Source organism: Bombyx mori, chromosome 24, assembly GCF_030269925.1.
Source record: "Bombyx mori chromosome 24, ASM3026992v2".
Lineage (NCBI taxonomy): Eukaryota > Metazoa > Arthropoda > Insecta > Lepidoptera > Bombycidae > Bombyx > Bombyx mori.
In genome coordinates, this window is record NC_085130.1 from 1214294 (window position 1) to 2045445 (window position 831152).

General features: G+C 39.3%; 25 protein-coding genes and 1 non-coding gene across 53 annotated transcripts in view; 14 read left to right on the forward strand and 12 right to left on the reverse strand.

The window, feature by feature from the left end:
- The window catches only part of IBP2 (insulin-related peptide binding protein), a gene marked incomplete in the record, with an annotated part of 6799 nt that extends 1370 nt beyond the window's left edge, over window positions 1-5429 (reverse strand). The window contains 5 exon segments of the mRNA NM_001252420.1: window positions 633-835; window positions 1705-1867; window positions 2839-3008; window positions 5189-5332; window positions 5402-5429. Of these exon segments, the coding sequence (NP_001239349.1) occupies window positions 633-835; window positions 1705-1867; window positions 2839-3008; window positions 5189-5300 (648 nt within the window).
- Window positions 5430-46127: 40698 nt separating this feature from the next.
- LOC733013 (insulin-related peptide binding protein) lies at window positions 46128-123268 on the forward strand. Of its 7 annotated transcripts, none has more exons than XM_038019655.2 (7): window positions 46128-46711; window positions 118950-119111; window positions 119512-119675; window positions 119759-119921; window positions 120028-120221; window positions 120732-120854; window positions 122071-123268. In XM_038019655.2, the coding sequence occupies exons 2-7, from the start codon at window positions 118997-118999 to the stop codon at window positions 122077-122079; spliced, it is 768 nt and encodes a 255-aa protein (XP_037875583.1). In that variant the 5' UTR covers window positions 46128-46711; window positions 118950-118996; the 3' UTR covers window positions 122080-123268.
- LOC119630399 (uncharacterized) lies at window positions 62816-68321 on the forward strand. The gene has a single exon (XM_038019693.2). It carries the CDS (start codon window positions 62816-62818, stop codon window positions 66398-66400), a length of 3585 nt encoding a protein of 1194 aa, XP_037875621.1. The 3' UTR covers window positions 66401-68321.
- Window positions 67132-68321, forward strand: LOC119630400 (uncharacterized). The gene has a single exon (XM_062675620.1). The coding sequence runs from the start codon at window positions 67132-67134 to the stop codon at window positions 68119-68121; it is 990 nt and encodes a 329-aa protein (XP_062531604.1). The 3' UTR covers window positions 68122-68321.
- Window positions 123269-144753: 21485 nt separating the features above from the next.
- On the forward strand, window positions 144754-152900 carry LOC101737336 (pro-resilin). 3 transcript variants are annotated; one of them, XM_021346329.3, is made up of 8 exons: window positions 144754-144846; window positions 146331-146365; window positions 147489-147550; window positions 148751-148825; window positions 149728-149954; window positions 151187-151254; window positions 151531-151665; window positions 152192-152900. In XM_021346329.3, the coding sequence occupies exons 2-8, from the start codon at window positions 146360-146362 to the stop codon at window positions 152318-152320; spliced, it is 702 nt and encodes a 233-aa protein (XP_021202004.1). In that variant the 5' UTR covers window positions 144754-144846; window positions 146331-146359; the 3' UTR covers window positions 152321-152900. The 3 variants fall into 3 exon arrangements, with proteins under 3 accessions (XP_021202004.1, XP_004923727.1, XP_012543764.1); XM_004923670.5 differs by lacking the exon at window positions 144754-144846 and adding an exon at window positions 145161-145640; XM_012688310.4 differs by lacking the exon at window positions 144754-144846 and adding an exon at window positions 145597-145722.
- Window positions 152901-155035: 2135 nt separating this feature from the next.
- LOC101744639 (uncharacterized) lies at window positions 155036-182818 on the reverse strand. The gene is made up of 15 exons (XM_062675610.1): window positions 182799-182818; window positions 179875-180014; window positions 177623-177685; window positions 174624-174638; window positions 173707-173860; window positions 168121-168314; window positions 166992-167186; window positions 165669-165821; window positions 164464-164674; window positions 163223-163398; window positions 162411-162663; window positions 161112-161263; window positions 160136-160295; window positions 159092-159195; window positions 155036-158849 (listed from the first exon to the last, which is right to left on the reverse strand). The coding sequence occupies exons 2-15, from the start codon at window positions 180012-180014 to the stop codon at window positions 158777-158779; spliced, it is 2043 nt and encodes a 680-aa protein (XP_062531594.1). The 5' UTR covers window positions 182799-182818; the 3' UTR covers window positions 155036-158776.
- A 3620-nt stretch (window positions 182819-186438) lies between these two features.
- On the forward strand, window positions 186439-188667 carry LOC101737569 (ommochrome-binding protein). The gene is made up of 2 exons (XM_004923671.5): window positions 186439-186794; window positions 187767-188667. The coding sequence occupies exon 2, from the start codon at window positions 187782-187784 to the stop codon at window positions 188595-188597; it is 816 nt and encodes a 271-aa protein (XP_004923728.1). The 5' UTR covers window positions 186439-186794; window positions 187767-187781; the 3' UTR covers window positions 188598-188667.
- Window positions 188668-189140: 473 nt separating this feature from the next.
- On the forward strand, window positions 189141-422085 carry LOC101737713 (uncharacterized). 5 transcript variants are annotated; one of them, XM_062675607.1, is made up of 14 exons: window positions 189165-189218; window positions 189308-189489; window positions 190751-190893; window positions 192363-192516; window positions 193496-193689; window positions 194569-194775; window positions 197498-197638; window positions 198268-198478; window positions 199340-199515; window positions 200316-200568; window positions 201076-201227; window positions 205467-205608; window positions 206791-206894; window positions 207988-208160. In XM_062675607.1, the coding sequence occupies exons 2-14, from the start codon at window positions 189439-189441 to the stop codon at window positions 208106-208108; spliced, it is 2049 nt and encodes a 682-aa protein (XP_062531591.1). In that variant the 5' UTR covers window positions 189165-189218; window positions 189308-189438; the 3' UTR covers window positions 208109-208160. The 5 variants fall into 5 exon arrangements, with proteins under 5 accessions (XP_062531590.1, XP_062531591.1, XP_062531592.1 ...); XM_062675608.1 differs by adding an exon at window positions 421998-422085 and having other exon boundaries at window positions 189180-189489; window positions 207988-208155; XM_062675606.1 differs by lacking the exons at window positions 206791-206894; window positions 207988-208160 and adding an exon at window positions 217649-218500 and having other exon boundaries at window positions 189141-189220.
- LOC101744783 (pro-resilin) lies at window positions 208876-233590 on the reverse strand. 2 transcript variants are annotated; one of them, XM_021346337.3, is made up of 7 exons: window positions 233456-233590; window positions 230100-230148; window positions 226862-226976; window positions 225643-225731; window positions 212676-212811; window positions 211274-211381; window positions 208876-209979 (listed from the first exon to the last, which is right to left on the reverse strand). In XM_021346337.3, exons 2-7 carry the CDS (start codon window positions 230112-230114, stop codon window positions 209885-209887), a joined length of 558 nt encoding a protein of 185 aa, XP_021202012.1. In that variant the 5' UTR covers window positions 230115-230148; window positions 233456-233590; the 3' UTR covers window positions 208876-209884. The 2 variants fall into 2 exon arrangements, with proteins under 2 accessions (XP_021202012.1, XP_062531611.1); XM_062675627.1 differs by lacking the exon at window positions 208876-209979 and having other exon boundaries at window positions 211173-211381; window positions 233456-233581.
- On the forward strand, window positions 245086-251854 carry LOC101738116 (zinc finger protein NANOS-P). 2 transcript variants are annotated; one of them, NM_001099843.2, is made up of 4 exons: window positions 245086-245150; window positions 246355-246452; window positions 247434-248187; window positions 249016-250796. In NM_001099843.2, the coding sequence occupies exons 2-4, from the start codon at window positions 246371-246373 to the stop codon at window positions 249122-249124; spliced, it is 945 nt and encodes a 314-aa protein (NP_001093313.2). In that variant the 5' UTR covers window positions 245086-245150; window positions 246355-246370; the 3' UTR covers window positions 249125-250796. The 2 variants fall into 2 exon arrangements, with proteins under 2 accessions (NP_001093313.2, XP_021201990.1); XM_021346315.3 differs by lacking the exon at window positions 245086-245150 and adding an exon at window positions 245903-246094 and having other exon boundaries at window positions 249016-251854.
- Window positions 254818-280998, forward strand: LOC101744926 (damage-control phosphatase ARMT1). Of its 2 annotated transcripts, XM_038019893.2 has the most exons (15): window positions 254818-255112; window positions 262623-262728; window positions 264122-264339; window positions 268353-268509; window positions 269891-270031; window positions 271053-271130; window positions 272095-272169; window positions 272977-273088; window positions 273900-273985; window positions 274830-274891; window positions 275920-275981; window positions 277266-277387; window positions 278475-278652; window positions 279204-279330; window positions 280368-280998. In XM_038019893.2, exons 1-15 carry the CDS (start codon window positions 254928-254930, stop codon window positions 280477-280479), a joined length of 1821 nt encoding a protein of 606 aa, XP_037875821.1. In that variant the 5' UTR covers window positions 254818-254927; the 3' UTR covers window positions 280480-280998. The 2 variants fall into 2 exon arrangements, with proteins under 2 accessions (XP_037875821.1, XP_037875822.1); XM_038019894.2 differs by lacking the exon at window positions 272095-272169.
- TRNAK-UUU (transfer RNA lysine (anticodon UUU)) lies at window positions 255965-256037 on the forward strand. Its single transcript has one exon. It is a non-coding gene; the product is annotated as a tRNA-Lys (tRNA).
- ae49 (alpha-esterase 49) lies at window positions 256387-260233 on the reverse strand. Its single transcript, NM_001128313.2, is given in 3 exon segments — window positions 256387-256645; window positions 258273-259528; window positions 259867-260233. Coding segments are annotated over 3 exon segments (1653 nt in total). The 5' UTR covers window positions 260065-260233; the 3' UTR covers window positions 256387-256446.
- Window positions 288203-310245, reverse strand: LOC101738245 (zinc finger protein 35). 3 transcript variants are annotated; one of them, XM_004923676.5, is made up of 22 exons: window positions 310093-310245; window positions 308269-308347; window positions 306901-307043; window positions 305940-306168; window positions 304990-305263; window positions 304514-304578; window positions 303788-303935; window positions 302408-302539; window positions 301736-301822; window positions 300570-300710; window positions 299881-300018; window positions 299350-299465; window positions 298656-298773; window positions 297262-297399; window positions 296575-296713; window positions 295831-295972; window positions 295582-295722; window positions 294886-294945; window positions 292757-292813; window positions 292134-292182; window positions 291585-291637; window positions 288203-288906 (listed from the first exon to the last, which is right to left on the reverse strand). In XM_004923676.5, exons 2-22 carry the CDS (start codon window positions 308344-308346, stop codon window positions 288814-288816), a joined length of 2541 nt encoding a protein of 846 aa, XP_004923733.3. In that variant the 5' UTR covers window position 308347; window positions 310093-310245; the 3' UTR covers window positions 288203-288813. The 3 variants fall into 3 exon arrangements, with proteins under 3 accessions (XP_004923733.3, XP_012543793.2, XP_012543792.2); XM_012688339.4 differs by having other exon boundaries at window positions 309779-310209; XM_012688338.4 differs by lacking the exon at window positions 310093-310245 and adding an exon at window positions 309879-309997.
- Window positions 313216-726906, reverse strand: LOC101738381 (heterogeneous nuclear ribonucleoprotein L). 2 transcript variants are annotated; one of them, XM_012688329.4, is made up of 16 exons: window positions 726734-726906; window positions 595023-595136; window positions 400679-400764; window positions 389610-389706; window positions 374427-374478; window positions 340065-340148; window positions 327809-327904; window positions 325696-325775; window positions 324664-324759; window positions 323449-323559; window positions 323018-323139; window positions 322142-322292; window positions 321928-322046; window positions 321477-321565; window positions 320167-320308; window positions 313216-316557 (listed from the first exon to the last, which is right to left on the reverse strand). In XM_012688329.4, exons 1-16 carry the CDS (start codon window positions 726797-726799, stop codon window positions 316554-316556), a joined length of 1509 nt encoding a protein of 502 aa, XP_012543783.1. In that variant the 5' UTR covers window positions 726800-726906; the 3' UTR covers window positions 313216-316553. The 2 variants fall into 2 exon arrangements, with proteins under 2 accessions (XP_012543783.1, XP_004923734.2); XM_004923677.5 differs by lacking the exon at window positions 327809-327904 and having other exon boundaries at window positions 726734-726904.
- On the forward strand, window positions 477357-485694 carry LOC119630826 (uncharacterized oxidoreductase SSP0419). The gene is made up of 2 exons (XM_062675626.1): window positions 477357-481343; window positions 484883-485694. Exons 1-2 carry the CDS (start codon window positions 481189-481191, stop codon window positions 485562-485564), a joined length of 837 nt encoding a protein of 278 aa, XP_062531610.1. The 5' UTR covers window positions 477357-481188; the 3' UTR covers window positions 485565-485694.
- LOC119630825 (3-oxoacyl-[acyl-carrier-protein] reductase FabG) lies at window positions 506277-507444 on the reverse strand. The gene has a single exon (XM_038021352.2). The coding sequence runs from the start codon at window positions 507388-507390 to the stop codon at window positions 506638-506640; it is 753 nt and encodes a 250-aa protein (XP_037877280.2). The 5' UTR covers window positions 507391-507444; the 3' UTR covers window positions 506277-506637.
- A 2967-nt stretch (window positions 726907-729873) lies between the features above and the next one.
- LOC101738520 (adrenodoxin-like protein 1, mitochondrial) lies at window positions 729874-737133 on the reverse strand. The gene is made up of 5 exons (XM_004923678.5): window positions 736833-737133; window positions 736711-736762; window positions 735427-735533; window positions 734714-734854; window positions 729874-733976 (listed from the first exon to the last, which is right to left on the reverse strand). Exons 1-5 carry the CDS (start codon window positions 736930-736932, stop codon window positions 733873-733875), a joined length of 504 nt encoding a protein of 167 aa, XP_004923735.1. The 5' UTR covers window positions 736933-737133; the 3' UTR covers window positions 729874-733872.
- A 679-nt stretch (window positions 737134-737812) lies between these two features.
- LOC101745367 (zinc finger protein 62 homolog) lies at window positions 737813-742870 on the forward strand. Of its 2 annotated transcripts, none has more exons than XM_021346341.3 (3): window positions 737813-738333; window positions 739620-739866; window positions 740787-742870. In XM_021346341.3, exons 2-3 carry the CDS (start codon window positions 739624-739626, stop codon window positions 742815-742817), a joined length of 2274 nt encoding a protein of 757 aa, XP_021202016.2. In that variant the 5' UTR covers window positions 737813-738333; window positions 739620-739623; the 3' UTR covers window positions 742818-742870. The 2 variants fall into 2 exon arrangements, with proteins under 2 accessions (XP_021202016.2, XP_062531593.1); XM_062675609.1 differs by lacking the exon at window positions 737813-738333 and adding an exon at window positions 738366-738450.
- A 2548-nt stretch (window positions 742871-745418) lies between these two features.
- LOC101738788 (F-box only protein 28) lies at window positions 745419-758159 on the forward strand. 3 transcript variants are annotated; one of them, XM_038019816.2, is made up of 11 exons: window positions 745419-745791; window positions 746796-746923; window positions 747616-747736; window positions 748432-748624; window positions 749946-750052; window positions 750667-750763; window positions 751727-751813; window positions 752330-752449; window positions 753242-753454; window positions 754361-754573; window positions 755400-758159. In XM_038019816.2, exons 1-10 carry the CDS (start codon window positions 745708-745710, stop codon window positions 754567-754569), a joined length of 1359 nt encoding a protein of 452 aa, XP_037875744.1. In that variant the 5' UTR covers window positions 745419-745707; the 3' UTR covers window positions 754570-754573; window positions 755400-758159. The 3 variants fall into 3 exon arrangements, with proteins under 3 accessions (XP_037875744.1, XP_037875743.1, XP_021202017.2); XM_038019815.2 differs by having other exon boundaries at window positions 745434-745791; window positions 749943-750052; window positions 754790-755467; XM_021346342.3 differs by having other exon boundaries at window positions 745435-745791; window positions 749943-750052.
- An 883-nt stretch (window positions 758160-759042) lies between these two features.
- Window positions 759043-780440, reverse strand: CPR143 (cuticular protein RR-2 motif 143). Of its 5 annotated transcripts, none has more exons than XM_062675506.1 (4): window positions 780177-780440; window positions 765692-766876; window positions 761424-762905; window positions 759043-759438 (listed from the first exon to the last, which is right to left on the reverse strand). In XM_062675506.1, the coding sequence occupies exons 2-3, from the start codon at window positions 766868-766870 to the stop codon at window positions 762693-762695; spliced, it is 1392 nt and encodes a 463-aa protein (XP_062531490.1). In that variant the 5' UTR covers window positions 766871-766876; window positions 780177-780440; the 3' UTR covers window positions 759043-759438; window positions 761424-762692.
- Window positions 780441-790739: 10299 nt separating this feature from the next.
- On the reverse strand, window positions 790740-793251 carry LOC101739013 (uncharacterized). The gene is made up of 2 exons (XM_004923681.4): window positions 792811-793251; window positions 790740-792183 (listed from the first exon to the last, which is right to left on the reverse strand). The coding sequence occupies exon 2, from the start codon at window positions 792140-792142 to the stop codon at window positions 791258-791260; it is 885 nt and encodes a 294-aa protein (XP_004923738.1). The 5' UTR covers window positions 792143-792183; window positions 792811-793251; the 3' UTR covers window positions 790740-791257.
- Window positions 791181-803152, forward strand: LOC110384791 (uncharacterized). Its single transcript, XM_062675621.1, has 2 exons — window positions 791181-791313; window positions 801992-803152. Exon 2 carries the CDS (start codon window positions 801997-801999, stop codon window positions 802933-802935), a length of 939 nt encoding a protein of 312 aa, XP_062531605.1. The 5' UTR covers window positions 791181-791313; window positions 801992-801996; the 3' UTR covers window positions 802936-803152.
- LOC101739160 (uncharacterized) lies at window positions 794972-797832 on the reverse strand. Its single transcript, XM_004923682.3, has 3 exons — window positions 797748-797832; window positions 797142-797433; window positions 794972-796099 (listed from the first exon to the last, which is right to left on the reverse strand). Exon 3 carries the CDS (start codon window positions 796089-796091, stop codon window positions 795252-795254), a length of 840 nt encoding a protein of 279 aa, XP_004923739.1. The 5' UTR covers window positions 796092-796099; window positions 797142-797433; window positions 797748-797832; the 3' UTR covers window positions 794972-795251.
- Window positions 803153-815106: 11954 nt separating the features above from the next.
- LOC101742472 (probable RNA-directed DNA polymerase from transposon BS) lies at window positions 815107-820357 on the forward strand. The gene is made up of 2 exons (XM_004933773.5): window positions 815107-818580; window positions 819423-820357. Exon 1 carries the CDS (start codon window positions 815125-815127, stop codon window positions 818005-818007), a length of 2883 nt encoding a protein of 960 aa, XP_004933830.2. The 5' UTR covers window positions 815107-815124; the 3' UTR covers window positions 818008-818580; window positions 819423-820357.
- A 1750-nt stretch (window positions 820358-822107) lies between these two features.
- LOC101742613 (uncharacterized) lies at window positions 822108-828770 on the reverse strand. Of its 3 annotated transcripts, none has more exons than XM_062675619.1 (3): window positions 828674-828753; window positions 826249-826291; window positions 822108-823196 (listed from the first exon to the last, which is right to left on the reverse strand). In XM_062675619.1, the coding sequence occupies exon 3, from the start codon at window positions 823186-823188 to the stop codon at window positions 822196-822198; it is 993 nt and encodes a 330-aa protein (XP_062531603.1). In that variant the 5' UTR covers window positions 823189-823196; window positions 826249-826291; window positions 828674-828753; the 3' UTR covers window positions 822108-822195. The 3 variants fall into 3 exon arrangements, with proteins under 3 accessions (XP_062531603.1, XP_062531602.1, XP_004933832.1); XM_062675618.1 differs by lacking the exon at window positions 826249-826291 and adding an exon at window positions 826654-826760 and having other exon boundaries at window positions 828674-828734; XM_004933775.4 differs by lacking the exon at window positions 826249-826291 and having other exon boundaries at window positions 828674-828770.
- Between the last annotated feature and the right edge of the window lie 2382 nt (window positions 828771-831152).

The window sequence follows — 831152 nt, forward strand, 5'->3', positions numbered from 1 at the left end:
ACAATACAATTACACCGATAATTCACTCCAGGTAATTAATCAACAAGAAATTTTCACGGAAGCGTTAATAAGCTTTTTTTTTTCTACGTAAGTTGATAGCCCTGAGAGGCTATTTCAGCGTAACCTTAACTAGTAGGTGAGCTCACGGGGCTCAAACCTCACGACGTTGCTAACACGAACCCGAGCAAGAGCCGTGCTTCACAAAATCTACCACCGGATCGGGAACGCGAACCACTGAGAAGATACGGCGAGAAACTCAGTGGGTTGTGTTTGTGGGTTAATTTACTCGTCGAGCCCTTCGTCGTAAGCGACGGGTTCGGCGAGAACGATGACCGGTACCTAAAAGCACATTCTGTCCGCAGGATCGGGAATGTAGTTACCGGCGAAGTGGCGGCACGTTAATAAGCAATTAATACAAGCTGCATCTAGAACAATTTACTCATTCGCGAAGCAGCTACTCTTGAGCTGTTAGGTCTCCTTCGGAGGCGCTCGGGTAGCTGTTAGCAAATCCTACCCCTCCTGGCTGAGCCCTTGCTCGCCCACCTGTCCTTGTGAAACTGGAAAGGCCTCAGGGCCACCAGTACACTCAATCATAAAAAAAAGTACAATTTATATCGTCATTCAACGCTTACTCTTATCCTGCCAAAGGTCTCGTAGACCAGGTTGTTGTCGCCATATTGCCAGTACACCTGGGTCTTGGCGTAGCTGAACACCCTGCAGGGAAGCAGCAGGTCGGTCCCGATGTTCTGGAAGACCGCGCTGTAGTGCAGAGTGATTGTGGGCTTGATGGGCTTGAAGAGAAGCTTCTCCAAGCTTAATAAGTCCTCCTCGTCACCTGAAGAGGCCGAGACTGGTTAGGCAAGTAACGTCGAAGGATCTAGAAACTTAACCGCATAATATTACGATACATTATACGATATACGATACATTATAATGTATTAACTTTAGTTTTGATTTTAAATTGAATAAGATATTTTAATACAACGATTCATTTTGTTATGTTTTATTGCAAACCTACGTACCAAAAAAATGCTATATGTTGTCTTATCGTCAAGGCTAATACATATATACTAATATATAAATCTACAGTGGTTTTTACGGATGTTCCGTTATAACTACTGAACCGTGCATCCGATTGACTTGAAACTTGGTATCCATGTAGAAAATACATGTACATAATGGATTGGCTAATATTTATATGAGTGTTGGACTCCCTACACCAGTTGCGGGGGCGTTAATTATGAGAATCTTTGTCGGGGTGAGAAATAATAATGTTAATTTTAAATGCCCAGCGAAGCGGACGGGTACAGCTAATTATACAATAATAATGTAAGGAAATACATTGAATTGCGTTCTAGTAAAATCTACCGGCAAATCAAAAAATTTGCAAAAAAACCTCGTATTTATATTATAACATATATAGTGCTAAGACGTCTTGTGAGTACTCACGGGTAGGTACCACCACTCTGCCTATTTCTGCCGTGAAGCAGTAATGCGTTTCGGCTTGAAAGGCGGAACAGCCATAGTTAAAAGTGAGACCTTAGCACTCATGCCTCAAGGTGGGTGATGGATTTACGTAGTAGATGTCTATGGGCTCCGTTAACCACGATGACATCAGGTGGGCTGTGAGCTCGTCCATCCATCTCAGCAATAAACAAAAAAAAAACCAAAATTCCCTCGTGTGCTTCCGTGAGCTCTACTCACCGTCAGTGTACACAGTGGTGGTGGCGCTGTCTCGCTTGAGCCCCGCGCTGGCCGCGCAGGTATACCGGTCGCCATCAGTGGGAGCGACCACGACCAGCTTGCTGACGATCTTGGCGAAGCTCTCCGGGTCGGTCAGGATGACTTCGTTAGTTGCCTCTTCGTACTAAACAAAAAATAAATCGATCAGTACCTTCACGCTGTATTTTTTTGTCCATTCCCGATCCTGCGGACAGAATGGAAAGCAGTCGACGTCGCCCAAAACACGTCATCTCGGATCCTCCCGATCCACTAACGGTGCTTCTAGGTACTTCAAGCACCGGTCACCGTTCTCGTCGAACCCGTCGCTTGCGACGAAGGGCTCGACGAGTAAATTAACTCTCAGACACAGCCCACTGAGTTTCTCGCCGGATCTTCTCAGTGGGTCGCGTTTCTGATCCGGTGGTAGATTCTGCGAAGCACGACTCTTGCTAGGGTTCGTGTTAGCATCGTCGTCAGGTTTGAGCCCCGTGAGCTCACCTACAAACGTTAGGGCGAAGCTGAAATAGCCTCTCAAGGCTATCAGCATAGGTAGGAAAAAGAAAAGTCGTTTTTCCTGAACGCCACGATGCAATCCTGGAGAAGGATCTAGAAAATTATTTTCCAAATATCAAGCGGGAATGTTCTTTTTTAATACCTACGCTTTTATTAGCTTCAGACGTATGTATGGAAATTTGTTGTAATGGAATCTTTGAACATGATTTTGACCCCCTTCAAAACGTTGGATTAACTCGAAATTTGGCATTCTTATTAAGGACCGATGCCAATTCAATAGCATTGAATTCAAAGCACCCCCACGCTTTTTTTACCATTATATTATTATTATTATTATATACCTTGAGATGCCACCACCAGCCAAATTTTTTTTTTATTGCTTGGGTGGATAGACGAGCTCACAGCCCACCTGGTGTTAAGTGGTTACTGGAGCCCATAGACATCTACAACGTAAATGCGTCACCTACCTTGAGATATAAGTTCTAGGGTCTCAAGTTTGGTTACAACGGCCAAATGGTGCCACACTGCTCTATAGTGACTAGGATCACATAAGTTTACAGAGTTCCAAATCTTATGAAAATATGGGCTTAGCCAATAACTTACTTCCTCTATCGGTTCCCCGTTCTTCAGCCATTCGACGATCGGCGCTGGTTTCCCTATGATCAGACATTCCAGCTCTAATTGCGAGCCAGTGGTATGATGCACGGTGTCGGGAGGCGCCTGCGATATATGCGCGAAGTTCTTCAGAACCCTACGCTTGGGAACGGAAGGCGCTGTGGAAAACATTATTATTACTGGTCACATTATTACTGGTGGTAGGACCTCTTGTGAGTCCGCGCGGGTGGGTACCACCACCCTGCCTATTTCTGCCGTGAAACAGTAATGCGTTTTGGTTTGAAGGGTGGGGCAGCCGTTGTAACTATACTTGAGACCTTAGAACTTATATCTCAAGGTGGGTGGCGCATTTACGTTGTAAATGTCTATGGGCTCCAGTAATCACTTAACACCAGGTGGGCTGTGAGCTCGTTCACACATCTAAGCAATAAAAAATATAAATAAAATATGGTGAAACAGCAAACTTCGCCTAATATTATAGCTGCTTGCTTATATACAACTTGCTGATGGCTCCACTTTCAATTAGTCATGTAACAACGGCACTAAAATAACTTTGACAAATACTTTTGCAGTAATCTTTAAACATACTAAAACAGTTTCCTCATTTATATCAGATACTAGCTGACCCGGCAGACTTCGTAGTGCCTCAAACGATAAATAAAAGACCTAAACTTTTGTATTAAATAAACTTAAAACAAACAAAAGGAATCCCTCCGACGGGGGATACATCAAAGGAAAAACAAAATTGTTATTTCTATTTAATTCCCAGCATTTTCATATTTATCTACCTTTTAAGCCCTCTGTGGACTTCCACAAATAATTCAAGACCAAAATTAGCCAAATCGGTGCAGCCGTTCTCGAGTTTTAGCGAGACTAACGAACAGCAATTCATTTTTATATTTATAGATAGATTAATTAATGGACGATTAATATCTAATTACTGAAGGCGAAATAACAAGGTTTCGTGTTCCTAACTGATGCTAACCGTTGATAATGGGGTCAATCAGGGGTAAGCCGAGAAGAATGTTGTCATTTTTACTACACTACAACTAAAGAGGTATTATTAATTAGATGAGGGGCTACGATCAAAGCTTGCGCGTGCTTATCACTATCTTTAAAGAAAGACTCTGTGGGCTGTGACCGCTCGGGTAGGTACCACCGCCCTGCCTATTTCTGCCGTGAAGCAGTAATGCGCTTCGGTTTGAAGGGTGGAGCAGCTGTTGTAACTATACTGAGACCTTAGAACTTATATCTCAAGGTGGGTGGCGCATTTACGTTGAAGATGTCTATGGGTTCCAGTAAACATTTAACACCAGGTGGGCTGTGAGCTCGTCCACCCATCTAATAATAAATTTACGTAGAAAGTGAAGATATTTTTGAATTATAGAATGTTAAGGAGCTATTTAAAACCCTATTTTGAAACATTCTTTATTGTTGCTCCACTTGCATTGGTCTTACCGAGATGTTATATAGTCTATAGCCTTCCTCAATAAATGGGCTATCTAATACTGAAAGAATTTTTCAAATCGGACCAGTAGTTCCTGAGATTAACGCGTTCAAAGAAACAAACTGTTCAGCTTTATAATATTAGTACAGATTGAATATTTGGGGCATGAAAAAAATGCTCTTCTGTTACTTAAATACACACAATATATAATATTACCTATAGCTGAAATGTATTTCCGTCTATGGTTAAGAATTTAGTAGAACAATATTAACAAAAAAAAACACTTTTGAAAGTCAAAGCAGAAAAAAGTTAATTTTAAAGTATGATAACACTGAATATTGGTGACAAGATCAAATGGAACACAGTTTTTTTTTTATTGTTAAATCTAAATCCGTTTTAAATTTATAATGTAATGTGACCGGCCGGGCTATTTGCAAGTCGATTCGGAGAAATTATCAGCTTCATACATAAAATATAGACATATTAAATTGTATGGAATAAAATTTTATAGAAATTCACCGATACCTACTTTTAGATTGAGTTATCTTTTTGAAAACAGAACATTTTCAACATTTTGACGCTTGGATATGAAGGCATTTATTTATAAAATGTAATGAAAAAACAATATGTTTCATTCAAGTGATATTTTGATCTACTTAAGTGATGATATCATTGTTTCATTATTTTAAATAGAATTTTTATACTTTAAAGTAAATAAATTGTGCCATTTCAATAATTGCATTTAAATAGGATATTTTGTATTTCCATTAACAGATGGCGCTAAAATAATGTTTTTACAAAAACATTTTGTTCTAACTTTTTACAAACACTAATAAACAGTACTGAATTATTTTCGTACTGTACGCATACGTTATACAAAAAAACACTTACCACTGGATAGGCTGTTGTCCAATTTCGTGCTATCAATAGCGCTCGCATTGAGGCCGCATTGCAGCGAAACTAGCGCCACCAACACCAATTGGGCCGACATTATGCTGATCATTTTTCTGCTCGACGCTAGATGACACTAGTAACCTGGAACAAATTGCTTGATAAGGTTTTTGTTGTAAAAAGGACATTGAAATTCATAGCTAAATAGACAACCTTGCCGGTCTGAAGCCGTTGCTGTTGTAATACTATGTTTGATATCAAACCGCTTTATATAGGATAGATTGTGTGAGTGATGTTAAACACGTAATGTTAGATTATTTTTTCATCAGACTATTTCCATGAGTCGAACGTATAAATAAAGCAGAAAATAATTCTGTTAAGGACAAGAAATAAAATATCGCTTTTACCTACCTGATCACGATTGAAAAAAAATGCTTATTTATAGTAGAGTTTTACAATTACAAAGTAACGAAATAACAATCACACGCACTAGGGCATCAGGTTATGCAAGATGTCGTCTGAGTCATAGCACTGAGATTGTGCACTTGTGCAGTATTGAGTGCGCTTCCGCGACCTTGTGGGTGCATTTCGTCCCCACTCATGGGCCCTTAAGCCCCAACAAGTGACATTTCTGACCCCGCCCATTGCCACAAGTTTATTAACGGATTTCCTCATTTCTAAATTACAAATGTATATAACTCAAATCGCTTTGTACTTATTATAACAGCAGCGTATATTAATACGCTTTTATTAGCTTCAGACGTAGGTTGTATGTATGTTAGTATGTAACGGAATCTTTGAATATGCTTTTGACCCCCTTCAAAATGTCGGATTAACTCGAAATTTGGTATACTTAATAAGGACCGAAAAACATTGAAAAAAAATATATATGTATTGAAAAAATTGAAATAAAACTAAAAAATAGAAAATAAATTTTAATAAATTTGAAAAAAAAATAGTGTAAGAAAAAATGATTTTATTGTAAAAAAACCGTGGTGTAATACTGGCGTATATTATAACATATTATACTATGATAAGATCGTGGAGTACTTGAAAGTAACATTTGGCGAATTCAAGTGCTTATTTTTATTCAGTAGTATTGGATTTTTTCAATCTTTGATATTTTAAGTTAAATCTCATTTTATAAATGCGTCTTGGATTGTGTGATTCGCTGTGCCCATTTATTATAGTAACTGAGCAAGGTTCGTACGAAATTTTCTAGAACGAATGTGATATTATGTTTTATATCGAATTACATTTCATTGTTGGGTTGTGTTCGGAAAAAAAAATCAGTAAAATTAAATAGTGATTTTAGCATGTTCCAACCAATTCTTGTGACGGACACAAGATGTATGCGAATTATGAAATACTTGGTATAGGATGACGTCATCAACGCCTCACGTCACATTAGATCCTGGCATTAAACACGATTAGATAAGAAAAAAATATCGAATGCAATAATTTGAAGATGAATCACGATTTGTAAGTTTTACTGGGATTTTTTTTATAGCATACACTTTTATTTGAAATTCACGGGAATGAAGTACAAGAAGGATTTGTTCCACGCAGCGAACTATTTAGACAATAAAAATAATTCCGGCACATCTACCCTAGAAGCCACTTCGATCTAGACGAAATATTTTACCATAATTAATTTAGTGACATAGGAAACAAATATTAATGTATTCAAAATGGCCACCGCGAAAAAAAAAGGCGGGACGTTAAATAAATGACAGCCAATGAAGGCTCCTTAAAAAACAAACATGTTGCCTAAATTCTGTCGTCGCCATTTTGGCGTAAATTCCAGTGGTTTTTTGTCATGATTGTTTAGATTTTTTTGTGACGATAGGACGTATTGTGAGTCCGCATGGGAACAGCACGAGAAGCTGATATTTGTCAATTTTATATTATCGTAAGCGGTTACCGCTGTCCACGGGCATTAGCAGAGCCGCAGGGACAAACGCAAGCTATGCACACGAAGACAAATGAAAAAAAAAAACTTATTATCGCACCTTTAGAATTAAAGTGGCCTAATCCAAAATTGTTATTTTTTTGGTAAACTCCAAATAATCTAATTGAAGAATTGTTTTTTTTTTAGTTTTTCGATTTTACTATTTTAAGTTAAGCGCTTTATTTGAAAGAGACGGAAAGGGTACTTTGTCCTTTTCTAGTATAAAAGAGACTTTAATTTTATAAGCTGATAGAATACAATATACAAGACGTTTGAAGTATAAAACTAATTTTCTTAAAAAATTTTTAGTTAACCCACTTCAATTCTCGAGATGCGTTAACTTTAATAGTGAACATTAAAATATGAAAACTATTTTTAGGTTACATTTATATTAAGAAAACACAAAAAGAAAGAAACAATCTTACGGAATTTATAGATGATAAAACAATTATATTGAACAAATCACTTACGTTAACAGATGATGTTGTATTGTCTATCTGCTGTGATGTTTCCTTGATGCTGTCCCGATACGGAATGAGTTTGCTTAGATCAGGCTACTCTTATATAGTTAACAAGGAGCGGGAGGGTCCACGGGTGGCGGACGAACCCACCCCATTCTATTAACACCACAGGAATAGAATCAACAATTAATTTATGATCATTCTGTTTTTATTCTAAATTAAGCTTTAAGTATACCAACCTAAGGTTTTAGGAGCAATTTTTTTTTTTTATTGCTTAGATGAGTGGACGAGCTCACAGCCCATCTGGTGTTAAGTGGTTACTGGAGCCCATAGACATCTACGACGTAAATGCGCCACCCACCTTGAGATATAAGTTCTAAGATCTCAGTATAGTCACAACGGCTGCCCCACCCTTCAAACCGAAAAGGCATTACTGCTTCACGGCAGAAATAGGCGGGGTGCAAACTTCAATTCATAAAACCGTCACGTGAAATGTGATCAATTAAAAACTTCGCTGTGTTCATAAGTGCATTTGTATTTTAAAAAAAAAACAAATGTTTGAAAATGTTTCTAAACAAAGTAGTTTGTCGCCATATTGTTCACGAGTCACAAACATAATTAGAAATATTTTTACGATTTAATATCGTGTTTGTTAATTTCATTATAATATTATTTCGCGCGACTCAGTCCGTCTACCGTGAAGCTGTAAATTATTCTAAAACTCCAAAAACAATACAAAGTAAATAAAAAAAAAAACCGTAATTTTAAACTGTAAAAATTACTTTAATTATATTACCTTTACTGTATTTTAATTGTTCGGTGTGTTCTAAGGCCATTTCCCTCGTTGTACTTATAGAAATAAAGACTTCAATAAAAAGTATAGATGGGTCAATTGTTTTTTTTTTGTTGTTTGCATTTGCGATATAAATTATAATGTCTACTGGAAAGAGCCTTAAACGCATTTACTTTTTATTGTTCCTACCTATGCTGGTAGCCTTGAGATATCAGCGTTGCCCTACCGTGTGGTGGGCTCTCGAGGCTCAAACCGGGAGTGTTGCTAACATTGGCCTTAGCAAGAGCAGTGCTTCACAGAATCTACCACCAGATCGGAAACGCGACCCACTGAGAAGATCCGGCGACAAACTCAGTGGACTGTGTCTGTGGGTTAAATCGTAGTATCATCATTCGACATTGTAGTATCAATTCTAGTAGTAGTCTGATGTGGAACTTAGTTTTTTTCTTCTTGCCCTAATCCCAGTATCTTGGGTCGACGCGGACTTGGGTCGACTAGGAGTGCATTAAACGGTAGGCGGCGGCTTGGCTCTGCCCCTGGCATTGCTAAAGTCCATGGGCGACGGTAACCACTCACCATCAGGTGGGCCGTATGCTCGTCTGCCTACAAGGGCAATAAAAATAAATAAATAAAACGCAACATTTCCAGTAACTCCATTCAGATTTATTATACGCCATAATAATATCTCACACCCTTCTTTTGCATATCCTCTTTCACGCAGTCCAACCAAGTCTATTACGACACCTCCTCATAACATTAACAATGTCGAATCTACCAGATAAGGGAATCTTTATTAGTCATTTTGTTAACGAACTTTGAAAAGATAGTTTTTTTTATTGCTTAGATAGGTGGACGAGCTCACAGCCCACCTGATTTTAAATGGTCACTGAAGCCCATACCACGTAAATGCGCCGTCCACCTTGAGATATAAGTGCTAAGGTCTCAAGTACAGTTACAACGGCTGCCCTACCCTTCAAATCGAAACGCATTACTGCTTCACCGCTGAAATAGGCAGGGCGGTGGTACCTACCCGTGCTACTCACAAGACGTCCTACCACCAGTAAAAAACGGTTCGTCTTGCTAGGGTTCATGTTAGCAACGTCGTCAGGTTTGAGCCCCGTGAGCTCACCTATTAGTTAAAGGTACGCTGTAATGGTCTCTCAAGACCATCAGCTTTGGTATTAAATTTTTTTTACTACGATTACGAGCTTTCATTGATTTCAAATGAAATAAATAAATGTAATTAAAAAAGCTGGCTTAAATAACAAGTCGGATCAAATATTGAAGTAATGGTATTTTTTTATTTTATTTCCCGTGTAGAAGAGCATACGGCCCAACCGATGGTGAGTGGATACCGTCGCCCATGGACCTCAGCAATGTCAGAGGCAGAGCCAAGCAGCTGCCTACCGGGCCAAACCGCTACCTACCTGATATAGGACCATATAATAAAAACTCATTAAAACCCCCTTTTTTGTTTTGAAGCGTGATTTTTTGGTAACTCGTTTATTTTTTATTTATTTTTATGACGCAACGAATGCACTTTAGACGTCAGGTGAAGCAAGCGGTGAGCGACCTCCATGTTTTGTACGCGTCCATTGCGGGTTCGTAAAAAAATCAAATTATTTTTGCGACTAACAGATTAGATTGCTCTGCATTTATTTATCTAGGCGTATTTAAGCATGTGTGTATGTGCATGGAATCCTAGCATTTTTCATTTATTTAATATATGTTGATATTGAGATATAAGTTCTAGGGTCTCACGTATAGTTACAACGGCTGCCCCACCCTTCAAAGCGAAACGCATTCACGGCAGAAATAGGCGGGGTGGTGGTATCTACCCGTGCGGACTCACAAGAGGTCCTACCACCAGTAATTACGCAAATTATAATTTTGCGGGTTTGATTTTTATTACACCGTGTTATTCTTTCACTATGGAAGTCAATCGTGAACATTTGTTAAGTATGTATTTCATTAGTAAAATTGGTACCCGCCGGCGGGATTCTAACACTGTTGCATTGCTACATACGAATGCACCGGACGTCTTATCCTTTAGGCCACGACGACTTCGAAAGCTTAGAGTCAGGTGACCGCTTGTAACTTATTCTAGATTTTTTATACAGTCAGTTACTATTTAATTAATAGCAGAAATGCGTTTCGCTTTGAAGGGTGGAGCAGCCGTTGTAACTATACGTGAGACCCTAGAACTTATATCTCAAGGTGGGTGGCGCATTTACGTTGTAAATGTCTATGGGCTCCGGTAACCACTTAACACCAGGTGGGCTGTGAGATCGTCCACCCATCTAAGCAATAAAAATAAATAAATTATCTATGTTCTTTTTGACATTGACATTCGACATCTCAAGATGGCGGACGCTTGGAAATTATCAGCGTAGGTATAGGAAGTGATTTATTTTCGTAGACAGGACATCGTTAACGATGGGTTTTCACTAAAAATACTATATCCATTGTCTATCCCACGTAAATGAGGAAGGAAGTCGGGTGAGCTCACAATCGTAACTATTACGTCATATGCGTGTGATCGAACGCACGTGTGCTTATGTGCTTTCGACTTTTTCCTTATTGCTCAACTGCGACAGAAACACGATGCTTAAGCCCGCGTGGCCTCAGCAACTACACACATTGAAGAAGAGATGACGTCGTTAAAAAAAAAGACACCTGGCTGTATAGCCTACGTTTCTTTTAACTAATATTAACGTCCAAAAAAAAGCGTATTCAGTGCGTCATTTTTTTTTTATTAATGGGCATTCATTAAAATTTTTTTTTTAAGATGATACAATATCTATAGGTACATTTAAATAAAATTGGAGTGTCTGTTTGTAATATTGAAATAACCGCTTTTTACTAAATGCATAATATGAATTTAAATACGGTACGTAGGTACACCAAAATATCATTTCTTACAATTTTTGTCTGTCTGTCTGGCTGTTTATTCCGGCTGAGATCTGGAACGGCTGAACCGATTTTGACGAGACTTTCACTAATAGGTAGCTGATGATATAAGAAGTAACTTAGGCTACTTTTTTAGACTAGCTTCGTACCGCGGGTGACGCTGCTTCGCCCCGCAGCGTCACCCGCGGTACGACAATAAACGCGGGTAACATCGCGGGACTCGGTTATCAACAAGAAAATTGATAACAAAAAAAGCGTAGCGAGGGCGGGTCGCTAGTATATTAATAATTTAAGAAACTAATTTTAAATATTTCTTAAAGGAGGTGTTGATGTCATCAGTAGTATGAGGATAGCGGAGTGGTAGCCTCAAAAAAATTAACACTTGACACGTCTTTAATCAATTTCGCCTTAACAAAATCATTAGTAACATTAATTATGGGTAGTTTATTATGTAATTATAATTAATTAAAACGTAATTTTCAACCGACTTCAAAGATCATTCGACTATGTATTGAATGTGTGCTACTTTAGAAATTTTTTGTGGGTACCGAGATTTTAAATGATTTTTTTTTTATTTGATAGCCGTTGCTTTTAATGCGGACCCATAAAAGCTTTATCGCGATCCGACCCGTAGAGCTTCGGAGTTAACTTTAATAATGCACAGCTAATTGACTTCGCTGCATTAATGCTATTCTTGTTTTATTTTTTTCAAGTCGGCTTATTTATATTTTTTTGTTAATTTTTGTACAATATTTTTGTTTAACTCACTAAGTTTCTCGTCGGATCTTCTCGGTGGATCGGGTTTCCGATCCGGTGGTAGATTCTGCGAAGCACTGCTCTTGCAGTATCTACAGTCGGCATCGCTGCGCCACTTTGAGAAGGCGGCACGACATGAGAACCCTCTTGTCGTGGCCGCCGGAAACTACATACCCGATCCTGTAGACCGTTTGGTAAACCGTCGACGTCGCCCAAAGCACGTCATCACGGATCCTCCTGATCCATTAACGGTGCTTTTAGGCAATACAAGCACCGGTCACCGTCCTCGCCGAACCCGTCGCTTGCGACGAAGGGCTCGACGAGCGAATTAACCCACAGACACAGCCCACTGAGTTTCTCGCCGGATCTTCTCAGTGGGTCGCGCTTCCGATCCGGTGGTAGATTCTGCGAAGCACTGCTCTTGCTAGGGCGGTGTTAGCAATTCTCCGGTTTGAGCCCCGCGAGCTCACCTACACAAGCTAGGGTACGCTGAAGTAGCCTCTCAAGGCTATCAGCATAGGTAGGCAAAAAAAAAAAACTGCTCTTGCTGGGGCCAGTGTTAGTAATTCTTTCAGGTTAAGCCCCGTGAGCTTAGAATTTTGAAGTTGACCGGTTGATGTGTGTGACGAGATAGGTAACCATTAAGAAAGCCATGCCGCGACCCAACAAGGTCAAATATTTCCCGACGAAGCCGTAATGCAACCAGGATTCGAAACATTGCGAGTGAAAGGACTAAAGAAGAACACTCACTGGTGGTAGGACCTCTTGTGAGTCCGCACAGGTAGGTACCACCGCCCCGCCTATTTCTGTTGTGAAGCAGTAATGCGTTTCGGTTCGAAGGGTGGGGCAGCCGTTGTAACTATACTTGAGACCTTAGAGCTTATATCTCAAGGTGGGTGATGCATTTACGTTGTAGATGTCTATGGGCTCCGGTAACAACTTAACACCAGGTGCAGCAGGCAAGCAATAAAAAAAAAGAGCTCACCTACCAAAAAGCACAGTTGGAATAGTCCCCTAAGCTACCCACGGATTGGAACGGAAAAAAAGTCCTACTGTATATTGCAAGAACGACCGGTAAGTATATCTTTTTCTCACGCAATCTGCAGCGCAAGCAAAGCCGTCGAATTCCATTTAAACAAAGTTACAAGGAAATTGCGTCATCATTAGTTCTAAGGGACTGTGATGGCGCTTGAATTATTAACGATGGCAGTTAATGGCGCCAAAATAGCCTTTGTAGCTCATCCAATTCAATGTATTCTTAAAACATCTTCGTGTTCATTCGTCATTTCGGAAGTGAAGCAAAAAGGCGTCGCATTTTTTGAAACAAAAAAAAAAGGCCATAAACCACTGCCACAAATCACACCATCGGCTTAAGCGTTTGAATATGTTCCTTAAATTGAACAATATTAAGTTTATTTTAGCTTAAAATAATATTTCGAAACTATCTCGAGTTTACAACAAATATTTTAATTTTACCACTCATTTTAAATCTGTAGCTCGTATTGGCATATTTTAAGATTCAAATTTGGTTGATTTAAAGGTATGGTATATGAAACGATGTTGGTTTTGTTGCCACGTGTATTTTATCACGTATCGATTTGAGTGAATGAATTGTGAATTACCTACTACAAAAAAAAAACGCAGGCAAACGTAATAGTGCGTGTTTTGTAGTTATTCTAGAAAATATACTTCTAGATCGTAATTTTACGATCACGGAATACATATGAGATCTTTTTACAAAACTTTTTTACGTTGTATATGCAAATAAAAACACGCCGCCTTTAACATAGGGATGTCGGACGTGCCGAATAATATCGATATTTTTGGCAAATATCGATAACGATATCTGTATTAAGCATTGCGAAATAATGGCGCGTTTTCTAAAATGCTTTTGGCGTACTCTAGAACATTTAGCCTAATTAGGCGCATTCACATTAATCAACCAATAGCCTATTTCTAATTTAATTATTCATTCATTATATTTCAAATTCTAATTTATCTAAAAATATCCAATTAAAATCAAGAAACAATAAATTAATATTCGTAGGGATGTGAAGACTTCCACTGATAGAGCACCTACAAGAAAATCTGCCCAATATTTTGTCCAAATTACTTAAAATAGTAATATAGAAATACAATGTCGTTTATTGAAATTTTTTTTTAATGCTTAGATGGGTGGACGAGCTCACAGCCCATCTGGTGTTAAGTGGTTACTGGCTGCAACGTAAATTCGCCACCCACCTTGAGATATAAGTTCTAAGGTCTCAGTATAGTTACAACGGCTGCCCCACCCTTCAAACCGAGATGCATTACTGCTTCACGGCAGAAATAGACAGGGTGGTGGTGGCTAAAATTATTTAAAATTATAAATTAACTGATGAATTAGGTATTTGAACTTGACCTGAGAGACGTGCTGAGTTGAAATTTTAGAAGGTTCTAGAACTTTGACACTCGCCCTTAGACCGTGTGCCACTGGAAAGATCGAGGGCAAGCGACCAAGAGGCAGAAACCCGACCCGTTGGACGGACCAGATTCGTGCAGCCCTTGATACCACAGTGCACGATACTCTGCACTCAGCTGCAAATAGGAACAGATGGCGGTGCATTTAAAAAAAAACAAACTGTTTCAAGACCATGACCACGACCCTTAGTAATGAGGAAACCGACGCAAGGAGGAGCAGGGCGGTCGTAACAAAGACTCCAGTGAGCGCAGTTACCTGATCTGACCAACGGCTTGGCGGCCGGCCGGCGGGAATAAGCAAGAATCAGAACCTACCCGCACGGGTAATTACTGGACTCATGACCCAGTAATGCAGTTTCATATTTAAACGCGAACCAGTTGGAACTGCGCTCAATTCCCAATACGAGATACATAGAGCCGTGAAAATCAATTACCACAACACTGGGATCTATATCTTTTTTAATATCCTTCCACAATCGATTTTATATCGAATCATTCGACGTTTTCGAAAAAAGGTCAGACAGACATTAAAAAAAATCGCTTCATATTTATTCGAATACATTAATTCTGATGGAACATCTGCCTTATATGATAGTGGGCCGATGATTTTATTATTAATAACGGGCGTGGGTTCTGTACGTTGAGCTTTTTTTGTGGCTCGCCCGAGGTGTAGCAGACGCGTGTGCATCACAGTGCATCTTACATTCAGGAACTAACGCATCGTTCTTAAGCCTTGTTCGGACTAGGCGAGTATTTTAGTCGAGTACCGAGTAATTTAGTAGCTAAATGTGTCTGAACACCAAAAATTTAGTCGAGTAGGTTAGTAAATAATTTAGTCAAGTCAATCCATTTTGTTCTATTTTTTCCGGCTCACTGACTAAGCAAGTCCGAACCTGTTGATTAGTCGAGTTCATTAATGGCAATTCTCAAAGATACCCATCTTTGCGCTGAATTTGAGAGTGTATTTTCGTTAACATAAAATTCACACAACTTTCGGACATTCTCAAACTATCGAAGTATTCTTTGGGATCTCTTCCAATGCTAATTCCTTCAGAAGACATTTAGTAGCTCCTAGCTTATCTCTTCTATCGATCCATTCTCGTACCCATTACTTATTTTTCTTAAACACAGAAATTTCCTCATCCACCTCTTCTAAAATAGCCATTACGATTAGCTTAATCAGTTTATTTACTCTATTGCGTTGCAGCCTGTTATCTTGAAAAACGCCACTTACTTGTGTACTCTACTGGACCGTAATGCGAACGATTTCTTCGATTAAAATACTCGTCTAGTCTGAACTAGGCTTAAAGCCTTGTTCAGTATTTTAGTCAAGTACCTAATGGAATAAAGACCAAGGGGGCATAATCTCATGCGCTGGTCCGGTCTAATTAAGATTACATTGGACTCCAACATCAGTATCGCTAACCACTGCGTAGAGGACAGAAAATAATGGAGGGACATAGTCTGAACAAAAATGACCCGTAGAAGTCACGACCTTCAGCACTGAGCAACACGATGCTCGGAACAAGAATAACCCTTAAAGCTGCTGTATCTGTTTACGGATATCCGGTCGAGGGGGGTAACAGACAGGATTATGTCAGACGCCGACGCTTCCAGAGAAGAAGAGGGAGAATAATAGCCCTGATACGATACAGCTAAAATCAGAAGAGCTCGTATACTTATGTAGAACAAAAAAAAAACCGCAGCATCACACCTGGTCCTAAAACCGGGCCTCTGAACACATCTCTAAGACCATTAACATATATTCAAAAAAAATATATTATGTTAAATTATTCTTCGAGTTGCGACGAATAAAATGTTCAAGATTTGTAATTCAACCACCGAGTGTTTCCTCTCAGGCCGCTCTGAAATATTATCTGACCTTTATTCGTTTAGAATCCATGGGTGATAGTCTTTCTGGGGATTTATAGTAAAGCTACGTCATCATCAAGCTACTCTGGTCGTCTGGACATAGGCGGCTCCTATTTGGCACTGATAGATAAAGCCTTTTGATCAGTTAAAGACTCCTGGCTGATGGTACATGGGAGAATTAGAATCCATACATTAAAATGGATGCGACGGCCCATTACGAGCCAGCGTGGACATCTCGGGAGGCTCTCAGCCGGACTAGAGACTCTACAGGACCTTATCCAAAAATGCTACAGCAAATTGCATGCGAGTGTTGTTTGGGGTAGTGGAATAAAGATGTCCCTTGCTTAGCACAGAAGAGTGCTAAGGATGGAAGTGTAAGGTGGTTCGTTTGCTCAGTTACATATTCGCAAAGGACTCGTCCAGACTCGTCTCTCTTTTATATTCTCAACCCTTTTTTTTTTCTTTTTTTTTATTTCTTAGGTAGGTGGATGATCTCACAGCCCACCCGGTGTTCAGTGGTGACTGGAGCCCATAGACATCTACGACGTAAATGCACCACCCACATTGAGATATAAGTTCTAAGGTCTCAGTATAGTTACGACGGCTGCCCCACCTTTCAAACCGAAACGCATTACTGCTCACAATACGGTCTGTTTTAATTAAATACCAATGATAAATTTCGTATTAAATGTAGGTATTATTGTGTTAGAGGATAGGTCTACAAATGAGCTAGTGATGTCTATGGACTCTTATCAACGCTTAACGCCAGGTAACTGGTTACAGGTAGGATGTCTTGTGAGTCCGCACGGGTAGGTACCGCTGCCCTGCCTATTTCTGCCGTGAAGCAGTAATGCGTTTCGGTTCGAAGGGCGGGGCAGCCGTTGTAACTATACTTGAGACCTTAGAGCTTATATCTCAAGGTGGGTGCCGCACTTACGTTGTAGATGTCTATGGGCTCCAGTAACCACTTAACACTAGGTGTGCTGTGAGCTCGTCCACCCATCTAAGCAATAAAAAAAATCAATAGTAACATCCAAACCAGTTCCATTCAGTTGCGCTGCCGTGTTGTTTCCACATGATCTCGTCAATTTCCAATAATTCCTCCCCATGTGATCGATTGAGACAATGAACATTTAATTAAATTGCCTAATAGCTTGTCGAGTGTTGATGGAACCATGTCGCGCTGTTTATTATTGTTAATATCACAAATGAGAATTAAGGTTCATAGACCGCCTGGTGTCAAGCGGCTACCAGAAGTGATGGACTTAGCTGAGAGCAACGGTAACTGTGGCAGAAGATGCTCCATGATGACCTGGAGCTTGACTCAGTCAGTAAGTATCTACAGTCGGCATCATTGCGCCACTTTGAGCAGGCGGCACAACATGAGAACCCTCTTGTCGTGGCCGCTGGAAATTACATACCCGATCCTGTAGACCGAATGGTAAATAAATAGTCGAAGTCACCCAAAACACGTCATTAAGGATCCTCCCGATCCATTAACGGTGCTTTTAGGTACCACAAGCACCGGTCACCGTCCTCGTCGAACCCGTCGCTTGCGACGAATGGCTCGTTGAGGACGGTGACCGGTTTGATCCCCGTGAGCTCCCTACACGTTAGGGCGAAACTGAAATAGCCTCTCAAGGCCACCAGCATAGGTAAGAAAACCACCACAAGATGATTGAAACATGAATCGCACTTTTCGTGTGTGTCAACGATATTAGGAGAAACCGGTAAGACCTGTAGGTAATTCATCGCAAAAAGACTTTTTAGAGTTCACGGCCCACCTGGTGTTTAGTAGTTACCGGAGCCCATAGACATGTACAACGCAAATGCCGCCGCCCACCTTGGGACACGAGTCCCATTGAAATATCTGCCCTACCTGCCCTAAGTTGATGGTACTATTTCAAACGTCCCCAAGTTGCCAACAACAAAATATACGAGCTTTTGTTATTGTTTATACGGATGAACGAGTCACGACACATTCGGTGCTAGATGGTAGCCGGAGTCTATGGACAGCAAGGTAAATGCCGCCTTGAGACACGAGCTCGAAGCTCTCAGTTTTACAGCACAAGGCTCCCCACCCTTCAAGCCGAAACGCAATACTGCTTCACAACATTAATAGGCAGGGTGGTGGTACCTACCCGTGCGGACTCACAAGACATCCTCCAGTCTATACTGTCGGTCTACCGAGCAATATGGTTATATGATCTTACACGAAAGCGTTTTATACGACTCAGTGGAGCGCTCCTTGTAGTAAAAAGCATGATTGAGGGTACACGTCGACGCGGTAGATCACCGTTACGACGGACCGACCAGATAAAGGCAGTTCTAAGCAGTCCCGTCAACAAGAGCTCAAGAAGGGCCACGGTACGCAAGGAATGGCGACGTCTTGCAAAGCGCACCACCACCCGAACTAATGACCACTCCGCCAAGAGTGATACTGGTGATAGGACTTCTTTTGAGTCCGCACGGCTAGGTACCACTAACCCGTCTATTTCTGCCGTGAAGCAGTAATGCGTTTCGGTTTGAAGGGTGGGGCAACCGTTGTAACTATACTGAGACCTTAGAACTCATATTTCAAGGTGGGTGGCGCATTTACGTCGTATATGTCTATGGGCTCCAGTGACCACTAAACATCAGGTGGGCTTTGAGCTCGTCCACCCATGTAAGCAATTAAAAAAAACAAGAGTGCAAAAGACTAAGAAGAAGAAATTTCTTCTTTTTTTTTTTATTGCCTTTGTAGGCAAACGAGCATACGGCCCACCTGATGGTGAGTGGTTACCGTCGCCCATGGACTTCAGCAATGCCAATGGCAGAGCCAAGCCGCCGCCTACCGCATTCCTACCGGATTTTCCGCATTAAAAGGTAGTATAGCTGTTATACCATTGAGGTCTCACGGTCGAAGCCAGGTTTTATGTTATCATGACTACGTCTTCTGCTAATTACGAACAGTTCGTTTAATATATTGCCGACAATTACATGGAATACGTTGGAATCGTGTATATTCGATCTCTCATCTCCGGTATCAAGTATTATACCGATTAAAATACAATAAAGCCGATTTTCCTTAGTTTCAAAACTGTAATGTTAATAAGAAGCGTGCGTCATTAGAAACCTTGGTTTGCTTTCTACAAATTCATTTTACATAAATCATAATTTTAAAACGGTAGGTAATTGTTCCTTACATGTTTTATTCAGGAATATCTAAAGCGGACCGTTACATATGTAGGTACATTACGTTTTACATTACTTTAAAATATGACCTACTTACGTCGTCGTAGCGCATAGCTATTTTCTATGAACCAAAGGGAAGTTTTAGATAAAATAAAACAAAACATCTCGGAAATTAAAAAGAGCGTTTCACTAGGAAACGGAACTAAAAAAAATCCTCCAAATAATACAATTATTTTATCGTCAATGATGTTTGATTTGAGAGAACATTTCCGTAAACTTGTACGGTCACCGTCCTCGTCGAACCCGTCGCTTGTAACGAAGGGCTCGACGAGTGAATTAACCCACAGACACAGGCCACTCGCCCAGAGTTTCTCGCCGGATCTTCTCAGATCTTCTCAGTCGCGTTTCCGACTCGGTTTTAGATTCTGCGAAGCATTGCTCTTGCTAAGGCCAGTATTAGCAACACTCCGTGAGCCCCGTGAGCTCACCTCAGTTTGGGTGTCTCGAAGTTGTTCAAAGTTGCGATTAAAGATTCCGTATACAAAAAGACATGGGTCATGTTAACGGAAGCGCATTGGCTACCCACCTTTTGTTATCTGGAACCGCTGCCTTCATTGACAGTGCATTTCCAAAGATCTTTTCTGCCACGTACCATCCGGCTTTGGAATGAGCTCCCATCCACGGTGTTTCCCGAGCGCTATGACATGTTCTTCTTCAAACAAGGCTTGCGGAGAGTATCCAATGGTAGGCAGCGACTTGGCTCTACCCCTGTTGTTGCTACGTCCATGAGCGACGGTAACTACTTACCATCAGGTGGGCCGTATGCTCGTCTGCCTACAAAAGCAATTAAAAAAACCTGATGAGGCGTGAACCCCGTTTTTATTTGTTTTAGAGGTCAATTAAAGAGGTAGCCGCGTAGCCAATGCCGATGGGTGAGCTCAAAGACCCAATCGAGGAAGAAGCTTTATTATTTTTATTATATTGCTTAGATGGGTGGACGAGCTCACAGCCCACCTGTTGTTAAGTGGTTACTGGAGCCCATAGACATATACGACGTAAATGCGCCACCCACCTTGAGATATAATTTCTAAGGTCTCAAGTATATTTACAACGGCTGCCCCACCCTTCAAACCGAAACGCATTACTGCTTCACGACAAAAATAGGCAGGGCGGTGGTACATACCCGCGCGGACTCACAAAAGGTCCTACCACCGGTTTTGCTAAAAACTGCCCTTGTGTTCACAGAGGAAGTCTAGTTACACCCCAGATTGATATTATGGATTAAAGTCCACTTGGTACTCTTTGGCGAAAACGGCAACATGTACTTTGGTTGCTGCTACTAGTACCATTGGGAGTGGATCAGAACAATCACACCGGGCCCTTACCTATTAAGCTTTAATTACGTTGTATATTTATAGAATAATCGCTAAATTCGGTATACTCAATTAGACTTGGATTACTCAGTGTTAACGTGTAATGCTAGTATTCAATTAAACGGACAGAAATAACGAGAATATCTTCTTCGATGTAGATTAGTTGAATACAATGATGTACGTGAACTAGATGTGACATTAAAGATGTGACCTGGAGCTTGACTCTGTCAGTAAGTATCTACAGTCGGCTTCATTGCGCCACTTCGAGTAGGCGGCACGACATGAAGCTGCCGGTAATTACATACCCGATCCTGTATACCGAATGGTAAACAGTCGATCCATTAACGATGCTTTTAGGCACCACAAGCACCGGTCACCGTCTTCGTCGAACCCGTCGCTTGCGACGAATGGCTCTACGAGTGAATTAACCCATAGCCACTGTCCAGTGAGTTTCTCGCCGTATCTTCTCAGTGGGTCGCGTTTCCGATCCGGTGGTAGATCCTGCGAAGCACGGCTCTTGCTAGGGTTCATGTTAGCAACATCGTCAGGTTTGAGCCCCGTGAGCTCACCTACTAGTTAAGATTACGCTGATATGATCTCTCTATACCATCAGCATAGGTAGGGAAAAAAAAACGGACTATCAATGGAGTCGTGGATAATATAAACGCGACATTAGATAATAAAAATGGTTCTAATTATGTTTACGGCTTGTGAAAACCGAAGGGGATTCTGCGTAAAACTAGTCCAGCTTTCAAGTAGAGAAGCGTAGGTATTATATTTATGTATTAAACTAACACACTGTAAAAGTAATAAATGTTATTTGCAACAGAATTTTGTTTATTTTTAATTGTAACAGTATTTATGGCCAGACTAAGTATACATATAAGAACGGTCAATTCGTTCCTTGTCGTCTGGTTCCATTCTCGCTCACGACTCGGTCGTGCGCGGACGTGCTTTCCGATCCGTGGCCCGCTTGCGAGCCGCGTCTCTGAACTCACAGTTGTGCTCGACAGTGTAGTGACCGTGAATACATCGTGCGTACAATTCGGTAGTGCGGACGTGCCGATCCGTTGGTCGCTTGCGATCTGCGTATCGAGGTCCATTTTTGTGCGCTAAAGTTTTGTAACCGCGAACCCACCCTTACCAACTGCCTTTTTCAAGGCAACCAATCGCTACGTTCAGCTTCCTGTGGCACTCACAGGCTAGCGATTTCCTAACCCTTCCCAAAAACAACAGTCTTTTTCAAGACTAGACCCCCGCTCGCGATTCTGCCTGCTGTAGCACTATACAGCCCGAGCGGGTTCCTTTCCTTTTCCCCGCCGATTGCCGTTTTCACGGCATAGGCATTCCCCCCCCCTGCTCCTTGCTGTCCTGCAGCACAGGGGGGTTACAAATCCTATCCGGGGCCTCGCCTTTCGGCGAGTTCAACAAAAGTCCCGGGGCCGCCCCCCCCGGGCAAGAAGACAGCAAGATGAGTGAAGATTGTATCAGTGAAAGTGCTAGTGACATTGTCGGGTTCCTCCGGGATAGGTACCCGTCAATTAGGGCCGAGTACTTAGCGTATAGGGCCTCCCGTGGCAATCCCTCCCCCCCCGCGTCCGTCGCCGCGTATTTCAACCGTGCCTCGGAGGCACGCCGCGCGCCCCCCGCCGCCGCGTTAAGTTCGAGCGCACGTTCCAACGATGCGACTCACGAAGCGCCTAGCGCTACCCCCACCCCCGCGCCCGCGTCGGTTACGTCATCACGCGCTACGTCCGCCGCGACCTCGATCATTTCAAGTTCAGGCTCCGATACCGAATCGGAGATGGATTTCGAATCCGCGTCAAGCCCTCAGCCTGGAACTTCGGATGGGTTCCAAACCGTAACGCGCGGTAAAAAGCGTACTCGCGCCGTGGAGTCCCGGAGCTCCACGACGAAGCAGACAAAATCCGCGACCGCCTCCCGCCCGCAGGTAGTCGTGACACCGGAGTCGGACTCCGCTCGCCGCGTAACCCCGCCGCCGCGTCCCAAGCCCGCGCCCGCTCCTAAAGCAGCTGCCCCGCCCCCGCTGATTCTCCAGGAAAAAACTGCGTGGAACCGCGTTTCCCAGGCCCTTCAGGCAAATAAAATTAATTATACCCATGCGCGTAACGTCGCGCATGGGATTCAGATAAAGGTCGCAACGCCGGGCGACCATAGGGCCCTCTCAGCATACCTCCGAAAGGAGAACATAGGTTTCCACACCTATGCTCTTCAGGAGGACCGCGAGCTCCGCGTAGTGATACGCGGAGTCCCTAAAGAACTCGACATCGACTACATAAAGGAGGATCTGACCGCTCAGGCCCTCCCGATAGTTAGTGTGCACCGGATGCACAGCGGGCGGGGCAAACAGCCCTATAATATGATACTCGTGGCGTTAGAACCCACCCCGGAGGCCAAAAAGAAGATCGCATGTCTCACGACAATTTGCGGCCTATCCGGGATCTCAATCGAAGCCCCCCACAAGCGTGGCACTCCCGGGCAGTGCTACAGATGTCAGCTTTACGGCCACTCGGCTCGTAATTGCCACGCGCGCCCCCGCTGCGTAAAGTGCCTCGGCGACCACGCCACACTAGATTGCTCGCGTGTTAGGGAAACCGCGACCGAACCCCCAAGCTGTGTCCTATGCCTTAAGCAAGGGCACCCCGCGAACTACCGTGGATGTCCTAGGGCTCCGCGCAAGCGTTCAACCCTCCCAGCTCCGCGAACCGTCGGCCCAAAGACTTCGGCACCCTCAGTGCCGAAACCTGCCTTCGTGCCGGCTGCAGTTCCCACGGTTTCAGCGTGGAAAAAGCCGCTGCCGTATACGAAGGCGGGAACACAAACCGCACCCCCGCCCCCGCTCGCGACACGCCCCGCGCCTCAGCCCCTGCTCGCACCTCGCCCCGCGCCCGCGTTCCGTCCCCCGCAACCCTCTGCCGCCAACGACTTCGCGCTCGTGCGCGACTTCGTCACCGCGGTGAACTTCGACCGTCTGCGATCGTTCGCTGACGCTATCCGTAGGTCGACAACCCCCGAACAGCGGCTCGCGGCCGCGTTCGATCACATGGACGTTTATGAGTCCGTGTCGCGTACGTTATAAAATCTTTACCGGTAATCAATGGCGCAAAAAGGTAGAGAAAAACCGTATTCCCTTACGTTAGCATTCTACAATGCTAACGGACTCGCGCGGCAACGCGATCAAATTTTCGAATTCCTCCGCGATAATCTTGTAGATATTCTATTAGTGCAGGAAACCTGTCTGAAGCCCTCGCGTCGCGACCCGAAAGTCGCGAATTACGTCATGGTTAGGAATGACAGACTCACCGCCTCCAAAGGCGGGACTGCCATTTACTATAGGCGGGCCCTGCACGTTGTCCCTCTCGATACTCCCTCGCTCTCACATATCGAGGCGTCAGTGTGCCGTATCTCGCTGACGGGACACCAGCCGATCGTCATCGCATCCGTTTATCTCCCCCCGGACAAGCCCCTTCTGAGCAGTGACATCGAGTCACTGTTCGGCATGGGAGACTCCGTCATCCTGGCAGGCGATTTAAATTGCCACCACACTAGGTGGAACTGCCATCGTACTAACGTTAACGGTAGGCGTCTCGACGCGTTTATAGACGACCTCACCTTTGAAATAGTCGGTCCCCCAACTCCAACATGTTATCCGTATAACATCGCGCTCCGTCCGAGCACTATAGACCTGGCATTGCTTAGGAACGTAACTCTGCGCTTGCGTTCCATCGAAGCAATGTCAGAGCTCGACTCAGACCACCGACCTGTCGTTATGCAGCTCGGTCGCCCCCACAACCCAGTCACTGTTACGAGGACCATGGTGGATTGGAATAAGCTGGGCACGTGCCTAGCCGACACCGCTCCGCCAATCCTCCCTTACGGCCCGGATTCGAATCTATCCCCCGAGGACACCGTCGAATCCATAAACATCATTACCGATCACATATCTTCCGCGATCATTAGATCTTCTAAAGAAGTCGATGTGGAGGACAGCTTCCACCGCATCAGACTGTCCCCCGATCTTAGGAATCTCTTAAGAGTTAGGAACGCGGCAATCCGGGCCTACGATCGTCTTCCCACGCATTCAAACCGGATTCGGATGCGTCGTCTACAACGCGAAGTCCACTCCCGCTTAAGCGACGCGCGTAACGATAATTGGCATAGTTATTTAGAACAACTCGCGCCCTCCCACCAAGCATACTGGCGACTAGCTAGGACTCTCAAATCCGAAACTACCGCTACTATGCCTCCCCTCGTACGCCCTTCAGGCCAACCACCGGCATTCGATGACGATGACAAGGCTGAGCTGCTGGCCGATGCACTGCAAGAGCAGTGCACCACCAGCACTCAACACGCGGACCCCGAACACACCGAGTTAGTCGACAGGGAGGTCGAGCGCAGAGCTTCCCTGCCGCCCTCGGACGCGTTACCCCCCATTACCACGGACGAAGTTAGAGACGCGATCCACAACCTACAACCTAGGAAGGCACCCGGCTCCGACGGCATCCACAACCGCGCGCTTAAACTCTTGCCAGTCCAACTGATAGCAATGTTGGCTACAATTTTAAATGCCGCTATGACGCACTGCATCTTTCCCGCGGTGTGGAAAGAAGCGGACGTTATCGGTATACATAAGCCGGGCAAACCGACAAACGAAACTTCTAGTTACCGTCCGATTAGTCTCCTCTCGACGATAGGAAAAATTTACGAACGGCTCCTTAGGAAACGCCTCTGGGATTTTGTTACCGCGAACAAAATTCTCATAGACGAACAGTTCGGATTCCGCTCAAAACACTCGTGCGTACAACAAGTGCACCGCCTCACGGAGCACATTCTGATAGGACTAAATAGGCGTAAACAAATCCCGACCGGCGCCCTCTTCTTCGACATCGCGAAGGCGTTCGACAAAGTCTGGCACAACGGTTTAATTTATAAACTATACAACATGGGGGTGCCAGACAGACTCGTGCTCATCATACGAGACTTCTTGTCGAACCGTTCGTTTCGATATCGAGTAGAGGGAACTCGTTCTCGTCCCCGTCAACTGACCGCCGGAGTCCCGCAAGGCTCCGCGCTCTCCCCGTTATTATTTAGTTTGTATATCAATGATATACCCCGGTCTCCGGAGACCCATCTAGCGCTCTTCGCCGATGACACGGCTATCTACTACTCGTGTAGGAAGATGTCGCTGCTTCATCGGCGACTCCAGATCGCAGTAGCCACCCTGGGACAGTGGTTCCGGAAGTGGCGAATAGACATCAACCCCACGAAAAGCGCAGCGGTGCTCTTCAAAAGGGGTCGCCCTCCGAACATCACTTCGAGCATCCCACTCCGTAGTAGGCGCGCAAACACCTCCGCCGTTAGTCCCATCACTCTCTTTGGCCAGCCCATTCCGTGGGTCTCGAAGGTCAAATATCTAGGCGTCACCCTCGACAGAGGGATGACATTCCGTCCCCATATAAAAACGGTACGCGACCGCGCCGCGTTTATTCTAGGACGACTCTATCCAATGCTTTGTAGTCGAAGCAAACTGTCCCTCCGTAATAAGGTAACTCTCTACAAAACTTGTATACGCCCCGTCATGACGTATGCAAGCGTAGTGTTCGCTCACGCAGCCCGCACCCACTTGAAATCCCTTCAGGTTATTCAATCACGTTTCTGCAGGATAGCCGTCGGAGCGCCTTGGTTCCTTAGGAATGTGGATCTCCACGACGACCTGGAGCTCGACTCTTTTAGTAAGTATCTACAGTCGGCATCGCTGCGCCATTTTGAGAAGGCGGCACGACATGAGAACCCTCTCATCGTAGCCGCTGGAAATTACATACCCGACCCAGTAGACCGAATGGTAAACCGTCGACGTCGCCCAAAGCACGTCATTACGGATCCTCCTGATCCATTAACGGTGCTTTTAGGCACCACAAGCACCGGTCACCGTCCTCGTCGAACCCGTCGCTTGCGACGAAGGGCTCGACGAGCGAACTAACCCATAGACACAGCCCACTGAGTTTCTCGCCGGATCTTCTCAGTGGGTCGCGTTTCCGATCCGGTGGTAGATTCTGCGAAGCACTGCTCTTGCTAGGGTCAGTGTTAGCAACTCTCCGGTTGAGCCCCGCGAGCTCACCTACTAACGTTAGGGTGAAGCTGAAGTAGCCTCTCAAGGCTATCAGCATAGGTAGGGAAAAAAAAAAGTCTGGTTCGTGTCCGTCTTTTAGGAAGTCAAAAAATGTACTGCCTGCCGCTAGTCACGTACGCCCTCGTTCCATTTCTCTCTTTATTTTTGAATTCTTGTCATGCGTCTGTCTTAGTCTGTGTCTAGTCGTTTTCAGATCCAATAACCCTTGCATTAGACGCATTCAGCTCTAACGCTAGGAGCTGGTTTACGGACCCCGGTAATCGTACTTGTCGAACTCGGCAAAGAGTTCGACGTGCAACCTAACCCATGTATAAGCCCGCTGAGTTTTTCGCCGGATCTTCTCAGCGGGTCGCCATTCCGATCCGGTAGTAGATTCATTCGCGGAGCAGTTGCTATCAAGTTGTTAGGTCTCTTTTGGAGGCGCTCGGGCAGCTGTTAGCAAATCCCACCCCTCCTGGTGAGCCTTTGCTCGCTCACCTGTCCTGTTGAAACTAGAAAGGCCTCTGGGCTACCAGTAATCCCTCACTCATAAAAAAAATATTTAGCATGGTCTGTTCTAGAAAAAATAGATCAGTGTAGCGTGATTATTTTGTAGCACGAAACAGTGTCTCAATTATTGTGATCTATTTCGGTTAATACTTGATCTGTGCTAGTTCAATTAACTTGCAGTCTCTTCACACCGAATAATTTTGATAGTTTTAATCTGCGATTTAATTTTTTTTTCCCCCTACATAACCTGGTAGCCTTGAGAGGCTATTCCAGCGTAACCTTAACTAGTAGGTGAGCTCACGGGGCTCAAACCTGACGACGTTGCTAACACGAACCCTAGCAAGAGTCGTGCTTCGCAGAATCTACCGGCGGATCGGAAACGCGACCCACTGAGAAGATCCGGCGAGAAACTCAGTGGGCTGTGTTTGAGAGTTAATTTACTCGTCGAAAACGGTGACCGGCGATTTAATTAGGAGTGTGATTTTGCATAACACACACAGTGCAATACGTTGGCAGATCAGCTGAAATTAACGGATTGTCACTTGTCAACTGTCATTTAGCTGAAGACTTAAAAAATTTAGGAGTAAAACGACGCAGTAGTTAGTTTTCCAAAATAACACCAGGTGGCGTTACGGTACCATTTGATTGACGTTTTGATACCACGATCACTATCTTTTTAAAGTGAAAACTTCTTTAGCATCGTTGTGATTTCAAAGTTGATGAAACAAGAAAGCGTCAGTAAAAAGAGACAGAGATATAAATTCACAAGATTTAACGTGGGAGAAAATGAGATAGGAAGCATTATACAGTGTTTCTCAAAGTCGTGGTTCTCTTTGTGCTTTGCTTCGTACTTAATAAATTCTGAATAAATCTATGTACTTACCTAATCTATACGAATAAAATGTAAAATAATTTTGTAAGCTTTGTATCACTATGATCATTAGTAAAACCTACAGTTATCCTCTTCCCGAAATTGTACATTCGTCTCATTTTCTTGAAGCCAAACATTTTTTAAGGTTTCACTTCCACCACGTGTAAATTGCACACATGTTTTTTTTATCCTACCTATTTGCTGATTCACACAGCCGAGGGTAGGCAGGAATGGCGAAAGATAATGCAGGAGAAAGTTATTAGAGGAGGCCACGACCCTCAACATTGAGGATTATCGACGCAAGGAGGAGGATTTGCTGATAATCTAAAGGGCTATTCCACCTACTCGCGGACGGGTAGGTGAGCTCACGGGCTCAACCTGAGGAAATTTGCTAACACTAGCCTAGGGCTTTGGAGAATCTACCACCGGATCGGAATCGCGACCTACTGTGAAGATCCGGCGAGAAACTGGTCAGAAACTCATTGGGCATTATCGGTTTCGCTTCGTAACTACTGGTCTCCATTTCAACTGTGGCTACGTCGATGAGTTAGTTACAGGGCAAATCATTTTCCTTTATACATAACGAGATTAATAAACAGGCTCCTATCAATCCCTTTGATTATTTGAGATAAGACGCGGCTTCCAATAGTTTAGCGTGTTCATATTTCCACTATCTCCTCCTGCATGTGATAATAAGTCGTTACCGCACGCTTTTGTAGTATTTACGGGCGGCATCAGTGCGCCATTTTGAAAAAGCGGCACGACACGAAAACCTGCTCATCGTGGTCGCCGGTAACTACATACCCGATCCTGTGGACCGATTGGTAAACAGTCGACATCGCCCCAAACACGTCATTTCGGATCCTCCCGATCCACTAACGGTACTTTTAGGTACCTCAAGCACCGGTCATCGTTCTCATCGAACCCGTCGCTTGCGACGAAGGGCTCGGCGAGCATATTAACCCTCAGATACAGCCCACTGAGTTTCTCGCCGGATCTTCTCAGTGGGTCGCCTTTCCGATCCGGTGGTAGATTCTGCGAAGCACTGCTCTTGCTAGGGTTCGTGTTAGCAACGTCGTCAGGTTTGAGCCCCGCGAGCTCACCTACTAGTTAAGGTTACGCTGATATAGCTTAGGTAGAAAAAAAATAATCTTAAAAATCTATGTAAGGTTTTTCAATTTCACGATTTGAAAAAGTGTTTGTTATCGTAGATGTTATCTAATTGTCATGATTTATTTTAAGCTATTGCGTCTAATTACGCGCAAACACAATTATTTAACGCGTTCTTAACATTTCTTGGACACATTTCATGGGTTCAGTCAATCAGTCGCGTTTCTGATTTGGCAATAGCTTCTGCGACGCACTGCTCTTGCTAGGATTAGTGTTAACATCAGGTTAGAGCCCCGTGAGCTCACCTACTCACTCGAAGAATCTAGTTTAACCCCTCAAGGCTACAAGAATAGGTAGGAAAAAACAACTACCGATCAGAATACTTGACCGTTACGCTGTGGTTAAGTTGATTTGTAATTTTTGCAGATTTGTGTTTTATTATCACGATGTGTGTTCTCATCGTAGTCATTGGTCAACAGGTCAAGTACGTATTTACTGACAAACATTCGTAAGCGAACGCGGGATTTGGTCACCGGTACAGTCCTATCGCTTGAGACGAGTAGGTACACCGGGCGTATTACTCCACGACCCGGATAATATTCTTTAGGCTATTTCTACGATTGTTATAAGGGCCGTCTTTATATACTATATATACTTTTGGAAGATAGAGACAGCCGCCTAGCTGTGTTGATCTGTAAGGGCGTTATCGTCACTATTGTGTTAACAGAATAATAAAAACTGAAAGCTTTAGTGTTTAAATTGCGAATTAAACATTCCCGATCCTGCGGAAAGAATGGAAAGCAGTCGACGTCGCCCCAAACACGTCATCTCGGATCCTCCCGATCCACTAACTGTGCTTTTAGATACTTCAAGCACCGGTCACCGCTCTCGTCGAACCCGTCGCTTGCGACGAAGGGCTCGACGAGTGGATTAACCCACAGACACAGCCCACTGAGTTTCTCGCCGGATTTTTTCAGAGGGTCGTGTTTTCGATCCGGTAGTAAACTCTGCGAAGCACGGCTTTTGCTAGGGTTCGTGTTAGATTTGAGCCCTGTGAGCTCACCTACTAGTTAAGGTTACGCTGATATGGTCTCTCTAGACCATAAGCTTAGGTAGGAAAAACGAAACCTGTCTATCAACCGAGTCGTGGATAATATAAACGCGACATTAGATAATAAAAATGTTCTAATTATGTCTACGGCTTGTGAAAACCGAAGGGGATTCTGCGTAAAACTTGTCCAGCTTTCAAGCAGAGAAGCGTAGGTATTATATTTATGTATTAAACTAACACACTGTAAAAGTAATAAATGTTATTTGCAACAGATTTTTATTTTTATTTTTAATTGTAACAGTATTTATGGCCAGACTGAGTATACATAATATGAGAACGGTCAATTCGTTCCTTGTCGTCTGGTTCGTGTCCGTCTTTTAGGAAGTCAAACAATGTACTGCATGCCACTAGTCACGTACGCCCTCGTTCCATTTCTCTCTTTATTTTTGAATTCTTGTCATGCGTCTGTCTTAGTCTGTGTCTAGTCGTTTTCAGATCCAATAACCCTTGCATTAGACGCATTCAGCTCTAACGCTAGGAACTGGTTTACGGACCCCGGTAATCGTACTTGTCGAACTCGGCAAAGAGTTCGACGTGCAACCTAACCCATGCATAAGCCCGCTAAGTTTCTCGCCGGATCTTCTCAGCGGGACGCCATTCCGATCCGGTAGTAGATTCATTCGCGGAGCAGCTGCTATCAAGTTGTTAGGTCTCTTTTGGAGGCGCTCGGGCAGCTGTTAGCAAATCCCACCCCTCCTGGTGAGCCTTTGCTCGCTCACCTATCCTGGTGAAACTAGAAAGGTCCCTGGGCTAACACTAATCCCTCATTCATAAAAAATAATAATTAGGATGGTCTGTTCTAGAAAAAATAGATCAGTGTAGCGTGATTATTTTGTAGCACGAAACAGTGTCTCAATTATTGTGATCTATTTCGGTTAATATTTGATCTGTGCTAGTTCAATTAACTTGCAGTCTCTTCACACCGAATAATTTTGATAGTTTTAATCTGCGATTTAATTTTTTTTCCCCCTACATAACCTGGTAGCCTTGAGAGGCTATTCCAGCGTAACCTTAACTAGTAGGTGAGCTCACGGGGCTCAAACCTGACGACGTTGCTAACACGAACCCTAGCAAGAGTCGTGCTTCGCAGAATCTACCACCGGATCGGAAACGCGACCCACTGAGAAGATCCGGCGAGAAACTCAGTGGGCTGTCTGAGGGTTAATTTACTCGTCGAGCCCTTTGTCGCAAGCGACGGGTTCGACGAGAAGGGTGACCGGCAATTTACTGGTGGTAGGACCTCTTGTGAGTCCGCACGGGTAGGTACCTATTTGTGCCGTGAAGCAGTAATGCGTTTCGGTTTGAAGGGTGGGGCAGCCGTTGTGACTATACTGAGACTTTAGAACTATACCTCGAGGTGTGTGGCGCATTTAGTTTGTAGATGTCTATGGGCTCCAGTAACCACTTAAACCAGGTGGGCTGTGAGCTCGTCCACACATATAAGCAATAAAAAAAAAAATTTGGAGTGTGATTTTGCATAACACACACAGTGCAATACGTTGGAAGATCAGCTGAAATTAACGGATTGTCACTTGTCAACTGTCATTTAGCTGAAGACTTAAAACATTTAGGAGTAAAACAAAGCAGTAGTTAGTTTTCCAAAATAACACCAGGTGGCGTTACGGTACCATTTGATTGACGTTTTGATACCACGATCACTATCTTTTTAAAGTGAAAACTTCTTTAGCATCGTTGTGATTTCAAAGTTAATGAAACAAGAAAGCGTCAGTAAAAAGAGACAGAGACATAAATTCACAAGATTTAACGTGGGAGAAAATGAGATAGGAAGCATTATACAGTGTTTCTCAAAGTCGTGGTTCTCTATGTGCTTTGCTTAGTACCTAATATTCGTACTTAATACATTCTGAATAAATCTATGTAATATTAAAAGTCGTCGTGGCCTAAACGATAAGACGTCCGGTGCATTCGTATATAGCGATGCACCGGTGTTCAAATCCCGCAGGCGAGTACCAATTTTTCTAATGAAATACGTACTTAACAAATGTTCACGATTGACTTCCACGGTGAAGGAATAACATCGTGTAATAAAAATCAGACCCACATAAATTATAATTTGCGTAATCACTGGTGGTAAGACCTCTTGTGAGTCCGCACGGGCAGGTACCACCGCCCCGCCTATTTCAGCCGTGAAGCAGTGATGCGTTTCGGTTTGAAGGGTGGGGCAGCCGTTGCAACTATACTGAGACCTTAGAACTTATATCTCAAGGTGGGTGGCGCATTTACGTTGTGGATGTCTATGGGCTCCAGTAACCACTTAACACCAGGTGGGCCGTGAGCTCGTTCACCCATATAAGCAATAAAAAAAAATTCGAATAAAATGTAAAATAATTTTTATAAACTTTGTATCACTATGATCATTAGTAAAACCTACAATTATCCTCTTCCCGAAATTTTACATTCATCTCATTATCTTGAAGCCAAATTTTTTGATGGTTTCACTTCTACCACGTGTAAATTGCACACATGTTTTTTTATCCTACCTATTCGCTGATGCACACAGCCGAGGGTAGGCAGGAATGGAGCAGGATAATGCAGGAGAAAGTTATTAGAGGAGGCCACGACCCTCAACATTGAGGATTATCGACGCAAGGAGGAGGATTTGCTGATAATCTAAAGGGCTATTCCACCTACTCGCGGACGGGTAGGTGAGCTCACGGGCTCAACCTGAGGAAATTTGTTAACACTAGCCTAGGGCTTTGGAGAATCTACCACCGGATCGGAATCGCGACCTACGGTGAAGAACCGGCGAGAAACTGGTCAGAAACTCATTGGGCAACTCATCGGTTTCGCTTTATAACTACTGGTCTCCATTTCAACTGTGGCTACATCGATGAGTTAGTTACATGGCAAATCCTTTATACATAACGAGATTAATAAACAGGCTCCTATCAATCCCTTTGATTATTTGAGATAAGACGCGGCTTCCAATAGTTTAGCGTGTTTATATTTCCACGATCTCCTCCTGCTTGTGATAATAAGTCGTTACCGCACGCTTCTGTAGTATTTACAGGCGGCATCAGTGCGCCATTTTGAAAAAGCGGCACGACACGAAAACCTGCTCGTCGTGGTCGCCGGTAACTACATACCCGATTCTGTGGACCGATTGGTAAACAGTCGACGTCACCTTAAGCACGTAATTTCGAATCCTCCAGATCCACTAACGGTACTTCTAGGTACCTCAAGCAGCGGTCATCGTTCTCATCGAGCCCATCGTTTGCGACGAAGGGCTCGGCGAGCATATCAACCCTCAAATATAGCCCACTGAGTTTCTCGCCGGATCTTCTCAGTGGGTCGCGTTTACGATCCGGTGGTAGATTCTGCGAAGCACTGCTCCTGATAAGATTAGTGTTAGCATTGTCGTCAGGTTTGAGCCCCGCGAGCTCACCTACTAGTTAAGGTTACGCTGTTATAGCTTAGGTAGAAAAAAAATAATCTTAAAAATCTATGTAAGGTTTTTCAATTTCACGATTTGAAAATGTATGTTATCGTAGATGTTATCTAATTGTCATGATTTGTTTTAAGCTATTGCGTCTAATTACGCACAAACACAATTATTTAACTTGTTCTTAACATTGCTTGGACACATTTCATGGGTTCAGTCAATCAGTCGCGTTTCTGATTTGCCAATAGCTTCTGCGAAGCACTGCTCTTGCTAGGATTAGTGTTAACATCAGGTTAGAGCCCCGTGAGCTCACCTACTCACTCGAAGAATCTAGTTTAACCTCTCAAGGCTACAAAAATAGGTAAGAAAAAACAACTACCGATCAGAATACTTGACCGTTACGCAGTGGTTAAGTTGATTTGTAATTTTTGCAGATTTGTGTTTTATTATCACGATGTGTGTTCTCATCGTAGTCATTGGTCAACAGGTCAAGTACGTATTTACTGACAAACATTCGTAAGCGAACGCGGGATTTGGTCACCGGTACAGTCCTATCGCTTGAGACGAGTAGGTACACCGGGCGTATTACTCCACGACCCGGATAATATTCTTTAGGCTATTTCTACGATTGTTATAAGGGCCGTCTTTATATACTATATATACTTTTGGAAGATAGAGACAGCCGCCTAGCTGTGTTGATCTGTAAGGGCGTTATCGTCACTATTGTGTTAACAGAATAATAAAAACTGAAAGCTTTAGTGTTTAAATTGCGAATTAAACATTCCCGATCCTGCGGAAAGAATGGAAAGCAGTCGACGTCGCCCCAAACACGTCATCTCGGATCCTCCTGATCCACTAACGGTGCTTTTATCTAAAATAGTATCTACTAAGTATCTAGTAAGTATCTACTTCAAGCACCGGTCACCGCTCTCGTCGAACCCGTCGCTTGCGACGAAGGGCTCGACGAGTAAATTAACCCTCAGACACAGCCCACTGAGTTTCTCGCCGGATCTTCTCAGTAGGTCGCGTTTCCGATCCGGTGGTAGATTTTGCGAAGCACGGCTCTTGCTAGGGTTCGTGTTAGCAATGTCGTCAGGTTTGAGCCCCGTGAGCTCACCTACTAGTTAAGGTTCCGCTGATATAGGCTCTCAAGGCTATCAACTTGCGTAGGAAAAAAAAAGCTTATTAACGCTTCCGTGAAAATTTCTTGTTGATTAATTACCTGGAGTGAATTATCGGTGTAATTGTATTGTGGTGTGGTAAGGTAGAAAAAAAAAAAAAAAAACAATTATATTTTCCACTTCAATCCCGGCGAAGAAATGGTTCATTCTTGTTTCGATTTGTCGAAACTAAACCCTGCGTTTCATGTATTGCTGGTTTTAAATTAACAAAAAAAAATGTTAATAAATTTAATGAAACTCTAAAAAAAATTCAACGTAATTTAACAACGCAATTGTATTATTATTGTTACGTGATCAAAAATTCTCGGAAACCCACTTATTACGATCGACTCATCAAAAGCATTCGTTATGTATGTATACATATATACACATACAAACGACGTCAGATTCCTCATTATCTAAGCGAAATTATTGCAGTTGATCGACGCAATTTATTGAGCAATCCGATATCGCATTAGTGACGTTAAAAGCTTTGTTATCGATAGCGCTTTGTTGTTACTAGGAGCTTTACGTGAATTTGATATGATACAAAAATAATTGTGAATGCTTTAACAAAAACCGACTTCAAATAGAAAAAAAAAAGATATTACAAAACAAATTAATGTATACTAAAAACAATAATCATCGAAATCGGTTGGCGTGATATTGAGTTATAGAGTTATTTATCTATTTGTCGCGCCTACGTACTTAAGGCAAATGCGTTGCCGTTGTAAGTATACTAAGACCTTAGAACTCATATCTCAAGGTGTTTTTATTTTATTTTTTTATTGCTTAGATGTGAGGACGAGCTCACAGCCCACCTGGTGTTAAGTGGTACAACGTAAATGCGCCACCCACCTTGAGATATGAGTTCTAAGATCTCAGTATAGTTACAACGGCGGCCCCGCCCTTCAAACCGAAACGCATTACTGCTTCACGGCAGAAATAGGCGGGGTGGTGGTACCCACGCGAACTCACAAGAGGTCTTACCACCAGTAATTACGCAAATTATAATTTTGCGGGTTTGATTTTTATTACACGATGTTATTCCTTCACCGTGGAAGTCAATCGTGAACATTTGTTAAGTACGTATTTCATTGGAAATTTCATTGGAAATACGTACTTAAAATATATATAACTCTAGTCAGGTCATAAGTATTGTCACACAGTAAAAACTTTTCTTTTAGAATGCTGGCCACAAAAAAGTTTATTGAATTCGAATTTCGAATTGTTCATGAAAATAAAAATGTATACTTTTAGAATTTTACTCATTTTTAAATATGGAGTGGACTCTTAAAGAAGACCGTGTTGCAGTTATTGCGTTGCATCGTTGCGGTTACGCGCCAATTCAAATTTTAAAACATACTGAAAAATTTGAATATAACCAAAAGATTCGTTTATCGTACCATCAAACGATACAATGAAGACTCTAGTGTAGATGACAGGTCAAGAAGTGGTCGCCCTCGGTCTGTTAGGACTCCAGCAGTGATAAAAGCTGTGAAGGCGCGAATTCAAAGAAATCCCAAACGTAAGCAGAAACTGTTGGCCCTTCAGATGGGGTTAAGCAGAACCACGGTGAAAAGGGTGTTAAATAAAGACTTAGGGCTTCGGGCATATCGAAGAAAAACAGGACATCGTTTGAATGCTCGTCTAATGGACCTGAGACTGAAGAGATGCCGCGCTTTGTTGAAGCGGTACGCGGGAAAAAAATATCGGGAAATTCTTTTTTCGGATGAAAAAAATTTACCGTAGAAGAGAGCTACAACAAACAAAATGATAAGGTGTACGCACACAGTAGTGAAGAAGCGAGCAACCGTATTCCGCGTGTCCAACGAGGTCATTTTCCATCCTCGCTCATGGTATGTATGGTTGGGAGTTTCTTATTGGGGCTTAACAGAGGTACATTTTTGTGAGAAAGGTGTAAAAACGAATGCAGTTGTGTATCAAAATACAGTCCTGACGAACCTTGTGGAACCTGTTTCTCATACCATGTTCAATAACAGGCACTGGGTATTCCAACAAGATTCGGCGCTAGCTCATAGAGTGAAGAGCACACAAGACTGGCTGGCGGCGCGTGAAATCGACTTCATCCGGCACGAAGACTGGCCCTCCCCCAGTCCAGATTTGAATCCGTTAGATTACAAGATATGGCAACACTTGGAGGAAAAGGCGTGCTCAAAGCCTCACCCCAATTTGGAGTCACTCAAGACATCCTTGATTAAGGCAGCCGCTGATATTGACATGGACCTCGTTCGTGCTGCGATAGACGACTGGCCGCGCAGATTGAAGGCCTGTATTCAAAATCACGGAGGTCATTTTGAATAAACTTTAGTGTCATAAGAATCTATGTTTTGTTAAGTTCATTTTGGTATATGAATGGTTACATAATGAATAAACTTGTTTCAATTATTTTACATTAAACATGTGACAGAATTTATGACCTGACTAGGTATATATATACGTACTTCAAAATTGGTATCCGCCTGCGGGATTTGAACACCGATGCATGGCTACATACGAATGCACCGAGCCTCTTATCCTTTAGGCCACGACGACTTTAGATCTTCTTCAGTCTTCAGATCAGACTTGTTTAGGTACTCCTCGAAGGGGTAGGACATCCTTAAAATCTTTTTTGTTTTCTGCGTGATTGGATGTTCCGTTCTTGAAACCGGCACGCGTCATTGCTTGGTACATACCCGATCCTGTAGACCGAATGGTAAACAGTCGACGTCGCCCAAAACACGTCATTACGGATCCTCCCGATCCATTAACGATGCTTTTAAGTACCACAAACACCGGTCACCATCCTCGTCGAGCCCGTCGCTTGCGACGAAGAGCTCGACGAGCGTACTAACCCACAGACACAGACCACTGAGTTTCTCGCCGGATCTCCTCAGTGAGTCGCGTTTCCGATCCGGTGGTAGATTCTGCGAAGCTCTTGCTAGGGTCAGTGTTAATATCACTCCGGTTTGAGCCCCGCGAGCTCACCTACTAGTTAAGGTTACGCTGAAATAGCCTATCAAGGCTATCAGCTTAGGTAGAAAAAAAAATAGGCCACTTTTGCGCTGACGGCCTCAAATATTTGCAGCGGCTTAAAACCCGCACGGGTAGGTGCTACCGTCTCGCCTATTACAGTCGCGAAGCTATCTTGAATTTCGCTCCGAAGACGGAGCAGTCGTTGTGGAATTTAAGCTTCGTTTGTCTCAAGGTCAGTCGACGCATTACCTTATTGCACTATGGTCTTAAATAACCATGTCATGTCCGCAGTAAGATTACCTACCCAACTGAGGTGATAAAAACCTAACAAATAAACAACAAAAAATGTTTCCAACTTAATTATAATACAAATCAAATGCGATGCTGTATGTAGTAAAATCCAATACTATCTGAATATTTGCGACACACCCGCGCAGTCGTAGAGATGGGAGCTTATTTCGATGTCGATATCGAGCTAAATTTCGATTATTTCAGTTGGTGATCGATGTTTTCGTAATATCGCATTCGGTTCGAGGTATTTGTGGCAATAATTAAAACTATTTTGTAGGGTATATCTTGCGTGTAATCTGATCGTTATTTCCGATGCTCCTAATACAAGGGCAATAAAAAAAAATGTCGTACAGTTTTTTTTCTTCTTTTTCTTTTGTTGCATACATGGATGGACGAGCTCACAAACCACCTGGTTACCGGAGCCCATAGACATCTACAACGTAAATGCCGCCACCCACCTTGAGATATGACTTCTAAGGTCTCAGTATTGTTACAACGGCTGCGCCACCCTTCAAACCGAAACGCATTACTGCGTCATGGCAGAAAGAGGCAGGGTGGTGGTACCTACCCGTGCGGACTCACAAGAGGTCCTACCACCAGTTAATCCGTGTAAGAGTAAGTTTCCGTGATCACGGCCGATTAAGATGTCATTCGTCATTAGAATATTGTGCTAACTATGACAAAATATTTAATGTTTTTCTAATATATTCAAAAAGTTAGAACTAACAAAAGGATTAAGCCTTAAAAGTTATTGTAATTCGAACTGGTTAGCTTCTAAGCCGTATTATTAATGAACTAGACATAACACACGGTTTCTTTCATTCATAATACGTTGCATTTTTTAATGTAATATTTGCTTGTCATCTCTCTGCATCACTCTCTGATTCATAGCATACTAGCCAATTTGCGTACCAGGGAACAATTGGTCGTATTTATTATACTACGATAGATGTACCTGGTTTTGACCGGGTCACGTTGTTTACCATGTCATTTCTGGACAAAATTTCACCCAAATACGTACAGCCATTTTTCCATAAATAAGCAACAAACATACAACCTATCACATTCTGTATATAACATTAAATGTGGATTTAGCGAATCTTCGCAATATTATTATACGTTAAAGTCAGGTTTACGTTGAAAAGAGTCGAGAGCCGTGAATGAGATGTGGATAAGAGCGATAAAGAAGTGAACTTTAAGATTACTCAAAATCGATTTTTATCAATAAAAAATATTGCTTAGATGGTTGGACGAGCTCCCGACCCATCTGGTGTTAAGTGGTCACTGAAGCTCATAGACATCTACAACGTAAATGCCGCCACCCACCTCGAGACATGATTTCTAAGGTCTCAGTTTTTACTGTACAACGGTTGCCCCACCCTTAAAACTGAAACGCATTACTGCTTCACGGCAGAAATATGGAGGGCGGTGGTACCTACCGTGTGGACCACCAGTTAATTAGATTCGTTCTATTAGGGATTGCGTTTCACGATAACTCCTAATTTAGCTTTGAACCACTCTATTAAATGTTTGCAGTGCGCAATAATACTTAATTTCAGAGTAATCTTAACGACTAACGCCACTTGTTCGATTCTTGATAAGCGGCTTAATACTGTCACGCGTCAAACTTATCTGTTATCAAAATGCCGAATGTCCGGTCACATCGTCAGAGCTAAGCGCGTGTGAGCAGATGACTCAATACGACACTCGATTGACCTAGCGACCGTTAGCGCGATCCACAGGAATGCAAACGACCGGATCGGAGAACGCAGGAACTGGTAAGGAGCGGATCACACGCCGTCTGTAACCGGCAACTATTTAAATCAATCGTCCATAGTCACGGGAACTCACGGCCGTAATGACGGCGAAGGCGAAGTAGTTTTGATTAAATAATCATCGCTTCAGGTCTTATGTGTGTGTTGATTTAATCACCAGATCAAAACCGGCGGTTTCGCGTGATTCTCGGTGCGCAGATTTGAGACCTGGCGGCAGCTATTACTGATGGTAGGACCTCTTGTGAGTCCGCGCGGGTAGGTACCACCATCCTGCCTATTTCTGCCGTGAAGCAGTAATGCGTTTCGGTTTGAAGGGTGGGGCAGCCGTTGTAACTATACTTGAGACCTTAGAACTTATATCTCAAGTTGGGTGGCACATTTACGTCGTAGATGTCTATGGGCTCCAGTAACCACTTAACCAGGTGGACTGTGAGCTCGTCCACCCACCAAAGCAATAAAAAAAAAGCTAAGCTCAAGGTCTTTCAAAGTTTTTTTTGTCGTACCTAATTACCAATTGCCAGTCCTTACCAGCTATTTTGACCAGATCGTCCTTCCCCTTATTGGTTGTCTGCCCATCTTATAACATCCAGTACAGGGTTTCCGCTTCAGGTAGTTTTGTGTCCCACCGATTCTCAGTGCGACGGTTGCGAAAGGCAAGAGGATGAAGTAATGGAGTGCATGTGAAGAGACCTGCAGTCAGTATTGGGTAGGCACGGTTTAAAGAAGAGAGAGTACTAGTTACCTTGAGGGGCTTTTAACCCCGAGGGGTTCTTAGGGAGCTCAGTTTGAGCGACTTTTCTGACATCTGCCCTGCTAAAACCATCGGATCGAAATTGCGACCCAATGCGAAGATCCACCCAGATCGATGTTTTTATTCCAAGCACCGGTCAACGTCTTCTTCGAACTCGTCAAATGCGACGAAGGATCCTAAGTGCAACCTTAACCCATAGACTCAACCGGCTGAGTTTCTCGACGGGTCATCTGGATCAACGAGAAGGCAAAAGGATGTACGAACGTTGAGCTCACAACTAGGTGTCTATGGATTCCGGTGGTTGACGAATTAGGTTACTTCGTCTACCCGCCTCAAAGAAATCAAAACTACCCACGCAATCCGAAGCATACGGAGGGACTTTTAACTTTATAAATACACATAATGATTTATATTTTTGGTCTAAAACGGGTAGAAACCTTAATGCCTTAATACAATTATAATGAAACTAGCGACCCGCCCTCGCTTCGCTTCGGAAACATCAAAACACAAATGAAACCAAAAAAAGGGACAATGTCGGCTTCTAATGGAAAAAGAATTTTTCAAATCGGTCCAGTAGTTTCGGAGCCTATTCGAAACAAACAAACAAACAAATCTTTCCTCTTTATAATATTAAGTATAGATTTTAATGGGACGTTCGAATTTCGTATGCAACTTCATTGTAATTAAGTTTATTTTCGTAAGCTCATTAAATTGAAACTGAAGTTCAACAACCTTTATATGAAGTCACATTGAAGTTACGATTTTTGCGTTGGCTGCATTTAAGCTGTAATTGAGGCGATCTTTATCCGAAATAAATAATTTTAAATGTGGCTTAGTGTTTTATTCTGGGGCTATTTTTTTCTTTTCTTGCAACAATTAAGCCTTTATTTATATCTGTAATAAAGGTTCGTCTTGTTTGGATGATGTCAAATTCATTGCGCTACTACTAACCGAGTTATTAATTACGTATTTGTTGATGGGCCCCGTTTCGGGTATAATACAGGATAGCAAGATTCAAAAAAAGGATTTTAAAATGTATCTCTTTTTTGTATTGACTAATTGACTCGGAATAATACGGAATAGGTTTTCAATCTATAAACTATCTGAAGATAGATTAAGCCTGTAATTCCTTGGTGGATTTAAACAAAAAAAAAACATTTTTTAAGATAACCTAAAAAAGCTCAGAATAACGCTGCTCTATCTTCACATTGAGTGGAGCACAGGTTTTTTTTTTTTTTGCTTATAAGGGTGGACGAGCTCACAGCCCACCTGGTGTTAAAAGTGGTTACTAGAGCCCATAGACATCTACAACGTTAATGCGCCACCCACCTTGAGATATAAGTTCTAAGGTCTCAGTATAGTTACAATGGCTGCCCCACCCTTCGAACCGAAACGCATTACTGCTTCACGGCAGAAATAAGCAGGGTGGTAGGGCCTCACAAGAGGCCCTACCACCAGTAACACCTGGTGTAACACCAGTGAATTGCGGTCACCCGCATGTCTTGATGGGGTATCTTTAACCCCAAGTCGCGAGGCTTAAGAGCAAAACAGTCATGTTTTAATACAGTAAAGATTACGACCGCAGGTCCGGTAGACGCTCAGAGCCAAGGTTGTGACTGGTTCACTCATTTTACCAATGAATTTTTTTCGATACATTTATCTCGATCATACGATTAATTCATACCCGATCCTGTAGACCGAATGGTAAACATTCGACGTCGCCCAAAACACGTCATTACGGATCCTCCCGATCCATTAACGGTGCTTTTAGGTACCTCAAGCACCGATCATCGTTCTCATCGAACCCGTCGCTTGCGACGAAGGGCTCGACGAGCGAATTAACCCATAGACACAGCCGCCTGAGTTTCTCGCCGAATCTTCTCAGTGGGTCGCGTTTCCGATCCGGTGGTAGATTCTTTGAAGCACTGCTCTTGCTAGGGTCAGTGTTAGTATCACTCCGGCTTGAGCCCCGTGAGCTCACCTACTAGCTAAGCTTACGCTGAAATAGCCTCTCAAGGCTCTCAGTTTAGGTAGGGAACAAAAAAACGATTAATTCTGGCACCAACCGAATCACAGTTAATTTCAAACAGATAGATAGTCAAATAGATAGTTTAAACGATAGCGGATATCCGTAATTAAAAAAAGACTAAATTAACGTTATAAATAAACAGTTTGATTAGCATCAAAAAGCTTTTTCCGTTGCTCTCTTTTAATTATGGGAGCGATTCGAGAAATTTGTGACGGTTTTATTTATTTATTATTGATTAAATTAGCGTATTAATTTGTCGATGGGAAAACTGTACGAGACGTGAGCGGAAGCGTTGAAGGTTCGGTACTGGACCTATGCTGTCAAATAGTTGTCGGTTTGTTCTAATCTCACTGCTTCGTAACAAAGATTTAGTCCATATGTGGTCACACGTTGTGAAATACGTATGCTATTTATTTTCCTACCGATTCACTAGTAGCCTAAGAGGCTATTACAGCTACGTCCGGACGGGTAGGTGAGCTCACGGGCTCAACCTGAGAGAATTTGCTAACACTAATTAAGCATATCAAAGGGTAACTGTACACCTTATTTCCTAAAGTATTTAATATTATTACTAGTGTATCAATAATCCAGGCCTAATCCAGAATATTTTTTATTGTCCTAACTAAGCTGGTAGGCTTGAGAGGCTATGCCAGCGTAACCAAGCGAGTAGGTTAGCTTACAGGACTCAAACCTGACGACGTTCCTAACACTGGCCCCTAGCAAGAGCAGTGCTTCGCTGAATCTACCACCGGATCGAAAACGCGACCCACTGAGAAGATCCAGTGGGAAGCTCAGTGGGCTGTGTCTGTGGGGAGGTACTTATATTTTACTTATTTGGGAAACCGACAATTAGAAAACGAGCATATAATATAAAGATGTTAAACAAAAACCCAAACATGTTTGCGACATCAACATCACATATGAGTAAAAATCGAACAAAGAAATTAATAAATTTAATCTTACAAAACAAAGCAACACAATACGCGCATATCATATACATCATCAACCTTTATTTTATGTGTCTACATGTGTATATTTTAAAACTTAACAATACACATCAGAGCTAGCTATTAAAAATCTATGTAAGGTTTTTGCAATTTCACGATTTGAAAATGTTTTTTTTTTTATTGCCCTTGTAGGCAGACGAGCGTACGGCCCACCTGATGGTGAGTGGTTACCGTCGCCCATGGACTTTAGCAATGCCAGGGGCAGAGCCAAGCCGCTGCCTACCGCTTAATACTCTCCACAAGCCTCGTTTGAAGAAGGACATGTCATAGCGCTCGGGAAACGCCGTGGAGGGGAGCTCATTCCATAGCCGAATGGTACGTGGAAACCATAGCCGGATGGTACGTGGTATCTTTTTTTTTTTTTTTTTTTTATTGCTTAGATGGATGGACGAGCTCACAGCCCACCTGATGTTAAGTGGTTACTGGAGCCCATAGACATCTACAACGTAAATGCGCCACCCACCTCGAGATATAAGTTCCAAGGTCTCAGCATAGTTACGACGGCTACCCCACCCTTCGAACTGAAACGCATTACTGCTTCACGGTGGAAATAGGCGGGGTGGTGGTACCTACCCGTGCGGACTCCCAAGAGGTCCTACCACCAGTGATTACGCAAATTATAATTTTGCGGGTTTAAGTAATCTTACCTAATTGTCATAATTTGTTTTAAGCTCAATAGCTTACGCAAGAACAATTTATTTAACGCGTTCATAACATTGTTTGGACACATTTCATGGGTTCTCTATTACTTTTTATTCGTCTAAGATATCTTTAGTGTATATTATCTGATGAGACATCCAGGTCCGACGTTAACGCCAATAACGAACCACAGTACTTAGTGCGAGCTTTTTAAGGTTCTTGATAGCGTAAAAGTTAACTTAAATTTGTATGCAACAGCGCCCCTAGCGGCAAACGTAGGCAAACGTTCGAACTGCATACAAATCTGAGTTAACTTTTACGCTATCGAGAACGTTAAAAAACTCGCACTAAGCAAACTGATAGACAGATTGTCTGCTCCTAACTCCTCCTCCCACCCACAGGCTTCAGTCCCCCGGTGACCGCGGCGCTTGCGACGGCGAAGTAGCATTCTAAAAATCGTGTTAAATAATAATAGACCAAATCCGTACCACTCTGGATACCTACAGTCTACGATGCCATACACACTGCCGAGAACAGAGGAAGATGGCGAAACATCATCCAGAGAAGGATAATGGGAGGCAGACATGAGGAATGCGACTCAGGGAGAAGGAATGATAGACTGCTCGCGAATTATATGAAGATGCCTAATCACTCACGGTAAGGCGTCTTAGGTAGCCCCCTACCCACACGGGTACCACGGCCGATCTGACCTTTACTGCCGCGATGCAGTAATGTTACCTAAAACCAGAAGGTCAGTGAGCTCATTCTTTTTTTATTTTTTATTGCTTAGATGGATTGTTAAGTGGTTACCGAAGCCCATAGACATCTACAACGTAAATTCCGTCACCCACCTTGAGATATGGGTTCTAAGGTCTCAGTATAGTTACAACGGCTGCCTCACCCTTCAGACCGAAACGCATTACTGCTTCACGGCAGAAATAGGCGGAGCGGTGGTACCTACCCGTGCGGACATACAAGACGTCCTACCACCAGTATATAATTCGTCCATGTATGCAAGAAACAGTCATATGTGTATACCAATTACGTAAGAAATAATTTTGTTCTACCAAAATTGTCTTCATGCATGCCTTCGCGGCTTGATATAGACACAGGCTAAACTTCGTATGTACTACTTTTTATTATTATTATAAATATGTCGGCTTCCACATATTGTGTATTTAAAGAAATGTTTTAATTTTCATGAATCTTCAACAAAATACGGCTTCAATCTAGATTTCTCGCGGCGTCCGGTGTGCGCCCAGTATCCTTATCAATTCGCCTGTACCTATTACTTTGGCGTAAGTCCACAATTTTCAATCACTAAGATGACTAAAGACCTAACTGTCGAAAGCGAATTGTATAGATCTAACAAAATTACTTAAAAAAAACTCATTACTAAAGCTAATTGTATAAACTATAACGCAATCCGATCACGCGTTTTTCTTACGAAATCACTAACGGGTCAACGACCTCGGAATTCATAAAATACAATTACAAATAAATAAATTATTAAATCAATTTCTTTAGAGTCAGCGTCCTAATTCGAATAATGCTAAATCAATGAAAAATTTTTCAATCGATAAATACGCAATTACTTTAATATTTAGTATCGTCAATATTTTAAAATATAAGTGTTCGCTACCAGTATTCTTACTGATAAAGTACGTGACAGTCCGAGTTCTTCGCATTCGTGAGTAAGCAGGCGCGAATATTACACGTCTTTTTTAAACTATTCCTTACATCGATAACTTTCGGTCGTGGTGACGCGCAACCCTATCGAACGATCCGGATCGCACACGTGCATTCGAATTTCAAATTTGTGTTCTAATTTTTTGAAAGCGTGTAGCTGTCCGCCATTTAAATTTGTAACAAAAAGAATAATATGAACAGTATTTCATTAATGATAAATTCGTCTCGTTGTTCGGTAAAGTAATTTTTTTACATACCTACGTAAAATCTTTACGGTAAATATCGTAGCCGGCGAGATTTCGTCACCGGAAGGCGCTTTAGGTGAGTTGTATTTTGTTTTATTTTAAATGTGTACTTTATGTTTTAAATTTTGAATTACTATGTAAATTTTATAGGGAAGGCTATCTCGGCTTTTGGCCACTAAAATCTTTTGCAGGTTAACCTCTTGATTTTAATCTTTTAGAACCATGGTTGAGAATTTTTTGGCGTTGCAAGACAACAATACGTGAAGTTTTGAACGTGCTCATTCTGCTCCAAATTATAAATCTCATACGTCCAACAATAAATCAGCGCGACAATTGAATGTTCCGTCCGTTCGTATTGCGAATAGTAAAATACTTTAGAACACGCTTTGCTGTTCAATGATGATTGTTTAACGAAATCGGGCTAACGTTTTCATCTTTAAACGCAATGTACTTTAAAATAGCTTTAGGTGGCGCGGGAGTTTTAGCCAGAAACATTCGCTTTTCATTATAAGAAATAAAACAATTTTCTTTTACGATAAATAGTGCTGGAAATTCGATCATAATCATTGACACTTCAAGGCAAGGCAAGGCGTTTTGGGCATTTTCTCTTTTAACTTAGTTCCCTGACATGACAGCTTACTAGGGTTGACAAAATTTTTGGCTTCGATAATTAATTATATATTTTTTACGGGGTAGGTATTTTGTAACACGTTGTATGTAGGTATTAGGATAACCTAATCGATATATGTATTTAAAAAAAATAATGAATTGCTGTTCGTTAGTCTCGCTAAAACTCGAGAACGGCTGGACCGATTTGACTAATTTTGGTCTTGAATTATTTGTGGAAGTCGAGGGTAGGTTTAAATGGTAGATAAATATGAGAATTCTCGGAATTAAATAAAGTTTAGGTCTTTTATTTATCGATTGAGGCACTACGGAGTTTGACAGGTCAGCTAGTAATGCCCAATAAATAACTAAAATAATAATAAAATACCTAAACCTTCATAAGAATATTGTTTCTCGTTTACGGTAGGGTAGTTTGTTCATTTCGTGTGTTTAATGACTGGCCCCCACAATACCATCGTAGTTAAAAAGCGGTTAAGCATTTAAAATAACCGCGGCAGTTTGCGGCAGTTCGTCGACAGGTCATAGGTGATATCGGCCGTGGGTTTTAAGGCCCGACTCAATGACGTCACTCGATACACAGTCTCGTCCAATATAATTAAGGATATGAAAGGGCCACTGTACAAGACACCTTCACTGCGATTCGCGCGGGTCTATTAGAATTATCCCAAAGTATTGAATGTTATTACTAGTATATCTATAATCCAGGCCTAATCCAGAAGGTTTTTTATGGTCCTACCTAAGCTGGTAGCCTTGAAAGGCTAGGCCAGCGTAACCAAGCGAGTAGGTGAGCTCACGGGGCTCAAACCTGACGACGCTGCTAACGCGAACCCTAGCAAGAGCCGTGCTTCGCAGAATCTACCACCGGATCGGAAACGCGACCCACTGAGAAGATCCGGCGAGAAGCTCAGTGGGCTGTGTCCGTGTGACTTCCATTTCCTGATTTCTTCCACAATCCACTACCCACGCCATCTATTGATGATCCATATAAAACTACATGTGCGTCAATAATAAAAAAAAAAAAGATAATTAAAACTAAAAATGGTGATAAAAAACCCCCGATTCCGCTGTTAAAACAACAATTTTGTGTATAATATTTAGCAAGCCATGTAGAAAAATCTCGAGAGTGTAAACATTCAATAATGTTATCCTTTTCTATGTCCCAATAGCTTTTTTTTCCTACCTACGCTGATAGCCTTGAGAGGCTATTTCAGCTTCACCCTAACGTGTGTAGATGAGCTCACGGGGCTAAGGGATTTTATGACCTGGTAACTGAGACCTTTAAGTCATGTCTTATTTTTATTTATATTCATATTTTTATAAAAAATGATATTATGGAGTGAAATGAAATGAAGATGATTAATTTGAGACATTAATCAATTGGGATGAAATTAAATAAAATGAAATGGGATGAAATATAATCTCAGTAAAATGGTGGTCATTGAGCCAAACCCGAGTGTTGCTACCACTAGCCCTAGCAAGAGCCGTGCTTCGCAGAATCTACCACCGGATCGGAAACGCGACCCACTGAGAAGATCCGGCAAGAAACTCAGTGGCTGTCCCAATAGCATTAAAACAACTGTCCTTCCTTCAACTGTCGGAGTAGACATCACATCTACGGACCTTCAAATCAGTCGCAACTACATTTTATTAGATTAAGCGCCGCGTCTATTGAATTAGTCGCCCACTAAGCGCCATTTCGGAGCGCACTGGCCGCAGTCCGCTTCGGACCGGTCGCTTTGGTCATGACTATTGCAATCCAATTAACACCAACATTTTTACTGGTGGTAGGACCTCTTGTGAGTCCGCGCGGGTAGATACCACCCTGCCTATTTCTGCCGTGAAGCAGTAATGCGTTTCGGTTTGAAGGGTGGGACAGCCGTTGTAACTATACTAGAGACCTTAGAAGTAATTAATATCTCAAGGTGGGTGGCGCATTTACGTTGTAGATATCTATGGGCTCCATGGTAACCATTTAACACCAGGTGGGCTGTGAGCTCGTCCAACCATCTAAGCAATAAAAAAAAAAGTGTGCTTAGTGCGAGTTATTTAACGTTCTCGATAGCGTAAAAGTTAACTGATAATTGTTAGGTCTTCTTCGGAGGGGTTTCGGCAGCTTTTACCAAATCCCAACCCTCCTGGCTGAGCTTTTGCTCGCCGACCTGTCCTGATGAAACTGGAAAGGCCTCCGGGCCACCAGTAATCATTCCTTCATAAAAAAAACCCTACGGACTCACAGCAAAGCACTTCTTAGTAACGCGGCTTACATAGAAAGCCTCCTTGATAATTGCGTTAAGGTTTTCAAAATAAATCGACATTGCTCTTCATATTCGTAGAACCGGGTGGGGTTCGCGAAGGTCCCGAGTCCTTCTTAATAACAGGCCGAAGTAATAACACGTTATTGTTTCAAGAATTTCAAGAACGAGAGAGCGCAACTAATGCTAAAGGTAGTTTACGGATGACCCGCATTAGAGGAGCTTTAATTGTGCGTTCATTGCGTGCCGAGTAAAAGCATTTTTTTTAAGGGGAGCTTAGTAATCTTTTATTATTATCGCTTCTAAATGCATCTTCGTGCTCGAAAAGGTTCTAATGCGTGTACTAAATGTATTTATTAACCACTAGCTGTACCCGTCCGCTTCGCTGGGCATTTTTATTTTTTATTTTTTATTGCTTAGATGGGTGGACGAGCTCACAGCCCACCTGGTGTTAAGTGGAGCCCATAGACATCTACAACATAAGCACCACCCACCTTGAGATATAAGTTGTAAGGTCTCAGTATAGTTACAACGGCTGCCCCACCCTTCAAACCGAAACGCATTACTGCTTCACGGCAGAAATAGGCAGGGCGGTGGTACCTACCCGCGCGGACTCACAACAGGTCCTACCACCAGTAATTATGCAAATTATAATTTTGCGGGTTTCACTTTTATTACACGATGTTATTCCTTCACCGTGAAAGTCAATCGTAAACATTTGTTGAGTACGTATTTCATTAGAAAAATTGGTACCCGCCTGCGAGATTCGAAAACCGGTGCATCGCTTCAACACGAATGCACCGGACGTCGTATCTTTTAGGCCACGACGACTTCAAAATTAACATTATTATTTCTCACCCCCACAAAGATTCTCATCACTAACACCCCCGCAACTGGTGTAGGAACTCTAACATTCATATAAATATTAGCCTATCCATTAAGTACATGTATTTTCTACATCGATACCAAGTTTCAAGTCAATTGGATGCATGGTTCTGTAGTTATAACGGAACATCCGTAAAAACCACTGTTGATTTATATATTAGTATAGATTAAAAACTAATTCCACCGGTTCGGCACAAAATGGAAACTCTAGTAACGACTTCCTGTGTAGATTAAAAAAAATATATTATGCAATTTTTAATTCAATTATCTTATCTGTATTAATCGATGAGCTGATAACTCAGTGTAATCTATATATGTATAAAAGTCGATGTGCGCATGTACACATAATCCCTATATACGCCGGAAAGGTCGGACCGATTTCTATGAAATTTTTAGAATACCTTCAAAGCGGCGTAGCAAGTGAAATCGATGTCGTTAAAGTCAAATGGAAGATCGGCAGCAAAGCTGACTGCGTCTGCTATTTAATTTAAATAATAAAAGTAAGCTTTAAACACGCTTTTATTGGATTGATATGTATGTGTGTTTGTTTGTAGGCAACGAAATCTTTCAATATACTTAATCTTCAGCAAACTCACGACGATAATTAAAAAAGAATTGAATAAATAATTACAGAAACAATGGATTACTACGGAAAAAAAAACATTTTTTCTTATCTATACTGTTAGCTTTGAGAGGCTATATCAGCGCTATCCTAGCGTGTAGGTGAGGTCCCGGGGCTCAAACCTGACGACGTTGCTCACACTAACCCTAGCAAGAGCAGTGCTTCACAGAATCTATCACCGGATAGGAAATGTGACCCACTAAGAAGATCCGACGAGAAACAAAAAAGATAAAAAACACACCCTATATTTATACAATTTCCGAATAATAAATAACATTAGGAGCTTCGATGAGTTTCTCGCCTCTGATCTTCTCAGCGGGTCGCGATTCCGATCAAGTAGCAGATGCATTCACTAAGCAGCTACTCTTGAGCTAATAGGTCTCTTTCGGAGGCTCTCGGGCGGTTATCAGCATATCCCACCCCTCGTAGCTGATCTCGTAGCTGCTTACTTGCAAACTCCAAAGACTTCCGAGCCACCAGTATCCTTCCTTGCTTAAAAAAAACACATTAGGACCGTCGGTCTACCGAGAAATTCCACCCGCTCTCTGAGAAACTCAGCGGACTGATGCATGGGTTAGGATGAAATGATCTCTGGAAACGATAGTTAACCGCAGAGACTAGTAGGAAGCTAGAAGCTAGCAGAGGCTAGCAGGAATGTCTCAAACGATTCCCTTGAAACGTACCTTACTCTTGAGAGTGCGGACGAGCAAAATGAATACAGATTTGTTTCTACTACACACTCGATTTACCCTATACCTACCAAAGAAAAAATATTTATTGCAAAATAATTTTAAAAATAAATTTCGATACTGCTTTCTGAAGGTAGATGGGATAAAAATTAGCTTTCACATTCAACGCTCCAAGCTAAGACGTCCTAAGTAAAAAGTACATTGACGCTTCGAATGATTTTTTTTTATTGCCTAAACGGGTGGACGAACTCACAGCCCACCTGGTGTTAAGTGGTTACTGGAGCCCATAGACATCTACAACGTAAATGCGCCACCCACCTTGAGATATAAGTTCTAAGGTCTCAGTATAGATAGAACGGCTGCCCCGCCCTTCAAACCGAAACGCAATACTGCTTAACGGCAGAAATAGACGGAGTGGTGGTACCTGTACCCGTGCGGACTCACAAGACGTCCTACCACCAGTCAACGCAATGACAGCATTTTTAGCTAGATAATGTTATCAGCCCAGCGATCTGGTCAATCTCCGTTGTCGTATCACTCTTGTCGGAGCGGTCGTGGTCGTCATTCTGTAGCGTTGCTGTGGGCAGACGTTATACGCCACGAGCAATCGCCACTTCTCCCGGTTTTTGGTGAGTCTGGTACACTCATGCAAACAACCGCTAACTGCCGACTTGACCTGGTCGATCCATCGCATGGGTAACCTTCCACGCGGTCTGGCGCCTTCTACTTTGCTCTGAACGACAAGGCGCTCTATGGAGTCATTTTTGGTCTGGTCAATAGCCACTCTAAAATTGGGCTTAGGACTACTTTAGAATTGTGAACATTTGGCATCTCCATGCATGTAGAATTATAAACATATTTCGACGATAACAAACTAGGACCCGTCGTATCCAATTCAGAATCACTATACAATCAATCGGCGACACGATTCATTGTTTTCAGTAGATACTAGCTGTACCCGTCCGCTTCGCTGGGCATTTAAAATTCACATTATTATTTCTCACCCCCACAAAGATTCTCATCATTAACGCCCCCGCAACTGGTGTAGGGAGTCCAAGACTCATATAAATATTAGCCTATCAAATAAGTACATGTATTTTCTACATGGATACCAAGTTTCAAATCAATCGGATGCATTATTAATTTTTTTTTTATCCCTTTAATATGGTCATGATATTAGATCTATAAAACAAAAAAATCATTGCAGCCCACTGAGCTTCTGGCCGGATCGTCTCAGTGGGTCGCGTTTCCGATCCGGTGGTAGATTCTGCGAAGCACGGCTCTTGCTAGGGTTCGTGTTAGCAACGTCGTCAGGTTTGAGCCCCGTAAGCTCACCTACTAATTCGGCGAATCTAGAATAACCCCTCGAAGTTACTAGAATAGGTAAGAAAAAAATAATGCGTGTACAAATTTTCAAGTTAATCAGAGTCTTCGAAGTCGGTGACATATATGCTGAAAGATTCCGTCACTCAAAGATACAGGTCAAGATATTCGATGCGTATTAAAAAAAAGTTTTAACGAATTACAAGGCATCGTGTGTCGTATTAATGTGGTTTGATTAAACATTTTGATGTCACCCTATCTAATCGGGGGCCTACGGATTTTTCATTCTGCCTTGCCTTTATTTTAATTGGGCTTCTTATCGGAAGGTCAGAGTTCAAATATTTTATCACACACACACACACGCATACACACAGGCCATCGCTAATCCTGTATTGTGTGATTAATGATTAAATTATGATCGCGCGTGACCTCTTTTTTTTTTAATTGTACCCTGTGACGTCACGGATTTCGATAAAGTTTTTATGTACGAAATTCAAATTATTTTCGATCGAAATATTATTTCAGTAATTTTCTTTCTGCATATAGTCTGTGGTCAAATTGAGAGTAGATTAAATATTGTTTGTCTTTATTCATATTTGTCTATAGTGTAGTCTTGGCGAAATCTGTGTTTATAGAAGTATAATAGTCTTTAACAATAGAACCATAATAGTGTACAAACTTATAATTTCAATTAATCGAATTTCGACTACCTGAGGACTTTCGGAGTAGATACGGCAACACACTACTAAAAGCATACATATTTTTCAAAATTCTCTTTACTCGCGTCTGCTCTTAAGCCCGTAGTCTCCTGACACTTTTCTAGTATTAGGACCTCTTGTGAGTCCGCACGGGTAGGTACCACCACCCAGTCTATTTCTGCCGTGAAGCAGTAATGCGTTTCGGTTCGAAGGGTGGGGCAGCCGCTGTAACTATACTTGAGACCTTAGAACTTATATCTTAAGGTGGGTGGCGCATTTACGTCGCAAATGTCTATGGACTCCAGTAACCACTTATCTATGCAATAAAATAAAAAAATCCGACTTTTCATGAACATTAATGTGACGCAGCTCAAAATTGTCGCAACTTCGTCATTGAATGGTAAGTAGCCGGTAACCCCGCCAGTACAATTACGCGCTGCGTCTCAAATGTTTTTTGTGCTTTTATTGATGTGAGAAAAATACGTTCTTCACAATTCGATATGCGCAGTTGGACGCGTGTAGTAAGTGGATTGCGACGTTGGGCCACGAAATCTATACTAATATATAAATCTACAGTGGTTTTTACGGATGTTCCGTTATAACTACTGAACCGTGCATCCGATTGACTTGAAACTTGGTATCCATTTAGAAAATACATGTACTTAATGGATAGGCCAGTGATTCTGAACCTTTTTTTTGTTGCGGCACATATTTAACGATTTCAAAATTTGGCGGTACACAAAGAAAAAGATAAAAAATATTTACTTACTACCGAATCACATACATTTGCCAATTTTAACGAAAGAAAATGTGCAGTAACTACTATGCAACACCTTGTGAATCCCAACTATCACTAAAACAACTCGTTTTGTACGCAGAAGTAGCAAGTGTGCGCCGACTTGAGACATATTCCTATTGCTATGCACGCCGCTTCATCATAATTTGGCACTAAGAAAAACCGAGTTGCAAAGCAAATAATAAACTAATTTATTTTTTTGTGGTTTTAAATATATATTCATGTTAAAAATATTTTTCTTTTTAAATGATATAATTTAATAATATTAACATTATTATATATTTGCAAAATTTGGCGGCACACAAAAGTGCCGCGGCACAGTGGTTGAGAATCACTGGGATAGGGTAATATTTATATGAGTGTTGGACTCCCTAATAATAATGACAATAAATAATAATGTTAATTTTAAATGCGCAGCGAAGCGGGCGAATACAGCTAGTTTTTTTATAATTAAAGTTTTTTGTAAGTAATTTGAAGAAAACACGGAGATCGGACGATAATGCGCAGCTTAGTGTAGTCAAACGTTTCACGGCCTGTCTATATCTGGATCCGTATCTATTTATGTACAGAGACTGTTGACTGGTTGTAGGACATTTTGTGAGTCCGCGCGGGTAGGTACCACCACCCAGTCTATTTCTGCCGTGAAGCAGTAATGCGTTTCGGTTCGAAGGGTGGGGCAGCCGCTGTAACTATACTTGAGACCTTAGAACTTATATCTTAAGGTGGGTGGCGCATTTACGTCGCAAATGTCTATGGACTCCAGTAACCACTTATCTATGCAATAAAATAAAAAAATCCGACTTTTCATGAACATTAATGTGACGCAGCTCAAAATTGTCGCAACTTCGTCATTGAATGGTAAGTAGCCGGTAACCCCGCCAGTACAATTACGCGCTGCGTCTCAAATGTTTTTTGTGCTTTTATTGATGTGAGAAAAATACGTTCTTCACAATTCGATATGCGCAGTTGGACGCGTGTAGTAAGTGGATTGCGACGTTGGGCCACGAAATCTATACTAATATATAAATCTACAGTGGTTTTTACGGATGTTCCGTTATAACTACTGAACCGTGCATCCGATTGACTTGAAACTTGGTATCCATTTAGAAAATACATGTACTTAATGGATAGGCCAGTGATTCTGAACCTTTTTTTTGTTGCGGCACATATTTAACGATTTCAAAATTTGGCGGTACACAAAGAAAAAGATAAAAAATATTTACTTACTACCGAATCACATACATTTGCCAATTTTAACGAAAGAAAATGTGCAGTAACTACTATGCAACACCTTGTGAATCCCAACTATCACTAAAACAACTCGTTTTGTACGCAGAAGTAGCAAGTGTGCGCCGACTTGAGACATATTCCTATTGCTATGCACGCCGCTTCATCATAATTTGGCACTAAGAAAAACCGAGTTGCAAAGCAAATAATAAACTAATTTATTTTTTTGTGGTTTTAAATATATATTCATGTTAAAAATATTTTTCTTTTTAAATGATATAATTTAATAATATTAACATTATTATATATTTGCAAAATTTGGCGGCACACAAAAGTGCCGCGGCACAGTGGTTGAGAATCACTGGGATAGGGTAATATTTATATGAGTGTTGGACTCCCTAATAATAATGACAATAAATAATAATGTTAATTTTAAATGCGCAGCGAAGCGGGCGAATACAGCTAGTTTTTTTATAATTAAAGTTTTTTGTAAGTAATTTGAAGAAAACACGGAGAACGGACGATAATGCGCAGCTTAGTGTAGTCAAACGTTTCACGGCCTGTCTATATCTGGATCCGTATCTATTTATGTACAGAGACTGTTGACTGGTTGTAGGACATTTTGTGAGTCCGCGCGGGTAGGTACCACCGCCCTGCGTATTTCTGCCGTAAAGCAATAATGCGTTTCGGTTTGAATGATGGGGCAGCCGTTGTAACTATACTTGAGAACTTTGAACTTATATCTCAAGGTGGGTGGCGCATTTACGTTAAAGATGTATATGGGCTCCAGTAACCACTTAACACCAGGTGGTTTGTGAGCTCGTCGCTTGAAGATAGTAAGAAGCTATATAAATCACGCAAGAAAAATACTATGCTTTGATTTATCAGATCGCGTTCGAAGACGCACTGTTTGAGTGTCCGCTCGTTTTCCGCCCGCTCGGTTAGTGGCCACACCAGCCAACCGCGTACGCCATACGCGGTCAGTACCGGAAGGTTTTATGTCACGCATTATGGGACGTGAGAAGCGACTGTTGATAAGATTTGATTAATCAATGTATTCGTTGGCTAGCAGGTGAGACGCCCGGCGTAATCGTATCGAGTGATAAGCCAATGTCGGTTTGTATCTATCTACCACAATTATATATTTGTCGTGGATAACGACTTAAGTAATATTAATACATTGTTTTGATTATTACTCTTATTTTAAATGATAAAATGTTTTTTTTTGATAAATATCTCAAAAATGTAGGGTAGACGCCGTAACGCCAGTGTATAAAATGGCGGTATGTCAACAGTCAGTCAGTCAGTCCGTCCGTCAGTCCGTAAGTCTCAGTCAGTCAGTCAGTCTCAGATAGCCAGTCAGTCAGTCAATATCAGTCAGACAGTCAGTCAGAACGAAACTGTCGGTTTTCAATAATTATTGTTCAAAAGGCTTTATTGGCTTTTATTGTAATAAACCACCGATTGCGAATGATGACGGAACTGCCGCTTAGCCATCCCTGGCGCCGCCATATTTATTATAAACTAGCTGACCCGGCAGACTTCGTAGTGCCGCGATCAATAAATTAAAGACGTAAATTAACAAAAGGAATCCGTCCGACAGGGGACACATCAAAGGAAAAACAAAATTGTTATTTTCATTTAATTCCAAGCATTTTCATATTTATCTACCTTTTAAACCTTCTCTGGACTAACACAAATAATTCAAGGCCAAAATTAGCCAAATCGATCCAACCGTTCTCGAGTTTTAGCGAGACTGACGAACAGCAATTCATTTTTATATATATAGATTGATAGATTATGTTTTGCGTGTGAAATAGGCAGGGTGGTGGTATTTACCCTTGCGGACTCACAAGACGTCCTACCATCAGGAAAAATAAGCTCGCGGAAATAAAAAACCTAATTTAAATAATAAAATTGACCGTAATACCTCATGTGCCTTCGCGTGATTGGCTAAATACTCGCATTTCATTGATTTTGTACACGTCCTAACAAACTAAATGCGGTCGCAACGTCCGTCTGGTGTAGTGGTAAGTGACATGGTCACTACACTAGGGGGTCGCGGGTTCGAATCCCGCCAAGGGAAGATATTTCTATGATAAATATAAATGTCTTTTCCGGGGTTATGGATGTATATTAAATATATGTATGTGTATAATAAAAATCTTACATTTATTTCCGTTATCTGGTACCTGTAACACAAGTTCTTTACGAACTTAGCACGGGACCAGTTAACGTGGCGTGATTGTTAGTAAAATATTTATATTTATATTTATTTATTTATAAAAAAAAAAAACATCCATAGCTATCTACCAAACTCTAGAAAGATTTTTAGAAAGACAGAAGCCCGGTAAGCCGAATATTTTGAAGAAAAATCGTCATGTTCTCATCAAATTGCCAAACGTTCAAAACTCAAAATACGTCATTCTGATTGTATAATATGAAGCCTGAGCTGACTTAGCGAGACGATTCCGGAAAACAGTGGCGCGACACCGATTTCTGTATAATTGTAATTGAATATTCATTACAGCTAACTTCAATTGCGAAATGTTAATGTTAGCGAAATATATAAATCGGCGTAAGTACTCATGGTACAGGTCGCGTTTCCGATCCGGTGGTAGATTTTGCGAAGCACTCCTCTTGCTAGGGTTAGCAACGTCACCATGTTAAAGCCCCGTGAGCTCACCTCCTCGGCATAGCTCTCTGGGTTACCATTTTAAGCAGGAAAGAAAACTGGATGCGCCTTGTATTGTTAGCCACTAAAATAACCACCGACCTGATCAATTCTGCCGGTTTTTTTAGATTTTGGCATAAATGTTCACGATTGACTTCCACGGTGAAGGAATAACATCGTGTAATAAAAATGAAACCCGCAAAATTATAATTTGCCTAATTACTGGTGGTAGGACCTCTTGTGAGTCTGCGCGGGTGGGTACCACCACCCTGCCTATTTCTGCCGTGAAGCAGTAATGCGTTTCGGTTTGAAGGGTGGGGCAGCCGTTGTAACTATACTTGAGACCTTAGAACTTATATCTCAAGATGAGTGGGTGGCGCATTTACGTTGTAGATGTCTATGGGCTCCAGTAACCACTTAACACCAGGTGGGCTGTGAACTCGGCCACCCATCTGAGCAATACAAAAAAAAAAGGCAGGGTGGTGGTACCTACCCGTACGGACTCACAAGAGGTCCTACCACCAGTAATTACGCAAATTATAATTTACGTTTATTTAGTGTTATCATCAGAAGTTCGATGTTTTTAATTGAACTTCAATTAAGTTTAACGCATTCAAATGGCTGAAGTTTTTATTTATTTATTACCATACTTTTTTCCAAATTTTAAGCTTTCAATGGCTCACCTGTAAATTTGCAAAAGTGTCACTTGAACCAAATAGTCTTTCACCCCTCAATATGCATACTTTAGAATCATTATTGGTATATTAACAACTGACATTGACATGCCTGTTGTTTACAACCTTCGAATTCTGATTTCGTGATGTTTACTGTTCGATATTATGTTTTCAAAATAATATCTACGTATATAAATACAATTAAACAATGTTGCGTACTCACGTCATGATGACGTACATAATGACCTTAGAATATAATTTAACAATAGGGATGCATCCATATTTGTAGAAGCAATTGTTTAGTATTATATTAAATTTTAGTTATAAAATCATAGCACAGCTAAAAACATATGTCCGTTCAGTGTCTTACACTCACTGATGCTCACACTCATTATACACAGAGGGTTTTTATTTATTTATTGCTTAGATGTTTGGACGAGCCCACAGCTCACCTGGTGTTAAGTGGCTACTGGAGCCCATAGATATCTATGACGTAAATGCGGTCTCAGTATAGTTACAACGGCTGCCCCACTCTTCAAACCGAAACGCATTACTGCTTCACGGCAGAAATAGGCAGGACGATGGTACGTACCCATGCGGACTCACAAGAGGTCCTACCACCAGTAATTACGCAAATTATAGTTTTGCGGGTTTCATTTTTATTACACGATGCTATTCCTTCACCGTGGAAGTCAATCGTGAACATTTGTTGAGTACGTATTTGTTTAGAAAAATTGGTACCCGCCTGGGATTCGAACACCGGTGCATCGCTCAACACGAATGCACCGGACGTCTTATCCATTAGGCCACGACGACTTCAAACTGGCTGGCCCTTGCTCGCCCATCTGTCCTGGTGAAACTGGAAAGGGCTCCGGGCCACCAGTAACCTTTCAATCATACAAAAAACAATACTAAAAACATGAAAACACAGAGAACTTGAACAATGAAGCAATACTATCAAACATAGTTACGGTTTGGGAATGCTAATGAATTGGTTTTATGTAGTGCTTCGCTGGTGACGTCACGGACTCGTGCTAAGAATCACGTTCGCCAGCTAACCTATGAGTCAGTAACTCTCGAAAATAATCTAAGTTATGTCAAAAATAATTGTTGCCTTCTCTTTTATTGCTTAGATAGGTGGAGGAGCTCACAGCCCACCTGGTGTTAATTGGTTACTTGAGATGATACACCTTGAGATATGAGTTCTAAGGTCTCAGTATAGTTACTACCCCACCCTTCAAGCCGAAACGCGTTACTGCTTCACGGCAGAAATAGGCGGTGTGGTGGTACCTACCCGTGCGGACTCACAAGAGGTCCTACCACCAGTAAAAGAGCCTAGATGGAGGGTATGATGAAATCAAATGCAAAACCTTAAATGCAATAGTACAATGCCATACATATATCGATAATAGGATAATTAACCAAAAAAATAAAACCGATTTGAACAAAATAAAACAAGATATAAATGCAGTCAACCTCAATAAAATATGTATTATTAGAATTAACCCGAAATCTAAAAAGTCAGGTCTCGATATAAATTAAATGGGAATCATCAAAATTGCTTTATCTAAAAAAAAAACATCCACAATAAATTCGAATTGAGAACTTCCTCCTTTTTTTATTTTCAAGTCTGTTAAAATACTTTAAATGGTAGGTAGTGAATATAATTCTCGTTCTCTTTAAGCCGTGTCATTGAAATAAGTCACTGTATTAATAAGGTCTTTAGTTTTCCCTTAGTCATAAGACTACATATATATTAATTACTAGCGACCCGCCCTCGCTTCGCTTCGGAAACATTAAAACAAAAATGACACTAAAAAAAAAAAAAAAATACAAAAAGTAGCCTATGTTCATCAGGGACAATGTCGGCTTCTAATGGAAAAAGACTTTTTCAAATCGGTCCAGTAGTTTCGGAGCCTATTCGAAACAAACAAACAAACAAATCTTTCCTCTTTATAATATTAGTATAGAAATAATTTGCATTTTTAACAAGTACATATTGTCTGGACGTTTTTGCGGGCACAGTTGACAGTTTTAGACGATAAGTCCACAATCTTGCTCAATGAGCTTTTTCAATTAAGTAATAGCGTATTTGGTAGTAAATGTGTAATAGTGTAAGGTCTTCATCTAATGTTATATATTATAGTTTTTTTTGTTTTTTTTTTATATAACGAACCGCTTTTTTTTCAATGCATGCAGTCGGTACCTGTAATTGTGTCAGCTTTTACTGTGAAATCAATGTATATGATACCTGTAATGTCCTGTGCTGATGTATAACATGTTGGTACCCAATAAATAAATAAATAAAAATGACATAATATAAGGACATACAAATGTCCTTAAGCGAATGCAGCTCAGTTGATCTTAACTTGACATTCACAATAATAAAAACATTTGTCAGCCGTTGTCAATTTAAAAGCGTAAGCGTAATGTTGTTGCGTCTGCCCTAAATAAGGTCCTCTGTAGACGTGAGTCCGACTGGTTTGTCATTTTTTTCACTTACCAATCGCTAGTCTATACTCTATACTTATACTAAACTTATAATATTATAAAGAGGAAAGATTTGTTTGTATTGAATAGGCTCCGAAACTACTGAACCGATTTAAGTGTGTGTGTGCAAGTCACGCACGGTAGAAGTGAAACTTATAAATAAGATATAGATATACTGACTATCCCACTACACAGGAGCATACATATGGACAATGTTCAGTAGACGATAGTGGGGATGCTATGAAGAGTCGCACTGTTAAGGATTCAAATCTTCGCGCCACCGCTCCATATCGTTATGGCGTCTCATCGGCGTCTACTCTCTGCAATCTATGCCACTATTGCGCACACGCCATTATTGCAATTTTTGTGAAAGTATCTTTGAATGCATTTTTTACTATTTAAAATAAAGTACACGTTATAAGTCGAATTATCGTCATTTAATTTAAAATCCATACCTGGCCCCTACATGGTCCTGGATCGAGCCGGATGGATAGACTTACCAGCTCATACTTTGTTGAAAAAGAAGATTACATACAATACTGAAGCTGTGGAGTGCAAATTTAATGGAACGGGATTGCACGCCATCGAAGAGTGGTCGAGAGTTCAAAGTTCAAGTGTGGAAATCCTTTGTTAAATGATTATTTTGTATAATTTGAACCCAACACTCAATTAATCAGGTATTTTAGGCTTATTTCGACGTAATTGTAAGGTTAGTAAACCAATTCTTTGTTCAGTGAAACAGATAAGTACCAATGTCATCGATTGCTTTAATGTTAGATAAACCCAGGTTAGTTAGTTAAATATTTTATGCGTATTTGTTTGTTCTATTATCTAAATAAGAAACGAACTTGTTTAACTAACATCAATTTTGACCGATTTATCATTAGTTTTGTAACATTTTGCATCGACTTAAATTTATTGATAAAATCTTATGTACCCACATTGTTCTGTCTCAAAATGGTAATTTAATCCTTCATTGTTAATAACGTGTACAATTTATAATTTAATCACAAAATTCATTATTATTTACATGTTAATTTGTAATGATTTACTGAGCTTCTCGTTTAACAACTGTTTAACATTGTGTGATTATTATCAGGTATTTGATGTTAAGTAATTTCATCATTAGTTGTTTCTATGTATTTTATGTAATTGATAAAAGTACATAAGTAAACATATACTACCTGTATTGATTCTAGACCGATCATACCTGTCTCCCAAAAATGACTGAGCAAAAGGAACTAATAAAGAAACGTAGCAGCATCAAAGGTCGATTAACAGTGTTCGCGAGTCATCTAAAAACAATAGATGAATCAACGATCACTGCCACAGAGGTCAGGGAGTTACAATTGCGCATTGGTAAGATCGAAGCTTTATATCACTTATACGATGAGGTACAGTTGAAAATAGAGTGCAGCTCTGATAACATGGATATACAAATGGCTGAAAGAACAGAGTTTGAAACTCAGTATTATAAAACATGCGCTCATGCACATGAAATTCTAAATACATACCAAAGGCTACATGAGAAGATTGAAAACGCATCGAATGCTTCACATTCACGCGCTAATCATAGACTTGTTAAGTTACCTACCATCCAGCTGCCCAAATTTGGAGGTTCATATGATCGATGGTTGGAGTTTCACGACACATTCTCAAGTTTAATTCACAACAATGATGATATCGATGAAGTAAATAAATTTCATTACTTGAGGGCGTCGTTAGAGGGTTCGGCTGCTGTAGTAATTCAATCTGTTGATTTTTCCGCAACCAATTATTTAGTGGCATGGAAGCTCTTATGTGAACGGTTTGACAACAAACGTTTATTAATACAAAATCATGTCGCTGCTCTATTTAACATCGACCCGATCACAAAGGAGTCATCTGTCAATTTGAAACGTTTGATAGATCAAATCAATAAGAACTTGCGCGCACTTGAGTCGTTAGGAGAACCAGTAACGCATTGGGACACACTTTTAATTCACATCGTCACACAAAAATTAGATGCAAAAACTTACCGTGAGTGGGAAGAGTACAAGGGTAATTTAGGAAAAGGTAAAGATAAAACTATTAAATTTGATTCCTTTTTAGAATTTTTGCATAATCGAGCTGATTTAATTGAGACCATTGAAATGTCACAAAATGCTCAAAAAACTGGTAGTAGTAAATGTGCAACAAAAATTAAGACTATGGTTTCTGTTCAAGGTGGTTCTTATAATATCAATAATCCTTCGACCACTACTAACAACTATAAAAATCATTCGTCAATGAAACCATGCCCTAACTGTAATGGTGAACATTATTTAAATAATTGTCCGAACTTTCTCGCATTGAGTAGTGAAGCACGGTACAAGTTGTTATCTAATTATAAGATATGTTTTAATTGTTTTCGTAGTGGACACTATGCGAACTCGTGTAAGAAGTCAGGGTGTAAGGTTTGCAAACGTAAATACCACACACTCATACACGTAAACGAGTTTAGCGTGAGACAGTCGACAGCATCGGTGTCAGCTAATTGTGATAACGGCAACAATGCTAGTGAGTCGAGTCAATCGATCAAGTCTCAGCCTTCTGTGGTTCCGAGCAGTTCTCACAATCCGAGCGTCGTACTTTCGGGAACCGTGATGACCACTAATGAGAATTCAGGTCAAGGTCAGTGTGATGTTCTATTATCAACTGCGTTAGTGAAATTATATGACAGCAATAACCGTGAGGTCATCGCCCGTGCGATACTCGACAGCGGTAGCACTTCGTGTCTCATGACTGAGGATTTGTATAAACAATTGAATTTACCAGTTAATTGCATAAATAAGTCTGTCATAGGCATAAATAATATAACATCACATATTAGTCAGATGTGTCGCGTACAAGTCAAATCTTTAAATGAGAACTTTTCAACTTATCTAAGTTGTTTCATCCTGCCGTCCATCACTGATAACGTTCCTGGATGTCGGATAGATGTTAGAAGTTTAAAGGTTCCTTCAGATATTTGTTTAGCGGATCCCAAGTACTACTTACCTTCTGCCATCAATCTTATTATTGGTGCTGATGTTTTCTGGGACATTTTGGGTTCTCAAAGAATTAAATTAGGGAATGGCAAGCCGATTCTTTATGAGACTAGACTTGGTTGGATAGTCTCTGGTCCAGTAACCAGTGGCCACACATCGACTTGGCCATGTAAAATTAAATGTAATGTCACTCAAGTTGATTCTATGACTTCTTATAATTTTAATGATGACATCCAAAACCAACTCATGCGTTTTTGGCAGCTTGAAGAAGTCTGTCCTCAGTCAAATCATTATTTCCCTGAAGAGAAGTTATGTGAAGAACATTTTGTTAAAAATACAACTCGCCTCGCAGACGGACGGTTTTGCGTAAGAATCCCATTGAAACAAGCGCCTGACGTTTTGGGAAGTTCTTATCAGCGAGCTAAACATTGCTTATTATCTTTGGAGCGTCGACTCAAAGGTGATGATTCATTTAGTAAAATGTACAAGGAATTTATGCGCGAGTATAAAAATCTTGGTCACATGTCAGAGTGCAAACCGAATATTGAGTTGCCTCATTACTTCATTCCACATCATGGTGTCCTTCGTGAATGTAGTACGACCACTAAGTTGCGCGTCGTATTTAATGCGAGCAGCCCTACTTCCTCAAGGGTTTCATTTAATGACATTCAAATGATAGGACCCACGGTGCAAGACGATCTTCTGTCAATTCTTTTACGTTTTCGGCAGCACAAGTATGTTCTTGTAGCTGACGTTGAGAAAATGTATAGGCAGATCGTCGTGCATGAAGCGGACAGACCGTTACAACAGATTATTTGGCGCGAAAACGAGTCAGATTCACTCAAATCATATGCTTTAAACAGAGTCAGTTATGGAACTGCTAGCGCACCCTATCTCGCTAGTAGATGTTTGAAACAAATAGGTATAGAATGTAAGGACCCCACGATAGCGGACATCATTATCCATGATTTTTATGTCGACGATTTGTTGACTGGAAGTGACTTCATCAGCGAAGCATTGCGCATCCGTGAGCAAGTTTCTGCTGAATTAGCATCAGCTTGCATGCCTTTGAGAAAATGGAAGTCCAATGAACCTCAACTGTTATCACAAGCCAGTCATCAACCATCCCTTGAATTAAAACTCGGAGATGCTGAACCTAATAAGACTCTTGGCCTCGGATGGGATTCAGAGTCAGACCAATTTCATTTTCCTGTCAATCCTGTCATTGTTAAGGGAAAAACAAAGCGTGACATCCTCTCTGTCATAGCTCAAATATTTGACCCACTTGGGATCTTATCACCTTTCATCATTTCGATGAAATTAATTTTACAAAGGTTGTGGCTTCAACGCTTATCTTGGGATGAGGAGTTGCCTTCAGAGATATACCAGGCGTGGATCGAAACTGTCCACAGCCTGCCTCATTTGAGCAGCTTGCGCATACCGCGACATGTCATTTGTGATTCTCACTCCCAGTTGGAGTTACACATTTTTACTGACGCGTCTGAGCGTGCATATGGTGCTTGTGTTTATGTGCGTAGTATTGACTACGACGATGCAGTCTCAGTCCAGCTACTTACCGCTAAGAGCCGGGTTGCTCCCATAAAGCCAACGACTATACCCCGACTAGAACTCTGCGGCGCGTTGATTGGTGCTCGAATTTCTGAGAAATGTGTAACTGCATTGCGTGCTAAATTCAACCGCGTTATATTTTGGTCAGATTCTACCATTGTTTTAGGCTGGCTAAAAATGTTGCCATCTAAATTACAGCCATTTGTGCGTAATCGTATTGCAGAGATTTAGATAAAACTGGAAGCTGCACTTGGAGACATGTCCCGACTGATGAGAATCCCGCTGATTTGACATCGCGTGGTGTCAGTATTAATTCTCTTCAGTTTCACAAGTTATGGTGGCATGGTCCAGATTATTTAAAACGTAGTGACTCGCATTGGCCCTCTAACCCATGTGCCACTGACAAGTTACCTGAGATTAGAAACGAAGTTTCATTACTAACATTATCCAACGCCCCTCGCGAACTCATAGATTTTAGTCGCTTTTCAAGGTTTTCAAGGCTTTTGCGCACCGTTGCGTACGTGTTGCGATTTATAAACAATTTAAAAAAAGGGTCAAAACGTAATGATAAATATTTAAGTGCTGACGAATTGCAGAATGCTAAGGTTTTGATTATGAGACATTCGCAAATGAAATCGTTCCCTGAGTATGATTTATTGATAAGATAACAGAAAATCCCTAATAAAAGCCCGCTGATTAAATTTAACGTTTATTTAGATAAAGATAACTTAATTCGCGTCGGAGGTCGATTAGATAATTCAAATTTTCCATTTGAGAAAAAACACCCTATCGTATTACAGTCCACACATCATGTCACTAAGTTATTGTTTGAGTTTGAACACAGAAGATTACTGCATGCAGGCCCTCAACTCCTGTTAGCCACAATTAGAGAAAACTACTGGCCTATAGGCGGTCGTAATTTAGCGAAAAAATGTTACCGTCAGTGTGTGCGTTGCAATCGTATGAAAGGAAAGTCATTCGCTCCGTTAATGGGCAACTTACCGCAGCAGAGACTAGAACCTGGAGGTTACGCATTTGAAAGTGCAGCAGGCGTGGACTATGCCGGTCCCGTTTCCTGCGCTAGTCGTACTGGTCGCGGTTGTAGACTCATCAAGTCGTACATTGCTATTTTTGTGTGCTTCACTACTAAGGCAGTTCATTTAGAGTTGGTGGGTAACTTAACGAGCAATAACTATTTATTAGCGTTACGGAGATTTATATCGCGTAGAGGAAAGCCTAGAGACATATTTTCAGACAACGGTACCTCATTCGTTGGCGCATATAATGACCTATCGAAATTTCTCAAAGCCAATTGTGATTCCTTGGCCGCTGATTCGGCACACGATAACATCAATTTTCATTTTATTCCCGCGTACAGCCCTAATTTCGGAGGTCTTTGGGAGGCAGGTGTTAAGTCAACTAAGCATCATTTAAATAGAGTGCTGGGAAATTGTAACCTAACCTTTGAGGAGCTCACCACAGCATTGGTTCAGATTGAGGCGATCCTTAACTCTCGACCACTAACTCCTTTGTCATCAGACCCAGAAGACTTAACGCCGCTCACGCCAGGTCATTTCCTTATCGGCCGGCCTCTCACTTCCCTGCCCGAAAGGAACTTTCAAGAACACCCTATTACCAGGCTCACACGTTATCAGAGGATTGAACAGATACGCCAGCATTTTTGGACTCGATGGTGTAAGGAATACGTGGCCCAACTCCAGCAGCGTATAAAATGGCGATCATGTCAGTATTCCCTGAAAATTGGCACCCTAGTCCTTTTGAAGGAAGAAAACCTTCCACCCATGAAGTGGAAATTGGGACGCATTGTCGAGGTATATCCTGGTACTGACCAGATAACCAGAGTGGCTGATATTAAAACCAGAAATGGCGTTGTTCGAAGATCCTTTAGCAACATTGTTCCATTGCTGCCTGAAGATGACGTCTCCAGTTGAAAGTCGAGCTTTCAACGCGTGGGGGCATGTTAAGGATTCAAATCTTCGCGCCACCGCTCCATATCGTTATGGCGTCTCATCGGCGTCTACTCTCTGCAATCTATGCCACTATTGCGCACACGCCATTATTGCAATTTTTGTGAAAGTATCTTTGAATGCATTTTTTACTATTTAAAATAAAGTACACGTTATAAGTCGAATTATCGTCATTTAATTTAAAATCCATACCTGGCCCCTACACGCACAAAGAGGAGACCGAGAGCGTCTAATGTGTTCTATCTCATTCTCTCGCCGGCTGAATCCTATATATTTATATGTTTGTGTCTCTATGGACTTATTTTTTCGTTTCATCGAGTTTGAAATCACAAAGATTCTAAAGAAGTTTCACTTCAAAAACTTGACATCGTACCGTAAAAGTCATTTTCATTGTGTCTGTAATTCACGAGAATCGAAAGAAAGAAAAAAACTAAATTAAGTAACACTTTTGGCCGTTCGGAGGCATATAGTTAAGGGCAAAACACGAAACCTAAATGAAGCCCTTAAAATGTAATTAGAAACGAGCGTGTGACAGAGGTAAAGACCGACTTGGTAGTGTAACTGGATGCTGGTCGAATCTGGGAGAAGATACCGATTATTCTAGACCTTTATGAATGAGTTCTTCGCGTTCTATTGTCAATATAAAATTAATAGTTTAGAAATCTGTGATTATAGAAGTATTTGACAATAGAACCATAATGCTGCTCAAACTTATAGTCTCAATTAATTATAGTCTGATGGTAGGACCTCTTGTGAGTCCGCGCGGATAGGTACCACCACCTTGCCTCTTTCTGCCGTGAAGCAGTAATGCGTTTCGGTTTGAAGGGTGGGAACAGCCGTTGTAACTATACTGAGACCCTTAGAACTTATATCTCAAGGTGGGTGGCGCATTTACGTTGTAGATGTCTATGGGCTCCAGTAACCACTTAACTCCAGGTGGGGTGTGAGCTCGTCCAACCATCTAAGAAATAAAAAAAAATAAAAATTGTCGAATTTCGACCACCGGGGGACCGCTAGTAATAATTAGTTGAATTACATACCCGATCCTGTAGACAGAGTGGTAAATAAATAGTCGACGTCGCCCAAAAAACGCAATTGCGGATCCTCCCGATCCATTAACGGTGCTTTTAGGTATCACACGCACCGGTCACCGTCCTCGTCGAACCCGTCCCTTGCGACGAAGGGCTCGACGAGCGAATTAACTTATAGACACAGCCCACTGAGTTCCTTGCCGGATCTTCTCAGTGGGTCGCGTTTCGGATCCGGTGGTAGATTCTACGAAGCACGGCTCTTGCTTGGGCCAGTGTTAGCAATATTCCGGTTTGAGCCCCGTGAGCTCACCTACATGTTAGGGTGAAGCTGAAATAGCCTCTCAAGGCTATCAGCAAAGGTAGGAAAAAAATTAAAATTAAATCGTTGCCGTCGCAAGCGTGAAGCAAGCTTAAAGCGTTCAAAGTCCGTGCATGATTGCATCGGCCGCTGTCGCCACGCAGTCTCAACTGACAATTGACTTCTGACCTTCATGATTGGTAGCAACTGCAATATATGCACGTGGGCATTTTTATTGCTCAGATGAGCGAACGTACTCACGTGATGATTTTTTACTGGTGGTAGGACCTCTTGTGAGTTCGCACGGGTAGGCACCACCACCCTTCCCATTTCTGTCGTGAAGCAGTAATGCGTTTCGGTTTGAAGGGTGGGGCAGCCGTTGTAACTATACTGAGACCTTACAACTTATATCTCAAAGTGGGTTGCGGAATTTACGTCGTAGGTGTCTATGGGCTCCGATAACCACTTAACACCAGGCGGGCCGTGAGCTCGTTCTTTAAACTAAGCAATAAAAACAATTAACATTCTTTTCGGAATTAAAATCATAAGTAACGCAGATAATAAATCGTTCGTGGCAACCCTGTGTGACATGAGTCGGCTAAGAACTTAGTCCTTTAGTACATTCTCGAAAATTCTAGCAAATAATTCTTAGAAAAGACCAGTTGGAATCGGAATGTAAATAATAATATAATATCTTTCTAACAAACTTATTGGGTTCGCTCGTGTGCAAAATATCTTTTGTGCGAGAAACATCTATACTTATCTATACTAATAATATAAAGCTGAAGAATTTGTTTGTTTGAACGCGCTAATCTCAGGAACTACGGGTCCGACTTGAAAAATTCTTTCAGTATCAGATAGCCCATTTATTGAGGAAGGCTATAGGTTATATATAACATCACGCTAAGACCAATAGGACCAAGCGGAGCACCATAAAGTATGTTTCAAAATCGGGGTATTTTTCCCTTTTGAGAGCTTACGTTTTAGGTAGATATACGCCAAAGTAACTATTCCGCCCCCGAATCTTGATCACACAGGAGCAAGTCACCGTCGTCGCCCTAGACACGTCCTTACGGATCCATCAGATCCAATAACTCTTGCATTAGATACCTTCAGCTCTAACACTAGGAGCAGGCTGAGGAGCCCCGGTAACCGTACTCGTCGAACTCGACAAAGAGGTCGACGTGCAACCTAACCCATACATCAGCCCGCTGAGTTTCTCGCCGGATCTTCTCAGTGGGTCGCGATTCCGAACCGGTGGTAAATTCATTCGCGAAGCAATTACTCTTGAGTTTTTAGGTCTCCTTCGGAGGCGCTCGGGTAGCTGTTAGCAAATCCCAGCCCTCCTGGCTGAGCCTTTGCTCGCCCACCTGTCCTGGTGAAGCTGGAAAGGCCTCCGGGCCACCAGTAATCTTTCAATCATAAAAATAAAAAAATATATATTCCGCGCCTACGAAGTCGCGGGCAAAAACTAGTATCTTAATATTTTTTCTGTCCGTGTGTATTTTAGTGAGCTCTTCGTGAGTGCTATCTAAAAAAGACGTTTGGTAATATTAGACACTTGATTGAAGAACCTTCTTGGAGCGTACCAAGATATTTCTATTGACATTTCTTCATTCAATGATGTACTGTAACGTATTGAGTATGAGAATATTATGTGTAAAGTTTGTTACTATGTAATAATGTTGGACTAATATGTTCTATCTTTACTGGTTGTAGGACGTCTTGTGAGTCCGCACGGATAGGTACCACCGCCATGCCTATTTCTGCAGTGAAGCAGTAATGCGTTTCGGTTTGAAGGGTGGGGCAGCCGTTGTAACTATACTGAGACCTTAGAACTCATATCTCAAGGTGGGTGGCGGCATTTACGTCGTAGATATCTATGGGCTCCAGTAACCGCTTAACAGTAGTCGGGCTGTGAGCTCGTCGACCCATCTAAGCAATTTAAATTTAATTTGATTTATATACATATAAATAAAATTGGAGTGTCTGTTTGTAATATTAAAATAACCGCTTTTTACTACAAGCATATGAATATTTATACGGTACATACACCAAACAAACATTATTTACAATTTTTGTCTGTCTGTCTGTTTGTTCCAGCTAATCTCGGGAACGGCTGGACCGATTTTGACGGGACTTTCACTGATAGGTAGCTGATGATATAAGGAGTAACTTAGGCTACTTTTTTTAGACTAGCTTCGCCCCGCGGCGTCACCCGCGGTACCAAAATGAACGCGCGTAGCATCGCGGGTCTCAGTTAGTTATTTATAAAAAAAAACACATATATACTTAAGCACTTCCTATTAGCTCCTTTAGTATCGGCTAATATTAAAATTCATAAGTTTACCCTAACGATTACCCTAACTGAATCGTAAATTTTGATACTTGAATCACAAATGTACACGACGTACCATTGAGGCAAATAGGAACGCGTGGAAATGTTTAGTAATGAATAATGTGTTGTTTAATATTAATTTGTAGGGCATCAATGATTGTGCTACCACCAAACCGTGAACTTAAGCACTTTTAAAGAGAACATTTATTTCTTTACTAGCTGATCCAGCAAAATTCGTAGTGCCTCAATCGATAAACTTAAAACAAACAAAAGGAATCCGTCCGACGGGGGACACACCAATTGAAAAACAAAATTGTTATTTTTATTTAATTCCGAGCATTTTCATATTTATCTACCTTTTAAACCTCTTTGGACTTGCATAAATAATTCAAGACCAAAATTAGCCAAATCAGTTCAGCCGTTCTCGAGTTCTAGCGAGACTAACAAACAGCAATTCATTTTTATATATATATATAGATAGATTAAATTAAATTTTAATTAAATGCACTGATAAGAAGTACTTTTTAATTGCTTAGATGGGTGGGTGGACGAGCTCATAGCTCACTTGGTGTTAAGTGGGTAACGGAGCTCATAGACATCTACAACGTAAATGCGTCACCCACCTTGAGATACAAGTTCTAAGGTCTCGGTATAGTTACAACGGCTGCCCAATCCTTCAAGCCGAAACGCATTACTGCTTCACGGCAGAAATAGACAGGGTGGTGGTACCTACCCGTGTGGACTCACAAGAGGTCCTACCACCATGGTCTATGAGGCTTCCTCTCATATATATCGAATTATGGGCAAAATTTAAAATTATTCACTTCATCAGAAATCAACGTATCATCTCTGATCTCATGACGTAAACGTTCAACAAACCCTTTGATGCATTCGACCTAGATACGCTATTGACGTCACCGCATTTATAATAAAATTGAAACCTTATAAATAATTCACATTCGTAATATACATACACTAGTCGTACTCGTCCGTTTCGCTGCGCATTTAAAATTAACATTGTTATTTATTATCATTATTATTAGGGAGACCAACGCTCATATAAATAACAGCCTATCCATTAAGTACATGTATTTTCTACATGGATACCAAGTTTCAAGTCAATCGGATGCACGGTTCAGTAGTTATAACGGAACATCCGTAAAAACCACTGTAGATTTATATATTAGTATAGATTACGTCAAAAGGTCTCTACATTTGGATATCATTCGGACATGTAATAACAAAAAACTTTACAGCATATAATATGGATTACATATATAAACATTATTTCATTATACCTCTGCATGTAACGGTATATTAAAACTTAATCTTTTTGTCTTCACCTGTTTATAAATAGATAAATAAAATCGTTTGGAGCCCGTGGGTCTGCGAAGGGACTTCGGTTCCCTCTGGATTTTGTACCGTATGTTCCATGGGGAGTGCTCTGAGGAATTGTTCGAGATGATACCAGCATCTCGTTTTTACCATCGCACCGCCCACCACCGGAGTAGAGTTCATCCATACTACCTGGAGCCACTGCGGTCATCCACAGTGCGTTTCCAGAGGTATTTTTTGCCACATACCATCCGGCTATGGAATGAGCTCCCCTCCACGGTGTTTCCCGAGCGCTATGACATGTCCTTCTTCAAACGAGGCTTATGGAGAGTATTAAGCGGTAGGCAGCGGCTTGGGTCTGCCCCTGGCATTGCTGAAGTCCATGAGCGACGGTAACCACTCACCATCAGGTGGGCCGTATGCTACCTACAAGGGCAATAAAAAAAATGTATATAAATCTATATATTAATAAGTGAAGCAAAAACTTTGTACCCATTTTTATGAAACTTGCGCGGACGGAGGAGAATGAAATTTCCCACACTTATAGGGAATATAGAGAAGGAGTGCAGGATACTAATATTTTTTTTAAATTATGCATAAAAATATATGAAAAAAAAATTACACGCACTACCATGTACTTAGCACACACACGCATATGTACTTTTTTGTTTATTGTTAGTCTGTGGTCAAATTGAGAATAGATTAATATTATATGTCTATAGTGTAAGCCTTGACGAAATCTGTGATTATAGATAATAGTCTTTGACAATAGAATCGTAATATTGCTCAAACTTATAATTCAAATTAATAATTATGATTGAATTTCGACTACTGGGCGACTACTAGTTAATATAAATACTCTGCGATCAATCTATATATTAATACGTGAAGCAAAAACTTTGTATCCCTTTTTACGAAAATTGCGCGGACGGAGGAGTATGAAATTTTCCACACTTATAGAGAATATAGAGAAGAAGTGCACAAAGCTAATATTTTTTTAAAATAATGCATAAAAGATACATTCAATCAATAAAGAAAACATTACACACACTACATACCATGTATTTGACGCACACACGCATGCATACTGTTCATAGTCAAACTTTTGTTCTTGACGTCTGTGGTCAAATTGAGAATAGATTAAATATTGTTTGTCTTTATTAATATTTTTTTATAGTGTAGCCTTGGCGAAATTTGTGATTATAGAAGTATAAAATACAATCATAATAGTGTACAAACTTACAATTCCAATTAATTATAGTCGAATTTCGACTACTGCGGGACCTCTAGTATTTTAAAAAGGCGACAAATATTTCGAAATCACAATGCTCTAATAATAAACAATTTATGTATCATAAACGTCTCTGACATGAACAAGTGCAAATTCCGATGACATAATCATTTGCGAAACTTAATAAAAGCACGTAACACTTGCCTGACCGCACAGCTTTTTGTGTGAGCTCCCGAGCAAAAGCTCTTTCTTTAGCTTTGTTTTTTGTTAGCGAGCGTTAAATTACCGACAAAAAGCGAAACGGGTCAAAACCAAGGTAATGCCACTAAGTTTTGCTTTCATGATACGCCTGCAATTTTAAAATTTTATAATTTATATAGACTTTCCTTTTTTTTCCTACCTCTGCTGATAGCCTTGAGAGGCTATTTCAGCTTCACCCTAGCGTGTAGGTGAGCTCACGGTGGTCAAGTCGTGTTGCTAACACTGACCCTAGCAAGAGCAATGCTTCGCAGAATCTACCACCGGATATTACTGAGGCTTTGTTTGCATGAGAAGGCTGCTATTTTTGAAGTGGTCATTATGTCCATAACAGCTCAAGCCAACTGCCGGCATAGTAAACAAGCAACACCTGAATTGCGCATACGTCGAAGCGTTAATTTTATTCTAATAATTAACTAGCTATCATGAATGAGTGCTAGAAATAGGCAGGCTAGCGAAGCCTCATGCGAACTCCTAATACTAGATTACAATGAACATTGTTAAGTAAGAGTGAAATTATTAGCTAGTCTGTCTATGATTTTAAGCCTAAGCCTGGCAAGAGCAGTGCTTCGCAGAATATACCACCGGATAGGAAACGCGACCCACTGAGAAGATCCGGCAAGAAACTCAGTGGGCAGTGGTCTGAGAGTTAATTTATTCGCCGAGCTCTTCGTCGCAAGTGTCGTCGCAGCGTCGATTAAAATGAAAAAAATATATACTAACAACTCCTCTAAAGTCTTGCCATGGAATATACAGGAGAGAATCGAAGTAACTAGGGTTACTATGCGATAGGTTCTTTTGACTGTTCATAATATGACGGCTTTGTATAATCGGCCAGAAAAGTGAAATAAGGATCCAAATTAAAATTAGGTATCATCGCGATTAAAAAACAAACAGTTTTATCATTTTAGAATATCCGTAGTCTCGGTGATTTTGAAAACGGCACGTTATCGACAAACAGATGAACGATACATAATTATGTTTTTTCGTTATAATAACCAAACCGGTCCTCGGTGAGCTTACGTCATATCTCTCTAAAACTTTTCCTTTACTTTTTTATTTATTTCGCATATAGTGTTTCCATGTCACAGTGAAAATGTAACAGTGGGTTTGGTCATTTTCGATATTCTATTCTATTTCTTTTTTTTTGGATGAAACGAAATATAGATAAGGATTACATTAGGAAATACGTACTTAACAAATGTTCACGATTGACTTCCACGGTGAAGGAATAACATCGTGTAATAAAAATGAAACCCGCAAAATTATAATTTGCGTAATTACTGGTGGTAGGACCTCTTGTGAGTCTCCGTGGGTAGGTACCACCACCCTGCCTATTTTTGCCGTGAAGCAGAAATGCGTTTCGGTTTGAAGGATGGGGAAGCCGTTGTAACTATACTGAGATCTTAGAACTTATATCTCAAGGTGGGTGGCGCGTTTACGTTTTAGATGTCTTTGGGCTCTAGTAACCACTTAACACCAAGTGGGCTGTGAGTTCGTCCATTCATCTAAGCAATAAAAAAAAAACAAAATTGTAAGTCAACACAACACGTACTGCAAGTTTTTTTGTTTGTTTAATTAGACGAACTGAGCTAGTACCTGGTGTAAAGTTACGAAATAATTTTTGTTTGGTATACGTTCTAGATAAGAAATGATTATATCAGAGGAAGTGTGAAGGTAACCCCGGTAAATAACAAATTAAAGAGCGGACGGTTGGCGTGGTATGGACATGTGATGCGTAGAGAGAAGATGCATGTGACTAGGAGATGTATGGAAATGGTAGTGCAAGGTAGAGGGGGAAGAGGTCGACCGAAGAAGACATGGATGAAGTGTGTGAATGACGATATGAGAGAGAGAGGGAGAGGAGTTAGTGTTGAGATGACGGCTGATAGAAGAGAATGGAATAGAAAAATTCGCTGCGCCGACCCTTTCCTAGTGGGATAAGGTGGAGAAAAAGAAGATTGGTATGCGTTCTTAGCCTCAACGCAGAAGACAATCTGAATGTTTGATATAGACGTTTATTTTTCATTGGTACCTCATTGTAGCTATAGACTCAATGGTCACGTAAGATGTGGTGTGAGCCCCGATGATCATGTACACTCGGCCTTCCAATCATAGCGTTTCATACACAGATGCTGACGACCCCATTGATGTTGAGTGAATCGTGGAATTTGGACTATATTATTATGTTCGAATTGATAATTTCACTCTTAGACCTTACAATCCAAATCTTATTCTTCAACCCGTGTCCACCCAATGCTGACGACGACACATGTTTTTTATTTATTGCTTAGATGTGTGCACGAGCTCAGAGCCCACCTGGTGTTAAGTGGTTACTGGAGCCCATAGACATCTACAACGTAAATGCGCCACACACCCTATCCCGTAGAGAAATGCCTAACATAGGTCGTTTCATGGCTCTTTGCGTGACTTGCATTTTGATCATAGTTTGCTGTGTGAGCATCCATGTCTCGGTCCCATTCCTCATCAAAGGGTTTGCTCATTGCAAATGGCAGGGGGCATTTTGCGTCCGCAGGGCCATGAGACACAAGCCTGCACATTTCGGCTGCAAGGAAGGCGTGCGTGTCAGTCTGATCGGTCAGAAGTTCAGACTTATAGTCTCAAGGTGAGCTCCTGATGGTGAGTGGTTACCGTCGCCCATGGACTTCAGCAATGCCAGGGGCAGAGTCGAGCCGCTGCCTACCGCTTAATACTCTCCACAAGCCTCGTTTGAATAAGGACATGTCATAGCGCTCGGGAAACACCGTGGAGGGGAGCTCATTCCAAAGCCGGATGGTACGTAGCAAAAAAGACCTCTGAAAACGTAATGTGGATGACCGCAGTGGCTCCAGGTAGTATGGATGAACTCTACTCCGGTGGCGGGCGGTGCGATGGTAAAAACGAGATGACGGCATTCTTGTGACATCTAAAGGACATAATATAACATTAACGTGGCCTTGAGATCGTTGAATAAAAACAAAATTGATTTACTCCATGTATTTTGTACTAGGCGATAAAAATATACCTAATTTTAATAAGAAGCACTTTCGTTTGAGCGTCCTTCAACGGGCCCACCTGCTCAGGTGCGATTCCACTCGCCTTTTTTTTGTCTCGCTGCAATTTTTTTCGCCAAGTTTTTTACCAGATCGACTTATGAATCATTTTAAGTTGGCTTTTTTTTTTAAGTTATCTACTACGTTACTTATCTATCAGCCTGCCGCTTCCGAGACGCGTGACCCTAAGGACAGGACCTAGGACCTGGTTGCTCGCATTGAACGAAGGACTAAATAAGGAACAGATTTTTTTAATGAGTGCGATATTCTTCATGCGATATGCTCCACCTTTCCACCACCAAAAAAGCGACTCAACAATAAATCCGATAAAACTAGGTGGTAGGTAGGTGAGCTCTCGGAGTCAATCTGAGGGAATTACTAATTGCGACCCACTGAAAAGATCCGCCAGATCTTCTCAGTGGGTCGCGTTTCTGATCCGGTAGTAGATTCTGCGAAGCACGGCTCTTGCTAGGGGCTAGTGTTATTTTCTCAGGTTGAGCCCGTGAGCTCACCTACCCAATCGGGCATAGTTGAAATAGGCTCTTACCAGCAATAGGTAGGAAAAAAACGCTCAAAGTATTATTTTTTAAACTAATTGACTTAACTATCTCCTAAGCCTATAAAAATTCAATTTTGTATACAGAATGAGGTTCACTTAATAACATAGTAAGCATTATTAAGATATAAATCATTGTTCGGAACACGCTAAAATGATGTTTAATGGAATAATGATAAAGACGAATTTCCCAATTCAATGAAAAGCCCATAAATTTATAACAAATTGTAAAAATGAGTTTTATATTTCGTAGACGGGTCGAGTACCAATTTAGAGACGATTTAATCATTGAAAAAAAAAAGAAAAGGTTTAGCTGTAGTTACGTCAATTAAGTACACCTGGGCTTTGTACAAGCAATACGGCGCTTCTCAAAGTTTTTTTTCCATGATTATTTAAATTTTTTTTTTTTTTTTATTGCTTAGTTTTTTTTTATTTTTTTTTTATTGCTTAGATGGGTGGACGAGCTCGCAGCCCACCTGGTGTTAAGTGGTTACTGTAGCCCATAGACATCCACAACGTAAATGTGCCACCCACCTTGAGATACAAGTTCTAAGGTCTCAAGTATAGTTACAACGGCTGCCCCACCCTTCAAACAGAAACGCATTACTGCTTCACGGCAGAAATAGGCAGGGTGGTGGTACCCACCCGCGCGGACTCACAAGAGGTCCTACCACCAGTAATTACGCAAATTATAATTTTGCAGGTTTCCTTTTTATTACACGATGTTATTCCTTCACCGTGGAAGTCAATCGTGAACATTTGTTGAGTACGTATTTCATTAGAAAAATTGGTACCCGCCTGCGGGATTCGAACACCGGTGCATCGCTCAACACGAATGCACCGGACGTCTTATCCGTTAGGCCACGACGACTTCAATAAATCAAATCATAAAATAAAAAATTCAACTATATAATTATGGTATTATCATTAACACACGTCAGGGTTTTGGATAAACAAAGACTTGCGGGTCATCACACCGCCTAGGGGTCATCACAAGATCGTAAAATTGGACAGGACATTCCCGATCCAGCGGACAGAATGGAAAGCAGTCGACGTCGCACCAAACACGTCATTTCGGATCCTCCCGATCCACTAACGGTGCTTTTAGGTACCTCAAGCACCGGTCATCGTTCTCGTCGAACCCGTCGCTTGCGACGAAGGGCTCGACGAGTAAATTAAAACTCAGGCAGAGCCCACTGAGTTCCTCGCCGGATCTTCTCAGTGGGTCGCGTTTCCGATCCAGTGGTAGATTCTGCTAGCACGGCTCTTTCTAGGATTCGTGTTAGCAGCTTCGTCAGGTTTGAGCCCCGTGAGCTCACCTACTAGTTAAGGTTACGCTGATATAGCCTCTCAAGGCTCTCAGCTTAGGTAGGAAAAACTCAAAAGGGACATGAAAACTTTACAAAACACAAGCATTACGGATCATCATCAGCCCAAGATGTTCACTGGTGGACCTAAACTGTCCTCTAGGCTCGCCACAATTTTTATTAATTCGATATTTGCATTGTCAATGAGATTCTTACCACACCTAAATCTGGAATCTCTTGATTGGGTTACGTAAGCGCCCGTGTACGCTGATTGGCGATTTCCTGCCAGTCACGGCATGACATAAAGGGAAGAATCGGTCGCAATGACGCTGTTATGCTCATATACAGGGCGTTTCATTCGCTTAAAACAAAGACACTGTCAGTTCCGATATCAAAACCCAATCAGTGATTCGAATACATATTTGTGTTGGACGAACGCGATCTACGGAAATACAAACGAAAAATTAACTTCCTTTTTTTCAGTTTTTCTTTCAAGCTATTGCATAACTTTTATCGCGGGCGTTGAGCATGGTGACCGAATCAAGAAATTCCGTAACGAAAATAAAACCTAACACCCCCATTCCGCCTGCCATGTAGCTCGCGTTCAACACATTCACACATTGCACTTATGTAGTGTTTGTAAATAAGCGCGCGCCGTGACGTCGCACTGCATGCGCATCATGAAGAGTCTGCCCATCTCTCTCTCGCGCGGTCTAGCTTATGAGTGTGAAGGGGACAGTTAATGTTAGAAATTGTTAAAATTAACAAGGTTACTTTCCAGTATTCTTAGTATTTACGATTTCGGAAACGACCTTAATCTCTGCATTTCTAAGATTTATTTTCGCCTTTGACGATAGATTTTGTATTTTGCACCTTCATGAATGGAAGATAATCATTTTCTAATAAACTCCGGTCACTAATACATAGGTACACCTATATTATAATTATAACATAATAAAAATAATATTATAAAGAGGAAAGATTTGTTTGTTTGTTTGTATTGAATAGGCTCCAAAACTACTGAACCGATTTGAAAAATTCTTTCACTGTTTCTAAACTACACTATCCCCGAGTGACATAGGCTATATTTTTTTATAAAAATAATAAAAAAATAGATTAAAACAAATATTATTTAAATGAAATTAAAGTTCATTAAAATAATAATATTCAAACTATCTTTATAATTTTCTATTTTTAGTAACCTGACGCCAATGTAAGGGTTAATGTGTGTATATTATAACTTTTTATTTTGAAATTTTTATGACGCGAGCGAAGCCGGAGCGGGCTGCTAGTGATAAATAAATTAATATTTTGTTAAATTACTATCATTTTGTGGATTCAATTATAGGTCCCACCCTATTTCTTGCCCCTTTATAGTACTTGACCATGAACTTGAAAGGTTCAACCTTAACTGGCCAAATTGGTAATAGCTCATCGGCATGCTTTGTGTACTTAGCTCATTAAGGGACATTAAACCACTACAGTTTTATTCTTCGTTCAACAAACGTCTAAAAGTGTTATGTAAGCTGGTGGTAGGACGTCTTGTGAGTCCACACGGGTAGGTACCGCCGCACCGCCTATTTCTGCCGTGAAGCAGTAATGCGTTTCGGTTTGAAGGGTGGGGCAGCTGCTGCACTGTAAAAACTGAGACCTTAGAACTCATATCTCAAGGTGGGTGGCGGCATTTACGTTGTAGATGTCTATCGGCTCCAGTCACCACTTAACACCAGGTGGGCCGTGAGCTCATCCACCAACCTAAGCAATAAAAAAAAAGATGCTCATCTACCTATCTACAGTACCAACTTGCTGCAGAGTAACGCCTTGACGACTTTATCGCCCCACGCCCACTGAGTTTCTTGCCAGATCTTCTTAGTGGGTCGCGTTTCCGATCCGGCGGTAGATTCTGCGAAGCACTCTACCTATGCTGGTAGCCTCCAGGGTCTATGCTAGCTTCGCTGGACGAGAAAGTTAGCTCACGAGGCCCTAACCTGGAGACGTTGCTAACACTTCAGGAGTGCTTCGCTGAATCTACCACCGGATCGGAAACGCGGCCCGCTGAGAAGATCTGGTGAGAAACTTGGGTTGTGTCTGAGGGTGTAATTTACCGCCGACTAATTGTGGCCTTAAATAGCAACATAGCATCTCTTCTTTCCAACTATGATACTTACTTAAAACAATTGCTTCGTGGCCGAAATAATCAGGATAGTCGTACCTGGTCGAGCCGGCTCACAACACGCCCTAACCGCCAGCAATTACGCAATTATTCCCGCATTTCACTTTTCGAACACAAACCTATTTTATTTGTTTAAAATTTTAATCTAAAGTTTGAGAATCGCTGTTCTTCTTAGTGACTCACAATTCATCTCGTATAAAAGTAATGTTAATCCCTGAGCAGTACAGTCCCATCATAAAACTCTTTACTGTGACTTTGGAAGTAAGCGGGTAAGCAAATTTCACTAGTATCTTCTAATATTTTTCTTCAGTCAAATACAAAAAAAAAATATTTGTCAATGATAAAAACATCATATTTACAGTGAGCATTCTGCTATTTTAACGATAATTGTGTTTTGTTAAAGCAATTAGTACTTTATGCGTTTTCTTTTTAAATTTCAATTCCAATTGTTACCTGTTTTACTACGGAAAGGCGGATGAGTTTTCAGCCTTTTTGTTGTTAAGCGGTTCTCTCACTTGGAATAATCTACACACAGCCTTTACGTATTGAACAGACCGAACGCGGTAGAATCAGACAGCAAAACAAACAATATTTTTATACATATCAAATAAACTAAATGAAAATTAAATTAACATTGTTAAAGTTATCTATCCGATAAACGAATTGTTCATATTAATTAAATTATTCGATTAAATCTAACTAACGATTTTTTTAAAAACTATCAAGTAATACTGTACCATCCGGCTATGAAATGAGCTCCCCTCCATGGTGTTTCCCGAGCGTTATGACATGTCCTTCTTCAAACGAGGCTTGTGGAGAGTATTAAGCGGTAGGCAGCGGCTTGGCTCTGCCCCTGGCATTGCTGAAGTCTATGGGCGACGGTAACCACTCACCATCAGATGGGCCGTATGCTCGTCTGCCTACAAGGGCAATAAAAAAATAATGATTTCATTTTACGTTTTAATGTGTCGGGTTTTATAATTCACATAATTAACAGAGTTAATCAACAGAGGCAGTTAGCGTTGCCGAAATTGGCATAAAGCGCTAAGTTGCTATGCTTTTAGGTACCTCAAGCACCGATCATCGTCCTCGTCGAACCCGTTGCTTGCGACGAAGGGCTCGACGAGCGAATTAACCCATAGACACAGCCCACTGAGTTTCTCGTCAGATCTTCTCAATGGGTTGCGTTTCCGAGCCGGTGGTAGATTCTGCGAAGTACCACTTTTTCCAGGGCTAGTGTTAGCAAATTCACTCAGGTTGAGCCCGTGAGCTCACCTACCATACGACAACCAAACACAGCGACGTGTGTAAAGCTACATTTTTTCAACTTTACAGGAGAGACATGTGAAGCTTAAAATTTTGAAAAAATGTCATAACAAAAAAAAAAAACTTCTTCAATAATTCGAATGTGGTAAACATAAATAATGAAGTTCAATTAAAAACAGCGAATTGCTGGTATCAGTATTGATACCAAACAAAACGGGCCTTTCATTACAAAGATAAATGACGCTTATTAACCCAAATGTCGCTTGCACTAAATAACCTTTGACCGATCGATAGGTTTGAACTGGTCCAACTTTTTTCTTCCTACCTATTCTGGTAACCTCGAGGGGTTATTCTAGATTCACTGAGCTAGTAGGTGAGCTCACGGGGTTCACACCTGACGACCTTACTAACACGAACCCTAGCAAGAGCTCCCTCCGTGCGTCGTTTTCCTCAGTGCTGAGGATCGAGACCTTTACGGAATACACACGCAAAGATTTTCTTGGGAAAATTGCTAGTGGTGGGTTCCCGCGTTCTTCCACAAAGCAAGAGCAGCGCTTCGTAGAATCTACCACCGGATCGGAAACGCGACCCACTGAGAAGATCCGGCGAGAAACTGAGTGGGCTGTATCTGTGGGTTAGCTTACTCTCCGAGCCCTTCGTCGCAAGCGACGGGTCCGACGAGAACGAGGACCGGTCTAGTCCAACAGTATGACTCGCTCACCGCTCACATGTTGTATCCCTAATATATACTTTTCTATGTTTATTAAATAAGATTAGTTTAGAATTAGAACCGCCATGACGCTACTTTTATTTTTATGAATAAACAAGCCAACGGCACCTCTAAGATTAAACGTAATTAACATTTAGAAATGATTCAAACGAAACAACCTCGCTCTAGAAAGCCCGCCGAAACCTCATGACTGCATCCCAATAAAAATTACATCAGATTTTTACTCTATGTCAAAGAGTAGCTATATTGTAGACAGGCAGTGCTTAGATCAACACGTGGAGCGGAACTCGCTCTGTGACGAACCGGTTTGCACTGGAATTCTCAATCTGTCAGAAAAGAGTCCTCAACGTTGTACCCCTGGCATTGTTCATGACCTTAGGCGACGGTGAGGACTCGCCATTAGGTGGCTGATTTGGAAATTTTATCAATTTAAAACACGAATAGAGAGAGACAGTGAGAGAGAGAGAGAGAGAGAGAGGAGAGAGGGAGAGAGTTAGAGAGAAAGAGAGCATGCTCTATTGTAATACATAATTGTAATATAATACATTACATTATTAATAAAAAATATAAAATTAATAATATAATTTAAAATTGCAACATAAAATGAACACAAATACAATTAGCGATCTTATCGGTAACAGCGATCTCTTCCAAACAACCACACAACCATCAAACGACGACACATTACGTTTTTTTCGTTTTTTATAATCATAAAATTCGTTTGCTGTCTTAACTGATGAAATTCTACTCTAAAAAAGTTTTAATGGTTCAAAGTCCTTGTTACTAATTAATTAATTTAAGATTTTACAATTAGTAAAATCGTGTTTCCTATTCGTTGACTTCATGCCCTCACCGGTTGTATACGCACTTTATTTTTTAAATCAACATTATTTTAATAATTTTCATTAATTATACAATCAATTTCGGTGATTGACATCTTTACATTGATCCATTGAGCGCACTAAGAACGAACCTTAAAGAAATTGTATTTTCCTACTGAATTTGAAGGAAATTCTGTAGCAACATTCTGACATTGCCTTCATCATGTCTACAAGCACTATTTTTACTGGTGGTAGGACCTCATGTGAGTCCGCACGGGTAGGTACCACCACCCCGCCTATTTCTACCGTGAAGCAGTAATGCGTTTCGGCTTGAAGGCTGGGGCAGCCGTTGTAACTATACTGAGACCTTAGAACTTATATCTCAAGGTGGGTGGCGCATTTACGTTGTAAATATCTACGGGCTCCAGTAACCACTTAACACCAGGTGGGCTGTGAGCTCTTCCACCCAACTACGCAATAAAAAAACAATAAAAAAAAACAGTACCTATTTTTTCTTCTATAATACACAACCTAAAAGAAATCTCTTCTATACGAAATACTCTATGCGACCTAAAGTGCAGTAAAACGAGACAGATACATTTATTACCGTGCAACAGAGCAGGACAGACTCTAAGCTAGCATATTCCTTCTATTGGTCGAAAATGTGGTGTGGTCTCACATTACCCTCAATCAGCATTTTATAACTTTGACACACTATGCTCTCACGCTTGTAAAGCAATTATATGGTAAACAGACATTTTCTTTTGTGTCAGTAAGTATAAGCAATAAACTGTCAAAACGCTAATTGTTTTTATAATGCACATTAAGTACTTCTTTTAGATAGGCAAGTCCATCGGATATAAAGTGGTTATCAAAATCTATAGATATGAATGCAAATTTAGCTATGTTGTGGAATCTCGATTCCGTCATATAAAAGCTGCATTATCTTTCATATATGGATTAAAACACTTAATGAATTAATAAGTATTATTTAATATACTTAACTGAACACTTAAGAAAAAGACAAGACGGAAGTTGAATAAAGAGCGAGATAGCTACATTTTAGAATTACAGGTATCGAATGCGTTTAGGACTTGGTTTGATATCTCACATTATCCTTCAGACTAAAACGCAGGATATCTTCGCGCAGTACAATATGCCTCAACCCTTAGTAGCGTGCCAATAGTTTGAGAAACATTGTAGTTTTTTGTTTATCTATTCACTGATAGCCTAATTGCCACTGAGAAGATCCGGCGAGAAACTCAGTAGGCAACCTTGTAGCCAAACATTATTCTGCCACTAAAACAATTCAAGCGTTTAATCATTCAATAAAACCCGACACGTAAACAAATAAACGCCAAACGTGAGCGTCAGTACGTGACGCGACGCGCGCGAGCGTGTTCCGTGACGTCATCCGTAACTCGGCCCGCGATTGGCCAATAAAGGTGGTGTGGTCGCCATTTAAGTGCACGTGTCACACGGATAGAGGTCAATTCGATTGACCTTTAACAGCGTGGTGTAGGTCAAAAGTTTCAATTCTAACCCACGTTCTTTATAGTAGATACGTATTTTAAACTAAAAAATTCGTAAATAAAAAAAATGCATTTGCTGAATAATCGAAATTCGATAATAAATACTAAAAATTTAAAATCTCACTTTTGGTTTATTGATGAAATAAAAATAAAAACGAAGTTCCTTATTATAAAAATATTAATTTTAAGTTCTATTCGAGGTATAAAGAAAATAAAACTGGAGGTTTCGCAACAACCCACGGTCATTCGGTAACGTGCGAACTTATTGTGGTACACTTCATTCACGGTTCTTTGCATAAGAGTTGGTGTATTGCGCAAACGAACGCTCTGAGATCGTGCTCAATGAATGATAAAAAAATATGTTATTTTTTGTACGTTATTACAAACTTAAGTCGTACACTGTGTGCATTACTAATAAAAATCTTACGCTACGGACGTTTTTTCCCGGTTAGTGTACCCCTCTGCATCGTCCCATAAGGAACTTCGCTCTAAAAAGAATTTCTAAATAAGTAATAATAACACTTAAACTCGTCGATAGATACATGCAGACGAGAAAACTGCACTTAGCTGTTTCATATTTACCATAAATCAGGGGTCGCCAAATGGCGGACCCTGTGCCATTTTGTGTGGACCGCGAGAACACAGCAACTTGCACTATAGATTACGGAAATTTCCAGTGAAGAGTTCTGGATAAAATTTGTCTGCGCCAGTCTGTGGTAATAAATATCAAGAACTACAGAAATTAGCTTTGAAACTATATTATTTTGTTCCGGTCAATGTGTGTATTTATAAAGCAAGATTTTCGAAGATGAACTTTATCTATAGGTACACATATAAATAAAATTGGAGTGTCTGTTTGTAATACTGAAATAACCGCTTTTTATTACGTGCATGTGAATACGGCACATACTATTAGATACAACAAAATAGCTCGCATACACCAGTTTCTCGCCGGATCTTCTCAGTGGGTCGCGTTTCCAATCCGATGGTAGATTCTTTTTTTTTTTATTACTTAGATGAGTGGACGAGCTCACAGCCCACTTGGTGTTAAGTGGTTACTGGAGCACATAGACATCTACAATATGCGTGGGGTGCATGGTATCAGTAGTTATAAATATTTTATGAACAGATGTGAGTAGAAGGGTTATTTTGATAATATCCTGAAAAGCATCCCACGCTTTTTTTACAATAAAATAATTTTTTCTTACACTATTTTTAATTCAAATTTATTAAAATTTATTTTCTATTTTTTAGTTCGATTTTCTGAAAGCGTATTTCGTTAGTTTTTTTAAAACTAATATTTATTTGTTTCTTTCTCGAAAGTTCCACAGAATGTTACGGCTTAGAAAAAATTAACTGAATTCTTATTAATTTCGGAGCAGGAAGAGTGACCTAATATGTACAATGTTATCGTTACATTGCGATTCTCTGTTCCGGGAAGGTCGCCACGGCTAGAACTTGGAATGCGATGAGGGGTCTTAATTCTTATACATTTTAATGCTACGTAAAATCAAAATTAACGAACACGCTGATTTGTTATTTATACTCATAATAAACACGCTATTTCCAAAAACAGCGATTAGTTAAACAGTTGGTTAACTCGTCGAACTCGGCAAAGAGTCCGACGTGCAACCGCATCAGCCCGCTGAGTTTCTCGCCGGATCTTCGGTAGTAGATTCATTCGCGAAGCAGCTACTCTTGAGTTGTTAGGTATCTTAAGCACTCGGGTAGCTGTTAGCAAATCCCATCCCTAAATTATTAATACGTGAAGCAAAAACTTTGTACCCCTTTTTACGAAAATTGCGCGGACAGAGGAGTATGAAATTTTCCACACTTATAGAGAATATAGAGAAGAAGTGCACAATGCTAATATTTTTTCAATTTTGCATAACAAAATAAATTAAATCAATAAAAAATACATCAGTGCGGTGGTACTTACCCGTGCGGACTCACAAGAAGCTCTACCAGCAGTAAACTTATAATTTTAATTAACTACAGTCGAATTTCGACTACTGGGGGAACACTAGTATAGTATAAATGTACTCCTTATCCTTTTTTTCCTACCCATGCTGATAGCCTTGAGAGACTATTTCAGCTTCTCCTTGACGTGTAGGTGAGCTCGCGGGGCTCTAAGTGGAGTGTTGCTAACACTGGCCATAGCAAGAGCAGTGCTTCGCAAAATCTTTTTCCCGATCCTGCGGACAGAATGGAAAGCAGTCGACGTCACCCAAAGCACGTCATTTCGGATCCTCCTGATCCACTAAAGGTGCTTTTAGGTACCTCAAGCACCGGTCACCGGCAAGGGCTCGACGAGTAAATTAACCCACAGACACAGCCCACTGAGTTTCTCGCCGGATCTTCTCAGTGGGTCGCGTTTCCGTTCCGGTGGTATATTCTGCGAGGCACTGCTCTTGCTAGGGTTCGTATTAGCAACGTCGTCAGGTTTGAGCCCCGTGAGCTCACCTACTAGTTAAGGTTACGCTGAAATAGCCTCTCAAGGCTATCAGCATAGGTAGGAAACAAAAGCAGAATCTACCACCGGATTGGAAACACGACCCACTGAGAAGATCCGGCGAGAAACTCTAATATACTAATTTATGGGCAGTACTTTCAGCTTTATCTAGCATACATACTATCGTACTAACACCAGACGATTCAGTACAAGGAAAAATAAGTGTCTAGCCGTAATTTAAATTTTTCTTATCGTTCGATTTTATTGTAAATGTCCATAAAATATTCCTTGACTTTTATCGTATGTGCTATGGTTATCTATCACGCGTGATACGTGGATACGTGATAATCATCAGGAAATTTCACGTGACCAACCGAGATTCGATCCCTGAATTATGTTCTTTATAACCGCTAAGTAATTTGGCGAACTGTTAAAATTGTTTGCATTGCTATTGGGTTTACAGCGATTTTTTTCAATGCGACTGGTTTAAATCTGATATAGTGTATTTAGTTTAAAAAAAAATAAAAAAAAAAAAAAGTGTGTGTGTCCGCTCCGACGCACGACTGGAGTTTACTGGATATAAAAAATTAAACGAAACAATACGAGAAATAGTTCTATATTACGACAACACGATACACTACAGATTATTAACAAATTAACGAGACACAAAACAAACGACTAACAAATATATGAAAATACAATAATGAGAGAAACGCGCGATCAGTACGAGGCTTTGTGGCGGACTGCCGGCGCAGCAGCCCGGCGTCACCTGCGATAACGCGGCCGCGCGTTGGCTCCTGATTGGCGCGCGCACGCATCACGCAATCAGGAGCCAATCAGGCGCATAACGCATTTCGTGTGACATGCTAGTACGATTTTGGTCCCCATAATTTTCATACCCCGGGCCTATATATGTAAATCGATTCTTAAGGAGTAAACTCCAATAAACTCCAAAAACAAAGCTTCAATAGTAAACCGAACTAACTAAATCATTTCATTTTTTTTTGTCCTGTCACTGGTCACGATATTAACACTAATCATGCCAACAACACTTACGTACGTATTTCTACCATAGCGGGTAGATAACGGTATACGAAAAGTACATATTACTCAAAATAAACAAAACAAAAAAGTATAATAGCTGTAGATTAATTGGTAAGAAAAATTCGTGAAGTCAAATGTGCAAAAGCAATAAGACGATACGTGCATTTTCAATGCTACTACACCAGCCCTAGCAACAGCAGTGCTTCGCTGAATCAATACTGGATCGGAATCGCGACCCACTGAGTAAATCCGGCGAGAAACTCAATGGGTTACTGCTTTTTTATTTTTATTGCTTAGATGTGTGGACGAGCTCACAGCCCACCTGCTGTTAAGTGGTTACTGGAGCCCATAGAAATCTACAACGTAAATGCGCCACACACCTTGAGATATAGTTCTAAGGTCTCAGTATAGTCACAGTGTAGTGCCTTCCTCAAATCGGTACAAACCAAAAGATTAAATGTATTTCTCAATGTGCAACACGGACTTTGCACCTCGCACGTTTTTGTTTGGTTTAAGATAAGATCCACGCGCCGGGGTGTGCCTTCGTATCAGCCGTCACGCCCACGATGTTTGCACGGGGCCTTATCACAGCTAAGGTTGTACGTATATTGAAATAGGACTTATGTATTTAAATAAGGCCAGATGTGAGACCAGTCCTTCGCTTAATCTGTTTATTTGCATAGATACGAAATTTCGTGTTAGGTAAATGCGTTACGGCCGATGCTATGTGTATCGCGGTTTGCTATTTAGAAATGATGCGTGTGTGAAATTTTTGTCTGGATAAAATAATAAATATAATAATGACTATATTGATTGAACAACAAAACAACTCATGCTAGGGTTAGTTGTAGCCATTGATTTAAATATTCAACTCCCTGGTTGTAGCGATTTCTCTCAGGTCCCTCTCAAGAGCCGTGAGGTCGCCTACCAAACCGTGCATAGCTTTGACGCTACCAGCATAGGGTAAAAAAACAACGGGTACCAGCGAAGGCGGATTTTCGGCGCACTCTATGCATACCGTAGGTATCGTCTAGCCGGTGTGGTTGGAGCTCAATGGGATTTAGTCAGTAGTCAATTCTGTGGGGTTGGTGCCTCACGCGTTTTTTCCAAGGCGTAGTCTCCTGGGAGGAATTAGAGGAAGAGGACCGCGGTTTTAATCTTTCCCCTCTTCTTCTCTAGAGGCGCCAGGGTCCGACATAACCCGTTTAGTTACCCCCCTAAACCGGGTATCCGTAAAGAAATTCCCTCAAAAAACTTGATCAAATAGGGTTTTATTGGCATGGTGGGTTAGACTTTGAACCGACTCCACGGTAATGTTTAAATTATGTGTGACCATGACAACATATACATAAGTCAGTTTAGGGCGCGTATTAAAATTGTTGTATTTGAAAAAGATATCGAATTACAATTAGGTATTGGATTTTTTTGAGAATTGTTTTAAGCCGTATTCACTTGCACTGTAAACGCTTATTTACGGGATTAAATTTATCCTATATTTTGGCGGTGTTGTGAGCAGTATGGTAGTGGTAGAGTTAAGACTGCGCATGGTTATTCCCGATCTTGCGGACAGAATGGAAAGCAGTTGACGTCGCCCAAAGCGGCCCAAAACACGTCATTTCGGATCCTCCCGATCCACTAACGGTGCTTTTAGGTACCTCAAGCACCAGTCATCGTTCTCTTCGCACCCATCGCTTGCGACGAAGGGCTCGACGAGTAAATTAACCCACAGACGCAGCCCACTGAGTTTCTCGCCGGATCTTCTCAGTGGGTCGCGTTTCCGATCCGGTAGTAGATTCAACGAAGCACTGCTCTTGCCAGGGCTAATGTTAGCAAACTCTCAGGTTGAGCCCGTGAGCTCACCTATCCGTCCGAACGTAGCTGAAATAACCTCTCAGGCTCCCAGCGATTAAGTAGGAAAAAATAAAACGTCGAAAACTAAATCGAAAACACATGGTAACCGCTGTAAGTTTTATCTATTAGTGATAATTAATATTTTCGGATTAATCCGTTTTAAAATGAAAATGATATTCACTGGACTTACACGTGCTTGATTTAACGAACACGATGACGCAACAAGAAGCAATACCGAGGAATGCGTGCTCCGAGAAATTCACAATCTAATTTATGTTTTAAGAATAAAAAGATATGACTCAAATTAATTAATACTAATTACAAGCATCTCGAATATGATTCATCGATTTCGTGCTTTATTCAAATTAACTTTATCAACTGGGCGATATAATTTATTTGGGATTTTAGTCCACTGTAATATAAATTAAATATCTTTTGACTATATGAAACATATATGAAATGGTAATAAATATGGTTACGCCTAAACTGAAGTTTGGTTAGTTTAAATTGACAACAAACTTGACATGATCTGGTGAAAACATGGACTGTAAAAATGCTGACTGTTTTCATGCCAATATACCTATCTTAAAATAAAAAATGAATTTTAATGCGAATGAATCTACTACCTACCCGATCGGAATCGCAACCCACTGAAAAGATCTGGAGAGAAACTACGTACGGTTACTGGAGTCCCTAACTCTAGTGTCTAATGTCTAGTGTCTAGAGTCAAGGTGTCTAATGCAAGGGTTATTAGATCTGATGGATCCGTAAGGACGTGTCCAATAACATTCGGGTTGAACGATCGCTACTGACTGATAATCAGCCTATAAACACCAAACCGTCTTATTTCGTGAGCATCGTTATAGGCGATTAAGGGATTCCATGGAAAATAGGCAGCAGAGAAATAGGAATTTGGCATTTAGTGAAGGTAAGGCATGTTGCAAGCCCACAGTTCGGTACTACCATCCTGCCTATTTCCAATTACTTATTTCCAGCCAGTTTGAAAGATGGAAGAGCTTTTATCCAATTTAATTGAGACATTCGTCTCATGTCTCCAATTGGGTGGCGGCATACGTGGTTGTGATACTGTGATACTAGTTAGGCTATGAGCCAATGAAACTAATAATAATGATACGGCATTTTTTTTCTGTCTGCTCCAGAATTGTTTATCTGACATATTTTACTGATTAAAAAAATATTATGTCACAAAATGGGCCGATATCTCCATCATTTCTTGAGACTGAGCGTATGGTGGGTAGTCGTGCAAAGAGATTGCGCATCACGAAACGGGTGACAGTTCCGAGATGTCTTCACTCTTCTTAAGTCAGGCAACGAATGTGTACAATTCCACTCGAGCGATGACCCTTGGACCCTGCCGAAGCACGCCACCCGCAGGGAGCCGATGTTTGACGAGTAGTTGCCGCTCACATCCACTAGGTGGCGCGCTTTCGCTTCGTTTCTCGTATCCCAATGTGACATATTATTATATAAAAAATTTGCCGTGAGCGCAAAATTGGCCTAAGCTTACCGTAGCTAGCATGGAGATAATGAGGTTTGAAAAGGCAAAAAAACACTAAAAAATGTTTACAATGCTATCTGTTTTCTATATATGAAACTAGGGATAGCCCGGTTTTGCATAAAAAAATATTATGTTATGTATGTTAAATACGTTGCAATATATGTACGCACGAATATGAAACATTGTGGGTTATGCCACTTTTGCGCTGACAGCCTCATATGATATACATAGTATGATCCAAAAAAGGAAGCACACAGTACATTCGGTTTCCGGAGTCCACAGAAACTGCAAAGTAAATATCATCGACCATTTTTTTACCGTTTCATTACGGGAATCCCCTTACCCTGTTTTTTTAATGACAATAAATTGCGAGTAATGTTTTGTGAGTGCGCATTGTTGGCTGCTCCTAACAAAGACACCTGTTTCTTTGAGAATAATCAGCGTATGCCAACACGAGATAATAATATGTTGCTCCACCCAACTCTTCACATTTTTGCTTTACAGTTGAAGACATAATTAATTCTTCTGGTGGTAGGGCGTCTTTTGAATCCGCACCGCCCTGCCTATTTCTGCCGTGAAGCAGCAATTGGTTCGGGCTGAAGGGTGGGGCAGCCGTTGTACTGTAAAAAACTGAGTCCTTAAGCTCATGTGTCAAAGTGGCGGCATTTACGTTTGTGGTTAATTAAGGACTCCTGTAGACACCTAACCAAAAAAGGCTGGTCCATACCATAAGCTGGAACATATCATACCTAAAAATATTTCGCGTTTGTTATTGTCAATATATTTTTTTTCTTTCTATTTCTTAGGTGGGTGGACGAGCTCATGGCCCACCTGGTGTTAAGCGGTTATCGGAGCCCATAGACATATATAACGTAAATGCCGCCACCTATCTTGAAATAAAAGTTCTAAGGTCTCAGTATAGTTACAACGGCTGCCCCAAGCGAAAGGCATTACTGCTTTACGGCAGAAATAGGCAGGGTCGCGGTACCTACCCGTACGGACTCACAAGAGGTCCTAAAACTAGTGTTTCCAACGATTCAAATACTGTACAGTTTTAGTGGTCACGGACGACCAAAGTGCTAAAAGAAAAACAATTTTATCTAAGGCCCTCTTTGTGTACGGCAGTTGAAAAATTTAACATTAGACAGACAGACATATTCAACAGTATAAAAACTTCAAACGCCAGAAATCCTCGGCGTTCTCATGGTTTATATTTAAAGTGGTCTCCATGCCCGAATCTTCTTCAAGAACAGGCGTAGCAACGACTTTCGCTTATGACGGGTCCGGTTTCTAAGCTAATTCTGCTCGGGACGTTGATATTACGACCTGGTTTATTTTTCAATGTTCTCACATTCGCGTAGTTTAGGGGATTGATGTTATTTATATAGGAATATAATGTCAAAAACTTCAAACTGTAATGTCCAAAACCGCGTCTCCCTCAGTTTTTTTTTTTTTTTTTTTATTGCTTGGATGGGTGGACGAGCTCACAGCCCACCTGATGTTAAGTGGTTACTGGAGCCCATAGACATCCAACGTAAATGCGCCACCCACCTTGAGATACAAGTTCTAAGGTCTCAAGTATAGTTACAACGGCTGCCCCACCCTTCAAACCGAAACGCATTACTGCTTCACGGCAGAAATAGGCAGGGTGGTGGTACCCACCCGCGCGGACTCACAAGAGGTCCTACCACCAGTAACTTACTGCCCGTATACTTTCACGGGCACTTGGTGTCCGGTATCTTTTTTTTTCCTACCTATGCTGATAGCCTTTAGTGGCTATTTCAGCTTCACCCTAACGTGTGTAGGTGAGCTCACGTGGCTCAAACCGGAATGTTGCTAACACTGACCCTAGCAAGAGCAGTGCTTCGCAATTCTGCGGTGGTAGGAATCTACCACCGGATCGGAGATGCGATCCACACCGGCATTAAAATCACTTGTTTTTCTGACATCGCATCTCTAGCCAACACGCTTCGACACGGAACGGTCTCCAAATACCTTGAGATCATTAGATTGAGATATTCATAAAATATTCATGGGAAGTTCATAAATCTTAATGCTGTCACGTTTGCGGGAAAATACTTTATATGGAAATCAAACAAAGATTACATATTTTGTGAGGGTGTATCGCTTTTTTTTTTTTGGACTGAGATTTTTTGTGGTAGTGAGCACGAGCGTGACGAAGACAGATATTTCCAAGAAACCGCTTTTTTTATGTTATAAATACGATCTTATGTAACGTGAAAGGAATTCCTCAATACGTGGAATTGAAGGCTTGTTGCTCGAAATTGTAACACACACCGTGATTTGTCCCATGTTTATACGGTACCTAATATACGACTAGTACCTAATATAATATTCAACTACTATCTATTATTTATTCTAATATTCGGATAGTGCTTATTATAATGGATATTAGACCGGGGATTCCCAAAGTGGTCGAAATCATTTTTCCAGGGTTTGACATAGACAAATACGGATGATTTAGGGGATTGACAAAGTCTAAAAAATACCCCTATTAATAATAATTATCACATGTTCTTATTTGAAACTTTTAAGATAGTGTAAGCTGTGTTACGTGTATTTACCTATTACTATACCTATTATAAGAATGACTATTAAAATAGGAAGTATCATTGTTGTAATAAATTCTAATAACTAACTTTACTTAGTTAAATTACGATTAGAAAATGTTGCCATGCTTACTCACTTAGCTTGCGGCAAAGTTATTAAATTGCTAAGTATTTTGTATCATTAGGGAAAAAGAAGAGATAAGCAATATACTTAGAATAGGAGATATATATAGGAGAGGGGGGATTTTTAGAGTAGTATTGGCTATAAAGATCTGAGGTTACAGTTCATTCTATCCCATAAAGGGGTCCTTGGCCTAAAATAGTTTGGGAATCCCCGATTTAGACGGATTGCGTTCATCAAGTTAATAAAACGTAAAAAGCAAAACAGACCAAAGCTTTAATGCAATTTATATCCCAAATATTTACGGAGCTAGCGGGAAAATTTGCACGTGGCGATGATAGGTTCAGAGCGCTCGTTAATACGATGCTTCAACTAAAATAAGATGAAATTTACGTTCTGAATTGCGAAAAGTATTCCAGAGAGGAAACGAGCTGTGTTTTATTTGTATTTGCAAAGTGCATTCGCTGTTGAGAGATTTAGCTTAGCACAGATATTAATAACGCTTTGAATAGTGAGCATTCGTGAATTAATTTAATATGACGGGTGTCTTTTGAGCCCGTGCGTGTGAATACTAACACATGTCACCGTCCTCGTTGACGATTTCGAACATTTGGACGAGAAAACTAGCCCATAGACACAGCCCACTGAGTTTCTCGCCGGATCTTCTCAGTGGGTCGCGATTCCGATCCGGTGGTAGATTCTGCGAAGCACTGCTCTCGCTAGGGTTCGTGTTAGCAACGTCGTCAGGTTTGAGCCCCGTGAGCTCACCTACTAGTTAAGGTTACGCTGACATGGTCTCTCTAGACCACCAGCTCTGGTTGGAAAAACAAAATTTGAGTTTCCGACCTGACTATCTGACTGACCACGTTCCACATCAGCAGCTTTTGCTGATATAACTGATTGACTCGGTGGTGCGTTAATTAGCGGACCTGACTGTTGAGCCGAGGGTCGTGGGTTCACATCGAGCAAACATTAGTGTGATGAACAGTTTCGTTTGCTTTATGTCTGGGATTTTATTATCTATGTATATATTACATAATATATAAGTATGTTTGTCAGTCTCTGGTACCCTTAATGCGGCTGGATGTCCATGCGTGATTTGTTCCCAATTTTTAATATTAATATTTCAGCCCGCTGAGTTTCTCGCCGGATCTTCTCAGCTGCTCTTGAGTTGTTAGGTCTCCTTCGGAGGCACTCGGGCAGTTGTTAGCCAATCTCACCTCTCCTGGCTGAGCCTTTGCTCGCCCACCTGTCCTGGCGAAACTGGAAAGGCCTCCGGGGCAACACAATAAACCTTCTATCATATTTTTTTTTTTTTATTAAAACTTTTAAATCTATTACACGAATTATTAAGAAGTGTCCCTTCTCAAATAATACGAGCGGACCTTAATACCAACAGAGCGCCCTTAGCAACAAGTCCTTTGACAAAAACCCGGCGGGAAGGCCCGTTAGCAGTAAATATTAAATACGGTTTACGAAAGAGAGAAAAAAAAAGGCGACTAGATACGAGAAATGAGCGTTTCCATTGCACTCTAGTTATTATTATTTTATCGTACGATTTTTTTTTAAAGTTTCTCATCGGGTAAAATATCCTGGTCATTTACAAGTTCAGTTATTATTTTATTCACCTTAGACAATGCTGACAGAGCACCGTCGGTAAGGTATGTGCTTCTTCTGTCTGTACTCAAACGAGGATTGCGGCTAAAGGCGGCAGTTTGCCCCTGGCTGCTGACGTCCATGGGCGACGATGACTACTTACCATCGGTTGGGACTTATGCTCATCCATCTAAAAGGATAATAAAAAACCCATTAATTATATATGTATACTGAATGAATATTACCATCTTAACACCAAAAGGTTGTAAATTGCATTAAATACTGCATTGTGAATATTATCACCTATACCAGCTATAGCAGCCAAGATGTAATTTTAATAGATACTGCGCTGTGAATTTTTATACTTATTATTGCATAAATAAGGTTGTAATTGCAACAAATCACAGCCAACTTGACTTAACCCTTCAGAAACAATCGGAACAGGAATCAACCCTAGTGGCTTCACAATACGGTCCACAATATACTCAAATTAGTTTATGTTTATGTATTCTTTCTAGCAGAGGCAAATCGACGGCCAAAATGCTCATTAAAAACGTATTTTTGATTGTATACCCCGTTCTATTGAGTTCACAGTGGACCTTTCACTAAGTGCCTACCGCCATGAGGTGACGGGGATCAAACTTGATAAATATATACTCCCTACAAACCTTTTTGCGGTAAAAACATGCAGACAGCACTGTTTTTAAATCGTTTTTATTATCTAGTAAATAGAGTATATAGTTCCTAAACAAAGTAAATTACTCAATAGGAAACCGAAGAACAAAATTGCAGATATTTTCGTTGTTTCTTGTTCTTTACTAGCAAATATATTTTGGTTTGTGATAGATTAGGTTATCGGAACTTAGTTGAGTTTGAGTGAATAACAATTGCTTCGCTACCCCCTCGTTACTTAGGGGTGGAAATTTTCCCCACCCGCCACAAAAACTAGCGACTAAAACTTTTTTTGTATATGATTGAGTTGCAAAATTTGCGTATAATAAATAATAGTTTAAAAAAAACTAACAAAATACGCTTTTATAGAAATTCCAACTAAAAAATAGAAAATAAATTTTAATAAATTTGATTTAAAAATGATTTTATTGTAAAAAAAACCTATTTTTTCACTATCGAACGATTAATTTCAACTGTTTATATCACGAATATTATAAACTACGCTTTCTCTGTACAATAAAATCGATTAGAAAAACAAATTTCAAAGTAATATTATCTTCTTTTGTTCGCACCGGGCTATGTGTCGTAAATGGTGAGCCTTTATTCAAATCAAATCAAACCAATTCAAAAAATTTTTATTCAACATAAATGAAAGTACATACTTGTTGAACGTCAAAAGAACTACCGCCAATTCACAAGAACTAGCCTCCGTCCTGCGAAGAATTGACAAGAAACTCAGCGGGCATGTCTTATTTTTTTAAATATGAAATTATTATTTATTTATTTTTTAATATTAGTTTTTTTTTTTTAATATGTATTTTTTACAATGAGTATTATAACGTAACAATTACTACAATATTGAAATGCCCGGAGCGAGCAACTCATTCCCACTTTGTGCAATCTTCAATTAATATCCTTTACTGGCGTGGTTTCTATTGCCGTCTTTCCGTGAAAACCGATTGACTTATAAACCACAATGAACCCAATTTAGCATTTAAAAACCCACCCTAAATACATTACTCGTGGTAGGACCTTTTAATGGTGTTAGGACCTCTTGCGAGTCCGCAATGGTAGGTACCACCACCCTGCCTGTTTCTGCCGTGAAGCAGTAATGCGTTTCGGTGTCAAGGGTGGGGCAGCCGTTGTAACTATACTTGAGACCCTAGAACTTATACCTCAAGGTGGGTGGCGCATTTATGTTGTGGATATCTATGGGCTCCAGTAACCACTTAACACCAGGTGGGCTGTGAGCTGGTCCACCCATCAAAGCAATAAATAAAAATTACCAATTCTAACGTGCACTATCAATAAAATAAATAAAAATAGACTACGTCATTAAAATCGTGTCGTCCCTGATAAGGGAACCGCCCCTCCTCTCAGGATACGTGACAAAGCTCACGAATCTCTTAGAAACGTCATATAGGGAAGATTGCAGTAATTTTTACTCGACTTTGAAATAAAAGAGTACCTACATCATCACGTTGTATCATCATGTGCGATACTAATAGGATATGACCCTCTTATTTATTTCGAACACGATTTTATTCGTTAGATATGTTTGGACTGAATGAATGAATGAATGAATGAATGATTTATTTTATTTCAGACAACAACAACAAGTCCACATGTTTTTTTATTGCTTAGATGGGTGGACGAGCTCACAGCTCACCTGGTGTTAAGGGTTACTGGAGCCCATGGACATCTACAACGTAAATGCGCCACCCACCTTGAGATGTAATTTCTTAGATCTCAGTATAGTTATATGTACCTACATAGTATCGTTGAAACATACTTAAATTACCAAAACCAATCAAATAAAAAAGATACATTTATTATAAATAATTATCAGTTGAATACATTTAAAATATTCCATACAACTGATACTTACTTCGAGCTGAACATTATTTATAATTTTTTTATTTAATCCGCAAGTAAACCAGGGTACATGGGGTATCTACATGGTACATTTAAGGGAAGCTTTGTACGTCTTTGGAAAAAACTTCCCTCCACGGTGTTTCCCGAGCGGTATGACATGTCCTTCCTCAAACATGGCTTGCGGAGACTACTTAACGGTAGGCAGCGGCTTGGCTCTGCCCCTGGCATTGCTGACGTCCATGGGCGACGGTAACCACTCACTATCAGGTGGGCCGTATGCTCGTCTGCCTACGAGGACAATAAAAAAAATGACATTTTTCACTGACTTCAAGAGACTTGATTAACTTGACAATTTGCGGTGGCATCAAGGTCAATGACGATGCAATAATCTCATAACTGCGTACTGATATCCTGACAAGGATTATCAGAAAATAAAGAGAAATTAAACATTTCTATGATTTTCTAAAAAAAAATAACTGCATACCTACATAAATTTTTAATTCAATTAATTATTTTTACAATACAATCTAGATCGTGAGCATTTAACTTCTGTCTATGAGCTTAGGTGACCACTCAACAACAGATCTAGCTCGTCGATCGAAAAGTTTCTTGACCGACAACGGACTATGTCAATCTCATGTTAATATTTACATTCCCAACATTGAATTCCGGTCGCCTTTTATTGTTACTATGGTTCAAGGCATTTATTGAATCATCTGCGCCACCTGCCGTAAATTGATGGTACTATTTCAAACATCCGCGGACTGCCAACAACAAAATATAATTCCCTTTTACTTGAGTTTCTCGCTGGATCTTCTCAGTGGGTCGCGATTCCGATCCGGTGGTAGATTCAGCGAAGCACTGCTCTTGCCAGGGCTAGTGTTAGCAAATTGTCTCAGGTTGAGCCCGTGAGCTCACATACCCGTCCGGGCGTAGCTGTAATAGCCTCTTAGGCTACCGGAGAATAGGTAGGGAAAAAAACCTTTTTTAATTGCTTATGCGGGGGAACGAATTCCCATTCGACGCTAGACGGTTGCCGGAGTCCATGGACATCAACAACGTAAATGACGCCTTGAAACATGTGTTCTAAGTTTTTTATTTTTATTTATTTATTTATAGCTATATGGGTGGACGAGCTCACAGCCCACCTGGTGTTAAGTGGTTACTGGAGCCCATAGACATCCACAACGTAAATGCGCCACCCACCTTGAGATATAAGTTCTAAGGTCTCAGTATAGTTACAACGGCTGCCCCACCCTTCAAACCGAAACGCATTACTGCTTCACGGCAGAAATAGGCAGGGCGGTGGTACCTACCCGTGCGGACTTACAAGACGTCCATAACGCAAATTATAAATTGTGAAACAAAAAATATAACTACTCTTGCGTGTACGGAATTTTTTATTTAAGATCGAGGACTGGATTTGCTAGAAAACAGTCGTTGCTACGCATGGACATCAGCAATTTAGACTTCAGCGCTCGTCTTAAGCATCTTAAATTTTTTTCGTAACGAATTATTTGATTAAAACTAATAGAACTTATAAGACAATTTACAGTCAATATAAGGATGTCACTCAATTTTAAACTTAAAAGTTTTAATTAAAAGTTTCTTAACAAAACTTCGAATAAATTGAACTTGAAGAGTCACTCAGAACTGAATTAGAAACCTTTCCAAGTGATTAGTCCAATCTGGGGAGTGTCAACTGATAGAATATGATAAGTAGTGACGCCATATTCTTTTTAATGGCGTCACCTGTCACCTCCATTAAATGCAGCCGTGCGACAGAGATAGCGACATGTTCCTACTGTCCTAAGGTTGCCAGCCGTTCGTCCGATTTCCCCAAAATGTGGTGTCCATAATATTTTGTACCTTGCCCTTTTCAAAGTGTATTTTTATGAAAATGGTTAAGCTCACCAATTTTAAAGAACGGTGGCGTAATTGAAAAATGTAATAGAAATAGAACAAACTAATATGTTAGATAGGTCTAACTTTTCGAGCTCACAACCCACCTGGTATTAAGTGATTACTGGAGCCCATAGACATCTACAACGTAAATGCGCCACCCACCTTGAGATATCAGTTCTAAGTCTCAAGTATAGTTACAACGGCTGCCCCACCCTTCAAACCGAAACGCATTACTGCTTCACGGCAGATATAGGCGGGGTGGTGGTACCTACCCGCGCAGATTCACAAGAGGTCCTACTTTAATGATAATTTCATCTAATTATGAAATATGTAATGAATTATTTAATTAAATTTAATTTAATTAAATTGTTATTGTTGTTAGTTGAGCTTCAATGACCCAGATTACGGTGTGTATCACAAACAACCACAGCTCTTTATAGCTATTGCGCTAACAGGGTTCCGTCTTCATGGAAGACTGCCCACGTCCACCCTATCCCCAAGAAGGGTGACCGGTCGGACCCATCGAGCTACAGGCCTATCGCGATAACTTCCTTGCTTTCCAAGGTGATGGAGCGAATAATTAATATACAACTCCTGAAGTATCTGGAGGATCGCCAGCTGATCAGTGACCGACAGTACGGTTTCCGTCACGGTCGCTCAGCTGGCGATCTTCTTGTATACCTTACTCACAGGTGGGCTGAAGCCTTGGAGAGCAAGGGCGAGGCTCTTGCTGTGAGCCTTGATATTGCGAAGGCCTTCGACAGGGTCTGGCATAGGGCACTTCTGTCGAAGCTACCATCTTACGGAATCCCCGAGGGTCTCTGCAAGTGGATCGCTAGCTTTTTGGATGGGCGGAGCATCACGGTCGTTGTAGACGGTGACTGTTCTGATACCATGACCATTAACGCTGGCGTTCCACAAGGTTCGGTGCTCTCCCCCACGCTTTTCATCCTGTATATCAATGACATGCTGTCTATTGATGGCATGCATTGCTATGCGGATGACAGCACGGGGGATGCGCGATATATCGGCCATCAGAGTCTCTCTCGGAGCGTGGTGCAAGAGAGACGATCAAAACTTGTGTCTGAAGTGGAGAACTCTCTGGGGCGAGTCTCCAAATGGGGTGAATTGAACTTGGTTCAATTCAACCCGTTAAAGACACAAGTTTGCGCGTTCACTGCGAAGAAGGACCCCTTTGTCATGGCGCCGCAATTCCAAGGAGTATCCCTGCAACCTTCCGAGAGTATTGGGATACTTGGGGTCGACATTTCGAGCGATGTCCAGTTTCGGAGTCATTTGGAAGGCAAAGCCAAGTTGGCGTCCAAAATGCTGGGAGTCCTCAACAGAGCGAAGCGGTACTTCACGCCTGGACAAAGGCTTTTGCTTTATAAAGCACAAGTCCGGCCTCGCGTGGAGTACTGCTCCCATCTCTGGGCCGGGGCTCCCAAATACCAGCTTCTTCCATTTGACTCCATACAGAGGAGGGCCGTTCGGATTGTCGATAATCCCGGTCTCACGGATCGTTTGGAACCTCTGGGTCTGCGGAGGGACTTCGGTTCCCTCTGTATTTTGTACCGTATGTTCCATGGGGAGTGCTCTGAGGAATTGTTCGAGATGATACCGGCATCTCGTTTTTACCATCGCACCGCCCGCCACCGGAGTAGAGTTCATCCATACTACCTGGAGCCACTGCGGTCATCCACAGTGCGTTTCCAGAGGTCTTTTTTGCCACGTACCATCCGGCTATGGAATGAGCTCCCCTCCACGGTGTTTCCCGAGCGCTATGACATGTCCTTCTTCAAACGAGGCTTGTGGAGAGTATTAAGCGGTAGGCAGCGGCTTGGCTCTGCCCCTGGCATTGCTGAAGTCCATGGGCGACGGTAACCACTCACCATCAGGTGGGCCGTATGCTCGTCTGTCTACAAGGGCAATAAAAAAAAAAAAAAAAAAAAAAAAAAAAAAGTCTTGGTTTTAAGCCTAAACGTCTTGATATTTTTACTCTTTTTTTTTTTGCCACACTTTTTACTCGGTCCCCGTGCCTAGGGGACGTGCAATATATATGGGGCCGTCAGCGCAAAAGTGGCCTAATCTTACCATAATTAGTATGGAGGTAATTAGGTTTGAATTTTCGTGAATTTGAATTTGAGTAAGCAATAAAACGAAACCCGCAAAAATAATCTTTACAAAGCTTTTTTTTATTGCTTAGATGGATGGACGAGCTCACAGCCCACCTGGTGTTAAGTGGTTACTGGAGCCCATAGACATCTACAACATAAATGCGCCACCCACCTTGAGATATAACTTCTAAGATCTCGGTATAGTTACAGTCTATAGTGTGTATATAGGGTATAGTTACTCTTTGTTATCTATGGGTGAAACTATGGATATGGCCGGTTTTGCATCAAAATTTATTATATTTTAAATAAATACCAATATACATCATTTAAGCTTGAATATAAATAAAATGTGGATTAGGCCACTTTTGCGCTGATGGCCTCATATGAGAATTGACGGTCTGTAGATGTCATAACGTTTTTACCTTCATCTGAGTTTCAAAATTTTAACACGGCCACCCTAATCTATCCACTCTTCCTTTATCTATAAAATGGTTTTTTTTTTTCAGAGGAACATTCGTTACAAAAAAAAATTGGTTACTTAAAAAAAAAGATATCTATCTTTTTGTTAATAATTAAGATTACTTTTACGATTTAAGCTTGTCTTTTTTATTGTCATCACATTATTTCGCCCGCTTCTTCGAATACATTACCTTTTCCGAGGTCATTCACGGACGACAAAGGTGTTGTATTATAACATCGACATTTGAAACTAATGTCTATAAAAAATATATTTTTTTTTATGATTGAAAGATTACTGTTGGCCCGGAGGCCTTTCCAGTTTCACCAGGACGTGTGAAAAAAATATTTCTAGACTAATAAGTTTCATTACACACAAAACCTACGTTTTTTATGCTAAGATGGGCGGACGAGCTCACAGCCAACCTGGTGTTAAGTGGTTACTGGAGCCCATAGACATTTACAACGTAAATGCCGCCACCCACCTTGAGATATGAGTTCTAAGGTCTCAATAAAGTTACAACAGCTGCCCTGCCCTTCAAACCGAAACGCACTACTGCTTCACGGCAGAAAAGGCGGGGTGGTGGTACCTACCCGTGCGGACTCACAAGACCTACCAACCAGTGCTGGATTAAGCAAGCGCGGGGCCCGTAGCAAATTATTTCAAAGAGCCCTTGATTCTACTATAGGTTCTTAAGTATAAAGTGGTAAAAAAACACTGTGTCGGGTAAGAGTGCTTGCATACGTCAGACTTTTTGTAGAGCTGATTATCAGGCTGATTGAAATTCTACACGTTTATACAAACAACTTTTTCTTAATAAGTCACTCAAAAGATTAAGCTTGGGCAGAGGTGAGTGGGTTTAAATATACGGGCCCCCCTTTCGCGCGGGGCCCGTAGCAATTGCTACTCTTGCTATATCCGGCACTGCTACCAACAGTAAAAAGTAGTAAAATTTGGCAGTTTATGTACCAAGCACGTTGCTGCCGTAAATATTCTGCAAACTTCAGAAATAATTTGTATAATCACAATAATAAAAGGAAAGATTAAAACGTAAAAATAGTTTTGTGTCTACGACTCGCGAAGACTTTGTTATTAAAGACTATCATTATCTTTATCTTGCATAATTCGAAAACGCAGAAAGCAAACTGCATCCACATAGTTGTCGTTAATGACGCCATTGAAATATTAATTGTCACTACGAGTACAATTGATTTCGAAGCTCCCAAATAATACATAGGTAACAAATAAAAAACATACTGCAACAAAACAATATGAGAATATCATTAATGTAGTAGAAATCTTTAGTATTCATTAAATATATTATACATCCATTAGGACAAATCTAAAGCTACCGGTCAGTTTTTGAGAAAATTTAATTGGGACCACATGAGAAGCCCGAGCTTTGAAATGATAATTAAAAAAAATCTGTATATCGTCTTCTCGCATTAAAACTGTATAATCTCAAAACTTACTAATTTTACAGGAGAGTGTTTTAAAGGTTTAACATGTGATATTTTTAATACCTATTAATCATCTTTGCAATATTTATTTTTTATTTTTTACCAGTTATATTATCTTTCTTTTAAAGTAAGATAAAATTATGTATTAATTTTGTTAGTAGTAGTAAAAATATAGGTAAACTAAAAAAAAAACTTAAATCTAAACTACGCTCTTTTGACGACAATATTTATGAGAAAAATACTGATTATATACCAAATGATTCCGCATATTAACTCAATTTCGAATATTTTTGGAAATTGTACACTTTTAATGCGAAAAAACGATACAAGAGTGAGAAAACGCACACAAAAAAAAAACAATCGAATAAAAAACCTACCTTCTTTTTTATAAGTCGGTTAAATAGCGGATATCAACGCGTAACAAAGTATCAAGCACAAACATCCCTGTTATTATTATTCGTCTAAATATAAAGCTCTGAGCCAAACATTACTAATTGCTCAAACACTTATATTATTGCTGTTACACTGTAATGAAACTCATATTTAGGAATGTTATTTTGAAAACATAATTCTAACGGAGCTTTTCAATTGAATTATTGTTGCCCTTACTCTATTCCTGAACTGGAAATATCATTGTTACAAATCTATATTAGTTGATTACTAAGAGCTTTAATATTCAGACGTAATTAGTGATTGCGTGCGATGAAGTTTTTATTTTTATTTATTTTTTACTGCTTAGGTTCGTGGACGAACCACCTGGCCTTAAGTGGTTACCTATCAGACATCTACAACGTAAATGACGCCACATACCTTGAGATATGAGTTCTAACGACTCAGTTGTTACAGTACAACAGCTACCCTGCTTTTCAAACCGAAACGCATTACTGCTTCACGGCAGAAACAGGCAGGGTGGTACCTATCCGTGCGGACTTACAAGACGTCCTACCACCAGTAAAAAGTAGTACAGTGAGCTCGCGCTATCCAGCCATCTCATGCCTTAGTTTACTTCCAACATAGAGAGACACAGAACAAAGACTAGCTTGAAGCTACTGGCTTCCTCTGAGGACTCTCAACCTCTCGAAGAAGAACCTGTCACATTCAAGAAAGGCTCAACCTGAGAGAATTGCTATTACTAGCCCTGGCAAGAGCAGTGCTTCGCTGAATCTACTACCGCATCGGAATCGCGACCCACTGACAATATCCGGAGAGAAACTCAGTGGATACTCTAATACAGTGATTTTCAACTTTCACTGTTCCGCGGCACTTTTGTGTGCCGCCAAATTTCAAAAGTGTGCCGCCAAATTTTGCGAATATATAATAATGTTAATATTATTAAATTATATCATTTTAAAAGAAAAATATTTTAAACATGAATATATATTTAAATCCACAAAAAAAATATTATAGTATATTTTAGTTTATTTCGTATATTAAAATTTTTTGATAAACTATTTATGCATTGTGTTGTAGTAAGTAAATAATTTTTATCTTTTTTTTGTGTGCCGCCAAATTTTGAAATCGTTAAATATGTGCCGCAAAAAAAAGGTTGAGAATCACTGCTCTAATATAAGTATACTAAATTACAGGATGTAAATTACCCATAGACACAGCCCACTGAGTGTGTCGCCGAATCTTCTCAGTGGGTCGCGTTTCCGATCCGGTGATAGATTCTGCGAAGCACTGCTCTTGCTAGGGCCAGTGTTAGCAACACTCCCGGTTAGAGCCCCGTGAGTTCACCTACACGTCAAGGAGAAGCTGAAAAAATAGCCTCTCAAGGCTATCAGCATAGTAGGGAAAAAAATGTAAATTGTCTTTTTACGGAATCCAAATACATACAATTTTTTACGTGTTTTTTTCTTAGTATTCATGGAATATATCAATTTGCTTTATCTAGTTTTGATACCTCGTTTCAGTCTCATGCCTCAAGTGACATCGCCGTTGTGCTCTCCGATGACCACTTTACACCAGGTGGGCGGTAAGTTCGACCACCGATCTAAGAAAAGAAAAAAATAGATTACTAGCTGACCCGGCAGACTTCGTAGTGCCTCAATCGATAAATAAAAGACCTAAACTGTTGTATAAAATAAACTTAATACAAACAAAAGGAATCCGTCCGACAGGAGACACATCAAAGGGAAAACAAAATTGTTTATTTTATTTTATTCCGAGCATTTTCATATTTATGTACCTTTTAAACCTTCTCTGGACTTCCACAAATAATTCAAGACTATATAAAATTTACCAAATCGGTCCAGCCCTTCTCGAGTTTTAGCGAGACTAACGAACAGCAATTCATTTTTATATATATAGATTGTATGAGTCTAAGTTTTAGATCACTTTTTCACAGTTTAATTCAGAGTGTAGCAAGTATGACAAAAAATTATAGTCTGCATTTTTATTTGTTTTCGAATTCTAAATGTCTGTGGCTTTAATCCCGAATACCGAATAATATAGATATTTTATTAAAAAACCGTTTTATTCATATTCAACTTATTCGTCGTCGAAAAAACTAGGCCTCAAAAATATTAAAAATAGTTACATTATTAATAATGTATGAAGCCTCGGATTTTGGCGCAGACGAGAATACATTTACAGAGACCGCGTTTCTATTATGATCCATTATTGCGTATCCTCCTTCGTTTTGAATTCGAATATTGAACAGATTACCGTTCAGGCTATCCTCCATGCCATCGAGGAGTGAAGTTCTGTGATTTGTTTATTTGGTCTATTTAGAGTTTCTTCACGTTTAAATGTGTAATAACGGCGGTTTATTAACTGTTTAATATCTGTGAAAGTGCACAAATGTGGGAAAACAAATCAAAGCCACTGGACGTAGCTTCTCGGGATCCTCCAAAAAGTCCACTGAAAAAATCTCAGTAAAGGACCACTATTTTACTGAGATTATATTTCATCCCATATCATCTTATTTTATTTCATCCCAGTTGATTAATGTCTCAAATTAATAATCTTCATTTCATTTCACTCCATATTATCATTTTTCATCAAAATAAGAATATAAATTAAAATAAGGCATGACTTAAAGGTCTTAGTTACCAGGTCATAAAATCCCTTTAAAAAAAAGCTCATGTCAAGTTAAGAGCGGTATTTAGATTCAGCTAACAACGAACTCTCTTAAGGAAGGTGAGGTTGCACGTCCAACTAAAGCAATAAAAAATAATAGTTTAAAAAAACTAATAAAATACGCTTTTATAGAAAATCCAACTAAAAAATAGAAAATAAATTTTAATAAATTTGAATTAAAAATAGTGTTTAGATTTTATTCGTATTTTGTTAGTTTTTTTAAACTATTATTTATTTTAAATTTTTTAGTTGAATTTCAATTTTTTCATTTTTTTTAAATATTGAATTGTCATCGGTCTTTAATAAGCATACCAAATTTCGAGTCAATCCGACGTTTTGAAGGGGGTCAAAATCATGTCCAAAGATTCCGTTACATACATACGTCTGAAGCTAATAAAAGCGTAATAAAAACGTATATTTTAATGTTAGTACGTACATATGTATAAGCTTCCACGAATTTCTATCACAATGTCGTCTGTTAATGCCACAAAGTACTGAATGACGCAATGCATGAAGTTCAGTGTTAGCCACGGGTGGATCGTGAGCTCGACGACACAGCGTCTTCTCGCATTAAAACTGTATAATCTCAAAACTTACTAATTTTACAGGAGAGTGTTTTAAAGGTTTAACATGTGATGTTTTCAATATTAATCATCTTTGCAACATTTATTTTTTATTTTTTACCAGTTACATTATCTTTCTTTTAAAGCAAGATAAAATTATGTATTAATTTTGTTAATAGTAGTCAAAACATAGGTTAACTAAAAAAAAAAACTAAAACTAAACTACGCTCTTTTGACGGTATTCATGAGAAAAATACTGGTGATAGCAAATAATTCCGCATATTAACTCAATTTCGAATATTTTTGGAAATTGTACACTTTTAATGCGATAATACGATATGACTACAAAAATGTTGTTGCTCTGTTAAGATAATCGTTCACTGTTACGACGAATACATTGTGAAACTTCTGTCGTTTTCCAGAAATAAACATAATAATAAGTTGTGAGAAATCCGGTTGAGGAAAATCTAAGTTTCAATATTATGTGCCGTTGAGTTTCTCATCTGAGTTTCTCATCATGTCGGGACTCCAGTTAAGTGGTAGATACATTCGTAACAGGCAAGGAATATTTTTTTCGTACCTAAGCTGATAGCCTTGAGAGGCTATTTCAGTGTAACCTTAACTAGTAGGTGAGCTCACGGGACTCAAACCGGAGTGATGCTAACACTGACCCTAGCAAGAGCAGTGCTTCGCAGAATCTACCACCGGATCGGAAACGCGACCCACTCAGAAGATACGGCGAGAAACTCAGTGGGCTGTGTCTGTGGATTAATTCGCTCGTCGAGCCCTTGTAGGCAGATGAGCATACGGCCCACCTGATGGTGAGTGTTTACCGTCGCCCATGGACTTCAGCAATGCCAGGGGCAGAGCCAATCCGCCACCTACCGCTTAATACTCTCCACAAGCCTCGTTTGAAGAAGGACATGTCATAGCGCTCGGGAAACAGCGTGGAGGGGAGCTCATTCCATAGCCGGATGGTACGTGGCAAAAAAGATCTCTGGAAACGCACTGTGGATGACCGCAGTGGCTCCAGGTAGTATGGATGAACTCTACTCCGGCGGCATTTACGTTGTAGATGTCTATGGGCTCCGATAACCACTTAACACCAGGTGGGCTGTGAGGTCGTCCACCCGTCTGAGCAATAAAAAATAAATCGCGACTGGAGCACATGCGGGCCCATTTTAAAGTTGAACGAACCGTGCTGGCGTCGTTTTCCTCTCGCCAAACGCTATTCGCGGTACCGTAGTCTTATTCCGTACGATGCGATTAATGAAACTAAAGTGACGCTCAATCAGAGCTGTCACGTCAGATACAATGTTGCAGATCGCGTAATACGGCTCTTTCGCGCAATTGGTTAATGGAAACAATTTGTGTCATTGTTTCCCGAAGAGAACTTTGACCTGACGTAACTATACGAGAGGGTTTCGTTCGTATCTCAGTGACTGTGTTGTCTAGAAAATTCTATATTTTAACTAGCTGACCCGACCGACTTCGTATTGCCTCAGTCGATAAATAAAAGACCTAAACTTTTGTATAAAATAAACTTAAAACAAACAAAAGGAATACGTCCGACGGGGGGCACATCAATGGAAAAACAAAATTGTTATTTTTATTTAACTCCGAGCATTTTTACCTTTATCTACCTTTTAAACCTTCTCTGGACTTCCGCAAATAATTCAATACCAAAATTAGCCAAATCGGTCCAGCCGTTCTCGAGTTTTAGCGAGACTAACGAACAGCAATTCATTTTTATATACAGTCAAACCTGGGTAAGTGAGAACTGGATAAGTAAGAAAACTCTATAAGTGAGAGTAATAGCAAGGACCCGTCATTTTAAGCTCCCAAAACCTCTATTAGCGAGAAACAGAAACCTCTGTAAGAGAGAGTCGTTTTTTCCTCATGGACCTCCGTAAGTGAGACTGCTACCTATATATACCTCTATAAGCGACAGCCGAGCTTTATTTATTTATTTATATTATTTAGGAGGAACAAATGACAAAACAAATTACAAATTTTACATCTGCTTTTTTATGACTCATTTTTAACTTTCGTGGAACTTCCTATCATTGTTTTTGAATTGTTTTCTCGTCAATATTGAACCTATTCTATTTCGTGGAACTAAATAACGTTGTTATTTTATCGTATTCTTTTCGAATGGACACGTGTGCCTGTGTACCGTCCTGTTTGTCGGCCTTACTCAGTTTATCGTTAATCAATTGCGAAGGAAAGTTCTGTTCTGCATCATGTAAAAACGGAAAATTAAAGTACTGTCATTAAAGTCATAAACTTAAAATAGTGAATGCATCTGAATGCGGAAAATCGCGAATCGAAATTTAGAGGGAGCATTAGCGAGAAACTCGGGTTAATGAGAAACCTCTATAAGCGAGAATGAGATTGTGCTCCCTTGAACTCTCGCTTATCCAGGTTTGACTCTATATAGATTGAAAGGCTAGTAACCGTCATTAATCCTAGCCCAGTCTGCTCAAGGGTATTCCGTATGATAATCCATTGTAACCGGCATCATCTAGGCGGGCTCCGGATAGCCTGCCGACCGAGAGGGCTGGTGGTCGTGCCGCCGACGGCCACCAGTCCGGCGTCCCGAGGGGGAGGGTGATGGGAGAGATGTGCTCCGCACTAAACGCTTCAATCTCCCCCCTTTGCCTTTTCATGAGTTCTGTCTCATGAGAGGCTCGGACGTTGGTCGTTGAGCGACAGGAGGTTTTAGTCGGTTCAACTCCGACATCTTCCGCCCACCAACTTCAGAGGAGGGTGGAAGTCCGGCGATTTCCTCCGACCAAAAAAAAAAAAGAAGCCCAGTCTGCTGAGTCCATTTACATGTACAAAGAAATTCTAGGTACCTCAAAAGTGACTAATCGCGGCCTGTCTTTCGTTTTTAACGTTATTTTACAAATTTTATCGCAAGTTAAACTTCACAATGAGATTAGTTTTAAGCATGCATAACACTCGCGAGAGATGTTAATGTCAGATCCAATAACTCTGGCATTAGACCCTTCGACACTAGGAGCAAGCGTAGAGACCTCGGTAACCGTACTCGTCGACGTGCAACCTAACCCATGCATAAGCCCGCTGAGTTTCTCGCCGGATCTTCTCAGCGGGTTGCGATTCCGATCCGATAGTTTATTCATCCACGAAGCAGCTGCTCTTGAGTTGTTAGGTCTCCTTCGGAGGCGCTCGGGCAGCTGTTAGCAAATCCTATCCCTCCTGGCTGACCCTTTCCTCGCCTACATGTCCTGGTGTAAATGGAAAGGCCTCTGGGCCACCAGTAATCTTTCAATAAGAAATAAAAAACACGACGCCTATATCCATATCTATATATATACCCATTCTATATTGGTATAGTATAGGATATAGGTATGGACCTATATCCTAAGTACACATTGTAATAAGAATATATTTAACGAACGCGCCACCGAGTGAAAATGCAATGCATACAATAAGAGACTAAAATAACCCTGCAAGGGCGTATCGGCGTGCACACAACGGGTTCCGTCGAAATTAATATTCACGTTTGAATTATAAAGAAATAATTACGCTAAAACCTCTAACCTAAAAGATGCCTTATGCCAAGAACTAACAATAACTGATGTGTGTGTCATTATCAAAATATCAAAATTTCTTTCCATCGCCGTCCTGTTGTTCCTTTAGTCCCACATCTCAGTCGGTTGCGGCGTTGTCCGTGGACCTACAAACAGTGAGTTTAGTGCGAGATTTTTTAACGTTCTCGATAGCGTAAAAGTTAACTCAAATTTTGTATGCAGTTGGAACAGCGCCCCTAGCGGCAAACGTACGCAAACTTGTAACTCCATACAAATCTGAGTTAACTTTTACGCTATCGAGAACGTTAAAAAACTCGCACTAAAAGCACACTGCTCTCAATACCGGCTATCCGACATTTAGTAATAAAATTTTGAAAAGACACTCAGGCGGGTACTAAAATTAATTATATTAAATCAATTATTTAAATATCGATAACATATTTATTATTCGCTTATCGACTTCCAGACTATTGCATATCTAACGTCCTGTATATTAAAATTAAGTTCAACAATTAGTGATGTTCCATGTTAACAAAAGTTTTTTATCGATAACAAAAATAATCCTTTTATTTTTTTTATTACAGTAAATGGTTATACGAAGTTGCAGTCACGAATTTATTGGAATGAAAGCTATCCAGTAATGTTGTATTAGTACTTACTAACCCGTACGTACTTACTAGCAGTAGGTGCGCTTCAGAAGCCGCCCTGACAAAACTATTAGAGAAATACCTATAGCTCTGTAGACTGATGTTAATAACCAAAGCTCATATAAGTCACAACATCTTCAAATTTGAGATTGAAGTAACTCCCAATCAAATCGAAGTTTTGCTTTACCGTAAGAATATAAAGGATTGTGCATACTTCACAATACTATTTACCACCAGTTAGGTATTACGAAAACTAATTTAATTAGAAACAATATTACTATACCTAATGAATTTTTCATATACATATTAAATAGATTATAAATTTTAATTTCATATTGTTTCTAACATCATGGTAATGCAAGGTAAAGAAGGAAGTGGTCGACCGAAGAAGACATGGATGGAGTGTGTGAATGACGATATGAGAGAGAGAAAGAGAGGAGTGAGTGTTAAAATTTGAAATGACGGCTGATAGAAGAGAATGGAAGAGAAAAATTAGCTGTGCCGACCCCGCCTAGTGGGATAAGGTGGAGAAAAAGAAGGAGATTGTTTCTAACATCGGAATTCAGCTCACGACCGAATCGAATCATCGAATCTTTAATAGCAATTATTAGCAGGAGAGTGTAATGTGTGCCCGTCCGTGTCGGGACCACTGACCAGTCGGTATTGGCCGCGAAGCTTTCACGGCTCGAAAGCTCTATAACTTAAAACCACGGAGTCGTGAGACCCCTTATGAATCCGCACGGGTAGGTACCACCACCCCGCCTATTTCTGCCGTGAAGCAGTAATGCGTTTCGGTTTGAAGGGTGGGGCAGCCGTTGTAACTGTACTGAGACCTTAGAATTAATATCTCAAGGTGGGTGGCGCATTTACGTTGTAAATGTCTATGGGCTCCGGTAATCATTTAACACGTGGTGGGTTGTGAGCTGGTCCACCCATCTAAACAATAAAAAAAAAAACTTTTATAGTGACACTCTCTCCTCTTTCTTACTAGTACTACTAGATTTAGTTATAAATGACTGAAAAACAGATACGACCTTTCATCGTATTTCTACATGAGGGCAATTATGAGTTCCAATTTTCAGCGTAGGTCAGTCGTTGTACAATCCGGGTAATCAATTAACACGAGGTGAGCTGTGAGCTCGTCCACCCATATATGCAATCAATAAATAAAAACTTGGGAAATATTACCGGTAATATTACTACTATGTTCGATACACAACTGTAACAAGCTTAGTGTTCGATAATCTATTTCATACATGAAGGAAAAACTTTGTATCCCTTTTTACGAAAATTGTGCGGACGGAGGAATATGAAATTTTCTACACTTATAGAGAATATAGAGATGAAGTGCACAACGCTAATATTTTTTTTAAATAATACATCAAAGATACATTAAATCAATAAAAAAAACATTACACACACTACCATGTAAGACGCACACACGCTTGCATACTATTTATTTATTGTCAAACTTTTGTTCTTGACGTCTGTGGTCAAATTGAGAATAGATTAAATATTGTTTGTCTTTATTAATATTTTTCTATAGTGTAGTCTTGGCGAAATTTGTGATTAGTATAAAAATACTAATAATGGTCTTTGAAAATAGAATCATAATAGTGTAAAAAACTTACAATTTCAATTAATTATAGTCGTATTTCGACTACTGCGCGACCACTAGTATAAAATAATATCGAGCGCGGCTGAACCCTAGCTCCAATTCGCGGCGTCCCGGCACACGGAGTTGCGTGCGTTTTTCAATTTTAAATTTCATGAAATCGCTAATCTACCGCGGTCCCCTTATATAAAGGCGATACAGAACGCACCCGGTCATTGCGTTCCCGCCACCGTTCCGGGCAACATCCGGCTAACTGATACACGTAATTGAAGATTTAATTCTGTTCTCCGAGAACCGTAGCGAGTTGCGAATCGATTTTGCGAAAAAAGGTATTTATTATTTTCTTTTAATTCTTCCATTTCGCTTTCTATGTCCAGCCAAGAGATTTCTACTCAATACTGAATTAGAAAATATTTTGTGAATTCCCAATAGTTGTCCAGTGCTATACAAGAATAAACTTAAACGCTTCTCAAACCTTATTATTTAATTTAAAATCTATTTTTTACTAACAATTTATCTCATTTTCTATATCCAGCCATAAGATTTCTAGTCAATACCGAATTAGGAAATATTGTGTGAATTCTCAGGTTGTCCAGTTCAATACGAGAATTAATTTAGCGCTTATCAAACATTATTATTTAATTTAAAATCTATTTTTTACTAACAATTTATCTCATTTTCTATATCCAGCCATAAGATTTCTAGTCAATACCGAATTAGGAAATATTGTGTGAATTCTCAGGTTGTCCAGTTCAATACGAGAATTAATTTAGCGCTTATCAAACATTATTATTTAATTTAAAATCTTTTTATTATTGACCGTACTCCGTGTATATTATTTTTTGTAATTCAAATATCTTAGTAATTTGGAGATACTTTTTTTTTTTTTTAAATAATAAAACTTTTAATAGAAATCAAATGCGGAATTAAGACGAAAGCTCGCAAGTATCGCGCGCGCATAATCTTCATAAATAAATAAAAAGAGAAAAATAAACCTACATAATTATCTTTGAGTAATACTGGTATTTGATTGACATATCAAATTTCAGGTTCATTATCCATATATTGAATTTTCTCTATTATTGTCATGTTAGTGAGATTACGTAAAAGAAGCTAGGTCCGTTTATTATTTTTTAGAATTGCATTTGTCAGTAAACGAATAAATAATATGTAGTTTAAAAAAACTAACAAAATACGCTTTTATAGAAAATACAACTAAAAAATAGAAAATAAATTCTAATAAATTTGAATTAAAAGTAGTGTAAGAAAAAAAAATTTTATTGTAAAAGAAGCATATTTTTTTTTTGTTTTTTAAACTATTACTTATTTTTCATTTTTTAGTTGAATTTCAACTTTTTCAATTTTTATTTTTTTTTCAATATTGAATTGTCATCGGTCCTTAATAAGTATGCCAAATTTCGAGTTAATGAAGCGACGTTTTGAAGGGGGTCAAAATCATGTTCAAAGATTCCGTTACATACATAGGTTTTTTTTTATTATTTTATTGCTTAGATGGATGGACGAGCTCACAGCCCACCTGGTGTTAAGCGGTTACTGGAGCTCATAGACATCCACAACGCAAATGCGCCACCCACCTTGAGATATAAGTTCTAAGGTCTCAAGCATAGTTAAAACGGCTACCCCACTCTTCAAACCGAAACCCATTACTGCTTCACGGCAGAAATAGGCAGGGCGGTGGTACCCACCCGCGCGGACTCACAAGAGGTCCTACCACCAGCAAACTGTATTGAATATTTTAGAACAATTGAACCCGTTTTGAGCTGGTGATGTCTTTAGTTCCTTACCAGACGTCCGGTCCGGTACGGAATCAGGATGTCCTGCTTAAAATACACTAGTTAAATAGCAATTAGTTAATTTCTTTCCTTCAAAAATTTTGATATAACTGTCAACCCTAATTCACTTAAAAGGGTGTTTCTCTTTGAAAAAAAAACTCGAATACACGTTTGCATTACTAATCGGAAGCATACATATGTGGTATTGGGCTTCATTTTTTAGAAATACCCTTCATCGCTCACTTTTATACTTTTGGGGGCGAAATTACCAACAATCTTTTCTCATGACGTAAAAGACAGCGAATGCCAATATCTCAGGGTTGTTTCATTCGGGGCGAGTAATAATTATATAGATTAAAATTCCGTATACCCAAAACTCGCGTATTTTTCAAATAGGGTCGAAGCTTTGTAAAGTTGCGTGTGCTTTAAAAATTTCCGAGACGGTCTTCTCTTTCGTCTGCTCTGGTAGTAATTAATAACCAAGTTCTTGATCTCTTCTATCTTCTTTTTCCCCACCTTATCCCCCACTCTAGTAGGGCCGGTACATCTAATTTTTCTCTTCCATTCTCTTCTATCAGCCGTCATCTCAACACTCACTCCTCTCTCTCTCATATCGTCCATTCACACACTCCATCCATATCTTCTTCGGTCGACCTCTTCCCCCTCTACGAACAATAACCAAGTTCTTAGTGTGAGATTATTTATTTGAACAGACTCCAGAAGGAGGTTTTCTCTCAAAGCTTCAAGTGATCTAATCTTCAAGAACTTCCCATTGCTGCTATTAGGAATTATGTTTTTATAAGAACTACTTGAGTTTGTTGTTAGCGCTTAGTTGTTAGTCGATTTAGCGACGATGCGTATAGACTTTTCAAAAATAAAAAATCTAAGATTTCAAATTCAAATACGGATATTGTAAATTCAATTTCCGAACTATTAACTCAGCCGATGGGATACTAGATTATTTAGAATAAACAAATCGGAACATGATAAATTGACGTTTGCAATAACCGAAGTCAGTCATAATCAAACGTTCTTAGGTAGGACCTCATGTGCGTCCGCACGGGTAGGTGCCACCAACCCGCTTATTTCTGCCGTGAAGCAGTAATGCGTTTCGGTTTGAAAGGTGCGGCAGTCGTTGTAACTATACTGAGACCTTAGAACTTATACCTCAAGGTGGGTGGCGCATTTACGTCGTAAATGTCTATGGGTTCCAGTGACCACTTAACAACACCAGGTGGGCTGTGAGCTCGTCCACCCATCTAAGCAATAAACAAAAAAAAACAAAAAAAAATGTTCTCGACAAGAAACAAACAAACATACTCCCGTCGTAGCTTTGAAACGACCCACGTGCTTAGTAACAGCGCCGTGAATCATTACGGAAAAATGCGATGGATGACACAAACAAAAAAAAATAACAAAAGGTTTCTCGATAGTTTTTTTTTAAATCAACATCACAGTGCACTCCTGCTAGTCATTCGTAAGAGATACCGATGTAGTACCGCCCTAAACACGACTAAGGAACTAAAGTATATCAAAATGTTTTCAATTTCTGCACCACTCGCGAAACTAATTAACCCTTTTACTGCCATGTACTGGTGGTAGGACGTCTTGTGAGTCCGCAAGGGTAGGTACCGCCTATTTCATGCGTTTCGGTTTGAAGGGTGGGGCAGCCGTTGTAACTATACTTAAGACCTTAGAACTTATATCTCAAGGTGGGTGGCGCATTTACGTTGTAGATATCTATGGGCTCCGGTAACCACTTAACACCAGGTGGGTTGTGAGCTCGTCCACACATCTAAGCAATAAAAAAATACCCTATATCTGATCTTTTTTTCTATAGATACTTCATTAATATCCTTGAGAGCACGAGTAGTTGGGCCGAAAATGGCCCATGTCCTTTGTAATTACACTCACGTTCCGACCAGATGTGAAAAAATTATAATTTTCTCTCTCTCTCGATTGTTCCAGAATTCTTTCTTCGAGAATCTCATCAGTATTATAGAGCAGTAGTCAGAATGCATTTAGTTCTGCTATTCACCGTCGCGGCGCTGCTGGGCTCGTGCCAGTCCGCCCATTTGAATAAACACATTAAGCTGCTTTCGGACATCGATAACAGTATTGAGAATGGTGGTGAGTTTCATTGGAAGGTTTTTTTAAAATATTTGAACTAATTTTAAGTAACTGTAAACTTTGAAAAACCTTTGCAGTTTCCTTTATTTGCTCACTGTGATATTGACATTATTGATTTGCTTAATACAATTCAAGTTTTAAGGTTTAGTCAAAATAAATATAAGATTCTTCAGCTAAATCTGTGCATGTTTGCATCTTTACTTTAGGATTTTAGTATATTTTTTAGTATTTTTATTTTTAAAACAAAAACTAACTATAGATTTTAATTTTTCACAATAAACATAGTCTGTGTCAAGATATTATATCGTTAATTTTTTTTTGTGGCATCTAAAAATTATCAATATTATAAATTTGCCGTTTGTCTGCAAATTGTATTAATTGGATTTTCGTTATTTTTCAGTGCAAGCAAAATCTGATGGATCTCATAAATATTTATCGATCACGCAAGGCCCCCTACCGTCGTACGCACATACTCCCGGAACCACTATTGAGTTGACCTGCGAAGCTGCCGGATCTCCAGCACCATCAGTACACTGGTTCAAGAACGACTCTCCAGTCTACGAGGTGACCAATCAAATTGAAATATTTAATACAGCGCCACCTGTCGCTGCAAAGCGGAACTAAAACGAATTTTTTTTCTTTCACAGTACGACGTCGAGTCCAACGAATTAATCGACTCAAGCCCGACATCTATTGCGAGAATTTCCTCAACTCTCATAGTGACGCGTACGACCTCTCAGGATGTGTACACCTGCCTCGCCACCACGAGCTCCAAGACTGCGCGAGCCAGCACTGTGGTCTACAATACAGGTGATACATCGTCATTCTCAAAAAGAAATTATCTTATAAACATACCTAATTACGTGCAAATATTTTAATCAAATGTCATTATCAGTTACATTCTACTCGCCGACAGATAGCGCTACTGAGCTCTCGGAACGCGCTAAGCTGTTCCCGCTGAAGCCTCGCATCGTGGTCTCCTATAGCACCTACGTGGACAACATCGGCAACAGGGTGGTGCTCCCGTGCCGCGTCAAGGGACACCCCAAGCCCAAGATCACCTGGTTCAACGGACAGAATGTGCCCATTGAAAAGAACCCGCGCATGAAGGTAAAATTGCTTCTATTCTAATTACGAAGTCCCATTTAACAGATGTTATTACTATGTTATTTTGTGTGTGAATTAATTGTATACTGATTTAGATTGATTGTGTATTTTTTAAATGATGCTTACGACCGTGAACAAAAAATGATTATTATTTCGAATTATGCGATACGTTAAGAGTTACATTCTAAGAAGTGTCATATTAAGAGACTTCGTAATTGGAATAGAGTATAAATAATCCTAAATTAATTGACGAAAATGCACTTTTACAAATGTCGATAAACGTTCTAAATTGAATTAAACTACACATATTTAGTTACGAAGGCAAAACGTAGGATATTTTAAAAATATTTTATTGCCTCTATCTGGGTCTGTTGATACAGCGCGAGCTGACGGCCGAGAATTACACTATTTCGATTTCAAAACTGTGTCTTCCGAAACACAGATGGCGCTGTTTTCAAAATTTACGTTCTAAGTAGTTTTTTTTTTGTCTCTAACATCAGATTCTGTTGGCAGGTGCTTCGCTCGGGCGAGCTGGTCATATCCTCCCTCCTCTGGAGCGACATGGACGAGTACACTTGCCAAGCCGAAAACGCTTTCGGCTCGGAGAAGGCTAAAACATTCGTCTACCCCGCTAAAGTAAGTTTCTCAACACTATTCTTTCTATTGAATTAAGATTACTGCCACAGTGTGCTTAGTGCGAGTATATTAACGTTCTCGATAGAATAAAAGCTTTTTGTGTATGTATTTGTAACTTAATATGAATTTCATTGCACCTACCACTATTTACTCTGCACTACCTTTGGTTGACTAGTAGAAAATGCTTTAGGCATCAAGTTCGCTAAAGTAAATTTTGCATGAAGTAATAATAAGTAAAATAAATAAAATAAAATAAATAAAATAAAATAAATAAAATAAATAAAATAAATAAAATAAATAAAATAAATAAAATAAATAAAATAAATAAAATAAATAAAATAAATAAAATAAAATAAAAACTAACTCATATTTGCCTACGTTTGCCGCTAGGGGCGCTGTTTTAACTCCATAAAAATTTAAAATAACTTTTACGCGATCAAGAACTTTAAAATACTTGCACTAAGCACACAGCCTTCAAATTTTAAATAACCCTTCGACTGCCCTGTAGGTCACCGTTGCCCTACGGCCGCGTAGGGCACCGGTGTAATTGTGTCGATTTTTCTTCGATCTTCTTACTAGGGCGCCGGAATATCTAGTAGACTCTGGGAAAGACGAATCCGATAATACTGAGAATGAATCATATCTCTAAGAGAACTAAAACATACATTAACAAACCAAAGAAGGCGAAGTAAGGCAATCCAGGCGCCTTAGTAACAGAAATAAATTCTTCAGTACTAAAATGGGAATTATATTAGATGCAATTATTTTAGTTTTCATTATGTCTTCTAACTATCGGAGAAGTAGCCCTGACTAATGTTAGTCAATAGAAGCGATAGCTCTACCGCCATTTCTACGTAGAAGAATTGCTTACAATCTATCTAGTGGCATAAACTCGCACGTGGAAATACCACAATTTTACTTCTTTCAGCTTCGAAACTACCATTTTTAATCTTTGAAGTGCCAGCTAGTGCTGAATTCTGGTGTGGTCCATGGGCATCATCAATAAAAAAGTTAATTCAGTCGCCCGTCTTGACACTTGAGGTCGAAAACTCTGCATTACATCATCGGCCTTCAAACTAGAACTGAACTGGACCAAAGTCTGATATTGAAGCCACACTTAATATCGGCCGTAGTGTAAGCTCAGCGCGACACTTCCGCGTGATGACCTTGTCAGTAACATTGCCATTGAATCTAAACATGAACTCCTTGTCCACAGCCCGAGTAGAAGAAAGAAAAAAAGAAGAAGAACCAAACGCGTCATGTATACTTAATATGGATGTTCCTGTTAGATAAGTTCGTATTCGATAAGGCCCAGTGCACACGGCGTATGAGAAACGCTGCGTTCTCTTAAAAAAAAAAACGCTTCTATAAACAGTATTATTTGTTTAACACGTTTTGAGTTTAAAATTATTTGATTGGTAGCCGACGCTCCGAGCGTTGAGTTTTTTTTTTTGAAGGATATAAACACGCTGATTACTTGTTGATAGCATCTTGTTGCAATGAAGCAGTAGGTCCGAGAGAAAGAGATAGATAAATGCATTACTTTTTATCATTTTCTGTCATTATAATGCTTTAGTAATTCAGCAGCCAAGCAATGCGTTTTTCTCCTACCAAACTATTACGTAGAAGTACTGGAGGAGGCGGCGTGATGATGACGCGTTACTATATTAAAAAAAAAATCCCAATAATAAGAGTTATTATTATAATTAATACTTTATTTCAGTTTCAAAAAAAAGCCATAACGTCTTGTTAGTAATTATCACTTATAATCGATGTTAGTGACTTAACTATCAGACTATCCATTACAATTTTTTTATCAAGTTCCTGCTGCAAAGGCTATTAATTAGCAGACCTTCGATCTTGCTCGGATGTTCAGAAGACTATTGCCATATCACGCACTCGACGCAATAATTATTTACTATAAGCACAATAAGTCGTTATTCCAGTGAACTATTAGATAATGATATCGTCTTATAATTATTTTAGTTGTTTTTTTTCAATTGTCTGATCATTTACGATTGAATTAGGAACCTCTTTATATTTCGGAGTAGATCAAAAATGTTTAAAATATTTTTTGTTTTTGTTTAATTTTTTTTTGTTTCTTATAAAATGGAAGCGTTATTTGTCAGCTGGCCGCGGCGGCTGGCCCGCGCGTCCGTAGACGCAGCGTCTTCGCGCGCCAGTGTGCACACAGCTTAACGATACGGAGCCTGCCTATTTTTATATTATATTATTATAAAAAGTATAACTATTTTTATATCGTTATCTTAATTTCATAATGATTTTATGTTTTCCTTCGAATAATAAACAATTAAATAAATAAAAAACAATATTTCTTGTTATAATCAACGAAACATGTTTATGACTGTTATTATATTGCATTAAATACAAGAAATATTACAAAAAAAAGAAAATGTTTGTTTTATTTGAGTTAATTGAGTCGACTATTATCAAAGGCGGCAATCTGACTTTTGGACAATGATTGGTAAATCAGAAAAACGAATTATTGACTTTGTATTCCATTGGCAGTCACAAAACTCTTCGGAACGACATCTTAGATAAATAACAGGTTAACTATTAACCTTTATTTAATGCAGGTTTTGAACCGTATTCTTTGAAGGAGACGATTATATTCAAATAAATCTGTATTGACATATCAATAAAAATTTTTTGTCCAAATGTACAGATTGCCACCTTTGATAATAGACGACTCAATTAAGTTAACTTTTACGCTATCGAGAACGTTAAAAAATTCGTCTTAAGCATACAGATTGATAGCGGTCAAATCAGTGTTCAATCAAAGATTGACCAGCAAGGAGGGGCTTAATTAGTATTTCATTCAATTTTACAAAGCATACTTACTAATAACCACTACACAATAATAAATAACACATAAACATATAATCATTTTGAAACTGTATCCAATTCGTGAAAGAGATCATACATGATACATTTTTCATGTTACAAGTTACGAGAGTTTAGCGATTTTCTTTTTTTAGTGCCTCTGAATAATAATTGTATCCGTAGTTCGAAGGACTAATATCAAACGAATCTAATATTCCAGTGGTCAATACCGAAGTATACTATACAACTTGAAACATAGACATCATTGCTTAATACTGAGACCTTAGAACTCATATCTCATGGTGGGTGGCGGCATTTACGTTGTAGATGCCTATTGGCTCCAGTAACCACTTAACACCAGGTGGGCTGTGAGCGCGTCCACCCATCTAAGCAATAAATAAAAAGTTAGGAGACGAAATTTAAGTCGTACCGTTAATAGACCACTTAACAACATATAAGTTGCGGGCTAGTTGACAAAGAAATAACATCATGTAACATAACCCGTAGTGTTGTCATAAATGACTTACCACCTATTCGCTGGTAGGTAGCCTAAGAGGCTATTACAGCTACGCGCGGACGGGTAGATGAGTTCACGGACTCAACCTGAGAGAATTTGCTAGAGCAGTGCTTCGCTGAACCTACCACCAGATCGGAAACGCGACCCACTGAGAAGATCCGGCGAGAAACTCAGTGGGCTGTGTCTGTGGGTTAATTCGCTCGTCGAGCCCTTCGTCGCAAGCGACGGGTTCGACGAGGACAGTGACCGGTGCTTGAGGTACCTAAAAGCACCGTTAATGGATCGGGGTAACCGGTCGACGATCGCGGTATCATTTGAAGGCGGCGCGCTGATTGGATCCAACCCTACTCTCACCCACCGGGCGCCCGGGCGTCGCTTCAGTATTGCGGTGTCCACAAAGGAGAAACCCCATTTTGGGCCTAAGCGTTACACGAATGGGATATGTACCAAAAAATTCGTCTATTTTGCTTGATTAACCTATTGAAATCTTAGCTTCATTGACAATGGCCAAGTGTAGAAAATAAGTTGAATTAAATTTTTTGTTTTAAACAATCTTTGTAAACATCTGCAACACTTATTTCAATATACGTAACTAGCTCCACAAACGCGCGGATTAGAATTAGAGCATCCATAAAATAGGATCGAGTTAGTGGAAATCGAGTGTAAAAAATAATTAATACTCTTTTGCTTTAGGATAAATGACTGTTTTTATAGGTATTTTAATCAATGTAAATAGAGTATGGCCATCGAATCGTGACACAACTACTTACAATGGCGGCAATTCAAAATATCTACAACTGACAACATCAAATATAGCATGAAAGGGTAGTTTTGCATTTTTATATTAATGTGACTATGCCATAGAAAAACACAAATGTATCAAATCGTGTTATGTTATCTTTAATGTTGCCAACTGAAGATATTTTGGATTGCCGCTATTTAGTTGTGCCATGATTCGCTGGCCAGACTATAAACTTAATCTCATTGAATAACGTAACGTAAAGCACCAAAATCTACTAACAAAAATCATTAAAAGAAATAATTAACTGTGCCATTTAGTTATGACACGAAATCATGTCGGCAACTGCGGCAATTCAAAATATTTTCAACTGGCAATCTTAAATATAACATGAAAAAGTCGATTTGGTACTTTGAGTTTTTCTATGGTGTAGTTATATTAATAATTTTACTGGTGGTAGGATCTCTTGTGAGTCCGCGCCTCCCGCCCGCCTTTTTTTGCCGTAAAGCAGTAATGCGTTTCGGTTTGAAGGGCGGGGCAGCCGTTGTAACTATACTGAGACCTTAGAACTTATATCTCAAGGTGGGTGACGCATTTACGTCGTAGATGTCTAAGAGCTCCAGTAACCACTTAACATCAGGTGAGCTGTGAGCTCGTCGATGGGTATCTAACCCATAAAAAATAAAAATAAAAAAGGCATGAAATAAAATGAAATGAAATGTGATGAGATAATATGGGAGCACGTAATGATTTATATTTTATATAAAAAAGTTATCATATAAATATAGTTTTTCATATAAAAAAGTTTTCATAAAAATTAAAATAAGACTGACCTAAAGGTCTTAGTTACCAGGTCATAAAATCCCTTAAAAAAATCATTTCGTGCGCAGCGCGTTTCGCATTACGTTGTTTTTAATGTGGCTTTCGTTCGTTTTCGTAAACAACCTAACGCGCGATTTCTCGTAACAGGTTCCATTTTTATTTTAAAGCAACCTGTTGCTGCAACAGGTTTCATAAAAAATTACTCATCTTTAGTAGGAAACAGCCTCAAAAATATCGTTTTTATTAAAATATCTCGAACAATAAACATAACCTAAAATGTAAACATTGTCTGATTTTACCAATTTGGCCATTGCTGGGAGACCTGAAAATTGGGCTCATGAAACCTTCTTAGGTATTGTAACTTATGCCCAAATTCTAGCACTGTAACGCCAGGCCCAAGTTTGTATGGATTTCGGGTTTGTCCTTTCGAGTTTGAGCATACTAATTTAACGAAGGTTTTGTTTGCTGCTAATTTGAATCGTTAAGTAGGTAAGAGTAACGCCATCTATCGTCGAATAGTCAAACGAATATCGAAGGATCTAGAACGCTCGAGAAGTACAGCGCCATCTATTGACAGATAGCGGAAACTACTACTAGAGATATGTAGAATATTCTCGATAATTCTAGAGATGGGGTATCGGCTATAAAAGCGTTGTAGGGATGGCACGCAGTCAGTCAGTAATCGGAACTACTCGAAGCGAAACAGCGAACGGATCACCTGAAGCGAAGCGGAACAAGCAAATCGAGAGTTTTAAAGCGTTTGTTGAGTGTTTTAAGTGTTCTAAGTGTTGAATACAGTTTTAACTTGTGATTCAGTAGAATTTTATTTATCCCGAACACCAGCGCGTATTTTTAAAATTTTTCGTTTTAAATGTTTCATGTGACCATGAATTGGGGCCGTCAGCGCAAAAATAGGCTTAAGCTTACTATAGTTAGCTTGAGATAACGAGTTTACAATACTTCGTAGGCAAAAAAATACGCGCTAAAATGATGTTTACAAAGGCATCTGTTTGTTATCTATGGATTGAAATTAGGGATAGGCCAATTTTGCATAAAAAATTATTAAGTTTTAAATACATATATATATATATAGTCAAACCTGGATAAGCGAGAACTGGATAAGTGAGAAAACTCTATAAGTGAGAGTAATAGTCAGGACCCGTCATTTTAAGCTCCCAAAACCTCTATTAGCGAGAAACAGAAACCTCTGTAAGAGAAAGTCGTTTCTCCCTCATGGACCTCCGTAAGTGAGACTGCTACTTATCTATACCTCTATAAGCGACAGTCGAGCTTTATTTATTTATATTATTTAGGAGGAACAAATGACAAAACAAACTACAAATTTAACATCTGCTATTTTATGACTCATTCTTAACTTTCGGGGAACTTCCTACCATTGTTTTTGTATTGTTTTCTCGTCAACATTGAACCTATTCTATTTCGTGGAACTAAATAACGTTGTTATTTTATCGCATCTTTTCGAATGGACACGTGTGCCTGTGTACCGTCCTGTTTGTCGGCCTTACTCAGTTTATCGTTAATCAATTGCGAAAGAAAGTTCTGTTCTGCATCATGTCAAAACGGAAAATTAAAGTACTGTCATTAAGTGATAAACTTAAAATAGTGAATGCGTTTGAATCCGGAAAATCGCGAAATGAAATTCAGAGGGAGCATTAGCGAGAAACTCGGGTTAGTGAGAAACCTCTATAAGCGAGAATGAGATTGTGCTCCCTTGAACTCTCGCTTATCCAGGTTTGACTGTATATATATAAGCACGAATATGAATTGTGGGTTAGCCTACTTTTGCTCTGCCGGCCTCATTATGTCCATACTCAATATAAAGTGTTCAACAAATCAGCCTGTAACTCTTTGATGGATGGCAATTTAGTATTCGGCCTCATTTGTTGTAATTAGCTTAAAACCATTGGTCCTTTATGTTACTTAGGAAATCAGTTTATATAATGTAATCGAAACAAAAACGCTCCCTCTTTATACTTACGCCACAGCGCGTGTAATTGATCGCCGCCGCCCGTGCAGTTGTATCACGATCTGGTTGAGTAACTACAGCACTTGTCATCTGCATAATGCATGCGTTACTCAACATTTAATTAGTATGTACGTAATATAAGGGTAGGACCAGTGGTCCTCAAACTTTAGGGTGTACCGCCTGTCGCCGGTTTGAAGCGTGGCGCAGCCGTTGTCTATACTAATAAATAAATCTACAGTTGTTTTTACGGATTTTCCGTTATAACTACTGAACCATGCATCCGATTGACTTGAAACTTGGTATCCATGTAGAAAATACATGTACTTAATGGATAGGCTAATATTTATATGAGTGTTGGACTCCCTACACCAGTTGCGGGGGCGTTAATGATGAGAATCTTTGTGGGGGTGAGAAATAACTATGTTAATTTTAAATGTCCAGCGAAGCGGACGGGTACAGCTAGTACTGTATAAATTGAGACCTAACAACTTATATCTCAAGGTCGGTGGCGGCATTTACGTCGTAGATATCTACGGGGTCCGTCATCCGGTAACCACTTAACACCAGGTGGGCCGTCAGCCCATCCACCGATCTAAGCAACAAAAAAATATTACAACAATATAGTTTCATTGAAATTTTTCTCTTACCATCGAAAACTAAAAGTATGTTGCAATAACATTCAAGGTTATATTAATGTGGAGTTAATAGGGAGATAGTTAAGAAGCTACTTATTAAATAATAGTTCATTAATCATTAATTATAACTACACAGAATGCACAGCAATACGTTATAGAGCTATACTTGAAGAGGCTTCATCTTGATTCTGTATAGGGAAAATCACTATCGATATAAGTTTAATGTGATTTTTTATATTCTTATGATTTTTTTTATTTTTTTGTTGGACGAGCTTACAGCCCACCTGGTGTTAAGTGGTTACTGGAGCCTATAGACATCTACAACGTAAATGCCGCCACCCACCTTGAGATATGAGTTCTAAAGTCCCAGTATAGTTACAACGGCTGCCCCACCCTTCAAACCGAAACGCATTACTGCTTCACGGCAGAAATAGGCGGGGTGGTGGTACCTACCCGTGCGGAATCACAAGAGGTCCTACCACCAGTAATTACGCAAATTACGCATTTCATATGTCATCAGTCCTTAATAAAGGTAAGATAAATACTTGGATATGAAGATACCATAGACGTATGGTGATGAAACCACATCCTAATCTGATCTGTAAATCTGACGAAAACAACGTATGGATGTATGTTACTCATTCACGCAAAAACTATTGGATGTATTTCGATGAAACTTTATAATAATATAGCTTACACATCAATATAACACATAGGCTATAATTTATAAGGATATCGTGAGAATTAGCCAAAATATAACGATAAGTGTTTTGTATAAGATTGTACGAAGCATTTTAGAATATTGTTGTACAGTCTGGAGCCCTGGCTATCAAGTACATGCAAACAGGATAGAAAGAATCCAAAAACGGTTCCTTTATCATCTCGCTTTTAATGATAATAAGTGTCACCAACTGAAATCATATAAGGAACGCCTTTCGTTCTATCGGATCCAGTCATTAAGCACCCGACGTAAAGCAGCTGATTTTGTGTTCCTTTACAAGCTTATACACAGCATAATAGACTCACCAGAAATACTTGAACGTATTCACTTAAGCGTACCGCGCTTGGGCAGCCGCTTATGTAATCGGAAAACTTTCCACCTACCAAAAATCAAAAGTAATCTTGGCCAGCACTCTCCTGTCTATCGTATGACTTCCCTGGCAAATAGTATACGTGATGAAATTGACATATTTGTTGGCCATGCTTCTCTAGCCTCACTTAAAATAAATTTAAGTTCCGTGATCCACACCGAGCTGTAGACCAATCACATTTATTTTTATTTCTATAGAACATTAATTTCCCTCTTTTAATTTTTTATTTTCATTGTTTTTTATTTTTTGTAAGTTTGTATATGCAGTTTTTTGTTTTCTTTGTCTTGATTTAATATTAGTTAACGATATTTTTATCTTAAGCACAAACGCTCTTAAGCAAGATGTGTTCACATCCAAAAGGGTGAATTCGATAATGTATTATTTTATGTAAATAAGTTCAATGTTTATGTGTGCAGTTTTCATCCAGTTGTGTGTGTTAAATACGTAAGAAAAAATCTCCCATTTACAAGTTATTTTCATTATTTGGACAAATATTTGAATACTTACGACTAAATAGCTGAATGCGCGATACTATTAAAGATGTAGATAGAAAATTCAGTAAAATCAATAATAAATTACAGTTCCCGCAGCCAAGCGAGGGCGGGTCGCTAGTACTTTTGTAAGTCTTTACACATCTTCAGGCTCAGAACTCATGTTTAAAGGTGAGTGGCTTGAGTGGTTTCAAGGTGAGTGGTTTACGTTGTTGATGTCCACTGGCCCTGGTAACCATTGGACCCCAGGTGGGCCATAAGCTCCTCAATCAATTGAAGCAAAAGTACACCCTCAATGTTGCACGAATATACCTACATAGTTGGCGCTGTTTCAAAGCGATATTCTATGCGTCAATGAATTTTTAGTTAAATAAATAATAATAAAAACTTATCGACAACACAATGTTTTTTTAATTGACAGCATCCTAACACTAACAAAGCATTCGTTTTACGCAACGGACGCACATCACGATGCGCCATTACGTTAAATCGAGAGCATTCACTGAGTTTAATTGATATATCTCGAATCACATCACTAAATATGGAGCAAGGTCGACCGGTGACTGTACCTCACATACATTTTAGTGCAGCGGTAGGAAACTTAAGGAGGGGGCGTCGGAAAAAGACTTGGATGGATTGTGTGAAAGAGAGGAAGGTATTTGTAAAGAGAGAAAGGTATAGTGCATAGCTGACGTATGATAGGTTTGAGGGTAAAAAGTAGAGATGTAACGCCGGCCATAGGTGAGGAAAAGAAGAAGATAAGAGTAGAAAGCTTAGAAATTCCTTGTTTGTGACCATCGCCAGAGCAGAGTTTATGCATGCAATGTCCGTTTTCAGAGGGACTTCGTTTAGAGGCATTAGCGTTTTCTACCATATCTTCCGTGGAGAAAGCTCTGAATAGTTCGCGATGACACCTTTTTTTTATTGCTTAGATGGGTGGACAAGCTCACAGCCCACTTGGTGTTAAATGGCTACTGGAGCCCATAGACATCTACAACGTCAATGCGCCACCCACCTTGAGATATAAGTTCTAAGGTCTCAAGTTTAGTTACAACGGCTGGCCCACCCTTCAAACCGAAACGCATTACTGCTTCACGGCAGAAGTAGGCAGAGTGGCGGTACCTATCCGTGCGGACTCACAAGACGTCCTACCACCAGTAGAATCCATGCTCTGAGCAATAGTTTGCTCTTTCATCTTCAGTATACTATCGCCCCGCTTGCCAAGCGCCGGCCATGCATGGCGAGGAAAAGGGTAAAAAGCTTATAAATTCCTTGTTTGTGACTTTGCATCTTCGCATCTTCTATCGCCAGAGTAGAGTTTATGCATCTAATGTCCTTTTTCAGAGGGACTTCGTTTAGAGGTATTAGGGTTTTCTACCGTATCTTCCGTGGAGAATGCTCTGAATAGTTCGCGATGACACCTTCATCTTTAGTTTACTACCCGCCCGCTATTAGAGTATAATCCATGCTATCTGAAGCCGTTGCGTTCATCCACAGTGCGTTTCCAGGGACCTTTTCCGCTACGTACCACCCACCACAATTAACCGTAAGATCAATTTTACTGGTGGTAAGACCTCTTGTGAGTACGCACGGGTACCACCACTCAAGATGGGTGGCGCATTTACGCTAACCACTTACACCAGGTTGGCTGTGAGTTCGTCCACACATTTAAGCAATAAAAAATATATTGGCCTGTATTCGCTGCAAAACAATCTTACTTTAACGGTATTATGTCGCGTTTTTTGCTGTCATTACATTATTTCATCGCAAGTCCTTCTTTAAGGCTCGCGAAGAGTATTCAGCGACTGGAAATCGTCGTGCCCTGCGGGATAAGACGGCCGGTGCGTTCGTATTGCACGATGCTACTAAGCCTGAGTTCGAATCCCGCGGGCGGGTAACAATTTTTCTAATAAAACACATACTCAACACACGTTCACGAGTGACTTCCATTATGAAGGAATAGCATTGTATATATGTTCGTAGAACTTGGTGAAGTGCATAGAGTTCATAGAGCGCGAAGGGCTGGGCTCTGAGGGACTCTACCGCGTGCCGGGGAACAGGGCTCACGTCGATATGCTCTTCACCAAGTTCTACGAAGATCCGAATATAGATTTAGATTCGCTAGACATACCCGTGAATGCTGTCGCCACTGCGCTCAAGGATTTCTTCTCGAAGAAATTACCGCCATTACTCGATGAGGCGAGCATGGCGCAGTTGGAAGATATCGCGAAAGTGCACGTTGTGGGTACAGCGATGCGCGGCTGCATGGCGGGCGGCGTGGAACTCAAGGACCGCAGCTGGCGGCTGCTGGCCCTGCGCGCGCTGCTGCACTCCGCGCTCACGCCGCTCGCGCGCGCCACGCTCGACTACCTGCTGCACCACTTCGCCAGAGTCGCCGACAACTCATACCTGAACCCGATGTTGCGGTAGTTCCACCACCTGACAGAACTGCACCTATAACTACACGTTCCGGCCGACATGTCAGATTCCCGGATTTTTATCGCCCCTAACCAGGTCTCTGGGGGGGAGTGATGTGGGCTTATCCCACATTTCATGCACACACTTTTACTCTTCACAATATAATACTTATATAATATATTTATTTAATATAATTATTAATACACACAGAGTATACATTCACACATATAACATATATATTAATATATTATTACTACATTACATATAAAACAGCATACACACACGACAATTTATCGTACCGCGTTAATCAGCTGGTCGCCCCTTCGTTTGCGCTGTGGATACGCGCGCTTGAACGAAATGTCGCGGGTAGCTGGAAAATATACTCTTGCGCAGCTGATCGCGGCTAGCCACGCCCCCAGTCGAAACTTACCTCGTACTGAACGCACGTCGCTTTCGCTAAATATATACTGTTTTATTGTTTTCGAAGCTTTTGCATCTCTTGTGATAACGCGCTTTCCTTGTGTCTATCGTTACTGTACTGTCGTGTAAAGTGTCTTCTGTGTACTGTTTATAAACTGAATCTCTTCAGTGCTCATAACCTTCCATTCTTCATAATTTTAATAATATAGACCGTGTTGTATTTTCGTGTGGACTAAGTGTAAATTTTAATAAACATTTAATTAGTGTGCAAGGTGTCGTATTTCATTTATTATCCGAACACCGACGGCGCCTACTCAGGTACTTACTTACCTTTACCACATTACGCTACGCGTCCGGACGACGACGCATACATACTCCAACCACACCTATACAGGAGACAACAATTCTCGTCTATAATAAAAACCAAATCGGCAAATTCAGACGTAAACCTGAAGTTTCAAGTTGGGTGGAGGAATCCACGTTGTGATATCTATGGACTCCAGCTATGACTGGATTATCAAGTGGGCCGTGCGCCCAAACAACCGTCTCAGCAATAAAATAAATGTATACCATAACTTAGGCCATTACGTCATTTCGGATCCTCCCGATCCACTAACGGTGCTTTTAGGTACTTCAAGCACCGGTCATCGTTCTCGCCGAACCCGTCGCTTGCGACGAAGGGCTCGAGTAAATTAACCCATAGATACAGCCCACTGAGATTTCTCGACGGATCTTCTCAGTGGGTCGCGTTTCCGATCCTGTAATAGATTCTACGAACCACTGCTCTTGCCAGGGCTATTGTTAGCTACGTCGTCAGGTTAGAGCCCCGTAAGGCGTGAGCTCTCGAGATACTCGTTCTGTGAATCTAGGATAACCCCTCGAAGTTACTAAAATAGGTAGGAAAAAAAGGCCATTGTAAATGTAATTTTAAAAGGGGTTTTTCGACCAGTTTTCCCATCCCACATCCCGCATCTCATTAGAGCACTAATCAAACTAATTGCGATATATATACATTTTAAATTTCATTTATCGTGACTCGACGTCGTGACGCTACGTGAATTTTATTATCTCGTTTAAATTTTCAATTATATTGAGCTACTTAAATTATTGATCCGTTTTGATCTGAACGATTTGCAAATCGCGAAACCGCTTTATACCGCCGAGTTGTTGATAGCTCGCTGCCTATTGCATGCCTGGATCAAAAACGTGAAAGCACTTTGACGTAACAGAAGTCCCCTGCTTTTTTATGATTGAGAGTTTACTGGTGGCCCTGAGGCCTTTCCAGTTTCACAAGGACAGGTGGGTGAGCTAGGGCTCAGCCAGAAGGGGCGGGATTTGCTAACACCTACCCGAGCGCCACGTCTCTAACGTCACGAAAATGAGACTCGTCCGAACATTAGTTCCGAACATTAGTTTTCTCAATCTTTCTCTACGGGGCAGAGTCCTGGACAATTAAGGCATCCGAGCGCAAGAAAATAAACGCATTTGAAATGTGGTGCTGGAGACGAATGCTCCGAATTCCGTGGACGGCCAGGAGGACAAATAAATCTATCCTGGATCAGCTTCGCATCCGAGTCAGGCTCTCAACAATCTGTTACCAGAGGATCCTCAGCTACTTCTGTCATATTGCCCGCCGACAGTCAGATAACTTGGACAAAGTGATTGTGACGGGCAAAGTAGAAGGAAAGAGACCCCGTGGCCGATTACCTAACCGTTGGTGTGATCAAGTAACCGCTCTAACTGGGTTGCCGGTCGCAACCGCCATTCGAGCAGCTGAGGACCGGACGAGATGGAACAAACTCACGAGACAGGCAACGGTCAAGTTTCAGGGACACGACCTTCAGCAATGAAGAGAGCGACGAAGAGGACCCGAGCGCCTCCAAGGGAGACCTAACAACTCAAGAGTAGCTGCTTCGCGAATGAATCTACTACCGGATCGGAATCGCGACCCGCTGAGAAGATCCGACGAGAAACTCAACGGGCTGATGCTTAGGTTAGGTTGCACGTCGAACACTTTGCCGAGTTCGACGAGTACGGTTACCGGGGTCTCTACTCCTAGTGTTAGAGCGGAAGGCGTCTAATGCAAGGGTTATTAGATCTGATGGATCCGTAAGGACGTGTCTAGGGCGACGACGGTGACTGGCTCCTGCGTGATCAGGATTCGGGGAGTAGTCAGCGGCGGCAACGATAAGGCGATTACCATGACGAAGTCCCCTATTATATCGCACTGTTGTTGTTCAGGGTAGGGTCAATACGAAACCCCATGCGTGGGACTGATCAAATGAAAAACCTTACCAATACCCCACTTAACGAGTGCGTCCGCCAAGCCTCAATTCGCGAACTATGGAGATCAGCTGTCAAGGCTTTAATAAACAAGGATTCTACATGATCAAGACTGCTCTGCCAGGACTAACTGACTATGATGATTATATCGCACTAGTGGTTCACTCCTAGCTCTGTCTCTCGCGAATTGGATAAAAATATGGATTTATTTCGCATGGATTTTCATTTGCACCAACCTTATCCGGACAATTGCAAACACGAACTATTGCGTAATTGCTACCAAAATCTCAGTATGATGTTCTCGCGAGGACATCCTTCATGTCGGAAATCATAATTGATTCGTGGTAGAAATAAGCAGACATTAATCACGGCCTAGAACCAATAAAAGCCGGTAGTTGATCGCAAATAAACATGGCTTACATTCACATAATGCAAAAACAAAACCATTATCACTATAAATAAAAATTAATTGCTGTTCGTTAGTCTCGCTAAAACTCGAGAACGGCTGAACCGATTTGGCTAGTTTTGGTCTTGAATTATTCGTGGAAGTCCAGAGAAGGCTTAAAAGGTAGATAAATATGAAAATGCTCGGAATTAAATAAAAATAACAATTTTGTTTTCCCTTTGATGTCCCCCCCGTCGGACAGATTCCTTTTGTTTGTTTTAAGTTTATTTTATACAAAAGTTTAGGTATTTTATCTATCGATTGAGGCACTACGAAGTCTGCCGGGTCAGCTAGTGATATATAAAAAAGATATCGAGTAACCACTGGTCGTCTTGAGAGCCCGCACGAGTAGGTAGCATCACCCTGCGTATTTCTGCCGTGAAGCAGTAATGCGTTTCGGTTTGAAGGGTGGAGAAGCTGTTGTACTATATCACTGAGACTTAGGCCTCGTCTCTCAAGGTGAATGGCGGCGTTTAAGTCATAGACGTCTATGGGCACTTAAAAATTAGATCGACCGTGATCTGGTTCACCCATCTAAGCAATTAAAAATAGGTTCACTTTACGTTTTATGAACTTGAGCTTTCAGATTAACTACAAGCTAACAAATGGAATACTAACACAACAGTTACAGAAAACTGGATAGTAGCTATTTTGGATTTTACAAGACGTTATTCGTTCATCGTGGATGCTGTCCGTGGACATGTGCCGGCTGCTGGAATGTCACGAATGATGACCGAAAGCACCAGTAAATCGTTTTTATTTATTTATTGTTTAAATGGTTGAACGAGCTCACAGACCAACTGGTGTTAAGTGGTTACTGGAGCTCATAGACATCTACAACGTAAATGCGCCACCCACCTTGAGATATAAGTTCTAAGGTCTCAAGCATAGTTACAACGGCTTACCGATTTTTCAAACCGAAACGCATTACTGCTTCACGGCAGAAATATCGTGGTTCTGTGAGCCTACAATTCGTGTTTGTAATTTCGCTGCCTTGTTATCACTCCAAATTATTTACTCTGTTTATTCTATGGAGTCGTATTAACGAAAACCTTAACGTTCATTTTAATTCCATCATCGAAATAGGATCGAGCTTAAAATTCATAGCCGTAGCTTTAATTGGTTTTAGCTTTGCTTAATTGCGTAAGCGCAGCTTTGGGCGTCCCCCTGCCCGTTGGACCGATGACTCGCGGCGATATGCTGGGAGAGATTGGCTGCGGAAGGCGGAGGATCGTTCATTGTGGCGGACTCTGGGAGAGGCCTACACCCAGCAGTGGAGAGATACAGGCTGATGATGATAATTATACCGATCCTGTCAAAATATGGCTCTAAGCGGCATTAAGACTTTATATAAATGTGGGATCCTCTATTCGATTTGGGTTGCTTCACTAGAACTTGAACTTTTTTAATTTTTTTTATTGCTTAGATTGGTGGACGAGCTCACAGCCCACCTGGTGTTAAGTGGTTACTGAAACTCATAGACATCTACAACTTAAATGCGCCACCTACCTTGAGATATGAGTTCTAAGGTCTCTGTATAGTTACAACGACTGCCCCACCCTACAAACCGAAATGCATTACTGCTTCACGGCAGAAATAGGCAGGGTGGTGGTACCTACCCGCGCGGACTCACAAAACGTCCTACCACCAGTAAAAAATATGCCTGAACAGTTTGCATTTCATGTGTCTCTGATCACACAGTGACCGCGTCGTGCGTTAGTCGCGATGAAAGGTCTTCATCAGAGGGTCGCGGAAACAAGATCAAAGCATTCAACTATACAGATCCTCCGTGATCGTATATTATAATGCAACGGTTAGGTTGTATGCTCTACTTTAACCGACACTTTTTATGGTAAAGCTGGATTGACGAACTCACAGCAGACCTGGTCATAAGCACAGAAGACCAAAGATGTCAACAGCGTAAATGCCATCTAACTTCTTGAGGTATTTTCTGGTGGTAGGACCTCTTGTGAGTCCGCACGGGTAGGTACCACCACCCTGCTTATTTCTGCCGTGAAGCAGTAATGCGTTTCGGTTGGAAGGGTGGGGCAGCCGTTGTAACTATACTGAGACCTTAGAATTGATATGTCGAGGTGGGTGGCGCATTTACGTCGTAGATGCGTAGTAAGCAATAAAAAATAAATAAATAAAATGAGTTCGAAGTCTCAGTTTTCACATTACAACGGCTACCGCACCCTCCTAATCGAAACGCATTAGTGTTTCAAGGTAGAAGTAGATCTGGTGGTGGTACCAACCCTTGCAGGCCGTTTTATGTACATACACACCTAATAGAGACCTTAGAACTCATATTTCAAGGTAGGCTTACTTTGTAGATATCTATAGGCTCCGGTAACCACTTAACACCAGGTTAGCCGTGAGCTCGTCAACCCAATCCAAGCAATAAACAAAAATATATTCTCTTTTAACTATATATTAATACGTGAAGGAAAAACTTTGTATCCCTTTTTACGAAAATTGCGTGGACGGAGGAGTATGAAAGGAGACGGAAAATCGTGGGCCAAAAATGTAATAACTTGGAATGTAGTCTAAAAAAGGAGACGGAAAATCGTGGGCCAAAAATGTAATAACTTGGAATGTAGTCTAAAAAATTTGTCATATTTTTTTATATAAGAATATAAAAAATCACCTCAATCCTCTTTCTGGGACCGGAGAAAAATGAGAAAGTTAGTTTTTGTCGGTATAACGGTGTGATCGATTTAATTAATCGATTACAGGATTATAAAAAGAAAAACATTGCACTAGGTAATTAATGCAAAGTAATTAAATGAGCGATTTATACTTGTTGTATACAAGTACGGTATACGCCGGTTTTAATTGCGATTATATACATAAATGAAGAAAAAGTATATTATTACTTAACAAAGTAATATGATTATCAAATCGATTAAAATCGATTGTATTTTTGATGACAGCTTTGACAGTAAGCTGACATGACATTTGTTCATAGATTATACAATTATTTTTGGCGCTTGTTGGTTTTTTCTGCTCTACTCTTCGGATTCTTCTATTACGGATTCCAACTCTGCCAGCCTTGTACGACAATTGCTTCTACACTGGACACCGAAGATCGCTACACGTTTGACTTGAAATTGTTGCATTGGATACTGTTGAAATTATGGATCGTTGTGTGAATTGTGGGATAGCAATTCCATATTCCATATATCATTGATATTCATTCATAATATGACATTTAAAAGATTATCCAATGGATATAATAAACATTTACTTATGCTTAAATAAGTTATTATTCAGCTCTTTTAAAGAGATTGTAACATAACCTAACTTTTACTAAATCTTTATTAACTCGGCTCTCAGATTGAGAAAACTTTTATAATTTTCAGCAAGGTACTAATAAATCTGAATCTATTAATTCATATTAGTTTCATCACGTTACATTCGGGCCCAAAAATGTATGTAATCGTTTCAGTCTCCTTTGTCATATTTTTTTATATAAGAATATAAAAAATCACCTCAATCCTCTTTCTGGGACCGGAGAAAAATGAGAAAGTTAGTTTTTGTCGGTATAACGGTGTGATCGATTTAATTAATCGATTACAGGATTATAAAAAGAAAAACATTGCACTAGGTAATTAATGCAAAGTAATTAAATGAGCGATTTATACTTGTTGTATACAAGTACGGTATACGCCGGTTTTAATTGCGATTATATACATAAATGAAGAAAAAGTATATTATTACTTAACAAAGTAATATGATTATCAAATCGATTAAAATCGATTGTATTTTTGATGACAGCTTTGACAGTAAGCTGACATGACATTTGTTCATAGATTATACAATTATTTTTGGCGCTTGTTGGTTTTTTCTGCTCTACTCTTCGGATTCTTCTATTACGGATTCCAACTCTGCCAGCCTTGTACGACAATTGCTTCTACACTGGACACCGAAGATCGCTACACGTTTGACTTGAAATTGTTGCATTGGATACTGTTGAAATTATGGATCGTTGTGTGAATTGTGGGATAGCAATTCCATATTCCATATTCCATATATCATTGATATTCATTCATAATATGACATTTAAAAGATTATCCAATGAATTCAAATTCAAATTCAAATTCAAAATCATTTATTTCAACTTGGATGTCATCAAAAACACACTTGTTGAATGTCAAAATGTAAAAGAAAATGTTAACTCTACCACCGGTTCCAAAAAAGCCACAGTCCTGAGAAGAACCGGCGAAACAAACTCAGCGGGCTTTTTTATGTATTTTCTCAACTATTTTCTTCTTTTTTTTTTTTTTAAACATGATAACATATTTACAGTATACAAAAAGACAAGTCAAAAAAATACAATTCAAATAAATAATAATAATAATGAAAAATGAAAAGGCCAGGAGCGAACGCCTCATTCCCACGTAGTGCCATCTAGTAAAAAATCCTTAACTTTATAATAGGCCTTGTTGCACAAACGTTCCTTGACAGTTTTCTTAAATCTATGAACAGGTAGTAGTTGAACGTTTTGTGGGATCTTGTTGAAAAGTTGTACACCCAGCCCCCTGAAAGAGTTGCTTATTTTCTTAATTCGAGCCGCCGGTAACGCAAGCCTATGTTTGTTCCTAGTGTTCACATTATGCAAATCGCAGACTCTGGGGAATTCTACAATGTTTTTACGCACGTACAATAAATTTTCAAAAATGTATTGGGACGCTAAAGTTAGAATTTTGATTTCCTTAAACTTGTCCCTCAAGGATTCCCTCGGGTGCATATTATAAATAGCACGAATAGCCCTCTTCTGCAGGATGAAAATCGTTTCGACATCGGCAGCATTGCCCCACAGCAAAATGCCATAGGACATAACACTATGAAAATAACTGAAATAAACTAGACGTGCCGTATCTTCATCAGTATACGTTCGTATTTTTTTTACCGCAAACGCTGCAGAACTAAGTCTATTCGCTAACTTGCATATGTGAGGACCCCACTGCAGCCTGGAATCAACTGTTATACCAAGAAAAACTGTCGAATCAACAAGCTCCAGTGTCTCTCCACTTACAATGATATTAGTGTCTACTTGTCTAACATTGGGTGTGGTAAATTTTATACATTTTGTTTTTTTGTTATTTAATAACAGATTATTAACACTAAACCAATGTACCACGCGCGAGATAGCATCATTCACATCGTCATAATCTTCCAATTGTCGTTTAATTTTAAACAATAAGGATGTATCATCAGCGAATAATACGACCTCGTGACGGGTTTCAATAAACTTTGGTAAATCATTGATATACACAAGAAATAAGAAGGGACCCAATATGGAACCCTGAGGAACACCCATATTAAGTAAGACACCGGAAGATCTCTTTCCTTTAACGTCTACCTTTTGGATTCTTCCGGATAAATAAGATTTAATAAGTTCTAATGAAACGCCCCTAATACCATAATGGTGTAATTTCCTCAACAATGTATTATGCTCAACACAATCAAAAGCTTTAGATAAGTCGCAGAATACCCCAAGGGCATTATGCGATTCCTCCCAAGCCTGAAAAATATTTTTAATAAGATCTACACCTGCATCAATAGTCGAACGACCTCTAGTGAATCCATATTGTTTGTTATGAAGCAGGTTATTGGAATAGAAATGGTTCAAAAGCTGTTCCAAAATAATTTTTTCAAAAATTTTACTCAATGTAGGTAGTACTGAAATGGGTCTAAAGTTAGTGGGGTCAAAAGTACTACCAGATTTAAACAGAGGTATTATTTTACTATATTTCATTAGATCAGGAAACACACCATTATAAATACAGTCATTAAATATTGTAGCAAGGTAAGGTGCGATTATATCAATAATGGATTTTATAACCTTAATTGATATTCCCCATAAATCACCAGTTTTTTTAATATTAATGGTCTTGAAATTATCAATTATGTCCTTTATAGCAATATTTGTGAACTTAAAGTTAACACTGCATTCATCAACATGATCTTGCAGTAATGATTCGGCGACGGTAGGAGATGAAATTAAAGATTTTGTAGTAGAAGCTGGGATATCAGCAAAGTAGCGCTCAAAAGCACTGGCCACTTCTTGATGAGAAGTTATTATTTTATCATTGATTTTCAAAATTGATTCAGCATTGCTGTTTCTGACATTCCCAGTCTCCCTATTAATGATATTCCAAGTCATTTTAATTTTGTCAGGTGCATTTTTTATAAGTTTGCCTAAGTGCAATGACTTGGCCAATGTACAGACTTTTTTAAAAAGCTTGGAATATTTACAGACATACTCATGAAATGACTTATTATGATTATAGGATTTTTCATGATAAAGGTCATATAATCTCTGCCTACTTTTGTGAATTCCAACAGTCGCCCATTCATTGAATGATCTTTTATTATGTAAGATCAGAGTTTTAGAAGTAAAGATGGCACTAAATTCATCATTAATGCAATTAAATAAATCCATGTAGTGAACATTAGGATCTTCACTATAACAAACATTCGCAATTCTTGCCAAAACTTTACCTCTAAACTTCTCCATACGTCTAATATTAATAGGAACAAACTGTAGGTTTCTTGAACTATTAACATCTGTAACAGATTTAATTTTAAAAGATATGAATTGTCCACTGTGGTCTGAACTTAAATGATTAATAATATATTTATGCAAAGGTTTTACGTTTGTGAAAATATTATCTATACAGGTTGCCGATGTGCTAGTTTTTCTTGTGGGCTCTGAAAATAAATTGCTAAGGTTATATGATTTTAACAATGTTCTGAATCTAATAGTGGCATTTGTATTTTCTAATAAATTTATATTAAAATCACCACAGATAAAAATATGTTTATTAGAAACAGAGAGCTTTAATAAAACATGTTCCAATATATTTTCAAAAGAATCATATAACGAATTCGGGGGCCTGTACACACTTACAACAATGAATCGCTCAAGCTCTACACATGCCATTTCAATAATCCGTTCCACAGAGAGGCTCACAATGTCTCTACGTTCCTTACATTTATAATCTTTATTAACAATGATAAGAGAGCCTCCTCGTATAGCATTCTCTCTGCAGAAGGAACTCATAACCTGGTGATTTTTAAAATTACAATTTAATTCATATTTTTTAAGCCAATGTTCAGTTACACATAGAAAGTTGACTTTGTTGTAATCTAGAAACAAATCAATTTCAAGTTCTTTACCCATCAAACCTTGTAAGTTCTGATGCACCAGGTTGATCACAGTTGTTTTCAAAGAAACAGTATTTGTTGATGGGCTGTGTCCAAATAAATCATATTTACTGCAAGAGGTAAACTCTGTTGTCTTAGTATTTAATTTAAATTACTTGGAACGGATTCCAAATTAATAGATGTCATATTTTTTTCCTGCTCAAAAGAAGCAGTAGGTTGATTAGCCAAATTCATGGCTAGATAAATGTGTAAAAAATAATGTAGCGAGTTTGCTACTTGTCTAAAATTGTAGCTACCTAAATAGTATTTGTTAGGTTTTGTCATACTAATACATTTATCTTTTATCATGCAATTAATGTCAATAGTGTAAAATATATTTTGTGACTTGCATGGTGTCGTGACATAATAATTATTTACATTTGAAATTGTTTGCATAAAATCATTAATACTATGTCTCATTTTGTTTTCCGCTGGCATACTCTGAATAAATGGAAATGCAAACATAATGATCTTTTTCACCTGTAGTGTTAATAATTGATTTATTTGATATTTTATATCTCTTATATCTGCATTTCCCCTTCTCCCAATCATTATAATTATTGTTGTGTTTGGGCAATGAGTCACTTTTAAAATTTTATTAAGGATGTGGGTACATGAAGCCCCTGGCATACAATAATTTATCACAGATTGTCCCGAACACAGATCATTCAGCGCTACACCCATATTTTTCCCTAGTTCATCACTGAATATTTTAATAATGTTTGTTGTAAGCAAAGGTTTAATTATATTGTTTACAACGGGCTTACAGGTAGAAATAGAATATTGATTTTGACTATTGGAATGGTCTGGTAGTGGAGAACCTGATATAGAGCAGTGGCACTTGCAATTAGCATATTGTAATGTCAAAGATTCAAATCGCTCTTTATTATTATTACATAAATCAAGCAGATTATCCATCACCGATATATGTTCACATATGTCCTTTTGGGCATATTCATAATTTTTAGTAACACTGTCCAAATCTGTTTTCAATGAATTTATTTGTGAGGTTAACTTTTCTATTTCTAACTCATGATTGTGATGAACATATTGTAATTTTTCAAGTGAAGTATTTAGTTTTGTACGCAGTGCATTTCGTTCTTTGCATATAGTTTTCATATAATTAATAGATTTTCTAGATTTCAATAGTTGCTGCGTTTTATTTATAAACTTATTTAATTTAGTGAATCTCTTATAATTTTTCTTACTAAGAATTAATCGAGAGGAATGTGTACTATCGGAGTCACCACCAGTCAAATCTATTGTAGGTATGTCACACTCAGAGGTGGTGATCACTGTTCCCGAAGCTGGTTCACTCTCGATCAGTTCCGAGTACAGGCTCTGTGTTTTTTGGGCTTTTAGATTTGTTATCTCTAACTGTAAATTAGAGATACAATCATGTGCCTGAGAAAGTTTGACTTTCAGTTCAGCTGAGAGTTGGAGCGACTCAACATACTCACCGCTGCACTGATCGAAGCCGTCTACAACATTTTGTAATTTCTTGTTAGTCTCAAGAACTTCATTGTATTCAATGGAGAGCTGAGACAACTGTCCTTTCAACATAGTATTTTTCTTAATTACCTGGAGTGTTTCGACTTCGTTGTCTTCTCTCTCTTTTAACAGTTGTTGACACTGTTCCCGTGATGTTTTCAGTTGTTGAAGAGCCATTTGAAGTTGGTCATCAACTTGACGAGCTTTGGTACCTCTGGTCATCATTTTGGAATTGCAGAAATTGATAGTACCCACGTAAAAATAAAAAATTTTACAATTATGCAGTAAAATGCACTAATTAAATATTTTACGTAACAATAAACTTATATTATCACTTAGGTATATGTTTTATACAATTATAAGTACAATAAAGAACTTATAACTATTTAATTTAAATAATAATTGGGAGAGCACAATAATATTGACAAGTAGCGGTCAGTGTTGCCAGCCGAAAAAAAAGGATATAATAAACATTTACTTATGCTTAAATAAGTTATTATTCAGCTCTTTTAAAGAGATTGTAACATAACCTAACTTTTACTAAATCTTTATTAACTCGGCTCTCAGATTGAGAAAACTTTTATAATTTTCAGCAAGGTACTAATAAATCTGAATCTATTAATTCATATTAGTTTCATCACGTTACATTCGGGCCCAAAAATGTATGTAATCGTTTCAGTCTCCTTTTCTACACTTATAGAGAATATAGAGAAGAAGTGCACAATGCTAATATTTTTTTAAAATAATGCATAAAAGATACAGTAAATCAATAAAGAAAACATTAAACACACAACATACCATATATTTGACGCACACACGCATGCATACTATTTATTGTCAAACTTTTCTTCTTGACGTCTGTTGTCAAATTGAGAATAGATTAAATATTGTTTGACTTTGTTAATATTTTCTATAGTGTAATCTTAGCGAAATTTGTGATTATAGAAGTATAAAATACAATCATAATAGTGTACAAACTTACAATTCCAATTGATTATAGTCGAATTTCGACTACTGCGGGACCTCTAGTATTTATAAATTTACTTACTTTAATTTCAAACAAAAACGTAACTGTAATTAAATATATTTACAAATAAAAAAATCCGAATACATTTTTCCGCTAGTGACGACGATACGGGCGCACGCTTGTATATTATAAATAAAAAAAAGTAGAGTTACATTCATTCCGTTTCATAGAAGCAAATGCGAAAATTATTCTCACACAAATCCAAACGTTTATACACATGCAAACACACAATTATTTGCACACACACACACACACACAAACACATACAGTATATGTTTCGGTTTTGGCGTATAAAAGAGATGAGTTTTAGATACATGATCACTCAGCATCCGTACATCAACGAGTGATAAAACTTACATTGTTGGTTAGTTATTTTTGTTAATTAACGTAATATAAGATCTATGTTCATTAGTAATTAGGTTTGATTTCGTGCGCTACCCCTCAAGGTGATCTCAAAATTTTTATTAATTGAATTTTGTTTAAGTTGCAAACGATCGCTGAATTAAATAGTCAAAAGGCTTGGGATTAGGAAGGGTTCGAGTTAGGCAGAGGCTTTAATTATTACGGTTTTAAGTAGTTGTCTGGAAAATATCGCTTTTAGCGATAAGACGGCCTATTGTACAAATTAGTGACTGTTTTTAATGTTAATTGTGTTTTCGTGTGCAATATTCTGTCTCTCTTTCTCTGTCTATTATAGACTTAGAAACTATTACTATCGATCATGGTCGGAGAAGAGATAGATTGTTGATAAATAACCAAAAAATTCAAACGAATATAATATCATCTAAATTTCGATTGAACTTTAAAGAATAGAATTTTGTTTGAGGTTATCCTTAGTAAAATACACATATTATTACGGACTGTGGTCAGTTGCTAATGCACCTCAAAGATAGTGTCCAAGGACTCCAAGGCAAGTCTGCGTAATTTTACGATCCACCACCTCAATCCACCGTAATAAACAACTTGTCATCATAACATCTCTTTGAAACAAAAAGTTCTAACCGTTTTAACAGAGGAAGCCATTTAAACTAAAAATATTTTGTTTCCTTTTCAGAATATTCCGAATTCAAATACTGAATTAAAATGAAGGTGAGTTGTTTTTTAAAATACTTAATAAGCAATTAAATATCGATTTTATCTTCTTTTTTTTTTGCTTACATGGGTGAACGAGCTCACAGCCCACCTGGTGTTAAGTGGTTACTGGAGCCAATAGAAATCTACAACGTAAATGCCGCCACCCACCTTGAGATATGAGTTCTAAGATCTCAGTATAGTTACAACGGCTGCCCCGCCCTTCAAACTGAAATGCAGTACTGCTTTAGGGCAGAAAAAGGTTGGGTACCTACCCGTGCGGACTCACAAGAGGTCCTACCACCAGTATTTTTTTTAGTGTGAGTTTAAGAAGTGAAATTGTAAATCAAGATTATTGATAAACAAAAGTCCCATTTAGAAATGGTTGACTTAAATATTAGATGTAATTTTGCGTAAAAATTTCAATAAGCGCACTATTTATTTGGAATTTACTATTTTCTATTAATAACACTTCCTAAGTACATCTCATGAACAATATGGCCGTCCAAACACTAAAAATCTCTTTATTGCCTTAAGTAATGATTATATTCCTTGACACGTTAATTATCGAAGCAAAATTAAAGTGTAAGATGGTTATTTAATGAAAAAAACGACCTACTTCGCCAATCGCGTTACTCTGCTCTCAAACATTAGAAACATTAATTGATATACATACTATAATTTCCTAATTTTTTATATTAATTCGTATTAGGTTTAAGAAAACTTAATTCTATTAACATTTTTATACTGTACTTATTGATTTATGAATAAATATAATCACATAAAATATTCTTAACGGTTCGTTTTTCCCAGATTTAGTGACACGCATAAATATCTCCCGAATAAATTTCTGGTGGTAGAATCTCTTGTGAGTCCGCACGGGTAGATACCACCGGCCCGCCTATTTCTGTCGTGAAGCAGTAATGCGTTTCAGCTTGAAGGGTGGGGCAGCCGTTGTGACTATACTGAGACCTTAGAACTTATATCTCAAGGTGGGTGGCGCATTTACGTTGTAGATGTCTATGGGCTCCAATAACCACTTAACAACCAGGTGGGCTGTGAGCTCGTTCACCCATCTAAGTTTTAAAAAAAAACATAGACAAGAAATACAATATGTTAAGGTTTTTGTATGTCCTTCCAGTTGGTGACGGCTTGCGCACTCCTCATAGCTTCAGTATTGGCGGAGCCTCCTGTAGACAACAGGTAAGTACTTGATTGGATTGCGACAATGTTTTTTTTTCTCCTACTTACGCCGAAAGTTCAGATTTCGTCCCGCTGTATAGAGAAGAAAGTCTAATTTTGCATCTCTGGGTACTGACAAGTGCGCATGCGCGTTAGTGTCTACGTCTGCTCTCACGCACCTAGAATTCTCCGCCATTGTTGTGCTCGGGTAATTTGCAATATTGTGTTTAGTGTAAAAGTGAAATAAACAAAAGGCAATAAAATATAATAGTGAAGTATTAAACAAAGATGAGTTCCATCAGACAATTCTTATTCAATTAGTAGTAGTTTATTTAAAAATAAAAAAAAACAGTTAAATTGTTTTTTTTTTTATTAGAGAGAACCCCCTGCCAGGGCTTCGCCCCTGGACCCCGGCTCGGTACTCCACGGGTGCTAAATTTTTTAGAATGTCGAACTTTCGGCCCGGTAGGAGAAAAAATAGTATGTGCACCGCGGGAAAAAAGTAGGACATCTCATCCCTCCTCTTTGCAATTTTACACGCGGCAATTTTCTCCCTTTCTCAAATTCTCGATACAAGGAACAGGTTGGATTGGATTCCAACTCTTCAAATTGTACTTCTGATTACACGTTGTGGTTGATAGGTGAGGCTTAGATTCGGACCTAAGTGGCGATAAAGGAAATCCTTTCATTGCATTAGATGAAACTCAACCTAAGGGGCAAGGCAAAATGAAGCATTTTGTCCGAAACATAATTCTCCCAACCCGGTCAGGGAATTCGCTCATGCCTCATCGGTCTCTAAATAAATTAGCTTTATGATAAATCTGATGCATTTTAAGGGTGAGGCAGCCGTTGTATTGTAAATACTCTAGACCTTCGAACTCGTCGTGGCCTAAAGGATAAGACGTCCGGTGCATTCGTGTTGAGCGATGTACCGGTGTTCGAATCCCGCAGGCGGGTACCAATTTTTGTAATGAAATACGTACTCAACAAATGTTCACGATTGACTTCCACCATGAAGGAATAAAATCGTGTAATAAAAATCAAACCCGCAAAATCATAATTTGCGTAATTACTGGTGGTAAGCAGTCGAGCATACGGCCCAGCTGATGGTGAGTGGTTACCTTCGCCCATGGACATCAGCAATGCTAGGGACAGAACCAAGCCGCTGCTTACCGTACCAAAAAGCAATTAATGTACTAATTCGCCTCTATTAAATCACAGGTACCTCCCTCCCTCGCAAAACTATGGACCTCCAGATTCGGGTGTGTTCGGTGCTCGAGGACCTAATGGATTCCGGTTAGTCAAGACTTAATAAAAAGAATTTTTATTGATTCACAAAACAAATTACAACCATAGAAATTATAGGTTTAAATATTTAACATAACAATCTGGATTGCAATCCGAAACAGGTGCATACAGAAAAATCTGAACATTGTTTTTTTCCCTACCTATGCTGATAGCCTTGAGAGGCTATTTCAGCTTCGCCCTAACGTATGTAGGTGAGCTCACGGGGCTCAAACCGGAGTGTTGCTAACACGAACCCTAGCAAGAGCCGTGCTTCGCAGAATCTACCACCGGATCGAAAACGCGATCCACTGAGAAGATCCGGCGAGAAACTCAGTGGGCTGAGCCCGTGCGAGTAGGTACTACCGCAATGCTTATTTCAGCCGCGAACTAGTTATGATTTGGTTTGAATGGTAGGTAGCGGTTGAAAGCTGAGATTTGGACGTCATTTTTCACGGTAGGTGACGATGTGAGCGTTACTGGAGCCCATAGACATCTACAACGTAAATGCGCCACCAACTTTGAGATATAAGTTCTAAGGTCTCAGTATAGTTACAACGGCTGCCCCGCCCTTCGAACCGAAACGCATTACTGCTTCACGGTAGAAATAGGCAGGGTGGTGGTACCTAGCCGCATGGACTCACAAGAGGTACGAGCAGTAATTACGCAGATTATAATTTTGTGGGTTTCATTTTTATGACACGATGTTATTCCTTCACCGTGGAAGTCACCCGTGAACATTTGTTAAGTACGTATTTCATATAGAAAAATTGGTACTCGCCTGTGGGATTCGAACACCGATACATCGCAAGATATAAATGTACCGGACGTCTTATCCTTTAGGCCACGACGACTTCTAAAGTAAAGTATCTAATCTAAGTAAAAATAATAACCTCTACCCGCTTTGGGTCAAGCTTCGGAGCTCCCCACGGTGCCCTCTCTGCTCAGTATGGGGCACCCCAAGTGACGTTGAACAGTCAATTTGGCAATGCCCCATCTACCCAATACGGCGCACCCGAAGCCCCAACAGCAAAGTACGGGCCGCCTCAGAGTAGCCCAGCGATTTTGTACGGCGCTCCTCGCGATGGCTTCGGACCTCAACTGAGTGGTCAACGTGTGAACGGGGCCGACTTTAGCGATTGTGAGTTTTGGAACTACTAATTTGATGCGAGGCATTTTTGAAGTGCGAATCTTCTTTAGCCGCTTTGAGCGCTTTTTGCTAGGAGGAAATCTTATGGGTTCGCTTCACCGACATGCTTATAGAATCAAGGGCGGATCCAGCTTTGGCGCCAGAAGGGGGTCACATAGTCGTGGGCAAGTTAAGAACTTATAATTTAATTTTGATAACAATAGATAATAAATAAGTCATGATGTTTTTCAATTAGTCATGACCCCCATGACCCCCCCCTGGATCCGCCGTTGTTATAGATATATACTACGGTATATATTACGTTAACACATAGTATATATATGTATACTATGTGTTACAGTAAATGTGCACATTTGCCAAAAAGTTAGGTATATGCGAACTGAATATAATGTATAGTCCGACGCTTGAAAGGCAAACGTGACTAAGCGACAATGCGTGAACTTTACAGTAGACTAATTTAAAGTTGAAATATCTGAATTTTTTTTTTATAAAAAAGAAACTAGCTGTAGGAGAATCTAGCTAGTAGCTGTAGGATTGAAATTATTTTAATAGACCTAGAAATATATATTTTTTGCGCATCGAATATGGTTATTGCCTATCATTTATGTACAAAGCAGTTATTGTCGCTTAGTTATGTTTGCCTTTCAAATGTACATATTATGTACATTTCCCGGCAAATGTGTATGTACTCTCGCCTTCACGTTTTGGTAAATGTACACTCATGTAATCTTCATGTTTTAAGAAAAGTACAAATAAATTAAAAATGTTGCAGTAAAAAAAAAATATTTTTAAATAAACATAATACAAAAGGATTTAATTACGAAAATGATTTTAATTATAAAATGTAAATGACTAACAAAACGTAGCTTTTCTTTGCATATTAGTTAGGTTAGGTTAGGTTCTACTGGTACTAGCTAAGTATTACTATCACTTGCGATTCCGTATTTCGTATGCTCACATTTACCAAAACGACATGGTCATTGTGAATTCAATGAACCTATATTTCCCTTCTTAGAAATTGTAAATGTTAGTTGAATGCACATTATCCAAACGAGGAGGCAAATGTGCACATTTATCGGGAAATGTGTACATTTGCCGCAATATCTACTTTTACCGTAACATATATATGTCTCCGACATATATACTCCTGCATGTACTATAAATACGATAGACTCCCGTGGGTCCGTGTGTTTAAAACTGTCAAATATGGCTCTAAATTTCAGTACAAAGCAGACATTACCTGCCCCCCGGAACTGGTAGAGATGGGTACGGCGCTGAGGAAGCTAACGGCGTAAGTTCATTTGCTTTACTCTTGAAATTGAAAGTTTGTAATTGCTGATGTATGCTGTTTGGCATTAATGAGGGCCCGTCTCTATGTCTAGTGCTAAGATATCATGTGTTTCGGTTTTAGAGATAAACTCGACATGTGTCAAAGTGGATTTAATTTCCCTGGAATTCGTGTCCACTCAACACTGAAAGAGATTACTATGAGCTAATTATCGTCTACTAAAAATACGATTTGTTAAATAACCAACAGATGGCGCTATTATACGAAAATTTGTTTCAGGAACCTGCGAAGTATAGCTTCGAATATATGGTGAAGGACGAGTATTCTGGAAATGATTTCGGTCACCATGAAACCCGGCTCGGTGATAGAGCAGAAGGAGTTTATTACGTAGTTCTACCAGACGGCAGGAAACAGGTAACTCTTTGAAAAAAAAAATTATTTGAGTAGACACTAGCGACCCGCCCTCGCTTCGCTTTGGAAACTGTAATTTATTATTGATTTCTCCACTATTTAATGGAAGTTATTATACATATAAACCTTCCTCTTCAATCACTCTATCTATTAAAAAAAACCGCATCAAAATCCGTTGCGTAGTTTTAAAGATTAAAGCATACATAGGGATATAGGGACAGAGAAAGCGACTTTGTTTTATACTATGTAGTGATGCCCAGTAGATTTTGAAAATTTATAGTCTACATATAAAACTCGTAATTTTTAACAGTAACTAACGACTCAAAGCATAAGTAGAGGATCACGGGCGTTTATTGAATGATATCTGGGAATTGAACTTGTAGTCCAGCCATCTAGTGTAGTACTTTAGTACTTTTAGGTAAAAAATTTGACGTTTTAATTTATTGCTCAATAGATGCCGTTACTAAATTGTTTCTGTGTAATTTTACTATTCAACCATAGATGTCGCTATTAACAATTAATATTTTAGACTGTTGAATATGAAGCCGATCAAGACGGATACAAACCAAGAATATCCTACGAAGACACCGGTCTTGGAGCCTTCAGATCTGGCCAGGGATATGTCAATGGAGGCTACAGCCAGGACGGGCCCTACTAGTCGATAACAAAGGCTACCAACCCATCATTTGTATATAAACATTTTGATGAACCATTAAATATCAAAAATTTTCAGATTTTTTTATTTTATCGATTCACTTAAAACTCAAAATTTTTGGTAATTTAATGACAGAAAAAACTTCTAAAAGTACATTAATGTACGCTAACTTTCCTTTATTACACTTCAAAACATTTTTATTTATATTTTTTTCAATGTAGGTACCTTTTGTTAATTTTAGAACCACCGGTATTAGTTATAACTAACATTCGCTTTTTGTAAAACATAAAATCACTGAGATTTACTTCCTAATCGTTTTCCAAATACCTAAACGCTGTATTTTCTTGTTATTTGGTAATTTATAACGAATTCATGTAAAAACTTGCGCTTTTAATACTGATTAACGTGAAATATTGTAAATAAACAACGTAACGCTTATTTAGTCTTTAAGCTTTTCATAAAAATATAAATTGACCAAGATGTATTGTATTTTTTATTCAATATTCTATAAACAATTTTTAGTTTTGGTAATTTGGCCAGTATAAAAAAATACGATTTCAAATAAATATAATTAAAAAATTGAGCTCGTTTTTAATGTTTTTGTAGTGAAACTTCTTTAGAAACGTTGTGATTTCAAACTCGATGAAACGAAAAAATAAGTCCATAGAGACACAAACACATAAATGTACAGAATTCAACCGGCGAGAGAATCAGATAGAAGACATTAGATGTTCTGAGTGTAGTGTTTTTTAATACAGCGCCATCTATACGATTTTTTAATACTAACGTGTGTATGAAACCTCTTGTAGTGAATTTTAAATTAGGATTATATGTGAAGTTAAAATATCAATTCACAGAGGGCGCTACCTCATACTATAAAAGATGATTTACAATTATTTACTCATGACTAATGACAAAATTTTACATATACTTAGACATTTAGGATAATTGTATTTTAATTTTTGAAGGTTTCACTTCTACCACGTGTAAATTGCACACATGTATTATTATTATTTTCATAACAAGTCATTTCGGATCCTGCCGATCCACTTTCACTGCTTTAGGTTCTTCGAGCACCTGTCACCGTCATCGTCAAACTCGTCGAAAACGATAGAGTTTGACGTGCAACCTAGTCTATAGATCTCGCCGGATCTTCTCAGTGGGTCGCGCTTCCGATCCGGTGGTAGATTCTGCGAAGCACTGCTGTTGCTAGGGTCAGTGTTAGCATCACTCCGGTTTAAGCTCCATGAGCTCACCTACTAGTTAAGGTTACGCTGAAATAGCCTCTCAAGGCTATCAGCTTAGGTAGGAAAAAAAAGTCCATAGACACAGCCCACTGGGTCGCGATTCCGATCCGGTGGTAGATTCAGCGAAGCACTGCTCTTGCTAGGGCTAGTGTTAGCAAATTCTCTCAGATTGAGCCCGTGAGCTCACCTACACATTGGTGAAGCTAGCGTAACCTATCGAGGTTACTAGCAGTAAATAAACAAAACAAAATGTATTTCATACTAGCGACCCGCCCTCACTTCGCTTCGGAAACATTAAATATTATTATTGATAGCTGAGTCCCGCGATGTCACCCGCGGTTATTGTCGTACCGCGGGTGACGCCGCGGGGCGAAGCTAGTCTAAAAAAAGTAGCCTAAGTTACTCAATAAATCATCAGCTACCTATCAGTGAAAGTCCCGTCAAAATCGGTGGAGATTAGCGGAACAAACAGACAGACAGACAGACAAAAATTGTAAAAAATGTTAGTTTGGTGTATGTATGTATGATTGAATATATTATATTCATATAATGTATTTATTTATTTAAATCAAAATACAGTTTAGCTTTGTAAAACTATAGCAATGGAGTTGCTCTTATAAAGAGAAACAACATTTAAAGCTATTGCTTCACCATTATTTTTATATCTTTTTATATTTTAATATTGCAAAAATGCTCTTTTTATGTCTAATGTTCTAATGTTTTTTAATAATCGAAATTCTATTTGTGTCATCTAAAGAAGAATATTATAAATAACATATTAACCTCTTTTAGGATTAATCGTATAGAGGTTACATTCATATGCATGTAGTAAAAAGTGGTCATTTTAATATTACAAACAGACACTCCAATTTTATTTATTTATTTAGATTATAGAATCTCTAATCTTTCTAAATACCAAATTTGAAACAAACGTTCGTAAGTAAATAAATTTTGAGCGAGATAATTTATTAGAATTTAGCAAAAAAATTACTTAAATCCGCATCATTTAAGATAATATTCAAACTAAAAAAAAATTGTAATTTATTTATATGTTGGCACACGTCAGGGATGGCTGAGCGGTAGGTTCCGTCATCACTCGTATTCGATTGAACTCAGCTTAGTCAATAAAATTTTTCAATAATAATTATTGAAACTCAACATATAACATACAACTTTCACAATGACAGGGTAAACCGACAGTTTCGTTCGTTCCACATACCGACCGACCGACTGACTGACTGACTGACTGACTGTCAGAGACTCATTGACTGAGACGGACGGAACGACTGTCTGACACGGAATGCCACGACTCTGTCCACGTACCGCCATTTTATACTGTGGCGCTACCGAGTCTACCCTACATTTTGTGATATTTATCAAAACAACATTTCATCATTTAAAATAATAGTCAAAACAACGTCTTAATATTACTAAAAGTCGTTAACCACGACATATAAATAAAAACACAAAATAATTCACTGACAAATTTATTTATGTATAGGCAAGTCTACCGATTAATGTTACTAAAAATACAATGTTTGTTAATAAAACTATGTCTTACCTAATATTTTGTGGTCAAGAATGAAAAGTATCACAAGAATATAATAACTAAATGAAGAGTGAATTAAATTAATGTGAGAATCAGAATATCTGTATATATCTATCTATATAATCTATATATGTATCTATATAAGCTAGCGGTAGGCAGCGGCTTGGCTCTGCCCCTGGCATTACTGATGTCCATGGGCGACGGTAACCACTCGCCATCAGGTGGGCCGTGCGCTCGTCTGCCTACAATGGCACTAAAAAAAAAAAAATATAGTTTACATTAGTTGTTAATTAAGTCACTAAATGTGTTGTTATTACAAATTAAAGTTTTCAGAAAGTCCTGCACAAAATCATGCATACTGCATCTCAAATGATGTACATAAAAATAAAACATAATATAAGTCGCTTAACAACAACAAAAAATAGGAAATCAGATTGTAACCTGAAATTGTTTATTTTTAATTAATATAATATTAATGTAGTTATAACTAATATAAAACACGATTTAGCTCAGGACTAAAACATCAACTCGAGATCTTGAAAGTCGTTATGGTAATAAGAAGCCGAAACGCATTACTGCTCACGGCTGAAATAGGTAGGGTGGTAGTACCTACCCGTGCGTACTCACAAGAGGTCCTACCACCAGTCAACCTGTTGCTCAAGGGCGGATCCAGCTTTGGCGCCAGGAGGGGGTCACATAGTCAAATTTAGATGCGTTCGTTCCCAAGCGTTTGCCATTATACAAAGTTATTATATTATTATATTAAATTAATTAAATATTGAAGGTATGTAGTTAAATAAAATCTGTATGGTGACAAAATATATAAATAAAATCATTATATTCAATTAGTGGTCCACCTAAGTCCTGGAACCAGCTCAGGGGGTGGTCATGACCCCCATGACCCCCCCCCTGGATCCGCCATTGCTGTTGCTTGACGTTAGATATTAATAAGAGTCCATAGACATCACTAGCTCATTCAGTAGACCTTGCCCTCTAACAAAATAATACCTACATTTAATGCTATATATTAATCATTGGTATTTAATTAAAACAGACCGTATTGTGAGAGTTCTTAAGACTAAATTGACTCGAATAAGTAATACAGACAATGAAATCGCGGTTCTGTGGGAGCACGCGGACGCGCCCAGCGACGCACCTCGAGACAAACACCATAGATCAGTGGTCGGGGAACTTTTTTAATTATTACCCCAAAATATTTCTCATGTTGAATTTGTTCTACACACACTCATCTTTTATTATTATTCTCATTAATTCTCTCGCAGGTCTGCTGGAAGAGATTTCTTAAAGAAATAAGCAGTGCCTTTGTACATAATATTCCTATTACTCTGTACTATGTCTTCTTTTCTGTGTGTACATAAAAAAAAAAAAAAACTTTTTATGTGCAAGTTGATCTTACCCCATGGCGAAGAACAAAAAAAAACGAAATCGCTTCCTTTTAGCATCTTTCATATTATAGGCCCCATGATAATTTGAAATCACAACGATTCTAAAGAAGTTTCACTTCAATATATACTTTTTACTGACAAAAGTTTCATTTTTACCCCCCACAAAATTTCATCTTACCCCATTTGGGATAATTTACCCCCCGGTTCCCTGACCGCTGCCATAGATAATACACATAAATTAATTATAGATAAGCAACTCGAGCACTCAACAAAAAATGTTTAGCGGCGTCGGCCACTAGATGGCTTCGCTTCGATTAGTTTCTTATTGCTCCTGTAGATGGCAGCAACATATTACCTAACCTATATTTTATTTGTGATAAAGGATTTTGTAAATTTTTAATAACCACAACTTGATAAAATTTAATCAATTTATCTATAACAAATAAAGACTTGTATGGTTTTTTATTTATTTTCTGTGTTTAGTAAGTTAAACAGTTATTAAATGCCTTAACTTTAACAACATATAAGTTTAGGGGCATCCGCCACAAGATGTCGCTAGTTTCCATGCAAACACAATATTTGTCTTAAAGAGCCTTAAAAAATACAGCGCCACTGCGCCATGTGCGCAAAGTTATAACAAGATAAACTATAGACAAACATTACTATACAAAAATTTAGAATATGTATAATATATACATGTCGAGGGGTGAAATGATAATCGGTTTGAGCGACATTTTACTTTTGTAATTAAGGGTGCATTTTATTTGGTATCAGCATCAAAAATTCGATATTTTTAATTGAACCTCAATTAAGTTTACTCTATTCAAATGGCTGAAGATATTTTTTTATTGTGACATTTTTTTCCAAATTAAAATTGCAAAAATTGCAAAACCAAATAACCGTTCCACCCTCAATATATATTAATTATAAATGTTTTTTTTTCTCTCTTAAAAATTTAAATAAATTAATTAACTTCATAAATGTTTTTTAATATAGGAGTATTTCGTAATGAGAATGTTACAGAAATTTAAAATTATTGAGAAGTTCCGCCCAAAATCGTTAATGATTTTAAGATTTCTAAATAATTATAATATTATATATATTAATTGGCATTATGTTAGCCTATATACACATGTATAACCAACGTGCGCGAGAAAGTTGTTTAATGCATAAAAAACATTATTATAGTTGATATAAGGCAGCGTTTTCCAAAGTGGGCGATAACGCCCCCTTGTGGGCGCAAGGTCTTGGGGGCAGTAAGAGACCCAGAAAATAAATGGGGGCTTGGGAGGCGATTTGCGGTCGTCAGCGCAAAAATGACCTAACCCAAAAAAAAATATATATTCGTGCTTGCAATATATATTGCAATTTATTGAAAACCTAATAAATTTTGATGCACCATCAGCCAATCCCTAGTTTCACCCACGTAGATAACAGATGACTTTGTAGGCATACGAGCTTACGGCCCACCTGATGGTAAGTGGTTACCGTCGCTCATAGACATCAGCAATGCCAGGGGTAGAGCCAAGCCGCTGCCTACCATTAACTCATGTCCGTGAGGCCGCATGAGATCAAGACCAATGAATACCAAGTCCCAATGTTGTCCCTAAGCATGGACATGCTGACGGTGCGGATGAGGTATTTTCGAGAGGCAAGATTCGACTTCTTTAAAGTGCGCATGAGCACTGATGAGCCTCACAAAGGGCCAACCCTAAGCCCCCAGAGGACAGTCGCGCAGGGAGCTTTTTAAAGCTCACGACGCAATCAACGACATAACAAATTTTGAACTTTGGTAACATTATTTCTAATTCTAATTTAAGTACAGTCGTTATATAACAAATAAATAAAAAAATTGCGACAAAAAGAGATTCCACCACGAGATTATAACACGTTTTTAACATAAACAATATGACCAGAATATTTGCTTTTAGTTGATGGATCTCTATTTAGTTTATCGAATATCCACATCCCTATGGTGCTCTGTGTTCCTTGACCACATCACTAGTATAGTGGAATACTGTGTGCACGTCATTGAGGCGTGAGACGCGACCGGGTCAAGCGATTTCTTATATATACATGTAGATTTAACTGCGAGCACAATCTTGTAAGTCTAGTGAGTAATATTTGCGTATGTACTGGCGACACCCCGCGCGGTCCCGCTGAGCCGTGCCAGCACTGTTACTGTTGATTAGTATTATGATGAATAGAAAATCTCATCTTTCAAATTTATATTCGAGATTAGTTACTAGTGAGTGTACTATATTTTGCAGTAACAGTACTTGTTGAGGTGGGGGTGCGTGGCGCTGATGCAGCTGGGCTCGTCGTTGTACCTGAAATCACCAATAATAAATCTTGGTAATCACCAATAATATATCTCGGAAATCATCAATAATATATCTAGGAAATCACCAATAATATATCTAGGAAATCACCAATAATATATCTAGGAAATCACCAATATTATTGAGGATCGTACAGTCCCCGACAAAAAGCAGTGCCCATCGACTGTACGGAGACGACTTCGGCGGGGACTGTACCGACCAGTTCAATAAAATCAATGTAGTGTACGTACGCGTTCGTCCTGGATATGTCTCTGGACTCGATGAGGAACTTGTCCTCCTTTCTCAGGTACGCGAGCGAGGCCTCGTATATCCCCTCGCCGGGACCGACGGAGATCTGAAAGGTGAGGAACTTCAGCAATGGTGCGGTCGGGAGCCCAGGAGCTCAGCTCAACAGAATTTGCTACCACCAGCCCTAGCAAGAGCAGTGCTTCGGTGAATCTACTATCGGATCGGTATCGCGAAATATTTTGATAATATCCTGCAAAGCACCCCACGCTTTTTTTTTTACAATAAAATCATTTTTTCTTAGACTATTTTTAATTCAAATTTATTAAAATTTATTTTCTATTTTTACACGCTTCAATTGTATGTATGTTTGTATGTTAGTAACTGACTCCTTTAGACGCGATTTAAACCCACTTTAAACGGCCAGATTTCATTCTAACTTTGTAGATTTATCGAGGACCGATGACAATACACTAATTAAATAAGATTATTCCATTTTTCAATTTGCAAAATAAGATTTTTGCCAATTTATATAATTTTTATCTATAGTCGATAAAGCAGGAATTGATGTTAAAGTACTTAATAGTTTTAAAAATACGTTTATATAGAAAATTTAACTAAAAAATGAAAAATAAATAATAGTTAAAAAAAATAAAAACACGATTTATATAAAATTCAACTCAAAAATAGAAAATAAATTTTAATAAATTTAAATTGAAAATGGTGTAAAAAAAATATATATTTTATTTTAAAAAAAGTGTGGTGTGCTTTTTAAGATATTATTGAAATAATAATTCTTCAACAATTCAATAATTCTATAACCTGTCAGAAATTCTATAATCTGTCAGAAAAATATTTATAACTATGTACTAATAACACCATGCAGTTTAGTTTTTTTAAACTATTATTTATTTGTTTTAGTTGAATTTTCTATAAAAGCGTTTTTTTTAAAGTTCTTTTAAACTATTATTTATTTATTTTCAATAAAGTCAAATCAAACAGTAATGTCAATTCGAAATAGTAATGTCACAGTCGCAGCTAGTACATACCTTGACCTGCAAGTTCTCCCTGTTGACCTTGAGCTTGGCCCCGAACTTCCCCACGTAGCCGTCCGCGTCCTTGGCCTCGATGAAGGAGAGCACCCTACTGTTGGCGTGGGCCCTCAGCACCCAGTGCACCGCGGACAGCGTGCGGGGGACGCACGACGCTCTGGAGGGACAAAGGGGGGCCTTATTGGGGGACCACACTGGCATGGGGTGGATGGGTGCCACCTGGCGTTGTGGTTAGTGAAGCCCATAGACATCTACAACGTAAATGCGCCACTCACCTTGAGATATAAGTTCTAAGGTCTCAGTATAGTTACAACGGCTGCCCCACCCTTCATATATTTTAAAAGCAGTAATGCGTTTCGGTTTGAAGGGTGAGGCAGCCGTTGTATCTATACTGAGACCTTAGAACTCACATCTCAAGGTGGGTGACGCATTTACGTTGTAGATGTCTATGGGCTCCGGTAACCGTTTAACACCAGGTGGGCTGTGGGCTCGTCCACCTAAGCAATAAAAAAAAAATGTGTGGCACTCGGGAACTGCCGCGGTAAAGCTATTTCATAGTATTTTTTATCAACTTATGCAATTATAATTAGACAATGATAGTTTAATATTAAAACATTAATAAAACAAGACCACGCTATATTAAACATTAATAAAAGCAAAAGCTTAACTGTCCCCTTCACACTCATAAGCTAGACCGCACGAGAAAGAGATGGGCAGACTTTTCATGATGCGCATACAGTGTGACGTCACTCCACGCGCTTATTCACAAACACTACACAAGCGCAACGTGTGAATGTGTTGAACGCGAGCTACATGGTAGGCGGAGTGAGGGGTGTATGGTTTTTTTCGTTACGGAATTTCATGATTCGGTCGCCGCGCTCAAGGCTCGCGATAAAATCTATGCAATAGCTTAAAAGTTTGATATATCGAAAAATATCGATGTATATTTGAAAGGAACATCCGTAGTCCTGACCTTTTGGGCTCGGTGAGCGTGTTGATGTATTGCAGTAGCGCGCGGGGGGCGGCGGCGTGCAGCGGGTCGGCGGGGGGCACGGGGCTCCAGCGCATGCACGCGCACCAGTGCGGCTCAATGCCCGCCTCGCTGCACGACCGGTTCCGCGGGATCTGGACACAACACTACATCTGACGCCGCCACGTATCTACTCAAGCTTGTGCTGTACTGGAGCGTCTCATATCTCAAGCTGGCCCGTGCAAGAGGTCCATTTTTTTTTTAAATCTTAGATGGTTGGACGAGCTCACAGCCCACCTGGTGTTAAGTGGTTACTGGAGCCCATAGACATCTACAACGTAAATACGCCACCCACCTTGAGATATAAGTACTAAGGTCTCAAGTATAGTTACAACGGCTGCCCCACCCTTCAAACCGAAATGCATTACTGCTTCACGGCAGAAATAAGCAGGGTGGTCGTACCTACCCGTGCGGACTCACAAGAGGTCCTACCACCAGTAAAAATATGGACCGTGGACTTCATGTTGTATTTATTGGTCCCGGTAAGCATTTACCGCAGGTGACCTGCAACTCTGCCCCCCGTACAGTGCCAACTGAAGATAAAAATCTCAATCCCGCTCCAATTGTAAATTTATATTAAAATATTTAGTTTTGTAACAATTGATAGTTCTGAGTATGAGACCGAGTTCAAAGAGAGCTCCTTACATTTATGTCAACCTGGTACTTTCGAGAGGTGTTTAGACGCGTAACTTCACTCTGCTTAGACGAGCAGACAGCTCACTTGAGCATAAGCACGCGAACTTAGGGTCAGATACGTGTGCGCATGTAATGGTAAGTGGTACTCGGACCTCAAACCAATGCCACCTTGAGACATGAGGTCGAAGTTTCTAAGACGACTTGCGAGAGAATCAGAATCACAATATTTTTAGTTTCGTCATTGTTTGAGTATTGACACTATCAGTGTGTTGTCGATACGCGAATTCTCACAAACGTATCGATGTTTTACTGAAGATTTTTCAAGATGTGCATCGTTATCATCACGTTGTTCCACTTTCACGACGTTGGAAGCTGTAATCCCTCTCTCTCTCTCACTCTCCCCCTCTCTCTCTATATTTTTCTCTCCCCCTCTCTCTCACTCTCCCTCCCCTCTTTATCTCCCTCTCTCTCCCTCTGTATCTTTCTCTCCCCCTCTCTCACTTTCTCTCTCAGTCACTCTCATTCTCTCTCCCTCTCTCTTTCCTCTCGTCCCTTAATCAAATTGAATTTCCCCTGGTAAAGCGTGGGCTGACGGATGCAACTGACCGGCTGCAGCAGGGAGAGCGCGCGCGGCAGGTCGGCGCCGGGCACGGTGTAGGCGGGGGGCGGGGCGGGGCGGCGCAGCGCGTCGAGCAGCGTGGCGTGCACGTCGTGCGGCGTGGTGAGCGCGGCGCGGTTGTGTCGCAGCGCTTCGAGCACGGCGGGCCGCGCGCGCACCAGCCGCGCCGCCGGGACCACCACCATCAGCGGTAGACGCTCCTCCAGCTTGCCTTGCAGCGTGTTGCGGACCTTCGAGTACCTGGAAATGTAGTCTTTATTAATACGTGAAGCAAAAACTTTGTACCCCTATACTGGTGGTAGGACCTCTTGTGAGTCCGCGCGGGTAGATACCACCACTCCGCCTATTTCTGCTGTGACGCAGTAATGCGTTTCAGTTAGAATGATGGGGCAGCCGTTGTAACTATACTTAAGACCTTAGAACTCATATCTCAAGGTGGGTGGCGCATTTACGTTGTGGATGTCTATGGGCTCCAGTAACCACTTAACATCAGGTGGGTCGTGAGCTTGTACAATACAAAGTTTTTGCTTCACGTGTTAATATATAGATAACAAAAAAAAAGTCATAGAATAATAATAAATCTTGGTGACAAGCTAACTTCTGCACTAACGCTACGTTGTCCATAAATTTGGGTGGGATTTCTTATTATTTACTTTTTTATCTTTTAATAAATTTGTGACTGTGAAATAATATTCAATTCGGATTACACCTTTCCCATCCGCTGCACATCCTATGTCATGAATCAAATTTTTACCTGTAATTAAAAAATAATCTAGGTCGGGTATAGTTGTAATAATACCTGGGTCCGTGGTCGCCCATCACGAATAGCATGGTGTTCTCAAGCCTTCCTTGTTCCTTGAACAGCTTCAAGAAGTCGACAGTGTCATCGTCAGCTGTCGATATCATGTTGATGTCATCATGAGTTATGTCGGCTATGAAGGTGAAGCAAAACTTCTTGCCGTCCAAACGAAAGAACTGGAAACATTCGTGTGAGGAGGTTAGGGAACATCAGTCCGGCTTATAGGACTTTTTGGCGGGAACGCGAGGAGTGAAGTTTTATTTTTTTCGAGATCGTAAATATTTTACTGGTGGTAGGGACCTCTTGTGAGTACACACGGGTAGGTACCACCACCCCGCCTATTTCTGCTGTGAAGCAGTAATGCGTTTCGGGTTGAAGGGTGGGGCAGCTGTTCTAACTATACTGAGACCTTAGAACTTATATCTCAAGGTGTGTGGCGCATTTACGTTGTAGATGTCTACGGGCTCCAGTAACCACTTAACACCAGGTTGGCTGTGAGCTCGTCCGCACATCTAAGTGTTAAAAAAAATATCCAAAGGACTTGTTATATTTAGTCACGTGTCCTTGCACAATATAGAAGAAAGAGATAGAGATAGAGAGAGAGAGAGAGAGAGAGAGAGAGAGAGAGAGAGAGAGAGATATATAGCTTCCAACGTCGTAATTTTTTTTTTACTTAGATTGGTGCACAAGCTCACAGCCCACACGATGTTAAGTGGAACAAAGTGCTTATAATTATGCAATATACTTGAAAAATCTTTAGTAAAACATCGATACGTTTGTGAGAATTCACGTATCGACAACACACTGATAGTGTCAATACTCGAACAATGACGAAACTAAGAATATTATGGTTCTGATTATCTCGCAAGTCGTTCTAGAAACTTTGACTCAAGGTGGCATTTGTTTGAGGTCCTAGTACCACTTATCCAACTTACCACTACATGCGCACACGTCTCTGACCCTAAGTTCGCGTGTTTATGCTCAAGTGAGCTGTCTGCTCGTCTAAGCAGAGTGAAGTTACACGTCTAAATATTCCTCGAAAGTACCAGGTTGACATAAATGTAAGGAGCTCTCTTTGAATTCGTGCTCATGCTCAGAACTACCAACTGTTACAAAACTAAATATTCCAACATAAATTCAAAATCGGAACAGAGGGACGAGCACGAATGACTATCGAAAGTACCAGGTTGACATAATTCTAAGGAGCTAAGTAATAAAAAAAAATGTCCTCGTCTCCTTACCTGATCGGTAATGTTCATCATTAGCTTGTACTGAGGAGTGTCTCCTATGCAGTACTTGCTGTTGCTGCCCCTCCACCACTTCTTGCCTCTGTTCGACTCCTCGAGGTAGAATGCCCTCAAGTAATGATCGGCCGGCTGATGGAGGAAACCATTAAACCGGTACTGAAACGTTCCTATCCAGGGCATGTCCTCGAAATATGCCGTGCGGTAACTAGAATACACGGAGAGGTTAGTACAGGGGGTTGCTCAACAACAGAACGACGAATATACCACTTCATTGAGACTCCGACCTCAAGCCCCGAGGTGGGGAACCATCTTCACGTAAATGCGCCACCCACCTTGAGATATAAGGTCTAAGATCTCAGTATAGTTACAACCGCTGCCCTACTCTTCAGACCGAAACGCATTAGTGCTTCACGGCAGAAATAGGCAGGGCGGTCGTTCCTACCCGTGCGGACTCTCAACACGTCCTACCACCAGTAAAAGTTCACATTGCCACGTCTATGTCCTCTCGATCACCACTCACCGTCTACTACCATAGACAGAAGACTGTGTTTGCCACGATAATGCCTTGATATTATTACAAATATCCAAACAAATAAGCGATTTTTTACTTAATGGTAGGCATCGGCTTGGCTCTGCCCCTGGCATTGCTGATGTCCATAAACGATGGTAACCACTTTACATCAGGTGGGCCGTATGCTCGTCTGCCTACAAGGGCAATTAAATCTATACTAATATTATAAAGCTGAAGATTTTGTTTGTTTGAACGCGCTAATCTCAGGAACTACTGGTCCGATTTGAGGAATTCTTTCAGTGTTAGATAGCCCATTTATTGAGGAAGGCTATAGACTATGTAACATCACGCTAAGACTAATACAAACGGAGCACCAATAAAGAATGTTTAAAAATCGGGGTTATTTTTCTTTCTACGTAAATGAAGTCACAGGTAAAAATTTAGCGTTATGCCAAAGTAACTATTCCACGCGGACGAAGTCGCGGGCAAAAGCTAGTAAAAAATAAAAAAAATCAATATCTAAATTTTTTTGTAAATATGTTTAAGCAATGCAAAAGCAGGAACATAAAAATCTTTCCGTGTGGCACGACGCGATCGATACAGCACAGGGGGGCCGCCCCCCCTCGTGGGGGACGCGGGGAGGGGAGTGCCGCGTGAGGACGCTCGTACAGTAAGCAGCATGTATTACCCGTCCCCCTTTAGTTGGTTGAATATGAACGGCATACAGTCTAAGGTGTTGCCGTTCTTCGTCTTCTTCCTGACGTCTGGTAGCTCCAACTCGTTCTTGCCCGTGAGTATGGGGAATAAGGCGGCAGGCGTGCCGTCACCGAGTATGCCGTACCTGCCAACAGTTACCATTGGGTGGTCAATAGAGGTGCCAACCCACCACGCATTACTGCCGGCTGGAGCCTTCGAGTTCGTCACTTGACCCCCCCCGTTCGACTCTGGGCCCCCCAATCCACAGTGTCTATTGGGCGCTATAACATAATATCCTTGATTTTAGTATTCCCTGCAAACAGCGACTTGGTCTTGAAGGTGTCTATCTCAAGTTAACTCAAATTTGTATGGGATTAGAACAGCGCCCCTAGCGGCCACTAAGGACACTGAGGGTTTCACTTGTACCGCGTGGAATTTTATGGTTTAAATTGTTTGACATTGCAATTAAAAATTCAACCTCATATCGCAATGTATATGATGTCTATGTACTCACGAACTGAGTATCTGGTTAGCGTAATAAATCTGATTTATTCATTCGAAGGCACATAACAGACAACGATTTCTCACCACCCTGTGTATCAATTTAAAGTTCGTCATTTAAACAAAATATTTACATACTAACTTATACGATTTTCAACTTTAACACTAATCATGCCAACACTTACTGGTACCTATTTCTACCATAGCTGGTAGATAACAGTATAAGACAAGTATTACTCAAAATAAATAAAACAAAACAAAAACAAAAAAGTATAATTACTGTAGATTAATTGGTAAGAAACTGACATGAAGTCAAAATTTTTTTTTTTTTTTTTATTGCCCTTGTAGGCAGACGAGCATACGGCCCACCTGATGGTGAGTGGTTACCGTCGCCCATGGACTTCAGAAATGCCAGGGGCAGAGCCAAGCCGCTGCCTATCGCTTAATACTCTCCACAAGCCTCTTTTAAAGAAGGACATGTCATAGCGCTCGGGAAACACCGTGGAGGGGAGCTCATTCCATAGCCGGATGGTACGTGGCAGAAAAGACCTCTGAAAACGCACTGTGGATGACCGCAGTGGCTCCAGGTAGTATGGATGAACTCTACTTCGGTGGCGGGCGGTGCGATGGTAAAAACGAGATGCCGGTATCATCTCGAACAATTCCAAATTCAAATGTGCAAAAGCAATAAGATGATACGTGCATTTTCAATGCAAAAGGTCAAAATGGGTCATTTGACCAGTTATGGTACGCTTAGTGTTAAGTTATTGGCGATTGGTTGCAAAACTGTTTGAAAACGGGAGAGCGTTCTTACCCGTCTAGAACGTAGCCATTCAGCTCCTCGGTCAGGTATTTGTAGCTCTTCGGCATACTCCTTATGAAGCCGTTCTTCGACGTGGAATCGAACCCGAATATGAGCACGTCGAGAGCGTCATCGCGGTCGGGGGGCGGCGCCGCCACCGTCGACCGGAATCCCAGCGAATGACCTGACCATCTCGACGGAAGGATGCTGTCCACGAGATAGTAACGGTATCTTTATTGTGGGCTGCACCGCTTATTGCTCCCTTAATCAGTCATACCGGCTATTCCACCCTTAGATGGGTGGACGAGCTCGCAGCCCACCTGGTGTTAAGTGGTCACTGGAGCCCGTAGACATCTACAACGTAAATGCGCCACCCACCTTGAGATATGAGTTCTAAGGTCTCAGTATAGTTACAACGGCTGCCCCACCCTTCGAACCGAAACGGATTACTGCTTCACGGCAGAAATAGGCGGGGTGGTGGTACCTACCCATGCGGACTCACAAGAGGTCTTACCACCAGTAGACCGACGGTCCAGCAGCACCGCTTATTTCTCTCTTAATCAGTCATGTCGCTTACCCCACCCTCTAAACTAGGAGTTAAAGGGTGGAATAACCGTAATGCAATTACAACAAAGATATACCATTTTCACCATACTTATTCGCTGGCAGCAGGGGCTATTTCAACTACGACCGGACGGGTAGGTGAGTTCACGGGCTCAACCTGAGAGAATTTGCTAACACTAACCCTAGCAAGTCATGCTTCGCAGAATCTACCACCGGATCAGAAACAGGACCCACTGAGAAGATCCGGCGAGAAACTCAGTGGGCTGTGTCTGTGGGTTAATTTACTCGACGAGCCCTTCGTCGCAAGCGACGGGTTCGACGAGAACGATGACCGGTGCTTGAGGTACCTAAAAGCACCGTTAGTGGATCAGGAGGATCCGAGATGACGTGTTTGGGGCGACGTCGATTGCTTTCCATTTGGTCCGCAGGATCGGCTAGGTAGTTACCGGCGTCCACGATGAGAGGGTTCTCGTATCGTGCCGCTATATTGAAAAGGTTCACTGAATGTGCTGGCAACAAAATTATAGCCGCTTAACACCAAGTGGGCAGCTAGTAGCAGCACACAACACTAACGCACCTATGCAGATGCGTGCCTACGCATTTGATCTTGACGTGGTCGCTTCTCGTCAGGTGGTACACGCCGCCATCCCGGACGTCAGTCGGCGGTCCCAATACGTACTCGTTGTCACTGTGGTATATGATGTCTCTGTACGTACAGGTTATGTCCTTGGTAGTCGACAATATGTCCGGAACCACTTTGCACTCTGAAAGCTGAATGTAATCTGTGTAAACGTCTCCTTGACCGAACCTTTTGAAAGTCGTCGTGGCCTAAAGGATAAGACGTCCGGTGCATTCGTGTTGGATTAATGCACCGGTGTTCGAATCTCAGGCGGGTACCAATTTTTCTAATGCAATAAATACTCGACAAATGTTCACGATTGACTTCCACGGTGAAGGAATAACATCGTGTAATAAAAATCAAACCCGCAAAATTATAATTTAAGTAATTACTGGTGGTAGGACCTCTTGTGAGTCCGCACGGGTAGGTACCACCGCCCTGCTTATTTCTGCCGTGAAGCAGTAATGCGTTTCGGTTTGAAGGGCGGGGCAGCCGTTGTAACTATACTTGAGACCTTAGAACTTATATCTCAAGGTGGGTGGCGCATTTACGTCGCAAATGTCTATGGGCTCCGGTAACCACTTAACACGAGGTGGGCTGTGAGCTCGTCCAACCATCTAAGCCAGTCTTTCTCAAAGTGGGCGATAACGCCCCCTGGGGGGCGTTTGAAACCTAGAGGGGGGCGTTAAGGGGCCCAGGAAAAAATGGGGGGCGTTGATGTGGGGGTTAGGGGGGCGCTGTAAAATTTGTAATTTCATTTATTTTATAGTATTTTCAATTTTACTAAAATTAAAACTCACCTACTACACAATAACGAATAATTAGTTTATATTCCTACCCTGTATGATGTTATAAAAACTTAAAATAATTAACAGATTTCGTAGGATAGCCCCACACACCGTACGCAATCAAGTTGTAACAAGTTTCTGCGGAACATGATCAATGATAGTTAAAAAATTAGAGCAATTTTACCTTAATTACATTGCACCAGAAATTATTTTAAACATTAGGAAAAAAAAACTACCATGCAGAGTTTCAAAATATTACACATACGTAAACTAACACAAATTGAGGTTTTCTTTACTTTCTTTCTTGTTTTTAACATAAGGGCATTTTAAAGCATTTTCCTAGCATTTTATAAGAAATTACTGATGTAAGAATCATAATTTTTATATAAAATGGAAATGCGTATATAATTATTGTTCAAAAACTTGTCTTAGATTATTATTTTTTACAATTTACCTATTACCGTCCAATGTCAAATAGTATAGTTATAGTAAGCCTAAACAGCTCACTTATTGTAAACATTGTTTACTATTTTATTTCTATATAATAATAGGTTGGGGAAAAAGTTTCTTCGCATTTTTTAAGAAAATTCACAACATTTTTTAATATAGCTTATTCACATTTAACTAAAGTATGTCGGTACCATTTTGTTCGATAACTTTTTGCCATTTTGTAGGTAGGGACATGATCCCATTGCTATAGAAATTTTGGGGCTTCTGATCAAAATACCGCGACAATTGGTTTCGGCAGTCCTCTCGTGATGTTAACCTGACACTGCCTAAATAATTCTGAAGAGACCGAAACAGGTAGAAATCTGAAGGTGCAAGGTCAGAACTATATGGCGGATGCATTAACACCTCCCAGCCAAGCTCTCTTAATTTTTGCTGAGTGGCTAAAGATGTGTGAGGTCTAGCGTTATCGTGATGAAAAACCACACCCCTTCTGTTGATTAATTCCGGCCGCTTTCTCTCAACTTCTTGCTTGAATCTCATCAGTTGTTCGCAGTAGAGTTCAGAATTGATCGTCCTGCCTGGTGGTAACAGCTCATAATGTATAATGCCCTTCCAATCCCACCACACACACACAGCATCACCTTGCTGCGAGTTAACCCGGGTTTCGCCAGAGTCTGTGAAGCCTGACCGGCCTTTGACCACAACCTTTCTCGTACGTTCTTGTCGTACGTGATCCACTTTTCATCACCAGTTATTAGCTTCTTCAAAAATGGTTCGGTTTCATTACGTCGTAATAAAGAATCACAAATGAGTACACGGTTCATTAGGTTTCTTTCAGTGAGCTTTTTTATGGAACCCAGTTTTTTTCAAATGTGCCATAACTATTTTGTGGCCAATTCCCAGTTCTTCAGTTACGTTGTAACTACTGATATGCCGATCTTGCCCCACTTTTTCAAAAATGGCATCGATTTTATCCGTAATAAGGCGACCAGAGCGACGTGCATTTTTGACATCAAAATTTCCGGATTGAAAACGTTTAAACCAAATTTGTGCTACTCTCACAGACACAGCACTAGGTCCATAAACATCGCAATTTTTTTCACGGCTTGCGTTGCTTTTTTACCTTTTTTGTAGTAAAATTTTAAAATGTATCGAATATTTTCATTAGATTCACTCATCTTGACAGTACGAAAAATAAATAAAAATCACACATCTTCCTAATTTTAATTTAGAATTGTCTTCTTTCGAATTTAAACTTTTAATGATACCAAAACCAGCCAGATACAAACAGTATAGCCAAAGAGATTTTATTACAAGTTCATACATTTTTAAGCTATTGCATAGCTTTTATCGCGGGCCTTGAGCGCGGCGACCGAATCATGAAATTCCGTAACGAAAAAAACCTAACACACCTCACTCCGCCTACCATGTAGGGGGACAGTTAAGGTTTTGCCTTTATTAAGGTTTAATATAGCGTGGTCTTATTTTATTATTGTTTTAATTTTAAATTATGATTGTCAGAGCTCATGAAAAGGCAAAGGGGGGAAAGTGAAGCGTTTAGTGTGGAGCACATCTCTCCCATCACTCTCCCCCTCGGGATGCCGGACTGGCGGTCGTCGGCGCCACGACCACCAGCCCTCTCGGTCGGCAGGCTGTCCGAAGCCCGCCTAGATGGCGCCGGTTAGAATGGTCTATCCTACGGAATACCCCGCTGGGTCAGAACCAGGGTGGGTTGGGGATAGCCGGCCTTCCATCACCCGGATACTCATACGTAAAACGTATGCAGAGCAGCTTGCACGTCGTCTTCTTAGGCCCCCTTCGCCGGTCCCCAGGCCGACATGTGAGGGAGACCCGAAACACTTAGAGGGCCAGGGCTTATGCGAGATCCGCCTCCCTGGACTCCGCTCGACGGGGGCGGGCCTGTGCATCTACCACGCGCCCCGCCGCTTCCTTTTACGAGATGGTGCACTCGCAGAAGTCGAGCATCGCCTTCCACGACTCGTCGTCACCGAGCATCGATGCCAGAACACTCGGCAACGACAAGTCGTTTCCTATTTTTGCGACCAGGACACGCCGCCACCCCTTCCATGCGGGGCAGGCGACGAGCGTATGCTTTGCCGTGTCCAAGTCGCAACCACAATGGTGGCACTCTGCCGTCGGCTCGGCTCCGAACCGGTGTAGGAACTCACCGAAGCAACCATGCCCAGTGAGTACCTGGGTGAGCCGGAAAGTGAGGCGTCCTCTGTCACGATTCACCCAATTCACAAGAACCGGGCGAATCGCCTCGACGGTCCTACGACCAGCCGAAGGATCGGCCAGCCACCTGGACCATGACTCCAGCACGGACCGCCGAGATTGGGCCCTCCGTGCTCTGACCACACTGGGGCTGGGACGCGCCACGCCCCGGGCACGAAGGTTAGCCCACCACTGATAGTCAGCGGCGAGCGCCTCCGCCTCCAGGACCCAAGGCGTCGTCCCAGCCAGTACACACGCTGCCTCGAAAGAGATGGTGCGATAAACACGGATGATCCTTACCGCGATGGTGAGTTGCGGCCTTTGCAGTAACTTCGCTACCCCCATGGCCAGTGACTGGGCCCACGCGGGCGCCTCGTATAAGGCCATTGGCCGCACCACCTCCGTACAGAGACGGCGCGTCACCTGGTCAGGCCCCCCGATGTTGGGAAGAAGCCGGCTTAACGCGCCGGCCACGCCCAACAAACGAGGGACCAGGTTCTGAAAGTGAACACGGAAGGTCCAACGACTGTCCAGAATGAGGCTGAGGTACTTCAACTGCACCCCGACCCGATACGGACGCCTCCAACGGCGATATGGGCATCGACAGGTGGCACTCTCCGGGGTCTGTGGAACCACATGGCCTCGGATTTACTGAGTGTCACGTCGAGGCCCAATCTCCTCATTTTACCGACTCAGCAAGGTGAGTCGAGACTGAGCTTGAATGTTGCGTGCGTGTCGTGCGTAGTCCATGTGATGCAGACCTGCCACGCCGGAGATGTGTGACCCCAAGCGTTGATGATCCGGTCGTGGGTTGCGATGAACTGTAGCGGCGTGATGAGGCAGTGAAGTTGCGTGCCGTAGGACCAGGAAGCGCGGTGAGTCGGCTGCGATGGTCCTGTTAAGGCTGCGATGCTGGTTTGCTGTGGGACGACTGTCGATGACGTGCTTTTATCTGCGAGAATGCGGGGATTGTGGTAGCCGAAATTCTTGATGCGCTGATGATGAATCAGAAGGTTGCATATCACGTCGGGGTCACCAGTTTGTAGGAATATACGACAAAAGGAAGATCTTCCACCGAGCGGGTGATATTTGCTCGGTAGACCGACGGTCCGAATGTTGTTGTTCGGAACTTGTATATATGCGCTTTATCTTGAAAATGTCGTAAGCGAGATTCAGGCATCTGTCAATTATCTTGCGTTGTGTGATGGCTACCGCTACAAGTTATTATTGTTAGTAGTATTATTTACTAGTCGAAATATAAATTTTTAATTATCTTATGATGAGAATCTTATATTAATGAGAAAGATATTCAACAAAAATAGTTTCGTTCTAATAAATTAGCATAGTAATAGTACAGTGAACTAGCAATTTATTTTGGTGATTCTGAATTTAAACAAACATATTGATGAGAAAAATTCATTTTTACTTTGCAAATTTGTAAATACACGCTCTATAGCAATGTATGGACATATAATGATATGAAGAAACTATAACAGCATCTACAAATACATAATTATGTACTACGTGGTACTACATTTACTAAAATTAATACAACATTTATTAATTAAATTAATGAAATTGTGGTTTTAAAGTGTTAGGGGTGTATAAAAAATGGGGGGCGCTGAAAAATAATTGATTTTCAAAGGGGGCGGTAAAAGAAATAAGTTTGATAATCACTGATCTAAGCAATAAAAAAAAAACCTTTGGCGAGACGTGAGAAATGACACCATACCCACATTTTTTTCCTACCTTCTTGCTGGACCTGAGGAAAACCTGAAGGATTTTGGTAGTACTAGCCCTAGCAAGAGCCGTGCTTCGCTGAATCTACCACCGGATCGGATTCGCGAGCCACTGAGAAGATCCGGCGAGAAACTCAATGGGCTGTGTCTATGGGTTAGTTCGCTCGTTAATCTCTTGTCGAACCTCGACAAACATTTGCGGGTTCGATTTTTTTTAGTACACGATGTTATTTTCCTTCACCGTGTAAGTCATTCGTGAGCATTCGTTAAGTACGTATTTCATTAGAAAAATTATACGAAAATTAGACTATTAGTAAAAAAAAAAAACTTACAAAACATTTGACCCAATCTCTGCCCTTGCATACGACCTTGGGCAGGTCCTTGTCGAATTGGGTCACCTCCGCCGCGAATGGATCCAGTTTGGGTATTTCGCATCCAGTACCTTTGTCCTCTTTGAGTGCTTCTTGCAACTTATTTTCTATATATCTGTGGATATTTTACGACTATCGCAAAAACAATGTCCATATATATCTAGATTTTTAACTTGAAATTCAATATTGTCAATAAATCCATATTAAATATCCAATTGAATTTCTATTGCAAAGGTTAAAAACAATTTTTATTATTCTTTTAAAATGAAAAAGAAGAAAACTCAAAAAAGTATATAATTATCAATTTAATGTCTTAAGTCATGTATTTTTTGCAATTACATATTTCTTTTTTTGGTTTTTAATTTTGTTAATTTTAAAAGGATAATAATAAAAATTCTAAATTTGAAATAAAAAAAAAATTGAATTTAATATTATTTACAAGAAAAAATTTTGATTAAAATTTAATTTGATGCTTATATAATTGAATTTAATATTCATAAAATGTTATGTCATGTTTTTATCATTCAATTTAATATTTATAAAATTGAATTTCAAGTTAAAAACCTATAACTAGGTCACGGAACAAGGACCAGTCGGTAAAAAGTAATGCGAACTGTGTCTCAAAGTTCAAGCACAGTATTGCCATTGTCAATCGTTGCACTATAAGGCTGAGACCTAGAACTCAGGTTTCGAGGTGGGCACCGACATTTACGTTGCTGATGTCTATGGGCTACAGTGAAAATGCACCACCTAATCAAATAGACATATCAACAGCGACGCATAAAATTCGATATCATCGGTCATCTGTTCTAATTACTAGTATTTTTTTGTTTATAAAAAAAAAAATGCAAAATAAATAAATAAATAAAGCCACTTACTGTCTCACAGAGTCTCTGAAAGTATTGAAAGAAAAGAAAATATATAAAAACAGCTACATACAATCGGTACGTGCTCTATTCGATCCAAGCATGCATAAGCTATTATTAAACTATTTATAATATGTGACTACAATTGACATGACTTTTTTAAAGTAATATTAACGATATCAATCCATAGTCTATATACTAATATATAAATCTACAGTGGTTTTACGGATGTTCCCTTATAACTACTGAAGCATGCATCCGATTGACTTGAAACTTGGTATCCATGTAGAAAATACATGTACTTAACGGATAGGCTAATATTTATATGAGTGTTGGACTCCCCACACCAGTTGCGGGGGCGTTAATGATGAGAATCTTTGTTGGGGTGAGAAATAATAATGTTAATTTTAAATGCCCAGCGAAGCGGACGGGTACAGCTAGTACCGTATAAGTTTGAATCGTATAGGACTCGTAAGAACTGAAGTTAATACCTTCGCCGTAGGCATTTCGGTTTAATATTTTCATACAAAATTTTACACTCCCATATAGATTCCATGGAACTTCTGTCAAATATTTCTATCAACACCCACTTCAGAGCGCGAAATTCGCATTTGGTAAACCTCTTTACGTTACGGACATATAAAAATAATATATCATACTAAAACCCTATGGTCAGAATGGTCAGGCAGTATCTTATACCTTTAAACGAGCAATTCTTGTGTATATATATACATATAATCTAAACCTCGGAAACGGCTCCAAGGATTTTTATAAAATTTAGTATATAGGGGATTTCGGGGGCGATAAATGTTGTTTTATTCGTGTTTTCAATAATCAACTTTATCGATAATCAACTTTATGACTCTTCCCGACATCTATTGGCGAATAATAATTACTATTTTTCATAATTGAGAGCAACTAACCGCCTTAAAGACACAATAACACTAAAGCTATTTCAGCAGATGGCGTTGTTAAGCCACCCGAAGCCAATGAATGTTTGGTTTAAGGTTATACCAAGAAAATGAATTGTTTATTTATATTATTTGAGTCTTTTTAACTCACGTGTTCACTTAAAATGCCTAAACGATCTTGGAATATTTTATCATTTTATCAATATGTAATTCGAATTTAAATTCAAAAAAACACAATTTTCAAAAAAAAAAAAAACATCGGTCATCGTCTAGTGATTTGGTTAAATGTCACGGTGACCTTGATATCTTTGAAGTGGTAGGGCCTCTTAAGAGTCCACACGAGTAGGTACCACCACCCTGCCTATTTCTGCCGTGAAGCAGTAATGCGTTTCGGTTTGAAGGGCGGGGCAGCCGTTGTAACTATACTGAGAACTTAGAACTTACATCTCAAGGTGGGTGACGCATGTATGTTGTAGGTGTCTATGGGCTCCAGTAACCACTTAACATCAGGTGGGCTGTAAGCTCGTTCACCTAAGATACAGCTAAGGATACAGGTAAGCACTTTACAATAGTCTCACACAAAATACCATTAGTAATTACATACTTTTTTATGTTATACCTTGTTAATTTTTTAAATTTCGATTTATAAACTTATATCTACATTCGCAGCTTTAGAACTATAGACCCATTTCGAAATATTTGGATTTGAACTTTAATTCAAAAACTGACCTAAAACAACCCTTTTCAGTGACCGTTAATAATTAAATGACCAAAAGTTGCTTATAAAGAGACAAAATTATCTATCGATCTCTTTCACTCCGTCCCTTTCCTCTACGTATTTTCAGTTTGAAAACTGTATTCGATGTTTTTAAAAAAAAAACACATTTTTTGGGTTGGGTCTCTATATTTCTAAAGGTGCGAATTATATCGATGCTTGAAAGGCAAACGTGACTAAGCGACAATGCGTGAGTTTTACAATAGACTAATTTAAAATTGAAATACCTGAAAACGAAATTTATTTTAACGAATCTAGCTGTAGTAGAATCTAACTAGTGGTTATAGGATTGAAATGATTTTAATAGACCTAGAAATATATTTTTTTTACGCATCGAATATGGTTATTGCCTATCATTGATGTACAAAGCAGTTATTGTCGCTTAGTCACGTTTGCCTTTCAAGCGTCGATATGGTATATCGAGGGATGAAAGACTATTTCGTTAAAGCTATTTTCCTATTAATACGCGACATTTATTTTTGTAATTAAATGTGCTTTTTATTTGATATTAGCATCAACAGTTCAATGTTTTTAATTGAACTTCAACTAAGTTTACTTCGATTCAAATAGCTAAAGAAGCTTTTCTGCTATGATCATTTTTCCAATTATTAAGCTTTAAATAGCTCTTCTGTAAAAAAAAAATGGTGCGCGTGCAACTTCATGCAAGTGTAAGAAGTGAAACTTCTTTTGGGGTGTGTGTAGTATTGTGGTTATCTTCATTTGTCATTCTTAAATCACATTTATCTTGTAATAAGGAATGCTGTGTATAACAGAAACGACCTAGCTCGCTTTATCCTCTCCTCCTCTCCCCCTCTCCGCGGTCGAGGGGTTCGCGAGACGCCCAGTCTATTTTCTCACTCTGGCTCTTCTTAAATTTAAGATACATTTTGTTGTAATTGATACGGATATAATTTTTTAAAGTTAATAAGATCTGGGAGATTGATTGTTATAATTACTTCAAAGGATTCCGTGTTACTAAATAAAGTGGAGAGAATAATAATAACTAGGAAGAAATCACACACGATCATCCGGTCCTAATTTAAGATTCCATGTGTTAATGGGGTATGGGGTTATGGGGTACCAGCGGCTAACAAAAAAAATCTTATCTTCTTAATCTTCTTAAAATCTTCTCAAATTGTATCGAATCTGTTGCGAGTTAAAATTTACTCTCAACGGGCCTAAAGAAGTTTCACTTCAAAAACTTCGCTTGAACCAAATAGCCTTGCACCGCTCCATATATGATATTGGTGTGTTAGTTTAGTGATGGGAAAAATATCGTCCGTTAAAAACAATGTTATTTAAGCATTATAAAAAGCGCCACCAACCTTTTGTCAGGGTTATCAGGCCCCACAACCGAATTACAGACAGCACTACGATCTGGCATAGGTCTACGCAGAGAAAAAGCGGTAAGCGTTAAATTACTAAGAAAAAAGCGGATACGTGTGTAACGTGATTAGGAACAGCTTTAAAGTTTAATCTCGACTTAACGTGACGTGGTAAATACTGATGTATTTATGATGTACTAGCGACCCGTCTTCGCTTCGCTTCGGAAACATTAATTAAATTTCACTATTGATAGGCGAAGCCCGCCATGTTGCGCGCGGTCCGACAATAACTGCGGGGGACGCCGCGGGGCGAAGCTAGTCTAAAAAAAGTAGCCTAAGTTACTCCTTATATCATCAGCTACCTATTAGTGAAAGTCTTGTCAAAATCAGTCCAGCCGTTCCAGAGATTAGCCGGAACAAACAGACAGAGAAACAGACCGACAAACAAACAGACAGAGAAAAAAATTAAAAAAATATCTTTTGGTATATATACTTACGCATTTATTAAAAACTGGTTATTTTATTATTTACAAACAGACTCTCCAATTTCATTTATTTATATAAACGTAACGAGATTAAACCTTAAAACTATTAGTCGAAAGGACAAAGTTGCGAAAACAACAGAAACTAAGCAAAACTAAGGCAACTGAAATTAAGCAATTGGTTCATTCAAACGTCTATTACGCGCGAACAATACCAACAAACATGCGCTTTGGTTATGCACGAGCCATGTCTGTCCTGTAACTAAAGGCTTCGTCAAACAGAACGCGTACTTAGCGCGCGTCAGAAAGCTAAACCGACGGCGCGCTATGACGAATTCAAATTCAAATTCAAAATCATTTATTTCAACTTAGCTGTCAGTATAACACACTTGTTGAATGTCAAAATATAAAAAACAACGTTAACTCTACTACCGGTTCCAAAAAAAAAGCCACAGTCCTGAGAAGAACCGGCGAAACAAACTCAGCGGTCTTTTTTTTGTTTTTTCTCAAATATTTACTTTTTTTTTAAATAAGTAAAAATATTTACAATAAACGAAAAAACAAGTCAAAACATACAATTTAAAAAAAAATTAAAAATGAAAAGGCCAGGAGCGAACGGCTCATTTTTGACGCCGAGATGTGTTGTACTACTATGGTAACATACCGTGAAACAGAGCCCCAGCGCTATATGTACGCAACGCTCTGTCGCGGCGTTAGGACGCTTTGACGTCAGGCGTTGTAATTTTTTACAAATTTCATTTTAGCGTCCGAGTGAATGTGTATTAAAATACTGAATAATGCCCGAAAAATTTATAGAATTAGTTAGAAAATACTCATGCTTATACAATGCCACATCTGAATCACTCGACATCTTAATACTTTTAAATTATCACACTGCTATCGGCACTATGATTTGGCGAATTCGTTGCGTCAAGTAGCGTTGGACTCATCTAGTCAATTCGTGTGACATGAAAAGAGCGCGACGTTAAAACGCAGCGTTAAGAACGCGTTCTGTTTGTCGAAGCCTTTATACATTCGTTGCAAGCTGTCAGAATTCATAATTATTTTAGTCTTTCTTAGTCCAAGGCTAGTGTGATCTTTAGAAGTCGATTGTCGCGTCTCATAAAAGCTCTCAGACAACCACGTCGTATATTTTCGCACGGTTAAACAGTTTGCTTAGTGCGAGTTTTTTTAATCGCGTAAAAGTTAACTCAAATTCGTATGGAGTTTGAACAGCGCCCCTAGCGGCAAAAGAAGGGTAGCTAAAAACGAAAGTAAAAAAAAAATGTTTAAAAAAACTATAGAAAATCCAACTAAAATATAGAAAATAAATAGTGTAAGGAAAAATGATTTTATTGTAAAAAAAGGCATGAGTTGCATGGTATAAGTAGTTATAAATATTTTATGAACAGATATGAGTAAAAAGTTTATTTTGATAATATCCTGAAAGCATCCCACGCTTTTTTACAATAAAATCATTTTTTCTTGCACTATTTTTAATTCAACTATTATTTCTTTTCCATTTTTTAGTTGAATTTCAATTCTTTTTTTTTTTAATATTGAATTACATCGGTCCTTAATAAGTATATCAAATTTCGAGTTAATCCGAAGTTTTGAAGGGGGTCAAAATCATGTTCAAAGATTCCGTTACAAACATACATACGTCTGAAGCTAATAAAAGCGTATTAAAAACTCGCATTAAGCACACTGTAACCAAACCAACCCCAAAAAACAAGATTTATCTTGTCTCAAACCAATAACGGAACTTACTGCCTTGTAATATCCAAGTCTGGCTCGCGGGGTATATTCTCGCCCAAGCTTGTGTAATAAAGAAGGCAAAAAACTATTACAATTATCATGATAACTATGTATTTCTTTGAACGATACCATTTCTTCAACATTACGGTCATCTGAAAAAAAAAAACATACGGTTCTGGAGTGGTGATATTTTTTTCTATCACGATGCATCTGTTTAGTTATTCAGTGAGCCCATGGACTACATACACAACGCGAACATTCCACACGACGTCACCATGTGTCATCACGATATGAAATATGAAAGCGGCTAGTGAACACGTATTCCCCACACGTTTACTCAGAATAGTAAACTAAATACTCTTTCATACATATGAGGCTGTCAGCGCAAAGGTGACCTAACCCACAATTTTTCATATTCATGCTTATATATATTGCAATTTATTTAAAACAACAAATTTTGATGGAAAACCGCCCTATCCATAGTTTCACCCATACATAGCAGATGGCTTTGTAAAATTATTTTTGCGCGTATTATTATTACTTACTTACTTATTATTACTTATCTCCATACTAACTATGATAAGCTTAGGCCACTTTTGCGCGGACGGCTTTTGAATACACGATACATTTGAATACACGATATTTTCATTCCATGAGCGACGGTAACCACTCACCATCATGTGGGTCGTATGCTCGTCTGCCTACATGGGCAATAAAAATACACGCAAACCACATCTTTGTTTTTTAGTCCCATTCATTTTTCTTTTTCTTTTTTTCTTCTTTTTTCTCCTACCTATATCCTTGAGAGGCTATTTCAGCTTCTCCTTGACGTGTAGGTGAGCTCACGGGGCTCACCAGGAGCATTGCTAATACTGTCCCTAGCAAGAGCCGTGCTTCGTAGAATCTACCACCGGATAGGAAACGCGACCCACTGAGAAGATCCGGCGAGAAACTCAGTGGGCTGTGTCTGTGGGTTAATTTACTCGTCGAGCCCTTCGTCGCAAGCGACGGGTTCGGCGAGAACGGTGACCGGGTCTCATTCATACTGGTCGGAAGTTAAAACGAAGCTAAACACATTGTATTGTTATACTCCTAATATTAATGTATTGTAAATCTTGAAGAAGAACACCCCCTAGACTCAAACAACAGAATTTCTTACTGGACTCTCTCGGGGCAGGTGTTAGCACGCTCTCTCAGGTTAAACCCTGTGAGCTCAACCACCAGACATAGACTATATCCTGACATAGCTGGAGTAGACCCTTAGGCCACCATCAAAACGGCAGGAAAAAAATATACAAACAAAGCATACCAAGCTAAATAAAGTGTGTTAATTATTAGTACTCGCCATAGGGTATGAGTCCTAGCACAGTTGTGTCACTGGTATGAGTATACAGAACGCCTAACCATTTCATGACCAAATTGTAATAATCAATCCACTGAGTAAAGCAATCATAACCTCATATTATGGTCCTAAATCTTAATATGTTCAAAGTATACAGTGGTTTTCACACTGGAAAGTCTATGAGCTGAAGTCACCCCTTAAGAACAAGTCGACAATAGGCCCATTTATCTGAGTGGTAAAGTAAAGAAAAAACAAAAAAAAAATAATTGAAAAAAAACAAAAATTACCTTTTTTAAACTACAATTTCAATTTAACTGCTGGCATCAAATCGAAAATAAGTTATGCAGCCATTTACATGAAGCATCAATTATTGGGAAAGAGACCCTTCACAGTATCCTACAACCAAAAGAATTCAATAAACCGACTGCTATTATAAAAGTTGTGTAAAATAACAAAACAGACAATAAAAAAACAAAAAAAAAAATAAGAAACATTAGATACAAATTTAACTACTTTGATGGGTATTTATAAGTGGTGGGGACAACTTGTAAGCCCGCACTGTTAGATATACCTATTACTGTCACGAAGCAGTAATACCTTCAAGTTTGGCAGGGTGGGATGTCACTGTACTGTAAAACTAAGACTTAGAACCTCAAGATGGGTTGCAACATCTACGTTCTTAGTGTCTAGGGGTCAGGTAACCATGACCACCCCAAAAACGGCATCCATGGTAAAAAAGTTATAAAACTAGTGAATAAGGCATGGGTCATCTCAAAGTATTTAAGCTCTTGATGTCAATTAGCTCCAGTAAACTTTAATACCAGGTGGGTGGTGAGGTTATTAATTTATCTGAGTCAGGTTCGACAACCGCAATAACAATAAAAATTGTGTTTGTTTAAAAGATTTATTACACCATTCATTTAATTTTTTTTAATACCAAAACTGAAGTGTTGTGTAATGTTTTAAGTTGGCCCAATTATATTATACATCTATGACACGATTTTATCAAGACTACATGGAGATAACCAAATATAATTGTCATTTAATTTACTATATAATGATACAAAGTCTGGTTTCCTGGAAGTAAATATGATGATAATAAGAATGATGATGATAAGATAATATGATGTCATCCCAGGCCCAGTGCACAAAACATTTGAGACACGAAGATATTTGAAACATTCATGCCGTTGTGCAAGCATTGCTGAGAATACCCTATTAAGTCCTTATTAAATTCAGAACAACACTAGAAGTCACCTGATCAGTTGATCGGAAAACATAGACTCGTTTGAGCAAAAAAGGGATTTTTCTTGCAGGACTTTAAAATGCTTTGAAGATCAACCAGCTCACAATTTCAATATTCTCCTGTTTTATAAGTGTCAGAAAGATGCATGAAGAGAGATTTTTAAATTTTCATCTGACATTATTAAACACCAGTACTTACTCTTAACAATTTTATTGAATAGATCAAAGCGAATGATGATTTTTTATAGGAATCAACTCAAACTTACTTATCTCATATAGTTTATTAATAAATATGGAAAAAAATACCTAGACAACTACTACAGAACAACTTTTATTTTTAAAAACTTACTATTTTAAACTGACAGCCAAATCAACAGGGAACACAACACTACACGAAAAAGAATGCCACAGCCAAAATGCTAAAAATTAGATCGAAGTCTTTATTATATTTTAATACAGATTGACACTAGCATCGGCAGGTGGCAATTTTAGTATATTTATTTTACGTAATAGCTGTTTTCCTATTCTTTTTGGTAGCTTTGTGTTAAGAAAAAGTGAATAAATGCAACTTAAGCCGTGAAGGTGCTCTTAATTAGATCCGCCAATGTATTTAACGTTTTATCTTTTAATGTTATGATGCTAATTTTCAATATGTTTGTTGTTTCGCATGTTTAAGCCGAACTGGGTCAAGATCAGCCTTGGATTTGAATGTCAACATCTAAATTGTTTTTTTTTTATCACTTAAACCAGGTAAATTACGGGTAAATACAATATAAGTTTAATATTATAATGTAACAGTGTTCCTATCTGATTGTTATTAGGACTTTGAAATAGTTATGCGCACTCACCAATTCTTTCCTGTAATTCTGATTGCTATTTATTTATTTTGTGTACCTTTATCTTAATGTGTGTATATTTATTTGTTGTCGTATTTATTAATTTTCCGCTTGTCGTCTACGACGTCTACCCACTTTTACTTTTTGTTTTTTAGGGCTTTTATGACCTGGTAACTAAGACCTTTAGGTCAAGTTTTATTTTAATTTTAATGTAAACTTTTTTTTAAGAAAAATGATATTAAGAAATGAAATGAAGTTGATTAATATTAAACATGGCCTGAAATGAAATGAAATGAAGTGAAATAAAATCAGATGATATATGATGAAATATAATCTCAGTAAAACGGTGGTCATTTACTGAGAGTTTTTGGAGGATCCCGAGAAGTTACGTCCAGCGGCTTTGTTTCATCTTCCCACATTTGTGCACTTTCAAAGATATTAAATAGTTAATAAACCACTGTTATTACACATTAAAACCTGAAAAAACACTATAAAGACAAAATAAAACAAATCACACAACTTCACTTCTCGCGTTCCCGCTAAAAAGTCCACTTTTTGTCTCTGTAGGCACCACAGATTAGTATAATAGTTACTACTCTGTACCATAGACTAATAAATGAACCATCCTCTGAATAATCAAAGAAAATGTGGCGCATACGGTCGAATATTTTGTAACAAAAGACAAATGAAAAATGTAATGGAACGGAACGAAATAACATTTCATTTTGCTTAGCTTATAATTAAATTAAAAATAAGACAAAACCGTAGGTATATTCGATGAGATGATGATTGATACGGTCAGCCGACTTTTTTTTCTTTCAAAATACTAGGTTAATTTTATTATAATTTGACAAATTTTCAAGTGGAAGGAAATGGCTGAAAAAACTTTTTTTTCTCCATGCGTGGGAGGCTGCCACTGCCCGCCCCACTCACGGAGTCGCAACTGACTGTATAGGTCCCTAATGCTAATGCATTTTACGAAGTTTCTCCAGAGAAGAAATAATTGACCGAAATTGTACCTGGCTCCTGGACCACTTGAACTTATGCACTTTCACGGATATTTAACGGTTAATGAGCTATTATTAATGACACATTTAAAAATAGCAATCATTAAATTCACATAGATAAACATTTAACTAAAAATCACTTTATAACTGTTAGCGCCAAAAAGCTAAATACAAATCAAATTGCATTGGAATTATAATTACAGATAAATATAACAGTATATGATTTCTTTATTTATTTTTAACCTTGTACAGCTTGAAATTCTCTTCTTACACAAATAAAACCTTTACCACCCAGTAAACAAAGTATAAATAGGATACATTTGAAAAAAGTAAAATTAGGAAAAAAGAAATTAAGTCTGTTTTTCTAATAAAATACGTAAGTACATAACAAAGGTTCAGGTTGACTTCCACAGTGAAAGAATAAGATCGTGTCATAAAAAATTAAACCCGCAAAATTATAATTTGCGTGATTATTGGTGGTAGGACGTCTTGTGAGTCCGCACGGTTAGATACCACCACCCTGCCTTTTTCTGCCGTGAAGCAGTAATGTATTTCGGTTTGAAGGGTGAGGCAGTCGTTGTACTGTTAAAACAGAGAAACTTTAGTACACAAATCTCAAGGTAGGTGGCGACATTTACGTTGTTTACATCAGGTAGGCCATAAGATCGTCCAGCCACCTAAACAATAAAAGATTTAAAAATTCATAGTGAGCCCACAGCCTACCTTTTTTGTTGCTTTGATGGGAGGAAGAGTTCACGGCATACTTGGTGTCACGTGGCTACTGGAGCCCATAGACGTGAACAATGTAAATGACGCCACCCAAATTGAGATTTGAGGCTCTAAGCCTCCATTTTCTTTTTTTTTCCTACCTAAGCTGATAGCCTTGAGAGGCGATTTCAGCGTAACCTAACAAGTAGGTGAGCTCTCGTATAAGCTGCTCTGATATGGTCTCTCTAGACCATCAGCTTAGGTAGGAATAAAAAAGGTGCAACTGTGACCCCCTAACCATTAACCATTTTTGCCTATTTACTTGTAGCCTCAAGCAGCTGTTCTAGCTTAACCTTGAATGGTTGGCTAGCTCAAACGGCTCAGCTTGAAACAATTTATCGTCATCTGCCCTAGCAAGGACAGTGCTTCGCTAAATCTACCACCAAATCGAAATCGCGACGCACTGAGAAAATACGGCGAAAAACTCAGTGGTCAAATCAACTAAATATTTTATAAATATTTATTTCTGCTTTACATCTTAATGTGGTGCTTCGTAACTGTAATCTTACGTAAGCAAAATTTTCATATATATAAATAGAGCCAAAAAAAATCTATGGGTCTAACCGTATTCTTCCTGACATAACAGGAATATCAATTTAATTATTGCCATAAATTTAGCTTAATTTTGCAAATCGTCCCAACTAGCTAAAACTATTCCACTCATAAAGTTTAAACTAAAACTTGATAAAAATTCACCTATGATATTAAAATTGTAAATACAAGTACATCTTTGATCGTACTATAAAAATATAGCCCCACTGCCCTACAAGATCTGTTATAGGGTGAGTTCACATTGAAACATATTTATGTTTATTGATAAACTTATTTTGTGGGACATTCATATATGTATATACATATGTAAGTATATAAATTTCTTGATTACTTAGGTGGGTGGACGATGAGCTCACGTCCCACCTGGTTTTAAATGGTTACCGGAGCCCGTAGACATTAACAACGTAAGTCCCGGCACCCACCTTGAGACATGAGTTCCAAGGTCTCAGTTTTTACAGTACAATGGCTGTAGCAGCCTTCAACTCGAAACGCATTACTGCTTCACGGCAGATATAGGCAGGCTGGTGGTACCTACCTGTGCGGACTCAAGACTTCCTACTACCAGTTAGATGTGGGACGCTTCATTCAATAATTGTTTGAAGTATCCCCATACATCCTTTTAATCACAACAAAACAATCAAGCTTTATTTGTCAATGTTTCGGCATACGCTTACTTGGAGAATCTCTTTAAGGATTTCGGTTTTGACTCTGAAAGATCTGCTCGGTAAGAGAGGAATACTCGTGAATGATGACTGTATGTCATCGTTCTCATCGAAACCCATAGACACAGCCCGCTGATTTTCTCGCCGGATCTTCTTAGTGGTTCGCGTTTCCGACCCGGTGGTAGATTGCGCGAAGCACTGCTCTTGCTGGAACCAGTGTTAGCAACACTCGGCTTTAAGCCCCGTGAGCTCACCTACACGTCACGGAGAAGCTAAAATAACCTCTCAAGCCTATCAGCATAGGTAGGAAGAAAAAACATTAGACGGAACATTAGTATCTGTTTATAAAATTATACGTGTTAGTTTTCGTGTATTTAAATTTTGTACGGCAAGTCAGTCAGTGGGAACCGGCCTTATATTTGATTTTACTATTGACGAACTAGTCATCGGCCAGTGCGATACAAACTTTCATTGTAGTCGCTTGTGTTGCGTAATCGAGAACAAATCGATTTCTATTCTGGTAAGTAAGGTTTGTTTTGTATTAAGCAATCGATATTTTAAAAGAGGACATCGCTATAGCCATATTTATGTCTATAGGAAACGTGCGTGATGGAATACTATCGAGAAAGTTCTTCGTAGAGACATTTTTTTTGTTTTTATTTTTTTGAGAACGACTTTTTCTATGTTTTCTTGAACAAAGAATGTCTTGATAATTAATATTAGCGCACGATAATACAAAAATGTATTTAATGTTGATAATGTTAAATATATATTGTGTTTTTTTTTTCTTTTCTTCTGACGCGTTGTGAACGCGCGTAATTACGATCCCATATTTGCGCGTATTTTTCATCGGTACCACCCTCTTTTATTGTGCCTACTATGGAACAACTAAGCATTTCGTTCTATACAATCGGGTAACGATTCACGGGAGTAAATGTCAACGAGCTACGCCGGCTCTACACGTTGGCCCTAACATAGGCCCCAACGCCACTCGCCCAACGTGTGGATCTAGAAAATGCATTGGTCCCAACGTTGGAGCGATCGTTAGTAGTTGGCCGTCGAGTATCGGTTTTATTATAGGAATATGTGCCACCGTTCGCGATCCGTGCACATGTGAGCGCTTTGCTCAGTCCTTTTCAATAACAATTATAAATTATACGCACTAGGTATTAAAAAAACGCTTAGAGCAATTTCAATTTCGGTATCGTACATCTTCACGTTGGCTCTGACGGAAAAGAACTAGCTTATCAGTCAACGTGTGGACACTTCACCAATTTAACCGCGCAACGTTGGGGCCAACGTGTGGAGCCGATGCTAAAGTATAGAGTTGAACGTAAGCTCTATAGCTACAAAGTTATTATAATCTAATTAAGGATATATGTTTTAATTTATTTCTTTAAGCTATGATTCCCAGTTAGACCATTTATTTTTTATGCTTCCACTAACAGACATCATTACAATTTTCAAAACACAACTTTTTTACAAATTGCAGGTACCCAATGCAAAAATGAAGTTATTCATATTATTATTGATTGCAACATTGACGACAGCTGACGAGTACTGCAAAGGGATATACATCGATCAAAATTATTACAACGTCGAAATAATCAAAGAAGGACTTACCAGAATATATCAGATAGTATTTAACGATAACGAAAACACGTTATACTTCACATTCGATCAATTAGCATATGTCCCGACGAGGCAGTTAGGTTATATTAACATAGCAACAAAAAAAACTGGCATTATCGATAGTATCCGAAACGCTACGGGTTTGGCATATGACAGATCGAAAAATCGCATTTACGTCGGCGGCTCTGACGGTTTGTTTTTCATTAGTGACGCGAACAAAGTACCAGAAAGATTACCTGTTGTTGAAAATATTAGGTATCTGTTCTTTAAAGATGTTTTGTATATGATTAACAATAACAGGAAGGCGCTTAAGTTTGATAATGGCGTGACTGTTCCGGTTATGGAGTTACAAAATGTACAAGTAGACGCTCTGATGCTCGACGATGGTAATAATATACTGTTTTTGGATAATGAAACGCTATTTCGCGTTCAATTGGGCACTACAGTTATTAATATACACGAAGGTTATTCCGTTACTAGCATAGCCACAGATATACATTATAAACCTTACGTTTGCACGAAAAATGGTCTGTACGCCTATAACAAATACAAGTTTGCTTTGGATAAAAAATCTGATAAACTAGCCAATTTAAGAGCTTTGACTTTTAATAATAGAAATGAACCTATTTATATCGCTGTTGGTCATATTGTGAAGTTGATTTACAATCCAGTACCCTGTTTTGGTGACTAAGGTTTAGTTTTTGTAGATTTGTTTTTGTTAAAAACAGAAAACTGTTTTTTAAATAAATAACTCAAAATGACGTCGTTTTTAGTATTGTTTTATTCTTTCCATCCATTCATTTCGTCTATGGTTTTTAAATGAAAGCATAACCATTATTTACCTATTATTGTTATTGCATTACATTCTGTCTATCTTACCTTAACATAGTTTATAAATGATGGTCTTATTAACTTTACGTTCAATTCTTGAGCAGAGTAGTTTCCTACATTTTTAAATTGTGTATTATTAGTTTGAGAACAGCATTGGCCTCCGGAAAAATAAATTAGGTCTCTCATAATCCACGTCTATCGACAATGACATTAAAACTGTTACTTATAGGTGCATAGCTAAAACGATGGAGGGTAGAGGTAAGGAGAAGCGTTTCTGTGTGTGAAAAAGTGTCCATTAAAATCTGCTAAATAAGGGTGGCGCTACAGTAGCAAAGGGGTAAATTTTAAAAAAATTAAGAAATAAAAAAGGATGAAAGAACTTCCGTTTGGCGAGCCATAAAAAAAAAGAAAAAAACTTCCGTCTCGTTATGGCGCCCTTTTCAAAATAAGAATAAAATGAAAACCGAAGTTTTATAATTAAGTGTGTGCTTATCATTTCGATTGATCAATATAACGTTTAGGAAGTAATACATAAAAAAATATAGAATTTTCTCGTTTTTTTCCTCGTAGGTCTGTAGTAAGTGTATAAACAAAGAAAAAATAAAAAAATCTCTGTTTTGTCAAATGAAATATCGCCGCCATTAAATTAAATGTCATTTTAATTTCATTTGGTTCAAACCAAATGTCCGAAGTTCATAAATATGGTTACTAAAATGTTTGCAAAATGGAGTGCAGCTTCATTGGGGCGGAAAGTAAGTACTTATTACAATAAAAAATATTATCTTAACTCATCGACGATGTTATGATATTAAAAGTTATAATTAAAACAATTGTATAAAAACGAAATAAAACATGTAAGTTCGTCAAAAAATTTTCAACTTGCTTTGTTCAAAATTATGAAATTTTTAACGCATCGGAATTCATTAAAATTAATTAAAAAATTACTGTTAATTAATTTATGTACAATGTTGACTATTAGTCTCAGAACACTATTACTTCTGCTATTAGTGGATAAAGGTTGCCATTTTGAATTTTGTGTTAGCGTTAAACAGTGGCTTGGCTTATGGGCTTGGCGGTCCATTTTGTATTGTTGATGCCCATGAGTGACTACACTACGATCACAGAACAAAGGCTCGTTCGTCTGCAAATGCAACAAAAAACGGACAAATTCTATTTAATAATACCTAATAAATTTGAAAATTTTTGGCGATGTTCTGACCAACGAAACGCGATATCTTGTTGAAATCGATTTTCTAGTTTAAAGTTACTATGATATCCAAAACATTTTCAAGGTGATCATTAAATAATAATTAAAAAAAGCTACATATAATTTCAAAGATCAATCTAGAACACGTAATCTACATACAACAGAAATCGTAATCCATGTAGCGTCATAAATTCTTGTGCCTCTATTTTTTCTAATGTTTTTATTTAAACGCTTCATCGTGTAAGTACCTATGTACTACGTATAAACTTTGTGCTGAGTGATTCATCAAAACACGCCTAGGTACCTTAAATATTTACAATTTTACAAGGAAATATCTTTGCAATACGATATAATTACTACATTATTACGTAACAGGCAACCGAAACGCCATGAAAGGTGTCTAAAGCTGTTGTACTAAAGAACTCAGATCTCAAGGTGGGTGGCGCTGTTTACATAGCCGATTTCTATGGGCACTTTCAACAAAGTAAGCACTAAAAGATAAAACATTTGAAGTCTTTATTTATTTATTGCTTAGATGGGTGGACGAGCTCACAGCCCACCTGGTGTTAAGTGGTTACTGGAGCCCATAGACATCTATAACGTAAATGTGCCACCCACCTTGAGATAAAATCTCTAAGGTTTCAGTGTATTTACAACGGCTACCGCCCCACCATTCAGACCGAAACGCATTACTGCTTCACGGCAAAAATAGACGGGATGTTGGTGCATACCCGTGAGGACTCAAAAGACGTCCTACCAGAATCCGCATCGACGGGACTCTTCATTAATCAAATTCATTATTTCAGACTTCAGTGTTCTGGAAACGTTTATTAAGGAGCCAAAAGCATTGTTTTTTTGCACTCCTGGCCATGTTTACGGTCACCAGCGTCGTTTATTTGTTCACCGGTTACAGGGAGCCTCTGAAACCATTTCCTTACAACGATAAAACGTAAGTTGTGTCAGTAGAGACTATTAGCTCGATGGAATTGTCGCGGCCTAAAGGGTAAGACGTCCGGTGTTTGTTGAGTGACCAGCGTTGAAATCCTGCGAGAGCACGTTTTTTTTTTGAAGATTTTTTTTAACGCGCGTTTTTATTTGTCTTCTTTAATTTAATGTATCTAATTCCATACCTGACCCAGACGACCAGGCAACACGCCGTCGCCCGTCACCCTAAACATGTCATTTCGGACCCTCCCGTTATACTTTCTTGCCACCATCCGGCTCGGATTGAGCACCCATTGCACGGTGTTTCCCGAGCGCTATCACATGTCCTTCTTCAAACGAGGCTTGTGGAAAGTATTAAACGTTTCTGCCCCTGTCATTGCTGAAGTCCATAGGCGACGGTAACCACCATCATCTCGTTTTTACTATCGCATCGCCCGCCACCGGAGTAGAGTTCATCCATACTACCTAGAGCCACTGCGGTCATCCACAGTGCGTTTCCAGAGATATTTTTTGCCACGTACCATCCGGCTTTGGAATGAACTCCCCTCCACGGTGTTTCCCGAGCGCTATGACATGTACTTCTTCAAACGAGGCTTGTGGAGAATATTAAGCAGTAGGCAGCGGTTTGGCTCTGTCCCTGGTATTGCTGAAGTCTATGGGCGATGGTAACCACTCACCACCAGGTGGGCCGTATGCTCGTCTTTATTTATGGTCGTCTTTATTCGTCGACATTTAAATGTTGTCCTAACTACAGTCTATTTTTTCTATAAAAAAAAATATGTATATATCTAGTCTTTTAATTTTTATCTCACACAGAACGAACTAACAATATTTTATTTTTTATTTTTTATTGCCCTAGTAGGCAGACGAGCGTACGGCCCACCTGATTGTGAGTGGTTACCGTCGCCCATGGACTTCAGCAATGCCAGAGGTGGAGCCAAGCCGCTGCCTTCATAATCTTGATGTTCTTGTAATAAATTATACTGGTGGTCCCGCAGTAGTCGAAATTCGACTATAATTAATTAAAAATATTAGATGGTTCATTATTATGGTTATGTTGTCAAAGATATACTTCTATAATCACAGATTTCGCCAAGACTACATATAGACAAATAATATTAAAGATAAACAATATTAACCTAATTTCAATTTGACCACAGTTTTTGACAAACTAAGGTCTAACAATAAACAAAGAGTATATATACATAATAATATGTGTGTGTGTCCAATACATGGTAGTGTGTGTAATGTTTTCTTTATTGATTTAATGTATCTTTTATGCATTATTTAAAAAAAATATTAGCATTGTGCACTTCTCTATATTCTCTATAAGTGTGGAAAATTTCATACTCCTCCGCCCGCGCAATTTTCGTAAAAAGGGATACAACGTTTTTCCTTCACGTATTAATAAATTATACATCGAATCGAACACGATGCTTCTAAGGACTTGTTAAATTACTTGAAAATCTATAGGAATCAAATACGTATGAATGAAGAGTTTTTGCAACGGGATAAAGGCACGGGTTGCGATATGCCTCAATTGGATCCCTTCTCCGATGTAGCCATGAGATACGTTAAGGAGACACCGAAGATTGTCTGCGATGGATTAGACTGGGTCGATTGTTATGTTAGTAAAATAAATATGTGTACACTTTTACGGGATTACGGACGCCTTCGCCTTACGGGAGTCTATAGATGTCACTGAGTGAGTGTCCCCTCCAATCTTGAGGCTTGAGGTCTGAGGCCTAATTATATAAAGGCTATGCCATCCTTCAGAAGGGATCGCAGTGTAGTATACATGGAGGCCAACCGATACCATCATTAAATGTGAATTATAAGTGTATTATTATGTTGTATACCTAACAGAAATTATTTGGGACACAAAAAGTCCAAATGTTGCGACTAGAAATTATTTAGGACACAAAAAGTCCAAATGTTACGGCTTGTTATAAGTCTTGCGTGTTTTAATTTACTCGTAAGCTAGGTACTTTAAGAAAATGTAATACTCTAAGGTTTTTTTTTTCAAGCCAACTAAAGCACCGACGACACGTGATGTCCATATATGAGTAATCTATTTTTAATAAATTAACTCTACGTTGGACTTGACGGCTTTGCGTTTATTACATTTCCCTTGACTAATATTCACAAAGCATGCGTCTTTTCATCAGCTCACAGAGAAATTACCGTATTTTTATTTAATGGGAATTCAAGTGGACGTCGAGCTTATAGTCTAAGCGGCTACCAGACCTTATAGACATGGCGTAAGTGCCGCCACAGACTTTAAGACCTGAATAGGTACGTGAGTCCGCGCGGGTAGGTACTACCACCCTGCCTATTTCTGCCGTGAAGCAGTAATGCGTTTCGGTTTGAAGGCAGCCGTTGTAACTATACTTGAGACCTTAGAACTTATATCTCAAGGTGGGTGGTGCATTTACGTTGTAGATGCCTATGGGCTCCAGTGACCACTTAAGATCAGGTAGGCTGTGAGCTCGTCCACCCATCGTAAGTTCTATAACCGCCCCACCCTTCAAAGTTGCAACGCGTGACAGTCTCGCGACAAACAATGACAAGAACATGAGTCGCAAAAACCCAATATCGTTTTTCAGCATTCAAAATGCTACGTTATCAAGGAGATTTTGAGCAAAATGAAAGATGTGGTGTGTAATTACAAGGACATCGTCCATGTGAACGATCAGCATTATTATATCGGCGATCCGGTTAAGGTTTACGGCAATGCATCGTATCGTTTGAACAGTAGCGACCATGTGAAGGTTTCGTGTAAGGGCGTCGATAAGAATGGGTAATCAAGTTTGTCTCGGCTTTAAATGTCAACAACGTTCAGGTCAAGTGGTGGCTTTGAAACGATAAGAGTGCTCATCTCAAGGTTTGGTGTGAGGACGATTGATAATTGTGAGAAAACTCGTTTCATTTCTGTCTCGGCTTACTCAAACAGTTTCTGGTAAGAGCAAGTTGAAGACATACATCTGCAGCAGGGTTTTGATTTGTAGCTATTTTTGTTTTGATTTATGTTTGGCAAATTGTTCATTGAACACAGTGGTTTGTTTCTTATTGCACTGTTGTTGGAGCTGGAGCTATGGTTTTTTTTATTGCCCCTTTAGGCAGAAGTGGATACGGCCGACCTGATGGTGAGTGGTTACTGTCGCCCATGGATGTCACCAATAACAGAGGTAGAGCTGAATCGCTGCCTACCGTATAATGGCCGTACTGATATCGCGAATGTCATTTTATTGCGTAACAATTGTCAATTCAAACCGGCTACTTCCGGCAGAAATGGATATGATGAAGGTACCACAGCCATGCGATCTTACAATGCCACCAGTGATTACATAATCCTTCATTGTGGATCGCAAAGGGCCTTTGGATGGATTTAACTGATGGTAGGAGATCTTGTGAGTCCGCACGGGTAGGTACCACCGCCCTGCCTATTTCTGCCGTGAAACAGTAATGCGTTTCGGTTTAAAGGGTGGGGCAGCCGTTGTAATATACTGAGAACTTATATCTCAAGGTGGGTGGCGCATTTACGTTGTAAATGACTACGGGCTTTAGTAACCACTTAACACTAGGTGGACTGTGAGTTCGTCCACCCATATAAGCAATGAGAAAAAAAATTAATCGTTCAATCCTTGCTCTCAAAAATATTTTATGTATGTCGTACCAGATTAGGTATAATATCGCAAAGATGGTTCGGCTATAAGTCCGGTCTGCGTCCAGTACCTAAGCCCCTCGTGAGTCGAACTGGTCGCGAAAACACCTCTGATATACTAATACTGGGCTTCGATTCGACATCTCGCAACGGTTTCATCAGAAAGATGCCCAAATCATACAAATTCCTTAAGGACGTACTTAATGCTACTATTATGAAAAGGTGAGCTTTTGTTTTACACGATTTTACTAGCTTCGCCTATAGAACGTAATATTTGATACGTGATATTCACCTACTACAAAATTGGTATATGGCACATATTTTAACACAGGGCAATAATTTAATAAGTCTGTCGCATTATGTTGTTGGGTATCTTGAATATAGGGATTTTTGTAACCAGTTGTTAGACAAATCAGAACAATGGGAATGTTGCTTGTGTTTATGATAATTATTATGCGAAATAGAATAAAATAATTTCAAGGTATGAGGAAGAGTGCAAATATTATAAATCTCTTTTTTTCTAATTTGGCACTTACCAGGTTTGGCCGCAGCTTTTGACGGTTCTAGCTTTAGGTTTTGATTAGCAGTGAAGTTTGCCGTAGCGAATCTGCTTCTGAGGGAACAAGAAATATTGATTACATTCAAATTATTATTATTTTGTCCCTGCTTTTCTTAGATTTAATGTTATAGACAATAAACACCATAGCCGCACCGGTGTTAAGCGCTTACCTGAGCCCATGGATATCACACGACGCACCACCTGCCTTGTGCAAAAACAGTCTTATCCTTCAAAAGCAGCGTGGATGCCACCTTCGCGGCGTAATAGTGAATGTTGTGGGTAAATTGTATCCAATAGTTACGTATTCATTATCAGAGATTGCCAAAAAGCTTAAATAATGAACTTGTTCTTGGGATATCAAGTAATTTGAGAGGTAATCTTCTTTTTCTACGCTCTACTTAGTGTTTTCTTCAGTATTCGCGAGTCCTAGACTATTAATCTGGCTTTTTTAAAATTATCATTACATTATTTCCGACGACTTCAATACTGCACAGTTTTCGCGGTCATGGACGACTAAGGCCTTATTCGTCGATACTAAGCACACTGATAACTACTGTCTTATATGTACTAATATATAAATCTATAATCTATACTAATATATAAATCTACAGTAGTTTTTACCGATCTTCCGTTATAACTACTGAACCATGCATCCGATTGACTTGAAACTTGGTATTCATCTTCGATCATCAATAGAAGCCGACATTGTCCCTGATGAACATAAGCTACTTTTTTTATTTTTTTTTTATTTTTTATTTTTTGGTTTCATGTGTGTTTTAATGTTTCCGAAGCGAAGCGAGGGCGGGTCACTAGTAACTAGATAAAGGGACACGTACAAAATTAAAGCAAAAGCTGTCCGCGTGAATATACACCTATAGCTACATTCGTTTACTAACAAACGGAGAAAAAAGTCTTGAAACAGTTTTAAGTTCAAACTAATTACAACTATGGTACTTTGTAATAAAGTCACAAATCTCCAAAACATTATCTAATACTTACGATCATTCGTCACATAAAATGAGCAAAGTAATAAATTAATCCTGTCACTTACAAATAAAAAAACATATGTTAAACAACTTTTAATGTTAAATCAACCTTAAGAGGCAACAAATAAAGTACTTTTTCTCTTTATTGCTCTGAGAACTAACATTGTTTTGTTTTATTTATTTTTGCTTTTTGAAATTTCGATTTCTGTTTACTACAGGAGGTAAGGGAGTCGCGTTGAACACTAAAATAATTTATTAATGAATAAAAGCAAAAGTTTAGTTGTTTACTTTTTATGTTTTGGAAATTTATATTTGTTAGTATCTATACATTATTTATTATTTTATTAGCGTTGCGTTTTTGTGTAATATATATTTTTATAGTATATTTTTAAGTTTTCGCGACCAGTGCACATAATAAAACAACGTTAAACGGTTTCAAGCGCGGTATTTTTATTACAATGTTTCGGCCACGTTTCAGTAGCCGTGAGCACGGAAGACAAAGATGTCCAGTGTCAATGAGCGGAGATCTTAGCTGGCTTATAAAAGTCATCTCTTGTTTCTCTGGCGACAATCGAGATCCATTCTGCACACGTGATTGCTAGGAAAGCTAAAATAAAAAATGAAAGCTAAGTACCTAATGAGAGTCCAAAAAACAGTCACAAAAGCAGCATTAACCAATTTTAACCAACTAATTTTGAAGTACATCTAACAAATTTAAAAAAATTATTAAAACACAAATCTACTCCGTGCGTTCACTGTTCTGTTAAACAAACGTTTGTCCATGTGTTGGCCGAGCCTTGGCCAACATTTGTAGCGGTGGCTAAAAATCGGTAATTTTGTTCAAAATTTAATATTATTTATTAGTTTAAAGCCTAAAATATAGTTTATACTTTATGTACTTACCGAAAGTAAGATATTTCAGCCGTTAAATTGCTTTTTCGGGCATTAGTTTTGCAACTTTTGAATACACACTGCGGCATCGTGAGACGGGTTGACATTGGCTGTGTTTGAAGTGAACTAAACAAAATAACAGCTCACATTTCAAGTGAGCTGTTATTTGACGAGACGGATTTTCTGCACCGACCGTGTATGTAGTTACTATTGTTGATCGAAGGTATTCATGTAGAAAATACATGATAGGCTAATATTTATATGAGTGTTGGACTCCTTAATAATAATGACCACAAATAATATTGTTAATTTTAAATGCCCAGCGAATGGGGCGATTACGGCTAGTTTTCTATAATATTGACTGCTTAGTTGCTTTTCGAAAAGAAACCTTTTAAGTACTGGAATCGGCGGAAATATTGGAATAACAGAGGCGAAATTAAACTTTTTAAAAAATTAGCTTTAATTATAGTTGCGTTTGTACTTAGCGCTTCGGTCATTGGCATTTCAGTTATAACATAGTGGGCGAAGGAACTTCGAATGCTCTGTATCCGATACTGACCGGCCTAGAGCTACCTGACTGGGAGAGTTTTCCCAAAGACAAAACCATGGACCATAAGACGTTCTTGTTCCACCACTTGAAGAACGACGGGTGAGGATAAAGTGATGATGATTTGGCATTATTTAGCTAGTTCTGGGTAGCGGGGTGTGGTCTTCAAGTTGTTGGCTTTTTTGGTAAATTCAATAAGGGCCCATATTCGACATTGCTCTCTTCATTAAGGCTCTGTTAAGGAACGCTTGTAGTGTAGCGGGTAGGCATCATAGAACACAAGATCTGAATCTCGTTAATGACCGTTTTAAGATAAGCTTACCTGAATCTCGTTAATGACCGTTTTAAGATAAGCTTACATACGGGTCAGCAATATCGCCCGTACAGTGGAAGATCTTTCCTTTGTCGTTCGCACCTCTCAAAGTATGGTATAAATAATTATAAAAAAGACGGCGTTACGTTAGAATATCAAAACCAAGAATCACAAAAATATTCTGAAAGATTGAAGGGTATCTTGTAATCACTTGAGATTTCGCACAGCATCGTTCAACGTTAGGTACGCCTTAGGCGGGGGCTTGGCTGTACACACCCGATACTGTTGATGTCCATAAGCGACAATAACCACTATCCGTCAGGAAAAACGTATGCTCGTCAACCTTCAACCTTAGTTCAATAGTAAAACACGTCTTGCGGCGCCAGATATATTGATGACGTCATTGTATCGCCCGCAGCTATAGAACAGCATACTTCGAAGACATGCCCTGGATAGGTACCTTCCAGAGGTTTTACCACGGTTTCGACAGCTGCCCCGCGGATCACTACCTCAGGTCGTTCCTGATGGAAGAGAGCTCTAAGGGCAGGAAGTGGTGGCGCGGCGTCAAGGGCCGATATTGCATAGGCAACGTGCCCCAATACGGACTCTTGATGAACTTGACCAAACAGGTCTTTTGGTTAAATTTTTCACTTGTATCACCGATAATGGTTACTGACGTCTTTTGACTGGAACATTGCAACAATCAAATTTTGTTTTTGGAAGACATTTTCTCTCTCTCTCTCTCTCTCTCTCTGATTTACTTTTCTATGTTCTATCAAGTTCTAAGCTTACATTAAACTTATTAGTACCGGTTAGATTGAGCATTTTCAAACTTTTGCTCGTAATTGAGAGGTTTAATCGTTGTAACATTACCTTATCAAACTCTTTAATTTGGTGGCTTTGCTTTTTTCATTAAAAAGCCAATATCTGCATTGAATAATGGATAAAGTTTATCACCGGCCGATTTGTTGAAGTGTGATAGGAATAGCTAATGTACACCTATCGGTCGTTAGCTATAATTTTAATGTACTTACGTTATATATATCGAGGGGTGGAAGGCTTATTTGGTTTTAGCGGCATTAAAGGTGCATTTTAATTGGTATAAGGATCAACAGTTCAATATTTTTAATTGAACTTCAATTAAGTTTACTCCATTCATATAGCTGAAGAAGTTATTTTGTTATGATATTTTTTTCCAAATTTTGAATTTCAAAAGCTCTCTTGTAAAGTTGCAAAACTATCGCTTAAACCAAATAGACTTTCACGTTTGGATATGTTACTGAACGATTTGTGAATCCTCCCATAAAGAATAGACACTTAATAATTTTGCAACTTTTTAAAAATTCAATTAGATAAATTGCGTGAACTGAGTCAAGTTACATTTGTTTTATTGATCAGCATTTGAAAAATAAAGGCTTAGGGTTTAATTGGAATTATTTCGGTAAATTGGACTAGAATTAATTGAAATTGATATAATTATTGTATTCCAGTTTCTAGATTTAGACGGAAAACATTTCTGCCTTACCTTCATAGCTGATATAAGCCATGATGATTTCAATGTAATATCGACGTCCGATGATGATATGGTGGCATTCCTCCAAGACTTTTTGGATAAGGGGAGACAGAAGAATACCCTTTTGATAGTCATGGGGGACCACGGTGCCAAGTTTGTAGCATTTACATAAATAGTTTTGTCTTATTCAGACGAAGGTTGATAGGCTCCATTTTGAAGTCTAAAAGTCATATTTTCTGTGTCATCTAAGAGTTAAAGTTACGACCCAGTAGTCTGTAGATTGGTTGAGTCTCCGTTTGGCCATGGTCTGTCTTTAATGTTTTCGATGAGATAACATTTTTTTTACGTATCTATCATCGGATGCAATAAAGCGAATTGTAGTAGGTAATAGTCTGTATTATTGCTTGTTAAGTCTTGGGGTGGGTGTTTTTAAATCTCCCGCGAGCTTGCTCGGTATAAAAGAAAAGACGTAAAATCATCAGGTTGGTATCAATTGTGGTAAATCTGTAAAAGACCCAAAAGTCCTGCCCAATTGCTTTCAAGCCTCATTAGAAGCACGTGGCATCGCTAAAGTAAAGCAATTAGGGCATGACCGAAATCGCGGACTATACGTTTTTGAATACCCACAACACGTCATTTCGGATCCTCCCGATTCACTAGCTCAAGCACCGATCATCGTTCTCGTCGAACCCGTCGCTTGCGACGAAGGGCTCGGCGAGTAAATTAACCCTCAGACACAGCTCACTGAGTTTCTCGCCGGATCGTCTCAGTGGGTCGCGTTTTCGATCCGGTGATAGATTCTGCGAAGAGCGGCTCTTGCTAGGGTTCGTGTTAGCAACGTCGTCAGGTTTGAGCCCCGCGAGCTCACCTACTAGTTAAAGTTACGCTGAAATAACCTCTCAGCTTAGGTAGGAAAAAAAAGGAAGAGCCAAATCCTTGAACCACCCTTTCAGATACGAATCGATACGTAGGACCTATCAAGGCAGACTAGAAGAACGCCTGCCCTTGATGACAATAAAACTGCCCGAGACCTTATTAAAATCCAGGCCAAATGTACAGCGTGTTTTGGAAGCTAACGCGGAAGTGCTCACAACGCCCTACGACTTGCACACGACACTGCTAGATGTGGTCGGTCTGAGGGAACTGGCCAACTCCTATAAAGTTGAAGGATCGAAATTGGAGAGAGGACTCAGCATGCTGGAGCCTGTAAGTGCTTCTGAATCGACCTCAAAGGACGATCAAGTGTCTATGTAAAGATAATGTTGCGAATGAACCGATATCCCAATGTCAAGTTTTAAATACTTTGCAGCACCTCAAATGTATTTTATGTGATTAACCTTAAACTTACTTTTTTTTTTATTGTTTAGATGGGTGGACGAGCTCACAGCCTACCTGGTGTTAAGTGGTTACTAGATCCTATAGACATCTACAACCTTGAGATATAAGTTCTAAGATTCCAGTATAGTTACAACGGCTGCCCCTCAAACCGAAACGCATTACTGCTTCACGGCAGAAATAGGCAGGGCGGTGGTACCTACCCGTGCGGACTCACAGTAGGTCCTACCACCGGTTACTTTCTGCCGTTGTAATGTTAAGAGATCTGAGAACTTTGGTCTCAAGGCAGATGGCGTAATTTACGCTGTAAGTGTATGGACCAAGGTCATAACCTAACACCAGTTAGGTCCGGCCATAAAGAGTCCTTCCGCAACGCAGATACCAAAGTCTCGTTCTTGCGGAGACGCCGGCATCTTGCCGCACTGGTGCGCGTGTACCAAGTGGAGGAACGTGTCCCGAAGCGACCCGGTCCATCAGCAAGCAGCCACAGTACTGGCCGAGTATATAGATAACATCACCAACGGACGAAGGTAACGAAGGTTCTAGTTTAGATTCGACTACTATGTCTTATCCTATCGGCATTCTTAACCCTCAGACACAGCCCACTGAGTTTCTCGCCGGATCTCCTCAGTGGGTCGCGTTTCCGATCCGGTGGTAGGTTCTGCGAAGCACTGCTCTTGCTAGGGTCAGTGTTAGCATCACTCCGGTTTGAGCCCCGAAACTTCATGAGTGGTTAAACGTCAAAACGGCTATCGTAGCATGCCGGTTTTGTAGTTAATGAAGCCTTATTTTAATAAGGACGTAAGGTTGAAATTCCTTTGTTTTTGTTGTAATTATATGTATTACTACCGAAATATTTGTAGGAGTAGTAGGTATAGTAACCGGCAAACATCGTGAGCAAATGACCTTGACTGCGCAGAACCGAATTTTAGATCACTTTGGTGGTGAGGGTGAGGCGCGACGGCAGGGGAAATCGTATCGAGCGCGTTATTGGTAGATCAGTCGAACCTTGCGTCCCGCACCGCGCCTTCGTTCCGCTTGCTCCCAATAGTACGCTTGCGTACAGTGAAAAGTCTATCGTTATTAATCGTTAAGTTATATTTTGTTATAATTGCTTGTTGACTTTGTTGCCATTGCTATTTGTTGAGTGTTTGTTGATTTTTTATAAAAAATACACTATGCCGCGACAAACTGGTGTAGTATTCAAAAGAAAGGGTAGAAAAATTGTGTACGACGTATATTGCTTCATTATAAAACAGGGGAAGAATGATATTATGGAAAAAGTAAAACAGACTTCGGAAGCAACAAAAACATCAGTGAGTACTGTTAGGTGCATTATTAACGAAGCTAAAGGCTCTGGCTTGCTCATCGTGCTTGGGACTCCGGGTAAGAAAAGATCAGGGAAGAAGAAAGTTACCGGAATGGATAGTTTCGTTCAATCTGTAATAAAAAGATGTAATCATAATAACTACATAACAAGCAGCGAAACTCCGTACCGTAGAAAGGCTTCGAAAATTTTAAAGAAGATATACATTTTAATGGCTCGGAATGAAGTTTACGACGAATTATGAAAGAGCTAGGCTTCAGATGGAAAAAAAAAACAGAAAATAATCGGAAGCTGGTAATTGAAAAAAGTAACATTCGATTACTACGAATCGAATATCTTAAAAAAATAATTAATAATAGACAAAAAAGAAGATCGAACCGACCGAGTCGTAAACTACACCGATGAGCCCTATGTCGACTTATCACGATGATGGCGACTCGGGTGATGAAAACAGTGATGATGATAATGGTCAAGATTATGATAACGAAAAAAAAATTACAAATACCAGCTTCGCTTCAACTGAACGAAGACCTGGCAACAGCTCTAGTTTTGACTTAATAGAAGGAATATCTATTTTACCCCAAGATTAAATTATTACAATTATTAACCTATATTTTTTGTTGATGTTCTAATAAATATATAAATAAATACATATGTTGATTTTAATAATTTAATTGCATTATGACGCAGAGTAAATAATGTTTTTGCACGTGAGTGTACCATGCGCAAACTTACCCCCACTACGTCAACAAATGCTCAAGAAGTTTGCCGGCTATTATATAATAGAAGAGTTGGTTATGTGGTAGTTTAGAATAGCAGCACTTTTCGTAAGGGTTGTCATAAGACGAGTGAGGGATTCACCGGAGAATGGACAGCAGTGTTCTCTGAGTATTAAGCTATTGCATAGCTTTTATCGCGGGCTTTGAGCGTGGCGACCGAATCAAGAAATTCCGTAACGAAAATAAAACCTAACACCCCCACTCCGCCTACCATGTAGCTCGCGTTCGACACATTCACACATTGCGCTTGTGTAGTGTTTGTGAATAAGCGCGGGTGACGTCGCACTGCATGAAATCACAGAAATAAATCAATTGATATTATTTCTGTGATGCACATCATGAAAAGTCTACCCATCTCTCTCGCGCGGTCTAGCTTATGACTGTGAAGGGGACAGTTAATGTTTTGCTTTTGTTAATGTTTATAAATATAGCGTGGTCTTATTTTATTATTGTTTTAATATTAAATTATTATTGTCTAATTATAATTGCATAAGTTGATAAAAAATGCTATGCAATAGCTTTACCGCGGCAGTCCCGGAGTGGCACACGTGTTTTTTTTATCTGTGTACTGCGATCGCCGACTAGCATTAGTAAAATTTACTGGAGCTTTTTTATGTTATGATATTTTTTCTAAATTTTAAACTTTACATGACTCTTCTGTAAAATTCAGAAATGTCGCTTAAACAAATAGCCTTTTTACATATGCATTTTAATTTGTAACTTGTAATAACGAATAAGTTATTTAGACAATAAACTTGAAGAGCGTTATAATAATATAGATGATGTTAACATTATTTTTTGCGTCTAAAATGCCATCAATGTTATGTGTTTGGTTTTTATAACTTTATTTTTCTGCTAGAGGCTGTCTCTTTTTTTTGACATTACATAATTGGACTCAGTGGGGAATTCGTTGGGAAAAAACGATTATAAAAAGCAGGCGAACTTTAAGCTTTTATGACGTAATCTTGAATTGTAGTTAAATGTATATAAGCGAGCATGTTGTAGTTTTTATTACCGCGCCGCTAATACGCTGCTTTTTTTTTCTACCTTAGCTGGTGGCCTTGAGAGGCTATGCCAGCGTAACCGAGTGAGTAGGTGAGCTCACGGGGCTCTAACCTATGTGCTTAGTGCGCTAAGCTAACGTTGCTATTTAAAGCCCACCACTATTCGAATGCAAAAAGGTTTGAAGAAACATCAGATAAAGAGCGGCGACCCGCTGCTACCAAATACCAGTGTGCTTGTGCGAGTTTTTTAACGTTCTCGATAGCGTAAAAGTTAGCTCATATTTGTATGGAATGGAATCGTTTGCCTACGTTTGCCGCTACGGGCGCTATTACAACTGAATACAAAATTGGGTTAACTTTTACGTTATCGAGAACGTTAAAAAACTCGCACTAAGCACACTGTTGACGTTCCTAACACTAAACCCTGTCCCGCCGTCTCAATAATTCCAACTGGGCTCCGGCCCGATCCGGGGTAGGGCGCCGGCTGTGAGCGGCAGGAGTTTTTAGTGAGATTCAACTCCCACATACCCCAACTGCCGCGCGGGTGGGGATCCGGCGATTTACTCCTATGGAATAAAAAGCCCTAGCATAACGGCATACCGGCACACTGAGATTATACGGCGAGTACCCGGTCATCGTTCTCGCCGAACCCGTCGCTTGCTACGAAGGGTTTGGCGAGAACGATCATCCGTATCTGAGCCATTGTGAGCTATGTCGAAATTTTTAGTCATGAGGAATTTCAATTTAAAACGATTACAAGATTACAGTAGTACAGCAGATAAAACAGCGTATACCAGCCCACTGAGTTTCTCGGCAATTTTTTTTCTCTCCTGCCTATCCTGATAGCCTTGAGAGGCTATATCAGCTTCTCCTTGAAGTGTAGGTGAGCTCACGGGGCTCAAACCGGGAGTGTTGCTAACACTGGCCCTAGCAAGAGCAGTGCTTCGCAAAATCTACCACTGGATCGGAAACGCGACCCACTCAGAAAACCTGGCTAGAAACTCCGTGGGCTGTGTCTGTGGGTTAATTCGCTCTTCGAGCCCTTCGTCGCAAGTGACGGGTTCGACGAGGACAGTGACCGGAGGGGCAAAAGCGCAGCGTTGGAACGTTTTTATAGTTTAGCGCTGACTCTTGGTCGGGGGTTGCCTGGATTCGGTAATAATAGAATATAAAAAGGTTCAATAAATATTTCACCAAAAAAATGCAATGCATATACATATAATTAATAAGTTATCACCTAGAAGAAGCACGAGGTGGTTCAATTGTCTTTGACGACCGTCGTTGTACTTTTTCAGTTCGATTCCTTTATAACCACAGCTAAAACTGAAATTCTTCACTAATTCTTTAAGCGCGAATGGTCGATAGATCGATTCACCATTATATTGCGGAGCGTCGGAATATCGACTATTTGCGCAATTTAATTATCGGTATTAGGTATCGGACCTGTACGGATGTGTCCTAGCGCGCACACATATAACGTTTAAGTTAACACTTATATATAAAACCGTTTAAAATTAGTTTTGCTGTGAATTTGGCATTTATTTTTGAATATTTTTCAAAGTTATATTTTTATAAGGTCCTTTTTTTTCAAAAATGAATGGCCGTTTACGAAAATTATGTGAAAATAAGACAAGTAAAAGCCTTAAAAATCATCCATAGATCGTTGTGTGCAAAGCGAAAGTTGACTTCTATCGATTGGGTAATGAAGCTCATCCCGAGCAGTGAGATGAGTTTGAGAGACGGAAACAATCGTAAGAGAGATAACGTATTAAGAGGAGATCAAGAAGAGTATCAAGTTAAGGTGGGTCTCTATTGATTATTTACACTAGATTTATTGCCTAGTGATTTTCAATGATCACCGTTAAAGCTAGTTGTAAAATAAGCGCTGTTAAATAGCGCGCTATTTATTCAAAACAACGCGCTACGCTTATTATTGTATTCTATCATAAAACACAATGGTGATTCGTGTAAATAATAATTATGTAGATTGCTTGATTCTTTTCAACAGTAACTTACATTGAGTGATAGGAGATTGAGTTTAGACGTAAGCATTTGTCCATGTTATTATCAATATCAAAACAGAGGATTTTCTTAAAAAAAAATTGCATTTTTAACGTTGTTCTTTTAAAATCGTGTTATATTTATTTGATTCTATTATGACTTATTTTGTATTAGTTACGGTTTTCGCGAATCGTAATCATTATTTCTTAATTTCCGTTGTTTACGACAATTGTACACATATTTAAAAACGTCTGAAATAACAAAATGAAAACAATTAGGGTGAGATGAAGCCGTAAAGTCATGATCAAGCGAAAACCGATGGAAATAACTAAGACATCGTGTATTGAAGTGGACTGATGACCTGCTAAGACATGGGGACCCATATGTAAGATGCGCAAGGCTATTGTGGCGAACCTCAGGAGAGACCTATCTCCAACAGTGGAAGTATTTTGTGGTCGGATCTTTTCAGTGGGTCGCGTTTCCGATCCGGTGGTAGATTCTGCGAAGCACTACTCTTGCTAGCGCCAGTGGTAGCAACACTCGGTTTGAGCCCCAAAAGCTCACTTACACGCTAGGGTAAAGCAGAAACAGCCTCTCAAGGCTATCAGCATAGGTAGGAGAAAAAAAGTGGAGGTTCTTAGGCTGATAAAGAAAATTGATAACATGTCATTTTTGTATTAAAAAGAAATAAAATCTGGTTTACTGGTGGTAGGACCTCTTGTGAGTCCGCACGGGTAGGTACCACCACCACACAGTCTATTTCTGTCGTGAAGCAGTAATGCGTTTCGGTTTGAAGGGTGGGGCAGCCGTTGTAACTATACTGAGACCTTAGAACTCATCATCATCTCAAGATGGGTGGCGCATTTACGTTGTAAATGTCTATGGGCTCAGGTAAGACTTTACACCAGGTGGGCTGTGAGCTCGTCTCGTCGATTACATAACTATTAATCACGTTTGATGGCAAATAAAAATGTTGTTGTAGCTGACTATGAACCCGGGTGCCGCTGTTTTCGAAGCGACATTGACTTATTACGTAAAAGAGGATTACTTTTTGATCAACGAACGCGATATATCGAGAATAAGCTCGTAAGTTCAACTTTATCGCCGTTTTAACGGAGTTTTAAGAATATTTTTTTGTTAATAAATTTTATAAGTATATTCTTATATTTTTGTTATTTAATTAGCGACCTGCCCCCTCTTAGCTTCGTAAACTGTAATTTATTATTGATTATGAAAATGAGATGTACATTTTTGTCCTTCTCACTTGACACATATCGTTATATTTTGAGTAATTCACACTATATCTTTGAAAATATGTTATTCTGATTTGTATGCTATATTATTGTAGATTTTCATCAAAATCCATTGAGTAGCTTTTCCGTTATGGAATATCATGCTATAGCTATGTAGTAGTCGTGGAGGATAGAACTAAGGAGTGTCTCAGTGTATTAAGAGTCCGCTGAAAAGGAGCCAATTAAGGAGGCGCCACAGTAGCAAATGGAAAGATTAAAAAAATAGCACCATAAACTAGCACACTTGACTCAGCTTAAAACAGCTATGCTCATATCATTTTCACTACCTACACTAGCGCTATTTCGGTGAGTTCCAACAATGGACTTTTTGGCGGGAACGCGAGGAGTGAAGTTGTGTGATTTGTTTTATTTTGTCGTATTCAGTGTTTCAGGTTTAAATGTGTAATAACGGTGTTTTATTAACTGTTTAATATCAGTGAAAGTGCACAAATCTGGGAAAATGATACGAAGCCACGTCCATTGAAAAAATCTCAGTGAATGACCACCATTTTACTGAGATTATATTTCAGCCCATATCAACTCATCTCATTTCATTTCATTTCATCCCAGTTGATTAATGTCCCAAATTAATCATCTTCATTGCATTTCACTCCATATTATCATTTTTCATAAAAATAAAAATATAAATTAAAATAAGACATGACTTAAAGGTCTTAGTTACCAGGTCATAAAATCCCTTAAAACAAAAATCTTCCAACAATAACTTGCTGTTTACAGATGGATAGTTTTTCAATTTGTCCCTACTACAAGATGCTCCTTACTTCTACTCTCCATCGTAGTAGTATAGATTACTCATTGCGACATATTTAAAGTAGTTGAATTCTACGTCCCCATAAAAAATCATTACGTGTTTTGGTAACTTTCAGATACGGCGATGAATCTATATGTATAAGAGATTCGCATCCACAACTAAACAAATACTGCTACTGTAAGGATAAAATGAATGCGGCTAACTATGCCTTTGGATACAGTTTTAGTCTCATCTAGTTATGTTAATTAAAAAAAAAATGCAAGCAAATAAAGAATTGTTGTTTGTAAAGTGTTTTTTTCTCTCCTACCTATGCCGATAGCCTTGAGAGGCTATTTCAGCTTCGCCCAAACGTGTAGGTGAGCTCACGGGGCTCAAACCGGGGTGTTGCTATCACTGGCCTAGCAAGAGCAGTGCTTTACAAAATCTACCACCAGATCGGAAACGGGATCCACTGAGAAGAGCCGGCCAGAAACTCGGTGTGCTGTGTCTATGGGTTGGCGCAATGATGCAACGGAGTCAAGCTCCAGGTCATCATGGAGATCCACATTCCTTAGGAACCATAAAAGGTTTGTCTATAATGTATTGAGTTAACATGAGAGGTTTGTCTAGGACGGGCCTAAGCTTCGATTGATTTTTGATTGCTTGGGCGGTCGACCTATTTAATGGTTTTTTTTCCTACCTAAGCTAAGCCTTAAGAGGCTATTTCAGCGTAACCTTAACTAGTAGGTGAGCTCACCGGGCTCAAACCGGAGTGTTGCTAACACTGGCCCTAGCAAGAGCAGTGCTTCGCAGAATCTACCACCGGATCGGAAGCGCAACCCACTGAGAAGATCCGGCGAGAAACTCAGTGGGCTGTGTCTAGGGGTTAATTGGTTACTGGAGCCAAACAGTATATTAAGTTGGAATGTCAATTTTGTACATGCCCAGCTGACAAGCAGAATCGGGTCTCGATCGGGTCGGGCGAAGACTTCAAAAGAAACTGTTATAAGAAACGAAAACAACATTTTAGTATAAAAACATTTATTTCTAATAAAAACAATTTGTGATGAAATAATACTTATCGATATCAGGTACCTAAACGAAAAAAATTCAATTCGTACTACGAACAATAATGTTAAAAGTAAACTTAGATAAATTATTACATTGAAACCCTCGAGTCCCTGGTGCCCGTGTTGGAGGCATGGTCGGATCGGCGTCACGGCGTACTCTCGGCGTACTCCTTTCACCTTGCGCAGGTCCTCCCGGGACATGGCTGTTTCGGGAGGTACCTGTGGAAGGTCTGCAGGAGAGAGCCACATCCGGGATGCCACCAGTGCGGGCACCCGGACGATGACGCTCAGCACGCACTCGAAGCGTGCCCGCGTTGGGAGCACTCGCGGCGAGATCTCATCGCCCGCATGTTAGAGCATCAGAGTTTGTGGGAGGCCATGGCCAGGTTTTGTGACCTGGTAAGGGTGTCCCGTGAGGCTGAGGAGCGCGAAAGGGAATGGGATCCCTCTTCAGCACCTCAGCGCAGAAGGCGGGGTGGGCGGCGCGGGCGTGAATCACCCGCTCAGCCCCCGTAGGGACTGTCAGGTGGCGGGTGCGGGGGCGCCCGGTACTCGACTGTCGGTCCGGTGGTGGGGCGGTGCATGGTGGCTGTTGTGCGCCGCCCACGGTGTAACTCTCGATGAAATCCCATCTTATAATCAGGACGGTTACCGGCGAAGGCGGACTTTCGGCGCGCACTGCCTTGACCTTAGGTCTGGTGTAGCCGGTGTGGCGAGCGCGCTTTTTTCAACGCGTAGTCTCCTGCGAGGAATTTTGTAGAACCTTGGCCCTCCTCGTCTCCCTCTTCCTCTCGGGAGGCGCCGGAGTCCGACATAACCCGGTTCGTTACCCCCCCACACCGGGTATCCGTAAATGGATTTCCCAACGTTAAAAAAAAAGGCCGTCCTTAGTGTGTCGTGGGCGCAATTCAATCGTTTCATTGTTCATAGTACGCTATTGAAAATTGTGCTTTCTATTTGGTTTCAATGGTAACCGTAGACTGGGGAGGGAGCTCGACCAGTTCCGTGGAAGCCGGTCAAAGACCCGGTGAAGTCTGTGGGGGCTTCGTAATTGTAACCTGTCGGAGATGAAAGGATTTATTTTATTTATTGTGTACCAATAAGTTATAAATCAGCACAGAACATTACAGCTAACATATATACGATGATCTCACACTTCCGAACAACAACATTCGGACCGTCGGTCTACCGAGCAATATCACTAGATCGGTGGAAGATCTTCCTTTTGTCATATACCTAGTCACTATGGTATCGTTAGGTCACTCATTACATTTGCTACGTATTAAAAACAGTAGGTAGCATATCGCACATACAAAGCTATAATGTGACTTATGCGATTCTTGTTAAAAGTGAACTGAGTTTGAGAAAATCCATTTTTCTTACAGTTGCTATTAGTGATATGTTTGCTTTTAATAATAACGTTTAAGGTTGCAGTTTAAATTTAATCATTTTATTTCTTTAGTCGACTAGAACTATATAACTGTATTTAGATGTTGAATTTTCTGGTGGTAGGACCTCATGTGAGTCCGCATGGGTAGGTACCACAACCCCGCCTATTTCTGCCGTGAAGCAGTAATGTGTTTCGGCTTGAAGAGTGGGGCAGCCGTTGTAGCTATATTGAGACCTTAGAACTTATATCTCAAGGTGGGTGGCGCATTTGCGTTGTAAATGTCTATGGGCTCCAGTAACCACTTAACACTAGGTGGGCTGTGAGCTCGTTCACGCATTTAAGCAATAAAAAAAAATCAACGCTTCTCCTGAAAAAGTAGGTACCTATATAATTTGCATATGTGATGTTATAACACCGTATATGTGCGATATTTCGTGTGGTACTTACTATACTGATGTCGGGTCGTTCGTACTTCGTACAAAACCTACGTCACACACTTAGCGACGTTAGATGCATTTTTTAGGATTGAAATCAAATACAACTAGAGGTAAACTTTAATTAAATTATCCCTAGAATCTGACGGAAAATTGTTGATTTTGCAATAGAATTTAATGTAAATTTCAATGCGAGTAACGGAGTGAATTCGCGGGTAACGTTTCGGTATTCGGTACTGTGCACTTAATGCGAGTTTTTTAACGTTTTCGATAGCGTAAAAGTTAACTCAAATTAGTATGGAATTGGATACGTTTGCCTACGTTTACCGCTAGGGGCGCTGTACACACTGCATACAAATTTGAGTTAACTTTTACGCTATCGAGAACGTTAAAAAACTTGCACTAAGTATACTGGACGACGGACCCATCACTCTACTGCTACAGCTCTAGTAGCTATTAATATACCCATAAAAATAATAGCACGAAGGTCGGTAAATTCACGCAGTAACTGCTCGACGTAATCTTTACCTGTATTCCCTCCTCGGTTGTAATTCGGGAGGGTCTCCGGATACCTCGCTTCTCCTACATACCGAACGTCAGCGTGGAAGCCGGTCTGCCAATCGGCATGGTATGTTACTGACAAACAAACAAAATAAGGCATCTTATAAATATTATTCAAACATCTAGGACCGGTGAAATAGTATAGTACATTGTGCACCAAGGAAGAAAAGTAGGACATTTCCTCCCGCGTGTAAAATGTCCTACTACTAAATGAGATGTCCTACTTTTTTCCCTCGGTGCACATACTATTTTTTCTCCTACCAGGCTGTAAGTTCGTGGAGTACCGAGCCGGGCTCTAGGGGCGAAGCCCTGGCAGGGGGAAGGGGGGCAGAGCCCCCCATACTCATAAAAAAACAATATAACTTTTTTTAATTTTTAAATAAACGACTACCTACTGTCCGACCGCGGGGGCAGTGAGGGAGAGATAAGGAGAAGGACGCAGATAACTAAAACAGCGATGACCAAGCTCAACCGAATATGGCAAAATCGCAAAGTCTCTAACGTCACGAAAATGAGACTCGTCCGAACCTTAGTTTTCCAGAGTCCTGGACAATTAGGGCATCCGAGCGCAAGAAAATTAACGCATTTGAAATGTGGTGCTGGAGACGAGTGCTCCGAATTCCGTGGACGGCCAAGAGGACAAATAAATCTATCCTGGATCAGCTTCGCATCCGAGTCAGGCTCTCAACAATCTGTTACCAGAGGATCCTCAGCTACTTCGGTCATATTGCCCGCCTACAGTCAGATAACTTGGACAAAGTGATTGTGACGGGCAAAGTAGAAGGAAGGAGACCCCGCGGCCGATTACCTAGCCGTTGGTGTGATCAAGTAACCGCTCTAACTGGGTTGCCAGTCGCAACCGCCATTCGAGCAGCTGAGGACCGGACGAGATGGAAACAGCTCACGAGACAGGCAACGGTTAAGTTTCAAGGACATGACCTTCAGCAATGAAGAAAGCGACGAAGAAAAAGAACTACCTACTAATTGAATAAGAACTGTCTGATGAACTTATCTTTGTTAATACTTCATAAATTTTATTGCCTTTGTTTATTTCACTTTTACACTAAACACAATATTGCAAATTACCCGAGCACAACAATGGCGGAGAATTTTAGGTGCGTGAGAGCAGACGTATACACGAACGCGCATGCGCACTTGTCAGTACCTAGGGAGGCAAAGTTAGACTTTCTTCCCTGTACAGCGGGAGGAAAATCGAACTTTCGGCGTAGGTAGGAGAAAAAGTTTATTTCCCTGCATTAGAGGTCTAAGTCGAGTTCTTTAACACAAGTTCTTTACAAACTTAGCACGGGACCAGTTAACGTGGCTTGATTGTTAGTAAATATTTATTATTATTATTATTATTACTTACCGATCTGCGTTCTTCCATCAGGCAGCTGGACTCTGTACTCCCCTCTGACCACGTTTCCGTCCGAACTTTCTCGTCTGCCGTAATCGTTTCCACTCAGAGCGTCTTTCACTGAATAACCGAACTCATAGGACTTGGGCTGAAAAGAAAAACTCAATATACCATAGATTGGGGGGAATCGGGACCCTTACCAAATCCAACACAAATTATCTATGGTTTTTTTAAAGAAATACCAATAAAATTGAGATTTAAAATGGTTCCATAGGCTTAAATTTTTCTATACGATGCGTTACTATACATAGTTCATTACGAAATTTACACAAAAACTGAAAAAAAATCGCTTGACGCGATTCATCTTGCCTTTGGGGTGAATCAGGTTACATATGGGGACAATAGAGTTTTTCGATATGGCTGGCACTATTTAGTTGTTAGGCAGGTTTTAGGTAATTAACTTTATAATATCTTTAATGAGTTACCAAACTTTGATGACTAAGTTAAACTATTTAAAATTCTTTAAAAGTCATTATCAGTTCAACAAAGTTAAATCTAACAACTCAACAAAAGTATTGTGACATCCCAGGTTTGTCCATAATCTAACTCTAGTCTCTATTGCCCCCAATATACTATACCTATTGCATCAGATATATCCACAGTACGTTCCTTGATTTTAGTTTAGGGAGGAGGAGAAGGAACAGCCGTACTGTAAAACTGAGATTTGGAACTCACGTCTTCAAGTTAGTGGCGGCATTTAGTTTGTTTGTCTCTATGGGTATCTAATATCCACTCATAACAGGCGGATCGGGAGCTCGTCTAAGCATCTAAGAATTAAAATAATTTATAACGGGAAAATACATAAAGATAGCGATTATTCGTATTTTATTTGAATTTGATTACATGTAGTTTACATTAAACAATCATGCAAGACAATCAGTCATATAATACAAGGAATTAACGCTATAATGTTACTTATTACGGAGCGCGCGATCAAGGGCGGATCCAGGGGGGGGGTCATGGGGATCATGACCCCCCCCCCCCCCCCCGAGCTGGTTCCAGGACCTAGGTGGACCACATATTGAACATAATGATTTTAGGACCACGGTTATGGAATATAAATAAGCTGCCTCATTCCGGGCGTGATAGTGCTTCTCTGGATTTCTTCAAGAGAAGATGACAATATGTACGTGTATATGTACAAGTTATTATGTGTTAAGTTTTTCAAGTGTACAATAAAGAATAAATCCTTTAAGTACAGTACTTACGTACATTAATAAAATACCTACTATTTACTTGTATCTATTGTTATCAAAATTAAATTATAAGTTCTTGACTTGACCATGACTATGTGACCCCCTCCTGGCACCAAAGCTGGATCCGCCCTTGCGCGCGATGAGCTCATCTGCCCATATAAATCGATAAAAATAATTCTATCATGACTACGCATATGATACAAAAACATTTTGACACAATATTTAGTTAGCAACGAAAATTAACCAACTATTCTGAGCATCGGAAATATTGAAATGAAGATAAAAGTGGTAGAAGTAGTTATGTACATATTCAGGCTTCGTATTTTATATTATTCTCTATCTAATCGCTAGCAGTCTTGAGGGGCAATCTCAGCTAAGCACGGCCTGATAGGTGAACTCACGGGCACAACCTGAGAAAATTTGCTAATACCAACCCCAGCAAGAGCAGTGCTTCGCATAATCTACCACCGGATCGGTTCCGCGACCCACTGGCGGAAATCCGGCGAGAAACTCAGTAGGCTGTGTCTATGGGCTGGTTTGCACTTCGAACACTTCGGTGGCGGTACTTGGAGTGCCTAAAGGCACTGAGATTGGAGGAGGGAGGACGAGAAAGGATCCGATAGGTCGTATTTAGGCTTCGATTCGCGAAAATCGGAGTAAAAACAAAACAATTTGGTTCCTAAAACTTCGTCACATGACACGGTCGTGTGTTTTTTGTGATTAAGAACAAAATATAGTTTGTTAATAAATAGTATAGATCGGTACTTATAATGAATTTTAATACATAATTCGTTGATAACCTTTTCAACTTTTAGCGTCGAGAATTACAAAACAGGGGACTGAGTAGAGATGATTTATACATTGACAAATATTATGACGATAATTATTCTTAACTAGCTGACCCGGCAGACTTCGTAGTGCCTAAATCAATAAATATAAGACCTAAACGTTTGTATAAAATAAACTTAAAACAAACAAAAGGAATCACATCAAAGGAACACAAGGACACATCAAAGAAAAAACAAAATTGCTATTGTTATTTATTTCCGAGCATTTTCATATTTGTCTACCTTTTAAACCTTCTCTGGACTTACACAAATAATTCAAGACCAAAATTAGCCAAATCGGTCCAGCCGTTCTCGAGTTTTAGCGAGACTAACGAACAGCAATTCATTTATATATATATATATATATATATATATATAGATATCGAAAGTTTAGTAAGGTTGTCTTGACTGAGTTTGAAATTCATTCTAATTATTATTATCTATATATTAATACGTGAAGCAAAAACTTTGTACCCCTGTTTACGAAAATTGCGCGGACGGAGGAGTGTGAAATTTCTCACACTTATAGAAAATATAGAGGAGTGCACAATGCTAATATTTTTTTAAATAATGCTTAAAAGATACTTTAAATCAATAAAGAAAACATTACACACACTACCATGTATTTCACATAACACATACATAAAAATATACTCTTTGTTTACTGTCAATTGGGAAACTTTTGTTATTGTTTAAAGTCTGTGGTCGAATTGAAAATAGATTAATATTGTTTGTCTATAATATTATTGATCTATAGTGCAGTTTTGGCGAATACTGTGATTATATTATCGAATTATAATATTGTTTGACAATAGAACCATAATAATGTTTAAACTTATAATTTCAATTAATTATAGTCGAATCTCGACTACTGCGGGGCCACTAGTTTTTAGAAAAAGATAGTTTTGATTGTTTTACTGATGTCAATTCTTTTATTTCGTAAACGAGCCACGTTCCACATCAAAACGTGCCCCACGTGAGACATTAAAATCCATTAAAAATGAAATCCAAAAAAAATACAAAAAATTAAATCCTAAAAAGGCTCCACAGCTTTCTTTGTCCTTCCATCCACAAACACCATTTAACGTGACCAAGCTAACAGTTACTGTTATCAGGAGAACGCAGAAACACATGGTAAGCGAAACTGTTAATTTGTTATATTAATATCTTTATATTAATACGTGAAGCAAAAACTTTGTACCCCTTTTTAAGAAAATTGCGCCGACGGAGGAGTATGAAATTTCCCACACTTATAGAGAATACAGAGAAGGAGTGCACAATGCTAATATTTTTATTTAAATTATGCATAAAACATACACTAAATAAAAAAAGAAAACATTACACACAGCACCATGTATTTGACGCAAACACGCATGTGTTGTCAAACTTTTGTTCTTGACGTCTGTGGTCAAATTGAGAATAGATTAAATATGTATTGTTTGTCTTTATTAATATTTTTCTATAGTTTAGTGTAGTCTTGGCGGAATTTGTGATTATAGAAGTATAAAAGTCTTTAACAATAGAATCATAATAGTGTAAAAACTTACAATTCCAATTAATTATAGTCGAATTTCGACTACTGCGGGACCTCTAGTATTAATAAATATTCACATCATTTCATTAAGCCGGAAGCAACTTCCCATCAGGCGATACAAGTCGCACTTTCCTTGAAGGCTTAGAACGAGCTGTTTATCATAATCATATCTTAACTTCAATTTGGTCACGAATGGCGTCACGTCAAAGTTCAGTCGTATTTGGCAAGGTTGGGCGGCAATCTCTAAGTATATATAAAAATGAATTACTGTTCGTTAGTTCGTTAGTATCGCTAAAACTCGAGAACGGCTGGACCGTTTTGGCTAATTTTGGTCTTGAATTATTTGTGGAAGTCCAGAGAAGGTTTAAAAGGTAGATAAATATGAAAATGCTCGGAATTATAATAAATAAAAATAACAATTTTGTTTTTCCTTTGATGTGACCCCCGTTGGACGGATTCCTTTTGTTTGTTTTAAGTTTATTTTATACAAAAGTTTAGGTCTTTTATTTATCGATTGAGGCACTACGAAGTCTGCCGGGTCAGCTAGTTTTGAATAAATATGAACTTTCTGATTCTCTATTAATGTCTTTGTACTCTAAGCATCTTGTGGTTCTAGTCCAAAACAAACAAAGTGGTCGTTACCGTATTTAAAATTCGAAACAGAATTTTGATTGTTCCACATTTAAATTTAAACACGAAACAGATTAACGGTTGCGCTTGGAGGCTTTCTGTTTGCTGTATTTAGATCCTCATGTATCCTTCACCGAATCTCAACTAAAACGGTTTTAACTCAAGGCCAGATACGACAGCTTTTCTTTTATTGCTTAGATGGGTGAACGAGCTCACAGTCTACCTGGGGTTAAGTGGTTACTGGATCCCATAGACATCTATAACGTAAAAGCGCCACCCACCTTGAGATATAAGTTCTAAGGTCTCAAATATAGTTACAACGGCTGCCCCACCCTTCAAACCGAAACGCATTACCTCTTCGCTGCAGAAATAGACAGGGTGTTGGTACCTACCCATGCGGACTCACAAGAGGTCCTACCACCAGTAAAAAACAGGTACGAGAAAAATACGGCGCCCTAATTAAAAATAAAGCTATACAAGCCGCAACAAAACAGAATGGTTCACGAGTATTCAAGGATTGCCAATTGACAATAATTTTAATTGTTAGTCACACGGATAAGGATTGATTTAATGTGCCTTAAGCCTAATCGTCCATAAGCGCCCTAGAAAGAACAGCCTGAAAAACAATCACAAAGATTCCTAGTGATTGCAAGAAGACTCCTAGATTTTCAGTACCTTAAATCACAAGATTCAGGATTGTTTGGTATAATTTAATTATTAATTCGAAAAATCTTTCAGATCGAAATGAAGTTGTTCTTGTTAATGACAAGCGTAATCGTGACTCAAGCGGGAACCCTCAGAGGGGAGTGCAAAGGCGTCGAAATCAACGGGGCGACGTACGAAGAGGAGATGCTCTACGAAAATCTGGACCGCCCTTACCTTCTGACCGTGGACTACAGCACCAACGACCTGTACTTCAGCTATAGCATAGACAACGACGAGGACAGCTCCGCAACGGCAAGATATAATTTGGACACGAAGAAGTTTACCACCATCGAGGGCGTGAATAATGGCTTCGCGCAGACTGTGGACCAAACCACGCAGACCGTGTACATAGGCGGAAGCGACGGTCTATATCGATACGACAAGGATACCAAAAGAGCGGTATTAATAGGAGCACCTAGTATTAACATATGGACCATATTCTACAAAGACGTGTTGTATTTCTCAACGTACCCCTCACACATTCTCTACACGTTTTCAAACGGTCAGATCACCAGGTTCCCAGATCTAGAAGACACTAGAGTAGACAACTTTATTATAGACAATGATGATTACATTTTCTTCACGAATACCTCTGGTCTTTACAGACAGAAAAAGGGTACTAAAGACGCGGTTTTGTACGAGGTGTTTGAAGATTTCGGTGTGAGAGGATTTGCCTTAGATGCACAGGGCGTGGTGCACGCTTGCTTCCAAAACGGCGTATACTCTCTGAATAACACCGAGGTCGGCCTAAAGAAGATTGTAAGCGTGGATGATGCGTTCGGCGTCGCTTTTGATAAAGACAATAATCTTATTTATTCTGATGCTAGAAGAGTCATTCGACTGAAACCTACAAAGGATTGTTAATTAAAACTCGTCATTTACTAATTATTTTGTTTCCTTTTAAGTTTAAGTCAACAATTAAAGTATTACGTTAGCGCACAACATCGACGGGTGCTTACCGCGAAATTCACATAATTATCATGAGTTCCCGATATTTAAGTTTAAATCAATTCGTAAGTAAGATTATGCAGCCATCAGCAACAGGGACGTCTTAAATTGGGCTGGGGCCCTTGGGCACACAAGAATTTGAGGCCCTTTTGGAAAGTAAAAAAAAGCGAATTACCTATAATAATATTTTTTTACTAAGTATGACCATTTATTATAGGTAATCAAATACAGTATGATATAATATTATGTCATTAATGATATTAGAATGATGTGATGAGAAGATCCAGCGAGAAACTTAGTGGGTTGTGTGTATAGGTTAAGTTTTCCATTTTTTTATTGCCCTTGTAGGCAGACGAGCTACGGCCCTACCTGATGGTGAGTGATTACCGTCGCCCAAGGACTTCAGCAATGCCAGGGGCAGAGCCAAGCCGCTGCCTACCGCAACATCCCATTTATTCCATTTATTGATGAAGTTCAGAATTATTATTTTTTTAAAGTAATATTCCAACGGGAGACATTACCAAAATAAAAAGTATCGCACGTGTTCATTCAGGAAGTGATCTATCTAAATATGCAAATTTTCATCCAAACCTGTTCTAGCGCTTAAGCGTCAATCAAGAAAAAAGCATGCAAACAGCTTCACAAACTTTCACGCTTCTTACACTAAGTAGGTAGCTTTTTATTGCCTTTATAGACAGACGTGCATACGGCCCACCAGATGGTGAGTGGTTACCGTCGCTCATGGATCATAGTAATTCCAGAGTCAAGTCACTGTCTTCCATTGAATATATTATAAATGAGTTAATAACAAACACAGCTGGACCCCTAAAACGGAATGTCCATCCCAAAGTTAGAGAGAGATAGAGAAAAGATAAAGCTCCCCCATTCGTATATGCAATAAATAAAATAAATCAAAGAATACAACCGCCCCTTTTGAGACAATATATTTTTCTTAAACATGGATTTATCACGAATTCCTCCTTAGCGGGTTGATCGATTTTAATGAAACTTTGTGTGTGTTTGGACGGGTCCCTGGGCAATTCGGATTTATATTCGGAATCGATATGATCGGAAGGTAACACCATAATGAGGGTAGGACAGCGTTTCATGTCATCATGATTAAAATATGGACTTTTTGGCAGGAACGCGAGGAGCGAAGTTGTGCGATTTGTTTAAATTTTGTCTATTTAGTGTTTCTTCAGGTTTAAATGTGTAATAACAGTGGCTTATTAACTGTTTAGTATCGGTGAAAGTGTACAAATGTGGGAAAATGAAACAAATCCGCTGGACGTAACTTCTCGGGATCCTCCAAAAATTCCACTGAAAAAATCTCAGTGAATGACCACCATTTTACTGAGATTATATTTCATCCCATATCATTTCATTTAATTTGATCCCAGTCGATTAATGTCTCAAATTAATCATCTTCATTTCATTTCACTCCATATTATCATAAAAATAAGAATAGGTATAAATTAAAATAAGATATGACCTAAAGGTCTTAATTACCAGGTCATGAAATCCCTTAAAAAATTCATGATTAAATTTATAAGGAAAATGCCAAAGAAACTTCGCTCACACATTTCACAGTACTTAGGAATTACGATGATGAATCGTTCAGGATATTCTTATTAACACCTATTAAGGATATTAAAGGACATTAGCTACACACCGGTAAATTTAATGAAGCAAGACGACAAATAAAAAAATTAAAAAATGAATGAATCAATTTTCTAGAATTAAAACCGGAAACCTTAATTGTCTTATTGTGACTTTAACTCACATTTCGAATAATTATGCTTCTGTTTAAATGTGATATTGCGCGAATCTTCGATATATCGACTATCTATTAATTCGTATAAAGTACGGAGCGTCCGAATATCGCCTATTTACGCTGTTTGACTCTCTTTTTTATTCCATAGATTGGTGGATAAGCTCACAGCCAACCTGTTGTTAAGTGGTTACCGGAGCCCATAGACATCTACAACGTATATACTGCCACCCACCTTGAGATATGAGTTCTAAGGTCTCAGCAACGGCCTTCAAACCGAAACGCATTACTGCTTCACGGCAGAAATAGACAGGATGGTGGTGTCTACCCGTGCGGACTCACCACCAGTTACTGGTGGTAGAACGATTTGAGGGGTAGGGCTGCCGTAGTAATGCTAAAAGATCTGAGAACACTTGCGGATTAACAAGACGTCCTACCACCAGTACTCGCCTGCCTGTCCTGGTGAAATTGGAAAGGCTTTCGATCCAACCAGTATCTAAATCCTTCAATCATAAAAAACAGAACAAAACGGACAAATCTTAGCGCGCACATAGCCAATTTTTTTTCCTACCTAAGCTGAGAGCCTTGAGAGGCTATCTCAGCGTTGCCTTAACTAGTAGGTGAGCTCACGGGGCTCAAACCTGATGACGTTGCTAACACGAACCCTAGCAAGAGCCGTGCTTCGCAGAATCTACCACCGGATCGGAAACGCGACCCACTGATAAGATCCGGCGAGGAACTCAGTGGGCTGTGTCTGAGGGTTAATTTACTCGTTGAGAAATTAATTCGTCTTCAACCTTTGCCTTGAATTCCCAGACGCTCCATTTACGTAATTGGTAGTAGGATAGGTCAAATTATAAATACTAGATGTCCCGCAGTAGTCGAAATTCGACTATAATTAATTGGAATTGTAAGTTTGTACACTATTATGATTGTATTTTATACTTCTATAATCACAAATTTACCAAAGGCTACACTATAAAAAAATATTAATAAAGACAAACAATATTTAATCTATTCTCAATTTGACAACAGACGTCAAGAACAAAAGTTTGACAAGAAATAGTATGCATGCGTGTGTGCGTCAAATACATGGTATGTAGTGTGTGTAATGTTTTCTTTACTGATTTAATGTATCTTTTATGCATTATTTAAAAAAAATATTAGCATTGTGCACTTCTTCTCTATATTCTCTATAAGTGTGGAAAATTTCATACTCCTCCGTCCGCGCAATTTTCGTAAAAAGGGATACAAAGTTTTTGCTTCACGTATTAATATATAGATATGTAGTTAGAATGCTTTACGATTATAATTTTTAGTAAAAACGAAAAGAGTATACTTACGTAATCGGGACCGGGTCACTATGAAATTTACGCTGTCTCCGTACTCCAACGACGAAATAGCCAATTATTCTTTAATTTATTGCTTTAGGCACACAAGAAAGTGATGTGCTTTTGCAATACAAATACATATAAATTTTTTTTAAAGCACCACAGCTCTAAGTTTAATACAAAAGCTTAAAATTATAATTTTATGAAACGGGCGGTAATGGGTGCCAAATTTCAGGGGTCATTATTAGGTGCGTTTGCGTTATTTTAGTGCAGATCTATCAAAAATCTTCGGTTGGATCACAGGATATTTCTTCAATATTCTCATTCTGTTTTGCTTTTTAGTTTATAGGAATTCCGACGGTTGATCTCAAGGTAAATTGGCAAATATATGTGTCTATGTGCCTGCTATCCGTTTATAAACGCCAATAAAATTTATGCTTAGGCTTGTAACCCTGAAATCTAATTCAAATCTCAGACCAAACTCCAGCAATGACCTGTTCAGTTGTTTGTACCAATTTGCTTATTTACCCCGGCTGACCATTTTATATGACGCGACCATTCTCATATCGTCAACTGGAATCAACAACGACCTTATTCCAAGTGATTAAGACGCCGAATCGTTTATAAAAAGCGTGAAATGACAGCAAAACGCAATTTGTAATACGGCATAAGTAGATAACGGATCAAAACATAACAATGATGTGGCAGTATTAAACACGAAACGTAGTACGGCAAACGTACAAAATGCTCATGAAATATTTAGTAATGTTAATTGTCGCGAGTGCAGAAGCGAAAATACGAATCTATCTGACTGATACACCGCTACAGATAATAGGGACGAGATTGTACAAGAAAGAACTACTAACAGACCTATACCAGGCGCCAAAAGAATTGACATATGATTCGTCGAGTAGAAACCTTTATTTCATGTACATGGATGACTCTCTACAGAATTCGGGCAGGGCCTACATCAATATCATAACGAAACGAGCAATGAAGATCGATGGCATTGAAAAGAACAAAGCCATAGCTGTTGATTCTGAAACCGGCGAGGTGTATTTCGGTACAACCGACGGACTATACAAATACGATCCAATAAATAACGAAGCTACAAATATCGGACTGTACAATGTGAATATAATGAAACTAGTCGTGAGGAACAACCAAATGTATTTGCTCGATGCCAACAATCATATGATTTACAAAGTCTACGACCACGGAAAGGCTACGATCAGAATGAGAAACGGGAAAACTGTGGTTGAATTCGACGTGGACGAGCGAGGCAATGTCCATTATGTCACGTTGTGCGGCTTATACTGCGCCATTGAGAACGGCGAAGTTATCAAGAACAAAGATTTGGATATCGTTAACAATTTTATTGTACACGAGGAGAAGACGTTTGCCGTCACCGAAGAAGGCTTGTATGATATCGATTGCGAGAATGGAACAGCAACGAGAGTTGCCCGTCTCGATTTCGCCCCTAGAAGCATGACTTTTGGTGATTATGGCGATATCTTTTATTCGCTCGACGACGCTATATACAGGTTAAGGCCAATAGTGTCTTATCAAGTTTACAATTTGTACGGGAGAAGTTGATCGGACGTTATCGGTTTTTGTTTTAATCAGAGTTTGTTATATGAACTATAAAATATTCGTGTACACAGGGATGTTTTTATGTGATGATAAATTGTCTGTTTTATTGGATATTGATGGCACTTTAATTGGTGATAGTATTGTTGTGAGTAACTGACCTGAACTTAAGCCGTAAGGTGGGTAACACCATTGAAGTTGTGGTCTATGGACCATTTTTATATGATATTGGTTAATATCAGAAGAAACATGAACTTGTCAAGTAGATTATACAGTAATCTGAGGAACAAACCTTAGAGAATTTCCCGTGGGATGTACAGTTTAGTACAAAAGTATTTCCGAAGATACCTATAAATATGTTTAGTACTTTTTTCCTACTATTCTCTAGTAGCATACGGGGATATCCTAGCTACGTCCTAACAGGTAACTTGAGAGAGTTCGATAGCCTTAGCAAAAGCAGTGCTTCACAGAATCTAACACCGGATCGGAAACGCGACCCACTGAAAAGATCCGGCGAAATGTTTAGTACGCATTTCAATATTCGCAATACGTAAACACAATTAATACTACATTTATTTTATTTATGACTAGCTGACCCGGCAGACTTCGTAGTGCCTCAATCGATAAATAAAAGACTTAAATCAAACAAAAGGAATCCGTCCGAAGGGGGACACATCAAAGGAAAAACAAAATTGTTATTTTTATTTAATTCCAAGCATTTTCATATTTATCTACCTTTTAAACCTTCTCTGGCCTTCCACAAATAATTCAAGACCAAAATTAGCCAAATCGGTCCAGCCGTTCTCGAGTTTTAGCGAGACTAACGAACAGCAATTCATTTTTATATTTATAGATAGAAGATAGATTTCCGATGGTTTCCGTTGATCAATAGTTTTATGTCGTCACACCAGAGTTAAATTAGTTTCAACTATCGATATAACATCGAGGTTGAAAGGCTATTTGGCCTAAGCGACATTTTTGCAACATTACAAGAGAGCCATTTAAAGATTATAGTTGAAAATATCATAACAAAAATAAATCTCGGCTATTAGAATAGGGTAAACTTAATTGTAGTTCAATTAAAAACATCGAACTGTTGATGCTAATACCAAATATAATACACCTTTAATTACAAAGATAAATGTCGCTAAAACCAAATAGCTTTTCTTCCCCTTGATATGGTCTTAAAGCCGCCCTGTTAGAATTCGAATTGCAATCATATGTATACACCTTAATAGGCGATATTTATCTTTAAGTACCTACTTAGGTACTTTGTGAAACCCTAGTACTAATCTCATGTTGAAAAAAAGAACGATATAAATAAAAAATTGTTTAAAAAAAACTAAAAAAATATGTACGCTTTTATAGAAAATTCAACTAAAAAATAGAAAATAAATTTTAATACATTTCAATTAAAAATAGTGTTAGAAAAATCACTTTATAGTAAAAAAAAAGCGTTGGGGGTGCTTTTCAGGATATTATCAAAATATTTATAACTATTGATACCATGCTGGATTTTCTATAAAAGCGTATTTTTTTAATTATTATTTATTTTTCGTTGAATTTCGATTTTTTTAATTAGTATTTTTCAATTTTTCAAAAATTCATCTGAATCAATCGATATCTTATCCGAGAAATAAGATCGGCGCGCCCGGTAGTTTCCCTTCTTGGTTTTGACGCAGACACTTCGGGTCTCAGGAAACAAAAAATCCTGCCTGAATATTCTAGTAATGATAACGTATCAAACTGTTTAAAATACTGAATTGTCATCGTAAGGATCGATAATCGATAAGTATGCCAAATTTTTAGTTACTACGAAGTTTTGAAGGGGCTCAAAATCATGTTCAAAGATTCCGTTACATACTAACATACATACGTCTGAAGCTAATAAAGGCGTATTAAAATCGTAAATTGTTTTTCAAATCTATTTATTAATACGTGAAGGAAAAACTTTGTATCGCTTTTTTCGAAAAATACGTGGACGGAGGAATATGAAATTTCCCACACTTATAGAGAATATAGAGGAGTGCACGATGCTATTTTTTTTTAATTATGCATAAAACATACGTTAAATCAATAAAAAAAACATAACTCACACTACATACCATATATGACGCACACACGCATGCACACTATTTATTTATTGTCAAACTTTAGTTCTTGACGTCTGTGGTCAAATTGAGAATAGATTAAATATTGTTTGTCTTTATTAATATTTACCTAAAGTGTAGTCTTAGCGAAATCTGTGATTATAGAAGTATAATAATTCTTTGACAATAGACTCATAATAGTGTATAATCTATGATAATAGTGTACAAACTTATAATTTTAATTAATTACAGTCGAATTTCGACTACCGTGGGACCACTAGTATCTATAAAACTTACCACTTGATTCTCATCGTGTCCGTGGCTGTGATGATGTCCAGGTCCCGAAGAGAAAGAGGGAGGATTATAATCAGTTGGGGTGCCGTAACCTAAAACAAAGGGTGTGTTTCTTAAATCGCTCCAATACGTTCTCAAACGAAACGCCATTGGCAATACATGACTGAGAATTAGAACACATTTTTTTTTTATTGCTCTTGTAGGCAGACGAACATACGTCCCACCTGATGGTGAGTGGTTACCGTCGCCAATAGACTTCAGCAATGCCAGGGGCAGAGCCAAGCCGCTGCCTACCGCTTAATACTCTCCACAAGCCTCTTTTAAAGAAGGACATGTCATAGCGCTCGGGAAACACCGTGGAGGGGAGCTCATTCCATAGCCGGATGGTACGTGGCAAAAAAGACCTCTGGAAACGCACTGTCGATGAACGCAGAGGCTCCAGATAATATGGATGAACTCTGCTCCGATGGCGGGAGGTGCGATTGGCCCGAGATTGGCGGTGACATTAAACCTGGCGGTACATACGCTCCGGCGACTTATAACTAGGTGAGCTGTGGGCTGAAAAAATACATTTATGGACTCTATGGTACAGTCGAGTCTGTGATATCACAAGCGAAAACGAAATGCCAGGTGGTGAGATCTATGCTTTTTTTTTATTGCTTAGTTGGTTGGACGAGCTCACAGCCCACCTGGTGTTAAGTGGTTACTGGAGCCCATAGACATCTACAACTTAAATGCGACACCCACCTTGAGATATAAGTTCTAAGATCTCAGTATAGTAACAACGGCTGCCCTACCCTTTAGACCGAAACGCATTACTGCTTCACGGCAGAAATAGGCAGGGCGGTGGTACCTACCCGCGCGGACTCACAAGAGGTCCTACCACCGCTTGCGAAAGTTGTGATTTGTTATTTACACTAATACTAGTTGGCCCGGCAAACGCTGTTTTGCCATATAAATTATTTCTATATAATTGACGTGACATTTATCATGCACCTTCTTGCCACTTCATCGACATTCTGAATTAGTAATCACTTTGTATGGCACAACTAAATTATTAGTCAAAATTTGAGGCTTCTTTCAATAGAGGTCTGAGGGGTCTGAAGCTGTTCCAACTCCATACAAATTTGAGTTAACTTTTACGCGAACGAGAAGTTAAAAAAAAATGCACTAAGGACACTGCACGCTTTAAGCTTAATACGAACTTAAGCCTTTAACTCACCAGTATTAGGGGGTAGGTAATCATTGTTGAGAGCGTTGGTGTTCCCAGACGGTTGGTAATTATAGGACGCCGGCGGTTCGCATGATACAACCGTTAGGATTGCTGCAATGATTATCTGAAACAAAAAGTGTTTCACGGGTATAGTGACTAAACGGTGCGCATATTTATGGACTATGCCAGCATCGAACCCTACAGGCAGACGCCAAATAAACCTATCAGCACTTATCCCTACCGCGTAGTACTAAAAAGTTCCTATTCTGAAACTGTAATGGCATTGAGACAAGAATAATTAAGGTATTACTATCTTACTGGTGGTAGTACCTCTTGTGAGTCCGCGCGGTTAGGTACCACCATCCTGCCTATTTCCGCCGTGAAGCAATAATTCGTTTCGGTTTGAAGGGTGGGGTAGCCGTTGTAACTATAGTGAGACCTTAGAACTGATATCACTAGGTGGGCTCTGAGCTCGTCTACCTATCTGATCTAAGCAATAAATAAATAAAAGGTGAGTTACGGCGGTCCCAAGGGTCAGCTAATTTTGTTTTGACAAAGTAATAGTATCCACCCACAGGGACCGCTCCGGTCCTTAATCTATTAAGTTATTTTGAAGCAAAATAACACGGTTTACCAACAGTTATCGTTTATTCTCAGTTCCCTTATTGATAAACTCTTAAAAGACTAGATTATGATAGATTCCACTCTAAAATTATAGTCTTGGTCAACGGTATGGGAGCGAACTGTGAGAAATAAGACGTGATTACATATTGCGATGCGGAACCCAAGTGAAAGGGTATACATATACAAAGGGTACCCAAGTACTTTGGGTGTACAGTTTAATATATAACATAACATAAAGAATTGTAAATAGACATAAATGCTTTAACAAAAACCGACTTCAAATAGAAAAAAAAACATATTCCAAAACAAATTAATATACACTAAAAACATCGAAATCGGTTGGCGTGATATTGAGTTATTGAGTTATTCATCTATTTGTCGCGCGTACGTACTTTATGCAAATTTAAGACTTATATTGTTTTCTCATGTATACCATTATCAGATCTGGACTGAATTGAAATGGGACTACACGGGAAGCCTCAGCTGTCTAATAAAAAAAGAATCATAAAAACCGATTCACGCAGTCAAAAGTTATGAGGTAACAAACGTAAAAAAATAAAAATTAAACATAGAGTCGAATTGAGAACCTCGTCCTTCTTTTTTGAAGTCGGTTAAAAAGAATACCAATAACAAAATAGTATATATAAATAATAAAACGCGTTCAATGTAGCACAAATCAGCTAAACTGAAACACTCTCGCTGACGATTCGTGACACACGGAAAGGCGGGGCAGCCGTTGTAACTATATACTAGAGACCTTAGAACTATATCTCAAGGTGGGTGGCGCATTTACGTCGTAGATATCTATGGGCTCCAGTAACCACTTAACACCAGGTGGGCTGTGAGCTCGTCCACCAACCTAAGCAATAAAAAAAAACTCAAATTTTTTAGTAGGTAACCGATAAAACACGAAAACACTCACTGCCTCATTTTTTTAATTATAAATCGCTTCATTGTTGAACCAGGCTCGATTTAATTCGTAATGCAACAAAGAGATGTTAACGAATCATTGTTTGTGAATGAGCATCGGAACGGAAATGGGGTAACCTTTACTAAAGTTTATGGATAATATATTTTTTTCCTTCCTATGCTGATAGCCTTAAGAGGCTATTTCGGCTTCACCCTAACGTGTGTAGGTGAGCTCACGGGGCTCAATCCGGAGTGTTGCTAACACTGGCCCTAGCGAGGGCTGTGTTTCGCAGAATCTACCACCGGATCGGAAACGCGACCCAATGAGAAAATCCGGCGAGAAACTCAGTGGGCTGAGTCTACGGGTTAATTCGCTCGTCGAGCCCTTCGTCGCAAGCGACGGGTTCAACGAGGACGGTGACCGGTACTTGTGGTGCCTAAAAGGACCGTTACTGGGTCGGGCAACGCCTGCATAGTCTCATCAGGTTTATATAGTAAACCACGACGAACAAATCTTGAGATATAACGAATGATGAGAATAACAGAGTTATTGCTACCGTACAAACGTGACGTCACAGGCCATAGATTACCCACATTAGTTCCATCACAGATTAATGACCGTCGTGAAAATGTAATTTACTTTGCGAATCGTCTTTGTATTTGGACCGTGACTTCTAGTTCAATCGTATCTGAGTAATAAGGCTGTTTTTAGGTAAGCGAAGCAATATTTAAGAATGGCAGCTTTCGTTTTGTCCATTGAAACGTATTTATCTATTTTCCATTCACTTTATTGCATAGATCTCACGACGATCTCAGAACCCACCTTTGTCTAAGTAGTTACCGGAGCCCATAGACATCTACAACGTAAATTACGCCTCCCACGTTGAAATATAAGTTCTAAGGTCCCAATACCGTTACAACAACTGCCCCATCCTTCAAACCGAAACGCCATACTGCTTCACGGCAAAAATAGGCAGGGTGATGGTACCTACCCGTGTGGACTCAAAAGAGGTCCTATCACCAGCAAAACTTAGGGCACTTTCTTTATGACGCCGGTCGCAATATTTCGGTTTGGATTTCGGAATATTTTGTGTATTGTGCTATGATTCTAAAATTAATGATCCGCAAACAAATAAGATGGCGTTACTTTTGGCTGCGTTCCCCATTTTGTATATTTCACTATGAGTTTGTATTTGTACTGTGTGTTAATCAGTGAATCGTTTTGTCTGTCAATCATTGGGAGCTTTTTAGCTAATTTATTGTTCTTAATGTTAATTATTGTAAATGAAATTTTTTAACTACATGACCTATTTGTCCTTTTTCAAACGAAGCTTGTGGACAATACTTAACAGTAGGCAGAAGCTTGTCTCTGCTTCCTTTAAATATACCAATAGAAATTATTGGAGATATCTTAGACCGAGACAAAACTACGCAGACACGCCATATATAAATGACATGATTTGTCCGGGAAAAAATTGGAGACAGAAACAAAAGTGACAAAATAAATTTTGACAATGAATTTTGGCGGCCGCCATTTGTCTTTAGAGATTCGTCTGAAATTACACATACCTAGCTAAAGATCTGTTTTATAGTTTTGTTTGTGAAATTGAGATCAAGAGTAACAAAATTAAGTTTTCAAAATCGACTACGGAGGATGTGACGCTAAAATCTTAGAAATCTTACAGTTAAATTGTGTTTTAATAAAAAAACTTACCTTCACAGCGGCCATTTTGTTTTTGTGGCTTTCCCGTAATTTTCAAATCCTGTAATAAAATAATTAATTATCAAAATCCATGTTAAAATATACAAGATATACTACAATTTATTTATTGTCATTTATTTTTTTCGAGATCGGATATATGACCTACTCTGTAATACAAATGTTCTAAGTATGTGTATGTATCCTTGTGTGTACTGATTTCAGTATAGGCCATTGTATCAGTACAAAATTTGATCCTATCGTGACATTATCCCGACGTGACATCATATTATTACATTATATTAATACGATAATCTGTGCATATCTTATAATAGTCGAGCAAACTTTATTTATTGCCATTGTAGGCAGTAGGTACAGCTGCCCTGATGGTCAGTGGTTACCATCGCTCGTGGACAACAGCAATTCCAGGGGCACAGCTTAAATCTCGTTCGAATTTATAACGAATTGAGCTAATGAATTGATTCATTGATGAATTGAATTCATATGTCAAAGCAGCCAGGAAACAACATGGAGGGAAGTTCATTCCAGAGTCGGACGGTATGAGGCAGAGTGGCAGACGGTGACGAAGAGATGACGGTGCGACTCCTCTTCTAATATTCTCTTTAGAAAGAGATAGAGATATCCGGTTTATTTCGACACGGTCTTACATTTTTTTTATTGCTTAGATGGATGGACGAGCTCACAGCCCACCTGGTATTAAGCGGTTACTGGAGCCCATAGACATCCACAACGTAAATGCGCCACACACCTTGAGATATAAGTTCTAAGGTCTCAGTATAGTTACAACGGCTGCCCCACCCTTCAAACCGAAAAGCTTTACTGCTTCACGGCAGAAATAGGCGGAGTGGTGGTACCTACCCGCGCGGAGTCACAAGAGTTCCTACCACCAGTAATTACGCAAATTATAGCTTTGCGGGTTTGATTTTTATTACACGATGTTATTCCTTCACCGTGGCAGTCAATCGTGAACATTTGTTGAGTACGTATTTCATTAGAAAAATTGGTACCCGCCTGCAGGATTCGAACACCGGTGCATCGCTCAACACGAATTTACCGGACATCTTATCCACCACGACGACAAATTACATTAATGCAACGGGGCTTAAGCTACGAATATTTTTACGAGATATTTCTTCTAAAAAATTATGGTAGATTAGCTCCCACTTAATGAAGACTCGGTTGTATATCAGATATTATATAGTGTCAGTAAGCTGGTATATGCACGTTTTTTTTATTACCCTTGTATGCAGACGAGTATACAACCCACCTGATAGTGAGTGGTTACCGTCGCCCATGGACGTCAGCAGTTATAGGGGCAGGATCAAGCCACTGTCTACCGTTAATAAATCTCCACAGGAATTCATGTACCCTTATTCGCCTACGTGGAGTCTGGGCAGAATGTCCTTTTCCCATTCAAATCTATCATGCGTCAACTGTACAATCACACTCTTCTCACGCATATCCTCCTTCACACAATCCATCCAAGTCTTTTTAGGATGTGCCGCTAAAATCTAATGGCAAACATTGTCTCGTGTGAACATTGATTTTAATCTAAATGGCTCTTAAGCTCGAGATGAATACGAGATAAAACTTCAGATAATTACGTAAATAAACGTTTGGATAGGACTGTTAGTTCCTGTACATCAAAATTGTTACTGTGGTCCATGGGCATTACTAGATGAGACATAATGCCAGTTTCGATCGTATAAAGATTGTGGTATGTTTCGGCACTGTAACCACGGTGAGGTATCACGAATGATTTACAGTCTTTACAAAAGTTTTTTTTTTATTGCTTAGATTGGTGGACGAGCTCACAGCCCACCTGATGTTAAGTGGTTACTGGAGCCCATAGACATCTACAACGTAATTGCGCCGCCCACCTTGAGATATAAGTTCTAAGGTCTCAGTATAGTTACAACGGCTGCCCCACCCTTCAAAGCGAAACGCATTACTGCTTCACTTCAGAAATAGGCGGTATATTGTTAACTTTTAATTAACAATTTAACGCGAATAGTTTAGTCTTTTCATTGCCGTGTACGTAGGTCACCGGTGCTCTACGCGGCGTACTAAAGTAAATTATCGATTTCTGTTACAAAGGTGGATTGCCTAACTTTGCTTGATTTTGTTTGTTAATGTATTTTTTTAGTCTTTTAAGTCTCTGAACGGCCGTTTAGTTCTTTTGTCGTCTATTTTATGCACATACTAGCCGTACTCGCCCGCTGCGCTGAGCATTATTATTTATTGTCATTATTATTAGGGAGTCCAACACTCATATAAATATTAGCCTATCCACTAAGTACATGTATTTTCTACATGGATACCAAGTTTCAAGTCAATCGAATGCATGGTTCAGTAGTTATAACGGAACATCCGTAAAAACCACTGTAGATTTATAATATATTAGTATAGATGAGAATGGTCAATTCGTTCCTTGTCGTCTGGTTCGTGTCCGTCAAAAAAAGTACTGCCTGGCGCTAGTCACGTCTCCACACCATTTCTCTCTTTGTTTCTTTTCAAATTCTTGTCAATTCTCTGTCTTAATCTATGTCTAGTCGTTGTGGTTACTGGAGCCTATAGACATCCACAACGTAAATGCGCCACCCACCTTGAGATATATGTTCTAAGGTCTCAGTATAGTTACAACGGCTGCCCCACCCTTCAAACCGAAACGCATTACTGCTTCACGGCAGAAATAGGCGGGGCGGTGGTACCTCCTCGTGCGGACTCACAAGAGGTCCTACCACCAGTAAATATGTATGTCTTATGTCCTGTCAAAGAGGTTGCACGCCCGCACAATCTCTTACAAATCTTCTCAGTATCTTCTTCTGATTCGTCTTTTCCAGAGTCTACTGGATATTCCGGCGCCTTAGTAATAGAAATCGACATTATTACCTCAAAACGCCGCGTAGGACATCGGTGACCTACATGGGAGTGAAAGGGTTAACTAGATGTAGCCAAAAGCTTTTATTTATTTATTGCCCTTGTAGGCAGACGAGCATACCACCTGATGGTGAGTGGTTACCGTCGCCCATGGACTTCAGCAATGCCAGGGACAGAGCCAAGCCGCTGCCTACCGACGCTTTAATCAGATTTACGACTCGCGACGAACAACGACTATAATGCTTCATTTAAGAAATTCGATATGTGTGATAAAGCTTGCTCCTTGTAATACCAGATTTCATTGAAATTTTCAGGAAATCTTCAAAGTGGCCTAGCGTTTTCTCCGATTCTGTAACGATTGGATCGAAATCAAATCAAAGATCCGCCAGCAAAGCGAGCCGGCTTTGACCAAGACAAAGCCAAAACGATATTAAGTTACAATAATGCTAAAAGTGCTCTTAATTCCTTACCACATGTATCAAAAACGCACCACTTTAAAATAAAAAATTGCACTGATTTAGTTTAACTAATTCTTTCGCAAACAATTCGCGTACTGGCCAATCTTTACGTGCACGTTGTGTTTAGTTCGATATCGCATTCTAACTGTAACAAATAGTTCAAGTTTTATTTATATATACAACGCTGCCCGTATGAGCTGGTAGGGCTGTCGCTTACGAATAACGAAAATAAAAATTAGCCTTTTAAAGTATCTGCTTAAACGTAATCGGTAAGAGAAATCTCCTCCCTCTCCTCCTTGAGTCGCATTCCTCGTGTTTTTTTTTATTGCTTAGATGGGTGGACGAGCTCACAGCCCACCTGGTGTTAAGTGGTTACTGGAGCCCATAGACATCCACAACGTAAATGCGCCACCCATCTTGAGATATAAGTTCTAAGATCTCAGTATAGTATCTGAGAATCGTGACCATCTCCTCCCATTATCCTTCCTGGATGATGTTTCGCTATCTTCCTCTGTTCTCGGCGGCGTGTATGGCATCGTAAACTGTGGTATCCAGAGTGGTGCGAATTTGGTGCCTACTAAAATTCATTGTCGCTAATTGTGGCATCATTCTTTGGATGATAACGCTACGCCAAGTATAATAATTTATTGCTTCATGCAGAGTGTTGTTAAAAAAAGCGATGGTCCGTCCAATCTGAAGGGATTTATAGTCGTTACACTTACCAGTAATGTATTGGTGAGCTTCGCGATAAGTTCACGGTATAAACACTTTAGTACGGAAAGCAGTTAAAGCTCTCGGAATACCTTTTAAAAAAGAAACACTTTTTTTATTGCTTAGATTCGTGGACTAGCTCACAGCCCATCTGGTGTTAAGTGGTTACTGGAGCCCATAGACATCTACAACGTAAATACGCCACCCACCTTAAGATATAAGTTCTAAGGTCTCAGTATAGTTACAACGGCTGCCCCGCCCTTCAAACCGAAAAGCATTACCGCTTCACGGCAGAAATAGGCGGAGTGGTGGTACCTACCGGATCAGACTCACAAGAGGTCCTACCACCAGTAATTACGCAAATTATAATTTAGCGGGTTTGATTTTTAATGCACGATGTTATTCCTTCATCGTGGAAGTCAATCGTGAATATTATTTGTTAAGTACGTAATATTTCATTAGAAAAATTAATACCCGCCTGCGAGATTCGAGCACCGTTGCATCGCTCGATACGAATGCACCGGACGTCTTATCCTTTAGGCCACGACGACTTCTAACCAATATGGACTTGTAAAGACCATTAAAGACTTGTTTGTCAACCCTAGGGCGTGCATTGTGATGTCCGCAACGGTGTTGCAATCGATTCGGATCTCATAGTACGCTGATAGCAGATAGCGGCAGGTTGCGCAGTTCCCTCACCTTACCGGCACATGTCGAGACAGTTTCTCTTGGATTTCCTAGAGCCTCTCCCGTGAACCTAATTTAAGAAGCGTCCATATATTTGAAGGGACCACAAAGTCCCCATAGCAACTAATAATTATATGTATGTGTTAGCGGTAATTATATTGCAATGATGCTACGTCAGTTTCGGGATTGTCGAGCTCACAGCCCACCTGGTGTTAAGTGGTTATTGGAGCCCATAGACATCTACAATGTAAATGCGCCATCCACCTTGAAATATAAGTTCTAAGGTCTCAGGTATAGTTACAACGGCTACCCCACCGCGGACTCACAAGAGGTCCTGCCACCAGTAAAATTTATTTTTATTTCCTATTGATATTCCTTTGTTACGTTATGATAATTGCGTATTTAAAAAAAAAATAGTGCTGCTCGCGGGATTTGAACGTAGGCACTGTCGCTTCGTTCGGTAAGAGTGCATCGGACGTCTTATGTTTTAGGGTAGTACTTACAACTTCAAATTCGCACCGACAAAGTCCCATCGCTCGACATAAGTGCATCGGACTTCTTATGTTTTAGGGCAGTTTTTTTTTCCTACCTAAGCTGATAGCCTTGAGAGGCTATATCAGCGTAACCTTAGCTAGTAGGTGAGCTCACGGGGCTCAAACCTGACGACGTTGCTAACACGAACCCTAGCAAGAGCCGTGCTTCGCAGAATCTACCACCGGATCCGAAACGCGCCCCACTGAGAAGATCCGGCGAGAAACTCAGTGGGTTGTGTTTATAGGTTAATTTACTCGTCGAGCCCTTCGTCGCAAGCGACGGGTTCGACGAGAACGATGACCGGTAGGGCAGTGCTACTTCAAATTCGCATCGACTGTTGTAACTACGACGCGGTTGGAAGCTATATACCGATCCCAGTAATTATGCACAAAAGCGTAATAGACAATCAGGAAAGATGAAAAAATAATTCATTGGAAAGCAAACGAAAACTGGACAGATTCCGAAACTTGAGCAATTGTCGTCATCATGTGGGGCGTTAGAGCAGTGGGTGAACCTTAGTTTGGTCCAGTAACTGTATCCAGGTTGTTTCATTCGTCACCTTCCTCCTATTAAACAATTTAACAACAATAACAAACGTGACACTAAATCGTAAAAAAGTAATGTTGATTAAAAAACTTTGTGTACACGTATCAACATTAAACTAGCAAATCTTGATTTAATTTCGGCAAAAAAACCCGTCGCCTTCTCGGCCCGTCTGAAACATTACTAGTTTATTATGGGTAGGACGTCTTGTGGGTCCGCGCGGGTAGGTACCACCACCCTGCCTATTTCTGCCGTAAAGCAGTTATGCGTTTCGGATGTCGTTGTACTGTAAAACTGAGATTTAGAACTCATTCCCTAATGTTGGTCGTGACGCATTAGGGTATCGGAATCAAGCAATTCGCGGAACCAAGTACTAATTTAATGTTACCCGACCACAAAAACATAAAGTTCCTTAATTTAAAGAATCTGTTCATTTAGATTTTACCGAAGTATATAAAATAAGAAATTGGTACAAATTTTTTTGTGAATTAGTATTTCGTCAAACTGCTTTCACAAGAACATTTCGTACGTTACAAAAGCTCTAATAAGCTCGGTTATAATTAGGGAGCTTCGAGTAATGCTCGATTGTGAAATTGAGTGGCCGACCGCTATAAAAGTTTGATTTATTGTGGGAACCTATCAGGAGCTGGCAACATTTTATATATTGTACCAGTATACTTGAGACTTTAGAACTCATATCTCAAGGCAGGTGGCGCATTTACGTTGTAGATGTGTATGGGCTCCAGTAACCACTTAACACCAGGTGGGCTGTGAGCTCGTCCACCCATCTAAGCAATAAAAAAAAGAGTAATTTAATTGTTCGAAGCAGAGTCTATCCGCAATACCTGGTACTGCTGCATTGACCCGCAATTAGTTTCCGGATATCACTTTTACTACCTACCATTTAGATTCGGAGTCTTTATGAAACAAATAGTGGAGGGGTCATTCTCGATAGATATCAGTTTCTATGCCAAATGAGTTCAGATCAGACAATCATTCTTAATGATCCCCAAAATCGTTATCTATATATTAATACGTGAAGCAAAAACTTTGTATCCCTTTTTACGAAAATTGCGCGGACGGAGGAGTATGAAATTTTCCACACTTATAGAGAATACAGAGAAGAAGTGCACAATGCTAAATTTTTTTTTTAATTATGCATAAAACATACATTAAATCAATAAAGAAAACATTACACACACTACATACCATGTATTTGATGCACACACGCATGCATACTATTTATTGTCAAACTTTTGTTCTTGACGTCTGTGGTAAAATTGAGAATAGATTAAATAGTGTTTGTCTTTGTTAATATTTTTTTCGCCTTGGCGAAATTTATGATATAAAATACAAAAAGCATAAAATACAATTATAATAGTGTACAAACTTACAATTCCAATTAATTATAGTCGAATTTCGACTAGTGCGGGATCTCTAGTTAAATTTAATCAGCATTAAATTAAAATGCAAATTACTCTCTAAAAATAAAATAAAAAATGCTTTTACATAAAAGTTGAGCACCACTGGAATCGTGACCTCCCATCTCATCGTCCCAAGGCTACCGATACATAATTACACCGTTAATGTACAATACTTTCTGCTAGAATTAGTGCGATAAAAACACTGTTATTATTACTGACAAAAGATTTATTTAATTGCATTCATCTAATGAACAGCGTCGGTCGTAAATAAATATTGGCAGCGATGCCTAATTTGCCGACGGTGGGACTTTTTTTTTATGAGGGAAGGATTACTGATGGTTTGGGAGCCTTTCCAGTTTCACCAGAACAGGTGAGCGAGCAAATGCTCAGCCAGGAGGTGTGGGATTCGCTAACAGCTGCCCGAGGGCCTCCGAAAGAGACCTAACAGCTCAAGAGCAGTTGCTTCGCGAATCTACTACCGGATCGGAATTGCGACCCGTTGAGAAAGAAGATCCGGCGCGAAACTCAGTGATCAAGTTGCACGTTGAACTCTTTGCCGAGTTCGAGGAGTACATTACCGGGGTAGTTACTACTGATTTCTCGCTGGATCTTCTTAGTGGGTCGCGATTCCGATCCGGCGGTAGATTCCGCGAAGCACTGCTCTTGCTAGGGCTAGTGTTAACAATTCTCTCAAGCTGGGCCCGTGAGTTCACCTATCGGTCCGAACGAACTTAGAATAGCCCCTTAGCCTACCAATGATTAGGTAAGGTACAACAATACCGTGAATTATAATGCCGCCCTATTATATTGCACACAAATAAAAAGCAAGTAAGAATACGTACAGTAATTTCATAAAGGTTTATTCCCCTTAATAGCATAAACTAAAATGTAAGTAATATTTCCAAATGATTGCATTTCTCAAAACTTCTTCGAGAATGATGAAAAACAATTATTTTTTTCAACACAACCCAAACATTGGCGCCAATCGTAATTCCGCCGCCCTGGCATTTGCCTTTTATGCCCCTTGTGTAAATCCAACACGGCACCATTAAAGATCAATTAATATAATGATAAAAATATAAATATCAGAAATTGAAAATTATTTACCCAAAAAAAAATATAATATTCATTGTTTCTGTTTGGTAAGTAAGCTTTAGTTTTTACTAAAAACTTTTTTTTTACTTTTTTTTATGTTTATTGCTTACACTGGTCATAGTGCTCACGACAGATATAGGCGGGATCTTCAACCGTTACGCTCTGTTTAGAGAGGTCGTTATTTCTTCTATTTTGTACACCGTCTTCCTCATCGCAACTCACCGTATAATTCTATTTTCCTACCATACACTCATGAATTGGGCCTTCAAAAGTAGTAGAAGACTTGAACTAGTTTACAAATTTACCTGATACAATTCTAATTCTTATGAACTCTATGTCTGCGATCTAACCTCTCAAAAGACATGTACTTGTGCATGTTCTTTGCCTAGGTTGGTCGACAAACTCACCCACATCTATAAAGTATTTTTTTAGTGGTCCACCTGATATTAAGTGGAATACCCGAGCCCATAGACATCTACAACTTAAATTCCGCCACCTACCTTGATATATGAGTTCTAAGGTCTCAAGTATAGTTACAACGGCCGCCCCGTTCTTCAAACTGAAACGCATTACTGCTTCACGGCAGAAATAGGCAGGGTGGTGATACCTAACCGCGCGGACTCACAAGACGTCCAGTGTTAAGTGGTTACCGAAAACCATAGACATTGACAACGTAAATAACGTTTTTTGCCTTCATCAATTCTAAGTCTTAATTGTATAGTACTTTTCCTTATAAGTATGTTCACATTATGTATAGGCGTTTTCTTTATGTGCGAACAGCCTTCGTGAACTTTCAATTACAAAAACACAAAAAACAATAAGAATTTGCATAAACTCCATTTTGTTTCGTAATTCGTGTGGGAGTAGAAAATGACCTTAGTTGCTTGTTGAAGGGATGTTACGTCACCCATGACGTCGAATAAATACGGAAATCCAATATGGCAGCTAATGATCATTGATTTTTAAATGGCGAAAAATTATAAAGGCATTTACAAATGAAATTTCGTAGAGTAATGTCTGTATGTCACAGCCGTTTTGCTGTAGGATTATCGGCAATATGCTGTAGAATATAGAATAAATTTATAAGTTACATGTACAGAATTCAAATCTCATTCGACTGTTTTATCAAAATTACGAGAACATTCAGGGTTGAAGCTTAGTTCGGATACTTTTAACTAAAGGAAATAAAATTCTATAGAGTTGGTCGATTTATCTACATTGCATTTCATTCTACGATTTAGCTTTCTAGTTTTAGCTTCTTTTTTCCTACCTTTGTTTATAGCCTCGAGAGGCTATATCAGCTTCACCCTAACATGTAAGTGAGCTCACGGGGCTCAAACCGGAAGTGTTGCTAACACTGGCCCTAGCAAGAGCAGTGCTTCGCAGAATCTAGTGGATTGGAAACACGACCTACTCCTCTCGACCGCGATTCACTCAGAAGATCCGGCGAGAAACTCAGTGGGCGCTTTAGCTAAAGTTTCTCGGCGTCTATAAAAACTCCTTGTTCAAAAGAGATTTGAAAAGAGACCTAAGGCTTCGGCGTGGCCGGATCCTTTTGCCATTTAATCTTTAGTGACAATAACTAAATGCTCAAATAACGTCACCGTTAAAAGCCACCTACGTGCCTGATGTAAAATACTGTTAAACCTTTTTAGTGATTTTATGAGCGTCTTCCAAATTCAAATATGGTGTTTGGGAGCAGCCTCGTATATGTCGGCTGTCAGTTACCATCTCGAAGGCATAGATAATATACTCTATATTGAAGACTCGAAGGGAAGGACGAATAAGCCACGACCGTACAAATTTCGAACAATGAAATGTAAGTGAAATTACGAAATTCGAATAATGTTCGAATGTCTAATGATTTAGAATGATCTATGGTTTTGACAGATGCGTGTTCCGTTATAATGGTTTTTTATTGTAACATTTTTTTTGTTTCGCATTATCGAAACTATTTAGCATCATCTAAAAATCGCCGTTTGACTTTTCATTTTAATTTTGTTATTCAAATCGAGAACAACACCACATGAGGGTGAATTGTTAGTTGTTATTGTTCAAAAGGCAAAGAAATTCTCTTTAAGCCTCGTTTTGAAGGACACTAAAAAAACGGAGAAATGGAGTCGATTCCAGAGCCGGGCGGTGCGTGACAAACGATCTCCGTATTACTCCGTTAGATATGCCTGATCACCTGATCACCTGATGTTTTTTTGGTCTGAGAGTTCTAGTGACCGCTCACGTTATGTCGGTGAAACCCAAAAAAAAGCAACGAGGTACTGATTATTCTTACATTAAGTAACACAGAGCGTGCCTTGCTAAATTGATGGACTTCATAACAATAATGCATTTTTTTTTTTATTACAAATTTGTTAATACATCTTACGTCTCATTAACTCTATTAATATATACTAATTTTTGTTTTATTACACGATTTTCGCAAGCTATGTTTAATTCTGATTACGTAGTATCTCGTACATTGTGTAAAATGCAATGAAAATGAAATAACACACTGATATTTATCTCCCGGTCATCGCTGTAGCAAATTCGCGACGAGAATAAATTACGGGAGTGTCATTTGAGTTTCTTAATTATTTATGGCGCCAATTTCTCCGTGCTAACCTAAATAAAAAAAAAGAAATTATGTGGTGTCGTGGGACACCAGGCAGGAATGAAGTTCCTTCGGCTAATGTAGAAACGACACACATTGCAAAAAAAATCGTGCTCAATTTTATGTAGGTTTTCTTGATTTTTCTCTTAAATTTTGCTGATTAGTTTTTATTTAAGTACAAGAAAGTATTTAGGAAATTCAGTATTTTAGGAAATAATAAATTACTTAAAATAAAAAAACATCGTAATTCAACAAAATATGTCTCTTTATTTTTGTTTGACAACATAAAATTACATAGAAATAGAAAAATAGAAATAATAATAGAAAGAGAATGGATGAGAGAACGAAAAGAAAGAGGTAGAAAGAGAAAGGTATTATACACTACTCGCTTGTGTATGCGACTGTCGCGCCTGCGCACGTCTCATTTAACGGTTTTATTCCAAGAACTTTTTTCCACGGATTTTTTCTTACGGTTTTACGATCACATTTTTTTCAGTTCGGTCGCGCAGCAAAATCCCTATCCCCTCCAAGCCTGCCGTAAGGAACTTCGTTCCAATAAAAAAGTAAAAAAAACCACTAATCGCAAATCGAATTTTAAATTTAAATAACCATTATTCAGTAATGTAACTGTTGTGCCGTCATCGATTCTCGATGCGCGTACTAATTTTCAAGTACAATCTGACACCATGAAGTCGGCGAATATTACCTTGAAACGTTCCGGAACATACACAAGCACGCGTGAAGCTAACAAAAGCGTTTGTATTTAACAGAGCTTATTACGGGTCCTGGTGCTTCTTGATGGAACAGAAGATAATACTATTGAGACTTCTAAATTACCTACGTCGTGCTATGGACGATACGATTTTTCTATTCACTTCGAGATAAACAGACGAGCTGCTAACAACCTCGGGAATGGAGTAATCTTTTAATTAATGTCCAGAGTGTTTTTTTTATTTTTCATCACCGGTTATCAGCTTCTTTAAAAATGGTTCGGTTTCATTACATCGTAATAAAGAATCACAAATGAGTACACGGTTCATTAGGTTTCTTTCAATAAGCTCGTGAGGTACCCAAATATCGAGCTTTTTTGTGTACCCAGTTCTTTCAAATGCGCCAAAACTGTTTTGTGGTCAATTCCCAGTTCTTCAGCTACGTCGTAACTATCGATATGCCGATCTTGCTCCACTTTTTCTAAAGGGTACTTTTTCAAAAGGGCCAGAAGGGTAAGACGACTGAGGAGGTCTTAACGTATTGCAAGTGAACAATGATAAAAAATCTGTCCAACTGATGAAATAATAAAAACGAATTGCATTAAATTACCGCTATCAGATACGTCTGTCATATTAGAAAGAAAATAAAACAATAGACGAAACGCATTATTGTCTCGGCTGTGTGGTGCAAGTGAGAATGAAATTCGCATCGCCACGGACCCGTTTTGATCAGTACTGACAATATTTTCTTCGGTTTTAGTTAGGTAGCACCACCCTGCCTATTTCTCCCGTGAACCAGTAATGCGTTTCGGTTCGAAGGATGGGGCAGCCGTTGTAATTATACTGAGACCTTAGAACTCATATCTCAAGGTGGGTGGCGCATTTACGTTGTAGATGTCTATGGGCTCCAGTAACCACTTAACAACCATGTGGGCTGTGGGATCGTCCACCCATCTAAGCAATAAATAAATAAAAGATTTCAAGGGGTCATACTAGATTCGGCGAACGAGTAGGTGAGCTGATGGGGCTCTAAACAAACGAATTGCTAACACTAGCCCTAGCAAAAGCAGACGATAGAATTTATGATTAATGAAAACTATTAACACTGTAAAACAATTTAAAATACAAAATAACGAGCAAAAAATTCGAAAAACTTATTTTACCAAACGAAACACAAACTCACAGAGAAGTAACAGTGGCGTAAAGTAACAAAGCGTTCCCGATCCTGCGGACAGAATGGAAAGCAGTCGACGTCGCCCAAAACACGTCATTTCGGATCCTCCTGATCCACTAACGGTGCTTTTGGTGCTTTTAGGTACCTCAAGCACCGGTCATCGTTCTCGTCGAAGGGCTCGACGAGTAAATTAACCCACAAACACAGCCCACTGAGTTTCTCGCCGGATCTTCTCAGTGGGTCGCGATTCAGGTGGGCTATGAGCTCGTCCACCCAATTAAGCAATAAAAAAAAGTGTTCCCAATCAAAAAACCGCGAAATAGTCAAAGGCTAACCGCTTATTTCTTGTAACTCGCACCAAGCGTTACCTTGGTCTACATTCTGCTAATCATGTACGTCATTGTGCCTATTATACAATCAAACAATAACAAACAGATGCAAATTTGTATTATGATTGCTGTCAGGGAGATTGAAATAAGTTTCGCACCTATTTTTTTTCTTCAATGGATGGACGAGCTCACAGCCCGTTTGATATTAAGTGGTCACTGGAGCCCATAGACATCTACAACGTAAACGCCGCCACCCACCTTGAGATATGAGTTCTAAGGTCACAGTATAGTTACAACGGCTGCGCCACCCTTCAAACCGAAACGCATCACTGCTTCACGGCAGAAATAGGCGGAGTGGTGGTACCTACTCGCGCGGACTCACAAGACGTCCTACCACCAGTAAAAGGTGGGCGAGTTGATAAACTATAAATATAGACGATGCGCAATTAGTTTTAATAAATTGACTTTTTATGTGTATAAATTTACATGTGCGTACCTACATGTGGCGTGGATTGGGAGAGGGCTATGTCCAGCAGTGGATGAATGTGGACTGATAATGATGATGTACGTACATAGTACATACGATTGTTGTTACGTAATATTTAGATCTCGATTTAGCGACAGAAACAGCGGAACGTGATGTCTAGTAAGTTTGTAAATTGCAACAGCGCGTTTGTAATTAAGAACCATTTATTATAAAACTAGCAACCCGCCCTCGCTTCGCTTCGAAAACTGTAATTTATTATTGATTTCTCCACTATTTAATGGATGTTATTATACATATAAACCTTCCTCTTCAATCACTCTATCTATTAAAAAAAACCGCATCAAAATCCGTTGCGTAGTTTTAAAGATTTAAGCATACATAGGGACAGACAGATATAGGGACAGAGAAAGCGACTTTGTTTTATATGTACTATGTAGTGATTACGAAAACTATCTTCAAACAGTAATCAATCCTCCTTAAAATACGGTACTCTAATAACGCATTCTCACATTACGCGATTTCATTCGCTCGTTTAAAAATTAAAAACACGGGTATTCCCCCATATAACGCAGGGATTTCACACGTTTTAAATTTCTGTACTGTGAAAATAATACAATTTTTTTTCATAATTATTTAAAAATTTGTAAAATTCAATTAAATTAATTTATTAAACTTGTGTTCGTAGTTTTTGAATTGTAAAAACATTGGTTGTAATGTAGGTATTGGTACAAATATTATATTTGTACTTAACGCGTTATACCTATTGATTGGGTCAAGCGCGATATGCGAGACTTCTTTTTTATTTTATTTAGATGGGTGGACGAGCTCACAGCCCACCTGGTGTTAAGCAGCTATCGGAGCCCATAGACACCTACAACGTAAATGAGCCACCAACCTTGACATATAAGTTCTAAAGTCTCAACAAGGTCTCAAGTATAGTTACAACGGCTGCCCCACCCTTCAAACCGAAACCCATTACTGCTTCACGGCAGAAATAGGCAGGGTGGTGGTAGGTACCTACCCGTGCAGACTCACAAGAGGTGAACAAAATAAAAGACAAATATATAGCAAATACATAAATAGTTTTTTTCGATATTTTAGGGTTATAATATTAATTTCTGGCGTTTCAAATACTTTCGTTTTCGTGGTCTATTGTTTACTAAAGCACGTGTGGCGTCATCTAGCGTTGAGTAGTACAAACAGGATTACACGTGCCAAAATTGTCGGTAGGTACCTTTGAAGCTGAAGCCGAAAAGTCGGCGCCTTTTTAAGTTAAAGACAAAAAGGAACCGCCCTTTGAATGCGTTTGCCGAAAGTTTGTATATTTTTAATGAACTCAAAACACAAGCATTCGATCCATCGTGGTGTGCTGACGTGCAACCCAAATCGTGATTACATTTAATAAAAGGTAAGAAACAAATTAAATAAGCACACCTACTTAATGAGAAATTTCGCTAATTTTATAATTATGAATTAAATTAATAGTTTTTATAATAATTAGCTTCAAATTTAAAAGTAAATAACAACACGTTGATTTTTTCTTAATGTGACTGCACAGTGGGAAGGCGTTCCAAGGCGAAGCTAACTATATTATGTATTATAGCTGCTATTATGTGTTAAGTGCTATATATTGATAGATAATGTTCGCGGGATGCCTACAATCACTACCAAGTTAATGCCAGTGATTTCTATTTATCAAATCGTATAGAACATATTTCCAGTTTCCTATACTATGGCTTAATGAAGCTTATACAATCATAGTCTTATTTCAACCTTTTTAAATTACGCCTTACCATCCAGTAGTCTAGTGCCGGACTTAGCTCATTCCCATAAATCCTATCTAAATCTATATTTAGTTGTTATTAAATTAGCATAGATTAATACACTATTTAGTAAAATCGTTTTCATGTGAGATTAGTCCCTCATTGCTAATTGCGTTTCAGGATTTTTTAACAATCATAAGTTAAACTGCTAGCCACCGCGTATTTATTAACCATATAAATAATGCAAAAAAGTAGCACTGGCTAGTCAGATAATAGCATGAATATGTTAGGTATTTTCTAAATATACTACAGTAGGTACTAGATTTTTGTTAAATTCCACTGAATAAAATTGTTTCAATTATTGTGTTAATAAAAAAGTCTGTTCAACCACTAGTTTTAACACTACTCCTTAATTTTGATTAAATTTTGTCATGAACGCGTAAATGTTCAAGACATAATATTTATTTATGGTATTAGATACCTATCGTTAATGGCGTCCATAAAATTAATATTGAGCTGTATTTTAATGATGGTATCAGTATAATGATTATTTAAATCGGCACTGAATTTTTTTAGTATTTTTTTGGTAGTAAGTACTTTTCTTACACATAAATTGTTGATTTTTTTGAGTCTATCGTCTCATATGTATAAAAAGTTGATTCAAAATAAGAATGCTTCCGGGTGCTATCGGATGTTCGGTCATTAGAATATAATTCCTAATAATATTCTACTTCATTAAAGTCATTAAAATTTAAAGTGCCTAAATTTTTGTTTAAAGTACATACGTAGTAAAAACGTAAATGAATGTGTAAGTCATGTTTTTATTATGTACATTACTTATCTTTTCAGATAAAATAATAAAACAATGTATCCGCGAAAAAGCTTATTGGATCTAAATAATAATATGTTGGACGTGAATAATTTGTTTCCAACGCCCATGGAAAGTGGTAAGTCAAAGATTGAATATAGTAAATTATATATAAAAGTTTTACAATTTAACATTGTGGTTACACAATTTAAAATTATAAAGGAAATACATAACATTTCAAAAACAGCCTGATTAAAAAATGTTCTCATAAAATTATGTTAAGTGAATAATGTCGTATCTCTTGATAGCTCCTTTAAAAAAATTATACACTATGTATTTCTTTTTCATATTTTCTTCTACAATTTTCAAATAAAACTTTAATATATTTTTATTGATCTGGTTTAGTAATTGAACTTGGTCATTGATCACCTAATGCTAAGCAATTACTAGAGCTTGTAGGTATCACAACATGATGCTAGGTATCTATCATGTGATATTAGCTTGAAATAAATTTTAATAAAGTTAGTTGTTTCATCACCTCTGAATGAGACAAGAGTATGGTCATTCTGGTCTGAAGAGTGAGCTACGACAATGAAACTATATCCTCAAGCTTTTTCTGTATTTGATCTTCTTACTAATACAATGGAATATCTAGTTTTCTATCTATTCTATCGATCATCTATCTAATCTATTTTTAAGAGATCTAAAAGTCTTAAAAATACATTAAAAACAAAAGAAATCAAAGTTAGGCAATCCAGGTGCTCAGTAACAGAAATCGACATAATTACTTCAGTGAGCCATGTAGGTCACCGATGACCTACACATGGCAAGTACTAACTCTTCCTGACATTTTCCAACAATTTTGCCTGAAATATTAAATGTCATGTAGCGGGTTTAGCTTAGACAGTTTGTGTCGAGTCTTCACACAATAAACAGGTTGCAAACTGTCTTGTCTTATTAATAATTATCACCCTACGTAATATACACACACTCTCTAGAGGCAGACTCAACAGTTGTAATTCATATTTATCATGATATAGTATTAAACATGTCAAATTTCTACATTGCCAGACCGAGAAATTCCCGTGATTAATTCATAATCTGATTTTCCTGATTTCAGATTTATTGCAGACATTATTAAATCCAGGCCGATCACCATATAACCAATCAACGCCAATAAATTCAAGCTCAAATGATTCAACAACCCCCGAGTCCCTCATAGATGTATCTATGAAATCTTTTATGAAAACTGATAATGAAACTCCTAGTGCAGTACGACGCCATCGTCCAATATTTGGTCGAAGAATTATGATTGGGGATGCACAGCCAACATTTGAACCAACTCACACACCAAGCTTTGAAACGACATTGGATAAAAGTCTTTCAAATATTTGGAAAGAGGACAATGACTCTGTATTCTCACAAACACCCCCAAAGTATTATAATAATGAATACAATTACAATAATAGTGAATTCTATGAACTATTCCCGAAAGAGAGCAGATCAGCAATTGGAAACAATTTGATGAACAATAGAAACTTTTCTATGACATCTTCTGATTTGTCATTGAATATGAACACATATCAATCACAGTTCACATCAGCAAACTCTTCAAATATGAGAGCTTCAAAACCTTTTGGGCCGACACAATTCGGACCATTGACCACACCACAAGTAACATTTGAGAGTAGCTCAAAATTTCCATTCAATACGAAGATATGTTCATTTTGCCGGAAGAATGGCGAAGCTCCAAACGTGTACGGGACACATACTGTGAGGCAGAAAATAGGAAACAGAAGCGTAGTCATGTGCCCCATCTTGAGACGTCACGTGTGTAACACATGCGGAGAGACCGGAGACAACGCACATACCATGTTAGTTTTTATTTTATTTCTCATATCTGTGATCAAACTCACAACCAGGTCTTAAATGGTTTATTGGAGCCCATAGACATCAAAATTTGTATGCCACCATAAGACATGAGACTCGATTCTCAATTTTATTTTAAAAGGCTAACCCTGAAACTGAAGTGCATCAATGCACCCATTTCGATAAAGCGTCACGACACGAGAACCCTCTCATCGTGGCCGCCGGAAACTGCATAGCCGATCCTGGGGACCGAATGGTAAACAGTTGACATCACCCAAAACATTGATGCTTTTTTTTCTGCCTAAGCTGATGCTCTAGAGTCTAGATAGACCATGTCAGTGTCACCGGGCTAGTACGTGGGCTCACGGGGCTCAAACTTGACGACGTTGCTAACACGAACACTAGCAAGAGCCGTGCTTCGCAGAATCTACCACCGGATCGGAAAGGCGACCTACTGAGAAGATCCGGCGAGAAACTCAGTGGGTTGTGTCGGTGGGTTAATTAACTCGCCGAGCCCTTCGTTGCAAACGACGGGTTCGACGATAAGGATGACCAATGCTTGCGGTACCTAAAAGCACCGTTAGTGGATCGGGAGGATCCGAGATGACGTGTTTGGGGCGACGTCGCCTGTTTACCATTCTGTCCGCAGGATCGGGAATGCATCCACCATTATTGTTCACATCACGTCACATATTGTTAAATGTGTATAATTAGGGAATGACAAATAACCACAAAATAGATCTATGAAACCTCATTTTACTGAAAAATTAAGTTACAATGGACATACTAAGATAATTAAAGCAGGTATTAAAATGTAGCGTTCTTAATTGCAGAACATACTGCCCCATTTTGAGAAGAACAAACAATGGTGCACCGCTTCAGTCTACCACAATTACTCTGAAGAATACTCGTGTTAAGAGCAATGGTAGGAGACGATTTTGAATTTTATCGGTTTATGTAAAAAGTAATTTATTTCCCGCAAAGAAAGCCAACGAAATTAATTAGCTATTTTAGATTAACGCAGCCAATTCTGAATGTATTTCAAATGATTTGCTTGTTCTAAAGTCTGAACATGATTTTGCAGTTTTCTGGTGGTCTTATATATTTGTGTTCACAAGTGCTCAAAGCTACTAGCATAATGTGTATTATTAGGAAAAAAATTAAGGTTTTTAATATTAGGTCTAATAATTTGCCTATTGAGATTTGACAAACTATTTTATATTAAAAAAAATCTTTATCTTTAAACATTGCCAATATAAGTTGTCACCATGAACATTTTCATGATAATAACTCTTGTTTTATGAATGTTCATGTTTTATTAAAGAGTAAAATAGCACAAAATTCTATTCTAATAAATGCTATGACAGCAACTTAAATGAGTTCATCAGTTTTAATATCAAGTCCGCGATTACAATTTATAGTACAGAACTGGACATTACTTTTTTTTAATTGCGCTCACTAGAATATTTTCCAATGGACTATTTTTGCCGCACGTCATTCCAGTGCTGAATAAGCTAGCTAAATGTGTTAATTGGCAGAATTATCATTATATAAAATTAAAGTATAACTCATTATCATTTCACAAAAAATAGTCATTATAATCATCTAATTATCATGTCTCATATTAAATACTTCAAATCATTTTATTTGTCCCGTAGCATATTATTACCTCTTTATCATATGATTATGTTATAAGAAAAAATATACGGAAATCTTATTATAAATTATGGATACCCGAGTGCACGTAAGTCAAAGCTCTCTGGTAAAATATTGCCACAGTGTTCCAATACAAGAGTGACCAGGCTTTTGTCATGAAAAAAGAAAATGTTAATTTTTTGCTAATTAAAAGATAGTTTAAGTGCTGGTAACATTAAACACTATTTTTAAGCATGCAACATTTATATGTACAAATTCACTACAATATGAGCATTTTCGAAGCATTCATGACAATGCGATAAAAAAAAAATTAAAATACAAAGATACATTATTCGTATTTAGACATAGGACCTTGACAATCTTACATATTTTCCAATAATTGTGCTTTTAGTATTTTTAAACTTTTACTGCTTTTTTTATATTAATTATTTTTGACATTTGTCGTTCTTTGACAAGGTTTTACCTTATACAATCTTAATTTTGACGAAAAAAGATTTTTTATAATAAAAAAAAAACATTGACAAATTTTATGAATAATCATAAATAATCATGAGCATTATAACATATTTTATAATTTGACTAATACATTCGAATATAAGACAACCTTTTTCAAATATTGCAACTATAATAAACCAATAAAGATCTCTTGATTGGTCACACTTCTAACATTTTTTCAATGTTGGTAATAAATAATCGTTTTTCAAATAATGGCACAGAAAGCCATTGTTCTTTTTTTTTAAATATGGTATATAAGTTGACAATATATATAATTATGTTATAGTATCTTGAAAGATGTATAGTTTTAAAGTTAATATGGGATTTGACTAATAAAAAGAACACTTAATTAACATTGCCATGTCACATCACAATAATTGTTCTAAAGTTTTGCAATTACATATCTACATTATAATCACTTTACTTCAATGGGTTTTTACCACAATTTCTACTTCTATTTTGCTCTTGATATGCCTAGCCCTATAAATAACCTTTAAATACATAAGTAATTATAATCAGAATTTGTTTTCCCATTTTTAACAATTAATTCATTTGTGTCAAACACACAACTTAATATTATTAATTATTAATATGACTTGTTTTTGGATCTCAATTTTATTATGTTGATTATAAGACTTGAATTTAAGATTTTTTTTTGTTTAAACTTTTGATATGTAGTTTTTGTGTAGGCATAAGGCATAGGCATAAGCGCCATTTTCTGTTGTATGCTTAGTTCGGTATTTTTATTGTAAGTACAGTTATGTGATATTATTGATATTGATGCGATAATATTGCAGGGGGCGATGTTGAGTATGATATTGTTTAAATATTTCTTTTTGATGCTTTCAGCAGTTTTAAAGTAGTTTTTAAGAAAAAATGATAAAGTGCCCAAATGATATTGGATTTCTCTTTCTCACTCTCTTGGCGTTCATTTCAAACATTGAGTTTGAATATATATTATCAGCTATTTTAACCAACTATTAAATATTCATAATGATATTGTCACAAAAATGAAATTATTACTAAAATGTCTTAAAACTAATTATGGACATTGTCGACCTCACCGTGAGTACGGTGAGCAAAAAAAAAATTTTTTTATTGGGGAGAAAACGTCGACTTATGAACAGAAAGGATGGAATTAGATCTGATTCCAAAATGTGATTAATTACGACAATTATAAAAACATTGCATTCAAACACATATATATCTGTCACACCCATAAAATAGTTTTTAATGAATATGAACTAATATATTTTTGTATCGTACTTTGATAGTGTACAAATTCCATTTTATGAATAATAAGTAAAGAACATTTTCCGACGGTGTGTGCAAAAAAAAACTACAATTTTCTACTTTTATAGTATAGGTGATTGGTAATTTTCTTGTTTCCTCGATTATAACTCAATTTTAAATTTTATTTCAAACACTTAAAATCGATAATAGTCTGAAGCATGATACAAACGCAAATGATAATTTTGCTGACCTATACTAGACTCTGACAAAATAAATTTAAAAGTAAAATTAGTAATAAAAACACTAATGAGTCAACAAAGTGCATTTGTGTTATAATTTTTTGAATACATAATTTCAACTCTATTTATACATATGCAGTTAATTTTAATAAATAATTGTAAACATTGTGCGTGCCTTACATAACTAAATAGTTATCAATGATACTGAAGATTATTAAAATTAAAAGAGAAACTTGAAAACACTTTATTGTTGAATTTTATGTCAAAATGAACAAACTCCTTAGTATATCTTAACACGTTCGCGTGAGCAACATCGTACAAAGTCGTGTTTTTTAAATTATGAAATGGCGCAACGTCATATGCCGGCCTCTAGATTATCATATTTATTTTGTCGGAACTTCTTTGGTCTATTTTATGGACAAATTCCTATGGCACATCTACTTAGCGCCGCAACTCATTCGTTTTTCATAGCCAACACCGCCGCGTTTCCTAGAAAAAAGATCATCAAAAGATTATTGGTATTACGGCGGGACGTTTTTAGACGTTGCTAAACTTTGTATGGGAAAAAGGTGCGCCACAGTAGCAATATTCAGAAATGATGTTGCTCACGCGAACGTGCTAAATGTCAATAAGGAAAAAATATAGGCATTTTTTTGTATTAATCACTGAACTATGTCGTCGGTGATCGGATTAAAACACGTGTTTATTTCACAAAAAAAAAGTTCATAAGACTTGATTTAATTTTTATTGCACAAAAAAAAAAAAGTTCATAAGACTTGATTTAATTTTTATAGCTATTCTCAAGACGACTTCGAAAATGACATGTAAAACATATCTAACTATTGTTTTCAATTTGTGTAAAATGTACATTGAGTACTGATTATTCTTAAGATATTTTTTTGTAATTTTATTAAATATATTTAAAAAAAAGTGTTTTTTTTTTGTTGCCACTACTATTTACTGCCTCTAGTCCCTGTAACCCACACAGTCGTCATCGCTTATCGAGTGATGTGATTGTGCCGTGTTCAAATCTCGCGAAAATTTTGACTTCCACGATAAATTTTCTGTATTATATTACTAAGCAATCGAGACGTAAAACTCAGGTGAGTGACGTGATGCCGATCCGCGGTGGTAGATTCTCCGAAGCACTGCTTTTACTAAGCCTAAAGGTTAGCTTTTATTGCTTAGATGGGTGGACGAGCTCACGGCCCACCTGTTGTTAAGTGGTTACCGAAGGCTACATCTACAACGTAAATGCCGCCACTCACCTTGAGATATAAGTTCTAAGGTCTCAGTATAGTTACAACGGCTGCCCCACCCTTCATACCGAAACGCATTACTGCTTCACGGCAGAAACAGGCAGGGCGGTGGTACCTACAAGTGCGGACTCGCAAGAGGTCCTACCACCAGTAAAGTAAAGTAGGTACAAAATTTCAAGTGAACCCTTTTTCTATCTAATTGCTGGTAGCCTAGGGGGCTATAAGACCTACATTAGGACGGGTAGGTGAGCCCTTCGGGCCGGTCACCGTCCACGCCGAACCCGTCGCTTGCGACGAAGGGCACGACGAGTAAATTAACCCATAGACACAACCCACTGAGTTTCTCGCCGGATCTTCTTAGTGGGCCGGGTTTCCGATCCGGTGGCTCTGCGAAGCACTGCTCTTGCTAGGGCCAGTGTGCAACACTCCCGGTTTGAGCTCCGAGAGCTCACCTATACGTCAAGGAGAAGCTGAAATAGCATCTCAAGAGTCTCAAAGCTATCATAATAGGTAGGAAAAAAAGAATGACCGGTGCTTGGAGAATCTAAAAGCACCGAAATTGGATCAGGAGGATCTGAAAAGACATATCGGATGATGGCGGCATTTCGCTGCCCCGTCGCGGCGTCGCTTAGAAATAAGCCTCAAGATTCCATGTGAGACTTCTGTGACACTAACGCCTAATAATTCAAAATAAATATTGAAATCTAAGTTGTCAGTCTGTGCCACTAAGCGTCTGCTGAATATTTAACGTCTTGTTTGCAATAGGTTAGTTAGCCCAATAGTGTGATTAGTCTTAATTTTCCAAATTAACATTCTACAGTACCGCCATCTCTTGACAGGACTGGTTACAGCTGCTACGTTATTCCCAAATCTAAAGTTTTATGAATGAAATATTTTATATTTGAACAATAAATGAACTATTGCATTGCCAGAGCAATTTGAGACAGAACGATTCTTGCCATAGGAGTCATATTTAAACAAATCGATCTTTAAATTGAGCATTCCCTGTGTAACATGCCAGAAATTTTATTTTTAGTTTCTAATTCACGGTCACTCAGTTAATACATGAGTACTGCGTTTGCGAACACAATCTCAATTCAAAGTACCTTTTTATAAAAAAATAAACACAAAAAGCCAACCATGGCACCTTACGATTGGCCCATAGATACAGTGAATTTGCCGGTGATGCGCATCGTGACACCCAAAAATGAATTTATGTGTGGAATCTACGGAATGTGAGTACATAATTATCAAATTGGCTGTACATGTGCTACAGTTTACACATACGTTTACATTATTGTTCAATTTCAATTGGTGATGAACGATTATTATTAACGTATTTGTTAAAATATTATTCAAATCTAAATATATATTATATTGAATTCAAATATTTCAAAATAAATCCTTTTGTTTTAAAAAAATACTTGTGTCTTAATTTTATTACAATGTTTCTAAGGACTATTGCTGCCAGACAACTATGCTGGTACTAAATCAATCAAGGCAAGAGTATGAGAAACACCTAATCTAAGAAAATTATCTAAAACACTCTTTAAGAACATTAAATGCAGAAATTAGAAACTATATATTCATGATTACTCAATCTTTGCTAATCTTAATCTGTATTCAGAACATTTTGGTTGATGAAAAAAATAAGTTTCAAATTCTCCCTATAAGTCCCTACCTCCCAACTCAGAATCCAGCCATTACGCATTCAAATATCCAAAACGTCAATGTTAACTCAATGTCACTACTGACTACTGTCAAAAAAATTGTGAAGGAAAACAGTCGGTGCTGTGTCAAACATCTATTAGCTTAAATCAAAAAACCAAAAAAAACAGTAAAATTATTAGTAATCTAAACAAAATGAGTGCTTCAAAAACCGTGTCTAAAGGGTCTGTGAACAGTACAACGATCGTGACGGACGACGTAGACGAAAGCTCAAAGCCGGAATTTATTTATGGTGGTCCCTTCATTAAAGTAGAAAAACCATCGCCGATAATAGACACAGCCACTCCGTTCAATTTGGAACTACAGGGAACATTTAAAAAGTACGTTTAAAATTATCAATAAACCATTATTAGTATGTTATTAAAATAAATACATGTCTGTTATCAGATAGAACAGAAAAAAATTCTACACAGGTACACCGCTCATCTAGTGTTAAGTGGGTACTGGAAGACATAAAAACCGCAACGTGAATGTCGCCATTCATCCTGAGATATGAGATTTTCATCTCAATTGTCTCAATATAGTCAGTCTGACTATCTTTATAATCATAAAAATAATGATCAGATAAATTTAAGCTTACCGATTGCTCATACAATCTATTTATTACTGCCATGCTGTTCATTTCTGCATCAGAGCAATTAGACAATTGGCTATTCTAATAAAATTGAGACATGGATCTAAAATGAACATTCACATTATTTCTGTCACTATCACTCAACACCAATTGAGCTGTTAGCTCATATACTCAACGGCTTAAAAAACCTGAAAAGTTTACCAACCAAAAAAGTGTGAATAAAAGAGGTGCCCAAGAAAGTTAGACCACGGTGAATAACACAACTGTATCTTTAAAAAATATGTTTTGAAATCATAAATTAATACGTTGTAGCATGCTCATATTAACTGAGAGATAAAACTGTAGTTAAGTCCACCTTTATACTATCTACTATATAAAGTTATAAATAAATAAATAAATAAATAATATGAATGATGTAATAATGAAAAAAAAAAAGCTGCTTTATGGTTGATCAATATATTGTTTTTGGCTATGGTCTTGGTCTTGTTAGGGCCTTGTCTTCTATTTGTAAAATATAATTAACTTCTAAAAATAGTTAAGATTTGTAAAAGCTACGCGCTTGTTGAATATCCTATTTAATTTCATACAAGCTTGCAGAGCCCGGATAGCTCAGTCGGTAGAGCATTGGACTTTTAATCCAAGGGTCCAGGGTTCAAGTCCCTGTTCGGGCGGCATTTTTTTGCTTTTTTCTTTTAATAATCATTGTACCACTCGACCATTTTTTTTATTATTACATTAGAAATGGAATACTAAATTATTATAATATGTATTGGATAATTTTGTGTACTTATTAGTAAACTCCGCCTAGTTCATTACTAAAGGTATTTAAGAAACTATGAGTCATAATAGTTACTAAACAAACCGCAAGATGGCACTTTTATCAACAAACAAATGCTAAGATTTTATTTTGATGAACTTATTAGCAAATAACCTGGTACAGTTACATGAACGAATACTAACATTAAATAAAAGTTTTCATGGACATCATCTACAATTTTGTATGAAAATAAAAACAATATAAAATGTTATTCTGTCATTTATTTCAATGCATAAATCGTATTTCGTATTCTGTCTCGATCCTCAGATGTTTTCCCCGGGATACGCCCTTTGCAGCTCCTTGTTGGCCTTGTAGAATAAATCCCAGAAGGCCATTCTCTCACTAAAAGGTCTGGAGCCCACAGTGAGCTCCTTGCCCAAGTTTAGGAAAGGTTTCGTTTTAGTATCAACAATCGGAGTCCATTTTACCGGTATTAGTTCTGTAACTTCCGGCGTAGGGTTTCTGAAAAGAGAAAAGATCTGTTTTAGAAGGAATGTTCGGATAAGGCAGTAAGGCACGTCCTACGTGATGCGAAGCAGTAATGCGTTTCTGTTTGAAGGGCAGAGCAACCGTTGTACTGTAAAAACTGAGGCCTTAGAACTCATGTCTAAAGGTGGGTGACGGCATTTACGTTATAGATGTCTATGGGCTCCGGTAACCACTTAACACAAGCAATTAAAAAAAAAACTTCTACGGTTTTTTTTTTTTTTTTTTTTTTTTATTGCTTAGATGGATGGACGAGCTCACAGCCCACCTGATGTTAAGTGGTTACTGGAGCCCATAGACACCTACAACGTAAATGCGCCACCCACCTCGAGATATAAGTTCTAAGGTCTCAGTATAGTTACGACGGCTACCCCAGCCTTCGAACCGAAACGCATTACTGCTTCACGGCGGAAATAGGCGGGGTGGTGGTACCTACCCGTGCGGACTCCCAAGAGGTCCTACCACCAGTGATTACGCAAATTATAATTTTGCGGGTTTGATTTTTATTACACGATGTTATTCCTTCACCGTGGAAGTCAATCGTGAACATTTGTTGAGTACGTATTTCATTAGAAAAATTGGTACCCGCCTGCGGGATTCGAACACCGGTGCATCGCTTCATACGAATGCACCGGACGTATTATCCTTTAGGCCACGACGACTTCGTTAGTTTAGAGTAATCAAGAAAAATCCCGTAATAACGCGTTGTAATGTATATGCTACTGAAGATATAATCTAAGGAAGATTGAGACTGGCGACCGTCGATACGACGTCGATGCAGTATCCTAAGAGATATTTAGCCGACCTCACATAATACGCGATGAAGGCTCTCTCTCTCTCTCTCTGTCTCTTTTCCTAGCTATTTATCCCACATGGTGGTGGAGTCAGATTTCCCTATTCTACTCCTTCACTTCGCTTTGTCTTGGATATCTTCCTCAGCAACATTGCCTTCCCTTTTGTCCCTCAGCACTACATCTTTCCATCTTGTCTTAGGTCTACCTTTAGGTCTCCGACGGGGGAGGTCGCGCAGTAGTGCCAAATTTCCGACGTAATCTATACTAATATTATAAAGCTGAAGAGTTTGTTTGTTTGAACGCGCTAATCTCAGGAACTACTGGTCCGATTTGAAAAATTCTTTCGGTGTCAGATAGCCCATTTATCGAGGAAGGCTGTATAACATAACGCTAAGACCAATAAAAGCGGAGCACCAATAAAAATATTGTCACTTTCTAAGTAAATGAAGAGGCGGATAAAATTTAGCGTTATGCCAAAGTAGCTATTCCACGCGGGCAAAAGCTAGTATAATATATAATATACTAGCGACCCGCCCTCGCTTCGCTTCGGAAACTGTAATTTATTATTGATTTCTCCACTGTTTAGTGGATGTTATTATACATATTATAAACCTTCCTCTTCAATCACTCTATCTATTAAAAAACGCATCAAAATCCGTTGCGTAGTTTTAAAGATTTAAGCATACATAGGGATATAGGGACAGAGAAAGCGACTTTGTTTTATAGTATGTAGTGATGCGCGATAATGGCAAGGAGAAGAATAGTTTTGTATGCGTTCACAACTCGCGGAAACTGATAAAAACACTCACCCGTATTTAACGAAATTAGTCCACAAGGTCGTCATCACATCGACCATTCTGACGTCAGCATCATCAGTTTCGATGTTCAGATACGATATATCGAACAGGTAACCCAACTCGTCAGCGTGCACGGCCCCTCCCACGGTAATGTTATCTCTGACCCTGACATAATTCCTCCCTCCGACATAAGAAAACAGGTAAAGGAAGATATCGCCCGAATTGTTTTCAATGAATCTGTCGATGCTTCTGTACGAAGGATGGTTGTACATAATGTCGGAATCGAAATTGACCACGTCCAGTTTTGATTCGATGGTCACCTCGTCGTCTCCGAAGTAAAAGTGCTGTACAATGTCTTTCATTCCGTTGAACTTGTCATTGTCAACGTCGAACGCGTCGAATAGCTTGGTCTCGACAACGTTGAGATTTTTGAAGTAATCGTTATCGCCGCTCGCGTGTATAATGAGTCTTTCGTGCTCATTGAAACCTATCAATACTTGCACATCCCTAGCGTTACGTACGTCCGCGGTGATCCAGTTCTGGTCAATAAATCTTTCGACGCCTTCGAAGCTTTTTTCGACGCATGGCCTTACGTTCAATTCGATGCCCAAATCGAAAACGGCAGCTATGACCAAACTGGGGTCTACTTGGGCTAAGAAAGCAATGGCAGCGTTTAAATCGTCGGTGATGTACCCCAGTTTTTCGGCTATCAAAATTGGTGCGTTTCTCGAAGGCTCGTAAAAGACTGGCGACAGTGTTGTCCCGCTCTGTATGATGGCCTTATGGAAAAGCTTCTCTTTATTATACATTAGGTGGAAGTCCACAGCGATAGCACCAGCGCTTTCGCCAGAAACCGTGATCTTGTTGCTGTCGCCCCCGAAATTATGGATGTGCTCCTTGACCCATTTCAAAGCTAGGAGCTGATCTTTGAAGCCCTGATTGCCCGGCACCTCAGGGATGTCCAGACACATGAAACCGTACGGCCCAAGCCTGTAATTCAACGTGACCAAAATAACGTCGTGCTTTACCAAGAATTTGGGACCATAGACGTGTCTTCCGAAATCGCCATGTCTGAAACTGCCCCCGTAGATGTAAACCATGACCGGGACAGGGTTCTTTGATGTCGCTGAAGGGGGAACGTATACGTTGAGATGTAGACAATCTATGGTGCCAATGTAGACGCCAGTGGCTTCGTCAATTTGAGGGCATATCGCCGAATCATCGTAAGCTTCTAATACCCCATCAAATTTACCATATGCCGTTGCGTCCTAAAACAAAAAACATCTTGGTTTGAATTGAGTATAATATGATAGAGGATCTTGCATTATAATGGTACAACGTTGGCCATATCAGGTTATATTTACTAGAAACTTTATGGCCTACCTCATGGAATGTACTAGTATTATTCAAATTATTGTCCTGTCCAATTTTTTCAATATTAATTTTTTAATTTTTTTTTAAATATTGAATTGTCATCGGTCCTTTATAAGTATACTAAATTTCGAGTTAATCCAACGTTTTGAAGGGGGTCAAAATCATGTTCAAAGATTCCGTTACATACTAACATACGTCTGAAACTAATAAAAGCGTATTAAAAACCACTTACCCCAAAAGGATTGCTAGCGTTGACTTTTCCAAAGGGTATACCCAAGAACATGGCGTAGTCCCCATCGTTCGCCCTCAGACCCTTGATCAGGCCCAGCTCGGTCTCAACCAGAGGGTCAATTCTGGCCAAACCTTGGCTTTCGTTGACCAAATATAAAAGAATTTGGACAGCAACAAGAACACGTCTCCGAGCCGACATGTTGAAGTGTATCTGATAAATGTCTGAGAACCGCTAGTGATGCGATATTTTTTATTATCATGTGATGATAAATCTTATGACGGTTTTTCTGTCGGCAAACCTTTACTGATAACGGATTGTAAGTCTTTCCCAATCACCGGACCCTCGATGTAGTAGATGAGAAATAAAATTTACGTTTCGCAATACTACTTTATATATCTTCGTCGCGCCGATGACTCCGTAAAATAATACACAATCTAATAGATGTGATCGAAATCTTGATAAAAACGATTAATTAAAAAAGATGATTCGCCTGTTTATTTAATTGGTTACTGTTAGACAACGAAATCTTTTCAATTGCAATCATGACAATAATAATGCGAGTAATATACACAGATAATAGATAAATTTGATAAAATTTCAACGACGATTGTTACATTCAAGAAGGCCTTTTAATTCCCCCGATTTTAGCATGATTTCGCAATCTTTATTCTGAAATAATCTTCTTCTTCACAATTAAAACTAACTTTAAATCATTAATAATCGTGTAATAAAAATCAATCAATTTGCTCAATTACTGGTGGTAGGACCTCTTGTGAGTCCACGCCGGTAGGTAGGTACCATCACCCCGCCTATTTCTGCCGTGAAGTAGTAATGCGTTTCGGTTTAAAGGGTGGGGCAGCCGTTGTAACTATACTTGAGACCTTAGAACTTATATCTCAAGGTGGGATCTCAAGGACTTATAGAAATATGTTACCCCAATAGCCAGACAGTTTTAATGGTTCTTACATCTTGCCAGACAGACACATTGAGAACCCGCTGTAGGTGCGAGCGCGAGGTAGGAACTGTTCAAGCGAGTGTGAGTGAGACAGAGTGTTAGTCTATTGTGATCTTTTAAGATACCCAATAAAAGAATAATTTTATTACGTTCATAGCAATGTTAAAGAAAGTAAAAAAATGTTATTTTAATATTATAAAGTACAAACAAAATATTATTACATGTCAAAGAAAAATATTTAATCGTTCTTATAATTATCCTCATTGTCGTCGATATTTTCATTATCTTCATCGTCGCTACTACACCAGACAATGACTTGATTGTCATTATCAATATCGCCTTATCCATCAGTTTCTGAAAAAAGTTAAGAAAAATTATACAATTTGAATAATTAAAATTTTATGTACCTACATTAATTTTGTCTAAATAATTACATACCTGATTGAGTTTTGAGCGAATCTCTAACATAACTTGGTAGTCGATGAGCATCATTCCAAATGGTATATACATGATTTGATCGCAAAAAATTGCTGCAATAGCTCGCTTTTACAAGGTGGTAGATTGCTAACGTAAAAAATTCGCAATCACTTTCGGTCAAAAGCTTCGTTTACATCAGAGACTGTATAGGAGTAGATGAATATTTGAAGTCGAGCAGCATCAACATTGTAAGCATTGCATATAAATCTCTGAATGATATTATAGATGTTGTTGTTGATCTAAATTATCAATGGATTCGCTGTTACGGAAATTCTTGCTGGTACTCTGGATATATTTTTTAACGTTTTGTATTCCTGATAATTTAATTTTCTTTTCCTGAAGAACGCAGGATAAATCCCATAAATTATAACGTGCCTGTGTCTAAGGGTGCCCCTGGTATGCTGATGTTACATGAGTCGCGTCACTCCCCAAAAGGTGGTCTATGGGTCGAGAGAAAGGTCCGAGTCGCACCACTTCTAGACACGTCACCACCGGTAGACAACCGGTGAACAGGAGACTCTGTGAGGAGGATCTCTGATGTGCAGTAAAAGATCGCAATAGATAGATCTCTGTGAGGACAACTGATGTGCAGTAAAAGATCGCAATAGACTAAGCACTCTATCTCACTCACACCCGTTTGAACAGTCGCTACCTCGCGCTCGCACCTACAGCGGGTTCTCATTGTGTCTGGCAAGATGCAAGAACCATTAAAACTGTCTGGCTATTGGGGTAACATATTTTTATAAGTCCCTGAGTAACATAATATATAAAATTCAGGTTTTATAATATAACGAAAGTATAATTAAAATTTATTAAAGTTTAGGGGTGTCTGGCAGGAGGTAGCAACTGTAAAAAGTGTTCGGCAATGGAAATCGTGATTTCTAAAGATATTCTGGAATAAATAATAATAAAAAATAACTTTATACTTTAACGAATTTAAGGTACTATTTTATATACCTTTACTGCTTGTTACCTGCCCAAGTAACCACAATCGAACTTGAACATATATACTCAAGATGTTTAGTTATATTTATATTTATTAGAGGAATAAATGTGCTTTAATATAACTTACATCGCTCGAGTTCGGCGGAAAACGGGACAATTTTGCGTTCCAGGGTTCATTTCGGGGACACCGGGACTCGTAATTATAAAAAGGGACAGTCCCGATCAAAACGGGTCGTCTGGACACCATGACCTCATTATGAGCTCACTAGAATAGGTAGGAAGAAAAAAAAGGATTTTCTAGTCATCATTCTAAGACCCTAAGGTCATAAGAGACCTATATACCCTGCCTCGATAACCAATTTGAAACATATTTTTCCAGGAGCTTCGCATATTATTCACTGAAAGAGAGACTGCCAGTGATCCTAACGAAAATCATAGATTATTTATCCAGAGAGGGATCTAAAATTAAATCCACGCACGGCGCGGTGAGTGTAAGCTTTGTTAACTTCTGGGATTAAAGTCATTAAATTTTTTACTGGTGGTAGGACCTCTTGTGACTCCGCACGGGTAGGTACCACCGCCCTGCCTATTTCTGCCCTGAAGCAGTAATGCGTTTCGGTTTGAAGGGTGGAGCAGCCGTTTTAACTATACTGAGACCCTAGAACTTATATCTCAAGGTGGGTGGCGCATTTACGTTGTAGATGTCTATGGGCTCCAGTAACCACTTAACACCAGGTGGTATGTGAGCTCGTCATGCATGGAGGTAATATCTACCCTCCATATGTAAATAAATGGGTCTGCGGAGGGACTTCGGGTCCCTCTGTATTTTGTACCGCATGTTCCATGGGGAGTGCTCTGAGGAATTGTTCGAGATGATACCAACATCTCGTTTTTACCATCGCACCGCCCGCCACCGGAGTAGAGTTCATCCATACTACCTGGAGCCACTGCGGTCATCCACAGTGCGTTTCCAGAGGTCTTTTTTGCCACGTACCATCCGGCTATGGAATGAGCTCCCCTCCACGGTGTTTCCCGAACGCTATGACATGTCCTTCTTCAAACGAGGCTTGTGGAGAGTATTAAGCAGTAGGCATCGGCTTGGCTCGGTTCCTGGCATTGCTGAAGTCCATGGGCGACGGTAACCACTTACCATCAAGTGGGCGGTACGCTCGTCTGCCTACAAAAAAAAAAAAAAAACGTACCATCCGGCTATGGAATGAGCTCCCTCCCCTCCACGGTCTTTCCCGAGCGCTATGACATGTCCTTCTTCAAACGAGGCTTGTGGAGAGTATTAAGCGGTAGGCAGCGGCTTGGCTCTGCCCTTGGCATTGCTGAAGTCCATGGGCGACGGTAACCACTCACCATCAGGTGGGCCGTATGCTCGTCTGCCTAGAAAGGCAATAAAAAAAAATACAAAATAGTGTAGTGTAGTACATATCAACTCGGACATTTACAGGTTATTATTCAAAATGCCTATTTCTTTTTGGCTTAGTACTTGGGACTTTGGCTTATTAAGTGTTTACAGGGGCCTATAGACATCTGCAACGTGAAAGCTTACCTACACCCACATCGATATAAGGTCGAACTATCAATTGTAAATCTATCCCATCCTGCTTAGGGTCACAAATAGGCAGGGGTATCTACTCTTGCGAGTTCCCCATGCGTCTAACGGTAGTAAATGTTGCTTCACCATCGTAATACGCTGGTATGGTTCATTCTCCGGCGACTTCCTTAATCACTTTTCAAAAGAAAACAGCCAAAAGAAGAGATGGATTGGTGGCATTCTAGGCCTACACCAAACAGCTAAATCTCCATCAACCTTCAAAGAAGATGAACAGCAATATAAGGATTCGCTGAAGTTTTTCGTTTGGCCCACAGAGCGACGAAGACATACTTTCGTATATACAATACGTGACCAAGTTAAAAAACGATTTGGTCACCAACAAGCAGTACGATCTGCTGACGGTCGACACGCCCGAGGCGAGGAGATGGAACCAGTGGATCGAGGCATTGGACATCAAACACTACTTCACCAATGTGTGGGTGTTCACGGAGTGCTACGTTTACCGGAGGCTCAGGGAGGGCTGTGAGCTAAGGTGAGTGTCTTCAAGATATGTTGGTAGGATCTCTTGTGAGTCCGGGCGGGTAGGTACCACCGCCCTGCCTATTTCTGCTGTGAAGCAGTAATGCATTTCGGTTTGAAGGGCAGCCGTTGTAACTATACTGGGATCTTAGAACTTATATCTCAAGGTGGGTGGCGGCATTTACGTTGTTGATATCTATGGGCCCCGGTAAGCACTTAACACCATATGGGCCGCGAGCTCGTCCACCCATCTAAGCAATAAAAAAAAGACAATTTAAAAACCGACAGAGAAACCAACAAGAGATTCATTTTTCTTGACTTACGAAGGTAATTTGAACTAAACAGAATGCACATTGTCCAAATGTGGATAACCGTTTTTTATAATTATGGTTAGCCCGGCGTTGGGTTTAGTCCCAAATGAAGTCGCTCGGAGTGAAATTTTGTTTGGGTTATCTAAAGTGTGCCATGTTACTAAGGGTGAAGGAGTGGTATGCTGCTACGGCGTATTGTGAGTCTAAAGGCTTCGTCAAACAGAACGAATAATTAGCGCCGCGTACTCAACGTCGCGCTCTTCTAATTGACTAGATGAGTCTAACGCTCCTTGACGCAACGCATTCGCCAAATCATAGTGTCTTTCGATAGCAGTGTGAAAATTTAAAAGTATTAAGAAATCGAGTGATTCAGAAGTGGCATTGTATAAGCATGGGTATTTTCTAACTATTTATATCATTTTTTCGGGCATTATCTAGTATTTTAATACACATTCACTCGGACGCTAAAATAAAATTTGTAAGAAATTACAACGCCTGACGTCGAAGCGTCCTAACGCCGCGACAGAGCGCTGCGTACTTACAGCGCTGGGGCTCTGTTTGACGATATGTTACCATAGTAATACAACACATCTCGGCGTCATAGCGCGGCGTTAGTTTAGCGCTCTGACGCGCGCTAATTACGCGTTCTGTTTGACGAAGCCTTAAAGGCATAGAGAGCGCCGGCTTGCGCGTAAGCTTAACAGCTGTTTGGAGATGTCAAATATTGTGACCCCGTAATGTATTACGAACGTAGCTGGCGGGCGACTAAGCTTTTTTTCAAGATGGTCCAACCCTTTGTATTACATTGCGTGCTATCCAACATCATAGACGGTCTCCAAATTTTATTGCTACCAAACAGTTGGACTAACTCTTTTCTTATTATGATTTTTTCCTACCTATAGGGTAAAGCCGAGATAGATGCCCCACTTTTTGAAATAGTCATGTAATTTTGAGAATATTAATTTTATACGAATAATTTCCATTAATGTAGTTAGCTCAATCCTTAATGTTTAATTAGTGTTAATTTTTTTAAACCTATCAAATACATATTTTGCAGAAACTCGTTTTTCGTAGAACCTTTTTTTGGAGGATAGATGCCTACCTGTATGGATAGTTGCCCCACCAAGAAAATACTGAGTAGGATAGATGCCTGCAGTGCAGGATAGATGCCCTTTATACCGTGTAAACGAAAAAACTAATCCAAATATTAAGAAGTTCTATTCCTAACAGAGCAATTGTCTCCAAGAAACATGGGTCATAATATTATTAATAAAAAAATTGGATTTTTTAAGTTTTTTTTTTTTTATTGCTTAGATGGGTGGACAAGCTCACAGCCCACCTGGTGTTAAGTGGTTACTGGAGCCCATAGACATCCACAACGTAAATGCGCCACCCACCTTGAGATATAAGTTCTAAGGTCTCAAGTATACCTATAGTTACAACGGCTGCCCCACCCTTCAAACCGAAACGCATTACTGCTTCACGGCAGAAATAGGCAGGGCGGTCGTACCCACCCGCGCGGACTCACAAGAGGTCCTACCACCAGTAAGTCTTTGAATGTTTATAATTAAAAGATAATTCTCATATCACACAAATGATCATAATTAAATTTTTAAAGCGTTAAGTAAGCGTAAGCTAAACTACATTTTTTTTAGTTTCAACATGCATTATCCTATTTTTTTATTAAATTAAATTTTACAAATATTTATTCAACAAAAATATAAATTCTTAATTGTTTATAAAATATTCAGATTAAGTGTCAATGTGTACATTGCAAAATCATATTTTTTATATTAAATTAACACAATAAAGATATCTTTATTATTTTGTCAAATTAAAGTTTAACTGGATAGTGCTTTCCATTTTCCACATCTTCTACATCATTTCTGAAAAACACGTTACATGTAGCTAGTTCTGAAACATTAAACATTGAATCCAGTCGGATTGCGACTTCGTATTTTTATAGTTTTCAAAACATTCAATGCAGATATATTTACATGCGTTTTAGGTTTATCCCTTAGATTTCTTTAGGGGCAAATCTATTGTTTTATTTCCTTTCATTTTATAGTTAAGTGGATTGTCTTCATATTCGCTGCTTGAACTGTAAATCATTTATTTGTGTTTTATGTTTTCGTGCCATATTTCAGCTATATTCTGAAATGGCAGAGTATAGAGGGATAGATGCCCCTAAAGGCACCTATACCCCAAAAAATCAGGGCAACTATCCTTTGTGATAAGGATAGATACCCAAATTTTTTGTAAATAAATTATAAACATAATAGCATTTATTTACACCTAGATGCAGACTCAATGAACCAATATATTCACGTAGTAAAAAATATAATGGAATTTTACACTAATTATAAAGTTATACCACGCTAAATATTAACCTTTAAATCTTTGACGTGTTCGTGAAATTCCGCGCGGAGAAAATTACATGCACGAGGAAAACACTTCGTCACCACGCGATTCTCAAATGGTACATAAGGTATAGGGTGACTGTGGTTCCTACTTATTCAATCAATTTTTTTTTATGAGTGCGGGAAGTTAGGTTTTTAGAACATGAGGCATCTATCCCGCTGCGGCATCTATCCAGGTTTTACCCTACTGATAGCCTTGAGAGGCTATTTCAGCTTCACCCTAACGTCGCTCACGGGATTCAAACCGGAAGTATTGCTAACACTGGTCCCAGCAAGAGCAGTGCTTCGCAAAATCTACCACCGGATCGGAAACGCGACCCACTGGAAAGATCCGGCAAGGAACTCAGTGGGTTGTGTCTATAAGTTAATTTACTTAACGGGAACGATGATCGGTGCTTGTGGTACCTAATAACACCGTTAATGGATCGGGAGGATCCGTAATGACGTGTTTAAGGTTAATATGATATAGTTTAATTCACGACTTCTGACTTTCGCAACAGATACGACTTAACACGTTGAGCGCCACATGAAAAATGGAGTATTTTCATTCAGGCCACGGTGCTCACCGGTGACTCTTATCTTACTGAACCGTTCGGGTCATGAGGGCCACCCGTGAGCCACGTGAGGGTTCCAACGTAAACGCTTCCTACAAGCCAAATACTATAGCTATCAAACAAAACGCGTATGGAAATGAGCCGCGTGGCCCGTTAGCCGAACCAAATGCTTTGGTTTTCGAATCCAATAGAAAATTGTAGTTTTTATCAAGCCTTTTAAAATATTTAAAAAACTAGACGGTAAAAGTCGTTAATTTTTATCTTTTTTTTTTATTGCTTAGACTGGAACCCATAGACATCTACAACGTAAACGCGCCACCCACCTTGAGATATAAGTTCTAAGGTCTCAGTATAGTTACAACGGCTGCCCCGCCCTTCAAACCTAAATGCATTACTGCTTCACGGCAGAAATAGGCGGGCTGGTGGTACCTACCCGTGCGGACTCACAAGAGGTCCTACGAGCAGTAAGTATCTTCCGTGCAAATTATCGCATTTTATAAATTTTGGAATGTAAATCTCAAGTTGATAAAAATTACTGATTCCCTGATTTTGGCTTGGCCCGAATGGTAGGTATAATAAGCTAGCTAAATAATATTTTTCATATCAAGCTTGGATTGACTAATGAGGGAAACGCTTGACATGAAAAAATTGAGAATAACTCAAGCAGCATCGTATTCCTAGCAATAAACAAGAAAATAACAGACGCAGAATTTTCTAGAAGGCTCCCATGTTAATTTTCAGCAAAACTCTCAAGAATTTCGATCCGTTCGCTGACCAAAAGCAGAAATCGTTCGAAGGAAGCTTGGAGCTGATGTGTATTGTGGCCGATAAGCTAGTTAATATGTTATCTAAGAGCGATAAAGATAAATGTAAAAGTGATTTTGTTACTTTGCTGAAGGTGAGAAAAAAATTACAGCCCCGTCATAATTTGATGTTGGATCTGATCGCTTAATAATTTCAGGCACAACTTTAAGGCAATGGATTCGCTCGATCGAAAAGCCTAATGGAATCCATAAACACTATAAAGATGCCACCAGTGACTTAAGTTTCTAAAGCACTGGTGCAATGGTGGTATACGTTGTGGTGGTCACTTGTGGTAAGACGACTTGTGATGTGATAATGGTGGTATACGCTGTGGTGGTACGTCACTGGTAGGTGCTAAGATTTCTTGTGAGCTCACACGGTAGGCTGTGGTGGTCACTGGTGGTAAGACGACTTGTGATGTGATAATGGTGGTATACGCTGTGGTGGTACGTCACTGGTAGGTGCTAAGATTTCTTGTGAGCTCACACGGTAGGCTGTGGTGGTCACTGGTGGTAAGACGACTTGTGATGTGATAATGGTGGTATACGCTGTGGTGGTACGTCACTGGTAGGTGGTAAGATTTCTTGTGAGCTCACACGGTAGGCTGTGGTGGTCACTGGTGGTAAGACGACTTGTGATGTGATAATGGTGGTATACGCTGTGGTGGTACGTCACTGGTAGGTGGTAAGATTTCTTGTGAGCTCACACGGTAGGCTGTGGTGGTCACTGGTGGTAAGACGACTTGTGATGTGATAATGGTGGTATACGCTGTGGTGGTACGTCACTGGTAGGTGGTAAGATTTCTTGTGAGCTCACACGGTAGGCTGTGGTGGTCACTGGTGGTAAGACGACTTGTGATGTGATAATGGTGGTATACGCTGTGGTGGTACGTCACTACGGTAGGTGATAAGATTTCTTGTGAGCTCACACCGATAAGTTCTAGCAACTTGCCTATTTCGGCCATTTTGAACGATGCAACCTTACAGATGTTCAAATATCACTGCTAGTACCGGATTTTCTATCTTATCACATCTTTTTTATTTATTGCACAGATAGTTGGACGAGCTCACAGCCCACCTTTTGTTGAGTAGTTACCGGAGCCCATTTCCTCCATATTCCGCAAAATAATTATTGGAGATCATTGTTTTAGTAACTATACTGAGACTTTAGAACTCATATCTCAAGGTGGGTGGCGGCATTTATGCTGTAGATGTCTTTGGGCTCCAGTAACCACTTAACACCAGGTGGACTGTGAGCTCGTCCACCCATCTATCCCATAAAAAAATTTTAAAGTGGGTCGCGTTTCCGATCCGGTGGTAGATTCTGCGAAGCACTGCTCTTGCTGGAGCCAGTGTTCGCAACACTCCCGGTTTGAGCCCCGTGAGCTCACCTACTACCCCGGTGAACCTAGAAGAACCCCTCAAGGTTACTAGAAGAGGTAGGAAAAAAAGTGATTGACTCGAAACATATTCCAGCTCTGTCTGTGGGCCAACAAATGCGATTTGTCGTTGTCCAGTGGCGAGCAAGTGTTTTTGAACGGGAACAATGCTGACGGAAAAGCTACGACATCAAACATCATAGATCCATTCCAAATGATTCTCGATTTTAAGGATAAGGTTCGTGAGCTTTGTTTTGTAGCTTTTAAATGTATACGTCGGCTGTAAGCGAACTTTTTTCCATAGACAAGAACTTGTGACATCTTACGCCAGAAAGAACCCAGAGGTTAATAATGCCAAATTTTTGCCAAACTTTTATCGTTTAATTCTTTGCATATAACTAATATGTTTTTTAACCGACTTCAAAAAAGGAGGAGTTTCTCAATTTGACTGTATATTTTAATATTTTCTATGTTTGTTACCTCATAACTTTTGACTGGGTGAATCGATTTTGATGTTTCTTTTTTTATTAAAAAGCTGACGCGTCCCGTGCGGTCCCATTTCAATTTAGTTTAGTTTTGATAATGGTATACACGAGAAAACCATATAAGTCTTAAATTTGGCTTAAGTACGTGCGCGATAAATATATGAATAACTCAATAACTCAATATCACGCCAACCGATTTCGATGTCTTTAGTGTATATTAATTTGTTTAGGAATATCTTTTTTTTTTAGTCTATTTGAAGTCGGTTTTTGTTAAAGCATGTCTCATCATCATCATCATCATCATTCTCCTGCCCTTCTCTCAGTCACCTGGGGTCTGCGCAACATGTCTTCTCCTTCCACACTCTTCTATCATATACCGTTTCTTCGCTCACTCCCCTCTTACCCATATCGTCTTTCACGCAATCTATCCATTTTTCCTTAGGTCTACCTCTTCCTCTATATCCTTCCACATTCATAGTTAACATTTTCTTATCGACCTCATTGTGATTTCGTCTCATCACATGTCCATACCATCCCAAACGCGCACTTCTCAGCTTCTCTGTCACAGGTGCCACTTTCAGACTTCCTCGAACATATTCGTTCCGTATTCTATCCATTCTCCATCGTAACATTCGCATCTCTGCCGCATGCAATCGTCTTTCATTGTTAAAGCATGTCTATTTACAGTTATTCTTAATTATGTTCGAAATACACATTTACTCTGGAATAGCTTGGTTGAGAGACGGCCTGTAGAATTTCTCCATTTTCTTTCAGTTATTAGTTGATGATACGTCAAAAATAGTCGATCAGGTGACGAATAAAGCTGAAGCCATGATGAAGAACTTAGAGGCGGTAAGTTTGTTAAGCTTTACACGGGGTATACCTTATCGAAGGGCGAATGGGAATTTGGTATAGGCCGCGCCAATAAAGAAACGAATCGAAAATGGCCTCTATGTACCTGCACTGACAGATGGTAGGGTCAGCAAATAAAAAGAAAAAACGCAAGTTGTTTATTGTAAAAAAAAAATAAAAAATAAAAAGAGAATGTACTTTATTTTACTTTAGTGCCCTAATAACAATAATAACAAATAATAATAACTGTTTACGCTATCTGCAATGGATACATCGCATTAATATTTATGAACGTAATTGTGAGCGCATGGGGGGGGCGGTTGGGGGGATGCTATCTTCACTAGGGCTCTGAAATTGCGATACTTTAAGACAAATAATTTTTCTGTATGGAAACTAACGACATCTTGTAGTGGATGTCCCTAAACTTATATGTTGTTAAAGTTATGGCATTTGATTATTGTATAACAAAACAAAGAAAAAAAAATCATACAAGTCTTAATTTGTTATAGACAAATCGATTAAATTTTATCAATTTGTGGTTTCTGAAAATTTACAAAATCCTTCATAACAAATAAAATATAGGATGATACGTAATATGTTACTGCCATCTACAGGAGCAATGAGAAACTAATCGAAGCGAAGCCATCTAGTGGCCGACGCCCGTAAACATTTTTGTTGAGTGCCCTTTTTTTTCCTACCTAAGCTGATAGCCTTGAGAGGCTATTTCAGCGTAACCGTAACTAGTAGGTGAGCTCACGGGGCTCAAACCTGACGACGATGCTAACACGAACCCTAGTAAGAGCCGCGTTTCGCAGACCCACTGAGAAGATCTGGCGAGAAACTCAGTGGACTGTGTCTATGGGTTAAAGAGTGCTCGAGTTGCTTATTTATAATTAATTATAAGTGAACCTAGGATTTTCACGTTTTCATCTACAAGTTAACACAGAGAGGTGTCCACTTTCAGAACGCAACCGTAAAATATCAGTGCAGTTGTAACAGGCTGGCGACACTCGCCGGGATGACAGTCTGTAAAGACGAGGTTATTATATGAAATATAATATGTATATAATTTTTTTAGTGGTGAGATGTGTGGACGAGCTCACAGCCCACCTGGTGTTAAGTGGTTACTGGAGCCCATAGACATCTACAAAATTCACGAAGTTAAATGTGCAAAAGCAGATGATGATATGTGCATTTTCAATGGAAACGTTCAAAATGGGTCATTTGACCCGTTAAGGTATGTTTAGTGTTGAGCGATTTTCTTTTAGTTTTTGGAAAAAAAAAATTTTTTTCTCTCTTTTGTAAAAGCTTTTGGTTTTAGTTAATTTTATTTATAGTATGTAGTTTTTGTTAGAGTTTTTCGCGTCTAGACGCGACCCGCTTCGACTACCCTCATCAGTTTTGTATTGTCTTCTCATTTCATTTGTGGTCTAAGCCAATAACCTATTTATTGTCGATCGAGCACAATAATAGTAATAATAATAATAGTAGATTAATTAGGGTAATTGTTTAATGTCAGTCAAATTACTTACTTACATTATAAATTAGATTAGTTATCGTTATCGTGTTGTTTTGTCGTATAGTTAAAGAACATTGTGTACAAACTCAGCACATTTGTCTTGTTTAGTCGTGGGCACATGACTTATGTTGTAAGCCAGTTTTTTGTGTATCTTTTTAGCTTCTAATGAGTATTGTGTGCCTAATAAATAAATAAGTAAAGAAAGAAAGAAAGAAAGACAGAAAGAAAGAAATGAATGAATAAATAAATGAAATGATGGATGAATGAATGAATGAGTAAATAAATAAATAAATAAATAAATAGATGATACCTGGTAAATGTTCCCAGCCGGCTTCGGCTGCGGACGGCGCCAAAGGCTCTCCGCCCGAGACGCCCGCTGCTGAAGCCGCTGATGTCCCTTGTCCGACAAAGATGACATCACCTCAGCACGTCATGTTCGGTGAGTACGTGGCTTAAATCACGAAATGACTCGAAAGGTTTCTCTTTCACGTGTCCCTCTCTTATTAAGTTTAGGGTCGCCTTCTCAATTGTTCTTCGGACTTGTTTCCGCCGCCGGCGTGTTGAAGCCGCTTGCCCAAAACACCTCATTTCGGATCCTCCCGATCCACTAACGGTGCTTTTAGGTACCACAAGCACCGATCATCGTTCTCGTCGAACCCGAACGAAGGGCTCGACGAGTAAATTAACCCACAGACACAGCCCACTGAGTTTCTCGCCGGATCTTCTCAGTGGCTTGCGTTTTCGATCCGGTGGTAGATTCAACGAAGCACGGCTCTTGCTAGGGCCAGTGCTAGCAACACTCCCGGTTTGAGCCCCATAAGCTCACCTACACGTCAAAGAGAAGCTGAAAAAGCCTCTCAAGGCTATCAGCTTAGGTAGGGAAAACAAAAAGGAGCCGCTTGTGGTGCAAGACATGATTGAGGGTACAGGTTGTTAGCAAATCCCACCCTTCCTGGTTCAGCCTTTGCTCGCCCACCTGTCCTGGTGAAACTGGAAAGGCCTTTGGACCACCAGTAATCTTGCGAGGAATGGCGACGTCTGGTGACCACCAACAGAGCTGATGACCACGACCACTCAGCCAAGAGTGCAAACGACTAAAAATAACTCGTATTATGAAGTGGTTTATAGGAGCCAGTTTGTACCAACAAAGTAATCATCAGTACAAAACATTGACAAAGTTTTTGCTTCACGTATTGATATTATATAAATGTATCTATATATCTAATAATATATGTACTATAATGTTACAGATATAGTATGCGATAATGCTGGGTACGAGTTATTCGCCGATTTGTGTTTAGCACATTTTCTGATATCACAGGGGATCGTGCAAAAGGTAAAGCAGTATATCGAGGGGTGAAAGGCGATTTGGTTTAGGGTCCGTTCACACAGACCGGCTCAGAGAGCATCGGTCCGCTTTTTTCTTTTCACATAGACCGGGTCGTATACGTTTGGAGCCGGAGCGAAGTTGCCAACTATTTCACATAGACCTGCTGAATGAGATTTGAAAGGGGATGCGCACGCAATCAGAGCCGATCGGCTACGCAAGCGAGAAAGAACGCGTAATCGGAGCCGATCGGCTACGCGAGCGAGAAAGAACGCGTAATCGGAGCCGATCGGCTACGCGAGCGAGAAAGAACGCGTAATCGGAGCCGATCGGCTACGCGAGCGAGAAAGAACGCGTAATCGGAGCCGATCGGCTACGCGAGTGAGAAAGAACGCGTAACTACGCGAGCCGATCCGTTCCTCTTATTATTTCACACGCATCGGGTTCAAGAATTCTTAATGACAAAAAAGTGCACATGCAAAAATAAACTTTACTAGAATTACTCAAAACTCTGTTTCGAACGTGATAAAAGTCTGCTCTCCTCTCCGAGCCGGTCTGTGTGAACGGACCCTAATACGCGACATTTATCGACATCAACAGTTCGATGTTTCTAATTGAACTACAATTAAGTTTACTCCATTCAAATATCTGAAGAAGTTTTTTTTTGTGATGATCATTTTTCTAAATTTTAAACTTTAAATGGCTCTGATGTAAAGTTGCAATAATGTCGCTTAAACCAAATACACTTTCACCTCTCGATATGTATTAATTAATTTAATTAATTTTGTAGTCAAAAATTCAATTCAATTATTCAAACATTCAATTATTTATAAAAAAAAATATTCGTTTTTAGATTCGGTTCCACGTGAAGAACATACCTTGGTTTGTGTCTGACGTCACGCCCGTAGATTTTAAGTGAGTACATATTTTATTTTACTAGTACATTAAGAGGCACAATATGAATTTTTTTTGAGGTAAGTGCAAATGTTGTCTCTTAAAATTTGATTTAAAAATTCATATACAATAATACCACGGTAGATCGGTTCCGCGTTATAGGAAACGCGTTGTAGAGGTATTCTCGCATAACGCGCTCGTATGACCCCATATAACGCGTTATGTTCAAATATAACCAATGTTTTTATAACTCAAAAACTAGGAACATAATTGTAATAGATTAATTTTATTTCATTGTATAACAACACAATTGACACAATGTGCAAAGGTACACGAATATTAATTGTGAACTGAACAAATAATTATAAATTTCACAGTACAGAAATATAACGTGTGAATTCCCCGCGTTATAACAGGGGAATACCCGTGCTATATATAATACGAGGGACTGAAAATCGCGTTATATGAACATGCGTTATAAGAGTACCGTGTTATAGGCGGATTACTAGTGGCCTTGTGTTAACTGGTTACCGGAGCCCATAGACATCTACAACGTAAATGCCGACACTCATCTTGAGATTAATTGAGTTCTAAGGTCTCAGAATAGTTACAACGGCTGCCCTTCAAACCGAAACGCATTACTGCTTCACGGCAGAAATAGGCAGGACGGTGGTACCTACCCGCGCGGACTCACAAGACGTCCTACCACCAGTAAGAACCTTCTTTTGGTGTTTCTTTTACTTCATTCGTATTTTGATTAACATTATAAATTTAATTTTTTTTTATTGCTTATATGGGTGGACGAGCTCACAGCCCACTTGGTCTTAAGTGGTTACTGGAGCCCATAGACATCTACAACGGAAACGCGCCACCCACCTTGAGATATAAGTTCTAAGGTCTCAGTATAGTTACGAAAATACCTAAATAAAAAAATACTTATAAGACATTATTTGATGATACCAAAGAAAGTTTATAGTCGTGTCCCCACCCTGATCCCCCTACCAGCGGCTTCTCCCCTGCTAAAGTCACCCCGGATATAACGTTCCCAGGTGGGTGATCGACTCATGCCTCAAAGCCAGCTACAGGAGAGAAGTCCCCCAGCAGCCGACAGGTTTGAGACACATTCGTTTATTTCCTAAATGCTTAATGTGTGATTTCCTAACCGGATAAACTTTGTTGATACGCTTTTATTAGTTTCAAACGTATGTATGTTAGTATGTAACGGAATCTTTGAACATGATTTTGATCTCCTTCAAAACGTCGGATTAACTCTAAATTTGATATTACTTATTAAGAACCGATGACAATACAATATAAAAAAAAAAAATTAAAGAAAAAAATTTAAATTCAACTAAAAAATGAAATATAAATAATAATTTGAAATAAAACTAACAAAATACGCCTTTATAGAAAATCCAACTAAAAAAATAGAAAATAAATTCGATTTAAAATAGTGAAAGAAAAAGTTATTTTATTGTAAAAAAGCGTGGGGTAAAAAACACGACATTTTGGATCCTCCCGATCCATTAACGGTACTTTTAGGTACCTCAAGCACCGTTAACCTTCCTTGCGACGAAGGGCTCGACGAGTAAATTAACCCACAGACACAACCCGTGAGCTCACCTACTCGCCCGGAGAATCAAGCATAACCCCTCGCGGTTACCAGAACAGGAAGGAAAAAAACCACTTAGATGGTGCTCCTTACTTCTACCATTTATGAATGGAAGAATAAGAAATGCTGCGCTGGTGGGATTAGGACAATAAGATTATTATAATTATAATTACATATTATAAATAAATAAATAATAAACATTTATTAACAGTCACGCCACGTTAACTGGTCCCGTGATAAGTTCCTAAAGAGCTTGTGTTACAGGTACCAGATAACGGATATAAATGTAAGATTTATAATATACACATACATATTATATTTAATATACATCCATAAGCCTGGAAAATACATTTTATATCTTATATATAAAAATGAATTGCTGTTCGTTAGTCTCGCTAAAACTCGAGAACGGCTGGAGCGATTTAGCTAATCTTGGTCTTGAATTATTTGTGGAAGTCTAGAGAAGGTTTAAAAGGTACATAGATATGAAAATGCTCGGAATTAAATAAAAATAACAATTTTGTTTTTCCTTTGATGTCCCCTCCCGTCGGACGGATTCCTTTTGTTTGTTTTAAGTCTATTTTATACAAAAGCTTAGGTTTTTATTTATCGATTGAGGCACTACGAAGTCTGCCGGGTCAGCTAGTTTATCACTGCTAGTTTATCATACAAATATCTTCTTCGGCGGGATTCGAACTCGCGACCCTCTTGTGTAGTGACCATGTCACTTACCACGACACCAGACGGCCCTTAAGATCGATGATTCGTGTATGTTGTCGACAGAAGCGGCCGAGGGCGAGGTCCCCCCCGAGCCGGAGCCCCCCCGGGTGATAGGCGCGGACAATCTGCGCGCCCTGGCGGAGCAGTGGACCAAATACGTAGACGAAGGCACATTTGTAGTATTGGTAATAGTATTTTATATTTTTTGCCATTAATACTGTTACGCGCTGAGGTTCGGGATAAATAAAAACCGTATTCAACACTTAAAACACTTCACTAACACTTTAAAATTCTCAATTCGCTTCTTCCGCTTCGCTTCAGGTGATCCGTTCGCTGTTTCGCTTCGAGTAGTTCCGATTACTGACTGACTGCGTGCCATCTCTACAACGCTTTTATAACCGATACCTCATCCCTAGAATTATCGATCATATTCCACACATTTCGAGTATTGTGTTTCCGCTATCTGACAATATATGGCGTTGTACTTCTCGAGCGTTCTAGGTGCTTCGATATTCGTTCGACTATCCGAACGATAGATGGCGTTATTCTTACCGGCGTAACAATACTTTAATGATATACCTACACAGGGTATGTTGTTTTAATATTACAATTGGATGTGGCGGGTAGCCATCATACAACGCAAGATAATTGACAGATGCCTGAATCTCGCTTACGACATTTTCAAGATAAGCCTGCATATATACAAGTTCCGGACAACAACATTCGGACCGTCGGTCTACCGAGCAAATATCACTCGCTACTCGAGAGCAATAAAATGAAAAAAAGACATGATATAGATAGACATACAACGAATTGACGGTCATCTTTTTTTAAAGTCAGTTAATTTTGTGAGACCTTAGAACTCATATCTCAAGGTGGGTGGCGGTATTTACGTTGTAGACGTCTGTGGGCTCCACCCATCTAAGAAAAGATTTTTTGAAGTGAAACTTCTTTAGAATCGTTGTGATTTTAAACTCGATGAAACGAAAAAATAAGTCCATAGAGACAAAACACATAAATGTATAGGATTCAGCCGGCGAGAGAATGAGATAGAACACATTAGACGTTCTCGTTCTCCTCTTATTGCGACTCTTCGTAGCATCCCTACTATCGTCTACTGAACATTGTCCATATGTATGCTGCTGTGTAGTGGGATAGTCAGTATATCTATATCTTATTTATAAGTTTCACTTCTACCGTGTGTGACTTGCACACAGCCACACTTTTTTTTTTGGATCCTTATTGTATTACATTCGTATATTTTGGTTACAGCACGACGACTTCTGGACCTCCCCCCACGTGTACAGGGACATGAAAAGGCACGCGCCCTCTCTGTACCGCCAGCTGCAGTACGCGGTCGCGCTGCTGTTTAAGGGCGACCTCAACTACAGGAAGCTGCTCTGTGAGAAGAACGTGCCACCCACCAGTGGGCTGGAGGCCGCCTTGCAGGGTGGGACACCGCTGCTCTCTTCTTCTTACTTTCCGAAGTGAAACTTCTTTTGGCGCGTCGAGAGTAAAATTTAATTCGCGACAGATTTGATACAATTTAGGAAGAGCCAGAGTGAGAAAATAACCGTGAATGAAGTGTACCACAATAAGTTTGCACGTTACCGAATGACCGTGGGTTGTTGCGAAACCTCCAGTTTTATTTTCATTTATACCTCGAATAGAACTTAAAATTAATATTTTTATAATAGGTAAGAAACTTCGTTCCTATCCGATTTCCCACGACATCACACATATTTTTTTAGTGTTTTAGTTCTTGTAGGAATAGATTCTAAATATCTTCGGATTCGTCTTTTCCAAAGTGTACTAGTTATTCCGGCGTCATAGTAACAGAAATCGACATAATAACTTCAGAGCGCCGCGTAGGGTATCATTGACCCATATGGCAGTCAAAGGGTTAACCCTAAACTCGAGTAAACAATCGACCCAAGTCCATTCCTGAGTCGGCCGGTGTGGTCCCGGGGCGACCGTGTGAATCCCTCGCGTGTCCTGCAGGCTTCCTCCCGGCTCCCGTGATCGCGGTGCGCACGGTGAAGGCCGACCTGATATGCGGGCTGCCGAAGGGTAAGTGGGACCAGCTGAACGCGCTCGACGACAAGTGGATGCAGAAGGGCGACTTCGGGTGAGTTTTACATCAACTCTAACTGTCGTGTTAACCTTAATTGACCTTAATTATCATCACTTGATTTCATCACCTAAATTATCATCACCTAATATTATCATCTAAATGATCATCACTTGATATCATCACGTAAATTATCATCATCTGATACCATCACCTAAATTATCATCACCTAAATCATCATCATCTGATTTCATCACCTAAAATCATCACCTAAATTATCTTCACCTGATGTCATTACCTAAATTAATTATCATCACCTAAATTAACCCAAGTTCAAATGTAATTACCATTAATACGAAACTTCATGAGTGGACAAATGTCAAAACGGCCGTCATAGCGCGCCGGTTGTATAGTATTTTTGAAGTGAAAACTTCTTTAGAATCGTTGTGATTTCAAACCGGATGCAACGGAAAAAACGACAGGTAAGAGACACAAATACAAAGAATGAGACAGAAATATACATACTATTTAATACAGCGCCATCTGTGAGATTTTTTAATACTAACGTGTGTATGAAAGCTCTTGTAGTGAATTTTAATTTAGGATTATACGTGAAATTAAAATATCAATTCACAGAGGGCGCTACCTTACAATTATTTACTAATGACAAAATTTTACATATACTTAAGACGTTTAGGATAATTGTATTTTAATTTTGGAAGGTTTCACTTCTACCACGTGTGAATTGCACATATGTTGTTTTTTTTGTTTTTTTATTGGATGGGTGGACAAGCTCACAGCCCGCCTGGTGTTAAGTGGTTACTGGAGACCATAGACATCAACGACGTACCCACCTCGAGATATAAGTTCTAAGGTTACAACGGCTGCCCCACCCTTCAAACCGAAATGCATTACTGCTTCACTGATGCAGAAATACGCAGGGTGATGGTACCTGCCCGCGCGGACTCACAAGAGGTCCTACCACCAGTAACAGACAAGGGTCGGAGGGTTAATTAATGCGGCTGAATTTATAATACCACGGCTTGTAACGTCTCAATGATCGAGCCACGAATCTATATTGTAATATTTTCCAGCGTGATTCAGTATTGCGGTAAAGTGGAACCACTAAAGGTAGCTGACCGGCCATGCGATCAGTACGGAGACGTCTGCAGGGGAGCCGGCTGTGGTCCACGGACCGATATGTGATCCTAAATAATCACAAAACATACATCAGACACGAAGACAAAGAATACAGACTTAAATAACACAGAAAGGTTCAGTATTGAGAACAGCGCGCATTGTAACACGCGAGGTCAACGACCGCGTGGTGTTATTTGTTGGCAACCGCGCAATGTATGAAGTTATTTATAACTACCTTACTATTTATAACTTCATTAACGTTTTAGATTTCGTCAACAAACTACTGTCTGTATAAACTTTAAATTTGTTGTAGATAGAAATAAATTTGAGTAGTTTTTTTTTTAAATAAATTAAATTTTATTGTAAAGGATTTGTGATACAAAGTTTATGAAACTTTGTCTGTATTAAATTTTATTTTAAGACGTTTTGGACTTGCGACGAACCTCGTCCAAGCTCTAAGATTTATATGCTTTTCCTAATTCTTCCCAATTTGATATTATTTCTTTACAACTGAGTTAGATTGACATTAATTGCATGATAAAAAATAAATGTATTATTATGACAAAACCTAACAAATACTATTTAGGTAGCTACAATTTTAGACAAGTAGCAAACTCGCTACATTATTTTTTACATATTTATCTAGCCATGAATTTGGCTAATCAACCTACTGCTTCTTTTGAGCAGGAAAAAAATATGACATTTATTAATTTGGAATCCGTTCCAAGTAATTTAAATTAAATCCTAAGACAACAGAGTTTACCTCTTGCAGTAAACGTGATTTATTTGGACACAACCCATCAACAAATAATGTTTCTTTGAAAACAACTGTGATCAACCTGGTGCATCAGAACTTACAAGGTTTGATGGGTAAAGAACTTGAAATTGATTTGTTCCTAGATTTTAATAAAGTCAATGTTCTATGTGTAACTGAACATTGGCTTAAAAAATATGAATTAAATTGTAATTTTAAAAATCACCAGGTTGTGAGTTCCTTCTGCAGAGAGAATGCTATACGAGGTGGCTCACTGATCATTGTTAATAAAGATTATAAATGTAAGGAACGTAGAGACATTGTGAGCCTCTCTGTGGAACGGATTATTGAAATGGCCTGTGTAGAGCTTGAGCGATTCATTGTTGTAAGTGTGTACAGACCTCCTGATGCGTTATATGATTCTTTTGAAAATATTTTGGAAAATGTATTGCTAAAGCTTTCTGTCTCTAATAAACAAATTTTTGTATGTGGTGATTATAATATCAATCTTTTAGAAAACACAAATACCACTATTAGATTCAGAACATTGTTAAAGTCATATAACCTCCCAAACTTATTTCTAGAGCCTACTAGGACAACGACCACATCGGCAACATGTTTAGATAACATATTTACAAATGTAACACCGATTAACAAAAAAATTATTAATCAATTAACATCAGACCATAGTGGACAATTTGTGTCTTTTGAATCTATTATGAATTCTAAAGATAAAAATACTCTTGTGATTGTTCCTATTAATAAAAAACGAATTGAGAAGTTTAGAAATAATATTAAGCAAGAACATTCAGAAATTATTTATAACAAAAACCCAAATTTATCATACCAAAATATGTTTGAGAGAATTAATATGGTCTTTACTGATGTATTTATTCCTAAAACTGTAACATTAAAAAACAAAACGGTGTTCAGCGAGTGGGCCACCACCGGAGTGTACAAAAGTAGAAAAAAATTGTATGATCTGTATTCTGAAAAAGCTTATAATAATGATGAAACATTTCATCAATATGTCAGGAACTATTCCAAACTATTTAGAAAAGTTTGTTTAGCGGCAAAATCTTTACATTTAAGTGATTTAATCAAAAATGCCCCTGACAAGATAAAGATGACTTGGAACATCATTGGTAGAGAAAGTGGAAAAGTCAGAAATAGCCATCAAGAATTCTCGTTAAAAATAGACGATAAATTGGTAACTAGTCATGAAGATGTGGCTAATGCTTTTGAAAAGTTTTTCTCTGACATTCCAGTTTCAACTACCACATCTCTAAATTCATCCCCCACAGCAGCTGAAATATTATTGCATAACCATGTCAAGAAATGCAATGAAATTTTTAAATTTAAGAAAATTAATTCAAACAATATAATAAAAAGCTTTAATAGCCTTAATGTAAAAAATACAGCTGACTTGTGGGGAATATCAGTAAAGGTTTTGAAGTCTGTAATAGACATTATTGCTTCTCATCTTGTTAGTATTTTTAATGATTGTATTAAGTGTGGTGTATTTCCTGACTTAATGAAACATAGTAAAGTGATTCCTCTTTTTAAATCTGGTAGTACTGATGACCCCTCTAACTATAGACCTATTTCAGTACTTCCTACGTTGAGTAAAATCTTTGAAAAAATTATTTTGACACAACTTTTAGAACATTTTAAATCAAATAACCTGCTTCATAATAAACAATTCGGGTTTACAAGGGGTCGCTCTACAACTGATGCAGGTGCTTATCTAATCAAAAATATATTTCAATCTTGGGAGGAATCGCATGATTGTCTTGGAATTTTCTGTGACTTATCCAAAGCATTTGACTGTGTTGAACATGAAACATTGGTGAGGAAACTACATCACTATGGTATTAGGGATGGTGCATTGGAACTTATTACTTCCTATTTATCAGGAAGGATACAAACAGTAGATGTGAAAGGAAATAGATCTTCAGGCACCACGTTGAAAATGGGTGTACCTCAGGGTTCCATTTTGGGTCCTTTTTTATTTCTAATATATATAAACGATTTGCCTAGTTTTATTGAGTCCCGACACGAGGTCGTATTATTCGCAGATGATACATCTTTATTATTTAAAATTAAACGACAATTACAAGTCTATGACGAAGTGAATGATGCGATTTCGTGTGTGGTTCATTGGTTCCGTATCAATAACCTATTATTGAATAGTAAGAAAACGAAATGTATTAAATTTACTTTAAAATGTATTAAATCATCTTTAAATGTGAGACAAGTAGATAGTAATGTAATTGTTTCTGAGGAATCATTGGAGCTTGTTGAGTCAACCGTATTTCTTGGTATAACAGTGGACTCCAAACTGCAGTGGGGACCTCATATTCATAAATTGGCGAGTAAGCTTAGCTCTGCAGCATACGCAGTAAAAAAAATTAGAATGTTAACAAATGCGGACACGGCCCGTTTAGTTTACTTTAGTTACTTCCACAGTGTCATGTCCTATGGCATTTTGCTATGGGGCAATGCGGCCGATGTAGAAATGATATTTATTCTGCAGAAAAGAGCTATACGTGCTATTTATAACATGCACTCAAGGGAATCCCTGAGGGAAAAATTTAAAGAAATTAAAGTTCTCACTATGCCATCCCAGTACATCTTTGAAAATTTGATGTATGTTCGTAAACATATTGAGGAGTTTCCTAAGATGTCGGACATACATAATAGAAATACTAGGAACAAACACAAGCTTGTTGTGCCGATGAGTAGGTTACATAAGATACGAAATTCATTCGGGTGTTTGTCTGTGCGCCTGTACAACAAAATCCCACAAGATGTTCAGAACCTACATATACATAGGTTTAAGAAAACTATTAAAGAACATCTGTGCAATAAAGCTTACTATAAAGTCAATGATTATCTAGAAGATTGCACAAAGTGGGAATGAGTTGCTCGCTCCGGGAATTTCAATATTGTAAAATTGTTATGTTATAATTACTTATTGTAATATGAATATTTAAAAAAAAAAAAAATATTTAAAATAAAAATAAAAATCTAATATTAAAAAAAAAAAAAACATGCCCGCTGAGTTTCTTGCCAATTCTTCTCAGGACGGAGGCTAATTCTTGTGAATTGGCGGTAATTCTTTTGACGTTCAACAAGTATGTACTTTCATTTATGTTGAATAAAACTTTTTTGATTTGATTTGATTTGATTTGAGAAAATTCTTAACCAATCACGTAAATACACTTGTATCAATGTGTAAAGTGAATATAATAAAAAACTCTAAAAAAAAGGAATAAACTTCAACTTCAAAGAAATAAAACTAGTAAATCATTAATGTAGTCGAAAACCATCGGAATTATCAATTTAGATTCACATAGAAAAACGTTCTGAAATAACACATAAAGATGCGGCCGAATCGAGAAGCTGCCTTTTTTTTGAAGTTGGTTAACAAGTTAGTTTTTATGATTCTGACGTTAATGTTCCAAAGCATATTTTATTAATAAATACACGAATACATAAAGCTTTAGGTTTATTGTGTGTATATAAAAATGAATTTGAATCATAACATATCATTACTTTTGTGGAAAAAAAAAATTCGACGTTGATTTTATGAAACATTTTTTTTATTTTGATGATCGACTTTGAATCAATAGATTGGCTGTTTTAAAAGAAAAAAAAACTTTGGTTTTTCGACATTTGTTGTTTTCGCATTTGTGGAAATTGGGTGTATTTAAGTATATTAAATAAATTACCTAAATAAGAAATTTATATCCTTCAAATATATTAATAATTCCTTCAATAAATACATTTGATAGTAATTAAAACTAATTAAATACTGGACGCGGGTTTTTTTTTATTACTTTTGTTAATAAACTGTTTTTGTTACGCATTATTGGTTTTTGTTTTCTCTATCACTACCCTTGAATAAGTTTTTTTTTTTTATTGCTTAGTTGGGTGGACGAGCTCACAGCCCACCTGTTCTTAAGTGGTTACTGGAGCCCATAGACATCCACAACGTAAAAGCGCCACCCACCTTGAGATACAAGTTCTAAGGTCTCAGTATAGTTACAACGGCTATCCGACCCTCCAAACCGAAACGCATTACGGCCTGGCCACGGGGATCGGCGGTGCGAACAGCGAAGCGGTGGGCGAGGCGACCATTCGCGCAGCACCGTTTGCAGGCCACGGGTACTCACGTTCGCCGCCGCGACTAGTAAGGAAGTCCGACAGCGAAATGTCTATATCGAAATTATCTCGATATTGCTTACAAATTAATAGTTTTTTGGTTCCAAATAATAGGTATTTGGAAAAGATTGTGAAGTACATGATTTGAATAAGAATCGGAGTATACCTATAGATGGAGAATTCCACAAGAAGTACGAGAAATACTTTGGGTGGCTAGACTTCCAAATAGCTGGTCTAGCTAGTATTTCAGCTATTTTATTTTTTTATTGCTTAGATGGGTGGACGAGCTCACAGCCCACCTTGTGTTAAGTGGTTACTGGAGCCCATAGACATCCACAACGTAAATGCGCCACCCACCTTGAGATATAAGTTCTAAGGTCTCAAGTATAGTTATAATGGCTGCCTCACCCTTCAAACCGAAACGCATTACTACTTCACGGCAGAAATAGGCAGGGTGGTAGTACCCACCCGTGTAGACTCACAAGAGGTCCTACCACCAGTAATTACGCAATTTATTATTTTGAAGATTTCATTTTTATCCTTCACCGTGGAAATCAATCGTGAACATTTGTTGAGTACGTATTTCATTACAAAAATTGGTACCCGCCTGATATTCGAACACCGGTGCATCGCTCAACACGATTGCACCGGACGTCCGTTAGGCCACGACGACTTTAAAAATATAAAATAAAAAATAAATAAAAAATATAAAAATTTCGGCGTTAATTTTTCGCGGCGAAAACAACTAAACTCATTTAATCACTGTAACTATTCGCCGCGACTACCGCTCGACTCCGTGGCTCGCGCCGTCCGTATTCATGCATTTGTTTTGCTCGCCCGCCGCATCGCGCGATTCGCTCGGTACATTTCGCCGGTCGCTTCGCCGGTCGCCGGTGCGCGTGGCTTGTTAGGTACATTTCTATGCGCTTGTTTTAGTCGCTAGACGCTTCGCCGTTCGCACCGCGCGAATATTCGCATCGGCGAATGTCCCGTGGCCAGGCTGTTACTGCTTCACGGTAGAAATAGGCAGGGCGGTGGTACCTACCCGCGCGGACTCACAAGAGGTCCTACCACCAGTAATTACGCAAATTATAATTTTGCGGGTTTCATTTTTATTACACGATGTTATTCCTTCACCGTGGAAGTCAATCGTGAACATTTGTTGAGTACGTATTTCATTAGAAAAATTGGTACCCGCCTGAGATTCGAACACCGGCGCATCGCTCAACACGAATGCATCGGACGTCTTATCCGTTAGGCCACGACGACTTCAGGTCGTGACGATCTGAAAGTTCTAGTGAAATCTTTTTGAAAGTGATTTACTTATTTTATTTTTAATTATTCTACTGGAGACTCGTGTCGTTAAGTGTTCGCTGTTACATTTTAAACATTGTTTTTTTTTTGTTTTTCGTACCTATCCTAGTAACCTCGATGGGTTATTCTAGATTCGCCGAGCTTGTAGGTGAGCTCACGGGGCTCAAGCCTGACGACGTCGCTAACACGAACCCTAGCAAGAGCCGTGCTTTGCAGAATCTACCACTGGATCGGAAACGCGACCCACTGAGAAGATCCGGCGAGAAACTCAGTGGGCTGTGTCTGTGGGTTAATTTACTCGTCGAGCCCTTCGTCGCAAGTCGACAGGTTCGACGAGAACGATGACCGGTGTTTGAGGTACCTAAAAGCACCGTTAGTGGATCGGGAGGATCCGTAATGACGTGTTTTGGGCGACATCGACTGTTTACCTTTCGGTCCGTAGGATCGGGAATGTTTTTAATATTGGTACTTAAGTCATGCTTATATACCTTGTGCCGGACAAGCGTGCAACGTCCATTGTGAAATGTCACGACTAAAGTCGTGGTCTAAAGGAAGGTCGGGTCCATTCGTATCTAGCGATGCAACGGTGTTCGAATTCCGCAGGCGGGTACCGATTTTTCCAATTGTTCACGATTTACTTCCACGGTGAAGGAATAACATCGTGTAATAAAAATCGAAACAAATCATACTTTGCGTAATTACTGGTGGTAGGACCTCTTGTGAGTCCGCACGGGTAGGTACCACCGCTCCGTCTATTTCTGCCCTGAAGTAGTAATGCGTTTCGGTTTGAAGGGTGGGGCAGCCATTGTAGCTATACTGAGGCCTTAGAGCTCATCTCAGTGAGTGGCGCATTTACGTTGTAGATATCTATGGGCTCCAGTAACACCAGTTGCGGGAACCATCGATGTTCATTTTGTCCGTCACCCCGGCCTCCAAAGATCTCCGGGGTATCGTCGCCCTGATGAGGTGCGACTCCCGACCTTTGATTGTCCGTCTCTCCAAGGACCCCAACGGCACAACACTCATTGCGTTGGCTCTAAGTCAGGACTATTGGGATTTATGTCTTCAAATTCCTTTTCAAGCACGTTTTTTTTGAACGATATTCACATCCTTACTATTGGTAACACTTGCGATAGCATGGAGCAGAGATGCAAATGCTGCGATGGATGGTTGGAGTAAAGAGAATGGATAGAATACGGAATGAATATGTTAGAGGAAGTCTGAAAGTGGCACCTGTGACAGAGAAGCTGGGAAGTGCGCGTTTGGGATGGTATGGACTTGTGATGAGACGAAATGACAATGAGGTTGGTAAGAGAGTGTTAACTGTGAATGTGGAAGGATATAGAGGAAGAGGTAGACCTAAGAAAATTTGATGGATTGCTGAAAGACGATATGTGTAAGAGGGGAGTGAGCGTAGAAATGGTATATGATAGAGGAGTATGGAAGGAGAAAACATGTTGCGCCGACCCCAGATGACTGGGAGAAGGGCAGGAGAATGATGATGATGATGACTATTGATAACATTTAAGGGTTTGTAGGACCGAATAAAATTCATTACATTTCAAATTTGATTTATTTACAGTTACAATTACTCAATATCACTAATATCTCTGACGATTGACTCGCGGCTTACCCGACCTATAGTGACTTCTACATTTGTATTAATTACACAGCAGTTGGTATTTTAAGTAAAAACTCAAAGTTTTAAAAGGTAAAATTATTACAGTTCAATACGGGGTTCCTTATTTCCAGTGTTCTACTGTAGTTACACAGGTTTGCAAAGCAAACAGGGACGCATTTGTATATGCATTAAGGTTCAATCTCAGCTGTCCTTAATCAACAACAAAAAGCTTATACTTGCCCGGACACAGACATTAAAATGATCTAAGCTGCTAATTAAAACGTCCGTTCGCGACGTATATTTTACGACGAGTAAATAAAGTAAGTTCAGTTTTTTTTATTTAAATATTTAATCGATTCGCGTTTTAGCTGGTTTTTGGCCACAAATGACGTCACACGTAGTTTAAGTTTAGTGGTCGACAAATGCAGGTTTAAGCCAATCTATCTTTAATCACAATAGAATTGTTCATGATTCAATTTGACAAATTTTAATATTCCCCTCCCTACTGCCCCTGTGAGCTCCCGTGAGCCCCTGTGAGCCCCCGCTAGTCATTGACGGCCACCCAGCCGCCGGCGCCCCCGGGCAGTTGCACTTGGATGAGCCGCACCACGTCACCGTTCTCATCGTTGGCCACGATCTGTGAGCACTCGGACTTTTTAATACGCTTTTATTAGCTTCAGACGTATGTTTGTATGCAACGGAATCTTTGAACATGATTTTGATCTCCTTCAAAACGTCGGATTAACTCGAAATTTGGTATACATATTAGGGACCGATGACAAAGCAATATTTAAAAAAATTATAAAAAATTGAAATTCAACTAAAAATATGAAAAGTAAATAATAGTTTAAAGAAACGAACAAAATAAGCTTTTATAGAAAATCCAACTATAAAATAGTAAATAAATTTTAATAAATTAATGAAACTGTTAGAGAATGCCTATGGCATTAAGTTCGCCTTTATACTGTCTGGTCTTCGATCAACAATAGTAACTAGATTTCGGGTCGGTGCATAAAATCCGTCTCGTCAAATAACAGCGCACTTGAAATATGAGCTCTTATTTTGTTTAGTTCACTTCAAACACAGCCAATGTCAACCCGTCTCACAATACCGCAGTATGTATTCAAAAGTTGCAAAAATAAGGCCCGAAAAAGCAATTTAACGGCCGGAGTATCTTACTTTCGGTAAGTACATGAAGTATAAACTATATTGTAAGCTTTAAACTTATAAATAATATTAAATTTTGAACAAAATTACCGATTTTTAACCACCGCTACAAATGCTGGCCAAGGCTCGGCCAACACATGGAATAACTTTTGCTTAACAGAACAGTAAATGCATGGAGTAGATTTGTGCTGTAATAATTTTTTAAAATTTGTTAGCAGCACTTCAAAATTAGTTGGTTAAAATTGGTTAATGCTGCTTTTGTGTCTGTTTGTTGGACTCTCATTAGATACTTAGCTTTCCATTTTTATTTTAGCTTTCCTAGCAATCACGTGTGCAGAATGGATCTCGATTGTCGCCAGAGAAACAAGAGATGACTTTTATAAGCCAGCTAAGGACTCCGCTTATTGACACTGGACATCTTTGCCTTCCGTGCTCACGGCTACTGAAATGTGGCCGAAATATTGTAATAGAAATACCACGCTTGAAACCGTTTAAACGTTGTTTTATTATGTGCACTGGTCGCGAAAACTTAAAAATATATATTACACAAAAACGTAACGCTAATAAAATAATAAGTAATGTATAGATACTAACAAACATACATTTCCAAAACATAAAAAGTAAACAACTAAACTTTTACTTTAATTCATTAATAAATTATTTTAGTGTTAAGCGCGACTCCCTTACCTCCTGTAGTAAATAGAAATCGGCATTTCAAGAAGCAAAAATAAATAAAGCAAAACGATGTTAGTTCTCAGAGCAATTAAGGGAAAAGTTACTTTATTTGTTGCACCTTAAGATTGATTTAACATTAAAAGTTGTTTAAAATATGTCTTTTTATTGGTAAGTGACAGGAGTAATTTATTGCTTTGCTCGTTTTATGTGACGAATGATCGTAAGTATTAGATAATGTTTTGGAGATTTGTGACTTTATTACTAGGTGCCATAGTTGTTATTAGTTTGAAAGTAAAAGTGTTTCAAAACTTTATTCTCCGTTTGTTAGTAAACGAATGTAGCTATATAAGTATATATTCACGCGGACAGTTTTTGCTTTAATTTTGTACGTATCCCTTTATCTAGTTACTATTGTTGATCGAAGTGTCTGGTATATAAAGTTACAAATAAATATATAAATTTGAATTAAAAATAGTGTAAGAAAAAATTATGTTATTGTAAAATAAGGGTAGAGTGCACGGTATCAGTTGTTATAAATATTTTATGAACAGATGAGAAGAAGGGTTATTTTGATAATATCCTGAAAAGCCCAACCCCACTATTTTTAATTCAAATTTAACAAAATTTATTTTCTATTTTTGGAGTTTACTCCTTAAGAATCGATTTACATATATAGGCCCGGGGTATGAAAATTATGGGGACCAAAATCGTACTAGCATGTCACACGAAATGCGTTATGCGCCTGATTGGCTCCTGATTGCGTGATGCGTGCGCGCGCCAATCAGGAGCCAACGCGCGGCCGCGTTATCGCAGGTGACGCCGGGCTGCTGCGCCGGCAGTCCGCCACAAAGCCTCGTACTGATCGCGCGTTTCTCTCATTATTGTATTTTCATATATTTGTTAGTCGTTTGTTTTGTGTCTCGTTAATTTGTTAATAATCTGTAGTGTATCGTGTTGTCGTAATATAGAACTATTTCTCGTATTGTTTCGTTTAATTTTTTATATCCAGTAAACTCCAGTCGTGCGTCGGAGCGGACACACACACTTTTTTTTAGTTGGATTTTTTATAAAAGCGTATTTTATTAGTTTTTTAAACTATTTTTTTTCATTGCCCTTGTAGGCAGACGAGCCTACGGCCCATCTGAAGGTTAGTGGTTACCGTCGCCCATGGACTTCAGCAATGCCAGGGGCAGAGCCAAGCCGCTGCCCAGGGCTATTCCGACCACCAACCACTGCACCACTGAGTGTTGTTTGTAAAACGCAACTTTCGTTATGAGCTTAACAGGAGTCTATGGATATCAGAGAACTAGTACCACCAGTCACTTTGAGACAAGAGACCGAAGCTCTGATGTACACAGCCCATCATGAACCCGGGCGTTGCACAGTTTCCTGAACAGCCTGCTTGAGACTGCGACCTCATGTCTCAAGGCGACCTCATTCGTGAGTCCTTAATAAACAAACTCCGGCGGTTACCTGCGTCTGCTGCATATCCTGCGCGTCTAGCAGCTCGGCGGCTGGCGCCGTCTCTGCGGACGGACAGTTCTTACAATGTGCGTCCGAGCCGGACAAGATCAAATTTAAATCGAAGCAAGCGTAATGATTCTATGGAATTATATCGAGAGGTTGAAAAGGGTATTTGGTTAAAGCAAAATTTATCTTTGTAATTAACAGTTCGATGTTTTTAATTGAACTTCAATTAAGTTTAATCCATTTAAAAAAGCTACAATTTTTTTTTTTATTGCTTAGATGAGTTTACGAGCTCACAGCCCACCTGGTGTTAAGTGGTTACTGGAGCCCATAGATATTTACATAGTAAATGCGTCACCCACCTTGAGATATAATTTCTAAGGTCTCAATATAGTTATAACGGCTGCCCCACCCTTCAAGCCGAAACGCATTACTGCTTCGTGGCAGAAATAGGCAGGGTGGTGGTACCTACCCGTGCGGACTCACAAGAGGTCCTACAACCAGTAAAAAGTGATCTGTTCTCGTTTTAATAATGTGCACAGTGAGTGACCCTACCTGGCTGCTTCCCGCTCGCGTCCAGACTTAACTCCTCGTTTTCGAAAAGCTGAAAAGAAATTGAAACAGAAAGTAAATTTCGCGCCGGATGCACGCACACATGTTTATATATTACTGTATGTACAACAACGTGTTGCATAGATTTACATTTGCAACACGTTGCGCAGGTTGGCAACACGTGGCGTAAGTCTGCAACACGCGGAGTAGATTTGCAACAAGTGGCGTGGCTTTTCTACATGTTGCGTAGGTTTCCAATGCGTTGCTTTTCTACACGTGGCATTGCTTTTCAATATGTTGCGTAGGTTTGCAACACGTGGCATTGCATTTCTACATGTGGCGTACATATCAGTTCCGGCGATGCGGATGTCGAAGCCACAGTCCTGTGAGCTGACTACTGCGCCACAAGCTTTTTAAGCTGTTTCCTTTTACACGGGTGCAAGCGACTGCCGGCGCCAAAACGTGAGGTCGACGACTCAATGCTACCAATCAACAATGCGTAATCCTATATACTCTATATTACAATATTCAATCTCATTCCAATTAAATTCATTTCATTATTTTTTCCATTCATTCCAAATCCATTCATTCGGAGCGACGCATTAACGAAACATGTATTTACTTACAGTTTCATACTTTTTGGTTTCGAATGTCTGTACGTCCAGTATCTGCGTCGCCACGTTCTGTAAGCAAACAACACAGTGATGACCGCGGGCTCGGCGGGCCCGGGACACTCTCTGAGTTAAGAGTATTGCTAGATGCACGTTGCCATTTATGACGTCACTCCTATTTTGTTACATCTTTAAAACATTACTAAGATAACTATTTAATAAGTCCTAGTTTGTAAAGACAAAACTATTTAAAGGTACCAATAAGCCCTGGTTAGTAAAGACAACATTATTTAAATGTACTAACTAGGGGCCATCCATAAAGTACGTCACACGTTAATGGGGAGGGGGGGTATCACCGAAGTGTGACATCGTGTGACAAGGGGCATGGGGGGTCAATACTTTTGTGACGTCACATGTTAAAATTTAAAATACTAAAACGCAAAGTTTGTATGTGAATTAAAATTTTTAAAAATTTACAAACTTGATCTATATTTATTAATAATTTAGCATTCTCGCTATGCGATAATCTCTCATGCAACGTCATGTCAAACACAAACAATCGCATAAAAAACAAGAAATGTTACCTATAGCGAAAATTCGTCCTCAAAGAATTGCGGCTAGACGTGCCCGAGAAATTCTCTGTTTAATGAATGATGACGATGCTTTATGGATGGAAGAGAATGATGTCGACACTAAGGATGTTCCTGACGTTCAAATTCAGAACGAAAATGAAGTGCCTGATTTACCCGTAATAGCTGATATAAAAGAGTGGATCCAAAGTCCATGGACACTCGATAATTAAGTTTTTTATCTTTAATTAATATAATTAATCGTTTATTATTTTCTAACTAGTCGTTTGTTTTTTCGGTTTTATGAAATGTTGGACTTTATGTTGATTTTATTAGATTATTATTTAATAAAAATAAGTAAAAAATTAAAATAGCTGTTTTATCTCGATTATTTTTAAATACATACATAAATTTAAAAAATGTGTGACGTCACATCAGGAGGGGGGGGTTATAAAAATGTGACAACCTGTGACAAGGAGGGGGGGAGGGGTTCAAAAGTCCTAAAATTCGTGTGACGTACTTTATGGATGGCCCCCTAGTCCTAGTTTGTAAAGACAAAACTATTTAAATGTACCAACTAGTCCTAGTTTGTAAAGACAAAACTATTTAGAGGTACCAATAAGTCCTAGTTTGTAAAGACCAATCTATTTAATGGTACCAACAAGTCTTAGTTTATAAAGACAACACTATATTTAATGGTATCAACAAGTCCTAGTTTGTAAAGACAAAACTAGTTAATGGTACCAACAAGTCCTAGTTTGTAAAGACAACACTATTTCAAGGTACCAATAAGTCCTAGTCTGTAAACAGAAAAAAGTTCTAAGTTTGTTACTTGTTTGTCAAACGATTTTCTATTTGTTTTCTTTAGTAATATTTGGGCTTAGGGTTGAATTTCAATCTCTAGTACCATCTTTACAATAATGACGTCATATATGGCTAACGGCTACATTGTCTACAGATTAACTCCAAATGACGTCACACACTCTGAAATTTCACGTGCAAATAAGAAAAATTAAAAACTACCCGCTTTATTAATGACTCAATTATAATAAATTCCAATGGTGTTTTTAGCAACATTACATATAAAAACATATATAAATGTTTGTACGTTTTCTATTTGTTTCTATGCCATATATTCGGTTGTCAGGAACCTTGGTGCACATATCGACTTGTGACTTACCATTACCAGTGTCAATGTAGGATATTTATAGTTTAATCTTCTATAATACAAGGGGTCTGACAACCAGTAATTATAATTAGCGGGTTTGATTTTTATTACACGACTAGCTGTACCCGTCCGCTTCGTTGGGCATTTAAAATTAACATTATTATTATATTTCACACCCCCAGAAAGATTCTCATCATTAGCGCCCCCGCAACTGGAGTAGGGAGTCCGACACTCATATAAATATTAGCCTATCCATTAAGTACATGTATTATCTACATGGATACCAAGTTTCAAGTCAATCGGATGCATGGTTCAGTAGTTGCAACGGAACATCCGTAAAAACCACTGTAGATTTATATATTAGTATAGATATAATGTAATGTTCTATAATGCGCACGTTTACTCACGCTAGTGTGCACCTTCGTGACCCTCGGCTGGTTCACGACTATGGACTCGGCCAGGTGACCCTAGAACAAATGTTTGGGTGCTCTTAGATTGAGGTCTCGAGCCGATATTAGGAACAAAATTCGTATTTATAATTGGTGGGCACCACCACCCTGCTTATATCTGCCGTGAAGCAGTAATGAGTATCGGTTTGAAGGGTGGGGCAGTCGTTGTAACTATACTGAGACCTTAGAACTTATATCTCAAGGTAGGTGACGGCATTTACTTTGTAGATGTCTATGGGCTCCGGTAACCACTTCTTCTTCTTCGTCGCTTCCTTATTACTGAGGGTCGTGACCACCTTGGTCCAGTTTTTGCACCAACTTCCTCCAATGTTGCCTGCATTCGGCCTGCTTAATGGCGCCCGGGACGCTGATGTTTGTGGTCTCCTTGACAATGTCCGTCCACCTGGTTGACAATCTTCCTCGACTTCTCTTTCCTTCCACGTGACCTACAACTATTAATTTTTCCAAGTTGTCAGGATTTTGTCGGGCCACGTGTCCGAAGTAACATGTACACTTAACATGAGTAAATATTTGAGACTTAGAATTCGTATTTTATAATTATTGGCAATAACACGGTTGATGTCTATGGGCTCCACGTCGGTTGGTACTGATCTCCGGTGGGACATAAGCGTGAGGAGGTATCTGTTGGCTCACACTGGCGCTCATGTGCGCGTAGAGCAGCTGCTTCCTCATGAAGCCGGCGCCGCAGGACAGGCACTCGTAGGGCTTCTTGTCGCTGTGCGTGAAGCGGTGCGTGTTGCGGTTGTCGCGCGTCGTGAACGTCTTGCCGCAGATCTGCAAGCGGACGCGGCCGTTAGCGGGGCGGGGCGTGGCGTGACGGGGCGGGGCGGGGCGTGACGGGACGGGGCGGGGCGGGGCGGGGCGTGACGTGGCGTGGCGTACCTCACATACGTAGGGCCGTTCGCCGGTGTGGATGCGCACGTGCTTTTTATAATGCTCGGGGTACACGAAGGAAGCGCCGCACGTGTCGCACTTCAGCGGGCGCTCGCCGGTGTGCGAAGCCTTGATGTGGTACTCCAGCAACCTGGCGCAATCGAGCAACGGAGTGATATTTTTTTTATTGCCCTTGTAGACAAACGAGCATACGGCCCACCAGATGGTGAGTGGTTACCGTCGCCCGTGGACTTCAGTAATACCAGGGGCAGAGCCAAGCCGCTGCCTACCGCTTAATAGTCTCCGGACGTTACAACGAGTGAGCCCGTCTCGCTGTTTGTCCGCGATGAACTACACGACTAATGTAGCGATTGCAGTAAAACTTCGCGCATTGTGTGCACGTATGTTCAATTTGAGACATAGGATTTAAAATCAATGATTGAAAATTATTTGTATATATTGTAATGGTTTTAATTGATTAAAATTCACGGGTATACTAGCATACCTGTAGGCGTGATCCTCAATAATGAGGGAACAACAATGAAAGAAATAATATCTACTGGTGGTAGGACATCAGGTGAGTCCACATGGGTAGATACCACCACCCTGCCTATTTCTGCCGTGAAGCCGTTGTAACTACACTGAGACTTTAGAACTCATATCTCAAGGTAAGTGGCGGTATTTACGATGTCTATGGGCTCCAGTAAACTGTGGGCTGTGAGCTTTAAGCTTGCATTACTGAAGTAGTAGTACCTCCTCCGCTTGAACCGCTTGGGGCAGTGCGCGCAGTGGTGGCGGCGCTCGTTGAGGTGCGTGGCGCGGCGGTGCGAGTCCAGGTTGGAGCGCTGCGAGAACGCCGCGCCGCACGTGTCGCACGAGAACGGACGCTCGCCTGCAGCGGTCCACGGGCACTCCGTCAGCGAGCGCAACTCAATACACACACTCGTTTAACGACAAAGTTTGTCAAACAATGTGACCTGCGACGAGCCGTCCTGAGCCCACAGTGAGGATGGTTTGTGGACAACTCTCACAGCAGCAAAAAATTAATAACAGGTATCGTTTCGTATTCGTCAGTATCTAGTACGCACTAGTATGCGTACTCGACAGTACCTAGTACGTACTAGTATAAGTCAGTACCTAGTATACATACCCGTCGGTACCTAGTCCTCACTAGCACACGTACTCCTCAATACCTACTACGCGTACTCGCCAGTGCCTAGTCCGCACTAGTACGCGTACTCTTCAATACCTAGTATATGTACTCGTTAGTACCTAGTTCACACTAGTACGCGTACTTGTCAGTACCTAGTCCGCACTAGTACGCGTACCCGTCAGTACCTAGTACACGTACTCATTAGTACCTAGTATGCGTACTGGTCAGTACCTAGCCCGCACTAGTACGCGTTCGTGCTACAGTAACAGTATCACCCGATAGCGGACCTGTGTGCGTCCTCATGTGGTCCCTCACTTCGGCCCTCCTCGCGAACGCCTTCTCGCACACGCCGCACACGTACGGCTTCTCGCGGGAGTGGACGATGCCGTGTACCTCCAGGTTGTGCTGCGTGCCGAACGACTTGTCTGGAACACGTATCGGGTGATGTCATTTGAGGTCAACTACCACTGATTACTATGACGTCATATGACGTCACGTTAAACATGACGTTGATGAATTTTAAAGTTATCACGTTTTATTTAATAATTTATATATATCGTCTTTTTGCATTAAAAGTGTACAATTTCCTAAAATATTCAAAATTGAGTAAATATGCGGAATCATTATACTGCCCTTCTCCCAGTCACGTGTGCAACATGTTTTCTCCTTCCATACTCTATCATATAGTATTTCTTCGCTCACTCCCCTCTTACTCATATCGTCTTTCACGCAATCCATCCATTTTTTCTTAGGTCTACCTCTTCCTCTATACCCTTCCACATTCATAGTTAACACTCTCTTACCGACCTCATTATCATTTCGTCTCATCACATGTCCATACCATCCCATCCCAAACGCGGACTCCTCAGCTTCTCTGTCGCACATGTGCCCCTTTCAGACTTCCTCTAACGCAGCGGTCGGGGAACCGGGGTAAATTACCTCGAATGGGGTAAAATGAAATTTGTGGGGGGAGAGGGGAGGGGAGGTAAAAATGAAACTTTAGTGAGTAAAAAGTATATATTGAAGTGAAACTTCTTTAGAATCGTTGTGATTTCAAACTCGATGAAACGAAATGAAACGAAACGAAAAAATAAGTCCGTAGAGACACAAACACATAAATGTATAGGATTCAGCCGGCGAGAGAATGAGATAGAACACATTATTTGGAAACACAAGGTTCACGTAATTGACCCAGGTATTTTATTGTAGGACATCGTGTGTATTACATTGATAAATTGAATAAATGTTTAAATAAAATTTTTAGTTATTGTTTTCTTTTCAAAATAATCATATGGGCTATAATATTAAAGATGCTAAAAAGAAGCGATTTCATTTTTTTTCTTTTGTTCCTCGCCATGGGGTAAAATCAACTTACACAAAAATATTTTGGGGTAATAATTAAAAAAAAGTTCCCCGACCGCTGCTCTAACAATATTCATTCCGTATTCTATCCACTGTCGTCACTCCACACATCCATCGCAACATTCGCATCTCTGCTGCATGCAATCGCCTTTCATCCGCAATTGTCGTCTTAAAAAAGGGCCTTTTTAGCCCATCCTTGAAATCAAAAGGCACTATAGTTTCGTGGCAACAACGAGCAGTCCCTCGTTACAGACCGGGTCGACCATTAAGCAGACGACATTATCCCACACTACAACCCTCGACCCTGGAGTGCACTCACTACAGACTCCGCACACGAAGTCCTTGACACTGGAGTGGGTCTTCTCGTGTTGGTTGAGGTTCTGCTGCGTGAAGAAGGACTTCTCGCACTGGCTGCAGCTGAAGGGGCGGGGGCGGTCCTGTGGGGGAGGGGGGGGCTTGTAGGGACCAGTATGACATCACTTGGGATAACGTTACACTGACGCACGATTTTTTTTGTTATTGCTTAGATGAGTCGACGAACTCACAGCCCACGCATCTCACAGCCCAGCTGGTGTGAAGTGGTTACTGGAGTAGTTTAATCAATCAAAAGTGAACACGGCTATTAATGTATATATAATTAGATTAGGTTATATGTAATCTAACATTCTTCACCTGAAGCCAAGTGTCGATCGCAATGCATGACGTCATTTGTGCCAAATATTTACTGGTGGTAGGACTTCTTGTGAGCCCGCACGGGTAGGTACCATCACGCTGCCTATTTCTGCCGTGAAGCAGTAATGCGTTTCGGTTTGAAGGGCGGGGCAGCCGTTGTAACTATACTTGAGACCCTAGAACTTATATCTCAAGGTGGGTGGCGCATTAACGTTGTAAATGTCTATGGGCTCCAGTAACCACTTACCACCAGGTGGGCTGTGAGCTCGTCCACCCATCTAAGCAATAAAAAAAAAGTAGCTGTACAGTGATCTGGCGCCGCTGTCCAGGGACACACTCACGGAGTGGATCTTGAGGTGCGCCTGCAGCGTGTACTTGGAGGCGAAGGTCTTCCCGCAGCGCGCGCAGCGGTGCGACCCGCCCGCCGCACGCGCCCGCGGCTTCAGGGAGTGCTCGGCTGGAAGGACACGCGGACTTACTTAATCAACGGGGGGGCCTTAGTGAGGGGGGTTGGGGGGTCAACTTTCGACCTCGAATCCAGTGGCTCGTGCGTTCATTCTTTTTGAGATTTATAGAGCAATTTGACGTCCAGTACCGACAGTATCCAATTATTTTCAATTTTAAATAATAAATAATAGACACAATAGTGTGAGGGTGTCATATAAGTCCCCACGGGTAGGTACCGCCACCATTTTTATATCTCCCGCGCAGCAACGTCTTTCGGTTTGAAGGGTGCAACTAGTTACTCGTGGAGTAAGTCTCAGAGGGGGGCGGCCCCCACCCGCATGTTTCGGAGGGGGCGACCTCCACCCGCCTATCTTGGAGAGGGGCGGTCCCCACCCGCCTGTCTCGGAGGGGGCGTGGACAGTCACCGAAGTGCGTGGTGTAGTCGGTCCTCCTGCGGAACATGGCGGCGCAGAGGCTGCAGATGTAGACGCGGGCGTCGTGCGCGCGCCGCATGTGGCTCATGGCCGCGTTGGGGTCGCTCGTGCTCTCCATTTTTTCATTTTCTGAAAAAAAAACCGTGGTTAATTCGAAAAAAATATACACGCAACTGCATTGGACTTTTTGGCGGGAACGCGAGGAGTGGAGTTGTGTGATTTGTTTTATTTTGTCTATTTAGTGTTTAAATGTGTAATAACGGTGGTTTATTAAATGTTTAGTATCTGTGAAAGTGCATAAATGTGGGAAAATAAAACAAAGCCGCTGGACGTAACTCCATCCATCCACTCCTCCATAAAATCCACTGAAAAAGTCTCAGTAAATGACTACTATTTTACTGAGATTATATTTCATCCCATATCATCTCATCTCATTTCATTTAATTTCATCTCACTCCATATTATCATTTTTCATAAAAATAAGATTATAAATTAAAATAAGACTTCACCTAAAGGTCTTAGTTACCAGGTCATATAATCCCTAAAAAAAAAAGGAACTGCAAACAGCTCTATAAGACATAAATGTAACGCATATATTTGATAAACAAAAAAACTTGTTTAGTTGAAAACGTTTGTAGGGGTCATCGGTCCGGGGTCGTGTCCGGTGAGGAGTGCGGTACCTGGCTTGTCGCTGTTCCGGCACAGCAGACAGACGAAGAGTCCGTCCCGGTGCGCGATGGTGTCGGCGAGCCCGTCCGCGGCGCCGCGCACCGACTGCACGCGGTACATCTCCCCGCTCTCCACCTTGATGAACGCGCCGCCTGCATCCCAACGACAATCCATACATACCGTTGCATTACCTACGAGTCCATAGACATCAGCGCGTGAATGCCACCAGCCGTCTTGGAAACGTAATAAGGTGAAAGTAATAATTATGTTATATAGGAGAAGATCACTTAGCAGCTCACTTATAAACTAAATCTTTCACTCATTCGGTAACTCACTCTAAAACTATACCGTTCACTCATTCATTCGCTTACATACCAACTCATTCATTCTTTTACTCAATAACTAAGGGTACCATTCAGTCATTCACTCACTCACGGAACCACTCAGACATTCATTCGCTCACTCACACTGAACCTTTTCGGTAGGCAGCGGCTTGGCTCTGCCCCTGGCATTGCTGAAGTCCATGGGCGACGGTAACCACTCATCATCAGTTGGGCCGTATGCTCGTCGCCTACAAGGGCAACAAAAAAAATTAGTTAAAAAAAACTAACAAAATACGATTTCATAGAAAATCCAACTAAAAAACAGAAAATAAATTTTAATAAATTTGAATTAAAAGTAGTGTAAAAAAAATGATTTTATTGTAAAAAAGCGTGGGGTGCTTTTCAGAATATTATCAAAATAACCCTTCTACTCACATCTGTTCATAAAATGTTTATAACTATATACCATGCACACCACGCTTTTTTTACAACAAAATCATTTTTTCTTGCACTATTTTAAATTCAAATTTATTAAAATTTATTTTCAATTTTTTAGTTGAATTTCAATTATTTTTTTATGTTGAATTGTCATTGTTCTTTCTACAGTATACCAAGGTGTTTTGAAGGGGGTCAAAATCATGTTCAAAGATTCCGTTACATACATACGTCTGAAGCTAATAAAAGCTTATTAATAAAAACCTTTCACTCATTCATTCACACACACACACACACACACACACACTGAACCATTCACTCATCCCACACACAAAACCATTCACTCAGTCATTCACTCACTCACCGAACCACTCAGTCATTCGCTCAGTTACTGGCTTGCCCGGAGGCGGAGGGCTTACCTTGCTCCCTCGCGGCCGCTATGATGGCGTTGGCGGTCTCCTCGTCTCCGGAGACCTGTAGCTCTATCTGCGACTCCTCGTTGGAATCTGTCGACGGGACAACTGGACACTACACAACCAGGTCACACATGCCACGTATCCAGGTGGAGGCAGGCATACAATGCATGATGTCCACGGGCCCTGACAACCACTTAACAATAAAAAGCCACGGAATCGTCCACCTATATACACCACGTACACTGGTGGTAGGACCTCTTGTGAGTCTGCACGGGTAAGTACAACCGCCCCGTCTATTTCTGCCGTGAAGCAGCAATGCGTTTCGGTTCGAAGGGTGGGGCAGCCGTTGTAACTATACTGAGACCTTAAAACTCATATCTCAAGATGGGTGGCGGCATTTACATTGTATATGTCTGTGGGCTCCAGTAAAACCACTTAACACCAGGTGGGCTGTGAGCTCGTCCACCCATCTATGCAATAAAAAAAAAACCTATCAGATATCATTATGTTTGTGTGGAAAGGTCAAACGAAGAGTCCTCAGCGGTAGACGTCTCTGTCATTGCTGATGTCCATGGGCGACGCTGTTCAATCGTCTTCGGGTGGACTACACACTAAGCTCTACAAAGGCAACAAGCCAGGGATGCATATATATAGTTGTCAGTGACGTCACGGCACCTTGCCCGTCGCGTTCGTCGCGGGCGTCGCCCTCGGGCAGCATCAGGGATATCTCGTTGCCATCGTACATGAACTTCTGGCCGCTCATCATCCTCAGTATGGACGAGTTGTCTCCGTTCAATACGATTGTTTCTGGGGGGACAAATTTTTGTTTTATCAATATATCTATTAAGCCAATTTAACCTAATAGGTCTATGGCTCTAATAAAGAAAAAAAAATGTCTGTTACATTATATTGAAGGGAATAGACACTAAAGTTAGAATAGGGACAAATCTGGGATGTCACAATACTTTTGTTGAGTTGTTAGAGATTTAACTTTGTTGGACTGAAAATTACTTTCATTTAGTGTTTAAGAATATTAAATAGTTTAATTAATCAACAAAGTAGTTAATAGTCAACAAAGTTTTGTAACTCGTTAAATATATTAAAAAGTTAATTACCTAAAGTTAGGTACTTCTCTACCTAACAACTAAATAGTGCCAGCCCTATCGAAAAACTCATTTTTTCCCCATACGTAACCTGATTCACTCCATAGCCAAGATGAATAGGGTCGAGCCGGTATTTTTCAGTTTTTGTGTATGCATGCATTTGTAAATACGATGCATTTGTAATGAGCACTGCATCGTATTTAAAAATTTAAGCCTCTGGGACCATTTTAATTTCAATTTTATTATTACCCTAATAAAAATCATTGAAGATTTGTGTTGGATTTGGAAAGGGTCCCGATTCCCCTCTATCTACGGTATCATAATATCATAAATATATCATATCATAAATATATTTTAATAATCATTTTGATTTCAATGTTACTTCTATTCATTGCACGTAAAAGAAAATAAGGCTTATAATTTTTTTACGGTAACATTGTCCATTGTTCAAATAAATATATCTGTTGCTTCATCATTATTATTATTATTGTAGTCATAATTAACACTTGACAAATACCATCATGCCGGGTTCAGTGGGAAATGTGAACAGCCTAGTTAACTTAACATCCGGTGTACTTCTATTCTGTGTACTATTTCTGTTTTCCTAGATGCTCTCAGAAGATCCAATCTACTAGTATTGTGAGGGGAAGGATTCCCTCTTCACAGACCCTATAGTTCCTTAGGCAGAAAAATATACTTATTGCTCGGTGAACACATTTTCTGCTCTGACAGTCCAAAAGATAGGGAAAGTAGTCAAACTCATACTAACATTGTGTGGACAAATACATTCAAAAGTATCGGACAAGTACAGCAGATGTGAATCGCAGTGACGGGTAGGTTCAATATCCCACCACCTTATGGTATTAAAATAATAACATATTTTAACACATTCAACTGCATCAAGAGACAAGCAAGACGAAGACACTTGGGCCCCGGGACAGCAACAACTCACGAGCTTCCTCCTCTTCGTTCCCACTGTCCAGTATCTCGACCTTGCCTACGATGATGTTGTTCCTGTCGCACTCCTCATTGCTGGGGTCCAGAGATTGCAGTATGTCCACGTTCAAGTATTCCTGCTCCGCTGGCTGGCTCGGTATGTTCTGTAAACAAAGCTCTCCTTTCAGTTTCTACACGATAATTGTTTGACAATGTTAATATCGACAACACATTATTGGCTAGAATTGTTTTTGTATGTGTACCGGGAAATACAGATAGAAAAATGCAATGAGTTTTTGGAACGAAGTTCCTTATGGGACGATGCGGAGGGGTAAAAAACGTCCGTAACGTAAGATTTTTATTAGCAATGCACACAGTGTACGACTTAACTTTGTAATAACGTACAAAAAAGAACATATTTTTATTATATTTTTTTTTATCAATGTGAATAAAATAAAATTGATAATTTTGTAAAGTACTTTTTATTTTTTTTATCAAAAAAAAAAAACATAATAAAAAAAGTATACCCGAATAATTATTTATAACTCGAATAGAACTTAAAATTAATATTTTTATAATAGGGAACTTCGTTACTATCCGGTGTCCCACGACACCACACATTTTTTTGTGATGATTACATGGCACATCGGGTAATCAAACAAAAATGTTTACACTGACCAGGAATGCAACCCAGACACTGTGAGTTCAGTGCTCACAAGTCACTAGAATTCTATTACAATACCTTGAAACCTTGCACTTCAAACACTAGTTTTCCATTAGACGATGGTACCACGGACACAGCAAAATCTGTGGAAACAATTTACATTCATGTATTAACATACCGTCTTCTCGCATTAAAACTGTATAATCTCAAAACTTACTAATTTTACAAGAGAATGTTTTAAAGGTTTAACATATTGTGATATTTTTAATATTAATCATCTTTGCAACATTTTATATTTTTTATTTTTTACCAGTTACATTAAGATAAAATTATGTATTAATTTTGTTAATAGTAGTCAAAATATAGGTAAACTAAAAAAAAACTAAAACTAAACTACGCTCTTTTGACAGTATTCATGAGTAAAATACTGGTGATACCAAATGATTCCGCATATTAACTCAATTTCGAATATTTTTAGAAATTGTACACTTTTAATGCAATAAGACAAATTATAAGTTTCTTCGGTGAACAGTGGTTATTGACTGTGACATTACCCTCGTCGATCTCCATGGCGTCCTCGTCAGCGTCATTGGTCTCATCGACATGGGCATCAGCAAGTTCAGCGCTGGTCTCACTCTTGCTGAATATCTCTTTGGTGCCGTCTTTAGTGATCAAATATTTTTTTAGATCGTCCTCGTCCGTCGTTTCCGGTTTCTGCAGAAACTTCGTGAGTGTTGCCAGCACGTCGGGCTTTTCGGGAGCTTCCGGCTGCCTGACTGCCGGTGATGGTAGTGAATTGATCGTTACTTTTGGTAAGCCTGCTTTAAACTGCAACATAAGAACATAAAATACATTAGGACGTCGGATATGATCAAAGTTATTACAGGGTGCATAGATGATTTAAAGTAAAAAAAATATATTATACGAATTGAATAATACTGGAACGTGATATTTTTAATACGCTTTTATTAGCTTCAGACGTATGTTACTATGTAACGGAATCCTTGAACATGATTTTGACCCCCTTCAAAACGTCGGATTAACTCGAAATTTGGTATACTTATTAGGGACCGATGACAATTCAATACTAAAAAAAATATTGAAAAAATTTAAATTCAACTAAAAAGTTGAAAAAAATTTTTAATTAATTTGAATTAAAAATAGTGTAAGGAAAAACACTCCACGCTTTTTTTTCAATAAAATAATTTTTTCTTACACTATTTTTAATTCAAATTTTTAAAATTAATTTTTTATTTTCTAGTTGGATTTTCTATAAAAGCGTATTTTGTTAGTTTTTTAAATCTATTATTTAATTAAGTTCTTAAGATAAGTACGCAAGCTCACAGCTCACCCGGTGCTTAATGGAGCTTGCTAGTATGAAGGCTAAAATAGGTATAATGTGAGTGTACCACCAATGATGACGTTATTACCAAATTTGTTAAGAATAAATCCGGGTCGCTTAGCGTTAAATGGGTTGTAAGTTGATCTCTCTCATAAAACTCACCTTATCAGTCAATAAATGTGATCTATTCCCAACTTTTAAAAGCTCAACCGATGTTAACGGCCTTAATTTTGATGCTGGCAACACTATCCTTCCGATCTTCGGTGTTGCCGCAACTGGCGTATTACTTTTAGTTTTACTGACATCTGTTTCGTACGTAGCATAGTTAATGTTGTGACTTTGAATCGAGGTTTTGAATTGATTTATTAAATCTGCTTTCATTGACTGTAAGCTGTAATAAAAACACATGTTTAGAAATAAGAAAGTTCCTCTGAAGTCTGTTAAAAAGATAACTATTATCTTATTTAAAGATGTTTGTCGTTTGAGAAGAGACAACGAAAGAGGAGAGGTTTAAGTTAGGGGTTATTATAATTTTTAGAAATCATTCATAATTCTAGTTTTTTTATTTCTGCTGTTTTTAAAATTGTTTACCTGACAAATTCAGTTATTGGTTATTGTTATATAAGACCGAATATATGTAATCTTATTCTTTTAAATAAACATGCAGTTTACTATCAATGCAAAAATCTCATAATCCCAAGCCGGCAACTGGGTGAAATAGCTTTCCTTCTATTTGCATTAGATGTGCGAATAAAGTGATGGCAAGTTAAGACAAGTGTAAGCCCATTTTATATTCAAACAATGTTAATCCTGTATTTATTTGTGTTCACAAAATTAAGGAGTTTAGAGAGCTCATAGAGATTTTTTTATTCATCATCATCATCATCAATGTTAATCCTGTATTTATTTGTGTTCACAAAATTAAGGAGTTTAGAGAGCTCATAGAGATTTTTTTATTACTACAACTATTTTAAAATAGACTATATTTGAACATGGTCATGCTAATTCAGCAGTCTATTTAGTGAATATGTCATTAATGAATCCATCTTACTTAAGAAAGCATAACCAACAAGCAAGAATTATGTGTAAGAAATAATAAATAAAGAAATTTTCAATATTTTACCTGACTTGAGTGAAATCATACTCCGAGCAACTTTTGTAGCACTTCTTGCAAACGATTTGTGAATGCACAGCATTTTCTTTTAGATCTTTCTCTAAGATTTCACTGACTACTTCGTGTAATTTCTTTCCTGATTTCAATGTGTTCTGTAATTAATTAATTGATTCACTTCTATATTTCCATGATGGTTATTTGAAGTATTTCTAATTGGATACCGGTCAATACCAGGTATCCTATGCTTTAAGTCTACAGTACTAATATCAATGACTATGAAACTGACATGAGCTTATTGATAATGTACTCTGGAATATATTGGAACAAAGGCAATTTTTTAATAGAATTGAAAAAGTTTTCAATAAACATGCAGGCTGAAATTTAAATGTTTCAATTTTCACACCAACAAAATTGATAATGATACTGAAATATAATACACTTTAGTAACATGTTGAATGCGGCTTCAATTATACATATATCGTATACTACATATATAAAATGTATTGCTGTTCGTTAGTCTCGCTAAAATTCGAAAACGGCTGGACCGATTTGGCTAATTTTGGTCTTGAATTATTTGTGTGGAAGTCCAGAGAACGTTTAAAAGGTAGATAAATATGTAAATGCTCGAAATTAAATAAAAATAATAGTTTTGTTTTTCCTTTGATGTGTGTGTACCCCGTCGGGACTCCTTTTGGGTGTGTTAAGTTTATTTTGTTTATTAAGTTTATATATTTATATTAAGTTTATTTTATACAAAAATTTAGGTCTTTTATTTATCAATTGAGGCATTACGAAGTCTGCCAGGTCAGCTAGTATTTGCTAAAAAAGAAAAGCTAGAAAACTATTAAATTAGGTACGAACTGGTAAATTGTAATGGATACATTGATAGTATGAAATGAAATGTTACATTGATTTAATGTTTGGTGCAGTCATATAATCACTTCTAATCGTATTTAGTGAGATACTAGTCAATTAAAAAAATACTATGTTGCAATCGTGCAATGGTATAGTCCTAGTATTATAATATAATAAATAAATGTAAAAGATGATGTTTGTATTGATGTTCCCTCTGAAAAGGCTGGACTGATTTTGATGAAATTTTCAGGATAATGGTAGATTAGCCTAGCAGGTGTTTCTGTAAAGTTTTTTTTTTTATTGCTTAGATGGGTGGACGAGCTCACAGCCCACCTGGTGTTAAGTGGTTACTGGAGCCCATAGACATCCACAACCGTAAATGCGCCACCCACCTTGAGATATAAGTTCTAAGGTCTCAATATAGTTACATACAAAGTTTGCCAGCACTAAGACCAAGTTCAAGCAAAGATCGGCCAGCAAAGCACGACAGGTTTAACTAGTTATAAATATATATTTACTTACATGTTCCCCAAACAGATTGGTAGCATTCCGTAAAGATATACTGCTTTGACTGTTGCATAAAAAACAACAGCTGCTCATTCTGAAATACAATATGTATGATTGTTCTTTTTTTTTTATTGCTTTGAAGGGTGGACGAGCTCACAGCCCACCTGGTGTTAAGTGGTTACTGGAGCCCATAGACATCTACAACGTAAATGCGTCACCCACCTTGAGACATAAGTTTTAAGATCTCAGTATAGTTACAACGGCTGCCCTACCCTTCAAACCGAAACGCATTACTGCTTCACGGCAAAAATAGGCAGGGCGGTGGTACCTACCCGCGTGGACTCACAAAAGGTTCTACCACCAGTAATTGAGCAAATTGATTGATTTTTATTACACAATTATTAATGATTTAAAGTTAGTTTTAATTGTGAAGAAGAAGATTATTTCGGAATATTGTGAAACCATGCTAAAATCGGGGTAATTAAAAGGCCTTCTTGAATGTAACAATTGTTGTTGAAATTTTATCAAATTTATCTATTATCTGTATATTGTATGTTACTCGCATTATTATTGTCATGATTGTAATTGAAAAGATTTCGTTGTCTAACCGTAACCGATTAAGTAAACAGGCAAATCATCTTTTTTAATTAATCGTTTTTATCAAGATTTCGATCACATATAGATTGTGTACTATTTTACGGAGTCATCGGCGCGACGAAGATATATAAGTAGTAGTGCAAAACGTAAATTTTATTTCTCCAGTAAAAATACAGATTGTGAAAGCACTTTGTAACACAGAAAGTATTTGGTAACACTGGCTGGTAACTGGTAACAATAGCTAACAGTTTAAATGCAACCATTGCCGATGACAATCACAAAGTTAGTACATTAATTTTGTTGATGAATCAATTATTTTGTTTGATAATGTTTATTTCAGTTATTTATTACTTAAATGTTGCAAGCTAGATGATGTTAATTTGCAGTAACCCGTGTACCAAAATACTAAATAGGGATTTATTTTAAAATGACTTTGTTTTTTTAAGATACTGTATATAGAATACATACTTTCTAGTTTACATGTATTTTACGAATTGAAAGAAAAATCGTACGTAAGGTAAATATCGGACGCCTGTAGATTAGAATTAGTTTGACGGCGTTTTATAGTTTAAACATTGATAAATTTTATAAACAAATTATGAACAAATAGGTTTGTGTTCCTAATTCTTCTTTCCTTTTCCGGGCCTACTGGAAGAGATTTCAACATGAAATAAGTAGTGCCCTTTTACTCTGTATCCTTATTGTCGTGTTTTTTCTAACAGCTGTGTGTACAAAATATATTAAATAAATAAATAAATATGCGATTTTATAACGTGAAGTTTGTTTGTGTTTTGATTACTTCCAGAAATAGCCTAGTTTTTTAAGTAGCATTTATCTAGTGAAAGGGTTCGAGTTATATTATGTTATTAATATTAATGTGAGTATTAAGTCGCGTTAGTTAGATGAATGTTGCTGAAGAACAACTTACACAATCATAACATAGGAAAGGTATTAATTCATCCATTTTTGGATATGTTTTAAATTATATAATGGCTTTAATTATTACAATAGTTCATAATAATTCAGACCTTTTAACACTTTTGTTTACAATGTTATCAATTTGACACTTTTCGAAACTGTGTACCACCATACGCAAAATAAAAATCACTTTTCAACAACGAATTGTTTATCAGTTTTATCAATGAAAAATATAATTATGGCGGTGAATATTCACATATACACAGTAATAAATAAGCATTATTTTATAATATTAATGTATTGAAGAACTGAGATCAGGTTTACCTTAATTATTTTTTATGCTTCATAAATTTAGATAAGTTTTTTAACAAATTTTGAAGGTTTTCGGCTGATTTTCACAAAATATGTTGTCAGCAATGGGTACGACAAGCAGCCACCATTACGTGTTTGATGATTACAAATCTTCCCGTATGTGGCGCTAGGTGCACGACGATTTTCCGTCTTTTACTTTTCTTTTATTAAAGATGTAAGACTGTAACATGTAGAAATTTTGAACGAACTATGAACTAAAATTAATGTTAAAAGATGGGTTGTTAGTTTAATACACCGAAAGTAGTACAAATTTGGTTTCATGCGTACTAAAGTGCATCTGTAATGGCTGTACAATTTCATTACCTTTTGCCTAACATGATCAAATTCGATTTGATAGAAATGGCGGGAATTACGATTTAAAGTTTAGTAAAGAGGCAGTTTTTAAAATATTTTAGTGTACAGAAAGCGCATTTCAAACCTTAAATACTGAATAAATTGAATAGGTATGTATATTTTTTTAAATTTAGGTTTTCGTTGAGGTGCTTATTTTTTTTGTGCGAGTTTATGTAGGATTTTACAGATTTATTAATTTATCGTTGGTTGGCAATAGCCGTGTACGGTGCTGCACTTTGTAGCGCGTAAATAATGCAATACACCGGCGCAGTATCAGAACGATTTAGATTATTTATAGTATTCTTTTAATTTACTTACATATTTCATTACGGAAGTTATACAACGTTGAAAGATTTGGCAGGCTTCGGATCATTTGCGTTGTATAGTACAAAACGTCTATGGGTAGATCCTTCTGGAGCATGTCAGTTAATTAAGGAGTGGGTACGGATGTCTAACTAATAAGCGCCCGAGATTAAATCTTACGGGACGTTTGCTAACGTTTGCCGCTAGGGGCGCTGTTTCAACTGTATATTTTGAGTTAAGTGGGTGGACGAGCTCCCGGTCATCGTTCTCGTTGAACCCGTCGCTTGCGATGAAAGTCTCTACGAGTAAATTAACCCACAGACACAGCCCACTGAGTTTCTCACCGGATCTTCGCAGTGGGTCGCGTTTCCGAACCAGTGGTAGATTCTGCGAAGCACGACTCTTGCTAGGGTTCGTGTTAGCAACGTCGTCAGGTTTGAGCCCCGTGAGCTCACCTACTAGTTAAGGTTACGCTGAAATAACCTCTCAAGGTTAGGTAGGATAAAAAAGGTAGGACGATCTCACGGCCCACCGAATGTAAATGCCGCCACTTACGAACTTACGTTGAGATATGAGTTCTAAGGTATCAGTTTTTACAGTACAACGGCTACCCCCACCCTTCAAACCGAAACGCAATACTGCTTCACGGCAAAAATAAGTAGGGCGGTAGTACCTACCCGTGCGGGCTCACAAGACGTCCTACCACCAGTAATTACGCAAATGAAAAAATGTCGCGTTTGATTTTTATTACACCATGTAATTCCTTAACCGTATAAGCCACTTGTGAATATTTATTAAGTAAGTATTTCATTAGAATATTAAAGTCGTGCGTTCAGCTGGCGAGTATTAACTATCCAAAAAAGTTTGTATTATTAACCCTTTGACAGCCGACTTAACCTAATAGGTGTATGGCTCTAATAAAGAATAAAAATAAAAAAAAAACCCTTTGACTTTTTTTTTTTTTTCTTACATGGATGGACGAGCTCACAGCCCATCTGGTGTTAACTGGTTACTGGAGCCCATAGACATCTACAACGTAAATGCGACACCCACCTCGAGATATAAGTTCTAAGATCTCAGTATAGTTACAACGGCTACCCCACCCTTTGAACCGAAACGCATTACTGCTTTACGGCGGAAATAGGCGGGGTGGTGGTACCTACCCGTGCGGACTGTCGTGTAGGTTACTGGTGCTCAACGCGGCGCACTGAAGTAATTATGTCGATATCGGTTACTAAGCGTCTGGATTGCTCAGCTTTGCCTTCTTTTGTTAACCGACTTCAAAAAAGGAGGACGTTCTCAACTCGACTCTTTTTTTTTATGTTTGTTACTTCATAGCTTTTGACTGGGTGTATCAATTTTGATGATTCTTTTTTATTAGAAAGCTGATCCGAAAGCTACCCGTGTGGTCCCATTTCAATTTAGTCCAGTTCTGATAAAGGTATCCATGACAAAACTATATAATTCTTAAATTTGCATTAAGTACGTGCGCAACAAATAGATGAATATCTCAATAACTCAATATCACGCTAACCGATTTCTATGATTATTGTTTTTAGTGTATTTATTGTATTTGTTTTTAGATAATTTTTTTTCTATTGGACTCGTTTTTTGTTAAAGCATATCTATTTACAATTATTTGTAATGTATCTTTTAGTCTTTTAGGCCTCTTGGAAATAAATCCATACTCGGTATCTTTTGATTCGTCTTTCCCAGAGTCTACTAGATATTCCAGCGCCTTAGAAGATCGTTGAGAGAAATCGACATAATTACTTCAGTGCGCCGCGTAGGTCACTGGTGACCTACAGTAGGCGCGCGAGTTCACGTCCATCCTGAGGAATGCGGTAGTGCTGTGACCTAGTTAATTATGGCACTTTTTTTTTTTATTGCCCTTGTAGGCAGACGAGCATACGGCCCACCTGATGGTGAGTGGTTACCGTCGCCCATGGACTTCAGCAATACCAGGGGCAGAGCCAAGCCGCTGCCTACCGCTTAATACTCTCCACAAGCCTCGTTTGAAGAAGGACATGTCATAGCGCTCGGGAAACACCGTGGAGGGGAGCTCATTCCATAGCCGGATGGTACGTGGCAAAAAAGATCTCTGGAAACGCACTGTGGATGACCGCAGTGGCTCCAGGTAGTATGGATGAACTCTACTCCGGTGGCGGGCGGTGCGATGGTAAAAACGAGATGCCGGTATCATCTCGAACAATTCCTCAGAACACTCCCCAAGGAACATACGGTACAAAATACAGAGGGAACCGAAGTCCCTCCGCAGACCCAGAGGTTCCAAACGATCGATGTGTCGATCTTAATGTCGATAATAAGTTAATTACTACCGATTTAGTCAACAGCTTTCAATTTGCAAATTCGCCCATACAGTACACGGCAGTTAACGTGTTTAATAAACCCAAGGGACGAAATAAAACCATACAAACCGACAGTCGAAAACATTGTTTATTTCTATACAATTTACATTCTTTTTGCGTTTCAAGTGCAGCTTCCTAGTACATAATTTACAATTAAAATTAATAAAAACATAATGGAGATTAAACTATTTACAACCTCCCTTAATCTTTACAATTATATTAATAATTAATTTGTGTTTTTTTTTTTTTAATAATTCGTGCATAATATCTGTGCCTTAGTCGTGAAAAAAAGTATTGAGCAAGTTTCTTTAATGGCACTTAGTAATTACTTTGCTTGCGTTTAATTAAAATGTTTACTTTCATTAATTTTGTATTCTGAAGCCTTTTAATTGCAGTTATTGTGAACATGAGTAGATCTGTTTCTTTTAAACAAACCAAAAATGTCTATAGTGCGAAAGAGACAACAAATCGGTTAGCTTTTTTTAATGCATGATAAATGCTCCATTCATTGTAAATGTCGATTGTGATATTAAAAAAAAAAGTAGAAATGCTCCTTTCACGTGTAAAGTATAATCGTGAACGTTTGCTATAAAAAAGGTCGTGTGTGGGATAGTTGTGTACAGTCGACGACAAAAGTGTTACAAATTTTAATATAAATCTCTTTAGTTTTTAATATTCTCTTTACATTAAGTAACACGTTTACCGTCATGTGTTTTGAAATGAAAGAATATTTGTTGTGTTGACACGTATTTAATGTTTACAATGTAACTACAACTAGTTACTCGTGTCTAATTAAGAGAAAAAAAAAATTACATTATCTTATTATGAAATACGCGAGAGTGCCATTTCTTGTGTTATTCTTGTGAAGCGTCGTCATTTTTGTTTGATGTATGTGACGACACATCGAATAAAAAAAGTGACCTCAAATTAATTCGAAACTTTCTCATTCATTCCAAAACGGCAATTGTTTTGAAATGTTGCCAGTTCTTGGAAATTTTCTTTACTTGTCACTTTCCTTCTCGATGTGCGATACATTTAAAAAAAAAACAATACAATCGACAGGTTCTGTGTCAAATTGTCACGTCATCACAACTGGATACTAGATTCTCCTTTAAAATCATTTTAATACTTTCTCATATACATTCGACCCGCCATTTTCACTTTTAACAAGAAAAACAATAACGCTAACACGACATCAAATCCTAACGCCTAAAAAGTTTATGATACATTAAAGTGTTTTTTTTTTCTCAATCCAAAATATCTCTAGACAAAAAGATATGCATCTAGTTTTTTTTTTTAAAGATTTACTTTAATGACAACACCAATTTAATTCAGCTATTTAGAGATCTATGTTTGTTTGTTTATTTATTTTTTAGTCTGTAATACTGTTTATATAGATTTGACACGCGATTTGTCGTCAGGGCCACGATGAGAACATCAGGATTTCTCTATTCTGAATGTATTTGAAATCTTTTTATTTGTATTTAGATCCGATTTCCCAACCATATATTATAATAGGATTATCAAACATTTACTGATATCATTAGTCATATTGTAACTGAATGAGAAATGGTGTGTGCTGGTCGAGTGAAACATCGGGCAATGCCAAAATTTGCGATCTGGAATTCTTTACGTAAAATTGATAATTTATCAAATGAACTAAGTCAAAAGTTATTTACGATTGATGTAATCACATAAACAGCACCACAGACGAGAACACGACACACAGCACAAAAGTCTAATCTAAAAATAGAACGAAAAAAAAAAAATTTCAAGATAGCACATCCCTGGTGTTTCGTTACTCAGCCGGGAATCCTTAGTCTAATCTTTTAAGAAGATAAAAACAGAAGACAAAAGAAAAAACATTTACGAGGCTACCAGTTTTTTTCTTTTTTTTTTTAGAAAATCCGTTTTACCGCGCTCCTCTCAATACTAATCAAATATAATTGACATTCCAACGACACTTACTATTTATACTAATACAGTGCTAAACTATTCGCTTACAGATAGTTCTCGTATGGTACGGCGGGGCGATACGAAACTAAGAGACAATCGACGATTGGTTTAACAAAAAAATAAAAAACAAAAAAACACGAGACTTGTGCAAAAATAAATAAAGAAACGTGCAAAAACCGAAACCCATTCCGCATTAAAAATAAAAAAGGGTGCGTGTACTTATGTACGCGCGTAAGTTATACTTTGTTTTTACTAAAAAAAAAATTTTTTTTTTTAAATGTTAAATAATTAATAATAAATATTTAACGTTTAAAAAATTAATGCTAATAACACTTTTTTTACTAGTGTACATGCGCGAAAGTTCACCTGCGGCTATATTCAGACTCGCCAAGTTACGTCGGTCGTATTGTACTGAGCGATTTAGTGGGCAACTTCATTCTCTTAATTTTGTGTACCGGTGCGCGCGCATCGTAAAATTTCACTCTCATCAATTTTTCATAACGCGCCTAAAGAAGTATAACTTCAAAATTCATAAATAGAGATACAACATTTTTTTTAATTTATTTTTCTGTAAATTTTATACTCTGTATGTATCGCCGAATAGAGCAAAATCACCCTCTTGTATAGTCTTATAAGTTTAAAGCGACAGGCAAACGATTTGAAAGCAATCGTTCTGCAACAACGCGAGGGTTGCCAGCCGCGAGAAAGCGTCAACACGCGACATTTTTTTCTCCGTATGTCGTGTCCGATTGCGAAGTGTTACCAGAAACTGAATCACCAAGGCAATGCTCAAAGAAACTATCGTGTGCTCGACAGGCCGATTACCGATAAATCAATAAAAAATAAAAAAAAACATTTGTATTTTGCTCCCGCCCTCCTACGAATACAAAAACAACTGAACTTTGAAAATGGTTTTCGTACTAATTATTTTAAAAAGAAAAGCTTTAAACTAAATCTAATAAATTACACAAATTAAATTGGGAATAACTTCTTATCCAATAAAGCTAAGTCATAAAACAAAATGCTCAATGCACTCAACGGAGCGAAGCTCCAAAAAAAAGTTTATAGATACATAAATGAAAAAAAACACAAAAGAAAAAAAAATGAAAATAAAATAAATGGAAATGTAATATGTGTAATTAAGAAATATAATATGATAACATGTTATTTTGTGTCTAAATAATTACAACATAGACAAAAGAAACTAACTGTTAATGTCTTTATAAGAGTGATCTAGATCACAAAATTCTAAAAATAAGGAATTATTATAGATTTTGCCTTTGCGGTTTTTTTTTTTAAAACACTTTTTTCTGCTGGAAAGTTTTGAATCTGTAATTCTATGCACAGGCAAATCTCCCCTCCCCCCTCCCCCTGAAACTCGTAGTGGTCAGTGTGTGTGTGTTGCCTTCCGTCTTGATATGTGTGAGTTTGTGTTCTGCGCCGCTTCTCCGTTTAACTAAAAGCAAATAGTACTATGTGAGTTCTCATGTATATCAAAATGTTCAATTTTGACTTTAATGTTCGTAAATTACGTGAACCTAAATTGGTTGTTACGTCGTTTTGAAATTTTTTACGATAAATTAGTACCGGCATGAAGTCGACAATTAGTTGGTGGAATGAAACGATTATTTATAAAGTTACGAATGAATCGATGATCGACTTAAAAGACCAATGTTGCCATAGTTGAATTCTTATTACAAACAAAGGCTACTCAATTAGTGAAAACATTCACATGAACTTTAAAATAATTCTTTAGATTTATTTTAGAGTCAAAATTGAACGATTTTAGTTAAGTAACGGGTGTTTTGGGCGAATGAAAAATTAAAATGAAACAAAAACTAAAAGAAAATAGTATTAAATACAAGAACGCTACGTAAAACTGTGTCTCAGGCGAATTTTATAAATTTGTATAATATTTATTTTATGTCGGTCACATATAATATAATTTTTAAAACATTACATTATTAACAAACATATCTTTAGCCTAAAATTAATTATTTGTCATTCTGATATGTAAATTACAAGCATTTATAATTGATTTTATATTACAATAATTCTTGGGTTCATGAATCTTCTCCATGAAGGATAAAAAAAAGGCTTTGGATAAAACCCCACTGAACACTATTTCTACCAAAGGCGTCAAAGGACATCTTTAAAAAATTTCTCGATTCAAGTTCTGACTCCTCATCTATTAATGAATTGTTAAATTGATTTAGTTACACTCCTTTTCCAGTTCTTCCTAGATCTAAAATTAAAGTACTTAATCTGCAGTCAACTGTAGATGTATTAAACAAAGTCCTTTGGTCGAAATGGTAGCCACGAAATTATGGTAGAAATAGTGTTGATCTAACATATTTCAAAGAAGTTTGTTTATATTTAAAAAAAAACCTTTAATTTGACATTTTATGGAAAACACAACATTCACACTTTGTCTAACATTATTGACATATTACCCCAAATATTTTTAACTGACAACACCAAAAGACAATAACTCCAAGTACAACAACCCCTAAACGATGATCAGACACAACTCCTTCGACTATATTACAATTAATCCTAAGCCTATTTAAAGTACAAATCTATTATTCTTTATAAATATAAAGCTTAAAAAGCATATTTCGATTACTGTACAACACACACCACAAATATATTGGGGAGTTGTATCTGAATTTCATACATAGAGGGATTGTGAGATAAATAAGTTTGTAGATGCAACCAGAGAAAACATAAATAATTTATGACCTCAAAACAGGTTGAATTTCTCAAAGCAAAATGCTAGTCGTTTTTTTATAGATTGTATTTGATATAATTGGACATGGTAAGGTTAATTTGTTAGAAAGGAAAGCGTTTAAGGTATAAACAAGTATGAGATTTAAAGGATGAGACATTAGTTGTTACAATATCTGTGATTGGAATATTGTAAGGACTCTATTTCATCTCCATAAAAATAAAAAAGTTATAAAAAATTAACTGAAGGTAGATTTTAAAACTAAATTTTTATAAAGTTAGACGCCTCTCAGTCTGTTGAATTATCTGATAACTGTTTTGCAACGTTGCATCTACAAAAACTGCTTGTTTGGTAAACTGTAGCTTTTTGTAGCATTTTTATGTAAATTTTTTAATTGTCTCCCCCATCATAAAGATATGTCAATTCTCATCTATAATTCACAACATCACACAACTGTTTTGGGCGATTTAAAATAAAAATGTATTTCACATTTTATTTACAATACATATTATATACTTCTTATTACATTCATAAATATTTATAAAAATTTAAACTTTGGCTAGTGTTCTTGGCGAAAATTTTGAATTGGTGAAGGAACGAAATAATCTTCTTTAAAATCTAAGAGTTTTCGACATTAAAACTTTCCTAAATATATTAGTAAAAATAAAATAATACAATGTATGAATAATTTTTAACAATTTTCTAAAATCTTTAATTTAAAATGCTTTTTTATATGTATAAAAAAAAATCTTTCCTCTCTATTAAATATTTTTCTCTTAAAAAGCGCTTTACTCAAAGACTAGAAAACTTTATTACTTCAAAATATCGTATCTAAAATCTACCATAATGCAACATCCTATTTTTCTTTTTCTATAAACATAGAGCTTTCCGTTGCTGTAGATTTAAATGTAAAGATTGTCTATGGTCCCGGAAAATAATGATTCTCTAAACGTCAAACTAATGAAGGGGTGGTCAACGGAAAAAAACAATTAGAAATTTAAAATTAGAACGATTCAAATGATGAATTTTAAAACTTGTGCTCCTTCTAAAAGCACGATATTCAAATTTTAGGCCGTTACTAATTACGGATCAGAACAGATAACAAGGCTATTTTTGTGTATTCCAAACTATTTAAATGTATTTACAAAATCTTTCACAACAGTTTAGTGCAATTACGATTTAACTAGGACATACATAATAATAATATTAATTCATTTATCGATCGATACAAGAAAAACAAACCTACTTAGCAAAATTTACAATACCTAATTACAATGTGTAAATAAAATAAACAAATGTATCAACGGACAACTATATTCATATCTACAAATATATATTATTATGTATATATATTTTATTCCATATAATGATAACATTAATTAAGCAGGTAACATTACATCTTTGGCTTAACTATATAAAATAAACAGCACTGCGTTTTTTACTAGCAACACTGCCAATATGTCGACCGTGGACGTTATTCTCCTAACAGACTGCGCGTTTGGTGTGACCAATAAACCATTTACAATAATATGTCGTGTCATTACAATATTATAGAACACGTCATGAAACAAATCCCTTGAACAATATTAAAAAAAAAAAATTACACACTGTTTTATGTTCAAGCGAAATTGTACTTTTGACCTTTGAGATTAAGACGCTTTTTGGGATACGCGCAGTTCTGTTCCGAAAAACACACTCCGTCGACTCGATATAAAACTTGTCAATACCGACATTGGTCCGACATCCCATACGAGTTTAATATACATGTCTTTTATTTATAAACCACATCGAGATCAGACAGAACGGTGCAGAAGGAATTTGCAAACGGAATGGATACTTCATCAATCACAGAGACTAACGGTGAAGCAATGTGATGCGTTAATTCTCACAGCTGCAGAATTATTCCTTACACAAATCTCTCTGGTAGCGGAAAATTTAGACTACCCTACTACAAGCAACAGCAGTCGTTATAGAGTTGATCATTTTGTAAGTGCACCTGACAAATTTCATAAATCTTTCGTGATTCACCCTATGTAGAGCGTGTTGGTCGTATTATTAACTTATATAAATTCAAACGCAAGCTACTTGTGAGTATTTAAGGAATACCACTTTTTCTAACCGCCACACGCTACATTTCACTTTGTTACGTATCTCTCTCTCTCTCTCTTTCTTTCTCTCTTTGACCTCTTATTTTACTATCAACGAGTCATTATCTTTTGCATTCAACCAAACATTAATCTCCTTCTCTACCGTTCTGTCATTTTACTTCATTACATTTTACTTTACAGAAGAAAACAACAAAAAAAACATTTAAAAATAAAACGAACGTTCTCTTACTAGTATTCGTGCTCGACCATGCCGTTGTTCTGGGCTTGCCGCTGGTTCTGGTTCTGATTCTGATCAGACTTCAAACCCTTGCCCTGTCCGATTTGTCGGGACGAGGAGAAACACAGTTTCATGACGAACGGGAATTTTGCACCTGAAATTTCGTTCGTAAGATTATTATTCAATTATAGCAGCGGTCGGGGTACCGAGGTAAATTACCCCAAATGGGGTAAAAATGAAACTTCAGCGGTCGGGGAACCGAGGTAAAATACCCCAAATAGGGTAAAATGAAATTTTAGGGGGTAAAAATGAATTTTTTTGTGAGTAAGTATATATTGAAGTGAAACTTCTTTAGAATAGTAAAATTTTTACTTATTGTTTTCTTTTCAAAATTATCATGGGGCTATAATAATATGAAAGATGCTAAAAAGAAGCGATTGCGTTTTTTTTTTTGTTTTTCGCTATGGGGTAATATCAACTTGCACAAAACTATTTTGGGGTAATAATTAAAAAAGTTCCCCGACCGCTGAATTATAGCATAAGTCACGACCGCCACTACACACAGGTCACACCTGCCAGTCGCGACCGCTCTACGAGAAGCTGAGGACCGAACCAGGAGGAAACAGCTCACGAGACAGGCCACGGACAAGTTTCAAGGATACGACCTTCAGTAATGAAGAAAGCGACGAAGAAGAAGATGGGGATTTTCATATTGCAAATTCACATCTAAATCATGTATCCATTCACAGAACATCAGGACACGGTTAGTAAAGCATCTTCCCGCACGGGTACGCACTACTATTCCGCATCTTTCTGCGTAATGTAATTGAAAATGGAAAAATAGCAATGCGTTCCGATTTATTTGTATTGCCCTTGTAGGCAGACGATAATACGGCCCACCTAATGATGAGTGGTTACCGTCACCCATGGACTTCAGCAATGCCGCAAGCAGAGCCAAGCTGCTGCCTGTTGTTAAGTACTCTCTCCACAAGCCCAGTTTGAAGAAGGACATGTCATAGTGCTCGGAAAACAACGTGGAGGGCAGCTTATTCCAAAGCCGGATAGTACGTGAGGCCTATGCTTAGAATCCAGTCTTAGACACCATATCTTAAGCGATCATGGATTATTGGATCGTAATTTTAATATTAATTTAATTCACATTGATTTCACATCAAATTTCTCGTACACATAAAAATATTAGCCATTAATACTAGTGGCAGCCAACCGGAAGCACTGTCCTCGAATAGGAAGTATGTTGTGTACATTTTATTACCGGATCCTGAGAATGAAATAAAGAGTTAAATAATAAGAAGCAATCGTACCAGGATGCTGTATGGTCGCATGATTACATGCCATGATCGCCATGACAGACTGCGAAATGTTCTGAAACTCCATCAGTCCTGATGATGATCTGTAAATAAATTTAATATAATATTATTAATGTCATCAATGTAAAATATAAATCACTTAACACGATTATGGAAGATTTTATAAATGTTTATTTTTTTCTTCACATTTTTTATATTTTTCAAAGTCAACAACGGTAGCAATGAAATCGAGTAAACAATCTGACCATTATTTATCCTTAAGCATGAATAATAGGAAAGAAAGCCGGTTCCATTAGGATTTGATAAAATGCATACGCCACATCTTTTAAGACCAAGTCCTACCAAAACCACCAATCAGTAGATATTTGAAAGTATTTATTCATAAGTAATTAATTATGTTATTAGATAGATAGCTTTGATATAGACGAGTTAGCATTACACCCACCTCTCACTTTTGAGCGGAAATTTGGAGATAGTATGGGGCGGCGTCACTCCGTAGTCCTTGAACACTTGCAGCAGCTGTTCGTCAGACACGTCTGGGGGCGTGTTGAAGAAATGCAACACCTGGAAAACAAACACACACACAATTATTAAAGATTCTAAACAAATTTCGGCTTTCCTAAATACACTTTTCTTACTTTTAATAACGTGCTTCTTACCTTAGAGGGTGGTTGTATTCTGTTCTTGTGTATAGAGGCCGGCGTTAAGAAGCGATTGTTCTTGTTACCCACGTAATCTTTGAACGAAGGACTCTTGTCGGGGAGCGGATACGGGTTCATCACTTCTGACAGGTACGCTTGTTTTGAAAAACTGAAAATTGTAACAGTTAGTTAAGTTAGATTAGTGCATTATCATTTTACAGATTTTATTACTATGGTATGGTATTATTAACCTGGCGTGTTATTACTATGGTATTATTATCTCGACTGAAATATCATATGAGAAATTAAGTTTAATATTAGAATTGAAGAGTCCTAGATCATTTAATTTATTCTGACGGCTCCATTCTGAATGTTGAATAATTTAAGATCTTCTTTGTTGACTTAAAAACCCATTTAACAACAAGTGAAAAAATACACCACAAAGTGAAAGTCACCCCTTGAGACAAGAGATTCAAGTATCACTTGCATTATACAAAAACTGTTTCACCTTCCAAATGGGTTAGCAAGGTTGGTTTGCAGGACTAATAGGCAGGTTCATCATTTTCGCAAATGTAAACTATGATTCGTTATGAACTCTATTTCTATCTTCTCATGAAATATATTTTTCATGTTTCATGATTTTGCTTGAAAACCAAAGCATGAGAGGCAATCAAATAAAAATATCCACCCTAGGTTTGATTTTAATGTTTCATTAAATAATAATTTAACCCAATTTATACTTTTAAAATTTTAATTACCGATATGTTTCTAAAGGTCATAACAATGCGTTTTATTTTGAATCGTAGTGGATTTCATAAATCAAGACATACAAAAATCTACTAATCTAAAATATATTTTAACCTAGTACATGAGTAGTAAATATTCGATACTCACGCCAAAGTCAAAGTGTAATCTCCGACGGTGACATTGTTCAGGTTCTGGACACAACGTTCCACCGAGACACCATCACCCATTTGAACCATGGCTGTACCTTCCTTTGTTTTCAAGAATTTTATCTGAAAACAAATTTTTATTGGACTTTATCAGCAACCCTCACTTAGAGCAGTTTGCACACAAAGCCATAGAGTTAAAATCACATTAACCATTGTCATATTCTTCAAGACGCAAAGCCATTATGGCTTCGTGGCAAACGCAACACGACTGTAACAACCCATGCGTGCTTAAAAATCATCATTTTAGTGAGAATCGTAGTTAATGAAACATTATTTTTAAATGATGATGATAAAATAATATTTCTGAAAAATCCGTCAAATTTCAAATTCACTCTAAATCAAGATGATTTCTTAAGGCTTTCGTAAACTTACCCGCACAACATTACCATACAGGCAGCACAGATTGAAAAGTCTATCCGAGTTCGCAGTCTGAGGATCAAGTCCGTACACCATCATGACCGCTCCCTGCTGTGGTGGTCCGCCCTGTGGACAATAAATTACATTTGTAAACATTTACCAGCCGAATCTAGGAATGGCATATGTATTCGGGGAGCAAAAGTGAAGGAAACATCCAGGTTTGAATACCAAACGTCTTGAACAAAGATATGGAAACGTTAAGAAAACTTCCTATCTTCAGAAGATTAGTGCAGTAAAACATATTATAAAGCTAATGAAGACACAGCAGGATATGGGAATGAGGTGCTCACTCCAAATCGTTTTATTCCATTTTTAATTCGTATTTTTTAATTTAAAATTGTTAAATAGTTTTGAAAGGAAAAGAAAACGAAATGAGTAATAGTCATAATTAAAAAAGTTAAGTTGGATCAGTTTGTTTCGACAGTTCTCAGGACTAGCTTTTTTAGAACACGTTGATGAGTTAAGTTGAAAAAAAAAAGACATTTGAATTTGAATTAGAAGTCGGTTCCGAATCCCGTAAACCAAAAAAAAACGAGGGAGAAATCCCAGTCAATAACCACAATACCAAGAAGACAAAATTAGTCGTCCTCAATTGCTTGAACAATTTTAGTTGTAATCCTTATATCGCAGTATATTTACAAACCCGATCCTGTAGACTGAATGGTAAACAGTCGACGTCGCCCTAAACACGTCATTACGGATCCTCCTGATCCATTAACGGTGCTTTTAGGATCCACAAGCACCGGTCACCGTCCTCGTCGAACCCGTCGCTTGCGATGAAGAGCTCGACGAGTGAACTAACCCATAGACACAGCCCACTGAGTTCCTCGCTGGATCTTCTCAGTGGGTCGCGTTTCCGATCCAGTGGTAGATTTTGCGAAGCACTGCTCTTGCTAGAGCCAGTGTTAGCAACACTTCCGGTTTGAGCCCCGCGAGCTCACCTACACGTTAAGGTGAAGCTGAAATAGCCTCTGAAGGCTATCAGCATAGGTTATAGTATAAGTATATAGTATAAAGTATATTTAAGATATAATGTACCAATTTCTAATTCTAATTTTAAAACAGTCGAACGTCTTTGTGGGAAGCTCGAATGGACGAAGAAATAAAGAGAACGTCAGAAAATTCCGCCAGGTCGGGTAGTTTGAATTAAATTTATTGTAATATCTTTACCTGGTTTTGTGGTGCCATCGACGGGTGATGCATCGGGGGTGGCGGAACGAAACCCTCGCCACCGTAACCTTCAGGCCCGTAACCGCGACCGTCACGCTGGAAATTCGTAATTAATTTTACTTAAAATAAATCGGGATAAAGACCTACTGCACATAAGAAACCGCAAAACCATTAAAATCGAAAAGATTAGTGCATCTTTTTTAAATTATTATTATTTATTTGTTGGGTTCACACAACTGGATAAAATCTAGATTTTAAAATTTAACTTAACTAGAAAAAAAAAAGTATACTTTTGAATTCACCCTTTCGGGGTTGTTGTCATTTAGCGTTATTTTCTAGAAAATTTTCAAACAGGATGAATTAATCTGTACAAATATTCACACGTAAAGGTTAATAGGTACGCCATGGGAAGTCCCGCGGCATTACCAGCACCCACCCGCTCGATGGGACGATATTCCCTTATATGAAATTAACAGGCCACTTTTTAACGCTTATCGCCTCGTAATGTATGATGAAAAAAAAAGTATATTAAATATAATTTAGTAAATGATTTAATAACGTTAATGACGTTGATGACATTAGCTAAAGTATGCCGCTAGCTCAAATCAACAACAACAATTGTGCCTTTGACGGGTAGTGTAATCATAAAGAGACAAGATAATCATCATCATTCCCTACCCTTCTCCCAGTCACCTGGGGTCGGCGCAACATGTTTTCTCCTTCCATACTCCTCTATCATATACAATTTCTTCGCTCACTCCCCTCTTACACATATCGGCTTTCAAGCATCCATCCATTTTTTCTTAGGTCTACCTCTTCGCCTAAAGCCTTCCCCACGTTCATAGTTAAAACTATCTTACCAACCTCATTATCATTTCGTCTCATCACATGTCCATACCATCCCAGAAGGAGACAAGATCATCTAAAAAAAATCCTTAGATTCCTGCAGTAACAGCTCAACATGCAGTATTGCAGATTATGGATGAGCTTGTATCGCTGCCATTTACGTTAACAACGATAATTATTACTCACAGGATGATGTGGCGGTGGCGGCCCATGTCGTTCCTTCATCATCCCCGGAGGTGGAGGCCCACCGCTTCCATAGTCCATATCTATAATAAAAGTAAAACACTTTGACAACTAAGTGCCTTAACTAGCGTTATAAACGAATTAATGAATGGTACATATAAAATTAACTGGCAAATTAAACTATGGAACCTATAGGTACCCTGGGTATAAGAGATACAAATTGTGTTCCTTAATGAGATTAATCTAAAGATAGTAACGTGACATTAGCAATATTTTATAACTTGACAAAAGCTTCGGTGATCTTTCCTGAAGTCTTGTGTTATGCCAGGGAACTGTTTTAGCTTTAAATTAAGGTTTAGTGCTTCAATATTGTGTTTGGTTTTCATTTAAGTACAGTGCTGTATTTATTGTTGTTTATAATTAGGTTCCTAATTATAGTCCTTATAAAAAGTAAACATTATGTATCAGAAAAATGAAACGAAAAGGAGTCACAAATAAAACGCGTCAAAAAACTTTATCAAACTGTCTTGATGTTATTTTTTGTTTTTTGAGAGACTGACTCTTGGTGTAGCTGAAATATAACATTTCTGTATCAACAATGTATTCAAATTGAAGAGTAACTGCACAGGAAAAAGGCTTCAGTATTCAGAAAAAAATGGTAATTACCAAATAATGTTTATAATTTATAATAATTTGCTATAATTAAGGAAAAAATTTTCGACGATTAAAATCATCCAATAAATTAATTTTAGATTATTTCTTATATTTTACATCAAACTACACCGCTGGTTTCTGTAAAAAAATCTGCATTCTGATTTTGGGTTAGCCAACGTCCTATAGCACGTGTCTTAGCTGGTAGATTACTTCAACGCAATAGTGTTTATAAACTTCGATTACTAATTAACATAAAAATGGCAGTACTAGACAAATTATTGGTGATTAAATAACTTCACGTTGTTTTGAACATTCGAAAGAAAAAAACCGTGTTATGATTTTTTTTTAATTATAAACAGGTCTGCGATAAATGTGTCGGTGTTACAAATTACACAGGAAAAATCTTCCCTCGTGCAAGTTTTATTCCCAGAGTCATAATCTGCAACTTTTCGTGTTTACAAACTTGTACGTAGCCTACTACTACTGTATTCAAAGATTCATTTTATGGCGTTGAAATGTCACTACAAATCATAATGTATACTATATCTATATGAGAACTAAACTTACATTAATAAATAATATTCATTCAATATTCAAGATCTAAACACAGAAAGTTCTGCATGCATACACAGAGGAAGTTACGAATAGGTCACACTCAAATGAAAGGCCCGGGTTCGTGTCAATTGATTTTATTGTGTCAATGACTTAACATACTAATGTGAAAGCTAACATACAAATATATTATACTTAAATAAGAGAGTGTAAATAAAAATAATTCATGAAATATGGAGTGTCGTGATGCTTAAGATATTTAGGGGAAAAATTAAGTGTAGTGAATAAATGTATTCTATTTGTCATTAATATCTAATATTAAGGTAAACAATTTTAAATGTATTAGATTAGAGACGGTGATTGTATTTACATATGAATCAACGAATTTATATTCTTTGAACGCACTTAATAAATTATTATTTAATGATGTAATAAAAGTGGCACTAAAAATAAGGAAACATTGATTGGGGTATTTTTTAATAGATTCCTTTGCATTTGAACACACTATATTTAAAATGAATTGTAGTAACTGGAAGAAAAATTAAAGAACATCTAAACAAATTTATAGAATTATCGTATGAAATAATTAGATGAAAATAAATATCATTGGTTCGCGATCCCTAAACTTTTTAACTTAAACTAAATTTGAAACATAACAAATAGGTATCGTGTTATAACTATTGTGGATAAATATTGTTCTAATATTTCTTCATTCTGCTGTTGTTCTTTATCTCTGTTCTATGTTAACAATGATCGTGTGTGAAAGTATTATGGGGTTAAGTCATCTGCTAATATCATGCTGTCGTCTATGTAAGCAAAACACACAAATTATCGATCTCACCATGGGCATTCTCAAGGGTCAAAGGATATTAAAACACACGTTCCAATATTCATCGAATACAATACACACCATTGTGGGTTTGTTCGCACGAGTGCTGGCTGTGTTGACTGCACGAATCTTCACTGCAGCATCTGGTGGTAGCCTGGGATGGTGTCGAGTTTGGATCTGTCGATTTTGCAACATTCCTTTCAATTATTCTCGTGTTCTTTGTTTTTTCCTTGTGTTTTGTTTGTAGTCAAATAAGTATGTGATTTGTATTATGTTCATAGTTATGTATCATGTTTCGATAAAAAACTGACATTTGTTTTCCTTAATATTCAAATCCGAATACTATGGAATTTGCATCACTGTTGATATTTCCTTGTGTGTGATTTTTCTTCTACTACAAATGGTTTTATTCAATATTTTTCAACATCTGTCCAAATTTCCTAAATCTCAATCAGGTCCTCACAAGCCCATTCAAAAGTTTTCTAAAACCACTCCCAAAAATATCTTTAATATTCAATTTTCCATGCTCCAATTTAATACATTCATATTTACATCATCGATATGCACTTTAGTCGAAAACACATAGCAGAAATCCATTATAGCAATCTATAAAGATTACACAGACGGGGATACACGGTTAATTGTTTAAAAGCATACCTTCCGGTGCGTAATGAACGTTAAAAATAAACAGACGCGCCCGTGTATTGATGACCTAGATGATCAAATGAAATATGGCTGATTGGTTTCGTAAATGACATAAGTCAAAGTAGCTTTTTGCCTATCTATTTACCAGTAGCAACGGAGGGACTGTCCTGGCTTAGCTTAGTATGGCGGGAGGGATTAAGTGAGTGAATTTTGCTAATATCTGCCCTAGCAAATACAGTGTTTCACTAAATCTACCACCGGTTCGATCCACTGAGAAGATCCTGCGAGAAACTCAGTGGTTTGCGGCCGTGGATTAGTTAAGTTGCTTGTCGAATTTATGCATGAAAACGATGTCCGGTGCTTGGAATACTTTAATACACCGAGAGTGGATCGTGAAGATTCGAAATGACATGTCTAGTGAAATGACGTCTGTTTGTTGTCTTCCTGTCTCGTTCGAGTGTGTAGCTTGAAAAATGAACACTTCATTTCATTTGGCTATCAAATTATACCAATGGAAAGTGCACGTAAAACATATTCAAATTTCCGTACTTTATTTTTATAACCTTGATTAAAGCATTTTGAAAAATTTACTTATGTATTTCAGGCATTCCTCACTTCCCTCCCTTCCCTTTTTCCTCGTCATAAATACCGAACACATATGCGATTCGAGTTTCAGATCACTACTGCTCGCACCTCTCAAATGGCACTCCAATTTGATGGACGTTAAAAAAAAATGAAAACTCAAAGCTCAGTTTTTATCCCGCACCTGCTTGTGTAACAATTTAAAATGCATGAAGCGCTTCCGCGTTGGCCTTTTTTCAAAAGCTCCCCCAGCAAACACTCTACTGTTATGGGAGTAGCGATGCGAGCGAAAAATATTCACGTTTATTATCATTTTTGATTCACTGGTTACGCTGCTTTTAAATACTACTAGATGATGACCGAGCTTGGCTCGGCTTTTTTTTTATAACGCCATCTTTTTGTGTCTTTAAAGCAGTAAAAATAGTATTATTATTCGCCAATAGATGTCGGGAAGAGTCATAAAGTTGATTATCGATAAAGTTGATTATTGAAAACACGAATAAAACAACATTTTCTTAAAATAAATCGTAGCTAGATCGATTTATCGCCCCCGTAATCCCCTGTATACTAAATATTATGAAAATCGTTAGAGCCGTTTCCGAGATTCAGATTATATATATATACAAGAATTGCTCGTTTAAAGGTATATATAAGATACGTATTCGTAGCTACTAGTCATTTTAAAGTGGAATTAAATATTTTATTTATCATAGTATGTATATTATTGTATTTAAAATTTATGATAGCGCGTGGCTAGTATGAATAGTTTTTGAATACGACAGCGTACAGTATAATATGTGACATCTCTTCTACATTACATAAAGCCTTAACCAGAGTACCTAAGGTCGCCAATTTTTGGGGAAATCTTTCTAGAGTATCCCAGAAGTGGGTTTAGAGGGGCGGATCATGTGCGATTCATTACATAATTTATTTATTTTATTCGACTTCTGGATTAAAGGTTTGTTTGTATATTAGATTAGTTCCAAAGGAGTTAACAGCAAGATCTTAGTTAATAAAATAGAGGTGGAAATTGTATTTAATTTTTTTAGTTCCGTAAGTAACTTACATAATAACATTAAAAACAGATTAATTATATATAAATGCAATTAAATCGATGATATAATAAATCCAACGTACAATTCTCTGTTCTTTTTTTTCTTTCAAAATAGCCACAATCAAAATGGCGGAAGCACCTGAATATTTCATTGTCCGATAGTGATTGTCGACGGACAACTTAATTTACACCGGCCGGTACAACCCAAGGACGTCGATAAAAAGACAAGAAACCTACCCTGAAAATTTTATTAATACCTAATGCTCTGTCTCTTTTCTTCGGAAGGCGAAAAATATAGTTCCGTCTCATCATTACACGTGCCACATTCGTTCTAGTCAACGAACTTATGAATTATTTAAAATGCCAACTTGATACTCCTAGTAGTTACAGTGTACTGTAGTTTTATACAGGGCTGCCAATCCTTACATGTAATTACTTTTAAATGGTTTTTTATAAAAACTTATTTTAACAAATAATTATTAGTTTATATGCACGTTTATAAGTAGTACTCGCCAGATGTCGTTATTAGTGTTCAGAATCGCGCTATGCCTAATTTCTAGCGTTTAATCCCTATTAATATATAAATGTGAATGTAAGTTTGTTTGTTACGCCACTTCGATAAAGCGGCACGACACGAGAACCCTCTCATCGTGGCCGCCGGTAACTACATTCCCGATCCTGCGGACAGAATGGAAAGCAGTCGACGTCGCCCAAAACACGTCATCTCGGATCCTCCCGATCCACTAACGGTGCTTTTAGGTACTTTTTTTAATTTTATTTTTATTGCTTAGATGGATGGACGAGCTCACAGCCCACCTGATGTTAAGTGGTTACTGGAGCCCATAGACATCTACAACGTAAATGTGCCACCCACCTTGAGATATAAGTTGTAAGGTCTCAGTATAGTTACAACGCGACCCACTGAGAAGATCCGGCGAGAAACTCAGTGGGCTGTGTCTGAGAGTTAATTTACTCGTCGAGCCCTTCGTCGCAAGCGACGGGTTCGACGAGAACGGTGACCGGTGCTTGAAGTCATCGTGGCCTAAAAGATAAGACGTTCGGTGCATTCGTGTTAAAGCGATGCACCGGTGTTCGAATCCCGCAGGCGGGTACCAATTTTTTTAATGAAATACGTACTCAACAAATGTTCACGATTGACTTCCACGGTGAAGGAATAACATCGTGTAATAAAAGTGAAACCCGCAAAATTATAATTTGCGTAATTACTGGTGGTAGGATATCTTGTGAGTCCGCGCGGGTAGGTACCACCGCCCTGCCTATTTCTACCGTGAAGCAGTAATGCGTTTCGGTTCGAAAGCTTGGGCAGCCGATGTAACTATACTCGAGACCTTAGAACTTATATCTCAAGGTGGGTGGCGCATTTGCGTCGTAGATGTCTATGGGCTCCAGTAACCAGTTAACACCAGGTGGGCTGTGAGCTCGTCCGCCCATCTAAGCAATAAAAAAAAAAGTATACAACAAAAAAAATACTACTGTGAATGAGCAGCCCTAAATAAAAGCAACTATGTATTAAAATGATTTACATATTATTATACTGTACTGTAGCAACCCTAGGTGCCTTGTCATTCAGACTTGAGTTACAATATACTCGGTTCATTCCGCGATGGGATTTCATCGCGTGCACACATATTCAACGCGACCCACTTTCTTATTCAACGCTCTTCGCATTCAACGCAGCCCTTTTTAAACGCCCGTTTATTATTTTCGAATGACATTTCTTAAAAGGATTTTTTTCTTGTAACGCATTAACTATCGTCCGAAGTTCATGAAACTATTTCAATGAAAATTGCTTAGTAACATTCTTATTAAGCAAATCAACCTTTTGAAATTTATGAACTCCATGTATGTATTATCAATTAACATAAGTTTTTTTTTTCATTGCTCTGCATTGTTTCTTGTAATGATACAAAAATAATTGTAAAGTAAAAATAAAATACGTATAATGAAAATATGGACATGTTTAATACATTTTTCGGTTTTTGGATAGACCTAATTATGACTATATAGTTTTATTGCCAGATCTCAAGATTCAATGAATTCCTGCTGATTGAAATGAAATATACCAATCGAAAGAAATAAAAACGGTAGGTAGTTACAACATAATTGAAATGGCAACGAATAATAATAGCCACTAATCGTTCGATTACATAAACTGTCAATTCTTCAAAACGTCTGAAATAATGTAATGACAATAAAAAAATGCGAGATTGAACTATAAAATTAGTTTTAATTAGCCATCTTCATCATCAGCCTGCGGCAGTCCACTGCTGGACATAGGCCTCCCCCAAAGCTCGCTACTGAACCCGATCTTCGGTTCTACGCATTCAGTTACTGCCAGCTGCCTTGCGCAGGTCGTCGCTCCATCTAGCAGGAGGGCTTCCTACACTACGTTTGCCGGTTCGCGGTCTCCACTCCAGAATACGTCTACCCCAACGGTTATCGGTTCTGCGACATATGTGACCAGCCCACTGCCACTTCAGCTTACTAACTCTGCCATACTCGCCCGCTTCGCTGGGCATTTAAAATTACCATTATTATTTATTGTCATTATTATTAGGGAGTCCAACACTCATATAAATATTAACCTGTCCATTAAGTACATATATTTTCTACATCAGCGGTCGGGGAACCGGGGTAAATTACCCCAAATGTAAAATGATGATGGTAAAATGAAATTTTAGGGGGGTAAAAATGAAACTTTTGTGATTAAAAAGTATATATTGAAGTGAAACTTCTTTAGAATCGTTAAATTTTTAGTTATTGTTTTCTTTTCAAAATTATCATGGGGCTATAATAATATGAAAGATACTAAAAAGAAGCGATTTCGTTTTTTTGTTCTTCGCGATGGGGTAATATCAACTTACACAAAAATATTTTGGGGTAATAATTCAAAATGTTCTCCGACCGCTGTTCTACATGGATACCAAGTTTCAAGTCAATCGGATGCATGGTTCAGTAGTTATAACGGAGCGCTCGTAAAGACCATTGTAGATTTATATATTAGTATAGATTATAAAGAAACTTAAGCAATTTAAAACGTAATAAAAATACACACACGTCATTTTATGGTACGTACAGTAAAACTAATTCACGTATCCATCCATCCTACACTAACCGAAGCCACTGAATATAATAAGATTTTATGCATTAAATTTCACACGCTCGAACTGAGTTTTTACGCGTTTCTCGTGTTTGCAATTTTACAGTCGCCGTAAAATAAAAATTGCTTTGAACAAAACGAAATGAATATTTTTCGTCTTTGTTGCGATCGAAGAATGGAGCTTTTAAAACCTCAAGCACCGGTCACTGTCCTCGTCGAAACTCGTCAATTACGACGAAGAGTTCGACGAACTAACCCATAGATAGACTCACAGCCCACTGAGTTTCTCGCCGTGAGTTTCTGATCTACTCAGTAGGTCGCGATTCCGATCCGGTGGTAGATTCTGCTCTTGCTAGGGCTAGTGTTAGTAAATTCACTCGGGTTGAGCTTGTGAGCTCACCTACCCATTCAGGCGTATCTGGAACAGCCTCTTAGGCTACCAGTGAATAGATAAGGGAAAAAAGCGACAACACCTGGTGTTAAGTGGTTACGGGAGCCCATAGAAATCTACAACGTAAATGCGCCACCCACTTTGAGATATGAGTTCTAAGGTATCAATACAATGAGCTGCTCCACCCTTCAAACCGAAACGCATTACTGCTTCATCACGGCAGAAATAGTCAGGGTGGTGTTAACTACCCGTACGGACTCATAATTACCATACCACTATTAATTACGCAAATTATAATTTTGCGGGTTTGATTTTTATTACACGATGTTATTCCTTCACCGTGGAAGTCAATTGTGAACATTTGTTAAGTACGTATTTCATTACAAAAGTTGGTACCCGCCTGTGGGATTCGAATACCGCTGCGTCGCTAGATACGAATGCACCGGACGTCTTATCCTTTAGGCCACGACGACTTCACTACATGTCAAATTTACATTGGCGGAATTAATACCTAAGTCATTATCTACCCGTCAACCAATGGCAGTGCAGGTTAAATAATGGTAGGTGTATAGAAAAAACTTAAACTTCACTTAGTTAAAACGTGTTCGTTAAACAGCCAAAAAATAATAAAGCCCTCTATCTCAATGATGTAACTTTAAAAGCTTTCAACAGTATCTGCTCTAGAATATAAGAACGATTCTGCAGGAAACTTTCGAACGATCAGTCCCGTTCAGAGAAACGATCTATTAGGAGCTTCCAAAGTTCGGTTTTAAACGATAATGCGCTGTCATACATCTGGCGAAGTGCGAGAAATATGTCTTGGTCAAAAAAATTCTTGCCTTTAGTCATGTTTATGATTTGAACAGTAATAGGCAAGGCATTCGGAAGAAAGCCCAGAGGCACAAGTCCAATGTGCTGGTCGGACCAGATACGCTCTACTCTCAACACTTCAGTCCACATTGCTATCCACATTTTTTTTTTTTTTTTTTTTTTTTTTTATTGCCTTTGTAGGCAGACGGGCATACGGCCCACCTGATGGTGAGTGGTTACCGTCGCCCATGGACTTCAGCAATGCCAGGGGCAGAGCCAAGCCGCTGCCTACCGCTTAATACTCTCCACAAGCCTCGTTTGAAGAAGGACATGTTATAGCGCTCGGGAAACACCGTGGAGGGGAGCTCATTCCATAGCCGGATGGTACGTGGCAAAAAGGATCTCTGGAAACGCACTGTGGATGACCGCAGTGGCTCCAGGTAGTATGGATGAACTCTATTCCGGTGGCGGGCGGTGCGATGGTAAAAACGAGATGTTGGTATCATCTCGAACAATTCCTCAGAGCACTCCCCATGGAACATACGGTACAAAATACAGAGGGAACCGAAGTCCCTCCGCAGACCCAGAGGTTCCAAACGAAACGAGTATTTGTATCTATAAATATTATATATGTCTTATATACACATATGTTTAAATAATATCACTATCACACTACAGCTACCAAGGTTCCTCTCTGCACCTCCCTAAGGTAGACTGTCAGAGAATGCCTATGGCATTAAAAACCGAACGATCCGAGAGAATGGGATTATCGACAATCCGAACGGCCCTCCTCTGTATGGAGTCAAATGGAAGAAGCTGGTATTTGGGAGCCCCGGCCCAGAGATGGGAGCAGTACTCCACGCGAGGCCGGACTTGTGCTTTATAAAGCAAAAGTCTTTGTCCAGGCGTGAAGTACCGCTTCGCTCTGTTGAGGACTCCCAGCATTTTGGACGCCAACTTGGCTTTGCCTTCCAAATGACTCCGAAACTGGACATCACTCGAAATGTCGACCCCAAGTATCCCGATACTCTCGGAAGGTTGCAGGGATACTCCTTGGAATTGCGGCGCCATGACAAAGGGGTCCTTCTTCGCAGTGAACGCGCAAACTTGTGTCTTTATCGGGTTGAATTGAACCAAGTTCAATTCACCCCATTCGGAGACTCGCCCCAGAGAGTTCTCCACTTCAGACACAAGTTTTGATCGTCTCTCTTGCACCACGCTCCGAGAGAGACTCTGATGGCCCCGACGTCTCCTGGCATTATCCCATGCCACGTATGCGGACCGCTTGAGGTGTGCAGCATCCCTGCTGGCATTGTTATACCAGGGTCTGCTGCGACCCCCAACGGGCACTTCAGAGGAGGGAATAAACAATTCCATCCCCTGGAGCACCATGTCTTTAAGACGGTCCGCACAGACGTCAGGATCAGCAGAGGAAAAGCAGAACCGCCCCCATGGGTAGGATGCGTAAAATTCACGCAATCCATCCCAATCTGCTGACATATACCGCCAAACTCTTCGATACCTGGTCGTCGTTCGACGATCAGGACGAGAGAGTGGTACGGCAGCACGAATAAGGCAGTGATCAGACGATCCAAGCGGAGCGTCGACCACCACACTGTATCCGGCCGGATCTGTGGTCAGCAGAAGGTCCAACAACGAAGGCTCGTGCCCCTCGATATCTGGGACACGGGTGGGCTGTGTCACCAGCTGGGAGAAGCCGTAGGCCAAGGCGAAATCGTAGGCAGTCCGACCCGGGAGGTCAGTGGTTCTGGATCCCAACCACTCTTGGTGGTGAGCGTTAAAGTCTCCAAGAACCACCACCTCCGCAGATGGGTACTGCTCAAGCACGCGGTTAGTCCCCTCTTGCACATGCTCAAACAGAGCTGAACCTGCATCACTGCTGTGGGACCTGTACAGGCACGCGTAGATTCGGCTACGGCCCCCGTGATCTACGCGCAGCCACAAGAGGGACAGGTCCCGTTGTTCGAGGCCCCGAAGACGGCGACAACAGACATCAGCCCGGACGAATACGCACACCCCGGCTTTACGTAGGAAGTTGTGCTCCAATACGTAGCCGGGGTATTCAAGGTATGAGGTATCATCCGGAGCAGATATCTGCGTCTCCGTTAAAAAAAGCAGGGCAGGCTGCGCCGTCTCTGGCGGCCTCCCCCCGGTGAAGGTCAAGGGGCGACCTGAGGGGGTGAGGCCGCGCGGCGCGCTACCAGCACTCTAGCGCGCTGCCGTGGAGTGAATAGAGCGACCGGTCGACGGTGTATCGCGTCCCGACCCGGCAGGCTGGTTCTGGTCCAGCGGGGTATTCCGGGACACCAGCGGCACCGTCTGGGCGGCCCGACGGGCTGCCGTACCGAGACGGCCGACGTTTCAGAGCCTTCGATTCGCCTCGAAGGCTCCGTCGGCCGGGCGTCCTTGGGGTGAGCCGCGCCGTCTGGTTGTAGTGTTGACCGCGGTAGCCCCCCTACCTCATCCGGGTTCTGACCTCGGAGGGGATCGGACGTCGGGTGTAAGAGTGCAGAGGAGTCGTTTAGTGGGTGGGCTCTAAAATCCTTGGGCCCGCGGTCTGCTCACAACACCATGCAGATCGTTGAGTCTCACATACCCCGCGCGCCCCTTTTGCGCGGGGACCTCGTAGGAGGTTCGGCCCTCTACCCGAAAAAAAAAAAAAAAAAAAAAAAGGCTGCGCCGTCTCAAGGTGGTGGTGTACGGCGTCAAGGTTGCTATGTAGGCCCCTGACATTGCTGAAATCCACATTAAATGTGGAATGGGGGACCGCCTGTGAAACCCTTTTCTTTTTTTTTGTCGTCTTCATGATGTTTAAGTTTTCGGAGAGTAGGATTAGGAGAGGTAGGATGTTGGAGGTGAGATCGAGGCAACACCTGAATGAAGCGCGGAACATAGTACGTGCTCGACTACGGGTTGCGTGAGAGACTGACGCAGGGCATGGAAGGGCCCCCAGTCCACTCTGCGTGCGATCGCCGGGATCCACTCCGGTCTCCGACTCCGGCACGACGACCGCACGGCAGGATTTTACACCGGTTGGCGGGACAGCTTCCCGGGGCGGAGTTTAGTAGAGACACCCGGGTTCAGGTCCCCTACTGACCGGCGGGCGGCAGCGGGTACCGTTTCACTGGGTCTCCCTATACCCCCGTCAAACAATCACGCCCCGTGAGTTCGCACGCACGTCTGCTCCGCAAGTTCCAGGCGTCACCAAGACTCAACCCCAACAAGGAAGGGGAAAGGGAAGGGATAGAACTGGCTCTCCAACCCACACGCCGGAACACAGCTAGGCTATTTGGCGGCGGACTCTAGTTGGAGGGTGGTCGCCAGCCAGTCGGACTAGGTCCTACCACCGGTTATGTTTTCGGCTCCCGTTTAGCACCACCCAGGGGTCACTTGTAGGGAATCGCGGGTTAAACCTACGGAAGCGGGAAGCACCAACCCCCATAGCCCAGGATAGGCTCCTGACGCAGGATAATCCAGGAGAAAGTTATTAGAGTAGGCAAGTCCCTCAGAACTGAGGATTATCGGACGCAAGGAGGATGATTTGAACATGTGTCCTTAATTTTAATGCTAAACTATCGTTGTGTCAATATTTATAAATTTCGGTAATTACTGGTGGTAGGCATGGCCGTATTTGCCCTGGAACCAATAGGGATGTGGACCGGGGCAGCTCATTGCGAATGGCGGCGCAAATTACGCCACTCCCCACTCAGGCTTGTTTAGAATTTATCAAATAATTAACAGAACCCGATTGGTTGTTAGATTGATAGAACTTCGTATTTTAATTCATTAAAATAAAGGGCCGTTGTAACTATACTGGGTTTGAAGGGTGGGGCAGCCGTTGTACTGTAAAACTGAGACCTTAGAACTCATATCTTAAGGTAGTAGTAGGCATATACGTTGTATGTCTATGGGCTTCGGTAACACCAGATGGGCCGTAAGCTCATCTACCCACCTAAGCAATAAAAAGATAAAAAAATAAAGCAATAGTTTCTCAAGTAAAACGTAATACCATTATTGTACACACCTACACAAAAATATCATCGCTTTGTTAGCGTTAGCTAGCCGTTTTTAGAACATCAGTGCCCTGTCAAACTTCAACATAATGTCGACAGTTTAGAAACACAGGGGATTTGATTGTTCCCGATTCAACATTCGAAAGTTTTCCACACACGACAGCCGAACTTTGATTTTCGTAAGTTTATTATGATGACATCAATAAAATTCGAACCAACCTTTTTTTTTTTTTTTAATACATCACGCCCTGTATAAAAGGTATAGGGTACCTACTAATTAATCGTTATAATTAAAAGTAATTTTACGATTTAATCTCGCTTTTATTAATGTCACTACATTAATTGAGACTTTTCAAATACTTAACAGTTTACGTGGTCGAAGATAACCGTTATTATTATTTTATTTATATTTTTTTTATGGCCCTTGTAGACAGACGAGCATACGACCCACCTGATGGTGAGTGGTTACCGTCGCCCATGGACTTCAGCAATGCCAGGGGCAGAGCCAAGCCGCTGCCTACCCAAAATTATTCTGTATTTAATTATTGTGTCGAACAAAGGCGGTATCAATAATTATGCTGACGATTAAGGCGAAAACCGAAATACTATACTTCATTAATATTATTTACAACGTTCACAAATCTTTATGTTAGGTGGTAGCAATTGTACCGAATTTCTCAATGAGAAACCAAAAACGTTATTACGTATAAATTACCTGTGTGCTTAGTGCGAGTTTTTTAAAGCTATCGATAGCGTAAAAGTTAAGTAAAAAAAATTTTTTTTTATTTCTTAGGTTGCTGGATTAGCTCACAGCCCACCCGGTGTTAAGTGGTTACTGGAGCCCATATACATTCACAACGTAAATGCACCACACACCTTGAGATAAGTTCTAAGGTCTCAAATAGGCAGGATACCTATGGATAGGATGGTGGTACCTACCCGCGCGGACTCACCTCCTACCTAGAGGTCCTACCACCAGTAAAAATAAATAAATTAAATAAATAAATATATATATGAAGTTGGAACGTTTGTCTATGTTTGCCGCTACGGGCACTGTTGCAGCTGCATACAAATTTAAGTTAACTTTTACGCTATCGATAACGTTAAAAAGCTCGCACTAAGTACACTGATCACTAAACGCCGTCACCTTCGCTCTAGTTTCGTACATTAAACGTAAAAGTTCCAAAACACGATCGAAAGTTACGAGAAAACGATGTAAGCTCGCGGAGGCACTTTTGACATTCGTAACAAGCAGATTCTTACTAACTTAGTCGCCATCAAATATTAATGACTTAAATAATGGGATCGAAGGCGTTATAACATTACTAGCGCGGGCTGTTATCTTCACTCATTAACTTTGATACGTTTCGAAACACTCAGTGCGCTTAGTGCGAGCTTTTATCGTTCTCGATAGCGTAAAAGTTAACTCATATTTGTATGGAGTTGGAACAGTTTCCCTTCGTTTGCCGCTAGGGTCGCTGTTCCAACTCCATACAAATTTGAGATTTTTTTTTTTCAAACTTTTACCGTACGCGGTAACGGTTGTTACTCTTGAAATCGACATGGACATCAATGCCACTTGTCCTTAACTGATGAGGAATTTCATAAATAACTCGCCGCTCGAAGCGTATTCAAAATGACATATAGAAATTTTGAGTTAGCGAAGTAGTAGTTGCGATTTTCAATTTCCCCCCACTTACTGTAAGGCTGGGGTCGTCCACCTGTGTACTGCGGTGACTGCAGAAGCGGGGCGCTCCTCTGTACCGGCTGCAAGTCCTCGGATACTGTTGACAATTAAAAAAAAAACATTATTTCCTCTCAATGACATTGCTGCACTTCCTAAATGCCTTATTATCTTTCTTTTTTTCTACCTAAGCCTTGAGAGGCTATTTCAGCGTAACATTAACTAGTAGGTGAGCTCACGGGGCTCAAGCCGGAGTGATGCTAACACTGACCCTAGCAAGAGCAGTGCTTCGCAGAATCTACCACCGGATCGGAAACGCGACCCACTGAGAAGATCCGGCTAGAAACTCAGTGGGCGCCTTATCATCGTACTTTTGTTATCGACACAATAATCTGCCAACATTTCACTTATTAAGTAACGCAAAACGAATGTGCATCGCAATTATGATAATTATCGAAATCTCATGGTTGATACAAATCACCCAAATTTAATACCGTAAAATTATTTGTCTCTCTACTGATACGCAGTTTAACGACACGGATGCGTCTTATTTTAAAAGGATTTATTTCATTCAATAGTAAATAATTGATGATATTTATTTATATATATTTTATATGTATAATATATTTGTGTATATCGACACTTGAAAGGCAAACGTGACTAAGCGACAACAACTGCTTTGTACATAAATGATAGGCAATAACCATATTCGATGCGCAAAAAAATGTATTTCTAGGTCTATTAAAATCATTTCAATCCTACAGCTAGATTCGTTAAAATATTTTTGTTTTCAGGTATTTCAACTTTAAATTAGTCTACTGTAAAGTTCACGCATTGTCGCTTAGTCACGTTTGCCTTTCAAGCGTCGATATGTATTTATTTAAGGACGAGTATGTGTATCTATAAATATTATTTATGTTATATATACATATGTTTAAGTACGTAATATCACTATAACACTACAGCTACCAAGGTTCATCTCTGCACTCCCCTAAGGTAGACTGTCAGAGAATGCCTATAGCATTAAGCCCGTCTTTATACTGTCAAGTATATAAAGCTATAAATAAATAGCAGGGAGTGATCCCACTGTGTCGTGATTTGAATTTCATAATGGGATCAAAATACAAATAGCAAAAACCGCTCGTCCGCGTATGACTTAAACAATGAAAGAACAACATTATTTTATGAACATAAATATAAGAGAGGAGTTCTAATAATTCAAGCAATTCCCGGAACCCATTATAATATTGGACCGTGGGTGTTGTCACCTTTTGAATATATGTATGTATATATATTAAACGTGTTTTAGTATGTAATGTAATTAATATGTACTAGCTATACCCGTCCGCTACGCTGGGCATTTAAATTATCATTATTATTTCTCACCCCCACAAAGATTCTCATCATCAACGCCCCCGCAACTGGTGTATGGAATCCAACACTCATATAAATATTAGCCTATCCATTAAGTACATGTATTTTCTATATGGATACCAAGTTTCAAGTCAATCGGATGCATGGTTCAGTAGTTATAAAGGAACATCCGTAAAAACCACTGTAGATTTATATATTAGATTATTTTCTTTTTAACTTTAACTTATTTTCAAGAAGTTTAGCTTATTTTCAATGTTAAATGTTTGTGATGTGGCAGTGCTTTTTTAAATAAATAAATAAATATTAGTATAGATATATCTCTGGTTCCCATGTGACAAAGAATAAGAATTTAGCGCCAAATGACCGTGTGTGATACATACCGAAATTTTAATTTATTTTAATTACAAATCATTATTTATGATTAATTACTGCCTTAATTTGGATGTTTTTTTTTTCATCTGAATTTGAGACTAAAATTATTCACGTCCCGACATAGCGTAAGGATATTTATTACTTTACACCCTGTAACGGACATAATTATTATATGCGCAATTAATTAATTTTATTTTTATTTTTTATTTGTTGCTTTGATGGGTGGACGAGCTCACAGCCCACTTGGTTTTAAGTGGTTACTGGAGCCCATAGACATCGATAACGTAAGTGCGCCACCCACCTTGAGATATAAGTTCTAAGGTCTCAAGTATAATTACAACTGCTTCCCCACCCTTCAAACCGAAACGCATTACTGCTTCACGGCAGAAATAGGCAGGGTGGTGGTACCTACCCGTGTGGACTCAAAAATAGTCAAATTTAATCATAATCGACTTACAGATGAGATATATTAGTTGCGTTCAGACCAATTTAAGAACATCAGGCGCTGTCCTATTTCTTCTTCATAAATTAATAATGGTGACTTAATAATTTAAATATTCCTTTTCCATTTTTCCATCCTTTCTCAACTACCGCCATATATCTATTGAATCAAACTATTATCGAAACGTATGAGCGCGGTCAGTGTTTCTCAAACTTTTTTTAATTCGTTAATTTGTCGAAGCAAATATAGGGAATAAATAATATGGACATTAATTTTAACTATTCACTTACGAACAGCGGCGTACTTTATTAATACGCTTTTATTAGCTTCAGACGTAAGTATGTTAGTATGTAACGGAATCTATGAACATGATTTTGACCCCCTTTAAAACGTCGGATTAATTCAAAATTTGGTATACTTATTAAGGACCGATGACAATTCAATATTAAAAAAAATCTTAAAAAAATAAATAATTGAAAAAATTGAAATTCAATTTTCAAAAAAAAGCGTGGGGTGCTTTTCGGGTTATCATCAAAATAACCCTTCTATACTCATATCGCTTTTTTTTACAATAAAATATTTTTTTCTTGCACTATTTTTAATTCAAATTTATTAAAACTTGTTTTCGATTTTTTTAGTTGGATTTTCTATAAAAGCGTATTTTGTAATTTTTTTAAAAAATATCATTTATTTTTCAAGTCGAGCTGTATTTGTCCGAATCTTGGTTTATTCGGTACATTTTATAGGTGGCAACATCAGTATCGAAATAATCTCGTAATTCTTAACATCGCGTTGCCACTTTAGGCGAAGTCATTACGAGACAATAATATTCGCTTACCCACGAATTTTGAAGTTATACTTCTTTAGGCGCGTTATGAAAAATTGATAAGAGTGAAATTTTACGATGCGCGCGCACCATGACACAAAATTAACAGAAATGAAGTTGACCACTAAATCGCTCATTACAATACGACCGACGTAACTTGGCGAGTCTGAATATAGCCGCAGGTGAACTTTCCGAACCGTACCGAGAATTACCGAATTTATACGATGTCAAGAAAAGGGATGTCCAATATGCGTGTTTGAGGATGTTGTTTAATCGATTTTTTTTCAAATTGATAAAAATATAAATTAATAAAAATAAAGTATAACTTCTTACGGGCGTACATAAGTACTCGCACCCTTTTTTTTAAATTCAAAACCTTCCCATCTATATTTCATATTCACCAATAAATCTACTTCGACAATATTTCGTGTACTTAATTGGTACATCGATACGAATCGTGTAAGTCCTGAATTAATTACGAGCCAATTAGTATGACACGGGCAATCTGATCGATCCATCATGTAACATAAAGGGTTTTTTTTTTTTTTTTGTTTAAAACAAATATTTATCGAAACAATATTGCGATTCGATTTTGGTTCTATTAATTCTCCACAAAGAAATGCTCTACCGGTCTTAATTGCTTTTTATTTTTCTTTTTTTAAGGTTCACAGAACTACGTTTAACTATAAATGATTCAGTGGTCACGTAATGGATAATTTCCATTATGTCAGATTCGAACACGACTGAATATAAATGTATTTACCACAATTTCAATACTTATATATATTGTATTAGCAACATTCCTCATTGAATTAAATAATATAAATAAACAAATGTTGGCAGATTTCATATTCACAGCGTAAGACTGATTAATTCACAGTAAGTAATCGTCTTAAATCGTTCTAGTACTCTACTGTTTCCATGTTCTGATTTGAAGGTAAGGCTAATCCAGTACAACGGCGATCCCCAAGGCATTTCCATGTCCATGGGTATATCTAGAAATATACCGATCTCTGATTCCCAGCATATATCTTTACGTTTTTTTTGCTTACATTTTTTGATAAACTTGAGAAGCTATTTCAGCTTCGCCTTGATATGTAGGTGAGCTCACGGGGCTCAAACCGAGAGTGTTGCTAACACTGGCCCTAGCAAAAGCAGTGCTTCGCAGATTCTACTACCGGATCGGAAACGCGACCCGCTGAGAAGATCCGGCAAGAAACTCAGTGGGCTGTGTCTGTGGGTTAATTCGCTCGTCGAGACCTTCGTCGCAAGCGACGGGTTCGACGAGGACGGTGACCGGTGCTTGTGGTACCTAAAAGCACCGTTAATGGATCGGGAGGATTCGTAATGACGTATTCAGGGCTCTTTACATTTCGGTTGGGAACTTCGCAGGATGACCTTCATGAATAATCACGATTCTATTTATCTGGAACGCGAAGTAATCGTGATAAATTAATTTCACAAAACATTTTGCGCGAACTTACACTTTTAATCAAAACAATACAGCTCACTTCTTAGGTACTTACCCGCGTAAAACTCGCCTTATCCACATCTTCCATCTCGCTCTCCCCAATTCCCTGCACATATAAAGACGAACACACTCTTTATCACCATCCCTTTCCAGCTCGTTATTTATAATTCTCAATAACTCTATCTATCTCTGTCACCACGCATAGCGTTAATGGTGCATGCCAATTTCGTAAGCTACAAAACAAAATAAAAAATTATAAACAAAAAATTAAATAAAAGTACAAATCTTCGTACACAAATTGTAAGATGTTGTTAATTAAATACTTTTTTTTAATTAATATTATTATTATTATTTCTGTGTTTTGTGTCGCTGTTTCTCATAATCATTTTTATGTCTTCGAATACCATTATAAAGAGTGTGTCAAGTTTTATATGTGCATGGAAAGGTAAGAATAACATCATTAATAACATAATATGAATAATGTACAGTCAATTGAAACATTGGTTAACCACTAAATATTACTGAAGTATATAGTTCAAACAGAATAATTAGAGCTATTATTATTATTACAGTACATCAAGCTAGGGATGAGCTCTTCGTTAGTGTGCGTGAATGATTTTCATATATATCATTGCCGGATTCGGATCTCAAATGCAATTACAAGAAATAATTTTCCGAGATATTTTCAATAAACGATTTTATCTTTAAATAAAAATGATTATCGTTTTCTGGTCTGAAGAGTAATGGGAAATATTGAACATTTTTTTTCTTTTTCAAATGTACATATTATACTTAAAAAAAATGTATTATTCTATTATACAACTCGATTGAGTTGCACAAAGCATATACCCACAAAGACCACGTTAACACCGCGAATAATCAAGTTTGCTAATCCAGTGGCTATATGGCTACACAGATGCTAGAATTAATATTACTAGAAAGCATCCTCGCCACGTACCTACACCAAACGTGTCGTATAAAATAGCACACATTCTAATATTCGGAAATAGGGACATCCCTTGTTTTAATTTTTTTTTAATCCTTTTCAAAAGTAAAGTCCGATGTTCACAGCACACAATCCTGGCCCGTCTCTGTTACGAAGCCACATGTTTTTTTTATTATTATTTTATTGCCCTTGTAGGCAGACGAGCATACGGCCCACCTGATGGTGAGTGGTTACCGTCGCCCATGTACTTCAGCAATGCCAGGGGCAGAGCCAAGCCGCTGCCTACCGAGCCAAGCCGCTGCGTACATGTCCTGGCCAACAATCATTGTGAACATAGCCTTACGCGCTCATCCCTCGCTTTGATTACGTAATCGACCGGCGTCCTCTCCAGTTGCCTGTCAAACAAAGAATATACACAAAAAGAAAAAAAAAACTCGTATTTCTGTTCGTAAATTTGCAACACTAGTGGCCAACCGCTGATTCGGTACGGTGTAAATCTGAAGTGTTTATTTGTAATATAAAATAATAAATCTGTTGTTAGTTGAATGCTACGATGGTTAATAATATAGCCAATAATATATATTATTAAATCTAAGCAATAGATAGCTACTCGTACAGTGCGTTAAATATTCAAGCGCAATCCATGACTAAGTGGTTAAAAAGTCGATTAGTTAAAAAACGGACGAAGGTTAAATTTCGGACTGTTTCTAAAATTGAAAAGCCATTTCGTCGCCATCTTTATCTATTTTTATCATATTTATATATTAAAATTGTTTTACCAAACGACTGGGTCACAAATATTTCTTATAATTGTTTTAACCTTGCGTTTAGATCCGATCGACTCGAAAAACGTTAATCTGTGGTTAACTTAATCGTTCCTAAATTTCAAACGAAACTGACATTTAGCTCTGACAACCGTTTTGACAGATAGCGCGGCCCTGGCTTCGGTCTGACTGTTCAATTTTACGAAAAAAAAAAAAACCTTTAATGTCAATACAAAAGCGCAAATTACCGTTTGAAAAATTACTTCGGCACCTTACCCAAGTCAAACGCAAACAAATACTTATCAGGTACTACTTACTCATGGATTTGCATTTACTATTTACTACTTAAAAACATAGCATCTAAAATATGTGGATATTTAAAATAAAAACAAAAATTACATTTGAAAACTTATTATACCTAAAGATACATAACACATATCAATATTTTCTCTACAGCTATAAGGAATAGTTTAGAAGAAATGATGGTTTTTATCACAACAAATTCTAAATCAGAATTTACATTGTGGAAACAACTCCTTAAAACAATGAAACCCCTTAATAATATAATGTACATAATCATGTGAAATCTTTCCATTGAACATTTTATTGTTTTGTATTATAACAACAAAGGAATAACATTAACATGTTTTTTCGTGTTACATGTAATTTTTGAGCGGAGTCTGTCTTATTAATTAGGGTCATAGGGACAAAGGTCAGAAGCCCGCCTATAAACTAGGCGTCACTCAGAAAGCAGCTAGACGTGAAATGTCTATTGTATTAAAATTGGAACGTTTGACAGCTTCGCGGCAGAATTAGGCGGGTTGGTGATGGTTTTTTTTATGGATGAAGGATTGGTGGCCCGGAAACCTCTCCAGTTTCACCAGGACAGGTGGGCGAGCAAAGGCTTAGCCAGGAGGGGCGAGATTTGCTAACAGCTGCCCGAGCGCCTAGGAGACCTAGCAGCTCAAGAGCAATTGCTTCGCCAATGAATTTACTGCCGGATCGGAATCGCGACCCGCTGAGAAGATCCGGCGAGAAACTCAATGGGCTGATGTTTAGGTTAGATTGCACGACGAACTATTTGCCGAGTTCGATGAGTACGGTTACAGGGGTCCCTAAGCCTGCTCCTAGTATTAGAGCTGAAGGCGTCTAATGCAAGGGTCAGCTTTTTTTTATTGACCTTGTAGGCAGACGAGCATACGGCCCACCTGATGGTGAGTGGTTACCGTCGCCCATGGACTTCAGCAATACCAGGGGCAGAGTCAAGCCGCTGCCTACCGCTTAATACTCTCCACAAGCCTCTTTTAAAGAAGGACATGTCATAGCGCTCGGGAAGCACCGTGGAGGGGAACTCATTCCATAGCCGGATGGTACGTGGCAAAAAAGACCTCTGGAAACGCACTGTCGATGAACGCAGCGGTTCCAGATGATATGGATGAACTCTGCTCCGATGGCGGGAAATGCGATGATAAAAAACGAGATGAGGGGATCATCTCAAGCAATTCCTCAGAGCACTCAAGCACTAGCTTAAAAACTCTGCAGGGCACTTAATCACCACTAACCAGAATTACTAATAACCATTGGCCTCATGGCACACTAACCTGCAGCTAGGCCGTATGCTCGTATAAATCGCCCTATAAGGGCCATGTTTATTTTACCGAAACTACAAAAGAATGTTCGTAGTCGTCGTGACCTAACGGATAAGACGTCCGGTGGATTCGTGTTGAAGCGATGCACCGGTGTTCGAATCCCGCAGGCGGGTACCAATTTTTCTAATGAAATACGTACTCAACAAATGTTCACGATTAACTTCCACGGTGAAGGAATAACATCGTGTAATAAAAATGAAAAACCCGCAAAATTATAATTTGCGTAATTACTGGTGGTAGGACCTCTTGTGAGTCCACGCGGATAGGTACCACCACCCTGCCTATTTCTGCCGTGAAGCAGTAATGCGTTTCGGTTTGAAGGGTCGGGCAGCCGTTGTAACTATAACTTGAGACTTTAGAACTTGTATCTCAAGGTGGGTGGCGCATTTACGTTGTGGATGTCTATGGGCTCCAGTAACCGCTTAACACCAGGTGGGCTGTGAGCTCGTCCACCCATCTAAGCAATAAAAAAAAATAAAAAATGTTCCTTTTTTTTTCCAACAACACACCCCATCCCTACACTAAAGCAAACGGTTCGCAAACAAAGCAAAATAAAATCTCACGATTACTGTATTAGCCCGTCCACAGTTGTAAATTGTATACAATATTGGTAGTAACTCACATATGTTATGTATGCGAAAGACTAAAAAAAATATGTATCACTCGTCAGAATTTTTGGTTATTTTTGTTTATTAAGTCTTAGAATAATACAAACTTTTTCGGTTATATCTTTTTTTTTTGGTCGTCTGTAGCGTTGCAAATTCATGTGATGTTCTTTATAACGTCAATTAGAATACGAATGAACCGGTAGCAAGCCAAATTGTCTTGGCTTCGTCTTAAATGCATGTTGTTTTTTTTTTCCCTCTGGTAGTATTATTTAATAATTTCCAAATTAAATTGAATCTATACTAATATATAAATCTACACTGGTTTTTACGGATGTTCCGTTATAACTACTGAACCGTGCATCCGATTGACTTGAAACTTGGTATCCATTTAGAAAATACATGTACTTAATGGATAGGCTAATATTTATATGAGCGTTGGACTCCCTACACCAGTTGCGGGGGCGTTAATGATGAGAATCTTTGTTGGGGTGAGAAATAATAATGTTAATTTTTAATGCCCAGCGAAGCGGACGGGTACAGCTAGTATTCAATAAGATTATCAAAAAAAAATGTAAATTATAATAACAAGTCTATACATCTATCTGGTCCTGCTTTAATTTTACTTAATATTCAAATTACAATATTACTAAAAATATTTGAAATACAATTTTAATATAACCTCGTTATTTGTGAACTGACTAGCTATCAAGCCTGCAGATTTGCTCGCTTAGACTACACTTTTATTTATTTATTTTTTATTGCTTAGATGGGTGGACGAGCTCACAGCCCACCTGGTGTTAAGTGGTTACTGGAGCCCATAGACATCTACAACGTAAATGCGCCACTCACCATGAGATATAAGTTCTAAGGTCTCAGTATAGTTACAACGGCTACCCCACCCTTCGAACCGAAACGCATTACTGCTTCACGGTGGAAATAGGCGGGGTGGTGGTACCTACCCGTGCGGACTCCCAAGAGGTCCTACCACCAGTGATTACGCAAATTATAATTTTGTATTTAATAGTTTCCAAATTACATTGAATATAGATTAGATAAGATTATAAAAAAAATATGTAAATTATAATACTTTTTTACTGGTGGTAGGACCTCTTGTGAGTCCGCGCGGGTGGGTGCCACCACCCTGCCTATTTCTGCCGTGAAGCAGTAATGCGTTTCGGTTTGAAGGGTGGGGCAGCCGTTGTAACTTTACTTGAGACCTTAGAACTTATATCTCAAGGTGGGTGGTGGCGCATTTACGTCGTAGATGTCTATGGGCTCCAGTAACCGCTTAACACCAGGTGGGCTGTGAGCTCGTCCTCACATATAAGCAAAAAAAAAAATTAAAATTACAATATTATTAAAAATATTTGAAATACAATTTTAACATAACCTCGTTGTTTGTGAACTGACTAGCTGGACTGATAGGCGCAGACCCATGCTGAGTAGAGTAAGATCTCTTTTTTTATTGCTTAGATGTGTGGACGAGAACACAGCCCACCTGGTGTTGTTAAGTGGTTACTGGAGCCCATAGGCATCTACAAAGTAAATGCGCCACCCACCTCGAGATATAAGTTCTAAGGTCTCAGTATAGTTACAACGGCTACCCCACCCTTCAAACCGAAACGCATTACTGTTTCATGGCAGAAAATAGGTAGGGTGGTTACCTACCCGTGCGGACTCACAAGAGATCCTACCACCAGAAATTACGCAAATTATAATTTTGCGGGTTTGATTTTTATTACACGATGTTATTCCTTCACCGTGGAAGTCAATCGTGAACATTTGTTAAGTACGTATTTCATTGGAAAAATTGGTACCCGCCTGCGGGATTCGAACCGTTGCATCGCTAGATACGAATGCACCGGACGTCTTATCCTTTAGGCCACGACGACACAAAGAGTCTATATTCTTTTCCAGAGCTAAAACTATTTCCATAATCCGAATTTTCTCGAAATACGTCAAAATATTTGTTTGGACGTGGTGAGTACGTAACAGACAGAGTTGCTTTCGTATTTTTTTTACAACGAATATTAGTGTGGATTTTGAATTTGTTATTAACGGTTTTATTAAGCTTACAAATTAACAGAACTGGCGAGGTTGATCGCGTCGCCAGCCCTGGGTTGAAGTGCGCAATATAACACAATTGAGTTTTATCTGTATCCCGCAACTGTCGGCGTGAATAAATTCATCCACATCATTACGCTGTTACACACATGTTACATATCTTTACATTGGCTTTTTATTTATTTATTTTTTATTACCTAGATGGGTGGATGGGCTCACAGCCCACCTGGTGTTAAGTGGCTACTGGAACCCATAGACATCTACAACGTAAATGCGCCACCCACCTTGAGATATAAGTTCTAAGGTCTCAAGTATAGTTACAACGGCTGCCCCACCCTTTACTCGGACCACAGTTATCGCAGTCAACTAGCCTTACTGGTTGTAGAACGTCTTGTGAGTCCGCACGGGTAGGTACCAACACCCTGCCTCTTTCTACCGTGAAGCAATAATGCGTTTCGGTTTGAAGGGTGGGGCAGCGCTTGTTACTATACTGAGACCTTAGCACTCATATCTCAAGTTGGGTGACGGCATTTACGTTGTAGATGTCTATGGGCTCCAATTAACACTTGACACCAGGTGGGCTGTGAGCCCATCCACCCAGTCTAAGCAATAAAAAAAAAGAACGAAGGACTGAAAATCGCGTAATATGAAAATGCGTTATAAGAGTACCGTGTTATAAGCGGGATTCCCATCCCTACTAGATGAAACCCGAGATCCTCGTTACAACAGATTACAGATATACGCGATATCTCGGATATATTCGACTTTTTATCCGTATGATGTAACTTGACATACGAAGATGAGATCGAGCCGATTTTGGGTACGCGCCGTGAGGGTCTTTCTATTTCAGTCGAGTGATAAGACATTTACTATCTCGAATCTGTCGGCTGCGATCTATTTTCACTACTTGGGATTATGGTTTATGGCGGGACTTTTTTTCGTTTCAAAAAATTGTGTACTTCGAAGGAAAAACATTTTCAAATAGTTACTAGTATACTTCTAGAGAAGAGTTTATCGAAATTGAAGTCGTCGTGGCCTAACGGATATGACGTCCGGCGCATTCGTGTTGAGCGATGCACCGGTGTTTAAATCTCAGGCGGGTATCAATTTTTCTAATGAAATACGTACTCGACAAATGTTCACGATTGACTTCCACGGTGAAGGAATAACATCGTGTAATAAAAGTGAAACCCGCAAAATTATACTTTGCGTAATTACTGGTGGTAGGACCTCTTGGGAATCCGCACGGGTAGGTACCACCACCCCGCACATTTTCTGCCATGAAACAGTAATGCGTTTCAGTTTGAAGGGTGGGGCAGCCGTTGTAACTATACTAAGACCTTAGAACTTATATCTCAAGGTGGGTGGCGCATTTACGTTGTAGATGTCTATGGGCTCCAGTAACCACTTAGCACCAGGTGGGCCTGATATACAATTTATCCATATTTCAAAATTCGAATCTACGAAATTAAATAGAATTTTTGTTGGTAGCCGCGCGGAGGAAAAACTAAAAGATTTAATACCTTTTTTTTTTCTTTTCTAAATACGAAAATTCTTTGAGCTTAGACACAGACATTGAAACCACTTACGTACGCACGCAAAGAAATTCTCGTTTAACTGTTAACATCTCGGGGAGGTTTCCGCGTGCCTCTTTTACTGTGACATACGTATTGGAGGAAAGAAAAAAACGAAAAAAAAAAAAAATTCATACACGCCACGCTTGTAATTGTTACACGGTTATGCGCTCAGCCGAATCCTTCTTTCCTTTGGCAGTTTAGTATTTTTTACTTGTGCCCTAAATTTATTTATTTATTTATAACTTTATATACTTGACAGTATAAAGGCGGACTTAATGCCATAGGCATTCTCTGACAGTCTACCTTAGGGAGGTGCAGAGAGGAACCTTGGTAGCTGTAGTGTGATAGTGATATTATTTAAACATATGTGTATATAAGACATATATAATATTTATAGATACAAATACTCGTTTCGTTTGGAACCTCTGGGTCTGCGGAGGGACTTCGGTTCCCTCTGTATTTTGTACCGTATGTTCCATGGGGAGTGCTCTGAGGAATTGTTCGAGATGATACCGGCATCTCGTTTTTACCATCGCACCGCCCGCCACCGGAGTAGAGTTCATCCATACTACCTGGAGCCACTGCGGTCATCCACAGTGCGTTTCCAGAGATCTTTTTTGCCACGTACCATCCGGCTATGGAATGAGCTCCCCTCCACGGTGTTTCCCGAGCGCTATGACATGTCCTTCTTCAAACGAGGCTTGTGGAGAGTATTAGGCGGTAGGCAGCGGCTTGGCTCTGCCCTTGGCATTGCTGAGGTCCATGGGCGACGGTAACCACTCACCATCAGGTGGGCCGTATGCTCGTCTGCCTACATGTGCAATAAAAAATAATAATACTCGTACTTAAATAAATACATATCGACGCTTGAAAAGCAAACGTGACTAAGCGACAATAACTACTTTGTACATAAATGATAGACAATAACCATATTCGATGCGCAAAAAATATATATTTCTAGGTCTATTAAAATCATTTCAATCCTACAGCTAGATTCGTTAAAATAGATTTTGTTTTCAGGTATTTCAACTTTAAATTAGTCTACTGTAAAGTTCACGCATTGTCGCTTAGTCACGTTTGCCTTTCAAGCGTCGATATACATAAATATATACATATAAAAATATATATAAATATTATATTATCAATTAGATGACTATGCTAACTCTCTGAGAAACAGTTCTCGAACCCTCATCTAAATCTGACAATGAAAAAATATACATTTTTGTAACTTATTCGAATCTAAATTGATAATTTCCCTCATCAAGTCACGACGGACTCGCACAATGCGCTGATTGAATTCATAAAGCAAGTCAGAGCCTTCCTTCATAGGCGGCTCATTTATAAAAATCAAAAAGCTTTTATTTAAGTAGCAGGCCTACACAGGCGCGCTTTCAATGATGGCTCCCCGTTGTTTCGGAATTCGGGTATTACTCTTTTCAATATAACTATACTACACTGTAACATCCACGAGAAGTCGTCGCGGCCTAAAGGTTAAGACGTCCGGTGCATTCGTGTTGAGCGATGGACCCGTGTTCGAATCCCAGGCGGGTACCAATTTTTTTAATGAAATACGTACTCAGCAAATGTTCACGATTGACTTCCACGGCGAAGGAATAACATCGTGTAATAAAAATCAAACCCGCAAAATTATAATTTGAAGGGTGGGGCAGCCCGTTGTAACTATACTTGAGACCTTAGAACTTATATCTCAAGGTGGGTGGCGCCTTTACGTCATAGGTGTCTATGGGCTCCAGTAACCACTTAACACTAGGTGGGCCGTGATCCATCTATGCAATAAAAAATAAATTGAGCGTTAGAACGAAATTCACTTCGATTTCATAAATTTCGACTGACCAACGTACAAACATAAGAATGCATGCGGTTCGTAACGAAACATTCCCCTCGTGTTTTTTTTATCCTACCTTGTCTGATAGACTTGAGAGTCTATTTCAGCTTCGCCCTAACATAAACGTGAGTTCACGGGGCTCAAACCGGAGTGATGCTAACACTGACCCTAGCAAGAGCAGTGCTTCGCAGAATCTACCACCGGATTGGAAACGCGACCCACTGAGAAGATCCGCGGAGAAACGCAGTGGGCTGTGTCTGTGAGTTAATTCGCTCGTCGAGCCCTTCGTCGCAAGCGACGGGTTCGACGAGGACGAGGACGGTGACCGGTGCTTGTGGTACCTATAAAGCACCGTCAATGCATCGGGAGGATCCGTAATGACGTGTTTTGGGCGACGTCCAGTATTTACCATTCGGTAGTTATAAATATTAACTATGTATATAAGTGACTCTTTCATCGTAGTCTTCTACACTTCAAAACTGAAAAACTCGATTATCTCGATAATTTGCATACGGATCATAGACCGATCAACACAATTATTTTAATGATTAAACTGATTTTGGGGATTTAAAACGGAGGGAAGATCTTCTACCGAGCGGGTGTAATTGCTCGGTAGACCGACTGTCCGAATGTTGTTTTTCGGAACTTGTATATATGCAAACTCATCATGAAAATGTCGTAAGCGAGATTCAGGCGTCTGTCAAATATCTTGTGTTGTATGATAGAGATATCTACAGCCACAAATTAATAAAATGATTTGTTTTTCTGTTTGCATTTAAACCGTAGCTTCTTCGAGTTTTTAAGCTAAACGAACATCTGTTTTAATCTTATTTACAACAACAATAAACGAGATAACTAAAATCGGATGTTCCTTGAAGTGGCACAGACAAAACAGAGTAACATTAAATAACCCTTTACAAATATATCTTGATCAAAGTCAGACGTTTGGGGGTCACCGCGTCCCCGAGGGGGAGTTACACGACCCCCGCAGGGCTTATTTAACCCCTAAATAAACAGTGGCTCCACAGAATTGATAAAAAAAGACAGTACACATCTTTCAAGTAATGTTTCTGTCTAGAAAGATAGATTTACTAAATACTTTTTGAAGTTATACTTCTTTAGGCGCGTTATGAATAATTGATGAGAGTGAAATTTTACGATGCGCGCGCACCGTGACACAAAATTAACAGAAATGAAGTTGCCCACTAAATCGCTCATTACAATACGACCGACGTAGCTTGGCGAGTCTGAATATAGCCGCATGTGAACTTTCCGAACCGTACCGAGAATTACCGAATTTATACGATGTCAAGAAAAGGGATGTCCAATACGTGTGTTTGAGGATGTTGTTTAATCGTTTTTTTTTCAAATTGATTAAAATTTAAATTTAAAAAAAAGAAATAAATTTAATAAAAATAAGGTATAACTTCTTACGCGCGTACATAAGTACACGCACCCTTTTTTTAAATTTGCGACGGTAATCCTCTATGTCAGAGCCATTTAAGGTTTTTTTTTTATTGCTTAGATGAGTGGACGAGCTCACAGCCCACCTGGTGTTAAGTGGTTACTGGAGCCCATAGACATCTACAACGTAAATGCGCCACCCACCTTGAGATATAAGTTCTAAGGCTGCCCCACCCTTCAAGCCGAAACGCTTACTGCTTCACGGCAGAAATAGGCAGGGCGGTGGTACCTACCCGTGCGGACTCACAAGAGGTCCTACCACCAGTAATTACGCAAATTATAATTTTGCGGGTTTCATTTTTATTACACGAGAGGTCTACAGAGCGGGACGATAAGAAGCATAATTCTAAGATATATTTTGAAGCGAAAATCATTTTGAAACAAATTCGTATGCAGTTTTGTTTTTCTTGATCTGGATTATATGTAATAATCACTATTGAATTGCGACCTATACCAAAACCGTACTAAATATCAAATCAGTCCAACACCACACGCGAACGCGTCATAAACAAACAAAGAAACGCTACATTCATCTAGATAAAACCACTAACAATACGAAATATTCTATATGAAAATGTTGAAGCCCATATGAATAAACTGTGCTCTGCTAATTATTTTCCACACAAACTGTTCTATATCTTCTTTCTATCTTTGATGACCCAGAAACAAAAAGGAAAAAAGAAATGGTCCAATAATGAATACAAATCGAGATAAACATGGAATCGGATTGATATATATCTTCATGGGCATATTAGAACGTATGCACAGATTTTTTTCACTGAAGCAAACATTTACCTCACGTTTAAAGCATTTGCCACTCGATACTGGATAAAGTTGAATTAACAGAAATTATTTGTATTATAATTCTTTTATTTATTGTCTTTGTAGGTAACGAGCCCATCTGATGGTTAGTGGTTACCGTCGCCCATGGACATCAGCAACGCCAGGAGCAGAACTAAATCGCTTCCTACCGACAAGAACTCTGTACATGCCTCGTTTGAAGAAGGACATCGCATGGAACTCGGGAAACACCGTAGAGGTAAGTTCATTTTAGAGCCGGATTGTAATTGTGTGTTATTATTTGATTTCTAATATTGAAATACATATTTTACACAAAGAAAAGTATTTATGAAGGCGAACTTAATTCAAACCAGAGCTTTCTTTTATATAATCAAAGCGAAATATGATATACGGAGATATGTATGAATGAAGTGTACAAATTCAAAAGCATTGTATTCTAAATCTTGCAAAATAATTTATTTTTTATCGCTGAGATGGGTGGTGGACGAGCTTACGGGACACGTAATGTTAAGCGGTTACCGGAGTCCATAGATATCTATAACATAAATGCCGCCACCCACAGATATGAGTCCTAAGGTCTCAGTTGTTACAATACAACGGCTGCCCCACCCTTCAAACCGAAATTTACATTACTGCTTCAGGGCAGAAATAGACAGTAGACTGGACTATTCTAGTTAATAAAACATCCTCCTATAACACGGTAGATATGTTCCTACAAAGACCCGTGTTGTGCAAAATCGCGTTATATGAGACTAGAAGCCAGTACAAAAGCGACAGTAAATTTTCTGAATTACGCTTCTCAACTATATGCCTGTATATATATTTTTTTACCTATTATACATAAAAAATAAGCAATAAAATGTCAGTTATTCCCGTATATTGTGTGTTCATAGTGCATAATGTAATTTTCCAAAATATCCTTTTAAACAAAAATCTAGGTCTCGTGTTGTAAAAGTACCGTGTTATAAAGAGGGTTTTGGGGAATTTTGGAACGAAGTTCCTTACGGGACGATGCGGAGGGGTACCCTAGCCGGGAAAAAACGTCCGTAACGTAAGATTTTTATTAGTAATATGCACACAGTGTACGACTTAACTTTGTAATAACGTACAAATTAGTAATGCACTGAGTGTACGACTTAACTTTGTAATAACGTACAAAAACTAACATATTTTTTTATTATTCATTGACCACGATCATTACATAAGATAAACATAAGATAAACAACCGTGAATGAAGTGTACCACAATAAGTTCGCACGTTACCGAATGACCGTGGGTTGTTGCGAAACCTCCAGATTTATTTTCTTTATACCTCGAATAGAACTTAAAATTAATATTTTTATAATAAGGAACTTTGTTCCTGTCCGGTGTCCCACGACACCACACATCTTATTTATTTTCGCGTTAGAGCGGAACCGCGTTATAAAATACCGTGTTATAGGAGGGTTACCTGCACATCAAATACTAGAGACACTAGTTGGGATGAAATTAGGAGATGCGGGGTTAAAAAGGTAGTAACTGAGTCGTTTTTTCTTCCCACAGTTTGAAGTACACCTACGTTCAATACGGATTTCTTTATTTATTCAACTTCATCAGGTATTCAGGTACAATGGCGGACTTAATGTCTGAGGCAATCTCTACCAACTAAAGGGTACAATGGCGGACTTTATGTCTGACGTATTCTCTACCAGTCAACCAAAGGTGGTGTAGAGAGTCCTGTAGTAGGTGTATTACTTTTTGCGAAAATTAAAAAATTCATAATAATATTATATATACATATCGGCGCAGGCGCCAGGGATGGCTAAGCGGTAGTTTCGTCATCACTCGTATTTGTTTGATCTCGGTTTATAAAAAGTCAATAAAACCTTTTGAATAATAATTATTGAAACGGAACTTTCACAATTACAGGGTAAAACGACAGTTTCACCGACTGACTGACTGCCAGAGACTCACCGACTGAGTAGGACGGACCGTCTGATACGGACTGAATGACTGTCTGACACGGAATGCCACGACTCTGTCCACGTACCGCCATTTTATACTGTGGCGTTACGGAGTCTACCCTACATTTTGTGATATTTATCAAAACAACATTTCATCATTTAAAATAATAGTCAAAACAACGTCTTAATGTTACTAAAAGTCGTTAACCACGACATACATAATATAATATACAATTTTTGTTGTTTATATTGTTGTTTTCTACCTATTTCATAATTATCTAGCGGCATAGCTATTTATGTCATAAATTTACTAAACTCAGTGGCATCCCTTAACCAATTTTGCCGAGTAATAGTAAAAAAAAAATTACGATGGTTTCTTCCGTTTATCAATGGAACCCCGAAAACCGTCTCGTTCATTACTTCATTAACCTTTCACCCAATTCTCTTGTTTCTTTTTCACCTGATGACGGAATTATCTAAGCAAAATCACGAATCTTTTAACCTCACAAACAAGTTAAAACTTCTTTGAGGGATTCAACTTTTTTTTGTACTAAATCTCATCTCGCAGGATTTTCTTCTTTGAAAGTTTTAATGAGGACAACCCTGTTCATAAAACGACGAAGGTATTTATTATCAACTTTCGAATTAGAGAGCTATTTTTGTACACCTACTCGACATTATTTCAGTTTCTAAACTTTTTTTTATTCCTTAGATGGGTGGACGAGCTCATAGTCCACCTGGTGTTAAGTGGTTACTGGAGCTCATAGACATCTACAACGTAAATACGCCACCCACGTTGAGATATAAGTTCTAAAGTCTCAGTATAGTTACAACGGCTGCCCCACCCTTCAAACCGAAACGCATTACTGCTTCACGGCAGAAAATAGGTAGGGTGGTGGTACCTACCCGCGCGGACTCACAAGAGGTCCTATCACCAGTATAGTGGTGGAAAAATAGAAGTGGAAAGAAAGAGGCCAAGAGGGCATAGCCACATGGTCTCTCTTTTTTATCGTTCCCTCGTAGCTAAGGATCGCGATCACATGTTACTTTCCTCCATAGTTTTCGGTCAAGAATGGCATGGAACGCATGGCATAGAATACCATCAATCGCTTTCTTTAGATCTAGATCTGACCTGGCTGGTGTTTTGCCCACGGCGTGCTTGCCTTCTACGCGACCCAAAATTATATATAAGCTTCTCTAATTCACGTCTGGTCCAATCCAATTACGATGACATTGGACTCGAGCATCCAATGTCGCTATCCACTGCGCAGAGGTCAGGAAAGAATGGTGTAACATAGTCTCAACAAAAATGCTCCATTAACGTCACGACCTCCGGTAGTGCGGAACACAATCCAAGGAGGATGAGGATCTTGAGGAGATGACGTCATACATTCATTCTTGTAATAGTGACTAGTGTAATAAAACAAGCAATATACATCAAAAAGGCAATTTGAGGGCTAATAAAAGATTCCCGCAGTCACGATCATCAGTTCAGGATTCCTCTATTAAAAATAAATTTTAATAAATTTGAATTAATAATAGTATAAGAAAAAATTATTTTATTGTAAAAAAAAGCATGAGGTGCTTTTCAGGATATTATCAAAATAACCCTTCTACTCATATCTACTGATACCATGTACCCCAGACTTTTTTTACAACAAAATCATTTATTCTTACACCATTTTTAAATCAAATTTATTAAAATTTATTTTCTATTTTTTAGTTGGATTTTCTATAAAAGCGTATTTTTTTAGTTTTTTTAAACTATTATGTATTTTTTATTTGATTTCCAAAAGTTGAATTTTTTTTAAATATTGTATTGTCATCGGTCTTTAATAACTATACCAAATTTTGAATCAATTCGACATTTTGAAGGGGGTCAAAATCATGTTCAAAGATTCCGTTGCATACTAACATCGTAAGCTAATAAGAGCGTATTAAAAATGTCAAGTATTCTTATTCCGAAACAAATGAGAGCGCAAACAAAATATATTATATCCGCTTTTTGCATATACATATCCGACGGCCTGGGATAATTATTATGCGGATATTCAGCGCGATACGTGAACGTGTCTGTGACGTGTTTTTAATGAGATCATGTAGTCGTTTCAAGGGTCTTATTTTTTTTTTGAAAACGAAAATGAAAGAACTTTTTTAAACAGGTATTCATATTTAAAAAAGGAAAAAATATTACAGTTAAGTTCCGTTTCGTCGTCTGTCTGTTTACCGATTTTTATTATCCTTTTGACTTATTTGACGAGACAAGTTTGTCTTTTTTTTTTCATACGTCACTAACAATAATGACCAGTTAGCAAACCTCAGACACAGCCTGATTTTTTGATCGCGTATCGACTCTAAGCTTTTAAGACAATTTTTATGAACAATGTTCGGTTTAGAAAGTCGAAATCGTGGACATGGGACTTATACTTCCGTATTGCGTATAGTTTTATTGCTATTGTTTCGTGCTCTGAGAGGACCTCTTCAAAACTCTCCTCGTGCATACAGCATTCTCAAATAGTTTTTTTTATGCTTAGATGGGTGGACGAGCTCACGGCCTAACTGATGTTAAGTGGTTACGGGAGCCCATAGACATCTACAACGTGAATGCTCACTCACCTTGAGACATGAATAAGTCTTAGTTTAACAGTACAACGGCTGCCTAACCCTTCAAACCGAAACGCATTACTGCTTCACGGCAGAAATAGGCAGGGTGGTGGTACCTACCCGTGCGGTTTTCCTACCTAAGCTGATAGCCTTGAGAGGCTATATCAGCATCGCCCTAACTAGTAGGTGAGCTTACGGGGCTCTAACCTGATGACGTTGCTAACACGAACCCTAGCAAGGGCCGTGCTTCGCAGAATCTACCACCGGATCGGAAACGCGACCCACTGAGAAGATCCGGCGAGAAACTCAGTGGGCTGTGTCCGTGGGTTAATTTACTCGTCGAGCCGTTCGTCGCAAGCGACGGGTTCGACGAGAACGATGACAGGTGCTTGAGGTACCTAGAAGCACCGTTAGTGGATCGGGAGGATTCGAAATGACGTTTTTGGGCGACGTCGACTGCTTTCCATTCTGTCCGCAGGATCGGGAATGCGTGTTGACTAACAATACGTCCTACAACCAGTAATTACGCAAATTATATTTAGTACGCAAGTTATATAACTGCAAACGATAACTTTTTTTTATTTTTTTATTGCCTAGGTGTGTGGACGAGCTCACAGCCCACCTGGTGTTAAGTGGTTACTGGAACCCATAGACATATACAACGTAAATGCGCCACACACCTTGAGATATAAGTTCTAAGGTCTCAGTATAGTTACAACGGCTGCCCCACCCATCAATCCGAAACGCATTACTGCTTCACGGCAGAAATAGGCGGGGCGGTGGTACCTACCCGTGCGGACTCACAAGAGGTCCTACCACCAGTAATTACGCAAATTATAATTTTGCGGGTTTGATTTTTTATTACACGATGTTATTCCTTCACCGTGGAAGTCAATCGTGAACAATTGTTAAGTACGTATTTCATTAGAAAAATTGGTACCCGCTTGCTACTAGCATCATACGAAAAACTCTTCTCGAGTAACAAGCCTCAAGGAAACACATGGAAGGCGAATCATTTGCATTCGACGTGTTGCCCCCCGGACAAAATATTCGCAATAAGCCCGGGAGAAACTGACAGCCCGGAGCCAATACCGAAACGGAGAGCATTCCTAGTGACTGTCGCAATTGAAACACGGAGGGAGGGAGGGAGAGAAACGTCACACTCAACTGAAAATATTTTAAATAGGTCCGTATTGTGAAGAAATTCAATTGTGTCTTGGTGTTTCAAAGGAATACTGGAAAACTTTAAGTTTTACGGTGAGCGGCTAATGGAATACCGTCCTTAAGCTTGATACGCGAGAGCCTAAATTGTGTTATCATAACAATTACCTACCCATCTAATTAGAAGGTATGGCAGCTTCGCAGCAGGAACGAGCATGACAGTGGTGTCGAACTGTGGGTGCTAACAAAACACTCTACCTACTATTTTTTTATTTTTTTATCTTTTTATTGCTTAGATGGGTGGACGAGCTCACAGCCCACGTGGCGTTAAGTGGTTACTGGAGCCCATAAACATCTACAACGTAAAGGCCGCCACCCACTTTGAGATATGAGTTCTAAGGTCTCAGTATAGTTAAACGGATGCCCCGTCATCCGCGTCCTGTCCACGCTTTTTTTTTTACAATAAAATCATTTTTTTCTTACACTATTTATAATTCAAATTTATTGAAATTTACTTTTTGTTAATCATAAAATAAAATAAAAAAGTCGGACAATATCATACAAAATGCCAACATCGCTCGCTACAAGACGAGATCATGTTGTTAACATTTAAGGCGAAACTACCCGCATATTCTGTTCTTTGATATGTTAATTTTAAGACACTTTCAAGACAATTCCGTATCGCTTGCACGCGGCTCAAGACACCGGCATCAATTTGCGGCTTCAGTCTAACACAAAAGACGCGTCTCGAGGTGTCATTATTGTATTCCGAAAATGTAAACGAAAATAGAACTTAACTAATAAATAATAACAAGCATATTAACACGTTGGTATACTGGCAGTAGGGCGTCTTGTGAGTCAGTACGGGTAGGTACAACCGCCCCGCCTATTTCTGCCGTGAAGCAGTAATGCGTTTCGGTTCGAAGGGTGGGGCAGCCGTTGTAACTGTACTGAGACCTTAGAACTTATATCTCTAGGTGGTTGGCGCATTTACGTTACAGATGTCTATGTGCTCCAGTAACCACTTAACACCAGGTGGGCTGTGAGCTCGTCCACCTGTTTAGATAGCTGAACGAGCTCACAGCTTCACAGCGCATCAACCTTGTTGGAAGTCGCATTAGAAGTTTCACTTCAAAAAAAAACCTCAGTTAATGCCATAAAAAATACGTTTAAGAGAGAGAGAGAGAGAGAGAGAGAGAGAATACACTTTATTGCATACCAACACAATTTACATTAAAAAAAAAAACAGTCAAAAAGCACGTATGTACAATAGGCGGTCTTATCGCTAAAAGCGATCTCTTCCAGACAACCGTTGAATTTACAGAAGATCTGTAAAATATAAAAATATAGCAGGTATGTTGCGGTGTACTATAGACAATACATTATTATAGAATATATATACATATAATAAACAGATATATACCGTTTACATATAATATATACCAATATACATACTTACATATTACAATATATACTAATATACTTACACACAAATAATAAATCAACAGTATGGAAATGATAAATGATAATGAAGCAACAAACAGCACTAAACAGATAAGTAGTGTTTTAAATTAATAAAAATAAACCGTTTCATTCGTAGCTACATTGAAAAACAAAGAGAAGGCGACCGACAAAGTTGCTATCGAGTGTAAAGCAAATATTATGACTGAGCTGGTCGCATACAGAGAAGCACCGGCCTGACTTGTGGGCGATCGATTCGAACACAGAGAGCTTCAAGAATAACAAAACTATAACTACTAGTGGTCCCGCAGTAGCCGATATTCGACTATAATTAATTGAAATTTTAAGTTTGAACATTATTATGCTTCTATTGCCAAAGAGTATTATTATACTTCTATAATCACAGATTTCGCCAAGACTACACTATAGACAAATAATAGTAAAGAAAAAAACAATTAACCTATTCTCAATTTGACCACAGACTTTAAGCAATAATAAAAGTTAAACAATAAACAAAGAGTATATATGGTGTGTGTGTCAAATACATGGTAGTGTGGGTAATATTTTTTTTATAGATTTAATGTGTTATTAATGCATAATTTAAAAAAGGTATTAGCATCTTGCACTCCTGCACTATATTCTCTATATGTGTGGAAAATTTCATACTCCTCCGTCCGCGCAATTTTCATAAACAAAAGGGATAAAAAGTTTTTGGTTCACGTATTAATTTAAATTTATTGAAGGGTTTAAAGACTATTTGATTGAAGCAATATTTTTGCAACCACCCACCCAGTAGGAAATTACCAAACCCTTTTTTATCTGTATACTAAAACCGTGTCACCACGCAGATTCCAATTCGTTATGACCAAGCGATTCCTTGAATACTTCGGACTTAAAATGAGAATTTTTGAGAGGATTTTACTTTTACTGCGAAACGGGCTGACCCATTTCAAAAACCAACCATTTAAACACTACGTGGCGAAAGCAAATGCAGCAGTGGCGATCATAGAAAAGAATAAGCTCGGCGTAACCCACTGGGTTTCTCGCCGGATCTCCTCAGTTGTTCGCGATTCCGATCCGGTGGTAGATTTTGCGAAACACGGCTCTTGCTAGGTTTCATGTTAGCTACATCGTCAGGTTTGAGCCCCGTGAGCTCACCTACTAGCCCGGTCACGCTGACATGGTCTCTCTACACTAGGAAAAAAAAAAGTGGTGTTCCATAACCACTTCACAGCAGATGGGCCGTGATTTGTTAATCTAGGTCTAAGGCACATATAATCATAGGCCATAGCAAAACGCTGCTCTCGCTAGAGCCAAGGTTAGCACATTCTCTCAATCTAAGCCTCGTGTGCTCAACCTACCAGTCACCGCGTATCTGGAATATCCCCGTACACTACCAACGTTTAAAAAAGAAGAAGAAATTGCCAAAAACCTGAATCACGCTAACGACATTTACAACTTAAGTTTAAATAACAAGTTCCCAGCTCTTTTATGTCAGTCGACTCCAATAGTTCGAGTCTCGACAACGTATCTCTATAGGAACACATTTCCGAAACATGAGGCGGTAATTCCCTCTTTTGATGAAAATTCATCTCGAATCTCGCTTGCAATGCAAATGCTTGAAATGCACCTTCCATGTACAGAGTCCATTTGTGTTTTGGTGACGCGAAATCCTTCGCTACTTCTCCAATACTAAGTGCGTCGGATGCAATGAATGTTTATAAATGTTTTCCATTCCGAACTGCTATTTATATGGATGTTTTTTTTTAACGACAGACGAACAGTGATTATTGTGAAATTGAAATTATAATTTGCGTAATTACTGGTGGTAGGACCTCTTCTTGTGAGTCCGCACGGGTAGGTACCACCGCCCTGCCTATTTCTGCCGTGAAGCAGTAATGGGTTTCGGTTTGAAGGGTGGGGCAGCCGTTGTAACTAATACTGAGACCTTAGAACTTATAGCTCAAGGTGGGTGGCGCATTTACGTTGTAGATGTCTATGGGCTCCAGTAACCACTTAACACCAGGTGGACTGTGAGCTCCACTGTGAGTGATGAAATCATCATCAAGTATTTTACCGATCCAACCGATTCGTGCCCAACACTTCGCAGCATCACAACGATTCATTTCGTTCCGCGTAATAAATCAAATTTAAAATAAAAAAATATACAGAAACGGGTCAAACCTTCGAAAAAAAAAAAAAAGAACCATAAATTAAAAACCGTGTAGGCATTTCAATCATAACCCTTTTGCGGATGACAACGTGAAGTTGACGTACCGTGAAAATAAAAGGGCTGTAAATAAACCGGCGGTCACCTGAAAGGGGTTCATTTCGGATATTTAAAAAAAAACAAACAAACTTTTTTTGTAACGTAAATAAAGTCACGTTGAAATGAGAGAAACGGAAACAAAAAATATACAGGTAATTATAAAGTAGATGCATGATTAAACACTTAAAGTGAGTGTGTTATTAAACATCTCTCTACGACTAGGGATGAGCCTAGAAGATTGAAAACCTGGAATATTAAATCGATCAAAATCTTTACGATAGTACTTTTGTAAATTATATCGAGGGGAGAAAGGTTATTTGGTTGAAGCGATATTTTTGCAACCTTTAAAATTTTTAATAAGTGCTTTAATAAATTTGCAATTAATTTTTATTAAATTAATTTTTAAAAAATCAAAAACCTTCTACTATTTGATTGAGATAAACTTAATTGAGGTTCAATTAAAAAAACATCGAATTGTTGATACTGATACAAAAAAAGTACCTTTAATTACAAAGATGAACGTAGCGTATTAAGCGAAGTGTCTCTTAAAGCAAATGACCTTTCACTCCTCGATATTTATAATACATATATTGGAACTTGGCCGCGGTTGCGTCAATAAACACCAGCGGCTTAAACGATTGGCCACATAAGTTTACTACTATCTATCTATATATATAAAAATGAATAGCTGTTCGTTAGTCTCGCTAAAACTCGAGAACGGCTGGACCGATTTGGCTAATTTTGGTCTTGAATTATTGGTAAAAGTCCAGAGAAGGTTTAAAAGGTAGATAAATATGAAAATGCTCGGATTTAAATAAAAATAACAATTTTGTTTTTCATTTGATGCGTCCCCCGTCGGACGGATTCCTTTTGTTTGTTTTAAGTTTATTTTATCCAAAAGTTTAGGTCTTTTATTTATCGATTGAGGCACTACGAAGTCTGCCGGGTCAGCTAGTCTATATTTCATCTGTGCGTGTGTTTGTCACTGAACGCCTCCTAAACGGCTGGACCGGTTTTAATCAAATTTTCTGTGTTGTTGTTCAGGTGGATTCGAGAATGGTTTAGATTTACAAATCAGCCCGACATCTAGGTTTTTTATCTTTCCTAGAAATAATCTATATGGCAAAACAACGTTTGCTAGGCCAGCTAGTCTATACATATAAATAAAATTAGAGTGTCTGTTTGTAGTATTAAAATAACCGCTTTTTACTACATGTATATGAATATATATACGGTATATACACCAAAATAACATTTTTTACAATTTTTGTCTGTCTGTCTGTTTGTTCCGGCTAATCTTTGGAACGGCTGGACCGATTTTGGTGAGACTTTCACTAATAGGTAGCTGATGATATAAGAAGAGTAACTTAGGCTACTTTTTTTAGACTAGCTTCGCCCCGCGGCCTCACCCGCGGTTATTGTCGTACCGCGCGCAACATGGCGGGCTTCGCCTATCAATAACAAAATTTAATTTTTCCGAAGCGAAGCGAGAGCGGGTCGCTAGTATTAAATAAAAAAGCAATCAACAAAATCAAATTAGTCCATCACGTAAAATACCTCAAAGCGTTTCGCAATAAGCGAACATTTGGCACGGGCACCAAACGTAACGTAATCTACGGTTATACCGACGTAACGATAAACAACATATATAATATAACTAGCGGCCCGCCCCGGCTTCGCTTGGGAAGTAGCGTACGCGATGTAAAGAATTTTAGGTAATTTTTTTACACATTGAATTACATTATTGGAGTTTCAGTAGGGATCCCTAATTTTTTGAAAATATAAATATAGCCTATGTCACCCGGGGATAGCGTAGTTTTCCAACAGTGAAGGAATTTTTTAAATCGGTTCAGTAGTTTCGGAGCCTATTCAATACAAAAAAAAACAAAATGTGTGCAATTCACACGTGGTAGAAGTGAAACCTTCCAAAATTAAAATACAATTATCCTAAACGTCTTAAGTATATGTAAAATTTTGTCATTAGTAAATAATTGTAAGGTAGCGCCCTCTGTGAATTGATATTTGAATTTCACGTATAATCCTAAATTAAAATTCACTACAAGAGCTTTCATACACACGTTAGTATTAAAAAATCTCACAGATGGCGCTGTATTAAATAGTATGTATATTTCTGTCTCATTCTTTGTATTTGTGTCTCTTACCTGTAGTTTTTTCCGTTGCATCCGGTTTGAAATCACAACGATTCTAAAGAAGTTTTCACTTCAACAAACAAACAAATCTTTCCTCTTTATAATATTAGTATAGATAATAACTATCTGTACAGTGCGCGTAAAGCGTTACCGCACGCAAACATTAACCTAATACCGTCCAAATATTGAATTCAATCCGATCCATTTGATTTATAAACAATCTGTAATGCCGTATAATGCTCTATCTCACTCCCTCCTGAGATGCATATATGTATGTACCTATTTTATTTAGGCCATGACGTATTGTGACGATGTGTACAATTCGGTCCATGATTTCGGCACACGTCGTTTGAAGAACGGTGCGCTTAGTGCGAGTTTTTTAACGTTCTCGATAGCGTAAAAGTTAACTCAAATTTATTCGTCCTCTTGTGAGTCCGCACGGGTAGGTACCAGCACCCTGCCTATTTCTGCCATGAAGCAGTAATGCGTTTCGGTTTGAAGGGTGGGGCAGCCGTTGTAACTATACTTGAGACCTTAGAACTGATATCTCAAGGTGGGTGGCGCATTTACGTTGTAGATGTCTATGGGCTCCAGTAACCACTTAACATCAGGTGGGCTGTGAGCTCGTCCACTCATCAAAGCAATAAAAAAAAATGGAACGTTTGCCGCTAGGGGCGCTGTTCCGACTGATACAAACTTGAGTTAACTTTTACGCTATGGAGAACGTAAAAAAAAACTCGCACTAAGCACACTGGACGCTCGTCAAGTTCATTTCAACTTTAATATCAACACATATTATTTCTAAGAACGAATATATAAAAAAAGCACCAGTTTTCGTAACCAATGTAACAATAAAGCGACCATATCTGCTTATTATCCGAATTTAAACATTCCTAACCCAGAACCGGTATGGAGATTGATTGATAAACAATTTAAAAATATCCAACATAAAGTCAATTTTTGGTCACACTTTATTATTGATTTGAAATGACAACAGGATTACGTCGACTCACAAGTATACAATCGTCGCTTCATTCATAAATCGTACGATAAACTCGGGTGTGCATCATTTTACATCCGCCTTTTTAGGTGACCGTAAAATTTCCTTTTGAGAACTATTTAAAAATTTAACTGTTGTAAACTTTTTTTTTATTGCTTAGATAGGTGGACGAACTCACAGCCCACCTGGTGTTAAGTGGTTACTGGAGCCCATAGACATCTACAACGTAAATGCGTCACCCACCTTGAGATAATATAAGTGCCAAGGTTTCAGCATAGTTACATGGGCTGCCCCGTGCGGACTCACAACAATAATGTTAATCTATATCTAAATCAATTTCGACAAACCAATAAAAACATACTACAGTTGTACTAAAAATGTGTGATAATAGTCAAAAATATTATCGGATCATCCGGCACTCCGCTCTCAAAGGCAAGACCGATAACCGATTTATATTCGACTCCGCTGAAAAATTGCAAATTCATGCAAAGTGCATCAATATCGCGATTTATCGCATTTCATTTTCGCTTGGTATGTTCAATTGCTTCACAAAAATTCCTATTTCTAGTAGACTACGCATTTTTCAAGCGACAAATATTAGTTTTTCGAAGACCGAAATGATACATTGGGTAAGGTATTTGGCTTGTGCGAGCCCTTATGTTGATTGCAGTATGCTAGAAACCGTCTCTTATCCCATTTGAATTCTACCAAATGAGAAGCTAACTGATAAACGATCTCATGGAAGAAATAAGCAATAGTTTTAAAAAAACTAACATAATACGCTTTTATAGAAAATCCAACTAAAAAATGGAAAATAAATTTGAATTAAAAATAGTGTAAGTAACAATGATTTTATTGTAGAAGCACTCCTCGTTCCTTAAGAACTTGACATAGCTTAACTTACAGTTTCCTTAGCCTCTTGAAGATCATTGAGATCCTCAAACTTACGATCTAAGGGAACCGCAAAAGTAAATAACTACTGATAAGCTTACTTCGGTAATCTCTTCAAAGCCTTGTAAAGCGAGTTTCCATCGCGACCATAAACATTTTAAGTAGATATTAACCTTTTTCAAAATCCTAAAGAGTCTTTCACACAAAAATTATGTCTCAAACGAGGCCGTCAGAGTAAAAGTGGCCTAATCCACAATTTTTCATATTTGTGCTTATATATTGCAATTTATTTAAATTTTAAAACATAATAAATTTTGATGCAAAAACGGATTATCCCAAGTATCACACATAGATAACAGGCTTTGTAAACATTATTTTTGCGCGAATACATTGCCTGCGGGATTCGAACACCAATGCATCGCTAGATACCTACAAATGCACCGGACGTCTTATCCTGTAGGCCACGACGACTTCGAATATATTTTATATTCTTCTGTTATATATTTTTAATGTCCCTAAAAATCCAACGTAAGGTGCATAACGTTAAGGTGCATAAGGAGGCGGCAGGGCGAGTGAGGCAAAGCTCTCCTCGCTACGCAGTAATCCGCCGCCGCCGAGCAGGGGGTCCGGACCGGGGTCCCGTCCGTAACCCGGCCCCCTAAGAGCTTCGGGCTCCACCCGCTTTGTGCGGGGAGGAACCTAGGCGTGGGGCGGCGTGGTAGGCCGCGTTCCCCCGACCGCTCTATGGGATGGTGTAGCACGGCGCCATCAATGCGGGCTCTTGGCTTTGTCCACTGAGGGAACCAGCGGTCGTGCCGATGGGGGCCGCCGGTCCGGCGTCCGGGGGACGGCGGGATGGATGTAACATGCTCTGCGTAAACCCTGTCCCGCCGTCTCAATAGCTCCGACTCGATTCCCCCGCCGGGTCCGGGGTAGGACGCCGGCTGTGAGCAGCAGGAGTTTTTAGTGAGGTTCAACTACCACATACCACATACCTACATAATTTATATTAATTTACGATTTATTTTCAGAAAATGTTGTTTTGTTCGTGTTTTCAATAATCAACTTTATCGATAATCAACTTTATGACTCTTCCCGACATCTATTGGTGAATAATAATAATACTGTTTTTCTTAATTGAGGGCAACTAACCGCTTTAAAGACACAACAAGATGGCGTTATCAAAAAAAAAAACCGGTCATCATCTAGTTTTACTTACACTGGGCCAATAATACTTCGTCTGCTATCCAAGAAGCTGTCTTTGGACAAATCATTATCGTTCCCTTATTATTATTCATTTACCCATTTTATAAACCTCCATTAAGTTCGGACAGCGCTTCCAGCTGCGACTACAATGAGTGTTTAACGACAGAAACATTTCACCTCGCCGAGCGGAAATTGCAAATCTCTCTGGCGCTTTGTTGGAAGTAAAACCTTCTCAGGACTCTAAGTCGTCGTTTGGCGTTTTCTCTCATTTTAAATATTAAAGTTTAATTTGTTAGGTTATTTTGTTTCAGGTCAAACCTTTATTAAATGTTAATTTTCTATTTTCGGTCGTAGGAGAATTGTGATTATAGGACGAACGATGTTACAAGTTCAAATTCGTAATTATTTATTTCAAAATTGAATGTATTGAAATAAATTAATAGGCAAATTAATTAATAGAGTAGGTACCACCACCCCGTCTATTTCTGCCGCGAAGCAGTAATACGCTTCGGTTTGAAAGGTGTAGTAGCCGTTGTGATTATACTGACACCTTAGAACTTATATCTCAAGGTGGGTGGCGCATTTACGTTGTAGCTGTCTATGTGCTCCAGCAATCACTTAACGCCAGGTGGGCTGTGAGCTCGTCCACCCATCTATGTTCATTGCTGAGCATCGTGATGAGCCCACCTGTGACTTGTAGCCACTCATGTCGATCACAGGCACAGTGAAGTCCCTAGCTCAGTTTCGTGTCCAGATACCCGGACAGCCAGATGGTAGACCAGATGGTAGGCAGCGGCTTGGCTCTGTTCCTGGCATTGCTGAAGTCCATGGGCGACGGTAACCACTCATCATCAGGTGGGCCGTGTGCTCGTCTGTCTGCAAGGGCAATAAAAAAAATAGCAACACTGTTGGTCGGAGTAATGGCAGTAGTGGGGACCTAACATAATAAAAAAGGCGGTAGTCTGAAAAAACGGCAGAAAAAGCTCGCTAAACTAGCACATATCTAAAGATTGTACAATTGTTACAAATAAAGCAATACAGAATTAAGTGAACTATTGCAATCTGTGTATCTATTTCCTGGCTTTGGAAGCTAAGTCAACACTAGCTAAAGAAAACAAACTTAATAAACGCACGAAAATATATAATATAATATATAATATATCAAATTTTAATAGAGTGGGTAGTTGATATTTATCTAACACCTGGGATCCTCTTGTCGTGAAGATGAGAACCGAAGTCAGACATAGTGCCAGACCTCAAGATACTATTAGTTGATAGATGATTGATTGAAATGAAATGTGAAAGACTAGAAATTTGTTTTTTTTTATTTTCAGTAAAACAGACGGTTATTATGCACAATATTCAAATGTTGACTAATAAATGAACGAGGATAGGTAATAGAATTAGTATATATATATATAAATAATATATATATTTACTGGAGGTACGACCTCTTTTGAGTCCGCACGGGTGGGTACCACCACCCTGCCTATTTCTGCCGTGAAGCAGAAATGCGCTTCGGTTTGAAGGGTGGGGCAGCCGTTGTAACTATACTGAGACCTTAGAACTTATATCTCAAGGTGGGTGGCGCATTTACGTTGTACATGTCTATGGGCTCCAGTAACCACTTAACACCAGGTGAGCTGTGAGCTCGTCCACCCATGTAAGAAAGGAAAAAAATGAATATATATACGGGACATACAAGAAAATATATTTTATTTTTATTTTTGTCCGTCTGTTTGTTTCGGCTAATGATCTCTGGAACGGCTGGACCGATTTTGACGAAATTTCGCTGATAGGTAGCTAATGATATAAGGAATAACTTGGACTGATATTTTTAGACTAGCTTCGCTCCGCGGCGTCACCCGCGGTACGAAAATAATCACGAGTAACATCACGTGACTCAGCTATTAATAATAAAATTTAATGTTTCCGAGGAGAAGCGAGGGCGGGTCGCTAGTTTATAAATATACATATTTTATATAACAAAGCGAATTCTTCTGTCAACTTTTAAAAGACTTTCTGTATTGCCGTCCTAGGGTTGTCAACATTGAATACTTAATATGAATATATCTGATATTAAAATAGTATTTGTTAATGTTATTTGATTGACTCTGTTAGCACAGCAGTTAGCGCCCCTGACTGCTGCGGGTCGTGGGTTCGATTACCACATCGGGCTATTGTTTGTACGAACAACGAAGTTTATTTATTCTGTGTCTGGTATTAAATATCTATACATATATATTTATAAAATATTTAAGTCCATAGAATACATAGGACCCTAGTTTGTGGCGAAGTTGAAAGAGACATCATTTTGAAAATAAGTAGAAGCTCACAGCTTACATATTTTTGAAACAAAAAAAAATTTCTACTTTATTTCCGCAAAACTTTTTTCTCTATAATAGGGGCTCATTATAAAATAGCGTCAATTAAAGTCCTTATTAAAAAAACAGAGCAACGTCGACTTTACGTAAAACATATAAAGGATTTCTAATTCGGTCATATGAAAGTGATAGATTAGTAAAATCAAAAGTTAGTTCGCAGGTTAAAACCAAACTTAGTTTATAAATTTACCGAAAATCGCCAACCATACGAATGTCTTTCGAGGCGGCCGCGTCGTGACCGGCGGTAACCGGTTTAATCCGGTTTTGAATGTGAAAAGAGACTCTCGGAAAAGCCGTCTTTTGTTGTACAAAAACTTGAAACTTTCACAAAAACTAGATATTTCGTCATCTTTGATCAATTTAATTCGTTTTAACTCGCGTCAAATGATTCATAGGTGTGATTATTTGACATCTAACAGCAACCAGGATAAACAATTATGTTACATCAAGAAAGATTTCACAACGAATATGTATTGATTTGGCAATATGTTTAAATTTCGAAAAATGTAAGCTTGAGTCGCAAAAAAAATGTTCAGAGTAAAATTTTATTTCTTCTATTAGCAACAGACGGAAAGAAAAAAATCTAGAATATAAAATGGTTAGTTATAATATTTTCCTATTAAAGAAAACTATAATTGAAACACCTTATTAAAATTGAGGAAGCCGAGAGCTCAATGTATGTTCAGAAATATTATCATCGATCATGACCAATTTGTTACTGACGGTACGTAAATTCATAGAATTTACAGATCTATAAAAAAACTAGACAAGACTTTTTTATTAAATCATTTTATTAAACCAACTTACATAATTGTAAATGGAGGTGTTATATTAGCAGTTCATATGGTCTATATATTGTTTACCCGGTATACCCTTCTATCGATTTCGAAACATGGGTAAATAATACCCAATTATTTTGGCGTGACAACTGTAATAAATATCCTTCAAACGGGAGCACATGATTGCTTCGCGGCATCAATGAGCAGGCTGGGCATTATTGAGTCGATGATGATTATTTTTGACACTATACATAGAGCTCTCGCATTAAACATTGTAAGCAAACAACAAAAAATATTTCTGATGCATTCATTATATAAAAACTTACATGTGTAGTCCCAGCTCTCCTGGTCGTTTTTGAACACGTTCAATTTTTCGGGCTGTAACAAGTAAATATACAATCGTTAATTCGCATTATATTTTCAGTCACACGACAAAAATAAGGCTTTAGATTTTAAAAAAATAGTCTATTTTTTGGTCTATAATAAATTTATAATTCGTTAAACTTGAGTCAGACAGGGGAACGAATGCGGAGAGGGGGGTGAACGTATAGTGCGCACTGATATGGGTCCCTTAAGCCTAGGGTAGGGCGCTTCTATTGGCTCTGCTCTTCGCATTGCTGACGTCCTTGTGCGACGGTAACCACTCACCATGAAATGGGCCGTATGCTCATCTGCCAACAAAACCTACAACCAAGGGTCGCAAGTCCACTGGCAATCTTGCGAACCCGATACCCGTACGATGAATCCAAGGATTGCTTGGTGGGACACAGCGAGCCACCACAAATAGGATTGCTTCAACCTTAAACGAATAATATTTTCGCGGCAGAAATTTTCGTATAGTACAGATCGTGGTACGTGCCCACAGAAGTTTGCCTTTCAAAAGCGCCAAATTTACATAAACTGAGAATTTGATTTAAAGACCGAATCTTAGTTCCAAAAGTTTTAGTTTAGTACTTATAGGGCAGGGGTTCTCAAACTTATTTTGTCTACTGCCAAGTTTGAGAATAATTTTTTTTAGCGCCCCCATTTTTTCACCTACTTAAAAATCACTAGAACGAGAGCTTAGTCGGTTTCTAAGAGTCATCCTAGATGAAATTACAAATCGCCTCCCAAGTCTCTACACAACGCCCCCATTTTTTTCTGGGTCTCTTAACGCCCCCCTTTAAGCCTGCAGTGCCCACCAGGGGGGCGTTATCGCCCACTTTGGGAAATTAGGGCATCACGCGGGTGGGTACCAACTAAAACACCCTAAGCTCGTCCACCCATCAAAGCATTAAAAAAAGAAAGATTTTACTTAAAAAAAAAGGAACAATCTAGAACAAAAGTTTCAGTATGCGCTCGTTCTAATATATCGCTTACGGTTGTCTGAGCGCTGGCCGTTACAGCGGCCACAGTCTCCGGTACACCGGTAGCTCAATTTTACATTACTTTTTTTTGAAAATAAATTTAGTGGAAAATTTAAATCACTTTTAGCTTTCTCTGTTACATTACTGTACTGTATAATATTATTATTGACTATGTTACCGCAGCTTCGTGGTTGGTTGAAGTGAACGTGAAACCAAAATACATATTATCAGGTATCCATGTTTTGGAGCATGGAAGATCATCAATCATAGTGCATAGTGCACTACAGAGTCGACACCAGAGTCCTTTCCAATAAAAGATGTATTTTGTATATATTCTAAACTTTTTACACGTTGCAAAATAAACGAATAAAAAAAAAAAAACATTTTCAATATGGCTTCCTACGAATGAAACAACTGAATTGGCTCAACTGTGTAGACAGTTGGCAGGGGAACACGCGCGTATGCCCATATACTTACTTACGCATGCGAAATATTTTTATGGTCTTATCTAGTTTATTTAACGTTACGATTTACGAGCACTGAGCGCAGTGGCAGTCTAGAGAATTGAATGGAGATTGAGAATGAAGATTCGTTCCGGTTCGCTGAAGAACATTGAATGCAATACAGAGTATTTGAATTATAAAATCTGTACATATGGAAGTTATTCATATATTTATGTATTATGTAACGGCAATGAGTGAACGAGATGACGGCTTATTTAGATACAGGAAACCAAAAACTTCAAAGCGTGGATGTTGCCACTGATCTTGCATCGTGAAATCCAAGTAAAATTACGAACATAAGTTAAGTCTTCATAAACGAATGAAAGTATATAGAGAGAGTGAAGTGAGACTTCACGCGAGGTCATTGACCGCACACGACACGTGATTATGCATTGTAACCTTATAGGTTGGTTTTGCCAGGGCTGACGCGGCCTCGAAACCGAAACGAATGACTCTGCTTTGCGACAAAAATATGCAAGACGGTCGTAACTACCCGCACGGACCTATAATAATCAGCTGATGGGATGTAAACGAGTATCGCGTGATATTTCATTAAAATTACACTTCCTAGTCTTCCTAATCGAATGCTCTTGGCAGAGAAGCAGTAGTGGCTATCCATAGACAGAGTCACGTCTCGTCGCTTACAAGGCAATCGCATGTCGGGCGACACGGTGTTTTTCAATCAACATTTAATTAACACCACAATCGAAGCAATAGGAGCTTCATTGAAGTGAAACTTCTAATGCGACTTTCAACAAGGTTGCGTTAAACGTTTAGCGCTCTTAGGGAGGGGGAATAGAAAGAGACAGAGCGAGAGTGAATGCGCGGCACTCGAACGCACTCACGTAGTATACCTGTTACAGGCCAGCGAGCATTAGCAACGAATAGCGTCCAATATTTTAATGAAATATATAAAATAGAAATGTTGAAGCTGTCGCATCTCGTATACACAGCATTCCCTATTACCAGAGCAATCTGATTTAAGGATTAAAAATGAAGAAAACCACAATACTACACATCGAAAAAGAAGTTTCACTTCATTCACGTGCACCAAGTTATACACGCACCGTTTTTTTTTTTGCACGGTTATGACTGTTTTTATTTCTTCGCCTTTTTTGGAGGTAACATTAATTATAACGTCACAGACTATCTCCCTCTCAACATGTCCTGCGTTCCGGATCACGCATCATAAAAAGCTGCGTTATTTATACGCCACAATGACTCTTACGTATAATCATTTAAGGTGCATATTCCCTTTCCGAGTATTTCGGTAACAGTTACCTTACTTACACCCGTTGTATGTATATACATCTTTCTATATCGCCACCCTTAATGTATTATGAACACGAAAACCGCTTACCCAATTTCAATCACAGCATCATCTTCCATGATCCCCCGATCGACGTTTCATCTCGAAGCGTTTACAAACATTTACATTTGATCCACGTACATATCTCTCTGAATGTAAGCAAATCGATTATGTATCTCATTACAAATTATTGTTTACGTAAGCAATGCATATATTTTTTTTTATATTTATTGGACCGATATTACTTTAGACGTGAATTTGTTTGGTTTTTTAAACGTTCGATTTTTTTAATATTTCCGAGTTCATTGCGGGTTTAATTTACATTACTAATTGACTTTTTGGCGGAACGCGAGGAGTGAAGTTGTGTGATTTGTTTTATTTTGTCTATTTAGTGTTTCTTCAGGTTTAAATGTGTAATAATAACGGTGGTTTATTAACTGTTTAATATCTGCGAAAGTGCACAAATGTGGGAAAATGAAACAAAGCCGCTGGACGTAACTTCTCGAGATCCTCCAAAAAGTCCGCCATAAAAATCTCAGTAAATGACCACCATTTTACTGAGATTATATTTCATCTCATATCATTTCATTTAATTTCACCCCAGTTGATTAATGTCTCATTTAATCATCTTCACTTCATTTCATTTCACTTCATATTATCATTTTTCATATCTAAAAATAAGAATATAAATGAAAATAAGATATGACTTAAAGGTCTTAGTTACCAGGTCATAAAATCCCATAGAACATTACTAATTCTGTGGATATATATATAGGTATAAGTGACGTGTCAAATACATGGTAGTGTGTGTAATGTTTTTTTTTTTGATTGAATGTACTTTTAAGCATAATTTAAAAAAATATTAACATAAAACTGCACTCCTGTATATTCTTTATAAGTGTGAGAAATTTCATACTCCTCCGTCCGCGCAATTTTCGTAAAAAGGGGTACAATGTTTTTGCTTCACATATTAATATTAAATAGTATACATAAAACTACATACTTATTTGCAGCCTATTTGTGTGTGCCTGGCATTTATGCTTCCCAACAAAGCTTATAGGTACATTACGCTCTTCTGTCGACAATTTGGATTTACCATTTACTTGATTATTTCCCAAATACCTATTTAGATTAACAACACAAGTACTCACTTGTCCGTTTTGGCATCATAAATTTAAGCTACGATGCATACATCGTAGAGGACCCGCTACGCTACGTAGACATTACTACGAGGGCTACGCAGATTTATCGTAGCCTAGGTACGCCGTAGACAAATGCTACGGAGTTTGTAAAGGTAAGACTGAGGGGTCTTCGAATAAGTCTTTGATATAACATTTTACAGTTTTAATATAATTACAGCTTTATCGTTTTTAAATGAATGACCATTGGGAGCATGTAAACAGCAGAGGCAGAACGCATTGAGTGACAACTTTTTAAATTAATAGAAAATCAAAACGTGACGATCAAAGAACAATAAAAATCAAAATCAAAAATAAAATAAAAATCGAACCTGCTATTGCGTTCTAACTTGTGGTGGGGCTTATTGTGAGCACATGTACTGTAAGGTTTGTTGTAAAATAATAAAATTTGTTAACGTTAAGGCAATTTTCGGATTGCCAAATAGCAACACTGTTGGTGGGAGCAATTACAGTAGTGGGGACGTGACATAATAAAAAAGGCGGTAGTCTGAAAAAACGAGACAGAAACCAGTGTATTCGGTAGTGAACAGATGTCTAAAGATTGTAAAAGTGGAGTTACAAATTAAGCAATACAGAATTGAGTAGTCTACTGCAATCTGTGTATTATTTCCTGACTGTTTGGAGTGGTGTTCTACAGTACTTTCATCCTCTTATGCTTGAAATACTGGCTCAATCACTATTGCGATAGCGATAAGACTCATTTCTGGCTGTATATATATGCAACCACTTAGCCTAGGACGGGCAGTTCGTCTTATGAAAGCACGAAAAATAAATTAACTACATTAATCAATCCCGTGGCAGGCGTCAAACGTAAATCAATATAATAATTTTGTGTGGGTATTTTCTTGTGTAAATGTATTTTCTTCGATTTTCAAGAGTCGTACTTGTCTTAGATTTTCTCATCGTTAAGATGAAAACCGTTCAAGCAAACTGCTAGTCCTCGAGATACTATTATTAGTTTGCTCAGTTCGAGATGAAACGTAAAAGGTCTTAAAACAATATTTTTTTTACAGAAAAATAGACGGTAGTTAGCAGAATATTCAAGTGTCGACATAACAACGCCTTGAGCCATCCGTGATCACGAAAATTGTATGGTATTCGAAGCATTGGAAATATTATAGAATAACAGTGAAAAGTGGAAGATTCAAAACCTTACAAATAGTTTGAATATTTTTTTTTTATTGCTTATATGGGTGGTCGAGCTCACAGCCCACCTGGTGTTAAGTGGTTACCGGAGCCGATAGACATCCACAACGTAAATGCGCCACCCACCTTGAGAATAAGTTCTAAGGTTTCAAGTATAATTACAACGGCTGCCCCACCCTTCAAACCGAAACGCATTACTGCTTCAGGGCAGGAATAGGCAGAGTGGTGGTACCCACCCGCTCCACCAGCAATTACGCAAATTATAATTTTGCGGGTTTCGTTTTTATTACACGATGTTATTCCTTCACCGTGGAAGTCAATCGTGAACATTTGTTGAGTACGTATTTTATTAGAAAAATTGGTACCCGCCTGAGATTCGAACACCGGTGCATCGCTCAACACAAATGCATCGGACGTCTTATCCGTTAGGCCACGACGACTTCAAAATAATTAATTCAATAGAGTAAGTTAATAGAGCAGGTAGATTATATAAAAGAAGTCCACTGGTTTCGTAATATTTATTTAAAGTTCGTACACATACGGGAACTTTTTACATTTAGTAGATATCAACAGTTCGAGAAAGATCGATTTAATTCTTTAACGGGTAATGTACTACACAAAATTCCCGAGCAATGTAATGCGAACTCCATGTTAAACAGGTTGTGTTTACTTGACGGACTTTTTGGCGGGAACGCGAGGAGTGAAGTTGTGTGATTTGTTTTATTTTGTCTATTTACTGTTTCTTTAGATTTAAATGTGTAATAACGGTGGTTTATTAACTGTTTAGTATCTGAAAGTGCACAAATGTGGGAACTTATCGGCATCCTCCAAAACGTCCATTGAAAAAGTCTCAGTAAATGACCACCATTTTACTGAGATTATACTTCATCCCACATCATATCATCTCATCTCATTTAATTTCATTTTCATTTCGATTTCATTTCATGCCGTGTTTCATATTCATCAATATCATTTCATTACATAATATCATTTTTTATACAAAAAAGTTTCATTAAAATTAAAATAAGACTTGACCTAAAAGGTCTTAGTTACCAGGTCATAAAATCCCTTAAAAAAAAGTTTACTTGACGGTTTGGCATGCTTTGACGTATGTCGAAAACCACCACAGTATTTCCGATTACCATTCCCTATATCAAGTTATTAATATACGTGTCGTGAGTAGGTATTTTATGAAAAAGCGACTTGAAGTACCTAGTGCGATTCCCCTTAAATTCACGATCATAGATAAATGCGCTCAACTAATAATCTATTTATTAATACGTGAAGGAAAAACTTTGTATCCCTTTTTACGAAAATTGCGCGGACGGAGGAGTATGAAATTTCCCACGCTTATAGAGAATATAGAGAAGGAGTGCAGAATGTTAATATTTTTTTAAATTATGCCTAAAAAATACATTAAATCAATAAAAAAAAACATTACAAACAATGTATTTGACACACACACATATTATTTATACTCTATGTTTATTGTCAAACTTTTGTTATTGCTTAAAGTCTGTGGTCAAATTGAAAATAGATTAGTATTGTTTATCTTTAATATTATTTGTCTACAGTGTAGTCTTGGCGAGATCTGTGATTATAGAAGTATAATAGTTTTTGACAATTGAACCATAATAATGTTCAACCTTAGAATTTCTGTTAATTATAGTTGAATTTCGACTACTGCGGGATCACTAGTTAATATAAATAAACGTATTGTATGATGAGCGGGGCTGAGCACAATCCAGTGTACGAGGCTCACGGTTCACAGCGATTCGTTTAGCGATCGAATGATTTTGCATCACTGCAAAACAGAATTCATTCTTCAGTACCTTTGTCTGGTTCATTACGGAACGTCGCGCGTTCGTTTCTCTCACGTGAGCTTTTTAAGCGGACAATTACAAAAGCTCTCACAATGGAATCGTTAGCAGACCATTGTGCTGATTGAATACTTGTTTTAAACGCGTTCAATCATCGCTTGGACATTATTAAGTACAATTAAAAATATATAGGGTGGTCTATTATCTATTTTTACTTTTCTTTACATTGCTCGCTTGAACATTACTAATGTACAGGGGGATGATTACTTTTTTTTCCTACTTAAGCTGATAGCCTTGAGAGGCTATTTCAGCGTAACGTTAACTAGGAGGTGAGCTCACGGGGCTCAAACCGAAGTGATGCTAACACTGACCCTAGCTAGAGCAGTGCTTCGCAGAATCTACCACCGGATCGGAAACGCGACCCACTGAGAAGATCCGGCGAGAAACTCAGTGGGCTGTGTCTATGGGTTACTTCGCTCGTCGAGCCCTTCGTTGCAAGCGACGGGTTCGACGAGGACGATGACCGGTGCTTGAGGTACCTAAAAGCAAAGTTAGTGGATCGGGAGGATCCGAAATGACGTGTTTTGGACGACGTCGACTGCTTTCCATTCTGTTCGCAGGATCGGGAATGTTCAATCATCGCTTGGACATTACTAGTACAATTAAAAATATATAGGGTGGTCTATTATCTATTTTTACTTTTCTTTACATTGCTCGCTTGAACATTACAAATGTACAGGGTGATGATCTACTATTTAAACTTTAATATTGCTTAGACGTGTGAACGAGCACACGGTCCGCCTGCTGTCAAGTGGTTACTGGAGCCCAAAGACATCTACAACGTAAATGCGCCACCCACCTTGAGATATAAGTTCCAAGGTCTCAGTATAGTTACAACGGCTACCTCACCCTTCAAACCGAAACGCATTACTGCTTCACGGCAGAAATGGGCAGGGTGGTGGTACCTACCCGTGCGTTCCGGTGGCGTCTTGGTGTCTTTAAAGATAATTGCATTATCGGTATAAAATATAATCTGCCCATCTGGTGCAATAATAGAACTTGAATCCGACTGTTTCAACTTATCTTCGTTATTGAAAACTGTCCCCTCTTGTTCAGACAATAAGAGCGTAATACAATAACCATTTTTATTTATTTAAAAGACCAGCTAGCCTATTCGCAATTATACTAAAAACGCTTTTGTCGCGAATACAAAGAGATTTGTTTCATGAACCCGTCGGATGTATTTTCGTAACATTAATCATAACGGTTTTAAATTGTTCCACGTTCGCTCGCGCTGACACGACACTCCGAGTTACATTGGTCTTGACGAGATAACAGAGAAACGTTTTCAGCTTTTTTGCAAATTAGATTATATTTACAGTATGTGTAAATTATAGTAAACTATCGACCCGCTCTCGATTCGCTTCGGGAATCGTTATTATTGATCTTACTGAAGTGAAGCTTCTTTAGAATCGTTGTGATTTCAAACTCGATGAAACGAAATGAAACGAAACGAAAAAATAAGTGTGCCGCGATTGGCTTGCCGAAGCGGCTCCGAGCGGCGCCGACAAATCACGAAGCGCTCCACACGGTCTCGCGTCCCCGACTAGTTCAGTGTGTTTACGACGTCCGTGCACGCTGTCGTGGCTCTCGGAGCGCCCTGAGATACTTTTATTTCTATTTAGTTTGTTATCAACAGATGTCGCTGCACGTAAATTCAACAATTCCTGAATCGCGGTGACGAGACGTTACACAGTTGATAGACGTTCTCGTATTTCTCTTGCTAAATCATACCTATCTGCCGTAGGGATACCGTGATCATGCAGGCGGTTCCCCCATTACACTGCGGAGTGGTTGACCCTTGCGATTATTTTTATTTTTTATAAGTTTCACTTTTACCGTGTGTGACTTGACTTGCACACACAAACATTTTTGAATTTTCTTTTATACAAAACTGATCATGACAGCAAAAAGAACGTAATAATACAAAAAAATCAATCTTTCCTCTTCTCGTATTCATTGTTCACTATTTTGGCGATAATAGCTTAGAAATACTGGTGGTAGGACCTCTTGTGAGTATGCACGGGTGTGTACCACCATCCTACCTATTTCTGCCGTGAAGCAGTAATCCGTTACGGTTTGAAGGGTGGGGCAGCCGTTGTAACTATACTAGAGACGAGAGACCTTAGAACTTATATCTCAACGTGGGTGGCGGATTTACGTTGTAGGTGTCTATGGACTCCAGTAACCACTTAACAGCAACAGTATAAGCAATAAAAAAAACACGTACTACTACTAAAAAGGACCTAAAAACCATTAAATGCACTTGAATAGCGAAACTCCGTTAGATATTGTATTATAAAAACGATCCGTCTTTCTGTAACACGATACCGTTGCCAACGGACGTTAAGTGCCATTCTTGGTATGATTTGTTTGTTCGCGCGTCGAGTTACTTACTAAAACCATAAGATTATCTGTAAATTAACTCTGCGCGATCGATCTTTTCATGTTCAAAATTCGATAAGATGACAATGATATCCGAGCAAGATTTTTACGCTGCGAATTTTAAGCCATATCTTTCATTATAAGTTATTTGTGAAAATGCTTCGAGCGCTATCTTATGTAACATGATAGTAGGTATTGTATTGTTACGCCGGTAAGAGTAACGCCATCTATCGCCGAATAGTCGAACGAATATCGAAGGACCTAGTAACGCTTAGAACGCTCGAGAAGTACAACGCCATCTATTGTCAGATAGCGGAAACACAATACTAGAAATGTGTGGAATATTCTCGATAATTCTAGGGATGAGGTATGAACTATAAAAGCGTTTTAGAGATGGCACGCAATCAGTCAGTAATCGGAACTACACGAAGCGAAACAGCAAACGGGTCACCCGAAGCGAAGCGGAAGAAGCGAATTGAGAATTTTAAAGTGTTTATGATAAATAGAGTTTTAAGTTGTACTTTGATGGAACATTTATTTATTCCGAACCCTAGCGCGTAACACTAACAATACTTTCGAATAACCAGTTTAACCAGTTAGATAATTTGTTATCAAATATTATTAATGCTAATAACTTTGCACGGTAATCGGTTATCTTCAGCACTATCGTTATTTATTTAACGTATCGAGATTAGTTAACTTGGAAGTTAACTTCGTGGAACTCGCGAATTGAGTTTTTTAAAGTGTTTGTTGAGTGTTTTAAGTGTTCTAAGTGTTGAATACAGTTTTTAAGTTGTACTTTAGTAAAATTTTTATTTATCCCGAACCCCAGCGCGTAACAGTATCATTAAAATTTACTCATCTATAATGACAGCTACCCCCCACATTAAATTTTTAGGCTCGATCGGATAAAGGCCATGCAAACGAACCCACGCTCTGGTATAAGTCGGCACAATTCGCTCGGTATAATTCGTCATAAAGTTATTATTATTTACGAATCAAACAGAGGGTCTTGCTTGTCTTCCATTATCATCGCTGGAAGACTGGTGGTAGGACCTCTTGTGAGTCCGCGCGGGTAGGTACTGTTACATATGCCCCTCAACAATAACGTAATATAAATAATAATGCAGACTAAAGCATTCTTGAATGCATTGTCTCTATATAAAGACGATATATTGCAAAAGCGCGGCAGAACAGATTTGGCTTGAGTAGCGGAAACACACATCATTTGTACTACTTCTTTAATAAAATAAACTCCGTGCCAGTCACCGTGTCCTTTTTTAAAAAGAGCTCCTGGACCCACCCCGTAACAGTACCACCACGCTGCCTATTTCTGGCGTGAAGCAGTAATGCGTTTCGGTTTGAAGGGCGGGGCAGCCGTTGTAACTATACTTGAGACCTTAGAACTTATATCTCAAGGTGGGTGGCGCATTTACGTTGTGGATGTCTATGGGCTCCAGTAACCACTTAACCGCAGGTGAGCTGTGAGCTCGTCCACCCATCTGAGCAATAAAGAAAAAGACTAGCTTGCATCTGATCAGAAATACCTAAAGTCGATACATCCGCGTCGCAATTACGTAAAATGTTGAAGATACCAAAACGAATCTACTGATTTCGCGAACAGAACATTCCCGTAGGATTGCAAATTAATAGTTTCTGCTACTAGTATGATACTAATCATAGTTTGAAGAAAGTTTTCGCCCATCCACTGGGTGTCATCGCTCATAGATAAACCATTTACTGGTGGTAGGACGTCTTGTGCGTCCACACTGGTAGGTACCACCACCCTGCCTTTTTATGCCGTGAAGCAGTATTGCATTTCGATTTGGGGGAAGGGGGGATGTGGCATTGACGTGATTGACATCTATTGTCTCGGGTGACCACTTAACACCAAGCGGGCCGTGAACTCGTTCACCCGTCTTTACAATAAATAAATAAAAAATGTTTTCCGACATTTCCGACCGATTCAATAATAGCTAATCTTACAGAACGGCATTCAATAAAACATGGCGCTATCTTCAAAGCACAGAATAGGACATGAGTTACTACTTCTCACTCCGAGCGAATACCGCGGGGAGCACGCCGCACAGTGGGTCGATACTATGATTTTAGTGACTTAGGGACCAATTTTGTTTTTTAAGATTTTTCTTTACGTAGATAGATAGAGCTCGTTAATCTCAATAATAATTGTTTTGGGCAAAAATTACAAAAACTTTATAGTTTGGTCAGAAAAATGTGTTTTGTGATTTTTTTGTATGGAGCGGGTCACATTAAATTAAATTCCTGCTAAGTACCGTGAGGTCCCGCTTTGAAACTTTATTTTTCTTACACCTTGTCTAGTCTACTATCATTTGATGCTTTGAACATGTGCATAAAGTTGCAACTCTGCCAAATAAATGGATCGAAAAAAATGAATAAATACATAGAATAAAAACCTTTATTTTTATTTTCGTAAGTGCTTTTAAGTTAAATTTGATATGGATTAGTAAGTACAAGCACGCAACAATACCCATAATTACATAATACCTAACAAAAATACATTTAGTAGGTCTCTAATTAATCAATCTCTGTAATTATTAGGATAGTTAACATTAGTTACTGAGGATAATTAGTTAAGCAGCCATTACTGGGTAGTAGAAAATATAGTAAACATTTGTGTCTCTCTGGAAGTATAAAGTGACCATATTTATTATATACTAACTAGTGTTCGTTTATTCGTACTACTACTAACATCTTGTGATTGTCGTCGTGATCTTCCTTTTTCCGTCATAATTGATAATTTTATTAACAATTTAGGATTATTTATGATTTTAAGAGAGCAACTACAGTCACTGTCTGATAATAAAAAACTTTCAATTCCTACAAAATCAAATGAACGTGACCGAAGAGAAAAGTGTTGAGCCCAAAAATTCTGTACGCACTTTTGTTCAAATATAAGTGCAATATGGAAACGAAGTAGTAGCATGTTAGCACAGTTTATAAGAAAAAAATGTGATTAGTTCGAATGTGCAATAAACTGGCCCGAAGGCATGATACCTGAAGATATCAACACTGTACAGGAAAAGCTCGAGATTTCTAATACTGAAGATGTTGAAAATGTACCACGCTCTAATGTACTACAGAAGCCTCGACATCTACTTTTACACCTCGAAAACCTTTTGAAGAATTGGGATCCAGGCACATTGAACAAATTTACCAATCGCTTTCGTTATCTCCGGATTAAATGAAAGCTACTACAGTTGCTAGTTTGAGAAACACTGGAAATGAAGATGTAGGAGAAATAATGAACCATTTGTCAAATCACCCCGAAGATCTAGAAAAAGATAAGGAGTGTTTAAGTACAAGTAAAGTGAAAAGTAGTACATATTCTCCCGATAAGGCACTATTAGTTTCACTTAAATTAAGTAAGGGGCAGTATATAAATCTAAGAGAAGCAGCAAGTGAAAATGGGTCCGATTTATGCCCTTCTTAACATAAAATTAAGCAAGAAAAAACCAAATGTTATACAGGGAAAGACGAGGTAATTATTAATGAAGAACGAGCTGCTATTAAAATGCAAGCATTACTAAGCTTGGCGGTATATAGGCTTTTAAATGTGATTACTTCGGATTTGGACTCGGCAAGAGAGCTACTGCTTATAAGCAAATAGGCTTTGATAGAGCCCCAGGTCAAAGTAATTATAAACAAAAGACTGAAACAGAGTTTGGTGATTCATCTATTTTCTTGACCAGTCTAGTTCCTATAAGGCTTCAGAAATTTGATGGAACAATTGTTTGGGAAAACGACCTACCCTCATCAACTTTTTGTTGCCGTCCAATAATGTTTAAATTTATAAAAGAAACGCAGTCAACAGTGGCAATTATAAAAGCTAGCATAACAGAAGAAATAGAAAGACTTCAGCCATCAAAAATCAAACAAGTTGAAGTTAAGCATCAATTGCACATGACGATGATAGACAGCAAAATAACCTCATATTTTTCAGAAACATTTTCTGCTGTCTGTGATATTTGCAAAGCAAAACCGTCAGACTTTTTTGAAGTCACTTGCTTATCAAAGAGAAAATAATGAAGAATTATTCCAGTATGGAATGCCATCTTTACATGCCTGGATAAGACGCATGGAGTGCTTACTTCATATCGGTAAATATAATTTTATTACTTCACTTTTTTTTCATCCTATGTAGTTTCCTGTGAGATTATTTTTTAAAAGACATTTTTTTGTTTGCGTCTAATCGTTTGGACTTCAAGAAATGGAGTTGCAAGGGGCGATGACTAAGAAAAAATATCAATCAGAAAGAAATACCTTAAGCGTTTAAAAAGGAATACGGTTTACTTATAGATGTTGTCAAGCAAGAAGTAGGAACAACCAATGATGGCAATACTGCCAGAAGATTTTTCAGGAATGCAGAAGGAACAGCCCGCATAACAGGAATACGTAAAGATTTAATAGAGAGGTTTCACGTGATTCTTCAGACTGTTGCATCTGGAGAGCGCGTGGATCTTTCCAATTTTTCCGAGTTTTGTAGATATACTGCAGAATTGTATATTAATTCATATCCCTAGTATTATATGCCTTCCAGTATCCATAAATTGTTGGCACATGGCAGTGATATACAATAATAAAAAGCTTTGCCTTTCGTGCCATTCCTATAGGTAAACTGTCGGAAGAGGCAGCGGAAGCTCGCAATAAAGATTTTCGGAAATATACAGAGAGTTGTTATTTTAGAAAGATAAGTAGACTGCCGACTAATGAGGATATTTTACACAATCTTCTTTTGGCTTCTTATCTAAAGATCGAATGGTGAAGCAAAATATATAATACTTAGAGAGATTGATTAATTAAGACCTACTAAATGAATTTTTGTTAGGTATTATGTAATTATAGGTATTGTTGCGTGCTTGTACTTACTAATCCATATCAAATTTAAATTAAAAGCACTTACGAAAATAAAAATAAAGATTTTTATTCTATGTATTTATTCATTTTTTTCGATCCATTTATTTGGCAGAGTTGCAACTTTATGCACATGTTCAAAGCATCAAATGATAGTAGACTAGACAAGGTGTAAGAAAAATAAAGTTTCAAAGCGGGACCTCACGGTACTTAGCAGGAATTTAATTCAATGTGACCCGCGCCATACAAAAAAATCACAAAACACATTTTTCTGACCAAACTATAAAGTTTTTGTAATTTTTGCCCAAAACAATTATTATTGAGATTAACGAGCTCTATCTATCTACGTAAAAAAAATTGTTAAAAAATTAAGTTGGTCCCTAAGTCACTCAAATCATAGTATCGACCCACTGTGCGCCGGCGCCGCGGGAAATATCTGTTATTTATATTCATACTGTATTTGTAAGTTACATGTTGCTTGTTCCATATTCACGTATGTGAAACTGGTGAGCCTAATTTAAACCTAATTTTACTGGTGGTAGAACGTCTTGTGAGTCCGCACGGGTAGGTACCACCACCCCGCCTATTTCGGCCGTGAAGCAGTAATGCGTTTCGATTTGTAGGGTGGGGTAGCCGTTGCAATTATACTGAGACCTTAGACCTTAAATCTCAAGGTGGGTGGCGGCATTTACGTTGTAAATGTCTATGGGCTCCGGTAACCACTTAACACCAGGTGGGCTGTGAGCTCGTCCACCCATCTAAGCAATAAAAAAACACATAAAATGCAATCGCGGGCAAAAGCTATAGTAGTTCAATATAATATAATATAAATATTTTTTGGTACTCACCTTAGCGAATTCAATTTTGAGTGTGCAGCATCCCGAGTATATGTCGCAGCCGTGTAGTGCTTCTTTTGCTCTCGTCGCTGATTCCACGCTTTCAAACTTGTGACCACGAGTTAAGGAATTCATTTCATCGTCAACGTACACACACACATACACACAGACATTCTTTCTTTTATTTCCCAACCTATTCGCTGACAGTCTAAGGGGCTATTCCAGATACCTGCTCTGAGGAATTGTTCGAGATGACACCGTCATCTCGTTTATACCATCGCACCGCCCGCCACCGGAGTAGAGTTCATCCATACTACCTGGAGCCACTGCGATCATCCACGGTGCGTTTCCAGAGGTCTTTTTTGCCACGTACCATCCGGCTATGGAATGAGCTCCCCTCCACGGTGTTTCCCGAGCGCTATGACATGTCCTTCTTCAAATGAGGCTTGTGGAGAGTACTTAACGGTAGGCAGCGGCTTGACTCTGCCTCCGGCATTGCAGAAGTCCATGGGCGATGGTAACCACTCACCATTAGTTGGGCCCTATGCTCATCTGCCTACAAAGGCAATAAAAAAAAAAGATGCGCTGTGACTAGTAGGTGAGCTCACGGACTCAACTTGAAAAAGTGTGCTAACACTGGCCCTACCAAGAGCAGTGCTTCGCAGAATCTACCACCGGATTGCAATCGCGAACCATTAAAAAGATCCGACGAGAAACTCGGTGGATTTACAGATGTTTCCTGTGTCTTATGTTAACGGATTAAAGTATCTTATTTCTCAGTTTTACATCGGTACACTAATAATGATGTACATTGAGATGTACCTTGAGACATCAAGTCAAAATAAAAAGATTAATCTATCATCTAATCATAATATCAATAACAATTAGAGTATATTACACAATGTGTATGGTATAAATAAATAGGGAGATGGGTAAATTTACGATTTTTAATGGTTTTTGATTTTCATTACGCGGTGTGTTATTCCCTCATGAAATCAGTTGATATCGGACGTTTAACCCTTTAGAGCACAACTTATATGATATATAAATCTATATACCACAAGTACACAAGAGGTACACAAAAAGCTCGTCCATCCATCCGCATCAACAGGTGAAAGCTTCGCATAACATACTTCCACTCTCCCTAAAGATAAGCTTCATGATTTAAAAAAAAACACACATAATTAATTGAAATTAATCCTAACACTTTTTCAATTTTACCAAAACAAAAAACAATTCTATATTTAAATCATTGAAAATCAAGTTAAAAATGATTGAATCTATCTCAAAAGATACACAGAGAAGGAAGAGTAAAGTTTATAATACCCTAATTAAATATCGCCTATACGTTTTCTTTTGCAAAAAGGGATTTTTATTCAAATTAGTTCCGAGTTTTTCGGATGGAGATATCCAGTGGCGTTTGCGTTTTAAGGTAGTTGCGCGTCATGTACGGAGCGGGTAGCGGGTGTGTATAATTCTTTAGAAACTTTAGATGATCCTTATTTATTGTTTTGATTGATCTTACATCCATTTATACGGCATTTACAATTAATGTAAATAATTCACGATTCTAGACATAAGCGGAGCGATTAGCGTTTTCAACGACAAATACGTTATATTAAATTAGTATTTTATAGAAAACTCAACAATGGCTCAGATAAAGATTACGACGTTGAGTTTATTAAATCTGACGTTATAAGTACTAAGAAAAAGAGTGGTATGATGAAAACTAGCATTTAAAATAAACTTTATAAGAAATTAATAAATAAATCCAAAAAACGCTTTGTTCGTCATCGCGTCGTAACCCGAAATCGTTAAGGCGCACAAGGAAGTAGCATTTCAACAGTGAGGGGTGACTGAATAATCTTGATGACACTCAAACTTAGTCGCGTAAAAACATTTTCATATTCCGATATCCAACTCAAAAAACTGGTGTAACACATTAACGAGCGGACAGCGTTAATCTAACGTATCTTTAACACGGTTTTTGTTAGTTTCGCTTGCATGTAGGGCACCGGGAATCTTATAGCGTGTTTATATCCCACTTCAATGCGCCGGATTAGATTGTAATTTTGCTTGCTTCTTAAGGACCGATGATATAACACTGCTTTTTGTTTCTACTCAAGCTGATATGGCTGATATAGGCTATGTCAGCATAACCTAACAAATAGGTGAGCTCAAGTCTAACGACTATGCTAACATTAACCCTAGCAGGAGCAGTGCTTTGCAGAAACTACCACCGGGTCGGAAACGCGACCCCCTGAGAAGATCCGGCGAGAAACTCAGTGGGCTGTGTCTGTGGGTTAATTTACTCGCCGAGCCCTTCGTCGCAAACGACGAGTTCGACGCGAAGATAACACTGTACGATATAGCTCAGTCTTATTTGATTTTTAAGTTTTTAAGGGAATACTGATTTAGCGCCAACTCTGCTAATGATTTTACGACTGACTTTATTCAGACGTTGTACACACTGCAGCAACGCGCGGCGCTAGTGTCGCGCTTAGTTGATCGCACGAGTACCCGGCAAGTTGGCGGGAGATTTCAAAATTTAAATCCTAAAATCGAACAAATACAATAATTTATTAAGATCTTCTTTAGTTGTTTTGTATAATAAATTTTAATATCTATATATTAATACGTGAAGCAAAAACTTTGTATACCTTTTTACGAAATTTGCGCGGACGGAGGAGTATGAAATTTTCCATACTTATACAGAATATAGAGAAGAAGTGCACAATGCTAATATTTTTTTAAAATAATGCATAAAAGATACATTAAATTAATAAAGAAAACATAACACACACTACATACTATGTATTTGACGCACACACGCATGCATACTATTTATTGTCAAACTTTTGTTCTTGACGTCTGTTGTCAAATTGAGATTAAATATTGTTTGTCTTTATTAATATTTTTTATAGTGTAGTCTTGGCGAAATTTGTGATTATAGAAGTATAGAATACAATCATAATAGTGTACAAACTTACAATTCCAATTAATTATAGTCGAATTTTGACTACTGCGGGACCTCTAGTAATTATAATTAGTGATCATGTTCATAGCTATTATTAACAACGAGAGTAATGAAATATTTGTATTTTGTATATTCAGCACCCGAATAGTTTTATTTACAATGAAACTAAATACTTTGTTGATATATTATTTCTTGCTTTAAAATTATTAGATTTTTCTCAAATTCCAATGAACCAACTTAAAACAACTCAACTTTACATCGCTATAGAAGAAATTTTGCATATTTACGAAAGTGCTTTTTTTTTTTTTTTTTAAACTGCTAAACACTTAAAACCTAATTTTCCATAGATTAGTTTTTAGAAATCTATTCATGGATACCGAATTCGATTATAATCTACATTAGTTTCGATATTTGCGAAGTGAGGCAATGTTCTCTCCATCAAAATTGATTTGATTTCAAAAGCTACCTTGAAGGTTGAAGTGGTGACAAGAGTGACGACAGCCCTTGACGGATCATCTAATTGATAAAGATGTTCCGTTCTGTGTTCGAAATATAGGAATCTATGAATAAAAATGAATTGCTGTTCGTTAGTCTCGCTAAAACTCGAGAACGGCTGGACCGATTCGGCTTATTTTGGTCTTGAATTATTTGTGGAAGTCCAGGGAAGGTTTAAAAGGTAGTGCGCCTGTACAACAAAATCCCACAAGATGTTCAGAACCTACATATACATAGGTTTAAGAAAACTATTAAAGAACATCTGTGCAATAAAGCTTACTATAAAGTCAATGATTATCTAGAAGATTGCACAAAGTGGGAATGAGTTGCTCGTTCCGGGCATTTCAATATTGTAATAATTCTTATGTTATAATTACTTATTGTAAAAATGAATATTTAAAAAACCTAATATAAAAAAAAAAACTAATATTAAAAAAAAAAAAAATGTTTTTCCTTTGATGTGTCCCCTTGATGTGTCTTTTATTTATCGATTAAGGCACTACGAAGTCTGCCGGGTCAGCTAGTCAACAGTAAAACTTAAGATATTCGTTCGTTCTTTGTACAATATCGAATGAACGCAGATATGTAGGAGCTCCACGATCCACGACAGACTGACTGCGTTATCTCTTCACTTTTGTTCGTAACGATCTCGTTTTTACAGGACTTACCGTGATTCGTTTAAGAGTTTCATTTTCTTTTGATAAAATTTCTTACTCGCTTCAAGAGTGGCTTTGAAAATTTCATTTTGCTATTTTCACTTCAAAGTTTCTCTGGATTTCTTTTTACACGTTTTTATTATATAAGTTATGTGTCGAATATGGCTTTGAATTCTTTAATTTAAAAATGTTTTGAATTTATTAACTTCAAAGATGTTTCTCAATTTAAATTCCGTCCACTCCCTATTATATTAAGCTGTATTTATTTATTTTGATTTTCGAACCACAGTTATATAGAAATATTATGTTAAAAATGTGTAATTAAGTGCTCTCTGTGGAGCGCTTCTCACAGTTACAAGAAACCACTAAATACTAATTCAATCAAAAACAAAATGTATCTCAACGACCTATCTATACATATAAATAAAATTAGAGTGTCTGTTCGTAATATTGAAATAACCACTTTTTACTACATGCATATGAATATATATACGGTACATACACCAAAATAACATTTTTTACAATTTTTGTCTGTCTGTCTGTTTGTCTGTTTGTTCCGGCTAATCTCTGGAACGGCTGGACCGATTTTGATGAGACTTTCATTAATAGGTAGCTGATGATATAAGGATTAACTTAGGCTTTTTTTTACTTTTTTAGATTGGCTTCGCCCGCGGCGTCACCTGCAGTTATTGTAGTACCGCACGCAACATGGCGTGACTCGCCTATCAATAATAAAATTTAATGTTTCCGAAGCGAAGCGAAGGCGGGTCGCTAGTCGTAAATAAATTACTAGAAAAGAATTTCGAGTATATTTGTCTCTTTTTTGTTACCTTCGTATATATGTGAGGTCTAGACAGATGGCCAACAGAAGTGCACGTGTGAACGGGCCTCCTCAATATCGAAAACGGGAGGAATTCCTTGAGGAGATTTTTTTTTAACTTGCCTAATCGTTGGTATTATTGATGCATCTAAGGTGCTATTCCAACTTCGCGCGGACGGGTAGTGAGCTCACGGGCTCAATCTGAGAGAATTGCCAACACTACCCCTAGCAAGACCAGCGCTTTGCTGAATCTACTACCGGATCGGAATCGCGACCCACTGAGAAGATCCGGCGAGAAACTCAGTGGGCTGTGTCTATGGGCTAGTTTGCGTGTCGAACGTTATCTTCGTTGGAGGATATTTCATTGCCCCCTGCACCTCGAAGGATTGCGACATATATTTATATCTTCATTTCGGTGCCATAATGAGTCGTCAGCTGCTCCCTTGGCTTAGAGGTATCAATTTTTTCCCTACTAATAAGTTCGAATCTCCTTTTTCCCACATGATGGTGAGTGGTTACCGTCGCTCATGGACTTCAGCAATGCCAGGGGCAGAGCCAAGCCGCTGCCTACCGCTACTGCCTCCTTCCTATATAATCCCCCACTCTTACTTACCACACGCTCATTTCGATCTGTATTACGCACGCACGCAGTCAGCCACGTGTGCCTCTTATAACTCAACCAAACGATTATTCACCGACAAAACTATTTTAATCGTAAATCAACGAGATTTTAATATCGGTACCGTATTTATTTGTACTACTATTATTAATAGTTCGTACGATTTAGAACGAGGTTAGAATGTGTTATGCGTTTGGGATACGATATATCGTGCTTCGTGTTTACGATTACTAAAAATGAATATATTCTGTTTTTTTATTGCTCGAGTAGGCGAGCATACGGTCCCCTTGAAGGTAAGTGGTTAACGTCGCTCATGGACGTCAGCAACGCCAGCGGCAGGGCCAAGCCGCTGCTTACCGCTTAATAATCTCCACAAGCCTCGTTTGTAGAAGGACAGGTCATAGTGCTCAGAAAACACCGCTCATTCCAAAACCGGATGGTTCGTGGCAAATATGATCTCTGGAAACACACTGTGGATGAACACATTGGCTCCAGGTAATATGGATGAACTCTATTCCGGTGGCGGGCGGTGCGATGTCAAAAACGAGATGATGGTATCATCTCAGAAAATTCCTTAGAGCACTCCCCATGGAGCATACGGTACGAAATACAGAGGGAACCGAAGTCCCTCCGAAGACCCAGAAGTTCCAAACGATCCGTGAGAATGGTATTATCGACAACCCGAACGGCTTTCTTTTGTATGGAGTCAAATGGAAGTAGCTGGTATTTATAATTCTGTGGAAATTTCAAAGAAAATCATCGACAGAATATCAATTATTAATTACATATGTGTGTTATTTCTTAAGTTCAAAATTTTCCTTTAGAATTTTCTGATTTATTTCACCTTGCTTATTCTGTAAGACAATGTCTTTATTGATACAGTTTCGCAGGTCCAAAAGACATATTTGTTCAGTTGCTCAAACACAATGGTAAAACGTACGTAACGGATATATTGTCCATTGTCCATTGTTTCTCAAAATCAAATTCAATTATTCATTATCCATATTCTTAAATTTCGATTACCTCATTTTATCAAATAAAAATTTATTTTCAAAAAATGATTTAACGACACGACAAATCGTAATTCAAATGGATCAATCAATCCTTGTCTTGCTCCCCGCACGCGCGCATCGAAATAGCTCAACCTATTACGCTGTGATTCATAAAGAAATCTAAATATTTTAATGTTGAAAAATCACAAGACGTCCCAGCTAGTAACGTATTTATCATCGATAGTAAATAAATAAAAAAACTCATCTCAATTGAAATATCACAATTTCAACGTCTACTGTAAAATTTGGAAGGAAGACTAAAATGCAATCTACACAAAGTAAACTTTGAAAATAAATGGAATTTTTTATTATTGGTTGAATTATGGATGAATGAATGGTAAATTATATAATATTACTAGCTGACCCGGCAAACATTGTTTTGCCATATATAAGATTTCTAGGGAATTTCTAGTGTAGAAAAAAAAACTAACTTATTGTAAGTGTGTAAGGATGTGGTAAATGAGTGAAAGAGGTGTGCTGCAGTGCTGTGAACGATGAGGGAATATATAATAAAAATAACAAAACCTCATTCAACCACATAATACCTCATTTTAACAAAAATAATGTCCAAATAAAAAAAAATATGTTAGGGGTGGACAACCCTAATCACTTAGGGGTATGAAAAATAGATAGTAGCCGATTCTCAGGCTTACTGAATATGCATAAAAAATTTCATGAGAATCGGTCAAGCTGTTTCGGAGGAGTGTGGGAACGAACATTGTGACACGAGAATTTTATATATTAGATAATATCTTGCACTGCACTAAAATTCGCATGTCAAATAATTTTCACTATGCTTAGCGAATAAATGATTTCTTTCTTTCTTTCTTTCTTCTTTCTTTCTTTCAAGATTGATAACGTTTTAACGGGTTCAGTTTTAAAAACGCTATAAATTACAAAACTTTATTTCATGAAATCTTTAAGTTTCTTTTTAGTGTCCGATATGATTACGATACTCATCCGATATGCCGATATCGTCACACTTCTACATTTTTATGGCCGTTTATAACTAATCGAGTGTATGGCCTAACTGATAGTTGGTGACATCCTTTAGACTTGATCCACTATTTTAGTATTTGACTACGTGACATAAGTTATGCCATTTAATCATTAACACTAAACATGTCGAAACCCGATTATTAGTCAGGTTTTATTATTATTTATTGTTTAGATGGATGTACGAGCCCAGCCCACTTGGTGTTAAGTGGTTACTGGAGCCCTACAGACATCTACAACGTAAATGCGCCACCCACCTTGAAATATAAGTTCTAAGGTCTCAAGTGTAGTTACAACGGCTGCCCCACCCTTCAAACCGAAACGCGTTACTGCTTCACGGCAGAAATAGGCAGGATTGTGGTACCTACCCGCGCGGACTCACAAGAGGTCCGAAAACTATGGACTTTTGTAAGAACTTAACTCCATGCGGGCTTTAAGCTTAATCACCAATACTAGCAATGAAAAATAAAAATAAAACATTCCCCGTTAATAGCAGTAACAAGTGTCTGTTTATTTTTATTTATTTTTACGTCTCGCGAAATCAGGTCGGATTTAAGATAGGGTAAAGGCGGAGTCTTCTTAACAAAACGAAGTGAATGTTTTTTTATTTATATTTCAGACTTTTTTCGTTGATGTTAAATAAAGTGGTAAATGGTTACCAATATCGGTTATAGATACATAAAAACAATTTACAGTTTTCTTGGGCACAGAAAAGTAACGAAGAAAATTTTAAAGTTATCAAAACGTCAGAAATAAATAAATAAATAAATAATAATAAATATTTATTAACAATCACGCCACGTTAACTGGTCCCGTGATAAGTTCGTAAAGAACTTGTGTTACAGGTACCAGATAACGGAAATAAATGTAATATTTTTTATTATACACATACACATATTTAATATACATCCATAACCCTGGAAAAGACATTTATATTTATCATACAAATATCTTCCCTTGGCGGGATTCGAACCCGCGACCCCCTTGTGTAGTGACCATGTCAGTTACCACTACACCAGACGGCCGGTAAATAATAATAAATACTGAACAATAAGAAATCCGAGATTAAGCCGAATTATATAAACTATAATAATATTGTATTAACCCGATTAATTGCGTAGAAAATAAGTTTTTAATTAAACACATCAGTTAAACCGTTTCCCTATTTAGGTTTAGATCAATATTTTTCGACGATTCTCAAACTCGGTTGGCCAGCAATGATTAATTTTCATCAACATAATTTTTTTATATTTAAATGCAAACGCACAATATTTCGTCACAGATAAAAACGTTATATGAGTAGTTATATATAGTTGACTGTTTTTTATGGGAAAACAATTTGCTCTCTGTGTCGATTAGAATTACATTTCTACGGTATTCGTTGATTTCTTCCTGCCTAAAAATCGCTCCGCTTAACTCCACGCTCACAGTACGAATTCGTCTTTAAAAAAGTTAGAAAAATATACAATCTAATTTTATAGCCCGTTCCAATTCCCTACGAGAGGGCCAATCTATGTGTCGATTGAATAAATAATAAATATAACTTATTGAAATGTGTGTGTTTATAACGTCCATATTGTGTAAACTGAAATAGAGCGTCAGAAACATTTTCATCACGGATGTTTATCTACATACAAATCGTAAGCAAACAAAATTAATAAATGCAATTTTCTCGCCTGCTTGTCAACAGATTTTTTTTTTTACTCGTCGTTTTTTTTTTATTGCTTAGATGTGTGGACGAGCTCACAGCCCACCTGGTGTTAAGTGGTTACTGGAGCCCATGGACATCTACAACGTAAATGCGCCACCCACCTTGAGATATAAGTTCTAAGATCTCAGTATAGTTACAACGGCTGCCCCACCCTTCAAACCGAAACGCATTACTGCTTCACGGCAGAAACAAACAGGGCGGTCCTACCACCGGTTAAAAACTATTGACTATTGATTGCTGAGCATTTGATTTAAAAGTGAAAAATATAAAAATGAATTGCTGTTCGTTAGTTTCGCTAAAACTCGAGAAAGACTGGACCGATTTGGCTAATTTTGGTCTTGAATTATTTGCGGAAGTCCAGAGAAGGTTTAAAAGGTAGATAAATATGAAAATGCTCGGAATTAAATAACAATAACAATTTTGTTTTTCCTTTAATGTGTCCCCCGTCGGACGATTCCTTTTGTTTGTTTTAAGTTTATTTTGTACAAAAGCTTAGGTATTTTTTTATCGATTGAGGCACTACGAAGTCTGCCGGGTCAGCTAGTTATATATAAAGCTATACGCCATATATGCTCGATCGATCGACAGTGAAGATTATATTGAAAATCTCTACAACCCCTGATCGCGCAAAAACATCTATTAATCCATTCTACAGTGTACGAAATATTCATCATTATTCCTCTATTATGTTTATTAAGCATTTGGATAAACGCCAGAAATGTTTTAACTCAATTCTTGTAAAAATTGAAAAGAAAAAATACATCCATCACTGATTTCGACTACTTTATAATAAGATGAATGTGAATCAGATTAGAGGCACGATTAATTTTTATGTCCACGATTGATTTATGAGTATGAATGAAGCTAACTTCCTATGTTTATGATAAAATAATTAATGTGTAATAAATTGCGATCATCTAAAGATTTCGATGAAGGCAATAACTTTTTGAACAGTTTTGAAGAATGTAGAAATACGGTTCGTTCGTGAGGAGGCTAGCGTTTGGATGTGTCCAAAAATATCTTCTCTGTTTACCCTGTGTGATAGAATTACATACGTGTGTTTCTTTTTATTAAAATCACGGTCAATCTGTACTTAAGGCTTCGTCAAACAGAACGCGTACTTGGCGCTGCGTTTTAGCGTCGCGCTCTTTTCTTACTTATAGCGCTGGGGCTCTGTTTGACGGTATATTACCGCAGTAGTACAACACATCTCGGCGTCATAGCGCGGCGTCAGTATGACGTTCTGACGCGCGCTAATTACGCGTTCTGTTTGACGAAGCCTTTAATTTTAAGTACGTATCGCCTTGTCTAATGATTAACCACAGTTACGAATTTGCACATAAAATTAAATAACGCGCCGATATTTACTCGACATGACGTATCATTCAAAAAACGCTTTGTAATGCTTTGTTATTCAAAATGAAATTTAGACTTCGATTTTTTATTTAATGCGATATAACACGAACATTAATTTAAATTATCATTCCGCTATTTTCCAATTGACAATTAAGAAAAACGTTTATCGAAACGGGAACCCTTCATTTGAATGCAATGAAACTAAAATTTTGAAGCCCAAATCAATAAAAACAGCCACAACTTTCTCTCTTGCAACCATCAAAAACTTTCATTTCCATTACGTGCTCATCATTCAATTTATCACAAGGTTTTTCATTTTACCATTATACCCTCATCTCTCGTTGCTTACACGCGTTTATTAGTTTTTATACACAATTAGCATTATATTGAAAAGGATATTCAACCATCGCCTGCACGCCATTCTTCTTGAAGACGACGATCCTTTGCACTTGTCCGTGCGGGGTGCTTATTGTGTGTATTACGTCCTGAAACAAATGAAAATAACACAATTAGAATAATGTTCGACTTCGCTCACACAGAAACAGAGCGGAGAGTTCCTATATAAGAACGTCTTTATAAGAACGTTTTTACTGGTGGTAGGAACTCTTGTGAGTCCGCACGAGTAGGCACCACCACCCTGCGTATTTCTGCCGTGAAGTAGTAATGCGTTTCGGTTTGAAGGGTGGGACAGCCGTTGTAACTATACTTGAGAACATTAGAACTGGTATCTCAAGGTGGGTGGCGCATTTACTTTGTCGATGTCTACGGGCTCCAGTAACCACTTAACACCAGGTGGGCTGTGAACTCGTTCCCCCAACTAAGCCATAAAATAAAAAAACATCATCGGCATCAGCTTCGCCAATACAACGACGCCTTCTAAGAGGCGACAGGCAACAATATTTTAAGAACAAAAATTAATAAGAGACTAGCCCTACTCGCCCGCTTCGCTGGGCATTTAAAATTAACATTATTATTTATTGTCATTATTATTAGGGAGTCCAACGCTCATATAAATATTAGCCTATCCATTAAGTACATGTATTTTCTACACGGATACCAAGTTTCAAGTCAATCGGATGCATGGTTCAGTAGTTATAACGGAACATCCGTAAAAACCACTGTAGATTTATATATTAATATAGTATTAGAGGCGACTTCCTCTTAAGTCAAAGTCGATGGGCGGAGCCATTGACGACGAGCACTCACGTGGACTCGTGACGTCATCTGGAGGGGCAACTCGTCATCTGGAGGGGCAACCGACCGACCAGCGGGGACATCACGCCACCTCGGATCACTTTTGCTGGAAGCGCGCGCAGGGTTCACTTGTCTTAGATTTAATATTCTGTGTCGATCGTTCCAACCCACTTTTGTATTTTTTTATTTATTCAAATTATTAAGCCGTTGCTAAAAATAGATAATCAAAAACGCATCATATAGTAGCGTGTGTGTATCGCGAAATCACAGGTGGGTAGTGGGTAGAGGCTGTTCCAGTCCCCTTGTTTCTGCCGCAAGGTAATCAATCATGCCGATTTGAAGGGAGACTGCATCAGTCATCTTTGTTTCAAGAACGGAAGAGACATTTGGGGGGAGTAGCTTCTAAGGTATCAGAACTCCATTGATCAGTGACTAAATAATAGACTGTCCTAAGTTACCACAAAGTACCACAATAGTTTTTTTTTTTTGCATATAATAATAAATATTTTACTAACAATCACGCCACGTTAACTGGTCCCGTGATAAGTTCGTAAAGAACTTGTGTTACAGGTACCAGATAACGGATATAAATGTACGGTTTTTATTATACACAAACATATATTTAATATACATCCATAACCCTGGAAAAGACATTTATATTTATCATACAAATATCTTCCTTTGGCGGGATTCGAACCCGCGACCCCCTAGTGTAGTGACCATGTCACTTACCACTACGCCAGACGGACGTTGAATATACGGCATATTTAAAGTACCTAAGTACGTATATCACTTTCTAGTTTCCATAGTACAGGGAATCCGATTTCGCGGCCGGTTAACAAACAGAGTCAAATTTGTCCTCGATCATATATTTACTTTGAAGAAAAATATCAATACCGAGTACACACACACACACGCAAACACATATACCTAGTTCCCACAAACAGCTCGGATAATTTCATGTAAATTTATTTATACGCGTCTCACACGAGGGGACCGAACTGAAATTCAAATGACTTGCATTTAGTCTTGAGCTCTCGAGACGAACGACAATAAAGTGGAGAACACGAAAACTGGATGTTTCGACTTTAGACGCAAAAACAGCGTACGAGAATATATATTTTGTAAATCTTGTAGACAGAGCAGAGCTTACGGTAGGTACGGCAGGTTGGGTGTGCCCCTGGCATTACTGACGTCCATGGGCGATGGTAACCATTCAACATCAGGTGGCCCGTACGCCCGTCTGCCAATAATGGCAATCAAACAAAATGAGCACCAAATTTATACAAAGGGATTGAATATTCTTTACGTATTCCCGACTATGAAGGCGTGACATCGCGTAATAAAAATCGAATCGGCACAATTTATAAATTAACGTGATTAGCGGTGGTGAGGCCGGGTCGTGCCTATTCCTGCTGTGAATCAATCAATCATGTACTACTGTCGCTCTGAACTAATTAGCCGAAGCCACTGCTGAAATATTAACCTCATATCCCGTCACACATCACATCATAGAAATGTGTTAAACTTCGATAACGTACCTGGCTCATAGACACACAAGCTCCACCATATAATAGGATACAATTGTCTGTGGTTAAAATTTAACACGACAAGGTTACAATTACGTGAAACCATTAGACCAAGACGTGAGTGTAACACACGTTCGATTCCCGATACCTATCATTATTGATACACTCAAATCTCAACGCTTCAGTCCACGTTGTTATCAACATAACACAGGATAGGCAGGAGTGACGCAGTAGAATCTAGAATAAAGTTTTTAGAGGAGGCCACGACCCTCAGTATTGAGGATTATCGACGCAAGGAGGAGGAGGATCTTTATTGATGAGGCTTCAGTCTGAGCCCTGTGAGCTCGTCCGCCATCCACGTCCGTCAGGATAGCTCTTCAGGGCTCAAAAGGAATAATTAAGGGGCTTTGTTATTTGTGTCTAGGGTATACACCCAGACTCCCACGTCTTGAAAATAAATGTTTCCGTGAGCTATGAAACAAAAGAGAATCCCAACTTAATATTGTTGAATCAAGGTCAATTTAGTAAAAAGCACATAATAATGTCCACAATCTAATCGTTCAAGGTTATAATCGATTTATAAAAAGATAATTGAAAAACAATTTTTTTTTGGTTTTGTTCAATCCACATTGCTCGCCACTGTACGGGCTGGGCCACGTGCGAGTCGGTATCGCAACGACCACTTGTTGGAATTACATACCCGCCTCTACGTGCCGCTCTGATAACATTTGCATTCGACCTTCTCAATAAGTTTTAATATAAAAAGGTTTAATATAAAAGTCAAATATAAAGGTTTAATATAAATTTAAGGTGGGTGGCGCATTTATGTTGTAGATGTCTATGGGCTCCAGTAACCACTTAACACCAGGTGGGCTGTGAGCTCGTCTACCCATCTAAGCAATAAAAAATAAATAAAAAAGTCATCCCGTCTATAAAGATAAATATAATGATGTCTGCATGTACAAATATGGGTACAGAATGAAAACGGATTTTAAGTTAATTCGTCACGTTGATTTAGCCAGTCTGATATGATTTCTTTTGTTCGCTTTTTGATTAGGGACACGGGTAGGTACCACCACCCTGCCCATTTCTGCCGTGAAGCAGTAATGCGTTTCGCTTTGAAGGGTGGGGCAGCTGTTGTTACTGTTATGAGAGCTTAGAACTCATATCTCTAGGTGGGTGGCGGCATTTACGTGCTCCAGTAACCGCTTAACACCAGGTGGGCCATGAACTCGTCCATCCATCTTCGCAAAAAAAAGTCTGGTAGGAAGTGATCAGAAAGGCGCATGCTGAATGCTTGGAAGGATGCATTCCGTTGTCGCTATTATATATATCTCAAGGTGGATGCCACACTTACGTTGTAGATGTCCATGGGCTCCAGTAACCACTTAACACCAGGTGGGCTGTGAGCTCGTCCACCCATCTAAGCAATAAATAAATAAAAACTGACAGCAAAAATACGTCATCGCGTACACCCCTCGCCCTCCGAAGAGTTTATAATCGACTTCTATCAATATATTCGTTAAAATAATCTGTCTGCAAGTTAAGAGACGTCAAATCTCAAAATAGTAGTAGACTTGCACATACTTCACTCGTTACCCGAAAGCGCGTCAAGGTGAGGGTGACATTCGAAAGCTCGCTGCAAGTTCAAGTTGTTCGAATCTCGAAGGGGAGCCGTCTTTGTCTCACGATTGATTCTTACAGCACTTTCAAGTTTGTGTTGTTCACTTTGACAGACGTGTTTGCATTGAATAGAAAATATTACAGAAGTAATCTTTTAATTGCCCTACAGAGTTAGGGCTTCACACTATCCACCTGGAGTTAACGGGATACAAGGTGCATCACAACGTGTAGCCTGATCGAGATCGTCAGAAATTCGAATTCACTAACATCGCTCATTTACCCGGGACGGATCCGGGCAAATCCGGATTATCCCGAGGCGAGTGGATGAAGATGGTAAGTATTGACTGGTCTTATACTTTGTACGTAATACGGTTTACATGTTTGCCTACCCTTCGACAGAAAATTTTAAATAATCGACTTCACGTCATTTCGGATCCTCCCGATTCACTAACGGTGCTTTTAAGCACCGGTCATCGTTCTCGTCGAACCCGTCGCTTGCGACGAAGGGCTCGGCGAGTAAATTAACCCACAGACACAGCCCACTGAGTTTCTCACCGGATCTTCTCAGTGGGTCGCGTTTCCGAGCCGATGGTAGATTCTGCGAAGCACGGCTCTTGCTAGAGCTAGTGTTAGCAACGTGTAGCTCACCTACTTGTTAGGTTACGCTAGTACAGCCTCTCTAGGCCATCAGCTTAGGTAGCAAAAAAATAAACGACTTATTGAATTAAAGTCACGAACTCACAGTCGGCGTAGCCTTGAAATCAGGACACAAATACCAAACTCCGCGCCAAATTGAGATATTATTATTAGGTAAATTAAACCGAGTAAATTAATTAATAAATAAAAAATTCTTGCGTGCGTACAAAGTACACATGTCAGACGTGAAGCTTTTTTGGCGAACTAATTTATGAGTCTTGCTTATATTTATACAAATCTAAAACTTTAGATTTCCGAGACTTAGAGGAAGGGAGAAAGGAAGATATGTTCCCGCCAAAAGTCTGTCAAATGTCAATCTCAAACCTCAGTGTTGTAAGTCACATTATGTTTAGATTTCTAAATTGTAAATGACTAATATTTGTCCAATTGAACTGACTAATTTAATTTCATGCTATTTGATTAATGTTCCAAATTCTTTTCATTTCATTTCAATTCCTATTAACATTTTTCACAAAAAAATTATAAAATATTAATTAGGCTGTATGGTATGATACATATGCCTTGCCAGTTGGAAAAATACAACAACTACTACTACTGACATTTGTTTGACAAGTACTTAATTTCAATAGTAGTTTGATGTCACTTCCGTTGCATACCTGCGTGACGTTCTGTAAAAATTTAACCCCCATGCGCGCCTAAAGAAGTTTCACTTCAAAAACATCGTTACATTCAGACGACAAACAGAAATACGTTTTACATAATTTTAAATGAATTCAAAGCGACCTAATAACGCATGTTGTTTATTTGAATCCGACAGTAGAGACCGACACGTGTACAGATTCATGTTCCAATATGTCAGTGTTCAGTCCGTAAAATGAACTTTGTAAACGCGCTTGTTAGCTGTTACCCAGAAACGCACAGTGCCGGATTGAGATGTAAACGCTATTGGCATTCTAAGTTCGAATTTTTCTAAGAAGCTTTCTAGCACCGTTGCGTTTTGAACACAATTTTTTTTTTATTGCTTAATTGGGATGAAGAGCTCACAGCCCACCTGGTGTTAAGTGGTTACTGAAGCCCAGAGACATCCACGACGTAAATGCGCCACCCACCTTTCAGATATAAGTTCTAAGGTCTCAAGTACAGTTACAACGGCTGCCCCACCCTTCAAATCGAAACGCATTACTACTTCACGGCAGAAATAGGCAGCGTGGTGGTACCCACCCGCGCGGACTCACAAGCAGTCCTACCAGCAGTGCACAAAAGGTCCTACCACCAGTGTTCCAACTGTTGCAATTACAGGTGGTACGATGATACAGTAATTACCGCGTAATACATACCATAATAATATTGACTAATTGACATAATAATATTCCATTTGACTCCATACAGAGGAGGGCCGTTCGGATTGTCGATAATCCCATTCTCTCGGATCGTTTGGAGCCTCTGGGTTTGCGGAGGGACTTCGGTTCCCTCTGTATTTTATACCGTATGTTCCATGGGGAGTGCTCTGAGGAATTGTTCGAGATGATACCAGCATCTCGTTTTTACCATCGCACCGCCCGCTACCGGAGTAGAGTTCATCCATACTACCTGGAGCCGCTGCGGTCATCCACAGTGCGTTTCCAGAGATCTTTTTTGCCACGTACCATCCGGCTATGGAATGAGCTCCCCTCCGCGGTGTTTCCCGAGCGCTATGACATGTCCTTCTTCAAACGAGGCTTGTGGAGAGTATTAAGCGGTAGGCAGCGGCTTGGCTCTGCCCCTGGCATTGCTGAAGTCCATGGGCGACGGTAACCACTCACCATCAGGTGGGCCGTATGCCCGTCTGCCTACAAAGGCAATAAAAAAAAAAAAAAAAAATGTCATAATGTTAAGGATCTAATAGAAACAACACTACTTGATCCGGCACTGGCAAAGTATGTCCGAAATATCAAACTGCGAAAAACGAACTAAGACCATCATTTTGGGCAAACGAATTTGTAATCTATAGACCAGTCAATAACGTCTCCCATTTAAAAATAACGAATGCAATCGAAACGTTTACGTGAAACGCTACTGATTTATTTCGGAGTGACTTATGTTTTGACGTTTGCAAAGCCGGCTAATATGTCGCGTGATCGTGATTTATTCGTCAAGCTAACACAATCATTTTTTAATTTATTCTCAACCTTATCTTCATTGTAATAACGCTGAATAACAACAGTCTAAGTGTATTGTGTATTTTTTTGCGGTTTTGTAATAGATTATTAAGACAAATAGATCGGAGAGGGTAGAAGCTAATCCGCGGAAAAACTCATAAATCGTAATTGCGGGTGTATATCTATATATTAATACGTGAAGCAAAAACTTTGTATCCCTTTTTACGAAAATTGCGCGGACGGAGGAGTATGAAATTTTCCACACTTATAGAGAATATAGAGATGAAGTGCACAATAATGCTAATATTATTTTAAAATAATGCATAAAAGATACATTAAACCAATAAAGAAAACATTACACACACTACATACCATGTATTTAACGCACACACGCATGCATACTATTTATTGTCAAACTTTTGTTCTTGATGTCTGTTGTCAAATTGAGAATAGATTAAATATTTTTTCTCTTTGTTAATATTTTTTATAGTGTAGTTTTGGCGAAATTTGTGATTATAGAAGTATAAAATACAATCATAATAGTGTACAAACTGAAAATTCCTATTAGTTATAGTCGAATTTCGACTACTGCGGGCCCTCCAGTTTATTCAAAATATGTTCCAGCCGTTAGTGTTATTTCTTATATCTTTTAAATCCTATCTGGACAGGCTAACTGATTACTATTTGTTGGGCGTATCGTAGATTAAGTACACTCAAGCGAGACTCATGTGTCAAGTTGACCCGCGTCATTTACATTGTGACCTCTGCTGGTCATTTAACGCTGCATACATTGCGAGTTTCGTCTCTTTCGGGGCAAAAATAGACAAGACGATAAGTACCTAGTCCGATAGCCTTGCTATACTTCCCACAAGCATAAAGTAAGTTCCAACTCAATACAAATCATCAACTCACGTACTCATTTCGATTCTCACCCCTAGATAGACGTCCTGGACATTGGATCGGTTTTGCTACTATATTCAATCTGCACAAATGTAGATCAGTGTGCTTAGTGCGAGTTATTTAACGTTCTCGATAGCGTAAACGTTAGCTTATATTCAAGTATGGAATGGGATCGTTAGCCTGCGTTTGCCGCTAGGGGCGCTGTTCCAACTACATACAAAATTGGGTCAACTTTTACGCTATCGAGAGAGAACGTTAAAAAACTCTCACTAAGTACACTATTCTTCGTAATGACCCAAAAAACAATTCAGAGCAGCTAGCTATAAAAAAGCCGACATGAAAGATTCGCGCTTTTCACGCTACCCTCCCGACGAGAGACTGAATGCGCTAATATCACAATCGAATTTCACCCTCGTCTTCACTAAAGCACAAAGCCCTAAATCATCAATCATTAAAACGAAATCAGAGACGACAGCATTATAACGTTACTAAGGCGATAAATCTTTGCTAAACTTTTGAACGACCATCGAGTGCGCGACGCGCTGACAACTACCCACAAACGGTTCGAATCTTTGAATACGCTTTTGAACAAGTTATAATATTCTTTATCCATTAGATAACTTATTGGTCGTCTCAGATCTTTTTTCCCTGTTCTGTACGCACCGTAAGACATTTTTTTTCCGACTACCCGCAATGTAAAACAATTAAATCCAGCTTTCGCTTTAGATTACCGGTTCAAGAAATATTAATTTCAGGTTACGTTCATTTTTATTTTTGCTTAATTCATAAAAAACGAATATCGAACAATAATATCTCAGTTCACGGTTTCAGTATACGGTTTACGAACTGTATAATTCGTCGATGTCAAACCAAAATCTTGCTATGTGCAAAAACTCTATTTTCAATTAACGAGTTTTTTTTTTTATTGCTTAGATGAGTGCACGAGCTCACAGCCCACCTGGTGTTAAGTGGTTACTGGAGCCCATAGACATCTACAACGTAAATGCGCCACCCACCTTGAGATATAAGTTCTAAGGTCTCATGTTTAATTACAACGGCTGCCCCACCCTTCAAACCGAAACGCATTACTGCTTCACGGCAGAAATAGGCAGGGCGGTGGTATCCACCTGCGCGGACTCACAAGAGGTCCTACCACCAGTAATAGTAAAAACATTTTCGTATAAAATTTTATATGAAGGTGAATTTTTAAGAACTATATAAAATGAAAGCTATAGATAAATATTAAAGCTATAGACACATAACAGTTTTTTTATACGGTAGATAGAGGGCTGTGAACTATACGAAAAGGTCAAAAAGTAAAAATCTCTAAAATGGAAACATAGCAGATTTAGGTTTGACAACAACGATATACAGTTTCTCGAAAACAAAACGATATAAATCCAATGTCAAAATATTTCCAAAATTTAAACCGCAAACTCATCGAACAATTTAGTAGCAAGCCACTAAACCATAACGCAGGTCCCGTCACTAACCGACTGACTATACCCCCGCACTTGCCTGTCCGCGTAATATCCGGTTCGCAAGCGCAATTCGAAATGCGGTACCAACGCAAAACCGAGTAACCCCACGAATGCGAGGGGGGTTGGGGAGGGATGTTCATTCGCGCGACCGCAAAAGAATTGTTTCAGGAGCACGCCGGATGCAAGACGGACCGATGCGCGTCCGGCGATCTTGTACTTACAACCAATATTGTAGATTATCTCTGTACTTGTTTGATTTGATTCATACGAGAATTGCAGATAGAATAGCAAGCAGCGTTCAAGAGATCTGTTAAAGAACACTATTTATCTTTACCATATTAAATAAAAGTACCTATATATATATTTGTATAATATATTATAATATAAAGTAAGTATAGGTATAGTGTCTTTTACTGGTGGTAGGACCTTTTGTGAGTCCGCACAGGTAGACACCACCACCCTGCCTATTTCTGCCGTGAAGCAGTAATGCGCTTCGGTTTGAAGGGTGGGGCAGCCGTTGTAACTACACTTGAGACCTTAGAACTTATAACTCAAGGTTTACGTTATAGATGTCTATGGGCTCCAGGATCCACTTGACACCAGGAGGGCTGTGAGCTCGTCCACCCAGCTAAGCAATAACAAAAAATGGCCAGCGTTACCACTTTCCCACTTAATGATCTTCCACTACAATTCAACTGAACAGATTCGTGTAAAAACGAAATACTACATTTTAAACCCCTGCCCCCTGAAGAGCCTTTAAAACATTAATCCTAACACGACCGTCGAGTGGATTGTTTCAGAGGCCCCGGAAGCGAACCGGGACGGGAAGTGACCGGCAGACATCCGGGCATGTTTCCCGCGCAATCTACTCTCGACTCGGTTATACGGTTTTGCAAGTTGAAGGGGTCACGAGGAAAATACTGTGAATTTATACATAATATATATATTTATTTCGTTAATTTTCTGTGTTACGTGTATTTATGTAATATTTAAATTTGCGTCAATTTCTGACATCTGATTATGATCGCGAGCGAGCCCGGTCGACATGCCCGTAATTTCTTGCGAATAAGCAAGGAGTTGGTATTTTTTTTATTTACGTCACGAAGTTGAGCTTTAAAGCGAACGATGTCAACGTCTGTGGGTGGAAACGCGGTGCATTCGGAAACCGAACAAGAAAAGCTTGACAAGTGCTTTCGAATTCCATTCAAATCTATGATTCGTTGTGGATGATGGTACCATACCAGAAATAGGAAGCCACGTATGTATAACTCTAACACTAAATTAAATTTATGAAGAACTAAAGGCGTAAAAACGACAATTTGACGTGAAACAGACTTTTTATTTGAGCTTATTTTGGCCACAACTTTTGTGTGTCAACGAACAGGCTACAAAAAATCCTCAACAAACAACAAGAGAGCTTTCACGTTACCTGAAAGCTCATTTAAGCTGAAACTAAGAGCATTTTTCAATAAACGTCACGATAACGACAGTATTGTCACAAATATACCTTTTTACAAAATGCGCGGTATCCAAATGTTTTTTTAGGAAAGAAGGACTATTGGTGTCGCGGTCGCATTTCCAGATTCACCAGGACAGGCGGGCGAGCACGGGCTCAGCCACGACCCCGGTGGTCTCTAATGTTAGTGTTCAGAACTTGCATATATACAAATTTTCATGAAAATGTCGTTAGCGAGAATCAGGCTCTGAATTCTCAACTCTTGTGCCGATCGTGCATTTTAGATGGGTGGACGAGGTCACGGCCTACCTGGTGTTAAGTTTACCGGAGCCGATAGACATCTACAACGTAAATGCCGCCACCCACCTCGAGACATGCATTCTAAAGGTCTCAATTTTAACAGTACAACGGCTACCCCGCCCTTCACAACGAAACGCATTACTGCTTCATGTCAGAAATAGGCGGGGTGGTGGTACCTAACCACGCGGACTCACGAGAGATCCTACCACCAGTAATAAGGTTATTTATGTATGAACAAATTTTATTAATTTATTAAAAACATTAAATGCTTGCGCTAAGGACACATCCGTACAGGTCAATATCTAATAACTATAATCAAACTACGCATTAGTCGGTATTCCGACGCTCCGCACTTTATACGCCTTAATTGAGGATCGATTTATTGACGGTTCGCGCTCTAAGGGCTCTAAGCATCCCTACTCTAAGGAAATACAGAATTGACGAACACTTGACGAATTGAGAATTGGCATTGCCGACAGATCAACACCTGAATGACTCTTGAGCTCAATTTGTTTCAGAAGTGTTGTTTATTGATATTTAAGGGCTATATTGAGCTGAATTTGTTATAAAAGTCTTGTTTTTTTTATTTTAAAATCACTTTTCTATTTTACTGGTCGATTACGTTTACAACCGTCCTGTCCATTCCTGCCATGGGACAAACACGCGTGCCGGTTCAAGAAGAAAGATACCAATAATACTATCACGCCGGTAAGAGTAACGCCATCTATTGCCGAATAGTCGAACGAATATCGAAAGACCTAAGACGCTCGAGAAGTACAACGCCATCTATTGACAGATAGCGGAAGCTACTACTAGAGATGTGTGGAATATTCTCGATAATTCTAGGAATGAGGTATCGGCTATAAAAGCGTTGTAGAGATGGCACGCAGTCAGTCAGTAATCGGAACTACTCGAAGCGAAACAGCGAAAGGATTACCTGAAGCGAATTGAGAGTTTTAAAGTGTTTGTTGAGTGTTTTAAAGTGTTTAAGTGTTCTAATTGTTGAATACAGTTTTAAGTTGTACCTACTTTTGTGAAATTTTATTTATCCCGAACCCCAGCGCGTAACAATACTAATGCTGTTTCAATTGTGTGTAAACAACTAAAACTCAATACCGCTCATATTATTTCACTACAAGAAACGACCGACCATTCAAATAGAGCGGACGCGTTTAAAACGTTATTAAACTCGATATAAAAGCGATATAAATTAGCGATACGTATCGTAATGTCGCGTTTGTCAACGAGATATTCGCCAGTCCCTTTTAGATATATATATATATACCACAGATGACGTGACAGAAATAACATTTCCATAGATTCAACAAAGATCAGATAGGCTATAAATTCTTAGTGAATATAATATTTTTTTATTGCAATGAACTGATACTCTACCTAAGGCATAAATCAATAAAGATCCGAAATTAATAAAGATATTCATGTTGTGGAATTTATAGACTCTAGTATTCACATCACTAGCAATCGATAACTCATCAAAGTTCAAAGTACAAGAACAAGATTTTACTGGTGGTACGACCTCATGCGAGTCCACACGGGTGGGTACCACCACCCCGCCTATTTCTGCCGTGAAGCAGTAATGCGTTTCGGTTTGAAGGGTGGGGCAGCCGTTGTAACTATACTGAGACCTTAGAACTCATATCTCAAGGTGGGTGGCGCATTTACATTGTAGATGTCTATGGGCTCCAGTAACCACTTACAAGGTGAGCTGTGAGCTCGTCCACCCATCTAAGCAATAAAAAAAAAACAAAATGTGTGCAATTCACACGTGGTAGAAGTGAAACCTTCCAAAATTAAAATACAATTAATTATCCTAAACGTCTTAAGTATATGTAAAATTTTGTCATTAGTAAATAATTGTAAGGTAGCGCCCTCTGTGAATTGATATTTTAATTTCACGTATAATCCTAAATTAAAATTCACTACAAGAGCTTTCATACACACGTTAGTATTAAAAAATCTCACAGATGGCGCTGTATTAAATAGTATGTATATTTCTGTCTCATTCTTTGCTGGCTTCATCCTACACATTTTTGTATTTGTGTCTCTTACCTGTCGTTTTTTCCGTTGCATCCGGTTTGAAATCACAACGATTCTAAAGAAGTTTTCACTTCAAAAAAATGTTAGCCAGAACGTAACTAAAGTCAGGTTATGTTGTTGTTACGCGCGGTTTGGTCTCACCATACTCTAATTAATTTATTCTATGCCAATCTGGGACGAGAATAACGTAGGACCACGCGACAGCAACGCTCGTGACGTTACGCTAGACGCTTTTCTTTTTGTTTTGTTTCAAATTCTTTTGATTAGTCATCATTCAAACGAGGACATATGAGAGTATAATAAAGGACTACTTCTCTTTTTATATCGGAAGGTGATTCTTTTTTTGTATGCGACATTTTTCAATTTTACAGGAGAGCCATTTAAAGTTCAAAATTGGAATAAAATGTCATGACAAAAAAACTTCTTGAGCTAATTGAATGTGGTAAACATAAAGTTAAAATTAAAGTTCAATTAAACATATCGAGATGTTATTGCTAATACCAAAAAAAGGGACATGTAATTAAAAAGATAAATGTCGCCGCGTATTAATCAAAATGTCGCTTCACCCCTAGATATGACCAAACGTTTTAGCTTTAATGTTTCCACTTAATATGGCAATATAGGCGAGAGAATACGTTGGCCCTGACAGTAATAGTAATGGTGGTAGGACCTCTTGTAAGTACGCACGGGTAGGTATCACCACCCCTACCGCGACCGACCGAGAAGATCCGACGAGAAACTCAGTGGGCTGTGTCTGTGGGTTAATTTACTCATCAAGCCCTTCGTCGCAAGCAACTGATTCGGCGAGGAGATTTTCAGCAGATAAGGTCCCTCTGTATTAACTTTCTTGAAACTTATTCAAAATCTTGGAAATTCGATATCGTCTCGGCATTTTGAACTGCGTATCTCGAAAACCGTTGAGAGTATAATTTTTCGAGTTAAATGTTTATTTATTTATTGTACTGGTGGTAGGACCTCTTGTGAGTCTGCACGGGTAGGTACCACCACCCCGCTTATTTCTATCGTGAAGCAGTAATGCCTTTCGGTTTGAAGGGCAGCCGTTGTAACTAAACTGACCACCTTAGAACTTATATCTCAAGGTGGGTGGCGCATTAACGTTGTAGATGTCTATGGGCTCCAGTTACCACTTAACACCAGGTGGGCTTGGAGCTCGTCCACCTATCTCGGCAATAAAAAAAAAGCTGTAATAGTTCGAAAGCATTGTATTAAGACTGTTGTCAAACCCGAATCCACGATTTCACTTCGGTGATACAAAAATCAAGTTACTAATTGACTAGCTTTATCTTCAAAATAAATGTTGTTTTCATTTAACGACGATTCGGACGTGCGGTCTAGACGAGCTCTATTTATAGTATTGATCAATCGATACAAAAGACGTTTAGGTTCCCTCGGTCCTAATATACAACGGTTTTCGTGCCGATTCTAATTGTGTATATTAGAGCTTTAACTATAAGTAAGAAGGGATATTGTCTGCTTGACAATAAAAATAAAAATTGAATTATTTGCATTAGAGGTAGTGCGTAGCATATTTGAATTCGTCGTGACCTAAACGATAAGACGCCCAGTGCATTCGTATCTAACGACGCACCGGTGTTTGAATCCCGCAGGCGGGTACCAATTTTTCTAATGAAATACGTGCTCAACAAATGTTCACGATTGACTTCCACGGTGAAGGAATAACATCGTGTAATAAAAATCAAACCCGAAAAATTTTAATTTGTGTAATTACTGGTTGTAGGACCAAAGTCAGTCTACACGGGTAGGTACCACCACTCTACCTATTTCTACCGTGAAGCAGTAACGCGTTTCGGTTTGAACGGTGGGGCAGTCGTTGTAACTATACTGAGACCTTAGAACTTATATCTCAAGGTGGGTGGCGCATAACGTTGTATAAGTCTATGGGCTCCCGTAACCACTTAACACCAGGTGGGCTGTGAGCTCGTCCGTCCATCTATGCAATAAAAAAATATATGCCTGGACCTGTGTGTTGACGTCAACGGTTAGAAATATCCACATGTATCTCCGACCATCGCCGATTCGTCTGGACACCTTATAGGAGCTATCAACCCGTCCGGCGCTTAATCATCTTCAAAAAACAACACTGAACTCCAAAAGCTTGTTTCTTTATTTGCACACACAAAAGCAATGGTAGATAACGTTCAAAAATGAATTAGTTCTATCGAAAACGTTTTTGTTAAACGAGAAGATATTGAAGATGGATCGTAAAGAGAAATCCGGTATTTAAATGGACACATACTAATATAGAAGAATGGGCGAGTTTCATAGTACGAAAAGCTCTGCAAGTTCTCGATAAGACACAGCAGGATTTTGAATAAATGTCGCTAGTATTTTGCCACAAAAATACAGCGCAGCACATTTTACTTGATTCCCCACAAATTAACTTAAATAGAGCATAGCTTCAACTTCATATTGATTATAATTCACCGTTCCAAGTGACAATGTGTGATACATCCTATTCAGCAGCAAATTGAAATTAAAATAAGTATATCTTCCGAAGCTAAACGAATAGACATCCAAAAAATATCAAAAAACAAAAGATGTGTGGTGTCGTGGGACACCGGATAGGAACGAAGTTCCTTATTATAAAGATATTAATTTTAAGTTCTATTCGAGATATAAAGAAAATAAAACTGGAGGTTTCGCAACAACCCACGGTCATTCGGTAACGTGCGAACTTATTGTGGTACCTACACTTCATTCACGGTTGTTTGCATAAGAGTTAGTGTATTGCGCAAACGAACGTTCTGAGATCGTGGTCAATGAATTACAAAAAAATATGTTATTTTTTGTACGTTACAAAGTTAAGTCGTACACTGTGTGCATTACTAATAAAAATCTTACGTTACGGACGTTTTTTCCCGGTTAGGGTACCCCGCATCGTCCCATAAGCATAATCGTCCCAAATTCAAATATCTCTTTTACAAAAAATAAATAGAGCACAGCTTCAACTTCATTTTGATTATTTACCAGTCCAGGTGTCAATGTACTTGCTATTCACACTAAAATAAGTATAGCTTCCGAAGCTAAACGAATAGACATCCAAAAAAATTTCAAAAACTAAACTCAAACAGCTCTATTACGAAAAGTAAATAAATGATGCACTAATTTATTGCTTTCAACGGTTTATATATCAAGTCTCCACGAAAACGGTCAGTTTTAAATAGGATTTATGTTTGAGATTTGTAATGTCGATACTGCCATTAGCTTACTAACGATGTTCCGATCGCAACGCTGTTGAGCCCGGACGCGTTTTCCTGAATAATTGTCGCTGCTGTCGCGATTGTGTGTCTAGTTTGCACGACATCGTCGTTGTCGCTTTGATCGCGACTTTGTTTTGCATTCCGGACGCTCTGTCGCTGGCATCGCGACCTTGATTCAGTAAAGCGTAATTCGAGTTCGTAGTTCTGCAATCGAAAACGACAATTTCATATTATCACCAAAACATCCAATCCATTGTCATTATTATTTTTATTTATCTATCATTTTAAAAAACAGTCTCTTTCGAGACTAACCCCCACTGCGATCACCGCTTGTTGTGGCACTCACAACCCAGTGGGGCCCCCACCTTCCCAAACTCTCCACCCCAATCCCAGCTGACTGCCGTTTTCACGGCATAGGCATCCCCCCCCCTGCAAATCACTGCTGGCTGGTACAGCGCAGGGGGTTTAAACTCCCACTCAGGGGACTCGCCTTTCGGCGAGTTGCTTTAAGTCCCGGGGACGCCCCCCCTGGGCACAACCACCATGGCGGACGACGACCCCGCCATGTTCGTCCTTTTCGTCCGGGAGTTTTGCCCGGACATCATGACTCAATTTAAGGCCCATAAAGCCAAATTAGCAGCTCAGTCCCGCGCACCGCTCGCCGCCGCCGCGAATATCCCAGACTCGCCGATGTCGCCCCCCACCCCCGCGCCCGCGTCGATAGCGTCCTGCGCGGCATCGAGCTCCGGCTCCGACTCCGAGTCGGAGATGGAGTTCGAGTCGGCCGCCAGCCCCGAACCCGGAACCTCCGATGGGTTCCAAACCGTCACGCGCGGGAAAAAACGCGCCCGCGCCGTGGAACCGTCCGCGGCGCCGAAACAACCCAAGGCCGCGAACGCGTCGCGGCCAAAAGTCGTGGTCTCTCCCGACTCCCCTCGCCGCGCAACCCCGTCGCCGCGACCCCAACCCGCGTCCGTCCGCAAAATTCCCGCGCCGCCGCCGGTCATCTTGCGGGAAAAGTCGTCGTGGAACCGGGTATCCCAGGCCCTTACGGCCAACAAAATTAATTACTCCCAAGCGCGTAATCTCGCGCACGGGATACAAATTAAAGTCGCAACGCCGGGCGACCATAGGGCCCTCACTTCTTACCTCCGAAAGGAGAGCATAGGCTACCACACCTATGCACTCCAGGAGGACCGCGAGCTCCGCGTAGTAATACGCGGAGTACCTAAAGAGCTCGACGTCGAGCTAATCAAAGAAGATTTAATTAGGCAAACGTACCCGATTATAAGTGTGCACCGTATGCACAGCGGGCGCGATAAATTCGCATACAACATGGTTCTCGTCGCGCTGGAACCAACCGCCGAAGGCAAACGAATTGCCTCAAGCCTCCGCACCGTTTGCGGCTTATCCGGGGTCACCGTCGAGGCCCCATATAAAAAAGGCACTCCCGGGCAGTGCCACCGCTGTCAGTTATACGGCCACTCCGCGCGCAACTGCCACGCGCGCCCGCGGTGCGTAAAGTGCCTCGGCGACCACGCGACAGCCGACTGTTCGCGGGTCAAAGAGACAGCGACTGAACCACCGAGCTGTGTGCTCTGCCAGAAGCAGGGCCACACAGCCAACTACCGCGGATGCCCCAAGGCCCCGCGGAAGCGTCTGGCCAACGCGCCTCCAAAAACCGTCGGCCCTAAGACTTCGGCGCCCCGCGCGCCGAAACCTGCCTTCGTGCCGGCACCGGTGCCCACCGTCTCCGCGTGGGCAAAACCGCTGCCGCTCACGTTGGCAGGAAAGCCACCGGCACCCCAGCCCCTGCTCGCGCCGCGCCCCGCCCCCGCGCCCGGTCCCGCGCCTCGCCCCGGCCCCGCGCGGCCTGTCGTTAACGAATTCTCAATCGTGCGCGATTATATCGCCGCGATAAATATCGACCGCATGCGTGCGTTCGCCTACGCCATGCGCAGAGCGGTCACGGCCGAAGACCGCCTAAACGCGACGTTCGAGTACATCGACGTCATCGAGTCCGTCCAGCGCACGCTGGTTTGATTACCGGTAATCAATGGCGTGCAACGGTAGGGAAAAACCGCGTTCCATAAAGTTAGCATTTTATAATGCTAACGGACTCGCGCGTCAGCGCGATCAAGTATATGAGTTTCTCCGCGATAATCTCATCGACATCCTTCTGGTGCAGGAGACCTTCCTAAAGCCCTCGCGTCGCGACCCCAAAGTCGCGAATTACGTCATGGTTAGGAATGACAGACTCTCCGCCCGCAAGGGCGGGACTGTCATTTACTATAGGAGGGCCCTGCACTGCGTCCCTCTCGATACTCCCTCGCTCTTACATATCGAGGCGTCAGTGTGCCGCATCGCGCTGACGGGACACCAGCCGATCGTCATCGCATCCGTTTATCTCCCCCCTGACAAACCCCTCCTGAGCAGTGACCTCGAGACACTGTTCGGTATGGGGGACGCGGTCATCCTGGCAGGCGATTTAAATTGCCACCACACTAGGTGGAACTGCCATCGCACGAATGTGAACGGTAGGCGTCTCGACGCGTTCATAGACGACCTCACATTCGAAATATTCAACCCCCCGACCCCCACGTACTATCCGTACAACGCCGCGCGTCGTCCGAGCACAATAGATCTGGCACTGCTGAGGAACGTAACTCTGCGCTTACGCTCCATCGAGGCAATGTCAGAACTCGACTCAGACCACCGACCTGTCGTCATGCAGCTCGGTCGCCCACTCAACCGCGAACCAGATACGAGGACCATGGTGGATTGGAAGAAGCTGGGCACGTGCTTAGCTGACACCGCTCCACCAATCCTCCCTTGCGGCCCGGATTCAACTCCATCCCCCGAGGATACCGTCGAATCCATAAACATCTTCACTGATCACGTCTCGACGGCGATCATAAGATCTTCGAAACAAGTCGATGTGGAGGACTGCTTCCACCGCATCAGACTTTCCCCCGATCTTAGGGACCTCGTTAGAATCAGAAACGCGGCAATCCGGGCCTACGATCGATATCCCACGGATTCAAACCGGACTCGGATGCGTCGCTTACAGCGGGAGGTCAAATCCCGCTTAAGCGACGCCCGAAACGAAAACTGGGATAGTTATTTAGAAGAACTCGCGCCCACTCACCAAGCATACTGGCAACTAGCTAGGACCCTCAAGTCCGAAACTATAGCCACTATGCCGCCTCTCATACGCCCTTCAGGCCAATCACCGGCTTACGATGACGATGACAAGGCAGAGTTGCTGGCCGATGCACTGCAAGAGCAGTGCACCACCAGCACTCAACACGCGGACCCCGAACACACCGAGTTCGTCGACAGGGAGGTCGAGCGCAGAGCTTCCCTGCCGCCCTCGGACGCGTTACCCCCCATTACCACTTCCGAGGTCAAGGAGGCGATCGATAGCCTACAACCACGGAAAGCTCCCGGCTCCGACGGCATCCGCAACCGCGTGCTTAAACTGTTACCAGCCCAACTGATAACGATGTTGGCCACCATATTAAATGCTGCTATGACGAACTGCATCTTTCCCGCGGCGTGGAAAGAAGCGGACGTTATCGGCATACACAAGCCGGGCAAACCGAAGAACGAAACCGCGAGTTACCGCCCCATCAGTCTCCTCCCGGCGATAGGCAAACTTTACGAACGGCTCCTTCGTAAACGCCTCTGGGACTTCGTATCCGCGAATAAAATTCTTATAGACGAGCAGTTTGGATTCCGCGCCAGACACTCGTGCGTCCATCAAGTGCACCGCCTCACGGAGCACATCTTACTAGGGCTGAACAGGCGGAAACCCATTCCGACAGGAGCCCTCTTCTTCGATATAGCGAAGGCGTTCGATAAAGTCTGGCACAACGGTTTGATATACAAACTGTATAACATGGGAGTGCCAGACAGGCTCGTGCTCATAATACGAGACTACTTGTCGAACCGTTCGTTCCGATATCGAGTCGAGGGAACGCGTTCCCGGCCCCGTCACGTCACAGCCGGAGTCCCGCAAGGCTCCGCCCTCTCCCCGTTACTATTCAGTTTGTATATCAACGATATACCCCGGTCTCCGGAGACCCATCTGGCGCTCTTCGCCGATGACACCGCCATCTACTACTCGTGTAGGAAGAAGGCGTTGCTTCATCGACGACTTCAGACCGCAGCTACCACCATGGGACAGTGGTTCCGGAAGTGGCGCATCGACATTAACCCCACGAAAAGCACAGCGGTGCTCTTCAAAAGGGGTCGCCCTCCGAACACCACGCTGAGCATCCCTCTCCCGACTAGGCGCGTCAATAACCCCGCCCCCGCCGTTCGCCCAATCACGATGTACGACCAGCCCATACCGTGGGCCCCGAAGGTCAAATATTTAGGCGTCACCCTCGACAGTAGGATGACATTCCGCCCCCACATCAAGACGGTACGCGATCGTGCCGCCTTCATCCTAGGACGTCTCTACCCGATGATATGTAGGCGAAGTAAAATGTCCCTTAGAAATAAGGTGACACTCTACAAAACTTGCATACGCCCCGTCATGACCTATGCAAGTGTAGTGTTCGCTCACGCGGCCCGCATACACTTAAAATCCTTTCAAATTATTCAATCCCGTTTTTGCAGGATAGCCGTCGGAGCCCCGTGGTTCGTCAGGAACGTCGACCTCCATGACGACCTGGACTTAGAGTCCATCAGTAAGTATCTGCAGTCGGCGTCCATGCGCCACTTCGATAAAGCGGCACGACACGAGAACCCTCTCATCGTGGCCGCCGGTAACTACATTCCCGATCCTGCGGACAGAATGGAAAGCAGTCGACGTCGCCCTAAACACGTCATCTCGGATCCTCCTGATCCACTAACGGTGCTTTTAGGTACTTCAAGCACCGGTCACCGTTCTCGTCGAACCCGTCGCTTGCGACGAAGGGCTCGACGAGTAAATTAACTCTCAGACACAGCCCACTGAGTTTCTCGCCGGATCTTCTCAGTGGGTCGCGTTTCCGATCCGGTGGTAGATTCTGCGAAGCACGACTCTTGCTAGGGTTCGTGTTAGCAACATCGTCAGGTTTGAGCCCCGTGAGCTCACCTACTAAAGTTAAGGCTACGCTGAAATAGCCGCTAGGGCTATCAGCTTAGGTAGGAAAAAAAAAAAAAAAAAAAAAAAAAAAAAAAAAAAAAAAAAAAAAAAAAAAAAAAAAAAAAAAAAAAAAAAAAAAAAAAAAAAAAAACTTACTAACGATGCCGGCGCAGAGAGGATTCCCAAAAAAATGACTTCGAAATTTATAGAGTAACGGAAATCTAGTTAATACATTTTTTTAATGGTATCAGTATGTTAGAAGTCCACTAAAAGTAAATTGTTTTCCGTTTTTAAACATGCTTCTTGTATAAAGTTTTGAAAATTTAATAGTAACTAAATTTCAGAGTTCCAAGACTTGAATACTATTTAGCTATTCAATAAATACGGTTAAGTTAAAACAATTTCTTCTTATCAGGTCACAGACGTCCACTGCTAGACATAGGACTCCCCCAAGCCTCGCCACAAAGACCGGTCCTGCGTTGCCCAATACCAATCTATAGGACCCACTTTGTAAATGAAATTTCGAACTTACCCTTAAGTTTTCTCTTATACCGCTGTGTACACGATAACAGTGATGCGACTACTCATGATTATGCTCCATAAAATGACACAACAGACCTGATTTTTTTTAAATCATATTTCCAACCCAACTTCTGATACTAGATACTAATGAATGCGGCACCTACAAGGCATCATGTCCATTTTTTCTCTCAAAAATCAATTGTTTTTTTGTAAATTGATACCCATCAATCACTACATAGTATAAAACAAAGTCGCTTTCTCTGTCCCTATATCGCTATGTATGCTTAAATCTTTAAAACTACGTAACGGATTTTGCGGTTTTTTAATAGATAAAGTGATTGAAGAGGAAGGTTTATATGTATAATAACATCCATTAAATAGTGGAGAAATCAATAATAAATTACAGTTTCCGAAGCGAAGCGAGGGCGGGTCGCTAGTATTATATATGCTGTCTGCAATCATCTCTAAGTTCTACATCAGAATCATCATCATCATCATCTTAGGCCTTACAGCCCAGGGTGGGCCTTAGCCTTATCCAGTATGTCTCTTCAGACTGCTCTGTTCAGGGTTTTCTCCTTCCAGTTCCTAACACCGATAACTTTGAGGTCGTGCTCTGCGTCATCTTATCGGAGTTTGGGCCTGCCACGACTTTTGCGGTCCTCTGGTTTGCCATATACCTAGTAGTTGTCTTGGCATTCTGGTACAATGCAAATACATGTCCTGCCCATAGTTGGCGTCCAATTTTTGTAGTTTTTATGATATTAGGATCCTTGTAAATATCATTATCATAAAACTCTTTTTATTGCTTTATATTTGTATTATATTGCTTGTATTTATATTACTTTATACATCTACAACGTAAACGCGCCACCCACCTTGAGATATAAGTTCTAAGGTCTCAGTATAGTTACAACGGCTGCCCCACCCTTCAAACCGAAACGCATTAGTGCTTTACGGCAGAAACAGGCAAGGTGGTGGTACCCACCCGCGCGGATTCACAAGAGGTCCTACCACCAGTGTAAATGGTGGTTATAGCGTGTGGTTATAGCACGTCCCCCATATATCTACATCAAAATCCCTACAAGTTACTATAATTATTTTTTTAATTAACCAAGTCTTCCTTACTAGTGTATAAACAGCATCTGCGGGACCGTCAGTCAGCCCGAACTCTCGCAAAGGCACTTTGTATATTTATTCGTGTCTAAAGTAAGTAATGAATTTACAAAGACATTAACTTGAGAGAGACCGCATCGTAAACTTGATTAGTACCGACGTTAAGTAATTTCACTAGACCGCGCGTCCGTTTTCGTCCAGACAACTTTCCTTTTATGAAGCTCTCGTTAAAATTTAACTTTAAAGTCGCAGGGAATTAATTATAAAAATAGCGTTTTTACTAAACAGAGAGCACAGTGCGTGGCTAATTACCGGTTGAATTACCGCAGTTTCCTCGTCCACTCCAATCATCAGACCTTTTTTTTATTAACTACTCGTGGAGGTATACGACAAAGGGAAGATCTTCCACCGAGCGGGTGATATTCGAGACCGAAGTTTTTTTTTTTCCTACCTATGCTGATAGCCTTGTGAGGCTATTTCAGCTTCGCCCTAACGTTTGTAGGTGAGCTCGCGGGGCTCAACCGGAGAGCTGCTAACACTGACCCTAGCAAGAGCAGTGCTTCGCAGACTCTACCACCGGATCGGAAACGCGACCCACTGAGAAGATCCGGCGAGAAACTCAGTGGGCTGTGTCTATGGGTTGCCGAAGTTTTTCGGAACTTGTATAATATATGCAAGCTTATCTTGATAATATCGTAAGCGAGATTCAGACCACTGTCAAATATCTTGCGTTGTATGATGGCTACCCCCGCCACATATTTCTTATTCTTATTTGATTAAATTTCATAGGTCTTCCTAGATTCAGACAGGTTTTTTTTTTTGTTATGGCCTTTGTAGGCAGACGGGCATACGGCCCACCTGATGGTGAGTGGTTACCATCGCCCATGGACTTCAGCAATGCCAGGGGCAGAGCCAAGCCGCTGCCTACCAGGTCTTCATAGATTTACGTAGCAGCTGCACCTTTTAATGAACGATTTAAAAAAAAAAGACATTTACACTCTACGACAGTGTGGGATGTATACCATTTTTATTTGAGTCGTCTTCACTTGCAATTTTTTTGTTTGTAGTGTTAGAATTCCAGCTTTCAAGATATCGTGATTATACACTATATTTATAAGTCTAATATGTATGCGTATGTAATATATGAATATTACACAAACAATATACACTCTAGACTTAATGAAAGGTCCGAATCTAATAAATAATTTGTTTAACAATGCAATCAACGAGGGGCGCCGCCCGGCTTCGCACGGAAAGAAGCATGCATTATTACTAAACAATCTCGTCGGGCGCGAACGAAACCGAATAAAGCATAGCACTGTATTATTCAATACCTGATTCGCGGGAATTTCTCGTCTTACATTTAGACATTACGACACGATTTTTTTTTTCGATAAAAAAAAATTCATTTTTCGCAATTTGATTGAGCAATTAGCATCCTTCTGGTGTTATACGATGGTGTTAGATTCCTGACAATCTCGAAAAACTTCTCATCACCGGCAAAGTGGAAGGAAAGAGGCCCTGGGGGGCATAGTCCCATGCGCTGGTCCGATCAGATTAAGATGACTTTGGAATCCAGCATCAATGTCGCTATCCACTGCGCGGAGGACAGGAGTGAATGGAGGAACATAGTCCTAACAAAAGTGCTCAGTAAAGGTCACGACCCTCAGAACTGAGGAATACGACGCACGGAGGAGGTGTTAGACGTTTGTCGCTAACGTTAATATCGTCACGTCGACCTTATGGCGTGCGATCGACAATACCACCGTCGATTACAAGCTCACATTACGCGCTTCTACTGATAGATAATTTTCAAACAAGACGATACTATACTATTATATAATACCACATTCGATGACAAGTTAGACAGTGGCGTGGGGCTTTTCGCCCAGTGATACCTTTACGTCACCTGTGTCGGTTTTTTTCCCTATCTGAGCTAGTAGCCTTGAGAGGCTATGCCAACGTAACCGAACGCGTAGGTGATTTCACAGGGCTCAAACCAGAGGACGTAACACTAGTAGCACTAGTAATACTAGCCCTAGCAAGAGCAGTGCTTCGCAGAATCTACCACCAGATCGGAAACGCGGCCCACTGATAAGATCCGCCGAGAAACTCAGTGGGCTGTGTCTATGGGCTAGGTGACCGGTGCTTGAGGTACCTAAAAGCACCGTTAGTGGATATTCCGCGCCATTACGCCTCGACATCCGACAAAATAATCGTATCGTATAAATATCGCGACCCCCAAACGTTCCTATTCAACAATGTATAACAAATTGCTTCTAAATACACAATACACGTTGTTTTCCCCCGACGTTGTGTAACGTAAATAAATTAACAAAGCTCCGTTCAAAACGCAAACCGCACGACGGGAGCCCTAACGTTATTAGGGTTCCCGATGAATACTTTAAGGCCTGGGCCCCCGATTACAGGCAAGCGAAGGGTACAAAGGCAAGTGTTGAATTTTTTAATAAACAGAACCCTTTACTCTAGAATACGTTGAGAGACTGCAAGAAGTATAATTGTCGAGAATCGCGCGCGATGCGACACGACCTAACAAAAAATTAATAACTAACTGTATGTACACCACAAATAATTACCTTTTTTTTTTTTTTTTCCTACCTAAGCTGATAGCCCTAGCGGCTATGTCAGCGTAACCCTAACTTTAGTAGGTGAGCTCACGGGGTTCAAACCTGACGATGTTGCTAACACGAACCCTAGCAAGAGTCGTGCTTCGCAGAATCTACCACCGGATCGGAAACGCGACCCACTGAGAAGATCCGGCGAGAAACTCAGTGGGCTGTGTCTGAGAGTTAGTTTACTCGTCGAGCCCTTCGTCGCAAGCGACGGGTTCGACGAGAACGGTGACCGGTGCTTGAAGTACCTAAAAGCACCGTTAGTGGATCGGGAGGATCCGAAATGACGTGTTTTGGGCGACGTCGACTGCTTTCCATTCTGTCCGCAGGATCGGGAATGAATAATTAGCAAGACGTCACGACTGACGGCTTTGTCGCTTAGGGCACTCCCTACCAGGCGAGCTGGTTCGGAGAGGACCCATCAAACACACAAAAGAGCCGATAGCTTAATACAAAAAAAAATACATATAAGTAAATAATATAAAATAAATAAGTCTGCTCTTTAATATATACTCTACCGTCGTAAAAATAATGCTCCAAAAAATGTTTAATGTAAACTCGATAAAAGTTAAGTTCAATAAAAAAAAAAACTCTTAAAACAAATACATAAACACACCACAATTTATTGCACATTCAATTAAACCTTACGAATGTAGATATTTACAACGATATATTACAACAGAAGATTCACACGTGCTATTCACGACATATTTTTATTGCTCCGATGACATAATAATCGACTGACTCGCTCGCTTGTAACGCATAACCATTTAGCATTTTCTTCTTAGATCTTCAAGAGTATGAATAGATAATACGAAAAGCTTTTATTTTTAACTAGCTGACCCGGCAGACTTTGTAGTGCCCCAATCGATAAATAAAATACCTAAACTTTTGTATAAAACTTAAAACAAACAAAAGGAATCCGTCCGACGGGGGACACATCAAAGGGAAAACAAAATTGTTATTTTTATTTCATTCCGAGCATTTTCATATTTATTTACCTTTTAAACCTTCTCTGGACTTCCACAAATAATTCAAGACCAAAATTAGCCAAATCGGTCCAGCCGTTCTCGAGTTTTAGCGAGACTAACGAACAGCAATTCATTTTTATATATAGATAGAGTGGACTTGAGCTCCATAGACTCTACCAGATAACTACCGCCTCTCCACAATGATACATGGGTTCGAAATCATAGTTGCATTATAACGCATCATCCTATTTCACAACAGGACGCGTGATTGCTCTGCAGAATATTACAAACAGGCAGCATCTTCAATTAGCGCGTACTGCTTCAGCATCGTCTTCATTAGCAGCCAACAGTCGTCCACTGAGAGAGGTCTAAGTCCATCTTATTAATTAATAGTCATTGAAACAAAGAAACAAGGCTAAGCCGCATAAACGATTTTAGATGTTCCATTGATTCTAGAGCATTGGCGCAGACATACTTATTGAGGGCCGCTTTGAACACAGAATTTAAATTATATACACGATTCGTTAGAATCAAACGAAAGCAGTCCAATCCTGCAGCCCAACTATCGTGATTATCATTACTCATGAGCACAACTAAGATGCCGCGGACAGCTGAGGATTTAATCAATCCAAAATAAACAACATTCCGGAAATCGATTCCTTTCAACCAACTTCAGGACTGGATAACGAATAAGATTGTAGCAGACAGAAAAAAAAATCCATTAATCGAGCATTTTCCTTTCACGCAACTAGCAATAAATCAATCCGAAACGTTAATTAAACGTTTGATTTATCGACGTCCCGAGATCAGAAAGACGCGAGGGAGAGACGAAAGACTACCCGATTCTTATTGTCTATGAGGAATAATCGATTACCGGATGAGCGAAGCGATATGTGGTTCGTCGGTTTTCGATTTTCCCCACCCCTCCCCCAAAAAAACGGAGCCAACATATGCACTTGTTCTTAATTCACCACGCATCTGGACTCACCGTTTTCAACCAGAACTAAGCTCTGGGATTGTGAGCTACAAGCCTGAACTAATCGGAGCGCCGACCACTTCGTTTATCTAGAGACCCCCGCCGCAGTCATGTGACCCGCAATCAGCATCTTTGTTTGGTATTTGGAGAATGAGTCGAATATTAATGACTTGTCTTGTGTGTAATGCCGAATTTCAGAACCCTAGTTTAGGATTATCGAATTTGCAACATTTTACGTTTTAACAATAATTTCTTTGTTCGGCCAAACAGTTCCAATGTACACTCGTATATTCCAAACTATGCTTTCGATTCAATGATATCACCTAGACGTACTACAGAATGAATCAAAACGAGGATTTATGCAATTTACCAAATCCGGTACGCAATCAAGTTGCCCAGGTGTTTCACGGAAAAGAGATTCACTGAATAATGTATTGCGAATTGTGTTTTCGTGTACTTGTCTTCTTGGGACGAAGTAATATTATGTTCCGGTTTGAAGCGTGTTGGATAGACGTCGCACTATACAATTGAGACTTAGAATCATTGTCATCATCATCATCAAAGAGGGAGGCGATGTTTGCATTTTTTTATTTTTTTTATTGCTTATATGGCTGGACCAGCTCACATCCCAACTGGTGTTTTAGTGGTTACCGGAGCCCATAGAAATCTACAAAGTAAATGCACCACCCGCCTTGCGAGTTCTAAAGTCTCAGAATAGTTACAACGACTGACCCCCCCTTCAAACCGAAACGCATTACTGCTTCACGGCCGAAATAGGCGGGGTAGTGGTATCTACCCGTGCGAACTCACAAGTGGTCCTACCACCAGTAATTACGCAAATTATAATTTTGCGGGTTTGATTTTTATTACACGATGTTATTCCTTCACCGTGGAAGTCAGTCGTGAACATTTGTTAAGTAAATATTTCAATAGAAAAATTGGTACCCGCCTGCTAGATTCGAACACCGGTGCATCGCTAGATACGAATGCACCGGACATCTTATCCTTTAGGCCACGACGACTTCGCGTTAGGATGTATGGTACCCCGATAGCCACGTAACACCAGATTTAGTTTATTTACCGGGTACATTTTGCGATCTGAACTAGATCGTTTGCAGACCCCCGGTATTGCAGTGCCGGGTTCGTCTACAACGTTTGGCATAAAACAATAAGAGAAAAGAATACCGTAACTAGGTCAGAAATCAAACAACGCCAGCCGGACAGCTCACAAATAGTGTGCACCATAGATCAATCGGCGTAACAATAAACCGCCGGCCGCTATATGCTCGGCAGGCGGAAGCGCTCGCATTACTCGGACCGGCGGTTGGCATCGTGCGTACGGACGGAACGTCGTGTCAGGAATCTCGTTACATAGTTCATGGCGTAGTACAAACCATAGATTGAAGCGAGCTTTCGAAAAGTATTTAGGAGCATCCATCGACATTAAAAAGCCAGAAGAACCAGTCGAATGTTATATTTTGAAATGAAGGAACGATTATGAATTTTACCATAAATATTTGGTATCGGTCAGGAGGTCACCGCTGAGGAGAAATCGCAGAATTTCTGCCAACATCAACTACGATAGTTGAACCGTTTGTAACCTTCGTTTATTACTTAAAAGTCGCGTTCTAACCTCGGATGAGACAAAGACCACAAAAATGATGTATTAGCGGGAAAAGGATCAAAATTTTCATAAAATTTACCAACAAGTACTCTTAAAATCATAACCGAACCAACTGATGCCTCATCAATCTTATACCTTGGACACGCTTAAAGCATCGCCTCTGGTTTGTGTCGCCGCAAAAATAGCCCACGCATTTAGTTCTGATTCGTTTCGGTACTCAGATGCGTCCACGTCGGTTACGTCGTAATTAAAATATGGCGCACATCATACAATATATTTATAGCAGACTGGCCGTTCTAATTCATAACGCAAGCATTCCTGAAAATCCATCCTCCCAAATTCTGTTCCATCCATTTTGAAATTCCTATAATTGTAATATTTTAATTAAAAACAATACCACGTTCGAATTACAAATAGGTACTCCCCAAACCATAGTTTGAAATTCGTCTTCCCTAACCCAGTTCCCTAACCCAGTTGACTTGATGTGGCAACAACAAGACATTTCAATTCCCAACGTAAATCCCGAGACGGAAGATGTTCTGTGTCTGGTAAAGGAACCGCGGTCCGCCCCTATTCGAGTCTCCTGTGTATCGCGTCGCCGCATAGCGTTGCAGTTTAAATAGTTTGCGCCGTGACAAAGTCCACGGTGCAAATCAAGGAATGTTGCGATTTAAATATATATTTCCAGTTTTTAAATATCCAGCGTTTTTCCCCCCCCTCCCCCCCGATTTCCCACACTTATAGAGAATATAGAGAAGAAGTACACAATGCTAATTTTTTTTTTTAAAAATTATGCATAAAAGATACTTTAAATCAATAAAGAAAACATTACACCCACTGCCATGTCTCTAACACACACACACATATGTATATATACTCTTTGTTTATTGTCAAACTTTAGTTAATGCTTAAAGTCTGTGCTCAAATTGAAAATAGGTTAATATTGTTTATCTTTGATATTATTTGTCTATAGTGTAGGGTTAGCGAAATTTGTGATTATAGAAGTATAATAAATAGTCTTTGATAATATAACCATAATAATGTTCAAACTTATAATTTCAATTAATTATAGTTGAATTTCGACTACTGCGGGACCACTAGTAAACAATAAAACAACTAAAAGGCTTAAAATTATAACAACTGGTGACCAATGTCATTATCAATACCAAGTGCGCAGCCGAATAGGTATTCCTCGTGAAGTTAACAAGAAAATCTTATGCTTCAAAAGTTCTAACTTGCGCCACAATTCTTAGAAAAATCCACATTATCGCGCTTCAAGAAACAAAACGAATGAGAATTCGGACCGTTTCTGAGAATAGACTCTCTCCTTTCACCTTTCAAGTCTACACAAGGACAAAGTTCAAAGAATAGAAATGGTCTCGAATAGAATAATTTTTAAAAGTAAGCAAATTGAAATGAGATTCTATTTTTTTTGAGCTTGAGACCGCACTGTTTTTATTTCTTACTATCCAGCTACGCCAAGACGAGAAGGTGAGCTCACAGGTTCAACCTGAAAGAATTTGCTAACAATAGCCTTAGCAAGGGCAGTGCTTCACAGAATCTACAATCGGATTGGAGTCGCGACCCATTGAAAAGATCCGGCGAGAAACACAGTGGGCGCCCGCAGTGGTATTATGTGTGGCTAAGCTGGCATCACTTTTTTATTTGCCTAAAACACTTCATCATCCATTCTCCCTGACCACGAAGGGTATCCAATGATCATTATTAGACCTGGCCACTAGAGAATGTACCTCTACCAATTACACCGATGCTTTCTATTAGTTATCAGTTAAGATACATAGACGATGTTATGATCTACAAATAAGCATTGCCAATAACTTCTCGGTGATTCGGAATAAGTCATCTAAAATGAACATCGTAAAACAAGATACACGAACAAACTAACGGTCTGTTATTAGCGGAGACAAAAAGACTACGTCGGCTTCTAAGGATCCCGTTCCGATGAAGTCATCAATCACGTTTTAGCAGATCAGGATATTATAACGCTTGAAGGCAGAACTAATGCTTTAGTTCTAGTATTTTCTACGGTTAAAGTGATTTGTGAACGTGATTTTAAGTACTGCAGCTAAATGGTGTTCGTAAAATTTACAGATATGATTGGTTGTTGGTAGGTTCATGGAAATCTTCACAATATAAATTGGTTTCGTTAATATTATTTTATATCGAAACAAAAAAAAATCAGGTCGAAATTGTAAGTAAGCCCTTATTTTATAAGACTTAGTGAAAAAGAGGCCAACAGGCTATAGATTTTTTAATCGGTTTTCTAGTAAGCATTACTTCGTCGAAATACAGATATAGTTAAATATCAACAAAAATATTTAAGCATTATTCACACAAATTCTCGCAGTTACGTTATAAGATACGAACCGTATCTATGGATAAGTTTCATTTATAATCAGAGGCAAGTAAATCAGTAAAAAATACACGACCTCAATACCAAACAATCCTCAATGATTGTAATCCTCTTTCGGATCTCGATCAACAATTTCCATCTGAAAATCCCATTATAATCTCTAGACAGGCTTAATTCGTTCAGAATAATAAAAAGGTATTTCATCGAACAAATTGGCGAGTCACAATTTTGCGCTTCCAAAGAATTCGATTACACCGTAATATCTATTTTAAATAACTTCATTATAACGAGACGTTGCGGAATCATTATTGAGATATCTCTCATTCAAATTTATTTAAATTAGATCCGACTACCAAAACACCGAGCCCGATTGGATAGGTGACATTATTCTGCAGATTAATTCCACGAATCAGACACGCGGTCCAATAAGAAATATAATGGAACAAGTGTTCATTAATGACGAACAGCTTTTGTTGCAAGATTTTGTTACACCGGTAAGAGTAACGCCATCCATTGCCGAATAGCCGAACGAATATCGAAGGATCTAGTAGCGTCTAGAACGCTCGAGAAGTACAACGCCATCTATTGTCGGATAGCGGAAACACACAATACTCGACTTTTGTGGAATATTCTCGATAATTCCAGGGATGCGGTATCGGCTATAAAAGCGTTGCAAATATGGCACGCAGTCAGTCAGTAATCGGAACTACTCGAAGCGAAAAAGCGAACGGATCACCTGAAGCGAAGCGGAAAAAGAGATTTGAGAATTTTAAAGTGTTAGTGAAGTGTTTTAAGTGTTAACTTGTACTTCGGTAGATTTTTCTTATTTATCCCGAACCCCAGCGCGCGTAACAATATAGACAACTTCTAAACTGATAAAAAAACATTCTAAATAAACACCCGGCATGAATTTGAGCTTTAATCAGCCGAGTTCGTTGACGTTCAAAGTTTCTATCCAATTAAAAGGACAACGGAAGACTAATCCCCATCAGCTCATAAATCATTCAGGAGTCAAAAAAACATTTTTCATTTGACGGACTTTTTTTAATCAAGGCTTCTACGATGTAACCTGCTGTTGGGACAAGTTGAAACATAAATGACTAAAGGTCGTATTTATTCATGAATCTGGTCAAAATTGAATTCAAAAGACACTTTTTTTTATTGCTTAGATTTGGTGGATGAGCTCAAGGCCCACCTGACGTTAAGCGGTTACCGGAGCCCATAGACACCTACAACATAAATGCCGCAACCTACCTTGAGATAATAGAGATAAGGTCTCAGTTTTTACAGTCAACGGTTGCCCCACCCTTCAAACCGAAACGCATTACTGCTTCACGGCAGAATTAGGCATAGGTAGTACCTACCCGCGCGGACTCACAAGATGGACTGCCACCAGTAAATGGTTTATCTATGAGCGATCACACCCAGTGGATGGGCGAAAACTTTCTTCAAACTATGATTAGTATCATACTAGTAGCAGAAACTATTTATTTGCAATCCTACGGGAATGTTCTATTCGCAAATCAACAGTTTCGCTTTGGTATCTTCAACATTTTACGTAATTGCGACGCGGATGTGTCGAATATAGGTATTTCTGCATCAAATGTAAGCTAGTCTTCCAGCGATGACAATGGAAGACAAGCAAAATTAGATTCGTAAATAATGACTTTTACACATAGATTTCGCTAACCCAGCGGTCGGGGAACCGGGGTAAATTACCCCAAATGGGGATAAGTAAATTTTGGGGTGTAAAAATGTAAATTTTGTGAGTAAAAAGTATAGCAGTGAAACTTCTTTAGAATCGTTGCGATTTCAAACTCGATGAAACGAAATGAAATGAAACGAAAAAATTTTTTTTTTTTTTTCAAAATTTTCTTGGGATCTATAATATGAAGGATGCTGAAAAGAATCGATTTTGTATTTTTTTTGTTCTTCGCCTTGGGGTAATATCAACACACAAAAATATTTTGGGGTAATAATTAAAAAAGTTCCCCGACCGCTGCGCTAACCACTGTACTACCGAGTCCTCCTCCTCGAGTCGTGTTCCTCATGTCTGAGGGTCGTGACCACCATCACCCATGAGCTTCAATCTTAAGATCTTTTTCCACTTTCCCCTGTCCACCGCGTCATGCTACCGAGTCAGTCAAACATTAAAAAATATTCTCAATTTTTTTTTTTGTTTCAAAATTCGATCAAGATCAGGAACGATACTGCATTCAAAAATCCGTTTCGTGTTATTATATCCTGGTCTAATGTTACAGAAGGGGTCGAGACGATATGTTTTCCGGGTGACTTGCGATCCGACATGAACGATGAAAAGCCTATTCTTAACGTGACTACGCAGTTCGATACATACGAACGTTTAGCGATTTTTTAATATTATTTTCGCTGCTAATCTTTTTTTCCTAATTTTTTTATTGCCTTTGTAGGCAGACGAGCATACGACCCACCTGATGGTAAGTGGTCACCGTCGCTCATGGACGTCAGCAATGCCAGGGGCAGAGCCAAGCCGCTGCCTACCATTAAAACCTACCTACCCATGCTGATAGCCTTGAGAGGCTATACCAGCGTTACCCTAGCGTGTAGGTGAGCTCTCGGGGCTAAAACCGGAGGTATTGCTAATACTAGCAAGTATACTATAATGTTAGCAAGAGCAGTGCTTCGCAGCATCTACCACCGGATCGGAAACGCGACCCACTGAGAAGATCCTGCGAGAAACTCAGTGGGTTAATTTACTCGCCGACCTTTACCTTCGTCACAAGCGACGGATTTTCAGTAGATAATTTCCTTCTGTGTAGACTTTTTAAAATTTTCTAAATTCGATATTGTCTCGGCATTTTGACCTGCGTATCTCGAAAACCGTTGAAAGTATAATTTTTCGAGTTCAATGTTTATTTATATATTATAATACCACCAGTAAAAGAAAGATTAATGTGATTGTGAGAAAGACTACTTTTTAGTTGTTGTTTACTGTACGAATTTTCTTAAATATTAGAATTCTCAATAATATAATCCGTTTGTGAATAGCAAGAATAAGCTTACAGTATGAACACATGCGCAACTTACAATTTTGTTATTTTGCAAGTCGCTTGAAAATTTCACCAGAGCTACTCCTCAGGGAAGAAATCCAACAAACTGTTTAATATTGAGTGCAACAACAATGCTATTGTTTGCTATTTTTCTTTCTATCTTCAAAATCAAGCTAATAGAGCATAATATACTTTTTTGCGCACTACAAGTAGTAAATTGTAAACCTAATAATAATATATATGGGCTGTGTTAACCATTTAACGTCATGTGCGCCGTGACACTTTCCTGGCAAAGTCCGTGCTCGTCTACATGTTCTTTTGAAACTGGGCATCCCGCTTAGACCACCAGTAGTAGCCCTTCCCTCCTTGAAAAAACAAAAATACGCAAGTGACTTCATATTCCCATCTTTGCAATAAATATACGCGGCAATCCCGGTCACCGTTCTCGTCGAACCCGTCGCTTGCGACGAAGGGCTCGACGAGTAAATTAACTCTCAGACACAGCCCACTGAGTTTCTCGCCGGATCTTCTCCGTGGGTCGCGTTTCCGATCCGGTGGTAGATTCTGCGAAGCACGGCTCTTGCTAGGGTTCGTGTTAGCAACCTCATCAGGTTTGAGCCCCGTGAGCTCACCTAAAAAAGTTAGGGTTACGCTGATATAGCCTCTCAAGGCTCTCAGCTTAGGTAGGAAAAAAAAAAAAAAAACGGCAATGTCACGAACTCGGTTGAGGTAAGAGTACGCGTACTCTCTTGCTTTGTTACGATCTATTGCTTGTGCCTATTTTTAATATTGTAGTGCGACTTCCTACCGATTTATCTGTGCCTTCTGTTCTCCGTACTTTCTCCTTCTGCTAATTACTGTGTAAATAGGGAATAAACTGCCTATCCTATTACGGACTCGTAATTGTGCCGCCCGACACTGGTGACCCTACAGTGGCAGCCTCCTGTAAGTTCTTACCGAAAAACATACCGAAATATAGTAGGTACATCACACTATATGATAATTTCTGAGGATAACTCCATCTTTCGGTCCCCAAACTTGATATATTCCATGTAGCGTGAGTGCATTAAGATGTAATCAATCTTCATGTATTGTAGTTGAGCGCCGTCGCATAGTGTATACCATATTACGTACCTAATGCTCTGCACATCAGGCATCAAATCGATTGGTCGCCATGCATAATTCAGTATCCCAACATCGCCGTGAAACTTGGGACATAATTCGGTAAAAAAAAATCGAAGACACACGAAGAAACTGCCTATAATAATAATAATTGTATTATATCGTATGGGCGGGTCCCGTAGACATTATACTATGCATATCACCAATACCTGTGACCTCGGCTGCCCAAACCTACAAGTCCGGACGCGAAATTTAATCCCAGTAGAAGGTACAAAGGTGGTATCTGCCCATGTCGGCATACATTTCGCCCAACCAGTAAAAACCCCCAATTTTTTTTTGTTGCTTAGATGTTTGGACGAGCTCACAGCCCACCTGGTGCTAAGTAGTTACTGGAGCCCATAGATATCTACAGCGTAAATGCGCCACCCACCTTGAGATATAAGTTCTAAGATCTCAAGTATAGTTACAACAGCTGCCCCACCCTTCAAATCGAAACGCATTACTGCTTCACGGCAGAAATAGGCAGGTCGGTGGTACCTACCCGTGCGGACTCACAAGAGGTCCTACCACCAGTTATTGCTTTCGCCAAGGCTGATAATAACGGCTCCAAACTTGAGACCCAATTGCAATTTTAAAGATTCAAGTCGACAATATCTAAGTCTCTAATGGCAGGATCAGTGCTTCAGATTAGCCCTCCTACAACACGGTGGATACGTTTCTACAAAGACCCGTGTTATGCGAAACCGCGTTATATGAAACTAGAAGCCAGTACAAAAATGGCATATACTTTTTTTTTCTGAATGAAACACTCAACTATGCCTGCATATATTTTTTAGCTATTAAATATAAAAAATAAGCAGTAAAATTTCGGTCATTTATATGGTGTGTTCATAATGCATAATGTACTTTTCTAAATAATCTATACTAATATATAAATCTACAGTGGTTTTTACGAATGTTCCGTTATAACTACTGAACCATGCATCCGATTGACTTGAAACTTGGTATCCATGTAGGAAATACATGTACTTAATGGATAGGCTAATATTTATATGAGTGTTGGACTCCCTACACCAGTTGCGGGGGCGTTAATGATGAGAATCTTTGTGGGGGTGAGAGAAATAATAATGTTAATTTTGAATGCCCAGCGAAGCGGACGGGTAAAGCTATTTTAAATAAAAATCTCATTATCGTGTTGTAGAAATACCGTGTTGTAATAGGAAGGTTTTGGGAATTTTTTCTTTTCGTGTCAAAGTGGAACTGTATTGTAAAATACCGTGTTATAGGATTACATGTACTATGTACCATTAATTACGTTAACCGCTGCACAAAGATTAAGTGTTTATTTCTATCGATCATCCTATTTTTCTACAAAGCCACACTAGCACCATCCACGACACATTAATGTGGCGGGTAGCCATCATACAACGCAAGATAATTGACAGATGCCTGAATCTCGCTTACGACATTTTCAAGATAAGGCGCATATATACAAGTTCCGAACAACAGCATTCGGACCGTCGGTCTACCGAGCAATATCACCCGCTCGGTGGAAGATCTTCCCTTTGTCGTATATTCCTACAACTGGTGACCCCGACGGAACAATCGCAACCTTCTGATTCATCATCAGCGCATCAAGAACTTCGGCTACCACAATCCCCGCATTCTCGCAGATAAAAGCAAGTCATCGACAGTCGTCCCACAGCAAGCCAGCATCGCAGCCTCAACAGGACCATCGCAGCCGACTCACCGCGCTTCCTGGCCCTACGGCACGTACCTACACTGCCTCATCGCGCAGCATTCAAGCTCAGTCTCGACTCACCGCAGACTTCAAGCAGCACTGGCGACAATCACGCAGCATTCAAGCTCAGTTTCGACTCACCGCAAACTTCGAGCAGCACTGGCACTTGCAAGCTAATCTCAGCACGGACAACGATAACTAAATATGACACGACCTCCAGTCTCGGAGGGGAGTGATGTGGCGGGTAGCCATCATACAACGCAAGATAATTGACAGATGCCTGAATCTCGCTTACGACATTTTCAAGATAAGGCGCATATATACAAGTTCCGAACAACAGCATTCGGACCGTCGGTCTACCGAGCAATATCACCCGCTCGGTGGAAGATCTTCCCTTTGTCGTATATTCCTACATTAACTTAACAAGATAAGCATTTTACGTCATAAAAAAAAGAATCATAAAATACCGACGTGCTTTTCGTTTATCGTAAACGTTTTAATGTCCCAAACGATAAAGATCAAAATGGCTTGAGATTTGATCTGTATATTTTTACAAGATAGTGTCATATTTTCATTGGTCTTCTTCTCATTTTAACGACGTTCGTATCTCGTTAGCGAAACTAAGATTGGTTTTTGAAGTGAAAACTTCATTAGAATCGTTGTGATTTCAAACCGGATGCAACGGAAAAAATGACAGGTAAGAGACACAAATACAAAAATGTGTAGGACGAAGCCAGCAAAGAATGAGACAGAAATATACATACTATTTAATACAGCGCCATCTGTGAGATGTTTTAATACTAACGTGTGTATGAAAGCTCTTGTAGTGAATTTTAATTTATGATTATACGTGAAATTAAAATATCAATTCACAGAGGGCGCTACCTTACAATTATTTACTAATGACAAAATTTTACATATACTTAAGACGTTTAGGATAATTGTATTTTAATTTTGGAAGGTTTCACTTCTACCACGTGTGAATTGCCCACATTTTGTTTTTTTGTTTAAAATAAATCTAGATATTGTTCGTGTTACCGATACGTTTACTGCGGTGGCTTTAGTAGTGCTGGTGATGATGGTGATTTTATTTGTAACTAGCGGCCCGCCCTGGCTTCGCTTGGGAAGTAGCGCACGCGATGTAAAGAATTTTAGGTAATTTTTTACACATTGGGTTACATTATTGGAGTTTCAGTAAGGATTCTTAATTTTTTTGAAAATATAATAATAATAGCCTATGTCACCCGGGGATAGCGTAGCTTTCCAACAGTGAAGGATTTTTTTAAATCGGTTCAGTAGTTTCGGAGACTATTCAATACAAACAAACAAACAAATCTTTCCTCTTTATAATATTATTAGTATAGATATGTAATAATTTGTACCGTTGTGTGTTAAAGCAATGGACCTCTGTTGCTTGAAAGATAGATACATAGATGAATGATTTAAAAAAGTTGAACGCAGATACTAATGGAACGTACGAATGTAATTTTTCTTTTTTATTGCTTAGATTGGTGGACGAGCTCACAGCCCACCTGGTGCTAAGTAGTTACTGGAGCCCATAGACATCTACAACGTAAATGCGCCACCATGAGATATAAGTTTTAAGATCAAAAGTATAGTTACAACGGCTGCCCCACCCTTCAAACCGAAACGCATTACTGGTTCACGGCAGACATAGGCGGGGTGGTGGTACTTTCCCGCGCGGACTCATACGAGGTCCTACCACCAGTAAGACTGAAAATAGAAATGAACATAACCAACCCACAGTTGGACTCATGGTAATTATCAATCAAAATCCAAAAACCGCTCACCTAACAATTGTAGAACCGTATTAAAAGCTTTTGAACGGCCAACGGCTACGTAACTGAGCCAAAGCTAAAAAGCGGGCATGTAAAATAAAAGGGACAGCCATACCCGAAGTCAATCGTGAACTGCGACCGCGACCACAGAAAACAAACTACAGAACGTTCAACAAAAATAATTAAATTCTCGCTAAAACTCGAGAACGGCTGGACCGATTTGACTAATTTTGGTCTTGAATTATTTGCGGAAGTCCAGAGAAGGTTTAAAAGGTAGATAAATATGAAAATCCTCGGAATTAAATCAAAATAACAATTTTGTTATCCCTTTGATGTGTCCCCCGTCGGACGGATTCCTATTGTTTGTTTTAAGTTTATTTTATACAAAAGTTGAGGTCTTTTATTTATCGATTGGAGGCACTACGAAGTCTGCCGGGTCAGCTAGTCGTCAAATAAGAACATAAAAATTATTGCATTACCTAAAATTACCTGTGGTTTTACGCCCTACCACCGGTAAGATATACAAGACGTTATCTTGAAGGTTTAGTAACCGACAGAAATTTACGTACTTTAACTTTTTATTGGCCTTCAAGTGTTTAGTTCAGACCATAGCCTCAAAAAAGGCGAAATTTTTTAATACTGAAATTTAACTGCTCGAAAGCAATGGTCTTCTTCTTGCCTCGGTTTCCTCAATACTGAGGGTCGTGAATACCTCCTCGCAACAAGAATTTATTACGGACCATTCCACGCCATTTGCCTCTATCTGCCGCCGAGTGTAGAGCATCGTGAACTGAGGTTTGAAGTCGTCGTGGCCTAAAAGATAAGACGTCCGGTGCATTCGTGTTGAGCGATGGACCCGTGTTCGAATCCCAGGCGGGTACCAATTTTTCTAATGAAATACGTACTCAACAAATGTTCACGATTGACTTCAACGGTGAAGGAATAACATCGTGTAATAAAAGTGAAACCCGCAAAATTATAATTTGCGTAATTACTGGTGGTAGGACCTGCTGTGAGTCCGCGCGGGTAGGTACCACCACCCTGCCTATTTCTGCCGTGAAGCAGTAATGCGTTTCGGTTTGAAGGGTGGGGCAGCCGTTGTAACTATACTGAGACCTTACAACTTATATCTCAAGGTGGGGGGCGCATTTACGATGTAGATGTCTATGGGCTCCAGTAACCACTTAACACCAGGTGGGCTGTGAGCTCGTCCAGCCATCTAAGCAATAAAAAAAAAAAAAAAAAGGTGTCGAGGGTAATGCGGATCTGGTCAGTCCAACGTGTCGGGTCTCCTGATCTTCTTCCGTTCACTTTGCCAGTCACCATTAGCTTCTCCGAGCTGCCGTGATCCTTTCTTGCTGCTTGCATTCTTCTTGCAATGGTAATTGTGACATAATAAAAGAAGATATAGCTTTTTTTTCCTACCTAAGCTGAGAGCCTTGAGAGGCTATTTCAGAGTAACTCTAACGTTTGTAGGTGATTTCACGGGGCTCAAACCGGAGTGTTGCTAACATTGGCCCTAGCAAGAGCAGTGCTTCGCAGAATCTACCACCGGATCGGAAACGCGACCCACTGAGAAGATCCGGCGAGAAACTCAGTGGGCTAGATATAGCAAAGATTCTGTTTAGTATCAGTAGCTTATAGCTACTTACATTCTATTCTATGGTAAATCTATGTGCACGCTATCAATATCCTTATCTATCTATATGTCCATGCACTCTATTTATTTATCTATTCATTATTTATCTATTTGTTATAACTCTATGTCTATGTCTATATATATGTATCTATATTAATCTATTACAAATTCTATTGAGATAATTCTATTTTTATAAGGCGACGCCGCTGTCGCCAACAATCGCCATCACCATAAAACCTTTTAAAAGATAATTAATCACTCAAAACAGCTCCAAAAGTCGTTCTACTCGTGAATGCATTTAACAAACAAAAAAAAACCATTTTACATTCTGAATCGATTTTCATTCTCACTAGATAGCGCGCCGCGAGCGGAGGTAGCTAGGCTATCTGAGCCAATTTAAATTTTCAAATAGGTATCTTATGAAGCGAAGTGTTATGAAAATTCAATGAAACCAATTTCCTCGGAGCGTATTGCTTCCGTCGGGAGACGTGCGCCTTCGCCTTAGTATTTTCTTGTACGGAACGGTTTTTTGCCAAAAAATTGTTTTTTTTTACCTAATCTGATCGTTGAGAGACCATATCAGCGTAACCTAAACTAGTAAGTGAGCTCACGGGGCTCAAGCCTGACGACGTTGCTAACACTAACCCTAGCAAGAGCAGTGCTTCGCCGAATCTACCCCCGGATCGGAAACGCAACCCACTGAGAAGATCCGGCGAGACACTCAGTAGACTGTGTCTGTGGGTTCATTTACTTGCCGAGCTCTTGGTCGCAAGCGACGGGTTCGACGAGAACGATGACCGGTGCTTGAGGTACCTAAAAGCACCGTTAGTGGATCGTCAGGAGGATCCGAAATGCCATCCGAAGCCATGTCTATATGTTTCGGTACTAACACGATTGCCACCACCCACCTTGAAACATAAGATCGACATCTCAGTTTGGACAACTGCTGCCTAATCCTCCTAACCAGAACACATGAGTGGTGGCAGAAATAGCTAGAATGATGTTACCTACCCATACGGGCAATAACATATTCAGTGCTGCACATTATTTCTTGATTTTCAGTAGGTATAATAAAGAATTCTTTTTAATCTTTACATATAAATAAAATTGGAGTGTCTATTTGTAATATTGAAATAACCGCTTTTTACTACATGCATATGAATATATATATGGTACATACACCAAAATAACATTTTTTACAATTTTTGTCTGTCTGTCTGTTTGTTCCGGCTAATCTTTGGAACGGCTGGACCGATTTTGACGGGACTTTCACTGATAGGTAGCTGATGAGATAAGGAGTAACTTAGGCTACTTTTTTTAGACTAGCTTCGCCCCGCGGCGACACCCGCGGTACGACAATAACAGCGAATAACGTCGCGGGACTCAACTATCAATAATAAAATTAAATTTTTCCAAAGCGAAGCGAGGGCGGGTCGCTACTGATTTATAAAACTAGAATTTACATAAAGTTTAGTTTCACCATACTCACGGACAACACGATTAATCCATACTCAAAATTTTGCAGAGATTCGAAACTTACCTGAAAACAAAAGAAAGCGAATATTAAAAAAAAGAGCACAAACCAAACATATTTTATGCATATATACTATTAACGTGACTATATCGCATATACGGTGCTACAAAGTCACATAAGCAATTTTTGTTGACACTGAACTGAGTATGAGAAAATACATTTTTTAATAGTTTATTAGTTAGACGAGATAGATGTTTTCCTTTTACTTAATGAAGTTTAAAGTTGTAGTTTAAATATTATCATTTTATTTCTATAGCCTAGCAGAACTATATATAAGAATTATATAATATATAAGATGATCAAAAAGGTGTTCAGTGACGATAAAATTAAATTTGATTTTTTAACTATGGTTTTTTCTTTTTTAGCTTTGTAGGCAGACGAACATGCGCCTCAACTGATGGTAAGTGGTTTTTCATTCAAATTTATCTTGATAGGGGCACAGCCGCACCGATGCCGATGCTTGCCGCTGATACAGAGGGCATTAGTGTTTTGATCCCATTTTTTAACTATTCGAACAAAACTCGAACGGAATCAATTAAGTATCAATCAATCAATTCAATTTTTTTCATTCAACATAAATGAAAGTACATACTTGTTGAACGTCAAAAGAACTACCGCCAATTCACAAGAACTAGCCTCCGCCCTGAGAACAACTGGCAAGAAACTCAGTTTTTTTTTTAATATTAGATTTTTTTTAAATATTCATTTTTACAATGAGTATTATATTGAAATAATTATTGCAATATTGAAAGTAAGTAAACTTATAAAACCGACAACCCTCGTCTTAAATAGTTAGGCATTCACACCTCATGGAATGCACACGCCGTAGAGTAGGTAATGCACATTTGCACTAATCGGCTTACCCCGGCAGAGGGTGAGACACTGCGAAACAAACTTGAGATCCACTCGTAGATTCACTTTTAATTCGATACGACGTAATGACGTAGTAGTACTGGTAATGGTCAGTGCCCTGCCTCTTCCTCTCTACGTACAGGGGGACAGTCTTCCGCCACGAAGCCGTCAGAGGAACTTAATAAAACTCCATTAGTCAGAAAACTGGTTTTTACTGGTGATAGAACCTCTTGTGAGTCCGCGCGGGTTGGTACCACCACCCTGCCTATTTCTGCCGTAAAGCAGTAATGCGTTTCGGTTTGAAGGGTGGGGCAGCCGTTGTAACTATAGTTGAGACCTTAGAACTTGTATCTCAAGGTGGGTGGCGCATTTACGTTGTGGATGTCTATGGGCTCCGGTAACCACTTATCGTCCACCCATCTAAGCAAAATCAAAAAAAATGTGATCACAAGCTCAATCTACAGGTGTCACTATCATCCATTAAGTACGCACGTCTTCTTACTTCCGGATCACTAATCACTCACCCCCTCATCTTAAGTTTGGGGTAAAGGGAGGAAGAACTTAGATCTTTGAAGATAGGACCCTATAGATTCTGGATGGTGTCTGAAGGTGGACAACCGCAATCACGTGGTCGCGTCCATTGATCGGTCATCATCAGCCCACACTCGTCCACTGCTGGACATAGGCCGCTCTCGAATTCCACACCACTGAGTCGGTCTATGGGTCTGTGATCCACAATAACATTGCCAACAGATTGGCAGCCCGTATTAGATAAATAACGTAGAAAGTAGCGTTGAAAATAAAACCAAAAAATAGCGAAAATAGAATCGCAAAGCTTAGCAGGAATTGGATTGACAACTCAACGTACGTAGGTGCCACAACCAGGTAAGCTCGCCTACTATTCAGTTCAGGCTATTCATGTTCTTTGCATCGTTATATTACTGAAGCTTTAGTGTCATGAAGCTCGAATGTATCTACGGTGAATATTAATCTTTTTATTTTGAAAAAGTGTCTGAGAATATTCTTAGAAAAATGTGGAAATGCCATGCTTTTAACGAACAGAAGCTAATACTTCTTTGTTAAAATGTAACGCTAGAAAAATTGAAATTGTTTTTTTTTAATTAACGCCCTCTAGCGTATACGTGGCGCAGTGTGGGGAAATAATATGATTATGAAACACTGCTTAGTGCACTTATTCGACACTGCATGGCGTGACTGGACTATCTTGTCTGTGGTTCGAGGGTGAGATTGGCACAGCACTATAGGCGGAACATTCGAGAACCGTAAGACTATTAGTATAAAAGGACAAGTCACTTTGTCCGAAGCCTTTTTCAATCAACATCTCTCGAGCTGCAGTGCAAGTTGTATTACGTATTTACCAAAGTCAATTTAACAGTTCTTTGGTGTATTTTTATTCAACCAGGGTAAGTGTTTCATATTTATTCCGCACACTGTGTCCACAACCTTTATCTAAATAGAAGTTAACACCACTTTGTCTTGTCGTGTAGGTCCTAATAACTGGTACATTACATGTACATCAGTTAGGGTGCGGAGTGTGACTTTATTATCACCTTCGAGATCCCGCAGTACCTTTCTGCGTGGACGCTGCCGGAAGCTAGGTGCTCTGGCTAGGCGATCCAAGAAAGTGCTTGACTACCGTAGAACAAGAAACACACCTGCATACACAACCTGGCTCGGATCCAGCAACCCCAGTTGCGGGGAAGCAATCCAGTGAACGTTTATCGTCATTTTGTAAACCAAACTGGTGATACCGTCTCTGTTTATAGTATTGTTATTTAAATCTCACTTTCATTGAATACTTTCTCGTGTGTTCGGTATACTTACCGACACACATTTAATCAAGGATACCTTACCACTAAATTTATTCTGTGTGAACAATTATAACCATCGAATCTGTATTCCTGTGTACTGAATAAACTCAAGTGTAATATATTGTAATTGTTTCATTTATTGGCGTGAGTCTCCCAGAGCGGTAAGTGGTGGCGCCCTGAGATCCTCCTCACAGAGTCTCCTGTTCACCGGTTGTCTACCGGTGGTGACGTGTCTAGAAGTGGTGCGACTCGGCCCCGTGTCTCTCGACCCATAGACCACCTTTTGGGGAGTGACGCGACTGGGCCTCATGTAACATCGGCATACCAGGGGCACCCTTAGACACAGACACGTTATAAAAAACCTTTCTAAAAATACTTATGAATATATAGTTATTTATTTTTGATAAAAATGAGGTACATTTCCGACAAAATTGTAAGGGGAAATGTTGCGGAAATCGAAAACCTAAATCGGTTATGACACTCTCACGTAAATGAAAAACGTGATTCATTTATTATTGTGCTTAGCATAAATATCAGCTATTTAAATTTCGAACCCTTAAGGCGGACTGCGAAAACCTTTTCGTATTCATCTTGTATAACAGCTGTAATTCTGCATGATTATTCAATGAACTCGAAGCTAGTTTTCTGGCTGGGACGCGTATTTCAATAACCGAAGGGGGTAGTAAGAAAAAAGTGTTCGCATTTTTTCTTATTATTTTTTTATTGCCCATGTAGGCAGACGAGCATGCGGCCCATCTTTTTTTATTTTTATTTATTGCTTAGATGTATGGACGAGCTCACAGCCCATCTGATGTTAAGTGGTTACTGGAGCCCATAGACATCTACAATGTAAATACGCCAACTACCTTGAGATATAAATTCTAAGGTCTCCGTATAGTTACACGGCTGCCCCACCCTTCAAACCGAAACGCATTACTGCTTCACGGCAGAAATAGAATACCTACCCGCGCGGACTCACAAGAGGTTCTACCACCAGTAGGATCTGATGGCGAATGGTTACCGTCGCTCATGGACGTCAGCAATACCAAGGCCAGAGCCAGCAAGGTCTCTGCCTGCCGTAAACCGCTACCTTACTCCCCAACCCACTCGTCTATGCTGCTGAGTACAACAAAAATAATATTGCACTCGTGTGATTGAAAATTTCATAATTAACGTGAAAACTGCTTCATTTTCAGTTGCACCACGTTGGGCGCCAATACATCATACTGAGAGATAATTAAATTTCGAACCGACACGCATCGATGGGTTGGTTCCGCTACGGTTATACGACGACCTAGGCTACGCACAGGTATGCCTATACCTTATTAATTACTAGCCGCTTGTTAATTAACCTACCGGAAATTTTTGTGAGTGCCATCATTGTTTTCGAATTACATACATAAACGGTGTTACATATTAATTAGTCATTTAAAATACGAAATTGTATTTTTAATATATATTTTCATTTCGTGGACCGCAACAATGACATTAAATAGTTACTGAAGCTGATAAATACGACGACATTGCCAGCTTTTTTATTACTATCTATCTTTATCTATATATATAAAAATGAATTGCTGTTTGTTAGTCTCGCTAAAACTCGAAAACGGCTGGACCGATTTGGCTAATTTTGGTCTTGAATTATTTGTGGAAGTCCAGAGAAGGTAGATAAATATGAAAATACTCGGAATTAAATAACAATAACCATTTTATGTGTCCCCCGTCGGAGGGAGTCCTTTTGTTTGTTTTAAGTTTATTTTATACAAAAGCTTAGGTCTTTTATTTATCAATTGAGGCACTACGAAGTTTGCCGGGTCAGCTAGTTTTTAATATATTTAATCGTCTACATTCAAAGTCTGCAATTTTTTGTTTAAGACGATTGTTCCACATATCAAACCGAAATGCATGACTGCTTCGTCTATAGACAGAATCGTGGTGGTACCTACCCGTGTGGTTTCCCAAGGCTCGTGATCCGTAGATTATTAAAAACGTGCTGAGGTTTTGTTCGTGATTACGGTTGCAATACACTTCCTTAATGGACAGAGCGATCATCACTCTTGAAATAGAAGAAAAAAAATGACATTTATTTCCAAACTAATTTATACAGACGATTTGATTCTCTTGATGATTTGATGTCTTCTCAGTAGGTAATATTAAAGATACTTGTGGTGGGAATGACTCGGTCCTTCCTTTAACTACAATTTACGATTTAGAAATAGAAAATAACTAATTAATATTATATTTATGATTAAAATTAGTCCACTCGAGATGCGTTGTACGTATGTGTTCGCGTAATTAACATTTAAATGAAACCAGCGGCTAGTGTTAGCAAATTCTCTAAGGTTGAGCCCGTGAGCTCACCTACCCGTCCGGGCATAGCTAGAATAGACACTAAGGCTACCAGCGAATAGATGAAAAAAAAAATGAAAAGTAAATAAAATTTTGATAATGTGATTCCCATTCGCCAATACAATTTTACGGCATGTCTGAAACTAACAATGCTTCTTATGTGAGTGAGCCATAAAATAATACCATCAGAACGAATACCATTTACAGGCACCGAGCCCTCGACCGGAGCTAATAAAACAACCTCATACCAATAAAACGGATCCATTGTATATTCGTATGAAGACGTGATAAATTAATGTCATAAACAATTTATATTACTTACTCTTTTTATTTTTATTTTTTTATATAAAACAATAAAGAGCATTCTCACAGTCCACTACAATTTTTAGTACTTTTAAAGCGGTTTCTAAATAAAAGTTTTGTTTGATTAAAAGTCTCTTAAGAGATGCGAAGGTCAGGTTTATTCGTATTTATAGCACAATAGGTTTCCAGTGGGTCGCATTATTGACCAATTGCTTGTCCAGACCGCATGACAATAAAACTCCCATCCGAAAGATGACACTGCGCTGATTCGAATGCTGGGCAGACAATACCTTCTTAAAATCAATACGAGCCCAATACCTTGAACGATTTTTGACAATGAAGTCCTAGAATAATTTATTAAAAGTAAACCCAAACTTTATGAATTTTTCGTATAAAATGGCGGAAAGTAAAACTAGGCCACAGTAGTCACAACTTTGAAAAGGTACTTAGTTCGTCAATAAAACATTACAACCTCTTCAGACACGAGTTTTTTCTTTGAAGTACAAAAAACATGAAATTAATTTATCCTTCATTGCGATTTTCGTTTTATGTTGAAAATTATTCAATAAGTTAAAAAAAAAAACAAAAATAATGACTATTGAAAAAAGTTCACGTACATATTATTATGCGGCCATATACCAAAGAATTAAACATCCAAAAAAAAAAGTACAGGAATATGCCTATGTGCCTGAAGAGATTTAAAAGTCTTGACATGAATCCACACGGGATGGTACTGGGGTTATGCTACTTACTTCCGCAAAAACGATCACACGTAACCTTCAGTAGGATTAGGGTTCTAATTTTAATCGATCTTAAGATTCCGAATATAACTCATCAATGGACGGTGATGCCAAAATTTATATAAATTTAATCTGTGCCCGCACTCAAATAAGGTGAGCCGCCAGTTTGACGCTCGTAAAAATAAATTGTTGTAAAGCTGATACGGACTGGCAATCTAAAGATAGCGCCATTACTGAAAGACATAATCAGGCAGGCCAATCGATTTGCTGTCAAATTTATAACGCATTGGATCGTTTGATACTGGACTCGGAGGATGATTTAACCTAAATTAATAAAAAAGAGAACAAGTTTTTTTTAATCAGAATTTTCAATATCCTGTTACGATCAAATTTTTATTTGGTAAACAGGCGAGAACGATAATTTCATAATATAACCCAAGTGAAGGCGATGATGTAGGTCCTTGTGATCGGAGCGAGTGGTGCAACCATGCCGGTGTTTGAATTCGAGGTTCTATCATTCCCTCATGAACTTAACATGTGTTCTTGAATGCAAGATGAAGAATTAACATTCTTAAAAAAATTAATTATTAAAAACTTAAAATTTTCGTAATTACTGATAGGGTAGGTACCACCATCCTCCTGCGGGGTATCGTCCCATCGTGTTGCTGGACGAGGCGGGAAAACTGCTCGAGCGAGTGGTGGCCGCCCGCATCGTCCAGCACCTGACGGGAGTGGGTCCTGATCTGTCAGCGGAGCAGTTCGGATTCAGGGAGGGCCGCTCGACCATTGACGCGGTGATGCGCGTGCGCGCCCTCTCTGATGAGGCTGTCAGCCGGGGCGGGGTTGCACTGGCGGTGTCCCTGGACATCGCCAATGCGTTCAACACCCTGCCCTGGTCGGTGATCGCGGGGGCGCTGCAGTATCACGGCGTCCCTGCGTATCTCCGTCGGCTGATCGGGTCCTACCTCGAGGATAGGTCGGTCGTGTGCACCGGGCACGGTGGGACGGTGCTCCGCTTCCCCGTCCAGCGCGGTGTTCCACAGGGGTCGGTCCTTGGCCCTCTCTTGTGGAACATCGGCTACGACTGGGTCTTGCGTGGCACCCTAAGCACTCCTCTCCCGGGTCTGAGCGTAGTTTGCTACGCGGACGACACTTTGGTCGTGGCCCGGGGGAGGGACTTGCGAGAGTCTGCCCGTCTTTCCTGCGCGGGGGTGGCCTTCGTCATCGGCAGGATCCGACGGTTGGGTCTGGAGGTGGCGCTTGATAAATCCCAGGCCCTGTTGTTTCACGGGGCCCGGAGAGCGCCGCCTCAGGGGGCCCACCTCGTGATCGGAGGCGTTCGCGTCGAGATCGAGGCAACCGGGTTGCGGTACCTCGGTCTCGTACTGGACGGTCGTTGGAGCTTCCGCGCTCACTTTGAAAGATTAGGTCCCCGACTGATGGCGGCTGCCGGCTCGCTGAGTCGGCTGTTGCCGAACGTCGGGGGGCCTGACGTGGTAGTGCGTCGCCTCTACACGGGGGTGGTGCGGTCGATGGCACTGTACGGGGCTCCCGTGTGGTGCCACGCCCTGACCCGTGACAACGTTGCGGCGTTGCGACGTCCGCAGCGCGCGATTGCGGTCAGGGCGGTTCGTGGATACCGCACCGTCTCGTTTGAGGCGGCGTGCGTGCTAGCTGGGACGCCTCCCTGGGACCTAGAAGCGGAGGCGCTCGCTGCGGATTACGCGTGGCGATGCGATCTCCGCTCCAGGGGGGAGCCGCGTCCCGGCGCGGCGGAAGTTCGAGCGCGGAAACTTCAATCTCGGCGTGCCGTGCTCGAGGCGTGGTCTCGCCGCCTGGCGGACCCCACCTACGGGCGACGGACTGTCGAGGCGATCCGCCCGGTCCTCTCGGACTGGGTGAATCGCGACCGAGGACGTCTCACCTTCCGAGCGACGCAGGTGCTCACGGGACACGGCTGTTTCGGTCGCTACCTGCACCTCGTCGCCCGGAGGGAGCCGACGCCGAAGTGTCACCACTGCAGTGGCTGCAACGAGGACACGGCGGAGCACACGCTCGCGTACTGCACCGCTTTCGCGGAGCAGCGCCGCGTCCTCGTTGCAAAAATAGGACCGGACTTGTCGCTTCCGACCGTCGTGGCTACGATGCTCGGCAGCGACGAGTCCTGGCAGGCGATGCTCGACTTCTGCGAGTCCACCATCTCGCAGAAGGAGGCGGCGGAACGGGAGAGGGAGAGCTCTTCTTCCCTCTCGGCGCCGTGCCGCCGCCGTCGAGCCGGGGTTCGGAGGAGGGCGTTTGTCCAGCTCCAGCCCCTATGAGGAGGCAGTCTCCTCCCGGTGATGGTCACGGGGCGACCTAAGGGGGTTGAGGCTGCGCCGCACGCTACCGTCACTCTAGCGCGCTGGCACCAGGAGGACGGGACGGCGCGTCGGCGGCTGCGGACTGCGATGCGGTCCGCATTTTCGTCGTCGCTGTCGTCGCCGAACATACTGTTGAAGAGCAACCCGGTCGGCGGTGTATCGCGTTCCGACCCGGCAGGCTGGTTCTGGCCCAGCGGGGTATCCCGGAACACCAGCGGCACCGCCCGGGCGGCCTGGTAGGGCCGCCGTACCGCGGAGACCGACGTCGTTGGTCGTCGACTATCGCCTCGACGACCCGTCGGTCGGGCGTCCTCGGGGTGGCGCCGCGTGTCTGGTTGTAGTGTTGACCGCGGGAACCCCCCTACTCTGAACGGGTTCTGACCCCGGACGGAGATCGGACGTCGGGTGTAAGAGTGCAGGGGAGTCGTTTAGTGGGTGGGCCCTAAAATCCTTGGGCCCGCGATCTGCTCTCAACACCTGCAGATCGTTGAGTCTCACATACCCCGCGCGCCCCCTAGGCGCGGGGACCTCGTAGGAGGTTCGGCCCCCGGCCCGAAAAAAAAAAAAAAAAAAAAAGGTACCACCATCCTGTCCTGCTGCTGATTAATGGGTGGGATAGTCGATATAATTCAGACTTTAACCTTATAGACTCCGCTAAGCACACCAGGCATGTGAATTCATCTGCCTATCAACAGAAATTAAAAAAGAAAAACTGAATTTTCTGGCCACAAAATTAAATGAAAGTATTACAAGAACACTAAATATATTTAATGTACATTTAGAGAAAAATATCAATTCATACTGGTAATAAACGTAATAAATAAGACGGTTTATTGGAAGCGAACAAAATGAAAATTAGTAGGGACACATCGAATGTAGCCGCGAAACTAATTGAGCAGGCGACCGACTTGCCTTTATTGGCGCCCAACGCGGTGCCGCTCTCTCATAACTGATATTGCTTTAGTGTCTGAAAATAAATACTCCATACGGGTTTTATCATATGAACAACAATATCTCATTCCAACAACGATTTTAGTCATTAAACTTAACTTCAATATATTATTTTGACTCTAGGTCTGCTTTTCCAGAAAATGTACCAGTAAAAGTTTCATAATGCACTGAAATACAAATAAGTTCGAAGTCGTTCGAAGTCGTCGTGTCCTAAAGGATAAGACGTCCGGTGCATTCGTATCGAGCAATGCACTGGTGTTCGAATCTCGCTGGCGGGTACCAATTTTTCTAATGAAATACGTACTCAACAAATGTTCACGATTGACTTCCACGGTGAAGGAATAACATCGTGCAATAAAAATCAAACCCGCAAAATTATAATTTGCGTAATTACTGGTGGTAGGACATCTTGTGAGTCCGCACGGGTAGGTACCACCGCCCCACCTACTTCTGCCGTGAAGCAGTAATGCGTTTCGGTTTGAAGGGTGGAACAGCCGTTGTGACTATACTGAGACCTTAGAACTATATCTCAAGGTGTGTGGCGCATTTACGTTGTAGATGTCTATGGGCTCCAGTAACCACTTAACACCAGGTGGGCTGTGAGCTCGTCCACACATCTAAGCAATAAAAAAAAAAAAAAAAATTCGTTAAACATCGTTAAAAAACTGTAACGTTGTTTCAAGACAGAAATGAGTATATTAATGGACTATAGGCTCTATACACATAGAGTCAGCAAGCTGAAGTGGCACTGGGCTGGTCATATACATATGCCATAGAACTGACGATCGCTGGAGCAGCCGGGATCTCGAGTGGAAACTGCGCAGCGGAAAACGTAACGTGAGACGCCCCCTGGCTAAGTGGTGCGATGACCTCCGAACGTTGGCCGGCAAGAAGTGGATAAGGAGAGCCGAAGACCGAGCTCAGTGGTGTGGATTGAGAAAGACCGATGTCCAACAGTGGACGACTGTGAGCTGATTATGATGATGCTAAGCACACATACGTCAAGTAGTACCACCACTCAAACATTCGATACCGTAAATTGGGGGGAATCGGGACTTTTTTTTTTAAATTCGTCATTGAACTTTATCGTATTTTTTTTTGTGGATAAAGTAATAAAACGGAGATCATAATGGTTCCGGTAGTTAAAATTTTGATTCATAATGCTAATATTAATATATAGTTTATTGAAGAAAAATCATAAAAAGTTACAAAAACACACTTGTCGGTTACGATAGAGTTTTTCGATAGGACTGGCACTATTTAGTTGTTAGGTAGGTACTTAACTTTAAGTAATTTAACTTTATAATGTCTTTAACGAGTTACAAAAGTTCGAGGACTAAATAAAACTATTTAAATATTCTACACTAAATAAAAGTAATTTTCAGTTCAACAAAGTTAAATCTAACAACTCAACAAATGTATTGCGACATCCCTATTCTACCTCTAGTCCCTATTGCCCCCAATCTACTATAATTATCGTTTAACTGTGCCAACTAATTAAAACTCAATAAAAATAAATGACCATACAACAACATCAGAATTGATTGAAAGTCAATAATGGACCCATCTGTTGCCGATACGGTTATAAATCGAGTGCAATCCGCCATACGTGTGTCCGCCGTTTAATAACACGCACTCGCAATACAATGCGACGCAAGCTGTAAAATACAATTGAAAATAAACAGGAGCGGTTTTATTGGATTCGTTGGCGCCCAACGTGGTGCTATGTGCTATTGGTGTTATGTGTTTTTGTTTTTGGTAATACAAGTACAGCTTTTTTTTTTCAACCTATACTGAGAGCCTTGAGGGGCTATTTCAGTGTAACCTTAACTAGTAGGTGAGCTCACGGGGCTCAAACCTGACGACGTTGCTAACACGAACCCTAGCAAGAGTCGTGCTTCGCAGAATCAACCACCGGATCGGAAACGCGACCCACTGAGAAGATCCGGCGAGAAACTCGATGGCCTGTGTCTGAGGGTTAATTTACTGGTCGAGCCCTTCTTCGCAAGCGACGGGTTCGACGAGAACGATGACCGGTTGAGTACAGCAATGCAATTCGACGTTGTGTGTGATTTTCAAAACGTTACTTTAAAATTAATAAAGCGTCATTCAAATACGTCAAGTATTTTGTTAATAATTTGTGTTTAATCTTAATTCACTTGCGTTAGGAAGTGACTTTGCTGTTTTACTTTATTCGTAAGAAGTGAGAGACAAACGCACGATTCACCTTTCTTTTCAGACAGGGACCCGATTCCCATACATGAGGTTTCGCGCCTGGTTGGCGCACTGTATATGGCGTTTTTGACAGTCCGCAGATGTTGGGAGCGGACCGCGACCCAAAGGATGTTTTAGGACCTTTTAGGCAGGATAATGATCCATTAATTTTGTACTACAATTTAGTCTTAATTGTTTTGCTTTAAACAGATTATTTTACTTATACCCCGGTGAAGTTTATTATTTTACATTGCAGGTCAGTCAAATAAGGTCAGTGTTATTTGATTCCTGACCTTCTTGATAACCAAGCTTACAGCATATGATATCCACACTGACAACGATTTTTAATTCACTTTTAATCCCAACAAAAAATCGCAAACTCAGGAAGGAATATCCAACACATGCCTTACAAATAAACCAGCTACATTTTAAGATTCAGCGCCAACTCTCGTACGTTTTAGCGGCGACAGAGAGCAGGATACAATTCGTTTATGTACACACAGCGCACACATTCCCTCCCGATATATTCATACACGTTCGACGAATACATTTTCGAGTGAAAATATCGCCGGCGACGCCATACGTTTAGCGCTTGGCTCACGTGACATGACACGGACGTGTTGCTTCGGACCTACGTGACCCATTCGCGAAACAACTGCTCTTGAGTTGTTAGGTCTTCTTCGGAGGCGCTCGGGCAGCTGTTAACAAATCCTAACCCTCCTGGCTGAGCCTTTGCTCGCCCACCTGTCGTGATGAAGCTGGAAAGGCCTCCGGGCCACCAGTAATCCTTCAATCAGAAAAAAAAACCTACGTGAAGTTACCTAAAACGCCTTCTTCTTCTATCAGTTCATCTCAGTTATTGGAGGTTGTCTTCTAACGCCGGATACTCCGGATATTTCATTTTATCGGTCGTTACCTAAAACTTCTTCTTCTTATCTTTTTCTTCCATTAGATCATCTCCGTCATTGGAAGTTGTCTTTACGCTTCTTAACGCTGGATACTATGTCTGTTTACAGTTTTCGAAGCGAAATAACCGGTTTGCGCCGGTAGCTTCAACACCCTTTTTGAGTATGATAACTTATCATGTTCTCATGTTAAGCTAACTCATATGGCAAGTTAGTCTGATTAGGTCAGGTATAAATGTCTGAATATTGTGCAGTCTCAAATTGAATATGTTTAAAGAAGTAATAAGCCAGGGAAAGTAAATTATTTTACAGAGCCAGTTTTGCTGGAACTTTACGAATTAAGTTGTGATTCACGTCATTTTGGAATCGGATCCAAAAAAGTAAGGAATTAGTAGGGTTAATGATTCCACGATGGTAAACAAAATGATGTGCTGGAATTTTTTCCTTCACTAGTGAATGTTTTTATGTAAAATTATAAAGACGCGCGGGATCAATGACCTCTAGAGAACGCGTGGTGCTACTTCTAATTGTAAACTCGATACATTGCGCGTCCGCAATGGAACCGTAAAATAGTTTTATTATAAGTTAAAAAAAAAACGTATTTCCTGTTTCTATACCGAGAATGGCACAACACTTGCACTACTTTATACTCAAGACTAATCAAGTTTGAGGTGTTTCATGTATGTGATGAATAAGAGAAAAGTGGTTCTTTGGCATTTTTTATTTGTTATTTTTTCGCAATAAAAAATAGAAACAAAAATTGTTTTTGGCAACCGTACCCCGTAACCGGATTGCTTTGGACAAGCGTTCAAACGTATCAACATGGTACGCGTGACCGCCGGTTCATATTTGTGTAATACGAGACTAATGTATTTTTTTGGCGAGATTCGAACAAAATGGAGGTCGCGCTTCGTATTGAATCACGAATGACGGCTGTTTATCTATGAGTCCACAATATTAGTATATCGTATAATACATATTGCCTCGAATTTCAAACACATTCAATTTGTAATTCTAAAGAAACTTGTGCTAAAAAAATTAGTCAATTTAATTCAGAGACCAGCGGTTCTCAACCGCCGTGTCGTAATACATTGAGAGCCGCTGCTCTAGACTTTTCACAACACAGTGCACCCTCGAATCTATATCACTATTATTTTTTCAAAATAGCATTATTGTAGGCAAGCACATGACCAGGAAAATCGCGTTAAAATTTCATTCGAATGAATTGTTTTTTATAGCTATAATTTGGAATGCGTCTCGCATTACAACTTCCAACTGTAAGATCTTAAATTGTTCCGTAGACGAGGAAGGTCTAAAGACTGATTTGTAAAATACTTAGTTGCAACAAATCCGATCACTGACTACTCGAAGGGCTGGATTGATAGGAGCCGAAACACCAAGAGCCAGTTATATTTCAACCCAACCGATAATTTCCCACGCTCATCGAAAAGATATCGGACTATCCATGAAATACCTGGGAGATTACTCAAAATTTAAATTAACAAAAAAAACGAATAATTCGAAATTTAAAATTGTAAAAAATACGAAACCTTCATCCGATAGATACACACACACACACAAAGACTGAAGCGATCCGATTGGCCGACGTAATCCAATGGCTTGTCCCGGATCCGAATTTCGAACGTATTCTCGAACTAAATTTAAATCTTGTTCGTTGGGAGCGATCACGTGCGCGGCAAAAGCTTCGGTTCGAAAAGGCTTAGTAGTACTTTTCAGTGCCTAGTGTTTTAAGATCAACAGATAATGGATGTACGTATCTTCTATCTAATGTGAGTCTGTATTTTAGTTAAAATTTTGTGTAAGTAGCTTTAATTTTTTAATTTTTAGCAAGCGTGGATGACGAGGATCCTAACCGGCTTAATATTAAAGCCGGAACCGGAGAGCCCATAGAAGCCACACTGGATTACGTTCGACTTTGAGAGATCAGGAACATGTCTTTGTTTGAATAACTGCCAGACTACTAATCCGAATGCGTCGTTTCTTCAAGACGACAGTCGGGATCAGCACTGGTACTCAAGCTTTGACCCTCGTGTCTACTGGTAGTATACCTCTTGTGAGTCCGCACGGGTAGCTACCACCACCCTGCCTATTTCTGCCGTGAAGCAGTGATGCGTTTCGTTTTGAAGAGTGGGGCAGTCGTTGTAACTATACTGAGACCTTAGATATCTCAAGGTGGGTGGCGCATTTACCTTGAAAATCTCTATGGGCTCCAGTAACCACTTAACACCAGGTGGGCAGTGAGCTCGTCCACCCATGTAAGCAATAAAAAGATATGTGGTGTCGTGGGACACCGGATAGGAACGAAGTTCCTTATTATAAAAATATTAATTTTAAGTTCTATTCGAGGTATAAAGACAATAAAACTGGAGGTTTCGCAACAACCCACGGTTATTCGGTAACTTACGTTACGGGCGTTTTTTTCCGATTAGGGTACCCCTCCGCACGGTCCCATAAGGAAATTCATTCCAAAAAAAAAAAAACAATCGTGTATAACGATGTCAGATAGTCGAGACACGTATACAAAACGGACGCGAGCAAATTACGTGCAGGACGCAGCTAAAATGGACATACTACATAGTGCATAAACTAGGGGGCATATCCACGTATTGGCACGCCCAAAATGGACAGACAATGGACAGTATTCCAGGACAACTGTTCAACGAGGAATGAGGTTTCGCAGCGTGCTAAAATCGAACTTCTTTTATTGGTAACTAGCGACCCGCCCTCGCTTCGCTTAGGGAACTGTAATTTATTATTGACTAGCTGAGCCGGCAGACTTCGTAGTGCCTCAATCGATAAATAAAATATCTAAACTTTTGTATAAAATAAACTTAAAACAAACAAAAGGAATCCGTCCGATGGGGGACACATCAAAGGGTAAACAAAATTGTCATTTTTATTCAATTCCGAGCATTTTCATATTTATCAAACCTTTTAAACCTTCTATGGACTTCCACAAATAATTCAAGACCAAAATTAGCCAAATCGGTCCAGTCGTTCTCGAGTTTTAGCGAGACTAACGAACAGCAATTCATTTTTTTTATATATAGATTGATAACAGACAGACTTCGTAGTGCCTCAATCGATAAATAAAATATCTAAACTTTTGTATAAAATAAACTTAAAACAAACAAAAGGAATCCGTCCGACGGGGGACACATCAAAGGGTAAACAAAATTGTCATTTTTATTGAATTCCGAGCATTTTCATATTTATCAAACCTTTTAAACCTTCTATGGACTTCCACAAATAATTGAAGACCAAAATTAGCCTAATCGGTCCAGCCGTTCTCGAGTTTTAGGGAGACTAACGAACAGCAATTCATTTTTTTATATATAGATTGATAACAGTATTTCTCCACTATTTAATGGATGTTATTATATATATAAATCTTCCTCGTCAATCACTCTATCTATTAAAAAAAACCGTATCAAAATCCGTTACGTAGTTTTAAAGATTTAAAGCATACATAGGGATATAGGGACAGAGAAAGCGACTTTGTTTTATACTATGTAGTGATATGATAACTCTTTGAAGACCTCTCGCAGACCTAAAGTCACAAGAACGTGCCCAAAGTAACAAAGCCATATTTTCTATCGTTTTTTCTTTTCAGTATTTAAAATATTTGAATTTTGGACAGCCTCCTAAAGTTTCATACGGTCATTCAACTTGTAAATTTCGACGATACAACTCAACAGGCCCGAGGGCTCTGCCAAGATAATTGTAAACAATGAACCCAACCCTGTTTATGTTCGTTGCCAACTCGCTTCTTGAGCTCGGTGAATTGTCACTCTATTTGGCACTCGGCTGCAAGCTTAATAATGTATGTAGGTTCCGGGAATTAAGACGCTGGTCGAATTGAGATACAGATTGTTTTTTTTTTGGATTCTTCATGAATGTACATATTATATAAGCTAAATTTATTTTGGTTGCACTCTTTCCCGTTTTTGCACAATAGCTCTATCGGAGCACCGTGATACGTGAGGAATTTATATATTCACGACGACTTTAAATTATAGCCGATAATCTATACTAATATTATAAAGAGGAAAGATTTGTTTGTTTGTTTGTTTCGAATAGGCTCCGAAACTACTGGACCGATTTGAAAAATTCTTTTTCCATTAGAAGCCGACATTGTCCCTGATGAACATAGGCTACATTTTTTAAAAAAAAAATTATTTTATTTTTTTGGTTTCATGTGTGTTTTAATGTTTCCGAAGCGAAGCGAGGGCGGGTCGCTAGTTGAGTATAAAAAGACAGCGTCGGAACAATATGTCCAAAAAAGCGGGCGACAAGATAACTCTCTTATCGTGGCCACTGGTGACTACATACCCAATCCAAACGACCAAACGGTAAATAGTCGCCGTCGCTTCATGTCAGTTCGGATTCTCCCGATACACTATCGGTGCTTTTAGGCATTCCAAGCACCAGTCACCGTTCTCGTCCAGCCCGTTGAACGCGCCAAAGGGTTCGTCTTGCAGTTTAGCCCACTCAGTTTCTCGGAGGATCTTCTCAGTGGATTGCGATTCCGATCCAGTGGTAAATTCAGCGAAGCACTGCTCTTGCTAATGCAGATATCAGCAAAGTCTCCCCGACTATGTCACACGTTCATATAACCCCTAGACTTTCCTAACGATAGTTATTGATTTTGATCAAGGTAGATGGCGGCATTTTACGTTGTTGATGTCTATGGCCTCCGGTGACTACTTAACAACAAGTAGGGCGTGAGCTCATTCACCCATATAAGAAAAATAAAAAAAAAACACTGCTTTTATAATGAAACTAATAACAAACAATTTTATTATATAATTTTTTCCTTATATATTTATATATGCTACCTACTGAATAGAAGTTGGGTAATTTAAAAACTTGAACTAATGATGTTGCAAGATTTACAACTTGGTAACTAAACTAATTTGTACTAAGGTTTAAATGCAAAAACATGGAACAGTTCCGCTCCGGATTGTCATCACTAATGGTCAACTAAATTTAATTGTTTCTCCGCTCCTTTGTACTGTGACCATATTATTTTAGGAGAGTGCACATTTGTTTTTCCAAGATATTCGACGTAATGTAGACGTGAATAATTTGCCAAGTAGACGTTAAAAACGTGGACACTTTGTAAAATCGTAAAACATCCAATTCTTACTGGTGGTAGGACCTCTTGTGAGTCCGCACGGGTAGGTACCACCACCCTGCCTATTTCTGCCGTGAACCAGTAATGCGTTTCGGTTTGAAGGGTGGGGCAGCCGTTGTAACTATACTGAAACCTACCCGTGCGGACTCACAACAGGTCTCCTACCACCAGTAATTACGCAAATTAAAATTTTGCGGGTATGATTTTTATTACAAGACGTTATTCCTTCACCGTGGAAGTCAATCGTGAACATTTGTTAAGTACGTATTTCATTAGAAAAATTTGTACCCGCCTGCGAGATTCGAACACCGGTGCATCGCTCAACACGAATGCACTGGACGTCTTATCATTTAGGCCACGACGACTTAAACCACCAGTAATTACGCAGTAATTCTATTGCAATAAGCAATGAAAAACCATCCATCAAGCGTTGTAAAACAATATGTTGCTTCAAAAGTAAAAGTCATACCTTAATCTCGTGAGATTTTCACGTAAATCCATCCACACGCTTTGAGAAAATGATCAGTGTGTTATGAGCAAATTTTATCGTGCGTTAGAAACGCCAACGAACCGAATCAGTTCTTATTCAAATTTGAACGACTTGAATTGTAGATATTACGTTTTAACCTAAACTATAGCGGTTTGGCTCTGCCACTGGTAATGCTGAAGTCCATGGGCGACGGTAACCACTTACCTGATGGTGGGCCGTATGGTCGTCTGCCCACAAGGGCAATAAAAAAAATCATTTTTAAGAGATATTTTCTCACATTTACACATCGATCTTCAAGCACGTTTCCTAAATATTTCTGGCAAAAAAAGGGCCTGGATTATTTTCGGAAAACAATCCAAGCACTAATTAAATATTCTTCAATATCGATAAGCCCGTTGCGTAGATAATGCAGTACAAACCAAAACAGCAAGAAAAATATTTCGTAAACCATTGTAATAATATTATTATCTAATTTACCTTCAGAATCCGAAATGTATCAATAATCGAACTTGCCTCTCGAGGTCAATCGATTCAGTGTATTCTGAATCGAAAAATATCTCGATGTTTTAAATCGATTTTAATTTTGCAATTATACGAATTTTTTTTCTATCATCTCACTCGTCTGTCCGGCCAGTACAAATCCCGACATCCGTTCTAAACAATATGGTCACAACAACGCTATAAAAGCTAAAACGGCGGTCACATCACGGCGGAGCGTTTCCCCAAAGTTTCGACTAGTTCCCTCCCCGAATTAATACCGTAAACTTAACTTGGTAGTTACATAGTTGCTTTAGATGCGCACTTTTCGACTAAGTTAGGATTTCACTTTATTCAACGACTGCGGCCAACGTTTTCAGAGTTATAACGAAGATGCACTCATTAGGAAACTTTATTTATTTTTATTTATATATATTTTTATTTATTATTACTTTCTTCTGGTAACCGCTGTATTATTAGCGTACTCATCATTCATCATTATCCTGCCCTTCTCCCAGTCACCGGGGGTCGGCGCAACATGTTTTCTTCTTCCATACTCTTCTATCATATACCATTTCTTCGCTCACTCCCCTCCTACCTATATCGTCTTTCACACAATCCATCCATTTCTTCTTAGGTCTACCTCTTCCTCTAAATTATTATTAAAGTATTATTAGCGTACTATTAGCGAAATTGTAAAGTTGTTTGTTTGTCACTCTTATAATTTGGGGACTTATAATTTGGGAATTTTTGACGAAACATGTTGCTGATAACTCTGTTTCTATAATCTGACGAAGCGTGTTGGGGATAATAATATCGACGCTTGAAAGGCAAATGTGACTAAGCGACAATGCGTGAACTTTACAGTAGACTAATTTAAAGTTGAAATTAATTTAAAATATACATGAGAAATACCTGAAAAAAATTATATTTTAGCGAATCTCGCTGTAGGATTGAAATTATTTTAATAGACCTAGAAATATATATTTTTTGCACATCGAATATGGTTATTTATTGCCTATCATTTATGTACAAAGCAGTTATTGGCGCTTAGTCACTTTTGCCTTTCAAGCGTCGATATGTACTTTTAGGTTATTAAACTACCTTGCATTATGATTTATATAAATAAAATAAATAAATTTGGGAACCAATCAACACAACCGAAGATAAATAATATCGCATTTGGGGACTGCAGTTGCAAGCAACGAGCCATTAAATTAACACATCATTTACCAGTAAAAGCTGACTAGGACATTGTAATGCCGAATCTAGAAATTTCCTCAAGTTCCGTCTGGGGGGCGGCCGCTGGGAGTTGATGTCCCCAAGCCAAAGTTTGTTGGGAGCAAGTTCTGATGTTCACTCGTCAGCTATATTCGCTCGACGGCCGGTAATTGTTTCCGTTTCAAACTCCATTTAGAGGAAAATTTCGCATTACCACAAATAAAATTTAAAACCGCTTCCATTCTTTTGTAGAAAAATATGAATTATAAATTAAACTAGCTTTTGCCCGCGATTTTGTCCGCGTGGAAGAGTTACTTTGACATAACGTTAAATTTTACCCCCCACTTCATTTACGTAGAAAGTGAAAATATTTTTAAATTACTTATAGAATGTTAAGGAGCTATTTTAACCCGTATTTTGAAACATTCTCTATTGGTGCTCCACTGGCATTGGTCTTACCGTGATGTTATATAGCCTATAGCCTTCCTCAATAAATGGGCTATCTAACACTGAAAGAATTTTTCAAAACGGATCAGTAGTTCCTGATATTAGCGCGTTCAAACAAACAAACTCTTCAGCTTTATAATATTAAATAATAATATAGTATACATTATACTTAAGATTAAAAGTTAGAAATCATCACCTCCTAAATCGACCTAATTACAGTGGATTTGAGTTTAACTTAACTAATTCAATATCAGTTACTTAATAGAACGTGGCCCGAAAAGACAGCCTTAAACCTTGAGCGGCTGATGGTTACTAGGACGATCCATTTAGGTCGCAACGCAATCTTATGGTCCTCGCAAATTCGCTTAATTCCCAACACCACGATGCATGATGTTCTACATGACGCCAAGGACACAGACAAGACAGATATGAAGGGGCATCATCAAAGAGAAATTAATCTTTCGTTGGGGGAACCACGATCCTCAATTATAATTTTATCATACCTTTGCTGATAGCCTTGAGAGGCTATTTCAGCTTCAACCTAACATGTAGGTGAGCTCACGGGGCTCAAACCGGAAGTGTTGCTAACACTGGCCCTAGCAAGAGCAGTGCTTCGCAGAATCTACCACCGGATCGGAAACGCGACTCACTGAGAAGATCCGGCGGGAAACTCAGTGGGCTGGGCCTATGGGCTAATTCACTTGTCGAGCCCTTCGTCGCAAGCGACGGGTTCGACGAGGACCGTGACCGGTGCTTGTGGTACCTAAAAGCACCGTTAATGGATCGAGAGGATGTAATGGCGAGTAATGGCGTGTTTTAGGCGACGTCGACTGCTTACCATTCGGCCTACAGGATCGAGTATGATCCTCAGTAATGAGGAAGACGATAGGAGAAGCTTTCTTAATTGCAATCAAAACATGAATAATTTTTGAATGCTGTCGAACTTTTTTTGTTAAAATATTTTTTGCCAATTTTTTTATATTTTTTTTCCAACATAAATGCGCCACCCATCTTGAGATTTAAGTTCTAAGGTCTCAAGTATAGTTACAACGGCTGCCCCACCCTTCAAACCGAAACGCATTACTGCTTCACGGCAGAAATAGGCAGGGCGGTGGTACCTACCCGCGCGGCCTCACAAGAGGTACTACCACCAGTAAGAACACATACAAACACATTTAATACGAAAAACTGTGTTACAAATATTCTAAGCGGGCACGTAACGCGTCGTCATACATCGTGTATTACGTCATGACAAATGAGCATAAAACAGCGTAATATTACTTATTCGCCTCTCCTCTCAGCGGTAAATGGGAATTTATATGGCGTAAACCATATTGCTAAAATGGAAAAAAGCTCTTTATTCTGACTGTAGATAAAGACGATTTTCGTGTATGAGCTAACATTAAACAAAAATAGGTCAAGAATCCTCTCATGTTGGAAGCTAGATGGTTTAGGTGTGAATTAAATTGCTTAGAATGGATTCTAAGTTATTAATCATTTCACTTACGTAATCATTCATTCGGATATCAATTTCAAATTCATTATTCATTATGTTAGTGCCTCTTGCCGATACGCCTATTGTGATTCGTATGGGTGAGCACCACCTTCCTACACGTATTTACTGCGAAGCAATCATGTTTTCCATTTCAAGGATAGCAACTATATAATACTTAGTTACATATTAAACCACGGTAGGCAGCGGCTTGGCTTTGCCATAGGCACTGCATCCAAGAGCGACGGTAACCACTTACCATCAAGTGGGCAGTGTGCTCGTCTGCCTACATCATCATCATTCTCCTGTCCTTCTCCCAGTCACCGGGGGTCGGCGCAACATGCTTTCTTCTTCCATACTCCTCTATCATATACCACTTCTTCGCTCACTTCCCTCTTACACATATCGTCTTTCACGCCATCCATTCATTTTTTATTAGGTCCACCTCTTCCTCTAAAGCCTTCCACATTCATAGTTAAATGTATGCTCGTCTGCTAGCCCATTGAGTTTCTCGCCGGATCTTATCAGTGGGTCGCGTTTCCGATCCGGTGATAAGAGTCTGCGAAGCACGGCTTTTGCTAGGGTTCGTGTTAGCAATGTCGTCAGGTTTGAGCCCCGTGAGCTTACGTAGGTGAGCTCACGGGTCTCAAACCTGACGACTCACGAGGCTTACCTACGTGAGCTCACAGGCTCAAACCTGGCGTAACCTTAACTAGTAGTAGTTAAGGTTACGCTGATATGGTCTCTCTAGACCACCAGCTTAGGTAAGAAAAAAAAAAGCTCGTCTGCCTACAAGGGCAATAAAAATAAAATAAAATAAAAAGTTGCCGATACGGAGAGAACAAACCCGTGTAGCCAGTGAGGAATTGAGGATCGATAAAAAATGCCTCTCTCTCAACCTTGATGTCTGATGATCGAAGTTCCTCATTTCCTTCTAGCGATCCATCGCTCAAATAACCGAACGAAATAATACGAGAGGACTCATTCATCATACTGGCGGCGGATATGAGAAAAAAAACAATAATGTACGAGAAAAATATATTTCTGTTGTTGTTACGTTAAATAATAAATATACATATACGAACCAGATGCCTCGTCTTTAAGTCGAGCAAAGTCTTAGATCACACAGTAGATGCGTGGATGTGCTCACGGCTCATCTGGTGTTAAGCACTGCATACATAGATTTTTTTACTAGTGGTAGGACCTCTTGTGAGTCCGCGCGGGTAGGTACCACCGCCCTGCCCATTTCTGCCGTGAAGCAGTAATGCGTTTCGGTTTGAAGGGTGAGGCATTCGTTGTAACTATACTAAGATCTTAGAACTTATATCTCGAGGTGGGTGGCGCATTTACGTAGTAGATATCTATGGGCTCCAGTAACCACTTAACACCGGGTGGGCTGTGAGCTCGTCCACCCATCTAAGCAATAAAAAAATATAAAAAACATCACAGTGTGATTGACGTCACTCACTTTGAAATACGAGACCCAAGTAGAAAATAAAACGTCTACCATTATTCTTGAATTACAATTTTGAAGCTTGCGAAAGCGCAGCTTCTCAATATCAAATCTATATATTAATACGTGAAGCAAAAACTTTGAACCCCTTTTCATGAAAATTGCGCGGACGGAGAAGTATGAAATTTCCTACACTTATAGAGAATATAGAGAAGAAGTGCACAATGTTAATATTTTTTTAAAAATTATGCATTAATAATACATTAAATCAATAAAAAAATATTACACACACTACCATGTATTTGACACAAAAATATATATACTCTTTGTTTATTGTCAAACTTTTGTTATTATTGCTTAGTCTGTGGTCAAATCGAGAATAGATTAATATTGTTTATCTTTAATATTATTTGTCTATAGTGTAGTCTTGGCGAAATCTGTGATTATAGAAGTATAATAATAGTCTTGGACAATAGAACCGTAATAATGTTCAAACTTATAATTTCAATTAATTATAGTCGAATTTCGACTACTACGGGACCACTAGTATTAATAAAACATTAAATATACACAAAGAAAGACAAATAACATTCAGTAATATTAAATATTATTAAAAACGAAACGTACAAAAACAAACAACTCGAAAAGTTTTAAGCTTACTTAAAAGCTCAAAGTAAAGTTTCAACAGTTTCCCGTTCTCTGCCGGAACTAAAACGAGCTTGGCGTACTTTTTCTAGTCTTAATTTCTTTTACGTTTCACACGTTAACTTCTCTTTAATGCTTAAAAGCCTCGCCACGAGTGAGTTCATTTAAAAAATATGTGTCCTTTTAAAAAGGTACTGTAGAATTTTCTAAAATTTTTAACACGTTTTATTGGATTATCCTGTATTATAAATATATATATGTCGTGGATAACGACTTCTAGTAATATTAAGACATTGTTTTGATTATTATTTTAAATGATGAAATGTCGTTTTGATATATATCACAAAAATGTAGGGTAGACGCCGTAACGCCAGAGTATAAAATGGCAGTACGTGGACAGAGTCGTCTCATTCCGTGTCAGACAGTCAGTCCGTCTCAGTCAGTCACTCTGTTAGTATCTCATTCAGTCTCAGTGTCAGCCAGTCTGTCAGTCGGTCAGTTGAAACGGAACTGTCGGTTTACCTTGTCATTGTGAAAATTATGTGTTGAGTTTCAATAATTATTATTCAAAAGGTCTTATTGACTTTTATTGCAATAAACTGAGTTCTACCGAATACGAATGATGACGGAATCTGCCGCTCAGCCATCCCCTGACCCCGTCATATATATACATAATAATAATATTATATTATCTATGTTTATCAGAAGGTTTCATCGTAAATTTACGGTATACTATTAAAACGGATATTTCTTTTAAATGTATTTATTGAATAAAACTAAATTTTAATAAATTTATAGTTGTTTACTTTAAAACGAATCTATAATACAAGCAGGCACGCATGTATATACAACATATGTTTCTATTAACTGTAATCAACTAAAACTACTACCTACATTTCAATTAACGAACCATCATAGTTGTGTGACAGCTATAGGATAAATAAATAAATCAAACCCTCTGTCGTGGCGTGCAACCTTTTTGACAGGACATAAGACCTACAACGACTCTAGACATGGACTAAGACACACAGTTCATAAGAATTCAAAAATAAAGAGAGAACTGGTGGTAGGATGTCTTGTGATTCCGCGCGGGTAGGTACCACCACCCCGCCTATTTCTGCCGTGAAGCAGTAATTAATGCCTTTCAGTTTGAAGGGTGGGATAGCCGTTGTACTGTAAAAAAAACTGAGACTTTAGAACTATAATCTCAAGGTGGGTGGCGGTATTTACGTTGGAGATGTTTATGGGCTCTGGTAACCACTTAACATCAGGTGGGCTACGAGCTCGTCCACCTAATCTATAAAAAAAATAGGACAGGTACTATTACAGAACTCTATACGAGCTTACGGGTTTCCAGCCTAACAGGTTTTAAATTCTTACCAGATACTAACATATTGTACCACGGTTGTTCCGCAGGCAAATGTCATCTGAATACCCGAAAATGTTTCGACGCGTAATCCAATTAATTGTCTGGCCTCAACACAAACCTCAAACAATAAGTCACGCGGCAGTATGGTCTAGGGCTCACATAACCGCGCATTACATTTAACGCATGTAGACCGAAGCACATTGAAGCGACAGACCTAAACGAATCAAGGCGACATAGATACAACTCATACAGTATCGTGCGAGCTGATAAAGTTACACTGTGCAAAATTATTATTAGTTTTAATGCTTTTGCAGGAAGACGTGTGTACGGTCCGTTTGACGGTTAACGATGACCATCCACACCCGATCCCGCAGACCGAATGGTAAACAGTCGACGTCGCCCAAAACACGTTATTACGGATCCTTCCGATCCATTAACGGTGCTTTTAGGCACCACAAGCACCGGTCACCGTCCTCGTCGAACTCGTCGCTTGCGACGAATAGCTCGACGAGCAAATTAACCCACAGACACAGCCCACTGAGTTTCTCGCCGTGTCTCTTCTTCTCAGTGGGTCGCGTTTCCGATCCGGTGGTAGATTCTACGAAGCACGGCTCTTGCTAGCGTTCGTGTTAGCAACGTCATCAGGTTTGAGCCCCGTGAGCTCACCTACTAGTTAAGGCGACGCTGATATAGCCTCTCAAGGCTATCAGCTTAGGTAGGAAAAAAAAAAAACAATAACCGTGCCATGTGGAACGGGCGAAACAAACGTACACGCATATATTAAGGTATGTACATATTGTGAAGTCATACAAAAAAAAAGCTTCAAGTTAAAACCAATGAGGGAAAACCGCGAGTGTGTAAATACACGTCTCGAAAACAAAGGCGGTGAGATCAAAGGGACGTGTGCTACAGTCGCGAGACGCCAGCCCTGTGACGGAAAACCTCTCTGCGTTTTTTTCTGAAAGATTATAATTTTTTTTCCTAAGCCGGTGGCTTAAATTCAGTACGTAATTACACGTCTCCAGTCACTTATTAGGTCGTTTTTCTTCAACTTTTGTACGAGCAATTAAAAAAATATCCATTTTATAAAAATAATTTTCGTGTGCGTAACTTTTGGATCGATTGGGGCGATTAAAATTTAAATACAGCCCGTAAATGGCCAGCTTACGAATGTTTTGTAGTGAAACCCTGTATAGTTTTTTACTGGTGGTAGGACCTCTTGTTAGTCCGCACGGGTAGGTACCACCGCCCTGCCTATTTCTGCCGTGAAGCAGTAAAGCGTTTCGGTTTGAAGGGTGGGGCAGCCGTTGTAACTATACTGAGAACTTAGAACTTATATCTCAAGGTAGGTGGCGGTATTTACGTTGTAAATGTCTATGCGCTCCGGGAATAGCCTGTTGGCAAAAATATCGCAATAAACTATTCAGTCTTAATGAAACTCAACTCCGCAAACAAAACTGTTCATCACGCGAATGTTTACCCGATGTGGGAACCGATTCCACGACCTTTGGCCCAGCAGTTGGAGTGTCATCAATTACTGCCACACTGAGTCACTCAGTAGAAAATATGCCGAAGACAACCAGCACTTCGAGACACTTATATTTCTCCCATCGACCTAACCGTTACTTATCTAATCAGCCTCGCCACACACCTAGTCACTGTAGTCCGGTCAACCCCTTAAAACAAACAAACACAATAGTGCCCTACAAATTTCCGTCTCGCAGTTAACACGTTAAAACGTTTCCGCCTGCTTCCGGTCATTTAACGGTCCGCCCTCTTATAACAAAAGCGGCAGACGAATAGGGCTTACAGTCAATACGAAATTTGTAACTAACTACAATGATCTTTAGTTATCCCACAGACACCGCCCCACTGAGTTTCTCGCCGGATCTTCACAGTGGGTCGCGTTTCCGATCTGGTGGTAGATTCTGCGAGGCACTGCTCTTGCTAGGGCCAGTGTTAGCAACACTCCGGTTTGAGCCCCGTGAGCTCACCTACACGTTAGGGCGTAGCTGAAATAGCCTTTTAAGGCTATCAGCATAGGTAGGAAGAAAAGTTAGTTTTGGTCACAATTGTATTGATTAGCCAATAAGACAAGAACTACCTTTTTTTCTTCGGGCCGGGGGCTGAACCTCCTACAAGGTCCCCGCGCCTAGGGGGCACGCGGAATTTGTGGGGCTAGTCCGCGACTGCGAAACAGCGGGCCCAAGGATGTTTTTAGGACCCACTAAACGACTCCCCTGAAGTCAAGAACTAACTGAGGCTACGTGTTTTTTTTTCGCGCCGGTGGCCGATCCTCCTACGAGGTCCCCGCGCCTGGGGGCGCTCGGGGTATGTGAGACTTGACGATCTGCAGATGTTGGAAGCAGACCGCGGACCCTAGAAGTTTTAGGGCCCTACCGCACTAATCTACTCCCCTGAAGTAGTAACACAACTTTGAAAACACGACTTGAGTGACAACCCTGAGACGTAAGTTTGAAGTGCATGGCTACAGCTGTTGTTGCAGCCTCTAAAGCGTCTAACGACACGACAAAAACACCATAAAAATTACATTTAAAGATACAACAAATCAGTTTATTTTTTCTTAAAATACAAAAACTATAGGCCGATCATGGTTGCGCGCACTTAATTTTGATTATATTATTAGCGACTATTCAACTTTAATTAAACTGTTTAAGAGTCAACCCTAAAAGACAAACGATAAACCGTACAGATCCATTATGATAAAGTCCATTAAATATTTCAAGAACATAAATCAACGGTACAAAATTCAATTAGTTTTAATTAGGGCTGCCTATATTGTAATATATTTTTTTTTTATATTTTTTTATTATAATCTAAAAGAACAGCATTAAGACTATTATTACTACTATTACGAGTACCATGACTGACTTGGTAGTGCAGCAGTTAACACCACTGACTGTTGTCGCGAGGGTCGTGGATTCGTTTTTTTTTTATTGGTTATATGGGTGGACGAGCTCAAAGCCTACCTGGCGTTAAGTGGTTACTGGAGTCCATATTATTATACATCTACAACGTAAATACGCCACCCACCTTGTGATATGAGTTCTAAGGTCTCAGTATCAAAAGTATACTGGTGGTAGGACCTCTTGTGAGTCCGCGCGGGTGGGTATCACCACCCTGCCTATTTCTGCCGTGAAGCAGTAATGCGTTTCGGTTTGAAGGGCGGGGCAGCCGTTGTAAGTATACTGAGACCTTAGAACTTATCTCAAGGTGAAAAAAATAAAACGGTCTTGTGTATCCACTGATTATTATTTATCAATTTACAGGATAAGAGCTTACAGCCCGTCTGACGCTACCTCGAATGAGCTGTCACAGGTTTCGATAAACTCCGTAAACGCAGCTCGCACGATATACATATTATAAACAAAGAAACAAAATTAATTACGTAAAATTTCTAAACAAAGCCCAAAATTCCAACATTAGCGCCATTGTTAAACGCTTCCGTTAATAACACGAGCATGTGAAACTTTGATTACAAGCCGAATAAGTTTTAATTACGTTTTGATTACAGATCGAGTTACTTAGCGAGTTCCACGAAGTTAACTTCCAAGTTAACTAATCTCGATACGTTAAATAAATAACGATAGTGCTGAAGATAAGCGATTACCGTGCAAAGTTATTAGCATTAATAATATTTGATAACAAATTATCAAACTGGTTATTAGAGAGTATTGTTAGTGTTACGCGATGGAGTTCGGGATAAATAAAATTTCACCAAAATACAACTAAAAAACTGTATTTATCACTTAGAACACACACAAAAATTCTCAATTCACTTCTTCGGCTTCGCTTCGGGTGATCCGTTCGCTGTTTCGCTTCATGTAGTTCCGATTACTGACTGACTGCGTGCCATCTCTACAACGCTTTTATAGCCGATACCTCATCCCCAGAATTATCGAGAATATTCCACACATATCTAGTAATAGTTTCCGCTATTTGTCAATAGATGGCGTTGTAATCCCCGAGCATTCTGGCTGTTACAAGATCCTTTTATATTCGTTCGACTATTCAGCGATAGATGACGTCACTCTTTACCGGCGTAACATTAGGTGTTCGAACTTTTTGGGGCCTCAAAATACTTTTCAAAGTGAACAAGCTGCTTAAATTCGCTCAACTAGCCGTCAAGTGTACACTGCAGTTGGGAGCATACTTCGTGTTACGTGCCATCGTAATTTAGCCAGTATTTTGCCGAATTTAGTGCTCCAAGGAATAGTTCAAAAGACCTCTCCGTCTTTTACATTTTTTACTAAACCGCCTCTCGCCACCGCGGAGCAATGTTTGTTCGTGATACCTGATACTCGTTATAAACAATGCGGTTGCAGAGACATTTTTTGCAAAGTACCCTCTGGTCTGGAATGAACTCCCCTCCACGGTGTCTCCCGAGCGTTATGAGATGTCCTTCCTCAAATGAGCTTTGCAGAGAGTACTGAGCTATAGACAGCGACTTACTGTGCCCCTCACATTGCGGAGGTCCATGAGTGACAGTAAGCACTCACGATTCGATGCGCCGTATGTTCGAATGCCTACAAAGGTTCTATATTATAGGTTATAGAAGTCATCATGGCCCATAGGATTGATAACACGTCCGGTGTATTCGTGTTGAGCGATGCACCGGTGTTCGAGTCCCAGGCGGGAACCAATTTTTCTAATGAAATACGTACGCGAGGAAGACGAGGAGGTTCTCAATTCGACTGTATGTTTTTTTTTACGTTTGTTACCTCATAACTTTTGACTGGGTGAATCGATTTTGATGATTCTTTTTTTATTAGAAAGCAAACGCTTCCCGTGTGGTCCCATTTCAATTTAGTCCAGTTCTGATAATGGTATCCATAACAAAACCATATACGTCTCAAATTTGCATTAAGTACGTGCGACAAATAGATGAATAACTCAATAACTCTCGGCAACCGATTTCGATGATTATTGTTTTTAGTGTATAAAATTAGATTTGTTTTGGAATATCATTTTTTTTCCATTTGAAGTCGTTTTTTGTTAAAAGCATGTCTATTTACAATTATATGAAACAAGTTAATTAGCTTCGACGCAAAACATCTAATCCCAATGGCCACAAAAACCACAATTTACAGCAGTTCAAGTTCCTGTAATGAAAAACCACATTATACGATGTTCGTTAAGCTGAATGCTAATTAATTTAATTAAGTAAGTATTGAATAGCTTGAGAACGATTAATTAATTAATGTTTTTTTTTGTTATGCAATAAAAGTATGCGCATTAATAGGCTCGCGTCGGGCGTAAGAAAAATAACTATATTAAAACCGAAAAAAAAACATATGAGAGAGCATACTTTAGCGAAGAAATGGTATATGATAGAAGAGTATGGAAGGAGAAAACATGTTGCGCCGACCCCAGGTGACTGGGAGAAGGGCAGGATAATGATGATGAGAGAGCATACTTTAAAATTGTTCACTTTTATCGCGTTTCAACGGCACACATGTGGTTTTTTTTGTTCAGAACGAAATTCATCAGAATAAAATTAATTTTCCGACTTATTTGAAAATTCCCAAGTTCCAAACCTCCGACCCTCCATCATACAAGGGAAAATCAAGCAATGACATGTGTCAAAACAACGCTACCCGCCACAATTTCGAGGCCTCAACAGCTTTGGTCCTGCTCTATAAATAGTAAGCAGCAGAAGAGAATGGCTCATCATACTAAATGCCATCTCTCTGAAGATATTATTAACTTCTTTTTTTTCCTACCCAAGGATAGATAGCCTTGAGAGGCTATGTCAGCGTAACCTAGCAAGATGTATTAACCATTAGTGCTGTATACATCATCATTTGACAGCTTTTTTTCTACCTATGCTGATAGCGTTGAGAGGCTATATCAGCTTCTCCTTGACTTGTAGGTGAGCTCACGGGGCTCAAACCGGAGTGTTGCTAACACTGGCCCTAGCAAGAGCCGTGCTTCGCAGAGTCTACCACCGGATCAGAAACGCGACCCACTGAGAAGATCCGGCGGGAAACTCAGTGGGCTGTGTCTATCTATGGGTTAGTTCACTTGTCGAGCCCTTCGTCGCAAGCGATAGGTTCGGCGAGGACCGTGACCGGTGCTTGTGATACCTAAAAGCACCGTTAATGGATCGGGAGGATCCGCAATGACGTGTTAAGGGCGACGTCGACTGTTTACCATTCGGCCCACTGAGAAGATCCGGCGAGAAACTCAGCGGGCAATGATTTGTTTCGATATAAATTTACTTGTTGTTATTCCTTAAGCGTTATTATTTATTGCTCACTGTATCGCGGCTCTTCGACCGGAACAACGCTAAAAGCCGAATTTTAGTCCGTGACGAGAGGCAAGGAGGCTAGAGAATTTAAAAAGCTTCCACTTTCCCGTTAGCATATGGACGTTATATAAAAACAAATGTATTTAGTTTAAAAATATTCAAATGTAATATATTATTAGTAGTGGTAGGATGTCTTGTGAGTCCGCACGGTTAGGAACTACCACCCTGCCTATTTTAGCCGTGAAGCAGTAATGGGCTGTGAAGGGGGGCAGTTGTTTTATGTACTGAGACCTTAGAACTTAGAACACTCAAGGTGGGTGGCGCATTTACGTTGTAGATGTCTATGGGCTCCAGTAACCACTTAACACCAAGTGGGCTGTGAGCTCGTCCACCGCAAAAAATATATATTCGAGTGTCAATTATATTTATTTAATCCTGTTCTTATCCGTGCGAAAACCAATTGATAAAGCAACCCACGACACAGAAACATTACGTATTCGTCCACAAGAGATCGGATTTGTGATCCGAAATCCATACATCAGTCCGGCATAGGCAAAGCTCACGTTAGCCCAAAGGCTAGCCGCCGGTGTGGTTTCCGCTTTGTGGCCACAGTAATAAAAAATATAACGTCCATGGCACACAAAGAGAATTTAAACATCGCTATTAGTAGCTTCCGTGTTGCTCTCGACTGAGGAGCCAATTTAACATTGCAAACACGTAAGGCAGCTTTTAAGCTTACTTCTGTTAGAATACCGTGGGCTGAAGACGCAAGACGCGTCTGATAATTGGTCGCTTGGTAGATACTAGGTTTTGTGATAAAATTATTAACAGATGGGTCGTCGTTTGACAAAAGTAATTTAAATTCAAAAAGATTTTAATTCTGACTCTTTATTCTGAGGACGTCGAAGCCGTCGTGGCCTAAAGGATAAGACGTCCGTCCAGTGCATTCGTATCTAGCGATGCACCGGTGTTCGAATCCCGCAGGCGGGTACCAATTTTTCTAATGAAATACGTACTTGACAAATGTTCACGATTGACTTCCACGGTGAAGGAATAACATCTTGTAATAAAAATCATACCCGCAAAATTTTAATTTGCGTAATGACTGGTGGTAGGACCTCTTGTGAGTCCGCATGGGTAGGTACCACCACCCTGCCTATTTCTGCCGTGAAGCAGTAATGCGTTCCGGTTTAAAGGGGCAGCCGTTGTAACTATACTGAGACCTTAGAACTTATGTCTCAAGGTGGGTGGCGCATTTACGTTATAGATCTCTATGGGATTCAGTAACCTGTAAACTCGTCCACCCATATAAGCAATAAAAAAAAATGTAAATTGAGACTTCGGTCGATGAGCAGTAAGTAGAATTCGCGATGTGATATCTATCTATGGACTCCATTGACCGCTTCACACCACATGGTCGTGAGCTCGATTCTCAATAAGCAATCGTAACTGAAATACGAGTTATAAACGTAAACACGCTGAACAAAGCTGAGGTCTAGGACGATGCGGTTCGGAACCGGCCCGGCTCGGCCCGATCGCCGGAGCTAAACCGAAACTCGGCCGACCTTATTTATGGAGTTTGCGGTTCTTAACTAACGAAACCGGTTTTACCCGGTTAAAATTATTTTCACCGTCATTAAGTTTTTAATGAATTTAGCATTAAGAGCTTTCGCGCGAGGTAAAGATGCAATAAATAAATGTACATAATATGTCGGCCGTTGTATTAAATTATATTTGTGTACAAATTCAATGTCTTTTTTTTCCTACCAATTCTAGTAGTCTCGAGGGGTTAATCTAGATTTGCCGAACTAGTAGGTGAGCTCACGGGACTCAAACCTGACGACGTTGCTAACACGAACCCTAGCAAGAGCAGTGCTTCGCAAAATCTACCACCGGGTCGGAAAAGCGACCCACTGTGAAGGTCCAGCGAAAAACTCAGTGGGCTGTGTCTGTGGGTTAATTTACTCGCCGAGCCCTTCGTCGCATGCGACGGGTTTGGCGAGAACGATGACCGGTGCTTGAGGTACCTAAAGGCACCGTTAGTGGATCGGAAGGATCCGAGATGACGTGTTTTGGGCGACGTCGACTGTTTACCATTTGGTCAACGGGATCGGCTATGTAGTACCCGGCGACCACAATGAGAGGATTCTCGTGTCGTGCCGCTTTATGGAATTGAATGAGTCAAACTTGATTAGTTGACTGGCTAGTCAGAGATATGATAAAGATACTGACGGTCCCTTTCCGGGATCTCTATCACACCAGCTCGATAATACCAAGGACGAAGACAGAACCGTTCTTCGTCTGAGTCAGCTTTTCTCAAAGTGGGCGATAACGCCCCCTTGTGGGCGCTGCAGGCCTAAAGGCGGGGCGGTAAGAGACCCGGAAAAAAAATGGGGGCGTTGTGTAGAGGCTTGGGAGGCGAGTTTGTAATTTAATCTAGGACTCAGGACACCGACTGAGTTCTCGCTATAATGGTTGTAAGTAGGTGAAAAAATGGGAGCGCTAAAAATTAGTTTATTCTCAAAGTAGGCAGTAGACAAAATAAGTTTGGGTACCCCTGGTCTAAGTGATAAAACCTCCTAAACCAAATATAATCGTATATTATTTATTAACACCATTGAAGATTTTGTCTGCTTGTTAAGCTAGAAGTTGCTACACAACCCTTTGCCTTATTCAAACCCTCAGACACAGCCCACTGAGTTTCTCGCCGGATCTTCTCAGTGGGTCGCTTTTCCGATCCGGTGGTAGATTCTGCGAAGCACGGCTCTTGCTAGGGTTCGTGTTAGCAACGACGTCAGGTTTGAGCCCCGTGTGCTCACGTACTAGTTAAGGTTACGCTGAAATAGCCTCTCAAGGCTCTCAGCTAGGTCATTCATTCATACTTTCCTATTACCCTCTGCTGGGGTGTAGGGCTCGAATAAAATTTTTCCATTTACATCAGTCTTGGGCAGTCTGTTCTAGCTCCTCCCACGTCATGCCCAAGACCCCTAACTCCTGCTCCACCGAGCGACGCCAAGTTGTTCTGGGGTGGCCTATCTTCCTTTTGCCAGACGCTTTCCAGATTAGTGCTCTCTTTGATAGGTGGGTATCGGGCTTTCTCAAAATGTGATCAATCCAATACCACTTCCGCGTAAGGATCTCCTTCTCCATTGGTGTCTGCTCAGCTAGGTAGGAAATAAAAAGCCTTTTTCAATTTTACGTACGTGTGTGTATTCGATACCAGACAATAACGGCCAAACGAAAACACTTCCAAGAAGAATAACGCAACATCTGCAATATACACGAGGGAGGGGCCGAAATTTTTAATTTTCCGAATCACACGTCTCGACTCACAAGCGTTACGTACAGAGCGCTGAGGTGTTCTGGGGTTTTTTTTAATGAAAAATGCACACGTCTAACTCTTTGTTTTCGAATCGGTCGCACGTACAACGGGGTGCGTTTTGAATTTTAAAATGCATTTCTTGAAATGCATCTCTAGAATAGAATCATTGTTTTTCTATTTTTGTTCTTGAGTTTTATTACTGGTGGTAGAACGTCTTGTGAGTATTACTGGTGGTAAGATCTCTCGTGAGTTCGCACGGGCAGGTACCACCACCCTGCCTATTTCTGCCGTGAAGCAGTAGTGCGTTTCGGTTTGAAGGGGTGGGGTAGCCGGTTTTTTTTTGGCTTGGTGTCAAGTGGTTACTAGAGCCCATAGACATTTACAACGTAAATACCACCACCTACCTTGAGATATAAGTTCTAAAGTCTCAGTATAGTTACAACGGCTGCGCCACCCTTCAAACCGAAACGCATTACTGCTTCGCGGCAGAAATAGGCGGGGTGGTGGTACATAGCTGTGTGGACTCACAAGAGGTCCTACCATTAACTATAACCTACCACTAACAATAACTATACTGGGACCTTAGAACTCACATCTCAAGGTGGATGGCGGTATTTACGTTGTAGATGTCCATGGGCTCCAGTAACCACTTAACACCAGGTGGGCCGTGAGCTCGTCCACCCATTCAAGCAATAAAAAAAAATTAAAATGTTATTTGTAAAAATAAAATGTTGTTTAAACACTGATTCACCAATCTATTGATAGACAAAAATCCTTAGGTTACAAACTAAAGATACAATAAATTTCATAAAAACAAAATATCGTTATCACCACGATTGCGATTAACGTTGCTATCTGTATCGAGCCGCCATCGTACAAACAATGACAATAGACTAGCATGGCATCGCGTATTTGCTTATAACAAAAAAGTATTACTTGAAACATTAGTTTATCATTACTAACTGACCCGGCAAACATTGTTTTGCCATATATAAGATTTCTAGGGAATTTCTAGTGTAGAAAAAAAAACTAACTTATTGTAAGTGTGTAAGGATGTGGTAAATGAGTGAAAGAGGTGTGCAGTGCTGTGAACGATGAGGGAATGTATAATAAAAATAACAAAACCTCATTCAACCACATAATACCTCATTATAACAAAAAAAAATGTCCGAATAAAAAAATATGTTAGGGGTGGACAACCCTAATCACTTAGGGGTATGAAAAATAGATAGTAGCCGATTCTCAGACTTACTGAATATGCATAAAAAATTTCATGAGAATCGGTCAAGCGGTTTCGGAGGAGTATGGGAACGAACATTGTGACACGAGAATTTTATATATTAGATTAAACCCAAAATCATCATTATTTGTATATGATTCCTTAATGTACCTCAGAAGACAGTTTAAGACCAAAAATAACGCCTGCCGAACAAAAACGTTAATTATTCAATAGTTGCTGATAGATATTCAATAGTCAATTAGTGATCGCGAAATTGACAAGACATGTAGAAAATTGAACAATTGACACATACACTTTAGGGTCCTAAGGGATTACTTTTTAGGATTTCGCTGTGGGAAGCGGCCACAAAACAATTAACATAGGTACGTTCATACGTGCTTTTGACTGAAATTAATATGGCACTAATCAAATTTAATAACCACTTTTTTTCCTACCTATGCTTTGTGTGATAGCTTTGAGAGGTTATTTATTATTATAACATGAGCTCACGGGGCTCAAACAGGAAGTGTTGCTTACACTGACCCTAGCAAGAGCAGTGCTTCGCAGAATCTACCAACGGATCGGAAACGCGACCCACTGAGAAGATCCGGCGAGAAACTCAGTGGGCTCTGTCTATCTGTGGGTTAATTCGCTCGCCGAGCCCTTCGTCGCAAGTGACGGGTTCGACGAGGACGGTGACCGGTGCTTGAGGTACCCAAAAGCACCGTTAATAGATCGGAAGGATCCGTAATGACGCGCAATAACTACGATTGTAGCTCAAATTGAGCTGTAGTCTCACATTTGAGTACTTTTATAGCAAGCTTTGATTGGCTTCATTGTGACCATTGTAACGCCAATACTGAACTTAAATTTTCAACTACTATTTAAAAGTATCGTATCGTTTTGAAACGTAAAATGTAAAGCCAATAATTTTTTATACTTAAATTGGCCACTGTGAACCCATCGTTAAATCGTGCTAAAAAAAATTCCCTACCTATACTCTGGTAGCCTAAGAGGCTATTCCAGTTAACCGAGCTATTTATAACAATCTATTGTTAATATTCTAAACTGCAATAGGTAATTTATTCGACACGTATGTACATACGGTTAATCCGAAATACGTACTTAACGATTGACTTCCACGGTGAAGGAATAACATCGTGTATAAAAAATCAAACCCGCAAAATTATAATTTGCGCAATTACTGGTGGTAGGACCTCTTGTGAGTCCGCACAGGTAGGTACCACCGCCCTGCTTATTTCTGCCGTGAAGCAGTAATGCGTTTCGGTTTGAAGGGTGAGGCAGCCGTTGTAACTATACTGAGATCTTAGAACTTATATCTGCAAGTGGGTGGCGCATTTACGTTGTAGATGTCTATGGGCCCCAGTAACCACTTAACACCAGGTGGACTGTGAGATCGTTCACCCATCAAAGCAATACAAAAAAAAAACATAGTGATACAGACAAACAAATGGCACAACTAAACCATGACATATTTACGTTTCCAAGGCAAATCAAAGACACTTTCTAATCAATTACTTGTACAGACAAACACTAGGAACAATTATGGATCGTAATAAACTAAAACATTACGTAGAACCGTACGCGATTTTGTTTAAATAAATGATAAGTGAATATCAGTGCGATACGGACAGCCGACGACATCGACCGCGTAAATCAAAAGTGAACTCATTGAAGTAGCTCAGAAGAAAAACGACAGTTTTTTTGTGTGAAATGAAACGTGTTATGAAAAGTGAAAACAAACACAAAACTAAAAAAACAAATATGTAAGCTTCGATGAATTATAAGAAAGAATCTAAGTTAAACAGTGGCAACAAAGTGAAGTGATTTTTGTGCTTGGATTTAGATATTGTTATCATTGGACCACTATAGGCTAATATTGGACATAAATGCAGCAGATAAATAAACCTCTTGCCATATTTTGCAAGTAGTCATCGTATTTGAATTCCCGGACAACGATTTTCCCTTGGATGATAATATATTTATTACTTAGAAACTCATTAGCGAGCTAAGTTGGGCTCCGCGGTTTATACCGTGTTGAATTAGGGCGTTTAAACAATCAAACTCTCCAGGCGTGTAATGTTTTATGCATTATATAGTACAAATACAGTTGTTTCATAACAATTGGAGAGTAAAAAAATTTATTAAAATGTTAGATAAAGTAGACTTCACAGATAAAGTGGCCATCATAACAGGCGCTAGCTCTGGTATAGGAGCCGAAACCGCAATAGCATTTGCGACATATGGGACTTTTTTTTTTTTTTTTTTTTTTTTTTTTTTTTTTTTTTTTTTTTTTTTTTTTTTTTTTTTTTTTTTTTTTTTTTTTTTTTTTTTCTCAGGAGGAAATCGCCGGACTCCCACCCTCCACTGGGGATGGAGGGTGGGGCATGTCGGAGTCGAACCGACTAAAACCTCCTGTCGCTCAACAACCAACGTCCAACCCTCGCATGAGACAGAACTCATGAAAAGGCAAGGGGAGGAGAGTGAAGCGTTTAGTGCGGAGCACATCTCTCCCATCACCCTCCCCCTCGGGACGCCGGGACAGCGATCGTCGGCGCCACGACCACCAGCCCTCTCGGTCGGCAGGCTGTCCGAAGCCCGCCTAGATGGCGCCGGTTTGAATAGTTTATCCTACGAAATACCCCGCTGGGTCAGAACCAGCGTGGGTCGAGGATAGCCGGCCTTCCATCACCCGGATGCTCTTGCGTAAAACGCGTGCAGAGCAGCTTGCACGTCGTCTTCTTAGGCCCCCTTCGCCGGGCCCCAGACCGACATATGAGGGGGACCCGAAACACTTAGAGGGCCAGGGCTAGGGCGAGATCCGCCTCCCTGGCCCCCGCTCGACGGCGGCGGGCTTGTGCGTCTCTCACGCGCCCTGCCGCCTCCTTCTGCGAGATGGTGCACTCGCAGAAGTCGAGCATCGCCTTCCACGACTCGTCGTTGCCGAGCATCGATGCCACAACACTCGGCAACGACAAGTCGTTTCCTATTTTTGCGACAAGGACACGGCGCCACCCCTCCCATGCGGGGCAGGCAACGAGCGTGTGCTCCGCCGTGTCCAAGTCGCAACCACAATGGTAACACTCTGCCGTCGGCTCGGCTCCGATCCGGTGCAGGAACTCACCGAAGCAACCATGCCCAGTGAGCACCTGCGTGAGCCGGAAAGTGAGGCGTCCTCTGTCACGATTCACCCAATCCACAAGAATCGGGCGAATCGCCTCGACGGTCCTACGACCAGCCGAAGGATCGGCCAGCCGCCTGGACCATGACTCCAGCACGGACCGCCGAGATTGGGCCCTCCGCGCTCTGACCACACTGGGGCTGGGACGCGCCACGCCCCGGGCACGAAGGTTAGCCCGCCACTGATAGTCAGCGGCGAGCGCCTCCGCCTCCAGGACCCAAGGTGGCGTCCCAGCCAGTACACACGCCGCCTCAAAAGAGATGGTGCGATAACCACGGATGACCCTGACCGCGATGGTGCGTTGCGGCCGTTGCAGCAACTTCGCTACCCCCACGGCCAGGGACTGGCCCCACACGGGTGCCCCGTATAAGGCCATTGACCGCACCACCCCCGTATAGAGACGGCGCGTCACCTGGTCAGGCCCCCCGATGTTGGGAAGAAGCCGGCTTAACGCGCCGGCCACCCCCAACAAACGAGGGACCAGGTGCTGAAAGTGAGCACGGAAGGTCCAACGACTGTCCAGAGTGAGGCCGAGGTACTTTAACTGCACCCCAACCCCGATCCGGACGCCTCCAACCACGATATGGGCATCGACAGGTGGCACTCTCCGGGGCCTGTGGAACCACATGGCCTCGGATTTACTGAGCGCCACGTCGAGGCCCAATCTCCTGATTTTGCCGACGACATGCGCTACCCCAGCGGTGGCAAGACGAGCAGACTCAGCAAAGCTCCCTCCCCGGGCCACGACCAGCGTGTCGTCTGCGTAACATATTACGCTTAGGCCCGGGAGGAGGGCACCCCTCAGCACCCAGTCATACCCGATATTCCACAAAAGAGGGCCGAGTACCGACCCCTGTGGAACACCGCGCACGACCGGGAACCGATGTACGACCCCACCGTGTCCGGTACACGTGACCGATCTGTCCTCCAAGTAGGAGCCGACCAGCCGGCGAAGGTAGAGGGGCACTCCGTGTCTTTCCAGCGCCCCCCCTATCACGGACCAGGGCAGGGTGTTAAACGCATTGGCGATGTCGAGCGACACCGCCAAGGCCACCCCACCCCCACAGACGGCCTCCTCCGAGAGGGCCCGCACGCGAAGGATCGCGTCCACCGTTGAGCGGCCCTCTCGGAAGCCATACTGCTCCGCCGACAGATCGGGTCCCACCCCGATCAGATGCTGGATGATGCGGGCTGCCAGAATGCGTTCCAGCAGTTTGCCCACCTCATCCAACAACACGATGGGACGGTACCCGGCGGCAGTATCCGCCGGGCGCCCCTCCTTTCTCAACAGCACAAGTCTGCCCGTCCTCCACGATGAAGGAAACCGTCCCGACTCGAGGCAGGAGTTATAAAGCCTCAAGAGTCGGTCCCCTAGGGCACCAAGAGCCAAGGCCCAAACCCGGCCATGGATGCCGTCCGGGCCAGGTGCAGTGTCCTTTGCGCACATTTTGCGTACTGCCACACGGAGCTCCGCCCCTGTTATATGGGGCACCTCAGCAGGGGCGTCGCCGTCGTACTCCGGCGGCGCGCCCATAGCGGGAGCGACAAATCCCCCCTGCTCCTGCGGGAACAGTGCCGAGACGATGTCCCGCAGCTGCTGAGGCTGGAGACGCTCCGTGATTGGGGGGGCCCATGGGCGCATTTTATTGCGCACCATGTGATAGGGTCGCCCCCACGGATCGTCATCCAGCGTCTCCAGGAGACTCTCCATGTGTTGGTCCTTGGCTCTTCTGATGGCCAGCTGCAACGCCCTCTGTGCGACGCGAAATGCGCCGTACAGCTGGGCCTCTACCACCGCGAACGCCACCGGATCGTTGCGCCGCGGCAGGCGACGGCGGCGATGCCTCGCGCACTGGCGCCTCGCCCGAACGCACTCCACGCGGAGTTGCGCGATTTCGGGCGACCACCAGTACACTTGGCGATTGGGAGGTCGAGGGCTAATCCGGGGCATCGACACGTCACAGATGCGACGCATCGTGTCCCGGAACCACCCCGCTTCGTCCTCGACCTCAACTGGGTGTGGACGCATGGGCGCCCACGCCGCCACCGTAGAGGCTTCCATCAGGAGCTCCTTATTCAGGCGCTTCAGTGCCCACTTGGGGAATGACCGGGACGCACCACGGGGGTGGTCCCCGTAGACGTCCGCGACTGCGGAGCGGGCGGAGAGATCAAACCGAATATATCGGTGATCTGACAGTGTCTCCGCCCCCTCCAAAACTCTCCAGTCGCGGATACGACGTGCGATGGCCGGGCTTGCGAACGTAACGTCCACAATAGACTCGCCCTGCCACCGCACGCACGTCGCAACCGACCCTCTATTCAACAAATAGAGGCCGGTCACGTTCGCCCACCTCTCCAACAGCCTACCACGAGCGTCCGAGCGGGGGGAGCCCCATGCGACAGACTTCGCGTTGAGGTCCCCCGCAAGAATCACTGGACGAGGAGCGAGGCGGCGAGCAATCGCCCCGATCCCGCCCAGGAAATGCCCGAACTCGACAGTAGGCCTATTCGGAGAGAAGTACGCCCCGATCACGACGGTCCCTTCCAGCTGCACCGCGACGAACCCTTGGCCCTTGGTCACCATCGCCAAGGGGGGGACATATGGGGCTAAGCTAACATTAGTCGGAAGAAACGAAACAAGACTCTTACAAACAGCACAATTGTGCGTTGCGAGAAACCGTTTAGTCCCTCTATGGCTATCTCTAGACCTAACTGAAAATGGAAACTGCGAAAGGGTTATCGATAAAACTATCGAAATGTATGGTAAAATCGATATACTGGTCAACGGTGCCGGAAAAATTATACTATCCTCGCTTCACGACAGTTCAATGAACGCGTTCGACGAAATCATGAACATAAATTTTCGAGTACCCTACCATTTATCATTATTGGCTTTACCGCACCTGATCCAAACAAAAGGGAACATAGTGAACATAGGTTCGTCAATGTGCAAAAGATTCAAACCTGGATTATTACCGTACATCATATCGAAATCAGCATTGGAGACGTTGACCAAACACGCTGCACCGGAACTCGTGCCCGATGGAGTGAGAATCAACACGATCAGTCCAGGGTCAACAAGGACGAATAAACTGGCCAATTCCAATTCGGAGAACAAATTGAGGCAGAAGATTAACGAAGTTTGGGGACAAGAGATGCCAAATGGTCAAATATTGGAGCCAAACGAGGTTGCCAAATTGATTTGTTTGGCTGCTAGCGATGTTTTTCCTAATTTAAACGGTTCTGATTTAATGTTGGACGGTGGGGCATGTAATTCTTAATTTTTCCTCAAATAACATCTTCTGCAACATCGTTGTTTACTATGCAAGTTATGAAACAATTTTATAGTCATAGCCACAGTTTTCATTCTAGATTTTATAATATTTATATTAAAAAGACATTTAAAAACAATTTCTGTTTTTTTTTTTCGTAAAACAATTTGTGGTGCTATGTGTTATTTGATACACTAAGCTAATTTATGAGTTAATAATACGAACAATGTTTGAAAAGTTGATAGATTAAATAAAAGTACCAAAACTATTTTTAAATTACGTCTAGTTTTCATTATCCGATTAAAGTTAAATGAACTCTTAAGTGCTTGATATGTATTCATATGGAGTTCTGAGACTACACAGATTCCATTCAAGTGCTCTGCCACTTTAAATCGATTGTTCTCGAACAACTTCAACGATTAAGGTAATAAAATCGGACTCACAAAATTGAATAGCCTTACAGGCAGGCCTGTTGTTATGGCGGAGGTGTATGGAGACAGACTCGAAAATCAGACCTCGACCTCGTGTTTAAAGGTGAGCAGTATAAAGATAGCTACTTCACATTACTCACCCGTCTAAACCTTTTTTTTTTTTTTTTTTTTTTTTTTTATTGCCTTTGTAGGCAGACGGGCATACGGCCCACCTGATGGTGAGTGGTTACCGTCGCCCATGGACTTCAGCAATGCCAGGGGCAGAGCCAAGCCGCTGCCTACCGCTTAATACTCTCCACAAGCCTCGTTTGAAGAAGGACATGTCATAGCGCTCGGGAAACACCGAGGAGGGGAGCTCATTCCATAGCCGGATGGTACGTGGCAAAAAAGATCTCTGGAAACGCACTGTGGATGACCGCAGTGGCTCCAGGTAGTATGGATGAACTCTACTCCGGTGGCGGGCGGTGCGATGGTAAAAACGAGATGTTGGTATCATCTCGAACAATTCCTCAGAGCACTCCCCATGGAACATACGGTATAAAATACAGAGGGAACCGAAGTCCCTCCGCAGACCCAGAGGCTCCAACCTAACCACCCAATGAAACCATCCCTCCAATCCAACTCAATGGCGTAAGTCACTCGCGGATTTTGTTTAATATCTTCTTTTCTACTTACCCAGTAATGACTTGTAGGTTTCGACTGACAATTAGTAGGTACTCACCTGAAACAAAGAGATAAGAATATTAGCGGAAAGTCAAAGATCTGCATTAATTTAGTTAAAGCACATAAAGGCTCGTAACCTTCTTCGTAAGAAAGTAAAATATTGGTTTAACTTTGAAAAAGTTTTCATTTAAAAAATTAATGGTGTGTGTGATCAAGTCACACACGGTAAAAGTGAAACTTATAAATAAGATATAGATATACTGACTATCCCACTACACAGGAGCATACATATGGACAATGTTTAGTAGACGATAGTGGGGATGCTACGAAGAGTCGCACGAAGACGAGACCGAGAACGTCTAATGTGTTCTATCTCATTCTCTCGCCGGCTGAACCCTATACATTTATTTTTTTGTGTCTCTATAGACTTAGTTTTTCGTTTCATCGAGTTTGAAATCACAAGGTTTCTAAAGAAGTTTTACTTCAAAAAAAATCGCCAAATCTTTACAGAGAATAACGTAAAATACATTTCTCAACATGAGGGTAGCGTTTGTACTTAAGCCGGAATGATCACAAAATTAACACCTTTGAATTTCTTAGCAAAAACGTATTAATCAAAACGTGAATAGTAACAAAAAGGACGCGTAAAAAAACAACAACATACTTGGCAACCATACACACACAGTCCACACTGAACTCGGAGCATGGTGACAAAACTATGTACAACGCATTAGTTCGAATGAGAACAATAAGAGACCGCTACGGTGACCAAGCTTGTCACGGGTGACGGGACTGTTTCGTTGAATAATTCGAAAGCTTTCGGTAGCTGTGGTGTTAGCATAAAACGTAGCGATGGCGATTTTATACTTAGCCTAAGCGAGTTTTAGGAATTAATCAAGCGAATGCTAATGATCATTATCACAAATCAACACAGCGAAAACTGCCAAAAAATTTTTTGTCTGTAAAGTTACTTTACGGTCGGATAGTTTTGAATTCTATCGAGAAACTTGTTGTTCAGGGTAGGTAGGCGCTGGACTGATCAGGTGAAAGACCTTACTCAAACCCCACTCAACGAGTGTCTGCGCCGGGCCTGGGTTCGCAAACTATGGAAAACATCTGTCAAGGCTTTAGTAAGCAAGAATTCCGCATGACCACGACTGCTCTGCCAAGAGCAACCGATTATGATGAGTTTTGATAACGTCAGTAGCAGAACTATTCGAACTGCTAGCTCTGACATCACGCGAGAAGGGAGATAAATGTGTCACACAAGCTTGGATCCATCGTACCTCTCTATCGCTAGTTCCGCACTCTCGTTAGCACGCTCAGAGTCAGGCGGAACGTGACACTTTTTCGTGCGTGCAGTCGGTGTTCATCGATCGATCAAAATAGCCCGACCCCGACAAATGAAAGTCAAACCAGATAACCGCTCAACAAACGCGATCGAAACCGCTACAATCTACCAACTTGGAATGCACCCCGATCAAAAGACGAAGCATTCCGGTCCAGTTAGTTTGGCAGAGTTAAAATATCGCCCGTAAATAACAACGAGTCGTATTGACTGAACACAAAACGGAAGGGCTCTTATTGTGTGAGGCGGAAAGATTCATTTTCACGCGTCAACTTATTTTAGGCTATCTCTCCCACTCCCATTGTCCCCGGCTGAATGTAGTTTTTGCACGACTAATTGTTTCGTACGTTAATAGAACGTGTAACCAACAAATGAAGCGACAGGATGCAGAACGAATCGATTTAGTGTTGAAGTAATTGATAGTTTTAAGTAACGAGAGTTTAAATTTATGTTACGACATTTAAACGGACGCGTATTAAGAGTCGGTCGCTAAATACACACACGACTAGATATAAATTGGTTTAGTTCTAAGTTGTACTGTAAAATTAAAAGTATATATATTGGTGCCATTGTTGTGAAGAACAAACAAACATATCGTAAGATCGCTTCGTTTTTTTTTCCTATTGTATTAGACAGACATAGAGGAAGATCACAGCTCTATATATTTTTCTACATATTGTTACGCCGGTAAGAGTATCTATCGCCGAATGGTCGAACGAATATCGAAAGATCTAGTAGCATCTAGAACGCTCGTGAAGTACAACGCCATCTATTGTCAGATAGCGGAAACACACTACCGGAAATGTGTGGATTATTCTCGATAATTCTAGGGATGTGGTATCGGCTATAAAAGCGTTGCAAGGATGCAGTCACTTAGTAATCGGAACTACTCGAAGCGAAACAGCGAACGGATCACCTGAAGCGACGTGGAAGAAGTGAATTGAGAGTTTTAAAGTGTTCTGTGGAACATTTATGTATCCCGAACCCCAGCGCGTAACGATATTTCCGCTGGTGGCCTAGGAGACTATTCCAGCTACGTCAGGATTCACAACTCAACATCACAATGTTAATACAGAAAGCCAATCTTAAGACGTGCGGTATGGTTTATAATGTTAGTAAAATTTAGCCAGAAAAATGGTGTTACGCGTTTTAAATTCGAACACAAAACTGTTTCGCGTTATCTATACTAATATATAAATCTACAGTGGTTTTTACGGATGTTCCGTTATAACTACTGAATCGTGCATCCGATTGACTTGAAACTTGGTATCCATGTAGAAAATACATGTACTTAATGGATAGGCTAATATTTATATGAGTGTTGGACTCCCTACACCAGTTGCGGGGGCGTTAATGATGAGAATCTTTGTGGGGGTGAGAAATAATAATGTTATTTTTAAATGCGAAGCGGACGGATACAGCTAGTCGTGTAATAAAAATCAGACCCGCAAATTATAATAACTGGTGGTAAGACCTCTTGTAATACATAAGCGTCACGGCAAAACCTACCACTACTGCATCACATCCAACTATACAAGGGAACAGATAAACAAAACAAAATGAGACAAGTCCGCTTATAATATACAACAAAAAGAAAAAAACACAATTATTTATTTATCTACAACGGCGAAGGCTATGTTACAACATCATTTGTCTCTTTCTTTCAACACAATGCCGTGTGAAACTTCCTATGTTACACAACATTTAATCAGGCCATATGAGTGCTCATTACACCGATATTACCCACGCAAAATCGTAATCAGCTTCCGTCGCGACATCAAAGAAGGTTCTAGAAACAATGCAATGTTGCAACGTTTATGAAATTTAAACTAAATGTCCGTCACAAATCACATGCACTCGACGAGTTCGCGCCGTTAAATTAATTAAACAAAATGGCCGACGGATAATTTATCGTGACGTTTGCGACTATAAAGTTGGGAGTGAGTTGTGACGTGTACATACAGGATGTTCGAAAATCTAGATTCGTCTTAGTCTAGAAATATCCACACCGGTATTATTTATGCCGCTTACAACATAACAAGAGCACTAAATCTCACCGGATAATTTTCTCTAGCTTTAAATCCTGCTCGTAACGTAAGGTATTCATAAAATAAAGTGATTAGTCTTGACTCGTACTGCCACTCTGTATGAATGCCCTTATTTCCATAAAACTAATAAATAGGAACTCAAATTTGAAGATACCATCGCAGAGCCCGTTTCTTGCTAAGCCCAGTGTTAGCAATACTCCCGGTTTGAGCACCGTTAGCTCACGAGAAGTCAAGGAGAAGCTGAAATAGCCGGTCAAGCCTATCAGCATAGGTAGGAAAAGAAAAAAAAATTGACTATTATTAATACCCTAACCATACGAAAACCACCGCGAGGACTCTACAAGGAACAATACACTTATATGTACTAAGAAAAGAAAACGGAAAAAAAGTGCGAATAATTATAGGTCTGAACGCCTGTCCAACAATAGTTTGCCAAGCCAAAATATCAATTCGCACATAGTAAAATGAACGATGAAAGGTTATCTTCTAGCGCACACTGTACTTAAATAATTTTATTGACTGTTTTTATCGAGATGACGACATTAATAGTCGAAAGTGACATTTAGCTTTTCTATAGCTCAGCTCAATTCATTTAGCTGTTGTCATCAACATACATTCAGAGTAATACATACAACAAAATGTAAGTAGAATATGCGAGGTTCAAAAGTTGAGTACCACTGTCCTGCCCATTTCTTCCACGAAACAGTCTCATTCTTTTCGGTTCGAAGCAGAGCACAGCCGTTATATTCGACCTCATGACTCACATAAACGGGTTGCGTTGTGAGACCCATGTCCAGCTAATTTTGGTTACCAAAACGAAACACATGTGTATAGTTATGTCAATGCGATTGAGGCTTCAACCTCATACGTCGAGGAGGGCTCCGGTAATGGATTCAATTTAGGTTATTGTAAAGTTGGCGAACTGAATCGTCAACATTTCACATTTCATGAAAAAATTTCAAAATATTATATCTTTCTGCGTAAAATTTTTATATTCAACCTATATAATTATACTCGTATAAAAATGAATTGCTGTTCGTTAGTCTCGCTTAAACTCGAGAACGGCTGGACCGATTTGGCTAATTTTGGTCTTGAATTATTTGTGGAAGTCCAGAGAAGGTTTAAAAGGTAGATAAATATGATTATGCTCGGAATTAAATAAAAATAACAATTTTGTTTTTCCTTTGATGTGATGTCCCCCGTCGGACGGATGGATTCCTTTCGTTTCTTTTAAGTTTATTTTATACAAAAGTTTAGGTCTTTTATTTATCGATTGAGGCACTACAAAGTCTGCCGGGTCAGCTGGTATTCAATAATTATTCCTATCCAAAATTGTTCGTGAAACCAACTTTCCTTGGAAGAGATGTATTTTTAAAACTGTATAGGTCAACTTAATACAATTCTGTTTCATTTTGTATAACAAAAACAAATATTGAGAAATCTAAAATCATACTTGTTCCGTAAGTTGAAAATGCGCGGGTAGAGACAGAAAATTTCCGGCCCACAAACGTTACTCTCGCGTCGGCGTTCGAACCGATCGAACGTGTTTCAGGAAATTAAATTTATTTCGAAACGACGATAATAGATCGCTCCGATAAGGACTTTTAATGTGTTCGATTTTAAATCGTAAGGTTGTAGGTTCATTTTTCTTTTATGGCCGCATAAAGGACGATGAGGTCACAGTGTGAAAATTTAGGGCGATTTACACCATCTATATATTAAATACGTGAAACAAAAACTTTGTATCCCTCTTTATGAAAATTGCGCGGACAGAGGTCAATGAAATTTTCCACACTTATAGAGAATATAGAGTAGGAGTGCACAATGCTAATATGTTTTTTAAATAATGCATAAAAGATACTTTAGATTATTTTTATCAATAAAGAAAACATTACACACACTACCATGTATTTGACACACACACATATACTCTTTGTTTATTGTCAAACTTTTGTTATTGCTTAAAGTCCGTAGTCAAATTGAGAATAGGTTAGTATTGTTTATCTTTAATATTACGAGTTTTTGTCTATAGTATAGTCTTGGCGAAATCTGTAACAATAGGACCATAATAATGTTGAAACTTATAATTTCAATTTTTTATAGTCGAATTTCGACTACTGCGGGACCACTAGTTATTATAAATACGAAAATAGCTCTGTCTATTGTGTGGATTCACGAGACCCGTGAATCGATTTTGAAGAAATTCGCTACGGAAATGGTTTGCAGCCTGCAAAAGAATTTAAGTTAATTATCATTACGCTGCTCAGCACGAGACTTCACCCCCGCTAGCATTATATTTTATAGTAAAATTAATTCAGGCGAACATTATTATATAGGAACATTATTATATATATAGGAAGGAAGGTACGTACGGACAGTTTTTACGTTAATAATTTTTATTTTTTGTAAAAAGAAAGACAAATCTTGCGACCCGCCTCGCGTTGACTAAATGTGACCAAAACCACATCGCACAAGACATTGCCAATCAGAAATGGCGTTGGATAGGACACGCTCTACGGCGCAGCGGAGCCAACGCAGCATCAAACGCGTTTGAGTGCAACCGCTTGGCAGGAGTAGACCTGGTCGCCATATACATACTTGGCGACGCACAATGGAGAGTGAGATGAGGACTGCCAACGTGACCTTGAGTAATGTCAAGGAGCAAGCGCAAGACAGGGTCAAGTGGAGACAACTTGTGAGGGCCCTATGTACCAGCGGGGTACCTTAGGACTACAACAACAACAACATTCATAGTAAAAGGTTATCATCAGAGCCTATAGACGTTCCACAGGAATTCCGTCGGCCATCTTGAGCGATTGATCTCCCATGGAATGAGGAAATTTCGCGGCAGAAACAGAACTACCGTACCCGGCGGAACTATACGTATTCTTAGGCATATATTTGAAATTATAAATTTATTTTTATCACTATTACCGCATCCAGGCAACCCCCGACCATGAGCCAACGTTAAAATATAAAAACGATCCCTCGCTGCGCTTTTGCCTTTTTTGTTTTGTGCGTGGCGTTCGTGCGTGCGGTTCTTGTTGAAACATATTGAGAGTTGTTGTGTAATTATAACAGTTATCGATAGTAGTAGATTGAAATCATTTTGTTAGAAGTTTTGATTAATTCAGTGAAATATAATTGAATATGCAATTTCGAAAAGGGCACTTGTCGCATATTTTGTCAAATACGTTTTTTCATATACATGAAGTTTTGAGACTTACCTACACCCATTTTATAATAATTCCAGTAATTTTCAATTGCCAATTAACACTAAAATATATCACAACTGTTAATATTTTAGATTTTACACTGCTTTAGAAAATAAGCAGTTTTTTTTTCATTTCCTGAACATTTTACATTTTCAGAGATGTGCCCTTTTCGAAATTGCATATTCAATTATTATTAGGCCAGTTTAGTGTAATTTCTTTCCTTTTTATTTTTTTACTACCCACCTCACTTCTGGTCGATAATATCACATTATTAACAATCCAAACTTTATATATATAAAAAAAAATATATCATTAAAAACAATCCCCCCAATCAGATAGCGCTTACGTTAAAACAAAAGCGTAAATCGTTTGAAAATCGTTTTAAATATCCTACCTACTCGTTTGAAATATCCTTTCATATCCTTAATCCAGTTTTAATTACCCTAACATTTGTACTCCGTACCTAAACTCGGCTGTCTGCCATGATTTGCGACTGTCATTTACGTTGCCCTAATACATTTTTAATTTGTAGGGTAGTTAAAGAGTTTATAGAATATTTTTTTTGGGTGGGTAGTTATAGATAATTAATTTGTTAAGTGAGTTTATTAATTAATATATTCTTTTGAGTACTGTTTAAACTATTATTATATATGTATGTATAATATGTATTTTTGTGTATGTATCTGTAACTAAATATAAATTTCATTGTACCTACTATTATTTACTCGGCACTAGCTTTGGTTGACTGGTAAGTCCGCCAACGTAAATTTTACTTGAAAGGTAATAAATAAATCAATAAATAATTCCGTTCGTTACCAGTGCGGTAATATTTATACTGAGTTATTGTACATACGTGTGCAAGTATGAATTTTCGAACATAACCGTTACATGCAGATGAGTTTAGTTTCCGACATTTTCAGATCAGAGCAGCTGAATTTGAAAGTTCCACTAGAAACGCTCCAAAAGACCGACAATAGTATTTCACATGTCAGTAAGACGATAGTCTGTTCGGAGTATTTCGCGACATTATTATAATATGAAATAGAGGCCCAAAAATGTTATTATTTCTTTCTTTATTTGAAAATCTAATTTTTAGTGTAATTGTTTATCTATATATATAAAAATGAATTGCTGTTCGTTAGTCTCGCTAAAACTCGAGAACGGCTGGACCGATTTGGCTAATTTTGGTCTTGAATTACATGTGGAAGTGTTTAAAAGGTAGATAAATATGAATATGCTCGGAATTGGATTTTGGAAGTCGTCGTGGCCTAAAGGATAAGACGTCCGGTGCATTCGTATGAAGCGATGCACCGGTGTTCGAATCCCGCAGGCGGGTACCAATTTTTTCTAATGAAATACGTACTCGACAAATGTTCACGATTGACTTACACGGTGAAGGAACAACATCGTGTAATAAAAATGAAACCCGCAAAATTATAATTTGCGTAATTACTGGTGGTAGGACCTCTTGGGAGTCCACACGGGTAGGTACCACCATCCCGCCTATTTCCGCCGTGAAGCAGTAATGCGTTTCGGTTCGAAGGGTGGGGTAGCCGTTGTAACTATACTGAGACCTTAGAACTTATATCTCGAGGTGGGTGGCACATTTACGTTGTGGATGTCTATGGGCTCCAGTAACCACTTAACATCAGGTGGGCTGTGAGCTCGTCCACCCATCTAAGCAATAAAAAAAAAAAAGAATTAAATAAAAATAACAATTTTGTTTTTCCTTTGATGTGTCCCCCGTCGGACGGATTCCTTTTGTTTGTTTTAAATTTAAATTATACAAAAGTTTAAGTATTTTATTTATCGATTGAGGCACTACGAAGTTTGCCGGGTCAGCTAGTTTTCAATAAAATTCAAATCGTAGAACGAAAAACGGATGAAGTAAAAGGAGAACGCTAAAAGAGGAAGGGTGACGTTAGAGGGGCGGGCGGTCGTAAAACTCATTGCAAATCTCTATGCAGCACGATAAGAGGATATGCTGCGTTGATCTCATATTATGTGGGACGAGGGCAAGAAAACAAAATATTCTGTGGCATTTATTTTGTAGTATAAAGTCGCCGCAACGTCACTGTTTAGTCAACTAAAAATAGTTAACTTTAACTAGTTAATTAATCTTACGCATGTCAACTATTGTTTAAGACGGTATTCAAGAGAATTTATGACTAAGCTACCCCCACTTTCTACTATGAATACGTATGACTATGGTTGCACAAAGCACTCCAGTTCGAGCAGCCGAGCGGAGCGGAGCTCTCTGTTGATATCGCTGTACACTTGAAATGTAATAAACGGAATTCATTGGAAAAGTGCGTCTTAATTACTGTCACTTTAGAAGGCAATGATAATGATGACGTCATCATTTTAAAAACATCATAGAACCGGCTTGCTCCAACATATACTATCCAATTTCATGACACTTATTTTCCAAAACACTTAAAACATCAAAATCTTTAACTACTTTTACGACTTTATGTTACGTTTGATTTAGTATTATTTTCAAATATCTTACAGACCACGGACAAGAGTCATGACAGGACCACAATAAAAAGCGCGAAATTAAATTGTAAATCTACTTTTAATTATACTAGTGGTCCCGCAGTAGTCGAAATTCGACTATAATTAATTGGAATTGTAAGTTTGTACACTATTATGATTGTATTTTATACTTCTATAATCACAAATTTCGCCAAGACTACACTATAAAAAATATTAACAAAGGCAAACAATATTTAGGTAATCTATTCTCAATTTGACAACAGACGCCAAGAACAAAAGTTTGACAATAAATAGTATGCATGCGTGTGTGCGTCAAATACATGGTATGTAGTGTGCGTAATGTTTTCTTTTTTGATTTAATGTATCTTTTATGCATTATTTTAAAATAATATTAGTATTGTGCACTTCTTCTCTATATTCTCTATAAGTGTGGAAAATTTCATACTCCTCCATCCGCGCAATTTTCGTAAAAAGGGATACACTGTTTTTGCTTCACGTATTAATATATAGATCTACGACTTGTGACAGTCGACATAAACACTAAGTAGCAATAAACTAATTAATACCTTAAATTTTTCTTCGCATCAACCGAACAGATTAATCTCGGTACAAAACTAACGTTTGAATAACAAAAAAACTTTTTAACAAATAATCACAACGTGTACCTCATTAATGGCTACATTTTTTGTTTTAATCCAAAGACAAATTGCTTACACAAAAATCCGTGACAAAACTGTGATTAATCGCGAGTCTGAAAAGAAAAAAATCTAACATCTTTTTTTTTTAACATTCTAAACAAACCATAATTCCTGGTTTGTGTAATGATATTTAATTTTTTTACTAGTGTGAGTACCTCGGACCAACAAACTATTATACAATCTGATTCTCGTACAAAAGATCGAATATTTATAGTTTTCTTTAACATTTTCACTGGCTATTCAAACATATTACACAGCTTTGATTTTACTATATCATGTCGCTTTCTCATAGTGGAAGTCGATGTTTTTGGAACAAATATCCTTATGGGACGATGCGGAGGGGTACCCTAACCGGGAAAAAACGTCCGTAACGTAAGATTTTTATTAGTGTACGACTTCACTTTGTAAAAACGTACAAAAAATAACATTTTTTTATCATTCACTGAACACGATCTCAGAGCATTCGTTTGCGCAATACACTAACTCTTATGCAAGCAACCGTGAATGAAGTGTACCACAATAAGTTTGCACGTTACCGAATGACCGTGGGTTGTTGCGAAACCTCCAGTTTTATTTTCTTTATACCTCGAATAGAACTTAAAATTAATATTTTTATAATAAGGAACTTCGTTCCTATCCGGTGTCCCACGACACCACACATCCGAATGTTTATAGTTTTCTTTAACACATTCACTACCTATTCAAACATATTACACAGCTTCTATTTTACTATATCATGTTGCTTTCTCATGGTGGAAGTCGTTCGTGAAAACATGGTAGATCAGTTTGGTGCTTAAATGTATTTAGGAATGACCATTTGCATCACTCCGATTCGCTGGGCATTTAAAATTAACATTATTATTTCTCACCCCCGCAAAGATTCTCATCATTAACGCCCCCGCAACTGGTGTAGGGAGTCCATGTATTTTCTACATGGATACCAAGTTTCAAGTCAATCGGATGCACGGTTCAGTAGTTATAACGGAACATCCGTAAAAACTATTGTAGATTTATTATATATTAGTATAGATAGATATGGAGCATGACTGAGTGAGAGTGATAGGAGATGTTGGGTTAGAAGGTAACAGAGACGACAAATGAATGTTTGACAGATGGTTTTCTTTTGAGCGAGAGGAGGACTCAGGGTAGTTAATTACCCGACGGCAAACAGACTTATTGTAACTAGGAAGACGGAGCACGTATAAAATTTCTTTAATTTTCTATAAGACCAAGAAGACCAGAAGATGGAATAAAAATTAGATTTTTGTGAAGCAATCGTCCTCTTTTACTGGCCCAAATCGAATAGAAGATCCCACATTTATATAACATATTGTACTATCATTAGTATAGAGTCTGGTAATTCTGCCAATACCGGTACCAAAACCAGATGAGAAAGGGAAGGGTTGAGTTGGAGTTTGATCTTTCCACCAAAAAAACAGTCAACGCCGAATGTCAGGCAGCGCTTAATTAGCAGGACCCAAAATAAGGCTTTAGCGGACTCGAAAAACTAAATCCCTTCTAAAGGGACTACCGTGGAAGGATGCGGGACCCCACCATGTGTATTTACCAAGAAAACCTCATGAGGCCACGACCCTCAGCATTGAGACTTATCTACGCAAAGATGATCCAAGAACACAGCTTTTCAAATTGTAAAATTGGTTCTAATGTATTTTGAATATAAATATTACCTTTAGCTTGGCTACCTTTAGCTTGGTGTTTCTTTATGCATACTCCTCTACTTTCGTAGGCAAAAAACTACTCAAAACATCGAGTCAATCAACAATTTTAAAAACATAATAACATACCGCACGCACACTAACGCAAAAATCATCTCTTCTCTTCTTCACTATTACACTAATTCTAAGTAATAAATTACACAGGCTATTAGCAGACTTGCGTATGTAAATATTCTTAAAAGTTTACTCATTCGAAGCTCCTGACAATCCAAACTAGAACCTTCATTGCTCACATTAAAGTACTAATAGAGAGACCAACTGTAACTAGCTAATGCTTATGGCCACGTGCCAAAACAGCTGACGGGTCCGTCGATTGCGGCGTGTATTCATTAAAAAAGATACCTTATTACTTATCCGATAAAGCTGTATATCGTTCGATGTTCGCACCTCCATTGGATATATTTGATTTTAATAGACCGCCATACTATTGAAGCGATTTTTGAAATTCTAAATTACAAAGATATTAATTTATGCCGTGAGCTTTTTTTTATATTAGGCAGTGTTTTTCGTCCGAGTGTGAATGATGTATTTGTACGTAATATATTAAATGGACATAATGCGAACATTAATCGGTGTTGGTGAGTTGGAACAATGGTAGGGAATTTGGGTTAGTGTGTGTGTTTGTGTGCGTGTTTTTTCTTCGTCGGCTCGTTGTGGATAATCTGATCGAATGACGCTTATTCCTACCCCATTTTTTCCTAATTATTAGCTAGTAACCTAGGGGGCTATTTCAACGATTTTTTGCTTGCTTAGGTGGGTGGACGAGCTCATGGCCCACCTGGTGTTAAGTGGTTACCGGAGCCCATAGACATTTTACTGGTGGTAGGACGTATTTTGAGTCCATACGGCACCACCACCCTGCCTATTTCTGCCGTGAATCAGAAATGCGTTTCGGTTTGAAGGGTGGGGCAGCCGTTGTAACTATACTGAAACCTTACAACTCATATCTCGAGGTGGATGGCGGCATTTACGTCGTAGATGTCTATAAGCTCCAGTAACCACTTAACACCAGGTGGACTGTGGGCTCGTCCCCCTATCAAAGTTTTTTTTTGAAATCTACAACGTAAATGCGAACCCTGTCTTGAGATATGAGTTCTATAGTATTAGTAAACGATTCCAGCCCCCAAACTCGACACATAACAACTATGCGTCACTATCGTACGAAGCTATGTACTGAAAAATCTCACTCACAGCAGAACGGGCAGCAGATTTCTATGAGTGTCAATGATGTACATTGATTTCATTCACATTCATTGCTTATAAAGACGAGGACCCGTCCGGGAGTAGCTAGAATAGCCCCTAGGCTACCAGCGAATGGGTAGGGGGGAAAAAAACAGGGGAACAAGTCAACCTAGCTATCAGAAACATCACATGATTTAAATAAGAACAGAAACTATCTATATATATAAAAATGAATTCCTGTTCGTTAGTCCCGCTGAAACTCGAGAACAGCTGGACCGATTCGGCTAATTTTGGTGTTGAATTAGTATTTGTAAAAGTCCAGAGAAGGTTTAAAAGGTAGATTTAAATATGAAAATGCTCGGAATTAAATAAAAATAACAATTTTGTTTTTCCTTTGATGTGTCCCCCGTCGGACGGATTCCCTTTTGTTTGTTTTAAGTTTATTTTATACAAAAGTTTAGGTCTTTTGTTTATCGATTGAGGCACTACAAAGTCTGCCGGGTCAGCTAGTCTATATATATATATTTAATGAAAAATGTTTTTATTAACAACAAAAACTCAAACATTTCTCTGTCTTTCAAACATCTCTGTATTCACGATAATAATGTGTACAGTTAAAACGATCTGATTGTGTACATAAATAAATGTCGAAACGTCAATCGCGGCTGTCTGTGCGTCGCCGATCGAACATAACCGGAAGTCGAAAATACAAAAGGTTGAATGAACTCTACTGTGTATTTGTTATACAGGATGTTCAATTTTCAAACGAAAATGTTTTTTTATTTTATTTATTAGATTTATTTATATTTCGAAGGCAAACGAAGATCAGTCCACAGTGGATAGTCGCAGTAGCTTATGATAATCAGTAACACAAGTACTACCAGTGAAGACATTCTTCAAAGCCCATGGATGGGGGGGGTGATACCATACAAACGCAAGGTAAGAAGCTTATTAAAGCACTATATGTTAGTCGCCATTCCCTACCGGTCATCGTCCTTGTTGAACCCGTCGCTTGCGACGAAGGGCTCGGCGAGTAAAGTAACCCACAGACACAGCCCACTGAGTTTCTCGCCGGATCTTCTCAGTGGGTCGCGTTACCGATCCGGTGGTAGAATCTGCTGAGCACGGCTCTTGCTAGGGCTAGTGTTAGCAACAACGTCAAGTTTGAGCCCCGCGAGCTCATCTGCTAGCCCGGTGACGCTGATATGGTCTCTCTAGACCATCAGCTTAGGTAGAAAAAAAAAAAACATTCTTTTCGAACAGGTCACATGCGACGAAGAGTTCGACGTGCAACTTAACCCACAGACCCAAGCCATTGAGTTTCTCGCCGGGTTTTCGCAGTGGGTCGCGTTTCCGATCCAGTGGTAAATCCACACAGCACTAACCCTTGTTAGAGCACCTCCTCTCAAGCTGAGCTACGTAAGCTCGCCCGTCGAGTGAAACCAGAATAGCCCCTCAAGGTTACTGGTAATTAGTTAGGAAAAAAAAACTAAACGTTACTGGTTCTAATAAGTGGATAAACGACAATATTTAATAGACAAAGCTAAAACAGTTAACTACATTTTTTGCACTATATTTGTCGACTGATTTTCATTAAACTTAACTTTAGTGTAGCTATGTAATTAGCTTTTATGAGTAAGTTATTTTATGGTTATCAACCAAAAAAATCGAAAATTGATTTTTCTTTTACGGAAAAAACGTACAAAAAAAAACAAAAGTATAAAGAAAGTGCATCTCAATCTTGAGGTGTTGGTGATTATTGAATTGGTTAATATTTCGACCTAATATATCCTAGTATACTATATACCACAGCCGAAATCTTCGTTCATCTCACAATCTTCTTCTTCGCTGTCCTCCACATAGTTCTGACTTTTTACATTCTTCATTCACAATTCAGTCTATTATTCTATGGAATGCGCTCCCACTCAAATTAAGGTCGGCCACTACACGTGAAGCGTTTAAGACGAAGGTTCGAGAACTGTTTCTCAGAGAGTTAGCAGAGTCATCTAATTGATAATATTTGTTTATATATGTTTTTATATGTATATATTTATATATATCTATATATTTATGTATATGTATTTATTTAAGTACTATGTATTATGTATGTTATATATACACATAATATATGTTTAAGTAATATCCCCTTCACACTACACCTACCAAGCTTCATCTCTGCACTCCCCTAAGGTAGACTGTTAGAGAATGCCTATGGCATTAAGTCCGCCTTTATACTTTCTAGTATAAGAAGTTATAAATAAATAAATAAATAAATAAACTAAATCGCAATTGTGTTGACAGTCTCGTGTAATAATAATAAAAAATAATACTTATTTAAGCCTCTTAAAATACAAACACATACAATAATTTAAAACAATAGTTCAATAGTATACCTACATGGCTTTTTAATAAGGTACACAATAACAATATTCCCTGACTTTGTGACGTCACTTCAACTAATTACCTTGTATTGAAAGCTCATGAAATTTAAAATAAAGCTGAGTCAAGAAGTCGCTCCCTCGAAGAAGCTATAAATAAATAAAAATATTGCATTAGACTAGTAGTGGTGGTATTTATAGCCGTTTGAGAGCAGAGTGCTTACGTAGAGGAAGGAAGATCGAAGGAATGCATTTGATGTGCGCAACCACAAATATGTTTTTCGTTTTCAAATGTGTTTATTATTATTTTATTTTCGCTTAGATGCAGCCCACCTGGCGTTAAGTGGTTACTGGAGCCCATAGACATCTATAACGTAAATGCGCCACCTCAACAGATTGAATTGGTAACGCCGGTTTTAATTCATTTTACAGTCTTAAAGTACTTTTGTTGTTCATACTTATTGTGGGTGGGAGAAGTTGCTTACATCTGCCCTAGCAAGAGCAGTGCTGCGCTGAATCTACTATCGAATCGGAATCGCGACCCACCGAGAAGATTCTTCAAGAAACCCAGTAGATCAATATCTTTAAAATTATTTACGTAGAATTCGATAAGTTACATCGGAAAGAAGCATATTATCATACGCACGTAAACTTACTCACGACCGACTCAAAAAATTTTTTTTAATTTTTTATTTCTTAGATGAGTGGACGATCTCACAGCCCACCTGGTGTTAAGTGGTTACTGGAGCCCATAGACATCTACAACGTAAATGCGCCACCCACCTTGAGATATAAGTTCTAAGGTCTCAATTATAGTTACAACGGCTGCCCCACCCTTCAAGCCGAAACGCATTACTGCTTCATGGCAGAAATAGGCAGGGCGGTGGTACCTACCCGTGCGGACTCACAAGAGGTCCTACCACCAGTAATTACGCAAATTATAATTTTGCGGGTTTCATTTTTATTACACGATGTTATTCCTTCACCGTGGAAATCAATCGTGAACAATTGTTGGGCACGTATTTCATTAGAAAAATTGGTACCCGCTTGCGGGATTCGAACACCGGTGCATCGCTCAACACGAATGCACCGGACGTCTTATCCGTTAGGCCACGACGACTTCAAATTAACGTATAGATCATTATAATGAGAATAATTCGCTGGGAAGAAGATGCTGATAAATTCTTCTTCTCAGGCGTACACTCCTGGCGGAGTGGTCGTGGTTACGTATGTCTTAATGCTTGGTTGCGGCTTTTGAGAGACTTCTCCATCTCTCTCTATTTGTGGCGGTACGTGTATGTGGGCGCAAACGCCACTATTGGCAATAAATAACATAATAAATATATAGTTTAGTTTATTTACTTATTGTTAGCAAGATGAGACTGTTATTCTGCCATGTTTAATATTTAGCGGACACGGTTTTGATGTGGGAGTGTTCAGAGTGTGTTTAATGTTTATAAACACAAATGACTGGATAAATTTTTCACTGGTGGTAGGACCTCTTGGGAGTCCGCACGGGTAGGTACCACCACCCCGCCTATTTCTGCCGTGAAGCAGTGATGCGTTTCGGTTCGAAGGGTGGGGTAGCCGTTGTAACTAGGTATACTTGAGGTCTTAGAACTTATATATCTCAAGCTGGGTGGCGCATTTACGTTGTAGATGTCTATGGGCTCCAGTAACCACTTAACATCAGGTGGGCTGTGAGCTCGTCCATCCATCTAAGCAATAAAAAATAAAAATAAGTATTGGTAAAACATAAATTTTAATAATAATTTATGTATTGGATAACGATTTTAGTAGTATTAAGACATTGTTTTGATTATTACTTAAATGATAAAATGTTGTTTTGATAAATATCACAAAAGTGTAGGGTGGACGCCGTAACGCCAGCCACGCCATATAAAATGGCGGTGCGTGGACAAAGTCATCTCAGTCTGTCTCAAGCAGTCAAGGCGGTCGGTCGGTCTGTCGGTTTTATTGACTTTTATTGCAAGTATTGCAATACGCTGGGTTCAACGGAATAAGAATGATGACGGAACTGCCGCTCAGTCATCCCTGGCGCCGTCATGTACATTCAGTAAGGGAACATTTCGTAGATGACTTAAGTCTGTCCACCATGTGGATGATCGGCCGCAAGAGCATTGACCGTCTACTCTTCCTTGATAATGATAACACAAACCTGTAATATCAAGTGCAGAATAAAACATACAGCCTAGTATCTTGAAATTGACGGCAGCATGCAAGTTCTGAGCTGCTATTTTGACGCCAATAAACATTAACTTAACGATAGTCGATATATTTGACAAACTTCATCCTGCATAGTGCAAGTATACAATTTCGAATCCCCATATTTACAGAGCACTTGAACAGCTGTGCTGCTACAAGGGCCTACTCGCGCAAAACTAAACAAGATTCGTAAATGCACTTACATTCGCCGCTTAAGGCAAAGCAAAAAAGTTATATTAAGATAGACGTGCAGACGGGTGATGAGATTTGGATGTGTGCAAGTAAAATTAGATTTTTGTTAATTGAAATAAGATTGAAAACTGTAATTAAAGTCGTAGTTTAGAGTAAGTCAGAGTAGCAAGCAACTCTTTTACAATGATAATCTGCTTATTCGATTCCGGCATTTAACATCTTCGGGTACCAAGTGGTGGTAGGACCTCTTGTGAATCCGCACGGGTAGGTATCACCACCCTGCCTATTTCTGCCTTGAAGCAGTAAAGCGTTTCGGTTCGAAGGGCGGGGCAGCCTTTGTAACTATACTGAGACCTTAGAACTTATATTTCAAGGTGGGTGGCGCATTTACGTTGTAGATGTCTATGGGCTCCAGCAATCGCTTAACACCAGGTGAGCTGTGAGCTCGACCACCCATCTAAGCAATAAAAAAAAAACTTATTTCGCGCGCCCACTAGGCGTAGTAATTTCGTAGGAGGATTAGCCCCGGTCTAAAAACAAGGCGTTCCGGTCCAAAAATTAGCTTAGCCGTTGAGCAAACTGACTTAGACCTCATGTCTGAAGGTGAGGGGCAGCGTCCATGTTGTGATCTCCTTGGATTCCGGTAGCCACTCAACCCCAGTTGGACCTTAAGTGGATTCAGCTATCTAACCAAAAAGAAAGGTACATAAGGTCTCATGTATTCTTATCGACGTGCCAATAGGTAAAATCATATCCTAAAACATAACTGTCTCCACTCGATTTAGGAGCACATTAGAAGTTTCAATTGCCATTCCGCCGAAATGAATCTCGACAAAGCTTTGGAAATGAGAGTTGTCTCAACTAATTGGTCGCATTATGAACGAGTCACGTGTAAAGCTACGGAAGGAGCGTTTATCAGCGGAACAATTTTCGGGGGCTGCCTTTGTCAAATAACAAACTTTCGTAAACGCGATAGGGGTACAATTTTAAATTAGATTAAATATTTCCTCGTTCATTTGGAAAATGTATGAAAACGCTCCGGATATGGTTGGTTCGCCAGAGTTTAATTTCTTGTTTAATTTTTCACTTAAACTTATGGTATTTGATTAAGTCTCTTATATTATTACAAATGATACGTTAGCTTTCTTCGCGGCTAAGGTTTTGTTTTTGATGTAAGCTTTTTTATTTTTAATAATAATTATTATATTATAATACTTTGTATTAATTGTATGTATATTTACGGAGATATGTATGTGTATATGTATGAGTACATATATGTATTTCACTGGATTGGTACACCGCGCGTAGTTCATTTCCAAATGATTCTTGTCCACCTGATGGTTGCCTGGAAGAGATCGCTCTTAGCGATAAGACCGCCAATTGTACTTTTTTGTTTTTAATGTATCGCAGTTTATTTGTTTTTTGGTGTACAATAAAGAATACTCTCTCTCTCTTAAATCATTTTAATGACTGTTTTTTTATTGGTCTTGCAGACGCATACGACCTGATGGAGAGTGGTAACTGTTGCCCATGGACCTCAGCAATGCACTGTTGAACAGAAGCAGCTCAAAAAACTAATTAAGAGCTCTATTCTTACAACTATACACGTGTTTATTTTTAAATCCCAAACCTTGACTAACTCCCAACTTTTTTTTTTTTTTCCTACCTAAGCTGAGAGCCTTGAGAGGCTATTTCAGCGTAACCCTAACGTTTGTAGGTGAGCTCACGGGGCTCAAACCTGATGACGTTGCTAACACGAACCCCAGCAAGAGTCGTGCTTCGCAGAATCTACCACCGGATCGGAAACGCGACCCACTGAGAAGATCCGGCGAGAAACTCAGTGGGCTGTGTCTGAGAGTTAATTTACTCGTCGAGCCCTTCGTCGCAAGCGACGGGTTCGACGAGAACGGTGACCGGTGCTTGAAGTACCTAGAAGCACCGTTAGTGGATCGGGAGGATCCGAGATGACGTGTTTTGGGCGACGTCGACTGCTTTCCATTCTGTCCGCAGGATCGGGAATATCTCCCAACAAAATTATCGATTGCTATTTAAAAACTCATAATCATAAGACCGTTTTGATAAGATAAAAAAAAAACAAAAACAAATTCATTTCTAAATGTCATAATATTAGTAATAGCTTGTGTTTATTTTAAAACGTAAAAAACCGACAATGACAGGCGCAGAGCATAATTTAAAAAAAAGATACATCCTGTGACATAGAAACCGTAAGAATTCTAGTGGATCCAATTATCACTAGGTCACATTAACGTGAACACTTTCACTTCCTTAAGACTTAAGAAGACATGTTTCAAATAAGGGTTATCCAGGATGAGCTTCTATTCAAACATAGCGCAGAAAATAACGTAAGCCGACAACTTTAATCTTCCCAATAAACACAATAGCCCAATCTTCTGATACTCCCAAAAGCATCAATTACAACACATTTCAAATGTTTTACAAATATTATCACATGACAGAGGTTGCACCATCCAAATCCAAATCTGCACCGTTCAAATTAGGACATATCCCACTCGCTACGAAGACAACCATCCTAGCAACCTCTTCGGGTTCAATAATCTTCATGTCTTGCGAGAGCCTCTCGTAGGCTACCTGCCGTTCTTCCTCAGACATCGCCAGATTTGACAGGATATTAGTTCTGGTCAATCCTGGTTGCACAGAATTTACTCGAACACCTTCCGTGGCTAATTCTATTGCCGCAATCTTGGTGAACTTCTGAAGTCCAGCTTTTGCAACCGAGTAACCCATAAACCCATGTCTGACTCTTGCGTACTTAGTGGCTGTGAGGTTGACAATGTTACCTTTGGTCTTCGTCAAGTACGGCAGAGCCTGATGCGAGAGACTGTACGGAACTCGAAGATTAATATTGATCATCTCGTCAAATGCCTCTATATTTTCATCGAAGAGCGAACCTATGAGGACTTTACCGGCACAGTTGACAAGGACATCGATCCTTTTGAACGCGGTCACAGTTTTGGTTACTACCACAGCGCAACTGTCTTTATGGGTCAGATCTATTCTGACACATAAGGGGCTGATTCCTTTTGCTGCGTGACATTTCTCGGCAACAGCTCTTAGTCTGGATTCGTTTCTCCCCACGAGAGTCAAAGTCGCACCATATTCAGCGAACAGTATAGCAGACGCTGCACCTATACCAGAACTGGCCCCAGTCACAATAACAACTTTTCCAGTGAAATCCATTTCAACGTGCGATCGTCTGTATTGATAATTGCCTACTAAAACTTATCATGCTCTTATCAGATAAAGCGCGCTGTTGGTTTTTGATAGCATTTTCATCGTTATTTATCGGATAATATGATATAAATATACTGGTGGGTTTTTAGATACATGAGAACCAGATTAATCCTGTTTCGTTTATGTTATTTCTACATCACAATATAACTATAGATTTATGACGGTATCCATAATTAGAACACAAGCCCGATATTAATTAAAAATCTACTGATAGGCTGTCTTTGTTTTATAAACCAGCTTGCAAACTTATCTTCAAAATGTCGTTAATTCGATTCAGATTTTTATCATGTATCTTCTATTCCACGAAGGCTAAAGAGAATTCTGTCCTATTGTCTATTCAGTACAGCATAATCAAGATACGAATACTAATTTCTGAATTCCAATCTGACACAAAAACAGAAACCGTAGATTCATAGCGTAATAAATACACTTGACGCACCACACTTCGAGGCGGCCTCAAGAGTACGCCTCAAACGAGTGCACTAATGCGCTGTGACGTACAATGTCGGGCTTATCTCCTCCTCCATTAGTCGAATTGAACGGGCACTTTTGTTTGCAACGCAGTGTACGATGCGACGAGCGCTTTGTATTGTCGTTTGTGGTGTAAGTACATGAACGGAAGCGTTTAAAACACGACAGTCGTCAAGTGTGCTTAGTGTGTGTAGAAAAGTGCATTATTGTACGCTACTAAATTGACTGATGTACGCTTTGTGAAAGAATCAGTTAAATAATGAAAACCAAAGTGGACTTTGACTGTTCTTTCGTTGACGTTATTGCGAAAATGTTTACAAATTCGATAGGTTTTATTGATAGGTAATGGCTTTATTGAAGAAACTAGCTTTTGCCCGCGACTCCGTCCGCGTGGAATATAGTTAGTAGTGGAAGAATGTGGCTTACGTGATGATCTATCGGGCTCTTAAGTAAATACTAACAGGTATTTCACTATTGCCAGGTATGTGGTGGAGGCATTTACTAGTTGTATATCACATTGCAAGCCAGCATGGGATTTTACCACCACCCTTCCTGTTTCCGGTACATACACCGGTTAAATAGAGTTAAATAGGGAACTACCACTGAATACACATTGTGGTGTGTATATGAGCCCTAATAACTATTTACCAGCTACCGTGAGTTCGCATGCCGATTTAAAACAACAAAAACGAATAATAATAAACGTAGCAAAGTTACTGAAATCAAAATCAAAAACCATTCTTACAAGCTCTCACAGACGCATCCAAATCTTCACGACTTTACCACCGATCCGGAATGCAGTTAATTGATTCTTCCTTCTTTCAGGATCGATCATTAGACGACCTTTAAAGTCGAATCATCATCATCATTATCAGCCTGTATCTCTCCACTGCCGATGTAGGCCTCTCCCGTAGTACGCCATAATGAGCGGTCCTGGCGTGTAAGGGGCTGTAAGGCGTGGGAATGGAATCACAGCTACTCAATAGCCAACCTCAACCGCCCGTGGTGCACCCGGCTAGCTAACGGACGCGGCCCTTGCGACCGACAAATACCGTATAACAATCCATAATAAGCTATATCCCTAAATAAAACACACCAGGCCATGGGCAGCATTATATGTCCTTTCAGCAGCTGCTGCAAGAACATATAATTGCTGTCATCAACCCGCCTCCCAAGCGTGATGACTATGGGCATAGCCCTTCCAATGGACATAAACTCGAATAACGCCCACTGGGTTTCTCATCGGATCTTCTCAGTGGGTCGCGAATCCGATCCGGTGGTAGATTCTGTGAAGCACTGATCTTGCTAGGGCTAGTGTTAGCGAATTCTCTCAGGTTTAGTACGTGAGCTCGCCTAGCCGTCCGGGCGTAACTGGAATAGCCTCTTAGGCCACCAGTAGGGAAAAACATAACTCAAGCACAGAAAAATGCAATTTTAATCCGAATCGCGTTTGCTCAAAACATGGGTCCCATAAAAAGCTGTGGAGACGGGGTATTGTAAACAATGTGATTCGATTAATGACGTTCTCCGAGGCAGTGTGAATGGCGTCGTGTAACGGACTCGACCGTCGGGGATTTGTTCGCAATGCCACACTAGCCGAGAGTCCGAGTCGATATGTCATCCCATCGTTATTAATGACTCATGCACTAGACTATCTGGTGTCGATTTGAAATGAGTTTTGCAAGCTTTCACCACGGATGAGCGTAAACTTGAAAAGAACCTATGATGAACTTAAGGTAGAATTAATTTTGAGGGTTTTTTATATTATTTAATATACATATACTAGCGACCCGCCCTCGCTTCGCTTCGGAAACATTAAATTTTATTATTGATAGCCGAGTCCCGCGGTTATTGTCGTATCGCGGGTGACACCGCGGGGCGAAGCACATTAGAAACCTCAAAAATAACAGTATTTCTCCACTATTCAATGGATGTTATTATACATATAAACCTTCCTCTTCAATCACTCTATCTATTAAAAAAAACCGCATCAAAATCCGTTACGTAGTTTTAAAGATTTAAGCATAAATAGGGATATAGGGACAGAGAAAGCGACTTTGTTTTATACTATGAAGTGATTCATAATGGACTAAACAATTTGAAAAGTAAAGTTGTTTGTGTCTTAGACCATGTTTGTTAAAGTAGTTCTTGAGAATATGTTGATACTGCTGAAGTTTGGTAGAGCTTTGACGTCGTAATTTTTATTTATCTTATTATATTATATTGGTATTTGGTTTTTACCTAGTTATGAAATATCGTCACAAAATATGGCAACCTACTTAATATCTGAAGTTTTATTAATGTTATGACCTCAAACACTCTTAGCTGATATGCCGCTTTTGAACATTATAATGAAAAGTATATTGAACAACTTCCCACGAAAGTTCGGAGAGGTTTAGGTATAGGCTGTCTGCACGGCTTCAGTGTTGGATGTAGACGTTATATAAATAATATAAAATCATTTAACTTGTCTTTTTTTCTTTTATTGCTCAGAATTTTAAGCTATTGCATAGTTTTTATCGCGGGCTTTGAGCGGGGCGACCGAATCAAGATTTTCCGTAACGAAAATAAAACCTAACACCCTCCATTCTGCCTACCATGTAGCTCGCGTTCAACACATTCGCACGTTACGCTTGTATAGTGTTTGTGACTAAGCGCGTGGCGTGACGTCGCACTGCATGCGCATCATGAAAAGCCTGCCCATCTCTCTCTCGCGCGGTCTAGCTTATGAGTGTGAAGGGGACAGTTAATGCTTTGCTTTTGTTAATGTTTACAAATATAACGTGGTCTTTATTTTTTAGAATAGTAGAACAGATCTTCCAACGCGCTTGAAGGAGGCACAGTCCCCAAGATACTGGCTACGTTGCCTCGTTGGACAGCCAGACTCACTCTCTGTGCAAAGTACCAGCCAGCCTTAGCATCATGTGTAACCTCCTTCAAGCGTTTGGAGATTTCTGTAAAAAATTTCTTTGCTTCAGGGCCCCAAGGGCCCATCGTCTCAACCGCGAAAGGCAAAAAAGAATAAGAAGACCCCAAACCCGAATACTTCCGCTTTTTTGTAATTTCTGCTGAAGCTGCAGCTGAACCGGGGCGGGACGAAGTACCATCTAAATGACAGGGAGCCACAGTATCCACACAAGTAGCATCCCATACCAGGCACCTACCAACTGACCATGGAATCAGCGTGACTCCATCGGGCCTTTTCCCATCTGACCTCAAAATTCCGATGGGTTCCAAGACAGCCGGAACATTGATTGTAGTGAGCGCCCTTCTTATCATATCATTTAAAGACGCGTGTCTTGGAATGCGCCCAGCGCTTTTCTGGCACGAGAGTCCGTGATGTCCAAGCTCATTGACGTACTCGCCACAGACACAGAAATGTGGTACGTTAATATGGGCCCCCAACCGTAAGCCAATAGCTAGCGAGAGAGCGTTGTTGTCCAACAACGTGCCTGTATTGGACGATGGATAGGCTTGAAGCCAGTAACTTGATTCCTTTTCGGTAACGGCGCGAAAACGAGCAATGTCCACGCTGTTGTCATATGACTGTAGTAACCGTTGCTGTATCCGTTGACAAAGCGGAGTGTCCCAAAGACGCTGCAAATGCGGTAAAGTAGGAAAATCCGCCTGACACAAAGACTGCCAGGCCGATCCAGCCTCCGACACACCCACAATCTCTACGGAACCCATACAAGGGTTGAGAACATTACCGACTATGAGACAGGAGGCGTGTGCAGAAGCAAGAAAGGCCGGCAATGCAACAGCTGATGCTTTACGTACGCCGATACCACCAAAACGTACCGGCAGGACACATTGCTCCCAAGAGAGGTCACCCAAATTACAATTAATTATTTTGCACAGAACACCTTTTATCATTTCATCCAAAGAATTAAGTTTATTATTATGTTTCCATAAGAAAGAACATCTTAACACATATGTAAATTTAGGTACGAATAGACAGTGTCTTATGATGAACAAAGCCATATGAGAGTTAATTTCAAATAAATTGTTGGAACACTGAGAAAATTTATCAATCTGCTCATCAATATACGCGTCGATCGATCCATCCAAAATGGGAGCACCCAGCAACATCAGAGAATTCTCATCAACAATTTTTATGTTGGGCGCTGCTGTATTAAACTTTGCAAAAACGTCAGAAACTGGTACGGAACAACAAGAGGCATTGATAAAAAGCTCACACTTAGCAAAATTGAGCTCTAAACCCAAACTGGCCAAAGCAGATTTTAGATATTCTAAATCCCTTAAGACCGTGGAAATGTCCCCTCCCAATGTTCCGTCATCCAGATACCATAAATTTAGGCTGGACTTCAGCTCCCTCAAAACTGGATGTATCCCCAAACTAAAAATCGCCGGACCGAGTGGATCACCTTGTTGACAACCCGTCGCTGATTCCACAAGGTTCTCCTTATAAACCAGCTTAGATGGATTACCATAGCATTGATAAAGGTAAGGGTAGATAGATGGTATGTGTTCCTTCACTTCTTTGAGAAAAGCATTCCTATCGATACAATTAAATGCATTTTTTAAATCCACCTTCACCAATACTTCGGCACCACCCCCCTTAAGAAAGGTGCGAGCCGCATGTACCGCAGCTTCACAGCCGCCCTTTGTACCGACGCCCAACTGTATCGGCCGGAACATCCCACTCAATATCGGCAGAACCTCTTTGCAGCAAAGCCTGGATACAATGCGGCGCAGTGTACCGCCAACAGCGATAGGCCTAATACCGCCATCTCTCTTCATCAAAGCACACAAATTCGCTCCATACAAAATATCAGCGATACTTTCAGGTACACTTCCCGCCAGCATTAAATTAACAAGCGAGACTATACTTTTAAGTAAAGACCGCCCGACATCACCAGCAGAAACATTGATTAAATCCTTGAAATGCTGCGGGGATAGACCATCCAGTCCGGCTGCTGAACCGTTTTTAAAAGATGTAATTGTGGTGAGAACGTCATCAAGAGACACACGAGGCAAAGTTGTGGAAGACTGTGGTGGCGGCACACTAACAGGTGTTAAAGGTGCAGGATGTTTCGACTTCAACGCCAGAAGAGTGTCGGCATTATTCGGAGCTAGAGAATCTGATGAAAATAATAGTTGTGAGGCACCCTTTAAATCTCCATCACTTACTTTCCCCTCAATTTTTGCAACTTTATTAAATGGACGCTGTTGCTTGTCATAATTTACCCCATCGTCCAACAAAGTCTTATTGGAATTATTCTTACAATTATCCTTAATTTTTTTAGTAAGTGAATGGGAGTTATTGCTCTGTTTATCTACATGCAAAATTCTATATGCAAATGATAAAAGATCCTCCCAACTTGTGACATTATTGTCATGCAAAACTTGATCAATGTTTTTTTTAAGTTCCTCGGCCACCATAACCCTGGCTCCACGAGGAACTCGTTTAACAACCGGCGAATTGTTTTTATAAAGGCTCAGTTTCTTCCATAACGGGACCACGGAAACCCTATTATCCCTCGATGAACCAGGACATAGGGTATTTGGAACTGACTCAGCTTTGTGGATTCTACCTGTATGAATTTTTAGACCCCTATTACCTTTAAAATACCGTAAACATTCGTCACATTGAGTAAGACCAGCAGGAAAAGTATTCGGATTTGGCGGTAGCGGTTGTGAGTGAGACATATTATTTTAAACATATTATAAAATCTTTAACATGTAGCTAACTAAGTTAATAACTATTGTAGAAAAGTAAAATTAGAAAATGATAATAGTAATAAAGCTATAACAATTCCATTTAAATATGTCAAATTAAAAACAATACCAATAAAATATATTTGAATGATAACAATAATAATCCAAAATAACTAAAAATCATGTCAATAAAATCAATTTTGCAAATTAAAAAAATAAAATTTAAACTAATTTTGTAAAATTTTACATCAATATTGACTTAATTATTCTTTAAATAAAGAAAAAACAATAAAAAAAATACAAAAATAGAAAACGACATTTAGACGATATAAACCATGGGCTCGAACGTGGTAACTCCTGCACTGCGTACTTGATTTCATAGTTCACACCGCTAGACCAGGCGTATTGCTTGCACATGAAGTGAATGTTCCTATGATATTGATATTTCTTAGTAAAGTATTCCTTTGACAATAATATTTTTTTCTTGATCGACGGTATCTTGTAGTCAAATGTAATGCTGCACACAAGCCACCCCGTTATTAGGAAGATGGATGTGTGATTTACGGGGACACTTGATAGCTACAAAACACCCAAATTGCTGCCAAGTTCAGATTCTTCTGCCGCATTGATATCGTAAACACTTCACTTCACTAGTTGTAACGTAAACAACACACAGCTGTTAATCAGCTGATTTGTACGTAAGGTTGACGAAACGTTTCTTTCTTACGAAACACCCTTATATTTATCTTCTGTCACCGAAAACACTTGTACTGTATATTTAGGACAGGTACAATGAATTTTAGTGATTATATTTACAAAATCACAGGTTTACAATTTTTAAAAGCTAATTTATGTACGAGCGATGTTTACGCGGGCAATGTTGCCAAAGGTCTTATTTTATTATTGTTTTCATATTAAGTTATTATTGTCTAATTATAATTGCATAAGTTGATAAAAAATGCAATGCAATAGCTTTACCGCGGTAGACCCCGAGTGCCATTAGTTTTTTTTTATTGCTTCGATGGGTGGACGAGCTCACAGCCCACCTGGTGCTAAGTGGTTACTGGAGCCCATAGACATCTACAACGTAAATGCGTCACCCACCCTGAAACACAAGTTCTAAGGTCTCAGTATAGTTACAACGGCTGCCCCACCCTTCAGTACAAGTTTAATAGTTTATTTCCGTCAAGACATAAGGAAAGGTCCATAATACACCCTGTATACGTTGGAAGAACCAAGCAAAACAATTTCAGCTGCACAATCTAGATGCTGTGCGCGTTATTTATACTCCGGCTACGGATTCAAATATTACACTGTCGAGTTGAAACGTTCCAAGCCTTTTGCAAAACAATGTGATTCGATAAATAAACTTCCGCGTGGCACAATGGTAGTAGGTACGGCCCCGACTAATTAATGGATATTTCCAATTATTGTTCCCGGTTCAATGAGAGGGCTGTTACGTTTATGAACCATTAATTAATTAGGCAACGGTTTTGGCAGTACCTCTGGCATTGTTGACGTGAACGGCGACCAATCACCAACAGATATATGCACGTCTACATACAAAATCAATAAAAAAAATTACGCTATTTTTGGGATATTTATTTTTAAACTCAAAACTAAAATTGCATTTTTGGTCCAACAACAAAAGAAATAAAAAATTTATGAACTTAATTATACGGACTTTAGTGAATTAAGTCAATGGCAAGAGATTTCGTGGACGAATCCCCATGCGCTGGACTGATCAGGTGAAAGACCTTACTGAAACCCCACTTAACGAGTGTGTGCGCCGGGCCTCAGTTCGCAAACTATGGAAAACATCTGTCAAGGCTTTAATAAGCAAGAATTCCACATGACCACGTCTGCTCTGCCAAGAGCAACCGACTATGATGATGAGTGAATTGAATCAAATAATCATTGTTTTTAATAAAGACTAGTCTCTCTCTCTCTTTCTCTCTTCAATCGGTCCCACATTCCTGAGGATCGTGACTCCCTCCGATTCCGTCAACCAGCTGTCTCCATCGAAGTATTTTCAGTTCCTCCGCTATTTGGTCAGACCATCGTTTGGGACCTCTACCCCTAGGCCTTTTTAAGACTAGTCTATCGTAATATCTTTACTACATAAAATCGCTAATCATATTCAAAACATGGATTTGTTGACACTACTCGCGCGCCACTTATTGTTCTTTTATATTATAATACAATGACAGAAACATTCCCTGAAGATTTTGTACGTTACTGATATGAAACATACAAAGAAAAATATATAATTAATATTTAAACTTACAAATAGACACGATCTTTTGAATCTAAAGAGAATTGAAATACCAATCACAAGCCGTGGAGTGACATTAAAATTAAGTTGCTTTTCAGCCGATTTTTTTTAAGTTTACGCCACAATTTTTTATACATAAATTCCGTCCGGTTTTTGCTTCAAAATACCAAGATTCTGCCTACATCCTAAACAATTTTGTCAGGGATTTACTCACCTCACTTATATTTATTCACATTGTTCATATCGGGCCGATTAAAGTACTCACCTGAAACAAATAAAAGAACTAGTATTATTAATTTTGTTTTTGTTGCTTTATACGTCGGTATCTGTAACACAAGAAATTCAACAAAACGCTGAATAGGGCAATGACGCTTTCAAAATACTTCCGATCTATAAAAAGTTCTCTCTGTCTCTTTGCATAGAAATGACATCCGCTCTCGGTGGAAGGTCTTCTCTTTGAAGTCGTTTAGCTAAGCTTCCACATAAACAGCTTACCAAAGTGAATTCCAAAGCCCATACATGTGCATCTTTTTAACATAAGATATGTTTTGCAAATTCGAACTCGATTTTTTTTTATTGCTTTTATGGGTGGACGAACTCACAGCCCACCTGGTGTTAAGTGGTTACTGGAGCCCATAGACATCTCTGACATAAATGCCGCCACCCACCTTGAGATATGAGTCAGAAGGTCTCAATACGACTGCCCCACCCTTCAAGCCGAAATACATTACTACTACGAAATAGGCACGGTGGTGATACCTACCTGTGCGGACACACAAGAGGTCCTACCACCAGAAAATTTGTCCAAAGTACAGTCTAATTACTCGCAACCGTGATGACAAAAGCGACGAGAACGATAAAGCGACGTGTCACTAATCAGGTAGTCTCTAGTGATGACAAAATCGACGAGAACGATAAAGCGATGTGTCACTAATCAGGTAGTCTCTAGCAACGTAGAACGAGAATGGCACATTAAGCTGTAGGGGAGCATCGCCAATCGACCGCGGCCGGATCGAACCGGACGTGGCCGGTTTAAATAGGTTTGTGCTGTACAGGGTGCAACAAATTTAGAACTGATGGTAGGACGTCTTGTGAGTCCGCACGGGTAGGTACCACCACCCAGCCTATTTATGCCGTGGAGCAGTAATGCGTTTCGGTTTGAAGGGTGGGACAGCCGTTGTAACTATACTGAGACCTTAGGAACTTATATCTCAAGGTGGGTGGCGCATTTACGTTGTAGATGTCTATGGGCTCCAGTAACCGTTAGGACTACTGAACCATGAATCCGATTGACTTGAAACTTGGATAGGCTAATATTTATACGAGCGTTGGACTCCCTAATAATAATGACAATAAATAATAATGTTAATTGTAAATGCCCAGCGTAGCGGACCAGTACGGCTAGTATCATTATATATCTATGCATACAAATTAAAAGACCAAAATCGTTATTTGATTTATTTAATTTGTCTCATTACACCCGCAACTTTAACGATTCCCATTCGGATCGTATAGGGCAACCCTTTCCGTGCAACGGGCGTTACGTACCGAACCAATCTGTGCGAAATGCTTCCTCGTCCAATTGAGAATGTACCAGACCTTTGTTTTTCAAGTAAAATCTTCCAAACGAAATTAATTGTGAGTATTTATTTATTTATTTTCCTCTGTGTTATACAAATTATATCGGGGAGTGAAAGGTTTTTTGGTTTGAGCGACATTTTTGCCAGTTTACAGGAGAGCCATTCAAAGTTTAAAATATTGGGATAAATATTGTTACACGCTCGGGTTCGGGATAAATAAAATTCCACCAAAGTACAACTAAAAACTGTATTCAACGCTTAGAACACTTAAAACACTTCACAAACTCTTTAAAATTCTCAATTCGCTTCTTCCGCTTCGCTTCCGTTTTCCATTCGCGTGCCATTTCTGCAACGCTTTTATAGCCGATACCACAGCCCTAGAATTATCGAGAATATTCCACACATCTCTAGTATTGTGTTTCCGCGATCTCACAATAGATGGCGTTGTACTTCTCGAGCGTTCTAGATGCTACTAGATCCTTCGATATTCGTGCGACTATTCGGCGATAGATGGCGTTACTCCTACCGGCGTAGCAATAGCATAACAAAAAAAACTTCTTCAACTATTTAAATGGAGTCAATTTAATTAAGTTCAAATAAAAAGATCGAACTGTGTGTTATACTAATAGCAAATTAAATAAATCTTTAATTAAAAAGATAAACATCGCGTATTTAGCGAAATGTCGCTTAAACAAAAATAACCTTTCATCCATCAATGTATACTTAGCGAATCCAAAAAATGACATGTCCACAATCCGAACGCTATGACATGTCCTTCTTCAAACGAGGCTTGTGGAGAGTATTGAGCGGTAGGCAGCGGCTTGGCTCTGCCCCTGGCATTGCTGAAGTCCATGGGCGACGGTAACCATTCACCATCAGGTGGGCCGTATGCTCGTCTGCATACAAGGGGGCAATAAAAAAAAAAATTCAACGAAGGATGCTCTACCGCATTACAAGTGATCGACAGACCACATAACGATTAAATTCAGCTACAAACACTTCCCTTACACTTACCATTTTACTGCCAATAAAAAATCTAGAGGTAGCTAGAGATTATATATATTTATTTTATTGCTTAGATGTGTGTACGAGCTCACAGCTCACCTGGTATTAAGTGGTAACTGGAGCTCATAAACATCTACAAAGTAAATTCGCCACCCACCTTGATACACCAGATATAAGTGCTAATTATTTTCCATAATTTTGATTAAGTTCAAACTCTTACATAGTGCTTTTAACGTGTTAAGGGATAATCTACTTAATCTCAGTTGAATAACAATAGCGTTTAAGCCTCTGATGATTATCATGTTAATTATCGTCTAAAGGATTTATCGTGTTCAAAAGAGTATTAACGTTGAACGTAATAGGAATAACTTATGTTTTACTATCCGTATTTTAACGTATAGTTTAGGGGCATACGACAAAAGCGGGATTTTCCACTGAGCGGACGAAATTGCTCGGTAAACCGACGGTCCGAATGTTATTGTTTGCAACTTGTATTTTATACAAGCTTATCATGAAAATATATTATAGTTACCGAGTATCAGACGAATCTGTCAAATATCTTGTTTTCTATGATATTGCTACGCGCTGAGGTTCGGGATAAATAAAAAATTGTACCGAAGTGTAAATTAATAGTGTATTTATCACTTAAAATACACACAGAACACTTAAAAAATTCTCAATTCGCTTCTTCCGCTTCGCTTCAGGTGATCCGTTCGCTGTTTCACTTCGAGTAGTTCCTATTACCGACTGACTGCGTGCCATCTCTGCAACGCTAGTCGAGATGAAATCCCTAGGATCGTCGAGAATGTTCCACACAAGCCGAGTATTATGCGTTTCCGCTATCTGACAACAGATGACGTTGTACTCCTCGAGCGTCTTAGATATTACTAGATCCTTCGATATTCGTTCCGGCTATCCGGCGATAGATGGCGTTACCCTTGCCGGCGTAACAATATTTACCCCTGCCAGAATGCGAATAAAGTTAGTCTGTTTAATTTATACATGTGACACCCAAAAATAGTGTGTCGTAACTTAATGTTGATTGATGTTCACATCGCAGACGGCGTTAGATTAAAAGTCCTTAAAGCGGCCTTCGAAATACTTACGGTTAATAAAAAATCGGTTGTCTGTAAAGTCGGTTTACTGACGATTGTTGAACGTGACAACGTCATAAGAAAATACTGATGGAATGGTTTCATTTTTCAAAAGAAAATTTTAATTTTATTTGTTTGATAGATATTTTGTATGGACAATTGACACCACATTCACTTTACACTGAATATCATACTTGACGAAAACATGTAAATGTATTATTGTATAGCAGCTGACCACGCGGATGCATCGCTCACTCAAGTAGGAGAGAGACAGATGCCGAACGCGGAGGCCGATTGTGCCTCTTTGTCGCTCGTTGCGCGCTCTCGCTTGCACTTCAAGCCTTAAATGGAACGCCTCAATGAGTCATGTTTTTTTCGTGCGTGCAGCCGGCTCCATCGAATTATAAGACGTTGTCACGTCAAAAAAAACACTACATTATGACGATAAACCAACCAAATTCTCCGAGTACAAAAGTCCTTCGTCACAACTTTATGTTAATTATAATAATCTGTAGGCTTTAATAATATCGGTGTCTTAGCTTTTCGTGTCCGGAATTAATTACCGTTCGCTTGTTTTATTAATGTTACGACGGATGACACAGTGAATCTGTGAAATCTTTGACGGTTGATACGGCGCCGCTTTGGTTCATTAATTCCTCTTTAAAGTCAAAGAGTTTAGTTCTGAGATACGTGTCGATGTTATTCAAACGTGGTTTGATTAGTTTTGAGATTTTCGAGGGTTGTCGGAAATTAACTTAGCTTTTAATTGAATATTTAAATTTCGGTCCAGTTACGAGGACAATGGCACTTTTATCCTGAATCTAGGATCAGCTACAGTTAACTCTACAGAGGTCAATAGAATAAACCAATAATCTAGTGTAGGCATATTGTTATCATGGCTCTTTTTAGGTTTTTTCTTTAAATATTTTTTATTTCAATTTTATAGTGTCAAGGTCATCAAACCCTTTAAAGCGAAAAGCATTACTGCTCCGCCATTAAAAAAAGACAGCGTGGCAGAATCTTACCGTGGGGACTCACAAGACGTCTTATCGCCAATAAAACGTACATATTAACCAAACGGTTGCTGCTCTCAGGATTGAGTCCTGAGCATAGAAATCCGCGGTCCTCGTTAGCAGAACACAGTTAAGTTAATGTTTTCATTTATTACCATATATTTTATGTATATCAAACGTTTATCATTAACCTTTCTAACGGTCAGCACTTTTAAAAGCTTTTAAAAAGTTTTAAATTAAGATTTTTTTAGTTCATTATTTTAATTTGTTGAATTGTCTTATCTATAACCTTATTTTCTGTAGACTATAATTAACTACAATTTCTTGAAAATGTTTAAGCGAGGACTTTCAAATTACATTACGAGATCTGGTTTATCTCTCATAATTAATTTAAGAGGGTAGATAGATACGCGGCGCCGTATTCATCTTCAATTCGGTTTTATTTAAAAGCGTCATGAATATCGTCTGCTCTGCTACGTTCAGAAGATATATTCGAGTCAGGACTACCTCGGGCTACTTCTAGCATAGCAATTATTCCTAGCATGATTAAATGAATATTTAAATCTTATGGAAAGCCGTCCGCTTCGCTGTGCATTTAAAATTAACATTATTGTTTCTCACCCTCATAAAGATTCTCATCATTAACACCCTCGCAACTAGTGTAGGGAGTACATCACTCATATAAAAATATTAGCCTATCCATTAAGTACATGTATTTTCTACATGGATACCAAGTTTCAAATCAATCGGATGCATCATGGTTCAGTAGTTATAACGGAACATCCGTAAAAACCACTGTAGATTTATAGATTAGTATAGATTGGCCGATGAATCATCATCGCACCAGCAAGCTAAAGCCTTGTTTTTCCAAACCTGAATTAGTGTTAACATGCTTTACAAATTTATTAAGAATCCTATTGTATAATGCGACAATCAATGAAGTACGATCAATCAATTATGAAAACAACGAACGTAACGAACTAGCACGCATCAACAATTTCCTTGAAAGCGGCTTCACGATTTTAACCTTTACCACTCAAGGAATTAAGTTTTCGTGTAATTCCTTAAGTTTCTATAGTGCCTTATCACAATGGAGTAAAGTGGATATTCGTTTGTCGTAATTATCGTTTGCACGTTAAGGGAAAGTTTATTGAGCTGTAGGAAAAGACGCACCAAAAAAATAATCTAAGATTGGTTGAAGCCATACGCTCGAAGCTATTATTACACATAACATATACTTGTGTTTCTGAAAACAAGTTTCACTGGTGGTAGGACTACTTGTGAGTCCGCGCGGGTAGGTACCACCACCCTGCCTATTTCTGCCGTGAAGCAGTAATGAGTTTCGGTTTGAAGGGCGGGGCAGCCGTTGTAACTATACTGAGATCTTAGAACTTATATCTCAAGATGGGTGGCGCATTTACGTTGTAGATGTCTATGGGCTCCAGTAACCACTTAACATCAAGTGGGCTGTTAGCTCGTCCACCAATCTAAGCAATAAAAAAATAAAAAAAAATTCAATTGTACCTACTGCTGTATAACAGCACAGCAGCACAGCAGCAAAACCTGTGCGAGTCGACAACACACACGTCCCCTACGACCGTGAGGAAATTGAGCCAATATATAAATATTTGCACGCTCTGATTGCCCGCGGATGAAACCGTGCGTATATCTAGTACATAAGCAAAATAAAAGTTCTATATACTGTAAATACAGCATAACATCTAGCTAAACATTAAATCTACATTACATTTAGCTAAACCTAGTGGGAACGGTGATTAGTATATATGCGGATGTATGTTGTGGAATTTTTTCCCTGCCTATTCGCTGATAGCTCAGGAAGCTGTTTCAGCTACGGGTTTTTTGGCGGAAACGCGAGGAATGAAGTTGTGTGATTTGTTTTATTTTGTCTATTTAGTGTTTCTTCAGGTTTAAATGTGTAATAACGGTGGTTTATTAACTATTTAATATCTGTGAAAGTGCACAAATATGAGAAAATGAAACAAAGACGCTGGACGTAACTTCTCGGGATCCTCCAAAAAGTCCACTGAAAAAATCTCAGTAAATTACCACCATTTTACTGAGATTATATTTCATCTCATATCATCGCATCTCATTTCAAAGTTCATCCCAGTTGATTAATGTCTCACATTAATCATCTTTATTTCATTTCATTTCACTCCATATTACCTATCATTTTTCATAAAAATATGAATATAAATTAAAATAAGACATGACTTAAAGGTCTTAGTTACCAGGTCATAAAATCCCTTAAAAAAATTGTTTCAGCTACGCCCGGACGGATAGTTAAGCTCACGGGCTCAACCTGAGAGAGTTTCCTAATACTAGCCCTAATAGTGCTTCGCAGAATCTACTACCGAATCAGAAACGCGATCCACTGAGAAGATCCGGCGAGAAACTCAGTGTGCAGTGTCTATGGGTTCGCTTGTCGAATTCTTCGTAGTAACCGACAAGTTCGATGAGGACGATGACCGATGCTTGAGGAGCTTAAAAGCATCGTTCCCGAAAGATTTAATTACTCACGCAAAGTTTCGAAATTAAAAAATTCCGTGATTTTATCGTTAATCGCTTCCGCTCATGATATGCTCCCCTATCCTAAAGTTAATGATATCGAACGGCGTGTGAACAGTTTTTACAAATGTCTTTATTACGTACTAGCCGAGGAAGAAATGTGAAATATAAGATTACACCATACCACTTAGATTCTTCCCTATAGTCAAATTGGATCTGGTTTCAAACAATTTAACACCAATTGTGAATTCGAAATCTACAAGTTTATCAAATTATGATTGAGGGCATGTTTTGCAAGATAGAGGGGGAAGAGGTCGACCAAAGAAGACATGGATGGAGTGTGCGAATGACGATATGGGAGAGAGAGGAGTCAGTGGTGAGATGACGGCTGATAGAAGAGAATGGAAGAGAAAAATTAGGCGTGCCAACCCCACTCAGTTGGATAAGGTGGAGAAAAAGAAGAAGATGTTTTTTATCACATCCCGCTAAGCAGCTCATCAAACGTCTCCATATTATGCTTAATTCATATAACAATTTTACAATCTGTCACTCGAAATGTTATATCCGCATTATTATCTCTATGGACTTCAGAGACAAAATACGCCGCGGGTTGGTTGGTCATTAACTGTAAAAATATACCATTTGTTTTAATGTCAACGCAAATTAAGAAACTGTACCTTAAGTAAGTTACGATTCACCTTATTTTATCTTCGTTACAACATTGCTCTAGCTTTCAGACGAACAAACCGAGTTAATTACGTGCGACCAGGAATAAATACACGATCATAATTATAATTCGAAGTAGGTTTTGTTTTGTTTTGTTTGTTTGATTACAGAAATAACACTTTTAAATCATCGTCAATAGAATAGACTGCCTATCGTACAGGTTAATTTCCGATCCTGCGGATAGAATGGAAAGCAGACGACGTCGCCCAAAACACGTCATTTCGGATCCTCTCGTTCCACTAAAGGTGCTTTTAGGTACCCCAGGCACCGGTCATCGTTCTCGTCGAACCCGTCGCTTACGACGAAGAGTCCTTCCGACGAGAAAATTAACCTACGGACACAGCCCACTGAGTTTCTCGCCGGATCTTTTCAGTGGGTCGCGTTTCCGATCTGGTGGTAGATTCTGCGAAGCACGGCTCTTGCTAGGGTTCGTGTTAGCAACGTCGTCAGGTTTGATCCCGGTGAGCTCACCTACTAGTTAAGGTTACGCTGATATGGTCTCTCTATACCATCAGCTTAGGTAGGGAAAAAAAAAGTACAGTTTAGTTTTTATACAATTGTCGTTAATGCGAACTACAAGCGTCATTTTTCTTAACATAGAGAAATATATATATATTATTATATTACATAATATTTTTGGCTGAATTATATTCAATTATATGTATTTGGAATAACCAATTATGAAGTGCTTATGTGTTTCATGGAAACCTGCTCCTGTAATAAGTGAGTGGCGGCATTTATTTTGTTGATGTCTATGTACTCCGGCAACCCCTTAACACTAAGTAGGCCCTGATTTCGTCCACTCATCTGAGTAATAAAAAAAATATTTAAGTAAAAACAAAAGTGAAGCATCTTAAAAAACCTACCTACTTAAAAAACTTACCCAGCGAGAAAATTGTGGCTTCATTCGTGGAAAAAATTTAGCAACGTCCATCTTTCTTTATTACGTAAAGTCATAAACGAACCAATATTTGGATTTTTGTTTCCGAAGTCATGGCTTCTTTTCTTTTAATTTTTTTGCTGAAGTTTTTTAACAAAATTTACACGTTATAACTATTACATACATTATTACACGTAAAACAAGGTACAATATTGATATCTTATTAAATCTAATAAATAACTCGCACGCATAGTTAAGAATATAATATTATTTTCGCTTGCTTTCACATGAACTACTTGTTTACTAACTTATATACATATTTAGGCTACATATTTTCCTAGCTGTAGGTTTTAATTCAGAATACGGGGGTCCTATGTTAGTCATCATCGTTGCCAAACGATATTTCAAAATATTTTTAATATATGTGTCGTGGTTAACGACTTTTAGTAATATTAAGACGTTGTTTTGACTATTATTTTTAATGATGAAATGTTGTTTTGATAAATATCACAAAATGTAGGGTAGACTCCGTAACGCCACAGTATTAAATGGCGGTACGTGGACAGAGTCGTGGCATTCCGTGTCAGACAGTCATTCAGTCCGTATCAGACGGTCCATCCGTCTCAGTCAGTGAGTCTCTGGCAGTCAGTCAGTCGGTATGTGGAGCGAAACTGTCGGTTAACCCTGTCATTGTGAAAGTTGTGTGTGTTGAGTTTCAAAAATTATTATTCAAAAGGTTTTATTGACATTGTAATATCACACAATAAAAATGCTATTAACTTTTTTGCGGACACAAACGACTCACTCAAAGGCGTAAAATGTTTCCATTACACAAATACTTTCTTGGAATTTTCTTTTTTAAATTCAATAGTGTTCTTTATAAATGGAGACTGAAAAGAAATTATTATTCAATGTCGAACCCGCTAAATTGCATTTACACAATGATGGCTTCTGTCTACGACTGATATGATAACGTCGTCTAGACAAGACTTTAAAATGTAGATTAAGCTAACTACGTACTTAAGAGTACTGAATTTTAGTATTAAAACATTTATTTTATTTTTTGTATGTAGCTAAGAAACGAGCTTTACATGTCATATTTACTTCAACACAATCGTTTCCCGCGATTTCGCCACCAAGCAGCATTTGGTGAAAAGCATCTCCTGAGCTTACGCGGACAGCGACTTGATCGAAAGCATTAATATGATATACATTTTTCCAACACAGTTTAACACATATATATATATACACATATTTCCAATTAATTTCTATATCAAGAGAGACATGCAGTTTCAGGTAGATAACAGGTAAGACATTAGTAGGAGCTTACGAAAAAAATACATTTTTTTGTCCATTAGAAGAAATTGTTATTAATATACCGTCGAAAAGTAGAGAGGAAAGAAAAATCTATTATCTTTCACGAGGCCGCGCTCCCTCGGTCGTTATCATGAAGGGTCGAAACGTGAGTGTATAGCCGAGCAGAATAACAACGTCAATGTATTTACTCCTCTGTTTGAAATAATTTCAAAGTTAAACGCAGTTTCAACTAAAAATCTGCAATTTTGGCTGCCAAGACAGACGAACGTACTGTCCCACTAACGTTACTGTCGATCATGGATATCACCAGCCAAGCCACAGCCTACCTCTCTCTATCTACTTTATGTGAACGTGTATTTTAAATACAGACATCATAGCACTCAAGAAACTACCATAGAGTGCAGTTCATTTCAAATTTGGATGGTACGTGACCAAATTGATCCCTAGTAACGCTGCAATTTTAGGCTGTGGGGATGAACTTCTATTAGTGGAAGGATAAAAGAGATGACGGTATCATTTAAAATAATTCCTCAAAGTGCTTTTTTACACTAAATATACCAGATATTTGTTGGTCTCTATTGAAAATAAAGTCTGTCGAACAAGCCCGGGGTAATTCAGCATTTGGCGGGAGAGAAAAACCGGATATTATAGGTTTTAAGAACACCTGAGTACCGGCCGGGTGAGTGCCGGACCTTTCTTTAAGCTTGATGTAAACCAATCAAATGTAGCAGAATTTTTGATGAAAACAATGCTTTTCGCTGGTTTTTTCTGAAGTATCAATTTGTTTTGAAGTACGAACTCGTAGCGAAGAGGCTTTGGAGGTCAATTTTGTATTGTTTCCTTAAGAAAGTTTACAAACGTATTTCTAAATTGATGGGGAATGCTACCTTCCTTCTGAATGTTATAATGAACCACTTTTAAAGGCCTAAAAAGGGGCGCAAACAAATTGATAAACTTAACCATTTCCTAAGACAGCATTTGATATAAACGATTGCTTTTTCTCAATAAGAGACATTTAATCTTAAAACCTCTTAATTATCGACTCCTCGTTTTCCCACATACTGTATCCATTATCTTCCATTGGTTATGATTATTATTCACATATTTCCAAATCCCACCAAAAGCGGGGAGACAAACTAAAAACCGAGAATGAACCGAACTAAAAAAAATCAGGAGCATCGCATCGGAAAATGTAGCGGGTCATAAATCAATATCGGACATTTCGTTTAACGTCTACTTCGCTTATCGGGACGGCCCCGGGGGACCGAACTGGACTGTTACATGGAAAACTGAAAGTACAGATATCGAATATCGAGTAAAAATGTTAGCTCTGTCAAAAACGATTCATAATCTATATAGACTTATAGACAAGAAAATCCGCCTATTTATAATTTTATTTATTGTTAATTTAATTATGAACGGGTGTATATGAAAATTTGGTTATTCACAGGACACCATAAAGAATATTAGGGTTTTATTTCCTTCGAATTTGGACAAGCGTACGGCCCATTTTAACCATTAGTTTCAGTAGCAAACAAATGCTGTATTCCTGGTGTATTGACGAGTCTCATAGATTTGGAAATAGTAAAATGGAACAAATAAATTCTTTATGACAAAACCGACACGTTTATTCCAACACAAGTACACTAGATCCCGCAATCACGGCCTGCTGATTATTTTTCGATTTATAAACAGGTCTATTGCCAAACAATAGATCTAATGGGTGAGTAGAGAAAAATATTTCCTAATAAAGAGAACATAACAGAATATCGAAAAGGACTCCGCTCCAGAATAATAAAGAATACTGGACATTTCAATAACTGTTGTCTTAATTTACAGCAAATATTCATTTTTAACTTGTCCATCGTCACGCACATTACATTATTTACATATTGTACGCGAATGAAGGCTGCGATGGCGTAAAATTTTACAAGCAACAAAACCTAACGCAATAACGTTAGAAGCAGATGTGTCTTTGTACGCGGAATATACCTTATGCACACAAAACGGCGGGTTAGGTACCAATTTACCCGGCTGGAGCACATTGCGCTTTCCACGTCACTAAAATTCAAACTGATGTCTTATTACTTCTTCTAACTGTTAACACCGGGGTTTATGTGTAAGAAGTCGTCGTGGCCTAAAGGATAAGACGTTCGGTGCATACGTGTTGAACGATGCACCGGTGTTCGAATCTCAGGCGGGTACCAATTTTTCTAATGAAATACGTACTCAACAATTGTTCGCGATTGACTTCCACGGTGAAGGAATAACATCGTGTAATGAAAATCAAACCCGCAAAATTATAATTTGCGTAATTATTGGTGGTAGGACCTCTTGTGAGTCCGCACGGGTAGGTACCACCGCCCCGCCTATTTCTGCCGTGAAGCAGTAATGCGTTTCGGCTTGAAGGGTGGGGCAGCCGTTGTAACTATACTGAGACCTTGGAACTCATATCTCAAGGTGGGTTGCTGCATTTACTTTGTTGATGTCTATGGGTTCCGATAACCACAATAAATAAATAAAAAGCCAAAGTACGTCACATCCCACCTAATCGCCGGTCGACCGGTCAAATTAAGGTAATATATTATGTCCTGGTATTACAACTAAAACTGAAAACGTTAATTGCCCAGCGGGATTACCCCGTAATAAGGTGGACAATTACATCCGTGAGTCCGCTCCAACCCTGCACGCGGTTCACGGTTAATTAAACTTTAATTTCAGTGGACTAGTTCATATGCTGGAATATAAACGTACATTACACACATTAACGTACAATGTTAAGAGCTCGTGCTAAGTTGTCAAATCTATATATTAATACGTGAAGCAAAAACTTTGTATCCCTTTTTACGAAAATTGCCCGGACGGAGGAGTATAAAATTTTCCACACTTATAGATAATATAGAGAAGAAGTGCACAAAGCTAATTTTTTTTTTAAATAATGCATAAAAGATACATTAAATCAATAAAGAAAACATTACACACACTACATACCATGTATTTGACGCACACACGCATGCATTCTATTTATTGTCAAACTTTTGTTCTTGGCGTCTGTTGTCAAATTGAGAATAGATTAAATATTGTTTGTCTTTATTAATATTTTTTATAGTGTAGTCTTGGCGAAATTTGTGATTATAGAAGTATAAAATGCAATCATAATAGTGTACAAAAGTACAAACTTACAATTCCAATTAATTATAGTCGAATTTCGACTACTGCGGGACCTCTAGTAAGATCTATTCGATGTACGTATTTGGTTGTGATTCCAATCGTCAGAAAGCATTAATGTGACTTTTAGCGATTCGTAGAGATTATATAAATGTTAAAATTAAAATTATTTTTACAGTTTAATTTCTTCTTTATTATGTTCATTTTATTATTCTCAAAGTTTTCATTCTATGACCATGAATACTTTATGGTTTTCTTAATATTGTATGCCATGCACCCCACGCTTTTTTACAATAAAATATTTTTTTCTTACATTATTTTTAATTCAAATTTATTAAAATTCATTTTCTATTTTTTAGTTGGATTTTCTATAAAAGCGTATTTTCTTAGTTTTATTAAACTATTATTTATTTTTCCTAGTTTTAGTTGAATTTCAATTTTATCAATTTTTAATTTTTTCAATTTTTTTTTAAATATTGCATTGTCATCTGTCATTAATAAGTATACCAAATTTCGAGTTAATCCGACGTTTTGAAGGGAATCAAAATCATGTTCGAAGATTCCGTTACATACATACGTCTGAAGCTAATAAAAGCGTATTAAAAAACCTTCCAGTGCCCCCTTCAGAGCGGCTCACCCGACACCGCAATTAAAGTTTCTCAAATTACTCATTATGTAATAACGAAACGAGACGAGTGTGTGAATCTTGTGTAGTTCAGGGCAACATACGCTCTGTCCCTGTACACTAGAAGGTTTAATTAATTAAGCCGGGGCCCGTTAATTTTCATATAAATTAAGGTGTGCCGCATCAAGGTTTGATCTAGTTACGGTTTGAGTGCGTATCACGCGGCTTGGCGCACGAAATTCGCTTCGCTGTAACGCCGTTGGCCGTTTTGCTATTATCAGGTACACCTAAGTATAGAACATAAACTCGTAACTTTAAAATGAATAATTGGTTACCTCGGACAAAAGTTTGAGAAGCACTTATTGCACAAATTATAAAATACTGTTACGCCGGTAAGCGTAACGCTATCTATCACCGAATAGCCGAACGAATGCCGAAGGACCTAGTAGCATCTAGAACGCTCGAAGTACAACGCCATCTATTGTCAGATTGCGAAAACACACATCGAAGGTACCCGACTTGTGAGGAATGTTCTCGACGATTCTATGGATGTCGTATCGACTATAAAAGCGTTGCAGAGATGGCACGCAGTTAGTCAGTAATTAGAACTACTCGAAGCGAAACAGCGAACGGATCACCTGAAGAGAATTGAGAATTTTAAAGTGTTTGTGAAGTGTTTTAAGTGTTTTAAGTGATAAATACAGTGTTAACTTGTACTTTGGTGGAAATTTTATTTATCCCGAACCTCCAGCGTGTAACAATACCTCTTTAAGAGTCGGGTGAAAGCTCGGAGAGAGCATTTCTTCGACTAAGCCACCTTATTTTAGACTAAGAAAAGCCACTTACTTGACTGTCGATGATGTTCCTGTTATATCCCTCCCTAGCTTGGGAATAGAATGGGGCAATCAACTTCTAAATATATTTAACAACTTGCTCTCTAAGGCCGGATGGTCAGTCAGTATCAATACACAGAGAGCCACACGTTCAATCAAATTCGATTTACTGCATCGTTTTTTGTTAAGACTTTGTTTTTAATTCAATTTAAAATACTATGTATATTCTTTTTGAATAACCTCCTTAGCTTTTCACTCTTTACAGAGTGGTCGTGGTTGATGATGCTGAATTCTCATTGGTCATAAAACATCCTTTGAGATGCGCCCCCGATTGTTGCGGTCTTTAGCGTCTCAGGAACCTTTCCAATGAAACAGGAAGCTTTCAGAAACTCTGTCCAACGCGTAGATGATCGATCGCGGGACTGTCTTATCTTTGGACAACGTGTCGTTCCGTGGGGGGTTCATTTCGTACGTGTCCGAAATATTTCGAGGGTTTGCATTTGTTGATAATTACTATACTGATTACGATACTCGGCAATCGTCATCAGCACATTCTTCAGTGCATCGATTTTGATCCCTGCATCCCGAAATAACTACACCTGAGAAGCCGATATTGAAAAAGAAATCGATCGTTCGAAATCGATCGATCGAGAATTTTTCGTAATTATTAAAACTAGTTTATCCTTTATCTCACCCGTAGAACATCTTATAAACCGTAGAGCACACTCAATACCAAATTTCTAGTTAGTATACGCGTGATCGAATCTCGCATTATAAACGATTAATCGATACAATAATGATCACATCAAGTGCCCTATTCGATACACCTAAGACAGTCCAACGGCCGTCTGATTCCGAACGATTAACATAATCGAAATATTGGGTCCGTTGTCGTATCGATTACATTAGCATTCATAATCGATTACGGCCGAACGTGGCTCGTTGAGTGTTACTGTTGTATATTATAGTAGTGAATACATACGTATTATTCAAGCATGATTATAGGCAATGAAGGCGAAAGATCTTAGGTGTTTGAAATACACTATATTCTTCTCATTCTGTGAGACTTGAGACATCATTTATTAGTTTCAATTTATTATTTGCGATAAAAAGAAAAAATCTTCAGATTTATTTAAAAAGTTTTACTGGTGATAGGACCTCTTGTGAGTCCGCACGGGTAGGTACCACCACCGCGCCTATTTCTACCGTGAAGCAGTAATGCGTTTCAGTTTGAAGGGCGGGGCGGCCATTGTAACTATACTGAGACCTTAGAACTCATATCTCAAGGTGGGTGGGGGAATTTACGTTGTAAATGTCTTTAGGCTCCGGTAACCACTTAAAATCAGGTGGGCCGTGAGCTCGTCCATCCATCTAAGCAATAAAATAAAACAGTCCCACATGTTTATTGGCATAATTGTTAACTATGAATGTAGAAGATGAGTAAGTATAGAGGAAGTGGTAGACCTAAGAAGAAATGGATGGATTGCGTGAAAGACGATATGTGTTTGAGGGGAGTGAGCGAAGAAATGGTATATGATAGAGGACTATGGAAGGAGAAAACACGTTGCGCCGACCCCAGGTGACTGAGAGAAGGGCAGGAAAATGATGATGATGTTTATTTTTGGGCGAAATCGGATTAACTGATGTAAAAAACAGTAACAATACATTCTGAAGCCCAAATTAGAATTACGTAAGCGATCATAATATTAAAAAAGAGAAACATTGTACTAATTTCGAAATTCTTACAAAAAAGAAGAAACATAAAAAAAAAAACAAAAACCGCGTCTACTAAAAACGTGGTACTAATAGCATTTTTAATGTTTTCCCTTCGGCGGCCAACGTTTCAGCCAACATCAAAACTTGGTCCAACATTCATTTGCGTTAATCGCTTGCGGCTATGTTTTCGTTACACAAAACGTGGTTTACATTAACGCAATGAATAACTTAAAATAAATTTTGTTTCAGCTATTTTGTAATGAGTTATTATAGAATGTGTTACTATTGGAGAGTATTAGGCGGTAGGCAGTGGCTTGGCTCTGCCCCTGGCATTGCTGAAGTCCATGGGCGACGGTAACCACTCACCATCAGGTGGGCCGTATGCTCGTCTGCCCACGAGGGCAATAAAAAAAATATATTTTGTTGCATCGCAGGACTTGTGATTAAAAAAAATATATTAATGTGGTCCATTGGCATCGACTAGACTAAAGGCTAAAGGCTAAAGAAACAGAGAGAGAGAGAGAGAGAGAGAGAGTACATACTTTATTGCACACCAAAAAAAAATTAACTTTAGAAAACAGTCAACAAGAATATACAATTTTTTGTTATTTGTTTATATGGGTGGACGAGCTCACAGCCCACCTGGTGTTAAGTGATTACTGGAGTCCATAGACACCTATAACGTAAATGCGCCACTCACCTTGAGATAAGAGCTCTAAGGTCTCAGTATAGTTACAACGGCTGTCCCACCGTTCAAACCGAAACGCATTACTGCTTCACGACAGAAATAGGCAGGGTGGTGGTACCTACCCGCGCGGACTTACAAGAGGTCCTACCACCAGTAAATTTCGTGATTATATTGTAAGAACATCAGTGTTGTCGTCAAACTTGTTAAATCAATCGAAAATGATTAGTGAAACGTTCAAATATAGAACGATGATCATATTAACGACGATGTTCTAGAGCGGTATATTCAGGATTGAATTTAAATTCAACTTAAAAAAAAAAAAACTAATAACAAAAGCATCTCGGAAAGAGGACGATAGAAAGTGATCATCCGATGCATCACACGATAGTATGAGTCAATTTAAAATTTCAGTAAAATCTTCGAAAGCACATAAATCATTGGCCCGTTTATCACCAGCGCTGGAGCAAACATTCATTTGCATTCATGCCTGGAGGCTACGCTTTCTTGAAGCCAGCCTTAACACTGGCGTGGCCTTCTTTTGACTCCGCGGTAAACGGGAAAAATGTGCCCTCACTGTACGCGTTTAGCGGGAAAGATTTTCATTTCTAATTAATTACCATATAATAGGAAATTGACTAATTACGGAATTAATATGTTAGAGGAAGTCTGAAAGTGGCACCTGTGACAGAGAAGCTGAGAAGTGCGCGTTTGGGATGGTATGGACATGTGATGAGACAAAATGAAAATGAGGTTGGTAAGAGAATGTTAACTATGAATGTGGAAGGATATAGAGGAAGAGGTAGACCTAAGAAGAAATGGATGGATTGCGTCGTGAAAGACGATATGGGTAAGAAGGGAGTGAGCGATGAAATGGTATATGATAGAAGAGTATGGAAGGAGAAAGCATGTTGCGTCGACCCCAGGTGACTGGGAGAAGGGCAGGATAATGATGAATGAGGAAATTGACTAATTACAAATTCAGCAATACATAACAAAAATAAAGTTCTTTACTATTTATTTTAGCAGGTTGCCCGTGCAATGTACCGAACAAGTCAAGTCAACAGTAGGCGGCTGTTTGCATGAGTGTACCAGACTTACCACAAACCGGGAGAAGTGGCGATTGCTTGTGAGGCAGATAACATCTGTCCACAGTAAGGACACTGAATGACAACCACGACCGCTCCGACAAGAGTGATACGACAAAGGAAAAACTAATAACTTATTGTTTTTGGTGTATCTTTTTTTAGCTAGTAATTTGAATGTGTGGCTTATAAATGATAATAAAAAAAAAAAAAACGGAAATAAAAACGACCATTACACATTATCTGTATTGATTTCATCATTGACTTGAATCTGTTATGACAGTTTACTCGTACCAACTTTGGTATTAAAATGTAATATTAAAATTTATTGCATTCAAATTGGCTTCTTTGTATCGTATAAACGATAGACACATTAAAACAATACCAATTAGGTGAGTGACTACGCCAATTCTGACAATCATCACGACTACATCACTAGAATTAATAAATTCATAGATGCATTCGAAAAGCAAATGCCCTTGGGATGGTAGCTGTTAGCAGATCCAACCCCTCCTGGCAGAGTCCGTACTCAGCCACCTGTCCTGGTGAAACTGAAAAGACCTCAGAGCCAAAAGTAAAACCTTCCTTTGTTAAAAAAGCGATAAGGGTGGGGCAGCCGTTGTAACTATATACGTTGTAGATGTCTATGGGCTCCAGTAACCATTTAACACCCACCTGGTCTTCGCTGTGAGTTCGTCCACCCATCTAAGCAATAGAAAAAAAAGCCACCAGTAAAACTTCCTTCATTAAAATAGCATTCAACACCGCTAGCTAGTTACCCGCTAACGCTTACGCCACCCACCCGCGGTACAACCAAGCCTCCGTCGTGAAATACAAACAGTGGCGGTCATGTGTTCCGACTTTAAGCTCAGCTTTTGATATTTTCTTTGTATTTTCCAAACGCTTAACGTACTTTTATGGACGTTCAGAAGCTCCGAGTTAAGTCCCTCTAAGAGCTTTTGTATTCGTTTGTCGCTTCCAAAGATAAAGTTTTATCATCGTACTATCAAGCGTGAAGAGCTTTCATTTTTAATTTGACATTTAATATTTACGAAACATTTTCTTGTATACTAGTTTCGATAAGACAAAACATAACGAAATAATGTAGATTGGAACAATGATTTTTTCTAATACCAAAATATGCACACGGGACTAAATAAATATGATTTATCTTAATCGGCTACTTAATCGGTTCTTACAACGGTATTTGCATTATAAAAGTTTCCGTTGTTTTTGCGATCACGGGTAGACTGAGAAATTTTTATGATTGAAAGATTACTGGTGGCCCAGAGGCCTTTCCAGTTTCACCAGACAGGTGGGCGAGCAAAGGCTCAGCCAGAAGGGGTGGGATTTGCTAACAGCTGCCTGAGCGCCTCCGAAGGAGACCTAACAACTCAAGAGCAACTACTTCGCGAATGAATCTACTGCCGGATCGGAATCGCGACCCGCTGAGAAGATCCGGCGAGAAACTCAGCGAGCTGATGCATGGGTTAGGTTGCACGTCGACCTCTTTGTCGAGTTCGACGAGTACGGTTACCGGGGTTCCTAAGCCTGCTCCTAGTGTTAGAGCTGAAGGTATCTAATGCAAGAGTTATTGGATCTGATGGATCCGTAAGGACGTGTCTAGGGCGTCGACGGTGACTGGCTCCTGCATGATCAGGATTCGGGGAGTAGTCAGCGGCGGCAACGATAAGGCGATTATCATGACGCATAGCCAAGACTGAGAAATGCGGGTGGGATGTTAAAAGCTGCAAGAGCTCATGAACTGACGGATTAACTCACGAACGTACTCATAAAATGTCGGAATCGTGGTGAAAGCTCATAAAATGTGCATAATGTACATACGACATAGCTGCGAAAAGTTTAAAACAGTCCGGTCTACAAGCAATGGTGGTACTGGCTGGTACCATAATGAGGTCTCCAACGTATATCATTTTGACATTTTACGTACTGAATGACAACAACACGTTTAAAGAAAAACAAATACAAATCAAAAACTATGAATATTTTTTTTATTGCTTAGATGGGTGGACGAGCTCACAGCCCACCTAGTGTTAAGTGGTTACTGGAGCCCATAGACATCTACAAAGTAAATGCGCCACCCACCTTGAGATATAAGTTCTAAGGTCGCAGTATAGTTACAACGGCTGCCCCACCCTTCAGACCGAAACGCATTACTGCTTCACGGCAGAAATAGGCAGGGCGGTGGTACCTACCCGCGCGGACTCACAAGTGGTCCTACCACCAGTAATTACGCAAATGATAATTTTGCGGGTTTCACTTTTATTACACGATGTTATTCCTTCACCGTGGAAGTCAATCGTGAACATTTGTTGAGTACGTATTTCATTAGAAAAATTGGTACCCGCCCCCGCGGGATTCGAACACCGGTGCATCGCTTCAACACGAATGCATCGGACGTCTTATCGTTTAGGCCACGACGATTTCAAACGAATGTGGTTATGTTATTGAATCTTCTTTTTAATTTTCTGAGAAAAAGCAGTCTTATCGATAAGTTATGATGCTTTTATACGTGTCTTTTATCTGGCTTATTCGTTACGGAAACAAACAAGAAACAATAAAGCAATTCACTTGAAGAGACATAGAGCGTGTGAAAAGTCCACGAGAACCTTCTTTAAAGATTACGATCGCGAAAGGAAAGCCATTAATCTCTTGGCACGCACTGATTCAACAGGTTCGGTAAATTCTTTGGACTTCCTTAAATGGCTTCGAGTTTAATTCAAAACAAAAAAAAGCAAGTTTCGATGAAAAATTACATTGAGCCATCTAATACCGCTGAATCATTCATTAAAAGCACAACCTATTGATCTTCTCAGTGGGTTGCGATTCCGATCCGGTGGTAGTTTTTTTTTGTATATTACCCTTGCAGGCAGATGAGCATACGGCCCACCTGATGGTGAGTGGTTACCGTTGCCCATGGACTTCAGCAATGAGAGGGGCAGAGCCAAGCCGCTGCCTACCGTTAAGTCCTGAAGACTCAGTGAAGTACTGCTCTTGCTAGGGCTAGTGTTAGCAAGTCCTCCCAGGTTGAACCCGTGAGCTCACCTACCCGATCGCACGTAGTCGGAATAGCCCAATAGGAACAGCAGAATCATGCGCAATGATTCGGGACTGTGCTCTGTTTGGAAGTGGTTGACATTCAACAAATACATACATATATGCATTATGCACTAATATGCAGACAGTCGAACCTGGGATCCACAGGATGGTCAACTTCGCTCAGCCAATCACGCCAACCACTGGCCCCTCATTTCGACGCCGCCAATCAAATCGAAGCTAAAATAAACTCAGCTTCGTTTGAGTTTAAATATTAAAAAAAATATATGTGTGTGTGTGCTTGTCACACACGGTAGAAGTGAAACTTATAAAAAATAAGAATAATCGCAAGGGTCAACCACCAACCACTCCGCAGTGCAATGGAGCAGCCTCATCCTGAGGGAACCGCCTGCATGATCACGATATCTCTGCGCCACGTAAGTATGATTCAGCAAGAGAAATACGAGAACGTCTATCAACTGTGTAACATCTCGTCATCGCGATTCAGGAATTGTTGAATTTCCGTGCAGCGACATCTGTTGATCACAAACTAAATAGAAATAATTGTAAATCATCTTTTATAGTATGAGGTGGTGCCCTCTGTGAATTGATATTTTAACTTCACGTTTCATTTTTTCGTTTCATCGAGTTTTAAATCACACCCAACGATTCTAAAGAAGTTTCACTTCAATAACACTGTATAAATCGCATATCTACCGTCGGGAAAGGTATATTACAAAACCAAATAAAGACTACCGTTGGAATATCCAATTTCGCACGTGTGACGTTCACGACGCGTGTCCAAACTATTATTTCTAACGGGGACCGCGCGGGTAAGCGTATCGATGGGAATACGTATTCCCATGATGGTCGTTAACGTTTCGAACCGTTTAAGACTGCTGTCTGGTGGATATAAATAAAATCGAATCACGCTTACGCAGCGTCTTATGGCGGTATTTTTCCTAACCTTAATCTTTTTTTTTCTCGTGCTTAGATGGATGGACGAGCTCACAGCCCACTCGGTGTTAAGTGGTTACTCGAGCCCATAAGCATCTACAACGTAAATGCGCCACCCACCTTGAGATATAAACTCTAAGGTCTCAAGTATAGTTACAACGGCTGCTCTACCCTTTAAGCCGAAACGCGTTACTGCTTCACGGCAGAAATAGGCAGGATGGTGGTACCTACCCGTGCGGACTCAGAAGAGGTCCTATCACCAGTAAAATATATGCATTCGAATAAAACATTTGTATGCCAATAACAGAGGTTTTAAATACCGCCGAAGACTTAGCTTGACACGACCTTCAGCAATGAAGAGACCGACTCAGAAGATACACTATTTGGCTCTCCATAAACAACCACAAATAAGCTTCATTCTTGCAAAATATGTGATAGAATTTTCGATATTGTTAAAACTTTAAATATATTTTTTCTTTAAAACTGCAACATTTTTAAAAAAAATCTATAATGAAACGTAATAAGGTAGCAAGTACAGTACTCGATGAATTTATTAGTGGACATATAGATCATCAGACCATCAAAATATTGTGTTCATAAATTTACACACGTCATTTCGAATCCTCCCGATCCACTAACGGTGCTTTTAGGTACCTCAAGATCCGGTCATGGTTCTAGTTGAACCCTTCGCTTGCGACGTAGGGCTCGGCGAGTACCCACAGACACAGACAGCCCATTGATTTTTTTGCCAAACCTTCTCCGTCACTTCACGAATTATCACTTCAAAAACGTCTCCACAATTGAACAAACTTTAATTACAGTTAATTCCTAAACATTTATTTAGTTTCACAGCCATATTTAACTATATATTTTCCGTCTACTTTCCACTAAATTAAACGTTAAACTCCCAAAGGACTCAAGCACATTCAAAGACCTAAAACTGCACCAAAGGGCGTCACGTAACACACCCCTTTTCCAGTCAAAGGTCAAACAATGTCATCCTTTGGATCGTACACGTCGACACACACGAAACGTTTAGTTACCCAGCGCGACCTCCGAGGTCGCACGCTTGAATAATTCACAACGTGAACAGAATACAATGGTATTTGTAACCGTACACACACTCTGATACAGACATGTCGTACGTCTTCAAAGTCTTGAAGTGCTTACACATTTCAATCAATTATCGTTGTGCTTTTATTGCTCCTAATGCGAAGGCGGCTTCCTTGAATTAAGTGATAATAGAGACCATCGAAATGCCAATGTGAATGACGCCGAATACCATCCCAACGGTAATACCGGACAGACAAGATCATGGTACCAATCCGCGCAAAATCACAATACGAACAAACCACGGGCAAATGCTGATTGTCGATATCGGTATACTGATATGACACTCAGAAAATAGTGATACCCATTCTCCTCCTTATTTATCTACTGGGATAGACGGTGTAGTACTATTTTCGGCTACACCGCATAACCAGTATTATCTTCAGTAATGTTTTATAAAAGACGTTAGAAAAGATCAATTACTACCATAATTCAACTCGCGAAAAGCAATTATCGAATAGAGGTCATCTACGCAACTAAATCTGCCGCCAAGCAATCATCTGTTCCAGTTTCGGGGATAGTCACAACTGTTATTACAATTCAATTGGATTATCCGCTTCACGTCTCAAGGTAACTAGTTGCTTTCGCATTCTACGAAGCAAGCTATTGCCACTGAATTTGTCGCAGGATTTTCTCAGTAGGTCACGATTCCGATTCGGTGGTAGATGCCGTGCAGCACTGCTCTTGCTAGGGCTAGTGTTAGCAAATTCTCTCAGGTGGAACTTGTGAGCTTACTACCCGTCCAGGCTAGCTGGAATAGCCCCTACCAGCGAATAAGTACGGAAAAAAATCAAACTATCTACAATACATCATTGAAAATATTTCAACTCATATTAATGACAAATCCGTACACACACACATGAACATTTGAGCAAAGATTATTAACACATTCAGTACTCGTTTGTCTCCCACCCCCCCCCCGCCATATCTTGCGGCTTAATTATCTATCGAGAACTTGGAGCATGCGGTTTTAGATTTTCTAACTTGAATCCGGGAGAGGTATGTAATCAACTAACTTGCCAACTTTGTACTTCAGACTTAATTTACATCGGCTGTTTATTGTACATTGTTAACACCGATCGGAGGATTTCCATAGGGATCGGTAGCGCTTCAGACATTCTCTATGCCCAAGAAGAACTTAATCAGTTCAATCAGGGTTGGCATCGGTCTCGAAGGTGGTTCTTTTTTTTATAAACCAATAACAGAAGCGCGTAGCTGTGAAAGTGTACGAGAAACAGCTAATTTTTCTGGCGAGTGGGTAGTGAGATGACTGCATTCACGCTACGTGTTTATGGGCTTGGATAACCACTTAACACTGCATAAGGGGATTAACGACAAATGTAAGTCTTCTGCCGAGCGGGTGATATTGCTCGGTGCATTACCGACGGTCTGAATGTTGTTGTTCGGAACTTGTATATATGCAAGCTAATCTTGAAAATGTCGTAAGCGAGATTCAGGCAACTGTCAAATATCTTGTGTCGTACGATAGCTACAGACACAACTTGATGGATTGTGAGCTCGTTTGGCCAATTATAATCCAATCCAATCATTTTAACGTTAATTATACTAAAGATAGTGACAAAAACGAACAAAACAAATTAATGTATAAAGTTTCACGAAACTTTTGTTTGTACCGTTAAGAGACCGACCCTGTTTGTCTATTTTAAAATAATCCACAAACCACATTTCAATACTTTTATTTAAAATAATATAATTTACATTAAATTTCTGCACTGACCGACCGACACCCGAATCCCCAATCGGAGAACTGTGGTGCGCGCGGTCTGAATATTGACAGACTTTTCATCTTGGAAAACACAATGAACTAATTAAAAATGCTGAAACTGCAAGATAACCAATAAGGAGAACGTAATTACGATCGCGAATAAGACAAAGCATCTTTTTGTTGAACGCGGCATTAGCACATATAAATAAGGGTCATAACCGTGTGTTTCGATTTGCCTATAAAACCCGTAAGATGATCTGTTGTTGACTATCTGACTCGACTAATGAGAATCCCGGTTCGCACGACACTCCTTATATGTTAATGGTAAACACGATACTAGCTGGAATGTTCCATTTGGAACCGGTTCATTTGGACCTTTTAACAAACGGCAAGTTTAATTTAAAAAAAGATTAACTTTAAACCCTTCAACGATTATTTAAAAAAAAAAAACCTAAATTCAGTTTATTCTCTATTGGGATTTGTTCATTTTACATTCAAAAGAAACAAACAAAATTAAAAAACATAGTGAATATTCATTTAAAAGTAAAATGTGACTATTTAGCATTTAGAATTTCGTTTATAAATAATTAACAAAAAATAAAAACCAAATGTACACACACATACATACTTTGCGCCAAAGTCCCAGAAGCGGATAAACATTTTTTTAATTCGACCAAAGGGGTGAGCCTAATTGTTGACCGTCGGGGGTTCGCGGACACGAAAACGCGAAATTCGACGCTCAGAATTTAACCTAACTAACTAGAATTTTACACACGTTACTAATTAAGTCGGGTTCCAATCTGAAAGAGAGCTCTTATTGACTGACTGTCCATTTTCGAGAATAATTTCGAAATTATTGTTACGCCGGTAAGAGTAACGCCATCTATCGCCGAATAGTCGAACGAATATCGAAGGATCTAGTAGCACCTAGAACTATCGGGAAGTACAACGCCATCTATTGTCAGATAGCGGAACACAAAATACTAAAAATGTGTGGAATATTCTCGATAATTCTAGGGATGTGGCATCGGTTAGAAAAGCATTGCAGAGATGGCACGCAGTTAGTCAGTAATCGATACTACTCGAAGCGAAACAGCGAACGGATCACCTGAAGCGAAGCGGAAGAAGCGAATTGAGAATTTTAAAGTGTTTGTGAAGTGTTCTAAGTGTTCAATACAGTTTTTAGTTGAACTTTGATGAAATTTTATTTATCCCGAACCCCAGCGCGTAACATTATTAACATTATTGCCCACTTATGACATCATTCTTTCGCTTGACGTGATGAAGGGACACAAAAATTGTTTTTACATTTAGTGTTTGAAGAGTGGCCGGTAAGTTAAAGGATAGAGCGAAGCGAAAGCTGAACTCAGTCGTGTAAATTGAGAGAGGCCTATGTCCATCAGTGGACAACTGTGGGCTAAAGATGATGATGATGATGATAGTATTTGAAAGCATAAATCGTTTAAATATATTTTCAATTGAAGTCAGGTCGTTTATTTATAACTAATTACCTTTATAATGTTTTATCGTGGTTCTAGTAGTCTATTGCGTCGAATTGCCAAAAACCAATTTATTACTAAAATGCCGCATTATAAGGACCACAATATTAAAATATCGACGAATAATAGCTTAGTTGTTTGCAATCACAAAATATATAGAGCAGTTTTCCTTACTTTATCATTGGTAGGTTAAGGTTATCCGAATTACACGCTGATAAGAAGGGCATTTAAACAGCGCAAATTTAGAAAAGTAGTCAAAATTACCACAGTCAAAGGTACCACCACCCCGCCTATTTTACTGCTGGTAGGACTTCTTGTGAGTCCGCACGGGTAAGGTACCACCACCCCGCCTATTTCTGCCGGGAAGCAGTAATGCGTTTCGGTTTGAAGGGTGGGGTAGCCGTTGTAACTATACTGAGACTTTAGAACTTATATCTCAAGGTGGGAGGCGCATTTATGTTGTACATGTCTATATGCTCCAGTAACCACTTAACACCAGGTGGGCTGTGAGCTCGTCCACCCATACAAGTATTAAAAAAAATTATGTCTAAGACGAGCGAAAACCACAGGAAATGGTAAATTAGCTTCTTCAAATTTAAATTCCTATCCAATAGAGTTAACAAACTATCGTTTCAAATTGATGGCTTTTGACGTTCCGATGTGTAGCAAAACGCTTCAAACACTCAAAGGGTCCAATGGGAGCTTCGCTCAAAACTTACAAGACCAACTTAATATTCGTGAATTAATTCAACTTGGCAATACGTCGTTATAAACTTACCCAGGTTATAGATTAACAACTGAAACAAGTTATTTCACAAAGAGCAGTCGTTAATATTAACCTAGATGAGCCAAAATATGTTTTCTTTAATATCATTTGTTTAGACTTCCTGTCAAATCTTTTGATTTTTTCTTTTTCGATCTATATATGAGGCTGTCAGCGCAAAAGTGGCCTAACCCACAATTTTTCATAATCATGTTTATAATTATGTATATTGCAATTTATTTAAAATATTTTGATGCAAAACCGGCCTATCCATAGTTTCACCCATAGATAACACGATGGCACATTGTAACCATTATTTTTGCGCATATTGTTTTTTTGCCTAGTCAAATTCAAATTCATGAAAACTTAGAGCTCATTGCTCTATAATAACTATGGTGAGTTTAGGTCACTTTTGCGCTGACGCCCTCGTATATCGTCTTTTCGCATTAAAAGTGTACAATTTCCAAAAATATTCGAAATTGAGTTAATATGCGGAATCATTTGGTATCACCAGTATTTTTCTCATAAGTACTGTCAAAAGAGTTTAGTTTAGCTTTTTTTTTTTTTTACTTTACCTATGTTTTCACTACTATTAACAAAATTAATACATAATTTTATCTTGCTTTAAAAGACAGATAGCGTAACTGGTAAAAAATAAAAAATAAAATGTTGCAAAGATGATTAATATTAAAAATATCACATGTTAAACCTTTAAATTAAAACAGTCTCCTGTAAAATTTGTAAGTTTTGAGATTATACAGTTTTAATGCGAGAAGACGATATTGTCCCTCTATGGCACGTTTACCTAACTTTTCTCTCGGTCCAAAGATATCTTCACTACGATATGAAGTTCATGCTAACCCAAAATGAAACCCATTTTAAAGCAACGCGTTGAGAAGAGTATTATTGTTGTCAGCATATAAACTTGGTAACGTGACCTCATTGTTTACGGTACAAATGCAGACAAAATATAAGCAAACACACAGTCGATACCTTAATCTGGTCGTGACGAAGGTCCAGACACGGATTCGACGCGGCGACGACGACAGGTGAAAGAAACATTTAAGAATATCGTTGCAAAGAAAAACATTTTTTTATTTTTTATTTCTTAGATGGACGGACGAGCTTACAGCCCACCTGGTGCTAAGTGGTTATTGGAGTTAATAGACATCTGCAATGTAACTACCGCCACACAGCTTGAGATATGAGTTCTAATATTACAAGGTACATAAAATGTTTAAAGGATACAAAATTTAAAGTAAATAAGGTTGAAATCTTAATCTATACATATAAATAAAATTGGAGTGTTTGTTTGTAATATTCAAGTTACCGCTTTTTACTATATGCATATGAATATATATACGGTACATACACGAAAATAACATTTTTTACAATTTTTGTCTGTCTGTCTGTTTGTCTGTTCTGGCTAATCTCTGGAACGGCTGGACCGATTTCGACGAGACTTTCTCTGATAGGTAGCTGATGATATAAGGAGTAACTTAGGCTACTTTTTTTAGACTAGCTTCGCCTCGCGGCGTCACCCGCATTACGACATCGCGGGACTCGGCTATCAATAATAAAATTTAATGTTTCCGAAGCGAAGCAAGGGCGGGTCGCTAGTTAATAATAAAATTTAAAGTTTCCGAAGCGAAGCGAGGTCGGGTCGCTAGTTGTATTATATGACCGTTGTCCTAACATACAAACTGGAACGCATAAGTACTTCGCAGCAGGAATAGGCACATGGTGGTGGTACCTATCCTTGCGGGCTTACAGTACGCTAATGTTTCTGCTATGAAGCTTACGTTATAGTTTCATACGTAAGCGTGAGCTCGTCCACCCATCTAAGTAATAAAAAATAAATAAATAAATCATGTATCAGGGTGTAGAACGATATTCGCGTTTTCATGTCTACGTGCTTCGATAATCATCTTACACCAAGCGGACCGTGAACTCGATCCCTCCCCACCGCTACACAATAAAAGAAATATGGACAACGGTACCAATCAAAACAAATCCACTACACGCCCGATATCACTAATTCCTGACAGACGGAAAGACAGTTACTTCTACATCAGTACTCAGCCATCAGTAAATTGGTTACGAATGAAAACCTCCCAAACATAAACCATTAATATATTTGAACATAAAACAAGCGAACTTGGAAAAACTTGATACTTTGAACATGACGAAGGTCCCTCGACACGTCGACGACATGTTAACGAAATTCCAACGATATAGTTACCGTGTTATTTCATTGTTACGAAATTAAAAGTGTTTTTCCTGTGTTTTTCTTCTTATTTTTTTGGAATACGGAGGGGTGCCCTAACCGGGAAAAAACGTCCGTAACGTAAGGTTTTTATTAGTGATGCACACAGTGTACGACTTAACTTTGTAATAACGTACATAAAATAACATTTTTATTATATATTTTTTATAAATCATTGTGAATAAAATAAAGTTGATAACTTTGTAAAGTAGTTTTTTTTATCAATAAAAAAAATCATAATAAAAAATGTATACCCGAATAGTTATTTTCTTCATACCTCGAATAGAACTTAAAATTAATATTTTTATAATAAGGAACTTCGGTCCTATCCGGTGTCCCACGACACCACACATCTTTTTTATTGTTTATTTATGTAGGTGGACGAGTTCACGGCCCACCTGGAGTTATGTGGCTACCGGAGCCCATAGAAATCAACAGCGTAAATTCCGTCACCCACCTTGAGTTCTCAGGTCTCACTATAGTTACAACGGCTGCCCCAGCCTTTCTAACCGAAACGCGTTACTGCTTCACGGCAGAAATAGGCAGGGTTGCGGTACCTCCCGTGCGGACTCACAAGAGGTCCTACCACCAGTAACCATTAATTGTTCGAATAACACCTATTTCTTTTATATCGTGAACACGGAAAGTAAGACTTCTCGAGACAGAAATATAAAGAATGATGGTGCCTACCTGTTGGGTCTCACAACACCACCGCTAAAATAAATATAACACTTATCGTAATGTTAATAAATAACAAAAATGACTCCCTCCCACGAAAAGTTTTATACGGAATCATTCCTTTCCACTCTGGTTATTTATTTATTTATTCAACTTAATGCACATACGTACAATGGCGGACTTAATGCCTGAGGCATTCTCTACCAGTCAACCAAGGGTGGTGTAGAGAATCCTGTGGTAGGGTGCATAAGTTAATGTGAAACAACCAAACTACATTATACAATATACGAACACATACACGGTATATACTTAGTCTGGCCATAAATACTGTTACAATTAAAAATAAACAAAATATTACATTTGAATATTTGGAATCTGTCATTTTTATATGATCGCTCATTGAGTTTTCTCATTTTGTTATCTGAAAGCGTTCGATTTATTTATCGTACATTTTTATTGCTTCATATTATAATTGGGTATATATACGCTATTTACATTACTCCGAGAATACGTATCGAGAAGTGAAAGGTTATTAGGTTTAAGCAACATTTTTGTACCTTTACAGAAGAGCCATTTAAAGTTGTTTTTTTTGCTTGAATAGTGGACGAGCTCACAGCCCACCTGGTGTTACGTAGTTACTGGAGCCCATAGACATCTACAACGTAAATGCGCCCACCTCGAGATATAAGTTCTAAGGTCTCAGTATAGTTACAACGGCTGCCCCGCCCTTCAAACCGAAACGCATTACTGCTTCACGGCGGAAATAGGCAGGGTGGTGATGACACCTACACGTGCGGACTCACTCACAAGAGGTCCTTCCTACCTAAATTGAAAATTTAAAAAAATAATCATTACACAAAAACTTATTCAGCTATTTGAATGGAGTAAACTTAATTGAAGTCCAATTAAAAACATCGAACTGTTGATGCCGATACCAAATAAAACGCACCTTTAATTACAAAGATAAATGTAGCTTAAACCAAACAACGTTCCACCGCTCGATATGAGAAATAAGAAACGTAATGATAGAATGAATATGCATAAAGGAAAAAAGAAAAGAAGAAGAAAAGTTCCATTCTCATGCGCGTCATATGAGATGCTTACGTAAGTCCCAATAAAGGTTCGGGGGCGGCTAGGTCCTTTCGAGTCACGTGCGAGTGTTTGTTCGGAGCCGTGATTGAAATCTGCCTTTAATAATGTCGGTTAAGTACAAGAGCCGAGTTTAACGTAACGCTTGGTACACAATATCGGTTATGAATGACGGATTTCGTAGTTGGGATTCCGAAATCATACTGTAAATTAAAGATTTAAAAAAAACGAGCGTACAACCTTTTGGATGAGCGTTAGGTTTACTGGTGGTAGGACCTCTTGTGAGTCCGCACGGGTAGGTACCACCACCCTGCCTATTTCTGCCGTGAAGCAGTAATGCGTTTCGGTTTGAAGGGTGGAACACCCGTTGTAAGTATACTGAGACCTTAGAACTTATATCTCAAGGTGGGTGGCGCATTTACGTTGTGGATGTCTATGGGCTCCAGTAACCACTTAATACCAGGTGGGCTGAGAGCTCGTCCACCCATCTAAGCAACAAAAAAAAAGGTGGTCTTTCTCCACATTGGGATTGGATAATAAAAAGAAGACTTAAATATTGAGGGTGAGTTTAAAACGTTTAAGTGATTGAAGACACCTTTGATAGAGAAAACGAGTTGAGGAAGTGGAATATTTGTTTAATAAAGATCTAGCATTATCAACTTGACAACATATTATAAATTAACGTATATGCACGGGCAGATAATGATTATAATAATAACACACAAATAATAGACACGAATAAGGAGAAACGAAAAGAAACACTACAAGAAGAAACAGAAAAAGTGACTACTAATGGTTTTTATGGGAGTTTAAGCCAAGGAAGATTGACGTCAGCTAGTCGTAAAGCTCATCCTAAATCTCTATGCAGCAAAAGACAGCAGTTACAGCACCGACTTACTGTAGAATAGAGAGCAGGAATAAAAAGTCCAGACAGACGAGCATATCGAATCTCTCTCAAAATCTCTTTGAATTTTTGTCGCAATATCGCTCGATTAGCAATCTCTTAGCAACGGATTAACATCCATAATGGCTGTTTATTGTTTAAGTCGCATACGCTTCTCATAGCATAAACATTAAAAATCTCTAAATACATACTATATCTTCGTAGTTAATTCAAAAACAATGTGTAAACCAATCTTTAGAATCATTGTTTGCTTATTCTTGATACCGAGCTTTCGCGTTCAATCTATCGGTAAACATCCAGTGTTTTGTAAACTTATTAACTTAAAGCTTTTTATCCCGTATTGTGTTTTCTGTTCAGCTTTGACCCTTGTTGACCTTTGATATATTACTTTTTTCGTGGAACATTTTATTTAGAACAATTTTCAAGAAAACACACTAAATATGTATTCTTTATATATATATATATTTCTTCTGTGCGTGTGTTTGTCACTGAACTCCTATGAACTCCTAAGCAGCTGGACCGATTTGAATGATTTTTTCGTATGCGTTTGGGTGGCGCCCTGGATGGTTTAGATTCACAAATCAGCCCGGCAGATGGCGCTGCAGTCGGTATCTAAGTTATTTATCTATACTACAACTAAACGGCTGGATCGACTTGAATGAATTTTTGCAGGACAACGTCTGTCGGGTCCCGCTAGTACGTGTTTAATTTTGCTTTTTCCAATAACCTATATTCAAATTTCATATTTCCAATAACCTAACCTAATCTATCTTAAGAAGGAGGGAGCCTGGAGATCAGTAATACAAATCTTTGAACCTAGTACATACAGACTTCAGCTCTTTCAAAGGTTCACAAAATAAATTATAAGGTTAATTTCTTTTTGTATTTGCACTATATATGAGAGAAATAAATAAATTATTATTAGTATTATTATTATTCCTAATTTCTTTAACATTTACCAGACATTCTACCTAAATACGTCTTCCAATTAAATATTTGTTTTCAAGTAAACGGATCACGACTTAATAATAAAACTGGCTTGAAATATTCGCCGTCGAATGTATGTACTACAGATTCAGTTTGACGCCATAATATAATTAATTGCAGAATAAATACGTCCACCCGTTTAAGACAAGAAAAATCGTTCCTACTTATTCATTTTGAATTTCAAACGCTTTAAAATAACAATTACCTCCGGTTGTATAAAACTTTATTGATGTTGAATTTATAAACAATTTTTTTTTAAGGCCAATTCAATCAATACAAATCAGTTAACGTTTATGTTTTGTTTTATTGGACTATATCCGTCAAGGAACTCTCGACCCACGTGAAGTTCAGTGGGTGTCGGAGCCAGTAGACTATATCAACGGTACTCTTTATTTATTTATTTTTTATTGCATGGGTGGACGAGCTCACGACCCACCACCTGATGGTAAATGGTTAGCGAAGTCCACCTTGAGACACGAGTTCTAAGGTCTGCCTCAGTTCGGTACAACGGCTGCCCCACCCCTTAAACTGAAACGCATTACTGCTTCACTGCAGAAATAGGCAGAGTGGTGGTACCTACCCGTGCGGATTCACAAGCCGTTCTACCAGTAATTACGCAAATTATAATTTTGCTGGTTTGATTGTTATTACACGATGCTATTTCTTCACCGTGAAAGTCAATCGTGAACATTTGTTAAGTACGTCATTAGAAAAATTAGTACTCGCCTGCGGGATTCGAACACTGGTGCATCGCTCGATACGAATGCACCGGACGTCTTATCCTTTAGGCCACGACGACTTCAAACTGCTGGTTCGACTTTCATAAAACACCGGTCATCGTCCTCGTCGAACCCGTCGCTTGCGACAAAGAACTCGACGAGTAAATTAACCCACAGACACAGCCCACTGAGTTTCTCGCCGGATCTTCTCAGTGGGTCGCGTTTCCGATCCGGTGGTAGATTCTGCGAAGCACTGCTCTTGCTAGGGTTCGTGTTAGCAACGTCGTCAGGTTTGAGCCCCGTGAGCTCACCTACTAGTTAAGGTTACGCTGAAATAATCTCTCAAAGCTATCAGATCCTGGTCCCAAGTGTTCAGTTTGTGATGTAGTGGAAGACGCTTTTCACATTATGATGTAGTGTGCGCGGAATGATGATTTGTGACAACAATTCTTTGCAAAATATACAGATTTTCGACAAGTTGGAGGTGTAAATTACGTATTAGCCTTTCCGGAATCCGAAATGGCTAAGTCACTTTATAAAATAGTGTTGGTGGGCCTTCAGAGACGTTAAAAGTTTCCTTTATTTTTTTATATAATTATTTTGTTACTCACTTTTGTTGCACAATGGAGTGATATATTCACTAGGTGAATAATCTCCTTAAATAAAGATTAAAAAGCTATCAGATTAGGTAGGATTTTTTTTAATCATAAAGCAATGTTGTTCGTTCGTCGTGTATGTCGTACGCTATTCAAAGAACTCGCATTATTAAAATTGGTTTCAAAAAAAAAAACGCCCAATCTGGTGCATGCTTAACCACCTGAGAACGGGAGTTGGTCACTGTAACCAGCTGCGGAAGAGATGGGGCTGGACGGAAAACGAAAGCTGTGAATGCGGATGCCTAGAGCGAACTGTACGCCACATTGTCATGGAATGCCCACTAACGAGATTCGCAGGCCAAGTGGAAGATCTCAAAAATGTAACAGAAGAAGCTATCGATTATTTCACAAACTGTAAATTTATACGATAAATAAATAAAACTAGAGGTCCCGCAGTAGTTGAAATTCGACTATAATTAATTGGAATTGTAAGTTTGTACACTATTATGAATGTATTTTATACTTCTATAATCACAAATTTCGCCAAGGCTACACTATAAAAAAAATATTAATAAAGACAAACAATATTTAATCTATTCTCAATTTGACAACAGACGTCAAGAACAAAAGTTTGACAATAAATAGTATGCATGCGTGTGTGCGTTAAATACATTGTATGTAGTGTGTGTAATGTTTTCTATATTGATTTAATGTATCTTTTATGCATTGTTTTAAAAAAATATTAGCATTGTGCACTTCTACTCCTCCGTCCGCGCAATTTTCGTAAAATGGGATACAAAGTTTTTGCTTCACGTAATAATATATAGATAATTAGTACGTCCAAAATACGAAACGAACGTCGAGGGTAGAAACGTAAAATTTAAACGAACAAAATCATCACGTGGCGTCCTGGCGGTGCGCCATTATCCGTATCTCGCCCTCGTTAATACAGATTACGACAAATTAATACGCCGGTACGATTAATTCGGTAATGGCTCCGCGATACGCGCAACCATATAGCGATCTAGGAACGTGTGTGTATTTTGTATGGGACGTGTTTTACTATAAACATTAGACTAGATGATGACCGGTTTTTTTTTTTTTATAACGCCATCTTGTTGTGTCATCAAAGCGGTTAGTTGCCCTCAATTAAGAGAAATAGTATTATTATTCGCCAATAGATGTCGGGAAGAGTTGATTATTGAAAACACGAATAAAACAACATTTTCTGAAAATAAATCGTAGCTAGATCGATTTATCGCCCCCGAAATCCTCTGTATACTAAATTTTATGATAATCGTTGCAGCCGTTTCCGAGATTCAGATTATATATATACAAGAATTGCTCGTTTAAAGGTATAAGATAAGATAAGATAAGATATGGCATATTTTTAATCATTAAGGTGTGTGGCGGAATTAGGGTGGTGATGTCTTTGGGCAACTATCACCAGATGGGCCGCTTGTCTGTCTTTTCATTTACTAACCCCCTCCACCTCCCCAACACCCAAATTATGTATTATTTTTGACCTAACAAACAACAAGGTATCTTATCATCATCATCAACAACCCACAGTCGTCCACTGCTGGACATAGGCCTCTCCCGATCCACACCACTGAGCCCGGTCTACGGCTCTCCTAGGTAGTAGGTATCTGTTACACCTGAAATCAGTTTAGAGATTCCCGTTAAACTTTAAAACGATGATAATGGTTTCCTTGAATATTTCTATTCAATGCGCAGGGGAATATGGAAAAAACTGGGCTCTTTCACTTAATTACTATGAATTTTTATAGGCTGATGCTGACCGAACTGACGGAACAATTTCATTGCCGTAGGGCATGCACATCAATGTTTAGCCACCTTGAGACAAGAGGTCAAAGCCTCAATCGACTTTACAGCGACTCTATCGCCCTTCAAACCGAAGCGCGTGACTGCTTGACTGCACCTACGAGGAGTTTTTTACTGGTGGTAGGACCTCTTGTGAGTCCGCACGGGTAGGTACCACCACCCCGCCTATTTCCACCGTGAAGCAGTAATGCGTTTCGGTTCGAAGGGTGGGGCCGCCGTTAACTATACTGAGATCTTAGAACTTATATCTCGAGGTGGGTGGCGCATCTACATTGTAGATGTCTATGGGCTCCAGTAACCATTTAATACCAGGTGGCCTGTGAGCTCGTCCATCCAACTAAGCAATAAAAAAAAAAGAGATAGGTTGGTGTAATTCCATATATTTTTTCCCTGTCTAGTCGTTGATAGCATAAGGGGCTTTTTTTTTTTTTTTTTTTTTCGGGCCGGGGGCCGAACCTCCTACGAGGTCCCCGCGCCTAGGGGGCGCGCGGGGTATGTGAGACTCAACGATCTGCAGGTGTTGAGAGCAGATCGCGGGCCCAAGGATTTTAGGGCCCACCCACTAAACGACTCCCCTGCACTCTTACACCCGACGTCCGATCTCCGTCCGGGGTCAGAACCCGTTCAGAGTAGGGGGGTTCCCGCGGTCAACACTACAACCAGACACGCGGCGCCACCCCGAGGACGCCCGACCGACGGGTCGTCGAGGCGATAGTCGACGACCAACGACGTCGGTCTCCGCGGTACGGCGGCCCTACCAGGCCGCCCGGGCGGTGCCGCTGGTGTTCCGGGATACCCCGCTGGGCCAGAACCAGCCTGCCGGGTCGGAACGCGATACACCGCCGACCGGGTTGCTCTTCAACAGTATGTTCGGCGACGACAGCGACGACGAAAATGCGGACCGCATCGCAGTCCGCAGCCGCCGACGCGCCGTCCCGTCCTCCTGGTGCCAGCGCGCTAGAGTGACGGTAGCGTGCGGCGCAGCCTCAACCCCCTTAGGTCGCCCCGTGACCATCACCGGGAGGAGACTGCCTCCTCATAGGGGCTGGAGCTGGACAAACGCCCTCCTCCGACCCCCGGCCCGACGGCGGCGGCACGGCGCCGAGAGGGAAGAAGAGCTCTCCCTCTCCCGTTCCGCCGCCTCCTTCTGCGAGATGGTGGACTCGCAGAAGTCGAGCATCGCCTGCCAGGACTCGTCGCTGCCGAGCATCGTAGCCACGACGGTCGGAAGCGACAAGTCCGGTCCTATTTTTGCAACGAGGACGCGGCGCTGCTCCGCGAAAGCGGGGCAGTACGCGAGCGTGTGCTCCGCCGTGTCCTCGTTGCAGCCACTGCAGTGGTGGCACTTCGGCGTCGGCTCCCTCCGGGCGACAAGGTGCAGGTAGCGACCGAAACAGCCGTGTCCCGTGAGCACCTGTGTCGCTCGGAAGGTGAGACGTCCTCGGTCGCGATTCACCCAGTCCGAGAGGACCGGGCGGATCGCCTCGACGGTCCGTCGCCCGTAGGCGGGGTCCGCCAGGCGGCGAGACCACGCCTCGAGCACGGCACGCCGAGATTGAAGCTTCCGCGCTCGAACTTCCGCCGCGCCAGGACGCGGCTCCCCCCTGGTAGCATAAGGGGCTATTCCAACTTCAGGCGGACCGGTAGGTGAGCTCACGGGCTCAACCTGAGAATTTGCTAGCACTACCTACTACCGGATCTGAATCGCCACCCACTGAGGAGATCCGGTGAGAAACTCAGTGGGTTGCGTCTATGGGCTAGTTCGCATGTCGATCTCTTCGTCGGAGTCGCCGAGTTTGACGAGGACCGTGACCGGGACTCCATGCCACCACACAAAAAACCTCAAACAGGATTATGAGAAACAGTTTCAGCAAGTTGTCGAATATTTCAATTGAGTTATTTTCGAGTTAGAATGTTACCACCCAAACTTTCACTATTTAAAACAACAACAACAAAAAAAAATATCGTATTAAATTACTACTATATCGTTTCCATGTTATGATATTACATCAATGTTACTTTCAAAATGCGACCAAGCGTGGACATTGGTAGTCACGCGATTTCCTCTTATATTCTACATAATACAATAGTCGATTTTATATTTAATATCGCGTATTTCAGAGATACAATTTTATTTATTTATTCTGAAGGTGCGAGCTTGGATTTTCTCCACTGCTATGGGTGCCTGAAACACATACGTGATAAAAATTACTGGTGGTAGGACGTCTTATGAGTCCGCACGGGTAGGTACCACAACTCTATCTATTTGTGCCGTGAAGCAGTAATGCGTTTCGGTTTGAACGGTAGGGCGGCCGTTGTAACTCAAAAAAAATATTCAAAAATTCAAAATCATTTATTTCAACTTAGATGTCAGTATGACACACTTGTTGAATGTCAAAATACAAATAACAATGTTAACTCTACCACCGGTTCCAAAAAAGCCACAGTCCTGAGAAGAACCGGCGAAACAAACTCAGCGGGCTTTTTTTTTTGTTTTTTCTCAAATATTTTCTTTTTTTGAAATAAATAAAAATATTTACAATAAAGGAAAAAACAAGTCAAAAAATACAAATAATAATAATAATGAAAAATGAAAAGGCCAGGAGCGAGCGCTTCATTCCCACGTAGTGCCATCTAGTAAATCCTTAACTTTATAATATGCCTTGTTGAGACTATGCTGAGACCTTAGAACTCCTTAGAACAGAAAATGATTATTCAAATTATGCGAAACGTAAATAATTACGTTCTAAGAAGTGTCAAATGGGACTTCGTAATTGGAATAGAGTATAAGTAACTAAAAGAGATGAGATTAACAAAAAAATTTTTTTTTTTTGAATTGCGATTATTCCCCTTTTCAAGTCCGAATTAATGAATCCTTAAAAATTTTTAATTATTCAAATTGATTTTCAACTCATAGAAATTCGCCTTACTTGTACTGTACAAGCCATACATACATCTCTTCCAAGATGTACGGTATTTCGCTCCCGATGTGTCAACGTTAATTTTCACTCTACGGGGTGCTTAAGGGAGATTTAAAGGGTCCCGTGAGGGTCACAACCTAAAACGATGCATATTTTTCTGCTTCCTCATTTAGATAAGGTACAATCTTGCTTGGCAGAATTGAATTCGGTTATAAAATTAATACCTTTTTTGCTCGTTCCATATTTGTGAAGTTCAGAGGCGGCTATGGAAACGATACCATTATCTCCGTTTTATCAACACACAACCGGAGCAAAGTTATTACGCACTCTTATTAAGCGGAAGCATTTGCTTCGAGTGCTCTTTTTTTCATTTGGTAAAATGGACGCACAGGCATTATTCCGCCCCGGAACGTATGACAACTTTATTGCAATTTCACTTCGAAACGCATACATTTTTTATTGCCCTTGAGGGCAGAAGACAGTCGGTCTGACGATGAATAGTAAACATCGCTCATTGACATCATTAATGCCAGTGACAAAACCAAGCCGTTGCTTACCGCTGTGTGGTAACACAGCACTATAGCGCTCGGGAGGGTAGTTGATAACAGAACTATGAACAGAAGGCACTGAGTAGTGATATCTCGAATTGCGTATTATCAATAACTAGCCGTACTCGCCTGCTACGCTGGGCATTTAAAATTAACATTATTATTTATTGTCATTATTATTAGGGAATCCAACGCTCATATAAATATTAGTCTATCAGCCTATCCATTAAGTACATGTATTTTCTACATGGATACCAAGTTTCAAGTCAATCGGATGCATGGTTCAGTAGTTATAACGGAACATCTGTAAAAACCACTGTAAATTTATATATCAGCATAGAAGTACAGATATGTGTACACGCGTCACTTTATTTTAATCTGGACGATTTATTCGTCACGTCAGTCGTAGTAAGCACACAGCATGACCCGAATGCTTGGTCGATGAAACGTTCAGACATATAGGTATATGGCCACCTAAGGTTTTAAATTTCAACTCAATGCAGGTGGTTCACAATTCGTTGCAAAAGCGTTTAGGTGCAGGCACCGGTGAGCGAATCTCCGTAATTAGCCGGTCGGCCTCATCACGCGCGACGCCTGACACACGTCAAACGGACAGTGACAGTTCGGTGTCAAATTCGAAACGTTGCGAGCTTTTGTTTCGCGTTTGTTTTGACTTAAATGACATTTCCGGTACGGTTTCATTATTATTTTTTAGAGATTATTCTTAAAAGAACATATACTGTTACCATGAGATCATTTTATTGCTTGTACCACAAAAATATTATAGTCGACTTTCTTTCCGGTTTGAAGGCTGGGGCAGCCGTTGTTCTGTTTAAAAGAAAACTTACAACACATGTCTCAAGGTGGATGGCGGCATTTACATAGTAGATATCTATGGGCTCCGGTAACCACTTAACATCCAAAAAGTTCGAACCAAACTTTAGGGCTTAGTTTCGTCCACCCACCCTGGTGAAACTGAAAAGAATTCTCCATCCCAAAAAAAATTATCATCAAGTTCTCTGCTCAAGTTCTCCGTAGCTTATCGTTGTTCCGCATTAGAAAGAAACAGACACTACTCCTACAGTATAATAATGCAATTACACCAAACAATTCGCAAAAACTTTAAAACAAAACAATGCTAATACCATAAACACAATGTTGCCACCACAGTTGCCGACATTGAAAACTAACCAAAATAGATATTATACAAATCCCAGAGTAAAACGGAATTCCGCTAACTAATATTATTTCGTCTGGCCTTCATAATACCGTTTTGTATTGAGGACCTGTTTCAGACAGCTTCGATTGACTTAAAAAGTTATATATAGTAGAGGATTGTAATATTTTCAGTTGTATTTATTATTCAGTGTTGTATTATAATCATCTGAAGATGACACATTATTTTCAACATATTCGTATAATAATTAGCGTATAATACCACCACCCCGCCTGTTTCTGCCGTGAAGCAGTAATGCGTTTCGGTCTGAAGGATAGGGCAGCCGTCGTAACTATACTAAGATCTTGGAACTTATATCTCAAGGTGGGTGGCGCATTTACGTTATAGATGTATATGGGCTCCAGTAACCACTTAACACCAGCTGGGCTGTGAGCTCGTCCACCATCTAAGCAATAAAAATAAATTAAAAAAATATAATAAAATTTCGTATAATAAAAAGCGTCCTTGTTCTCACTGATCTAACGATTTCTGACCGAATGTGTAACTTGATACCACAGATTTTGGGTTAAAACTTGAAAGCTTTCTAAAGTTTTTCTTCTATATTCATGTTTTGAATTTACGTCTAATTATTGTCAAATTTGCATTCGCGGTCGTATCTTACTTCGGATCATCCTAGATCAAAATCTTCGCTTTTTATTTATTTATTGTCTTTGTAGGCAGACGAGCATACGGCCCACCTGATGGTGAGTGGTTACCGTCGCCCATGGACTTCAGCAATGCCAGGGGCAGAGCCAAGCTGCTGCCTTTGTAACTTAGTTGTATTCAAATGCAAAGCTATCAGTACTCACCTACCTACCTTAGGCTACCAGCGATGAGGTACAGGAAAAAGACTCTACCGTTAGACATTGCTGTGCTAGTAACCTTTTCCGAGCCTCGATATTTTTATATTCCTGTTTTGTTAATTTAACTTTTGGTAATTTTGGTAATTAATTTTGGCACCTTTGGTAATTTAAAGGATAATAAATAAAATTTGTTTATTTTTGGAAGTCCAGAGAAGGTTTAATTAAAGGGTAGATAAATATGAAAATGCTTAGAATTAAATAAAAATAACAATTTTGTTTTTCCTTTGATGTGTCCCCCGTCGGACCGATTCCTTTTGTTTGTTTTACACAAAAGTTTAGGTCTTTTATTTATCGATTGAGGCACTAAAAAGTCTGCCGGGCCAGATAGCTTAAAAAAAAATATTAAAATGTGTCAAAAAAAACAAACCTAACCCTTAATTACATTTTATAATTACATTGATCTATTACACCGGCCCGCGAGAGAGAGCAGTGTTCGTGCCTATTTGCACAGCAATTAAAACAATATAAGGTGTAATTTGTTCTGCCCGTATTTAACGTAATTAAGGTGAACAGCAACAACGAAGACATCTAAGTGATTTACGTTCGTCGAGCACAATTGAATATGCAATTTCGAAAAGGGCACATGTCGCATATTTTGTCAAATACGTTTTTTCATATACATGAGTCGACTATTATCAAAGCCGGCAATGTGACTTTTGGACAATTATTGGTAAATCAGAAAAACGAATTATTGACTTTGTATTCCATTGGCAGTCACAAAACTCTTCTGAACGACAGGTTAAGTATTAACCTTTATTTAATGCAGGTTTTGAACCGTATTCTTTGAAGGAGACGATTATATTCAAATCAATCTGTATTGACATATCAATAACATTTTTTTGTCCAAATGCACAGATTGCCACCTTTGATAATAGACTACTCACATGTAGTTTTGAGGCTTCCTCCTCCTTGCGTCGTATTCCTCATTGCTGAGGGTCGTGACCACCCTTTTGAATTCAACCTTCGCACGCACGATCTTTCTCCATTTATTCTTGTCTCTGGCGGTGTGGAGGGCGTTGTGAAACGTGGAATCAGGAGCGGTGCGGATCTGGTCGGACCAACGTATAGGGCTGCGCCCCCGAGGTCTTTTCCCATCTACCTTACCAGTCACGATGAGCCTCTCCCATTTTATAATAATTCCAGTAATTTTCAATTATTGCTCATTAACACTAAAATATATCTCAAAAGTTAATATATTAAATTTTACACTGCTTTGGAAAATAATAAGTTTTTTTTTCATTTCCTGAACATTTAACATTTTCAGAGATGTGCCCTTTTCGAAATTGCATATTCAATTAAAATTATCTCGACGTTCACAACATGTTGGCAGCACCGGAGCTATAACTATAGTTGTACTATAACTATACTGTAACTATGCTTGAGATAATACAACTTATATCTCAAGGTGGGTGGCGCATTTACGTTGTACATGTCTATGGGCTCCAGTAACCACTTATGAGTTTTTCGCCGAATCTTCACAGTGGGTCGCGTTTCCGATCCGGTGGTAGATTCTGCGAAGCACTGCTCTTGCTAGGGCCAGTGTTAGCAACACCTCCGGTTTGAGCCCCGAGATCTCACCTACACGCTAGGGTAACGCTGATATAGCTAAAAGCTATCAGAATAGGTAGGAGAAAAAAGATCTTATGTTCACATTCTATGAATTTATTTTTTCTTTCATATTTTCAACAGAACAGGTAGGATCCAGTTTCGTGCACACACGTAAACTTTCTGAGAAACTTTTATTTTTACTGTAAATGGAGAGGCAGAGATGCCACAGGGAGACATACGTCAGAGCGCAACGTCACACATGACTCGCAACTAGTTATTCATTTAGTACTTAGATTACTGGTGGTAGGACCTCTTGTTAGTCCGCACGGGTAGGTTCTGCCGTTAAGCAGTAATGCGTTTCGCTTTTAAGGGTGGGGCAGCCGTTGTAACTAAACTTGAGACCTTAGAACTTATATCTCAAGGTGGGTGGCGCATTTACGTTGTACATGTCTATGGGCTCCAGTAACCATTTAACACCAGGTGGGCTGAGAGCTTGTCCACCCCACTATGCAAAAAAATAAAAAAATAAAAACTTTGATCCGACAATGAAGGTCCAATGCGTACAATAAATATACTTTATAGGTATTTTCGAACACAACATCACATTAGCACGTCGCATATTCCACACCTTGACATTATACATAGATCGGTTTGATGACTTTAACAGACGTTAATGTGCTCCAGTAAACTCTTAACATGAAATACTCTCAAAGGTTCCAACGAGCCAAGAGCACAACGAAACATTCCCGAGCATAGAACGCGAGATTTACGTTCGCGAAGCGTAATTAAAATAATCGCTCAACGTAGGTACGTGGCGAGGGTGCGCGCGGAATTCAAAATTAAAACACCCCTTTTACCGAGTGGCTACTTAGCACGTGCTCTTCGGACACACGGCTGATTAGTTAAGCGAACTAAAAATAACGAGGCTTGTAGAGAGTATTAAATGGTAGGTAGGCAGCGGCTTGGGTGGTTTGGCTGTCCCTGGGATTGATGACGTTTTTTTTTATTGCTTAGATGGGTGGACGAGCTCACAGTCCACCTGGTGTTAAGTGGTTACTGAAGCCCATAGACATCTACAACGTAAATACGCCAACCACCTTGAGATATAAGTTTTAAGGTCTCTGTATAGTTACAAGGTCTGCCCTACCCTTCAAACCGAAACTCATTACTGCTTCACGGCAGAAATAGGCGGGGTGGTGGTACCTACCCGTGCGGACTCACAAGAGCTTCTACCACCAGTTTGGAAAAGCCGAACATATTACAGTTTCCTTTAGAAGTCTACAAGACAATTGAGCAGTCGTGTGATTGGCTTTTAATAGTAACATATAAATAGGAGTACTGTAACATTAGCTACCTATACCTACTGATTTAACATTCCTTTAATACGTCTGTCGTAGTACTTCTCTCAATATCTTGCCTAGCTTCCCAAGTTCCTATCGTAAATTAACCGACCCAAAGCCTACACATACTTGGTCAAAATCCACACTAGGTAGGCAGCTGACCAAGTTAAAATATTAATCGTTCATCTATAACTATTTGAAAAATTTTTTTTTCCTACCTATGAAGATAGCCTTGAGAAGCTACATCAGCTTCGCCCTAACGTGTAGGTGAGCTCGCGGGGTTCAAACCGGAATGGTGCCAACACTGGCCCTAGCAAGAGCAGTGCTTCGCAGAATCTACCACCGGATCGGAAACGCGACCCACTGAGAAGATCCGGCGAGAAACTCAGTAGACTGAGTCTGTGGGATTTAAAATATCAGTTTAACAACATGCACGCTAATCTCCGAGCCCGTGTGTCTCGACCGAGTGGCCGCCCCGACTTCGGAACCACGTATAAATAATGAACTCTTCAGTTCTTATTAGTTTATCCACTAACCGTGTTTTCCTCTTATATTCAAAATCTAGTTACAGTTAGGTATGTATAAATTCGACTTCAGTGAATTTTACCACGTTTTTCTATGGAAGACGAAGTGGTATTAAACACATGTAGCAGTACTTATAGAGTTTTTTTATTGCCCTTGTAGGCAGCCAAGCATACGGCCCACCTGATGGTGAGTGGTTACCGTCGCCTATGGACTCCAGCAATGCTAGGGGCACAGCCAAGCCGCTGCCTACCGTTTAATGCTGTTTTAATTCTTACCTGCGTTTAACACTTTTTGATGATAATCACGATGCATTTTTAATACACTTACCTGAAAAAAAATGAAAAAAATATTACTTCAATATTTTAGAAGCTGTATTAGTCAATTCTTAGCGTATTAGTAACATGCTTATAAATGTATTTACATCATAGAAAACTAGTTCACGAAGCCCATGTACCTACTAAAAGTCAATAGTACGGTCGCCATAACTCAAACAAAACCCAAGTACGAAGCAATAAAACGGTCATTTCGATTTTAGAACTCCCACGGAACGAACGGTCTTGTACGAAAATTAATTTTATTCAAAAACGGATTACACAAAGCTGTGAAACGCTTAAATTATTTGTTCGAAAATTCTCAATTCAAAATTAATAGTTCAAAATGAAGGTAAACAGAACAATTGAATAGACACCAGGTGAGAGATATAACGGTGTAATTCTCGTAACTTTGGCGGTTATTTGTCGAGGTGGGGGGACGGGGGAGGGGGACGGTTCGGTAACTAATTGCTTTCTCACAATTCGGGTTCGAAATATCTCGGTCAGGTTGTTGGCGGGAAGACTCACAAAACACTGCTATTCATTAAGAAATAAGCTTTTGGCCTTAGCAACACCAAGCTCTTTTGGAATAGTTTCTAGTGTTGTCAAGTGATTTGTAGATACATCACGGATATGATTACTATTGGAAGGGGAATAACCACCTTACTACCATCCCTCAAGCGTAATTAATATCAGCACTTTCAAGCGTATACTTCTGTTGAAATAACCACCATTGGCATCCCTATCTAACAGCCTATTCTATTCTTCGCCGCTTTCTACATAACTGACCGTGGCCTGCTCCGTAAGCTGTTTCCACCTGGTCCAATCCTCAGCTTCTCGCAGGGCGATTGCGACTGGTAGTCCAGTTAGGGTGGTTATTTGGTCACACCAGCGGCTAGGTGATCAGCCACGGGGTCTCTTTGATCGGCCACGGGGTCTCTTTTCTTCCACCTTCCCGTCACAATTACTTTGTCCATGTTATCCGGCTGTCGGCCGGCCTTGTGACCGAAGTAACCGAAGGTCCTCTGGCAGAAGATTGTTGAGAACCTGACTCGGATGCGAAGCTTTATACGTCACTTGTGGATTCAATGCCCTTTTTTTTTAAATGCACAATTTTGTTCGAGACCATTTTCGCATATTAGTGGAGGGGCTTTAATGCGACTGTGGTACAAGCCGTTGTCCAAACTGGCCATTATTACTACGATAATCTATACTAATATATAAATCTACAGTCGTTTTTACGGATGTTCCGTTATCACTACTGAACCGTGCATCCGATTGACTTGAAACTTGGTATCCATGTAGAAAATACATGTACTTATGTACTAGGCCAATATTTATATGAGTGTTAAGACTCCTTAATAATAATGATAATATTAAATGCCCAGCGAAGCGGGCGAGTACGGCTAGTAAAATCTAAATTTAACTTAAACTTTTCTAGGTCAAATCAAAACGCTCCCACGACCTCTCGCAACACGTAATGCTATCATCAATTTCGCGAAGTTCTCAGTAAAGAAAGCGGTTTTCTCTCGTCTCCAAGATTCCATTTCATTCGACCCCTTTAATTAAACACATTTTCGACAGAGTTCTCGCCTGTATTTTATTTAAAACACAATTAACGATGTTGCTTAATTAAAAAAGTAATTGAGCCGTGTCCAGATTCGTCCTGAAAACAGGAAACGCAGATTTGCCGGACAGTGCAGTAGCAACTACTAGCAACTTTCCTAATGAAATAGGTACCTACTCAACAAATGTTCACGCGATTGACTTCCACGGTGAAGGAATAACATCGTGTAATAAAAATCAAACCCGCAAAATTATAATTTGCGTAATTACTGGTGGTAGGACCTCTTGTGAGTCCGCGCGGGTAGGTACCACCGCCCTGCCTATTTCTGCCGTGAAGCAGTAATGCGTTCCGGTTAGCCGTCGTAACCATACTGAGACCTTAGAACTTATATCTCAAGGTGGGTGGCGCATTTACGTCGTAGATGCCTATGGGCTCCAGTTACCACTTAACACCAGGTGGATTGTGAGCTCGTCAACCGACCTAAGAAAGAAAAAAAAGAAAAATTCTGCTCTACGCAAGCTCGTACGATTTAATAAAAATTAGCAAAGTTTCGACTTTTGGTAAGGATTTTTGCTGAAAATCAGTTAGCAGAGAATATTGAAGACAAATCATTATTAATTGCATTGTAATAACATAACAACACACATGAGATTTAAATTACGTGCACACCTATGACGTTAGTTTGGATCACTAAATTTCAGCAACTTTTCTTCATGAATTAATGACACAAATTAAATATATATAATTACATTTTAGACAACATTAGGCAGTCAAAAAAATGTAATCAGCAATTACAATGTGTATTTATGATCAAGAGTTTGGAGCTCAGTAAGCTCAGTAAGCTTAATCTATATACTTTCTTCTCAATCGTTCAAAAGCGCGGCATCTCTTCAATCTCAGGTCCATTAGACGAGTATTCAAACGATGTCCTGTTTTTCGTCGATATGCCCGAAGCCCTAAGTCTTCATTTAACACCCTTTTCACCGTGGTTCTGCTTAACCCCATCTGAAGGGCCAACAGTTTCTGCTTACGTTTGGGATTTCTTTGAATTCGCGCCTTCACAGCTTTTATCACTGCTGTTGTCCTAACAGACCGAGGGCGACCACTTCTTGACCTGTCATCTACACTAGAGTCTTCATTGTATCGTTTGATGGTACGATAAACGAATCTTTTGGCTATATTCAAAATTTTCAATATTTTAATAATTTGAATTGGCGCGTAACCGCAACGATGCAACGCGATAACTGCAACACGGTCTTCTTTAAGCGTCCACTCCATATTTAAAAATGAGTAAAATTCTAAAAGTATACATTTTTATTTTCATGAACAATTCGAAATTCGAATTCAATAAACTTTTTTTGTGGCCAGCATTCTAAAAGAAAAGTTTTTACTGTGTGACAATACTTATGACCTGACTAGTTATATACTAATAGAGTACATTCACTGGACCAGCGATGTTGTACAATAACCATTAAATTAATGAAAGGACAACATATGACAAAAGACTTATAAGAAAACTCTCTCAAAAAACAACAGTAAATCACTCTTAGGAAACACTTTAAGAAGCTTTCAAAACGTCCCATCATCTCTTTTAATCCCAACATAATCATGACATCGTTGGCTCCATTTTTACAGCCGCACATAAAAAAATAAGCGGACGTTGTAAAATATCGAACAAATTAAATGTCGTATTTTACTTATCATTAACATTCGTTCAATTAGTTTAACGATCTATTAATGTTATTTTTTCACGGGAGCAAACTTCACAGTCAACTAAATTACACCCGACCAGACACTCGATCGACTGTATCAAAATAATGCGATCCACTATGAGACAACAATTGAATAGAAGGATTTTCCATATTTTTTTTAAACGGTATGACAGTTCCGAGACGTCTTCACTCTTCCGTAGTCAGGCAACGAATGCGGTTCGATACAACTCGAGCGATGACACCTCGTCTCTGCCGAAGCACACCACCCGAAGGGAGCCGATGTTTGACAATTAGTTGCGTCTCACATCCACTAGTTGGCGCGCTTTCGCGATGCGACGTATGTGATAGTCCATTTTTAATCTCGTTTTTTTTTCTTTTCATTTAGTTTCAAATCACAAAGAAGGCTTTACTCAGGTTTCGACTTAGCAGAGGCTCCCGCTGTAGTATCTTGATCAGTTCACTGATACTAAAGACTGGTCACCGTCCTCGCCGAACACGTCGCTTGCGACGAAGAGCTCGGCGAGTAAATTAACCCATAGACACAGCCCACTGCCGGATCTTCTCAGTAGGTCGTACTCTTGCTAGGGCCAGTCTTAGCAACACCTCCGGTCTGAGCCCCGAGAGCTCACCTGTAAGCTAGGGTAACGCTAATATAGCCTTACAAGGCTATCAGCATAAGTAGGAAAAAAAAAAGCTGCCAAAGTGTTACCAGCGCCCATAAACGCTAGTCCAATACATTAGTATACCCATTTTAAGTATCTTAGCTCATAAAATATTTGTTAAATATACGCCGTTGATATACTTTTAATTAAGATACAAAGTTTTAGCTGAGACGCAAGGCACCGAGATTACTGCATAAATTACTGTACTGGTGGAAGAACCTCTTGTCCGTACGGGTGGATACCACCGCCCTGCCTATTTCTGAGACCTTAGAACTTACATCTCAAGGTGGGTTGTAGATGTCTATGGGCTCCAGTAACCACTTAGCACCAGGTAGGCTATGAGCTCGTCCACCCATCTAAGCACTAAGCAATAAAAAAAATTAAAATACTATTCGAGCCTATTGAATCAAACCTAACGTGATCCTCCTACATCGATAAGCAGCACCTTTCCAATACAAGAAACACATCACATATCGATTCGTCCAACAGCCCAGAGACACTGTGTAGGCCTCGATACAAAATTCATAGTTCACGTACAAATTGAGGGTAGTTCGAAATAGGTAAGTAATTTACTTCGACATGAATACTAAATTTTTCATCGAGCGTTGTAATCATTCGCGGTTCGCGTGTGACTGGCTCTCTTTAACGAAAACCTAACCACGACATTATTGAGGATGAATATTTGAATTGACTATTTGAGTGTTCGTAGTCACTGAAGGCAGACGAACCTTTGTGGTGAATAGTTTTTTCACACACAGCACTAGCAACGGGAGACATCCCTAAGAAAAAAAGACAGGCCGTCAGATTGAGAGATAAATGTCATGATAAAAATTGTATTCTAGATTTTTAAAAGGTTCAGAGATAAAAAATCCAAATGATTATTAATGTATACGATTTTAAGGTGCGTATGGAATAAATGCTTCCTATACTGCAGTTTGAGTTCAATCTGACTGAGACTGCCTGCATTCACTTTTAAAAATGTCTCAGCCGGCTATCCCCTCTTGACTGGTCACGTGGCATAGTCACGTGACTGTAAAAGCAGTCAATTGAGCAACTAATCAACAATAATATTTAAATGTTTTGCAATATAAACTTCATTAATAATTCTTAATGTCTACAGGATTCTATATAATCATAATAATATAAATAACCTTACACTATACACTCCAAACAAGAATATAACAAAATCATTTGTGGCCCGAAAGACGAACAGAACAACGGTACTTACACGTAAGATCATTACAACAAAATCTACCCTCAATATTTAAGATTAAAATTACACAGATAAAGTGGGCAACAAATTGCTATGAACAAGACACAAAAGGTCCTGAGAGCCAGAGTAGCGGGAAATTATTTGTCTAGACCAGTGATTCTCAACCACTGTTCCGCGGCACTTTTGTGTGCCGCCAAATTTCAAAAGTGTGCCGCCAAATTTTGCGAATATATAATAATGTTAATATTATTAAATTATATCATTTGAAAAGAAAAATATTTTAAACATGAATATATATTTAAATCCACAAAAAAAAAACTATATTTTAGTTTATTTCGTATATTAAAATTTTTTGATAAACTATTTATGCAGTGTGACGTATAAGTTAATAATTTTTCTTTTTTTTTTGTGTGCCGCCAAATTTTGAAATCGTTAAATATGTGCCGCAACAAAAAAAGGTTGAGAATCACTGGTCTAGACCCTAAAATCCAAGACTTACTATACAAAAGATAACAATCCAGCAATAACTCTGCGTTAGAATTGTTGTCGTACGAAATACGACCCTATAATTTGCGGTTGAGATAATAAGGTTGCATCCAACTAATTAAAAACATGAAGATCTAATTTAAACACACTTAAGTCCTTTAGTGCAGAGCAGCATAAAATTACAGCAAACTTCAAGTTAATATTCTAAACAGTGAGGCGTATTAAGGCCTTATTCTAGATAATAATAACTCGGTCATCTAGCACGAGCTATGAGTACACACAATAACGGATAATCCGGACTCGATGCGGAACGCTTATCCGGTACACGGATATGGTGGAGAAATTGCGAGAAATAACTATAGTCGTTTACCGAGAAGTGTATTAATAGATTCTTTATAAAGTCAGTGTTTGTCCATATTTATCTATTGATAAGCATTATGCACAAGATTAGTGGCAACTTTCCTAATGAAATGCGTACTTAACAAATGTTCACGATTGACTTCTACAGTGAAGGAATAATATTGTGTAATAAAAATCAAACTCGCAAAATTATAATTTGCATAATTACTGGTGGTAGGATCTCTTGTGAGCCCGCACGGGTAGGTACCACCTATATTGGTTTGTATTGGCCGCATTGTAAGAATCTAATTACAATATAATTAAGCTACCGGTGTTCTAAACATTACAAAAATCAACACAAATCAACTTCGTAATATCAATCTTCAAACCTTCATCAAACCCCTTCTTCACTGGCGTCACGGCAAGCCGTCGTCATGGCAACGGCGGATAACAATACCTCCCGCCCTTCGCATGCGTGACACCAGTTTTATTGGATCTCCCAGTTAAATGTAACATGTGGGCACAGGTACCTAAGTAGAGTGAAATGAAGAGATTGTCACCCGTATCCTTAGTCGTTTACACGAGCCTAACTCGACTCGACTCAACCTCCAACGCGCGTTTTGGTATGCTTAGTCGTAAAAATAAACTCCACTCAAACGTCCTTGGAAAATTTTCCTAACCGGAGTGAAGTAGGCGAACTGTCAAGTCAAGGTACGTCGCGACGTACCTTGAATGTTCCTCAAGGCTGGTTTTCTATCAATGTCCAAATAGTATGTGGACCGCAAATGGAAATATATGATATTGTTGTAATGGCCTGGATCTGTTCATGATTCCCGCATATTTTGATAATTTAATTTTGATAATATTTATTAATAAAGTAAATAGTTCGAGGTTAGACATTTGAAACTCTTTATTTTATTTACCTACATAAGAGTCATATTTTGCTTACTACCTGATAAATAAAGTCAATGCGATTATAAGTTTTATTTATATAATAATAAACTGGTGGTTGTGGAAAAGCTCTTCAACAACACGATGCAACCAAAATCACACAAAAACGGCGAATAAAAATACAAAGCCGGATCCGAAATCTAAAATAATAATAGGTTAGAAAATAAATAATACACTTTCAGGTTTACCGCACGCACACATATTTACGATTAACTCAGCAACCAAAACATCAAACAAGTTCATCTAGTGTCAAACAGACAGCGGCATCTTGACTTTGACATTAAACAATGACCATAGACTACAGAACTCTATGGGTTTGATGCTAGCTTGATCAAATTTTCATCATTATTACCTCACTCGAGGACAGTTGAGGCATATTGTAATGGTCGACTAAAAATACCAAACTCGAGTAAGTTTCGAGGGAATGCTCGAGCATCATCGGATGAGTTAAGAGTGGAGGACTATTTTACGAAACGTCTAAAGATACGGGCATGTGTGTCGTTTTGATCTTTATTCAGAGAATTTTTATGAAATGTCCGACAGAAACAGATTTTTCCACAAGTCGATGTGACGATATTTATCGCCAGTGGATCGTTTTCAATTTTGCGGCCAAAAAAGCAACGATTTCATGAATTTTATTCTCTCTAATTTTTCTTTTTTTTTGTATTTAGGCATGTTCAGAATAAAAAATGCTTCATCACAATCAAGTCAATCACTCATTTATTGATAATATTATATAATATTCATTAATATTTTTCATTTTACGTATTTGATAACGCCAACATGGATGACAATTTAAATAGAAACTTTTTTAAAAATCTTAGAAATCGTACTTCTTTTGTTTTTAATAATTTTCAAATATCCAGTTATGTAATATGTTACTGGTGGCAGGACCTCTTGTGAGTCCGGACGGGTAGGTACCAACGCCCTGCCTATTTCTGCCGTGAAGCAGTAATGCGTTTCGGTTCGAAGGGTGAGGTAGCCGCTGTAACTATACTGAGACCTTAGAACTTATATCTCGAGGTGGGTGGCGCATTTACGTTGTAGATGTCTATGGGCTCCGGTGGCCGCTTAACATCAGGTGGGCTGTGAGCTCGTACATCCATCTAAGCAAAAAAAAATTTTTATGGGTACTTTCGAACGCCCATTATATTAGCAATTCGCATATTCCACACCTTGACATTATACATAGACCGATTTGATGGCTTCAAGAAACGTTAATGTGCTCCAGTAAACTCTTAACATGAGTATTACGGTAATATTAAGGTTATGAGAATTAAATCAAATAACTCGCTTTTGGCCCGAAATTTGAAAACGGTCCCAGTTTGCTTAGTGCAAGTTTTTTTACTTCTCGATCGCGTAAAAGTTAACTCAAATTTGGATGGAGTTGGAACAGCGTCCCTAGCGGCAAACGCAATAAGCACAGTGGTATCTGCCCATTGAGTTTCGCCGTCCCGTTTCCCGTTTCCCGTCGCGTTTCCGATCCGGTGCTAGATTCTGCGAAGCACGGCTCTTGCTAGGGTTCGTGTTAGCAACGTCGTCAGGTTTGAGCCCCGTGAGCTCACCCACTAGTTAAAGTTACGCTGAAATAGCCTCTAAGGCTACAAATTTAAGAAGCAAAAAAAAGTGGTATCTACTGCATCTTTCCGTTTACAACTACAGTTTGTCTCGATAGCACTCTGCCCTATAACTTCCAAACTAAACGTTAACATTGACAAACACTATTACAGAAGTTATGTAACACTTCTGAATAATTCATCTATTTAGAGAACATTACTCATTGCGAATTCCAATATAGCAATTCATTAACGTAGAAGAAGAGATTTGAGATTGTTTGGTTAACGAAAACAAAAACCTGATTTCGTCACGTCAAAATTATTCTTATATTGATTCGATGGATATAATAAGCACTCACTTAAAGTATACTCAAATGTCACCTGTCATTCATCTCGGATCCTCCCGATCCACTAACGGTGCTTCTAGGAACTTCAAGCACCGGTCACCGTTCTCGTCGAACCCGTCGCTTGCGACGAAGGGCTCGACGAGTAAATTAACTCTCAGACACAGCCCACTGAGTTTCTCGCCGGATCTTCTCAGTGGGTCGCGTTTCCGATCCGGTGGTAGATTCTGCGAAGCACGGCTCTTGCTAGGGTTCGTGTTAGCAACGTCATCAGGTTTGAGCCCCGTGAGCCCACCTACAAAAGTTAAGGTTACGCTGACATAGCCTCTCAAGGCTCTCAGCTTAGGTAGGAAAAAAAAAAAACACCTGTCATAGTATGATAGTGAAAAAACATCTCTGAAGCTTCAAGAACGCAAGAAACAGCTATCAAAATATAAAAACTTTATTAATAATACTTTACTGGCGGTAGGACCTCTTGTGAGTCCGCACGGGTAGGTACCACCACCCTGCCTATTACTGCCGTGAAGCGGTAATGCGTTTCGGTTTGAAGGGTGGAGCAGCCGTTGTAACTGAGACCTTAGAACTTATATCTCAAGGTGCGTGGCGCATTGACGTTGTAGATTTCTATGGGCTCCACTAACCACTTAACACTAGGTGGGCCATGTGAAAAACCTTTTACAAATGCATCCAATTACAAGTAAACAAACAGACAAAGATTGTTTTATATATGTTTGCCTATCAATCAGCATTCAAATTATTAGGGCGAATAAGAAGGGTGTAAACATTATTCTTGTAAGTAGAACCGAATTCGATCCTGGCGGCGTCTATTGCGACGTCATTTTTCTCGGTCACCATGGCAACGGCGGATAACAAGCCCTTTCGAGCAAATGCGTCATGGGATACGCGATCCGTAAAGAAGGTACGGGGCTATTATTCCCATTGTTTTCATAGTTGTTAGCATGTTATAGGTAAAAATGAGACATTTGAGATCGACAGTAGAGATGTCACATGAACAGATGTAGAGTACCGTAAAATGGGGGGAATCGGGACACTAAGTTCGACATTGATTATTATCGTTTATTTTTGTAGTTATAGTAATAAAACGGAGATCATAATGGTTCCGGTACTTTAAATTTTCATTTATAATGCATTAAGATATAGTTTATTAAATAATAATCATAAAAAGTTACAAAAATTCACTTGTCCCTATTCACCCACGCGATGGGGGTGAATCGGGTCGCTTACGATAGAATTTTTCGATAGGGCTGGCCCTATTTAGTTGTTAAGTAGGTACCTGACTTTGGGTAATTAACTTTTTAATATCTTTAATGAATTACTTTAATGAGTAAACTAAACTATTTAATATTCTTAAACAGTAAATAAAAGTCATTTTCAGTTCAACAAAGTTAAATCTATCAACTCAAAAAAAGTATTCTAACTTCCCAGATTTGTCCCTATTCTACCTCTAGTCCCTATTCCCTCCAATTACTGTATTCAAAGTCTTCATCTCCACGACTAATGATAAGATCATTACTTGTTAGCTTTATAAACACTAATTTATTTATGTAGATAAAAACGTTAAATCAAAAAGCACTGTGAACGAATCTTCCTATAGTGTTATCAGAGCCACAACCACTTAATTACAATTGGGCCGTGATTTCGTCAGTCCTTAGAGAATTTACTAGTGTTTTATTTTTCGGTTACAGCCAACGACTTGCTAACTTGCGTATCGTACGTGATCTCAAGCGACAATTTCGTGCGTGTCAACGCAAAATAAAAAACTACACATAAAAAAGCAGATAAAGCGCCACAGTACAATTGAAGACTATATTAACTCCCTTCCACATTAACCCGCGAACAAACATTCATTCCAACCAACATCCAACGATCCAACAGTTTTCTCTAACAGCAACCTATTCAACAATTTATTAAGGTGGTAGGACCTTTTGTGAGTCTGCACGGGTAGGTACCACCACCCTGCTTATTTCTGCCGTGAAGCAGTACTGTGTTTCGGTTTGAAGGGCGGGGCAGCCTTTGTAACTATACTGAGACCTTAGAACTTATATCTCAAGGTGGGTGGCGCATTTACGTTCTAGATGTCTATGGGCTCCAGTAACCACTTAACATCCGGTGGGCTGTGAGCTCGTTCACCCATCTAAGCAATAAAAAAATAAAAATAAAACATTCCATCCAACCAACATCCAACCATCAAACAGTTTTCTCTAACAACAACCTATTCAACAGAAAACATTCTTATCAAGCGACCGCTAATTCGACAAACAAACCGGAAAAAGCCAAAACGGAAATACCTTCATTCAACACTGCAAATCACAATGAAAGTTATTCGACCAAAAAAAACTTTTTTTTCACCCTACCCTCCCTTTCCTTTTTTACGCGTAATAGATTTTAACGAGCAGCCGAGTTGACGCCATTGGCGCTTGAATACTTAATTCCTGAAAGTTGAGTTTGTTTAACAAAAGAACTGCTTAATTGGTCCTACTTTTTTTCGAAGGACTTTCTGAAACGCATTAAGTATCTCTAAACATGCATAGTAAAAATCATTACACCTGTTTCTTTTTTTATATATAACTAGTCAGGTCATAAGTATTGTCACACAGTAAAAACTTTTCTTTTAGAATGCTGGCCACAAAAAAGTTTATTGAATTCGAATTTCGAATTGTTCATGAAAATAAAATGTATACTTTTAGAATTTTACTCATTTTTAAATATGGAGTGGACGCTTAAAGAAGACCGTGTTGCAGTTATTGCGTTGCATCGTTGCGGTTACGCGCCAATTCAAATTTTTAACATACTGAAAATTTTGAATATAACCAAAAGATTCGTTTATCGTACCATCAAACGATACAATGAAGACTCTAGTGTAGATGACAGGTCAAGAAGTGGTCGCCCTCGGTCTGTTAGGACTCCAGCAGTGATAAAAGCTGTGAAGGCGCGAATTCAAAGAAATCCCAAACGTAAGCAGAAACTCTTGGCCCTTCAGATGGGGTTAAGCAGAACCACGGTGAAAAGGGTGTTAAATGAAGACTTGGGCTTCGGGCATATCGAAGAAAAACAGGACATCGTTTGAATGCTCGTCTAATGGACCTGAGACTGAAGAGATGCCGCGCTTTGTTGAAGCGGTACACGGGATAAAAATATCGGGAAATTCTTTTTTCGGATGAAAAAATTTTTGCCGTAGAAGAGAGCTACAACAAACAAAATGATAAGGTGTACGCACACAGTAGTGAAGAAGCGAGCAACCGTATTCCGCGTGTCCAACGAGGTCATTTTCAATCCTCGCTCATGGTATGGTTGGGAGTTTCTTATTGGGGCTTAACAGAGGTACATTTTTGTGAGAAAGGTGTAAAAACGAATGCAGTTGTGTATCAAAATACAGTCCTGACGAACCTTGTAGAACCTGTTTCTCATACCATGTTCAATAACAGGCACTGGGTATTCTAACAAGATTCGGCGCCAGCTCATAGAGCGAAGAGCACACATGACTGGCTGGCGGCGCGTGAAATCGACTTCATCCGGCACGAAGACTGGCCCTCCTCCAGTCCAGATTTGAATCCGTTAGATTACAAGATATAGCAACACTTGGAGGAAAAGGCGTGCTCAAAGCCTCATCCCAATTTGGAGTCACTCAAGACATCCTTGATGAAGGCAGCCGCCGATATTGACATGGACCTCGTTCGTGCTGCGATAGACGACTGGCCGCGCAGATTGAAGGCCTGTATTCAAAATCACGGAGGTCATTTTGAATAAACTTTAGTGTCATAAGAACCTATGTTTTGTTAAGTTCATTTTGGTATATGAACGGTTACATAATGAACAAATTTGTTTCAATTATTTTACATTAAACATGTGACAGAATTTATGACCTGACTAGGTACATATATTATATTCGCTTAACCATTTTGTTTTACTCTTCAGCACCGTTATTACTAGTTTTAAGATGCTCCTGTAAAAAAACTCTCCACGAGACAGGCAGTGCCTAGTGTGGAGAGTTTTTAGCAAGCTGTAATGTGTATAAATGTTTTCAAGGTTAATAAATAAATTATTATTATATTATTTAATTTTAATTCAAACGTTAACGAGACCTAATGGGCAGATCCTGCAATTTTTTACGTAACTTTCTTTTTGATTGTATCATTTTTGAACGTAAAGTCCACTGCACTAGTTTTAAAGCCGAAACTTGAGGCGTCGCGTTGCTCGATTCAAACAAGGCAGGGTGGCCACGAAAGGAGTTTCTAGTTCGAATGAAAACAACTGTCTTGTCCAGGTGTTGGTTTCTTCTTATCAGCCCATAACGTCCACTGCTGGACATAGGCCTCCCCCAAGCCTCGCCACAAAGACCGGTCCTGCGCTGCCTGCATCCAGCGGATCCCCGCGAACCGCAATAGATCATCGGCCCATCTTGTGGGAGCCCTACCCACGCTACGTCTTCCAGTACGCGGTCACCACACAAGAACTTACTGGACCCAGCGGCCATCCGATCTGCGAGCAATGTGTCCTGCCCACTGCCACTTCAATGTCGCAAATCAGTGTTGGTTTAATCTATACTAATATATAAATCTACAGTGGTTTTTACGGATGTTCCGTTATAACTACTGAACCATGCATCCGATTGACTTGAAACTTGGTATCCATGTAAAAAATAAATGTACTAATGGATAGGCTAATATTTATATGAGTGTTGGACTCCCTACACTAGTTGCGGGGGCGTTAATGATGAGAATCTTTGTGGGGGTGAGAAATAATAATGTTAATTTTAAATGCCCAGCGACGCGGACGAGTACAGCTAGTATTCCTATATTATTACAAATTACATGACTTTTATGTACTACACTACAATACAGTTTTCATTACGTGTTGAGATCATTTGAAAAAACCCGTAGAAGACTGTCTTTATTCGACAACACGCTCTGAACACTAGTGCCAAATACACGCTAAGGAAAACAAATTAATTCCACCTTTGCTGTGCGGAGCCATTGAAATAACAAACAAAAAAACACCCAACTTTTACCTAGAAATCCTCTTATCGTGAAAATGAAAAGCCAATTCAAACAAACTGCCGAACCTCGGGGTACTGTTAGTTCGTTCTCTGTTCATAGTTCTGTTAGTTCATTTATTGAGAAGCTATTGGCTAACCTTCACTCTATTAACAAAAATAACTTTGGAAATATCAAAATGTCAATAAGCAACGCAAAAGAGAAAATGTGATACACAAAATGAATTCAAATCGTAAGATGTCATAGATTAGACAAAAGAACACTAGTCTAACCAAACAGTCGCTGACTATAAATAAGTATAACTAAAAAAAATCGATAAGAAGACAGGCAACGCGATTAGCATTGTGGTATCCGTAGGCTCCAGTAACCCCTTGACAATAAATAGGCCATCACAACTAAAAAAGGAACAAGAGAATCCGTTTGACCGACCAGACCAAATACTGCTAAACTTTCTTAGTGCACCATATAAATTGACGTTCTTTAAATGACCAAATAACCATCCTTACTGGGATTCCAGACGCGACCGCCCTACGACAAGCTAAGGACTTGACGAGGTCGAGACACCTCACCACGGACACGGTCACGGTTCAAGGACACGACCTTCATTAATATAGAAAGCGATGAAGAAGAAGATGAACCGACTCATTCTCCATTTCAAATTCACACAATTACCACACCAAATCCGTGCCAAATTGATGATACAAACTATATAAACGTTTCCAAGTAACTCGGTACTACAACTACCGACGATCGTACGGATTCTCTTATGAAGTTAATTTAACAGACTTCACAACGTGCGCAACAATAGTTTTATTACTCTGAATACCGTGTTTGAGTTGAACGGTTCAAAGACTTAGTTAACTAAGCAACCTTATTGTGGAGTTCAACAACATCCGTTTACTATCGACAATGCGTTTAACTAAGATATCAAAACAATAGTTTTTTATTTTGTTTGTTAAAAGCTTATAATTAATTAATTGGTCAACGCAGTTTTTTTTTGACTTAGATTGGAAAACGATTCTACCTGATGTTAAATAATTATCAAAGCCCCAGGTAAACAACATAAATTCTAACATCCATGCTCTGAAACACAAGTTCAGCCCAAAAATTACTCCATTTTGTTCATGGTATGTGCGTGATGATCCTACGGGCAGTTATCATTCAAAATAATATCACTACGTATGTTGTTTCGCTTAAAAGCACGGAGACAGCGATTTCACCTACATACATACATGCTATATACATAATATATTATATTTAATTACGTGTTTAGGTGAAGTCGGAGCTCGTTTGCGAGGTTCGCCAGAGAGCGACTAGATCGTCGCCCAGGAACCGGACGTCCGTCGTCGAGGATAAGCCACCATCTTACATACTGTAGTGATGCGACATTTCTGAGCGTTTATCGATAACAAAAAAAAAAGTATTGCATCTGTAAACTATTGAATGACTTTATGATGATATCAGAAATTTAGTGAATTACGGGTGGTAGGACCTCTTGTGAGTACTGGTGGTAGGACCTCTTGTGAGTCCGCGCGGGTAGGTACCACTGCCCTGCCTATTTCGGCCGTGAAGCAGTAATGCGTTTCGGTCTGAACGATAGGGCAGCCGTTGTAACTATACTGAGATCTTATATCTCAAGGTGGGTGGCGAATTTACGTTGTAGATGTCTATGGGCTCCAGTAACCACTTAACACCAGGTGGGCTGCGAGCTCGTCCACCCAGCTAAGCAATTTAAAAAAAAAACAATATATCACCGAATAGGAATCGCAACCCACTAAGGAGATCCTGCGAAAAACTCAATGGATTAGTATGCTACTATATAAGAAACCGTCAAGACGCACCACCGATAAACTCGAAGCCTAACTGTCTCAGAACGACTATTCTAAAGATCACGTCACTTAAAATCGGATTAAAATCATCGATATATTCAGAGAGCATCCCTAATACATTACGATATCGATGTAAACATTAAGGGCTGCGTTTAGAACATCTTCGGAGTTCACTAGTGCGTGTTCTAGGAGCGTATACCATCTTATCTTAATACGGCAGTTATCCCTTCAAACGTCTTTAGGTCGGCGTAATGTTTACCCGAATTATCGATATAAGGGGACACCGCGATCGTTTTAAACAGTTAATGTGCAGTTACGGCGAGTGTGCGGGATCTTATACGTGCATACATTGAATTTATTAGCTTTCTAAGAGATTTTTTGGGCGTTCGAAAACCCATTTTTATAAATCAAGTTAGGTATGTTTTGTGCTGAGCATATTATAATATTGATAGCTTAAGAAGTAATCGATTATATTATTATTTTTACTTTTGAAGTCGTCGTGGCGTAAAGATTAAGTCGTCCGGTGCGTTCGTATCTAGCGGATAGCGATACACCGGAGTTCCAATGCCGCTGGCAAGTACCAATTTTTCTAAGGAAATACGTACATACTTAATAAATGTTCACGATTGACTTCGATGGCGAAGGAAATTAACATCCACCACCCTGCCTATTTCTGCCGCGAATCAGTAATGCGTTTCGGTTTGGAGGGTGGGGCAGCCCTAATAACTATACTGAGACCTTAGACCTTATATCTCAAGGTGGGTGGCGCATTTACGTTGTAGATGTCTATGGACTCCAGTAACCACAGGCGGGCTGTGAGCTCGTCCACCTTATCTAAGCAATAAATTTAAAAAAAATTCGTTTTCTAAGAGATTTTTTGGGCGTTCGAAAACCCATTTTTATAAATCAAGTTAGGTAACGTTTTGTGCTTAGCTGAAAAATAATAATATTGATAGCTTAAGTCAATTAATCATCGTTGTGGCTTGGGGCCTATGTCCAGTAGTAAACATCTGTAGGTTGAAAGATAGATTGATTGCCAACATAAATCATCATCATCTTAGTCCTTACAGCCCAGGGTGGGCTTTTAGTCTGGGCTTTAGTCTGGTCCAGTATTTAGTCTGCTCTATTCAGGGCTTTCTCCTTCCAGTTCCTGACACCGATAACTTTGAGGTCGTGCTCTACGCCATCTAACCATCGGAGTTTGGGCCTGACACGACTTCTGCGGCCGGTAAATGTAAACGGATCAAAAAGCGGTAGTTTTTTTTTTATATTGCTTAGCTGGGTAGACGAGCTCACAGCCCACTTAGCGTTCAGTGGTTACTGGAGCCCATAGACATCCACAACGTAAATGCGCCACCCACCCTGAGATATAAGTTCTAAGGTCTCAAGTATAGTTACAACGGCTGCCCCACCCTTCAACCCGAAACGCATTACTGCTTCACGGCAGAAATAGGCAGGGTGGTACCCACCCGCGCGGACTCACAAGAGGTCCTACCACCAGTAATTACGCAATTTCTAATTTCGCGGGTTTCATTTTTATTACACGATGTTATTCCTTCACCGTGGAAATCAATCGTGAACATTTGTTGAGTACGTATTTCATTAGAAAAATTGGTACCCGCCTGAGATTCGAACACCGGTGCATCGCTCAACACGAATGCACCGGACGTCTTATCCGTTAGGCCACGACGATTTCAAAACTTACTATATTCAGTTATTCTTTTTAGCAAGAGTCTAATTGAAGCATCAAAAAGTTGCCATCTTGCAGTCAAAAATTAAAACCATTTAATACATAATAATGATGATTCTTTTATTACGAGTATAATCCAGTAACTTTTGTATAATTTACGAAATAATACAGAACTGTAAAAAAAATTATAATCGAAAAGAATTAAATCGAGTTAGCGTGGAGATTTTGAAAAACAACAAAAATAAACATCCACAAAATAAGATTTCTCAGGTTGCGTTAATAAATTTTCCGCGAGAAACAAGATGACGAGATGAGGGGGAAACTGAAAAAAATAGCCCACGGTAAATACCAACAACCAATAACTCGGATAGGAGAGTTTGTTTACAAGATAAACGAGTATTCGTAAGGATAAAAATATGTAAGCTTGAGGGTAGATATTATCTTGTTGAACACCAAGTAAAACGATGTCACTTCTGATTGACTGTCGCGTATCAAAAAATCTCTTAGAAAGCTAATAAATTCAATGTATGCACGTATAAGATCCCGCACACTCGCCGTAACTGCACATTAACTGTTTAAAACGATCGCGGTGTCCCCTTATATCGATAATTCGGGTAAACATTACGCCGACCTAAAGACGTTTGAAGGGATAACTGCCGTATTAAGATAAGATGGTATACGCTCCTAGAACACGCACTAGTGAACTCCGAAGATGTTCTAAACGCAGCCCTTAATGTTTACATCGATATCGTAATGTATTAGGGATGCTCTCTGAATATATCGATGATTTTAATCCGATTTTAAGTGACGTGATCTTTAGAATAGTCGTTCTGAGACAGTTAGGCTTCGAGTTTATCGGTGGTGCGTCTTGACGGTTTCTTATATAGTAGCATACTAATCCATTGAGTTTTTCGCAGGATCTCCTTAGTGGGTTGCGATTCCTATTCGGTGATATATTGTTTTTTTTTTAAATTGCTTAGCTGGGTGGACGAGCTCGCAGCCCACCTGGTGTTAAGTGGTTACTGGAGCCCATAGACATCTACAACGTAAATTCGCCACCCACCTTGAGATATAAGATCTCAGTATAGTTACAACGGCTGCCCTATCGTTCAGACCGAAACGCATTCACCTTGGTCATTCATGGATATGATTATGGATAACAAATTAACATTCAAAGCACATATTGATACAATTGTTATTAAAGCTGCCAGAATGCTGGGATTCCTAAAAAGAAATACTAAGGGATTTATGTCCTCAAACACTAAAATTATATTATATAACTCGCTGGTTCGCAGTCAACTTGAGTTACAATAAGTAAGTGCACCAGGCAAGCGCAGTCCAACGAATGTCTTTCGCAAGGCACGCACCGCCTTTTTATACTAGCCGGCGCAGCTGGCTTATGAGTCACTTCTGTTGCACGAGTGGAACGACACGGCCGGCGCACCCGGCTTGTGTGAGTCACGCCTGTTGCACGTGATGTTTATTAGAAATATTGTTAACGCCGTCAAATATATCACTTGAATCGCGTTTATGAAGGGCAAAGGTATTTATTTATTTATCAATTTAGATTGTAAAAGCAAAATTTTCCTACTTTCATTTTATTGTTCGTATTTTGAATCACTGATACATTATATCTTCTTCTTCTCATTAGCCCACAGACGTCCACTGTTGGACATCCGGTCATCGTTCTCGTCGAACCCGTCGCTTGCGACGAAGGGCTCGACGAGTAAATTAACCCTCAGACACAGCCCACTGAGTTTCTCGCAGGATCTTCTCAGTGGGTCGCTTTCCCGATCCGGAGGTAGATTTTGCGAAGCACGGCTCTTGCTAGGGTTCGTGTTAGCAGCGTCGTCAGGTTTAAGCCCCGCAAGCTCACCTACTAGTTAAGGTTACGCTGAAATAGTCTCTCAAGGCTCTCAGCTTAGGTAGGAAAAGAAAAAAAAGCTGGACATAGGTCTCCACCAAGCCTCGCCACAACGATCTTCCTCTTGATAGTCCTGCGCTGTCTGCATCCAGCGGATCCCCGCGAACCTCAACAGATCGTTGGTGCATCTTGTGCGAGGCCTACCCACGCCACGTCTTCCGGTACGCGGTGGCCTACAAGAACTTTCTGGCCCCAACGGTCATCCGTTCTTATAGCTAATGTATTATTAGCTTTTTTTTGTTGCCCTTGTAGACAGACAGCTCACTTTATGGTGAGTTGATCAGCGTCGGTCATTCACGTTAGCAATACAAGGGGCACAGTCGAGTGACTGCTCACTGCTATTATTAAACATCGTTAAACAAAAATTCAATGTTTTCATCTTCAACACACAAAGGATTCAATGTCAATGGAATGAGTATATCAGAGGAAGTGTGAAAGTAGCCCCGATAATTAACAAATTAAAGAGCGGACGGTTAGCGTGGTATGGACATGTGATGCGTAGAAAGAAGATGCATGTGACTAGGAGGTGTATGGAAATGGTAGTGCAAGGTAGAGGGGGAAGAGGTCGAGGGGTCAAAATACCATCCTTGGGCCCGCGGTCCGCTGTCAACATTTTACAGACTGTTCAGTTCCATATACCCAACGCCGACCCGAAAAAAACGGGTTTTTTTCTTCCGCATTTGTAAACAATAATTTCATAGGCATAAAATTTTCAGTTACGTTTAAAAGGAGCCGATGAAATAGTGGAAATCCTATTGAAACTAATTTTCACTGAAAATATAGCCTTTATTCGTATGACCATAAGATATAACACGCAAAACCGGACAAAACGCATCGCAACCGGTCACAACAGGTCTCATCTGTATATGCGACCGCGCGACATTCGCAAACAATCCACGACAACCATTGAAACCGCTCATTCAAACAAATCGTTTGTTCATTAATTCATTAACTCATTCATATTGTGCGAGCATTACAACACTATATTGTTGAAATGAATTAATTTTATACACATTTTCAATGCTGTTTGTTTTGAGTTTAGAGCAATTTACTGGTTAATAATCTAAGTGTCTAGTATTCAAAGCACGTGGCTCCAACAATTTCAACCAACAATTTAGTTAGAAAATTTAACGATGTAGTTGAGACAACTTGCTAGAGATGTGAATAAGGAACAGGAATGCATATTATAAAACCTAATCGATATCGTCTTCTCGCATGAAAACTGTATAATCTCAAAACTTACTAATTTTACAGGAGAGTTTTTTAAAGGTTTAAACATGTGATATTTTTAAAATTAATCATCTTTACAACTTTAATTTTTTAATTTTTACCGGTTACATTATCTCTCTTTTAAATTAAGATAAAATTATGGACTATTAATTTTGTTAATAGTAGTCAAAACATAGGTAAACAAAAAAAAAAACTAAAACTAAACTACGCTCTTTTGACAGTATTTATGAGAAAAATACTGGTGATACCAAATTTTTACGCATATTCACTCAATTTCGAATATTTTTGGAAATTGTACACTTTTAATGCTAAAAGACTATGTGTTTAGTTTTACCTTCATTTCCACCAGACCGAGTAAAAATCTTTCAAATGTTTGGCTAATTTAGAATGCGTTTTGTTGAAACGATGTTAGCCAGGTGAACTGAGAGCGTCCAATTAGTTCTTAACCTACGATGATTGAAGATTGGCCGAAAGGTGTAGTTTCATAATTAGAAGTAATAGCCCATTGAATTTCACGCCGGATCTTCTCAGTGGGTCGCGATTTCGACCCGGCGTTAGGTTCTGCAAAGCACTGCTCTTGCTAGGGCTAGTGATAGCAGATCTCAGGCTAAGCCCTTGAGCTTATCCACCGATCCGGGCGTAGCTGCAATAGCCCCACAGGCTACCAGCGAATAGGTAGGCAGAAAAAATGAATTACTGTATCGGTATTCTGCCTAATTCTGCCATCAAGCCTCCTGTTATTAAAGGAGCAACAGAGTCATGTGGGTACGAGTAAATTTACCCTCAGACACAGCCCACTGAGTTTCTCGCCGGATCTTCTCAGTGGGTCGCGTTTCCGATCCGGTGGTAGATCCTGCGAAGCACGGCTCTTGCTAGGGTTCGTGTTAGCACCGTCGTCAGGTTTGAGCCCCGTGAGCTACTAGTTAAGGTTACGCTGAAATAGCCCCTCAAGGCTAGTGATAGCAAATTCTCTCAGGCTAAGCCCGTGAGCTCATCCACCGGTCCGGGCGTAGCTGCAATAGCCCCACAGGCTACCAGCGAATAGGTAGTCAGAAAAAATGAATTACTGTATCGGCATTCTGCCTAATTCTGCCATCAAGCCTCCTGTTATTAAAGGAGCAACAGAGTCATGTGGATACGAGTAAATTAACCCTCAGACACAGCCCACTGAGTTTCTCGCCGGATCTTCTCAGTGGGTCGCGTTTCCGATCCGGTGGTAGATTCTGCGAAGCACAACTCTTGCTAGAGTTCGTGTTAGCACCGTCGTCAGGTTTGAGCCCCGTGAGCTACTAGTTAAGGTTACGCTGAAATAGCCCCTCAAGGCTCTCAGCTAGGTAGGAAAAAAAATAAAAAAGTCGTGGGCTTGTCGCGTTAATTATTAGCAGGCATTGAGAGACCTAACTAAAAACAGGCAAACCCTTGTTCGGCATTATCTGATACGCCATTTAACACCAAGCCGGCACTCATCTCAATTCCAATTCCAATAGAAATCCACCCGTCAAGTACTGAAGTATGAAATAGTTCTTGTAAATCTCGGAATCTGTACCAGTCTGCTGTGAGAAAAGTCTCGCCGGTGGAACTCGCTGGTCGAACTTTTATTGTGTGCCGGGAAACTTGCGAGCTTTCATTTGATTTGTTATACAGCTAGCTTCGTTCAAAATGCCTTTTGTTCATGATTTGTAAAGTTTTAATGTGTTTCATAACTTTAGTTGTTGTTTTAGAAAACGAAGTGACCGACTTGTAAATATTTATTGGAAATATAGTACCTTTTTCTATATTCTTTTTTTTTTTTTTATTGCTTAGTTGGATGGACGAGCTCACAGCCCACCTGATGTTAAGTGGTTACTGGAGCCCATAGACATCTACAACGTAAATGCGCCACCCACCTGGAGATATAAGTTCTAAAGTCTCAGTATAGTTACGACGGCTACCCCACCCTTCGAACCGAAACGCATTACTGCTTCACGGCGGAAATAGGCGGGGTGGAGGTACCTACCCGTGCGGACTCCCAAGAGGTCCTACCACCAGTAAAGAGGTCCTACCACCAGTAAAGAGTATTCATGATTTGTAGATATAATCAAAACTAAGTAACTTGAAGTCGTCGTGGCCTAAAGGTTAAATACGTCCGGTGCATTCGTGTTGAGTGATGCACCGGTGTTCGAATCCCGCTGGCGGGTACCAATTTTACTAATGAAATACATACTCAACAAATGTTCACGATTGACTTCCACGGTGAAGAAATAGCATCGTGTAATAAAAATCGAACTCGCAAAATTATAATTGGCGTAATTACTGGTGATAGGACCTCTTGTGAGTCCGCGCGGGTAGGTACCACCACCCTGCCAATTTCTGCCATGAAGCAGTAATGCGTTTCGGTTAGAAGGGCGGGGCAGCCGTTGTAACTATACTGAGACCTTAGAACTTGTATCTCAAGATGGGTGGCGCATTTACACTGTGGATGTCTATGGGCTCCAGTAACCACTTAACACCAGGTGGGCTGTGAGCTCGTCAACACATCTAAGCAATAAAAAATTTCAAAAATCATCAACGCAGAGCCGAAGCCTCTTCAAACTTCAGCCGATGACCTTAATGTTATAAACTAATGAACGATGGTTGAAAATATCACACTAAAAGTAGTTAAAAATAAGGAAAGATTCTTCAATGGATACTTGGATCAAAGATTATTCATTGGAACTCCGATATTTTCATGGAAATACGAAATTTCATACGCCCGATTTTTGTTAGAATAGTAAAATCTATTTATATTGGGTTTTGTTTCGAAATTTTTACCGGTAAAAGGTAAAAATACACGAATACACGTTGGAAAATTTATATGGAAATTATATTGTTTTGTACGTTTGTCCTTTATACAAAAAAAAATCAATTGTATTGAAACTTAATATGTTTATTGTGATACTGTAGGTGTCTTAGCGTTCTGTCATAGCAACATCAAAGTAAGCTTATGCAGCATGAGGACATAGATAATGACACGCACAAGAAGATACATAGGGCGAAGGCTGTAATCCCACACGAATCGACACCACCATTCTAGTTATTTCTGTCGCGAAACATTCACTGACTGCACAATTATTTGAAGGGTCCTATCCTTTAAGATACTTTGATCTCATTTCCGATTGTGGATCACGGCTCTGGTAAACATAAGGCGAGAAGAAATGGGTTCACTTCACATTTCCATCGACTACCAGATATTCTAAAACTTTAATTATTAAAAATCTCAAATGTAGTTTTTTTTTTTTGTTGCTTAGATGGGTGGACGAGCTCACAGCCCACCTGATGTTAAGTGGTTACTGGAGCCCATAGACATCCTCTCAAGTATAGTAACGACGGCTGCCCCACCCTTCAAACCGAAACACATTACTGATTCACGGCAGAAATAGGCAGGGTGGTGGTACCCACCCGCGCGGACTCACAAGAGGTCCTACCACCAGTAATTACGCAAATTATAATTTTGCGGGTTTCATTTTTATTACACGATGTTATTCCTTCACCGTGGAAGTCAATCGTGAACATTTGTTGAGTACGTATTTCATTTGAAAAATTGGTATCCGCCTGCGGGATTCGAACACCGGTGCATCGCTCAACACGAATGCACCGGACGTCTTATCCGTTAGGCCACGACGACTGTTGTTTTACGATTTGCACACTTTTCATTTATCACTCTTCACTGCGGTCACATCGACAGCTTTGACGAGTAGGATAGCCGTGATACCAATCGGGGCCTTGAGTAATGTCTCAAAGCAGACAACTGTTTGACATCAGACGAACTTTTTTTTTAAGTGATTTTATGACCTGGTAACTAAGACCTTTAAGTCATGTCTTATTTTAATTTATATTCTTATTTTTATGAAAAATGATAATATGGAGTGAAATGAAATGAAAATGATTAATTTGAGACGTTAATCAACTGGGATGAAGTTAAATGAAATGAGATGATATGGAATGAAATATAATCTTAGTAAAATGGTGGTCATTTACTAAGATTTTTTCAGTGGACTTTTTGGAGGATCCCGGGAAGTTGCGTCCAGCAGCTTTGTTTCATTTTCCCACATTTGTGCACTTTCACAGATATTAAACAGTTAATAAACTACCGTTATTACACATTTAAACCTGAAGAAATATTAAATAGACAAAATAAAACAAATCACACAACTTCACTCCTAGGAGTGTGTGATATAAATCGTATATAGATTCAATATCTATATATCGCAGCAATATCGTTGAATCCGATATCGCCCCGCACGAAATCTATATATCGATATCAGCCGATACACGATATTGCTCGATGTGATGCGCATCGCCATATCGTACCGATTCGTGAATCGAAATCTATATTTCGATATCAGCCGATACACGATATTGCTCGATGTGATGCGCATCGGCATATCGTACCGATTCGTTAATATCGGCAATATTCGTTTGGTTCGTATCGAATCGGCCAGAGTGAGTGAGCGCACGATAGTATAGGGATATCATGTGATGAATGAAACAGAAACAGGCATTATCCATACAATTGTAAACCTTATATTTAAGTCCATATGTCTGTAGATTATTCTTAGCGTATCAGCAGGATACAATTAAGGAAAGAAGTTTCAACTTTCGACCCTAACTTGAATGCAGTATAGCCTATTTGCATCGTTGAATTTAATTTCACGCGCTTTGACCTTGAACTAGAATTTTTGGACAAGTGTTTATAAATACTTAAAAGTTTTTTGTGTTTGATTTTTAAAGTACACATTTTTCTATTTTTAGTTGAATCCAAATAATTGAGTTTATTTCTTGTGTTTGTATTAAACTTTTGTAATCTACACTCTTTTGGTATATTTTGTAATTTTAAATTAAGACACAAAATACTAAAAACTGAAAATAATGCAGCTAGTCCTAAGCCTGGTGAAAGCATGAAGGAAAGTTTTTTTGATATTTTTATTTTCATGTTCTTTTTATTACTTTAAGATCATATTATAAATTGATATCAGAAAACCAACCGTATAACGTAGACTTAAATCTATATCTACTACGATATTATATCAGCGTATCGTTTCAAATCTCAAATATCATGAATCGAGAAAATCTACTAGCATCCATCAATATATAGATTCAGAAAATATATAGATTCAATATCCGATATTGATCCTCGATATATAGATACGATTCGATACGCGGCAAAACCGATATTACCCACTCCTATTCACTCCTCACGTTCCCGCCAAAAAGTCCACATCACACGAACGATGAAACAAAAACAAACTACCGTACTTTTGAAAGAAAAAAATACAGCGAAGGAACCGCATTGATTCACATCCTCGCGAAGCAACAATGAGTTCGCACAAAACACCTGTACTCCAACTGTTTTCCGGACGAGGAAACCGAACGCCAAGTGGGACCGCCCGCCCTCCCTCCCGACCCCCTCCTCAATCTCATATCATATTCATAACAAAAACGTTCTCTGTAACGTTCCGGAAATGAAATATCAGAGACGAAGCAAAGTTGCCTCTTGTTAGATGCGAATTTTCTTACATAGAACAAGCGTGGGACCTTGACCGAATCCGAAACTAAAGTATACGGTGCAGCCAAAAGAGACTAATCATCATCATCATCATCATCCGAGCAATCTTTTTACTGGTGGTAGGACCTCTTGTGAGTCCGCACGGGTAGGTACCACCACCCTGCCTATTTCTGCCGTGAAGCAGTAATGCATTTCGGTTTGAAGAGTGGAGCAGTCGTTGTAACTATACTGAGACCTTAGAACTTATATCTCAAGGTGGGTTGCGCATTTACGTAGATGTCTATGGACTCTAGTAACCACTTAACACCAGGTGGGCTGTGAGCTCGTCCACACATCTAAGCAATAAAAATAAAGCCTATCTACTGTCCAATGCTGAAGATAGGCCTCTCCAACAGATGTCCAGTATGGCCGATTCGTTGCCACCTGCAACCAACGTATGGGAATATGTACAAGACGTGAATGCAAGAGAAGGAAAACCCGAAATTAAGCCCTGTACCAACCTGTCTAGCCAGCGTGATACAGTAGGATAAAATACCTCCATGCAACCCGGTCATCGTTCTCGACGAACACAGACACAGCCCAGTGAGTTTCTCGCCGGATCTTCGCAATGGGTCACGTTTCTAATCTGATGGTAGATTCTGCGAAGCACTGTTCTTGCTAGGGTTCGTGTTAACAACGTCAGGTTTGAGCCCCGCGAGCTCGCCTACTAGTTAGGTGAATCTAGAATAACCCCTGGAGGTCAGTAGAATAGGTAGGAAAAAAAATACGACACGCAATGTAACAGAGAGAGACTAATAACCGTTAATAATTAGAAATCAGTATTAACATTAGAATTGTTCAACTCGAATACCTTGCTCATTGTGTACGGTTTTAGCGATAGGTAATTTGTCACGACCGAACTTTCCGGATAAAGTTTGCAAGCTGAAGCGTCATGTATCATAACGATGGACTAATCGATCATAACGACACACTTTACTCCGTATTTGTTGGGATTATCCGGGCTGAGCGTGCTTGAAGTTTTTTTCTTTTGGATTGTTTAACGTGTAATTACGTAAGTAGACAAGCAGTACTCAACGCTTTGCTGCGCATTTAAAATTAACATTATTATTTACTGTCATTATTATTTAGGAGTCCAACACTCATATAAATATTACTAAGACTGCAGTAGCTTACTTAATTCTGTATTGTTTTTTTTTATTGCTTAGATGGGTGGACGAGCTCACGGCCCACCTGATGTTAAGTGGTTACCGGAACTCATAGACATCTACAACGTAAATACCGCCTCCTACCTTGAGACATGAGGTCTAATGTCTCACTTTTGACAGCACAACGGCTGCTCACAAGACGTCCTAGCACCACTAATTACGCAAATTATAAATCTGCGGGTTTTATTTTTATTACACGATGTTATTCCTTCACCGCGGAAGTCAATCGTGAACATTTGTTAAGTACGTATTTCATTGAAAAATTGGCACCTACCGGCGGGATTCGAACATCGACGCATCGCTACATACGTATGCATCGGACGTCTTATCCTTTAGGCCACGACGACTTTACTACGAGTAAACGATCAGCCTATGAACTAAATAAAAATCTCTTATCGCCATCGAGCGAATGAAAGATAACGCACTGCATAATAAAACGTGTCGTTCTCCGCTATTTGAGTATCTACCCTCAATTTCTAAGAGGAACGGGGACACTCCGAATCCAATATATATCCACACCGTGTGTGACTATTTACCGATGCCTGGAAAATAAATCATACTTAACAAGTCAGGTAAGCCGTAGGGTAGACACGTGATAAATTCAGAAACGATAAATGGGTATTTTTTTAATGCATTTTTTTTATTGGATTGGAAGGGTGTATATTTTTAGAGAACTGCTATTGTTGATATACATAATATGCGTAAGGCCTGTTGTAAAATAACTATAATATAAAGTTGTCCATCTTAAAATTGTCTTAATTTTCGAATTGTCGTGTGGAAACACTCTCGGTGAGAACAGCGACAGTAGTGGGGTCGAGGCATATTAAAAACGGCAGAGAACGAAGTAAAACGAGGGAAGTCGAGCAAACAAAAATCGTGGAAGGCTGGGTACTTTGTAGTGAGCACGCATCTAAATATTTGTAAAATTGGAATTGCAAATAAATCAATACAGAATTAAGTAAACTACTGCAGTCTTAGTATTATTTCCTGTTTGGTGGAAGCGTAAATTACATATGTATGGTATAACGTATAGTGGGCTCAGACAGGCAGACTATGAATATTGTTCTAGTTTCAAGGATGCGACAGCCGCTGAGAGCTCAAACCATATGTATAACCATATTATGTGTGAGGTGGGTGACGAAATTTATGTTTTGATGTCCCCGGGCTGCAGCGACCATGGTAATACAAAGACTAGTCATGAAGCTCTAGTGTACGTCTACTGCAATAAGAACCATCTATTTCTCATATCGCCACTTTGTATTACCCAAATCTTTTAATTTCTTGTTCGTTGGAAACCGATTGCTAAAGAATCAATACATTATTTAGAAAAGTTCGTAATTAACCTCTGAATTTAAACACTGTCCACTATAAACTCGTTATTCTACCTAACTATACCGGCTGGCCAACATCTTCAATTCACTCTGCGACATCAGCAGACCAGCTGCTAAGCCACCAAGACTACAGTGTGGTAATATTATCTCTGGTGGTAGGGCGCCTTGTAATCTCCACGGGTAGACACTACCACGCTGCCTATTTTTGTGATGAAGCAGTAATGCGTTTGGGTTTGAAGGATGGTACAACCATTATACAATTGAGATTTAGACCTCAGGTCTGTCAGTGAGTTCGTTTAGCTTAAATAATAAAAAACATTACCAATTATCGCCCTTCACAGTGCAGATGGGTCCAATTTGGCCGGATTTTTTGGTGAGTTTCTTATTAATCTATGTGCGTAAGTTTAATATACGAATACAACTTTTCTTGTTAACGTAGATGGGACACCACAGCTCACTGTCCACCTGGAGTTAAGTGGTTATCTGTGCCCATAGACATCTACGACGTAATTGCGCCACCCACCTTGAGATATAAGTTCTAAGGTCTCAGTACAGTTACAACGGCTGCCCCACCCTTCAAACCGAAACGCATAACTGCTTCACGGCAGAAATAGGCGGGGTGGTGGTACCTACCCTCACATGAGGTCCTACCACCAGTAAGAAACTCTGTCAACACAAAAAATTTAATATCGGTCTCTAACCTGTGACATAAATTGAAAATCATACTTACAACGTAACGAAGGCTGACCACGACAACGAGAACACTACTCTATCCATTATCATCATCTAAAACAGGCCCGAAATTAATACGCGCATATATCAAACATTAAATTAGACGTAGCACTTGTGGTAATGGAGTTCGATTGGCGTAATGAATTCAGTGGTGTCTCTATCAAACACGAAGTGTAGCCGCAAATTTGATAAGCGATAATATATATTCCAAAGTGAGAAAAGTTAAGGGTAAAGCTGTGGCCTAGTATCTCACTGGGAGAGGCAGAAATATATTGCAAACTAGCTGACCCGGCAGACTTCGTAGTGCCTCAATCGATAGATAAAAGACACATCAAGGGGACATATAAAAGGAAAAACAAAATTGGTTTAATTTTATTTAATTCCGAGCTTTTTTATATTTTCTCACCTTTTAAACCTTCCCTGGACTTCCACAAATAATTCAAGACCAAAATTAGTCAAATCGGTCCAGCCGTTCTCGAGTTTTAGCGAGACTAACGAGCAGCACGACTAACGAATTCATTTATAATATATATAGAAGATAGCATAGACAAGTTCAATCAAAGAACTTCAAAAGACCGCACCTTCCAGATGCAACCGTCTTCGAACAAAATTTCACGTGTGCACAAATGCAACGTACAAGACGACGGGAAATACAATTTTCAAGTTGACATTGGCAAAGTTTAACGTATTTCGGTAAATTTGACGCCACGTAAGTTCGGTGAGCACGATAAAAGTTTCAACATTTATAAGGTACGTCTGGTAGAACGCCTCGCACATTTGCGGTAGGTTGAAAAGAGTTTGTTACGAACGTAGTTTATCGTCGGACTTTTGGACCTTTTTGACTTATTAAGCCTACTTGCTGTCATAGTTAGGTCCATGAATATTATATGTATAATAATTGATTGTTGTAACAGCAAAATTAAATTCATAGATACCTCGAATACCAGCGGCACATGAACAGTATTAAAACCTTTACAAAAAAAATTACTAGATTTGGTCTTTCCAAATTATACGTAATAAAAAAAGAAGCATCTAACACCGTTTTGAAGTCGTCGTGGCCTAAAGGATAAGACGTCCGGTGCATTCGTGTTGAAGCGATGCACCGGTGTTCGAATCCCGCTGGCGGGTACCAATTTTTCTAATGAAATATGTACTCAACAAATGTTCACGATTGACTTCCACGGTGAAGGAATAACATCGTGTAATAAAAATCAAACCCGCAAAATTATAATTTGCGTAATTACTGGTGGTAGGACCTCTTGTGAGTCCGCGCGGATAGGTACCACCGCCCTGCTTATTTCTGCCGTGAAGCAGTAATGCGATTCGGTTTGAAGGGTGGGGTAGCCGTTGTAACTATACTGAGACTTTAGAACTTGTATCTCAAGGTGGGTGGCGCGTCTACGTTGTAGATGTCTATGGGCTCCAGTAACCACTTAACATCAGGTGGGCTGTGAGCTCGTCCACCCATCTAAGCAATAAAAAAAAAAAAAAAAAAAAAAACCTAAAATAACATTATAATATATTCGTTATCAAATGAGTTACAAAAACCAATTAACGCATATTATTTTTTCACAATTAAATTTCTCAAAACCGACATCGTTCAAGGTAAACAAACAGCAAGGCATGGGTCAGAAAAAAACACACAAACCCAATCCAACACGAGCTCCCAAACTATAGGACTTCAGACATCCGATGACTTTTAATAACAACTCCGTAGGGTACTTGCGACTTTTATAAGCCTATTTCGTAAAGTTTCTGGGATCGTACAGTTGTTCTTCGACGTTCCGAGGCACTGTGGGGTATCGGAACTTAGACGAGACCCTTCAAGAATTCCGATAGCATTTGTAATCGCAGTTTTTATCGTTGTCTGCGAAATCGGTCGAGATTTCCGCCCTTAGGGTTTACGATTGATCTTTTCGACTTTAGCTTCTGTTTGATTTTCAATGAGAGTTCGAAGTGTTTAGGGTGTGGTAAGTCAATCTTATCTAAAAATAGCGACATATTATTATTATTAATTAGTACTGTCTGTTTTTACTGCGAAGCAATTGTGTGCTCCAGTTTCAAAAGTAGGATAACTGTTGTCCCACCGTACCACCGATTTCAACTAAATATCTGAAGATAAGTGATGAATTAGTTTATAGAAGAGTAAATGAGCTCTACTATGTGTAAAATGGGTACCAAAGCACATATGTACTCATAATAACGTGAATATCACCACCCATCTCGAGACTTGGGATCAAAGTCTTCATTGTATTGAATAACGGCTGCTTCAACAATACAAACCGGTATGCATGAGTGCTTCGCAGCAGAGATAAGCAGCAGACTAGCACCTATCCGAGCTGGCTTATAATATACCCTACCACCAGCAATAACTAAAATCTCACGCATTTCCATAGAAATCTTTGTATCCGACCATGGCATTTGAAAAGCGCCTTAATCGCATCACTTGATACCAGTACACCGGGCATCTTTTCCGACGAGTCCAAAGTGATAAGTATACACGGTGTGTTTTTACTGGTGGTAGGACCTCTTGTGGGTCCGCGCGGGTAGGTACCACTACCCTGCCTATTTCTGCCGTAATGCAGTAATGCGTCTCGGTTTGATGAGACCTGAGAACTTATATCTCAAGATGGGTCGCGCATTTACGTTGTAGATGTCTATGGGCTCCAGTAACCCTTAACATCAGGTGGGCTGTGAGCTCGTCCACCCATCTAAGCAATAAAAAAAAAAAGTACTACACCATAACACCGAATTGAGGGTAGATTATATTTATCGCTACCGTCAAAAGATATCCGCCTGCTACCTTATTCACAAGCCTTTCCTCCCTCTGCACATTAAACTTAACAACAATTTATCAGAAAAGTTAGTATGGATAAAGTCAAGTCTCAACTGTGGATACTCGAAACCTGTTGCCGGAACACGTAAGCCGAGAGGCAATCGCCACACGCGTCATTGCACGAGCGAATCGCTTTCTGATTGTTGAGTCGATACCGGGGAAGACTTTAAGCTCTGTTTGACGAACGGATGAGTTTCGATGTTGTGACAGTTAAGTGTTCTTTTTTTTTTTAATACGCTTTTATTAGCTAGACGTATGTATGTTTATGTTAGTATGTAACGGAATCTTTGAACATGATTTTGACCCCCCTCAAAACGTCGGATTAACTCGAAATTTGGTATACTTATTAAGGACCGATGACAATTCAATAAAAAATATTTAATTTCAATATATAAAATTATTAAAGCACCCCACGCTTTTTTACAATAAAATCATTTTTTCTTACACTATTTTTAATTCAAATTTATTAAGATTTATTTTCTATTTGTGGAATCTATTAGTTGAATTTTCTATAAAAGCGTATTTTTTTAGTTTTTTTAAACTATTATTTATTTTCATTCCGCTTCGTATTCAAATTTAGCATTCACAAACGCCTTCCTTTTGGATGTACAAAGCTTTCCACGTTCACAGAAACACAAACAAGAGATTACCGATAATCTATATCCTGAACTCTGAAATATCTTTAAGAGCGGAATTCAAAGAGGTTGAATTAATGCCGTTAAGCGCGTTTGGCAAATCATGAAGTCTGTGTTTGTTTATCTGTTTGACGCAAGAGAAATAGTCCAATCGTGACACAGCTTTACGAGTTTTTTTTTAAATTGCTTAGTGGGTGGACGAGCTCACAGCCCACCTGGTGTTACGTGGTTACTGGAACTCATAGACATTTACAACGTAAATGCCGCCGCCCACCTTGAGACATAAGTTCTAAGGTCTCAATATAGTTACAACAGCTGCCCCACCCTTCAAACCGAAACGCATTACTGCTTCACAACAGAAATAGGTGGGGTGGTGGTACCTACCCGTGCGGGCTCACAAGAGGTCCTACTACCAGTAATTACGCAAATTATAATTTTGCGGGTTTGATTTTTATTACACGATGTTATTCCTTAAAATTGATCGTTCAAAATTGGTACCCGCCTGCGAGATTCGAACACCGGTGCATCGCTAGATACCAATGCACCGAACGTCTTATCCTTTAGGCCACGACGACTTCAAAATCGAGTATAATCAGGACGTGCACAACACAATATTAGGACTCGTATTATTTAAATTCAACTCACCACAGTGATGGGATATGCCGGATTGATGATGGTGTAGAGCAGTATGTGGTTCGGCCGCGCCGGCAGCTTTCGTTTGCGGCATGGCTCGCCGGCCATGTAGTTGTTGCCGTTGCTCTGTAACAAAAAGAAACAAAAAAAAATCAATACCAAGACTAATATTGTTCAAAAGGGAGAGAAGAAGCACTGGTGAATCATCGTCATCGTCACTCAATCACGCGTTTATTCGTTTCATTATAATGGGGTTCGGGATAAATAAAATTCCACCAAAGTACAACCAAAAATTGTATTCGACACTTAGAACACTCAAGACAATTCATTACACTTTAAAATTCTCAATTCGCTTCTTTCGCTTCGCTTCAGGTGATCCGTTCGCTGTTTCGCTTCGAGTAGTTCCGATTACTAACTGACTGCATGCCATCCCTGCAACGCTTTTATAGTCGATACCACATCCCTAGAGTTATCGAGAACATTCCACACATCTTTAGTATTATGTTTTCGCTATCTGACAATAGATGGCGTTGTACTTTTCGAGCATTATAGGTGCTACTAGATCCTTCGATACTTGTTCGACTATTCGGCGATAAATGGCGTTACTCTTACCGGCGTAACAATATTATTTACGACGTTATTTTTACATTTTTCACAGTCACGAATGATCAATCGTTAGGATGTAATATAATATTATAATAAACGCAAAAATACTACATACATTGTTATTGTACACTAATAAATATGCATTTTATTTTCTATGAACGGCGATAAAACGTAACCTCTGGAATGTATGAAATGTAATAATAATTTTTTTATGCATTTTCCATCAAATTTATGTATTTCATCGTCCAATGGTGACAGCAAAATTTCGACATCCATCTTTATACTTTCGCAATCTCAATGCAATCAACTTGCGTCTTTAAATGAGAAGCCAAAATATTCCACACTAAATAATATTAACGTGAAAATCTCCTTCATTCAATCACAAACCGAATATCGTAATACACGCAGAGCTCATACCAATCAAAAGCTCGTAGAAAATTTTATGTGCGCGTATTCAAAGTGTTTATTCAGAGGCATAAATTTAATTTACGGAAGACGTCTGTTTGACAGTAGTAAAAGTCATTTCTGTTCGTTATATGACAACATCAAATGGCTGTACTGATAGACATTTTAAACACTTAGCGGTATTTGTTTGTCGAAAGATTCAACTATAGATTCTACTGGCCGTACTCGCCCGCTTCTTCGCTGGGCATTTAAAATTAACATTATTATTTATTGTTATTTATTTATATTTATTTAAAATCTTATTAGTTACATAATATTTTTTAAAAAAGATATTAAAAATACAATTTTTAAAAAACATTATATAAAAATAGATTACCGCTGATGGCGGTGTCTACGACACAAGCCACCAGTGGTTAGGACTCCAGAGTGAGAAACCTCCTCACAATGCGTGCAGTATCGAGGACAACTGCTTTCTGTATTAAGCCCTTAACCCAGCTGGATAACGAAAGTTTCTTAAGATGTTGATCGAAACTTTTCGCAATCAAGCCGTGTACCGACACAACTATTGGAACAATGATGGAACAATGATGAATATCAGGTTTATTGGCTACAATATACCTATCCGTGATAATAGATCGGTCCCAGTAGAGCGTGACATGACCATTATCAAGAACTGGTTGAGGTTGGTATTGGTAATAAGGTACAGCAGAATCAAGAAAACCATATTTCAAAGCAAGTTGTTGATGGATAATCCTAGCCACTTGGTTATGTCTATGCAAGTACTCGCCGTTAGCAAACCGAGAACAGCCAGAAACAATATGTCTAATAGACTCTCCCGGACGGTGGCATGCCCGACAAATGTCGACCGTCCCATTGTTATTATTATTATCATTATTATCATTAGGGAGTGCAACACTCATATAAATATTAGCCTATCCATTAAGTACATGTATTTTCTATATGGATACCAAGTTTCAAGTCAATTCAAAATTCAAAATTCAAAATCTTTTATTTCAACTTAGATGTCAGTATAACACACTTGTTGAATGTCAAAATATAAATAACAATGTTTACTCTACCACCGGTTCCAAAAAAAGCCACAGTCCTGAGAAGAACCGGCGAAACAAACTCAGCGGGCTTTTTTTTTGTTTTTTCTCAAATATATATTCTTTTTTAAATAAGTAAAAATATTTACAATAAACGAAAGAACAAGTCAAAAAATACAATAAAAAATAAAAAGGCCAGGAGCGAACGCCTCATTCCCACGTAATGCCATCTAGTAAATAATCCTTAACTTTATAATATGCCTTGTTGCACAAACGTTCCTTGACAGTTTTCTTAAACCTATGAACAGGTAGTAATTGAACGTTTTGAATTGGATGCATGGTTATGTAGTAACATCCGTAAAAACCACTGTAGATTTAAATATCAGTAGGTATAGATTGGTGGTATTCTACAGCTCGTTCGTAAGCGCCACCACCTGGATTGTCAAAAGGATTGTTAAAGGACGAGACATTCTTTATACAGTTCCATTGAGACTTCGATCATATCGACAGGCCAAGGGATTTAGGTTTAAGCGTCATTTTTGCTGCTTTACAGGAGAGCCATTTAAAGTTTAAAATTTAGAGTAAGCTTAATTGAGATTCAATTCAAACTGTTGATGCTGATCTATACATATAAATAGAATTAGAGTGTCATTTGTAATAATAACCGCTTTATATATAACATACACCAAAATAAAATTTTTTACAATTTTTGTCTGTCTGTCTGTTTGTTCCGGCTAATCTCTGGAACGGCTGGACCGATTTTGATGAGACTTTCACTAATAGGTAGCTGATGATATAAGGAGTAACTTAGGCTATTATTTAGACTACCTTCACCCCGCGGCGTCACCCGCAGTTATTGTCGTACCGCGCGCAACATGGCAGGACTCTCCTATCAATAATAAAATTTAATGTTTCCGAAGCGAGGACGGGTCGCTAGTATTAAATAAAATGCACCTTAAATTACAAAGATAAATGTCGCGTGTTAAGGCGGAATGTCGCTGACAACGAAACAGCCTTGCATCCCTCGATATCTATTCTATAGTTTTACTAGAACTGCCAGCGAATACGCTAAGCACGTGCTCCGTGTGGTCGCGACGTGTGCGCTCCAGTTGAGAGCTGCAAACGTCATTGTACACACACGTTACAAGTCAAGACGTCAACCGAAGTCCCAACTCTCGTATCTTCAGGGCTGGCGCGTTCTTTTAATTCTAATAGTAGAAATTCGATGGTAATTAATTGAAATTATAAGGTTGAACATCACTATTATAGACTATTATACTTCTATAATCAAAGATTTCGCCAAGGCTAAGCTACAGACAAATAATATTAAAGACAAACAATATTAACCTATTCTCAATTTGACCACAGACTTTATGCAATATAAGAAAAGTTTCACATTAAACAAATAGTATGCATGCGTGTGTGTGTCAAATACACGGTAGTGTATGTAATGTTTTTTTTAATATTGATTTAATGGATTTTTTATGGATAATTTAAAAAAATATTAATGTCTGCACTCCTTCACTATATTCTCTATAAGTGTGAGAAATTTCATACCCTCCGTAGGCGCAATTTTCGTAAAAACGGGTACAAAGTTTTTGCTTCACGTATTAATATATTGATGATATAGTATATTCCTAGAAACATTCTAACTGACGACATGTAACTAGGAGATGTATGGAAATGCTAGTGCAAGGTAGAGGGGGAAGAGAGCGTGTGAATGACGATATGAGAGAGCGAGAGGAGTGAGTGTTGAGATGGCGGCTTATATAGAATAGAATGGAAGAGAAAAATTTGCTGTTCCGACCCCACCTAGTGGGATAAGGTGAAGAAAAAGAAGAAGATTCTTAACTAACGACGAATTCGATAATTTTGAATCATAAGGTTGTTTGTTAAATTCTTGAATTATTCTAGACTTATGATGAAATACATCTACCAGTAAGATTTGTCTCTTGTAGATTGGTCAGATTTATGAATCTAATTGCCTATTGTACAAAGAGTTTGTTTTTGTTTCATTTTCAAAGAGAAGTTGAGATTGATCAATGATGACACGTTAGTGACAGAACCAATATAAGCATTTAAGAATTTTGGTCGCAAAGTTTCTTACTGAAACCGTCTTGCCCCGTTTTTTGTTCCTTTCAACTGTCAACGCAACTATTCAAATCTTGCTTCATGTTTAATAATAAGGAAACTTTAAGGGGTACCTAATTTAAATTATAAATGGAACGATTTATTTTAAGTGAGACTCGTTTCAGTCGACGAAATCGCAGCACACGACATGAAAAGCTTCTTGTCGTTACCGCCGGTAATTAAATACCCGATCCTGCGGATCGAATGGTAAACAGTCGACGTTGCCCTAAACACGTCATTACGGATCCTCCCAATCCATTAACGGTGCTTTTAGGTACTTCAAGCACCGGTCACCGTCGAACCCGTCGCTTGCGACGAAGATCTCGACGAGTAAATTAACCCATAGACACAGCCCACTGAGTTTCTCGCCGGATCTTCTCAGTGGGTCGCGTTTCCGATCCGGTGGTAGAATTTGCGAAGCACTGCTCTTGCTAGGGCCAGTGTTAGTAACACTCCCAGTTTGAGCTCGGTTAGCTCACCTACTCTACACCTATCATCTAGGTAGAAAAAAAAAGCAGCACAAAATCTACTTCGGCCTTAATTCTCAGAGTATTTCAGTTCGAAAAGACACCATTATTAACAGCAATGCATTGGCTGAATATTTATATATTGAATTATACATTGACATGTACTTAATGCGGCGAATATTAAGTTCACATTAGCTAGAGTCATAACCCTGGCGGAAACGGCTAATGATTTATCGACGTCGCTAGGACGACGTTTAATTGCCGTCAACGTCACGTTTTGATGTATCGCGCGAGTCGAGGAGCTCAGTAGTCCAGTCTCGGACGCATCCACGCGACTTTGGATTTATAATTAGATGATGAGGCACGACCAATGAAACGCATCTATACCGTGTGCAACTGAAACATTCCTGACGGACAATGAGTGCGGTTTGCCACGAATGTATGACGTAACATCATCGGATTTGTTTTCCTTACCTATTAGCTGGTAGCATATCAGGCTATTCCGGTTACGCCCTGACGGGTAGGTGATTTCATAAGGTCAATCTGAGAGAATTTGCTATCACTGGCTCTAGCAAGAGCAGTGCTTCGCAGAATCTACCACTGGATCGGAATCGCGACTCACTGAGAAGATCCCACGAGAAACTCAGTGAATTCAGACATTAGAACGCCCTAAAACGGCATGTATCAGCGTTCCACACACGGCACTGCACTCTTCTAATCTCTCTCTCTATCGGAGCCTACGCTTTTCAATTATATGCAGCTGGATAAAATTACGGTCATGACTTGTTTATTTTTCCCTTGTTTTATTTTTTATTTTTTATTGCTTTGATGGGTGGCCCACCTGATCTTAAACGGTTAACGGAGCCCATAGACATCTACAACGCAAATGCCGCTACCCACCTTCAGATATCAGTTCTAAGGTCTCAGTTATTACAGTGCAGCTGGCTGCCCCACCCTTCAAACCGAAACGCATTACTGCTTCACGGCAGAAATAGGCAGGGCGGTGGTAACTATCCGTGCGGACTCACAAGAGGTCCTCCTACCAACAGTAATTACGCAAATTAAATTGATTGAAAATTGAAATTGATTTTCATGAAATCACATGTTACTTTCCAACATACGATAAACAGTTTAGATCATTTTATTTTAACATTATTTACACCAACAAAAGGTCCCAATTCGCACTAACAACACGGGAAAGCCACCGGTATTCAAACTTGTTCTCATAAAAAAAAAAACTAGCAACTATCTTAAATCAAAGTTGAGAGTGATGCACTGCGTCGAAGTGGGGCGGGGGACATCTACAAACGTAATTAATTGGCACAAACAAGCGAGTGTAACGCTAAACAAATGTAATAAGACGGCGCGGTATGAATATTCAACGAGGCGACTCTTAGAATATTGCGTGTGGTGCATGCGAGAAAAGAAGAGCGTAGCGTGTGAAAAATAAAATATTTGTTACACACGAAACTTCACACTTTATCCTATTATAACAACTCATGACAATTGAAATTGTTCGATAACTGTACCAACTGTTTTACTGGTGGTAGGACCTCTTGTGAGTCCGCACGGGTAGGTACCACCACCCTGCCTAGTTCCGCCGCGAAACAGCAATGCGTTCCAGTTTGAAGGGTGGGGCAGACGTTGCCCTTAATAACTGAGACCTTAGAACTCATATCTCAAGGTGGGTGGCGGCATTTAAGTTGTAGATGTCCATGGGCTCAGTTAACCATTTAACATCAGGTGGGCCGCGAGCTCCACCCATCTAAGCAATAAAAAAAAAAGCTTTTTGACAACGAAATTGATATGGATATGGATACATGTATACGATTTATAAATATTTCACTCATGTCAATTTCATACCCGTAATGTTTGTGGATGACTGCTAGCGTAACAAATAACAAAATTATATGGAGTGATTATTTTGACGATATGAATGAATGGATCACTCAACGGTAATAGACAATAAATAGCCTATGTAATATCTCGAGTTTTATTAAATTCTAACAAATAATAAATCAATTATCGTTATTGAATATCACGATATTGAAAGAAATCTCTTATGTATAATTTTCCCGGGTTTTCACGAATCTTAGACAACATAAAAACTTCTTTTTTCGCAATATTTATTATTTTCCGTCTGTAACTATGAAAATAAAGAAATAACTTATAATTAATTTTATTTTATCTAAAACCTAGCTGACCCGGCAGACTTCGTAGTGCCTCAATCAATAAATAAAAGACCTAAACTTTTGTATAAAATAAACTTAAAACAAACAAAAGGAATCCATCCGACGGGAAACACATCAAAGGAAAAACAAAATTGTTATTTTTATTTAATTTCGAGCATTTTCATATTTAGCTACCTTTTAAACCTTCTCTGGACTTCCACAAATAATTCAAGACCAAAATTAGCAAATCGGTCCAGCCGTTCTCGAGTTTTAGCGAGATTAACGAACAGCAATTCATTTTTATATATAAAGAAGAAGGATTCTGAATACGACTGCTGAATAAACAGCATACAGAAAAGAAAAAAACGTAATGAGAAGGCGTATTATAAATATTCATCGACGAGCTAACTTGACTGGGTAAGCTTTGGGTCCGAGCGATAAGAAACGACGTTTCAATTTTCAAATAAAAATAATGTTCAGTTTATTTTACTTTATCCCATTATTAAAACTTTTTTTTCACGAAAAATCGCCGCCGCTCGTCACAAAGAGCTGCTTTTGGGCGAAGTGAGACCTATACAATCGGTAAGTAAACTAGGTATTACTTTCTATCTCACGATCTGATTTAGTTACAACCCTAATAAAATTAGGGTGAAGTCCTGAATTTGAATTTCTTTAAGCTTTAGAATTATATTTATTATTTCGTATATAGTCGCAAAACACCCTAAGGGGTTAGCATACTCTTCTTACAACACCAATTAAATACTTTTAAGAAAATGAAAAAAAAACATTTTTAAACAATCTGTCAAAACGATTGACTCCATTGATTCCATTAAAATAAAACAAAAGCATCGATTCCAAATTTAAATTCAAATAGTTAAACGTAAAACATAATAATTGGCTGTCGAACTATCCAATAGAAGTTTCCAGAAACTTCGCTTTAAGTTAACAAGGCTACTTTAAACGGGTTCCTTATTTGAATTTCGCGCCCGACTGGCTGGCTGTATGAAACGATCGGATGACGCCATTTGAAATCCGACTTTATGTGATGCTACAATAGATTCAATTTCGTATGAATTTAAATTTAATGAAGCATCGGTGTTGAGTGAATCTACAGAGCAATTTTATCTTTATAGCAATACAGTACAGCACAATCTGGATTGCGATTAAGTTATGAATCAAAGTATAATCCACACTTTAATTTACTCACGCAAATAATGATGGTATTTCATGAGTATATTTTTCTCATTTGTCTTTTTTAATTAATTGGAGATTCACGAGCCGTAACACCTGAGTTGTTTAAATAACGACCTAGAGTTTATTACGGTTAGGATCAAAACCGAATCTACGGAAAACGGTCTTGACAATGTCTGTAGCGACCATCAACTGTGAAACATCATTTAGTTGCGAGAATGGAAGTATGAAGCATTTCCTTTGAATGCGGAGTAGATAGTGCGGAACATATAACTTCCTCAGGCCAAACAGAAGCTAGTTGGTGATACCAGCTGGTAAATATACCAGTGTAGGCGCACAATACGCTCTACCCCTCTCTATTTAACGCGATTGGAGTATACTTAAAGTACCTTACTGATCAATCTCCGGTGAATCTCTGTTGCCTTTTAAGACACCCACAATAAGATATGGACTGGCTAATACAGCATATTGAAACAGAAAATTTGTAACGAGATGAATCGCGATATTAAACTAATTATAGTATTTTATTTATTTTTAAGCTATTGCATAGTTTTTATCGCGGGCTTTGAGCGCGGCGATGGAATCAAGAAATCCCGTAACGAAAATAAAACCTAACACCGCCACTCCGCCTTCCATGTAGCTCGCGTTCAACACATTTAAACGTTGCGCTTGTACAACTTCCCACGAAAGTTTGGAGAGGTTTAGGTGTATTGTACCTATAGGCTGTCTACACAGCTTTAGTGTTGGATGTAGACGTTATATAAATAATATAAAATCATTTAACTCTAGTCTTCCTTTTTTATTGCTGAGAATTGTAAGCTATCGCAAAACTTTTATCGCGGGCTTTGAGCGCGGCGATGAAATCAAGAAATTCCGTAACGAAAATAAAACCTAACACCCCCCACTCCGCCTACCATGTAGTTCGCGTTCAACACATTTAAACGTTGCGCTTGTACAACTTCCCACGAAAGTTTGGAGAGGTTTAGGTTATCACATCATGAAAAGTCTGCCCATCTCTCTCTCGCGCGGTCTAGCTTACGAGTGTGAAGGGGACAGTTAATGTTTTGCTTTTGTTAATGTTTATAAATATAGCGTGGTCTTATTTTATTATTGTTTTAATATTAAATTATTATTTTTTAATTATAATTGTATAAGTTGATAAAAAATGCTATGCAATAGCTTTATCGCGGCATTCCCCGAGTGCCACACGTGTTTATTTTATTTTATTTTATTGTCTTACTAGGTAGACGAGCACACGACCCGCATGATGGTGAGTGATTACCGTCGCCTACCCTTAATTACTCTCTACAAGCCTCTCCACATATAAATGTATATACCAAATGCAATTAGAATAATCGGTAATGTTCCGATGTCCTTAATGTAATTCCCGCTGACGTCACCTTCCCGTAACGCGGATGTGACGTAACGCCTCGACGAATACGTGACAAATTAGCCGACGAATTAATCTGACGTCCGCATAATTTGACAACTGAATGTGTGCCGCGTCTGAAAACCCCCTAAGGGATGTATTCCATACCTGAACTATGATTAAATGGAATAATTGTGAGACCTAAGCTAATTAAAAACAATATTGTTTTAAAGAACTTGTAACGCGTGTATATTACGCACGTGCTTTTATTCAGTTAAGAATTTTTAACCAAAAAATTTACCAACACACACAAACACAGCTACGATATCAAGATTCGTTCAAAGTTTCAATTGAACTTTAACATACACAATATAGATTGTTGAACAAAAGCAAGAATATTCCATAAAAGCACTAATACCAAAACTGTGTTTTTATGTTTGAGGAGTTACTGGTGGCCCGGGGGCCTTTCCAGTTTTACCAGGGCAGGTGGGCGAGAATACGAAAGCTATTACGATACATAACACATGTTAGATCCCAATTATGCATGTATAGGTAAAATGCATTCGACAAAGTTTAAAATTTTCAGTTAGCCCCACGAAATTTACGGTAGGCAGCGGCTTGGCTCTGCCTCTGGCATTGCTGAAGTCCATGGGCGACGGTAACCACTCACCATCAGGTGGGCCGTATGCTCGTCTGCCTACAAGAGCAATAAAAAAAAAGAAATTTAAATCATATGATCATGAAATAAGAAAGTAGCCAGATTTAGCACGGTGTTACCGTTACACAGAGCGCCAGCGCTATAGCGCTTATAGCTCTGTTTGACGGTATGTTACCATAGTAGTACAACACATCTCAGCGTCATAGCGCGGCGTCAGTTTAGCGCTCTGACGCGCGCTAATTACGCGTTCTGTTTGACGAAGCCTTTAGTGCGAGTTTTTTTAACGTTCTCGATAGCGTAAAAGTTAACTCAAATTTGTTGGCACGTTCGCCTACGTTTGCCGCTAGGGGCGCTGTTCAGATTCCTAGCAAACAAGGACCCATATATCCACAGAAATACTACGTTCAAATTGCCCCCACTCTCTTCAACTAAGAGGATTACAACAAACCGTAACCATAAAAACGGTCCTATATTTCCTATATGTATGGCATAAAATGTTTTAAGATATATAATCGCATCAAAACGACGGAGCACCAGGCGACCAATCTCGGGAGCTTCGAAGACACGTGAAACATTGGATGAGCCGTCTTAGCAGGGTTGTCACAAGACGAAAATAATTTTAAATTAAGCTCGTAACCTAAAGGAATGATCTAATATATCTCGAGCGAAAGGTATACTCAAGAGTTTTTTATTGCTTAGATGGGTGGACGAGCTCACAGCCCACCTGGTGTTAAGTGGTTACTGGAGCCCATAGACACCTACAACGTAAATGCGCCACCCATCGACGCCACCAAACGACATTTAAGTGCCCTAAAACGACATGTATCAGCGTTCCACACACCGCATTGCACTCTTCTAATCTCTCGCTCTATCGGAGCCAACGCTTTTCAATTATATGCAGCTGGACAAAATTACGAGTGGACGAGCTCACGGCCCACCTGATGTTACGAGGTTATCATCTACAAAGTAAATGCGCCGCCCACTTTGAGATATAAGTTCTAAGGTCTCAGTTATTACAGTGCAACGGCTGCCCCACCCTTCAAACCGAAATGCATTACAACTTCGCGGCAGAAATAGACAGACATAGGTGGTGGTACCTACCCGTGCGGACTCACAAGAGGTCCTACGACCAGTAAAAAGAGTGCTTGAGTAGTGTATGTTCGCCTTCAAACTCGAGAACATTTAGCCCAATTTATATGAAACTTTACGCAGATATAAAGAGTGACATTACCACTCCGACGAGCATAATTAAATTAATGCCGGATACGTGGAGTTCGTGGCGGTGATTTTTATCTTTTGAATCATAGGTCGAATTGAATATCAAATCTTCTTTTTCTCCACCTTATCCCACTAGGTGGGATCGGCACAGCTAATTTTTCTCTTCCATTCTCTTCGATCAGCCGTCTTCTCAACACTCATTCCTCTCTTTTTTATATCGTCATTCACACACTCCATCCATGTCTTCTTCGGTCGACCTGTTCCTCCTCTACCTTGCACTACCATTTCAATATCAATTCTTGAGCCTTGACATTGACTAGTTTATAGAAAACGCTAACAAATATTACCTCTCGTTTAAAATCCTGCTGCTACGTCATTTTACAATTAATATCTCATCTGATCATGACAAGAATGTTTCTTAAATAATTTTTTTTAAAATAATATACCAAAGAATCCATTGGCAGCATCCCTATTCAATAGTGAATCAAACACACAGATCCTTTTAAAAATCGAGTTACAACGTCCGTGATCACGACCAGAATAAAGGACGAGGAAAGTCGCGAACCGAACCGGGGACAGCCGGAGTTATCCGGATTCTAGTGGAATTATCCGGTTATTGTAAGGATGCTAGAGTCCATTATGAAAATGATTATTATTTCGGTCACGTGACGGGGAGGCTGATATATACTGGCGGCAGTGTTTCCTGAGTCGTTATACGTTCCCATTTTAAAGGCCACCACTATTCCAATGCAAAGAAGTGTGAAGAAATATGTAAAGAGCGGCGACCCGCTGCTACCAAATACCAGTGTGCTTAGTGCGAGTTTTTTAAAGTTCTCGATAAAAGTTAGCTCATATTTGTATGGAATGGGATCGTTTGCCTACGTTTGCCGCTAGGGGCGCTGTTCCAAATGCATACTAAATTGGGTTAACTTTTACGCTATCGAGAACGTTAAAAAACTCGCACTAAGCACACAGCGGTAGGTCATCAGTTCGGTTGCCGATCTTAATTGATAAAATGCGCCTTGTACTTGTAAAGCCGTGACAACCCTACAGGTTGACTTCATTTAGTATTTTGTTTGAGCCCCGCCGGGATCGGATCGCAGACGTACGGCACCGATGGAACCTTTTTATTGCATTTTCGGGACGAATTACTGATACCTTGTGTTGATATTTCGCCACTGTGCGAGTATTTTACTTTTTATTGCTTAGGTGGGTGGACGAGCTCACAGCCCACCAGCTGGTGTTAAGTGGTTACTGGAGCCCATATAAACTACAACGTAAATGCGCTACCCACCTTTAAATATGAGTTCTAAGGTCTCAGTATAGTTACAGCGGCTGCCCCACCCTTCAAAGCGAAACGCATTAATGCTTCACGTCAGAAATAGGCAGGGCGGTGGTACCTACCCGCGCGGACTCACAAGAGGTCCTACCACACATCCATTCTCACATTCATGTACTAAAAATCCATCATAACTTTTTATATTGTCTTCATTTTATATAGTCCGCGTACCAAACATATTAGTTCCACTTTGGAACAAAAGACAATCCCGTATTTACATGCCCCAGCATTTCTTACCTTCTCCGATTTATTTATGAACACGAAATATAACAAGAGTTAAGGCTAACGACACGACCGCTTGTCTCCCTTCGCTCGTGGAAGGAGCTTCTTTAAAGCTTATAAGGCTTACTCTTGTTTTGTGTAACGAGAAAAAACGTAAATTGAGTTACGTTGCGTTTTGTAAAGTTGACGACTCGGGGAGGTGGGAGGGGATGGGACGGTGGTGGACAAAAAACAAACTTTTTATTTTGTCAAAACAGAATTACTATTTAAACAGGCCGTGGATGAGAAAGGCGGTGCTCTGTAAATAAAATTACCTTTTTTTCATCATAAAAGCAAACCAAATTAAATGGACGAACGCGAATATTAAAATCGAAATAACATCATTGAAGTCTATAGTCTCCGGCAACCACTTAACACCAGGTTGACCGTGAGTTCGTCCACCCATGACAATCCCAAGCAATAAATACCCAAATACCGGTCAACGGTTTTAATCTAATTTCGACTTTGACCTCCTTCGAAACAAAAATAAAAACACTCCCTCCAAAAAAAGAAAATTGCACATTATAATAAAAGTCAACGATATGATTCGGCCCCGTTCGGGATAAACGGTTAAAACACCGGAAAAATATGGTAACAAGACGCCATCTCCACTTCACGAGCACGAAACGAGTCGGCCATCTTTCTTTCTTTCCTTAACATTTACTCCGGCATTGTTTCAACGCAATATTTCTAACGTTATTCAGCTATTTGTCTTAAATGCTGATTGCGAGCGTGAATTACTTGAAATATGAGAGCTTTTTTCTTAAGCCAGGGAGGAGTATTAAGAAACAGCGAAAGGCACCCTCTTTTAGGAAAAGTCAAATGATAATCAATCTTCCTTCTGCCTACTGAGCGATACCTGCGACGGTTTTAGCTTTACGCAGCTGTTTTGAGGCGTGAGGATCGTTGAACGCGGATCGTTTAACCTTGAGATTCCTTGTAAAGTCATACAACTCTCGTATAACAGCACCTTATTTGCCAAAATACGATGCCTCATCTAAAAGCTTTTGCGTGGACGACTGAACGTGCCCACGATTCGTCTGGTGCTAAATGGTTTCTGGAATACATAGACGGGTATATCCACCACCCACATCGAGATAGGAGGTCTAAGTCCCAATTCTGTAAACCGAGATTCATGACAACTACACGGCAAAAATCTGGTACCTTTTCAACGGTGTAGGTACTTAAGACGCCCTACGTGTAAGATGAATTGCTTAACCAAGGATAAAAATAATCACATATATTTATTCTCCATCGTGTTCCTCAGTGCTGAGGGTCGTTACCTTTACGGAGAACTATTGTTCAGACTATGTTGCTCCATTCTTTCCTATCCTCAACTCAGTGAAAAGCGACATTGATGCTGGAGTCCAATGTCGTCTTAATTTGATAGGACCATCACATGGGACTACGCCGCCTTAACTTATGTCCTTCTAGTTTACCGGTGATTAGTAGTTTTTCGAGAACTTCACCCTTGTACCTTGCAACGAAACCGAAAAACTCGAAAATCTTACGTAGGCAGGTGGTGGAAAGTCTTCTGGAGACGCCTAATTCTTCTCTATACTTATTCTACAGACCATATAAAATACAGAATCAAAAACAAAAAAACGGTCTGATTTAAAACAAACAGAAAGTCGAGTTGCATCTCTTGTAAATTCGCCTGTTGTAATGTTTGTCAGTCAATTAGACAGGAAATTAGCTTTAGGCCTCACGCATTAAACAACGCAATTAGGATGAGGCCGGCGCTGCGGCTGCAAATTCGTTGTATTACTAGGTAATTGCGGCCTGGGATCTGTCATTTAACGTGCGGTTTGCGTTTCTGCATTCAGTAGTTATACGTAAGCTAGAAACGAAATTATTTTTAGGGCGTTTTTCTGTGTCGCAGTATTGTGAATACTTTCAAGACTTTTAAGTCGAACGAAAATAATAATAATCAATAACACCAAACTTTCATAAATAGCTCCTCTGTGCTCCGATCCTAAAACACACGAAGCTGGGTCTCCGTCATGTTCTTTCATCGATACCTGGGGCGACCAACGTTCAACTTAGAAACTCTCTATCCTCTTCTAACACTACGATATCCATTAACCCGTCAGACGTAACTAATTTTGTCAATACATTGCGTCATGCATAAAAGGTTACCAGAAAAAAAACAGCTTGTTTTTTTTCCTACCTAAGCTGATGGCCTTGAGTGGCCATTTCAGCGTAACCCTAACCAGTAGATGAGGCACAAGCCTGACGACGTTTCTAACATTAACCTTCGCAAGAGCAGGGCTTCGCAGAATCTACCACTGGATCGGAAACGCGACCCACCGAAAAGATCCGGCAAGAGACTCGGTGGGCTGTATCTGTGGGTTAATTTACTCGCCGAGCCCTTCGTCGCAAACGACGGATTTGACGAGATCGATAGCAGGTGCTTGGAGTACCTAAAATCACCGTTATTGGATCGGGCGGATCCGAAATTACGTGAACAGCTTGTACAAAATGCATATCGCCAAGTTTGTAAGCAAAATTTAATGAATGACATCCCCTGCGCTTCGGGTAGAATTGGATTAATTGAAAAGCGGTAATAAAATGCATCGGTCACACATAAAAGCTTCAACCGAAGTATCAGATGTGAACGAATTCAATAGTACATTGTTCGAATGAATGACCCTTTATGAGCGCGAACGTATGTAATTAAAACTATTAGATCATTAACGAGTCGGTATTACGGTTTTGTATGGGATTTGTATTTAAATTATCCGTCGCACTGACAACCGGCGGGGCACAAAAATACTGAAGTGGAGACCTCGTACTGAACGTCGTGAGACTGCAAATAACCAATGAGGTGAAGCGACGACCTAGTCAAAATAGAGCCGGTGGGGACAAGATGTGAAAGGCAAGAGACCGAAAAAATTGAGTGCATTTCAAGAGACCTACATTCAACATTGGACGGACACGGGTTGCAGAAGAAGAACGGCAGTCGCAACAGGGTTAGAAATTTAGCATCAATCCTAAAAAGCACACCTTGTTTAGTGTCGTAGTGGGGATTTAAGCCAAGGGCCCACCTTCTTCATAAGTGGTAATCGTCACTCGTATGAGCAAATCCAACTTATTTTTACTAATCTCTTTCAAAACCTTCCGTCATATACTCAGTATGGAGTGCATTTGAAGAGATCTAAACTCAGCATTCAGTGGACACGGGTTGAAGAAGAAGAACGGCAGTCGCAACATGGTTAGAAATTTAGTATCAATCCCAAAAAGCACATCTTGTTCATTGTCGTAGCGGGGATTTAAGCCAAGGGCCCACTTTCTTGATATGTGGTAATCGTCGCTCGTATAAGCAAATTCAACTCATTTTTAGTAATCTCTTTCAAAACGGTCCCCCATATACCCTGTATGCCTAATTCAGCAGCAAGTCGTGCATCAATACCTACATTAACAACAATTTGCACAAAAACACGATTTTAAAAATTATTGTCAAGACCTTTACTGTGATGGGTTCCAACTCGCGGTAGCAGCATAAACGGTAAAGTAACGTAAAGCGTTACATAAATAAACGAAAGTTCAAAGCTCCACCGATGTAAAACTTGTAAGTGCGCGTATACACGTTTTTGAACCCTTTCCCGTCCAATTTATCTGATCGAGGTCATCTTAGGAACGATAAATATTCCCAAAAGATATCAACCCTTCAACCGCATCGGTAAAGGAAACTTAGGTACACACACGTTTGTGCAAAACACTTCAAGAGAAAATATGTAAAAGAACCTTTATAGTACACGACAAATCGGAATCGATTTTTATATCGTATTGTTGTTATAAAGAAAGCCGTGAATTTAAATTAAAGAATTTATTAGTATCACACTTTATTTGTCATTGAATTTTAATAATAATGAAGTATAATGACTCATTGTCAAGAAACTTAATTGATTAGATTTGATGAAAACAGATACATCGAAACACACAACAGTTTTATTTGCACCAAAAAAAAAATCGTATCAAAATCGTATCGTGCTGCGTAAACACGACCGAGCTATCTCAGTTTACTTACTCGAGAGGCCGCCCGCAGCTTCTAATAAAACATTTTACTTGAGATTTCATCTTGATCGTTATTGTAGGATTTTATGGAAAAGGAATTCGACATCACGAGGGCTATCCCGAACAATATTATGAAGAAAATCTGAATCTACAGAGAACCAATTCTACATAATATGAGAAACTTAGTTATGCCAGTGAGATTTAGCTATCGGTGAGAGGAGAATAAAACACAAAGCAAAATTATTACATCATCATCATCATCATCATCATCAACAGCCCACAGTCGTCCACTGCTGGACATAGGCCTCTCCCAATCCACACCACTGAGCCCGGTCTGCGGCTCTCCTCATCCACTTATTACATAGTGGTGAATTATTACATATATTGATGCATGACGTGCTGCTGAATTAGGTATACAGGGTATATGGGGGACGGTTTAGAAAGAGATTACTAAAAAGGAGTAGACTTCGCTCATACGAATGACGTTTACCACATATTGTGAAGTCGTCGTGGCCTAAGGGATAAGACGTCCGGTGCATTCGTATCTAGCGATGCATCGGTGTTCGAATCTCGCAAGCGGGTATCAATTTTTGTAATGAAATACGTTCTTAACAAATGTTCACGATTGACTTCCACGGTGAAGGAATAACATCTTTGTATATAAAAATGAATTGCTGTTCGTCAGTCTCGCTAAAACTCGAGAACGGCTAGACCGATTTGGCTAATTTTGCTCTTGAATTATTCGTGGAAGTCCAGAGAAGGTTTAAAAGGTGAAAAAATTTGAAAATGCTCGGAATTAAATAAAAACAAACAATTTTGTTTTTCCTTTAATGGGGGACACAGCGGACGTCGGACGGATTCTTTTTGTTTTTTAAGTTTATTTTATACAAAAGTTTAGGTGTTTTATTAATCGATTGAAGCACTACGAACTCTTCCGGGTCAACCAGTCGTGTAATAAAAATCAAACCCGCAAAATTATTATTTGCGTATATACTGGTGGTAGGACCTCTTGTGACTGACTACGCACCCTGCCTATTCCTGCCGTGAAGCAGTAATGCGTTTCGGTTTGAAGGGTGGGGCAGCTATTGTAACTATATTAAGACCTTAGAACTTATATCTCGAGGTTTTTTTTTATTGCCTTTGTAGGCAGACGAGCATACGGCCCACCTGATGGTAAGTGGTTACCGTCGCTCATGGACGTCAGCAATGCCAGGGGCAGAGCCCTGCCGCTGCTTGGGCGGCGCATTTACGTTATAGATGTCTATGGGTTCCAGACACCAGTATGGGCTGTGAGCTCGTCCACCCATTTAAGCAATAATAATAAAAAAAAAAACAATATATCATTTATTCTGCACAAACTATTCCCACTAACAAAACTTTATCAAGATCATTTTGTAAGGACGATTTTATTTTCTCGTTCTATTCGAAGGCCATTTAACGTCCGCGGACAAGACGCCGTGTGACGCCCAACGTGTCTCTAAACTACCGTTATCCCGTTTAATAGGCTTCGGCCGGGGGAGCGTCAGCAAAAAAATAATGGAAAACGATTCAGGGACTAGTGTAACAAGCTTTCGGGGACATCATGTGAGTTCTCCTACGACGTGCCCGATAGCTTTGTACATACCGAAGATTTGTTATTGTAATAAATAATAGTTTAAAAAAAGTAACAAAATACGCTTTTATAGAAAATCCAACTAAAAGATAGAAAATAAATTTTAATTAAAAATAGTGTCACGACAAATGATTTTGTTGTAAAAAAAGCGTGGGGTGCATGGTATAAGTAGTTATAAATATTTTATGAACAGATATGAGTAGAAGGGTTATTTTGATAATATCCTGAAAAGCACCCCAAGCTTTTTTACAATAAAATATTTTTTTCTTACACTATTTTTAATTCAAATTTATTAAGATTTATTTTCTATTTGTTTCTATTTTTTAGTTGAATTTTCTATTAAAGCGTATTTTGTTAGTTTTTTTACTTATAATTTATTTTTCATTTTTTGGTTCAATTTAAATTTTTTTATTTTTTTTAAAATATTGAATTGTCATCGGTCCTTAATAATAAGAATACCAAATTTCGAGTTAATCCGACGTTTTGAAGGTCACAATCATGTTCAAAGATTCCGTTACAAACATACATATACATACGTCTGAAGCTAATAAAAGCGTATTAAAAATAGAAACTGACAGGCATGTTATTGGATTGTAATGATATCGAGGCGTGAAATGCTATTTGGTTCAAGCGACATGTGTGCCACATTCCATGAGAGCCATTTAAGTTTAAAATTTAGAAAAAGTAATCATAATCAAAGAACTTCTTCAGTTACTATTTTTGAATGGAGTCAACTTCATTGAAGTTCAATTAAAAACATCGAACTGTTGATTGTACCTTTAATTACAAAGATAAATGTCGCGTATTGTTTGATTTCGGAACGTCAAAAGTGTCAACGTCCACTATGACACTTTTCCCTCTTTCAATTCCAGCCGCCAAGGGCGACGCAATGATTTCATATATTCAATCTTTAATTTGTCACATAAGGCCTAATAAATATCTCAAAAGCAATAAATACAGTCCCTCTCATTTAAGCCTTCGTCAAACAGAACGCGTACTTAGCGCTAAACTAACGCCGCGCTATGACGCGCGCTAATTACGCGTTCTGTTTGACGAAGCCTTTACAACAACGCAACATGTATTAAGCGAAATGTCGCTTAGGCCTTTCACAACTCGACATGAAATTGTAATGACTAGAGGTCCTGCAGTAGTCGAAATTCGACTATAATTAATTGGAATTGTAAGTTTGTACACTATTATGATTGTATTTTATACTTCTATAATCACAAATTTCGCCAAGACTACACTATAAAAAATATTAACAAAGACAAACAATATTTAATCTCAATTAGACAACAGACGTCAAGAACAAAAGGTTGACAATAAATAGTATGCATGCGTGTGTGCGTCAAATACATGGTATGTAGTGTGTGTATTGTTTTCTTTATTGATTTTATGTATCTTTTATGCATTATTTAAAAAAAATATTAGCATTGTGCACTCCTTCTCTATATTCTGTATAAGTGTAGAAATTTTCATACTCCTCCGTCCGCGCAATTTTCGTAAAAAGGGATACAAAGTTTTTGCTTCATGTATTAATATATAAATTCCTATCACACTAACAAAAAATATATATAATCTGTTTTATTCTATTACACTACGTTATTTCTTGATAGGTGCGTAACGTGACGACATGGCAGACTTTTATTTCCCGGAAACATTGGAAATGGTCCCGAGATTGGAATCACGATAAACTCTTACACGATCGCTACGAACACACAAGAGGCTTCTTATTCAACTAGAACACCTTATTATTTGAATAAGGACTATTCGCAATACGTTCACAAGAGAAAAATGTTTACTATTTCACTAACTTGTTTTTTTTTTTGGTTGTTGTGACGGACGAGCTCAAAACCCATACTGGTGTTCAGTGGTCACTCCTCAGTGGACCTCTTGTGAGTCCGCACGGGTAGGTACCACCACCCCGTTTATTTCTGCCGTGAAGCAGTAATGCGTTTCGGTCTGAAGGGTAGGGCAACCGTTGTAACTATACTGAGATCTTAGAACTTATATGTCAAGGTGGGTGGCGCATTTACGTTGTAAATGTCTATGGACTCTAGTAACCACTTAACACCAGGTGGGCTGTAAGCTCGTCCACCCATCTAAGTAATAAAAATAAAAATAAAAAAAATCACTTTGTCATCTTGGCTCGGCATATGTTCCTTTGCCCATTTACGTAATAAAAAAATAAAAAAACTTGCGATATAATTTAGTAAAAGGATATTCTCATTATGTCCCTTCAAGGACAATACATCCACATTTTTGTGGATTACACTAAATAATCTGATTCTAACAAAAAGTAATAATACATTATTCACTAAAGGAACATATAGCATAGGGTTGACAAACAGTGTGATTTGCTATGTATTTTATTTAATAGCAAACGTAGCTTATTACGTAACAGGCTCTTCTTACGTGTTCAATTTCATTTTCAAATTTTAATAACTCCCCGATATTGCAACACGCCGAAATATCGCGAATCAAATATCAAATTCGTGGTAAGAGAGAACCCGTTAAATAATAGTCATTATAAGTCAATATAAATTTTATATATTATATTACGAAAGCTGTGAAAGTTTATCAGAATCCGTAAATATAATATATCATCATCATCATCATCATCAACAGCCCACAGTCGTCCACTGCTGGACATAGGCCTCTCCCAATCCACACCACTGAGCCCGGTCTGCGGCTCTCCTCATCCACTTATTACATAGTGGTGAATTATTACATATATTGATGCATGACGTGCTGCTGAATTAGGTATACAGGGTATATGGGGGACGGTTTAGAAAGAGATTACTAAAAAGGAGTAGACTTCGCTCATACGAATGACGTTTACCACATATTGTGAAGTCGTCGTGGCCTAAGGGATAAGACGTCCGGTGCATTCGTATCTAGCGATGCATCGGTGTTCGAATCTCGCAAGCGGGTATCAATTTTTGTAATGAAATACGTTCTTAACAAATGTTCACGATTGACTTCCACGGTGAAGGAATAACATCTTTGTATATAAAAATGAATTGCTGTTCGTCAGTCTCGCTAAAACTCGAGAACGGCTAGACCGATTTGGCTAATTTTGCTCTTGAATTATTCGTGGAAGTCCAGAGAAGGTTTAAAAGGTGAAAAAATTTGAAAATGCTCGGAATTAAATAAAAACAAACAATTTTGTTTTTCCTTTAATGGGGGACACAGCGGACGTCGGACGGATTCTTTTTGTTTTTTAAGTTTATTTTATACAAAAGTTTAGGTGTTTTATTAATCGATTGAAGCACTACGAACTCTTCCGGGTCAACCAGTCGTGTAATAAAAATCAAACCCGCAAAATTATTATTTGCGTATATACTGGTGGTAGGACCTCTTGTGACTGACTACGCACCCTGCCTATTCCTGCCGTGAAGCAGTAATGCGTTTCGGTTTGAAGGGTGGGGCAGCTATTGTAACTATATTAAGACCTTAGAACTTATATCTCGAGGTTTTTTTTTATTGCCTTTGTAGGCAGACGAGCATACGGCCCACCTGATGGTAAGTGGTTACCGTCGCTCATGGACGTCAGCAATGCCAGGGGCAGAGCCCTGCCGCTGCTTGGGCGGCGCATTTACGTTATAGATGTCTATGGGTTCCAGACACCAGTATGGGCTGTGAGCTCGTCCACCCATTTAAGCAATAATAATAAAAAAAAAAACAATATATCATTTATTCTGCACAAACTATTCCCACTAACAAAACTTTATCAAGATCATTTTGTAAGGACGATTTTATTTTCTCGTTCTATTCGAAGGCCATTTAACGTCCGCGGACAAGACGCCGTGTGACGCCCAACGTGTCTCTAAACTACCGTTATCCCGTTTAATAGGCTTCGGCCGGGGGAGCGTCAGCAAAAAAATAATGGAAAACGATTCAGGGACTAGTGTAACAAGCTTTCGGGGACATCATGTGAGTTCTCCTACGACGTGCCCGATAGCTTTGTACATACCGAAGATTTGTTATTGTAATAAATAATAGTTTAAAAAAAGTAACAAAATACGCTTTTATAGAAAATCCAACTAAAAGATAGAAAATAAATTTTAATTAAAAATAGTGTCACGACAAATGATTTTGTTGTAAAAAAAGCGTGGGGTGCATGGTATAAGTAGTTATAAATATTTTATGAACAGATATGAGTAGAAGGGTTATTTTGATAATATCCTGAAAAGCACCCCAAGCTTTTTTACAATAAAATATTTTTTTCTTACACTATTTTTAATTCAAATTTATTAAGATTTATTTTCTATTTGTTTCTATTTTTTAGTTGAATTTTCTATTAAAGCGTATTTTGTTAGTTTTTTTACTTATAATTTATTTTTCATTTTTTGGTTCAATTTAAATTTTTTTATTTTTTTTAAAATATTGAATTGTCATCGGTCCTTAATAATAAGAATACCAAATTTCGAGTTAATCCGACGTTTTGAAGGTCACAATCATGTTCAAAGATTCCGTTACAAACATACATATACATACGTCTGAAGCTAATAAAAGCGTATTAAAAATAGAAACTGACAGGCATGTTATTGGATTGTAATGATATCGAGGCGTGAAATGCTATTTGGTTCAAGCGACATGTGTGCCACATTCCATGAGAGCCATTTAAGTTTAAAATTTAGAAAAAGTAATCATAATCAAAGAACTTCTTCAGTTACTATTTTTGAATGGAGTCAACTTCATTGAAGTTCAATTAAAAACATCGAACTGTTGATTGTACCTTTAATTACAAAGATAAATGTCGCGTATTGTTTGATTTCGGAACGTCAAAAGTGTCAACGTCCACTATGACACTTTTCCCTCTTTCAATTCCAGCCGCCAAGGGCGACGCAATGATTTCATATATTCAATCTTTAATTTGTCACATAAGGCCTAATAAATATCTCAAAAGCAATAAATACAGTCCCTCTCATTTAAGCCTTCGTCAAACAGAACGCGTACTTAGCGCTAAACTAACGCCGCGCTATGACGCGCGCTAATTACGCGTTCTGTTTGACGAAGCCTTTACAACAACGCAACATGTATTAAGCGAAATGTCGCTTAGGCCTTTCACAACTCGACATGAAATTGTAATGACTAGAGGTCCTGCAGTAGTCGAAATTCGACTATAATTAATTGGAATTGTAAGTTTGTACACTATTATGATTGTATTTTATACTTCTATAATCACAAATTTCGCCAAGACTACACTATAAAAAATATTAACAAAGACAAACAATATTTAATCTCAATTAGACAACAGACGTCAAGAACAAAAGGTTGACAATAAATAGTATGCATGCGTGTGTGCGTCAAATACATGGTATGTAGTGTGTGTATTGTTTTCTTTATTGATTTTATGTATCTTTTATGCATTATTTAAAAAAAATATTAGCATTGTGCACTCCTTCTCTATATTCTGTATAAGTGTAGAAATTTTCATACTCCTCCGTCCGCGCAATTTTCGTAAAAAGGGATACAAAGTTTTTGCTTCATGTATTAATATATAAATTCCTATCACACTAACAAAAAATATATATAATCTGTTTTATTCTATTACACTACGTTATTTCTTGATAGGTGCGTAACGTGACGACATGGCAGACTTTTATTTCCCGGAAACATTGGAAATGGTCCCGAGATTGGAATCACGATAAACTCTTACACGATCGCTACGAACACACAAGAGGCTTCTTATTCAACTAGAACACCTTATTATTTGAATAAGGACTATTCGCAATACGTTCACAAGAGAAAAATGTTTACTATTTCACTAACTTGTTTTTTTTTTTGGTTGTTGTGACGGACGAGCTCAAAACCCATACTGGTGTTCAGTGGTCACTCCTCAGTGGACCTCTTGTGAGTCCGCACGGGTAGGTACCACCACCCCGTTTATTTCTGCCGTGAAGCAGTAATGCGTTTCGGTCTGAAGGGTAGGGCAACCGTTGTAACTATACTGAGATCTTAGAACTTATATGTCAAGGTGGGTGGCGCATTTACGTTGTAAATGTCTATGGACTCTAGTAACCACTTAACACCAGGTGGGCTGTAAGCTCGTCCACCCATCTAAGTAATAAAAATAAAAATAAAAAAAATCACTTTGTCATCTTGGCTCGGCATATGTTCCTTTGCCCATTTACGTAATAAAAAAATAAAAAAACTTGCGATATAATTTAGTAAAAGGATATTCTCATTATGTCCCTTCAAGGACAATACATCCACATTTTTGTGGATTACACTAAATAATCTGATTCTAACAAAAAGTAATAATACATTATTCACTAAAGGAACATATAGCATAGGGTTGACAAACAGTGTGATTTGCTATGTATTTTATTTAATAGCAAACGTAGCTTATTACGTAACAGGCTCTTCTTACGTGTTCAATTTCATTTTCAAATTTTAATAACTCCCCGATATTGCAACACGCCGAAATATCGCGAATCAAATATCAAATTCGTGGTAAGAGAGAACCCGTTAAATAATAGTCATTATAAGTCAATATAAATTTTATATATTATATTACGAAAGCTGTGAAAGTTTATCAGAATCCGTAAATATAATATATCATCATCATCATCATCATCAACAGCCCACAGTCGTCCACTGCTGGACATAGGCCTCTCCCAATCCACACCACTGAGCCCGGTCTGCGGCTCTCCTCATCCACTTATTACATAGTGGTGAATTATTACATATATTGATGCATGACGTGCTGCTGAATTAGGTATACAGGGTATATGGGGGACGGTTTAGAAAGAGATTACTAAAAAGGAGTAGACTTCGCTCATACGAATGACGTTTACCACATATTGTGAAGTCGTCGTGGCCTAAGGGATAAGACGTCCGGTGCATTCGTATCTAGCGATGCATCGGTGTTCGAATCTCGCAAGCGGGTATCAATTTTTGTAATGAAATACGTTCTTAACAAATGTTCACGATTGACTTCCACGGTGAAGGAATAACATCTTTGTATATAAAAATGAATTGCTGTTCGTCAGTCTCGCTAAAACTCGAGAACGGCTAGACCGATTTGGCTAATTTTGCTCTTGAATTATTCGTGGAAGTCCAGAGAAGGTTTAAAAGGTGAAAAAATTTGAAAATGCTCGGAATTAAATAAAAACAAACAATTTTGTTTTTCCTTTAATGGGGGACACAGCGGACGTCGGACGGATTCTTTTTGTTTTTTAAGTTTATTTTATACAAAAGTTTAGGTGTTTTATTAATCGATTGAAGCACTACGAACTCTTCCGGGTCAACCAGTCGTGTAATAAAAATCAAACCCGCAAAATTATTATTTGCGTATATACTGGTGGTAGGACCTCTTGTGACTGACTACGCACCCTGCCTATTCCTGCCGTGAAGCAGTAATGCGTTTCGGTTTGAAGGGTGGGGCAGCTATTGTAACTATATTAAGACCTTAGAACTTATATCTCGAGGTTTTTTTTTATTGCCTTTGTAGGCAGACGAGCATACGGCCCACCTGATGGTAAGTGGTTACCGTCGCTCATGGACGTCAGCAATGCCAGGGGCAGAGCCCTGCCGCTGCTTGGGCGGCGCATTTACGTTATAGATGTCTATGGGTTCCAGACACCAGTATGGGCTGTGAGCTCGTCCACCCATTTAAGCAATAATAATAAAAAAAAAAACAATATATCATTTATTCTGCACAAACTATTCCCACTAACAAAACTTTATCAAGATCATTTTGTAAGGACGATTTTATTTTCTCGTTCTATTCGAAGGCCATTTAACGTCCGCGGACAAGACGCCGTGTGACGCCCAACGTGTCTCTAAACTACCGTTATCCCGTTTAATAGGCTTCGGCCGGGGGAGCGTCAGCAAAAAAATAATGGAAAACGATTCAGGGACTAGTGTAACAAGCTTTCGGGGACATCATGTGAGTTCTCCTACGACGTGCCCGATAGCTTTGTACATACCGAAGATTTGTTATTGTAATAAATAATAGTTTAAAAAAAGTAACAAAATACGCTTTTATAGAAAATCCAACTAAAAGATAGAAAATAAATTTTAATTAAAAATAGTGTCACGACAAATGATTTTGTTGTAAAAAAAGCGTGGGGTGCATGGTATAAGTAGTTATAAATATTTTATGAACAGATATGAGTAGAAGGGTTATTTTGATAATATCCTGAAAAGCACCCCAAGCTTTTTTACAATAAAATATTTTTTTCTTACACTATTTTTAATTCAAATTTATTAAGATTTATTTTCTATTTGTTTCTATTTTTTAGTTGAATTTTCTATTAAAGCGTATTTTGTTAGTTTTTTTACTTATAATTTATTTTTCATTTTTTGGTTCAATTTAAATTTTTTTATTTTTTTTAAAATATTGAATTGTCATCGGTCCTTAATAATAAGAATACCAAATTTCGAGTTAATCCGACGTTTTGAAGGTCACAATCATGTTCAAAGATTCCGTTACAAACATACATATACATACGTCTGAAGCTAATAAAAGCGTATTAAAAATAGAAACTGACAGGCATGTTATTGGATTGTAATGATATCGAGGCGTGAAATGCTATTTGGTTCAAGCGACATGTGTGCCACATTCCATGAGAGCCATTTAAGTTTAAAATTTAGAAAAAGTAATCATAATCAAAGAACTTCTTCAGTTACTATTTTTGAATGGAGTCAACTTCATTGAAGTTCAATTAAAAACATCGAACTGTTGATTGTACCTTTAATTACAAAGATAAATGTCGCGTATTGTTTGATTTCGGAACGTCAAAAGTGTCAACGTCCACTATGACACTTTTCCCTCTTTCAATTCCAGCCGCCAAGGGCGACGCAATGATTTCATATATTCAATCTTTAATTTGTCACATAAGGCCTAATAAATATCTCAAAAGCAATAAATACAGTCCCTCTCATTTAAGCCTTCGTCAAACAGAACGCGTACTTAGCGCTAAACTAACGCCGCGCTATGACGCGCGCTAATTACGCGTTCTGTTTGACGAAGCCTTTACAACAACGCAACATGTATTAAGCGAAATGTCGCTTAGGCCTTTCACAACTCGACATGAAATTGTAATGACTAGAGGTCCTGCAGTAGTCGAAATTCGACTATAATTAATTGGAATTGTAAGTTTGTACACTATTATGATTGTATTTTATACTTCTATAATCACAAATTTCGCCAAGACTACACTATAAAAAATATTAACAAAGACAAACAATATTTAATCTCAATTAGACAACAGACGTCAAGAACAAAAGGTTGACAATAAATAGTATGCATGCGTGTGTGCGTCAAATACATGGTATGTAGTGTGTGTATTGTTTTCTTTATTGATTTTATGTATCTTTTATGCATTATTTAAAAAAAATATTAGCATTGTGCACTCCTTCTCTATATTCTGTATAAGTGTAGAAATTTTCATACTCCTCCGTCCGCGCAATTTTCGTAAAAAGGGATACAAAGTTTTTGCTTCATGTATTAATATATAAATTCCTATCACACTAACAAAAAATATATATAATCTGTTTTATTCTATTACACTACGTTATTTCTTGATAGGTGCGTAACGTGACGACATGGCAGACTTTTATTTCCCGGAAACATTGGAAATGGTCCCGAGATTGGAATCACGATAAACTCTTACACGATCGCTACGAACACACAAGAGGCTTCTTATTCAACTAGAACACCTTATTATTTGAATAAGGACTATTCGCAATACGTTCACAAGAGAAAAATGTTTACTATTTCACTAACTTGTTTTTTTTTTTGGTTGTTGTGACGGACGAGCTCAAAACCCATACTGGTGTTCAGTGGTCACTCCTCAGTGGACCTCTTGTGAGTCCGCACGGGTAGGTACCACCACCCCGTTTATTTCTGCCGTGAAGCAGTAATGCGTTTCGGTCTGAAGGGTAGGGCAACCGTTGTAACTATACTGAGATCTTAGAACTTATATGTCAAGGTGGGTGGCGCATTTACGTTGTAAATGTCTATGGACTCTAGTAACCACTTAACACCAGGTGGGCTGTAAGCTCGTCCACCCATCTAAGTAATAAAAATAAAAATAAAAAAAATCACTTTGTCATCTTGGCTCGGCATATGTTCCTTTGCCCATTTACGTAATAAAAAAATAAAAAAACTTGCGATATAATTTAGTAAAAGGATATTCTCATTATGTCCCTTCAAGGACAATACATCCACATTTTTGTGGATTACACTAAATAATCTGATTCTAACAAAAAGTAATAATACATTATTCACTAAAGGAACATATAGCATAGGGTTGACAAACAGTGTGATTTGCTATGTATTTTATTTAATAGCAAACGTAGCTTATTACGTAACAGGCTCTTCTTACGTGTTCAATTTCATTTTCAAATTTTAATAACTCCCCGATATTGCAACACGCCGAAATATCGCGAATCAAATATCAAATTCGTGGTAAGAGAGAACCCGTTAAATAATAGTCATTATAAGTCAATATAAATTTTATATATTATATTACGAAAGCTGTGAAAGTTTATCAGAATCCGTAAATATAATATATCATCATCATCATCATCATCAACAGCCCACAGTCGTCCACTGCTGGACATAGGCCTCTCCCAATCCACACCACTGAGCCCGGTCTGCGGCTCTCCTCATCCACTTATTACATAGTGGTGAATTATTACATATATTGATGCATGACGTGCTGCTGAATTAGGTATACAGGGTATATGGGGGACGGTTTAGAAAGAGATTACTAAAAAGGAGTAGACTTCGCTCATACGAATGACGTTTACCACATATTGTGAAGTCGTCGTGGCCTAAGGGATAAGACGTCCGGTGCATTCGTATCTAGCGATGCATCGGTGTTCGAATCTCGCAAGCGGGTATCAATTTTTGTAATGAAATACGTTCTTAACAAATGTTCACGATTGACTTCCACGGTGAAGGAATAACATCTTTGTATATAAAAATGAATTGCTGTTCGTCAGTCTCGCTAAAACTCGAGAACGGCTAGACCGATTTGGCTAATTTTGCTCTTGAATTATTCGTGGAAGTCCAGAGAAGGTTTAAAAGGTGAAAAAATTTGAAAATGCTCGGAATTAAATAAAAACAAACAATTTTGTTTTTCCTTTAATGGGGGACACAGCGGACGTCGGACGGATTCTTTTTGTTTTTTAAGTTTATTTTATACAAAAGTTTAGGTGTTTTATTAATCGATTGAAGCACTACGAACTCTTCCGGGTCAACCAGTCGTGTAATAAAAATCAAACCCGCAAAATTATTATTTGCGTATATACTGGTGGTAGGACCTCTTGTGACTGACTACGCACCCTGCCTATTCCTGCCGTGAAGCAGTAATGCGTTTCGGTTTGAAGGGTGGGGCAGCTATTGTAACTATATTAAGACCTTAGAACTTATATCTCGAGGTTTTTTTTTATTGCCTTTGTAGGCAGACGAGCATACGGCCCACCTGATGGTAAGTGGTTACCGTCGCTCATGGACGTCAGCAATGCCAGGGGCAGAGCCCTGCCGCTGCTTGGGCGGCGCATTTACGTTATAGATGTCTATGGGTTCCAGACACCAGTATGGGCTGTGAGCTCGTCCACCCATTTAAGCAATAATAATAAAAAAAAAAACAATATATCATTTATTCTGCACAAACTATTCCCACTAACAAAACTTTATCAAGATCATTTTGTAAGGACGATTTTATTTTCTCGTTCTATTCGAAGGCCATTTAACGTCCGCGGACAAGACGCCGTGTGACGCCCAACGTGTCTCTAAACTACCGTTATCCCGTTTAATAGGCTTCGGCCGGGGGAGCGTCAGCAAAAAAATAATGGAAAACGATTCAGGGACTAGTGTAACAAGCTTTCGGGGACATCATGTGAGTTCTCCTACGACGTGCCCGATAGCTTTGTACATACCGAAGATTTGTTATTGTAATAAATAATAGTTTAAAAAAAGTAACAAAATACGCTTTTATAGAAAATCCAACTAAAAGATAGAAAATAAATTTTAATTAAAAATAGTGTCACGACAAATGATTTTGTTGTAAAAAAAGCGTGGGGTGCATGGTATAAGTAGTTATAAATATTTTATGAACAGATATGAGTAGAAGGGTTATTTTGATAATATCCTGAAAAGCACCCCAAGCTTTTTTACAATAAAATATTTTTTTCTTACACTATTTTTAATTCAAATTTATTAAGATTTATTTTCTATTTGTTTCTATTTTTTAGTTGAATTTTCTATTAAAGCGTATTTTGTTAGTTTTTTTACTTATAATTTATTTTTCATTTTTTGGTTCAATTTAAATTTTTTTATTTTTTTTAAAATATTGAATTGTCATCGGTCCTTAATAATAAGAATACCAAATTTCGAGTTAATCCGACGTTTTGAAGGTCACAATCATGTTCAAAGATTCCGTTACAAACATACATATACATACGTCTGAAGCTAATAAAAGCGTATTAAAAATAGAAACTGACAGGCATGTTATTGGATTGTAATGATATCGAGGCGTGAAATGCTATTTGGTTCAAGCGACATGTGTGCCACATTCCATGAGAGCCATTTAAGTTTAAAATTTAGAAAAAGTAATCATAATCAAAGAACTTCTTCAGTTACTATTTTTGAATGGAGTCAACTTCATTGAAGTTCAATTAAAAACATCGAACTGTTGATTGTACCTTTAATTACAAAGATAAATGTCGCGTATTGTTTGATTTCGGAACGTCAAAAGTGTCAACGTCCACTATGACACTTTTCCCTCTTTCAATTCCAGCCGCCAAGGGCGACGCAATGATTTCATATATTCAATCTTTAATTTGTCACATAAGGCCTAATAAATATCTCAAAAGCAATAAATACAGTCCCTCTCATTTAAGCCTTCGTCAAACAGAACGCGTACTTAGCGCTAAACTAACGCCGCGCTATGACGCGCGCTAATTACGCGTTCTGTTTGACGAAGCCTTTACAACAACGCAACATGTATTAAGCGAAATGTCGCTTAGGCCTTTCACAACTCGACATGAAATTGTAATGACTAGAGGTCCTGCAGTAGTCGAAATTCGACTATAATTAATTGGAATTGTAAGTTTGTACACTATTATGATTGTATTTTATACTTCTATAATCACAAATTTCGCCAAGACTACACTATAAAAAATATTAACAAAGACAAACAATATTTAATCTCAATTAGACAACAGACGTCAAGAACAAAAGGTTGACAATAAATAGTATGCATGCGTGTGTGCGTCAAATACATGGTATGTAGTGTGTGTATTGTTTTCTTTATTGATTTTATGTATCTTTTATGCATTATTTAAAAAAAATATTAGCATTGTGCACTCCTTCTCTATATTCTGTATAAGTGTAGAAATTTTCATACTCCTCCGTCCGCGCAATTTTCGTAAAAAGGGATACAAAGTTTTTGCTTCATGTATTAATATATAAATTCCTATCACACTAACAAAAAATATATATAATCTGTTTTATTCTATTACACTACGTTATTTCTTGATAGGTGCGTAACGTGACGACATGGCAGACTTTTATTTCCCGGAAACATTGGAAATGGTCCCGAGATTGGAATCACGATAAACTCTTACACGATCGCTACGAACACACAAGAGGCTTCTTATTCAACTAGAACACCTTATTATTTGAATAAGGACTATTCGCAATACGTTCACAAGAGAAAAATGTTTACTATTTCACTAACTTGTTTTTTTTTTTGGTTGTTGTGACGGACGAGCTCAAAACCCATACTGGTGTTCAGTGGTCACTCCTCAGTGGACCTCTTGTGAGTCCGCACGGGTAGGTACCACCACCCCGTTTATTTCTGCCGTGAAGCAGTAATGCGTTTCGGTCTGAAGGGTAGGGCAACCGTTGTAACTATACTGAGATCTTAGAACTTATATGTCAAGGTGGGTGGCGCATTTACGTTGTAAATGTCTATGGACTCTAGTAACCACTTAACACCAGGTGGGCTGTAAGCTCGTCCACCCATCTAAGTAATAAAAATAAAAATAAAAAAAATCACTTTGTCATCTTGGCTCGGCATATGTTCCTTTGCCCATTTACGTAATAAAAAAATAAAAAAACTTGCGATATAATTTAGTAAAAGGATATTCTCATTATGTCCCTTCAAGGACAATACATCCACATTTTTGTGGATTACACTAAATAATCTGATTCTAACAAAAAGTAATAATACATTATTCACTAAAGGAACATATAGCATAGGGTTGACAAACAGTGTGATTTGCTATGTATTTTATTTAATAGCAAACGTAGCTTATTACGTAACAGGCTCTTCTTACGTGTTCAATTTCATTTTCAAATTTTAATAACTCCCCGATATTGCAACACGCCGAAATATCGCGAATCAAATATCAAATTCGTGGTAAGAGAGAACCCGTTAAATAATAGTCATTATAAGTCAATATAAATTTTATATATTATATTACGAAAGCTGTGAAAGTTTATCAGAATCCGTAAATATAACAGGGTCGCCAAATAAAAGAAAATTTACCATAATATAATTAGCTAAATAATATTTCGACCAAAAGCAATTTTATTCAGAGTAAGATGAAAAACGTTGAGAAATAGTTATTACAATGATGGCAGTAAGTTCAATAACAATCAAGCAAATATAGGTAGGTAGGTTTTCATTGTGGTTCAGTTGTCAGATATTCTAACGCAATTTGCAAGTTTTTACTATTGTATAGAAAAATACAACTTTCCGTGCATTATATCTGTTAGCTTATCACGAAGCTAGTTTAAAATCAACTAGAGGTCCCGCAGTAGTCGAAATTCGACTATAATTAATGGGAATTGTAAGTTTGTACACTGTTATGATTGTGTTTTATACTTCTATAATCACAAATTTCGCCAAGACTAAACTATAAAAAATATTAACAAAGACAAACAATATTTAATCTATTCTCAATTCGACAACAGACGTCAAGAACAAAAGTTTGACAATAAACAGTAATGCGTGTGTGCGTCAAATACATGGTATGTAGTGTGTGTAATGTTTTCTTTATTGATTTAATGTATCTTTTATACATTCTTTTAAAAAAATATTAGCATTGTGCACTTCTTCTCTATATTCTCTATAAGTGTGGAAAATTTCATACTCCTCCGTCCGCGCAATTTTCGTAAAAAGGGGTACAAAGTTTTTGCTTCACATATTAATATAAAGATTAAAAAAATCCCTATCGACCACACAACTAGATAGTGCGAGATAGTGAAAAAGTCATAAAAACTATTATAGTGTTAAATCATTTATTTTCGTTCTATGCCGATAATGCGTCATCCTTGATACAAACCTATACGATATAATAATAATACAAATTTAATATACCCGAGTATGATATCCGCTACATACAATATCCATTTGCCATTTTTTTTATTATTAGATAACCCTGAAAGGGTTTCGTCGGAACCCTTAAGAGCGAAAAGAAGTTAAGTAGAGGCATCGCTCGCTTTTTTTTTTTGCATTTATCAGTAGGACTCGTTTGGTTGATATATTTACTGGTGGTATTGGCAGTATCGTGAACTCGCACGGGTACCTACCTACCACTATCCTGACTGTTTCATGGTTCACCATGAGTTCCAAGTCGAAGGGTGGAACATAACACAATTGAGACTTCGGCCTTTTAAATAACAATACAGCCGCGCAAACCTTCCTAGTTTTTAGCCGTGGCAAAAGAAATCACCAAAAATTTTCATCAAAGATTGTGTTCCTTGGTAAATGATACGCTATCTTGTCGCTTGTGAGGAAGGGCTCGACGAGCGAATTAACCCACAGACAAAGCCGACTGAGTTTTTCGCTGGATCTTCTCAGTGGGTCGCGTTTCCGATCCGGCACTGCTCTTGCTAGGGTCAGTGTTAGCAACACTCCGGTTTGAGCCCCGTTAGCTCACCTAAATGTTAGGGCGAAGCTGATATAGCCTCTCAAGGCTATCAGCATAGGTAGGGGAAAAAAGATACGCAATATTAGTCACTGGTTAAAAATAAAAATGTGGAAAAAGGTGGATAAAAAATAAATGTTGCAATTAAGATTAATATTAAAAATATTACATATAAAGCTTAATTTAAAACACTCTCCTGTAAAATTAGTAAGTTTTAGAGATTATACAGTTTTATTGCGAGAAGACGAATACATATTATTATACATATTTTTTTTTTTTTTTTTTTTTATTGCCCTTGTAGGCAGACGAGCATACGGCCCACCTGATGGTGAGTGGTTACCGTCGCCCATGGACTTCAGCAATGCCAGGGGCAGAGCCAAGCCGCTGCCTACCGTTTAATACTCTCCACAAGCCTCGTTTGAAGAAGGACATGTCATAGCGCTCGGGAAACACCGTGGAGGGGAGCTCATTCCATAGCCGGATGGTACGTGGCAAAAAAGACCTCTGGAAACGCACTGTGGATGACCGCAGTGGCTCCAGGTAGTATGGATGAACTCTACTCCGGTGGCGGGCGGTGCGATGGTAAAAACGAGATGCCGGTATCATCTCGAACAATTCCTCAGAGCACTCCCCATGGAACATACGGTACAAAATACAGAGGGAACCGAAGTCCCTCCGCAGACCCAGAGGCTCCAAACCCAGAGGCTCCTATATTCATGTAGAAAGTCTGATACAAAGCTCGATATCGTAAAGCTGTCTTCAAAATCTCCAAATTTCACAGTAAAGTCGACCTTCACAGCCTGAGCTGAAGGTATCTAATAAATCAATCGACCGAAGACAATGAATAAGACACAGCGTAAATAATTTATACGAATGCGGTCAGATTGTTTTCAAACTATAAGGGTTATTCGGGTTACCGTTAATTAAAACCCCCCACAATGTGGATTCAGAGATTCGTTGACTGTTTGCTGAAAGACAACTAAGTCTTGCGATGAATTAATTAATTAAAAGACATATAGTTGGCTGTTCTCTGACGAATTGTTTGATCATTTTCAACATCGTCGCACCGTTCATCGTTTTACTGGTGGTAGGACCTCTTGTGCGTCTGCACGGGTAGGTACCACCGCCCTGCCTATTTCTGCCGTGAAGCAGTAATGCGTTTCGGTTTGAAGGGTGGGGCAGCCGTTGTAACTATACTTGAGACCTTAGAACTTATATCTCAAGGTGGGTGGCGCATTTACGTCGTAGATGTCTATGGGCTCCAGTGACGACTTAACACCAGGTGGGCTGTGAGCTCGTCCACCCATCTAGGCAATAAAAAAAATATAAAAAAATAGTTGGCTCTTCTCTGAGGAATTATTTGATTTGATCATCTTCAACATCGTCGCACCTATTTGCAACCAGAGCATAGATCATTCCTACTCCTTCAAGAGATCATTTTTGCTATGCACCTTCGCGCTCTGGATTTGAGTCTCCTCGTGTTTTTTTTTTTATTTCCCTTGGTGGCAGACGAGCATACGGCCCACCTTATGGTGAGTGGTTACCGTCGCCCATGGACTTCAGCAATGCCAGGGGCAGAGCCAAGCCGCTGCCTACCGCTTAATACTCTCCACAAGCCTCGTTTGAAGGACATGTCATAGCGCTCGGGAAACACCGTGGAGGGGAGCTCATTACAAAGCCAGATGGTACATGGCAAAAAAGACTTCTGGAAACGCACTGTGGATGACCGCAGCGGTTCCAGGTATGGCACTTTATGGCATGCGAATCCAGACAACTGTGGTCGCTGTCTGCATGGTTCGCAACACGTATTCACGGCATCGCCATGGTTTCTCAAAACCATGAGAGCTTAGAAAGATGAACCATTACGAATATAACAATTTAATTACCATAAAACCTTTAGACGTTACGTTCGTCAGTAATCGATACGAAGGCCCTTAGTCCTAATAAACCAAATCCATCCTTTTTTTTTTTTTTTTTTTTTGTTCCTACCTATGCTGATAGCCTTGAGAGGCTATTTCAGCTTCACCCTAACGTTAGTAGGTGAGCTCGCGGGGCTCAACCGGAGAGTTGCTAACACTGACCCTAGCAAGAGCAGTGCTTCGCAGAATCTACCACCGGAAACGCGACCCACTGAGAAGATCCGGCGAGAAACTCAGTGGGCTGTGTCTATGGGTTAGTTCGCTCGTCGAGCCCTTCGTCGCAAGCGACGGGTTCGACGAGGACGGTGACCGGTGCTTGTGGTGCCTAAAAGCACCGTTAATGGATCAGGAGGATCCGTAATGACGTGCTTTGGGCGACGTCGACGGTTTACCATTCGGTCTACTGGGTCGGGTATGTAATTTCCAGCGGCTACGATGAGAGGGTTCTCATGTCGTGCCGCCTTCTCAAAATGGCGCAGCGATGCCGACTGTAGATACTTACTAAAAGAGTCGAGCTCCAGGTCGTCGTGGAGATCCACATTCCTAAGGAACCAAGGCGCTCCGACGGCTATCCTGCAGAATCGTGATTGAATAACCTGAAGGGATTTCAAGTGGGTGCGGGCTGCGTGAGCGAACACTACGCTTGCATACGTCATGACGGGGCGTATACAAGTTTTGTAGAGAGTTACCTTATTGCGGAGGGACAGTTTGCTTCGACTACAAAGCATTGGATAGAGTCGTCCTAGAATAAACGCGGCGCGGTCGCGTACCGTTTTTATATGGGGACGGAATGTCATCCCTCTGTCGAGGGTGACGCCTAGATATTTGACCTTCGAGACCCACGGAATGGGCTGGCCAAAGAGAGTGATGGGACTAACGGCGGAGGTGTTTGCGCGCCTACTACGGAGTGGGATGCTCGAAGTGATGTTCGGAGGGCGACCCCTTTTGAAGAGCACCGCTGCGCTTTTCGTGGGGTTAATGTCTATTCGCCACTTCCGGAACCACTGTCCCATGGTGGCTACTGCGATCTGGAGTCGCCGATGAAGCAGCGACATCTTCCTACACGAGTAGTAGATAGCCGTGTCATCGGCGAAGAGCGCTAGATGGGTCTCCGGAGACCGGGGTATATCATTGATATACAAACTAAATAATAACGGGGAGAGCGCGGAGCCTTGCGGGACTCCGGCAGTCAGTTGACGGGGACGAGAACGAGTTCCCTCTACTCGACATCGAAACGAACGGTTCGACAAGAAGTCTCGTATGATGAGCACGAGTCTGTCTGGCACTCCCATGTTGTACAGTTTGTAAATTAAACCGTTGTGCCAGACTTTGTCGAACGCCTTCGCGATGTCGAAGAAGAGGGCGCCGGTCGGGATTTGTTTACGCCTATTTAGCCCTATCAGAATGTGCTCCGTGAGGCGGTGCACTTGTTGAACGCACGAGTGTTTTGAGCGGAATCCGAACTGTTCGTCTATGAGAATTTTGTTCGCGGTAACAAAATCCCAGAGGCGTTTTCTAAGGAGACGTTCGTAAATTTTTCCTATCGTCGAGAGGAGACTAATCGGACGGTAACTAGAAGTTTCGTTTCTCGGTTTGCCCGGCTTATGTATACCGATAACGTCCGCTTCTTTCCACACCGCGGGAAAGATGCAGTGCGTCATAGCGGTATTTAAAATTGTAGCCAACATTGCTATCAGTTGGACTGGCAAAAATTTTAGCGCGCGGTTGTGGATGCCGTCGGAGCCTGGTGCCTTCCTAGGTTGGAGGTTGTGGATCGCGTCTCTAACTTCGTCAGCGGTAATGGGGGGTAACGCGTCCGAGGGCGGCAGGGAAGCTCTGCGCTCGACCTCCCTGTCGACTAACTCGGTGTGTTCGGGGTCCGCGTGTTGAGTGCTGGTGGTGCACTGCTCTTGCAGTGCATCGGCCAGCAGCTCTGCCTTGTCATCGTCATCGAATGCCGGTGGTTGGCCTGAAGGGCGTAAGAGGGGAGGCATAGTAGCGGTAGTTTCGGATTTGAGAGTCCTAGCTAGTCGCCAGTATGCTTGGTGGGAGGGCGCGAGTTGTTCTAAATAACTATGCCAATTATCGTTACGCGCGTCGCTTAAGCGGGAGCGGACTTCGCGTTGTAGACGACGCATCTGAATCCGGTTTGAATGCGTGGGCAGACGATCGTAGGCCCGGATTGCCGCGTTCCTAACTCTTAAGAGATTCCTAAGATCGGGGGACAGTCTGATGCGGTGGAAGCTGTCCTCCACATCGACTTCTTTAGAAGATCTAATGATCGCGGAAGAGATGTGATCGGTAATGATGTTTATGGATTCGACGGTGTCCTCGGGGGATGGATTCGAATCCGGGCCGTAAGGGAGGATTGGCGGAGCGGCGTCGGCTAGGCACGTGCCCAGCTTATTCCAATCCACCATGGTCCTCGTAACAGTGACTGGGTTGTGAGGGCGACCTAGCTGCATAACGACAGGTCGGTGGTCTGAGTCGAGCTCTGACATTGCTTCGATGGAACGTAAGCGCAGAGTTACGTTCCTAAGCAATGCCAGGTCTATAGTGCTCGGACGGAGCGCGATGTTATACGGATAACATGTTGGAGTTGGGGGACCGACTATTTCAAAGGTGAGGTCGTCTATAAACGCGTCGAGACGCCTACCGTTGACGTTTGTACGATGGCAGTTCCACCTAGTGTGGTGGCAATTTAGATCGCCTGCCAGGATGACAGAGTCTCCCATGCCGAACAGTGACTCGATGTCACTGCTCAGAAGGGGCTTGTCCGGGGGGAGATAAACGGATGCGATGACGATCGGCTGGTGTCCCGTCAGCGAGATACGGCACACTGACGCCTCGATATGTGAGAGCGAGGGAGTATCGAGAGGGACAACGTGCAGGGCCCGCCTATAGTAAATGGCAGTCCCGCCTTTGGAGGCGGTGAGTCTGTCATTCCTAACCATGACGTAATTCGCGACTTTCGGGTCACGACGCGAGGGCTTCAGACAGGTTTCCTGCACTAATAGAATATCTACAAGATTGTCGCGGAGGAATTCAAAAATTTGATCGCGTTGCCGCGCGAGTCCGTTAGCATTATAGAATGCTAACGTAAGGGAATACGGTTTTTCTCTACCTTTTTGCGCCATTGGTTACCGGTAAAGATTTTTATAACGTGCGGGACACGGACTCGTAGACGTCCATATGATCGAAAGCGGCCGCGAGCCGCTGTTCGGGGGTTACCGACCTACGTATCGCGTCTGCGAACGATCGCAGACGGTCGAAGTTGACCGCGGTAACGAAGTCGCGCACGAGCGCGAAGTCGTTGACGGCAGAGGGTTGCGGGGGACGGAACGCGGGCGCGGGGCGAGGTGCGAGCAGGGGCTGGGGCGCGGGGCGTGTCACGAGCGGGGGCGGGGGTGCGGTTTCCGTTCCCGCCTTCGTATACGGCAGCGGTTTTTTCCACGCCGACACCGTGGGAACTGCAGCCGGCACGAAGGCGGGTTTCGGCACTGAAGGCGCCGAAGTCTTTGGGCCGACGGTTCGGGGGGCTGGGTGGGTCGGACGTTTTCGCGGAGCCCTAGGACATCCACGGTAGTTCGCGGGGTGCCCTTGCTTAAGGCATAGGACACAGCTTGGAGGTTCGGTCGCGGTTTCCCTAACACGCGAGCAATCTAGTGTGGCGTGGTCGCCGAGGCACTTTACGCAGCGGGGGCGCGCGTGGCAATTACGAGCCGAGTGGCCGTAAAGCTGACATCTGTAGCACTGCCCGGGAGTGCCACGTTTATGGGGGGCTTCGATGGAGACCCCGGATAGGCCGCAGACTGTCGAGAGGCATGAGATCTTTTTCTTGGCCTCCGGGGTTGGCTCCAACGCGACGAGTATCATGTTGTAGGGCTGCTTGCCCCGCCCGCTGTGCATCCGATGCACACTAACTATAGGGAGTGCCTGAGTGATCAGGTCCTCCTTAACGTAGTCTATGTCTAGCTCTTTCGGTACTCCGCGTATTACTACACGGAGCTCGCGGTCCTCCTGAAGAGCATAGGTGTGGAAACCTATGTTCTCCTTTCGGAGGTATGCTGAGAGGGCCCTATGGTCGCCCGGCGTTGCGACCTTGATCTGAATCCCATGCGCGACGTTACGCGCATGGGTGTAGTTGATTTTATTTGCCTGAAGGGCCTGGGAAACGCGGTTCCACGCAGTTTTTTCCTGGAGAATCAGCGGGGGCGGGGCAGCTGCTTTAGGAGCGGGCGCGGGCTTGGGACGCGGCGGCGGGGTTACGCGGCGAGCGGAGTCCGACTCCGGTGTCACGACTACCTGCGGGCGGGAGGCGGTCGCGGATTTTGTCTGCTTCGTCGTGGAGCTCCGGGACTCCACGGCGCGAGTACGCTTTTTACCGCGCGTTACGGTTTGGAACCCATCCGAAGTTCCAGGCTGAGGGCTTGACGCGGATTCGAAATCCATCTCCGATTCGGTATCGGAGCCTGAACTCGAAACGATCGAGGTCGCGACGGACGAGACGCGCGATGACGTAGTCGACGCGGGCGCGGGGGTGGGGGTAGCGCTTGGCGCTTCGTGAGTCGCATCGTCGGAACGTGCGCTCGAACTTAACGCGGCGGCGGGGGGGGCGCGGCGTGCCTCCGAGGCACGTTTGAGATACGCGGCGACGGACGCGGGGGGGGAGGGATTGCCACGGGCGGCCCTAAACTCTAGGTACTCGGCCCTAATTGACGGGTACCTATCCCGGAGGAACCCGACAATATCACTAACGTCTTCTTGCTCCATTCTTCGGTCTTCTTGCCCGGGGGGGGCGGCCCCGGGACTTTTGTTGAACTCGCCGAAAGGCGAGGCCCCGGATAGGATTTGTAACCCCCCTGTGCTGCAGGACAGCAAGGAGCAGGGGGGGGGAATGCCTATGCCGTGAAAACGGCAATCGGCGGGGAAAAGGAAAGGAACCCGCTCGGGCTGTATAGTGCTACAGCAGGCAGAATCGCGAGCGGGGGTCTAGTCTTGAAAAAGACTGTTGTTTTGGGAAGGGTTAGGAAATCGCTAGCCTGTGAGTGCCACAGGAAGCCTGATCGTAGCGATTGGTTGCCTTGAAAAAGACAGTTGGTATGAGGTGGGTATTCACGGTCACAACACTATCACGCACAAATGTGTATTCCGATGCGTAGGTCGCAAGCGACCAACGGATTGGAAGGCACGTTCACACACAACCGAGTCGTAAACGAGAATGTATTCACGGTCACTAAACTGTCGAGCACAACTGTGAGTTCAGAGACGTAGCTCGCAAGCGGGCCACGGATCGGAAAGCACGTCCGCGCACGACCGAGTCGTGAGCGAGAATGTGAAAATCCATCCAATAAAGGGTTCACTAATTAAGAGCGTGCTCGACCACACCCTAGCATCGATACGTCGGAGCACCCCTCAGGAGCTCCATAGTTCCTCGGTACGTGCGTATACATAAATAGGCATAGACAAAGCATTTACGTACCGTTTCCTTCTGTGATTGTCAACCGATTTTCATTTATTTAATAAGACTACAAAAAGAGATTATCAATTGACTCCATACAGAGGAGGGCCGTTCGGATTGTCGATAATCCCATTCTCACGGATCGCTTGGAACCTCTGGGTCTGCGGAGGGACTTCGGTTCCCTCTGTATTTTGTACCGTATGTTCCATGGGGAGTGCTCTGAGGAATTGTTCGAGATGATACCGGCATCTCGTTTTTACCATCGCACCGCCCGCCACCGGAGTAGAGTTCATCCATACTACCTGGAGCCACTGCGACCATCCACAGCGCGTTCCCAGAGGTCTTTTTTGCCACGTACCATCCGGCTATGGAATGAGCTCACCTCCACGGTGTTTCCCGAGCGCTATGACATGTCCTCCTTCAAACGAGGCTTGTGGAGAGTATTAAGCGGTAGACAGCGGCTTGGCTCTGCCCCTGGCATTGCTGAAGTCCATGGGCGACGGTAATCACTCACCATCAGGTGGGCCGTATGCTCGTCTGCCTACAAGGGCAATAAAAAAATCAATTTTGTTTTTTTTTTGTGTATCACCTCAGAACATTTGAGGCCATCAGCGCAAAAGTGGCCTAGCCCACAATTTTTTATATTCAAGCTTATATAATGTATATTGGTATTTATTTAAAATATAATAAATTTCGATGCAAAACCGGCCTATCCATAGCTTCACCCATAGATAACAGATAGCTTTGTAAACATTATTTTTGCGCGTTTTGTCAAAATTCAAACCTAATGCATCCATACTAACTATGGTAAGCTTAGGCCACTTTTGCGCTGACGGCCTCAATTTTGATAATCTTTTTTTTATTAGAAAGCTAATGCTTCTCCCATGATGATGTAGTCCCATTTATATTTTATCAAGATTTCACCAGTAGTGTTAACCTCAATAATTATAATTCACATTTAGACTTAGAATACATTGATGATGTTTTCATTTAATTTTTGTTAAGATCGGTTTTATTGGAAATAATTCGTGGGAGTGGAGGTTTTTTTGGCATTTATTTCAAATCTATGATGATACATTCCTTAACACTTCACTCCAAGCATTTGACCATTCTTTTTGGAGACGTTGAAGCGACTGTGCGTGAGTCTAATAAGTTTATTTTTGTTTTAAAATGTTATTGAGCTCAATTATAACAGTAATTGAAAGTTAAGCGACGGTCCTACATAAAATCGAGATGGGTTCGCATCTTATTACCTTATGGATTATAATTATCCTTCCAATAAATAATACAGATAGATGAACGGTATCATGATCAGCAAATTTGTACAATATTTTGCCTCAATTAAACTAACAATTCAACCTGTATTGCACGCTACAGGGGCGTAACAAACATTTTGCACGTTATGTTAGCAATTCGCACGGGTGCAGGCGAAATTGGACGCGCTACGTCACAACTGTGACGTCCCAACATGGCGTCCGCAATTAGGCGAACCGTTTACTGAGCATGTAAAGTTAAAATGTTTGTTTGATATCTTCTATACGTAAATAAGCCAATCTAAAATAGTGTGAACAGAGAATACCATTTTCTGGCATGTTTTTCAAGGGAATTAAATTTTATGCTTGCACGTAATAAATCCTCTGACATACATCTATATATTAATACGTGAAGCAAAAACGTTGTACCCTTTTTTACAAAAATTGAGGCTGGCGAACGGAGGAGTATGAAATTTCCCACACTTATTATAAAGAATATAGAGAAGAGGTGCAGATTGTTAATATATTTTTTAATTATGCATTCAATAAACATTACATACAATACCGTGTATTTCACAGACACACGCATATATACTCTTTTATTTATTGTCAAACTTTTGTTATTGTTTAAAGTCTGTGGTCAAATTGAGAATAGATTAATATTGTTTGTCTTTAATATTATTTGTCTGTAATTTGAATTAATTATAGTCGAATTTCGATTACGGGGGGACCACTAGTTTATATAGTTTTGCAGATTGACTTTAAGCTTGGTACAAATGTCGTTCTTATTTCGAAGATCGGTTTCCCATGAGAACAACGGCATATACGATAGACGGGGTTAGATATTATATAATTACAATGTAATTGAATATTATATAATCAGATTACATTGTAATTAAATTATTTTGTAGTTTAATTACTAATTAGATTACAAATGTAACTAGTTACGTCCATCACTGGCTATTATAGCTATAGTGAATCGCCGCAATCTCAGTTTTTATTATCAAGATTTTAAAGATCGAGCAAAACAGAAAATAACCATTACTGCCATCGTTATAAAGTGTGTTTCGGTTTGTTTCAACTGTCGCGTCCCCGTCGTACAGTTACGGAATGCTAAACTGCTAATACACGTGACTCAGAACCCAACACTAAAACCGAAGTCGGAAGGTTAATTATGTAAATATATGTTCAATGTTGAGAATACATTTGCTCGAGATATGAAGCTTTCGTAGCGCTTTTGGTTCACGAAAGCAAACAATTTTAGCGGAATATTGAGGTGGTTTAATATTCTTTCCGATATTTTGGACACGTATCGCGACGGTCAGGAGAGATTATCGAGAAACTTGTTATTCAGGGTAGGGTCAATGATAAAAGGTCTCGTGGACGAAGCTTCATGCGCTGGACTGATCAGGTGAAAGACTTTACTAAATAAATAAATAAATATTATAAAATAAATAAATAAAACCTCAATTAATGAGTGCGTGCACCAAACCTCAGTTCGCGAACTATAGAGAACTGAGAGATAGAGAACTAGAGCTGTCAAGGCTTTAATAAAAAAGGATTCCACATGACCACGACTCCTCCGCCAAGAGTAACCGACTAAAATCTATATATTAATACGTGAAGCAAAAACTTTGTATCCCTTTTTACGAAAATTGCGCGGACGGAGGAGTATGGAATTTTTCTACACTTATAGAGAATATAGAGAAGAAGTGCACAATGCTAATATTTTTTTAAATAATGCATAAAAGATACATTAAATCAATAAAGAAAACATTACACAGACTACATACCATGTATTTGACGCACACACGCATGCATACTATTTATTGTCAAACTTTTGTACTTGGCGTCTGTTGTCAAATTGAGAATAGATTAAGCATTGTTTGTCTTTGTTAATATTTTTATAGTGTAGTCTTGGCGAAATTTGTGATTATAGAAGTATAAAATACAATCATAATAATGTACAAACTTACAATTCCAATTAATTATAGTCGAATTTCGACTACTGCGGGACCTCTAGTGAATATTATTTTTGCCGTTGAAGCTACGACGAGCAAGACACTACCAATTTGTGACCATTTTATTTTATCATGATAAAATTTAATTGTCTACCTGTATAACAAATAAAGACTTGTATGATTTATGAATTTTTTAGTTTCTGTGTTAACCCAAGTTATAGACATAGCACAGCGAATTAGTAAGCTGAAGTGGCAATGGGCTGGCCATATTAGCCGGACAACCGATAACCGTTGGGGTAAACGCGTTCTTGAGTGGAAAACGCAGTGCAGGACGCCCTCAGGCTCGGTGGAGTGATGATCTGTGCAGGGCGGCTGGCTGGAACTGGATGAGAGAAGCCGAGGATCGTGCTCAGTGGCGAACGATTGGAGAGGCCTATGTCCAGCAGTGGACTGCTATAGGCCGATGATGATGATGATGTGTTTAGTTATAACCATAATTAAATGCCTTAAATTTTTTTTTATTGCTTAGATGTGTGGACGAGCTCACAGCCCACCTGGTGTTAAGTGGTTACTGGAGCCCATAGACATCTACAACGTAAATGCGCCCACACCTTGAGATATAGTTCTAAGGTCTCAGTATAGTCACAACGGCTGCCCCACCCTTCAAACCGAAACGCATTACTGCTTCACGGCAGAAATAGGCGGGGCGGTGGTACCTACCCGTGCGGACTCACAAGAGGTCCTACCACCAGTAATTACGCAAATTATAATTATGCGGGTTTGATTTTTATTGCACGATGTTCACCATGGAAGTCAATCGTGAACATTTGTTGAGTACGTATTTCATTAGAAAAATTGGTACCCGCCAGCGAGATTCGAACACCGGTGTATCGCTCGATACGAATTCACCGGACGTCTTATCCTTTAGGCCACGACGACTTTAACAACGTAGTGTAGCGGCGGCGTTGTAGCTAGTAAAGTATCGCAGTTTCAGGCCCCCGAACACACAAAGGGGGCTCGATCGCACATGAACATGCCGTAACACGGTGTTGCGTTCTGTTATATTAAATTCTGCGCGGTCACAACGCACGCTCGGTTGGACCGAAACGGGCGGGCTGGCCGTATCATCAGACACGTAATAGTTTTCATACGTATCAAGTATTTGGCAAATTCTCGAATGTTCTCTATTATAACTACCCACTCAAAATAAGGACGACCACTACACGTGAAGCGTTTAAGCTGTTAATACCGTTCATAATATTAGAGCTAAGTTTTAAAATGATTATCATCTATCCCCGATGCGCGTGCAAATTTTCAAATTAATCAGACGTCTTGGAGTTGTTGAGAATGTCGTTCAAAGATTCTGTTACACACAAACAAACATACGTTAATACCAAGCTAAAAAAACATATGTCCAATTCACACGTGGTAGAAGTGAAACCTTCAAAAATTTTGGCTTCTACACAATGAGACGAATGTAAAATTTCGGGAAGAGGACAATTGTAGGTTTCACTAATGACCTTAGTGATACTTATTTTACATTTTGAGTTTGATAATTATTTTACATTTTATTCGTATATATTACATAGATTTATTCAGAATGTACTAAGTACGAATATTAGGTACGAAGCAGAGCACAAAGTGAACCACGAATATAAGAAACACTGTATAATGCTTCCTATCTAATTTTCTCCCTCGTTAAATCTTATGAATTTATATGTCTGTCTCTTTTTACTGTCGCTTTTTCGTTGCATCGACTTTCGAATCAAAAAAATTCACTTCGAAAAGTTAAAAACAAAACACTTTCGGTTCGTTTAAAAATCTGCTCCTAATACGCCCACAGGACTAGTGTCACTTCGAAACCTTCAATCACAACGAGACAGTAATAAGAGAATTCCCATCGGCTACGGCCCCGAACTAGGGATGATCGATATTCATCGATCTTGAATAAACATCGATGTTTTGGTTTCGATATCATCGACACATCGAGTGTAAAATATCGAATTATCGAAACGCCCATATATCTTTTAGGGTCATCTAACGTTGGATGTATTTTCTAGCTAGTGACTCCCTAGGTAGTATAACTATTTTAAACTAGATGACACTGATAAACTTAATCTAAATAAGCCGTACTAAATAAATGTGTGTGTGAAATTAAGAAAATGTAAATTGTAAAGTGCAATGTCGGAGTCAAGTCCCAATGATTAAACGCCCGCTAATAAGCCGTAAAATTATTATTTAATTAATAAACACGTCTAATAAATAAAATAGACAGTTTTAATTCCTACCAAAGACATCGATGTTTATCGTATATCGATACTTTTAAATCGATCTTAACATCGATGTCCTTCTAATATCGAACATCCCTACCCCAAACGTTCATTGGATGATCATTAATTTGCACAACGAGCACTCGACCGTACGCTATAAACTAATTCAGCGAGGTTTTATTGAATCAACTCGAATGTCTTTCGAGAGCACGAGAGACAGAAGCTCGACGGATAATGACGTTTACAAAAGAAAACGAACCGCCTTCCTTGTGGAGCATAATTCGTAAATGATTGATTCGAGTTATTCTTATATTTATTCGTATTTGAGTGGCTCGTGGTGATGGCGGCCGTTGCGGCGGCGGTCGTGGATATGATTTTTTTTTTATTGCTTAGATGGGTGGACGAGCTCACAGCCCACCTGGTGTTAAGTGGTTACTGGAACCCATAGACATTTACAACGTAAATGCGCCACCCACCTTGAGGTATAAGTTCTAAGGTCTCAGCACAGTCACAGCGGCTGCCCAATCCTTCAAACCTTAAGGGTCAATTCCCACTGAAAGAGCAGCGGCGCGCAGCGGCCGTAAGAGCAAGTGACTGAGCGCGGCGCCGCAAGGGGCGGTGTGGCGCCGCGCGGGGCAGTGCGGCGCCGCGAGAGGCAGCGCGGCATCCCGAGGCGCCGCAATCAGCCTCCGCGTGGTAGCTTTGAAAACTAGTGTGCGATCTACTTCACTCAAGGAAAGTTGTGTGGCAATAAATATGGTGGATTTGGATTTATGTATCATAGCACTGGCTGTAGAAGAAGAACAAGATACCCTCTAATAAAATGACGCGAAATGCGCAAGCGGCAGGGCGCGCGGGTATGAAATGGTCGCTCGCGCGCAGCCGCGAGTCTGTCAGCTGCACCGCGGTCGGCCGCACGTCAGTTAGCTGCGCCGCGATCAGCCCCGCGGCGCCTCTTTTGACTAGTCGGTAGAAGGCTCGTGCAGCTTCGCGACGCCACGCTACCCCTCCTTTGCCTTCAAATGACTATGAACTTTTTAATCACGTAGATAAGATTCAAAATAGTTTGTAATATTTTGCCTCAAAAAGATGCTGCCGGCCGCTGCTCTTTCAGTGGGAATTGACCCTAACGCATCACTGGTTCACGGCAGAAACAGGCGGGGTGGTGGTACCCACCCGCGCGGATCCACAAGTGATCCTACCACTAATAATTAGGCAATTTATAATTTTGCGGGTTTGATTTTTATTACACGATGTTATTCCTTCACTGTGGAAGTCAATCGTGAACATCCATTCATCCATCCATTGATTTATCGACATCGGGCAATGTGATGAAAAAACGAAACACAGCACGATTCAGTATAGATGGCAGTACGATCGCGGTATCGTCGGAACTCGGCTAACTTCTTGCTACGACAGAGCCTAGCCGATGGAGGCACGTAGACGCCATCACACTTAGCAACCAGCCTTCTTGAAGAGCGGCGCCTCCGTCCTAAGAACTGTCATTCGTTTTCGTTTGCTAGCGTCAAGAGAAGATTTCTAAATTGTTCTAAGACAACAAACGTGTTTGGTGTACTCAATATTTCTCTTAGCTCGATCACCCTATTCGCCCCTATGATGTGTCCGATGATGGTGTTAATAATTGTAGCTTCTCCGACATATATGTACATATTTAAACGTTTATAAGTATGTTTATCAATCTTTGGTACTCATAACACAGGGAATCCTAAATTTGGGCCGGATGACCGTGCGTGATTTGTTCCCAGTTATTATTATGGGTGCTGGAGACGCTTGCTGAGGGTAAAATGGACTGCTCACCGCACTAATGTATCCATCCTCAAAGAGCTCCAAATCAAACAAAGGCTTTGGTCGATTGTGCAATTGCGAATCCTTAATATGTTTGGACATATCATTCGTAATGAAAGCTCATTGGAACGTTTAGTGGTTCAAGGAAGAGTAGACGGTCAACGCTCTCGCGGCCGATCACCCACAAGGTGGACAGATTTGGTTAAGTTATCTACGAAGTGTTCCCTTACTGAGTGTACACGTACCGCCACAAATAGAGAAAGATGGAGAAGTCTCTCAAAAGCCGCAACCAAACATTAAGACTTACGTAACCACGACCACTCCGCCAGGAGTGAACGACTGAGAAGAAGAATTATTATGGGTCTCTAATTATTGTTGTTTATTATTGAAAGCAATAAATAAAAGACAATAGACAAAATGTGTCGTCTCATTTAAGTTTCGGCATTTCAATCCTTCCATAGAGTTAAAGCAGAACTCTTTGTAAAACACATACTCATAGCACAAAACCTTTTAACAAAAGACATACATACCCACTTGTATTTAGAAGAAAAATATTTAGATTTTCAACACGAGCCCCCCCGGCGTGGAGTGATCGGATCACGTCTCAAAACATCGATTACAGTGAAATCGTTCGATATAACAATCGGGAAAATAAACATAAATAATGAAATAAAAACAGTGGGCGTGAAGACAGATCGTTTAAGCGAAATAAAAAAATCGACGCTTCGACCTCTGAAACTTACTCATAATGGTCGCTTATACATCTAATAATATACTTTTTCTTGGTCGCGTCCGACATAAATTATTATCTTATTGTGAATGAAGTGTCTCCAGTTATTTTGTCGGCAATTCTAAGATTTGAGCTCATAATATTGTTAGGCCGGTAAGAATAACGTCATCTATCGCCGAATAGTCGAACGAATATAGAAGGATCTAGTAGCACCTAGAACGCTCGAGAAGTACATCGCCATCTATTATCAGATAGCGGAAACGCAATACTCGAAATGTGTGGAATATTCTCGATAATTCTAGGGATGTGGCATCGGCTATAAAAGCGTTGCAGGGATGGCACGCAGTCAGTTAGTAATCGGAACTACTCGAAGCGAAACAGCGAACGGATCACCCGAAGCGAAGCGGAAGAAGCGAATTGAGAGTTGTAAAGTGTTTGTTGAGTATTTTAAGTGTTCTAAGTGTTGAATACAGTTTTTAGTTGTACTTCGGTGGAATTTTATTTATCCCGAACCCCAGCGCGTAACAATATGTACAGTGTACTACAAAAGTGCTTGGATAGTACAATAAATAAGAAAACGTTTAAAACAATATTGATCGTAATATTGATCGATCTAGGAAATTATTATTTCGTCTTTAGTCTTATTTTGTTTTATCAAAACTATTATTGAGCGAGTTCTTAGCTTCATTTAGTGAGTTTCCGATATTTCGGTGCTGTTGGAAGCGGTGTCATCATCACGGGTAGACTTGATTGCCATTAAATGTAAAAATCGTGGTAAAAACGTGTAACGGTCGTCTGGTGTAGTGGTAAGTGACATGGTCACTACACAAGGGGGTCGCGGGTTCGAATTCCGCCAAGGCAAGATATTTGTATGATAAATATAAATGTCTTTCCAGGGTTATGGGTGTATATTAAATATATGTATGTGTATAATAAAAATATTATATTTATTTCCGTTATCTGGTACCTGTAACACAAGTTCTTTACGAACTTAGCACGGGACCAGTTAACGTGGCGTCATTGTTAGTAAATATTTATATTATTTATTTATATAATAATAAATAAAAAAAAATCGTGGTATTAGCATTAGCAGTTCGATGTTTTTCATTGAACTTCAATTAAGTTTACTCCATTGAAATATCTGAAGATTTTTTTTTGTTATGATATTTTTTTTCCGAATTTTAAAATGTCGCTTAAATCAAATCGCCTTTCTCACCTCAATATATTATTATTATATATTACTATGCACAAGTACATAATAGCATTAATTACGAAATAAAATTTTGAAATTTTATAATATTTTATCGTTTCTATTTGAAATACGTAATTACGAAAAACAACCACGTTTTGTGAAATATAGCGATATTAATAGTCATAAGCTTTACACGCACACACACATGATAAACGTAAAATTGTTTTTAATATATATGAGTCGTCTATTATCAAAGCCGGCAATCTGACTTTTGAACAATATTGGTAAATCAGAAAAACGAATTATTGACTTTGTATTCCATTGGCAGTCACAAAACTCTTCGGAACGACATCTTAGATAAATAACAGGTTAACTATTAACCTTTATTTAATGCAGGTTTTGAACCGTATTCTTTGAAGGAGACGATTATATTCAAATCAATCTGTATTGACATATCAATAACATTTTTTTGTCCAAATGCACAGATTGCCACCTTTGATAATTAATAGACGACTCATATGTACTTTCTAATATTAACGCGACCAATTTTGGCTTAACTAAGACTAGCAAGAGCAATGCTTCGCAGAATCTACCACCGCATCGGAAACGCGTCCCCCTGAGAAGATCAGGCGAGAAACTCAGCGGGTTGACCCCTAATGTTGTTGTTCGGAACTTGTATATATGTAAGCTTATCTTCAAAATGTCGTAAGCGAGATTCAGGTATCTGTCAAATGCATCACGACATGAATGCTTCTCGTCCTGAGAAATTAAGACGAAGAACCGTAACATATAAACATATTTTATATTTTTTTAATGAACTGGATCTTTCGAATACATATATGTCGACCACGTCTCGAACGGCAATAAAAAAAACACGTTAATGGAAAGAAAATACTACAAAGAGAACTGCTTGTTCCAGGTTATCATAACAAGACGACATTACGAAAAATTGAGACATTCTCTTCAATGAAAATACGACGCTATAACGATCACATAAAGTCAAAAATGAAATGAAGAAGAACCGCTGATTTTTAACTAAAACAATGTTCATTTGAAAGATAAAACATTCTACAAAATTTACAATGAAATATTATATTCAAATCAGTCCCATAATATAAACAGTTACTGTCTGTCTATATTGTTCTCTTCACAAGCGAAACTCGTGGTTAAAATACATATAATTTAGTACAGTAGTTACATATAGTAGTATACTCAATGGAGTGTTTCGTATTTATGAACAACATCTACACATTGAAGGAACAAAATCAATAGAATCGGTAAAAAAAAAAACGATTAAAGATTGCCAAGTCGAGCAAACTGCCAGACTTCAAGATACTGATAGTTCGTTCTGTGTGAAATGAAACGTGAAAGTCCAGATTTTTTTTATTATCGAAATATAGAAGGTAGTTAGCAGAAGAAATAACATGTTAGTCGTCCGTGAACAAAATAACTTTAACGTATTTGAAACGTCAGAACTAAGAAAATACTGATCGCGTCCACTTTACGAAACTGAGTTTTTTACTGGTGGTAGGACCTCTTGTGAGTCCGCACGGGTAGGTACAACCGCCCCGCCTATTTGAAGCAGTAATGCGTTTCGGTTTGAAGGGTGGGACAGCCGTTGTGACTATACTGAGACCTTAGAGCTATATCTCAAGGTGTGTGGCGCATTTACGTTGTAGATGTCTATGGGCTCCAGTAACCATTTAACATCAGGTGGGCTGTGAGCTCGTCCACACATCTAAGCAATAAAAAAAAAAACTTGTTCATAGATTAACATGTTTCGTAATGAGGGACATTACAAGTAAAATCCTCTCGAAAAATTATGGTCATGACCCTCAGCAGTGAGGAAACGACGCGAGAAGTTCCGAAGGGTGACTGGAATTCTAGCCCGTATTACAATACCATTAAAGCACGGGTTTAAAAGTGGCCAGAGACAGAGATTTTCGTTTATTATTTTGATTTTCATGTCAATTTGTATGGTTTTTGTTCTGTTTAGGACGATCTGATTGGTCGTGAAACTGTCCATTAAGCCAACCAAAAAAAAACCAGAGACCTATTTTCAAAGTTGACGTCACTATGTTTACATAATTTCATCAGTAGTGACCATACATCTAAATATGGTAATCCGGCCACAGGCTATGGAACTAATAAAAATCCTTGAACAAAAACGCCAAACGGAAAAGTTTCAGGGGCACGTGCGAAAATTCTTAACCCTCATATAGGAGCTTAGTCCTGAATAAACTTTGCACGAAAAAGCTTCGAGACTCAAGTCCGAGAACTACCGATATTTGCTTTTCGATCTAGCGGTATGTAATCCATTTCACTTATGGACTCAGAATAAGTCACTGGAATAGTGTAAGAAATACGAGAAAAAAAACGTTGAACTATTCAAAAATCTGTTCAAATTCCTTTGCCTAAACGTAGGATTCCCTGTAGGATAATTATGAGTATCTGAACATATCAACCTAGATCTCAAATATCGAATATCCTCAACTATAAGTCTTTCGGAAAACTGAAATATCAACTCTAACCGATGATCGTACCTTAGGTGCAGTTGACGAAAGAAGCGATCAAGGGTTTTCTTTGCTAAGAGAAGGGAAGATGAACATACTAACCTCAATCTTTGGTTGAACTTCACGATTGGTCTTGAGGGTGGGAACATGATTACACAATACAAGTGAGAAAGCTAAAGGGGGAAGAGGTCGACCGTCTTAAGAAGACAAGGATGGAGTGTGTGAATGACGATATGAGAGAAAGAGGAGTGAGCGTTGAGAAGACGGCTGATAGAAGAGATTGTAATAGAAAAATTCGCTGTGCCGACCCCACCTAGTGGGATAAGGTGGAGACAGAGAAGAATAAGTGAGAATTCAACCTCATGTTTCAAGGTAGATGGCGACATTCACGTTGCGTTGCCTATGAATTCAAATAAGAGTTTATTACCTGTTGAACAAATTATAGGGGCAGCGGTAAAGTCGTCTGACAAACTTCAACTGACAAACTTCACTAACCTATAGACACAGCCCTCTGAGATTCTCGCCGAAACTTCTCGGTGGGTCACGATTCTGATCCGGTAGTAGATTCTGCGAAGAACTGCTTTGGCTCTTAGGTTATCAGGGAATAGGTGGAAAAAAAACAGCAACGGACAGCATTATTAGCTGCTTTCGTTGGCGACAAACAAAATGACCAGTGCCCCAAATTGTCAAATCCAATAAGCGAATCTTCACAATGATTAGTTTGTTCGTCTGGCCTCGATAAAACTGGATTGATCCATAATATATAGATTACAAAATTATATGAAAAGCCTTGTTGTCGACATGCGTCAATAAAAATGTTTAATCTTCTTTGAGAATATAAAACAGTTCGTCATAATCTTATTTCGGAAATATTTAAATAACAAAAACCGTCTTAATTCATAAATTTGCAGCTATAAAACGAGACTCGCTTTCGTAAGCATAGAGCCGTAATGTATAAAGCCCGCAACTGACGTACTACTTAAAAACGTTAGTTACTGATCAACGTGCAAGAGAAATGTCACAAGAAGTAGCTGATAGAGACGGTGATCGAATTCTGTGGGGCGCCATCGAAAAGGTCCTCGACGTTAATGCGGTCAAACATCTTGATACGTGAGGTCCTTGTCGCAATTTGTAAAACAGACGCCACACTGTTGAAATTGGAACGCATGGCCGTATCGCTGCACAAACAGACACTTTTATTTTCTCTACCTAAATTGAGAGCCTTGAGAGGCTATTTCAGCGTAACCTTAACTAGTTAACTCTTAATGCCATATGAACTGTGAACCAAAACAAACTTCAAACGGAATCGCTCTGAGCCGCATATCAATAAATGCACAGCTAGTGAATCATCGTGATTTTTTTGCCTTTGTCTATTCTCAGACTCGAGATTTCGGCGACTTGGGTTCATTTTACGATTTCTCAGAGCCCTGTCTATGTGTGGTCAATAGTTGAAGCGTTCCGATTTTTTTTTCCTACCTAAGCTAGCCTTGAGAGGCTATTTCAGCGTAACCTTAACTAGTAGGTGAGCTCACGGGGCTCAAACCTGACGACGTGGCTAACACGAACCCTAGCAAGAGCCGTGCTTCGCAGAATCTAATACCGGATCGGAAACGCGACCCACTGAGATGATCCGGCGAGAAACTCAGTGGGCTGTGTCTGTGGGTAAACAAACACGATGTTGGTAGCTACCATATTGGCTTACTAAACGCAAATACCAGCCTAAATATCGGTAAACGAACACAATGCCTTGGTGTAATATTTAGATAACGATGCCACCTACATTCCTCTGTGAATCGCCTACACGTGCAATAGTGCAATTCTTAGGCCACACACTTAAAGACTCTAAAATGGTTCATCCTCCATCTTAATAATTGTAAGCGCCCTTCTAATTTTTCTGGCGAATCAAAAAGTATTAAGTCTGCTGTTGGCCTTAACGAAATAATTTCGACGGAAACCAACGTTGGACGAACGAACATCTGCGACGCGCAAATTAAAACAGGAACCGGGATAATAATTATACTTATAACAGCACAACTCGAAATTTGAAAGACAAATTAAATAATGTTCCCTTAATTGGCTGAATTAATTCCGAGAGCAGTTTCGTAGCTTTTTTTTATTTTATTAAATGCAACCTTGTAGTCTGCATTACTTTATTTAGCATGCGGTACCGTAATTAAAAGTTCGACGTCACAAACTGTAAAGTTCTCAAAGCGTCGGTAATTATATAGAGATTGTAAAAACGCAGGCAGTTTTAATTATGTCTACAACTCTCTTTGTCTTTTTATTATGTCTATGTCTAATGTGGTACACAATGATGCGTTTTTTTTTATTGCCTAGTTGGGTGGACGAACTCACAGCCCACCTGGTGTTAAGTGGTTACTGGAACCCATAGACATCTACAACGTAAATGCGCCACCCACCTTGAGATACAAGTTCTAAGGTCTCAAGTATAGTTATGTAGGGGAATGATACCCCGCCCCGCTTCGCTTACCAGGCAGTTATTGTGCATACAGTCAGTGGTTAAAGTGGTCGCTGCGCGAATAAACATATAATTTATACTTTACACTTAGTGTTTTATTGACCACTCTCATGAGGTTTCCTGAGGAGAACGTATAATAAACCCACAACACCATAAAACCTCACAGTTACAACGGCTGCCCCACCCTTCAAACCGAAACGCATTACTGCTTCACGGCAGAAATAGGCAGACAGGGCGGTGGTACCTATCCGCGCGTACTCACAAGTGGTCCTACCACCAGTAATGCGTATTCTGGTACTTTCTAATTAATATGTTAGGATAACATTTTTGCAAGGCTTTTCCTTAAAATTTCCTCCGAGGGATATGACTTGATAAATCTATAATATGTGAGAAGATAAAGTTAGACTTTTGTATTTGATAATATGACTATTACATTGATAAGACGAATACAAGGTACCCCTGATGCTACTGCAGTTACAAAAGCACCTTGTAAATTGAAATTGTTATTAAAATGACAATCATCCCTGTCAGCAGCACAAGAAGATTTGAATGATCGAAAAGTTAGAAAAAAAGTCGTCGTGGCCTAAAGGATACAAGGTAAGACGCCCGGTGCATTCGTATCAAGAGACGCAACGGTGTTTGAATCCGTACATATATAAGAATAAAATACTTACTTAACGTACCATAATCTTCCACGATAAAGGACGAATAACCATCTATCTATCTATATATATAAAAATGAATTGCTGTTCGTTAGTCTCGCTAAAACTCGAGAACGGCTGGACCGATTTGGCTAATTTTGATCTTGAATGATTTGTGGAAGTCCAGAGAAGGTTTAAAAGATAGAGAAATATGAAAATGCTCGGAATTAAATAAAAATAACAATTTTGTTTTACCTTTGATGTGTCCCCCGGGATTGCTTTTGTTTGTTTTAAGTTTATTTTGTCAAAAGTTTAAGTCTTTTATTTATCAATTGAGGCACTACGAAGTCTGCCGGGTCAGACAGTCATGTAATAAAAATCAAACCCGCAAAATTTTCATTTGCAGTAATGCGTTTCAATTTGAAGCCTGGCTTTTTAGAAGGCAGTTTTTGTACTGTAAAAACGGAGACCTTAGAACTCATGTCTAGTCTCATATCAAAGCAATAAAAAAAGACAAAAAGGGCCAAGTATTATCAGGTTTGATAAACTACAGTTCAAGTAAGTAGATATTCCACAGTACGCACTACACTTAAAGAGGTCTTTAGTTAGAGCACTTTTGAAACAAAAACAAAAAAAAGGATAAATCCTGTGGTGAATCACGTCACACATCAAATATGAAGAGAAACAGCTGGATTGTATTTAAAGCTATCTAAAGACTAAGCTATCATTAAGACACGCGAGCCCACTGAGTTTCTCGCCGGATCTTCTCAGTGGGTCGCGTCTCCGATCCGGTGGTAGATTCTGCGAAGCACTGCTCTTGCTAGGGCCAATGTTAGCAACACACCCGGTTAGAGCCCCGTGAGCTCACCTACACGTCACGGAGAAGCTGAAATAGCCTCTCAAGGCTATCAGCATAGGTAGGATAAAAAAAAAACGCGTAAAAAAATCCAAAGCCCGTATTTCTATAAGTACATGTAATTTAAACATTCACCGAGAAATGCTGCACGTTGCGAACAGTTACCAACCAAAACAAACGGGCATATTACGAAGTCTAGTCACGACTGAAGACCGACAGGAAATAATTACGGAATATTTAAATATTATTATTATTATCTTGTAGCGAAACACCGTTGCCAACCACGAGCGTCTTACAATACATTTATCACTCTGCAAATATTGTGTTAACGCTGCGATAAATATGAGTTAAAACGTGTACTGAAGTCTTAATGTGAAGTATATAAACGATGGTGGAAAACTACAATCAAACTATTAATAAATAATAATTTAAGCATTTATTATAATCACGACATAGTATAAAACAAAGTCGCTTTCTCTGTCCCTATATCTTGTCCTTGTCCCTATGTATGCTTAAATCTTTAAAACTACGCAACGGATTTTGATGCGGTTTTTTGTGTAATAGATAGAGTGATTGAAGAGGAAGGTTTATATGTATAATAACATCCCTTAAATAGTGGAGAAATCAATAATAAATTACAGTTTCCGAAGCGAAGCGAGGGCGGGTCGCTAGTAATATTAATAAAACACTTACTGGTGGTAGGACCTCTTGTGAGTCCGCACGGGTAGGTACCACCACCCCGCCTATTTCCGCCGTGAAGCAGTAATGCGTTTCGGTTTGAGGGGTGGGGCAGCCGTTGTAACTATACTGAGACATTAGAACTTATATCTCAAGGTGGGTGGCACATTTACGTTGTAGATGTCTATGGGCTCCAGTAACCACTTAACACCAGGTCGGCTGTGAGCTCGTCCACCCATCTAAGCTGTAAAACAATTTTTTTTGAGGTGTATTACTACGATGTTAATATTTTTTCTCATGGATGAAACAGCATCATACTAAGTCGATATCGAGCATTGATTTTGTGCCAGTCACATCTTAAAGCAATATTCAATCTCTGCACGTACCAGCAAGGTTTAATTGTAACAATTATGTAGTGTGACCGGAATTTTAAACATGGACAATTTTTATGGATGTCGACAAACAAATATACGACCACACCCACAATTAATTGTTTTTATTTTCTTCTAAATAACACATTAAACATAAAAATCAATATAGTTCATCTTGATTATATAAAGAATCCAAAATCCCCAACTAATAAATGGCTAAGCTGTCCAAATATGTACAAACAGAATTTTGATCAGTGTTTCATAGCGCGGCAGTCTAATTAAATTATTACGATGGTCCTGGCTGAGCCTTTGCTCGCCCACCTGTCTTGGTGAAACTGGAAAGGCCTCCGGGTCACCAGTAATCCTCCAATCATAAACAAAAAAAAAAACATTACGATGGTCGTCATTGTCTTAAAAAACCCATAACAAAATATAAAACCATTCTATAAAGTCCCTGAATAATGGAAACGATTTTTCGGCGCGGCAACACCATCGACACCGGAAAATAGACATTACGGCTCACGAACACGTACCCCCCAGACTTATTTACGGTTATATTGAAAATTTGTGACCTGAATCTGCTTAAGTTACGACAATATGTTTTCATATTATGTTCCACTCCAGATACAATGGGTTATGTAGGTGAACAGTGTGCTTAGTGCGAGTTTTTTAACGTTCTCGATCGCGTAAAAGTTAACTCGAACTTGTATGCAGTTGGAACAGCGCCCCTAGCGGCAAACGCGCACAGAACGCCCTACAGTTTGGGTTCGAAGGTGTCAATTGTTTTTTCTATTTAATAACAAGCAAATACAACTTTGGTAATTTTTTGATCAATTAAAACATTAAAACAATGTTAACGGTTCAATTTCGCGTTTATTTCTTTTCATTGCACTGCTGATCGCCGTTCTCATCGCTTCTCATATATTATTTTTTTGAGATTGTTTTACAGCCCCGGATGCGAGTCCTTATGAGTCGCTTTTCATAAGTACACGAATGTTACAAGCTCTCTCCGCTCCTAACTCAAAAACTTTGCCTACCTTCCAAGCCTGACATAGAGTAATATATTTATAATCGGAACGCTCCAACTATTGACCATAGTTAGGACTCCGAGAGCTCGTAAAATGAACCCAAGTCAAGAGACTTTTACTTGTTTATTGACGGTCGCTAGTATCTCGAGCATGAGAATAAACAAAGGCAAAAAAATCACGAGGATTCACTAGCTGTTCATTTATTGATATGCGGCTCAGAGCGATTCCGTTTGAAGTTTGTTTTGGTTCACAGTTCATATGGCATTAAGAGATACGGAGAACGTTAGTCAATTCCGGTCTATTGAACTGCTATTAATCAATGCCTGATGAAAGACGGTGCTACTTGGATCTAAATGCCACGTACCATCCGGCTTTGGAATGAACTCCCCTCCACGGTGTTTTCCGAGCGCTATGACATGTCCTGCTTCAAACCAGGCTTGCGGAAGAGTACTTAATAGTAGGCAGCGGCTTGGCTCTGCCCCTGGCATTGTTAACGTCCATGAGCGACGGTGACCACTTACTATCAGGTGGGCCGTATGCTCGTCTGCCTACAAAGGCAATAAAAAAAAAAAACAGTCAATCAATCCACGAGCCTCTTATTTGATGAGCCCCCGACTTTTAGGAATCTATAGCACCTGAATCTTTAGCAAATCTCTTCCAGTAGAGACCGGTCAACTTTATCTCATCCTCCAATCTCATCCTTTACCTACCTTTTACCGTCTGTAAGATAGTATTCGGATACCATACCATAAGGACCTTGCTCCACTTTTCTTGAGTACTTCGCTGATCTAAATTAGTAGAGTTCTATGATCTCGCCAAAATTCGACGTATATTACAACAGACCCAAATAGCTTGTTGAGTATATTTTAGGATCTGTGCACTACTCTATGGTTCTATATGTTAGTCTATAATTTAGTTTAGTTAGTCTATAATGTGTTATTACTAATGTATCTATGACAAGTAACTTCACTTCCGTTCTGCTAATAAAATGGTGCCCGTAGGTACTTTTGTGTATTAATTTGCCAAAAGAAATCCAATACAGCTCGAATTCAAAACACGAACTATACATACCTCAAGTGATTACGTTTCATCGCACGCGTAAATCTCGGTTCCTTTAGGTACGATATATTTTATACCCCGACCCCGCGTATCGGATAGTGTAATACTGTATTCGAGTGTTAATAAACCGTAGTAACGAATATTTACCTCGGCGATACGTAGGGCCGTAAACAAAACGTACGTAAATCAAGTTACCCTTCGCATGTTCCCGATATCTAGAAGCCTGCTGTACTGAACCCGCTTAATACGTCCACATATTTAGTAGTGGACCAGTTTAATATGTGATAAGGAAGATTTCTGAAATCGGTATCTACTTCAATTGTATGTGTTTCAAAGGTATTTTAAGTATCTTTTATATGTGTAAATTGCTTTTTCTTATTTATGTGTAAAGAAGCATTTTTTTTTAATAATTATTATTATATTATAATACACTGTGTGTTAACGGTATGAATATTTACGGATATATATATATGTAATAAGCAACTAACACTAATAAGCAACTAAGCAACAAGGACGCGACAAATATAGCAGCAATCAATAACAAAAAACAATTTTATTATTTGTTACATTTGCTTATTCTTAATGGTATCTTTGCGAGAGCTTTCATACATTAAAAGGAAACCGCTCAAAAAAAAATCATACTTATGTATTTTCACAAGTTCCGTACAACATTCAAACCTATTAATTATCCGCCTATCTAGTCTATCTTGGCTCGAAGGAAACGGATCCCTTTATCTTTCCCCGCAAGTCAAGGATAATGAATTGTGATTGAATATACTCGTGTGTGAGCAGTGTTGTTTTAAAATTGATTTACTGGTGGTGGGATCTCTCTGTGAGTCCGCACGGGTAGGTAACACAACCCCGCCTATTTCTGCCGTGAAGCAATAATGCGTTTCGGTTTGAAAGTTGAGGCAGCCGTTGTAACTATACTGAGATCCTAGAACTCGTATCTCAAGGTGGGTGGCGGCATTTACGTTGTAGATGTCTATGCGCTCCGGTAACCACTTAACATCAGCAATAAAAAAATAATAAGACCACCAAAGAACTAGAAGACTACCAAAGAAAACACAAGAAATAGATTACTCGCAAATACATAAATCTGAGAGCAACGACGAAAAAAAAACCCACAAGTTCATTGAACTAAAGTCAAATAAACAAACATATTTATCAAGCGCACAAAACGAAACAAATAAAGTGCATTTTACTAAACCGCATACGAATCAATGCAAAAAAAGAAAAGATAACATGGCGACGGATTAGCGTTGTCGACCATCGGGCGATGTCGATCGACTTCAGTAACATATGACTGTAGAGTGTATTTTCCTATACTTCTGTTGCGAATTTTTGGACGCTGTAAATTTTTTATACCTGTTTCTTTTTATTGCCACTGTAAGCGGACCGAGCATACGGTACCACCTGATGGTAAGCAGTCACCGTCGCTCATGGACGTCAGCAATACCAGGGGTATGGCCAAGCCGCTACCTACTATTTTTTCTTTATTCTAAGACGGATTGCTCGATTTACATTAATAGGACAGATTAGAATTTTTTCTAATTATTGAACAGCACGAAAAGAAGAATTGTCCACTAATTTACGCTTTTAAAATAAAAAAAGATTTTTGCTACTCATCAGAGCTTACACTGATCGTTGGTACTTTATGCAAGGCCTCCATGGATGCTGACGACACTAATGTGTTGATGAGAGTTATGTTATGTTATCAGTTGTGTTATCAGTTGATTGCTTTTGATTGTAAAATATTTATTCCATTGTGTTCATTAATAAATTAAGGAATAGTATTAAAGAAACTTGTACGGGGAAACGCGCTAATTATATTGCATACGGATGCATTTTACATCGAAATCAGCAAGGCATCGCGTACTCGCGTATCATCATCGTCCATTTGTGATACAAATGATATTATATGATATTATCATTTGTGATACAAATGATATTATAAACATCAAACAATTACGTGGTCATCATTAATCACAACAGATCGGTTGGACAAACCGTACAAAATCAATTTTGAATAAACCTTTTTTTTTCCTACCTAAGCTGAGAGCCTGGAGAGGCTCTTTCAGCGTAACCTTAACTAGTAGGTGAGCTCGCGAGGCTCAAACCTGATGACGTTGCTAACACGAACCCTAGCAAGAGTCGTGCTTCGCAGAATCTAACACCGGATCGGAAACGCGACCCACTGAGAAGATCCGGCGAGAAACTCAGTGGACTGTGTTTGAGGGTTAATTTACTCGTCGAACGATGACCGGTGCTTGAAGTACCTAAAAGCACCGTTAGTGGATCGGGATGATGAATAAACCACAGCACAGTATCAGAACCGTATCGACCAAGTGAACGATACACATAACCTCGTTCATTAACATTACGTTTGTATTTACGACAACGCGATCCTCCACAATAAAAACACGTGAACAAATAAAGCTTTCGAAAGAATACACGTTATTTCTTTTTTTTTTATCGCTTAGATGGATGGACGAGCTCACAGCCCACCTTGTGTTAAGTGGTTACTGGAGCCCATAGACATCTACAACGTAAGTGCGCCACCCACCTCGAGATATAAGTTCTAAGATCTCAGTATAGTTACAACGGCTACCCCACCCTTCGAACCGAAACGCATTACTGGTTCACGGCGGAAATAGGCGGGGTGGTGGTACCTACCCGTGCGAACTCCCAAGAGGTCCTACCACCAGTGAAGTTCTTATAAGTTCGACAGTCATTTATTAGATTTAGATGATCACGTACGCGTGTACGACTTCATCAATTCGATCGTGTAAGATTTAGTTGAATTATATTATTATTGTTACTAATGGATAAGCTATAGATTTGAATTCTGCGAGCAAAATTTGTCACCGGTGTTCTTCTCACAACATTTTAAAAGGTAAAAGTCACACAAAGTCGACGTGATCTATAGAATAAGACGTCCGATGTACACGTATCCTCATATCTCAAGGCACCTGTACTCATCATCATCATCTTAGTCCCTACAACCCAGGGTGGGCTTTAGTCTGGTCCAGTATATATCTCCAGACTGCTCTGTTCAGGGCTTTCTCCTTCCAGTTCCTGACACCGATAACTTTGAGGTCGTGCTCTACACCATCTAACCATCGGAGTTTGGCGTCTGTCACGATTTCTGCGGCCCCCTGGTTTGCCATAGAGCAGTTGTCTTGGCATTCTGGTATTCTCCATTCGAACCACATGTCCTGACCATCGTAGGCGTCTAATTTTTATAGTTATGATATTACCTGTACCCACCTAGTCGGAATTTAAGTATTGATGCAATCATATGCAGCAATTGAAACAGTAATAAACAATCATATCGGAAAATGTTCTATTTAAAATTCAGAGATGCGACAAGGTTGTCGGGACATTTTAAGAGGTCAAGAGATCGGAGAGAGGGCAGAGATAAGATAGCGTTTATTTACTCAACTCATTTATTAACTCATTTATTAACTAACATTATAAGCGTTTATTAACTCAATAAAATATTTATTTATTTAGAAAATACTAGCTGTACCCGTCCGCTTCGCTGGGCATTTAAAATTAACATTATTATTTCTCACCCCCGCATACATTCTCATCATTAACGCCCCCGCAACTGGTGTAGGGAATCCAACGCTCATATAAATATTAGCCTATCCATTAAGTACATGTATTTTCTACATGGATGCCAAGTTTCAAGTCAATCGGATGCATGGTTCAGTAGTTATAACGGAACATCCATAAAAACCACTGTAAATTTATATATTAATATAGAGAGTGTTACTGGTGGCAGGACCTTTTGTGAGTCCGCGCGGGTAGGTAACACCACCCCGCCTATTTCTGCCGTGAAGCAGTAATGTGTTTCGGTTTGAAGGGTGGGGCAGCCGTTGTAACTATACTTGAGACCTTAGAACTTATCTCAAGGTGGGTGGCGCATTTACGTCGTAGATATCTATGGGCTCCAGTAACCCAGGTGGGCTGTGAGCTCGTCCACCCATCTAAGCAATAAAAAAAATATGTATAGAAGTATAGACTAGAAGCGACAGGCTACACAACAAGTATACATAATACCGAACTCGCACGACCGAGGTGCTCGTTATTATGAATGTAAACTAGGTTTGCCTTCAATGAAGCTTTATAAATAACGTGTAATTTAAATGCTAATAGTGAAAATAAAAACGAATAAGTTTATTTCTTTCTATTTCAAAATGAAAACGATCGAGTCGTCCCAATGAATCACTCGATGTCCGCGGACACTCAGCTCTGTTGCTAATAAATGCAGTCTGGCTGTGGTCCAATTTATTTTGTCCATTGATGTGACACATAAAAATGCAATCGAGACGAACGAACCAAATAGATACATCCCTAACATTATTGTTTTTGGCGGGAACGCGAGGAGTGAAGTTGTGCGATTTGTTTTATTTTGTCTATTTAGTGTTTCTTCTTAAATTGCCAACCAGGTGGACGGACATTATCAAGGAGGCCACAAACACCAGCGTCCCGAGCGCCATTAAGCAGGCCGAATGCAGGCAACATTGGAGGAAGCTGGTGCAGAAACTGGACCAAGGTGGTCACGACCCTCAGTAATGAGGAAACGACAAAGAAGAAGAAGTATTTCTTCAGGTTTAAAAATGTGTAATAACCGTGGTTTATTAACTGTTTGATATCTGTGAAAGTGCACAAATGTGGGAAAATGAAACAAAGCCGCTGGACCTAACTTCTCGGGATCCTCCAAAAAGGCCACTGAAAAAATCTCAGTAAATTACCACCATTTTACTGATCATGATCATCAGACGTTGAGATGATTTACCCATAAACGCAATTAAAAAAAACATTGACCCAGTCAGTCTTCGGAAAGTACTATTTCTCAGAAGCGTGTTTAATTAGAACCGACTCCAATTTACCCGGTTCATTGAGTAGGAAAACCCTCAAGGGATACACGCTCGTACAAACTAGATCTAAGATTGTTTAATCCTAGGATTCAAGAAAAACAAAAAACTAAGATCAAAAGAAGAGCATATTGCACTAGAGAAACTGCTTTTATTGTTTGACGTCTAATTATTTCTTTGCTTTTTTTTGACTAAGTTATTTAATTTCGATTACAAAAAGTCACAAAACATTTTTTTGTATGTCTAAAATATTGATATATAAAAATACACAAACACATCGAAGATTAAAAAATATGATAAGCTGTAGAAATTTTATGATTCAGTGAAAGTTGAAATTCAAAAAATTTTTTTTCTTCGCTTAAGATTAATCAGTTACGATTAGTCTTGTTCGAATCAATTTTCGTTAAAATGTTTACTGTTAACACACAGTAAGTACAGTTGGAACTTCATTGTCGTGTCTCACACGACAGACGACATATATTATTGTCTATCTATACTAATATCTACAGTGGTTTTTACAGATGTTCCGTTATAACTACTGAACCGTGCATGCGATTGACTTGAAACTTGGCATCCATGTAGAAGATACATGTACTGTAATGGATAGGATAGAATATTTATATGAGTGTTGGACTCCCTAATAATAATGACAATAAATAATAATGTTAATTTTAAATCCCCAGCAAAGCGGGCGAGTACGGCAAGTAATCTATATTATTATGTCTATAGACCTCGATAACCGCTGAACAACAGGTATTAAAAAATTATTATTATCGACTAGCTGACCCAGCAGACTTCGTAGTGCCCCAATCGATAAATAAAAGACCTAAACTTTTGTATAAAATAAACTTAAGACAAACAAAAGGAAATCCGTCCGACGGGGGACACATTAAAGCAAAAACAAAATTATTATTTTTATATAATTCCGAGCATTTTTATATTTATCTACCCTTTAAACCTTCTCTGGACTTCAACAAATAATTCGAGACCAAAATCAGCCAAATCGGTTCAGCCGTTCTCGAGTTTTAGCGAGACTAACGAACAGCAATTCACTATCGATATGTCCCTCATAATTTAATATTACTTTTTTAATCTGAGAAGTATGTCCACTAATTACTATTTTCTCGTAAGAAATGGTAACAATCACTCACAATAAAAAAAGAAATTATGTGGTGTCGTGGGACACCAGGTAGGAACGAAGTTCCTTCGGCTAATGCAGAATCGACACAAATTGCAAAAAAAAATCGTGCTCAATTTTATGTAGGTTTTCTTGATTTTTCTCTTAAATTTTGCTGATTAGTTTTTATTTAAGTACAAGAAAGTATTTAGGAAATTCAGTATTTTAGGAAATAATAAATTACTTAAAATAAAAAAAACATCGTAATTCAAATTATCAACTAAAATAACAAAATATATCTCTTTATTTTTGTTTGACAACATAAAATTACATAGAAATAGAAAAATAGAAATAATAATAGAAAGAGAATGGATGAGAGAACGAAAAGAAAGAGAGAGAAAGAAAAAGGTATTATACACTACTCGCTTGTGTATGCGACTGTCGCGCCTGCGCACGTCTCATTTAACGGTTTTATTCCACGCACTTTTTTCCACGGATTTTTTCTTACGGTTTTACTATCACATTTTTTTCAGTTCGGTCGCGCAGCAAAATCCCTATCCCCTCCAAGCCTGCCGTAAGGAACTTCGTTCCAAAAACAAATAACAAACAAAATAGCTTCGTTAAAATTCACTCACTACAATTGCTACAATGCACAAGTCATACGCGCAAATAAAGACGTGAATCATTTGACGCGCATCCCTTTAAATCACTTTTTTTTTATTTCGATACATAAATTCTACGAGTGATACGGCGTTATATAAATAAATAGTCAAGTTCAACAGGACGCGTTCGCATCAAATGCAAGACAATCATTTATTTGCAGAACGAATGAGTCACTGTATTTTAGATCACTCTTTTTGTTTTTAAAAGAAAACCAAGCCGTGACCAATAAACGGTATCGATGATGATTGCATTTTTATTAACAGATGAGTTTTTGGTGTCATCATCATAATCGGTTGCTCTTGGCAGAGCAGACGTGGTCATGTGGAATTCTTGCTTATTAAATAAAGCCTTGACAGATGTTTTCCATAGTTTGCGAAGTGAGGCCCGGCGCACACACTCGTTAAGTGGGGTTTTGGTGTTTGTGATGGGAAAAGGGACTATAGTCACCTTTTTTTTCCTACTTAGCTGAGAGCCTTGAGAGGCTATTTCAGCGTAACCTTAACTAGTAAGTGAGCTCACAAGGCTCAAACCGGAGTGATGCTAACACGAACCCTAGCAAGAGCCATGCTTCGCAGAATCAACCACCAGATCGGAAACGCGACCCACTGAGAAGACACAGCGAGAAACTCAGTGTGCTATAGTCACCCATGAAGAGAATTAACGCTTAATATACAGCCAAGCCCAAAGAGCGAATTCAAAGTATTGCGTTTGTAGGACTTACCATATACTGTCCCCATACGGGTAGGTTTGTAATGTTGGACAGCTATCATACGATAGTACTGAAACAACTTCAGTCAGAGTCAATTTAGTCAGAAATGATACCTTCTAAAATCGCTACGGTATTGACTAGACTGAATGCACACAAAAACCTATACATACTAAAGAGGGTGTGGCGATTTTAACAACTAGAAAATTAGTCGAAAATGAATATAAACACAATATTAATTTAATAAGTTAAGTAAAAGTACTTGTTTTGTTTAACTTTATGTATGTTGAATCGTGAATACGATAGCAACTGGCGCATCGTTGCAGTCCCCCCAGTCATCGTTCTTGTCGAACCCGTCGCTTGCGACAAAGGGCTCGGCGAGTAAATTAACCCACAGACACAGCCCACTTAGTTTCTCGCCGGATCTTCGCAGAGGGTCGCATTTCCGATCTTGTGGTAGATTCTGCGAAGCACGACTCTTGCAAGGGCATCAGGTTTGAGCGCCGTGAGCTCACTTACTTGTTAGGGTTACGCTGAAATGGTCTCTCAAGACCATCAGAATCGGTAGGGAAAAAAAAGAAAACAAAAAGCTGCAGTCCCCAAAGACAGTAGATTCCAAGCATCAGTCGATATTGAACTGTGTTACATGGCCAAAAAGCGTCAAATTTGAATATGCGACTTGTGAGGGTTACCGAGTAAGTTAAAGGAGTAATCTCCGACTTGGCTTGGCTTTCGAAACTGTTCGAACACATCACGTATAGCGTTGCAGCCCTAAACGATATTTCGAGTCGCGTGGAATTTAATAACACGAGATTTTCCGCTTAGATGAAAATATATGAAAAGACTGAACGTGTTGCTGTTGTCGAGTATTCTCATTTTGAGGTCGAATGGACATTTTTGAAGGTCGTAGCATTTTGTCTGTCAGGCAATCGCAGTTTGCTTCTGAGAGCACGATGTTTTTGTAAATATGAATATCAGTCGATTAAAATGTCCATTCATTTCTTGCTCTGCTGACCGATTTTTTATAAGATAACAAACTTCGCTACCAAACATCATAGATTCACCCAATGGGCCATTCCCAGAATTTCCCGAGAATTTCATCGAAATCGCTCCAGACGTTCCGAAGACTATAGGGAGCATACATACACATCAATCACATGGATCACTAAATGAAGACTTTTTTTAATTAGGTTCCTATAGGCGTAGAGTTTTACTATTCAATTTATAAGGAAAAGAAGACGATCTAGTTTGGCCAGACGACCAGCCATTTCGTAGTCTATAGGGAACAGATACCAATCGATTTAATGACATACTCATCGTAATTTCAATCATTCAAAGGATTGCAACGAGTATGTAGAGTCAGTTTAGCATAAATATTTTATTCCTTTCGAAGTCAAACAACCGACAAATGTCAGCACGTGGTGTTTCGGTCAATTACCGCGGCTTTTTATTATAGTTAGATATCAATATTTAATTTTTCCTTTTTTTTCTACCTATGCTGATAGCCTTGAGAGGCTATTTCAACTTCGCCTTGACGTGTAGGTGAGCTCACGGGGTTTAAACCGGAAGTGTTACTAACGCTGGCTCTAGCAAGAGCAGTTCTTCGCTAGAGAATCTATCACTGGGTCGGAAACGCGACCCACTGAGAAGATCTGAGGAATTGTTCGAGATGATACCAACGTCTCGTTTTTACCATCGCACCGCCCGCCACCGGAGTAGAATTCATCCATACTACCTGGAGCCACTGCGGTCATCCACAGTGCGTTTCCAGAGATCTTTTTTGCCACGTACCATCCGGCTATGGAATGAGCTCCCCTCCACGGTGTTTCCCGAGCGCTATGACATGTCCTTCTTCAAACGAGGCTTGTGGAGAGTATTAAGCGGTAGGCAGCGGCTTGGCTCTGCCCTTGACATTGCTGAAGTCCATGGGCGACGGTAACCACTCACCATCAGGTGGGCCGTATGCTCGTCTGCCTACAAAGGCAATAAAAAAATAATAAAAAAAAAAGATCTGACGAGAAACTCAGTGGGCTGTGTCTATGGGTAATTTTTCCTATAAACCAAACATCACAAGAGTCACGAAACTAAAGGCACCTTTTAAAGCGTCATGATTTTGATCTCATAATTCATTACGAGAGGCAATCATGTCCACCAATCCAACATTCAAAATAAAAATAAAGGTTAATTGATATCTCGTTTTACGACTACCGCGCTCAAAATCTGGACCAAGTAAGAAAACAATAAACGCCGCCTTTTAAAGTTATAACGTAAGGCGGAATTTTGACGATCGACAAAAACGCCGTTAACGACCTGACCGCACTAAAAACGCTTGAATAAACCAAAATCGTAAACACTACGAGCAGACGCGCGTTTTAGTGGCTCTTGTTAAACGACACTGATTTGATGACACTAGAGATTTAAATATCGAATTCGCCTCCATTCATAATAAGTTTGTTGGGCGATGAACGTTGGAAATGACAGTGACAGCAATATTTGAAGCAAATAGTAGCCGCCATCGCATCGCTAGTACTTGTTACATAGGCTTTCATTTATATTAACACTATCCATACAACGCAGTCACGTAAAGTTTGCTAAAGCTATGTCATGAAATTCAAGAGAAGATAACAAAAAAAATTCAATGGCATTACATTATCCAAATAAAATCTTTAATTTTCTAATCACTGAAGCTAGGACATATCGTAAGCCCGTATGGATGAGTAGGTACACACCACCAACATGCCCGCATCTTGCCACGCAACCTTTATATGGTCCGCGTATGTCCGTAGGGACAGAAATTATCCAATACAATAAAGATTTCGACCTTATGTCCCAAGATGAGTAACGGTCTTCACGTGGCCTCGAGAAACCATTAAACACCAAGCAGACCATCACCAGCTCTATCACCCATCTATGGAATATATAAATAAAATACTACTCATACATTCACGCAACAAACTAACGCAGAACAGTAAAGTTCGTTTAAGGAACAAATTGAATTTTTAATTCTGCGCAATTCCTAAAACATCCCACCAATATAAAGACTCGTAACTTTTTTAAAACCCCATAAATAAGACCGCGCAGTGAACATTTACGTAACGAGCGTTTTAACGTCGCGTTTATGAAGCTCGTTTGGGGCGTCATTGCGCTGATCGTACTACCTATACCGCTTTAAGTATAACAATATTTTTAAAACTACGATTTAATCAGTTAAACGTCACTTGGAGATATACAAGATGTGGATGTGTGACTTCATTGTACTATTTTTCTGCGTTGCGAAAATTAAAAACTTTTATGTAATAAATTTTCATTACACGATATTGCTGGTACTTTTATTAGTGGGAGGACCTCTTGTGAGTCCCCACGAGTAGATACCGCCACCCTACTTATTTGTGCCGTGAAGCAGCAATGCGTTTCGATTTGAAGGGTGGGGTCAGCCGTTGAATTGTAAAAACTGAGACCTAAGAACATGTCTCAAGGTGGGTGGCGGCATTTACGTAGTTGGTGTCTATGGGCTCCAGTCATCACTTAACACCAGGTGGTCTGTAAGCTCGTCCACCCATATAAAAAAAAGTTACTGTCTATCTAATTCCGGAATTGAATTCTAGCACACTTGCAGCACTTGACGCGTGTGTGTCTTATTCATTAGAGAAGGGACGCCTAAAACTACATAATTTTCTTTAAAAAAAAAACAAAGTAGTCTGAAGTATAGCAAGCAATATTGATATAATAGACTAGCTAGACACAAACCGCTCACTGCAACAAAATTTCGTACCAAAATAGAATCGTTTCATAACAAATTCAAAGTTGCTTCAATTGTTCAACAAATTGAATGTTACACAATTTGAATAATCTCAATTTTCAAGGGACTCCTTTTCTCTGGAACGTAATCAAATTTTATTTAACTCGCACGAAAATAATTAAAGGTAGGTAGGTAGGTTCGGACCGATTCGGGTTCCCTTTGAAGATGGAATCCAGAAATGGACTCGCCCCAGTTTCAAGGTTCGCAAAATTTTTCGCTTATTCAATAACACGAATAACAAAATACTCGTAGAACGTGCATTGTAACGGTCAATGTTTTGATAATACCGTTTCTGACTACATTAACTTTACACCACTAACAATTATTGTGATATTTCTCTGGGGTTCTTTAGTCATTTTGGCTTCACATGTACCTGTGTAGCTATTTAAAAAAAAATACATATAGTATACAAATACGTATGTATATACAAAATTTTAATATCTCAGAGATACTCAATTCACGCGGATATGCAACGTCACTTATTTTATTAGAACGGCAACACCGCACAACATGACTGACATCTTATAGGTTGTCAGTTGTCAACGTCAAGGTATCTGTCAGTAGTGCGTGTGAGCGTTTGCCGAAGCTCTCTTGCTTGGGGGACACCGCTAGCGTCCCACGTGCGCACTTACTTAAAATAAAACATGTCGAGCGAAGATGGCGGTCATTCACATGGCAATGCATTGGAATCTGTGACACTTCTCCTAGACACACGTTTATGTGAATGCTTTGAAAATTCTCGATAATTTTTCAACGGCCTGTAATAGTCAATTCATTAGCCTCTCAGCACTGTATCCTAACATTACTAGTATACCTATTACTGTTTTACCGCGTTCGTTCCGAAAATGATTGTTCAATTGTTGTTCATCATATTAACAACTGACATTAACAAATTCCAGTCATCGTTCTCGTCGAACCCGTCGCATGCGACGAAGGACTCGACGAGTAAGTTAGCCCTCAGACACACTGAGTTTCTCACCGGAACTTCTCAGTGGGTTACGTTTCCGATCCGATGGTAGATTCTCCGAAGCACGACTCTTGCTAGGGTTTGTGTTAGCAACGTCGTCAGATTTGAGCCCCGTGAGCTCAACTACTAGTTAAGGTTACGCTGAGATTGCCAAACCAAATTATTTAAGACATTACAACTCACTTCCCTTGCGTTTGCTACGCGCCGGATGGTACATTCCCGTTGCGTCGAATCACAAAACATTATAACACGAAATACGTACCTGTAACAAAGAAGAGAGAGGTTTAAATATTAAACAGCTTCATTTACACAGAACGTAGAGCTGAACAAAGGAGCCGAAACGTTAATCCTTAGAAACTAAAATTGATGTAGGAACAATGAAAATTCCAATTTGGCGTATGAATTTAAGAAATCCAACATTTTGATGAGATAGATAGATATACAGTAGATTGTCCTAATTATATCATCGTTTGGTGTGGACCAATCTGATAAACGGGACACCTTATAGTGAGGAGCGTATTATAAAACCAGTTACCTGCCTATGCTTGCCTCAAAATAACCATATTTAAAGATTAGAGAGCCATTATACAATACACTTAAAATTCAAATATCTGTCCAAGGTGGTTGATGGGACATTGTGATGTTTATTTGCTTCAGTAACCACTTCATTGAGGCACCGTGAGCTCATTAGCCATCTTCTTATTCTTCTTCTTTCTCTTATTCCACATTACGTGGACTCTGCATAGTACGTCCTTTTATAAGGGTTTTGGCATGACTTTCACGACCAAATATACTATAGCAAATGTTTGTAATAACGGTCGTTAGATATTAATGCCGGGCAGGACCAAACTACTGCTTACCTCTGAGGTCTATTCTCAAATCTTCTATCAAGCATTATATTTATTAACGCATCGGAAGCAAATGTATTCCAATTCCACGTAAAAACTCTTACTGAGTTAAGATAACGTTTATAAGCGCCCCAGTAACCACTTAAAGTCAAGTGGAAATAGAGGGTCAGTCTGTATATTAAAAATTTACATTTTTATTATCATTTTATTGCGACTTCATATCCAATAATGGCGTGCTATTCCAATTGCTCCCCAAAAATAAATATCTATTATCAGCTACCCCAATCGAGTAACTGAAACACCTCTAAATGGTGTTCACAATTTCAACTCTAACTTCCAAACAACAGAGCATATAATACAAAAATATAAACTAATAACATACAACACACCAGCTCCATAAAGGTACTTACCTTAGACCATAAATAAGGTTTAAAACAACATTCCATGGCCCGTGCACGGTCGCAAGAGGAATCGATGCAAAAATTTACTGGCCCGCAACCATTTTTATGATGTAATAAAAATAACGCTTGGACTTTAAAAATGGACATTTCAAAAATCTAACTGGTTTATTTTATTTTATTGCATAACGTCTAAGGAGCTCGTTCTCTGTCCAGAAATATGGGTATATCCTACTCCCTGATTCGCATTCCTCATGTCTGAGGGTCGTGACCATCTCCTCCCATTATCTTTCTCTGGATGATGTTTCGCCGGTGTGTATGGCATCGTAGACTGTGGTATCCAGAGTGGTGCGGATTTGGTCGGACCAGCGCGTTGGGTATATATATGGATAATATAATAGGTATAAACGGAAAACAATATTAATTTACTGAACAAAGCATGGAGTGGCAGTGGAGAGGGCGGGCACATTGAACGCAAAACAGCCGCGCTGGAACCAAGACGACTTCGAGTGCCAGCCACACAATAGTGAAGCAAAAATCTGATGAAAGTCGCGATAGGCCGTTGGATGAGAGCAGTATCGCTCATTCTGGCGGTAATCGGGGATGCCTGTTTGAAGTAGACTCAAATTTTATGAAACCTGCGATGTATCGCGAAAACAGTGGACATTCTCGAAATAGAGTCCGCACATCAACAAAATCATTAAATGAAATAAGACAAAAGGTTCCAAGTACCGATTTTAAGGCATTTGGATGCCAAAATTATAAATAAGATTAAGATAGTATAAAATAGTAAGGTAGATGAGATGAGAAAAGTCAAAGACCAGTAATAGACGTGGGCTGTTGATAATGATCCTTATAGTAGAATATACAATCTCCTTATAATTAGTACAGAGCCTACTTTGAAAACTTATCAAGGATCTGCTGAAAGAATCCGAGAGAAATAACGATACGAAAACGTGTAAAGTCAATTTAAGTTTGTCGAGAGTCCTTAATTAGATATAATATAAATATCAAGATTGCGAAACCTCAAGAAGTACCAATAAGGCACGCCTCTAAAGAACAACGCCGTTCGGAAAGTTTTCATCTTTGAGAACATAGGGGTCTGGTGCAAAACATAAGAGGCAGCACTGAGAAAAATCGCAGGTACATTTCAACTTTAGAAGTAAAATATAGTGTAAATCCATTTGAATATAGATTCCGATATAGGCATTCGTTTTAAATGTACCGTTTTAAAAAAAAACATTATATTCTCTACATACTGTTGTGAAACAGGTAATTTTTAAAATATGTTTTGTTTTGTTTACATGGTTCCAAGTGTTTTTATTAATAATCATGTTTGTGGTAGCAAAACTAACACATTTTTATTACGTAGACAGGTAAAGGACTTTACGGCCCATTTACCGATAAGTGGTTACTGGAGCTCATAAATATCACAACGTGAATGCTGCCACACATCTTGAGACTTCAGGTCTATGGCCTCAGTTGTTTAGAAAATTACGCATATCTCATTAACTGCTAACGAAGTTCCTCAGATCACCTGTTATCTCGGCAAAGCTTAAATATTGAAATATTTGAATACTTTTTTTTTTATTGCTTAGATGGGTGGACGAGCTCACAGCCCACCTGGTGTTAAGTGGTTACTGGAGCCCATAGACATCCACAACGTAAATGCGCCACCCACCTTGAGATATAAGTTCAAAGGTCTCAAGTATACGCTTGCTCTTGTCGCTCGCACCAGCTAATAACGCAGAAAACCTAGCAAATGCACAAGTTTTAACGAAACAAAGCGCAAGTACGATTCACGACGCTATGAAACTACGTTTAATTAATTTCTTTATTCAATACGGTCCGTTTACGTAATAAGCGAGGGTGCTTTGCTTAAGACAAGAAATAAGTACGATTTATATGAACGTTTTAAAATGATTTTTTTTGTATTGCCATCAAAAGCATAATAAAATCAATATATTAAACGCTACTAACCACCAAAACGAAAAAAAAAACACTACAAATTTCAACGATATACTGTGGACAGTCAATTGGACTATCCATGCGTAGAATGAGAATATGGAAAACGAAAAAATCTGCGAGTAGAAAATTCTCAAGTAAGATTAATTTCCAGGTCACGTCATTTTGAGCCTCTAAAACCTCTGTGAGTGAGTAATAGAAACCTCTGTGACAGACTCATTTTTCCCTCATAGAATAGTATATACCTCTATAACTAACTCGTCAATAGTTTTAATTATGACTTCTCAAATAACAGCTGTTTTTGTTACACGTTTACAGGATCTTGGAGAAGTTGTGATTGCCAAAAGTATTAAAAAGCGTAGGTTTTCTGAATTCCAAAAGTTCGAAAACGAAATACTATTCCCATTATTACAAGTTACTGTTAGTAGATACCAGATGTTTGTCTTCTTTTTGAAAGTATTTACATTAACGGCGAAAAGGTCAAATGAATAATTAGTGAATACATACATGTAAATTAATTGAGTGTAAGCATATTGAATACGATAATAATATGGCCTATGTCCAGCAGTGGGCAGATAAAGGCTGATGATGATGATGATGATAATTAATACCGATGATTCTGCTGTTTCTTTCAAAATCTGTATGAATGAAAGTCAGCTCTGTACAAGTGAAAAAGTTTCATCGACCAAAAATATATTACAATTCCTAGAATTCTCACTTATTTTATACGATTATATACGACATTATCTACGATTGTTTTCCATTTAACAAACTTTTAAGAGATCCTCTTGTATTACATGTAAATTGAATAATAAATCTCCAAGTCTCTGCCAAGTTGAACCTAATTTTTGCAAAAATCTTTTCTTCATTTAGGGATTAGTTATTTCTAGTGATCAAAATCCATCGAGTCTCCGAAATGGCTGGACCAATTTTCATAAAATATTCGGAAAATCTTGAAATTGGCCAGGCATGACATTCTGAGAATTTTGTTAGCAATCGGACCAAAGTCAAATCGAAGATCGATCAGTAAACTACGTAGGATTCGACTAGCTATTTAATAAAATACCCTTTTTAAAATGGTCGCGTAGATATGGTTTGTAGTCGTCGTGGCCTAACGGATAAGACGTCTGGCGCATTCGTGTTGAGCGATGCACCGGTGTACGAATCTCAGGCGGGTACCAATTTTTGTAATGAAATACGACCCAACAAATGTTCACGATCTTGTAATAAAAATTAAACCCGCAAAATTATAATTTGCGTAATTACTGGTGGCAGGACCTCTTATGAGTCCGCGCGGGTGGATACTTGAGACCTTAGAACTTATATATCAAGGTGGGTGGCGCATTTACGTTTTGGATGATTATGGGCTCTAGTAACCACTTATCACCATATAAGCAATAAAAGAAAATAAAATTAAAAAAAAAACCGTGGCAAGAGATGCATTCCATTTAGCGGGTGACAAAACCTCGAAATAAATCCTCGGGACATTTCAAACTGGACAAACGAGACACGACATCGTGGTCGCGGCTAATGAAGTCATCGGTCTTCGGCGTGGGAGGGATTCGAAACGACTCACCTGGATTATTAAACGCTAGGAATGTTTGGGTGCACGCAAAATGCACGCATGTGAGAGTGAGAAAATTAACGTGCCATGGTTTTCTTTTGAACTAAGACCGTCTAATGTTTTACAACTTGGTTTAACAGCCGAAACGCATTTTGCTTATGTCCATTAGAATAAATCAAAAGTTACTCAAGTGTAATGCTTGTTAAATACCAATAATTGGCTACAGTAGTTTTTGTATACGTTATACCATTATTGTTTTTTTTTATTGCTTACATTGGTGGACGAACTCACAGCCTACCTGGTGTTAAGTGGTTACTAGAGCCCATGGACATCTACAACGTAAATGCGCCACCCATCTTGAGATATAAGTTCTAATGTCTCAGTATAGTTACAACGGCTGCTCCAGCCTTCAAACCGAAACGCATTACTGCTTCACGGCAGAAACAGGCAGGGCGGTGGTGCCTACCCGCGCGGACTCACAAGAGGTCCTACCACCAGTTTACCACCATTTACTGTTAAAAGATTACGTCACACTACGTCCAATGCTGAACTTTTAATTAATTTCAACCACTCGGAAATTTAGCATTCAGTACAAATCTAATATTAAGAATTTTCATGCGATTTGGTATGAGTATGTTTTTAGTCTTGCCCCAAAAGTTGTTTGTTCCTCATAGGAAATGACTAACAAAAAAACAAAAAAAAATACGAGTACTTGGCAAACGTTCAAGACAAATTGCGGTGAAAATATTAATTATAACATTTCAACGTTCCGTTATCGCTAATTTATAAGATTGTCAATTACGGACCGGGCTATAGGCATTTAAAATATTTACACATTTTAAACCAATGCACATATCATCGAGCAGTAAAATAAATTACACATATTGCAAATGAAAAACGAGTGAACATGTGAAAAAAAAAACATACTTTCATTAAGAATTATTTGCAGAAGGTGACAGTGTGTTATGTTTTCGATATTATAAATCAAGTAAATTAAGTTATTATTCATTTAGATTGAGAAAAATATTTATATTTTCATCGATATGAATAATTAAACTAAAACGTTGGGAAATTATAAATACTTATTTTACAATACAAATATATGTAAATGCGCATTTCTTTACTTAGTAAAAGAATAACAATAAAAGCAGTATTTTATAACTTATTCTGGTTTTTAAAAGTATTTCGAAATAATTTGTACAGCTTCAGGTATAATGTGTGTCCAATGGATCAAAGCGTAAACTTTAGATTTCTTTCTTGGAACGCTTTAACGTTTTGTTGGTGATAGTTCAAACAGATTAAAAATTAACTCATATAAGTTTTATTTATTATGTATTATTGTTTGAAGATGAAATGTGTGCAATCTCATTCTTTTTTTTTCAACACCTGATGTTAAGTGGTTACTGGAGCCCATAGACATCTACAACGTAAATGCGCCACCCACCTTGAGATATAAGTTCTAAGGTCTCAAGTATAGTTACAACGGCTGCCCCACCCTTCAAACCGAAACGCATTACTGCTTCACGGCAGAAATAGCCAGGGTAGTGGTACCTGCCCGTGCGGACTCACGGGTTACTGGTGGTAGGCCACCAGTCATTACGCAAATTATAATTTTACGGGTTTGATTTTTATTACACGGTGCATCGCTCAACACGAATGTACTGGACGTCTTATGGACACGACCAGTTCAAATAGATGATTTAATGCGTATTTTGGCCAATTATCTGACGGCCTACCTGTTTTGTTACATGATTACCGAGCCCATAGACATCAGAACATGAATGCCCCCATCCACCTTGAGACGCAAAGGCTGAGTCAAAATTGTATAAAATAACTGCTGTGCCACCCTTGAAATAGGTACGGATTGCGTCGGAATTAGATAGGATGATGTTACCTATCCGTGCAGGTACACAACAGGCCCTATCACCCGTAAATGCCGATGAGATCTCAGAGATCGATGCTACGCATTCTTTTAATTGATGCTATTGTAGATCCTACCACCACACAGTCATACACTCTCAAAAATCATATGACACTCAATTTTCCGCATAAAAGTCAACAGGGACGACCACTATTCAAAGAAACCATCCACAATGAGTCAACCGAAAACATCCGTTGGTTTAAATTCGTAATGAAACATCAAAGTGGATCAACGCCTAAATACATAGTAACAGAAACAATGTGGATATTTTAAAAGACGTTCCTAAAATAATTCCTAGACAAGACATGTCAAACGAGCGTCAATCATGCAGCCCAGGAGTGGCTGTGTCAGTATCCTAACTGAATATGTATTGGCGTAAAGCCAGATTCATCAAACTTGTATGCAAAAGCACTTCGCACTTTGTGATATGGAAAAAGAAATTTTCCAGTTAGGGCATGATTCATTTTTATAACACAAGCAGTGTTTTAAAACTAGTGTTGAAATAGTTCAAACTGATCTCAGCTTGGCGTGCGGCCAGAGAAGCATGATAGTATGCGTATTTCGTTCATGAAAACGTTTACTTGCATACGAAGTGTGCAGTGAGGAAGGTCACGTGATTCAATTAATAAAATAAAAATAAGTTGTAAAATTTGTAAATATTTCACTATTTAGGCTGGGATGCTGGCTTGACGCCAGAACCGTAAATCGTCATCTTTTTTTCATGCGTGAACTCTCCTAGATATTTAATATGCAATGCTTGCGGAAGGCGGAGGATCATTCATTGTGGCGGACTATCGAAGGGGCCTACATCCAGCAGTGGAGAGACAGGCTAACAATGATGATGATGAAGAAAATTGTGTAGCCGAATTTTTGAAGTCTAATTCACCTGAATGATTTTTGGTATTTACGAGAGGTAGAAGTCTTAATTGTATAGGAATAAAGACAAAACAAAATGCACTCCGCCAAGACTCAACTCAGCTCCAAGACCTTGAAGCTGCTTTGTTGATACGGAAAAATGTTTGTTTTATTTATTAATAATATCCATTAATACACCAACTCTTCTATACAAAACTTTTTATCAAACTCACCTTACTGTACTGTTATGATGTTGTAACCATTTTTCAACTCCTGTTGATTCACGAGGTGGATTATACCTAGTCCGTTTCGCACTCGACTTCCATCACGTGAGTGAATACTTCGCAAACTACTTACGGTAAATTTCACAGGATGATAAAGTTAAATGGGGCTCTATTACTTTCCAGTTTGGATAATGAATACATAAAAGTTTAAAGTTTAATTATAAGCTTGTAACAGTGTAGTTTGCTAAGAAAATAGCTATCCAGTTGAATTTTTATCGGGGAGATCTTCGGTTATACGTTATTTCCAAGAGTATTTTATTTTCCCAAACAACTCCTCTTTTAAAAATTTTACACTAAGAAATGAGTACTATCACATCCTAATGTAAGAACCCATTTATAAACTATCACAGAGCGAAATATCCATTTAGTTTAAATCGAGTATACCAGAACACGCATTAATATCAATATGATAATAAAGTATTAATTTAGATACGTATAAACAGTTTAGAGCGTAGGCGTTACACACAACAGACATATCTACATTGACGATTCACTTCTCTCCTCAAATCCTTTGTTCACTGGACTTTATGTTTATTTCTGTTTGGTGATTTAACGAATGATGGTACGTGGGTTTCGAATTGAGAATAAATCATTTATATGTAGTCAACCCACACAGGTGATATTATTGAGTTTTTTCCACAAAAGGCACGGATCTTTTTTCATTAATTGAATATCAATCGGCAAATTTTGTTCATTATATCATTAATGGTAATAGTAATAATAATATGTAATTCAATTGGGAAATGAATACAAAAAATAAAAAAAACCATAATAACAATCAAATCTAAGACCACACGTAAATTTTCCTTTCCCGGCTATTGCAATAATATGATTTAATGTAGTTCCATTTTGAAAATTAGTTCCCTTTTACAATTATTGGCTAGTCTGCATTTTTTCATTTAAATACGTCTAAGAATTGTGCATTAAATATATTAATTTCATAGTAATAATGAACTTTAATGTAGATTATGCGTCCGTTAGTATATTTTCAAATATATTACGTATGCTTTATAGAAATCGAGTTTCATAGAAACTATATATTTTGGGCGGCTAAACTTATTCTTACCTCAAAAGTTTGATGTTTTATTAGATTCAGCGGCCCAGAAACTAATTTTAAACAAGTTAGGGATGAAACGCGAGACGTGAAATGGGACAAGGACACGAATAGAATTTTCTATTTGATAATAAAATGTATGTATGTATGCAATAACGGATGAATATAATAATAACTATAAAAATATAAAATACATTTATTAAACCGTGAGAATAATAATAAAGAAAAATAAATTATTATAGATTATCTTACAGCAACAAAAGTAATAAATAATCTAACTAATAACTAATCATTCATATTAATGAATATTATTCGTTCCTAACAAACTTTTTTTATGATCGAAGGATTAAGGGGGATCTAGAAGGCTTTCCAGTTCCACCAGGACAGGTAATAAACTATAATATTTGAATGAACTTCACGATGAAAGAACAAGATATCATAAGTACAGTTAAAAACAATCACACAATATATGTCAACCTTAACGGAATTACTAGGAGTCTCTCTTTTCTTTTTCTCCTCTAATCATTAGTCTTTATCGTGTTGCTTTGAACTAAAGCAGTACAAATTGAATTAACTTCAATCAACTTCAATCTGATCTCAAAATTGGCAGAGGCACTGAGGTTACTCCGAAGAAAGAGACTGAGACCTCACGATTACCCCATCATAGGAATCGTACTTAATAAAAATGTTGTATTCATGGAAGACGAATTCGCCGTCATTATTAATTTCTAAATAGTAAATTAATCACTCTAGTTACTGGTTCGAATTCCATTAATCAAATTGTTTACTTACATCAATATAAATTGAGTGTTCAATACACTACTATTCCTAATCGTAACACCCTAAAATGGAAATGAAATATCTAAAAATACCACGAGGCAATTTTGCTGAACTGCAACAACTCGTGTGAAGCTTTGCAAGTTCAGCCTGTCAGAGTCAGTCAGACAGGTAGATCTGGTTCCAGACCTAAACTAGAATAGATCAAGTTTTATATACGATTGAGGTCGCGATATATATTTAGATTTGAACATTTCGAAGATTAATGAGCATTTCCACAAGACCAAGATACCTAATTTTAATCAAAAACAAATTCGGTATACATTTCAATCAATGCAATGGAAACGTTTGATAACGTAGAAGGTATTTAATTCTACGTGAGTGGAGCGATCAAATCCATCGTAATTTATCGATTTTGTTTGAGGCTATTTCTCTTAGCAATTCGAACTTTTCATATCGTTAATCTAAAATATCTAATTTTTATTAAAGGTATGATGCTATTGTTAGAGAGCTACGTATTTCGATTTTAAACAGATGTTTGGTAACCTGTTCGGTATATTGAAGATTAATGATGATCCAATTACCTAATGTCCTAATGTCTCTATAAACAATATTTTTAGTAACGACGTGCTCTAAAATAAAAGTTTGTGTCATAAATAAGATTTTATTTTCATAAAACATAGTTTAGAACTATGGAATCATTTTATTTATTGTTTGGGGCCTTCGAGTCATCAGATCAATATCGATTTGTTCTAACTTTTAAGAAATTACCTACTGGATTGCGATCCCCTCAAGAGTTTGTAGTGCAATTCTGTCTAGTTCTACTGTGGAGCAATTTTGTACTTGTACAATATACATGTCGGAGACGGTCATTAGTTTGGTAGCTAAACGAAACGCAGCACGAATCCCGAGAGATGGTAGCACGATTGCGGTATCGTCAGAACTCGGCTAATTTCGTGCTATGACAGAGCTTAGTCGATGGAGGCGCGTAGACGCCATCACACTTACCAATCAGCCTTCTTGAAGAGCGGTGCCTCCGTCCTAAGAACTGTCATTCGTTTTCGTTTGCTAACGTCAAGAGAAGATTTCTAAATTGTTCTTAGACAGCAAACGCGATTGGTGTACTCAATATTTTTGTTAGCTCGATCACCCTATTCGCCCCTATGATGTCTGACGATGGTGATAATAATTGTGGTCTTCTACGACATACTTCTTGTGAAAATCGGGTTGTTTGAACTAAGCTGTTTAATTTACACAAATTCCTATGCCTTGATTTACGTTCTGCATAAAAGTTTTGTTGTTCCATTTATAATGTAAATTCGGCTATGTTTGTATTGACTGACCCCGAGAAGTTCTTTAAAGCGTTCTATATTTTTATTCGTGCATGATTTTACACATAAATCTACTGCAATTACGAAAACAAACTAATCTTCATTAATACCAAATTCATTATCATATTTTTAAGTATTTACTTTCAATGATAAGCACACACGAGTGTATTGACCGATTGATATTTTAGTGATCACAAAACGTCATCAATAAACAAATTACAATATTCACTTAAAGCTATATTGATTTATTTCACTGCCATCGAAGAAAACTAGGGTAAATACATAAATGAGGATCGATGGAGAGGTATCCTATGTTTACGCAAAACAATTTCAATGACAATAAAATTGAATAATTTAAAAATAATGTCGTACTTAATACATTTAATTTAATTAAGATATAGTGCACACGTGCATCGTTTTTTTGTTAACTAATACGCAGCATCAATCGCGTTTGAGTGGCAACCGCTTGGCAGGAGAAGACCTGGTCGCCCTGTACACACTTGCCGACGCACCGTAGAGAGTGAGATGAGGACTGCCAACGTGACCTGGAGTGATGTCAAGGAGCAAGCGCAAGACAGGGTAAAGTGGAGACAACTTGTGAGGGCCCTATGTACCAGCGGGATACCCTAGGACTACAACAACAACAACAATACCACAGCACAAGGTTTAAGCAAGGCAAGGTTGACGCATTTCTTTATTAATTTCAGTAATTAGTTTATACAGCTACTGGTACATAAGAGCTGTGGAGGATCACTAAGCAGACACCAATGGAGAAGGAGATCCTTACGCGGAAGTGGCATTGGATTGGTCACATATTAAGAAAGCCCGATATTCACTTATCCAAGAGAGCAGTGACCTGGAAAGTGACTGGTAAAAGAAAGAGAGGCCATCCCAGAACAACTTGGCGTCGTTTGGTGGAGCAGGAGACAGCCCAAGACCGATATAAATGGAAGGACTTGATTCGAGCCCTACACCCCAGCAGAGGGTAATAGGAAAGAAAGAAGAAGAAGAAGAAGACTGGTATTATAGATACCTTCATTTTTTCATACAATCAAACGAGAATTTGATTTAAGTTTTTACGTTCACTTGTACATTATACACCCATGAACGTACAGAAACGTGTACATATGTTTAACTTGCCAAGTGAATATCAATTTCCATTTACGTTAACCAGATAATCATCGATTCTGGGTTGGTTGAATGAATCTTAAGTTACGCCAAAGTATCTATCTATTGAAAAAAGTGCTTTTGTTATCGGCGATAATACGGTTTCGTTATCGTGTACGTTAATCGAAATGTCATATTATTATGTACAATAATAGCTTTTTAATGACCAGTGCCTCGATATTGTTTGATCTAGTTCGGGGACGATTTATTGTTGTATTATATATAGTTGTTGAAAAATACGAGCGCGCGTGGCCTTTATTTGTAGTTGTAATCGTAAATACACATTTTCGGTAGTGTGTGTACCCGACGGAGCGGTCAGTACCTACACGCCTTCATTGACGCGTATACAGATTGGTCACTCACACAAGTAAGGGCGGCGCGCAGTCGTACTTTGCAACAACTATAATGGAAATCAAAATCTATCTATAAATAGACAAAGACTAAACAGTTATGAATATCTAATTGTTCTCGTCTGTTTAACTTTTTTTCTTTACCAAAAGTTTAGTAGCCTACAGGGCTAATTACAGTACACGCGGTCAGGTACGTGAGCTCACGGGCTCAAGATGAGAGAAATTGCTAATACTAGCCCTAACAAGAGTAGTGCTTAGTCGAATGTACCATCGCATCGGAATCGCGACCCACTGAGAAGGTTCGGCGAGAAGCTGGGTTGTGTCTATGGGGGTCTTTGATTCATTGAGGTGCTTTAATGCTATCAATGATATTCAGTTATATTTATATTAATACGTGAAGCAAAAACTTTGCATCCCTTTTTACGAAAATTGCGCGGACGGAGGAGTATGAAATTTCCCACACTTGTAGAGAATATAGAGAAGAAGTGCACAATGCTAATATTTTTTTAAAATAATGCCTTAAAGATACATTAAATCAATAAAGAAAACATTACACACACTACATACCGTGTATTTGACGCACACACGCATGCATACTATTTATTGTCAAACTTTTGTTCTTGACGTCTGTTGTCAAATTGAGAATAGATTAAATATTGTTTGTCTTTATTCATATATTTTTATAGTGTAGTCTTGGCGAAATTTGTGATTATAGAAGTATAAAATACAATCATAATAGTGTACAAACTTACAATTCCAATTAATGATAGTCGAATTTCGACTACTGCGGGACCTCTAGTATTTATTTAAAAGGTTAATAACGAAACAAATGTAACAAGACACAATGAAAATCTTGAGGTATCATTGATTATGGTAAAATTTTGACCATTAGACGAGCACTGATTAACACAAAAAGAAAACACCTAGTCCATATAAATTAGAAAATATTTTTTTTTATTGCTTATATGGTTGGACGAGCTCACAGCCCACCTGGTGTCAAGTGGTTACTGGAGCCCATAGACATCCACAACGTAAATGCGCCACCCACCTTGAGATATAAGTTATAAGGTCTCAGTATAGTTACAACGGCTACCCCACCCTACAAACCGAAACGCATTACTGCTTACACAGTCTTAAGTCAAACAAATACCATTATTATAGTCACACTAGATTGTACGATAGGTTCGATTATCAAATAAGATTATATTGAACACGTACCCGATAAGAAAATGAACGAAAGCAATCATTCTAATGTATTTTAATATGAAAGTTACATTTACAAGATCTGATAATTTCCTTCTTTAGGTAGTGGAATATAGCGGAAGAGGTCGACCGAAGAAGACATGGATGGAGTGTGTGAATGACGGTATGAGAGAGAGAGGAGTGAGGGTTGAGATGACGGCTGATAGAAGAGAATGGAAGAGAAAAATTAGCTGTGCCGACTCCACCTGGTGGGGTAAGGTGGGTAGCGGCTTGGCTCTGCCCCTGGCATTGCTGAAATTCATGGGCGACGGTAACCACTCACCATCATGTGGGCCGTATGCTCGTCTGCCTACAAGGGCATTAAAAAATAAAAGAGAAAAAGGAGAAGATAATTTCCTTCTTTATTCAATATCATTATTGTTATCCACAGTTGTAGGCAGAGACTAGTTTATGCGACTGACTTGTCTATTGGCGACAGTAACCACTTACCACCAGGCCGTAAAATCGTTTGTTTTCGATGTTGATAAACAGGTCACCACGCTCTTTTGGAAGACTATCGTCATCAAATCATATTGTGAAGGCCCTTACGATTTTTGAGGGTACCGTGAAATAAGATCGAAGTCTTCTATTGTATCGTTGTAACGGTAAGTTAGAACATAATATATTTCCTGCATCGACCCGTGTGAGTACTTTATTTATTTAATGATTTATTTATAACTTTATTTATTTATACTAAACAGTATAAAGGCGGACTTAATGCCATAGGCATTCTCTAACGGTCTACCTTAGGGAGGTGCAGAGATGAACCTTGGTAGCTGTAGTGTGATAGTGATATTACTTAAACATATGTGTATATATAACATACATAATATTTATAGACACAAATACTCGTACTTAAATAAATACATATACATAAATATATACATTTTATTTACCATGAGTAAGTACTTAGTCTATTAATTTAGTGTTTAATCGAAATCAAGAAAAAAGGCATCAATTATAATCTGACCTATCTCTAGAATTGTTTGGACAATTAAAAACATAATCCCACATTAAAAAACATAATCCGACGATTTTTAATTCGATCCAGAAACCGAGATTTCGAAGCACGAAAATTTCTAATTCACAATTATTTACTTCGATTCCGGTCGAGTCTGCAATACGTGATATTCGGTTGCTACGTATTCGCACATAAGCAAAAACCGTGACCTCAAACATTGTATTTGCTAATCCACCTCTAAAAGGCAATGAGTAAGTTTACTTGCATACTATTCGCTTTTGTAGAACAATTATACGGCACGTTTTATCTATATATTAATACGTGAAGCAAAAACTTTGTATCCCTTTTTACGAAAATTGCGAGGACGGAGGAGTATGAAATTTTCCACACTTATAGAGAATACAGAGTAGAAGTGCACAATGCTAATATTTTTTTTAAATAATGCATAAAAGATACATTAAATCAATAAAGAAAACATTACACACACTACATACCACGTATCTGACGCATACACGCATGCATACTATCTATTGTCAAACTTTTGTTCTTGACGTCTGTGGTCAAACTGAGAATAGATTAAATATTGTTTGTCTTTATTAATGTTTTTTATAGTGTAGTCTTGGCGAAATTTGTGATTATAGAAGTATAAAATACAACCAAAATAGTGTACAAACTTACAATTCCAATTAATTATAGTCGAATCTCGACTACTGCGGGACCTCTAGTTGTTATAAAAACGTCTAATGAGCCCGAGGAATGAATTATTCGAGATAATACATGTTTTTTTTTCTATATATTGTGAATTTGAACACAATTCCAAATTAGATAGATTTCAACAAACACGACTGATTGGAGATTACCTTCATCTCAAACATAACTATTATACAGTGTGGCGGGTAGCCATCATACAACGCAAGATAATTGACAGATGCCTGAATCTCGCTTACGACATTTTCAAGATAAAGCGCATATATACAAGTTCCGAACAACAACATTTGGACCGTCGGTCTACCGAGCAAATATCACCCAGTCGGTGGAAGATCTTCCCTTTGTCGTTTAAGCCCCCTAAAACAGTATTCATCTTTATTCGTTCACTAGCTATCCACGTCGGTTTCGCACGAGTGAATCCGAATTTTGTGCCGAAAGTACATTACATTACATTTATCTATTATATTTATAATGGAATACTCCAGAATCATTGAATAAACAATAAAATATTTAATTGCGTTTACTGTGTACAATAAGAAAACAACATTTAAATCCCGTAATCTCTTTTAAAATTAATATTTTTAACAATATTGTTATTATAAAGTATACAAAACTGAACTCTCTTTTCACTCAATGACAGACAGGTGATTGATTCCGTGTAAGAAAAATCTTTTTTTAAAACTAAAAAGTGTGAAAGGTTTTAAATGATAAAGTTTTTTCTTTACATATTTATAATGAACTTGTATACGAAGCTTTAATATTGATGTTCAGGTTTACTTCAAAAGTGACGACATTCCCGCATTAAAATTTCAGCCGAACAATCACCCTCTTGGGCGTAAAAAAAAATTAAATCAATTTACGTATCCAATTACTCCTAAGCAGAAGCTCTTACATTAAATTCCGTGCTTCTTACTGCCATAGTGAGCATTTCCCATATAATCGTTTATCCCTTATTTAACCTCGATAAGGATTAAATTAATGTGGAGGCATAAGTCCAGCAGTGGACATCCGTGGGCTGAATAAAAAAGGATGAAATTTCTAAAAATCTTAAAATAACACACTTGGTGTACAATGGTAGCGATCTGAGTAATTTATTAAGGGTTCGTTTTTTAAGTCTCACTCTTGAGACCAAAATCATCAATTTATGCAAGTCATCTAACGCTGAGATATAATATAGATAACACAATAATATGATCTAGGACCGTATGGTTCTATGATTTGTCTGTGTAACACTAAACGTCTAAGTTCAACTCTGAATCTGAAGCTTACTAACCTTTGGCCTATGATCGACCCTAATCCAAAATGTTACCTAATAATACGTTTCTCCGCTCCTAAAAATCAGCGAAATTAAACAGCTTCTGTCGAACTGACTCGAACAAAAACTCGACTAAAACTATTCTAATAGATTCAACACACTTCATCATACGTGCCAATGAAATTGAAGGCCCACGTTTTAAACATAAACCAGACATTACAATAACATCCTTAAAATCGTTTATTGATACAGCCCGGAATAACGATGGTTACCAATAAATATTAACCTGAGCGTCTACTGCGAGATGCGAAACTGTAGCTATACATAATAACTCAGCTTAGAGCAGTCATTCGACACAATTAGTCATTTTGAAATGTAATCCAATTAATTAGATCATCTCTTAGCTAACAGTACCGGGCAAGCTAAATTTACTCAATTGTTTATAGAAGGGAAAAAAATTAACATCTACTAAGAATTTTGTTAGATTTATGTGGATATTCCTTAAAATTTGTGACCGAGAAAATCCTAAAAAGTTGTTCGGTATTTTATCTGTGCTATTAAAAAAAATATGATATTTAACTTGCGCGGTATTGTTAGTTTAGCGAAGATACGAAAATGGATTAGCTCTATACAGGATCTCACGGTACTCACATTACGCACGATCCTGCATAATTTTGTCGTCTTGTGTTAGTACATTACAAACCAGACTTTAAATTTATATCTCGAATTTTTCGAATCTCACGATGGATTTTAGTGAACCGTGGCTCAAGGACATCAACAACTATACTCGTCGAGCTCGGCAGAGTTCGACGTGCAACATAACCCATGCGTCAGCCCGCTGTGTATCTCGCCGGATCTTCTCAGCGGGTCGCGATTCCGATCCGGTAGTAGATTCATTCGCGAAGCAGCTGCTCTTGAGTGTTAGGTATATTTTGTATTAGCTCGGGTAGCTGTAATAAATCTCACCCCTCCTCAATGAGCCCGTGCTCGCCCACCTGTCATGGTGAAACTATAAAGGCCTCCGGGCCACCAGTAATCCTTCAATCATTTAAAAAAAAAAGTTTAACAAAATCCAGAATTCAATTACAGACAAACTCATTTCTTTTTATAACCTTCATAACACATCTACCTCTCAAACGCTGTAGTGTACAACTTACATTATTCTCAGTTTAGTCTACAAGATAATTTTAATCCTAACATGCGTAAGAAATTTATGCTTTTTTAGGTATCCTACATACTTTTCAGGTCGACGAACACCGGGTAAGGTCGCTAGGGATGGTATTTGTAGCGATTGTTAAAATCGATTAATTTAGTCTTAACCAATCTCTTTCTTGTGGAGGTAGTTTAACGATACTAATAATATGTTAATATTGTGATGTTAAAATACTGCAAATAAACCTAGGCGGATAGCGAAGGCCAAATAACACATGATATTTGATACCAAAGTCGAAACTATTACCACACAGCTTTCTGCGGTTTCAGATTTTTATTAAACCAAAAACTAGCACTATCCACTTTTTATTTGTCAAATCAAAACGCTATATTTAAAAACTAGCGACCCGCCCTCGCTTCGCTTCGGAAACATTAAAACACACATGAAAAAAAAAATAAAAAAAAACAAAAAAAAAAAAAACAAAAAAAAAAAAAAACAAAAAAAAAAAAACAAAAAAAAAACAAAAAAAAGTAGCCTATGTTCATCAGGGACAATGTCGGCTTCTAATGCAAAAAGAATTTTTCAAATCGGTCCAGTAGTTTCGGAGCCTATTCGAAACAAACAAACAAACAAATCTTTCCTCTTTATAATATTAAGTATAGATGACAAAACGTTGTCGATTACAAATACACACCATTGATAATACACATATACACACTACAGACGAAAAACATATACAAGACAAATATAGAAGGTAGGTAGCGGCACATTGGTCTCCACTTATTTTATTAATCCTCGCATGTGGGTGGTGCGTGGAAGATTCTCAATGAATGACGTCAATTTGCTATCGATGCGCCGATGATCGATTTATCGAATGAATCTCGATTTTTTTGAGGAATGATATTTTCATTTGGCGCGCTGACGATTGATGCGAGTATCGAACAAAAGAAATTTATACGATAATGTAATGTGCAGTGTTGAGAGCATTATATGCAAACAAATGTTAGTATTGAAATAAATTGACGTGTTTATTTAATGCAATTATGTCTTAAATGATAGCAATATCCGTTCACCGTCCTCGTCGAACCCGTCGCTTGCGACGAAGGGCTCGACGAGCGAATTAACCCCCACCGGAGTGATGCTATGCACTGACCCTAGCAAGAGCAGTTCTTCGCAGAATATACCACCGGATCTGAAACGCGACCCACTGAGAAGATCCGGCGAGAAACTCAGTGGGCTGTGTCTGTGGGTTAATGCGCTCGTCGAAACCTTCGTCGCAGACGACGGGTTCGATGAGGACGGTGACCGGTTCTTGTGGTACCTAAAAGCACCAAACCTTTGTATTAACAAGTGAAACCTATGCCAAACGTTCGACAAAGCAAAACTACCGTTCGATTTAATGAACTAACATTAATAACAGTAAAATAATACCAAAAAGTAATAAGAGATGGCATTCCTTTTAAAAAAAAAAAAAAGTGTGGTGTCGTATAGCCGGATAGCAACGAAGTTCCTTATTATCAAAATATTAATTTTAAGTTCTATTCGAGGTATAAAGAAAATAATTATTCGGGTATAAATTTTTTACTTAATATGATTTTTTTATTGAAAAAAAAAAAAAAATTTTTTTTTTTTGTACGTTATTACAAAGTTAAGTCGTACACTGTGTGCGTTACTAATAAAAATCTTACGTTACGGACGTTTTTTCCCGGTTATCCGGACGTTACGGACGTTTTATCCCGCATCGTCCCATAAAGAACTTCGTTCCAATAATACTACGTTAATTAGCACGAGCAGCACAGTTTAAAGAAATCATCGTCGAACGTCAACATATTTCCAACGCCCGCCCAAATATTTAGATCGCAAATGATCCGAAAAAAATTATGTCTTACTCAACTGAAAGACCAAACTGCGCGCGAATTATCGTTCGTCATTCACACATTACGAACACAAATACACTGAAACTTCAATTAACGCGATCAGGCAAAATAAAATAAAAAAGCCCAGAGAAACGAAAGGCGAACACTCGGCCGTCGTCCACTCATAATTCTGTACTGAAAAAGACATTTTCCGTATAATAAATATTAAAGTGCTAATTAAAAACGGCCCGATCTCGGGTACATCATAACAGGTCGAGATACGGCCCGGGGCGTAATGTACACTGGCACAGCTGAACTCACTCGTGTTGCCCATGGAATAAGCGTGTTTGATGATTTTATTTCATAATAATCTATATATATAAAAATGAATTGCGTTAGTCTCGCTAAAACTCGAGAACGGCTGGACCGATTTGGCTAATTTTGGTCTTGAATTATTTGTAGAAGTCCAGAGAAGGTTTAAAAGGTAGCTAAATATGAAAATACACGGAATTAAATAAAAATAACAATTTTGTTTTTCCTTTGATGTGTCTTCCGTCGGATGGATTCCTTTTGTTTGTTTTAAGTTTATTTTATACAAAAGTTTAGGTCTTTTATTTATCGATTCAGGCACTACGAGGTCTGCCGGGTCAGCTAGTTTATTATAAATCATATGTTGTATTTTCGTCATAGTATTTCCATTCCGTTTGCTTAGTCCGAGTTATTTAACGTTCGCGATAGTGTAAAAGTCAACGCATTTTTTTATGAAATGGGATCGTTTGCCTACGTTTGCCGCTAGGGGCGCTATTCCAACTGCATACAAATTTGAGTTAGCTTTTACGCTATCGAGAGCGTTAAAAACCTCGCACTAAGCAAACTGAACGAGACATTTTAGACGTTTGATAATTTCATGGTGCGTGGGTATATTGAAATAGTATGGTAACTGATGACCTGCTTATTTCGGAAGCAAAACAGAACCGCCCACTCTGAAACATGGTTCATTTTATTTTATTTTTTAAGGTTTACTAGTGATCCGGGAGGCCCTTCACCAGGACAGGTGGGCGACAAAGGCTCAGCCAGGAGGGGTGGGATTTGCTGCCAGCTGCCCGAGCGCCTCCGAAGGAGACCTAACAACTCAAGAGCAGCTGCTCTGCCAGCGAATGAATCTACTACCGGATCGAAATCGCGACCCGCTGAGAAGATCCGGCGAGAAACTCAGCGAGCTGATGCACGGGTTAGGTTGCACATCGAACTCTTTGTCGAGTTCAACGAGTACGGTTACCGTAATTTAATTCGACCACGGTCTGGTACTTAAAGAACCACTGAAGCATTAATTTAGATTGAGTAGGTCAAGACTCCGCCACAAGCACACTGCTCTGCTCCCGTTGTTATACGTTTATTTATTCCTCTGGTGTATTTCACAATTTTCAAACGCAGTTTTAGTGGCTTCAAAACATCACACACTCGAATATCCAGCTAGTGGACATTACGGAGACAAACGAGCGCAAATGTTTCGACGGAATCGTCCCGGGTACTTACGAAGCGAGATCGTAAACATTAATCGATTACATATTTTTCAACGGACCACGCGTAAAAACCCTTCATCGTGCGCGGCTGTGATGTGTCCGTCACCGGTTTGACATCGCCACCGATATATAAATTTACCAAGCATTTAAAATATCGGATACGTATTAAAGAAAGCTTCGTTGTCTTGGCTCTATCTCGAATTGGATCATTCACAATGCATGCATGCAACCTAAATGCGTCTGCCCTGGATACAGCTGATTTCACGTGAATGATTATGTATTGATGAGTTCAGGTGCACATTAAAAGATCTTTCAAACTGGAACGCGTGAAATCGTCGTGGAAATAGGAAGGATGTTGGTTCCCAAAAATGCGGCTTAGAATGTCCCATTTTAATCCTTTTAATCAGCAATTAAGCAAGCATGTTTTTTTTTCAGGACGTATTTCAATTCCTTCCACTGTACACCAGACGTCAGATAGATTCACGCGCAGTGACAAATTACAACAATAAGACAATATAGTGGAATAATAGTCTGTGGACTGAGTACACTCAAAAGGCGTTTGGAGCCCTGCGCGTCCAATACAACAACGGCTTCAGGGCACTGATGGGGCTGTCTTGGTACTGTAGCGCGTCGACGATGTTCGCGGAGGCTCACATAGATGGCTTTTACGCGATCATTCGTAAGCGCGTGGCCTCCGCGTGGTGCCGGCTCCGGGACAGCCCGAACAGCCTCCTGGCCGCGATAGGGAGTCGCTATTGCTGCCCTATACTGAGGCACTGGAATGAAGTCCATGTTGGCTCAAGACCAGCCATGGTCAATGTAAAATAAATAAAATGACCTGCTTTTTTTAAGAAAGATTTTGTATTACTAACACTTCAACTTGGTTTGTTCGCAAGGACTTGATCAAAAAACTGTGTTTGTGAATAAGTGCCTGCGTCAGATTTTGAAAATCTTTTGGCCTGAGAAGATCACTAACAAAGAACTGTGGAGGATCACTAAGCAGACACCAATGGAGAAAGAGATCCTTACGCGGAAGTGGCATTGGATTGGTCACACTCTGAGAAAGCCCGATACACACTTATCAAAGAGAGCACTGACCTGGAAAGTGTCTGGTAAAAGGAAGAGAGGCCGCCCCAGAACAACTTGGCGTCGCTCGGTGGAGCAGGAGCTAGGCATGACGTGGGAGGAGCTAGAACAGACTGCCCAAGACCGATACAAATGGAAAAATTTGATTCGAGCCCTACACCCCAGCAGAGGGTAATAGGAAAGCATGATGATGATGAACACTTCAAGATTTTGTATTACTAACACTTCATATGTAATTTAATTCTGAAATAAAAATTTATTATTATTATTATTATTTTTGCGCTCATTTCGTTATACCAAAACGAGAAATTAACTAAGTTTTCAGAAACTTCCATCCCAACAGCCGAACAAATCTAGAAACTCGCGTACATTTGTAATCATCAATCAAAATAACCAGTTACCGGACTATGACTATACGCAATGTAAATGAAATCTGTTAAATCGACTCGCAAATTCACACGTACAACAAAATATTCCTGTTCCGCCCGGCGAATGTTCATCACTCAACTCCTCCGTACGTTACGTGTGCTTAATCCTTAGGAAACTTGTTATCGCATCCGTGCACTCATCTCTTAGTTATTTTTACTGCCACTTTCTTCTGATAGTGGTAATGAGGGTGCGCCTTGAATGATTGCCTCCACAAGAAAGGTCTGACTTTGATCAACTAAGAGGATAGGAGTTGTGAATTTTTAGTGTGTAATTTTTCTAAAGATTATTTTGTAGGGTTCCAAATGATAACCCGCCAGTGAATAACTCGAGGTATGATTATCCGTAACACAGTTTCCTTCCGTGAATACTTGATAGACGCTATGCATCCGACATTGCCAATAAAAAAAATACAATAAAATTATACTCAACGCATGGATACTACTACTACACGTTCTAAAATTGAGCACATCTATACATATAAATTAAATTTAAGTATCTGTTTGTAATATTGAAATAACCGCTACTACATGCATACGGTACATACAAATAACGTTTTTTAAAAATTTTGTCTCTTTGTCTGTCTGTTTGTTCCGGCTAATCTCTGGAACGGCTGGACCGATTTTGATGAGACTTTCACTTTTTTTTAGACTAGCTTCACCCCGCGGCGTCAATAGCGGTACGACAATAACCGCGGGTAACGTCGCGGGACTCAGCTATCAATAATAAAATGTGATGTTTCCGAAGCTAAGCGAGGGCGGGTCGCTAGTCTTGCTTAAACGTCTACTAATAGGCCTGTGTCACAAAGCATCTGAGTTTCAAACAAATCGTATGGGCGTATTATTTCTTTACAAAACTCAACAAACAGGCCTTTTGTACTTGAACGGTTTGATCCGGCCTCACGTAGCCGGGTCAGGCCACGTTAATTCTCCTCTTACGAGCGAACCGGAATCCTTGTAATCCTCCCTTGATGCGGAGATTTCGCTACTGAACCGTGGGTCCCTGGCTTTGAATGACTCGTACCCTTCTTGGGGGTGAGATTAAGTTATGTACAAGAAACTCTTTTGTTTTGAATTTTACGCAAATTTTTGACGGGCATCTTCTTTACCTATATTTATAATATATATTATCTTCCTACATATTTATTTACAATGATTTTTATAAACTCACGAGAACTTTCTAATCATAATCTATACTAATATATAAATCTACAGTGGTTTTTACGGATGTTCCGTTATAACTACTGAACCATGCATCCGACTGACTTGAAACTTGGTATCCATGTAGAAAATACATGTACTAATGGACAGGCTAATATTTATATGAGTGTTGGACTCCCTAGACCAGTTGCGGGGGCATTAATGATGAGAATCTTTGTGGGAGTGAGAAATAATATTCATTTTACATGCCCAGCGAAGCGGACGGGTACGGGTACATATAATTCGTCTGTCCATTTGTATGTTCGTATCAATTCGAGAATGCTTTAGATTCAGAATTTGCTCACATTCGCTCGATGTTCAACGTTATTTAAGCTGCTCAAACAAGTGGACAAAATGCCTATCTCGATGACATACTAGTGACATCATTTGACGAAAAGAAACCAAAGAAATTCGATTGGTTTTTTCGGCCGTTTGATTCGTTTTGGGCAGAAGAACATGTCTGTCACAGCCGTAGTACCAAATGGTTATCGGATTTAACACCATCAATTCAAGAATTCCTGATGTTTTTTATCATTAATTAACTACAGTGGCAAAAGGAAATAATTAGGTAATTCCTTGCGTAAGCTAACCAATTTCTAAACTAGTAGACGCAGACAAAGAATCTTTAAGAAAATCAATTCGTAGAATGCGTAAAGTTTGAAACGTTAACATTTCTAAGTTTAAAAGCTTTCGCAATTAAAACTAAGCACACCAAAGTAATTATAAAGTTTAATTGAAATGAAATTTACCGGTTCTCGTCTTGTTTTTAGGTGACGTTACTAAATATTAGGAATATCCTATTTAATAACTGATACCACAGCTTTGACTGTTTGAGCTGCAAAGTAATTATTCGTTCCATTTTCCCAGCGTTCCGGTTTTAACAATACGTTAGTCGTTACTCCACGGCAATAAAAGCCACCTTTCAAAATACGATGACGTTAATATTATTTTCAACTTTGTATAACTATCCAAGTGATGAAGCGGAATTAGATTACTCAGCGGTAGGTAGCGGCTTGGCTCTGCCCCTGGCATTGCTGAAGTTCATGGGCGACGGTATCCACTCACCATCGGGTGGGCTGTATGCTCGTCTGTCTACAAGGGGATAAAAAAAAACAAAAAAACTTAACACCACGTGCGATGTTGGTCATTAAATTTATAGCAAAATAATAATACAGCCGATTCACTCTGCCCTAGGTGTTGCGATGCTCTGTTCGAAAATTTTACTAGCTTCGATGATAACAACCAAGTTCTCGAGTGAATCAACAATGAAAGATCTCTGGTATATTTGTCATAAAATCCGACACCGATTCACTGCTGCGTCACTAATTATGAGAGCCGTCTCGTTGGGTGTCTGCCCCTGTGATTAATTACAGTCCATGGCGGGACACAGTTGCGTTCACGGCAGTTGGTGAGGTGCGAATTGACTATGAAACAACAACGATGATTAGTTGTTCCATTGATTTAATTTATTGGTATACCTTCCTTGGTATAAACCGCGTCAACCACAAACGTTACAGTCCAACGGTTTATAATATACTGAGCTACTATGTGAACGGGGAAAGCGTATTTATGTGGATTTGTTCTCAACATGGTGGAAGGAAAGAGACCCCGTGGTCGATCACCTAGCCGCTGGTGTGACAAAATAACGACCCTAACTAGGCTGCCAGTGCAACCACACTACGAGAAGCTGAGGACCTAACGAGGTGGAAACAGCACACGAGATAGGCCACGGTCTAGTTTCAAGGACACGACCTTCAGTAATGAAGCAAGCGAAGAACGAAGAAGATCTCTAAACAGATACATGTACAGATCTTTGAATGCTGCACGGTAACGCGGACATGATTCTTCAAGTCATCATATTATAAAGTAAGAAAAAAATGCGTTACAGAGTTAAAGTGTAAGTTATTACTAAACCCATTGATATCATAACGTGAATGTCACTAGTACTACCCACCTAGAGATATGTAATATGTTTTAATATAATAATATTTAGTAATTTTTCCATGTGATGTACATTTATATCGGGAAAAGAACGAGCATAGAGTTTTATGCCATTTTTATTTTCAGTGGTGAAACTGCATTCCGTATCTTCGTGGTATGGTCACGACGATTTAAAAGTGCAAAAACTTAAGTAAACTAAAAAAAAATAACCAACTTCTTCATCAACTACCCACATCGTCACGTCGTTTCCGGCAGAAATAGATTGTGATGCTTATCCGTGTCATTAACTATGTTATTACTAAAAATGTTCTAAATCCTCGCTTATAGGCTTACAAACTAGTTCATTACATGTTTTAATCTCTCTATCATTTTTAATCTTTAATCCACTCTATTTGTTGTTAACGTCAAAATCATTATACATTTCATAGTTTAATGCACTGTTATTAAAAAAAACAACAACATACACAAAATTAAATATTCATTCGCAATTTCCTTTTTGACATTTACGGGTAATAAGTCAAAGGTCAACTATTAATAACGGAGTCGGCGCGTTTTTCAAACAGATCAAAGAGAAAACGTATTTTCCCTTAAGTAACGCCTAATTGGTTGGGTGCTTATTCTTTAATAATTGCTCTTTAATTAAGGCATTTTTTAATGCCAAAATTCAAATTCTATGGGATACATCAGTTGTTTTTATCCACTTGACCTCATAGCTCATCTGTATTCGTGTAGCTAGCGAGTCCCACGAACACAATCAAAACAACAATACAATTGAAATAACAGTTACTATATAATCCTGTCCTAATATTACAAGAACTTTTCATTATGATCCCAAAAACTTTTTGCGAAGTACTGAGAAAATTTACAGTATTGGATAGCACAACATTGTAACGAGGTGTCCGCTACAGGTATTTTCATTTCGTAATTGAAAAATTAAGTAACTGCTTTTTTAATTAATTTGGGTTAGATCAACTTTCTTTTTCCTACCTAAGCTGATGATAGCCTTGACAGACTATTTCAGCGTAACCTTAACTAGTAGGTGAGCTCACGGGGCTCAAACCTGACGACGTTGCTAACACGAACCCTAGCAAGAGCCGTGCTTCGCAGAATCTACCACCGGATCGGAAACGCGACGAGAACGATGACCGGTGCTTGAGGTACCTAAAAGCACCATTAGTGGATCGGGAGGATCCGAAATGACGTGTTTTGGGCTGAACTTGCGACACGTTCGACTAGTAAGCATTCCCAGTAATAACTATGACAACAAACGTCGTTGGGTCTTCGTGTACTCCTACGGGGTTACGGATCGGGCTTCGGGGAAATCGTCTCTGCCTGGGCTTGGACTCCCTGCCTAACGAGACAGGGGTAATGTTTCTGCTGGAAGGCGATGATATTGTGGTCTGATGATGATGGATGGTAAGATGATAGATAGATGATATAATGGTGATGGCTTGATGTTTTTAACAACCAGAGAAGAAACGGTATCTTTTGATCGTCTGTCTAAAGCTCAACTATGTCACGGGAGCGGCCCAGCTATTCGGCCAGCGTGTTTTGATGACCCAGATGTCGAATGATCTGATCACGATCTAATTAACCAAAGTGGGTATAATCACCAAATAAGGGAAGATAAAAAACGAATGAAAATGGAAAACGTTAATTAAAAAAAAAAAAAAACGGCGTTTTAAATTTGTCCAATATTTGAACTCGTGTGAGTGAGTTCAAATGGAATTATACGCTCTACTAAAAAGAAGTATACGGATAAATAATCTAGCGTAATGAACGAGAAATAATTAGCATTATTAGTGCAAGTGTAGTGAAATGGGTGGACAAAAGCATTCACTTTGTTTACACGCTGTTGTTTCATCAAAGGCTAACCATCCGATGAGCTGCCTATGTTGGTCCGTAAACAAACTGAAGCGTCACGAAACAGCTACATACGAGATTTACTCTACTCAAAATTTGAGACGCGGCGGCCGAGCCGAGATATGTGCCCCTGCTTGCTGAACCTCGCCTCTTGTTTCGACGCTTTCATTTAAACCAGCGATCGGGGAGCTGGGTAAATTACCTCAAATGGGGTAAAATGAAATTTTGGGGGGTAATAATAAAACTTTTGTGAGTAAAAAGTTATACATTGAAGTGAAACTTCTTTAGAATCGTTGTGATTTCAAAGTCGATGAAACGAAATGAAATGAAACGAAAAAATATATACTTTTTTTCAAAATTATCATGGGGGCTATTATATGAAAGATGCTAAAAAAAGGGATTTCGTTTTTTTTTTGTTCTTCGCCGTGGGGTAATAATATCAACTAACAAAAAAATATTTTGGGGTAATAATTAAAAAAGTTCCCCGACCGCTGATCTAAGCAATGTTTGGTTTCATCTTTGGCCAGGCCAAAGCAGACTATACTTCAAAATTTTCTATTTCGAGATACATCAAAAAAGCCGTTATTACATTTCACAATCGAAGATCGAAGCCTTTGAAGTAACGCAAACGATATTGCTAATACGAAACGTGGCATCGGAACAGTCCATCCGAAACGCAATAAATCAGTCCAGGGGGACGCACAGTGACAGAATGACAGTCATTTGACTGATGACTGACTGTCCGATTTAAGCCGGTCCGTAATACCCAGTCTACGGTATTCTGAAATTCTCTACGATCGTGTTTCTTCGAAAGCATTATTACACGTTTCATCAAAACGTGTATTTTTTTTTCAAGCTCCCGAAACGTATTATTGAAGGAACTTCAAATTTCTATCGCATTGTATTTCTTAGAGAAACAGGCTATAATACTATATTCAATGCTAAACATTATTTCTTGGTTTAATTTATAAAACTAGAATTTACATAAAGTTTAGTTTCAAGATACTCACGGACAGTAGGATTTATCCATTCTCAAAATTTTGCAGATTTTCGAAACTTACCTGAAAACAATAGAAAGCGAATATTAAAAAAAGAAAACACAAACCAAACATATTTTATGTATACATACTATTTAACATGACTATATAATTTTTATATGTACTTGCCGAAAGACGAATTCCTTCGTGAATTAAAATTAAAAACCGGCACATTAGCGAGCAGACATCACAAAACATTAAACTTGATAATTTTTATGGAACAGCGGCTGCCATGCTCTTCAAACCGGAACAAACAATAGCTTCACGCTATATAGATGCACGAAAGGTTTTTTTTATGATTGAAAGATTACTGGTGGCCCGAAGGCTTTTCCAGTTTCACCAGGACAGGTGGACGAGCAAAGGCTCAGCCAGGAGGGGTGGCATTTGCTAACAGCTGCCCGGGCGCCTCCGAAGGAGACCTAACAACTCAAGAGCAGCTGCTACCCGAATGAATCTACTACCGGATCGGAATCGCGACCCACTGAGAAGATCCGGCGGGAAACTCAGCGAGCTGATTCTTGGGTTAGGATGCACGTCGACCACTTGTAGAGTTCGACGAGTACGGTTACCGGAGTTCCTAAGCCTACTAGGAGCAGAAGACGTCTAATGCAAAGGTTATTGGATCTGATGGATCCGTAAGAACGTGTCTAGGGCGTCGACGCTGACAGGCTCCTGCGTGATCAGGATTCGGGGAATAGTCAGCGGCGGCAACGATAAAGCGATTATCATGACGCATAGTCTTATCGAAGTACCGTTCCGACGCTGACTTCATGTATTTCTGGATTGATTCGAGGCCCAGGTCGTCGTGTAGGTCAACGTTCCTCACGAACCACGGAGCCCCGATGGCTAACCTGCAAAAGCGGGATTGTAGGGCGACTATGTGTGTGCGGGCCGCGTGAGCGAACACCACATTCGCGTAAGTCATGAAGGGCCTTATGCAAGTTTTGTAAAGTGCCACCTTGTTCCGAAGGGACATTTTACTCCGCTTACAGATCATAGGATAGAGTCTGCCGAGAATAAATGCGGCACAGTCGCGGACTGTTTTTATATACGGGCGGAATGTCATGGATGCATCCAGGGTGACTCCCAGGTATTTGACCTTCCTGGTCCAGGGTATAGGTTGGCCGAAGAGGGTGATCGGGGGTGTGATATCTCCTTCTAATGCGGGAGGAAATAAAGTTTCCCCTTTGAAATAACACTGCTGTGCTTTTCGCTGGGTTGATGTCTATGCGCCATTTTCTGAACCACTGTAACCACTTTAATGTTACGACCTTATGGAATAGACCGAAATATAATAATTGTTGAATATATTTGACATTTAAAAATATATTTTTTGTTACAGCTGTCGAATTATATAATTTTGTGATTGAGTCAGCCCGTGTCATTAACAGATTTGAAGCAGTTTGGCTCGCTCATACATTAGAAAAGCTCCCATCATGATTTCAGGCAGACAAAGTGCCTTCCAAACGGGCATTATACGCTCGGACCACTCGGGTATGATGTTATTACAAGTTTTGAATTATAGTATTTTTTTCAGACTACAATATAAACATCACGCACGGGTATTACGCATGACATAAAACAGGCGCAATAAAAACATCATCGCTTGTGTGCAGTTCCAAACGAATAAATTATGTGACCGAGTGGACATTAGCCTGTGTCCTTATGTGTTAATTAGGCACGCACACGAAAGGCGGTAGTAGTAAATTTTTTTTAAAGATACGTAGAGTGCGTATGGTTTTTCAAATAGAAAAATATTTCCCCAAATGTGAGCGTCGACAAAAAAAGAAAAAAAATATTAACTTATGCAATTATAATAAGTACAATAATAATTTAATATTAAAACAATAATAAAATAAGATCACGCTATATTTATAAACATTAACAAAAGCAAAACATTAACTGTCCCCTTCACACTGATAAGCTAGACCGCGCGAGAGAGAGAGATGGGCAGACTTTTCATTGTGCGCATGCACGCCGGGCGCTTATTCGCAAACACTACACAAGCGCAACATGTGAACGTGTTGAACGCGATCTACATGTTAGGCGAGGTAGGGGGTGTTAGGTTTTATTTTCGTTACGGAATTTCTTGATTCGGTGGCCGGGCTCAAAGCTATGCAATAGCTTAAAAATACCAGTACCCGTTTTCGTTTCGTACAAAAAGGATGAGAGGAATTTTAATTATGACTACTCCCTTAAACGAGTCTCGGGCGCGCATTGTTTTAAATGAATTAGGTACACAAAGTTTTTGTCTCCGTCGTACGACATAAATCAACGGGCCTTACAAAACGTTATTAACCAATCAATCAAACGAAACGATCCGGAAAACGAAAACGTTAATAAAAATAAAATAAAAAGCCTTTTATTTCCTGCTAAAATACAAAGTAAATAGGTATACATATAATAATTTTAATTTTCTTCACTTATGTTTGGCAGGAACCCATTAAACATGGTGAAGGCCTCCTCCAAGTCCTTCCATTTGGTTCTATTTTGGGCTACCTGTATCCATCGAGGGCCAGCGATAGCTTTTATATCATCCTCCCATTTTGATATCGGGCGACCCTTTTTTCTTTTCCCTTGTGGCCCTTCCCATGCAGTTATTCTTGCAGTCCATCTCTGGTCCCTAAGTCTGGCTACATGACCAGCCCACTTCCACTTTAAGTTTCTGGCATATTCAAGAGCATCTATAGATTTTGTTTTTTCTCTAATTTTTGTGTGTCTGATTTTTTGAATCTTTCTTATATTTAGCAGACTTCGCTCCATTCCTCGTTGGCAGCTTACTATTAGATTATTGGCCTTTGATGTAAACTTCCAAGTTTGGCAGCCATAAGTCAAGCATGGTAGAATGCAGGAATTTAGAACCTTGGTTTTTAAGTATATTGGCAACGTACTTTTAAATACTTCACGTAAATTCCAGTACTTGTTCCAGGTGTGTTGGATTCTTCTTCCAATCTCCATCTCATTGCTTTTTCTTTCAAAGCTGATCTGTTTTCCTAAGTAAATATAGTGATCTGTGTATTTCAATAGTTCGTTTCCGACTGTTATTTTCTTTCTAGCACTATTTGTCATTACCATAGTTTTTGTTGTATTCATTTCTAAGCCTACTTTAATGCTGGCTCTGTGGAGAGACTCAACCATGTATTGAAGTTCTGAACTTGATTCTGCCAGCACTACTAAGTCGTCTGCAAAGCGGAGATGAGTCAAATATTTACCTTCAATATTTAAGCCGAGGTTTTTCCAATCTAGCTGTCTAAATATTGATTCAAGTATGGCAATGAAAATTTTTGGAGACATGGGGTCTCCCTGTCTTACACCTCTTTTGATAGAAAATCTTGGGCCTATAGATTCTAGTTTTATTCTACTTGTATTAGTTTTATAAATGTTTTTAATTATCTGTATATATTTATCATTCACCCCTTGGTTTTTTAACGACTTCCATACACTATCATGTGACACAGTGTCAAAAGCCTTTTGGTAGTCTATGTATGCAATGTATAGTGTTCTCTGTTTTTCTTGGTATTTTTCTATCAAGAGTTCTAAGGTGTGAATGTGGTCCACTGTAGAAAAACCTTTTCTGAATCCTGCTTGTTCAATTGGTTGATTTTTCTCTAGCGAATCACTGATTCTGTTGTTTATAATTGACGAAAAGAGTTTATAGAAACAAGACAGTAAACTAATAGGCCTGTAATTTGTTATGTCCTTTGGATCTCCTTTTTTATAGATTAAAATTATATTTGATTCTGTCCATTGGATGGGGATCTCAGCACTTTCTAATATCTGGTTAAACAATTTTGCCACAGGTGGCGCTAATATTCTGTCAGCTGCCTTTAAAGCTTCGTTTGAAATGCCATCTGGGCCTGGGCTTTTGTCGGTTTTCAGGTTTTTTATTGCTGCAATAAGTTCAGATTCCGTGATTGGTTGCACCTTTTCGTTGTTTGATATATTACTGCTTGGTGTTATGTCTACATATGTGGATGTTTTTTTACTGTATAATGATTTATAAAATTCAGTGGCCATATTAATGATATCATTGCGGTTTGTTATTATAGATTGTTTTCCTGATGATTTAAGTCCTTCGATCCAAGTTTTATTTTGTGCTAGCTCTTTATAAGCCTTTTTTGTGCTGCCTGAAACTTGTAAGTGCTTAGTTATGGTATCCTGTCTGTATTTTGCATAATCTTGCCTGATATACTTGCTAATGAGTTTGTATAAAGCTGATATTTCGTTTCTTATACTTCTGGTTTTGTTTTTAGTCTTCTGTAATTCTTTTCTTCTAGTCATGAGTTTTTCTGTGCGTAGCGATATTTTTTTGTGTCTGTACGAACTGTGTTCCTTGTGCGTTTCTTCTAGGCTTCTCGAGATGGCATTGGTTATTTTGTTGTATTGAGTCTGTATATTATCAGTATCTTTCAAGTTCTGGTCATCGGCACGTAGCAGGTGGAGTTGGAGATTTAATCTGAATCTGAGTATTTCGCTTTCGTATTTTAGACTCGCACACTGGTTGGTCTTGTATCTAGTCCTGGATATTTTTATTTTTTTCAAGAGATATGGTTGCTCTCACTGGCCTGTGGTCTGATGGGTAGTTGATATTTAGAACTTCCACATTATGAAACTTCTGCGGTATGTTAGATAGAATGTAATCGATCTCATTTTTATATGCGCCACCTGGTGAGCGCCATGTCCATCTGCGGTTTGGTTTCTTATGATAGTATGTGTTCATTATTGCTGTCTTAGTTTCCAGAGCGAAATCTATCAATTTTTGGCCTCTGTCATTTCTTATACCAAGACCAAATGGTTTTGTAACCAAGAATTCTTCGTGTCTTGGTTTACCTATCTTAGCATTGAAGTCGCCCATTATGATATAGTCTTTATGCGCTAACTCCCTAGCCCTTCTGACTGTCTCATAAAAATAAGAAATATCTTCTTCATTTGCTGTTTCTGTGGGTGCGTAGACTTGAATGATTGATAGTTTTTGCCCATGGAATTGTAAGTTTAATATAGCGACTCGTTCTGATAAGCCCGTGAAGTTCTCTATGTTTACTTTAAGATTTTTTCTCACCAAAAAGCCCACGCCGAACTGTCCAGGTGTCTGGCCCATGTAGTAAAGAATAAAATCCTCATATTCCTCTATTTTTTCCCCAAGACGTCTCACTTCTGCCATTCCAATAATGTCTGATTTTATTGATTTTAGTGATTCTGTTAATTCTATTAGTTTTTCATAAGAAGATAGTGTTTTCACGTTGAAAGTTATTATATAAAGTTTTTGTTCATTATCTTTATTTGTTTTACTTATAAGCTGTCTGTTAATGTTTACACTTGGAGGGTTGTAGTCGTAATCTTCCTCGGTGACCAGCCGTTTTGGAAGATGTTTAGTTTGATTGTTCTTAAGTACTAAATTTGAATTTGAATTGGAGGAGGGTGGCAATTGCTATGTTGATTTTCCTGGGTTATGATTACTAGCCGTTATGGTGTTTTTATTCACCAAGAAGTTCAGCATGCCTGGTTTAACAACTCCCTCGGAGATGCTGTTGGATCTTATCACGGGGGTACCAGGTTTTTGAATCTTGTTCTTCTTGTTTATTTGTGAGGTCTCGTTTACTTTTGAAGTTGTGCCGCTGTTTGGTGAGGTGGGTAATTTTCTTTTCGTATTGGTTTTGGGCAGGATGATCAATTTATCATACTTCAATAACGCTGTATTTCCCTTCTCTCTTTCTATACGTAGCTGCTCTTGTAAGCCCTTCCTCTTTTCTAGCACGTACTTCGGGTAATCTTCTTTCATGTAGAAATAGGTATCTTTTAGTGTATTTCTTCGTTTCCAGCTTTTAATTTTAGTACCTAGTGTTGTGAAGGTCACTACTATAGGGCGTGGTCGTTCCTCTTTCTTTCCCACTCTCCTGACTTCTTGTATGTCGCAGTGCTTTAGCTGAATATTAAGATATTGGCTTATCCAATTAATAATAGTATTTTCTAGATTTTCATACGATTTTTCTGACTCTTCGATGCCAAAAAATACTATATTTCTTTTTCTTACCTCTTTTTCTAGAAAATAGATTCTCTTTTCTTGGTTTTCCGTTATTTTTTTCAAGTTTTCATACTTTTTTTCCCATACTAGGAATTTTTCTTCGAGCATTTTGTTTACATTTTTTGATACTTTATCCGTAACATTAATTCCAGTTGCTCGGATTTCTTGTCTCTGCTCGTCCAGGTCTTTCTTTATTTCTTTGAGCGCAATCAAAATTTCTTCCATGATTCGTTGGTAGTCGTGCTTTAGTTATTTTATTATTGGCCCTCTAGCGATCCGTGTTTGTACTATTTGTAATTGTAAATGATATTGCCTGCGAGTCGATCTTTTCGTAACGTTCTGGCAAAGCGCGGCAGGTGGTGTATTAGTGCAACTTTATTATTGTAGATGGTGCTATTATAAAAGTATCTTGCTTTGAGTTAATAAACTTGGTAGGTAGGTAAGCAATTTGCAATTTTTGGGTTTAATATATGTAATCAAAATGTTATTAATTTCACTATTACTGATTATACTCATCTTTTTCCGCACATATATAGTCCAGCTTTAAGTTATACATTATTCACAGGATTCCGAAAATGATCAAAGTTTGTAAAAGTTGTTTGCACTATGTTGGTTTCACAATTTAGTTTACTGAAACGTTGATTTCACAGTCTTTTTATTTCACAAATTCGCTAGATATTTTTGACACATTGTCCACTAGTTTAGGTTTATTATTAGTCACTTTTATAAGCTTCTTTAATATTATTTAGCGGAACCGATGTTTACCGTGGCACTAGCGCCTACCCTCTTACCACCTCTCTACCACTACACAAGCGCAACATGTGAACGTGTTGAACGCGAGCTACATGTTAGGCGAGGTAGGGGGTGTTAGGTTTTATTTTCGTTACGGAATTTCTTGATTCGGTGGCCGGGCTCAAAGCTATGCAATAGCTTAAAAATACCAGTACCCGTTTTCGTTTCGTACAAAAAGGATGAGAGGAATTTTAATTATGACTACTCCCTTAAACGAGTCTCGGGCGCGCATTGTTTTAAATGAATTAGGTACACAAAGTTTTTGTCTCCGTCGTACGACATAAATCAACGGGCCTTACAAAACGTTATTAACCAATCAATCAAACGAAACGATCCGGAAAACGAAAACGTTACGTTGACTTAATTGTTTAATCGATATCGCTAGGCTACCGGTAGGTCACGTCGATGACAATACGAGGAATACCGTTTTGTAAAACGTCAAATTCTTGAACTGGAAATAATCACATCACACAAAGACAACACGAATTTACTGCTCGTCACATGACTTCGACCTGTTTTTTTTGTCATTCCGGTACATAGACGTCATTCCGGTACATAGACAAATCAGCTCACGGAATGGAAAATAGAGGTCACCGAAAATCATCGTCATGAGAATGCCACTAAATTCCCAAACTTGGTACACGAAACTCAAGTCAAAACAGAATCGCCTATGTTTTCGACTAGCATTTGATAGTCGATGATATATTTGTACCTATATATTCAGTTTATTAACGGACTACGAATGGTCTCTGGGATCCAAGATCCACAACATAAATTTAAAGGCGGGGGTAGCGGACAAAACACAACGGAAGCCATGGTAACGACAATTTTTATTTCGCGAAAGCCTTTATATTAGCATCTATATGAAAACACCAGATGTGCCCCGAAGGTTTCGGCCGCGATAAATTTATATTTTAGAATTAATTAAACACGCATTTTGTTGGGATAAAGAGTTCAATCTCGGAGTGTGAAATTATCGCCTGCGCTTTGGAGGCGGTAGGCGGGGCTTCTCAGATTTGAATCAAATATAACTCTTCATCCAACTACCCGCATTCAAGCTTGGGGTGCGCAAAAGTTTAACAAAAAGAACTTGATCCGTTTCACACGGACACTTCTCGCAGAGCTTCTCTCGCGGAGGCCGAATTGTCGGTTGGTTGGGTCAGAACCAGTGTGGATCAGGTAGTGCTGTTATCTGAAACACGGTTGCTCTTTAGGACGAATCCTGCAGAGCAGCTTACTATTCGTCGTATTGAATCTTCCTAGACATCCAAAAGCGATTGCTACCACTCGCCACCAAGACGGAAGCACACGAGCACTGCTAGGGCAAAGCAATCATGCATTGCACCCACACAATTTTACTTTTCAAACAGATTCTCTGGGTCACTGCAACTTGAACGTGAATCGTCAACTCAGTCGACTGACAGACCCTTAAAATGACAATAAATAAAAATTATTTCGACAGAACCCTTTAAACCTTATTTCCTGTTGGCGTGACGTCGTAGCGTGCTCAGAGATTGTAAAGTAATGTTCCAACTTCCCGTGACAAAAGCCAGCCTTTATTTACAATACGACATTCTGTTTCGTCCTATATATATATATATCATATAATTCACTTCGTTAGTCGGACGAAGCACGCGATCGTTTTATAATAATAAAATCATTTAAGATCATTTCTGGTTACTGTTTAAGATGTAATGAAACGCGAATCGGGCGCCAGCTAGATACTTAAATGAAGTTACAATGTGTATTTGTGTCCGAGAGCCAAGATCGTTTCTGTTTCGCACGATTTCTTGAGGAAATAGAAGATAAAATTTAAATGCAGAAAATTTTGGTGGGCCGCCATATCGCCATCTCAATGGCCCAATAAAAATCAACGATTACGTCATTCACTAATAACGTTTTAAGATTCACTACTTCATATTTATTGTACAGAGACAGATAAAAATTAAACCAATATCTTGGGGACCCGTCGAGCTTTTATGCATGTTAATTAATATGTAGCGTATTTACAACTTTTTTATTTTTATTGCTTTTGTAGGCCGAGGAGCATAAGGCCCACCTGATGGTGAGTGGTTACTGTCGCCCATGGACTTCAGCAACGCCAGGGGCAGAGCCAACCCGCTGCCTACCGTTAAGTACTCTCCTACAAACCTCGTTTGAAGAAGGACAAGTCATAGCGCTCGAGAAACACCGTGGAGAAGCTCATTCCAAAGCCGGATGGTACGTGGCGAAAAGATCTCTGGAAACGCAATATAGATGAACGCAGTGGCTCCAGGATGAACTCTATGGATGGATCTCTATCCATAGATGAATTCTACTCCGGTGGAGGGCGGTGCGATGGTTTTGTATAGGTTAGATGGGTGGACGAGCTCACGGCCCACCTGGTGTTAAGTGGTAACCGGAGCCCATAGACATCTACAACGTTAATGCCACCCACCTCGAGATATGAGTTGTAACGTCTCAGTTTTAACAGTTGCGCCAACTCACCACGGGACCGGGCACCGGGCGCCCGGTACCCAACAGCCCCTACGGGAGATTAACCGGAGCATCGTGTCCGCGTCGCCCACCCCGCCTTTTTCGCCGAGGAGCCGATAATTAGTAATACATCACGAAATATGAATATATTATTACAAAATAATACAAATTTCCAATTTTTTTTTCAGTTTCCATTTTGGTATTTCGGATATTCATACACCCCGCGACTGTTTTTATTAACGAAAGCTTTTCAAAAATATTTCGCATGCCAAAGTGTTACCTCTACAAACCGTTAGAACTTTTTCCAGCTATAGGATTACAGCGGAATAAGTTCATAAAATTCGGAATTTTAGTATTTTGTGTGAGACTTGGCATACATTAGTAGTATATATCATGAGGTCTGGCAGTTTGTTCGTCCATAAAGTTTCAGTCGTGTTTACGACTCGCAGAAACCGAAAACAAATTAGGCAAGCAGCAGTCGAAGCCTTTTGATCTCTGATTGATTACCGCTACAATTACTTCAGCCACCATTTCGTGAACATTTAAAAAACTCGGCTAAATAATTCAGTGCGAAATCATTGCGAATGCAAACGTTTACTGCTCAGTCGACGACGATTTTTACTGAATAAGACAGTGAAGCACGTGCACCCATAAAAGGAACCAAAACAAGCGTTCGACATAGTTTTATTGACCGTGCAGATGATTCACCGAGAGTGTTTCAGTGGGACGTTTCAATAACGAGGTCAATGTCTTCAGGATAACCGAGCGACGGTTGCGGAAAAATATTCCAGTATTTTCTTCTTAGAGTTATCATCTAGTTTTTTTTTTAAGATTGCAAGATTACTGGTGGCCCGGAGGCCTTTCCAGTTTCACCAGGACAGGTGGGCGAGCAAAGGCTCAGCTAGGAGGGGTGGGATTTGCTAAGAACTGCCCGAGCGCCTCCGAAGGAGACCTAACAACTCCAGAGCAATTTCTTCGCGAATGAATCTACTACCGGATCGGAATCGTGACCCACTGAGAAGATCCGGCGAGAAACTCAGCGGGCTGATGCATGGATTAGGTTGTACGTCGACCTCTTTGTCGAGTTCGACGAGTACGGTTACCGGGGTTCCTAAGCCTGCTCCTAGTGATAGAGCTAAAGGTATCTAATGCAAGAGTTATTGGATCTGATGGATCCGTAAGGACGTGTCTAGGGCGACGACGGTGTACAGTTTGGTGTAGACTGTAGAGATCCGGCGGCAACATGACAACGCTATATGGTTTGATTGATGATATTTTTTCCGCTGCAATGCAACGATCAAAGTATTCCTTTGAGATATTTCTAAAATTACTTAACAATAAAAACTCGGAGCAGTTTCAAAAAAAAAAAACCGAAACAAAAACATATGGTATTCATCATCTCTAATCAAAATTTATGATTTACTGCTTATTTTCGTCTCCTTAATAAAAGTCTTAGCACCAAAATTATCAATCATAGAAACATAGCTTTTAGGTGCACGATTATAAAGTTAATTTTTTAATTTACGTTAAGATAAAACATTCGACCTTTTAATCCTAATGACATTTTATATGACGGTCGTTTAACAAGAAACACTCCGTTTAAATGGAGTGAGCTATTTACATATTTTTAATAAATTCGGGTCAAACGTTTGTTCCCATTCATTAACCGTTCCATTGTAATATTTGATTGATGCATAATCTATAAAACTTTTATTTATAACAGATATCTTACAATTCGTATGTTAGAATCTATATCTATACTAATATATGAATCTACAGTGGTTTTTACGGATGTTCCGTTATAACTACTGAACCATGCATCCGATTGACTTGAAACTTGGTATCCGTGTAGAAAATACATGTACTTAATGGATAGGCTAATTTATATGAGTGTTGGACTCCCTACACTAGTTGCGAGGGCGTTAATGATGAGAATCTCTGTGGGGGTGAGAAATAATAATGTTAATTTTAAATGCCCAGCGAAGCGGACGTGTACAGCTGGTATTATATATAGCATGGTGTGATAAGGTGCTGCTATATTTTAGGTGCTAAGAGTGACTGATTTGAAAGAAACACCTTTTCTTTCTTGTTACTATTTTTAGATGGGCGGTCTCAATACAACATACGCAACAGGTCAAGTGAAACCATATCTATATATTAATACGTGAAGCAAAAACTTTGTACCCTTTTTTACGAAAATTGCGCGGACGGATTAGTATGAAATTTCACACACTTATAGAGAATATAGAGGAGTGCAGAATGCTAATATTTCAATTTATTATGCATAAAAAATACATTAAATCAATAAAAAAACATTACACACACTACCATGTATTTGACACACATATACTTTGTTTATTGTCAAACTTTTGTTATTGCTTAAAATCTGTAGTCAATTTTAGAATAGGTTAATATTGTTTATGTTTGATTTTATTTATCTATAGTGTAGTCTTGGCGAAATCTGTGACTATAGAAGTATAATAATCTTTGACAATAGAACCATAATCATGGTCAAACTTATAATTTCAATTAATTATTGTCGAATTTGGACTACTGCGGGACCACTAGTTACTATACACGTGTTCATATACAGCATGTTCTAAGCCCCATATGTCAGCTTTATTAATGGTAGGGCATATTTTGAGTTCGCACGAACAGATACGTCCTGTCTGACACAACTCTACTGCGAAGTAGTAATGCACTGCTTGAAGGGTTATTAATAATAAGACACAATAAAGACTTTGACCTCATTTCGCGAGTTACGGGGCATACACGTCGTGATTCTTACGGGCTCTGGCCAAAAAGTACAAACACCTGGTCGTGTGACTAAAAAAAGATGTGTGGTGTCGTGGGACACCGGATAGGAACGAAGTTCCTTATTATAAAAATATCAATTTTAAGTTCTATTCGAGGTATAAAGAAAATTAGTATTCGGATATACATTTTTTATTATGATTTTTTTATTGATAAAATAAAACTACTTTACAAAGTTATCAACTTTATTTTATTCACAATGATTTATAAAAAATATATAATAATAATATCCAAAGAAACAGCTACATATTTATTCATCACGTAGACTATACATTAGACACTGTATAGCCATCATACTAAGACTATACATAAATAATAAAAATCTTACGTTACGGACGTTTTTTCCCGGTTAGGGTACCCCTCCGCGTCGTCCCATAAGGAAGTTCGTTCCAAAAAAATTAAAACCCAAACATCCAAAAGCCGCTGCTTCCTTTATTTATAGACAAGCATACTTCAAAACGTAATACCTACGCGAGCAATTAAAGATTATACGAGTATTACCGCAAATTAAAATTGTACAGTCAGTAGTTAGTACCTATGACTTGATGAGATATAAATAGCATGACCACGTGCGACTGGGTAGATCTGGCACACTTCAAGATTGCCAGAATAAGAAAGAGGTGGGTCGATATTCACGACTGTCTCGCGGCATTCGAGGTTACAGAAACGTTGTACGGTGGTACCGCGATGCATTCGAAGCTTTTTTTTTGCCCTATCTAAGCCGATAGCCTTGAGAGGCAATTTTTTTTTCTTTTTTTTTTTTTTTATTGCCTTTGTAGGCTGACGAGCATACGGCCCACCTGATGGTGAGTGGTTACCGTCGTCCATGGACTTCAGCAATGCCAGGGGCAGAGCCAAGCCGCTGCCTACCGCTTAATACTCTCCACAAGCCTCGTTTGAAGTAGCACATGTCATAGCGCTCGGGAAACACCGTGGAGGGGAGCTCATTCCATAGCCGGATGGTACGTGGCAAAAAAGACCTCTGGAAACGCACTGTGGATGACCGCAGTGGCTCCAGGTAGTATGGATGAACTCTACTCCGGTGGCGGGCGGCGCGATGGTAAAAACGAGATGCCGGTATCATCTCGAACAATTCCTCAGAGCACTCCCCGTATTTCAGCGTTACCTTAGCTAGTAGGTGAGCTCACGGGGCCTAAACCGGGGTGATGCTAACACTGACCCTACCAAGAGCTGCTGCTGCTTCGCAGAATCTACCACCGGATCGAAAACGTGACCCACTGAGAAGATCCGGCGAAACTCAGTGGGCTGTGTCTATGGGTTAATTCGCTCGTCGAGGGCTATGCTGCTACGAAATATCACAGTCTTGCCCATTTCTGCCACGAATCATTGACGTATTCCAATTTGAAGGAAATTTTCATCTAAAACAACATTTATAAATAAATAAAAACAACCCTATTCTCAACAACACAGGCCAAGCCAGTCTTGAACCAGTCAATATTTCGAACTCATCAGCCGCTAATAATACCCATCAATTCGGAGCGCTCGATTAATTTGTGAAAGTAATATAAAACAAAACGGGCCTTGATAACAGAATATCACGCAAGAAACAAATCCGAAAAATGATTTCGTTTTGCCTTCTGTCTTAACAGCGTGAGCATCCAAAGCTCAGAAAACAAAAAAACCAAAGAAATCTTTTACCAATTTTTTTTATGTCGGAAGGCGCCCGATCCCCACCTATTTCAGTGCCAAGCCCACGTGAAAACCATTCCAGCTAAAATCTAGACAACGAAACCAGACTTCACTGCATCACTTAACAACACATCCCGTAGGTGTGGAACTACCGATGAGTTAAACAATTAAATTCAAGTGAAAACAATCGTTATTCTAAATAGTAATAGAGACGAAATCCCTTTAAAAAAAAAACGCACATTTCCAAACCAATCGTAAATCTTTAAAGACATCTTGCTCTTATTCTATTTTCGAAGGAAACGGCTTAATATCGACCAGGTGTCTGTTATTGGGTCGTTCACCTTTCATTTGCATGTTAATTAAAATCTATGAACACGAGATTATGGACGATGGAACGTTAAAAGAAAAAAAATTGTTAATTTTTTTTAATCTAATCTGGGCACATTTTGTCAGACTAGCACTTATAAATTAGAGTATTTTTCGCACACAGCCGCCATGTTTATTATATGATTTCTCATTGGTTGATTACTATAAATAAATAAATAAATAAATAAATATTTACTAACAATCACGCCACGTTAACCGGCCCCGTGATAAGTTCGTAAAGAACTTGTGTTACAGGTACCAGATAACGGATATAAATGTAAGATTTTTATTATACACATACATATATTTAATATACATCCATAACCCTGGAAAAGACATTTATATTTATCATACAAATATCTTCCCTTGGCGGGATTCGAACCCGCGACCCCCTTGTGTAGTGACCATGTCACTTACCACTACACTAGACGACTATATATTCATATGGATGTGTTCGGTCTTAAGAACGGCTGAATTAAATTATCCCCCTGAATACATTACCACCCAGCTGTTAATATATAAACGAAAAGTGGAAGTGATGATGACACTTTCAGAAAAAGTGCCTAGAACCGATTTCTGTTAGTGGCTTTTTCTAGGGAGAGATAGTAATCTATACTAATATATAAATCTACAGTGGTTGTTACGGATGTTCCGTTATAACTACTGAACATTGCATCCGATTGACTTGAAACTTGGTATCCATATAGAAAATACATGTACTTAATGGATAGGCTAATATTTATATGAGTGTTGGACTCCCTAATAATAATGAAAATAAATAATAATATTAATTTTAAATGCCCAGCGAAGCGGGCGAGTACGGCTAGTATCCTATAAACATAAACTCAAACTTTGTCTGGTATAATAAATACAACTAGAGGTCACGCAGTAGTCGAAATTCGACTATAATTAATTGGAATTGTAAGTTTGTACACTATTATGATTGTATTGTATACTTCTATAATCACAAATTTCGTCAAGACTACACTTTAAAAAATATTAACAAAGGCAAACAATATTTAATCTATTCTCAATTTGACAACAGACGTCAAGAACAAAAGTTTGACAATAAATAGTATACATGCGCGTGTGCGTCAAATACATGGTATGTAGTGTGTGTAATGTTTTCTTTATTGATTTAATGTATCTTTTATGAATTATTTTTAAAAAATATTAGCATTGTGCACTTCTTCTTTGTATTCTCTATAAGTGTGGAAAATTTCATACTCCTCCGTCCGCGCAATTTTCGTAAAAAGGGATACAAAGTTTTTGCTTCACGTATTAATATCATCATCATCATCATCATTTCAGCCTATCGCCGTCCACTGCTGAACATAGGCCTCTCCAATAGATTTCCAGTGCGACCGGTCCAATGCCACCTGCATTAATAATTAATATATAGATTACCAAAGCGATCCTTCGTTTTCACTAGGCCCGGCCGCAATAGGGACAAAAAGTTTAAATAATCTGTAATTATGAAAAAAAATTATAATGTTTTACTCGAAATTTGCTTCACTTCCATTGATGAAAATGATACAACAGACACATGGCGTAATCGAAATAATAATGATAAGACATTAAACCTAATAGTTTATGTCAAACGGATATTACAAAACAAGTTTCATTCTGAATCGCTTCTATGCGAAAAGTCTGTGTCGAATTTTAAATATCTGTAAAGTTTCGACTTTGTATTTCGTTTTTATGATTATTAAAATATTCTATTAATATAGCAAATGTTAAATTTGAATTTAGGAATTTATAAGGAAAATTGACATACTTAATACAAAATTGTGGTTGAAACCAAAGTGATAACCAAGCCACGTTTTTTGAGCAAACTATACATTACCAAATATCACTTTCAATTCAATCTGGCCCTTATTATTTTGACCTTCCCAACATGGCGGATCATCATAGTTGGTTAATTTTGGCAGAGCAGTCGTGGTCGTGTGGAATCATTGTTTATTAAAGCCTTGACAGCTGTTCTCTATAGATCGCGAAGTAAGACTTGGTGCACGCACTCGTTAATTGGGGTTTTAGTAAGGATTTTCACTTGATCCGTGTAGCGCATGTGGCTTCGTCCGCGAGGTCTTTTACCATTGATCTTGAACAACAAGTTTCTCGATAGACTTTAGACATGGCAGATGCTTTATTGTAATAACGGCCAGGATATAACAGAGGAGGACTTTTCCTAATTTGACCAACGGAACGGTTAAATACAGTAAAAATCACACGTGGGCTTTTATGTTTTGCACTACCGGTATCTGGACGCGTGGTAGAATTTGATTTGTTCGAAATGATACCGGCATCTCGTTTTTACCATCGCACCGCCCGCCACCGGAGTAGAGTTCATCCATACTACCTGGAGCCACTGCGGTCATCCACAGTGCGTTTCCATAGGTCTTTTTTGCCACTTACCATCCGGCTATGGAATGAGCTCCCCTCTGCGGTGTTTCCCGAGCGCTATGACATGTCCTTCTTCAAATGAGGCTTGTGGAGAGTATTGAGTAACCGTTTCAACGGGAAATCAATTTGTCGAAATAACTGATAAGAGAGTTTTGTGAATATGTAAGGAATCTCAATATGAGTAATGTTGTAAATATGTAAATAGTATACATTTAATTTACTTCAATCAAACTTTAATAAATCAAAGTAACGTTAAAGACAGATGAATGTCGAATCTGATAGCATTCAACATTAGTCGTAGGATGCAAGTTGCACTTTATATAGGTTTTTAACTTCAAATTAAATTTTACAAACATCAAGTTAAATTTTATAAATATTATATTCAATTTTGTATACATCAAATTACATTTCTATACCAAGGTTAAATTTTATTTTATTATTATTTTTAAATTAACAAAACTAAAACAAAAAAAGTAGAGAACGCAAAAAATATTAGTCAATTACTTAAACGTGTTCAAGTAATGTATTTTTTACGTTTTCTTCTTTTTGATGTGTATAAAATTGAATTTGAAGTTAAAAACTTATATACCTACTTTTTACCACTTTCACATTTACCAAAAAAAAAGCCTATATCTTTGCACAATAAAATACGTAAATACGCTGTACTGCCGCCGCGTATGACAATGCGAAATTAACAAAACTTAACAATTGAAAAATCATTTAATATTTTTTTTAAATACGCAAAATGAAAAGTTCATCTCGTGAACAAGCAACATTTTAATTTGCATAAATTAAACACCTAATGTTTACTCAATTGTATTGCGTTAAAATAACAAGCAGAATTCGTATTATTACAATTCGTAAACAGAACGGTCGATTAATTCTCCTTTTATTGCTAATTGATCAAATTGTTATCGAGAAGCCATTGATCACGTTCAGTCAGTCAGCTCCACGCGATTCCACGCGTCTTCATTTCAAAATGAATTTATACATGAAATGGAAACTCGAATCGATACAATCGTATCCTACGACAGTACGACAGACGTGTCCATGGACTACGACAGCCGCTTAGCGACTCTTTTTATTTATTGCTTAGATAGATGGACGAACTCACAGCCCACCTTGTGTTAAGAAGTAGTTACTGGAGCCCATAGACATCTACAACGTAAATGCGCCACCCACCTTGAGATATAAGTTCTAAGGTATAGTTACAACGGCTGCCCCACCTTCCAAACCAAAACGCATTACTACTTCACGGCAGAAATATGCAGGGTGGCGGTACTTACCCGTGTGGACTCACAAGAGGTCCTACCACCACTAAAATCTAGAGTCTCGGATAAGTCAATGGTGGTGCCAATGATGCTAGAGTCGTCATATTGTTGTAAGACAAGCAAAGCGTATCCTTTATGGTTTAATAATGTCAAAAGACAACCACCGCCTTTGTTGTTACCTGTGTGTGTGCCCTGTAATTACGCAGATTATAATTTTGCGAGTTGAATTTTTATTACACGGTGTTATTCCTTCACCGTGGAAGTCAATAGTGAACATTTGTTGAGTACGTATTTCATTGAGGCGTTCGCTCCTGGCCTTTTCATTTTTCATTATTATTATTATTTATTTGAATTGTATTTTTTTGACTTGTTTTTTCGTATACTGTAAATATGTTTTCTTGTTTAAAAAAAAAAGAAAATAGTTCAGAAAATACAAAAAAAAAAAAAAGAAAAGCCCGCTGAGTTTGTTTCGCCGGTTCTTCTCAGGACTGTGGATTTTTTTGGAACCGGTGGTAGAGTTAACATTTTCTTTTACATTTTGACATTCAACAAGTGTGTTTTTGATGACATCCAAGTTGAAATAAATGATTTTGAATTGGAAAAATTTTTACCCGCCTCCGGGATTCGAACACCGGTGCATCGCTAGATACGAATGCACCGGACGTCTTATACCTTAGACCGCGAGGACTTCTGTTTTAGAAGTAAGTTAATGATGTGCAAAACGATTTGAATGTAGATTCCCATATAGGCATTCGTTTTAAATGTACCGTTTCAAAAGAAAACATATTATATTCTCAACATTTTGTTGTTAAATTGGTAATTTTTAATGTGTTCTTTTTGTTTACATGGTTGCAAGTGTTTGTATTATTGGTCATTTGGCGGTGGTACTTTTTTTATTTTTATTTTTTTATTTATTGCTTAGATGGGCGGACGAGCTCACAGCCCACCTAGTGTTAAGTGGTTACTGGAGCCCATAGACATCTACAACGCAAATGCGCCACCCACCTTGAGATATAAGCTCTAAGGTCTCAGTATAGTTACAACGGTTGCCCCACCCTTCAGACCGAAACGTAATACGGCAGAAATAGGCAGGGTGGTGGTACCTACCCGCGCGGACTCACAAGAGGTTCTACCACCAATAAATTATTAGTAAACGGCTGCCTACACGTTGCATATATACTCCGATTATACATACACAAATAAAGAAATATAACTTCCAATAAAAATTCCAAATAAAATAAAACAATTTATTTCGTGACTCCGCCATCCATTTATATATCATTATTATGTCTTCAATTACAATAGGAAGACGCAATTTTCCTTTTTTAAAACAACTAATAATTGTTTAATCATTAATATTTATGATATTGAAACAGGTTTCCCTCGCGAAACATAACGAGACGTTTCGAACCAACTGTACAAACATGCCTTAATGTGTTTATTGTTAAATTTAACTATAATGTTAATATTCTTACAACTCACTGCTACTTAATTTTCATTTGAACTAATGGCGGTGCTTTCCCGTATTCCCGTATATGGATTATATATCAGTGTCTGGTTCTGACCAGGTTAGAGCCCAGTGAGCTCACCTATTCGTACGGTAACGCTGACATAGCCTTCTAAGGCTACCAGCATAGGCAGAAAAAAAGGCTGGTTCTAATGGTACATGGCATATTAGTTTGGGGCCAGATGACAATTTGTTCCGCGATTATAATTTTTATACGAAACTTTTCGTGTTTACAACGCGTACAGAACATCGGGACTCTGCTCTAGAATAGTTACGTGGGACAGGAATAACTAGTGGAGACAGTTGAAGGAGGAACAGCAAATTGAGATTTTTTATGCTTGTCACGCCATAGTTGAAAATTTGTTATGTTATCATCGGTACTTGGATATGTGCGGGATTTAAAATTTTTTTTTATTGCTTAGATGTGTGGACGAGCTCACAGCCCACCTGTTATTGAGTGGTAACTGGAGCCCATAGACATCTACAGCGTAAATGCGCCACACACCTTGAGATATGAGTTCTAAGGTCTCAGTATAGTTACAACGGCTGTCCCACCCTTCAAACCGAAACGCATTACTGTTTCACGGCAGAAATAGGCGAGGCGGTGGTACCTACCCGTGCGGACTCACAAGAGGTCCTACCACCAGTAGTCAATAGGCTTGAATGGAAAGTGAAATAAGGACAAGAGAAGAATGGGTCGCAATTAACGTGTAATACAGGACACAAGCGCCGTCTGTCGGCGTTCGTTGGAATCAGCTATTCACCGGTCGCGCGACCGACACTCGTCATGTGGCACTCGGCGAGAGCGGTTGAATGTTGAACCATCGCAACATAAGATGTTGCGTCGGAGATATATAGTTGAAATGAAACCAACGAAAGTCCACCCTCAGACACAGCCCACTGAGTTTCTCGCCGGATCTTCTCAGTGGGTCGCGTTTCCGATCCAGTGGTAGATTCTGCAATGCACGGCTCTTGCTAGGGTTCGGGTTAGCAACATCGTCAGGTTTGAGCCCCGTGTGCTCACCTACTAGTTAAGGTTACGCTGATATAGCCTCTCAAGGCTATCAGCTTAGGTAGGAAAAAACAAAAAAATAGGTAGGTTCGTACATAGGAACATGCTCTGATGCAACTTTCTCAAAAAGAGGCAAGAAATAATTTATTAAATAGTAAAGTTAGTGGAAAAATTAGATACGATCAAAATATTAATCCAATAAGTTATGAGGAAAATGATTTAATACTTGTTAAAAATGAAACAGCTAGCAACAAATTAGATAACATGTATACTGGTCCATATATAGTAGTAAAAGATATACCACCAAACGTAGAAATTATAAACAAATATGGAAAAAAATACATAATTCATAAGAATCGCACAAAGCCTTATTATAATAAAAATGCACTTAATTTGCATTTTTATAATAAAAATGCACTATTTTTTTCAATTAATCAGACATGTAATTACTATGCTAATTTTAAGTTCTATACATAAAATAATAATATTTATATCTGTAATTTTTTTTTCTTTAGGTACGGTGATGTGATGTATGAAATATTCCTTATATTCTATGTTAACCTACTTGTGTAAACCTATATAAACTAAGTGTCTATCAAATATATCAAATAAAGGGGAGGATTATTCGGACTCTTTTTTTTTCCTACCTAAGCTGATAGCCTTGAGAGGCTATATAAGCGTCGCCTTAACTAGTAGGTGTGCACACGGGGCTCAAACCTGACGACGTTGCTAACACGAACCCTAGCAAGAGCCGTGCTTCGCAGAATCTACCGCCGGATCGGAAACGCAACGCGAGATCCGGCGAGAAACTCGGTGAGCTGTGTCTGAGAGTTAATTTACTCGTCGAGCCCTTCGTCAAACGACAGGTTCGACGAGAACGATGACCGGTGCTTGAGGTACCTAAAAGCACCGTTAGTGGATCGGGAGGATCCGAAATGACGTTTTTGAGGCAACTTCGACTACTTTCCATTCTTTTCGCAGGATCGGGAATGTAGTTACTGGCGGCCACGATGAGGGTTCTCGTGTCGTGCCGCTTTATCGAAGCGGAACCTACATAAAGTTGTGTAGCTGCTTATAGCGTATCTTAAGGATTCATTAGACCTCATAATTTGATTAAGTAAACTACTTTGTTTCTCCGATATTACCCACTGTTAGAAGATTAGACATTAAGGACCCTATTCTGCCACCGTTAAATAAATGCTTAAAATGAACTCGCCACTCCGTAAAAATTTTTTATTGCCCTTGTAGGCACACGAGCATACGGCCCACCTGATGGTGAGTAGTTATAGTCGCCCATGGACTTCAGCAATGCCAGGGGCAGAGCCAAGCCGCTGCCTACCGCTTAATACTCTCCACAAGTCTCGTTTGAAGAAGGACATATCATAGCGCTCGGGAAACACCGTGGAGGGGAGCTCATTCCATAGCCGGATGGTACGTGGCAAATTTCCGTGGCCGGATGGTACGTAATTTCAAATCGAACCAAAATCCGAGTATTATCGCAGCGAGAACAATAATAATCGATAATCGAAAAACCTTGAAACATCGAAGCGAACAGTTACAATTGTTCGAATGGAAAAACGCGATTTACGATTCCAATATCCGAAATTCCGATTGTAACGAATCTATTACAATTAGACATGAACGCTTATAACACACGTATCTGCCATTTACTTCTTAACGTACATTTATAACGTACATACTCATACCAAGGCTTGAAAAGTCTGATAAGCAGTAATGCGTTTCGGTTTGAAGGGTGGGGCGGACGTTGTAACTATACTGAGACCTTAGAACTTATCTCAATGTGGGTGGCGCATTTACATTGTAGATGTCTATGGGCTCCAGTAATCACTTAACACCAGGTGGGCTGTGAGCTCGTCAACCCATCTAAGCAATAAATAAATAATGATAAGTTGGAATTCGCTAACCAATACAGGCTTGTATTCTGTTCCCGCCAAGTTCTTTAGTCGTGGCGATCTGGCTTTGTAACACGGGCAAACTAAATGCATTATTGCATAGCCGTGGGTGGGCATGATGATGCTTTCTTTTGCCAATATTATCATTTGGGTTTTAGTTTCGAATTATACATTGCTCATTACCCTTTTTTCGGTTGTCGTTACTAATCCCTACACAGGATTTCAATCGTAATATTACATTGAAAACAGCGCGGCCCGTGTGGTCAAGCTACAGATTGCGAACACAATGAGTTTTAGATAGGAGATTACTAGAGTGTATATTTGGGGCCATACTGACAACCCTATTGACGGAGGTTGAGCGATTGAACTTTCTCACCTCAGAAGACTGGGCAGACATTAATTACTGCAAACACCGTTTACGGTAGACAAACATGTCGAATCCAACTCGCATATATTGAATTCCGTGCACTGGACAATAAAAATGATAATGTACACAAAAAGAAATAAAATATTTTAACAATGTTCATAAACGAAGGCAATCTCTCACAAGCCGGCCGAAAGACGTCATAGCATCGATTCGTATCTAAAACAAAATCGTCACCAGATTTACAAAATCCAAAGAAAAATCACTGATTTTGAAATTTAATGTAATCTTTAATTTATGTTTAAAATCTCAACGATTTCATTTCGGAACGCCACAAATCTTTTCGTAATTAGGAAACATTCCCAAGCAATGATTCAAAATTTATTGGCAGAACACAACGAGCGTTCATTCGAAGCGTTTGCCCGCGCTAACGCAGAAAAAGTCCACTTGTCAATTATTTTTGGCGCGAACTCGTTGTAGATGCAATTATTTTTTCTCAACGTGACTAATTGCTCCGCGTATATTATTATGATCACTGTTTTTATATTGCGATTTACAAAATTAAAGGTAATATAACTTTTTTTTTGTTTTTTATCTACACAACGAACTGGCATTTGTTTTGACAGTTACGCACGCAAAACAAAAAATATTGGTCTCTGTAAAAATATGTACAGAAACAAAAGCGAAATTGTACTTATGAATTAGAAGTTTAGCGAAATTATATTTATCATATTTAAAAAAAAAGTACTTTAACACAATATACTAGGCTGCACTAAAAGTATCGGGAATGTAATATTTCCACTGTTCCTATCATATTAAAATCTTTTTAATTGAAATTGCGTAGACAGAGATTTTCATCACCTGAAGAAGCTGTGGACGCCTACAAAACGGCCATTTCGGAGACCCCAACTTCAGAATGGAATGGTTGCTTCAATGATTGGTTCCATCGTATGGAAAAATGTGTCAAATTTCGCGGAGAATACTTCGAAAAGCAATAAATACATTTTTAAATAGTAATGTTGTGTCACTTCGTTAATTCCCGAAATTTTCAGTGCCGCCCTCGTAGTTCGCAATTCGGCTCGCAATTTCATTACAATTTAAGTAAATTAATTCAAGACACGATTGTAACAATTAAATATTATTTACTCTCATGTTATTCAAAAATCTTATTACGTAGCACTTAGTAGTGATCCACGTAGATATTTCGATGAAATCTAATAAATAAATAAAAATTAAATAAAAATCTTTTATTTCGAGACATCATGGTCTAATAGTGTGTTAGCCTTACAAATAACCTAAGAAATAAGTCAGCATTTAAGTAAATCTATCAACTCTAATGTTAATTTAAAAAAAAAGCACAAAAGCGTCAAAATTTGTATGATCGATGTCGGAGTTTAAATACGGAGAGCAAACAGCGTTACTCTCATCGCTACCCATCACATGACACGTTTGACATTTCGGGAATGAATCACGCGTCACTATGCCAAGGGGCGTGCCCTGTCTAGCGGCAAGCACTTCGTGACGCCATTGGCCGATGAGAAATTTTAAGGCGTTTAAGACATTTCAAACTTTAAAGAACAGTCCACGTGGAATAAAGAGAGCGATTATTTCTGTTTTGCTTCTATATCCATTTTTTTTTAATGCTAGATGGGTTGACGAGCCCACAGCCCACCTGGTGTTAAGTGGTTACTGGAGCCCATAGACATTTTACGGCGTAAATGCGCCACCCACCTTGAGATATAAGTTCTAAGGTCTCAAGTATAGTTACAACGACTGCCCCACCCTTCAAACCGAAACGCATAACTGCTTCTAGGCAGGGTGGTGGTACCCACCCGCGCGGACTCACAAGACGTCCTACCACCAGTAATTACGCAAATTACGCATTATACTTGCCAGTGCTTCGAAGAGATACATTTAACGCAGTTCAAGACTTTATTATTTGTAAAATATACACGGCGACTATCATGCTTCATAACAAAGTAATTATCTTCAACTATACAATTTACGAGGTCATCGGACAATGCCTGCTCAGTGCAAAAGCTCGTCTTAAAAAATGTAGCACATACGGAGAAATTGCCTTCGTTTTAAACGTAAAATATAAATAAAACAATGTGTGCGTTTTTATTTTACAGTTTTCAATTAAACCAAACGAAAGCGTTACGAGACACGGACGGAACAATAGAGGAAACTTTAATTTAAGCTGTCTTAAAATTCACACATTTCCCGCAAACTTCATTTTGCGTAATTACTTACACACGGGTGACCTACGCATGTTTTTTTTTATTGCTTATATAAGTGGACGAGCCCACAGCCCACCTGGTGTTGAGTGGTTACTGGAACCCATAGACACCTACAACGTAAATGCGCCACCCACCTTGAGATAAGTTCTAAGGTCTCAGTATAGTGTTACAACGGCTGCCCCACCCTTCAAACCGAAACGCATTACTGCTTCACGGCAGAAATAGGCAAGGTAGTGGTATTTACCCGTGCTTACTCACAGAGGTCCTACCACCACCTCCACTCGGCTCGCACCTGTTTCTGCGGTGAAGCAGTCTGGATTCCAATTTAAAGGGTCTAATTATATACCATAATAATGCTACCAGGTTTGACAAGCCTCACGGTATTGACGACGTGATTTTATCTTCTCCAGTAACTTGTTCAACAAAAAACACATATTTGGATATGTAGCCATCACAGAACACATGATATTTGACAGATGCCTGAATATCACTTACGACATTTTCAAGATAAGTTCGCATATATACAAGTTCCGAATAACAACATTCGGACCGTCGGTATACCGAGCAATATCACCCGCTCGGAGGAAAACTTCCTTTCGTCGTTTAAGCCTCCCAAACGCACCACCACCCGCAATGATGAATGAAAAATCTTAGTACTCTTGTAATATCGATATTTTTAATGTATAGGTATCTGTATATTAATACGTGAAACAGAAATTTTGTACCCCTTTTAACGAAAATTGCGCGGATGGAGGAGTATGAAATTTCCCACACTTATAGAGAATAAAGAGAAGGAGTGCACAATGATAATATTTTTTGAAAATAATGCATAAAAGATACATTAAATCAATAAAAAAACATTACACACACATGTATTTGACACACACGCATATAATTTTATACTCTTCGTTTATTGTCAAACTTTTGTTATTGCTTGAAGTTTGTGGTCTAATTGAGTATAGATTAATATTGTTTATCTTTAATATTATTTGTCTATGGTGTGATTTTAGCGAAATCTGTAACTAAAACCATAATGTTATTCAAACTTATAATTTCAATTAATTATAGTCGAATTTCGTCTACTGCGGGACCACTAGTTGAAACAAAACGACAACTATATAGGCAATGATTCATCGGTAAGTATGAGATGTTTCTGAGCGCGATTTTCGGATGCAAAACGTCACGCTGATGTTTTGAGTGGCGTTTCCCGCTGCGTTTTCCGCGCGTACATTCCTGGTCGAAAATAAAACAGAGGTTGAACAGCTCTAAATAATTAAGTGTAAGATTTACGTTGACTTATCCCGTAACTGATTGACGGCGAGGTTGGGTGGTAATTTTTAATTTCAACTCACAGGTTGACAATAGGTGGCCTTTCTAATACTGCACTTCCTTGGAACTAACAAGGGTTTTGCTTGGAAATGGAATAAGAGATTACTTTGACATGTTTCATTACACAACATATACGGTACACCAGGTATTGAAGGATTATCGGAACTCCTAGTCATGTCAAAACGTGATAGCCGCACTTTGAGGTATGTGTTGAAATATCGACCATGTATCACACTATTATAATCTGAACTGATGACCATTTCGGGGTAGGAATAGACAGGGTTTTTATAATACGGCCCACTATTAGCCCGATGCGATTATCTAACTATAAGAAAAAACACTCAAACTTGGGAAGATCTTACAGCGAGCGGGTGTTATTTCTCCGTGGATTGAGGACAATCCGAGAATGTATTTAGTTTTTTTTAACCTGCATTATCGTTGGTAGCCTGTGGGAGTTATTCCTACAACCACGCGCGGGTGGAGGTTTTGTTCAAAATCGGTAAATCTAACTTTTCTGATCACAATGGCCGAACATATTTCCCACAAGCACCGGTCACTGTCCACTTTGACTAGTTCGCCGAGCGAAATAGCGCATAGACACAGCTCACTGAGTTTCTCGTCGACATTTCTCAGTGGGTCGTGATTCCTATCCGGTGATGATTCTGCGAAGCACAGCTCTTGTTAGGGCTAGTGTTAGTAAATTCTCTCAGGTTGAGCCCGTAGCTCACCTACCTACCAGAACGTAGCTGGAACAACCTCTTAGGCTCCCAGCGAATGAGTAGGGAGAAAACGTGTAAAAACTAAAAAAAGCCTTTTTTAATCTGACGTTGATCAGGTCAAAGTAATAGAATTCGTGTATGCAGCAATGGTTCTTGATGTTTGTGCAAAGTATAAAATTTATCAGATTATTTGTAGGTGAAAATTTTGAAGCTTTTCAAGCTAATGAAATCGTGTTATAACACAAAGTCAAAATTACACTAAATGCTCAACAATGCCACTTCCGCGCTATACAAACTTTAGGCGTTCGTGTAAAGACAAACAGAAATACAGCGGTCTAATTAATGAATTGATTAATTAATCAAAGTCAGATGTAAACCAATGTATTGGCTCCGACGCATTTGTACCGGTCCGGCAAGTTTATCTCTATGTCGAGGGTTTGGACAGGATGGACGATCTGTCGAGATTCTCGCAATTTGCGGAGACAATTTCAGAGTATCTACAGTCTTTAAAAACCCCATCGAGACCGAAAAATATACCCAATCTTAAAATCAAACGTAATAGTTTAGATTTACTTAAAGCATTCGTGTAAATAGATTAATTTCGTTTGATCAACACGGCTGGATATATGAGCTAACGTTGTACATATTAGGAAACTACTTGATGCCAAGTGACTCCGTGCATCTTAAGTCTCAAAGTCGAAGTTTCGAGAACATTTAATTAATGGCTTCTCAGCCGTTTAAACTGCGCTTTGGGGCAGAAGAACGAATGTCAACAGACAATACGCTTTCGACAATGATTACCTAACAAAATATAGCTATTCGGTATCTTTAAATTATTTAATACCAAAGGCAAAAAACTCACCAGTCGCTCATTAAAATACTATAGTGATTGTAGAGCGTACTGTGAGTCCGCAAGCGTATGTTCCACAATCGTGCCTATTTCTGTGTGCCGAGTGCGAGTATTTTAACGTTCTCGATAGCGTAAAAGTTAACTTAGATTTGTATGGAACGTTTGACGCTAGAAGCGCTATTCCAACTGCATACAAATTTGAGTTCGCCGAGTGGTCGCAATTCCACTTAAAACTCTGACTGCTCAAAATTTACATTCAGATTATGTTTTAAAATTTTATTTCTTGAATAGAGGTCGAAAAATATTGTGTCAACTTTTTTTTAAACTAGGTAATGAAGACAAAGATCTATTGATAAACAGACAAACAAAACTTTCTGAATTGTTCTGTCTTTGCCTATTTAAATAGACATCTTTGCTTAATCAGATTTTTGTACTTGTCATCGGATTATTCAATGTGCCAAAAATACATTAAATTCTTATTAAATTTATTAACATACAAAATCATGGTAAATGGCTTCACTGTTCAAAGCAAGCAAACAAAACACACTGTAACACATATTAAATCGTAAATTTGAATTGAACTACATACTATGAAATATGAATGTATTTTGGCAACATTTTACTGATATAATAAATCATTATTATTACTTAGTATTTGTAGACTGCACATTTCGAAGAGTTTGCAGTCTTTATTTATTTAGATAATTAGCTCACCATTATTGAGCTGATTGCATATTATTGTATCTTTTCAAGTAATGAATAACAATAACTGTTGTATATGAATTTCATTTTTTTTATATTTAAGTAATTTTTTTTGGAACAATTTAATTTTATTACATACTGAAGATAATCATTATAATTGCTCTATAATAGATTTTAATTTCACCTTTACTATTGCTTAAATTTTCAATTTTTTATTTGCTCACTATTCGAGACAATTTCACAATGCTGATGTGTCGGTGGTTTCTGTATAGCTCATAGTTATGGGACCAGGAGATAACCTAGAGAAAAACCAACTGGTATGTCTATGGAGTTGATAGTGGAGTTGATAGAAAAAAGGAGATGATACTTTTTTTAATAATGCTAAGTTTCCTTGATAGTCATTTGAATGGTGTCGAATTGTGATAAAATATATTGTTGACAGCAATCTAATTAACACTATTAAGTAAACATAATTTTACAAGCACTTAGGTTACCTCGACAAAGCTGTAATTAAAAACCTCAACTTTCAGTTCTTTTATACATTAGCAATTTGATTTCATTCTTGCTATTATTATTAATAATTATTTTTCATATAATAAATTGCCATTTCTTAATTAATATTAGCAGCTGGAATATCATTTTTTTTTAATTATTTTTTAATACCCTTTTTGCCTTCTTTAAATGATAGATTCCCATAAACACAATACTGTTCAGTATTATTTGTAAAATAGGTACTTATAACCTATTAAAACAGGATTGCAGGAAAACAAATGGCATTGCTAATTATAATTAGCTCTAATAATACACAATGCCGGAAGGTTTTTTTTTCTTCTGAGATAAAACCTCCATTAAGTTCCCTAGTAATTATTAAGATTGTGTATTATTATGTAAATGCATAATATTAATAATTGCTAAGTTCTAACAGTTGTTTCCTTGTTTGAAGAAACAAATTTTATTGAAATTGCCTCTTTGATACAGTTATTTTAAAATGATACAATTTGAAAACTTAAAAATGAACATTATTGTAATAAAACGTTATTTGTTGATACAAAAAAGTTTTTCTTGGTAACTTTTTTGTCTTATACTATTATGAAAAGCAATTCTATTTCAGTTATGGACAAGAAGAGTCAATGTGAATCAGCGATTTATTAAACAATGTTCCAAAAGTATTGCTTTACTAAGTTAGGACAAAAATTTGCGGAATACTACATTATATTTTTTACTTTTTCGATCTTGAGCCACGCCACCAAGAATAACAAAAATTCTAGGCGCGTTTAAATTTAAATTTAGAACCGCTTTTTAATTTTCCCCTCGACTTGACAACGGGTATTGTTACCGGCCTCGGCACGTAATGCCTACATACAAATTTCACGCGTTGAACTAAACATAATGACCGAACGATGTCAATCACATTAATTGACAGCGTCTGGTCTCTGTGGCTATTTCAGAATTCTCTAGATGTCGCAATGTTAAAATATTTACGAAGGAGTCCAATGTTAAAAATAAAAATAAAACATTAAAAATTTCATGTGTCAACAAAACGTAACCTCAAAATCGGGATCAACAACTGAACGTGAATGTGACAAGAGGATAAACTTAACGCAAATAATAACAACAAACTTTTTTTAGCGTACGGGAACCGATAGCGGGAACAGATACAACGTCGCATAAGGACAGTAGCACGTACAAAGTACAGGAAATGTCTAAAACACGGCCATTTTCGTCAAGACTACGTAGATGTGATCTTCGACAATAAAATTATGTTGGAAATAATTAACTTACCCTTTCAACATCCAGGTCGCTACCTGCACGTAGTCTTTTTTCACCACTACCGTTGTAAGCCATCATGCACAACAAAACAAAACACTAATCACACCGAAACCCGTTTTGGTAGAATTGTAAACGACAAACCCTCCTCCTTGGGTGGCCGCGTCCAGACTGATTGAATGAATGGAAATTAAATCGCTCGGGAAGTCGGGAACGAACAAGCGAGTAAGATGCTCAGCATATTCTTGCCAACTACAAAATCACTTATTCCGAATTCACATTCACTGAATAAACCAGTGAGTTTCATTGATTTACTAAATTATAAATTAGATTGCTTTAGATGCTAAAATAGATAAAGAAAAAGTGAAGAGAAAAAATAAAAATAAAGAAAAAATGTTCGCTATCACACGATTATATAAAATTATTTACAATGTAGCAAATCATAATATATAACGTGTATAATACACGTAGTTTATCCCAAATGCTCACGGCATTTAAGGCGTGACGTAAACTCCCCTGATATTTATTTTTTAGTTTAGCAACTAAGAACAACCCGCCTTTAATAATTATGAAAATAAAAACTGAAAATATGTTTATTTCTGGTCTGGGGAACGTCTCAGATATTCATTTAGGTTTGTCCATGGGCATCGTGTTTTGAGGCGGGAACATGATCAACAGTCAAGCTATATCAATTATTTTAATTGCTCCATTTGGTGTTTCTTTTGGTTTGAATGTGTAATAAAGATAACTTATTAACCATTTAATGAATTGATATTGCTGATTTCCATGAGTAACGATGGTTTGGCGGACCGTTTGCTTATCTGTCTACAATGACAAAGAAAAACATGTAATAGTGTGAAAAAAAGCAAAATCACTGGACGTGGCTTCTCCAGATTTCTCAAAAAGTCCATTGAACTCTCAGTAATTTCCTAGCTTTTTACTATTTGATTATTTCATTTTATAACATCCAATACCTTCTTATCTAAACTCATTTAACTAAAATTAATTTGTTTATTCTTGTTCATTTTACTTGTCACACAACACACATGGTTTTGAACGCTGTTACAGAAAACTATGAGCTACAACCCCTTTGCCTATTTAGTGGACGAATTAAATAAAAATAGAACAATGAACAATAAACTTTTAAGGATTGAAAAGACAATGAAAATTGAAATGAAACCTATCAACTCAAGAGATCTAGAGTACTACCGTAGCTAGCTTTGCATATTTATTAATAACTCGTTTTGGTTTTATTGTTTATATTATTATTAGTTTAAAAAATAGATTGCTGTCAACTAAAATTTCTAGCCCTAAAAGTTCCGAGAGTGAATACCGGAGATCCTTGGTCCTGGTCATTTGGTGACTTGCAAGTTATAGGTTTCTAACTCCAGGACTAGAACTTGGTTTATGTGATTGTTTATCTTCATGACGTTTGGCTGGCTGCAGGTTCTGCGCTTAGTAATAGTTTGACAGTTTAAAACTCAAATCTAAATTTTAATGGTACCTACTAAGAATAAAAGTAATACCATGACATGGGGTAAATTGGGATCCTGGGGTAAATTGGGACAAACCTGCGGAAGATTCTCAAAGTACCTGTAGCACGGAATCTACCTAATTTTGTTTATGTTAATATTTATCAATGTATAGAAGAAAAACCAAGTTAACTATGGAAGTACTAAATATGAGTTAAGTTGGTCCCAAAAATTCGTCAAATTAAATTGAAAATAGTGGTTGAAAAGTGCGTTTTAAAACAGCTTAAAGAACTTTTAAAAAAAGTAATATTATCGTTGTTTTTTCTATAAGATCACAGTTTATATAAGTTTTTAATACACCTGGAAATACCACAACAAACGGTAAGTTGCAATATTCTTATTTTAAATACAATATTTCGACAAAATAAAAAATGTATATTTTTTCCTTTCTTTTTGGGGAAAATTGGGACGTATGTAGGGTAATTGGGAACGAGACTGGAAAAATTAGGGACGAGAAAACACAAAATTGGAACGGCAAAAGACAAAATAGGGATGGCTTGTTAGGGTTGTCACTGATATCTTATAATAGATTTTTTAGCCTATACTATCACTTAATTGCGTGATGTAAAGAAGGTTAATGTGTTTATCAGTTAGTTTATGTAAGTATTATAGGTAAAAGAAAAGTATATATATAATTACTTTTTTTCGCGACATTTACCTTGTAATATCTGCCCGGTCGTATGTTCTTTATAGCAATAAAAAAAATTAAAAGTTAAAAGAACTCAAACGAATCAAAACTTTTATTTCAGAATCTATTCACGCGTCGAATCATGATTTTGTTAACATTCAAAACGCACACACAAATAAAAACAGGCCTCAGATTTTAAATGTAACATTAATTAAAAATCCGAGATATCCAATTATGAGTGAGTGAATTAATTGAGTTTAGTTATTTAGCTTAGAAAGAATTTCTTTTATTTTTGTTATTATTGGCAGTAATCAGATAAAGCTGTTTTTTTATCTTATTCACCTGATATCTTACTCTAGATCAAAGATTATTTTGAAAATGTTGATTAAATAAAATTGTATTATTGCATTTCCAGTCCTTTTTTTTTCTATTTTTTATTCTATTTTATCATTTTGTTTCAGAGTTGTGATTTTTAAGGAAATTAAATAATAATTTTCTAAAATATAACATGCACATACTTTTTTTGATCATTGTATTGTTGATTATCATTCACGTCACATCGCTTCGGAATAGAAACCAGCTTAATTTACACTATGTTGTGTATTGTGCTTAAATTATGGATTGTATTCATCATTTCATATAAATAATTATATGGCACCTACCTATATATCGCAGTACTGCGAGTTGACAACCCTTACAAATATCCCAATTTAACCCTTAACCGTGTCAATTTACCCCGGACGCTGGGTAAATTGGGACGGCCATTATTTTACCGATTATTTCTTTAAAATGAATAATTAAAATTATGTAACGGTTTTTATCCCCTAGGTACGTTCAAGACTCAACTTATTTCTTTGGTTGAGCAGTGACTATTTAATTGGAACTATTTTAAAATTCAATCTGAAGGTCGATTTTGTCCCTATTTACCCCATTGTACGGTAGTCTTAGGAGATTTTAACAGTGGATGCACACATAGCTAATAAAAATGTCATTCATTACAAATACACTGCATAACCATTTATTTAAAATAACAAAATATATACATTTATTTACATTAAAACTTATTTTTATTAACAAAACATGTTTATCACATCTATTCCCAGAGCAAATGTACTGAAATATGTTCCTTAATATTTTGCTAAAAGGTTCAAAACTTTTCAATCTTGATTACAACGTTAACACTTTTACTGGTGGTAGGACCGCTTGTGAACCTGTATGGGTAGGTACCACCACCCCGCCTATTTCTGCAGTGAAGCAGTAATGTATTCAAAAAATAAATAAATAAACACTGATTGGTAATCTATTTTAAATTAGTCTAATTTAGATTGATGCCTTTCTGTTTAAGATTTAAAAACAAAAAAAGCTATTACTGTTTGTGATTTGAGTTTTGTAAAGGGTACTTACTGGCTATACATATATTTTTTTTTTTTTTTTTTTTTTTTTTTTATTGCCCTTGTAGGCAGACGAGCATACGGCCCACCTGATGGTGAGTGGTTACCGTCGCCCATGGACTTCAGCAATGCCAGGGGCAGAGCCAAGCCGCTGCCTACCGCTTAATACTCTCCACAAGCCTCGTTTGAAGAAGGACATGTCATAGCGCTCGGGAAACACCGTGGAGGGGAGCTCATTCCATAGCCGGATGGTACGTGGCAAAAAAGACCTCTGGAAACGCACTGTGGATGACCGCAGTGGCTCCAGGTAGTATGGATGAACTCTACTCCGGTGGCGGGCGGTGCGATGGTAAAAACGAGATGCCGGTATCATCTCGAACAATTCCTCAGAGCACTCCCCATGGAACATACGGTACAAAATACAGAGGGAACCGAAGTCCCTCCGCAGACCCAGAGGTTCCAAACGATCCGTGAGACCGGGATTATCGACAATCCGAACGGCCCTCCTCTGTATGGAGTCAAATGGAAGAAGCTGGTATTTGGGAGCCCCGGCCCAGAGATGGGAGCAGTACTCCACGCGAGGCCGGACTTGTGCTTTATAAAGCAAAAGCCTTTGTCCAGGCGTGAAGTACCGCTTCGCTCTGTTGAGGACTCCCAGCATTTTGGACGCCAACTTGGCTTTGCCTTCCAAATGACTCCGAAACTGGACATCGCTCGAAATGTCGACCCCAAGTATCCCAATACTCTCGGAAGGTTGCAGGGATACTCCTTGGAATTGCGGTGCCATGACAAAGGGGTCCTTCTTCGCAGTGAACGCGCAAACTTGTGTCTTTAACGGGTTGAATTGAACCAAGTTCAATTCACCCCATTTGGAGACTCGCCCCAGAGAGTTCTCCACTTCAGACACAAGTTTTGATCGTCTCTCTTGCACCACGCTCCGAGAGAGACTCTGATGGCCGATATATCGCGCATCCCCCGTGCTGTCATCCGCATAGCAATGCATGCCATCAATAGACAGCATGTCATTGATATACAGGATGAAAAGCGTGGGGGAGAGCACCGAACCTTGTGGAACGCCAGCGTTAATGGTCATGGTATCAGAACAGTCACCGTCTACAACGACCGTGATGCTCCGCCCATCCAAAAAGCTAGCGATCCACTTGCAGAGACCCTCGGGGATTCCGTAAGATGGTAGCTTCGACAGAAGTGCCCTATGCCAGACCCTGTCGAAGGCCTTCGCAATATCAAGGCTCACAGCAAGAGCCTCGCCCTTGCTCTCCAAGGCTTCAGCCCACCTGTGAGTAAGGTATACAAGAAGATCGCCAGCTGAGCGACCGTGACGGAAACCGTACTGTCGGTCACTGATCAGCTGGCGATCCTCCAGATACTTCAGGAGTTGTATATTAATTATTCGCTCCATCACCTTGGAAAGCAAGGAAGTTATCGCGATAGGCCTGTAGCTCGATGGGTCCGACCGGTCACCCTTCTTGGGGATAGGGTGGACGTGGGCAGTCTTCCATGAAGACGGAACCCTGTTAGCGCAATAAGAGAGGCGATACAAACGCGTTAGCGCAGGCGTCAGCTCAGGGGCGCACGTTTTCAGAACCACTGCAGGGATGCCGTCTGGCCCGCTCGACTTATGGACGTCCAGGAGTCGGAGTTCCCGCCTGACTGCACACTGTGTAAAGCAGATCTCCGGCAGGGAACTATCACACCGGAGGATGTTCGGTGGTGTGGCACCCCCGTCGTCCACAGTCGAGTTCGAGGCGAAGAGTTTGACCAGAAGGTCAGCCTTCTCTTTCGCACTATGGGCCAGACTGTCATCGGACTTGCGTAGTGGTGGGAGACTAGACCTGCAAAAGTTACCTTCTGCAGCTTTGGCGAGCGACCAAAAAGCACGGCTCCCAGAGGGATAGCTCTTCAGTCGCTCGCCAATTCTAGCAACGTGCTCCGATTTCGCCCTGGCAATAACCTTCTTGTAGGACCTGGAAGCGGCGTTATATTTCCGCCTTTCCTCTGAGATGTTAGGATCCCGACGTCTCCTAGCATCATCCCATGCAACGTATGCGGACCGCTTGAGGTGTGCAGCATCCCTGCTGGCATTGTTATACCAGGGTCTGCTGCGACCCCCAACGGGCACTTCAGAGGAGGGAATAAACAATTCCATCCCCTGGAGCACCACGTCTTTAAGACGGTCCGCACAGACGTCAGGATCAGCAGAGGAAAAGCAGAACCGCCCCCATGGGTAGGATGCGTAAAACTCACGCAATCCATCCCAATCTGCTGACAAATACTGCCAAACTCTTCGATACCTGGTCGTCGTTCGACGACTAGGACGAGAGAGTGGTGTGGCAGCACGGATAAGGCAGTGATCAGACGATCCAAGTGGAGCGTCGACCACCACACTGTATCCGGCTGGATCGGTGGTCAGCAGAAGGTCCAACAGAGAAGGCTCGTGCCCCTCAATATCTGGGACACGGGTGGGCTGTGTCACCAGCTGGGAGAGGCCGTAGGCCAAGGCGAAATCGTAGGCAGTCCGACCCGGGAGGTCAGTGGTTCTGGACCCCAACCACTCTTGGTGATGAGCGTTAAAGTCTCCAAGAACCACCACCTCCGCAGATGGGTACTGCTCAAGCACGCGGTTAGTCCCCTCTTGCACATGCTCTATCAGAGCTGAACCTGCATCACTGCTGTGGGACCTGTACAGGCACGCGTAGACTCGGGTACAGCCCCCGTGATCAATGCTAATCTCAAAGATTTTGACTTTGTCCAGAAATGTAATCCCAACCCTGCTGTACAGAAGACAGAGTCAATAATCACTAAATCAAACAAGCCATCCAATTCATAATTAATTAGGAGCAAGACTAAAAAACTCCTTTGGGAAATACCCGTAAACATTGATTGAGACTGAAGGTAGTCTGCATATTGACAGATGAAAATATAATATAGAGGAACTAGTTGCGTGTTGTGGTGTAGAATAACACCACTACATCTCTTCCGGTGAGTGTCTCACTCATGAGATCGCCAATTGGTATTTAGTAATGACAGTATTTTTGAAGCACAGATCCAAATTAGAGTAATTAGACTGATGGGTGAGTGCATTCTCTGGGTCAATTTAGAAGTGTAACCCCAGTTAAAATTAATATTGTGTAAAGGGAAATAGCAATCATCAATGTCACTCTCCACTGCACAGAGGACTGAAAAGAATGAAGGAACATGTTCCAAACAAAATGCTCTGTAAAGGTCACTACCCTCAGCATTAAGGAGCACAACCGCAACAAGGATGAGGAAGGGGCAATGATAAGATGACACTTAAAAAACCCTGAATGTTTTTTTGTTACTAATTATCTACGCATTATTAGAAAGAGCTGAGCCATCTTGTGTAATATACATTACGGATTCCTAAAAAACTTGACGTATCATTCATTTCATGTTAGCAAAAGTATATTGTCTTCAACTTTAAATACAACATTCACTTTTCAGCCCCTCGGAACGATAACTGGACTGTATTCACTGTGCTTCGTTTTGCTCACACGTTTCTTTATCAGTAACTTCATAAATAAATTATGCTTTCTTCATTTCTAATACCACCAGTATTTAAAATTAATGTGGCTTAGGTTTATGTCCGTCCACGTAAAAGTTCCTAGTTGCTTTCGGTAATTGTATTACCATACCTTCCAATTCTTTTGTTAAAACAATTTGACAACCTGCAAATAAAAAAAAATTACTTGGATTGGCAGCCTCAGATTTGGGCCCAGTATCTAAATAATACTAGAAAAAAAATGGGAAAAAAGGAGGCAAATGCAAACTTTACAACTGTTTTTTTTAAATTGCACTCATTGTAATGAAATTAAAAGCTGTGCTGTCTCACTATCTTGAGGGAGTGCGGAGGGTCATCCTTATCCTTATCCTTCAAAATGACGAGTTGGTATTTGAAGCAGTAATGCGTTTCGGTATAAAGGGTGGGGTAGCCGTTGTAACTATAGTGAGACCTTAGAACTTATATCTCAAGGTGGGTGGCGCATTTACATTGTAGATGTCTATGGGCTCCAGTAACCACTTAACACCAGGTGGGCTGTGAGCTCGTCCAACCATCTAAGCAATAAAAAATATTGCGATTTATCTAGTAAAACGTTAAACACTTTACACTAAACGCTGAAAAGGGTCAGAATTAACATGCTACCACTCTCTATTGCATAGACAGGTGAACGAATTACGGCCCACTTAGTGTTAAGTGGTTACCAGATCCAGAACATTACAATGCGAATACTTCCACCATCACACCCTTTATTAGGGCCATTCTGTATGTAAGTCCACATGAGTAGGTACTACCATCTTGGCTTTTCTGCCGCGAAGTAATCATACATTCTCATCAGAAAAGCTAGACTATAATTCCCGTACACGGCGCGCTCTTTTTGCTTACTTATGCTATTAGAATGTGTACCTAATCTAGAATTTTCTTTGAGAAACGGAGCCATATCTAACAGATCATCTTCTTTCTCTTCCGATGGCGGGAGCTTATCTAAGTAATCGTGAGGAATGTATACGTGGCAAGTTGTGCACGCCAATGAAGCTTCACATGCACCTGTAATTAATAAGTATGGTTAACTTATGGATACATACTATTTTACTAACAAATAAATATTTACTAACAATCACGCCACGTTAACTGGTCCCGTGATAAGTTCGTAAAGAACTTGTGTTACAGGTACCAGATAAGGGAAATAAATGTAAGATTTTTATTATACACATACATAATATATTAAATATACATCCATAACCCTGGAAAAGACATTTATATTTATCATACAAATATCTTCCCTTGGCGGGATTCGAACCCGCGACCCCCTTGTGTAGTGACCATGTCACTTACCACTACACCAGACGGCCGTTTGACCATGTCACTTACCACTACACCAGACGGACGTATACTACTATACTATTGTGAGTAATTATCCAAAGCCCACATGCATACCTAATGTTATGTGTTAAGAGATTACTGGACTGGACAAAACAATTAACATGTAAGGTACAAAGTAATCTTTTTTTAAACTTTAATTTCATTATTGTAACTTGACTGGCTGGATTCAGATTATGGTGTTGAATGATACCGTGTCATAGAAAGAACAATAATAATTGAAGTAAAACACTACAAACCTTCCATAGGAATCTCATATCTATGTGCTAAATATAAAATGTTATCACCAACTTTCCCTTTAACATTTATTTTAACTCCATCTTTATCAACATATACAACGTTCACACTGAAATATAAATTATTAATAATAATAACTAGGAACAAATGAAGCATTTTTTTTTTATTGCTTAGATGTGTGGACGAGCTCAGACGGTGTTAAGTGGTTACTGGAGCCCATGGACATCTACAACGTAAATGCGCCACACACCTTGAGTTCTAAGGTTCCTAAGGTCCTGGCTCCTAAATTACTGGTGGTAGAACCTCTTGTGAGTCCGTGCGGGTAGGTACCACCACCCTGCCTATTTGTGCCGTGAAGCAGTAATGCGTTTCGGTTTGAAGGGTGGGGCAGCCTTTGTAACTATACTTGAGAACTTAGAAGTTATATCTCAAGGTGGGTGGCGCATTTACGTTGTAGATGTCTATGGGCTCCAGTAACCACTTAACACCAGGTGGGCTGTGAGCTTGTCCTCTCATATAAGCAACAAAAAAAAAGAAACTTAGATTTACTATGTGATTTACACAAAGTCTTTAGTGATGTTTAGCACCATGTATTGCCAATTTCTCTAAGTACTTGTATCAATTTGAAGATTAACATAGCCATGCAATCTACACCATTGTTCATTAAACAAAGAAAATCTTTTTCTTAACTAACAGAAGAGAAAAAGGGTACTTCTTTTTTTGCCTATTTACACATATATTATACAAGAGATAACCTTTATTATCTGTGCTTTAATTAGTAGCTTGATTAATAAACTTATTATGGCTACATTTATAAAAACAAGTTTTAATCTCATCTCATGCATAAATAAAATATGTTTCCTTTTAAATCATATTAAAATGTATGTGTGACTTTAGTATATTAATAATGTATGACTTTAGTATATTAATAATGCAATATAATAATATTTACTAGATATAAACATTTTTTAAATTTATATCTATGAATACTGAAAACATAACAAAAATTATATCATATTCTATTAGCTTGTTTATTTTTTTGTGTTTAGTATATAAAGTACATAATTTTTTAATTTACTGAAGATAGTAAATATAATCATAACCTGTTGAAGAAACTGAAATTTCAAAAAAACTAGTATAAAAAATATGAAAAATAAGAATGGTATTGTTTTGTTTTGATTCGATCAAGGCCCCGTTTAAGGTTTTCAATTGTAACTACTCTTTAGATTTTCTAGATAATATATGTAACAAAATTCCTTTCAGATTTCGCTTGTGGCGATACTCACACTTCATCTTCAGACTTCGGATCTTGCCATTCGTATTCTCCGTGTTTTAAATCTGCCGATAACATTTTAATTAATATTTCTTGTTGTCAGCACTAAACATATAACGCTATGTAAATACTCACGATTCGTAGTGTGAATTCTCTTGTTTTGTACAATAAACGATCGTCGCAAATCACTCAGTCTATTACACGAGATAAGTCGTTTAATTGATAATTGGAGCATGATACACAACGTGCCTTTGTTGAGAAAACTTCGAATCAAAATAAAATAATTCGGTTTTTGGTTATGTACATTGAATATTTTTCAGTCAGTAGGTGTAGGTAGGTACCTACCTATGAAGTTGACATATGTGGACAATAGAGACTTATTGACTGTCGTCAGCTGATATTATTATATCAGTCTGTGGCTGATTGTAGTGTAGGTCATAGGTAGGTATACTTAGCCTTTGGCAGCTCTCTACTACCATTGATTTATAGGTATAGTCTGTGATGAAAGAAAGCCCGCAAAAATTAAAGGACTTTTTGGCGGGAACGTGAGTAGTGAAGTTGTGTGTTTGTTTTATTTTGTCTATTTAGTGTTTCTTCAGGTTTAAATGTGTAATAACGGTGGTTTATTAACTGTTTAATATCTGTGAAAGTGCACAAATGTGGGAAAATGAAACAAAGCCGCTGGACGTAACTTCTCGGGATCCTCCAAAAAGTCCACTGAAAAAATCTCAGTAAATGACCACCATTTTACTGAGATTATTCATCCCATATCATCTCATTTCATTTAATTTCATCCCAGTTGATTAATGTCTTAAATTAATCATCTTGAATTCATTTCATTTCACCCCATATTATCATTTTTCATAAAAAGAAGAATATTAATTAAAATAAGACATGACTGAAAAGTCTTAGTTACCAGGTCATAAAATCCCTTAAAAAAAAGCAGTAAAATTACAATCCAATTTTTTTAATTTAAATTAATATACATAGGTACATATATATTCTCACTTCATGTTAAATACTATATATTAATTGCGTTGTTTGACATAACATCGGCCGGTACGTGATACGTCAACAAACTCGCAAAGGTCAAAACGTGATTGAATAAAAACTTCACTGTCCAAAATATTTTAAGACGATAAGCTTCGTTCCTCTCAATAATAATAAAATTGATTTCTTAGTTTAACCTAAGATTGAGATTTCAGTGTGATAGATAAAACAACACAAGCTCACTCTCTCTGTCCAAAATGCTAGTGACGTATTAATTTTAAACATATAACTTCTATGTGAATTAATAGTTTAAGCTGTAACATTTCAGCAGTCGCCTCTATACAAAACCCTTTGGTTTAATTAGCAATTTTTTGTAAAGCTTGCAATAATAAAAATTAAATGTCATAATTGTCATATTATTCAAGCGTCAATCATATGATGACTTCTATACTATAAGGCCATTTTGTATAAAATATTAATGAATTGATAATAAAATATTGATTTTTATGATAAAGGCTTAGGTAGTTCAATTAAAAAAAATGTTAAATATGATCATTTTACGCAAACATGCGTGATTATTACTGATAATCTTACAACAACACGTGATTTTTAATGAAAAACATTGCTGATATATTCTTATTTTTTGGTGAGTGACGTGTTTAATGCATTCGGCATTCGCGCCTTTAAATTTGAGCGATAGGTTCTACATTCTTAGAAAACGTTGTTTTAACCCTCTGAAATCAATATTTATAAATTGAGGATAGTATGTTTTATTATTATTTACTGGTCACTTATTTTATGTCGTAAAAAAATGTAAACTAAAATCGTTAATATATTTGACTATGTACTTTAAACAGTAATAGGAAATTGATTGTTTTGGAAAATATAGTAATGTTATTCATAAATCTCTTGTGGAAAACAACAAAGTGCTCGATTTGCATTTCTTCCCACAATAGTTCAGATTTCAAGTTTTTATTGTGTTCGTAAATGAAACGTCCAGTTGTGTAACTTATATTACATAGTCCTAGGACTAAATGTGTTTTAAAATTAAAATACAATGATGGACGAGATACTTTCAAGTATTTAACCTATTTATCTTGCTTTCCCTTAGTTCTGGGGCGGTCTTCTGCAACATTAATTCACATTTAATTCTGTGGGGAGCTGTCACTGTTGCTCATGAATTGTTCATTAAAAACGTCAAGGGCCTAGGCAAGCTATTACAATGGATACTCAATTTTATTGTTCTTACAATATATTAAAGACTGGCACAGATAGCATATTATAATCCTTAGTTTATAACATTCCCTTTACACTGCAACACTTTTTTATATTTCTTAGATCAATGTAACGAAAAAAATCAACAAACTCACGCCCCACCCAGTGTTAAGTGGTTACCAGAGCCCTTAGACATTAACCACCTTAATACTCTCACCTTGGAACATGAGTTCTAAGTCTTAGTATTTACAGTAAAATGGCTGCCCCGCCCTTGGAACCATAAAGCATTACTGCTTTACTGCAGTAATAGGTAGAGTGGTAGGGTACCACCACAGGTACCTACTCGGGAGCCCTATGGCCGTATGTAGCCCGTGAAGGTATACATATCCGTGCGGGCTCACGTGATTCCCCACCATCAGTAATTTTGCAAATGATAATTTTTGAGCATTATTTTTTTATTATACTATGTTATTCCTTCATCTTGGAAGTCAACTATGAACAATTATAAATTATTTCATTAGAAAAACTGGTATCTACCAGCATGATTTGAACACTGACACATTTGCTATGCTCAATATGAATGCACTTGGCTGCCTTAAGCTGCAATGACTTCTATATTACTTTAAACATCTACATTACTACTATATGGCAGAATTAAGCTACTAACTACTCATGTGGACCTAAAAACTTAAGAGTATGTTTTCTTTAATCTTCCAGAATAATGTCTCTAAAACTGCACAGTGAAAACAAGCCATTGCGAAGGGATCCAACATCATTCCTACCTGAGGAGGAGATGTCATATGAATTCAAAAAGAAGAAAAAGAAGAAAAAAAAGATCCAGGAAGATCCATTCAAAGATTTGGAAATAGAACGCAAACATTTTCCAGAGGTGCCAACATTCGCTTTAGACCCAGAAGTAAATATTAAAGTAGAGAATATTGAGGTGGAATTGAACTTCGATGAGGTAAGACATATAAAAGTATGTTTGCTAAATGTAAAAGCATATTGCAAATTCAGTCCACTAAATAAAAAATACTTATAGTCATATTTATAAATTTGATCCAGTTTTTACTCTTACTTGGCTCAATGAACATTTTAATTACCAATTATTATATTGATTAGAATATGCCAATAAATAAATAGATATTTCAAGCTAGAAATTGTAAAAATACCTAAATTCAATATTTTTATTATAAACAGTAGAATAAATAGAAATATGTAAATACTTAGAGATCTGAAAACATATTTAAGTAGTTATTCAAGGACTTTCTTGCTATTTCCTAATTTCATCAATTTACTTTTATTATAAGAAGAACCATTGTAATTTACATCTAGCACTTGTCAACACCCTCTATCAAAATTAAATATATATTTAGATGTATCACAAATACATGTGCATAAAAACACACAAATCTTATATCATGTAATACAGTACTTGCTAAGCTGATGGTATGCATTGTAAAATTTTAAAATTATTATTTAAACGAGATAAGGTGGCGACATTCTTATTTAAGATACTTCTGGGAAAAAAAAACGTCTTAAGAACTACTGGGCTTGGGTCCTAAAATATATTATTTGTGGTCCTGAACAATTCCATATTTGCCGTTTTAGCTGTGCCCCTGAGATGTCACATATAATGAATGTTTGCTTTCAGTTGAATTTTCTGAAAGTGACACGGAAAAATAAAAATATGTAATCTAGTTTTCTATTGATGATTTCACCACCATAGTGGTGAAGGAACCCAATGTGATAATTTTCTAGCTTAATACTTTGTAAATGTATTTATGAGTTAAATTTTATATCTGAATTAAATATTTTGTACAGCCCAAAATGAAGTAGTAGCTATTTAGTTTAATACTTTTAAATATTTTTTCTATATTGCAGTATGCCGATGATGCTGGTAACACTGAGCCGTTACAAAACGATATCATGGACATGGAACCAATTGTTAAACTCGAAGAACAAAGTCATGAAGGTGCCATATTAACATTTGAAAGTGTTGTCAATGAAAAAAATGTTGTAAAATGCAGTCCGAAAATCAAGGTAGAAGCGGAAACTGTAACTAATGACAACATAATATGCCAAGTTTGCCATCTAGTCTTTAAGTCTGAGAAAACTCTTTTCATGCATCAGAAAAGGAAGCACAAAGTATTTCGGAGGTTCTGCAAACATGTATGTGACTACTGCAGTATGTCTTATGATTCAAAGAATAGTTTAGTTGCACATATTAAAAGAAAACACGGACCTGAGTCTGTGGAAGAAGACAATGAGGACCACACTTGTGAGGTATGCTCGTTGGTTTTCAAAGGAAAGTCAAGGTTGCGGATGCATATGACAAGAAAACATGGAAAATATGAGGATTCATTTAAACATGTTTGCTCAGAATGCGGTCTGGCTTATGAGAAACACAGAAGCTTAATAGTGCATATACAAAGAAAACATTCTGGGGTACAACCAACCTCGAATCAATGGTTCAACTGCCCGTTTTGCACGAAAATATTTAGCAAACGGGAAACCTATGCCCGTCATATACAAAGGAAGCACAAAGTCAGTGATGAGCCGAATGTGAAATCTGAGAATGCTGATGACGAAAATTTAGCAAGTTTCCGAAATGAGGTGACCGGTGAGATTACATGTAAAGAGTGTCCATTGATGTTCACATCCATTAATTATTTAAAGCTACATATGAGGAGAAAACACAATGCCTTGCAGGAGTCATTCCAATTGAAATGCCGAATATGCAACTTGTCCTATGACAAATTAGAGAGTTTAAAACGTCATGTCAGAAGAAAACATGACATAAGAACATACTGTAGGATATGCAAGAAAAAATTCAATAGTAAAGAAGCATACCTGAATCATTCACATGTGAAATTCATAAAGGAATGTTCGATATGTGGACTTATATTTGCTACAGAAGTTGGCCTCGCGAAACATCTGAGGCGTTTACACAAAATTGACACCCCAAAAACTGTCTTTTGTAATATATGCAATCAAGGATTCCACGAGAAGAGACAGCTAAAGCCGCATTTGATGAAAGTTCATATGAACATAAGGTACACTTGTAAATATTGTAATAAAACTTTGAAGACTAAAGAGAGTTATAGACGTCATTTAATTTTAAAACATCCAACGCAAAAGCTTGTGAATGTTAACCTGCAAAATTGTAGTCAATGTTCAGAATCCTTCAAAGATGAGTTTGAATTATGCAAACACATAAACACAGTGCATTTATCTAATTATAAAAACATTGAGAATTTTATAGAAATAAAATGTGAAGATATAAAAGAAGAAATCAAAGATCCCTATCAGTGTACGAAATGTTCAGAAACATATGTAACTTGGAATCAATTGAAATTGCATTTTGAACAAAACCATCATATAGCTGAAGAGACACAGTGTCAAGTGTGCGGAGAAATTGTGTCAACTAAGGAATTGAACAAGCACATGAAAGCCAAACACACTGAATTAACAGAAATGAAATGTAATTATTGCGAATACCGGACCACTTCCAAAGTGAGTTTAACTCAGCACACTCTAAGACACAAAAATGCTACAACAATACATTGCGAATTTAACGGCTGTAGATATAAAACGTATTACCCGGGCGCTATGGAGAAGCACAAAAGGAAACATGCAGATTTGGGAGTCAAATTTCAATGTAGTCAATGCCCATTTCAGAGCATGAATAAGTATATTCTGAAGTATCACGAAGAGGCACATGCAACTGGCAAGAAACGCTACATGTGTGACCAGTGCGACTACGCCACGATCTTACCGGCTAACTTAGTCCAACATAAATACAAGCATTCGACAGAAAAACGTTTTAAATGTGAAGTTTGTTCATTTGCAACGAAATATAATACTTCGTTGCGGTTTCATGTTAGGAAAAAGCACTGTGATCTACCACTTTAAGTTACGACTTTCTTTTTTAAAAGGTTTAATAAAGGAATTTGGTGTTATGGTTATTTATTTAGTTCTATGTACATAGCAGCATATGGGTCTGCTTCATACATCTTGTCTATATAGCGTGGTAGTGTTAAAAATCGCAGACAACAACTATAATATAATAACTATACTGAGACCTTAGAACTCATCAAGGTGACTGGCGGCATTTACGTTGTATATGTCTACGGGCTCCGGTAACCACTTTACACCAGGTGGGCTGTGAGCTCTTCCACGCAACTACGCAATAAATAAATAAAAGACGACTGGCTATTTTCATTCTCTAAAATTTAAAAAGATTTCACATCAGCTTGCATAAATTGTCATTTATATAAACTTAGGTAAATTAATGTGTAGTAGTAAGTGGTAGTACCACTTTCTAATGTGGAGGTATTATAATAGAAAAAACTTCTGGCAAATCCGTCCGCCAGCTAAAAAATAAGATGGCGCCACTATACAGATAATATGAATTCTAAGTAATACGTAAGTTTAAGAATGCTTCTAGTTGTAATTTTATCATTAAACTAGCTTTTGTCCGCGACTCCGTTCGCGTACAATAGTTACTTTGGCATAACGCTAAATTTTAACACCCACTTCATTTACGTAGAAAGTGAAAATAATTTTGAATTATAGAATGTTAAGGAGCTATTTAACCACTATTTTGAAACATTCTTTATGAGTGCTCCACTTGTATTGGTCTTAGCGTGATGTTATATAGCCTTCCTCGATAAATGGGCTAACACTAAAAGAATTTTCAAATTGGATCAGTAGTAGTTCCTGAGATTAGCTCGTTCAAACAAACAAACTCTTCAGCTTTATAATGTTAGTATAGATTTATAAACATTGTCGATTTTTTTGTTAGAATGCATCTGTAATGGTGCTTTGTTTGTATGTGTAGGTTTATATCTACGAACAGTGTCTTCTGTTGCAATAAATTATGTATATATCATCTATGGTCGATTGAGGTTCGCGGGTATCCGTTTGATGCAGGCAGCTGAGGCAGCGCAAGACCGATCTACGTGGCGAGGCTTGGGGTACCTACACGTAAACGTAGTGTTACATACAGGCTCTTTAAGGGGGAGACCCACCTATGTCCAGCAATGGACGTCTGTGGGCTGATAGAATAAAAAAAAATGGTTTGCACTTTTTTTTAAGAGATTTTATGACCTGGTAACTAAGACCTTTAAGTCATGTCTTATTTTACTTTATTTTATTAATTTTATGAAAAATGATAATATGGAGTGAAATGAAATGAAGATGATTAATTTGAGACATTAATCAACTGGGATGAAATTTAATGAAATGAGATGATATGGGATGAAATATAATCGCAGTAAAATGGTGGTCATTTACTGAGATTTTTTCAGTGGACTTTTTGGAGGAACCCGAGAAGTTACGTCCAGCAGCTTTGTTTCATTTTCCCACATTTGTGCACTTTCACAGATATTAAACAGTTAATAAACCACCATTATTACACATTTAAACCTGAAGAAATACTAAATAGACAAAATAAAACAAATCACACAACTTCACTCCTCGCGTTCCCGCCAAAAAGTCCCTGGTTTGCACTGCACGCTTTGTAGCCATAGATTACACATACCAATAACCGACCAAATGTATGCCGAATACTAGAGCCGCTGTCAATCTTAAATATATCTTAAGTATCTTAAATATCTTAAGTATATTAATAAAATTCGTTGCTGATTATCGTTAATAGAGATATTACGTTTGTGCACATATATATATATACGGACAGGTAACTGACTACCGCGGCTACAGCACCTTTAGCGTTTTTCGTTCGCGGAGTTTCCACAAAACTTTTACAAAACAAAGAAATATTGGTAATGTTATTTTACTATTTTTGTTTTAATTTTACAGAGCAGTAATTTATTAAAATTATGCGAGTGACAGCTACGGTCTGCTATGAGCGTTAAGCCAATATAATTATAGCTCTGTAATTACAGTGAATCTGTTCATTAAACCTTTTTCCGTAAAATGAACTTGTTCCACAACTCTTTTCGTTCAGTGTATTCGATACATTTAAAAAGTTTTTTATTGAGCGCAAAGGTCTCTAAGGTTTTATTGAATTAAGTCTTGTATATACCAAAGGCGTATTTAAATTCACATTTATTTACATTTAATTTTTACTGCTTTTATACATATTTACGTTTCTCTTCACATTGTACGTGATTCTTATCAAGAATTAGTTCATTTTCTAACAGACTTTGTAAACACATTTTCATCCAAAATATTTTCACGATAAGATTTGCTATCGGGTTATTGTTGGATGGTTAAATTTGAAGGGATTGGGTTCTGTAGGTGATGAGGGGCTATTTAAAAACACAACTGCTTCATTATAATTATATTGCAGATTGCTTGAACACTTTTACACCAGTTATGTGTGTGTGAATATGATCTGATGTTGAACGTCGTTAGTAAATACTAGGAATAAAATTTCACTAAGGATTAATCCGTAGTTAACTCGAACTCGTTCACTTCCACGCAGTCATAGATTACCCACTTAATATTTGAGAAGTGTTCTCAAAAATACTGCGTGGGAGTGAACGAGTTAATTTTACTCAGTAGAAGGAAGCAGTTCATCGGAACGAATCACTTTTGAGTTACACAAATTTATACCTATTGATAAGGGTGGTACAGACGTATTCTAAATATCCATCGTGTTTGTGAGTGGTACCTACATACTGTATGTATACACTATTATTTTTATTACAAAGAAACATCGGGAAACCTAACCACTGTTAAACTGCAAGTGTAAATATTAATTAAGATTTATGAATATACATTAATTCTCGTGCATGGCTTAGTAGTTACCGAGTTATTATTTTTGTATCGTGACAAGATGGAGTTTCTAGATCTTCCTTTAGTTATGATAGAAAATATATTTTCATATTTTTCACACGATGAAATCGCGAAGAATCGATTGGTAAGTTTTGTTAATTTAATAAAGATTAGGTTGTTATATGTTAAATCACTTAATAAGTATGATGTTAATGTTGTGCAGTGAATCATATAAAACATTTGTATGGATTGCAAAGGCTATAACTTCGTAAGTTCCTAACATACTATTACATAGTATGTCATGTAGGTACTATTTTCTATTTATAACTACAGATTCGATTCATTAGTCTCATTACGCATTAGTTTCGTGCGATGTTCTAATTAACACGACAGGATTATGTTTTGAATATAATGTCTAATTAATATTACTAAATATTAATACATAGTTATATGATATTGACATTTACATTTTTACATAATTCGATTTTCAATAGCTTTGATATAAAAAAAATAGATTCTAGGCAGCAATAAATAAATGTAAACACTGTAAACTGCAGTTACTAGCACATCAAGTAATAATATAAATTAAATTCTGTTGTTTGTAAACCAAATGTATTTCAGCCCAGTTGATGTGATGGACACAACCCTAAATCGTTTAAAATAGTTACAAAATAAGTTTTAATCAGTCAGTCTTAAGAAGACATGAACACTTCGTTACCCTAATTTAATTATGCCAATTAGGCCTAATAGTACTGCCTAAATAAAAAAATAAAAATTCTGTTCCCTCCCGGTCATCTTTTTCGTCGAACCCGTTGATTGCGACTGCACTGCTCTTGCTAGGGTTAGTGTTAGCGATGTTGTCAAGCTTGAGCCCTGTGAGCTCACCTACATTTTATGGTGAAGCTGAAATAGCTTCTTAAGGCTATCAGCAAAAAAAATTCTGTTCCCCGAGTTATGAAATTCAGTTTTTGTTGTAGTATCAAAATGCAGTTTAGTTTGTGCACTGAATGAAGCTTTCTTGGGTTTCTTGTTTTTTTTCTCAATGTTATCAAAAATATTGCAATTGATAAACAGGAATGTAGAATTTTACAAAATAAGTTGACAGGCAAGGACTTTAAAAGTTTTAATTGAAAATGGTTTTCCTATCAGGTGTGTAGAACATTTAACGAAATATGCTCCCGAATGCTGAACCGCGGTTTCCTGATGATAGAGCGTCGACATGCAATGGCCTTGAAAACAGTCAAAGCTCAATTGCCCAGGCGCGAGTCAGAACGCAGGTTTGTAATTACCAAACAGTGATAAATAATGATCCTGACAACTAGTCACCGTAGTACCGTATCAGGTAGGACGACCAATTAGTTAATATTTTATTTCTTATATTTTTTATTGCTTAGGTGGGTAGACGAGCTCACAGCCCATCTGGTGTTAAGTGGAAACTGAAGCCCATAGATATCTACAACGTAAATGCGCCACCCACCTTGAGATATAAGTTCTAAGGTCTAAGTATAGTTACAATGGCTGCCCCACCCTTCAAACCGAAACGCGTTACTACTTCACGGCAGAAATAGGCAGGGTGGTGGTACCTACCCGTGCGGACTCATTAGAGGTCCTAACACCAGTAAATAACACACATAGCCTCATTTTTATGGTAATTTCTATCATGCGTAGTTTTTTAAGACAACATTTGACTAACTGCCTTGGATACAATTTGACTAGTTTACTAACTGAAATTAATGATAAGAAAACTGCTGCTTAAAACATTTTCAGGTGAATGTATTTACTCAATATCTCAAAATTATACTTTTGCACAATATTCAAATATTGAATAACATCTTAGTTGTTCATGGCCCAGAAAACTGTTGAGTATCAGAAATGTCATGATTGTGATACTAAATCATAAAAGCAGTTTTAATCATAGCAGTCTATATTTTTTCAAAACCGAACATAATATATTAATTTTGAATTTCAGACATCATCCTTTGTCTCGTCACTGCGATATCTTGACTTCGATAGAGACACGGATATCAATGCTCAGCATGACATATTCAAAGTACATTGACACAGGAATGTGCTGTTTTATACCTGGAAAGGTAAGTTTTCAGATTCAAACTGAGTTTGTACAACCACAATTGGTACAATTGGATGAAGGAATAACATCGTGTAATAAAAATCAAACCCGCAAAAATTATAATTTGCGTAATTACTGGTGGTAGAGCCTCTTGCGAGTCCGCGCGGGTAGGTACCACCGCCCTGCCTATTTCTGCCGTGAAGCAGTAATGCGTTTAGGTTTGAAGGGTGAGGCAGCCGTTGTAACTATACTGAGACCTTAGAACTTATATCTCAAGGTGGGTGGCGTATTTACGCTGTAGATGTCTATGGGCTCCAGTAATCACTTAACACCAGGTGGGCTGTGAGCTCGTCCACCAATCTAAGCAATAAAAATAAAATAGTAGATTAGTTTTTGTAGGAAGGTGTGTTATATTGACTATACATCTATTCGAGGACCTTTATTCACCCGTGTTTGCTTTAGTTTTTATCTTCAGAACAGTGTATATTTATAATATATAGCTGACCCGGTAGACTTCTTAGTGCCTCAATCGATAAATAAAAGACCTAAACTTTATTTAATTGCGAGAATTTTCATATTTATCTACCTTTTAAACTTTCCCTGGACTTCCACAAATAATTCAAGACCAAAATTAGTCAAATCGGTTCAGCCGTTCTCGAGTTTTAGCGAGACTAACGAACAGCAATTCATTTTTATATATATAGATTTCTGTTCCAGGTTATAGATGAAATAAAACGCGTTTTGACCATACTGGACACGTCCGCGACGCCTCCTCGTGCTCACGAAGTACTACAGGAGCTCAGGGATATATCGAGCATGGCTATTGAGCACTTCGACGATAAGATATCGCCCGCATTTAGGAAGAACCTTCAGGAGGGTATAGCGCAGGTGGCTCCCAAACCGGGAAACGGTACGTACCAGACATTACTAGCTTACTTTTATTATTGTTACTTTTATTATTACTAGTTTATTTATATTAGCTTACTGGTGGTAGGACCTCTTGTGAGTCCGCGCGGGTGGGTACCACCACCCTGCCTATTTCTGCCTTGAAGCAGTAATGCATTTCGGTTTGAAGGGTGGGGCAACCATTGTAACTATACTTGAGACCTTAGAACTTATATCTCAAGGTGGGTAGCGCATTTACGTTCTAGATGTCTATGGGCTCCAGGAACCACTTAACACCAGGTGGGCTGTGAGCTCGTCCAGCCACCAAAGCAATAAAAAAAATTGTTGAAGTAGAACATTGTGTGATGTATTTTGTGATATAATTTCAAGTCGATGTTATTTTATCAGGAAACTTCTTATCATCTAATAAGTATATCGGCGGATGAAAGGTTATTTAAGCGACATTTCTGCAGCTTTACAGGAGAGCCATTTACAGTTAAAATTTTGAAAAAAATATGACAAAATAAAAAACACGTGTGGCACTCGGGGAATGCCGCGGTAAAGCTATTGCATAGTATTTTATTATCAACTTATGCAATTATAATTAGACAATAATAATTTAATATTAAAACAATAATAAAATGAGATCACGCTATATTTATAAACATTAACAAAAGCACAAAACATTAACTGTCCCCTTCACACTCATAAGCTAGACCGCGCGAGAGAGAGATGGGCAGACTTTTCATGATGCGCATACAGTGTGACGTCACGCCGCGCGCTTATTCACAAACACTACACAAGCGCAACGTGTGAATGTGTTGAACGCGAGCTACATTAGGCGTAGTGGGGGTGTTAGGTTTTATTTTCGTTACGGAATTTCTTGATTCGGACGCCGCGCTCAACGCCCGCGATTAAAGCTATGCAATAGCTTAAAAACTTCTTTAGCTATTTGAATGGAATAAACTTAGTTAAAGTTCAATTAAAAACATAGAACTGTTGATGCTAATCACTACATATTTAGTATAAAACAAAGTCGCTTTCTCTGTCTCTATATCCCTACTTATGCTTAAATCTTTAAAACTACGCAACGGATATTGATGCGGTTTTTTTAATAAATAGAGTGATTGAAGAGGAAGGTTTATATGTATAACAACATCCATTAAATAGTGGAGAAATCAATAATAAATTACAGTTTCCGAAGCGAAGCGAGGGCGGGTCGCTAATACCAAATAAAACCTTTAATAACAATGGTAAATGTCGCGTATTAAGCGAAATGTCGTTTAAGCCAAATAGCCGGTCACCCTTCGATATAGACATGGATATGTTACTTTTTGTTCTAGCAGGATTGATAGCCATGCGTCAGGAGATCTTGACCCTACAACGTCGCTCAACGTTGAACTCCAACCTATCATTGTGTCTCGGTTTGCAGTACAAGAAGTTTCAGAATCGAGTGAGTAGGTCCTTTTTATAGGTACCCTTCAAAAGAGCGTTTTGCTATGGAATTTTCTAGTCTTTACTGGTGGTAGGACCTCTTGTGAGTCCGCGCGGGTAGGTACCACCACTATGCCTATTTCTGCCGTGAAACAGTAATGCGTTTCGGCTTGAAGAGTGGGGCAGCCGTAGTGACTATACTGAGACCTTAGAACTTATATCTCAAGGTGGGTGGCGCATTTACGTTGTAGATATCTATGGGCTCCAGTATTCACTTAACACCAGGTGGGCTGTAAGCTCGTCCACCCACATATGCAATTAAAAAAAAAATCATGAGTCTAAGGCTAAATATAATTTTAAATGTATTGTATGAAACAGTAATGAATGCACCCAAAGATTTGGGTTCAATAACCTCACGCGGTAATGGAATGTCAAGTGTATTTAAAAAAAAAAAAATTTTAAAAAAACACTCTAACAATACACATCACATAAAAAACAGAACTTAATCATGGTTTTTCGATCGATTTTATTGTCTCAAAGTACAAATAGCTTATGAATCCACACTATTGAGTAACCAGTATATTTATATTTTATAAAACTGAAGAAACTATTTAGTTTATATGTTCTCAACAGCTCGATCGCTTGGCCCGGTACCGGAAGTTGGCCATGAAGCAAGTCGTCATCATCAGGCAGCTGACCAAGAAACAAAGGGAACAGGATTTGGCCATCGGTGAGCCTCAATAACATATTAACTGAATATAACGCCACTAGACGTATAAGACTAGTAGGTTTTATGTATTTTTTTTATTGCTTATCTAAGCAAATACAAATTTTATATATTTTTATACAAAAAAAAGTTAAAAAATAAGTAATAAGAATAGTGTATGTAACAATGGCAGCTTTTTATACAACATTTTACCTGACATCTATTTGAGGCGTCTTGAAATAATGCTAAAACGATAGGAATAACATAGCTTAATCTTAATCAGAAATATTTTTGTCACAAAGTTATTAGAATGTCACAAAAAAAAAAAGATATGAACATTTTTACTTTATAATTTGAGGTTATTTATTAATAATAGATGTCTCTGATTTTTGTAGGCACGGACTGTAACAAAAAAAAAAATAAGTAAAGGATAACATATCCTTTACTTATTTTTTTAAATAACATTTTTAGTTTTATTATCATAGATAAACCAATTTACCCATTTAATATTAGTCGAGCAGGTACCCTTAGCAATTGCAGAGCTACCTACGTACATATACTTATGTAGTTTTTTCTTTTTTTCTTTGTAAATGTGTAAAAATGGGGGCCAGAGATAGGTAGTTTTAACCTTTTCAACACCAAAGTCACATGTTTGCGACAAACGAAGGCTTGCAAAGCTTATTTATTAAAGTAGACTATAGAGTCAGTCGTCATACTGTTAAGATCATTGTCATCTGCAGTGCTACCATTAGTATTATTTAGTTATTTAATTATGTACTAATTGTAATAAAGGATAATTAATATTATTAATTATTATTTTGAATATTTTATGAAAATATTTATCAAAAAATATTGCTTTTTTGTGTGCCAATAGTATTAACGCCATCCTTTATAAAAATACCTTAGCCAGTTGACAGCTGCCCATACGTGTTACTGACGTACACTTATAATAATTATGATTTATTAATTAGTTTTGTTTGTTCTCAGCCGAGCTGAAGAAGCGTATTGAAGAATGCGACATCAAATACCGTGAATTGACACACACCAATCAAGCCGGTGGAAAGGCTATTGCCGGTAATAAATTCTATATATTATTAATACGTGAAGCAAAAACTTTGTAAATCTTTTTACGAAAAATTCCGCGGACGGAGGAGTATGAAATTTCCGACACTTATAGAGAATATAGAGGAGTGCAGCATGTTAATATTTTTGTATAATTATCCATACAAACTACATTAAATCAATAAAAAAAACATTACACATACTACTAGGTACCACTGCCCTATTTCTGCCGTGAAGCAGTAATGCGCTTCGGTTTGAAGGGTGAGGCAGCCGTTGTAACTATACTGAGGTCTTAGAAATTATATCTCGAGGTGAGTGGCGCATTTACTTTGTACATGTCTATGGGCTCCAGTAACCACTCAACACCAGGTGGGCTGTGAGCTCGTCCACCCATTTAAGCAATAAAAAAAAAACGATGTTATCGAAACCAATCGATCGATTGGTATCGATATTAAAACATCGATGTTTTGCAGCTGAACATCGATGTTTATTTAACATCGATAAATATCGATTACCCTTACTTCACAGCCGCGGCGTCAGTGGGAGTCGTCGAGGCGAGTCCTTCGCAGGAGCTACGTCACTTCTCGAGCCAAATCAAACTGGACCTCTCCGTGTTGCCCATTGGAACGTCCAAACTTAACAACAAACGTAAGCACGATTTGGAATGATTGAATAATACACGAATGATACGACGTCTTTTTTTTAATACCATTTTATTAGCTTCAGACGTATGTATGTTTGTAACGGAATGATTGAACATGATTTTGACCCCCTTCAAAATGTCGGATTAACTCGAAATTTGGTATACTTATTAAGGACCGATGACTATTCAATATTAAAAAAAATATTGAAATTAAACTAAAAAATTAAAAATAAATAATAGTTTAAAAAACACTAACAAAATATTCTATTGTATTTTAGTGGGATTTTCTATAAAAGCGTATTTTTTTTGTTTTTTAAACTTTTTTTTTGTTGCTTATGTATGTAGTGTTAAGTGGTTACCGGAGCCCATAGACATCTACAAAGTAAATGCCGCCACTCACCTCAAGAGATAAGTTCTAAGGTCACAGTATAGTTACAACGGCTGCCTCACCCTTCAAACCGAAACGCATTACTGCTTCACGGCTGAAATAGGCAGGGTGGTGGTACTTACCCGTGCGGACTCACAAGACGTTCTACCATCAGTAATTACGCAAATTATAATTATGCGGATTGATTTTTGATTGGTCTGAAAAGTGATATTGGTTGTCTCCGTACGGTGTAGCGGGTGATGAGTGTTCACCGACATTCATGGATATCAACGCCAAGGGCTTAATTTGAAAAATGTCATAGCGCTCACATTATAGAAAATTTTAGCGGCAATTTGATTTAACTTGGACTGAAAATGTTTTGAATGAGCCTCAGTTATTGCTTAATAAATTATTGGGAACTTTTTTTCAGTCACCCCAAACATAAAGCCAAGGAATCCAATGATCAAACTGCCAAGTCTACTGAACGACGACGACGCCAGTAAGGCCCGCGACGCGCCGACCGCGCACGAGGCTCGCCCCGGGACCGCGGCCAAGCGCGCCGCCAGGAAGAGGAAGACCAGCACCGCCACCAACAGCGGCCTCGCGCACAAAATGAGGCACTTGGCGAACATGTCGGATGGAGGTTTATTTTCTTTTTATCGCTTAAATGGATGGATGAGCTCACAGCTCACCCAGTGTTAAGTGGTTACTGGAGCCCATAGAGATCCACAACGTAATTGCGCCACCCACCTTGAGATATAAGTTCTAAGGCCTCAGTTTTTATAGTACAACGGCTGCCCTGCTCTTCAAACCGTAACGCACTACTGCTTCACGGCAGAAATAGGTAGGGCGGTGGTACCTACCCGTGCGGACCCATAAGAGGTCCTACCATCCACCAGTAATTACGCAAATGCCACGATTCTACCTTGAGATATGAGTTCTAAGTTCTCCATATAGTTACAATGTATGTAGTATGTATGAGGAGTAAGTGTTGAGATGACGGCTGATAGAAGAGAATGGGATAGAAAAATTCGCTGTGCCGACCTCACCTAGTGGAATGAGGTGGGAGACAAAGAAGAAGAAAAAATTTTTTAAAGTGAAACTTTTATTACATCGTCTCAAAAAATTTCGTTTGTGTGTTGCATGTCGCGTGACGGTCGGCCGCGGAGTAGGGATAAAGTGAAAGGCACTCGTCAGAGCAGCCGAGGCCAATATGGCGGCGCCTATAGTTCGCAGCAGCTGACCGCGTAGTGTATAGACTATTGCTCATTTGTGCCAGTGCTCCACGCTATTTTGGTTGTTTTTAAATATGTGTATACATGACACAGAGTTCAATGAAAATATTAGTTGGAGACTTAGTCTACTTTTATCATTTCCCATTATCATTCCAATTTTCCAAGTATAAAATTAAGATTGATAAAGCGATTTTTATACCCTTAATGGAATTGAATGCACCCTGTATATATATAGGCAGATAGTACCGACCTGTGTACTTGAAGTCTTTGTGTATCGCCTCAAATTCAAACGCTACTTTTTAATATAATTTCAGATTTAAACGACCAGGCGTCCCTACGAAACATCTCTTCTTATTTCACCGACGAAGACATCAAACGTTTCCTGGAAATGCACGAGACGGACCGGCGCCGGAAGCGGCCGCCGCCTTGCGAGACCGGCCTCAGCAACGAGATCAAGCGCCTCGCCGGCCCGGCCGAGGGCGCCGCCCCCCCGCGCGCCGGCAAGCGACAGCGCCTGGACTGAACCGGTGAGCTGGTACCCACTGTCCACACACCGCACACATCCTATACCAGTAACCTGAAGGGGCTATTTTAGATTCACCGAACCAAAGTCCAAAGAAAAAAAGATGTGTAGTATCGTAGGACACCGGATAGGAACGAAGTTCCTTATTATAAAAATACTAGCTGTACCCATCGCTTCGCTGGGCATTTAAAATTAACATTATTATTTCTCACCCCCACAGAGATTCTCATCATTAACGTCCCCGCAACTGGTGTAGGGAGTCCAACACTTAAAAATATTAGCCTACCCATTAAGTACATGTATTTTCTACATGGATACCAAATTTCAAGTCCATCGGATGCATGGTTCAGTAGTAATAACGGAACATCCGGAAAAAAACCACTGTAGATTTATATATTAGTATGGATATAGATTAATTTTAAGTTCTATTCGAGGTATAAAGAAAACTCACGGTCATTCGGTAACGTGCGAACTTATTGTGGTACACTTCATTCACGGTTGTTTGCATAAGAGTTAGTGTATTGCGCAAACGAACGTTCTGTGATCGTGCTCAATGAATGATAAAAAAATATGTAATTTTTTGTACGTTATTACAAAGTTAAGTCGTACACTGTCTGCATTACTAATAAAAATCTTACGTTACGGACGTTTTTCCCGGTTAGGGTACCCCTCCGCATCGGTCAATAAGGAACGTCGTTCCAAAAAATAAATGTTTGATTTGATTAGCTCTAGCTCGTAATGTATTGTATCAGATTTATTTTTATTTAATTTAAGAATTATCTAATGTAAAGTTTTCATATTGAAAATGTTTTTATCTTACTATTCGTCAGGAATCTTCTTGGCCCTTCTGTATAATGGAATACAGATACCTCAGAGTCCCCGGCAACGAAGCAATGGACAATGTCTTGGGAGCCCTGAAGTTTGAATCGGTTACTGAGATTAATCATGAAAGGCAGATGATACAAATGATTTACTTTTGTTTCTTGAATCATTTTAACAAAAACTCACCAATTATTGCATTGAAGTTAATTAATATTTTATTTCGTGCAATTTAATATTATAGATAATTATTTTTATTGTATGTCCTGTATAAAATACATATTGGTTCCAGGTATTTGAACAAAATATTTGAGAATATGCATATATGTGTGACACCATCTGATTATCATATGTACGTTTTTATTTATTTTTAAAACGAATTTCTATAACTTATGGGGCATTCTGTGATAAATATAAATTATGGGTGTTTTAAACAAAATTCTTGCAATAAATAATACAAAACCCATACATGAGCGTTAAAAGTACTTGCTAGTGAATCTTTTGAGGTGTATCATAGATGATTTTAGCTAATTATTTCATAAGATTTGTGAAAAATTTGTAACATGTTGGTGCGAAAATGAGTCTTGGAGAAAATTGTCTGGTTTTTTTTCCCGTAAATTTTATACAATGTATATAATGAAATAGGAATGTTATCATGTATTAAACACATCTGGAATCAATATTGTAGGTAGGTTAGTTTCACAATAGACCGACTGAACGTAAGCACTATGCTATATATATATATAAAACTGACCATAAAACATAATCCAGCGGATTAAGATCGGGACTAGACGACGGCCAGTCTTCAGCTCTGATGAAGTCCGAAACGTTCGTTTCCAACCAAGACTGCGTAGACCGAGCTTTATGACCTGGCGCCGAGTCTTGCTGGAAGGACCATTCTTGATTATTGAACATGGTGTTAAGGGGTTTCACTACCTTCTCAAGAATGGTATCTTGATACACTTGTGCCGATGTTTTGATACCTTCTTCACAAAAGTATGGCTCAGTCACTTTTTCATAGCTAATACCCCACCAAACCATAACTGAAGTCGGATAGTGCCCATGTTGCACTCTGTCGCCTAATTGGGAAGGTTCCTTAGAGCTTTGAGCATAAATACGGTCATTTTGTTTGTTAAAATGTTGCTCAATTGTAAAAAAATTCTCATCCGTAAACAAAAATTTTCTATGACCTCCCTTTGCGTACTGCTTCAGTAGTTGTTTCGATTTTACCACCCTATTCTCTTTTAAATTATCAGTTAAGAAATGACCAGTTCGTCTCATATAGGCTGCAAGTCTCAAGTCATCTTTTAAAATACGCGACATAGTTCTAGGTGCTATCTTCATCTCCCGAGATAAAATCTTTTGCTTTCGGACAGGATTTCTTCGAATTCTTTCCCTTGCTGCTTTGACCACCTTTTTCGTACGAACACTACGTGGACGGCCAGATCTTTTTCTGTCACAAACAGAGGAGGTCTCATTGCACCTATTAATAGCCCGGTACACAAACATTTTACTAATACCAAGCGTATGGAGAGTTTTAAAAATTGCATTTGGCTCCATACCTACTTTGTGTAATGCAATCACAGCGATTCGGTTCGCTTTATCACCCCACTGCATTTTAATATCGCAAAATATTGTACAATGTATTGGCGCCAAAATGAGAAAACTCAATGAGCAATCATATAAAAATGACAGATTCCAAATTCAAATGTAATATTTTGTTTATTTTTAATTGTAACAGTATTTATGGCCAGACTAAGTATATACCTATAGTGTAGTATAGCATAGTGCTTTAGTAAAGCGTTTTAGCAAATTTATGTATAAATATATGTTTTGTCTCTGTCACTCTTATTCTATAAACGCGTTAACTGTGCGAGGGAGAGCGTTGTGAATGCATTGATTTTAGATTATTTTCGGGCACGTGTAATGGAATAGCATTGAAAAATGGATCCGTGTACGATTGTGATTGGTTTCAGACGAGTTCACGGCTTACCTAGTTTTGAGTTTTATGGTCCATGGACAACAACATTTATGCCGTCGCTTATCTTGAAGCACGAGATGAAAGCATTTATGGCTTTTGAACCGAAGCGGTGTGCCTCGTGACAATACATCTTCCATTTCTACTGAAACGTCATTATATGGTCACACTAAACGCTGTGGTAGTAGGAGCAATAATAAAAAAAAAATCAAAATAAAATAACAACATCATTAATGTATTCGAAGTCAATTAAACATGAATTATTGAGAATAACCCATAAAATTACTGGTGAGATCCTGACAAAACTTGAATGGGACCAGACAAGAGCGTGACAAGAGAGTTTTGAAAAAAAATACAAAAAAAATCATTGAAAGTTTAATCTGTTTTTTTTAATTCGGTGTGGCATTAGGAAATGTTGTGCTGTCCATTAGCACTACCAGTGGTTGGCAATCGCTAAGCCAATCGCCGGAGCCGGATTCATTCCGTGACGTGCACAGGTACAAAGCTCGTAACCTCACATAGCACAAATCCGTTGCTCTGAATGAGGCAATATTCTAAATTTATTAAATCGTTTATATATAAGAATATTAGAATTAAGTTATGATATGAAAAGCCCCAATTCGAAGCAATATGAAGTGTTGTGCGTTAAAAAAAAAACAATTGTGATTTCTAAAGTTTGTTCTATTTAGGGTGACATTGTGTTAATGTTGCCAGTTATTCGTATTATAATATTTACCATATTGTATAATGGTAGCTCGCAGTGCTTTAAAAATAAACGTATTAATGAAATTTATATACTTGTATTGTTTCGGCGTAACTTTAATTTTATTAGATCTTTGATGTGGGAGTTCAAAATGAAACGGCTTCGTGGTAATGAACAGTGTTGTAATGTAAAAAAAAATATACTAATATAATAAAACAAAATGTTGCCACTTTATAAACAATGATTGTAAAATAAGGCCGGTGCCAGACACGACATGTATCTTTATTAAGGAAAGTTATATTTTTAAATTTTATTTAGTTTTCCTTGTAGGTATACGACAAAGCGAAGATCTTCCACCGAGCGGGTGATATTGCTCGGTAGACCGGCGGTCCGAATGTTGTTGTTCGGAACTTGTATAATATATATATGCAAGCTTATCTTGAAAATGTCGTAAGAAAGATTCAGGCATCTCTCAAATATCTTGTGTTCTGTGATAGCTACCGCCACATTCCCAGGAATTTTTTTTTTCTAGTTTTAATGTAGGTAGTCTTCCGAGAATTTGTGTTAACTATAATAATTATATGAAGTTGAAGTCTAATTGAATTGACGATTGTTTCACCCTCTTCAAATCGAAACGCATTACGGCTTTGTGGCAGAAATAAGCAGGATTGTGATACTTATCTACAGATTTACATTTTTTTACGTTTGAATTTTCATAACACTTGTTAATTCAAATTTCCTTTGTACTTCATAGGAATTTTTGTAGCTGTCCGCGGGATTTGTGTGCTTCGTGCGAGTTTTTTAACGTTCTCGATAGCGTAAAAGTTAAATTTGGATGGAGTTGGAGCGTTTGCTTACGTTTGCCGCTAGGGGCGCTGTTCGAACTACATACAAATTTGAGTTAACTTTTACGCTATCGAGAACGTTAAAAAACTCGCATTGAATACACAGAACGATAAAATAATAACAAAAATAACTATCTAAATACATTTAATGAATAAAAAATAGATGGAATTTTAATTTTATTACATTATTATGTATTACCTAAATAGGAAATTAAAGTAAAAGTTTAATGGAAAATATTGTACGAGTATATAATATATGTAGTTTTGAAAACTAAAAAAAAAAACGTGCTTAATTACCAAACCAATTAACAATTAATTTAAACTTTATTTTTACATCATTAATACCGCTCAGGATGTCAGAGTGAAGTTTCAAAATTATTGTATCGTCATTAGTCCTTGCTGCGTGTGGAAATCTTCAAGTTTTCTTCTTCTTCTTCAAGTCTTCTTCTTCTTCTTCTTATTATACAAGTCTTCTTCTTCTACAAGTCTTCTTCTTCTTCAAATCTTCAATGTGGATCGGCGGTCTCGAAGTCGGTGGAAATGACGTTCAATGAGGTTCAAAGTTTCTTACTGATGGTAGGAATCTATGATCGCTCGACTGAGACGAAGAAATCATTTGAGACACATTTTTTTATGGTAAACGGACGGCCTGACTGTGAGTAGGCGGGTCGCTGTCTTATTTAAAGATGTAAGAGATTCCAAGAATAAATGCAAACGGTGCCTACCGCTCAGGACTCCTTCTGAACCATGGAACTAACTACACACACGCTGCTTTTTTTTTTTTTATTGCTTTGATGAGTGGACGAGCTCACAGTCGACCTGGTGTTAAGTGGTTACTGGAGCCCATAGACATCTACAACGTAAATGCGCCACCCACCTTGAGATAGAAGTTCTAAGATCTCAGTATAGTTACAACGGCTGCCCTATCCTTCAGACCGAAACGCATTACTGCTTCACAGCAGAAATAGGCAGAGCGCTGGTACCTACCCGCGCGGACTCACAAGAGGTCCTACCACCGCAGTAATTACGCGAATTATAATTTTGCGGGTTTGATTTTTATTACACGATGTTATTCCTTCACCGTGGAAGTCAATCGTGAACATTTGTTGAGTACGTATTTCATTAGAGAAATTGGTACCCGCCTGGGATTCGAACATGGGTGCATCGCTCAACATAAATGCACCGGACGTCTTATCTTTTAGGCCACGACGACTCGGCAGTCAGGCCTGGCGTGGAGTACTTACTGCTCTCATCTCTGGGCCAGGGATCTCTAATACCAACGTCCATTTGACTCCATATAGAAGAGGGCCGTTGGTTTCTTTATAATTCTGTTTGTACGTATTGTTTGGAACCTCTAGCTTTAGGGACAGACATCGGCTCTCTGTATTGTGTAGGTACCACATATTCCATGGGGAGTGCTCCGAGGGTTTGTTTGAGGCGACTATCCGCTATGACATGTCTTTTTTCAAATGAGGTTGCTTAGAACACTCGGTGGTGAACTGCGATTAGGGTGTGCTCCTGAATTGCCGATGTCCATTAGCGACGCTAACCCCACACGATTGTGTGGGCTATATGATCAGGCAGACAAAGGCAATAAAAATCCTAATTCGGCCACAAGCCATACCGATTTCACAAGCCCACTGAGTTTCTCGCCGGATCTTCTCAGTGGGTCGCGTTTCCGATCCGGTGGTAGATTCTGCGAAGCACGGCTCTTGCTAGGGTTCGTGTTAGCATCGTCGTCAGGTTTGAGCCCCGTGAGCTCACCTACTAGCCACGGTTACGCTGAAATAGCCTCTCAAGGCTATCAGCTTAGGTAGGATAAAAAAAAAAACGATTTCACGTGTGAAACATGTCGAAATAAAAACGTGAACGTGCCTACTGATGATGACTTTTGTGCAATATTAATAAAACTCAATGTCATAGGGGTCAGATTTATTCTGGGGTCAGTTCGTCTGTGGAATATCTAATTTTATTAGCGCATTTTTATACAAAGTCTTTACCAAGAATCTTTTACATCTATCAACTGGTGAAAGACTATTTGTTTTAAGCGACAGTTATGCAATAAGTAATAAATAAATAAATAAATAAAACTACTGCAGAACCATTTGTAGTTTAAATTTGAAAAAAAAATATTTAAAAAAATCAGCTATTTCAATGGAGTAAACTTAATTGAAGTTCAATTAAAAACATCGAACTGTTGATGCTAATATCAAAGTACCAAAACTTTAGTTACAAATATAAATATCGCTTAGACCAAGTAACCTTTCACCCTTTAATTTAAATGATATTTAGCAAGAAAAAATAACTGCAACGGGTAATTTATTAAACAAGAAAGAGTAAGTACTGTACTACTTAGTACTAAGTACTAAGAGGAAGTAATGAGTAAGACACCATAAAAATCGTAACCACATTTGTGCCGATTCATTAGATCTGCAAGATAACATGTAAGGAAAACGACATTAAAGTGTGTGTAATTACGGCCATAATATCAAAATAATTACATACTTACATAATGCACGGGAAGCAAAAATGTCGCCTTTCAAACGAAATGACAAGTCTTCGTTTGAATAACGGCTTTCCATTTTCTCTTTTAATATCCAAATTGTGTGCCATGATCGGTCATAATGTATAAATTCAGCTGACAGTAGATTTCGCGCCATTACAAACCTAACCACAGATAAGCGTGTGTTCGTGTAGAACACAAAATGACTCAAGTTTTATTTTTTCTGAATAAATAAACGTTGTATAACTTATAAATCTTTGTTAGGTTTTATTAGAAAACGTAATAAAATTTGATTATGGTTTGTGAAAGAAAAGTTTTCAATATGAACGAGTGAAGTTAGAAGTGAGAATTCTGAGAAATGATTATAAAATTAATCGGTTCTTTTTACAGCAGATTTCAAAAAAGAATATCATCATTACATTAAAAGTTTGGCGTCATTCGCTAAACCCCTTTCGGTCTGCCGGTGGTTCGACGGAAACGATCTCCTCACTCGTAAATTATGTGTGAGTAAATAAAATCAAATCAAGGGCAAGAAATGTATTTGTTTTTAAATAAATAATTAATGTTTTTTTGTTTCATTTTACAACCTTAAAACTAACTTAACAATTTATCTACATAAATTCTTACATAAAATCGGAAATAAATTAGGTATTGACATAAATAAACAATAACACTTTGCTAAAACTGGTTTTTGCTAAATTATAATGAATGTACATTTTGAAATTGTACAATTAAAGTGATTTCACAGCAACAGGATCTTCCGAATTACATTGTATTGTTTTGGTTCTAAAGGATTCAATTAGAATTAAAATTAAATGTCAATATGACATTTATTTTGTTCTTATATTTCAGTTTAGGTATTTTCGTTTAATAATTATACATTCTAAAATAATAATAAGTTGGATATTTTTAAATGTTGTCAATTTTATGTATAAAATTCGTGTCTTTTAGACATTTTTGAACTACGACCATTTATCATCGTATTATCATAGTTATTTTAAACGAATTAGGCTGAATTAAGCAATTCTTTATTCGAAAATCCCTGCGCTTACAAATCTTAATTTCTGACATTAAGGTTTTATTCTTAATTAAATTAGTGGCTGTGTGATTAATCACTCTTTTGGGACTAAAATAGCTAATATTTAAGATAGCTTCCTGACCGAAATTATACATACATACTGAGGATTAAAACAAAGTTCCTGATCTTTAAAGGACTTTTTGACTTTGTCTTTGGAATACAATTAATGTAGGTATTCTAACTATAAACTATTTAAATTAATGTTCCGTCATATTGTCATAGCTAATGTCAGCGTGGAACCCGTCAGGGCCTGCGGTGTACTTAACCTTCTGCATCCTGCCGTCGGGCAGCAAAACGTGGTAATGCCCGTTCGTCTTACCATCCTTCTTCGCCTCGTGGTGACCGTAATAATTGCCTGTGTGGTGATCTCTAACTCTGTAGCCGAATTCATAGTTCGCGGCGTACTGGAGCTGGAATTTTGAAAAAAATTGTACTGTGAAACACGGCCATGTTGTTTTTGACGTTTGTAGGTAAATAGCTAAGTTCAAGTCACGTGTTGTGGTTGCTTGGCGTGTGACGGAATGATTTAACATTTTTACAGATTTAAGAGGTCTGAATAAGTTGATAATTTGCATATGCATCAAGGACCGATGACAATACAATAACTTTATGATTTCATTCTAATATCCTGATCAGTATCAACGGCATAAAAAAGAAAGATGAAATTGATTTCATTCTACTTCGGTTAACGGCTGTATATGCATGTTTTTAAGTTTTCGACGATATCTATATAAAATAGTATATAATAATGCAGAAAATAAACGAATAGTGATTAACGATGATATAATAGTTTTATGTTTCGTGGATATGGTTTCAATATTCGGGAGTCAATGACGACAGACTTTGAAACGGCTGAACTGGGTTTGGCGGGACTTTATTTTGAGAATTTTTCAGGAAGGTAATATCGGATATTTTTTTCTTCCAAAAATATAGGGTAGGTACCTGTATGAAATTAATAACCTTCAGAAAGGGTTGATGATTTAACATATTATAGAATTCAAGAAATAATCGGGGATCCGCAATCGCGCGATCACACGTGTTTTTGAAACAGTCAAACTTCAATTACAAATGGTATCAAATCATTCGAAAGTCAGTAAAATTTAAGATTTCTGTATACCTATGAAAAATTGGTGCATTTTTCATTACGCATAACTCTCAAAACTGTTCACACAGAACAGGATTTTTACGATTGGCCACGTTCGGTGGGTACTTGTTATTTTTATTACTGATATTATAAAATTAAATGTGAAAGTGAGTTTGTATACTCGTTTAATCAACCAGGCATATAGAGTAATTGTTCTATATCGACGCCCGAAAGTCACGTTAGAAATTATTAAGATAATAATTTAAAAAAATTGATAAAATGATAACTTTTTAATATCATAGATCTCCAGTTGGCCAGTCGTGCTTCGGAACTGCGATACCGATGTGCGAGGGGTGAAGTGCAACAGCAGATTATTTGGTTGAGACCACGCAATGGACGGATTTAAATTTTGAAAGAACTTACTGATTCACATTAAAACAGTTTTAATAACTTTTTACTGGTGGTAGAACCTCTTGTGAGTCCGCACAGGTAGGTACCACCATCCCGCCTATTTCTGTCGTGAAGCAGTAATGCGTTTCGGTTTGAAGGTTGGGGCAGCCGTTGTAACTATATTGAGACCTTAGAATCTATTTCTCAAGATGGGTGGCGCATTTGCTTTGTAGATGTCTATGGGCTCCAGTAACCGCTCAACAACCAGGTGGGCTGTGAGCTCGTCCGCCCATCTAAGCAATAAAAAAAAAAAACTGTAACCGCGTCTCTGGTATTTTTAAACGATTTTTTTTAGAAGTCGATATTCTTTTTTTTTTAATTGTGATTGTGCTATAAACAAATTAATTAAGGAATTCTGATACGTCTTTTATTTTACAAACAAATTACAAGCTAATCGTATGTTCTATTACAGAAAATCACTAAGGTATATTTTTAATAAAAAGGAATTTTGTAGGACTTATCAGTTAATATAAATACGTTGATTAAACTAATAAGTCGTTATTCGTTTCCGCCAATACTCTTCTGTACCGTTTGATGAAGATCGATCATTATAATACAGCAGATATAGCGGTTCTTAACACGATCTTGGAGAAAGCCGTGGTTGAAATCTATTAGCTATTAGCAGCATGGGGTCTTTAGTTCTAGAATAATCTTTGCAATGTAAGGCACATTGAATAATATTATAATAACGCTTGAAAGGCAAACGTGACTAAGCGACAATAACTGCTTTGTACATAAATGATAGGCAATAACCATATTCGATGCGCAAAAAAAATATATTTCTATTAAAATCATTTCAATCCTACAGCTAGATTCGTTAAAATAGATTTTTTTTCAGGTATTTCAACTTTAAATTAGTCTACTGTAAAGTTCACGCATTGTCGCTTAGTCACGTTTGCCTTAGTCACGTTTGCCGTCGATTCAATCGAGAACTTTTCAAACTGCCGCTATTTTGTGTAGCTTATAAAGATTTTTCTTGATTCTCTTCGGGACATGGCTATAGGGTCGCCTCCTGTACTTCCTAGGTCGATGTTTCCTCTTTTCTTTACCCCACTGGTGAAAATCTGAATGCTGTACATTCAAATTATGATGTCCTATAAGGCTCTTCAGTTGTGTTTCAGTTAAAACGTAAACAGGTTCCTTTAATTCTGAAGGGAACTCATAAGAATGAGAATGGAATTTTGAGGGATCAAAGCTCGGAACACCGTACTCTGGGTCGTAGATTTGATACGGTACACCGTAAGAAGTTGAGAAATCGTTTAAGTTGGGACCGTATGAAGGGGGCGATTTCCACGAACTGTGTCGTTTATTGGAGAAACTAGCTGTAAGATCAGAACTTGGGTTCTTATTGGGCAATACGAAAATCGGGGATCGATTGTCATTTGTATAGTCGAATTCCGGTTCATAATCGTAATCGTCTTCGCCGTCATCATAATAATCAGTATCAGTCGGCGTTTCTAATTCAGAAACAAAATCATACGGAACCCGTTTAAAATGCTTTAAGCTTATTGGCTGTTTCAGTTCTTCCGCTACAGGCAAAAGTTCCTCAATGTCTATAGTCTTATTTGTTGCAGTTTTATTCGATTCAAATCGATTAACTGTATCGTTTAGAATAAACGGTTCAGTATCTAAAATGGATCTACGATTTCTGATTATACTTACTTCGGCATCGTCATACGCGGAAACCTCGACTCCATCTTGATTCAAGCGATGAACTCCCTGGTTCTCGGTGTTGTGGTGCATGTAAATCCCTGATTCGCTATCTTTTGAGTCTTGAAACGGATACAGTTTTTCGTATTTCACGGCTTGATATTTAGGTTTCTCTTCCACTACTCTCTGTGTAGTCGGTCCTGCGTTATTGTAATAAGGTATAGTACTGTCTTCATCTGGGAGATTTGTTGTCGGTTGGACCCCGTAGTTTTTAACTGTGGTGTGTTTATTGGGGTCCTCAATGTCGTCTAAGTCTTCTTTGATGGGTGTGTGGTCTTTGTACCGAGTCTCTTGTGTATACGCGTTGGGCGCGTAGCTTGTATAGCCGCCGTTAGTTGGGTGATAAACATTATTCGCGTTATTATAGAAAAACAATTCCACAGGCGTTTGTAAATGTTCTTTGTTTTCGTTAGCGTGTAACATGGCATTGAAATTCGTTAGTTGATCTTGTGGATTCTGTTCCAATAATGCGTTTAATGTTGCTATATCAGATGTTTCGTAATTTTGTGCGTGACTATAGTCTTTAGGGTGGACGTATTGAGTTTTGCTCGGCACAGCTTCTGTATAAAGTTTGTTTTCATCTGTCTCAACGTACGCAATCCCGTTTGGTTTGATCGTAACGCCTTGATCGTAAGTAGTGCCTGGAGAGACGTAAACAGTCTTATACCTTGGCACATATTGATAATCTAGTGAGCCATGGGAACGATGGCTTCTTGTTTTTTCAGTTGGACCGTTTTCTTTGCCGCGTCTGCGGTCCTGTCTTTTAGTTGGAGTTTTTAAGTCGGATTGCTCTTTTTCGACAGCTAACTGATGGCTTTCTTGTGACTCGTGATAAGCTTTCATGTAGCTATCTTGTTGTGGCGACTTCGTCCATCGCTGTAGCTGAGCTTTGTGCTGTCTGACCCGTTCGGCGTTGAACATAGCTTGCTGGTTTTGAGCGTAGAGCTTAGCGTTCTGGATCGAGTGGCCGGCTAGAGGGTTTCCGAAGGTGACCGGACCAGGGTTGACCTTTTTCTCCTCTCGCTGTTCGTTAATTACTTCATAGACTGGTCTGGCGTTGTTCTTGGCTGGGTTACTACTAGTCAGCTGTAGGACTACGAACATAATTGTGGCCGTTGTTTTCACGTTCATTTTTATCTGTAACAAAATTGTAAAACATGAGAATTTCGTGTACCACTACTTAGTATAAAACAAAGTCACTTTCTCTGTCCCTATATCCCTATGTATGCTTAAATCTTTAAAACTACGTAACGGATTTTGATGCTGTTTTTTTAATAGATAGAGTGATTGAAGAGGAAGGTTTATGTGTATAATAACATCCATTAAATAGTGGAGACATCAATAATAAATTACAGTTTCCGAAGCGAAGCGAGGGCGGGTCGGTATTAGTTTAATAAAGCAACCATAATTCTAGTGAAACTGATAAAACTAGCGGCTTGTCAGCAATCTCGGTAGGCAGCGGCTTGGCTCTGCCCCTGGCATTGCTGAAGTCCATGGGCAACGGTAACCACTCACCATCAGGTGGGCCGTATGCTCGTCTGCCTACAAGGGCAATAAAAAAAAAAAAAATCTCTTCAAAAATAAATAAACTGATAATATTCTGCTTTTTAATTTATCAACCCGAATTCACGCGTTCCAGTTTTAAGGCAGGGGCAAGCAGTGCCACTGTTGAATTCAACTACCCTAATTAAAGAAAGCTCGTTGACATTTCGTACAAGATTATTTACTAAACGTCTTTTCGCTGATGTAATTGTTGAATAACAAACGATTACCATGCGAAAAAGATTCAACGGCAATTTCGTAACTTCGCATAACTTTCACTCGTTTTTATGAAAGTAAGTGTATGTGACGCAGGATTTGTAGTGTTTCAATTAAAATTTATACATTAACGTCTTTCGTGTTCATTGGTGCAATATTTTTGGAGTATTACGCTCTTTACTGTGATAAGGGTGATCGATTTGTGTGGATTGGAATTCACGCGGCAGTTATCTACTGAACTATCTATATTGTAAAAGTATTTTTAAGGTTTAATCTCACGTTTTTTATTATTATTAAATTACTTCCGACTTTTTAAAAAAAAAATATAGCTCTAGTAGGCAGACGAGTGTATGGCCCGCCTGATGTTGAGTAGTTATCGTCGCCCATGGACTTCAGCAATGCCAGGGGCATAGCCAAGCCGCTGCCTACCGTTAACTACTCTCGGGTAACCTCCTTTGAAGAAGGACATGTCATAGCGGTCGGGAAACATCGTGGAGGGAAGCTCATTCCAAAGCCGGATGGTACGTGGCAAAAAAGATCTCTAGAAACGCGCTGTGGATGAACGCAGTGGCTCCAGGTAGTATGGATGAACTGTACTCCGGTGGCGGGCGGTGTGATGGTAAAAAGAATAGTTTTCGAATACTACAGTGTTTTCGTATTCATGGTTCTAGATTGCGCTTGCAATGAGCTCGCAGGGACTCCACAAAGATGAAGTTTAGTTTCTGTAAAATAAACTTCTTTTTGTCCTTATTTCCACTATGTCGGATCGGCACACCATGGCTTCTTTTTCTATTCAGGCCTATCGTATATAGTGTTATCTATCTATATATGTATATATATCTCGCATATTTTCTTCCACAAAGCCCTCTACATATTTTTAGAACATTTCCTTACCACATTAATATATTGATCGAAACTGATAGTAAATTTATTTCAACATGCCTGAACATATTTTTCGATAGACCACGGATTTCTTGTACTATAGAAAATCGATTGAATTAATTTTCTTTTTTTTTTTTCAAAAATAAATCTTCCGAGATTTAATTAAATATTTTTCCTATTACTTAAAAATGTATGGTTACACGAAATCGGCTCACGATATCGTGACGTAATCAATTATGTGTCAGGCGCTAGCTAATTTAAAATAATACAATAAACAAATCATAAAACTAATTTACATACACAATGTACAATGCATTCATTATTTCATTCAGTGACTGGAATTAGAGTTAACGCGGTACGCTCGACAACAAAATTCAAATACACGTAATTATATTAATTTGTGACATGATAAAAAGACTATATAGGAAGCATATATATATTTCTTTTTATTGCTTAGATGGATGGACGAGCTCACAACCCACCTGGTGTTAAGTGGTTACTGGAGCCCATAGACATCTACAACGTAAATGCGCCACCCACCTTGAGATATAAGTTCCAATGTCTCAAGTATAGTTACAACGGCTGCTCCACCTTTTGAACCGAAACGCATTACTGCTTCACGGCAGAAATAGGCAGGGTGGTGGTATTAGCCCGTGCGGACTCACAAGAGGTCCTACCACCAGTAATTACACAAATTATAACCTGCAAGCTGCAACCTGCAGCTAAAATAGGCGGAACCACCGAAAACTCCCACAGGACTTAGATTTGTAAATTGAATAATAAATATTTTAAGTAACGTAACGCTTGCTCGAATTATTTTGAATATTTTAGATTCACCAATAACAGGGAACTCGGAACAAATAATGAAATACGCACTCAACAAATGTTCACGATTGACTTCCACGGTGAAGGAATAACATCGTGTAATAAAAATCAAACCCGCAAAATTATAATTTGCGTAATTACTGGTGGTAGGACCTCTCGGGAGTCCGCACGGGTAGGTACCACCGCCCCGCCTATTTCCGCCGTGAAGCAGTAGTAATGCGTTTAGGTTCGAAGGGTGGGGTAGCCGTTGTAAATATACTTGAGACATTAGAACTTATATCTCAAGGTGGGTGGCGCATTTACGTTATAGATGTATATGGGCTCCAGTAACCACTTAACACCAGGTGGGCTGTGAGCTCGTCCATCCAAGTAAGCAATAAAAAAAAAACGCACGCTCACCCAGTCCCAAATATTATTCCCTGTGTTATGGGTACCTGCGGAAACTGACATTGATATACATATTTATTATAAATATATACATACATAGATAATAATCACCCAGACAAAGAGCAAACCTGTTGGTCATACGAATGTTTGCTCGATCTGGGAATCGAACCCACGACCCACGGTGCAACAGTCAGAGACTAACTACTCTATCACCGAGTCAGTCAAACTTAACTTGTAGTAAATTTCTTTTATTTTAATAACTAGCAAGAGAACGTTACACTAAAACAAACCTTTTTTTTATTTATTTTTTATTGCATGGATGAGTGGACGAGCTCAACCCCACCGGATGTTAAGTGGTTACCGGAGCCCATAGACATCTACAACGCACCTTGAGATAAGAGTTGTAAGGTCTCAGTATAGTTACAACGGCTGCCCCACCCTTCAAACCGAAACGTATTACTGCTCCGCGTGGGACTCACAAGAGGTGCTACCACAGTGGCGGATTAAAGTTCCAGAGCGCCCTAGGCAATCACTTTATCGGCGCCCCTGTACCGGCCATCATAATACTATAAATTTTAACTAGTTGTATTTGCAGTTACGGTGACGTTGTATGATCAAACCCTAGACTTTAGTAGACCCTTGTACTTACGCTAATGCGCGAATGAAATATGACGTTATAACTGTGAAGAAATCAAGAGGGACGACAGAATCAGCATTTAGTTCTTAATCGTCAATATGTTATTTTCTTTATTTATTTAAAAATTCTGACCTCGCGCGCCTCTTGTAACTACACGCCCCTAGGCACGTGCCTAGTTTGCCTTACGGATAATCCGCTTCTGGGCTACCACCAGTAAAATATTAAATATTAACTAATAAATATTATATTATTTATCTACAATATTAACATTAAAACGATACTGATAATCGTAAATTGGCTAGACGCATGATGCATTTCGTATTTCTAGTATGTATTCAAACTGCGACTCTTGTTCTAAAGTCGGGTCAACTGAACGACCGTGCGACCATGAGTTCTCACTTTCACTAGCAAATATCAAATGTACCTGCATACAGCTCACAGCGACACCGATTCAGTATTAAAAAGAGAGAATTAACAAAAATCATATAACTACATGTAGTTATTTTGCAAAATTACTGTTACTAGTGGTACCCCAGTAGTTGAAATTCGACTATAAATAATTAAAAAAAAAAAAAAAAAAAAAAAAAAAAAAAAAAAAAAAAAAAAAAAAAAAAAAAAAAAAAAAAAAAAAAAAAAAAAATTCGAACTTTATTATGGTTCTATTGTCAAAGACCAATAGACTTCTATAATCACAGATTTTGCCAAGACTACACTATAGACAAATAATATTAAAGATAAACAATATTTAACCTATTTTCAATTTGAACACAGATTTTAACCAATAATAAAAGTTTGACAATAAACAAAGAGTGTGTGTGTGTTGTGTCAAATACATGTTAGTGGGTGTAATGTTTTCTTGATTGATTTAATGTATTTTTTAGTAATGTAGGTGTGGGAATTTTCATACTCCTCCGTCCGCGCAATTTTCGTAAAAAGGGGTACAAAGTTTTTGCTTCACGTATTAACATTTATATGAATACTGTCGACCATGGCCAAGGTGTTCTTTTTGCTTATCTTTGGCGAACGCAATCGCATCGACCTTTCGTTTCAAGGCGAAGAATAATCGTCATGGTGTGCCCATCTGTGCCAAAAGCAAATATAGTATTCTATTATATATTAACACGCTCTTATTAGCTCGTTATTTACGTATGTAATCGAATCTTTAAACGTCATTAACACTTTTATAAAGTGCTGTTTGTTAGTCTCGCTAAAACTCGAGAACGGCTGGTCTGATTTGGCTAATTTTGGTTCTGAATTATTTGTGGAAGCCCAGAAAAGGTCTAAAAGGTAGATAAATATGAAAATGCTCGGAATTAAATGAAAATAACAATTTTGTTTTTCATCTGATGTGTCCCCCGTCGGACGGATTACTTTTGTTTGTTTTAAGTTTATTTTATACAATTGTTTAGGTCTTTTGTTTATCGATTGAGGCACTACGAAGTCTGCCGGGTCAGCTAGTTAAGCATAAAACATTTAAATTATACCGGTTTTCTCGTAATTAGTTTAATGTTTTTTTTACGTTAATTTTGAACACAATGCACATGTAAGTTACAGCTGTTCACACGAAGATAATTATATGTTTTCTCACGATAATATAATATCTCGGGTAGCACTTTTGTGCGTGCGTATTTTCAATTAATATCTTACTTCGTAACCAAGGTTAAGTACGAAGTGTGATTTAAATTAATAGAATCAAAGTTTTTTTTTACGTTTTGGGATAAAGGAAGTTACGTGAGCGAGCTTAGAATATATTGGGGAATGATTTTAAAAAAAATTAAACTACTAAGCTAATTGTCAGCAATTATATTAATGTTTTAATATTAGATGTAAAATTGTATATGTCTATTTATTGTTTGTATGTATTTTCTTTAATCATGTATTGTTAATGTTAATAGTATACCGCGACATAACTGCTGTATCTTTATCTTATTCAGAATTTCTGTAATTAAAACAGTTGTCTAGAAGAGATCGCTTTTAGCGATAAGACTAATGTACAACTATAACTGCTTATTTACTGTATTGTTTTGGTTTGCAATAATGTATATTCTCTCTCTCTTTCTTTTTTTCAACGCTTAATTTTTAATTAAATAATGTTATTTTTAACTTTGTTTAATTAAAAAACAAACCCATAAAAATTATAATCTATATATTAATACGTGAAGCAAAAATTTTGTATCCCTTTTTACGAAAATTGCGTGGACGGAGGAGTATGAAATTTTCCACACTTATAGAGAATATAGAGAAGAAGTGCACAATGCAATTTTTTTTTTAAATAATGCATAAAATATACATTAAATCAATAAAGAAAACATTACATACACTACATACCATGTATTTGACGCAGACACGCATGCATACTATTTATTGTCAAACTTTTGTTCTTGACATCTGTGGTCAAATTGAGAATAGATTAAATATTGTTTGTCTTTATTAATATTTTTTTATAGAGTAGTCTTGGCGAAATTTGTGATTATAGAAGTATAAAATACATTCATAATAGTGTACAAACTTACAATCCCAATTAATTATAGTCGAATTTCAACTACTGCGGGACCTTTAGTACTCTTAATAACTCAACAATTATGACATCGAAGCTTTAGTAAACACTTAAGACCAAGTGGGCCGTGCACTCGGTCACAAGGTAATATGAATAAAATAATAAAAAGAAAACAGCGAAATAAGTCCACCGTTCTTCATCTCGATAAGCAGAATTCATTTTTTGGCTAACTAAAAATAAGATGACTTCTTATTGCTGTCTTATTTCGTTTATAAATGTTCAGTCCTATTCGCTACGCAGTTAAATTATGTGATTCAACTTAAGCTTTAAGTTATGTAGAAACTAAGTTATTTCGTCCTTTGAAAGTGAACGTAAACTGGGTTCGCGGCTCGAGATTTGTGACCTTTTGCGTTTTGCTCGTTGAGAATCTTCATGTTCAAAAAGCATTTTTCGCGTTTTTTCGCTCGATGCGGGAGGAGCCTACATCCACATTTCTATGGGCACGTTAAAAACGGTCTTCTGTGAGGCCTATCCGGTCTCATACGCACTGTAAAGAAGAGCAATCTTGCTTCGAAAAGACATAATACGCACCGGCTGAAGGACCCTTAAAAATCAATCCGTAAAAGTCAACATGTTAATAAAAGAGCATGCGTTTAGTTCATTTGAAGAATTCAGACTTTAACAAGAGAACAATGGTATATCGGATTAGTGTAACGTCAAAACTCCCATACATTGACTGAATTTATGAGATCACAAAGTGTGACAGAGAACCTGTCGCTACGTGTGACGTCATAAATTCGAGCTGATCAAAGGGGTGACTGTAATCAGATAGCGATGTTTATATGTGTGGAAGTAGTTGGTACTATTTTGTTTTATTGCTTAAATGTGTGGACGAACTAGCGGCACATTTGGTGTTAAATGCTGATTGGAGCCCATAGACATCTAGAATATTAATGTTACGTAAATATAAACGAGACAAGAGTTATAAGGTCTCAGTTTTAACAATACAACGGCTGCCCCGCTCTTCAAATCGAAACGCATTACTGCTTCACGGCAGATATAGACAGGGTGGTGGTACCTACCTGTGCGGACTTACAAGACGTCCTACCACCAGTAAGATAATGGCATTAACATTGCATTGCAAGAAATTGGTATTGCATTGGAGAACACACGTGACGACGGTTCATTACTTTTCCCTGCCTATTCATTGGTAGCCTAAGGGGCTATTCCAGCTTCGTGCCAATGTGTAGGCGAGCTCTCGGACTAATCCTGAGCGAATTTGCTAACTCCAGCCCTAGCAAGAGCAGTGGTTCGCATAATCTATCACAGGCCGTTCCATAAGCATTTATGTACATGACCGATTTACCTCTTCATTTCTCGAAGACTTATCGCTAAGCTACATACTTTAGACGTAAATCGGTTAAGGTACCCATAGACAATCGCAGGAGGTTCGGCCCCGGCCCGGAAAAAAAAACCCTAGACACAGCCCACTGAGTTTCTAGCTGGATCTTCTCAGTGGGTCGCGTTTTCGATCCGGTGGTAGATTCTGCGAAGCACTGCTCTTGCTAGGGCCAGTGTTAGCAACGCTCCCGGCTTGAGACCCGTAGGCTTACCTACACGTCAAGGTGAAGCTGATATGGCCTCTCAAGGCTATCAGCATAGGTAGGAAAAAAAAGGTTAAGGATTATCTATTATTAGGTATCTAATGTAATGAACATCCACATTTCAACAATAACAAATATCTAAGTGAAACCAAAACGGCCGTATTCAGATCATACAAGTTACGTAAAAGATTACGCGTCATTTTTTTTATTACCATTACGTGCACGCGAAAAATTATTCATCAAAAACTTTATTGCGATGATACAGTTTTTAATTGCACTCATATAGATCGAAAGCAATTAATTTCTGATTTACTGGAAACGGATGTAAGCGGCTTGTGTTCCGATATTACGATTACGCAATGATCGTGCCGTGCTTTTTTAGCAAATGGAATATTTTAATTTTTATTTTATAGCTTTTATTTGTAGGCAGATGTGGATACGGCTCAACTAATGGTCAGTGGCTAGAGTCGCTCATGCACGTCACCAATGACAGTAATAGAGCTCCTGGTAACATATTTTTTTCTACGTAAGCTGATAGCCTTCAAAGGTGTCAGCGTAACCTAACAAGTAGGTGAGCTCACCGGCTCAAACCTGACGACGTTGCTAACAAGAAAGAGCAGTGCAGAGCAGAATCTACCACCGGATCGGAAACGCGACTCACTGGGAAAATGCGGCGAGAAACTCAGTGGGCTGTGTCTGTGGATTAATTTACTCGCCGAGCCTTTAGTCGCAAGTGACGGGTTCGACGAGAACGATAACCGGTGCTTGAGGTACCTAAAAGCACTATTACTGGATCGTGAGGATCCCAAATGACGTATTGCCTACCATTGAGTACTATTCACAAATCTGGTTTGAAAGTCGAAGTAGTGCTCACGAAACCCTGCGGAACATGTACATTCCAACGTTGGACGGTACGTGGCAGAAGGTATCTCTAAAAACAGACTGTAGATGTGCGCAGTGGTTCTAAATAATATGAACACTAAATAGTATGAAAACTGTACTCCCGTGGTGGTGGTCTCTTCTTCTTTTTCTCCACCTTATTCCACTAGGTGGGGTCGACGCAGCTAATTTTTCTCTTCCATTCTCTTCTATCAGTCGTCATCTCAACACTCACTCCTCTCTCTCTCATATCGTCATTCACACACTCCATCGATGTAGGTATTCTTCGGTCGACCTCTTCCTCTTCTACCTTGCACTACCATTTTCATATATCTTCTAGTCATATGCATCTTCTCTCTACGCATGACATGTTCATACCTACGTAGTGCCATTTTAAAAACAAGATGATGGTATCTTCTCAAACAATTCTTCAGTTCTTCATTGCGATTGAGATATTCCCTGATAAGCCGACGTTGGTAGCGCCAGGGGTAAACCTAAATTACGCTTCTTAAGGCTCGTTTGATTAGAAAAATGCAATTGCCCACCAAATATGTAAGCCACAGGTCTATTTCTATTGTTCGTTTTGAACCGGTATCCAGCGTCTCCGGACGGTCCACCAGGTCCTGATAGATCACTGAAAGTCGATTGTAGCATGAGAGAATACTCGGGTAGATCTTGTGTAGGTGTAATACCTTATTTACTGCTTTTCTTATGCTTTGGATAAGAACCCATTTAATGGTAGACGGCTTGACTTTGCCACTGGGATTGCTGACGTCTATGAGCCACGGTAACCACTCACCATCAGGTAGGCCGTATGCTCGTCTGGCAGGTCAGGGCAATAAAAAATATTTTCAAAAGCGAAGCACAGAATACTAAACTAACATTTAATTTCATATTTTTTCCTGACTTGGCTTTATCGTGACTAGTAGTATCCTGTCGATACTAGACACTTTTTTTTCCTATCTATGCTGATAGCCTTGAGAGGCTATTTCAGCTTCACCTAACGTGTAGGTGAGCTCACGGGGCTAAACCGGAGTGTTGCTAACACTGGCCCTAGCAAGAGCAGTGTTTTGCAGAATCTACCACCGGATCGGAAACGCGACACACTGAGAAGATCCGGCGAGAAACTCAGTGGGCTACTAGTCACGATATTAAAGTGATATTATAATATTATTGTCCTGCCATCGGTCCCTGAGGCGTGCACAAATTTTCAAGTTAATCATAAGTCTTGAAATCGATGATAATGACGTTCAAAGATTATGTTACACACAAACCAAACTTATATCCTTACATAGCTTTTAAAAGCATGTCAATTAAACTATGTAACGTTCATTTCATCCTTGGAATTACGTAAACAACCTCAGAGATTCTTAATTACGCTGCAATTGGTTAAACGCGTAAAAAAATATCCCAAATTAACGTATTATTGGAAACAAAAGGTCACGAACGAAGTGTTTATAATGTTTTGCAATAAACAAAACGGGTATTGTGCAGGGCTCAGAGAAACAGTTGTAGTCTCTACCATAAGGCAGAATTGAATATCAGTCTGATACTACAATTAAAATCAAGGCGATTGCATGCAGCAGAGATGCGAATGTTGCGATGGATGTGTGGAGTAACGAGAATGGATAGAATACGGAATGAATATGTTAGAGGAAGTCTGAAAGTGGCACCTGTGACAGAGAAGCTGAGGAGTGCGCGTTTGGGATGGTATGGACATGTGATGAGACGAAATGAAAATGAGGTTGGTAAGAGAGTCTTAACTATGAGTGTGGAAGGATATAGAGGTAGACCTAAGAAGAAATGGATGGATTGCGTGAAATATGATATGGGTAAAAAGGGAGTGAGCGAAGAAATGGTATATGATAGAGGAGTATGGAAGGAGAAAACATGTTGCGCCGACCCCAGGTGACTGGGAGAAGGGCAGGATAATGATGACTACAATTAAAATCTTTATGGGTTAATCTTGTATTTTTTTACTGTTATTATACTATTTACAATGCTTCGAATACTTTGGAGTTTACGTGGTCAGAGACGACTAAAGTCTTAACCGTCGACTTTTGAATTTTATTCGAACTAAACTACCCTCCGTTTTTCTATAAAAAATATCTTCGGGCTTATGTGTTTCATTTAACAGAGAATGAAATACTAATAACTCGAAGTCCTCGTGTCCTGAAGGATGAGAGACCCGATTAATTCGTATCGAGAGATGCATCTGTTCAAATTCCGCAGGCAGGTACCAACTTTTCTAATGAAATACGATGTTCAATCAATAAAAGGTTAACCAATTCATTCCCCCCTTTCAAATAAGGTTAACTTATAGCTTCCTAATTGCTTGATAATACTGAATGAGGACTACGACCGCTCTGACAAGATAGATACGACAAAAAATATATAATTGCTTAAGATTATAATATGGATTTTTAAAGCTTCCTTTGAAATACTTTTGTCACTTAGACACTTTTGATGAGTCTAGCGGTTCCGAAGCTAGCTACGGAGACCACTCACGCTATATAAATATCTACAATTCAAATTCTTTTAGGCTTAATTGAAAGTAGAAATCCTTGTAGTTATCTTAAGTTATTCAATTGTATTCATATTACAATATGTTTGGTGCGGCTTTAATGGATTTAATTATGATTCAGGTAAATGAGTAAACAGTAGTGTAGGTAGGAAGGTATAGTGTTTTTGAAGTCGACGTGGCGTCAACTTTATTCCTAACTAGCTGACCCGGCATACTTCGTAGTGCCTCAATCGATAGTTAAAAGGCCTAAGCTTTTGTATAAAATAAACTTAAAACAAACAAAAGGAATCCGTCCGACGGGGGACACATCAAAGGAAAAACAAAATTGTTATTTTTATTTAATTCCGTGTATTTTCATATTTATCTACCTTTTAAACCTTCTCTGGACTTCACACACAAATAATTCAAGACCAAAATTAGGCAAATTTGGCAGCAAGGAAGGTCATAGCAACTATCACGGTCTTAGTTTATTCATAAGAATAATGAAACTGCACACCGAATAATTGAAACTGAACCATAATCATAAATATCTGAGGATGCAGATTAGTTTTACGTGAATAAATTTTATGTTTTCCGTGGACGTTTTGATATTGACGTGTTGTAAATAGAATTGATTGTTTGGAAGGAAATAAATTGATAGCACTAACTGGCTCATTACTTATTAAGCCAAATAAAACAAGTACCTAATAGATATTTTAATTGCGTTACATTGCGCGCTCCGAAAATATAACAACGGCGATCGCGTTTTATTTGTCATCTTCTCAAGAATCACCCAATCAAGAATCCAAGTCACTCTTATCCACCTGATGGTTGTCTGGAAAAGATCGCTCTTGGCGATAAGACCGCCAATTGTAGGTACTTTTTTTGTAATTAATGTATCGCATTGTTTGTTTATTTTTTTGGTGTACAATAAAGACTCTCTGTCTCTCTCTTTCTCTCTCTAATCTTAGCTTTCCCGAAGAATGCGTCTAACTCTGCTTCGTTCACGAATCCTAAACACCAGTACTATATCCTTAAAGACAGATCGTATTCTGCCTACATTCCCATCAATGTATGAAAAACGCCGGTAAGACGGAAACAGGTCTCAAGTTAATGTCTTATTTGGTCAAGTTTTCCACTTTTCCTGTGTAATTCTCAATCATTAAGCGCGCGTACCTGCTTAGGGGCAATGACTTATGCCTTAAATAGGATTCGAAATAATTTTCTTTTACTTCATATAATATGTTTCTTGAGTCGAAACCTTTATTACTTGTCTCCAAGGCTGTGTAATCTAATGCCTTCAATAAACATTTAACATCGGATGAGTTCCAAACTAATTTCTCGGTTAAGGCAAAATAAAGAATAATTACATAGCGCGTACATAAAATTCTAATAGTATTGGAGAACTATTTTCATTTTGTTAAATATTTAATAAGCATGTCTTACAAGTTGATATTGGGCCCGCACGAGTATCTATTGTTATCCTTTTTTGATTGAAGGATTACTGGTAGCCCGGAGGCATTTCTAGTTTCACCAGGACAGATGGGCGTGCAAATGCTCAGCCAGGAGGGGTGGGATTTGCTAATAGCTGCCCGAGCGCCTCCGAAGGAGACCTAACAACTCAAGAGCAACTGCTTCGCGAATGAATCTACTACCGGATCGGAATCGGTGGGAAGATCCGACGAGAAACTCAACGGGCTAACGTTATCCTGTAGATTTTAGCCGCGAAACATTAATATGAAGATTTAGTAAAATATAATTTGGATATAAAACTCCTGTCTTGGGTTGGGCGATGACATTGCTTTTGTGTGGGAGCCATTTAAGATTCAACGAGTCATTAACTTGTTTATGTAGACAATATGCAAGTATTTATGTACTGCATGACACGGTGGCGCAGTTGTTAATGGCTCTGACTGTTGCGCCAAAGATCGCGAGTTAGATTCCCACACTGGGCCAACATTCGAGCGATGACCAGGTTTATTTGTTTTTTGTCTGGGTGTTTATTATCTAGATATGGATATGTTGGAAGGTTAAATTTGAGGGGACTGGGTTCTGTAGATGAGAAGTCCTAGTCATGACTGAAGAGAAGACAATCATCTGTTTTAAATATTTAAATAAGCATTCCAATATTCGAAAACTGTTACTTCACATGTGACAAGTGTTGCCTGCCATTACTTACATATTCAAACTTCAACAATATATATTTAAACGTATATAAGTACCTATGTATGCTAGTCTCTGGTACCTATAGCATTGGGAATCTTAATTTGGAACCGAATGACCGCGCGTGATTTGCTCTCAGTAAAAAAAAATACCAGATGAATGTAATAATATTCATAACGAAAAAACTTAAATGTAAATTCTAAAATATTTTACGCATACATAGTTTAAGTAAGATAAGTTACGTAATTACACACAAATCATTTTTAAATTAATGCAAATATAATCCGAGAATCAAAACTCACCTATATATTACAAAACGCACTCGCACAAAAATATATTATATAAATATTTGAAAAGAAACAAAAAAATATATATTATACACTCAAAAACACAACTTGTAAATTCATATTATAAAATACATATTTGCTTGTTTTTTTTTTTAAATTTATTTTTACTGCACAAGTATCTAGCGTTTATTAAGACTGGCCGGTTGCACGACTGTGTTATTCAATATAAAGTGTTAAGAGTTCACCATAGCCGGCGGTGGTGGGCGCGAGTGACATTCTAAATACGAATTTCCCGCCGTAACGAAGCGTCCGCGGCCGTTTTTTTTACCCTACCTATGCTGATAGCTTTAAGAGCTAGCTTCTCCTTGATGTGTAGGTTACTGGTGGTAGGACCTCTTGGGAGTCCGCGCGGGTGGGTACCACCACCCCGCCTATTTCTGCCGTGAAGCAGTAATGCGTTTCGGTTTGAAGGGTGGGGCAGCCGTTATAACTATACTGAGACCTTAGAACTTATATCTCAAGGTGGGTGGCGCATTTACGTCGTAGATGTCTATGGGTTCCAGTAACCACTTAACACCAGGTGGGCTGTGAGCTCGTCCACCCATCTAAGCAATAAAAAAAATAAAATAAAAATAGCTCACGGGGCTTAAACCGGGAGTGTTGCTAACACTGGCTTTAGCAAGGCTGCTTCGCAGAATCTACCACCGGATCGGAAACGCGACCCACTGAGAAGATCCGGCGAGAACTCAGTGGGCTGTGTCTATGGATTAATTTACTCGTCGAGTTCTTCGTCGCAAGCGACGGATTCGGCGAAGACGGTGACCGGTGCTTGAGGTAACTAAAAGCACCGTTAATAGATTGGAAGGATCCGTAATGACGTGGCGGCTTCTGGCGATAAGAATATTATAGGTCCGCTGGGATATATATTTTTTTCTTAATTATAATACATATCACTGGGAACATTCCCGATCCTGCGGACAGAATGGAAAGCAGTCGACCTCGCCCAAAACACGTCATTTCGGATCCTCCCAATCCACTAACGGTGCTTTTAGGCACCACAAGCACTGACACCGTTCTCGTCGAACCCGTCGCTTGCGACGAAGGGCTCGACGAGTAAATTAACCCACAGACACAGCCTCTCGCCGGATCTTCTTAGTGGGTCGCGTTTCCGATCCGGTGGTAGATTCTGCGAAGCACGGCTCTTGCTAGGGTTAATGTAAGCAACGCCGTCAGGTTTGAGCCTCGTGAGCTCACCTACATGTTAAGTTTACGCTGAAATAGTCTCTCAAGGCTATCATCAACTTAGGTAGGAAAAAAAAAACTGGGAATACATCACGTACGCTCATGCGACTTCAATTTAGGATTTCCTGTGTTATGAGTACCATATACTGATAAACATACTTATTTAAGTTTTTAATATATACTTATCGGGGGGTGAACGATTCAAAAAAACATTCTTTTTATTTATGTGTCTATATATTAATACATGAATCAAAAACTTTGTACCCCTTTTTACGAAAATTGCGCGGTCGAAGGAGTATGAAATTTCCCACACTTATAGAGAATATAGAGAAGGAGTGCAGAAAGTTAATATTATTTTAAATTATGCATAAAAATAACATTAAATTGATAAAAAAAAACATCACACACACTACCATGTATTTGCCATAAACACGCATGCATACTATTTCTTTATTGTCAAACTTTTCTTATTGCTTAAAGTCTGTGGTCAATAGATTAAATATTGCTTGTCTTTATTAATATTTGTCTAAAATAAAGTCTTGGCGAAATCTGTGATTATAGAAGTATTATATTATTATTATAGAAGTAATAGTCTGAAAATAGAATTATAATAGTGTACAAATATATAGTCGAATTTTGACTGCCAGGGAATCACTAGTACAATTAAAAATGTCTCTTTGATTCGACTTCAGGTTGTCTTTCACGTTGGTCGTCGAGACAATAGCGACGCTGGAGGTTGCTCGATCGTTATCTTCAACGAGAGTTTAATTTCACTTCTAGGGAAACAATAGCTCATTACCCCTACTATTGTAACGGGGAAAGATTTTTTTAAATACAAAAAATAATATTATAATTTTAATACAACTTTTTTTGTTTCCGTTTCATGCAGACGAGCATGCGGCCCACCTGAGTGAGTGGTTGTTGTCGCCCATGGACTTCAGCAATGCCAGGGGCAGAGCCAAGCTGCTGCCCACAAATTTGTAAGAGTGTTAAAATATATATATCATTAACAAGTAAAATACTATGCAACATGGGCCAACGCAAATGCGTCGTCGCCCTAAGCATGGCGAGAAACTCAATCACAGAACACTATTACTTCTAGCGAAAACTCAATGGGCTGTGTCTATGTGTTAGGTTCTCTCTCTCTCTCTCTCTCTCTCTCTCTCTTTTTCTCTATCTCTTTCTATTTATACGCCGATCCAACTTCGTTTGTTTACGAGTGAATTTCTCTTCTACTATGAATATTAAACTAAGAGTCGTAAACCGATACAATGGTAGCGGTAAATGTTTATCGTTTCAAACAATGTGAACTAACATTAATAGTTTTAACGAGGCATTATGCAATTAGTTATTTAACATTTTATCCATTGTTATTTTGGAAGCTTACATAGACGCATAATGATCGTTGTGGCAAAAAGAACGTTTGATCATAAATTATAATATGCTTAAAAACGGGTTTATTGAATACAAGAGTTTCAACAATATTTGACGTTGTTTTATTTTTTTAAATAAAAGAGCACTTATTGCATAAGTGCATAACTATAATAGTTAGACATATGCTGTCGCGACACTTTTTGTAAATATGTAATAATGTGTTCTACAAAGTCGTAGTACATTATTTTATTCTATCATGAATAGTTTTTGCAGGGCACGCGATCTAAAGAATATTTTAGGTAATTTTTTTACACCTTGGGTTACATTATTGGAGTTTTAGTAAGGATCCCTAATTTTTTTCAAATATTATAATAGCCTATGTCACTCGGGAATAGTGTAGCTTCAAAACAGTGAAATAATTTTTCAAATCGGTTCAGTAATTTCGGAGCCTATTCAGTATAAACAAACAAACAAATCTTTCCTCTTTATAATATTAGTATAGATCAACCACTGATAAAATCACTAATTATTAATTTATTTTGTAACTTAAACTAGTCTAATAGAATTTTATGTATTGAAATTCTAATTTTTTTCTGTGAGTGATAACAAAATTTTCCTTGAATAATTGTGAATTAATATAATTATCTTGATTACATTTGTTGGTGGAGCAAATAATAACGTCCTGGCTGTTTTATTATAATGAAACTCTGCCAATGCCGGTCCCAAGCCCGGATGAGAAGAAGGGTTGTGTTGGATTTCGACCTTTCCACCGTAAAACAGTCAATGCCGAATGTCGGGCGGCGTGTGGCAGTAGCCATCATACAACGCAAGATATTTGACAGATGCCTGAATCTCGGTTACGACATTTTCAAGATAAGCTCGCATAATATATACCAGTTCCGAACAATCACAATATTTGGACCGTCGGTCTACCGAGCATATATCACCCGCTCGGTGGAAGATCTTCCCATTGACGTTTAAGCCTTCCCACGGGTGGTTAATTAGCCGGACACAAATAAGGCTTCAGCGTCCTCGAAGGACTAAATCTCTTATTAAAGCACTGCCGTGGAAGGACGCGGGACCCCACCGTGTGTATTATCCCAAGAAAGTCATATGAGACCACGAGCCTCAACAATGAGGATTATCGATCAAGGAGGAGGGCGTCAACGTCGCCTTAAACAGGTCATTACGGATTCTCCCGATCCATTAAAGGTGCTTTTAGATGCCACAAGCACTGGTCACCGTTCTCGCCGAACCCGTCGCTTGCGACGAAGGGCTCGACGACTCGACGAGTGAATTAACCCATAGACACAGCCCACTGAGTTTCTCGCCGGGTTTCAGTGGGTCGCGTTTCCGATCCGGTGGTAGATTCTGTGAAGCACTGCTCTTGCTAGGGCCAGTGTTAGCAACGCTCCCGGTTTGAGCATACCGGTTAGCTCACCTATACGTCAAGGAGAAGCTGAAATAGCCTCTCAAGGCTATCAGTAAAGGTAGGGGAAAAAAAGCGGAGGAATTTCATACAAATTGTACAAAAAGGTACAAAAATTGGTACCTGCCTACGTGATTTGAACACGGGCACAGTGGAATCGCTCGATTCGTCTATACCAGGCGTCTTATCGAAGACTGTAAACTTTTAAAACATCAGCAGATATATGTGTTAAACATCATCTATCTTGGGAATGAATAAATAGCCTATTCTCCTTCAAACAAGTTATTGTATTGATTGTATCTATTAACTATCTATATCTATATTTATGTGTCTATTGTATTGATGTATCTATGCAGGTAGATTAGCCTTATGACATGAGAAGTGTCCGAGGACATTTTTTAAAGACGGGCAAAATCAATTTTGTTTTGTCAAAATAAAATGAAGAAAAAAGTATTAGATATTTAATTTGTACCACACGAGCATCTGGCTCGTTGGTCTAGGGCAGTGATTATCAAACTTATTTCTTTTACCGCCCCCTTTGAAAATCAATTATTTTTCAGCGCCCCCCATTTTTTATACACCCCTAAAACTTTAAAACCACAATTTTATTAATTTAATTAATAAATGTTGTATTAATTTTAGTAAATGTAGTACCACGTAGTACATATATATTTGTAGATGCTATTATTGTTTCTTCATATTATTATATGTCCGTACATTGCTACAGAGCCTGTATTTACAAATTTGCAAAGTAAAAATGAATTCTTCTCATCAATATGTTTGTTTAAATTCAGAATTACCAAAATAAATTGCTAGTTCACTGTACTATTACTATGCTAATTTATTAGAACGAAACTATTTTTGTTGATTATCTTTCTCATTAATATAAGATTCTCATCATAAGATAATTAAAAATTTATATTTCGACTAGTAAATAATACTACTAACAATAATAACTTATTAAACTACGAATAAGCTAAACCTGGAAGTCGTAGAGGATTTCATTTATCTGGGCTCCGTCATAGCTAGTAATGGATCCTCCGAAAAGGACCTCAGAAGGCGAATCAGTATGGCAAAGAGAGCTATGTCCCAAATGGACCGTGTTTGGGTGGCATTTTTCTCTACGGCGCAGAGACTTGGACCCTCAAGAAAGCCGACCGCCAACGCATCGACGCGTTTGAGATGTGGTGCTGGAGGAAAATACTCGGGATTCGTTGGACAGAACACAGAACCAACGAATCCATTCTTACCGAGCTCAAGATTCCAATGCACCTCCGCACTACATGCGCGCGGAGGAGTTTCGAGATCTTTGGACATATCGCCAGAAAGAGAGGTGACAATCTGGAAAAGCTGCTGGTAACAGGCAAGGTATGCGGGAGAAGGCACAGAGGCAGAAATCCAATGCGCTGGTCGGACCAAATACGCTCCACTCTCAATACCTCAGTCCACGTTGTTATCCACACAGCCGAGTACAGGCAGGAATGGCGCAAGATGATGCAGGAGAAAGTTATTAGAGGAGGCCACGACCCTCAGCACTGAGGATTATCGACGCAAGAAGGAAGAAAACTACTAAAAATAAATTAATATCATTTCGTATTATAGATAAATATGGGTAATTTTTTATAGAATTTTAGTTTATAATTTAGAACTGGTTCAAATAAAAACCGCCGCCTAAGTCAGCGTTTTTATTATTTGTAATAATTAATATCTATACTAATATTATAAAGAGAAAAGATTTGTTTGTTTGTATTCAATAGGCTCCGAAACTACTAAACCGATTTGAAAAATTCTTTCACTATTTGGAAGCTTCACTATTCCCGAGTGACTTAGGCTATATTCTTTTTTAAAAAAAATTAGGTATCCTTACTAAAACTCCAATAACCTAAGATGTACAAAAAATTTACCTAAAATATTATTTACGTCGCGTGCCCTACGAAAACTATTGATGATAGAATAAAATAATGTACTACGACTTTGTAAAAAACATTCATTATTTACAAAAAGTGTCGCGACAGCATATGTCTAACTATTATAGTTATGCCGCAATAAGTGTTCTTTTATTTAAAAAATGTTCCTGGTAAGACATAGAGTGCCCCACTACCTTCGCCGACTGGTGGCTTCCTACTTGGAGGACAGATCGGTCACGTGTACTGAGCACGGTGGGATCATGCACAGGTTCCCGGTCGTGCGCGGTGTTCCACAGGGGTTGGTGCTCGGCCCCCTTTTGTGGAATATCGGGTATGACTGGGTACTGAGAGGTGCCCTCCTCCTGGGCCTAAGCGTAATCTGTTACGCAGACGACACGCTGGTCATGTCCCGGGAGGGAGTTTTGCTGAGTTTGCTCGTCTTGCCACCGCTGGGGTGGCACATGTCATAGGCAAAATCAGGAGATTAGGCCTCGACGTGACACTCAGTAAAACCGAGGCCATGTGGTTCCACAGGCCGCGGAGAGTGCCACCTGTCGATGCCCATATCGTGGTTGGAGGCGTCCGTATCGGGTCGGGGTGCAGTTGAAGTACCTCGGCCTCATTCTGGACAGTCGTTAGACCTTCCGTGTTCACTTTCAGAACCTGGTCACTCGTTTGTTGGGGGTGGCCGGCGTGTTAAGCCGTCTTCTTCCCAACATCGGAGGGCCTGACCAGGTGATGCGCCTTATACGAGGCGCCCGCGTGGGGCCAGTCACTGGCTGTGGGGGTAGCGAAGTTGCTGCAACGGCCGCAACGCACCATCACGGTCAGGATCATTTGTGGTTATCGCACCATCTCTTTCGAGGCGGCGTGTGTACTGGCTGGGACGCCGCCTTGGGTCCTGGAGGCGGAGGCGCCCGCCGCTGACTATCAGTGGCGGGCTAACCTTTGTGCCCGGGGCGTGGCGCGTCCCAGCCCCGGTGTGGTCAGAGCGCGGAGGGCCCAATCTCGGCGGTCCGTGCTGGAGTCATGGTCCAGGCGGCTGGTCGATCCTTCGGCTGGTCGTAGGACCGACGAGGCGATTCGCCCAGTTCTTGTGAATTGGGTGAATCGTGACAGAAGACGCCTCACTTTCCGGCTCACGCAGGTACTCACTGGGCATGGTTGCTTCGGTGAGTTCCTGCACCGGATCGGAGCCGAGCCGACGGCAGAGTGTCACCATTGTGGTTGCGACTTGGACACGGCAGAGCATACGCTCGTCGCCTGTCCCGCATGGGAGGGGTGGCGGCGTGTCCTCGTCGCAAAAATAGGAAACGACTTGTCGTTGCCGAGTGTTCTGGCATCGATGCTCGGTAACGACGAGTCGTGAAAGGCGATGCTCGACTTCTGCGAGTGCACCATCTCGCTAAAGGAGGCGGCGGGGCGCGTGAGAGACGCACAGGCCCGCCGCCATCGAGCGGGGTCCAGGGAGGCGAATCTCGCCCAAGCCCTGGCCCTCTAAGTGCTTCGGATCTCACTCACATGTCGGCCTGGGGACCGGCAAAGGGGGCCTAAGAAGACGACGTGCAAGCTGATCTGCACACGTTTTACGCATGAGCATCCGGGTGATGGAAGGCCGGCTATCCTCAACCCACGCTGGTTCTGACCCGCGGGGTATTCCGTAGGATAGACCATTCCAACCGGCGCCATCTAGGCGGGCTTCGGACAGCCTGCCAACCGAGAGGGCTGGTGGTCGTGGCGCCGACGACCACCAGTCCGGCGTCCCGAGGGGGAGGGTGATGGGAGAGATGTGCTCCGCACTAAACGCTTCACTTTCCCCCCTTTGCCTTTTCATGAGCTCTGTCTCATGCGAGGTTTGGATGCTGGTTGTTGAGCGACAAGAGGTTTTAGTCGGTTCGACTCCGACATGTCCCGCCCTCCATCCCCAGTGAAGGGCGGAGTCCGGCGATTTCCTCTTGACAAAAAAAAAACGTGTGGCACTCGGTAACTGCGGCGGTAAAGCTATTGCATAGCATTTTTAATCAACTTATGACATTATAATTAGACAATGATAATTTAATATTAAAACAATAATAAAACAAGACCACGCTATATTAAACCTTAATAAAGGCAAAACCTTAACTGTCCATTTCATACTAATAAGCTAAACCGCGCGAGAGAGAGATGGGCAGACTTTTTATGATGCGCATGCAGTGTGACGTCACGCCACGCGCTTATTCACAAACACTACACAAGCGCAACGTGTGAATGTGTTGAACGCGAGCTACATGGTAGGCGGAGTGAGGGATGTTAGGTTTTTTTCGTTACGGAATTTCATGATTCGGTCGCCGCACGCAAGGCCCGCGATAAAAGCTATACAATAGCTTAAAAATGTATGAACTTGTAATAAAATCTCCTTGGCTATACTATTCGTATCTGGCTGGTTTTGGTATCATTAAAAGAAAGTTCGAAAGAAGATAATTCCAAATTAAAATTAGGAAGATGTGTGATTTTATTTATTTTTCGTACTGTCAAGATGAGTGAATCTCATGAAGATATTCGATACATTTTAAAATTTTACTACAAAAAAGGTAAAAAAGCAACGCCAGCCGTGAAAAAATATTGCGATGTTTATGGACCTAGTGCAGTGTCTGAGAGTAGCACAAATTTGGTTTAAGCGTTTTCAATCCGAAAATTTTGATGTCAAAAATGCACGTCACTCTGGTCGCCCTATTACGGATAAAATCGATGCCATTTTTGAAAAAGTGGGGCAAGATCGGCATATCAGTAGTTACGACGTAACTGAAGAACTGGGAATTGACCACAAAATAGTTATGGCGCATTTGAAAAAAACTGGGTACACAAAAAAGCTCAGTGAAAGAAACCTAATGAACCGTGTACTCATTTGTGATTCTTTATTACGACGTAATGAAACCGAACCATTTTTGGAGAAGCTGATAACTGGTGATGAAAAGTGGATCACGTACGATAAGAACGTACGAGAAAGGTTGTGGTCAAAGGCCGGTCAGGCTTCACTGACTCTGGCAAAACCCGGGTTAACTCGCAACAAGGTGATGCTGTGTGTGTGGTGGGATTGGAAGGGCATTATACATTATGAGCTGTTACCACCAGGCAGGACCATCGATTCTGAACTCTACTGCGAACAACTGATGAGATTAAAGCAAGAAGTTGAGAGAAAGCGGCCGGAATTAATCAACAGAAGGGGTGTGGTTTTTCATCACGATAACGCTAGACCTCACACATCTTTAGCCACTCAGCAAAAATTAAGAGAGCTTGGCTGGGAGGTGTTAATGCATCCGCCGTATAGTCCTGACCTTGCACCTTCAGATTTCTACCTGTTTCGGTCTCTTCAGAATTCTTTAGGCAGTGTCAGGTTAACATCACGAGAGGACTGCCAAAACCAATTGTCGCGGTATTTTGATCAGAAGCCCCAAATTTTCTATAGCAATGGGATCATGTCCCTACCTACAAGATGGCAAAAAGTTATCGAACAAAATGGTACCGACATACTTTAGTTAAATGCGAATAAACTATATTAAAAAATGTTGTGAATGTTCTTAAAAAATGCGAAGTAACTTTTTCCCCAACCTATTATATAGAAATAAAATAGTAAACAATGTTTACAATAAGTGAGCTGTTTAGGCTTACTATACTATTTGACATTAGACGGTAATGGGTAAATTAAGTAAATGAAATTACAAATTTTACAGCGCCCCCCTAACCCACATCAACGCCCCCCATTTTTTCCTGGGTCCCTTAGCGCCCCCCTCTAGGTTTCAAACGCCCCCCAGGGGGCGTTATCGCCCACTTTGAGAAAGACTGGTCTAGGGGTATGATTTTCGCTTAGGGTGCGAGAGGTCCCGGGTTCAAATCCCGGACGAGCCCAATTTTTTGACCGGGCTGAGAAAGCTGGCGCTATTTTTTGATATTTTACTAAATAATTCATTATATACGTTGCTCAGACAGTTTTCTTTCTAAAATCATTTATATTCTTGTCTGTAATGTTTTTACTTCTAATAATGAAATAATTTTACAAAACAAGTATAAGCATATATGTATAACAATAAGCAAAAAAATTAAAATATTATTTAAAAAAAATACGTACCTATGTACATAGACATGTTACATTTTAAAACAGATTTTTGTTAAGTTGAATAGAATTTAATTAGAGGAGATTTTAGAAGTTTTGTACGTATCGGTTATTTGCGACATCTGTTGACATGTTGAAACTTCTCGAGAACGTAAATCAATCGTTCAAACTGTCACGGATAGATGGCGCTTTGATAAATTATTAGCTTGAATTTTTTGCTACTTGAATTATTGTTACTAATTAAAGTTTAAAATATCTTTAAATCATTCACAGTATTTAAAGTAAATTATAAAGTAAAGTAAGTAAGTAAAACGTAGATCTACAACACTCCTTAGCTTTTGACATAGCAATGTACTGACAATAATAATATGAATAAGGTGAATTCAATGTTTTCATTCCATATTGTTCATAGTAGAAACTGAATCATTAAAGAATTTGTAGTGAAGATCTTTTTTTATCTAATTTACTTCCACGTTTTTATCTAGAAACGAAATAATAAATCTTAAAAAAATTTAAATTAATAATGAATCCTTAAAAAGTTTTTAATAAAATTTATTATTGTTTCATACATAACAATACTTGTACAGCGTTATTTTAAACTATTAATAATTATAAATACAGCGATAATATATGATATATGGTATGAGATAATATATGATATGAGTTTATGATTGCTAGGTGATGATATTTTTATGTGTTTTCTTGATAAATCCTGCTAATAATTAGGAACAGCGCTTTGTGCTTCTTGGTTTGTGCGTTGAGTAAAATATTTTAATTTAGTGTAGTAACACTGATGAACCTACGGAATGTCAACTATAAATATTGCACTAGCATATTAAATTAATAAATATTGACGCTAGATAAGTTACTAGTAGCTACTGGTAGAGGCTAGTGGTGCAAAATGTGTGTCGTCAAAGAGACTTGTCATGTTATTCTAAATACGGTGTTCAAATCTGTAGATAGGCTAATTCGAATAAATTCTATTTAATAATATAATCATGCAAAGTTAAAGAGTATATGGTCAATAGCTTGATGTTTTACATTACCTACATCTTCAAATAGTGGCCATAAAATAGTCTTCCGACGGACATGGATCGTTCCTATCGATCGGTTTGTATCTGTATATTTTACCTTTAGTTCCTATTATCATATTGTTTTTATTATCGAATACCATTCCCGTAATTTTGAAGCCCAGCTGACCTAATTTCTCGGGCAATATACTTTTCGTTGTCAATTTAAACAACGATCCTTTGACGGCTAGAATTATTTCATCGTTATTGTTCATTTGTAATATATATTTCAGTTCTCTGGTAAGTCCTTTATATTGGATCGGCTCGTAATAGTCTATTGACAAGAAATACAATCTTCCGTCGACAAATTCGTAGAATATGTTGCCGTTGCTGTCTAAAACAAAGCTGTATGCTTTAGGTACTTTGTCGTATCTCTTCACGGCGGCTGTGTTATTCATGAACCTGAATATTTCGTGATTCGTTCCGGTTGTTATATACATTTGATTGTCGTTGTTGTCTATAAATATGTTCCTCACGTCGTCATCGCCTATGGGCCTCTCTGAGTTGATTTCCGAGTGGGCATCGTCGTAGCTAAGTATACCTTGATTTGTGCCTATATAAATGATGTTGTTTACCGTGTCTATGGCCACGCATTGGCCTATCACGTCGTCGGAGATCGGTAGTAATTTAACTCCTAGAGATCCGCGTTTTAGTATGTGTATGCCCTTGGTATAATTACGTTTGTGGAGCAGGAAGAATAAGTTGTCGGTTTTAGGGTCAACAGCCATTCCGGTTGGGTATCCGTCGATCGTCGCGATTAACTGCCGCTTGTAGAATTCATTGCCTATTTTGATTGTCTCGCATTTGTCCGCGAGGGTATTCGTGGCGATGGACGATGATAGAAGTGTTACAATTATGATTCCAATCATTATGTTCTCATGATAGACAGGCTGCTTCGCGAATAGTTGACCTGAAATATTGATTACGTTATTACGAATTATAATTTTGTAGACGGTGGTGTCAATTAGCGAAGGTACCACCACCCTCGCTATTTGTGCCGTGAAGCAGTAATGCGTTGCGGTTTGAATAGTGGAACAGCTTGTACTGTAAAACTTAGACTTAGAACGTGTCTCAAGGTGGGTGGCGGCATTTGACCCCTTTAGACACATGCTTATGGATCTATTCGATCCACTTACATTGTCATTAGAGGTCTGCAGCTCTAGCATCAAGAGCAGGCATAAGGACACTGATAGCCTCGTCGAACTCGTCAAAGAGTTGGATGTAAAACCGAAGGCTTCAGCCCGCTGAGTTTCTCGCGGGATTTTCTCAGCAGGTTACGATTCCGATACAGTGGTCTTGAGCTGTTAGGTCTCTTCTGTAGGCGCTTGGACGGCTGTTGGCAAATCCCACCTCTCCTGGCTGAGCCTGTGCTCGCCCACCTGTCCTGGTGAAACTTGAAAAGCCTCCGGGTCACCAGTAATACCTCTTTTAAACAAAACGCTTTCTGTTCCGCTAGATTTTCATTGTTTTCGTCATTTCGTGTCAAAAGAACGTAAAACTGACCCTTAATTTATTTCGTAAATTAATCAAACCATACCTTTAACTTCCAACTGCAGTTCTAGATAGCTTCAACGCGAATGATTCACGTATTATAAAACCTAGCGATCCATTGTAGCTAAGAGTTGATGTTTGTAAACACACGAAGTAACTTGATGATAATATTAAAAAGGCCAGTTAAATACAGGATGTTGTCGAATTTTTTGAATGTCTCGTCTTATGTGGGCTGGTTGACCGACGCGTTGGTGGAGTCGGGACACATCACTGACATGAAAGCCGCTCCCACCGTGCGATATGTTGTTTTAGTGGTAGGCCTTTGGCGTTACATGTGCTTGTTTATGCCGCGAAGCAATATCTGTTTCTGTTTTAGGAATGGGCTAATGTAGGCAGCGGTTTGACTGTGCCTCTTGCATTGCTGAAGTCCACTCGGTGACCAGTCAACACCAGGAGGGCCGTGTAATCATCTGCTTGAAAAGGAAATGAAAAAAATGCGATAGCTGCATTTACGTACTAATGATGCATAACGGTGTTTTTAGGTGCCTAAAGCACAGGTCACCGTCCGAGTAAATTGACCCATAGACACAGCCCACTGAGTTTTTCGGATCTTCTCAGTGGGTCGCGTTTCCGATCCGGCGGTAGATTCGGCGAAGCACTGCTCTTGCTAGGGCCAGAATTAGCAACACTCCCGGTTTGAGTCCCGTGAGCTCACCTACACGTCAAGGAGAAGCTGAAATAGCCTCTCAAGACTATCAGCATAGTTAGGAAAAACAATGATGCATGTCATGGTATTTGTTTTGTGATGTCTATGAGTGTTCAGCTATACGGCACTGTCGCATATTTATTTGGGGCGATAATAGAAAAGCAAAGTAGCTAAAGATGACCAAGGTAGTGTCGTGTCATAAATAGAGACCGAAAAGTAAATTTGCGCAATCACTGGTATTGTAAGTCCGTACCAGCTACCAATGTCTTACCTATTACTACCGCAATGCAGTTGTAGATTCCAGTCTGAAAAGTGTGACACCCTGAATGCAATTAATAATTCTACTGTTTCATGGTGAGTGAGGGCTTTCACGATATAATGTCCAAGCTCATCTACAACAAAACTTTGGTATCGTCTTAAGAGAGGAACGCATATTTTTCAAACAAACCGTATCTAGATTAGATTCGATGATCTAATCTATTGAATCAATCGTCGATTGTATAATAAATCTTTCCAATTATTCTTTTGCAATTAAGTCTTTCCAACTTACAGTTTGGCGTTTGAGTTTTTAATCATAATAAACTTATATCGAATCGGCCGGCTTAGGTATATCCCGAAGATTTTCGCTCCGGCAATAAAGCTATTTATCTTTATGAACGAGTTTATGAAGATCGAGACAGAGGATCGCAAAGACGTGAGCATTTCGTATTGAGCAAACATAAAAGCTAATCTTTAATAAATAAGACAAAACACACAATTTCGGACCACGTATTGCCGTCTAAGGACCACATTAGCGATGATTTGGTCTTTAAAGTAATTACCTTTGGTACCAAATTGCTACAATTAAAAATCGGGTTAAAGTTGTTTTAGTTGGTAAATGTCATGGAAGTTAATTATAAAGAAATATGTTTTTTAAACGTAATTGCCATTATTTTTATGTGATTAATTAAATTAAATTAATATTTTGAAATCAGAGAATTAACGGCCAATTAAGTGTAGTATTTTTGACTTATTTTTGTCTGACTGATTTAGTCTATTTGGCATTAATCATTTGATCAGTTATCTATATATTAATACGTGAAGCAAAATCTTTGTATCCCTTTTTACGAAAATTGCGCGGACGGAGGAGTATGAAAATTTCCACACTTATAGAGAATATAGAGAAGAAGTGCACAATGCTAATATTTTTTTAAATAATACATAAAAGATACATTAAATCAATAAAGAAAACATTACACACACTACATACCATGTATTTGACGCACACACGCATGCATACTATTTATTGTCAAACTTTTGTTGTTGACGTCTGTGGTCAATTTGAGAATAGATTAAATATTGTTTTTCTTTATTAATATTTTTTTATAGAGTAGCCTTAGCGAAATTTGAGATTATAGAAGTATAAAATACAATCATAATAGTGTACAAACTTACAATTCCAATTAATTATGGTCGAATTTCGACTACTGCGGGACCTCTAGTTGTGCATTAAAACAATATAAAATTTGAAAATTTTATATATAAATTCGTCGTGCTAACGCACAGAATGCCTTTAAATCATAAGAAATGATTCATTATCCTGGGCTTTTAAATATTTTTTTACGCCATATGTACTTTATAGGCCTAAATAACGTACATACAACCAAATAACGCCCGAAATACGTATAATGTAGATTTATTATTGTGGACATTATTAACACAGCAAATTGTATAGAGAAAAAAACGGATCGAGACAGTATCGATAGTAATATTACTAAAACACCATCAGAATACATTAACAATCACAAAATAAAAGGAAAACATGGATTATATCTATAAATTACATCATTCGTCGATAAATAAATTCTATTGTCTTCCTCATTAAACGCTATACCAGATGGATAGAAATCCAATTCCATCAGTTTGTTCGGGATCACGTTGTCTGGTCGCAGATGGTACAAACCGTCGGTCGCAGCCAATATCACTCTCCCAATTCCATCTACAGCTATAGCTTTTCCGGAATTCTTAGCGATACCAACAAATTCAATGGGCTCTTGAAAGCCTTTGAGCAAAACTTTAACATATTTGGAATCACATTCGTAAAATATATTATCTTTGTCATCTACGCCCAAATAGAAAGCGCAGGGAATGTATTCGACTTTCCTCTTTTCGTTTTTTTCTATGTCGATTATGTAAACAGCGTTTTCTGGAAACAAAACAGCGTACAATTCATCTCCGTGTCGCGGCTTGTATAGCTGGACGATATCGTCATCTTTAAGACCAACGAAATTAGCTTTGTCGGTACTGTTTAGTTCGTTTAGTCCGTCATCGCTGGCTATGTACACTTTGTTTCGTTTCATATCCACCGCTGAAGCTTGACCTCTAACGTTATCGATTTTGATCGTATTCCCCTCTCGAAGTATATACTGGTCCATTTTTGTCTGGATGTTGTCGTCTTGAAGTGTTTCCAGGTCTATTAGAGTGAATAGGAGATCTTGATTGGCAGGGTTGTAGACCAAATTTGTTGGTAGGCCTTTAATGGATAATATGGCTGTTCTTGAGTAAGGATGACCATCGAAATAGAAGGAGCAGTTCTTGGATGCCGCAGCTGCGACCACAAGTAGGAGGACGAATTGAAGCATTTTAATATCTGAAATAGTGAATGCAATTTTAGTTGTTGTCCAAAAAGCATTTTTTTTTTTTTATTGCGTAGATCGGTGGACGAGATCACAGCCCACCTGGTGTTAACTGGTTACTGGAGCCCATAGACATCCACAGCGTAAATGCGCCACCCATCTTGAGATACAAGTTCTAAGGTCTAAGTATAGTTACAACGGCTGCCCCACCTTTCAAACCGAAACGCATTACTGCTTCACGGCAGAAATAGGCAGGGCGGTGGTACCCACCCGCGCGGACTCACAAGAGGTCCTACCACCAGTAATTACGCAAATTATAATTTTGCGGGTTTCATTTTTATTACACGATGTTATTCCTTCACTGTGGAAGTCAATCGTGAACATTTGTTGAGTACGTATTTCATTAGAAAAATTGGTACCCGCCTGCGGGATTCGAACACCGGTGCATCGCTTCAACACGAATGCACCGGACGTCTTATCCGTTAGGCCACGACGACTACAAAGCTTTCTTATTTGTTACACTTCTTTTAAATTATCTTTACAGAACAGCTGAAACTTCTCATATTAGTGTATCAGTTGTATTGAGAACCGAAATTTCGAGAAACTATTTTAATTAATATTCTTTATCTGTTACTTAACAATTTTTTCATTGAATTATTCAATTTCGTTTAATAATTTTTTTAATATCAATCTATGTTTTTTTTATTACTTCAATGGGTGAACGAGCTCACAACCCACCTGGTGTTAAGTGGTTACCTGGTGTGAAGTGGCAGCCCATAGACATCTACAACGTAAATGCGCCACCCACCTTGAGATATAAGTTCTAAGGTCTCAGTATGGTTACAACGGCTGCCCCACTCTTCAAGCCGAAACGCATTACTGCTTCACGGCAGAAATAGGCAGGATGGTGGTAGTACTTACGCGTGCGGACTCACAAGAGGTCCTACCACCAGTAACAGGGAATCCTAAATTATTGCCGGATGACCGTGCGTAATTTATTTCCAGTTAAAAAAAAGAATGATTTTAAATTAATTAAATTGTTTTTAAGTTACTCACGTGATCGCGTTCTTGAGGCGGGACACTTCGCGTCTATCCGTGTGACAACTAATTATTTTGTTTCAACGTACACAATAATAACTTCGGGTCGAAATCCTATTATCAATTCGGCTCAAGCACACAAGACACGATAAATGAAAAAACAATATTTTATATACATATTATATTAATATCATTATTTATTATTCTTCGAAACTCATCGAAATGTTTTGGTTGTATGTATTTGTTTTTGTATACTGTATCGTGTGTACCAACTATTTGACTTTCTATTGTCTACATAAAACGGCTAATGCTGAAAAGTAAGTATTTATTTGAAATAGGAAGAAGTTATTGTGGTCGTTTTCATTGTCATACGATTTTGGATTAACGTAACACGTTTTTTCTTTTAATACGCTTTTGTTAGCTTCATACGTATGTTACTATGTATGTTAGTACTAGCTGACCCGGCAGACTTTGTAGTGCCTCAACCGATAAATAAAAGACCTAAACTTTTGTATAAAAAAAAACATAAAACAAAGCAAAGGAATCCGTCCGACGGAGGACACATCAAAGGAAAAACAAAAATGTTATTTTTATTTAATTCGGAGCATTTTCATATTTATTTACCTTTTAAACCCTCTCTGGACTTCCACAAAGAATTCAAGACCAAAATTAGCCAAATCGGTCCAGCCGTTCTCGAGTTTTAGCGAGACTAATGAACAGCAATTCATTTTTATATACTTATATAATAATATGGATGTAACGAAATCTTTGAAAATGATTTTGACTCTTGCAAAACGTCAGATTAACTGGAAATGTGACAACTTATCAAGTACCGATAACAATTCAATATTTTAAACAGTTAGGCCTGTTATTTACTTTCGGCAGTCAAAACAAAACAACAAATTTGTTTGAGCGCCTTATTTTTTTCACTTAGCAAATTGGAAACTGTTGTATTTTCCTGAGAGTACATTATTGAATAATTTATGATAAATACCTATTTAAATTAAAAAGTGAAATATGAATAATAGTTTAAAAAAAAACGCTTTTTTACAAAAAAAGTCATTTTTTCTTACACTATTTTTAATTCAAATTTATTAAGATTTATTTTCTATTTTTTCGTTGGATTTTCTATAACAGCGTATTTTGTTAGTTTTTTAAACTATTATTGATTTTTAATTTTTTAGTTGAATTTCAATTTTCTCATATTTTTTTCAAATTTTTTCTTCTAATATTGAATTGTCATAGGTCCTTAATAAGTATAATGAGTTAATTCGACGTTTTGAAGGGGGTCAAAATCATGTTCAAAGATTCCGTTACAAACATACATACGTCTGATGCTAATAAAAGCGTATTAAAAAAGTATTGGCTGATATGTTCCTCCTAAAATTGGCTTTCAAATTAATGAGGACATGTTCAAGCATCTTCTACATTTGTTATCTGAATAAGCAAATGCTAAGATCAAAAAGGAACATGCGGGAGAGGCTGTTTGTTCTGTAGTTACCTTTATTGCATTCGTTGATTCATCATCATTCATTATCCTGCCTTTCTCCCAGTTACCTGGGGTCGGCACAACATGTTTTCTCCTTCCATACTCTTCTATCATATACCATTTCTTCGCTCACTCCCCTCTTACCCATATCGTATATCACGCAATCCATCCATTTCTACTTAGGTCTACCCCTTCCTCTATATCCTTCCACATTCATAGTTAACATTTTCTTACTAACCTCATTTTCATTTCGTCTCATCACATGTCCATACCATCCCAAACGCACACTTCTCAGCTTCTCTGTCACAGGTGCCATTTTCAGACTTCCTCTAACGTATTCATTCCGTATTCTATTCATTCTCGTTACTCCACACATCCATCGCAACATTCGCATCTCTGCTGCGTGTAATCGCCTTTCATCCGCCACTTTAGTGGTCCAACAAGCTGATCCATACAAGACGGCAGGTCTTATTAATGTCTTATATATCTTCCCTTTTAGGGGAAGCGGAATGTTTGAGTCACATATAGTGCCCGTGGCCTGCCGCCATTTCATCCATCCTGCGTCAATTCTGTACCTCACAGTACGATCCAGTTCACCGTCGCTTTGGATTACAGACCATAGGTATCGGAAGTCTTGACATACTGGCAAAGATGCTCCGTCGAGAGCAATGGGTGTAAAATTGGAGAGACCGCCAAAATAACAGAACAGATATTCGGTTTTCGATCTGCTGATTTTTAGGCCAATACTCTCCAACTTGCATCGTCATTTCTCCAGTATGTTTTGGACCTCGAGCCCGTTTTCTCCGACGAGCACTATGTCATCGGCAAACAGCATACACCAAGGGGGCTCTTCCTGGATCTCCGATGTCAAGACATCCATCACCAGCAGGAAGAGATAGGGACTCAGAGCAGACCCTTGGTGTAAGCCCACTGCCACATTGAACTCGTCGGAATTCCCCGCGGCGGTTCGTACGTACGTCCTGGCTCGACTGTAAATGGCACAGATTAACCTCACATACTTACTAGGTATACCATTCAATGCCCACCACAAAACTGCTCTAGGTACTCGGTCGTACGCTTTTTCCAGATCAACGAACACCATATTATTATGCAGATTCCTGTGCACGTCGCGATATTTTTCACACACTTGGCGGAGTGCAAATATGGCGTCCGTTGTCCCGCGACCAGGCATGAACCCGAACTGGTTTTGGGTGATCTCACTTTCATTTCGCAAACGCTTTTCTATCACTTTCTCCCAAACTTTCATACTATGCGAGATAAGCTTTATTCCCCGATAGCTGCCACAGTCTTGCACATCCCCTTTATTTTTGTATATGGGCACCAGTGTACTGGTGCACCATTCCGTAGGGATCACTTCTTCTTGCAGCAGCTTATTGAAGAATAAAGTCAGCCACTTATATCCGTCTTCTCCCAATATCTTCCATACTTCCACTGGTATACCGTCTGGTCCTTCCGATTTTCCGCTTTTCATATTTCTCACTGCTTCTCTAACTTCATACATACTGATCTCAATCACAAGTCCGACGTTCTCTGGCATCCTACTAATCACCCTATTCCAGTCGTTCTCCTCATTCTTAAATTTTTAAAATATATCTTCCAGCGCTCTTTTATTTCGTCATCTTTCATTAGAACTTTACCTGTCTAATTTTTACATCTGACATGCTTAATATCTTTCGCTCTTTCTTCTCTAATTCTCGTGATACGGTAAAGTTCCTTTTGTCCACGAGGTCCATCTAAAGCAGCATACAACCGTTTCTGAGCAACAGACCTGGCTATAGCAACCGCTTTAGTGGCCTTTTCCTTACATTCTCTATACTCATTCTTCCTAGCTTGCCTCTCACTTTCATTTCCTCTTTCTAGTTGCCACTTTTTGAATGCATTCTTCTTTTCTTTCAATTCCCTCTGTACATACTCATTCCACCACCATGTATCCTTGTCAATTATACCTTTCCCTTTTGATTCGCCGAGCACAGCCTTAGCCGTCTTCCTGACATTATTTGCCATTTCATCCCAACATTATTGCATTCGTTGATTGCTCTTCAATTATTTGATTGGAGTGAACTGAATTGAAGTTTTATTAAACGAATCGAACTTTTGATGCTAATACCAAATAAAACGCACCCTTAATTACAAAGATAAATGTCGCGTATTAAGCGCGAAATGTCGCTTAAACCATCCTTCATCATCATTATCATCATCATGGTGACGCCATTCGTTGCCACGCCAGCAATCGGTTTTACGCACGTTTATAAATGTTTAACATCAAAAACAACGCTTAAACAAATTTCATGGAATTCTCGTTGTCGGTCTGTAAATGGAAACGAAAATCTTCATGCGTCACCGACTTGGAATTGCGTGATGAATAATATAATCTATACACGTATTTTAATATTGCACCTTATGTCTTAAGCAATACTGCCGAAAACTTTTTCGCTACACAATCAATCATTGGGGTATTTCCTTCTTTTTTTCTTTTATTCATTAAACGAAACAGAAAGTGAACGAATAAAATAGTATTGGAAATCTATCACCTTCTCTCTCGTACGCCATATATCTAACCCTTAGCTTTTGACAAACATAATTTAAAAATAGGAACTTAAAATGAATGCGATCCTTAGGAATGTTCTCCATTGGTCACGTAAATATTTTTTATCTTTTTGATTTCGTACAAGAATTTGTACTTTGGAATGATTACTAATATTACCACTGTAATATTATTTTTCACAGAAATGTTCCAAATACATTGCTTTTTTTAGGCCTACACACAAATATTCCAAGTACATTTCCTAAATAATAAAATATAAATGTTATATCTCGTGAAACTTTTTGTTGAATATTGGGAAGTTGATAGAATCCGAAATCAGACTGGGATCCCGTTTCTAGTAGCAACGCGACGTTCTAGCCCACTGAGTTTCTCGCCGGATTTTCTCAGTGGGTCGCGTTTCCGATCCGGTGGTAGATTCGGCGAAGCACTGCTCTTGCTAGGGCTAGTGTTAGCAACGTCGTCAGGCTAGAGCGCCGTGGGGTCACTTATTCACCCGGTCACGCGGGGTTCGAGTAGGTATCATAAATAATAGTACGGGTGAATATGTTGGCTCGCAGGTTTGCGCGGAGTTTAAATGGGGTGAAGATAACTCTCTCTTTCGAGCGTACTGCACCTCTCTGTACACCTGTGCTCTGTGGGCTGACTATACGTAATGTAATTTTAATTATTAATAATAAATTATGATTTTTATTTTATTGTATTTTGATTTAAATATTATGTAATTGTATGTGAAATTTTATGGGCTTAAGTTACCTGAAATAAACGCATTTCATTTCAATTGATTTCAATAACGAATGGTTTTTTTATTTACAGATATCATGTGGCTGTATCTGGTGATATCCTTACTCGCGTTCACCTCATCCACCAGTTTACATTTGGCCAAAAACAATACGCTGTTCACTGACGAACGTATTATATTTTCTTCTGGTCTGAACATAACCAGGATCCTGGTGCCTTCGGACCGCAACAGGCTACAGGTCAGCGAGACCAACATGCCCTCTATATTCTTCACGTTATCCGATCCGGCTTCGGAAGGTGGGACCTGCCTGTACATTCTGGAAGGTCTGGCCGCTTACGAGATCCTGGAAGGCGGTACGGACGCCACGTCCGCATATGACGACCAAACGATTTACTTCGCTTCGACGAATGGCCTCTACAGATTTGAGCCGTCAACTATGTCGGCGAAGAAATTCGGACCCTTTCGCGACCACATCGTGCAATTGCAGAAAGCAAGTGGAAGCGACGAGATATTTACTCTCAACGACAAGAACGAGGTGTATAGGATGGAGAAAAATGGAACCGTGAAAACAAAGATGTCCGATATATGCGCTGAGCAATTCGTTTTGGACACGTCGAATAATTTGTATTACGTTTCTTGCGGCGATAATGTATTGAGAGCGCTGATGTACGGTAGTCCGATAACGGTAGCCATGGTCGAAGAATTCAATGAGATTAAGCTCTTAAGACCGCCATTCATTCTAGAATCTTCGATTCCTCTGTTCGGCGATAGAGTTTTGTATTTGTTCTATTCAAACGGTACCAGTGAGAGGAAGGATTTAGAGCTCAGCGTAATGCCGACGGCGTTTAGTGTTGACGCCGCATTGTATGTAGTTGCGGCTTTGAACGGGAAATTGTACGAATTTAACGTTTTCGAGGTTATGTCCTGCTCGATGTTTCGTAGTTCCACAATTTCACCGACAGATGTCTCCGAAATCCTAATGGCGGTCTTGCAAAATGGCGACGATGGTTCTTCTTAAATTATCGACCACTTTCCGGGAAGTTGATTTGTCTTTTGTTTGTTTTCTTAAACTTTTTTAAGCACTAACTCAATTCAAACTTGAATCCGTGGTTTGTTTTTAATGAAATGAATAAGATAAATACAGTTAGAAATGCTCCCGAAATGTGATATCGGCGATCCTAACGGGGGTTAAATAGATGTTCTGTATACACACGCGGAATAGCCTCTGCTTTAAATCGTTTCTTTTATTCCCAGTAATTATCTATCTATCTATCTCTTAGGTTTATGGCGTTTCCTTTTAGATTTCGCCAATGTCAAGTGTATATAATACTCTGCTTTCTATAGCGGGCTTCGTGAACGAGCAAGGTCACAGATATTCACTAAGAATTAAGTGAGTAGCTAAGAATGTTTTTTTTTTTTTTTATTTATTGCTTAGATGAGTGGACGAGCTCACAGCCCACCTGATGTTAAGTGGTTACTGGAGCCCATAGACATCTACAACGTAAATGCGCCACCCACCTTGAGATATAAGTTCTAAGGTCTCAATTATAGTTACAACGGCTGCCCCACCCTTCAAACCGAAACGCATTACTGCTTCACGGCAGAAATAGGCAGGGTGGTGGTACCTACCCGTGCGGACTCACAAGAGGTCCTACCACCAGTAATTACGCAAATTATAATTTTGCGGGTTTCATTTTTATTACACGATGTTATTCCTTCACCGTGGAAAACAATCGTGAACATTTGTTGAGTACGTATTTCATTAGAAAAATTGGTACCCGCCTGCGGGATTCGAACACCGGTGCATCGCTCAACACGAATGCACCGGACGTCTTATCCGTTAGGCCACGACGACTGTTTGATGACAGGATCTCTGTTGATTTATCTAAAACAAATAAGACGCACACAATATATATACAGGGGTTAGTTCGATAAAAGACAGACAAACTACAGCTTAATGTTATTTTGGTTAATGAATGAACTAAGAATATAAACGAAAGGGGAGTTGACAAGGGAAAGAAGAGATTTGAGATCAATGGGGCGAGGAATATCAGGAGGAAGGAATTAAAAATAGAGGATGTTTTAATATGACGTTTCATTTTGAATAGCCCGCCATTTGAACAGTTGTCATGTGTCAGACTGTCACCATTTGACAGAATATGATTAGTAAAAACTCACTCTATGTAAAAACTACAATATTAATTAAAAATACACGATTTACAAATGAGTCGATGTGAAACTTAACCCACAGACGCAATCTACTGAGTTTTTCGCAGAAAATCTCGCATTTCGCAAGAAAATTTCGCAGAAAATCTCAGTGGCTCCCAATTACAATCTGGTAGTAGATTCAGCGAAGTCCTGCTAGTGTTAGAATATTCTGTTAGTAAGGCTAGTGTTAGAATATCCCGTAGGGCTGAGCCCCGTGAGGTTGTCTAATAGTCAAGGTGAAGCCAGAATAGCTCTTCGAGGCTATTGGCACTTAGCAGCCAAAACGAATGCAACAATTAAATAACGCACTGAAATTCTTTTTAAATTCAGTTCCGTAACAAAAAAATTGTAATCTTCGTATCAAATTTGCCATCGGTGTTTTGTCAACGAGATTTTGAATTTAAAAAGATCTTTTTTTTAAAACAGTTTTAACTAGTCGAGATGTATTTACCTAAGTACATAGTTCCTTTTGCGGTTATGGTGTAGAAAAAAAACTGAGGAAAAGTAACACGCAGTCTAAGCTAGGGTACTATGAGAACCAGACTCTTAAATACGTTTAAATATATACACTTAAATATATTAAACACCAGACAAATAGCAAACAAATCTGTTCATCACATGAAATATTTGGTAGGGGCACGATCCACGACCCTGAGCTCAACAGTCAGGGCTACTACCTACTACACCACCAAGTCAGTCAAAATAGTGTTTTATATGTCTCAAGTCTTAATTAGTACAATCCTTACGACCTTACATAAACACACTCATTCGCGAAGCAGCTGCTCTTGAGTTGTTAGGTCTCCTTTGGAGGCGCTCGGGTAGCTGTTAGCAAATCCGAACACTCTTGGTTGAGTCCTTGCTCGCCCACCTGTCCTGGTGAAACTGGAAAGACCTCTGGGGCACACCAGTAGTGTATTTTGTCTCAAAGATATTTCATTTAACCCTTTGACTCACTCTAATTACTTTTTGTTCCTATTTCATTACAAAATAGTTGTAAGGAACATTGTGTACAAATTCAGCACATTTGTCTCGTGCGAACATGGCTTATGTTTCAATCCAAATTTTGTTTCTTTTAACTTGTCTATACTAATATTATAAAGAGGAAAGATTTATTTGTTTGTATTGAATAGGCTCCGAAACTACTGAACCGATTTGAAAAATTCTTTCACTGTTTGAAAGCTACACTATTCCCGAGTGACAGGCTATAATCTTTTTTGAAAAAAAAATTGGGATCCTTACAAAAACTCCAATAATGTAACCCAAGGTGTAAAAAAATACCTAAAATATTCTTTATATCGCGTGTCCTTCGAAAACTATTGATGATAGAATAAAATAATCTACTAGGACTTTGTAGAACACGTTATTATTTACAAAAAGTGTCGCGACAGCAGTTCCGATTGCATCGCCTTACAGTCCGGACGTGTTTTTACGAGAAACTGTCGCTGCCGTCGCGATCTTGTGTCTTGAGTTTCACTGCATTGTCGTTGTCGCATCGATCGCGGCATTGTTGCGAATTCTTGACGCACTATCGCTGGCGTCGCGACCTTGTGTCGTAAAAGCAACTCGAACTTGTCGATTGTGCATTCGTAACGACTTCACATTATCACCCACTCATATCATTTATTAAATTTATTTATTTATTCGGCGAGCAAAACAGTCTCTTTCGAGACTAACCCCCCGCTGAGATCACCGCTTGTTGTGGCATTCTCACAACCCAGTGGGGCCCCACCTTCCCAACTCCACCCCAATCCTAGCCGACTGCCGTTTTCACGGCAAAGGCACTCCCCCCCCTTGGAGCTGGTAAAGCTCAGGGGGTGAACTCCTACTCAGGGGACTCGCCTTTCGGCGAGTGTGCCTTAAGTCCCGGGGACGCCCCCCCCGGGCAAAAACGTAAGATGGAAGAAGAACTTTTAGGGTTTCTCGGGTTACTTGCCGAGAAGTACCCGGTGTTATCAAACCTCACGGCCGAATTCGCGGCCTACAGGGCCGCCCGCGCGAGTCCCGCCCCGCCCGCGTCCCTCGCCGCGTCATTTCGAGCCGCGCAGTCATGCCCCGCCCCCAAACCCAATTTGAGCGCACGTACGCACGTAGCGACTCACGAAGCGCCTAGCGCCAACGAAGCGCCTAACGCACCCGCGACGTCATTCTCGCCAATATCATCCGTCGCGTCGTCCGTAATAAATGCCCGGGACACCAGTGCGCCAGGATACCAAAACTGCTTGTGCTGTGCGGTCTTGTCGAATCCTTTCGCGAGTGTGTTTGATCCAGAAGTGTTGTGTCGGTGTGGTGACGCTCCGAGCAAACGAAATTCGGGACCCGGGAATAGGTAAGTTGTTCGACACCATATTTCTTAACGTCTGTTAATGCGGGTGGGTGTCGTTCATACCTGTGTAAGCTGCGTACTCACTTTATTCTAATGAATAAAACCGAGTTACGTTAGCGCCACCGAGTCTGGCCATCCGTGTCCGCTCCCAGTCCTCCCCTACCCTTAGGGGTTAGGCGGGGCTGCTACTAAACCCGGTTAACTGACTCCTTGTAGCCGTGGCCCAGTTTATCGTGACCCCCGTAAGTAAATAGTAGTTAAGTTTTTATTCATTATCATTTTGTATATATATTGTTAGATTCATAGATTCATAGTTAATTGGTAAATTTCCCTAGTTTAAGATAAAATTAGTTCAATAATTACAATAGTTCCGTAAGCCAATCAGAGGCGTTGTTCTTTTACACAGATTTTTCTTCACCCAACTACCCACATTTAGACTTTTTTTTTTTTTTTTTTTTTTTTTTTTTTTTTTTTTTTTTTTTTTTTTTTTTTTTTTTTTTTTTTTTTTTTTTTTTTTTCATATTGATCCAAATTCTATTAAATTTAATTTACTACATAGCATCAAGGAAATTTACCAACCCCACCCAACGGTAAGTGGGCCGTTCGTTGAATGCCGTTGCTTTCCTAAATTCATCTTTTATTAACCATGTACAAACTGTTGTTTTATTATACAATTAACCAACGTTTGTACCTCCTTCGCTACACTTCTATTATATATCATTTGATTAGTTTATTTAATTTAAACATTAACTTCTCTAGTAGATAGTATTAGTTATTAAGTTAGTTTGACAGATCCTGCGGGCGCGACAGTGGTACAGCTTATCTGCGACCAGGTTAGTAAACTGTGGTGTTGCTCGGCGGAGGTTTTCGTGGACCGTGTGTTCGGTAGTGGCTCTGCCTGCCAGTCGACTCCGGGGTTCATAGTGCGACGAAATTGTTTCGTCAACCTTGAGATCCTGGGTCCTCTGACTGGCCGAGCTGTGCTGGCGCGTGGTCTTCGGCCGCCGGCCGTCGAATGATACATTAGTTAAGATAGTTCATAGTTGAAATTAAGTACAGTTAATTACTAATTAGTTAAATTAAATTGTTTTCATTATTCATTATTACTATTCATCTTTTTATTTTCTTTATCTTAGTTATATAGTCCAATATTAATTTGATTCAATTCAATTTGATCGATATCATAGTAGTTAGATCTTAGTGTATAATAGTTCAGTAAATTAAATAGTCAACAACATTAGTTGAGCCGCTGTCGCGTTGCGCGGAGTGTGACTCCATTAGTTCTTTAGTTTCTAGTTTATTAAATTAATTTAGTATTCACTTATTATAAAATAAATTATTCAATAATAACATTAGTTACAGCTCCACCTAGTATTCGATTCACAAATTACCAACAATTCAGTTCATTAATTAACAAAGTATAGAGTTCATTGACAGGTTTACAATAAAATCAATAGATAGCGGTAGCATCGACCGGCCTCTTGCTTAACTGTTGTTTAATATTTCAAGTTGCTTTCCTTTATCGGTTTTAGTTTCTTTTTTACTTCTCTGAATCCGTATTACTTCGGAAGACCGATGAACTCGGTAAGATAGGAGTCGGTAAAAACATGTCTGGGGGGACATCACCCCCCATAGTCAGCACGCCCGGCCCGTCCAAAGGACGTTCTGTGGTCTCACGCATGTTTGCCCACCGACCTTCGACCCCTAACCCCGGTCTTATGGACCCTGACCTGGCCAATCGGCCTGGACCTTCCAGAGAGGCCCAGGGGTCCCCGAAGACCGGTCCGGGGGAAAGTACCTTTCCTACTCCGGCCGCTCGTTCGGGGGCCACTCAGTCTCGAAAGAAGGCCAGGTCCGAGTCGGACCAGGGCTCATCCGGAGGTGACAAACGCGCCAGGATAGGACCGTCGTCTAGGTCTAGGGAGGATGACAACAGCGAGGAGTCCTCCTCTACTTCTCCTTCCTATACCACGACTCCCTCCTCTTCTTGTTCCTCCTCTCGCAGTGGTAGTCCTGAACCCACTCCCACTTCTAAACCCACTCCTATGCCAAGGGCTCTTGCCAGTACGGCGGAAGTACGACGGTGCAAGAGAACCCCTCCTCGTTCCCCTTCTCCTCCTATATCTCCCATCCCTTCTGTTCGGCCTCGAGGTGCCCCTGCCCTAAGCAGCACGGCAGGCAACCTCGAATCCACGAGGTATATGGACTTAGAGGCCACGCAGTTGCGTACGCATACGCAGACTCCTTCATTCCCAGCTGCTCCAGCTACCGTCCCAAGAACTTCGTACGCGGCCAAAGCCGCAGTTCGTCCTCCAATCCGTTCCATTCCTCCAAGAGCTACAGTCCCAACTACATCAGCCACTCCTACCCCGGGCACTAGGGGCCGCGCCGCAGAGCTCAAACGCCACCCACCTATATTGGTGGAGGTGCTCCCTAATTGGCCTAGCCACATGGCCGCCATTAGGGAGCGACTAGGCCGAGCTCCTTCGGTGAGGCCCCATGGGTCCGGTTTTCGATTCCTGCCTACGTCCGTGGAGGAATACAGGGCGGTCCAGTCGTACCTGTCGGGGGCCTCCGCCGCGGACAGTACCATTAAGTGGTACTGTTACGCAATGTCGGAGGACATCCCCACTAAGGTAGCGATTCGGGGCCTCCCTGCCGACACGGACTCGGCAGCAATCATCAACGCCCTCAAAGAACTGGGATTCCCGGCGCGCTATGCCCGGTGTATAGAGGCCAAGAGGGGTAGGCCGAGCTGCATTTTTCATGTAGCTCTAGACCACCTCTCGAAGGTCGACCTCGCCCGCTTGTATGCAGTCAGTGAACTGCTATACTTGCCGGGGGTGACGGTTGAAGGTTGGCGTCCCGGCAAGGGTCCTGCGCAGTGTCACCGCTGCCAGGCCTTTGGTCACGCCTCCTACAATTGTCATCGAGCGGTCCGCTGCGTGCGATGTGCAGGTGAGCACGTCGTGGCGGACTGCCCGAGGCCGAGGGAGGGCCCCTTCACCTGTGCAAACTGTGGTAAGGATCATGCCGCCGTCGACAGACGGTGTGTAACCTACCGCAGGAGGCTGAGGATGATGGGGGTAACCGCTCCCCCTCCATTACCACCGGTGCCGCGGCCAAGGGCGAACCCAGTTCTTACTCCCACCGCTGCCCCTTTACCGATCCCCCAAGGGAAGGGTAAGGGGAAGGGAAAATCTTCCCTTCCTCCTTCCCAACCCACACTCCTTCCTACGAATGTGGAGGCCCACGCCGCAGCGGCAACGCTAATGGCGGAGGCTAACCCACCACGTCCTTCCACATCTTCTGCTCCCGTCCCAAGAGCTCCAGCTGTTGCGTCTTCTAAGCAAGTACGCACTACCGGAGGAAAAGCTGCAAGAAACGCAAAGAAAAACAAAAATAAAAAGATCAAAAAAAAGGAGAAGAAACTTGCGGCAAAGGCCCAAGAACAAGCCTTGCAAACCCAAGCCACAGGCAGTACTTCAACTGCCCAACCCAAGTCACAAAAAGAGGCGCCTCAACAAATGGAGGTGGAGTATGTGGAGCCGGAAGAGGCAGTAGCCTCCACCTCCTCTATATTCAGGCCAACAACAAAACCTTCAACTGAAAAGCCCGTAGACCCAACGGCCTCGGGCCCAAATATTCATTCCCTCCCTCCCCGCCCTCAGCGTGAGCGGCGCAGCGGTCGGCAGGCCTCACAACCTGCTGGCTTTGCTGCATGGCTCCTCGCACTGTGGGAGAAATTGTCCGAGGTGATCTCCGGAGTGATCCGTGAGATCGCCTCGGGAGCTAGCCCTTTCGGGGCGCTCCTGTCGGGGTTCTACCAGATGATTGCGCAGCTCAATGGCTAGCCAGGAGTTGCGCATCATCTACTGGAACCCCGACGGGATTAAATCCCGTAAGAACGACCTCTTGATTCTCGCCCGGGAGTACAACCCTGAGGTTGTGCTCCTGGGCGAGACCAAGCTACGTCCTCAGGATGCGTTCAGGATTCCCAACTACTTCATGTACCGACGTGACGAGCTTACCCCTGCCGGGCGGCCGTTCAGGGGCACTGCGGCCCTCGTCAGGCGGGACGTGGTGCATGATCAGTTGGATTTGCTGTCCTTCACATCGACAAGGTCAGTCGGTGTGAGGGTACACACCTCGGGGGGAGATATGCGGATTTACGCCGCGTATAGACCCCCGGGGCCTGAGTTCCACCCTGAGGATATAAGACGGGCCCTGAATTACGACAGCCGCCCAGCTCTGCTGGTCGGGGACCTCAACGCGAAACACGTCGCGTGGGGCTCCCGACTTAACACAGCAGTGGGCAGGCGGCTGTTAGAAGATGCCGATAGGGGCGACTACTCCGTGGTCGGCCCCGACGAACCCACGCACGTCCCGTCCGCCGCGCGATATCAGCCCGATGTACTGGACGTGTGTGTTCATAAGGGGCTACGGTGCCCCGTAACGATCGAGGCACTGTACGACCTGGGTACCCCCCATCTCCCTATCCTGGTGACACTGGGTATGGGGCTCACCCGGGTTGCGACCTCGCCCCTACGACCGAAGGTCGACTGGGAGCTCTTTAAGAGACGACTGGTCGACCTTCCCGTAATTCAGGACCCCAACACCCCTGATGGGGTCGACGACGCGGCGGTCCGCCTTGTCGACTCCATCAGGGGAGCGATCGACCAGGCGACGACTCTTGTGCCCAGCGGCGGGCCCAGAGGTATACTCCCGGCCCATCTGAAAGCGATCATTCGCCGGAAGAGGGGCCTGAGGAGGCTCTGGGCGACAACTCGTTGTCCCAGGATCAAGCGCGAGCTTAATGAGTTGGAAGCGGAGTTGGCGGCGAAGATTAGCTCCTTCCGGGGCTATGCGTGGGAGGAAAGGATTGAGGAGGCCCGTGAGGACCCCTTTTCCGTGTCCCTCCACCGACTTTGCCGCCAGCTCTCAAATCGGCCTGCCCCCACTTGTCCACTTGTGGACGAGAGGGGCAACCGATGCTTCTCGGCTCAGGCCCGCGCCGATGTCCTGGCCGCAATGCTGGAGCGGCAGTTCGCTCCAAATGACTCTGTATCCTCAGAGGCCGCATTCCACCAATCGGTGGAAGAGAGCGTAGCGAACCTACTCTCCTCCCCGGTGCCACCGTTGGGAGATGATGATTTCATCACTCCCAGCGAATTGCGCCTCTCCATCAAGCGGATGAAGAGGCGCAAGGCGCCGGGTGAGGACGGTATTCCCTCCCTCGCATTCTTCCACTTCCCTGAAACGGTCGTGTCATACATGACACGGCTGTTCAATTCCATTCTGTCCACAGGACACTTCCCGGGAATTTGGAAATTGGGCAAGGTCATTGCCTTGCCCAAGCCCGGCAAGGATAGGAGAAATCCCTCCAGTTACCGTCCGATCACCTTGCTGTCGCATGTGGGCAAGTTGTTCGAGCGGCTGCTGCTGAGAAGGGTGTCGCCGCACATCCTTCTCAGACCCGAGCAATTCGGGTTTCGCAGCGGTCACTCGACAACGCTGCAATTGGTCCGAGTTATGCATCACTTGGCGGATCGGTCCAACGCGCGCCAGTACACGGCCGCAGTCTTTCTCGATATCGAGAAGGCCTTCGACCGTGTCTGGCATGCGGGACTGGTTCACAAGTTGTTGCGGAACACGGACCTCCAGCACGCCTACGTGCGACTACTGGGGTCGTACCTGGAGGGAAGATCCTTCCTTGTCGCGGTCGAGGGCGCCAAGTCGTCGGTGCGCCCAGTCACGGCCGGAGTTCCTCAGGGGAGTGTCCTGGCACCACTCCTCTACGCTCTCTATACCAACGACATTCCCACGCTTGAGGGCAACCTCCAAGCGTGGGAAGCCGACGTGAAGTTGGCGCTGTTTGCCGACGACAGCGCCTACTTCTCGTCCTCTAATTTCCCCTCTGCGGCCATTTCGAGGATGCAGAGGCTATTGGACTTACTGCCCCAGTGGCTGGACCGATGGAGGGTCGCGGTCAACGTGGGGAAGACTGCGGCTATCCTCTTCGGTCCGGTCCGCACAACAGTCGTCCCGGGACAGCTCAGTCTCCGTGGCGCTAATGTCGAGTTTAGATCCAGCGTCCGGTACTTGGGGGTCGATATCGACCGGAGTTTGAGGATGACCGCCCACGCCAAATCGGCGTTGGCGGCCGCTCGCTATGCGAGATTCCTCCTCCGGCCGGTGTTAGCCTCCGGGTTGCCGGTCAGGACTAAGCTCGGCATTTATAAGACGTATGTCCGTTCCCGTATCACGTACGCAGCTGCGGCCTGGTATCACCTCATCCCGCAGGTCATGCGGGTGAAGTTACAGGCCCAGCAGAATCTGGCTCTTCGCACGATAGTCGGAGCAGGGCGTTACGTCAGTAATGCCGTAATCGCCCGGGATCTGGATGTGGAGTCGCTCGAGGAGTTCATCCGGAGGCTAGCTCGTAATCTTTACGAGCGGGCTGACGGTGGACCCCACGAGCATCTCCACAATTTAGCTCCCTTGCACGCCAGACCACCTGATGGTCGGGCGCTACCAAGGGAGCTACTAGAACCCCCTTCTATGGTAAGATAGTCGGCTTAACCGGAGTGATATGGGAGTGCTCATAATGAGTGCCCCCATGGGACTGAGCTGTCCACACTCGTCAGTTCCCCCCACATTGTTGGGGTGCCCCCTTATGGGGACCCATTTCCCACCCCCGTTGGGTGGACCACTCCCCCTTATGGGGAGTGACTATACGTCGGTCCCTCCCCGCGACGGCCTTCCCCTTTTGGGGAGTTCTTAGCGGGTGAGCGCCAAACTAGTGCCGCGGCCCCTCCTCTGAATTGTAGAGGTGGGGCCGCGGCATGGGGCCGGTGGCGGGCCCCTCGTCTGCTGTCTGTTGCCCTGGTTTCTTGTACATAGATGTATATAGTAGTATAGTTAGTTGTAGTTAGTTTAGTTAGAATTAGTTAGATTGTAAGGAAAAAAAAAAAAAAAAAAAAAAAAAAAAAAAAAAAAAAAAAAAAAAAAAAAAAAAAAAAAAAAAAAAAAAAAAAAAAAAAAAAAAACCGAAGCCAAGGACAGCAGCCGGCGCCGGGGTGCCACCTCCGCGGGCATCAATCCGTCGCTTACATCAAGCTCATCGTATTATGTATATGTATATATTTTGTCGATGTGGAGTGCGCCGAACGCGCATACGAACCCTCTTCCCATTCCCCCCTGCATCTACCCACCCCTGCCCTATGTGGTAGGGAGCTTCTGCCCGGGCAGTGGGGTTCGCCCCGAGGCCCGTTCCGTACCCCCGTAAGGGGGTACGACGACCCTTCTTCTCTTCTCTTCTCCGTAATAAATAACTCAGGTTCAGACTCCGATACCGGATCGGAGATGGACTTCGAGTCCGCGACGAGCCCGCAGCCCGGAACCTCGGATGGGTTCCAAACGGTAAAACGCGGGAAAAAACGTACTCGCGCCGTGGAGTCCCGGAGCTCCACGACAAAACAAACCAAGTCAGCGACTGCCTCCCGTCCGCAGGTAGTCGTGACACCGGAGTCGGACTCCGGCCGCCGCGCAACCCCACCGCCGCGTCCCAAGCCCGCATCCGCGCAAAAAACCGTCGCCCCGCCCCCGCTGATTCTCCAGGAGAAGTCAGCGTGGAACCGCGTCTCCCAGGCCCTTCAGGCAAACAAAATAAATTATACCCATGCGCGTAACGTCGCGCATGGGATTCAGATAAAGGTCGCAACGCCGGGCGACCATAGGGCCCTCTCAGCATACCTCCGAAAGGAGAACATAGGTTTCCACACCTATGCTCTTCAGGAGGACCGCGAGCTCCGCGTAGTAATACGCGGAGTTCCGAAGGAACTCGACATAGAGTATGTAAGGGAGGATCTGACCGCTCAGTCCCTCCCGATAGTAAGTGTGCACCGGATGCACAACGGCCGCGACAAAAAACCATATAACATGGTTCTAGTCGCTCTAGAACCAACCCCGGAGGCCAAAAAAAAGATCGCATGTCTCGCGACAGTATGTGGCCTATCCGGGGTTACCATTGAAGCCCCCCATAGACGTGGCACTCCCGGACAGTGCCACAGATGCCAACTATATGGCCACTCGGCTCGGAATTGCCACGCGCGCCCCCGCTGCGTGAAGTGTCTCGGCGATCACGCCACGGTAGATTGCTCGCGAGTTAGGGAAACCGCGACCGAACCTCCAAGCTGTGTCCTATGCCTTAAGCAAGGGCACCCCGCGAATTACCGTGGATGTCCTAGGGCTCCGCGAAAACGTCCGACCCACCCAGCCCCCCGTACCGTCGGCCCAAAGACTTCGGTGCCTTCAGCACCGAAACCCGCCTTCGTACCGGCGGCGGTTCCCACCGTCTCGGCGTGGAATAAACCGCTGCCGTATACGAGGTCGGGAACACAAACCGCACCCCAGCCCCCGCTCGCGACACGTCCCGCGCCGCAGCCCCTGCTCGCACCTCCCCCCGCGCCCGCGTACCGTCCCCCGCAACCCTCAGCCGTCAACGACTTCACGCTCGTGCGCGACTTCGTCACGGCGGTCAACTTCGACCGTCTGCGATCGTTCGCAGACGCGTTGCGAAGGGCGGTAAACCCCGAACAACGGCTCGCGGCCGCGTTCGACTACATGGACGTTTACGAGTCCGTGGCCCGTACTTTCTAAAATCACCGGTAATCAATGGCGCAAAACGCTAGAGAGAAACCATATTCCCTTACGTTAGCATTCTACAATGCTAACGGACTCGCGCGACAACGCGATCAAATTTACGAATTCCTCCGCGACAATCTTGTAGATATTCTGCTAGTGCAGGAGACCTGCCTGAAGCCCTCGCGTCGTGACCCGAAAGTCGCGAATTACGTCATGGTTAGGAATGACAGACTCACCGCCTCCAAAGGCGGGACTGCCATTTACTATAGGCGGGCCCTGCACGTTGTCCCTCTCGATACCCCCTCGCTCTCACATATCGAGGCGTCAGTGTGCCGTATCTCGCTGACGGGACACCAGCCGATCGTCATCGCATCCGTCTATCTCCCCCCGGACAAGCCCCTTCTGAGCAGTGACATCGAGTCACTGTTCGGCATGGGAGACTCCGTCATCCTGGCAGGCGATTTAAATTGCCACCACACTAGGTGGAACTGCCACAGTTCAAACATAAATGGTAGGCGTCTCGACGCGTTTATAGACGACCTTACCTTTGAAGTAGTCGGTCCCCCAACTCCAACATGTTATCCGTATAACATCGCGCTCCGTCCGAGCACTATAGACCTGGCACTGCTGAGGAACGTAACTCTGCGCTTGCGTTCCATCGAAGCAATGTCAGAGCTCGACTCAGACCACCGACCTGTCGTTATGCAGCTCGGTCGCCCCCACAACCCAGTCACAGCTACGAGGACCATGGTGGACTGGAAGAAGCTGGGCAAATGCTTAGCCGATGCCGCTCCACCAATCCTCCCCTGCGGCCCGGATTCAACTCCCTCCCCCGAGGACACAGTCGAATCCATAAACATCATCACGGATCACATCTCTTCCGCGATCATAAGATCCTCAAAAGAAGTCGATGTGGAGGATAGCTTCCACCGCATCAGACTGTCCCCCGAACTTAGGAACCTCCTAAGAGTTAGAAACGCGGCAATCCGGGCCTACGATCAACTTCCCACGCACTCAAACCGGATTCGGATGCGTCGTCTACAGCGAGATGTAAAATCTCGCCTAAGCGACGCCCGAAATGAGAATTGGGATAGTTACTTAGAAGGACTCGCGCCCTCTCATCAAGCATACTGGCGACTAGCAAGGACTCTCAAGTCCGAAACTACCGCTACTATGCCTCCTCTCGTACGCCCTTCAGGCCAACCACCGGCTTTCGATGACGATGACAAGGCAGAGTTGCTGGCCGATGCACTGCAAGAGCAGTGCACCACCAGCACTCAATACGCGGACCCCGAACACACCGAGGCAGTCGACAGGGAGGTCGAGCGCAGAGCTTCCCTGCCACCCTCGGACGCGTTACCCCCCATTACCTCTGACGAAGTTAGAGAAGTAATAGACAACCTTCAACCTAAGAAGGCACCCGGCTCCGACGGCATCCGCAACCGCGCGTTAAAACTCTTACCAGTCCAACTGATAACAATGTTGGCTACCATCTTAAATGCTGCTATGACGCACTGCATCTTTCCGGCGGTATGGAAAGAAGCAGACGTTATCGGTATACACAAGCCGGGCAAACCGAATAATGAAACCGCTAGTTACCGACCGATTAGTCTCCTCCCAGCGATAGGCAAAATTTACGAACGGCTCCTTCGGAAACGCCTCTGGGACTTCGTTACCGCGAATAAAATTCTAATAGACGAGCAGTTTGGATTCCGCGCCAAACACTCGTGCGTACAACAAGTGCACCGCCTCACGGAGCACATCTTAATAGGGCTAAATAGGCGTAAACAAATCCCGACCGGCGCCCTCTTCTTCGATGTAGCGAAGGCGTTCGACAAAGTCTGGCACAACGGTTTGATCTACAAACTGTACAACATGGGAGTGCCAGACAGACTCGTGCTCATCATACGAGACTTCTTGTCGAACCGTTCGTTTCGATATCGAGTAGAGGGAACTCGTTCTCGTCCCCGTCATCTGACTGCCGGAGTCCCGCAAGGCTCCGCACTCTCCCCGTTACTATTTAGTTTGTATATCAACGATATACCCCGGTCTCCGGAGACCCATCTAGCGCTCTTCGCCGATGACACGGCTATCTACTACTCGTGTAGGAAGATGTCGTTGCTTCATCGGCGACTCCAGACCGCAGTAACCACCATGGGACAGTGGTTCCGGAAGTGGCGAATAGACATTAACCCCACGAAAAGCACAGCGGTGCTATTCAAAAGGGGTCGCCCTCCGAATACCACTTCGAGCACCCCACTCCCCAGTAGGCGCGTAAACACCTCCGCCGTTAGCCCCATCACTCTCTTTGACCAGCCCATACCGTGGGCCCCGAAGGTCAAATACCTAGGCGTCACCCTCGACAGAGGGATGACATTCCGTCCCCACGTAAAAACGGTACGCGATCGCGCCGCGTTTATACTAGGACGACTCTACCCAATGCTTTGTAGACGAAGCAAACTGTCCCTCCGTAACAAGGTAACCCTCTACAAAACTTGCATACGCCCCGTCATGACGTATGCAAGCGTAGTGTTCGCTCACGCGGCCCGCACCAACTTGAAACCCCTTCAGGTAATACAATCCCGATTCTGCAGGATAGCCGTCGGAGCACCATGGTTCCAGAGGAACGTGGACCTCCACGATGACCTGGAGCTCGACCCCGTCAGTAAGTATCTACAGTCGGCATCGCTGCGCCACTTTGAGAAGGCGGCACGACATGAGAACCCTCTTGTCGTGGCCGCCGGAAACTACATACCCGATCCTGTAGACCGTTTGGTAAACCGTCGACGTCGCCCAAAGCACGTCATCACGGATCCTCCTGATCCACTAACGGTGCTTTTAGGCAATACAAGCACCGGTCACCGTCCTCGCCGAACCCGTCGCTTGCGACGAAGGGCTCGACGAGCGAATTAACCCACAGACACAGCCCACTGAGTTTCTCGCCGGATCTTCTCAGTGGGTCGCGCTTCCGATCCGGTGGTAGATTCTGCGAAGCACTGCTCTTGCTAGGGCGGTGTTAGCAATTCTCCGGTTTGAGCCCCGCGAGCTCACCTACACAAGCTAGGGTAAGCTGAAATAGCCTCTCAAGGCTATCAGCATAGGTAGGAAATAAAAAAAAAAAGTCGCGACAGCATATGTCTGACTATTATAGTTATGCCGCAATAAGTACTCTTTTATTTAAAAAAATAAAACAACGTCATTAAAATTTTTGTTAAAGACCCGAGCGGAGCCGGAGCGAGCCGCTAGTGTTTTTATATATCTTTTTAGCTTTTGATGTGTATTGCGTGCCTAATAAATAAAAAATAAATAAAAAAATGGTTTCATGGAAAAAAAGTATTATTTTTAAATCATTACGACTGCGCATATCAGAAAAAGATACTAATATTCAGTGTACCCGCGGCTTTAGTGCGAAAACAAAGTCAAAGTTCATTATAAACATTGAAATTTATCATTTAGTTTGTGCACGTTCTCGCTAAAGGAAACTGGGTAAGCATTAACAATTACTTTGCTTAATTATTTCAATTTTGTAAATCGGATTGGTTTTGTGTTGTCCAATCCCGCAAGCAGGTTACTTAGATGGGTGGACGGGCTCACAGCCCACCTGGTGTTGAGCGGTTACTGGAGCCCATAGACATCTACAGCGTAAATGCGCCACCCACCTTGAGATATAAGTTCTAAGGTCTCAGTATAGTTACAACGGCTGCCGCACCCTTCAAACCGAAACGCATTACTGCTTCACGGCAGAAATAGGCAGGGCGGTGGTACCTACCCGCGCGGACTCACAAGAGGTCCTACCACCACTGAAGTTTTTACTTGGTTGTGACTTGACCGCACACGGATAAGTACCACCATGCAGTTTACTTTCGTTATGTGGATACTATTGGAATGAACTCTCCTCCACGGTGTTTCCCGAGCGCTATGACATGACCTTGATCGAACGAGGTTTGAGGACAGTGAACCCTCGGCGGCGGGCAGCAGTTTACCTATTATTGATATCCATGAGCGGCGGTGTTTATTATCAGATGGGCCGTATGTTCATCTGCCAATAAGGTCATTAAATAAATCCGCAGCATCTCTAGGGGTTTCTTAACATCAATTGTAAATGTTGAGTGGAGGTTAGGAAAAGAAAGCTTTTTTGATGATAGAGGCACCACAACAAAGGAAGTTTGATGATTTGATTCATTTAATGTTTAGAATTAGTTGCATTAGCTCGTGATTGTCTCCTGATCAATAGCCGGAAAACCTACTGCCATTAAAGATTCCCTAGTCAATGGTAGATAATTAATATGAACATTATTATAATATAATATATTATTATTATTTCTCAGATGTCCAAGATGAACGCAGCAACCCTTCTCATCTTTGTGGTGGGACTAAGCGTCACAGCTTCCAAAGTGCTCAACGGCTCAGTTTTTAGACAGCGCAGCGTGGAGCTATATTCGACTGAGGATCAAGTCGTGGGCGCTTTTGTTATATCCAACGCAGAGAAAAGCGACGGCAAGATATACACAATACACGCTGATGTTAACGATAATCGAAGAGAAAAAGGCGTATACGAAGTAGATTTAAATCTAAACACCACAGTCAAAATTTTGGACAAAGGAAGGGATTTATGTTATGATGATGACAGCACGATATACGTAGCTAGCAATGACGGGATATATGTATATAAAACCGGAGATAAAAGCTTTAAAAAATATGGTACTTTCAAAGCTGACGTTATAAGCCTAACAAAAATGAACGGAAGCGATTTGTTTTACGCCGTAACAAACGACAATAAAGCTTACAAAGTCACTGAAAATGGTAACAAATACGTTTTGGATGATAAATTGAAAGCCGTCAAACAAGTTATGTTTGATAACTTCAATGTATTGCACTATGTCACTTTGGATAATGAAGTATTTAAAGTGAAAGAGACTATGGAAAAAATCGATTTTAATGTTAAAATCGATTACGTTAGGCTCTTGAAGTCGAGCGCAACTGAAGATGACGCCCTTTTTCTTTTAGTCAACAACGACCTGGTGGTTATTAAATCGACAGGAATATTGAAAGTTGTCGAGAACTTGGGGAAAGTGTCAGCATTTTCTAAGGAAACCGATTCATTGCTTATATACGCGGTGGATAAAAAAGTTTACGGATTTATACCGCTTTTGTATGTGATCGGTTCTTTTGCTGATGTTTTGTCTTTAAAATATTAATTGATGTTCATTGGGGTAAAATCTAAAAGCGTTAAGTGATTGATAATAAAAGCAATTTGATTAAACGATGATAGTTTTTCTATGTATTTTGTGCATATTTTTTTATCCCTACCTATGCTGATAGCCTTGAGAGGCTATTTCAGCTTCGCCCTAACATGTAGGTGAGCTCACTGGGCTCAAACCGGACTGTTGCTAACATTGGCCCTAGCAAGAGCAGTGCTTCGCAGAATCTACCACCGGATCGGAAACGCGACCCACTGAGAAGATCCGGCGAGAAACTCAGTGGGCTGTGTTTGTGGGCTAATTCGCTCGTCGAGCCCTTCTTCGCTAGCGACGGGTTCGACGAGGACGGTGACCGTTGCTTGTGGTACCCAAGAGCACCATTAATGGGGCGGGAGGTTCCGTAATGACGTGTTTTTTTTTAAAACAATTTTTTTATTGCTTATATGGGTGGCCGAGCTCACAGCTCACCTGGTATTAAGTGATTACTGGAGCCCATAGACATCTACGACGTAAATGCGCCACCCACCTTGAGATATAAGTTCTAAGGTCTCAGTATGGCTGCCCCTTCAAACCGAATAGCATTACTGCTTCACGGCAGATATAGGCAGGGTGGTGGTACCCACCCGCGCGGACTCACAAGAGGTCCTACCACCAATAAAGCGCTTTGGGCGATGTCGACTATTTACTATTCGGTCTACAGGTATGTAATTTCCAGCAGCCACGACAAGAGTGTTCTCATGTCGTGCCGCCTTCTCAATGTTTTTTACACTTGTATATATTATTATAGTACCGCAACCAAGTAATAAATACAATATAACAACGACAACTCCGCCAGTAGTGTACGACTGAGAAGAAGAATACATTGTATAGCAGATAATAATATATATATACATGATAAGCCAACACCGAAAAATCTTATTTGAAAATTATGGTGCGTAAATAATGTTTGATTCTGGCTCGCTGATTCAGTTAAAAGCGTGTGCCCACATTTTTTGTATCTTACTAATTTAATTCGTCGATATATACTTAGTGTACAATCGAAAACTAATGTTTCCCGTTTTGCTTTCCGCTCTTTTTGTATGTATGTTTAGGACTATTTGATAATACTCGGGAAAGCAAATAAAAAAAGCGTTTGTTTGGAATGTTTCTTTGTTTTATTTTGTCGTGTTAATCAGTTAAGGCGGATGTGGTCCACTTGATACAAAAAGTTGCTGTCATTAGTGAAATGATATTATTCTCGGAGCGCGGATCTTCGATATTGCTCCGATAATGCTACAGGGAGATTTAACCTCAGTGTTTTACTAATTAGGATCTTTTTCAGTCTGGTCTTATTAGGCTGTTAGGTCTATTAGGTTGTGATAACGGGTCAGATAAACGATAAAGTCAAAGGTTGTGTCTAAATAGAGACAGATGATGAAATCATTTTTCTCGTACATAATAAAAAATTTTAATTTCGTAGTGCGATAACTTAGAAATACAACTGTGTCTTCAACTTTCATTTAATACCCGAATTGGTGCGAGAGTCCCGTCATAAGATTGGTGATCGGGGATAAATAAAGGTATAGAGGACCTAAGTTTTTAGATCCCAATTTTATTGGGTGTTACTTCTCGATTCTGCTGCTGGCTCGGCAACCCAGAATGGATGGAGGTTGACGGTGCTGTGACGAGAATATATCTCTTCGTGTCTGGATGTCGAAATAGATCTATCAGCCATCAAAGTTCAAGAGTGGCAAGCACTTGTCATGAAATTTAAATAAGTTCAAAGTTAAACCTATTAGAATGTGAACATGATTGTATAAATAAAAAATTAAGGCGATATATTTTATTTTATTCCATTACTAATTAGGATAGTTAATTTACACATCTTGTACTCAATTTGTGGAATAGCGCCATGAGGTGTTCAGGCTCTGAATCCGCTGCGTGATCTGGTCGCGATCGACTGTATATCTTCAGCCTTCTCTTCCAAAAATGTTTTCAGTTCATCAAATAGCTCTCCCAGTATAATAGTCAGGATGTTGTATTCGTAAATCTTTTTATTGTAAGCGTAATATTGGATTAGAGTGGCTTCGACGGCCGAGGCTGTTGGTTTTGCGTCCAGTTTGAAATCAGTTTTCTCACTTGTACCGTTCGCAAATATAGTATAAATGTCGTTATCTACAATAAAAACAACACCGTTTTCTATGACAAACGGTGGTTTGATTAGCCTCACCTGAGCTGGGTTTTCGGGAAGGCCAAGGATTTCCTGCACCCCATTTTCGGTCACAACTTTCGGCTTTTTGGCCGGGCCGTAAAAGTAAACGTTGTCGGAGTAATCAAGCATAATCTGTTGGGCATCTTTAGCGCCGTCAACAGCGACTTTCTTATTGCCTTCTTCGGTGACTTTGTAAACGGTGTGGTCTTCAGTCAAAACGTATAAAGCATCAGTTCCGTTTAGTTTAACAATGTCAATGACACTGTCGTCGACCGTTCCGTATTTCTTAACGCTGCCGTCTTCGTTGTCGTAAACGTAAATACCGGATTTGGCGCCGAAGAACGCCAATTTAGAGTCGTCGATGGATGCGGTCGAGCTTGTACCGTCATCAAGCATTTTCGTGGCCGTACCGTTTTTGTATCGATAAAGGCCCTTGTATTCCTTAACCTCGCCATTATCGAGGTCGGCCTCAACGAAGAACAGTATGATGTCCGGATCGGAATCGTCGTCGTTGTCCTCGAAGTTGATTGAGTTCAATGGTACTGTTATACTGATTATGTCGTTTTGGCTGCTGTATACCGACAATTCGTCGGGGAAGAAATCTGTCGTTATGATGATTTGGTCCTCGTCGTTAGTGGTCGGAGCGCCGCTCACAAAACTGGCCGCCAGGAAAGCGACGACGAGTAATAGCGTATATTTCATCTTTGTATCTGGAAATCGAGAAATTGTCGAACAGATTAGATTTTTTTTTATTGCTTAGATGGGTGGACGAGCTCACAGTCCACCTGGTGTTAAGTGGTTACCGGAGCCCATAGTCATCTACGATGTAAATGCGCCACCAGCCTTGAGATATAAGTTCTAAGGTCTCAGTATAGTTACAACGGCTGCCCCACCCTTCAAAATTCTCATTACCTTCATGTTACCGTATTCATAAGTACAGTAAAGGACAATGCCCATTTTCTTAGGGCGTTTGGGCCCCTAAAAAAGTTGTCGGGTCATGATGGTTTTAACTTAATTTAATAGACAAAGAAATATCGTTTCATATTCAGAAAACGATTTTTATATTCTCACCCAGGTTTAAGAGAAATCTATTTTTTCCTGCAGCTAAAATTAAGTTGTTAATTGTTTTCTTCGAAATCAATAATGGCTCTCATCATTATTTACAGTATTAAATAAGTTAATTGAGTCGACTATTATCAAAGAAGTAGGTATCAGTGGAATGGAATATTTGAAAGGTATTCCACTACTTTTAATAAATGTATATTTTTTATTTGATTGGCTTTGTTAATTTTAAGTATGTTTCAATGATACTATGTACACATATGGACTTATTGTTGTCTGAAATAAAATAAATCATTCATCATTCATCATTCAAAGCCGGCAATGTGACTTTTGGACAATTATTGGTAAATCAGAAAAACGAATTATTGACTTTGTATTCCATTGGCAGTTACAAAACTCTTCTGAACGACATCTTAGATAAATAACAGGTTAAGTATTAACCTTTATTTAATGCAGGTTTTGAACGTATTCTTTGAAGGAGACGATTATATTCAAATCAATCTGTATTGACATATCAATAACATTTTTTTGTTCAAATGCACAGATTGCCACCTTTGATAATAGACGACTCAATTGTGGTTAATGTTGCTAGAAATAAGCCCTTACGTACATTTTATTATTATTATATTCTCATAATAATAATAAAATGAAATGAAAATCCGGAAGCCGGCAACGATGTTGGTGTTGTTGTTTTTAAATTCGCCAACAAGCAGGCAAAGAGCGTATTCTATACAGCCTAGTCTGTCGTAGTTTTTTTTTTTTCAATAAAAAGCGTATCTCTTTTTATTGCTTTTTGGGAGTTTTGACGTTAACTCGATGAATAGCACATTGAGTGAGCGTAAATTTCCGCACACCTTTTATCTTGAAAAAAAAAAAACAGTCACTGCTATGTTAGCCACAGTTTTATTCCAATGCCTCAATAATCGTGAACAACGGTTATTGACGTTTAATACACAAAACAACACCCAATTTATATATTATACATCACAATAAACTATTAAAAAAACATTAAAATAAAACTTCAAGTGTCGCTTCACTCGGGTTGCTGCCAAAACTCTCTGATCATATATAATAAGAATAGAGTAATGGTAGGCCATTGAGATTTTTACTAATGGAATCAATAATATCTAAAAATATTAAATAATTCATGGTTTTAAGTAATAATTATTATTACAATATATAAATATTGAATTGAACAAAAATAAACTAAAAAGTCTGTGAATTATATACATATATATATATAACCATTAGCTATATTTTTTTTCTCACAGACAACTCTTTCGTTTGGCAGCTTAAAGGTTTACTATAAGGCTTTATGGGCTAAGCCCTTTGCCTATTGGCGAATTTAAAAACTATGGCACTCAGTTTTGGGATGTTATCAAATAAGTAATTTACTTTTTTTGTAAAACAATGCCAGGAAAGAAATGTTGATACATAAACTAAACAAGGTGAAAAAATAAAGCATAGTTTTTCAAGTAAAAATAGTTTTGACATAAAGTTGGCCCACGTTTGGGCATTGTCCTTTGTTGTCATGACAACAGGCACGTGGTCCTATAATTATATATTCGTAAACACGGTTCAATTAGGAGTTGTACATTAAAAACTACCCCAAATCTCATTCGTATCACTGGTTCGAAATTCTAATTCTAACTTGTTTGCTATTTTTCCAGTAATGCGTGCTGAAATTCGGCAATTTTATTTTTATCAGTATACAATATAATAATAATAAAGGAAAACTAACTGGATATTAGAACATCAATAAAAACAAAAGAAGTACGATTTCTAAGCTTTTAACAAAAGTTCCTATTTAAATTGTCATCCGTGTCGGCGTTATCAAATGCGTAAAATAAAAAATATAAATGAATATTATATAATATAGCTGTACCCGTCCGTTTTGGTCGGCATTTAAAATTAACATTATTATTTCTCACCCCCACAAAGATTCTGAACATTAACGCCCCCGCAACTGGTGTAGGGAGTCCAACGCTCATACAAATATTAGCCTATCCATTAAGTACATGTATTTTCTACATGGATGCCAAGTTTCAAGTCAATCGGATGCATGGTTCAGTAGTTATAACGGAACATCCGTAAAAACCACTGTAGATTTATATATTAGTATAGATTATTAATAAAATATGAGTGATTGACGTGATTGTGATGAAGCATTTTTTATTCTGAACATGCCTAAATAAAAAAAAAAATATATGGAAAATTAGAGAAAGCTTAAATATATGAAATCGTTAGTTTTTTGGCCGCAAAATTGAAAATGACCCAGATGTCCTTTCTAATACGCTTTTATTAGCTTCAGACATGTATGTTAGTATGTAACGGAATCTTTGAACATGATTTTGATCCCCTTCAAAACGTCGGATTAACTCGAACTTTGGGACACTTATTAAGGACCGATGACAATTCCATATTAAAAAAATAATGAAAAATTGAAATTCAACTACTATAAAATGAAAAAATTAATAATAGTTAAAAAAAGTAACAAAATACGCTTTTATAGAAAACCACACTTTTTTTAGAATAAAATAATTTTTTCTTACACTATTTTTATTTTAAATTTATTAAGATTTATTTTCTATTTTTTAGTTTGATTTTCTATAAAAGCGTATTTTGTTAGTTTTTTTAAACTATTTTTTAGTTTTCCATACAAAAAATTAAAAAAAAAAAATTTACATATAGAATGCTTACTGTATACGTGTCAACAGCCGTTTTAAACAAACCAGTAATGACGCTGTGAAAAACAAACTCAATTATAATATAATTAAGAGAATATTGATGATATAATCTATTCGTGTTTCTGTAAACTTCCACTGATCTTCGGCGAATGTCGGGTTATCTTCTTATTGACCCCCTTCAGAATGATGTGAAATCATGAGAGACAAGTATCGCATTGTATATAAAATAACAGAAACATATATTTTCGTCTTCTCGCATTAAAACTGTATAATCTCAAAACTTATAAATTTTACAGGAGAGTGTTTTAAAGGTTTAACATGTGATATCTATACATATAAATAAAATTGGAGTGTCTGTTTGTAATATTGAAATAACCGCTTTTTACTACATGCATATGAATATATATACGGTACATACACCAAAATAACATTTTTTACAATTTTTGTCTGTCTGTCTGTCTGTTTGTTCCGGCTAATCTCTGAAACGGCTGGACCGATTTTGACGGGAATTTCACTGACAGGTAGCTGATGATATAAGGAGTAACTTAGGCTACTTTTTTAGACTAGCTTCGCCCCGCGGCGTCACCCGCGGTACGACAATAACCGCGGATAACATCGCGGGACACAGCTAGTTTTTAATAGTAGTCGTCTTTGCAACGTTTTTTTTTACCAGTTACATTATCTGTCTTTTAAAGTAAGGTAAAATTATGTATCAATTTTGTTTAATAGTAGTCAAAACATAGGTAAACTAAAAAAAAAAAAGTAGACTATGTTCTTTTTATTAGAAAAATATTAAATATTATCAGAAAAATACTGATGATACCAAATGATTCCGCATATTAACTTAATTTCGAATACTTTTGGAAATAGTATAGGTACTTTTAATGCGAAAAGACGATTTGAGAAATCTTTATGATATTTGATAATCTAAATTATAATGTTGATTATTGAAAATTTTGACTGACTCTGTGGTGTAGTTGATATCCGCTCTGATTGTCGCCCCAAGGGTCGTAGGTTCGATTCCCACAACGGGTCAACATTGTGTGACGAACAGTTTTTTAAATTTTTTATTGCATAGATGGGTGGACGAGCTCACAGCCCACCTGGTGTTAAGTGGTTACTGGAGCCCTTAGACATCTATAACGTAAATTCGCCACCCACCTTGAGATATAAGTTTTAAGGTCTCAAGTATATGTAGTTACAACCGCTACCCTACCCTTCAAACCGAAACACATTACTGCAGGAATCACGGCAGGAATAGACAGGGTGGTGGTACCTACCCGTGCAGACTCACAGGAGGTTCTACCACCAGTAATTACGCAAATTATAATTTTGCAGGTTTGATTTTCATTACACGACTAGCTGACCCGGCAGACTTCGTAGTGCCTCGATCGATAAATAAAAGACTAAGCTTTTGTATAAAATAAACTTAAAACAAACAAAAGGAATCCGTCGGACGGGGGACACTTCAAAGGGAAAACAAAATTGTTATTTTTATTTAACTCCGAGCATTTTTATATTTATTCACCTTTTAAACCTTCTCTGGACTTCCACAAATAATTCAAGACCAAAATTAGCCAAATCGGTCCAGCCGTTCTCGAGTTTTAGCGAGACTAACGAACAGCAATTCATTTATATATATATATATATATATATATATATATATATATATATATATATATAGATAGATAGATACATATTACTCCTTCACCGTGGAAGTCAATTGTGGACATTTGTTAAGTACGTAATACCTTTGAAAAATCGGTACCCGCCTGTGGGATTCGAACACCGGTGCATCGCTACACACGAATGTACCGGGCGTCTTATCCTTTAAGGCCAGGACGACTTCAACGATTCCACACGAGTAAATATATAAATTAAATTAATCTCATTTAACCTGAATGAACTCAGATAACATGTGTAATGTTTGATACAGCAAAAGATGATACGTATGAACTTGGACGATATTAGTTCTAGTTGTTATTACTGAAAAGATAACATGAGAATACAATCTTGAGTTCTATTTTTCAATTCTACAGTCTTTAAGTACTTATTACTAGCTTATATTGTTTTTTGTGTGCATTCAAATTCTGCCTAATGATTCTTTATTCCGCTCTAGACTTGGGGACCAATGCATCTGGTGTCTGGTTACTGTCACTCGAGCCAACATGGGTAGGTACCACAGCCCTGCCTATTCCTGCCGTGAAGCAGTAATGCGTTTCGGTTTGAAGGGCGGGGCAGCCGTTGTAACCATACTGAGACCTTAGAACTTATATCTCGAGGTAGGTGGCGGTATTTGTGGCTCCAGTAACCACTTAACATCAGGTGGGCTGTGAGCTCGTCCACCCATCTAAGCAATAAAAAAAAAAGACGCGAAATTCAATTTTTAAATTGCTTTTAAACCTATTTTTAAGAAATAAATAGAATGAATCGCTCACCTTCGGTGCTTGGATACGATATGATAAGCTTCAATCGTCAGTCGGTTTAAATACAGTAAACATTAAGTCACTGCTTCACTGTAAGCTAAAAGCTATACTATCAGTTAAACTAGTTGCAGTAGTGAAAATATCGAATAATGTTTTTATTGCGTAGACAGGGCAACAATCACACGGCTAACCTGATGGTATGTGGTTAAAGGAGCCCATAGACATCTGTAGTTTCAAAATAGCGAAATAACTTGAGATATGAGTTCGAAGGTATCAGTTTTTACAGTAAAACAGTTGCAAACCGAAACACTCACAAGACAGCTTATAATCAGTAATTACGCCATTTCATTTATTTTGCTGATTGATTTTTATTAGACGGTGTTATACCCTTCATCACGGAGAGAACTTTAGTCTCGATACTCGACAGTAGTACACCGGGCGTGACTTAGGCCACTACCACTTCGCAATGGTACCAGACAGTACCAGATAATGGCGATACGTCCCTTTGGTTAGGTTAAAACCTATCAGATTATACCAGATTATATCATATTATATGTCGGAGACGATCATTAATTTGGTAGCTAAACGAAACGCAGCACGATTCCTGAGAGATGGCAGCACGATTGCGATATCGTCGGAACTCGGCTAACTTCGTGCTACGACAAAGCCTAGCCGATGGAGGCACGTAGACGCCATCACACTTACCAACCAGCCTTCTTGAAGAGCGGTGCCTCCGTCCTAAGAACTGTCATTCGTTTTCGTTTGCTAACGTCAAGAGGAGATTTCTAAATTGTTCTAAGACAACAAACGTGATTGGTGTACTCAATGTTTCTCTTAGCTCGATCTCCCTATTCGCCCTTACGATGTCTGACAATGGCGTTGATAATTATGGCTTCCCCGACATGTATTATATACGAATATTGGCACTGGTGCGCACAGTGAGTTAGCACCGTCAATTTATCAACTGCTGCTGCGAAATGGTAAAGCTATGCAATTTGGATCCGAGTTTGTAATATAATCACGAATTGAAATCATCCTGGGTCAGATCAGATGTGTATTAGAGAATCAGGCATCAGTCATTTCTTTTGGACTATGCTAGCTACCGCTATAGACGCGAGGACTTTTTTGTCGGTATTGAGTTTTGCTTAATTTTCGATTTTAGTTTTATCCTATGATTTCAGAGTTCTCTTTGCGAGTGCTATTAATCGAATAGGTTGACAGAATTTTCGTACAACATACTACATAGTATTATTATAATATTTTAGTTCCTCGATTTTGGTTTTGTTTGTCTCATTGTTATTACGAGTTTGTCTTGTTTTTTGCGTAGTATAGAGTACGGTTTAGATAACGATTGAGATGTCAATTTGTTTATGTAAATCTTTGTATATTATATGTCTGTGACTCCCTGTGTGTATTATATGAGACGCTTCCTGGCTAGGTGGTGTGATGACCTCCGAACGCTGGCCGGTAAGAGTTGGATGAGGAGGGTCTAAGACCGGGCTCAGTGGTGTGCATTGGGAGAGGTTTATGTCCAGCAGTGGACGACTGTGGACTGATGATGGTGATGTCTGTAGCTATATACTAGCTGGTTATCGCGGCTTCGTCCGCGTGAACGTTAGCTCTAACACTAGGAGCAGACTCAGGGACTCCGGTAACCGTACTCGCGGAACTCGGCAGATTTCAATGTGCAACCTAACCCATGCATCAGCCCGCTGAGTTTCTCGCCGGATCTTCTCAGCAGGTCGCGATTCCGATCCGGTAGTAGATTCATACGCAAAGCAGCTGCTCTCGAGTTGCTAGGTCTCTTTGGAAGGCGCTTATGCAGCTGTTAGCTAATCCCACCCCTCGTGGCTGAGCCTTTGCTCGCCTACCTGTCCTGGTGAAACTGGCAAGGCCTCTGGGCCACCAATAATTCTTCAATCATAAAATGTACAAACTTCAGCTCTTTCGAATGCTAACAAAATAAATTATAAGGTTAATCTCTATTTGTATGTAATAGGTGTATGGCTCTAACAAAGAATGAAATAAAAAAAATCTCTATTTGTATTTTTATTAGACCTTCAAGAGAGAAATAAATAAATTATTATTAGTATTATTATATTATTAATATTATTATATTATTAATATTATTATATTTGTTGAAATGAATTTATGTCTCAAGACTGCCCGTCTATGACTTATTTTTGTATACATAGATAAACATTATTTGTTTGCGTGAAATATCGAAGCAATTTATATCTTTGACTGCGACATTCTCTTAATAGTGAGATAATTTATGAAGGCTCTAGATGAACTCCGGACATAATATCGTTGATGTTTTTGTTTAAACTAAATTTAAACTAATTTTAAACTAAATATGTTTTGTGAGTTTTTTCTTTAGAAACGATAAATTCCTTTATCGTTTTTTTTTCCTACCTAAGCTGATGGTCTAGAGAGACCATGTCAGCGTAACCTTAACTAGTAGGTGAGCTCACGGGGCTCAAGCCTGACG

Excerpts from the sequence above, each read along its gene's own strand:
- LOC110384791 (XM_062675621.1), top strand. The coding sequence starts at position 801,997 with ATGTGGCTGTATCTGGTGATATCCTTACTCGCGTTCACCTCATCCACC.
- LOC101742472 (XM_004933773.5), top strand. The coding sequence starts at position 815,125 with ATGGCGCAAAACGCTAGAGAGAAACCATATTCCCTTACGTTAGCATTC.
- LOC733013 (XM_062675537.1), top strand. The coding sequence starts at position 118,997 with ATGCATTTAGTTCTGCTATTCACCGTCGCGGCGCTGCTGGGCTCGTGC. Across the intron at positions 119,112-119,511 it reads TAACAGTATTGAGAATGGTG|TGCAAGCAAAATCTGATGGA; the intron begins GTGAGTTTCATT and ends GTTATTTTTCAG. Across the intron at positions 120,222-120,731 it reads AAAAGAACCCGCGCATGAAG|GTGCTTCGCTCGGGCGAGCT; the intron begins GTAAAATTGCTT and ends TTCTGTTGGCAG.
- LOC101738788 (XM_038019815.2), top strand. The coding sequence starts at position 745,708 with ATGGAGTTTCTAGATCTTCCTTTAGTTATGATAGAAAATATATTTTCA. Across the intron at positions 750,053-750,666 it reads ACAAGAAGTTTCAGAATCGA|CTCGATCGCTTGGCCCGGTA; the intron begins GTGAGTAGGTCC and ends TGTTCTCAACAG. Across the intron at positions 753,455-754,360 it reads GGCGAACATGTCGGATGGAG|ATTTAAACGACCAGGCGTCC; the intron begins GTTTATTTTCTT and ends ATATAATTTCAG.
- LOC101744783 (XM_062675627.1), bottom strand. Across the intron at positions 225,732-226,861 it reads TTACCTACCCCCTAATACTG|GTTACGGCACCCCAACTGAT; the intron begins GTGAGTTAAAGG and ends CCTTTGTTTTAG. Across the intron at positions 212,812-225,642 it reads GACACGATGAGAATCAAGTG|CCCAAGTCCTATGAGTTCGG; the intron begins GTAAGTTTTATA and ends TTTTCTTTTCAG.
- LOC101739013 (XM_004923681.4), bottom strand. The coding sequence starts at position 792,142 with ATGATTGGAATCATAATTGTAACACTTCTATCATCGTCCATCGCCACG.
- LOC119630400 (XM_062675620.1), top strand. The coding sequence starts at position 67,132 with ATGAAAGGAAAGTCATTCGCTCCGTTAATGGGCAACTTACCGCAGCAG.
- LOC119630825 (XM_038021352.2), bottom strand. The coding sequence starts at position 507,390 with ATGGATTTCACTGGAAAAGTTGTTATTGTGACTGGGGCCAGTTCTGGT.
- LOC101737713 (XM_062675606.1), top strand. The coding sequence starts at position 189,439 with ATGGTTACTAAAATGTTTGCAAAATGGAGTGCAGCTTCATTGGGGCGG. Across the intron at positions 192,517-193,495 it reads TAGACTGGGTCGATTGTTAT|CATTCAAAATGCTACGTTAT; the intron begins GTTAGTAAAATA and ends ATCGTTTTTCAG. Across the intron at positions 194,776-197,497 it reads AATGCTACTATTATGAAAAG|TTATAACATAGTGGGCGAAG; the intron begins GTGAGCTTTTGT and ends TTGGCATTTCAG.
- LOC101744926 (XM_038019893.2), top strand. The coding sequence starts at position 254,928 with ATGAGTGCTTCAAAAACCGTGTCTAAAGGGTCTGTGAACAGTACAACG. Across the intron at positions 270,032-271,052 it reads TTCTCGATTTTAAGGATAAG|TTATTAGTTGATGATACGTC; the intron begins GTTCGTGAGCTT and ends ATTTTCTTTCAG. Across the intron at positions 278,653-279,203 it reads GCTGGAGGCCGCCTTGCAGG|GCTTCCTCCCGGCTCCCGTG; the intron begins GTGGGACACCGC and ends CGTGTCCTGCAG.
- LOC101738245 (XM_012688338.4), bottom strand. The coding sequence starts at position 309,940 with ATGGTGGTACACAGTTTCGAAAAGTGTCAAATTGATAACATTGTAAAC. Across the intron at positions 300,019-300,569 it reads CCGGAACAGCGACAAGCCAG|AAAATGAAAAAATGGAGAGC; the intron begins GTACCGCACTCC and ends TTTTTTTTTCAG. Across the intron at positions 297,400-298,655 it reads CTTCGTGTGCGGAGTCTGTA|ACAAGTCGTTCGGCACGCAG; the intron begins GTGAGTGCACTC and ends TACGTGTTCCAG.
- LOC101744639 (XM_062675610.1), bottom strand. The coding sequence starts at position 180,014 with ATGACCGTAATGTTGAAGAAATGGTATCGTTCAAAGAAATACATAGTT. Across the intron at positions 167,187-168,120 it reads GTAGGCACGCATCTGCATAG|CATCCTTCCGTCGAGATGGT; the intron begins GTGCGTTAGTGT and ends TCTCGTGGACAG. Across the intron at positions 160,296-161,111 it reads ACGCTCACCGAGCCCAAAAG|AGCGTCGTGCGTCCCCCGCA; the intron begins GTCAGGACTACG and ends TTGTCCCTCCAG.
- CPR143 (XM_062675503.1), bottom strand. The coding sequence starts at position 766,870 with ATGAACGTGAAAACAACGGCCACAATTATGTTCGTAGTCCTACAGCTG.
- LOC101739160 (XM_004923682.3), bottom strand. The coding sequence starts at position 796,091 with ATGCTTCAATTCGTCCTCCTACTTGTGGTCGCAGCTGCGGCATCCAAG.
- LOC119630826 (XM_062675626.1), top strand. The coding sequence starts at position 481,189 with ATGCATTATATAGTACAAATACAGTTGTTTCATAACAATTGGAGAGTA. Across the intron at positions 481,344-484,882 it reads ACCGCAATAGCATTTGCGAC|ATATGGGGCTAAGCTAACAT; the intron begins ATATGGGACTTT and ends CAAGGGGGGGAC.
- LOC101737336 (XM_021346329.3), top strand. Across the intron at positions 147,551-148,750 it reads GAGCCTCCTGTAGACAACAG|GTACCTCCCTCCCTCGCAAA; the intron begins GTAAGTACTTGA and ends ATTAAATCACAG. Across the intron at positions 149,955-151,186 it reads CGGGGCCGACTTTAGCGATT|TACAAAGCAGACATTACCTG; the intron begins GTGAGTTTTGGA and ends TCTAAATTTCAG.
- LOC101738381 (XM_012688329.4), bottom strand. The coding sequence starts at position 726,799 with ATGATGGCTTACAACGGTAGTGGTGAAAAAAGACTACGTGCAGGTAGC. Across the intron at positions 374,479-389,609 it reads TCAAAATTGAATTCGCTAAG|CCCGAAAAATTGAACGTGTT; the intron begins GTGAGTACCAAA and ends TACTTGTTACAG. Across the intron at positions 323,560-324,663 it reads CGATGGCACCACAAAACCAG|GGCGGACCACCACAGCAGGG; the intron begins GTAAAGATATTA and ends TATTGTCCACAG.
- LOC119630399 (XM_038019693.2), top strand. The coding sequence starts at position 62,816 with ATGACTGAGCAAAAGGAACTAATAAAGAAACGTAGCAGCATCAAAGGT.
- LOC101745367 (XM_021346341.3), top strand. The coding sequence starts at position 739,624 with ATGTCTCTAAAACTGCACAGTGAAAACAAGCCATTGCGAAGGGATCCA. Across the intron at positions 739,867-740,786 it reads TGGAATTGAACTTCGATGAG|TATGCCGATGATGCTGGTAA; the intron begins GTAAGACATATA and ends TCTATATTGCAG.
- LOC101738116 (NM_001099843.2), top strand. The coding sequence starts at position 246,371 with ATGTATCCGCGAAAAAGCTTATTGGATCTAAATAATAATATGTTGGAC. Across the intron at positions 246,453-247,433 it reads TCCAACGCCCATGGAAAGTG|ATTTATTGCAGACATTATTA; the intron begins GTAAGTCAAAGA and ends TCCTGATTTCAG. Across the intron at positions 248,188-249,015 it reads GGAGACAACGCACATACCAT|AACATACTGCCCCATTTTGA; the intron begins GTTAGTTTTTAT and ends TCTTAATTGCAG.
- LOC101737569 (XM_004923671.5), top strand. The coding sequence starts at position 187,782 with ATGAAGTTATTCATATTATTATTGATTGCAACATTGACGACAGCTGAC.
- LOC101738520 (XM_004923678.5), bottom strand. The coding sequence starts at position 736,932 with ATGCTCCAATTATCAATTAAACGACTTATCTCGTGTAATAGACTGAGT. Across the intron at positions 736,763-736,832 it reads GAGAATTCACACTACGAATC|ATTTAAAACACGGAGAATAC; the intron begins GTGAGTATTTAC and ends TGTTATCGGCAG. Across the intron at positions 733,977-734,713 it reads CAAAGAAAATTCTAGATTAG|GTTGTCAAATTGTTTTAACA; the intron begins GTACACATTCTA and ends TTTTATTTGCAG.